Source organism: Trichoderma asperellum, chromosome 2 (assembly GCF_020647865.1).
Source record: "Trichoderma asperellum chromosome 2, complete sequence".
Classification (NCBI taxonomy): Eukaryota; Fungi; Ascomycota; class Sordariomycetes; order Hypocreales; family Hypocreaceae; genus Trichoderma; species Trichoderma asperellum.
The window spans coordinates 1,506,483-2,533,142 of record NC_089416.1 but is presented as its reverse complement, the minus strand read 5'-3'; the positions used below and the strand labels follow the sequence as shown (position 1 = coordinate 2,533,142).

Sequence of the window (1,026,660 nt, the reverse complement as noted above, 5' to 3'; positions counted from 1 at the left end):
GAAAATGTTAGTATAACGCAAATCACGGACGAAAAAAATGCTACTTGCCTTCATGTTTGGTGGGCTTGATCAGGATTCTAGCAGTGCCCTTCTCGTCACGAATGACATACTCCTCGTCGACCTTTTCCACCGCCTCAGCCTCAAAGCCAACCTGGTATCCATCGATACGGCCCCAAGCAAACAGCTCTCCCTTAGAAGAGCAGGCCAGAGAGTGGTGGATACCACCTGCAATATCTGTGATTGTGTGGTCCTCAAGGAAGCTAATCTTGACGGGCTTGAGGATGACGGCATCATCCTCACCAGCGCTGTTCTCGACACCAATCTCACCAAAGTTGTTCAAGCCCCAGCCCCAGACGGCTCCGTTCTTGTCAATGGCGAAGCTGTGATACGAGCCACAGGCAATCTTGGCGATCTTGCCTCGTGGCAGGCCAACACCCTGGGGAATCAGAGACGACATCTTGTTACGCTCAATAATACGTCGGCCGAGCTGGTTCTGCTGGCCGCATCCCCAGGCGACAACATTGCCCTTGTGGTCGAGAGCAAGAATGTGGTTGGCTCCGGAAGCGAGAGCCTTGATGTTTTTCAGGGCGGGGAGGAGAACAGGCCGTGACTGAATCCGAACAGTCTCTGTAAAGCCTAGGATGCCATCGCTGGAACGGAAGGTTCCCCATCCGTACACACGTCCGTCTTCAGTCAGCACGAAGGAGGCGCTGTCGCTTGCCTCAACCTGAACAAACTTGGTACCGGGGGCAAAGTCTTCCTCGGACAGAGCAGTAGGTGTACTTTCCTTCGGGTTGATGCCAGTATCGTCCTCATCTTCCGAATCTGAATCTTCAGCCTTGTCGGCATCGCGTAATCCACCATCCCAGTTTGTGTCTCGGCCCAAAGCACCTTGATCGTTCACGCCCCAGGTGAGAATCTTGTTATCGCGGGTGAGCGCAACGACGTGCATACCGCCGCAGGCAATTTGCACAACGCCAACTGTCTTGGCTGAAAGGTTGTCGTTTAATCGAGGACGCTTAACGTCGATTGGCTTCTTGCCATTGACGCGCTTGCTTCCCAGTCCGAGTTCACCGGATGTGCCCTCACCAAAGACGTAGACATCAAAGACTTGCGTAGGAGCATCATTGATCTTCTTTCCGATTGCGACATGGGCGGTCTTCTTAGCCTTGACAGGTGCCGCGCGCACGGGGGCTTCTTCGATCTTGGTCTTCTTGGCCTGGGGCTCTTCCATGACGACATCTTCATCATGCTCGCTCTCTGTCTCTGAAGCCTTGCGCTTGCTTGACGGGGCGCCATTCGTCAAGGGCTCGTCTGCAGTTTTCTCGGCGGATTTCGCGCGGGCGCTGGCTGGCTTCTCATCCTTCTTGACAGCCTTGGCGGCGGCCTTGCTCGTTGTCGCCTTGGTAGCAGCGGCACTCTTGGAAGTCGCCTTTGCGCTGGCCTTTGTCGCAGCGGGCTTCTTAGCATCTGAAGCTGCCTTGGAGGCAGCAGCCTTGGCGGCCTTGGGAGGCATTGTGACGCGCTGTTTTATAGGGTTGTTGATGCTGTTGCTTTTGCTTTGATAAGCCAAAAAGGGCGCGAATACAGGATGAATTCAATCAGCGCGAGGGAGAGAAAAAGCTTCAATTGCAGAGGCAAACGCTATGCAATGCTTTCAAACGACCCAAAAGTAGTTTTTTCTCTGACAGATGAAGAAACTGAGCGCGATGTGAGGTGGTCTGCGGGATAGATATAGGAGTGGCTTGATGATGGCAGGACGCGACCAGGTGAGATTTTTTGCCCAGCCCTGGTGGGTGGCACAGAGAAGCGGCCCCACACAAGGTAGGAACTTTACCATAGCTCCTACCCGAAGAGGCTGACCGCTCTTGGATTGTCCGGCAGTATAAACTTCAATAGCCAATTAGCTCATTGTTTGGCGTCTCGCGCGAGCGGTGAATCGCAGCCGGCCATTAATAAGACGACAAGCAGAGACAAGAATGCGCTTGTGTGAGCTGATGTGCTGACATTGAATAAAAGTGATATGAGCCACCTCGCATTGACAATAGGCAGGGAGGAATAACAGAAAAAAAAAAAACGACAGCGAATCGCAATCCCTTTCAAATTGAAGACAATGCGCTAATTCTTAGCTTATTATGTTTATATTGATTTATTTCATTTATTGTTATTATCTAAATGCCTCGCGAGGGAGGATATCTTGGACCACCAAACGCCATTTCCCAGCCGTGTTGTACGGGACAACAATAACAACGGGACAGACCCAGATCCAGACCCGATGTAGCAACGCGCCCGCAGATTAGGCGATTGCCGGCCTGCCAATTCATATGTGCATGTGCATGCAACCTCTCGTAAAATGTATGCAGCTGCAAGCCTGCAGCCAAAGTTATGAACCCGTGATTCCGCATTCCAATGCCGCCCTAAACGCCACCTCGGACCAAAAGGGAGGGAAATAAGATGAGAAAAAAATTATAGAAAAGAAAGAGGATCTATGCAAGCGTTTTTCAAGTGCGCATCTCGTAAGTCGCTCTCTTCATTTATTTGGAGAAGTTGGTGAAGTCGATCTCGTTGGAAGGGTTGTAGCCGCCATCGGTGGCTTTCTCGCAAGTGCAGCCAGCTAAAACATCCAAAAGTCAGCATCCAAGTCGCAAAGCGTAGGTATGGCGAGTAACACTTACTGGCTGGTCGAGCACCGCACTGGCAGGTTGAGCCTGAGACGGGCGCATTCTCCGTAGAGGCTCGGTCACAGGTGCACTGGCCGGCAGGACGAGCACGGCATGAGCAGCGTGGGCCCTCGAGGACATTCTCGGTGTTGGCCTTAGCACAGGTGCAGTGAAGAGCAGATTGCTCGCCGCATGAGCAGGTGGCTTTCTGGGCTGTTTGTGAAGATTGCTTGTTAGAACACCGTTGTTTTTGAGTCAGAGTATAAGTGACGAAACTCACCACAAGCACACTCGGCGTCGGTGCCCTGGCGGCAGCAGGTGGTGGCCTTGACAGTCATTTTGATGATGGTGGTGATTGTGGTATTTGTTGAAGAAGAGGATTTTGCGTGTGAGTAAGTGTAGAATTGAATGCGAGTTGTAGAAGTAGATGCAGACACGGATAGGAGTTGATAGAGATGTCTTGATGCTTGCTTGGCCGGACAGTGACGTCTTTTGTACCTGATGCTCGGTCCACTCAGCCTCAACGCCGCTGGGCTGATGACACTGGTTTTGGGTCAGATTGCAGTGATTCTGATTGGCTGCTCAGATGGGGCGAGTTGGTTGGCCAATCAGAGGTGGTGTATTTCGAAGCATATGCTCGCAGCCCAGGAGGCGGCCTCTCTAAACATGCGAAAGATGCGCTAACCAGCCATTTACGTGGCTCGATGATTGCAAATCGTTCGTTTTTGGTTCTCTCTCTTTGTAAGATTACGTGGTGCCTATTCTAATGTTGCTAAATGGTTTGTGGCTAGGATACTGGACCATTACGATGGAGCACGGTTGAGCTGAGTATGGAGCTACCCTATAAAAGCGAAGACAGCATTGGATAAATCGTTGACTACGGCGGAAGTTGAGAGATGCTTTCTTTACATGGCGGGTCCGAATATAAGAGGCTATATTACTTTCTTTCTTTCTTTCTTTCTTTCTTTCTTTCTTTTTTTGGTGGCGAGGGGGAACGGATAAAAGTGTAAGTTACCCGTGGATGAAAGCGCCATTAATAGGCATGTGAGTTGTTGAAGATTGATGTTATGATACAAAGTGCGCTAAGTCTTCGCCGCTTATACCGCCGAATCTTGGAACTGTTTCTATTGAGCAGCAGGCAACCTCGGAGGAGTTGTAATGCTGATAAGGGATGCCGTGAAAGATGCACATATCGCTTTTTAGAACCTATAGAACCGACTTGCGTATTCATCCGCCTGAGCTGTCACACACCCTGCCCCTAAACCGAAACGAGAGGCATACGCTCGGACAACGACGATGGCTTCCTCACGCGTCCATCCCAAGCCAGAACGACAGTGGACATAGTCATCACTGACTAATGCCATTCTTGCATGCTGGGACACGATTGAAATGAGATCAAGGTACAGTAGCACCATTTTAAGGTTAGCAGTTTCTGGGGAAGCATAAAATAGCCGCCCCCGTTTGTCTCGGACCGCATTAGCGACCCCAGCTAGGCCCAAGGATTGTTGACCCAAGGCCTGGATGGGATGCAAACGTGACAAATGCGTTCTAAAGGTGCCCTTCCCGTGGAGGAGATGCCCAACAGCCGCTTTCCACTGCCGAGTCTCAAGGGCTTGTGACTGGTTGTGGTGCTAGATAGCCTATATTCTAGATGCATCCCGATCCTCACCAATAGCGACTCTGCTGGGTTGCATTCAGCCAAGGCCGGCCACATGCGAGCCGGCGTCGTATCCCCTCCCTGGGTAGTTGGAGATGGGTAGTGGTGAAAAGAAGCCCGACAGGGTTGTATTTTGGCTTGCCTCCTATGTAGCTGGAGAGAATGTGATCTGCGATAGACAGCTTGCTGATACGTATATGTAATGGGGTTTCCACTTATCTTGGATCCTGCGCAGGAGCTTTTTTTTTCTGCCCTCTGAAATTTTCTGTCGTTGTCTGCTTGCCTGGCAGTGTCCTCCAGCAGCCATAATACATTAAAATGTCACTCAAGACGGAAGAGAAAGTCCAAGTGTCAACGCATGATGTGCACCAGGCAGCTGAAATTGGCCAGGTTGCTACGGACAGGTGAGCACAACAGAGGCGCGCGGGCTGTAAAGAGACGTCTTTTCTCTCCCCGCTACCTGAAGCATGAAACAAGAATGAGAAAAAAAAAACATGAGTTATGCTGATGATATCTGCGATGATCTAGATATGGCGCAGCTCTCGTGGCATACAATCCTGCAACCGAGCGCAGGCTGCGGCTAAAAATTGACTTGTACATCGTCCCAACGGTGTCGCTGCTGTACCTCTTTTGCTTTATTGATCGCGCAAACATTGGTAGGTCGATGCTGTGATATTGATTGATATTTGTTTCGTTGTTTCGCTCTAACGGTTAAATGATGCATAGGCAACGCAAAAATCGCCGGCCTCGCGAGTGACCTCAAACTGGAAGGATATGACTACAATGCCGTCATCTCTGTCTTCTTCATCTCCTACATCATTTTCGAGATCCCTGCGAACTTGGCCTGCAAATACATAGGACCAGGCTGGTTTCTTCCCCTGATAACGGTTTTGTTTGGCGTGTGCTCGCTATCAACCGCGTATGTCAATACCATGGGCCAGGCGGCCGCTGTCCGATTCTTGCTCGGTATTTTTGAGGCTGGTATGATGCCTGGAATCGCCTACTACCTATCTCGCTGGTATCGCCGCTCCGAACTGGCTTTTAGACTGTCTTTATACATTGTCATGTCGCCGCTGGCTGGAGCTTTCGGAGGCTTGCTCGCATCTGCCATCCTAAATCTTGACCACGTTGGAGGTGTTCATAAATGGCGGATGATTTTCGTTGTCGAAGGCATCATCACCATTGGCCTTGGCCTTCTCGGCTTTCTGACCTTGACCGATCGCCCAGAAACGGCGCGCTGGCTGTCTCAGGAAGAGAAAGACCTAGCTATTGCGCGTATCAAGTCTGAGAGAATTGGTACCACTACTATCCTGGATAGCATGGACAAGGTTAGGATTAAGAGAGGAATCTTTAACCCCGTGACAATCAGTACATCTCTTATATTCCTCTTAAACAACATCACAGTCCAAGGACTGGCGTTCTTCGCCCCGACAATCGTTGCCACTCTGTTCAAGGGAAAGACGACCACTCAACAGCAACTGCTGACTGTGCCACCGTATGTTGTTGGTGGGTTCTTCACCGTCTTGTTCCCGCTCCTGAGTTGGCGCCTCGACAGGCGGCAGATTTTCATCATCCTCTCTGCTCCTATGGTCATGGTTGGATATGCAATGTTCCTTGGCTCAACGGATCAAAAGGTCCGCTACGGCGCAACATTCCTTATCGCGTCCTCCGCGTTCGCTCTGGGGCCCCTTACCAATGCGCAAGTTGCCGCAAATGTTGTCGGTGACACGGCTCGCAGCGCAGCAATAGGCACCAACGCCATGATGGGCAGCGTCGGCGGATTGATCAGCGGATGGGCGTTTCTTCCTTTTGACGCACCGAATTACCACATCGGAAATGGACTGAACTTGGCCACGTCGGGAACCGTCTTGGTTCTGGCTACGCTGACACTGCTGTGGATGATTCGTGACAATAAGAAACGGGGAAGCAAAGATATTGACGCAGAGTTGAGCGGCCTGACTCAGGAACAGATTGAGAATTTGGACTGGAAGCATCCGGCTTTCCAGTGGAGATACTGAGTACATGTAGATTGATGAATGTTATGCCAAACTTTTCACATTTTCCGCTACAACTGGCCCATATTTTCTTGGGCGTATATGAAATACGTACTAAATGGATATAGCATGCGCTGTGACGTGACTATGTGAATGACTTGTCAACTCTTACGATAAGGCTGCCATTATCCGTGGAGTTATCCGTGCTTAAGCATGTTCCCATCACCACATGTTACATATGACCGAATTCACTCCGTTAATCGGCCTTGAAATTTGTAGGACTATTAGTTCATTTGGCCTGTCTGTATTTGCTATTTATACCTGCTCATAACTCTCCCACGCCCATGGAACTTTTATTGCCAGATCCTTACAGGCATACAGTATTATGCTTTCCTTCAACTACAATTTATGGAAGTCAACACATGAACTCTTTCAAACTTATATTGACAGGAGTGTTCAGCTCAGAGACATACGTATAAGAGTGGCATTTTGCTGCCTCTCAAGTTTCAATTATACAATTCATCTAAAAATATTATAACTGCCTGGCAACCGGACTTACCATTTAGGAGTGAGTTATTTCTACCACTCAATTCCTGCTATACATTTCTAAAAAACCAAGACAGGCAATTGCCAATATATTTCAGCTTATACGAGAGCTATGGGAACAGCTATCGCTAGTTTCTTCTTTTCAGGCTCATTTAAAAAGAGAATTTGTGCCAAAAATTCTACTCTTTGCGACACAAGGATGGTAAAATCCATGTCCCGACGATATTTGGCGTCAATTATCAGACCAACTGCAACAATGGAAAAACCTTGGAGCTGCCTCGAATTGTAACACGGCATAGCAGGCAATCGGACGGCTGTGCTAGCTGGGCTCACCCAAACAGAGCCCAGGCATATGCTCTTGACGAATGACTCTTGCGGCTCTTACCCGGAGTCGAAGCTGCTTGCGAAGCAGATAAACATACTAACCGCAGAAGATCAGACCTTGGATAACTGAGAGGACAGCACCGCCTGCTCACCTCATGCGGCATTCTGAGAGTTCACTTCGGATATCAGGTACATATGTAATCGCCCACCAGAATGCCATATTTTCAACCAAGCTCTTGCGGCGGGAGCATATGGTCTGGCCAAGCTGATAGTGCTCGATCGTCGCTACGGCCCGATAGTTGGCGAGACCACCTGCAGAAACTATAGAAATATGATAATAGCGCCGGGTTGGAAACTTTCATTATGAAAGCCCACCCGGACCTTCACAGAACACCTCTCATTTACTATCATGCAATATCAAGTTAGAATCTATACATCAAAATACATGTACATCAACTGCTTCACTCAGGGGGAATCTGGGAAGCATCAAAACGATCTGCGCATGGGTTATTCAACACAGGCGACATCTTTTTTTTTATTAGAGGGTTCCAATCTCCGACAGACATGAATTTCGAGACAAAACCGCGCATGAACAGCCTCATCATAACCTCTTCCGTGTCCGACCTGATGGCAGAGCCTACACAGGAAGCTTTTGGGCGAGTACTGGGCTTAACCGACCAGGAGGTGGAGGCGCTTGCTGCACCTTCGCTACGTCTATAAGAACACATTACACAAGGCTGCTGTCATAGCGGGCATCATGAATGAAACGAGTTCAAGCTGAGTTGCGGGGGTTTCATCCAACATTCCTGTTAGAGATTTGGTGCGCCGAGTTGAGGATGCCTTCATGTCCCACTATGAAGTGAAAGTCATCATCTGCGGCATTCATCTTTCAGACGACCGGTCTTTCTTTCGACGCCGAACAATTTGGCATGGATATCACGCGCGCTTATAATCTTATAATACTCATCAACCAGAACGTGATATTTTATCGGTCCGGGCATGGCCCTATGGCTGGACTCGTTGATCTCCTAAGGGGCAAATATGGCATAATCGAGAATTTTACGGCAACTAATCTTCACGAAGCGGAGATGCTAAATGAAGGCATGAAAGATTGGGCCAGAAATAGGCAGTAACATGTCACAACTCGAGAGTGAAAGAATCCTCCCATGACCACCAGGAACGAGTTCTCCTAACCAAATGGTCACGACAGCTGTCAGCTGAAATCGACTACCGGAGTGGATAACGGTGACAGTTAGAGGGGTTATGATGTTTACGATGATGAAGTTTGCTTTCACCAACCGTTCAACCGGTACGCTTGGGTCGTGCCATCCGATCTATTTCACAAGGTGAAAATCGGAGTATTGGGTCGAACAGCGCCTTACAAGCTGCCATTCTCCATGCCGATTGCACCATATCTGGTCATTCACGATGAATGCCACACAATCAAAGACGGTACGTCGAATTTTTGGAAGGGAAGAATGCGCTATTACACGAAAGACATCGTTAGGTTGGACCACGCTTACTAGATTATCGCCAAGCTGGTCATAAATATCGACTACACGCAATGCTGAATCAACAACGACAATCATCTCGCACGCGCGATGATAGAAACTGCTGCTGCTCCTGAAAAGAAGCTCATGAAATGGCATAACGCTTCTCTTGGAAATATGGCCAACACTATCCGGTCTACACTGCCTGGAAAGGCCAGCAATCCTGGACAATACAGAATACAGATGACTGTGTTGAGTGGTTGCGTGGTCCTGCCTGTATTTATCAAGCCCAACTAGCCTATGTTACCAGCTTTTTACTTTCCCCATAGTCATACAGTCACAGTCACACATACACACACTGAATAAATCATCAAGTTCACCAACTTCCAGACCTCCTCGATAGACACTATCGCACAATATCTCTTGCATCTCAAATCATTTTTAAAGAACCAGTACTACTGTGCCGCCATAGCATTCAGGTGGTACCTCTGTTGGGGAATGCTTGCTCGAGCCCTCGTTCAAGGGGTAATGGAACAAATGAGAACCGACGACAGTTTCTTAGGTTGCGCAGAATGAGATGGGAATCGCTCCTCGCCCACCAATAAGGGCAATGATCCCACCATGCCAAGGGATGATGATGGGCTACGAGTCTCCCTGGTTCTGGAACCAAAATCAGTGACGAAAGTATAGTCTCACGTTTGACTAGCAGAAGCAAGGAGGATATCCTCATTGGTGTGCCGGAAGAGAGACCCAGCTGTAAAGAATGGAATTGCAGAAGGAAGAAAAGTAATATGTGTTTGTTGTGTATCAATCGGGCTTACTTCCATTGGTGCCATTTGATGTGGCGCGTCTCCGATCCGGGCGATTCCCGAGACTAGAAGTGTCGTAGGATGGCACTGTATTATAGTATATATATATATATATTAGCTGCATGTAGCAGCCATTAGCTCGATAGCATTATTCAAGCAATCAAAAGCAAAATAAGAGTATTAGTACATCTAGTAATACAGAATTGACAATAATTCTTCATGCATGGAATCTTGTATATAGAACCAGCACATGTCTACAGCTTCATTTAGCTCATCCCGTCGTTAAAGGGGTTGAAATGGTGGTCATTAAGCCCCTGAAATGCGGACTGATAATAGTCGCCTCCCCAGCTTCCTAGGTCTCCGTGCGGCGTGAGCTCTCCCGGAGCATAGAATTGGTCAGTCATTGGGAAACTGTTGGCAATGTCTCCGTCATTAGGATCTGAAACGCCATTGTTCCAAGACTGAACAGCCATAGGATCCATCGGGTTGGTGGCGGCCATGGGTGCCATGAATGGCATGTGTCCCGAAAAGCTCTGATCCAGCATGTTCATCGCCGCTGGCGTAGGTTCCGTTGTCGACGGTTCGGGAGCCAAATTGCTGCCGCGCCTTTGCCCACTGTCCTTGACAATGGTTCGAACGCTGTCTCGGGGGCCGTAAACAGAGTTCTTGATACTGCCGCTCTCTTCAGAACATTCATCCATCATGACAACGCCAGAGTCAGGGCGGGGGAGTATTTCCCTTCCCTTTCGTGGGATAAGATTTTGGAAGCTCTGCACGCGAGAAGGCTCGTTTCTCTTGTTGCTGCGATTTGTGTAGGGCATGCTCTGTGCGGCGCCTATGCATCGCTCTACGGCCTCCATGAAGCATTGTTGGAATTTGGAGGTCAAAGTCTCAAGCGTTGCAGGATTTGAGATCTTGTCGCGAAGAGAAGAGTGTAGGACTTCGAAAGATGACATGTAGTAATTGGAAAGCTCGAAATGCTCGATGACGGGAGTAAAATCTGTTCAAATGAAATTAGCGAGCGTACAATATTTTCTATCTTGTCTTCGCTTTCAGAGATGGAATGCATACTGTATGGGTGAATCTGGTGGTCTTCATCATCTGGGAACAGAATATTCCAGATTTCTTTCCACTGAGCCTCGGGAGAGGCTCCACTGGCTCTCTTACGAGACAGGAGCTTGATCGAGGTGGTTCCATCGACCCCTGACTCTGGATCGTGATCCAATATGTCGCACATTTCCTCTTTGGGCAGACGCTGATGGTCACGAAGCTCTTTTCGAGTATGGAAATCACGGTTGCATCTATCGCAAACGAAGGCAGATGGGTCATCTCGCTTGTGCTGTTTGACAATGTGCTGTCTATGGACGCGTGTCAGCAGCAGTCTCATATGTATATACATCGTATGTGGTTGGACAGTATTTACCTCAGCTCTGCAAACTTGGGAAAATATGTCATGGCACAGGAATGATGGTCCCTGACATTAAAACGCGATGGATTCCTCTTTCTGTATGGGCAGCTCAGGCGTAAGTTCTCGTCATCCTTGGGATTTGGGCGCAGCTTCTTGAGAGGATTGTACCCCAAGCCCTCGCCATCGGTGAATTCCCCATCATCTTCATCCCCTCGGGTTTGCTTCTTTCTCTTGCCTGCGGACGAGGAGTCACCGCCTCCGCTACCACCTTGTGAGCTACCGCCTTGCGAGGGAGTCGAGGAGTTGCTTGAAGATGACATGACTTGTGTCATATCAGCGTCTGATAGCGAGGTCCAAAAAGAGCTCCCAACATCACCAACAAACTTGGATACAAGGCGTCGTACCGCCGGCGTCACTTTAGATGACTCTTCTTGAAGGTCTACCCCGAAAACTAATTGAAGGGTGTAATTTAGAATAGCATCTGTGTCCTGGGAAGACACGTCGTCTGAAGCGGACGATGCTGTGTCCCACTTGGGCGAGAGAGACGGCTCAGTAGTAGTGGTCTCAAGCGGCGGCCATTGATAGGAGTCACTTGGAGTCAAACTTTCCTCTTCTTCTTTGATAGGAGAGACCTTGGACGAGCTAGCAGGAGAAGTCAATATCACGAGCTCATGAGCTGCCTCAAGAGATCTTCTGTGCTTGCCTTGTAGATGGATCCAGATAGTCACTATCACTTAAGGGAACAGGAGTGACTGGGGAGGCTACGTGAATCTCCAGTAGCCTAGCGCTGAGGTCCGGGTATCCTGCAAAAGAAAAAGCGTCGTCATCGTCGTTGGCGTGTGCTGAACAAAGAGATCCCGTGGAAGAGCGGTGCCGCCGATGGAAGACTCGGCTGGCTGGACGTGATGTATCGATAGAATGGCCGCAGAAGTCGCTGAGGTCACTGGCGTAGCTGGTGCTGATGGGACTGGCCAGCGTCGAGTGTGAATAAGTGGTGGCAGAGTCGGGCACGTTGGCCGAGGAGATGCTGCTCCTTGTCGAGGCGGTCCTTGAGCGCAGGCGGAATGAATGAGGAGCAAAATGCAGATTTTCAGGGAACTGCTTGCGCTGGGCAAAGGGGGCGGCGACGCCCTGGCTCTCGATGCTGGACCGGGGCGTGGTGGGAGCCTTGTCGCTGAGTGAGTCCTTGGATCGCGAGTCCTGTCGCAGGTGAAGCGGGATATGGTTGACGGCGATGCCTGGTGTGCGATCTCCCTGATCGATTGAATTATCGGCCATGGAATGAGCCGCGGAGAAACTCGCTCGCCTAACGGTCATTGAGTGCGGCAGCGTGCTCTTGTATTAAACGAAAGCCGTTCTGGCTCACGAATACACCAGCAGACTGTGTCCACCTGTCAGCGCCATTGTAGAAAATGGTGTTTATTTTAGAAGAGCAAAAGGAATAACGGAGGGAGAACAACGCCAAACCTACATTAAAATTATAGTATACTAAAAACTGAGATGGAAAACGAAGGGACGAAAGGAAAAATAAAAGAGAATTGCCGGAAAAGGGAGGTTGCCTCTCCAGAATGCCTCGTCGTTGATAGGTGCAGGATCCTTTGTATTTAGTATCACCAGCGCCGACCCTCCCTCCAAGCCGCATCCCCAGATAACGGCGCTGGGAGTGCCTTGCGAAGTGCTAAAATTGCCAGCCTGGACGCCCTCTGGACTCCGGCCCTGGGTTTTTGCCTACTGGCCAGACTGTCTAGTGTCTCGCGCTGGGGCTCGTCTTTGCCTAGATGGGCCAGAAAGAGGCATCCTTCGTGGGGACAGCAGCCGGTGCTGCGCCTCTGATTCGCTCATGGTGGCGGCTGTTACATGGGGAGCGCTGCTGACGCAGGCAGAGACGATCTGTCGAGGCAGCCCTATGGTTCGCATCGAGACGAGGCCTGGACTAAGTGGTCGCGTCTGGTCCGTGATCTGGCACCATCCTGATATGGCCTCGCTGCCTGTCAACGCCGCCAGACGCGGTACTCGCAGACGAAGAAGGGTCTGGAAGTGGAGGGATGGAGAGACAACCTCTTTTTCCCTGCCTGAGGCGACATGGGCGACCACAGCGCATCCGATTTGGGGCTTCAGTAAGCGCCAGCTGAATGTCCGTCATCGTCTCATTGAGCCAAGGGGAGCCCCCCTGGAAGGTTGTGCCTTAAATCTCTGATCCGGCGGGACGGCTCGCATTAGCACAGCGCCTATGGAGGCAGGAAATACCAAAGAAGAGCATGTTGCTGTTTATCCTAATTTCATTTGTGTCAGTTGATCCCAAAAAACACGACCTGAAGCAGCGATACCGGTTAAAAATATCGTTCGACGACGGAAAAACAACCGGCGTGACGGTAGATAGTTGATGGCGGTGGCCATAGATTTAGTGTCCCATGTCCAGTTCTCGTTTATCTGGTCATTCACAACCCAATTCTGTCCTCTCGTTGGTTCATGGAGACAAACTGGTACATCGCCGGTGCTCTGAGTGTGCCTTGTCTTTCAGAAGTGGCATCATTCTATAATAGCCCTACTACGGGGCCGAGTTACGAAGTAGACCTACATGGAGGGCAGTTTGGCTCTTGGCTGAGTTTTGCGCGTAGACAGTCGTGGCCTGATGACGATGGTGGTGATAACGTCTTTGTGAGGTTGCTAAGTTTCAAAAGCCTAGGGCTTAGAGCGAGGACAGTGCCTCGTAGATGGTTGTATTAGTAGATGAGAGGTGGGCATGTAATAGTATGATTTGAAGCTGCTGGTTTATAAGAAGACAAGAGAGAACTTGTCTACTTGAGAAGAGGACAGTACAATCAACAGAATTCAATTTCACTTCCCAAAGTCCTGCATTTGTTTGCAAAATCGTTCGAGTCTCAGCCCTAAAGTCTCGACACTATCACAACCAACAACTATTCAGTCGTGTTTCCCCTTCCGGCCATCATGAGTTCTCAGCAACCTCGCAACGGCAACTCAGCCTCCAACCGATCTCCGTCTAACAAGTGAGACTATGCCCCATTCTCCCACTGGCAGATCGGCACCCTCTAAGACAGCCACTAACAGTCGCCATGCTCGGCTATGTCCGCTAACACAACAATGCTACAGCAGCACAGCCGCCCAGAACCCGGCCATGCTCTCCAGGTTCCTGTATGACAGAACCGGCTTGCCAGATCGCCTAGTAGCGAGATCGTTTAATGCTGCGACTCAAAACCGCCCAAACGGGCATGAAGCTAGCGCATCTGAGCTGGAGTATTACATGGCGCAAAGCACGAGTAATGCAGATGCAACAGCAACTGCAAATTCGCAAGCAGGCAGGACGACTGGGAGATGAGGCCGGACTTGTCTGTCGGAGGGACGAGCGTTTACTTGGCATGGAGCAGAATTGCCGAAGCCAACAAATCATGGATCACACAGCGCGGAGTAATGGTGTATACGAATTAGTTATGATGGATATCGTGTCACGCTGCTCGGCGTTACACCTGGAAGGGTGCTGGCTAGCAAGGATTGGCGCTGAGTCGCCATGTGTAGATGCAGATGCAGTGATGGGCGCGTTCTTGAGTCTACGGTTGCGGGAACCGTTATTATTAGCAGTATGGAGCAGTAGCAGAGTAGCACTGCTACTACCTAGCAGCAGCAATAGTGCGTGTATTATTAGGCACACAATACATGTGCCATGTCCTTCTAGAACAGCGACTTGAGCCTCATTCTGGTCTGCAACTACCATGCCCCTCTCGAGTGGTGACAAGATCCCCACCACCGTCTCGGCGTATCCTGAGACTAATCGTAAGCACCTTACTTCGATAGTGTCAAGACATGTAGGTTGAAAAGGGGGTATCTTGATTAATAGCTACTGAGTAATACTAGTACTTTGTGGAGTAGTACGTCAATTTCTACGGGTTACAACGAGACAACGCCATCATCCAGCCGGCGGCAAATCATGGTCGAGCATTTACTTGTACGAGAGTGTGGATCATGAAGCCACCTGGGCGGCCAGCTTCCTGCGTTTGTTCCTCTCGTCTTGTTCGGCCAAGACGCGGGCCGTCAACGTCGCCGCCATCGAGTTGTTGATGCCCTTGATTCTCGAGTCTGTTTCCTTCTTTGCTCGGCTGGCATCGTTCTTCTTGGATGTCTCGTCCTTCTTTTCCCCGTTTGCCTCCTCTTCTGCTTCTCCGGCCTTGCGCTTCTTCTTCTTTTCCGACTTGCCCTTCTTCAGCGTGTGTGAGAGGCCGTTTGCTTGTAAATCTTCGATCCGCTTCTGTAACCTGTCTAAGTCTTTCTCAGCAGTTGGGAGAATGGCTATCACGTTCTCTTGGGTGAAGGCTTCGCCACACTCCGGGCAGGCCTCTTCTTTGATCTCCGTGATGGCAACCTCTGCAAATACATGGCCGCATGGCACCAGATAGACGGATTTTGTTGTCGGTCCCATCTCCTTCATGGATATTGGGCAAGCCCACTTGTCGCCCATCTTGGAGAATTTCAGTTTCGCCACATCGCGTAGCGAGCGGATGCCCAGGGCTGCTGGCGTCACTTCGTTAGGGTCATCCGAAGGCATTAGGCCCTGGAGAATTGCTTCGTAGTTGTAGAGTCGGCCTCGCCAGTCCGAAACGACTGCTTCCAGGTCGATGGGCGCGTCGCTGAGGGCGCAGTGCGCCCATGCGTGGGCGAGAGACTCGAGGGCCGTCGCCTTCAGTTCCGAAATCGTCGGTGCGCGCGCTGCGTTCTTCACAAGCTCGCGGCGCTTGGGGATGGATCCGCCATCGTTGCCCATGGCTGCTAGTGACTCGTGACGTCGTGCGGTAGCGGTTGTAGAATTTCTGTTGAAAGGATTCACAGAGTTTGGCGATTATGTGTCATTCAGAAGTCATGGGAAAGTGTGGCGTTGCATGTGAGAATTCCCAACGGAGAAAGCGCCGGAAAGTATCGACGATGTGGCGCTGCTCTTAGTGCCAGGCTCTGCTGGCATGGGAGCTCACCCGCGGGTCACTGCTGGGGCCTATCGATAGCAGCTTTCCGCGACTCATGTGCCGCTGTCAGTGCCGGCACCAAAGCCTACGCACTGTACCAGTAGCTCTGCCCCCATAGAAAAGCAGCACAGGTACAGTGCCGACAAACGCGCAGCCATACGTGAGGCTTAACATGCCCTTCTTGTCCTACCCAACCTCATAACTCCATCAAAGCACTCTGTCGGGGGCGCCATGACAGCGTGACCGTAGGTTGCCAGCGAGGCATTCCTTTGTTTGTGTTACATTCTTCATATTTACTATTCTGCGACGACAATTTCCGAATTTTCCTTACGCAATATCCTCGGCGTCCGTCGCGCGTCATCCTGTTTACCTGGTGCGGTTTCGACCTCGCAGTCGAGCCGAGCCTCCACGATCCTCAACCTCGGTGCGGTTACATGTGGTGCTTCCATTGAAGCTCTAGCTCGACTTGGGGACGATGGCGCAGGCACAGCAGCTCGCCCTCGAGCGACTCGAGTACATTACAAAGGGATTGCGGTCAAGGTGAGCCGCCATGGTGGGGGAATTACTTGAATGACGCAGCAGTTGGCTGACTTGTCTATCCTCAGAGCCAACGACGATGTGCGCAAGCGATCGGCAATCCAGCTTCGAGAGCTGGTGGTAGTATGCCATCGAGGTGAGGCGACGCCGTGTTCCTCGTCCCGCATCTGGGGGACCGCTCAATTAACAGCTTCGCAGATCTCAGCCCCGAGCAGTTTCTCTCATTCTACAACAACGTCAACAACAAAATCACCCAACTCATCACACATGGCAGCGACTCCGCAGAGAGGCTGGGCGGCATTTATGCCCTGGACTCTCTCGTCGATTTTGAGGGAGTGGATGTGGCGGCAAAATATACCCGGTTTACTCAGAACCTGAAAACCATCCTTCGTGGCAAGGACACCATGCCTATGCGGCACGCTGCAATTGCCCTTGGAAAACTTTGCCGCCCGGGAGGAGCCATGATTTCTGAGTTGGTCGATTCAGAAGTAAATACGGCTCTCGAATGGCTGCAGAATGATCGGGTGGAGGAACGTCGCTATAGCGCTGTTCTTGTTCTCAGGGAGCTTGCGCGAAATGCCCCCACCCTCATGTACCAGTATATCCCAACCATCTTTGACTGGATCTGGGTTGGCCTTCGTGACCCAAGGCAGCTCATCCGCGAAACCTCAGCCGAGACTGTTAGCGCATGTTTCCGAATCATTCGTGAACGAGATCAGGAGATGAAGCAGATATGGATGAGCAAGATCTATAACGAGGCAAGACAGGGCTTAAAGGTCAACACCGTCGAATCCATCCACGCATCCCTGCTTGTATTGAAGGAGCTTCTTGAGCAAGGAGGAATGTACATGCAAGACCATTACCAGGAAGCCTGCGATATCGTCTTTAAGCACAAGGACCATCGGGACCCAACCACTCGCAAGACGGTCGTACTGCTGATACCGGATTTGGCAAGCTACTCCCCAGCTGAGTTCGCTCATACTTGGCTTCACAAATTTATGGTCTATCTCTCTGGCATGTTGAAGAAGGACAAAGAGCGTAACGATGCTTTCCTCGCCATTGGAAACATTGCGAATTCCGTCAAGAGTGCCATTGCTCCGTACCTCGACGGCGTTCTCATCTATGTGAGAGAAGGCCTCAGTGTACAATCTCGCAAGAGGGGCTCTGTTGACCCAGTATTTGACTGCATCAGCCGTCTTGCAGTGGCTGTCGGCCAGACCCTGAGCAAATACATGGAGGCTCTGCTTGACCCCATCTTTGCCTGCGATTTAACGCCTAAGCTGACACAGGCCCTTGTTGACATGGCCTTTTATATCCCACCTGTCAAGCCTATTATTCAGGAAAGGCTGCTCGATATGTTGAGCGTTGTTCTGTGCGGTGAACCTTTCAAGCCTCTCGGCGCGCCGCAGCCAAACACCTTAACCTCAGTGCCCACCATTGTCAAGGATGCCAAAGATCCACAGGCCTATGAAAATCGCAAGACGGAGATTAAGCTTGCCCTCAACACTCTCGGGAGTTTTGATTTCTCTGGCCATGTTCTCAACGAATTTGTTCGAGATGTGGCCATCAAATACGTTGAAGATGAAGATCCCGAAATCAGAGAAGCAGCGGCTCTTACGTGTTGCCAGCTCTACGTTCGGGACCCGATTGTCAACCAGACCAGTTACCACGCCCTCCAAGTAGTTGGTGATGTCATTGAAAAGCTACTTACTGTCGGTATCTCAGATCCAGAGCCAAATATTCGACGGACCGTGCTGGCTGCTCTTGACGAACGTTTCGATCGTCACTTGGCCAAAGCAGAAAACATTCGTATCCTATTCTTTGCCCTAAATGACGAAGTGTTCTCCATCAGAGAAGTGGCTATTTCTATTATCGGCCGCCTTGCTAGATATAACCCTGCATATGTTATTCCATCACTGCGAAAGACTCTCATCCAGATGCTCACTGAGCTCGAATTCTCAGACGTGGCTCGAAACAAAGAAGAGAGTGCCAAGTTGCTGAGTCTCTTAGTCCAAAACGCACAGTCTCTCATTAAGCCGTACGTCGATCCGATGATCTCAGTCCTTCTTCCCAAGGCTAGCGATCCCAGCCCCACGGTCGCTGCTACCATTCTGAAAGCCATCGGAGAGCTGGCCACCGTTGGCGGAGAAGACATGCTACCATACAAAGATCGCCTGATGCCCCTGATCATCGATGCCCTGCAAGACCAGAGCTCAAATATCAAGCGAGAGGCGGCTCTCCACTCTCTTGGCCAGCTGGCCAGCAATTCTGGATATGTCATTACACCTTACCTAGAGTATCCCCAGCTATTAGAAATCTTGCAAGCCATTATCAGGACAGAAGACCAGAGAGGGCCCTTGCGGCAGGAGACGATCAAATTAATGGGTATATTGGGTGCATTAGATCCTTATAAGCACCAGGTGAGCTGCTTGACCCCCTTTCTTCCCGGTTGTCGCACTGCTTTTCAAACAACATGTATCAGGAATGAAATGGACACTGAATTTACTAATGGCTAAATGCAGCAGGTTGAGGAGAAAACACCTGAAATGCAGCGACGTTCTGAGTCAAACCAGTTGACAGACATATCATTAATGATGACTGGATTAACACCGTCCAACAAGGAGTACTTCCCCACGGTCGTCATCAATGCCCTTTTGCAGATTCTCAAGGACCACTCCCTGGCACAGCATCATGCCGCCGTTATTGAAGCCATTATGAATATCTTCAGGACTTTGGGATTAGAATGTGTTTCATTCCTGGATAGAATCGTTCCTGCGTTCCTGCTTGTAATTCGATCATCCCCCCCTACGCGTCTGGAGTCGTACTTTAACCAGCTGGCGACGTTGGTGAGCATCGTGCGGCAACACATCAGAAACTATCTTCCTGAAATCGTGGAAATACTTCAAGAATATTGGAACAAGTCCTCTTCATTGCAAACCACGATTCTGTATTTGGTCGAGGCCATATCACGATCTCTCGAGGGCGAATTTAAAATCTACTTGGCATCTCTTCTCCCTCTGATGCTTGGCGTGCTTGATAAGGACGCATCTCCAAAGCGAACACCTTCTGAGAAAGTACTTCATGCTTTTTTGGTTTTTGGAGCCAGTGCTGAAGAGTACATGCATCTCATCATCCCCGTTATCGTTAGGACTTTTGAGAAACAGGGGCACCCAACCTTTCTCAGGAAGCAGGCGATTGACACCATTGGCAAGATTTCCCGTCAAGTGAATTTGAACGACTTTGCGGCCAAGATTATTCACCCCCTAACCAGAGTGCTTGATACTGGGGAACCACAGCTCCGACTTGCTGCACTGGATACCCTCTGTGCTTTAGTGCAACAGCTTGGAAGGGACTATATACACTTTATGGGAACCGTGAATAAGGTCATCAATCAACACCAGATCCAACACCAAAACTACGATCTTCTAGTTAGCAAGCTACAGAAAGGGGAAGTTCTACCGCAAGACTTGACATCAGACGCACAGCTTTTGGATATTGGAGATGAAACTCCTTTTGCGGATCTAAATAATAAGAAGCTGGAGATGAACGCTATTCACCTGAAGGCTGCTTGGGATACGAAGGGAAAATCAACGAAAGAAGACTGGCAGGAATGGCTACGAAGATTCAGCACTACGCTACTCACTGAATCGCCAAACCATGCCTTACGAGCGTGTGCCAGTCTTGCAAGCGTCTACTTGCCATTGGCACGAGAGCTCTTCAATTCGGCCTTCGTTTCTTGTTGGAGCGAGTTGTATGAACAGTTTCAAGACGAACTGATTCAGAACATTGAGAGCGCTATCAAATCGGAGAATGTACCCCCCGATCTGCTCGGTCTTTTGCTCAATTTGGCTGAGTTTATGGAGCACGATGACAAGGCGCTCCCCATCGATATCCGGGTTCTCGGTAGAGAAGCGGCCCGGTGTCACGCCTATGCCAAGGCACTGCATTACAAAGAATTGGAATTTCTACAAGATCAAAGCAGTGGTGCTGTGGAAGCTCTTATTGTAATCAACAACCAGCTACAACAGTCTGATGCAGCTATTGGTATCTTGCGGAAAGCTCAGTTGTACAAGGAAGGAATACAGCTCCGCGAGACATGGTTTGAGAAACTGGAGCGATGGGAAGAAGCGTTGTCCTCTTATAACAAGCGTGAGAAGGAGGTACCAGCTGATCAACCAATCCCCATCGATATTGTCATGGGCAAAATGCGCTGTCTCCACGCTCTGGGCGAGTGGGATGCGCTCGCCAGCTTAACTGGCAGCACATGGGCCAACTCTGCTCCTGAAGTCCAAAGAATGATTGCACCTCTTGCCACGGCTGCTGCGTGGGGTCTTGGTAAATGGGATTCAATGGATAACTACCTTTCGTCTCTCAAGAGATACTCACCAGACCGTTCATTCTTTGGCGCCATCTTGGCTCTTCATCGCAACCAGTTCAGAGAGGCCATTGCCTGTATTGAGCAAGCTCGAGAGGGCTTGGATACCGAACTCAGTGCTCTTGTCAGCGAATCATATAATCGGGCATATCAGGTCGTCGTCAGAGTCCAGATGCTTGCCGAGCTGGAAGAGTTGATTGTGTACAAGCAGTGTGACGAGAAGAAACAAGCCACCATGCGCAAGACCTGGGAGACGAGACTGGAAGGATGCCAGCGCAATGTCGAGGTTTGGCAGCGTATGCTGCGACTGCGTGCCTTGGTGATTGCTCCTTCAGAAAACATTCGCATGTGGATCAAGTTTGCCAACCTCTGTCGCAAATCGGGACGCATGGGACTGGCTGAGAAGTCACTAAAGCAACTGATTGGCTCGGATGCGCCGCTTGAAGCCTTGATCCCATATTGGAATGACGACAAGGTCATCGAGAAGCAGCAACAAGGGCAAACACCACGCACCCCTCCAGCTGCTCAGGTCATATACGGCATGCTCAAGTACCAGTGGGAACTTGGCCAGCAGCCATCCATGAAGGCGTCAGGCATTGCCGAGAGGACTCTGTACTGCTTACAGCGATTTACCAATGACTCGGCCCATCGCCTAGACCTTGCAAAGGCTCATCTTACCGCGCAAACTGGAAGTGACGTGAATCTGTCTCTCGAATATGGCTTCCAGAACCAGATTGACCCGTCCGTGATGAGCCCGCAAACGCAACGCGCCTTGGTCGACCAGACAGTGCTGCTGGCGAAATGCTACTTGCGACAAGGAGAGTGGCAGATTGCCCTCAACAAAGATGACTGGCAGAATACCAAGATCCAGGACATTTTGGCCTCTTATTCGCAAGCTACCAAGTATAATCCTCGTTGGTATAAGGCTTGGCACGCGTGGGCACTCGCCAATTTTGAGATTGTACAGACCTTGACCGCCAGAAATGAAGGGCAGATGTCAAGAGCAGATCAGACGATGATCATTGAACATGTTGTTCCAGCTATACAGGGTTTCTTCAAATCTATCGCGCTATCTGCAGGCAGCTCGCTTCAAGACACGCTGCGTCTATTAACGCTGTGGTTCACGCACGGAGGCAATTCAGATGTAAACACGGCTGTAACCGAGGGCTTCGCTAATGTCAGCATTGACACTTGGCTGGAGGTAATCCCTCAACTTATTGCTAGAATCAATCAGCCAAACAAGCGTGTCCAGCAGTCTGTACATAATCTCCTTGCCGACGTTGGCCGAGCGCATCCCCAGGCGCTGGTCTACCCACTCACAGTTGCTATGAAGTCTTGGCAGAATAGCCGTCGCTCCAGGTCCGCGGCGCAAATCATGGATAGCATGCGCCAGCACAGCGCCAATCTAGTTGCCCAAGCAGATACAGTCAGTCATGAGCTGATCCGAGTGGCTGTACTTTGGCACGAGCTCTGGCACGAAGGCCTGGAAGAGGCGTCGCGGTTATACTTTGGCGACCATAACATCGAGGGCATGTTTGCGGCATTGGAGCCGCTTCACGAACAACTGGAGCGAGGACCAGAGACTTTGAGGGAGATATCATTTGCACAGGCTTTCGGACGAGATCTGAAGGAGGCTCAAGACTGGTGCCATCAATATGAGACAAGCAGGGACGTAAACGATCTCAACCAAGCGTGGGATCTTTACTACCAGGTATTCCGCCGTATAACTAGGCAGTTGCCACAAGTCACAAGTTTGGAACTCACATACTGCTCGCCTAAGCTCCTGAACGCCAAGAATCTTGATCTTGCCGTTCCAGGAACGTACAAGAGCGGACAGCCCATCGTTAGGATCATGTCTTTTGACTCCACCTTCACAGTCATCAACTCTAAGCAAAGGCCGAGAAAACTCAACGTTAATGGCAGCGATGGTATTTCATACGCTTTCCTGCTCAAGGGTCATGAAGATATTCGCCAAGACGAGCGTGTGATGCAGCTATTTGGCTTGTGCAACACCCTGTTGGCCAACGATTCCGAATGTTATAAACGACACCTTAATATTCAACGATACCCCGCCATCCCACTTTCTCAGAACTCTGGCCTGCTTGGCTGGGTTCCGAATAGTGACACATTGCATGTTCTTATTAGGGAATATCGTGAAAGTCGCAAAATTCTTCTCAACATAGAGCACCGCATAATGCTTCAGATGGCGCCCGATTATGATAACCTGACACTCATGCAAAAGGTCGAAGTGTTTGGATATGCACTTGATAACACAACAGGCCAAGACCTTTACCGTGTCCTTTGGCTGAAATCTAAATCGTCCGAAGCTTGGTTAGAACGGCGGACGAATTATACTCGATCCTTGGGCGTGATGTCTATGGTAGGCTATATCTTGGGTCTGGGAGATCGCCACCCGTCCAATCTTATGTTGGATCGCGTTACGGGCAAGATTATTCATATCGATTTCGGTGACTGCTTTGAAGTTGCCACCAAGCGTGAAAAATACCCCGAGAGAGTGCCTTTCCGACTTACCCGCATGTTGACATATGCCATGGAGGTTAGCAACATCGAAGGAAGCTTCAGAATTACATGCGAGCATGTAATGAGGGTATTGCGAGATAACAAGGAGAGCGTAATGGCTGTATTGGAAGCGGTAAGTTGTAAACACAAAAAGGATCTCTTAACCAAGAGCTTTAGAGCTAATTTTCTACGTGATAGTTTATTCATGATCCGCTACTTACTTGGAGACTGACGAATGCCGCTTCCCCCGCCGGACCTTTCCGGTCTGAACGTGAAGCAGCGCTGGCAGGCCCTCATGCCATGCGAGCACGGCGACAATCTATTTTGGACGCTGATGTAGCTCCATCTGAGCTGATGGCAAATGTTGAGTCATCGGCACCTCCCACCAGGCACAGGGCCCGTACCAATAGCTCAGCGTTTCCAGATGGTATCCAGGCCAATGGCACCGAAGAGAGAGAGAGCCAGAACGCCAGAGCAATTGAGGTCCTCGATCGGGTTTCTCAGAAGCTTACGGGGCGGGATTTCAAGCCTAACGAAGAGCTGGATGTCATTAATCAAGTGAATAAGCTCATTATTGAAGCTACGAAGCTGGAGAATTTGTGTCAGCACTACATTGGATGGTGTAGTTTCTGGTAAGCTTGGTGAGATGGGGCATGGTAAGCGGAAAAGGGAACCTGGCAAGGCATAGCGAGAGAGCGCATTCTACAGAATTATTAGCAGCACTTTAGCATCATATCTTTTAGGGACGAACTCGAATCCGGATATTTTTGGGCAGCGGGGGATTACGGCAAACGTGTACGTATATGTATGCATCGCTCTCTCTTCTCCTGGCGTGGCCTTGGGAGTTTGGAAGGGAGGGCAGGGTTTTTGGCTATGGCAGTTTGTTTGCGTGCCGGCCTGAGTGGTATAATTGTAATTATCTTGATGAGCGAGCAAATATTATTTCTTTTTTTCGATTCAATAACACATGACATTGTAGTATTACTTAGTGGGGGACACTTCGAGTTTAACGTATGATTATTTTTGCTCTTGCGGTCTTTTGCCAAGTCTTACTATTTGCTACTCGTGTTGTGCAGCTTACCGCTCATTCTATAACAGCTCTAGTGATTATTTGTGGTGGCGAATTTCAATTGGCATCCCTGATTATTTTTATGTTATGTTATTTTATTTGGTGGACATGATTGAAAATGATATAAACGAGATCGGTTACTTTTACTTCCATGGTCAGCAACAATATGCACTGTACCTTACACATCCTCCGAGGTTTTTATAGGTCTTCCTGTTTGCGCCATATGAGCAACTTGTTTAGTATACGAAGCCTCTATGAGAAGTCCGTCGATTGGCTTATTCCAAAATTAACTTTGACAGGCGTCTCACCATAATCTGATGTATGCTTCAAGTAAGGATTTTGTCGTCCCCTTTTTACTAGGTTGGCCGCATAACCTTATTTTTCTTACGACTGAGAGAGGAAGAGAGGGGAAAATAATAATAATAATAATAAAAAAGACGTCTTACTAAACTAGAATCTTTTATGGTAAAGCTCATTACGAATAGCGCTGGTACCCGTTTTCTGCTTCGCCGGATACTGGGGCTTTCTTTAAAGACAGAGCTTTATTCATCGCGGTATAAGGGGAAGTGTAATATCCTAGGTTTCGTGGCGCCACTCAACAGTGAGATGAAGACGTGTTGGGGAAAAGGACAGTTAATGAGAGTAGGTCTATCTTTAGGTCTATCTTTAGAAAGAAAGTGAAACATGTGAAGCAAGGCTGCTACAAGTAGAGTTAGCTTAGTTACAGTGAACTTGTTTATGAACTGCCCCCTGTCTATGCCTGGCGTCTGCCACCAACATGTAAATCAGGAAGCCGATGTATCTTGCAGCTAAGGCTTCTCAGCATCCATAGTGGTTTATCTTATTGTTCTAGTGAATAGATTTGCGTACACAGGCTCATCGTGGGGCAACATAACGATCGGAATTGAGTATGTCGCTGCAGGTGTGCGCCTTGGTGGGTCAGATGATTTGGGTGGTTTAACTTATCACCAACATTGGAAGCATTTTCGCCATCCGAAATGATTGTTTGTCTAAATACGAAATAGTAAGAGAAGCATCAATAGGTGTAAGTTTAACCGTCTAAGCAAAATGCAATTGGCCGCCCATATTACACTCATGATGAAACTTTCGTATGCTAGAGGCTAGAGTGCATCAAGCACATCCCAAATCATACAAATAGAGTAAAGAGTAAATTATAATTGTATCCTAATAGGAAAGATAAGACTGGTAATAGCCCCGTCTGAGATTGTTAAAAAAAAAAAAAAAAAAAAAAAAAAAACTCGTTTGCAGTGCGTATCTCCGTTAGTCCACTCACGGACCCTTGCGAAGGAAGAAATCTCATCACAAGCGTTGGTTGGGGATACTTTTTTCTTGTATAACAACAAGTAGTCCAAACTGGCAGTAAAACTGGAGCAATAAATGTCACCACCATCTTACTCTGTACGCCCTTGATTGATGAGCATAAGAAACTGGGACGTTCTGGCAGCTGAGAGTCATCCTGCATGGGGACCCCGCCCCTGCACATTTCAGCTTTAATGCGGCTAAAGGAGTAGGGAGTGTGAACGGTGTAGAATGTTGAGCATAAAGAGAAGTATATAAGTAAATAAGAAAAGGGGGTTTATCTTCATGTCGACACTAAAAAAAAAGTCAGAGAGAGAGAGAGAGAGGCTACATGCTATTCTTCTATGCTGGTATAATCTGGATGCAAACAAAACATTATGAACGGCAACAGAATAACAAAGAAAAAAAAAAAAAAGTAATAGAAACCTTTCATGTATCACCGTGCGGAAGACTACGTATGTTTGTCCACAAATCAAATGTGGAAAAAAAAAAGGTGCCGACGCCGCTTCGCACTTTCTACCCTCTTATATCTTCGTCATCCAATCACCCCCCACCCCCTGAAGCATCATGTGATGCCGGGCTCGCCCGGCGCATCATGCTTCCTTCTTGGGCCTCCTGGCCGTCCAGACCATACTCCTTCCAATGATCTGGATATCGACCTCGTCAAAGTTCCGCCGTAGGCCTTCCTCGAACACGGCCTTGCTGTCTTGCCAGTTGTCAAAGATGCCCTTTTCGTTGTAGAGTTTCATTAGTCGCCCGGCGAAGAAGTTCATCGGCCTCTCCTTGCCGAGGATGGTGGTGCCCACGAAGACGCCATCGTCGGCAACGTATTTTTTTAAGACGTCGAATACTTGTGTCTTGCTTTCAGGGGGGCCGGCGAGGCAGTGGAGGAGGTAAAAGGTGCTGATAGAGTCGAACTTTTCGCCAGTGGGCAGAGGCAACGGCTCGTAGATGTTGGCAACGACGGTGTTTACTTTTATGTTTTTCTGTGCTTCGTTGATACGAGCGGCAGCTTGATTTAGCGTGTTCGGATTTAGGTCGACGAGTGTGATCTCTTTGCATGGCGTTTCGGTTTCGACGGATTTGGCTGGATAATATCCCGTCCCGACGCCAACATCGAGATGCCTTTTTCCTATTGTAGCTTTGAAGAGGGGAAGTTGGACTTTTGTTGTTGAGCATTGCCAAGCAAAGTGATTTGATACCCCAAGAACCCAGAAATCGTAAAGTCGTAGCAAGAAGGGCGTGTAAGTGGCCGAGCCGGCATTCTGCTCCACTTGCGGCTTCAAACGTGCTGTATCAGACTCACTCATTGCTGCCATATAAGAGGGCTGAAATTCCATGGAGTTGTAATGCAGAGAATCAAGATGCAGGGTCGAAGAAAGGGGGGATATGGCTTTATGTCGAAAGAAAGTTTGGAAACCAACAGACTACAGTCTTATCAACCACATATACAAACTGGCATATATCTCGTATATATATATATATATATATATATAGAACGTGCGATTAGTGCAGAAACCAAGACTATAAACTGCCCATAAGCTCCTTGGCCTCCCCTCTCTTCATTGTTAGCATCATCATTTGTCACCTTGATATTAAGGGTGGGTATCCTGGATCTAGGGCACTAATATCTTTCGTGATCCACCAATTCTGTCCCGGCTCTTCAATGTTCGTAGCAAGCAAATGGACAAAAGGTCTGATGGTGTCAGCGAAGCCCGTTTCGCCATTCGCCATCATTCGTCCTTCGGCATGGCCATGCCCTTTATTTTACCCATTAATCACCGAAGTCGCGCGTCGTAGAGAGCCGATAGGTTCTAGTCGCCCGTGCGACAGGCTCCAAATCCGACATGTGGCCCAATCAGGCTGGATTCTGCGCGGCACTGCGGAATTGGTGCGTCAAGCTCAATGCGGTGAAGTCTCAGCCCTGGGAAACTTGGGGACTTTCAGACAAGCTCCCATGCACTAATTCTCCAAATAGCGCGGGCTGTTACTAGACTCGCTCGACGCCGAGACGTTGGCCCCGCCCGAGCTCTTCGACTCCTAGCTTCAGCTTCGCGCCGCGAGCCCAGCCATGGGCCAGTCTCCATGTGCCTGGGCGTCACTGGTGCTGTTTGACAGACTGCTGTTCAAAGACAATTCCGCACGTCCCCACCCCATTGTGAATCCCGCCTCATCCTTGCCCTTGTCCTTGCCCTTGTCTTGGTGTGTGATCGGGAGATTTTGGCGATAGAATGGAGTAGCATCTGGCGCCACTCGGCAGAGACTGAGCCAGTTTGTCTTACGGCTATTATATTCGTTGGTAGTACTGTAGCATCGGAGATGCGATCTGTATAGGATCCAATTTTAGATGTATTTCCGTGTTGGAACTAGACAGTGGGCTGTCGTGGTGCGTGTTGGCCCGTATGCATTTAGTTATCGGGTTTTCAGCCGCGAAAAGTTGGTTGTGGGAACATGAGTGCCGTTATCTGCGAACCACACGTTCCCACTTTCACACATCTGTTAGCAAATACTGAATATAGAAAAAGCTTCAACCCCAGTTCTTTTAGCTATCAAGGCAAGAATCATCATTATCATCATCGTCGTCGTCAGCATCATAGTCAATCCAATTATCATTCGACTTTATCCGCGCCCCTCTAATGTCGTATTTTCCGCAATAGTCGCCACCTGCCGTAACTGCATTATCTGTCTCCATCACATGGCACCTCGGCCGTTATCGCTCTACTGCCCGTTTATAGTTCATCCTTGTTGTGAGAGTTTTTCACATCCTCTTCATACTCACAGGCGGCTGGTGTTCCTACCTCCATCTTGTAGACGCACTTCTCGGCCTCGGTCACTCTCCAGACTTCTTCCTTCTCCGCGCATCCGAGCCAGACGTCGGTTCGTCTCTGAGGGCCGTTCCAGCATGTCTGGCCGTTGTTGTACCGCATTACCATCCTAGGACCACTGCCAAGACTCTTACCATCCACCCTCTCGTCATCATCTGCCATTTCAATATCGATCCTATCAAAGTTGCCCATGTTGGTGGATCCGTGGCCCTTCTTGGATTTCTGCATTGTCTTGTCGAGCCAACAGATTTCATAAGTGTATTCGCCGGAATCAATCTCAGCACACTTGCCCTTGATAGCGCGGAAAATGTCAGATGGGCCATAGTCCTTCTGAAGATCTGACTGGTCTGCCTCGAGATCCCTGATCTTGTTTCTGAGATCCACGTCAGCTGCTTCGGCGTACTCTCGGGCAATCCTGACTTCGTTTGATTCTGACCCAGTGCTGGGAGCAGCAGCAATCAGGCCATTTTCGACGAGCCATTTGCGAATAGACCGGAGTTTTTCTTGAACCACATTGCGAATAAATGGAGGCAGGTAAGCATTGAAGTTGTATACTTTGACCGAAGCGGCTCTCAGAGTTAGCAAAACGCAGAGCAATAAAACTTTTATAAAGATAGAAAACAGCAACAGGGATAAGCTGAAAGTACTTACGGACGTCTGTGTCCTCGCCAAACTCATCGAATGCTTTCCAGTTTACTCCATTGGTCTCGTCATCCTCTTGAAGAATCTCGTTGATGTCAGACTCATGGAACTCGGACTGGTCAGACGAAGCTTCACGGGCCGCGTAGTCTTCCCATGATCTAACGGCGGCCTTGACTCCTTCGTCGTTGAAGTTGGGGTTGTAGTCTTCCTTGAACTGCTTGAGAATGGCCTCGAGCTCGTTCTTCTTGGCACGCAGGGCTTCGCGATCTTCTGTAACCAGTCTGAGAGCTTCTCGCAGCTCCTCAACCCTATCTTTAGCAAGGCCAACCAAGACACCAAGCTTGCCGCCAGCGCCTTCGCTCTTAACAACCCTGTTGCTGTCTTCCTTCAGAGCTTCGGCATATTTCTGTTCCAGATCTGCCTTTCTAGCTTCAATGTTCTTTTTATCCTGCTCTAGTATTGTAACGCGACGCTCGACCTCCTGACGGAGCTGCTTTGCCTCCTTAAGCATTTGCTGCTTTATCACGCTGGCCTTTTCAACGCTTTTCCTTCTAGCTTCAGCGAGCTTTCGGTATTCTTTGCCAATCTCCGCACAGCGGTCGTTGCACTTGACGCCATTGACATGTCCATACTCTTCTGATCCATCGCAGCAGACATCGTAATCGCAGATGCCGTCATTGACGTAGGAGAATGGAATGTAGGCTCCAATGTGACCCTTGTTGGCACACCAGAATCCAGGCAAGGACTGAGTGGCATTTGTAGTCCCAGACGGGCTGCCAATCAGGGGCTGTTCAGGGGAAAGAGGGTCGATGAAGGCACAGGCTGCGGTGCCGGGTTCGTCTGAGCCATCTGGACAGTCGCAGGAGTGGTCGTTGACACGATCTAGGCTGATTTTGATGGACGGGTTGGAGATGCAAGTAAATACATCCTTATCCTGGTAATAGGAGACGACTAGATGCCATTGGCGTTTACATATTAGCAATCGGACTCCAATTGGGCCAGTGACAACAATGGGCCAGCTAGCTAATAGTTGCAACATAGCACGGATAACACGAGGGCTGGCTCAAACTTACACTCGGGTCCAACTCCACGTGGCACGCTGCCAGCAGCAGCCACCGTGAAGGAGCACACGGCACCCAAGAGAGCCAACGACTTTGGGTGCTGCATCGCGGGCAAATGGCGGGGGGAATTGGGGCAATGTCGAGACGAAGATGACTTGGAAGAGAAGCCCAAGCTCAAGCTGTCGCCAACTCCAAGTAGACAAAGTGGCAGCTCTCTCCACTCCACTGGTTCGGCGGGCTTTGGCCTAGCTATAATCCGGCAAAGCTCCGGCACACTAAGATAAGGTGGTCGCTCCCCACATCGCGGGGTACCAGGAAAAAAGTACCCCTCTAAGCCCTCCAACCGGAAAGGAAAAAAAAATATACAAGTCATTCAGCCTCATTTTGTTATTACAGCTTCTAATTAGTATACAAAACCACCACGCTCTTTTATTCTCTAGCAACGATGGCCCCTGCACCCGATGCCACGGCTCTTCAGAGCCTCGAAACCCTCATTGAAACGGCAGGAACTCTCTTGAAGCAGCTCCGAGAGGTCCTCGGCGAAATTCGAAACAATCCAGACCATGCCTCAACACCAGCTACCTCTTCAGCCTCAACAACGCCACTCGATGCTCTCGCCCTCGCCCGCGACTCAGCGACCCTGATCAGGGCCCATGCCACCAAAGTCTCTCTGCTCATAATAAACGAGCCCTTCACCCCCACAGCAGTCTCGTCTGTCATCCGTGAGCTAGTCAAGGGCCCTATACCTGGTCTTGCGGCATCCGTCCAAGCATGCGATCCAAATATCTACACTCTGGCCTTTCGGCGTGAGATGGCGTCAAGATGCCAAAACGTGTTGTCAGGGCTGGCCGAACTCCTAGTAAGAATACCCAAGGATGGTAAAGTCTTGTCAAAGGAGAAGGAAGGGTTCGGCGCTGGGGGAAAGGGCAGCATCGCATCGACTGGCGTTCTCTGGTCTGCCTGCGACAGTCTTGTTAGTCTTGCCAATGGCAGCGTTAGCGGATTCTTCGTGGAGAAGATGACCGAGTGGAAGGATACTCTCAGTGATATCATGGAAGAGATCAAGGAATGGGGAGACGAAGAGACCGACGAAGAAGATGAAGAAGACGACGACGATGCTGCCGACGAGGTGGATGATCTTGCAGATCAAGTCGAATCAACCCACATCTCAGCCCAAAATATGCTCGACGATCTCATGAGCTCGCACCACAGCATCCCCGCCTCCGACCCAGACGGTATCCGTCCTCGCCTCGAATCATCCCTCCGCCGTCTCCGCCTCGTCATCCTCCTGTACACAGCCATCACCAAGCGCCGCATGAAGAAACTCCCTTCTTTCCCACAGAGCGACACCAGCAGCAGCACGACAACACAGCGATTAAACGAACTTGCCCCCCTGCTGCAGAAACTCCCCGATAGCTTCGGAGACCTTGCCTGTTCCTTTTACGAGCTGCAGCCTAAGGAGATTGACGACGCCATGGACCAGTGCTTCCTCGATGCGTTTGCCATCAGCGAGCTGCTGAGCGAGAGCTGGGATGGCTCAAGAGATGAGTTTACAGATTGGACAGGAAAGTTCCAAAAGGAGATTAAGAAGGCATAAGATATCAAATAGGTAGCGCAATCTCTGTTAGGTATAAGATGTAGGACAGCGTATAAAAACTTAGATAGTAGACTTATTTTTTTTTCACAGTAGCATATCAACCAGCAATGAACATATTTACCACCCCAAGCCACTTCCCGTCCCCCACATTCACTCTTTTTGCGCCTCCTTTTCTTGTCTGCCTCCAGCAACTGAATTCCACCACTGCAGGCTTATCATCGCATTCAGCCAACCAAGCCATTCTCTCCATTTCCCTAGCAGAGGTATGCTTCCCACAATGTCAACGATCACATATTTTGAAGCCATAGCTAAAGTCAACTCTGAATATTTTAAAGTGGTTCTAGTAAATAGGATGATGCCCCGGTATCAAATCTGCAAAGTGAAAAGCTGTGTGCTATTAAAGTGAGAGAAGTTGTGTGCTGTTGAATGCTGCTGTGCCAAACTTTCTTTGCTGCTTCGTATCTTCACCTCGCTATATATATTTCTTTCAAAAGTCGGTCATACAGAATACAAGCCACCCTTGCAAATAATACTTCCAGAGAACATTACGACGCCTCACGCTCTGTTCAAGACTCGTATTCCATAATCCTTTCCAAAATTGGAAATAATCTCGCGCGCCAGGACGGGCTAGATTGTATAGCTACTTGACTCTTTAAGAGAAACGCGTTCATAACTGGCGCTCCGATGACACTGACACGAAACAACTACGAAATTTTCATTCTTTTCTCAAGCTAAGAAAAAGAAAAAAAGACCGCTGTTCAGTATTCATCTTGTGATGCTAATCTAATTCATAGCACATCGTCCCACAATCGCTAAATGCATACACCATACACACTATATACCTATACTACACGTCAAAAGTCCAACCGGCAAGTCCATTCAACGCTGCCGTCCTGGCTCATAAAGCTACCATCAACTCCATATCAAAATTGATCAAACGAATGGAACCCCCCCTGCCCCCATACTCCAACTGCTCCACAGTATTATTATACCGTTCAAGTCCCCTTCACTCCTTAATGCGTGGTCTGAGTAGTCTCATGTTCAAGCACACTAGATTGCCCAAGCTGCTTATCTTCAGCACCATCTTCGACTGTGGGAGTGTCGGGAGTAATTGTCAACTCTGGCGTGTCGAGGAACGGGGGTATGTTTCGTGAGCTGTTCGCTGCCTCGCTAGCATTAGAAGTAGACTCCTTGCTCATGTCGGAAGTTTCAACCCTAAGGCTTCGCTCTATATGCTCAGCGCCAGTCTCCTCCTTTTCTTCTTCAACCTGGGGAAGTGAACTGGTCATGCCCTCAGCCGTCTCTGTCTGGTTAATGACAGAGCCATCATCAATGTTGACGCCAACAATTTCAGCCAAGCTCCGGAAATTTAGCATGGGCTCGCTCTCCGTCTCACCGTCACCACTGTCGCTGCGATTGCCCATGCTTTGTCTCTTAGTAGCATTGGCATCCGCACCGGCGAGTCCCTGCCCAGGGTAACTTCCCGAAGGACTATCCGCTGACGAAGAACCAATTGATGATGCGTTGCTCATATGCCTTAGATGCGACCCTCCCCGAGGGCTTGAGGCAGGAATAGGAAGCGAGGTTGATGAAGTCGCTTCCGTTGCTCCAGATTGAGGCTGCGGGCCACGATCAACCCCCTTTCCCTTGTCGCCGGCGCTTTCTGCTTTCTTATCGTGATCCGGAGCATCTGGTCCTCTGGATGATTGCGATGCCGCTTGCATTGCTGCCTCCAGTCTGAGATTACTGGCTGCACTGTTGCCTCGCTTACGGCCCAGACCCAAGGAGAGACTGCTTCCACTGGCTCCGCTCAGGCCGCCCCCATAAGGATCTTTGCCCTGCTTCTTGAGAGCTTTTCGCTCCGCCTTTTCACGCTCCTTTTCTCGCTTCTTGGCTTCCTTTTGAAGTGCCTTTTCTACCTTGCGTTTTCGTTCTTCTTCGGTGGCAAGAGACAATCGAACGGCTTCCCTAAGCATCATATCCTCAAGTTCCTCCATTCTAGAACGACGAGTGCCATCTGGATTCCGGCTCGGGGTTCTTTCAGCAGGATCCTGGCCCTCTGGCGCATCGGTTCCGCCCGCGCTTTGTCCTCCTCCGGGAGTGGTTGTGCCGCCGCTGCTCCCCGTGTTTCTCCTGCCAAACCTGCCCGTGCGTATTCTTGACCGAGACTCATTGCCTCCTATCAAAAAGGCTGCGGTGTGGAGAGCAGTGGCCGCTGCAGCACGACGTGCCTGATGCGCACGAGCCGCGGCCAGCTTCGTAGCCCAGTCCGGTCGGATGCGATCAGTAGTGATGACGTTGGGTGCGTTGACGGACAAACTATGCGCCCTTCTCCGCCCGGTCGTCGCAGTACCCGGTACCAACGTAGAGCTAAGGGAGCTTTGAGAAGACATGGCGGTATTTGAGGCGGCGGTGGAAGACGCTGTTGGTGCAATGGCCAAGCCGCGCCGAAAGGGAGGTGGTTCGTATGTAACGCCAAACTCGGGTACTTGGCAGTAGGGACAAGCAGAAGGCTCTGATATCAGCATATCTGGGGAGTCCTCCGCAGAAAGACCCTCATTTGGATCCCGTGCTTGACCGTCAGGGTGATGTTCGGGAAGATGAGGATCGGATCGCTTGATTTGGACAAAGCATTCACTGCAAATTGGCTGGTCACAGCATCTGGTACGGTTGAGGTAAGGGGGGTAGGTCAAGAAACAAATGGGGCATTCGTCTGCATCTTTGTAAAGATAAACCTCGAGCGGCTGGCCGTTAACAAACGGATCATGGGGAAGATTGATCTCCTTGGGGCCCAAGTCAGTGGATGATGCATTGCGAGAGCCTACACTTAAAGCAGCAGCTAATGCTCTCGCCCTTGGCTTAATGGAGCCCTTCAAGGGCCCGGCCGTCGATGGAGACGGTAACGCAGAATTCGTGCCTGAGCCGCTAACATCTGAGGCAGTTGAGAGCGTCCTGGGTCCCATCTCTACCGTCAGATTGCTAAGGCTGGGCCCTGCGAGGAAGTCACTTGACGGCGGCGGCGGTCGAGGCAACAATTCAGGATCAGGAGGCGCATCGGCCGCCGGGAGAGGCAGACCACGAGCGACTGCGATGAGCTGGTGTTCAGCCCAGCTAGAGGACCAGTCATTAAGGCCACGCCAGAAGGGTGCCAGCTTTCGCTCAACCTAGTTCTTCCCAGTTAGATGCCAGTGACAACGTCGACCTTGAGTAGCAGCAAACGCACCTGCAGCTGTCTGACAACAGCTTTGTTGAAATCCTCAGTCCCTACATACGTCCCCATGGTGACGAGATATCCTCCGTCAACATGTTCTTCTCGTATACTCCGTTCACGCTCTTGGGCTCGTAGGACTCGCTCGCGCTCAAGCTTCCGGGCTTCTCGTTCTTGCTTTGTCTCGCGATGCTCGAACGGGGCATCTGGTCGGTCTCTATTTCGAGACGAAGAGCCATTTCCTATGCTCAGAAAGCTACGCTCAGTCCTTCCGAGCTGAAGGCGTGGATCACCCAAGATGCCGCGGGAGTCTCCCATATCAAAGCGTCGCTCCCGGCCATCGGAGAGGCCCTCGGGATAATCGGAGCGAGACTCTTTCGTGTTGGTGTTACCCATTGTGAATAAGTATGCGCTAAAAATGTGAGGAAAAAGAGGATAGAAAAAGAAGGCGTAAAGAAAAAGCAGCAAAGGACTCAGATAGTACTGTGGATGGGAAATGGGTTTCCGAAGCGGGACAGCGTTCGGGGAACAGTCAGGTAACGACCTATCGTCGAGTCGACTGCAAGCCAAGCCTTGTCCAGCCTCAAGTCGTCTACCCGGACTGGATGCACCCTATTCGCAACAGCTGGTGCAGAGATGCCCAGGAAGCATGCGCGAGAAGACGGCGCTCGATGGCTGGGAGTGCAAACAGTGGCACGAAGAGGAGTAGCTGAGCGGCTAGCACCAGGCCTCAGCTTCCTTGCGATCCGCCACACAAGCAACAGGAGCGACTTCAGCTACTTCAAACTGCTGCACAGGGCAGATGTTGCATAGTGGTTTCTTCGGAATTGACGCCCGTGACAGGCAGCCAGAGCCTCGCTGCAGCCAGAGATTTGTCGGGCGCGGTGCTGGGGCGAACTTTCGAAAGATGCCGGTGGCGAGGAGCAGCTCGCGGCTCGTAGCAGTAACTCGATCCGACCAGCCAGTAGCGGGGCCGGATGGATATTGGCTTTGGCGATAGCGCAATGCGCAAAAGCGGGCGGGCACTGGAGGAGCAGCAGCTGCGGATGGGCGTTGAAGCGTGGATGAAGAGGAGAAAGGGGAGGGAGAGACTGGTGTAGAGGGAGACGAGGTTAACGATGTGCGGATGCGAATGCGATGCTGCTTTGGGGCTGTTGTTGTTGTTGAAAGCGGGACGACAAACGCACAAAGCCACTGCTTGGAGGTGATTCTATCGGCCGCGGTCAGCCTGGGCAGAATTGCTGCTCCCCCACCTTCTGAAAGACGCAGAAGATGGAGAGCTCCGGGCTGCGCCAACAAACGCCAAAGTACCCCAGCCAGGGGAGGTACAAATCCCGGAGTCCGGAGCTGCTCAACAACCGCCAATACGACAATACGACACTAGATATAAAAGAGCTATCTTGTATCTAGAAGCTTACATCATTTTGATTCTGAGGGGGCAATGACTGAAGTCGAATATCAACATTGACATGTAATCAGCAGAAATAGCAGTCGTACAGTCGTGCAGTCGACGCAGTATACCAAGTACCTCTTGACGTAGACTACTCGTGCAGCAGAAGCGCTTGTGAGAGCCATTATGTTGTAGCCCATGCAGCACACGACCAGGTATACTTGGACGTATGTACTATGTAAACAACATTATGTAAACTGCGCCAATTATAGAATACTCTCCTGCATATAGGAGGCCTCTTATTGCATGCAGCAGCTGCTCATGCGATAACACCAGGCATCGTGATGGGGAGAGCTGTGTGCGTGTGCTCATGGCTACAGCATGCCCCCATCTCTTCTCGCTCCCCGCCATGGCTGCTGTGGCATTCTTTTGGTGCCTCAGTCTCAGCAAAGGAAGCCCAGCACGCCACCAACAAACAGCCTTCACACGCTGTATGCCAACTGGCTTGCGCTGAATACGGTTGAGCCGACGGTACCTGAAACATGCAGCTACACATGTGCCAACAAGGTTCTTTCAGCCTTACCATTTCACAAACAAAAAAACTGTGCACTTGATTTTCTAGCCCTGCCTATCATCAGCCATTCCTCACCGACAGTCAAATATTATAAATACATAGTACTGCACTGGCTCTCCCAAGATGCAATCCAGGTCTTTATAGAATAATCCAGTCAGCAGCCCCAGAGGTACCGCGCTGCGAAAAGCTACTTTCGGGACAGCCGGATTCAGTCCACTCGTACGCGTACGTGCCTTAGTGTTAAAAGACCGCAGCAAAGCCATGTACAGTACCTACTACTGGTATTTAATTGTTACGCGCAACGATGATGGGCTTGTTAATTGTAATCCCCGGGCTGCTTATTGCTCACCACTGGATTGGGTTGTATTATCCTTTTACTCAACAATCTATCCAACAGCTAGCCAGCCATCCATGCCTTACGCTGCTGCTTCTTGAATTTTCACTGAACCCTGTCACTGCCGGAACCGGACTTTTGGTCTCAGTCAAGCCTCATCCAGCAAATGCACAAAACCGTTAGCCCGCAATCCTTCCGGCTGCTGCGCGCGCACTATTATCCGGTATCTGGCGGTGTAGTGCACCTTGGCTTTTCTTGCTTGTCTGCTTTATTTTGTCCCTGTTGTATATGGAAATAACAGCCTTTGCAAAAGTAGTTTCACAAGGAAGACTTCAAGTTGTTACCATTTATTGAATTGCCTCGTAAGGAAAGGTGGTCGCTCATGGTGAGATCATTGATCGGCACGCCCTGCGAGTTAACGTCATCATCAGGGCACGCATGTGAAATAGTGCCCCTAGCTTCCGGCCCGGCCGTGGGAAGCATTTAGCCCGTCAAGAGATTGGCTGATTCTCACTAGCTGTAGATGTGTGTAAAAACCGATTGTTCAAGGCTTATATGTTTCAAAAGGAGAATGAAAATGCTATAATTCTATGGCGAGTCTATATATGCTGTTCATAATTAGGTAACTGTCTCATTCTTCGTCTCAAGTGTAGAGCTCCAACATCCTCAGGGTATCTATCTTTGATCAACGCAATACAATGCAATGTAATGTAATGCAATGCAATCCCATGCAACAATTGTTCATCATTTCATTATCCCACTGCCGAGTCATCTTCTCGGTGCCCATGATTGCAGCCAATCTCTCATCCTATCAATATCTGCCCTTTCGCCTTCAGCAGCGGCAACGCACCATTCCAGATCCCAACCCTTTTCAGCAGCCACAAGCTCTGCCAGTTTGCGGCTGGTCTGACTCGTTTCGTCAACACAGAGATATGCTGGCTCCGACGGATTGAGTGCCCCAGGTAAAAGGGGCTTAACGATAGGGAGTACTGCTGCGGCGGATGACCGTTTGGGCTCAAGTCCAGAATTCACTCGCCCAGTTTTGCACCATTCGTTGGTGCAGTGCGCTTTCCCACATCCCGTAATCAGTTGACTGAGGTATCGCCTCTCTATTCTTCGCCGTAGAGACTTTCCTTCCGGATCATGCATGCTGACATACAGGGGCCCAAAGCATATTGAGCAGAGACCAATGTCGTTTGCTGGGCCTCTGACGGGTGAGCTCGGAGTGCCAATCTGGCCCCTTTGCCCAATGCCGTACAGCGTTCGTCCACAATTGACATTTCGACAGACAATGGGCTTCGATCGGACCGCCTTGTCGAGTTCATGGTGCTTCAGGTGAGTTTCCATGTCTCGTAGGCGAATGATCTTATCACATAGATGGCACTCGGTAGTACGAGCACCGTCCGCCAATTCATGGGCTGTCATTCCTGAAAGCACAACCTCGGGTGACGGGTTAAAGGGGTCTCCTTCTTGAGGAACTTCAAGATGGCAAAATCGACAGAGGATAATCTTGCCAGGGCACACGGTTGTGCGGTGACGTGCTAGATCTGAGAGCGAGTTGGTCGAAAATTCACAAGACGGGCAGTTGTAATCCGTGTGAAACAGCCTATCGTGCTTGGCTTTGCTCAGGGGCGAATCTCCATGAGCCTCATCATGATCGCAGTGCCAGTGGGCCTCATACTCGGGCGAACCTTTTTTGAATACCGACTTGCAGACGGGGCAGAGAATATTGTTTCTCAAACAGAAATTCTGGTGTAGAACCATAGTTCGCTTGGGGACCCACTGTAAACAGTTTGTACATTGCTCTTCATCCGCGGAATGTTCTTCTTTGTCAAGTTCCATGGGTGCCTCGCTTATAATTCCTTCCAAGGGAGCAACCTTTGCCCGGATAGTGTAGGCAACTGGCGTTGTCGATTTTACGCCCGAGTCGGGATCTTGATAACCGTGGACAGAAATGAGTAGACTCTCCGCATCCTCGAGCTCGATATTGGTTGGCGATATCGTAATGGATTTGACACCGTACTGAGCAGGTGAAAAATCTCCAAAGACATGGACAGCTTCTCGAGGCAATGCCCTCTGTTGTCGCGATTTCGGTGTGATGAAAAGATCTAAGCTGTCCGCATCAGATATGCCACTTAGAGTGACGACTAAATCTTGTGATCGGTCCCAAGACGGAAGCGTATAGTCGACGTATTCGCCGGGCACCACCCGACCTTCAACATCTTTCCAGATGTCCAAATCGCCACCCTTGGAACTGCCAGAGGAGCCCGATTGTCCCTGTGCCATGATTTGGCGCATTGTCTCTCTGGCTTGCTCTTCGTTCAGCGCCTCAATATCAACCTCCAGATCCGTATCAATCACACAGACACCGTCACCATCAGGCGCAAACTTATCCACGAGCAGCTTGAAGCTTTCTCCCTGTGAGCCCTGAACAGGAATGACTGTGTTCTTTGTCAATGTTGTAAAGTTTTGCCGGAGCTGGCGTTCTAGCAATGGCTTCCAATCGTCCGGGTTATATCCAGCTTCGAGAGGTCGCAGTCGCACGTACGTTCCTTTTTGAAGTTGTTCAGCATGTACTGTTATCCGGCCGCCCTTGGGGACGGCATTTTGGTTTGTGGAATCCTCAGCATCTTCAACCTCAGCATTATCAGAGCTCAACGATACGTAATCATCGGGTCCAATGGCAAGAGCCTCGAGGAGCAATGAACTCAAGCCCATGGTCCCCTCGGGAGCCGAAAATTCTCTGATTCCAGCATACACCACATTATGATTTTTCGGATTAACAAGTCGGAATATCAAAGGGTTAGGGAGCTGTTGAGTTTCCTGTCCGTATACTGGAGTGCTAAAGTGGCTGGAGCCGAAGTAGCCGTTGCTGCCAGACGGTGCTGCCCGAGAAGACGCAGCCGAGAGCAGCTGTTGAAGGGCAGACGGAGGGAGAATGATCTTGTCTCCCGGGAGCTTGCTGCAGCTCGGATCGGAGTGAGGGAGGATGGCGAACGTGTCTGACCACCGGAGAGAGATTGGCTCGTCCATGGTGCTGCCTATTCGGTCTTATACGGCGCCCAAAGGCAGCTTTTTCGCTATGCAACAAGGTATAGATGGTAGGTGGATTGCAGGAGGAAGACGAGGGCAAAGAGCTACAGAATTGCACAGAAGTCGATCAATACAAATAGCTTCCGGTTCATAGCTATCGCGATTCTAAAGATTAAAAATTGAAGGCCAGCATTACTTGTACGCCATCACGAGGCGACAGCTGAAGACGCGGCCAGAAACGCCTAGAGGGGCAATGGCGATAAGTCAGCATTCCGCCAATTTCCATGGCGTTGCACAGATGCAGGGAGAGTTCTTGGCGCCTTTTGATAAGATAGGCTACACGTGCTAGATCACGTGTACTGCCTGGCATCCCCTTCGTTGAATCGAATTCCTTCCCATCATGGGCTTATTATCTGGGTAACGACCAAATTTGGAGTTGCTTTCAGTACAGGAGGCACTGATTATTGCATACACAAGCGCAACCAGGTAAAGTTGATTAGAAAACAGAGAGGGGAAAAAAGTTATGGGAGCTCTGTTATGCCACAGAAGGGCCACGATGCCCCCGCAAATAGCACCACTCACTATTCAGCCGCGATACGGCCAAATCAAGAGCTCTCCCCCACGCCGAGCGATCTTGCTCATCAGTCCGGACGGTGAGCGGCAGGGCTCCGCACTTCCGGCACATAAAGACCCTGAATGAAACGAAAGAGGCGTTAAGAGGGGCGCCTAAAAAAATCAAGAATGGAATAGCACCTAGTCAAGGCAGCAACATTTTATGATATGAGTAGGTGGGCGAATCAATAGCAAGTGCTTGTGTACTCGAGGTCATGGTGCCGAGTATAGGATTTTGGAATTTGGAGTGAATCAACAATGCGACGAACAAACGCCCTTCGCTTGTCTGTCTCTTACTGAGGTGGTGGTCCCCCGCACTCCATGTCGCCAGATTCGGCCTGCGGCCGCCTCAACAGTGATCCTCAGTGAATAGGGAGGCAGGATTTCAGATATTGGGGTGGCAGCCGTTGGGACGATGAGAGCTGCGGACCAACCTCCAAGCTGCTGCTAATCATTGCCCGCCCTGACTCGCCCGCTAGATGCCCAGCCAGATCATGGCACTGCAAATGACGAATCTCTAGGGACGTTACATACCGACCAGATGTGCTACATAAACGCATTACGTCTTGGCCGCCCATTCGCCACAAACAAACCCTCCATCTCAGCCGATCCATATCCGTAGGAAGGGCCTGGTTTGGTGGAGGCTTCGGTGCTCGGCGCTTCTCCCCTTGGGCTCACCTGGCCTCGCCTGGTCTAGTCGAGCCGGTTCGTTGCAGCACCCATCAACCGATCGAACCATCATACAGCCGCCGCTGGCGCTGCTGGGAAATTAGGAGCTCAGCGCACGAGCTACCCGCCAGAAGCACATACAGCTGGCCCCCCATCTGGCCATCCGGCGCCCCCAATCTCCCGTTGCATCTGGATTGGCCACCATAACCTGATAAGGAGAAAGTGCTGTTTTAGTCCAAGATGGCCCTGTCTTAGCCAAGCTAGCTCTATACTCTATGTGGCAGCCCTCTCGCGCTCCCATTCAGACGGTTCCATACAGCAAGCTTCGGCCACGTCTTGCTCTATGCGCGCCAGCAACGCACGAGCAAGTAGCCCGCTCTGCTCTGACTGGCGGTTCTGGTTCCCAGCGACGTGTAATCTGAGAGCTGTCTTACTGCTTATAAACAAGGTTGTACCGGCGTATAACACGTGTGCCCGCAGCGTACAGGCGCCATCTAAGCAAGGTGAGGAGGTAGTAATAGCTATTACTTGTAGCTTATTAGGTAGGGCATCCATTTCGGGCAATCCGCCAATCGTATTACAGACGGCTGTCTATTGCCTACCTATATCACAGCTCCCAACCCTCATGCTGTGCTCACTCTCAGCATCCTTCATCTTTCTCTAATCCATTGACATACATGCTTTCTAGAATAAAGCGTTGAGCGCTGATTTCTAGATCCCACTGTGTCTGAAAGCTATTCCAGCTGCCATCTGCCTTACAGTGCTGCTACTTGAAGTACACGGAAGGCTTTCCCCAAAACTCACCCCCACCTTCTCATCTGCATCCTCAAAAAGCTGTATTGTTTTGTTTTTCTTCATCTATATTTCCTCGTCGTGGTTCAATTTAGCCATTACGAGCTCACGCATATCTTTCCTACCTCGCCTGCGACGTTCTCCCATCGCCCGCGAAGTCTCTTGTGCTGCGAGGTCTGGTAGCCTGACATGAGCTTAGCTACCTTCAACGACCCAACGCGCGAAGAGCTCCAACTACTGGCCTCGACGGTGACAGAGGAACCAACCACTTCCCTCTATGACACCATCCACAACTCCCTTGTCCTAAGCCACGTTATTCCCTACTTGTCCATCTCGAGCATCTTAAGCCTAGCTGCCACGAACCGAGCTTTCCGAGCCCTCCTCTTTGGCACCCCGGGAGTGTTTCGCCATCTTGATCTTACTCACATCAAGGCTCTCAAGTTTGAGATTGACAAGATCGACCATGGAGGCGAGGTCTGGCGCAATGTCCAACTAGATGAAAACGTCACTGAAGATGAGTGAGTGCAAAGAGCAAAGCCCCTGCATCGTCATCAATGTCGTACGATCCTAAGCTCACTTTTACCGCAGCTTCTACTCTGGCCCGCTGAGGGGCATCTTGTCGACCCTTAGACGACAGCACATTCTGGAAAATGTCCAGACTCTAGTTCTCGACGGGCTTTCCGTGACTTCGGAACTCTGCCATGAGATTATCAACGATGCGGCCTTCAATGTCCGCGTTTTATCTATCCGGGATGTCAAGAACCTGAACCAGGCCAAACTTCGCCAGGCACTGCAGTATGCTTGTCGTTCAACTCGGCGAGCAGGCTCTCCCAAGCTCAAGGCGCTCTACGTCTTCGGTTCAAAGGACGTCTTGGCTGCGGCGAAGCCGTCCGGCCCATCCGCATCGTCTATTAGCACGGAGTGGAATAAGAAGAGCCAAACTGCTCTGGCATCTTCTTTGAAGCAGGAGGGAGACGCTTGGTGGTCCAAGAAAGGCCGCATCATCCCTCGACCTGTCAGTCAGGAGTGGGCCAACTGCATGCTTGCTTGTCGAGGCATCATCGCCTTCGATGCTGTGCTTTGCCAAGGCCCGCGCCATCGCAACTCGCCCGTCTTTAAGGGCGGATCCGATGCTGACAGCGCTCCCGCCGTGGCTACATATGCCCTGTCAGGCTGTGAGAATTGCCACAAAGCCCCCGAAGGCTTCACTTATCCGAACGGTATTAGCCCAGATGCCAGCTTGCCGCTGCTGGCTCCGTTGCCTCTTCTCTCTTCATCCTTTCGGGCGGCAACTACGCCCAAAGACCAAGAGACTTCATTTGTGCCCAGATGTATGGATTGCATCCGCGAGCGGTACTGCACATGCTGCAATAAATGGTGGTGTGAATCATGCTATGAGTTTCCCGGCCAGATTTCAGGAGGCCATTATGCAACACAAATCGCCATCGTTGACGACGATACGGTCAATGACTTTGGCGATTTGGATCTTGAAGCTCCGACTATGAAAGTCAAGGTACGAAACGGTCTCTGTCACCCATGTACACTCGCTCGAGCCCAGGAGGAGGAGACAAATGGCCCTTGAAGAAACAAAAAAAAAAAAAAAAAAAAAAAGCCTGCGACATGACGAGCCGGGATGGGTTGGACCAGCCGATCAGGCCAGTCTCGAAAACAGACCTCTCGAATTTGTACGCAGCGTTTGTTCCAACTCTAGCCTCCTTTGACGCTGTAGCAGCTGCTACAGCGTCAAAAGAGGCATCGTTACAGTGCATTATTCATGGAGAACGTTCCGCTGACAGTTTAATGCGTAGCCACGAGTATCTAAGAGCTGCTGGGAATGCGGCAACAACGTGAGTATTATTCCTGCTTCATTCGTGGTTATTACTCTACCAGAGAACTGATATGGTGATCAAAACATAGTGCGATGACTGCATTTATCGTACCCAGCGAGTATGCAAGAAATGCTGCGCTGGCTATTGTACCACACACAACGAAGGATGTTCAATGAACCACGTAAGTATCACGCCAAAATGGTAAACGAATTCACCGATTGCTAACGCATCAGATGATAGTGCGACTGTAATGCTCACCTCCCTTTGACTTGAATTCTAAGCTAGAGTGCAAGTGCTAACTATTGATGTAGGGTGTGTGTCTCGAGGCCGAGGCCTAGGTCGTCTTTGATCGACAAAGAATCTCTTCTTCCTCTAATTTGTCCCACCAATGAATGGAACCTCTCCCCTTGAACAGTTCGGGCATAAAACTCCCAACTCATGACGGCGTATGGAGTATGATGAGCGAATCTCCTTTCAACTTTGCATCAAGCCACCTTCATCCACACTCAATCTAGCTCGATAATACCCAGTGATAAGCGCGATGCATATAAACTAGAGGATGCCGAAACACCGAAGCATGCCGAGAAGTGCGAAGTACGAGCTGTATCGAAAGTTTTTTTCTCTTTTTTTTTTAAGCGCGATAGACGTAATTGATACTCCGCTTTGAGTGATTTGATGGGGAAATCAGCCAGATGAGACCTGACTGGATGGCTTGTTATTTGAGTATACTTAGCCTAGGCTCTGAAATCAAATCAATTGACTGACTGTAGCCTCTCCCCGCAAACCCCTCTCTTCTCGTTGCATAAGTTCAGTGTCTTGGTTTTGCTGCAGTGCGACTGCATGGATGACATGACGCGCGTCTCGGCGTAATCTAAGCGTCTTGCTGTACATGTAGCAGTTTAACGTTCCCCGAGACAGTGATAATTCGTCTGCTTGGCGGAATTTCCTTGCATTTGGTTCAACCGAAAGCTCCGCTGTGGCGTATAAACATCCTCTGATATTGTATGCCAAGACGTGGGAAATTCGTTGCCGTCGTGGTAATGTCTTGCTATATGTAACAGCCAATTACTCCAACTCGTTCTGCTTTCTCTTTTCTCGGCGTGTCCAGACACACATCCGCGTTCATATCCGATCATAGTGAGTAGTCGTGACAGCCTATCCGGCGCCCAGGCCGCCTCATTTCACATTTGGGCGGCTCAGAAAATTAAACACTAGGCAACAGAGACGCTGCAGGGTGTCAATGAAACGTCCAAGGCTTTGCCCTTGTTCAGGGAGTCAAGAGACCTGTTGAGAATTTGCGGGCTATCCATGCACTGCCGTTTTCTTCGTACTCTTGCTTCGTGACGACCACTTTCTCTATATTTGGGTGATTTGCCATGTTGGCCGCTCCGTACCATGTGTTGGTGATGGGATCTGCAGGGCGTGCAACGCGGACGATGCAGTCATCGGGGACAAGCTGCACGAGCTCCTTCTGCAGCCGCTGAATAAACCCGTCAAACAGAGAGCTTCCGCCGACCACAACAATGTTGGCGAGGAGGCCGGGCCAAAGTCCAATCGGTAGCTCGTGTAGAGATTGCTGAATGGCGTCTGCAAGACCGGGCTGTCGCATACCTACATCCGACGGGCGGAAGATTAGTTCCGGGACGGTGAAGCGTTCGTTACGTAGTGTCAAAACGTCCTCTTCCGAGTGTCCTGTTGCGGCAAGCTTTCTGGATTTTGCATGCTGGGCGGGATCGTATTCACGGAGGATGCCTTTATGCCTAGTGTGGAAATCTGGCAGAACGTAATCTTTGACGATCCCAGCTCCGGATACGTAATCCTCGCGCTTCTCTCCTCTGGTTCCTTTCCATGTACGTTCTAGATCGCTCTTGAAGTCGGCAGAGACGTAGCACGACGCTTCCTTCATCTCGTTGACAATGTACAAGTCGTTACGCATGTCGAAATGGCGCAGGGAAATGAGGCGAGCCATGTAATTTGTTAGAAATTTGCCGCCAATGTCGATTCTTCTGATGGCCGAGTGGAGGGGTCGTCCGCCGAGGAGGGGAGTGATTGTTGTGTGCGAAAAGCCAGAATCGACGACCAGCATGATCTCAGCCGGTGTGTTGGCAGCTGTAAGGGCGTCTTTGGGCGTACGGAAGAGGCTTTGCAGGTCGTGGTACGCATTGAACGTCGACCCTGGTAGCGTATGCGAGTTAGTATGGGATCATATCCATGCCAGCTAGGTTGCTCAACGACGACATACCAATGCCTCTGTAGTAGCTGGAGAAGCCATACTCCTCAAAGACAATCTGGTCGCAGTTCGTCTGCAGCACGGGCAGCGCATTTGGCTGCTCCGTGAGCATCAGCCTGGTCTCGCTGGGGTCGCATTTGAACTGTGCCTTGTCGCCAAACAGCTCCTGGTCCCAAATCTCCTTCTGTGCCTCCCAGTTGACCAAATAGCCCTTCTCTACGGGCCGCCGGAACTGGATCTCGCTAAAGTCGCGGCATTTGTCGAGCTCCGACGCAACGTAAATCTTCCTTGAGCGATCGCGCGCGATGCAGTTTGGGATAACGCGAGGCTCGGGGATGGAGCCGCCGCAAACGAGGCCCGCCTTCAGCGTCCAGGCGCCATTGTCGAGGACGAGCGTGTTCTGAGGGCGAGCTGGAGCCGCGACCTTGGGCTTGCGACCTCCCGCCATGTGGTGGAAGAGAGGAGAAGATCCGAATTCGCGAAAAGCCGGAAGAGAGTGGGATGGATGCAAAAGCTCCAGCCAAAAGTGGAAAGCCTCGGGTGCAGTTGTCTGAGCTGCTGGTATTACATAAGTGTCGTAACCCGACATCACCCATTGTCTACTGAGCAACCTAAAACCTCCATTTCCGAGTCTTGGAGCGATTTTCTATATTGGATGGTCTTCGTAGTTATAAATAAAGGTCAATGGTTTAACACCAATGATTTTCTTGTACTGCAAAACTGCTTGTTCAATGTCAATGATTGTTTTGGCTGCAAGGTAATATTATGGCAGCCCTTTACAACCACCCAAGCTGCCAGACTGAAATGCAGACCATATAGTCATTGTAATTGAAGTCAGTGGAATTTCTCAATTTGTAGCATGGCCATGTAGGATATGCCGCTTCTTACATGCAAAATAGAAATGTATATTGGAAAACCTATCTTTTTGTCGCCAAGGTGAAGACATGCATGCTGTGCAGCCACTGCTACCTGATTAGTATCTATTCACAGTCAATATTCTTTACGTTCTTTATGCCCACAATTAACCTATACTTCAATTTTAAGCCCTTTTGACAACAATATCGCTGGCTACTAACATTAAAAGCTAAGAATATGAATGCCGCCACCAGAATTTTACATGGAGTACGTCGACAGGCCCCTCCGGCCACGCCCAGAATTAGAGTACATGGTGAAGTATCGCGAAACGAAAGGGTATATAATGTGTTCAAAATACTCAAAACAGTTGAGAAAATTGATGACAATTATCAGCGCATATTAGCTCTGCTTTTTCATAAAGATATTCCCAACCATCGTATCCATCAAGCCGCGGAAGACTAATGTATATTTTCCGGCAATGCTTGGGATTTCTTTGAACAACAGTTCAAGGGTCTCCAAAAAAAAAAAAAACAAGAGTAACTCGCTTGGAGAAGAGAGTTCTTCAAGGCGTTGGTACAGGGGGGAAGCTCTTTACCGTGGAGGATTATGATACGTGGCATGACTCCATCGATAACGTAGAGAACTCATATTTTTTTTGGTCCACCAAATCTTCTGTAACTGGATCACCTGTCGCTAAGAAAATTTATTGCCTGGGGTAGTCGCCTATCGTCAGACGCCGAAGGACTGAGGCGTCAAATCACCCGTAATCATCTTATCGGCGGGTAGCTAAATATATGAGATCGTGAAAAGGCCTGAGAGAGCGACGAGTCTAACATAAAACTTTATTACGCCATTTCAGGTCCATTTATTGCAGACCTGTTCAGTTACGGCAGCAACTGGCGCAGCAACTGGGAGGCAATGTCACAATGAATATGGGTTACAGTGATAAGGGGATTGTGTCTTACTTTCACAGTATCTTCCAAGAGATGGGAAAGCAACTAAAAGCTCTCTTGGCGATATCATCTTCTTGATTTTTAAGACATACTCAATGCTAAAAGTTAATAGTAACCGATTTTCCAGACAAACTTCGATCGACAGCTCTTCAGGCATTGTAGACTACAAAAAGATTGCGGCGCTTCTTTGCTTTACACAGGGAACGCATTTCATCTTAATTGGGGGGACATAGAGATTCTGAACAATTTAATGTCAGACTAGAGTTGAACGATCACTCCATGATAAACAAGTACTAAAAAACTCCATTGTCCAGACTTTCGGCTTGCACCAAATTATAGTGATCATCCAAGAGAGTCAAATATTGGTATTTTTGTGCACAATATGCGAATATGTTGGAACTAAAAGATTATGAAAGTCGACTTATTAGTCTTATAGGTATGTAATATAGAGGGGCACTCACAGAATTCATCATGAAGACAAATCTGTATTTTTGACGAAGTAGTTGTTAGCTATCAAATATCTACCACATACTACATTGAAGGTACGATTTATAAATCTAAATGGAACTCAAAAAAAAGAAAATAACATACAATGGCTAATGTTCATTGGTAGTGATATACACAACTGGTATTGTATACGAGGGAGAGACGGGATGCGTCACAAGGATCGCTTTGTAAAGATACATATATGTTTGTTTCATTGTTTTCGTCCACTAGGTAAGCTAGACAATTTGTACAGGAAGGACGCCAGGCGAACGTGCCTCGCCTCCTTAGGGGATATACCGAACTTGCGACTATGGGACGCATCTCGTATGATTAGACTATTCCTTCATGAGTTTAGAAGGAGATTAAGGCCCTCTCTTGAACGGAAGATGAGAAGAGATTCTGGAATTTCTGAGATATATGCCAGTTTTTTAGGCAAAGGGGTCTGAGGCTTCTTACCTCCTTTACTCCTACAAGTGGCGATTTCGCCTTTTTTGCGTTCAACTTCAGCTAATTTAAATGTTACTAGTAGCAAGCGAAGGGTCGTAAGGCGTATGCTTATAAGTAACTGGCTCGTGAGATTCCGCTCCAGATTATCAAAGGCAACGCGTATGTTTGGCTGCTTCTAACAACTACGCATCTCGCTGCTTCTCAAATTGACCCTAGGAGATTTATAATTTTGTTCCAGGGATTCGTCGGTTAAGCCAGATGCAGCAACGATGCTACATGTACTTGCGTGGTCCAAATTTTTGGTGCCCTCTTGCCTAGATGGGTTGGCAGCGGTGTCTTCACATTTAGATGCCTGGTATAATGATTCAACAGTGAAAGGGATTGGTAGGGTACTTGAGAGGCATTTATTGATCTCGCTAACTTCGATGTATAAAGATGATACACTTGCGCCATGTGCCTGCATTGTTGCGGTCCCAGTTAAGTGTATTGTACTTTCGTAAATTCAATTTATTCATTGTACATACTTTTCTGTAGCCGTAATCATGAATAATCGTGAGGATCTAGAGATGGGTCGTAGGATGCGTGTTCATAAGTAATGTGTTCAGAGTCATAGGGTTCAAATGGAATATGCTCATACGGGGCATCCTCATATGGGCCACGCAGCGGAGAATAAATGCGGCTGTGGACACCGGACTGGCTGGTTGCGCCAGGGCGATGAGGTAGTGCCTTGCGGTCTATGCGAGAGCTTCGTGCATCATCAAGTTGGTATATAGTGCTCTCTTCATCGCTGCTGTACTGAGAGTAGAGCTGTTCACTTTGAATAGGATTATTGCCATCCATTCCTCTTTCATCGATACGTTGGCGTTTACTATCGCTATCATAATTTTCGGGATCGGGGTTGGATATGCCTGGATAACGTTCTCTTGTTGGATTTTCATCATCAAAACTGACCTTCTCTAAATGTACCCCATCATCGGCAGAATCAATACTATCATATTCCACATCGCTCCGATGAGGGCTGCTCTTGTCGCTATCATGGTCATCTTCAGTATCTCGAAATTGCGTAGAGGGAAGAGCGAAAATTGCAAGCTGTTCTTGGTGTCTTCCGACATGGCGCTGATACTTTCCCACCGTGTTAAGGCTCTCCTGGCACATGGGGCAAAGCACACCATTTCCAGTTTCAATAGGTCTAGAACTGAGATTTATCATAGCCTCAAGCTGATGTTCTGGGGTCAAATCAGAGTGGCTTTTCTGAACATGTTCCACGCACTTAGATCGGGACTGAAATATCTTGCTGCATGAGTATGGACATGCGTATAACTTCCAATGGCTTTGGATCTCGTGTAAAATCCATTCATGCCTTCTGGCAAACCACTTTTCTGTTGCTGTACAATCCTCTGCGAGACAGACATATGGCTTGAGGTTGGCAAATACATGCCGCCTTCATGGCTGTTGTCAGCGTCCATTGTATTACATGAAAGGGGGCAGAGATTTCGATGTTCTTAACTTACTTCCATGACGCTCTGTTTGTAGCTGTGATAATCATGTAACAAAAAGGGCATTCAAAAGGACCACTTTCGGCGCCTTTGAGAAAAGGTGGAATGCGAAGTCTCTCTGTGCCTGCAAAGGAAGATGCAAACGATGTTTGTGAAATACCTGCATCCGAGATAGCATCTTCATCTATCGCAGGCAATATATTACCAAAGCCAGCACTCTTAGTGTGATCCGGTATTGAGCTTGCAATAGTACTTTCGCCATCTGCTTGATCTTTGGGTTGTTTGGGGTCTAAGCCATGAGCAAGCTTCAAATGGTGGCTTTCCCGATATCTGAAGTACTGTCGTCGCCTAGAAATTGTATTTCCTAGCCTCCGAGCTAGGAGGCTGTCTATTTTTGGAAACTTCGCGTGGACATGTTGAATATCGAAGAACTCATAATCTGATACAGCTATTGGAATGGATGCCGCAAAACGATCGTGAGGAGCCGGATTTCTTATAGCGACGCTTAACCTTAGAAGACAATTGACAGTATCTGGTACGATGGAGGCGATTTGCTCTAGTTCAGTGGTTGGAAACTCGCCGTCTTCACCGGCATCTTCCAATGGGTCAGGTTCATCGTCCGAGATATCGTCGTCTTCAATTTGATCCCACGGCACCTTGCTTCCCCGTAAAATATCCAAGGCATCCTCTAACAACCCAGAGAGATCTGCCAAAAGCGCAAGTACTTGCTTTTGTAAGTGAGATGCATCTCGAAGTCGAAACTGCAGAGATGACTAGCGGGAAATCTGTAGTGGTACTCTTCCGGATGCCCAAACAAGAGAGAGTCAAGCAGTCAATGATGACGCAGATACGGCTGAAGTCGCTGAGCGATTCCTTAGCAATATATTAGAGGATATCAAGGAGCTTTGAAAAGAAGCCAAAGAGATCTTATGACACACTTCTCCAAGACATAACTAGAGTTATTAGCCTCTTGAAGAAATCGCTGCCTTAAATCACAGTCTCTCATCGAGAGATATAACACATCAAAATGGAAGACGACCGCATTGCCAGTGGTCTCATTGGTCAGGTCCCAGCTGTCAGGGTAAATCACAAGTTTGAAGTAACGAGAGTAAAGGGGAGCGCAGTGGCCTATCAAGGAGACAGCTATGGGCAGTTGTGAACATTTGACAGATTTTTTATTGGCGAGGCTTCTTGCGAGATTCGGTGATTATGGTAATTGGTGTATTGCGGTGGTATGTACTTTAGGAATTTATGTGAGAAACGAAATGAAATAACAAGAAAAAGGTATGCTAGTCTATATACTATTAGGCGTTGCACGTTATAACTTGGAAACTACAACTGCTGTTGAAGGAACCAGCCCCCATCTCTCCGCCACATCATCATTGGGAATCTGTCCAGGATTGACTCGGGTATTCACAAACGTCTCGCCACCACTCTCCCAGGCGTGGTCCTTCCACGATCCCAGGCTAGGCCACATCTTGTCCTCAACAAGCTTCGTAATCTTGTCACTCCTCTGCGTTGCGACATCGTCTTTGGCGCCAATCACGGGTCCAATAACGCTTCTCCATAGATCCCAGGTCTCGTCGAGTTCTGTAATGGCCGTCACTCCCATGACGCTTGCGCCGATGCGAGGGCCAGCCCCGACATAGGCCGTTGTGCCAAAGTCTTTTCCGGCGCGGGCCCATTGTTCCAGAGCCCACCGGATGGCCACTCCCTCGAGGTGCTCGCCATTGTCCTTGGCGATTTGCGATAGCTTTGTGCAGGCCTTTCGCAGTTCTGGCGGCGAAGGATGCCAAGACACCATTGGGCCATTATCAACACCTCGGGTCGTCAGCAGGCCCATGTTGAGCATGCTGGCGTTTAGCAGACACTCGACTCTGGCTGCTTGGAACCGTTGCAGGAAATCAGACCGGCCGAGCTGAGTGTTTTGCAGGCAAAAGTTGCCATAAGAGAGAACAGCGTCAAGGGGTTCGCCAGTCTCTCTCAGTATCATCTCGGCCAGAGAGGCGAGGGTCTCGACAGGGTATCCGCTTATACCAACATAGCGAATCAGGCCCTGGTCGCGCAGTCGGCGCAACTCCTTGACAGCCTGGAGAACCTCGGCCGCAGACACAAATTCGACGTCGTGCATATACACCAGGTCCAGGTACCGCGTGCCCAGACGCTCCAAGCTGCGGCAGACGCTGTAGCGCACCCAAGCTGGAGAGTAGTCGAACTCGTCGGACTTGATTCGGCCGGCCTTTGTTACAAGGAAATATCCTTCTCGCGGCGGGGGCGGCGTGAGGAGCCGCAGAGCTTGGCCCAGCAGGATCTCAGAAGGGCCGTAGTAGGGCGATGTGTCGAAGGCATTGATTCCGTGCTCGAGCGCTCTCCGGACAATATCGACGTAGGGCATGCGCGAGGGATCTGGATGATACTGGTGGTTGAAGGTGGCCGTGCCCAGGATGAGGGGCGGCAGCACCTGCGAGAGCGGCATTCGCGAGGCTCCCATTGCGACAGTCTTGACGGCTTGAACAGCCGGGTTTGTTATGGCAGGGCAGCAGAGAGAGGCATTGTGGAGTGGGCGAGGAGGAACATTGTAGTATTTAACGGCTGCGTCGATATCATGGAAACTAAAGCTAGATACGGCGTGCTGGAACTATGCTCGGAACAGTAGCGGAGAAACCGGAACCTTTTTTTTTTTTCTTTCGTCTAGTTTGGCCGTCCTAAGAATAGCCTAGTAGAGCCAAGACCCTGAATTTGACAGTGCAAAAGCCACATGTACCGTTACTTAGTAGTAGTAGATGGCCGTTAATCCTACATGCTACGTATACATGTGTTGCAAGTGGCGTAGGGTGCGTTGCTCTCCGTATTTATACCGAGTTGCTCCGTGTACCGAGTTGTACAGAATTTAAAGCATCACGGTCAGATCGCCACAAAGGGGCTGGTTTGATTCGATATTCCCTTCACAGTTGCCCATTTCAGAATTCTGTCCTCGTAATGTTTTGATATGCCTGGCAGAGAGCGCGCGCAGTGATGATGAGAACGGTATTGATTCTCCTCGGAGTAACAGTACCTTGTCGCCGCATAAACTTCCGTCGTTTAATATGCGAGCTTAAAAAAGAGAACCAGAGAAAAAAGGCCCGTCGTCTTTTAACTCCGCCAAGCCGAGATTCACCTTCGGATATTATGAACACATGTATTACGGATAAACAAGCCGTATTTTACGGAAATGCAATGCTGTCTACAAACATCTTGCTTGTGGCTGTAGCAGCAAGACGCGGTTGGATGCCGAGAGGGTCCGGCGACATGAAGCTTGCAGGCGTCAACCCTCGCGTAGTTCTGCGAGGCTGAAAATGGAAAATTGCCGCACTGCATGCATCCGTCGTCTAATAAATCCTCGAGGCTCGTGCTCCGAAGAGCGAGATGCATACGGAGTGCAGACAAATCCTTCTTGTATGAGTTACATATGTAGGTATTACCCCGAATCGAGCCAAGGCGCTGCAGACGATGCATAACACGCAGCTCCTCTGTTATTGTGTGCAGTTGCAGCGAGTCAGAAGAGAAAAACTCCGCTGTAGCATCCCGCACTGCTGCAGTCAATCTGCTTGATCCTCAGAAGCGAAAGTGGCTGGCATGTGCCGATCGAGATGGTGCATTACAACCCACTAATCACACAAGCGTCCGTCTCTTGCGCTAGATCTTGTAATCTTGGCAATCTAATAATAGGGCCCGCGTACAGCGTTTTATCTATCGGCATCGGCGCTACGGGAATATCCAGGTTCAGGGTGCTGGTAAGTGGTACTAAGATGGGTGCACGATATGGGGTGAGGCTCGGGCTGTAAGTGATTGATTTTCCTTGATGTCATCTTTACTGTACTGCTATCAGGTATCTTCCTGTATCTGTTCTGTTCTCTTTGTTTAAGTTCAGCGCTATAAAATATCACTATGCTATGGATTGCATCATCTCATCCCAAGTCTTTAGAAGACCGCATCATACATCAATAAAGCACTACCATGAATTTTTCCATGCCGTCACGAATCAGTCACCGCATCATGACTGAGTTCTGCACATCCGGCCGTTCTCAGCCACTGTCCACACCTCGCTGCCCACTGCTGCTCTCGCATACAGCAGGCTGTTAGGGTCATACTTGTGCTTAATCTGCAGCAGCTTCGGGTAGTTGACGCCGAAGAAGACGTCCTGGAAGTCAGGCTGCTGGAAATCAGCCTCGTTCATGTAGGCACCGGCATTGGGCGTGGCAGCCTCGATGACGGGCTGCACGACGTTGGTGATTGTGTCCTGGGTGTTAATCATGTCCTGGAAGGGCACCTGGAAGCTGTACGGCAGCGTAAGCGAGGCCTCGACGATGGACGAGCGCCACTGCGGCAGCACGGCATTGGCGTTGTCGAGGCCAAAGTTTGACACGTTGAGGCCCACGCCGATGAAGGTGACGCCGAGCTCGACTAGCTTCTGCGCCGTCGGCGAGAAATTCGGGAGCACCGAGCGGGGGATCAATCGGCCTCCAAACAAGTCGGTGCCGACCTGAATGTTTCCTGCGGGAAGCGGGCCCCAGTAGTTCTGGAAGTGCTGGAAGTAGCTGGGGAATTGCGTGTACGTGGGAGCCAGGTCGATGTTGAGCTCAGCGAGCGCACTGACAAAGGGCTCCAGGATGGCCTCGACCTCGTCCTGGGTCTTGCCGTACGCAGTCATGGCGGGCACCTGGAAGAAGCCTGGGCCGAAGAAGTAGATGATCATCACGCCCGAGTCTACAATGGCAGGCAGCGCTGCGTGGAAAGCATCAATGACTGAGTACAGCACGCTATCACCTAGCGAGGAAGTATCAATGGCAAACTTGGCACCAGCGACGACATCGTCTGGATGGGCACGGAACACCATGGAGATGACAACGCCGTAGTTACCGCCGCCGCCACCGCTGAGCGCCCAGTAGAGGTCCTTGTTCTGGGTACGGGTTGCGGTAACGAGCGTGCCGTTGGGAGTCACCACATCGTATGAGAGGGCATTGTCGGCTGCTAAGCCGTAGATGGTGCTAAGAGCTGAGTGCCCGGCGCCTTGAACGTAGCCTCCAGCAAGACCAACAGTAGGGCATTCTCCCGTCACCACAATCAAGTTTGCGGCGTGTGCGGCTTCAAGCGCCTCAAAGCCCTGGATACCGGCTCCCACCTTGAGGGCCTTGCCGGTATAAAACTGGTCGTCCCAATCCAAAATCTCGGTGTCCTTGAGGTGGTGAGTCCAGACAGAAAGGGCACCTGCACCGGTCGAGCGGCCGTTGTAATCGTGTCCCGTGTTGCGAATGACAAAGCGAATGTTGCGCTTGGCCGCAAATTGGAGAGTTGCCGAAACATGGGCTGCAGTGGACACGTTGACCGCATATCGCACATAGTTGCCGAGCGTGCAAGGAGTGTCCTCTGGCTGAAAGGGATCGCAGCTCGCGTTGGCGAACAGGGGCGCCATAACCGACGAGGACGAGTTGTAGCTGACGCGCAGACTCTCTGTCAGACGAGATCGGGGGCAAAGAATGGTACGTGCATTATCTGGGGAAATATCTTGAAGATGCTACCAAACGCATTCCACTACTTACTGAATCGGAGAATATAGCCAATTGTCCTGCAGAAACTGGCATTCCGTCGCATTGTAAGAATCACCGTGGCACGGCGATCCCAAAGGAACCGTCGCAATCAACCGCCCGTTGACGGTCTTGTTGAACGCAGCCCAGTCGCTGGCGCTGGGCCAGCAAGCATCGCCTGGAAAGCATTTGCAACATGGCGTCGTGCTTGCGGGTGCAGCATGAGCGAGACCTGCAAAGCCCGCAATGGCAAGCAACGCAGCTCCTAGACGATGCATCTTTTGAGGTGGAGCGACGGTGAAGAGAACGCTGAGGAAAGCAAAGATGGATGAACTAGCTATTATGCGGCGAGGATGCGCGGGCCGGCAGACTTATATCCAGCGTCCATGTGTGCTCGATTTACAGCCCTTCCATCTTGCGTCTCCGGTTTACCCATCTCGGCACTATGCGTGCCGGTTTAATCGGTCTACTTCTCTTTCAGGCGACATCATCAGTCGATAGTTGCGAGTCTAATGCTAGCAGCTTAATCAAACCACCGCGATGCGCGGGCTGCAAAGCCCCAATTGTTTGCTTTGCCAAGTCCGCGGCCGCAGAGACGTGCTCTGCTCCTCAGTAACGTGTAGTATTTTTTTGGTGCTCGGCTGGGGCTAAAAAAGGGCCCCCTCTTTCAAAAGGCTTGACTGGGGGAAGAACAAGACCGCGCTCCTTTCGGCGTACGTATGAGAACGTGACCCCAAATAACCCGGTATGTGAAGATGTTATTGGCCAATGCAGAGACAAGGGAACTTCATACGAAGCAGAGAAGAGGGAGAGCTGAAGAGGGGTTTTGGTGAAAGAGTTGGAGAAGGATCTGGAGGCCATGTCCTTCTTCTTATTAGCACGACCATTACACCATGTGTTCTGGTTTTCTATGTGCCGATGCTGCTAGGAGCACCAGTGCCGGCATATAAGTGTGTATATATGCTGGTGAGGTAGTATTCGAGCAAAAAATCTCCTAATACCCCGTGGTTCGGCAGTCAATTCGGCCGATAACAGGTAATCAAATCAAAGGAATGAAATAAAAAAAAAGCCTTGCCGATGTTCTGTTCAAGTCTGGACCTCCATCTCGAAACCTCAGTGTGCCTCCGTCACCGTCGCTTTGGAAAGGGTTGCAGGCTTGCATCGTCCCAGCACTACTGCAACAAGCTTGCCTAGTGCTTCTGAATACTGCTGCTGTGCCCCAAGATCCCTGGTGTAACTGAGAGATTTGTGTGTTTTTAGTGGCGAGCTGAAGCTGCGCTTGCTGCGAAAGAAAATCAAAAAAAAAGTCGACAGCTCTCCTGCATGCCGACAGGGATAAGGCTTCAGGGACACGCAGAAGGGCTTGGTGCTGTTCGGCATTGCATTGCTGCGTCGTATTCAATGCCTGCAACGTTCACTCGCTAGAACGAAAAGGTAAGGTTTCTGCTTTCCCTTTCTGACTTTGTAAATGATGTGTAATTTGCCCTTCGGATGCTCGTGCCTAGCGAGATTTTCATGCATGCCATCCTCGCACTGAATATGTCATCAATGCCCCCATTGCTCGACGCAAAACGTCTTCTTTCTCGCGGCTCTCGAACTTTTGTCTAATTGATGTTTTACAGAGCAACAGGTAACTAGGCTCCCGCTGCTAAATGCTGCTAGCAGCCTACTACTTCTGAAACCATGTCTCTTCTTGGAAAAGAACGCGCGCTGTGGCTGCCGGCTCTTCAAGAGTGGAGTTCCCGAAGCGGCTAGGGGGACGGGGAAGTCGGGGAAGCCGGTTTACGGCACGCTTGGTGGCGTTCCGTAGGCGAAGTAAAGTAAACCTGAGGCGAAATAAGACTGAGACAGAACAGACAGAATAAGACATCGCCCGAGGCTTGGGGAAAGATAGGCCGTCTTCCGCGCGCCAAAGCTGGATAGCATGGGAACTAAAGAACTTGGGATTAGTAACGACGGGATGGTCGTTCCCGTTACAGAGATCATATTCATGCTCCACGAGTCTAGAGCGCGCAATAGTGCTGTTTCTTGGACAAGGTGATGCGTCAGGTAGACTGGCGTCATGGCTTGCAGATCAGATCTCACAAACCATTTCTTTGCGGCGTCAATTCCAGCTCCCAAGCTGTCATCACCATAGGATATCACGCCGTGTCAAAGGCCGAATGCAACCGAGCTAGCAGGTTGCCCCTCATACAGCATACTTTGTGTTCTGCTGGTCTAGGTTCACGTGAAGTCGAGTCATCTCCGTCATCTGGGTAGACCGCCCGCTGCCCAAGGCGATCCCTACAGCCGCCCACTTGTCTTCTACGACTCTTACCTGTAGATGCTACCCTCTCAAGGATCTTGGGTATGTATGCCAGAACGATTTGCTAATAACAAGGGACAAAAGGCAAGAGGGTGCGGAGAAAAGGAAAATAAAACAAAAACGCCAAGAGAGAGAAAAGGGCAAAAAGAAAGTGCGTTCGGGGTTTGAGCTGGTTTAGTAGCGTTGAAATGAAATTCCGGTCAATGCTAGTGGCCTTTCATTTCCAACTTGGCTGTTCGAGATCTGTGAGCAAGCCAACTGAGAGCCAGATGATGGGGGATCAAGACTAGACAACCAGCCCCATGTTCGGCCCTCGCATTGAAGCCACACAAGTCGTTCTGGCTGTCCCCGTTTTGGTGCCGATGCGACGGTAGCTAGCACTAGATGAATCAGCTAGAGGAGATAGGAAGCTTGTTAATATAATCTAGACCGACAACTATTACTATGGCACAAGTAATGGTAGCAGTGAGAGAGCAACACACATAGTACGCCAGTAATGAGGGCTGGCGGAACTCCTTCCCTTAAAAGGCATTTTGACACCATTCGGAAGAGAAGAAACAGGAAAAGGGCCAATGAAAATAAACATGGGGCACGGCATTAGCTGACACACTCACCCTCTTCTCTGCTCTGGGGGGCCGGCAGTCAATGAAACCCCATGTCAGCGAAGTTTCTTGCTTCCAAATTCTCGCCTTCCATTTTCTTACTCCCACCTCTTTTTGGGAGAGGGGGCTTTTTTTTTTTTAGCATCAAATCTGAGGGTAGTATTGGACGCCTAGGACCGTTAAAATGGACTGAGACATGCCTCTCTCTGCATGCTGACGGTTTTCTCTTTTCGCTTCTTTACCCTTTTCCTGCCCTGTGGCTTTTTTAACACTTGCCTAGCTGCAAGCCACATAGGCACAGCTTTCCATCTGGAGTTTCTACCACGATGCCGGCTCTCGCGAATAGTCCCTGCGTTTCATCATCTGCGATATTGCTAAACTCCTCTGCAGCAGGCATCAGGGTATGAATATTCTGAGAGCATTCTCCTCGGAAGTGTGTGTGTGTGCGTGTGTGTCTTGCGCACATAATAATAACCCCCCTTCTCGCTACCTCTCTCACTCGCTCACTCACTCACTCTCACTTTAATACCCTGTCCTAGGGAACCCGACACTCTGGATTACAAGCTCCCCTTTTTTTTTCTTGGTATTGTGCAAAAAATACCAAGGGTGTCCCACCTCCACTATTTCTGGTTTTTAGCCGCCAGATTTCCCAATATTCTCTACATCTCGTTTGTTTTGTTGTTTTGATATACAGCAAGTGGAACGACAATGGCGTGGGCGTACAACACGCAGGAGGGCACACCAAACAATGGGTCCATGATAGCCTCCATTGCTTTGGCGGTAACAGCATTGTCTCTCGTCGCGCTATGTCTACGGCTCTATGTCCGGACGAGGATCGCAAAGGCCGTCGGTTTAGGTACGTATCTGAACAAGCGGGTTCTTGGCGCCCGTTGATCGCCATTTTTGTGTTTCACCGCTTCGATCTGGATAGGGCAATGGGCTAATTAAAGAATTGTCATGCACACAGACGACTGGCTGATCATCGCTGGCTGGGTATGTTTACATCATCTGCGGTTACTGTCTCTCGATTGCCTTGTTTTAGGTTTTCGCTAAAGCTCGCCCGTGGTGGATAAACAGAAAGGTTAACTGACTCGCATTCGCAACTGTAATAGATTGGAGCTTGCGGGTACGCATCCGCAATTGTTGTCCGTACGTTAATACTCTAACTCTATCTCGACTTCAACAAACTTTTAACAACTTCACAGAGACGAAATGGGGTCTTGGACTTACTTCACTCAACGACATGCCTGATAAAAACGTAGTTAACTTTGGCTTTGTGCGTCCAGCCCGCCCTCGTCCTATTATTTTGTTCTATTTCTCAAATATACTAACAATCTTCTAGACACAATATGTCGGAGCACCATTGTAAGCCAACTCTTTCCTTTTTGCCTCTTCCTGCAGGATGGCTGTTATACTTACAAATGCCCGCCTCAGCTATGTCCTTGGTATCTGGGGTTTTAAAACCAGCCTACTCGTATCCTACGTCCGCCTGGTACCTGGCACATATCGATTAGTGCCCATTTCGCTGGCTGTGATTGTTACTTTGGCACATATCGCCTTTCTGCTCGTTTTCTTGCTTCTGTGCATTCCAGTATGTCTCTCTTTCATAAAATCCATGTGTGACATTTATACTAATTGTTCATTGTGCCTACCTAGGTTCGAAAACAATGGATACCCACCACGCCAGGTCACTGTGGCCAGGCGGTCCCCTTTTATATCACGTTTTCATCCCTCACAATTATCTTTGACGTGATCACGTAAGTTTCCAGGCAAACCAATCTTTCGATTCTAAGAGACATTTGCATCTCTAACTCATACCAACCAGGCTCGTCCTCCCTTTCCCTGTCCTCATCAAGCTCCAGATGAAGCGTCGTCGAAAAATCGCCCTGCTGTGCCTCTTTGCCCTAGGCATCTTCGTCACCATCGTCCAAATCATCCGCATCCAAACCATCGCTAGCCTCGTCAACTACCTCGACTCAGCCGAGGCCATCAAGTGGTCCATCGTCGAAACCAACGTGGGCATCATCATCGCCTGCGTGCCCACGCTCGCGCCCCTCGTCACATACTTCGCAGAGAAGACACGCAGCGGCGGTAGCAGCAATACACCGGTTCGGCCTGGCGGAGATGGCGGCTTCGCGCTGCAGTCGTGGAGGGTGACGAAGAATGGGATGAGACCCCTGGGCAGCGGCGTTGATAGGGAGAATGAAGGCGAGAAGAGCACGGAGAATATATTACAGGGGCCTGTAGCCTCAGTGAGCGAGGCGAGCGAGGCGAGCGACGGGGCTAGATCCCATGAGCAGGCTGCTTCTTCTGCGAGGAGACATGTCGACTGATGCAGTCTACAGCTTACTAACATGATGTTGCTCTTTGTTTTTGTTTTTGTTTTTCTGGGTGGTTCAAGCGAACGCAAGAGTTGCTATTGCTTTGTCATTTCTACATTCACGAAAGTCGATGTGCCAAGATATACCAAACATGTATTTAAAGATACCCCAATATGGTCTTAATAATAACCTAGAGACGGTCTGCATGGAGAAATCAATTCAGCGTCCATGTAGGATGTGACATTCTCTACTATACATCTCGATCTATTAGTTTCGACACGTCACCTCAGCTTATTCGATGAGTAATGAATCAGGGCATACAAGTCACCGCATAGCATAAAGCAATTAGTCAATATCACTCGATAGGGGGCACCATGTCTACGCTACTCACAAGCAAGACACAATGGTTCCAAACCAAGCTCATATGAAACCTATTATTAGCCATACCAACTCCAATACGTTCTCCGTAGAAACCACCAAGCAAATCAAGTTCATCGTCATCATCATTACTCCTATTTCTCCATCTCAGCAATTTAATAATTACACGCCACGTAGCGCCGATCAGACATACAAAAAGCGAATACCTTTATCCCCCCCCTTACACCCCTTCACCTCCCTTTTTTCTACACGTTCCTACGAGTTGCCAAATTCGGCTACACGTGCGCCTCTTGTGGCACTAAGACTTGTGTTCGTTCAATCGCCCGCAAACGCTGATTGGTGGAGTTTCAGGCATCAGGTGCCAAGAGCCGAAGTGGAAAAATCTCACCTCAGCTAAGGACAGAAAATCAAAAAAAGGCGAGGCGTGTCAAATTGCACGAGAGAGAGAGAGAGTAAAGGGCAGATCAACCGTGCATCATAGACAAGAGAGCCTTAAGAAGCAAGCAATGACACGCACACACACACACAAAGGGAAGATGACAAAAAGAGAAGTAGATCAAATAATGATCTTATTAAGATAAAATAATAGTAGTAAAACAGGGTTTGCTAGAAGGGAATCTGTGAAAAAACTTGAGGGGGTTATTTCGCATCCTAAAAGCGCGAGAAAGAAAGTTTTTTTTGGATCTTTGGGTTAACATTTTTAACTAGTAATATAGTTATGTTTGGCTTCTACCGCATTACAAAAACGTCGCCACGTCAAAAAACATCTCTTGGGGTACATCCACCGTACCCTGGGTATGATTTCATCAAAAATCTGCAGTATACCATTACTTGCAGCCATCCACCCAACCGCGTATAAAGGAAATAGGTTAAAAAAATAAAAAGCTGAAAAATATAAAATGAAAAAAAGAACACTATTTTGTTCTAAGAGGAGCAGATGCAGCAAGACGTCTAGATCGCTTATACCTCAACGGTAGCCTTCTCCAGGTAGTCACCAGTGCCCATCTGAGCGGCAAAGGTGGTAGTGGGCTTCCAGCCGGCAGAGGTTCGGGGGGTGGTCTCCTCCATCATCTTGTCGACCTGCTCGAGGGACAGACCCTTGGTCTCGGGGATCAGGAAGTAGGAGTAGACGAAAGCGCAAGTGCAGAGACCTCCCCAGATGAAGAAGACGGAGGACTTCAGGTTGCCCTTATCGGTACCGACCATGTAGGGGGTGATGACGGCGATGATGGTGTTCCACAGCCAGTTGGAAGCAGTGGACAGAGCAACACCACGAGATCGGATAGGCAGAGGGAAGATCTCACCAATGACAATCCAGGCACCGGGACCCCAGGTGGAGGCGAAGAAGAAGATGAAGATGGCGATGAAAGCAATCTGAGCGTTGACGGCAGGAATGTTGTCGGCAAGGTTCTGGCTGGGGTCGCTGGGATCGGGGTGGGTCTTGTTGAAACCAATAGTAACACCAATGATGGCGACCAGGAACTGGCAGATAAGCATACCAAGAGCACCAAGAATGAGGATAGTACGACGACCAAATCGCTCAACGGTCCAGAAAGACAGGGGAGTGGAGCAGACGTTGACCAGGGAGAAGATCAGGGAGATCAAGAAGGAGTTGCTGATGGCGCCGGTAGACTGGAGGAAGGGAGTGGAGTAGTAGAAGATGAAGTTGACACCAGTCCACTGCTGCATCATCTGGAGAGAGGTACCGAGGATGGTTCGTCGCAGGTTAGACTTGCCGGTCCAGAGAGAACCCTTGAAGCAGTTGGCCCAAGAGCCGAACCAGGTGGTGGAGGGGATCAGGGCACGCTCGTACTCCTCGTTGGCGATAATCTCAGCAAGCTCGTTCTGGACATACTCGGAGTCCTCAGGCTGGCCTCGGACACGGGACAGGGAGTTGATAGCCTTCTGGATCTCACCCTTCTTGACGAAGTAACGGGGGGAGTCGGGGAGGAAGAGCAGACCACCACCGAGAATCAGAGCCCAGGGGAACTGAATGGCGATGGGGACACGGTAGGCGCCAGTGTTGTTGTAGTCCTTAGTGCCGTAGACAATGCAAGAGGCGAGCAGGATACCGATGGTAATGCAGAACTGGTAACCAGCAACGAGAGCACCACGGACCTTGCGAGGGCACTGTCAAGGAGAATCAAGTTAGCGGCCGGGAAATGGTGACTGGAATGTAGATATGCATGAGCTAGACTTACAATCTCAGACATGTACAGAATGACAATGGCAGACTCGAAACCGACACCGAGACCGGCAATCAGACGACCGGCAACAATGGGGCCAAGAGCGTGCTCGGGAGAGGTAACCATCTGGATAATGACACCGATCATGTAGATGACACAGCCCATGATGACGGTCCACTTTCGGCCGATCCAGTCGGAAACATCACCGGCAATCAGGGCACCGAAGAAGGTACCGCAGGACAGGATAGAGGTAATCAGGGAGGTGTGGCTGTCGGTGAGCTTGGTGGCGAGGGCGCCCTCGACGGCCTTGTAGAAGATGGGAGAGCCGTTGACACCGTTGATGTAACCGGAGTCATAACCGAAGAAGATACCACCAAAGGAGGCAAAGGCACAGATCATGTACGCCTGCCAGGTGATGGGAGCCTCGATGTGCTCAACGTCTTGGGTAGTGTGGATGCCCACGGATTGCTTGCGGCCCTCCGGGGCGTTGACTTCGGGCGAGTCGGACATGGCGTCGAATGCTGGAATTCTCTCGTCTGTGTTTGTTGGAGCGATGGCAGAGAACTGGAATGGAAGAAGAGGAAACTCCCGGGCCGAGCGAACGGAACGGGTTCTTTGCAGTGAGACAGAGATCGACGAGGCAAGACAGGAAACCAGGGAAGGGACGGGAGGCAGGCCGACCTTTTTATTATCGTGACGCCAGCCGTCGTCCAGAGTCGATGGTGGAGAGGCTTTGGGGAAGGTTGGCTCTAGACGCTACCTGGAGAAGGGCCACGCCCCTCCGACAGGGGCCTGGATCGAGCGAGAGCGCGCGGGGGGTGGGTTGAGGGGGTGGGCGAGAGAGTCAGAGGCAGGGTCAGAGCCTATGCCTCTGCATGGTGCCGGCGGTTTGTGAGAGTGCAATTGGCATTGGCCGTGGAATTGCATGTTCCTGGTGGTGCATGATGCAGAGGCTAAGACTAGGTACGAGGGCGCGGTGGAGAAGTGGAGGTGCGCCTGGTGTGGCGCTCGGCCTCACCCACAAGCTATTCTCCTAGCCCGGCGTTCGGGTCTGGCCTAGCGCCCCAGCTGCCTGAGTCCAGGCACGGCTGCAATTCTAATGTTAGCAGTCCTGGTGGGATTGAAGAAGAAAATTTTTGCAGTTGGCCTGTGGCGACATTGGCTGCAGCGCATCTCGTGCAGCCCAGGCCAGGGGAGCGTCCGCCATAGCCACCGTCGATCAGGCGCGGGCGGCGAGGCTATTGGCCGTGCTCGCTGTGTCCGGTCAGCAGCGCAATCAAATTCATCACCGCCCGGCGGGACAAACAGCAGTCCATTGGCCGGCCGCTACGAGGCAAATGCAACCTTGCAGTCTTTCTGGCTGTCCATCAGTCTGCAGCTGCGAAAATCGAGCCGTCGAATAGGCCTACAGCGCTGCAATAGGGGCCGGGGTGGAGGCGCACGCGAGAGCAGGCATGTGGCAGAGGCACCGCCCAAATCTAGGCTTGCGGGCAAGGGAGGCCCCTGGTCGCCGGGAAAGGAGATTGAGTGGCCCCTGGCGCTGGGCGCTAGAAGCTTGGCCGCGGTGCTGGAGGACGCTGCGAGAGCCTCCCACAGCTGCTGCACCGTCCAGACGCGTCTGGGGAAGCCCGCATGGGGGATCTGCGGGGCCCGGAGGCTGCTGAGCTACGAAGTAAGGCCGACGCAGTGCAGCGACGGTCGCAAGCCATGAGTGGCCCGTGGCTGGACCCCTAGCCCCGGACGAAGCAGAGAAGCGCCGAGAAGGGCCGGCAGTAGGGGCTCGCTGCTGGCCTATGTACTGTGCCTATGTACATGCTATGTACTAGTAGCGCCTGGCCGAGAGCCAAATGTCTGCTGCCGGTGTTCTAGCATGACACATGCATCACAGTTACCTGCACTAGCAGCACCTATTGGCAAAATCAATGTTATTTGAAATTGGACTGCTGTGCGAGGCATTGGGCAGCAGGCAGCAATGGCATATGCTTGCATCGTACTGTAGATACCTGGGTATTTGAGCCAGTGCAGGCAGGTACAAGCAAGGTGTGAATGAGGTAGTATCATCTGGTGAGCAATACCTGGGGCAGAGTCAGATGCGAGATGCGGAGTGGACGACAGGGTACATGGAGGGTACATAGTACGTGTGCTTGACAGAGGTTACCTGGCTGGTTACATGTTTAGGTTTGTGCCTGCTAGAGTGCCTGTATCCGATCCAACAACAGCAAGCACCTCAATCCGGGGTACGTACCAAACTCTGGCATCTTAGTTCCTCTTCGTCCAGCACACCCAACTACTTCCATCAAATTTCTTCATCGGCGCAATTCATTAGACTTCGCGCCTGGTGGCTGCTCATCCTCGGGCACTAGCGCCGGATGGCATTTGCACTTATTGTGTGCATGATGCTAGGCTCCGTTGTGGAAGTCGCCGTGGAACTTCTGTTCGTGTTGGCTGCTCTTCTAAAGAAAAGCCACTGCGGCAGTACCGCAGCATGTACCGCAGTACCGGATTATCTAATCTGGCCAAGGAAAAACGCATCGAGGTCCGTCCGTCGATCCATCCCAGCCCATGTCATGCCATGCCAGGCCATGCCATGCTACGATGCCAGCATCTGCACTGGCGAGCAGCGAACGCTAGGGCCTCTCCCGCTGGACAGAGCCAAAAAAAAAATCTCACGGCTGTTACGTACAAAGACACACTATTGCGGTGTGCTAGCCGAGCAGAGCGAGCAGGGCTGACCGGTCGCTGAATACGGGCATCTGGATTCTCCAAAAGCGTCGCTCGCTCGATGGCGTTGACGGCATTCGCTAGCCACCGCCCAGCCTGAGCAATTGGCCCTTTTCGGCGCTTCCCTCCCATCGCCTTTGTTTCTCCCCGTATTCCATGCGCACTCTATTTTCCCCATGGGCGCCGCGCTGACAGCTGCGTTGGGCCAGCGTGGGGGAAGTCGGGGTCGAAAAGCTGGAGAGGGCACCGGCGCTGCCTCCCAAAGGGCCAATTTTCGGTCGTACTCAGCGGCGCTATTATTTTGCCCTGGATGGACCCTCCTGTTGGTGGTTGGAGGGGTGCTTTGCTGCCCGCGTTCAGCGTCTCTCCCACCGCAGGCGTGCTGCTGCTGGTAATTGACCGAGCTAGGGGCGGCTTGGCGGCCAATTGGCCACCGCGCAAATCTGCAATCTGGAATCATCTCCGAACTGCTGCTGCTGACTCGCTGCCAGCCAAAGGCGCGACAGCTAACGGCCACAGCATTTTGCGGCAATACGCGGAAGTCATGCGCCACCAGGTCAGGACTACAGGCCTCGAGTGCTATACGCGGAGTCATCTCGTGTCGTGTGAGCCGTTGCGTATTTGCTCTGGCTGCGTCTCGCCCGCATCCCATCGCATCACGGGCGCCTCTTCGGCGGTTTGCCGGATTCACTAGTGCTGGCTCTATTCTTAACCAACACCCAATTGTCACGCGTCCAATGTGCATCCGCCCATCACCGCATCGACAGGTCGATCGGATCATGCCTGGCCTCGTCGCTGCGTTCAGGCAGAGCACCTACAGCACGGCAGGCCATGTGCCTCATCACACTCATCACAATCAATAGTGCATTTCTACAGGTCTCCTTGTAGAATGTGACAGCTTGGCCGATGGCCGATGCCAAGATCTGCCCACCGGCGAGGCTGAAAACGGGATGCTACTGCACCTCGCGACGATGGCGCCCAGAGCGAGGTTTGAGTTAGATGCTGGAGTCGAGATAGCTGTCTCGGATCTCTTTGGCCGAAACAAAGATGGCCCTAATACTTCCCCGGCCAATATGCCAGCCCGTTTCATGATTCTTTGACGTCGTTGATCAGTCAAACCCACTGCTTTGGTCTCTGGCTTCAAACCGCCTCCAAACTTTCAGCCTCCTCTGGGGATGCTCCCGGCTCCGTGATCAAGTGGATTAGCATCATCTCACAGAATCATACTAGGCAGTTTGGCCATTCGGCGTTACTATTTGCCTCCTCATACTAGGGGCTGTTGACATGTCTACGCCCAACAGCCATTGACATGATCCAACACCAGACGTCTAGCAGCAGTATCGCCATCGTGGCATTCCCTGCAATACACACAAAAATAAACCTTGTCTCCATCGCCGTGGCTAAATCTACCCAGCTACTGCTCGCTCCCCTCTGACTAATAAACTCACGACCAGAAAACAGGCGAACCGGACCCAATGCTCGGGCACCCCCCAGCTCGCACTCCATACGCCAGCTAGCATGCCTCACCATGCACGTCTCCGGACCGAAACACCACTCCACATGTACGCCCACAATGCGGAGCTTCTCTGCAAATTTCAGGTCACGTTAATATCAGGAAAAAAAAAAAATCCTTCTCACGCCAGTGGACGGGGGCTTGCTCTACGCGCAGCCTGGCATCTGCTGGCTCTTGGGGGATTTCCGGGACGCCAAACCTAGCTGAGCCAAGGGCCCCTTCAGCCGCGCCGCCTTGCTGCGCTGATTCGACAGGATGCACGCCAGCCTTCCACCAGAGGTACGTACCAGCTCGTACCGGCGCAGGCATTGGCTGCTAGCCGACACATGCCGGCGAGTTTCTAGACCCATCGAGACGCCAGATCGAGGCCGAAAGCCGCCCCGTATTTGCTCATCTGATGAAGGGATGAACATACGGGGGGACAGGGGATTATGGGGAAGAAGGGGTGAAGAAAATTTTCGGCCTTGACATCACGGGACCAATACTCTGACACGGTGACCAAGGAAGATGGCCAAAAAAAAAAAAAAAAAAAAAAAAATCTAGCTGAGAGCGTACTCGCGAACGCCGGGTTCAGCGCTGCCATATTCAGATCCGGCTCAGCTGCCGAGGCATGGTGCTCCGTAGCGAACCCTCGGACCACAAGCTGCTGTATGGTGATCATGAAGCGTTCGTTCGTCTCGCCCCATGGCACTTCATCGCGTGGCATTGTGGCTTGCCGTAGCTGCATCGGGGCGCGAAGGCACCAAACCATCCATGGGCCTGAGACGAGGCAGTCGCCAAGGCAGGGCATCGAGAGAGTATGAGCATGGTGTGAAGCACCTACATTAGGTATTACATGCACTCTTGGCTCTCTCGCCGAGCAGCGTGGCAGCCCACATTCCGGCCAAACTGAAAAAGCCACACAAATTTCCCCAGAAGGGAATTAGCCTTTAGTGAACGCCTCTCGGCCTATTTGATTATTGACTTCGCTAGATGTCATATCCAACTGTAATTCTCGTATGTTCCCGGTTCTTATTCCTCGTCATCGTCGTGTAGTATCCGCAGAAAGCTGCTACACTATACGAAAACGCCGAGCACCGGCAGTTTTCGCGGAGTGCCCTCGGTCGTATATACGTACTACTGGTATTGCTAGTATGACGATTTGCGACTTGCTCCGTCTACCAACGCACAACAAAGGGGAGTCCCACCGGGTCCCCATTCTCACAGGCAAGGCATGAGAGGAAAGCAGTTGGCGGCGGTCAGCACGGCCAGACACAACGGCAGAGAGGGATGCTGAATGGCCGAGAGACCCCGAAGATGGTGGCAGCTATCCCGCCCCTGCACGATGCTTAATACCAAAGCAGCGTCTCTATCAGCCAGCGACATCGCTTGGGAGAGGGTATATACAACAATTCAAAGAAACAACCTAGGATCGCGCGATGGCCATCGATAGACTGAAAAAAAGATGGTGGATCTTTGTGCCTTAATCGGGGGCGGCGACCCGATGCAGCATCGCCAGATGTGGTGTCCCTGAAATTACCACCTACCAACTATGAATCAGTCACTGTTCCATGGTGTTGCCACCAAGCCTACGCCCAACCCAGACTTTGCAGGGTTGACTTGTCTTGGCCCGGTCCCGACAGAAAAACTGACTGCCCGTTACCGCGGCATCTCTTAGCAATGCATTATGCATGCGTCGCCAAGAGCAAGCAGCGCATGGGGAGGGCGTCCTGTTAGCGCAACATATTGCCTGGGGACAGGTTAAATGTCACTCTGGTCAGCTTGCCGATTTGCGTGTACAAGTCTGCTCACCCAAAATTAATAGTTTTGCATCTCGAGTCGAGGACGCGTTCATATTCCCTCATCCGCTTATACAACCCAGGGCTGAGAGCCTGGCTCGATCCAATATAGGTAGTATTGTTCCCCAGGCCATGCTTACTTTACTGCCAGCGTGCTTGTGCTCGTTTCTCACACTCAAAAGCCAAGTAACTAGGTACTATTCAAAACACAGACTACAAGTATTACTGATATATCCGTGGCGGTATATTTAGCCAAAGCAGTTCCTCCGTCGCATTATAAATATGCACTACAAGTATACACTGGATATGTACGAATAACGGCAGTATACCGCAGCCTGGCGATTTCACCACTGGGTAAAGATATTCTACGACGTATCAACTAGCAGTCTCTACCAATGGAGCTCTTTGTACCGTGCAATTTGGCTATAAGCGACACACACGTTACGGGGAAAAAAGGAAGAACTTTTAGCCACAAGGTGGTAGTCGCAATACGCCGGGCAAGGATGGAGGTTACACTCATCCAGCTGCCCAACGTGCTTCGGTGAAAATCTTTTAGAGGATAGCCCTCTTTCATTTCCCATGCTTCGTACTGCTGCTACATGATGGATGCAGGGAGGATGCAGTACCACCCCTCCCAAATGCTGTTAACTACACTACCTAGTGCTTCGTGCATGCAGTTCGATTGAAAATGGGTAACTAACGTAGCTAACCTGAGGGCGTCCTCTTTGGACTCTGCAGGATTGGGTTTCATTGCTTCTGGGGGGGAGGCTTTGTGCTACTACAGGTACTCCCACTCCCTGTCGTGTCTGCATGCATATTCCTACACCAATAGAGTGCGAGGTGGCCCAACGGCCGCAGCATCCAATTCATTCTACCACGCTGAGTTATATTACAGCAATGGCCAGTCCAATCATGTCCATGCAAACCTGGAAAGGATGGACCCTGGCGCCGATCCTTCATCTGGAACTGAACCAGTCGGATTGAAGAGGTGAGAGGGGCAATCATATATGCACATGTATGTAAAGTCTGGGAGCGTAGTATTGAGCTCGTGAATGAGGCCATAACAATGCAAAAAGTCGAAATGGGGTGTGTCCTTGGTTGGGATTGTCGGATCCCTTGAGAGGAAGAGGGAGGGTATATACTCTATCTGTCATGTCTTTATTAAACTTGAGGTGGGCGATATGCTGCTGCGAGGCCCGATTAGATATTATTGGCTGATAAAAGTACAAATACGCATAGGTGAGATTTTTGTTCGTGAGTTCTATTCACATGTTTCGAACAGCAAGGTGGGAAGGAAGATATGTGGGGTTAAGAGCCATGCGTTGAGGTTATTACCGTCCATGTAGGATTGCAGATTTCACGGTCAAATCATGGGGCAAGTATGGCCTATCTTGCATGAAATATATATACGCGTGTTGCCGGCGCCGCGGCCCTTTTCTATTTTTGCTGGCGGAACAAGCGGAAGGTTATCTTTGTCTTGTTTCTTTTAATATACAGCGCTCGACCCGTGGGGTATATACCGCGGGGGAATGGGGTAGATAAAATCCAGATGTGCATGCTGTTGGTAGAGTTACCTATTATTGCTGCTCGGCATAAAAATAGATTTTTATTTTTTTATTTTTATTTTTTTTTTTTTTCTATTCGGCCCATGTTTTTTTGAGAGATTTTGGGAGAGCGGAGTTTTTGTTGCCGTAGTTACGATATTTGCAATCGCATAGACGGCCCGATCGTTTTGAGGTGAGAAGGCGGGAGAAGGATTTGTAAGTTGTCTTGATGCGTCTTATTTTGGCTCTTGACATGTGAATAGGTTTGCGAGTGTGCCTGTATTACCTGCTGCTAGTTCTCTCACTTGCAGATTTATTACATTTTTGCCCTTCTTCTTTCCCCTGACTGTGCGTCTAGCATTCTTGCTTTCTCTTTTAGTTTCATGGCATCGAGTCAGTCGTTTCACTCGATGAGCGAAGGGTTATAGAAGCGATCTATATTACGTATAACGAGGTACGTGGTGAATCACTACATAGAAGAAGAATGGCTCTAGGGAAGAGAGGAGAGAGACGGATTAAGCATTCAATAGATGTGTAGATCTTTGTTTACTAGAGAGAGTAGGTATTCTCTTTTTTTATTAGGCTTGCGTAAAACCTGTACTCCCAGAGTTTATCCGCTCGACATCTTCCTCGTAGTTTCAGCAGCAGAGTTGGTAACGAACGCTAGTTAGCGATGTGGAACTGGCCCTCTTTGTCCCTTTACCATTCTAACCTCATAGAGGCATGCTATTGGTTTACTAGTTTTCTCATTACCGAGCTAAGTAGTCGGCAATTATTGGATGTGGGTAGCTTAATATTACTACACGCGTGGAACGTGCACGATGCTGTCAATCCTACCCTACAACCCTCACATTCACTCGTAAGTTTTGCGGTTGCTGATTGTTGCGATGGTGCGATATCAAATTTATGGATAGTACTGATAATGCTCTTTTCTTAACTTCCTTCGCTGAGCTGTTGGTAGAGAAGCTCGATGTTTGTCTTGCTACGACGGAGGCAGCATAATATCTCCTGATATAATTACTAACGACTAGTATTGGCAAAGATCCCAATAGTTGAACAAGCCACACAACACTGGCGTAGAAAAAAAAAACGAGAAGCTTCAAAGAAAATAAGAAAAAGCCTGACAAGGGCCATGAAGATGTAGATCCCAGGCCATCAATCCATATACCTCTTGAAAAAAACGGAGCGCGAGATCGGCCTAGGACGGCTAGATGAAATGGCATATTCGCTTCATAGGCAATTACCATTGCGAGGATTTAAGCATATTTTAGCGATATTGATCTCTAGAGGCGATACTACCCTATTGGATATTGCACAGCGAACGCAGACGCTTTGATAGATGCCTTCGCGAATCGGTGCTACAAAGCTACAATGAGGTTATCGTTAGATTAGAATCTGCAGCCAGAACCCGGCAATTATACCCTGGCCTTGGATTCTCTTTCAAAGCTGTCGGCAGTTCGTTTTCATTAAATCAACTGCCGACGGCACCCTAACTTGACAGCTTTTCTGCCATTCACGAGGGCCAATTAATTTGATAAGGGATACGAAGATTGGTTCCAAAGGAAATGTCAAACGTCTAAACTGGGGCACTCCCCGGCCACACAGTATGAATATATTCCTTGCAACGCACTGTTTATTACAACCCCTATTTACTGTAGAAAAGACGACGACGTTTGTATATCAAGCTTGCTCAACTGCCAATAACTTGCTCCCAAGACCAAAAAACGCCTCAGTATAACATATTAATATTACTTCCAGAGCTATGCTATAACTCTCAAAAGCAAAGGCGGCACAAGCTGTAAAATTAAGTAGAAATCAGCGCCAAGGCATATCGACGATATCAGCTAGCTAAAAAAAGGGGGGGAGGGGGCAAAGTAGTAGAAAAAGGCAAAGTTACGCTCAATTATCACATTACTAACCTCAACCGATATAAACAACCCTGGATATAGGATAGCCTGGTGTAGTGCTAGGCCTAACAAGAGCCAGAGGTTGTAAATGACCTCTCTTGTTTATCCCTTAACAAAGGAAATTCCGAAAAACAGCCGCAGATTGGATTTACAGAGAATGAAAAAAAGCAAAATAGCGGAATTGGCACAAAAAGACAACATTCAGGACTGCTTGTTCTCAAAGCCCTAAGCGGTCCCAATAATGGAAAGGGCTGAAAAGAGAATTGGCAAGCTGCCTCTCAAAACAAGCTCCAATGCCTCCTTCAATAAATCTCCACTCATATCTGAGGGGCGCTGCTCCTGGAATAAGGCAATCTCTATAAAGAAAGACGCCTCCTGCCAGAATTATTATCTCAACTCTCAAGAAAAACACGCCTGTTTAGCAGATATTACACAACAAGCCCGTCAGGCAAGGCAGGTCGATGAAGTTGAAGAGGGAGCTGTGAGAACAACTAGGCTTTCTTGGTAAGAAACTGTGATACTGTGTAGCCAGGGGGGGGGGACCCCGGTCAGGATGTTTGACCTCTGCTTTCTATTGCAACCAACCTCCGTGAAGCGGATATATGTGTAGAATACGTAGTGAACCCGCATATCTGGAGTCGAAGCCGGATCCGGCCTTCTTTATCCGAAAATTATATGCGTCATCCATCGTAAGAGAGGAGTCCCCGGTACTGAATGAGACGAACAAACAAATGATGGAATTGATAGACTCCACTTGCATGAAACTTAGCACTGCCAGTGATAAGCTAGTCAAGAACCATGTCATACCTGCCTGGCAGGATCATCTTAAAAGGAGAGCATAACGGGCGTTGAAGGACCAGCAACAAATGTTCGTTTCTCCTCATCCTCTCTGCCAGGCTTGCCAATGTATATTTAATACTCAGTCAAACATACATGATGACTCGGCGGGATCTGACAGCGATCGCCATTCTCGGCTCACTCATTGCGACGTTTCTTACCCAGCGCCCTGTCCAAGAACATGAGACATTGGTCGGTGGCCGCAATAATACTGTCCTCGTCCTCACTGATAGCCACCCTGGATTGTGCAACGCTCACCTTGCCGCAGTCTCGGAGCTGGTCGAGAGCCATCCGGCACTGGAAATTCACTATGCCTCCTTTCCCAGCTTGGCAACAAAGCTTGAGCGTATCGAAACGAATGCAAGAGCAAAAAACCCGTATGCCAAGGTGCATTGGTATGAATTCGATGCTCCTAGTCTCGCAGATGAGGCTGAAGTCCATAAGGGTGGCGCCAGCGGGATCAGGACTCCTCCTGGGCTGCCTGGGCTGCATGCATTTGGAGATATCATCTCATTCTTTATGGCTGCATGGTCCAAAGAAGCTCATTTAGAGCTGTATCGGAGGATTGTAGATATCATTGAAGAGGTAGACCCTTCCGTCATCGTCCTCGACCCATGGTTCCGACCAGGCATTGATGCCGCGCGAAGTCTGAACCGAAGGCGTGTTTACGTTTCACCGAATGCACTGCTGGATGACTTGAGCGTGAGACAGCCCCTTGGAGCACATTTTTGGAAATATCCTGGGTAAGTATGCCGATATCAAATCTGTTTGGGATCAGGCGAAAATGATGTATTGACGCTGGGCTAGCATGGCCACGGGCATTCCGTTTCCGATTCCTTGGAAAGATATCCCGAAAAATATATACCAGCAAGCTTATTCCCTGATGCAAATCCTTGGATCGTCTGCCATTAGGAGCAAGCGTTCCTGGCTTCAGGAAAAAGGCATCAGACATGCTATTACTCTCACCGAGATAGATAACCCGGTGGTACCATGGATTGCCATGAGTTTTCCTGAAGCAGAGTTCCCATTGGACTTTATTCCAGACAACATTTATGTGGCAGGTCCTCTAGTTCTTGATGCAGCACCAGCTGAGACGCAGAGTGCAGAATTAGCGGGCTGGGTGAAGAGGGCTCCCACCATGCTCATCAACTTGGGTAGTATAGTGGTATACGACGAAGCAATGGCCCGAGCTATGGTGGAAGCAATTGTTCCCGTCTTGGAGGCTGAGAATGTCCAGATCCTATGGAAGATGAAGAAGCGAGGAGAATTCGGTGATGAGTTCCTGGAGCCGGCCAAGAAGTATATTATGAACAGAAGGCTGCGACTGGAATCCTGGCTCGACGTCGATCCCACTTCCCTGTATAATACCGGCGATATTGTGGCGTCGGTACATCATGGAGGCGCCAACTGCTTCTATGAAGCGTTGCTGTGAGTAATGCCCAGATTTCTTCCCACTGACTTCCGAAGTTGGTCAATTTGAAAGACGTTGTTTTGCTGATCGAGGCTCGGCTTGTCCATAGAGCTGGTCTCCCAAGCGTCATCCTCCCGCAATGGGCAGACCACTACCGATATGCACAAACAGCAGAATACCTCGGTGTTGGTATTTGGCCATCCAAGGAGACATCACCGGGGTGGGTGGCCGCAGCCCTCACAGAGGCATTCCTCAAGGTGCTGGGCGGCGAGACCAGCGTGGCCATGCGGGAGAAGGCCAAGGCGCTTTCAGAAAAGGGACTACGATATGGAGGGGACAAGGCAGCTGCTGCTCTGATTGCTAAGCTGGCGGTGGAGGGACGATGAGGAGGGGTGAGCGTCGTGGTTTACATGAGGGTGCTGCCGCATGTTGGGTCGGTAGTTGCACGCGCGTGCTTGTTGGAGTGCTCACATAGGCCGCTTGCGAGGGGCACATGATGGCCTGAGGTGAGATTTGGTCGACTGCATATCAGAGATCTGATCTCTAGGTGGCCCACAGCCTTAATTGCGCCATACTAATGGCGCGGACGTTAACAGTGGGTGGTCTGAGTCGGTTAGGCGCAAGGTCGGAGGGCAGGTTGCCAGCGGATGATGGAGATGCGTCATGTCGTAATGCCAAAAGGCATCTACTTCGGTTTCGTTTTTCAGCCGAGATGCCTGTTGCCACGCATGACTTCCGCAGCCAGAGTTTCTCTGCAGGTAAGACGCGAAATCCAGACGCCATTTGCGAGCAGCTGAAGTGCCAGTGGTTGTGTGGCTTGGAGAACCTTGAAGCATCAGTCGAGCTCGATAATGCGGGGTTGAGCGCTAAGACTGCTGTGTAGCGTTGGTCATGTTCTTGCCAAGGCATGTCTGCTTGATGGCACAAATTTAGCATCTCAGCTGGGACAAACTTGTCATATACCTAGGTATCTATAGCAGTTCGAATGCATACAATAGACGTTGACTGGGGGGAATATCCATCCCTCCGTCCACCCATCTAGCAGACGCAGACAGTCCGAGTAACAGGCTGTTTCGTGTTGGCCGCCAACGTAGCGCAGCATTGACTGACACAGTTTTCCAGAGTAGCAACAGCCAACTTGGGCTTGCAGTTTGAGCTGAACATTTGCCACATGTCCCTGAATAGCGTTGCATCTAAGGCTTGCGAGACAACGGCCCGCCAGGTCTCACTAAAATGCAGAGAAGGGATCTGATTTGGTTCCAGCGCCGAGGCTCGACTGTATTAGCGCGAGGATAGCTGAACAAAACGAACATGAATTCTTACAGTTAGTAGAAGCACTGCCACTGCGCTGGGTCAACTGGTTTATGCGCAAATCATACTCCCGTCCTTGCCGTGGTCGGTCTTGGTGATCGCCATCCTGTTGCGAAACCCATCGTCAGCAAGACAAACCTGGCCACTACCCTTACAACTTGCAGGCCGCCATGCTAGCCTATTTCTATTTCTTTTTTGACTGGTACAACCAAAATATGGTGGCAAGGCCCTTGTCCGAATGGCAGTATTTACTTACCATATGTATGTTCACAAATCAATAGTAGTAGTTTGATGCCAGATATTCTGCTCTGGGCAGTGCGCATCTTTGCGTGTACCGTCCTTCACATGGCGTAAGGTTTAGCGGTGAGTGGCGCTAAGCAACATTCCGCCCCCGCCAACACTGCCTGGAACTTGATCTTGGCGCGACGCTTGTCAACTGATCAGTGACCTTCCAGCGGCCTACTGGGTAGCTAGAGGGTCGCCAAGGACCCTTGTGGGCAGCGTACATAGCGCAGCCTACGCCGATATATCGTCACAGCTAAGTCGCCGACGCAACTTCATCCGCCTTTCTTCTCTCACGAGAGACTCTCTTCTTCCCAACTATCTTCTCTCTCCCCTCTCATCTAATCTGGCTGGCATCCTTGCGAGCTTAGAGTGCGGAGAGCTCTGAGGTTGTTTGTTTATCCAAGGGGAGGCCCGTTTCGCATTCCAGTTTGCGCCTTCACGGCTGCAACTCTACCGCCAGCCGCGTTCATCATGGCGACCTCGACGACAACTTCGGCTGCGCCGACTTCGACCGTCCGAGTCGCGCCGCAGGGCGGTATCTTGGAGGGCGGAAACCCGTCGGTGTACGATCCCAAGAATCCCATCACCATCTTCATCATCCAGGTCGGTGCCGCAAGCGAAGCCGTAGCCCTCCGCTCTGTGACGGCAAGAGATGCTAACGCCAGCGCAATTAGATCTCCCTCATCGTCATCCTCTGCCACATCTTGCATTGGCCTCTGTCCAAGATTCGGCAACCCCGAGTCATTGCCGAAGTTATTGGAGGCATCATCCTTGGCCCCTCTGTTATGGGCCACATTCCCGGGTTTCAAGATGCCATCTTCCCTGCGGCTTCGATCCCCAACCTGACGCTTGTCGCAAATCTCGGTCTTGTCCTTTACTTATTCATGATTGGACTTGAGACCGATGTTCGATTCCTTCTGAGCAATTGGCGTGTTGCAACCTCTGTTGCCTTTGCTGGACTCGCACTGCCATTTGGCGTTGGCTGCGCCCTCGCCTGGGGTATATACAACGCCTTTCGCGATGATCCTGGGGTCAAGCCAATCAGCTTCAGCGTGTACATGCTGTTCGTTGGTATCGCAGTTGCCATCACTGTTAGTCTGCCCGATGAAATTGATGCGTCCAATTGAATGACCGCTCGTGCCCTAACCTCCCCTAGGCGTTCCCCGTCCTTTGCCGTATCTTGACAGAGCTCAAGCTGCTTGATACGCCGGTCGGTATTATTACTCTATCGGCAGGTGTTGCAAACGATGTCGTTGGTGAGTACTGCTGGAAATCTTGTCTTCACGATCTTTTACTTATACGATTCCTAGGATGGATCTTGTTGGCGCTCTGTGTTGCCTTAGTCAATGCTGGCAAGGGTATTACAGCGCTGTGGATTCTACTTGTTGCCATCGGTTACATTATTTTCCTCGTAGTTGCTGTTAAACCTGTCCTTCGGTTCACCTTGCGGAAGACGAACAACCTTGAGAATGGCCCTTCACAAAGCGCTATCGCTCTTATTCTTCTCATTGCTCTTGCCTCCGCCTTCTTCACTGGAATTATCGGAATTCATCCCATCTTTGGAGGATTTGCCGCTGGATTGATCATTCCACGTGAGCACGGCTTCAACATCATCGTCATTGAGAAACTCGAAGATCTCATTGGTTCTATTTTCCTGCCTCTTTACTTTACTCTCTCTGGTCTCAGCACAAACCTCGGCCTTCTCAACACAGGAACGACATGGGGCTACGTATTTGCCACTACTTTTGTCGCTCTCATCACCAAAATCGTTGGCGCATCTGTAGCCGCTCGGCTTAATGGCTTGGTTTGGAGAGAATCTTTCGCTATTGGTGTCTTGATGAGTTGCAAAGGCCTCGTGGAACTCATTGCTTTGGTAAGTTAAAGTGGAAGAAATGTTTTATTCCCCTTCTCTCAAGTAAAATGACTGACATCTATGCATTTTAGAATATTGGTCTTCAAGCTCAAATTCTCAGCGTTAGGACTTTCACCATCTTTGTTGTCATGGCTCTCCTCACCACCTTCTTTACGACTCCTGCCGTCTCTTACCTGTATCCTCCTTGGTATCAGAAAAAGATTGCTGCCTGGAAGCGTGGCGAGATTGATTGGGAAACTGGTTCTCCAATTACTCAAATAACGGTGACCCCTACGGCTGAGTCAGAGAATAGGAGAGTTAGGCGGCTGCTGGTTTACCTTAGATTGGACAACATGCCCGCGCTACTCAACCTTCTGTCGTTATTCGGACGCTCTCGTGCCTCGGAGGCGTCAAGCGGCTCTGGAGACTCCAAAGACAAGGGAAATTACGATGATGATGCCAAAGTACCTGTCCGAGCTCATGGTCTGAGACTCCTCGAATTAACAGATCGTGATTCATCTGTCATGACGGTGGCCCAAGTCGATGAATACACCAAGCACGACCCTGTCGTCAATATTTTCCGCAGCGTCGGTCAGCTTCATAACATTTCAGCATCTGGTGAAGTTGCCATTATGCCAGAAGATCGTTTTGCTGATACTCTCGTCTCGCGCTCGTCCAACATGACATCGGATCTCCTTCTCCTACCTTGGACTGAGACTGGTAGCATGGGTGATGCTCAGATTGTTTCTTCAGCCAATGTCGAAGACCGGCTTGCGTCTAGTTATATGTTGTTTGTTAAATCTGTCCTTCGCGCTCCTGAACTTAACATTGGCGTACTCTTCACGAGGAGTCAAGATGACGTAAAGAGCAAGAACCAGGGAAGTCAGCAAGCCAAGCTCCGCCGACAGTACTCTTATGACGTATCGAGACGCGACTTTCCCACTGCACCCCTAGTTTCTCGTATTCACAAGATCTTCTTCGTCTATACTGGGGGGCGCGATGACAATCTTGCTCTTAATCTCGTTATCCAGCTCTTGGAGCGCGAACATGTAACCGCAACCATCGTCAACGTCGCTGAGGTTACCGAGAAGTCTTCATCAGAAAATGACAATATCATTGATTTAGTCATTAGCAAACTCTCCCAAGATATATCTTCACGGATCATGGTCGAGAAACACTCTATAGCACCTACCGTTCAAGATCTGCTTAACTTCGCCGATCCCGCCCCCAATGCCAGTGAGTCAGAAGTCAACAAGCCGACATTGGTTGTTTTGGGTCGCAGTGGAGGAGTCACATTGGAGGAAGGCAAGCTCCCAGACAGGCCCAGAGATGATGTCCAGGGCTGCTTGGGTAAACTTGCTGCTCATTTTGTTGCTAGCGGCGTGACGACGGACCTGTTAGTCGTGCAGGCCAAGGCAGGCGGTGCCTCGTCATGATGGATATGATACCTGTTTTGTACATTGAGCTTTGGAATACTTGAATGACCTATACATCTGCTTATGCGAAACCTGCAGATTTGATGTTTACATGTCTATATATGGCCTTTGCTAGCGACTATATTATTCTTGCTTTAGTATCAATTACAGTACTTGCTATGTATGCGCATGAGGTTTGCGTGTTCCAGTTAGCGCATCCTCTTCTACTGTAACGGATGAAGTGATGCTCATGAGTCTTTCTTTATTGGACTGGTAAAGTCTGGGGCAATGAATTTACCACCTCACAAGGGATAGGCAATTTATCTTCAATCCATAGTTAGCTCCTCAAAGCGATCTTATCCTTCTAATACCCCTTAACAGTCATGCTCTTCAAAATCATTTAAATCAACTTTGCACTCTCAAGTACTAACAAGGAAAATGATAGAATATATATTGAACTTGAAGCTTTTCGAGATATGGGCCCAACGCCTTAGGCTGTCTTCCCTTTCGACCCTCTTATTCCTATTGCTGCCGGTGTCACTGGTGCCATTGGAGTCCCCGAATTTGACAGTGACATGAGCTTCTGCGTCATCTCGTTTGTCATGAAAGGGGTCCATCTGATAAAATTTGCTTGATAATTTCTGTTGATAGTGCGAATAGTGTTTGGTGCTGTTTATCGTGTTGTTTATGCGGAATCATCGCCGTGCACGAAGGGCTTGGCACTTTACAGACATGAGAAAATTGAAGGGGGAAAACATCATGTAGCGGCATGGGAATAAGAGTTTCAAACTGAAGGGCAAAAATGTTGCTCAGATTTACTGATTTCGGCTGCATACATCAGTTGACACTTTTTATCTGTTGCCCAAGCTTAGGTACTGAAAAGCGGAGTAGCGTGCTTAGCGTGCTTCTCTCTCTTGGAGAAACCAAATCCTTGGAACATTTCTCTCTTTTGATAATAATGTCTTTGTTCTTTTTATATAACCCAACGCAGATGCCTTGTAGGTGTTATAGAGGGAAAGTATTGAAATGTTTGGGTCCCTATTTGGGGTACTGCAATTATATCGCAAAGCAATGAACTAATGGTGTGCAGTATAATTCAAATTAAGAATCGAATTTTCGCATTAATACTTTATATGCGTAGATCAAAGAAATCTGCTGCATCTAGAAGAGATTGCCACCTCTCTTGAGTCGTTGAAATGGTTATTGATAAGGTGCATGGTCGAGAAGCAACAATACATAATTCTTTCTTCCTCTCTTCTCTCTCTTCTCCCACTATTTAGACAAGAAAGAAGAAAGAATGATAATGCATTTGTGGTAGTTGGCATATCCTTCAATTCGTTAGTCGGCAATTGTATCGGTTCACGTTCGATAGAGTACATGGGCTGATATCCTCCATTTGATACGTTTGTTACAAAACAAAGGGATCAAAATTGGAGGGTAACCAGGCTTGCTTTTTCCAAGTTACTATGAGACCTCGTACGTAGCTAATATACGATGTCGGATAGTGACTTCCCAACAGCAATAGGGCACAAGTGGAGGGCGTATGGACGTATGGACGTTGATCAAGCCAACAAGGGATGATCTTGAATAGCTAGGGAATGTTCAGGCATATTTCACAAGGATATTGCGGTTGAAATGCCTCTGTTCTATTGTTGGTCACCTGGATGAAGGGCACGTGCCAACTCTTAGAAAAGGGGAATGTGTAGATCAAGGAATACAACAGAAGCTTGATGAAGGTTGTAATGAACGTGTATGAAAATCTTCAATTGTAACATCGCTTCGTGTGTTGGAAAGTAGCCAGTAGTAGTATAGGTACTTGAGGGGTCGTTGTAGGTCGGAGGAGAGTGCTATCTTGGATAGATCAACCATCAAATGACTATTTACCAGATTAGCAAAAGCAAAGAGAGGGATAACGTCAAACTGAATTGCTGTCGACACAGGCAGCTCTCCCTTTAATTGCAGTTCAGACTTCTCTTGCTCGCTTCCTATGAATGACGCGTAGGGCAGTTAAGCTTGTATTTGTCGCCTTCCTATCATGGCAGAATGGCCATCGTGAGCAACTTCAAGCTGGATTGTCGGGGAGGGGCTCATGAAAAGGTTGGAAACTTGGCACAATCTACCAGCTCATATTCCCAGATGGGTGGCAGAGATTCGACCTATGTCTTCACCACCTCAAGCTTTTAGTTTATGCGGGCGACGTGAAAGGCTGACTCTGTACGACTAACTCTATGCGAGTGAAGGAGATGGAAGAGAAATTTTGAGCTGTAAAGAAATATGGTGAAAAGGGGGCAGCAGAGCACTCCGGCCCTGAATAATAGGGGATAACATGATTCATTTTTTCTTTGCTTTTTCTTTTCAGTAGTAAAGAAAACAGAATTGATACGCCTAGGCTAACGCGCGTAGAAAGAAAATAATTAGGGCAATAATTGAGATGGAAAAAGTAAAGAATATTGACCTTGCCCTGCTATACTACACAAGAAAAAAAGGGGGGTGAGGAGACTGCATCGGCGACTGCTAAAGCGACGCTGGTTGGGAGAGCCATTTGATTTTGGCAAAAGCCTTTTGGTGTGTAAGAGCACTACGTGATACCCTTCTAGGAAGTAAAAAAACATCACATGCCGTGCAGCAAGAAAGTGAAACAAGGGATCAATTGTTCCAACGTCGTGGCATACCGCGGCATTGGGCCCAGGCAAGACTAGACTTTGGGGGAGTGAAGGGAGCAACTGATCCATAATAACAGTGAAAGCGGCGGCGTGAGGAAAAATCCTGCCATGTTGTTTCTGTCCCTTTGTCCCGGTTTTGCGATGAGGGCATGGGCACCCCGGCGGCCGCGACGTTAGCCCTGGTGTTGTCTCCCATAACAGAAGTGAAGTATCACCGGCGAACCCACGAGAGCAATGGCTATGAGCGATATACGTTGGAGGCACCTGGCGCCTGCTGGGCTGGGAATTTTTTTCCTCGCTACCTGCTCGCTAGCAGGGCCGCACTAATACGGAGCGAGCAGCCGGGACTATGGGGATCGGCAGAGGAGTGAATAGTTGCCAGATGCATAAATACGCCGGCTGTGATTGGCGAGCGGCCACGCCCCCGGCCACGCTTTAGGACGGAAGCAGTAAGTTGAAGCAACGCAGAACAGAAAAGGCGGGCAAACAGGCAAATAGGGCTCGAAAACGGCTTGAGGCTCTCGGGGGCTGCAGACGGCCAGCTCGATTCGACCAGGCGGCATCGTCATCCTACGTCACGTCTGCTGGGCGAGGAGGCCTCCCTCTCGATATAGCGATAGTATGAGGCATTTGGCTTTGGGCCGGGGGATGGCTGTGCTGTGTCTTGCGGTGAAGCTTTTCACCGTGTCTAGACCAGTCCAATTCCCAGCCCAGAGTCGATCGCTGTGCAGGAGGACAGAGACAGCGGCAGATGCGGAGTTTGCCGCGCCAGTCGAGAACTCGTTTGCAGTGGCCGTAATGGAGCCTGGCAGTGTCCTCGTATATGCCATATGCTTCTTGGCCTTTTTTTTCTTTTTCTTTTTTTTTTTCTGGCGGTTAGTAAGTACAGCAAAGCTCCAGCAAGACTAAGTTAGTAGCAGTTGCTGAGTTATACACGTATGCATGGAGTATGCTCCATTGCATCTACTCCATTGATGCCTACACATATACCTGCTCTTGATGCTATCATGTACTACTGGACGTATGCTGCCGTATTTACTTACACACGGGCCCAAGTCTCACCGCTCCAGGGTCGGAGAATAAACTGCACGTGCTAGCCTCCGTGTTGCAGTAGCATCGCCAGCTAATACTGCATGGATAGCACAAAACATTCAAACACAAGTGAGCCACAGCAAAAGGTAGAGAGAGCACAGAGGGAATCGTCAAACCGCACAAGTCTGGGGAGCGGCTGGTCGATGCTTGCTGCTCCCTGTAGCCCTAAGCCATGTCCGTCAGAGGACCCTTAGCGGGTACTCGGTACTTTGGCGAGCTCGGACGCACAGTGCCGACGCAAGACAGCCCGCACTGGCCGCTCCATCATGCACGGGCTGCACGCCAGAGTGCGCGTACAAGCATATTACGCCCCCATTGCTGCATATATCTCCGCCTTGAAGCATCGTCGCACGCCATCATTGCGTTGCTGCATGCCCTGGATCCGCCCGTCTAACCGGATCGTTGCCACGGCCGCCCCTCATCGCGAATTTCCTGGGCCGCACCCCATATTTTGCCATGAGCTTATCACAGAGCGAGCCTTGGCATCTAGGAACATGCACCGCGCGCAAGCAGACGCACACGCCCCTACAACTTGTCGTTTGATGGCCATGACCTCACTCGCCTTTCCCCATCTGCTGTACCAACGACTCGGCCAAGGTGCCTCTCGCCGCCTCCCACCTTTATGTGTCCCCGAGTCCTCGCCCAGCACCGAGGCTGAGAGATATTCACGCATCATGGATGTACAGACGCAAGCATAGACGAAGCACCGGCAGAAAATCCCCAGCATACAACTGTCTGGGAGCTACAGCGTTGAGCAGAGCTCTCTATAAAAGGAACCCTCTGCCACTCCACATGTCTGCTAAGGGTACTACAGCTCCCAGCCCTAAACCACTAAAAGCGGACAGCATTGTTCGGCAGCGACAATTTAGCGGCGGCTAATTGCGTTGACGACTCCGGTAGTGTCGCGAGCTCCGCCTATCACAGGCACCATCCATCGAGAGGAGCGACAAATGCAGCAAGACGACGAAATGGATGGCCCGAGCGATGCTTGGCATAGCAACGGCGTGTTCGATAAGGCTGGATCAATGTGTTGCGACTGAGACAATGCGCAATGCTTTCTTTCTATGGGTTTCTTTTACTTTTGATGGCCAAGCGCTGTAGCTGCGGATGACTGCTATGCTGTGGGTTGCTGCTGGCATAGAGTAGGTTGCAGAGTACCAAGATGTTGGACCCTCGTAACCTGCTCAGCTCGGGCTCGTTCAGCAGTCCTATTCAATGTGACTTGCGGAAGGGAGGCTAATAAAGACACAGCACCTCATTTCATCCTTTAGCACAAAGCTAAGGTCCACGCGGCCATAAAAATTGCGCCGGTAGAAAAGTGGCTACAATATGGTTCTACTGGCTCACTAGAAACATAAGAACAGCCTACGCCATAAGTCATGTCTTAGTGGAATATGCGAGCGCGGACACCAGTGCTCTAGTGGGAGAACTGCCTGTTCTCGCGCCACGACTGCGAAAGCCACATATCCTTCAATCGACATAGTTGCAAACCACCATGCCACTAACAAGGCATTAAGAATGGCAATTCGCGGCATTACTATAACAGCAGATTCTGTCAATTTTAGACAACCGATTCCGAAGCGCTAGACAATGTGACCAGACTACTCTCTATGGAGCCCGGCTGGCAAATTTTTAAAAAGTTTCTCCCTGGCGCCCCAGAACCAGGCAGTCCATCCTGAGAACAAGTGACAGGGCTTGTTAGGAGAGGGGGGATCTGTCCTCTTATGTACTGTATGCGGGTGCTTCGTATGACTACCTACTGAGAGGAGGCGAGCAGCCCACCGTGGATCTTTTACCAGGATTCTAGCGACGCAACGCTATCGTCTGCGCGAACTCACTTGCGCAACACGACTTGCACCAAGTGCGATGCGTTGCCCAAATACGAGGCACTGCCGTGAGAAATGAAACTGCAATGGAACCGACCTTCCTTTCTTGATGCTGGTGCAGGCGCAGCACTCGATTCTGCGGCTTGTCGCTGCATCTTTCTCATATATCATCTCCATATCACTTCGTTGTTGGTTGTGTGAAAGGGATGGTGAAACCTCGCTCTCCGCCATGTGAGACAGTATGATTCTTGCGTGTTACAGCATGGCTAATAGTATTGCCGTGTGGGCATTATGAGCAGAGAGGGACACTACGCCGGATCTTTGATGGCCAGCAGGACAGTGTGCAACCCGCTTCTAATATTTCAGCAATCGCCTTCATTCGGATTTTTTTTTTTAACGATTCCGAGGGTAAAATTTTGATGGAAGAATTTCTATTTTCAACACGAAGGTGGACGGGTTGGAAAAAAATAATAATAGTCGGCCCATGCTGTTGGGTCACCGTCAATAGTTCTGCAGCCAAGCAAGAGTTGGAGTGGGTACGACCCGATGAGACATTATTTCGTCGCCCACGTGCGTGAGCTGCCACTGTCAGATGGATACGCGCCAAAAGTCCTCGCGGCGCCCGCAGCCCTTTGTCGGGCGGTTTCGGTTCCGTTTCGAATATTGGTTTCTGTTGCGATGCCACGTGCCAAAGCTCTGGCTGCATTTGGCTGCACCAATTCGCTCTCGCCACCATCTTCAAATGTTCAATGGCCAACACCAGGTGTTTTACGAAAGTCCCTTTGTCGATGACTCGAATGCGCCATCTAGACGGCCATCTAGAACTCGGATAACGGAGCTGTTGGCAATGGAACAAGAGACCGGTGGATAAATCATGTTACCACCATCAACACCTGCGCAATGCATTCCTCATCGCCAAGTATGATGGTGGCATCGCCAAGTTCCTTGGCTGGCATATTCCTTTTGAAACTCGTCTGCAGCCAAGGTGTCGCATGCTCAATTGCCCTACTGCTGGATCAATCGGTCGCAGTAGTATCGTACGGATTTAACTCATCATCAACGCCAAGTTGTAATTCCCGTGATCGATCGAGACTATACGAAGCTGCGCATGCATCACGTGTGTGTGACATATCGCTACTGCCAATGAGTAACCAAAAGTCAAGTTTATTTTCGTGAACCCAGATGATGCGTAATGTTCATTGCCATTATTATTATATATTTTATATTACAGAATGAGTGTGTATCTATATCCAAGTGCTAGGGATTATTTCGGGTTCCCTTGATCCTTCAAAGCTTGCTTCAGCGCCTTGCCTGCTTTTTCTTGGCGCTTCTTGAATGGTCGGAGAAACATATCAGGAAGAGGATTGACGCTGTTTGCATGATCTGCAGCAAACTCTACGCTGGCGCTCGAGCCAAACTCGCGGTATGTGGTCTGGACTGCAAAGTGCAGCAGATCTGAGCCAACTCCCTTTCCTCGGTATCGCAGCTTCGTGGTCCAGGCGCGGATGATGCCTTGGCCATCTGAGCCAGCCTGCGCAGTACCCTTCTTCTTGTTCAACTTATCTCCCTTCAGTCTGAGAACAAGGGTACCGATTATCTCGTCGCCAAAGACGGCAGTAATGATAACATCTTCCTTGCCATTGGGGCCGGTGATCCAGTCCTTCCAACGAAATTTCTCCGCCAGCTCAAGGTACCTCGATGTATAATATCGCACGAAAGACAGGTACACGATGACGACGCCGCAAAGCATCGTCAACACGGTACCGTAGCCGGCATACAGGTATTGGCGATATACGCCGGCGCACGTGGCTAATAAACCTGCGAGGCAGAGTGGGTTGAAGATTATGGCGGCAGAGGCAGCTTGACGTTGCTGCGCAATGCTATCCGCCACCAGGTGCAGCGCGTCTTGTTTCTCGCGGTCTCGCGTGACCACTCTATATGAGAGCGGCAGCACGCCGTCAAGCGCGTCTTTGGTGTCACTGCTGTCGCTTTTTGGCTTCTCTGCCATGGTTTGTGTGTGTGTTGTGAGAGACATGGTAAGATTTGATGGTGATGGCTGAGCTGAGGGGAAAAAAAAATAGATCCCGGGCTGGGCTTGTACTAGGGTTGAGGCCGATTAGGTGCGAGGCTGAGATGGCACATACAGAAGATCCCAAACCCTTGTTTTCCTGCTTTTCCGCTCACACGATCAAAAACAGGCAAAGAGGAAGAAAACCGCTCAGAGTAAAAATCAACCTTAAAAGTAAGCTGCAGAAGTGGGAGCTATTCCGTCCTGCATGCAGGCTTATTGAACGAAGCTGAAGTGGCGCACACGTGCGAATTTGGAATTGATCAGCAGCTCATCGAGTGGAATGGCCCTCTAGGACAGTGGATTATAACACGATCTTCTACTGAATCGCCGCCAGAAATCGCAGAGATTGAGATGCCTTGGGGCAAGCACGTGGGACAATGCAGGCATGCTTATGCGTGGAGAGCTTTGAAGACGAGGCGAGCCCAGCATGGATCCGGCGCCGGGAGTCGCCACACTCGGTGTCCCTATTAGGCAATTGACCGGATCCGCGCCTGAGACCCTTAGCCTCACCATGTCTCGGTCGCCAAACCAGACGACCGGCAGCTGCAGATAAGGCATTGGCATCCTCACGAGGCAGTATTTTTGGCAGCAAAGAGCTTGCCAAGCCGCAAGTCGGAGCCGTATAGCCATAGTCTTTGGTGGCTCTTGACTCTCGGGACTCCTTGCGCGATGCAGCTAAATTTCAAGCATATACAATTGTGGAGAGGTTCGTCCCCCATACAGATGGGGTTATCTCGACAACGTGCCGATTTGCGAGCCCCCCATTGGCCGATCCTCCACATGCATCGACGCAAACCAGCATAGAAGCCATGTCGGGTCGACCACGCTCTGGGCTTATTATCTACACGTTGACAGGCATCTGCGACCAATAGATTTACTAGAATGGTGTTAGAGTGCCTGATCTTCTGCCCTTCCATCTCCGTCTGTGGCTGCATTCGCGTCTTCCATTATCAGTCTGGCCCGCTCCGAGAGGCAGACCAAGACCAATATTGGACTCGGTCGTCTTGGCTGGGAAAAGGCCCCGAGGAATCGATCCACGATGGATCAAGCTGCCTGAAAAAGATTAAAATTAATTCTCCTTGGGACAGAGATGTGAAGCAGTGTGGTAGTAGTACCTATATATTTCCCCTGAGCCTGTCCCTTGTATCTAGCTGGCCTTCTCTTTCCCCCTTCTCTCCTTGTTTCTCAACCACAAGTGTTCAAGACCGCCCTTGTCTTTTCCTCTTCTCCTAGAAGAAGAGTGATACCAAGCTTCTTTGGCTTGTGTTGTTGCCTTTCATTACATTTTATTACTTTCTTCTTGTTTTATTTGATTTTATAAAAATACAATCACAATGGCCTTCGGAAAGACTTCCGGAGGCAACAGTGCCTACCACAACTATAACAATGATTTTCTCCACGTCCAGGATCTGAACGAGCGCCGCCGCCTGGCCCTTGCTGAGATCGACAAGGCTCCTTTCGGCTGGTACCATGTCCGTGCCATCGTGGTCGCTGGTGTTGGTTTCTTCACGGACTCTTACGATATCTTCACTGCCTCTATGTTGACCATCATGCTGGGCATCGTCTACTTCCCAGGTGTTGGTTCCATGCCTACCTCATCTGACAGCGCCATCAAGCTCGCTACTTCTGCCGGTACCGTCATTGGTCAGGTTGGATTCGGTATCATGGCTGATTTGGTTGGTCGTAAGCGCATGTACGGTCTCGAACTTATTGTCATCATCTTCGCTACCATCGGTCAGGCCCTGACCAGTGGCTCCCCCGCCTGCGATATCATCGGCCTCATCATCTTCTGGCGTGTTATTATGGGTATTGGTATTGGCGGTGACTACCCCCTTTCATCCATTATTACCTCTGAGTAAGTGTTTTACTCTCTCTTCTAGATGGAGTGCTTTGGTGGATGGGGGCTTTGCTTACACTAGTTGCTGTTATATAGGTTCGCCACTACCAGGTGGCGTGGTGCCATGATGAGCGCTGTCTTTGCTATGCAGGGCCTCGGCCAGCTCACTGCTGCTCTTGTCATGCTCTTCGTCACTCTCGGCTTCAAGGGTTCACTGTCCTCTGCCGCCAAGACTGCTGAGTGCACTGGTGTTTGCCAGCTCGCTGTCGACAAGATGTGGCGTACCCTGATCGGTCTTGGCGCTGTCCCTGCCTGCATTGCCCTCTACTGTAAGTGACAAGGAAAAAAAAAAGAACCAATTGACAAGAGTTCCATGTGGGGGGAGGTCGCTAACTTGACCGTGACTCACAGACCGTCTTACCATCCCCGAGACTCCTCGTTACACTTTCGATATCGCTCGTGACGTCGAGCAAGCTGGCGATGATGTCGTTGCCTACGTTACTGGAAAGCGCGAGGGCCACCCCGACGAGATTGCCCGTATCACCACCAACAAGGCTGCCAAGGAGAGCCTCCAGGTTCCCAAGGCCAGCTTCAAGGACTTCCTCGCCCACTACGGCAAGCTCAAGAACTTCCTCGTCCTGTTCGGCACTGCTGGTTCATGGTTCTGCCTTGATGTCGCCTTTTATGGTCTCTCTTTGAACAACGGTACCATCCTGAACGTCATTGGCTACTCTACCAAGAACGTCAGCAACGTCTACGAGTACTTGTACAACACTGCTGTTGGTAACATCGTCATTGTCCTCGCTGGTGCCGTCCCTGGATACTGGGTTTCTGTTGCTACCATTGATACTCTGGGCCGTAAGACCATTCAGTTTGGTGGCTTCGCTATCCTGACCATTCTCTTCATCGTTATGGGTTTCGCCTACAACAAGCTGAGCTCCAACGGCCTCCTTGCCATCTATGTCATTGCCCAGTTCTTCTTCAACTTTGGTAAGTGAATTTTGTGTCAATCTATTTTTTTTTTCCGTCTCTAGAAAAAGCTAACGAGCACGCGACACAGGCCCCAACACGACCACCTTCGTTGTCCCCGGTGAGGTGTTCCCCACCCGTTACCGTTCCACCTCCCACGGTATCTCCGCTGCCTCCGGCAAGATCGGATCCATCATCGGCCAGGGTGCCATCGCTACTCTGCGCACTCGTGGAGCCACCAAGCAGGTCGCTGCTCCTTGGATGGACCACGTCCTTGAGATCTATGCTCTCTTCATGTTGCTCGGCTGCTTCACCACCATTTTCATCCCCGAGACTGCTCGCAAGACGCTTGAAGAGCTCAGCGGTGAGGATGACTATGCCGTTACCCACCACGATGACCCCATCGTTCGCCCCGGCTCTGAGGTCGTCACCATGATCTCGGCCGATGGTGAGTCTCCTAAGGCTCTTGCTTAGATAAAACTTTGCGATGAGTTACGGCGTTGAAGGCGACGAGGTTCTCTGGTTCCATTATTTATTTATTTATTTTTCTTTTTTAATTAGGCTCATGAACCTTACACGTGCATATGAGGTGTGGCTGCAAACGGTCTTGTTGATGATACCACTCGTTATACGCCGGCACGGTTAGCAAATCATTGGACGCTATAAAATCTATATACCAAAAAGAAAAAAAATACCCTCTTTTATATAGTCAATATATACATATATACTTATCTAATACTATCATTCATTCATTCCCTTCTCATGCTATCCTGACTCCCTCCCTCTCCCCCTTACTTACTTAGTGCTACTAGTAGTCCTTGTCTTTCTCGACTTGTCCTGTGCTCGCACAACGGCCCAATAAAGACGCCCGGAACGTGCCGGCCAAGTGCGGGACCCCACACACCAAAGGGCTGGCCACGTGCAGGGTCAGGCAACGGGTCACGATGCCAAGACTTTTTGCGTATCTGGGGATTTACGCGCGTATGTGTGCGTGTGGATCAGATGGAGAGCTTCTCTGCCGATGGAGTGCATATACTACTACTACTAATATGGCTTTTTTTTTATTACTGATGCTGTTTATTTACAGAGGGAGGTTTCTTTCAAGGTGGATCGCCATGTGCATGCTTGCAGCTGTAACGTACGATTTTGAGGGCGTATCTTGACGGCTTTACCGACATCCAATGAATGAATGCCTCCTTGCATTATCTGCGGAGTTTGCTGTGCATATCACACATTGAAACTATTACTACTGCTACACGAATCCAGGCTATTGCCACTCAATATGTAGGCATTGAGCGAGTGGCACCACTGCTGGGATTGTGAGGTGAGGCGGAGCAAACGCATGGTAAGCTTGCAAATGTCTGCCTGGCTTGGGGCATGAATCAAGCTTTTGCAATGACTCGAAGCAGAAATAAAGATACCTTGGGGTAGGTCCATTATACGGGGGTTTTGCTCGTAAGCTATAAAAACATGTGTGCTGTTTTACACCGAATTAAAAGCAGTCAGGAGTATGGCTGGATGAGGTATGTATGTATGCTTGAGATGATTTCTCTTTATACATATATGGACACTACGAATCATGATTCATTTGTCTGCATTAGGGCATGTACCCCCGTTGGAAGGTGAGAGAGAGAATTTTGAAAAAAAAAAAAAAAAAAAGGGAGACGGGAGGATATTTACCACCAGGAGGAGGCAGTGGTATAAGTGAAAACAGAAGAAATGGGAGTATAGTGTGGAACATGCGGTATTTATATTGAGCAAACTTGTTGATGAATGAGATTTGAGGGCGAATAAATTAAATCAAAGCGACTGGGAGGCAATATACGAGGTGGTATGCCAAGTACACACACGATGAGATGAGATGAGATGAGATGGACTTGGTGAAACGGTGGTGGGAAGATGGCGTCGAGACCTTGGAAGCACACATGGCCCGCAAAATGGCAAAATGGCAGAATCAAGGTCGAGTGCCGAGGAGGGGGACGTGCATGCGCATTGCATAAAGAGGGGGTTGGACCCTTGTAGTGAGGCGCATGCATGGCCACATGTGCTAAAGGGGGGGAGTGAGATTGAGATGCGAGCGCAAGCAATGCGTCACTTTCGGCGAACTAGAACGCCAGCAGTTTGACGGATAAAAATACAGGAAAAAAAGGCTCATGACAGGCCATAGGTGTAGAAAAGCTGACGGAGGTTGAAAAGTCAAAATAAAAAGAAACGAGCGCTGTGTGCTGAGCGGGAGCCGCGCGCAAGGCCAGGCCCGTGAACTTTTGGCCTGAAGGTTGATGTACGTAAAAGGCGATACTTGATGCGGTAAGTCCATTGTCCCGCTGTGATGCAATAATTGCACGCGGTAGCCCAGAGTCCGCTGGCAGCAGCGAGAATAATTCCCTCATACAATTGCATATTATCCACAGCTCGGCTGGCGGGCCCCGAGGCCACACGCCAGTAGCGCACTGTGCGAAGCTTGAGCTGGCGGAGGAGGCGCTTGTACCCGCGACTCTGACCGTGTACTTTTGGCTTGGATTTTTCGGGGTCTTTTTTTTTTCTGGCGCCCTTTGATACGTGTATTATTGCCTTTTTTGCGAGATCCATTTCGGCCACCAGAAGAAAAACCAACGCTGGACACCCCCCCTCCCCTTTTTTTTGGTTCTACCCTCCTCGGGCCATTCCAGATCTGGGTGATGGTTTTCATTTTTTTTCTTCTGGGTTGTTTCACGCCCTCAGCCGCTTTTTTTTTTTTTTCTTTTTTTTTTTTTTTCTCGGGCTTGCCATGTCTCCAACTAGCTGGTTTAGGTAAGCTGAGACGGCAGAGACAGACAGAGGCTCAGCATAAACGCCTTTTCCTCTTTGTTTTTTTCTTCCTAGTTGGGATAATAATGAGCTGTATGCGGGAATATACGTTATTTCACTTACGAAATACCTTGCTTTGCCCTTCTCTCTTCTCGACACGCCCCCCTTTTTTTCCGTCTATACATGGGGGTGTGTGTGAGTGACAGAGCTGGGACGCTGCGTTGTCGACATACCACCTCCATACATGGCCATGTATTTGCATCTGTAGGTAATATCATGTAGTGTGCGTGTACGCAGTACTGCGCCCTATCAGTATGTAGCTTTTTTGTTATGGATGTAGTTATTGCCTTGCCTATCATGGCCTGGCCTGGGGGGGCCAGAGTTATCGCGGACAACCCCAAACCCTAGCCTAGGGCGTGGGAACGTGTTTGCTTTATTTGGTTCAAGCTGAATGCTGTGGTGGCGACAAGGGGGCCCAAAGGGTGTAGGAATTGAATCCCTCACGTAGTTGAGCTGCATGCAGGTGCTATTGGTATCATAGCCCAGCTGTCTGGGTCAAAATTTTTGTCTGTCCTGACCGCTCAGACTCAGTTGTGCATAAAGCCGGCCTCTAGTCCTCTGCTTTTTTTTTTCACTTACTTCAGGTTCACACTTCTTTCACCTCCTTTTCCTCTTCCTCCTTCCATCAAGCTCTTCTTCGCTTTGTATCAAAACTTGCTGTGGGAAAAAAAAAAGAAAAAGACGGTCAGTTGGCTTATACGTGGCTCTCTGTCCCTCCCCCTGTCTGGCTTGTTTCAATCAAAGTTGCCCAAGAAGACTTGAAAAAAAATCAAAAGTTCATTTTCTTTTTTTGAATACTTCTTTTTTCAATTTTACCCCCTTTCTTCAATTTCAATCATGCCTGAAAACATTGCCCCCGAGCCGGACGAAAAGGAAGCCAACGACCTCCGCATCACCTTTAACGATGTTACACATCCATCAGGCCGTGTTGGCCGCACCCATACGAATGACCGCGAGCAGGGTCTGCCTTTGTCTCGCAAGAGGTCTATGAGTCGCGGTTCGGTCAATAGCCGTCGCGATCTGCCCTCTTCGCCTTACTCTGGAGTCCAGATTGAATATCGTACCTTGTCCATTCACGTCTCCGAATCTCGCCAAGTCGATTCTGATAACTTGCCTGATATCAAGGAGAAGAAGGACAACAAGGAGGAGTACTTCTCCAACTTGACTTTTCATGAGCTCGAAGTTGATCAGCTCTGCCAACAGCTCAATGTCTCTCAGGAGATGGGTTTGTCGGAGAGTGCTGCTGCACTGAGAATTCAACGAGATGGCAAAAACACGCTCCCTCACCCCAAACCGAACTATCTGAAGAAGCTTCTGATGTACGTCTTCGGCGGCTTCTGTTCCGTTCTGTGGGTGGGCGTCGTCATCTTCTTCATCTGCTGGCGCCCCCTGAGCAATCCTCCTTCTCCTACAAACTTGGCTCTCGCTATCCTTGTCCTCATCGTCATTGTCCTTCAGGCTGGCTTTTCTGCCTTCCAGGACTGGTCTACTTCGCGTACTATGAATTCCATCATCGATCTCCTGCCTTCAGATGCTCTGGTGTGTCGTGATGGCCAGCTGATGAAACTCAAGGCTACTGAACTTGTAAGCGGAGATATTGTCCACCTGCAGATTGGCAACAAGGTGCCTGCGGATATGCGTATCATCAACCATTCTGGAGACCTTCGCTTTGATCGTGCCATCTTGACCGGAGAGTCTGATGAAATCGATGCTTCGGTTGACCAGACGGAAGAAAACTTCCTGGAGAGTCGCAACATTGCTCTGATGGGTACTCTAGTGGTCAACGGCAGCGGTGTTGGAGTCGTTGTTCTGACTGGTCCTCGCTCCGTCATGGGTCGTATTGCAAAGGCCACTGCATCAGCAGAAGAGCGACCAACTCTCATCCAGAAAGAAATCACCCGATTTGTCTACATTATTGTTGGCCTGACCATTGTTCTCGCTCTCATCATCCTCTTCACATGGCTTGGATGGCTGCGCAAAGATCATCCCGATTACATGAACGTTGTGGCCATGCTCAACAATGTCATGGGATGTGTCGTCGCTTTCATTCCCGAGGGTATGCCTGTCGCGGTTGCGCTGACTCTTATGATGGTGGCGAGACGCATGAAGGCTTCCAATGTTTTGCCCAAGGGTCTTTCTACTGTTGAGACGCTGGGTTGTGTCAATGTTATCTGCTCTGATAAGACCGGCACTTTGACCCAGAATCAAATGCATGTCAACTCCATCGCCTTCCTCGACGAGCCTATTGCTATTCAGGACCTCTACAACAGTCTCTCTAGCGACAAAGTCGATGCTGGAATGAAGAAGCTTCACCAGGCTGCTTCTCTGTGCAACGATGCCACGTTTGAGCCATCCACTCTTCACCTCCCCGTTGCCTCTCGTACCATCCAAGGCAACGCCACAGACGGTGCTGTTCTCAGATTCTCTGCTGGCGCTCCTACAAGCAACGAGAAGGCAGCAGACCAACCCACCAAGGTCTTCCAGATTCCCTTCAACTCCAAGAACAAGTGGATGCTTACAATGTACAAAATCCCCTCTGAGAGCCAAGCGACCAACGAGTTCCAAGTTTTCGTCAAGGGAGCCCCCGATGTCCTCCTGCCATCCTGCACAGCCTACTGGTCTCGCAAGTCAAAGTGTGTTATGCCCCTCGACGGCCCCGCAAAGATTGCCTTCAAGGAATACCAAGACAAGTTGTCCAAGAACGCTGAGCGTGTTATTGTTCTCTGCATGAAAAACATGACTGTCGACGAACCCATTGGCACCAACCACTTTGGCGATGAAGTCACTAGCCGAGCCACCGAAGATCTTACAGTTGTCGGCATTCTTGGTATCACTGACCCCCCTCGCCCGGAGACCCTCAGCACTGTTCAAGAGTGTCGCCGTGCTGGAACTAGATTCTTCATGGTTACTGGTGACTACGGCCTCACTGCCGCTGCTATTGCTCGCAACGTCGGCATCATTACTAGCGAGAGAGATCCCGATACTATCGCCACCATCAAGGCTAACAACGACGCCGATGCCGTTAAGAAGCTCAATGAGGCCCGCATTGCTGGTGAATGCCGCAGTCTTCTCCTTGAGGGACAGAGTCTTGGTAGTCTCTCTGATGAGGATTGGAGTATTGTCTGTGAATATCAAGAGATTGTTTTTGCTCGAACAACGCCTGAACAGAAGCTTCGTATCGTGGAAGAATTCCGCAAACGAGACAACGTTGTGGCTGTCACTGGTGACGGAGTCAACGATGCGCCTGCCCTTCGCGCTGCAGACGTCGGCGTCGCCATTGTCTCTGGCAGTGATGTTGCCATCGAGGCAGCTGATCTCGTCTTGCTCGATCGTTTCGACTCCATCATTGACGCCATCCGTCTCGGCCGTCTCGTGTTCCAAAATCTGCAAAAGGTCATTGCCTACCTGCTCCCTGCCGGTAGTTGGTCTGAGATCTGGCCCGTTATTCTCAACGTCTTCTTTGGTGTTCCTCTTCCGCTGAGCTCCTTCCTCATGATCATGATTTGCGTCTTCACCGATCTGTTCCTGTCTCTTTCCCTGATTATGGAGAAGGAAGAGTTTGATCTCCTTTCGCTGCCTCCTCGAAACCACAAGAAGGACCATCTTATCAACTTGAAGATCTACGGCCAAGCATACCTCTTCACTGGTACTGCTGAGACCATCTGTGCCCATTCCATGTTCTTCTTCTATATGTGGAAGGCGGCCGGCATTCCTGTTCACCAGCTCTTCTTCCTTTTCGAGGGTTACACCGACGGCTTCCACGGCTACACTCAGGATCAGCTTAACCAGTTCAACTACACCGGCCAATGCGTTTACTTTGTTACCCTTGTCATTCTCCAGTGGGGTAACATTCTCTCTGTGCGCAACCGCCGTCTCAGCATTGTTCAAGCCGATCCGTTCACAAAGAAGCGTCGCAACCCCTGGCTGCTCCTCGGCATGCTTATCAGTCTTGCCATTGCTATTTTCGTTACTGAGGTTCCAGGCCTCCAGACATTGTTCCTCACGGCGTCGGTTCCCATTGAGTTTTGGTTGATTCCTATTCCCCTGGCTCTGGGTATTTTGGTCCTGGATGAGTTCCGCAAGTTGATTGTTAGACTCTTCCCTAACGGACCTGTTGCTAAGGTTGCGTGGTAACCAAAAAGTCTTCTCATTTTTTAATCGTATACCCCAATATTTTTTTTCTTCGTTCGTTTATTTGCTTGGGTACCACGTTTGCTTATGTACGCGATTGATTTTGTTTGATAGATTGTACAGAGAGGTACGAGGTGGAGGGGGGTTTCTAGAAGTATATAGTATATAATGACTGCTTATGACAGAATATACGACTGACTTTGATGATGATTGCTTATACAAGTATCCCAAATCTTGACAATTTGCATATTTGCGGTGAATATCATTGTAAATAAAACAGCCTTTTTACTACACATATATCACTTACCTGTTGAGATTCTAGAGTGTGTTACGACCTGGTTCACCGTAACTACGAATCCCTTAATGGCAGCTGGTTCCGTTACAGTAACTGCTACAATAGTGGTTATTGGCCTAATCTTTTGCCCTGTTGGCTCAACGGTATAACGGATCGTTACAGAGTGGAATATGTTATTTTTCAGTGGTTTATATCATGTACCTAGATTTAAACGAACGTTGGTCTGTAACGATTCCTGGCATATTTGTACCTTTTTTAGGCAACTCAATATCAAGTATCAGTATTAAAGTTATCTGAGTTGTTACAACTCTTCCATGGCAGACGCATGTATTCCTGTTCCAAGAAACGAATGCTGTGATCCAGACGCTAATCCCAGAGAGTGCTGCGTTTATAGCGACATCTACAATAGACCATCTTGCATAACGCAAATTGCTGAGAAAGCACCATAATGGTTTTGTGAGTAGTACTAAATATCATTTGATGAGCGATGAACCGAGACCAGAAGATGTACACGCCTAATCACAATGCAATGATTGTCAACAGGACTGTTTTGTCTTTTTTGAGCGATCTCGTCCATATAGCCGCTAGTTTTGTCAAAATGGATCATATATAGCCATCATTTTCAAGTGATCCTATACTCCCCCCTCTTAAGTATATCTCTCCTTCGCGGCTTCTATGTTGCCCAAATCGCAATATCCTCAATCTGTCAAATGCGCTAGGTGTCATAGTTGGGCGAATCAATGTGACTGATATCACTTCTTCTTTGCTAATGGGTGGGGTGGGTACCAGATCGCAACATGTCCACAAGATTGTTATCCTCGAGCCAGATCGTAACGCGATTAGCATGGTTGGCGTTTAATCTCATAGCTAAGGAGTTAGCATTGCATGTAACAATCATCTGATAAAGAATTTATATAATTACAAAGAACTTACTTGTGAAGTAGGTTGTTGCAAATGACTTGATTGCTTCTTGGAGGACAGCAAACGCTCTTGACTGGAAGCGAATACCAGGCTTTATCTCGTCGGGTATGTCGTGAACAATCCGTTGGAAACCTCCTTCTGGCGACCGAAAACGGATAAATTTCTGAATGTTTCTAATTTTATGAAGCTTATGATCTATTACAGTTAGCAATGACGTTTCCGTATACGAAAAAAACAGAGCATAAGATGGGCTCTTGTAACTCACTTCTTGGCGTCCATGATTCTCTCGAGCGACGACGGCAAATACTTGCAGCGAAGCTAGCATTTTTGTCGGCTCTTAGTTTATAACGAATGTTTGCTTCAGATAACAAGCCCTTCCCCACGGGAGGCCATGTGAGGCAGCATCCGGAGATGTGTTCGTCATATTATGTGGTCTTGTTCGTAGATTGCAAATGGAGCAAAGAGAGCTGCCTCAAATGAGATTGAAAGAATTCGTAAATAGATGAAAGATAGTGCTATTGGCGGTCAAGCGGTATTTCGCTGGTAGTATTTTGATATGAGTGGCAGTCAAGTAGCTGCTGGCAGCTGTCAAGAACGTACAGGCCTAGTGCAAGCTTCAACGCCAACCCTTTTCCACATTTCGTTCGCAACTTTCTTGTTTCCTTTGTTCTACTTTTCTCAGACTTCTATAAGTGCCTACACAGTCATCTACATCTATCAAGGCGCCGAGCATAATTGCAAGCGCGGTCCGCTACCAGAGCAGCATAAGCAAATAGCGGCCTGGCCCGACTGCCCTCATACGAGAGAGATCGCGTATGCTCATATAGCTCCGACGTTAAAAATTCTAGATGAATGATATTGAATTGTTTACTGGATGTTTCTACTCAATGTTGAAACGTACACCGTTTGATGGTTCCACATATCAGGCGCTGCAGGTACTCCGACTACGTGTACCCGGAAAGGAGAGTAATTTTACAATGGCCAATATTGTGTAGCAGCATCAAATCCTCGTTCAAAAATGGAATCAAGCAACGTTTTGTGTCTGGCATCAATATTTTATTTATCTTTGGTAGAGAGCTATACAGCTAAGAGAGTGACTGAGGCAGCAATGAACGTAGAGGTGCCAGATCTGTATGCGTCTACAACGAGCGAAGACGCAACCACGCATATGCTCGGCCAGAGTGGCTGAAGGCTGTCTTGATCAAATTAGGCTTTGATGCTAGGTGGAAGTCGACGGAAGCCGCCTCGGCAAGCAACGTCGCACTGCAGTTCAACCATGCGCTTCTGGTCGCCGGTAGGATCTTGAGAGTCAGCCTCAAGCTCCCAGCTAAGGAACTCATTGGTATAGTTGGACTTGAACTGGGCATCAAGGACGCCGAGCCTCTGTCCATACTTGGTGACCTTGTTCCAGTCACGTTGCACGTTCTTCAAATCCTTGGAAAAGTATGCGAAGCTGCGCTCAAACATCTTTCGGTTCAGCTCAGTTCCCATCACGGGCTTGAAGTCAATGTACTCTGCCCAGGCCTTGCTCGGCTCAGCAAGCACAAAGTCAGTAGCCTTTTTAACAGCACGAAGAAAAGCGCGGACTTTCTCCGGGTTCTTCTCAATGAAGGACTCATTGCCAATGTAAAGGATGGTGCAGAAACAGCAGCAGCCCAATTCAGCGAGTTCATCAATGCGGAGCATTTGGACGTCTGTCTTTGGGCGGCCCTGCTTGTCGAGCCACTCCTCAAGCTCCACCATCTGAACATTCTCCAAGCCAATACCAGCATCAATTTCGCCAGTGATGATAGCCTTGGAAACGTTCATTCCGCAGCGAACGGCAGTATAGTCTTCTGGAGTGAGACCATAGTGAGAGGTCAGTTCGTCAATTTGGATTTTGCCGAACTCGCCCACGTAGCCAATCCGCTTGCCCTTGAGGGAGCGAAAGTCAGTGGTGATGCCCGACTCCTTGAGATAAATCACACCAGTGAATGGCTCGTCAAGGAGGCTACCAATGGAGAGGACAGGGAAACCACGGGCTTTGGCCTTGAATAATTGTCAGTAAACAGTCAGTGTACTCATTGATGGAGGACAATCTTACAGCAAGAGTATGAATCATTGCTTTGAATCCGAGATCCACTTTACCAGATCCGATGATCTCAGTAACATCCTAGTAGTAACAATAAGTTTTCTGTATCATTGTGTTGAGAACCGAACAAGTCACATACGCTAGGGTCATTGGGCTCCAAGAGAGCGACCTTGATGCCTTCTTCCTTGAAATATCCTTTCGCTTGAGCGAGGTACAGCGGTGCGTGGTACGGGGTAGCGTGCCTGTGTCTTGGTTAGCTCAATTGGCCCGACTCAATTGACGAGGATAAGTCTGACCAGTTCGTCAAGAACGTGATCTTATCCGTCGACATTATGGATGATCGAGCAAAAAGCTACGTGGGTTAGTCTGCGCAAAATGGTACAAGGAGAGCAGGGGAAGCCCAAGAAGCAGATCCTTTCGCTGGTATTATCCAGATCAAGTTCGCCGGTATTTCTCAGATCAATCCGCCTTATCATGTTGTCTCTTCTCTAATACTACAAACTAGGTTGACATCGAATGAATCGACCATCAACGAGTAGATAGATAGAAAGAAAGAGACAACACAATACAGCAGATCGAACACCCGGATGCTTGCTCAGTCTACTTTACCTCGATGGCTGGATAGTTCCATTGCGACAGGTGACATGACTCCTTGTAGACGCGTGTCGTACCAATGGATTTTTTCAATGGGATTGTTATTTTGTGCGATCGAAAGCTTGGCAATTTGGAAGCAAAAATGAGTTGTAAAGAAGAAAAGACGAGGAGGGGTTCGAGAGCAGAGTCAAAGTTTTGAAAGACTTACCCCTCAATCTCACAGTGGGTATCAGTTATGTCATAATCGTGGTTCAGATATCGCGCATAGAGTCAAGGTTGTTCCATGGCTCCGATAATATCCGTGATAATGAAGTGATATTCCCGTGGTGGGCTGTGCTGATAGGATGGAGCTAACGTACCTTTTTGGAGCTGTCATAATAATGAGTAGCTTGAATTGATAACCAGCATTAGGAAAAATCTTTTTTTATCGTGTCCATGCGCCTTTTTCACAGCGAGGAATAGCTCTATCGTATGCGATGAATATGTATACTGTAGTCTATTTTTACACGTAGCTTTTTTGTTTTGGCAGTCCTGATTATATACTTGTGGAATTAAGTAATCTCTTAGTATCAGGAAATCTGGCGTGATCAATTTATAGGTCGTACGTATCTAGCATAACTTGTATCATTCATTTTGAGCCTCCCATTCCATACATTTATTGTGGCGGTGATAATCAATTTGCTATTGCTGATCCAACTGTTCCTGAACCTGCTAATGTCACATTGGGGCATGGAGAGTTGAAAATTGACGGGTGCACAAATTGTGCTTTGGGAGCATTGTTCTGACCAAGGACTATCAATGAGTCCGTTTTCTGGTTGAACTGAGGCCACCCAATGCTTCTAAGCCCAGACGATGGATTATTGCTGAAGGAGTACCAGGCGTGCTGCATCAGCTTCGTCAGACTCCTCTGGTCCGCAGTTGTAGGCAAGCCACTGACATCTGCTGACGCTCCAAAAATCATGTGTAGGTCGACTCCATGATACGCGCCGCTGGTAGGGTACAAACGAGTATTGTTCCAATCAGCCATGTATCGGTAAGCCCAGGCTGGCACGCCATGAGCTCGGCGAGCACTAGCCTGGTGAGAAACGGGGCAGGTGAAAGACTCGAGGAGAAAAGACGCGACTTGGGCATCCGTCGGTATGATTCCGGCGGCATAGGCAGGGATACGATAATATCCATCTTCATCATGGTTGTTTCCCAGCAGCATGGGCACCTTTGCAAAGCTACCAGAGCTGGTTAAGTTGACATAATCCGAAAACACAATCTCCTCATCTGGCATTGGGTAGAACGCAGGAATGGAACGCAGGACACTGGTGCTTGGTGTAGGCTTGATGCCGGCTGCGGCGGCTTTGATAGCTTGCCAATCTGCCTCACGCATACAGGCCATGACATCGGAAGCAGAGGCACAGTTCACAGCAGCCACAACAGTATCCCAGTTCTTTTCAGGGACACCGGGGGCATTGACGGGAAAGCTGAAAACGTTGCCCGAGTGCGCAATGACACCGTTGACAATGGGGTCCTTCTCGTATGCATAGGTCCAGTAATCTACCGCCACACCACCGGCGGACTGGCCAGAGATGGTAATCCTGTTTGGATCGCCGCCGAATTGCTTGATGTTGTCGCGTACCCATTCAACAGCGGCTCGCTGGTCGCGGAGCCCGAGATTTTGAGTCGAGCCTGGGGCACCCGGGAAACCAAAGATATTGAGTCGGTAGTTGACGGTGACGACCACGATGTCCTCGGCGTCGGCGAAGTATTTGCCGGTGTAAAAAGGGCTATCGGTGTTTCCAATGGTAAACCCTGCTCTTGTGTGAGTGATTGAGAGTCTTTGCTATCAACTCTTACTTGAAAATTGAAATTACTTACTGCCGCCGTAAAAGAAGACCAGCACGGGCTTCGTTGCCTTCAGTGAATTCTGCGTCGCCTTCGACCAAATGTTCAGAGTAAGGCAGTCCTCGCTCTGGGGTGTGCCTGCGGCCGAGGCGAAATAATTGACAATCTGCTGCGCTTGAGGCGTGAATCCGGGATAGGCCACAGGCTTTGAAGGCGTCAGAGGACAATCAGCTCCATAATTGGTCGCCTCATAAGAACTCTTGGACGTGATCTTAGCAGGTGGCGCGAATCGCAGGTCTCCAACAGGTGGTTGTGCAAAGGGAATGCCTAGGTACTCGATAACGCAGTCTGAGTTGGAAGCAGCGTGGCCTATAACTGGGCCGTTGGACGTCGAAACGGTGAGGAACCGCTGTGTGTTACATGTGGATGCTGTGTCGTCCACGGAAGCAGTTGCGGCAGTGGCAGCGCTTAGGATCAAGACCGCGCTCTTGGCCTTGAAGAAAAGCATGGGCGCGGTGGAACTGAGGCGGGCGGAGATGTATTGGTGAGTCGCCGAAGCTTGATGCGCCTGCTGTTAGCCAACGAGTGCCCATAGTATCTTCATCGATATATAGCTCTCGGATATCTGGTTTGTCATGGATTCCAGATTTTGCCCACCCCAGTCCGATGTGCGGCGTGGATACGGCGGCTCATGGATAATTCCAGCACCCGTCGTTTGCTAAACTCCATGTTGATTGCCCTTGACCAGATTAAAGGGCTCGCAGCTACAGCCCGATGCAGTAAGTACGCCGCCAACTGTTTCTGCAGGTACAAACATTGCTATATAATATCTGAGTCAACTGTGGAGGCCCCAGCTCCAGAATGCGGTTAAATAGAGCTCGCTTTGCGTTCGCCTTGGTTGGTTGATGCGAGTACCTACTTCGGATGTGCATGCAAAATCTCGCGTCCTGAAGACTTGCCTAAACAATTGGCAGGGATATTCATCGGCCAACATTCTCCAAAAAAAGACGGAAACAATCCCCGCCGGAAGCTTGCGAATTTGCAGTCAAGAAAATGTTTGAGCAATGATTGCATCCTGGACAGCGGTACTCTGTAGTCGGATCAATATAGCTAGAGCAAGTATGAAGCAACGATGGGCCCATCCGTATGCAGGTGCTAAGACCCTTGTATGCCGATTTCTACCAAAACTCCCAGTTGCTTTGAAGTTTGTTTCTTGCAGCATACCAATCCTCGCTCTTCTAAGGACCAATTGAGCCGGTACCCTCGGCATCGGAAGCATCCTAGTAGCCAACATCGGCGGCCCAGCGTACATACAACTAGATGTACTAATCCTTGTTCTTCCCAATGCTATAATAAGGAGTCTTTCTCGTATGAGCATTTGTCATAGGCAAGGGCCGATTAGGTGCTTGGAATATGGTACGTCCAAGACAAAACTGCGCGTGCTCCTTGAGATATTTTACTTCTCATTAGACACAACGACTTATACCATCAGCTAAGAATACTAGCCGCAAGTTAGTAAAATTGTGCGATAACTTTGAAGTGGGCTTTGGTTCACGGACAACGGAGATGTAAGGCAGCCATCTTTCTAGGGGTCAAATTAGCGCATTATTGACTGTTTGGGCGTCTGGCTCCTTGGCCTCTAGTCCCTGAGCCGCTGTCAAAAGAATTAGAGTTGGCGATTAACTCAGCTCATCGGCTACGCATGAGTCGTGCAGTGCGTAAACGCAAGTCAGTCTATTGCCGGCATGGGGAAGAGCTCTCTGGGCAGGGCGACACAGAGGCATCATTGTATCCCCTCTCGTAAATTCACTTGTACAAGTACAACGGAGCCTCATGATTGCATGATTCTGAACCAACAATCCTTCCTAACCACTGCACGGTTGGGTTGCTCTCTTGGCTGAGTGGAGACAATGGAGTCGGAGCCCCGGTTCAGCTCCCTGAGCAATGCGTGGCCCTGCCACTTCGTAGTAGAAGCGGTTCTCATCAGCACTTTTCTTTGCAGACAAAAGAGCCCCTGACAGGCACTGTGGATGGGGCCGAATATGTTCCGAGAAATTCAAGTAAGACAATCATCTCGTCACAAGCGAAAGCCCTCGTATTTAGTGCTCCGACTAACTCCAATACAAAAAGCACTGAGTTGCTTTTAGTTCATCCATATTGCCTGTAGAGCTGTAGTGAGAGTGTTCCGGAGTCGGTATATACTGCTGATATGCGAAGCGAAGGGACTCCTGTTCTCGCAACAAGAGAAACACATGAGGTGGATATGCCTCTAGGCTGAACGCATATCTCTTTTCTCATCAGTACATATAGAACGATTGCAGAATGCCACTCGACCTAGTGTATGCGAGGAAAGTGAGAATTCTACCGATGGTCCCTGATTTATTAGCATTCATATGGAGTATACGCAGCCTTATTCAGCTACTACAGTATTCCCTCATTAAAAAAAGCACAAGAGACTGCCTCATTTCGCCGAGTTATGAGGCATGCTCCACTTGCTGTTATACCTGGGCAGCTCAGACCTGCTATTGTTCCCACCGACAGCCTGAAGCTGCAGGCTGATCTTGTGAGCATAGCACAGACCATTGAAGCTGAATCTGCCGACTAAGAGAGTAGCGTTAAATATGTTGGTACAAAACAAAATCTTCCTAGCTGCACTGGATGGTAGTGTTACTCAAAATGCCATTGCTGCTCTTCGGTGGATGAGTTTTTTCTCTCTGGAGATTGATGGCATCTGACGCTCACATTGATACAAGCACTCAAGGGGTAGCACGTCGTATGTGATCGGCAACGGTAAATTATCAATTCCAGGAGTTTGCTTATCGTGACAGGCTCAGTGCTCTCCTTTCAAGGTATCCGAAAGTCACACAGCTTTCCTCTTCGGGAGAGCGGCCTTCATCTTTCGACTTTTGGATCAATACTTGTAACCAGAGTCTCAGAATTCAGGTTTCTAACAGACTAGGCACCTGGATGCTAAGTTCGTTGCCTAGCCATGTATCTCGTTACCGAACTTTAGTCGAAGTTACAACACAACAGCAATCCACGATGGGACCAAAGGGTATGGGCTTCCCTACTGACGGAGTAGACAATCATGGCTGGAAGCTGCACATTACATCTTTGGTGATGATTATACTTGCTGGGTTGGCTGTTGTTGTTAGATGCATAAGCCGAGTATCTCTCTACAACTTTGGTGCTGATGATATTGTGATTATCATTTCATTGGTGAGCACCCTCCCAACTCTGCCATATTCTGAATTTCAACAGCAATAGACGTTTTCTGATCTTTCAATGACTTGGTTCCTTCAATTTAGCTGTTCTCAATCATTCTCTCCGTTGCTGTTCAGCTTGCAATTGGAAATGGTTACGGTATGCATAAAGCTGACCTCACCGCCATTGAGCTTGAGACGGCGCTCCGGTGGTTTTTTATCGCCCAAACGCCTTACAAAGTAACCATTTGCCTCAATAAAGTGGCCACCATCTTGCTCTACCTGCGTATATTTGTTACGCAAAAATTCCAGATCGCTGCCTATACTGTCATGGGAATCATCATCGCTTTGACCATTGGAGCTGTGGCATCAACGATTTTTCAGTGTGTGCCAATTGCGGGTGCCTGGAATAGGACAGTTGACGCAAAATGTATTAACTCGGACATATTCTGGATTGCATATGCTGTTATGAACATCTTGACAGATGTCATGGTTTTGACTCTTCCTATTGTACCCATTATGGAGCTTCAGCTGTGCATACGCAACAAATTGATGATATGCGCCATCTTCTTGATGGGTGGATTGTAAGTTGACCTTTTCTCGCGCATCTATAATAAATGCTAATTGCTAAACGCTCTTTCCGTAGCGTTACTGTCACATCTATCCTCAGAGCGGTGTCTGTACAGAACTCGCTTGCCAACAAATCCGATAACACGTGGAGCTTTATCGATCGCGGAATATGGACGTTAATTGAGGCGAACTCAGGCATTATCGGTGCCTGTCTTCCTGCTCTCAGGCAGCCATTAGCTCGGACGTTGCCTCATATCTTCGGTTCAAGTGTGAGGAACTCTAATTATGAAGACGATAGAGCACTAGGCAAAGGGACCTTTGCTCTATCCAGCCTACCTAGACAAGCGGCTAACCCTGCTTTGTGGCGTGGAGGAGGACGCGGCCGCCAAGTCGTATCCATTTCCGGTCCTGGAACAACATTGGGGAGAAAAAGTGATGAGCTATGCATTATCAGAGAGAGTGTTAAAGAAAACGGTAGTAGTTCCGAGACGCTGATTGCTCACGATATCTCAAAAGTTGAAGTTGTGAGAACATCATTTCACGTAGACACGAAAAGCTATAGCGACGGCAAGGTTGTCACATCAAGGTCTTAATAAAATGATTTTTTTTTTAACTTTGAATCATCTTGATTTTTTTTTCTCCATACGCAGTAGTGGCATAAACGAGGTATATGCGGTTCTCTTTGTTTAGTTTCTGATAACTAGCTTCCAATAACATCAAATAAAACGAAAAAAAAAAAAGACCGCGCTTGCCCTCTATCCTATATATATTATCAAAAAATGCCAATGCAATCAAATACCATGCATATATGGATGACATTTATGCTGAATAGAGCCTCTCGAAACTGAAGTTCCACGTCGACTTAAGAGCGCCTCCTCTGGCTGACGATCCCCTTGCTCCAATATGCTGAAAGGCACTAGGCACAAGCGCCCACTTGTCAAGCTCAAGGCTGTCTGCTATCCTTTCGATAGTAGAATCAGCAGGAAGGTCAAAAGGGGGCTCTTTTAGCTTCTCTTCAAGTGTGGTGAGATGCCGACTTGGTATAACTAAGCTCTGGCTACAACAACCGTACCGCGGCATCTCTTGGACGCCGAACGGTAGTGGACTGACTGTTAACCGACCAGCCATAAACCCTAGCCCAATAAATAAGGGCATCCATATGAAAAGTATATTCGCCATCAGAAATTTCGAAACTTTGGAGGTTCGCTCTTTGGCAGAGGGCTGCGCCATGTGGTAGACATGTCGAATGGCAATCATGGCTCCCGATACGGCCACGTATATCAAGAGAATATTTCGTATATAAATAGGCCATTCCTCCGAGTTCCAGCCCATATAAGTCTCGGTGTAAAAAAGTCTGAGGTAAAGCCAGTCTCGATCTTTGGCAACCGCGCGCTCGTTTACTTGTGGTGTTGCGTCTTGAAGTCGCTGGAGCCAGTCTCTCGCAGCAATAACATCATCTTCGACTAGGATAAAATATTCGGAGTCGTTTTGACGACAGATTTCAGAGAGCACAGAGTAGTCGCGTCTTACTCGTTCGTCTCTGGCCGCAAATTCGGGATGCCGCGGTATCGTCTGGTAGCCATTTTCAGCAACTAGGCCCTTGGGCGTATCCTCATGAACCACAACGGTGTCGGCGATTGCATGAAGCCAATGCTGCCCGAATGCTGAATTCACTGTCGCATCGGTATCGGATAAAAGAACAACAATATATATTGAATTTCGTTCTTCGGCTGTCAAGGTATCGACGAGGGACGCTGCTGTTTTAGCGAAAAATTGCGCGCGCTCTCTTTGGAGAGTTGGGATGCCGATACAGTATGGCGCGGCGTAACCAAGACTCTCTTCTGACCCTTTTAATAATCTACTCTTTTGCGACTGACTTGAGGCGAGGAACGCATCGGCTTCCTGCTCCCTTACAGCAGAGTAAAGCGGCTGATACGCGGCATCCCAGCGAAAGAAGAATGAAGACGGGTCGTAGTAGGTAGTCTGTTGAAGGTATCGGAAAGTAATAAGCCAAATTAAGCCAAGAACAAAGTTGATCACCCGGAGATCGATAATAAAACGTGAGAACGAAGGAGATGATTTAGTCATTAGGGCATTCTTTTGCTACGTATGCCGAGCGAGGGCCAAAATGCTTTAATCGTCTGTCCGCAGGCAGAAAACAAGATAACAGGAAAGGAGTGGTTTTGTCAGAGTTCCAAAGCTGGCAAGGCACTACTAATATGAAAGACGCCTCGCAGGGATCTTTCTTACGATGATTCAACTCCATATTATAGCCTAAAGCGTCTCCACGAAACGCGGCCATTAATAGGACTACTACTATATTGATTGCAGACGGGGGACGGGACTAATCATATAAACGATAACCGAAGGAAGAATTGGTAAGCGCTAGCCTGCGGGATATCCATGTTGACTTCTTGGCTACAGAGTCTGGTGTGATAATACGCCACCAATGCTCAAGTATCTGACGTAGACGAGCTGTCAATCCAGAGCATCACCTGGTGCTTCAAGTAGTATTATTCGTCCGCCCTGGAATAACATGCAGAAAAGGGGCAGTACTATTATGGCTCTAATACCTAGTGTTTCTTAACCATCGTCATGTTCTGCGACCAGCCCGCGCTAGTACCCATAGTCTGTAAGAATTTGCACGTATTACTATATGTAGATACGAGATGCTAAGTACTCCTTCGCAAGAGGTGCGTTTCAAAGAATAGAGTGGAGGAACTGGTCCGGAACACCGGCACTCGGAAAAAAATAAATAAAGGTCTTATTGCAGCCAAGAAGTCCATAGGGCTGCTCTATGTGTCGTGATGTCACAACGGGCTCAAGCTGTATCAACCCGGAAGTCATCTCCTAAACAACTCGAGCGCTGTCCCCTTTTGCCAGGAGAGAAAAAGTCTGCCTGCAGCTGTTGAAGCGCCTAGTTACGCCTAGTTTCATGCTGCCAGATTTCCTGGACCGCTTTGTGTGCGGGCCTTGCCGGAAATATTGCCCCCGTTCAGGGGAGTAGACGCCCGCCACCTCAGCTAAGATTACCCTTGCCCTCATTACGGCGTAGTAAGAAGAGCTAATACGGTCCTAAAACTCATTCGGCATTGACGCCGCCGGCTACAGCGGCTTTTTGTTTACTTGGCACGCCGTATCAATATTCTGGGTCTAGATCACGCTCGCATTCCCGCAAGAAATTCAACATGAATAATGAATACTGACTATACTTTCCAATGGCTGTAATATAGCATTGTGAGTGGCAATACGGATGCTTCAACTGAAATATCAATGTACTTATACATGTATATTTGACCGATCTACGTGATCTACAAATATGCTGGATGAAATAAGCAGCTGTTAGTGGTTGATGCTAATGAAAGTTAAAAGCTTATTCCATGCATCACAGCGCGCTGTGACATGTTTTGAAAAGCTAACAGTGATATCTCACACCATCTTCGTTGACGGCTCCTTGTTTTCCTGCATGTCAGTCGAAAGCGCGCTGCTATTCAGATTTCGCTCGGCAGCGTTCTGTTATACTTTTCTGTTCCTCATGCCTTAACTCCTAGCCTTTTTACGATGGATACAAGCGTTTTGTGCGCAGCAGTCTTGGGTTATTGGCACTGCCGCTGACACTATGATCAAATTCCCGCAGCAGCCTCCACTTGTACTTCCGAGGTTTCATCCCCAAAGCAGCACGCAATAAAGGAGCAGCCGACTGCCGTAGCATATCGCCCCAAAAAAGAATATAAATTCGACATGACAACATCTCAAATTTAAATTTTTTTCGCTGTACTTAGTTGTCGATATAACTACATTATAGAGCACGAACATATACTGTGGTAAAGGGTTGCCATAGCTAGCGCCATCAATGCTCAGAAGGGCTCGTGATTGCCCTCAATTATGTGTAATTGCATAATAACTTGTTCAAATCGACGACGAAGGAATCGGCAGTTAGTAAGCGTTCTACTATTACATATACCACAAGAGGAGAGAGAGAATTCTGCAGAGTTCTGTCTCTCAAAAACAGGGCTCTTTTTCTTTTCCCCAATAAAATTATTCGATCGTTAAGCCAAGAAGCCAAGAAGCCAAGATACCAAGACGGGTCGGAAGCTCGCTAATCAATCGCCAAGGCGAAGCTTGACGATAGGCGCTTCACTGGCGATATTGCCCCAGCAAGCGGCAAGAGAGAGATAATAATGCTCTGTATTTTCTTATTTCTACGTAGTGCTTCGATTTTCACGCCATCTATTCTACTAGTGGTTACCTATATCTGCCCTTGCTACTACCTTCTATTTCTACACGCACACTGTACGAGATTTCCTTGAAATCAGTTTATATTTCCCACTAAAGTACCACAGAAATTGCACCGAAATCCATTCGTGCAAAAAAATCTCTGAATAATATCGAACTTGAAAAATAAGAATGCCATTAGATTTGCATGACTCCGGATAATGCACTTTTGCTGGAAAGGTTTTTAGTAACAGATGAGTAGGGTGCTGCTATCTCCATTGTCATTCTTCATCCTTGCCCTTGCCTATATCTTGATTGTTATTAGCTGATTTGGTAGCCGCGACCTACATATACATAAGGCTTAGAGAATATTGACTTCCGGATTCTATCGCCGAGCTACACAAAGCTGTAGTTTGAAAGAAAACAAACACATAGCCCTCCGCCACAAGGCGTACGCAGGCTTTTGTGAACATTGGCACTGTGCTACTGTAATCAACACCCCGAACTAGATTATGGTGACAGCTTGTTGAGTGGCGCCACAGTGCTATTTCCGACTCAAACTACGCAGAAGCTGCCAATTATATGTGCCGAGTGGGATAGCTGCAGGAAACCCTAGTGCTCGATTAGCTCGAACATGCTTAAAAGGAACTTTAGAGCGCCTCAATATATAATTATCAATGCCTGGTTGGCGGTACTTGGTCCATGTTGGCATACCGTCACATTCGGTACCACCCTAAGCGGAGGCAAAGGGCCTATAACCACAGGGCACTTTTGAAGGGCGGCTTGCATGAAATACGCTATAAATGCTCGGGAATGGCGTTCAAAGTCCAAAGATAAGACATTGTCTGCCACGTTATGTATTAACTCTAAGAGGAGGGAATGATACATGTAGTGAGACAGCAAGTCATTAGAAAGCAGCGGGCTATTAGAGACACTTGAGGCTTGCCACTCGCCCTTTGAGCTTAAGCTTTTTATTGCATCAGCCCCAGCTCTTGGTGGCCTCGCATCTTTCTCTATTTGTGATCGACTGTTGCCTGCCAAAAGTCCCATCGCGTGGAGCGAATCTGCGCGTCTCGTTCTGGCAGGTCGACCAAAGTGCTATGCGATTGCTGTTAAATTCGACCCCCCCTCTGCTACATATTCACGGAAAACCAGCCTTCTTCGGCAGTTCCTTCAAGCAGACTCACTTAGTTCAAAGCCCAGAAGCATTGCTGGGATCTAAAGCCGTGAGCGGGGAGGACTTTAGGAGGATCTGCGTGAATGCGGACCCTCTAGACGTGATCCAATCAACGAGCAAGTCAGAGCATTTTATCATCCTCGGTCTTAAGCTCTAGAGGTAATAAGATCTTTTTTCGCTGCTATTTGTTTGCTACTCATCGCTTTACAGCGTTGCACTGCTCTCGTTTATTTGACTGGGCTATTGGCGCAACTTGCTATCGCTGTATTTTCCATTCCCGGCTACTACCTTCTAATCGTGGTAAAAAGGCGTATTCATACGGACTTTGATTCCAATAACAAGAAAATATAGTCGGTCTAAATGATGCAAAAGTGCTGACTATATATTACGAGACGCCAACGTACTGAACTGAGAAAGACGTCAGCCTCTGCCAAGACATTCGCTCGGTACTACCGGTGCACAAAGTGAAATTTCTTTGATCCCATTAGCCTTCACTATGAAGTCTCTTGCACTACTACCGGCTTTCTTTGCTTCGGCATTGGCTGCCGCTGTCCACCCCCCGAAGGTGTCTTATGATGGATACAAGGTCTTCCGACTAGCTGTCGAAGGCGACAATATTCATCGTATTAATGGCGTTATTGATAAGTTGAATCTTCAGACGTGGAAGTCTGCTGAGAAAACAGGCTCCTTCACAGATATCGTTGTCGAGCCTAGCCAGCTGGAAGCTTTCAATAAAGAGACATTCGGTCTGAAGACCATCGTCATGCACGAGAATCTCGGTGCCTCAATTGCGGAAGAAGCTGCTTTCCAGCCCTACGCTGTTGGTGCCGTCAACAGCACATGGTTCAGCTCATACCATGCCTATGCAGACCACCTTCAGTTCCTCACAGATCTGCACACACAGTTTCCCAACACTTCGGAGATTGTCACCTCTGGCAACTCCTTGAACGGTAATCCCATTACTGGCATTCACTTCTGGGGGAGCGGAGGTAAAGGTGCGAATCCGGCCGTCATCTTGCACGGAACTGTTCATGCTAGAGAATGGATTGCTACCATGGTTGTCGAATACTTTGCCTATACTCTCCTAACAAGCACCGACGCTACAACAAAGAGCTTTCTGAACAAATATGACTTTTACGTCTTCCCAGTAGTGAACCCTGATGGTAAGCTTCTTGACATATCTCGTGCGATGCAATCCTAATACTTACAATTGTAGGATTCTTATATACCCAGACCAGCGACCGTCTGTGGCGTAAGAACCGCCAAACAAATTCTGGAAGCTCATGTGTCGGTCGTGATATCAACCGGAACTGGAACTACATGTGGGATGTTCCTGGAGGCGCATCCACCGATCCCTGTGCCGAGGATTACAAAGGTGTTAGTGCGGGCGACACTGTCGAGTTCAAGGCTCTGTCTTCATACATCCAAGGTATCAAGAATGCGCAAGGCCTCAAGTTATATATCGACTATCACTCTTACTCTCAACTCTTCATGACTCGTAAGTATTAGATGACTTCATAATTAGCTAAAGATAAATACTAACCGTGATTCTAGCCTATGGATACTCTTGCGACGCCGTCGCTCCCAACGATAGCGAGCTGCAATCTCTCGCCAAGGGCGCTGTTGCCGCCATTAGGGCCGTCCATGGAACGTCGTTTGCTTACGGCCCCATCTGCTCGACTATCTACCAAGCCACTGGTTCCAGCGTTGACTATGTGAATGATGTCATCGGATCGGACTATACCTTTACTTCTGAGCTTCGAGATACTGGCAGATACGGCTTCGTCCTTCCCGCTAGCCAGATCCAACCCAGCGGAGAGGAAGCATATGCAGGCTTGAAGTATTTGCTACAGAACATGAAATAGACTTGGTTTGCAGGTGTGATAACAAGAAGCAAGCGAGGGAAAGAGAAATAAATAAATTCAAAGTTCCATTTTGAGCGAACCCTGCTGTATTCCGTCAACCCTAGGAGAACGTGCAACGCTATAGTCGTATCAACTACTAGCTCAGAACATACGTGTAAGCATCGCAGCTCAACCGACGCGTGCACGAGCCAATCACCACTCTTGATATTCTATAGCTTTTTCTTTTTCGCTCCAATCCAGTCTCTTTCCGGTAATTGCTCGTCAATCATTAACTGGATTGAAGAAAAATCTCCGCTTTGTTCCTATACAAGTGGCTTTACAAGCCAGTCAGACGTGCGGAGTAACTATGTGATACTATCTTACCTCACCTTGTATAAGAAAGGCTTCCCCAGCTCTGGGCCTCGGTCCCCCGCATTCCTACGAGCCGGGGTGACGCAGCGTCGCAGTTTTTATATCGTGGACAATAACATAATATTTAATTGCGTCGCACCGGTTTTTCCAAATTTTTTTTTCTCCTGTTGATGCCCTTGTAGAGAATCTACTATTTGCGTGTTCGTTACCATGGCGTCCCGCGCCTCCATCGCCGCTGTGCTGCTTGCTGTGCTACTCGGCTATGTATACAACGCCTATTTGCAGCGACTGCTCTTTGTAATTGGCGCATTTCGACAACCAGGAAGCACAGAATTGGCTTCTGGAGATTTTATTGTTATTGACAGCACATTACACTGCGAGGACCTGCATTATCACGACTCTACCGGTCTAATCTTCACTGCTTGCGAAGGCTTCAAAGGGAGCCGTCTGAAATGGTTCCCTCCGATCGACCACTTTTTTGAGCCATCAAACCCTGGGCTCCATAAGGGAAATCTCCAAATCATTGATCCAAAGGTAAGAGTGATGACTAAGGTATATTTTATAGAGTAAGAAAAAAATATTAAACACTTCAGCGCAGACATTCAAGGCGCAGGTTCTGGAGCTTGAAGGCTTTAGCGGTCCATTCGTGACTCATGGCATTGATGTCATTGATGACCCAGAGAAGCCAAAGGGCGAAGCAGTTTACATATTTGCGGTTAATCATAGGCCTAATCCCAAACATTATGGTGAGAATGGAGATGTCAATGCTCCGCGGTGTTATTCAGTCGTGGAGCTGTTCCGTCACGTTGTTGGATCAGGCAAAGCAAGTCACGTCAGGACTATATGGCATCCTCTCATCACGACGCCAAATGACATATTTGCCATGTCTCCAACGTCGTTTTTGGTAACCAACGATCACTACTTCAGGACCGGATTTCTACGCGCCTTGGAAGATATTACGACTCTAATCACACGCACAAATACTGTTCATGTCCAGGTCCAGGACCTGAAGCCGGTTGAAGATGATGACTCAGGAGTCCACGCGTCAGTTGCACTGGACAAACTGCATAACTTAAACGGGATCGGACACGGTCGAACTGAAGATGAAGTGTTCGTAACCGGCTGTGGCAGCGGTCTCATGCATGTGGGCAAAATCCTCGAGGGAAAGGAAGCCGAGAAAATCATCGACGTCAGCAAAACCATCGAATTTGGCATACCTATCGACAATCCAACCTATTTCAAGGATCCTTATGCTAACAAGACTTTCGATGCAAGCGGGGTTGTTGCCTCTGGGCCCACTAGAGCCGTAGACTGGATGAAAAATAAGGCAATGGAGAGTGTTCTGGATCCTAGTATGGTGTGGATGGCCTCGCCAAGGTTCAGCGGACAGAAAGAAGAAGGTGCTGCAAAAGGGGAGGAAGACTGGGATGTCAAAGTCATCTTCCAAGATGACGGGCAAAGAGTCCGAACCGCCAGCGCCTCTGTGTTGCTGGCTATTGATCCCAAAGAAGAGCAAGGCAGACGACGCGCGTGGCTCTTTGTCTCGAGCTATCATTCTTACAACGTCGTTGCTGCCAAGATCGATCTGTGATATCGAGGCTGCATGTTTTTCTGTTCTTCCTCACTATTTCTCTTTACTTTGCAAAATTGCGGTAATCAGAAGTGGTAGGTAAAAAAAAAAAAAGTGTTGATTTTACGCATAGCAAGCTGTGCGAATGCCCTGCTATGCCACGTTTACTGGTCTAGGGAGCTACGGCATTTTTGCTGCGCCAACCATACAGCGGCGCAAAGTATGATTCATCGTATCCGTACTTCTCAGGTAGATAAATAATCTAAATATTGATATGACGGAGTCGACGGCTTGGCTATATACTGCGACGGCCTAAGTGATTGTATAACATCATCCGCAGTCATCCGCAGCGTTGCATTCTCCATTCCCCAGAGCTATATATAGAAAAACGATATAGATGCGGAGATACTCCTCGGATAGACCCATATTCCGAGTCATCACGTCGTCGTCCTGCTGCAAATTCGTAAGAAGCATCTCTATACGCGTATATGCAACCATCAGTCCATAAGAGTCCATAAGAGTTTATAGTAATCAATAACGAAAGCTCGCATATACACGAAACCAAAGCAGTCATAGAAGCGAACAGACTTCCAAACTCGGCAAATTCGGCGAAATTCCTGAATGACAGTGCTTGGCCATACCTCCATCAACGTTATCGATCTGCGGCATTTGGTGCCCCATCCAATAGCCTATCTCAGCACAGTACCTATATATCTGTGTGGGTGACAGTAGCTAGAGCCTGTCGTGCCCCGGCCGCTCGCCCGGAAAGACTTTGCGTCAAGTATTTTGCCGTAGTCGGTCGGCTGCAAAACCTAGGTGTGGCATTGTGACCAGGGTTGTGGCCCCCCTTCAAGAGCTCAAAACCTGGAACCGGTATTTGACGTCGGTGACAGCCTGTTGGCATTCATTTTAACAGCCTAGGCTAATGTTACTTTGAACGACGGATTGTGGCCGTTAATTTATAGTATGGGGTAACCGGTGTGATTATTCGGGTCACCTGCTATGACGACGAGGCATACGAGAGACTGCACGACTTCCCTCCACCATTCTTCATTCTGGCAAATTCTTGAGCTTCCAGCCATGCCGCAGTTCGCCAGGCGGCTTTCGGCTCAATTTGCCAAATCTCGACCTCATGCATTGGGTTTAAATGGAGAAAAAAAGCTTTGTTGAGAGGGGACGATTATAAATGGCGTGCTTGAGAGAGACAAGTCGAGGCATTTTCGGTTTCTTGTGGGCTCCGCTCAAACAGAATGCCAGATTGGGACCTAACAAGCCAATCAAGAGGGCGGGATTCAATGGAGCCACATGAGTAAGAGAGGAGTAAGATTATATACTTGCGATGTAGCAGGTTGTGAAAATTTTTATCTGATCATCTTATCAATCCATCTAATCTCTAGCGGGCATCATCACTCCACCACCCCTGGGCTTGTATCCAGTTCTACCCACATAGTTGGTCTTAAGCCGTGGAAACGGCGTGCGACCTCGGCGGTCCCGATTATCATGCGGGAACCGCCAGAAAAACTGTTTTCGTGAGAAGCAGTGTGGCATCGAGATGGCAGTTTTCCGCATCTGAATTGGCCCTCGTATGTCACGCGCATGTCCCTTTTGGTACCGCTTACCGTTGCATTGGTAATTCTAATTAAAGTAAATGTCGCTTTTGCTTCGTCTCATTCATTCTTAATCACCATTACAAGCAAGACGGGTTGGGAAGGTGTCCAAATGTTTAGTCTAGGCGCTGTCCCCACACGTTTGGAACTACTACTAGCATCCAGGCCCGGGCGAGAGAGCCTGCAGGCTCCGCAGCCCATTCTCATTATGCTCAAGGTTCCAGGGCAGTTACTGATTTAACTTTCTCGCACACACTCACTCACGCATTGTTTCGTTTTGGTTGTTGAGATCTGAGCTAGGTACCCCTACCGACTCTATCCTAGCCCTACACAACGTTGTCCCGAAATCCGACTCCGATGTACATTGTAATATCTGAGTCGAGGCCATAGCTTTAGTTCCTCCGAAATGTGGACTGTTTAAGCTTCGGTAGTGGCCCTGGCCAAGTTTATTGCCAGATTCGTGTGGATAGAGAAGCGTTGATACACTATTGATACCTCGGATACTACCTGAATATTCCATAAGTCCACCGTAGCCAAGTTCTGTGTGGATACCTAGTGTATCCGGTAAAAGTGTTCGAGACCCGGGTTACATAGGCGTATATATCATGGCCTCTGCCGCAAGAGCTCTATTCCCTGGCTATCAGCTCTCAGTCATCGTAGACCACCCTACGGGATCAAGATATCAAGATGCTGTCACGAATACACTACCTCGTATGCCTGCTTTTCGCTGTCTGTGCTCTGGCGGCTAAGCCCCTCGGAAAACAGGTTTGCGGTGCTTCTTGCTATTACACGTTAAGCAAGGCCAAATTCGCCTCTGATAACACGACAGAGCAAACACTTTGCACTCACCCGTTGCGTGTCACGTCAACGTATTTATGCATCTGGGAACACTGTGAGGAACAGGAAATAGCACCAGGTATCGACTGGTGGGCTTCGACATGCAAGAAGTCTTCTAAGGTGGTCAACCTCAAATCATACGAAAGCGCCACCGCCAATGTCACGCAAGCATACATTAATAGCCTTCCCACTGTGGATCAAGGGCAGAAGGCCATCGTTGATGCTGTGTCGATGCCCTCGGAGTCGAATTGGAACCAGGTTCATCGAAGTGTCCTCACTTACTGGACTAACATCGTATACCACCAGAAGTTGAGGTAAATAACTTTACTATGGCACCCGTTCCTCTAGTGCATTCGCTAATAGATGATTTATAGATGGATCCCTTATGCCTACTGGGGATTGGTGCTTTTCCTGGGCACAGTCAGTCACGCAATTGCATCGATTCCAGTGAAACGCTCAAACCAGCCAGTCCGAAAGAACAACGCAGCAGCGAAAATAAAAGGATGGTTCCATCGCAACCTTATGATGGCACCTACATTCTCATACCATCACCATCAGCCCTTGGGATGGTTCATCGTTCCGCTTCGGCTGCAATCCATGGTCATCGCTGGTTATATCATCACCCAAATATTCATGCTAGCTTTTCATTACCCTGTGTTCTCAAATAATTTTTAGTATGGATCACTATCGGCTGCCATGATTCTATGTAATACTTTGCTAACAAATTGTCAGCTACAAAACCATCACAGGCCAAGTTTGCCGAATTTTAGGAGATAGACTTGGTATCTTCATGACGGCTGAGCTGCCATTACTTTTCCTTTTTGCTGGACGATCAAACATCTTCATTTACCTCACCGGATGGAGTTATAGGACATTCAGTATCTTTCATCGCTGGATAGCACTGATCTTAACCTTGGAGGGTGTTATTCACGGTATCGTATTTTCAGCTTACTATGTCAATGGTAAGTGTACTTTTACCACGCTCAAAAGGAAATGATGCTCACAATCATATAGAACAGGGATGGGATGGCTACCACGAGGAGCTGTCTTCTGATCCCACTTTCCTTTACGGACTTCTTGTAAGCTACAATTGTATACACGATGGCCGCCTTCAAGATGCTTACATAGAATTTAGATGGTGATTTCATTGGGAATTTCCGCAGCTTTTGCCATTGGCCCTATTCGCAACCGAATCTACGAATTTTTTAAAGCCACTCACATTTCGCTGACGGCTGTCTTCATTGCCGCATTGTTTTAGTAAGACTAAAAAGCCTAATTTGCATCTTCATTTGCTAATAAAATGCTAGTCACATCAAGGACCAATTCAAAGGCATGTACAAGGTCTGGGTTTGGGCTTGCGTTGGCCTATGGGCAGGTGATCATGTCCTTCGTCTGCTGCGAGTTCTTGTCATGAATTATAAGACGTTCCTCGGACAAGGCTCCTTAGCAATGGCTAGTTACAGCGAAGAGACTGGCATGATTCGACTTCAGGTCAAGCCTTCTATCAACAGCAGCCGCCAAACTCCGGGAACTTATTATTTCGTATACTTTCCAGGAATGCGCTTTTGGGAGACACACCCATTCACTTTGGCTGGAAGGTCCAGGCAGATTGAAGATGTTTCAACATACAACAGCAGCAGCGATCAGCCAAGCGACAAGGAGAAGGGCACACAATCTCCTCGCGTGACCGAGTTGAACTCGGAACAAGGCGATACGCACATGACCTTCATGATCCGCCCTCGGGATGGAATGACTCAAAGACTACGAGACAAACTAGTGAGCAAAGGTGAATCCGGCCCGCTTCGTGTCAGGGTCTTCCTTGAGGGTCCATATGGTACTCCTGCGCGCCTCGACCATTTCGACGATATTCTCTTCATTGCCGGAGGCAGTGGAATCACGACAGTGCTGCCGTACCTCCGTATGTTCTTCGAAGACCAAGCATCTCAAACACCTCCGAGTGTGCACCTAGCTTGGGCCGTGCGAGACGAGGGTTTCGTTCGAGACGTGCTTGCCAATGACCTCAGAGCTACTGAGGGATCTGCCTTGGCAGCATCGAAACTTAGCATGGAGTTCTACATCACTTCGGGAGCTTCGGGAACTTCTACTCCTACACCAGTGTCAAAGGAAACAGGAAATGCCATTTCTGACACTAGGTTCAAGAGAATGCGTCCTGATATTCACTCGATGATTGACAACTTTGTAAACCAATCTCAAGGCCGAGCGGCCGTATTTGTCTGCGGCCCGGCTGAGATTGCTGACACAACACGGCAGGCCGTGATTAGGCAGACAAGGAAAGTTCACGTTGACGTTGAGCTCTTTGAAGAGATGTTTGTTTGGTAAATGGAGACCGAAGCGGGACTGCGGTCAATGGGCAAATTGGGTTTAATGAGGCGTATCAAAAGATTTGGCGGTGTACATGGTGGGCTATATCATATGCATTGATTGGGAAGAATAGAAACAGTAATGGAATTTCTAGCAGCCTCTCGGCGCATATACTTTTCAGGTGTACGTACTTTGTAGATGTTCGTGGAAGAAGTGAACACAGGTAAGTAAATACCAAGAGAGTGGAGTGTTTCTAGCCAAGAATCTTGGCGGCCCTACTATTCTGACTAGTATTTTATGACAGCACTTGTTTCATGATAACCTTGAAAACTAAGCTACGGTAGCGGCACCGCAAAATGCAGACGATAGAGGTCTGCGTGATTAGCCTAATTGAAGACGTCTCCGCACGGCTAAGCACATGCAACCTTCTCCTCATGAAGCCGATTTTCCATAATAGCCATTAAAAGAAGGCTCGGAGAGAAGGAGTAGAAGATGCACTCGACGTGATTGCAAACTGGGAAATTGTTTTGATTGAAAGAGACTCCAATAGCATAACGCATAATATCATTTCTTCGCCATGCCATTGGTTCGCAATCCCATCCTGCCGGGATTTAATGCCGACCCTTCTATAGTGAGGGTTGGTGCGGATTACTATATTGCTACATCGACATTTGAGTGGTATCCCGGTGTGCAGATACACCATTCCAAGGATTTGGCGAACTGGGAGCTCGTAGTGCGTCCCTTGACCCGCCGAAACCAGATCGATTTGCGCGGCGAGCCAGATAGCTGCGGAGTTTGGGCTCCCTGCTTGACGCATGATGGCGATAAGTTTTGGCTTGTCTATACCGATGTGAAGCGCAAGGATGGCTCGTTCAAAGATACGCACAATTATATCGTAACGGCGCCTACGATTGAAGGTCCCTGGTCTGATCCTATCTACGCCAATTCATCTGGGTTCGACCCCTCCCTCTTTCACGATGGAGACGGCCGCAAATGGTTTGTCAACATGACCTGGGACCATCGAGCAAGACCGAATACCTTTTCAGGGATTGCGCTACAAGAGTTCGATCCGATCAAGCGCAAGCTGGTTGGCCCTCGAAAGATTATTTTCCACGGTACTGATTTGGGACTGGTAGAAGGACCGCATCTATATAAGCGAAATGGATGGTACTATCTCTTGACGGCTGAAGGGGGCACTGGATACGAGCATGCTGCGACACTTGCCCGATCAAAATCTATTTGGGGTCCTTATGAACTTCACCCACAAAATCACATCATATCTTCCAAGGACACTCCATTTGCGGCTCTACAAAGAGCTGGCCATGCCGACCTTGTAGAAACACCAGATGGGAAATCATATCTGGTGCATCTTGCCGGTCGGCCAATTGGACAGAAACGAAGATGCGTGTTGGGGCGAGAGACGGCCATACAAGAAGCATACTGGGGCGACGATGATTGGTTGTACGTTAAGAATGGTCCAGTTCCATCATTGGTGGTTGATGTGCCAGGAGTGCGTGATGAAAACGTCTACTGGGAGGAAAAACGTTATACATTCAAAGATGGGCTTCACAAAGATTTCCAATGGTTGCGCACGCCAGAGCCAGAACGCATATTCGGCATCGAAGACGGCAAGCTTGTGCTTACAGGAAGAGAATCCATCGGCTCTTGGTTTGAACAGTCACTCGTAGCTCGAAGACAGACGCATTTCTCTTTCGATGCTGAAACAGTCATTGAATTTTTACCCGAGGATGAACGTCAATTCGCCGGCTTGACGTTGTACTACTGTCGATACAATTTCTTCTATCTCGTTGTGACATCACACTCGGACGGTCAGCGTGAGCTCCAGATTATGAGATCAGAGGCATCCTGGCCAGAGGGCAAGCTCACAGATCGCGGCTCGAGCGCCTATGCCATAGCCCTTCCTCAGGAAGGCAAGATCAAGCTTGCGGCCACCATTCGTGGGAGCAAATTACAGTTCTACTATGCCGTCCTCGTGGACAAGGGCGAGCAGGAAGCGCTAAAAAGCTTTGGGCCTGTTTTAGATGCCTCAATTGTCTCAGACGAGTGTGGTGGCCATCAGGCACATGGCAGCTTCACGGGATCTTTCGTCGGCGTGGCCTGTTCGGACTTGAATGGAACGGAGAAGAAAGCCACGTTTGACTATTTCTTGTATCGTCCTGCGAACGATGAAACAGACCGGTATAGCATATAGAAAAAAGAAAATCCTATGGGCTTCCTCAGCAAGGGGAAGCCTCCAGCTTATCTACTATTTAATTATTTCGATAGTGGCATAGTAGATTAGTATACATGGATCCTTCGACTGTTCTCCCACTTAGCCCGATCTATTTTAATCAGAGTGAACAGATTATTCCAACTTACGCATTCCTTCTTTTCTGGTAAAGCAGAAGAAATCGGAATGTTGGCTGAGATGAAAATAGGATTGCATGCAGGGCTAGAGGATCAGCGCCTAACTATTAATATCTTGCACCAAGTGCCGAAAGCCATGTTAGTTCACCAGCATAAGGACTGGATTCTTCCATTTCTTAAAATAAGCGCGAATGCCAAGGGTGTAGTAGTAGTAGTAGTACCAATCACCCAGTTGTCAGTTGATTAATTCATTTCCGATTGTCTCAGTGCCAACCGCTAGTCGGGCCGCGGTAGTTTGGCGGTTACACAGTGTTGTCCAATTTTATCATGCAAACGTCTCTCATTTTCTTATGCCTGGAGAAAAGAAAGTCGCTTTATTCCTGTCTTTTAAGCTTAATGGGTAAGGCTAGATCCTAATGATACTCCGGCGTCCCAGACTTGATTAGTGAACTACGGCATTTAACAGAGTGCCATCTACATGAGCTGCCTAATGGGGCATTGATTGTTGAGTCTTGTGAGACCTCAAAGTGAATACACTCGAGGCTCGTCTCCACATCGGAGAGGTTTGAGTGACGGCGGTGGCGGGACCATGGCTCAGAGCTGTTCCGAAAGCCGCCAACAGCTTTGTCTTGTATTAAGCTGAGTGCTCTTAATGCGTGCTATTACAGCCGCTTCCGCCCAGAAGTACGAAGAAGGAGTATACATGTTACTTATTTCTGCCCAATTTCATATTTTCCATCTTCTTGTCAGCCCGGTTTGGTCCGCAAACGGTCATGTAATTCCGCCCGCCCTTCAAGTCATTCCCTCCCCGAACTGGGAGCAAGAACTTGATTTCAGTTTTACCCCACACTTCCAACGGGATCTCTTTGTCTACCGCAGGCAGAGCTTGCAATCAAGCTCGAAGAGGAGCTGCAGGGAGAATGACCATGGGGCGTGATCAGCTCGTCGGCGAGTAGGGCGAGTAGGATCCAGAATTACGTAGAACGCCCAGCGGATCCTGCATATATATAGTACATATGTATATATATCGAGGGAGAGTCGCGTCCGAGACCTTGCTGTTTGGATGGGAACTTCCCGCGTCTTGATATTCAGACGACAAAAATGTTGGTACCGCGACTTCTCATACCTACCCTCTTATTTTCAATAGCCGAAGCCGTCGATGAGACGGTTAATGTTGGCTATTCTATATATAAAGGACAAGCTCTGCCAAATGGCGTAAGCCAATGGCTAGGAATTCGATATGCAGCACCGCCGCTGGGTGAGCTGCGATTTGCGCCGCCACAGGATCCTCCCCATACAGAAGGCATACAAGATGCCACACAGGTTAGTTTCCACGCCCATAGTAGCGCAAATTGGCAAATATCACTCAATGATAAACTGCATAGCACGGTAAATATTGTCTTGGGACTGGTCGGTCACCTACAGATACGGATACATCGGAGGACTGTTTATTTTTAGACGTGCAAGCTCCGACTCAAGCTACAGTCGGTTCAAAACTCCCAGTCTTCCTCTACATCCAGGGCGGTGGCTTCAGTCTCAATTCGAACCCCAACACAAACGCGTCAGGTCTGATTATAAACAGCGGCTACGGCATCGTGGTGGTGAGCCTCAACTATCGCGTTGGTCCATACGGATTCATGACGGACAGCGATAAAATACTTCCTAACAATGGCCTCCGTGACCAGCAAAAAGTCTTGGACTGGGTGCAGAAGCATATTTCTCGATTTGGCGGCAATCCAAATCACGTTACTCTTGGTGGAAGCAGTGCCGGGGCAGCCAGTGTCACATATCATCTAACCGCCAACAACGGCACCGACCGAGGACAATTTCATGCCGCTATTGCTGAGTCTCCTTCCTTTGCTACAACTCTTACAGTGACTCAGTCTCAATACATGTACACCCAATTTGCAACTCGCGTGGGCTGCGTCGGCAAGGACAGCCTCACTTGTATGCGAAACAAGACAGCGGTGGAACTTCAAACAAGCAACTTCAATATTCCTTTGCCAGGTGCTTCCAAGCCACCCAACTATATGTGGTTGCCTGTGCTCGACCACGAATTTGTACAGGATTTCCCATATCGAACATTTCAAAAAGGAAAGTTCATCAAAGTTCCCACTATCTATGGCGACGATACCAACGGAGGGACCAAGTTCGCTCCTAAGGATACAGCCACTATCCAACAAAGTAATAGTTATGTATTGGACCAGTATCCTGAGCTCACATTGAATATGCTCGGGCAAATTAACGAGCTGTACTCTAATCCAAACAACAGCTGCCCTGCTATCGGCTGCTATTGGAGACATGCTAGCAATGTGTATCAAGAGGCCCGTTACATGTGTCCTGGCATGTATGTTAGCTCGGTTGTCGCGAAGCATGGGCAAAACGCTTGGGTATATCGATGGAACGTCGAGGATCCTGAGCAGATGGCCTCTGGGCTGGGCGTTCCCCATACTGTCGAGCTGGCTGCTCTGTGGGGGGCCAACTATTTCCCCGACGCGCCGGCGAGCTACCTCGATGGCCAGATCAATGCCAATGCCTCGTCCGCTATACAACACTACTGGTTGAATTTCATCAAATATTACAACCCCAACGGGCGGCCTATCGATTCCACCAGCAAATATACCAAGTGGGAAGCGTGGGGAGACAAGGCACAAAATCGTCTGACGTTTCAAACTGGGGGCCTGACGGAAATGATCCGCGTTGACTCGGAATTGAAGCGGCGGTGTGAATTCTGGTCTACGAATGGTGTCGCATTGACTATGTAAGGGCGTTGACGATGATATCTGCAAAGCGATGCTTCATTGCAACTTTATCGGACAGGCATGGTTGTCTATTCGCGCCCATGCTCTTCTTGATGTCTTCAGCAAGTATATCAAGTATTATCTAGCACTCCGTATATAATTATAAAACACTACATAGATCAATTGCAGCTGTCGGAAAGACCTCAAGTGTGTCGCCTGTCTGTCTCACTTTTGTTGACCACTTGTACATGCATGCGCTATTCGTACTCGGCTACTTAGGAGCCGACTTCCGAGTCATGTTGTTTCAGTACTACATACTGGCCATGTTTATGTCAGGAATGTATAAACGGCCGCATTCATTAAAATAGGCTTATATATGGACTATTAGCAAAGGCGATTAGATTGCGAACGACTTATCTATCATGCAGGCATTGAAATACCTGCAGCATGACGACACGTGATAGTTCTCCCCGCACGGTTCGATAAGCTCTCCATTATCCACATGTATGTAACCTTAGACAGTGCTGAGCAGAAAGTCACCTCGTCACAATAACTGCATGAATATTTTGTTTATAAAAACTACAGGAAATTAACTCGGAATGTCTAAGCCGTACATGCTATGGGTGGGCGGCAGGGAAGTAGTGGGCACTGGTGAACCGTAAGTTCAAATACTACCGACCTCTATGTACGCTCATAAGACGAAGCTGAAGTTGCTTGCATAGCATAGCTGTAGAAAATCCAGCAAACATGGCGGTATTTGCAGAGTAAGGATGTCCCTCTTTCTTTAAATAATTGATTTCCTTAAACTGTTTCATGTATGTTCTAACTTTCTGTCTAGATGCCATTCTGCATCGCCTCGGGATGTCGATGACGCTGTCCAACTTGCTCACAAAGTCTTCAAATCAGGAGTCTGGGCCAAAGCTCCTCGACACACGCGAGCTGACGTGCTGGATAAAGCAGCTGAACTTCTCACCTCGAGGCTTTCTGTGCTAATCCCGTTGGAAGTGGAGCAGACAGGAAGGGCGATCAGAGAGATGCAAGCCCAGGTCCCATCCTTGGTTCGTTGGTTTCGTTACTTTGCTGCTGTGCTTCGCACTGAAGAGCGCCCTGTCCTACCAACTATGGGCAAGCTGCATAACTGGATAGAACGGGTTCCGCTCGGCGTTGTTGTTCAGATCACTCCATTCAACCATCCCTTGCTCATCGCAGTTAAGAAACTTGCCCCTGCTCTAGCGGCAGGGAATAGTGTTGTGCTCAAGCCGAGCGAGCTCACACCGCTCACAAGTTTACTATTAGGGCCGATTTTGAAAGAAGCAGGGCTTCCCGATGGCGTTTTCAACGTTCTACCCGGCCTTGGAGCTACAACGGGACGTGACCTCGTAAGTCACCCGCTTGTACGGAAAGTTGACATTACCGGAGGAACGGTTGCCGGGAGAGCAATCGGTTCAATTGTCGGTAATAACTTGGCACGTTATAATGCAGAGCTAGGTGGAAAGGCGCCTTTGATCATATTCGAAAAAGCCAATCTTGAACTTGCTGTCAATGGTGTCGCATTCGGATCATTCATCGCGACTGGTCAGACTTGCGTTGCAGCCACTCGGATCATCATTCACAAAAGTATTCTCACAACCGTAGAAGAGAAGCTTTCTCAAAAAGCCAGATCTATTGCACGACGTATGGGCTCGCCTACAAACACAAATTCCTCCATGGGCCCTCTTATATCATCTAAACAACTTGGAAATGTCGTTAACCTTGTTGACGATGCTGTTGCAAATGGCGCAAGAGTTGTCTGCGGCGGAAGGAGAATGGCTGGTACATCTGAACTCGATGGTACGAATTTCGCCGAGGGCTATTTCTTCCCACCAACAATTTTGGCTTCCAGCCCAGAATGCGACATTACCAAGACTAGAATCTGGCGCGAGGAGGCATTTGGTCCAGTCATTCTACTTGTTGAGTTTGAAAGCGAACAAGAAGCGCTAGAGCTCGCCAACGATAGCGAATTCGGCTTGGGAGCAGCACTGTGGACCGATGATTTAAGTCAAGCTTTTAGAGTATCTGAGCAGATTGAGTCTGGTATTGTTTGGGTGAACACGCACCATCGGAACGATCCGAGCAGCCCATGGGGTGGAGCAACTACTGCAAGTGGCGTTGGAAGTGAAAATGGAGTTGAGGCATATTACGCGTATACGACGACGAAAAGTATCATCATTAATTATGCTTCTGGGAATGAGGCTGCAGCGGACGATTGGTTTAGAGAAGATGGTGCTCAAGTTCGTTATGGATGAGCTGTCATAGCTAAAGATAAAACATTTTGTTGCCGCTTAGATGGAGATGAATATGTATCAGCTTGAGTACTTCATATAGTCCCCTTTTATGGAAATAATTACATTCATGATTTATTTTAAAAATCCTACTCTTGTATACATGTATTCGCTCTTACATGCCACATTTCTTGAAAAACTTCGTTCCAAGTAGGGCATTATTAACAAAGCACACATCCAAATCAAAATGCATTGCAATAAGACTGGTGATATCAATAATATTTAATTTGGAGTCATAGGGCGAAATTATGGATATTTTGGTCAAATCTGTATTGCCTACTGCCTCCTATTACGTCTGCGGAATTTCGATGACTCTGCGGAGTTAGCCGACAGAAGCGGCTGCTTCACCGGCCGCTTATATCCATTTAGCGAACTGCGCAAGAACCCGACATTAGTGGCGACCCATGCAACATACAGTTAGCAGCTGGTCCATAAGCTCGTGGTTTGTTGTTTTATACCAACCAAATGAGGTAAATTGGGCTGACACCGAAACTCGATGTATGCTGTAACGTGAGTTGAGCGGAGCGGACAATGACTTCAGTTTTGTTCGCAGTCTCTTCAGAAGTAACCCATGACAATACAGTATGATAGAGAATATAAGTACGAGGTGACGAGACGACTTCGATAGACCATGGAAATAAATGAATAATAATAATAATAAAAGGGCAAGATTCATTATTCTCTTTTCGATATTTCAGCCCTATAATATCAGTGCAATTATCATGCCTTCATCCAACTTTTCACCGAGCTCGATTCCCGATCTTTCAGGGCGAGTCTATCTCGTTACAGGAGGTAACGCCGGCTGGTATGTCCACCACCGAACGCGACATATTCTAGAAACCCAATAAATAACATCAGAAAATTTTAGTGGGAAAGAAACCGTTATTGGTTTGGCAGCTCGCGGGGCCAAAGTTTTTATGGGTGCGCGCAGCAAAGACAAGGCCATTGCTGCCATTGAAGAAATACAAGAAACGTATCCGTCGGCTGACATTCATTTTCTCGACCTCGACTTGTCCAACTTTTCCAGTGTCATGGCTGCCGCCAAAAAGATTCGGGATGAGGAAACTGCACTGCATGGGCTCGTTAATAATGCCGGCATCATGGGTGTACCTTATTCTGTGACAGCAGACGGCTATGAGATCCAATTACAGGTACGTTATCGGGAGATCTAAGAAGCTGTCGTTTTTATTCAACAGTACACAAAAGCTCAGCGGGCTAAATTCATTTAGACCAATTACTTGTCGCATTGGCTCCTAACCTATCATCTCCTTCCTCTTCTTCAATCTACTGCTCGATCAAACCCCGAAGGAACTGTCCGATTGGCCAATCTGACATCGGATGGGCACGCAAGGTTTCCGCCTTCCGACGGAATCCACTTTGAAGACCTCGGCCTAGAGAAAGAAGGTTCTATGAAGAGATATTGTCAGAGCAAATTAGCAAACATCTTGCACACAGCGCAACTAAACAAGAGATACGGTCCCGATTCTAGCGAATCTCAGAACGGGGCAGTTTGGTTTGCAGCCGTGCATCCTGGCCACATCAATACGTAAGTCTTAAAGGCACCGAATTTCGGCTTAATTTATCACCAGACGATTAATGAGAAGCTAGTGATCTGAACAAACAAGCCACCGGGACTGCGCCAGGGTTCGTCCTCCGTTCGGTCACACCAGTCATGAGGTGTCTCGGAATTCTGGATGCACAGGAGAAAGGAGCCTGGTCTTCACTCTTCGCTATTGCTAGTAGCGACTTCAAGAAGTCGGACTCGGGAGCTTATATCGTGCCATATGCAAAAATTGGAACGCCAAGCAAGCACGCACAAGATGAGAGCCTGGCAGAGAAGCTGTGGCAGTGGACTGAGACAGAGCTTCGTGGCAAGGGCTTGCTAGAATAATCGCAGGCGAGACATGATATAGATAGACCTTTCATTACACTTGATATAGATATTCATGTCTTTTAATTATCAGCAGTTACTATCTTCATGCATGTATCCATCCATATCTTGTTGCGCACGATTAGGACCTCACCATACTAACACTAGAGATGACACAACAACCCGGGCGCCAGCCAATTAGAAGCCAGAGTTTGCGAGCGAACCAATAGTCAACTATGCCAGAGAATCCGCATTTTACTCTAACGAAAAAGGGATCCGAGTCCTCCAGGATGGCCCCACAGCAGATGAAAGTCGGTTCTTTCGAGCATCTCCTTGGTTACTTTCATTTATCCATCTCCATGAATGTTAGACGTCTTTTTAATCATATAATCTACACATGATAACAATATTATACTAAATAGGTAGTATTACTAAAGAAATCTGGCTAAATCACTAAATCTCAAATGGAAAAGTTGCCCAAGCTCTCCAAAGTCCCTAAAGCGAAGACTGGAAATCGGAAAGTAAAGACCGGATGTCAGACCTGCAAGTATGCGCATTCTATGGATTACTATGAGATTTATGATAGTATTTTGCTAACACACAGTGGGTAGAAAGCGTCGTGTGAAATGCGACGAGGAGAAGCCAGCATGTCAGAGGTGTATCTCTACTGGCCGTGTATGTGATGGGTATGGGATATGGGGAGGAGGAAATGCTTATGGAAGCTCCAATAAGGCTCCATCATTATCTAAATTGTCTCTAACCCATTACAAGAAGATGCCGGTCCCACTGAACATTGTATCCATGTCACAGATGCATAGAATCGCGGGCCGACCCGCGAGCATCGGCTTTGAGTACTTCCGCAGATATACATCTACTAAACTCCCCGGTCTGTTCGAATCTGGATTTTGGGATTCTCTGGTGCTTCAAGCAAGTGACCAGGAACCAGCTGTTCTGCATGCCGTGACGGCACTGGGAGCAGCGCACAAGAACGACGAACACATCTCGCTGATTGAGTATAACAAGGCAATCCAGCATCTGCGACAGAGCCTAAACAGCTCCGACAGGGATGCCCTCCGAGTGTCCCTCATCACTTGTTTACTATTTGTGTGTATTGAGTTGTTGAGGGGAGGCTTCAAGGCCGGGTATGCGCATCTCAGCAATGGTCTGCGCATTCTTCATGAGATTCAGAGGCGCGACGGAATCACAACCAATAATGAGATTATCCTACGATCGCGCGCACAATCTGTGGAAGATACGCTTGTTGAGGTTTTCTCGCGGCTTAATTTACAAACTGCGCTATTTGGTCACGTTTCTGCATATCTTCTATTTGTAGGGGACACTGGTCAGGCACCGCGAACATACGACATACCGCCAGCATTCTCATCCATTAGAGAAGCAAAGAAACATATAGATTCTCTCATCAATGGATCGCATTCGCTAGCACAACAGGCTACGCAGCTGCTTCTTGAGCGGCAGCCCTTCCCGGAGACACTGTACCAGAACCAAAATAAGCTGGAGACGGCATTGACGAAGTTCCTTATCACTTTGAAGTCAAGCCGCGAAGAGCTAAGTAGAAGTCCAATTGGCGCAACTTGGCGCAATATAATCGGCGTACCAATGTTATTCCTACATCACACGATGGCAAAAATCATGGCGGCTACTGCTTTACGCGGGGTCGACGAAATGATATTCGACAGTCATCTACAGGATTTTGAACTACTAGTCAAACAGTCGTCTACTCTGCGCGATAGGATGCTCCACGAAGTAGCAGAATATATTCGCAAAAAAGCTGTTATGATGCCAGGCAACAACACATTTACCATTGATATGGGCTTCATACCTCCTCTCTACTATACACTTGCCAAGTGCCGTCAGCCAAGTCTTCGGAGAATGGTTCTCGAGCTCCTCAAACGAGTTCCACATCGTGAAGGCGCTTGGGATGGACCCACGGTGATTCGTATGGGCAAGGCTCTCATCAGACTCGAGGAAGGCAGAATCTACGACGGAATTGAAATCATACCGAGCTGCAGCATACCAGATCCATCAATAGCGGATGATTTGCCTGTTATACCAATATCTCAACGATTCACCAGCGTCAATGTAGCGCTACCTGACTATGCGAATGGCAAGGCCACGTTGTTTTGCAGGCGGTACAAGGGATGTGGTCTCTGGGAGAGCAAAGTTGCGCAATTTGACGTGACCATTTAGGACTCTTAACTATATCTCATGAACGTATGCCTAACGCCCGGCTCTATTTTGGAGAGACAGACAGAGCTGAAGAATGAAGAACTGTATTTGATAGTTATTCCCCGTGTTAAAAAATAGACGGCTAGTATCTGGGGTTTTTTCAGGCATTTTTCAGTCTGCCTTAGCATATCTTATATGGATGCGATACATGTAGAGAGAGAGTCAACTTGACAACCGGAGCTTATTAACAAGTGCAACAAGATAGAGCATCCCTTTACAACAAAACGGATAATATGCCGAAGATTTCTGTAACTAACCAATTACCATACTGCCATCCGCAAATTAACACCTTCAACTACCCCGTAAAACGTGTTAGTGGGGTCTCATACATGTAGTCTAGCCTCTGCACCGAATTATATCACCGTGGCGGCGCACCAAGATGAAGCCTCCGACGCTAACGGCCACAGGTCTGGTATTATAGGTCGATAGGATGATAGGAATGCGTGTGAAAGCATGCGTGTGTTCAGCAGGCTTTCTAGAAGTGGCAATATGATTGTTCACACGTGTTGCAAAACTCTGCCCTCAGCCACTTCTTTGAGTTTATGTTTTCCATCAGGGCCGTCGGAGGCGATTGATTGCCTTTGAAGTGACACGAGAGGATCTGTTGCTTTGCCATGTGCAAGCTTCAGATTGAAATCTGACATAGTGAAGCCTCTCCGTGACAGCTGATATCTAACATAGTAGAAGTGCGCTCTAAATTACAGGCGACACACGGGATCATGCTGCTTTGGCTGTAAAGATACGGACATGACCGTGGCCACATATGTAACTAGCCAAAGAGCATTCTTATCATTTCGACTGATACCCTTGCAATCGGGTCACGAGCAGCAAGGATCCTCAAAGAATATCCGACGGGCTGTGCCAGCACTGTGTAGTAGGCAAAGGCAATTGCCATTTCCAGAATCCGGATTTCTCCTACTAGGATGGGGGCCATTGGGGCCATTCTCTATACGCGTACGTGGGGGATGTTATCGTTGGGGTAACGCTTGATATTCTCTACTTTCTACTATCACCAACCACGTAGATGAGAGATTACAACATGGATGCATCAACGGATATCGTCCGCTGCTTCTCCAACCCCACTGAAGAAGGTTCAAATGCGGAGGAGGACTTATCATGGAGCTAGCTCCCAAACCCCCCGTTTATGCCCCTGCTATCAGTCTTCATTCTGAGCTAAAAGCCCCCACGAACAACCGCTGAGCGTTTAGCCATCCCCAAATCTATCCACACTGTCTTATAAGCCATGTAAATCGGCATATTAGTCTCATGATATCGCTGCCATCGGCAATTAACCGGACTTCTTTTCGGTAGCTGTCTTTAGCTCGCTTCTTTTATCACAAGAGCAGACGTGGGGAAGATCTTCTCTCGTCCACTTCAGTTCCCCCACCTGCGTTTGAAGCAGAAGCAGTGCTCTTTCGAAGGCGTGTACGACGTAGGCGAGGAGGTATATTAAGAAGAACCGAGTTACCATGCAGTATTGCTTGCATCCGAATGCAACCCTGAGATAGCCGCCCTGTCGGCACCAATCACGCTTCATTGTCCCTATCTTGCCACTCTTCCTTTCTCTGTGTTCTTAGGACATTGGTCCAATTAGAAGAGCAATCGGACGCGACGTCCTACCACCATCCGTTTTGAGTTCGGCAGTATTATCCGTGAGCCAATAGAGAATCTCAGACATATTTCAGATCCGAGCGATTTGACTCCCACAGAATGGCCGTGTTTCGAGATTCCAAAGAGAAGGATGAGCGGGATCTGCAGACCGTGTCGTCTTTTCGCCCTGGAGCGGCGAGCGGTGTTTTGCAAGACTTCGCAGACCCAGACGTCCAAAATGAAGCCGAATCGACTCACAAGGGAGAATTTGGCACGAAGCGTGACCTGGTGAGTTACTGAATATTGTTTTGTTTTTCCCATGCGTATTCTACAAATAGAAGATCGACTAATTATACTTGTCGATAGAAACCTCGTCAAGTGTCCATGATAGCAGTTGCTGGTACCATCGGAACTGGTCTTTTCTTAGGATCTGGTGCTGCGCTAGTGAACGGTGGCCCTGTGGGTTTCTTTCTCGGCTACACCATCGTTGGCTGTCTAGTAGGCATGATGATGTTTTGTCTAGGCGAAATGTATGTCTCAAAGTGATGCATGCTGTTATCTATTCTTGCTTTGCTAACAATTAGCGTATAGGACGGTGTATTCACCCAATATTGGCGGTTTCATCGAAATGGGCACCAAATACATCTCTCCCGAAGCAGGATTCGCCATGGGCATCAATTATATCTTGCAAACCGGCTTCGCCGTCCCGACGGAGATCACAGCAGCTGCCGTTATGATCAGCTATTGGGATCCCGTCACGACTCATGTATCAGCGTACATTGCGTCCTTCCTAGTCCTCAGCATAGGCATCAACCTCCTTGGGGTTAAATACTTTGGTGAAGTAGAATTTGTATTTGCTTGTATCAAAGTTTTGATGCTCGTTGCCCTCATATTGTTTGGCCTAATCGCCGACCTCGGTGGAGTTAATGGTGTATACACTGGCGGCCGCTACTGGAGGGACGAGCCATTCAATAACACATTCGCAAACCTGTCACCAGTCTCGTTTGCAGGATTCCTCGGATTTTGGAAAGTTCTCACTCAAGCAGCCTTTGCGTTTGGTGGCATTGAGGGTATTAGCGTGCTGGCTGGTGAAGCGCACAATCCCAGGAAGACCATGAGAAGGGCTGTCAGAACGGTCTTCTATCGAATTGGTAAGTGGAAGAACACGAACCGCGAGAAAACGTATCTAATAGAACCATTCCAGTTGGACTGTACCTCCTCACTGTCTTGATTATCTCTCTCAATGTCAGCCAGCATTCTCCGGCCCTGCTCGACGCAGTCTCAAAGGGCGGTTCGACTGCAGCATCATCGCCCTTTGTAGTCATCTGCCAGCAGACTGGCGTTAAAGTCCTCCCAAGTGTGATCAACGCTGTGGTAAGAAACCAATGAATCTCATCTCTGGAGATAGATATATGCTAAAACCAAATTAAGGTCATGACCTCTGCTTTGTCATCATGCAACGAGAATATTTTTGCTGTAGCGAGGACGCTGTTCGCACTATCTCGTCAACGTAAGACTACCTCCTACTTCTAGTCACTATTCTTTATATGCTAATAGCCCACAACTTAGACTATTTGCCTAGATGCTTCCTAAGGGTAAGCCGCTTGGGCACACCATTCTGGGGTGTCTTAGTAGCCTTTTGCTTTGGATTATTAGGCTTCCTCTCAGTATCCAATGGTTCTGATCAAGCTTTCATTTGGTTGTCGAATCTTTCAGGTAAGCTCTTAATCGTTCCGCTCTATTTCTAGGCTTGCTAACAATATTTGAATCTTAGCTCTCAGTAGCTTAATTGCATGGATCAGTATCTGCACCTGCTTCGTGCGATTCTACAGTGCCCTGAAAGTCCAGGGCATCGACAGAAAGAATCTTGACCTCAGAGGGTGGTTCCAGCCGTATATGGCATGGATTTGCATCGTCTCTTTTACTGTTATTCTGTTTTTTAACGGTTTCCAGTCCTTCATCCACAAGTTTTCAGTTTCAAACTTCTTTGCTTCGTATATCACATTGCCAGTGATTGCCTTATCCCTCCTTGGCTTCCGACTTTATTTATGGCGGAGTGGAAGGGCCTATGGTTTGACGAATCTTGATGAGATAAACCTTGGCAACGGACCGGCCAAGGCTCTGCGTGGCACTCGGTATGATCTTGGGGCTTGAGAACAGTTGGAAATACTGAGAATGTATTGCAAAGATTTTGGAATTTACGATTATATAATAAGTAACGAGCTCACTTTGAACCTGTATGCCGTCCTTTTTTTGAAGATTACATATTGATAGCTAATTATCGCCATCTCTTGCCACTACCATCCCTGGCTTGCCCTGATCCTAGAGTGCATGCATGTGTTACAGACACTATTAGGACTGCGGGGTAAGGATTATAGGGTTACCAGTCAGTAATGAGATCTTCAAGAGAGTAATGTTGCCTGCCAATATATCTCGAAGAACAAGTCGGAGCAAAAGTCGGCGTTATCGTATCTGCTTCGCATTCTTAGAAGCCTTGCAACTGTCGATATTCTTACCAGAAGTGGCAGGGAATACCACACTTGCACCGCATGTGACTTTAGCTCACAAAATTCTTGATCCTGTAAGTTCCCCCGCCTCTCCATTTAATGCTCCGCATGCCAATAATGTTACGACATTAACATGGATTGGGCAGTTCGTTATCGCCGGTGGAAACAACGGATAGCTTTAGAACAATAAGCTCCACTGTGTCTACCTCGCACCACATGAAATCTGTAGTCATACGTCACAGATGCTCTGTAGTGCGCACTACTATGAATTAGCCGTTGCTGGATTTGGAGGCAAGCCCAGAAAGGCTTGGGAACGGCTAGAGTTCCAGTTTCCTTTAGTCGAGCGCCGGTATTAGTCCCTATATGCAATTACTCCGAATGTCTCAGTAATAGTACATAGATCAAGATCTAATAGTAGATCTTTATTGCACCCCACCAATCGTAAAACTCTCTAGATTCGACGCTCTTCTGAAAGAGGGGGGCAAGACATTCAATTAATGCGCTGTGACGGTATGGCGCCGACTGGGGTTGCAGCCATTTAGCCATTCCAGGGGTTATGAGCCGGCATTTCATAAAGTGGTAATGCACTCTCCCCCTCTTGGTTCAAGACATGCTCATCGCAATAACGGTAAATGTCTCACAACATAGCTTGCTAGTACGGAGCGTGAATTCCGGCGTGCCCTTCAAATTGTTGAACGGGCGCTCTGTTGGCTTTGCGAGAAGGAGCGAACGATGTAACATGAAGAAGTGAAATAAGACCACTGGGCTTGAGGGGTTGAAGCGGTCGGGGAGAGCCAATGGAATACATATGAAGTCCGAATGGCACCCTATCATATAAGATGTTCTCTATGTCCCCCCATTTGTCACCATTGCAGTAAGGGCTGTGATAATATGGCACCGAAAACCAGAGCCGTCAAGGCTATAAGCTTGCTATGTGGACTTGGAGCCACTATCCAGGCCCAAGCCGCCGCTTTTGATCCTCTAACCTACGTCGACTTGCTCATTGGCAGCAACAATGGCGGCAATGTTTTCCCAGGAGCTACCCTTCCGTTTGGCATGGCCAAGGCTGTTGCCGATACGAACAGTGGTAGCAATCAAGGCGGCTTCACGTTAGATGGCTCCAGTGTCACTGGCTTCAGTGTCATGCACGACTCTGGCACTGGAGGCTCGCCGTCTCTTGGCAACTTCCCACTCTTCCCATACACATCTTGTCCGGGTGGTGAAATTGACGGATGTTCATTTCCCAAGAATGATCGTGCCAAATTTGGTAGCTTCTCCAACAACAGCGTTGTTGCGAAGCCAGGATACTTTGGCATCACTCTGAATAGCGGTCCCAAAGTTGAGATGACAACATCACAGCACGCAGCGCTGTTCAAATTCACGTTCCCTAATGCTGGGCCTGGCGATAAGCCGCTTATTTTGCAGGATCTGACAGATCTCTCAAATTCGCGCCAGGATAACGGCACCGTGAGCGTTGACGCAAAAACTGGCCGCATTACTGGCAATGCCGTCTTCGTCCCAAGCTTTGGCAGCGGGACCTACAAGCTACACTTTTGTACAGACTTCTCAGGTGCACAGATTTACGACAATGGCATCTTTGCAAACTCGCGTGCCAGTACCAGTGTCAAGGATCTTACCATCTCTCGCTCTATCAATGGCTACCCCTTGCCAGGTGGCGCCTTTGTCCGCTTTGCCAGCGCTCAAAATCCGATATATGCTCGTACCGGCGTCAGCTTCATCAGCAGTGCTAAAGCATGTTCCAACGCAGAAAGTGAGATTACACACTGGGATCTTAACAAATACGTCAATGAGGCCACCAGTATTTGGCGAGAGAAGCTCTCTCCCATCACGGTCAATACTACGGGAGTTAGCAAGGACTTTATCACGTCATTCTACTCAGGAATTTATCGCACCTTGGTCAACCCACAGAATTACACTGGAGAGAATCCTTATTGGGACGATGGCGAACCGTACTACGATTCGTTCTATTGTATTTGGGACCTGTTTAGATCGCAGATGCCTTTCATGACAATTTTAGATCCTGCAAGTCTTACGGAGCAAATTCGCTCCCTAATCTCAATTTATGAAAATGTTGGCTGGCTTCCTGATTGCCGTATGAGTCTTTGTTCAGGATATACGCAGGGCGGCTCCAATGCGGATAACGTTCTCGCGGATGCTTACCTCAAAGGCCTCAAGGATGGCATCGACTGGCAAAAAGGATACGAGGCTGTGGTGAAGGACGCAGAAGTTGAGCCCTATGCATGGAGCGTAGAAGGCCGCGGTGGCCTGGACAGCTGGAAAAGTCTCCACTACATTCCCGTCCAAGACTTTGACTACAAGGGCTTCGGAACTATGACACGTTCTATAAGTCGAACTCTTGAGTATAGCTACAACGACTTTTGCATTTCTCAGATTGCCGGAGGTCTGGGCAAGAAGTCAGACCAAGAGAAATATATCGAATCCAGTGGTAATTGGAAAAATCTGTTCAAGGCTGATCAGACTTCGTTCAGAAACGGGACAGACACCGGCTTCAAGGGATTTTTCCAGGCCAAGTTTTTAAACCAGACCTGGTTCAACCAGGATCCTTTGAAATGCAGCAACTTGGATTCCACCAGTGTATGCTCACTGCAAAATTCTGGCGCCGAGACATTTGAGAGTAGCATTTGGGAATATGGCTTGTGAGTTATAATTCTTCCTTCTATGGTGATATCCTCTGGAGTGTCTCTATTCTCTTTAGACTAATTCACTTTGCCTATAGTTTCGTGCCTCACGATCAGGCTAGCCTTCTTAGCCTTTATGGAGGCTCTGACTCTTTCGTTAATCGCCTTTCTTACATGCACGATCAAGAGATTACATAGTAAGGCATATCAAAGGGAAAATCCATGCAGAGACGTTCTAACAAGACTTTCAGTATCGGCAACGAGCCGAGTTTCCTCACTGTATTCCAATACCATTACGCTGGCCGCCCCGCTTTGTCGGCTCAGCGAAGCCATTTTTACATTCCCAAGTTCTTTGCTCCCACTCCAGACGGTTTACCAGGCAACGATGACAGCGGCGCCATGGGCAGCTTCGTCGCATTTTCCATGATGGGCTTATTCCCCAACCCCGGTCAAGATGTCTACCTTATTATTCCACCTTACTTCGAAAGTGTCAGCATCAAGAGCCCCATCACGGGAAAGACTGCAACTATTCGCAACATCAACTTCGACCCCACCTATCAGAATGTGTTCATTCAAAAAGCTACTTTGAATGGTAAACCTTACACCAAGAATTGGATCGACCATAGCTTCTTCCTCGAAGGAAAAGAGCTCGTCCTCACCTTGGGTAGTAAGGAGAGTTCGTGGGGTACAAGGGTGGAAGACCTCCCGCCAAGTTTGAGCCCGTATAATAGTAGCAGTGTCGCCCACACTTCTGCTCCAGCTAAGAGGTCTTACCAGCCACGGTTTGACCGCGGAAACTTAGGAATAACATTTCATTAAGCAAGGTGTATATAGTATATTACGATAAAGAAAATTCATCCTTATTTACTTTGTTTCAATAACCAGACTCCATCCAAGAAAATTTGTATTATCTTGCTTTCCAGTCGGATATAAAAGCTAATGAACAAGCGTTTGTCCAGAATCAAGGAGCATATAATTCTTGACACACAATGTATTAAAGCCAATAATGACTACTATATGCCTATTCTGTATCTGCAAACCGCATTATTTCTTCATACTCGCCAACCTTTACAATCCTTCCATCCTCAACCCAAGCTACTCTATCTTTCTCTGGCCTCATCCTGCCAGCAACTACACTCAATTTATGAGCCACAATGACAGCTGTATATCCTTCTTGGATAAATTCACTTTCTAATACATCGTAAACGGCTGCTTCAGTCATCGAATCGAGCGATGAAGTGGCCTCGTCCAGAAGGAGGATCGGTTTCGGTGCATCATTTCCAGGATAATCCGGTACTGCTAAGGCATGCTTTCGAATAATGGCACGAGCCATAGCGAGTAGCTGTTGTTGTCCCACAGACAGCACGGGCAATGATGAAAACTCGGCGTTTAGCACGTCTGCTGGTGCACCAGCCCCGCTGCAAAGCAGCGACCAAATGCCAACTTTCTGCAAGGCCGTCTGAAGGACCTCATCGGTAACAGTGGAATCAGGATCCAAGTTGAAGCGTAACGTAGCCTGAGGTATTATGAATGCCTCCTGAGAAATGGTTATGAAACACCGTTTGCGGATAATTGACCTAGGAGTGCGAAGCAAGTCTTGCCCATCCACCCTGATAATCCCATTGCAATCAATTAAGTGCAGCAAAGCGGCAAGAATAGTACTTTTGCCACTATAATCGTCTGTCAACAACGAGTGATGCGATATGGGGATTATTATCTGCTTACCTGCCAGTTCGACCACAAATGACGAGCTTTTGGCCCTCGTAAATATCGAGGTTGACTTTGTGTAAAATTTGATGATCCGAGCTATTCGCATTAGTCTTAAAATTCTCTTAGAGTGTGATACGATGAAGTGTTTAAAATCACCTATAACCCGCGTCAAGATCTGCTATGTAAGCTTCTCCCTTGGTCGGCCACCCGGCATATGTCACAAGATCTTCCTCAGGTAAGTCTTCTCGAGGGGTGTACAATTCCACATTTCTGAGTCGTGCAATTGCACCCAAGGACACCTCCAGGGACGCCCAGTACTCTACCAGTTTTACCAGCGTCGTATTAGTAACCATGATCAAATTGAGAGCTGCACCGATATCTCCACCAGTGGTCGTCCCCTTAAATTTCACAGCGAGAGCAATTAAGCCAATAGCAATTCCGCTGACAATCAAATTAAGCACTAGACTCAGCCATCGCTGGACACACATGAGAGCATAGCGAGGCTGAAGTGACCAGTTAAGCACTTCAAAGCTCTTCTCTTCGGCTGCAGAAGACCAGCCAAAAGACCGTATAGTGACAACGCCCTCTACGGTCTCTAAAAACCATTGGAAGAGAGTCGCTTGGTTTTCAAGTTCCAAGACACGCAGCTGGCGTGATGTCCTGAGATATATCTTCTGTACGAAATAGACAGCAACGATGCAAACAGGGAGAGAAAGGGCTAGTCCTTTCTGAACAATCATAATCACAGCCAGTTGATTTGCCATTTTGAACGTTTCTACAATGATACAAGCAAACATTAGTACTGGCTGGACGCCCAGGGAAGAACTATGAGGCTTCTTACGAACGAACATGGATGACAGAGTCAATGGTAGTTGTCTGTCCACGTAGGAAATATCTTGACTGAATCTGTGATCAAGTTAGACTTTCCCACATTCAATATTAAAAAAGTATCCCGCATTTACCTATTAATTGTAACACCAACATCTGTTGTGGAAAATAACAGCAGCGGAGCGCTTAGAGAGTCAGCACCTTCTACTACATCGATTTGTTTTGTTCACCTTACCCAAAAATAGTCCCAAGGAGAGATCGGTGCAGCACTTCCCCAGATGTCGTAGCTATCAAAAATAATGTGGACCTACAAGTATATGTTGTGAGAACTTTGATGAATTGAATTCGTTCCCGGTAGACGTGTTTGAAGACTTACAGCATCATTCCATTAGTCGTTGTCCAAGCAGTCACAGCTAACAGGACGTAGCCAATCATGTAATACGTTGAATCACTTGGAGAGCCTTCTGTCCAAGATTTGACCCAATACTGAGGGTAGGTAATGGAGAAGGAATAAACCATCGTAAGCCCAAGTAATAGGGCCACGTTCCTGAAGCCAGCAGATTTTAGATAGTACGCTAGTTATTTGATCAGCTCATCTCCTTCCATCACATATATGCTTAAAGCTCACAGTAAAGAGAGAAGTCGCCCGTTTTCCGATAGAGGTCATTCTCTGCCTCAGTACTAGTCTGTGGTATCAATCTAGCAGCTCGTGGAATCGCTTCTGGCCTCTTGTCTGTCTGCGCAAATGTAAATTTGGACAAGTTAGACAAAGTAGTCTTCAGTTCATCCCACGAGCCCCGAGATATAATGCGACCCTTTTCGAGAACCAGAATTTCGTCTGCAATGTGGAAATGTTGCGCTATTGAAATGTTTAGTCCTAAAGCTGTGTTACTTGAGGGATGTGAAGAATTACCAGAGTTTGTGACCAAAAACACAGCCGTATTTCTCTTCTTGAACCAGCCGTTCGGCCCAAGCAAATTGTCTACAACCGCATTCTCCGTATTGCCATCCAATGCGCTAAACGGATCATCTAGCACCACGATATCGTGGAGAGAGTATACTAAGCGCGCCAGTGCCTAATACACATTTTGTCAATTATATCTCCGTTCAACGCAGACACAGTGCTGGTATCTTACTAGTCTCTGCCTTTGTCCACCAGAAAGATTGATTCCACGACTGCCAACAATAGTGCTGTCACCATTAGGAAACGTGCGTAGATCATGGTCAAGGCAACAAGCATGGATGGCAGCTTCATATCTCTCGCCGTCAATAGCCATAGAAAATCCACATATAATTTGCTTGACTGTTCCTGTAGGTAGCCAAGCTTGCTGATCGCAAAAGCCAATCGATGCAAATGTAATTGTAATCTTGCCCTCAGAAGGGGCAATTTCACCTAATATTGCCTTTGCAAGTATCGATTTACCGCTACCAACGGCACCAGAGCAGGCAGTTGTGGAACCTCGGTGAAGTATCAGCTTGATATCCTGCAAAAGGACCTTGTTTGATGATGGTGACTCTATCGTTACTCCATCAATATCAACGGCAGCTTCCGTCACGCCTGTGCTCGGCATATCTGACAGCCGAGAACTGACCTGACGCTTGTCTTTTCGAGATGGTTCAAGTAGGTAAGCTTGTATTCTCTCGAAATTGGCCGAAGTTGCAAACGCTTTAGGCACAATCGTCATAATCATGTTTGCGGGCTCTGTTACGAGTGCTAAAATAGCAACAGTCGTGAAAGCGGTGCTAACATCCATCTGGGAACCTTGTAAGCGAGCCACGAGAGCAAATACCACTAAAGTAAGTGCAGGTGCAAAGATCCCAAGCGCATTTGCTATCTCAGAATCAGTATGCTACCAGAATGAAAAAACTTGGCCGAATCTTACCGCTTGCATTATACACAGCATTCATATAACGGACGCTGTTGGCGCTCTTAATTTCATCTTGCCTGAGATTGTCGACATATTTCGTCATGGCGTCTGATACCCCCAGTGCTTTGACGCTTTTCATAGACATGAGAATTGAACTCAAGGCGGATATCCGCCGCTGGGTAGCCATACTCCAACCCTTTTGTCTGGATCGAATATTCTGCGCCACATAACGGCTGATCTGAGAACAGACTATAGTTATAGCTATTAGAATACCATAGCAGCAAATATATGGTCAGAGTCGGGCCAACTTACAAATAATTATGACAAAGGGAAGCGGAGCAAGCCATTTGATTTCTCGGACCAAAAGTACTACACCGATCACAAGCTCAAAGAACTTTGCCCAGGCCTCATGCAGCATTTTTCCTGCTTCTGCCGCACCATCAATATCTGTGCTCATAATCGTTATTACTTTGCCCGTATCGGAGACGTTTGATTCAATGGTCAGGGCTTTGTTGTAGATTAAGGTCGTAAGGGATCCACGTATCATAAGCTCAAGCTTATTGAGGCGATGGTAGTACATTGAGGCTGAAAACTAGACACGAGAAATTAATTCATGAGTTTCACTTCCAACACCAGTTTGCACTCACAGTCTGGCCCAAGTAGACGACGGCAGCAGCTACAATTAGCCAATATCCTCCATGGTCGCTGTCTCCAATTGTATATCCCTGGACAAAGCGAACGGCCTGTTCGATTAAAATCGGCTGACTAGATGTTAAAATCAGAAGACTTAAGCGTGGAAATATCGCTACTACAAATGGTCCTGTGAGACACTGTAACAAGACTTTTGGCAGCGTCAAGACTGTCTCTGGTTTTGCTATTATGTCACGTCAGAACTGGAGCAAGGATCTGGATATCCGGGCTCCACGAGTCCCCATTGAGAAGTTGAACATACCTCTGCGATCCCAGCATAAGAGAATACCGCGATGCAGATTCTCAGCTTTCATCTTCTTCCCCAGGCCAGGAAGATGGCTGCTGCGCAGTATGCTCCTATTGCCACGACTCAACAGCCCATTCAGCCACCAAAATAAAAGAGAGCTTAACAATCCGGCCGTTTCTTCGGGCGAATCTTGACGATATTTCGGTTTCAAGATGGATGTCTTTTCTTGGCACTCGAGGGCCAGTATCGCAAGTCGAGTCGCGAGCTTGAGGCCTATGCTGCCTTTAGAGCCATTTTGATCATGAAAGAGGCCATCATACGTCAACGCGAAAACGTCCCAAGTACACATTAGCAGCAAGTAGAGCTCATTTAATCTTGAAGGGCGGATGGACCGCTTATGCTCAGTAATCGTCAACCAGACCAAGCCGACTGATGCAGTCAAAGATGCACTACATGACGCGATTCTCAGCCATTCTATATTTCCATCTATCAAATCGTACACCAAATCGTTGAGCAGCAGCAATGGAAGCGCCGAAGCTACAAACTATTAATTTGCACGATAGAGTCAGCGGCGATTTATCACTTGGAAACGCGTCGCGTGGAGAGGATGCGTACGGGTTTAATAACACCGAGCCAATTCGGCTCTACCTTCACTAACTCATAACGCAGAGCCCATAATCGATGGAAGCCAAAAACAATGAACGCAAGCGAAGTTACCAAGGTAAGCGAGTAGAGAAGTTGAATGCTAATATTTAGCTCCATTTTTTAAATTCCGTCCAACAGCACGCGCTCTCTAACTGAGCATCGCACTGATTGTCTTGTTGAAGATCGCGACGATGAGCCGTTTAAGGGAGATCTTTTGGGAGCTCTTTCTTCTTGGGCCCGCTTATGTATATGATAATTCATGTTCCACCATAGACAGAAGTGCAGGCGCACGTCATTTTCGGCATTACGTGCTGCCGTAGGTGAGTCAAAGGATTAAGTCCCTGTCAATACGAGCCAGCGTAATCTGTTAGATGCTCGTTTATGCACAGTCTAAACCCAGTTGATGCTATCGTTCTTTAACTGCTGGTCCGTAGCATTCTGGGGTCAACCACATTCATTGGCTTCGTATATCTAATGAATAGAAGCAGATTTAAACAGGGAAAAAATGGAAAAGGACAAAGTTTTCTTTTATTGACAAGGTCTATACTCTCTATATATAAAAACTTAATACTAATACAAGCTCCAACAAAATAAAACGCTGACGGTTCGGCGCTGGTAATAGCAGCCTTCTTGCATGTTGCATTTATTTCAGTCCAAAGGCCTTCTTTGCCCTTGTGAAGTATGCCAACCGCTCATCTGTGACCGACGTGCCGACACAGGCTGTAATATACTTCTTGAATCCGTCATCGGGGTTCGCCTTTAAGGCGGCTTTAACTGAGGCATCGCAGTGCGTAGAGTAAAACCAGGCGCCACTGGCAAAGTTGAACTCATCGGGCTGAACCAAGGACAGGATGTGATTCAGATCATCGGGGCTCAACCCATCGGTGGTGGTAAATTTAGAAACTTTGCTTTTGACACTGTCGATGCTCTGGGCGTAGAGCAGGTTGAAGTTGGCCATCTGCATGTTGGCAGTGCCTTGGCCAGGGCGGCCAGGAGAGACGTTGTGCTTGAACTTGAAGTCGACGGACTCAAAGGCCATGAGGGAGATGATGGCAGCCATCTCGGCCACGTTGTAGATCTTGTAGTCGGACATGCTCTTGGCAATGAAGGGGGCCGCCTGCTCAGCAGTGCGGCATTCGGTAGTGTCGGCGCAGTTTTCGGCTCCGGGAGCGATTTGCTTGATGATGGGGACAGCAGGAAGCTGGGCCGCCGCGATGGCGGCGAGGCTCAGGACGAGCGAGGCGGCAGTTGAGAAGTGCATCGTGAATGGTTATGAAGAATGTCGATGCGAAGAAGTCTATGATGTAGCTTGGAGTTGTGCAAATATTTCGTTTGCAGGGATATAGATATATATAGGGAGAGACGAGAGAAATTGCAACAAAGAACACCAGGTCCTTTATACAGAAGAGCTGTTCAACTTGGAAAATAAAACAACCACGTTGAGCAAGAAAAAATTGAACAGTAAATGAAGTGAATAGCGTGCGCAAACAATAGAGAGCGCGATCCAGCGCAAGAAAAGAAATGAATGTATAGTTGAACGTGGTAACGAACAATGCCCTGCATTCACACTCGCCACCAGGGACAGATCAAGTCCCTTTTATACAGCTCCCTCAATATCCCACCACGCATAGGATCGTGAATCATGACATGCTCTCCAAGGGGTCCCACGAGCTAGAATCCCGCCTTCAGAATTCCCAAACTTGATTGGGCGACGCTATACCGAGTAGTGCACCCAAGCTTCGGTTGCCCCCTGGCGAACCAAAGCCTCTATCCACGATCAGCGCCCAGATAACTTAAAAACCGCGGCTAAAGATTGGCTCCCTTTCGCTGGCGCAGGGCACCAACAAAGAGAGCAGGGATACGACACCGGCCACCCAATCACTATGCTTCAAGGGCCAAGCACGAGAAAGAGGGGACGTTTCATGAAACAGAAAGAGCTAAGCTGTGAAACCACCAGGAGACGCCGCCAAGAGAGAGAAAAGCGTGCAAAGCATTGCCTGGAACACGACTGTTCGGATGATGCCCAGCATCCGGCCCTGAGGCCTGTTCATCTGGCGCTGGACCAGCCTCAAGCGTGGAATAGACATTTACTATGAGCAGTCTTGGCAGTCGTCCTCAAGTAAGATTTGCTTAATGCGGGATCATTCACATGAACGACGCGATATTGCGTGCATGTTGGACCTACGCGAGAGTGGCCTCCTTGCGCTGTATCACTTCGCCACCCAGCATTGTGTTGCCTAAAACACCATTCCGCCATAGTGTGCATCGTGCAATCTGTGCGCGCTGCTGGGAAGCGTACAACCGCTGCTGCTGAGTTAAAAATAAACTGGTTGAGCACGGCTTACTGCTCTTCCGCCCATGACATGGAAAACTTGGCTCGCTGAGGCACCGTGGTAATAGACCATAGCGCTGCGTATTTGACTTGTAGTTTTACGCAGTTGAAGGGCCAAGAGGCGGTTGATTTTCGACAAAGCCCTAATTCTTTGCTTTTTAAATGACGATCGGCGCGTCTTGAGCGCGTCTTTTCTCGATACGATATTCAACCCACCTCACTCAAGGGGGCAGTAAATGATATACCAGTACAACTCAAATCTACACATAGATGGCCATCTGCCGTGAGCAAATAAAATTAACATGCAGCATTAATATTTAAACACATGCCCATAGAAACACGTAATTTTACATCCGCCGTGATCCGATTATGCATAATAGTGAAAACAAAGATAATTCCTTGACGCATCTAGGGTAGCCTGCCAGGCCAAGAACGCACGACATGACATGCGCCAAAAGAAAAGGGCATACGCCTAGCATTCAGTTATATAGACGAGACAGCTTTGATACGTTATATGGATATACTCTCGCTAATCTATAGGCTTTTACCTAAGTCGACAACTACACGTAGGGAGCTCATACGTGTGTTGCGTAAAACCCAGCCAGCCCTTTAAATCCCCTGCTACGCGAGTTAAAGAGATCATCTTCAGCCATCCAAAGAACATCTTATCCGCGGTGCGATCCCTACCGTTTTAGGTGATTCCACCGGCCAAATTTGGCATCACGAGTCAAATGGGCGGATGGTTTAGTGGTATAATTTTCCCTTAGCATAGCGCAACTTCCGAGTTGCCGCACCCGCCTGGGAAAGGTCCGGGGTTCGATTCCCCGTTCGTCCATTGCAATGCGAGCCATAGGCGCGCAACTTCTTTTTGGTATCATCTCATTTTTTTTTGATACCTCGAATTCGATCGTGTTGTCTACAGAGTATTATATCGTTTATTGAATCATGCATAATGTCACCCTTTTTTTGGTCCCTTTTAAGCATGTATGAAGAATACTGCCGCTGGGGCCAACTAAGCTGCGCGCCGCCAAGTTTCTGAGCTGAATTCGTTCAAATCTATTCAAAACTTTCAAAAGAGAAGGGTGAGTCCGTTTTTGAGCCCTGCCAAATCCCCAATACCCATCCATCATAATATACAAATACTGTTTGTTGTTGTACACAGTCACCCACCCTTTTATAATACATACATCATCATTCCATTTCATTCCATCCTTGTGAACCTTAACCGTCACAAGGCCCCAAAACCTCAGCCGCAGCAGTCATACATGCATGCCTCCATTTACCTCCCTCTCTTCTGATCCAGCATATCCTGGATATCGCCCTTTCCCTTGCCACCCTTGGCTCCAGCACCTCCCTCCGGTGCAAAGCTTGAAGAAACCTCCATCTCGACAGCGCCCTGCTTGCGCAGCTCTTCCAGCCTCCTCTTCTTCTGCAGATCGGCGACCCGCCACTGCTTGAAGTACTTGACCCAGGCGGCAGAGCAGTCGCGCTCAAACTCAGCAGTCTGCTTGGGGCACGCCTTAGCAGCCGCAGAGGCATCCTTGTTCGCATCGAGGATGTTGTTCGCGTCTAGGCACAGAAAATAGGCATCCCGAGCGGCCCAGCAAAGGGCGCGCTCCTCTCGGTTCGGAATGGCGGTGCCGGTGCGGATGGCATCCTGGCGGGTATCTGCGGAAAACGGCCACCAACCCATTTTTATATATATGTAGTTGTAGATTGTATGTGTAGTTGTGTAATTGTTTGATTTTCCTGGCCAAAGAAACCTCCGGCGAAGACTTTATACTGAGACAATTGCTTCCTCTGGCACGTTTTCTTGCTTTGTAATGAGGGGTAGTTGTTATGCCCTTGAGACTTGATGATAGTACCAAGACTGATACCTCAATAAGCCAATTGAGTCATGAAAAAATCAGTGATTTGCCAGCTGTGTGGAATTGAGATTATCTCAAGCCCGTGGACGTAGAGTAGTGACTGGAGACTAAAAGACCCGTCCCAAGCTGCTATGAGCTACCAAAGCCGCAACTAGTGAGCCGCCAGCGGGTAATGACGATGAGAAGACTCGGCAGAATCCTGCGGGCGGTCAGCCGCAGCAGCACCCCATCCAGCTTAGCGCCAAGTTCAACGCCCGAGTCCCCTTTGGCTGTGGTCACCTGGCTGGCGTATCATGTATGTGTTCATCCCCAAGCCATTTCTCGTGCCGTCACCAGCGTCTGCACCAGCACACTCTTTTCTTGCGCCAGGCAGCGCTACTTGCCGAGCATTCGCCTTCGCCGGTTTCCGAACTCGGCATCTCCTTCGACTCGTTAACACGAATCCTCTCAGCATGGATTAGGAGCGCGAGACTCGAAACCAATGTACAGCAGTACTCCGACGCCTCATCCATCCTCCAGCATCTCCAAATAGCTACGCAACGACCCGTCGCCCATTCAAGACACCACAGTTCTCCGTTCTATTTTCAAGCAAAAACAGAATCAAAGAATAAAACAAAAAAAAAAGTTAAAAAACCATGGCCCGCCGACGCAGGCCTCCTCGCGCCGGCGCTCTCACAGAGCTCCAACCTCTCAAAATCGCCGCCCAGATAGCAAGCCTCCAGGCCCTCTATTACCTTGCCGCCCTCGTCCTCATGCTCTTCACTGCCCTCGTCGCCGGCATGTCATTCAACTTCAACCTAATACTCGGATGGGATCGCGTTCGTGGCGATACAACGCAAGGGTGGCTCTTGGCCTTTGTGTGGATTCTCAACGGAGGCTTTTGCATGTGAGTTCACACCCTTCACAACGTCATTTTCGCGCTCCTTTTTGCCAAGTCATGAAAACTAAAGAAGCTAACATCCTTGTTTCATCAACAGGTCTCTCGCCATGGTCATCCTCATCGCGCGCAGTAAACTCGTTCCCGACTTCGCCCTCACAATCCACTTCCTCCACCTCCTCTTCACATGCCTCTACACGCGCTCCCTTCCTCGCCACTCCATGTGGTGGTTCACCATGGTCGCCTCCTCCGCCACCGCCGTCGGCCTGGGCATGTGGGGATGCCGTTACCGCGAGCTGCAACCCGTCTTCTTCCTCGGTGGCAGGATCCTCGGGTCCGGCACGGCCGGCCCTACGACGAATAGGAGCACGGGAGCCATGGGCGATGCGCTGCCTCCCGACGTGGAAGACGGGATGGGCGAATCGAGTATGGCGGGAGAATACGAAATGGGCCAGATAAAGCCCTCGACATAGAGCAAAATCAAGGCCGGGAAACAATAATAGACGGAATATTTTTAGTCAAAGATCGGCATTAAAATTGGGATGTATACTAATAATCTATAAAAAAGCGTGCATTATTCGGCGTTTATTTTGGGATATAATCAGGAGAGTGCTACATAGACAGTCGCTGTTCTCTGGGAAAGGGATAAATGGCACCACGTTGACCTTGAAATAGAAAAAGAAGAGAGAAAATGGAAATCAAAGATCAGTAATGTATCTATATCCCACATTATACGGGCGAACCAGATTTCTAGCAGAGATTTCATGCTGTATCCAACTACAAAGCGCATTGGATCGCTACGATAGTGCAACTCGGACGGACTACATTAACGACACCCTCCTTGTGCAAAACAAAGGCAAAAGAAAGAAGTTTTGCGTCGCGATATACCCAAGCTCATGTAAAATATAAGAAATAAAAATAAGAGAAACGCCTCCCATATATACTATACAGCGGACTCCATTTCTTTTCCCCCCGTCTCATACTCCTCTAATATGGTCATTTCCTTCCTTCTGGTATCATCTTTGGCTAAACTCCCTCTGTCAACCCTTCAAGTTCATTACTGCGTATATATTCGCTAACGAAGCAACCGTATATATCCGCATCAATTTATCTTCCCTCTCAAAGCATCCACCTCTCTTTGTAGCGATTCAAGGTCAGCGAGTATGTCCACGCTTTGGCCCAGGTATTGCTCATTGAGGTCGCTAAAATCATCTGCAGATGTTCTTGGTTTTCTGGCCGAATCTAGGCTTGTTCGTCCAGACCGCCCACCTGTGCTGCTTTGACTCCTTGAAGGGGGCGGTGGAGGGGCCACGGTATCTCGTGGTTTAATTTCGGTCATGGCTCTCCGTTGAGAGGACTCTAGGCCGTATAAACTCTGAGGGCGGCGAGTAGATGGATTGCGCGTGGGTGGTGGTGGAGGCGCCATGGGCCTTGCTGAGTCGAGGGAGGTTCTTGGTGGATCAAATTCGGGGGCATATATGTGTGTAGAAGATTGCGGTGTGCCTGCATAGCTTGGAGGCCTCGAGCTCGAAGTTGTTCTCCGGGGTGGCGGAGGCGCTGGCGCATTGGTGCTCTGGCGGACACTGCCGGACCTGGACAGAACCGAGTCCATCGACGTGCGTGGAGGCGGTTCATTCTCTTGAGAATCCAGGGCGTTTGTTTTCACCTCGATCCGAGGCTGTCGTCTGGGTGGAGGGACCGGTACAGCCTTTTTGGCAGTGTTTGGAGGGGTTGTAGAAGCATCCATTTGATCGGGGCTGGATGTAAACTCGGCAGGGTGACTATCAAATTTCACAGGTAGATCCTCTATCGAAGAGTTGCTGCTTGCCGAGCTCTCTCGAGACAGCACAGGCCGAGACGGTTCCTTGTGTTGCGCAACCGGCTCAGCTAGCTTTTCTACGGGGCTGCTGATAGTACTCTCAGAGCTGGTGACATTCTGCTCGGACTTGATCACCTTTCCGTGTCTGGAGCTTGGAGGCGGTGGAGGAGCTTTCTTCTCCTTGTTGGTTCGTGCTGCAGCTGGAGCATCCTGTGTAGGCTTTGGACGATCGATCCGATCGTGGTCGGATGGAGAGTCCGTTGGAGATGTGGAGTTGAGCGGGCTCGCATCGCCCGTCATAAGCAATCGCTTGAATGAATCGACGTTCAAGGACCGCCTTGCAGACTGGGCCGCCCTCAGCGCCTCGCCCTCCTCCCGCAGATCTTCCTTCAGGTCCTTAGAATTGCCAGCGTCTTGCGCCTTCTTCTTGCTGAAGGGATTGACCACGGTCTGCACCGGCCTCTGCGTCTGCGTCTCCATCAGCGGTTGCCGTGCCTGCGGAAGAGCCGGCTGAGGGGGTGGGGTAGCGGATGCATCCTCCCAGCTGTTCTCGTCGACCACAGCGTTGCTGAAGGGATCTTGATCTTGTGCATATGATTGTGCTTGTACGGCAGGGTTGAAGTAGCTGGCCGTCAACTCTGGCGAGTCGGGCGACCGCGGAGGCGGTGACAGCACGCGGACCTTTTTCACCACCTTGGCTTTCTGGGAGGGTGATTGCGCGGCCGCAGGAGGCACATTTTCGTCGCGGAAGCTCGTCTTGGGAGGCGGAAACAGCTGGACGGAGCTTATAGAATCGATTGCCGGATAGCGACTCTCTGCATGCTGCGTCGCAGGCTTGCGGAAGGGATTCGATGACGACGCCATCGTGACGGGCGTGGCTAGTTAGTGGATATGTCCGAGCTATTATACGGCGCTGTATTGCTTAAGTAGATTCCTCTATTTCCCATGGGTCATGACAGAAAGAGACAGCAGTCGTCCGCCATCTTCCAGCGTCAAACGATAGAATGGAGAAAAAACCGGTGATGGCACTCTGCTCCGTTGTCGACAGGATATATGAAACCTTGTCTAGCTTAACAATCGGGAGTGTGGCCAGGGAACGAGGTGCAAGTGAGTCCGTCCGGAAGAATCGGTTCCTCCAGAAGGGGGAGAGCTACAGGAAGGTACGTAAACGGTCGTGCGTCAGTGACATGTGTCTGGCTGAGGGGAGCGCCCACTCCGAGTTAAGCATATACCTGGCCGCGCTACTGACGGTGGCGGCGCATGGCTGGCAAATGCACAGCAGCCGCAGGTATCTGTCCATCGCAGCCCTGTACATGGCCCGGTGTCTCGCACGGGCCCGCCAGCTGTTCTGGCCAGGTACCGCCTGTTCCTGATCCGGTCGGCCATGACGGGATGCGCTGACGAGATTCGCTGACGGCGAGGCTACGTCCGGTGACCTTGGCATGAATAAGTGCCAATAAAAATGAACCGGGGAGGGGGGGCGCCGAAGAGGGGACAAGACGGACGTCTTAGTAAGGACCTGACGACTTACAAGAAAAAAGACACAAAAAGAAAAGACAAAAGTTTAAACAATACCTAAAGAGGGGGCCCAACCAGCCATGGAGGACGGAGGAGTTGCTACCAAGAACTGCCACCTACCTACTAGTAATGTACATGCTACGATTTGGGTACTGGCCGTACCCTGGAGCTTCTTTGCATTCATGTTGGCCTGGGTTGACGTGGCAGCGAGCCGCAGGAACAAAACATGCAGCTACAGGGTACTTGTACAGATGCTTCGCGCTACTGACACTGATACTACCTCGCACACCCGTATATAGATAGCGCTGCGCTGGAGAGCCGGGGGGCTCCAAGTCGGTGACGATGGCGGATGGTGTGCTGCAAACAAGCAGAGCAAATGCAAGCAAGTACATGTACCTATTTGGCTTGACTGCCCCCCGAAAACCCTCGACGATGAGAAATGTGCGCTGGAGCAGGCATCAACGTCATGGTGACCAACCAGACGAGGCTGAGCGACATCCACGGCATGGGGTAGCGCCAAACTGTAGCGGAACTGGGCCGAGGCATTGTTGAAACATGCCATTTCCTACCTATGAGCTGATGTCCTTCTCCTTTTTGTTTTTTGTCTCTCAAAACTGTAAATTGAAATTCGCGGTAATAGATGAAGATGGGGCAGCGTCTCATACTATCTTGAGATGGTAATGAGAATGCATGGTCCAATATTGCTTATAGACGATAGATTCGGCAATACCCATGCCGTAAACAGAGGAGGAGCCTCTGCGCTGAATTATGTCTTACACGCATCTCACCATTAAATCTTACCTTACGGCGGTAGTGAGAGTCTCAATTTATGTGCCCCATACCTCGCTACGCGTGTAGCCTGCTTGATTAAGTCCTAAGTCTCAATAATAAAGCTAGGGGAAGAAAGAAAAAAAAAAAAAAAAAAAATTAGAATTTCGCTCAATTACGTATTTATCTGGAGGCTTGGAAAAATACCTACACCTAAAACACAGTTTATTCGCCATCTCTAGGCTGTAAAAAAAGAAACAAAATTAAAAATGAAGCCCCCATTTCTCAAATATTACTATAAATTTTGATTTTTTCTAGGATTATAATTATATACGCCAGGTAATATACTCTCAAAATAAGTCGAGGAAAAAAGTTTGTAGAGTCGCGCGCATCAACTCCTCAGACGTTGCTCCGTTGTTCCTCTTTTCTTTCAAATAAACCCATAAACCTCCCCACCGATGAAAATTGAAATCGCGCCAAGAGAAGGTAAAAAAAAAAAAAAAAAAAAAAATTCACAGGCAGAGAAAAAGAGAGAGAGAAAAAAAGGGTAGGCGAAAATAGTAATGTGGAAAAAAAATAGTAAATAGTATAAATGATCCGCCCCCCCACTGGGAGGCTCATTCCAGGAAAGTCACATATATAGTGCGATAATGCCAGGCCCAGCGCGTCTGAGATTGCGCGTATCAAAACAAACATCATTCCTGCGCACCGCCAAAAACAGCAATCAATCAATCCCGAGCCAACCCAGGCTCTCCTTTGCCCGACCCGTAGTAATAAATTGCAAGCCCCAAAAACGCCGTGCCACATTCATCAAGGATACAAGAAAGTAAAATAAAGGCCGCTTTTGCTTCACGCGAAGGATAGGTTACATTTACGCCTTCACAGCAGCAGCCGCGGGAGCGGCGGCGGCCTTCTCCTTCTTGGGAGCGGCGGCCTTCTTTGGTGCAGCCTTCTTGGTGGCGGCAGCGGGCTTCTGGGCCTTGGCAACACGGCCGGACTTTGTCTTGGTCAGAACGGTTTCAGGCTTCTCGGGCTGAAGGGGGGTTTGGGAGTTAGAATAGGGACAAAGATGAATGTGAATCTATGAACATACCTTGGTGGCAGTCTCCTTGGCCTTCTTGGGAGCAGCAGCTTTCTTGGGAGCGGCAGCCTTCTTAGTGGTAGTGCTCTCCTTCTTTTCCTTCTTCTCCTTCTTCTCGCCCTCCTTGGCCTTCTTGGGGGCGGCAGCCTTCTTGGTGGTAGTGGCCTTCTTAGCAGAGGCGTCCTTCTCCTTCTTGGGAGCAACAGCCTTCTTAGCCTCGGGCTTCTTCTTGGCCAGCTTGGTACCTCCAGAGGGACCCTTGGGCTGGGCGAAGAAACCCTTCTCAACACCGGCCTTGAGGGCCTTGTTGAAGAGAGAATCGAACATGTTGTCCGAAACGTTCAAAGTGTTGTTGGCCTTGACATACTTCTTCAGAGACTGACGGCTGTGGCAACATGTTAGTTACTTTTGTCTCTGTACACTGCCCCGAATTGCTTTGCTAGGACAGTTGGGGGAAAATAAGAGTCATTGGGATTCCTTACCTAGAACCATTGCGATCCTTGAGCTGTTTGAGTGCGAAAAAGAGCGGGTTAGTTTTTTATTCTTCACCAATCGTTTGCGGTGAATCCCAATAAGCCAATCGACGTGAAATACTACGCGACGACTGAATGAGGTGATGTGATGTGACAAGATGAAATCAAAGGAAATGAAAAGGGCACAGCAAAGCGGCTACAAGACAGCTTGCCCAGTGAGACGAGAAGGGGGAGGGAGGGAGAAGATAAGGCGCAGACAACAGCGCTTGTGCAACAGAGGGCTGTGCCAACGTACATTAACAATGGCATCGGTAATCATGTCCTGCAGTCCTCGCATTAGCCTCGCGCGCGCACAAAAGTGGTAAAGAAACAGGTGATGCCGGCATGCGGCCGACGGCTACGAACCTGGTAGCTGGCGTGAGTAGAGCCAGACTTGGCCTTGGGGGCAGCAGCGCCTTCGGACTTCTTGGGAGGCATGGCGATGGATGGATGGATGGTGTGGATGTACGGGCGAACGTGTTCGACTGTGATTGAGAGACGCGACTGGAGATTGCGAGCGATGAAGGTCGAGGAGCAGAGACAGCGGGAACCGACAACTCGTCGGGCGCGTGGGAGGGCGATGGGGCTTGTTTATATACGGGGCGGGGGCAGCGCCGCAATCAGTAGGTCCTGAGCTCTGCGCTGCTAGCTTCGCAGCTCTGGGCGGGCAGCTGGTCCCCTGTCTGCCACAAAGCCACGGCAGCATGTACCTCCAGGCCGCTAGAGCTCTGGTGGAGCCCCCGCCAGCGGGCCAGTGGCCAGACCCTCGTCGTCACCGTCACCCACACCTACAGCGCTGGCCTTTGTTTGGCCGCGATCCCGGCGGCACACCTGCGTTGCTGCTTCGAGGCCGCCTTCTAGCGCAAGTACCGGTACAAGCCAAGCGTGGCAGCGCCCCTCTTCTCCCCGGCCGGGAAGCGATCCTGCGCAAGCCAAATCTTAGCACTTTGGATGGCTTTTCTGACCATCTGCGGTGCCAGCCATCCATCCATGTACACATCGCATCGAGCAGCTTGGCACGCCCACCACCCACCACCACGTCGCTCTCTTTCTCTCTCGCGCGCTCTCTGCCGTTACTCTATTGTGTCTAACTAATACCCTGCCGGCGTCCTTTTTATGGTGCCAGCACAGCGTCCAAGCTAATTTTTCTTTTACCAGCACCATGGTGTGAAAGAAAAGAAACTTTCCACTTCTTTTGCGCTGGAGAAAGAGCTCCATTATCCCAACTCCAAACTCTCTGATCCGGCTTGCTCAGCTTCGACCGGTGTACGATGAGAAGATTTATTCCCGTCCTTGTCCGGCCACACCACAAAGGAGCAAGGACAAGCATAGCGATGCTGCTCAAAGAAGAAACAAAGCGAGGAAATGGAGGGGGGACAACTATTTCGGAAAACAGAAAGGGAAAAAAAGGGAAAAAAAAAAAAAGGGCTGCCCAAAGCAATGGCCCGCATTGTCGTCCTCCGGTACCTTGCGGTTCGGATGTACCGGTACAAAGTCCCTACCTCTGGCGCGCCCCACAAGTCTTGTTATGCTTCCAAAGTAAAAATCGACGCCAGTTCGGCTGCGAAAATAATCCCTTGCCTCGTGACCAATTTTCTGATTGGCCAGCGCCAACATCACCTCGTCCGCCGTGTACCTCGACCTCTGATCTGAGGCTCGACCGCTCCCCCCAAACCTCGACGTTGCCAGAATTCCTGTCCCTCTCTTCTCTTTGTTTTTCTGCTCGCATTTTTTGCCTGCGACCCTCCTTTGCCTTGTCCAGTGAGTCATTTTTAGAACTGGTCTTTCATCTGCCGCGCTCTTTGACGTCAGGAATCCCAGATGCGGCCGTAGTATTGTATGTTGTAAGCGCTGCGTTTTGGCGGCGGGTCATCGCCAGAGACGTGGTTTGCGTTTGATGGTCCAAGGTGTCGCTCGCCCTATGGTCGTTGTCGCATTCTGAATTGCGCGACGGCACCCCCCGTTCGCGACCCCGTGAATGGCTGATTGTGAATGCTTGTTTCTTGGGCTTTTCGCCAGTGCTATTTTTATTCCGACTCCTGCTCGTCTTGGTGCCTCTTTTGCCGTTGATAGTCAAAGTCACTTTTTTGACCGTGTGTCGCGCCGGTCGCTGACGATGCACCCGTGAAGCTATCCAGAGATCGCCGTCGCAACACTTTTTCGCCACACAGCCTCACAACAGCCCTTTTAATTTTGTCTTTTTTGCTTCTAGCATAAACTTGGGTAAACTGTGAATTGATTTCATCTTTTTGTATAGCTCTGGCCTACTTGTGCGGTGAGTTACTGCGATTCCAAAACTGCCCGCGGCCGGAGTGGCGGATGGTCATGCGACCGAAGGTTCAGTCACCATCTCACATTTGCCACTCTCGAGATCATATCTCCAACTATTCTTTTGCCATGATGCGTTTGTTCATTTCCGCTGGGCCATGGCAGCTCTTCCGCTCTATTTCATCCCTCCCGAGTTTCAAATTACGTCCTGCTACACTCTTGCGCCGCGGCTTCGTAGCTCCGGATTGTTGCACCATGTCATGTCATCCTTTCCAGGGTCCAATGACCACCCAGCAGCCTATATGGCCGCATAGCGACGCATAACAACACCAGCATGCATATTTTATTGCGGCATCGAACATTTCATTGCTTTAAATGAGACGACTTCCTTTTTTCCTCGTTCAAATGGCTGTTTTATACCTTGTTTTGCGACAGTATCTGGCACCTGGCGCGACGCCGTCATCACCTCTGCGATCCCCGCACTTCCACTCTGCCACAACACGTAGCCCAACCACTTTCACCAGCTGTGCCCAACCTAGACAGACAGCTTCTTCGGATTTCATCTATTTGAATCAATCACTTTTCAAATTGCGGGAGTGCTAGGCATTGATGCAGACTCCTGCTTGACTTGTTAACGTCTTATACGCTGCTGTCCGCCAATAACACGCCCGGTTGCTCCACGGCTCCCGCAGCGGGAGGACCAAACAATTCATCTTGCAGGAGTAGACAGTTAACCAATTGCCAGTACTCGGTCGGATAGGGACACCTGTCTCTTCCATGTATGCGACCTATCGGGAAGGGCCTGGTGCAGGGCCTGCTGTCGAATGATGGCTCACATATGCCTCACAGATGCCTGAATCATGTCCTGCTTGGTGACTGTGGCGCTCCGTGGACGAAGCAAGGCACACCAATCCGGTCACCAGGGCACCTGCAAATTTATAATTGATAGTGCTTTTAGTGCTGCTATCAATTCCAAATTGCCCCGAAAAAAAAGAGACAGAGAGAGAGAAAAAAAATTACATCGGAAAAAACAGAGTTCTGCGAATCCAAAAGCGCGTCTGTATGTGCTTATCATGCAATATAACCCAACCTGCAGCGGATTGGCCCAACGTCCTGCTATATACATGTCCACGCACGTGTATTCTTAAATTAGCCATTGGACAGTCGCTTAGCCGTCAGTGAAAAGCATATAATGGTCCATGGAAGAAAAAAAGCTTTTCCACGAAACCTTCCGCCGCTGCTAGGGGCCGCATACCTCATGCGTTTTTCAAGCCCGACCCTTCGCTTTTTTGTATATATGACCCTCTCCCTAGACCGTCTCCATCTTTCGACTTACACAGAGTGGCTAGACTAGCGGTTCATAGAGAGAGACCCGATACAGCGATCGATGCTCTGTACATGCATGTGGGGCAAAGCCCCTTGCCGCGATAGGCACCGATAAGCCACTGATAGCTCAGAGGCCGGCTAAGCCAATCAAGGACAAGCGGCAACGAGGTTCTGAAGCCACGATTGTAGAAAGTCGCGAAAAGGCCACCGAGGCAAGGAACAGCTTCATTAGACCGTGAGGGCGCTTTCCAGCTTCACGACCTTTTGCGAGCCGGCCTTGTGGATGAGGATCATGGAAGCGTTCCTGAGCTTGTCTACAAGTCACTGACCTATTTTACTTTGCTTTGTTGGTTCTGCCTCTTCTGCGCTTGTCTCGCAACAGACCCCTCGTTTTGCCAGCTTTTTGTAGGCGCATGCTCGTTCTGATATCGCCACTTCCACACAACAACAATGGATTATACTCAGTATCACGCGCTGGGCCACGGCGAGCCCCTCGATCCCAACGATCCCAACAAGACGTCGGCTCCGGCTCCTCAGCAGTTCCAGCAGCCGGTTCCTCCATCGCCATATGCACCTCAGGCAGCCTTCGGCGCTCCCCAGTATGGAGCTCACCTGGGCATGCCGCCGCCGCGAACTCCCAGCTACGGGCCACCGACTACTCCAGGCTATGGGCCGCCAATGACCCCAGGCTTCGCGCCGCAGACTCCTGGCTATGGTCCGCCGCAGAGCTTTCCTGGATCTCCAATGGCACCGCAGGATGGTGCCCTTGCAGCGCAGTTTGGGGGGATGAACTTGGGCGCCGATGCGGGGGGTGCCGCTTCCGCAAGGAAGAAGAAGAAGGATAGGCACGCCTACCATACCGTTGAGCCGACTGGCTCGTCACAGGCCTTCAATGGATTGCCACCAGGAACGCCTACCGAGCAGTTCCTCAATGTCAACAACCCGCAGGGCATTCCGGCTCTCGGGGGGCAATTTGCAAGTCCTCTGGCAAGCCCCATGCCGACGCCTCAGATGGCCAATCCAAACCAATTCCCGGTGCCTGTCGGAGCTCCATTCTCTCCCGCAAACCTTGCATCGTCACACGAATTTGCCGAACGCTATCTCACTGCCGACGACGACGACGAACCCATCGGGCCACCCACGGGCCCTGCGGGCTCCGGCGGCCAGCTCTCGGCAGACGACATGCCCAGTGTACCGGCGGCAAGAGACTCGATCCAACAGCACTTCTTCAAGAATGTGTACCCGACATTTGAGCGCCATGTTCCTCCTCCTGCAACAGTCTCGTTCGTAGCTTTTGACCAGGGCAATTCCTCCCCTAAATATACTCGACTCACGCTAAACAATATTCCAACAACGTCCGAGGGCCTCCACGCAACCGGTCTGCCTCTTGGCATGCTCATTCAACCCCTGGCTCCTCTCCAGGCCGGCGAAGCAGAAATCCCTGTCCTTGACTATGGAGAAGCCGGCCCGCCACGTTGCCGAAGATGTCGAGCCTACATCAACCCGTTCATGATGTTCCGATCTGGCGGCAATAAGTTTGTGTGCAACCTTTGCTCATACCCCAACGACACGCCGCCAGAGTATTTCTGCGCCATCAGCCCTCAAGGAGTGCGGCTAGACCGAGATCAACGACCAGAGCTTCACCGCGGTACTGTCGAGTTTGTTGTTCCCAAGGAGTACTGGACCAGAGAGCCGGTCGGCCTTAGGTGGTTGTTTGTCATCGATGTCACTCAAGAATCGTATAACAAGGGTTTCCTGGAGACATTCTGCGAAGGTATTCTCTCTGCCTTGTACGGAGGAGATGATGAGGAGAAAGACGAGAACAATGAGCCGAAGCGAAGGATACCCGAGGGAGCCAAAGTTGGCTTCATCACATACGACAAGGACATTCATTTTTACAACATCAACGTAAGTGGGATAATACTAAATGATTGAACGATTTTATATCGACTTGTTGACATTGGAAATCTAGCCACAACTAGACCAGGCGCATATGATGATTATGCCCGATTTAGAGGATCCATTCCTTCCTCTTGGCGAGGGACTCTTTGTCGATCCCTATGAATCAAAAGCCATCATCACCTCTCTGCTAACTCGTCTCCCTGAGATGTTTTCTACCATCAAAAACCCAGAACCTGCTCTGCTTGCTACGCTCAACGCTGCTGTGGCAGCGCTGGAGGCAACGGGAGGCAAGGTAATTTGCTCCTGCTCCAGTTTGCCTACTTGGGGCCCCGGTAGGCTGTTCATGCGTGATGATGGCAACCACCCTGGTGGCGAGCTGGACAAGAAGCTGTACACGACGGAGCACCCTGCTTGGAAGAAAGTCTCCGAGAAGATGACTTCCTCAGGAATTGGTGTCGACTTTTTCCTTGCTGCACCGTCTGGCGGTTATCTGGACGTTGCCACCATAGGCCATGTTGCTGCAACAACTGGTGGCGAGACTTTCTACTACCCCAACTTCATCTCTCCGCGAGATGGCGCCAAGCTGTCACTGGAGATCACGCATGCCGTTACGAGAGAAACAGGTTATCAGGCGCTCATGAAGGTCCGTTGTTCGAATGGACTGCAAGTGGAGGGGTACCATGGCAACTTCGTCCAGCATACTTTTGGCGCCGATTTAGAAATTGGAGTCATCGATGCGGACAAGGCGCTCGGTGTTTCCTTTAGCTACGACGGCAAGCTGGACCCGAAGCTGGATGCCCATTTCCAGACGGCTCTTCTCTACACTGCTGCGTCTGGCCAGCGGCGTGTACGATGCTCCAATGTGATTGCCAGCGTAAGCGATACATCCAAGGAGTCAAACACCAAAGAACAAGCTATTCGGCAGTGCATGAAGTTTGCTGATCAAGACGCCGTGATTGGTATCTTGGCCAAGGAGGCCAGCACTAAGCTTGCTACTACCTCAAGCAATCTTAAGGATATCAGGAATTGGTTGACGGAGCGAACAATTGATATCATGGCCAGTTATAGGAAGCATTCTGCGAATCAATACCCACCAGGCCAACTGGTCATGCCCGAAAAGCTAAAGGAATACTGCATGTACATGTTGGGTCTCTTAAAATGCAGAGCCTTCAAAGGTGGTGTGGAAAATTCAGATCGGAGAGTCCACGATCTTCGTATGATTAGGAGCATGGGGCCTTTGGAGCTCAGCTTGTATATCTACCCCAGGATGATTGCTATCCATAATCTTCAGCCTGAGGAAGGGTTTGCAGACGCAGAAACTGGTCAACTCAAGCTGCCGCCTTCTGTCCGAGCATCATTCTCACGCGTCGAGCAGGGTGGTGTTTATTTGGTAGATAACGGACAGCAGTGTTTGCTGTGGTTCCATTCTCTGACATCGCCAAACTTGATTACCGACCTCTTTGGCGAAGGCCACGACTCGCTCAAGGGCTTGGATGCCTACACATCATCACTTCCAGTGCTGGAGACCCACCTCAGCGCTCAGGTCCGCAACATCCTCGAGTTTTTGAAGAGCATGAGGGGATCCAAAGGCTTGACAATACAGTTGGCGCGCCAGGGAATTGACGGAGCAGAGTATGAATTTGCACGAACGTTGGTGGAAGATCGGAATAATGAAGCGCAAAGCTACGTCGATTGGCTCGTTCACGTTCACCGAGGAGTTCAGCTTGAGGTATGTTCTATGTAACAATGTTTTGTGCCCATCCCAATTCCTACTAGAATCTAATATGGCTAACCCTGGTGTTTTTCAATAGTTGAGCGGACAGCGTAAGAAGGATGATGGAGAAGCCACGGCTGTGATGGCAAACTTTGCGGGGCTGAGGCCATCGTACTGGTGAACAGTAGTCATTGCGTCGATTGTGAAGCTCCAAAAAAAGCAACCCAAATTTGTGCATTATTTATTGCTCGCTATCCCATAAGACTCTCATAAAGAAGAAAAGAGGTGTCTAGTATAGCCGGTGTGGGGGGAAGTCAACGCTGATTCATTCGCGAGGCGTACGCTTTAAGTAAATATGGCACAAATAGTGCCAGCACAATACGCAAATGCTAAATTGCCCCCCAATCCAAGCATTGAAAGTAATTGTTTTGATGTTTGACATTTGCGGGAGACGCTGCAACACTAATGTGTATGTATTGCGTTGCATTAATACGTCGTTAAATCTTTGCTACGGATAGCCTTTGTTTTATACTATATTAAAAATGAACATATACATGTTTTCTAGTTTTGATGCATATGAACCGATTCCTAGCACTGTCATTACTTTAAGTGATATAAACAAAAGGATAAGATAGTAAAGAAAGAAGTCAAAACTCAATTTGGAAAACGAGAGAGAGATCAATTTGGAAAAGAGAGAGAGAGAGAGAGAGAGAGAGAGAGGCCATTACTAAAAATTACGAAGCGAATCTCTCTCGCTTTGATGTGCTGCGTAGAACTAGGATTGTGGCGTAGCAACTCAGCCTGTCACCGAGTCATTGAGATACAATACGACATAACACGCCATTACGTGCGTATTGTGTAACCACCCCCGGAACGAACCCCCGAAGGATTCAGGTCGTGGCAAACAATTAGTTTGAAGTCAAGCCTCAAATTCGCCCTTCAGGCCTTTTTTTTTTTTTTTTTTTTTTTTTTCTTCGGAGATGTACTCCGTACAGCCATTCGGCTGAAATTAAAGTCCGTTTTTGCCTCTTTTTCCCTTTCAGTTCTTTTTACGGGGGAGGAGCCGAGAGGGGGCCAGAAAATGGGGTTTTTGTTTCAGTTTGATTATGGTGAGATGGCAAGTTGGAATTTTTTCCCCAAGCAAGGGAGAGGAAGAGAGGACACAAACTAACAAGTACTGAGTGGTTGCGGGAAGGAAGTAGTTTAGATAAATTAATCTCATGATTTTCTGGTTACCAAAAGAGTAGGAATTGGTAAGCAAATCTACAGTAAAATACCAGATAGGGAATTTTCCCCCGGCTCGATAAATCCTACTTGCTGCCTGTTGCTGTGCTGCTGAGGATCCGTCTACCGTTCGCATGCATATGGGGGCGGGAGCCGCAGTCTTACTTTCGGCCGAGCGAAAGGACCGATCTCCATGATATCAAGGAGGTGCAGCAGGCTATTGTGGCCAGTAAAAGGGCTCTATCTTCCTACCTTAATCGACTACCAATATCTACTCTGTACTGTGGTGAAGATGACCATATATAGAACATTGCGGCGTATAATTTTCTCGCTCAGTCATGGAAAGAGATCAGGTTTACTGTGTAATCGGAATAGCGAGGCGCGTTGACTCAAATAAAAGTTCACTAATACACAACTAGGCAACCTAAAACGGATATTTGTTCCTCTGAGATTCAGCTTTCACGTACTAGTTGTAAAGTAAAAGGCTAAGGATTATAGAGCTGAGAGAGAGAGATGAAGAAGAAACATGGCGGGGTGGACCTAAAAAAAATGTCAGGGAAACAAAAGAGACAAGACACGATGAAAGGCGAACCGTAACCCACAGCCTTATGCTGTCAAGGATTCCTCCTTAGGCCACACCTGCGTTGCTGTGGAGGAGGGGTGCAGTCCAAAAAAACCGATGGTCAGGATTCCTGCTTTGCCCACGCTATTTCATGCCCTAGCCTAGTTGTCGCGATACGGATCGTGTCCGTGAGAGGAGCTTGGACGGAAAATCATGTACATGGTCGCAGTACTATTGCGCCGATAGTCTCTGCTTTACATGGAACAGCAAGTGGTCAGAAAACATGTATGAGAAGCGATTGCGAATGCTCAGTACACATATATTGAACAGTAAATGGTCAGCCCACAGATGCTGAATAATTAGCACACAATGTTATTGGTTGCCAGCATCTATGCTGCGAGATATCTTTGACCTTTCGACAAGTTCGTTTGCTAAAGAAGCTCTGGCGCGGGAGGAACGAGAGGCCCATTGATGATTGATGCGGGCTAAATGTTTCTTGGTCGACTTTGGCCTGAGTGACATGTCATATCTGCTTAGTTGCTGCTTTAGTATTGTATACTAGCATGTATTAGCCTTCCTATTTTATGGTTGTCGTGTGTTTGTGTGTGTGTGAAGGAGGGAGAGAGGAGAAAAAAAAGGGGGGTGGCGGCGCTTGTAAGGAGAGCGTTTAAAGATACGCATGTGTGTAAACGCGATACGACTTGTGCGCCATCTTAACGTCCGATGGATGAGCGACCTGCGTAATCTTGCCCGCTGAGCCGTTTTCCCGTACCGAGATCGCAATCTGACGATGTCTCGTAAAATCAACAAAGTAGTACGCATTATTGAAAGTAGCGAGGCAAGAGTGCTAGGAAAGATGTGCTGCTCAGTCACCACCACCATCATCACACTGCTAGAACAACAGCGGCGGAGAGCTGGTGACATTCGCCAAGACGTCTGAAGAGGGAAAGCAATTGCGAGCCCCCCACTGGCATCTTCAGATGACAGTGGGTAGGACGGGGACATTGCGTAAAAACATAGCGCGTCCTCGTACGAGTGCGTGTTCTCTTACGGAGTACCCCGAGCACCCGTTGATATTAACACCAAGCGTACATATTGTACGGGTATGGCTATGAAGCTAATGCAAATTTGGCGTTGCCTTGTCCCATGCGTTGCGCTTCTTACAACGCAGATGCCGGCCTTCCTAATGGATGAAAGCAGCTAGATGCTAGTCAGGCTCCCGTGCGGCCGCAGAATTTAAGCCCCGAAGAACGCTTGTTGCGCCACTGGCACCCTCTGGACATGGTGGTGTTTCTTTTGCGTAACTAGCTTGTGTATCTTGGATATCTCAGTATTGTATAGCATAGGGAGTTGGAAGGAAGTTGGGAGCTAGTTGGAAGGATTGTGCGAGTTCCGCAATTTCCGTTGATGAGGGTGAGGTATGCAATCCCCGCTAATGCAACATTGCTACCTAAAAGAGAGGGGGGGGAGAGAAAGGAGAGAGAGAGAGTCTTCCAAGAGCTTCCCAGATCCTCGGGTGGAGCAGCCCAGACTCCAGAGGTTATGCACTGCAACGCTTCCTCGTTTTTTGCTTTCATTCCGCACAGCGACATGCTACGGCTGAATGCAGCAAACATGGGAACGGGGGCCGTTCCTCATGACTAGTGGTGGAGGCCGGGAGGATTACATGACTTGTCTGAGGGCCGGGAGGGTTGCAAGCAGATCGGCGATGATGCATATGTAGCTCCCCTGCTCCCCTACATGGGGGAAATGGTTGTGAGTATTGGTAGTATTTGCCAGTTCAAATACGTATTCCGTATATGTAGGCGACCCGGCCCCCGCTTCTAGACGGCCAGGCTGTATTTTCGATAGAACCATAACCCTTGCAACTCAAACGGCTGGTGCAGCTAGCGATGTTCACTAACTCAACCAAGTCATCACAATCACACGCCTGGATATAGCGTCCCGGTAATGGATATCTGCAGATCGAGTTAGCCGCGAATCACAGAAGGCCATGATATTTTAGCGCTCTGCCCATCCAGCTTTCACCGGTTTCGATTAGCATCAGTCGGCTAACGCATACAATGCAAGGGATTCCAGAAAGACGAGCTCTGGTGATAGCACTGCGGAACTCCGGAACGCGACGGAGATATCCTGGTAGCTTATCCAAGGCGGTATCCTCACTTGGTTCGGAAAGAGCACGGAACACGAAGTACTAGAGCAGATGATTCAATGCCAATAGCTCGTCTTTGGGGTCATTTGCTAACATACGAGTAAGCATCGGTATCCTCATACTCCTGTGTCATAATGTCAAATTACTTTGGTCCGCCTAGACTTTGTGTTCGTGTTTTCTGGCAGTCAAGTGACGGTCACTTCAGGTCATAAATTGAGCCTTGAAGGAAAAAGGAAAGGAAGGGTAAAAAAGAAAAGAAGAGTAAAAAGGTAGGAAATAAAAAGCCACCATAGACCTAGTATGAGAGTGCTTGTAGACACTAGCCCCCAAAGCTGGCACCCCAGGCGCCCCTTGTGTCGTAGTGCCATTCTTTGTCTCAGCCAGCTCATTCCCAGCGAAGGGGGGTCTGATGTCAGCTGTCTGTCTTCTGTCACAAAATTATTGACGTCTGCGCATCTTTGATTTCAGGGAAAAGGAAATGGGGCCTCTTGCTTGGGTTCACCGCACCTTGGCAGCTCCGAGAGCCAGCTGGGGGTGCTTGACCTCAGCCCGCCCGCAACCACTTTGCATCAGCAGCCAACCAATCACACGCGCACAATGGCTCCATGAGAAGGCAAAAAGAGACATAAGTTACACAAAAGGAAAGAGCTTATCCTGATATGTGATACCCTTGATAGAATAGTCTAGCCCATCCATCCAAACCTATCCACCCGCATACATACCGAACCATCCTCCTAGTGCCCCAACCCCAGACGCTCAAGTCCTTCTCCGCCTGAAGCAGGAGAGGACACCAAACGGCCAATAAATTTTCAAAGACATACAAGGCCACCAATAGCGAACAAATACAGCTCTCCCCCCTCTCTGTAACAACTCACTTTTAATCAAGCTCCAATAAAGAAAAGGAAGGGAGAAAAGAGAGAGAGAGAGAGAGAGAGAGAGAGAGAGAGAAGGCGAAAATGGGAAAGGGATGGGGGAAGGGACTTTTGCCTAGCGTTGAAACGTCAGTTGAAAGCCTTCCAGCCCTGGTTGCCCACCTCCGTCTTCGCCAGATGCCCTCCTCGTAACTATTCCATAGATGCCATCACGGCAGCAACGAAAAGGCTTCATGAAGTAATCATGTCAAGACCGTATCGGGGATCTGGCCGGCAAAGAACACGCTCAATTTCCTCACAGTCAAAAGTGTGCTCAAAGATTTCCATGTCAGTAGCGCCGTTTACACCAAGGCCAAGAGGCATCTTTGTCTTTGAAATGCTGCTACTCTTTCGGTCTTTCTTGGCCATTTCCTCATGGATCAAGCGAGTCGTGCTCTGGGTGGGATCTTCAAAGACGAAAACAACGTAGGAGAATTGCCCACGGAGATCCGGGTCAAATAGGAAAATATCCCGCCAGATTTCCGCAAGTTCCTTGGGTGGATTGCGATAACCATTGCCGAGGCCAAAATCGCCAATCACAACTCGATCGTAGTTGTTGTATAAGCAAATCCGAAGGGCGCCCCGGATCTTTTCCCGTATCATGTCCCGCTCTTCCGAGAAGGAATACTTGGTTCCATTCTCTTTGAGTTTGGGCCAGCGTGTTGGCGGGACGGAGATGACTGGCAGGTCGTACCAGCGATCGAGTGGCTCGTAGCGATCGTGAGGCCCACGGCATACTACCACTGAGTCTGAGAGAATAGCTCCAACAGATGGGATAGGATAGTTGATGACCTCTCCCGTCGCAGGCCAGGGGCTGCCCAGCGTAGCGGAGAGGTTGCTTCGTCGGCACAGCTTCTCTTCATAGCCAGAACAACCAGTCTCCCAGTCTCCCCCCGGACGTCGCTCATTCGCGGCGCAGAGGAAAGGGACCCGAATTCTTGGTCCTCTTGCTCCTTCACTAGTCTCACTATCCATGGTGGCATAGTAGATGGCTTTCATGACAGGATCACCAGATTCTACCCGAAACTGTGGAGGACGAGTACTCGGCTTCTGGCGCGGGATATCGAGCTGCGCCGCAGGATGTCGATAAAGAATGGAGTACGGTGGAAACATTTCCGAGTAGTTTGCTTTGACTAGAGGTATAAAGTTCCTCTTTGTATCGGCCGCCACATCGGACGGCCTTACCTTGCTTGATCTAGTTGGAGCCATACTCAAAGACTGTGCCTAGGCAATAGCAAAGGGTGTAGCAGAGTAAGCAAAGGGGACAAAGACGAGATGCAAGCCGGATTGTAAAGAAAGGTGTGCAGGTTTAATAATAATTTGAGGGCTCGATGTTTGTTTTGCGTTCTCAGGGAAGTAAAACCATTTCGCAGGGCGGGCGAAGCGCATTTATATATCACTGTCTCAGCCTGATATGAATTCCCTTTTTTTTTTCTCTGCCCTTGTTTCCTCTTCTTCAAGCAGTTGCCAGTGACCAATGAGGCAGGCAGTGATTCAGAGGCGAACATCCATAGAGAGAGTGAAGCGAGGTGTAGGGGCTGCAATTAATTGTACGACCCAATATGTCCAGAATCTGAACCAAATGTTTAGAACAAAAACCAACGACAGGCGAGCAGACAGGGTTAGAAGGATCAACTCAGAGGCCCGTGATGTTCAAGTTGAAAAGAGCGTCAAGTATCGCTTGAAAGACCGCCGCTAGGGGGGCTAGATGATGTCTCGCCGGCAAGACAGGAATACATACCGGGACCCACGAGGGCGCCAGCAGCCAAACTGGCGGGACACGCACGGTGGGAGGTATTAACGTCCAGGATAGAGTAAGGAGTATTTGACCCTTGGATCAGAGACCTGCGGGATCTCAACAGCACTGGTCCTGGCCGACAGCCCCCGGTCGAAAGCCAGAGAGACATGATACGGTGTGCCCCGCGGGCCTCTTAGACATTCTTGGACAGCGTTCATGGTTCACTATGAAGCTTCTGGCTTCACACCACTGGGGGTACCCAGTGGGCGGAGCCGAATGCGCTTGCTCATTGGGTTCGATAAGGGCCAGCAACGGCAAGAATACGTCCAGGCGAGCATAGCGGACGGAAGTCATGACGAGGCGCACTCGTGACTGTTGCTTTTGGCATAGGCCGGAGTGTAGCTGCGGACGCATGCGCATAAGATCTGTGATACCTCATCTCGCCCTGTTGAACCTTGCAAGGATCTGAACTAGTCTGCGTCGGCGCAGGACAAGGGCCGGGGGGTTCGAGGCCCCCGGGTCTGGGTGACGGATCTGCCGTACGTGTGGTATTTATTGTATGGCACGCACACTCATGAGGCCAAGAGCAGCGGCTATGTCTTGTTGGGCGTTGCTGGTCGTATCGACGGCCCAATCCCAGGGCACTCGCTTGGGATGGGCATGATGCTCGGCGGCGGGCTGAGGATTGGAGATGGACGGCCAGCCTCGAGCTGAGACATGCAAAGACCAGCTGGTTGGACGATCACTAGCCGGGACGCCGCCTACAGCTTATCAAGAGCCAATCTCGTGGAAGCGACATGGCTTCTTCTGGATATGATGAGAAGGGCCGTAGTCGCCAGACAGGTGGTGGGTGCGAGTGGAACATGGCGTCTTTCTCACGGCCATTCAGAGGAGGCGCTCATCACTCGGTGGCCGCCAGCCAACAAGACAAGAGAGGAGAAGGGAGATTAGGCGGGCGAAGGATGCGAAACGCCCTCCCAGAGCATGCGTTTCGGCTATCCAGAGCCTTGCAAGAGGCAGAGGCGAGGCGGCGTTGAGGTCTGTTCTGTGCAGTGTGCAGGCAAGCAAACATGTCGAGCGCACCTCGTCGACGATGCCTTGCCGTTGGCGGTTGACGTGCTGTAGCATGCCTACCCAGGTCCCTAAGTCCCTACTAAGGCTAGTAGCAGGTAAGGTTCTTGGGCAATCTCCCGCGGCTAGAGTACACGCTACAGTACGCTCGCTCAGGCAGCGGGTACTAAATATGAGGCGAGAGCGATGAGGCGGCACCATGCAAGATACCTGCAGCGGCTGGTAGCCAGGCTGCAAGGAGGAATACGCCTCTAACGGTGGCTATCCGCAACGCCACAGCACCACTACCTGGCGCTACCGAGATGCCTTTTCTTTCTCCTTTCATTAGCGCTGCTGTCTATCTTGACAGCCTAGCACTGCTTCTACTTGATATCATAGACAACGAGAGCACCGGGAGGGTGGAAAGCCAGGCATAGAGAACCAATGCTAGTACTCGAATGCAATTACATGTAGAGCAGCACTGGCCAAGACGCATCTCATAGTGCATGCGCCAGGTATACGCTAATAACGTTGCGTGGTACCACCATTCACCGCTCTGGGCCTACAGCCAGCGGCGCAACAGTTTTTCCTTTTTTTCTCATTCTGCCAAATCCCTGCTCCCAGCTCTCAGCCCACCAAAAAAGCAACCTCTCTGCAATCTAAAGACGAAACATATGACAGCCACTGGCTTGCAATACGGCGCAGAACCAAAGACAAACCCTGCGCCATCTCCCTGCCGGCCTGAAAGGAGGGCACACGTCATGAGACGGACTGCCCACGTTCTGCTGCCTTGCTGAAGCCCCCGTGAGCGGCCAACATCCAACCATGTCTCATCCCTTCCGCCTGCTTGCCAGGCGCTACCGACGCCATCCTTTTCCTTATAGGCGATGCTATTCGGTGCGTGTCCCTGGCGACGGTGGCGGCGAGGGCCAGAGCTTCCGGGACATCAGGACAGTGGCAGACTTGAAAGAATGGCAGCCTGAACGCCGTGTCTCGGATGTGCAAGTCTGCGGCTGGGTCAGGTCGGTTCGCAAGAGCTCCAGTGTGCGGTTCGTTGACATCACAGACGGGTCGTCCATGAGGCCAATGCAGGCTGTGATTGACAAGAGCTTGGCCGCAGAGTACGTCAGCCCTCGTCCCGGCATTATGGCGAGCAGCAGCTGACAGGCCTCGTAGTATACGCCCAGGTGCAGCCGTTCGCCTCACGGGCGTCTGGCACAGTAGCGCCTCTAAATTGCTGTCCAACGTAGAGTCTCAAGGTGACAGCCTTGCTCGTCGTAGTCCAATTGCAGGCATCCAAACCCCGGCTGGCCACCAGCCGAGTTCGAACAACCCCGGCCGCAGTTCAGAACAGGCCTCAGCAGCAAGCTTGCCGCCGTCATCGTCCTCGATATCAGTGCAAGAAGGAGGGGCGTCTAGCACCACGGTAACAAGCCGTGGCCAAACCCAGGCCTCAGCTATGGCTGAATTACAAGTCAGCCAGGTGGAAATCCTCGGCTCGTCTGATCCCCATGTAAGGCTGAAGCCGTTTTGCAAATAGTTTCCCCCCTGAAGCAAGCGTTCATCTATTCTGACGTTTTTCAAGACATATCCAATTCAGAACAAGTATCAAACACCAGAAAGCTTGCGAGCAATATCCCATCTTCGGCCGCGAACTCCTCTCAACTCGACACTGCTTCGGCTAAGGTCAGATGCCATGGCCATCCTAACCCAATTTTTCTTCAATGAGCAGTTTCAGCAGACCCACCCCCCGATCATCACCTCATCAGACTGCGAGGGTGCTGGTGAAGCATTCACCGTCAAGAGCGGCGCGCCTTCCGAGTTCTTCAGAGACCCCAAGTACCTCACTGTCTCATCACAGCTTCATCTAGAGGCTCTAGCTCAAGCGCTGGGAAATGTATGGACTCTATCGCCTACCTTCCGAGCCGAGCAAAGTGACACCTCTCGGCACCTGAGTGAGTTTTATATGCTTGAAGCTGAAATGAGCTTCGTTCAAGACATGGATGAGGTCATGGACCTCGCCCAAAAAATGCTGGCGTCGCTTGCTAGCGGGCTCAGCCAGCGCAGTGCCGCGCAGGAACTCGAAAAGCACCGGCTTGATTCCAGAGACCCTGCGGAACGTTTAGCATTTGAGGACCTTGTAGATATCAAGGAACTACAACAGCGATGGAGGGGTCTTATGGCGCCGACTAGATGGCCACGGGTGACGTACACAGAAGCCATCAAAATCCTCGAACCCGTGGCCCATATGTTCGAACATAAGCCCGTCTGGGGATCAGGCCTTCAGTCAGAACATGAAAAATACTTGGCTGAGAAGATCGGATATGATGCAGCAAGCGACGCGTTGCTACCCATCTTTGTCACCCAATACCCACGAGATATCAAAGCTTTCTACATGCTCCAGTCACAGTCTCCCCCGCCTCAGGGGCAGACGGTCGATTGCTTCGACCTCCTTGTTCCTAATCTTGGAGAGCTTGCGGGAGGATCCATGAGGGAGTATCGGCTTGCCCAACTTGAGGACAACATGCGCTTGCATGGCCTAGAGGTCCCAACACACCGGAAAGCCAGATCCAACGACATGGGGTGGTATCTAGATCTGAGACGCTGGGGATGTCCTCCCCATGGAGGATTTGGTCTTGGGTTTGACCGCCTGTTAAGCTATTTGACTGGTGTACCCAACGTCCGTGATGTAGTGCCATTTCCACGCCATTTCGAGCGCTGCGATTGCTAAATGCGGCTATCTTTTCGACTCTCCGTGGCACATCAAGCTTCGTCACTAAGACAGGACATTGCCCCGACGTCTCGGGAAATGATAAGCAACCAGCCTGTTGTGCTCGTCAATGCTTGCCTACCTCGGACTGTTTCATTTCAGGCAAGCCTGCTCGCACAGCAGCAGCAAACGGCGATCTGCGTCAGGGGACCGATTGCATGACGCAACGCCACGCCGCGACTTATTGTTACACTACGTAACCCGATCTTGGGGTTCAAAGACGAGAAGGGCTTTGTGGGAAGCTGCATGTGCCAATGTTCAAGTCTCTTTTCTTATTTATATCTGAGCACCTTACGCGCGAGGCGGGGGGGCCGACACTGATGCTCCGGTAGCGATTGGATCCCACTCAGCGAGCGTGGTTGCCACTCATGAATGGAGAAATTAGATCTTGTGTGACTTGGCCATCTGCGACAATGGGCGCGATTATGCGGGAAGGCGATGAGATTCTTTTCATTTGGTGTTCGGCGACTTGCATTATTTCTACTCTCAGCCCCAGCCTCACCTATTATGTTCAGAGATATGCTACCCAAACCCAAGTATTGGCTCCCTTTTTCCTAGTCACGATAACACAGCTTATGATGAACGTGACGCTGCAGGGACGCATCTAGCCGTGCTGCGGTGGATTCGGAGATCTGATTTTGTTGTATTCCGTTCAAATATTACCAAATTGGGACCGTACATGGATAGGGTATGTATGAATGCATAGGATGAAGAAGAAGAAGAATACGTTTGAGAAGCCCTCATCTCGTACTATGATACCAGCTTGACTTGTTGGCTATATGTAAGATACTGTAAAACACGCTGTTTGGATGATGAAATGGAGAATAAAAACCCCCCTATCAATTATCAGAGAATGGCGAATAAGTTGTGTCGAACCCCTGCTCCATTGAAAAAGTGACTACAGCATATTTGAACAGAGCTCCAGGAGATATTGATCCCGCAGCTACCACAACTCATTTGCTTTATGGACGATGCTATGGACATGGAGTTCAAGGCTAGCCTTTGGGTATATACTTGGAAGACGGCGACCGGCTCCGCGGCTCGCTCTATAGAACAAGCATATTCATTATATATAATTCTACAGCGAAACAGAGGAAGCAATGGTATCATAGCACTTAGTATCATGTATGAAGGCACTCAGTCACTGACAGATGAAACCCCGTAGCTACAGACCCTGCCTACCGAGTAGCTTTGATTCCCAAATCTAGCAAGTACCATCACCGCCGTCGCTAAGACAATCAAAAGCACCGAATCTTGGGATCTCTAATCATCCAAAGCTGAGTTATTTGTTCCTTACCTATTTGAGGCTTGCAGCCATCCCTAGGCGTCAGCTCAGCTTCAACTTATTGCCCGCACACCCAGCGTTTACCAGAGCCTCGCCAGATTTTTTGCGGTATATGGGTGTGCGCCCCGGAGAAGCATTTTTCGTTCTTACAAACGACGACATTTTGAACAGGATTCCTTCCCATGCAAGTTTCACTTGCCGGACAACCGAGTGGAAAAGAACCATCTGTAATTTTGCCCAATCGCTTCCTACGAATATGCCGCGGTCTTGTCGATATCCGCAGTATCCGCAGCTGTGGCGGAGGATTCATGGTGAACTAGAGAGCATGATGATGCCCTCGTGCGGGTTAATTGCTATTGGAAGTAGCGCGGGCATTGCATGGGGAAATCAAATATCGCCCCCAATGACAGAAACCGAGACGCCTCCCAGCGCTGAGCTAACACCTGCTGAAAGACCACGGGCGGCGCCACGAAGGAGATGGTTGCGTGTTTAGCTGTTTGTCATTTGAAATGCCTCAGCCGTTTGATAAGGCCCCCCCCCCCTCTTCAGCTCCAGCTCGAAGCAGCCAGGCCAACGGGTATCAACAGCAAGCCAGGGCTTGAGCAGAAGGTCGGTACGCGCTACCCCGTATTTCTCAAGGGTCTTTTTGCTTGTTTCCAGCCCTTGAAGACGCCACGGAGAAGCTCGGCCGGCGAGCCAACAGACCATTTGATAACTAGTGGCGTGGCGCAACGAATAGCGCATCCAAAAGGGCAAAGGAACGATGCAGCAAAGGGTTTTGTTGGAACCAGGCCTTGCTTTCAGCCAGCCTAGGAATTTGGGCAGGACATGGGGTTGGGACTGGGCTTTTTCTGATGGGGGCCAGTTTCGCATAAGCATAATCAACCATATCTGGATGAATCCACATGGGAGCCAAACGCACATGGGACTGTCAGCGCACACAAGCACAGTACAAGCGTCACTTTTATCTTATTCCTTACTTGCTTGCTTTTTTTTCTTTAATCCTTGCTTGTGGCCGGAGCGGGAAAAAAGAGGCGAATGACCCCCTTCCTCGTTCGAACGGATTTGCTTCTGCTGGAAGCATCGCCTGCTGAGCTAGGGATTATTTGAGACGCAAAAGGCTGAAGGGGCCGTTGACGCTGTGGCTTTTTCCTTTCCCCTGTTGGCGAAGTGCTTTTTTTTTTTTTTTTTTTTCCTTTTACCGGTTGGTGGGGGGAGGAGTATAGTAATCTAGAAGAAGGACAGGAATCTTTGGAGAAAATGGAGGGGAAGCTGGGCCGCCGTGCCGTACGAACCGAGTTGGCGTGGGAGGGGGTGGGTTTGAGATAATAAAACCAGGAAAAAGAATACACACTGCAAGAGAGGAATAAATGGAGGGGGGAGGGGGCGTGGGGAGAAGAGAAGAGGGAATAAGAAGGGGGAAAAGAAAATAAAAGAAAAGAAAATAAAATAAAATAAAACAACCGCATAGGATTGTTTGTTTAAGCTGGAGTAATTCGTACCGATAGTAGGAAAGGCAGAGAGAATGTCAGTAGACGAGGCTGTTACCGAAAAGGGTAACCTCGAGGCAGCGCATTGGCGGTTGAGCCTATCTGTGAGCCGCTGGTTATGCAAGTTGCACAAGACGGAGCTTAGGCGGGATGCTACGTATTCTCTGCTGCGAGATTAGGCAAAAAGGCTTGTTTTGCCATTGTGAGACTCGTGCGAGGGCCCTTTCATGTGTCTATTCCGGATGCTAGATGCCGGTGATGAAACGCTAGCAGGAATGGGGACAGCGCTTGATGCAAAGGAAGCATATCCGAATGAATAAGCATACGCCCGAGTTCGATTTCTATCAGTCCGGAGTTATAGGCGGAGGCTGCTCCATGTAGTATCCATCACCCAAAACTCGGCTAGACTAAGCACATACGAGGAGGAGGATGCATCTGCAGTAATACGAACTACCTAGGTATTTTTGCTTGCTTACTGGCTACCTTATTCTTCTACTGTAGGATTAAATAGCAGAGTCCCAAAATTTTAAATGTCTTCCAATTTTAAATCAATTCAATTTCCTCTTCCTACTTATGTAGATATATATGTATACATACACCTTGGCAACAGACGTGCTCCGAATGATGCAGTAGCACAACATCTCATCAAATAGACGAACTGTTTTGCAATATGTACCATCTATAGACAACAATAACAGTTATACATTAGAAGCTAAGAATGACAGAATTGGAATCGTCCAGGAACTGAACCTCTTCTTTATTTGAAAAAAAAAAAAAAAAAAAAAAAAAAAAATAGAAGCATGCGTGCGAACCATTATGGATCCATGTCAGCGAGGCTTAGGATAGTTGATTACTACTCAATCTTGCCAGAAATTGCAAGACACTCCTGCGCTGATTACGTACAGTAGTGATAAATTCGGATATGCAATAATGCGCTCACTTCATCTCCGAGATACCTACTAGGTGGCATGTATCCAGCACGAAGTATGCATGATGTGCCATTGAGCTTCGAATCTGGTCGTTGATATGAGAGAGTATATGAAGGCGGAATGACTAGAGGCATCAAATTTCAGTGGCTAGCTCGAGCAAATAAGCTTAAAACTGAGCCAAATGTAGAGATTTACATATGTAATATGCATGTATATACGTGTACGTATATATTGCTTGCGCGTCCTGTCTTATATGCCACTCTATCATCATCAAACTAATTTTACATGACAATAACCATCTTCTACTATATGGACGATCATAGACGGTTATAGCATTGTACTATAATCTCACACGCGTGTGGAGCACGAGCATGAACCAATTAAAGAAATGATTCATGAAATATGTGCGCGGCCTTGAATCATATGCTGCTCTGCGGTCTACTTCCAACGTCATCTTCGTTATATGCGGTCAGTACGTCGTGTGCGTACCAAGTACACTAGTATCAAAATTCGATTTTCAATAGTGATGTACCTATAATAGGACATTGTTGACTCCAGACCAGAGTACTCTGCTTTTCTACACTTAGCCATCGTATTCGAGCCACCTCGTAGGTCCCGGAGATCAAACGGCCCAGTCTTCGGGGATGACTCTATTCAAGTGGATTCTAAGCTGAACAAATGTACTACTAGGAATATAAAGTAGGTAAAGTTGCAACTGATGCTTAAATGGTGTAATCTGCTGAAGTTCCAAGACGACTAGTTGGCTTGGAGATATCATTCTGGCTCGCGGCCAATAATGCGTGCCGTTGTGTTATTTCCAGTGAACAAATTTTATTGCTGCAGCTCCAAATAATATTATGAAGTCATTGTTAGGAGACATGTAATGGAACTGCTCTCTCCAGCTAGAGAAAATGGCCTTACAAGTCTCGCAAGCTGCCCGTATACATCTATACAGAGTTTATCCTCCAATATTGAGTTATATAAGAAAGTATTCTAGGAAAGAGAAAACAGGACGGTTATCTGCAAGGAGATGTAAGCATTAAGATGCAATGTTAATTATAATTTATAATGTTGGTTATGATTTCATCGATGCGATTGTCAGTATCGTTATGCAGCACCTTTCTAATATAAGAAACAGCGCCAATACGTTTCTGGGATAAATTTATAACGTTCGAATATAGAATAGTCCAAATGCATTGATCCTTGGGTTGGTAATTAGATCAGTGTAGTTACTCTGGTTTGTACGGTTAGTTGCAGGAGATGCACATGCCTGCCTGCTTATGCCGAGGATATTCTCCGAGAGGACGTAAAGGTTACTGGAAAGAGTGAGCTCGACCAGAGAACTGTCCGATTCTCTTTTGCCGGATATTCGGATATTTATGGGGAAAGCATAAACCATTCAATAGGAGAAACAAGGAACAATAGCAATAGCCTTGCTTTTATCTACAGCCTATGGGAGAGCGATTGCTTCCACCTCTACAACGACAATAGTAGCTCAAAACTTCAGGTTTGTAGAGTCGTAATGGCATGGACCTCTATCAGATTGGCAAGCTGATGTATGCCTTCAACTTGGCAAATAAGTAGGCAGCAGCAAGCCATCAGTATACTGAGTCAACTTCAACCCATTCAATGCAAGCCACGTACTTCATACGCATGCCTTTCTTCCACAACAGCGCACTCTGTTTTTCTAATCAGAACGCTTATACTCCGTCTACTTCTCCCTGTGAAGCGCAAAGATGATTAATATCTTTTTTTTTCTTCTTCTCCCTTTGGCTCGACTCTCAAGACTCTGTTACCATTCGCGCCGATAGCCAGAAATGTCGGCCGCGGGGGGCACGCCACAGGCTTGACACCCAGTCTTTAGAGTCCAAAAAAAGACCACCGCTGCTCTGTTCCGGTTCATCCGCTATTATAGGTAGCCCTCCCACTCACAGTGCATGTCGCTGCTTAACTGCACATGCATATACATGGGAGAGAACAGATAAGAAGAAAAAGAAGAAAAAAGATACGCAATCCTCATCCCATGCCAAACAGGCCTTTTCGTCACATATCTCAAACATGTGACAACCATGCCGGAAACAAACCCCCCCTCCAAGAAAGCGAATAAAACAAAAAGAGTTGTCAGCGTCGCACCATCCAGATGCGCCCTTTCTTGGCAACCACGATAGGATTAAAAGTAAGGTTACGCCATGCCCGCTAATGCATGGGAAAGGCATTTAAGGGTGAAGAGAAAGCTTGGAGCTTCTCCAAGTCGTGTGCAGCCAATCGTCTCCATGACTAACGAGGCCAAGCTTTTTCTCCTCTTCTTTCCTCGGCAAAGAAGGCAATCTTGACGCCTTTCAACACATGGCGCCGTTTTTATTATTGTTTTTATTATTACCCCTCTCAACGGCATGGAATCATTGAATTTGCAAGTACGGGAAGGCCTTGTGCTCCCTGCCAGGATAAAGTGTCAAGGTGGTGGTAGCACAGGTGTGCATCCGGAGATGTCCTTTACGCTGATGGAGGGTGATCTAGCTAGTTTTGGACTTGTTTACTTTACTGATGGTCTACATGACTAAAAAAGCATGGCCTGACTCCATATCATGTTCTGTAGGTGCCTCGTCGGCCATTGGAGAGAGCTTGGCTTGTCGTATAGCCCCATGCGCGTCGAGTATAAGTGCAGATACTGCACATGTGCGCAGTCTTGGCTTAGTACCTATTGACTAACAGCCCCGAGTGCCAAGCAAAGAGCGAGACTTGGCTAGTTCTTTTCTCTTTTCTCAATGCTAGTAAGTAGCTTAGTCCTTAGTACATGCAGGACCGCAATATAGCTGCAAGTATCTTGTCCCATACGGAGTGTTGCCCACTCCAATCTGCAGCTCGCTCGTGTATGATATAATCCATACTCCATACGGTGGCTCCTCTAATACCCATAACTTGCTCATGCGATTCGTAAAAAAAGCGATCGACTGCCAGAAAACGGGCTCTGCGCGGGCGATCAACAAAGCGAAGTGCCCGCTGGTGCTTTATTGATCCTCCAGTTGAGCTAAAAATACGCTTGCTATTAAAGTCCACAGACCGGTCCAGTTGGCTGCCTCTCTGCTTACCCTACATTGTCATGATCGAAACTTAATGTTCCTTAGCACGCAGCTATTGGGCGCTCTGCGGGCATCCATTTATAAACCATCCATGTCGTCGAAGTAAGCCTGGATAAGCATACTGCATATGTTGCTTGAGAAAAACCCTCCGGCCAGGCTCGGACTATTCAACACCGGCGAAGGTCTTTCCCGAAGCAGCAGATTGGAGCAGGGTTAAAAAAAAAAAAAGAAAAAAGAAAAAAGAAAAAAGAGGCGTATTTACGTGCGCCGCTACAGTACATGTGCGATATATGATCCCGCACTCGAGCTGTAGGATATCACAATTGAGTGTGTGAAAAAGCCAGCAAAGACAGCTGGTGCCTCTCCCAGAGCAGGCATCCACATAGCACGCCTGCTAGCGAGAGGCAGCATTACAAATTGGCTTCTATCTCGCCTTTAGCACGTCGCGAGTAAGCACCCGAGCCCAAGGCGTGTTGAATTAGTCCTGCCTGCTGGGGGTCACGAGCCCTTGCGCTGAAGCAGACCAATGAATTAACCTTATGCTAGAGACGAGCCCGGCGCTGAGACTAGTGCCGTGCTCAAAAGGTCGGATAATCGGACCTTGAATGCGTCGCGGCCTGTGCTGTGCCCATTTCTCTCTGCTTCTTGTCTTCTCTGCTTCTCTGCTTCTCTGCTGCAGCACACACTGTGTGTCTAGAACTGGGACTGGGTTCGTATTACGTACCACCCGAGGGAATCGCTGCTTAATCAGACGCCGACAAGTGGTAAAAAGACGCCTTGGCTGTCGTCGTGATACGCGGAAATGAAGCTCGACAAAGCACTCCGTAATCCGTCCATTGTCCGGTCCAGCTGCTATGATTAGAATACGCTGCCAAGCTCAGGATCAGCAAGGCTCGGCGTCTTTAGCACTGGCCAATGCCACGAGACGCCCTTGCCATGGCCGTCGCCAAACTCCACACCCCCTCTCCCTGCGAGCCAAGTCGGCAAGCACGGCATCTTAGATTTGCGCCAAGTGCTTCAGCGGCTCCACCGATGGCAAGCCACCGTTTCCACCGCGACTGGCGAAGAGGAATGGCGACAAGGCGCCAGCTCTGGGCCATTTTGCATGCTTGAAACCCGCTGCAGCGAGCGCAGGCAAGGCGCCGTGATGCGCGGGGAGGCGCCTTCGAAATCAAATCCACGCGCGCACCATCTGACGCCGCCGAATGCATGCTGGAAAAGGCATTCATATAGCCACGCCCTTTGCCCTTTGCAGATGGGAGTAGTTGCCGTGCCAAGCATAGTGGCTGACAACGCTTAAATTCATGCTTAAACGCGCAAGCTTGGCTTTAGGGTGGAACCGCCGCACAAATGAAGAAAATAAAAAAGAAAGCAAAAGACACTTTTTCCCCGGCCGACTTTTCCGTAGCGTCCCCACTCAGCACTCAGCTGCGTCCAATAACGGCTGACGTTTCCACCAAGTTTTATCCACCCCGGTCATTCTCAATGACCTTCTTTCCCATCCTCTATGGCTGCTCTTCTGTTGCCTGCAGCCGCAGCTGTCCAGTTTCTGCTTTGCCAAGGCGCAGAATTGCTGAATGGGAGCTATTGCATGTAACAGCTTGCACTCTGTACAGCATACTGCAGGCTATAACGACCGCGAGGGGAATGGGTCGAGATAAGATCCCCCCGGCCAATTCCCTGTCTGTCTGGAGACGAACATGCTGGGAGGTGCTACAGAATGTTCATAGTAGCATCACATAGTGTGTCGTAAAATTGAGAATTCAGCACGAGCTTGTCTTTTCTCAAACAGGGTCATTCTTTTCCAAGGAGAGATACAAGTATGCTACGTAGCATACAGTATGTGCCAGGTTTCTCCCCTAGGCCGCCAGAGACGGGATGCGGGCCCTGGATCGCCAATCTTGGCTTGGCAAAACGGCCGCTCAAAGATTTTCATCAAATTTCGCGTCGAAGCGAAAAGTATTAGTAGTAACTAACTGGGCCATTTATAAACGAAAGACGATCAAAAGACAAAAAAAAAAAAAAAGATATCGAGATGCACATCTCGGCGCCTTGAGAGATTGGGAAGGTCATCTGTCTTGCACTTTCCCAGTGAAGCAAGCCCAGTTCCATTTTCTGAAACCCAGACTGTGGGATGGAAGCGATGTGGAAGCCGATTACCCGGACGGCAGGCCGATCAAGAGTCTAGACTAGCAGCTTATCAGTGTCGCCTGTTGGACCCAAAAAGGCATATGTTGGATGGCTTCGCACTGTGCGCTGCTGATCTGTCGCTCGCTTATTACTGCAGATTAGGAAACGAAAAAGAAAGCCCGCGTCCTTCGTATCCAAGCGCATGTCGATTTTTAGAGTTAATTTCCATGTCGCGTTATATCTTATGCACCTTCATCTGTCCCCTTGATCCTCTTTTCTCTGCCTTGCAGAGCCAAGAACGAAAGCGTGTCTTAGCACTCATCCAGCCCTTTCGAGGGCCGCCGCAGCCGGCTCGGCGTGCTGATGGCGACGTCATTACGGGGCGCTGAGAGGGAAAAGGCACTGTGGTGCTTCTTTCCTCGTCGGTATCCCTCTAGGCCCGTTCCGGCGACTGACTAGGGGCGTGCGCCTATCTCCCGACACCCCAAGGCAAGGCTGGCCGTCTGAACCGAATCTCGCGCGCCTTGCTGACCAGCCGCGGCGTATCTGTCGTCACGTCATTTACGTGCCCTTAGTCGCATGCATTATTGTTTGCTTGCCTCCTCTTTTGGAGGGGGGCATGCCAGCAGCGCCAGTGGCATGGATAAGCATGTTTGAACCAAAGGGAAGAGGAGCGTAGGTACATGCTGTACGTACTTTGCTTGCACATCAATGAGCAGCGCAATCTCTCGAGAGATTTTAGATACGCCATAATGGCAGAGGCGCTGATCTTGCACTTTGCCAATTCCCTCTACGGGCCTAGTGCAAACATGCTTACCCGTTAACCTCATGGGATCGGCACAACGTCTCACATTGCCTGTCTTGCCTGGGCAAATGCTTAGCACAAGGCATAAATCAAAGAAGCATCAGAAAGAAGAGGTGGCCCGTGCCTTATGGATATCGGCACCATTCTCCATCGCGAAACAGCCCACGCGGCAAATAACTCCCGAAGACGCTCCCGCAACTGCCTGGGAAAGCCTTTTTCCCCTTCTCGAACGGAAAAATATCCTCTGCCTCTTATAGTAGATAGCATGTAGTACGCTCGTACATAGCCCCAAGGCATTACGTGGCCAGCTCTGTGCTTGTGCTCCGGCCACATTTTCTACAATAGGTAGGCTGCATGGACAGATAGTATCTGCTAGTATAGCTCTAGCTGGGGGAGGCTGGTTTGATTTGCCGCTTCAAGGTATAATACCTCTACCACTACTCAGGCTCTATACTTTGGTCGCCGATTTTTCGGACAATTCGATATCGTGGGGAAATGGCGAACCGTAGGAGATGCAGGTTCAGGTGGTAGTCCGAATACATGCAAGCATTAGCAGGAGGCTATCCACGTCCTACTAGTAGCTTGTGCCTGTATAGGAGTAGTTCCTGGAGCCGAGTAGCCGCCTGGAGATCCTCCTTCCTTGTATGGCTGTCAGTTACTGACCTTATGCGACACCTTAATTTCTATGGCCTAATCCGTCTAGCGACTGGTCAAGCTGTACCAGGAATATGGGATGAAGCGAGAGGATTGAATATCGCCTATGTGATGGCGCAATCTTGAGTCTTGAGTTTTGGCCGGAAAATCGCAGCTGGCGAGATCGACTCCCCCTTTCCTCTTTCCATCTCGTAATGACTGTTGCTAAGAATAGACGCTTCTCGTCCCTCCTTGGCTCCCACAGCGATTAAAGGAGACCAGACAATTCTCGTATAAGAGCATTTGCTTCGTCACGAAGCCCGTATTTGGGTAGAACGGCACGTATACTGCGACTGTATACGCATGCGCTCGTCGGAAGTTCGGCCCCTCAAGCTCCGGTGGATTCTCAAAAAGGCCCCATCGGCCAGAACAAAATGGCCTCGGGATGTGGGAAATCGAGAGGGAAAAAGGGCCCCCAGTGGATAGCAGGCGCCGAGTAGTGTCGCTAGAATAGCCCGAAGCACGAAAGCGCAGATGAGATAAAAGGATAAAAACCCAAACGCAATCAAAGTTTCTGCACGGCCCCCCCTTCATCGGCAGCTACGGCACTTGGTGCTCTGGAGAAGCGACTGTTAGCGCTCTGTGAGGGATGAGGCCAGATAGCCGCAAAAAGCCGCAATACCCGTGGAGTTACCTTGCCAGCCGCTGTTAAATTGCTAGCAGCGCATGTACACGCTTGGCCGCATCGCCGAGAAATCCAACGTGGGATGGCAATCTATTGTCTTTTTTAATTAATCTATTATACGCTCGCCTTGGCTAGATCGCCATTGATTTCCCTACCTATGCAGCAGTCACACGGACCTGAAAAGGGTAATGGATGAATAACGCCATTCTTCTTTTTGGTAACCTTTTTCTTTGTTTATTTTGCCTCATTACTTTATTTGACGGATGTTTTACTTTACTTTATCTCACTTCAACGTCGCTGAGATTAAGCATGGCGGCGTGTCACCCAAAAAGCATCCCTAGCACCACCTATAGCCGTAGACTAATATGCCGTTTAATGCGGTGCAACTGGATCTGTTATCGCCCGTAAAATGGCAGCAGTCAGTCGTCAAGCCTCAACAACGCGTAAACCTCCCCAGCCATGGCCAAGGAGAAGGGGAAAAAAAGCCCTCGTGCCGATTTATCCAGAATATCGGCTCCTGGCACGGGCTCTTCTTTTTTTAGGGGCTGCTACTATTAGGGGAGGCGCAGAAAAAGTGCACTGAGAATAGAAAAAAAAAAAAAAAGTACACAAGCTCACGCCCTCCTCAAACACAAACTATTCACTTCAGCGGGCAAAACGGCACCGGGGAGAAAAGAGAATAGAAGGGGAAATAAGGGAAAAAAAAAAGGGGAGGGGGTGTCCGCAGCAGGAATTGAAGGAACAGGACGATTCCTAAAAGATTGCTACAGTAAACGGCAAACGAGCAGGGAATCCTTGTCGCGAATTGGCGCTATGTAGTCAGTGGCGGCAGGCTAAGCCTTTTCGTCAGCGAGTATTGAAAATAAGCTTAGGAGGAATTCTATGACCTTATTATACCGCCAGTCCCGTAGCGGCGCGGCGCTGATTATGCACGAGGACATAGCGTTTGGTGAATACTGTGGTGGTGGTGGTTCTTTTCTTCTTCTTTTTTCCTTATTCCCTTCTTGTGCAATGAGAATGAGGAAGAACGCGTGAATGCGTGGCTGTGTTGATGACGATGATGATGCGAAAACAACAACTCTGGGCTGTCCACGTACGCGGGCTCGGGCTCGGAACTCGTGGCTCTGCACTTCTCGACATCGTCTCCCGCTCTTGTGTTGCTGGCCAAATGACCATTTCTGACAAGCCGATGCCGCCCATCCCGTCGGAGGCTTGCTGGTGCTAGTAGTATTAATCATGCCGTGCGGTTTAGTCCTTGTCCTCTCTCGGCCCGGCGGCAGAAATTGAGACCGAGGCGTGTCAGTCAAATAAGAACAACTCACTACAGCGAGGTAATCTTGCAAAATCTGGGTTGCTCCCATCTCCGAACAAAAAGAATGGGGAGGGGGGGTTCGCCAACACGAGTCATCGTCTCTGGCAAGCCCGGCACCGAACAACCGGACTTTTTGAGGAGCCCTTTTTAGGGTTGGCAAATTCCCTTTCTCTTCTGTCGCCTTGGCGCACAGCTGATAGAATCCCGCGCATTATTCCCGGTGTCTAGCAAGTAGCCAAGTGCCAAGACTACAATGCTAGGACGCTGGGTCTGTTCTTCTGTACACCCCACACCGGCCGTGTGTCGTCCCTTAATTGCCGTCTTTTCCATGGTGGCCAGGCTGTTGGTGACCAGGCCGCGCAGAGTTGCGTTTTGGCGATTTGCTGGACGTATTTGTAAAGAGACAAGGAATGACATGGTACGAGTGTGAGATGCGATGAGATGAGATGAAGATGCCGATATCTCTAATCAGCCCTTTCTATGGGTTTTTTTTTTTCGCCTTTGTTTCTTTGTCTGTATAATACGCTTTGTCACTCATTAAACTGCCTCGCTCTTCTACTATGACAGGGGACTAAAGAGTTGTCATTCTTTCTAAGAAGCGGCACGCCCAACCTTTATTTTTATGTTTTAATTTTTCCCCCTTGTACTTTGCTGTCCCAACCTTACGGAACTGGGCGAAATAAGCCGGAGGATTCACCCAGGCGGCAAGAAACTGTTGCTGTACATGACAGACTGGAGAACGAAGCCGATTTCCGCCACACATATTGAGCCAACAGGGCAAGACGGCGCTCGGCACGCAAGCCTGGAGGCTAACACGGCAAGTGAGAAGCCGTTTTTTTTTTAACATGATTACTACAGACACTTGATGAGACTATTTGTATAAGGTATGCACTGATTGCATTGTACTTTGTACTCCGAAATGCTTGCGGAATTCGCTGCTGAGTGAAGTAAAGGACACGAGTACAGTTACCAGCGGATATACCTGAACAAGGACGACAAGAGGATATCTCTTTTCCTTCGTCTTTTGCATTCTTTTCCCACTCATCTTGCGTTCTGTCTTTGTTAAGTGAAGAAGAGAAAAAGCGAAAAGAAGAAGAAAAAGAAAAGCAAAAAAAAAAAAAAAAAAAAAAAAAAAAAAAAAAAAAAGTAAAGAAAGGATGCTTATATGTTTAAATATAGATGTCTTTGTTGTGCGGCGCTCAGTCGCGTGCACAAACGTGGATTCCAGCAACACACTGTACAGAGTACAAGTGTCTTTTTCCACAGCGGCCATCGCTACTCCGCATCCAGCGCTCCTGCATCGCCAGACAGCCACCTGAAGCACCAGCAAAATAGGCAAAGATACGTGCACCTCTTAGCAGGCAAAAGAAGCGCCGAATCTCCCCAAAAATTCCCAGCCAGCGGCCACCTGAGACCTGCCCGCTACCGCCACCCCCCCGACGCCCCCCCAAGCCCACCGTACCCCACAACGTCCCTGCGTCTACGAGCCGATTTATCCATCCATGACCACACCCTGCGCACTTGGCTGGCCCAACCTTAATTCTCCCTCTCTCCTCCATCTTTTTTGTCTTCTTCTTCTTTTTTACCTTTTGAGGCTTATATGTGCTAGTTTTAACCTTGTTCCGTGTGCAGACTCATCCGTTTCCCCCGAATTTCACTTCGGCGTGACGACAAAGGCGCAACAGACGACGTGGTTCTTTCAACGGCCATTGCAGAATAACTATATTGCAGCGGCCTTATCCTTTCTTCTACTTCTCACTTGTTGGCTCTTCCGCCGTCTTTATATATATATATACCTTGTACCTATATATATATATATATATATACGCTCCATTGTTCTAGGTGAGCCTCCCATCTTCCCTTTGTCCCTCCATCTCCTGCCTTTTCCTGGCCTCCTTTGCGACGACATCCGCGTGCCTCCACGGCAAAACCTGTGGTTTTGTTTCCCGAGGCTGCCTGCATGGATCTAGTGTTCCCATACTGAGGCGCTGGCTGTACGCCCTTTGTGCTTTCCGTCTCAGTCTCTTCGCCTTGAGCGGGCTGTATGACAGGGGGAAAGGTGAGAAAGGAAAACAAAGAGCAGAAAGAAAAAGTAGAAAGAGAAGAAAGGCTTTGGGAGAGCTCGGTCTGCCACCTCAGGGCCCATGGAATGTGTGAGAATGCGGTCCTGTGCACGGCGTAACCAGGACGTGCCGGGAGCCAGCCAATGGCCAGTTACGACGTCCATGGGACCGCAAACGCATCCATCCTTTTGTCGTTGCAAGTGCTCCGTCGGCACCGCCGTCAAATCAGACAAGAAAGGGCCAAATGGAAGAACTCACTGGACCAGGCAAGGCCTTGGCCGTTGCTCTATCGAGAGAATTCTATCCTCTGCATTTAGTGTGCTACTTTGTTTAGCGGGTCTACCGACTCTCCCATCCTGAGCCAAGGAGCACATAATGATGCAGACAGGCCCTCTTTGATCTCTGATGGAGCATTTTCTCTCCTGTCGAATTTCCTTCCCTTACCTTTCAAAACCCTCACTCATTCATTTCTGATAGCATCTTCATCTTCAAAAATCCCCGCGTGTAACAAACTAACAACCATATTCGTAGTGCCATTGACCAAAAAACAAGGCTATAACTCAGCTCTATCGGTGACGCATCTACCGTCTTGCTTGACAGTAGTTGACATACTTAAACGGCCAACGAGAGAACACTCCAGACTCGTGTGTCTGAGTGATCCGGCCCTCTTTTTACCATCATCAGGGGAGGAATCGTCCGTTAAATCGGACAACTGGTCTATCACATGTACAAAACAGACTCAATAGCGTCGGAGAAGATGGAGACGTACCACGGTTATGTACGTACTCCAGCTGATGCCATCAAGCTGTTCGAGGCTTGCCGGCTGGGACTTCTACCTCGCGTGCAACGACGACTCTCAGAAAAGGAAAGACAATCTATCAGATCCGGTTCGGTCTTTGTATGGGATGAGCGGGAAGCTGGCATGAGGCGCTGGACAGATGGCAAATCATGGAGCGCCAGCAGAGTATCCGGAAGCTTTTTGACGTACCGCGAAATGGAAGGGAAGCGAGGAGGCGGTTTTGGTGGAGGGAGACGAGGCAACGGCAAGACGCCCGAATCTGGTCGCGGTAGTGACGAGGACCATGACGATGGCGAACCTGAAGGATACCGATACAAGGCCGATGGACTTATGAAGCAGTCTTTCAGCATCACGACATCGACCGGCCAGCACCTGCACTTGATATCCTACTATTCCCGACCACAGCCTGGACAACCAGAACTGCCACAACCGACCACCGATCCAACTTTGCGGGGAATCGTACCTGTTAAAGGCATGTATCCTGAGTCTAGCATGGGCGAGACAAACCAGACTCCTGCTCTTACCAGGGCCCCAATGCAGCAGCCGTACATGATTGCTCCTCAGCATCACCACGCTCATCCAGGACATCAGCCATACGCCCCTCATTATGCGCAGCCAGGCTACGGATGGCCTCCATCGCCAGTTGCTACACCTCCGTATGGACATTACGCTCCCGCGCCTTATCCTCCTGCTGGTCACCATCTCCCTCCGCCTTACGCCTCGCCAGCCCCCCCTCCGCCAGCACATCATGGCTATATCACAGCAGCTCCGCCGCCACCTCATCACTATGCACACGTTCCGCCGCCATCTCTCAATTACGAACGCACTTCATTGCCTCCTCTGCAAAACCCCCCGAAGCCAACGTCTGGGCCTTTGTACCACAGCCAGCCATATTCACAAGGACCCACTCCGCCGCGAATCCACGATTCTCCTCACCAACAAACGTTACAAGCCGCTGCTCAAGCTGCCATTGGTGACTCTCGGGCATTGAATGATAAGAAACCACAGGGCCCTCTACCAGCCCTGGGCCCAATTGCCAACGGATCTGGTGCTCCTCAGCACAATGGTCTACACACGCCTCCAAACCGAACAATGAGCGCTAGTCCACCTCAGAGTTCTCATTTGGAGATGCACAGTACTAGCGGCAATAAGGCGAGCTTATCTGCTCTATTGCACCCCACTCCAGCTCAAACTGCTGAATCTGGTGCAAATGGCAGCGCTCACAGCAGCCCAAGAACCGGTAACGTCACTCTCGCAGAAAAGGGTGGCGCGAGCGAAGATGCGCGAGCACTGAGAATGCTTGATCGAAAGTTCTGCATCTAGAATGATTGTAGATCTGAACTTCACTACCCTTCTTTCTTTCTTCCTTTTTCTTCTTCCCCTTTTCTTACTTTTTTTTTTTTTTTCATTTAAACAAAAAAAAAATCCACCATAAAAACACAAAAACTGCTCTTCGTCTCTATACTTATTTTCTCTCTCTTTCATTCGTATAGAAATACTAGGGCTTTGGGAGTTACGATTCTGTTGTTATATCTGATCTGATGCATTGTTCTGGCGTCTAAAGGAGGAGCTAGCGATATGTCTATTTGGACCTGGGATTGGCTGGACTTTTGGGCCGGTGGGAAACTAGGAAATGGCCACAACGGGGGGATTCGGCCTCGCTGAAGGGAAGAAGGTTATTTGAGTTTACAGGGAAATATTCGGGCTGAGTTTAGGAGTTTGTTCTTTTTGAGTACTGTATATAAGATAGCTGGTAGGGAAGAGAGCTATTCTTTACTATTTCGATTGAGTTTCCTTGATATCTGACGTGGCTGTGCTTGCGTAAAGTGATGTTGGCAATTGGTAATAATCTAAGTTGTTGCCTGACCAACTCTCGTTATAATTTTATTTTACATCTGGTTCAACAAATTATTTTACACGCAACTATACATGGCTTTCAACCTCGCATCGGTGATATGGTGTCTGCTTACATTTAGACGTTTCGGTCCTTTGTTTCAGCCATCTACTTTATCATTATGGTTTCCCAACGGCATGTTCCGCTATTCCAGAGAATGAAAATTACGAATATATATGCTTTGTTGAGCTTGGATCTTTGGTCCTTTGCGGTATACACTACGTACGCTTTTTTCTTATCCTTCCAAATTTTTTTAATTTTTTTTTTTTCAGCGTGTTATAATCCTGAATAAAGTGGCCGTAATTATATATAGCTGCCCTATCTCAGTCCATGTTACAATTTGATTGTCAAAGTTGCTGCCGCAAAAGAAAACGCCAAAAAGTAGAGCCATCATCCCCATGTCATGCCATTATAAGTGATATAACTTACTATGTCGTTCGTACTGTATAGTATTGGCCGCTAGTGGATAAATAAGCAAAACGCAGTCGAAATTGACGGGAAAGCATAACTCGGTAGCATAATCTGTGGGGACCCTTTCTATCAAAGAGGCCGCGTCATCCCCCATTTTGCGATTATTTGACACCATCCGTATTCGGCCAAACCTGTGTGAGCCCGCGGCAAGGAAATGCCGGGAGAGGGGAGACGGGGTGCGAGTTGGGGCAGAGGGGCGTGTTTTAATTTGCACAGGGCAGGGAACAGGATGGGGAAAGACAAAAGTTAATTAAGACAGACAGATATAGTCTATGCAATAAATAGTTTGCGAAAAGAGAGAGAAATTGAGGAGAGAGCGCACTTTGGCCCGAGTTGTGTGGGCTGTTCTGGGGATATGATTGTTTTCTGTCGTTTATGCATGCGGGTGGTGGCTTAATGTTGAGTACGGCTAGCAGTAAAAGTAGGTTCTTCGTAAATTTAATAAGCTTATGAGGCGAAACAAGAGGCTTGAGATTGTTGGGTTGCATTTTCTCCGCAGCCTTACTTTTATATCAATTAAACCCAAGACAAAAAGATTTATGCACCTTGTAGTGCCGGAATGGCTATTTTATTTTCTCTTCAAAGAAACTGCATGTGTGCTTTAGCGGAAAGCCATTTTTTGGTGTTTTTACTTTTTGCATCCAATGCTGCTGCTGTATGTATGTATCCTTTTAGCTGCTTTCACTACTGCGCGAAGCGGATCCGGTACCGAGACTGAAGGTTCACGATGGAATTAACTCTAATGGACGACACGTGGAGAAGCTTCTTCGAGAGGTTCCTCCCTTCCTTGTTTTATCCTAACTGTAATTACACCTCTCTCTAAGGAAGGTTTAAGCGCGGGCTTACTTTCTGAGAAGCTCACGCAAGCAGATCGGCAGGAAGCTTAAGTCGAGTAAGCTCTTGGACAAAGCATACGCCACAGCTATATCACTTTGAGAGAAGAGGGGGAGAGAAAAAAAAAAATGACGGAATAATTTCTTTGAAGAAAACTATACAGAGAGATTCTGTTACTGCCACTATACATATTAATAAGAATAAAAAGAAAAGTTAATTAAATTTATGATGGGAACAAAAAAATAAAAAGACAAAAAATTGAACCCCTTCAATCTGAGAATTTATAGGAAAAGCCCAATGCGGGGGTCGAACCCGCAACCTTGAGATTACAGAACGTGTGTCTTAAGAGTCTCACGCTCTACCGATTGAGCTAACCGGGCAATCACGTGATTGATAACCAATCAACTGTCCCAGTTGAGCTGAGGGAGCTCGTTGGACGGATCGGCCGTATTTCTATATATAAGCCTTATGCTACAGCCTTCCTGCTACTTGCCTGTAGAAACCTGTATTTCCTTATCCTTTGCTGTTTCTTTTCTCTTTTCTTATGTAACTAGACGCGCTGCGCAACGGTTATAAGGCCGATACTTGCGGCAATTAGTAATTAGCTTACTTGATATTTAGCTGGGCTTGAAGAAACGAGCCTATGTAAAAGGGATTAAGATTTTGGTTGACTCCAGCCGACCTCATTGCCCGCTGGGGACTATGCATGGGTAAAAACAAACAGACAAAACAGTCAAAAGGCGTCAAAAAAGAGACATCATTGGCAACTCTACTGGCTGATAATAATAATATACTCTACCTGCCCTAATTTATCGGTAATTAACCAAGTAATTGAATAGTTCTCGTCAACACAGCGCCGAGTTTGCATCAGCTAAGACAAACACATACAATATAAATTCATTTATGTACGATAGCTTCGTCTATCAGCTATCTTAAGATCATTCATGGCTTCGTCACAAGCTACTATATGTCGTTATTAAGGTGATCTGAGTATCCTTTAAGTTCCAATAGTTAGCCTTGCTGTTTCCCTAAAGCATAAAGTCCGAAGTTTGAGGCAAGGGGGTTTCATAACATCGAAGATGTCGAGAAACCTCATCTATAATTTCTTCAAGGCCACTTGATAACCGTGTCACTTTCTCTATTAGCTGCCGCCTTTATCTTATCAAGGCAGAAATTTATATAGTCTGCGTCTGCGTCTGCTTATGCGTAGCGTTTGAGGTTGACGGTATAACTCCGTCTATTTGTCTCCTGTTTCTCGCGTCTATAGAGCAATCTGTTAGTTGCCGTACATGGCCTTGAGAAACGGAGAGAGACAAACGGGCTCGGCAGTATCGAGAATTACTCAGCGCCCAATTTGTGCAACCTGGTTTCACGCATCTGATTGCTGGACCGGGTATGTTGAATTGGTTTCTACGATGAGAAATAGATCAAAATTAATTGAGCCTGATTCCACTGACACTCTCCGTTGTAATAGGCAAGAATCAAACCGAATAATTGTGAGCCACCTGTCTTTTTTATACATGGCTGCGGCACTCCGACTGACGTTGGGCGGCTGTCACATGTGTTTCCAATAATAAACGCCACACCGGAACGATTAATTAAAATTGATTCGTTTACAAGGAAGCACAACATCTATATCCATGTTTCCTGACGTGGTCTTGTCCACTAGATTTGTTGAACAGCGCGCAGAGCAAAACTTTGTGCTGCCGTAAATGCAAAACGGATTGGTGTACGTCGTACACGCAGTATAAGGAGCTGAGCGTTATTAATTAAGATCTTTTATCAGTAGTAATCAAGAAAATAAACCGGAAGAGCTGCATGTAACCTGCATATACTACCTACAAACGCGAGCGCTCAGACCTAGCGCGAAGTGAATTTATGATGAGAGAGAATTTCTACCCGTACCTATATTTCGCAGCCGTTACTGACACGGCTGAGGGAAAAAAAAAAAAAAAAAAAAAAAAAAAATATTGCAGCCAGTCGCTGCCTACCTCCAATCTGCAAAAGAAGAGTTCAATGTAGCTTGAAGGCCGTTTCTTCATAACTGTGCTTCAACATCCACAGACTCAGCACCAAGCGGGACTCCGAGCTCAAGTTCCTAGCTACTCCTTTCATGAATATTAACAACTTTATCTCCTCCATATCTTCAACACACTTGCCAATAATGCCGCTATGGATGTGCGATTTCGAAAATTGTTGCCGACCAGCTGTCCGCAAATCGGGTGACTGTCTGCTCTGCAACCGCCATCTATGCTCGATTCATCTGCTGCCCAGCCACCATACATGCCCTCAGTGGAAGGTTCGTTTTATTTCATCCTGAACCTAGAATATACCTATATATATATTAAACACCTACTAACTAAACACAACAAACAGGATGAAGATGCATATGATCCTGCGGCTGGAGTGGCCAAAGAGAATGAACTCGAGGCGCTCATTGCTAGAATCAACATCCGTGCTCTTGAAGACAAAGCTACTCATTTGCGGCATGGTATATCTTGCTCCATCACCCCTCTTACTAGCCATGACGTGAATTCCCTGATGGGAGGGATGAACTGCCATGTCGAAATTCGCTTTAGTGATGGAATGATATGGATCGCTCGTATCCGAAGGTCTAATAGTAAATCCCCCTCACCGGCAGTGAGAGACTATATTATCCAGAGTGAGGTTGCGACGCTCAAATTCCTTCATCAAACGAATGTACCTGTTCCCAAAGTCTTTGATTTTGCGCTTGAGCAACCAGGCAACCCGGTTGGTGTCGGCTTCATCCTCATGGAGAAGCTACAGGGCAAAGCTCTACAATGGGACACTACAACTCAAGAACAAAAGAAAAAGGTCATGCAGCAAATGACAGACATTTTCATTGAGCTTCACAGATACCCTTTCACTCTACTTGGTTCGTTTAATAATAACGGCACTAGTAGTGAACCTCAGGTAGGTGCAATTGCCCACGAGCTGCTCATGGACTTTGAGCACTCGAAAATGCGCACCATTGGGCCCTTTTCTTGCCCAGAGCAGTATCACTATTCTTTGCTTCAAAAAATCCTGAGTATGATTGTACAAGAAGAGATGTATTCTCAAGTGGCAGTCGACGCCTACTTAATACACATATTTCTCATCGACCTGGTTCCATTAGTGACCTCGTCTTGCTCACAAAATAGCGATACGTTTTTTTATCTAAGGCATACGGATGATAAAGGAGACCACATACTGGTTGATCAAGATTTCAACATCACCGGAATTATCGATTGGGAATGGGCCCAAACCGCTCCAGCCTTTCAAGCTTTTAAATCGCCAACAGGATTCTTGCCAGTCCAAGAGTTTTACGATGGCAGCAACGATCTTGGAGATGACGAGATTGTCTTTGCCCGCCTTTTTGAAGAAAAAGGCCGACAGGATCTTGCCGACTGCGTATGGAAGGGTCGGCTCCAGCATAGATTCGAGTTCTGTTGCGGATACGATCTCGAAGACTGGGATGGCTTTGTAGGCCTTTTTCAGGGCCTTCGCGATGCAGCGGCAGTTGACCAGGGATTGGAATGAGAGGAGTGGAAGGCCGTGGCATTACAACGCTACAAGGATGATTCTGGGCTTCAGCAGCTATTATCTAAGTGCTGAAGCTTGGATATGTTCTATTGCAACGACAGTAAGATAGAGATGATAAGTAGCTAAGAGAGACCTTTTCAGAGCACGGAAATTCCCATCAACAATGTATAGGGGTAGAAGAAACTAATGAACAGGAGCTCAGTCATCACAGCCTAAGCGGCATATAGGCACATGCTACACTCTCAATTATGCTAATCGTTGATCTTTTACTCAAGTTTTACTATCTACAAATATGCTTTTTTAAACTCATATGCTGGAAAAGGAGTGTTCACAAAATGCTGAGAGCATCCCTGTGGTGATCTTCCTTGGTATTCAGTTGTAATGATCCGGCTACATGGAGATCATCCACTTAATTTTTATGCGAAAGGCATCAATGCTCAAAATGCTGATGCTGGTTCTAAGACATCTACCAATGGGATCCCTCCAGAACCAAGCTTCAGCCTGCGTGGAACTATGGCCCCCGGTGGCTTTCCCTTGGAGCAGAGAGTTTTCTGCCACTTTCCCAACATAAATTGCCGAGCTATGTAGCACAGAGGAACAGCATGCGTAATAGCTGCGCATCAGTGTCACGACCCATAAAGCATCACCCTGCACAGCCTGCCACATGCAAATAAAATTCTGCACAGCTGGGTTGAGTTCTCTATTTGTATTTTACAAAGCAAACCCCCCTCCATCAGATTCATCTTGAATCTGGAAAATTACTTTCTAGAACACAAAATGCGCCAGAACGACGGACACTCCACGGGCAAGCGACGCAGCCAGCACCTCATGGAGGCAAAGGCGTCCAAAAAGAGACTCCTATGTTCGGATATATTGGTGCTTCCAACCGAAATTCTACTGCTGATCATAGACAACCTGCCGCTGCCATGGAGGTTTTCTTTGGCTTTAACATGCAAATATTTCACGGAACTGACTCATAGAAGCGCCCTCCCGCGTCTCGAAGGCGAAGAGCTGACTGAATTCCTTTTCACTTTGCAAAAGGATATTCCTAACACGTTTTTTTGCTATTGTTGTCATAAGTTGCGTCTGCTTGACCCCAATCTCAAGTGGGAAAGCCAAGCCCATGCATGGACTCTTCGTGATTTCCGGAATTCATACTGGTTGCCCGATTCATGCAATGCCCAGCACGTCTCCCTTCCGGAAAAGTTTCGGCACTCCCTGTTCAGCACCCAAATCTCCTTTATGGAAGCCAATTTGGTCATGAGTCGACATTTTTACGGTTTCTCTCATGGTATACCTCTTCAGAGCCTAGAACGATACAAGTCATTTGAGCATATCCTCGAATTTGGCAAATGCGTCAGATCCCATAAACCGGGATGCAAGTATCAAAGGTGCACCTGCTTCTATAAACCATGGAGGCGCAGTGGAAAGAAAGATGTCATAAGGAATGGAATCGTCGATCCTAAAACCCAGCTTCCAGGAGAGAGTCTCGAAGCTTTATCAAGGATGAAAAACACCTGGAAATTTTCCCTTCGATACACGCCGAAAATTATTGATGACAAGCTCTTTATTGCCAGATTTTATACAATAGTCGGACCTACAGTGTCTGAAGAGCACATCAAAAGGCTTATCAGAAGTATGTCAATACCAATCTGCCACCATCTCATTTGCTCGGCCTACCCACCGTGTTGTTTACCAAAGCAATACTCGTGCTCTTGTCCATACATTCGATCAGCAGTACCTTATCCTCAGGATGATGGAAAAGCAATCGAATTTGACCCAGAGCAGGATTCGTGCCTATTATGCAGCACAGATTACAACATTACACTCAACCAGGGACCGAGCAACAACGAAACGCACTTGAATATAAGCATTTACCATTGTCTTGGGCCATGCCGCTCCCCAAGCGATAAACTTTGGGATTATTCCGCCGGACCCCTTACACCCTTCTCTCAGATAGTTTTTAAGCAAGATTCTACTCTTGAGAACCACTCCCAGTTCTCCGGGGGTGCCACAGACTTTTTTGGGTCTGATGTTTTTGAAGACCATTTCAGGTCATGGGAACGGTATCAGTTGCAACAACAACTTTGGTTTCAGGAACTTAAATCTCGCGTTCCAGAATTAGACCGTGGAAGTATCCGGCGAAAATGGCACGAAGCAGCATGAGTTAAAAGATAAAAGATGAAGTTGTGATTTGACGCACCGTACGGTAGCGGATGGCCGCCAGCTGGCAAAGTCACAACTAATCGCACAGCAAACTCGCAAGGAAGTGAATGGTGTTTTTTCTTGTCCTAAGACTCGTGGTTTGAGGCGGCCTGGGCTGAGGATCGAAATCATCGCCCATATGTTGGTTCACACAGATGTGGAGGGAAAAGCACTTCAAAGAATATACTCGCCAGACTCTGAGTAAAATTTTTGAGAAGGAAAGAGAAGTTCAATGACTAAAAAAGTTCCAATCATTGTTTAAATATGTGTCAAGATACCCAATATAGTAGCCAAGTTACATAAATCAAGGTTACCTCGTCGAGCATAATGAGCTACTTTTATCAATAATATCTACTTTTATCAATGCTATCTACTTCTAGCAAACACAAGTCATCCAACTATCATTGAGGTTATCCCTACTTTACATAAGTGACTCCGCTTTTGTAGTTACTACTGTTACCCCTTTATAAGAAAGCTAAAAATCAGCCTTGCAATAGTGCCGTGCTATAAGTGCTATAGCTTTCTATGAAGCGCTGTAATAGATGAAAGATGGCAATTGTATTGCGCATACACAACACTTTTTTCTAATTGTTTAATTGCCTTATTTTGTGGACACTATGGCTTTTCCCAGGAGCGAGTGCGTAGTCTAACGTGTCACCGTAGGCATAGACTTTGTTGCCGCTTTTGGTAATGACCGAGAACCAAGCTGGAGGATAAGTTTACTAAACATTAAAAAAAAAAGGGTAGAAAAAAAACCCTCCCCTTCCCTACTTGTCTCGCCAGCCAGCATACGAGCTTTATCAACCCCATAGCAAGTAGCTTTTAATATCTCTCTGTGTCCTTCGCAATGAAAGACGAAGCAGTCCGTATGAGCTGGCTTAGCGGCCGGCCCCAGCGAGTTTTCAATTTGCGCCCGCCTCTTGAGTTTTCATCACGATATTGCTCATACGGGGCTCGATGGAGCGTCATGGACGATCAGATCCTGTTAACGTTCGAAGAAGAGGCAGACGGCACAGTCATAATACATCCGTCTTCTGTTTTCCTGGCTGATATTCACGATATTTTGGGAAAAGCTGACGACGTCGTCGAGTTCAGAAAAATCGTTAAGCTGCCGTTCAACGCTGCAAGGTCAAGGCTATTGAGCGACCGAGCGGGGTTCGTCACCGCAGAGTTCAGAGAGGAGTAAATATTTTCAAGCCAATAAATCCTTGGAAATAATGTTACTAAACTTACATCTAGCGAAAAGACATTGATATTACGCACGCACGACTGGGACGGAAATACTACCAGAGAAATAACAGTAGTTGCGGCCTCGATTGACGGGAGACTCGTCGTTAATGGCTCATCTGTTGCCCTTTGCGTGGACAATGAACTCAAAAAAGGATACTGCATTAATGGTTCCCGCACATTGAGCCAGATTTTAATCTGGAATCTAGAATCAGGAGACTTAACAAGGATCGACATTCCCCAAGACGACCGCGCCCCTCAGTGTGTAAGTTGAGCAAACCAAACGAACTATATCTCCATATACCCTTTCACTAAGAACTTCTTTAGCATAGTGGTAATTTTACGTTTGTCACGCCTTCCTGCATCGCTCTGGGTGGTCATATTGACCCTGATCATGACAAAGCATACGCTGTCCTAAGATCAATCTCAACTATTCCTTCAGAGAAGCAGGCTGGTCGATATTTCCACCATCACGAGAACTTTGAGTTCTCAAACAACAATGATGCACTAGCAATTGCAGGTAGTTCTGCTAGTAATGATGTTATTGTTCACTATCATCATAGTGGCGGTCGCTTCACAGTCGCAGACGTGGGTTTGCTCACAGGTGAAATTCCGGTAAGTCAAACTAGTCAGCCTAATTGAGCTGAAACTGATAACAACGAATAGTCTGAGTCACTCCCAACGCCGGGGTATTTCATGGATCCAAATCTATTCAAGGACCTCTTTCATGTCTTCACGGACAAGTTTAGCGCGCGAACGCTCAAAGGTACGCTGAATGAGGGCCTCTCTAGTCTAGTCAGCAACAAGCTTCTAGTGGAAGAGGAACTTGAATATGGCCATGATGAAGAAAAATTCCGTGGGTATCACAATGCTCGCTCGTTTGGAGAGTTCCGAATCCTCTATCTCTACGATTTCGACCAGGGACGCTGCAAGAAATTACGACAGCTTTCGCCTAATTCTGAGCGCCCAGACCTTGAGGCCCGTCTGAAAGAGCAGAACCCTGACGCCAGAGTGACTGTTGTGTCTCGTATGTTCTATACTTCTATTGAAGACGACATTGATAAGGAAGAAGATACCTCGCCAGAATGGGAAGAACACTTCCGACAATTGTGGGTGACTGGTCAGGCGCGCGGGAAGGGAGAGGCCGAGTTCCCAGTGCTTGAATTCGATGACCCTCCAGAAGGCCAAAATAACCCTCGGATGCTATTCACGCGAAGCATGCTTTGCCTTCCTAAAATAAGAGAAGGTGAGGCGCTTGCTTTGACAACATCTGCAATAGTAGAGCTCCCTACAAATGAAGCAGACGGATATGTGCACTATTTTGGAGAAGAGTAGGTATACTATTCATATTAAGAGCTTAATTCTTATCAGCTCATCTATAGATGGCCATACATCAAGTGTTGGCTAAAGCATTCACCATCACGGTCATTCTCAGGCCCATAGTCTTTCCATGTCATGTAGATTCCCTTCAGCCATGGTGGGGTGATATGTGATGCTCTGTGTAATTAATTGCAATTTGATGAATTGAGAACCAAGTAATGTTTAATAATTAACAATCATGGCTTATTGGTGGTGGTAAAAATCAGGAAAATTAACCAATAATGAAATATATATGAGATCATATGTTATTCTAATGATATGGCCTACGGTGAATATGGATCAAAAGTACTGAGACTTCTTTCCTTTAGATGAACATGGCACCCAAACGTGAGGCACCGCAGCTGGATAACTAGAAAGCCAGGGCGTTTTTAAAATCTCAATAGAGAGATTGTAACGTACACGGTAGGTCTACTATATGAGAGGAGAGGTGTAAAATGAAGCCAGTTAAAAGCAACTCAAACATAGACACTGGCATGAGGCTTGAAATCGATCAACTATATCAATACATTGTGAAATATGTAGAAGAATTGACTTGATGAAAGCGCCAGCTGACTAGTCTCTCCATTTCCAATTGCGGGGCGAACGATAATACAACAACAACACAGTGCACATGGCTGGGAGCCCATATTTTAAAACACACTGGTATTAAGATCTAGAAAGAAGATCCATCGAAACTGTACCTCTTCATATAAGTGTTGGATTTCAGCTTAAATAGGCTAAATAACCAAGATTAATTCATGAAACTAAGTAAGTCAACTCGCTTATATAACTTTGCGCCATCTGCTAAACATCCCGTATCCCATAGTATTATACACCCTCTGACAAAGTTCACCTTCCTTGTTGGAGACTTATATCATTAGAACCAAATACTTGCGCCAAATTTCTTGAATATACTTACAATCAGACTATGATAGCATGAAACTGTTGAGCAGGTCATTCCTTGTCCCTCACAAGCCGTTTAAAGGAGGTCACTAGCGTGAAGGTTCACAAGACGGCGCAGTTCAGACACTCTTTCTCGTGAATTGGGGATTGATCTGCCTATCAAAGGCACACCGTAATCTTCCCATTCGTAATTCTCTTCCCTTGTCTTTAATTCATGGAATAAAATTGGTTTGTCGGCAGATGCGCCAACTGTATCAGCCCATTCCCATCCTTGAATACTAAGATAAATGATATCGTAAGCAATAAATAGGCAAACGGCTGAGATCAGGACAGAAATTCTAATATACTTACCAAAATGGCTTTGCAAAATTAAGCAAGTCTGCAACATTAATATGCTCTACCCATGACCGATCAGCGGACCACAGATAGGCCACAAAAAGCCAATCTCCACGGAGGACCGGCTTTGAGCCATTCGTTTGCTTCGAAAAGACGACTCGTTTCCCGCATGTGATATTATAAGGATTTTCTTCTGTATAATCATAAACTTTGTTCTTCCCCCCTAATGGATATTGTTTCCACGACTTTATATCTAGCAGATGATTTGGAGAAGCCAATTGTGAGGGGAGGTCGATGAGAAGGCACCGCAAGAGCATACGCCATGGCGGAGTTTGATACTGATTGGTGAAACGATATCCTTTGGGGAGAACGTGATATGAGATTAGCCACCGAAATGGTCGCACTATAGGCGGTAATTCTGGACATGGTAGTTTGTAATTGCCAAAACGCGTAGAACTCAGGGTGTAAAGCATCAGTTTAATCCTGTATCGCAACATTTTGGCGGCGGCACCCTTGTTGTCATCTTCATTATCAAAGGATTTTAGTAGCCATTGAGGAGACCATGCGTCTTTTATAGTGGGTATCTCGACGTCCGAGTCCGTGATGCAAAGGGAACATTGGCGTAAATAAAAGTGATTGCATTGACATGCAATGGTCGTGGAATAAGACATTGTATATGATATGATTTGGGTTCTCGTAGCTGATCAGCTTACCAAGTGACTGTTTAATAGAGCTCTGTCTGGGATTACCATACACTCGTGCGGTTTAACGATTATATGTATGCCTAAGTCGGCCCGGAACGAAAGCATAACTCTAGCTTATTCAATACGAATATTTATATACATGGATAGACTTTGTAATCGGGCCTCTTCGAATTATAAGAGTGTTGGGCTTCAGGGCCCGGCTATCTTTAGCCTTGGATGGATACTCCATGAAACTTGAGCCTATCATAAGCCATTGCCGCAGTGGTCGAGTATCGCATAGATACTTTGATACAAGTCTTCGAAGTCTTGATACTGTATACAATACTAAACTTGACGACATGATTGCTTGTAAACTACCTAGTAGATGCTCCACCGCATGTACATGTACTTACGCTCTCCAAACTCCTCAGTTAGGTAGTGTCATTGGTATAAAGAGCTATATCCGCAAGTAATTTCTCAATGTCAACCATTACCGTGACTATACATGATTTTCAAGTAGAACATTAAAACCAAAAACGAATCCTGCCACCGCAAAACTTGCACGTATCTCATCTCTTCTTGGAGGATTCGAGATATGACATTAGTGATTTAACTACTTGCTACGAAGAAATACTAGCTACAACTTTGTTCTTTTTCAGTACGCACGCATATTTGTACATATATGTACCACCAACTGCGGCCTAGATGTTATCTGTAGAAGCCAATGTAAAAGTCTGGGCCAAGAGCTGATTGATTCTAGAATGTTTAAAATGGGCCTCTCTAGGCTGTAGTTCATTTGCAGAATTCAGTCGATCTATTTATAGAGCATGTCCTATGACTCATTACCAAAATAAGGTTTACTTGAGAAATCCTCTGCTTCCACCATTCGTATATACAATAATGAAGAAATCTGGATTCAAACAATTGGATACTAGCATGTGCTCCGTAGTAAATCCATTAGATCCTGCTCGATCTGCTATATTAGTCGCCGAGAAGCAAATTGCCTAAAAGGGAAGGTCTCCCAACCTCTGGAATAAAGTATCTCCGACCCGCTATCTACATCCCTGTCACAGGCAATTCGTCGAATCGCATCAAATGTGTCGACGCGATTCGGCTATCAGATTGGCTGCCATTTCCATACAACACTGGGCTTTTGAAGCTTCTCAACCAATCGACCTGAGCGATTCGCAACAACTCCTGCTCCCCATACAACGAATCATGCTGCAGGAACACGACTGAATCATTGCGATCGCAACGGGAGGTCTATCATGTTCACCTTCTGCCCGCTTCAGGGCGCTCTTTCGGAGTCGCTCGCGTCGCAATCCCTCTTGGAGCTCGATGGAGGGGTCAAGGTGCTGGTCGACCTGGGATGGGACGAGTCTTTCAGCAGTGAGAAGCTCGAGGAGCTGGAAAAGTGGGTGCTGGCCGTGGATTGTCCAGAGACTTGGAGAATCAGAGCAAACAGAGCATTACAGCTAACTTGAGCCTCTAGACAAGTGCCCACCCTGTCTCTTATTCTTCTAACACATGCGACGGTATCGCATCTTGCTGCTTACGCCCACTGCTGCAAAAATATTGCTCTCTTCACACGCATCCCCGTCTATGCGACTCGGCCGGTCATCGATCTGGGACGAACGCTCACCCAAGACCTCTACTCTTCCACGCCCGCAGCTGCTACAACGATTCGCCAAAGCTCTCTTTCTGAGACGACATACGCATATTCACAGACGGCTACAACTGCGCAGAATCTCCTTCTCCAATCCCCCACCCCCGAAGAGATTGCGCGATACTTCTCCCTCATCCAGCCGCTCAAATACTCACAACCACATCAACCCTTATCTTCGCCGTTCTCTCCGCCGCTAAATGGACTCACGATCACGGCCTACAACTCTGGCCACACTCTTGGTGGCACAATCTGGCATATTCAACACGGGCTAGAGTCTATCGTATATGCTGTGGATTGGAACCAGGCCCGCGAGAATGTATTTGCTGGAGCTGCTTGGCTTGGTGGTGCAGGGGGCGGCGGTGCAGAGGTTATTGAGCAACTACGCAAACCAACCGCTCTGATTTGCAGCTCCCGCGGTGCTGATAAAACTGCGCAGGCGGGTGGTCGTGCCAAGCGAGACGAGCATCTGATTGAAATGATCAAATCTTGTGTTGGTCGAGGTGGCACGGTTCTCATACCTGTAGATTCTAGTGCCAGAGTTTTGGAGATATCGTATCTTCTGGAAAATGCTTGGAGGACAGATGCGGCTAATAAAGATGGAGTGCTAAAGTTTTCAAAGCTGTATCTCGCGGGACGAAATGTGTCTAGTACCATGAGATATGCGCGCAGCATGCTGGAGTGGATGGACAACAATATTGTCCAAGAATTTGAAGCTTTTGCAGAGGGTCAGAGGAAAACCAATGGGGGTAGCGAGAAAAAAGAAGGAGCACCATTCGATTTCAAATACCTGCGCCTATTAGAACGGAAAGCCCAGATCGCAAAGCTTTTAAGCCAGAGCATTGAGAATGGGGAAACGCAGGGACGTGTGATTCTAGCCAGCGATGTTAGCATGGATTGGGGATTTTCCAAGGACTTGGTAAAGGGTCTGGCGAAGGACACTCGCAACCTGGTCATTTTAACAGAGCGGCCTAGTTTGGCCAATGCCAATGCTCCCTCCATCTCGAGAACGATGTGGGAATGGTGGAAGGAAAGAAGAGATGGCATTTCTACGGAGCATGCCAGCAGCGGAGACAGCCTTGAGACGATCTACAGCGGTGGCCGTGAATTGGAGGTTCGCGAAGCTCGCCGCGAACCTTTGGAAGGAGACGAACTTGCCATCTATCAACAGTGGTTGGCTACCCAGAGACAGCTGCAGGCAACTCAGCAAGCCGGTGGAGCGGGTGCGCTGGAAGCATCTGCTGATGTTGTGGACGACGCATCATCTGAATCATCATCCGACTCTGAAGAGGAAGGCGAACAACAGGGTAAAGCACTCAATGTTTCCGCCACAATGGGCCAGGCTGGCCGTAAGAATGTAGTCCTTAAGGATGAAGACTTGGGCATTAATATCTTAATTAAGAAGAAAACGGTGTACGACTTTGACACACGAGGTAAAAGGGGTAGAGAACGATCGTTCCCCATGGCCATTAGACGGAAGAGACATGATGATTTTGGCGAATTGATTCGCCCAGAAGATTATTTACGAGCAGAGGAGAAGGAAGACGACGCAGTTGACAGTGCTCAGGTCGCTGCAGAAGACGAAAAGCTTGGTAAAAAGCGCAAGTGGGATGATGTCGTCAAGCAGGTGGCTGGCGCCAACAAGCGGCCTAGCATGAACAGAACAGCCACAGCAGACGATACGGAGGCTATGGACCTGGCAGATGGTGCTGTCGCGGACGAACTGGACATGGTTGAAGACACTGAACCAGAGGAACCCACAGGACCATGCAAATTGGTATACAACACAGAAACAGTGGCAGTCAACCTGCGGATTGCATTTATAGACTTTAGCGGACTGCACGACAAACGAAGTCTAAACATGTTGATACCCCTCATCCAGCCACGGAAGTTGATTCTTGTGGGAGGCACTCAGGAAGAGACTATGGCTCTGGCAACAGACTGCCGGACCGCACTGGCGTCCGATGGAGATCGCTCCGTCGATGTGTTCACACCCGAAATAGGCACATGGGTGGACGCCAGCATGGATACAAACGCTTGGGTCGTGAAGCTGGCAGATCCTCTAGTGAAGAAGCTTAAGTGGCAGAACGTCCGGGGCCTAGGCATCGTCACAATCACAGGTCAGCTGCTTGCCTCGGCCCTGGCTCAAGAAGCAGAAGGCCAAACGCAAGAAGACATGGCAAATAAGAGGCAAAAGACGGAGTCGTCTACATCTACAGCCGTTACGCTCACCAACGCAGCCGACACGGCCACTATGCCCACTCTGGATGTCCTTCCCGCGAACCTCATCTCGGCTGCCCGCTCGGCCGCTCAGTCCCTTCACGTTGGTGATCTGCGACTTGCTGATCTACGTCGTGCGATGCAAAGCGCTGGTCACTCTGCCGAGTTTCGCGGCGAGGGTACTCTTGTCGTGGACGGCTCGGTGGCAGTACGCAAGACGGCCGAAGGTCGTATCGACGTTGAGAGCGTGGGTCTCCCGCTTGGCGGGAAGAGGAGCACACTTTATGAAGTCAAGAGGGCGATTTACGATAATTTGGCGGTTGTGGCAGGTGCATGAGGAGAGGAATAAGAAGAACCTAGCTAGGGGTTCAGGATTGATGCTTTCTGTCACTCTCTCGCTCTCTTTTGAATGGTAGATCTAGGAAAGGCGGGATAATGTGTACAAACTACTTTCGCGGCTAAATGAATATGGGAACAGACATATATGTATGATTACTTTAGATCCAGTTATCAACATGATATTCACTGCTAGCCAGGACTCTTCACATCTAGCCTTGTGAGACTATCTTTTGATTCTATTCGTAGGCTGTTCAGCTACTGCCCCTGAACAACAGTGATTCGATGCGGTCCCTTTCACAACGACGACTCTCCATCATTCTTTGCGTTTCTTAACTATATATATATATAATTGTTAATTTTCTTCTCTTCTCCCTTACCTTTTTTAATATTCCTCAACTTCACTTCCATACATCAACATTTCCCAAACCCAATTCTCACAATTTCCACCAAATTCTGAACCAAACCAACAAAACAAACTACTTCTCACCACACAGAGCAAAAAGCAGAATCAACAAATCTAACAAAATGTGCTTCACTCTCATCGGCACCCTCGTTTGCAGATCCTGCCGACGACCAATCTCCGAGCTAGCCACGGGAGGGGTTCTCCTCTGCCAAAACGGCGCATGCGGACGATATGTATCCAAAAAGGTGGACCAAGAAATAATCGGCATATGCGCGGTGTGCGAGTCAAGTGAAGAGGCGAGGCGAAGAGCAGTTGCGCGGCTGAACAGGGCGTTTAAGAAAAACTGACTTGTTAATTATGCCTCCCCTTTTTTTTGTATGGGTGTTTTTATGTGTTTCTTAGATGATGGCTCAACTTTGTCCCCTTCTTTTCTTTTCTTCTTTTTCTTTTTTTCATTTTGCACATTGTTTATACATTGGAGGAGCACAGTAGGGATCTCAGTACGTCAATAGGGTTATAAACAAAAGTATGGCAAAATATGTTATTACAAGTAGGCTATGCATCAATACTTCGAAAGAGATGATACTCAACTAGAGCTCAAAACCAAAACATTCCAGAGTTATACATTAAGAAGAGCAACACCCTCGGAAGATATCAGCAGCATAAATGCATATAATAATACCGTTATACAGGTACATACCTAGCGACTCCAACTTCATGGATGTCTTGATGGGGTGAGCGTTGGCAATGGGCCAGCCAAATTCCCGCCTTCATTCAGCTAATTCCACAAACATATTCCACTACATGTCTAATACGGCCACTTCTTGGAAACCACAAGTATCTACGCCAGTCACATACACCACCTAAAATGAGAGAGAAACGATTGAATTTGTCTAGCCTAGTCAAGAACATCCTACTCACAATCTGCCAAATACTCTTGCCTAACATCCAGAGACCAAATGATCCCTATTGTGTGAGTGAGTTTTCCAGTTAGCCTGAAAGTCATCAAATTCCTCATTCTAAGCCCTACAATTCCTCTCTCAAAAGAAAAAAAAAAAGTTTTTTTTTCTGTTTTTTTGTAAATATTTTATCCGCTTGTTTTCATCTTTCTCTGCCGTGTGTTCTGATGCCTGTCAATAATCGTCCAAAGTCGTATATAAGCGATCATTGTCAAAGGTAGGACGTAAAAACTCGTCAATGCGTGAGCTGACAGGATACAGAGCGCTCGGCCTTCCAAAGCTGTCCCTCGCTTGTTCCAAGAAGATCCTCAAAATGCGTGTAGAAGATTGACTTCTTCCAAACCCTCGTCATCAAGGTTCCGTTCGTCCAACGTGATGATTCATCAAAAAGGTATCATAGCCGTCTCGTCGCTGCACCTGACCTAACCGATCCTTTCAACAGAGAATCGCAACTGCTTTCCTCCAAAATGCAAGGAGCCAGCATCAAGATACTGAGAAAAAAACAGGTACGCCGTGATGCATGCTTCTTCCTCCCCTTGCGTCTAACTACGCCAGCCCCCTAGCAACAAGTTCTGTCCACTGCCTCTCCTTGAAAAGTGGTATCCATCCCGCTCTCTCTTACTAATTCCTAGGTCCCCAATTCGTCCGATCCTTTATTCATTCGTCAACGCCATCAGCCATGCAAAGAACAAAAAGAGAAAAGATTTTCCAGAGCCGATAGCAGAATGTATAAAGTCGACAAAAAGCGCTGCTCGAAGACACAGAAAAGCCGAAGACGATATAAACGAGGAGCTGGCCGTTTTAAAACTAGTATAGCATCCTTTTTTTTCTCAGGTTCGTTTCGTGCGCTTTGTAGATGAGGTAAAGAAAAAGCTGAACCAGGGACCCCCAAGAATGTGGCTTGTTCAGAGTTCATCAGCAATATAGTCCGGTTCGCCGTTCCGCTCGTGCGCCAATACTCGTGCGGATAATATACAATCCAACAATTAAAACTGCCCCAAGTCCTACAGAAAAATCATGCTGAAATCAAAAGAAGGTGTAAAAAAATAAGAAAAGGTTAAAAAAAAAATGTCGTCCTCCAACATCATCGACCATCCACCTGTTCCTTCTTAAGAAAATAAGGGTAAGGTAGATTAGGATTGAGGGTCTCGTGGTGGCTGACCGCGACCTCTGCCATTGCCGCCGCTGCTGCCGCCTCGACCTCGGTATCCACGGCCTCGGCCACCTCTGCCACGTCCACCGTTGAATTGGGCATTGCCGTTCTGTTGACCATTTTGAGCCTGCCAGTTTCCTTGGGGTTGTTGATGGTAAGCTGGTTGGCTCAACGCCGGAGCTAGGAGAGCCTGCTGCTGAGGCATGGCGTTCTTGGGAAGGTTCGAAATGGGACGAGGGATGGATTCAGGATGTTCATAGACGTAAAGGCTCTTGTCGATGCTCGCAGGGATGGGTTGAATTTCAGTGCCAAGATCCCTCTCAATGTTGTATAGGTTGAACCGGTCGTCCCAGTTGATCAAATTGATGGCCAGACCAAGGTGACCAAAGCGACCAGATCGACCAATACGGTGCAAATAGGTTTCGGCGTTCTTAGGGAAGTCAAAGTTGATGACGACGTTCACGGCTTGGATATCAATACCTCGGGTGAGAAGATCTGAGCAAACCAAGTTTCGGCAAACGCCATTACGAAAGTCGTGGAAGACCCGGTTTCGAGCATGCTGTTGCATCCTAGCATGGCTGTAGAAGCATGAGTAACCGAGTTCGGTGATTTTCTTAGCAAGCAGCTCGACTCGGTTGGTCGAGTTGCAGAAGATGATGGATTGGTTGATTTGCAGCTTTGAGAAGAGTGTGTTCAAGCAGTGAACCTTCTGCTTCTCTTCGACGAAGGCATAGTATTGAGTAATACCTCGCAAGGTGAGTTCGTCCATGAGATTGATTTCGTAGGGGCTGGTCATATTTTTATCGGAGAAGTCCTTAACCGAGAGGGGGAAAGTGGCGGAGAAGAGCATGACCTGTCGGTCCTTGGGATGGAATTGAAGCAGCTGCTCGATAACAGGGGTGAATTCAATGGAGAGAAGTTTGTCAGCCTCGTCCATGATGAACATGGGACATTCGCTGAGATCTGCAACATTCTTTCCTGCAAGATCTAGGATTCGGCCCGGAGTACCGACCACAATATGGACGGGCTCCTGTAAACGGAGGATGTCATCTCGTAGACCAGTACCACCAGTTGTTACCATGACATTAACGCCGAGGTGCTTGCCCAGCATCTTGCACACTTGAGACGTTTGCATAGCCAGCTCGCGAGTGGGGACGAGGATAAGACATTGAATTTTTGAGACTTTGGGGTTGATGCGTTCCAGAGCGGGGATGACAAAGGCGGCGGTTTTTCCCGTGCCATTTTTGGCTCGGGCTAATATGTCACGGCCAGTTAATGCAACGGGGATGGCTTCTTCTTGGATGGGAGAAGGCTTCTCAAAGCCAGCTTCAAAGATTCCCATGAGCAAATCTCGCTTTAAAGCAAAGTTCTCAAACTCGAGACCCTTGGTTTTTGTGACATCCTATTATTTGATAAGAAGCAGCGGATCATCAGCCATCAATCGAGCCATAGCGGGCTATCAGGCAAAAGAGAAGAACAAACCTCTGTTTGCAGTCGGGTATCCTTGGCAGGGATATTCAGGTTCTGTTTCCAGTCTTCATTTCGTGGGGAAGCGCCATCACTAATAGTGGCAGCCCGTTAGCAATGGATGAACGGATGAATCTCCTCCTTACTCAGGGACAAACCAAAATCTTTGGCTCTCTGAGTAAAGTAATTAAAATCCATGCGAACCTCAACTGGGTGTTTTGCAACTGATCTGCTAGCTGGCTGGCCATTCTTGGCGGAGTCTGAGCCTCGAGTCTTCGAGGCGTCCAAGTCTTTCAATTTTTTTTTTCGGTTCGTATGACGGGCGGTTCAAGGGGCCCTGCAACTTTACGGTTGCGAGATGGAAGTGGTTGTAATTTCGGTCTCGTATCTAATGTGATATAGTCGAAGAAACGGATGAGTCGAACCTGTTCTTTGAAGAAAGGATACGACTTTGGGTAGCAGCGGAGAGGGAGAGGAGGAGAGGGAAGTAGGCAATTCAGTGGTGAAGGAGCCCGGGTTGTTGAGGTCGACAATATCGCCGTTTGTCTATTCGCTAGGAAATTATTGTGGCGCAAAGGCCTATAATCGTGTGGAGATGGTATGTATGAGATGGGAGGAGAGAATTGAGAATTGGAAAGGATCCTGATAGATAAGAGGCAGATGAAGCAACTGAGATGCAGAGAGGCCGTTTTAGTGTGAGTCACGTGCTAGCGGGGCTCTCTGGCTGCGCTCCAGCCTTTCAGCCTCTCCTGGATTCCTCGCCTTGTTTGCCTCACCGCTCAAGAGGCAGTATAAGGCCCATGTCACATTTAGGTTATAATTTAGCTGCCATGCTACTGATCATTTTAGTGTCCAGTGGATATTTCAGAAGAACTACGGCGTCAATAGAGGTGGGATTAAAGTACACAGCGCAGGCCAAAGATGACGGTAGTCGCATGCGATTAACCATCCCCCTGTTTTATCTGACAAGTTAGGCCCTAAGCAGCTGCATCTTACCCCAGATGGTACAAGGGAGCAGGTACTCTCTACTCCGCACAGAGAACTGATCTGGCGCCTCTCCAAAGAAGGAGTGCCACTATTGATTGATACGTGAATGGCTGATATTCGTGTAAACTGAGACAAGCCAATGAAACGCATTACAGTACACGTATTCAAGCTACTTGATTACGTTATACACGGGTATCCTGCTTGAGCATTTAAAACACCAAGAATCGCCTTGGCTGTCACTGGCCAAGTAGCAAGCATTTGACTACCTACTACCTTGACTTAGGTACCTATGCTTCTCCTTCCTGTCGACTATTATATTCTCCTTTTTTAGATAAAGACGAAGAATACAACGATGATGATCACGGTGAAAAGGAAAACACAAAGATTCAGAAGGCCAAAAAGAGTCTACAAGTCATGCTGCGGCCTACGAATAGCGTCAACTATACGCGGTGCTAAGCCATGGCTATCGTAAGGCAACCGTCTACTAGAGGCCAAGGCCAGAATAATAAGAGTTTGCAAGGTGAAAGCACGCATGCATTCCGAAATAAAACAGCTCTACTCCGTAGTAGCTTGTTTGCATATACACTGTAAATATTGGTTTTTATTTTCCGGGTACTGTTTCTTCCTCCTTTATTCTCCCGCTTGGATACTGCTGTGCTGTCTCACTGCACCTACAGCACAAAGCGCTCCTCCCGCACCAGCTACTCGCCAATAGCCCATCTCCGGACACACAAATATTTCCCCTTGCACGCCCCTTGCATTCGGCAAGTGGAAACAGCAAAACACGAACAATCATAGCCTTGAGCGCGTTGGATGAAATTACCAGAGTGGGCGCCTGCCAAAGGGGATTTAGCCAGTGCCTCGGCATCTCCCTGGCTCCGCTATGGCTGCGGTTGCGGCTACGTCGGGGGGAAAAGCCCATGACATCAGCACTGGAAGTCTGTTTTTTTTTTTTTTGTTCCTTCTGTTTTAGAGTGACGTGCAGTTTTCACATGCTTCCTGGCTGACGGTGTCAGAAACGCGCCCCCCTAGTATACCTAGTAGTTGCTTGTCACGACTCAAAAAGCCAGCGGCACATGACAGCGGTGCCTCTCGCGTTGGTACTAGTGTAGGAGCAAAAACAGAGCAGCAATCTGAATTGCCATTGCAAGCGCCGGGATAGGCCCAGGTTTGCGGAGCGCATGGGGAATTTTGTGGGGGAAATGCCCGGGAGAACAGCGTTTCGGATGGCTGGTTTTGGAGTAGGATCTGGGTAGTGGCTTGTACTCCGTATAAGCTGGATTGACACACGCGCCGCCTTGGGTTGCTTGTCGGAGCATGTGATTGACGTTTGCCGACGGATTGTTAAATACCGTTTCTTGTCTGCTATTCAGGGTCGTCTTCTTTCTCTTTCTCTCCCATATTTTTCTCTGCATTCGGATTTTTTTTAACCCGTGCTTCATCGTTCTATTATATTTCCACCATGACCAAGGTGTTCACAGCTGCCGAGGTTTCCTCGCACAACAAGCCTGACAGCTTGTACATCACCATTGACGGCGATGTCTATGATTTAACCAAGTTCCAAGATGACCACCCTGGTGAGCACCTCTTTTGTTCTCTCGTTTCTTCTGCTCGCTGCCCTTGTAGAACCCCAACATTCTAACTGCCAAAAAAAAACTATAGGTGGTAAGAAGATTCTGCAGCGTGTTGCCGGCAAGGACGCCTCCAAGCAGTTCTGGAAATACCACAACGAGGGCATCTTGAAGAAGTACAAGGCCAAGCTCCAGGTCGGCTCCCTCGATACCAAGCCCAAGGAGGAGCCCAAGCCCGAGCCCGCTCCCGCCCCTGCTCCCAAGGCGGTTGTCAAGGCTTCAAGTAGCAGCCACAGCCAGGAAGACTCAGAGCCTCTCGAGGCTTTCGGCGACCAGATTCCCTTCGCCGACCCCAGCTGGTACCAAAACTACCACTCTCCCTACTTCAATGAAACCCACGCGGCTCTGCGCGCCGAACTGCGCCAATGGATTGAGACCGATATTGAGCCTCATGTGACCGAGTGGGATGAGGCGAAGCGTGTTCCCGAGGAGATTTACAAGGAGATGGGTCGCCGAGGTTACCTGGCTGGTCTGCTGGGCATCAAGTACCCGACCGACTTCGTGCCGGCAGGCGTCAAGTCCGTCCCTCCTGAGAAGTGGGATCTGTTCCACGAGATGATCGTGACCGATGAGCTGTCGCGCACCGGCTCTGGCGGCTTTGTCTGGAACCTGATTGGAGGTTTCGGCATCGGTGGCCCACCACTGTTCAAGTTCGGCTCCAAGGCTCTCAAGGAGCGCCTCGGCCCCGGCATCTTGAGCGGTGACAAGCGCATCTGCTTGGCCATTACTGAGCCCGATGCTGGCTCTGACGTTGCCAACCTCACTTGCGAGGCCAAGCTGAGCGAGGATGGCAAGCACTTCATCGTCAACGGCGAGAAGAAGTGGATCACCAATGGTATTTGGTCCGACTACTTCACCACCGCCGTGCGAACCGGCGGCCCGGGCATGAACGGCGTTTCTCTGCTGCTCATTGAGCGTGGCCCTGGTGTCACCACTCGCCGTATGGACTGCCAGGGTGTCTGGTCTTCCGGCACCACATACATCACCTTTGAGGATGTCAAGGTCCCTGTTGAGAACCTGCTCGGCAAGCAGAACCAGGGCTTCCGAGGTAAGTACCCACAAAACATGGTATCCCGAGTAGCATGCATCCGATGAGTTTTGCTAACAAACTATCCAGTCATCATGACCAACTTCAACCACGAGCGCATGGGTATTATCATCCAGTCTCTACGATTCGCCCGTGTGTGCTACGAAGAGTCCGTCAAGTACGCCAACAAGCGTCGCACTTTTGGCAAGAAGCTCATCGAGCATCCTGTCATCCGCATGAAGCTGGCGCACATGGCTCGCCAGATTGAGGCCTCATACAACTGGCTCGAGAACCTCATCTACCAGTGCGAAAAGATGGGCGAGACCGAGGCCATGCTCCGCCTCGGTGGCCCTATTGCCGGCCTCAAGGCTCAGGCTACTGTTACCTTTGAGTTCTGTGCTCGTGAGGCCAGTCAGATCTTTGGCGGCCTGTCCTACTCCCGCGGTGGCCAGGGTGCCAAGGTCGAGCGTCTGTACCGTGACGTCCGTGCCTATGCTATCCCCGGTGGCTCTGAAGAAATCATGCTGGATCTCAGCATGAGACAATCTTTGAGAGTGGCCAAGGCCATGGGCATGAAGCTGTAAAGGGAAATGATGAAAAGAGTAAACTAATAATACCGATGCGGGGATAACCCTGTGTATTGCTTTGGAGTCGGTGCAAAATTATTGGGATTGCCGTGTATATGATTTGTACGACTACGTCTCTTTGAGATATGGAAACATTTATTGCTTTTTTAAGGTGCTTTTCCATAGGAATAACTTCTGTTTACTATATCACAAACAGAGCGATCTATAGATTGAATAAACTATCATTATATCCTTGTTATAACTTGTAATGACTCTTTACACTCTTGGCACCAGCGAATACCGCGCTCATCGGGAAGTCCTTCGTCTACTTGTTCGCTGACTCAATGCTCAAATACGCCAAAAGCAAACTAGATATGGCAAGTTTTCATTCTTTTCACTTCCATTGAACGAATCTACCTCTGTAGGCAGGCTTCAGTAAAATACACAAATACCAGATATAACAGCGTAATATCCTCCTTCTGCACGCCAAAAACTCCATAATACTGCACTCCTGAAAGCAAACCGAGCCAAGCCATGTAAATGTCCTAAACCTTCCGGTTCCATTGCCAATGCCAGGCATCCAGTCATCTCCATATACACCACTAAAGATGACCAGATGTCAAGTTTTTTTTCGCCCATTCTACTCCATCTTAGCTTATATCATTCCTTCTAGATATTACTTATGCGCCGCCACGAGGCTTGGCTTTGGCCGTAGCCTTGTCTTTCTTCTCCTGCTTGAGCTTCTTCTTTTTCTCTTCATTCTTCTCATCCAGCTTGCGCTTATGCGCAGCTTTTTCTGCATCAGTCTTCGGGACAGGCTTGAAGAATCCCTCTAGACGTGCCTGTTGAGAGCTCTTTAGATTCTTCTCTAGCCGAGCGCCTGCACTGCGAACACGATCCTCGGAGAACCCCTTTTCAGTGACCAGGAATTTAACCAACCCGTCCATGTCAGGCTTTTCCCACTTGAAGTCGCAAAGGGGATCGTCCGCTTGGCGCACATCTGGGTTAAAAAATAGTTCTCGCGCGTCCTTATAAGGCCAGTCCTCAGGCAGCGTGTACTTCTTCTTACTATCTTTTTCAATAGCCTCGACAATCTTTTCCAGAGAGCCATGCTCCCGGATCAGTTTCAGAGCCGTGGTGGGACCAACTTTAGGGATCGGATCGAGATAGTCGCAGCCTAGCAGGATGCAGAGGTCAACGAACTAAGGGGGAAAAAATCAGCGTTAGAAATATACTATAAAGACTTGGTTGTACATTAATGCCATGAAATCACGTACCTGTTTTCGCTCCATGTTCAACCCCTCCAGGACCTTGTCCAAGTGAATCTCCTGGATAGGCTCCTTTCTCTGCTCACTAAAGGTAAGGTGGCGCAGCAGGATAGGAGTATTGAAACACAGAGTGTCCATATCCTCACTCGCCGCAGCATACACTTTTCCAGCTCTTGCCAAAACTGCGCACTGGGCCTCAGCCTCTGTAGGCGCAATAATGTATGGGATACCCATGAGCTTGAGCAAGCGCTGGCACTCGGCATTGTGTTCTCTCGTAACTCGAACCGTTCGCCTAGAGAACTTCTCCACGTCTTCTGCAGTACCTGTTTCCTTTGCCTCTTCAAGGCCTTCTGTGGCCTCTTGCTTGCGCTGAAATCGCTTCGCCAATTCGCCGGATTTGAGCTTCGGTGGTGCGCCGTCGAAAACGTAGAGGGGTTTGATACCGTTGTCCACCATGCGCAGAGTGCGGTAGAACATGCCCATCAGGTGCGACGTTGTCTCGCCACTCTCGTTCATGAGCTGTTGGCCATCGGATCGTACAGCAATCAGAAAGCTGTATATACTCATGGAGGCATCCTAGATAAGGTAAAGAGATGGCTAATTAGCAACGGCAGCCACCACGAAATAGCTATGGCAAGCTGTCAACGCACAATAGCAACTTTGCGCCCAAACTGGTTTTTGATTTCGCCCTCTTTGATGGCGTCCGGAGCCTCCTCCTTGACAATCTGGAATAGCTGCTTGATACCCATGGTTGCGGCGGAGCTGTCTTCAGAAGCTAATTCACGATGCAGCGGCTCGTAGCGAAGAAAGCAAAAGGAAGAAATGAGAGAAGAAGAGAGAAGAAAAGAGCTTGTTTGGTTGCACCAACTGTCAATTAGCTTTAGAGCCCTCTTTCAGCAGTCGTGCGGCTGCCTAGCCCTCTTGAAGAAAATGGAGAAAAAAGAACGGCTATTTAATGGCAGATGATGGATACGCGCTGAAGATGGTGAATGACGCGCCGATTCGCGAATTCGATAGTGGCATGTTAAGTGGTTTCCACTTTTTTTCCAGATACGTAGCCAGCGCGCAGCATCATCAAAAGCAACAAGAAAGTCGAGGAAAAAGGTAGCAACTGTTTAACAAGGCAAGATGAAATCCACATTTTCGTCTTCTTGGAAAAATGTATATAAATTAGATGGCTAAGCCCAGTTGCCACAATGAAATCACGGCAAATATCTTTAGTATGTACTACTAGTATATTACTGCAGGCATATGATGCTGCTCTAGTGCCTAAGATGCTATCAAAATGTCTCGACAGTCACCACCACCTAACCAAGGAAGTACGCCCCCCACCGTCTTCAACAGTCAGCAGCCTTCGGGGCAAGGCAGAGCCTGCCCCGAGAAGCACGCAACTGTGAGCGGACAGTAGATAGCAGGGCGCCCCTCAGATCAGGAAAGCAAATGGTCATTTGTATAAATCCCTTCCTCTCCCTATCCCTTGTAGATGCCATCGAGTTAAAATGTTTAATATACCGCTCGGAATACAGAGCAGTCAAGGATGATTCTCGCCTTGCGCTCCACCTTGCCGTGCGGAAAACAAGCATTCTCAGCAATGAGAAGCTTCTTCAGTCACATGCATTTAAAAGAGAAAAGAAGATAATGGGGGGAGACATTCACCGGGCGAAAGGTCAATGGGGCTCAAACCAAGGCCCAAGTAATTTCACGGGCTGGCTCATTAGGCCGTCCCTGAATATCCTATTAGTCCGGGGTATCGTACACTGTGCCATCTTGGCGCATGTTAAAGTTGTTGTCATTTGACAATGCCGCTAGTATTCCTGTTCTCATCAGTCGCCTTGAAATGTCTAATTATAATCAGTCTTCCTCAAAGAACACCTTCTTCCTCCCACTGCCTCTATAATCCTCCATGTTATTTAATGCTTGGTCGATCTCCATGATGTCAAGCATTTCTGCCTCCACGTTCCGAGTAGTGAAATCTGCTGTGACGTCTGCCGCTGCGCTTAAGGTATCAGCAAATCCAAAGCCGGCACGCGATCGAGCAACCGGGGTCGGCACGTCATCTGATTTATCATTCGCTCCGCTTCCATTTCCGTTTCCTTCATTCTCACCTCTGGCAACCTGCTTCTGTCTTAGAGTTCCGGGTTTAACAGTACTCAAGTTGAACGACAAGCTTGCTGATCTGTCCTGCTTGCCGTGAACTATGATAGCTTCCGATTTCTCATTTCTTGAGAATAGGCGTTTTCTGCGGCTAGCAACGACGTCGCCAATCTTTCTTCCTGGGCCGTCTTCTCCCTCTCGTACGATGACTATTCTTGATTCTCCTCGGATGAGTACGTCAACCGGGAGACCGCCATCGTCAGGAATATCATCGTCATTCTTGGAAATATCTGGAATCAGACCAACTCCACAGCATCTTTCTCCTAGAAGACCAGTGGCAAGATCAACCAGCTTGACCATTCTAGTAGGCTGAGCACCACTAAATAGATTGACGCCACCACCGGATCCTCTTCGTAGTTGTGAATCCCAGAATCTCAACACACCTGGGATGACGCAGACATGTTCCAGGCCCCCTATCCATAAAGCCAGGCTTTCGTCTTGGAGTGCTTTGCCAGGAGTTGAAGGAAGTCCAATCACTTTCACACCTCCGCGAACTGCGAATAGGCGATCAAGGCTGGTGGCGGCAGTCAAAGATGTGGCAGCCTGTTTACGAGTATGAGGCGTCATAGGTGCAAAGTCACCAGCATGCTTATCTTTCTGCTGTGTCGCAATGGTGCGTAGTGCGCCCGTTCCCTCAACATATCCGGAGACACTAAAGGCAGTCAAGGCAGCCCCCTGAACGCCCGATTTCAATTTACTCGATATAGCGGCTCCCGATTGCAGCGGCTTCGCGCCTTCAATGTCCCAGATGCCCCACATGCCATCTGCTAATAAAGCGAAGACTGCCCGGCCATGAGCTATCCATGCGGCATCCAAGATCGGCTTGCGTGAGGAAGATGCTTTGGCAAATGGTTGATATAATGAGAGTAGCCACGAGCCTTGAGCCGGGAATGGTCCTCGGGCATCTAAATCCGGAGGTAATGATGGCTGCGCAAAGTCGTATATCCTTACAGCGTGAGGCGACGATACCGCAAGGAGCTGTGAAGTATTTGTGGGGTTGAACGAGATGCTCGTAAGGGGAGTAGGGAGAAACTCGCTTTGAAAAGGCTCAACTGGCCGATTGGAAGGCATCTTGTCTTCAAGTGCGATATCCCACAGATGTAGAACGCCAGATGCCTGCCTTGAGAAGGCAGCTACCACTGCCCTTGGCGTCTTGCTTGATGATTCAATAGACCTTGGGGCAATCAGAGTGATGGCTAAGCCGTCGCTGTGTTTTGTCTGGCCGCTAAGAAGAGTCAGCGACTCACCCCAGGATCCAGATCCAGCTTGCCCAGCCAAGAGATCTGCTCTGAGCTCTGGTCGCGCCTTGCTTTGGGGAGAAGGTGGCGTCAAGGGCAAGGTGACAAGATAGGCATCGTTTGTGGCGCAGGAAACCGCAAATACCATCTTTTTGGCCAAGATTGGCTCGCCGTTAGATGCCGTTTCAGCTGAAGAACACGGTACTAGCGGCATTACCGCAACTTTCAACACAGCCGTCCCAAAAGCTAAGTCCAATGTCTGAATAGTTTCGGGGTAAGGATTCCTCTCGACGGTGTCTTCGAATTCAGGCTTGTCGACATAGCCCTGGGTAGCTTGTGATTTCGCCGGCGGCTCGTCATCATCGGAATCAATAATCATGACAGAATCTTCAGAAGCTCCATTCCTCTGCTCTTTGTGGTTTGCTGGCTGTTTTGGAGCTTCGTTGGAAGCTTTAAACCGTCGACCGCCTCGCCAGACCAAAGTTACGCCATTATCGTGCCCATAGATTAATATGGTAGCTCCCTGGGGAGATTGAACCGGGTATGTCTGGACATCGTTTACCCGCCGTGATAGATTGTACCTGTGATCTTGGAATTAGCCACATGCTAAGCGATGCTTTCGTTGCAGACTCACGTAAACTGCGTATTCTGCGCCGTTCGACGTATTCTAGGCGTGGCTGCAGGGCCCATTGCGAGATGATCTGTTTATGGACACACTCCCTAAGGTGAGAGCAATATTGTAAGAAGCTCTGGGTTTTTTCGCGTCGGTAGACTTTAGTGCATTGTTTGCAGCCAAATTACAAAGTAGGAGTGCTTGATGGATTTCAATGGTTGGCTTTGTATGGGAACTTTTCCTTGACGCGACATGCTAGCAGCAAGAAGCTCTAGAAAATTTATGTCACGTGATGCGCGCAACTACCCATCAACCTCTGCCCTGAAAATCAGGCTTCATATGCCATGTGCCAACGTAGATTATGCCTATGGGGCCTTCAAATAAATTAAATCAGATGACAGATGTTTGTGTTGCTTTCAAGATTTATCGCGTTTGGTCTCGATTTTGTATAGCGATTGTTGGCCTTGAAACTTTTTATACGTTGCCTTGTCAGAACCACAGAGTATAAAGTACATATAAGCTGCTAGGGACTGGCTAAAATGAACTTCCATGTGTATGTACCGATAGCATCAGGTAGCTGGCTCAGTTATTAAGATTAAAAATAGACACAGAATATTCAATTGACATAACAATGTTTCGTGGATGCTAGCGAAATATTTATCTAAATCTTACTAACGATTTCCCAGTATCTATCTAGTTACTCCAAACGCGTCTCCTTGACTTTCTTCGTTATAGATGTTCATCATTAGCACGCACATGGAGAAAACCCAAAAATGAGAAGAGGCAAAAAAGAGAAGAGTCAGAAGTGCAATTATGATGAAATAGTTGTGCATTATTGGCATTCAACGGGAAAAACTGACTATAGCTGCGGCCAATTGGCTACCCTTAATGGCAGTATTTGATCAGCGCCCCTAGACGTTAAATGCTGCATACTCGATGATTACTCTAAGTTGGCGAGCAATAAAACGCAACTCGATATACCATTAGCCATAATAAATATCTAAACGCCGAGGTAGCAAAAGAAAATGAGTTATTCTTGAAGAAATCTCCCGAGCAGAACACAACTCACAACCGGCGTAGTTCATGAAACACATTCTTTACCAGGAAGGGCATCTTCACTCTCAAGCGGCTTAGGCAGAACAAATCAATAGCGCTCACAATCTCAATGAATAATTTTTTTTTTGTTTCGACATGACGGTACTTGGTTACTATGCGCAATCCCTACATACACAATCCCACCCAAGATCCATCGCCCACGTCCGAAAAAAGAAAAAGGAAGTAAACAACTCAGTTAGCAACCATATTTTATCTTCTAGCTCCTTCACACAAACGCACGTCCCTGGTCTTTATCTCTTTCATACATACACCCGAAGCATTGATAGCTCGGTTAATGCCTCTCTCCCCACGCCAACAAGTTTATACACAGGGAGTTCCTGGAAATGGGAATTGTTAAAAAAAAAAAAACACGCTGGGCCGACAAAGCAAAGCGTGTTAATCGGGCAGCCTTGCGCCTCCCCTTTTCTTCATAAAAGTTGTGAAGACGAGGAGCCAATGCCGTTGCATTCCTCGCTCTCTAATCGCCAAAAAAATTAAATTGTAAGAGTCAATCGGACACACAAGGAGTGGACGGCGTAGGGAAAGCCGGGGTATGATGTTGAAGATGGCCAAACTCATTCATTTCCCTGTGTAGTAAAAGTCTATCCCTACGCCTGAAATAAAAGAAAAAAGAGAAAGAGAAAATGTCAAAACGCCGCTAGGCCATCGGGCCAAGAGGGGGGTCAACCAAATGGACATGAGCTACCATCCCGATAACGCCGTAAATGCCCATGATTGAAGGAGAAATTGGTGAGGCCAAGTAAAAGGCAAATTCGCTCGTCGTTAAGTGGATATGTGGCTATTTGCTCATGCGTTGGTGACCTGTAAAATCGTTAGCCAATCAAAAACAAACTCTTAAATATGAGCCACTAGTGCGGCAACCACAACATACCCGCAAGATACGACGAGAGTAATCCTCATTGTCTGCGATACTGCCATCACTGAGCCTGCGGTGGGCCATGATGGGGTCAAGGCGAGAGTCGGTCATGGAAATGCTACCGCTGGTAGAAGGTGGCTTGGAGCCGTTGATGAAGGCATTGACGGCGGCATTGCGGCGGTGTTCCTCCTCGATTTCGGCATTCCGTCTTCGCCTCATGGTGAAAAAGGCAGCTCCCAGAAGGCCTCCCAGGACGACAACGCCAACAACAGTGCCCGCAGCGATACCAGCGACGTTGGTTTTCTTTGAGCCTCCCGATGGTGCATCTGATGGAGTTGCCTCTGCAGACTGAGAAGCCGGGCTTGAAGGGTTGGCGGCGGCCGATGATTTCTCAGAATCAGATGTCGAGCTGGTTGAAGAAGAAGAAGGCGACGATGTCGTTGACGGGGGCACATAATTGGGGGGATTGATGTTGATACCAGTGTTCCATATGCTGTAGAAACCTGGGTTTCCAAGACTGCCGCAGGCCTCATTGCCATAGCCGGGGCAAGGGAAATTGCATTTGTTGTCATCAACCACATCATCGGCGGGAGGATAAACCATTCCGCAGTAGCACACATCAGCCTGCAGTCCTGAAACGGCGAATTTCTGGGCCGTGCAGTACTTGTTGCACGAACCGGAAGAAACTTCTGTGGCCTTGACGGCGGTAGTGGCCGTCATGTTTCCTCGGGAACTCCAGCAGCCCTGTGATCGAACGGCGCCTGGCACAGGCGGTGCTGATGGCACTTGAAGATTGGCTCGGATCACATGGCTGATCTCGTCGACTCTCACAGGGGTTGCGCCGAGAGCTGTGTAAAATTGAGATGCGGCCACCAAGGCACCGGAAATGATCGTTGACGATTTCATGTTGATAGAGCGAGCGTGTGAAAGAGAAGAGAGTTGTCAAAGTAAATCAGGTCGAAAAAAAAAAGAGCCTCAGAGTGGAGGCTACGGCTTGAAGGTCGATTCGAAACAGGCAGAAATAAAAGATTAATATCAGGCTGGCTCCACCGGGGAGTTTGTCAAAGAATAAAGGAAAGAGACGAGAGTTTGGCAGGAGAAGAAAGCTGTTGGACTTCGGCGGCGGTTCGCCTTTGTATGGCGATTATGCGAGTTTTTCTCCTTTATATTCGATGGGCCTGCAACAGTCGGGGGATTCGTATGACTTGGTTCGGCGGCGAGTGGCAGGACGAGAAACGAGAGGCTCGACAGACAGACGCCTTTGCTGGTGGAAGTTGGAATTTCTCAAGATATCAGAGCAAAGACCGACTGCATCTGATTTCTTTGACCCGATGGGCTTTGAGAAACGCTGTAGGGAGTCGGTGTCGTCGAAAGAAGGAATGAACTGGAACGAGCGTCCTAGAGGCGTGACTTGTTTTGTTGAAAGGGAGAGGAGACGAGAAGGAGAAACGACAGATTCGGGGGGGGCGGCCAAGGCAAGCAGGACGGCCTGGGGGGGTGGCTCCGTGTCGAGGTGGCAGTACGTACCGCCAGGTACTCGTACACGGATCAGGGAGCTGGGATTAGGCCAGTTGGTGTGGTTAAGGGGAAATTAGTGCGCTGGCCCGCCCGGTGCTGGCGCTTTGGCTGCGTGCGAGTGCCTACTCCGGAAGCTACGAAATGCAAGTACAGGACGCTGCAGGCCGCTGAGGTACCGGGGCTGGGGGGATACGAAGCTGGTGCGTGTACTTGTACCTGCGCGGTGCTTGCGTGAATGATTCACCGCACAGGCATAGCACCTGCTGGGTGCCAGATAGTGCCGCCGACTGGCATCGCAGCAGATCTATTGACGTGCTGGACTGCCCTTGGATGCTCTCCTCCTCGTCATGCTCTCTTTGTTGTCAATATTGATGCTGCTGCGCCGAAGCACACCGCGCACTTGCACGTACTGCTACTAATGCAGGGAGAAAATATTGCCTGCAGGTACCGCCACAGCAATGCAGTGCCGCGATCCGCCAAAGGGAAAAAACATCTCGTTCCTGGAGCTGGCGCGAAGCTCAGCAAAGCAGCTCCAGCCCCTGGCCAAGTGCAGTCTTGTGTCGCCGGCATCCTTGCCTAATGCGCCGCCCACGCAGCCAATCGCAGGCGCCATGCTGGAATGCAGCGGGCCTATTGGGCTGCTCAGCGCGTCGGCACCCGCCAGCTAGGCCGCTAGCAGGCTAGGCCTGCAAGGCCCGAACCTGTCACGGTGGCGCCCAAACAGCCAGAAAAAAACTTCAGGAACAGCTACGCTACAGGCTGGGGAAAAAGGGACGCGTGGAGCAGCACTGCGCCAGAGGTAGCGCATACGGGGGCTGTGCCTCGGCCGTGTTAGTGCTGCAGCACTGCGCGCGCGCACAAACCTTAACGGCGTCCCTGGATTGAGCCTGGAATCGGCGTCGCGGATACATTCAGAAGCTCCTGCAGACGGCGTCCGAGTGGCGTTCCGTCCTATTTCCCAACTCCACCTCAATCAAAAGCTCTTCCACACACACAATGCAACCTTCATCAGGCATTCCAATAATAACGACGACACGGCACTGCCAGCAACGAGCACGAGTATATTTAGTTCACTTGAGCAACCTGCGCGAGACCCGGCAGACACGGCTAGCTGCCCGTCATTTCCATCCCGTATTTGTCCTGTTTGTGGCGATGCGATGTCGAGCCGCGAGGCAAATTGAGGGAATAGCGGCCTGTTATCGCGCTGGGCCCGGCCTCTCCAACGGCCGCCCGCCATCGACAGGGATCAGACCAACTGGCTAATATTAAAGGCACAGAGTCGGCTGCTGATGCGTCGTCGTGCGACCTCCGAGGCCTTGCTCGTGTTGCGCCTAGCGAAAAAGGGAACGCAGAGGCCCATGGGCTCCATAATAATAGGAGAGCAGCACGTTTCATATCACTACTCTATCCAGTCAACGCACAACTCGACATCAGCACCAGCCTGTGCATGCATAACTCGACGTGCACCCAATTGTGGGCCGCGGGTACCTGTACACCCGCCGTCTTGATTCATTCTCTTGCAGCCACGTCGAATTTGGCGCCTTGATGGTCGCAAAGCTGAGACAGCGCGACCCTCCTTCGTGCCAACTTGCGACAGCGACGAGTTCCCTCAATGCTTCATATCCTCACGCATATCGTCTATCTCTGCCCGATTCGTCGGCTCCCGCTGCACATCACGGTAGCGAGGCGAAGATCGAGATGTTTACTTGGCGGCGGGCAGCCAAGCTGCTGTTGATTGGAGGTGGGAGCCTTAGCTTCTTCTTCGGCGCCGAACACGTGTGTCTCCGCTAGGATGGAGGAGTATCATCTCAGTGTCAATGCCGCCATGCGCCTTGTTCCCTGTTTTTTACGAGTGCTCATCCTCTTCTCGAACTTGCGCCGAAAAGCCCTCTTCTGTTGTGGACGAGGACGCACCGCTGCGGGTCCTCCATCCCTAGGTAAGCACGGCCACAAGGATGGCATTGTCAGTGAGGACGCGATCTCACCTTCACCGCTTGCTGTTTTGTACCGTACATTGCTACAAGCACCTGTGCGGAGTAAGTAAACGATCAAGACTGCTTTCCGTGCATGCAGAGCGGATATCAACACAAACCGGCTTTCTGCTGTGCCAATATGCACTACCAGAATTCCGTACTGCAGTAGTATTTGCTCCCCTTGTAAAACCTCTCGTTGGCTTTTTCCCCTGCAGTATCACGACTGGCTATGTGCATATGTACGTGCTTGCGTATTCGCAACGCTGCTCGTTTGCCTGCCTTATCATGCAATACATGCATGGGCCATGATGTATAGGGCTTGCCCAACTCGGCGTCCAGACGATATCCTAATGCAACGACGGAGTACAGCCACCCAAGATGCCAAGGTAAAATCGGAGCCCACAAGTATGTAGCTAGCTAACAGCATTAAGAAGATGCCTTCCGAGGCCGAAGTTCCTACATACTACTACTAGTGCCAACTGCTACTACCACTACCATTTTTCAACCAATAGGTACATGGTTCCTCCCTGTGTTATGCCCCGAAGCTTCCGTGAATGGCTATTAATCATCAAGAATTTGATCAATAACCCAGGCCGTTCCAGTTGTTCTGCGCTTGGGCACCCTCATCTCGCATTGGCCATGAGATCTAAGCAATGCGTGTAAAAGGAGAGCATTGCGTGCATATTGAGAAGGCTTGTGAGTTCTAAAAATAACAGCCCACTTTATTGGAAGTATTCCAAAGAGTGGTTGATGCCGCGTAGGGCATCCGATGCTCGGTTTCCTAGGCCTCGGCCTTTGATGGAAAATATACAATGTGATCTACGAGCTGCCATATATGTACCAAGCACAATGCAGTATCTATGTTAAGTACCTAAAAGTCCCACCATAAGTCAAATGCCTTCGAAGTTGATAGCAAGTGCTTGATTCTAGTATTAGTATGTTAACACTTCGCCCCATGTCCCGTAGACTATTGTATATTGTATGTTATGTGATGCGACAGCTCGCTCCGAGTCCCATAGGGAAGCTGCTACATGCCGTTATGAGGCTATAATTTCTATAACATTAAGATTAACATATACGATATTTAAAATAGCTTACCCAACATGTCGGTCGATCCTTTTGGATACCTTCTAGTTTTGGGTTATGGTGATTTTAAGACTCGCTATGTATATATCGCACTTTATCAAGGTGTATAATCTAACGCTATTACGCTTTTCTTCATATACAAAATAGCCCTTCGTATGATACTAGGTGAATTTCACTGATGGTATACTAGGTAGATAGCGCAGATACAGATTGATGTTGATGCCACCATTAGGCATAAATCAGATTCGCTTGGATATCAATATCAGCACAAAGTGTCTAATAACGGTCATTTAAATTTTACATTGAAATATTGAGTGTTGAATCGTCGTAGAAATACCAAGCATATCGTTGTCAAAGGTCAAGACGCATGGTGGCCTATGCTGAGGGAAATATGCAAGGCGGCGAAATAGATTCCAACGCATGGATTCGGATAACAAAAAGAAAGCAGAGAGGCACATAGACACACATAAAGGCTGGTAGATATTTGTGGATATATTGGAAATAAATAGCTACATGGAGAGGGTTAGTCAGGGACGTAGATGCAGTTGGAGGCTAACAATGTATTCATCCATCAGTTTAGGGAGGGAAAGCAGCTATTGCCAGCGATATACCTTATCTTTATGTCCTATGAGAGCCGACAGCCCGTAGAATCTCTTGCTATTGCAAGCATCCAGACTTCTTGAGCATTCCTTGAACACAAAGAGGGATGCCGACTTTTTCTGGTAAGCATGCCCAAGGTGCCTAAGCGAATTGATGATGGCTGAGATATGTATTGTCAAGAAACAGCACGGTATCAATTTCTTCATGTAAGTACATTGTCAGAACACAATAGCCAGAACTGCCGAGGCCTCATCCCTCATCATAAAGACGGAGCCCTTGCATCCAACAGTGAATTCTGCGCTGTGTAAAAACGTACCATCACTTTCTCTGTACATTTCTTCGCAGTCTGACAAGCTATGTATTTACACTCTCATTCTCCTAGATCTCCAGAAAAAGTCACTGAAAACTAGCAAAGCCTTGACAAGGAGTGGACCAGTCGGCGTAGCTACTAATAGAATGTGTTTAGTTATATGAATCAATATCTTATACTGCGCTTTCCATCACCGGGCTACGAAACCGACGATAGACCTATCGGTCATACCACTCGGCCATCTATTCAGGAGACGTTCATCGAAATGGTAGAGTTAGCTCAGCCGGCGAGATTCCGCCATCGATGCGATTCCAGACGAATACTTAGACAAAATGATGTAGAGCAGATTTTTGGTTGTAACGCACAAGTTGAACTTACTATACCAACCATCCCATCTCAATACTCTTACACCTAGTATTTTAAGAAGAGCAAGCACATTCAAAGGATTGGTAAGTCAGTAGTGCCTGCGTGCTGACGTTGTTCGTTTAGAGTCTGCGCCTACTATCACCCCACGAAATATATCTTGCCCTTAATAAAATACTAGGTATGGAAAAGCCCGGTGGTTGGGAAAAGAGTAGAAAGAAGTATAGAATTGCTTTGGGGGTTTGAGGACTAAGCTTTATAATCTAAATTGAATTCAAGTTTTGGTCGGGCGCAAGTCATTTATTGGTGATTACTAGAATGGAAATAAATCTTGTTGACAGATAAAGCGACTCAACTATAATGCTAGTAATATATCGTGGCTAGAGGCTACGCTATTATATTATTCTTTTGATTGAGGCCCAACTAATTAGCGAATTGACGCTCATCTTTAGGATGGCCAATTCGTTCAGCTTGAATGTTCAAGCAACGAATGTAGGAAGAATTTCCATAGAGGTACCGGGTAAGAATTAAGAGAATTATAGACTACTAGTATTGCGGCGCAGGTAGATAATAGGCACTGATATTTAGAAAGTTGCTACTCCATACCAGCTGAATTGATGGATGCCCAGCTGTAATAGTTACCCGGGAGCGGTCAACGATTCTGTTACCAAGGGAGGTATGATATGACGATGGTGCTATTATTGGCGTCTAGCACCGGTTTGCCTCGGAACTGTATCAGAGGCTGGGGTGCCTAGTTTCAGCTACATTGGTGAAATGGCACAGCGCCAAGCAATAAATGCTGTGGAAGAACCGCGTACTAAGGTACCAGGTACTACCTTGGAAGTGTTCTGTATCATGTACCGTACTTCGTACTAGCATTTCTCCCTTGCGTCCGGGTCGCTTGGGGTACCTGCGTGATTGACTCACCTTTGTGCTCACTTTCGATAAATGAGAGCTCCTCGGTGGCAACTATGCATATTGTTATTATTGGCTAACCGATTGTCGAGACAAGCCATAGACTTGGCCGTAGAAATGCCTTTGTAGCGGATACTCCATCTTCTCTCGAGGCCGAATAAATGACGGTACATACACGCAACACACGTAAATGCAGATTAACCTATGCCGCGTTTACTCTGCTAAGCAGGTACCTACTAGTAGTAGGTCCTACAGCTGAAATTCGCGGCTCAACTCCGTAAAACGACAGGTAGCAGGATACGGGTTGTGCCTACTGCGGAGATAAAAGCGCCATTCGGAGAATCATTCCAAGAGATGACTCTCCTGTTTCTGATGCCGTAAGACCATCGTCCTGGTACCTGATAAATACTGGCACATTGTTGACAACAATGTGGCCTGAGGCACTACATTGTTGATCTTGGCCGCCCCATCAGCCAGTTAGGCTTGGGCCTGGGCAAGTTGGGGTAAAGTACCCAGGTACGCTATTGGAAGTAGCTCTGGTCGTCTTCTTAGGCGGCAAAGAACCTCCGCAATCAATGCGTAGGTACTCGATAGGCCCCCTTGCAGGGACGCCGTGCGTCATCAGCCCGTCAGCACAGGCACCAATAGGCGCGACAGCACGCAAACGGCGAGCACGAGGCCTAACCCCCCCGTCCGCCCTGTTTGATTAGCCCAGGTCCAGTGACCTCTTGTCTGTAGCACTGGTAGCATCACCGCCAGCCACCGATGCTACACAGTGACTGACCAGTACTAAGCTGCCTGCCGCCTTCTTATCTAAGTTCGCACTACTGCTGCTGCCCACTACAAAGGCAGCTTCGTCATCCCTTCTCCTCTGGCAGCTCTTCCAAACCATCAACTCATCATCCTTCATCCATCACCTCTCACACCAGAAATACCCCATCATCAAGCCCAAAGTGTCGCCCAGTATGAAGAGCGCATTGATTGCCGCTGCGGCGCTTGTTGGCTCCGCCCAAGCCGGCGTCCACAAGATGAAGCTGCAAAAGGTTTCCCTGGAGCAGCAGCTGGTATGAAGCCGCCCGTATCTGCCTCTGCCCAGTCGCACGAGCACTAACACTTCTCTTTTTCCACCAGGAGGGTTCATCTATCGAGGCCCAAGTCCAGCAGCTCGGCCAGAAGTACATGGGCGTGCGCCCTACTAGCCGTGCCGATGTCATGTTTAATGACAATCTGCCCAAGATCAAGGGTGGCCACCCAGTCCCCGTCACCAACTTCATGAATGCCCAATGTAAGTCAGCGCGCAATGGCAATGCTCCAACAAGCGAGTGCACCGCTTTACTAACTTGAATGGGATAGACTTCTCCGAGATCACCATCGGCTCTCCTCCCCAGACTTTCAAGGTCGTCCTTGACACGGGAAGCTCCAACCTCTGGGTTCCCTCGCAGTCCTGCAACAGCATTGCTTGCTTCCTGCACTCCACGTACGATTCGTCTTCCTCGTCGACGTACAAGAAGAATGGATCCGACTTCGAAATCCACTACGGATCAGGTAGCTTGACTGGCTTCATCTCCAATGACGTTGTCACCATTGGCGACCTCAAGATCAAGGGCCAAGACTTTGCCGAGGCTACCAGCGAGCCCGGCCTTGCCTTTGCCTTCGGCCGCTTTGATGGCATTCTTGGCCTTGGTTACGATACCATTTCAGTCAATGGCATTGTTCCTCCCTTTTACCAGATGGTGAACCAGAAGCTTCTGGATGAGCCCGTTTTCGCGTTCTACCTCGGAAACAGCGATGAAGGTTCTGTGGCTACCTTTGGTGGCGTTGATGAGTCCCACTTCTCGGGCAAGATTGAGTACATTCCTCTGCGCCGCAAGGCCTACTGGGAGGTTGACCTCGACTCCATTGCCTTCGGCGATGAGGTAGCTGAGCTTGAGAACACTGGTGCCATCCTCGACACTGGTACCTCCCTCAACGTTCTCCCCTCTGGCATTGCTGAGCTGCTCAATGCTGAGATTGGCGCCAAGAAGGGCTATGGCGGCCAGTACACCATTGACTGTGCCAAGCGTGACTCCCTCCCCGACATTACTTTCAGCCTCGCTGGCTCCAAGTACAGCCTCCCTGCTTCTGACTACATCCTCGAGGTGTCTGGTAGCTGCATTTCTACCTTCCAGGGCATGGACTTCCCCGAGCCCGTCGGCCCCCTGGTCATCCTCGGCGATGCTTTCCTGCGCCGATACTACTCTGTCTATGACCTCGGCAAGGGAGCTGTCGGTCTTGCCAAGGCCAAATAATTAAATAATACACAGTGGAATGAAGGTGTATCTAGGAGGGACACAGCTCATATGTTGGCAGAAGGCAGTTTTGGTTATTTGAGCAGCCTTGCGTGCGGGAATACAGTATTGCGAGGTGTACGGATCAAGATTGCAGCGCCGTTTATGTAATATAATGGAACACTAGTACTTGTTTGCTGCTCTAATTTTACTTGAACCTACGAACAGAGGCTGATTTGTGTTTAATCTTCTGCGTCTACTTTGTGAATGGCTTGGCGCGTAAAACTGAGTTGGCCATGGCGTTTGTGGCTGTTTTGTGCGTACGTTTTTTGTAGTATCCTTTCTGGTTTGGTCTCTCGTAAGGGTAGGTACATTGATCTACCTATTTTCAACACATTTTTATATGCTCAAAGGAGATCATCAATATGTATCAACGTAGTAATTTACATATGGGATTTGGCGCATTAGCATTTTTTTGGTAACACTATATCTTGATAGTAGTTAAAAGTCTCTTTGCGATCTCTTATCTTGCATTGTAGACGTGCTGAATCTAACGGCCCTTCGTCACCCAAGCGGATCCAACTCTTACTAGGAGTAGTAGTCTGGCACTTCCAAGTTGGTGGGCAAAGCACTCGCCGAAATAGTGCCATTTAGAACAAAGAAACTTTACAAGCCGAAACACTTCGGCCTTCAATACTGGATACTTGGGCTATATGGCTAGGATGGAGAAAGTCTATACTATGACTTCCATGTGGCCTTTTGTGTATTGTATTCCTATAGATACAATGCAGCATAATCATTGTTATTGTAATCAATAGTATTGGGTGCGTTCAATAGGTGAACATATAATACTAAAAGGCTAGCAGTGCCAATGGTGGTAGTAGTAGTATTACAATGAGATCGATCCGCACCTTAGGTAGGCATAATCGATGAAGCTTAAGCATCCACTAGTACGAAGCACCGCTAATTGCCTGTAAGCACCGCTCTTTTAGCGGAGCCACGGCGGGCCGGCGGCGTTCTCGCAGCGTCAGAGAGAGGAAATCACGTGCCGGTAATTTTAGACTTTTCCCGCGAGGGCCTTAGCGCAATCCTGGGTCCAGGGAAAGTACTTGGCGATCCAGGACACATTCTTCCCCAGCTGGCTCAACAACGGCATTCCATCCTGCAGCCGCCTGGAAATCTGCGGAAATTTCGCTATTACCATCTCCGGCTGCTGTTTGAGGCGATTTGCAGGCGCGGCGTTTCATTGCATCTCGTCTGTTGGATGTAGACGCTCTGCCCGCGCGGCCTTGATGAAAAGGTTTTGGAGTCGCACCAAAGTCAGCCCTTCTACAACCGCGTATCGCGACGGGGCGCGGCCAGCACCTCGACGACTGACAGAGGCACCGAGCCAAAATGGCGCAGCCCACGCCCGAAGATGCTAATGGCATCAGGATACCAGATGGCGATGCCGGCGAGAACGGACATGTTGTTGCGGCGTCCGGGAAGCGAAAGCGCGACAGCGACAATGGCGACCGGGCCGAGGACGGCGGCGACGAGATGGATGTGGATAACAAGGTCGAGCTGCCAAATGAAGACGACAGCAAGACACAGGAGCCCGAGGAGGACACGACAAAGAGCAAAGAGCTCATTAAGGCCTTCGTTGAGGTTCTGCGGAGGTACGATTGCATTTACCGAGAGCCACGCCTGTGGTTCTTTTTTTTTTTTGTCCTCTTTCTTTTTTCTCTCATTTTCCGTCCCGCTACCATCGGGTTTCGTCATTTGAACAACTCCGTCCCCAGTGTACCTGGAAATGCCAGAGAGCATGCAAGCTAACCAATACCAGTTTTGACATCGGACCCTCGATCCTCGGTCGCCCACTATCGGCACCAGAGTCAGAATCTGAAGATGAACCCCATGCAAAGCGCCAGAAATCGGCCGAGCCGCCAATGAAGCTGAGCATCACCGATAAAGTGGCTGCCGACGCATACACCTCCCTCGATGCCATTGCAGCGGACCTCGCTTTTGCTGTCAAGGCCTCACTGTCTGAAATGGACTCGGGTCCTTCTGATTCTGGTGCAAGAGCTGTTAGCATGAAAAGGGCTGCGCAGATCAATGAATTCCGAGACAGAGCCATGGATCTACTCCGTCGTGAAAAAGCATACCCCAACACGCGACAAGAGCCAGCAAACGGAGAAGTCGAGGTACATACTGCGTCCGAAAAGAGTGAAATGGTTTTATCGCTGGTTGGCTATGCGCCCCAGGAAAGGCGCTTGTTTTCTAGTTTACCGCTGTCCAAAGATGTCGATTTGTCTGACCTAAGCCTCCCGCCTGGCGTGTCCATCACCCGAGTTATCCCTTCCAACCCTCAAGACCGAACGCAAACTCTCGGCGAGCTATTTGCTCCGCCGCGACCCCTTCCGCCTCTTCAGCCACCCAAACAGCCAAAGACACAAGCCAAGGGAAATCGCCTAGATTTTTATCATCCGCACTTGACCGACAGCTCCAGGTACCGGGGCAACTCGTATTTCAACACAAAATTGTCCACTGGCTATTATCTAGATTACAGTCAGGCGACACCTTCATGGCAGACAAAGACAAAGCAGCATGAGCGCGCACAAAGTCTTGCCGGCCGGAAGCCCTCACTCTCAGAATTAGAAATGTCCGAAATGGAGACCCTCTTCCGAGGGGCTTTTTCCACGTTCGCGCCATGCAAAGATGATACTGCTGCAGTAGTGCCGTCTAGCGTTGCCGGCCGACTTTGGTGGCAGCGCAGTGGCAAGCAGAGTTTCCAGCGAATGATTGAAGTGGAATACTATGGCGACCTCCAAGATGCGGAACCCGTCGACCCCACGCGGCCAATAGAATTAGACGAAACCGCAGTGCAAGAAGCTATTGATAACTGGGATGAGACAGTTGTCGACCCTTCATTAGACGACGTTATGGGATCCAAGCACGATGAACAGGACAAGGAGGTCGACGAAATTCTCGAAGAGGTCAGCGATTTAATCGAGACGCTAGCCTCTTACCAGCGCATCCGTAACCTGACATTGCCAAATTCGCAAAACCGCCAGTCAAGCGACCCTATTAATGGAGATATGCTGGCCAATGCTGGACCTCAGCCCTCGGAAGAAGAACAGGCCACCTACCTGATGCTCAAGGCTCAATTGGCGCTCATTATTAAGACATTGCCGCCGTATGCAGTGGCTAAGCTGAACGGCGACCAGCTTGACGATCTTTTAATTAGCACCAAGATAATGGTTCGCACTGATCAATATAGTGGTACTATGGACGAGGACGAGGCGAGCGCGCAAGCTCGACTTAAGGCGCAGCAGCAAGCCGCCCAGGCAGCCCAAGCTAATGCCAGACAGCCGCAGCGTACACCCAGTGTTTCTGCTGTACCATATCCTAATCAATATGCGGCGGCGGCAAACCAGTATGGCACACCCGCTCGGCCCGCACCCCAGCCTCAGCAGTACTATCGTCCTACACCAGCTCCCAACTATCAGCAGCCTCGCAACTTGGGGCCACCAGCTCCTCCTCAGCAAAGGCCTCCTCAACCGAATCAATACACTCGTACCAATGGCTATCCGAACCAGTATGCCACCCAGCTTGCTAAAGCCCAAACTCCATACGGCCACCAGAGCCTGCCGCAACAATACGCAACCCAGCAGAGACCCAACTATGGGCAAATGCCGCAACAAGGCGTTCCAAACGCTCGCTATAACTTCCAACAAGGCTACCAGCACCAGCCGGGCACGCCACAGGCGCCTGCGAATTACGGAACGTACGCTAACAGCCCGGGTGCAATCCCAGCTAGAACTATGTCTCCCCAAGTAGGAGCCCGGCAAACATTCAGCCCGTCGCCTGCTGTGCCACAAAACCAGGGTTATTCAGCACCAGCCCCGACTATGGCGAGCCAGATGAATCGCTTTCCTAGTGGCTCATCTCAAACGGGGAGCCATAGTCAGAGCCCCGGATTGACTGGATACCACACGGTCATCCCGGAAGCCCAGCAACAGCGGATTTTAGACCAGGCCAAGGCTCGCGTCGCGGCCCAGGAGAGATCGGCCATGTTTGCTGATAGACTCTCACAAACGAACACGTCGGGTTTATCAGGCATGGGTTTGGGTGTCAATATTGATGCTAGTCGAATCGCGGCTATTCGAGCGAACATGGCGAACCAGAATAAACCGCAGTCCCCCACTCCTTCAAAGCCTGGCGGCGTGAATGGGACACCGGGAACAAGCCATGTACCCTACAAGGTGACTCCAGTCCCAGTCCCCGTCATCCCTACTCTGCAACGCAAGCCGACTTCATAGTTTAGGTAAACTCATAAAACGAATGTCACGGAAATGGGAGGGTAGTTACGCTTTTGTGAATAGCAACACTTTTATGGCGTTGTTGAAAAGGCGTTAAGAGGGGTTAGGGTTCGTATAAAGGAGTTCCGGCACAAAAATTAACTTGAGAGAATGATTACACGCTTTCGAAGACGATAATGCAAGAATTGCCTAAAAAAAAAAAAAAAAACCTTTTACGGGTTAGAGGAATATGAGGTGTTGATATGGGAGAAGGATTGACTATTTCCGATACCTTTTGTTTGTTTGTTTGTTTCGGGAACTGGGAGGTGGAGACAGGTAGTGGGAGATACGGCCGTGAAGGGACATGAATGTATGATGGGGGCATGACAAAGGAGCCCTGGTGACTGCAGTATGGACCCATCACTTCCACATTTTTACACCTTTTTTTCTTCTTCTCCTTTTTTGAAGCTTAGTGAAAGGGTCGATTTGATTGCATAGGTAATAGGGTTGGGAAGCAATTAACTAATAGTCAGAAGCACAAACAGGCTTCTAGACAGAACATTTTTATTATTTCTTTATCTGCGGGGACTGTGATGCAAGAGGATATCAGATGGATGGACAGTCAGACAGGGAGGGTAAAGATCAAGAGGAGCTGACAAGGAAGAAGGGGTTTTGGATTGTGTGCATAGATTGCACACTCCAAGACAAACACAAAAAGCGGCCAAGGGAAAGGTATTGATTGGGATTTCTGTTACTGTTACTTTGTAGTGTATGAAATACCGTTGGACAAATATTGGGGTTCAATAGACGCCAGATAGGAGGGCCTTTTTTTATCTTCTTTTTTTTTATCTTTGAATTGTTCTTTTATCCAATGCGGGAGCAAAATGTGAAAATGCTTGTGGCGTGGGATACATTTTTTATGTGGTTGTATTATACAAGTTAGAAAAAAAAGGAATTTCTTCCTGTAAGTCATTTTATTTTTTTTCTATCATAATTGTTACATGGTGGAGATGCAAGTAATTGTGCAGTATAAATGAAATTATTTATACAGAGCTGAGGGGTATCGTATCATATCGTTCCGTCTATTTCCCTTTTTAAAGGCGCCTCGCCTCCCCCTTTCGGATCGTCATTTCAAATATCGTATAATATGATGCGCTCGTTTCGCATACAAATAGTACATAGAGTAGTGGTACAAAGGAAGCAAGCTAAAGGAGGTTAAAAGGGGGGGAGTGGAGGAGAATGATCTACGAGTGATCTACGCGTGTAATGGAAAAGATAAAAAAAATACAAATGAAGGCACCAGAAAAGCAGTTATATCTCGGTATCTGGCTCTCTGGCAGCCTGCGCCTTCTCGCTGTACTCAATGACAATCCTCCTAAGCTCAAAGATGACCTCGACGAAAATGAGGACAATGATTATCCATTCCAGCCGAGTGCCATGTTGCTCGCTGGACATTTCGCGTAAGACGGTAGCAATCTCCTGTGCGTAGTCCATCTTCTGGTTTAGAGCACGGATGCGCACGTTGACATCGAGTGCGCGGCCGACCTGGTCGTAGTAGCCCTCCAGCCCCAGCTCGGACCGGCTGTCCCAGAAGATGTCCGGAAGGTTATCCGTCAGCTCCGAGTAGTGGTTGAGCTTGGCGCGGAGGCTGAGCAGCTCGCCAGTCTTTTGCAGGATGAATTTCCGGCTGAGCGGGACGCCGGCTCCCTGGGAGAGCAGGGCCGGGATGTTCCGCGTGCTTTCGAAGTAGGACGTCAGTGCGGCCTCGAGAACAGCCAGTTTGGTGCTGCGGGCGAGGCCAGACGAAAAGGCAATCTTGGCCAGCGTTGTGTCGAGAAAATCGCCCTCTTTGTGCTCCTTGCGGGTGCCTAACACGACAAGGTCGCCTTTCAGCGCGCTCGTCTCGCGGCCGTTGTCGGTGGTGAACTCGAGATCCTCAACCTCTCGCAGCTTTTCAGGGTGAGGCTCCTCCGCTGCCCGCAGTATCTGCTTGGTAACGACGTCCGGGGGCAGCGACCATGTCACAATTGTGCCCGAGGGGAATACGAAGATATCCCCGCCATTGACGCCCCTTGCATGGACAACCTCTGCGGCGTCGAAGCTGGTGCCGTCGGGGTCAATTGCGAAGCCATGCGACGACAAGATCTCCAGAACAACGGGCATGTTAAAGGCCTCGGCGATGCATGTTGCGCTGATCATATTAGACGGATCGGCCTCTGTGGCGTCTAGACCGAGCTTGCCATGCTCACTGCTGCCCCGCTTCGGCTGCTGAGCGATAATGGCAACTCGACGAAGGGAGTTTTTGGTCGGCGTGGCTCGAGTCGGCTTTCGTTTTGCTACCGGAGAAGAGGCATTGGGGCTGCTAGCAGCGCCGGATTGCTGCTCGGTGCTTCGAGAAGAGGCTTCGTCGCCATCGCCGGTCTGAGACGACAGATATGGGTTTGATGTGAAAAAGTTGCGTTTCCGGGGTAGGCTGGCGGATGTGGTGAGATGAAACGAGCGGCGGCGGGGACGAGGCACAGCGGCCACGATGCTGGAGCTGTGGATGTGGCGGGCGACGAGGTTGGCGGAGATGCGCAGCGAAGGGCTCCTAATCATGGTGGAAGTCGGCGGCGGCGGCTGCAGCTGCTGCTCGCCATGGAAGGAAAAAAAAAGGAAAAAAAAAAAAAAGAAAAACGGGCCTCTTCTACTTCTTCTTTTCTCTATGGTGCTCGTTACGCGGAGAGTAGGTGTCTGAACCGATGGAGATGATTTCACAGACGATAAGACCTGCTATCGCCATGTGACCCATCACATGCGCTGCGCCCAGGTTGCCAGGCCGTGCTCCTTCGGCCACCTGCGCTACGCCCCAGCGGCCCAGCCAGACACCGCCTTGCCGCCAATGACGAGAAGAGCGCCCCACCATCGCAGGCCAAAGTACCCGTGGCTGCCATTATTATACCGCCACGCCGTATTTGGTGGTAATTACAAGTTACGTTGCCAACCCCATCCAGCCAGGGATTCTCCTTCAACCTCCTCCAGGGCCTCCAGCGCGCGCTCCCCTTTTTATATAATTTTGCACCCGCTCTCTGGGCTTCGAGAACTCGTCTCTTCTCTTTCCTCTTCCCTCTATTCTTCCTGACAATACCTTCGTCTCGCTCCTAACCCCTCACACCTAACCATCCCCCACCATGGCGTCCATAGAACTCAGCGAGAAATATGACAACTATGACTACCCCATTGAGGCCCCCGAGCCTCAGGAGGGCCACTCCGGAAACTTGACCGCCGAACAGCAGGCCAAGGTCCACCAGCTGCGCATGCTGCTCGAGGCCGAGGGTGTCACCGAGCGCCTGGATTCACTGACTCTGGTATGGATTCCCAAGCTTGGATGGCGCGGAGTCGGGCTCCGATGACACGGTGAACAATTATGGGACAAGAACACGTCTAACGTGCCATGGCTGTAGCTGCGATTCCTGCGAGCACGAAAGTTCGACGTTGAGCTTGCCAAGCAGATGTAAGTTCCCCTGGCTCAATCCTGGCGTGGGTTCTCAATTCTGACCGCTATGCTGCAGGTTCCTCGACACCGAGAAGTGGCGTAAGGAGACCAAGCTCGACGAGATTCTTCCCACCTGGGACTACCCCGAGAAGCCTGAGATCTCCAAATACTACAAGCAGTTCTACCACAAGATTGATAACGTGAGACTGTTCGCGCGAGCTCCGTCTATATTCAGAAACTAACAGCTTCGGACTAGGATGGCCGCCCCGTTTACATCGAAACCCTCGGTGGCATTGACCTGACGGCCATGTACAAGATCTCGACTGCAGAGCGCATGCTTACCAACCTTGCTGTCGAGTATGAGCGCGTGGCTGACCCACGTCTGCCTGCCTGCTCCCGCAAGGCTGGCCACCTCCTCGAGACCTGCTGCACCATCATGGATCTCAAGGGCGTCACCCTCACAAAGGTCCCCCAGGTCTACTCATACGTCAAGCAGGCGTCTGTCATTTCCCAGAACTACTACCCCGAGCGTCTGGGCAAGCTGTTCCTGATCAATGCTCCCTGGGGCTTCTCAACTGTCTGGAGTGTTGTAAAGGGCTGGTTGGACCCCGTCACCGTCAAGAAGATCAACATCCTCGGAAGCAGCTACCAGTCTGAGCTGAAGAAGCACATTCCTGCCGAGAACATCCCCAAGGAGTTTGGCGGTACCTGCGAATGCGCGGGAGGTTGCGAGAATAGCGACGCCGGCCCATGGCACGACCCTCAGTGGGCTAGGCCTGCCAAGTGGGAGCAGAAGGCCGACAGTGCCGCTGCCCCTGCCGCTGCCCCAGCCCCTGCTCCCGCTGTTGCTGAGGAGGAGGTCGCTACTGACGCGGCGCCTGCTGCGGCTTAAATGAGAAAGCTGTGATTTTGTCTGTTTTGGTTTGGTGTATGGTGGGAAGAGGAATATTATTACTACGAAGAAGGTCTTCTGGATGCTCATTTCTGTCTTTTTTTTTAATCAAGACCTGTCCGAGTAGAAGAAGAGGAGAGCTCTTCAAAAAATTATCATATTGGGTTAAAGTGGGAAGCAGGATTACTTAGACTGGAGAGGGAAGAGGGATACACAAGGGATGGAGCAGAGAAAGCTAGCTCTTTTACATCGTTTACAGGGATAGCCAGACTTTCGTATACACATGTCAGGGGTTTTTGATGTTTGCAATTGCCAGAGAAGAGGCCGCCTTGCCTAAAGTTTTGTTCATCTGTGGTTCTAAGCCTTGTGAGACGGAAGAGTTATTGCTTGCCATTTCGTTTATACCGGACGGTGCCGAATAAGGCAGCCCCTTTTGAAATTATTTGTTCTAGATCTCGCCCCATCTCTATGGTAAAAAGTGTCTGCTTACGCAATGCAATCTCCGTCTTCTTGATAGGGAGATAGGAAAAAAAAAAAATAGACAGCACAAATGATAATTCTAGACTCCCCCAATGTATTCAATGAAAACACTATAAAAGCCAAACAAGGTTGAAACTCAACATGTAAAATCGCAGTAGTAGTACTCCGCAGTCGTAAACTTGATAACGCCGTGCCCTTGACGCCTGAATGCCAACAACAAAAGAACAGCGGCCACCCTGGTAGAATCCCACAATATTGGCCGGGAGCTAAGCAAAGCAGCTGGCAGAAAAATGCCCGAATCAAACACCAGAACCAAACCACATGGGGGGCAGCAGCACCACCGATACGAGGGTCCCAAAAAACACCAAAAAGCAATGCTGCATATGCACCTCTCCCTCACACAAGATGAGATCGCTCAACACCGCTTCTTCTTCTTCTTCTTTTTTTCTTAACTTCATCACCGCCCTTTGGAAACGACGTACTCGCCCGCTACTCTAGCCCTCTCCATCTTGGCCACGACAGCCGGCATATCCCTCTTGAGCCGGTTCAGCCCCTGAACCGCGCTCTTGAAGCCCCCCTCAACACCCTCCTGCCTCTGCAGCCGCGCAGCCAGCGGCGGGCCTCTCGCAGCTCCAGCCGCCGTGCCGGCCTCGTCAGCCTCCGCCGCCGAAGCGTCCCTGGCGACCCGCTCGCGGAGATCGTCCTCGTCCTGCCGCATGGCCGCGCGGATGCGCTCGGCGTGGTCGGCGGCCACTTTTGCGGGCACGGAGCGCTTGAGCGCGGCGACGTCCTCGAGCAGCTTCTCCTCCTGCGTGATGAGGTCGGCGACCTGGCGGCGCTTGCGGGCGTCGAAGGGCTCGTAGACGGTGTTTGGCGCGGGGACGGCGGTGCCGACGAAGGATTCGGGTGCGACGGGGAGGCCGTTGATGGTGAGGTTGGGAGCGGCGAGAGAGAAGGTCTTGTTGATGTACTGTTTGGTTTTTTTCATGAGTTAGCGATCTTCTTTCTTTTGCGCTCTCTCTACAAGAGAAGAGTAGCCGTATTGTTTTAGAATAAAAAAAAATGTGTTTTTTTTTTTTCTCTTTTACCTCATTCACGAGCAATTCAATCTGGTTGCGCAGCTCGTCCTCTCCTCCATCTGCCCCCTCGACCAGCGGGAACGCCTCATTGAGGTGCTCGATTGCTGCGTTGCGCACGTTTGTGATGAGGTAGGCGAGATCATCGGGGCTCTGCAGCTCGATCTTGCGCTGGACCTGCGAGACGACGGAGTCGGAATCCATGTGCTGTAATCAACGATCAAATGGCGATTATGTGTCAAAATTTTGTGTTGATTTGTCTTTTTTTCTTTGCTTCTTGTTGACTTTCTTTCTTTCTTTCTTTTCCCAGTTCGGTGGTGATCTGTTGACTATGCGATCAGCGGAAGAGGCGAGTTTATAGAGAGATGCTTCTGATCGCGCTTTGTCAAGATCTTAGGGATTAGTATCAAGTAGGAGAGGCAGAAGAAACCAGCAGAAAAGAAAAAAAAAAGAACGATGAGATTGTGCAAATAAAAAAAACAAAAACGGCGATATCGCGGCGGGCGGAAAACGCGTTGTGTGTCGCGTTGGTGGGATGAATTGGGAAGAAGATGGTCGAAAAGAGGAAGTGCATTACGTCGGTGGTGCTAGTAACTGCGTGGTAGTAGTAGTGCCAGCTTTGGTGGGGGGTGGGGCATGGCGTTTGATGCCTGAGATGGATGCTGTTATTGACGGAAAAGACTGTTGAAAAGAATCCATCCAGGATGCATTGTGAGGCTCTATATATAGATTTATAGGCGAGTGCGCAGAAGGAATCGTTGAGATGCGTTTGTTTAACATGTGCCGCAGATGTCGCATGGTATATCGGCGGAACAGCGTCCTTGCTTCTTCTTCCGCAGCAGCTTTCGGGATATACAAGCACTCCTGCAATCAGTCGTACAGAGCAGATCGACCAGATGTGCCAGACTAAATGGGATTGATACAAGCAAACTCCAATATAGTACTACTACCTAGTATATATATATATACATAGGTAGGTATACATACAGGGAGCTCCCAAGTCACCGAGGCCATCAAGGTATCAACCCCTGACCAGTTGGACACCTACTAGTATATTCCTGCACTGCCATCCTGGATGCGGCAAACAAAGACGTACCTCTACTATTAACCACACCAGTAGGCATCCAAGTACGCTGGTAAATGTTCCTGGCATTTTTTCTATAAGCATCTACATTATCAACGAACGAGACCAATACCCAAGGTAAAGGACGGTACTTGAGCAACTCTTCTGCCTTCTCTTCGATCAATCCAGCCAAGCAGGCAGCTCTACTAATGCAGCATTTTTCGTCACCGCCAGCGCCTGCCCACCAATATGCAGCTTCACATTCCATAAAGCATTTAACCGCAGCAATCAATGCCTCAGCTGCTTCGTCGCAAGGCGCACCAGCGCAACTAGTACTTCTCTTCGACGTGCGCATGTAGCATTTGTGATGCACGGCTAAATACGGACACAGCACTTATGCTTTAGCGGGCTGTAATTATTATTTCTCTATTTCTCTAGTGCTTTTTTAGACAAAAAAACGAAAAAAAAAAAAAAAAAAAAAAAAAAAAAAAAAAAAAAAAAAAGAGCATAGATACCGCAGAAAAACTCAGTTCTTGCCAAACACAAAAAGTTCTCTTGCTTTTGTAGCTCCATCTAATACTACTAGGTATAGGTACTACTTCAACGTGGTGAGACCCCTAAGACAAAAGCTATCTGTTGTAGTAGCTTAGTTCGAATTCGGGGTCCCGCATTCCCACACAGCATGTGCGTGTATTTCTGAGCTCCAGCCCAAGTTGCTTGTACTTTGAACCCCCCTTAGAAAACCAACAGGCAGTCAGCTCCGAACAGGCTAAAATGGTCGATCTGTGGGGTAGCAGTCCTAGGCCAGCAGGTACTCCATACTTTGGTGGTACAAAGAGGGAGATATCTGTGGCTCTCATCCCCACAGCCGCATGCGGGGCAGCCCCAAACGCTTAAACCAATTGGCTTTCACCTCCCAAGTGAACGTTGCTGAGTCCTGGACGAAGCTTTGCACAAAGCATATCATACGATGCTGGGAGGGAGCAGCACCAAGCAAGCTAAGGCATGATGCATATACCTAGGTAGGTAGTCCATAACGCGGCAAGCCCCATTTGAAGCGAGGACATCTGTATGCATATGCCGCTCCCAGCGTTTGGGTTGCAGGCAGTAAGCACAGCACGGCGCAACCCCCAGTCTTACACGCCGGAGAGGATCACACGAATCGCATACAAGACAAACACCTTTTACGACGCATGATGCGCAATACACAACACAACACAGGGCACCTAGGTATACCAAAGGGTACATGAATACAAGAGTAGGAATGTACCTATCTACCTAATTGCCTAATAACCCAGTGCCTTGATTGCCAAACAAAGTCCAAATCTCAAAGAGTTTCCTCAGCTGCCGATCCGGCGGGATGCTAGGAACCAATAACCTGTAAAGTACCGAACCAATACAACGAAAGACCAGAATAGATGCCCCAATACACTTCTCCCAAACTCGGATATAAACGCCGGGCAGCCCTGCAAGGACTGTCCTCCAAAAGAAATAAAAACCAGAGTGGTCATCCATACTCCACGCCAAGCCACCACAGTGGTACTTCCTGCCAGCAATATACACCCCAATCGAAAACCAAGAGGCCAAACATTCAACAAATCCCAAAGCCGTCAGCGCCGTCGGGTGCTGACCGACACTAATGAATACAACAAAGCCAAGCAAGCATCTTGCGAGAAAAGAAGAAGAAGAAAAGAAAAAGGTATCTAGATAATTCAGAGTCCCGAGGGAAGCGAGAAAGTAAAAGAGTATGATGCGTGACGATAATGGCAGTGTTGTATGTTTTACTCCGGAAACATATTCTTTATCTCCTCATCGGTCAGGTGGATCTCGTGTACGGGATCTCGTCTATTCTCCAAAGGGACGTAGTAGCAGTCGACGTAGGAGGGAAGGAAGATTTCTAGAAAAGGGAGCCGAGTTAGCCACCGGATTACCACTTCTCTCGAAGCCCCATGGTGCAAGATGAAAGAAACATACCAGGATTCCACATGAAGCCCTGGCCCGAGGATAAATACGAAATCTAATTCATGGTTAGCACAAGCAACGGCCATCACGACAAGGCTAGTGTAGAGGAGAGGAAAACATACGAGTCGGGGAGGGCCATCTGGGGCTCCAATGTTGATAACAGTGCACTCTTGCTTGGAAAGGGCCGTGCCTGTACAACGTGGTCAGCAAACGGGTGGAACATAAGGCGGACCACACGGCTTATTGGGCTGTGCCGACTGGCAGCTCCCTCACCGGCCATGATCCGCACCACAAGATTAGAATCAGAGGTGGACGTACTCAGCAGACTGGGACGACGACTGGCCAGTGCCGTGGCCTTTTCCTTGCCCTTGGGGGAGGCGGATGGGCTCGAGGTCGATGGCGAGCTCGAGTATGAGCAGTCTGACGAGCTGCCGGCCGTCTCCGAAGAGACGCTGTATCTGGCCGCCGGGATGTTGATTGACGAAGACATGCTTGGAGACGAGGCAGAAGCTGTCTAGACCAGCCCGTGGCAGAGGCAGGGCACGTGGAGGCGCTGATCACGCAAGGATCGTGAATGACGCAAAAGAGGCGAGTCGGCGCCGGAGAGAGCTGAAGAGACGGGTCGGCACAAGGGCAATAAACAAAAGCCGGGCAAAGAGGCTGGAAAGAACTATCGAAGGCTGATGTGGAGAGAAATGCCGACGGCGACCTGCGAAGAGCGTGAGAGAGCCGGCGAGAGTTGCGGGATGAGGTGCGAGGTGAGGCCAAAAGATGGCAGAGGCGAGATGAGCATGGAGAACAGTTGCAAGACAGTCCGGCCTACGGAGCACCTCACTCGCCTTGCCGACAGCCAGTCAGTACCCGGTACTTCGCACTGCTCCAGCAAGCCGGCATTGGGCGGGAAACAGCTCAAGAGGATGGCTTCGTACCAGGTACGAGCACTAAGGGCGTCTGCTCCCTGGTAGCGGAAACCTTGTATTGGCGATAAGTCGACCTCTCAAGGTGACTGGACGTCGCTGTGCTGCGACTGTGGCGCGATGGAGGCCCGCACAGCATGTAGCAGTACCGGCCACTTGCAGCACCGTACGTGCATGGGTGACGATGTCTAGGTACCTTATCTCGAGCCGCCAATGGCAGACAAAGCACTGCAGTGCATTGCATTGATCCTGTCTGTACAGTACCTCGATGGAGCAAACAGTCTGAGGTTGCCAGGCAGCCAAGGCAAGTACCCCATACATCGTGCGATGCCGGCACGGCTCTCCAGTCGCGCAACACCCACCATGGTGCGGCAGGTAGCCAGTACCTCCGTACAGTGCTGTCACAGGCCTGATTCAGATCGGGCTGGGTCTTTGACATCAATGCCCCATCATGCCAACCCGTGATGCCCAGCGGGCGTCAAGGTGCTGGGCACCGGTACCTGCGCGGCATTAGCACTGGCTGTCACTGCTGGCGCTGGGCCTTAGCAGCCGCAGGTAGCGGCGACCTCGAGGCCCAGCCACGAGCAAGGGTCTGTATGGGGCTGGAGTCTCCATGGCGCCAGAGCGCTTGATCCAATCGGAGAGGGGCTGATCGCCTAAGGCTGGCTGGGCTGCGCTCCTGGGGGGGCACTTCACCGTGGCCAGCTGTGCTGAGGTGTGCTGAAAGTGCGCCGAAAGGCTCTGCCGGAGACCACTGAACAGCTTGAGACACCCTCCTCGAAGCTGTTTTTAGGCATCAAATGCAAGCACTAAGATTCAAGGTTCCGCATCGGGCGGAGCTCTAAGCCAGCCCCGTTGGCAGCCAATTGGCGCCGGATTTGGCTTAGCTCGGCTTTGTCTTGGTAAAGCGTACTCTTACTCCACATTTCCGTATCGCGATAACGTCCATATCACGTGCGTTGACTAAGCAGAGCCTGGGAAAGGCTGCGTCTTGTGTTGACGCCTGGTTAGCGATAGCTTTGGTTGCGTAACGAAGTAGCTGGCTAACAGTTGAAGTCTCGCGGCTACCAACTCAACGTTTCTCTGCACATCGCCCTGAACCCGAATCCTTTCTCCATCTTTGCATTATTTACGATAACGTCTGCTTAATTGCACGAATAGCACTTGGTACACGCAGAAACCATGGGAGACGTCGCTGTGGAAAGCCAGGCCACCACGGTGCCACCTCACAAGAAGGCCGCCCCTTCAGCGATTCCCAACATTGACGACTTCGAAGGCTTACCGACCGACGGAGAGGATGACTATGCGACCTTGAAGAAGCTTCAGAGGCAGTTGGAGTAATGCTCCTCCCCCTTATCCCGGCGTTCCGCGCAGAGCTTCGCCCCGCAGAAGACCGCCGCCTCAACGCTGACTTGGATCATGATTGCTAACCCGCATTTCAGATACATCCAGCTGCAAGAGGAATACATCAAAGATGAGCAGAGGTTCGTTTTGTCCTTTAATCTATGTGCATGCCATACCATGCAAACCGAATCGCTAACCTGTTTCTCCTTCATCCTTTAGGAGTCTGAAGCGAGAGCTAGTGAGAGCTCAAGAAGAGATCAAGCGTATCCAGAGCGTACCCCTCGTCATTGGCCAATTTATGGAGGCCATCGATCAAAAGTAAACAGCCCTTTCCTCCCACCAGAACTGTCCTGGAGAAAAAAAAAAAACGCCATTCTAACACACTCACTTCAGCACCGGCATTGTCCAGTCAAGCACAGGCTCCAACTATGTCGTCCGCATTCTATCCACTCTCGACCGCGAATTGCTCAAACCCTCCTCCTCAGTTGCGCTGCACAGACACTCCAATGCCCTCGTCGATATCCTGCCCCCGGAAGCCGACTCCTCCATTGCCATGCTTGGCGCCGATGAGAAGCCCGATGTGACATATGCCGACGTTGGTGGTTTGGACATGCAGAAGCAGGAAATCCGAGAGGCCGTCGAGCTGCCTCTGACGCACTTTGATCTTTACAAGCAGATTGGTATTGACCCCCCTCGCGGCGTCCTGCTATACGGCCCGCCTGGTACCGGCAAGACCATGCTTGTCAAGGCTGTCGCCAACTCCACAACTGCCAGCTTCATCCGTGTTGTCGGCTCTGAATTTGTTCAGAAATACCTGGGAGAGGGTCCCCGAATGGTTCGTGACGTCTTCCGCATGGCGCGTGAGAACTCACCCGCCATCATCTTCATCGACGAAATCGATGCCATTGCTACGAAGCGATTCGACGCTCAGACCGGTGCCGATCGTGAAGTCCAGCGTATCCTGCTCGAGCTGCTCAACCAGATGGACGGCTTCGATCAGACCTCCAATGTCAAGGTCATCATGGCCACAAACCGTGCCGATACTTTGGATCCTGCCCTGCTGCGTCCCGGACGTCTGGATCGAAAGATTGAGTTCCCCTCTCTGCGAGATCGTCGCGAGCGCCGTCTCATCTTCACCACCATTGCTAGCAAGATGAGCCTGGCCCCCGAGGTAGATCTAGACAGCTTGATTGTACGAAACGACCCGCTCTCCGGTGCCGTCATCGCTGCCATCATGCAGGAGGCCGGTCTCCGGGCTGTCCGCAAGAACAGATACAACATCATCCAGACCGATCTCGAAGATGCTTATTCAAGCCAGGTAAAGGGAACCAGCGACGATAACAAATTCGACTTTTACAAATAAAAAAGTTCATATTGCATCTATCTCATTGGTTGTTATCGAATACTCAATGAGCTTGCTTTTTTGATGATATAGGATGGGCGGCGACTGGTGGTGGTGGTGGTGGTGGGGAAAAGAGGAGAGGGGAAAGGCTGCCTTCTATTAGACACACATCCATAGCTTTTTCTTTCTCTCTTCTCTTCTTTCTTATGCATTACTATGGGAAGTATCTGGGAAAGGAATGATGGGAGGGGGACAAGGGAGTTGAGTAACTCTGGGATTATAACGTAAAAGACAAAAAAGAAAGGATAGCTGTTGGTGACGTCTTTAATAATGAACCTACGGCGTTGGAATCTATCTAGTCGTCCCTTTTCGATGCGGTGATGTACTTCTACACGTCTTCTAGTTGTATTTATAACACCATCACCGGCACAGTTGGGAGAGAGTTTTGTACAAGGTTGTTGCATGGAATGCCTAGCATTCAATATAGTGATGAGCACAATATCACAAAGACGTAGTCATCGGGTGCACTGAAATCTTATCCATTAGGAAATTTATCAAGTAGAGCCTATTTGCTATTAAAACCATTGAATCCTTCCATCAAAGAGCGCCTACCGCCCTTTGTTCCCTTTTTTTCTTCTTCTTTTTGACAATTTCTGTAATCCAAACTGGTCCCTTTTTCCTATCCAATGGCTTCCGTCTATGAGAAATGCGTTATTTTGTTTCGCCTTGCCTTGATCCTTTTCCCTCGCTAATAAGAAGTGACACATGGCCCATGGCCTGAAGAAAATGTGGGTGTATCATAGTCACCGCATTGCAAACAATAAGGACAAATCAATGCAGGTCGAAAAGACAATTAAAGAATGAGTTGAGCCCCAGGCGTTGGGCCGTAATGAGCGAGCTTGCTCGCATAACCACTACCCGTTACGCCTTCGTTTCGTGCAGACAAGAATAGACAAAACACCGGTGCTATGCTGACAATGAACACAGTATCAAGGGCATGGAATCATGCTCCGAGAGACGTTTGAAGGAAGATTAGGCGTGTACGTCAAGTAAGTCCCAATTATCCTTTGGAATAATGTTTCGCAATGCCGTTCGGCGGGTATCAGTAGAAACTATTATAGGAAAAGAATAATACAATATAAGAAAACCTCAGTGTTGAGGCGTGGAGCAAGCTTCGTGAATCCATTATGAATTTAGAGACACGCCCACTTCGAACAACAGCTGCACAAACTTTTTGTGCAGAGTGATGAAGAAGTCTGGTTGGCCAACTAGCTCGGCAAGTCCACGAGCTTTGAGCGCAGAAACGCCGCCAGGACCTCCCATACGTCGGGTGAAGCCACTTCCACCTGTCAGAAAGCTGCTGCCGCTGCGGTCCACGTTCGGCGCATCAGCGGTGGATGATGATGCCGCCACATGGCTGCTCGGTCCACCGCTGTGCATGACGCTGCCGATAGGAGACGATTCTGCAGTGCGCTCTGCCTCGGCCTCGGCGAGGGTTTGGATCCAAATAGCGAGCTCGCGGAAGGTAGAAGAAATCCCGGTGAATGACTTCATGGCAAGTCTCTCTTTGTGAGTGCTGAGAGCCAAAAAGGCGTACACACGTTTATGCCCTCGAGCATGGACATCGGGAATTCGAAAAATGTAGGCCGTAGTATATCCAGTTGCAGAATCTCCGAAAAAGATGGCCCCGCCCGATGCAGCCGCCCCGGCGCTTTGAGTGGTTACAAAAGAGGGGGAGTTGTGATGCTGGGGAGAAGACGTTGGCGTTATAGTTGAAGGAGCTCGAGGAAGAGTTTCAAATGTCAGAGCTCGCAGGCATGAAGCTCGAATCAGGGAAAAGGACTCGGCGAGAATCGGCTCATGGGTAGACGTATAGTCTACGTAGTGGATATGACTGGGGTGGCGTTCCGAAGTCGTGGATGTGCTAGAGCACGACGTTGTGCGCGAGCTCACATTAGACACGTTTCTTCTACTGCGTGCCTGTCTAGGCAGGTCATGATCCGCGTCAGTATCACTAGATGACTGCGAATTTGGCGGCGAGGCGACTGGATCGACAGGAAGAAAGACACGCTCAGCTGGCGCACGGGTACGCAAGGTTGGTGATCGCGTGTCAATAACATCCTCCGGGACTGCGGCGGCATTCTGCTGTCGGCGGGGCAACGTCATAGCGCAGTTGTCGCAGGGGCCTTGTTTCCGGGTGACAGTTTCGTCATAAGTCCTGCGATAGCTCGAGTCCCGTCGTGGCTGTTGAGACAAGGGTCGTGGGCTCTCAGGAGGTGTGTCGAGACCTGTTATCGCTGAGCCATCTTTGGACGCGCTAGGGCCAGTGCCTGGAGATCGACGCAGGGCCGGGCGTTGAGATTGGGCATCTTGAGATAGGTTCAGATCTCGAATACCGTCGGCAAGTGCGGCTGAGGTTGTTCGAAGCTGCGATTCTGGTGCGGCTGGGGCGGAGCGCGGGGGCTTGTCGATTGTTACGGCTGGACCCTCGTTACATGTACTGCAAGCTGCCGCCAGCCCTTCGGTGACCATCAGGGGAGTCGGCCCATGGATGTCACAATAATGAGCCAGACATAACTGTAGATTAAGCGTAAGCAAAAGTGTCAGATCCATGATCTGCTCAGAAGAAATTTTTGTTGACCGAAGCGAGTGAATAGGTAGCCAGGAGAGTCAGAGTTATGAGATGTAAGAGAAGGGATATAAAGTGAATATGGGTCGACTTTCCCCAAGGGACATGTCTAGATGACGTTGAAAACTAATAACCGGCTGCTGCTATGAAACCATAGGGCCACAGCGAGATAAGAGGAAATGCACTCGCACAGGCAGCAAGGGCGTCCCTTGACCCCTTGAAGTAGAGTTGAGAAGCGTGCGGAATAACAGCGACACGCAGGAATGCTTGTGATATGAGCCTCGACCAAGCGTGTCGCAGCCCTTATTCTTGGCTCTCCTAGAGGCCAGGACACTCGTCCAATGGGACCAATCATTCAAGCATACATAGCATCTGGAAGGCAACTGTGCTCCCCCGACTCACTCCAGCAAGGTTGCGGGCAGCATGGATGAAGCCAGTAATAGAAGTCATGTGGGTAGCATAGGAAAGCAGACTGGTGGAAGCGGTGTGTGCGAGTGAGCATGTACACTTCCGAGTCTGCATATAACAGACATCGTGCACCGCTCCGCTGCCGACCAAAGGTGACGATGGCGACGGTCATCATGGTGACGGCACTCGAGGCTGCCAGCAGCCCCCAACGCACACTTCCAAGCTGCAGCTAGCAAAAGGCCAAGCCGGACGGCCCATCGCCAACAAGACCAGGCGGGCAAAGCTTATGTAGGTGAAGAGCCAGTAGGTTGACCAGCAAGCAAGACGAGAAATGTGATAATAGGGGAAGAAAAAGAAAAGAAAGGCTAAAAAGGGGGACCGTTGCGTTGGAGGTTGAATGTGGCGCTGTTCGATTGGAGAGCCATGTCGAACACGAAGTGCAGCTTTGGAAGATGAGTTGGGTTGCGCATATGCACATGCTGCATAGCGGACCAGGATTGCATGCAACATGCATGAGAGAGGAGTAAATGGCATTGCATTGGGCCATTTCGAAAAGGCTAAGCAGGGAAGCGAGAGAGGGAAGCGAATGGAGGAGGACGGAGAAGCATGTGACGTGCAGTAGAGACATTCTGACGCAGATATGAAGCGACTTACAATATATGTCATGGCGCACGTAGTTGAGCGGTACAATGATATCGAGTGGCCAAAAGAAGAAAAAAAGGTAAAAAAAGAAAAAAAGCAGGAAAAAAAAAAGGAGACGAGGTAGACGTGGTCCACGCGGGAAGCGTTGAAAGCTAGGCCACGAGATAGCCTATGGTCGTCGTGCAAATAAGTATTCCACGATTATCTGCAGCAGCGTTGGTGACAGATGATGATGGTATTCGTGCGTGGCTGCAGAGAATATCCCAACGACCTGCGCTTGAGCCCAATGTTTTTCTGCGAGAGAAAGGAGTCGAATGTTGGTCGTCGACAATCCGTTTGCAAGCTCTTTGTATGCCGGCGTACACGAGGACTCGGGCGTGCGTGGGCTGGGAGGCCCTGGTCGGGATGATTAATTCCAACGTTGGACGTGGGTGCTTGGTAAGGCTGTAACCTGGTAACAGGTCATAAAAAAGCCGTCGATGTAAGTCGCACTCGCCACTCTGCGCGTCCAGCCGCGCAGGTTTCGTCGCTCCCTTGGTCTGTCTCACTTTTTTCTGAGACACTCTGTCGACTACTTGATACAGAAAACTGACGTCTCCAACACACGTTCAAAGCCCCGTCTTGCGTAGTGTGTGGGGTTGTGTGCGTGAAGTATCGAAAACGGTAATCTCGTGACCTGGTAGAAGCTGATGGGAAAAAAGAAGGAGAAAGAAATGCCTTTCGAAGACGGGAGGATTAGATGCCGCGATGAAGAAGATGCAGATAAAAGCAACGAGACCAATTCCGTCGAACCCGACGAGGCCCAATGCGCTGTGAATGGTAATAGCCTGGGGCGATGAGAAAGAAAGAAGATGGGAATGGATGGGACGAAGTAGAAGAAGGAAAAAAAAAAAAAAAGAGGAGTGACGGAATCCTTGTAAGCTTGGGGGAGCTCTTCGGGAGCAAATGGCAGGAAGGAAAATGAGATGCCGGTGCCTTTCAATTGAAGGAGGCTCGCTGGCTGGCTATTTTCGTGCGTGCAGGGCCGGCAGTCTTGATTGATTAAAGATGGGGTGGTCTAGGCGCTTGCGGTGGGGACCGCCAGCCAGCACCAGCACCAGCACCAGCACCAAGCCGCAAAACAAGTCGTTCGACGTGGGTACTTGGCAGGTACTTGTGCGATTTGATTCGGCGGCAGGTGGCGACCGGCGTAGTGCCGTGGTGCCCTGCTGGCGTTGACTTTTGTGCTTGGACATGGCATTGTCTGAACGATGCTGCTGCTGCCAAGGTGCTGCTACAAGGTCCTACTGCCGGCGCACAGCATTGCGAGCAGGGAAGCGCTGCTGTATGCAGTGCGTAGATCGAAGTAGCCGTCGACCAGGCTTGAGACGCAGGCGCAGCTCGGAGCAGGCGTGGGAGCGGCGACAGCCGGTCCTTGTTGCTGCAACGGGACACAGTATGTGGCTCGCCCTGATATGCCTGTGCCAGGCCATGGACAAGCATCTGCTCCACGCTCCACGCTCCATGGCGACGTCCATCGGCCTTTCATTCGACGTCAATCTCCTCCGCAGCTCCATCCCGTCCACCCACGGCGCAGCGGCGACTTTGCCAGCTGTTCACGCGCAATTATTCTCTCGCACAGAGGCGATGCGGCACTGGCGGTTTAGCCTCTCCAGCCAAGGCCACACGGCCGAGTAGGGAGCCGTGCCGGTGCCAAAAGGCGCTAGGGTCGACGACTTAGTTTCGCTCAAACTCTCATTCGCCGTCTTGCCCGAGTACGGCAATTCCAGCCGTCGCATTGAACTCTCTTTGATGAACAGGGCAGTAGGCACTCCATCCCCGGCGGTGCGATGGCAGAGCACAGAGTTTCAAAAGCCGCCGTGCATGACTGAGTAATCATCCAGCGTGTTTGACCAGCAAGCGAGGGTGCGGCAATGGATAAAGTTCCTGTGCCAAGCAGCCGGGGGCCGCCCAGCCAGGAACGGACAGCGCATTAGGCAAAGCAAAGGCGAGCGGCCTCGATGGCATGGGACGCCTGTAGGAGGGCACGGCTCCATCAAGCCGCATCAACTCCGTGCGAGGCGAAACTGTGCCGGGCATGCCTTATTTTGGGCGGTCGTTTTCTCCCGAGGTCCCGGCCGCCGAACCAAACGTTCCTCGCCAGTTTCCAGAAAGAAAAATAAGTCGAGGGCTAAAGGCTAGCCGCCGTTGGTCCAGCGAGGCCCTGCAACCGCCCCATGCGCTGCGGAGTCGGGCTAGCAAGACGGCCTTGGTTTCTTTCAAATCCAAAGACCAAGCACCGCATGCATGTGCCTCTGTCATCTTTCACTGCCGCTTTGATTCGTCCGTCCTGCCCGTTGCTCGCCCCGTTGGGACATGTCAAAAGCCAGGCACCGGTCCAGGGCAAGGCGCCAGACACCAGGCAGGTTCGCTCTGGTTCCATAGCCATGCCTGGCACCGTATAGTGGCATGTTGCAATCTCAAGCTCGCACGAGGAGTTGACTGCCAGGTAGCAGGTAGGCAGGCAGACGGAATACTTTCAAGGGACTCGAAATGTTCTCCTCCAGAGTTCGCTCATCCTGAGAGTGCCTGCACAAGTACTTGCTCGGTACTTCATTGGGCATAGTACCCGCACCTGGTGCCAGCACTAGCAGCACAAGCGCACTACCTTAGTAGTTGCACTGCTTGTACTACTTGTACTGCTTGTCCTGCTGTGCTGCTGGTGTGTTGGGCGTGAAAGGCTCGACTCGACGCTTTGAGGTGTCGGCCATGCCCGAATCGGCGCCGGTTTCAAGAGGCACGGCTCCATCGCCCCCATCTTTTCGTCTTTTTCGGGGGGCCGTCTTGTCCAAGCAACAGAGCTAGGCTGCTAGCTGTCCGGGTGGCACAAGGACGCGTGCTAGCAGTATTCGTATTGTTGCTGTTCGCCATTTCCGACGATCAGCGCACTGGGCCCGGCACATCAAAAGAGGCTGAATAGCGAGAGAGAGAGAAAGGAGAGAAAGAACAATGGCCGCCGTCTTCGCTCTCGCCGGAGCTCCTCAGGCAAAGGGAATGCAGGCAAGTATCTCCGCCGGCGCATGTGCGCTGAACTTGTTCTCCATATTATGAAGCCGCGTCCTGTGATAGGCTGAAGCTCGTCTTGACGCCAACTGTCACCGGATGGAGACGGCAGCTTCAAGTCATTCGCTCTGTCGGGAGCAGAAACCCCGTACCTGCAGATCTAGCTAATTGGCACTCATTACCAGGTACTAGGTAAAACTACCTAGTAGGTAAGCCAGGCTACTGTACTTGATCCTTCTTATGCTCTTGGTCGTACGATGGCTTTTGCCCTGGGTTGCTTATCCTGCGAGTCTTGCATACTATTACCTCTTGCTACTACTAATAGTAGCGCTTTTAGTTGCAAGGCTATCTCACCTTGCTCTTTTCTCGCTGTATTACCCGGCAACGTAGCACCTAATGCCAGCCACAAACCATAGCGTCACTTTTGCTACGAGCAGGCAGAGCCCAGGTCGCAGATACACGATATACCCGTTTGGTGGCCCTTGTCAGGGCCGCTGCTATTACAGTACATAGCATGTGCGAGGTGCCAAACCACGCCTTGTAGTCGAGTAGCTGCCGTATTTGTACGCGGGCCAAGGTGCTGTATGTAGTATATCACTTGTAAAGACTTGTAAAGTATGACATGTAAAGTTCGACATGCCAAGTACTACATAGTAGGTATGACACCCAAAGCTCGACTCGCAGCGGCTTGGATGCAAGGCCTGGCAATCAATATATCATCCAAGTGCTCGTGCAGCGTCTCGTGCCGTATAAAGCACCGCTGGGTCCCCTGTCGCGGTTTCCGCTCCCTGTCGGTACTTTCGGAAACTTGGCGACGTCGATTTGCGCGCTCGCTTGTTCGCCTCCTGGCACCCACTTACATGCGTACCTTGCACAGGCAACTCTCGAACCAGCGCCACGACTCGGGTTCCTGGCTGCGACAAGGGCTACACAATGGATGCATCTTCGTTTTCGTTCCCGGCAGTATTTGACATGGAGCCTCTTCAAGCCAAGCTAGGCTCGCCTGCTGCTGCTGCTGCTGCTGGTCCGTATCGCCCACGTGGCGTCGGGATTGTGAATATCATCGGCCACGGGTGCTCTCGAGCCCGAAAGCGCATTTTCATCACCGCCTCATATGGAGCACGAAGCACAAGAAAGCACGGCCAATCCTGCGACTGGGCTGCTGGGATACGGATGGATATTCCGCCTCCAGCCTTCTGGCAATCAGCCATACAGACTGTATCGCCCTGTCGCGGCACGAGCAGCCAGTCCGAGCACAAAGAATGCTCGTCGCACACCATCTCGGCCTGGGATCTTGCAAGCACCTATGGATATCACGCCGCCCCAAATTTTCCTCAAGCCGCTCGTGCGACGCGGCATATAAAGTCTGCGTGGTGTGAGGGGTAGCAAAGGAAGATGACGGCCTCCTTTCAGCAGCTGTGTGTGTGCTGCCCTCGGTGAAACTCGTCCAGGATTGGTGTCCGCAATCCACCGGCGCAGCAGGCAAGAAACGGCATCTTTGCCCGGCCCTGTGCTCCGCGGGGAGGAAAGAGAAAAAGTGCATGCCATGTATAACAGCGAGGAAGAGCCAAACATGTGAAGCTGGCGCAAAGATGGGAGCCGGAGTGCAGGTTTTGCGTCCGGAGCGGAATCCCGAGCACGGCGCCAATTCGTGCCCAGAACCGCATCCCTTACCCCATGGAGATGGCATTCTGGCTTTGCATGCGTGACCGCGGCCCCCGGCCAGGCGTTCTGCGAATGGTCGCAGATTGAGCTTCAAGGGACAGGGGCAGGGCCTCTGCTCTCAGCTTAGCTTACCCATCAGTCGGGGACGCACATGCATGTGGCATGCGTGTGGCATGCGCCGTGGGCAATGCAACCAAGCCATGAACGCCTTGTGCGAGCCATGTGTGAGAATACACAGTCAGCATCGGGGCTGCGCTTTACCAAGACTTGCAGTAAGCTTGCGAAGCCGTCGTCCTCTGCCCTCTTCTTTGCGATTCGGCTTACTGCCAAGATGGTAACTATGTTAGTACTACTAGTATTACTTGCGTGTCCTGGTACAGGTACGAGCAAGCCTCCCGTCTAATATGGAGACAATATCGCCAACCGCGCACATTGACTGGGTATCCTGTCGATACGTCAGAGCTAGCACCAGACCCTTGCAACGAGAGGTTACCCGATGGGGAAATTGCGTGAGCAACGCCGAAATAGCTTCAACCACCAAAAAGTCGATGATGGAGATGAGCAGGCCGAGGGTCGACATCGTCCGAAACAACTAGCCTGTCGATCGTGTCCCGAGAGCCTGCTTTATTTTCGGTCCTTTTTGTCATCCTCAGCGCGCCCGAGTGCCGAGTCTTCGGGTTCATCTAAAGAGGACTCTCTCTACTGTACTGCAGAGTGCATGATTTGTTATTACTACTACTAGGTATCAGGGGCGACGTGTGTGCGACTCTGCGTGGAGTTGTCGGCAGTATGTAAAAGCACGGTATGGAGCAGGTACTCGCACTCGTAGGTCGTGATCTGACGTGGCTGGATTGACAATCTTTATACGAAGAACAAACTCCTTAACGTAAGCATAGTGGCGAACGAGGCAAGGGAATATCGAGACAGTATGTACTACTGCTACCCTAATTACTCGGCAGAGGAGCCCTGCTGTGCCCTGCTGTCGGCTGCATTCGTTAAGCGCTTAATATCAGGCGATATAAGGCTAAAAACGAAACCCGGAAATGAGGCCTTCCCGATGCAAATCGTGCTAAAATGGTATTCCCGTAGATCTCACGCGGTTTGATTTGACAGATCGCATTTTGCAGGACAAGGATATCCACTTGCAGCAGAGGTCGTTTCGAGTGCTACACTGCACTGTAGATACGATACATTCAAGTACCTGCTTATGTGCGGGTTCCATTGTATAGCAGCGCAGATGCAAGTAAAGTTATGGTGCATTACAATAGCTCGAATAGAAACACTCCTGTCAACTCGACTCAACGAATGAGTGCATAGGTTACTAGATCTGAGCGTTACATGGTCCATTTTATTTCTCTTAATAGATTGCTATGTTAACTTTAAAAACAACTTAAACTCTGTCCTGTGATCTTATCGCCATATACTAATGGTAGCAGCATGTATGTACCTAAATTTGCCAAAGGAGGTAGCAATCTTGCTATTTGCCAACTCTGCTGCTTATAGGTGGGCAGGGCATTCAGGCATTCAAGCATTCAAGCTCCACCGCCCAACCTTCGTCTCTTTAGGGATTGAGGAATCTCCACAACAAGAGTCCCCGACGACGCACGTTTATAGCCAGCTGTGGTGAGTTTTGTCTGTTGAACTGAGCTACAGCCACCGTGTCGCACGCTCTCTACAGATGTCAGAGGCGTCGAGTCCCTAGAAACAGTCGTCTGGGTCGTCGTAGTATTGGGAGTAAGGGTCCCAGACTGGGAGGCCGACATGATGTCCGATACGATGGGCTCATACGTAGCATCCATTGCGTCTGTCTCTCGCGCAGCTTGTCGACGACGACTTGAAAGCCCGCGCTTGTTCTGTCTTTGTAGACTCGTAACCCATGCTTCGCGGAACGTAACCCCGAGAGCGACGGCGACTTGCCTTGCCACGCTGTTGCCAACGATTTTATACTGCGTCGCGGGGTCGCCCAGGAGGACCTCTTCGTCGCGGAAACCCTGTGCCCTTCGTGCTTCCATGACGGTTATGAGCCTGTTTTCTCGCCAGTGGAGCACTCGCCCGTTCTTGGCATCGGTTGGGGTTGTCGCCGTCACAATCGTCTCAAACAGCTTGTTTGGGAACATTCTCCCGTATGCCTTCGAGGCAGGAAGCGTGTTCATGGGTTGTTTCGAGGACGAATCGCTCGCCTTGGCAAACATGTCTCGTTCAGCTGCCGTCATTGTGCCCGCGCCGGCTTGTGCTTTGGATCGGGCTTCTCCATACCAGGCCTGCGAGAAGTCCATGCCCCATGGCTGAGTTGGTACGGCAGATATGCGAGCTCGCTGCGTTCTGGTAAAGCCTCTCGTGACGCGGTGGTCGGGATATGGAACGCAGATATCAGGCTGGGCGTCGTAGATGCAAGGCAGGTCTGACACCGCTTCTTCTGCGGACACGTACTTGAATGGAGTGGTTTTGGCCATTTCCCGAGCTGCCATGTGTTGGCCGTTGGGCAGGTATCCGATGCCGAGTTCTCGCGTGTTTGGAGGATGCGAATGCGTTTGCGCCGGTTTCTTTGGTAGCTCGAGGCCAGGGGCGGCAAAGACGACAAAGATGCGAGATCTGCGCTGTGGCGACCCGCATGACGATGCGTCAAGGAAGAAGAATTGCGTCTGGTAGCCTAGGCCGACTAGAGCGCAGATAAGCTGGCTGAAAACATCTTGGTCTCGTGCTGTTTTCTTGTTGACTATGCCGGGCACATTCTCCAAGACGCCATATTTTGGCCGGTAGAGGTCTATGAAGGATGCAAAAGCTGCGACAAGCGACTGGTTCTTCCTCTGTGCTGCGGTGGTCTTGTCGTTGGTAAGAGCAGAGAAGCCAGGACAGGGGCTGCCACCAGACACAAAGTCGACATCTCCAATCTTGGGTACATTCTTTGCGAATTCGCCTTGCATAGACAGTCGTTGCAAATCGTCAATGGAGCCGAGAAATGGATGAACGTCTTCGGGGTTTTTTACATTCGCCATGTAGGTGTGAATTGCTTTACTGTCATAGTCGTTTGCCCATTTCATTTGAATGCATCCGCCATCTTCAAGACCCCTGCCAAAGTTACCTCCTCCACAGAATAAGTCAATTCCACAGAGTTTTTCTATTGCTTGGAGGGGATCATATCCTTGATGCAGAGAAGCTGGTGCTCTTTCCAACGGGATGTAAAATGCAGTTCCGCCAATGAAAATTTTCTGGTGAGTGATGTAGAAGAGATTTCCCGTACCATCACGATCATATGGCGTAGGGATTTTATCACCATCTCGAAAGAACCTCACTGAGCAAGTGGTTAAGATTTGACTCTTCTTCACTTTGACAGTTTGCTCGCTGTATACAAGCTCGTTTGGTCGCGCGTTCGGAGCATTTGGATCAACTTGTTTACGGCGCAGAAGTCGTCTGAATTGATAAACTCTGGTGCCGCTTTCTCTAAAAGAGGTTATAAATTCGCAAGGTTCTGAAATGGCAGTACTTAGATCCAAGTGCAACAAATATGGCTGTCCGGGTCGATATGCCGGTGTGGAGTTCGTCTTAGATTGTACCCAAGTATGCTCACACCATAAGTGGCTTTCCTTCAAAGTCACCCATCTTCTTTCTTCTTGGAGATAGGTCTGACGGCAAAAGAACTCTGCTTTTGTCGTGGATGTACCCCAAAACTCGACGTCATGGACGCCGAGAATCTCATTTTCGTCGATTTTGGATGGCTCGGAACAAGAACAGTGGTCTGAGAGGAATAGTTCATTATTCCATGGATATTTCATCAAACCACAGAGTGTATCCACTGGCCGATAGTACCAGATCACATCAAACGTGCGCAGTCCATTCCTGTTAACGTGGACAGATTGTACCAGGGCAAACCATCTGTCAACGTCTGAGAAGCCCTTGGATAGTTCTCTCTTCCATAACGTCCCCGATGCCACATCATCCCGGTGGGTTGATATGGTGTCGCCTGGTTTAATATTATTGATACTTTCTTGTGATGGCGCAGACAGATCCTTGGCTATCTGATGCAAGTTTGACGGGTATTCCAAGTGCCTTTGTCGGATCAAATCATTGCGAAGATTAGTAGTCTCTATACTCAAAGGGATGACCTGAAGACGATCGCCAAACGGCAAATGTTCAAAGCAATCGAATATGTACTGAGTAACGATTGTTGGGGGATCTGCTTTCATAGGCAAGCTCTTAAACAGCTGAAATTCCAAAACTTCAGCCCATATAGTGTGAAAGGAAGATTTGAGGTGACCCAGCACTCCTATAGTCTCCTTGTAGAGAAATTTGATGTTAGCAACAACCGAGCTTCGATAGTCTTCGCTTGGGTGTTGGCTTAGCCACTCAATAAACTCTGGGGATTCCATGTGGCTCTTCCTCAGCCATGCAGCAAAAGTCGATCGAAAGTGATGAATAGAAACCTTGCGCCTGTTTTCCCCCATGATGCAAAGAAAATCCACAAAATGTTTCGCCAAATCCGCAACCCATAAGAAGGGGTAAAAGAAACGCCCATATTCCCTTGCCGGGTTTCCCAATTTGTAAAATAACGCCTGTTTAGAACCTAAAGAAGACTGTAGCCAGATGTTTCCCTGCACAGTGCGCTTAGAGAGAGAGCCGTAGTTTCCGATGGGAACCGCAACTATCTGTACACGACGCACATATACTCTCTTGTTGCCAATGCCAAGAAAGCCGTCAAAAAAGAAGTTTTTGTGTCTATTTTTTGTGTTTAGGTGATGGAGAGACCGCATCTCTTCCGGATAGTCGTTGGTATCGAGGTATATTGAAAAGTCATCGAGCAGTATCTCTGTGAAACCCTGAACTCGATTATTTGTCTGCGATTTATCCAAATATGGGGAGAGCGTTTGAAGAGCCCTCCTCTCGGGCATGATTGGCATGCCATTGGGAGACTCGAAGCCCACATAGCTAGATTTTGGTGCGGGTAGCAGGCATTCAGGTATATCAACATTAAAAAGTGTAGTTGAAGATGGGTTGTCAGTTGAGTGTGGTTGGCGACCACCCCGACAGGGACTAGCTGATGAAGGATCAGTAGCTTCGGAGTCCTCAATGCTTGAGCGGAATGAAGGCGGTGAGCTAGGACGAGATAAGGATTGGCTTGGCTCGATAGGACCAGTCAGGGTCCTGTTAGAGTCCAATGTAGTGTCGTCCAAGTCAAGAGGTAGCAATCGATAACAGGTAAAAGGCGATGGCGATGCTGATCTGCGGCTGTTGAAACTTGAGACGGTAGCGCACCAGGCCTGAATCCTGGAAGCATTGGTTCTCAAGCAGATTTCAGCTTTCTTGGTTACAAGTTTCCTTCTTGGTGAAGCAATCAGTTTCTGAGCTGCGTTGCTGGACACTGCGCTGTGCTCCATCCTCCCCCCTTTCCAGGCCCCTTTCCAAATCTCAAAGATAGACAACAAAACCGGATGTTGATTATTAGCCACGGAATTGAGTCAAAGCAAATAGGTCGTGATTATGGCGAAAAGAAAGCAGAACAATTACCCCTAGACCGGTTGTATGACTCCAAGTGAAATCCCAAAAGAACAGAAAAGGGGAGTGTCAAAACTTCAAAACCAAATCAAACTCCCACCAAAATTTGCAAATGGCCAAAGAAAAAAGCAGGAGGGAAAACAGAAATGAGATCAAAAAGGATATATGCGACTCGAGAAAGGAATTCAAGAACAAAAATGGAGTGCTAAATTGGGACTCCGTACTCTGCCAGCTGCAGGCGGCTGCAGCGATTTGGTAATAAGTCCACTGGGGGGAAAGCGGGTGTTTGCAGGTGAGTCTAGCTGAGACGAAGGATTTCGAGATATTTCCGTAAAACAAGATAAAAGCTGCGGTAAAAAATTGGAACCGCAAAAATGAAAACTGAGATCCTGCAAGTCGAAATACTCATGTAACCTTAGGTAGCAATCAAGAGCATACTCGTATCATAATCTGATCTTGTATCCGATGGTATCCGAGGGTATAAGAGAGGCTTCGAAGACGACGTGCCAAATCTTCGGAAGGTTTCTCGGAAGGCTTCTCGGCATGAAACCGAAGGATGAGGGGGAGAATAAAAGGACGAGCCGTAAACCGCAAAGGTGAAAGGCCTCTTTGTTCTTGGGAGGGATGGCTATTTTTGGGCTTTTGAGATGCTTCCTTAGCTAGCTATTGGCTTTGTGGAGAGAAAACAAGAAGAGAATGAAAGAGGATTGAAAAGGAAGAAAAATTCAAAAATAAAAATGAAATGAAATGAAAGATCTATCCGATGATACCTGTAAAGTCATGTAAAAGTGAGGATGAAGGTAGCCAACTTGGGCCTATTGTTTCATAACATCGCAAATAAGACAATAGACTCAATAGCGTAATGCATGCTTCATAAGAATAAGAACCCTGATTGTTTCAAGCACAAAAATATATCGCTCTCAAGTCCATTCCGCTTGAGTGTATGTATTGAATGTCCGTCCCATCCTGAAGAACGCCATGTATGCATTTCCCATCAAGCCCACGCCATGGTAGATCCTATCTCGCACATTGTCCCGAAAATGATATTACCCGCCCAATCCCTTATTCCTTCATCTCTTTCTTCGGAACCGGCTATTATAGCCTGGTCCGCCTTTGGCACCATTGTTCCGCAGCTTCAGCCGTTGGAAGTTTGCATGTGCCAGCTGGTTCACTTTGCGGGCTGCCTTCTTTACCACCCCTTCTTCCTTGGCGGGCTTCTTCTCAGTCTTCGCATCCTGGGTATCATGGTCATCTTCAAACTCGCCATCAGACTCGCCTGCGACATCTGATTTGTCAACATGAGCTTGGGTATCTGGAATGGTATCTTGACCATCTTCATCTTCATCTTCATCACTCCCGTTCTTCTCAGCCAGGTTTGTTGGTCGCTTAGTTCGAACCGGCCGCATGTTTACTCGTCGTGTTGTTCTCTTCTGCCCCTTCTTCTTAAACACCCTCATTGGTTGTCCGTCACGATCCACAGCATCTTCTGTAGGGCTGTCATACAACCCCTCATCGTCGAATCCACCTAAAGGCAGCTGTTTAGCCTGGCTATCTGGCTCCAAAATGTCTTGCTTCGGCTCCGGCTTTTGTATCTTGATCATGGGCGGAGGAGGGCCACCAGATTCCATTTCGGCCTCGACTGCGCGCAGCGCCTCAAGGTCATCATCCAGCTGTTCCTCCTCGACCTTTCGAAGACTGGCTACGATTTCGCTCAAGCCACGAACCAGAGGCTTTCGCGGCAGCCTTAGAGGTGGAGCATCAAATGTTGTGTTTTCGTCTAGTGTTGGAAGTGAATGCCTCTTTAGAAATGCAGGGGTATCAAACTGGAGCTTGGATACGGACGTGGGCGTTCCGGCCATATTCTGTCCTTCCCTCTTCTTCATTGGTGTCGAAAACAGCTTTCGTTTGCTGGCAGAGCTTGGAGTAAGTCCTAGTTTGACTATAGCATCTTCGCTTAAGTTGCTTTTGCGCTTGCTAGGAGTTGCATGGGAACTAGCAGGGCGACCGATCTCCTTCACCCCCTTCAACGGACTCTTGAACTCTTTTTCCACCAACAGATCAAACAGCCCAAGGACTTTCCCGTCCCGCTGAGGTGTCGGGCCAATGGCTGTCACAGGTGCAGGGCTAAAGAGCTTCCTGGAAATAGCCGGGCTATTCATATATTCGTCGCCGCTCGGGGCCAGTCGTTTCGAAGGTGTCTCGGCATGTTTTGCTCGCTTCATTGGAGTCTCGGCCGCCGATACGTGAGCTGCTTTACGCTTGTCATGCTTGCTTTTGGGGGCGGAGGCGTCTGAGAGAGGAGCCAGCTTTCCAGTTATTATATCGCGAAGCTTGTTATAGTCTTTATACTTCTGGGCTTTTGCGAGTTTAGCGAGGGCAGATTGTAAGTGGGCAGTTAGCATGCGAGCTTACCTATATCCGGGTTATTCTTGATGTCCTCTCTGCCTGGCTTCTTCCCGCCATGAGTCTTTGCCCAGTCTCCCTCCCATTGCTTCAGATCAGCTCGCACTTTCTGGGCTCTTGCTTCATACTCTTTCTTTGCTTTCTCTTCCATTGCAGCGTCAGAAGCTGGAGATGCACAGAGGTAGGTATACGCCAATTGAAATCGAAGGCAGTGAATCAGGATATCAGAAGAGACATGTCTTTTACAAGAACGCCAACGGAACTCAAACGTGGCCAAAACAAGAACGAGAGGCAGGTTTATAAAGAAACAGACCCAAAGAGCTGAAGAGGATTTGTTTTGTATACTTGAATCCTCCTTCGTCGAAAAGCGTCATGTGGGGAACTGCAAGTCGCGCACGCAAGCGCGCTGCTTGTCATCCATTAGAAAAGCGCGTCCTGCAGAAGAAGCACTTAAAAACGGCCGCCACCGCCACAGGCCGACCCCACTGAAGCAGCGCCCTGTACGGAGCAGTCCTACAGGCTGTCAATTGCCCCACCAAGCAACCACTAGACTAAGTAATGAAGCGTCGATATCGTAACTTCTCCCATCTTCTTCTCTTGCATCTTCACCACGGCATCTTCGTTGCATCCTCGTTATCGTCGCGCTAACCCCATGGAAAGCGGGCTGGTTGATGAAAATGATGAAATACATCGCAAGGTCCTCCAGAATACGCTGCAAGAGGTGGCTGCAAGAGAACAGTCGGATAACGCCACCAAGTGCTGTGTCATCTGCTTAGACACTGTTAGCGATGTCTGCGAACTTTTGCCATGCGGGCATGATAGTTTTGACTATGTTTGTATATTGAACTGGCTTTACGATAAGCCCCTATGTCCCCTTTGCAAGAGGGATGTAACCAAAGTACAACGAGGCCCTCCTGAGCGCCGAGAAACGACCATCATAGAACCGAAGCCGCAGCCATCTTCAACTACGACATACTCCCATCAACCATCATTTCCTCGTCCTAGAGCTAGAGCGGCGAGGACCCCCAGATTTACGGCTCATAATAATGCCGCAGAACGAGTTCAAACCCTTCGGCGTGATGTTTACCTGCATAAGAGATTCTCAAAGCATGTTGGGTCCAACCGGCTCTCTCTATATCGGGAGCTGACACCAAGGCTCTTCTGTAGCGACGAGCATCTCGTGTCTCGGGCACGCATGTGGATCCGCCGTGAACTGCAGGTATTTTCCTTTCTCACAGCTGAGGAGCCTGCTTCTACTTCTGCTACATCTCGTCCAGACGAAGCTCAAGCACGGAGAAGAGCAAACAACGCCGAGTTCTTGTTGGAGTATATTGTTGCAATTCTGAAGACTGTGGATATCATGGGCAGCGCTGGCCAAGCTGAGGACATGCTATCAGAATTTCTTGGACGAGATAATACGCGAGTATTTTTGCATGAGCTACGATCATGGCTTAGAAGTCCATTTACAAAGCTCGAAGACTGGGATCGAGCGGTGCAGTATGATCCGGTTTCAACAGAGGAGTCTCCATCCGGACCGGCGCCAGGGCGGAGCCGAAATGAGGATGCGCCTCAAATACGGCACAATCAGAACCAGGTGCGATCTAGAGGAGACTATTACCGCCCAGGACCAGCTCGAGGCTCCCGAGAAGAGATGCGGAAATCAAGGCGTGAGCCATATACTCGTGGTAGGCGAAGAAAAGAGAGAGGCGCTTAAGGAGTGGCAGTCTATGAGGAGCATGAAAGCTCGTAGGGCAGGCGTATTTGGGAGTTACTTTGGCTGCATAATAGAAGAAAATGATACCCGTACCATAGATAGGCAATTAAAATAGGAGTTTTTAGGCATCTTCATAATAGAATTGCATTAAATTTAGAAGAGCCAGTCGTGGAAGAGGTCTGGATATTGTCTGCCTGGCCCATTTGTTAGTCGAGCGGCGGAAAATCCAGGGCCACTACTGGCAGTTGTTTTCCGCAAAAGATCCGATCCATGTAAGTCTAGATACTAAAACCACAGACGACACGCAACCAGGTTTAAACTGAAACTTGGGATTCGTCTAGGCAGCCGGTAGTTTATTTCAGCTCCTGTTTGTTTAGTTTAGATTAAATTTTTTGGTTCAGATGAATGTGTAGGATAAATGACATATAAGAATGTAGGCATGTCCAACCAAGCTCACATTATTGCACGCCTCTATCAAACAAGACAACGTTCAACTTCTCACCATTCAAACCTCCTATTTTCCCATTCGTAAGCAAAAACAAGAAGATTATAATAACAATAAGTCGAAATGGCAAACTACGACATCAAAATCATCTCCGACACCGTCTGTCCCTTCTGCTACCTCGCCCGAGCTCGCCTCGGCCGCGCCATCGCCCTCTTCAAGAAAACCGTCCCCGGCGCATCGTCGTCCACATTCACCATCCGCTGGCACGCCTTCCAGCTAGACAGGTCCATACCGCAGGGCCAATCCACCAGGGTGCAGGACATCGCCGTAGAGCGCTTTGGCGCCGACCGTCTGGCTTCCAAGCGCGCGCGGATGGCGCAGATGGGCGACCAGGAAGGCTTCGGGTTCACATTCAGCGGCCGCATTGGCAATACGAGGGATTCTCATAGGATGTCGCATCTAGGCAGAAAGTTGGGCGGGTTTGAGCTGGAAGATAGGGTGCAGGTGGCCGTGATGAAGATGTTTTTCGAGGAGGGCGGCGATATCACGAGCTATGATGACTTGGTCGCTGCGGGGGAGAAGGCTGGTATTGAGGGGGGCGTGGCGAGGAAGTGGCTTGAGGATGGATCTGGAGGCGAGGATGTTGATCAGGAAGTGGACGAGATTGAGAAGTTGGGGATGAAGGGTGTGCCGAGGATCTTGATAGATGACAAGTTTGTGATTGAGGGCGCGGATGATGTGACGGACATGTTTGAGCAGCTTTACAAGGCAAAGGAGGAGAAGGACAAGGGTGAGATTCAAGTGCAGGTGTAAGTTGAATAGATAATTATAGATTGTGTTTGCCACTGCTATTCAGCGGGTTGGCGATGTTGTCATATAAAATAGCTAGGATAATATAAGCCATCAAAATGGGCCAAGTCTGCATTATATGGATAAAAGCTCCTCTTTCCTTTTCATCACCCCTCTAACCCTCCATCATTGCAATTTCGGCGTGCTGTGCTAGCCGGTGTAGTACAATTCTATGTAGAGGCAAGCACTCTATCGCGTATATTTGGGGGTATCATAGTTTTTGGTCTCCTAATTCCATAGCCTTACATGTTTCTTAGCCCTCCAATATCTCTCTCCATGGACTTTAGCCTAGCCTGTAACTCCCTCTTCTTCGTCTCCATCTGCTTCGCCTCCTCTTCCTCTCTCCTCAAATCTTCTTCAGTCCACCCATCACTGCCGCTCTGCTGAGGCTCATCCGCTTCCTTGTCCTTGTCCTGGTCCTGGTCCATCCAGTCCTTATTCATGCTGGCCAGCTGCTCAGCCTGTTCAGCCACCTTTGCCTCGTAATAAGCCATTGTATTCTTCCCATTTCGGTATCTGGACCGTAACGCCACAATGCGCTCGCGAGCTCCCGGCAATTCATACACTCCACAGAGCTTCTCGGCACCGCGCAAGAGCACTTCCACGTCCAAGTCGCCCTTGCGATCTGTTTCTCCCCTCCGCAGCTGTTCGTGCATCTCGCCGCCCAGGACTGCCGCCACCGCTGTACGGCGATGGGGCGCCCTTCGTGTCGGCGGGCCCGTCGTTACTTCGCCCGAGGCGACGTTGAAGACTGTTTGCCGGCGGTTCTTGGGTTTGGCTTCGGCTTCGGCTTCGGCTGCTTTTGAGAACTTTGACGCCGTGGCAGCGGCTGGAGGTGGAGGGGGGACAGAGAAAAGAGCGCGTTCGTGAGCCTCGGTGTCTCGGATTAAGGATGTGATGTCGTTGTTGGAGAGCATTGCATTGGCGAATATTTTCGCAGGCGGGAAGCTGTAGGTCTAGTAAGAAAATGCTATTCTACCTTTCACATATGACATTGTCTTACGGAAGAGAGTCAATTCCCTGGCAAGAGCTTTGTATTTGCTCGAGATGAACTGACATCAGAGTTGAGTCCATGGCTTCTGTTGGCCGCGGTCGACGCGTTTGGCGGAGCTAGGGCAATGAAAAGGCGGATGTAGATGTTATCAGGTTGCAGCAAGGACTAGATAGAAAATTGTGAGACACAAAGAAGCCAAAGAATGCTTATACCCAGGTGGTAAGGGCCGTTTATCGCGGGATGTTTTTCGATGATACGAGATTGATAACAGTAGCTTAAGGTACTAAGGTAGTCACAACAAAGTGGTAGCGGTATTGGCGCCCACCCCACCAAGATCTGTGGCAGCTTGGAGCGTCAAACAGCGGTCCACAGCGGGGCTTATCTGCTGTGTCCCGCTCCAAGATAGAAGAGGAATCTACATGTGCGGCGACTTCTAAGTACTAAGGTACCTACTTTATGGAAGGCAAATTTAAGCAGTAGGAATGTCCATCTATTGTCTATCAAGCATCTCTCAGATATCAGCTATATATAAATATCAAGATATCAAGCAAGTCTACCTCCGTCTTCCCGATAATCTGAAATAAAAAAGAAAATCGATAACAAACATGATGCAAGCGCAGTGATCTATCTATAAAGGTATCGAAGAAGGAAAGCCATTTCGATACATGCTGAAACGTAAAAATAATTGACGCAGTGGCGAGCAACTTGGAATGCCTTCGCCTTAGACTTTGCTTTCTTTGCTATGAGGCTAATACCTCGCCTGGTTGGGAATATCCAAATAATTTATCTTGTATATTCACCGTGCCGTATAAGTAAATATCAGCGTCCCATGGGAACTTCGCTTGAGGCTTCGACGTGCCTCTCTAATATTCTCGTTACATCATTCGTCGTCGTGTATAATAAAGCAAGCTCGCTGTCTAATAGCCATGAATGCCCTCTGGAGAGCTCTTGAATTTTTTTTCTTTTTTCCTTTTTGGCTTTGCCTTTTTTTTTTTTTTTGTGTCATGATTTGTTTTGTTTCTTTCTCTTTATCGTCAACTCGAGTCTGTATCCATAATCTCCATTGCATGGTATGGTAGCTCCTGCGCAAGGCGCATCTCGTTGGCATATTCATCCTCGCTCGAATTGGGCTCTTCTAGCTCATCAATTCGAGGCGCGGGGGGATCCTGGAACAGTAAGCTTCCGCGGTGGACCCTCTTGCGAAATCGCCGAGCGCTGGAGCCGGCCTCATTGACGTCAAGGGCGCAGTCGTTGTCGTCCGAGTCGCTCAGCTCGCTGTGCGTCCTCTTACCGAAGCTGCTCGACATGCTCACTCTTCGAATGCGCTTCAGCTCCTGCTGCCTTCTCATGAACTCCGACTCTTCGTCATCCTCAGTCTCATCATCAGATGCCTCGTTGCTGCAATTAAGATTCTCGAGGTCTTGCATCATGTCTTGGTCCAGATCCCTCTGCTGAGACGCAGACTGGCTTAGAGGCGCCTCGACATCGGATTCACTCTCAATCTCAGTGGGGTAGACGACATCCAGGCCTTCCCACTCACTGTCCATCGGATCCATATCCTCAATCGTAAAGTCAATCGTAAAGTCGCAGCGCTCAGGGATGCTTGTCGCGGGGCCGTGCGCAAGCCTTGCTCGCTTAAGCTTGTCTGTCTCCGCCTCGCAATCAGCCTCAGACTCAGATTCTGCATCTGCATCTGCATCCCCAGATGCATCCAGCTCGTGCAACTCCAAGGCATTCTTTTCGACCGAAGCATCATGTCGCAATCGCTGCGCCGAGGTTGGCAGGCTAACAACGCTAGCGCTATCGGAAGAATCGCCACTAATCGAATGCTCCTTGTCGGCTTCGGACGAGGATGATGATCGCGGGCTCAATTGTTCCAGCGGGCGATAACTGAACTGATGGCCACTCCCATATGGCCTGATATTTGGGTCTTGAGCAAGGGAATTCGCCAACAGGTAAAATGCCGCTGGGTTATCCTTGCGGGGGAAGTCTGGTGAGGTGACAGGAGTGTCGGGCGGTGAAGCTGGGTCCGCAGTCTGCAGCGCGGCCATTTGGGCTGGCGACAGCTTTAAATTTGGCGTTGATGACCGCCTCCGCGGATTTCTGTCGTATCGAACCATGGTCGTGCGTAGTAATAGTAGTAATGGAGGTGGAGAGAAACGTAGATGAGCAGCTCCAGTCCGTGTGAAACGTGTGACCGAATGAGTCGCTGGGGGCTGTCTCTCTTTTTATCTGGCCACGGGGTAGTTCCGTTGTCTCGGTCCTCTAAGCTGGTCGTGTCTCGGACTAGAGTCGCGAGAAAGTTGCGATCAATTGGCCGCGCGGGCCTTTTTAGATGGCGTGGGGTACTTTTGCTTGGAATGAGAGAAGAGGGAGAGCGAGAAAAATAAAGAGTAGTTTGCTGCGCGGGGTGGCGGCCATCAGCATCAGCGCAGGGGAGAAGCAGCAGGAATCATGACATACAGCGTAGTAGCAGTTACTTGTGATTGCGCAGGAACCAGGCTAATTGCGAGGGGCTCTGCTTTCGTAGTAGGTAACTGATACAGGAGATGGAGACAATAGCGGTGTCAAGGAGTCAGGGTCCCAAGTAGGAACCTCCAGCGTGGAGAAGAAAAGACGTTGTTTGCTGTCAAGGGCATGATAAAATTTCTGGAAGGCCAGGTGCTGGCTGTCGGCGTGTTGGTAACACCTTGATTGACGCCCACGGCGCGGCTACTATAAAACAGCAGCTGCTGGTTGGAGACTTGGAGGGAGAAACAGGGAAGATGGCGCTGGGACGGTGGCGGCGGCGGTATATAGGACGGGAGGAGAGCGTGGAAGAGGGAGGGGGGAACGAAGGGAAGAAACAAGAGGGAGAAACAAAGATGAAGGACGAAAAGAAGAAAGCGAGAAAGGCTGAGGGAACCAGCCAACCGAAAGGAAATGGAAAACAAAAGCAGCGCCAGGCACACAAGGACGGGTTTGGAATAGACGAAAAGGGCCAAATTCAGCCCTGGCGGATCTGCGATCTGCTGCCTGGATGCTGCTGCAGACGAGCGAGGGCTGCAGGCGACAGGCGAATAACCGGCCTTGGCTGGACGGCGAGGCCTTTTTAAGCGGCAGGACAACATGTAACTCCATGTGCATCAGCCGAAGCGTCGGGTCGACGGGCTGACGAACCTTGTTTCAGCGTCTGGAGAAAGGCCGGACGCAATGCAGCCAACAAAAGTGGCGCTGCGGACGAAGTAGCTTGCGGTGCATAAACACCAGAACCACAAAGAGAAACGAGCAGATTTGACAAAGTACGGAGTAGTACTATTGCATGGCGTAGTACATAGCTTAGGTACCTTAGTGATGGTGCCTGTAAGTATAGTATGCACATGGCTACTCCCTGGCCGCATCAGGCTCGGCCCGCCCATCCAGCGCGAGAATAGAAACGACGAAACCCCAACTGTCTTGTGGTGTCTTTCCAAATTGATGCCGTGGTATGTAGCTGCTCACTTGGGCGGGTGGTGTGGCACAGCATCATCCCCTTCCCAGCTCAGAAGTGCGGCCGCGCTGCGAATCTTATCCCAAACCTACACAGCATCACTATTTGCGGCGCATCCATCCCTCCAGCATCTTTCTCCGTCTTCTCGCTGGCGCAATCCTGGCAAGTTCTGACAGTTCCTTGGCGCAATTGGCAGTATGGAGTACAGATCCTACACGTACTACACAAACACCGTACTGCAGGTACGAGTGCCTACATGATCCACCCAGTCATCGGGCAGCAATGCTTCCAACCCATCAGTGGCCTTATTGCCCACTTAGACTGCTCTCAAACCTGCTTTCTATCGAAACAAGATGCACGAATTCCATCTTGGGTGGAAATAACCGGAATCTAATGGGGAAAATTTTTTCTTCCTCTCAAAGTCCCGACCTTCTCTCTTGCGCGCGCGCGTTCGTAAAATGAAACTGCCTGATGAGCCATGCTATTGGCGTGTCCTGGCGCATGGCTGGCTTATTGCGAATCTACGGTTCAGCCATCTTACTTATGGTGCTGCTAGACCAACTTCGTGCCTGCTTCTGGAACAAACACTAATAGCAGCACTACCGTAGCGTGCGGTCAAGGGGTGTGCAGCTGAGCTGCACAGCTGGGCTGCTTGATTGGGTGGCCGCGGCAAATAACCGCATAAAGGATGTGCTCGCCGCCCGAAGAATTGGCTCGTATTACTGGACAATCGCGATGCATGACAAGGCGATCAAGTGAGGTGTGATAACTCCGGATCAGGGGGAATGTGCCAATCCAGGAGGTGAATCTGTCTGTTCAGGAGTTAGGAGAAGTTGGCCATGCGACACGAGTCTAGATGGCAGATGTAAGTGCATTGACCACAAGGCATTTCTCAACATGAAGCATATTGCGTAGCAAACATACTAACCACTAATATCTTATTGACACTAATCCAGCTTAGCTTTATGTTGCTCTAAAGAGACACCATCTGATAGTAAGTGCTCATAGTGATAGAACTGTACACGTGTAATTTCAGCTGCTTGGGATCTTCTCCGCGTCGAGCACTCCCGCAGTATGTAGGCCTATATGATAGCGGAGATAACTACTATAGGTACGCCTATGTTTAATCCACACACCTAGCGATCACAACAATATAGCACTACGGAGCATACGCTAGAGTTTTTAGCAAGCAAGCGCATGCAGCATCCGGAGGACCCACGGAAACAGGAATAGCTGTTGCGAGAAACATATTTATGCAGCCATCAGGGGAACTCTCCACGGAGCATTGCTAGATCATTATGCTCTCTCGCTTCTTTCTCTATGAAGATGGGGGCTATAATGCCCCTTGACGTGTGAATGAGTGCCACTGTTCTTCCAAAGTTGGAAAGAAGGGCCCTTGGTTGCTCTATGAATAGAATTGAATCTCAATAGCGGCTCTGGTTTCAACCTAGTATGCTGTCTTGATGCCCAGCATGTCAATCTATGCAGACTTCTTCTCCAACAGCAATGGCTCCAAGACCAAAGCGCAAGAATTTTTTCCATGATGAATAAGTTTTGTGCTGATGAAATTTCGCGTACTCAAGCATAACAAATGATGGAAGAGAGTCGACTTTATTTAATTTTGGAAGAATATAAATTTGAAGTTGGATATTAGGTTATACATAGAGCCAACTGGAGCCTCTTAAGTCTTACCTGGATGGATATAACTATATTGCATATGAGAACAAAGCTAGCTGGAATTTCGTATTAACTAGAGACTTGGCGGGAGTAATAAAATCAAATTTGAGAATCAACTTCTATGTATTGCAATCGACTCACCTACATCTCTCAGCTTCATACATGCTCATTAACCTTGTGTCTACAGCAGACAATATTGAATTATGTAATCACCAGTCAACCACGTCGCGGACCGATAAAAGCTCCGAGTCTTACTGGTGCAGACAGATTGACCCATGCTCGGCGATTTTAATTGGTAGACAGCGCCAGCTGCGAGGCATCTGTGACAGCCTTCTCTGCTAACTTTCAACTTCAGAACGCGTCGTACGTTCGTCGCTGCTTCGTCGCTGCTTCGTCGCTGCTTCGTCCCTCTGGAATCGCTTTTCACAACCTCTAATTACTGATTTTATTCGAGATACCTGCTTCTATAACACCGGCTATCCCTGCTTCGGCCGAATCCGGTCTGCGAAGGACGATGAATCCCGCCCCGGGCCAAATGGCCCAGCAAGGCCAGCCTCAGCCTCAAGGCGCACAGGCTCCTGCTGCTCAAAACCGGCCTCCCATGTATCAGCCTGGGCAGATCAAAAACCTGCCCTTCCTTAGTGACGAAGAGAAGACCAAATATGAGCAAGGATTGCGCGGCCTATGGACCAAGATGAACGGGTCCCCAACCAACAGCCCTGACCAGATCGCAGCGCGACAGAAGATTATTGAATTCTCTAGAATGCTGATTGGGAAGATCCAGCAGAGAAGGACTCTTGCCGCTCAGCAGCAAGGCCAGCAGCAGCCTCAAGCACGGCCGCCAGGTGCACAACCCCAACAGCAGCCGCAACAGCAACAATTGCAACAACAACAGCAGCAGCAGCCGAACGCAGCTCTGCAAGCCCAAGCCCAGGCTCAGGCTCAGGCTCAGGCTCAGGCTCAGGCACAGGCACAAGCTCAGGCTCAGGCTCAGCAGCAGAAGCCACAAGGTGCAGGAGCCGAAGTTACGGCAGCTGGTGCAGCTGGTCAGGCGCAGAATACCCAAGGACAAGCACCAGCGACGGCAGCTCCAACAGCAGTGCAACGGCCTAAGATACCGGAAAACTACATGAAAATGGCCAACGCCGCTATACTTCGGCCTCCGGTGCAGCTGGCAGATAAATCTGCAGAGGGTGCCAAATGGATGGAAGAAATGAAGGAACGTTTTGCACGGGCGCTCATGACTATGGATACAACGAAGAATAATGTTGCCAACTGGGAAAAGCTGATGAATGACCGAACTGCTCAGGGGAATCCCCTCAAAGACGAGGAACTTCGAAAGTTTCAGCTGAGAAAAGACCAACAACTGAAGCTTTATTCTGAGGCTCATAAATGGGTGGAGGGTGTTCGCAAACAGCAGGGAAACTTTCAAGGAGCTGCTGCTCATGCCAACCAAGCTTCAGCTGGCACCGCTGGTGCTGCTCATGCTGCTCATGCTGCTAGCCAGCCTAGCAACGCTACTCCGGCCATGCCAGCCGCTTCGCCAGTTGTAGCAGCTGCCGCGAACAAACCACAGAATGGCAACCTGCCAGCGCAAATGCCTGGCAACGCTGCTGCAGAGGCGGCCAAAAACCAGCAGCAGCTGGCAGCGGGCAATCGTGTTGCAGGCCCAAATGGCATTGCAGCTACGCCTACACCGCAACCGCAAGCACGACCGGTCCCGAACCCTGCTGCCACAGCACAACAGCAGCTACAAGGCCAGCAGCAGATGCAAGCACAAATGCAAGCACCGCAACAGCAACAAATGCAGCAGCAGATGCACGGTCAGCCCCAGGGACAAGCTCAGCCACAGGTTCAAGTCAAGACGGAACCACCGCGGCCCGCACCAGTCAACACCGCTCTCGCTTCAGCTGCTGCCCAGGCTCAGGTTGCTCAACAGACTGCATCTCCTGCTCAAGCAGCGGCACGAGTGCAAACCCCACAAACTGCAACTCCCGTAACTGGCCCAGGACAGCCAACACGAGCTCTCAGCCATTCGGCCGCCATGTCTCTCGCTAATCAAAGAGCAGCTGGAGGCACTCCCGGAAGCGCTCCCCTGCCTAATCCGCCTACAAACATCAACACGGCTGCAGCTGCAGCTACCGTGAACAATCCCAATATGGGAGTATCGGGAGCACAACTCCAACAAGGCCATCCTCATGCTCACCCTACGCAGCAGCCAGCTACTGTTCAGCCAAGAATGCCCATCCCCAAGCAACTGCCAGAAAAGGCCACTGCAGTACCCCAAGGAGTAGTAGTCGGCGGCGGCGTCGTTCCTGGACGACCAACCATGTCTCAGGGTGGTGGAACTGTAGGAGGAGTCATGAATCAACCAGCTGTGCCCAGAATACCAGCCTACAATCACGATGCTGAAGGTGACCACGTTTTGAGCAAGAAGAAGTTGGATGAACTTGTGCGACAAGTCTGTGGAGGACCCGCCGAGGGCCAAGACGGCAATTTTCTGACTCCGGAAGTAGAGGAGGTGAGGATATCTAATTGATAGAACGAGCTATGGTGATGTGCGTGACTAACTGTGCAATAGAGCGTCTTGAGCCTGGCCGACTCCTTTGTCGACAACGTCCTTCATGCAGCGTGCAGAAACTCTAAAGAGCGCGGCTCCAAGGTCCTCGAAATACGGGATATTCAGCTCGTGCTTGAGCGAACCTATAACATTCGTGTTCCGGGCTACTCGTCTGATGAACTGCGCACGGTACGCAAGGTTCAACCGTCTACGGGCTGGATCGCAAAGATGAGCGCTGTGCAAGCAGCCAAAGTAATGCCCGGAAAGGGCGAGTGATGCGGCGCTGAGCACCTATCAATAGCATTTCTCAATGAAATTGGGTGAACTTTCAGCCCAGCTACTATTCTCCCTTCGGATGATGTTGGTTTTCAGGGTTGGATGATAATAAGATTTGGTACGACATGGCGTTTTAGGGAACACTAACGGATACCTGGCTAGGTGGATATAGGCTATTTATTTTGCTTTTTATGAGAACCACAAGCAGCTGAACTGCTCATATAATGTTGCTAGATGTGAGCAAATCATGATGATATCTAGCCATCTGCACTACTGGAGTGAGATGAGATTCGATAACTTAGGCACTAAGGGTAGTAAGGAAGCACAGAAAATGGATTTTGTAATGCGTTGACATTGGAATACTTGGAGTGACGCGATGATTGGGATTTTATTTGCTGCTAATGCGAGTTGTATCCGAGGGATATCTGAATACTAATTAGTATACGGAGTACCTGTAGTAATATATGCATCTTCGTCTACTTAATCATATAGCCTCGAAATACGTCTCTCATTCCATTTTGAGCTTATTGCCATGGCGTATGAGATACTCAAGTTGCTGAATTTGTAACTCCAGGATTCAAAATATCCATCAGACGCACAGCAGTTATGCTTGTTCTGCTGCTTTACAGACTGCTTCAGTAAGTAGCCTCTGCCTGCCAGTGCTCCAAGCTGGCCGTAGGCACCAGGATGGCAAACGTCACTACAGCCTGGCAAGGTGGCGGCCCAGCCCCACAGCCACCACAGCTTACAGCATGCGGCATTAGGTAAGTCTAGGCTACCTCTACGCCCGCCCACATCACTGCGAAGCTGCGGGTACCGCGACATCGCTAGCCTTGTCCCTCATACACTGGCCGTCCCAATTGTTCTCCAAGCTTCGAGCCTTCTTGCACCTCCAAACACCAAGTAACCACAACGAAGCGAGCCTCAGCGGTCCCCAGCTCGGCGCTCACGAACTGCCTCAGGCCGACTGCCGCGAACGAACTCGAATCCTTTGCCTCTCTCGACTCCATATTTGGCCTTTCGCCGGCCGTGCTTCCGTGCTGTGGGCAGATACACGCTTCCGTTGACGTCTAGCGGACCCAACGCAAGAGGTGGTCCATCCACTCAGTCGATTTTCTTTTTGAGCCAATCGTATAGATCAGCTTTGTATCTTTCAAGACCTTCGAGAAGAACATTTGGATCTTTTTGCAGCATATCCAGTGCTGTGCCATCACCATGCCTAGCAAAACACCCCACAACAATGGTAGAGGACCCCTCGAAAAATGACATCCAGAAGACCAAGGAAGCTAATATCAACGATGGAATAGCTGGAAAAGACGGCGACGATAGCATGACTGTGGTTGTACCCCCCTCGAAAGCTCCCAAGCAGCCTGCGCCGGCGACCGATGCTGAAGGTGACGTGGCAATGGACGTCGACAACGCCGAAGGCAAGGAGGAGAAGGTTGATCCCGCAGTTCAGGCCGTAGCAGGTAAGCAAAAAAGGATCCAAAGATGGCTGCATAAGTTTCTATTGTGAAGATGTCCTTTTTCGCTGACATATACACTCGTTGTATCGCTGCATATAGATATCAAAAGCAACTTTGCTCTTCTTGACCGAGCTGTTGCGCTCTTCGACGCCCGTTTCTCCCTGCGAGCCCTCCGATCCATCTCTCTCATCCGCAAACACCTATCACCAGATGTCATTGCACAGGCGATTGCCGACACATACCCCGCCAACTCGGCATCAGGCAGCATTGCGAAGAGCCTCCTAGCTGCGGTTGGCCGAGAGGATGTCGCGCTTGGCCGTGCCGCCAGCGCTGAGATGGATGTGGACAGCGACTTCAAGACTGTCAAGAACGGAGCTTCCAAGAAGGAAGCCAAGGAGATCATTCCGGAGATCGACGTCTTCCTAGGCATCTTGATTCAAGTCTATCTTTTTGACGCCAAACAGTACCAGCAAGGAGCCGATTTCTCCAAGTTCCTGTCTGATCGCATCCAGACTCTGAACCGCCGAACGCTGGACTGCCTCTCCGCCAAGGTCTACTTTTACTTTTCGCTCTTTTGCGAGTACATTGCTCCGCTGCCCCCGTCTCCCGAATCGCCCATTGTGGCTATCCGACCTACTCTTCTTGCCGTCCTTCGAACCGCCGTGCTGCGCAAGGACACTGATACTCAGGCTTCGGTCATCGTCCTTCTATTAAGAAATTATCTCCTGACGTCGCACATCAAGCAAGCCGACCTGCTTGTCTCACATACACAGTTCCCCGAGAATGCTGCGAACAACCAAGTGGCACGTTTCTTGTACTATCTGGGTCGGATCCGGTCTATCCAACTGCGATACACAGAGGCACACGAGCATCTCACAGCCGCCACACGTAAGGCGCCGTCGAGCGGTTGTGCCGTGGGCTTTTCACAAACTGCCACCAAGCTGTTGCTTGTTGTCGAGCTGTTGATGGGAGATATTCCCGACAGAGCTACCTTCCGCCAGCCTTCTCTGGAGGATGCTCTACACCCATACTTCCTGCTGGTTCGGGCCGTGCGAGTGGGCAACTTGGAAGACTTTGAGACTACCATTGCTGATAACGCTGATATCTTCAAGCGAGACGGAACCTACACACTTATTCTCCGTCTGCGCCAAAACGTCATCAAGACTGGCATCCGTATGATGTCTTTGTCATACTCACGTATTTCTCTGCGCGACATTTGCATTCGTCTGCATCTTGGTAGTGAGGAGTCGGCTGAGTACATTGTCGCCAAGGCCATTCGAGACGGCGTGATTGAGGCTACATTGGATAGAGAAAACGGATTTATGAAGAGCAAGGAAGTGGGCGATGTGTATGCGACAAGAGAGCCAGGAGAGGCCTTCCACGACCGAATTCGAGCTTGCCTTGCTCTTCACGATGAGAGCGTCAAGGTGAGTTTTCTTTTGCCTTTTTTACTTTACCTCTTTTTTTAATACTTTCCCATCATCCCATATCTCTTGACGGTTTAAGCTAACGCAACTAATTACCAGGCAATGCGATTCCCCATGAATCAACATCGCCTTGAACTGAAGAACGCCCAAGAGGCGCGTGAGCGCGAGCGAGAAATGGCTAAGGAGATTCAGGAGGGCGACTTGGACGACGATGACCTTGGTGGAGACCTGGATGGCATCTAATAATTATCTTTACCCACGTTGATATGTTTACTATGGCTACTTTCTTCTATTACACCAAACAATAGCTCCGATTTCTGCAGAGGATTTATTGGGTGGCTTGCACCTTGTGATGAGCGATTGTGCTTCGTCTTGAAGATGCTTATTAGTGGACGATAACTAGGAGTGCACATGAGTGTGATTGACTTGATACAGTGCTGGTAGGCGTGCAAAACAGTGAGGATCAGGTCTATAGAAGGCTGGGGGCGTATGGCTAATGAGAGGTAAGTCGTGAGAAGATGGAATTAGAAGTAATTGAATCTATTTTTTAACAGTTTGATGCACCGTATGCAGATTTATTCTGTTGTTAAGAGACGATACTTTGATGAGGTCTGTGTAGTGAGAGCTGCCATTATTTGGTCTATCATTTCACACTTGTTTCTAGGTGAAATCTGGAAATTGAATCCTAAAAACACATGGAGGAAGAATTTTTATCCTAAGAGATAGACTGCATAAGAGATAGTAGTATATAAGTTACTATGTGTATGGTATAGGCATATCGCACATTCTTCCATGGCATTCTAAGCGAGTTCCATGCATATAGCAGGCAAGCATCAACACAGCCACCACAAGACATGACATGGATACGCAGCCTTACGCCCTTTGCCTTTGACATTCTACAGGGGGAGAAAAAGAGAACGATCGTCTTAAAAAATCCTTTATTGTTTAACCTTGCATTGACGCCCTTGGAAATCATGTTCTGCGCCTCAATGCGGGGAACGTGCATGAAGGTTTTGCTACAGCTATGGCGCACTTCGATCTGATTCGATCTCTCGGTTAGCGGTGTATGTTTGACTCATCAGATGGATGGATGCCTGCGTGCCGTGCGCCTTTTGGCATGCCGTGTCTATTCTCCGATTGATTTAGTGCAATGATGATGATGATTGGTTAATTTCCTATTCGTTCGTGTGTTCAGCCTGCAGGATGTTGGAGAGGAGCGAGCGGATGGAGGCGTAGGCTGATTAGTAGGGGTTTTCGTTGCGATGGCTGGCAGCAGTATAGGAATCTGCCTCGTCTAATTAATGCATCTGTGCATATTTGTCTCTATATAAGGATCAGATGTCGCGTGTTTTTTCATGAGGGTAGATAGACATTAGTCGTCACATCTAGCAGCAATATCAATCCGGCATCTTACCGCTCCATCACCTAGCACCATGGCCTCGGCTACACAAGTTAAGCTGCTTGGCAGCTCGAATTCTTCTCTCACGCTTCAAATCAAACCATTGGATGGCTCGAATGCCGACTCTCATGTCTCCATGGATGAAGCAGCCTACTTGGCCGGTCTCTGTCGTACCGCTCTCAACGATCTGAATACTCATATGGTCGACATTCTCAAGCCTTCGCATGGCTACACGGCAGATGATATCCTTGAATTGCCACTCGACAAGCATAGGATCGAGGACATCCTACACGACTTGCCTAGCCGGAAATCGACTCGTCACAACCTCGCTGTGGCTGTATCTTCACTGCTACACCCGGTTCACGATGGCTCACTGACATCCATCATTCGCTACGACGCCGACCGTGTTCGTCTTCGCGCATGGGCTTCCCTCCAGCGTCGTTATGACCTGCTACAAGCCACCAAACGCAATGGCAAAATGGCTCCTGGCATGACTGGCGGCGTCGAGCCTGGCGTCCAGGCCCCTGCTTGGGCTAGCCGCATCACCGGACAGGGACCGTGGGATGCCGTCAAGAAACCCATATCGGTAAGCGGTCCGAAAGCTGTCCCCATGCCGGTACAGATTGCCCAAGCAGAAGAGCTAGCGCCATTCTTCGAGCATCTATCCAAAAGCGGCGACCATGAGATTAACGGCGTGGATGGTGCTGCTGAGCTTCATGATGGCAACGGCGAGCCGTATTACAGCGTCCGTGGCGCAGAGTTCCGTCGAGGAGTCGTGTATGAAGATGGTCGGATGGATCTCTGCAAAATGGTCGTCGGCCCTGACCATATCGGGCGGTTGATGGAGAGCCTGCGGACGAACACTCACGTTCGGCACTTCTTGCTGGGCAATAATATCATCGGTCCAACTGGCGTCCGTGCCATTGCTCAGTTCATCAACGACTTCCCAGATCGCATGGACACTTGGTATCTTGCGGGCAATTGCATCCAAGGCGGGGAGAACTTCAAGACTCTGGTAGATGCGCTGGTTAAGTCGCCTGCCGTGACTAATATCTGGTTGAAACGCAATCCTCTTGGGCCAGATGCCGCCGAGGACGTGTATCGTCTCATCACCGAGACGAAGAACTTGAGCACACTAGACCTTGATCAAACCGAGCTCGGAGACCGCGGCGTTGCTGAATTGTTCACCCGCCTGGCCGCTTATTCCCCCCCTGATGGCAACAAGCTACCTCTTCGACAGATTTACTTGAATGGCGTTGGCATGTCGACCAAGGGAGCCGCTGCCATCGGCAAGTTCCTCGAATCGCCGCATTGTGGCGTAACTTCGATTTACATGTCACTCAACCCGCTTGGAGATGAGGGCGTCCAGGCTCTCGCTGAAGCACTGCCCAAGGCACCGTATCTGGCTCGACTGCTCGTACAATCGGTTGGAGTCAGCACCCAAGGTGCCGTGGCGCTGTGCAAAGCCTTGACTGGACATCCCTGTATCCGGACTTTTGACATGGGTCAGGCATATGCCACCGAAGACCTTGACCAAGCGTACAATTACATCGAAGATGAAGCTGTGCCAGCCATATCGGAACTCTTCAGGAACACGCCCCAGCTGCAGTACTTCAACTTGGGACATTGCGCCACCACGCCGCCTGGTCTCCTCAAGCTGACGCCGGCGATTCTGGAGAACCCAAGCTTGATATACTTCTTTGCAACATCAATCTTGGCGGACCCGTCTAGGAAATCTGTGACTTTTGTGCCGTCCATTGACTCGGCATTCCCTCATCCAGATGCGCCCTCTACAGAGCAGATCAAGTCTGAAAAGGCGATCCGAGAGCACCTTGAGGTTAATGTGAAGAAAACTTTTGGCCAAGACGTGTCGTACACTGACTTCATGGCTGAGGAGAAACGTTGGCTGGTTAGCGACAAAGTGGTTCGCAAAATCGACAGCGTGTATCGTAATCGGGATGCCGGGCTAGCTCGTCGCCGCTTGCTGACTCTTGTTAAAGACTGGGAGGAAGGCGATGAGACTTTGCAGCGGGTTATGGATGTTGGACAGCACTGAGCCGCGCCGTAGGATGAATGTTTTATAAGAATATGTTCCCTCCTCCTTTTTCTCTGTAAAGAAATCGAATGTTAGCTACCTAGTAGTCAATCATTTCATTTGATACTTAAAAATCCAATGTCATTGCAAACGCATGTCCCTGTTGGTGATAAACGAGTCGCTGGCATAGACGCCGTGGTGCCCATCTGCCCGCAATTTGGGGTATTGTGATATATTGTCATTGAATGCAGTCTTAGTCTTGTTAAGCTACCAATCCAACTCACAAATTTGAATCTTCAATAGAGTTGATTCCCATGACTTACGTCGTATTCGTATGGAGGTTGTGGCTATTGCTGGGAGCTGCCGATAGCTTGGCCCAGACCTCATGTGTGCCCTTTGCGCGGCCCCACGTGACGGATCAAGCTTGAGCTTCCCACCTCGCTGAACGACCGCCACGGCCTCTCCTCCAGCAGTCCATGCCAGAGAACCAGTGCACGTCTACTCGTATGCTCTAAACTGAAAACTGGAATTTGATAGATCTCCTGCTCCTAGATGGCTTCGCCGCATCCTCATCTGCGCACAGCCGTCCCGTGACATCCCAGCCAGCGGCCCCTCGTCGATCGTCGAATCCAATCCACAAGACTCGAGAGGCTCTCGGCTCCCTTGCCCGGCTTATAACTACAATCGTCCGTCTTCTGCTGGTCCAAAAGCATCAAGCGATGCCCCAAAAGCGCAAGCGACCAGACGAGCCCGCTGTACAGCCCGATCCTGACTCTCAATCCTCGTCCACGCGTCGTGCGACGCGTCAGACTCCTGTGCATCCTCCACCAGTTCCCGCGTCTGCGCTTCTGCCGCCGCCGCCGCCAGCGACTCAGAAGATGGCTGCTGCTCCGCTGCCTGCCGTGACGGCCGTCCCTCTGCCCCAGATGCTCATGCCCGATCCGCAAAAGCGACTCGCCCGTAACGGCGTTGCCGCTCGCCCAGCTGGCGCGAAGACATCTCCTCTTCCTGTTCCTCTTCCAAGCCTCGAGGCCGCTGCTCCAAATAGCGCTGCTCCAAATAGCACGATAATACCGCCGCTGCCGTCGCCCAACTCTATCAGAGTAGCCGCACCGGTTCCTCTCAAGCGAGGAGCCGCCGCTGCGGATTTGACCAGCGGCGTCTCTGCCAAAGAGCGTAGGCGACCCTCGGATCTCGTCGCACCGGAGATTACGTATCACGTTCCCCAGGCAAACCAGCATGGCCGGCTCTCTTCACTGGTGAGGCCTCATGGACCCTCTGCGCCGCCTCCAAGACTAGACAAAATAACGACAGCCCCAATGGTCATTACACCAGTACTGCCACCTAAGCCACCGACATTGCCCGTGTCCGATCGACCGCCGCCGAGAACAGATCGCAATATTGACAAGGTTGTTCTGGGGAACCTGTGCTTCCGGACGTGGTATCCGAGTTACTACGGGAAAGAAGTGCTGGGGGCTACATCAGGCAATGCAAAGGGGGGCAGCAAGGACGGCCCCGTGGAGACAGGCGGAAAGGCGCCAGCAAAGAAAGAGAAGGACGGCGTTCCCATGTTAGAGAGGCTGTACGTCTGCCCTTGCTGCTTCAAATATGCCAAAGAGCTTGTGGCTTGGTGGGGTCACGTCAAACTATGCCAGCAGCGAGCTCATGTACCAGGGAAGAAGGTTTATGTTCATCCCAAAGGCAGGCGGATGGTGTACGTCGCTCAGGATGGCAGCCGGGGCCCAGGACAGAAGAAGCGGCGAGGAGAAGGAAACATACGCTACGTTGAAGAAGTTGTGCAGGATGAGGGCGAATGGAGCCTTTGGGAGGTGGATGGAGAGCAGGATGTGGTGAGTCATTACCGAGGTTATCACTTTTTCTCAGATCTCAGTATCTAACCTTTGACTCAGCTCTTCTGTCAGAATCTATCGCTCTTTGCAAAGCTCTTTTTAGATAACAAGTCAGTCTTCTTTGACGTGACTGGTTTCAACTACTTCCTGTTGGTATATACACCACCAACAGTGGCGGCACCATCCGGCACGGCTGCTCCTCCGGCAACACCACAAATCACAGGCTTCTTCTCAAAGGAAAAGATGTCATGGGATAACAACAACTTGGCATGCATCCTCATGTTCCCTCCTTGGCAACGCAAAGGTCTCGGTGCCCTTCTGATGGGCGCCTCCTACGAAATCTCTCGACGAGAAGGCATCATGGGCGGGCCTGAGAAACCTATTTCTGACTTGGGTAAGAAGGGATATCAGCGTTTTTGGGCCGGAGAGATTGCCCGCTGGCTACTTGGCCTGGAAATCGCGCCCATGGGTTCAGAAAATGCCTCAGAAACGCTGGTCGACGTTGAAGATTGCAGCCAAGCGACGTGGATTTCACCAGAAGACTGTCTGGGCGTGTTGAGGGACATGGGCATCGTGGAGGATGCGGGTATCGGACCCGGAAAGCCGGAACCTTTGGAAGAGACACACTTGCAATTCTCTGAAGAAGAGAAGAAAAAGAAACAAGCAACCGGCGAAGAGGAAGGGAAGCAGAGCGGCAAGAGAGCGTCAGCCGAGGCAGAAGAAGAGAAACAACAGCCGAAACCGGTCGTCAAGGAAGTTCCTCGTGTCCGACTTGACAAAGAAGCGGTACGGCGATACGTGGCGGCTCATCGAATTATTCTAGACAAGACGTGTGATCCAAACGGTTTCATAGAAGGATACGCTATGAAGAGAGCCGAGAAGGCATCAAGCGAAAGTGCAGAATCCAGAGACGAGGCTTTGGCAAAATGATAGAAACATGGCGGCTGGGCCTGGCGCAACGAGAGTTACAATGATACCCCCTTTTTTTTCATATATTTATCTATTAATATGTCAACCGGCGCTGTCTCAATCATGCATGTGTTCAGTGAATGGTATCTGTGCAATATACGCATTTCTTCATATGCTAAAAGCAAGTTTTACCTAAGACTGTTTCTCTGGCTAATCGTTACTAGTAGCACACTCGCACTTGGATTTAGTTACCGTTAAAGAACACAACAACCGGTTCTAGCTCTGCTTCTGATGATCATGGAATAGCCGAATTAGGTCTCTGACGGACAAGCCTGCTCTATATGGCTCACCTGAAGAGGAAATGTAGCTCATCTACGAATCACAGAGCGACATACCTAGTAGTAGTAGCTTCCACGGCAAAAAGGAGCTTTAGAGCCCGCCTCTAAGCTGCTCTTAGTTCTGTATCTAGAGCCCGTCTAGAGTTAGACACCAGGTGAGAACGGGCCGAGATACAAAATGTCTCTCTCTGCTACCTCGGCCATGAATGCGCGATATAAGACAGAGGCTTGATATCTCGCCGGTCCAGCATGATCCGGATAATTCTCGTGAAGTCGGAGCCAGACAAGCAGGCACATTTGGATCCTCTGTGACGCAGTTGTACCCCTGCTCCTTTTTTGGGCAAATCGGAGCAAAGATAGCCGCTACGTTGCACCAAGGCGTGTGTGAGTGGGAAATAAAACCCCTTGCTACAGATGCTGCGTGGGATGAATGCCTGCCTGAGGACAAGGGGGCGTGGGAAAACGAGGCTGGACGGCAGATTGACAGATCCATGCGCCCGGTTGAAGCCTAAGGCAACCTCACCCCCAGAACGAGAGCTTCGATGAGCGGCTCCAGCTACAAGCCTGCTTACAAAACGACGGATTCCATCGCTTTTCTCCAGTTGGACGAAAGTCGTCATCCTACTACGTATTATTACAGTCTGAGCTTCATTTTTGCTCAAGACGCCAGGATCTCCTCAGGTAGCCGCAGAGTGGAGTAGAAAAGCGCCTTTCAGCTGGTTAGTTGAATAAGCGCCAATTTCGCAGCACAAATGTCAAACGGCCAGCCAAATATTCAGCTTTTCTTTCATGGCTCTCGCGCATCTTAAAAATTCAATGATCCAGAAACCAGCCGTGCATATGCTGACATGCGCCATTTTGAGCCATTTGATCTCCAAGCGCTGCGATACCGCTTCTTCGGGGATGCAATGCCCTGTGACCAGATAGCTCGTGTGGGACCCTGAATTTCCCAGCTGAGCAGTGAGGCTCGGGCTCATGGAAAATTTTTCGCATGCGCCATTCGGGATGCGCGCTCCGTGTATATTTTAGGCCGAGCAATCGGGCGACTGGCCGGACACCGCCAAACGCTCCACCCCATGCAATTTCAACGTAGCTGCGGCGCGGCGGCACGAATAGCGGCGGCAATAGTGTTGGAAGATGGTGTCGGGCGTCTCGCTCCTATTGGACACACCGCGGCGCTGGAAATGGTTGCAGCGAGATTGATGAAGTCGCAGCGCATCCATAGCACGTCATACTGCACAGTAGCAGCGGCGAACAAGCGGCAAGGTTCGGTAGTCGACGTTCGTCAACGGCATGCGGTGAGCAGGGCTGCTTCTCTGGTTGGTGCTTGCGTATTGTTCCGGAGCCGTCGGTTTGTTGTCTCTGGCTATGATCATCACTCAATAAGAGTGCATCGTGTCATACATCGTGTACTAGATAATGCACCGAAGAAATGGCTTGGATCGGTAGGTAGACAAACGAAAGGGCGGACGGAGCTCGGCAGTAGAGGTCGCATGTTGTCGTAGTAGCAGCAGCAGGCAAAAGGTAATGCTCTGAGACCCGAGCAAGGTCACCCTGCCAGCTGCATTTGCATGGAGGGGGTTCGGCTCACATCCATATCTACGCCTGCAGCAGGGCACTTGTCAGACATTCCACCAAATCTTTCAAAAAGAAAGATGGAAAGAGATGCAGCAGGGAGGCTTCCCTTTTATACTGCTACGCAAACTTTGCTTCTTGCACGCAGCAGAAGAGTCATCAGGGGGGCCAGCCCAGATCTGACTACAGCTTGAGCTTCGAGCACTTCAGCATGAGCTGTGACTATTCGTCTCCATCCTTATCTGAATGGAAAGGTATACTTGATCATAAAGTATAATTGACGCTCAAAACTGCTTCTGGCTGTGTTGTAGCAACCCCTTTGAGATACCTCGACTCAATGTACTTGATTCTTCTTTTCCTCTTGCACACCCCTCCCAGAAAGCCGTATCACAGCAATAGGCCAACTAACTGCAATCAAAGCCGAGCATCCTTGTAGATCCACCCACGTGTCAGGCACCGACTCTTTGGAAAACCTGCGTTGCAGGCGACTGTTCTGAGCTGTACTCGTATCTTTCTTTTTCATTCCTGGCAATGACACCAAGTGGGGCGTGGGGGCATGAGCCAGCGAGCCTCATCCACTCGTAGAACTTCATGCTATCTGAACGCGGTAAAAATTCTCTATCGGATAAGTCGATCCTGATAGCACGAGTAATAGGAGTCAAAATTCGCTAGTAGTGCTAGTAAATTTTTCTTTATGCCTCAGACAACAACCACGAAGCAGAAAATTTTTCTTCGCTTGTTAGCCAGCGCTGGGCAGCCAACACTCACACCTGGCATCACGCTTGGCGTCATTCTCACTCAGTATCATCTGGGGAAATATGTATCATTTGTTGAAAGTTGATAGTTTTCACACCTTTAGGAGTTGGTAGTGGCTGTCATGCATATGGTTGGAATAAAGTTTGAGCCAATGACTTCTGCCGCTCTGTATGCGGAGATTTAAACCTTCTCCCAATGGGTTTGTGTGGCAGAAACGTCAATGGCCACTGGCTGACGCCTCAGAGCCCTTCATTGGAATGCCAACGCTCAAAGTTTCAACCTTTCTGGTGTAGAAGTCCAATTAGCACCACCAAACATTGTAGAAACCTCAGGCTGTAATAATCCTGAGGGTGCAAACAAAGAGCTTTCCTCAGGCATTTGAGAATCCTGCGAATCCGCACCCGGCTTCCCCCGATTGGATGAGAGACCACCGATGGTATCCCCCTACTGATGCTAAGATGTGCACCATAATTTTCGAAGAAAAAATTCGTTCGGCCTCAGTCATCCACACTGGCTCCGGCGGTGGGAATTTCACTCGTTTGTCCAACATTGGCCCCGGCTGACCTCCTTGGCCAATCCCCAAGGTGGGTCCTCTTTTCTTGCCATTCCTCTATCCAGCTCCAGTTCTCTTTTTCTCTCTCTCCTTCTTCCTCCAGACTTGACCTTCACCACTCCATCCAATCCATCCAGTCCAACCTTCCAATCCCCCTCAAACCATCACAATGGCCTCCCGTGTCTTCGCCTCCCGCCTGGCCTCCCAGATGGCCACCAAGGCTGCTCGCCCTGCCATGCGTGCTCCCGTCGCTGCCGCCAAGCGCACCATCACCACTGGTGAGTCAAAAAAAAAACTTTTTCCCTCAGCAAATGATGGTCGACTCGAAGTACTCGATCATCCAGAGGGCATCAGCATAACCCAATTGGCGAACGCCATGACTGACATCAATTCGTAAAGGCAGCCCCATGCAGGCCATGAAGCGCCAGACCATCCAGGCTGCTGGCCGCAACGCCTTCCAGGCTCAGCGCCGTGCCTACTCTTCCGAGATCGCCCAGGCCATGGTTGAGGTCTCCAAGAACTTGGGTATGGGTTCTTCTGCCATCGGTCTGACCGGTGCTGGTGTTGGTATCGGTGTTGTTTTCGCTGCCCTCATCAACGGTGTTGCCCGCAACCCCGCTCTCCGTGGCCAGCTCTTCTCCTACGCCATTCTGGGTTTCGCTTTCGTCGAGGCTATCGCTCTTTTCGACCTCATGATTGCCCTGATGGCCAAGTTCGTAAGTATTTCCGAGATTTCGTGAGCCATTTAATGGAATCCAATCTAACCGACCATTGCGCAGACCTAAATTGCCTATCGAGAGATTGGAACAGCTCCGGCCAGTGGATGGAGCAACTAATAAAAGGGGACGACGTTGGACCGTCCTCCATTGGGAGTTTGATGGTTTGTCAAATGCAATTGGGGTGCCAACGTGCACAATAAAATAAGGAAGATGATGCATCATAGACGGTGTTAGAGATTGGGGAATTTGGTCATCGATGAAAATGATGTCCTCTGTCTCATAGATTTTGGGTTAAAACCCGTCACGCTCCGTCATGGAGCCGATTGTAAAATAAAAAAAAGCCTCAATTTTCATTCCGTCTCTTCAGTAAAATGAAGGGCTTTGATCTGTTCAATCTGATGCACCAGCCAAAATATGTCGGAACTTGATTCACAAACACTTGTTATAAATTATCAAGCCACTTTTGGTCAAGAGGGCATATCCATTAATATGACAGGGTAAGGGAAGCGTTCAATTTCAGCAAGTAAAGCTCTTGGAATTATAGCTATCATGCGGGTAGGGAGCTCATCAGCGATTATTTTTTGTGGTTTTCACCGACTTGGTGAGCACTGAGGGCTATACTGTGCGTGATATATCGACTAAGGTGTCCACAAACTGAGGAAGAACTGCTCCACACGGTGTTAAAGTGTTGGACGAGTCTGATGGTGGGGGAGGGGTTTTGCTTTGTGCTTCACTCGAGCTGACGAGCTGGTTTCAAGAGTGGACTCGAGGAGAATACCTAGTAATGGTCCGGTGGACCTCAACAAGATAAGAGGAAGGAATGACCTGTGCGCCCCATAGTGGATCAACTGAAGAGCATGAGACCATATATATCAGTAGAGCGTCTCAGTAGCTGGCGTTCATATCTCGACTTCTCGATTTAAGAAATAAGGATGGTTGGTTGTAAGGCAGCGCATGCCATCTTTCCAAGGGCTGAAATGACGCCCGACCAATCGTCTCGTATGTCTGAATTCGGTGCGACAGCTGAATCAACTTCATTTGACGGGTGAATATGAGACGCCTTTATTTCCCCGCGGCTTTCGATCTCGCGAATAGGCAAATTCGATTAGCTATTTCGGTAAGCTGGTTTGCGAATTGCTGTTAATGAATCGCGCCTATAGCTAGGCTCCGTGAAAGTCAAACGACTACTCGCGAAACATCGTCTTTATTCACTGGATACTCGGATCGCAGGAGAGCATGCTGGGGACCCGATGCCTTTCTTGGCATTGAGCCATCGTCTTTTGACAGATGCCATTGTGGATATCCTTGGCGTGCCGTTCTCATGATCCAAGTGGATTGGAGTAATCATTTACTCGTTTTGAGGTTTTGACAAAAAAACAAGCCGCCATGTTGGTCAAGCGTTCAGATGGCGATCTTATCGCTCAATATTGGATTCAGGATATGGAATATCTCTACTGGATGTTAGCAAGCTGCGATTTTGATCGATGATCCAGGGACAACTTACTAATGGTCGTCTATCACGGCACTTCTGCGTCACCTACCGCTTCATTCCAATTGAGCGGACCAACGACCTCATTCATCGTGTCGGCGCTCGTGCAATCAAATTCTGGCTGTTTGAAAAGTTTAGTCGCAGGAGACAAGCAGAAGATGCATGCAATTGGGCGGATGCACGGAAGAGAAGACGCAAGGGGCATGCAGTCGAGATGCCTTCCCCTCACGATTCCCCTCACGTGTCACATGACCTCTCCTGGAATAGAGGCAACGGCGTTACATCAGCCATGCATTTCGAGAAAATGCTTGTCGAATTAGCCCTGCTGAATGGGCTGATATATTGGCAGCCTCTGATGGAAATTTACCTTGCAACATGTGCTGCAGTGCGGTGTGCTGTATGGGTTGCGTTGCGAAGATTGAGTTTGAGCCATGGCTTGGGGCTGCCGAAGCCACCAACATGGGCTGCCGTTGCAGACTCGCTATTTTTATGTCAGAAGCCCTGGAGTCTAATCGCGTATACAGCGTGATGCTGTTGTCAGCATGAAGGTAGCGGCGAGAGAGAAAGTATATGGCTGTTGTCGGACGATCAGTCACGCCACGCTGCTTGATCAGGCTAAGGTATAATGCAGTTGTGTCTACAACGCTCCGTATAGTCCGAGCAATTGATGTATTTTCAATGCTTGCCGGCGTAATAGTAGTTTCAGGAGTTTCGTAAAAAACGAAGAAAAAAGAGATCAAGCAGTGGACAGCTAATTGAGGATGCTGGATAGCAATTAGGCAGCTGCACAGCATCTACTCTATTGCAGTAGCAGAACAGCGGGTGCACCAAGCATAACCCTCGTAGTGTACATATCAATTAATAACAGCTCGAATGATCCCAGTATAAACAGAAAAGTAATTTGTATCTTAAGATGCTCAATTATTCAATTATGTGCAACGCCATTCCTTCCCTTTTTTCTCTTCCAATAGATAGGTAGCTCAATGTTATCATTATCTATACATATAACCAATCTTCTCAAGACGCTTCTCTTTTCATTTCTTAAATGTAGCGCTCTTCTCGCCCCTAACTGGCGGCATCTTTCTTGCAGGTTTAATCTCGTCGTCGCCCGTCTTAGCATATGGATCAAATGCCTTCTTCTTAGCTTCCTGTGCCGACTCCTTAGTCTCGTCTCTCTTCGCATGAAGGACCGAGGCTGCTTTGCTGTAGTCGAAAGGAACAGCTTGGTACTTGGTAGGCTCTTCCGCCTTCGCCTGTTGCTGATTCTTTCGCTGCTCTTTGCGAGCGAGTTTCTCTTCTTGTCGCTTAGTACGAACCTCCAGGCGTTGCTGTTCCTGAGCCGCCCGGGCTTCCTCTCGCTGCTTCTTCTTCTCTAGCTTCTTTGCCTTCTTCGCCCCCCTAGAAGGAACATCTTCATCTTCTATCTCAATGACAGCGTCGTCATTGACGTTCTCATCTTGCATCTCTTCGTCGCCATCGGAAGCTGAGTTGGCTTCGCTGGATATTGACTCGTCGTTCTCAACAGCCTCAGCCTTCCTCTTCTGTCCTCGCCGCAACGTGAATTCCTCGTCTTTATCAACTTCCGCAGCAGATATAGTATCCTCTTTTACAGGGGTAGCTACTATAGGTTCTTGCTGGGGCTCGGCTTCGACTACGACATCTGCAACATCGCCGATGAACCGCTGCCAAGGGAAGGGGAAGTAGTCTTCCTTAGCATCTACTGCCCCCTTTGTTTCATCCCACCGCGAGCTAACGGCAACATTTCCAAATAATTGCGACCGTGCAAGTTTAGTGGCCGTGACATCTCCGTCTGGTTTCAGAGCCTGACTTTGCGTTTTTGTTACTCTCAGAACTCCACTCTGGCTCTGTAGTGTTGCTGGGTCTCGGGAAGAGAAAAACTGTAGCAGGCTCGGACCTCCTCGAGCCTTTTCCTCTTGCATCTGAGTCCATATCTCGTTCACTCTAGATCGAGCCAGGGATGCACTCAGCGGTAGTAAGCTGTGAAGGGCCTTGGCGTCTGGTGGGTTGACACGTACAATCTCGGTCAAATTGTTGTTGCCCAGCACAAAGTTGGGGTTTTCATCCTCTTTGCGAGCAGTGAGGTCTCGCCATTTCCAGAGAGCCCTGAATATCGCGAACTGATCGCTTTTATAGCCAAGTTGTGAGTTTTTCAGTACAAAGTTGAACCAACCCCTCGATCCTTCGCCAGTTTCTGCGTCACATTCAGGATTCTCATGCCGTGAAAGTGAAAGCTCTCGCGATCTTTCTAAGACACGCTTTACGAGGTCTTTATCAGAGTCTGACGACTGTACGAGTTCGTTTCGAATCATGTCGTAGATGTAGAGAAGGTAGTGGGTATCTGAACGAGCGTAGTACATCATTTCCTCGGTGAGAGGCCTGGCGAGGGTTAGCAAAATGGGGAAAATAAAACGATTTAGTGAAGGTGAGCTATTGCACCATACCTAATCCTCCAGTCAGCCAGTTGATATCGCTTGTCGGCATCAAAATTGACGAATTTTGAAAGGAGAAACGCTAAACTTCGACTCGAATAATGCAAGGCATCGCTGGCGAAAAATGTGTCGAAGAGGCCGTTGACATAGAGGCCAAGATCTCTCTGAAGCCAGACCATATCCATATATGCGCCATGAAAGACCTTAAAATTGTGAGAAGCATAGACTAAATTTGCTTGATAGAGTCCTTACCTTGATAATCGTAGGATCGGCGAACACTTCGTTGAGCACCTGGAGTTTATGTCGCCATGGCTTCAGCGTATCAACGACCCAGTCCTTTTCTCGGGTGCTGATCTGCAACAAGGAGACCAGGCCAATATACGTTCTAAAGTCGTGATGTTCTAAATCAACGGCAATTTCTTTCGCCTCCTTTAGCTCTTCAAGCATAGCAAGAACGCCCTCATATGTGTCGACCCATGTAGCTGACGTTGTCTCAGCTGGCTGGGGCGGAATCGGATCTTGGATCTGAAATACTCGGTCTGGATATTGCATGCTAGATATCTCATGCTCGTATGGGTGCCTGTATCTAATTTGAGAAGGCTTTATTAGTGTCGAAATCGCTACTTGGTGAATAGAAAGCATGGAAACATACTGAGCTGTGCCATCGTTTCGAACAAATGTGACCAGGCTCTCATCCAATGGTACAATTGCATGCGGTTTCTCTGTCAGAATAGGCTTCCAAGGCCCATCAAGGAAGTTATTTGGCTGGATTTCGAAGTCCAACTGTGGCTTCTTTACGTTGGCGTTGCGAATAACCTTGCCCGTTGACTTGGATTGCTTCGTCTTGGAGTTCTGGTTGTGTGAGAGAAATTAGAGCTATATCCATATATTTTGGTTGCAGCAGACTTACGGAATCTGAGTCGCCATTCTCTCTTTGTTTGACAAGACCCGTATACTCGTCGATCGCTCGATCGGCCTTTTCCAGAATCGAGTCCACCACGTCCACCACAGCGCGCCAGTTCATGTCTACATCTTCGGGGTCTTCCAACTTGATCGGCTTTAGGCCACATGCTTGAGCTGCCGAACTTAATAAGCGGGTGGAAAGGTCGAGAATACGCGACGTCTTCTCGTCGAGCTGCTCAGCAACATCTGGGTTGATGGTGCGCTGGAAACTCAGATCTTGGGATGCGATGCGATTGGCAGACTTGACGGTCGAGACAAGCGACTTTTGGATCGCCTCCTGCAGGGAATTGAAATCTTGTGACGAGTCCATTGTGATCAACCGCTCCCCCAAAAAGCGACAGGATGATGAGGCCGTCGGCGCCGCGATTGACCGTCCGCGAAAAATACAGTCCTGGGACAAGGAAGAGCTTATCGATAAAAAAAAAGTTGATTAGCAGAGTTGGGTCGCGTCTTGTCTCATGAATTTAGTGGCAACTCAAGGACCTGCAAAAGTGGGCACTGCTATTCTGGCATAGGGAACTCTAACAATCTAGGTAGGCAAGTAAGCCTAATTATCTAGTGCAAGCAGCCTGTCTATATTAACTAAGTAGGTTGATCCTTTAGTTTGTTATGCTGCCCTCGTAGCATCTCCTAATATTCGATATCTCTTGTATAGACAGCTCTTTTTTGGAGGAGCTCATCGCGCAAGTTAAGACTTCAGCAAAGAGAGAGTCGTGAGCATCATGTGCTTATCCCGTGTTACCACCATGTAAACGACTGAGAAAGACGGATGACGAAATAGGCCTGAGCTTGGACGAGTCTTGTTGTCTTGGCGCATTACGGCTTTGCAGCTGAGATGTTGCGAACAAGGCGCGTGATAACACGATAGCACCCTGGCTGTTGTACAAGTAAAATGCAATGTATCAACGACTTGAGCTTTACTCTGCGTTGCTTCGGCCCGGTGATGAATCACCTAATCAAGATATTTTGCTCGTGCATGCATGGCCAATCCAGAATCATCCATTGGCCGGGCCTCCAGGAACCGAATTTGACGCACCTCAATACCACCTAATAGTCTAGTTTATACCTAATCAGCCAAAGTGAATTAAAAAGAAAAAAAAAAAAAAAAAAAAGACTTCTGCCTAGTAAGCATCTGCCCCATAGACTGACGTAAATGGTGATGTTATCACGTCGAAGTTTACTCATGTATTTTTGCCATTTCCCATGCTGATGGATCCCGCTGCAGCTGCTGGGCCAAAGATCGCTGATCTCTTCAGGCGCAAAACGGACTGTTTGCTCCGTCAGAGCACATGCACAAACATTTGCGCGTCCAGGCCAACGCCTCGCAGAACTTATCAGCGTTTGGCCAGTTGCCTTGGATCTGAGCGTGCGTGTTTCTAATTATCCGACAAGCTGTCCAGGAGAAAATAAAATATCCCTCATCAACGCCGTAGACGCACGCCATGTGCCTCCTGTAGGTAACAAGTGACGAGTGCGCGCTGCAACTGCATGCGTCAGGGAGCTGTAATGCAGCTTTGGGCCTGTGCTAAATGCGCCGTAGCCCGGGCAATGGCCGCTAAAATCTGCCCCTCCCCCTCCCGCTGCGTCGAGCTGCCCCTCTCCTCTCCAAGCTTTTTGCTTCTGGTATACGAGATGCTATAAGTAGCATTCGGCGCGCATCACCCTCGCATTCTTCGCTTCCTCCAGCATCAAAGCCGTAGCAAGAGTCTCGCGTCTGCCCGCTCAGTGCGCATGACCATTGCGAGTATTTGTGCGCAACAGCAATCACTCTCTTGAGCTTGCGCCTCCCGAAGCTGCTTCTTTGCTCTCGTCTCGGAGCCACCGCTCGATTGTCGTCATCCCGAGCGGTCGAACCAAGCCCCCTCGGCCGTTGGACGCCACCACTGCCCTGCTGAATAAACTGCCTTTCGAAAATCTTTCGCTCAGCTAATTAAAGCGCCGGATCTCGAACGACGAGTGACGGTGACGAATTCGATCTGAGAGCTTGCCATCTCTCGATACGCAATCAAGCACAATGCCCGCTGCTGTTGGTGCCGACGGAGCGGCCAGCCCCGGCCGTCTCCTCCTTCTCTCTAACCGACTTCCCATCACCATCAAGCGCTCCGACGATGGAAGCTACAGCTTCTCCATGTCGTCTGGTGGCCTTGTCACCGGCCTCAGCGGCCTCAGCAAAACGACCAGCTTCCAGTGGTATGGCTGGCCGGGTCTTGAGGTCCCAGAAAATGAGGTCGAAGGCATGAAGCGCCGTCTAAAGGACGAGTACGGCGCTCATCCCGTCTTCATCGACGACGAACTTGCCGACAGACATTATAACGGCTTTGCTAGTGAGTCTTTCTGTCTCTATTGTATAAGCGCGCTCTCTTGACCGTCAATGATTCTGACGCCTCATCTCTTCTCCTGCAGACTCTATCCTGTGGCCCCTCTTCCACTACCACCCCGGCGAGATTACCTTTGACGAGTCGGCGTGGAGCGCATATCAAGAAGTCAACCGTCTCTTCGCGAGGACAGTCATCAAGGATGTGCAGGACGGCGACCTTATTTGGGTCCACGACTACCACCTGATGCTCCTGCCTCAGATGCTCCGAGAAGAGATCGGCGACACAAAGAAGGATGTCAAGATTGGCTTCTTCCTGCACACGCCTTTCCCCAGCAGCGAAATCTATCGAATTCTGCCTGTGCGAGAGGCTCTGCTCACCGGTCTCCTCGACTGCGACCTGATTGGCTTCCACACCTACGACTATGCCCGCCATTTCCTCAGCAGCTGCTCCCGAATTCTTGATACCCCAACTACTCCCAATGGTGTAGATTGGAACGGCCGCTTTGTTACTGTCGGAGCTTTCCCCATCGGCATCGACCCCGAGAAATTCGTCGAGGGCCTTCAGAGACCCAAAGTCCAAGAGCGCATCTCTGCCCTCAGCCGTAAGTTTGAGGGCGTCAAGCTGATTGTTGGCGTCGATCGACTGGATTATATCAAGGGTGTGCCTCAAAAACTACATGCTCTCGAAGTCTTCTTGACAGAGCACCCTGAATGGATTGGCAAAATCGTGCTCGTCCAAGTTGCCGTTCCATCTCGACAAGATGTCGAGGAATATCAAAACCTTCGAGCTGTTGTCAACGAACTCGTTGGCCGTATCAACGGCAAGTTCGGCACCATCGAGTTCATGCCCATCCACTTCCTCCACCAGTCTGTTTCCTTTGAAGAGCTCACAGCGCTGTACGCCGTCTCGGACGTGTGTTTAGTCTCGTCTACGCGCGACGGAATGAACCTGGTCTCTTACGAGTACATTGCCACCCAGCGTGACAACCATGGCGTCATGATTCTCAGCGAGTTCACCGGCGCCGCCCAGTCCCTCAACGGCAGTCTCATTGTCAACCCCTGGAACACTGAGGAGCTCGCCAACGCCATCCACGACGCTGTCACCATGAGCCCCGAGCAGCGTGAGGCAAACTACCGTAAGCTCGAGCGCTACGTGTTCAAGTATACGAGCGCCTGGTGGGGAGCCAGCTTTGTAGCTGAGATGACGCGACTGTCTGCCGAGAATACGCAGTCCAAGACGCTACGCAACATCTCTGGTGCGGTCGTGGGCCTTGGCCAAAAGGTGCAGCAGATTGCTGAAGAGGCCAAAGACCGGATAATAGGCAGCGAACAGCCTTCTTCTGGAGCGCCAGAGACGTCTGAATAGTTGGACTAGCTGCTTTCTTTACTTTATTTTTTTTTTTTTGCATCTTTTTTTTTTCCGATTGCTGGTCATTGGTAGCCTACAGGGTTTTCTTTTTTTTTCTTGTCATGTATTTGTTTACGCTGGGTTAGCGAGTGAAAAAAAACGTGTATGTATGAGTCGATTATCATCATTTATTATCATCATTGCCCTTTATATCATATTAATTCCCACTTCTTCTCTCTTTTGGGTCCCTGTGGGAATTAAATACACATTTATTTAGATATTCTATGAATGTATCACTTATGGTCGCTGGTTTACAAAAGGAACGGCTAGTGGTAGTGCGTCGTGGTGGATTATATTTAGCTGTTCATCAGCAGAAATTTGAAAAGCAAAATAGTTTTAACTATTCGTATGTCAAAATCTTTTTATTTATCACATTAGTCAACGATTGTTATCATTAGAACAGGTAGATATTCATCCACAATCACTGAAATCGGCAATCTCGAAATAATTGCCATTGGCTTGATTCGTTATGAACTATGTACTCTGGAGTATCTAAGTAGAAAAGAATAACAACAATTGTAAGCAGCATCGTAAACCCAGCAAACTCCATCTTCCTAATCGTGTTATATAAAGCAACATGTGGTATCCCATCATCATCGTCATCATTCCGTCCTTTCCCTGTCCGTTTCCCATCTCCTATCTGTTCCTTCAATATTCTTCCCATGTGCTCTCAATACGGTTGATATATATCAAGCATATTTGAAGCCGCTCTAATAAGGTGACTCGACAATGTCATCCCTGCCGAGCTTATACTGGCCACTCTTGCCCGTACCAATCCTCCCCGACTTTCGTCCACCACCCAGCAGTCGGACGTCTCCGATGATACTTTCTCGTGTAGGCTCCTTGAGGCTTTTCTTGGCGACCATGTTGACTTCGTTGGGCAGGGCAACAATGACGTTCTTATCAGAGCCGAACTTGAAGTCATCTGCCATGACCTTCTCCTCATATCGCTTAATCATATACGGCGTCTTGATGCCGCGAATGACTCGCTTGAGATTCCACTCAATGATGTATGGTCCGGAAGCAGTGATGATGCTAGTCTCCGAAGCACCCTCGCCCGTGTTGAATTTAGCAGGAGTAAATGATACGGGCAGCCCGGTCTCGTGGTAAAACTGGGCGACGTGTTCTGGTGAAAGAGCTAGGCGGCGAGGGCGGGGCTTCGAATCTGCAGAGAATGCCTTTTCGAAGCCAAGCTTTCCTTCATTCTTGCCATCGTGCTGCTTAGCATCGATGAGGAGGAGGTAGTTCTTCGTAGTTCCCAGAATCCATCGGCCATCAGCTGAAACATCCATGCCAATGATGGGATCACCAAGAGCGGGAAGCTGTGTCTTGGCACGAATTCCAAGGCGGTCAAAGAGACGAATGTCACCCTTGTTACTTGCTACGGCAATGTAGCCCTTCTCGGTGGTGGCAATGGAGGAGAAATCATTCTTTGAAACGTATTGCTTCGTTTCTGAATCGACAATCTTGTTGCCAGCCTGGCGAGGATCGACCCGGAAAAGTGCGTTGTGGGAGATACCCAGGAACGTTTGTTCTCCAGTCATCTGTGCAAACTTGTTCTCGGGAGCAAATGTTGTGACGGCCATGTCGTCGTGGACTTTCCACTCATCAACAACCTTGCCGTACTCAATGTCCATGCGGTAGAGCTTATTCGGGTCCACATTGTTTTGCATGATGAGATCTCTGTCTTCTTTATGAAGCATGACCTTCTTTGGGTTCAACAGTTTGCCTCCAGGAGCAGTCACCTTGGAAATATTGGTGGAGAATTTGAGGTGATTATCCGGTGTGTGGGTGAAAACTCCAATCTTGGAACCGCGAACGACAAAGGAGCGATCATGCTTGTAGCCAACGGCAAGCTGAGAGTTGACTTCTCCGTCGCCCCTTTGCTGTTGTTCCTCATCATCGTCATACTCCTCGTCTTCGTCATATCGGGCGCGATCATCTTCTCTCTCCTCCTCTTCTTCCTCTTCCTCTTCTTCTTCGTCTTCAATTGGTGGCGCATCCTCCATGGTGAGATCATTGAATGCATCCAAGACATATTCACGTTCTTTCTCTTGAATCTTCTTCCACTTGGTTTCGTTCAGCTTCTCCCATAGAGCTTGCATCACGCCTTCTTGGAACTTCTCCAATGTCGGCTGATCCTTGAATCGGAGAAGCCACGATCTTCCGGTTCCATCTTCAGACCAGTGGTTGAAGATGAAAGAGAGATGTTCAAAGTCAAATACTGGGTTGATTTCGGCAACAATGGGAGTGCCTAGGATCGACCTGTCATCCGCATTGATCTGCAGCCAGTACTGCCAGTTGCCGACTTCAGAAACAGCAGCAATAACAGTGTCTTCAACTTGGGCGAAATGCCCTGCTTGCGGATCGTAGAGATGCAATTCACCGGACACGGCAGCGTAGATCTCCAACGGCTTGGGAGCAGCCTTTGGCTCTGGCGCCTGCTGCGGTGCCTCAACCTCTTCGACAACCGCTTCGGGCTGCTGTTCTACCGCGGATCCGCGCTGAGCCGAGATTTTGGCGGTTCGCTTGGCAAACATGTCGTCGATGGAGTCAATAGACCGGGTGAGAGTCGGGCTGTGAATCGGGCTAGCGGGGGGGATGGGTTGCTCTTCGGGGAACTCGAACTGCTCGAGGTCCTCGTCCGAGGCTGTCGTATGCGGCTTGCGATATTTCCGCTCGTATTGGCACTCTTGAGCTATTCTGAGGAAACGCTTCACTTCCGCAGACGCGACAACACTGTCGCAGACAAACTCGTAGAGATCACCGTTGTCGCCGCTCAGGTCCTTCCAGGCGAGAACAGTCTCCTCGCCTCCTTCTCTGATTTCGATACGGAAGCGCAAGGCTTCGTCGAGCAAAAAGGTCTTCTCGTCGCGCTCGCCTACAAGAGCGTCAATCTCAGCGTCCTCGCCCTCTTCGTCAGCGAGCAGTTCGGCCTCTCCCTCTTCGAAGACTCGCTGCACGACGAGCTGGTACTGGAAGTCTTGGTTGGTCCGGCGGATGCGGATAGCAGAGTCCTTGAAGATGAGTTCTGAGTATCCCTTGGGCGAGAGCGGCCGCACGAGGTACAGCTGGCCTTGAGGAAGCTCGATGAGAGATTCTTGGGCGGTTGAGCCGAAGATCAGCTTGCCGACTAGATGGAGGCTGGTGTTAGCAGAAGTGGTGCGAGGCGTTGGGATAATAAAAACAGAACACGTTGAAGAGTAGAAGAGTAGAACAAGAAGCTGACGTGGGTGAAGGAAGCATTTCAGAGTCTAAAAAAAGAGCGGCGGTAACAGAAACCGAGGGGCATTTATTGGAAACAAGGCTGGGCTGAGCTACGCTGCTTCTGGGGAGCCTTGCATGCTTCGGGGTTGCATTCACTTCTTCACTTACCATTTCTAAGGACGAACATGGTGGCAGGAGTTTTTGCCTTTGCTCTCCTACAGACAGTCGTCGTTGCTGCTTCCAGAGGGTGCGCACAAGGAAAATAGCAATGCGAGAGGAAATTCACGGTAGGTAGGCAGAGCTAGGTGGGGGAGGGGGGGGAAAAAAAACAAAGCTGGAGGTGTCGTAGCAACCGTCGTCAGGAGAAAAGGGCCTAGTCGGAGCCTGCAGCGCAAGGTAGTGCCTCTTACAGGGGCTTGACGCAGCAACGTGCAGGAGAAAGATTGAAGGATGAGTTGACGAAGGTGTTTTCGAGGTTCACGGCAATAAAGTGGGCAAATGCCATCTTTCGTAGGGGTCTCAACAAATCAGTGCATGCTCGACGGCTGAGACCCGACTGCGTCATCGCAAACAAGCTTCCACTAATAGCCAGCCAAACAAACTTGCTGCCTGTGATCTGCTCTCCATGTTAGAATGCGCCGCTAGAGCGAGCAGTTGGCGGGCTCGAGTTGGAGGGGCAGGTGGGCGATGGGATTCGCTGGCGGGGGCGCTGGATCCTTGCCACAGTCGCCACGTCTTGGAACTCCGCCTTGAGCACTTCCAGATGCAGGCTGCGGTGGTGCGACCTGCGCGGCCTGGTTGGTGTTTGGGTGAATATCTCACAGTCTTGTCTGCTGTTTTCACCACTGTACTGTGGCAGCTGTCTTGAGTGCCAATGAGGCTGCTCTCAGATCTTGCAACGTGGCATTCACCCAGTCCGATGTACAGGGCAATCTACTTCCGTTAGCTATGATATCATTCATCGGCTGATACAAGTAACACTATTTGGCTACCGGACCTTGTGTCAAAGAACCTCTACAGCCGCTCACCAAGACCATAATACAGAATGTGTTTGTATTATACACATACCCACATATATATATAATTGAAATGCAAAGTCCATAAGGAAATACGTCTTGCAGATTCAATATACCAAGCTCTGTCATTATCATGTCCTAGGGTAGGGTAGATCATGTCGGGAAAAACATTTTTGCTCTGGCTTCATATAACAAAATATGCATGCCGAATTTCAACCGATGTGATTGGCGAGATGGCCGAGTTGGTTATGGCGTCAGGTTAAGGCTACCTTAACAGCAATTCCTGGTGGAGCAATCCGCGTGGGTTCGAGTCCCACTCTCGTCATATCTTTTTTCTCTTTTTGCCCTTTGCTTCTTAATTAATATAGTGAGTATATACTGATAGATGCGCAGTGTCCATATGAATAGTAATATATTAATCTAATACCTATATTATATTGTGCCTTTTATTGAACACCTGTAACCTCATAAATATTGAAGAGGGATCAATCTATCATTCGTTTTCCGTCGGATATCTCATTCTATTCGTAACCCATACAAGAAAGGAGTAGGAAATAAAAAAGGAAAATTAGCAGAAGCAATTTGGGAATAATGCATAAAGCTAGACACGTATGTGTTCGTGGCATGCAGTCAACTCATAATTTATGCAAACAAACGTCGCAAAGCCACTCTCGACGCGACTGACAAAAATTCTCACGAAGCGTCTTATAGCAGAGAGTTCCTCCGGTCTATGCCAGCCAACTCCGCTGCCAAGGCAGCTGAAATCTCAGGTGGGCTCCGCCCATTTCTGTACATCCACAGCCTGCTAAGTTCTTTGACTTTGACGTCCTTCCTCTGCTTTTTGCGAGCTGAAAACTGATCGTATACTTCGATCGGGGTTGATATCTCGCCTGTTCCAAACCCTCCCGTCCCTCCGTAACTAATCTCAAAGGCTTCTCGCACATTCTCCATGGCGGTGCCCTCAACTCCAAACTTGATGACCTCTTCCATGAATGCATTGTTTTCGTCGACTCCGACAAACTCCCCAGTCTCCGGATCCTGCCTTAGAGGAAACAAGCCATCAAGGTAGTGTTGGACAAAAAGGTGTCCGCCGTGGCCATTGGACCGGTTGAAAAGACGTCCGAGGAAGCGAGGTAGCTGCCTGGAGGCCATTCTATTAGTGGCAAAATGAAGAATGCCCCATATAGCGACAAAGTCAGTGTTGTGGGTATAATGCTCGATATGGCCAATAGCTCTGTCTTTGGCAGCAGAAGCAGTATGGTACGACGCTATAGAGGAGGATCGTCGTAATAAGGATGCAGAAATCATCGGATCTTTCTTGACTTCCAGCGGAGTGGTGACCGGAGTTTCATAGCAAGTCTCGGAGACGATTGTCTGCATAGCCTCAAATGGCTTCGACCGGGTCAAGTCCTGTGAGATTACGTGGCGGTGAGGGTTATTGAAATGATTGGCGGCACTGCCAAAAGTGTATACTTCGAGTTTTGCGAGAAGATCTTGGGGCATCTCTTGTAGGAGCCAGTCCAGAACCATGCCACCTTCTATGGCCCCCTGAGAGTGCATGATGAAGACCACCTTTGTCTTTTTAGGGTTATAGAGAATATCTTTAATATGTCTATAGCAAGCACGAATATCGCCGGTTGCATATGAAAAGTTGCGCTGAATGAGGCATTCGATGACGTCGAAAACTACGCCTGAAGTACGATTATGGATGCCGAGAATTGGACGACCAAACGTAATAGCTAAACGATTAAGGTTCGTCTTCATCCAGTGCTCGCTATTGTTATTCAATCCAGGTTAGGTGAATGGAGAATAGACAAATTATATATTACAGGTTACGATGGGACAACTCACCCAGTAGAGACGCCGTTTAAAAACACCCACTGCTCGTGCGCATGTTCTGGTCGAGCTTTGGCATACTTCTCATCAGAGTGAAAGATGATGTCTTTGCCATTCAACAGCATGCAGACCAGCCTGTTTAGGGAATGAAAGCCAACGATGGCTGCGATTCCCATCCAGGCTGGGAAAAATATCGCAAATGGCAGAGCGATAAGAAAAGCGATCTGAGAAATTAGCAGGAAGAAGTGCACGGTGAGGCAGAATATGTTCATCCGCGATGGATACAGTTCATCAAGCTCGCCCGATCCAAAGGGACGTAGAGGGAAGAAGACCCAAGGCAGCGCCCAACAGTAGGCGAAAAAGTAGTAGACATCTTTGGCCAGAAGGCGAAAAGGGAAGTCGGTATAGGCGTAGTTGATGACGGTCTCGCCGCCGATTTGGCAGCGGTAAAATTCGGTGACGGAGCTCATGAAGGATTTCGGCGATGCGCCGTTAGGAATCTCTGGAGGTTTCATTGCGGAGGTGCGTGGATTTGAGCGGCTGGGAGATAGGTATATATTGCTGCAGTAGTACTTGGCAGCTTGGGCCAACAACGCAGCTGCAGTAAGCGCCTCAAGGTTTCGCCGCAAAGGAAACAAAGGAGAGAAAGGCTGTGGCTTGTACTCTCATGTATCCTCCGCAGATGGGTAAGTACCGTAGTAGGTAGGGCTGAAGCCAGCTGGAGAAAACGCAGGTCTAGACAGTGGTGGTGAGCTAGCAAACATATGCCTTTTATTCTCTTCCCTTCACGGCACTTGACCCCTGGCCATCCATCTTATAAATGCTGCGACTAGTGACTAGTCGCACGCGAGTTGTAGCTGTAGGCAGCCGGAGCGAGGAGAAACAGGACCCATGAGAAGTGCCATCACATGTTTGGCTGCCCGCTATGACAGCGGTGGACACTTGTCAACACTCTGCTTTCTGCCTGGGCATCTTGGCTCTGACACATCGCATCATCTCGGCTGGCCAAGCGAGAGGCTCGCCGTATAGGAGCAGCCGCAGCCGGGGGGACGTCACATAGGGCAAGGCTGAGCAAGGAGCAGTCGATCAGCTGGCGAGTCCGCATTCGCCCGTGGTGTGGAGGAGCGTCAGCAGACCTGCAGATGCGAAACTTGGAGTCTCGGCAAGGCATTTCTTAGCCCTGGCAGGGGAGATGATGGTGGAGTCGAGGTGCTAACGAATGCTAAAGGCGGTGGATGGATGGCTGCACCGAGTGAATCATGGGGGGATCGGGGATCCAACCCAGACCGGGTGGATGAAGAAATGGTGAAAAAGAAGGAACATGGTAGTCTGATGGACGTGGAAGCCGGCACTCGTATCTACCAAGGCACATGGAAGAATCTGCGGCGTGTCTCGGCCAGCCATGCAGATGACAATCGCACGCAAAAGGCGCAAAAGGCACTGCGTCTCGTGCTCTTGACGGCTCCGGCACGTCACGAGAGAGATGGAATATCTGCCTGGTACATCTACAATGTATAAACCGTTCTTGGATTAAGATCTGAGACAAAAACCGGTAGCTGGCGTTGTGTGCTACTATATTAGCACCTCGTCTTATTGTCTTGTACTAGGGACGGCTTTTTATAGGTCTAGTCGCTCTGTAAGGCACGGCGGATAGGATGGCTTGCATGGCGGCTTGCGCGCTATTGCTGTACGAGTATAGCGCTCGCATGAATTCTACACTCAACACGGGCGCCAACTAAGTAGCAAGGTCGTCCTGGCTAGCAAGCACGCAGCCATCATTCTGGCACACAGACGCAACCATCTGCCATACTGCATTACTACTACCCTGCCCCTACATAAGTTGAGAAAGTATTGATAAACCGAGACTGGTCACCAGTTGTCTTTCAAAGGAGCTACTAAAGACCCCAGAAGTGTCTATGCAGTATCATCATCACCTTACATGGAGTGGTGCTAGGTATAGGTAGCCGGAGATGTGCTTTGCCGGGCAAATGAAGATGCCTTCTTACAACTGTCTGTCTTAGTCGGAAAACACAGAACTAAAGTAGTCTGTACTGCAAGCCTCTGGGGGTTTGATATTAGAGGGTGTTAGTCGACTGGGACACGCCATTTGCAAACCAAAGCAAACGCACTATTGGTAGGAATTATGCGAAGACGACATTTATTGTGCGTGAAGGGAAAAAAAAAAAAATGGAAGAGAGAAATTTATACAACTTAGAGACAGCTTTAGCTGAACATTCCATCTCTTTACAACAAAAAACAAGAAGAAGCATATCTCGAAGTACAAGCTCAAAAGGGCAAAAAAAGATGTCATTGACGAGAGTGGGACTCGAACCCACGCGGATTGCTCCACCAGGAATTGCTGTTAAGGTAGCCTTAACCTGACGCCATAACCAACTCGGCCATCTCGCCATTGATGCTAAAGCCGGAAGCTATTCCATTCTAAGAGCCGAGCTGAATGAAAATGCACGCCCAAAAGTGTCCCCCCAATACAGTATACGACGAAGACTCACAATACTCAACTCGACCAGTGGTAAAAGATTGAAATGGATATACAAGAAGGTCGGTATCATCTAAGAATCTAAAATTTATGTTTAATAACCAATTATTCAGAGACGTTGCAAAAGAGCAGACATTTCAGCAGATGCTCTATTTGTCCTTACAACTTGCATCCTCTTGATTCTGGGACTCATATTTCATCGTTCTTCTCCCCAGCGGTGCAGCTGTTCCATCTCCTGCATGATTCGCTTCGGCTCATTTCGAATGACTATTGGCCGTGCTAGGCGCAGTTTCGCAAGGAGCCCCCAGAAGAGCGCGTACCATAAGAACGAGAGGTTGACGAGGCCAAGATACATCATTGGGATGATGCTGAGTGGAATATTGCCTTGAGGCCACACACATGTCAGCGTCTTATATACAGTCACCGGTATAGAGGAAAGAAAGGACTGAAGAGTGGGATAGCTACTTACCGAATAGACCTTCGCGGCGCTGAATAGTCTCCCATAACTCGCCAGTCATGACCTCGCCGGCTCCATCCCATTTCCAAGGACCTGTCATGCGAAACTTTGTATTGAAGCATGCTCCCGCGGCCCAAACGTATGGCAATCTCCAGCCCCTTTTCGTACGGAGAGCTAGTTTAAGCACTTCTGTGAATGATGGTGCCGCACCAATATCCTTTGCCAGTTGATATGCATAGCTATCATGCTCGACGCCGTAGAAAACACGCGCGTCAGGGGGATGTATGATGCGGTAATGCCACTCATCATCTGGATTAAGCGGCTTAGGGACCCGATTTATCAGATTCATGGTAAAGAGCATTGATTGCATTTCAGCTAGCGGCGGTATGGCGCCGAACCCGGGACGAATAAAGCCAATGAAGCCCACGGTCGGTTCATCTGAGTTCCAGATCTGCCTGACATCCGCATCCCATGCTGTGGGATAAGGCTTGCCGCTGGCGTGGTCGGGTGTATTCAGGAAAGGGAACGATGGGAGGTAGCCAGTAGCAAATACGACGACGTCTGGCTTGACGACGGTTTCGTTGATGCGGTCAGACTCTGGACGGCCATTGTGAGGGAAGTGTGCTACGCCGTCCTTGGAGATGTGAGAAGGAGTCGGTGCAACTTCGATTATGCGCGAGACGGGAGGGATGTCGGTGTTAAAGAAGAAGCGACGAATGCGAGTCGCGAGAGGCCACTTTGTTGGCCGCCAGGGAGTAGAGACATGATTGCTGATGCGCTGCCAGGCTTTATTGAAGAAGACTAAAGTATTGAGAATGACACTGGATCAGTATAAAAACAGCTATTTGGCTATTCAAGCGGAGAGGGAGAGGGAGAGAGAGAGAGAGAGAGAGAGATAGAGAACGAAATATCACGAATGTGGGTATAAATGCTCCATACCTCGTGATGCATGAAATCGTTTGCTATAGATTTGTCCAACAAATTGGTCGACTCCATACGGAGAACCGCCGCAGAGCCAACACCCGGCAGGCAATGCAACGAAATGGTAATAATTCCATATTATCATGCTGTCTCTTACAATAGGATGGACATACATGGAGTCGAACAAGGTAATTTGAGATACGTCGAGAGGCAGCTGCGGATATTCATAGGGTTTGGAGCCAAAGAGCCAGGGCAGGAATCGCTGACCAGGGACTCTCTGTAAGTCAAGTTAGCAACATTCTGTGAAACAATTTTGCCGTGAAAAAATAAAAGTTTGATGTTGAACAGCACAAAAAATACATGCCTTTGGCGCTCCGAGCCAACCATCGCGATGACATAAAATCACTCTGTCTGTGTCCCCAGTCACTGCCAAGTAGGAAATGTCTGCACCAGTCTCTCCACTTCCAATGACCATGACGGTTTTCCCCTTTCCAAACTGCTCTCGGGACTTGAATTCGGAGGAATGCATAACGACAGGCACATGTTCGATGCCTGGCAAATCCGGAATATTTGGGGCAGCGTGCACACCGGAGCATACTGCAATGGCATCGCATTCCCACTCAACTTCCTCGCCAGTCGACGTCCGGTAAGTGACTATATGCTCCCTTGAGCCACCTCTTCGAACCGACTTGACCCATGTATTCAAGTGAATATAGGGCCACAGCTCAAAATGCGTGGCGTAATCGTCGAGATACTCGAGATAGCGATCGGTAGCGAAGAAATCGTCATCATCGCTGCGAGCGCGAAAGTCAGAAAAGGCTGTCAGATACTTGGACGAGACCAGCTCTCCCTCTTCGTAAGTATGACTGGAAAAGATGCCACCAAGCCTGTCTTGGGATTCGAAGAGCCGAACGTCAAAGGGTGGGACAGGAAAGCGCCGATGGGCCTCGGTAAGTGTCTTGAGTTGAACGATGCCCGAGGGACCGCCGCCGATGATGGCAACGCGCATTTTTTTCTTTTCTTTTCTTTCTTCTCCTATTCCAGCTACTGGCTGAAGAGGCGACTGAAATGAGAAAACAAGCCTAACTGTGGGAGGCTAGTCATTGAAGCTTTTCAAAAAAACAACCACGATTGCCCTTTTAGTATGTTTTGCTCATAAGAGGCCACAGTCTGCGGCCATCTTGACCCTTAATAATCTCTCGCCAAAGGTAGACAATTTCTTGCTTGCTAGTCCCCTCACTTGTCATTTACGTGCATAGCTGATGAACTGGCACCCTTCCAGACTAGCATACCGAGTAGTACTCGTCTCCGGCTTGGCCATGGGGAGCGGATAGCTTCTTTCCGCCATGCTAGGTGGAACCACGCCACATGCTAATACGCCATGCTCTTTGATGGGTATGGGTGAAAAAGACATGGTCAAGGGGGGCCAAGAAGGCTTCCAGTCCGCAGCGGATACTCGCAAGGGGGAATAGTTTGTATGGGTCTGTGATTCGACGGCGTCTGCGGTGGGCCGAAAGAGGACTATGTGCAGAGAGAGCTCCATCTCCATGGCCCGCGGCGGCGGTGGTGGTGGCATGGAACCAGCCCACAAAGGTCCCATCACCGTTCGCCGACGAGCTATTAAACGGCTAATAGGTGCTTCGCTGTCTTTGGAGTGGTGCTGGGCATTTGGGGGAGCTGTCAAGCTGTCAAGGGGGTTGTCATGGCGCCGTCTGGTAACATTAGCTAGTACCACTACGACTACTCGTACATACATGCTTGTATTACACGTCCAAGCTTCCCGGTCTTCCGCGACAGGGAGCGGTCCGCGGTAATACGCTGTAGCGAAACGATAGATGCTTGTTGGTAGTTTTGCGTGTATATGTACATAGTATGTGCTGGGCTGGAGCTTTATTCCCCGTGGCGCTCGCTGGCAAATCCCGGCAGTTTGGTTCAGATGGGCGGCAGCTAGAGCCCACGTGGAAATTCCAATTTTGGCATCACGACTGAGCTTATTGGCTCTGGCCCAGGCCATCGGGACCGCAAGCAAAGGAAGGCTAGGAATCAACAGCACTACAGCCCGCAGCTTTGGATGGTGCAAGTGAGTGCCCCGAAGAATCCTGCTGCAGCTGGATATGACGCATCGGAGGGTTTCTCCTGCAGAGCGCTCTCCTTTAGCATTCATGCCATGTGTAGTGCTACGTAGAGGCTGCGCAGGGGACTAGACCCGCTAAAAAGGACATACAGCATCAGGCTTGCGCAACTTAGGCGTGGTGGTACAAATAGATGGGATCGATCGGACTAGGGACGTAGAGGAGGGGTCGAGGATTCTAACGGACGAGCGAGTGGCTTGTGACTTCTTTTTGGGAAGGAAAAGGAGAAAGAATTCACATGGAAACAAAACCAAGATACGACGCCCGTGAAGAGTGCTAAACCGCGCCAATTACAGGACGGTAGCTTGGAGAACATAGCCTCTCTCAAAGAGATGATTTAATAAGACGCCGTAATGCAAGCAAGGAATCCATTTTCTGACAATGCACGCACAGACGCTTCGGCCAAGCAGGGCTTCAAAGGGTTCGACCGAGCCTAGCCCATTTCTAGAGGTGGTGCATGCCACGCCGTAAGCTCCGGCGAGGGAGATTTCAAAATTAAAGCTGAGCAAATTTAAGAGTCTACAGCTCACCAGCGGTATAAAACAAATGTGATGAAGTAGCTCTCTCGTCTTTTCGAAGATAGGTAAGAAACCATGAGTACCTAAAGGCTATTGTTACCTCGACCAGCGTCTGGTACGTTCTGAAGAGAAGCAGCGATACTACAATTCCTATCTCTGTCCACAAATCCTTGGGGGGAAAAAAAAAAAGGCAGCCTTCAACGAGTTAGCGATAGGTTGGAGTAACAACCCTGCGTTTGGTTAAGCATGATTAGTTTTCACAGAAATAGACTTGGCTCATCTTTGAGAAGCATCACGACCTTTATATGGCCTTGTTGTCTTCTATCCAAACCCTTCTTCTCGATCACATCCATTTCTTCCATGGCCGCTAGCAATTTAGCTCAAGACAGCGGTGGATTGGCAGCTTAAAAAATTGGCGGCAAATGCCCCCACCACAGCTGCCAAAAATGCCAAAATAGCGGGGAGTAGCGTGACCCCAATCCATCGTAGCTCCGTCCCGCGAGCACGATTTGTTTGTGTGAACGACATCATCAATTAATTCTGCGCCAAAAAGTCGCCCTCAACTCCGCCCATCATTGGATTGGCCGATTTGATTGATGACGCCCTCAAAACAATCAATTCTCTTCTCTTGTAAACTGGTCTGCAATATAAATATTTAATTAAGGAAAAAAGCCATGGCCATCATGAAGCCTCCCATCGGCGTCCTCCCCTCCTTCGCCTCGCCCCTCCGCAGCTCCCATCACCTCTCACATGGCACGCGATCCGCCCTTTCTGCCGCGCCGCTATGCCATCGCTTGAAGCGGAGATATGCCACTGTAAACGAGGCCAGTGAAAAGAAGTGGTCCGACGCAAAAGCCTCATCCGGCGACATCATCCACGAATGGCCGAAATCGCCGCGGCCCACGCCATACGAAGTGCTCGGCGTCTCCAAAAGCGCAACCTATGACAAGCGACGCTTCTATGGTCTCGTCAAGCTCTACCACCCCGATACGCACGACCACCAAAGCAATTCCTCTTCAGCATCAGCATCGTCATCCGTGTCCTCATCCGTGTCCTCGGCCTCGGCCTCGTCTTCATCCCATGTCAGCCACCTCCCCCACGCCACCCGCCTCGAACGATACCGCATGATCGTCGCCGCCAACGAGCTCCTCAGCAACTCCTCCAAGCGGCGCATGTACGACACGTACGGCCTAGGCTGGTCCCACGGCGACGGTGCCACATCACTCCGCGACATTGATAGAGACTGGCGCCATCAGCAGGGCACCGCCGCGAACAATGCCACGTGGGAGGACTGGGAGCACTGGCGGGACGCCCAGGCAGGAAAGGCGGGCGAGCCTGTGTTCATGTCGCATGGAGCGTTTGCCACCATTGTCGTCATGTTTTGCCTCGTCGGGGCCATTGCGCAGACAAATCGTGCCGAGAACAGCAGCACCGTCTACGCTGGATGGGTGGCTGACCAGAACAACAACGTCGGTCGCCGGCTGCAGAGGAACGAAATCGTGGTAGCGGGACTAAACAAGGATGAGAGGGTCAACCACTTTTTAAGAGAGCGGGAAAACGTGAATTATCAGTTTGTGCCAGCCAAATTCGAGACGACTGACCCAGCTAGGCCATCGTAGAATCTTCGCTTTCACCGGCGAGAAGGAGAGGCATGTCTAGTGACCAATCCTGTGTATTAGTATAGATAATGATTTTACGACACATTCTCTGCATCTAACCTATTATTTCTATATAATGTACTGATAGTTCTATATATATATATACGCATGCATAAGAAAAGTGACATTACATTAAATCATGAAGGGCATCAGTCATCCTTGAATAATTCGTATAATCATCCGACGTTTCAACCTCTTATAAATGAGACGCTTCTGTCTCTGTTCTCGAAAATAATGTCTCTTGACGAGAGTAAGCTGTGCGGTCTGTCTTCAAATCAGGCTCAAACGGCTCGTCATCGGGGTATTCCGATATCAGTCTATGGTTAATAACATTGTCTATGCGCAAGCGTGGTGGTCCGGAATTGAGCTTTTCGCCATTCTTTGGTGGTCCGGCTATACGCAATGGTTAGATATCAGAAATCGAGCCGATTTTGGATGATTTGAACTTACATATGATGAGGTCTATCAGCTTGACAATGACAGGACCCCAACAAGTGATGGCAATGATCTGTCCGTACGACCATTTATTTGCCTCAAAGCTTTTGGCACTGATCACCCTAACCAGTGAAACCATATATAGGATATTGATGAAGAAATATAATACCTCTAAACCTCTCCAGAAATACTTGGCAAATTTTTTCCAGTGACGCTGAAGACTATTCTCTGGCCATCGACCAGGCGTCCAGCGACCAAACCTCAAATGTTTCGTCCGTCTATGTTTTCGCAGCGTCCAGCTCAGCTGGTCTATGACGAGCGCAATAAACGCTATGCTATCCAATACCAGAAACACCACCTTATAGAAAAGCGGATGTGGGAAAAACGTCAAGCTTAGTCCAGAAACTCCATGAGTAGCGGCGCAATACGTGCGCGGACTTGGGTTGCCACCGCATTCTTCGATACTATGCTGCTGCTTGAACAGATCAAAAGTAGATGAGAAGCTAATCTTTTGCGTAGATGCAACAATCGCTAATAAATATTCCGCGCAAAAGCCAAGGAATGTATGCCAGTTGCGGATGCCTTCGTTATGGAGACAAACTTGAACCAAGAACATGGGAAGCACACCGTTAAGGCTGACATGGAATGCGACAGCGCCATTGACGATGATCTCGCCCCAGAATGTGCCGTCCTGGGAGTTGATGACGATTGCGAGGATGGAGGCGATCTGCAATGCAAACACAAACCAGCACTGAGCTTCCTGGAACTCGACTAGGGTGGTGGCCATGGCCACGCTGGTCCGCGACAAGGTAGATGTGTCTCTCCAGATTAGTGACTCGGCGCGGGTGAGGGTGTAAGGCTCGCGTTTCTTTTCAGTGTGACGAGCCCAGATGGTGAATGCCTGAACAGCTAGATATAGTGATCCTGAGAAGCATACTTGAAGCACGTAGGAAATCAGCACCTATTCCAGCAAGGTTAGTGCTATCTTCACTCTATATGGCTATTTATTGGTATAATCTTACTCCAGGTCCAAAGATATCAGGGTCAATATTAGCTGGGATATCTGGGCAAAACGTATTCATGGCCTCAAATATCTCATCAGCAGTAGAATGCTCTATGGAGAGCGCTTTGATAGAGGGGTCGCACGCCACGCTTAACTGGTCACTCCCGCAGGATGCTTGTGCGCAAGTGATGAAAGAGTTGAGGGTCGGCTTATAATCGAAACCGGCGAGGCTCCCAGAACCCATTATAACACTAGCATTTAGCTCTGTCTGAGGGGTGATGTAGTAGCTCTCGGTATCATGAGTCCAGTGAGAAATGGAAGCCAACGCGATACAATCGTAAAACGTCTCAAGAGAGCCGAAGAAGACATCCGTGCGGTTGCAAGCGCGAGTGCAGTCCTCTACGCCATCAACCAGGCATCCGGTGCCGAAAAGCACAATGCTCTGGTCGCCTGCAATGCTCGACTTGATGAGATCCTTGAAGCTGAAGGCATCGTCATTCGGATTTCCGACGTTGGCGAGGTCGTTGAAGGGGAAAAAATCAAGAGTGCCTCCTATATTGGGCTCGACAACGACCGATAGCGGCAGAGAGGACGCAGTAGGTGCCGCTGTTATTGTGGTGGAAAGAACAAAAGACGAGATTATACTACTGGTCGCTGCCATGGCTCGTTGAAAGAACGCTCGTCGGCCCCCAACAACTACCAAAAGCAAATCCCGAGAGCATAGGTGTGCCCTACCGAGTGATGCCCCCAGCGACCACCGACGATGGGCCTACTTCAGTAGTGGCCTAACTAGAGAGTCTGCTCGGATCTGCTAATGGCCTGCGACGACTGTCATGCCCCCAGCCGAAGTGGTACAAGAGAAACGAAGTCGGTGAGGTCGGCAAGGAGCTCTCCGTTCGGTGGTTCTTTATATCACTACTGACAAATATTCCTGGATCTCGGACAGGTAAGTGATTTGTTGTCATCCGCCCAGCGGTGGGTCGAGACGCGGCCATGTCAAATTTGGCCAATTGAGTCTCTCTAGGGAAGCAGGCATCTTATCCGCGGGACCTTTTGGTGGGCGGTGGCCAAAGCAAACCCCGAGAAGCAATATTGGACCGGCTGATAAGGTCATGACGAAGATGCTGCGCGATCTACTACAGATTAATATCGCATGTATCAGATATGATCGGGCCCAGGGGTTTGGCGAGATCTTGCAGGGCTGCTTATAGCGTTAAGGATGGACAGCGGCCAGAAGGCAGCGCTGCAGTGCTGCGCCTCCCCCAGATTAAAAACGTGCGGTTGCAGTTGGTGCATGCCAAAGCTCGCGCTATTGGCCCAAGACGATGAGCGGGTGAAGCGGGTGAGCGGCATGAAGAATTGCACGCACCATGGGGGCCTTAGTGATGTGTCAAGAGTGGAACGAGAAGCATGGGTTGTAGCATGGTGACGTTCTATAGCGGTTGAAGTAGCCTTTATGCTATCGATTAGGGTTCATGGGACAAACAATGTTGAAGCCGAGACGAGGGAAGGTGCCCCTGTTGAAAGGTGCCATATGTACCTGCCTGGCGGCTGGAATATCGCTGTGCAGACACGAGTCAATAACAAGGACTATTTCCATCCCTACTATCGGTCTCGATTGGCCGTCTTCTTGCACGTAGACGACTGGCAGAGAGCCTGTTGCTCATCTACAGCACAAGGGTTCTACGGAAGGGCGAAAGCTATGCAGTAAATGTGCTTCACCTGGTGAATGGAGCAGCCTAGAAGCACGCGGAGCTCTAGCTAATGAGAGCTTCGAGCCCCATGATAACAGCTCAAGTGACAGCGTCTTTATGGCCCCGGTATTGCTGTGGGCTATTTTCACATTCTTTACCGTCACCTTGAGCTAGCAATAGCAACCTAAGAAACTTGTTTTCATTTCGGGAAGAGAATATAGCCAGAAGAGAATGAGTGATCGCCGAGACGCTTAGAGCTTACCCATTGGGATCTTGAGATAAGGTCCAGGGCAGCAATTGGCTAGTTCACTATATGAATACAATGAAAATTATATTAGCAACAATGAAACAACTCATCATAGTCACTATAATTACCTAGTAGCCATCATATAGCTTCACAATTTCTCAAACTCGTTAATGCCGACTCTCCTGCCATATGGCACAAGCACCGACACAAGCCGCAGCCAAAACTAAGCTCGGCTCATTCAAATATCGACGTCACCTTTAAGCCGAGCTTCTCTCCAAATCCAATCTTACAACCATTTTTATTTCTCCCACGACTTTCCTCCTCTCAATTGAATCTCCCTCCCCAAAACCACACCCTCACCAAATTAATCTCACAGCCGCCGCCGCAATGCCGCCTCGAATCCGCCTCTCCGCCTCTCCCTCCCTCTCCTTCACCTTCCGCCGCCTCTACTCAACTCCCTCCGAGCCCCTCATCCGCGTCACGAACCTTCCCGCAGGCTCAAACGGCCACATCCGAGTCCTCGAGCTCAACCGCCCGCAGGCCCGAAATGCAATCTCCAAGGACCTGCTAGCCTCGCTGCGCGCAGAGATAGACGACGTGCAGAGCCAGTACGGCCCCAACGGCGAGGAGAAGACTACTGGAGTCGACCAGAACGGTCCCACGAGAGCTCTCATTCTTGCCAGTGCCATTGATACCTGCTTCTGCGCTGGCGCAGATCTGAAAGAGAGACGCGGCTTTACCCCAGAAGAGTGCGTATAGATGTTCCGCCCTCTGTTCTGTATCTCGCTCTCAAGCTGTTTGCTAATATCTTGTGACAGAACCGCCCAGTTCCTCTCCAACCTCCGCAGCACCTTCGCCAACCTCTCCAACCTCCAGATCCCAACAATCTCCGCCATCTCCTCCCTCGCCCTCGGCGGCGGCCTCGAGCTTGCCCTCTCCACCCACTTCCGCGTCCTCTCCTCCAACGCAACTGTCGGCCTGCCTGAAACCCGCCTCGGCATCATCCCCGGCGCCGGCGGCACCTTCCGCCTGCCTGCCCTCATCGGCCTTTCCCGCGCGCGCGATCTCATCCTCACCGGCCGCCGCGTTGCCGCCCCGGAGGCCTATTTCCTAGGCATTGCTGATCGCCTCGTCGAGGTCGTCCCGGAGGATGAGCGCGACGGCGCCGAAATCCTGCAGATCGCGCGCAAGTCTGCCCTGTCAGAGGCTGTCAGGCTGGCTCAGGAGATCTGCGAAGGAGGACCCATTGCTATCCGTGCTGGTCTGCAGGCCGTTGCCTGGGCTAGGGAGGAGAAGGAGAATGAGATGTACCAGAGGGTCGTCAACACAGAAGATAGAAATGAGGCGTTGAAGGCATTCCAAGAGAAGCGAAAGCCCGTGTTCAAGGGCCGGTAAAATTACAATTTAATAGAAATATTTAATGAAAAATGAACAAATCGTTAATGACAATCGTGCCCTGTTTGGGACCTCTCTTTATACGTATGTTTGCGAGTGATATCCTCTTGTTTCTTTATAATTGAACACAAACGCCAACACCAATGATTCTGCAAGTTTAGTAATCATCTCATCATAAAACTACCTAGAAGCTAGAAGTAGACAATTCCATACATGTTCTTCAAGTGATTATGGGTACACCGTACGCCTCTTTTTTTTGTCCCTTTACCTGCCATGCATTAATACTGCCTCTCAGCCAACTGAATTGCCCCCCCAAAGTCAATAAAGTATTTCTCCCTCTTCTATCATACCTTCTCACTCCTTTTTTTTTTTTTTTACGATTGAGTTGCATCTTCCATGATTACCGTCCTCTGAGATTCTTGCGGCTCCTGCGCCACTGCATCCACCTCAGGGGCAGTTTCTGGGTCATTTTCTTTCTTTGCGTCAATAACCTCAACATCTCCGTCTCTATCCGCTGAAATTGAGGGCGCTGACACAGCCTCAACGGCTGACTTCGTTGCTTCTGCCTCTACTTGGCCTTCCTTGTCCTGACCGTCGCTTTCTTCCTTCTTAAGAGGTTCTCTTTTAGGGACGCTGACATATTGATCCTTGTCTTCGTCGCGCACGTAGCAGAGGTAATATGGCTCGCCGCTAGTGCTCAGAGTCTGTAGTACTTCTGCAGTATCTTTGTTCTCCTTCACATCCGCATCGTTATACCAACGCCAAACGTTGGCTTCGAAATCGTGGATCCAGACCCAATAGTGCCCCGATGTCAGGTGGCCACGATGGCAGATGACGGCATGGAGGCGGTACGAAATTTGCTTTTGGCTGCTCATACTTGCTTCAAGTGCCTCTTGTCGTTGGCGTAGTTCTTTTTCCATCATTTCCAACACTGCAGCGTGTGTCTTCTGTATGTCTGTAATCTTATTGGCGGGCTTCTCAAGAGTAGTCTCTTTAGTGGCATTTGCTGGCGTTATGAGCAAAAAGTCATCTTCTACTGGCCCATCAAAATCCCAATTTTCAGAGTCTATTTCGTCTTTCATGAAATCGTCGGCTCCGTTGGTCGCTTGATTCGCCGTGCCATCTGTAACCTCATTTTCACCCCCGTAGTTCTGGAAAAATGTCATATAAGTAGGATTGGCTTCGACTTTCGCCAGTTGTGACTTTATGTCAACAATTCGCTCTGCAGTCATCCAATCCTCCACCCTTTGCTGAAAAATGGGCGAGTTATGGGGGGCGTCCATGTATCGATCGAGGTATAAAGTCTCAGGTATAACAACTGGGTTGCCGTTCTTGCTGCCCATAGATTGCGAGCGCTGAATAAGAATGTGTAGGACCGGCGGTAATGTCTTGATGGCGGTGTATCGTGAGAGCTTGCTTTCTTCTAAAATCTGCTGGTCGAAGTTTCTTCCGAGGGCATCGTACAATGAGCAAGGTCCTTCAGCTGCCGGAAATGCCGTAATTGATCTATCAAAGCTAATTTCATGTTGGTACTCCTTTTCATCAAACTTTTTAGTATAATTGACTGTTGTAACGAAGAAAGTCTCCATAATTTTTTCCAGCTGAATGCCGCTTGTGCTGTCAACCGAAGTTGGGCGAATCGCTGCCTGGAGACGATTGAGAATGCTGCCCATGACTTCCTCAACATCCTGCTGGTCGGTTCCCGAAGATCTTTTCTGATGCTCAAGGGCGTTGAGAACTTTTTGATCTACCGTTTCTGGCTTCTCTATGTCGATCATATCAACATCAGCATTCTCTTGCCTGGCATCAACAGGAGTGTCTTTAGACTCGTCCACGTCCACTGGAGTGACCGGTTTTTTGTCGTCTTGTGGTGCTTCAGTCATTAAAGTGTCATCCCCTAAGTCAATAAGTATTGGGACGGATTGTAGCTGGCTGTTGGTATCCTCTGTCACTGTCTCAACCTTCTCATACGAGCGGTCTGAGCGAGCGTCATCTTGATCAACGAGAGTTTGGGTGCTAGAACGGCTCCGCGTTTCTATCGAATCTGACACAGCTTGCACAGAAACATTTACCATGTTAATATCATCATGGCTCTCTGTGGGAGGAGCAGGCGATGGGCGGGCGGGCAGGGGCGGAGGGTTCACTGTCGTTGGAGTTTCGGACGGCTGTTTGGAGCCAGACAGGAGCGTGTGGGTTGATAATAAAACTGCGTTGGCGAGTCTTTGAGATGGTCGAGTGGCAGTTCTGTCAGAAGTTCGAAGATTTTCGAACAGCGTGGCCATTTCTTCCGCAACTACATGATAAACAGTATTAGTTCTCATAAGCCGTTACTCAAAGTTCCAAGAATAGGCTGCACTTACATGCTTGCGCAACAACAGCCTCGCCGCGATCCATTTGCATCTTGTTTCCGCCAAGTCGACGTGCCTGTATGCTCTCATCATTCAAATCTAACCGCAAGCTATCATAGTTGAATACAATATCGCGTATAGGCTTCACAGTGAAGAGATACTGGAGTAAACTATTTAAATAACAAGTGTTGCCGATGTTGTGCAGGCCCATGGGAAGATTCAAATTGGCTGCTCTGGAATCGCTGTTCTCGAATTCAGAATTGCTGAAGCCCTGGGCATGGCGAAGTTCCAAAACTGCATGTTTGAGTGAGGGTGAGGACGTGTGCTCAGCGATTGAATCCAATGCGTCAAGGTATACGGCCTTGGCTTCCTTTGAGGTGCTTGCTTCTAGCTGAGATTTCATTTAGTTAGCAATATGATGTGAAAGGTGGTAGCTTTCTTTCATATATTTTCATCTTCTTTTGGGGTCTTTATTTTCTTTTTCGGCCTTCCCTTTTCGTTCTCTTCTCTTTTTCTTCTTCTTCTTCTTCTTCTTCTTCCTCTCTCTCTCTCTCTCTCTCTCTCTTTTTTTTTTTTTTTTTTTTTTTTTTTTTTTTTTTTTTTTTTTGGTAAAAATCACTTAAAATGAAATATAAAAATCTCTCACTTACCTTTGCTTTTGTAGCGTCAACCGCGTTCTGCCACGGCCCGTCTACTGTATCTAACCCAAGAACCACTTTGGATGTCTCAAGAGACATCTTGGCATCAGCTTCCATGAGTAGTGATGTTTGATAAGAATCATCGTTGGATGACTGGGCAATCCATAAAAGCATGCTCCTTGCAGTACCCGCATCGGATGGGTCTCGCACTAACTTTTCTCGAAAGGCTTGTATCGTTGCCTTCGCGCTATAATTGTTAGGCGGGCTGAGGCCAAGAAATTCCAATGCTTGAGAGACAAGCCCATCATCATCGCTGTTATGGTGTGTTTGAAGCTGGCTCTCAAAGACAGATGATTGAGTAATGGCGTAGTCAGATAGGAGTTCGTTGTTAATATCACTCGCAATGGCCATTAAAAACTCAACAAACTCCCTTCGCCTAGAAGGCGCAAGTTCCCACTGTCTTTTATAGGCATTTACAACGATCTCTTTTGATTGAGAAGGCAAAACCCCCATGAATTTATATCGGCTCTCATTTACAAGGGGATTTGCGTCAAGATGAGGAACTTCAGTGCAGCCCAGGTGATTATGCAGAGCAGTAATACAGAATGTTGGGCGTTCAGCGGTACTTCCAGACTTGAATATGAGATTTTGAACTTCAGAACGCACATCTTCAAGATAGGCGCGAAATGTGCCAACCTTGGTGCTCCCAGATATACCATCTGCTGGCGATGGAGGTGTTGGAGTAAATGATCCTTCATCGACTCCATCGTTGATTTCGATATGCTCTTTGAACTCAAGTTCTCGAAATATGGAGAAACAACGCGGTCCGAACAAAACTGCGAATCTCTTATTCCGCTTTGAGATACTCCTGGCAGTCTCGGGGGTCGTCTCCAAGAGATTCTTCAGGTACGTATTAAGGTTGGATGGCGCTTGGTGGGCCCAGTCATCGGTAGCGCTTTCGTATCGTGCAGGTTCATCTCTTTTCGCGGCGTTCAACTGTTGAAGAATGGTCTCATGGTCTAACAAGAGATTCACCCACCACGAGGCCATCCGCGGTTCCGATATTTCAAGGGTAATCTGGAACGTGCATGGCGGAGCTGAGCAGGCAAAATACTCGCGAGCCAACAACGGATAATACTTGGACCGATCTCGAGTGATATTAGCATCTTTATCAGATAAAACCCAAGTTAAATGATGCCAGGGAAACTGGGTATCTCCGATGGGCCAGTTACTGTGGCTCTGGTGGCACAAAAACTCGGACTGCTCTTGCTCCCATTCAACCCGGAATAAGAAGTGGTAATGGCAATCCAGGCAGATGGCGGATAGAATTTTTGATGAAGATGTCGAATAAGACTGATTTCCATTGATAACTAGCTGGTGTGGGTGATCCCAAACATAATGACTATCCAGTTTGGCACGCCGAGCTCGTTCGAAAAGGTCACAGTTAGTGAAGTTATTGTTGATTAGCTCGTATATCCAGCGGCTCGGGTGACATCCTACACGGAAAGTTAGTTTAAAGGCTTGGTTTGGCAAGCATTAATATGAGGTCGGCATACCAAGTACTTCTCGCCCAACGAGACTGGATTTGAGCGGCGTCATATTGTGTGGAACAAACTCTGACTGCGTCCCAGGCAACGCCGCATAGGCGCTGGGTTCGAGGTCTTGCGACCGCAAATCATATCTGCCCCCCATGATTGTAATCTATCCGTGCGTCCAGCTGAGGCGAAATGATGTTGACTCCAGGAGGGGGCAAGGTGGTATGGAGATGGAGGGGTAGCAAGCGGCTGCCCCCTTGGATGCTGAAGGCTCAAAGCGCAAAGATGAGCGTAATCCGATCCCGCGATCCTGTATATCGACTGGCTTTCGAAATGGATGTTGATTCGGACAAGCAAGGGACGAGCTGCAGAGTCGAAGCCGCTTATATCTGCCTAGCAGGAGTCTCGTTCGGCGAAAGGCTTGGAAAGGGCATGGAGAGCTCGGCAGAGTGCTGCAGCTGTCCTAGAAATACGTCAGCCGCGGGGATCGTAAAGTCGGGACGTTGCAATGACGAGCCTCTGGGCTGCCCTGCGCAGCAAAGGACAAAGCGGCGTATGTAATTGCTTGCGTATGCAGTGGCGCGACCAACTGGTGTTTGAATAAAGTGTGCGTTTGCCTGGCCAAGGTCACGGTCGGCTGACGCAACCAAGGACGTCGCTGTAATCAACATGCCTTAGCATCTGCTAATTGCACTTCCAGGTTGGCGTTTGCAGCAGTAGATGCTGAGTCAGCGCCCTGAAAGGGGCGGCGAGTGCCCTGTAGCGTCACTGCGGAGTCGGTAGTTGCTGCAGCGAATAGCACTGTGCTGCATAGGTAGGTGCATGTAGGTGGGCGCCAGAACATATAAAGCCAAAGCAAAGAAGACGCAGCTTGTCTACTGGGGTTAAATTGTTAGGCCCTGTACATGGTAGTATAGGTAGGTATGCTTATATCTTCCCGCCTCTCCTTTACCATGTTTAATCAAACATCACCTTTTCATCATACAGCACAAATACCATATGGCAGCAGGAGACAGTGGGACAAATCGACAGCCAGATCTAAACTAAATATTATTTAGAGTAGAACAAGTAGAAGCGAGCGAAGAAGAAAGTGCAGTAAGAATGATAAGAAATAGAAATACAGATATTCTATATACTTCTAGACAAGAAGACGCACCAACGAGAGCATATCAACACTACCTTGGATATAAAATATATGCTGGCGCCACTCTCCTGGGCTTGCAAAACCTTCATTGACAGCACTGGATGTCTGTTAACTCTGCTACAGCACCAGCCGTGCCAATTCTAAAAATCTCTCTCGTAAAGCTCCTTTAACATGGAGTCCACATGTTATACCCCGCCATCTCCGCAGCCGGGAGTCTGATTGGATATATAACCAGCAACTTCCATCTTATCTGATCTTCTGATAAACCGCTCAAGTGCCTCTTTGTACTTGCATGCACATACATCTATTAATGCGTGTTATAACTCTAGACTTCTGTCTTGATAGAGCAGTCAAATACCCTGAATCAAGATGCCTTCCATAGACTCGCCTAGATATCTTCGCATAGGAGTCGATGTTGGCGGTACAAACACCGACGGCGTCATTTTAGATCCCCTCCAAGCAGCATCTCCAGGTAAAGGAATCCTAGCATGGCACAAAGCCCCTACGACTACAAATCCTAGCATTGGTATCAATGATGCCATCACTGCCATGTTCGAATCCGCTGCCATCCATCCATCCGAGATTGAGAGTGTAACTATTGGAACGACTCACTTTGTCAATGCTGTTGTCGAGAGAGACGCTGCCCGGCTATCTACTGTGGCTGTTATCCGACTCTGCGGGCCTTTCTCAAAACACGCTCCTCCTTGTGTGGATTGGCCAGATGACATGAGACAGATGATTTTAGGGCATTATGCACTTCTAAAAGGCGGCTTAGAAGTAGACGGCAATCTCATTTCGGACATTGATGAGAGAGAGATTAAACAGCAATGCGATATTATTCGCGAAAAGGGCATCAAGAGCATCGTTGTCAACGGGGTTTTTAGCCCGATAGACACCATAGAACGACAGGAAGAGCGAGCTGCGGCCATTATCAAGGCAAATTTGCCCGGCTATGATGTTCTTTGTTCCAAAGAAATCGCCAATCTAGGATTCTTGGAGCGCGAAAACGCAGCCATCCTGAATGCTTCCATCCTTTCCTTCGCCAGAAAGACCATTAGATCTTTCCAGGCACCGATTAAGCGTCTAGGTTTGCATTGTCCCGTATTCATCACCCAGAATGATGGGACTGTCTTGTCAGGAGAGATGGCAGCGAGACTACCCATCCGGACTTTTTCAAGCGGCCCAACAAATAGTATGAGAGGCGCAGCGTTCCTTGCCCAAGGTCAAGTATCCGAAGCAGCCATGGTCGTTGACATCGGAGGCACGACTACAGACGTGGGTCTGCTTCATGCTAATGGCTTTCCCCGGCAACAAGCTGCATATAGTGACCTTGCTGGCATAAGAATGAACTTCTCCTGTCCAGACATCAAGAGCATTGGACTTGGAGGAGGTTCTATTGTCAGGACTGACAATGGCTTGACTGTTGGCCCAGATAGTGTTGGCCACAAGCTCCAACAAGAGTCTGTTGTTTTCGGTGGCACTATCACTACCACTACAGATTGCATAGTGCAAGCGAACCCTGATTTGAAGGTAGGCGATGCAGATCTTGTAAAGGATTTACTTACTGGAGAGCAACTTGAACTTTTCAGAAGCATAATCCAGAACAAGATTGAGAAGGCCATTGACAAGATGAAAACATCTCCCGAGGATATTCCAGTTCTTCTTGTTGGTGGTGGAGCTATTCTGTCTCCAGACAAGCTTAAAGGAGCAAGTAGAGTGCTCAAGCCAGAGTGGGCACAGGTCGCAAACGCAATCGGGGCAGCCATGGCAAGAGTCAGCGCAGTTGTTGATACAGTCAAGTCTACAGAGTCAAAGACTACCGCTCAGCTGCTGGAAGAGGTTAGCAATGAGGCGATTGCAAAGACGATTTCTGCCGGAGCTTCGCCCACGTCTATTGAGGTGGTCGAGAAGGAAACTCTACCACTCCAAGTAAGAGCCACGATATTGAACATAGAAACAAGTAACTTACTAATTCTATGCTGTGTATAGTACATTGCCCATAAAACTAGATTCATTGTTCGCGCTGCTGGTGATTTCGATCTTGGAAAAATTGAAGTCAAATCAGCTCCTGAAGCCGATGACGAAGAAGAAAACATCGGTGACATGACCCAATATGAGAAATTGGCAAAGCGGCCGGAAACATCATCCAAAGAGCAGCAAGATAAGGAACTCGACATCCTCAACTATAGACCGACTGTCAAAAACCGCGTATGGTACATATCAGAAACGGACGCCAATTGGATCGCGACGGGCTGTTACATCCTTGGTACCGGCGGTGGTGGATCCCCCTACTCTCATTTAGTGCGTTTAAAGCAGGAGCTCCATAAAGGAGCAGTTGTGAGGGTTGTAAATCCTCATGACCTCGCCGATGATGATCAGATTGGCTGTGGAGGTGGCGTGGGAAGTCCTACAGTTGGTATCGAGAAGCTCCCCGCCGATGAGCTGCTGGAGGCTCAAGAGGAGATATTTAAAATATGTTCTCAGCCCGCCACTCATATGATTTCCATTGAGATTGGTGGCGGAAACGGCCTCCAAGCGATGATACTAGGGGCTAGCACAAACATGAACCTGCCAGCCGTCGACGGAGATTGGATGGGGCGTGCATATCCGACAAAGTGGCAGACGACGCCCATTGTTTTCAACGAGCGATCTCCGGTCTGGTCTCCCATTGCCATGTCCGATGGAAATGGCAATGTTGTTGTCATGCCAAAAGCAACGTCTGACCTTGCTGTTGAACGAATTTTACGAGCCGCTCTCACTCAAATGGGGTCTCATACGGGATCTGCTGAGTCTCCGGTAACTGGAGCAGAGACGAAGCGATGGGTTGTAGAGCACACCATATCACAAGCCTGGAGAATTGGACGTGGCGTTGCTCGTGCCCGAAAAGAGAACAGAGTAGACAATGTGGCCGAATCCATCATAGAGGAGTGTGGTGGAAAAGGGGCCGGCAGAGTGCTCTGGAAGGGCAAGATTGTGGGTGTTGAGCGGACGCTGAGAGGGGGGTATGTGTATGGCGAATGTTTCATCGAAGGAGTTGATGTGAGGCAGGATAGCGACGGCTTACAGCAAGGCGGAATTAGCCCAGCCTCCTTTAAAGGCACCATAAAGATTCCCTTCAAGAACGAAAACATTGCAGCTCTCAGGGTGCGAGACGACGGGAAAGAAGAACAGCAAGGAGATGTTTTGGCCATTGTGCCCGACTTGATCACTGTGATTGATGCACAGAACGGCGAGGCTATCGGCACCCCAGAATATAGATACGGGCTGCTAGTGGTCGTGTTGGGGCTCGCTGCGAGCGACAAATGGACAGGAAGCAAACGGGGCATAGAGATTGGGGGTCCTGCGGGCTTTGGGATCGATCACCTGAAGTTCACTCCTCTGGGGACATTTGTCAAGCCACAGAGCGTTATTGATGAATACGATCCCGGCGTCTAAGATCTATCCAGTATAGAAGAACAATACGCTATCCATCCCGCGTGTTTAGTACCTTACATAGGTATATCAATGATGATCTGCTTTCGGCGACAGCTGTCAAAATATGATAGGTTAGAGTGTTGGATAACAACATCCCCCTCATTCCATCTTGTTTACCAGTTGACGCCAGGTGATTAATTGCCCCTGGTCAAGAACTCGCACTCATCTATCAGGCTCAAGTTTAACTCACCGCCCAACCACCCTTTATTGCACCTTTTGCGAAATTTCGCAATGCTATTACCTCTTCTCTTCTTCAAAAGCAAACAACTCTACTCGAGGTATTACCCCAGGTGTTTAATTCCTCCTCGATTAAAAGCTTCCACCCATCTATCGTACTGCTTATAAGGCTGTAAGTTTAAATCAACAACAGCGACCTGTTCACTGGGCCTTTTGCAAATCTCTCATTTCTTTTATTCTCTTTCTTTCTTGAAGAGTAACCTGCCATATCCGAGTTACTATACCAGATAATTAATCCTTCCTCAGCCGAGAACTTCTATTTATCCAATTTTTTTGCCGAACAGGCTCAAACTTGACTCACCGCCAACGACCTTTTATTGCATCTTTTGCAAAATCCCCCGACTGTCTTACCTTTTCTCTTCTTGTAGAGCAACTCGCTTCGCTCAGGTCATCGCAATGGCCTCTTCACAGGATTTTGCAACTACTTCTGCTGCCAACGAAGATTTCACTCGGTATATCTACCCCCATCCACAGGACTATATTACTCGTCTTCCCGATGAACTCAAGCTCAATGTCACTCAACGCCTATCTATTGGCGACCTTGGGCGCTTAGCCCAAACTTCCAGGTTATTTTACGACTTCATCACTCCGATTCTGTACACAAGAGATAACCGAGACAAGTATCCCCGAGCTATTTTTTGGGCAGCGTCAGTCGATCCTGATAAGGTACCCAATAAGAACATTCTGGCCGTCTTGGACTTTTCCATTGAATATGGTGGTAACCCAAACGCAATGTATGTCTCAGCAGGGCCTCTTCCTTTCCGTGCTACTCCTCTTCATCTAGCTGCTGCCAGCGGCAAATTAGGCGTCGTCAAGAAGCTCTTGAGAAACAGGGCTGATCCCAACGCCCTCGGAAAGGGATTTCTTTACAATATGGAGCAGTCTCTTGACCACGGAGCATTCGATGTGAGAATGGAAAATATAGGCCGGACGATAGCTCTTTCTTCTCGTTTCGCCCTGTGGCGCCCGTTGTTCGTCCCATTTGTCTTGGGGCATGAAGGCATCATCCAAGCACTGCTGAGATATGAGGCTTCTCCTGTACTCGCCGTCACCGACCCCGACAGAGTGGGCTCTGATCCTGAGCCAGGCAGCATCAATATTCTACACATACTTGCATCTCAGCACGAGCGAGAGCATACAGATGCTACCGGTCTATCATATTTCAGCAAATACCGCAACCTCATTAACGTGCCCGTTCCAAGAGGAGAGGCGCCTTTGTCCATAGCACTGCGCCATAGAAACCTCGAATTGATCAGAGACATAGTTATGAACGGTGGTGACATTGAAGGAGTAAGCGAGTTAGGAACTACTCCGCTAATACAGGCCATCACATGCTTCTACAAAGAACGTACAACGGCGATACGAAAAGCATACATGGAACTCATCCGCTACCTAGTCGAAGACTGCAATGCCCATGTCGGCAAGCATCCCAATGACAGAGTGTACCCGACGCCATTGACTTGCGCCGTTACGGGCTTCGGCAAAGCCCTGCAATTCCCTTGGAAAGATGCAGTTGAAGATATATGCTCAATTATTACTCTCCTACTCAAGCGTGGAGCCAACATCAATGAACAATCTAACGATCAATATACTGCGCTCAATGTTCTTTGCTACGTTATTTGCCAGAGAAAAAATACCGATAAACTCATAGCTCTATTTGAGAAACTCGTTATCAATTGGAAAGCTGATATCAACGCCCATTTTCCATCCGGAGGATCCATTCTGGGATATTGTATCTTAAAGTTCGATTGTAAACCCAAGAGTTTCTTCACACTTCTGTTGAAATTAGACGCTAAACTCAGTCCTGATGAAATCAACCCCGTTTTCAAGATCTGGGTGAGCAACCGCAGCCTCCGCAATATAAAACCCGAATTCAATATGCTCGAGTATAGCAAAGCTGTCACTCAAGATTCTATCGATTTTGCATATAGGGCTTGTCTTAACTGCGAGAACAAGAACAAAATTTGGGACCAGCTGCAAAGACACTTTCCGGATAGCATTGTTCCCCAAGAGATTGCTGCAGAAGCTTTCCTGCGCGATGATAGCAACAAGCGGTTTGCCATTGCCTTGGGATTCAAGAACTTCGACGGCGGCTATATCCACACTGATGGGCATAGTTTCTTACATTTAATCGTCAACAGGCTTGAGAGATTCCAGAAATACACAGCCTCCCAAGCGATTTCCGATGCAAAAAAGGTTCTCAGATCAAATGCGTCTGTCACAGCTACGGACAACAACGGCAGGACGGCCTTGGACAAGCTTGTGTCCATGCGCAGGGAAGGTGTGAAATCTTACGACCCTTTGAGGCTCCTTTTGCATGATATTGAGAGAGAAGAGAAGCTTTTATGGAAGGAGTACGAAGACAAGAAACTCTCGGCGGGGGAATTTGAGCATAAATGTAAGGAACTTATTAAAATGTACATAGTAAGGTAGTTCCTCTAAGTAGTGGGAATTTCCGCTTCAGGAAGGTTGATATTGGATCTGCGTCTTTTTGGGCTTCCCCTCTTTGGCGGTCATCAGCTAAAAAGTATGCATAATTCGGTCTACTGATTGGGCCAAGAGGCTTGGCTAGTTTTAGAAGGTTAAACAAAATGGAGATTGAGGTTATCTGGGCATGTTCTATAGCAAGTCGGAGCCGGAGTATTTCGCGCTCAATAGTTCTAATCAGCTCATCTATCTGAGTCCATCTATCAGGCGGACATGGCAGGTGATCATTAGCATTTACTAAGAGGAATTCGAAGACGATAATATTTCATGCGGCTTATTTCTTGGTGAGTCGCACAACGCTGAGACATATTATGTGATAAAGCCAAAGATGGCTCCGAGGCCTATCATGCATGTTTGATATGCATTAGTACTAGTATATACACGTGGATGGACAGCAGCGAGATAAGGAGGGTATAAGTGGATGAGGCAGGAAGAGAAAGAGGAGTCAGGCGGAATATAAATTCATGCCCCTCTCTCTCTGCTTTCACTCGTCTTTGGGGCTGTCCATCGCATTGTATCATATTAGTTATTCTCGGAAACGAGAAGAGAACTCAGAGGCAGCCTACACCTTCACGCACAGTAAATTTACATCACACATTTGATCACCATGAGGCCATCCATCACAATTGCTCTCACCGCCGCCGTCGTGGCCTGGGCTGCTCCAGCTCCTATGCCCACACCGGTATGTGGCAGCCCAACCCATTCAATCTTACACCACGAAATTAAGAACTTTTGCTCATATGAACAACAGCCCGGTATTCCTTCCGATAGCACCGCCAGAACTCTTCTTGCAGGCCTCAAAGTTGCCGTCCCCGGCTCTGGCAGCGATTACGATCGCACCTTGTTTCCCCATTGGATCAACATAGCCGGTACTTGTGACGCTCGGTATGTCAACAATGTCAACACGGCACAGAAGCATTACGAGTATAAGACCAAGAGCTGACAGAAAATGATGACAGCGAATATGTGTTGAAGCGCGATGGTGACGGCGTCGTAGTCAACAGCGCCTGTGTGCCTCTCTCTGGCGACTGGGTCAGCCCCTACGATAATGCAAAGTTTACGAATGCATCGAAACTAGACATTGACCACATGGTTCCTCTAAAGAATGCATGGATTGTGAGTTTCCAACCTATTCTTTCTCTCTTCTTTCCATAGCCCTTGCTACATACCCCTCTCCATAATACAATACAATAGTATGGTGCGGCATGGCTTACACGCACAATTAACAGTCCGGTGCCTCGAGCTGGACCACACAACGGCGTCAAGACTTCGCCAACGACGTCACCCGCCCCCAGCTCTGGGCCGTCTCTGCAAGTTCAAACCGCTCCAAGGGTGACAAGAGCCCCGACAAGTGGAAGCCTCCGCTGTCGAGCTTCTACTGCACCTACGCCAAGTCCTGGATCGACGTCAAGAGTGCCTATGCATTGACCATTTCAAGCGCCGAAAAAACAGCATTGGGCAGCATGTTGGACTCTTGCTGAACCAAGATGATACACATATTCTTGTTTTCGCCTCCTCCCTTTTTGCATCTCCTCCTGTTGTGTCCATATTTTGCAACTACGGTATACGGATTCTCACGACGGCAAAGTCATCGCAATGTACATTGTATCCTTTCTTCCCTCCTCCCACACATGCTCAAAGCAAGGCTGCAATCGATTTGAAGAACAACGCCTCACAAGACGGGGACACAGCTTACCGCGTGGAAGCCCATCCGTTCGCTCCGCAGCCGAGAGGCAATGAGCATGTCTGGTTACATCTATTTGTCTCAAGGGGGATCCGGCGTTTGTTTGATGTCACCTGTCAGACATTGCCGAAACAGTATCTAAACTTAAGGGTAATATCGTTGGGGATAGTCGTATTTTATGCATACTAAGAACAAATACTATGGAAGATGCAATACAATAATACTCGCTATCATCCAAACATCTCACTACGGTTTCGCTCGTTCTGCCAAGCTGTTTAGCTTAAATGTCTTGTATCGCTTCACTCATACATGTATTTTACAAGGCATGTAAAGGTTGTTACACCAATGCTTCCAGCATCTAACCATCGCCATCATACATTTAGGTTACTAGCCAGGACTTCTTTCATCTCACCTGACATCTTCAATCGCCGTCCGGTTCTTTTTCCTTATTTTCTCCTGTCCTGTACTTCATCTCACCAAATATGCTGTGCCAGGTAATCCAACGGTACAATTCAACATCACCGAGAAGCTAATTCAAAAATAAAAAGGGCTTGCGAATATCCGCGTGAACAATCCACTATGTGACTCTTTAAAACACCAGTATACAGACTGATCTTCCAACTTTTCCTTTGCCAAAATCTGTCCACCATTTATCCTACCTCCTAAAACCTTAAAAATTGTAATTTTAATCTTTCACCATCAGCGTCAAACATGCTCCGTCGACTCACTCTCATCCTCTTGTCCACCTATCTGGCTCTTCCCGTGCTGGCCAGTCTCAAAGATCTATCTCACTGCGATCCTCTCAAGAAAGACGCCCGTAAATCATATTCTTCTACAAGTACAACATCTTGAACAACAAACTAATCCATAACACAGACTGTCCCCCTGATCCTGCATTCGCCAGCAAAATCACCTTCGACTTCACCAAATCCACATGGGGTGACCAATTCACATCCTTCTGGGCCGTCGACTCTTCCACTTCTCAAGATAAACGCCAACTAATTTTAAACAACACCGATGGCAAAGGCGCCGCTTTTTCCATCTGGCAAGATGGCCAGGCTCCCACTCTAACCAGCAATAAATATCTCCTCTTTGGTAAAGTCAGAGTCGAAGTCCAGGCCGCCAAAGGCCCCGGCCTCATCACCGCCATCGTCCTCAAGTCCGACTCTGGGGACGAAATCGACTGGGTGAGCCTTCTTTCACCTCAATCACTCGTTCTCTCTTCCTACATGCTTATACGAGGATCCAGAAAACACTGACAATTAACAGGAACTCCTCGGCGCCTTTGAAAACCAAGCACAGACAAATTACTTCTTCGACGGCCAGCCCCTATTCAACACCTACAACACAACATACCGCCTCGACAGCTCCACCTTTGCCTCCTACCACACCTACGGCATCGACTGGACCCCGACATATATAAACTTCTCCATCGACAACGTCGTCCGCAAGACCTGGCGCATCAACGACGGCGCAATCCCCGCGTACAAATGGCCTCAGACGCCGATGCAGGTCAAGCTCGGCATCTGGTCCGTCAGCAGCAACGGCAGTGATCCGGGCACCGTCGTCTGGGCGGGCGGTTTGCCCGACTGGAGCGGCCGCGACGCGGATCAGAACCCCTATAGGGCGTATTTCAAGACGCTCGAGCTGGAGGACTACGCCGGCGGCTGCAACGAAACCCAAAGGGGTGCCGATATCGAGTACCTGTACAATGAGCGCACAAACGGCTGGCAGAACATCCAAGTCAAGGGCTGTATCAAGAGAACAACCCCCGGCGTCTATCCCCCTCCTCTGCCCTCTTCGTCAATCGGCTCTCAACCTTCGCAAACCAGCGGAGGCGGAAGCTCACATCCTTCACCTTCTTCTACTGCCGCGAATTCCTCTGGCGGGCCGTCTCAAACAGGCGAGCAAAACCCAGTCCAGTCTGAAGACAGCGGAGATGAGAGTGACAGTGCTGCGCTGCTGAGCGGACGACCATCTTCGCCACTCGGTGCTGTTATTTTCTTACTTTGGCTTCTTGCCATTTGAAGTTGCAAGGGAAAGGGGGAGAAAGCGAGGAAAATAGTTTTGATCTTGTTTTACAGGTAATGGCAAATGTTAACCAGAATAGGAAAGAATCTGATATCACATCCATAATGATAATAGCTTAGCAAACCTTCATTCTACTTTTTTCATTTAGGCACACAAATACTAGGGTACGCAGGCTTCATTGAATGCAAATACACGACCGCTGTAATCACAGTTGTCACTGCTCTTGTCATGTTCATAAACAAATGCTCGCTTATGCTTCCAACATTCCCAACGCTTTCGCAACGGATTCTCGAAAATACCAACACAAGGACGTGAAATGGAAACTAGTAGTACAATATATGCCCCCTCTTCACTATTAATCAACGAGACTATTTTGAGTAGAAAAGAAGAAGAAAAGTCCCCAGATAGGAGGTATCAAAAATGGTAATGGCCAAAAATGGAAAAAAAAAATAAAGACAATTAAAAACACAGAAACAGAATAAAGTTGAGAGAGAGGAAAGCAGTAAAGCCCCAGCCCCTCAACGTAGCTCATAGTCTCTCCCCTTTCTTTCTTTCTTTCTTTCTCTCTTTCTTTCTCCCTCTGCCCAAGTATAATAGGCCAACAAAAGCAATCGATACGTTTTTTTTTCTTGAGCAATCATGTAGCAACGGTTCAAGGACGCAATGTCTCATCGCCTTCCTCGTCGCTGAGATCCATATCGCCTTCATTAAGCTCGCCTCTAGCCGCCCGTCGAGCCAAGTCTCGCTCCTTATGAATCTCTCTTCTTCTGCTTTCTGATTGCTGAAGAGTATCCACGTATGTTCTAAATTTGACAATCTCCCTCAGTAAATATGCGCTCTTGCGCTCCCAGTTTGCCATGGCCTTATTTGCGTTACTGCCCCTAGGCGTAAAAGCAAGTAGCATAGGGCTACGAAGCTGGTTGTGGTTTTGTAAATCATCCTCAATACTCTTGACATATGCGGTTAATGTCTCTAGCTGCTCTGTTTCGGGCAAGTTGCTTGGTCGCATACTTTGTGTCGGCGGCGCCCACTCGGCAATGGTGATACGATCTCCGGGAAGTTTACCGCGTCCGGCGCTCTGGGTCAACGCTCCGGATCCATGATCCATGCTGGATGAAGGCAGAGTAACACTTTGAACACTGGATTGACGACCATGAGTGGCACGGCTGCCTGGGCGTGAGTTTCGGCCGCCACTCATGATAGAAGCATTATCGTTAGCAGCCCCAATGAGCGAGTTATTAATAATCGCATCGCTCCATCCATATTCGATGTTGCTTATGCCACCGATCAGCGGATGTGTGCTCAAACGGGAACTCCAGTAATTGGCTGTATTCACAAACTCCTTGATAATTTCAGGAGTTCCGACTTGGAAAAGGTGCACAGCACCAGTGGGCAAGCTCAGCGCCCACACGTACGGCCTTGATCGTGAGTAACCTGGAGACGGGAGTGCCGATGCCAGGGTCAATCGCAAGTTAAACGTACCCAAGCTGACGGCATTATCTTGCCAGTTACCACCGCCGACTGGGACGTTGACCTTTTCTGCATTCCTTGTGCGGCTCTTTTGCCGTGTTGATTTGGGCGCGTTGAACGAAAAGAGACTCATCTGGCCTCTTTGGATGACGGCAAAGACTTCGGTCCAGTTTCGTTCCTTCGCCCTCTTGCCTACGCCATCCAAGTGATGCTTATGCATTACTCTGCCTTCTTTCATCCATGGAGGACCAGCCAGTTCTAGTGATTCATCGTCCAGCAGTTGAGTGGCAGGCACCTCGGCGCTCATCAGGGACATGCTATCATTACCATTTGCATCTTCGTCCCGTACGATGGCCTGGCTGAGAGCATTTGCAAACCCAATAGATTGCTGGTAATCACCTCGGGGCATTGCTGAACCAAACGAATCTTGGGACATGGAGCCCTGAGTCCGGCCCAGAGAGTAGCGACTCCAAGTCGCCGATGACATTGCTGGGCTCCACAGTGAGTTTGCGTCGTCGAAGCTTGTTCGGCTCGAGTTGAATCCATTGCGCCCAAGCCCTGGCCGTGATCGACTTTTCGAGGCCCATCGCGAGCCAGGATTGCGGCTGTTGTCGGCAAGTCGGCCTCGCGTTGACATTTGACTCTCAGAGGGCGCCTTGCTGAGAACACTGGGGCTCCTCTTCAGCATACCCATGACAGAAAGACTACTTTGTGATGGCATGGTATTGAGGTGCCTTTCTGGCTCTGCCCCAAAGAGTGGCAGTTTGTCGTCTCGGATTGAGTTGTAAATGCTCTTCAGAACTATCTCTATTTGCTCTTCCCAAGCCTTCATCGGACCAAAGAAGGATGTCTTGACCAGTGGTCCGCATTCGTCGTTGGCGTCTCCACCCTGAGCTTCGGCGCGAGGCTGAGGGCGGAATGAGTTTCGGAAAGACCTCTTGTCTTGAGGGTCAATTGACGGCCGCACTCCCTCATGAAGCGCGGAACCCCTGTCAGGTAAAATGCTGGGGCGCTCAAAGGCATCAGGAACAGATTCCTCAACAGCTTGGGTGATTGTTGTTAAAGTATTCTTCACAAATTGGCTGCGAGTCATCTTCTGCTCTATGTCTGCCATATGCAGATCGGTGTTAAGTAACATGATTGAATAGCAAATGGTGTGGATGACATCTAAGAACCATTAGAACAAGGGTATTTGAAAATGGGGGGCCTCGTCGGTTGAGTGGGAAACTTACCAGTCGCTTTGAAGCCATGGTTGGGATTGCAATCGCACCACCGTTTGGAAAATGCCACCAGAATGCGATCAACTTGCTGCGTCTCGCCGCGCAAGATTAAACGGCCACACACTTTGCGCAGCGCACTAAGTATGCTCAGGTCTGTAAAGTCATACAGCTCAATGTACGCCTTTAAAGTCCGCTGACGAATGGGGCCCTCTTCACCCATCCAAGAAGCAGCCTTCTCCTTGGGGATGAAGTCTTCAACTCCGTCGTATATTTGCTGCGCTTTTTGTTGGTCGTCCTCAGTTGGCTCGCCAATGACGAACTCGGGTTCGTCTAAATCTCGGTTTTTAAGGAAGTCGAGAGTTCCCAGCCCCTTTGGACTTGACACGCTCGTTCTTTCGATACGAACACTTGGGGGCCCGCTTGTGCTCGGAGCGGTTTTATAATCTCCATCATCAGTCGATGCTGAAGCGAAGGATGTCGACCGGTGTGCGTCTGCCGGGATCGTGACTGTGGGGCGAACAGGGCCGCCGTTTGGCTTTTCTTGATCATCAAGATATGGTGATTTCTTCGCGCGGATAGTGCCGGTAGAATCCCTGTTCTTGTATGCGGAAGGAGAGGCTAATCTTGCATCGTTCTCCTTATCAAGTGCTGATGAATTCGTTCCCCTTTGTTGAATAGGGAGGTCTTCGTTGTCGCTGCCGCCGTCGAGATCCAAGAAGGAGTTGTTCCTATGCTTGAGCCCGTTGCTCGGACGATTGGCCATGTCGGTAGATGATTTTTCTTGGTCTGAATCAGAATTATGAACTGCTCTAATCTTTGCATTTGGACTTGGTTCATAATCAGGGGAAAAGTCTCGCTGGAATTCCGGTCTGTCGTCATCGTCGTCGTCTTCAACCGCTGAGGTCGCCGCCCTGTTGGTAATATCCCCCAGAGGATTTGCCGGCATAGCACTCTCTTTCAAGTATGGATTCATTATCTGTCTCAGGCTGCTAGCAGGACTAGCTGGTCGATCGAAATCGGCAGAGAGGGGAGGGAGCGGGGGAACATCGCCTGGCAGTGGTGGAGCTTCATCAGCAATGGACTTCTTGCGTCGACGGAAGAAGGAAGATGGCTTCTTCTGCAGCACAGGCTGTGACTGCGGTGCTGGTTGAATGTCTTTGGGGGGCTGGGCTGGGCTGTTAGTTTGGTTGGTCAAACGCGGTGCCGAAGTATCTGTGGGAGCAGCGGTATTCTTAGACGAGCCGAAAACACGGCGGAAGAACCCTGGACGCTCCTTGGGTTGTGAAAGCGCTCCAGCAGACTGCGAGGCAGCAAGTTGCTGTTCCTTAGACTTCCCATAGCTGACACTGGGTGCCGGAGCGGCATCAAAGTCGCTTAGAGCCATGGCAGGTGCTACCGACTGGTTGTTGACTGGTCGTTTGGTGCGTCCCGAGGAGCTATTAACGGAACGAACCGGGCTGCGATTGCGTTCGAGGCTCGGATATTCGGTTGGATAGGGTGATGCGTGAGGGATAGCCAGGTTGGACGGCACACGACGTGGCCCTCCAGGAATTGTGGGCGTTGGTGCAGCGCCGTAATCGTCAGACACGGGATTGTTCGGGAATTCAAGGTGGAACGGGGACATCAATGGCTGCGACTGCATCTGCGGAGGACCGAAATCAAAGCTCGCTGATCGCCTGAAGCCACCGCGAGCCGAGCTCGATGGCCCGGCGATATTTTGGGGGTAGCCCGCGTCGATGCTCCCGCTGGTGCTGGTACTACCCTTGGTGCCGGCTCGAGGTCGAGAATAGTAGTCGTGCGGCGCAGGCCCTGATTGTGTTCGCTGCGTGAAGTCTCGCGGGTTGTTGTTGTTGATGTTGTTGTTGTTATTATTGTTAATGGTAGGAAAAGGTGCCTGGAAGGTCGAGCTGCTGTTGCTTCTTCTTCGTCGACTTCGGTTTCGGTCGTCAGCCCTGGGCAGCTGGACAGAGGTGCGAGTAGAGTCGTCGTCGTAGTCCGAGCTATAGGAGTAATGGTGTCTGCCCGTGTTGGCACCCCTCCCGCGTGAGAAGGTGGTATCGTTGGCCCAGGGTCTCGGATCGTCGTATGTCAGCGCCTTGCCGCCGAATAAGCCGCCGGAAGTGGAAGTAGTAGTCTGTCCCAACGAGAACTGGTCGAGGGACAAGAGCATGTTATTCACGAGGGAATCCCGAGTGATGTTGCGGGGCGACAGCGAGAGGTCGTGAGAGTCCCGCAGCGCTCTGGACGCGTGTTGGTCGGCCATCTCGGGTTCAATTGGCGTCGGGTCATCTAAAAACGAAGCATTGACGTTGCGGGTCGCCGTGGCAGTCACCGTTGGGGGCGTGCTCGCCAGATCCCGTAGCTGCTGCGAGTACAACTCTGGCCTTTGGGCGTTTGGATCCGATAAAATGAGTGGCTTGGCCAGAAGGCTAGCGGTGGTTGTGTGCGGAACCTCGCTCCTAGGCCGCGACGCAAGGGACGTGACGAGGCTCAATTTGGGCACTGGAGCCCTGCGGTGAGGAAGAGTCGTCGGGTGCCTCTGGTTTGACTGCATTGCTGGGATTTGTGGGGGCTCTCGCACGCCGGTTTATTTGATGGCGCGCTGGATCTGCTCCGCCCCCGTCACTTTGGGGTGGACAGGGGGATGGGGATGAATCGCGGCCCAGGGGTTTGATGAATTAAAGTGGTCGCACAGGCGATCCGAGAGAGCGCGAGCGAAGGCGAGGCCAGCAGATCACGGAGCCCATAAGGGCGGCTGCTACTTCGTAATAGTGGTATGGCTGCTAGTGCTAGCGGCCACGGCGGGGGGGAGGGAGAAAAAGAGGAAGACGAGACGGCGACGAGACGCGAGACGGGAGAGACAAGAGGATCGTGTTTCATCGCCAGAAAATCAATCAAAGCCAGCAAGGGGTGCCACGCGCAGAGGGACCCGCGCTGCAGGCCAGGCTCTGCCACGGCTCCCGTGCCCACTGAGCTGCTTGTCCAAGTGGGCTTTTGCCTGCTGTAAATTTGGGCTATCAGCGCGGCTGGCACATGAAACGCTGGATATGCAGCGGCCCACCCTCGGTGACAGCTGCAGTTGGCTGGCCGCACGTGTCTCAGTCTGCAGCAACCCCAGAGTGGCAAGCGAGGCATTTCGATGTGCAGGCTGAGACCCGAATAAGACAGGGTGGCAGCGGGCAATCAGACAATTCTGGCGTGCATATTACGGCTCTGGCGGTTTTGGTATTAGTGGCAGTACCTTACAGTAGATTACATTAGTAGAGAGTCTAGGGGCGGCTAGGAGAATTATCACATGCGCCGGCCACTTACTTCGCAGCACCAACAAAAGAGGAAAGGGAAAATTGAAAGAAAAGCACAGCTGCGCCGTTGGAAGAAATGGATCTTAATTGGCGGCTACGGTGAGGCTAGGATGCCTCATTTCCCTGTGCCGCCATTGGCTGACCCCTTTTTTTTCCATATGCTGTCTTGCTCACTAGGGTAGCGAGGCGCCTGCTAGGATCATTTAGAGATCATATCACTAAAAAAGTGTGTGCGGGACAATTTAACGATGCAGCAGCACACCAGCCTACCCTGGAAACTACGCAAAAGTCTGCATGTGGCCGATTAGAGACATTTGCTGTATTGGATAAAAAGCGTGTTGCATTGTTGCAGACTAATTGAGGCCGGCTAAGTCATTTTCGCAAACATAGAAGCGCGGACAGGCATATCTTTGACGCTTCGAGCACCGCATGTCATGCCCCAGGTGGTGGTACGAGCGAAGGATGGAAGTCATCATTTTATGGGCCACCTCAGGACTATTGAGAACGGTAGCACACGGCTAGCATCTCCGGAGACCAGGGAGCCATATGGCAATTAAACAATGAAAAAAAGGAACCTGGCCGAATCTCTCCGATGACACTAGCCTGGACTATTCCTTTGCGCTCGGACGATTTTCCAGAAGCGTAGTTTCTAGAAGCACCTTTACCTTTAACCCGCGTCTTCTTTGATCTCCATATAATGATGTCTTCACGTCTCACTGTGTAATCCGAGAAGCTACTCTGTATTTCCTATGTCCACACTGAGCTAGCATCAACCAGCCGGTCGGCAAACCAAGACCATGTGATAATCTTACGGCGCTGCATCTACACATTACTGATCCACCGATCGCTACCAATTCTAGCGATAGGGTCATGTCTACATGTAGTCGTACTCAAAGCAGTGCTTAGCACCACGACTATCTCTCTAGAATCTGATAATTCTGATGACTCCTCCACTCAAGTTTAAAATTATAAGGAGCTGTATTTGCCAATATCACCTTTCTTCATTTAAGCGCCTCAAAAATCACAAAACTAACATCTATTCCTACTCGATCTAAGCATGGCTGAAGAAACCTTCCAGTTCTCACCTATTCTCCCTCCTGAGAGGAAAGAGATCGATGAATAAAAGTTCATAGGCCTGCTAAAAATTATAGTCGAGGATACTTTGGACCTTCCATTTGAAGACGCCGTAAAAGAGCACAAAGATCTATCGATTTCTGTCGCTCCCCCGGGCCACTTTAACTAAAGTTTCTAGGTTGCAAAGAGAACAAAGGCGCCATTTGGCGTGTACGACTCGGAGCGAACTCTCCTATGCATTGGCGCTAGCTATGTGATACAAAGAAGTGTCATCCCTGTCCAATACTCTTTTCCACTACCCAGATATCGAGGAAGAGGCTACGCTACTGAATCTACCAAGGAGGTTTTACGATGTTCTTTCCACCACCGCACCACTCCCAGAAGACTTTTGTGTTTTCGCAGTGCGCGCATGTGAAGTGACGTCTGAGGCATGCGGAATTTGTGCATACCCCAAGAGCGACGGCATCAGAAACAACTAATAGTCATACCCAACACATTCAAAAAGAACTGAAAGAATTTCTGTAGTTCATGTTCGCTAGTATGGATTGCGCTGAAGATCTAACGGAGAGCTAGTCCCACTAAATTCCGTTACTAAACTTCATCAAGTCAAATCAGCCTTGACCTTCTATCAGCAAATGGGCGGATGGTTTAGTGGTATAATTTTCCCTTAGCATCATGCAACCTTCGAGTAGCATAACCGCATGGGAAAGGTCCGGGGTTCGATTCCCCGTTCGTCCATCACTGTATTTTTTGCGTTTTGGTTTCGATCTTATAGGCTGGCCAGCATGTCAAGCAAAATCTATTTTTGCCGTGTTGGTTGTTCATTCAGTCATCAGTTATATCTCCCGCTGCCACGGAACTGAAGTATTTTCCGTACCAGCATAATCTCGAGTGTTCCTTTCCATATACAACTCCCAGTAGCTATTATCCCAGAGCAAACCCAGTCTTCCCCTCCTTAAATAATACCTGCAATTATAGCCATTACCGCTCCATAAACTCCTACACAAAGCAACCAATCCATCATGCTTCGATCCTCTGCCACAGAATTGAGCAGTCCGGATTGAAACAACGCAGCAGCACTCCCGAGACCCACTAGGAAGACGACTGTCATACGGCCGACGAAACCTGGGATTACGGCGAAGCTGATCACTGGGGCGAGCACGATCATGGCCAGAGCTATAGCAAGACGATTCAAAGCCAGCTTTGGATTGCTCTCAGCGGGATGGACCGAACTGCTGGCGTTAGATATTTGACTGCTGGGCGGTGGTGAAAATCCAACCATGCCGGGGAACCGAGACACCGGGCTGGCAGGTTCGTCTGGAGGATTGCTATTCGGCCGCCGTTTGCGCCGTCCTATATTGACTAGATCGCCTGCGAAGTCTAGAAACTGAGACTCGCCCTCTACTATTGGATTGAACTCTCTAAGGTAAGATTGGTAGGCGAGAACTTCTTGAAGGCTTGGTTCAGGTAAGGCGTGAGTGGCGTTGAATGAGGTGATGACTTGATCTATTTTGCCATTAGATGTAGTCCAGGTTTTGGTTATGCAAGCGAGGCATTACACACTGTACTGGTATAATTTTTCGGCAATACTTTTTATGATATCTTTCCTTCTCCAAATTGCATCCGTTGAGCTATTGCTTTCCATCCGCCGGGATGCTGGATGTATCCCTCCATGGTGCTTTCTGAGCTGCGTATCTGCCGCATCAAGATTGCGTAGCTGTTCTTCCATCTCCATGAGCTCATCTTGCATGTGTAGCAGTAGTCGGTGATGAAGAGCTTCGAATCGTCGATATATAGGTGCAAGTTTCTTCCCCGCCATGTTGCCCGTCAACCTCGCTACCAAGAGTTCATAGCCACTGAGTGGTAGCCCGGGAGCTTGATAATTTGGTATTGGATGTTGCGGAGGGAATGAGGTTTGCATGGGCGATGGAAGAAAAACCGGCTGTGGCGGATCGGGGGCAGGATATGGAATACCTTGAGGGCCATATCCTCCGTTGGAGAAACTTCCTGGGAAAGGTTGATGTGGTCGGCCTTGAGTGTTAATGGGGTTGAAATTGGGCATTTCAGGGGGCATCGGGGGTCTCCCATTGAACGGATGACGGTGACCTGGGACTAATATACAATGTCAGCGTTACCTGTAAGATGAGAAATATAAAAAGCCATTAGGATAATGTACTTCTAGTTGGGTCCTCAGGATTTTGCATAGAATAATCCAAATGATTAGATGACTGCCTAGGGCTGGCGTGGCTTTTCGAGCTTAAGCGTCTGTGGTGATCAATTCTTGGCTTCTCTTTGACATGAATTGCCTCGTTTTCTCCTTCGAGACGTGTATTCGATGATTCACCATCCTTGTTAAACTTTGCCGGTGTTGATGATGATGCTTCTATAGGTGTAGTTGGAGGCTGATTATTTGCTTTGGTAGATGAAACTGGCTGAGAAGACTGGCGCGAAAAAACATTTTCTGACGCTTTCCCCTCATCAGCCGGTGGGTATTTCGAGGCGAAGTCCGATGGAGGCCACCTACTTGGTAATGGTGATGCAGTAACGGGTGAGCTAGAGGCTCTTAGACGCCCAGCCGAGTGTAGATTCTCATCAATACTGACATGCCGAGTGTGCGTAGCTATTCCCTTCTCTTTGTCCAACTTGGATGGATCTGGGGGCCCTGATTCTGCCTTAGCAGACATGCTGATTTTTTCTTCTTTTTTGTTTTGAGATTGGTGGTACAGTCACTTATACGGTTGATAATTTCGCTGTCGCTGAAAGCTGTGGCAATTGGTTTTGCGATGGCGGGGGAATCAGTGCAAGCAAATGGCTTAATCCCCAGCCGCAAACTGCGTGCTATAGTATTGTGATTGATTTAAAAGGGCCAGATTGAGAAAATTATACCGATACTAGTGTTTCTTGAAAGGCCATGCTGCGACTAATTACTTCCCAGGCAACGTGAGCGATGCTCAGTTCCTGCGAGCCGTCCTCGCTTGAAGATGTCTAGAGGATTAAGGGAACACAGGCGAAATTCTTGCGAGAACAAGATTATCAAAAGGCATTCCCCTTGCTGTCTAACGGGATCGGACAGTGGCGGCTAAATGTACTCTTATAGAGCTAACTCCTGTCTACTAACTGGATTGAAAAAGGTATTAATGCGATCACCGTGAGGTGGCATGATTTGTGCGGCGATGGCGACCAAGACCGAGAGAGAAGAAATCAGAAAGAAAATTTCCCTTGCGCTGGGGGCCAGGCTTTGTAAAAATAGACATCAAACGGCCCTGCTAGTCCCGATCATGCGTACGATATTCGCACACTTGTGTCAGCTCGGCCCAGGATTGGCTGCCTCAGATCGGGGCGGTATGGCAAGAAGGCGCATGGCCTGGAAGAGAGCCTTGAGAGAGAGAGACCAGCAGCTTCTCCTCTGTGGCTGACGCAACCCCAATCGGCGTCCATGAGGGAATCCTTGCCTCTTCTGCTGCAGAAAAGCTCAGTTTATAAAGCAAACCACTTGCGTTGTGGAACAGGACCTCTGCGAGCTCTCGGTGACTATTCGCTGGCTAATGAGTGGGGTGACAGGCTGTCAGTGGCTTAGAAGAGGGGATATGTGATGTTTTTTCTCTTCGTCATTTTTTTAGTCTCAGATTTATAATCAGATTCAATAGATACAGAAATCAAAAGATCAAGTCTGTATTTATCAAGTCAAGCATATCGTCTTGGATGTGACTGATTGAATTGACGTGGTTGATGCTTGCAAGTGGATTCCTGACCAGTCGGGTTTTCTAGCGGGCCGGCTCGCAAAATGACCGCTGCATGCCACATCCGACTGCACGAGCTCCACCTGATCATGGTTTTTGATAGAGCGACATCTTTGCAGTGGCCACGCTCAGTTTCGGCGTCCGCAACGCGTCGTGTCCATTCGGAAAAGAGACCAGCGTGGCATCGCACAAAGCACAGGGCAAGGCAAACTCCGCTAATTGCGGCACGCTTGGAATCGACGAAGTACATCGGGCTCACATCATTCTCCGGTTGGCTAGCCAGGCGACGACAATATACCCCTCGAGCTAGACTGCAGTCTATGACTCGAACGGCATTTTGCCTTGTTTGCCATTTAATGAGACCGGTTTGCCTTGTCTTCTAGTTATTGTGCACTCTTGTCCAAAGCTACCTACGCGGTTGAAACTGGTCTTGACGCAGTATCCTTCATCCGACTTGAAGGCAGAATGAGCCGCAGATCTGCGGGTGAACTCAGCAGATATCTGCTTGAGGGCCATTTATCACACCGAGGATGTATCAATGGCCGGCGATTATCTTCGCGGGCAGCACCTCTCTGGCCATCACTGCGCCACCCGTATGCTTTGCGGCACTTACATACACAGCCTAAGCCAGCCGCAACAGGAGTACCACAACCAGCTCATGTACCCTTACGGAAGCAACTAAAAGAGCAAGCGAAGCAAGCAAAGAAGCAAGGCAAAAAGAAGTCCAAAGGCGACTCGCAGACCGTGGATGGCTGGGAACTGACCGTCGGTATTGAGATCCATGCTCAGCTGAACACCTCTCGCAAGCTGTTTTCACCAGCTACGACTTCGTTCAATGATGAGCCAAACAGCCACGTGGCGCTTTTTGACGTTGCAATGCCAGGTAGTCAGCCTTTGTTTCAGAAGGAAACGCTGATTCCGGCTCTTCGAGCAGCACTAGCCCTTAACTGCGAGATACAGCCTGTCAGTCGGTTTGACAGGAAGCATTATTTTTGGTGGGACCAGCCCTCGGGCTACCAGATTACGCAATTCTACGAACCGTTTGCTAAAAAGGGCCACATCACGCTACTTGCTCGGGATGGCATCTCTGCGGAGGATGGGGAGAGTGTTACTGTTGGAATCAAGCAGGTCCAGCTCGAGCAGGACACGGCCAAGACTCTTGCGCAAACGGGGAGTGTTCACTGGCTAGATTTCAACCGTGTTGGCGTACCCTTGATCGAGATAATCACCGAGCCGGAGATGCATCACCCACGCACGGCTGCTGTGCTTGTGCGTAAAATCCAGCTTCTCCTCAACACTGTGGATTCGTGCGTGTCTGGTATGGAGACAGGCGGTCTTAGAGCTGATGTGAACGTATCTGTTCGAAGGGCTGATGATGGCAGCAAAACTCTTGGAACCCGCACCGAGATTAAGAATTTGAGCACCATCAAGGCAGTGGAAGATGCCATTATCGCCGAGCGTGATCGTCAGATTCGAGAACTAGAGGCAGGCAACGTGATTGCTGGCGAAACGCGTGGCTGGACAATTGGATCCAAAGAAACCCGCCGTTTGCGTGGTAAAGAGGGCGAAGTTGATTATCGTTACATGCCCGACCCTGACTTGCCACCGCTTGTGATCGGGAATGACCTTGTGCAAAGCCTGCAGCAGTCGCTTGCAGTCCTGCCAGATACAGAGCTTGACAGGCTGGTTATGCACTACGGCCTCACACCTAAGGACGCTCTCTCTCTCATCACACTCGACAACGGGTCGCGCGTGCAGTACTTTTATCGCGTCTTGGCTTTGTTGGAGGGTAAGTTGCGAGCTGACGCGGATCTTGCGGAGCTTCCCGACGCCGCTTCATATTCGACTCTGGCGGCTAACTGGATCCTTCACGAGCTTGGCCGTCTGACAACATACAAAGCCGGGCCACTAGCGTCAGGGGATCTTTCCTTTACACAGTTAGGAGAGTGCGCCCAGGTGCCAGAAGAAGACTTGTCGCAGCTTCTCTATCACCTTCACCGCAAGGACATCACAGGCAAGGTAGCAAAGGAGCTGCTTATTGCGGTGTATTTGAAGGAGCTTGAGGGAGGCATTCTGGAAGCCATCAATGCCAACGATCTCTGGTTCAAGGAGATTTCCAAGGAAGAGTACAATGCTCTTGCTGAATCGGCTGCCGAGGGCGAAGACAAGGTACTTGAGGAGTTTGCTGACGAGCAGAAGTATCCCCAAGGCAAGCTTATGTACCTAGTTGGCAAGATGATGCGCCTCGGCCCCACGGAAAGAATCGATCCCGCTACGGCAGAGAGTGCCATGAGGCTGTGGATCGAACGATTTCATGGCAGGCAATGAAAAGGGGCTTCTCCTATCAGCAGTAAAGAGATGGACGCACATGTACTGTTACATAGCAATTATGAAAGAATTTCTGGAACATCATTACCATTGCCAGGCTTGGATAAACTTTCCGTTCCGCAGTAAACAGGGTTATTGCCGTTTAGACAATTTCCGTGTCAATGATGCACTCGACTCCAGCCAAAACAGCCATCGCCAATTCCACCCCCACAAAAACCCCCCCATCGTAAAGCAAAACAAGCAAAGACCAAAGCTGGGGAAAACAATTATAACAAGCGCTCTCTTACATCAGAACCCCAATCTAGTTGGGGTAAAACACGTTACAAAGACACCGCATCTGCGTCATCATTGCGCTGCCCTTCAGGTGGAGGCAGCTGTGGCGATGACATCACGACCAGTGCCACCCCCCAAGCATCAATACCTACCCAAGCAAAGCAAATCGTCACAGTGCCTCGAGTCTCCAAAACTATACAAAGGGTCTTTGCTTTACTGGCAACTTTAAAAATACAGTTTTCTTCCCATTCCTCTTCTCAGCAAAACCATTTCCCCCCTCCTTCTCTCTAACTATCGACGTTGAAAGAACGATTTACAGCCTATTTCAACCCACACAAACGCAAAACAACAATGTCTTTTCTCACTCGCACCATCAACACAAGCAGGACCGTCGCATTTGCGACACCTGTATCACGAATTGCTGCGGCTCGAACGTCGCGGACGTTTACCACCTCACTAGCCGCTCAGAAGACCGCCACCGAGACTGTGAAGGATGAGCTCAAGCACATTGACAGAGTTGTGAGCGACAAGCTCGTGGATGGAATCAACATTGCTAGTATGACATACCCTTTTTTTCTTTTCTTCTTTTTTTTATCAAAATCTTAACTTTCACAACTACTTGCAATCTTACTGTGGCTAACCAACTCCCCTTTTCGTTCAACACATAGCCGCCGCATCACATAAAGTCAAAGAAACAGCCGAGGACCTTTCCAGAAGCGGTGTCGCTAGCCAGGTAGAAGGTGAAGCGGCCCATGCCAGAGCCAAGGCAGAGGAGATGAAAGGTCGCGCCGCAGGCAAGGCTCAGGAGATGAAGGGCAAAGCAAAGGGAGCTGCTGCGGAGACAAAGGGCAAAGCCAAGGAAAATTTGGAGGAGATGCAGAGCAATTTGTTTGAATAATGGACGACAAAACAAACAATGGAAACTAAGTACGGTTGTATGAGATTGTACGATGTCACAACACCATTCATTGTAACGGATGGAAGATGGAAGCAAACATTATCATGATATTAATAAGCGCGAGTTATGAGATTGTCTCATTGTAAATTAAAATCAAATGAAAGTTATCTGCATCATCATAAGTGAACATCATGCATAGGGTATAATCGGTTCACACAGCCTTTCGTTCTTGGCCTGTGTCGACTTTTTTTTTCTTTTTCTCTTTTTCTCTTTTGCCTTTTTCCATTTCATTTCCAATATCTCTCCCACTGCCATTAGGCATTACCATCACTGACAATTTCCAAGACTCAAAGGCAGAAACAAGGCAAGCGGGTATCAAAAGCGAGGGCATAACCAGTCCACAGATAAAGTCGGATCAATATCCCCATTCAGCATACACCCATCCCAGTAAAACACAATATGTTTTTCTGATTCTCCAGAGAATCAATCATCCACTCTCGTAAAATTATTATAACAATGCCGTAAACGGCATAGTTCAATGGCATACTCTGAGGCGAACCAGTCGTCCTGATTTTTTTTGCTTTTTGGGTGATTAAACCTGGTGCGCTTTCGCCGCCCTCTCCCTTCTGACCGAGGGATATGGAATTTCTCCGAGCGGGAAGGTGACAAATGTCGTATCCTTAAGCATGAGACCAGCAGCTCCAGCATAGAATGCAAACATGGCACAGAAGACGGCGAAAGCTCCACCAGCACGGTTCAAGCGAACCGCGGCAGTGAGGTGCTCGGTCGAGACGAACTGCGCGATGCTGAGAAAGAAGAAAGAAAGAGCGAGCAGGCCAAGCACCATCAAGATTGTGAAGTTGGTCTTGAGCGCTGCAACGAAGAAGATGATGGTGAGGAAGCACCATATAATGAGGAAAATGCCGACGGCAAAGCTAAAGGCACGCTGGTCTCCATTATATGCGGCCTGAATGCCCAACGTAGGGACAAGGAACATGGCAAAAGCAAGCCAGAAAGCCCCGTATGAGCAGTGGAGGGTGCAACCGAAAGTATTGCCAAGCACGAATTCCATGACGCCAGCGACAAACTGGGCCATACCCCCGAAGAATACGGCGACACCAAAGACGGCTTGGTCAGGACCAACAGTACCCAAAGGGTTGGAGTTGGGAAGACTTTTCTCCTGTGTTAGCATATGCCTAGTAGAAAAGAACAGTTCCAAAAAACTTACCCAGCACCACATTGATAGAGCCCGAGAACGAATGTAGTCAGGGCGAAGCCGATCAGGCCAAGAGGACCTGGGTTACCAATTTTGCCCAAAGTAGGCTGGTAGACCTGGGAGATCATGGCCTGATGAGGCTGGCCTTGAAGATTCGGGTCTTGGGCGTTGCCAAACGGAGTATATTGGTACTGCGGATACTGAGACATCCCAGCAGGAGGGCCCTGAGTTTGAACATGATGCCCGTTGGTTGGCGGCGGCACCCCAGCCTCTTTGTTATACCCGTTAACGGGGTCTGAGCCGACAGCAGGACCAGACATTCTGGATAAGAGTCTTTCAGTCTTATTCACAAGGTAGTTTCTCAGCTAAGGGCTTATAGTAGGGCAATGCTTATTTAAGGGGAACAGTTGGGAGGCGTGGTAGGCAAGAATAGAGAGTAGGAGAGGGCGTTCCCGAGTTGAGCACCAAGCATACCTCGTTTATATACGCAACTCGTGCCGTGTCCATTGTTTCTGCTCCATTGGAGCTCCCCCCATACCGGTCTAGTCGGTTCTAAACTATTTCCGTTGCCCCGAATAGCTTGAATGTTGATTCGAGTTGCTATGGGTCATTTCCCCCCTCTCGTGACGCCCTCTGGGGTAAAAAACGTGTCAAGGTTGCAGAGCTTGACTAGCTATGAAGAGAGTGGATTGACTACTCCAGTACTCGATGCAGCCATCACAAACCAAACCCCATGCGGGGGATGTATTAGGATGCATTGTGTTGCTCCGTTGGGCTACAGGTTATTACCCCGTTGGGATGGTTTGGCGGACCCGGATATAGAGCAACAATAGTCTTCCCCAAACGCCGATGAGATGCTCCAGTACATATTGAGCATCGTATGACTCGACCCCGGACTAGAGGCCGGAACTCTCGGGACACGGTCGAGGGGCGATGGTAGTGACGGGCTTGATTTGCAGGAATGTCCCTGCTTTGGGACGGTCGGTTAAACGATTGGCAGATTGTGGAGGAGCAAATCGAGCATTAGCATTGCAGCTTCGAGAGCTCCACCAGAGCTCCGGCAAATGAATGCGAAGCTGAGGCAGGACTAGGCTGGGAGCTAAAAGTGCCGAGGCGTTGGCAAGGATGGGAAGTCGAACGTTGGAGAGCAGTCTAGGAGGCTCGTGGCGCCAATGGCCGGTTCGTGGGCCTTTTCTCTGATTCTGGGGCCCCGCCATGAGCCGTCATCGTTACCCGGCAGAGCAGGGATGTGTGCTGCTTGATCTCACCATGATGTTCGTTTGTGGAAGAGCCATCGGCGAAGCTGTCCCGAATTGTCGTGAAGATTGGCAATGTCTCAGAGGTATGACGGGCTTGGGAGAGGCTTTGCGATCGTCCGCTGCCCGGGTGACTATCAAGCAAGTTTGCTCTGCAGCTGGAGTTGATTCAGCCTTCCCTTCCCGGCGATGCGTGTGGGGAGGAGGAGCCGTGGCAGCAAAACTGCCGGCATGCGTCAAGCGGTTTAGTGTCGATGCTAGCTTAAGTATCGACGCTCAAGGCCATCTCACGCATCAGTCGGGCAAATGCCCGCAGATACACCGACACAGCAGCGTTCTGGGTGGCCGGCGAAATGGAGGTGGCACGTCTCGGCACAAATCAGCCGCCGATGGTACGCGGTCGGTGGCAGGAGGGAAGCTTGTTTTAATTTTTTTTTAATTTTTTAATTTATTTAAATTTTTTTCTTTTTTTTTTTTTTTGCTCCATGCATTGATCAATGGGAAACAAGGTTGGCAACTAATTGCGTCCGCGACCTGATGGCAGAAGTTAGTTCACGGCGTCTCCCAATGGGGAAGAGCCCTGGCTTTTCTCAGCTGTTCCTGGTCTGCAGGCAACCTATCCCTTTTGCCTGGTACCTTTTACCCCAAGATTGATGAGTAAATCCTGACGGTAAATACGTAAATACACGTAAAAGAGAGAGGGTGGGATAGAGGAGAGGGACAGAGGGACAGCGGGAGGGGAAAGAAAAGGAGGCGCCAATAGAGTGCTGTCCTAGGAATACGGCGTTGAGATGGATGGCTTCTTTACTAGAAAGAGACTTTGGTCTGAATAAGATGAGATGATGAGATGGATTGGTGTTTGTGTGTCAGCCGGTTGGTGACACGGCTCGGGTACCTGCGCACTCGTTGCATTTTCACTGCAACTGGAGACTTCTCATAGTTCAAACCAATGTTGATACACAAGGCGTCTCGTTACTTGTCTCTTTTTAAACAGACAATGATGAATCTAATATATTATTTAGCATGGAAGCATGTGCTATGCTCGAGAGAAGTGACGTACTCGGTAGTTTCGCGTATACAAGAGGTGGCCGCCATAAGTGAACATGTAGACATAGAGCACACTCTAGCAAAATAGCAAACAATACGTAGCAGGCCAGAAAAAAAAAATGTAATGGATTTTGCTCGCTATTTTGGTCCGCACGCTGCTTTACGTTTCTAATATCAATGTGTCTCGATTTGATCTTTCCATAAATTGACAACTATCTCTAGCCTGTCTCCCCTCTTCCCGCCTTCGCAAGCATCCATGAAGCAACTTGCCAACCAGAATAAAAGACGGATTCACTTGTTTGCAACCAGATTCCAAAGCTCAGTATTATGCTTCATATGGTCGCCGTAGCACTCAATCGCCTGGGCAACAACCAGCTCTAGTAGTCCTTGGTCCTGATCCAGAGCGCCTTCTGGCTGCCAGCTGCCCACCACTGTCACGGCCAAACTGCCCCTTCAACTTCCGCGTTTTACATAGAAGAAGAGAAAGCAAACAAAGCAAATTTAGAGACGCGTTTTACTGATCCCATCGCCAGAAGAAATTGTGGGGCTGCATCTATTTACGCTCGTTCTGCATCTCCTTCTTTCTCCTCCCTCCTTCTCCTTCCTCATAGTCACCACACAATCATCTCTGCGAACCCAAACGCTACACACAATATTCAAGGTATGGAAATTACTCCAGCACATTATAGCTGCTGCATTGCACTCTAAGATATGATAACTTTTCATTTCCTCCAATCAATTTGTTGATCTTCCCTACTCAATATCGCAAACTCCAACCCTCAGCTAAACGACTGAGAGCCTGTCTAGCCATCATAATGATATTTCTCCTCTCCTATTGCTAACCAATTTACCTTAGACTATCAATACCATACGGTTCTTATCCTAAACTCAATTACCATCCATTGCCTCGAAGCTGCCGCAATGGCTGCACCCAAGATGACCATGGCTCTCGCAGGCCTCTTCGTGTCTGGCGCGTTTGCCACCACTCCCTTCTGTGAGTATTTTCCTGCAAATGCAAAAATCTCCAATTTATGGAGCTTTGACTTATCTTCCCCCCAGCGGACTGCCAGTCGACTGTTACTGCTGAGCCTCAGCAGATCGGTTCCACCACTTCCAACGGTTCGCCCCCCCTCCCCTGACTGGACTTCTCAAATCATTAACCCTGTCTAGGCGTCCTCATGTACTCCATGAACTACTGCACTGTCATTGAGAGCACTCAGTGCCATGTCTCTCTTGCCACTGCCACCACTACTGTGGCCCCTGAGTCTTCTGCCGGTTACTCTGCTCCTGCCATCGAGTCGACCATTCAGGCTGCGTCCGCTACCCCAGTGGTCGAGGAGACAATTGTCCCCGGCGAGCCTGCCCCAACTACAGTCATGACTGAAGTTGCCCCTAATGCTTCTCAGGCCACTGGAGAGATAGCTGCTACTGTCATTTCGACCACCGACAGCCTTGGCAATCCAACTCTCAAGACTAGCTCTGGTGTTGCTACTGGATCGGCCGTTACCACCGGTGGCACTCTTTCTGCCTCGAGCTCTGCCACGGGTAAGCAGCAGACCAATTCGACTGCTACCTCTCCCAAGGACAGCCCCTCTGGTAGCATGACTGCTCCCTCTGCCCCGGATCGCACCAGCGCCGGAGCGGTCCTTGAGTTGCTGCTCCCCAATGTTGCCCTTGGAATTGCAGCCATGGTCATCGTTTATTTCATCTAATCAGCCATACTACTAGTGCTGCACAAGGTTACCGGAGCTTCTAGTAGCTCTGGAATCTACATGTCTCCTTTCAGTGGACTCTCTCTCCTCGAGACGAGGTCAATATTTAGGGCAAGCTAAGAGGTCAATACCTGGATTTGATTTGTACGTTTGGGAAATTTTCATGACATCGCAACGTGATAGGCAAATAGGGATAAAATTGCTTTAATTCTTTCATTTGTACACTAGAAGTACATACGGCAATAAGATAAAATGGACGTCCACATATGAGGAACAACTACTTGTGCTCCAATCCTGGTGCACTAAAATGTATCGAACACTAATTAGATCTACCATACTGTCGTGATGGGCTATGAATAAATCCCAGGATATATAAAACGATAACGCCCAATATACGCATATATAATTCTACGCCTCAGCTGGGTGGCAAATTGGACAGCCCCCTCTCACTCTGTCTCTCAACAGCCTCGCCTTCATAACCTTCATCGCAACTGAATATCGCCCTCCTTCCTCCGGTCCAGGCCCAAGATCAACATCGGCCTCCCTGCCATTGTGCAGCATCTCAAGCAAATGGCTCACATGGAATGCGTGTCCGCACACGAACCCCATCAAAGCTTCCATCTCATATTCGGTGAATGTTTCGAGGCATTTTGCACACTGGCCAGGCTTTGGTGCCGTATCCTCGCTTTCTTCCTTCTTCTCATCAACATCTTCTTCCGCCAAGACTTCAAACTTGATGCCCTTGCGCTGCCCTGTCCGAAGCTCGTTTTGGGCAGTCGCGACTTCACTTCGTAATACCGTCGCTACGCCCCAGCTAATGCTGTGCTGCAGCTCGTGCTCCTTCATCATATGAATAAGCCCTTCTCTTAGACCTTGGATCTCGAGACCCTCGGGAATCCGCCGAACCAAGGTTATTGGATTTATAGTTGTGCCAACCTGCTCCAGAAGAGCTCGGATGAAACTAGGTTTGTCCATGCTGTAGTTGAGCAAATCTTCCCACAAGTCAGGATCGTCCTGCTCTTTCGCGAAATCAATTGCTTTGTTGACATCGTTTAATCGGTCAATGATGAGATACAGCGCGCGCTTCATTTGCCCCGTTTTGGAATATAGATACACTAATTCGTCATAGTATGAACATTGCTCACACTCTTGAACGGCCTAAATGCGAGTACGACAGGCGTAAGCACTTATCAGGAAAGAGGGGGAGGGGGGGTTCAATCAATCTTACCTTTTCAAACCCGTATGAAGTCGAAGTCTTCAAAAATTCCATAAGAAGTGGCCTATCAAACGTAGCAAATAGACGAACTGCCAAATCCGCAAAGTTGTCCACCAGAGACTGGCTGTCCATCACTAGCCGTTCGAGGTTTTCGCCAGTATGCTCCGCGATTCCTTGGCCTCTCCACAATCCGCGCAGGTAGAAGAATAGATAGAGTTGAAGATTTCTTGCCTGTAGCTGCTCCACGACTACCTCTGGCCGTACGAGGCCGTGCTGAGCCTCATCAACAAGCAGTGTAATCGCTTCACTGGTTGCCGCAACCAAATCAGGTTCAGTCATGTGTTTGAGTCTTTCGGGGGAAACTCGTAGCCCGATGAATGCAGGAATATCGTCTACTACAGCGTCTGCGAGATGGAAATCGCCTATCAAGCGGAACGCTGAGTCTGCATCCTGAAGCCTGATATAGCACTTCAGTGCATCGCGCTGGCGACCACCAGCTTCGTAAAGCTTAGCCAAGCTTTCTACAACAATTTTCCAATCTCTGCCCTTCTCGCCATCTTCAACGCTATTCTCACGAACATCGCGATATTTGAGTTGGTTTTCAAGCGTCGTCGTGATCGCAGGTATATCGAAGAGATCGGTTGACCAGATATCTAGTAACTCTCGGAACCGGGGCTTGTTGTTCTGTATATAATGTCCCAAAAGCACCTCGTATATGGTCGTCGGTATCGGTGGCTTCATCGGTTTCGTTGGCATGTGTTTGGTAATTTCGTCAAATTTATTGGCGCCTGCAAAAGTCCACACCCACTTTTCCCAGCGATCAGGAGTTGTGAGAACCTTGCCACAGACTTGGCCGGCCAATTCCCAATCACCCTCGTCAATCACTTCCCGAATCCACAGCTCACCAACTCTTCTCTTCTCTTTTTCCACAGCAGAATACATATTCCTCTGGATAGTGTCTGCCACAGATTCGTCATCGAAAAAGTCATCGGCCCCAGCTTGGTATTTGGACGGTGTAGCAGGGGCTGCTGGGTCTACGACGCCATCGAGCGACTCCGCCAAAATCTCAGGGTTCTCGTCAAGAAGTTCCCATGCTTGCTGGTACTGCTCACGTTCTACTAACCACGTAAGGTGATCAGAAAGATCTCGTTTGGTAGCCAATATGCTATCGTAGGGACTGTGAATAAATATCTTTACTCCTGGCTTGGAGAGTGCGGGGTGTACCGTTGGCACTCTAGCTTTGATATAGCTTGACCGGATGGTACCTGCTATACTTCCGGCTTTAGAAACAGATGCGCCATCCTCGCTCTCTCTACTAAGGATACTGGCCCCTGAGCTGAAGAGAGATTTTGGGTTAATCGCAACATTCCACATCTCCGATCCAATGCCGGCAAGTGCTTCTAATGCCCCCCTCGTTGAGGCAACCACTGAAGCAGCATTTTGAGCAGGGAGGAGACACATATGATAGTCAGCAGCAGATAGCCTATCGACACGATTAATGGCGAGGGAGTGTCGATCTACTTCAGCTTGAGATTTGAGATCAATTAGCCTCAGTTCTGGAGGCAGGGCATTTAAGCGCTGCCGTTGGCCACGGTGCTGCTCGTTTTCCGCAGAGGACGTAGAATGTTTGGACTTGTGCTTCTTGGGCGAATCCCGCGCGTGAGATGGGCCAAACGTATCGTCCTCTGCAGCATCATCTTCATCTTCTGGAGAGCAGAATGCTAATACCAGCAGTTGATTCTGAGAATATAGAGAAATTCCAGAGATGATACAGTCTATGTGAAGGCTAGATGACTGTCAGTAGTATACTAACTGGCGTATTTATCAAACTATGATGAGGGGGACGAGCCACTTACATCTTAGCGATTTCAGCGCGCGCAATGGTCTTCTCACCGGCGTGCCTACCAGAGCCTATCCCGCCCGGATGAACGTGAATGATCCACATTGTTCCTCCCCAGCCAACAAGAAGTCTTTCAACACTTTTTGTGCCGGACGAAGAAGATGAAGAAATGATTGGATCGTGAGGACTAACCTCCGACTCGTCACTTTCAACCGACTTCTCATCAATCCATTCAACACGACCTTTCCAAACTCCGGCCATAGTTTCCCATTGGGTGGTGTGTGGCCTATCAACATGGCCGATTCTCTTCCAGGCGTCTTCAATTTCTGTACTATCGAGATGAAGCTTGGATCTCATAATCTTGATACCATGCTCATTGAGCCAAGCGACATACTTCCCGGATAGTGACCATTTAATAGCGTTGATAGTTCCCTCCCCGGAATGCAACACTGTGTCTTTTCCACCGCTATTCTTGACTCCTATAGTAGAAAGCCAGTCAGATGCAACAGCAGCTGCGGTACCGACTGTGGTTGAGGTACTGCGACCAGGGCCTCCTCTTACAGTAAGAATGAGTTGCCCAGCTCGTCCACCAGATAGATATGTACGATCCGACTTATACTCCGGTGACAAAGCGACTGCTTGCACAGGTCTAGCAAAATTTCGGAGCTGAACATCTTTCATGTCTATTAGAGACTGGACGCAAACATTGCCATCCATGGATGATGTAGCAATATGGATGTCGTTTGAAGGAGTTCTGGGTACTTGGGGGGCCTCTCTCAGCCGTTTCGACGCCGCTGATGGAGACGTATCGGATGGCCTCGCAGGTGGTCCAGATAATCCGGTTTGCGTTCGCTGAAGCACCTCGGCTCTCTCGTCTGGAAGAGGAGGAGGATATGGGGATATCGATATGGCGGTGACGGAAGCCGAGTGCGCATGGTATACACGTAAAGTATTGAAGCCAGGCAGTTGGATAACGTGCTAGGTCGTTAGTTAGCATTGTGTGAGCTGAGAACACTGACTCATTGTTACTTACGATATTGCCATTATGCGTGCCAACAATCTATAATCGTCCAATCAGTATAGCTCGTGTAAATGCGAATATCCAAAGACTCATACCATCTTATCACCTGCGACGAGACAAGCACTGGTCGCATCGCCGTTGCGATAGACCGCGCCGAGGTGTTGAGTAAGTTTAACAGATTTCAGGAGCGGTTCCTCGTCCTCGTCCTCCTCTTCCTCGTCCTCGTCCTCGTCCTCCTCCTCCTCCTCATCATCATCCTCGTCTTCTTCTTCGTCCTCGTCCTCTTCTTCCTCTTCTTCTCCTTCCTCTACCTCCTCTTCGTCTTCTTCTTCCTCCTCTTCACCTTCTTTGTCTTCTTTATTGTTGTCGGCGTCGATGTCGGCATCGGTAACCTCCACATTTTTGCCCTCTAACTCGTTGCTTGGCTCGCCGTCTTCGTCACCGCCATCTCCCTTAGTCGTCTGCCCTTCGGCACTTTCTCCCGCCTCTCCAATCGTTTCGCCTTCTGATTTTCCATCTTCCGATACTCTAGGAGCATTCGCCTGCGCACCGTGTTCATCTTCCGTTTTATTAGTTGGCGTGGAGCTCACGCTGTGCGCATCAAATAGCTCTGGCTGCGATTGCTGCCCATCAAGCTGCTGGGGCGGCGGTCCTGTCATGATGCCGATTGCGCATGTGTCATTCTGGGTACTAAAAGGATCGCTGATAAGGCTCGAATTCAATATCAGAGCATGCAGCACACGGCCGCCGCTCGACGGAGTGGAAACAAAAAACAAAGTAAGTAGGTGGTGATGATGATGCTATGCAGGTAGTACCTCGTACTCCGCAGTTTTGGTACCTGACGGGAGCTGTGCTCGGCGTCGACGTCACGAGCTACAGTATCAATGCCTTGAAGGTGCATTAGTGCCAGCTGAGGCAGCTATGGCCGCTAACTGGTACTGCTACCGCAATGCCCAAGTCCCCTGTAGAATGCTCTCCAGTCGCAGCTGACCCCACTAAAGCTTAGCCGCCCTATGCTGCACCGCCAGCCACGCGCCGACGCGAATATTTCAGTATTTCCAGATGCCTCATCAACAACGAAAAGAAACGCAATTATCCTGGCAGGATTGCCTGTGTCTGCCACGCATTTATCTGGGACTTTCTGAATGGGAGATGATGCCTCGGCTGGGATCCAACAAACACTAAGTGGGCGGCAATATTGAAGCACGACGCTTTTCTGGACGGGCTTATGGAGCTCATCCTTGCTCGACATGGCGACTGTTCAATCTCTAGGCTTGCATCAACCGGCAGGGCTCAGACATGCCATTGACGAACAGCTGCTTCCTCAGGACCCGTCTGCCTCATCTTATGCCTGGGATATCTTCATTGATGACACAGATGGAGTGCAGATAGAAGATGAACTGCTTACGACTGATAAGTGTGTCGTGTGGTCCCGTGGAGGGCTTTTCCGCAAAACATTCAAGTTCGACCTTGAAAAGGAGTCTATCACGCAGGCTCTTCTCACTTATTTTCCAGCGTCTGAGGATGAGCGCAGTGGCCGCAAGGCCTCTGGAGCTGGGGATCGCCGCCCCGTGGCCCTCGAAAAAGGCTTGGTGGTCTTTCTCAAGACCCAGGCTCATATCTACATGTTGTCGGGGACAAGTCACGTAGTCCACATGCCGTTCGAAGTAGAATCAGCATGTGCTGCCCCCGTTGGAGTCCTCATCCAGACGAAGCAAAAGACCGAGAACCTGGCGCCAATTTCCTTAAAGTTTCCTCGAGTCCCGCCCAACTCTTTCGTGTCGTCTCAGTTGACTGCATTACACGGCTCCCAACAGACCGCTTTCTCCATGGAGAGTCTTGGAAACCCCAAGTCTCTGCCAGTGGGATTGAATATGACACTGGAAAACATGTGGGACGCGCCATTGGAACAACCCGAGTCTCATTGGCCTCGACTTGTAGCCCTAAGTGATCCATTGTTGGATATTGGGCTTGTGGTAACGGATTCCGAAAGACTATCCTCGAAAAGAAGAAGTAGAAATAAATCTTCAAAGAGACATGGCTTCCTTGATCCTTGCGAGGAAATACTCCATATTGAGAAAGTTGTCATCCCCGGCACTTCCCCCGAGCATCCACACGAGTCTCTGATATTGGGAGTCACCATCAATCGCGAGGCCAATGCTTACACCATCTGGAGGCTGACCTATCTAGATCATCAAGATCATTTCATAAAACGCCACAGGCCTTCTAGCACAAAGGCATCGCGACGACGGAGCTCTATGCAGCCGGGTTTCGCCAGTGGTACATCAACCCCTGTGCAAGCAAATCATCGAGATAGCTTTGGAGCGCCGCTTCCTGGGAAACGGCCACGGAAGAGCGAAAAGGTCGAAAAACCATTGGACCTGGTATCATCACTAGAGAGGCAGGATATGGAAAGCTCTGGAGTTGGGCGGAGGAGCTCACGTAGGCTGAGTTCAATGCTGGCTCGCGCAGACCTCTCTGCCTCTTACGATAGGATAATATTCCCTGACCAATCTTCAATTCTCGGCAGCGCTTCTTCAAAACGACATGATTCTCTTGGTCATCACGGTCGTTCTAGCGCCTCTTTCATCCACCAAGGTCATCATAGCCTTGGCAGTTTGCTGGAAGCTCCGTTAGATGGTGGTTTAGATGATCGTGCTTACAACATACGGCTTGATGATCGCGAATTTGATGGACTCCAACACGAAATGCTCTTTAGCAAAATTCACATCCTTCCGATAGATAGCTCAAACGTTCATTATTCAACTTCTGGTAGCGCAACTCGAAACCAGCCCAAAGTTTTCATCCTTGCGGCTCCTCCATTCGCTACGAATGATTACCAAACGGGCCAGTTGCTTATAGGTATCCAAGAAATTGCAGAGAAGCGCCTTCAGATGGTTACCTTTCCTCTTAAGCTGCACCAAAAGCTAGACGCTCCGGTAAACGCTGAGAGAGGGGAGTCACCGCACACCACAGTCACTATCTTGCCAGGTGATTTCAAGAGGGCGCAGAATGTCGTCGACTCATGCAAAATTGTGGATGGAAATCAATCTGCCATCCTTGTTCTATCTGAATCTATGGATGGCCGACATGAGCTGAGTGCTCAGGCACCATGGAGCGACATGACCAAACTCTCAATCTCTCTCCTTTTTGTCGATGATACAAAAAGTTTACAATTCCGCGGGAGAGCAGTTGACAGAGATGTAAGGCAGCGAAAGAGTGAAATCATAGATCTCACCAATGGTAGCATTGTCGGCGTCTGCCACCCTAGACATCGGGGAGTTGTTGACGTTGTTGACACCCAAGGGCGCCTGCATCAGTTGAAAATCCAGCTGCGGCCGTCTAGCAGGCCGGTGTCTGATATTCTTAATGTCTGCAGAAGCGTCTTGACAGATTCACTAGGAGAGCGTATCCATACGGGATGGCTTCACACCATGCAGTGGCTCTATAGCCAAGGCAAAGCTGGCGTCAATGTAGAATGGTCTGCATTAACTACTTTACTCCTAGCATTGTTCCTAAATTTAGACAGGCAAGAACTTCGGAATCCCCCCTCAGAGAGACTCCCAGTTCGGAAGCGGAGGCTTCCTTCTGGCTCGTTCGCATCCATTCGGGACTCTGATGATTGGAAAGCTCTAGAAAGGGGCGAGACCGTGAACTCTCTTGGTTGTCCGACATGGATGATTAATCACGGATGGCAATGGGTACTTGAAGATGATGCGGAAGATGCCTCATCTCAAAGTGGTGCTCAAGGTCTCAGCGCAAAGTTCATTTCCAGGCATATTACTCTTGCTAAAGAGTACATGAGCTCACCATTCGGGATAACTGCTTTAGGCCCTTCTGGATACCTCCCAACTTCCATAGGCAGAAACCCTGAATACAAGCGCAGAGTCGCAGTGGATATATTCATGGCCCTTCACCTACTATCAGAAGAACAGAAGCTCAATATCATGTCTGCCGAGTACCAATCCTCTGGGCGGGCTGATTTCCGGGTTATCTTGTGTCAGGTTGCAAGATGGTTGAAATGGCATACATTTTTATCCTTTTATGAGCTAGGGATACAAGAGGACATTGATCCACGTCATGACCAAGGTACGATTTCATTTTTTTCTCTTGTTAGCTAAATTGGTAAACTAATAAGCTTAACCGTCAAGAACTGCGCCTGAAATCTCCAATTCCTGAACCGCCGGATAGACCAGATATACTAGAATGGATTCAATCCTGTTTTATAGGTCTTCGCGGCCAACACTATGTCATTCCAGCAGATATATTCTATGCTGCAACACAATTATCCGAGCCGGACAACATGATTGATAGCCGCTGGGACTCTATCCTTCCCCGAACCCTGATGTTCAGGCGTTTCTTCAGTCTTGTAAAGCCCAACGCTACAGCAGTGCAAATGGTGGAAGCGATGAAAGACTGCGGCCTAACGAATCATGTCCTCGGAACTCTCCCAGAAGCTGTTTTGATCCCTCTTCAAGATGCCATAGCGCTCTGTCAACCCCACCCTCCCTCTTCGTGGTCGGATGAGATGCTAGAATTGGTAAAGAGAACCGATATTAGTCTAATTCTCACCCCCAGCAAACGCCCTCGCCCGGCCATGTCGAATATCTTGGTGAGCATCTATCATAACCCAATACTTCAAAGTGAATACTAATAAGGCGCCTAGACACCCACGCATACTGCAAGCTGGGAATACAAATTGCTCTGTGAAAGTGTCGAACAAACTAATAGCCAGGGTTACGATGAAGGTGAAGGAACTGAACGCCAATCAATTATCCGAGCACTTTTCAAGGATGACCGTCGCCTTCAAGAAGCTCGAGACTTGCTTGCTACTCACAAGCCGAGGATTGTGAGTCTACCTCAAGATCCGACCTTGCCTGATAGTGAGTATCTGGAAAAGCAAAAAGAGCTAGTGTCCAGGATCGCCACCGGAACTCTGGCTATTCCAGCGGGAAGAGGACTGCTTTACTACAGTTTGCGCTTTCCTCTCATCACTCAAAAATTTCATATTGGCGGATTCAACCTGAACTGCATTGTGAAGCCAAACAATGTCACTGTAGGGGTTGATAAAGCGCTATTCACAGAAGAGAAAGTGTGCTGGGGGTTTTTCCATCAGGGAGTTGCAGCAGGGTTGGCAATTTCCCCACAAGCAAAGGGCATTGATACTTCGTGGATCTTATACAATAAACCGGGACAGGACCTCAGCAATCGCCACGCTGGATTTCTTTTAGCCCTGGGGCTAAATGGACACCTCAAGGATGTCGCAAAGTGGGTAGCTTTCAAGTACCTCACACCAAAGCATACCATGACTTCCATTGGTCTACTGCTAGGCCTCGCCGCGTCATATATGGGTACCATGGACTCTCTCATAACTCGTCTCCTGTCTGTACATGCTACGCGTATGCTTCCACGAGGGGCTGCAGAACTTAATCTTTCACCTCTCACTCAAACATCTGGCATCATGGGAATTGGTCTCTTGTATTGTGGCAGCCAACATCGACGTATGAGCGAGATAATGCTCTCTGAGATTGAGCACGTTGAGGATGAGGATGAAGAGGAGCCGCTGAGAAGCGAATGCTACCGCCTTGCGGCCGGCTTTGCACTTGGTTTCATCAACCTTGGCAAGGGAAATGACCTCAAGGGCTTACAAGATATGCGGCTCACGGAGAAACTCATCACGCATGCAACTGCGACTAAGAATGTTGAGATCGTACACGTCTTGGATCGAGCCTCAGCTGGCGCAGTCATGGCTATTGCACTCATCTTTATGAAATCGGAGGATCAAATTGTGGCGCGCAAGATTGATGTTCCCGACTCGGTTCTTCAGTTTGACTACGTCCGCCCCGACATTCTTCTTCTCCGAACTATGACGAGAAATCTTATTCTTTGGTCCCAGATAGAACCAACATTTGACTGGATTCAAAGAAGTCTTCCTGCTCCCTACCGCTCACGCCATAAATTAAGCAACACCTCCAAATTGAGATCTTCTGACTTGCCCTTCTTCAGCATTTTGACGGGTCTCTGCTTCTCTATTTCTCTGCGTTTCTCTGGAAGTGCCTCTCCCAAGGTTCGAGATTTACTATTGCATTATTTGGATCAGTTCATGCGCATCACTGGACTTCCAGCAACTCCGAGAATGCATCCAGATGCAGCCCCGCTCTATGACGAAGAGCTTGCCAGGACGAACGCCCGAATGTGCCAAGATATTCTCGCAGTCTCTTGCTCTATCGTTATGGCTGGCACAGGCGACATTGCTGTCCTCCGTCGACTTCGAGCTTTACATGGCAGGGATGATCCCGATACACCCTACGGTTCACATCTTGCAGCTCATCTAGCCATCGGAGCATTGTTCCTGGGCTGTGGAACAGCTACCTTTGGTTCAAGCAATAAAGCAATAGCAGCCTTACTGGTGGCGTTTTACCCAATTTTCCCGGTGAATGTTATGGACAATCGATCGCACCTTCAGGCGTTTAGGCACTTCTGGGTCCTTGCCGCTGAGCAGCGTTGCCTTGTCGCCAAAGATGCCGTCACAGGACAACCAGTATCCGTACCTGTGCATATCAAAATGCAAGGTAGCGCTTCCATGGAAGCAGTGCTGCGCAGAACCACGCCATGCCTTCTCCCCCCTCTCGATCAGATCTCCAGCGTAACCACAGCCGGTGGCCCGCAATTCTGGGATGTCGAGCTCGACTTCTCCAATGAAGAGCTCAGAGAATCCTTTGCGCAGACGCAAACGCTCTATCTCCGCAGGAGACCACCGCGCGAAGGCACATTCGCTTCTACACTTAGAGCACTCGGCGAAGATGGAAATGGCGATAACCCGCTAGAATGGGTGCTTAACTTAGGTGCTTTGCAGGACTTAAGCTACGCTGAGAAAGCCGCCCTGCTGGATACCGGTGATGAAGAACTGGGTGATATTGGAACAGCCGTCGACGCGAGGCTCGAGATGGAGCGAGGTATCATGGAAGGTGGTGATAGAGAGCGCCTTGAAGGTGCAAGACTGTTATTCGAATGGGGTGATGCTCGAGATAATCTCCGCCAAGCCTCGTCAGCAGCAATTTCGGATAGCCAAGCTACCATCAAGCCTGCTACCCCAAAGCGTGGGCCGAGGGATGGTGCTACTCCAGAGCCTGAAGAGAAGGAGGATGAAAAATCAGAGGGCGTCTGGTGGATGAGAGAGAGTGCCATTGAGACTCTAAAGGGGAAAGTATGGATGGCGGCCCGACAGCATGAGCAATAAGTATGCGGTATATGAAAAAGAAAGGGCTATTTTGTCAGGACTGTCTCAGTTACTATATCACGAATTATGATAAGCGTTACGAAAAAAAAAAAAAAAAAAAAAAAAAAAAAAAAAAAAATACTGGAATATCATATAGATAGATATAGAGTTAGTAGCAAAAGAGCCATAATGAAACATGCATCAAAATAAAATAAAAAACCCGTCTTCAGGTCAAATAGAAGACAAAAAAGGGCGACGTGGATTCAAATCTCTTTTCATCATTTGCACAATAAAATAAATTTCATTACATCCCTTGCCCTCTCTCCTCCTCTCCCTCTCAAGATGACATCCTCCCTGTCCCTGTTTTATCCGAATAAACGCCATGCAATGCAAACCGCATCACCAGAGAGAAAGAGAGATATGAACATAAATAAAACAGGGCCAGTCTACCGTTTCTTTTGCTCTTTTGTCTTTAAAATTGCCCATCCCCTCTTTTTCAAACCAGAGCCATGTTTGAGTAGTCTTTTTTTGCATCTAAAATCGCCGGTTATTTTTTCTGGTCTGTAGTAGCCCATATATCCGCGTTGTGCCTAAATGTTATTCCTTCTCGCTTTTTCCAAATCGGGACTGTTTATAAAAATGAGGCCCAGCGTCATCTTCTTTAAAACCCCTTCCCCCCCAACTCTTCGGCAAAGATCGACTTTCAGATGAGTGTTCCTTTGGCTATTCTGATATCTTACGAATACACCTGCTAGCAGTCTTTCCGTATTTATTTGGAAACAGCAGCGTTGAGGACCTGTGTTCTGAAGAATCCACCCTTGGTCTTCTCAATGACCTGCTGGTAAACGTTGTTGGGCGGGTGGTTCATGATGACGGTGCCATCCTGGCTGTCAATCTTGGCATCCAGGCGGGTCTCGCGAATCAGGTTGACGATCCACTTCTCGCCGTCATCAGGGTTCAGGCCAAGCTTGGCGCTCAGATCCCTGATGTTCATTCGGCTGAAGATCTTGCAATAGCTCTCGCAGATGAGGTGTCGGGCGGCGTTGACAAACGCATCGGTGGATGCAGCCAAGAAGAAGTCGCTTCGGCACACTTCCTCTGACAGGCGGAGGGCCTCACGAGCAGCATCGAAGTCATGGGCGATGTAAAGGGCGTTAACGAACTGGGTGATGGGGTCGGCATACTCATAGGCCTCCTGTCGCACATAGCGAACGATGTCCTTGAGCTGCTTCTGCTGGACAGAGCTGTTGCGAGCACGTGTGCGGCCGGTGATAACGGCAGCAATCAGGTACCGGAGAATCCAGGGGCAAGAGGTCTGAATGGTGTTGATGTAGGAGGCAGAGAAGAACATATCCAGGATGGGCTCACGGGCACCCTCGAAGTTGAACAGAGGGAAGAGGGACCAGTGGATAAGCATGGTCCGGTGGTCCAGCTGAGCTCGGGGGTTGTTGAAAAGTCTGGTATCGATGCCCTCTCGGACGTTCTTAAGCTCATCAACGGCAGACTCCCAGTTTGTGGACAGAATTTCGGACGCAAGCTTTCCCCAGGTGGCAGCGGCAACCTTGTCGTTATCGGTTGAGAGAACTCGGAATTGGTAGAGCATATCGGCGGCAGGGCCATATTGACCGCATCGGAACTGGAACTGTCCAAAATCGTACAGAGCGTTCACCATTTCGAGGGTAACCTGTTGAATTTTTAGCATTTCTGATGCTGAGCAAGGACGAGAAAAGTATGCAGCCAGCCGAGTCTGCTTCTGCCTTGGATTGCACCTACTCCGTGCTGGTTCTTGAGAAACTCCAAGTTGGCAACCTTATCGCTTCGCAAGCCATTGACGACCTCGTCCTGGGTCAAGAGGTTCGCAATCTGCTCTGTCTCCTTCTCGTACTTGTCCAGCTGCGTAAGCACATCCTGTCTCTTCTTGGTGTACTCGGCGGGCGGCTCAGCCACGCCGTGGAGATCGCAGTACAGAGTCGCCACGTAGTCGGTCATGTTGGTGTCCTCCAGCAGCTTGATCTTGCCCGACAAAATCTTCTTAGCCAGCTCGGCATCGCCCTTCTCCTCGGCCTGGTCGCCCTCGAACTGGATGAGCGGGAAGAGCAGGTGACGGCTCAGGTGCGGCGCAACGTTGGCCATGATTGACGCGCCATCGGCTGGCAGGGCCTTGAGAATATCCTCCATGGTGGGTAAAGGAAAGTTTCGCAGTGAGAAAAGAATCGTTCCCCGGCGAAATAAGGCGTCTAGATGGTTCCTTTTTGTCGTTGAAAAAGGAGGACTCGTCGCTAAATCTGGGAAAAGGTCGCCGAAAATGGAGGGGCAGATTTTTGGTTAATTTCGCGAATACACGCAGTGGTTGTGGGGGATTGAACTTTTTAGCCGACATTCTGCCGCCGCCTCCCGCGAAGAGCTACATTTTGGCTTTGCATCATGTGATCTGGAGTTTTTTGGTGAAAAAGGAACTTGGACGCAAAGTCGCAAGACAGCAAGTAGGTGGGATTAGGAAGTTTATGCGCCATTGAGACAGCAGCTTTGGTTCTCAATTGGCTATATTTGGGATATTTTTCCTTCTTCTTTTATTCCAGTGCTTAGTGATCGAATTCAAACTCATCGCAGGGATTAATCCCCACCGGACGATCGATTTTCGCCCATCGCAAACTTCAAGCATCGCAAACCGCTTTACAGCTTTTGCATCGCTACATTCTACCATGAGCTGCCTTATTCCTAGAGCGCTCCCTCTGAGGAGTTTGGGTCTCTATCGACCTGCGGCACAAACTCAAATCAAATCTCTTACATCAAGGCATGCCTTCACGTCCACCAGCCAAGCAGCATCCATCTCGACCAAGCCCTCGTCCATTTCTGCTCGACAAAATCCCAACCAGAAGCTCAAGATTGCACCACACCTACGGCAACTGAGTCGCGCGCCTGTGCCTCCCCCGACCAAGACTCCTGAAGAACTTGTTATTCTGGGATATATAGTGCGCCGCACCCCTTCTGTTCAGCTGCCTGTATACCGAAGATGGCTATCCGGCGGCACCCGTCAGGTGGTCTTGATTAAAAAGATCGACGGGGATCGAAGACGGTTATTAGAAGATCTAGTTGGTAGTCTCGGCATTGCTAGAGAGGATGTGCGGATCAACCCAACTACACAACATATAGAATTAAAGGTGAATCTCAAAGCCCGCCCTCGCTAGTAGTTGAAAGCCAGAAAAAGACATTTACTAACATTTCGTGCCTCTCTTCCAGGGAGATCATTTCGACAGGGCCAGAGGATGGCTACTAGACCGTGGTTTCTAAACTAGTGTGGAGGAAAGGGGAAATTGGCGTCGAGTAGAGGTTGGAGTGAGCATTGGCAAAGCTCACTTGTGTAACTGCCACATTTTATGATCCAACATATATATGTACAACAATTCAATAAATGAATAATCCAGACCACTAAAAGAGGTATCAGTGTAATATGCAACAGCCCTACTCCTATGTACACAGACGCCGCGGTAAGTGCGCGAAAATTCCACCTTTCCAAGCCCGCTGATATTTAACACCCATGCTCCATCGCAATTATGACGGACGGCTAAAACAAACATTATCAACCCCAGACATAACATTTACACATTGATCATCGTCTCCCCCTCATCTCCCTCCTTTTTTTTCTAGACAAAGGGACGCCCATCCCACGACAAATGCTCATTTTGAAAAGACCTTTTGTAAAAGACAAAAAACATCCCAAACCAGGATCTTAACCTGCCAGACTTGTAATGGTCGACAGATGCTGTAATAGACCCTCTTTTGACCACTCAGGACTCTGCATAGATAAGGCTTCCAACAACGTCTGCGTAGTCGGTAAAAAGGCCCCCGCAGCCGAAACAGCAGGGTTGTTTGGATCTCTCGACTTTTCTACTAATCGCCTCAACAAAGTGACTGAAAGAGCAGAGATGTAGACGAGCTCAGGATCTTTCCTTGGTTGAGCCCGTCCCGCTCCTCTGCCGAAAGCCTGTGGCTGTTCGTACATACGACTCAGCTCCTGGCCCAGGCGGAAGAGGTTGTTTGCAAGCCCATTGCCCGCAGCCAGCCAGCTCCTCACAACGTTCGACTCTGCCCCAGGTGCCAGAGATGCAAGTATCTCCGCTGATAATAGCCCTTGCATGAGATATGGCTTCCGGACTTCCACAAGCGAGGGGAAGCTTGTTGGTCGATCACGTTCTTTAACCTTGTCTGGTATCGGTGAAATTGCCAGCGCGAATGTGCGAGTAAGGAGTTCGTATGGGGGGTTGTTTGTAGCGTCAATAGCAAAGAGGTTTTTGTAGTGGCTTCTGTTTGGTTCGTCACGGGCAAGCAATTTTGCCAAGGCATCAACAGCGTGAGGAAGATATGTGTGAACGCTCGGGTCGTAATTGCTAAAGAAAAGCGTATCACTAGTCACGACTGGGCTGGGAATCGGGGCGAATGACAGCAAGAACTGCAAAAGACAAAATGCCTGCTCCCGACCAGGAATTTCGATCGAGCTAGAAATATTAGAAAGCAGAATAACCACATCCTTCATGAAGTCAAGTGTGTTATTATAGGTGCGGAGAAGCATGGTCCTCGTGCCGAGATACCTGATAGCGGTGCAAAGGAACTTGATGACAGATTCGTCCGCCAGCATGTTGTGGTTGTCATTTTGCTCGCCTGGGAAGGAGACATTGCGCAAGATAGTCGAGATGCACACTAGTCGATCGACAGCTCTATCAAGCTCATAGTCCTCGGTCCCGAAAGCCGGCACATCTCGAATTGCAAATCGCTCAATGCGGCATGCTCTGACAACTTCTTCGTATGAAGTAAGCTGAATCTCATCAGATACTTCTGCTGTGTGTTCCGTCAATAGCTCGAGCTGCTCTTCCGCGCAGTCGATGAGTGCATCGACCAAGTCATCGCAATATCGGAGCTGCAGGAAATGTGCTTGGTTCACCGAGTGGGACACTGTCGCAAGCGTATCCAAAGCAAGGCGAACCTCCCCATGTATTCCGCTTTGCAAGCTACGTGTTAATGCAGATATATCAATGTTGCCTAGGTCATTGACAGGCGGGACAGTAGGCTTCCACCGCTCAAGCTCCCCGCCTAGCAGATTAGCTGCATGGAGATCGACACCGCCATAGGTAGAAAGCTCCCGCGCACATGGGTTATAATCCTCGGATTTTGGAGGGAGTCGGGGCATCTGCTGCTCAGCACCCATCATACCCATCGGCCTGGCTTCGCCTGGGCCTAAGGGCATGCTACCAGTTCTTGAGTGAGCCGGCGACGGTATTGAAAAATCATTCGGCCCAGCTGCATCGATACTGCGGGATAAATTGTTTCTGTTGTGGCCGGGCATTGCATTTGGCTGCTGGAGTTGCTGTGGAGTTTGAGGGGTGGAAAAGCCATTGACGGCGGGCTGGCCAGGCTTCACAGGAGTGTGTTGTTGCGCATGGGGTTGGGGTGGTGGCTGTGGTTGTTGATGCTGTTGCTGTTGTTGAAGAAGCTGCTGCTGTTGCTGCTGTTGATGTGCTTGCAACATTTGAGCTTGATTCATCGGCTGTCCCTGTGGTACCTGTTTCTGCGGTGTGCCCTGGTTCGCAAGGTTCGCTTGCTGCTGCATCATTCTCTGTTTCTGCTGAGCCACCCAGACCTCCTCAAACTTGAGTAAATTTCGTTCATAAATCTGTCTCAGCGCCATAACAACGTTGGGATTTTGCGCTTGAAGTCCCAAGATTTGGGCTAGGGCACCCCAACCATTCCCAGCGTTCAGCGTCTTTGAACCGCCTTTTGCCTGCACGGCCTGGAACAGGATCACCAAGCTAATGGGCCTATCTCCGATCATAGGATTCGGATCTAGTGGGAGGCCCTTTGCATGCATAAGCCCCGCTAAATTCTTCATGAATTGTTCCGCATTGATACTGCCTGTAGGTCGGTGTTGAGGTCGCATTTGTCCTTGGGGAACTTGGCCATTCGGCACGCCGGGCATCGGTTGCTTCCCGATCATTCCACGCCCCATACCCTGGGCCTGCATCTGAGCTTGCATCTGCATACCGCCTTGAAGCTGCTGTTGGAGTCGCATCTGGTACGCAGCCATTTTGCCATCCGGCATGGCCTGGAGTCGCTGTTGCTGCGATTGAGCTGAGGACTGCTGCTGCTGCTGTTGTTGTTGTTGCTGCTGCTGATGCTGTTGTTGCTGCTGCATCTGAGCATATACATTGCCTGGCATCTGGCCCATGGGCTGTCCCATCTGGTTCATTTGCTGGGCCATCATGGGATTCCCTGCCATCGCGTTTGGATTTGGTGACGGACGCGAATTCGACGGTGACTGCGCAAAAGCCGGATTGTAGCCTTGGGAGATGTTTTGCATATAAGGGTTCGGCTGGGGAGTGCCGTGCTCTGAAGCAATAGGCGATGTCTGAGAACCAAACTGTTGAGCGCCTGGGGAAAATGGGTGAGGCGAGGCTGTCGCCACCCTTTGAGGAACACTACCCGGGCGCATTTGGTTCCCCATGATGGGTGACGGGCTTGCGTTGGCCGAACCGTTGGTCTGGAGATGCGAGAACTGGCCGGCGTTCTGCGGAGGCATAGCGCCAGGCTGGAAGCCGGGGAAGTTCTGCTGCTGCGGCGTTTCGGAGCGCGACGTCGGAAGCATGCCCGGATTCTGTCTAGGAGAGCCGGAGATGGAATCCTCACGGGGCCGCGGCCGTTTTGATGGAATGACAGAATTGGTCTGATAGACCTGGGATGCCTGGTAGCCCGCGGGCGAGGCGTGGCGCATCGGGCCGTTCTGCATGGCAGCCATCTGTTGTTGATTGGGGAACTGGGCGCCAGGGTTGAACTGGCCCTGGCTGGCCATGAAGGCGGACGGATCCATCATGGCACTGGCGGCGCTGGGGTCATTCATGTGCGGGAAGCCGTTGCCATTGTGGTTCGGGACTGCGTCGTTCATCCAGGTGCTCATGGCGATGAGCCCGACAAGCTGTGCGCAGCGACGTCAGCAAAATCAGCAGGCACGGCGGCCAAGAGCCCATTGATGGGCGCAGGGATGGACGGAGACGGGGCAGTGACACGGCACAGTGGGTGGTTTGATGGACGACAACGTTGAGTCGCGTCGCGGGTTGGCGGAGAGAATGTATGTGGATGTGTGTGTGCGTGTGGTGTCGGGTGGGAAATGGCAGACGGAGGACGGGCCAGCCAGACAAAGGGCGCTGGCTGGGGGGCTTCTTGGGCGGACGCTGGGCAGGTAGCACTAGCAATAGCAGGCAAGGTGCTGCGAGGCCAGCCTGGCTGGGCAGGCTGTTGGGCCACCTGCGTGCTGAGGCGCTGAAGCCAGCAGAGACCCGGGCGCCAGGAGGGGGGGGAGCGAGAACCCTCTAATCAAGGTACCTCGGCGGACGGCGGCAAGTGCTAGCGAACGGACGTACCTTTTGATACCCGCGACGGGTCCGAGGGCGGTGCAAAGGGTGCTACTTGTGCAGGAGATTTAGGGCGAAAAGAGAAACGCCGTTGTACGGATACTTGCGTTAGGCAGAGACCGCCGCCGCAAGAAGTGCGCGCAAAGGTACCGGTACACTTGTCCTCCTATAAAATTATGGGCGACTGTAGCGCAGGGGCAGTGAGAGCGCGTGCTGGAAGAGAGAAATTTTCGTTCCAAAGGGCGGATCGGCGCTGATGCAGTAACAAAAGGCCACCTCAGCGGCACCCACGCAGCACCCTAAGGCTCGATGGCTCAGGGCAGAGACTTTCGCTAGCCGTCGCGATGCGATAGAGACAGATTCGGTATGTCGCCTGGGGGCCAGCAAAAAGCAAGGAGGTGCAGGCGACGTGAAGTGAATGGAGAGCCAGGTCTTACCTAAGGCGCGTTGAGGTGGATGACTGCGAGTCCTCGCTGGATTGGCAGAATTAGTTTCAGGCCGAAGTGAAATGCTCTCTTTGAGGCGGGTAGCTGTTTCCGGACTAGCGCTGACCGGCGCTAGCGCTCTGGGTGGGTTCCTGGCCAATGAACGCGCCGCGTTAGTGTCGCAATAGTGATACCCGCTGGATTCGTTAGTGATGATCGCAGATTTTGTAGTATGCTTTCTAACAACATGGGTCAACAGCGCTATCAGAGCCCTATCGTTGCTGCGCAAGGCCAGCCAGCTAGTTGCTCCTTGCGTTGTTCAAACAACCGGCGTAGAAAAGACCAACTCCAACTAGGAGAGGATTTCCAAAGAAGAAACCAAGCCTGATCTGGCCAAAAGGGATTATCGCATACACCACTAGACGGCTCATTAGATCAATGAGGCAGCGTGCAGTGCTCTTCCCCCTCTCGCCGATGCAGGATGCAGCTCCTGAACAGATGCCATCGCCACGGCGTCAATTGCAGCAAACACGATTTGCTAAATTGATGTGCGAATAGCCGCGTCAAAATCCACCCTTTCGCTTCAATGTTTGCTCTCTTCTTCACCAGCTTTGTATCGTTTTCTTTTCTCTTTGCCCTGTGATGCGGCTATAAATTTTGGTGAACCCGGCATCTGTGCATTCCAGTTGTTTGAGCTTTAAGTTGCGAGAAAGCAATGAGTTCCTCCGTCTGAGAGAGCCCAAACCGACCAGTCAAATCCTACCGAGCAACATTTACCTCTAGATGCACCTTTTTGGATACCAACTTTGGCTCCGCCGAAATAGGCACATGGAGAAAAATGTTCCCAGCCTATGCCGGGTCTGCGATAAACAAGTGTCGGATATGGCCACAAAAGTCGATTTCTCCCTGGTGGTAATCCGATAACGTGTTCCAAGGCTGCAGCCCAGAATGGAGTGGTACCTCTGTATATGTGTGTGGTAATATAGCCCCGGCCGATGTCCCATATACACGCCACACGGAGAGTGAGAAAGGAGGCGCGGCTGCTGGAGTCAATTTGGATAGAGTATGTCGAGCGCAGCGCAGAGCCCGTCCCTGGCAATCCAAAACACTCAATATCGGCCAAGGTCTTTATCCATCAGCGCGCTGAGCCAATGGATCGGGCTGCATCTTCGACGCCATCCAGTCCCACGACTCAGCTTGCTTTCGGTGTTACTTCCCGCAAGCCTTCTGTGGCCCTGCTCAGATCAGGAATCGACTGCACGCTGACCAGTATAGGTGCCCAGAGCGGCCCCACCTCAAGCCACGAACCAGGCTTTGGCGGTCCAAAGCATTTTGTTTGGCTGAGACGCTCGCTTCCCATCGCAGGCCGCGGTTCGTTCAATTTGCTTTCTGCAGCCGCTACGGCCTCTCGGAGGGATCAAAACTGAGCAAATCCATGGTCTCTGCGCATGAGCAAGTGGACATGGCGCAGGCCTGCTCCAAAGCCGCGACTGGGATGGAATGAATCCTGGGGTCGTCGTGTCGCCTTGTGACACCGTTTGATGCCGCTGTCCAGTCTCCACAGGGTCAGCCACCCCTGTCACAGCGCACGCTCTGATGGCGGCCAGAACAGCGCCGCTGGGCCATAGTCGAGTCTCTCTCAAGGGCCCCTCCGACATGACCGGTTCCCGCATCGGCGAGGATTTTCTGCTCATTGCGCTTCTCCTGAGGGCAAATCCAGGCGTTGACGAGGCCGTTTAGCCCTTTTCCTCTGTTGTTGAATGCGAGCCATCTCTGCGCTGCATGCTTTCGCTGGTCGCTTTTCTCGTCCCGATTGACACCAGTCGTGGGGGTCCTCCACACAGGCTGGGTGAGGTAATCAAATCCAAGCCATGTAAGTGAGCCCGTGAAGCAAAGACGAGCCACGCACGGCAACGCACAAAGAAAAAGGCATCGAGGACGAGCAAAAAAGGGCTGGAAAGAGGGGATAAGGACGCAGGAAAGATTGAAAATGGGAAGAAAACCGCCGAGAAACGGGGGAAGGGGGGGTAGTTATGGGTGAGAGAGACAGAGGCCTAATAGCCTGCCTACCGTTTGGTACCTACCGCCTAGGACCTGGCCTTGCCATGGCCCTTAGCTCCAGGTCTACAGGTACCTATTGCGACCTACTATGCCTACTAACGGTGCCTATAGCGCAGCGCTGGGCAGCACACGCATAAAGCTGGCACACGATTAATGACGCCGCCACTGATACCATCAGCACCCTCGCTTCCGGCCGCCATCAGCCGTTGCACCAGGGGTAGGCTTGGAAGGAGGAGCAGAAGAGAGGAAATGGGAGAAATCGTGTTGTTTTTCCCACTGCGCAGCTCGTCTGCTCGAGCTCTCTGCAGCCCAAAGGGGGGAGGCCAGTTACCTCGCTATATTCGCTCATGCTAGTCCCCTGGAGCCTGTGAATTGCATTGGGAGGTCATTCACCCCCACAGCCCAGCACGTATCACGTACCGAACATGTGTACCGCCCAACCGATTACCACCAACCGCCTGCCTGGCTTGACGCACCATCACGACTGCCTTGCCCTGTAAGAGATCCAGCAGCGAAGGGGGAACCAAGGAATCGAAAAAGGAAAGAAGGAAAAGGTGAGAAAAAGAACGAAAAGTGCCTAAGTAAGAAAAAAACTATAAAAAAGCAGAAGCAAAAGCAAAAGCAAAAGCAAGAAGGGGGAGAAAAAAAAATCGAGAGTGGAGCTTTGCTCGACGATGATACCAGACGCAAAACGTGCTCCTCCGGCTGTTCTCACGAGCCCGCTGCTTTAATTAGTGTGCGTATCTGTGGCAGCACCCTCTGCTGATCACAGCTTGATGGCTCCCGCCTAGTCCATCACCACCTGCGTCACAGAAGAAACAGCGCCCTCGCGCTTATCACCGCCTCGATGGCGAATTAGCAGCTCTTCATTTATTTTTCATTTCTGGATTTCAAGTCACTCTGTCCAACCCTAATTCCCCCTCCTTTTCTCGCTGCGGCCTTTTGGGCTGATTGGGCTAGTTGTGTGCCATCATGCGTGGCCTGGACTGGCCGCCGAGCCAGGCTCTCCCGCCATTCCCTCCTCTTGCCACCCACATTAATAAAAATGAAAAGAAAAGGGAAAAGGGACAAGAACTACCTAGTAGGTGAATTAGCTACATGTGTCATTACGCCGTCGCTAAGCCATTTCGCCCGGGTATTAATTTCTATTTGACAGAGAGATTCAGCCCTTTGGGGGCCGCGGTTGGCGCTGCCGGAAACGGCACAGAGCCTGGACTCGACAAGACGCTGCATGCATTGGCGGCATCTCACAGAACGCTTTGAAACAGCAGACTGATTCTGCCATGGGCCTGACTCACAAAATCCCCAGATCGCGAAAATTTGTCATATAGCTGCCTACTTTTCTCTTTTATTCAAACGCAAGCTTCTCTCAGCGAGTTTCTCCCGGGGACGCGGAAAGCATAGCTGGAGGCTAGAGACAAGACCCCGACGCTAGTTGGAGGGCTTTGACGTTCCGAAACTGTTTGCTACAGCTACTGCTGCCATCAGCCGAGATTACCACCGTCACGCTTCGCTTTGTGCCGCACTCCACGATGTCCACACCACTGTCAATGAATAATTCGTGCTGATCCACGCCGTTTGGTTTGCTGGGTTGAGAGGAGATCAGGGAGAGGAAGAGAAGAGAAAAGGCAAGATCCGCAACACGACGCCATGTGAAGTGGAATCGTGGGCCTCGGAACTAGGCGAGAGCAACAGATCCCTTCACCGTCTGCGGAGACGTGAATTATCATCCAATCCGAAGGATCACACAAGCTGTCTGTCATCGACGAGCCGACAAATCCTGTGCTAGACGAACGTCTGCGAGCCCAACAATTCGCTCATCGTCAAAGGTGACGACCAGGGATCAGTATCCAATCGTGCAAGCCCCCCGCATGCCACCGGCATGACCTCTCATATCTGCAGGTTCTTCGAGCATCTTACGCCTTTTCAAACGCATTCCTTGCCACGGTTTGACAACCCTGTGAATCTACAGCTGAAAACATGGTAGTAGTATGATTAACTACCACTGCTAGGTACTACTACAGTATTGTTGCGACTCATTTACCCCCTTCAACACATCGCCGTCAGCCCTAGGCAAACAGATGTAAGGTGAAGCGGTGGCCGCGTTAGGAAGGTTTATAATAAAGTAGTGCTGCGTATAAATTGCGGGTTTCCGCAAAATCTGTATGCATGTAGGGCAGCGTGGCCCGTTTATTGCAGTGGTCATCTGCGGGTTGCATACTTGTGGTGTTTGTATGCCCAATAAAATCACGGTGTCACTCGCGTATGTACGCTGCGTATCAGTCACAGTACCCGCATGCTGATTCGCCTCTCCATTCGTTGCGTGGGCATTGCATAAATGGCATTCGGAAGCAACCATTCTCCCGGCCAAATATCCAGCCCAGCCTATATATTTTCTTCAAGCTCTGGCGGAAGCCGGAGTGTGGTGTGTACGGGAACTAATGCTCGTCAAGGATTAGCCGCACACCATGGAGACGCTACACTACACGGCTAAACCTGACAGCTTGGTAGTTACCTTGGCACTGCCTTGGGTGCTCTGCAAGTGTTACCGTGGGCCCCAAAAAGCGTACATAGGAATACGATATCTCACCTAAGCTAAGAGAAGCATTCTTCTAAAGAGCGTAAGCAATATAAGTGCGGCCATTTCCCATATCCCTATGGTTGATATACTATACTCCTAACGATCGTAGCAGTATCCTACTACCTAGTACCTTATTAAGTGCTTGGACAGGGGTAATGGCTTGGTGATGCGCTTGACACATGTTTAGAATAGGCGAATGGACTCATTGGAACGGCTTCCTGTATCCAACGAGACAAAACATACACAATGTGATATACAAACCACATTATGGCCAATAACAAAAATACCATATGGGCAGTTGAAAAAATTAATTAATAAAGCAGATGCTATAAAGTCTTTCTAATGACCCACATTGACCAAAGGGCAAACTACGCAAAATGCTGCGCTTCGTGTAGGGTAGCATTCATATACACAAGTCTAAGCCGCTGCGCCCGCACCCAGCTTCTCTTTAGTATGCTCCAGCACCGTCCTAAGGGCTTGGTCCAAGCCCTCCAGCTTCAGATACTCATCTATCCAAGCAATCGTCTTCTTCTCCAACGCCGCCCTGTCCGTAGCGGTTTCAAGGTATGATCCTAACCGCTGCAAAACCGTCCCTAAGCTTCGGGCGAACTCTGCTGTGAATGGTGAGACACCTAAAAGGGGTTGTCTGATATGGAGGTTGCAGGTAGAAGGATCGTTGGGGTAGTGCTCGTCGAGAGCATCTAGGACGTGCTGAGATACCCGTGGCTGAAATGAGAGCTTTCCAAACGAAACAAACATCATATAGAACTGCTCTCCAACCTCGGGCTTGAAAAACGGCTGCTTCCGTGATATATCGAAAATGGCCATGGGGATAGCGCCGTTCATGGCGGGGTTTGACTGTAGCTCCTGTGTGGCCTTTTCGTCGATGACCTTTGCCTGTGCCTTTGATGGCTCCGGAAGAGCCAAGTCATCATCCTCACCCTCTTCATCGCTACCGAGCAGGAGAAGCTCGTCGTCGTCATTTGCGGGGCGCGGCGCCGGTACCTTCTCGCCCTTTGCCTTCTTTCTCTCAATCTTGTCTAGCCACTTCATCTCGCACCTTGCATACTCGAGCCACAGTGTACAGTCCGAAGAGCAGAATCGGCAGCCTCTCATGAAGCAATTTCTTGCGGCCGCCATGTCGCCGTTGCTTGCGAATCGATTCGCCGCCATCACCCACATCTCGGGATCCTTGGGCAACATTCGAAGAGCCCTGGTCATGGTCTTGCGCCAGCGTTTTGCGGCCTTGACCTTGGCCATATACGTAAGATATTCACGCCATAACGCGCTGCTAGCAGGATGCCTCCCAACGCCCCTGTCGTAGATTGACAAGACACGAGCTTGACCGGCGTGTGCAGAGTTGAGATTGCGGAGTTTCAGACGCTGGCAGCGCTTGGAGCGGAGAGACTCGACAGATTGTTCCCACTGGGCATAGGACGACCATTCCAAGGGAGTGCTCCCAGGGGAAAGCACTCTGTGTTCGAAATCGTTTCGCTTCTGGACAATTGATCGGATTTCGTCCTTGATCGTTGGTGTTAGCAAACCTTGTCAATGGAGACTTGCTGCTGCGCTCTCACCTTGGAAAATATCGACTTTTCCTCCCACTCTCGCAGCTGAGGCACCGATCGTTCGAGGAAGAACCTCGCCTTGTCTGCGACTCCGGCCATGTTGAATATAGCCCCGCCCTTGGAGAAATTGAAGCTGTTGCTGCCTGTGTTCAAACGAAGACTGCAGCGGATGTTCGCCGAAGTTTTTCACGAGGCTGCCAGAAATTTTAGTGGAGCACGGCTTGTAACAGAAAGTTTAGCGTGCCTTGGTGGGGCTTGCTCTTTTTCCGTCATCATAGCATAGTGGCTGAGATCCATCAAGTTGTACGCGGACTAGTCTGCTTTCGTTTGTGGCCCGCCCATCAACTGCAATCGTCCTCGTCCGTCCGAGGCAACGCTGCGGCTGTGTATGTTCGATTTTTTTCACTTGTGTTGCGGCATCGCATGAATTACAATTCTAGATTAACTCCCGGACGACTCATAATTACCTGTTTACTGACTCCAGATCGACTCCTGAAGACAAAAAAGAGGGCTGACTGATTCTATTCAATCAGCACCGTCTGCACGTGTAAGGCCGTTTATCGCGATACGATGCTCATTGCTGAAAGCGGATTAGTGGGCTGTACATTATTAAACGTTAGGTGAGAGTTAATTATCGATTCAACCACAAAAAGCTCGCGCCGAGACGTGTTCTCACTATCCAATCCTTGTCATCCCCACAGAGAGCAGGGCACAGGGGGGTAAGTCGCCTGTTGACACGATCGCGACAGGCCCTCGGCACGGGCGACTATAAATCCAATCTCTTATGATTTTTAATTCCCCTCATCCAACTCCACCAATCGTTATTCCCGGATGCTCCGGACGCTCTCTTGATCGCGACCTGTCATTCATTTTTCTGTCGCGATGGCATCGAGATACAAGGACAAGGACGGCGGCGTTGTCCTCAGCTTTAACGGACAGTGGGTTAGCTGGGCGCATACAGCTGTAGCTTACAGTAAGTCTGCTCGCCGAAGGATTGAAGCTGTGCACGGGCTGGAAAATCCAGATTTGCGCAGTCAGAAGCTGATTCTTCACTCGAAAAACTCGCACAGCTGCATTCATCAGCGCATTAATAGTCGGCGTTTCGTTGCATTATCATAAGATCGTGCAAAATGAGTTCTATGGATACCCCGATGAGTGGTTCCCATCCGTCTCAGCGACGATCGGCGATCGATATCCGGAGCGCTCGTTCTTTATGATTTTCATTGCCATCACATCAGGTAGAAGCGACCCTGTAGCTCCATGACTCGAGGGGAAGCTGACTTTTTCAATTCTTTTGATCCCCATAGGGCCTCGTTTTGCGCTCGTTGGCCTGTGGTACATTTTAACTCGTAGGTCCAATTCGAAGCTCCCGGGTTTTGTCGCATCTATGGGTTTGTTGCGAACCTTGACTTGCGGTGGCTGGACGTACATTACATCTACGGACGACCACGATTGGCATGATATTCTCATGATATCCTACATCGTTTGCACTCTACCGTGGACGACTGGTTGTATTGCACTGAGCCCGCCGAATCCCTCCGCAATCCGATGGCGCAAGCGCCTAGCAGGTCTTTTCTTTGGAACTCTAGTACCTTTGATCTATTTTTTCATCCAACACAAGGTGCACCGTGTGGCTGGAGGTATTTGGACCCCCTTGGCTATGAATAAATGGATGTCGAACCGGAACTAATTCAAAATCAGCTTATACCACGTACGCCTTCTTTGAGTGGGCACTAATTCTCTTCGATGTCGCCTTCGACGCGGTGACAGCCCTCGATTTTAATACATTTGAGATTTTGGTGAGGGATGTCAAAGGGACGAGCAAGGGGTATGTTCAATGGCTCCCCAAATAGAATGTTTCTCTTTTTATGCGAAATTGTGTTCAATATATTTATTCTACAAGAAGACCCTCTAATAAGTTCCTCTTTGGCAGTGAAAACTACTCCTCGGTCCCATCTGCAGTTCTGGAGAAAGAGTAAGTTCTTCTGTGCTTTGAGAGACAAACCCTGCATTTGCTTATGAGCGACTCTATCTAGAAAGGAGCAGATTACAGGTGGCTTTTTCACTATCCGATTCACCACTGCGGATGCTCTCGACACTGCTGCCAGCGTTTACCATGGGGTCAGTTACCTTAGTACCTTTCTTTATACTTGATTATGTGGAACTAACCTCTTGGCAGTTTGTTTTTTGGTCAATGCTTACTAGTCTTGGCCTCGTGGTGTGGTGTAAGATTCTAATCTCTCTTCCTTTTTTAATACCTTGACTCCCCTGTTCTGACATGCATTAGACTTCCCGCTCTGGCATATGGGTATTTCTGGATTTGAAGCCTTTGTTATGGTGACTGTCGCACCATCGCTATTGGGACTTGGGCTTGTTCGATCTTTTGTCGTGAACAACTTGCGGCTGATTCATCTCCTGTCGCTATCTGGAGTTGCTGCGTACCTCATCCTTGACCCAGTACTTCGATTGTGTGCTGTTGGACTTGGTGTCGGACTCTCATGTCTTGGATGGGCTAGCTCTCTGCACGCAGACTCAGTCCACAATGTTCGGCTCGAGAGCAAGCTGCTTGGATGGATGATTGGCTTGATTCTATCGTCTACCTTGAAGTTTGCGTGGACCACGAATAACCCTATCTGGCCCATCATGCATGCTGAAAATGGCGGATGGAACGGCACCGGACTCGTATTAGGTGTTCTCGCTGCTCTTCGGTTCACAAGAAAGGGCCCGCTCACCGGTTCCCTCTCGGAAGAGCCAAAGCAACAAGGCTCCAATCTCCTTGCTGCTTTCGGTATTGGTGGTCTGTTCTTCGGCTTGCACTCGCTACTGTCCGATACGAGTACAATGATTCTCTGGGTATGGGAGGGTTTCCCAATCCGCGGCCCGTATTTCTCTACGCATGGCTGGTTTACCATCGCTGCTATGTCTGCAGGCATTTTCTTGGGCATCAACAGACCAGGCCTCGCAGGAAGCTGGCCCCAATACGCGGTGGGATTCATCAGTGCTATGGTTCTGACCTTTTTCAGCCACTGGTTCGGTTACTATGGTGGCCTCGGTTTGGCAGTATATCTCATGGCAGTCTCTGTCCCGCTGATTTCTAATGCCGCTAAGAAGAACCCAGCGGTAACATTTGGCCTGGGCTTCTTGTTTTACAACTTCATGGTCTTGTTCCATGTATGGGTTGTTGCTTACGCATTCGTGCCTGGAGGCCCGCTCGTTCGAGAGCGTACTGACTGGGTGATGCTTACCACGATGTTCTTGATTGGTGCTGGTGTCTATGATCTCAACACATCACAGCCGCACTACCAACCTGCTCGCCGCTCATCCCCCTCGCAGCATAAGAAGTATTTTGGACTCTCAACCATAATCGTCAACGTCCTGTTTATGTGTGCAGCCTTCAGACGGTTCCCTGCCAATGATTACAAGCCATACCATGCCGAAGATCGAATCCTCACGGCGGGTATCTGGACGATACACTTTTCTCTAGACAATGATATGTGGTCTTCTGAATACCGCATGCGTGATTTGATCAAGGAGATGGAGGTGGATGTCATTGGTCTCCTGGAGTCAGATCTTCAGCGTATCATTATGGGCAACCGAGACACGACTCAGTTCCTCGCCGAAGACTTGGGAATGTATGTCGACTACGGCCCCGGGCCCAACAAGCATACTTGGGGTGCTGCCCTTCTATCCAAGTTTCCCATTGTGGAATCTAAGCATCATCTCCTACCCAGCCCGGTGGGTGAGCTGGCACCGGCAATTCACGCTACGTTGGATGTCTACGGCCAACTTGTTGATGTATTCGTTTTCCACTCTGGCCAGGAGGAAGATCCCGAAGATCGACGTCTTCAGTCTGAGTATCTTGCGAACCTCATGGGTTCTACGGATCGGCCAGCATTCCTACTTAGTTACCTGGTGACAGAGCCGCTTGAGGGCAATTACAACACCTACGTGAGCGATACCTCGGGCATGCATGATGTTGATCCAACCGACTGGGACCGATGGTGCGAATATATCTTGTTCAAGAACATCAAGCGGGTTGGCTACGCACGCGTTAGTCGAAGCACCATTACAGACACAGAGCTCCAGACCGCCAAGTTTGTTATTCCACGGTCAGATGCTGAGATCCAAGAGCTAGCAGCCCAGTCTGCCGAGGATCGAGATCATCGCGTAGAGGAAGGGGATGTTCCTGAAGGATGGCGCTATCCCGCCATGTTCAGAGGAGATGGAGTAAGAGATCATCGATACCACGTCTTTGATGAACCACGTTACTTCAATTAATTCGGTACCGGCGGGGAATTGTATACTTGTCTGGACGGAGTTATTTGGCGGTTGTACGGCGGCTGTCTTGGGCTTTCTTTTTGTGTGTTCTCCTTGTCGCTGGAACGAGCGCAGGGGAAAGGGGGGAAACTGGATTTTGATACGGAAAATGGCTGTAACTGACTAATGATCATAAGGGGGATATTATTTTGTCATATAACCTGCGTAGTTGTAGAAATAATTGTGAATTTTGAAACATGAATACCAATCCGTACATGCAGCGAGGATGGGCATAAAAGTGAGATGACGCGAGTTCCAGTTCCTACATTTCCGTACTTCGTAACGATATGCTATATAATACTGGCCAATTCGCCTGCAAGCCATCCTGCAATACTACTTTCTCGTTTAGGTGAGTAGATGGACACAGCCAATAACTGGGCGATTCGACACTGGACTAGATTCCTGGCGCACGATTCGCGTTCCCCCCCACTGTATCTCTCCGGCATATCCTTGCGGTGAACGGAGGCACAGCACAGCCTATTACGACATGCCCATAGCAAATCAGTTAGTAGTTACCGATACGAACGAGTACAGTAAGCATGTCCCGCGCAAGTCTCACTCCACGACACCGCAAAGCTCCACTCGAGCCCGGACCGATAAAGTGGAGAGTGGAGAGGATCGAGCCCTCGCATCTTGGATACCGGCGGCACGACTCGGCTCCGCTTTATGCAAATACGCAGTACAGAAATCGCAGAAAGCTGATATCGGGGAGCGGAAAGGGGGCGGAATTTATTCCAAGGCGCGGCTTCAATCGCTTCATTTTCTGTCTGGATGCGAACCTTGCGATTGTCTCGATTATGCAGATGCTAAGACGGGGAATTACAGAGGAGATGATTGACGAGAGGAGAGGAAGGGGGGGAGCATTTCTAATGTTTTATCTTGCTTTTTTTTTTTCTCCGCTAGAACAATACGATTTGCCGTACAATGGGCGGAAGTGACGGTGTGTTATGCTCATGCTTGTTTCTGACGTGGAAGCATGTATGTATAGGTAGGTGGTGAAGGTTTAATGTCTGACTACTACTACGTACACCTCTTCGAAATCCTATTCCGGTAAATACGTGATGATCAGAGCAAGAGAAAGAAACAAATAGTGAAACTCGTGACCGCAAAGTGGCGACTGGGCTGGCAGTTGGTTGGAGAGAATCGAGCTTTGGATCAGTAAGGGAGTGGATCTCGGTTTCGGTCGTCTTACAGTGCTCGCCGCAAGTCCGGAAACAGAACAAGACACGGCAAAACCAATCCCAGATCTGAGATGGCGCTCCACCATAATTGCTCGTAATCCCGGCCTCCTCACTCGCCGCAAAACTCCCTTATCTCGTCTTGGCGCTTACCATGTAGGTCTATGTGCTACAGACTTGACTTGTAGCTTTCTCTCTCTCTCTTCCCCCGCACAGCACACCGGACGCCCGGGGTTCGCGTCAGACGCTTAAAGCGTTTCCCCGCCGAAGCTAAGCGGTAGTAGGGCTGATTCGAGCCATCATATGTCATCAGCTTTGGTAGCAAAAGCCTGCATCCGGGGCATGCTGGACGAGGCAATCGATAAGCCTGTGCGCGGTGTGTGCCGTGGAAAGCCGATGATCCAATATCAATGAGCTTTGGACAATGCTGGCGGACGGGGTAGCTGTTTTATAATATTTAATTTTTTTTCTGGCGGCGGGCTAGTCGGAGGGATTCAAGAAGCTTTTTTTTGTGGAATATGGGGTTTATTGTTCAAGGGCGGCCGTGGATAAAGTGTGTTTCTCTTCCCTCCTCTTTTCCTCTTCTTTCTCTGTCTTCCTTCAATCGTTTTTCTTGTTCTTGGTAGAGTTCTGTATAGGACCTTGGATGGTTTGAGCCTCTGCAAAGATGTTGCAATCATTTAGCCTACAACATGCACTTGCATGGCTGGGCATCCTGCTCGGCGGCGGAGTCTTCTATGTAAGTCGTGTTCTTTGACGCTGCAGACGGGAGCATGAGCGATGTAGAAATTGCGAAATGAGAAGTTCTGGGAAGCTTCCAAGTCCGGCGATGCTAACACGTAAAACCCAAGGTCTTTGCTATCATCACTTACCGCATCTTCTTCCACCCTCTCGCCAAATACCCGGGCCCTGTTATCGCCAAGGTCACAGATGCCTACCAGCTCTACTATGCGTGGAGGGGCGATCGCCACCTTCAGTTTTGGCGCCTGCACCAGAAATATGGTAAGACAAATACATCTCACACAATGAGTTCTGAAAGACTTGGGGAGAATCGGATCTGACATACCCGTTTCGCAAAGGCAAAATCGTTCGCTTTGGCCCCAACTCCCTCTCATTCAGCACCAGCCAGTCCCTGCAGGACATCTACGGCTTCAAGGCCAACGTCCGCAAGTCCGAGTTCTACGACTCGTTTGCCCACCCCGTTCACAACACCCACAACACTCGTGACAAGGCCGTCCACGCCCGCAAGCGCCGCGTGCTCTCCCACGCCTTCTCTGAGAGTGCCATGAAGGATATGCAGCGATTCATTCTCAACAATGTGCGCCTGTTCTGTGAGCAGCTTGGCATCGAGGATGGTGGAGCCGACTCCAAGGGCTGGACTCAGCCGCGAAAGATGGACGACTGGTGCAACTACCTCGCCATCGATGTTCTTGGTGATCTGTGCTATGGTAAATCATTCCGCATGTTGGAAAGCGAGGACAACCGCTTTGCCCTGGATTTGGTCGAGGCCGCTACCACCAGACACCTTGTTGTAAGTCATTAAAGCTCCGCGGCGTGATTAACGAAGAAGACATCATATGCTAATTGTGAAAAAAAAAAAAAAGTGCGGTACTATGCCCATCGTTAACAGCCTCAAACTCGACAAGTACATGTTCCCTGCTCTGGCCGCTGGACGTGCCCGCTTTATGGCCTACAGCAAGGCCCAACTGACGGAGAGAACCAAGCTTGGAGAGGATGCGGACCGTCGCGACTTTTTCTGGTACCTCCTCAAGGCTCGCGATCCCGAAACTGGCGAGGGTTTCACTACTCCTGAACTCTGGGCTGAATCCAACTTGCTGTAAGCTCCTTCTCCAGACATATATCACATGCATTTTCGTGAAGTCAGTGCTGACGTGAATCTTGTTATTAGTATCATCGCCGGATCTGATACAACCTCTACTGCCATGGCCGCTACCCTGTTCTACCTTACTCGCAACCCCGCGGCGATGAAGAAGGTCACTGAGGAAATCCGAGGCAAGTTCAACGACGTCGAGGAGATCGTCCAGGGCCCTGCTCTTTCATCCTGCACCTACCTCAAGGCTTGTATCGACGAGGCCATGCGTATGTCCCCCTCTGTTGGCGGTATTCCTCCTCGTGAGGTCATGGCCGGCGGTGCTACCATTGATGGCGAGGTGCTCCCCGAAGGAACCGTCGTTGGAACTGCCCACTACAACATCCACCACAACGAGGCCTACTATCCCCAGTCATTCACTTATATCCCTGAGCGCTGGGTTGCCGGCGACATGAACCCCATCACCGGAAAGCCAACCACTAAGGAGGAGGTCGAGAGGGCACACAGCGCTTTCGTCGCCTGGAGTCTTGGACCCCGTGGATGTATTGGCAAGGCCATGGCTTATGTTGAAATGACCCTGTCTCTTGGCCGAGCCATCTACCTGTACGATATGCGACGAGCAATCGGTGTTAAGGATATCTCTGAAGGCAGCCCAGACCTCGAGTATGGACGTCACCGTGTTGATGAGTTCCAGCTGAGAGACATTTTCACCAGTGGCAAGTGCGGACCTCTGGTTGAGTTCCGACGAGCCCAGAAGGCTTAAATCTTGCCTTATGGTTCATGTATATTAGGTATGATGATGTTGGATGAAAGATGATGACCAACTTTTTGGATATGATGTGTATTGGCAAAGAAAACTGAAATTACGGGGAGGAAGAAATGCAAAAGAGCATATACATAACATAGTATGGAGCTGGGAACGCTCATGCAAGGAAGTAAAAACACAAAAGAGACAGAAAAAAATCAATAAAATCTTTCTTAAATCAAATTAATTTTTATTGTGTGCAGAATGAATAAAATACTAAAGTACCTCAGTAAGTCTCATATGCTACTACGCAAAAGTTCATAAATTCAAGGTGTAATGTTCTCTATCATAGGTTCCTATTACTGCCTGGAGCAAAGAGACGCTACAGTGGACGATTGCGCTGTGATTGGCCAGTATCTTTATCCTAGGCGCTGGAAGGCCGCTAAACCGCCCAAGGCTGCACAAGGCTGCCTATCTTAGCACCTGCTTCTATTTATCCTTCATCGCCGGGCTTCAACTACTTGAACGTATCGTTTTTTCCCCTCCTCTTTTCTCGCGACACCGTCGTGACCTGGTGCTGAAAAGACGGCCTTTCGCGATGGCATAGCCGCTGCGAATACTATATAAATATTATCCCACGCCGACTGCCCACTATGGCGCTATGCAGATTCTTCCAGCAGGGCTACTGCAAGTTCGGCAGTACGTGAACCTCCAACCGGCGTCTCTGTCAAGCTTGTTTGAGGACGAGACGGTGCATTTTTTCTTGGCGCGACTTATCAATTACGAAAGCGGCTTGATTTTATATTCCATGGAATGTTGCTAATTATAATCCGCCTTAGATAGCTGCCGTTATGAACACGCAAATGCTGGTGGCAACCGTAACCAGCCCTCCTCCAACCGCTTTGGATCTCTCGGAGGAAACAACACCAGCGGAGCCGATGCCGCCCTATGTAAGGCACATCAAGCCGAATGCGCCCGAATACTGCTGATTCTTAGGAAAACATAAAGCAAAATATAACATATCAGCCGATGTCATTGAGAAGGACTTGACGACCGAAGCGCCGCAATGGATCCTCTCGGCCTACGCCCCGGGGCGAGACGCTCCAGACCAGCTCTTTGGAGGATACCCTCGAGAACAGAGTTTTGAAGAACTCAGGCTCCATTACATGGTCGGAAAAGCATCAGGGAATGAGCAGCAAGCTGTAAGTCATTCCGATTCTGCTGCATCCACTTACATCGTATATTATGGTGCAATCGAATATACTAACCAAAGGCACGCAGTTGAACGAAGCGCAACAACTATATCAAAATGCGAAGCAGCAAATGGATAATGCGGCGCGAAATCCGAACGAGGCGGCACAATTCATCGTCGGCGGAGAAAACCGACATCCGAATAGACATGACATATGCAGGGAAGGGACACAAGGTGCGCCGTTTGGAGAATTTTTGGTGGGAAAGAGACCGAACCCAGCTGCAAACGCATTTGGGGGAAACACTTCTATGACGACGACCACAAGTGCTTTTGGACAGCCGTCTGCCCTGGGACAGCCGTCTAACCCGTTTGGCCAGCCCTCGCAATCTACATTCGGTCAGCCATCTCAGCCCACATCGGCATTCGGACAACCGACCCAAGCAACTTCGACCTTTGGTCAACCATCCCAGCCAACATCAGCCTTTGGCCAGCCGTCTATGCTTGGGGCTAAGCCTAGCCCGTTTGGTGCCCCAGCGTTTGGTCAAGCATCTCAGCCAAACACTCAGAGCAATCCATTTGGTCAGTCACAACCGCAGCAGACTCAAGCAAGTGCTTTCGGCCAGCCTAGTCAACTTGGCCAGAAGCCGAATCCATTCGGGTCTTCAACGAGCGCGGCACCGAGTGCTTTTTCATCAGCGGGCAACAACGCTGCGCCAGCTGCCAACCTTTTTGGTGGCTCAAGTATCAGCCAAGGCGGTACTCCATCAAGTCCCTTTGGATCAACCACTGCGAGCCAGCCTAACAACGCCTCAAACCCCTTTGGCCAGTCGACAGCTTCAACTGCCTTTGGACAACCATCTGCTCCTGCCGCTAATCCATTTGGAGCCGCACCACAAGGGCCAGCCTCAAATGCTGCCAATCCGTTTGGCCAACAGACTTCCCAGCAGCAATCACCATTTGGGGCACCGACGAACCAGAGTTCTGGAACGAGCTTTGGGCAGAACAATGCAAACTCGTTTGGAAACCAACAGCCTGGTGCAAATCCATTTGGCCAGGCTCAGACAAATGGTGCCCCTTCTCAACCCAATCCCTTCGGTGCGAATCAGCAGCCCCAAGCAGCCGCAGGTGGCAACAACCCTTACCCACCGAGTAGCTCAAGACAACATCCACCTATTGATAGCTACAGCTCAAAGTCAATGGATGGACGGCTTGCTCAATTCAAAGGGAAGCCTGTGACTTACAAAGATGGGCAGCCTGGTATCCAGGAATTCAATGGTACCTGGACGCGGATATGGTTTCCCAACGGCCCTCCAGGATATAATAGGGATACTGAGCTGTCCCTGGAAGAATACAGCGATGCAGCAAAGACGCAATGGAATAAATTTGCACAGACGGGGGCATTTGCCGATGGGCTAATGCCAGAGCTCCCACCACCAAGAGTATGCACACGCTGGGATTTTTAAATAGGTTGAATTAAAGGGCATACCCAACTCTGTTGGGGCTTCAATGGATATGAAGGGGGATATAATCACACAGATCAATATGGCGTTTATCGATATGGTTTCGTGTTTTATATACAAGGCAGATATTTTAGGGCGTTTAACCGGCTTCACTATTACCACGACTGTATAGTCTTGACGCATTTAAATTCACGATTTTACTTGAGAATATGAGTACCATGAAGAGATGGATTATACATGTCACATGAGAGAGAAACAGTCACGATTAATGGAAAATAGGAGAGAAAAAAGAAGTATGTCGTAAACCAGTTTATTGTGAGAAGCCTATCTGAATCGAGAGAGGGTTTAATTTCCCTCGACGTCAAGGAATCGGTCACTCCAACGTCTTTACGATATTGGAAGTTCGCTTAAGCAGCAATGGTGACCTCAACCTCGACACCAGCGTCGATGTTGACAATGATCTGCTTGACGACCTCGGTGGGGGCGTGGAGGCTGTAAGAAACAACAGCGTTAGCGACGAAGAGCCTTTTACAACACCAATGGATCCAGGACAGAGGAAACAATAAACGTACTCAATGAGACGCTTGTGGATGCGCATCTCGAAGCGGTCCCAGGTCTTGGAACCCTCACCGCAAGGGGTCTTGCGGGGAGTGACGGTCAGACGCTTGGTAGGCAGACGGACAGGGCCCTTGGCGCGGAGGTCCTTGTTCTTAGCACGGTCGATGATCTCGGAGCAGACCTTCTCGAGGACCTGGACCTTGCGGGAAGAGAGGGTGATGCGGATCTTGTGGCTCTTCTACAGCAATTGAACAAACAGACGTTAGCTTCTGGGTCTCTTCCTCGTCGGGATAGCAGCAGTGTCGCAATGGATCGGGGTAGGGACTGACAGCCGGCTCCTGGACATCCTTCTCGTTCTTCTGGTAAGACATTTTGACGGCTTCACGACTCGAACGGATCGTTTAAAATGGGTTGAATAGGTGCGACCTGCGTTGCGGCAAAGTGATGAAGCTGTTGGTAGTTGATGCTGATGTAAAATCTAAAGGACCAATATCGCCGAACTTTTTCAATTTCTGGTGGGGTCGCAAATTCGCCCAGCTAGGGCTTTCGCTGTGCGAGGCGCTAAGCCTGATGAGGGAATGGCGCTTGATTTATTGCGGCGCTGTGATTGGACGATGGGGGCATTCGCTGAGCCTGAGCTTGGGGGATGTGGAGCCCTGGATATGCCGTTAGGAGCATAGCTGCGAGCCTTGTAATGAATCATCCGGCGATGATGGGGGCGATGACAAGTGAGAAGCTTCAGATTGGAAGGGGCCTTTGTTGATATTTAAAAGGCGGCTGCTTGGTCGCGGTTCTGGTTCCGATACTGCATATCACGCTCATTTACGGAATTAAGAGAACCTTTTAGCTTTCTTTTTCTTCTCTTTCTTTTCTTCTTCTTCTTCTTCTTCTTCTGTTCTGAGATACGTCGACAGCAATGGCTTCTCTGCCGCCCTTCGCGCCGTTTCCAAAGGCCTCATGGCGGCTGCACATCTCATCCGACGACTGGGATGCTCTATCGGAAGCTTGGATTGCGCTGTCACAAGCTTATCTGGGCCTGGGAGATGCTGCGTTTAAACAGGCAGCTGCGGGAGATGAGTCCCTGACGATATTTGTGACGACATTTGTGGAGGAGACGGCTACAGAATCTGGCGCAAAGACGATATCACCGCGGCTTCTGAAGACGATATTCCGCCTCATCTCTCGGCTTCTCACAGTATCGCCTCCGCCTGGGCTATTAGACGTCAAATTCTTGGCCGGTTTTGCAAAGATATTCCCGAAGAAGCATACGGGACCGTTACTTTCACAGCTATTCGCGTCTCACGCTACTCCTCTCGAATCATCCTTACTATCTCTTAAAAAGCTCCTCATCCCACAGCTCGATGCCGGAAGCAAGGGGGACCTCAGACTTGTTGAAGCAGAGCTAATACGCTTGAATCCTCTGCTACATGTTTCACCCAATGCGTGTATGCTTCTTCTGGCTGGATCCGACTTCTTCGATGGCCTGGTCACTTGCTTTCAGGTCATCAATCCTCCCCTTCGAAAAGCCATCATCACTACCGTCTATCTATGCCTCATTGGACTGATAGAGACAGAGCCTCCGAAATGGTCCATGATTAGCGATCAGCTATTCGCTATTCAAGCTGCAGCGGAAACACACAAGAAAGGAACCTTGAACCCTAATGATTCCCTGGCGGCGGATCTTGTGACAAACACGCCTATCCTCAAAGCTCTGCTCAGAAAATTAGAGTCATCGCCAACGGCGCCATCCACCCTTAGAAGCCGCATCACCACCCTGGAATCATTTAAAACAGGCGTCATTGTTCGGCCAAAGAAATTAGTGAAGAGAAAGATAGATAAAGGAAAGGGGTAGAGGCCGCCGAGGATGTACATGCGGAAATGCATGTGCATAAGATGAGCCAGATTACCAATATCCAGGATATCTTCCCAAACTTGGGAGCTGGATTCATAGCGAAATGCTTGGATGAGTATGACGACGATGTGGAGAAGGTCATTGCGAGTCTATTTGATGAATCATTACCGCCCCATCTTGCTACTGCAGATAGGAGTGAGACACTGTGAGTTTTTAAATATCTCTTGTGCTGACATGAATTACTTGGCTAACATTTAAAAAAAGATCACATACGCAGGTCGATACCAAACCACATAAAGATCTTGCACCACACTCTACACCACCACAACTACCCACAAGACGCAATGTATTCGACGACGACGATTTTGACCGATTAGCAATTGACGTTTCCAAAATTTCATTCGGCAAGAACCCAGAGAAGACTGCCGATGACATCTTAAAAGACAGGTCTACTGCTCCAAATAAGGCAGCTATCCTATCCGCTCTCGCAGCGCTCGATCCAGACGATGACGAGCGAGACGACACCTACGATGCCGCCGACGTGGGAGGCACCGTAGACACAGGCGACCAGGAAGCCAACGGTGTAAACGACAGCAACGAGGAGCTACTCTTCCGTGCGTTCCAGGCGGATATTAGGATATTCGCGAGAGACGCGGAGACAAGGAGAGGTGCCACACGCGGAAAGTTACGGGATGAAACGGGCATGGCTGATGAAGCTATCGAAGGCTGGGCAGTGATGCTACAGAGGAACCCTGCGCAGATGAGACGTCTGGAGGCAAAGTATGCCTGGAGCGGCCAACAAGCACAACTCGATCGCAGTGCTTGGAGAGCCAGCCCCGCCGGCTCAGGTGCCGAGGAGAGCGATCCCGACGGCGGCAGCTCCAACAATAGGGGCGGCAGGGGAGGCGGCCGCGCGAGAGGAGGAGGAGGAGGACGCGGTCGTGGAGGTCGCGGCAGGGGAGGCGGAAACGTCGCCGGGCCTTCGGGCGAGAAGGAAACTGAGGCGGCGAGGAGGAATAAAGAGGCGCATAAGGGAGCGAGAGCAAATCATCATAGAAGAGATGCGAGGGCTAGGAAGATGGCCCGTGGTGGATTCCCTGGATGAAGCAGGAGACAGGCATGGTGACTATTCTTTCTTGGCTTACCTCTCTAGCTATTTGATGATGGCAGGCGGGAATATATGCCTTCATTTCTCGGAGAGCAGTAAAGAATACAAGGACATAAATAATAAAAGCCAAATCAGAAAGCATTTACATCGTACGAACCGACTAATAAGATATGTGAGGGTGGCTAACCGGTTACCCCTTTTTTTACCAAAATTTCCCGGCATTCCTTCGCTTTTGGCCAACTTTACATTGACCTTCCATTCAGCAGTCACAGAGAAATGGCAGCGCTATCTTGTATCACAAAGAAGAAACACCCCATTTTAGGAACATCCTAGCCCATGTACATATATACCTACTATAAATTTCACAGCTAACAAAGCTTCTTGAACCCTGATTTCTTCCCAAAAATAACAACGCCAAATCAATGCCGTTCTCCTCCGCCCCCCCCGGCCCCCCTTTCCCAGCCTTTCATGTTTAGTTTTTACAAAGCCTCAGACAACCCACCCACCACATTTCCAAGCATTCTCAAACCGTAATACTTCGCTACTCGTTTCATAACAGCCAGTTTCCGCACAATCTCATCCCGTGACACCACCTCTTTCCATCCGCCACTGCAAGTGCAATGCTCCATAAAGTCATTCACCCTCAGCGCACCGCAACGCTCACATTTGAGATCTTGACAAGCCCATTCAGTCGTCCACCCTTCCACCATGGCGAGTAATCGCTCCTCGATGCTCACTCTATCATACTCGGTGTTGCAGAACCCGCACTGCCAGCTCTGCCCACCATTTTCGCCGGAAGAGCTAAACAGATCTTCATCGCGGCAGAGATCCAGGTCACGCGTCATAGTGCAGCTGTCACAAGACACCTGAAGTAGTTTCAAGCTCTCTGAAGGGTTTGTAAACGTTCCCTCTTTGGAAAACTCGCGGATTTCGAATAGTGCGAGCAGCTCCTTGCGCAACAGTCTCGCCTCCAGTGTGATATTCTTATCAAGAGATAGTACCTGCATGATTGACTTGACGAGCTCGAGAATGGGATTGCGCAAGGGGAGGTGCGAACCAGGCAAGGAGGGGAAGCTGTAGTCCTCTGCCAGTTCTGGATGCATAAGTTCGCGCTTCTGCTGGTTGATGAGACCGACAATGACCTTCTTCATCGGCTTTTCAAATGCTTTGCCCAGGATAATTTGAGTGTCGCCATCGGGCTCCTGCTTTCTATTTGGCAGCTGAGTAAGCCGTGGAGTAGAGTCAGGATCATTGTTTTCTGGCCTCTTCAGTTTATGCATGAGCTGAATGAACTCAATCACCCAATCCTGGAAAATGGGCTGCAGACGAACGGGCAGGAATGTTGCCATCTGCCAGTGCATGATGGTTTCCAAATCCTGCTCTTCAGATTCTGCAACCACTTGACAAGCCCGACCGCCATAGTTGAACTCATCATACCATACCAAGTAGTCCCAATACTCCTTGATCTCCAAGTCTATGAAATGGAATAGAGATTTGCTCTTGATTGACTTGATGATATACTGGCTATAGGCATACGCATTGCCAACCTCAGCCTTGGTCGTCTGGAGAATCAGTCGGTTGGCGCTTGCAAAGATGACCTGCGAGCCGACACGCCTGAAGTCTGACATGAGCTGCTGAAAGGCCTTTCGCGACATCATTTGCACATAGTAATGCAGTGCTCGATCGTACATGAACGAATCTGGATTCTCAACCCATCGGACAAGATGTTGAACGAGCACATCGGCCATGGTGCTGCCTTTGCATGCCTCCGTCCACCACGCCTTAACCATCTCACGAAGAACTAATACTCCGGCGTTCGCAAATCCATTCTCCGAAGCAAGAATCTCTGACCCATCAGCTGTAGGATTGAACGATATTGATTCAGCGCCTTCGAGTTCATTGATCAAAGACGATGTCAAAATCGTATTGATGGTAAGATTGCGGATATCTAGGTCAATGCAGACCGATGAAAACGTCCCGGGGTTGTTGATGCTAGGCATCTTGACTGTTTCAAGTGAGCCAGTAATATCATCCTTTTCATAACCGGCATGATCTGGTCGAGGGTCCGGCGACCACCACAGCACCACTCCATTCGCCTGTAGTCGGCGAGCATAAGCAATGTCAATTAAGAACCGAGGATCGTCACGCTCAAGATTACACAGCGGAACATCACCATAGCGTGCCAAAGCTGTGAGATGCAAGATCCAGGATCCAAGCCCCAAGTAATGCCCAACTAGGCGTCGCGCAACGACTGCTTGCCAGCCCAAAGGCGGTAATGAGCTGTCAGAGGCGTCGTACTTGAGGGGCAATACGGGAAATTCGCCTAGAATGGGGACGTCATGGACAAGAAGGTTGTGTTGAGACGATTGGATCACCATCATTTGTGGTCGTGATTCGTCCTTGCGCAGCTTTCTCACCACATCGGCTATCTCTAAATGAGCTTTGCGCCGGGTTGTTACTTGAGTGATCCTGAAAGTGATTTTCTCCTGGTATCTGAAGCAATCCTGCCAATTCGTACCCGCAGCTTCCCCTGCTCTCTTTGCAAGCAGTTCCGAGTACATTCTTGTGATGTTTGGAAGATCCGAGCCGGAATCTCTTCCTTTCTGCAGTATCACGACGTAGGCTTGGTCGCTTGTAGTAGAGAATAAGCCAAAAATCTGGCGATCTCCTGCAGTAATATGCGATATATAGATATAAGCCAACGGAGACGACTCCAGGTATGTCCTGGTTTTGACAGGTCGTTTCAGACCCGTTAGGTCGAATCCCTGTTCGAGACCCTTACCAAGAACAGCCTCCTGTTCTTCATCAATGGTGCAGAGATTACCCAGTCGAAGGACTGCGCGAATATTCAAGGGTACTTGCTTTTCATACACTCCCTCTACACTAGGGTGGTTGAACAACAGTGAAAATTTCTCTGCTTCGTTGAAATATACGTCTTCCGGCACAGTAAGTTTGAAGAGATGCTTGGATTGATGACCGTTTGGAAGAGTGTAATTGACTTGCTCAACTTCACACCCAGCAATCTCGACGTCTGGTAGCTCTTCCTTCTTGAGATTGAGGAAGACCTGTCGAGGAACGTTAATCTTTAGTGTGTGAATCTTCGCATCTATCAACACGTGCGCTGTAACAATGCCAGGAGTATCGGTTGCTTTGAGATGAAGCAGTTGCCATGTATTCATGAACGTAAAGTGCGCTTGTTTCATAAATGTTTGTTGAATGTTGCTGTTCGCGTTGCTTCGCCTCTCGCCAAAGAGCTGCCTCCTCCGAATACGTGCTTGTTTTTGCAATTTCCACTTCTTCTTCTGATACTCCAAGAATCCAACATAATCGTCTGATGGGTCAGGCATGTTGCCTGATAAAGCGGCCATTGGATTAGGATCCTCTGCTGGCTCGGGAGACTTTCGTTTCTGAGAAGCGGCTTGTGGTTGTGACGACGCAATAAGTACACCGAGTTGTTTTGGTTTCAGCAGCTTGGCACCGAAGTCCTCCATATCTTCTGCTCGATTAATATTTGTAATATCTGCTAACGGTTCTTTGCTGCTGAAGAGATCTGTAAGTTTCTTTTGCTTCATCTTGTCATCCTTGATATTTATTCTTCGTTGAAGCCAATCAGGATGAGGGACTCTTGGTACGGGATTGCGAACTTTCTGCAACGCAGCAGGAATGGTGATGAGCTTTTGGATCACAGACCCAAGACGCTCAGAGTAATAATCCCAATCTAAAAGAGCTCGAGGATCGGTATCTGCGGGCTCCTCCTTGAGCCACTTCTTTAGATATGTTCGCTTCACAGTTTCTTCCGCAGAGAAGATGGCAACAGGAACAGCTCGTTCCGTAACAGGAGCATTTCGTGGCCGAGAACAGATGATGAATTTACAATTTAGACCTTTGTCTTTTACCATCTGTTCACCTAAAAAGTCGGCAAGACGTCGTGCGGTTGTGATACTGGTCGACTTCTGACTTCCGTATTCTTCCAAAGTCTTGGACATGCTTCGGTTCTCAGAAATCAGCTCCATCAGCTCTTCATCAGCGAGGGTAGATCCTTTATTATCCAACACGTCCAGCCATTGATTTGCAACCTTGGCAACGGCGTTGTAACATTGCGTCAAATCTTCTCCTTCCAAGAAAAATTTGAAAATTTGTTGTTGAAAGATCTTAATGAGCTTCAGCTCGCCACGACGTTTAACTTCAAATCCCTTCAATTCTGCCAGACTGCCATCGTCATTGAACACAGCATATCGCTTTTTCAAATTCTTATCCTCCTCTTTCGAAGTTGGCAGAATCATAGCCCTATAAGGACCATCAACTTCGAAGAAGATGGAGTTGTCGCTATGAGTCTCGTATTTATGAGTTTTGGGATCCACCAAGGTCTGATACTGGTGGTTGGTGAATTTGTCATGCACAAGATGGTTAAGCATGACGCAAGGATATGATATGTTCAGCTTTTTGCCGTTCTTTAGCTTGAACGCAAAGTTTTCTGGGAAAGTAGCAGGAAGCATACACCAAATACCATCGGTATCCAGCTCGAGGGGTCTTCCAAGGCGTTCAACAAGCTGACGAGCAAGCTGAATAATTGTGGCTCCTGTTAAGCAGGTAACACCCGCCATCTCCATAGAGTACCACCGAGAACCTTTTCTCATGACGTATCCGTAGAAAGAGTTTAGGATAACTTTGTGCGCAAGCTGTAGAGAATCGTATAGGATGATCATCTTCTTTGCATCGTCAATCTCATTGCCGGGTGCGCCAGATGACTTTAGCGCCTCCGTTTTACCCTTCCACACTTTGGCTTTGCCTTTGTAATCGTAACGACGATCACGAAAATCACGGACAGTATTGATATAGAAAGGGTTTTCACGCTGACAAATAATTGCCTCTCGAACAATGGTAGTAGAGTCGTGAATCTTGTGATATACCTTCTGAGAGTAGAGCTGAAGACGTTTTCTCACCAAATTCGCTTGCTCATCTGTCGTCAAGTCTTGAAATGTCCTCGGAGGAGCATACGGTGTTTTCCCAGGAAACTTTTCGTTCTCGAGAGCATGCCGAATCATGTTATACTCGTCTCTTTTGGCAGGAATGTATTCTCCTCTCCAGGCCCAAGGCAACCGCCGATCGCATGTTTTGCCTGGCCGGTTGAAATCACAAGCCGCGCAATCTGATTCCGAAATCATGGAATCTGGTTGTAATCGATTTGTTGTCATGATGTTGGGATACATAGAGGCGACGTCCAAATGATAAATGAGCGGTCTTTCGTTTCGATTGGGCGTCTCTTTCAAGGCCTCAAGCTTGCTCTTAATTTGTTGCTTGACTTCATCATAATTGGTAACATCGTCTAGAGATTTATTCTCCTCAACAGTAATGACGAATTTCAGCGCATTGTCCAAATCTCGCAAGAGTTCATCAACTGCGCCGGGATCGACGGCAAAATTGACGGGGATATCAGATCGAAAGACACCGGCTTCAATACTCTCGACGTGACCGCCGACATACGTCTCAGAGTCGAGAAGGTGACCATCCCAGAAGGCTTCTTTCGGAGTTACGTGCTTATTCGGCAGCACGATCTCCTTCTGGTATGCTTGCACCATCAGAAGCATCTCACAGAGCGTACCGGTACCTTTTCTTAGGACATCATCTCCTCCCAGTGGCAAGATTGTGCAGAGGGAGAAAATGAAAGGATGTACATACTTCATGTACAGATAATAGGTCGCAACAGCATCGGAGACTGAGTACTCTGCTAACGTCTGTGGTCGCTCTTGCGCATATGGCGTCATCAATTCTGGGTCGAGTTCATCGGGGTCATACCCGAGCTTGGCGACTGTAACAGCCTTCAAACCTCGAGATCCTTGAGGCAAGTAAGAATCTCGGTTGACCCAATGGAAGCAATCCATGTGAACACTATAGTTACACTTGAACTGGTCTTCGCTGTCTCTTTTCCAGCCAATCTCTTGGTACATGTCGATACCATTTATGCTCGCTCTCGCTTCGACAAAAGGCCAATCGAAGAAGTCACCGTTGTAGGTCGCAATAACGGTGGGGCGTGCCTCTTTGATATGAAGAAAGAACCTTTCGATAACAGCTTTCTCGTCCGGTTCGTTGAAAATCATGAAAGGGCCAGGATACTCGGGCTTTGGTGTGTAGTCAAAATCGCCAATGTCCTCAGAAATGATTTCTCTATTTGTGATCAAGAATCCTTGGCCATCAATCATGTATGATATCATCATAATCTGATCGGTAGCGGCATCGGGGAATTTTAGGGGGAGTTTCGATGTCTCGATATCGTATGCCATGACGACTGGATCGGCTGGCAGGGACCTCTCCTCGTTTGGTATAATCTTAGTGACGCCATGCTTTGCTTCGACAAAATACCACTTTCCGGCTCGTATATCTGACAAATTTGTTAGCCAAACCGCCAAGCGTCCAGATCTTGCCATATATAAAGTAATACCTAAATCTATCATTACTCTAACATGGTATGGAACATCGTATTCCCGAATGTCAACGATGAAATCGCTCGCCTCAGAAATAGAATTACTGGCGTTTCGCTCGTCATCTCGTAAGTCATTATCAAAAAGATCGAAGTCGCCGCTCATCCTATAGTCGTAAATGTTAAAATCTCCAATATTGAAGAAGAAAAATGCCCCTCCATGGCATCTGTTAATGGCACTCACGTCGCAACCTCAGCATATGCATCCATGGCATTCATGTTCTTCCTATTTTTTTCTGCAATCGGCATGATATCTCTCCTTGCGGACATCAGATCGTTGACGTTGGCAAACTTGAGTTCGATGAATGTCCGTCGGTAGCCCATCAAGTGATTCGGCATGCTGAGATCTTCCTTTTCCATTCTCCTGACGGACTTTACAACCCCACCACCAGGTACTCTCTTCACCCATTCCTCAACTTCAGACTCTCGGCCTTTTTTAACCGCGATTATAAAGTAAGGATCGTACTCGACGGTAGCTTTGAATGTGCTCCCATCAAGTTCTATGAAGTAGCAGTCCAGCGCTGCTCGGCCACCTGGTATTCTCTCGTCCTCGATAGAAGTCGGCTGAACGTTGACTAGCCATCCTTCTTTCCTCTTTCCACTTTCATAACGTGCAAATCCCATCTTGTCGTCAATGCTCTGGGCCAAACGAGTACGCTCCCACTTTTCGTCTGCAGAGGTACCTTCGGCCCTCGAGGACGCAGCGAAAGTTCGAGTTTTTTGGCCATGGTATGCAACTTTGCCTCCTCTTTTATAGCCCTTTGCTGGGCGGCGGAGAGATGTGTTCGGCATCGCAGAGGCGTTATAGAGGGGTCGCTGCCAATTTGGCAATTAGAGAACTCGAACTCAATCGGTTGATAGTCTCGTCATGGGTTATGATATTCTGCACTGGCTTGCTATAATATCAAGGGGGTGATTTCGAAGCAGCTGCTGTTTTCTTCTGTCCAGCGCAGAATGTGCAGTGGTTGACCGGGCAAGTAGACAAAATCAAGAGGTAGTGGCCCGCACCAAATGACCGTCGCCCGCAGAGGATCTTTCGCGAAGATGTGTGTGGGCAGCTGTCAGGGAGACGCGTTGATACGCGCTGATACGCGACCCAGTCTTGCTAGTAAGCGCCACACCTTTAATTGATTTTCAGCCACTGAAGAGCTTAACACAGCCACAGCCCACTCAGAAGCGCCAATTCGACGATAAATCGTTTGAGCGTCATAACTGCTGCCGGTCGATTCCTAGGCCCCAGAACGTCCATGCTACCAGTTCGACAAGCAAGGTAGCCAGAAATGGCCCCGACCAATGACAATGAACGGCCCAATCCGAACGAAAAAGTTCTGCATGTGTGGTCCAAGCCGATAGCAGAAGGCGATCAGGTTCCAGAGTCGGCCAAGAACCCTGATGGAACTCCGACTTCTCAGACTGCGTTTTCAGCGGCGGTCTCTATGATAAAGAAGGAGGATTTCACAAACATAGCGAACACACCCTGCGCACGGCAAGGACTTTTGACCGGCATTGGGGCTGGTGCTGGCCTTGGCGGCTTGAAGTTTGTGATTCAAGGTAGGCTGGCGACCACATCTTTAATACCAAGAGTGCTCTGGCGGAGAACCAAGCTGTTAACTAACGTTCCTCTTATAATGCAGGCAATGCCGCTAAATCCGCCAATTGGGCAGTTGGATTCTTCATGTTAGGTAGCATAGCCTCTTACGAATACTGCCAGTACCTCCGGCGTGCCGAGAAGATCCAGATGAAGCGACACATTGAAGTGGTCACGCAGAACAAAAAAGAGCAGGCAAGGAAGCTGGCTGAAGAGAGGCGCGAGCAGCAGAGGATAGAGGAAGAGCAAAAAGCCCGAAACAGAGCTTGGTATAAGTTTTGGTGAAGCTTAGGCAGATGTGCTGCCTTGTACCATTATGTGTATGAATAAAAAATTCTACTTGGATATAACGACAAATTTCTTTTCAATACGATATTACGAGGAGGGTTGTCCAAAGCATATATATTGAATAAACCAAAGCCTCAACGGAATTATTGAAAAGCCCTGAATTCATCCCCTGTTTGCTGTTCGCAAACAGTACCATCATCACCAAAAATCCCAACGCCGCCGGCCCATGTTCCTTCTCTGCCTCGAGAGTGTTTGCATAAATATTTCGTCCAAGCCATGAAATTCCATCAAACGCCGTCATTCATCTGATATCGTTTTGATATCATTGCTCATGCCAGAATATTGCTCCCAAGTTCGCCAATCCTCAATAATATCATAATCATGCCGTCATAGTAAGATTTCTGCTCTCCCCATCCGTAAATCTGACTTTCCTTGAAGGTAGTGACTTGTGATCCCGCCTGGCGGGTGCAGCAGCCTCCCCTCGACGTCTCTGGCTCCTCTTGTTCCTTGCTTCGTTCTCTTCTCGTTTTCTGTATTCCGCCATCTGCTGCCGCCTCTTCATGACCCTTGCATGAGCGAGTGCTGGGGTGGGTTTAAACCCAATGCCATTAATGCCAGTGCCATCGTCATCTTTATCATTCGGGTCGTAAATAGTGATTTCGTCCTCATGCCATGTTAGCGAGGCTCGCAAAGGATCTACAACTTCTGCCTCATCATCGGCGTCGGACAGTCCCTCATGAGGATGCCCTTTTTTGAAGCGCAGGGGCGGGGTGCCGGCTCTCTTTTTTCTAGACTGGGACTCCGATAGGCGGTTGATGGATGGATATGCGTTTTGGAGCAGACCTTCAGTTGATGGATGAGGAACCTCTAGCTGCAGTGTTGGACGATCAGTCATTTCAATCACTTCGCCCGTTTCGATCCCTGGCTTGAGCTCCATCTCTGGCCGAAATGGTGGCTCTTGCTGCATCTCCGCAATAGTATGGGCACTTTCGTCTGATCTATGGCGTTTCCTCATTGATTCATCGGATTCTGTGTCCATCTCATCGGCAGATTCAACAGATCTGCCTCCACTTCCGAGAGCCAGGCCGCGAAACCTGTGTACGACGGTTGAGGAGTGTGGGCTGTTGCTGCCATCTTCCGGTGGGCCGGTCGCGGAGAGATCGAATGAGAATTTTAGCGGCGAAGGACATGCATCCGGCCCTCTCTTTCGCTTTGGGGTGGCATTTACAAATTCAGTCATGGTTTTTAACCTTCTTTCTGGGGTTGTTTAAGGCCTGAAGCCGGGAATGAGAAAACGCCGCGGGGAGAGGGCTGGAGAGGATGTTGAGAGAACGAGACGTTAGCGGGTATCAGATAGAAGGGGGCCGGAAAGCGGTCAAGCAGCCTCGCCGGCAAACAGAAGGCGCCGGCCTGAAGGGTTTCTAGAGGCGCAAGCAAGGATAATTGCCTCTAGCTGCCTTGTTAGAGATTGGTCGAAAGGCGGCATCAGTGGCACGAGCCGCATCAATTGCCTGAAGCTGCCAGAAGCGCAACTCTCTGTCTGGCGCCGGTTGGCCTGCGCGTCACAAGACCCGGCGACGCCTCTGCGAAGTCGACACAACGCCACGTGGAAAGCAGCAGCGATCTGATGGCGCTGCAGCCGGGCAAAAGCGGGCTGCACCTGCGGGTAGCACGCATAAACTCGCTGTAAGGCACGCCTCAAGCTCGGGAGATTGACAGCCGATGTCAAAGAGCAGCAGGTGTCGATAGCTGCTGCGAGTATGACATCCACGGCGGCTCTTTACCCTGGTATGGAGGTGTTTTCAAGCTGCATTCATAGACCAGCATATTAGAGCTGTATGGAAGAGACATTTCTTCGGTCTCCACAATCAAGCAAACCTAGGTGCCGTAGACCAGGTACAAGGCGCTATGGAGTTGGCTAGGAATTTTGCCGGCGAAGAGCTCAAGCCCCCACTGTGAAGTAACAAATGGATATCCTTTCTGAGGCCGCAAATGAGGAACTTCTAACACGCGATGATCTGTGATAGAGGGAGAAAAATAACGTGAGGATAAGCAACCTGAGCGAGTAAATTATTTTGAAAATATTGGGCACACTATGCTGCCACGTTGTATGTAGACTGCCTGTTTTAAGGTGCCTGGTGTTTAAGTTCTGTGGAGGATTGATTACCTCTCTCTATTACCTGATACCTACCTATGTACCGATGTACCTGAGCATCGCTAGCAAGGACAGCCGAGCTTTTCAGATACGCCAAGCAGCTTGCTAGAAATTATTGGCCCTTGATGATGGGCCAACACCATATTTTGGCTATATTGCCTTCCATCTAGGCATCCGCAAGCTTGGCGGGTTGCTCCTTGCAAGACCCCGAATTTTGCGATGCGACTGCGCAGCAAACGTCTCCAACTGCCTCCAACTACCCCGCCATTGCCCCGCCGTCATCGAACGCCTCTGCGTGACGGTGGAGCTCCTTGGCACATATATCCGCGCAGAGGATCCGCGAAGCCTTTAAAACAGCCTGAATGCGCTCCCTTTTCCGAAGAAACGGGGACTAGGAGGCCACAATACATCCGAGATAATCGCCATTGCACCCATAAATTCTCCATAGCTGACGTTGTTGTGCTTGATTTTATACTAGTCTATATAGCTTGTGTATCCGTGGAACAGTCTGCCGAATATAAACACCACCGGAAGACCCTGCAGATTTCCAGCACAACCTTGTTTTAACTACCCATTTGCCCGCATTCCCATCACATCACCATGACCGACGCTGCTTTCAAATTCCTGCCCCTTGGGGCCATTATCCAGGACTTCAAGGTCAAGGATACAAACATTGTTCTTGGATTCCCAGAACAAGAGCAATATGTGAAGTACAACTCTGCCTATTTCGGAGAGACCATTGGGCGCATCGCAAACCGCATCAAAGACGCCAAGATCAACAGCCTCAACGGCGGCAAGGAGTACACGCTTGCTGCCAACGACGGCCTCAACACTTTGCACGGCGGCAACGAAGGCTGGGGCAAGCGTATCTGGAAGGGCCCTACGGCCGTGGGAACCAGAGAGATCCCTGGCGTGCAAGGCTTGAAGGGTGGCGAAAGCGTTGAATACACTCTCCGCAGCGAGGATGGCGATGAGGGCTACCCTGGTGCTGTGGAGGCCAAGGTCATCTACACCACTGGAAACCAAGTTGTTAACGGAAAGGAGACCATCGTCCTGGGCATTGAGTACGAGGCAAAGCTGGTTGGAGGTGCGGACGAGACCATCATCAACCTGACCAACCACTCCTACTTCAACCTCACTGGCGATGAAAACATTACGGGCACCACCGTCACTCTTGCAACCAACAATCATCTCCCCGCCAAGGAGGATTCTATTCCTCTTGGTGGCCCCGTTCCTTTCCCCGAGCTTGACACATCCAAGCCTTTCGTTCTGGGTGCCACCGGACCGGAAATCGATCGCTGCTTCACAACCACCGCTGACCCGTCATCCGTACCGATCGACACTCGTTCACAGCCTCTTGCTCTCAACATGTCTGCCTTCCACCCCAAGAGCGGTATTCATTTGGAAGTCCTCAGCACAGAGCCATCATTCCAGTTCTATACCGGTGACATGACCAATGTGCCCGCTGCTGAGGGTCTGCCCGCCAGAGGCGCACGAAGTGCGTTCTGCTGCGAGCCCGGCCGTTGGATCAATGCGTGCAATGTTCCCGAGTGGAAGGACATGGTCATCTTGAAGAAGGGAGATACTTATGGTGCTAGAATCGTGTACAGGGCCTGGACAGAGTAATTTTTCAAGCGTCGAGCATTTATTAATGATGAACTGATCAACTTATTTTGTTCTTGCTCCTTTGTATGTTCCATTGTTCGCCCAAGCATTTCATTGTAAAAATACAGACAATATGAGAGAAAGAGGAGGAAAAGGCTGTGAAATGACATGATCTTAACCTCTTCTGCGAGATGTTCGTTAAATCATAATTACAATGCTAGCCGCCACATGTTTGACAAATATTACATCCGACACATTGTGCGAGTAGAGGGTGGTTGAGTACGTGACTGACCTGCAGTCGCCTAATCGGAATCGCTGTCATCCCCCAGAAATGCGAGATCCGCGTGGGCTTTCCTTCGCCTCGCAGCAAAAGATGTTGGCTCTTCATCATCACCATCATCGACGTCGTCCTCGTTATCCTCCCCATAGCCTGGCTTGGTTTCCTGTTTGGTTACGCTGCTCTTACTTCTGCTAGCCCTCCCACCTGAGCTTGTGCCCCAGAGGCGGTCCATCTCCTGAGCTGCCTCGACATCTGCCTGTAGCTCTCGCATCTCTTTGATCTCGCGGGCCTTGGCCTCTGAGAAACGCCCGTCCATACCAATATCGGATAACATCTTCTTTAGGTGGCGAATTTTTGCTCCGGTATTGTCCCCATACTGCTTGAGTTCTATGTGCCACAGCTTGCGAACGCCGCATTTGGTGAGTTGTGACTGTAGCTTTTTAATCTCTGCATCTTTGGGATCATCTGTACTGGTGGCCTCCTTCTTAATTGCTGACTTGGAAGCTTTTGGTTTTGATGAGCTCTCTTTCTTTTCGCCTCTCTTGCGTTTTGGGATCGGTGGCTCGTCGATTACATCGGAATACTCGTCCTCCTCATTGACTTCTAGTTTCAACTCATCCTTGATATCTGCCTTTGTATCTTCTGCTTCCGAATCCGGCTGGTTTTTTAATGACGGCCTTTTCTCGTCGCCTGGTGTTTCTTGTTTCTTAATAGCAGCGGAATCACCTTTGTTGGGGGTGTTGTGCTTTGATTCATTTTCAGATTCATCTTTTACGCTTCGTTTCCGACTTTTATCAGGTGACGGAATCTCTCCTAACTTGGTATCCTCTTCTTCGGAGGCGTCTGACTTGGCCTTGCTGCGCGATGCAAGCTTCTTAACCTTAGTCTTGGATTCCTTTTTGGGAGTTTCCTCAACGTCTGACTCCTCTTTCCTCTTCACAGGCCCAGATGCCTTCTTCCGTCGCTTAGGCTGTGGAGACTCAGCCTCAGATGACTGTCTCTTGATACCAACTTTGGTATCAGGTTCATTTTCTGGTTCGGAACCATCTTCGTCAAGCAATTTGTCCTGGTGACATAAAGTTAGCGGGGTAAGCTAGAAATACAGCATAACTGACAGACTGCTCTGCTCGTTATACTAACCACTTGCTCCTTGATAATCGTCTTGCTTTTCTGCTTCCATGCATCGCTAGTGAAGAAGCCATCATCTAGCCCGAGCTTTTCTTCGACATGCCGCCGGACTTTATTGACAGAGGTGCCGTCGGGCTCTGCCTTGTATATTTCGCAAGTTCCTTCAATGAGCGCTTCTTTGAGCTTGGCGGCTGAAGGCGCCATGATGGCGGGGAAAAGGGAAAAAAAAAAAAAAATCAATCAATCGAATTTGTATCTTTTAGTGTTCTAGCAGCAACGACCGGACTTGATTTCCACAGGCCCCAGATGACGTTGTATCTGGCGTTGTCGAACTTCCAAAAGCGCGTCTGTGACGCGATCGGATTGTGATTGGAGAGCTTTAATTGATGCTGGCGAGCTACGCAGTACAAAGTTACATCAAGCGGACAAGGTTCAATGTGCTTAACAGACTAGCCCTCTTACGTCGACATGACCAATGGGGTGTGACGTTGTGGCCGTTTTATGTGGGGATCGGGCCTGAGGTATGCAATGACAGTTTTTGGAGGAGTCGATTTTAGCTGTTATGGGCAGTACTAACTAATAAGCCATTTCTTGAACTCGTCATCTTTGGAAATCAAAACATTTATCCTTTCTACATCCTTTATAATTGATCCGTGACATCGAATATTTTGCTGATTAAGGTTCCAAATCCATTGAGCGGAATACTAGCAATCAGGCGTCTGATCTAGAGCTATTTGTTTCGGCCTGTCCAAGATGTCGGCATCACTTGCACCAGAGTGTAATGAAGTGAAGGAGTAAGCATCTTCCGGGGTACGCACGAATGATAATATACTCATACAAGAATCAAGGCGCTACGATACTTGCTTTTTAAAGTGGTATAGCGAGAGTGAGTTGTGCCCTTTCTTTCCTCATGTTCATGGGTAGTTCTCAAACTTACACATACACAGAGTATCTTCGTGGAGCAGAGAAGGACAACAAGGAATGTGCTGGCCTATTCAATGAGTATCAAAAGTGCCTAAGCGTATGGAATTTCAGACGCTGAGATGGAGAGAAAGGAACGATATCGTGCTGACATTTTGAATTTAGGTTGCACTAAAAGACCGAGGAATAGATAAGCTTCTTGACGAGGCTCGGGAAGACAATAAGGAAAACGACGTAAGGTTAACGGCGCCCAGGAGTAAGTCCACGAATCAAGCGCAAGGAGATGTCCTGTTTTATTAATCGTGGTCTAGAATAATAATGTTTGATTCGATGTTTGGAAAGAAGGGGCTTGTATCCATGGAAAAGGCCGAGATGCGCTGGCCTGCAGAGCGGCTTAGACCTGGAATCTCGTATTTGCAGCTCATATCTGTACATATAAATGTCGCAACGGCGTTTTCTGACATGTTGTAAATTGACAATCTGCATGCTCCAAGGCGCATGTCCAGCCCAAACAATCCATTTCTGGTCCATTTCTGGGCCGCAGCCGTCGTGATATACGCAAGCAGAGGATACGTCGTCAATTACAAGCCACGTGATTCGCTGCCCGGCCACCGAAGCACCCAAAGCCTCCACTCTTGGCGGGCGGCTGGCTTTTTAGTGGAGGAGCGCTGCCAGCCGCTCACCTTTGCACTTTTGGCTACGTGCCATCAGGGATAGCTGGACAAAGCCTCTCGAAACCCGTCGAGCTGCCATTGAGCGCCTGTTGGCTTCAGTATATAATCCAGTGTGCGGCCCCGGGAATCTGCTGGGCATCCCAATCACCCAGCAGCGACTATCGCGACCATAGTGCTCGCCGGCTCCTAGGGACTTGACGCCGAGCTTACGACGATACGCGCGCGACTCCGCCGTCCCTCGCCCGACATCCCACTTCCGAGCTCACAGCCTGGCCTCAAAGATCGATCCTTGCTCCCTTGGCCAGCGGCATGTCCTACCGGCAGCAGTAACGCTCTATGCACCCCTTCTCGACCGTGACCCTCGGCATCTTCGTCGCTGGCTACATCACCGCGCGCTGGGACCTGGTTACACGCCTCTATGAGCTGGTCTTATTTGCCGCCGAATACGGAGTTGTTGTAAGTCGCAACGGCGTGCGCCATACAGTCTGGGCATGTCTGACGTGTCATCTTTCTTTCTTTGAATCTAGTTGCGTGCAGCCCGCGGCCTGGTGGTCCTGACTATTATCTTCATCACTATCTTTGTGCCAGTGGCTCTGCTAGCGAGGGGAGAGACGAGGCTTGTACGTTTTATATATCAACATTGCGAGAGAAGGCATATATTCTTTTAGTCTGGTGCCGAGGCTAATCACTATGATAGCACCCACGCCAACACGGAACGGGCATCTCTGCACGAGAACAGCTCAGACGACGAGGCTCCTTCTGAGTGCTGTGTTCTGCCTTGCCGATAGCGATCCTTTGTCATGGTAGAGCATGACGGGTTAATGAGAGTGTTTTGGCCGACGGACATTCGCAGATCCGATCGCGCTGGCGTTGTCGTCGGTTGGAGGAACTCGACGCTCGATGTTTTCGTCGTCACTATCCTTGAAGATGTTGATGTTAGCTTTTTTCTTTGCCAAGGCGTCCTTCTTTTCCCTTGAGTCTGATCGCTAATCAGCTTGATGTATAGGCGCATAATGTCGAGTTCCATCTCAAGTCCGGCACCTTCTTCCGGAGTGGCCCCCACTCCCCGAGCCGGATATATGACCTCTGTGGGCATTCGTCGATGCATGTCCTAGGAGTTGCTAACATAGCAAGCCAAACTGAGGTTGACCCTTCGTGGGTATGCGCCAAGACAAGCATCCATAGCCAATATCCCAGGATTGCCTGTGCCAAGGCCTCTAGCGTCCAGCTTATCTTATATGATAGGCCTCACCCCAAGGGTATGCAGTACATATCCTTGAACCCGATTGCGTTAGCTCTAGGAGACAAAGGGTCGTTCCCCGACGATGTAACGAGTGGCGAAGATGATAGCGAAGAGGCGAAGCACGCAGCTGCGAACAAAGAAAATCGGCGCAAACTAATGGAGAAGCTCAAACAGCACAGTATAATAAAGCGAGTACCCTCCGCCAGAGATAAGGCGCTGCCCAAAATCGTCAACCAGGTAAATTGGTCTTGGGAGCTGGAGCAGGTCCTACAGCATAACGTAGGGCGGCTTGGCCCAAGGCCAAAACGTGGTCTGAGTGTCTCCGAGAGAGTAGTAGAGTCTGCCACGACAATGCGGAACTATGTGCTCGTGCAGTTGTGGACTTTGCTTTCTGTATACCTCTTCCCGATTGTGCAGCAGGCCTTCATTCTGGTGCTTTTCTTCCACCGAGTGTTGGCTGAGATTTTACTCATCATCCTGGAATTTCGGGCCAAGCCTGGTTATGCTGCCCTCAAGGATATATCAGCAACAGCCCAGCAGATTGAGATTCGCCTCCAGCAGTTTTGCTACTGGCCAATGCAATACGTCACTCTCCGCCAGCGCAAGGCCAACTGGGCTAGCGTTACCACCAGTCATCCGGATTACATTCGTTTCTACAACAGTCTATGGCTTGTTGCCAACGATGTGATTATTGGCATGGCAGTGGGCTCGTACATCATTGAGCACAAGGAGTGGGTTGCAGACCAAATACGAGATCTCCTTCGCGTCTATACCGTGGAAGCTCTTCAAAGTGGCATATCGTGGCTGATGGACTGGCCTGCGGGTCTAAAGCTCAATGGTGAACTGGCTGCCTTTCTAGGCGATTTGTTTCTCTGGGTTATCGACTATTGGTCAAGTAAGTTGCAGCCCCTTAACCACTGTGAAATTTCTGCAAGCTGACACATAACCTCGCATTGCAGGCTGCATCGAGACATTGAGCCCCGCCCTGCCGCATATTATTTGGTTCGTGGGATTCTCATCCTTTGCCGGAGCGAGTATGCCAATTTCAATGTTCTCTGATCTTTTGTCGGTTCTTACTATGCACATTTACTCATTCTATCTCGCATCTGCACGCATATATCACTGGCAGCTCACCATCCTGCGGTCTCTGTTTCACTTATTTCGAGGTAAAAAACACAATGTTCTCCGCAATCGTATCGATTCGTGCGATTATGATCTCGACCAGCTGCTTGTCGGGACAATTCTCTTCACCCTTTTGTTCTTTCTTTTGCCTACCGTCATGGTCTTCTATCTTAATTTCGCCATTGGTAGAATGATCATTATCTCAATGAAGGCGGGCTTTGATACGCTACTATCATGTTTGAACCACTTCCCCCTGTTTGCCTTAATGTTGAGATTGAAGGACCCGAGTAGACTACCAGGTGAGCACAGATGCAGCAGCAGCATTGATGCCGTTTAAAAATAAGGCTAACTTGGACTTAGGTGGCATTCGTTTTGAACTTCGAGATACCCATGATTATAAACTTTCCGACGCTAATGATAAAATTTCTAATGAACCCCCTACCTCTATTATTTACCTCAAGGTAAGCTTTCCTCATTAATTCATTTGGTTTTTATTTGGCCAAGAACCGAAGTTAATCTTTGTAGTGCATTCCCCTTCCTTTCCGGGCCATGTTTCACCAATACTTTCAACTGGCTCAACGTATACGAAAGCACTATTTGTCACCACGGGTGTTGCTTTGTTTGGTAACTGGGCAATTCGTTCCTCCAATCAACAGAAAAAATCTGTATAGTCTACAGTACAGCATGTTGCCAGCGAAGAGGGCGACAATGTGGGAGATGTGGCGGGCGGTCAATACGGAAATTGAGATTCCTCAGAAGAAACCGTTTCAGCTGCCAAACATCCCCCAATTGCAAAATGGAGGCAAACGGCCAACGGGGTTTGGTAGAGCCAGGTCATACGCGTGAAATAAATAAATAATAATGTAATAAATTAAAATCATTTGATCGCCATTTGTCCATGTCCCGTATTGACCCGGATGGCTTGAATACATGCCCTACGTTCCATCTCCTTAGAGTAAATTCGGCGTTATTGCTGAAGTGAATGTGCGTAAACAAAGATATCATTGTTATAGATTTTTATAGCTCATATGCTTTTCCACAAAAGCCCATTGACTTTTTGGCAGCGGTTGCCCCTTGAAACGAAACGGAACGAAATGCGGAACGAAACGAAACTCGAGAAACAAAAGCATGAAAAGCCACTTTGTGGATAGATATATGTGGGATGGTTTATACTTTACCTCATTATCGTCGATTTTAGAGTGCATCAAGTTTGAAGGTTTTCGTCTTTCAAAGGGAATACCCACGTAGTAGAAATAAAATTAGGAACTTGTCGTCAACGCTTCTACTAGCTGGCCCATTTACAGGCCATCTGGGGAGTAATAGAGTGTGTGGATTGAGATCGATATTGAAATCTGAACAAGAAGTGACGCGGCCATGGTAAACAAACCCAGCTCAAAGTGAGTTTTTGTTGTGTTCAAATTTCTATTAATTCTCCAGCTTCCGCCCACTCGATCAAGAATTTCCTTTGCTCTGCAACCCGCACCCACATATAGAGATATCTTGTATCTTGCACCATTCGCTTCAATCTACAGCACACCGGATTCTTACGCACATTATCAACGCAGTACTTAAGACACTTACGCCATATATCAAAGCAGCGCTCAAGATACTTACGCCAAATATCAACGCAGTGTTTACACATTGAATTATCTTGCACTTCTCAACCTCAAGATAGTCACCATGATGAATCTTATGCACAGACTCTCGCCCCGAGCAATTGGGAGCGGCATCAAGAACCGAGTTTCAGGTCTAGCTACTCGCAATGGGTCTCCTCACGCCAAGATCCTCAATGGCCTCACCAAACTCAGCAAGGTCGCAAAAGAAACCCGGTTTAAGAAACGGAAGTTCTGCAAATTTTCGGCCACGGCACTGCTGATAATATCGCAAAATGGCATCAACTTTCTGTACCAAGCCCTCGACCAGATGTTTAAGCCAGTCATGCACCGAAGACTCAACACGCCGCCTCTTGCTCTCGACACAGCCATGGATATTGACGAAATGCCTGACCAAGCACAAGAGCCAGAGCCGCCGTGCATTCCGACAATTATTGTGACTGCCCCCAACGGAATAGTGAAAGAACTTCATATGATGCCTCCATGGACGCACATCACCAGAAACTACAACGCATGGTGTCAGTCCAAGCAATGGCAGAAGAGCTCGCTTCTGCATCCTTACTTCTTGTCACGAGCTCAGATTGCGGAGATGGAAAGATTGAGGCGTGAAGCTGACGAAAAAGAGAGACAAAGATTGGAGGCTGAGCAAGCTGCAGCATTGGCTCAAGAACAAAACTCGGAATCGAAGAGCGAGGAGGTTTCGACACTTGCTAATGAACAGACCCAAACATCCGAGGGCGACAAGGTTTCGACCATCCCTCAGGAACAGAATCAGGGTTTGAGAAGCAAGATGATCTCAGCTTCCCCTCAAAAAGAGAACCAGGGGCTTAAGAGCAAGAAAATTCCTTCGCCATCCCGAAATCAGAGTCCGTCTCTGAAGGGACCACAAACTCGCCCCCAAACTCCGCCACTGCCGCGAGAGCAACCTGAGCCTCTCTCCATCAAGCGCTCACATGCTGAATGGAAAGCCAGAGAACTTCGAAAGAAAGAGCAAGCTCTATCCCTAGAGCAGCCTCGAACTCCAGCACAAAAGCGAGAGCAACCTGAGGCTCTGCCCATCAAACGCTATTACGCTGAATGCAAGGCCAAAGAACAGCTTCAGCAGAAAGAACGGGAGGTAACACCGCTTCAAAAGAAGGATCAGAACCAAGCTCTTAAGCGGCAGCAAGCTTCACCACAGAAGCAAGAGCAGTCTGGGGAGATGTCCATCAAACGCCGCCATTCCAAATGCAAAGCCAGAGGAGAGCTTCGAAAGCAAAACCAGCCAGAAGCTGATCCTGAGGAGAGAGCTTATCCCGAATTCAAGCCTCTATCTTTTCCTCCATTTCGTTATCAGCAACGACTTCAAGCTAGAGCTTCGACTCGACACCCTCAATTCACATAACCGATCTCGCTTTCTGAGACGGCCCCATGCGAAGATAGGGCATTGCCACCACAAATTGTATCATTCACATGGGGGCTTTGGCGACTGCAAGCCTCGAACAGCGCTCCCTAGCATTTGATAACCACAACGAGTTTGATGTACAACAAGCAAGCGAATGATTTTTTCTTATCCTCGGCGGATGGACGTGGAGGAGAGCGAGGAGACAGCGATTGGTTTTTTGGGTGCAATCTGCACTTTGTATATACATGCTAATTGGCACGCAAGGGATTTAAGGAGGTTGGGGGGTTGGAAACAGTGGCCACGGCAGTTCTTGTCTTTGGCAATCTTTGTTGTTTGGCTCGTTTCTGAATTTATGTGCTCCCCTTTCTTTCCTACTGTATGATACGAGAATGGATATTGGGTTTCTAGCGATGCTGCTCCTTGACTACGTGAATGGCTTTATTTGCCGCATATTGCTGCCCCAATCTTGTGACCACGGACATATAACAGCAGTCAGCATACAGTAAACAGTAACTGTGATACCAAAAGTCGTATGAGCAAAGAGATCGAATCCGCCACAGCCCAAAATGACGTCTCCATGCACAAGAGCCCGTCCCCACCGAACCAAAGCTAAAGCGCAGCTAGATCCCCTGACCAGCTCTGCTCCCTGAACCCCTCTTTTCCCTTCTGCTGTACTATTACTTGCTGCATGTACATAGTATTCTCCAATGCTAATCCCTGTCTTCTATAAAGGGTACGTGGGGTTCGATTTTGGCATGACGCTGCGGTCTTCATTATTGCCTTGCTTCGTGCAGCTCCCCAACTTTTGCCTCTCCTCTCCTCTCTCCTTCTCCCCTTTTCTCTCTACTTGTCATCGTTGGACTCAAACTCTCACTTTCGCGACACGCACGATTGCCCCAAAACTACACGCCGTTCAGAACCCAGCTGTAGCGTTGTTTGTGTCCCGCAGCTCCGTGCAATTTGGCTGCCTCGTGGCGATCGCGTGTTGCGTTGCAAGGCAAGACCAGCTGACAGGCTCCGGTGTAAGAAGAAGCGTTTAGAAGCTGCCTGGGACGGAGCTGGTTGAACTTATACGAAGCAATTGGCCAGGCAGCATCAATACTCCAGATACAAAGATAAATAACTCCCTGCGCACCCTGTCGACAGATCTCGAGGAGCTGCCTATTCTACCATTTTATTCACAAGATCGGAGTTTATACGAATCACTGCGTATCAGATTGAAGCTGCATCATCATGGATCCCAATCAGAAATTCTATCGCCACTTTCGCGATTCCATCGAAGGTTGGTCATTTCCGTATTATACAAAAAAGCTAATTTATCACTGCATGATTGCTGACGTTCCTTGCTATTTCTACCAGTTCTTCAAGATCAGATTGGCCAATTAACTCATTTATCTGGGGTCGGGGGCGAACGACAAGAAGCTACAGACCACATTCTCGCAGGTATTAGCAAGCTTCAGAACGAAGTTGCTGATGCTGCCGAATTCACTCCTGCATACGATCGTCGCCAATACTCAGAAGTCCGTCACCCCTAATAGCTCTATAGTAAGAGAAGCCGACTGATTGCAATGTTAACAGGCAATCAAAAGTCTGCAAGATAAGCTCAATGAAACACTGGCCAAAGTAGCTCCAAAATCGCGGTTCCAATTCAGACGTACGGGTACAGACCACGTCGACATGGGCGCTCCAGAAAACGACCCGAGATTGAATCCTGGCAGCTTATCTCGACGCCCACATGACCCAAAAGACGCACCGGGAGCGACGACGAGAGACATTTCAGACGAGGCCGACGATATCGTAGGAGATCTGTCGCCCAAACAAAAAGACTATAACCTCGAGCTGGCCAATTCAGACCCTTCATCAATCCGCAAGCCAAGCTTCTCTGCTGCTCAAAATATTGGCATCTCCGATCAGACCGGTCTCCACATCATACTTCCATCCTCGGCCTCGCGAGCTACGTCAGCAGGTTGGCTTCGGGACCTCAAGGACTGTGTTATTGACCTTTCAATACCCACAGCCCAAGGAGCCCCATTCCCCGGTCTTATGCTTAAAAATATCGATAGATGCCTTATTGTGACCGGTCGTGTCAGTGGTCCCGTACACATCAACGATGTGTCCAACAGTACTCTTGTCGTTATAGCGCGACAAGTTCGCATTCATGACTGCAAAAATGTCAACATCTACCTGCATTGCGCCAGTCACCCGATCATTGAAGACTGCTCAGGCATGCGTTTCGCCCCTCTTCCGTCATGCTATGTATGTATCGTCGTCTGTTATCATTTGATACCATAATTTGCTCAGTACTGAGCCATGCTAACTCTGTACAGCTGACGGAAGCCGATAAATCAACTGAGAATCAGTGGGACCAAGTTGATGATTTCAAATGGTTAAAGACAACTCAGAGTCCGAACTGGACCACTTTATCTGAAGCCCAGAGGCTTGACGAGGAAGTGTGGACAAAGATTGTACCGGGAAAACCAGGCGTCAGTGTGGAGGGGATACTGAGCAAGGTTGGGATTCCGCCAAAATAGTCTGATGAGAAAAGCAGACTCCCAGTAGACGTATTATCGAGAATTGCATATTTTCTTGATAGCCAACCCGTAGCCACCTGAGAATATCGAGAGATCATTTCGAACTTCATTTTGGGCTCGTGCGAGGTTCAGGGTTGTTGTAGCCGTCTCTCCTCACAACTCCATCTTGTCCCCGCCCGGGTATGCGTCCTTGCTGAATTGCATTCCGTTCTCACGAAGCTTTTCTAGCAAGGCGCGTTGCATCTCAATTCGCGTTTCGAGCTCCTTGATTTCGGCCTTTTGCTCGTCGATGGAGCGATCCATGTCTGGTAACGCGCGGACTTGTGCTCTGGCGTGCTGTACTTTGTGCTTAAGCTTGTCGGTGGCACCGGGAACGTCCTTGAATGAGAGCTGCTGGCCGCCGCTGCTCGGTCCACCAGGAGTAGCTTCTGTTGTAGCACCGGTAGGAGCAGAGGCTTTGAGTCCAGCGCGGACTTTTGCTAGGACAATGGACAGCTCGGAGAGAGAGTCGAGGTCGTCCGGGGACAGGGTGGAAGGCAGAGCGAGGGTTGGGAGCTCCGAGGCCATGGCGACTGCTCGTGTGAATAGAGGAGACAGTGTGTCTTGGCTGGTTCTGCGTTGGTTACACGAGCAGGGCACTGAGAAAGGCTCTGCCAGACAACCGATAGTGATCAATATCGATAGGTAATAGTAGTTCGATCACCTGTTGTAGCTGCGAGCTGCATGCCCTGATTGATTGGCCCACGGAGATTTTGCTTGTCGTAGGCAGCGTTTGACGGCGTTATTGAGGGGAATGTTCGCCAGCAGCCGCCAGAGATTGGACGGAGCCTAGCGGCCAGGGCAAAAAACGGCCCGATGCACGGAGGCTCTCTAGCGCAGCCGCAGCAACAGCCAGCCTGAAGGCTCTCCAGGGAGGCGCTACAACACTTATCGGCGGCGCATCTATGACATCGGTAGCCTATCAACCCCACCATCCAATGCGTTTAGTAGGTACTGGCGGCATGTTTCTGGTTTTGCAGCTTGGAAAAAAATACTTGATCTCCCCATCAAATCACGCACCCAGGGTCCTCTTCTTCCTCCCTACACTCTTCTCATCCCGCTGAATCTGTGCAATTGAGCCCGTATACTGCTTCATTCTGTCTCACCATGTCTAAGACAGAGCAAAAGGCCTGCCTCAGTACGTTATCTTTTCCTCAACCACAGCCACTGCCCCGCCATCCATCTCCTGGTCCTCAGCCCATTCCGCGTCCCAACATGCGCCGCGTAAAATCAGCACCGGCCACGGTCCCAGCGAGCGATGGCCCGCTGCCCAAAAAACCCGATTATATCCTTACCTTTTGCTTCGTGTTGGTGTATCTTGAGCTTGGGTGGCTAATTCTACTACTGTTGCGGTCTTATAGTCGTTATTGATGGATGGGGTATCCCATCTGACGAGAGCCCCAAGGATGGCGATGCCATTGCGGCCGCCGAGACGCCCGTGATGGACGAGCTTTCCCAGAGCGAGACTGGATTTACCGAGCTTGATGCCTCATCGCTGGCGGTGGGACTGCCCGAGGGCTTGATGGGCAACTCTGAGGTCGGCCACTTGAACATTGGTGCGGGACGTGTTGTCTGGCAGGATGTTGTCCGCATCGACCAGTCGATCAAGAAGGAGGAATTCGACTCCAACGAGGTCCTCAAGAAGACTCTTGAGGGTGTTGTGAGCGGCAATGGCCGCCTGCACCTCTGCGGTCTGGTTTCTCACGGTGGTGTGGTTAGTGGCCTACTCAATTCTAGCTCTTGAGAAGCCTCATATGTGGGATGCTAACAGCCATTTAGCACTCCAAGCAGACGCACCTGTACGCCATCCTCAAGGCCGCCAAGAAATACAACGTCCCCAAGGTTTTCATCCACTTTTTCGGTGACGGCCGTGATACCGACCCCAAGTCTGGTGCTGGCTACATGGAGGAGCTGGTTGACTTTATCAAGGAGCTCGGCCTTGGTGAGATTGCCACCGTTGTCGGCAGGTACTACGCCATGGACCGTGATAAGCGATGGGAGCGTGTTGAGGTTGCTCTCAAGGGCCTCGTTCTTGGCGAGGGCGAGGCGAGCGAGGATCCCGTCGCTACTGTAAAGGCACTGTACGAGACAGAGGGCAAAAACAACAGAGATGAGTTCCTTCTCCCCATCATTGTCGGTGGCGACGAGCGCCGCATCAAGGGTAAGTCTTTCGAAAGTTTTGTACTGTCAGATAGAAACATGGTCAGGCTAACCTCTATGGATCAGATGATGACACCGTCTTCTTCTTCAACTACCGATCCGATCGTGCGCGACAAATCACTCAGCTCCTGGGAGATGTTGATCGATCCGTGCTGCCCGACTTCCCCTACCCTAAGATCAACAAGCTCGTTACCATGACTCGATACAAGACTGACTACCCCTTCGATGTTGCTTTCGAGCCTCAGAAGATGGACAACGTTTTGGCTGAGTGGCTTGGAAAGCAAAACGTTGAGCAGGTGCACGTTGCCGAGACTGAGAAATACGCTCACGTCACCTTCTTCTTCAACGGTGGTGTTGAGAAGGTCTTCCACCTCGAGACCCGTGACCAGGACCAGGACCTTGTTCCCTCCAACAAGACCGTCGCAACATACGACCAGGCCCCTGAGATGTCTGCGGATGGAGTTGCCGACCAGGTTGCCAAGCGTCTGGCAGAGCAGAAGTTCCCCTTCGTCATGAACAACTTTGCTCCCCCTGATATGGTGGGCCACACCGGTGTCTACGAGGCCGCTATCGTTGGCTGTGCCGCCACCGATAAGGCCATCGGAAAGATTCTGGACGCCTGCAAGAAGGAAGGCTACATCCTGTTCATCACTGCCGACCACGGCAATGCTGAGGAGATGAAGTTCGCCGATGGAAAGCCCAAGACTAGCCACACCACCAACAAGGTGCCTTTCATCATGGCCAATGCTCCTGAGGGCTGGAGCCTCAAGAAGCAGGGCGGTGTCCTCGGTGACGTTGCTCCTACTATTTTGGCTGCCATGGGCCTGCCCCAGCCCGAGGAGATGACTGGCGAGTCCCTTCTGGCTAAGGACCTTAAGAGGAGCGCTGAGTAAGAGACTTTATTGAGAAAACCGGATACCACATAAAACAGAGCAACAATTACAGATAGAATGATTTGGTGAGCATGATTAAAGAAGGAGTATGGATAGAAGAACGATGAATAAGGGCATGAAGACATATACATTTCAGATAGAAACGACAAATACGAAATATCTACACCTATGAACACTATTACTGCCAAACATGCGGGTGACAAATGCGAAATACTAATACCATGAGCACTACGGAGTACTGAGTACCTAATGTGCGGGTGATAGAAAACGCCGCCAGTCTGTTGCTATAAATATCCATGTTGACATGCAATAAGCAGTGTATTTTCTGTCACCCCATGCCTAACACCACTCGGTAAGTGCAGCTACGTATTAAGTAAACCCTATTGACTCAGTGCTGCGACTTACGTGCTAGGATATAAGTGAATATGGCCAACTTTGGCGCCAACCGGTACTCCTTTTACGCGCATTACCGCAGTAAGGCCAACTGTCAGGGGAGGGGGAATTCACCGAGCTGACACAACCCGAATCTGGTGCTTGAGAATGGAGATCAGTCGGAACGGTGCTTTCTTTCCACCGCACGCAAACTACTGAGAGAGCTTTGTTAGGTCACCATGAGAGCCCCATCTCCCGCGAGGAGCGTTTCCTCCGGTATCCCCGGCGGTGGTGGTAGTGGTGGTGGTGGTGTATCGAGGCGCTATCTGGGACCCTGGATGTCGATAGTTTTGTCACATGGAAGCCATTGGTGGTAGCAGAGGGTCCTGTAGCCCGAGTTTGGGGGCTCCAGCTGCAGGAGGACAGAGCTGTTCCGGGGTGAGTGGGTGAGATGGGAATAGCTTCCCCCCACTGGTCGGGAAAAAAAATTTGCGATTCGCTGCATGGTCGTAATTGCCAACGTCGATCCTTCGTTTGCGTTGGTTATGCGGCTCGCGCCAGCTGTTCCGGAGCATGGCATGATACGATCTCCAAGGATGGAATTATACTTCTTCTTGTACAGCGGATCGACGGTAGGTAAGGTAGTCTGTACAGTACAGTACATCGTCGTAGACGCCGTGTGATTTTCCCTTCGTCTGGATAGAATTCGTGCCCAGTTTAGCCCTCCCGTAGAAAGCCGTAGAAAGAGTACATCGAGCTCTTCTGTACATGGACTAGGACAGACTGGTAGGATAATATTGTAGAGTTGGGAATAACTGCACCAGGCATCCTGCGTCTAGCATCTTCTAGCGGCCGCCATGCAGATCGATCTTCAGGGTCGTGCCGGCCAAAGAGTCAGTGGCAACGTGGCAATGGACAATGCAGGATACTAATTTGCCTCTCGCTTGGCATCATGAACTGATTGTTGGCCCTGGCTCCATCAACAGCATCGCATCCCCAAATAGAAAGCAAAACAGGGGTCCTGGAGCCTCAACGGAGAGACCGACGAATCGGCATGCCCCGAAGCCTTCCCCAGGGCATGGCCGTTGCCTTCTATTTGCATATGCGCACGCCCAGCACACTCGATGCTCCCACAGATTGGTGCTAAAAGCCCGTCCGATCTGAGCTAAGGATGCGGCTCGTCGAGATCGAGGCGGTTTGGGAGTTCACCCTAGGGGCGTAGACGTGGTAAAAAACAAAAACAAAAAAAGGTTAACTTGACGTCGACATGGGCGTGCCAAGGCTGCGGTACTGTGTAAAAATGGGCTGTCGTTGCGTTGCGAGACGAAGCAAGAAAACCGTTCAATTTCTGAGGAACAAAAATAGGTAAGCATCAGAGATACAGTAGACGGGACGGGAGAAGAGGAGGAGGAGTCACAAATCCTGCATTCGTTTTCGATTTAGTTTATGCCAGTGGAGCAGGCTACTATCGATGATTTTTGGAGCGAAATGTATAGGGCCGGGAAGAAGAAGCAGCGTTACGGGGCTTGAATCCTCATTTTGCCGGGCTTTTGGTCTAAATACGTCTCCAGGTCGTACTTGAGGGCATTCCGGGATTTTTTGTGTGCCCTTTCGGCATGTGGAATCTACCAATGGCGAATGCTGGTTAGAGCGCGGGGCCATTGGGACCGTTTGCCAGCACAGTACCGTACTTGGTAAAATGTATGGCGATCTCCATACGTCATTGTCTCCATAGAGTAAAAGGATAACGGCCGTGAACAGGAACTGGTGGAGTTTTCAGATTGTGAGACCCTTCCTGCAGAGAGCCACCTGGTACGTGTAGTTCTGTATTCCGTACGAGAAACTCCAAAGGACCTTCAGTATGCCAATCTATGCCGTTTGCGGGGAAGCTCGCCAATACAGCATCACGTCAGTGGCAAAACACCGGCTGAGGCTGATGGAAACTTAACTTCTTTCAGAGTTTCACTCTCCTGCCATCGTGTCTCGCCATTATGTGAAGGCATCGCCAGATGTCTATGCTAACTGAGGTGATAGCCCTATAATGACTCGCCATCAAGATCCTGCTCACGCCAATCGGCACGGCATGCAGCAATTAAGTTCCGTTACATCACCAACGGCAGCCGAGGCGAGAGGGAGTGGTCCGGTAGACCGCCGGGAGCGGTACCTCGATGGCGCAGACTGACCACACCCCAGAAGCAGTCGTCGCTGCAAGACAGACCAATCCTAGCACATCGACTCCTGCACGGTACGGTTCTGGACTCTCCGAGGTTGGCATGCGACGTAATCGATGCGCCACAATCAGGTCTTTGAAGGTCCGGCCCCCTGACCGGCCTTGGGCTGAGATACATGGGAGAAGCTTCATTGGATTCACGACGACGCACCCTATGCGGGGCGGCGGGCCTGCGTCTGTGCTTTAGGCGCGCATCTCGACGAATGCAAGCGCGAATATGGTGATTGGGTACAGCAACATCATCTGCAATGCCTATTAATGATACAGCCGCATAGTTTGGTGAACGGCATTTTCACTTACACCACAAGTCAAGAGGCACTGCTAGTACATAGTACGAAGTACTGCCAGATGTCTCGGATCATGATAGTTCCGAGGGCGGACCCAGGCAAACACAACTGGCCGATGACAGCCAAAAACAAGATCTACACCCACCAAACCTTGCGTCCTACGGCCCCGCAGGTGATGATGCAAGTTGACCAAGACTCACAGGCAGAATGATGGCTGCCAAGGAAGTGCGCATGCTACTAGCAGGATGTAGCCCAGCTAAAGATCAGGTGGACTCTGGATAGTCGGCTCGCAAAAAAAAAAAAAGCGGGAAACTTGGAACAATCAACACACGAAACTAATTATACACACACAGATGTGGCCATAGACTCGTTCTAGAACGGCTCGTATGGTTAAAAGTATGCACATATTCTCATTTTATCCTCCCCCCTGGTCGAGGCAAAATACATGCATACAGTAAGTAGCAGTCCACTGCTCCCTGGAGCAAGAGGACCGCAGCGAATCATTGGGCCTTGCACGGAGCCAGGTCCGTGCAAATAAGTTTCACACTCCGCTGCACTAAAGCAACGCTACCACAAAGTTGCCTGATTTCTCTGTTAGCGCGGATAGCTAGCGGCGTTATGGTTAGTGCTGAAGGCGGCTTCAACGACAAGTGACAGGCTTGTCTCTACGGAGTACAGCTTGCGGGATTGGAACCGTGGTGACCGAACTAGCTAACCGGTGGGTAGGCAGATAGAGACAACTGCAGGCAATATCTCAAGCTGATAGACTGCCAAACGTCATCAAATGAGGCAAGGCGGAGCAGTAGTTAACGACATTATAGATTGCACGGCCATACTGTAAGGTTGATTCTATGCCGACGTGCCTACATCGCCTCAACGGCCTACCGTTCTTCCAGCTTCCAATCTGAGCGCAACGGTGGTGGCTGTAGGAACCACAGCATTGATAGACGGGAGGCAAAGAGAGGGGCCTGTGTGGACGTTGAGCGGGGGGCCAGAGAAACAGGGCCAGTATAGTGTTTAAGCGCATACAAGCGACGACACGAGCACCTTTCTGTATAAGCCAACTGCGGCGTTTGTGTGTGCATAGTCCTACCCTCGTGTGCTGCTGTCTGATTTGCCCGCAATTTCCGTGCCCTGTGCTGAATGGCAGCTCGTACGGAGTACAGAGGACAAGCGTTTTTGCTCCCTTATACGGAGTATACTAGTACTATGTAGGAGCTTTGCGCTAACAACACCCTCCGGGGTGAAGCACTGAAAAAAAGAAGGACCCTGATTTTCTATGGTTTGGGTTGATTGCTCTGCGATTTGCCCGATCGCGACGCTTTGCCTCTCGTCTCCAAATCGCAGCCTCACGGCCGGCGCCATCAGCCAGGGTTTTGCCCACACGGCACCCGCTCGTGGTGCTATAACTTTCTCGCAGGGGCTGAGGGCGACGATGATCAGCTGTGATTTGCCCTCTCTTCGAAGACCGTAGCTGCAAATTGTTTCCCTTCGCTGCTGTAGCGAAACGCCACCTGGATAACGACCGTCGTGTCGCGCACATGGTCAATTTGCCCTCATTTCCATTTTTAAACCTTTCCCCTCCCCTGCCCAGCTGCCGCGCACACGCCCCTCCTTTTCCCCAATTCTTCCCACGAACTGGCGCGCATTGCCAGCCTCACACGGCGATCAACTTCAACTCAACTCGATACTTGTACCTCACCGGGCCCCATCAGACCCTACTGGGGGGCTGTTGTTGACGACGAGCTTCCTTCACCCCCCAGGCTTTCATCGTCCTTTTTTTTCCTCCCGTCAGCTTCAGCGCTTCCCCTCAACACACAGGCTACTTGGCCCAATTTCGCCCGAGGCCACTTCCAGCCCACTGCGACGACACCACGAGGTCTGGAGCTGCAGAAGTGATTGAACAGCAAAATTGCTCCTGGCCGCTCAGTGAGACACAGCAGGCCGCAGCTTGGAGCCGGTCAGGGAGACACTACAGCGGCGACAAAGCTGGCTCCGAATCCGCTTTCCCGGCTGTTGTCACTTTGAATCGAATCTTGAAGACGCAAATAGTCGCCAAAGGGGCCAGATTTGATCAGACGACGACAAGCAAAAGTTTTTTTTTTTTTTCTTAAAAAAAGAACAGAAAAAAAAACGATAAGGAGGATTTACCTTATTCTACCAGTTAGTAGACGGACACCTTTTCGGATCGGCGCTCGAGAGGACTGCGGGCGATAAAAGGTGACGGCTTGTAGTGGATTTACATCGAGCTGTTAGTATTTGATTTTTGATTTCATTCTTGATTTCATTTTCTGCTGCCTCATCATACGCGCACGCACTCATTACGGGCTGTGAAATCGAGATTTCACGCCTCTCAGGACGTACGCAAATCTTGGACTGGGCCTTGGATCGAACCGGCCATCTCTAGTGATTCATTCCATTCATTCCGCCTTCTTAACTGCATATTGCTGGACCTAGGCATTTGCAGCACTACTGGTTTCAGAGGTAAGTTGCCCGAAGTTGTTGCGGCCCTTTTTGCTTATCCAGCTCGATCGATCGATCGCCTCTACAGCGCCACGGCCAATGACACGCCACTTTTCGTGCTCGACCAAACCTGGCGCCCCCCCATTCTACTATTTACCCCATTACTCGTCACAAACACCCAAGTTTCCTAAGAAATCCCTGTTAACGATGCTTCTACAGAGTATAGGCTGTTGGCGAGGGGGCCCGCTTGGCTACGTCACAAGTCACATTACTTGGACCCTGAGCTTAGACTCATCTTGCGCCGCTGGATGCGAGAAGCTTCACCAGGCAATCAAAGAGAAATATGGTTTTCTAATTCAACCAAAGAATTGCCAGCTTCTTGATGCTTGGCATTTGAATCTACAATGCAGCCGACAGAGGGTAGTCCTCCAGAACCACCCCTTCTATCATCGACAGGCCATCCTCTCCCCCGACGAACCTCCGGACAAAATTCCATTACCCTGCGACATCACCAGCTAGCTCGCGATGCCTCCTTGAAAGCCAGCCGCGGGTCAGTTCCACCAAATCAAAGCAATGACGAACATTCGTCATCCCCCCGTCGAAATTCGTCGGGCGATAGCAACGAAACCGGCCAGAGCGATGCCAAGAAATGGTTCAATCAGTCAAACCAAAATCCTACAGCGATCTTTGACAGCAATTCCATGGATGGTAAGTATCAAGTCGTTTGCCTGAAACCACCGTACTTCGAGTCGCTCATGCTCGCGCAGTCGATCCACCGTTCTTTCAAAAAGAATCGGATTCGTCCAATGAAGACAAGCCGTATCAGTATCCAACAGCCGAGCCTCCAATGCTCAACGCCGCTCGCAGCAGCAGCGCCGATGACTATCGAAGCGTGATCGATGATCTCACCGTGGAGATCCAGAAGTTGAAGGAAGAGCTGAAGCGGTACAAACAGAACGGCCCTGATATGCTTCGAAAAGATAAACTCTTCGAAATTAAGATACATGGGCTACCAAAAAGGAAAAAGCGCGAATTAGAAGCGACGCTCCGAGAATTTACAGCAAGCCTGGGGTATTCGCCAGATACTACCTCTTCATCGAAGCGCGACAAAAAATCGTCCAGGCATGGTACTCGCGATGGAATGTATTCCGGGTCAGGCTCCATGTCATTATCGAAACATGCCTCGTCTTCGTCTGGATCTCACACACGGCCAGTTGACTCGGCTTATGCGTCTATGTCGACTGGTGCCGGTTCATCTGGAACATCCTTGAATAGGCCACAAGGAGGCTCACGATTCAAGTCCAATGAGCAGAAAGTAGAGAATTACTTGCGCGACATTCCCGAAGGGCTATATCCCCGTTCTCTTTCCATGACAGAAAAGGAAAAGAGGAAGCTTGTGGTCCGACGTCTTGAGCAGATATTCACAGGCAAATTTGCAGGCCGACATGCCCGCCGGAACCAGCCCAATCAAACCGCAGCTGCATCTAATTCGCAGGCCCCACAGGGGACGTCAGGAGTACATTCTCCCCTGCGTCTCTCTTCTATCCAACAGCCGAAACTTAAACCAAGTCCAAATTCTGGATCCGAGCTTCTCCGTGAAGCTCGAATTCTTCCCCATGAACATCATCACGCAGGAAAGAAAAGCAGATCGCAAGACATAGGCTCCGCATCCAACTCCAACGAAGATCAGATGGAATCAGGGGGTAACGGCAATGGCAATGGTAGTGGCTCGGGATCAAACCCATCTCCGCCCATGCCACCACCTCCTGAACAGCGACCCACGAGGCCCAAAGACCTCGATCCTGATCGCATTCAAATCCCATCCGAAAACATGGAGTACATCAGACATTTAGGTCTAGTCCCTCCAGAGCTGATACCCGATCCACCAGAGCGTTCAGACAACGACGTTCACCCCGATGCGGATGGTTGGGTTTATTTGAACCTGCTCTGCAACATGGCGCAGCTGCACATAATGAATGTCACCCCAGATTTTGTTCGTAATGCCGTCGTTGACCTCAGTTCCAAATTTCAGCTGTCGCCAGATGGCCGAAAGATAAGATGGCGCGGTGGTACAGACGGCACCAAATTCAGTAGCGAGAGCTCGGGTGACAATTCCCAGCGAAGCCCCGAAACAGACGACACTGCGAACACAAAAGCAGGGCATCGTAAGAGGCAGAAAACAGGACGCTCAACGGGAGACTCTGGGAGCTCGGGCAATCAGCCATCTAAATTTGGGCCACTGATGACTGCGCCCTCTGAAAGTTTTCACTACAAGCCCCTATTCGTTAATCAGCAATCGCCCAATGGGCAATCATCGATAGAGGACGGTACATTGTCGTCCTTCGGTCCCATCGAAAGCAATACAGACTCGCGGTGGGGTCGGAGCGGCTCTGGCGCCTCTAATCGTCGTAAACGTCTCCGGGACGGCGCTATTATCTATTATAGTGGTGCTCCGTTCTGTACCGACCTATCAGGCGACCCGGGAGATATATCGCCTACGACCTATTTATTATCCAGTGAAAGAGAACAGACGGACTCTCAAAAAGTACAGTTTGTTCGTCCATTGCCCTTCCGATCAGGATCAGGCTCTTCTACGAATAGACGACCCCTGAGTGACGCCGACCTCGGCCTGGGTGCCATTTCCGAGATGAGCACGGATGATGGGGCTAGCGTACCTGAGCTTTCGATTGACTCGGGTGATGAATCTAGCGAGCTCAATCTGGAATTTCCCTGGAGCGATGAGCAGCAGACTCTCGAGATTCATCCGCTTGAGCCCTGCGGTCTTGGTGGTGTGCGGCCAGAAGATCACTTCATGGTGGTGGTAACGACGAGGCGCTCAAAGCTTGATGCTCACGGCGGCCAACACGGCGTGAAGCGGCGCAAACTTTCCGAAGAAGTAACCGACAACATTATTAATCGGCTGGCTTCAATGTCAACGTCGTCGCCTCGCCCGTTTACTAGTCGATTGCCATCACAAGGCGAAGTATCTAGGATTGGAATCGAATACTTGTCCGGCCGCATTAGACGCCTGGAACCAGTACCGCTCCCTCCGCCTGCCATATTTTTCCCGCCTTTTAGCGTAGACTCGTGGTCGGAGGATGAATATGGATCCGATGGAGACGACGAGCTTAATTCTTCCGAAGAGTTTATGAGTCGACGGGCAAACCCTCATCAGTCTGATGACTATCCCGACGGGGTGGACCTGAGCAGCGGCGACGAGGACGGTGAAGAGCCCGACGACGATGTTGACATGGCGGTAACTGAGGAACCAGCCAGTGTCATGGACGGGGTTTCACTACCGGGTCCACGCAGATCACGGGCCAGCACGGAGGCAGTCCCAGGGACTATTCGTGGAAGAAGCAATAGCGCTAGTGCAGAGGTGTTGCTCCGCACTGGAGGCAGCTCCGCGGCGACTGCAGGAGGCGGCGTCGAGAGCGGGAACAACAGCAGCTCCGAGGGGAGTGGCTCATTGTTATGAGAATATTATGTTTATAAATCACCTCTTAGCAATACGAGAGTTGTTGGAAGAACATGAACTCTCTGTGAATTTCAGCGAGCTGCGTTGACACAGCAACCCCGCGAATCTTCATGTCACATACTATCAGCAGCAGCAGCACTTATTGGAGCGATAACAGCAGCTTGTTGGAAACCAAAGAAGAAAAGCGAGCTTATGGTGTTCGTTTTGTCTTGTTGACGGGATATCTGTCAGGTACAACTTGATTTTTGCGGTTACTGAATTTTTTTTTTTAATTTTTTTTTTTTTTTTGGCGTTTTTTAATACCTAGGGCGGCCGGCGTTGAAAATCGGAGATATTCCCCCCCCCCAAAAGCACGATTCCCCCAAGCGTGCGATTGTTTGATTTAATTTATCTACCTTAGTGTATATGCTGTACAGAGAGATTGTACAGATGGCTTAAAAGCCCGTGTATTTAGAATCAGAATAGCATGTATGTTCATGATATTATTCAGTGTCTGAAGGGCCAATTCCACTGGAGATATCTCCAACGTACACTATTTTCTTTCTTCGTTTTGGTTAAAATAAAGACACTATGCGAAACAAGCAATTCATTGGTAACAATATTAACAAAGCAACGCACCGTACTCTGTTGTTTTTAAGTAGATGTAGATTTTAGAGCGTTGGCGGTGGCACCATCAAGCCATGAGTTTCTAGCACCGCCCCAATTATAGCAGGTGGCTAAGCATCAGTTGGTCCCACAGTGTCAGCATTGGGAACCGAATTATCGGGATTTAGTATGCATACCTTGGCATGTAGTACTTGTTGTCTTTTATTGTTTATGATTTTCAATGGCTTTGTCAACGTATAGACTGGTCTCGGTCCGAAACACGTGATATGCTCATCTCAGCACTATCATCAAGCTCTAGCTAGAGTGTGGCTTTCGCTTTGTGGCTGGACTCACTGCGATTCGAGCAAGCAGGAGTACGCAATCAGACCATCCTGCCTGCAGCTTGCACGAAGTTCCTTTTGACCACCGCATCAGGCTGAGACTATAACTCGGCAGGAGAGCGTACTTCGACAGTGCATATCAAGCGATTGATCTCGGTGAATTGCATTGAATAGTTTCTTTGCGGTCCATCTGCGCCGGTTACGTATCTTGTCTCACTGTTTGTTTGTATTCATCGCCTTGCTGTGTTTGGATTGAACTTGGGTTGTGGGTGAAGATGCGGCTGCAATTGGGCTCGGCCTTGGTGGCGGGATTAGCCGTTGCCGCGGATGCTTCCGTGTCGAAAGAAGACGTGAAGCCGGCTGAAGTCAAAAATGTTGCTATTATCGGTGAGTTGCGGTCTGGTGAACGTTGATTTCTCGGGGATATGGGTGGGGATGAATATGAGACAGCAGACATGGCAGCTATAAACTAACCACACAATGTCTCAGGAGCTGGAGCTGCCGGGGCCTCAGCTGCGTACCATCTCCGACAATATGCAGAGGAAGCAAACGTCAAGGTCAACATCACAATCTTTGAAAAGACAGACCGCATTGGCGGCCGCACGCTGACCGTCGACGCGTATGGCGACCCGTCGCAGCCCATTGAGCTGGGCGCATCCATCTTCGTCGGCGTCAACCACATCCTCTACAACGGCACCAAGAACTTCAACCTGACCATTGGCTCCAACTACCGCGTTGCCAACAGTCAGGATGACATCACGGCCATCTGGGACGGCGAGAGCTTCGTCTACGAGACGACGGAGGGCACCTCCTGGTGGTGGGACGCGGGCAAGCTGTGGTGGCGGTACGGCATGAGTCCCTACCGGGCTGTCAATCTGGTCAAGGAGGTTGTGGGCAAGTTCTTGAAGCTGTACGAGCAGCCGTATTTCCCGTTTCGGTCGCTGACGGCGAGGACGTATGAGCTGGGGCTGGTGGAGATCACGGGGATCACGGGGGAGCAGTTTCTTGCGCAGAACAAGGTGAGAAAGAGAGAGATTCACCGCGGATGATTAACTTGATGATGGTGGCCGACTGACTCTGCTTTCAGATTGATGAAAAGTTTTCGAGACACATTATTCAGGCTGCTACGAGGGTCAACTATGCGTCGAATCTGGCGTACCTCCATGGATTGGAGACCATGGTAAGCCTTTATCTGGGTGTTTGTTCCCATATACTCAACCTTCTTGAGATTCTGATATTGAATGTATAGGTCTCGTTTGCTACGGATGGCGCCATGTCCGTCAATGGGGGCAATTGGCGTATTTTCGAGCAAATGGTCAAAAACAGTGGCGCTACGCTGTATCATAACATCACTGTCTCTGCTATTGCCTTTGCAAAGGAGAAGACTTTATCTTCAGCACCCAAGTATGAGATTTCAACTGCTTCGACCGTTTCATCATCTACTGAGTCAGAAGTGGTTGGCACGGTATTCGATGATGTAATTATCGCCTCTCCTTGGCAATTCAGCAACATCGAAGCCGGGGAGGGAGTCATCCAACATCACATTGAAGAGATTCCTTATACAAAGCTCCACGTTACGCTCTTCGCTTCTCCCCACAAACTAGATCCCGAGTTCTTCAAGCTGCCTCCAGGAAGCACAGCCCCCAGCAACGTATATACGACTCTCGCTGAGGGCGAGGAGCCGAAGGAGGGGGCCGAAGGGGTTGGCAAGACGGGCTTCTACTCTGTCAGCACGCTCAGGACGACGCTCAACCCAAAGACGAACAAGACGGAGTTTGTGTACAAGATCTTTTCGCCAAAGCCCGTGACCCCACAGTTCCTGTCCGAGCTTTTTGGCGTCAAAGTGCCAGAGGCTTTTACATCTGGGGAAAATGGGGGCGAGAACGGCGGTGTGGATCCGATTTCGTGGTACTACCCTCATTGGTTTTACTCGTACCCGATTGAGCTTCCGCGCGTGACGTTCCAGGACCCTATTCTGGGAAGTGGATTGTACTACACCTCTGGCATTGAAAGCTTCATCTCGACGATGGAGACGAGTGCTTTGATGGGCATGAATGTGGCAAGGCTAATTGTGGATGACGCGGCCGGCATTTCTCGGGAGGAGGTTCCTGCTGCTGTGAGTGAGGAGGATCTGGGGCTGAAGAAGGTCAAGGTGGAGTTGGTTGTTGAAGAGCCCGGCGAGCTGTAAACTCGGATGAAGCCGAAGGCGGGAGAAAGGAAGAGATGGAGAAGACGATGGTGCTGCGGATGATGGCCCCGGCTGTGGGATAGGATGGTGGCGGTGATTTGGCGAGTAGCAACAGTGAGTTGACGATTTACATGACACAGGATTTTCTGGAGGGAGGGGTTTTTTTTTTTTTTTTTTTTTTTTAGGCAAGCGACACTTTCTTTGATACTCTGATATTTTGATATATGAAACTTGGGAAGGGCCCAGAAATAGTGAATCAACTGTACGTTTCTTTATCCAAAAGTCATGGCATTTCCCACCATCTATTCTTGCCTTCTAAAGTGAAGAAGCAGTGCTAGCAGTACGGGGTAGTAGTAGCACAGTCCTGTCATCATATGATGCCTCAACAATTTTGTAGACCGCTGTGTTGCATCCCGAGCTACAGTAGCATCACAAACTCTGCGTGCTCATGCAGAGAAGATGTCGGAGCTTAAGCCATTTAGCTTAACATCCTTGCATATGCATCTCGTGACCAACAGAGAAGGAGGGACAAAAGGCGGAGAACCTGCATTGGCTGCCTTCAAGGTTGCTTATCTCGTTTGCGGAATGCCACGCATGTCATCTATAAAGCCCATACATACCTGCTGTGTCATTCCGTGTCAATTGGGATTGGAGAGAGGGGTCAATTGAGTTTCGCTTCATAGTTCCTATTTATGCTCGTGTGGCTTTTGGGATGGTGTTCCAGGCTTATTCAAGAAGAGAGCACCAAAGAGTTGCTCCCAGGTCTCTTTGGTTGATAAACCTTTTTTTTGAAACAATGATGGTGTGAGACAAAACTCAACAATCCTCGTATATGCCTTTGTATCCTTCGGGTCTAGCTGCATCCCAAGCAGGCACCTCTTAAACTTACCGAGTCTTGTCCGTGTTTTTTTAACTGATTGATGGGGCAAAGGATATGGGCTTACTGGTTCCGTTCCCGGGCTTATGCGTGGCACTCGGAGCTTACTTGGTAAGTCTTGCCTCAACGTGGGGCCGTTGCAGCGACAAGACTGGCCGCCGCTAAAAACAAAGGTCCATTGCCATCTCCATCTTATCTTTTTTTTTTGGTCCCCTTCTCTCCACTTGTAAAGCCGAGTAACATACATAGCAGTGGTCTGTATATGAGGTCATATGAGGGGAAGCAGCAAGAGAGACGCCTTTGTTATCTCGCCGGGCTTCCCTCAATCGGACAAGACAATGGTGGTGTTGCATCGTTATCGTAATCGTTCTCAACAATGTCCCAAAGCAGCAGGACATCCCGGAATGCCGCGTCCGATAATCGCGGCCGGCCTGTGTCGGCATCTGCCGGGTGAAGCCACTAGTTCCAGGTGCCGGCTCCGACGGCGCTGGCATCAGCGTCTAGACCCAATCCCATTTGCTAATTGCAAACCACAATGGAACTTTTTTTTTGGAGATGGCACGGCTAGGGGGTGGAAAGGTTTCGTAATGGAATAAAAAAAATTTGTTCCTGGCGAGCAGCAGAGACAGGTCGGGCAACTCTGAAGGGGGCTCGTTGAGCATTAGCCGGTGCTGTGTAAGCGAGGGAGCTCCGTGGATGCCTTGCGTTGGTATGGCTTGCTGATTATTACATATTGCACAGTAGCGTTCGTTGCCATCTTTATCTGGTGCTAGACGACGACGACGGACCCCTTACTCGTTGGCCTGACCTGTCTTTCCGCCTCCAGCTGCCAATTGCCCTAGATATAGAGAAGGAAGCCATTGCAAGAGTGCCGCTACTCACTCATCCATCCACTCACCACTTGGACACTCTCCTCCCGCCTGTTCCCATCGTCAGCCATCGTGGTATCAACCCCGTCAAGCCATCCACCCAGCATGCCTGCCTCCGGCCCCTCAGCCATCAAGACCAAGTACAGCTTCACCGACGACTACAGCGAGGGCGCCCATCCCGACGTCCTCAACGCCCTGCTGCTCAGCAACAACACGCAGGAGGTCGGCTATGGCCACGACACGTACAGCGAGACAGCCCGCGAGCTGATCCGCCGCCACCTCGGCCGCGACGACGTGGGCATCTTCTTCGTGCCCAGCGGCACCTCGGCCAACGCAATCTCCATCGCGGCCTGCCTGCGGCCCCATGAGGCCGTCATTGCCTGCAGCTCCGGCCACATCGTCACGCGCGAGACGGGCGCCGTCGAGGCCAGCGGCCACAAGATCATCAACGTGGCGCCCCGGGACGGCAAGCTGACGCCCGAGTCGCTGACCAAGGCCCTCGACGACAACTGGCACTTCCCGCACATGGCGCGCCCGCGCCTCGTCTACATCTCCAACGCCACCGAGGTCGGCACCGTCTACACAAAGGCCGAGCTGACGGCCCTGAAACGCCTCTGTGAGGCAAACGGCCTGCTGCTCTTCGCCGACGGCGCCCGCATCGGCGCCGCCCTCACCTCCAGCATGAACGACATGGCGCTGCACGACATGCTCGACCTCACCGACATCTTCTGGATCGGCGGCACCAAGAACGGCGCGCTGCTCGGCGAGGCCGTCGTCGTCAAGGACCCCAAGCTGGCCGAGGACTTTGAGTTCTTCGTCAAGCAGCACGGCTCGCTGCTCGCAAAGGGCCGCATCATGGGCGTCCAGTTTGCCGAGCTGTTCCGCGACGACGACAGCCTGTACTTCAACCTCGCCCGCCGCGCCAACCTGGCCGCCGAGAAGCTCTCGCGGTCCATTGTCGGCGCCGGCTACCAGCTCAGCGCAAAGACCGAGACCAACCAGGTGTTTGCGCTGCTGCCCCAGGGCCTCGTCAAGGCGCTGCAGCAGGAGTTTTCGTTTTACGAGTGGGAAAAGTATGGCGAGTTCTCTGTCGTGAGACTGTTGACGACTTGGGCTACTGATCCTGCTCAGCTGGAGAGGTTCAACCAGATTGTGCTTGGCTGGACTCCAGAGACGCAGAAGACACTCTAGAGGGCTCCCCCCTTTTGACTCCTCTTTTCTTTTCTTTTTTTTTCCACGTTTGTTAAGAACAACTAGCGCAATCTTTCCCTTTTTTTTTTTTCCCCCTTTTTCTTATTATTAATGGGAATGACTGGTTGGTGTCGCATTGTTTGGCATGTGGATTTGTGATTTGAGCGGCAACTGTTGAGGTATTAGGTCTATTATGGCGTTTTTTTGAGGAAACTCTTGGAATTGGGCTCTAAAACATGAAGATATAGAAAACCTTAAGATCAAGCATTAATAGACTACATTCCGTCTAGCTATTTTTCTCTTCGTTTGCCTTTTAGAACTGTGTTTGTGCCCGAGTTTCAAATTCTAAGCGTGGGCATGCCAAGTTGATTGTCATGGTACTTGATTCGCTCGTCATTGTCAACTTCATCAATGGACGGACTGTCAGCCAGAATCAAGACTGTACAATGTCGAAGTCTACGGCTTTATAACTATAAAGTCCGCAGGGACGCCCGCACTGGGCTTCGACAAAAAAAAATTTTATGTATAGGCTAGGCTGTCTAGCAAAGAATGGATCGGGGGCTTGAACTCCAGCCTCAGGGCCGATGCACTGAAGCCATTGGAAACTCAATGCTTTTATCTTCGCATAAACCCATATAACGATGCCTGCAGGGAAGAATTTCTGTAACTGTCCCGTACTTACGGAGCATGAATGACATTTGCTAGATAGGAGCCTGCTGTCAAAAATTAGGGCCTTATGACAATAGCGCATGCTACGCTTGCTCTTTTTCATTTTTTTTTTTTTTTGTTCGAGGAAAAATTTCATTTGTTCATGCTCAAGATCTAATGCATCAATGTCTGAATGAAGTTGTTTAGCTATTTCCCTTGGCAGAGTTAACTTGGTCAAAATGAAGCTACTTATGATGTAATACACTGCTTGGTAAAAACGGCATTATCCCGCTTGTAGTGCTATCCTCTGCGTCCGGATTAAAGTATCCGAGGGTTAAAGTATCCGAGGTAGATAAATCTTCCAAGTGCTCTCTCTTCAGCTGAAGCATATGAATGATGGATCTTGAAATCATAAGCTAGCTTGGTAAGGATTGCCATAACCAGATAGTATCTTTGCTTTTCATCTTCAGATTCGAGGAGATTTGTTCATTTGTATCCCCCGCCTTATTTGACACACTTGTGCTTAACATATACCTGTTCAAGTCTTGTCTAAATTCTAAATTCTATATAAAACAAATAGCAGAAATATGAAATAGCAGAAGCAATATTCTTACCTCACGTAGTTACCTACCCAACTTTTTCAAACAAGGTGGACAGCAAAGATAACACCACATACATAGCAGAAAGCCGCACCAACGCCCTATTTCTCGCATAAAAAATTCCGTTTTATGGGCCTCTCCGCAATGGAACCACCCTTCCCTTGTCCATTCTACCCAACTATCGTGATGAAATTTATTTTGGGACGAAACGTGGAGAGAAGGGTCTACTTTTGTGGTACAGCACGTGCCGTCCCCATCTTCCCCCCCTCAATGCCGATCGCACTAATCACGACATTCTTATATTGGCAACATATAAATCTTAGTCAAAAATATATTCAAATTAAATGATAATGTTTGTTTTTTGAGTGATATAGAGCTGCCATCGCTTTGTACACTTACTCGTGGATTCTACGAAAGCATTGCTAGAATCAAATAATTTTATGCAGTGCCTTTCTCTTATACCTGCTCAATCTAAAAATTCTGAGATCTCGCACAAGAAAATGTCTCAATAATTGTGGATTTGTATTGTTGAATTGTGCAACAAACATCTGAATCAGCTAAAAGAGTAGCCAAACAAGATGGGGTCCTTCGATCGATCTCAAGTCAGTTTCCTGTCCCTGCACAGACACCCCACTCTTCCCCTGACTGTGGCACGCTACATGCATGAAAACGTCATACATGCAGTGAGAAACGACATGTGAAAAAGAAAAAGAAAAAGAAAAAAGAAAAAGTCTACTGCATTATGTCAGTTTCATGTTGCAATACTCTGGATTATTCATTTCATCACGTTTAATACAATTGTAGAAATCACCGGTCAAGGACATGATCGCCGTACTTCGGAATAATAAACAATCTGTATTTGTCTTGGTCAGACAGCGCTAAATAGGAGTCACTATAAAAAGTAAAAAACAACTGGCGAATTTCCCTTCTGAGCAGCCGTGCCGCTAGAGCCTATTCCTCTATAAAAGTCTATCCATCTATTCATGCTTCTTAGTCATGACGATGCGTGTCTCGCAGTTCGTCAAAATAGCACTTTTGGAGACGAGGTATTGTGTCGTAGATTCAATTCCAGATCCAGTCTAGAAAAGAGGATGCAAAAAGGGGGAGGGATAACCCCCAAGCGTAAAAGGGGAGGATTTCATATCTCATGTAGCAAAGTCATTAATTCATTCAGTCGCTGGACTTGTGCATGGAGCCAGTGATGTAGTTCTCAGTGCCAAGTGCATTGATAGTCTCAATGTCTTCCTCAGACAAGTCAAAGTCAAAGCTCTGGAGGTTGCTCTCGATTCGAGATGGGGTCAAGCTCTTGGGCAAGACAACATTTCCTCGAGCAGCATTCCAGTTGAGGAGAATCTGAGCGGGAGTTTTGCCATACTTCTTGGCAATGGCGTTGATAGTAGGATCTTCGAGCTTGTTGCCCCGAGCAAGTGGGGAGTAAGCTTCGATCTTGATACCATACTTATCGCAGAGATCAACCAGAGCCTCGCGCTGGCAGAAAGGATGAACTTCCACCTGGTTGACGGCAGGTACCACACGTGCGTTCTCGATGAGGTTCTCAATATGAGCAGCGCCGAAGTTGGAGACACCAATGGACTTGACCTTGCCAAGTCGCTGAGCTGTCTCCAGAGCACGCCAGCTTTCCAGACGCTTCTGCTCATCTTCAGCGGGAGAGTGGATCAGATACAGGTCCAAGTAGTCAAGGCCCATCTTATCGAGGGAAGCGCAAAGTGCGTTGAATGTGGCTTCATAGCCGTGATCAGAGTCCCATAGCTTAGAGCAGATAAAGATTTCTTCACGGGGTGTGCCAGTCTTCTCCATCCAACGACGGATTGCACGACCGCAAGCTTCCTCGTTGGCATATCGAGCAGCAGAGTCAATATGGCGGTATCCAGCATCGAGGGCAGCCGTGATAGCATCCTCAGTCTCCTGACCGTTGGGGGCTTTGTATACACCAAGAGCAACTTGGGGGATGGCATTACCATCGTTGAGAATAATAGAAGCAACCGAAGAAATAGAGCTGCTGTGGGATCGAGTTTTGTAAAGAGTCTTCTTGAGGCTGGAGCGGCGCTCAGGAGAGGTCTCGGGTGTGATTGCAATAGGGGCCATTGTGGTTGAGGGCTTGAGAAGCTGTAAGGAAATACTGTTGTGTGTCTTATGGGTATAGGAAGTCAAGCAGATGAAGTGAGCGCCGCTTCCTGAAGCGGTAGATTGTGGATAAATGATTTTGAGATATCGTGTAAGTCTGTGGAGTGGTGGATGTTGATAATGGAGAACAACAATGGGTTTGCGGGGGGTTGACGGCTGCTTAAATATTTGGAAATCCAAGTCCTGGGGGCTCCCAATCTGCCACTTCTTCGCTCGTTTCTGTACGGAGAAAGTTCATCCCTTCAGCCTGCCATGGATATGAGATGCCGTCTCATTCGGCATAGTACATTGCGCTCTGTGTGATTCTATCGGCGCCTTGGCACTCACAGAGGTACATGCAACGTATCTTCCTCTTCATAACACCGCCTCTGTCAACTCAGCACAGCGGTGGAGTCGAACGGGCCCCTGAAGCAATACCTACCATCCATGAATCGGCCCATACAAAATGAGACTGAGCGGCGCCAAGATTGTCTGGAGATATGGAGTATGAGTGGACATCTGGTGGAGAGGGCATGATAACACAAATGCGGCATTTTGTCAGAATCTCCAGTGTTTTCTTCTCGCGTCTCCAGCAGCTGTGAGACACAAAATTATGAGAGTCTCCAAAGCCTTGCGAGATGCATGAGCCCAAGGCGTTATGACGACGGCAGTGGAGGCAGCGACAGCTGGGCTATGGGTCTTGCCAGGCCAAAGTGACGGACCAGCTCATCTGTGAGAGCTTTAGCGAGAGAGTCACGGTTTCGTTTCCATCGCTCTCGCGGAAGAGATGAATCCATGAAGCTTGCGGAGTTTCTCGTTCCACTTCGCGGAGAGAGCGACCTGGACAGCAAATCAGCGTCTTGTTTGTGCTGCCCACGGGGAAGATTCCACTGGCAAGCTGCGCGGAGCACCAGCAGAAGCAGCGCGCGGAATAGCTTCAGCCTTTTCTTATTCTCGCCCACATCGAGTGGAGCACCGCCTGTGATTTTAATGGAGCAGCATCAGTTCATTCAGCGCCTCTGTCCGAGGTGAGGCGAGTTCAAGAGTTGCTTTTGTTTAATCTTCAGGGGAAGATGGCCGAGCCTTTGATCCGCACAACTAATCTGGCAAGATCTCGACGGTGAGAGGCGATACTAAATGAAAATTTTTCTCCTATTTTACTGTATTAGCCCTACACGCATTGTTGTCTCTTTCCATGGGAAAGAAGGTGCAGTGGTGGTGGTGGCTGATAGCTGACACGTCAAAATACATCTGCGAACCGTACAGTATACGACGGCAGCAGCCACATACATACATACATACAAGGTGCAGATTCACCGCTGGGACAGAAGGATCGGCAGTACCAGCTTCAACCTGCAGCATGTACCGTCGCTGAGTCCCATGTGTCCCACCACCGACGTAATTTGTCCCACTATCGAGGCATTGTGTACTGCAAAGATCGGCAGCTGGAAGCTCCTGCCCAGCATCCCGCCAAGCCAGCAGCGCTTTCCCACGAGGGAACAGCTACAGATGGATGCGATTCCTCTAACCGAGTATGGCTACTGCCAGAGCACAAAGCGCCTCGCCTGTGGCTGCCGTTCCGCGTCGGCTCAGCCAAGCCGGAGCCCGGCCGCCCAGCGTTCCAGGGCCCCGGCTGGCGTCAAGTGCCTAATATTGACAGTCTACAGTGTACGCCGCATAGAATCTGCCAACCCCATCTTCAATGGACCTTTCTCCCTCCCTTTTTGTTATCGTTCTGTACATTCGGACACAGCACAATGATTTCTCAGTATTGTACCGTCGACGTTTCCTGCATAAGGATCCTCACCACCACCATGGCGGCGTCGAAGATCGAACTCTTCTGACGTCATATTCCCGCCAAATGTCACCGGCTCTAGCTGCGTAAGACCCCTGAAATGGGGCTGACCTCTGAGCTTGTCCAATTCGGATTGGTGATAACATTCGATTTTGAACTCCATTCTCCTATGTACTGATATGGAGACTGAAGCATTGATATGGATACTGACCTAGGAGTTTGTGGAGTACTTACAGGCATGTATCAAGTAAGTGATACGAGTAGTACCTGTCCAGGAGGCCTACAAAGTCCGTGCTCGTACAACAGAAAAGGTACAAGCACATGCAATTTCTTCACCCTCACCATATCTGTATCTTGCAGTTGGTCCGTCCCTTGGTATACCAGGTACTTCGACGCACCTTGTCTCTTTTCAATAGCGGCTGCGTCATGCTGCAGGACCCTTACTCCTTAATACTGATACCACCTAACCAATCGAATAATGGCTATTGCCACGGCATAAGTACTATACATAGCTTTCACTTAGAATTGTTGAGTATGAGATACACAATACTTGTAGAAATAACGGGTATAGTCTGGAGGTCTGACTCGCGGGTACAAAGGTCGGAGACATTGGGTGGGTCAATATACGTTGTTTATATATACTACTAATGGTAATGCTCTGCTTCCATTGCCCACTATTATACTCGCTTGCAAAACGCTACAAGAAACTGCTTCTTTAGTGGGCACTGCCATTTCCACCCCCAGATTCATATCCCCAGATCAGCAATGAAGCCAATGAGACTAATTATTTATTCTATTCAAGCCATCAAGCAGACTCTGGTGAGGAACCAAGATGAAGCAATCGTTAGTATTCTGCGGAATATATAATCGGAAGCAGTTCAAAAACACGCCATGGATCGGCAGTAAATCTCTCAGGGACTTTTACGATGAAAATTTTCCTCCCTCCCTTGTTCGATCCAAGCCATAATTAGGTTGGCCTACAAAGTATCCCGTAATGCTTGAGCATAGCCCATTATGCCGCCGTCAGGTTGATCTTGTGCATGAATCGGGAATATGATCGGCAACAACAACTGGACCTGTGTCCTTGCTCACTTTTTTGGACGCCTTGGCAACCACTTGTTTGATCCCTGATATCATCTTGATTGGATAAAATGCATAGCTCTGCAAGCCCTAGCACTTGCTTCTGCGCAGGGGGGGGGCAAAGAGCCGCGCGCAAAAGGCTCCCTATGCGGATAGATACAGCGGAACTTTCTGCCTCGGTGTAACTACCCACATACATAACAGCGCTAATCTTTTACCAAAAGCTGACTGGATACAGTCGGCAACCTTGTTGTATCATATCGGTACGGAGTACACTATTCGTGTAATTTGCTGTCTTGGTGAATCTAACAGGCCACAGTTCTAATCTGGTATAGAGAACGAGGATGAACTCGGTATTTGCAACCCGAGATGCATATGATACCAGACTTTTTTTTTCTTGCTAAGAAGCCTATCATATTCCTTTTATGGCAGCATAATCTTAAAACGCCATGTGTCACACCTAGTTCGATCTGATTTACAGCCAACCTCACTAGTTTCATGTTTGAAGGAAAGCTCTTCGAGCTCTAATGATGGAGCCTTGTTTCTTATTACTGTATTATATGTATACTTGAAAGGTTACAATGCGTAGAAATGTGCACTACAGTACTTAATACTGTACTGCACTGTTGGCTTCCTATTTCGCGAATACGGAAGGGGACGGCAACCTGATGCCCTTGCAGTACAAACATCTCATTCCGAAAATATGCTGCTACCTATTCCCCCGTAGTGAGCGAGAATATCAGCCAAGTAAGTGGCTATTTCAGGAACTGGCATAATTGCTGTCTCCACAGGTGCGTCAGAGCGGATTTCATAAATATTTCTCATCGGGCGATTCTCTTGAATCGGCGATGATTGAAACGCCGAAATCACACCGCTTGCTTCAGCTCCACCACTACGATATCTGTGGGTTCTCTAGGCAGCTGAGACAAATATCCAGCGGTTGAAAGACTCCCCGTTTGAGGAGAAATGATAACACCGGCGACTAAAATGCGGATTTCCTTGCTGAATCCGCTTTTCTTTTTCTCCTTCTCTCACGTACTGCAAAGGAAACTTGAGCTGGTTGTAATCGCTGACAATACCGGCCAATAAATTTACTTTCTTGATTGAGATTTATACATTTGTTGGAAAAGATTTGTCTGAGTTCACTTCATATCAAAGCTTTGTATTTCCTTTAATCCGGTTACAGCCATTTCCTCTTGTTAAATGTCTATATCTGAATGAACCCCCCCTGGTTGTGGCACCGCGGCAACCAAGCTTAAGCGCGCCCACCCCTAACAGCCTTACGATCTGATCTTGCAGCGCTATAAATCTCACGATAGTTGTCATGTGGCATGTTGCAGGGCCAATTCGGGCATGGATTCTCTATCGACTGGGGACCCAGATTGCTCTACCCCACACGAATCGGACCTCACAAAAGACTGCACCAAACCAACAAATTCATGGCCATCTTGAAAGATTTATTAATCAAAGAGAGCAGACTCAAGAAATTAACAGAAGCAGCTACATTTAGGTAGTCTTTCCACCCTTAGTTGCGACCGCAACTACAGGAATTTGGGACGATTAACCGCCTAGGCTCCACCGTCTTTTACAAGGATCGGTCGCTACCTCTTCCTGCGACGATTCAGAACACCGCCCTACTTCAATTAATTTGGTGACGATGTGCTCAATGGCGACGCCTCTCTATGGTGAAGTGGGGGGGGGGGGGGGGGGCAGCATCCGCAACGAAACTGCGAGCAGGAGAAGGCGTCCAAGACACAAACGCAAAGGGGGTGTCATTCTCTTGCAGCGAAATTACATGAAAATATTAGTTTAATACAGATATTGCATCATTATCAGCATCATCAACAGCACTAACAACAAGTAGTAGCAGCTTCACCGATCCCGGCATGCGCTCTCACATCTCATACTACATACAAACAACCACATCATGCTCCTCTACTTCCCATCATTAAACCGCCACAAAAAAGGAATACTGACTCGAGCTGCAAATAGCATGCGTCGTATCAATTAAGATTGAATAGGTATTGTTTGCTTAAACTAAAATCTCTTCTCCTGTTGACGCTTAGCATATGTGTTTTGGCAGCCTCGATGATCAAGGCTAGAAGTAGTAGAGCTATTGAAGATATTCTCTTTCTAAAATTACCATTACAAACTCCAACTGTCCCGTTACCCTAGGAATCGGTGTGGTCATGAAAGTAGCATTCTATAGCTAGGTGTGTGTGTGTGTGAACAATGGTGCAAACAGCTCCCTCTTATAACCCCTAGATACACTGTTGTTATCTTGCTACACTTGGATGGATATTGATAATAAAATTCATGAAGCAGGCATACATAATAGCCTAGATTGGTGGGTTCTTCCATGTCACCACCATTCAGTGCTTCGAGTAGTCGGAGGTTTATCACTGCTCTTCGTGGCAGTGTCAGGCTGTCTTCTTGAATAGCTCCGACGTGATCCCTAATCCTTTGGAGCCAGCATGATGACATATTCTCGCGTACTGTGCCCAAACAGCAGCATGTCTTTGTCCCTCAACTCGAGATACCTACTGCTAGGGATCTTTTCGTCATTCAAGATAGTTCCATTGGCGCTCTCTAAATCAATCACATACGGCTTTACTTTGCCGATTTTGTCGCCATATTCATTTCGTTTCTCGGTGTAGCGGAACTGAATGACAGCGTGCTGTTTGCTGAGACTCGGATGCTCCGCGAGGAGGTCAACCACAGCCATCTCTCGTCCTATTAGCCAGCAGCTCCTTGCACTCAATTCTATAGTGTCGATGATATCTCCGCCTTTGAATACAAAAAGCTTCCAGTGATCACTCGGCGGTGGTTTTCGTGCTTCTCCCGGCTCGTGATACTTGAGCACGATTGACGTGCCGTCTGCCTGGGCAACCGAGTTGGACAAGGCCGCTAGCCGGCCTGTGTTTCCCATATTAGGCTTCTCCTTGGGCTTCTCAGGGTCGCCGTCTCCCTGTGCTGTGCCCGCAAAAGAATCTGCCTGTGAGGGCAGTGGTCCCGATCTTCTGACAGGAGGGCCATCCTGACGCCGAGCTAATGCGCGGCTGTCGCGCTCAGAGTCGTCATCGCCGGAGCGATTGTGCCGTGGACGCCGACGGCTCTCTCTTTCTTCGGGGGAACGTCTAGATCTTCTTTCACGGTCGCCACTTCGGTCCCGATCTCTATCACGTCTTCTTTCTCGGTCCCTGTCACGGCTACGATGTCTCCGAGAAGAGTCGTCCGGCGTTCGAGATCTTCGTCGGTCGCGCCGCCTTTGTCTTTCTCGGCTATTGTCACGGTCGCGGCGAGGTGCTTGTTTCTGTTAGCTTCCATGTCCCTTGATGTCTGAAGCCATGCTCACAATCATCATGTCTATCGCGATGTCGGTGCGACGAGCTATGGGAGCTACGGTCTTCCTTTGAAGCCATAACTGCTGATGCGAACTTCTTGAGTCGTATGGGAATGCAGTAGAATTGAATGAACGGGAGTAGCCAAGAAGAAGGAAAGTAGTTTGAGAAGTGAAAAAGTTCTGTTTGGGGTTAAAAAATCCAATGTGAATGTCGAGGTTTGAAGAATTGGGAGGTTGTAAGAAGCAGAGCAAGTGCCTGTTGAAAATGGAAGCTGCGTCACGCGTATCGATAGCAGTTGCAAGGATCACAGCGAGCGCCACAACGCTATAGCGCCATGCTATTGCTGCATAGGTACATGTACCTGAGTCAAAGCACGAGATAATGCAGACCATTCTGCATATATCGTGGAAATTATTATTATAGATCTGCCACTGATGAATATATCAATAAGATGGCTGCGAGTACTCTGCATGTCAGACTAATCTGACATAGGCAGATATGAAGATAGGTACGAGATGTTCAGCTTTAGAGTGCATTACTCCTACTACTACATCAGCCATCTACCGGTTTGCCCTCGATATCAATCTCAATAATCTTCCTCACAGCCTCGTCGACGCCTTTCGCAATCACCGTCGGCTTCAATCCAACCGCACCGCTCAGTCCATCGATCCAGCCAAGATCGGGATTTCGATTGACCCAAGCACTCCTCCAGCCCGCAGCCCTCGCGCCCAGAGCGTCGAAAGGATTCGAAGACACCAACCACAATCTATCCACCTGTGACTCCATACCCGCCACTTTGGCGAAGTGCTCATACGTCCGTCGGTCAGGCTTAAACACTCTTATAGGGTCAACACTAACGACGCGGGACGTTGGTAGGACAGAGCTAGATCTAGCTAGTGATGGGGATGTGCGTAGCGACGATGCGATCATAGATTCAGTGCCATTGGAGAAGACATAGGCTTCCACTGCGGGAGTCTTGGCAATGAGGGCGAGACCTGCCTCAACCTCGGGAAATGCGTCTAGGCCATTGTAGGCGTTCATTACTTTATCCTCTTCATCTGGTGACAGCTCCTCGCCGGCTTCTGCGGCAGCATGCCGGAATGACCATCGCGTTAACTCGCCAAACGATTGGTACATGCCTTGGCGGGAACATTAATTTGTACTCTATATTACAGCGGAGCAGGGCAGGGAAACTACTCACCCATGCTATTAATCCGCCAAGAATACTCCAATTGGTAGCGCCGGGCCTGCGTCGCAACGATCTTGGCTTTTTCATCTCCGAACAGTTTAGTCAGCTCTTTCACAATGGAGTCGGTGGACAGGATAGTCCCGTATAGGTCAAATGCAATGGTGGTTGGAGCCATGCTTTCAGCTGTCCAGGGTAAAGAACTAATAAGTGAAGCCGATGAGTCAGGCGGCAACCAGTTAGCTTGCAGGCTGCAAGATGCGACTCGGCAAGGGACTCAACTACCGGAATACAGACGATAAAGCTCGAGGGAATTCTGCAAGATTCTACGACAGGAGTAGCATCACTGTTTTATGGAAGTCACCGTAATGTGTTTAAAACGATATATCCTATCAGGTATGATACCTATATAGACTGCCTATCCTCGGTAATCAAGCATGTTCTGTAGAACTATTATCCGCAACCCCTCAATCTAGAAAGTGTACATTCCCCAATCCGGCCACCAGCCGCCCAATCACATCGTCACTCTACGTTAGCCGAACAAGAGCGCTCAGCATCTCGCATAGCCGATTGCCGGTCGATCCGATCTATCTGAGCAATCGTTTCATTGCATTTAAACGAGACAATGCTTGACGAGGAAAGCCTCAACTACCCACTCTTTCGAGACTGTCTCTCCACCACGATACTCCAGCCCGCAACGCCCGCGCCGGAGCCGAAGCGTAGGAGGCGAGCCAAGGCGGGGCCGACGTCACCGGCGCCGGTCGCGGATCCGGAGCGGGACGCCCAGGAACTCGCCGACTTCATCGACTACCTGGCCGACGGCATCTTTCAGAACCTTCCGCAGGATTTACAGGAACTGGACTACCGCTCATGGAGAGAGTCCGAAGCGCTACAGACGCAGTATTCCCTGCCCCTAACGGAGGATAGCCTGTCAGAGCTCGTCTTGCCGACTTCCATCTGCGAGACGCTCGTCACGTATAATCTTATTTCCCCAGACCTGTCTCAGATTTCAAATCTCCCATGTACCCCTGAGGCATTCCTGCTCCCCATTCTCACATCATATCTCACTCCCCTCATCGAGCCACCGCCGGCTACGGCATCGACTCGCACAGACGCCTGCGAGATTTGTGAGCGTTCTTGGATCCCCTTATCATATCATCACCTCATTCCTCGCTTTGTGCACGATAAAGCCGTCAAGCGCGGATGGCACCGCAAAGAGGATTTGCAAAACGTGGCGTGGCTGTGTGGCGCATGTCACAGATTCGTACACCGCTTTAAGAATCATGAAGATTTGGCGAGATATTATTACACGGTTGAGCTTTTATTAGAGGAAGAGGAGGTTAGAAAGTTTGCGGAGTGGGTTGGGAAGTTACGCTGGAAGGGTGGTAAGACGAGGAGTAGAAAGCATTAGAAGTACCTAGCCAAGAGCTATAACTTACGAGAGTGCTCTGTGTCGCGTGTATCCTGTAGGCACGAAGGTTGAATGTGAAGATGGGCTCTATTGTGTATGTGAGGGCATCAGTTTTACTTTGATCCGTGAATTTTTGTATAAACTCTTGGTGAAAAATCGTAACAGTATTTCTCATAAGATAGATATGCTGATTGACAAGAGAAAAAGGAGACATGAATCGTAAATAATAGCCGAATTAGAAATCCCCTTGCTGGTTTGACTTTTGTGACATATGATCTCGCTCGTCAGCCAGTTTGATGTAGTCACCGCTCCTCCTGTATTCGGTTACAGTGACGTCTTTCGTCACCAATACGCCTGCACTCGACTTGCGCTTTTTACTCCCGTCACCGGAAAAGGTACTGCCGCCTATCGTTTCCAAGGCGATCTGGCCACTCGCCTTGCCGTTTTCACTATCTCCTTTTACTTGAGGTCCTGATTTATCTCGCTGTCTCTTATTCCAGAATGAGTAGAGCGTCGGGGCATTGACCACAAAAGCAGCCGTCAAGAGTTCGGTGCTCGCCCAAGTTGTACGGTTGACCTGGCTAGTTGAGTTATGGGAATTAATGGGCAGTCGGATGATGGTGATGAGGATGATGAATATCCCGAGCGTGAAGAGTATAATCAGCTGGGCTTTTCGACTCGTCGGCGCTTTAAGCTTGAAAATGACTGGAAGCGGTAGAATAATCAACATGAAGTCGGTTACAATGTTGAGGACACCGAGCGCAATCAGTTGGACCTGAGCCTCTGCACAAGGACCTATGCTAACAGTTAGAGAGGCAAAAAGGGGGGTACTATCGTAAAGGAAAAGCTTTAACCATACCTGGAGCAGGGAGAACCTGCCAGTAGAGGTAAAAGGGCTTGCACTCAGCAAAGGTCAAAACCTGGACGGTTGTATATGTAAGAAAGAATACAGCAAGATACGCCCGAATTAGCCATTTCTCGTAAGGTAGATCCTGAATGAGTCGTTGATAGAGATCTAGAAGTACGAGCTTCTGCAACCAAAGACTGCAATCACGCCCCTTGAGTGTTAGATCCTCATTTCGCTAGATGTACTTTATGCAAAGGAAACTCCATGGGGCATACTGACTAAGAGTTGTAGAAGACTCGGTTCGTGATGGTCAATTTGCTGCCGATCTCCCGCTGATAGATCTCAGTAGGAGTAAAGTGATGATTTGCGCGCTGGGCAGCCGTCATGTTGTTAGTGCCCCAAATTAACACAACGTGAATCATGCCGAGCCTTATGAGGGCACAGGCGCAAGCTGCCATTGTGAGATAGTCGCCCCTGTTGAAGGACTGTCGCACATATTTCCTCCCCCAAAGTCTGAGGGCCATGATGAGGAGGGCCAGCCAGGAGAAGAGCCAGTGGATAAGAAGCGTGGGATCCATGGCTGCGTCGGTGTCCTTCCAGGCATCCTACTTCATGGACCAGCAGTGGATGTGACGAGCGAGAAGGGGAGGTTATTGAAAAGAACAACCAAGATCAGAATAGATGGAGTCAGAGTGAGATTGAGTTCTCTCACTAGAAGATCATCAACGGGCAGCGGGCCACGGCGGATTAAGACGGTGGAGCAGTTGACGATCAAGATGGACTCATGCAAAATGCTCCGTCTCAAGAGCAGCAGCTGCCTTGCTGGGATCTCATCCGTGGCGTTGGCATCATCAACCGGCCTGTGGTCCGTGTGGTCCGCGCAGTTTACAGGGCTGGCAAGGGTGCCATTCGGAGCTGGAAGCGAGCAACTGAAGAAAGAATTGATTCCACAGGTATGACTGTAAACGTATAGGGGCTGGCCCTTGAGACGCCTTACGAGGAACATGTTGCGGCTGGAGAGGCTCTCTTGCTGGGGCGCAATATATTAGGGAGGGATGGCGTGGGGATGCCATTACTAGTACAGTGCCCAGCATACGGCCGACATCAGCTTACTGACTGAGCGAGACCCGGGCCTAGTACCTGCCACTGCCGTGGCGGAGAACTCTAGCCAGTAGGTAAAACCACTAAGCATAAAAGTCTTTCGACTAGCGGTTTACGCGGGCCGTAGCCGTCCGTATATGGGGTTCTTACAGTGCGACTATTGCGGTGCTAAGCGTTCTGACAGGTGTTATTTGTGATCTCGTCAATGCATATCATCTCGTCGTTGGCTGAATGTTTGTTTCTGTTCGTCGGCATAGGCCAGTTCGCCTAAATGATGGCGTTCGACAACATGTTTCGCATTTCCAATGGGGTTGTGCTCCGTCCCAGTGTTTTAGCACCTGCTAAGAATGCATGAACTCGCTGCTAACTGCTACCGGCCCATACTTCGCACTTCGTTTGCCGACGGTGCAGCACGGTCGTATCCAGGTGGGATGGCACATCATGGTCAGGCCAGAAGCCGGTCCTTGCTCCATCAGGCGTTAGCACCTCCGCCACCGCTAGCACTGCGACACCGCGGTGAGAAATGAAGCCAAGCCCATTGGATTGTCGAAGGGGAAATGCGGCTGACAAGGATTGAACCCAGGAGCCTGGTAAAATTTCGAGCAGCAGTGCTGATGCGGGCAGAGCGTTTGGAGGTCGAGGCGTTCGAGCATCGGGGGAAAAAGCAAGGAAAATCTGCAGCCGTCGATTTTGCTGGGATCGTCGCACAATGCGTCGTTATTGACTCCAGAGCAGGGGTTGAAGAGCTAGCAAATACCTACTAGTCAAATAATACCTCTATTAGCAGCATGCTAGAAATGCGCTTGTGAGGATGATATTCCTTCGTACGAAGCAGTGCTTGGACTATACTAATACGATTAAGAGCGTCTAGCAGCTATGAACCCTGCAGCAACTACCTAAGTTATAGTACAGGTATATACTATGTATGCACAAGTGAAGCTGGCGGCGTGGTTATGACCCTTGACCTGTCAACTAGGGGGATTGGCAATCCAGAGCTCAGCTTGCTTTGTAGAGTAGAACTCACGACCACGCACAAGGACCGCTGCAGACACAGACACAGGCAGCCACGTATATGCTGGCTTTAAGGAGAACTCATACTTGAGGCTAAAACGTAAGTAGTATTAGACCACATCGGGTGACATGTACTTAGTATTTCACAGCACAGCGGTGCCTGTCGTCTCCTGGGGCACGCATCAAATTTTACGATCAAGGTACGTAAAATGCAGTGCTGGCAGGGCTACCGTATTGGTGTAGAATCTGAACCGGCATAGTGCAGAATCAAATCCACCAACCATGCTCTCGACATGGCCCTTTTGGGAAAGTCTAGTTTTCCCCTGCCCAGCTCCTGCCCAGCTCCTGCTCAGCTCTGAGACACAACCGAAGGGCCCGCCTGCGTGATGAGCGGAAATCCCCAGGCCAGGAAGGAGACAGCGAGGCGCAGGAAGCAGCCATCTCCATACGAATGCAGCTCTCCTTCCCTCCATCTGAGGCTGCACCAGACACCTCGCTTCCTTCCTTCCTCCTGCACGGCCCAAGCTGCCACACTCGCGCATTCCACGTGGAAATCCCAGACTTCCGTATTCAGCTGCATCAAAAAGCAAGGACGAAGCGCCAAGCGATAGTACATACCGTATCATCGCTCGTGCCACAGTACCTTAGTCTGTCTCCTTTGTCGCTGTGTACTGCGTCTGTAGCTTGGCTCGCCATCCACAGCAACGAGGTCCGGCACTCGCCTTTCTTCTAACTCGCACCGGCGGTTTTGGTTGGTTTCATCCCGATTGGAGCTCTCAGTTTTATCGCCATGCGGCTCATCACCACTGCTACCCTCTTGGCAGCTATTTCGGGCTCTGCTTATGCAGATGCCGGCAGCGTGTCAGCCGCGCCTTCAGAGGTCGCCGCGATTCGCTCCTATTTCTATGCTGGTGGCGGCTATGCAGATGATGGCGCTGGAGGGCACATCTTTCGCGAGCAGATGTATGTCGAGAGGCTGCAGCCAGCCAAAGGGGTGACTCGGCCTAACCCAATCGTCTTTATCCATGGCCAGGCCCAGACTGGAACTGTAAGCTCGTTTACTTTCATATCTCCTTACAGCATCTATATCAGTCTACACGCGTGTTCTGTAATCATCATCTTGAAATCTCCCACTGGTGACTGTATGGGTACTATTATCAGACTCCTGAGTCAGGGCAGAATACGCGGGCCAAGCCGAGACATGCCAGCTGTCGCATCCCATCTGACGATTAACCCCAAAGAGATACTCGCTAATTGATGGTTCGCTTAATCTCGTCTAGAATTTCTTGAACAAGCCTGATGGTGGCCGTGGCTGGGCGTCTCATTTCTTGGACCAAGGTTATGAGATCTACCTCGTGGATCAGACACTTCGAGCACGCTCTCCATGGCAGCCTGCTTATATGGCGGTTGAGCCGTCGACTTATTCGGCCGAGATCATCGAGCAACGCTTCACCGCCCCTCAGAATTACAATCTATGGCCACAGGCTGCCCTTCATACGCAGTGGCCGGGCAATGGCTCTATGGGCGATGCCATCTTCGATACCTTTTATAGCTCCAATGTCCAGTTTATCAGCAACGCCGCGTATCAGCAACTTACTGTTCAAAAAGCTGGTGCGGCGTTACTGGACAAGATTGGAAAGCCCGTGATTCTTGTTGGGCATAGTCAGGGCGGCTTAATGCCCATTGTCATTGCCGATGCTCGTCCCAAGTTCACCAAGGCGCTCATCCTCTTGGAACCTACTGGACCTCCTTTCCAGGAAGCCATCTTCAGCGCCACTCCTGCTCGTGCTTGGGGACTGGCTGACATTCCGCTCACTTATACACCCCCTGTCAACGTTTCCGCTGTGGATCTTGTACAAAAGATATATCCTGCGCCTGACAAGAACCATACCCAATGCATCCTCCAGGCTCCTAGTCCCGCGCCACGAAAGCTCACGAATCTAGCAAGCAAGCCCATCCTTTTGGTTACTTCTGAGGCGTCGTATCATGTGCCCTATGATTACTGCACGGTCAAGTACCTCAAACAAGCGGGCTGCAGTCAAACAACCCACCTTGAATTGCCAAAGGCAGGCATCCACGGGAATGGTCACATGTTCTTCATGGAGAAGAACAGCGACCAGATTCAACAGAAAATCCAGAGTTGGATTGCTCATTTGCATTAAAAGGACAATCACTAAATACACTACAATATCTCGAGTACTGTGATTGATTATAATGTTATAATTGGATAGCCTATGTATTTATATTTCTTGCAGAAATAATATCTGCACATTTGTCATTACCAAGATTAGCCCCGAAGTTTTCAAGGCACTTCTTTCATACCTGAATTCAGTCACCACTCCAAATACTCCCTGCTATCTGCAGTTTCAATGGTAACCCCAATCATATTTGTCGCAATCATACTCCGCACATCGTACTTTCAAGGTTTCATCAACTGCTGATTGCCGATTTCAATGACAGCCGACTCTAGTTACTATCAAGTGATACAGTAGTAATGCTAGTACCGGTAGTAATATTACAAGCTACATGCGGCTGAGACACAGCTTCCCCTGACCAGGCGTCTAATCCTTCTGACCCATCACACCCACGGCTAGTCAGAATCCATGTGTTACACACCACCAGAGTTGTCAGGCTCATAATTCGTAATTCATAGATATTATGAAAATATTCGTGTTTTCTTCGTAAAAATACGAAATATTTTCGTCTTTCGTAATGTGGGAAAAATTTCATATTTATATTCATATTCATATTCGTATGCTTCATATGTTCTTTATATACAACCTTCTTATAGTTAAATTCAACCGATAAAAGCCCACTACCTTCTTCATTTAGAAAAATATAAAGAAATTACGAAAAGTACGAATTACGAAATATGAATTTTTTTCATAATTTAGTGGGGGCTACGAAGAAAAGCAGTAGTATTCATGTTCATATATGAATTCCTAGTGCTAGTAGGTAATATTCGTTATGAATTTGCAGCTCTGTCTACTACTAGGTAGTAGTAGTAAAAAGCCACAAAACAGAGGCGGCTAAGACGGCAACAGGGGAAGAAAGAAAAAGGCGGTGTTATAACGGATTATTTGAAATGGTACAAGCTTGCAATGAACTTTGGTAAATTTCCTTTAGCTTCCCTCCTCTCACTCCTATGTATGGACTCTCTCCCCTTCTTCCACTTCCTTTCAACTCCCTCTCTCTTCTTCTTCTTCTATCCCCACTCATCTCAAAAAATAAACAAATAAATAAAAACCAGTCTCACGCTCAGCTAGCCAACTTCATCAATTATATAACACAGTACTCCGTATTGGGTGCGGTTTTTCAGCGTCCGCTCCCTTCCGCTCTACCTCCCTACCCCTTTGTGCGTATTTGTGTTTGTTTGTTTGTTTGTGTGTGCGTTGTGTATTCGATGACGTGATTTAGAGCTTTCCGTCGCATTTTGATGACACGATGGGCTTGTTACTTTTGGGCTACCCCCTTTATATGGCCTCTTTCCCTTTTCCTTTCCATCTCCTCAGTTCGCCCATATCTTGACTGTCATGTCAACACTACCCGTCGCAATAACACAGCGGATCTCTGATACATCTACTGCTGCGGCCGCCCTCCTGGGCGCGGCCTCGCTTTCATTGTGCGCTGTGCCGTTGCCATTGGGGCCATCTTTGGGCTTGGCCGGAGCCCACCTCAGGGAAGATATAAAGTGCTCGTGGGCGCTTGACAGCGTCCTTACGCATTTGCCGTCTTGGCTCAGGTCCCAGCATCGCAGCGATTTGTCGTCTGCCACGGAGAGCAGGTACTTGCCTCCCGGGTGGAACATGACGCCCGAGACCCAGTTGTCGTGGCCGACGAGGGTCTTGATGCAGTTACCTCTGGCGTCCCATAGCTTGATCGTCTTGTCGCGCGATCCGGTCGCCATGAACTCTGCTGTGCTGGTCACAGGCGGAGGCTTCTTGAGGCCCGCCAGAGCAGCCAGGTGCTCATATGCGGCGGGAGGGGCGAAAGCGCAGCAGCCGACGACGTGCTCGTGGCCTATTAAAGTGACCTTTGTTTCCGGGTTCGCGACTGTGAGCTCCCACAATCTTCCGGTGTGATCGCCGCCCGTAGATAGGAGGTAGTTTCCGTCGAGGGACGGGCAGACGTCTCGCACCCAGCCCGCGTGGCCGTTCAGCGTTTTGACGCAGTATCCTGTGTTGGCGTCCCATATCTTGAGTGTCTTGTCGCCGCATCCGCTGACCAGCATGTTTCCGGAGGAGAAGAATCCGGTGCCTCCAGAAGGAATAAATCGCACCGCGCTGACGCTGTGTTCGTGGCCGGAGAGCGTACGGATATTTTTATACCCATCTGCCGGGTCCCATAGTTTAATCGTTGTGTCAGAACTGCATGAAGCTAGAAGGATGCCAGTCTTTGGTCCGCCGTAATCGAGATCCAGTACCGGCCTTGTGTGTCCTTTGATAGTCTGCTCCAGGTCGCCAAGTTCCCAATCCCATACCTTTATCGTGCAGTCCTCAGAGCCCGAGGCCAGGGACGTAAATCTCGGGTGGAAGGCGACGCAGGTGACGGACGCCCGGTGTGATTCGAGGGTATGCCGTGAGGGGGCTTTCGGGAGCCAGGATACCGGGTCCTTATTCTTCTGTGCGAGCGACGACGGGGTCGCGTTGTCAACCTCTGACTGCAGCTCGGCGTTTCGAGTCTCGAGGTCCATAATCTGGGGTCGCAACGCCTGTTAGAGAGCCGTCGGGTAAGCGCAGGGCAGCCAAGGTAAACGGACATGCCTTTTTCTGTAGCCGGACAATACTCGTCCACTTCTTCTCTAGCAGAGTCTCATACTTCTTCGTCGTCGCCGCATCGAACACGTCTTCGCCGAGGCTCAGCTCCTCCCTGAGCACCGAGGCGGTATTCTGGAGGTTGTTGGCCGAGAGATACGCAATGATGGACTTGTGTCTATCGAATAGGAATCCATACGGTTAGCAAAGAAATATACGCTGGAAAAAAATATGACGTCTGGTGGTCTCAAAAAGTCCTCCATTGTCCTCTCTCTCTCTACCCCTCCGCCACCAAAAAAAAACCCTTGTAAACAGTGGCCCATATACCTACAGCTCCTCGGCCTGCCGGACAGGCAGCGTTCGACTCATGGTGACGGTGTTTGGGGGGTTGCGCCTCTGGCCACGCGTCAGCCTTGCGCAGCTCTAGACAATGGGCTAGAAGCCACTCTCGACGCTCGACATGAATTGGTTGGGCGCGTTTTCGAGGATCTACCTAGGCGGTCTGGGCGAAGGTGGGATGGTGGTTTAGCCGTCCTTTGAAAGTGGGAATTTTGCGTGGTTGGCGTATGATAGTGCGGCTCTCGGGCAGCTCTGGCAAAAATGACGAGTAGAAACCCAAGGAGTCCCTCAGGTCAGATAGAATCAAATCCCAGAAACAGCTATCATCAAATCCCAGACGCAATCAGTCGTCGCCAATAAGGAACCGCGGATGCGGTGTCTTTTGAAGTGATTGCTGGCATTCACGTGACTCGAGTTCCAGCCCAATGAGTATGGCGCATCATTGAAGATCTCAAGTGGGTTTTCTCTCTTAGCTACGGCGCTTCAGCTGCTACAGCGCTTACCACGTAAACGAACAAACATTCACCACGTTAGACTTGTTCTTTTCTTGATCATTATGTTCAAAACTTTAGATTGTACATTTCTAACTCAGAATTTGATTTCTTCCGAGGATTATACTATTGCGAAAACCTAGTATATTTTCCCATAGTCTATATATCCTTGCATTCAGCTCATTTCTCTGCTTAAATTCATAGCAGCAAACCCCTCATATGCAATTCTCCTCTTATCCAGTTAACGCCAGACCATGCCACAACATCGTTTTCAATGGGCCAAAATGCTCCTTGGCTCTTGACTTGGGTATCTTCTATCTCTATCGTCTTTCTCAATCCAAGCGGTGTGTTTTGCTTGTTTCTGTCATAAAGCTCGCTGCTCTCTCAGTCCTGTGACCTGAGCCGGCCCCACGATGATCACCTCGCGAGTCCCACTTGTTGATCCGGCTTGTGATTCCTTGGTGATGATATCTCACCCTCTTCTTCCGGCACTGAGACCAAGACATGGTCGCTGGTGGTGAGTTGTGACACACTTGACCCTCTTGATCGGGAATGAACAGTGCACAGGGAGGCCAATGAATCGTCCAATGTAATCACTATAGGAGGGCTGGACGGGCCTGAACTGGTTTTGTAGCCACCAGAGGTTCTGCGACTGACATACTCGTCGAACTGCGTATCCCTCTCGTGGCTGTAACGTCTTGGTCGCTGTTCAACGGGCTCAAGGATGGTTGGGTTCGTGACGGATCCGACACTGAGGCGTGTTGATCCCAACGATTCTCGTTTGTCCACTGAACCTCGCTCTCCTGGTCGGCTCGAATATGAAACATTCGAGTATGAAGTGTCGATGTCCAACCCATCGTTGAAGAGGTACGACTTGGCATCAACAGGGCTGGAGTATTCGTCGTATTTAGACAGTCGACGGTACGCAAGGATAGCATAAATGGCGAGCGAAACAGCAGTGACCCTATTCATGTTAGCTTTGGAAAGCCATCGCCACTACTGCTCAAGAAGCCGCTTACATCAACAAACCATCCATGCCGAGACCGATGAGAGAATAATGGGAGTCGTCTCGCTGCACATATATGACGACGTCCAAGGCGAGAATGGCAGATGCGCAGGCCAGCTTGACGACGTGGGTGAACAGCATAGTCCATGGGGTCAACGACTCGGAGAAGTATCTGGCGATTTCGAAGATTGTGCAGAGCGCCACGACGGATGACATTGCGATGTTGGTTGCTTCCCAGCTTCGAGTTGTTAATATCGATACTCAATGCTCTCAACCAAGGGACAACGACAGCACTTACACATATTCGATGACCGGAGCTTTGCCAGCCTTGTGCCTCTCATCGAAATGATGGACAGTGTCTCCAAGCCTCCAAGAAAATAGACCCAGCATTCCAAGCGCTAGAGTCAGCTGCAACGACCAAGCTGGGGCTAGAATGAAGAGTCGCCATTTTGCACGATCGAACTGTGCATGTGCTCTTGGGTTGGCCATGGTGTATGACGTGCAGGTTATAGCTTTTCCTCTAATCGGAGGCTTTCCACCTATAGTTGGGAAACAAGAAAGTAGAAGAGGAATCGAGACAGGCTGCTATCTATCTAGACTCTAGGACAGACTGCATGCCCTTTGTCTTAAGTTGGATGAATGGTTAGGTCGAGTATGTATGGCTGCTGGCTAGGGCATGTACCACCGGTTAGGCGCGCTTTGGGTCTCCCCCTCGTCCAAGCCTCATGCAAAGAGGCGGACTGCCACAGGTTTATTTATTTATTTTGCTCTTTATTGATTTGATGGTCTTAAGCCTCATCCAGTCTGCCCTGCAGCCCCGGCCGTCTAACTCTCATTAGACACTCCCCACCGCTTGTTGGAATCCGCTAGACCTGGGTCTAGCCGAGCGGCCCACGAAAGCAAGCAAGCCTCATCCCATCAGATAAAAACGGACAACTGAGCCACCGCCCGTCTCACGAAGCAAGGGAAGGACTCCCAGACGTGTCCAAGGGGAAACTAGTCCTACTTGCTTCTGGTAGCCATGTACAAGTCCTGTGGGCAGCCTATAAAGTGGGCTTGTAAACGCGCGGGGGGTGGTTGGGGCTTATTGCGGCTGAACCAGGAGCTGAGCTTTTGCTGTTCTCTATTGGAGACACGAAGGATTCAACTTGCACACCACGGCGAATGAAATAACGCTGCATATTCCGTGTCACTAGTAGTAGCTCAATGGGCCTCTACCCAAAAACGCGAACAGACAGCTTAGCTGCATGAAAGCCCGAGCCCATTCCATGTAGAGATCAACAGACAGCGCCCTTTTCTGCTCCCACTTGTCTTCCCTTCAGAGTAGCCTCCCTCACAGCATCTCAGAAGACATCACGCCATAGAGGCCAAGCGTATCATCAGTAAGCTGGTTTCTCTTCATTTCTCACCGGTGGCTCACCATGGAAAGGGAAAAGAGGCGTGAGATTTCTATTTTTGCCCTGCAAGAAAGCGATTGGTGCGAATCCGCACCCTTCGTGGTCGAACTACTAATAGCAGCGTAATGTATTTATGAACCAACAGCTAGAAAACCACCTCCCCTCCCAATCGTTCCGCATTTGGTCCCATCAGTCGAGCAATGTTTTGTCGTGTCGTCTTGGCTCCAATTTCACGCATGTCAGCATTTAAGATGGGCGGCGTGCAGAGTCGCAAGCGGAGCCCAGGCTTGCCAGATCGAACCCGCCACATGGCTCCGGGACGCAAATTGGCAGGCAAACACACGTACAGAATGATGGTAGGGCTATTTTTGGGCACCCAAAGGTGGAAAGGGGTGGAGTCGTGCTCAGCTCACGATTGAGTCTTGATTGGGCCGGCAGCATTGAAAGGAGCTTGAACGTTGCCCGCCGCATTCTCACGTGTGTCTATTAGTATCGTTGCGGAGTAGTGTTACGGAGTACTACTACTACGACCAGACAAGCAAGTCTGGGAAGTACAAATACTCTCACAGCAGCATACAGGTGGCTGCAGTAGTTTACAAAAACGGACGCTTCTGCTGTTTGTGCAACCAACGAGTTCATGCTGCCCATAATGCAACGTCGGGATATTCCTTGGCACACTTACTTGCTGTAGTTTATACAAATCCTAATCAAGTAAAAAGGGCGTTGTATTAAAAGCTGCCAAAAAAAGGCTCTCTTGCTTAAGCTAAAGTGGCGGTGCAGAGCGGTATACACAAACGCCCATAGCATCCATGCCTTTGGTCTCCGCCGAGTTCGCCGTTGGAATCATGAAGCACGTAAACCAACAACGGCTCATTGTATTTTTCTCCTTTGTTTATATACTAAACATAGAATCTACAAGTCGCGGTGTGCAAGGTGAGTTAGTACGTGTAAGCGCGCTTGCGGCGTCTTCAACATCCCCTACTAGTCTAGTGCCAGGAAATAAACTGCCCCATAAGACTTCATATACGTTAAAATCCGGCGCAAGATGATTGTCACTGCTCAGCCACAATCCCATGGCCGCGGTGCTGGCGTCTCGCTGGAATCCACGTCGATTCGATGTTCTTTTCTTATTCCCGTTTGATCGACGGTACTAATCAGGAAATGCTACCTCGGAGACCTCGATGCCTTTGGCAGGAGCAATAATACTAGCACCTGGTAATCAGAGGCGAAAAGGGTGCTAGCGGCAGCGATGCGGCTCAGTTCATGCGGCTTATTATTGTTTCCCCAGAGGTACGAGTACTCAGCCAATTTCTGGGCAAGTCGGTACCCGTATTTACTTGCGACTACGATAGAATCACGAATTGCCATTCCAGAATTTGTTTTAAAAAAAGAACGACGCCTCTCAAAGGAGACGCGCCGCTGTATTGAAATATTGTTCACACCCTGCGAATAACTACTCATTCCCCCCCTAGTGCACATTCATTGGCTCTCCTTGCACATTTCTCTTTCCTTTTCTCTTCATAAATTATGTATCCCATTACTCCAAATCAATTCCGTATCCTTGTTTAAAATCGCTTCTTGATGTAGACTCCTCGCTTCACCTCGCCCAGGTGGACGTCCTTGGCGATGAAGGGCACGACGTTGCCCTCAGCATCTGTCATGGCGGGGGTATCGGCGGGGATATCGGCACCAATGTCCTGACGCTTGGCAAAGCCTGTAGATGGGAGTTAGTCGATGATGCTTGATTTGATGTATTCAGGAATTCGCAGATGGGAAGAGCAAACTTACCTGTGGGGCTGGCGATGGCGACGGCGGCCAGAGTAAGAACGGTCAGGATGGAGAACTGCATTTTGAATGACTGTGGGGTATATAAAATTGTTGTTTTTAAGTTGGCGTGGAAAAAGAGAAAAATGAAAGATGAAAGAAGCGATTGAAAAGTCGACCGGCGACAGAGTCAAGAAGATAGAACCAAGAAAAGTAACACGAAAGGGTGAATGAAGGATGCTTGAAAGGAATGGAGAAGGAAAAGAGACGAAATCAAGGAGAGGGAAAAGCAGCCATATTTGTACTATGGGCTCGCAGCGCGCCCCCAGGACTGCTGTCTGCTACGAGCCGAATATTGTCAAACGCACTATTTCGCTGTCATCGGCAAGCCGGAATCATCTCAAACACGGCAAGGCGAGGCGCCGAAACAAAAAGGCAGCATTACAGGAACCTCCAGCAGGTATCCTTGCACGGCCTGGCTCCATCTAATCTAGCACGCAGCGTTCAAGCATTGGAGAGCACCCTCGAGTCCCCATATTCAGGTTTGCGGACTGGTCCTAAAAGGGCAATGCGCTGGCCATTTGTTTCGATGAGTGCGCGAAAGAGGACCGTCACGGAGAAAGGGGGTTAGGGGACCTGAAACGCAGGCGTGCTTCAGGATTTCCCTTATCCGGGCCTGGCCAGGTTCAGAGAGAAACGATCGGGCGCGTATTCTGGCTATATACACATTGATTGATTTGGAAACGTGGAAATTAGCAGAGAATAGCATTGCTCGTATGTGACTGATGTGCAGCGACGTTGAGACGTGAGATGAGGGTTGTAGTAGGTAGTATAAGCGGTCATGTAAGTGGTTGGGTGTATTAGCGGTAGTGCCAGGTTCTGGCCATGAAGCTCTCATCCACGGCAATTTGACAGAGTGCAGCCTGCACGTGTAAAAGGATGAAAAAGGGAATTTGATGCCAAGATAATATCGCTTGAGATTCTTTTTCCAAGATGTTATTCAGATCTCTGGGAACAACAGCATCATTCAAGTGCCAAGAGGCCATCTAGATTGTACACACGGGCTTCCAAGCTTTTCCAAACGGCGTCCCCACAAAGCCCACGAACCGCTGTAGCGACAAGGTTCAGTTCGGCATGGGTGCTGAAATTACAGCATTGGCGAGCACAGCCATGGCAATAAAAGCCCAGCGCTCACATACTGTACAGCACATGTAAGCACTCCTGGCAGCAGCACCAACGTTTGATGCGCCTCATTCCCACGAGTCCGTTGAAACGCAGGCCGAAACAGAAAACGACGGTACGTACCCGAGCCAACGGAGCAACCTTCTCCCCGCAGCAAGCCTCCAGTACGTACCTGATCCCTTCTAAACCGCCAACCTGTTTTCCTGTTTGGGTACGCCTTCATGCGCCACACACGCTCGCTCTGGGCAATGACGAAATCTACTCGAGCATGACCCGAGTTTAGCCACTGAGGCTTGCAGAAAAAGGAACCATGGCGACGGGATCTGAAAAATTCCCCCTTTTGCTGGGTCCGAAAAGCCAAACTCCATTCCTTCAGCCTCTTTTTTTTTTTTTCTCTTCCCAGCCCCAGCCACTTTGGACCCGAGCATCGCGGGGTATCTTCCGGTGGGGGGAGGGAATTGCGGTGCTGCCCGAGAAAACGCTCTGCGCTGATGAATCACGACTTGTGCTCGGATTTCCTGTTCCTCTTTCTCTTTTGCGTTTCTGCGTGTGCTTCCACCTTATTCCTCGCCTTGCCTCCACCTTTGCCACCATCTCTGGCTCGCCCACTGCCTTTTGACCATCGTGGCTGGATTTTTTGCTGCTTCTCCGTGCTTCTCATCCTCCTCAGATCCATCCTCCGGCGGCCACCCACCTCTTCTGATCCTCGCGGCTTTTGGCAGCTGGCAGAGACTTGTATCTTCTTCGGCTTTGGTTTCTTCGTGACGTTTTTTGCTTGTACTTATTCTCACTCTCCTCCGTTCTTCTTTTCCTTCTCCTTCTCCTTCTCTGTGTCTCCTCGCTCTAGCCGCAGCATGGCCACCGCCGAGCATTGTATCGTATGTTTCGAGGCTCTGGATGCCGAACTCAATAACCGCAAATCCCTCTCCCTTGAACAGATCCAGTCCTCCTGGGCTGCGTACAAAGCCAGCGGCTCTACTTCCGCCGACGCTCCCTTGAATCCGGCCCTCCGCCGTCTCGCTGCCGATGGCGCTTCATCTTCGTCTTCCTCGTCTTCTACGTCGCTCTCTGTAGCAGGAGGAGACTCAACGCCAGCGACGTCCACGTCCTCCCTTCCGGATACTCCACCAACAGCAGCTCCCCTCTTCATTACTTGGAATACCGTCGATCCAGACGACCAGGACGTCTCCCTCCGCGGCTGCATCGGCACCTTTGAGTCTCAGCCTCTGACCGAAGGCATCCACGAATATGCCCTCATATCCGCCCTGCAAGACACTCGCTTCCGCCCAATATCCAAGCGCGAACTGCCCTCGCTCCAGGCCGCCGTGACGCTCCTCACAGACTTTGAAGACGCAGATGACATGCACGACTGGGAGGTTGGCACTCACGGTATTCGAATTTCATTTTCCGATCGCGGCCGCCGCTACGGCGCAACGTATCTTCCTGACGTGGCACTAGAGCAAGGATGGACCAAGGACGAGGCGCTCTTCAGCTTGGTCCGCAAGGCAGGCTGGATGGGCAGTCGTTCCAAGTGGCAGGATTTGGACATCAAAGTAACACGCTACCAGGGCAAGAAAATCAGCCTCGATTATCCAGAGTACAAGAAGTGGAGGGACTGGGTCGAAAGCAAGCAGTAATACATGGCTCATCGACGACGATGTAGCCCGGCAGGGGCGTTTTATAGACACAGAGAGTCAATGTTTTGGGTTTCCAATTGGTACACGTAATATTTCGGGATTTCTCAAGGGATGGTAATGATACACTACAATGCTTGCGAAGCTTATAGACGCTGTGTTATGCAAGGAAGAGTGGCAGAGACGATTTCTCAGCTCAGATCTTTTGTTGTTCTTTTATTCTCATAAATCTTCACCTGCATTTAATGAAAACATATTAAAATCGAGTTCCTTCTCACAGATTAACATAACCACAAAGATCCAAGTCCACGATTCTTCATCATATTTGCGAGAGGTGAGTGGATTTTATGAATCGGGCGAACCTTTTCATCGTGTGTTGAGATAACAGACAATTTGTGGCAATGTACATGACAAACGCCATATACATGGCGCCTTCAATTTGTTTATCAAAAATGGAAGATGTACAGGCCATGTCCACCATTTCTACACTACCTGCTATGCTCAAGACGCCATTTTTCTTTCCTTCTTTTCCTGTATCATTAGTACTTCGTCCTTGACGCCCTATACGCATCCATGGTATATGTGAAACAAACGACAATAAAAAAAAAGTGAACAGTGATCCAAAACGCACGAATTATACAAAACATCAACAGGTATATGTCATTTTGTTCTCTCCTCCCCCATCAGCTCAACCTCCCCCACAGCATTATCATCGTCATCGTCATCATCACCAACAACGCAGCTTCTTCCAAAAGCCACCTTGTCCACGCCCGACCTTGTCGCCATTCAGTATGGGACCCCGAACACCAGGACCGCGCTTCTCATCCTCTTCGCCCCCCGAGCCAGGCAAAGGCGTCAACGGCGCCGTCATGCCCCGCGCGCTCATCTCCGCGCCGCCTCCGCCCTCCTCAGCAAGCTTCCGGGCCTCGACCACGCGCTTCACGATGAGCGCAAACGTCTCCTCGATGTTGACCTCGTTGCGGGCACTCGTCTCCATGAAGCCGCAGCCGCGGCTACGCGACCACTCGAGGCCCGTGGCCGCCGGCACCGTCCTGCTCTCCTGCAAGTCGCACTTGTTGCCCGCCACGATCTTGACGGGCTGGACGGTCCTGGAACCCGCGCCGGAGCCGGTGTAGGCAGGGCTGATGCCGGCGATGCGGGCGCGCTCGGCGTTGTCGAGGCGCACCTCGGACTCCATGCTGATGAGCTCGTCGAAGTGCTGCAGGGCGTCGAGGGAGTCGCGCGAGGTGATGTCGTAGACCATGAGGAAGGCGTCTGCACCGAGGTTGGAGGACGCCCACATGCCACGGTACTCCTCCTGGCCGGCGGTGTCAGTCAGGCACAGGTGGTAGGTGACGCCGTCGATGACGCGCGTGACGCTGTAGTTGTCCTCGATGGTCGGGTCGTAGTCAGAGGTCCATGCTGAGCGGACGAGCCGCAGGGTGATGGACGACTTGCCGCAGCCTCCATCGCCGCAGATGGTGATGGAGATGGGCACGGGGGTTTGGTCCTGCGCCGCCATGGTGGGTGATGATGTATGTGGGCTTTTTGCGCCAACAAAGGAAAAAGAAAGACGAGGGGCCTTTATCTTTGATTGGACCAGTCTATGCTCCGTATAGACAGGCGATATTGATCCTCGGCTCGAATATAGCAAGCACACTCTCCAGCTATCGAATTGAGCGGGCTGCCTATAAGCAGATGCGTGTTATGCCAGTATGCCGTGCAGCAAACGCGTCAGATGTTGGACTCGAGATGCAGAAAGTTGAAATGATATGCAGCAGCAGAAACGTTGAAAGGCTCCGCTTACTCAACTCGCTCGCTTGCTCTAAATGGGTATAAAAAGCAAAAAGAAGAAATGCATAAATTAAAAAAAAAAGAAAAGCCCTCAGATATGATCGGCAGGCAGTACCATTTGTAAGACAAGATGGAGTGAAGCGAGAAAAAGACAAGATTAAAAAAAAAATTACTAGTAGCAAAAGATACTTTGCGCCAACACGAGGAAATGGGTGTGTATGGTATTACGCGACCCCCAAGACCGTGTCCATGAAGGCACAAAAGCAGAGTCTCGTTGGCAACAAGCAGTAAAAAAAAGAATTGAAAAGGGCCACACCCACACCCAACCAACCTATCGCGGAATTGGGCAACCTGGAGAGGGCCGGGGGTGGCTGGAGACGTCGCCAATGCACTAGATAAATTGGCCGGCCGGCAGTAGCAGCAGAAAGAGGATATTGAAGAAGCAGAATCGGCCGAGCAAACGGCTAGTAAGCAGGGCAAATTTGGTTTAAAGTGGAGGGCGGATGCGATAGAGGAGAGGAGGTAGGGATCACGAGCGCATTGGGCTTGTGGAGGCGAAATTTCCAGAGTTGGAGGTCGTGGAATTGACCAGTCAGTCAGGGGAGAGGGGATGCAGGCGACGAGATAAATGGGATGAGGGGCCAGGATCAAGGTGATGATGCTAAAAAAAAAAAAAAAAAAATGATATTCTCTGGTGTAGTGATGTGTGGTACAGCCAGCCAGAAGCCAGCTGAAGTCTGGGGTGGGCATCCAGGGGGCTTGATCGTGGCAGGAGAAGCCGAAGCCGTCAATACGGCTGAGCGCGATATCAGCATCAGGAGCATACCGAGGCAGTTCTCCAGATGCGAGAAAGCCAGCCCTCTCTCTCCATCTTGCTCTTCTCTCTCGCAATCTCGACTTCTCCTCTCTTTGTCTCTTCTTCATATCGGAGAGCGGGGCCTGCTGGAGGAGACGAGCAGAGGGATGCAGTGCAGGACGCAATGCGGGACAGGCCAGGGACCATCAACGGCTGGATCCCAGCAGCCCGGATGCAATTTCGCTCGTCGCCGATAGGACGGGCTTCATTAGGCCAAGTCCAGTCCAGGTGGCCTGTTATTAGCGAAGCCCCCGCCGCTTGCTGCGCGCGAACCTTAACTGGGCAGTCTAGTAGGGGGTCTGGAGTGGTGGGATATGAATCCAAGCACGATGATGGGATCCAGGGCGGCGGCATTGCCGTGATGATATGAGAAGTCGAGAAAGGGTGGGCAGACACGGAGCAGATGCTCTGGCTGCAAGGCACTGTACTACTACCTATGCACTTATCAAAGACCGGTAACTGGCTCTGTTGCCGCACATTTGCCTATGTATGTATGTATGTATGTATACTGGGCCTGGATCTATGAATATGGTGGCGTCGCGTTGGATACTCAGCTGCTGGTGGGTGCGGTCTCGGTCGATTGTGATTCCGACCACCATGTAGATGAATGTGATGTGATGAATGCACGGCGGCTGCATTATCATCAAAGGTACCCGCAGCCTGAGTCGACACGGCGTCTGTGCACTTGAGGAAAGCTTGTATGGCCCGGTAACGAATCTGACTTTGCCGCGCTTCTTGGCCAATGGCGCGCTCAGATTCATCAGATACCTTCTTGGCCAAGGGTTTACTTACTTACTGTTACGAAACAACAACAGAGATAATAATGATAACGATGATGACATTGAGCGTAATTTTCAGAACCACACAAGATGTATCTATGGGCTGGACGCGTACGATACGGTTAATGTCTTTAGTCTACCCTGTACACTTCGTATACGTGCTGCGATTATACAAGAGTTGGATCTCCCACAACGCCGGAATGGGAGATGAGACGATGATTAATGCAAGGTTATGCATACAAGTCGTGGACTCAAGGGTGACGCATTTCATGTGACATTGTCTCTAAGTCTCGATGTTGCTCCTGCTCACCAGTGAGCCATCTGTAGCTGGTATCTGAAATTAAGTTTAAATGTCTTAGCAGCCGCGGGATTTATATGCTGGTCAGCCTAGCACATGCATATACGAACTAAGAAACGCATAAAACTCGCCGAAATTGAGAATTTGGCCAAAATCAAGCTTCACTGATGTACTCGTAAGAAACGTGTATTCATATATACTTAACCACTGTGCTGTAAGCAGACTCTCACTCAAGGCTCTATTTTACAAGTACTACTATAACAGGCTACTATTGGGTCAAAGCCCTTTTACCAGCAGGCTCATCACCGTCATACTACTACATGCATGTACCCCTGCCATGAATCATCAACCCCCGGAAGATCATGGCCACCTGAAGCTGCTGGATATCTCCATGTGGCCGCCCCCTGGTAAAACCCGCTTCTTGGCAGCCTGTCGACGTCGACGAGGTACGCACTGACTCGGCGTTAGTCTCCAGTTCCAGTTTTGGGAAGTTGATCGACAGAGTCGCAGTTGGATCTCTTGAGGTGGAAGAAATGCCTCTGTTTGTATACGAAGTGAGAAAGTTTGCAGGTCACAGGTGCGGATTCTACGAGGCAGCTAAACAGCTTCAAGTGAGTGATGATGGATCGGAAATCATGAATGTTACAGTATATTACAAGCTTAACCCATATTGTGTCTACATGTGGCATAACGCAGCCTTCACCAGTAATGGCGCCAACCTGACTTGGAGAGGAATACTGCAATATCACTGGCTGCCTGCTTTTTGGGGCTGAAAAGGGCTCTAGATAGACAGCCTTGCATCTTTGGGTGGCAGCAGTTCATAACGCCCCGGATTCGGAGAAAATACGTGTACATACTCCGTACCGTACTGGCGGAATCCACTCTAATGACACAAGCCAGCCGCTGTCAAAGACTGCTGCTGGATTGTCGTCGCTCTGACCGACCCACTATTAGCATGGAATCTTCAATGCTTTTACATCGGAGCATCGCACTCATAGCCATCGAACAGAGCTAGGTTGCTAGTGCTATTTAACCGCCAGTGCCATGGATCTCATTTCATCCGCGCAGCCCCGACAGGCCGAAGTGAGAGAGTGTGAGCGAGGAAAACGACAGAAGACCGCTTAATGGCGCAATTTGTCAATCTGTCGCGGAGCCAAACTTTCTATGGCGCGCCTCATACTGCCCGGGGGCGCCGTGTATCTGGCAATCAAGGCGGCAAAGACTCGGTTGACTATTTTTTCCCCTTCTTAGTGCTTAAAAATTCCAGAATTTTGCATCACGCTTGACCGAGGTTCGAGGTTTTTTATGCTGCTCTGTAAACTCCTTGGATTGTGCCAGGCTTGTCTTTCTTGAACTAAATTTTATCATCCCACTTGCTTGTCAGCAAAAACGAAGTGAGCGAAATTAAATAAAAAGACCAAACGTTTTTTCCTGCACTTAGTTTAGTTCTATTTGCGAGACATCTTTTTTCTGAAAATCTAGCTTTTTTTAACCCCCCTCGCTTTGGCTATATAGATCGCCTGCCATGCCTGCAATTAGCAACGGTTACGTTGCTAACGGCAAATCTAGCTCCCAGCTTGACAGAGCCGCGGAAACTGCCGATGTACGTGATGATTCCTTGACCCGTTCGCCTCCCAATTGCCATTGTCATAAACTAAACTGTTTTATAGCTCTTAGAATCTGTTCAGCAGCTCATCATTCCTTTTATTAAAGCTGCCGATGATGCCGCTGCCCACAGAGCCACAGGGAATCTGGGGTTGAATGCCGATGGAGAGCCTCAGAATGTTTTAATCGACTCAAAAAAGCCCTTTGAGCTGGTCGCCAAGTTGAAGTTCCTTCTCCCAGAGGAGGGTCTGGGTAAAGATGGCCTCCTCCATAGTATTGAGAGGCTGCTCAAGTATAGTGTCAATACATGGGACCAAGGTTTCATGGACAAGCTGTACGCAAGCACTACACCAGTAAGCACTCTTTTTATATAATATGGTTATGAGAGGGTGGTTTAACTAACAACCATGTAGGTGGGAGTCATCGCAGATCTCATCCTGTCCGTTTTAAACACAAATGTGAGACTCCACTACTGCTCTGTGTCTCGGTTCACTATCTAACAACCCACAAGGTACATGTTTACCATGTCTCGCCAGCCTTGACTGTTATCGAAAAGACAACCACCAAAGCTTTTGCTAATCTGTTCAAATTTGATGGCCCACATGCCGGCGGCATATCATGTCCCGGTGGCAGCGGATCAAACCTCACCTCTCTAATTGTAGCCCGAAACACGCTGTACCCAGAAACCAAAACCAAAGGAAATGGCAAGCATGACTTTGTCGTCTTCACAAGCGCACACGGCCATTACTCCGTGGAGAAAGCCGCAATGATTACTGGGCTGGGCTCGTCTGCTGTATGGGCGGTTCCTGTGGATAACGAGGGCAGGATGAGGCCACAAGCCCTCCGAGAACTGGTTTTGCTTGCCAAGAAGCAAGGAAAGACGCCATTCTACGTCAACTCCACAGCCGGTACCACAGTAATGGGCTCCTTCGATCCCTTTGAAGAGATTTCCAAGATTTGCAAGGAGTTTGGCATGTGGCTGCACATCGACGCAAGCTGGGGCGGCAGCGTCATTTTCTCAAAGGCGCAGAGCTGGAAGATGAAGGGCTCACATCTGGCCGACTCATTAACTGTCAACCCGCACAAGATGCTCAACGCCCCATGCACCTGCTCGCTGCTCTTGGGCCCGGACATGCGGGTTTTCCAGCGCGCAAACAGCACTGTTGCCGGATATCTCTTCCACCGTGGCGACGATGAGGAAGTCTGGGATCTGGCAGATTTGTCTCTGCAATGCGGCCGCCGCGGAGACACCTTGAAGGTTGCTTTGGCTTGGCTTTACTATGGTGCCAATGGCTTCGAGCGCCAAATCGACCACGCATTCGACATGGCCAGCCATCTATTTCGACTCCTAGACGAGAGCGGCGACTTCGTTATGGTCTCATCATACCCTCCGCCGTGTCTGCAGGTCTGCTTCTACTCGGCTCCGGGAGGCAAACTGTCTTCTGATAAAAACGTGAATACCTCGAGAACACAGAGAATTGCACAGATGCTTGTTGGTCGAGGATTCATGGTCGACTACGCTCCCGGCGACAAGGGCAGCTTCTTGCGCGTTGTGGTCAATGTCCAGACTTTGGAAGGGACCGTAGAGGGGATTGTGAAGGCCATGATCGAGCTGGGCCAGGAGATATCCTTATGAGAAGAGAGTGAAGCATTGGATAAACATAGATGGCATTGGGCAAACAGATATTCCCTATCCGGCGGTCTTTATTAATCTCTGCATACTAAATTCAACTTTGGCAGTCTAACATAGAGTAGATAGACATTTCAGTATAAATTTTTACAGGCGTATATTGGATTATTTCTTCACTTTTCTCATTTTGCCTCTGTAGGATGCATTGGTACCATGTTTTTTATCATGATCTTAATAGGCAATGATTTTATTGTTGGCCTAGGCATTGATTCGCCAATGCGCTTCCCCCCCACAGGCGCATTTGCGGCTGGAAGGTACCTGCACATGCACGCTAGCCGCGATAAGATCTTATCGGTGATAATCTTCACTCTAGAAAAAAAAAGTTCCAGGAGCCCATCTTTGTTCACACCAAGCGCCAATCCACCCAATCGCCCAGACCACAATGCCGAAGCCGAGAACAAAACGAGGAGGTGCCCGCGAGAAGCGCAAGAGATACGAAGATGCGGAAGGAAATTTCGACGTAGAAGCGAAGCGCCCGCGCCGAGACGACGAGTACAACGGCAACGAGTATGGCAATGACAACGAATACAACAACGGCAACGAGTACGAAAATGGCAATCAGGAATTCTCACATCACCAAAACGGCCCCGGCGAAAGGGAATTCTTTGGCATGCTTGCCGACGATGAGCAAGAATACTTCAGACGCGCCGATGAGATGCTGGAGCTGAACCAATTCCCAACCCCCGAGGAGCGAGACATCTTCCTGCAGAGCGTCTACCGCGAAGCAAAAGGCAAAGAGTGCAAGCTCGCCAGCAGCCAGTCTTGTTCCCGCCTAATGGAGCGCCTGATACAGCTTGCTGATACGGCTCAGAAGAAACAGCTATTTGAAGCCTTTGGTGGCCACTTTCTGTCGCTTGTGCAGCACCGCTTTGCCAGCCACTGCTGTGAGGCGCTCTTCCTTCGCTCTGCTGGCGTTGTCACGCAGGAGCTGGCTGGATTTGAAGAATTCGTCATGGATACCAAGGGGGCGGATGTTGATGAGCAGCAGCCGGCAGCATCCATGGAGCGCCTGTTCTTGGCTACGCTGGACGAGCTGGAGGGTAGCTTGGGATACCTCATTACCGACCGATTCGCTTCACATACGCTACGAGTGCTGCTGCTGGTGCTGTCTGGAATGCCTTTGGAGGAACAGTCGTCGCGTACACTATTGAAGAGCAAGAGAAAAGAGAAGATTACTGTTAGTGGATCATCGGCGGCAGATGCGCAGAATCATGGCAAACGAGCTGTACCGGCATCTTTTACCATGGCGGCCAACAAGATCATGCAAGACGCCGTCTCAGGAATGGATGCTACAGGAATCCAAGTCTTGGCCAAACACCCTATTGGTAACCCAATTCTTCAGCTCATCCTAGAACTCGACTTGACGCTCAACAAGGGTGAGGCTAAGGGCGAGAAAGAGAAGACAGAAGAGACTTCCTCGCCTTCTCTTCTCCAACAGCTTCTCCCTGGGGCTCCCAAATCACTGTCTGACGGTTCTTCTGCCGCTTCTGAATTTATCAATGGCATGATTTACGACCAGATCGGCTCACGACTCGTCGAAACACTCATCACTCATGCACCAGGAAAGATTTTCAAGGCTCTCAACCAAAATATATTCCTACCCAGAATACAAGGCTATGTGCGAAACGACATCTCTTGCTACCCTGCTATCCGAGTACTCAAGCGACTAGGCAAGGATGATCTTGCCAAGGCTGTCGATCAGATTGCACCCACTGTGCCCCAACTAGTCTCCAAATCCAGATACAACGTCATAGCAGCTCTCTTTGAGCGATGCGCAGCCAGAAACATCAATGATGAAATCAGAAAGCTGATGAAGGGACTCAAAGAAGGATGCGGCAGTAAGCCTGCGGACCTAGTAACGACTCTTTGCTCTCTTTCAGTCAGTGAAGAGGAGGATAAGAAAAAGAAGAAGGATGTTCAGCAGCTGAGCAAGAACGAATATGCTATCCAATCTCACGGAGCAAACCTCCTTACTACCCTGCTGTCAATCTCCGGCCCCGCCAAGGGTGTTCAAGAATCTATCCTCGCCTTGCCATCCGATCTTCTCATTCGCCTCGCCACCACTTCCCTACCTACCGTTACCGTCCTCACTACCGCCATCGCAACGCCCTCTACCAACTCTATCTTCCAAAAGGGCCTTGTTAACACACTGCTGCCACACATCCCGGAGCTAGCTACAAACCAATACGGCCACAATCTCATCAATGCCATTGCCGAGATCCCTAGCAAGGGCAAAGACTGGAGTGTACCCCATCATATCAAAGACAAGATCATGACCTCCTTGGGCGCGCATGAATCCACGCTGAGAGAGTCGTGGATGGGAAGAAGCGTTTGGCGGACATGGAAGGGAGACATGTGGAAAACACGACGCTTTGATTGGAAGAACTGGATGAAGGAGCTTGATGAAATCAAGGCCCCGGCCGCTGCTGCTCCTAAGAACAAGGGAGATGCAAAGCCTAATGGAGAGGGAAAGGCAACTAAGGAAGCTGAGGTGGTTGAAGAGGAACAGCATAAGATGGATGAAGATGGAGAGAAGCATGATGTAGAGGACGATGAGAACAAGGAAGAAAAAGACGAGGAGGGAAAGGAAGAGAAGAAAGAAAAGAAGGAGAAGAAAGACAAAAAGGAGAAGAAAGAAAAGAAGGAGAAAAAAGAGAAAAAGGCCGACGAAGTAGGAGAGGAGAAGGAAAAGAAGAAGAAGAAGAAGAAGAAGTCCAAAAATGAAGATGTGGAGATGGCTGATGCTGAGGAGTAAAGATGCCGCTCTAATGATCTGGAGATCTAAATGTTTTGACAAAAGCGGAGACGAAAGATAAAAACTGCTCAACAAGAGCTTTGCATATATCGCTCGCATGTAATAGAAGTCTATTTTTTAGGAGAAATGTATATATACTAAAAATTTGCTACCTTCTCAGTAGTTAAATTCTAAAGGTGGTTAATGCCACAAAGTCAGGATTCTTCTGCCCACAAATATATTATTTCCTTACGTCAAAGATCTGCAGCACCAATGGATTACCATTCTCTCCATTCTCTCCTCTTTCCCTGTTTTGTATGGCTATTGCCGCTATTCTGTTGCTGCTGCTGTTCCCGAATATGGTTCATTTCAATGAGCCTTCCTTTAGACTCCCTTTGCCGGCTGGCAAACAACAATCTGCTTAGTTCCCGCCTAATAATAACAGCTTTGCAAGGGGGGGCTGCCCCCCCTTTTGTCGGTACAAACGCTCATCAACCGAACGGCCGGTAGAATTTGCGAATCTGATTGAGAAGTGAGTCTCTACCCGCGTTGCGGAATCGCGCATTTGCGCAGGGCACGATGTTCGGGAGCGAGACGGCATCACCATGCCGTTTGCAAGGCTGCTTCACTCTCGAATACACACAATTTCACGGCCGCGCAGAGACGATTATATATCGACTTGGTGAAGCTCATCTCTTAAGCGTCTAAGCATTTCGAAAACAGTATCTTGTCTCTATCATTACAGTTTGTTTTTTCATTGTTGCCGCCGCCGCCTTTCGCCTATAACTGCTCTTCACTTCAAGCATCTGTTACTCTTCATCAAACGCACATCCAACAAGATGCCCCGATCCGGATACGACTTGACAGGAGCTGCTCAAGGCTCGCCAGCTTCTGAGGCCGCAGCTCGAGCTAGACAAAAGGCTGATACTGCGAGCCGCACTCCTCGTGCCGGCACTCCTACCAATCCATCCCTCCAAGATGGAGATGACCAGGAGATTACTCCTCGAGCATCTCGAATCGGTGTCTTTGCTGGAACTGCTCCTGCTAACTTTCAAACGAGCTTCCAGATGGGCTTCATTCCGCAGCGCATGGAGAGACTCGAGCTCTACCAGAACCCTTTGAGCATGAGCTCGGCTCAAAATGCCTCTCAATCATTGATGATGCCTGTCAACCCTCAGTACGGTTTTAGAATCCCTCCTGCGGCACAATCGACTGCCTTTGCACGAGCTGCAATTCCTGTTTCCACTAGCCAAGACATGGGGTTCCTCAACGCCCAAGCACCATTCGGAGCTTCTAGTCGCCAGCCAATCGACTCTGGAGCCGCCAACTCCAGAGCAGAACAGCATCTCTTTCAAAGAAGCGGCGGTCGGTTCCATGCTATGCCCGTCAGCCAGCATGTTTTTCCAACCCACCATAACAGAGACCCGAATGCCCAGTCGCCTTTTTACAGCTCCCACAGTCGGACAGGCACAGGACCATCTGACACTGTCGACGAAGACGCCGAGATGACCGATGTCGATGGCCAGCGTCACAAGTGAGGTGTTTGTTTGGTCATGCCCATGTGAAAGGTTTGTATTGATCGTGTGTATGTTTTCGAAACTCGGACTAGCTAACGGTTTTTAAAGTACGAGCTGTCGATAGAAACGGGAAACGCCATTAGTCGAATAGCGGAAGCATCTTGCCAGAGAAATGTTAGTAACAGCAATCTAGATGAATCGCAATGCCAAGATCTAACCTCGAATAGATGATACAGGAAGGAATTCAAAGTTTCAAGGAAGGGATACACATGAATTTTCAAGCTTCGGTCTATTTATTTATTATTTTCTTTTCTTTCAGGTAGAAATGGGGCTGCTAGATTTGCAAAAAATTCATTCAGGAGGTTGCTATGCTTGTAAAAGGAAAGTCTGTGTTCCCTTATTTTGATGCCTGACGAATGTGTGCCTGAGGTATTGCCCCAACTCCGTGTCAGGCTCAAAGAAGCTCATACAAAAGTGAAGGAAGCATCAATACTATGGAAAGTGCGATAAAGAAAACATCACTTGAAACTGCCTGAAACACGCATGTGCTAATCAGCTACTGAGTATTGGGTACATGTAGTTTCCAGCTTGTGAAAACCAATTTTTCTCGCCAATACATCGGTCTGGTGGACTTTACTTAGGAGTGTGTACTTGGAATGGCCTCCTTTGTACACGAAATGGATGGTGATGTCTGAAATTCCGAGTATTTATCAATGTATTCGTGCATTTGATTTGTTCAGATTTTGAATTCAAATTCAGGAGTGGCCACCGAATGGACTTTCTCCTCTCCCGAGCCTCGTACCATCGTTTATTATTATTTCCAGCAGGAATACATTGCCGATTTGGGAGTGCTCTGCTGGCAAGCCCCCTGGCCATATATGAGGAAATTCGCACAAAGGCTAACAGCGCATTTTGCTTCTGCGTTTAAGAGCTGAGCGCATGGGCTTCGCTTTACAAATGGGACTGTTCGCTTATCCAAAGCAATTAACGAGACCTAGGATAGCGCAAGCTCAGGACAGCCTGCTTGATTAACAGCCGGTTTTCTTTGGATAATCCACGCGGAGTGCTAGCGTTGTAGATTGATAACTGTGCCTATTGAACTCCCTTGTTCTTCTTGTTTGCCCGGGCTTGCAAGAACCGGAGCTTTTCATGTTCCACTTGATCTATCAAATTGGTAATGATGAGCTCATGCACCTATGCCCACGCCCGGCATTTGCACCATCAAGCCTTTTTGGCTTCTCCAACCGTGTCGTCCGGCTTCATCCACTCGATGTTTCTGTTAATATTCCCATTCTCCACTACATCAAGCGTGGAGACCGTTGCGTTAGTGCTGTCCTTTATTGCCCGTCTTCCCACCTTCTTTCCACATAATATGGGCCGGATGATTCAGCCATCACCTACTCCGTAGTAGGCAGAAACTTACACCGAGTACGTATACACCCGCCGGAGTTTTCTCTCCAGCGACTGCATCATCATCACATCTCGAACTATTGAAGAATTGATTTTTACCAGCGACTCATGCTTGAAAATCTCGAAGGTATGAGATGCCTCGCGTGGCGAAAAAGACTCGCCTGGTGCAATATCAGTAGTGCTAGCGGGGACTCTGCCGCCGTAATCTTTTTGCCCCTTGTCGCAAGTAAAACACCAACTGAGGCCTCAGAATTTACGTATATCGACATTGGAAAAGCTTCATCTGAGAGGCCTTGGTATGATAGTAGACTGCCCTCTTTCATAAACCAGGTATGCGGCCAATTCCATGTTCTACCTGCAGCTTTTGTCTCTTTTCGGGTATGCGAACTCTGCTTATGGTTATTATCGCCGCCTCTGCATTTGGAGTATCCTGAAATATGTGCTCCCCCGCCCGCCCACAGTAAGCCAAGAAATGAAATGACTCAACTCCAGCCTCATTTAATGATGCTTCACAAATGATGAGACGTCTCCATACATGATGACGAGATAGTTCTACAGCCACAGCACGGGTTCGGAGGGCCTACGACACATTTGCTCGTGTAAGCCAGCATCTGGGTAACCATCCAGATCGTGTAATCTCCAGCTTGTTCCCTACAAGTTGCCATATTGCTTCATTAGAGCGTACTCTAAATTGCTAGTCAGGCCGAAGCTTAAAAAGCCAATCGCAAGTCATTGACAGGAGTCGCGAGGAACGTGTAGTTCTAGTACAGCCACCGAGTGCCAAGTTTCCAAAGCGTCGGCATCATCTCCGAAACGAAACAGCAAATAAAAAACAGGCCTTTGAAATACATGCCAAATATCTTCTCATCCACCATTCTTGGCGCTGAGCAGAACGAAGAAGAGAGGGCAGTGGTTTTGTAAGTAGACCCGTATTAGGTTGCACACCTGAACGATTGCAAATCGCTTGTTTTTAATTTGTTATTTGCATGAAAAGACTCAAATCCCGATCTGCAACACGCACAGATATAATTAACCCAGTTCAAATCCTAGAGGCCATGCCCAGCCACCGCTTTTCTGCGATTAGGATAGCTGGCAGCATCAGTGTCATTTATCTAATTGAAAAATAATATCTGAGCAGTTGCATTAAACATGTAAAAAATATTATTTGATTTTGATTTTGCTTCCCTCCCTTCTATTGATTCAATCGCCAAAATCCCTGGACATGAAGAGGCGCAGCCGCTCTCTATTCAGGAAGGTCGACCTGCAGTTTGGGTTGACGTGGAGGTGATCAAGGCCAAAAAAAGTATCGCCAGTACGCGACCAGACCATCTTCACGAAGTGCCTCATTTTTTTCCCTCCCTAAACATCACAGATAGTCCGTCATGGTATCAGAATGACGCTCCAATTAGTCCAACACACGGGCTTGAAGCTTCTGGAACGGTCGCAGTAGTTCTGACCCAACTGAGAAGATACGCATGCAGATTCGTTGCTCGGCAGGCCCTCTGACGCAAGCCCGCAGTCACGCAGTTCCTGAGCTGTGACGTGCGTCTGGGGTGAGGTGCCAGGCTTATCGCGTTTAGGTCTAGCACGCGGATAGCGAGCAGGGGTGCTATGGCTAGATCCTTGGGAGGGGCTGTTAAGAGGCGTTTGTACCGCCAAGTACCGCCACTTTAGGGGAGGTCTGGCGCAGCACAGGATGGGGGGCGGAGCAGAAGCTCCGTGGGCGCTGCTGTTCTTTGTTCACGGCGGTTGCTGGCAGCAGCAGTGCCTTGGCATGAGTTTTTGTCTTTTGCGGATATCAGCGGTCGCCATTCTGGAGACTCGGATGGATTGAAATTGGAATTCCGATTGTGGCAGAAATCTTAAAAGTCGCCAGAACATACGGGCGAGAGGCGTAAACTGGAGACTGTTGAGTGCCGAGAGAGAACTACTATAGTAGCTACCTACCTATATGGGATGTTATGTATCCTCGGACAACAAAGGATACACTCCAAAACAGATGTGGGGGAGTGTTTCGCTGCATGCTGAAGCAGGCAGCCAGCAAGGAGACTGAGGAACTTGCATTCTCCATACAGCTACCAGCCCCCAGCACGAGGGCAGATATCTCGTCTTATACGAAGCCGTCTGTGGCTGTCGCTGCGTTATCTCCCTTGGCCAGGCTAAAAAGGCACTGCCAGATTAGGCAATGAGCGACAGCTGGCGCCACACCAAGCTACCTCGCCGGTACTTTGGCCTCAGTCTCGCACTAACTGCTTCTCGACATCGAGATCGATCGCCTTACCAAGAATCCGATGGTCCAAACTTGGAGCTGCACAGATCGAATCGGGAGCTTGTATTAGCCTCGAAATCCAGAGCATGGCGTTTCGCAGGAGCCCCGGGGTTGGCACATATAAACGCGGCGAGTTTCCAATCCCCTTCCCGGACTCATCCATTCTGGTCAACCACTGCCGATTTATATCTCTAATCGCTATTATCTCAAATTCGATAATAGCTACCATCATTTCATCATACCTCGCGAGACGCTGGTGACAAAATCGTCTCACCAGCCACACTGCCTGCCGATCTATCCTGCGTTTTGCTTGTCCCTACTAGCTCTCTCCCGTGATGGCTCGGCAGACAGACACCACCAAGCCAAAGGGCACCACTAAGCCAAGACACACCAAGTCGAAAGACGCTTCATCAGTAAATGGCGCCGGCAAGAAGGACAAGAAGGAGGTACGTTTTTTTCCCATCTATCCTGACTACCAGGGCGATTTCGTAAACTAAGTATTCGCTCCTGCAGAAAAAGCTCCCCCGTCTCGAGTTCACAGAGCGTGCGCTGGTTGCTGCCTCGCGCCGGGATGATCGCACCTTGGAGCTTCGGATAGAATCCGCCTACAAGGCGAGTGCCATACACAAGGCCCGTACCGGAAAAGGATTCTTCGTCTCAGAGGCCGGAGTGCTCAACAAGGAGATGTACGAGGAAGATGCTCTTTTGCCCAGATTCACAGCCATGGGTCTAAGCGCGCCACCGGGATTCGTCGTCGATCCCAACACAGTCAGAGATCTGCTGGCAGAGTCTGACCGGAGCTGGCGCGAAAACGACGTCAACAAGATGTTTGCTCAAATGTTTCCTCATGCCGACGAGCACGCTCGCCGATTCTCTCAGCAGTCCTCTCCTCTCCAGCCATACTCTCCTCCCGAATACTCTCCTACATCCATACCATCTTCCATATCTCCGACCTCTCCGCCCCCGGCATTTGAGTCGCCTGTCTCGATGCAACTGCCTCAGCATTCTCCTCAGTTCCCACAGTGGGATTCCAACAACCTGGATTTCACCATGCAGCAGCCGCAGGCACAGGCACAGGCGCAGGCACCGACGGACCTTTTCCCACCCCTTTTCGATTTTTCATCTTCCTCTGCGAGCGATCAATCCATGTCTTCAATGTCAACTCCCTCTTTTGGCGGCTCTCCCATCCCTGAGTTCCTGCACATCGACCCAGCCCAGACGCAGCACCAAATGCTCCACCACCAAGATCTGTTTCCCGTGGAAGACTCGGCTCTGTTTTGGGAATAGGAGCGAAACAAACTCAAACGTACGTCAAGTGTATTTAGCGAATGTTTATCTCGAGGAGTTTTAGGTATATGTGGAGTTGTCGGTTTACACGAGGACATGTACTCTGTATAGGCGGAGTTTCGGTTACTATGTGCTAGAAGCTGGGTAGCGGATCATGCCTGATATGAGCTGGTTCTTTCAAGGTACATGTAGATTGCTATCTTGTAATAGTTAGAGACACGCAGCTATTATAATGATAATGAAGCTGAGCGCTCAGTTGAAATATTGCCATGACCAGTTCATAACTGAGATGTTCCATGTGATCAGTCACATATTCTGGCACAATACGTAACACGTACTGTACAGCAATGTTCTGGTGGTGTGTCGCCGCCTGGACAAGCCCTTGAAATGCCACCCATCGATGCTTATATTGTGGAGGCAGGCCCAAGATCGATCTCTATTCATTCGTCGTATGACGATTGACGGAACCTTAAACCACTTCCCCTATGAGCTGAGCTGCCTCAATGAGAGCAGATTATGTAAGGCGCTTTGGGACGGGATAGGTTTCACAATCACATCACCCGCCTTTTCTGAGTCGGCTCAGCTCTTCTCAAACAACTTCACACATCGCCACGCGCGCCACCACTCGGACTACTGCGGCACCCGGGAAAGTTTAAAAAAAGTCCCCGATTGCGCATTCACGCAAATGCCCATGTTGCCCTGCCAAATAGTACTACATGCCTGCAATAGTACAGTGAATAGGTAGAATAGCACTAGCGTGTGCAGGAACAAATAAAACAGAGCAAAGTGCCTCGTCGCCGGTGGCCAGTCGGGCGAAACACGGGGTCGAGGTCACGGCTTGGGCTGGCCGCCGCGGATGCCATCGCCAGAGCCAGCGGCCAGACCATGTGCGCCGATGATTGGCCTCACGGATCTTCCGCCTTGGCACGGGCATGCACGCAGGGTCGCCTTAGCCTGGGATTATCTCGCATGTGGTCAAGTATGTATGGCGGCATGCAGTGCGTGTGCAGCATTCAGAAGTAGGGCAAAAACGCGAGATATTTATATGTCAATGGCACAGGAACCGCGAGGGCAGAAGATGTCTCGCGATTCTTCCAGTAGCATCCATCCAGACATCCACGATCCTCCTCCTCCGCACGCACCGGCAGTTCCCATCCGTTCGCCTCCAGCGTCGCCCGGCACTGAGGCGCATGCAGCTTGGCGGCGCTCGTGAGTGGTTGCCGCCGCGCTGGGAATCCCTGTCCCCTGGCCTCTGGGACCCTCTGGTTACCCCTCTGAAGCGCCACAGCTCGGCCGGCTCCAGAACTTTTTTTTCCTTCCTGTTGGCTTGGCTGGGGCGTCGCAGCAAAAGTGAACCACTTCGCTCCTCTCACCTGCGTCTTGCAACAAGGCGCGCGACGCTGCGGTCAGAGGCAGACAAGCACTCTTTTTTTTTTTTTGTCTCTTCTCTTTCAACCACGCCTCTCGCGGCCGTTCATCTCTGCAGCGCTTTCCTCCCTTTTTACTCGGCAAAAGGCGGTGCATATCGATTAGCCGGCCCCCTTCATCCCACGATATCGTTGTTCAGCCTGTTCTAAACTCAGGGCACCATGTCGTCATCAACACCCCCAACCGTTACGACGCCGGACGAGCCCCAGAACGAGGGCTCCAAGTTGCGGACCTTCTTGGGCATCTTGAAAAAGTATGGCATATCCTCTTGCGCCCCTTTGTTTGATGCAAGGCCTCTGTGCAACGTGCTGGTTCGCTGGCATAAACGATGCTATTATATCGAGTGCCGTCACGCGAAATCGGCGGTAAAGCCTAGTGGGGCTTTGGAGTCTCGACACACAGCGCCGCCGCAACGAACGAAAGGGTCGATGTGCCATGCAAACTGGCTCTGATCGGATACGAACATCGGATTCTGCGTCAGAAAACATGTGCTAATAACGGGTTTTTTTGGGATTAGATTCATCGGCGTCTCTGATCTCGCCAGCGTCCGATTCTCGCTCCCCTCCCAGCTGCTCGAGCCCACACCGAACCTCGAATACTGGACCTACCTTGATGCACCCAACGCTTTCGTCGCCATCGGCACGTCCGATGAGCCTCTCGATCGAATGCTTGAAGTGGTCCGCTTCTGGCTTACAAAAGATCTCAAATATGCAAAGGGGAAGCCCTGCAAGCCATATAACTCGTGTCTCGGCGAGTTCTTCCGGGTGAGCCCAGCCCCACTACCCGGTGTTGGATGCTGCAGCCGACATTCGTTCTATCAAAAACTCCAGCAGACGACATTGCGCTAACCTCGAGTTTTCTGCAGTGTAACTGGGAGACAGAAGATAATGCACCCAGGATAAATACTGTCGACCTTCAGACCCCCGGCTCAAGCTCGAGTTCGATCAAGGGAGCCGCTGCAGCTTTGAAGGCGGCTGCTAAGAGCGAGAAGAGCTCCTCTTCGGTGTCTCTGACAGTCCCTCAACACGGCACTCTTTCTGGCGAGAGTGCGCCGCTCGTCCGAATCTCATACCTCACCGAACAAACTTCACATCACCCTCCTGTCAGCGCCTTCCATGTCACCTGTCCCGAGAAGGGCATCTCGGCCCGGGGCTTTGATCAGATTACCGCCAAATTTACCGGCACATCTGTCAAGGTGTTGCCTGGCGAGCACAACATGGGCATCTTCATTACACTGGAGAAGAGGGATAACGAGACCTACCAGCTGACACACCCCGCGGCCCATCTTGGTGGCCTCTTCCGCGGATCGTTGAGCGTATCGGTCAGCGAGATGGCCTACATCACATGCCCCGATACCAAGATCAAGGTCATTCTTCACTACGTGGAAGAAGGCTGGTTGGGCCGAACAACAAACAAGATCGATGGTGTTGTTTTCAAGTACGACCCTGAGAACGATACCAAGACTCGAGTTCAGGACGTTCCGGATGAAGACGTCTTGGCTAGGTTGAGTGGTCCCTGGAGGGAGAAGGTTGTCTTCACTTTAGGCCCCAGGCCTGTGGTATGTCCCTTCCCCCTTGTGAGATGTTTATGGACTCGGTATAGAAGAGAGCTAACCTATTCTTCTGCTATAGAAACTGGTGCCTCCCGAGGAGCAGCACGTTATCATTGACATTATCCCACTCAACGTTGCGCCCAAGATCCTACCCCCAAGCGAGCAGATGCTCCCCAACGAATCGCTTCGCCTGTGGTCTGGCGTCACCGAAGCCATTCTGGCCAAGCAGTACTCCAAGGCAACAGAGGTCAAGGTCGCCCTCGAGGAGGCCCAGCGAGAAAAGGCCCGAAAGCGCGAGGAGAACAAGGAGACATGGCAACCTGTCTTCTTTGAACACGTCGTCGGCAACGGCGGTAAGCCCGATCTCACTGAGAAGGGAAGGCAAGTTTTGGGTCTTGCTCAGAAGAGCGAATGGAATCTTGAGGGCGTTTTGTAAATAGCATGGGGGGGAAGAGAGAAGGGAAGGCGAAGATTGGATACAGCATATTGGCATAGAACCTTTTTTTTTTTTCTGGATGGATATGAGAGAGAGAGAGAGAGAGATGTTGAATCTGGCTTGATATACATATACCACGCGGGTTGATTTGGCCTATACGCATAGATTGTGCTCGCAGCACACTACATAGTTGTTTTTGGGATAGATATTTCGTTCTTTTTTCTTTCTGTGCAATCTTTTTGGCAATGATAAAATTTTGAAATTGATTTTTTGCCATGATATCAGTCCATAAGAGGGTGGCAGCGTTGGCCGTTTATATAATACATGAGTGAGGACATTTCCCAAAACAAACAAAAACATCAGTTTTTTCTATAGTCACAAATGTTTGTGTCGAAACCAAACAACAACAAAAAGTCATAACTTCCCTTCATTTTCCACTCTTTTTTGACGCAAAACCGTAAAACCAAATCAAACCCAAGCATTAGATTCATACACTTCCCCTTCTTCCCCTGTTCTCCCATCAGCTCATTTAAGCATCGACGAAAGTGCGGACGTTCTTGAGCCAGCGGATGTACTCCTGTTGCTCCTTGGCATCAACGTAGTCGGGAACAAAGACAGCCAGAGACTCGTTAATGCCACGCTCCTCGAGGAAGCGCTCCATCAGCACCTGCAGGTCCTCGTCGAGGCTGCCAAAGGGAGGGCCGGGGTAGACGTCAGCGCGCTTCTGGGCGGCCTCGGGGGAGTCGATGCGGGCGACGGTGGCGTCCTCGTAGAAGAACATGTTGTCGACGACGATCTCGCCGTCGCGGGCGGTGGCGTCGATGTTGAGGGCGCCGTCGGTCTTGCCGGGCTTCTCGATCAGGATGGAGAGGTTGATGGGTGCGCCGGCCTCCTCGTCGGCCTCACCGTCGAGGGCGTCGTCGGGGTTCTGCTGCTTGTCGGACTGGAGGGACTCCTCGGGGAGCTCGTCCTCCTCGAAGAGGTTGTCCTCGGCGTATGGGTCGAAGTTGGTGATGTCAGCGATGGAGAAGCTAATGGTGATCCTGCAAAGAAAGAAAAGTTGGTCAACTTTCATGCCTCATATCAAGTGTTGTATTCGAATTGAGCTTACTTCTCTTCGTTGAAGCTGCGGGTCAGCTTGACAACCTCCTGGCCGGGAGTATCGATAAGCTCAAACGGGCTGTTGTCCAGGAAGTCCTTGATGCTGGCGGGCTGCTGCTCATTGACCTTGATGTCCTCCTCAATCTGGATCTCGCTGTCGAGCTTGGCAGACAGGGCAACGTCGACGTCGACGTCGTCCTCCTGGTTTCGGCGAACGGTCGTGGAGAAAGCGGCAGCTCGGGTGGGCAGCAGGGCCTTGATGGCGGGGGACTTGATGAAGGTGCTGGGGCGGGCAATGGCCGATGAGCGCAGGGAAGCTCCGGCTGTGCGGCTGAGCGTCCGAGGAGCAGCTCGTGCGAGGTTTCTGACGAAAAGCATTTTGGCTTGTTTTTGGGGGAGGGAGGGAAGAAATCGAATATGGCGTTGGAGGTGGTTCGTGAGAGGGATGATGTAGTAGCTGCGAAGTAGTGCCAAAGTTTTTTTTTTGTTTTGCTACCTGACCCCATTTTTACTGGAGCTGCTGGCAGCTCTACAGCCCCACGTGATTAATCAACTGGCATGCAAGCACTCTAACGGATATGAGAGCTTGTGGATTTCTTTACGAATCGGCAACACATGGTGGAAATATGCAAGAAACTCATAGAATATGAATCAATTAACATGAAATTTTTATCTGATTCATATATAAAATGCATGGCTTTGTAAAGCCCGCTGTCCCGCTAGATGAAGATGCCCAATCTCAGTGCCTGAATTGAGAATGGGAAGAGCTGGCGAAACGGCTTTTAACTATGTGATATGCCGTCCAAATTTGCGCCATGTATCGTAGATTTTATACCCAACCTCATTCGTGAGTAGCTGGTACCCTTGTACGCAAATTTGATCTTCCTGCCTTATCCCAAGGCAACATAGCTCCATCATTATGCTCCGATCTCCCACGGGACCAGCGTATGGTCGGGGAGATGCCATGATGGCAAATTGGAAGAGCACTTTTAAATCGCGATTGCCTATGCTTGTGGTGATGCGAATCAGTTGAGCCCAGGCAACTAGCAGCCACCTTGAGGGTGCTCCATAGGTTTACGGTAGCACGGCTCGCTTGGGAGCTGTTGATTGCTTCCTCGTATGTAAGATATCAGAGAATAAACTCTCTCAGTTAAGGGCCTTTGAGGGCAGCTCAGATTTGCGAACATTGCCGGTATTCGTGACTTTGATCCAGGGGATGGTAGTAAGGTATACCCAGGAGCCTTCCCAGGCATCCAAGAGCTTGACATTCTCCGCTGAAGTAACATCGGGGAGCACTGTAGCAATATGAGCTTGACAATCTTGCTTCTACATTATAAGTACGGTTGAAAATAACTTACGGAATCCTTTTGTGTACTCTTCTTCAAGCGCGGCTATCTTCATCCTCAACAAGTCTTCCTTGGTGCTGGCTGGTCGCCCGGCCCGGCGAGTCTTCTTCACAGCCTCGTACTCTTCATCGTACTGGTGAACAAATCTTTTCCATTGGATGTATAGTCAGCTTTCAGTCCTCAGGCATACCTAGTAAGCCCTGAAGTACTCACGTATGGATGAGTGCCTGGATGGCAGCCACTTCAAGCGGCTCAGTGCCTTGCTCTCTCACATTTTGTTGAAAAAAGGTTACGCGTTCCACTAAGGTACTGGTTAGATATGCACTGGGACAATCTCATATCTTGACTCCGTACCAATGGGCTGTTCCCTCTTGCTCCTAGCCGCAGCGAGTTTCTCCAGTCTTTGATCTCTCACTCCGGCTTTGTGCAGCCTCATGGAGTTTCTAGATTTTTCATGCAATGCGTTGACGTCTCCATTGCGCTTCTTGGAAATCTGTTTGCGAACTTTCTGTAGTGTGCTAGGCATTTTGAAAATTTATTCGCTTCGTAATGGATGTTTATGGCTGAGTAGGTGATTCCAGAGATCAATGCTGTATGCTGTAGTTTTTTTTTTTTTTTTTTTTTTTTTTTAATCTTCAATTCTTTCACTAGCGGCGCTGGCAGTCGTTAGGCGCAAGGCTTTTTTTCTCTATGAGCAGGGGTCTCATGCTAGATTGGGCAAGTGGCTTGAACTGCGTCGCGGCTATAGTTCGGATAAAGCCTCCCAACTGGCTCAGTTCACTTTTACCTTTTACTCAGCGTACCTACCTATCTACTGTGCACCTATACATATGTATGTCTTCTACGGCATGGCAGTGCAAATTTTGATTGCATCTAACTGTGATTCATGCACCTTTTCTTAGCAGCTACTAGGTGCTTACCTATCTGTAGCTATAGATGCTGCGGTCCCCCAGCCGTCAATTTACGGCACATCATAAGCGCATCTCATTATCCCTCCCGCCCCGCGCTCTAAAAGTGACGGGATGCTGTTAGTCAACAATGGCCCCATGTCAACAGACAAGACAGACCGGGTTTCCCTTTGATTCAAGACCTAATCTGCTACCAGAATCTCTGTAGCTGGGATATGATGATCCATGTATCAAATGCCTTTTATACGCTTTTGAATTCCTGCGCACTCAATCCGTCTTGCGAAGATATTACAGGCTCGCATAAAGTAAATAGACGGGACCCGTTGCCAGGTCAATCTATCCCTGTTCGGGCATCTTCTCCCACGCCAGCAGCGCTATGGCACGCGCTCCAGGCGCTGTGGACCCGCCCATTAAGCCCCCCCAGCGCGTCTTGCTTGCCTGTCTAGAGCCAGACGCCCGTTAACCGACATTCGACATGCCCGCCCGCTGGTAGAGTCCAGGGTCGTGAGCCGTGAATCTCCTCCACTGCGAATCGCCTCATTTGCTACACCGACAGACGCTCCCCGTCTCTCTCAACCCTCCGCCCGACCAGGCCGCTGTCACGACGCGTTATCCGGGCCTCTCCTAGTCCATCGCCTCCAACCGCTTGGCGTGCCCTGTCTGTTTGAGCCCTGGGCTCAGCAGTCACCGCGTCCAGAGGCTTGGCTGTCGGTTCATGGGCGCACTCGCTGATCCACGCAGACACCAAGAGAGCGGATTGGGGCTTTTTGCAGTGGAAGAATCCGAAATTTTGCTGGTTTTTTCACACGTGAATTTTTGAGTGGGGTTGCAAAATGGGTGTATCAGGTATGGACATGACATGGCACGACATGGCAGCGGATGCCATGGTCAAAGCCGCTTATTTGCTGGGGGGAATTGTTGTGCTGACTATCGGAAGGATTGTTGCCGATTCTCAAGTCCATCCAGAGGCCAACAGAACTGAAGAAGTTCAAGGGAGAGACGCTGGCTGTTGACGGCTATGGATGGCTGCACCGCGCTGCCTATTCATGTGCCCCCGAGCTGGCCCAGGGCAAGCCTACGAAAAAGTGAGTTTGAGATGCTCAGTTGCGGAGGAATCAAGGGGATTAACTGACGACATCTTTCAAGGTTTATCAATGCGGCTCTGCACCGAGTTAGGATGTTAAAGCACTTCGGCGTCACCCCTTACATGGTATTTGATGGCGATTATCTCCCTAGCAAGGCTGCTACCGAAGAATCTCGTGCCAAAAAGCGAGAAGAAAAACTCAAGATTGCCAATGAATACCTAAAGGCTGGGAAATCCTCTCAAGCGGTGCAAGAGTTTCAAAAATGCATCGATATTACGCCGGAGATGGCGTCCGCCCTGATCCAAGAGTTGAAGAAGATGGATATCCCATATGTCGTGGCCCCCTACGAAGCCGATGCTCAACTCGTCTATCTCGAACGCATTGGCTTAGTCGGAGGCATCCTTTCAGACGACTCAGATCTGCTGGTCTTTGGTGCCAAGCGGCTGCTTACCAAGCTGGACCAATACGGAAACTGTATCGAGATCAACCGACGAGATTTCTGTGCCTGTCGTGAAATCTCTCTGACCGGCTGGAGTGACACTGAGTTTCGACGAATGGCCATCATGAGCGGCTGCGATTATCTCAACGGTCTACCCGGAGTAGGACTGAAAACAGCGTACCGGCTACTACGAAAGTCCAAATCTCCCGAGCGGATTGTTCGCATGCTGCAATTCGACGGGAAGCGCATATCAGAGAATTATCTGACCTTGTTCTACCAAGCGGAGCTCACGTTTTTACATCAATGGGTGTTTTGCCCCACGAAGAAGGAACTCGTCCATCTCACAGAGCTAGATGCGAACCGTACGGCAGAGGAAATGCCTTTTATCGGATCTTACGTTGAACCAGAGATGGCTCGCAAAATCGCAAATGGCGACGTAAATCCCATCACAAAACTCCCAATTGCCTTACCTATCTCGCCGTCTAAAAGGCGGCACTCTCAGCTCGCTACACCTACCGAAACCCGTCCACAATCCAAGCCCATCAATTCATATTTCAAAGGCCATTATCGGATACCCATGGCCGAGATGGATGCGAACTGCTTCTTCGTCGATCCTCAACGAATTTCACAAATTACTGCCGAAGGAGCTGCTCCACGCGTGTTTCCATTACCGAGACCTTATATACCAGGGTCACAGCAGTCAGGAGAGTCAGGGGAAGACAGTGCAAATTCTCATCAGACAACACAAGCTGCTCCACGAACTTCACCCCGTTTGAATCGACGACGAACAGAGCCGATCGCAAATCTATTAGCTAGTGTTTCAAACAGTCAGCCTCCCCAGGCAGAAACTTCAACCAGACCTCCGAAGAAGGCCCGCCTGTGCGACGATTCGTTTGACGTTGAGGCAGATGGCTCACCAAAAAAGAGTCGGTTTTTCCCTGTTCAGAAGAATAAGGTGGCCAAAAAGGATCCACGGAAGACAAAGAGCGAAGCATACTTGCTTTCAGACGATTCCCTAGATGAAGCCCTAAATAATCTACCTGACATTGAAGGGTGGGCGTCTGGGGCTCTATCGAAGAAAGGTGTATCAATCTTTGCTGATAAACCAAAGGAGCCGCCTCCGAGCGAGCCTGAAAGTACCGGTCAAGACTTGACGCAGACGGATGCAACACCGCCAGATGATGGCCAACAGGAGGCTAGCCAACAGAAAACCAGCCAGCAGGAGACTAGCCAAGTTTCGAATGCAAGTCAAGACACAGGACTCACTTCCCTAGAAGCCAGCCAACAGAACCCTATTGACACACCCGAGTCTTCGGTCGATGACTTTGCGCCTCCCCCAAAAGCGCCTGTCTCGACATCTGAAATCATCCGTACCCCTCCTCGTCCAAGTTTAACTCGCTTTGCCTACTCTTCCAAATCTTCGGCTACACCAGCTTCAAGATCCTCACAATACTCATCTGTATTCAGTCCCGCCTCTACTGACTCCACTGCACCATCCACAGCCCGGGCAAGACAGACGCCCCTTCAGCGCATGGGAGCATGGGCATTGAAGGGCCCGGCATCATCTCCAAGTCTCCCCGCGCCACGAAAGGATGTTGACAAAGGCTTTGGTGCTAAAGGGCTGATCAACCCTGCACTTGTCCCTCTTCCCAAGGTGGACTTGGATGAGATGGAGGCATTGAATAAGTCATGCGGAAGCGAAGACCAGATCATCCCCGATAGCGACGGAGAGGAAGAGGATGAGGACGAGGAGGCCAGACTCCCAACCAAAAAGCTCAATCTCGCTCGCTTCGTCTATTCTTAAAAGACATTGATACCACTTTACTGATACCACTACCTGTCTTTTACTATAAGACATATTGGAATTTTTCTTCTTCCTTTAAATCGCTGAAGTTTAATGTGTTAATGATGATACATTCGCAGGCGTTCATTTTAGAGCTCATTTCTTTTTGGGTTTTTGTCGGTCCAGGCTTTTGGGGGAAAATTCAAAGGCTCCGTTGGGCGGACTTTGCGGGACAGATGGTGTTTGTATTAGCTGCTTGTTTGCAGGGAACGAAAGGAAAGGATCTTGGCATCGGTGCTTGTCAAAGACTTTTTGTGTGTGTGTGTGTGTGTGTGTGTGTGTGTGTGTGTGTGTGTGTGTGTGTGTGTGTGTGTGTGTGTGTGTGTGTGTGTGTGTGTGTTTGACAACATTGTGTTGGGAATGGAACGTTGATATTGTCACTGGAAATAGTATAGCATGGCAATAGATAGCTTTAGGCATTAGGCTAGTAGAAGAATTGAATGTTGAACCCAAAGAAAACGAGAATTAGGGAATTGTTATGCAATCTTACAGTTTCGTTATCTAGCACCCTAGCCGTACCTAGAGTCGCGAATTTACAACTACATGTATTGGATTGACCGCTTCATTAAGCTACGGTTGGACTCACGGATGGTAAACTGAGTTCCATGAAATTATTATCAGCTATGACTAGCTCTAACAATCAGGTTACAAGCCATATTCGTATATGGTACACATAGTGCTTTACAAATTCAATATAATTCTGACAAACATAACAATAGCAAAGCCAGGGGAGGGGGAGAAGGGCATCGGAAAGTTCAAAGCAAGACTAACATTTGCTATCATCTATTTCCCTCTCAAGGATGCACTTTATGTATCATGAATCCTCGTTTTCTAAGCGAGTGCATGCGCTAGCCATACGCTGAACTAAAACAGGGGGTACGTATACATACAAACCAAAAAGGAAACCAAAGAGCAAAAATGAATAGATAACAGGGCTATGGGAAGATGAGGGTTAGAGGGTGGAAACAAAGGACAAAAAAAGAAACACAGAGTACCAAAACTAAGCGGAAGAAAAGGGGGGGGAAATCGTATAATCCACCTGCCCCCCAATATACCATGCCAAATTCCTTAGACGCCAATTGTTAAGTCGTTGAATATCATAAAATAACACTACTAGTAGTCTATGTTTGGGGGAGAGAGGAAAATTCTCGACGCTGCAATGCAAATATGCTGAATGAGTGGGGATGACTCAACGTGGTCGACAAGAGAAGGAATAGAAACGTCCCGGCTTGCTATATGAAGTATGTATGCCTTAGTATGCGGGTGCACGGTTTTTATGTGATCGTGTATGCAGATGCTGAGCCACGCATATTCTCCTAGTTAGTCGCCCCTCGATCATTTCGTATGCCGGTCCATTGCGAGAGTGACAACGGATTTCCTAGCGGCGGCCTATATCAGCCTATTTATCAGAACAGTCACTGATAGTTCTCAGCAGACGGGACAAATTAGGTAGTCTAGTGTTTGTTAAGCAGCAATGTCGATCCGTTCATGAGATCTGCGTTAAATGTCCACTTGGCTATAAGTTGATGTGTTAGTGGATATCAAAAGGATAACGGTTGTGAGTATGCATCGTGTATCATACCTTTTGCAAGATTCTCGGCAGTATCTTCAAGCAAAATGATACGTCTCTTGTTGCAATAAGACGTCTTATCCATGATGTCGACCTTCAGCTTCGGGTCGGATAGCTCATTGATGGGTTTCTCAAACATCTCAGACAAGTTCTCAACAGCCATTTCAAGATCCTTCTGGTTGTCCTCAAAAATCTCCGTCAAGTTGGTCTTGGCCAAATAGAAAGCAAAAGCGTAAGTCCACTTGAGAGTCTGTCTGCATGTTTGGAGTGCCTGGGACGCAGAGTTGAGATACTGCACTTCTATCCAAGACATGCCAGATGTAGTCTGGAGCTGTACCATCTTCTTCTCAGTCTTCTGCGCAATATCCTTGTCCAGTTTGGCGGACTGTTCGTGGTTGGCGTATCGGTTGTAGTAGTGCAGGTACCGTTCGAGAGACGTGCGAGATCTGGTCTGCGCATCTCTGGCCTCGGCTCCGCTCTTCTCCTCATATCTATTGCAGTTGTACCAACTAGTTCCATGCTCAGACCAGAGGCCCATGCACATCCAACAAAACTCATATTTACATTTCCTGCAGGTCATATGGTTACACCCGCCATTCTTCTCAATCGTCGAACTGCATTTGGGGCATTCCTTTGTGTGCGCCGAAATCCAGTTGGCTGTCTCTGAGTCATCAGCACACTTTTTCAGCCATCGCTTTACTAGATCGCAGGGTGCTGGTTGGTGGTCAGGGTTTGCACATCCAAAGCAGAACCTGTTGCCACAGAGGCACTCAACGGTGGGAACGATCTTATCCAAGTCCTTCTTCTTGACGCCGCATTCAATGGCGTTGGGGCAATCCGGAGCCGGGCACCATTTGAAGGTATCTTTATCTTCCACGTACGTGCGGTTGAGTAGCTCATTATAGCGATCAGTCAGCTCAGGGGTGACGAGGAGGTCGAGTGACCGCGAATCCAAGATACGACCGCATCCATCCGAAGGACACTGGATCCTTGCAGACTCTCCTTCGTCTTGGATTTTCTGTGTGAGGTATTGGCGGTAGCAGTTAACACAGTAGCGGTGACCGCACTTCATAGCAAAGGTTTGAAGGCCTTCCTCATCTTCACAACAGATGTCGCATACAAAGCCGGGAACGGCTTGCAGTTTTGGCTGACTAGAAGAACTACTGTTCAACCCGGCGGCTTCTAGAACCTTTTCTGGGCGATCCATATAGTCTTCTAGTAGTCGTTCTTTGTTCCATCGAAAGTAGCGCAACATGATGGCTGCATCCTCCTTGGTCAGGTCAAGAATCAGGTTGACGTCGTTCATCATGTCATCTTGCTGGCGCCTAATATCGGACGGTTCGAGGACCTTGAAAGACACCGCATGGGCGGCCGTCTTTTTCTTGTCCATATCTTTCGCTGAGAGACCAAAGTCTGGGTCGGGTTCGTCGAAATCATCCTCGTCAAAATCTGAGAAACAGCATGGATTAGTCAGGCTCACGGAGAAGGAGCTTCCGAGAAGGCCGGTTGAGTGAGGGAAGCAGAGTTGGACGTACCATCTGGACCGGATAGTTCATCACCGCTGTCATCTTGCATGATTTCATCATCATCAGTAGAGATGGGAGACATGTATTCTTCCTCGGAATCCATATCGCCGGTGGTTTGGGGCGTAGGTGGTGCGGCAGGGAGACTGGCGGAGGCGACGATTTTTTTCTGGGGAATGCTCTCAGCGTCTGCAGATGTGATCGTCGCCTCGGCAGCCTTTCGCTTTCTCGTTATGGGAGGAATCGTGACGGTAGTTGGCGGGCAAGCAGCAAGCCTGCAGGTCGACGACGGTGCGCTGGCAGACGAAATAGTGATGCAGCACGCTAAGAGGGGCCCTTGTGACGGCACTCGGTGGACTCAGGTGCACGCCGGATCGGTGGGACGATAAGGATGGGAATCAGACGAGGACAGCGCGCTGGTGCTTGTTCCGGACGGTGCAGGGCGGTGCAGTGCGAATGTGAGCGAAGATATGACGGCGTGGCGAGCCGGGTGAATCGAGCAGAAGGAAGACTCTGAACGGATCCGTTAAATCATCGTATAAGTGATTCAGAACAAGATGAAGAGAATCGAGTTGGGCAGGTCGAGCGTCGACTAAGGCGCCGGCATTTCTTCGGCAGCGGCTGAGTCAGGCAGCGGCGGTGGGCCTGCCATCAGGTGGCCAACGGCAGGCCTGCGGCGAAAGATCTTGCGGGCAGTTTTAGCGTATCGCAGCCGCCTAACTGGGGCTGTTCAGGCAGCCAATGGCCGGATGCATCTTGGCCGCTGGCCGGCTTACCAATGGGAGAAAAAGAGAAGGGAAAAACGGTTGGATGCCTAAGCTAACATGGAAGGGAGTGGGTGCTGTCAAATGTCTGGTAAAAAAAAAAATCCCTATCAGGCAGTGTTAATTTTAACCTTTTCTCAGCAAACAAGCCAGAACTTCTACTAATATCAGTTGCGTACATGTATGAAGGTATGCATTTATCATTACAACGCTCGAGTAGCGGTGTATAAAGGACGTGTCCCCAGGATCTCAGAATGCATGTGGACAGCCTCAGCTATTATTGCAAGCCTCGTCCAGGGATTCACATCAGGCAGGAGGTTGCAGGCTTGTTACCGGTGTCTTATGTCATCCATGACTCCCATCTCACGAGCAGCCTTAAATTGAACTTAGTAATCAGGCACAGATTAGTTTTCTTTTGCTATTCATTGTAGAGTGATAACTACTGCCATTATTAGGTGTGTAAGCAGCATGCTTCCTTGCTATCCAACAGCACATCTATGGACCAATGCTCGAGAAGAGAGCAAGCCATACATGCCATCACATGGCCCCTGGCACAGCTGTTTCCTATAAAACTGAATCTTTTTCCAGCTATTCATCCTGGCTCTTAGTTGAGGACCTGCTCGGCCATTGACACTATATGAAACAATGAGTCGGAATACTTCTCGCCTTAGCAATGCTTTAAATTGAACAAAAACTCACCCGCGGTTCCGGTGCTGTCTGGCTCGACAAAGGTAGCCGTGACCTTGCCGTCTTCGATCTTCAAGGCGTAGCGCTTGCTTCGAGTGCCACCGAGGACAGGGGCAGCATCATCAAAGTCAAGCTCAAGTGCCTTCGTGAACTCGGCAGTGGGATCGGCAACAAATCGAATCTACATATAATTAGCTGCAGCTCTATTGGTGGTAATTCACAGCAGGTCGACTCACGCCAGTCTCTCCGGCGGGATCCAGCTGATCTTGCCAAGCCTTCATGCTATAGCATACGATTAGCATCATATACAGGCATCTTCATGAGATGGCAGCAGCTCCTTACACGAAGGGGTCATTGACGGCGACAACAAACACCTGGCCGGATGTCTTGAGATTGGGGTGGTTAATGTACGAGGGGATGTGCTTGCTGGAGCAGGTGCCGGTGAAGGCGCCGGGAACGCCAACGATGTAGCCATTGCCTTTCTGGAACTCCTCAGCCAGGTTGACTTTGCTGGCAGCTGAGTTCTCAAACAGCTCAAGGCTAGGGAGCTCATCCCCTGCCTTGACCAAAGCCCGGGGCGTCGAGTGGAAGCCACGCGCGACGGCGGGCCGTGCCAGGGCAATTCGGCGGAGGGGCAGACGGAAAGCCATTGTCAGCGGTATTTAGGCTTCGGTACGTAGGTCTGACAGCTAAAGTGGTGATGACGGGGATAATGGCGAAAATGGACGGGTGAGTGAGCTTCAGGCAATGAGGACGAGTGGCGTCAACGAGCTGCTAGTAGTACAGTCAGCCGGGCCCCCTCGGCTTAGCCTACCGGCCCCGCCCGCTCCGTAAATTCTTGTCCTCCGTTGGCCAGTCCATGCTGGTAAATGCATGCAGCGCCAATGGATATTGGCACTGGGTATTGAATCTGTCTTACCCTACATATGTACTCCGTATATTGGATAATATCACTAGGGAGCTCCATTGATATGGGCACTCTATCGTTATTGGGCACCCATTGGAACTTTAATTACTAATTTCTTCAAGTTATCACACGTAAGAGGCTGTTATACTTTCAGCATTCATCTAGTTTACGGTTGCTGCTCGCGACATGCTTCACAATAGGGAAGCGTCTAACACCTAGTTGCACCGCAAAGAGATCATCCCAGTGCGATATTTGCCCCAAAAACAGGGGTTGATAGAGTTCACCAGCAACAGTGCCAGGCAGCCTTTCCCTATTCGTCGCTCATCGCGCTTCCTCTCGTCATAAACGATAGAATTAAGATGCAATCTAGCTCCGCGCAATTTAATAGTTTGCGTAGCGAAAGGAAAACGAAGAGGCCAGGTGGGTGATACGAGCTTACAAAGTCTAATCTGCATCTTGGCATATGCCTACATTTTCTTCATAGCATCACGGCATAACACCGTGCATGCATGTAAGTGTATCGGTAGCTTGTTATTTAGAACTGCCATAGTATCCGGCTATTGAAGTGGTTCATGCACCTGTCCGTCGAATGGCTTCGTCTATCATGTCCCGGATGAACTAGTGGCGCTTGAGAGGCTTGCAGGCAAAAGGGGCTACTCTGACGTACCATGCCGGCAAAAAACCTCACTCGGCAACCAGCAGATCACAGGGGGGAGCACGGGCAGTGCAGAGGGACGTGCTTTGGCGATGGACCGTTGGGGAGTTTCCTGCCATTCTGGGATTGCTGTGAGATTGAAGGACTACTGGCACAAGAGGCACCGGAGGCGATATGCGCATGTGTAAGGGGACACCACATGCAGTCAGATGCCAGGCATGATAAAGTCGGAGCGGCCTCAACGACGAGTGCGCGTTTGGAAGATGGCCTGAGGATTTTTGGATGCTACCGGCTGGTCAGAGAAAGAGAGCGTGGGGGGGCGAGCAAGGCGCATGTACAGTAGTTGGTGGTAGCACAGAGTATAATTGGATCTTTGCCTATATAGAGGAATCACTGCATTAGCACATGAGGAGTTGCATGAGGATGGCGGTTATATGCGCCGCCGCAAGGGTTGGATTATCTATCCGAATCTGAGGCTCCATAATACATGTGCTACTACTGCTGCTACTACTGCGAATTGATCATATTTCTCGCCGTTTCTAGTCGTTTTTCGGGAATTATATTCAGTTGGCACTCCGTAACCCGTTCCTGGCCCTATGCCGTATTTGGCACCAGGCCGTTCCCCAGCGATTTTATCTCACTTTTTTTTTTTTACCAGTCATGGGACCCCTCGACGAGCGGATATTTTTTTTGCAAGTGGGCTTGCGCAGGGAGCGAGTGGAGGCCGTGAAAGGATGCAGGCTGTGGAGGGAGGGGAGAGGTGCTCATCATTAAAACGGTGCTGCAAATAGAAGCAATAGCTGTATGTGCTACTGCCACGCGAGTGTAAGGGGCTGCGTATGATTTGACATGGCATGGAGAACCGGGAGCATAGTTCGACGAAAACTCGTATGTTTTACAAGACTGCGACGCCGTGCCTACGAAACATAGTAGGATATCGCACGCAATCCAAGCATCGCAGCGCCAAGGGGGCGAAATCGATGCAGCACTCGCGTTGCAGAGCATCCTCCGTCCACAGCGAGATAGGCAAAGGCATCTGGCTCCAGTCTCCACCTGCCCCTGGCGCATCATCCATGCTACTCCAGACATGGCGACAGGCCGCTCACCAGCAACTGGTGCGTTTCAGCAAAAAGATGTGTGCTGATACATGATGGCGCTTGCCAGGGGCTGGTCTGGAGTGCATGTATGGAGTTTTGCACGGAGCACGAAGTACTCTGTACTAGTCGATGCTAAAATCCGTCTATTTGCTCCCTTAGCATTATACCGTACTAGTACTGCAGTCTGTGCGAACGCTTCTGCCTCTCGTACGAGCACTAGTCTCGCAGTAAAAGAGCACTGGCCAGACGTCATCCTAAAACCCCTGAATGAGCTGCATTGAGACATGTAACAAGTACCTCGTCTACCTGTAGATGTCTGAAACACGGCGTCCACGGCTTCAAGACGGGCATTGGCGCTGTGATGCGAACGCAGCAGAGAAAACAGCACAAGGGAGTCGTCGACGGCACCGTGTTTGATTTTTCGGCGAGCATCATTTGCCTGCTCTCTCGCTTACTGGCACGAGTGCGACTTCATGGGGGGCCATGTTGCTATTGTCGCTACAAGAAGCATCATTGACGGTAGTTTATCCGGTGGCTGGAGCTAGCCAAGGCTCTTGAGGGTATCATCGCCCAGAATCGCGATGGACAGGCCAATACAACGTCCATACATACTTTGGACTTGTATAGCTCCAGCGCGCATGCAAACTCAGGCCGAGTAGCAGGTACATGCCCGTGGCTCGGCGCTACACGCAGCGCTACCCCGCCGCCCCTCTGGATTGTACATTGGATCAGCGCCTTACTCGTGCTAATGGCTCTTTGCTGCGTTCGAAGCAAGGCTAGACGGCACTATGCCTTGAACTATCTTTTTTTTTTTCTTCGTGTCTTGGGATATTAACGTAACGCCCTGCCGCGGGATGACGACGGTGGAAAAAAAAATTTAAGAAACAAACAAACAATAGAGCGAGAGAAAGCGGGAGAGATGCTAGTAATGGTACCTAGTTTGGTACTTGATATCTTGAGCGAAAGAGACTTTTGTACATGTAACGCATGCTGATACCTGTGCTCCGTACAGTTTGCAACTCTTATGCTACGAATGGCCCCATGAATCACATCATTCGCCGCGCGCACCCTGACGCCTGCATGCCGCATGAAGAGACCCTCCATCATTCTTCAACGCCAAGTGACTGTGCAGAGCATCCTGCTGTGTGACGGGGTCCTTCCAGCGCCGAGATGGCTGCATGCTCTTCGTATGGACCAGTGCGATATGCAGGTGACGGCCTCTCTTGTCGACAGAGGTCCATGCCAGCGCTATGGAGGCCACTAGCGATGGTGGTGTGCGCCACCGATGCCCCTGGCCGAGAGCCCTGCCAAGCGTGGTTGGTGCACTGCAGCCCTTTCCGATAGACGGGCGGGTACTCCGTCGTCTGTCCCTGAGCAGGGCCTGGCAGCGCTACCCCAGACCGCTGCAGGGCGGCCGTCGTACAGCAGTGCTAGTGCCTGGGCCTGCCTGCTGCTAGCGGCGTGCTGCGCTAAGGAATGGAGTCCGCGTGTGGCGCCCCAGGCACGTCGCTTTGGGGCTGTTTTTGCACATCACTTCACTAAAAGCTCGTCGCCGCAACCTGAAGGCGGGCTCTCCCAGCCTAGCTCGCTGGGGCCTGGCCAGTGGTGCGCCGATGCTGCTGGGATTTCCTCGCCTCTGCTGATTGGGACAGGCCGCTGTGCAGCCCCTGGACCCAACGTGCTTCCCCTCTCCTCGAACCCGGCCAGGCCATGGCCCAAACAAGACGCGCTGCTCCAGTTTTATTGCTCTGCACTCGATACCACCATCACCACCAGCCGTCGCAGCCACAAACCTATTTCCTGCTGCGCCGTGCCCTCGTCTCGTCCGTTCTGCAACTCCTGCGCTCCCGCTTAGACGAGACGCCGCGGCACACTGTTTTTGCATCGCATCGCATCGTTTCGCATCGCCTCTGCCCGACTCAAACCTCTGCCTGCCGCGTTTCTCTCTCTCTCGAACCGAGATTTGCCTGTGTACCGCTCGGCTAGCGACGCTGCCCTGACGTCTGTCGCGCCCACCATCCATCCCGCTTTCTCTCCTGCGCGACGAACCATCTCGCCTCTTAATTAAATCATCCTCGTTTCTTTTTTGGATTCAGCACGTGTGTTCCTGTCTTTTCTGAAGCATCGAGCATAGCTTTTGTTGTCTTCTTTTTGCTTGGTCAAGATAGAATTCTGCACGCTGTTTGATTCGGAAAGCGATTTTTGACACCAGCAGCGCTCTCGCCTCTTCTCGCCCATTCTTCGAACTGCACGGGATACCCTCGATCGAATCGTTACACCATTGCTGGATCGCTTGTGAAGCTCCTCCGAACCCGACGCAAACTGTACTACAAGCGTGCCATTAACAATTGCATTTGTTCTGAGCTTCTATCTTTTTTCTTCTTTTAATTCTTGATTCCTTCTCTTTGGTGGCTACAGCCTGTCTGTTCCCCTCCATCGCCTCTATCGATCTCATCGACGACGCATGAAATAAAAAAACAAAAAACAAACAAACAATCAGCTTGAGCAAACCTCGATTAGACAGCAACCTTGTCGAGTGATGAGCATTATCGCTTAGAAGCAGCTATAAACCTCCCCCATCGTCAACAATTCCGAGGCCCTGGGGCGACAAGGCCCGACCCTCCCTTCGGTCGCACAGCGCCAATACGCATAATGCCTGTCATGCTACATACCCCTTCGAGAGCCTCCACAGCATCAACTTCTTCCTTTCAACAGCTCTCCCGCCAAAACACAATGTCCACCTACGATGGCTCGCGCTCTGCGCGCCAGTCGAAGCGGTACTCCATGTCCGCGCTGTACATGTCCATGACTGCGAATGAGGGAGAGATGCAAATTGAGGACGATCTCGCTAAAGGTGATAATGCACCAGCCACAGCTGCGGACCTTGCCTCCCCTATTGTTAACATGACTGACGCCCCCCCGACCTATAGCCCAGAAAGCCCTACGCGATCTCAAATCCAAAATATCCTCCCAATCGAAGAAGAACTTTGTCCTCGAAAAGGACGTCCGCTACCTTGATTCGAGAATTGCGCTGCTCATCCAAAACCGCATGGCACTGGAAGAAGTACGTTTTTAATATGCGGTGTGTTTTTTGCTCTGATGACACTTTCTAATACCTACCTACCTATGCAGCAAAATGAAGTAGCCAGCCATCTTGAAGAAGGCGAAATGGAAGAAGGTGTCTTCCCTAACGACGACAAGACTCAGAAATATGGCAACCTCTTGTTTCTCTTGCAATCTGAGCCTAGGCACATTGCTCATCTATGCCGACTTGTCTCAATGTCGGAAATCGACTCGCTTCTGCAGACGGTTATGTTCACCATTTATGGAAATCAGTATGAAAGTCGAGAAGAGCATCTGCTGCTTACCATGTTTCAGGTACGATGCACTCTGGGCTTGGTTACGATTGCAACACCCAGCTAACAATCATCTTTGCCGTTTAGTCTGTCCTTACCTACCAATTCGATAATACCCCTGACTATTCCTCGCTACTTCGAGCCAACACGCCCGTCTCCCGCATGATGACGACTTACACTCGAAGAGGCCCGGGTCAAAGCTTTTTGAAGATTGCGCTGGCGGATAGGATCAACAGCTTAATCGAGTTGCGAGACCTGGATTTAGAAATCAACCCCCTCAAAGTGTATGAGCGCATGGTCGAGCAGATCGAGGAAGATGCTGGCACGCTGCCTCCCAATCTTCCAAAGGGTGTCACCGCCGAACAGGCAGCAGAGAACCCTCAAGTCCAGGCCATTATCGAACCGCGACTAACGATGCTCATTGAGATTGCCAATGGCTTTCTGTCTACCATCATTGACGGGCTGGAGGAGGCCCCTTATGGTATTCGCTGGATCTGCAAGCAGATTAGAAGCTTGACAAAGCGTAAATATCCTGATGCTAACGACCAGATTATCTGTACTTTGATCGGTGGCTTTTTCTTCTTGCGCTTCATCAACCCGGCCATTGTTACCCCCAAGTCATACATGCTCATTGACGGAACGCCCGCCGAACGGCCTCGCAGAACCCTCACTTTAATTGCCAAGATGCTCCAGAACCTGGCCAACAAGCCCTCTTACTCCAAGGAGCCTTACATGGCTAAGCTCCAGCCGTTTATTCAACAGAACAAGGACAGAATCAACAAGTTCATGCTTGACTTGTGTGAGGTTGGCGACTTTTATGAGAGCCTAGAAATGGACAATTACGTCGCTCTTTCCAAGAAGGACCTTGGGCTTGAGATTACGCTGAATGAAGTCTATGCAATGCACTCGCTGATTGATAAGCACAACAATGAACTGTGCAAGGATGAGGCATCGCACCTGTCAATCATCGTATCTGAGCTGGGGCCGGCCCCTCCTCAAGTGCCTCGCAAAGAGAACCGAGTCATCAACCTTCCCCTGTTTAGCAGATGGGAGACTGCGATCGATGACTTGACCGCGGCTCTGGATATTACACAGGAGGAAGTGTACTTTATGGAAGCCAAGTCCATCTTTGTGCAGATCATGCGAACGATTCCTCAGAGCAGTGCCGTTTCTAAGCGGCCGCTACGGCTTGAGCGTGTTGCAGATGCTGCTGCCACCAGCCGCAATGACGCCGTCATGGTGCGTAAAGGTATCAGGGCCATGGAGCTTTTGTCCCAGCTCCAGGAGCTTGGCGTGATCGACAAAGCCGACCAGTTTGATCTCTTGAGGGATGAAGTTGAGCAGGAGCTCCAGCATCTTGGCTCGTTGAAGGATGGTGTGATTGCTGAGACCGAGAAGCTCGAAGAAGTCTTCAAGACGATCCGTGATCACAACGCTTATTTAGTTGGTCAACTTGAGACTTACAAGAGCTACCTCCACAATGTACGATCACAAAGTGAAGGCACTAAGCGAAAGCAACAAAAGCAGCAGGTTCTCGGACCATATAAGTTTACACACCAGCAACTTGAGAAGGAGGGTGTTATCCAGAAGAGCAATGTCCCGGATAACAGACGGGCCAACATCTACTTCAACTTCACCAGCCCGTTACCTGGCACATTTGTCATTTCCCTACACTACAAAGGTATGGCTTTCCTCTTTCTCGTTTCTACCATTGTCAAGTAATTTGTCGGGCTAACATGATGAAAAAAGGCCGAAACCGAGGATTGCTCGAACTCGACCTCAAGCTCGATGACCTTCTTGAGATGCAGAAAGATAACCAGGACGAGCTGGATCTCGAATATGTCCAATTCAACGTCCCCAAAGTCCTTGCATTGCTCAATAAGAGATTTGCTCGGAAGAAGGGGTGGTAATTTACGCCCAATGATGGCCACAGCTAATACTAATTTTGCTGCCATGTCGAATGCATATCATAATCAACGCATCACGACTATATGCAAAAGGGGGGATGGGGGATGGCGGAAAAGAAGGCACCGGGCGTTATGGAGCATCACGGAAACTTTTTGTTTCCTTTGTTTGAGTGTGTCAACTAGCAATGCGACTCTAGTACACTCCTAGTTTTCAGCTACAGTTTCTCTTGTCTTTTTTCATCATTTTTTTTTCTTTTCTTTATTATTTCCCTTGGAGCAGGTGGATGGACTGTAACGATACTTATTTATACCTCTGGTAATGATGGGAAGGAGAGATGCCGTATTATGTGTTTTTCCCTCTCAATGGCTGGTCCATGAACTGGGAGGAATTTTCGAAATCTTATGCGAATGGATAGTTCGTTTTGTTTTGCCTTTTTTTTTTTTTCTTTTTATTTTTATCCTCCCCTTCTCCTCGTTGTCATTAATAATGAATATCTTTGGTAATGTGACAATTTACTGGGAGAGTCTTGGGAGCTTTTGCTGTATTTTTACCTAGCTTGATTGAAATGATGCGCATTAGGAACTATCAAATTTCTTTCTTCAGCTTTATGATGTATTCTCTGGTTAACTAGTCTAATGCTGTCTATTCCACGATAGTGGACAATCCATATGGTACACTGTAAAATAGGTTTCGGTGTAGTTTATACATTCACACACGTTATACTATATCTTTCTCATCTCCGCTGGCTGTTCTTCTCACCCAAGCCCAGCGCCGACGCCATGGTGGTTTGGCATTCCCGCCAGCACCGCCATTTCCCCCAGAGCCACATTCAGCTTGCCGTTTTATAGTGAGCCTCCTCTTGCGGCCTTTGGACGGCGAAAGCGCAGATATGGACCGGGCATCCTTGGGAGTAGAGGAATCGAACTTGCGAAAGAGGCGAGGCAAGAAGCGAAAGAGACGGAAGAGTAGATGGGGGAGGGAATGAGATATTTCGTTAATCTTTTGGATACACTGGACAAAGGGTCGGGTTTGGATGAGGTAGAGGAGGATTATGAAGGGGACGCAGACGAGGACCATGGTGACGGGGAAGCGCCAGTCTGTTACGGGAATGTGGAGTTCTGTGATGCCAAAGACGGACTGGTGGTTTAATTTGTTAGTCTATAGGCTTGGGGACAGATGAATGTTTGTAGTTGTTATCTTTATGATGGTGATGATGATGATGAAAATAGGGCACGAGATGGGGATTTTACTTACAGTTACAAACGTAAGAGGAAGGAAGAGCATGCTTATCACAGTCAAGATACGGATATTATCCCCCTGATCAATCGCTCTCCTGCTCTCCTTGATGGAACTTCCACTAAACAGCTGATCCCTCAGATTCTCAATCTCCTTCCGCGTGCGCTCGTTCCGCTTCAGCACCTCACTCAGATCACTGACGACTTTATTCAGCTCCCTCCGCAAGACAGCCATCTTCGCGGCATAATCCATTGCGTCGGGAGACTGCGGCGGCAAAGGATGCGGCCATAGCAGCGGGTGCGTGCCGGCCCAGAAGTCGTCGGTGAAGGTGTCGACGTAGGCGGAGATCATGGCCTTGATGCCGGTGTTGATGACGGCGAGGGTGTTGTAGGCCCAGAAGTAGCGGCGGATGTAGGTGAAGTGCTTGTCTTCGAAGAGGAGCTTGTCGCGGAGGTGGTGGTTGAACATGAACTCGGTGGGGGGCGTGATGAGCTTGGTGATTCGCTCGTGGAGGATCTGGTTCCTTTTGCCGGCGTCGCGGTACTCGGTTATGAGGAGCTCGAGGAACGCATATGGGCCGTTGCAGAATCGTTTGAGGTCCTGGAAGTCGTCTCCCCTGACGGTGTGCTCGTCGTCGGGGAAGCTCTGGATACTGAGCAGGTGCCAGGGCCCGAATGTGTCGAACAGGAATCCTTCTTTGGCGCGCTCTCTGCGAGGTCTCATTTTGAGCGTCTTGGTCGGCTCGCCTTCTAAAGAGAGCGCAAGGATGGAGCCGCATTCGGCAATGTCGATGTGGTCGTCGAGACGTTTGTCCGAAGGGCGTTTTTCGTAGAGTTGCCAGGGCGCGGGATCAAGATCTTTGGGAACGAGGGTGTAGTATTTGAAGACGAAGAAGAAGGATCGTTGTCGGAGGTGAGAGGAGGAGGGGGAGGTTGAAGATGTGCCGCCTCTCATGTTGCTGGATGTGTTTAGGGGTGATAACATGGGAGATGCTGAAGACGCATATGCTGACGAGGACGGAGATCGCTCGTAGGCGCGATGCATGAACGCATGGGTACGGCCACCGCTGGGGTCGTCGGAGAGGAGGTGGTGAAGAAGCTCAGTCATGTCGAAGTGAGGCGACATGGTGAGATGCAGGGCGGCGAGCATGAGCGGCGTTGGTTCCTGAACGATGCTATCTCTGTGATTTAGTAGAGGGAATAGAGATGATTTATATTTATGTGCTTGAGATTGGAATACACAAAGAAATGATGGCTGATGATGACAGCATAATAGGGCGGAGGACAACGTACGTGATTCGACCAACAGCCTGGCCGCTGAGGTTGATATCCTTGATGGATTCCCAAACAATCGGCGCATCGACAATAAACTCGGGAGACTCTGGCAGCTCATCGCCAGCGTACTTGACAAAACCTTGGACATCCACATCCAAGTTTGTCTTGACAGCTCTATCATCCTGCCCAACCTCGTATACTTCAAACGTCGAACTGTCAAAGCGGCTCCCCTCGACAGCAGCAGACTCCCGGAAAGACTGCATAGAGTCGATTTCCCACTGCGGCAAAGGCTCGTCCTTGTCGTTGAGTCGGCTGGAGAACTCGCTATAGAACTCCGAGTCGCGGAGGTGTTTGACGAGCTCTTGGTCGGAGAAGCTCCGTGGGGCGAGTATCCCACGGACGTGTGAAGACGTGCCATCGGCGGCTGGGTTATGGCGAGCAGAGGAACTGTCTAGAAGGGGGATGAAGGAAATCTCTTCGTCCGGGATGCTGCCGTAGCCGCTGCCGGCTGCATGGTTGAGACTTGGAGTGAGTGGAAGAATCCTGGGAGACGGATAGCAAGAAGGTCTGTCATGAGTGTCGGGGGTGTCGCGGCGTGGACGAGGAGGCAGCAGAATGCTGTTGGCATCGCTGGTGAAGGTGAGAGCGCGCAGGGGGGGCGTTGCCAGGCCTTGGATGTCGGAGCGCTCTCTTTGATGGGCGCTGAGGGTTTCGTGGAAGCTGTGGAGGCTGCGTAGGTACTGCTCGTGGTGGTGTTCGACTGATCTGACGAGCTCTTCCAGGCTGGTGTTGCTGCGTGGCTGAAGAGCCATCGTTTGAGTTATCTTTGTTAATCAAGATGAAGTGATATTTAGCATAAAGTTGTCTGAAGTGTATTTTATTATTTAGAGATAGTAATAGTATTTCTGTAATATTGCAAAAGTAGAAAAAAAAAAAAGAACAAAAAGCTCCATCTTATCAGCCCTCACAACACAACATGGGGTGGGTGCTATATATCCATCCAGCTTCAGCTTCAGACACTCCGCTCAGCTCGGCTGCCTCTTTCATCCACCGAAGCCAAAGAGGATGACGCAGCGCCGGCCACGTTTCGGAGTCGCCCGCCTATTTCATTGCAAAGCAGACAGGCACGGGCATGGAAAAGCAACAGACAATGCCATTCCTTTTCCTTGGCGGCCGCGCAGGCTGCAGCAGTTTTGCGCGATGTGAAGGCTGATTGATCGATGGCGTCGCACACCCACGTGCAGCTGTGTCCTGTGAGCACAGGATCTCAAGGGCCCGGGGAAGAAGGCCGACGGCTGTCTAGCTGTGCTAGCTCGGTGTCTTGGTGTGGTTGATAAGAGCCCCTTCGCTGCCTTGCTGTTGTTCGACGTTTCGCTTTTGAGTAAAGTCGCTGCTTGGCATTCAAAAGTGAGGCGGCCGAAAGTGAGGCTGAAGTCGTTTCGCCCGTCACAGCTTGGACAGGCGGGTTGGTGCGGCTGGAGGCGGCCGAGGCTATGAAGCTGCTAGCAGCAACACCCCAAACTGAAGTATTCCATCAAGCCAGAGATGTCTGCTTGTCATACCGTAGTGCGTGGGGGGGCTTCGTGGCGTGTAATAGCAGTAGCAGATCTCTGCGTGCCGAGTGCGGAGAAACTTCAAGATTCCGCTTCCGCAGCCCTTGACGCACATCTCGCACGTGAGATCTGAGCCATGGAGAGGACTGGAATAACGGCGACGCCCCGCCTGTCCGACGGGGCAATGAATCTTCCACTCCAGCGGCCGAAGACAAATGCTCCTTAGTCACAATCATTATCCGTTATCAACGCCATGGCAGCCTCGACAAGCAGTGTCGTCATCCGTCATATGCTATCATTTTGTCTTCCTGTCACTAAATATAACAAGATTTTTGAGGATATCACAAAGTATACCGAACCGCCTATCCACCCCTCCCTCCCAACCGATGCCATCCCATCCCATCGTATCTTCGTAACTCTATGTCCTGTCTAAATGGCACAACGCCATAAAAGCAAAGTGTGCTCAATACCTGTGCACACAGAAAAGGCTTGTCGAAGCCGCGCCGTCATGGCGTCAACTACGACACAACTGAAACGGGGTTGTGAGCGGCTGCGGCACCATCAACTTCCATGGCATCGTCGTCACCCTCCGCTTCACCTTCGCCCTCTTCCTCTTCTTCTATCTCGTCTTCACTTTCGCCCTCAATATCGACGCTGCCATCTTCAGACATCTCGTCCTCTTCGTGATCGTGATCATGTCCGTTCTGGTGCTCGCCCTCAACGCCAGCCATCTCGGCGTCTTCGCCCTTTTCCTTGGCAGCTTCTTCAGCAGCCTCTTCCGCAGCCTCATCCTCGGCTTCCTCAGCACCATATTCTTCCTCGTCCGCAGCAAGGTCGGCCTCAGGTTGCTCAGGAGGAAATTCGGGGGGCGCAGAGGCCTCAGAGTCCCTATTAACAGCACTATTAGAATTTGTCATTTAAATGTGTGGCCTAGGATATGTTCTCACCATTTGATAGCGAAACGTGTCACACGTGGCTTCTCGGCGAGGACGTTTCGCTTCACTCTCTCAATGATCGGCTTCGCAGGGGGTTCAGCGTTGAGCTCCTCAGAGTCGTACTCGTTGTTGACGTAGTATCCGACGCGAACAAACTCGCGACCATCGTAGGCACAGGTCAGGAGGATGACCGTCACGCCAAGAACATCGGCGTCGGGGATGCGGGTGGTGTTGGGCGCCTCAGCTTCAAAGACGAACTTGTTAACTCCGACTGGGATGGGGCCGACAAGAAGGGAGTCTAGCTCCTGGTCATATTGATCGCTGCGATGGGTTAGAACTGGTTGGAGGGGATGATGCCCAACGAAGATGGTCGTCTTACGAGGTAGCAGATCCGACGTAGGTCAGCTTCCACTCGAGATCTGTGCGCAACCAGTTAGAAAAACTGTACATTAAGAGGTCTGGGGTGCTAAATCAACACGACTCACCCTTCTCAAGTGGCTCAAGGCACTCGAATGTGATCTCAAACTCGTACTTGTCGGTGAATTTGGCGGGGTTGTTCATCACCCTAACGCCAAGAAGTGACACGACAGACATGGTGGCGGATTTTCACCAAAAACAACAGAGAATTAGTAGAGGTGAAGTGTTGGCTGCGAGAGAATCTCAATTGAACCACGCGACGGGGAAAAGTTTGCGCAGGGCCCAGTCGTCGAAGGGATAGAATGGACAGAGAAGTTGTCGGAGGGGCAACCAAGAAAGTCGGTAACCGTGGAGATTACGAGAAGCCTGAGAAAACGACTTGCGGCGGAGAAGAGGAAGCCGAGTCGTGACGCAAATGCAAGAGAATCGGCAAGTCGCTGGCTTTGCGTGTGCGTGCAGAGGGAAGAAAAAAGACGCGGCTGGTGGTGGTGGAGGAATTGTCGAACTGACAAAAAGGTGAACACAACTTGATCAAAGTTATGCCTCTAGCCTCTGGAGACGCGACCGTAGCGCTTCGCGTAAAGTGGTTGTGTGGCGCCTGTGATTTGGCCGATCCGACAGAGGTACACAGGCACATGGGCAGGCGCCTCGCAGATGCCTTGTCGCTGAGGTAGCGAGTACCTTAGCCGCCCCGAACTGAGACAGAGACTGCTGAGCTGTTCAGCGGGTCAGGCGCCGGCAAGCCAGCCAGCCAGTACGTACCTGCCGCTGAAACACTCAGTACTCGGTACCTCCCTCGCGCAAGACGTCTAGCCTGGCCCACAGCCTTCCCCAATTGGGAGCTTGGGTGACTCTGATTTTCAATTGCTCCAATTCCCACCTCAGAACAAGCATCACCTCGGCCAAACACGTTTCTGGCACGCGCTCCCTGCTCCTGATCTAGGGACCGCTGTTTCGCCTTGCTCTAGCTGGACTGCAGCTCTGTCGCGCTGTATCGATCCCGATTTTGCACCTCCTCACGGAAGCGCTACGGCTTCTTGCCTGACGCTGACGACAAGCGACGCGGTTTGCTGGCCGGCGAGGACGAAAACGGTATCTACCTTGCTCGCTACACTGCGGCAGCAGCACAAAGGTTTGGAGCTTACTATCATTTAACATAATGACTGTATTTTAATTGGAGCCTCATAGTTTTTCAATCTCGATCGATTCGTAACCTGCCGCCACCCTCGCAGCTTCGCGGCTGAACGAGAAGCTCCGATTTTTTTTGCTGCGTGAGCCATTGACGCTCCCCTATCGTCAAAGTATTGCTCAATCGGGTCTTCACTGATATCCCTTGTGGTGCTCTGAGTTGAAATATAAAGAAAGCCTCTCGAGATGGCTTCCGAAGGCACTTCGTGGGACGATGATGGATTTGCGGCCGCCGAAGGCGCTCATACTCAGCATAGCGACGAACAAGTTGATAACTTTGCTCAAGACTCTCATGTGTCAGGTGAATCAGCGGATAATGGAACAGAGGATGGAGGGGATTATGACCCAGAATATGTCCCCGTTGAAACAGTTCTCCCAGACCCTCCTGTCCCTGAAAACGCCGCTCCCGCTGCCCCCGCTGTCCTTTCTCAACGTCCAACACCCAAACCAAAAATGTCTGGTGGCTTCTTAGTGGAAGCCTCAGACGATGAAGAAGACGATGAAGGAGACAATGCAGGCCCGGCCGAGCCCTCGGTATTGCAGAGCCAAGTTGGTCAGCCCACTGAGATCAAGACGGCCATTGTCCCAGTTCCTCCTGTTCCCACTAATGTTCCATCCAACGTGACTGCAACGCCCGTGGCTAGCCTTGACCCGGTAACGTTATTCGAGGCTCGCATTAAAGAGGACCCTCGGGGGACATGGATGCTTGGGTGAATCTCATTGCCGAGCATAGGCGCAACAACAGATTGGATGATGTTCGCAAGATTTATAACCAATTTTTGGAAATCTTTCCCCAATCGGTAAGTTTGAAGAGGTCTACCTGGCCGGCAGCTCCGAATTTGAAGAGGGACCCCTCTTTCTTTTTAATCTTGATGCACAGCTGACAGTAATAGGCCGACATGTGGGTAGAATGGATCGAGATGGAGCTCGGCATGGACAATTTCGTCAATGCTGAGCAGCTCTTTGGACGATGCTTGATGACCGTTCCCAACGTCAAGCTCTGGACCGTTTATCTCAACTACATTCGCCGTCGAAACGACCTCAACAACGACTCGAATGGCCAGGCCAGGAGAACTGTGACCCAATCGTATGAGTTTGTAATCGATAACATTGGCGTTGACCGGGACTCGGGAAATATCTGGCAAGATTATGTCCAGTTTATCAAAAGCGGCCCTGGGCAAATTGGAGGTACTGGTTGGCAAGACCAACAAAAGATGGACCAGCTGCGTAAAGCGTACCACCGTGCAATCAACGTACCCATGTCGACGGTAAACAACCTGTGGAAAGATTACGACCAATTCGAAATGGCGCTCAATAAAGTGACGGTACGTCTTTCCACCTATACGTAATGGTACGCCTTCTGCTAACTCATCAATAGGGACGCAAGTTTATCCAGGAGCGATCTCCTGGTTACATGTCTGCAAAGAGTGGCAATATTGCCTTGGATAATATTACGCGGGGCTTGAAGCGTTCAAACCTCCCCAGATTGCCACCAGCGCCAGGTTTTGAAGGTGACCAAGAGTTTCGCGATCAAGTTGCGTTGTGGAAGAAGTGGATCGAGTGGGAGAAGGAAGATCCGCTTGTGCTCAAAGCAGACGAGCCCAAAGTTTTCGCACAGCGAGTCCTGTACTGCTATAAACAGGCATTGATGGCTTTGCGCTTCTGGCCCGAACTTTGGGTTGATGCATCAGAGTGGTGCCTTCAGAATGATGTAGGAGACGTTGACAAAGAGATGGGTGCCGAGTTTCTGGTACAAGGCATTGCTGCGAACCCTGAGAGCGTTTTGCTAGCTCTGAAGCATGCAGACTACATTGAGTCCACTTCCCCACTGAGAGAAGGAGATAAATCCGAATTTGCTAAAGCTGTGCGGAAGCCTTATGATGAGGTCTTGAATACGTTGTATGCGATGGGAGACAAGGCTAAAGAGCGCGAAAAGCTGGAGATTTCCACTCTCAGGCAAGCGGCTGCGCAGGAGACCTCTGTTCAGCAGTCAATCGAACAAGCTTACGACGATGACTACGAAGAAGGGACGCAAAAGAAGATATCTACTGAGGAGCGCATCGCTGTAATTCAGAAAGGCTACGCCGCAGAGACCAACCTTCTCTCTCGCACTATTTCATATGTGTGGATTGCCATGGCAAGAGCAATCCGCCGTATTCAAGGCAAAGGCAACCAAACAGATGGCGGATTGCGCAAAGTCTTCACTGATGCCCGACAAAAGGGGCGCCTGACCAGCGACGTATATGTTGCTGTTGCTTTGCTGGAGTCGGTAGTTTACAAAGATACCGTTGGCGCCAAGATTTTCGAGCGTGGAGCCCGTTTGTTTCCAAATGATGAAGGCTTCATCGTTGAATACTTGAAGTTTTTGCATTCCAAGGACGATACTACGAGTAAGTTATTCAGTTGCCATCATGTATTAGTTGAAGGATAGCATATCTAACTGCCATTTTAGATGCTCGAGTAGTTTTCGAGACTTGCGTTAACCGCCTTGTCGCCAACCCAGAGACACTTCACAAGGCGAAGCCTCTATACGCATACTTTCACAAATATGAATCTCAATACGGCGAACTGTCTCAGATTCACAAGATCGAAGCGAGAATGGCAGAGTTGTTTCCTGAGGATCCTAGACTCAACATCTTTGCTGCCCGCTACTCAACTGACAAGTTCGATCCCGTCGCCGCCCCGGTCATCATTTCGAAGGCTGCACAAATGCGGCCAAAACTTGCCGCCCCCATCACTGAGCAACCTGCATCAGCACGCAACAGCTTCCCCCCGCAGCGAGAGCTGAGCCCGCGGCCGCAGTACGTCAGAGCTACGGCTTCCCCAAAGCGTCCCCTTGGTCCAGATGACGAAGAGCTCAACCCTCCAAAGAGGCTCGCCAGAGGATCATCACCTCTCAAAGGGGCGGCTGGCCGACGGCTCGACCAGCAGCGCCGCAACCAGTCATCGGCTCTTCATCGTGATATTACGTTCCTTCTAGGAATTCTCCCTCCTGCCCATACCTATGACTCGCAACGACTCAGCGCAGCCAACATGGTCTCGCTCCTACGCGATACTCCACTTCCAGACTACGGGACTTGGAAGGCACAAACCGGGGGACAGTATCGCTTTACCGCCCCCGTACACGGGCGACAGCCTTCGGGAGACTTTCCGAGACCGATTAGCCCGTATGGCCGAATTGCGCCTGCTTCTAATGTCTATAGACAATCGCCTCTAAGGACAGAGACCGGCACCACGTTCCCAACGATTCCCTACGGGGCGACTGACGCAAGTGGAACTCCAACCCAATGGCCCCCGGCACCACCACCATCTGGATACGGCGCACCAGCTCCAGGCCAATATGGAGGATATCGCTTTCAATAGAACAAAGAGATTTGGTAAATTGTAACGAGGGACTTGAGTATGTTTAGCAAATTGGACATTTATGACTGGATAATGAAGGGGATACGAGAGGGGAAAGAATATAGCTTGTTGTTCGAAGATGAGGGTTGGCGGTCAATGCTTATTCTTCTTGATGCATTCCGAAGGCGTTTGGCAGGAAATAAGAAGTTGGACGGGTTATTTAACTTAGATATCACACTCAAGCATTTGTGCTTGCACCTTTTGGTGAGGGTCAGATTTAGGACGGCCGAGCTGCGGTAGGCAGTTGATGATTTGCAAATGGATATAACGTGCACTATCCACCTTGTGGGCAGCAAGTGCAGTGAAAGTACAGTCACATACCTCTTACTGTGTCAGACTTTTGGACCTCGATGCTATATGTAACAACTTGAAATGGGGATTGTTATTCAACCCCTTGAAGTCGTGTAATCCAGCATCCTGTTTATTGCCTAATAAGGTGGTTAGTCCACAGACACAGACGCATACACATACGCACGTATATATATCATTAGAGGAGGTAGAGGAAGTAGAGCAGATAGAGAAGATAGAGGGAGTAGAACAAGACTAGAATGGCTGTTAATATTTGCCCATCCGGCTGTTTCTTTGATCCCTTGCGAACGAGCTGCGAATGTGCCTTGATCATTGCTCGCCTTGACCCTCGACGGAACTGAACAAAAAGTCAAACATAGTGCCCAGAGCTTGACTGACAAGCTTTGTATCACCAAGATGTTAGTTCAAATGCCCGAAACCTCCCATTTGGTCCGCCCATCGGAAGCACAGAGCCGTCAAACGTCATAATTAAGCAAGCAGACGCCCTTCCCACGGCTATGTGCATAATAAGAGCGGTGGAGAGACAATTCTCCCATAATTTTATACTTGTTCAGACCTCTAGGCCTCCTACTGTGCAACTCTCTTTGTAGCACAGACTGGGGATCTGTGGAGTTGTATTTATGCCTCCCGCCTTCCCACTTCACTCGACTTCCCTTTAGCTCCGGAAACTCAGCTTCAACTTTCCATTGAGATTCGGTCCCATAGGCTCTTTCTACTCCGGCAAGTCTGCACTGATCCATAGCGACCTCGCGCATTACCGCAGCGCTGTTGCAGCACCTATTTTTGCAGCTGACCGACACTCGGCCTCACGTGTTCAGCTGCAATCACTCCTCCTGCTGGCACCTTCCCTCACAACTATAAGATACCCTCTTCTCTTCCTCTCCATCCTCTCCTCTTTCCTTCCTCTTCACTAAGCTCGCAATTAATCTTCCGTGCAGCAATTCCGATTTTCTGTGCAAGATTCTTTGATAAATTCTTCTGGGTCGATTACCTTGACCGCACAGAGATCTTGTGCTGCCTCTTTTACGAACACAGCTTCTGGGTGAGTAGCCTCGTTCTCCTTTGCTACCTTTTTCGACTCCTTAAACTGCCTTCCCGCCTTTCCAACCATTCTTTGTATGCTATCTCCGGCTATTCGCTCTATTTATATCTTTCCCACTCCTCTTGGCCTTTGCACTCGTGCGGCGTCTTTGGCCATTGCGTTTTTTCTTTAGCCTAACAATCTTCTTATTGGCATCAAGCTTTGACCTGAAGGTGCTCTTCTCTACCGTGATCTTGCTCAGCTTGTCCTTTCACCTGTCATTTTCTTTGACCTCAGCCGTCTTCCATGTCCATCACTCACACCAGCTCACTTAATCACATTCCATATAACAAAGATGCATCTTTGGGCTCTTTCAGCAGCCACTAAGCACCCTCAATTTTCTTTCACTTATGGCCTTGTCAAAGCACACCAATAGATCTCTTGATCTCTTTGCGGTTCTCTGATTTGATTGAATCATTTTCACCGCTGTGCCTCAGTATGTCATGAGCTGCATCTGCTAACATATATATTCGTAAAGACCACCCTGTAGAGATCGTTTTCGGCATTGAGCTCTTCTACAAATCCTACGATCATTGTTTTTATGCACGACACTCTCAAGCATAGCTAGTAGCGGCTACATATACACTCGGGTACGTCTGCTACAGGGAAGCTTCTCTGGTTGAGCCATTGGATCAGTAAACACTTTCTTTTCTCTTGATTTGGATGCCTTATTTTGTATATCTGCTCAGAGATATCTAATCCTGTTCTAGATACTTGTCGAGAAACCGCAACTAAGGAACAGCGACCGCTATACGGCGTAAATCAAGGCAGGTCTCACATTCATTCATCTCTCTTGACCTCGCTCCTCCATCTTCGGTATATGTTACTGCATATGTCTGCAGGCTTGGGTGTTTACACACAATCATACACAGATGAATTTTTTCTTGGTTTATTTTCTTTCTTCTCTCTTTCTTTTGGTTTTCATTTACTAACTAGCGTCTGCAGTCAGAATGTCTGATCGAGGCCGCTCACCTGCCGGCTCTGCGCCTGGCACCTCACCCCAATCCCGCCAACCGTCTCGGTCAGGCTCTAGTCGAAGCCGAGCGGCTTCTCCAGCACAGACTTCAGGCTCCGGTGATCCCAAGACCGGTTGGGCGCCTAGTATGGGATTCGACCCTGCAAAGCCACCAAGCAAGGATCGAAAAGGCAATACCCGCATGGAACTGCCTCCAGATGCTTTCATCTCTAACGAGGATCGCAAAGACATGTTTGCTACTCGCGGGAATAAATTCAATACTGAGGGTCGTGCGGAGAAGGTTGAAGTCAACCAATTTCGTATGACCAAGTTTGACTTCAGTAAGAAGATATATCAGTATGATGTGAGTAGATTTGGACCCAGGCTCCTGAAAATCTTATCACTGACGCCTCTCAATAGATTGTTCTTTCCCCTGAGCCGGAGAAACGCGGACCGGTGATGAAGAAGATTTGGGCTCACCCAAGTCTTCGACAGGCGCTGTCTGCCTACAACTACCAAATGTGGATTATCGATGGCTCTAGACTGGCATGGTCTCCTTCTTTGGTGGATCGCGGCGAGATTCGCGTTATTGTTGATCTAGATAATGGCCAACCTGCAGCTCGTGCTGGCCGCTCCAACAAGTTTCACGTCATTTTGCGCAATACTACAGAGATCCAGATGGCCGTTCTCCGAGGATATTTGGAGAGAAGAATGCAATTCAATAACAGCGTCCAGGAAGCACTCAACTTCATGGACCACCTTATTCGCCAATGGCCATCGGAGCATTTGCTCGCCATTAAGCGCAATTTCTACAAAAAGAATGAGCCTGGAATTCCTCTCTTGCGTGATGGCGTTATTGAGGTTCACAAAGGAACGTACGCTTCGCTGAGACTATCCAATAATCTTAGCAATGGCGGTATTGGTCTAGCTCTTAACGCAGATGTTACTAACACCTGCTTTTGGACTGGCCGACAAACATTGGATCAGGTTATGATCAACTTTCTCGCCACTCTTGATAGGCGTTACAAGGGAATTAACCCGGCCACCACCACAATCTTTAGGCCCTCACAAAATAGTAGAGGAGAGTGGCAGTCCTCTGATGCTTTTAAACAGCTTCGAAAGCTGCGAAAACTCAAGTTTACCATCCGACACAACAATCGGGACCCCAAACTTTCTGAGAAGGTATACACGGTGGTGGACTTTTTATTCGACCAGAAGTATGGAGGAGAAGGCGCCAATGCCAGAACTGTCACCTTCAACTACAACGGACGACAATTATCTGTTGCCGATTACTACCGAGAGAAGTACAACGCTCACTTGCGATTTGCGCATCTTCCACTCATCTCTACGGGCAAAAATGGTCACATCCCGATGGAGTTCGCTTTTGTTGAACCGATGCAGCGATACGCATTCAAGCTAAACCCCGAGCAAACTGCAGCAATGATCAAAATTGCCGTCACTCGTCCAAATGTTCGCAAGAATGATATTATGAAGAACGTCGGAGACCTTCAACTGCAAAGGGACCCTTATCTCAAACATTATGGAATTCAGTTGGAGCCTGCATTTTCGAAGACAGAAGCTCGAGTTCTGAATGCGCCTCTTGTTAGCTTCAGTCAAGGTGTAGCTGATCCCAAATTCTCTGGCCGTTGGGACTTACGTGGCAAAAAGTTCTTCAAGCAGAATGTGGCACCTCTCATGAACTGGGGATTCTTGGTGATGGACGACTGCGTCAACCCGAACCAACTTCAGCAATTTGCTCGGAGTTTCAAAACAACTTTTATGGGTCATGGAGGCCTTTGCAAGACGGATCCAGTCTTCGTTACCGTGCCCGGTAACATCAAAACAAACGTCGCTCAAGCGCTTGCACATGCGCACGACCAAATTACGCGAGAGCGAGGTTATACTCAACTCATCTTTGTTGTTGTTCAGCACAAGAACAGCCCTCATTACGAGCGTTTGAAGAAGTCTGCCGACTGCCGTTTTGGCATTTTGACCCAGGTTGTGAATGGAGCCTCTGTTGCGGCAAACAATGGCCAGTACCACTCCAATGTATGCATGAAAGTTAACGCAAAACTTGGTGGGTCGACATCACGTACGAATCCTCCGTGGAGACTAGCCCAAGGGGGCACCTATTTCCCTAAAGAACGTCCTACAATGGTCATTGGAGTTGACATCTCTCATGCAGCTCCTGGTGGGCCCTCGCCTTCTGTGGCGGCTATGACAATGTCTGTTGACAGGGACGCAACCAAATATGCAGCCATGGTTGAGACGAACGGTTATCGAGTAGAAATGCTCACCTCTGCCAACATAAACTTTATGTTCGGACACCTGAGTAAAGTGTGGATGGGTGGTCATGATCGCCAATTCCCCAAGCATGTCATGTATTTCCGTGACGGCGTTGCAGAAGGCCAGTTTGCTCATGTTATGGAGCAAGAGATTAAAGAGATCAAGGCATATTTCAAACGAGCAGCTCCGGATCAGCCACTACCTAAATTCACCGTGATTGTGGCCACCAAACGCCATCATATTCGATTTTTTCCGGAAAGGGGAGACCGAAATGGCAACGCCTTGCCTGGCACTCTGGTCGAGAAAGAGGTGACTCACCCATTCATGTTCGATTTCTATTTGTGCTCGCATGTAGCTATTCAGGGAACTGCCAGACCCGTCCATTATCACGTTCTTCTCGATGAGATGAACATTCCGGTCAACGAGCTACAGAAGATGATTTACCATCAATGTTATTCCTATGCCAGATCAACAACACCAGTATCGTTACATCCAGCAGTATACTATGCTCATCTCGCTGGTAGTCGAGCTCGTGCTCACGAGAATATTGCAACCAGCGAAGGTTTCCGAGCCGGTGCAAAGGGTCACGAGATGATTCGTGACAAAGTAGCCAAGGGCGAGTCACTCAGTGTCCCTCAACGGGGAAGTGATGCTCCGGCTCTACTCCAACTTGGCGGTAGACCCGAGAATGCTAATAATCCTACCAATGGAGAGATGAGGCAGAGAGACTTCTTCCGAAGCACCATGTGGTACATCTAAGTAGCCATTGTGCTGTAAAGCACGGAGGCGAGGTTTGAGATAGAAATTTGCTTTCATTGGAGGGCGTGGATGGATCATCGATGAGGGGGTTTATAGTAGAATGTTTGAGAGAAAGTTTTCTTTTTTAGGCCGTTCTTATACAGATATGGGACACACTCCAGTACCCAACATGAACAAAAGGGGCGACCGGATTGGTGGGAAGTGGCGGCGGAAGTAATTTGCTCTTATAATGGATTCATATAGCTTAGGCAGCTTAACGTAATTGTTTATTCTTTAAACAAATAGCTACGAAGTTTTATGAGCTACCTTTGGTGATGTGCGCTACCTTAAGTTCCAACGTTGCCTGCCGCGGGAACTAAGTATCTACGTTGTGCTTGATGTATGAAACTTGTGATAGTGGCATAAAATGCATGCCGCTGCCGAGCCATATTACACAATTTCTGTAAACACTATGACCATGTTCGTCACAGCGTTATTGGGTTCTACCGGCCCTGTTGTTTCTGTTTAACATGAAATATTTTTCATAAATCTCAGTATTCTGATTCTTCTTTGTGCGTGCGTGTGTGTGTTCGTTCTCATACTGCGTTCTCTGTTTTTCTGCTTCCCGCTTGCTTGTAACCAGTACGGAATTTGGCCGAAACTGATGCTTGGCGTCGACATCAGCTGCTTTTAACTACAGCGGAGGCGCAAAATACATGTAAATGCCCACAGGCGCTTTGGCGCTGTGGAACTCCCGGTGGCTTCGGCTCCAGGACCCCGCTATGGAGCACTGCCCCGGTCCCACCTTGTTTGTTGCTGAGCTCGACTCTTTGCTCTCCCTTTGGTTCAACCTCCCGCAAACCAACTAGCTACGGCGCGCCATGGCTGGCTTTCTGCGAGGCAAGCAGGCAGGCATCCAGAATGACCTGTCTGGCAGCATTCGACCAGAACTCTTTACCCCCGACGATCATGCGCGATACGGCCTCAACTCCCAGATAAGGTGAGTGTCGACTCCAGCAGCTATGACGCAACAGATGCCCCGCCATGCCACGAGAACGAAGACGACGATGGCGATCGAGATTATGCACAGCGGCGGCAGGCGACATGAGGGGAGGGGAGAGAAGTGTGAATATAATCTCTGACACGCGATAAACAGTTGCTTTGCATACGATCCTGTACAGTCTCTGCTTGCCATCGGAACGGCCGAGAGCAAGTTCGGCCCTGGGAAAATCTATGTTTTCGGCCAACAGCGCGTTCAGAAGACTTTTGATCCGCCGCGACGAACCTCCTTCCAGTCCGTGCAATTCAGCGCAAACCGTCTCGTCAGTCTGGACAGGAATAATGAGCTCAGCATTTGGGATCTGGACACGGGGGAGCGGGTGGCGACGCAAGTCATCGGCGGGACTGTGGCCGCAATGGTGACGGATCCAATGCTCGACTGGGCTTTTGTTGGCTTACAGAATGGAGACATCTTGGCGTATGACCTCGATAGACACGGCCTCGCTCGGCAGTTCCGTCTCCCCAACTTTTGGAGAGACAAAGATCCAATGCAGCACACTGTCACCTTGATCACCCTGTCGATGCATCCTCGAGACGCTGGTAAGCTCCTGATTGGATACAGCCACGGCGCAGTCGTCTATACGTTTAAGCAAAACCAGCCGCAGCAGTTCTTGGAATATGTTTTACCGCCTGGAGCGCCTGGTGGAAGCAGTGTCGGCATGGATGCTGTGCGCCGCCCTCGTTTGACTCATGCGCTGTGGCATCCTTCCGGAACCTTTATTCTCACTGCACATGATGATGGAAGCTTGGTCTTCTGGGATCCCAAGGAAGGGAAAGTCGTCATGGCAAGGACCCTCACGGAGATGGGCATCCACCATGCCACCCCGAGCGCACCAACACCGGGGTACTCTGATCCTTTTGTCAAGATAGCTTGGTGCTGCAAGCAAAACTGTGATGATACAGGTTTATTGATTGCGGGTGGCGAGAGTGTTGATGCGTCTCCCAAGAGTTTGACATTTATCGAGCTTGGAGTGACGCCCATGTACGCTACCTCCACTTGGCAGGCTTTGGAGAATCACTTCCGCGGCAAGCGACATATTCCGTTAGCCCTGCCGCCTGGAGCGCAAGCGGTGGATTTTCTGCTTATCCCAAGAGAATCCCCTTATTTTGGAGGCGCGCAGGATCCTATCGCCGTAATTGTGCTGCTCACTTCTGGGGAGCTGATTACATTGAGTTTCCCGTCAGGATACCAAATCAGCCCTACAAACCAGCTTCATCCATCTACCTTCTTCGTGCATCCCTTTGTTACAAAATTCAATGTATCCAGTGTCGATCGGCCTAGGTGGCTGACGATGGTGGAGAAGAGAGACCAGGGAGAACCTATCCTGAAAGGCGGAGCAGCGGGCCCGAGGCCGAGAAAACGATTCGAAGATCGCACAATTATTCAGACTGCGCATGCTGATAGTATTATAAGGCTATGGGACTCTGGACACGCTGATCAAATTGAAAATGAAGTCCAGTTGCAGGTTGACCTGGCCAGGGCCTTGGATCGATATGAAGACGTGGAAGTGACGGCGATGAGCTTGTCCAGCGCTACTGGCGAGTTTATTGTTGGTACCAAGACTGGAGAGGCTGTCATTTTTCGCTGGGGCGTAAACCACTATTATGGAAAGAATCAGCCCAAGCAGCTAGATCCGAATCCAAAGGGGCTCTCTGACATCAGCTCAAGGGCGGAGCCGAGCCTAAAGGAAGGGCTACAGCCGGCTGTCCTGTACGAGATGATGCAGGGCCCAGTTACTGCCGTTCAGATATCAAACGTCGGATTCGCTGCGGTTGGGTCAGAGCTTGGCTTTCTGACGCTGATCGATCTTCGCGGCCCCAAGATTATTTTCCAAGCCCCAATGACTGATTTCGCAAAAACCGAAAATAGAATGTCATTCCTCAAAGGCCACTCGAGATCGAGTTCAGCGCCGCTGAAAGAGTGGCCTACGGCGGTGGAGTTTGGCGTGATGACGCTAGATGATGATAAATACTCATCAATTTGTTGCTTTGTCGGGACTAACTTGGGCAAAGTTATTACATTAAAGCTGTTGCCCGGAGGAGGAGGATCCTACACGGCCGAGGTAGCGGGAACGGTGACCTTTGATGGTAAAGTCGTGTCTCTGAATCCCATTCAGGCTGATACGGGTAAACCAGCGCTAGCAACCGGACATACTGTGGGTGGACTGCGAGAGGGACGCCAAGTGAATGGGGCACTCGTTGCAGGCAAGTATTTACTCTCCTATTTGATCTTATTATCTTTGGTCGGCGTTGGTTGATCGACGAAGACCATATGACTATCATTAAATAAACGGTCAAGCTAATGCTGAGAATAGTTACCGAAAAGGAAATCAGGATATGCAGACCTGCTCACTCGAAGGGCGCTTCTAAAGAGTTTGATGATGTGATATGTGATTCGGCTTGTGTGGCAGAGCTTGAGTTAAATGGGTATGCTGTTGTTGCGGCTTTCAGAGACGGGTCAGCTCGAGCATATAGCATTCCAGGCATGCGAGACCTCGGTAGCGCGAAGCTTCCAATGGTGGATCGTACTCGGAGCACAGCAAGCATTGTGACGCAAACAGGCGACATATTTGCCTGGGCAGGCCCGGCAGAAATGGCCGTCGTTCACGTTTGGGGGGCGGGCAAGGAGTTGCAGCAGTCCCCAGATGTGCTGATCAACCCCAAGATCCCTATTCCGACACGCCCGACAATTTCTAACCTTCAATGGATAAGCGGAACACAGCATGTTTCGCCGCTGGATCTTGACCTGTTGATAGGAGGCCCCAACAGACCGCCTAGTAAGAGGATGATGGAGGCCGCTGCGGCAGAGCAACGTGCTGCTAAGATCGGTTCCACGGTAGGATCATCCAAGGAGGGCTGGGGAGACTATTTAACGAGACAGCTCAACGAGAGAACGGAAAAGCTGAATATCATGGGAGATACGATGAATACATTGCAGGAGCAATCGGAAGGATGGGCCGACGATGTCAGCAAGTATGTGGGGAGGCAGAAACGGAATATGGTTATGGGAGCTATAACGTCGAAATTCTTCTAAGAGATAACAAGGAAGAGAGAGGGGGATTGACATGGCGTGGGACTGTGTGTTTGCTTTGTTCTCAGAGACTTGGAAGATGTGCGGCAATACAGCGTTGTACAATATATGGGATACCAGGTTTGTCTTTGCTGGTATGCTTTAGATCGAGATGAAAGACGCGACTTTATAGCAGTACTATGGATTATACCTTGAAGGATGTAGATGGGAAGTAGCTCCTTTGGGTCACACAAGCAAGCAGCAGAAGCAGCAGAAGTGATGATTGCAGGAGGTATTAAAAGAGGGATCGACGATGATAGTAGTATTCACTGTTATAATCCCCCCAACCTTGAATATTATAATTAACCATATATTTCATCGCCACTTGTTAATGATAATATTACTTATGTGCGAAAAGTCTTTTTCTGTCCCCGGCTTATACAAGATTGTTATTAAATCTACGCTGCTCTAATAACGCATTAGGAAAAGTAAAACGCTTGGCTCTAGTGTGAATATGGAAAATAACAAGATGCAAAAATACATCTAGACAGGGAACTAAGACAACCAATATCCCTCTAGGATCTTATGAGTATGTGTAGTAGTCTTGCGGTCTAACCATGAGCGCCATGGTATTTGGGTACTGAATCTTGATTTCGACACCCTTTTCTCTCTTCAGTCGACCAGCCATGACAGTTCCAATAGCAGCAGGGTTATTAGTAGATCCCGCTCGATACCAATACTCGTCTTCTAAATTAAAATCCTCCTCCTCCTCCTCCTCCTTCTCCTCCTTCTCCTCCTTCTCCTCCTTCTCCTCCTTCTCCTCCTTCTCCTCCTTCTCATCCTTCTCATCCTTCTCATCCTTCTCATCCTTCTCCTCCTCCTCCTCCTTCTCATCCTCCTCCTCCTCGTCAGACTCCGAAGGAGAGTCCCAGCGTATCTTCATTTCATGCTTGAGCCAACACTGCGCAAAATCGATCATAAATGGCTGTTGTGACTCCCGATCTATAATCACATTGCGCGGGGAACAGTCCTTCATAACCAAGCCGGATTTGTTAATCTCATGAGCTAAATCTACAGAACGCTGTACCAGGGGTTCCCATTCCTTGACATCTATTGATGAGCTGTCAAGATTGATCAAATTGATTCCAGGAATAAACTGTAGCAGAATGCCTTTGACGTCCCAGTATTTTGCAGCAGGGTCGTTGACGAGATCTAATGGAATGATAGAGCTTGCGCCAGCTAGCCGGACACTGGCCAGTAGACGCGGAATTCCCGTGCCTTGGAAGTCTTTCAAATGCTCATAGGCCTTGACTTCACGGTTAAACATGTCTTCGCACTGCTTCCAGAGAGCCGCTTCGTATTTTACGCTTTTATCAACGCCATCATCGTCATTGTCTTCATCATCGCTTTCTTCGTCATCTTCGTCATCGCTGTAAAGAAAGTCCTGGGCTGCGATAGGTAACCTAGCCTTCTCCTGGTCTTGGGCAAGCTTTGTGAGAAAAGAGTCGATGGCATTGCGCCTTACAGAGGACTCAAACAACGCTTCCTTTGCAACTGTCAAAGGCCAGTGTTCCGTCAAGTATCCGTTACCGCGAAGATCAACACCGAAGCGACGGTCATATAGTTTGAGAACTGCCTCAACACGCCTGCCTGAGTCCAGATGGATGATAACGCGCATCACTGAAGACATGGTGATGTCGAGTATCTTGGTGATACATGCTGAAGTCGCTTGGGGTAAAGGTGAATCCTGATAATTTTGAATGATTTCAAGTTGTATCCAGGCGCCCTCGACGTATGGTATGGGGACGGCCTCGTCAGATCTAATTTCAAGGTTAGCGGACTAGCCATTTGGTAGCTCGCCAAGTGTCTCCTACCCGTCTTGGGCCACTTCTGTAGACATGGCAATTTGGAATTGGATGTCAAGGATATGCAGCGTTACAGAGTCCAGAGAAAAAGAAACAAAAAACTTGATTAACGATGGGAGTTGTTGGCCGTTGATTGAGGGCGGGCCACACGAAACATATGCGTTGCAAGCGCCCACTACATACACTGAGGCTCAGCACCGGCAGGCGCTAAAGATTTATTCAGCCAATCACGGACGCTAGGCTGAAATGTATGAATTCAGCCGCCGACCCTCAAATCCCATCACCAACAGCCTCATGTTCATCACCAACGCGAGGCTGACGTAGTCGTGAGGGCTTCAGCCAATATGTAGGCAGGCAGTGCTAAAATAGGCCCAACGCAGGTATCCAGGCGCCTAGCTATCCAAGGAGGGAGCCAAACAAAAAGACCACAAATAAGAATACACACACAACTAAGAATAAGAGCATTAGGACGACAAGGAACCCTCCTACAAGTAAATTAGTATGTAGGTAGTGACTCAAATATTAACATCTTTCATGAATACCTATGTATCTTATGCATAATGGTGCAGTTGCGTGCAGGTCGATGTAGACTTGCCTGTTTTCTTTCTCTCTCTCTACCAACCTTTCTCTATGTATTCTCGGCGTCTATCCAATTTCTTGGCTGACTTCGTGCCATGGACTCCCTCGCGGCCAACATAATGGCCCAATTTATGGCCAACTTCTGAGGTCAAGTCGAAGTCAACCTTGCAGCCTCTACCATGGAAATGGCATATGACTACGTGTACCATGGTTTAAGTACCATAGGCAAGTATAAAATGGTCGAAGTCTTCCATGCTCCCGTTTGCATTTGTAGACAGACATAGCGCTCTTATCAAAGAAATCACCTCTTCCATCCATTCAGTCAATATGCCGAAACCCAAACGCCCGGAGACTGTCGCAGTCTCTAAGTCTGACAAACGGCATCTTCTCACTTACCTAGAGCATGCAGACCCAAACCATATTCAAGTTTCTCTATGGGATGTTAGGTGGCGTCCAACACACGGAGAAACCAGATCCGCCTCAAGACTCACTTTTCATATCGGTGTCCGTTTCGTTCAAGGCGAATACCAAACATGTATCTTAGTCGATTCTGAAGAAGGAGAATTGCCAGTTGATGATACTGTTCGAAATTGGGGCCCCTCTATGCCAAATTTGGGGGAGGTACTGCAATATTATCAGAAACTGTTCGGAGTCCAAGCTTTGAAGCCTCTGATTAGGAAGCAACAGCCTCGTCGGGACGATGATGACGACAATGAGGAGGGCGGTTCATCTAGCCGTGCGTGGAGAAAAAAGATTCAAAAAAGCAACAAACCTGGATACTATTATTACTACGATGAACAAGAAGAGTATCGTGAATGCGATGAGAAGGGAAATGATATATACAGAAGCTACAAGAACTCAAGTCCGCAAGGGATGACCGGGAAAATTGGTTCGCAAAGTAGTAGGGGGGAGAGGAGGTATGAAGAGAGGAGGTATGGAGAGAGGGGATATGGAGAGAGGGGATATGGAGAGAGAGCTTCTGGGGAGCGGGGGTATGGAGGGAGAGCAGAGAGGGGATATGGAGAGAGGGAATATACCCAGACTTCCCAAACGACTTACCACACCGACACAAAGACAGGCAAGATATACTACATTGACAAGTATGGTAAGTCCCACTGGGCTTGAAGTACTTGGGCATTGGGGAATAGCTCTTGGGAGGAATTGAGCTGTCCGGTGTCTACTATCTCTACTGCCTCTACTAGTTCTACTGCCTCTACTCGTTCTACTGTTTCTACTAGTTCTACTGTTTCTATCGCAATTTGGATACGTCTCTTATTTCTACTGCTTCTCAACACACTCTTGTACAAAACTCGCTATATGAACTGTAGGTAGATAATAAGAATGGTGTAGATATAAGTGGACCAATACGTATACAAGTTAAAGCTATATGAGCTGGAAGACCGCTGGATATAATTACTACATTTTCGTTATCGCGGTCTAGTTAAATTCTTGCTCCTCCCTGCCACTCTTCAATAATCATTCCCAACAACGTACCCACTATATATCGTCTTGCTTTGTCCTTTGTACTATTCACTATCGATTTCTGACATTCCTATGCCTTTAGTAGTCGTGTATGCAGGGTGATATGGAGGCAGTTAGTGCAAATTTCAGTTTCTTATCTGACCGATCTTGTTCTTGCTAAGCAATCTCCCAGAGAGGAGTACGAAGAAGAATCTCAGCGAATAGGGAATAGGCATTCAGCTGGAATCACGCCACTTTTGCTTCCTTACATGTACATTCGCAATCTCGCTTATACTGTATGATATGGAATGTAACAAAGATAAGCCTGTCTATGATTTCGAAGTAGGTAAGCAAAGCCTTAGAGCAAGCACCGACGTAAAAATGGTATTGTGGTGGGGCAATATATGTAGGTGTTTGCCAAATAATTATACCATTACAAGCTGAAAGACGGGACAGAATGCGCATCTAATACGCTGCCGAGTACGACGTGCGGGATCGGATAGTGCACCGGATACGAACTACATAAAGAGTACATGTACCAGACAACATAGTTTTGGGCACTAATACTAATATTCTCTAGCACTGCTACCCAACACTGCGGCTTATATTATTACATGTAAATTGCCATCCTCCAAGGGAGCCCCCTTTCTCGGCTCTGCTGTTGCGACTCAGATACTTGTTGGGCCTTTTCTCCTGCCTATTTTTTCTCTACTCTCTTTCATCGGAGCATAGAAGCCGGATTGTTATACGTATCACATATACATATTAACTGATCTACCTCGCTCATGGTCTCAAATTACATAGTCGGCACCAATGAATTTTTGTTTTCTCTATGCTGTAAGTCCTCGATCCCACCAGTCACACCTGCTGAAGCCGGAGAAAAGTCTTGCGCTGCCCTTCACATTTTACCATTTTTCACGTTCTTCTCGTTTCTAGGTTGAACAGCACTAAACTAATACTGGCCTTTTATATAGGTACAAATGCATGAAAGTTCATACCGCCGCCTCGAGTTCCAAGCGTATCATGCATTTACGTATAGTATTTCAAACTAATGAACTCGACGCTGAGTTTCGAAGTAGTATATTTTGGCTTTTCTCGTCAATAACGGTGAAATGGAGGTTACACACAAGCCATTCCATTTCGTCCGCCGACTGACATATACCCCATACACGTTTCGAGATCAAACCCGTCCATGATCAGAAAATACATACGTACATATTTCGCACATACTTATTATCTACAGCGCTTCCTGTCGGGGGAGGCTTTATTTCTTTTATTTTTCCTTCCTTCCCTTTTTAATGTGGCCTGTGGAGCAAGGCCATGTTGAAGGTCCAATACTCTAAACTCGGGGATCTTACTACTACCTAACCCCGGTTTTCGCCAATCTAACCCAGCACTCAAGTGAAGGGCTTATTCGACGCCAGCTTTAGCGCGGATCCGTTTTGAGTCTTCGCTCCGTTTACGAAGCTATATTATTGTCATCACTTTTTTGCTACACGGCATTCATACACGTTAGTGGCCACTTTGCCACGCCTCCGTCCGGCGTATTTCGAAGATATCAAGCGTCCTAGGCTCCACTGATGAACCTATTAATCGTGGTCTTTCTAATCGTTCCCCACATTTCCACGCACTCTAGCAGATGGTAGATATGCAATATGGTATCAAGACCAAAACTTAGAGGATCGGAATAGACAATAATTTACTGTGATCTGTAGTAAACGGCTGTACAAAAAGTCTCCAGATCTCTAGCTATGTATTGTGTAGCGTTAACCCCCAGACTCTCTCTTTCACCATTATCGTTTAATACTTTACTGTTGTCGCATCTTCGGTTGCCCCTCATATTGGTATAAACACCGTCTTCGTTATTCCACTTGGCCTTTTCCCTCTCCCATAATTCTCTATATCTCATTATTATAGAGCCGTGCCATGCTTTTTACAGAGACTCCTGCGCTAAAGCTCTGCTGGATTCATTAAAGGATAGTTTTGGCTATGGGGAAGCAATACTATTGACATTTTCTTATAGCGAAGCATCTACTCTCTCTACTATCTCTACCATTTCCGTTGCCTCTACTATAAAACCCTTTGCAGATATGTGATCTATTTTTAAGGACATAGTCTTAACCATTAAAGCCCTTTCTCAATGTTCAGATTTATTTCCGGCAGCTAACCGATCGCGTATAATACGCAACTGACATACAAAAACATGAAAGCACAATGTTTGACATTTAAGATTTAACTTGGGTAAATTATTGCTAACAGCCCAATTTTATGTAGACAAATCTCAATCAGACGCCCCTACGCAAGAGTCGTTTCCGTCTTGGGGTTGACATATTCTCTGTTAGATGCAGATGCAACTCAGCAATATCACCCATACTATACTTGAAACTTAGACAATTAGAGATATAAGCACTAGTGGCCCAACAACTCGGCTGGTCCAATGAGAGTGGGATGGGAAATGAAGAGAATCCTAAGTTAGTAATGACCGAGGTGAGATAAGGAATACAAGAAATATGTGAGGAATCACGGGAGGGCAATCTTAGACTGGTACGACACCAAGCGAAAAGGCCTTTCCTCCTTTATAACTACACAGCTACAGTTTCCCGAGCCTTATTAAGATGTACAGGGTGTGTGAATGATAATAATCAACAGCTAGGTTAAACAAAAATTGATTTTAACGGGCCGCCGCGGGCTCAACCGCAACTAAGTGTTTTCTATTTTTAGCAGAACCTTTCACGCAGACGAGAAAAAGCCGAATGATCTTCTGGGCAGATACAAGGACGCATCAAAATGTAAGACGCGTTACCAGCGCATCTCGCATAGTCTGCAAAAACTCTCAATCTGCCTAGCTATACGCCGATGGCCCTCCTACACAGATTCTGCGGTCCGTATTTTTACGTAATGCGATGCAGGATGAAGACATGTACAGCAATAAGTCTGTGAGAGCCAGAAGCAGTAAGCCTCACTTTGGAAACCGAATTCGACCCAAAAGAAACACTATTACATATCAATTAATCAAGGGTATGCTGAGCTCAAACCACTTCTCTGATGTCTCGAAGCACTGCTGACGGCACACGCGATCACAAAGACACCCAAGACTTACGCTTGGAGGCGATGAAGAGATTGCTATTTGGATGCTAGGTGGTGCCACTTCCTGGTGCCCTTGTTCAAGCTGAGTCTCTCCGAGAGAAGACAGGACATGCTACATAATCACGACTATGTACATACCATAGATACTAAACCTGATCTAGATGTTTCATTTCAGTTAGTTTATTTGCGCGTACCTACATGTATGTAAGGTCTCCTGTGATCATCCTAGATTGTAACTGTAAGGGGCTCAGATCATGGGAATAAAGAACTTTGAATTACCTAACGGAATTAACGACTATCGAAAGCCGGCACGTAAAAGTGCAAAACAGGGGTCAAGTCATGTCGACGGATGCCGATGTATATGGATGGGAGCCTTTCTATGGATCACGTCTCGTACTTCTGCCGACCCAGACTCCAGTCTACTCTTTCACTGCAAGGCTTTCATTACAAGGACCCTAGAGATGAGCCGTGGGCTCTATACTTCCGTTTTGGGAAATTATTGCAGCTATGAGCTCATCAAGCGTTGACACGTCAGCTCTTCTGCCTCTCTTGCAAATGAAACCGTTATAGTAGAAGAGGGAAAAACGAGTACAACTTACACCGAGATTGCCAATGATGGGGCCTGTGTAGGAGCGCTGCAAATTTGATTCGCTAGAGCATATGCAAGCCAACAAAAGGGGAGAGAAGTCCTGTGAGATACGGCGAGGGCGCTACGGTAAACGCAACGGAAAAAGACAAGGAAGAAAGGAAGAGAGCCGTTAGTCTGGAGGGTGGAGAGGGAGTTTGTTTACATGCCGCGTCGTGCAAGGCTGAAGAGTACTTCCGCGTGTTCTGAGATCCACCAGCCTTTGGGACGAGCTGTGGATTGTCTACATGTAGGTGCACGTAGTTGGTGGTGGTAGCGCGGACGGTCGCCACCTCTTTCATGATTTGGAATTATAGGTCTCTTTCATGGCGTGACCAGCCGTTTTGCCATCAATGGACAGGTAAAGAAGGTTATAGTGTGCATGGGGTACTAGGATGGTACTTACGACTGACAAGTTCATAATAGGCAGGATACTTTCTTTTTGCGATATTCTGCGCTGCACGCCCCCCATCCCTCCCCCCTGCCTCTACTTACCAGGGTATACCATTCTCTCTTTTTCGGAAGTATACAATACCAGCTTCTATAACTCCAATAGGTAATTTCTAAAGATTTGAACGAATCAATAGATAGGCACGCCAAAGCTTCGGTGAGTCACATGAGGATGCGGTGAAGAGTACATGCCGACCACAACGAGCGCCGGAAGACGGAAGAGTAAACCTCAATATGCGGAACCCCCCCATCTCTCTTAGCAAAGGCAACAAAACTCGAAACCAAACGCAAAGTAAGTTCATTAGAGGCCATACACTGAAATGGACCGCAATCAACGGACGTAAATAGGCGGTGAAAATGTTAGTCATGAAGAATACAAGAACATGATGGCTCGCTGTGATTGGTAGACAGCACGATGCTAATCAACACAGAAGAACAGAGGAGAGGACAATGAGGGAAAGAAGGGACTCCGACGTCTCATGGCACTCATCACTTTGGTAGACTATCGGTGTCAATAGGCACCTGGTAACCCAAGTCTACATTTTCGCCTGATTGGTACCCAGCCTTCTATGGCGCTACATAGATGCTGGTGACTGAATGGGCCGCGGACTAAAACCCACCGGCACGCCGCAACCTAATGCCGTTGATACCATATCAAGCCATCAAATCGTTGCCCTCAGTAGCATCAAGGAGAGTACAGACTGATATGAATCTCATCGGCACAAATCAAACGGGTCCGTAATAGGACTAATAGGCGATCGCGACCGACTAGTACTGGACCCTATTCCCCCATCCATGCAATTTCTCTTTTTCCTTTTTTTTGGACCACTATACCCTTCTGCGGAAGATGCGGAGGATGGCCCTGGGTCCCGGACTGTCAAGGTGTCCGGGACTGCTGTACTCCATGCATGTAAGTGTGAACGCAGTGGCTCGATCGTCGAATGCATACTCAGCATTTCACTATTATATAAAACGCCTGGAGACTAGGGCATACCAGCACCTGATACTCCCTATGAATAATCCTATCATTATCTTTTCATCCTCATATAATCCAATAATTACAGAATCCATATCAATCAACCAATAAGCTTACAAATTCTCATCATGTCCAACCGCAGCAACAATAATCACAGGGAATACTACATACCAATCCCCCTATTACGAAGATTCATTTGCTGGTTTGTAGAAGTGCTCTGTCTTAATTGCTCGCTGATGTCCAATCCCCGCGCCTTAGGACCTCCCTGCAACTTCAAGCCATTCTCGCGGCTCATCTCGACCGATTAGACGCACAACACGACCAAAGACGCGGTGGCGAACGCGACGAACGCGACGAACGCGGCCAAGGAGATCGCGAAGAGCCGGATATGGAGGACATCGTGATGGGTGGCACTTCTCCAGATATGGAAGACGTCGTGATGGGCGGCACTTCTCCAGACATGGAGGACATTGTCATGGGTGGCACTTCTCCAGATTGAGTGACTCCGTTTAGGCGGCCGTTGTTACAGCTTCAGTAGCTCTACGGTGGACAACGTGATAAAAATTTAGCGAACATAGACTGGAAGGATTCGTACTATTTTCTAAAGGCGCTGAGGTTCGGTTATCTCAAACACAGGAGATAGATGGGAAAAAAATATAAAAAGGAGGGGAAAAAGGATGGGAAAAAAGCGTGCCCTGGCTTCTGTTTCTTACTACAATGTTTTTTCAGCGTAGTACCTATGCTATTATTTCTGTTTACACATACCTAGACATGCGTATCTTCTCAAAAGATGGCTTCATTTCTACCTACTTGCTCCGGTTATATTTCACTTCATCTTATTTACGTACAGATTCTACTACCCTCCAGATCTCTCCTACCCCTAAGCATTTGTGCTACCCTACAAATACCTTATGATGGGGGGTTTTTTTGGGAGTTGCTACAACAGCCCAGTTTTGTTATCCAGCACTCTAGCAGTAGCTAAAGTCATGAATGCAATTATATGTATTACTAGGTAGGTATTTTAAGCTTCTACTACCTCTACTACCTCTACTACCTCTACTACCTCTACTACCTCTACTACCTCTACTACCTCTACTACCTCTACTACCTCTACTACATCTACTACATCTCTTCACAGTTTCTTTTCACTATCGAGAGTGCATGAGCATTAACCTCAGAGAGCACGCACAACTCATGGCGATATCCGGAAATTATTACAGATATTTGTACCGAACTGTTACTCAGCTTTGGCCGAAATAGGATTAAATTCCCGCAATGCTTCTGGTAAACTCACCGTATGTTCTTCAGCGCAGTTTGGTTTGAAGCATGACTTCCATTACCAGCACGACTACCCACCACCTCCCACTGCGCGTCGAGGTGCGAGTTTGGTGCAGGTTTTGCACCCGCATCCTTCATTGGCTATCAAAAAATTCTGCATCATCCTGATGGGTGTGGCGTGCAGATTTTGGCTGGGAAAAGGAAAAAAAAAAAAAAAGACAGCCCCCAGCATGTTTACCCCGTCTCAAAACCCCGAAAATGGATCGAAGAAGGCTGAATAGTGACACGCTTTACAAGCAAGCAGCGTACACCACTCTACTTGGAACTTGTCTTCGTTCTCACCCCCTCACTTTTATCTCCCCTCTATATTTTTTTTCTCTCACTAATTTTTTCTCTCACATTTTCCCAACGTGTTGCTGCATATTTGTTGGGTACTATATACTGTATGAACGAGTGAGCTATTGAGAGATCTTTTAGTGGTCTGACGTGTCAGCTGAAAAGGCGGTAGCCCGGCTAGCTGCTACATGTAGTAGTATTAGGGAGGAAATTTTCTTGAGATTCACCAAGAGATTAGCACATACGGTATGGAGTAAACCGAGATAACGCATACAGAAGTGATGGCTTCCCTGCTATGCGTATTGGTGGTCTCTTGATGCCGGCGTTGCCTAACCAACCAAGGATCCCACCGCCTTTTATATGAACCCTGTGCTATGCGAAGCACTGCATGTACCTAATTCGTACATGGTACATGCAGGTATGCACTGGCATATTTGCTTGACAAGGATACAATTGATACGTCCTTTTTCCATTCCACTACTATGACTTTCCTTTTGCTTCTTTCCATTTCTTATAACGAGTAAGCGTGCCTTAAATGGTGGGAGTGTGGTAGCATTGACCCGCCAGCTAAGAAGGGGGAACAGCGTAGAATTTGAGCCATTTGCCGGAAATAAGACCCTTGTCATAGCGAGGCGACAAAAAGGGATGAACAAAACAAAAAATAAGGTACCCTACGTTCTTGTGGCACGTTATGTGCTCTTGTACCACTTCGCCCATAACAAGCCTGGGAGTTTAGACAACTATCGGCCACTCAGCTCAAGCAACCACTACCTGTGCTGAGCCGTTGTCAGCCTCGACCACAGCGCAAACCAATTTCTTTCTTTAGCACAATTAGCTTTTTGTACCTCCATACTATCAAAATTATAAAAGCCCAGCCTGTCTCCATCTCGAAATTGACCAGCCCCCTAAGGGCTGATTCCACGCCTCTACATCGACAATAGCTCTGTCTCTTTAGCACCAGCTGTCACTGTCTCTCACCTGTATTAGCGCGTTTGATAGTGCGCTGCAGCATAAGTTGTTGCGTGCTGCATGGCATCAGGTACCCTCTATGTATCTATCTGTCCCCCATACCCTGCTTGATTCATGCTTACAAGTGAATACCTAGTACGAATAAGACGGCTGCTTAGTCGTATCTCCCCGGGAAGTTATCCATAAATCCGGTTGGACTATGCGTACAAATCGGAATAAACTACTGTTCAATTCGATAATGCCCGCGGTATTAAATCACCTGCCGGAATTATTGACCTTGCTTTATCCATATGTGGCACGAAGTTAATCATCTCACCATGCATGTGCTGGAAGATTTGCCACGTGTCAAGTGTCTTTATTACTTTCACATGGATGAATGTCCAGTGAGGTGGTAATGGCAGAGAATTAGATAAATGTGGTCATCACCAAGATACAATGGTGTCGTTGGTACCAGGCACCTTGGCAAGGACGTGGTACTAACCCTCGATCTAGATGCCCCAACGCGATCCTCATGGTCCACAGCACTATTCATGATCTAGAGATGAAATCGTCAACGATCACCCTGGTAGAAAATGCGGGGGTTCCAGGCTGCCGTGTTAGCCCCCTCATCGTGGAGGAGTTCTAACCAGCCGATCTGGAGATGTAACTGCATACGGGGAGCTCTTCCGTGTTGCCAGCAACCTGACGCGCAGTAACTCTAATTCGACTTCATTCATGTCTACGTGTATCCAGGGGGTATCCTAGACTGATGCGGTCCGACGCCGGCGGACCGATGCTATGCGCACTCCACATGAGAGTGAATAGTTCGACCCCTTTCCTTCCCAGCAGCGGTATTTTCAATAGCGTTATTTCCTCCAAGGAGCCCTTATTTCTTTCATTTCTAGCTGCTGATACGAAGATATATACGTTCCACGGATTAGCTAATTGGCTAGATTTCCATACCGCTATATCCGGCAACATCGCAAACTGCCACCCCCCTAACTCTTCATATACACCGCAACTTAGGGCAGCACATCCTATTACAACTCTTCACAGCTTCTCAAAGGTATAATAAGTTCTTGAAGCAAAATTTTTCACGGTTCATGTTGTTGAAAAGGCGCATCAAAGGGGGGATCGCCCTCTACTCTGTCCCAGTGCGTATTATTGTGACAACCGAAACCTATTGTTTCTACCACTTTTAATATAAATATCCACCCAAGTATACCACCAGCTATCTATTTAAGATATCTTAGAGGTAAATGACAACAGCATCCAATGCACTAATGCACCATTTCTCCTCGACTCGACTCTCTTCGCTAAGTTACCAAAATGCAACACTAAAGTCAACAACGCTCAATTATGTTAATTCGAGGGCAGTCTTAGTCGCCCTCCAATTTGTTCTGCCCGTGATATCAATGATCAAGTTGTGGCGACAGAAACTCCAAATTCACACGGCCGTAATCCCATAACCCCTCCAAGATTCCCAGAGGCACATCTCCCGAGGAATGTGTAACTTCGGGGACATGATCTACTTCTTGTGGGGTCCGTACATCGTCTGCGGATGGTATAGAAGGGAGTAGAGTTTCAAGAGTCCTCTGAGTTAAGTGTAGCTGCGTCGTGGTTATATCATCACTTTCCCACTTTGGGGGTATAAATTGAGTGGGGAAAGGGTCCATATAGAAGCATGTTGGAGGAGAAAGGATAGAGAGGATATACTCTAAAGCGACCTGTTTGGCCCTTTTCTGGAAATTCCAAGGTAAAATTATAGACTTTAGGGAGACGATCGCTTTGTCCAAGAAGAACAGGGTTTCCTCTTGATTCGGCGCCGTCTGGATTCATCAGCCTCGGCCTCTTTCTTTGATGCACATCATCCTTATTCAGCAGCTTCGACATTTCGTTATAGATGGGGCTGAGAACTTCATAATCCTTTTTCGCCATCGGCGCTTTGTTGCTTAGCTTTTTCAGCATACAGAGTGTGCTTTGGACGGCTTCCCAGGTTGTAACGCGCATTGGCATGCTTGAATCGCTGTCATGCATAATTGCAGAGCACAGAAGCGTAGCCACATCGAAGATTAAAAATATCAGGGTGTGGTAGTTCGCGTCGTCGGGGAAAATAAAACGAAAGAATTTGATTAGCCAGTTCATGTATTTGAGAGCTACTCTTAGACCCCGTTGTCGAGACTGTAGCTCCGTGATCGGGGAAGCTTGCGATAACGGTTTAATAAGATGCGAGCGAAGGGAATACATTGTCGATGACAGACGCATAACGGAAAGAATGAACTTTTTCAGGGCGATCCATAAATTAGCATCGAATTCCCCGCTTGTATCACGCCAGGAAATGTTGTCTGGCAAGTGATCTGGCATGGACGGAGGCTGGTAGTCTTCCTTCTCAGAATTTTCATCATCAAAAGTCTTGTGATTTTGATCATTGTCAAATTTATGCTCCTCAGGTGGATCCTCGGTCGCTAAGGTTTTGTCAAAAGAGGGAGGTGGGCCGAATTTCTCCAAAAAGCTGTCGGCGAGCATACACTGAAGGGCCGTGGACACGATGGGAGAGCGGCTGGATTCTCTTAGTTGGCCGTCCAAGTGCAAACTAGGTAATTCAATGTGGTATTCAGTAGATCGAAACATCAGAGAGCATGGAATAATAGCCGAGAGTCGCCTAGATATGTGATATTTAGTGTTAGATTGTACAAGCAGTCAAGCTAGATGTTCAGTAATGTAGCTCACCAATTCCAGCTGGTCATGACAGCCCAAGCTCGTTTGCCTATTTCCTCGAGATAATATGAGACCTCATTGCGGTTCGCAGTTGAGGATCCATCAGAATAAATCTGCTTCTCAATGCCACCGTCAGTGAAGGTCAGTTCGTTTAGTCCACGAAATGTTAAAAAAGCATTCTTTAAGGCACCCCAGCAGTCAGCGTAGCAAGACCTGGTCTTAAGCCAGAAGAATGAATGAAGTAATTGCTGAACTGTATATATATGCAATGCGTCTGGAGGAATGGCACCATGAAACTCGCAGGCGGCACTATGAAGCCTATTTGACAATTCAGGAGCTGGTGGGGCCTGATCTGCCTGGAGGACTTGTCGAATTGCATCGTTGGGATGTTGAGTTGAACAAGCACAAACCATTAGAAGAAGAGAGGTCCACTGGAGCCCGAGAGGCTTTCCATCGTCTCTATCAGTCCACCATTGGTTGTATTCCTGTCTAAACATTTCAGGATGAACAATATATTAGCGATAGTTGACAACGGTTAGAAAGTGATCCACCAAGGCATCTACGTTCAAATACACTTAGCTCAATTTAGAGAAGAAAAGAAGGATTCACAGGAGGACATTGAATAAGGGAATCAATATCCAGCATCCCAGTTTCATTATCAAGCAACCTAGCCATTACCTAATAAAGCATTTAGCCTATAATATAATATGATTTAATTAAATATAATACTTAAGAAATAATAGTATTAATAGTAATAGAAAAAGTAAAAGTAATAAAAGTAGCAGAGGTAGCAGAGGTAGCAGAGGTAGCAGAGGTAGCAGAGACAGTAGAGACTTAAAACTAACACGTATAATTGTATTTATAACTTTAGCTCGCTAGAGTGCTGGATAATAAAACTGGGTTGTTGAATAGCAATTCCCTTTAATACTTTAAAAAAAAATGACAACATACCAAGGCACTGTCTGGACGGCAAAGCTTGAAGAGCAGTTTTTAACTGCGGAAAGTCAGCATGGCCTCAAGGTATTGTACATTGTATTATAAATCTTTCTAATGGAAATATATGTCTTGTAAATAGAATTTGCCTTGATGGTGTCGATCAAGGCCCACGTACCTCCGAATCCAAGGTAGAGGCGTATCCAAACTGCTCGAGATCCTTCCCAGTACTCTCACTGTTACCGCCCACTTCTTCTTCACTAAGAGGATGAGAAAAGCAACATTTTCCCTTCATCCGTGATACAAAATCATCTATCTGAGCCTTGCGTTCATCGATGGATTGAACATCAAGAACTGTCCGAAAGATACATTGGTTTCCAACTCGTCTAGTGCCGCAATGGTGACATGGCCAATATCGGAGGCACTACAGGGCATGTTAGAATGCAAACGACGGCAAATCTATAAAGACTGAAGAGCGAAAGTATGAAGAAGTATTGACGAGCAGTATAATAAAACAAGACAAGGCCGTAAAACCACGCACCTTTTGTTTCCGGCGTTTACACTCCGAACAAGCGGAGCGAATGAATGCTTGAGTCTCGTTCTGGAAGTCACCCGCCATCAAGGCATTCTGTGCTTGGATGCACGGAGTTGTCTCTGTAACAGCATCCGGCATATCGTTGAAGAATCCTTTGCAAAAGAAAAGAATCTTTTTATTAAAGAATGCACAAAAGGGAGATGTCCAACACGGAGCGGAGGGGCGTCTCGGTAGTTGAACCGAAAGCCGGTTGGCCGGTGGAGCTGATGGTGTTGGTGGTGGCAACGGTGCTGCAGCGAGAGAGACTTTAGCGGGCAAGCCTTTGCCGTAAAAGCACGAGGCAGATGGGGATTCTGTTAGTGCAGAGACTAGCAGCAATAGTATGGTCAATACCGAGTGTATTCCGGGGATGGAGTGAGATGAGATAGGATCAAACGAGATGAGGCGAAGTGGAGTGTGGTTCTGGCAACTTGCTTGGTATATATACTCAAAGAGCCTGGGTTTGATCTCGGTCTTCACAAGGGAAAAGAAAAGAAAAAAAAAAACGCATGATAGAAACATACAGAAACGTCAAGCCGCCTACGGAGTGATATCAGAGACCCAGCTCATGCCAGCAGAGACAAGCAGCAGCTGCAGCAAACAAATCTCGGAGGGTTTCATAAGATGGTGATTGCTCACTTACTCTATCGCACCGTTTTCAGTCCCGCAGCGGGCCCTTCATCCGGCCCATGTCTCGGTGTTGCACAGGCCTGTGGCAACTCTGATTCGATGCACTCCTCGCATGGCGCAGTCGTCGCTCTTGAAGTGATTGTTTTCGCCATAACGGCCCCCAATCGTGATGCACGACTACAGGTGCCATCCCTGCAGTCCTATTTCGGGCGCACTCCAGGCGCATTACACAAAGAGCGCCAGGCTCCGCTGCGAGATGCAAGACTGTTGAAGCTAGAGAGATCCCTGTCCGGACAACGGCCAATAGCGTATCCAGACCATTCATTCTGGCATGGGAGGGCCCTCGCCGTTTTTTTTTCTCACTTTGATCCTCCGAGATCATTTTCTCCTACTCTATGTGAGGGGCAAGGCACATATACATACATACATGTATCTATTGTACTAGTAACTTGAGTGAATTCAGATCAGCGCGGCAATGCCCGTATATGTATCTTCTTAATTACTGGCCCAGGCCGAATATCTTCACATCTCTGGAGTTTTGGCATTGGCGTTTGGTCGCTGCTGAAGGGAGTTGTAATACAAGTAGCACTCCTCACATGCTATCTTGTGCAGCTACTCCATGGCGCTACTCGCACAGTTGCTGGGCATATCCTAGTAAGCCTCACTTACAAGGTTGTATTGCTCCATGCGCTTTGCAGGACCGTTGAACTCGGTCCATTTTCCTTGCAGCCCCATGACTGACACCCACCTTGATTTTGTATAGACCGTGCAGAGTAATATCTAGTATGTACATGTAATCTACCTATGTGCGTATGTATGCAAAAAAGGATCCTGTAAGTGAAAGGTGTCTGATAGATACAGAGACCTCATCTGCTACTAGGGAGGCAGTCAATGCAATAAAACCACCCCGTACACGTACCAAAAGTACGGCAACATCTCGGATATTTTATACCGTGCCAGAATCTGAATTACGCAGCCCCTAATCTTGCTTGTTGCTCGCTCACTTTCCGAAGCACCAGGCTATCGGTGCAGTGGAGATGGCGCAGACGCATGTCTCACTCATGCTACTCTATGCAGTACGAGTGCTCTACTACCTACTCCATATATTACTATTACTGCTGCTACAACTCAGATGATTCTCCCGGCTGCAAACCAGAAGCATGTCCAAAGTGTATAGTATGCACCAATCAAAAGACGTTCAGACGGCCCAAAGGGGAAAAGAAAGCACCTATTACTGCTGCACGTACGAAATACTCCCAAGGGAAAATGAGAAAACAACCATGATCCATGCCACGTACAGAGATCCATTCAGCCCAACGGATGCCTACATAGTATAACTGCCTACTTTATACATGTAGCCACCTGGGAGCCACTCGTTCTGGACCAAAGGCGCCATGATGCTCCAGACCTTCAGCCGCACGTTTGCTGCCTTCACATGACGTTGGCTCCTCGGTTCTCAGTCACGAATCGAGACAGGCGCAAGCCGATGTCCCTAAAACAACGCTAGCCCCAGCGCCATTATAGCGCTGTAGCCCCCCGGTAAAGCAAGATCCAGCGCCTGGAGCCAGAAACCGGTCTGAAATGCCATTATTGATGTCTCGCAATTCGATTTAGCAGCGCCATCCATCCATCCATCCATTCTCCACCACCCTGGCCATGGTTCTTCTCTCCAGCTTAGACCGACCTCAACAGTCCTCCAAACCACGCCTGCAGCTGCTTCCAGCCATCTTCTCCCTGCAGCGCCGTTACAAGCCCGATGTAGCCGTCGGGGCGCACCGCAACAATGGCTCCGCGGGCTGGATCGACGCCATAGCGCTCATACGCCCTGCCGTGGCCTTCATGATGGGTCTGGCCATCGACAAACACCTTGCCATAGTCCCACCCGAGCTTCTTGTCAAAGGGATGGTAAACCGGGTGCAAGTCCTGCAGCAGCTCAATCTGCTCTCGCGACGCCGCATGCACCAGCAGGACGTCTACAATGGACGGATCCTGATCCGTCATCCACTGCGAGGAGCCTGATCCTCCCCGCGGGTCCGGACCGGGGGCGAGGCTGATGCGCGGCGACTTTGCTGGCGACAGCAGATTGGCCTGGAGCCAGGCGCCGAGCTCGTTGACCGTAGCCAGCTGCTTGGCTTGCGAGATGTCACCACCGAACACGACAATGCGGAAGCGTCCATCCGACGGCATCTGCAGCTGGAGCTCCCATGGCCGAGCGTCGGACTGGGCCATGACTTTTTGCGATGCAAATCGTGTGCCCGGCCTGCAGTTCGTAGCCAGCCCGGCTGTGCTTGCTGCCGAGCTCTGGGGCGCTGTCTCAGCCTGAAGGCCTCCTCCCAAGTCTCCAGTGTCGTCGTTTTCCTTGCAAACGAGCAGACTAGGTTGGTAGCGGATACCCACGCCCGTTATAAACTAAGGTCTGCATTAGCAAGAGGAAATCTAAACCTTGCAGCCAATCGCAGCCTGCATCTATCACCCAATCTGGATAATAACATCCGTCTCAATTTCCGGTGAGAGCTGGACAGCCCATTCGTCACGACTCAAGGCCAGGGAGATCCCAACTATCCGTCAGGGAAAGGGAGGTGCTGCTTACCAATTGTGCTTCCCGGAATGCCTCCTGGAATTCGCTCATGGATGATCCCTCGCCAGAGCCATCTGTGGCAGGCCGTCCCGAGAACAATCTAGAGAACTTGTGATCAAACGCAATGAGTTGCCTGGCAATCTGCCTCCGCTCCAACTCGTAGGTATCGAGGACTTCTGGCCGCAGCAGCTTCTTGCAGACGAGGCCTAGCTTCCATCCGAGATTATACGTGTCTCCCATCGAGACGTTCATACCCTGGCCGGCTTTGGGAGAGTGCGTGTGCACCGCATCTTGGCTGTGTGTTAGCAAACCTGATGGCTCCGCCGCTTTTACGCAATAGGAAAACGCCCTGCTCACCTCCTGCAAGGAAAATGCGATTGTGTTTGCTAAAACGATCGCCGACTCGCTGTCCAATTTGATATGCGGTCCACCTGCAAATGTTTCACTCAGCATGCAGCACTTTGTGTATCTGCCTGATAGGCTCCTCCGGTCGGTGTAATCCAACGCCGCTCGGACAGGTGAGGCTTACCAGTCAATGTAGTGGTAGTCAAGGGTATAGGGACTCAGAATCTTCCTCGCCGTTTGCAAGATTAGCTCGGGGGTGATTTGTGATCTGTCGACTCGGCCAGTGCCTGTGGATACTTCCTTGAGCTGCGTGTACACTCGAACAAGCTTGTTTTCTCTCGGAATGACCATCATGGCTCCGAACTCGGCACTATGGATCATGCATCTGCTTCTGATGTCCGCTATTATCACGTGTTAGTCTCTTCATGGACTGTAGCAGCGTCAGGGAAAGCTCTTACGGAAGTCTGTGATGGGGATGATATCCAACACTCCCCTTTTGGCAAGTTGTTAGCGTTGTTATCGGTGTATGTCTTGGACCAAAGAATCTCACCAGATAGCATCGGTCGATTCGCCCTTCATCTCAAATCCTTCACCCAGTGTCTTCCTTACCCATGAATGCGCTCCATCACATCCCACCACGTACTTGGCCTGCACCTTTTCCTCTCTAACTCCCGAAGTATTTGCAATAAGCTTCTCTGTATCATCCTCAGCCAGATTGCTTCTGTACAGCCCATCTTGCAAATTGCTTAGCCTCTGCGTCGGAGTAGCTTCTTCCTCAGTCAGGTGCCGCAACGTAACCTCCACAGGATATGCGTCTTCATCGTTCACACAGCTCTCGTCAATACTCAGTGTTGTCGGCATAACACTCCGCTCAATCTCAATAAGTGGGTGTTTTGGGGAGGCAGATGCTCTTATCGTATCAATGAGGAAGCTTTCAACCCTGCCTTGCTGTAACACAGACTCGGTGAATCGCGAGAGATTCGGCTGAGTGTTTGGGCCACGATGGTGGCGTCGAATCTTGCCATCTTCGCCAGGGTTCCAAAAGCTGACCTCTGTCGTTTGTGAAGGTGAATCCTCCTTCATTAGCTTACATGCATTCCCTTCTGCAAATGAACAGTAGGGACGATGCGTATCTCTCACCTAGCATGTGATTCGACTCCTGCCATACCTTCTGGCCAATTCCGAAGCTGTCAAAAATTTCTAGGGTACGACACTGAAAGCTATGATTTTGCGCTGCATTAGATCCTGATACCTGCACTGTTCTACCCCTCACCTTCACTCTTGCATGAGGAGAAAGAGAGATGATTATTTACCCATCGGCTTGGCCAGAGACAATTTTGCCTGTTCGTTTGTCTACTACTCTAGTCTTGATGCCCAGCTTAGCCATCCAAAGAGACAGCATAAGACCAGCAGGACCGGCGCCGACAATGAGCACATCGACCTTGGATGGTTCCATACCAGGCACTGGCTGTGCGTGATGTGGACGCCTTGTTGTTTAAATTAAAAAACGAAACAAGAGGCGGTATTAAAGCCAAAATATTTATTACTTGAAATGATTCCGTCTTTTTAAATGGAATATAATAAATTTGCATACTACATCTGCATTTTCACCTCATAAACGACCAACGCCGGTGATATATATAACAAGTCTATTATGTTGCGTTTACGAAGCCATGACAAACCTTGGGAAGTTAAAAGCTCCCCACGTCCTGCGTAAGTAATCATGGGTCATTTCTGACCAACGTCTGTTCAAAACAAGGACGCGACTCGTACTTGTACGCTGCATCCAAAGCTCATTGGTCAGTTCTGACCATTGCTCTCATCCCCGCAGCACCCGCAATTTTTTCTCCCTTTCCTCTTAATACTAGCTGACGAGATTGTTGCCAATGAATTCCCCCCCTTCTCCTATGCTCAGTCACCCCCGGTATTGCGGCCTAGGTCCCTCCGCACTCTCCACACACGCGACCCGACTGGCCGCTTTTGATTCCCCCGAAGCACCTCGACCCACGGCAGCGCGGTTGAAGAGCCGGCATTTTGATCCAGCGGCGCATCGGCCATTGTGGCGTCCTCTTCATCGTCGTCGCCAACATGATCTTCATCTTCGTCCTCGCTTGTGTCTTCGCTTGTGATTTCGAGAGGTTTGTCTGCATTAGTATCCTCTTGCCTGGTGCGCTCGTAAGAGTCCTCTGTGTAAGCCCAGGTGGGTGCATCGAACTTGCCGTGAACCAGCACGATTTGTCGGCCCTGCAACCGTATCTGCTCTATTCTCTGAGGCGGAATGGGGGTGAGGATATGGAGCGTCTTAGTGGCGATGTCGATGCCTCGGACGAGAACAAGGCCGACGGTTTGAGAGAAACGAGGATCGAGCGTGATGTCGTCGGTGTTTGAGATGTATGGTAGCCCTTCTGCCGTCTTTGAGATGACGGTGTTTATAGCAGAGTAGCCATCTTTATCTGCGTCATCCATTGGTGACTGAGTTGTATTGGCGAGATTGCGGAATGCTTTTGGGTCTTCAATGTCAACTGCTGCAAGGATCATTCCATTAATGGCTTCTGAGAGTAGCTCAGACGGAGCCTGGTAGTCGTATAATAAAATCCCAAAAACTCCTCGCTTTGGGCCCGAATACTGGACTTGCCAGGGCGGAATGGATGCCAATGGCGATGAATTCCAGCTTGACCGCTGCGCAGAACTCGGGCTACTCTGGCCTTGCAAGTGAAAGTACGACATAGCTTGCATGGCTCTTAGGTGAGCGGCGGTTCGAGACGCGAATTCGGATGGCTGTGAGGGAAGCGTAGTAAAGATTTTCTTTGTCGCGCCACGCAGAACTTCGACAACGTCCGCAGGGCCATCTTCAGACATGTAAATCACCTCAGGCGGGTTGACCCGAGTGATGATTTCAACCAGCAAGTCTTGACCAGTGCCTAGAATCCAGCCCGGGGTGTTGATGAGAAGATGGCAATTACGGAGCTGTCTTCGGTAGCTGTCAAGAAGGTCAAACACGCACTCTAGGTAGTGCTCCGGAGCCGCGGCTGGTGTTATGGACGCCAAAGCATGGCATCTAATGACTTTGTAGGAGTCATCTTCAAGATCTGGATGAGTAAAGGCAGCACTCAGGTTGGGCCGGATGACATGAACCAAAGATATTGTCCCGCAAGGCGCATATTCAGGCTGACCAGGATCCAGGTCAAGAATGGCGACACCCGTTCGCGCCGCCGTAGTTGTATCGCTCGTCAAGATGCGATTTACAAGCATCTTGGAGAAAGTTGACTTTCCGGCAGATTTAGGGCCACATACAAGGGTTGTGAAAGGACTACCTTTAGCCACTGACACGAGATCGGCTAACTTTTTGTTCCATGCTGGAGGGGATGAGAGCTCTTGTATAACACACTTCTTGGGAGCGTCATCGGAGCTGCATACCTGTGAATAGTTAGCAATCAGATAGATGGAGAGAGAGGGTGAGACTCTAAACGCACAATCTGGAACGTGCGCCCCCTTCCTAGGCTTGTCTCTGTAGGTCCATCTTTTGATTCGCTCCATATGCCTTTGAATAGAGGAGATAAACGGCTCAGGCGCCGTAAAGAGTCAGCATTGGGGTCATTGTGAAGCTCGAGGCTGACCTTTTCCGAGGTTCTGAGAACGGGAATTGCGTGACAATGAGGTGCGTGTATCCAATGTATGGGGTCTGATGGCCGGAGAGTGGCTCCAAAAACAGTTACTTCACCAACTATGACCTTGATTCCAAAGCTGCCAATAACAATAAATCTCTACATGTAGTTTATTAGCGGCTGTGAGAAGTTGAATCCAGATGAGTTCTGACACACCTCACTGTCTCTTAGTTTCAACGCAACGGTGCCCTGTGATGTCGTACGGCAATTATTTTTACTTAGTAAGAAGGATGAAAACGCGGTTCGAGAAATTGTAGCTGTCGTTTCTTGTATAGAAGAATCACTTTTGCATTGAAACTCCTTTATTAGTTCGTGAATATGTCATTGGAAAGACGACTCGGAGAACAATTCGACCTACCCGAGCTTACTGCCCTGTGCTGCGGCCCTTGGTTCGCCACGAGTGCCTTTTGGCCCATTTCTTTTGGGGGATGGCTTTGACGGCTCGCTCTGGGTTTTCAATTTCTGCAAGACATTGAAGGAATTTGTCCTGGCCGACGCTCGTTCTTCAGGCTCGGGAGAGGAGCTGGGCTCCTTGGCGGGTGTGCTAGCAACTAAGCGACGGCGAGCTGCAAGTGCGCTTATTGCGCTTACTGCTGCTGTAAATTGATGTTAATCTACGAGCCTGTTCAAAAGAGCCTTATGCAATGCCTCTCAAGACGATATCTGGCGAACTTACATGAAGGGGCAGCTGGAGTATCGAGTTTACGACGCTTGTTTGACGACATGCTGCGACGGCCTCTGAAAAGGACGATTGACAGGGGATTGAAAACAGATGAGACGCCGCGGTGAGGCAAAAATAAGTATATATACACTGACACAAGGATTCCCGTTTAGAAAATGTACATTTGTGAGATTAACTTGGCCAGTCGCATGATAAAGTCCAGATTCTAGTGTAAGCCATGGATGCTGGCGATAGGCACCCCCAAACTGCTGAAAATGGGCTTATCGATAACATCTTTAGCGCACTAAAATCCCAAAAGTTTTCCGAGCTCCAAACACGTCCCGCCATCAGCGCGCACTTGCAAGCAAGCTTTGCCCAATTCGGTCGCGTCAAGGTGGGGCCTATCCTTGAGCATCTCAAAATTTATCTGAGCCTCGCAAAAAAAAGTTCAGCCAACCCTCGAACTCTCCCATTGAGCACCCCGCCAGGCGCATTGTACTATCATAATATTAAAAAATGGCGCCCAAAGAGCCCTTCAAGGTTCATTCTTTGGCCAAGCATGTCGAGGATACCAACAAGGGCCTCAGCGCCTCTGCCCAGTACAACCGGCGGCCTGGTTCCAAGGCGGCTACTGTGCCTGTGAAGAAAGAGCCTGGCCTTGCCAATGCCAGCCTTTTCGGCAACAATGACGACAGCGACGAGTCTAGCGATAGCAGCGACAGTGACAGCGATGAAGAGAACAGCACAGATTTCATAAAGAAGATCGGCGCCAATGGCACAAAGCCTTCCGCAACTCCCACCCCCAAGCGGCGCAACAGGGACGAGGAAATCGCCGATAGCGACGTCGAGCGCAATGCTTCTGCTAAGAAAGCCGCTGCTGTCAAGAAGGAGAAGCCCGAGGAATCTTCATCTGAATCCTCGAGCGACTCCTCTAGCGAATCAGAGTCAGAGGAAAGTGAGCCGAAAGCGAAGACAAACGGAGCCAGCGCAAAGCCTGCTGCGGCCGCCCAGGATTCGTCCAGCAGCAGCTCTGAAGAGGAGAGTGAAGACGAAGACGAATCTAGTGATGAAGATGAGACATCCAAAGCTGTAGCAAAGATGCTCACCATACCTGCCGCTCTGAAGGGTACAAAGGACGCCGCCAAAGCAAATACCAAGGCCGCCGCCAAAGAGAGTTCCAAGCCCGTCGCCAAAAAAGATGAATCGAGCAGTTCTAGCGAAGAAGAGAGCAGCGAGGAGGAATCAAGCGACAACGAAGCGGAACCTACAAAGCCCGAAGCTACAAAACCCGCAGCCGCAACTCCTAAAGCTGCAAAGCCAGTAGCTGCAATGCCTAAAGCTACAAAGCCTGTACCTACAACACCCAAGGCTGCCGACCCCGAAGCTATAAGGAAAGCATTAAAGGATTCATCCATGGAAACTGAATCCGAATCCGAATCTGAGTCTGAGGCGTCTGAAGAAGAAGAAGAAGAGAGCGATGACCAAGTTGATGAATCTATGCAAATTTCTGACCGTGAGATGGACAAGCAACTTGGAGTTCCGAAATTCATCGCTCCCGACTTTACTCTTCGCAAGGGAGATGACGGAGCCAATGGACAAGATGTGGCTCGAATCTGCAACGAGGCAAACTTGCAGGGCAAGCAAGTCTGGTACTTTACAGTTCCCTCCAACGTTCCCATCTCTGTCATCCAAAATATGGAGATCCCTATGGACCGGTCGCAGCTCGGTGGTCCTGTCTTTTCTCACGACGGCCAAGATTATGGCGTCTCTTTTGACGCGATAACACCTAGAAGCTCAATCCAGATCTTGATTCCTTCTTCCGGCGATTCCAATTACCGTTCTGGTTAGTAGCTACTACCCAAATCCCCATAGTTTACTGTCAGTTGCTAACTCATATTCTCAGCTGGCCAACAGGTTGATCAGACTATGCATATCAAGAGAATTACAAACCTTGGTGGTGCCGGCGCATCTACTACTGGCCCTGCGCCTCGTCGTGCGCCTCGGCCTCAGCCAAAGGGCCTCAAGGCCAGGTACCAGCCCTTTGGCGTGAATACCCCAATGGGCAATATCGGAGCAGATACGCCTGGGGATGAAGATGTCGAGATGGAGGAGGCAACCCAGACGGTAGCGACTCCGAAATCCGCTAAAAAGTCAAAGAGTAAGGATAAGAAGAAAGGCTCCGATGAGGCCGCCACAGCCGATCGCAAAGGCAAGAGAAAGCACAATGCTTCGGAAGATGATGCCTCGGACGCTGCAAGGCAACTAGCAGAGGAGAATGAGTCTGCAGAGACTAAATCCAAGAAACAGAAGGTGGCCCGGGCTTCCAGTCCTGATCTGGGAACAGAACTGCCCACGATCAACAAGAAGCAGACACCAATTGCACCACCAGCCATCCCCTCATCAGCATACTCATCATCAGCTGTCGCTGTTGCCACTCCTTCAAAACCAGCAGCTGCTACTCCTAGCGCAGCGAAGAAGTCTTCTAAGAAGGCGAAGCCTGAGACTCCTGCCCCTACACCGCGTCAGACAGCTGTTCCACTTCCCAACATCCCGCTGACTTCCCGGCCCAAAGAATCACCGGTTCCCCTCCCGCCGTCCTCTGACCTCGTAGCTTCTACGCCGCTGCAGTCAAAAAGCAAGAAGAGCAAGAAGAGCAAGGACGAGGTAACCGCCACCGGATCTTCACAGCAGAGCCCTCCACCAAGTGCTCAGGGTGGTGATAAGAAGAAATCTGCCAGCAAAGCCAGCAAGTTGGGCTAGAGCCCCAGATTATACAAGTGGGTTTGAGACGCAGCTAGCTATGGCTTGCATCTCAAAAGATGCACGGCTACGGTAACCATATTCATAGTGGTACTACTACCTAAACAAGCATGGGGTGGAATCGATGGGTTTCGACTTTCCACAAGAACTGTGTGGTTCATGAAGCTTTGTTGCTTGCAGTTGGTTGATTTTTACTAGCTCTGGATGGTCCGTCGAATCAGAGCTTTTTGTCATGATTAGGAGACATTGGCGTTCAGGAAGAAGTAGTTTGCTTTGCTATCTTAAAAATAAAAAGGAGAGACAGAGGATGGGGATGTGCGTTTGGAGACAGAGTATGGGGTCTAGACTTTGGAGAGAAAAGGACTCGATTCATCGATTTTGCAGATGGCAATGCGTTGCATTTTTCATGTATATTTCACATCTTGCGAACATAGCACCGATGCGGGTGGGCTGTTCATTGGAACAAACGGGCTTTCAACAATTGAGGGCCCCTGAATGGGCCATGCGTAGGATAAGATTCGTCTCACGAACGTTATCAATCTAATTCATTGAACAATTTGTAAGCTCCAGCCAAGTGTATATGTATGAAGCAGTAGCACATATCATTTCGTAGAATACGTGGACAAGTTGCCTGCTACACACTCATGTCTCGTAGCGGTATCACGACAGAGTACTCGTGGTTGATATGTAGAAGCCAGAGCCATCCGTCCTACGTTTACTACTACCGGGTACCATTTTCACCACCGCTTTTCTATAACCGATACTATATCATGTCTCTGGACTCACCCCCTGGCTCGCAAAAGACCCTGGGCTAGTCCAACTCTCTCGACCTGGATGTTGGGGCGCTGAGATGGACAAGATCGGTCAACCGATTCGCGGAGTGGATACAGACGCGGACTTGACACGTGCTGACCACTCGATCGGTGCAGCCATCGGTGAGAGAAGAGAAAGAAGCGGGAGAGGCTTAGACGAGGCGGTGATGCGTTTGGTGGATGAGGGCCAAAAAAAGGGGAGAGATGTACGTGCATGCATATACAGTTCTCCCGTATATGCGAGGTACGGCGCGGCCCTTTTTTAGGGGAAGAAGGCTTACGGAGTGGCTAAAGTATGGATATTATTACGGGGATTACAGAAGCATTGGCCCAGTTTATGCTTCGGACTCGCAAATGAGGCTTTGTTTGTTCTACAAGGGGAGGAAACGGCCCCGGGAGGCAGCGATGCCTGCATATTGTCTGTACATACATACGTGGACGGAGGGTACTGGAGCCGCGGCACTGCAATGCAGGGGCAGCTAACGGCAGCACTTGGCACGCAAAAGAATACATGCATCGACCCAGTGTGTCGACTACAGAGTAGTAGTACGTGGCTAGCTGCGACTCCGCGATTCCTGCTGGGCGCTGCAACGACGTACTACCGTTTGAGGGGTTCTAGATCTACAGTGGCACATTGAGTGTGTACGCGTTAAACGTGGCTGGTTGATCCTTTTGGTTTGGGCTGTGCTGGCGGCTTCTCGTTGGGCTGATTTTTTTTTCTTGCTGCTAACGCCTATGCGAACTACTACTACTTTTGAGACGTAATGTCACCAACGTCCGAGTTGTACCTGTACTTGAAAAGTGAGTCGTGAGTCCTCGTCATCTGAACGGAGCTTTTTACGTGGCTCATTTCGTGGAGGTGAGACAAAGAGCTACAAGTAATTTAAGCTGTTGCTCGTGGGGGGGCGTGCGATATGCATGGCGTTGGGCTGAGGCGCTGCCGTATGGGAGAAGTTTGGTTAGTTACGGCGAGGTAAGCGGGCGGTTCTATTAATTGCTCTGTTTCTTATATGCTGCTGGATTGATTATTACTCGGTGATACTATTTGGTGGCATTGTGATGGGAACTGCAAGGCTCGAATAAGGACTCATTTTACGAGGCCATCAGCTCTTAGGGTTTCCTCGTGAAACTGGCCCAGCAGATATTAGTAGAAACAGCAATTAACCAAAGCGCAGCTCTATACTGAAAGTAGACACAACAGCAAGGTAAGGGGGGCCCAGGCTTTGAGCAAGGATCGTGGCTTTTGACGCGGCGATGGGGTTTGTGAGATCGCCGCGCTGGATGCATTACCTATTTGTTGGTGTCTTTTTCCCTTTCCCTTCCCTTGCCAAGAAATTAAGGAAAATCGAGGGCCTGCCGTGCACGGCAAAAAAGGGGAGCGATCCCTTTCATTAGAACGCTCTCAGGTTTCTACGCACTACTACAGCTGTAGCAAGGTGTGAAATGTAATATTAACATGTAAGCCTAGAATGGTTCTGGGGGATACAAAGATGCATGGATCGTGGTGTGATTCTTGTGGCAATTCTCCTTGCATTCACATGCAGAAGACAGCAAATGGAGAAGAGAACCAAAAAAAAAAAAAAAAAAAAAAAAAAAAGAGCCAATACATTATTTTTTTTACCCATTCTTTTACAGTGACAATTTCGGGCTTATGGGTCGGGATCGGCCCATTGAATTACTGCTACTGCAAACTTCAATCGTTTACCGAACGATCAAGATGGATTTTTTTTCTCTAGTTCATGGGCCAAGCGAGCTATCGTCTCCATCGGAGACTTTAGATTGGCCCGCTTCGCTCCCCTCTCTTTTTTCTCTCTCTCTCTTCACTAACAAAGCTCCTAGCCTATCGGAGCGGGCGGATCTGGCCATTTCCAGCTACGTATTGGCGAGTGGTGTGATGTGATCGGACATGGGGGGCTGCCAGTCGAAAGAAATTCACAATCTCCCTGCTCAATTCAAACCGGCGCTCACGATGCTTGAATCTTGGGCACTTGGAAATAGAAATGTAGTTTTGCAGCTTTAAAGGCTAAGCCATAGCTCGAAATAAGGTACGGCACATGACTAGAGCTAGCAGAATACGCAATTGGGCAAAAGGGAGACTGATGGCAAAAACGAGGCGCAGCGCAGCGTATAGAGTTCGCTGCGTTTGGACTGGGCTTTGGATGAGGCGCAACAAGAGGCCCCGATCCTGCTGAGCTGAGCTGACGTGATGTACACAGCTGCAGTGTCGTCACCTCCATCGAAAATGGAGATTCATGTCGCGCTCGTTAAGCTGTCTTGTCTCATGTGGTTTTGATGAGTTGCGGAGCAGAAACAAGGGACGTGCTCGCTAAAAAAAGACCCTGGAGAGCGAGCCGCCGAAAATGAGAGAGGGAGCGCGCACCAAGTACAGTACAAGGCAGCAAATCTCGGCAAACGAGAACGAGAATGCCGGATCTTGGCTTGTTCTCGATTTGCACCACGAAGCGCATCATCCATCCTTCGATACATGCGCCGCGGTATGCCATTTTTGCCCCGGGCAAATAAAGAACAAGAGCCTTAGCAGAGAAGATCCGCCCGACTCCGCGGCATCTCATTCGCCGCTCAGCGGTGCCCATGGGGCTAAAAAGTACAGCTACATAGAAGCTGGCTGGAATTCTACGGATCGGTGCTTAGCTGCTCGATGTCGTCATAGCCTCTTCCTTTCGCTCTCTCGCTCAGCCCGCGCGCGCAGTAGCCGCGGCTAGGTTAGAAATCTTGTACAGTAGCGTAGCTCGACTCTCAGGCCATGTTCTCTGTCTATTGTCTTTTGGAATTGGCACCAGGTGGGCAAAACGCTGCAGCAGCAGGTCGAACTGCTTTGAGTCTAGGCGCAGATGTTGGGAGCTGCATGCCCGCCCCGAGATTCCCGCGTTTCCAGCAGGGGGGGGCTTCGTGAGAAAGACAGAAAGAGGGTGGGTGGTGGGCATGACATATTCTTGTCCATGGACATGTGCTTTTTCGGCCGACGGGGCCCCTCTGAAGAGGAAAGCTCTGCGCGATTCGGCTTCGTTTGATCTTTGCATTGTTCCGCGAGCCGGATCCAGCGAGTCAAGTGCCAGCTTGATACACGTATCTCTCTCATATTCTCGCATCACCAAGCGGAGTAGGGGACCACGCGACCATATGGAGTAGGTAGCTGGTGCATCTGTGTGTGCTTCTCCGGAGATGGAGGTGCAAAGTCTGATAAGGCAGCTGCTGTTTTAAAAGAGACGTGGGGGATTGCCCTTTTATGATCTACCTATAATTTTACACACACAGTCACAGTCACACTTACATGCGTTTCGATACGCCATGGCATGTTGATTTATGCTCCCGTCTTTTAGAGCGCAGCTTATACGACGGAGTAGAGGAGGGGGAAAAGGCATAAAAAGTAGCTTGAAATGAGACTTGTCCAAGCAAAATGCTTACACCACAGACCAGCGCAAAGCGTACGATTTCGTTTGTCTGAGACGAGGTTGTAAGAGTGAGATGGAACGAGAGTCGAGACCACTTAGTGCGGCCAAGCTTTTTTCTCACCTCGATTCTATTTTGTAACCCTCGTCGAGCACTGTAGCAGCGATTACTGCGTTTGGCAATCGCCCAATCGTACTGTAGCGCTGCTGCAACTAGCAAGCGATAGTAGCTGTGCTGTTACTATCTTTGTAATTCCGTTTCCTTATGACCAATCTGCAGCACTCGCTCTTCTCCACCGTTATCAAGTGGTTCATTCATGCAGGCAGAATCACTCGTGCGTCCGTCTCTTTAGCCGCGTGTTCGAGATGCAGCAACTGGCGTGATGTGATGGTTGATAGCGAGGATGCAGTGACGCCGTGCCGGAAACCCGCCATGGCCAACTCCACAGCACGCTCCGAAGTGACGATGCATCGGGCTGTGACGGAACAGGATGCGGCCGAAGCCAGTCACTTGAGACACCTTGAAAGAAATAATAATAATAATAATAAAGGTCGAGAAAGAAGATGGAAGCTTATAGAGCCCGTCACCAATACACTCTCACGAATAACACCATCTCGTCCACCCATCTGCCTCTCCCTGAAGCACAAGACGCGGCCGTGTTCCATATAAGCGCTCCGTGTGCGACAAAGAAAATCCGCTAACGCTGCCGGAGAGCCGTTCTTGGGGGGGGATCTAAAGCGTTTTTAGCCCCGTTTGAAACGGCCTGGTTTTTTCTCCTCTCTCATTCTCACTCTCACTCTCACTCTCTCAAGCGCCTGGAGCTCTGCTAAAGCAGACAGGGGTAACGTGGACGCAGGGCCAAGCCAACCCATCGATCCCTTACGAGTAGGTATTTCACAGGCTTGGTACACGAATAAGCGCCCGGAATTGTCTTGGCCAAAGATGTACCTGTTCCACCTTGTCCTTGCACGAGCAATTCTAACTAGCAGTATTACGATGGGCGGCCTAGCGGCATCGCACGAAACTAACGTTTTAACTCTCAATTTTGCATCGTCGCCTAATGCTAGGCAAAGTACAGTTACCTGGCCGCATGTTTTCCGGACGATTGATTGGGCTACGGACTACGGACTACGGGGCATTTGGGGGGGACCGCCATGCCGAGGCGGCGGCACGCTCACTCACCGCACGGAGAAGGGAAAAAAAAATTGGCGATGGAGCATTGGACGATTAGAAGAGAGAAAAAGAGAAAAAAAGTGGCTGTCATGCGCTAGCCGAATGGTCGTTTCTTGGCGCTTTAACTGCATTCGAGGCGCGGTCGTGGCCTGGCTGCATCATCGGCAGCTCTGGCATCTTTCCATCGTCGACTGGCTTCCATCGCGTGACCGGGCTTTTGCTTCGATGGCTCTGCTCGTTGTATTTCATCCTTGGGTTCTTCCTTTTTAAGGCTCGGCTCTTGTCCCATTGCAACGGCGACATCGTCATTCTGCAGCCGGTATGCACGTGTCTGCCGTGGACTGGATCCCGCAATTTGTGCGAATCAAAGTTGTCATTGTCAGCTTCTAGCCAAAAATATCCCAATTTTCGCTGCCGCCATGTCTTCTAGGTATATTCCGTCTTTCCATCCGCTCTCAATCTCAATGGGCAGATTTCGGTCGAGCTGGAAGATCGGGGGACCCTGCACCGAAACGTCCGCCTTTCCTCTTTGATGCCGCAATGATAACCCACAGCACACTCGGGACGCTGTAGTCAACTTGTCGGCATTTACCAACCTCCGGTAGCCCGCGACTGGGGACACTATCAAACAGCGGCCGTCTATCTGTCACGATGCCCACCGTCCAGTTACTTCGTAGTAAATAAGTGCTTAGGAAGAAAGAAAATAGCTACAGGAGCGCTGCTAGCAACAGCGCTTTGTCAATGATGCCATGCGGTTTGTGTTGTTTATATGTCGACTGCAAGAAACGTTTGCCCCGATGGCATGAATGTGTTGTCCGCATCTACAACAGTTGGGCCGATTCCTCAAAGAAGTCAAAAACGCGTTTTAGCGCAAACCCTTAATTACTAGCACCCACAGTTCTCGGTGATAGTAGTTCGCGGCTGTTGTACTGCTACCATAGTCGGTGTGCGTACAGGTACGCAACAAACAAAGCATAGAGCGGAGTTTATTACTGTCTAGCAGAAAGCAAAAGGAGGAAATCCGTGGTACGCGTATCATGACTCTTGCAGGAGATGCCAAGTGGCCCTTGGTCAAGTTCACCGAGGCTCGTAAAAGAAAAAAGAGTGAAAAAAACGCTCGCGAGATACCGTCAACGCCGAAGCATGATTTCTCTGGGCCTCAACGTTTTGGCCGGGAGCTGCACGCATTAATTGTGCGCATTTTCTAATGCTCCCCCATGCCGGCATTCTCGGCGCGCAACGCCCAAAAGTCTGCGATCCCCACCGAGAGGCAGCCGCAGCCACTCATCGACCCTGTGCAATTTCACCATCAGGCGCCCAGGGCCAAGGCCGCCAAGACGTCCAGGGATTGGGGGATTGGCAGCGGCCTTGCGCTTGTGCAAGGTGAGAATTTGATGTGAGCAGCGGTTTTGGAGTGGCTGGCCAACGGAGCAGCAGTTTTTCACCCGCACGTCTCGGAGGGGGGAAGCGCAGAGTGCAGTGCCAGTACCAGATACCTGCAAGATGCAAGCCGATACGGGGCGCCAGCGCAGAGCCCCAGGTATCGTTACCTGCGCACAAGGCACTTGCCCTGGAAGTACCGGTACTCGTGGGCCGCAGCTTCCGGGGCCACGTCCCCAAATTAGCCCAGGCCCTGTGTCTAACGATAGCGCCTGAGCCCGACGCCATCTGCGCGTTGTTGTGCTGCTTCGTCGCTGAGCGAAAGGAGCCCGGGTGCCCGCTGAAGCGCGCTAAGGGGGGAACGGCGCTGGGCTAGACGAATATCTTTTCTCTACGGAAGGCCAGCGCAGGAGGAAGCAGAAGAAAAAAAAAAAAAAAAAAAAAAGGCGCCTAGTTCTTCGTGCTAGGCTTACTGGACCTAGCTAGCGCATGTATCGCTACCCGCGGTGCCTCGTGCAGATTTCGCTCTCCGCCCGGTACAAAGTGCCTTGGTCCATGTCCGAGAATACAAGGTTCTTGCCGGGCTCCAGCGCCACACACACGCCCATTCGGAGGTACCTTCAGCGCCAGCTGCACCTTGTCATCATTCCCTGTCTTACCTCACCTCTGCTGCCACTTACGAACCAAGACCCTCCAAGCCTCTGCCTTTTGCTGAACCTTTACATACTAGACTTGTCCCCTCCTCCTCCGTTTGGCTTCATTCTCCTTTGTCCTCTCCTATCCCCAACGCCTCTTCGCTCTTCTCTTCCCTCGCCTTCCCCTTTGGCGCTCCTGGCCTTTCCCGCCCGCAGTCCCTTGGAAGAACAACAACCCACCGCAGGTTTTGTTCCTTCGCAAGCCCCCTGCTGAGCCTCCGACTCCCGTCAATTCGGCCTGTGGAACTGCTGCTCGTCGTCCCTCCGACCCCGTCGCCGACGATTTTTTTTTTTTTTTTTGACCAGCTCTGCACGTGCTCGTTGTATCTCTCATTCGACACGCTTTTGCGCGGCTCTTTGGGATTGTCCTTGGGTATTATGAGGTAGCGTTTGGGACAATCCGCTGTATTCATACTCTGCCGGGCTCGAGCCGACCAAGCATCGACTCCTTTTTGTCTCCACAACCGTTGCTTTTTTTGCTACAAAGAATCGCGACAACCTCTTCGCATTTCTACGACGACGGCTTTTCTTCTTTATTTGCCTTGAACATCTATTTTTTTGGGACAGATTGTAAAAAGAAAAAAACAAATACGATGGATCTTGGATCGGGAAAGCCCAAGTTGCCGGCGCTCCTCACGGAGCACGTCAACTTGGCTTTTCTCAACCGTCTTCCCGCCCGCTACGCTCGCCGGCGCCCCCGGGCAAAGTCCAATACGACGCATCGCGGCGAGGACATCACGAGCCTGCAGACGTCCTTCAACTTTTGGGATGGCCTGCGAGACCTGCAGAAGCACCATTGGCGACTTTCCGACCTGCAATACGCCGTGCTCCTTGGCTTGACGCTCTTTTCGCTCTGGATCGCTCCCCCAGCTGCGGCATTGAAGCTGTTTGCCCTCATGGGCGCCACATGGCTTCTCTGCATGCCTGCCACTCGCCAATTCTTCCTTCCGTCGCTGCCAATCTGGGTCTGGCTCGTGTACTTTTTCTGTAGTCGGTAAGTTTTCAGCCATTGATGGTGGACCTGGTGGTTAATCGGCTCGCTAATCGCATCTCATTTTTCTCCCCTCAGATTTATTCCTACCGAGTATCGTCCTCATATCTGGGTCCGAATCTTGCCTGCTCTGGAAAACGTTCTCTATGGCGCGAACCTTTCCAACATTCTCTCGGCTCACAAGCATGCTATTCTCGACATTCTGGCTTGGCTTCCCTACGGCATCATTCACTTCGGAGCCCCTGCTGTGTGCTCCGCAATCATCTTCGTCTTCTCAGCTCCCGGCACCACTCCCGTCTTTGCCCGTGCTTTCGGCTGGATGAGCATCCTTGGCGTCTCCATTCAGCTCATCTTCCCCTGCACGCCGCCATGGTATGAGAATGAGAATGGACTTGTTCCCGCTGCCTACGGCATGCATGGATCTCCCGCTGGATTGGCTCGTGTTGATGCCATCTTTGGTATTGATCTGTACACTACCAACTTCACCAATGCTCCTCTACCTTTTGGTGCTTTCCCCTCTCTCCATGCTGCGAATGCTGTTCTCGAGGCCCTGTTCATGAGCCACTGCTTCCCTCAGTTCAAATTCTTCTTTGCAGCTTACGCCGGCTGGGTTTGGTGGGCAACCATGTATCTGAGCCACCACTACGCCATCGATCTGGTGACCGGTGGCCTCATCGCTTCCGCGTTTTACTACTATTGCCGTGCTAGGTGGCTGCCCCAACGCCAGACCGATAAGCTTACCCGATGGGAGTACGATTACGTCGAGGTCGGTGACCGCCACAAGGTCCAAGACGAAGAGACTGGCCGATACTTCAGCCTCGGTTTCATCGACCACCATCGCTCCAACTCTAGCGACGGATGGACCGTCGCCAGCAGCTCTAGCAGTGGCACTCTCAGTCCTACTACTTCAGAAGCTTCTACACCCGGAATCATGGATCTGACCGGCGACGGGCAGACTTGGGATGGACATATCCCGCCAAGAGACGTTGATTTAAGTGAGGTTGTTATTTCGCGGTAATAATATTTTGAAATCCGATCCCGTCGGAAATCACTTTACTCGACGATTCAAGTTTTTCACTACTTCATCTTTTACATCACTCAACTCGGCACCTAATACGACGGGATGTCTGAGCGTTACGAACCTGCTTATGATTCAATTCAAAATTCGTAATTAATATTTGGCAGCAAAGCCTTCTTTTTTCTAACATCTTTGGCATTCATCGGCACAGCGAAATGGCGCAATGTGGTGTTGATTTTTTTTTTCTTGGTGAAGGGGGATCAAATCCGGTTTCGTTATCGCCCAACCGGATACCGAATATTTAATACTGGAGGGATGGGAGTCCGGATCGGGGAATTACGGGAAAGAAAAGGATATTATTATTTTCCATTCAAACCTGTCAAATGATTCGACTGCATATATTCGACAGAGGAAAGGGTACTACTACTTCAAATGATAGAGTACGTAATGTATACATACTAAGTGGATAATCCGTGCATGGAGGATGGATAGGGTTGAGTACATGCACTGAACGCTCGCTAAGTGAGCCATGAGATGAGATGGCCACTGACGAAGGCAATGAGTTGGGAGAGACGCATCCGTATCGAAGATAATGGATAAGGCTTTCACACAAAGGAGGGGGCGGTCTTGGGAAAGAGTTGAACTAGGCCTATGGCGAAGAACATACCAAAGATGCCGCTCGCTCAACCTTTTTGAACAAAAGGTACAAATGAACAAATGAATAAAAAAATGATGAAAGCCAAACTCAAAAGTTTCTACATGATGAATAATAGTGACTGAATTGAAACGAAATCAAGTGATATTTGCCGTGTATCAATCAGTCATGGCTCTCAAACAATAGCGTGACAACCTGTTACACTTACGACTGTTTCAAAACACGAGGTTTTCTCACAACATAGAGCCCCAATGGTAGTTTCAAATAAGCAATTTTGTTATATTTCCCATTCGTGAGCTCAAAAATACGCGTTCATTTCCATTGCTACATAGCCCGTAAATGTTCTCTTATGCCTTCTCCTTTCTCTGCTCACATGACTGACTTATCTGGGGGTTTCTACCACTCAGACAACAGGCGTTATATATATATAAAATAAAATCCTATTATTTCCCGCGACTTTAACAAACGATAATGAAAACAAAAAAAAAAAAGGTGAGAATAAGGAAAGAGTGAAAGAAAAGGGTAAAAAAAAGTGTTCAAATTCAATTTTTTTTCTTCTTCTTCTTCTTTTGTTTTGCAAGGCAAATGATGGAGGCAGAGTGAAAATTCCAAAACGACGATATATCAAATCCATCACTTCATTCTCTCGTAGCTGGGAAGCACAAAATAGAGAAACGATTTCTTCCCCCAAGTAGATTCTATGAGAAACATGGCTGGGTATCAAGTGGGCTGCCAGCGCCGGTGCACACATACGCATGTTCTCTCTTCTTTATAGAGATACTCCTTTTCTCTCTCGCTACTTGGTGCTGGCATGCCAAAAAGAACAACAAAAAAAAAGAAAGAAAGAAATGCGGTTATTTACCATACCTGTGAGGCAGAGGTAAAGCTACCTGGCAGCCTCGGGGTTCCAGAGGCCTTTGCTTGTTTGTACAAGACGGTTGGCCATGTTGCCCGGCTGTAGTGCTGCGGGCACGTCAGAAGCAGGAGTTGTGTTGCCCATGACTACATCGTCGGCTTGCCTGTTCGCGCTGGGTTCGCTGTCATTGCCCTGGCTGGAGCCCATAGAGATGGCGCTGTCGTCTTTGCGGACACCGTTGACGGGAGGGCCCGGGATGTTGGGGCCAGCACCGCGGTTGCGCGTGGGCTCTTGGGAACGAGCGCCGTCCATCATGAGATTCTGGGCCTCCCGTAACTTGTTGATGGCGCGGACAGTGTCGATAGCCGCGTGCAGCGTGCGCCGAGCGTTGAAGTTCTTCTTGATTGTGGGAAGCAAGTTCTCGCCAGCGCCGTCCGAAGGGGCGAGACCAGCAACGAACGGATGCTGAAGGGCCTCGTGGGCGGTGATGCGCTTGTCCTGGTCGATGGTGAGGCAGCGACGGATGAAGTCCTTGGCGTGCGAAGAGACGCCGCGCCAGTACTCGACGGGGGTGAAGCTGTAGTCGGCGTTGAGAATGGCTTGCATCTCCTCAAAGTCGGAGTCTCGGTCGAAGGGGGTATAGCCGCAGAGGAGGAAGTAGGTGATGACACCGATGGCCCACAGGTCAACGGGCTTACCATGGCCGGTCTTCTTAAAAATCTCAGGAGCCATGTAGCCAGGAGTACCGCAAGTCGTCGTGAGAACATGGAACTGCTCCTCATCCATGATGCGGGACAGGCCAAAGTCGGCGATGAGCAGGTCTGCATTGTCCTCGGGGGTGCGGAAGAGTAGATTCTCGGGCTTCAAGTCACGGTGGACGATGCCGTGGTCGTGGAGGTATGCGACGGCGGAGAGTGTCGCCCGAATTAGATCAGCCGCATCGGATTCGTAGTACGAGCCCTTTCTGCAGATGCGGTCAAACAGCTCGCCTCCGAGAGCCAAGTCTGTGACGAGGTACAGGTTGTTCATGGTCTCGAAGTAGTCGACCAGCGTCAGGATGTTCTGGTGTCCCATGGACACCTTTTTCAGGACGGCGATTTCATTCCGGACCTATTCCCCCATCCCAAAACTCGTTAGCATTATTATCATAGAGGCATAGCGACAGCATTCTTCGGGATGGGGAGCTGAAGAAGAGATAGGCTCTTGCATACCATGTGTTCTCGCCCCGCCATAAGTCGCTTATTGATAACCTTGGCGGCATAGTAGCGCCCGGTATCGATATGGACGCATTCCTTGACGACCGAGTATGAGCCAGCTCCCAGAGTTTTCCCAACCTTGTATCTACAAGGCTGGACCTGGGGCTGCTGCTGTGGCTGCTGGCGGCTCATCGTGGGCCGACTTGGATGGCTGAAGAGCCCGTGGAATCCCGGATGCTGTGCGAGCGCGTGGCGTTGAGAGACAAGAGATGTAGAGGGGAGAAAAGGTGGCGGAGGGCGTTCAGTTGCCAGCTGCGAAGAGCAAAGTGGTGGGTATACACGAGACGAATTTTTGTATTGATGCGCCCAAAAAGAGGAGCCGCTTAAGAAGATGGATTCTTGCGACTTTGGGTTGGAGGAAAAAGATTTTGGGGATTTGCAAGCTGGTACGGCTTAAGGGGAGTTTATGGCGGTCTTCAAACAGAAACCAGGTGGGGGAGGGGCCCAAGGGGGATGCCAGCCTGGATAGGCTCGATCAGCGGCCTATCAAGCCCGAGATTCTGGGGGCTAGCAGAGGCAGCCTGGTCTGTATTTTTAGTAATGGAGGATTCCATTTGCTTTGTATTACCGCACATCACCTCACATTTGCCGGCTTTTCTTTGTCTTCTCGGCCTCTTCTTCTCCCAGTGAATGAGTGTCAGGCCACTCTGGGGGCCTTCAAAAGAATAAACAAGAAAACGATATGAAGTAATGAAATACAGCATGGTGCTGGTACTGGTGCTTGTTATTGCGGTTTTAGCCGCAGATGGAGAGGATGCCGCTAAGTGCCGGACAGCCCAGCTTAGAATATGGGACTGATATTAGTCGCTCTCTTTATTCATCATCTCCTTTCTTTTCGCTCTATCCTAATAAGATGTATCTGCTGATGTATTTAACAGGTGCTTACATCTATTACAATTGTTTCTTCCTTTTTTTTTGTCAAGAGGTTTTACGCCGAGGCTCGAGTATTAAGGCTAAGCGGCTGCAAAGAGAGAGGGTAAGCTTACATGGCGGCTAGTAACGATGCCGCTCTCCCAAACAGCCAATGGCCAAGACGGCCACTGTAGGGTTGAGCAATTTGCCAAGCTGATTGGCAGCTGTTATCTAAATAGGTAGCTCGTGGTGCGATCGGGGCTGAAGAACAATCTGGTGAAATCCGGCGCCGTTTTCACTATTCCGGTGGCCCCCTCCGCGACTGCTTCTTGGCGCTGTTGAATTTTTTGTCCTGGACTCGTGCCTCGTGGAATCGCTTCTCTCTGCTCAATGTCAGCCCCAGTGTTGCAATTCGTCTTCCATGATGTTATATACATACACCTCCTGAAACTTCTTCTTCTTGTCAGAGCTTGTTTCAGCGGGAGTCATGTCGCGATAGATGCTCATAACCTCGTCAATGAGCTTCCTCTTGTTCTCATCAAGATTGGCAGACCTAGACCGATGAGTCTGCGCCGAGAACGTGAGCGAGTCATTGCCAGCAGTGTAATACTTGGAGGACCGGACTGCGGAATGAAGAAATTTAGGGAGAACGCCAAGTAGCTCTTTCACGGGATAGACCGTTATTGCCTTAGTTTCAGTTCTTTGAGCCGTTGACGTTAGCTACGTAGCTTCATCGGGAAGACGAAATCAACATGCAGAGTTTCCATACTTGTTGACGTGCTGACCTCCGGGGCCGCTGGATCTTGCGTATGTAGTGCTACCTTTGGGCAGCTGTGATGCCTCAAATGAGCTATACCACAGCCGCGCCTCGGCCAAGGCATCCTGGTCCAGTCGAGCATCGTATGCTTCGTAGCGTTTAAATCTTATCGACTGAGATAGCAGAAGCCTCGGCTGCCTCGGCGCGGTTGCCGATAGCACTGCTCTTTTCCGCAGATAAGACAGCAGCATGGTGTATCGAGGTATGCTGGTAGCGATTTCTGGTATGCACTCGCAATATTATCCCTTCTATGAGCTATACAAGCCGCATGTTGGCCCGCGCAGATCCGAAAACGCTTTGCCCCCCTTCACCGAACCCTTTTCTCATTCGCTCGGCGATGTTACCCAGCACCTGTCCAGCGCTAATCAGCATCAGCTCAGTGCCGACGTCCTGTGCCGTCCAACACAAATCAGCAGATGGGCCGGATGAGATACAGGTGGTAGATAAAGGTGGTATGGAATATACAGGTCGTTATAGGCCCAGGCCTGCTAAGCGTCCCTAATTTAGCGGGCTGGCTGCCTTACCGAGTTTTTCAAGGGCCCCGCGCCGAGTCCTGCCGCGGCCCAAACAGGACTAGCCCCATGACAGAATTTGAGGCGGCTTCTGTCTGCCTCGAGCTCGCCAGCCTTTGTGCCTCTCTTCTTTGCTCCTCCAACCAACACCCGCTGCTCTCAACCTCGAAGCCTCTTTTCAACGTAGCACGTCACGGCGCATTTCCCCGGGTCGCAGCTTGGCGGTGTTGCCCGTCCCGTCACCGTCTTCGCCAGAGCAACCACCACTTCTCTCGTAGCAGGGCCTAGCTTCTCGTGTCGCGAGCACCATCGTTTATCTGCGTTCCCATACTACCACCTACTACATACTACTACTACTACTATTACTTGCAGCATCAAAGCATCCTTGCGCGCCCACTACCACTACTATCAGCCCCACATCGAACCATCGTCGACAACAGCTTTTAATAATCCCTCTCTCGCCTCAACCGCCGACGGCAACAGGTACTCCATAGTGGCCTCTCTGCGCGGATGCTACCACCCAGTCTCTACCCCTTAGATCTCCTCTAGCCCGCCAGCCCAGCTTCATGCCAGAGCCAGAGCTTGACCCCGAAGCAACTCTGCAGGCTACAGCCAATCTCTCTCCCGTCTCTCCCTCGCCTGTCCACACGGCCGCGTCTCTCGTGGTGCCAGTGCTCCAGCAAACCGTCGATACCATCGACGCCATGGTTGCTGCTACGGCCGCTCTCCCCAACGGGGTCGCTGACGCCCCCGTTGTCGACCCTTCCCTCGCGACTGCTGGTGAAACCGACGATATTGTAGATGATGACAGCTTCAGCGACGCTTACGGCGAAGACACGGAGGAAATGGCCGTAGAGCCTCCTCGGCAGGAGATCGTCGACAACAACGACGACTACGCCAAGACGTTTGACTCTCCTATCGGTCCTGGGGAAGGGGAAGACCAGGAACCCGAGCATGTATCATCAGTACCACGAGAATCCAACGAGAATCCATCACTTTTATCCGATCACTTGACTAGTCGCCCATCAGACGTCTCTCATGTCGCTGCTGATTCATCCGCGTCTGCCCCAGCTGCTCAGAACCCATCTGTCTCTGCTGTTCAGCCCGAAGCTGGCCCTGAGCCTGCCAGCGCAGCTGTATCTCAGCCTGGCGATGCGCAAGCGGCTTCCATCCCGCCAGTGGCCCAGCCCACGCTGCCCGGAGCTGACCCTACCAAGCAAGATCCCGAAAACTCATCATCTGTTGACATCCAACAACTCGTGGCTGACCTCACTGCCCATCCAGCTGAGCCTAGCCCCGGAAACCCTGACCCAACGCCGGCTTCTGCGTCGACAGCTGATGTCCCAGCGGCTTCATCCAACCCCTTTCCCCCTTCTACTTCTACTCTCTCCTCCAACATCACCGCTACCACTACTACTGCTTTGCCACTATCTTCCTCTCTCCCACCGCGTCCTCCGCTGCCCCAGGTCGCTCCCCAATCGTATGCTTCTCAGCACCATCCTTCCGGAACCAATTCCAATGTCTCAGCAACTGCCGGGGTGCCACCCGCGCCGGGACAGCCCTCTAGTTTTGCTATTGCCGGTGCCCCTGGAATCTCAACTGAAGCTCCAGGGACTCTCCCACCCCCTCCTGCCACAGCTATGAATCCCCCAGCTGCTGCTGCCTCCATAAACGCTTCCTATGCTTCCAATCCGCCCGGATATCCTGTTGACCGAGCCCATGATGCCGAATATCAACGCCAGTGGGATCAATTCATGGCCGATGAGCGACAGTACATGTCGGAGGCCAAGTGGGATAGGTTCCCGGAAGGCTCACGCATTTTTATTGGTTAGTGGCTTTGCCTTAAAACTCATGTTCCAGCTCCCCCAATTAATTGTGTATGAGTGCTAATGTGATTTTCTTTTTTTTTTCTCCTTGCCGTAGGGAATCTCTCTAGCGACAAAGTCTCTAAACGTGATGTTTTCGACATTTTCCACAGATTTGGCAGACTCGCCCAGATTTCCCTCAAGTCGGCATATGGCTTTGTGCAGTACCACACAGTCGAGGAAGGCCGTAGTGCTCTGGAAAATCTTCAGGGTATGGAAGTGAAAGGACGCCGTATCCGTAAGTCACTTTTCACCCTCCCTCTCTCTCTCTCTTTTCATTTGTCCACCCCCAGTATTCATTCACCTTCTCTTGAAATTGAGACAAGTGCTGACAATCTGCAGATTTGGAAATCTCCCGCCTTCAAGATAAATCTAAGAAGGAGAGAAACCGTAGCCCTGAGCGAGCTCGTGGCGGACGTGGCGACGGTGGTCGTAGGGGAGAAAAGTATCGCGACGATAACCGATCCACACGCAATCAATCGCCTCGTCGCAATGACTACTATGGCAGGAACGATAGAAACGACAGAAATGATAGAGCCGAAAGGGCCGACAGGACTGATAGCTACAGCGGTCGAGATCGAGGATACTATGACTCAGGCAGAGGCCGCGGCCGCTCACGATCTCCTGGTGGATATGGCAGAAACGAAAAGGACTCCTATCGCAGGAGAAGCCCCAGTCCCTACAGTAGACCGCGACATGAGCCAGAGCTTGATCTACCTCGTCGATATGGTGCGGATGTTCCAGATGTGCAAATCGTCATGCAGCCAGATGTCAGCCCAGATTTTGGCACTTGGGTTGAAGGCGCCTTCAAGGCCAAAGGATTGAGAACCCACGTCATGTACCTCCACCCGCGGTTTCCGAAGGACCAAGTCATCCAACGACAGGCTGCTGAAGGCGTGCACGGAGTTGTAGACCTGGATCTTCGCGCTCAGAGCACGGCCAAAATTCCAGTCCACTCGTTTGACCGATCTGGAGGCATCCACAATGTTCGCTTCGAGCAATATATCGACCTAGAGCCAGGTACAGCAGCAGAAGTCATCTTGCGAGCAAAGGCTTCTGGCAATGCGGCTTATGGCCAACCATACGGCGGTGCTGGTGGATATCCCATGCAGTACGCTGCACAGGCCCCGCAACCTCCTCATGTCGCTGCGTATCCTGGCATGCAGCAGCCGGGCTCGTATCCACCGCAACCCGCACCAGCTGCACCATCTGTGCCGTCTGCCGCCGACATCGCGAATCTCATAGGGCAGGTTGACAATAATACGCTACAAAGGCTTCTATCAACCATCCAAGCGGGGGCTCCGGGAGCGATACCAGGCGGTCTTACACATGGCAGTACCAAGCCTGCAGCGCCAGCCGCTAACGCACCACAAGTTGATATTCAAGCAATATTAGGATCTCTCAACGGAGGTACAGCGGCGCCACCTCCACCTCCGCCACAACAACAACAACAACACCATGGAGCCCATCCTCAGATGCAGTATGGCGCCCCATACGGTGGTCAGCCTGCGGTTGTTGCGCAGCCAGCAGGCACGGGCGATGCGGCGGCCCAGGTGCAGAACATCATGGCTCAATTGGCTCGTTATCGGCAGTGACGCAGCCCTCTGGCTTTCTTTTTCTTGTTTTTCTTCTATAATTCTTTGCTTTTGCTGCGGCTTCATTCCTTGAAATTTTGGAAGTCGAGGCTGCGTGAATGATTCTTGACGATTGCGTAATTTGCAGATTCTGATACCACATGGAGGCCTAGCACAATTGCTTTTTACTTACGACGATGACATTGTGGAGTTTTGAGAATAACGTCCGAAACAGATAGATAGACACTGCTGGAGATAGGGCTCGGCATACCTTGTTGGATTTGCCAGCACTTTCATCTATTGACTTGGTTCTGTTTACCAGGAGGTATTGCAAGGGGGTTTAACGACCAGTATGTGAAGAGGTATGAAACGCCTAGAAATAAAAATTGTTAAAATGCCATCCATGTTCTCTGCCATCTGAATAATTATCCAATAACATCGTTTGATATTCGTTGCTCGTTTATCTATGTTTAACAAATTTGTCTATATCTATATACACATCAACCGCACTTCTAATAGAACAACGTCGTTACCACCCAAAGCTTTCATTATGCCACCACACTTCACGGCCTTTTCTCGCCCACGGCCCTATCCGCCGTCGTACCTCCCTGCTCATTTCCTCTGGGCCGCAGACTAGGATGGCAACCTTTTCATCTACACTGTGGCAGAATACGCCATCTATAATCTTTTGAATATTGGGACGCCTGCTGTTGTGGCTGCTTGCGGCGGAACGCTGTTGGCGCGACGACGCTCTGCTCATGTTTCCGAGCTCAATAGATCCATCGTGGCTATGGTCATCGTTATGAAAGATATTGATATTCTCCGTGAGATAGAGATGAACATTATCATCATCAAGGAGGGATTTCTCGAAGCCATTGTCAGTTGAGGCCCAAGTGGCGTCGCCAGCCGAGCGGATGGCCCAGATGAACTGGGCGTGAGCTAATGGGAGCTCTCGCTGGAGAGCGTGATACAGCGGAATGATGAAAGTTGCTCCTACGCCACCAGCAATAAGGAGGATGCGGGAGGCGCCCCAGGTGAGAAGATGTTGAAAGTGCTTGCCTACAGCACCATGGGGACCTTCTATGGCGAGTGTGATTTTGTTGTCGCTCTCAGAGGAGAGAGACGAAGTCGAGGAGGCAAATTGTGAGAGGATATCCGTCATGGGGCCAGCTCGCTTCCTAGCGACTAGTGTGATGCTTTGGCTGTCTTCGCTAGCGGAAGCAACCGTGAATGGGTTGAAAAGAAAGTCGAATATGAACGACTTGGAGGCAGGGTGCTTTGTGGTTCTACCTTTAGGGGGGAGACTGAGATATATGTGAGAGCCTGGTCGGGAGCGGAACTCTTCAATCTTATGGGAGGGCATGGGAGCGGAGATTCTGATGAGGTTTGTTCCTGGGATTGCCTCGAATGTCGACGCTGCATGCGTTATGCCTGCTCTTCGAACCGCGAGATCCACAAGGAATACAATAATGCTCTCGGCAGCGTATAGGCGGGCGGAATGAGCATGGAAAAAGAGCAGCACGGGAGCGAGCAAAGCAACGCCCAGATGTGTGATGAAGAAGATGCGATACGAGTAATTCCTCACACGGCGTAGCGCAGTACCAATCAAACCGTCAAAGCCAAGCATGGCCACAACTCCGCAGAAGACGACTGGCGCGAAGAAGCGCTTGAGCCAGATGCCGGACAAGATGAAGAAGATGTTGTACAGGATGACGTGACAGATGACGAGAGTGTATGTGACGCGGCCGAGGACGCGGTGATAGCGGTTGATGTGCTCATGAGACGAGTTGAAGGCGTAGGCGTAAGGGTTGAGCGCTTTGAGGGCGAGGAGGTACTGGATGGGGAGTTGTGAGATTGCAATGCTGCCGAAGCGCTTGGTGAAGTGAAGGTAGTCTGTTGTTGTTGAATCAGTTATGGTTTCATGGATGAGTATGTATATGTTATGTGAGAGTGAAATGAGAGACTCATAATGAAAATGTATGAGTGGGGGGGTATGAGATGGTAGAGAGAGAAAAGAAAAGAAAAGAACGCAGAACTATAGAAATGACTGTATAAAGTAAGATCAAGGAGCAAAACTGACCTTCTCCGGTCCCCAAAACACAGAGAACGAGTAACCAGCTCATCCAACCAAGCCCCAGCAGCCACTCATCTCTCTGTCCCCAACTTACACCCAAGAAGACGACATCGTCGCCAAACCACCACCGCACGGCCCTCCACCGTGCCGCTAACGTGCCGAGCGTACTATTATGCTGAGCCTTGAGGGTAGGCGTCCCAGGGACATGAGCATACTGGCCACGGTCATCAATATCATCATACCCCCCAAGACGGCGTATGGGTCGCGCAGCACGCTGGATGAGGCGGAGGAGGATGAAGACCACTGCTGGGGACAAGGCTGAGTAATGGGCTACGCTGGCATAATAGTCGATGGTGTGGCGGCGGAGGAGGATTTGTTCCTGGGAGAGGGTCAGGAAGTGGTATGGCCAGCCCATTGTGACCCTTTTTGGGGGAAGAGTTTTGTTTGGTATTACGCGGCACGATTAATACGGGCTATCATAGGTGTGGTATCGTGTTAATATACATAATACAGTCCAGGGCTTGCTGTATGGTATGGGGGATGCGCCACAGATGACGATGTGTGGCTGTGGGGCTGAGCCACAGCGGGTGCCTGGTTTTGCTTTTTTGAGACGACGCAAACTGACTGCTGGGCGAGAGATACCTGGTCCTTGATTGATAACATAGTAACTTTACTGTTAACCTACTAATCTGGCATCGAGATGATTACAAGCTCTTAGTTTTTTGGAGACAAAGAAGATGATTTCAGTGCTTCTTACTAACTTGGGCACGTCTACTTGGGTATCATCAGCACATGTATTTACACTCCCAGTATAAATCTACATTGCCTGGTACCTACTCCATCTGGCAAGAGGCAAAATTTTCAGTATTCCTGCATCCTCGCTATACCTATCTGGTGCTGCACACCATGCTAGCCCTGCAGCTTCAACCCGTTATCGCTCTAAGGCGGGTTCACAGGTTGAGATATTAATTGCCGCGTAGGACGGACTGCGAGCAAGAAAAAGGCGCCAAAAAACCGGCGACAAATGAGAATGACAGCAGCTTTTGCCAGGCACACCGAATAGCTGGTGAATTTACAGTGGACCGCCGTGCCCCTCAGCAGCTCCCAGGCGCCATAAGCTGCCGCAATGGGCACGGCTGTCGCTGATTCGCACAGGCTGTGCCCCACGCCTGACTCCCCGCTATCCGATCTCGCCGCATTTGCTTGTGCTATCTACAAAGCGCCACGGAAAATTTTAGTCGGCGCATTTTTTTTCTTTCTTTTTCCTCACCACCTTATTTCTCTTGCTTCTTCTTCATCTTCCCTCTGAAGGAATCAATCCCGTGGTCAATTTGTCCTCTTGGCCTCTGCTTCACTGTCGATTCCCATCCCACAATCGATATCCACCATGTCTACCTACGCTCTGTCGGCCAGCCACAAGGAGGTTCGTTTGTTCGGCGCTTCTTGCCAGCAAGAGGCCCAACTTCGTGAGAATTCAAGCAATATGCTAACTTGATTTACTATGTAGATGCTTGAGAAGTCTCTTCTCGAGTCTGACCCCGAGGTTGCGGCCATCATGGTACGTTCTTTGCCACTTGGATACCCACCATGACTCTGCTCTCTCGAGCTTGAAGCATTGGCTAACAAACAGCTTGCAGAAAGATGAGGTTCAGCGTCAGCGCGAGTCCATTGTTCTCATTGCCTCCGAGAACATCACCTCCCGCGCCGTCTTCGATGCCCTGGGCTCTCCCATGTCCAACAAGTACTCTGAGGGCTACCCCGGTGCTCGTTACTATGGTGGCAACCAGCACATTGACCAGATCGAGCTGCTCTGCCAGCGCCGTGCTCTCGATGCCTTCCACCTCGACCACGAGAAGTGGGGTGTCAACGTCCAGTGCCTCAGTGGCAGCCCTGCCAACCTGCAGGTCTACCAGGCTATCATGCCTCCTCACGGCCGTCTCATGGGTCTCGACCTGCCCCATGGTGGCCACTTGAGCCACGGCTACCAGACCCCCCAGCGAAAGTAAGCCATAGACGAAGCTTTACATGGCGTATCTCAGTGATGATTCTTCGACTAACAGTCTGCCGTTAGGATCTCCGCTGTCTCTACCTACTTCGAGACCATGCCCTACCGTGTCAACCTCGAGACTGGTATCATCGACTACGACCAGCTCCAGCAGAACGCTATCCTGTACCGCCCCAAGGTCCTTGTTGCCGGTACCTCCGCTTACTGCCGTCTGATCGACTACGAGCGCATGCGCAAGATTGCTGACTCCGTTGGCGCCTACCTGGTTGTCGATATGGCTCACATCTCTGGTCTTATTGCTGCTGAGGCCATTCCTTCTCCCTTCCAGTGGGCTGATATCGTCACCACCACCACCCACAAGTCTCTCCGTGGTCCTCGAGGAGCCATGATCTTCTTCCGAAAGGGTGTCCGCTCTGTTGATGCCAAGACTGGCAAGGAGACCCTCTATAACCTTGAGGAGCCTATCAACTTCTCCGTCTTCCCTGGCCACCAGGGTGGTCCTCACAACCACACCATCACTGCTCTGGCTGTTGCCCTCAAGCAGGCTCAGACCCCTGAGTTCAAGGCCTACCAGGAGAAGGTTATCTCCAACGCCAAGACCCTGGAGGTCAAGTTCAAGGAGCTCGGCCACAAGCTCGTTGCTGACGGCACTGACAGCCACATGGTCCTCCTCGACCTTCGTCAGTTCAACCTTGATGGCGCCCGTGTTGAGGCTGTCCTTGAGCAGATCAACATTGCCTGCAACAAGAACGCCATTCCCGGAGACAAGAGCGCTCTGACTCCTTGCGGTATCCGTATTGGTACCCCTGCCATGACCAGCCGTGGCTTCGGAGAGAAGGACTTTGAGCGCGTCGCCCTGTACATTGACCAGGCCATCAAGATCTGCGTTGAGACTCAGGCTTCCCTTCCCAAGGGTGCCAACAGACTCAAGGACTTCAAGACCGAGGTTGCCAGCGGCAAGATTGCCAAGATCAACGAGCTCCAGAAGGAGATTGCTGCTTGGACGAGCACCTTCCCTCTCCCCGTTGAGGGCTGGCGCCTGGATGCTGGCATCTAAGTGCAAGATGCTGGTGACCAAACAAAATATTTTTGATTTAAATCATTGAGCATGAAAACCAACAGATACCAAAATAATTAAAATGGAGAACCAAAAAAATCAAGTCCACCTCAGCATTTAACATGAGATGAGACGGAAGCCATTTAAAAAAAAATCCCAAAAAATCGGCGAAAGGTTCAACAACTTTGCAATTTTTCTTTATTTATTCATGAAGGGCTGGCGTACGTTTATAATTTTTTCCATTTCAACCGGAAATGAGTGGAAGAGGAGTTTTCTTTTGACTGGGCAAACTTTTGGGAGGATTGACTGAGGCATACAAATCTTTTATGTACCAAAAAATATTCAACGTCGACAATGGGTGTTGACCTATATCCCTGCTTCAACAAGTAGGCAAATAAGAAGAGAAAAAGACTGTTCTCCGTATGATTATTTTTGTCTGAATTTTGCATACTAGTGAATCCAATTGCCGCCGTACTCATCATTTTCATATCTGGTAGTGGAATTCTTACGCTCGCTTCTTTTACTATTCACTCGCGAAATTCAGGTCATCAAAGGCTGTGTATTTTGCCTATCTGCTAATATTACTCTCTACCCGTTTTCCCCCATACCCGCCACCCTTTTTACTCATCCCCTACTCTGGGATCAAAGAATTAGGCGTAACACATGACATAAAAAGAAGGGACGAAGGCGGAAACAAGCGAAGCAATCGATTGACCAAGAAAGGCCCTTTTTCATCTAAGCGGCCAAGGTCCGGGGGGGAAACCAAATATAATCAAACAACCAAAATCTCTCTCTCGTAATAGTATTCGATACTCTAGAACCCCCGTACCAGGAAGGACAATGTAATGACAACACAAAGGGGGGGTTTTTTGTTAAAGAAAAAAAAAAGAGAATGTAATAATAATAAGGAGAATTGCGAACTGCGAACTGCGCAAGTGAGGACATAATTAAGAAGAAGAAAAACCAAAACCAATAAATCTTGCCACCCCAAATGAATTGCATCAAAACGTCCACATATCTCCCTGCTTGTCGTTCTCTTCTCTCTCCTACCCCTTCCCACCCACCTCCCTGTTTTTTTCGTAATGGCGATAGCAACCATGTAATTGCTCCGCCTTTTGTATGTTGAAACTTAACTTTGGATAATCGTAGCGCGTATTTTTTGTTTGTTTTATCGATCTCAATTTTCGGTTTTCCCACAGGTCATTGCAAAGGTCGCAATAATGGCAATAGGGATATCATCCTCTCTCGCTTTATTTGGACGCAAGGGCATTTTCCAATCATACCCGTATCAAACGCCGCACAAAGAATAAGACCGACCAATTCAAGAGGAGACGGAGACTTTGATTGGAAGTAGAATAAAGTAGTAGAAGGAAGAAGGAAGAAAAGAAGAAAAAAAGGAAGAACAAGACTTCCCAGTCACTGCCCCAGGTCTTATAGGGGTATATCGGGGCGAAGAGTTTGAGATCATTAGAAAGTTGAAAACGCATTAGAGTGTTGGATATACATTTAATAACACAAATTCCAGCTGAGAATTCCTTGAAGTGCTTGATTCCACGATGGGGGTTGTTCCGTATCGATGGATCAACGTAAAGGGGCCATCATAGTTGACGAATATCGTCGAACAGGTCGTATAAAGTGTGTTGTGTATGTACAAATATTAATAAGATAAGACAAAGTGACCCTCAAGTCTTGGGTAGTCTAGAGCCAAATGCTTCCCATTACTACTGCGCAATGCTCTCTGGGCTCATCATGCCAGTAGTGTCATCTTTGTCAGTTTGGCTCATGCCACCCTGGCTTTGCATACTGTCCGTACGCTCCATGCTTGGTGCCAGAGCCAAGAGCGCTGGGTTGGGAACGGCACCATTCGGCATGGGCGTAGGCGTTTTCTTCACTGCAGTTGCATTAACAGCCCCGCCTTTCACGGGAGACGCATTCAGTCGAGCCTCAGCTGCAGCAGCCTCCAGCTTCTTTTTCTTCTTGGCAAGCGCCAACTGCTCCTTGGGTGGCCGCTTCTGAGCGGAAATAATTTTGCCGCTTGCACCAAGACGAGGGCGAGGTTTGCGTTGCTTGGTAGGCAGATCTTCATCTTCAACCAAAGGTTGGTCGCCATTGGCGTGGAGCTTGGCCAGAAAGAAGTTCTTGATAAGCCCGACTTGGTGTTGAATATTCTCTTTCGTAACAGGCTCAGAATTGGGCAGTGTTTCGAAGATTTCACTGCTTGACCCGCCAGAGGCTTGCGATTGCATCTGGTACTGGTTACGCACTCTACTCTGCAGTAAGTGGAATGGTACCGACACAAAATCGAGGCCCATTTCCTTGTCCAATCCAAGAGCACGGAAGCCAAAGTAATCGATCCCAAGATCCTCAGCATAGTCTCCGCTGGTGAACTGATCGCTGCCGTCATTGAAAGCACCAGCACCGTCTTCGCCAGCATCTGCCGTAAGCGCCGGGCGGAGAAGATCTGCTAAATGGGACTTCATTCTGTCGTGCAAAGCGCTGAGCTTAGTTGTCAACCTATCAACTTCCTCTTTAGTATAGCTCTCCAGAGATGCAATATCATGCCCGTTTTCGTCAAGAGTGTGTAGAATCATTTCCTCTGTCGTGAAACGGGGCTGTACCACTGTCTCGCCGCCAATCTGAACCGTTTTCTTTTCAGCCTCGCGATAGACGTTGAATGTCCTGACCAGCTTTTGGAAATAATCGGCTGCAATTCCCGTAAAAGCATCTACGGCAGAAGGCTGCAGCTCCTCGAACCCAGTAGTATAGAGAATTTTGGCAATAGAGCGCTTCAGAGCATTCTGGCAGGTTTCAGTGGCCATTATTGGGCCATCGTCTGCGATAAAATGCGGCTCAATATCCAATTCTCTAAATGGTTCGGAGTTTGACTTTGGAAATTGGTTCGTATAAACCTATACTACTGTGAGCTTACTGCAGCAAACCTCCTTAAATCTTCATTGGGAACTTTCTTACCTGAGACTGAACCTGCATTTGTTTGATGACGGATATTTTTGTTGCTAGTTTCCTTGTTTCTTGTATCTGTCGGATATTTTCGTCCATCTTTTTCGTGAATTTACTTTGAGGTGAAACAAATGAATTGGGCGGCACGAGTCGAAGAAACTCTTCGTGCTGGTTAATGACCTGACCTTCGCCGTCTTCCATCCATTGCAACTTTGAAGGAATATCCGGGATACTGCTCAACGGTATATAATAATCGGGGATCACTTGCTCTTTTTCCTCTTCAATACCTTCAGCTAGCGTCTCAGGCGCTTTATTTGGAACATCTTTAGCTTTTTTCGCGGAATCATCAAATTCAGTGCTGTTGGTCAGCTCCGCCTCCTTTTGACGAGCCAAAAATCTTCGCATGCCAGCTTTGCTTCTGAGCAGGGCAGGTGAGTCCGCGCTGAGCTTGTTATCTTTGAAGAGCAAGAAGCGTTCTTTAGCGGTGAGAGCTCGATCTTTCTTTGTGCTTTGCTTCCAGATTTTATACTCTTCATCTTCATAAGCTTGTTCAGCAGCCTGGCCAAATGCTTGGTTCAAACTCATTCCATTAATGCTAGGACCGTCAATATCCATAGCATCAGCGTTGCTTGTAATTCCGGATGGTCCGTTCGCTCCGCCGGGAGTAATAGAGCCAGCAATGGGAGGTGTAGCAAAGCCATTGCTTCCATCTATTTCCGAGCCTTCACGACCTAGCTTACCCAGCAACCCATTTACTTGTAGGATGTGCTTCTGGTCAACCACAGGAGTATCTTCTTTTGGGTCATTGGGAGCTTTTCTTGATTTATTGGCTCCCTTGGTTGTTGCCTTACGGCCACGGGAAGACATGATAGGTTCATCATCAGAATCTTCGCCACCGTCATCCTCGCCACCGTTTTGCTTCCGCCGTTCCTCAGCTTCAACTTCGGCGCGAGATCGAATGGTAAGATCCGGTATGAGAGGAATCAGCTTTTCAGCCTCTTTCCGCATACCGTTGGCCATTCGGCGAAGAGGATGGTTCATATCCTGATTATACTTCAGGCAATTATCCCAAATAAGATTGAGATCAACCACAAATTCTGTCTTTGACTTGTATGAGAGTGATTTTAACTTCTTAGTCATTGTGCCTAGATCCATTGGGTTTTTGATAACTGTAACCTTGTTAGTATACGTTTATGGGAGAGGGGGGGCAAAGACGGAATCCGGCCATACAATTATAGTAATCGGGAGCATCTCTCTTGTTGACACGAGTGAGAAACGGCGTTGAATACTCCGTATGCGCCTTGAGCTCCGTCAACACCTTTTCTAAAGCTTCGTACAGCTCTTCCTGGTTAACATTATCCTCGCTTGCCCATTTGCTGCGATTCTTTCGAACTTCGTTCATAAGAAGTCTAAGCTCAGCATCTGAAGCCTTTACTTGGTCTCTCTTCATATCTATCCTGGCAATGAGATGTTTGAGAGTGAGACTCGACGCTCCGAGGTTCGCGCTACTTAGAGAGCCTTGATTCGCAGCCTGCGACCCCGTCACATTCGCATTGTTATTATTCTCCATCTCGGCTTGGAGCTGCTTCTCAGAGTCCTCCAGCTGCTGCTGTTCAAGCATGGCTGTTCGGTCATTCTCCAAAGTATATATAATGGTATGGAAGCTCCGTCGGGCGGCGGCTTCTGTCGCTATCCTCACATCGTCAAGCTGCTTGATCGGATCATCATCTCCAGGCTTGCTTTTGGTCTGTGAGCCATCCTGAGATCTTGCTTTATCTGCTATTCTGCCAGGTGAAGTGGCCGATAGTACCGGAGAATTGCCCGATTTCGGCGATAACAATGTATTTGAGGCAGCAGCCGCGCTCTGAGGTTTGGGTACGGCGGACGCAGTATCCTCGTCATCCTCATCTTCGTCGTCATCATCATAATCATCTTCGTTTATTGTACGTTTCGCCTTCTTTAGTGGCGGCTCTTTAATAGGTTCGTGGTCGGTAGTTGGGGGGAGGGTAATAGTAGGGGTTGGGGGGTATCGTCGGAGAGCCTCGATCGCGTTCAAATTATAAGAACCATCGTCGGCAAAGAGCAAAGCGATCTTTTCTTCCGATTTTTGAAACAAGTCTGCGAAATGGGCGCGTCGTCTTTCGTCTTCGATATCAAGGGTGGCCTCAGGCATCAACACCAGCGAACTGTCGACTGGGGTCGTTACACGCGCCAAACCATCATCAAGAATCTGCAAATTCCTGCTGCTGCCGGAGTGATGCAGCCCAGGCGGCGGCCAGGGCGCCTGGCCATTAGGAAGTGACATTTTGGGCCCCGGGCGATGGAAGCGACAGCAGGGCCCCTTTCGCCATGCGCCAACAAATGCGCTCGCGTGTGGCCGGACCGGAGGCGAATGAGAAACTCAAGACGGCATGGGACAAAAGAGCGACATCGATATAGATGGAGCCCAGGATTTCGCGACAAACAGAGATGAACCGGCCGAGTTTTGATGGATCGCGATCACCTGGTTTGTCTGCGGATCGAGAGGTGAGGTTGAGGATTTGGGAGGCTTGTACGTATGGGGAACCCTTCCCCAAAGCGGAGACTTTTCCACGGACACTGGGTCACTGTCGGCGGCAGCTGGGCCGGCGGTGGTACCAGCACCAGGCAGGCTATGGGGCGCGTCTACCGGAGTGCTGGAGCAGGGCAATGCAAGAGGCGATTCTGCATGGAAATATCGATAAGGCGTGCTTTGCCAGGCTTTCTGCAGGTTTCTCGCTGGCCGCGCTGGTCATTGGAGGCATGGACCTGCACTGTGGTACTTTTACAGATTACGGATAGAGGCATTAGCATTTACAAGGTACATACCTCGCTGCGCTCAGCGACTTTTTTTCTTTGCGCTGCACTGAACATAGCGTCTCACGTGATAAAACGTCAGTCCACCAGTACCTGTCTTCATAATAGCATGCATCAATGACTATTCATAAGGTATTCAGCATGATATTATGCTGGGTCGCTAGTTTGTGAGCATATTTATTGACATTTTGAACAATGCCCCTCATCCGCGCACATCATGCCACTTCAGTAGACAACAGAGACGTTGGTCGTGAACGAAAGGTGAACCGTGCCAAATGGCCCTTCATAGGCACAGGTACCTGCTGTAGCACCACTCACTCACGCTGAGCTGGTGGCAGGCATTACGTATCTAGGCGCCCTGCGCCACCTGTGGCCGCAGCTCTTCCAGGCCAAAGCATTCCATGTCAACACCTCCCCACGCCAATTGCATACAAACTTTTCACCCTCAAGCTATATTCAGCCCTGTGGTCTAGAGAGCTTTGCTGCTCTCCAGGCCGTCATACCGCCCAGACCTTTACCATCTTAGGAGCTGCCTGCTCGACTCACCCCTTCTAGCCATGCGGATAAGACTACCCTTTGCAGGTGTGTACGTCATTGGCTCAGGCCTCACAGCATCATTACAGCTTTACTCCCTTGCATGAGGGCTAGTTCCTGAATAGCATCCATGCGCGCTGGGATGGGAGATGCTAATGTTCGTTTCAAGGTGTTTTCCTGCTTTTGCTGCTGCTGGCTGGCTACGCCGGTCTCTCTACTCTGCAGCTCGGCGGCTATGTGAACGACAAGGTCCTCCATTTCGTAACCTTCTTCCTTCTGACGATCGTTTTCTACTGGATCGTTGATACCAGCCGCCGGAGAACTTTGAATATGACTATCCTTGTCTGCACTGTCATCCTGGGCATCGGATCCGAATTCGTGCAGAGTTTCCTCCCCAACGATCGAGATTTCGACCTCTATGATATCGTTGCAAACATTATCGGCAGTTTACTCGGAGCTGGAATTTGTGCATGGTATCACAAGCGAATGCTTGAGCGAAAAAGACAGCGCAAGCATTATGACGCCGTCCCGGGCGAAGATACCGAAGACGTAGAGCTCGGGGAGGGCCAGGAATCGGGAATCCTGAGTGCGTCGACCCGGAGCAGGACTCTCGAAGAGGAGGTCGACAATTGGGATGAGAATGAAGAGGATAACTGGGACGATGACAACGCATTAGATACCGAGACGCCGCCAGCTGCAGCAGCCAATGGAGCCGACGCAGCTGATAGCCGGGAACCCAAGAAGCGTACAGACTGAAAAATTGGCTTAGTATCTGGAGTTTAGGGATAGCCTGGGCACTATTTCATGTCTACTACACAAATACGGCCATAGAATTGGGCTGCTAGCTTTTTTTGTGTCAAGGGGCATGTTGCCAATGCATAATATATAGATTGCAGTGGGCGGAGGAGATATATGCGCTCATATTACTTAGCTGTCGGTTCTTCGGAAATGAAGGATAAAAATCTCACTACTAGCTTACGGATTTTCTTCTCACGAAGATATGAAATACAAAATTTCCATAACGAGCACTTACGTACGTTATGGCCATAGCTGGTTACAGACCCAAGGTAGGTACTAGCTGTCATATACATGACATCTGCTCTGTTCTTCAAATACAAGGTAGATTTACAAAATCATAGAAGCAAAATACACGTATTTTATCAAATTTGACAGTGTCTCTCTCTATTCACAATATTCAAGCTTCCTTTTATTGTACATTTCCCTTGGGATTGTTTTTATCAATTGTTGGTAATTTTAACTCACAGTACATGCGGCCAACTGCAAAACAGCAGCATTATTACAATTCAAAAGTAGACAACACATTAATTAAAATAATAGTAGATACTTTGATTTTCTTTTTTAACATGCTATCCATTTACTTGATTACACTCATTTACTCATTTTCAGGTCTAGAATACACCGTCTCTGTCGAGTTTTCGTTTACCCTGCAATCATCCTGCGAAGACATATCCTTGTAAAAGAACCCCGCCATCTGCCCCTCACCGAGGTGAGCTACCCACTATTATTCCTGCCAATTGTCAGGCCTGGCATAACCTCCAGAGCGTCGCCTCAAAAACCTCTAATTGCATGCGCCGAGAGACGCACGCGCAGGAAAAAATGGCGAGCTCAGAAAAACAGCCAGTCGTAAGGTAAGCGCGGTTACAGGTACAAGCTGTCAGTCTAAGCTACAGGGCGTGCTAATCATCTCGAGAGCAGTGGTAAAGATGATGCCCCTACCAATCCAAGGGGCATCCCGTACGCTCCCTTTGTCGACAAAGTCGAGGATTACGTCTCCACACGGGATGATGTCGAACCGACGCTTCGAAGTTTCCAAGAAATGATATCGTGAGCTACGTCAATATCGATCGTTGCCATGGAAAAGGGGCTAATGAGCCCGCGGTAGGAAATACCAGTTCATGGAGTTGAACCTGCAACGTCGGATGACGGGGCTCAAGGAGAAGATCCCGGATATTCAGAAGACACTGGATACGGTGCAATTCTTAAAGCTACGAAAGGTGCTTCCACACGGCGCAACGACAATGAAACACTGCTCATATCTGAAATTAGGACGCGGCCGATCCCATCGAAACAACCTTTGAGCTCAACGACACTCTATACGCCAAGGCGAATATCCCACCGACAGAGGAGGTTTACATTTGGCTAGGGGTATGATGGGAGTACTAGGGCCATTTGAGTTGCCAAACTGACTGTGCGATAGGCCAATGTTATGCTCTCTTATCCGATTGATGAGGCCGAGACATTATTAACCTCGAAACTTTCAGCGGCTAAGACCAGCTTGTCAAACTGCGAAGAAGACTTGGACTTTCTCCGAGAACAGATTACTGTAAGTGTTCATAGTGGTTATTCAGATGTTGGCTGCTGACGAGGAATTTAGACTATGGAAGTTGCTACCGCTAGAGTTTACAACTGGGAAGTAGTGCAAAAGAGGAAGGAAAAGATGGAAGAGGAGGCCGAGAAGAAGAAGTCGAAAGACAGTGATGCGTAGTAGATACTTGGAAAGGGGTTTGATTTCTTTGTTTGGGCTGGCCACGAAGAGTACTATTCTGATCTGTGAAATATGATATACTGTAAAAAAAGCATTGGGCGTTTTTCTGTTCTTCCACAACGATAGTTGGAGACTATTTGAAATCATAAAACTTTTGAATGCATGTTGTGAATCAAATGACCAGATCGAAGAATGACAGCCTCATTTCCGTTTTCTTTGAAGTTTTGATCTGAATGGATTTAATCGGACCAGAGTCCGGCATATGGAGGGAGTATGGGAGATGGAACAGCCATGGACCCACTTTTGGGCACGCCCCGATTGTTGCATGGCAGACGGAATTTGAACTTTTGGGGAGACTCGCGATTGTATTGAGCTACTCCTCCAGCGGCCCAATTCTCGCGACAGAGGCTTTTTCGACGGATCTTTGCTGACCATGTTGGAGGCATTGGAGATATGAGGAGGAATGCTCAGAAATGCAACACGGAAGTTGGAGCAAAGGCGGCCAGCGCCGTGCCAACTGTTCCAAACATCTTTGGTAGGTTGCCTTGCATTTTAACGAGCTGGTATCCGAGATCTAACATTTTGCCATTTCTACAGACGGCCTGTCGACCGCTGCTGCAAAGATGCAGCCGCCGGATGTTCGCCTCATCTCAATCTGCCGTCGCCGAAGGACACGAGACTGGCAAGATTTCCAGATTTGACCAAGACGATCGCATTTTTGAACCCCAATCTTCTCGGCTGGCCTCCCGGGCGGCTGCAATTCACCCACATAATTCCGACACCCGGTACGCTTTTCAACATAGGCTTCCAGCGGACCGTCCTACGCGACAACAGCGGCCTAGGGAGACCTCTACCGACCCTATCGATCCCGACAGTGCTCAGGGCACTTCCACTCAGTTGAACAAGTCCCTGCGCCCACGACGCCGCCGCAAAGCTGAGCCCGTCTCTGCTACTCTTGAAGCGTGGCGCAACAGATCACCCAGCCTCTTTCTAAAGAAAGTATTGGAGCCCAACGAACATGCCCTGTACTGGAAGAGACTCGCCGCGGAGAGCCGAAGTGTTCGACCTCCAATCATCTTGCTACAGATGATAATTCGCAAAACAGCGGCGCAAGAACCGAGCCAGAAATATCTTCTCGATTTACTCCCATCTGTATATGAATGGGAGAGAGCAATGAGTATCGCGCGGCGAAATGGCCACTCATATGAGGATTTGGCCTATTACATGTATATCCTCGAAGGCAAAACAGATGATGTGCGATGTGAAAGGTTTCTTGAACGCGATTCGTACAAGCCGGCCTTTATTTTCCATTTTCTTCTAAGATCATCGTCCAGGTTTACTAGCCTCGACAACCTCAATCGTCTGATCGATTATTGCGGTTCTTGGTATCCAGAGGCGGCGAGCAATGGACTAGACAAATCGAAAGCTAAATTCTATATACCACCTAGAGGGGCATTCGGATCGGCAAATTTCAACCTCAACATGTCCCTGCTTGCACGCCATTGCATTCGACTTGACCCTAGGCTCATCATCAAACTAGCAGATCTAGCAGTCCGGTATATCGAGGCTATAGCGGAATCATCCTTGCCACAAGAAGAGATCTACCAAGCTCAATGCGCCGTGTTCAATCATGGCCTCAAGCTACTTGGTTCGGACCACCGCAAACGTACGATTCGGCAGTCATTGCCTAATTCTTTCTTTTGGGAAGCACAAAGGATACTTCTCGCTGTGTCCTCCAAATTGAAACGACAACTGCTTGTGGATGCGGAGGGATTTCGAGCCATCAGAACAGTATTAGCAGGCATGCCCAAGAATCACGTTGAGATACATAGTTCTGTCAGACACGCGCCTACGTGGCCCCCATATTTACGACCGGGAGACGGCATGGACGAAGAAATGGACCCTGAAGACAACTGGAGTCGGTCTGTACGAGCGGGAGTGCTGATGCAAGAGGCCGGATTCGCGAAAAATGACTATGACGACGCTGTTGATATCCTGCAGGGAATGTCTCCAGATGGGACACCGACAATCCAACAACGAATATTACCAGGGAAGCGCCGAAAGATAGGGATTTGGGAAGCCTCTATTAGAGCCACGCGCAATGCACACGAGGCATGGGACAGATTCCAAAACCCCCCCAAAGCTGGGCTCAAGCTCGGCTTGGCGGAATATACAGCGATGTTCGAAAAGTTGACGCAGAGAGAAGCAGACGAAAATACAAGAGCTTTGCCAGGTGACAGGGCGTTGAACTTCCCTACTACACAGGAAGCTAATCTTACCGAATTCGAAAAAGCCCGAATCCGCCCACCAAGCATATCTCAGCTGTATGAAAGGATGCAGCTGGATGGCATCCGTCCTACAGGGAGCTGCCTTCAAATTCTGGTAGCCAACACGGAATCGATGGAAATGGCGCGGAAATATCTGCATGATAGCGACGGAACTGGGGCCTTGTACCGTCTAATGTCTCAAGAGATGGATGTACAAGCTCTAAAGAAAGTGCCCATAAGTCTCATATCAGCCTGTATCCAAGTAATGATACGGCAAGAGGGCAAACTAGCGAGGAAGTACATGATACGAGCTATTGAACTGGCAGAGCAGCGACTGGGAACCGATCGAACTCCACTGTCCGACTTCATCTGGGGCGCGATTCTAAAACATCTATCACAGCACCACTACGGCTTGAGGATAGCCGTTCATCAGCAACTCAAGCTGTCTCTTCATATTATTAAGAAACTTGATGGACCCTCTGGGATTACACTTCCCCAATTTATCCAATTTAGCAAAACCTTGCGAAAAATAGCCAAACGCGAACTTGGACAACTTTCCACGGAAATGGAGTCTGGCTCGTTAAAGATAGAAAACCACGCCTTGTGGCCTTTATACGATGGGAAATCTAGGCATAGGGATGCTATGCACTGGGACACGTTTGACGACAAGTCAGGAGCCCTGGATTTGTTCCGTGCCCTACGAGCTTCTACCCTTCAAATGAACGAACTGTTTGACAAGCTTCTCTTGCACGAGAGAGATTCACGGCAGTTACTGGGTGCAAAGGAACTGGAACCATTAGAAGGGATGATGTGGCGAAAGGACCCAGCTCGTAGCGAGCATGCTTACGAATACATGCTCTCCTTGGCATATCTGGGCGAGTTTCAGCAAATGGCCCAGCTGCTGAAGTGGTTAATTCAGGAGTGGGGGCAGCCTGGCGTTGTCCAAGCATTGTCTGATGTGGACGAGCCGCCGCCATATGCTGACTTTGTTGAAACTCTATGCGCTTTTCGACTCTTAGCCGAGCCGATGCTCGAACAAGGAGAGGTGGAGTCACTACGCGAAGCCATTGGCGTAGCCGGACTGAATTGGTCGTGGCCTGACGAAGAGGCTGTGGAAGCTTACGCTGAAATGCAAGAGGATGAATCCATCAATATACTGGCGCGCGTATTAGAGCGGGTGCGCTTATCCTGGGCAGATACGAGAAGGGAAGCTGAGACTTAGGCCGGAAAGTGAATGGCAATTTTTTCCGGCTCGACTTCCATAAGAGACAAGGAATCTGTGCAATTTTTGAAACATGAAGCATGAGGCGAGGGCGTTTTTAAGAAGGGAATCGGATTTGAAGAAAACTACATGTATATACTGGCTGGATGGAAATACGACTGCTGGGACTTGCGAATATATCTGACGAATAGAATATATAAACTGTATCATTACTCGCAGCTACACACTAGCTATATCACACATGTGGTCGATTGGCCAGAGCTTGGAGCCGATCTATGCATGCGCGTAGATGCAAATAAATATGCGTCGCAATCCACTTGGTGCTACCGTGAAATTTCAGGTGCTTCTATTCTAAGAACCAGAGGCTGATGAATGGGACCGGGTCTGGAGAGACGAGCGGCGGCTATCTGTCTCATCTTAGAATCGTCGTCCAGGGGCAGGGATCGATAGAGGCTCCGATTGGGCGAACTACTACTAATATCTGGTCGAGGGTACGGTAGGTACGGCAATACGAAGTACAAGAGATCAATGTGCAAACATTTTTTTTGTTTTTAGAATTTAAAATAAAATCGAAGCTTTAAATTAAAATTGAGAATGGGATTGTGAGCACAGCCGAAGGAGGAGCTTAACATGGTAGCAGATAGAGCTGAGACGGTTTGTTCTTGTTAGCTAACTGTTTGCGGGTGGGCAATGTGTGAATGGATAAGTAGCACAAAGCGCAACTGCTTGCTAAAGGCCGTTCCACGCTTTGACACCACGATCACGTTGTCATCACGGAATGGACATCCGAGAAAAACAAAAAAGCAAATGAAAAACGAGTGCGTAAATGGGGAAAAACTCATTCCTCTGGATCCGGCCGTGGAATAAAACAAGGAAAGCCAGGCTGCAAATGCCTTCTGGCGCTTAATCAGGCCCTTGTTGCTGAGCCACAGGTGGCAGCGGTGGGGCGGCTCTGATAGGCCAGCACGCCTCGCCCACCCAAACGGCGGCTGCAGCGCAACACCATAAGATTAGCCAGGCTCCATGCAAATCGGCCTCTGGGTACAACCTCAGCTTGTCGGGGCCTTGCGCTGGCCAACCGCGCGGATGCAGCCGGACACTCTCAGACGACGGCCTGCCAGGGACATGGAGAAGCTATTTTGAATTCCGGTGAAGCAAGAGAGAGAAGCGAGTGGGCTGACGGCCTGCACCCCTGGCTTGGAGGTCGCGGCGACGGCTTGGTATGCCGAGAAGCAGAAGCAACGCGCGCATCAGGCCCGAGATGGATGGACATGGATGGAGAGGGCTTAGCGGATAGAGAAGAAGGGGGGGATACTTAATGCAGAGGACGATCCTTTCCCAATGGTTCCTGTTCTTGGTTCCTGATCTCAAGATATTAAGGTTGCATATCGTGTCTCTCCTGTGTGTTTCCGGTGCTCTGGAATTTCCTTTTCCTTTTCCTTTTTTCTTTATCTCTCTCTCTCTCTCTCATTTGTCTGTCTTTGCATTTTCCCATTCTTTTTTTTTTCTTCCCGTTTCTTTTCCTTTCTGTCGATCAATCTCTTTCACTTATACGCTGCTTTTGCCGAGTTACACACGCCAACTCTCTTTTCTTTGCTATTCACAGCTAATCTTGACTGGGGCATTTTTGTTTTTGCGGGAAAACAGCAATCCACCTTAATAATTCTCATTCCTTTCCTTTCCTCTCCTTTTCCTGTTTACGGATCGGCCGCTTGTTCAAGCAAGTTTTTTTTCTTTCTTTCGCCGAGCTCTCTCGTGAGACCCACCGAACGCAACAATCTCTTTGAGGTGCTGAACACGCATTTTTGCTGTCGTGGATCTCCAGACCTCGTTCGCCACTAATTATTTATTTATTCATTCATCCCCTTTGGCATAACACAGCCTTGCTTTTGCCGATCTTTACCAATACCGTGTTTCCTACTTTTTTTTCGTTTCCTTGCCTTATATCGCTGTGCGATAATCTTCTCTATACCAACTACAACTCCTATAATGCGTTGTGATATGCTATTCAATACGGCTCTGAGCGTGCTCTTGGCTGCTTGGCTTGCAAAGGCGGGCCCGGTGCCGCGTCTGGATGCCAGAATGTATGAGTCCTTATCCTTTCTGCCTCTCTCTTTAGGTTTGCTTCTACGATACTGACACGCTCTGTGATATACAGGCCCAAAGTAGCCAGAGCCGAGACATCTATACCTGGGACATCTGAAATCCCATCAAGACCGGAGTATGTTCTTCTCTTATCATAAAGATGAAGAAGAGAAATCTAACTTGAACATAGGTCTTCTGTCGAGCCTGTGGCACCCACTGCCTCAACTCCTCGGCCGGTCCTCGAAACCTTGACGCACTCAACAGCCAATATCCCCGACTCACTCATTTCCAGCACCCCTACTCAGAGCCAAATCTCAGCCACAACTTCGGCCGAAGTATTGTCTGTAATTCCCATTGTGGCTACAACGAGTACTACTCAAGGGGGGTCAAGCACCATCTCTAGTGCTGCTCCTGAGACATCGAGCAGTGTTGGGAATACTTCCAGCACAACTGCTGTCCCTACTGCTACGTCTCACAGCGCTGTGGAAAGTTCCAGTACGGTTGCTGCTCTAAGCACGTCTAGTAGCATTGATACCACCACCACTACAGTAGCTGCCTCAGCCACTTCAAGCGGCGTGGTTAATACTTCCCCCTCAACTGCTATCCCAACCACATCTAGCAGTGCTGTTGATAATTCTACTACGGTTGCGACGTCTGTTACCTCTGACAATGCTGCTGGCACGTCCACAACTGTTGATATCCCAGCTACAAGTGCCAGCACTACGGTAGCAGGCACCTCAACTTCTGTTGGAGAACGCTCATCAACAGAGACAGACGTCTCAACGTCGCCAGCAACTGCTTCAATCTCGGGTAGTAGCTCTGCTGAAACCAGCATTTCAAGCTCCTCTACAGCAAATACGCAGCCGCAGACGTCAACAACCGGAGCTACGGCATCTTCAACTTTGCCATTGAGAAACGACAAGACTGCGTCTTCTCCAACTAGTGCCACTACAACTACGAACAATGCATCAGATCCTGTCACGACAGCAACGACGAAAGCTCCTACGACAGAGGCCACTTCTTCAGCTACTACCGAGCCTCCCACTACCACGGAGCCAGTGTCTACTACTGGATCTGTAACCACAGCTCCTGAGAGCCAGACGACCACCTCAGGCTCCGGGACTGGCGCTCCAACCACAGGCTCTAGTCAGACTAGTCAGACGCAGTTGAGCTCAAATACTGGCAGTGTAGCGGCGCCGTCTAATTCTTCTGCTACAGAGAGTGCTTCAGCCTCGCAGACCGAGCCTCCTCCTACTACTACTGCTAGTTCTAGCACGCATCATGTTCATACAAAAATAGCACCCACAGCCGCAAATTCGACTCGGTCTTCTTCCACAGTCAATACAGCCCCTGTCACTAGTGGATTGGGCAACTTGACGTCGAGCACTACAGATCCTGGAACTATCACCACCTCTGCCGAGATTACGACTTCCGCTGCCGGGGTGCCAACAACGACTGTGCCGACCAGTGATGCAACTGTTAGCTCAGTGTCAGTCCCATCTACCGCCACTGCTACTTCTAGCAAAACGCTACCTCTGGGCTCGACGGCCTCAACTGAGGTTACGGTACAGCCGGATGCTACATCATCCACTGTCTTGCTGACTTCCAGTTTGCCATCATCTGTGACTAGCAGTACAAACTCAGATGTTGTTGTATCAACTACAGCGTTGGAGAGTACACAGCCTGCTAGCTCAACGACGTTTGAAATCCCATCTCCTTCCTCAGCCTCGTCTCTTCAATCCACCACCGGCCCTGCAACAACTGCTGTCGCAGCCTCTCCATCATCATCGGCCGTGCCTCCGCCCCCAACTTCAGCCCCCACGACTACACTAATCAGAACGACATCTACGGCTACCGTCCAGGTTACCAAAGCACCCGATGACAATATTCCTATACCCACCGCAATCACCTCTTTCCCCTCTGGCACCTCCACTGTCCCAGCTCAAGTCTTTGCAAGCAACTTAGCTCAGGCTCAGCAGTACAACAACATCTTCAAGAGCCTGACCCCTCAATCTGCTTGTACTGGCAACGCAGTTGGTTGCATTGATGGCCAGTTAGCTAGGTGTAGCTCCAGCAGCACATATTCGCTCGAGAAATGTCCTTCTCAGCAAAAGTGCTTTGCCCTACCGATGGATAACGTTGCGGGTGTGATGGTTGGATGCCACGACATCACTGATGCAGAAAGCATTCTCGGCATCACGGGCGGATCTCAGGACAGCTCGTCGGCCACGACGCCTGTCTCGACATCGGCTCCTTCAACAACACTGGCTCCAGTACCGATTGCGACGTCGGCTGCCCCTGAAACGAGTGCTCCGGCTAATCCTCCGCTTGTCTCGATATCGGCTCCTTCAACAACACTGGCTTCAGTACCGGTTGTGACGTCGGCTGCCCCTGAAACAAGTGCTCCGGCTAATCCTCCGCCTGTGACTATTACTACTGTAATAATCGTCAGTGACCTGCCGCCTTTGCCTCCCACAACCACACCAACCACTTCAACTGCTCCATCAACTCCAGTTCCGGCTGCTCCCTCATCTTCCACCGCAGCAGCAGCAGCCCCATCCCCTCCTCCAGCGGCAGATTCCCCCCCACCAGCAAACAGCTTGCCTCAGCCAACTCCTGTACCCGCACCCTCACCAACCACCTTCCAAACTGTCATCGCCACCCCTCCCCTTCCCCTTTCCAATATTCCAACCCCCCCCTCAGCCCCCTCTTCTACAGTTATCCTTCTGCCCAACCCAACAAGCCTCATCGTCATCCCCATCCCCGACGACTCTGCCCCGACGGCTCAAGCCGTCCCCACCAGCGACACCAACCCTCGCACAACAGAGGTCGTCAATGGGACTCCCACCGTGTCCGTCTTCTTCACCGTAACGGTCACTCAGAAGGAGAAGGAGACTGAGACCGTCTTTGTCACGGTTGCCCCCTAAAATGCGTGGATGAGTGGAAGAGCGTATATGTTGTGGCATCTCTCGCTACGACTTTGCTCAACTAGACATGACTTTACTGTCTTACGACTGCTCATTTTGCCTAATCTGTTCGGAATCTTTTATGTTTTTTTTTCAGTTTTTGTCTCTTTTGTTGCTGTTTTCTTCCCTTTGTCTTAATACAGATATAATACTCAGGTAGTAAGTGTGCTGCACACGAAGGAATCATGAAAAAGATAATACCTGCTGGAGGCCGAGATCGTTTCTCCATATTGCGCTGTTGAATAAGAAAAAAATTATGTTTAACGAGATATATACACTATATACCAGATGAAATGGAAAAATCACAAAGTATGGAGTTTGATTTCAACGTTGGGAGGATAGCAGTCTGTTCTGTTTTCTCTGCTCTGCTCATGCAGTTTAATTCAAAATTTTGATCGCTGTTTTTTTATGTACATATAATGCCTAATGCGCTCCATGAAGAAATACCATTTCACCGCTTTGATATGGAAAAAAAAAAGGAAAATAAAGGGGGAAAAGAGAGAAAAGAATCGGGCGTATTGTTCGTTCAGCACCCCTTCAGTAAATCAATGCTAATTTCGGGGTTCCATGTTGTTTCATACCCCCTCGCGATACTTCCGTCTGCGATCAATCTATAAGAGTTCGTGATAGAGCATTTCCCATAATGCAAATGATCCTGATGTAGAAATAGAAGAAAACCCACTCAGGAAAGAGAAGGGATGACTGGTGGATAAAGCTACCAGATAGTAACGGGGTGGAAAAAGAAGTATCCAAGAAAAGAAATGTCGGCAAGCGCTGATGGTCTCAAAAAGGTAGAAAAAGAAGTTGACATTAAAAAATTCGTTTTTAGGTCGCGCCGGACAAAGTATCCCAGTGTAACAATACTGAAGTAAGAAGATCAAAATAGAAAAGTATAAACAAGTGGCTCAGAACAACAAACGTAAGAGAACGGCTTCAAATCACTCGTTAGTCTTTGGCGCTGAGCTCTCACTTTTCAGAATCGCCGCTGTGAAGTCCGAAGCCGATCTGCTGCGGTTTAATCGCTAGTTTGTCCCAGGCCGACCGTTGCCTACAAAGGGGCTCGCAACCTCGAGTCTCTTAGCTGCTGGTTCACGGCTGCCGGTTTCTTCGTCTACAACGCCGTATTTTTCTTGCCAGAGCTTCCGCATAACTTGGTAGATAAAGCGATATTGGAGTTCGCCTTGGACCATGCCGCGGCGCTGCTGGCGAAGGGTATCAACCGCGTTATAGACAAGATCGGAACGCTCTGAGGGCAGATCATATCTTGCCAGAACACCAGAATCGAGCTCCCTCATCAAATGCTCGAGGCAGATGAAAGTACCTGTACGGCCAACTCCGGCGCTGCAGTGGATGATGCGAGGTGTGGACGGTGTGCTGTGTTGGCGGGACAGCTTCATCAGTTCTAGAAAGCCATCCAAATCCTCGGCAGTCGGAACGCCAAAATCAGGCCAGCGCTTGTAAAGGAAGTGCCAGACGACGCGTGGTTCTTTTTCACCATGGACGTGAAAGAGCAACTTGCGCCTCTCAATGGCACCCCTGGCAAGCTGCTCTACAGACACAAAGGTAAGTTCTGCTCTCCAGTTGTCGCCCCATGCATTGTAATCGTTGATGGCCCAGACGGTATCTCGTCCACCGGTGAGCATTTCTTCGCCCGTAGGAAAATACTGGTCGCACTTGACTACGTCAAGCTCGACCATATTCGTCAGCTGAACGATAACTGCATGAGAGGGCATCTGCTCTGCAATCATGCGCCAAACATAGTCGATGGAGGAAATGGTAGGTCCCTGCATGGCGATGTAACGCAGCGGTGGTTTGCTCGGGTCCGACGGAGACGTAAGAGTAATGGCAGAGGCATTGACGTAATCGACCTCGCCTTCTGGGACACGAAGCTTGACACGGTTGTACGCCCAGGGCTTGATGTTAACATATCGGTCCATCTTTTCGTGCGTTTCTATGTGTCTGTAAAGCGTCCATCGCGAATCCCCTAGGCTGTCGTCTCGCATGCCTTGCGAGACCCGAACTCGCTCGGCCCAGGTTAGTTCCTGAAACTTGATATCGATATCTGCAATAGCGCGCGTGTGGTTAGCGGGGCGTTCGAGTAAGTACTTGCAGCGCCGGCGAATATGACGTGCATATGCATTCGGCATGCAGATATGACGCACCTTGCTGCGATAGCGACAAAAATACCGGCAAAGCGGGTGGCAGCTGGTTGACGCTCCTGCGGCGATCCTGCACGGGCGGCGATTTGTGCTGCGCTGGCTGAGACGCTGGGCGGGCGAGCCGTGGCGGCGACTGGATGCCATCTTGCGCCACCACTACAGCTGACGGGGTTGTGGGAGTGAGTTCGGATGGAGGGCTGTCCCTCGCGCGCTTCGACGGGCCACGCAGTCGCAGACTCTTGAACGCGGACATCTTGTGATGGGTTCTTGGCGACTCGGTGGCGCTCACATTGTCGGTGGCGATGCTGGCCCTGCGATCGATGGAGGTCTCGATGACCGGAGGTTTGGGCTTCCGGCGAAACTTGGGGATCTTATCCATGGCGCTGAGGGGAGAAATCTTGGTCGCTTTGGAGGCTGCTCTTCGGACAGCCCTGACCAGGAGAGTGAATATGTGGGCTATCGCTGCTGCTTTTGCCGCCGTCGTCGCCGCTTTGCCCGACAGATGGATAGTTTTCGCTGTGGTGGGTGTCTAGAGAAAAAATAGAGGTATGTATAGCTAGGTACTAGGTAGATTCCTGGATTAAGAAGAAGAAGAAAAGGTAAAGTTTCTGCGAAGGAGCGTGCGAAATTGAAGAAGAAAGAGGGAAATGAAGGAGAAGAAAAGAAGAAAAGAAGTCTCGGCAAGTTTGGAAAGAAGAAGACGCGAGGATGAAGAGCAAGAGGAGAAAAAAAGCAGCGGAGGAGAGGAAAGGAAGCGGCAGTCTATCCGAGTCCAGCGAGAGGGTCTGGTCCCAAGTACCGCGCATAAGCTGCAGCCAGGCGCAAAGGCGAGGTCTCGGGTACTTGGCCCTAGCGGCGCGTGCGTGGAGTCTGATATGAGATGAGATGAAGCAAGATGCTGACGGTGGAGGGGGAAGCGCAGGGTATATGAGTGCTAGTCAGTAGTCCAGAAGAATAAAGCATCGGGAATCGACATGCACATGCATGCTTTATACGAGCGAAGCAGAGCAGAGATGGATGCGAGGGCCGCTGCAGGATCTGCACTGCTCCTAAGCGATGATGCATGCGCACGGCGTCTGTCGCCTGTCATTTGCAGCACAGCAGCACGGATTCCATTCTATACCCGAGGATAAGACCGCCATCGACGCATCCTCCAGCAGCGTCGTTGATGCCTCCCCTGCTGGGCTTATGGAGATTCGCTATATTGCGTGCAGCAATCCGTGCATGCAGCGCGCGGTGCCGCCAATAGTGCGTCCCGCCAGCGCGCCGCCGGTGGAGTCGCCGCCGGCCGCATCAAATGGCATTCCACCACCGAATCTCATCACACACGACTCGCTGGGGAGTACCTGCATGCGCATCCGCCGCTAGGACGCCCAGCAGCAACGCCGTATGATCCGCTGCGTTTGCTCCAGGTCGTCTGATTCGCTTCGTCCGCTCGACCGCGCCATCGCTGTCTCTCATTTGCCCGTCAGCTGAATCATGGCGTGGATGCGTTATGTGTGGTTGTATAATAATAGCTACATATCGAGATCCCTATATCGTACATGCATATTTTGTGGTAGTACAGCAGAGGCAGGAGTGTTTTTCCCTTTTCCCCTTTCCCTTTTCCTTTTCTTCTCCTCCCTTTTGGCCCTCCTCTTTCTTTCTTTCCTACCTTTTCTCTTTCTCTTTTCCTTTTTAAAAATTTTTTTTTTGGTGTCTGTCTTTGCGTCGCCGCCTTTTTTTTTTTTTTTTTTTCTTTTTAGACTATCAGTCCATCCACACCTCCATCAGCAAGAGGCCATGAGGCGATGTTAAGACATGTGACACACACCAACTCGACACACCTAGCGATGCTGGATTGCTGGATGGATGCGAATAGGGAGCAGGTGCAGCTAGCATCTCGCACCAGCTGAGTCCCAGCCTGGCAATGCTCATGCCTACCTTTCGCAGCCTTTCCCCATCACCCCATAGCTTCTCGTCCTCCTCAGGTTCGTCAACTGCCGTTATACAGCAGAGTAGACACCTGTGACGAACTTTCCACATTCGACCTTTTGCTCTAGAGTCGCCTTGCGGCCCTTGCCGCCTTCTCCAAGCCGGGCGGTTTGCCTGGGTGTCAGGCATAGCCTGTGCACTTCGCCTTGCCGCCCATGTGCGGCGTCTCCTTCACCTCCGTCCAACGGCCCAATATAAGTTGGCGTATTCAAATTATTTCGTTTGCCAGTTCCTAGCTGATAGTGCTCATTACCTCCCCAGAAAACCACATCAGAGCCCCAATATGTCTCATTCTCGGAAGACCGGTTCGAGACAGATGTCTGTGTCACATTGTCCATAACCGCAGCGCAGTGAGTTGCGCCGATGCTTAGGGCTTTAATTTTGATAGGCATCAGCTGGTTCTTTCTCTCGTCAAACTCTGAGAGCCCTGAGAGCGACTTGACTTTGGTTGGCCCGAGAGAAACGTGAGTCCACCTTCCGGTGCCTAGTGAGCCACAAGTACCTTGTCCTGCGGCCCAGAGGTCATATGTGCTGTGAGGCAATCTCTTAGAAGGCGCTGGGGTGCTAGCCTCGCTGCTAGAAGCACTAGGCGTATTGGCCTCACAAGTGAAGAAAGTATTTACACCGCCGGCAGCTATTGAGGAGGCAGTGGACACCGGTGCACTGCTTCCATATAGCTTATAGATCGGTACAATTGTAGGAGTAGAGATGAAAGGATTGCCAATCTGGGTTTCAAACCCCAGCTGGCCAAAGGTATTGTCACCAAACGTAAAGATCCGGCCAAGTTTGTCTAGAACGGCCGAGTGATAATCACCCGTCGCGATCTGCTTGATGTCAAACCCCTTGAGCAAGGCAATCTCGTGTGGTTGATCGTAACGACCTTTGGGGCGTGTCTCCCAGGTGAGACCCGGAATACCCATCTGCCCTTTCGATGGGAAGTTTGAGCCGCTCGAGGCTGAGGAGAAAACTCGCCCGTTTGATGTGAGCATCAGACAATGCTCAAGGCCGCTGCTGATATCAGCAACACGCTCGCCCCATCCAAGGCCCGCCGGAGTCAGGTTCTGAAAGCTGATAGCTTCTTTACCAGACGAGGACCATAAAGACCACGATGTCTTTTGCTGTTCTAGCTTTTTGCCACCCTCTTGGTCGTCGCGCGAGGCGGGGATGGCATATACCGAGCCACCCCGAGACAAAGCTATAATCCGATCTTCTGATACCTCAATCTTGGCAAGATCCTTGCCCTTCAAGGTCACAACCGGTGTTGCATCTGCCTTGTTAAATCCTAGGCCCCATTGAATAAGATCTCCCTTTTCATTAATAGCCGCGCCAAAATTCTCAGTAAGTTTCAGGTCGCGGAGAAGCTGATGATCAAAATATGATATCCTGCGCGGAAGTTTGATGTTTTTCTCATTCGAGACAGGGTCAATGACCTTTCCCACGTTGGAGCCCCATGCGTACACTCCGGGGTGCTCCCAGCTGTTCTTTACTTGCAAGTGCTGAGAGCTAATCAGCTCACGGTTATCTTCCTTTGATACGCCATGTTTGCGGGCCTTCTCAAACTCCAGTTCGGCCTTTTGATATCCAGTCTCTTTCTCTTCTTCGGGAGCTGCCGAACTGAACTGAGCTCGGAGCCTAGGATACCAGAATGCGCCCGCTGCGGCGACGGCGAAGACGGCTGCAAATCCCACTGCTTTCCCTCCTCGTCTCCTGGGTCTCACGCCCGCAGAATCGTTGATGTAGCGAACCCATTGGCGCTGGCTCACACCAAGGCTTGGTCGAGCTGAGAGGCCAATGCGAGACGCTCGTCGAAGGGCAAATTGTGAGGTGCTCATGATTGCAAGTCAGGCTCCTCGTCCAATAGCTGCTGTAATTGCTCCAGAGCCCACCGAAACACTTCTGGGGCCCCGCTCTTGGTCCAGTTTGACCCGCGTAGATGCTCGCAGCTGCAGCCTGTGAAGTCGCAGGTGATGTGAGATCATGCAAAAGCTGCGATCTCCAGCTAGAGGCTTAGTGCGTGCCGACTTCTCATATCCCTGCACTGGGGTTCCCGTGCCGAAGCTCCATGATGTCAACTCCATTTAGCTGCTCGCCAATTGGCTGGGCATCTTATCGTGCCACTATCGGCGCCCGGAGCAAGTCGCCCCGCCTGGACCTTGCCAATGGCACACGCGTGGCTTTAAAGTTAGCCGTGCTTCAGTAACTTGCAGCCTCCTGCTTCGAGCCCTGGGCCACCATGTACGAGGACGGCTGGTACAGCTTCGTGCCGGAGCTTAGCAACAACAGCAACGCCAGAAACGAGACCTCCAATGGCAGGCCTCGCGGGCATCAGCGCAAGGAATCGCTCCTACAGCAGCCTAATGTGCGTGTTGTCACCATCCACTGCTTTGTGTACAGCGGGCAGCTTACCGTGTTATAGGAGGCCAGCAACATTGCCGAGATCCTTGAAGATGTGCTAGAGGAAGCAGAACATACAAACGACCCTCCCGAACCCGCATTGCTCCGACGAGCTGCCTCATACTCCGATTTCTACGATGTTGTCAGGGCCGAGCTCTTCAAAGATGCCCCACGCAGGCCACGGCGGAAGGCTGGCAGGAAGAGCAGGAATTGGGAGGCCTTGACGCTCTTCAACGAAGAGTCTACAACTTCTCAGTATTACCAGACGGAAGAAGTGTCCTCAAAATCTCTGGACGACCTATTGTTGGAAGAGAGCCAACAAGAATATTTGTAGGATCCCGGACGCATGTGCCATCCGACCTGGGCTAATCAAACTAGGCTGTATCGCGACCAATTGAAGATGACCGAGCGCCACCTCGAAGGCTTAATTGGCAATGCCAACGATAGTTTGAAACTGTTGACCACTTTATCGCAATCATTTTTGTCCGTTGAGGCTCAGACCTCGACCTTCCAAGCTCAGTGCGAAGAGCTCCTGACAGAACAGCGGCGGTTGGAGAAGCTTGCCGATGAGGTCGGGACAGATCTCTACTATTACGCCTATCTAGAAAAAGCTACAAGACGCCTAAATGCTCCCGGTGCCGGTCGCTTAATAGAGGATGATGATTTTAGTGAGATGGTGGAGAACATCGATTCTTGCATCAAATTCATGACTACCCACGTAAGTTGATCAGTTTTTGATACTCAGTGCGCCCCGTATTGATAGGCAATAGGAGAATTACCGAGAACGCGACTCATATCTAGCACGATACAGCGCCTTACTTACCAAGGCCTTGCACCTTCTTGACCATGGTTTCAATAGTTCTTTGGAAAAGGTCTCCAGTGACATTGCTCGTCAGATTGCAGCTACAAAATCAGAGTCTGCTCGCCACGCTTTGGCATACGGAAGATTCGAAGAGATGATGGCGGATTCTTATTCTCTATTGCCAAATACTCGAAGAGTAGTCCGATCGGCCTACCATGCGTATGGGCAGCCAGTAGAAGTCTCAGCCACCTCTACGACATATGTCAATGCTGTTAATACCATCTTCCGAACATATTTCACAACCCGCGATCGAGACTTGAAAGTAATGGCACAACATGATCTAGATGAATACCAGAAAGAGGTCAAAAGTCTGTCAGTGGAGACAGCTTCTAGGAATTTCATCAAACAGTTATTCGAGCGAATGTATAGTGAAGACGTTCTTTTTACCAAAATTTTCAACATAGAACTCGCATGGAGCCCTCTTCCGGAATCGGCTTTCCAAGCGGTCAAGCTGGTCAACACCACAATGGTTCATCCTGGCAATATCGTGCCATTAGCGACGAATTTACAGGCCGTCTTTCAGAACGCTCAGCTCACAGAAACGTGCAGCATAGTTGGCTGGCTAGCTAATGAATATGCAGTGGCGGACTTGGATGAAGATGAATCTCCATCCTTTAGAAAGTACAGGGAATATGCCGCCAGGCTGCTCGCAGATCATTTGTGGCCATTTACCGACAACTTATTTGAAGCAGAAATCGTGAAATCAATTACCAGGGCCCCAACTCAAGATGGTTCTTTGAAGATTAGCCCTGTTGTAGACGGAGTGGCTTCTTCAAACGCATATCCCTTGGTGAAACGAGCCATTGAGCTCCTCGCCATGTTTGACCGGGCAATGCCTAAAGAGCGATCCGTAAGTCTTTATGTTGCTTCATTCCCTTCCCTTCCATCTTGTTTTCCTCTAATCATCTGTCTGGCCCGTATTCTAACATGATCTTACACAGGCCAAGAACAGCCCCGTGGTGTTTAAAATTGTGCGAGAAACAATTCAGATTCTTCAGCGAGCTGAGGCTAGGATCAAATCACTCAAGACCGATACCGATCCGGATCTCTTCATGGTCAAGAATTTACTCATTATTAAGAATGAGCTGGTATCACTCGAGATTGGTGATATACGAAGCCAACCCCCAGCCATGCAGCATTTTGGACAGATTTGGGATACACTGAGTCCCCAAAACTGGGTGGGATTTTTCGGAAGCGTCATCAGCGGCAATCTCTGGTCTCGAGGGGCGCCTTCAGTTACAGCCAAGACGCTGACAGTAGAAGACATGAGCGAACAGCTAGACGAGCTATTACGCCAGTCCATTTATGCATTCACAAAGCGATGGGGATCTCTCATCAACGATTCTCAGAGCAGAAAAGTAGGAGTGAAGCCTATAGCGAAGGTAGAGGCTGATCTTGAGAACATACTCCAAACAGCGTTCAGCAACCAACCTGAAGTAATTGCGAAGCTGAAAGAAGCCATTCAGCTAAACGCGCAAGCACAGACGGACGCAAAGAATGCAGACAATGGGGCACGGAGGTACTAAAAAAAAGGACCATGAGCGCAGAGCTCGAGCACCTAGAGGGCGCAGTAGACCTGAATGATGATAATGATTTTGCTCAATGATACATGATGACCCGAGTGGAGATGTACAAAAACAAGTAAATTGAGGGGAAGTTGTTGGGCTATTTGGCCGATCATTTCGGTGTTGTGTCAACGAAACACGAGACAACTCCAATTCCTAGTTCAGCCGTCCCTTATCGCTCTCAACTATTGGGGGCTCAACCTGTGCAGTTGCGTAACCCTTGTGGGGGTTATCCTAAAGTGCTCGTAAGCAACTAGCATAACCATCATAGCCTACCTCGGCAGGTAAGCTGTATATGATTTATGATGGGCTTTGAGCTCCATCTAGTCTATGCAATTCGGTGACTCAAAGCTTGGCTCTTGATGAATGTATCGCGATTATTCAGCCACAGGTACGCATAGAAGTGGCTCCATTCCCAACGATAAACTAGGGATTATGACTGATGCCAGGTGGGGTAATAAGCGTGTTGCGAACAAAAATAACTATGGAGTAAATACGACATTCCTCGGTTCGAAGCTAGCACTCAACTTATGCATGCAAAGCTATTCATCCTACGGTGACTACGTTACTTAGTAGGTACCTAGTAGGATACGTATACCTCGGAACATCGCTTATATAAAAGAGACAGGACTTCATGAGACAAGTTACTTTCTTTCCACCTCATCTCACCAACAACCCAAAATAAGAGGCATTATTTGCTCTTTTCGGCCCTTCTCTTTTCTTCAACCCAGTGTGCTCAACAATATACTGTGCTTATATAAATCACACGAGGTTAGTATGGCTGAAGCCGAGATAATCACGTATAGAGGAAATTGTCATTGCGGGGACATTGTATTCGAGATAAAGGCGCCCGAAATCAAGAAAGCAGACAACTGCGAATGCAGCATCTGCGTGAGACAGGGCTATCTTTGGCTCATGCCAGGGATTAGCAATGTGAACATTGTCAAGGGCAGCTTAGAGCAGCTGACGACGTATACTTTCGGCGAAAAGAAAATGAAGCATTTGGTAAGAAAACATTGAAGCATGCACAGATTTGACGATAATCTTTTTAACTCAGTTCTTCCGGGAATGATAGTTCTGCCCCAAGTGTGCTACTGCTGTGGCAGGTTCTTGGTGGAAGGATGAGGAGGCAGACCCACAGCATTCTCTGAAACCAAGCTATGTCAACGTGAGCGAACATTTCCGTCCATGATGGTTGAGTTTCGAAACATGTTTGTTTTGACAAGATTCTGGCAGGCAAATACTATTCAGGGCCTTAACTGCTGGGATTTAAAGAAAATCCCGTAAGGCCATTCCCTCTTCTTCTTTGTTCGTTAAAGACATCGGCCCTGATATAATTAGCAGATATGATGGTGCTTCCAAGGGGGAGCCCTATCAGCCCCCAGCTCATAAAGGAGAGCTTCCAAAGGCCGAGGAAGGGGAGCTGGTGTACACAGGCAGTTGCCATTGTGGAGCGGTGACCGTAGCCACGACGAGCAAACCAATTGACGAGACTCACGAAAGGGTCATCGAATGCAACTGTACCGTCTGTTCGCGTGTAAGTTATCAGCATCTATGCAAACATATCTCATGCTGGAACTCACTTTGGTTCTAATTTGATCGCTTAGATTGGCTCTCTCTGGGTATACTCTCCCACCACGTCTGTTGTCCTATCCGGAGACGAAGCCAACATTGGAAAATACGAATTCAACACGGGCATGCTTTACAAGACGTTTTGCAAGATTTGCGGCGTCGGCATGACGAACAGCCCCAACGAACTTACTGAAGAGCAGATTGCTGCGTTGCCAGAAGTCATGCGGGGGCATTATGAAAATCAACGATTGCGCACGGGTGTGAACGCACGGGTGCTGCATGGAGTGGATGTGAGCAAGTTGAACACCGTCAAGATAGATGGATTGAATAAGATTCCTGGGAATTATGTGAATCCCTAATGTTGTTTTTTGCTGCTTAGAGGGTTTGAAGGTATATACGGTGTTGAGGCGGAGCGTGAATAGCGCATAGTATATTTGATATCTTGTAAACAGAAACTATATACATGTTGCAATTGAAATAATGCTGCTTTTCCGTATGCCTATGGATGTGTATTCTTGATATATCAATAGTTCTAACATGTTGTAACATGTATTCTACTCCCAGAGGCTCCAATCAGGATTGATCAAAACACGCTGCCCTGGTACATCATAAATGGCATTATCGTCATTAAAGTCTGCCATAGCTTCAAGGGCATGGAAATCCTGCGGCCCTTCCGATTCGACAATGTACCCGCCTTCACATCTGGTGAAACTCACTTTCACTTGTCCTCCGTAAAAGTCATCATAGTCGGATGAAAGCGCATCGAGGAGATTGTTCACCTTGCCCGATGGGTGCAAGCTCCTCCAGGGGTGGGTGCAAGATTGCTGCTTGCAGGATTTGAGGACCATCATGAGAGCGTCTAGGCGATCGACCACACGCTCAAGAGGCCATTCTTGATGACTGTTGATAACGAGAGCACTAGCGCTGGCCTTCCCGTCCTTTGGCGAGAGGAGGTTATTTATCTGTCCTGGATCGGCCTATGCAAATTTGAGGTTAACAAAGAGGCTCTCCCTTGATACTTTTGAGGATTCAGCTGGCCGACCTTCATGTCATAGAGCTCCCTTTCGTTACTACACCAGACGGAGTAGTAAAATCCATAGTCTTCGGCTTCAATGCGAAGCCCCTTGAACGTATTATTGACGTAAATAGGCTCGCCGCTCTCTCTACCAAAGATGCTCTCAGCGAGCCCAAACCCCCAAAACTCAACGGCGACATGTTCTGAACGAAGCTCAACCTCGGCATCATAAATATCAATTGGAGAGCCATCGAATTTCTTGTCATTGATTTCAACGCCCGCAATCTTCAATATGGTAGGAGCGAGATCCGTGTGTGAAGAGGGGGTGCGAGTGATTCGCTGCGCGGGAACGCCAGGGCCACGGACAACGAGAGGCACGTTGATGTCGGTCTCGAAGCCACACGTCTTGCCAGGATGCAGCCGGTGCTGACCAATGTGGTAGCCATTGTCTGAAGTGTAGAAGATGAAGGTGTTTTCGAGCACGCCGGCCTGGTCGAGACGGGTGACGACAGATTCGATAATCTCATCTACCGCCTGCAACGACCGGAGACGCAGCCTCTGGTATTCGTCGTCGTAGTCAACAACGCTCTCGTTGAGTTTAGGGAGCTTTGAGATCCAGCCCACGCCGCTGGGGGAATCGGGATTGAAGTTTGGCGTCCGGGGGATCTTATACTCGGGGAAGAGGCCCTCGTGCCGCTCTGCAACTTGTGGGGGATCGAATGATGCCCTCGATCCCCCGGCCACGAGAGCATGAGGTGCAATTGGTGCAAGTGTTATAAAAAAAGGAGATTCTTCGTCTTGAAGAGCATGATCAAGGAACTCGTTGGCGCTCTCGGCTACGATATCGGTAGAGTACTTACCGACAGGGTTGGTTGGAGGCGCTCCGTTCTTTGTGGTGCTGACATTGTAATATTGGTACGTAAAAGGGTCAAGAAAGAAGTTGGACTGAGTATATCCACTGACAGGAGGCGAGTCATAGTTGTAGACGGTGTGAGCGTTGAAGAGCTTTCCCGCGTAGTAGGTGTTGTAGCCTGACTGCTGTAGCCAGAGGGCAAGGTGGTGGTCATTGTATCCGTTCTGGACGAATTTGGGATAACCTCCTTTTTGTATAAATCAGAATCTTGACATTTTCCCTGTATACATATGGGTAAGGGAGCATACCCCAGGGAGGATTCACGTTTGTTACGTTGGTGTTATGAGCCAGCTGCCCAGTCCACAGGCTGACCCTGGCCGGACAGCAAATGGCCGCTAGATGTATAAACGAGAATTAGTTTTCTGCAAATTCACCATTTGATAAGGCAATTTTGAATGAAGAAGACAAAAGACACGTGGTGATACTTACTGGAGCAGTAATGTCTCTCAAACGTGGTGCCCTGATGGACCAGATGCTTCTGCAGCGACTGCATATGATCCAGTGTTCCCATATGATTGTCTTGGTCATCTGTCAAGATGAAGACGATATTCGGGCGATCGGCAGCCGCATCTGCCAGGAGAATGGCAGAGAAGAGCCATGACGACGCAACAATTGCGCGGCTCAGCCTAGTATACATTCTAGGATTTTGATTGAGCGGGCTGTGTTAATGAAGTGTGCTGCGAGTTGTGCTCCAGTGCGGTAGAGCTCATGCATTGAGTTGGGGTCCGGATTGAAGAGTGCATGCCTCTCTTTTCTCTTCCGTCAAGATATATATGGCCATCGAGAAATATGGAGTCTTGAATCCATTGCTTTGTTTCCCCCACGTCACGGCGATCACCAATGCGTGAACGCGAGGAGCTACTCGGGCTTGCGCCATGGCTAATCTCTATGCCGTGCTCATCCTTGCATATAGCGGCAGGTGAGTCGGGGTTTTTAAGCGCCTATCCGACAACCCACAATTCCGACAGCGGAGAACTCTGGTTAAATCTTTTCAAAGGCACAGTACTGAAACCCCGTTTAGGATCTGGTATGAGACTGATGAGTATTAGAGAATTGGTCAATTTGTTGCTTGATGATCCGGTGGTCGTGATGCGGGTTATCAGCTTTGGAGGCTATCCTAGTATGTAAGCTAATATTTCTCATGGATCGAAATTTGTTGATTGAGTTTGTATGGCAATCGACCACACGTAAACTTTTGTGCTCATAGAGCTTGATACGAATAGTCGTCGGACTATTTGTACTTTGCGTCTCACGACTTATACGACTCAATTAATAGCTTGTATCCCGTCATGGTACGGGATCTCAGAGCATATGTATGCTGGCCCCACCGTAGATAAGTATGTGTTGTAAAATGCAGACTCAAAGCTCAAAGCTTTTGATGACAATTAGCAACTGTAGTTATAAAGTATTCCACCTCATCTTAGATAGCTAGATTAACATGAGAAAGAAAGCTTGCACGTCTATGTGCAACAAATCAAGTCGGCTTCATATTGTTTGAAGGGTTGTATGCCGTCTTCCGAGTCTCTCTGAACGTGTATAGCAGGTGGTATTCTGCCATATAAAAAACACCTTAAAACCAGAGGCTAATGACTGGGTCGAAGACCACTGCTGGCTGGTCAAATCTATCGTGCATCTCCCATGTGGATTGTACCTGGATTTATGCAGAATTCTGCCGCGAGAAACCTTATACGGGATGTTATTTGTGGTGCCCCGCTCGCAGGGTTGCAGGCAATTCGAACGGCTTTGTATGGAGTACAAGCATGTTGACTTTTCTCAGGACCCAATTGTCGGCCTCCTGCATGAGAGGGGAATGTGGCAAAGAAGAAGCGCGACACATGTCTCGTGCCAACAACTCACCAGGTACAGACTACATACTCGCTCAGTGTGTACTCGGTGGCATTCGCATCTTTTCCGCCCTTTTTTTTTGGTGGCAGCATTTTGCTACAAAATATTGTCGATTTTGATCGCTTGCCTTTCCATTACAGGCCTTTGGCACTACGGCGTTCAATTGTTGCAAATTCCGACAGCGTCTAGCAATCATGGATTATGAAATGGATCAGGCAAGCCTCGATCTCATCATCCAGCTTCAATTGGAAGATGCCCAAAGCATGGCCAAGGGAAAATACCAGGAAGGCAAGGCCCCTGACTTCGAACTGGCACTTGAACTTTTCAACGCCGAGCTCGCGTCATTTCACGCTTTTATCCACGATCGAGAAATGAGCCGCAGCCTAGCTCGTGCCGTTGTGAGCGATGCAGACATCATAAGACAGTTGGTCAACGAAGAGGAACAAGCGACTCGCGATCGGATGCTTGCGCTTCATGGATTTGATGATAATGACATCGCTGAGGGCAACCTCTTTCCAAAGAGACAGCCACCAGATACAAGTTCGTTGAAAGAGAATATCTCTGATGAAATGGTCAACAAACTCATACTTCTATTTCATGACGATGGCGGACCTTCACCCATTGCGGAGTCATCTAGGATGGGAGAGCGAGCTAATAGAATGATGATGACCAAAGTGGCCAATAGACGCCGCTGCATTGTTTGCAGTGAAGATTTTCCATTCGTCGACACATTGCGATGCCCTTGCTCTCACGATTATTGTCGCGGATGCCTGTCCAATTATATTAGTAAAGCAATAAACGACGAGTCTATATTCCCCCCTCGATGCTGCGGAAAACCGATACCACTCGATGGTGTGAACCAGATCTTCATCCCCCCGGAAATACTTGGAAGATATCGCGCCAAGGAGCTCGAGTACGGTTCAGCGAATAGGATGTATTGTCACGTACCCAATTGCTCGACCTTTATCCCCACGCAGTTCATTAAAGATGAGGTGGCGACGTGTGTCAAATGCCGGAGCAAGACTTGCACCATCTGTAAGGGCCCATCTCATACGGATGACTGTCCTAAAGACACGGAAACGGCCAATATTCTTCGTATTGCAGGAGATAATGGGTGGAAGAGATGCTTTAAATGTCGGAGATTGGTAGAGTTGGCGCATGGATGCAACCATATGTGTAAGCTTCTTCCCTTGTCATCTTTTTTTATCATCCCGTGCTTGCTTTTCTTCTTCTCTCCGAGCCCGAAATTAACACTCTAGTAGATTGCAAATGCGGAGCACAATTCTGTTACACCTGCGGGAAAAAATGGAAGTCTTGCGGTTGTGAGTTGTGGAATGAGAATATGCTGGTCGCTCGAAATATGGCTGCAAATCAGCTCGCAGGCCGACAACGTCAAATTGCGAATCAAGGATGGGGTTTATGAAAGAAGAGAGGGGAGAGAAGAGTACATAGAGGGGATGAGAGACATTTTACAAGAAGGTTTTCGTTGGATGATGGCCTCTCGTTGTTGACTAAAGTATACAGTGGCTGAGATTGAAATTCTACTAGACCGCTAGGCTAACCCAATATATTACATAAACGTTGGAAGTCTCAACCGCTACACGCGGAATAAACAGCGGTATCTGCTGAGTGAAATAAGGGGGGATTTCGACTCTCGCGGTAGGCTTGATGTTGATATAAGTAAAATCACACATCCTCTCTCTTTATCCATATCATAATATCAAAGTGGGTTTTTGGCTTCCTTTTCACATCCAAGACTCTAATACGGAGTAGTTCTCCATCATATCCACCCAATTCGTGGGGGATCCTTTCACTAGCAGCAATACGTCTAATAGCCCCACTTGATAACGACATCGGGCCATCGGCGCCTCTCCAGACTTGACAAATTTCAGGCCCTTTCTTTTCTTCAATCTCTCCTCTCTGCTGGCCCTACTTTTGCTGTTGTTTCCTCTTTTCTTAATTTTCTCTCTTCAATTCACATCTCTATTCGCTTCTATTGATTTTCCGATATATACCCTCTGCTCGAATTCGACGTAACGTATCTCTCCATCCCCGCCACTTCTATCCGTTATCGGCCGCGGGGCCACTCAGAAATTACAACAAAAAAAAAAAAAGAAAATGGCGGCAGTAGAGCTGGAACAGCAACAGGGCGGAGGGCTCCAGACGGCGAAGGATCTCTTCTCCGGCGCTGTTGGAGGCATTGCGCAAGTCTTGATCGGTATGCGATTCCATTTCTTTTTTTCGGGCCTTCCTTTTCGTTTTGAAGGAGCAGGATTGGGGTTCGGCGCAATTCTGGCGACGGCCCGGACGAAACGCTTTCCTACGGCTTGCATCGCGATAGACTAACACCAGCCCCAGGCCAGCCCTTTGACATCGTCAAAGTCCGTCTCCAGACGTCGAACCAGTACTCGGGCGCGCTCGAGGCCGCCGCCTCCATCTACAAGCATGAAGGCGCGCTCGCCTTCTACAAGGGCACGCTAACGCCCCTCATCGGCATCGGCGCCTGCGTGTCCGTGCAGTTCGGCGCATTCCACGCCGCGCGGCGCTGGCTCGAGGCTCGCAACGCCAGCCACGGCCACAAGACGACCGACCTCAGCTACGCGCAGTACTTCGCCGCGGGCGCCTTTGCCGGCGTGGCCAACGCGCCGCTGTCCGGCCCCATCGAGCACATCCGCATCCGCCTGCAGAGCCAGCCGCACGGCGAGGGCCGCCTGTACAACGGGCCCCTGGACTGCATCCGCAAGATCAGCGCCCACAACGGCGCCCTGAGCGGCCTGTACCGCGGTGAGGCCGTGACGATCTGGCGAGAGGCCTTTGCCTACGGTGCTTGGTTCACCACCTTTGAGTACCTCATGAACTCTGACGCCGCGCGCAACGGCATCGACCGCAAGGACATCCCCACCTACAAGATCGCCTTGTACGGTGGCCTTGCTGGAGAGGTCCTCTGGCTTGCCAGCTACCCCTTCGACGTCGTCAAGAGCAAGATGCAGACCGACGGCTTTGGCGCCCAGCAAAAGTACCCGTCCATGCGGGCTTGCTTCGCTTCTACATTCCGCGCCGATGGCATCAGGGGATTCTGGAAGGGTATTGGACCAACCCTTGCTAGGGCAATGCCTGTGAGCGCGGGCACCTTTGCCGTGGTGGAAATGACCATGCGAGCTATCAACTGAAAGGAGTCATTAAATGAAAAGCGAGCGAAGCGATTCGAAAATGAAAGAGATATATGAGGGGGAAAAAAGCCTTTTCTTTTCTTTTTCTTATTTTGGCGTTATTGGCTTAGGATGGGATCAGAGCCGAACAAAATGAATGCCTCCTTGTTTTTTGCACGGAAAAAGGGTCGAAGCGAAAAGAAATTCTGGGTGGATATAGACGGAATTTGGGAAATTGCCTGTTAATTCTAGACAGCCGCATGGTTTCATGGAGTGATGTGTTATGAGAGCCAGACATTCAACATGGAATTAATCGCTTCATCTTCTTATAAGCTGTGTTGATTTCGGTATCTGGCGGATACAATGATAAAGTTCTATTTCTTATCTCTTTATGCAAAAAAAAAAAAAAAAAAAAGTCAAAAATCATTACACCTTACCATCCTACGTTCTCGTTGTTCTCCACCCGTCTCTGAAGAATTTGTCTTGCATTCAGTGGTGTCAAAGCCACGAGCTGCAGCTCTTCCAGCACCGCACGCGCCTCGTCATTGTCGGTAAATGCTCGGTCACTAGCTTGCTTGAGCGTTATAGCAACGGCATCCTCGCTCTCTGCCGCTGCCGTCGCTGGCAAATTGAGCAGCACAAGTCCCTCACGAAGAGACTCTAGGGCCGCCGAACCGTTGGGGATGAACCGATCTACAAGCGAAAAGATGGATGCGCAGTCATGCGCAAATTGGGCGGCTCCAAGCGTGGTGAATGTTTGGCGGGTGAGGATACTTGTCCATAGCAAGTCTTGGAGCTTTTCGAGTGCATCTCGCCAGACACGCCGGAACGAGGCCGCAGAGAGGGCTCTGCCTAGGAACTCCAGGTTTCTCTTCAAGGTGCTCAGTGCTTCATCCAGCTCAGGTGTAATGGAAAGCGTTGAGGAGTCATCTTTTATTTCAAATTCGATATTAGTAAGACTTATAAGTTATTCGTGGCAATAAAGATGTATATCAGGGCTTACCGGGAGTGGCGCTTTCGCCTATTGTTGTCCATTGAACATTATGGGTATAGGCGCGCAGCGCTTTGGAGTGAGAGTCGACCAAGGCACCCACGAGCAGCTCTTCGCCGGCCTTGCGACGGTTGGTATACGCTGCAATGGTTTCATCAAAGATGGCCCCATTCTCGTCGCCATCATCAACTGCGGCGACGGTGCGTTCCTTGAGATCATGGCTATTCCCAACCACGTTACCGATAGCGGAGCCCTGTAGCTTTACTTGTCGAGATTGACGTCTGTGCAGCTGATCCCACAGGATGACATAGAACTATACTCTGAATTAATATCATTCTTTCAATTCGCACAAGGGCTTTACTCAAACTCACTTCTTCATCTCCCCATTCCGCCAGGGTATTTGCAACATGGTCAGAGCTGCCAATCACTTTGCACAACGTCTCCAAAGTACCAGTTCCTTCCAGGGCAGCGAGCTGTTCTTTCGTTACACCGTGAATGGTCCGGCCCAAGGTAGAAGTCAAAGACTGGTAGGCTTCCAATGAACTTCTCAGACGATCGTGATATCCATCGAGAATATCTAGTTGAATATCCGTGAGAAACTTGAGCTTCTGCTTGACATTGCGAAGGCGTTCGTATTTTGTAGTTACCACCCGTAGCAAGTCCGTCAGTTGAACAGCCGCAAATGTAGGTTTCATCTTTCCAGGCAACGAATAATCATAATCAATTTGGCGCCCGTCTCTTGACTCTAAGATGGTTTCAAACCTCTCTAGCGCAAAACTCCTTTCAGCCTGGAACCATACATCAAAGTACTTCTCGAGGATGATCTCTGACAGCCCTGTCCAGCCATTCTCCGGGTCACCGCCGTCATAGCTGAAACGGGATCGGATATTCTCGTCCAGAGTCATGACCTGAGATATAAAACTGCTCAAAAATCCGGGATTCGTATGCGCCTCTGATGCCACTACATCAATCTTCTCTCGAACAACGGGTAGCATTGCAGTGATGAGAGCACACGCAGGATCCGCATAGATGGTCTTGTTCGCCACGGGTGTGTCATGAAACTTGGATGCCAGCAGATGGCCCAGATTGTCGCGAAAGAACTCCTCCCATTTTTCCAAAGTTGTCAAAAGCCAGGGGAAGCAGTGGGTACCAACTGATTGAGGGCTGCTGGTTGGTTTATCGCTCATAAAATGGAAGCGAAACTCGGCAACGAACATCTTAGCCATGACCTCAAACGGCAAGAGAGCCACGATATCTGCGCTGTGGATAACTTCTGGCATCTGCAAATCGAGAAGCTTCTCCACACAAGCTATCCATTCTTCATCCATTTCGGACTGAGGGTCGACTTTAGGCCAGTGTTTCTTATTTAGCACAGTCTCTAACTCGGTAGACATGATTTGCTTCATTTCATCCCAGAGATTCTTCGTCATCTTCTCAACATGATCCACCAGATGAAGGTCGTCATTTCCGGGCAGGGATCTCAGCTTAATCGCCAGCTCTTTCAACTGCGCATACGGTTCGAGTGCCTCTTTGGGGCTGCCTGGAAGATGAGATCGAGCCTCTTTCCGTAGTCGCTCAGCGTCTTGTAGCAGCAAGAAGTATTTCTGAGCCAGCTCGACGCTCTGTAGCTGCTTCATGGGCTTCTGTAGTCGCGCAATAGCCTCGCTCGGCGCATCGGAAGCAGCAGCTATTTGGACGCGCCTGTCGATGCTTTCTTGCAGTTCATTGAACTCGGCAATGCGAGCCTGAAGGGCAGCTTGGCGTTCGTCGCTTATGCGCCTCGCCTCTTCCAGCTCTTTTGCGGCATCGTCGAGCTGCGATTGGAGCTGGTTTCGCTGCAATTCGACATTGGTGAGTAGTTCGTCGAGGTTGTCGAGATCAGCGGTCGATTGAAGCTTATCCTCGAGATAGTCCTCGACTCGGCTATCAAGAGAGCTGCCATTGAGAATTCCAGACAAGGTCGCCATGGTTTTTATACGTGGCCATATCAAGCTGCATCGAAGCTGGAAGGTATGACGATGCACGTTGCATGTAGCTGGGGGTGCTTATCGATATGGGTCTACCGAAGGTTATCCGAGGCACGATGCATGCACTACTACTAATAATTCACAGATAGGTATATAGTAGGAGGCAAAAGCACTATACAATTCACGTTTGTTATCCAAATTGGGGTTAAGAATGTTACAAAACCATTCAATTCGCGATTTTTGTCTCACCCCCATATACTTTGCAGAAATGAAGATATTCATTTACTCGTGGCTGTAGTATTGGCAATAACACCAATTATTCTGCAGGTACAGTCGCGGAACAGCTGCTCCGTACTAATATAGCGAGCTGCAGCCATTATCCGCAAAGACAAGGGGGCAGAGATGGCAAAATACCACCAAGAACAGCGCCGAAAAGCAGTGCTTACGAGTAGCCCTTACTGGCACAAAGTATTGCTGCATTAATAAGGGGCATCGTGACTCTTGGCTCACCGGTCGGGACGGCCAAGAATTGTAAAAGCCGTATGTTTACTCTGCGTTTTGTTCGGCTTCGTCGACAGCAGGCGACTGAGACTACTCTAATTTGCGGGCCATGCACTCTGCATTTTTACCTGTTTTTGTTACGAAAGCACAGGCATTTTCCAAATGTTTCCTCCGCGTCTTCCGACCAACAAGCGAGTAAAAGAAGATGAAGTTGCTATATATAAACATAACCTGTTTCTAAGCGGTCAGTAGAAGCTGCGCCTCGCTCTTCACCTCAATCCATGTACGGAGCGCCAATTAATGCCTGACACGACCCTAGACATTAGCTCCGGCGCAGCTCGACTTGGCTGTGAGAGCCACGGATTGTCATGGCAACCCGCCAAGATACGAGGTGCAAGTTGGTAGCGCTGATGGCTGGGTGCTGTACACGGAGGTAAGAGTGTTGCTTGATACTATCTCATTTATAATTCCTTGTAACTGTGGTCAAAGAAAAGCTGGAAAGGAAGAGAGCTATATGTAGAGTGAAGACGTGTAAGATGCCGTGTAAGTGCACGCGCCTGTGGTAGCACTCCATTCATGTTTCACATGACAGACCTACATAGTAGATTGCACCGTGGACGCCGCCCATAAAGGAAATCCTCAGGCTGCAGGCCCGCGACGAATATGCGCGTCTTACCCCCGTCTCTGCCGCCTGAATGCCTTCACTGACGATCGATCGCGCGCAAATCAAGATGTGGCCAGCCTCCAACTGGCTATCCGAGGCGCGAGCCCATCGGCCCCGTTGGTCGCCACCAGCCTCTGGTACAAAAACAATGAGCGATCTTTAGCGCACTGATCCCCTGCAAGGCACCCGCTGGAAAACGGAACATACCCACCAAAGCCCCGGCCTCTGCGGCGCTGCTGAGCCTCTAGCGAGTCCAGCTGCTACAGCCTCCAGCAGGCTCTTGCGCAACGCGGCACCAAAGCGCCTAAAAACTGCGCGTCTTGGTCCCAGCCAAGCTTTTTTGCCCCGCGGCCCCACCCCTGCTAACGTCACCCTGGTTTCCCGGCCAACCAAAGTCAATACCAGAAATGGCGTGGCTGGACGAACCAAAATGCGAGCCCATCCGCCCAAGTTGGAGCGCCAGAAGTGCAATAAGCTGCACGATCTAAAGATACCTTTCCACTATTTCCCCAGCCATCTGAATTTTAAAGAAAAGCTTGGAGAATAGCGAAGCCAGAGAGAAAGAGGGACGCCCTGCGCTGCGGTTACGTGTTACGTTGGCTGCACCCCTTTCTTGTCAATTTTTTTCTGCAGTTCCTCTTTTGGAAGAGGGCCTCTCTTCTTCTTCTTTGAGCTAAGTCTCGTCCTGCACGTCGTCCATGACAACTGATGCCCACGCACCACGCAAGACATTCTTGTCACTCTAAGCATTGCAGGGTCTAGGCGGGATTCCACGCTCGTTCCGATTTTCTTCAATTCCTCTTCCACGATTTTTGAGAGGGCAGCCCAGGCGACGCGCAATAGCGCCTTGAATACCAGCCTGGTTTGAGTGGGCTTCTCACCGCTCGCCCATTCCAACGTGCGTTCCCGCCATCCTTGCCTCCACGCGACATTCTTGCGCGAATCTGCGTCGGGATCCATCAACGAACAATTCTGCGACGAGGAGCCTCTGTGCTTCTGTACTGGGGGCAAAGAGTTGAACGCAGCGCAACAGGGATTCTGCGCAGTTCGGACGGCTTGCGCTCGCGGCGCTTAATCTCCCGGACAATCGCCCCTTCGTCTCTATTATCTCGACACTCGTCTCGTCCAGATTTAAAGAGGGGAATTTCCCTCTGATAAAACAGTCACAATGGCGACGACACGGTCGGGTACGAGCTCTAGCTCGAGTACCACGATCATCTCGGTGCGCCGATTCCATCGAGGATGGCAGAGTGAGTCTCGCATCGACGGGCGATTGGAATGCGGCAACACTAACAATGTGTCTTAACAGGATTCGTCCCATTTCTCGGATACCACCACGTGCTGATGATTCTGATCGTCGTCGCAATCATTCTACTATGTACGTCGCCAAATAGCCAATCCAATTGCTCATACGCCTTTGCTAATCGCTCATCACAGCGCTGCTACTTGCCGGTTGCTCGTCTTCATCGCCTCTAATTCCCGGCATCTTCCTGCTTTCCATCTACTACCAGTCTTACGAGGCTCACCCCGATACCGCGCAAGTTGACTATAGCTTCTACACTGCTATGCAACGCCTTACTGGAAACGCCGAACTGCAGGCTCGAGTTGGTTATTTCGGCATCTGCGTCAACCCGGATGGTGGCTCGTGGCTTTGTAGTAACAATGCGACAGCCCTGGCCAGGGAAGTCTCAGTTGACCAGGACCCTCTTAATCTCATCTGGCTGGCTGCCCAATTCAAGGATATGATTGTGTTTCCATACTTGATGTGAGTATTCCTCCACATATTTGTGTGCGCATATGCACTTTGTCATATGCACTTTGCTGACATGAGCCCTTAGCATCATCGCCATCATCTTCGCCTTTATCTGTCTGCTCCTCCTCGCCACTTTCCCTGGATGGCACGAGGAAGAAGATTCTGAAGGATCCGAGCGCGAGGTCAAGCCGTTCCCCTCTCGTCCCGTTTCTCAAATCGCACTGGCCATCATCTTCATCGCTTCCATCTTCGTTCTCGTTTCAGTCCTCTGGCAGCATACCGCATCCGTCGCAGCATCCGTCATCGCACAAGACTTTGGAAATGGTGTTGTCAAGAGCGGTGTCGGCACCAGCGCCATGGTAATGGGTTGGTTCTCGTTTACGCTACTTATCATCGTCACCATCGGCCTGCTCGTAATGATCTTGAGTATACGTGTTCTGAGTTCGATGGTGTGATGAAGGCGGGTTTAATGGCGAGATGTATGCGGCGACAATAGGTTAGGGAATGATATATGAGATGGGAAGACTACGTGTATATGTGATGGGCAAAAACCAGGGCGTGTAAACGGGCGGCACAACTTCGACTTTAGGGGGTTGGTTGGTTTACAGGCAACATCAGCATCGGAGTTACCAATGGCGTTCACGAAGAATACATAATGCAACACTACAACGACAAAAACTGAAAAAAGAAGAAAAAAAATTCTCCCAATACCCTTCCTTGCTTTCTTCCGGAACAGACGACAGCTTGAGCCGGCCCCTACGACAAACCGACCTTTGCCTCTTCCTACTACGGCCATTGCGCAATGATGGACACCAATCGACGAGCCTAGTGCAATCAACATGACGAGAGCGAAGACGATAATTATTTAGGGATGAGGTCGAATGGGCGGCCGGCCAAATGTCACTGAGCGAACTATAGACGACGATAATGCACCAAGTTTTTCCGACGACAAATGTGTTATGTGTTATTTTCATGGATTTATGTTTTGCAATGTCCCTTTCTTTATTTTTTTTGTGTATGTTTGGTTTGGGGAATACAACTGGGGACGAAAGGGGGAAATCGAGATATGGGCTATACATACTTATCTATTGATCTTTGATGCCTTTGTTATTTTCCTTTTCTGTGCAGGATGATATTGAAAAAAAAAAATTGTGTTTTCGTGTATAGTACAGAGGATCATGTTGACTGCTGTCCATTCGGCAGTCAACAACCGCGGGATTGTCGAAATATTGCGCGATGCAATGATATACCAATCATGGATGAAATGTACATACATTATGCGGGTTGGTTATGCTCTTTTTTGTTTTCCGAGATAGATATTCCAAGTGTAGCAGTACCTAAGTGGGCGACATTAAATCTTGAATCCAGTTCACTTTCATAATGGTAGCATTTTCATGGCGACACCATCAATATCTCTCTTAACGCCCTATCGTAGTATCTAATTCCAATACCTATGCAAAAACACGTACCCTTTCGTTTCATGGCTCTTGCAATGAAAAACAACGGAGGAATAATAGGAGAAAAACATGCTGTGCTCAAAACAACAAGTAGCCCGAGACAATAACGCGATGCTGCCCTAACAATAACAATAACGATAAAAAAAAACGATATTTTTTTTTTCTCTCTCTTTCCTTTTTTTCTTTTCATATTGTAATTACCCTATCCATTTATTCGTTTCATTACGATTCCTTTCTCTTTTCTATCTTATATACTGTGGCCAATGACGCTACCCCCCGGCCTCTTGAAGGGATGGGCCTCCGTGTTGAGCACCCACTCGTCCAGGCTGATCACGCTCGGCTCCGAGAACAGCAAGTAGTAGTACTTGAGCGTCTCGGCGAGCCAGAAGCTCTCCATCTCGTCCTTGAGACCCGGCTCCTCGCTGTTGACGTCGTCGATGGCGCTGTTGGCTATCTCGGTGCGCGTGGCGCGGATGGTGGCCTCAAACATCTTCCAGCCCTTTTCCATCCACGTGGGGTCGCCGGTGATGCGGTACATGTACCATACCGATTCAATAGCTTCGGGTCTAGTAAGTAGCCAAGGCGTTAGCAAAGGTCCTGTTCGTTTACAGAGTTCGTCCAAGCACTTAAATACTTGAACTGGGAAGAAAAAGAGGAAAAGGAGGTAGTCTTACCGGAGAATATATTGTCTTGATGTAATTTGAGTAACGCCAGGAGCAAAACCCCAGTCCTTAATCCTCGACTCTACAAACTCTTCATGCGACTGCGGCCGTTCGGGGACAATCACTTGCTGCTCGTCAAACTCCTTAGGAGGCAGCCTATTGGCTTCCAGAACCGAGTCAATGGGCGCGTTAGGGTCTCGTTGGCTACCAACCTCCGCCTTTACTGGCTTCTTCTGGTTATCATCGCCCTTGAGGCCAATCTTGTCCTTGAGTGACTGTGGGAGCTCTGAGCCAACGTCGAAGTCCTCATATGCCGGGGCTTTACCGTCTTTCGGCACTGGAACTGCCGCCCTTTTGCGGAGAGGTTTAGTAGGGGTAGCAGTAGAATCGCCGGATGAGGCAAAGTCCTTTGCACTCTGCTGCAGGGCGTCACCCGCAGTCTCCTTTTCTTTATCACCAGTCTTTCTGGGATCGCCGTCGCCTTGCTGAGGATTCCTGGGATCGCTGTCGGGTTTTTGCTGGATTTTCTTTCCTTGCTTCTTCTCAATCTCTGCTACCTTTTCTTTCCAATCCGCCATTTGCTGGTCTCTCCAATCCTTTGACGGGTCCAACTTCTCGTACCAGAGAGTCTGGTTGAATTCGCACTTCTCTAGGGTTGGGCAAGGTAGAACTTGAGAGCCTTCCGGCATGACGCCAGAGACAGTAGACTGATAGGCCCAAACGCAGCCATCAGTCAGTTGCTTGGCTATCTCGAGATCCTTCTCTCGGCCAAAGATCTTACCACCCAGACCATACATACCGCCAATAAAGCACGTCAAGTGTGTAACTTCAAACGTAGCGCTCAAGTCTTTAGAGGGGTTTCCATTCGTGCTGACCTTAGCCGGGAAGAGGATGTCCCAGTCGCCATCTACCATCGGTCTATAGAGGAGCCACTCATTGGTCGCCTCGATAGTTTCCTCGTACAGCTTCTGGTACTTGGATTCCAGTCCACCAAGCAGGAGATACTCCTTCGGGAAGTACTCGTACGCCGAATCCTGGCCACCTCCCATGTGATATTGCTCGAATCCATATCCACCACTTACTATGCCTTGCGAAACGCAATCCCACTTGGATGTAGAACCATCTGCTCCAAAGGGTGGCATTCCTCGAGGCTTTGTCTTCACAGGTGGCACTTGGTTGGACTTCTCCAAAGGCTCTTCGCTTGGTGGGGCATCTCGGCGGCGGAGAGAGTCAGACGGGCGAGTCTCCGTATTATCATCCTCACGGGGGCCCTGTTTGGCATAATCCGGGTTCTCAGTGCTGATTTTGCCGACTGATGACTTTGCTCCAGAAGCCTCGGTGGATTTTTTATCGTCTTTCGGGTCCTCTGATCCAATCTGGTCAACAACAAACTTGCTCGGCGCTTCAGCAGGCATCTGCTTAACTGGTGGCTCCTCGCTTCCCATCTTGGCGACAACGAATTTCTTTGATTCCGCATCAGTCGTGCCAGCGGGTGCTTGCTTGTCTCTTGGATCCTCAGAGGTAAATTTTCCAACCACGAAGCCATTTGGCTTTCCGGCGGGCTTCTCCGTAGACTTATCCATGGCCTTTGCTCTCGCTTCATCAGCAGCTTGCAATTTGGCAAGTGCGTCATCAGCACCGAATTTTCCAACGATAAACTCATTTTCCTCCGCAGCCTGGGTCTTTTGGGTGCTTCTTTCTCCAGTCGCTGGCTTTGACTCAGTTTGGCCAGGAACATAGCCAACTGGCGCTTTGGAGACATCTTCACTCATTTGCTTCTGCGCCGCCTTGCTAAGTTGATCGCGGATGGCCGTTGCAGTGTGATTGCAACCAGAGGCATCGAGATTCTCGGGGAACAGGCCAGGAATGGCAGTTCCTCTCGATTGTAGGTCAATCAGGGCGTCGGTAATGCGATCCACGGCGTCGTAGTACTTCATTTCGCTGGTAAGCTGCGCTAGGCGTGTAAACTCCATGGACAGGGTTCCAAGCTCCGCAATGCCAACGGAACCAGCGCGGTGAGGCTGAGAAGCATATTCTGGTTGCCACTGGTAGTACAGAATTGGCATTCGGTTGGGTGTATCGAATATTCCCATCAGGATCTCAGCAAGCTCAACGGCCTTGGTAAGAAGCCAGGGGTAACCACCATCATGGCCACCACTGACATCGAAGGCGCCTAGCAGGCCACCTAGATATCGAATGGTAGTTTCGAACACAGGAATGTTGTGGCGAGGCGTGGTTGTGAAATCAATCTTTTGAACCGCCTTGGCTGCTTCGTCGAACTCTTCCTTGAGACCTGCAATCCAGAGGGTATCCAGAGAATCGACCAAGGTGGCAGCCCAACCGCAAAAGGGATCGCGATACTTGGAAGAGACGGGCGAAAGCTCATCGTGCATCCACGCAAACTTCTTGTAGCCCGACCATGCTCGCGCAATCTCTTTTTGAACCCGCTCCTGTCTATTGGCTCGTCTGGATTTGGCCTCTGGCGATTCGACGCCAAACTCGTGCTGAACCCGGGGTACTTTGAGCGGCTTCCCCGTGGGGAGGCTGATGATGGATTCGGGAGGTAGTGGGAAGTGCTCCCCGACGGGGTGCCAGTGAACTCGAGTGTCCACCGGGGTTCCTGGAGGGGTCTTGGGCGGGTTCTTCTGGTGAATGCCGTTTATCTCTTCGTCGTCATCATCGGATGTGTTGGCATTGGAGGCAGAATCCTTGCCATTGGTCGGTGGTATCGAGTAGTCAAGGTCCTTAAGCTTGGGAAGTTTGACGCCGGGCTCTTCATCGTCGTCCAGCTTGCTCTGCTTCGGCTGGCTGGCAACATTTTCCGGCGCCGGCTTGGATTCGGGCTTCTTTGGCTCGGGCTTGGATTCGGGCTTTGGCTTGGATTTAGAAGAGTCAGGTTCGGCCTCAGTCTTGGCCTTGGACTCTGGGTCGGTATCGAGCTTCGGGGCAGGCTTCGGCCGGCTCTCTGGCGCTACTGCTGGCGGTGCAGCGGGCGAATTCGAAGAGGGAGGATATTTGAGGCTGGCATAGCGCGAAGGGTCGTCCCACGCATTCTGCGAGACTCTGTAGAGCAGGAAAAGCACAACCGCCGCACAGATGGTAAACAGCCTATACCTGCGTCGTGCCATCGCGGTGGTTGTAGGCGGAGCACTCCCAGCGCCGCAACGAGACGATCACTGCCCCCTTTGTTAAAGGGATGTCGTCGGGCGAATCAACGCCCCGAGTCGCAGAGCAGCGCAGCGAGCACCAGAGGTCGAGTCTCCAGCCCGGACGTGGAATTGGCGAAGATGGAAGCAGAAAAGCAAAACCAGGGCCAAGGAAACGCCTCCGAGTCGTTCCAGCAGCCACTACGCGCACATGAGCAGCGATCCAAAGCTAAGGGGGGAAACGCCACACAGGACAGGCAACGAGAAAAAAAAAACAGGCGGGCAGATACGAGAGCAAACCGCATCCCAGCAGAGAGCTGCAGGGACCTTTTTTACCCTTACGGCGGTTTGGCAGCATCGTGCTCCGAACTAGTGACATTAAGCCGTGGTGGATTGTCTTGGCATTTCTCGCAAAGCAACAACTGGAGGCATCTCGACCAGACCGGAGCTGAAGCAGGTACATCCACAGGTACCTCTGTGGTGCCTGTGCAGTGCCTGTGCTAGGGATGGGGTACCCGGCATAACCTTGAGGAGGAAGTCCGGCACGCGCCGAGCGAATTGAAAAAGCATAAGCACTTGGGCGTACCGTACACAAGCCAAGTTGTTATCTAGCAGTTGGATACCTACCTACTAATACTACCTAGTATACACTATAAAAGCCACCAACCAAATAGCAGACAAGAACAAGGCTAAGAGAACTTTGAAGATCAAAAACTATGAGCAAAAAATTATAACTATAGTACCTAGTACTGCAAGTTCAATAATACTGCTAAAGTACTATTGCTGTACAGCCACGGAAGACTGCCGAGACTCGGACCAATTCATACAATCTCAGGATGGAACCGCTGAAACGGCTCTGGTGAAGCGCCCGCCGCACCTCTCCAAATCCCCAATATAGAAGCCAATCATACAGTCTACAGTACCTTACATACTTGGGTACGTACCCGTAGGATTGGATATCCATACTACAATATGCCCCTACACTACACGCCATGGCCATTTCCATCTCCCCCGATTGACATGAGCCAACAGCCAGCCCCATACGCTGCGAGCGCACTCAAGAACAAGTCCCGGATGCCGCCTTGGAAAATCCAATACTGCTGCTAGCATACTAGGAACCTATGTAGTTCGATATGCCCGTTATAGGAAGGTCCAGCAACCACCATCGTTTTTTTAGCCGTCAGCTCACGTGTCCTTTGTCCCTTCACAGTGGTTTGGAATCCAGCAGGCCTCCAGTGCACCACCAGCTGCCTTGGGTGTGGTATCCATTCGTCTGCCAGGGTGTCCCATTGATCTAGAGACCGAGACAAGCTCGAGTCGCATTTGAAGATGACTGGGGCTCCTGGTCAGAACAGCATCTCCAAAGCTGATACCGAAACCACCACAACGGGGCATACAAACACAAACCCCCATGTTTGCCTCTTCAGACAACAGGAGGCCCCCCGCTTGTCTCGAGTTCTCGCAACTAGTAGTACAGAATAATTCGGTGCTATTGGAAGCCAATCAGTTCATCCTCCCCCGCCTTATAAACCCTTCCCGCGGTCTCGACCGCGTCTTTAGCCTGGGGTTAAATTCACCAGCGGCCAACAGCCCGGAGAGAGGTCTCCGTACAATAACCTTAAACTAGAAGCGCAGTGTACCTTTTTTTTGCTTTTCTTTTTCTTTATCCATCGGTTTAGGCATTTTCTTCTTTTTTTCTTGTTTTTGTGACATGTGGCATAAAATATAAGTAATAGCGTTTCATTGGTCGCCAGCAACCGCAAAAGAAAGATACTAGACTAATAGCCAACGCCGTTCTCTCTCTCTCTTCTCCAAATCCACTCTAAACCATCACGCCGGGGCGCTGCCCCAACCCAAGTTTCTTTTTTTTTTTTCCAAAAACCTAAGCCCATCAAACGCTATGCGCAGCCTTAATATACAACCAAGATATCCTTTGATTTGCACAAAGGATGTGGAAGAAACGGGGAATAACAAAAAAGAAGCCAGAAAACAAAAGAAAAAAATATTGCATCTCCCACTGACATCTCCCACTGACATCTCCCATTAACACTCCCGCTTATATCTGCATGTGTCGTTCAAATCATCTTATGCGTTTCTGGGCTTAATCTTCTTATACAAGACGGTATCGTAAAAGTTGTAGTTGGAATCCAATTCGCAAAACGGATGCTGTGAAAGAAGTACGTCGGCTGTTGGCCGATCAAATGGGTTCCTACATTACCAACGTTAGCACAAGCTGTTCTCCCTTGATAGAAGTTTCTCCCAACGTACACTTGGAAGCAATCCATCATAAACGCCACCGCGAGGTGCCCTATGGTTTCTTGGATATCTTCAGGGATCGGGGGCGTCTCCCCGTTTGCAATCTTGTAAATGGCTCCAACAGCCTCCTCCTTGCTCCATGGTCGTCGTCCAGCAAACATCTCCAACACCACGCATCCCAAGCTCCAAATGTCTACCTTGGCACTGTATCCTTCGTTCTGTGACCGAATAACCTCAGGCGCCATCCAGAATACAGATCCCTGCATGTTGTTCGACTTGTCATTGCCGTAAATGTTATCCGTCTTTTTGGAAATTCCGAAATCACTAATCTTGCAAGTTCCATCTATGTCAAGCAAAATGTTGTCTGCCTTCAAGTCTCGGTGCAAGATACCCTCTCGGTGCAGATAAGCCAGTCCAGACAGCGTCTGACGAGTAAGGGACGATACGACTGGTTCTTCGAATTTGCCGTGCTTGCGCAGGCATGAACCAATGCTACCACCAGGAATGTACTCTAGGAAGATGCTTATGCTGGCTTCTTTCCTCTCGCATCCCAAGTACTGTACGATATTGACATGGTCTAGATGCTGCATGGTGTCGATTTCGCGATCTAGAGCGGCCACGAGCTCCTTCATCTTATTCTTATCTCCAGCCGCGGCTTTAGGATTGACTTCCACCTCCTTGACGGCTAAGAATTCGCCCGTCGTGGCATTCATACCCAGGTACACGCGTCCATAAGTACCTTTGCCAATCAGCTCGCCCTTGAACCACCTAAATGTGGTTTGGCGCTTCGGCAGGGTGTCCTGCGGAACCTGTGGGAATATCATGCTGCCACGTTGATCTGGGCGAATCTGTACAATCTTTGCGTTGAACATTTTGGTGCTCTTGCGACGCATGATTCCGCTGGTAGGAACATTGCCCGAGTTGTGCGGCGCATGCGTGAACCGCTTGTTAGCCTCGTGAGCGCCCCGAGCAACTTCACGGATAGACTTCATTCGGCCCAACCCGCCAGAACGCCTCATGCTCCTTTGTGCCACAGTTGGTATAGATGGACGGCGCTCCAGAGCCTTCAGTGTGGACTCGTCAGAGCCGAGAGTATCACCATCATAGACGGATTGACTAGAAGATGCAATGCCAGCGGGAGAGGGGTTAATGTTATCTTGATACATCGCGGGGGCCGGTATTGGAGGAGGCACACTCTGCTGCGGCGATTCTTCGACTTCAGGAATCGGTGAAGTCGCCACCAATGTCGAGACGCTATCCTCTAGCACGGGCTCATCAAGATTGTAGTTGGGGAAGAAGTCGTCGAGGTTGTTGAGCAAATCGTCAGTGGCAGGTCGATTTGCCCACACATCCTTCTCGATAAAGGACTTCCGACGACCAAGTTTGCTCTCCTTATCAGACTCCCATTGTTCGGAACCAGGGGTTCCAGGAGTTCGGCGTGATCCGTTTCCAGTCCTGTACCAGTCATCGGCGTTATCGCCTATCGATTGGGGGGAAGTGAAGGAGACTGATAGCGTCTTGCTCTTTGGCCGGGAAGTATTCACAGTCAAGCTAGGTTTCTGTGCGTGCCCAGGCCCGCTGCCTTCTCCACCACTCGGTCCTTTGCCTTTACCCCTACCAGCAAGTGGAATGGCAAACAGCCCGTCATCGGAATCGTCATCGCTATCGTCTCCCGGCGGCGGACGACCTTGCGATGACGAGGACATTGGAGTAAGAGATGGCTGAGTGAATTGAACATCGGTATCTGTAAAGTCCAGGTCTGGACCAGGAGACTTTGGGTTGGTAGGCTGAGGAGGGGATGGCGGATTGGCCACCGGCGGCTGCCGGGCTGTACTGGGGCTGAGCTCTGCCGGCGACGGCGGGCGTTGCCCTATCATCTTCATCTTAGTAACTGCTTCATCCTCTATCATTGTCATCGCCAAAGGGGGCGAAGGGGCAGGTGAATAGTCTGGCACAACAAAAGACATGTTTCTAGGGCTCCAAGTAAGAACCTTGGGAGAGACTGAGCCAGGACTAGATCTATCCGAGCTGGGTTCGCGAAAATTAACAGTAGACATAGCTTTCTTACCTATCGGCAGCTGCTGTGAGCTGTTGCCAGCTACGACTGGCTGTGACGCAGCTCTGTTCGGAGATACTCCTCGGGGCCCGTTGGCCGTCGACTGTCCAATGGCTGACAGGTTTCTACCCATGCCAACAAGTGCTGCGCCAATAAACCCGCCTTTAGTTGCAGCAGGCATGCTGAACATGCCCTTTTTGCTATTCTCCGATACCTCAGGCTCAGTGGCAGCGGAAGGCAGAGGCGGCCGTGGCGCCGTGTGTCCTTCAGCAAGGCCGGTCATATTCCGCCCCGTTTTCTTGCTAAGTGAATTGGCTTTGATCAGTGTGGCAGAAGGATCGCTTGGTGGCGCCGGCGGCCGTCTTTGAGGGAAGAGCTGATCAGGTTTCCTGTCTTCGTACGGCGAGTTTCGAGGCTGGTCAAAATCAACATTCCTTCCCACGATACCAAAACCTACAATTGATTCTGGTGGCATGGTCGGGCTCTCTTTCTTGTTAGCTTGCTTCTTCTTTGCAAGGTACTCGCGTTGCTTTCGTTCTAATTCGGCTCTATACTCGCTCGCCTCCTGAGCTAGGGTCTGCTCGGCCGAGACCTTCTCATCTGACTTCTCCCCTATTAACGTATTGGATCGGGACGTAGGCGGGGACGAGCTAGATCTCTGGCGCCCACTGAGGCGCGCATACGCCTCTTCGTCTATTCCCGCTGGGTTGCCATATGGTGACAACAAAGTCGGCACTTCACTGCTCAAGCCCGGGGTTAGCGCACTATGTGAAGAGACGAAAAATTTCAATGTCCCCGTAGAGTCGGCCTTCACGCGCTTATTCGATAGCAGTTTTTGGTCATCCAGAGGTTCTGTATGTTCAAATTGGCCCAGTTCAGTTGCGAATATGGAAGAATTCTCAGTGTCGGGCAGGCCAAGACTAAGACAGATTGCTCGGCGAAGGTCCGCAGCCGTCTCGGCATCGGTGATGTCGCACATTCGGTAGTTCCACAGGTCCATTGTGGCCAAAACATAGATTCTGCCTTGAGTGGTGCCACTATGTTTTGGCCTATATTGCGAGGTGATGCTAGATGTATCCAGATGAGCGTCGCTGCTAACATCGGAGCCGTGCATCCCTAGTGATAGAGGCTTATGAAGGGCTGCCGGTGACGTGGGAGAGTCAAGATCATCAGGTGATGGGAAAGCGCCGTCTACTTGCTGGCGCTTCTTCCTAGATAGAAAGCTGAGGAAAGTCTTCGAGTCCTTGGCAGATGATGGAGATTCGGCTGGCTTGGAGTAGCCTTCTTGATTTCTTGATACGGACATCAGTTCTGCCAAGCTCATACCTCGGGTCAGCAGTCCAGCTGCCTCAGGTGGAAGCCCAGATCCATATATCGCAGCATTGGATGCGGCAGAATCGGTGCTGTTTCTAGAGCGATGCGTAAATTTGGACGAACTTGGCGAAGAAGAAAGAATCGGAGTGGTGACTGAGTGAGAAAGGGTAGGCGGGGGAGCTGGGCTACCGCCTGGGGTCGAGCAAAGAGTTCCCTGCTCGGCAGTGGGACTCTGGCGTCCAAGATCAAGGTTCTTTAACATTCCTCTGTGATTCGTGTCGGCTCCATTGGCTGTCTGTATTGCCGGTGGCCTAGTCTGCGAAAATCGCCTGGCTGCCAACGTGGAACTGAGCGGCACAATTGGGGACTCAGCAAAGTCTGTAGTATCTGAGCTCGCAGTAGGATGGCCAGATGCGGAATGGTTGGTAGATATAGACTCCTTTCGGTTGTGCGCAGGAACTGCTTTGGAAGCCTCAACTGGTCGTCCAGTGACGATGCTCCTGATTAATCTCCGCATACGTTTACCCTCTTCTCTCTCCTTCGGCTGGTCCCATCCCATTCCGCTGTTCGCGCACTCTTGCGCCAGTCGAGGATACACCCGCTGGTGCATCATACCAAAGTTTCCACGGCCGCCATGGGCACTACCCAGCTCTAGGAACTGTGCGCCATACAAGTTCAAAGATCTGAAAGTCTCCTGCCAGTCCTTGGAAAACTGGTTCTGTGCCAGCCACTGTAAGACTCTGTCCAGTGGCCACTGCGCCGCTATCTCTGGTGGGATTGTGCTTGGCGCAGTGGCGGTGGTGGGCGCATTGGGTGCGTTTGAAAGCCCCTTGGCGTGAGCTGCCCCCGTATACACCTGCTGTTGCCTTTCATCCATAGGTGTTGTGGTGGTCTCCGTCCCGCTCTGCGGTGTTCCCCCGTACTGCCACGTATTCTGCGTTTCCTCCCGACCAAATCCCGGTATTCCCACGCCCTCTCCATACGTCTCCCCCGTCGGTATATACGTTGCACCCATTCCGTTCCCAACATCATTTGGGCGTGGAGGGGGGGGTATAGCCATGGCGTGTCCCGCTTGCATCGCATTGTAAAACTTGGTGGGATTATACGGCTGGTGCTGGCTGGTGGCTGGCGGTGGCGGAGGTATGCTATAGCCAGGGCGTCCATCGTACAGGCGGCCAAAGTTTCCATGCCAGTTTTGGGATTGCATCATGCTACTTCCAGGAGGGGGGCCAGGCGGTGGTGGGATCATGACGCCTTGGGCCGACCCAGGCGCGGCAGGGTATCTCATCGGCGGGGGAGGCGGCAGGCTCGTCATGTTCATCTGAGGCCCAACCATAGGAGGCGACAAGGTCGGAGGGGGAGGAGGGGGAGGCAGCTGGTAAGGCCTCGTGGGATCGTTGCCCGAGACATGCCTTTGACCACCCTGATACATAGTCAACAGTAGGGGCGCGAGAGGGATGCCCGCTTCGAAGAAAGAGATGGCTCGAGGGAGACGATCGCGGCCGTCGCGGGCCGCGGTCGATGTTCAACGGTCGACGCTAACCAGCGGATGTTTGTATATCGCCGAATATCGAGGATGAGGGTCGCTGTGCTGTGATCAAAGATTTCTCCCACGCTACTCCGTAGAGCTGGTGACGATGGTTCTTATCGGACCCGACGACTGTGGCGCTACGCCGGGAAGCTATTCTTCGTGGATATGGTTCTCGCTTGCCCGCACGCTCGCTCGCTTGCTCGCTAGTGTGTGCCTGTCTCTCTGCCTGTCGCTGCGTCTGCATCTAGCAGAATGTTCGATTCAAGCGCCTACAGTCCGACGACTGGCGCTGGCAGTCGCTCCAGAAATCGAGCGCGGTACGTCAGTTAGAAAGGTTTTGGCGGGAGATGAGCCGATGATGGAACTTGAATGGAGGTCCGCCTAGAAGCTCCAAAAAAGATGGCCGGTGGGCCAGCACAGCCAGCGGCGCATGGGGGCTGGCCTGCGATTCAACGGCTCTGGGCTTAGCGGCTGGGGCTTAGCGGGTCGGCCTTCAGTTCTAGCAGCCTGCAGGTCGCCGTTTTGCTGCTCGAGAGCGCGCCGCCGCCCACCAAAGCTGTCCCCAAAGTGCTGGTGCCAGCAGCCTCGCAGAAATTGATAGCGGACTAGTACCTGTTTTAGAGGCTTCTTTCAGCGGGTGCACCGCTAGCACAAACTCGTAGCGCAGGGGCCCCTCCTTAGCTCCTGCAGCCCCTGCAGCCCCTGCAATGCTGCCAGCCCAGGCCAATGAGAGGCGCCGGCGCGAAGCATATTGACGAGAATCATTTCATCTGCGGACAGAAGCCGTGATCCATCGCACCTAGTCGATCACCGCACATGCGGCCGCTGCTTGGGCGCCGGAGCCAAGGCCACCCGTTGGAATCAGCAAACAACAACAATGAGAGCGTTTATTACATCCATGCCACAAACGCGATGGGTCACCACATTCGAATTGGCTTTGGAACAAAGGCCAGCGGCGCCATCTGGAGCTGCGAAAAATGGCTATTCGGGTTGTTTTATTGTCATCTCCACTGGCCGTTTCGACGATCACCGAGCTCATCTATTCGAGGACAGACAGCCGTCCAATCTGCCGATACAGAGCACAAACTAATTACTGCAAGGACCACGCGGTACGAGGCAGCGCGGCTTCACATGTGCCGGAACCGAAGTTCTCGTATCTCCATTCACTAGACCCAGGCGGCCTCTCCGAGCAAAGAAAAACGCGACGATGAAGCTCCGTCCTATTTTGGCAGCATTTTCTCTCAACTCCATTGCTTACAGTCCGGACCTTACGAGCGAAAAGATGGAAGCAAAAGCCCTTGGTTCTTCAATGATGTCATATTGGCTCTCTTTTTCTTATTTCGGACAGCTAAATATATGCGCAGAGCAGCAAGCAGGGGTTTTCTCTCGTGCCGACGACGATGCGGTCCAACATCAGCACTACTCTTCGGCTCCGATAAACGCTATTCCCACTAGCAGTATCTTTAAATGTCATCTGATTCCAGCTTTCCATCTGACTGGTAGGCCACGAACGCACGAGTCAATTAATCCATGCGTGCTTCTCCAGAGGCTGACTGTCCCCATCCTGGCAGCCTTGACCCGTTGGTGTTGTGCATATTCTGGCCCCTCCTCTCCTAGGACTAACAAGCCTTAGACAAAGTGCATATCATAGCGAATAACGGCATTGGCATTGGTTTCAGAACAGAAGAAGCTGACTAACAAGCTGTGTGTATCCGGTAGGGGGGCCTTTTGCTTTCTCGTACAAGTATAATTATTGCCAGACATGGTGGAGCTCTCTGACAAGGACTACGTGAGATTGGCCGTTAAATTCAACTGCTGTGGTGAAATACCGTGAACCCTGGCAGATGATTCCAGTAAATAGTCCAAACGTGTAAGCTTCGGCTGAATGCAAGGAACCATCTTATTGGTGCATATATGTGTAGTGAATAACAAAAAGATTTCCCAAATTAATTTTCAAGCGTTTCTGTAATGGGTCATAGAGCCGTGAGCGCCAGCAGACTCTTCACACGGCCGGCAAAATATGGCTACATGTACTTCAGCAACATGTTCTAGCAAAGAATTTTAGATGATTATCATTTTGAGCCAATCTCTTACGCAAACTCTCGACAGCCAATCTACTAGTAATAGGTACATATCAAGTGTAGATCGCAGGATAAGAATACAGCATCACAAGTGACTGAAATTTGGCAGCTCAAGGGTAATACAAACCGGCGTTACAAATAGAAATATTTCCTCTTTGTCAGGGGACTAATAATTGTCAAAAGAAGTCTCATTTGATATGGAAACTGTTGATAAAAAAGCATTGTTGCCTCCAATAGTTAACTGTCCTATCATATAGAAATCATGCCACTCAAGGACTACACTATTGTTCAAAAACACCGTAGGAAGCAAGCAATACATGAGTACTGAAACAGATCCCAAATATCAATCTGTAGTATTCTGACTTAGAAATATTCGTAAATCTCTTTGCATCGAGTCGTCAACCGCGCCCGCGTCAGTCGGCTTCAGGTTATCTCACGGATGGGAAAATTAGATTCAGCTCAGTATCTGTAGTCACAAACCAAAAATATTGCAAAAAGCTGCCTTTTTTTTTCAAGGGAGACTTACAAAGCGAACTGAGATACAAAGGCGATGAGGAAATGTTTAGTCAAAGATTCGGGTTAAAATATAATAGATGCCACAGGCAAACAAGAGTCAGTGCTTTCCTATCCAGAAACGCAGACTTCAACATTATTGGCGTTACCTTGATAAATCTCCTCCTTATTTCAGAAGCTAGCGAGTTTACCACCTAAGACAACGCTACTACAAAGCCATCTTCACAATACGGCAGCCGTTTTTGAACGAGCAAGCGATGCGGGCTTTCCGTCAACATGAGCAGTGTTCAGCGTCCAGGTAACCAGCAAAAGGCTATGTAAAATTAGTACAACCAGAGGCATTTGCACCACAAAAATCTTCAAATCTCAACAGCAAAAATGGTGGAGTCATCGAACAAGGCCAGCGCACGCCCCTCTAGTTGACTCAGCGCTCAATCCAGTGCAGAACACTGTGTATATACATCTGTCGATGGTCATGGAGACAACTCTAACAACCCAACAAATAACCCTCAGTTTATCGGCAAGCATAATATCCAACATCATCTTATCAATTCCACAAAGTCAAATGATTCAACGTCATGGACGATTTCGAGGGCCCGTTTCTTTCCTGGAGAACATTGACGAGAGACGAGAGATTCTTAAGCGAGCTGTTTGCCACTGAAATGAGGACAAGGCTGGACCAATCTCAGAGACCTCTTTACCTAATAAATACGGATGATATCGACGAGGTTGCGACCGAAGCGTTTTTTTCCCCCAGAGGAGAACAAAGGAAAAACCATCTCTCCAGCCGGAGACTAAGTCGTGTATTCAGCAGTTGGCTGAGATCTTCCGCCAAAAGACGGGGTCTGACGTACCCCAGACTGTGGGGGATTTTGCAAGAATGCACATGACTACGTCTAAGTAGATGAATACGATGCTTTCGTTCTTTGAAAAGGAGGGCCATTGTGCGAATATTGATGCACTGAGGAAGTAGTACCCGCAGCTGGCAGATCTAATAATACGACTAGAAAATATCTCCCAGTCAATACATCAATGAATAAGTAACTTTTGAGCATTAATTTCGTATGCTATCTATACATATCTAGTTTATTTGTACTACAAACAGAAAGCATTAAGCGAGGCGACTTGTCACTTATGAGACATCGTGCGCATGCATGTAGCAGCCTCACCTCTAAATCCACTCTCAGTCTCATATGCTTCTATCGTGTTCTACCAGATCCTATTCATCGTTAACTCTCGTCCATCTAAAGATGCACTCCGCAGTCGCAGATTTGCTATTATTTATCAATACATGTTTTGGTGTTATTTTTTGAGAGTTTCGCCGACATACATCCATACAGTTATATACATATTCGTACTACTTTTTCAGCTACCACACCTTGATATTAATTTTCAATATTCAGGGAATGGAACGCCACTTATAAGATAATCTCATGTCACCTTGTTCTTCTTCCATTGAGATGTTATGCACAGTATCTGATGCCTTTCACGCCATTAACCTTATATCAAAAACGAGCACCAATTTCCACTAAAGGATGATATTAAACTCTCTCTAAAAAAGTCTTTGATAAAGGGGGGTTAATGCTTTATAGACATCGTAACTCACATCATAACTCGAGATTGACACCAAATGTAATATGATTGGAAGTCTAGTGGTGAGACAAGAGCATATAGGTAGATTGGGCAACGCCAGAGGATAACTGCAACGTAGAGTTACATGGGCCAGCTATCAAACGCATATAGAGAAAGCTCCAGGCAATATTAGGCAGTTATAGTCACGTAATGCAATTGATCATCCCCACAAAGTACCGTATCGTATCTGAGGATTCCCGTCACCAACGTTGTGAACTAATGCAGGGAGCTGGGTCACACGGGCTCCGACAGAGGCATATGAGTTTGTGGATACGGAGACAGAAAAAAAACGTTATTAACGCAGGAGTTTGCATGTACAGAGTACAGCACAGGTATATAGTATTTCGCTATCGATGCGTAATTCGTGTATCTGGAGAGTGAGATGCTCTCATCATGTAGTGTCCAGAAACGGCCCAGTATCTCTTTACACAAAAAGAAACGGGGAAAAAAAAAATTCAAAGTGGCTGTGCGATCAACCGAGTTGTAGGAATGCCTCTTCCTGACCCTAGTGCCCTTGCTGATCTTGCAGCAGCCATGCCAATGCAACACGCTCAAAAGGCATAAAGAGCAAGAACGCCAAGTAAATCCTTCCATCGTATATTCCATAATTTGTACACCATCATGTTATCCCATTAAAACAAGTGCCACGCCACGTTGCAGACGCCTAAACCATACAATTGTTGGAAAATAAGAGCTGGAGAAGAAGAAGAAGAAGAAGAAGAAGAAAGCTAATAAAACAAGCCGTATGCCATTTCAAGTTTTGTGAGTCCTATTGGCGACAAAGGTGCCAACAGGGCTCCATGCAGCGCCTCGGCCTTTTCTCATCCGTTTTCATCCGGAAGTGTCCTGATGCTGGGTTCCCTGAGCCCTCAGCGGCATTTATGGGGCAACCAGAGTAGCGGTGGAGCGGTGAAGGCAGCTGACAATGACTTTACCGCCAATGAAGTCTTCTCATTCGGCATATCGAGGTTGTTCGAGCGCCATATCGGGTATTAGTGTATGTAACTGCATCTTCCTTGGCGGCATCTTCGAGGTGGTCTTTTCTACTATTCCCATATCAAGGCAGCATTTCCAAAGATTAGTCGGCGTATGCACCCCTGTCGCCATACGCATCAAACCGAAGTCAGTGAAAACCACTAAAAGGGCAAGCAAAAAAAAGTCTCAGTCAACTATTGGCCCGTCGGTCTCACGGGCTTACGAGCGTATACAACGTAGCTATTGGCCGTTAGTAAGCTTCTCCTCAAGCCTGAAGTCATGCATGCATTAGACGATTTCGCCAACAAGTGTACTTACTAAGGCCAGTAGGCATGGACGCCCAGATCTCGCAATTCCTTTCGCAGCATGGCGGAAATTACCAAAATCTCCTCTTCTGTCCAACCCAGGCTCTTTTGGAATAACCGCATGGTCATGCCCTCTAAATGATTCATCAAGTTGTGTTGTTCCCACGCTCCAATGAGCTTCAAGCGTTGGTCCTTAGCCCAGGGCGTACAGGGCATCTTGTACACCTCTTCCGTTACGCATTCGAATCCGCGTTCTTCAAACCACTGTTTAAATCGGGTCGGATCATCCACTGGAGTGCCAAATCTTTCGCATGCCGTCTTCGTGAGATTCGCCCAGTTCCGAAACGTACTCTCATCAGATAATGTGCCGTCGTCGCAATGTAACAATCCGGTATAGCATTGAAATTCAATCCATCCACCAGGTTTTAGATGCCTGTTGAACATTAGTTACATTGTCAGTTCTTGGAGATGAAAATGAGAATGCTCAGGCGAGGCCTTAGTTGAGGAGCGCGCTGTACCTGTATGCTTGGTCAATTAACCTGGGAAAATTTCGTATTGATAAAATCAAATCACGAGAGAATATGAAGTCGGCGCTATCTGATTTCCACGTCCAGTTTTGTTCGATGTCGTCGAGCTCGAACTGGCAGTTTGGCGGTACCCTTTACAGATACATCAGTATTCTGATACTCTTCGTAGCTCCAATCTCATACGTACCATTGTGGTTGTGTTGGGGCTATATCAACGCCAACAACCTGAATAAGTCTACGTTAATGCCCAGCTTTCACATCAGGTCTCTTTGGATTAAAAATCTTACCTGTGCCCCGGGGTAATCATCGGCGACCTCAACGCACCATATACCTAATTGAACTAACATCAGCAAGTGACGAGATGACATCCATAGTTGCGAGTTGAATTACCTGTGCCGCATCCTAGATCCAGTATCCTCTGGGGGTTCTCGCCAATCGGTGATAGAAAGCGTCGCTGCTTCAATAGAGCGTAGTATTTGGTGTGGCACAAATCCATGCGATCCAACTCTTGGTCGTCCATTGGAAGTCCATACTCTGAAAGGAAGGGAAATGCGTTAGCGCAAGGTTTGGAGCTAGCGAGCAGCAAGTGACAACAAACTTGAAGCATGAGAACAATCTGGAGTCTACATACCTTCTTTGCCATAGGCAGCATACACACGCTGGCCTTCGCCCACAACACCATGAAGGATAGAAGAGGTAACAGAAGTCAGCGAAGACTGAAAGCTTCCGATATCGTTGCCCTGGTCCGGTTAGAAGTTGTCCCAGCATCAACACACTAAACTCATGAAAGCGCATTTGATAAGTCACTCACTTCGTCGAAGTCGTCCGGCGGCGACACCGCAGACTGTGCCGAGCGCATTGTGTTAGCAGTTGAGTTGAACAGCGTATCGTCCACAGGTGGCATGGCAGCAAACGGGCGACGCAGCCTTGTCGTACACACCTCATCGGGGGGGATCATTCCGGACGGTTCTGTCATTACAGCTAATGAAGGCCGTCTGTCGTCCATGCTACTCAAAGCCGAGAGGTAGCCCTCTGGCAAACTGGCGCTCCACCTCAGTAACTGGAATGAGAGGCTTCGACTTGGGCTGTGCACAGTAAGAGCCCTCCTCTCCTTTCGCTTGCCCCCTTTGATGGAAACCCCAGGTCCGTCGTGTTGCCGTCAGCCAGAGTTGCGTTTTGGCGGAAGTTGACAAATCGTGTGGGCGGCCCGATCGCGGGTTTCAGAGTGCTGTTGTGGTATCAAGCTGAGTTGTGGAGGGGGGAAGCGACAATGAAGAGCAAGGAGTATCTAGATGCAACAGCCCATGCGAGTCGACAGAGTGTGGCGTCTCTTAGTTTGGTTTTTAATTTGCTTTGATCCTCGTCGACAATTCGTGGGAGCTGCAGTGGGAGAGGCCAACGGTCCGTTGTGTTTCCGAACTTAAGGTTTCGCCCAGCCAGACGTCAATCTCAACAGGTTAGAGAGAGAGAGAACAGAAAACGCTAGCCGATCTGCCCGAGGAAGAAAAAGGTTCAAAAGCTGGCACCCTGAAACAGAGCGGACCGGAATCGCCGCCCAGCCTCTCTCTCCTCTCACAATTCAGTTGACAGGAGCACATGCGAGTACACGAAAGAGCGGCCGGGGACAGCGCTGGCTGAGCTGGGGCACGCTATTACAGCACAGAATACAGGTACTGTGCCAGGCGAGAGGAACCGTCGACTGGGGGCAATGGCTGGAGGGGATGAAAAGACAGTAAGATCCTCTTCTCGCCAACGATTATCACCCTAGTCGTGTCCACTTCGTCTAGGGCCCGAAGCGGTCGTGGCGGATTGTCTGAACGGCCGAGTCAGGCGTGAGTTATTAGCCGCTTTTTGCGCCCAGGAGAGAATGCAGAACCAACCAGCTACAGCAGGATATAGAAGAGAGGAGGAGCAGAGAAGGAAGAGGCGAGGCGAGGGCTGGCAGAAGAACTAACAACTCGGAGACGGCCCGGAGGGGAGGGGAGGGGAGATGCTGCGATGCCCAAGACACGGGCTCAGGTACGAATCGAGTACAGCATTAGGCACGCATCAGCCTCGAGCTCAGCACGGAAATAGGTACTGTAATGCCCTGCAAGAGCTGCTTAATTCACAATGCGAGGGTTCTCCGTACATGGATGGATGGAGGTGGCATCGCCGTCGTTGGCCTTGCCTCGATCAGTCTTACTACGCACACCTAGCGAGAACCACGCACTCAGCAAATGCATCAGCCCAAGCCTGCATCTGCAGGTTCTATCCTTGTACCTGTACGAAGGAGAAGCACCCGTGTCTTTTTCCTAACCTCGTACTCGCCGTAGCTGCGCCGTCTAGGCACTTGACTTTCCTGCATCGTGAGCTGCTGGGTCCCGCTGCCAGGTTGCATACGAGCGCTTGTTCCAGTAATGCGTCCGTAACGGCGCGCTGGAAGACAATGGAATCCGCCTCCACACCAGGCCAGATATGCGATATGCTTGTACCGCCACCTTGCCCAGGATAAACCGCCATTCTGGGGGGCTCCATGAAAGGAGAGGCCTGGCCTTGACAGCTTCAAGATTAAGGTGGCCCAGGCTTCGGCCGGCTGTCGATGTTTGACGCAGCTAACAATACGCCGTTTCGGCGTGCTAACTCGTTCCAGGCAGCCCTCGAAAGATGGCGAGTGAGCCATTAAGTGTGAAGTGCCGAGTACCACCTTGCCTCGGAATCGGAACTTCTGTACGCTGGTTCCTGGAACCTACGACCACTCCCTGGCTATTATGGCATGATTAAGTACAGGTACAAACTCTGAAAGTACCGACCGGTACTGCTACTAAGATAGCTCCCGTCTGATACCTACAATGCCGTTAGAATTGTATGGGTACAGTAGTGCGCAATAACAAAAAGCAGTGCCTTTACACGGGGGCCATTCCACTTCAACTCTTCTCTCTTGTACAAGCACCCGTCATTGTCCGCTGTGATACGGAATACAAGTAGTACCTACATGTTTCTCAGCGGCCAGCCACAGAGTTGCATGTCTCTCTCCTGCGGTAGGGCTAGCAGCGCGACGGGCTAGAACTTTCAGCTGCTGCCGTGACTGGCTGGGTAAAACGGCAGCGGCACGAGAAGCAGCCAACTGAGCGCTGCAGCACGCGGCCATCCAGGCCGTCAAGCCCATCATAGCGCTCTACCGCCCCGCCTCGGAGGCTAAACGCCTAGCGCTCTGTGGGGCTTCCCAGGTGCTAAAGCGCCCTGCACGGAGCAGCGTTGCGGGCAACTTTAGGTCCCGCGAAGAAAGCACTGGCCAGCTTTGGCCGACAACACAAACGATGCCCAGACCTAGAACAGGCATCAAACACATACAGTATGTCTCGACCTCAATGATCTCTCTTCAGCAGCCTGGGAATCAGCCGTCGCACGCTATTGAACCTCTCCAGGGCTCCAGAGCATGTCTATGCGCAGGCAGTATTACTACTAGGCAGTAGCAGTAAGCCGTACAAAGCTATCCCATGCCATGCACGGAGTATTCGCGGGATTACTGCTGCTCAGCAATGCAGAAACCTGACAAGTGGGCAGATCATCGTCCATGACCACAGGTTTCTGCAAGCGCCCTGCCTTCTAGTCAGTCTTTTCGTTAGAGCCTCGTTCGGCGCCTCCTTGGCTGGAGAGAAGGACTTGACCAGCGCGGAGTTGGGCGGGTCGAGCTTCAGTTCACAGACAGACAGCTCCTCCGCCTCGTTTGGTAGCACTTTGCCGTGCTTCGGCTTCTTGATAGGCCAGATACTCAGCCAGAGGGCGGTGTGCACGCCGGTGCGTTCAACCCGCTAAACCGTTGTTTATCCAAACCTTAGAGCCCAGCAGCTTTGATCCAGCCAATGCCCATGCTCTGATCGCCGCGGCTTAGCCTTACCAGTATCACCTTTGCGGCCGATGACCAAATTTGTGGTCGTCTGCCCGCAATGGAACGTCTTGGCCTCGATGGAGGCCTTTTCATTGGAGAGAATTACGCAAGCGTTGTTGGCCCTACGGAGTATTTGTATGGACAGTAGTGCTGCTACTTCGTATACTCGGCCTGCTATTCGCGCGAATGGGTGTGCATCACCTTTAGCCATGTGAAGAGCGCTCTGCAGGTTGGCACATGCAGCGCAGGCAGTCGAGGCTCCGATTCGGCCACGCACAAGTGCTACTTCTCACGGGCAGAGCCGGCAGTGTCTGAACGGAATACCACCATTGCTTTGCACTCCTTCTTGCACGGAGTTCACATCCATCCATGCTACGATGCAGGGAATGCTGGAGACGGCCCTACCCGCCTCTTACGCCTCGGCAGTCCGCTGACCCTGCCATTGTTGCATGTACTCTGGCTGCTCCTCGACCGAGGATAATACCTCTGCTACAAGGGCAACGTAGAATCGACAAATCTTCGTTGCCAATAATGCCCACTGCCAAATCTGTGGTCCGTCGATGGCGCGACTCTTCCCACGTGGCCGTAAATTGCCGAGCCTCGTGCGGACATTTTCGTGTGGCATCTCCTGTTCTACAAACTACTTGTTCTTACTGATATCAGTAGTCATTCTCCGTTCACACCACGGCTTCATATACACCGAGTCACGGGGCCTCATATGCGCTGCGACGTGAGTGCCGTTGCATCCATTCTTTTAGCTCAGTCTACTGCCAGCGGCAATGGTGGCATTTGCTGCTTACACATGCGAAGGTTGTGGAAGAAATGCTTTGACGCCGAGTCTAGTTTCTTGGATGACATCTTCATGCGTACCGTACCATACAAGTGTGTCAAATGTCAAAAACCTTCCTGGATCCTTCCATGAGCAGGGATCAATCGACTAGGACAGCCCAGCGATAAGGTAGGGCCAGGCGCAACATTCACTCGATTCGGTGCCCCTGCACACTCTCCCTCATGCGGAGCTACAATGCTACACCAAGAACCTTGTGCGAGTACGGCCAGTGCCAAACATCAGCATTTTGAGAGACGACTTCGCAAGTCTTGGCATCCTCCAACCAGCAACCAGGGTTTGAATGCAAGATCCCGCCGGCAACAGGCCTTACCCGTACGAGTTTGCCAAGTTCCCCGAAAAGGCGCGAGAAGGCCTCCATAAAGCTGTTGTCGCTACGCTTTCAGCTAGTGTTGCCCTCTCGCTATTTGATGTGCGATATTGCGTTTTAACTACCATGTAGATTTGGCATGAGTAATTTCCCGGTCGTCTTTTTGGGGGGAGTTTGCTAATCCCGCAGATAAATAAACGGGTCAAACCCGTGTCTTTAACTACTGCCTCTTCTTTGTAACCTCTTTTCTCCTTTCTAGTGGCTTGCGTATACATTTTGAGAACCGAGAAGCGAGGCCCGAGCAGCGAAATGCATACAGTAGGGCACAGGCACCTTCAACCCGGGACGAACGGCTCATGACAATTTCCTAAAAGCCTAAAAGCCGCGTCTCTCGGGCACTGCAACGCCCGGAAGGGGCTTCAGGTTTTATCAGTGCTTAGGTTTATGTATGTAGGTTAAGATTGTCGCAAGTTCCCACTTCAAACGTCATGCTCGATGGCACCACATCAAGCAATTAGTACCTACTACTGCCCTCTCCAGGCAAGGGACCTTGACAGCCAATAGGATATTACAGGATGAGTCAAAACGCCAGCGTTACATGTACGCCACTGTCGCTTGAAACAGCCAAGGCAATGCTGCTGGTTGTTGAGTAATGGGCGAGAATCAAAAAAAGTAGTTGAGACAACCAAATGAATGCATGTATAGAGAGCATATAACGAAGAAAATAAGAGGGCAAACATGAGGAGAAATATGAGCACCACTCCAAAGCAAGTTAAATCACTACTCTTATGCACGTATTATCTGATTGTAGTTGCCGACCATTTTCTAAACGTCTATTCCGTTTTTATCCTCTTGAGTAAATAGACAACTTAAGAAACCCTTAGAGGATACAGCGTAACAGAGGAAGAAAAAAGATGCACCTATTAAACGCCCATTTTAAGTATATTTAATGCAGGATTCATTTATACCAACACAATAACGTACAAGTTGTGAAAAGGCCTCGTAGATATGTAAGTTTCTTCCTTTTTCATAGGTATTTACTGTTGTACATGGTGTATATTCATACACTTTTTGTCCTTTTCTTCTTTTTTGTTCCCGCCCGCTGCCATCAACTACCACAACCGCCATGGTCTATTCCCCCATTGCGTAAATCATGAGCATCATCATATCTTTCCCGTCAGCCAATCCCTCTCCTTGTTTCTGCCCGCGTTTCCATAGCCCGTCACAGGCAGATCGCGCTTCTTCAGCTCCTCCTCAATCACCTTCCAGCGTCCCACGGAGACCTCCTTGTCGATAGGACCAATCTTCCGGTCGTGCACGGTGACATTGGTCAGCTCGTTGAAGGCATTGCGCTTCTCGAGCACTTGGGCTAGTTTCAGTGGCTTGGGATCCTGGGCCGCGAGGGTTAGGATGTGCTTTATGGTGTTGGCGGCTGCGAGCTTGGCGTCTGGAATGAGGGTTCCGGTGAGCTGGTAGAGACGCTTGCGGAGCTATATAATCACATAGAGTTAGCCATAATCATTGACAGTGTCGTTGCCCAGACTCTCATGTATAGGGGATGTGAGTAATGCACCCTCTCATAGATATGATTGAGCCTTCCTCTCCGTATAAGAGTGACATACCGCAAATCTTAATGAGTTATCCAACGCAATGTTCTTCCATGAGGGGTCCCACGACTTGATCATTTCTTTTGCCTCTTCAACAGAAATTTTCTCTGTAGACTCAGCCTCTGGCAATTCGCTCGTCAGAGCCTCAACGACCGATGAAGCATCTCCCTTCAGAGTAGCCTTGCCGTCCTGCACCTCAACCTGCAGAGCCAATGCCTGCTCCAGCTCGTTCCTAGATGCTCCCTCTGACCACTTCTTCGTAGCCCATTCCGAAAAGGCTCCAGTCTGCTGTAGCGCCAGTGCTTCGACAACAGCGCGTCGCAGATAGACCTCCAAGACCTCCTTCTCCACGACCTTTTCCGAGCTGCCGAATCCCCTGAATACACTCTCTTCTCCCCAGTGTCCAGGCTGCTCCCACCACGTGCTCAGCGCGCCAATCTCCTCCAGACCCTCTGCCTCAGTAGCAGGCACATATGTAGGGTCAGATGCCTGCAGCTCCTTCTCGGTAGGCGCCTCGCTCCGCCTGTACGGCAGAGTCAGCCTGGTGTCTCGCACGGCTGCAGGCGTCTTGTCCTGTCGGGGCCGGCTCTCGAGCGCCTCTTCTGGCAGATTCGATTGTGTCTCAGGCTCCATCCTCTGCGTGTAGGGATCAGCAGGGCCGGGCGCCTCGCCCTTCCAGAGCTTTCCTCGGATCCATTCGGTGTTCTTGCCCTGCGAGGGGCTGGTCGTGGAGATGGCGCGGGCAGCGGCAAAAGAAGGTCTGTTTGCGGCGCATTGTGACGGCAGGGACAATTGCAGAGACTGCAGTCTCCGCATCCTCGTTATTCGTGCCATTGGCGAAGTCTGTGCTGGGAAAGCCTGTATGCGGTGCCCCCAAAGCGTCGTCTGTAGATTTTTCTTACAGCGATTTTGGAGAACGGGCTGCAACTTTTCCTTGTAGAACGTGGGGCTGAAGCGTGGCGGCTACAGACCAACCAAAGCGCAGGACGGCCAAGGGGGCCCACCATTGCGACCAGCCTCGCAGCCACTATTTGGTAGAGCTACCACGCCTTCTACTCCGAAGATACAGTGAATGTCGGCTTCCTCCAGTTCATCGCAACAGGCCGCTCTCTCTAGGTGCATCGGTCCGCAAATGCGCCCAGAGTCGCCATGGCGCGAATTCATCTCCTCGTGCTGCTTCTTGCCGCATTCATAGCTCTGGCCTCCGCCTCCTGTAAGTGAACCGCACGCCGCGCAGCTCTGCGCATCGACAGCCCAAGTCCTGACTCTTTTGCCATCAGCCGCGCAGAGATTCTGCAAATGCACATGCTTTAAGAACAGCACCATCATCCCACTCGGCCCGCAGCACCAGTCCGACAGCCGGTCTATTCTCTACGACGCATCCTTCTCTCCCCAAGACCATGTCCCCCGGTCGGCGACGTCGTCATGCTCCGAGTGTACCAAGGCATTTTGCTTGAGTCAAGGGATAGCCTTTTGCAAGGACGCAGAAGAAGATGACGTCGTGACCATGTGCTTCCAGCGCGATAGCAACAAGGACAAGATCATTGTTTGGGGGTTCATCTTTGGGACGCTGGGGCTGCTGGGCTGGGCTGCCTTCAAGAGGGTGCTAGAATGGAGAGAGGCTCGATCAATAGGACGGACAGGCTCCAGTTATGCAGCTGTGGGCAGTGCTACGCGATAGAAGGTATAAAAGTTTAAATGAGATAATTTACAATGCAAAAGAATCATGAATATTTAGTTATTCATTATGAGCAGCAAACTCGACGCATTCAGGCTGCCGACGCGCCAATGTTGTCTGTAAATCAATGCTAATATTCTAAAAAGGCTTTTGTAAGCCATTGCAACTATGGCTGAAGATGACATATACTTTTGATGGTTCCTTCGATGCGCCAATTTTGTGCATTCCACTTGAACGCACTCCTTTAGACCTTGATTCGGCCAAGGATAAAGCCAGCCGCAGCCCGCATAGGCTTTGGGGGTTGTGATACCTCGAAATCAACAAACTCACCCCTATCTTTTCTTTCTTTTTTTTCCTTTTTCCTCCGATTTCCAGTTTGGACTAATCCATACGACACCAGTTGATTTAATCCTCCTCCAAAGTGCTCACCTTAGCCTCCTCGCTCGGCACACCAGAGTTGACCTTTCTTCTGGCGCGGACGGAAGAAGCAAGGTCTTCCAGAACTGTGACGGTGTGCTCCCAGTCGATGCATGCATCGGTGATACTGACGCCACGCTTAAGACCGGCAGGACCCTCTGCAGGAACCTTCTGGTTGCCCGCACCGATGTTGGACTCGATCATGACACCAACAATGGCGCGCTCACCTTCCCGAACCTGGTCGGCAATGACCTTGGCAACCTTGGGCTGGTTGTTGTGGTCCTTCTGGGAGTTGCCTATGATCCCGTTAGTCAAACTAGTTATTCGAATGCTTTCAAATGCAAATCAAGACTTACCGTGAGAGCAGTCGATCATGATGGCCAATTTCTGGCCCTTGTCCGTCAGCATCTTCTTAGCTGCCTGAACACTGTCCTTGTCGAAGTTGGGGCCCTTGCTTCCTCCTCTCAGGATAACGAAACCGTGCTCGTTGCCCTTGGTGCGGGTAATGGCAGCGAGACCCTGTTTTGTGACACCCATGAAGTGGTGCTTGGCGGCAGCAGCGCCAATGGCGTCAATGGCAACGCCAAGGCTGCCATCGGTTCCGTTCTTGAAGCCGATGGGGAAAGACAGGCCGGAGGCAAGCTCACGGTGAAGCTGGGACTCGGTTGTTCGGGCACCGATGGCGCCAACGGAGATACAGTCGGCAAGGAACTGAGGGGAGATGGTGTCGAGCATCTCTGTGGCAATGGGCATGCCATTGGAGGTCAGGTCAACGAAGAGCTTGCGGGAAACGCGTAGGCCCTTGTTGATCTGGAAGGAAGAGTCGATATCAGGGTCGTTGATCAGGCCTTTCCAGCCGACGGTTGTGCGAGGCTTCTCGAGGTAGGCGCGCATGACGATGCAGAGATCGCCGGAGAGCTTCTCGGAGAGCTGCTTGAGACGGCCAGCGTATTCGTGGGCAGCTTCGGGGTCGTGGATGGAGCAGGGGCCGACGACAACCAGTAGTCTGTCGTCCTGGCCCATCACGATATTGGCAGCATCTGTTCGGCCCTTGAGAATGGTCTCGGCGGCAGTGGCGGTCATGGGGATCTCAGAGATCAACAGAGCCGGGGGGATCAAAGGATCCTGACCCAGAACTATAAACGTCTGTTAGCATATCATGATATAAAGCACGAATCCCACTGTTCGCATAGTGCAGTGCCACAGCCAAACTGCCCAAGGCGCAAAAAGCTATTGGCAGTAACATCGGCGCAACATGTGCTAAACATCCACAGGCGCCTTGCAAAGTCCCCAGCCCCACGGCATTCGCCGGGATCGCTGGGTGAAGCTCTCGCAGACTGGAGTAATTGACATTTCGCTTATACGTACTTCTGGTGTCATCTGTAGTGATAGTTGCATCAACGCCGGGCATTTTGTCGTTGGTAGTGTTGCTGTGTGTCAGATGCGACAGGAAAAAAAAAAATTAAGAGATTTGTCTCTTAAGGTGGGGTGTTTTGCGATGTCGGGGTGAGCCAGATGCAATTGTCACTTCACAAAAAGCTAAATGGGGTATAATTTGGACGGCAACGAGGCCAATTTTCAGCGTGATATGTGTGAAAGGAAAAAGAGATTTGATATAAACCAGAGAATATTTCTAGAAGAAAAGACGGCCAAGATAAATACCGTCGCAGAAGTGTCCAATGAGTCAGATTTACCCTTGACAGGTATCTCGGAGCCATGCTGCCTTGCTACCGGCCGTGCTTCGGAGGAGTGGAGTGGTGGATGCGCCGCGACACAGAAAAAGAGAGGGTCCATCCACAATAGCATGGATGTATGTACGTCAGTTTAGCTCCGGGAGTGGTCAATCGACGGCTCGCAATTGGACCAGCGGTTTGCGAGTGATCGCAGCCTCTAGCAACAAAGTTTTTTTTGCTTTTTTTTCTCTTGGGCGCCGTTCGTTTTTTGATGGCTGATCCACGAGTCTAAAAAATACAGCTAGCCATAATGGACGAGAGACTCAATGCTGTTTAGAGCATATGTAGCTAGAAACTAAATGCTATTTTTTCTTTGTTTTTTTCTGTTTCTGGTGCAATTGCCGCTGCTATTCTGGCCCTATTTTCCTTCTTATTCTTACGACTCTTGTGCTGGGCTCTCTCGCAACGAGTCTCTTTACTAACACAGTTATCGATGCTGATCAAGCATCCAGTCTCCAGTGGCCAGCATCATCCTACATGTACGTTCAAGCAGTACACTGCTCGGTAGTAAGCTGACGACGCTGCATGGGATTACTACACACCTTCCGCTCTCGGTCCAGATCTTGCCGCGATGATGTATCCCACTCTAGATGGACGAGCCCTGCATTTGCGAGGTGTTTTCGGTCGTACGGCGGGCCAGCCCGTAACCACCCAGTGCATGAAGTAGAGAGGTGTGATCAGGCAACAGGGCATTACTGGGTATTGTGTATAGCACCAATCCCTCTCGTAAGCATTCCTCCTAGCCCAGCATTCCTACAGGCTGTAATACTCGTAAGCTGGAGCTGCTTTGCTTCTGATAGTGGCATTGCTTCCGAGTGGACTGCTGTCAGCAGCGGGAAGCGGAAGCATGGGGGGGCTAATTGATCACCACATATAGATCCATGTTTATGTCACCCAGCGGGTTCTTCAATCCGGCGCTTGCGGGATCCTCAAAAGACGGTCAGCATTCTATGCTGACTGCTGCCCTGTTTTGCATGTGGTAATACCTCCTAGCAGTAGCAGTACTACCGTTTTAAGGTCTAGATATACTGTTTCTTTACGTGCATTAGATTCTTGCCTATGGGTAGGAATCTCCGATGTGCCTGGCGGCTAAGCTTAGGACACGAAACGCTTCTTACCCTGCAATATGCATGTCAGTTACAAATTCTCCGCGCTACTTAGCAGAAGCGGTAGTAGTAATACTAATCTGGTATTATGAAGAAGAAAAAAATCGATTTTATAAAGCGATAAAAATGGCAGGCTTTTATAGTTGATTGACTTATTTAATCTACCCCTTGCACTCCTTGGTATTTGGTAATATGCTTGCAATGTGATGAGTCTTTGTGATTCATACATAACGTCTCTGTCTTAAAGCTACAAGTTGCGTATAGCGTACCCGGGATGCGCTCTAAGAGGACATGAAACCGGGGATCCGCTGCGCACAGTATAAAATAATCATCGTATTCTGTAATAAAGTATCCGAATAAAATGTACGTGTTGACGTTCAAATTGGTTTCTTCCAATTTTACAATTGATGTAACCGCTGATGTGGGATATTTGCTTCAATCTTTGGCTTATAAGTATCTTTAGAAGGCGTCGAATCATCAATTCCTCTGTGGCGCAATTGGCTAGCGCGTCTGACTGTTAATCAGGAGGTTGGAAGTTCGAGCCTTCCCGGAGGAGATTAGATAAGATCCGATCTTATATTTTTGCTAATTGATCTTTTAAATCTTGACCTTCGTTCTATTTTATCTCTCTCTCTCTTTTTACGTGCCTCCCCTTTATCGAATTACACGTAATGAATGAAGTCAAAAAGCTCGACTATCTTATCAAGATACTGCCCATGTATACACAGAACGCAAAGATTACTACCTAGTAGGTAGATGCGCTGCAGCCCCAACTGCTACACCGCTTCTATGATGTGAGATAGACAGACATAATAGGAACTACTAAGGGACTACGTGCTGTAGACACCGGAACTGAGCTCGAGTGCACGTCTGTTAAGCACAAGTACCACTGCACGGAGCACGCCTCTCGTTAAGTGCATCTTACGCAACTTGGGATGAAAGCCGAGATTTCCCTATTTCCCCAGGTTAGAGAGCAGATCATGCAGATCAGGTTACACACTGATTCCACTAGCACTGCGAACGGTATTTTGCCTGTAGAGATAGTATGGAGATGATGAAGCAGCAGTGAAACAAGTGCCATGGGAGCTCAGCCACACGGTGGCGAAAGGGAAAAATTGAGGAAAAAAAAAAAAAAGAAAAAAATGGAAGAAGAAAAAGAAGAAGAAGAAGAAGAAGAAGAAAAAGAAGAAGAAGAAAAATAGCAAAGGCATTTGACTCGAGCTCAGAATCGAATGTTACAGCACTCTTACGGGTTTGCTGACTGAGCGAGCGATTGACGGCTGCGCGCGCGCCGGAATGGGGTGCATAGTGGGGTTAGGCAGTCACTTACAGAGGGCTGGGCCTCTCTCGGCAGCTCAAGCACCGATTCTGGAGCGCCGCTGTACCGAGCATACGAAGACACTAACTGAAGCCCACCAGTGCTATCTTATCTTTTCCTTGCCAGCAACTTCTCCGCGCCAAAGTTGAATACTTACTTCCATGCTTTTCTGTAATCCAGTCTGCTGTTGTGCGCCGACTCGCTGCTACGGAGAGGCACCAATCGGGAATTCCAGATTCCATAGGCATCTTCAGTCTTTTGCACAAAGGCCGGAAAAGCACCACCACGATTGCCTCTCCCAGCCCCCTGCACACCGATCGATACAGGCCTCTCTCCCCAGCCATCGGTGTTTGCCTGTCTCACATACTACGGGCTGCTACTAGTACAAGCAACAGCAGACCTTACACCGTACCGGAGCACTGCCCGGGGCCAACTGCTCTTCTCTCTTCTCCTCAGCAGCGCCCCCCCTTTTGTATTCTTCCTCCTCTCCCCAGGCCACCGCCACCGGACTTCTATAGATGATCATTGGCGATCCGGCAGTCTAGGCTGAGCTCGGCGGCAGGTGGCAGCGTTTCTCCTTGCGTTCCCCTCACCAGGTCTTCCGATCTCGAGCAGGGCTAGCTCCAAGAGTGGAAGAACTGTCTTGCCTCAGCTAAAGCCCCCAAGCATCTCCCCAAGCCACCACCTTTTCTTATTATTGTTTTTATTTTTTATTTTTTGAAATCAGGCATTCGCTATTGCACAAGCCACAGTCGCCGCCTTCTGTACGACTGTGCCGTTGTCGAGGGCTCACTGCTCCGTAGAATCCCAGGGGCGTCTTGTGGTAGCCAAGGCGGCGGTCACCCACCTGTCACTTCTGCTGTATTTCGTCTTGCCTGATAGCTCCGTCATTGGATACAGGTACTCCGTCACCGCGCATCGTTTTCGTTATCTTTTTCTGTTCTACATATTATACCCCAGATCACGCACATTGCGATTGCGTAGGGCCACTGCAATGTTTGATACACAAAGCTACATGGACGTGTCCGAGTCTAGCCGGAAGCGTGGCCGAGATAGTGAGGGAGAGGTGGACGGTATCTCCATGGGTCTGGAGGAGCACCGTAGCGTGAGTCCCAGCAGAGAGATGCTTTAAACAGCCTGCGAGGTATGCTAACTGGTGGTGTAGAAACGACTTCAATGCCTTCCTCTTCGAACCTCGCCAAGGTCGTCGCAGCAGTGGCCGTCCGTATCGTCTGTGGGCTCCATCGGCCTCGAATCCGACGGCAAGGCCACACAGCTACTGTTTTCTCGCTGGTCACATTCGTCCATGGGAAGTTCTGGCTCTCACGATGATACCGAAGTGAACATGATGAGCTCTAATCGGATGCCAACACCAATACAGCCCAGCTTCGCTGCGCAGGTGCGTGGTCAGCAGAACGAGTGGGCTGGCCCCGGGCCTGTTGTCACGACGCTTAATGGGGTTATCAACATGGGCCACCACCCCGCGGGCTTCTCAGACGACCAGTCTGTGCCTCGTGTAATGTCGGGCCTGGAAGACTGGCAAGCTGCGCAAAACCACCGAAGACTACCGTCACCGATTTCCGAAGTGGAAGACAACGCGCTGGATCAGGATTTCGGTGAGAGCAGTATGATGGTGGATGATGGCATGGGCGTAACCATGGATGCCTCCATAGTGCTACCGCCGTCGCCGTCACGCGCCATGGATCACCCTAACGCCATGATGGACATTGAATCACCGCCGCGCTCGCACTTACACGGAGCTGACAGTGAGGGCGATGCCCATTCACCCAGCCCTGCTCGCAGAGGTCATATGCGAAGCAAGCATACCATTGACAGTTGGACATGGCAACCCGGAATGAAAAAGAGCTTTAGCATTGGGTACCGAGCCGATTGCGAGAAGTGCAGACTCAAAGTGCCTGGGCACTTCAACCACATCGTCATCTCATAGCAGGGGAAGACAAAAGTCATCAACCCCAAGTCTGACCCAGCCTTGTGGGATGCCGCCATCAGACCCCTCAACTGGCAGGAAAAGCGACGGCAGCTGACTGAGACCTCTGACCGGAGCCAATGTGCTAGACACCCTGCATTCAAGTGTACAGAGAAGCACACCTTGCCAAATCGTTGCTCGATGTTGTCGGCCTCAATGCTGGGGCAGACCGCTTCTTCGCTGTGTGACAGGGCCGGGAACTTTTTCTGGAAGCGCCAACGACTAATGGTCGATTGTGATATCCAGGGTCACATTATATAATTTCTTTTGTTTTTACTTTGTTTTCTTTGCGATCATCACATTCTATCGGAGTTTGACGGACGGCCAAGTTTTGCGACGCACTCATTGATATCACGCATCGACATTTGCATTGTGTTATAAAAAAAAGAGAAAAGAGAAATTCTGGTTGGGTTAGCGATATGCACACCCCTAGAGAAGCGTTTATTGAGGAAGCGATTGCTAGGTATAGCAGTCTATAAATATTCTTATTTTTGGGGCGCAGCATTGGTAAACATTGGGGTCAGGCATTTTACATTATGAGAAGCGACTCACCATCCTTCATATCCATGACATACTTAATAACAGCAAACACTCTCCTTATACATATAAATATAAATGTTTACTTTTTAGTTTCCTCTTAAAGTACAATACATCTCTTTGTTAGTTCTGCGTGTCCAACAGATTCAGATGCATATGATATAGTAGTTGGGAGGTGTATCTCCTTATATAATACATACAACAAAAATGACTCCCAACTCCATCTAGTGCAAGCCATGCAGTTATGATACACGGGCTGCTGCCCTCCTTACCCAAGTGATATATGACATAATTTTACGTTTTCCCTCCCTCTCTCGCCCACCTTTTTTTGTTATCGCTTTATATGTAGCTCACCACCAGCCCTTCTTCTTAGATTCCGTAGAGGAGCTTCCGGTTTCCAGGGCAGGGACATTTAGCTGATTCTCTTTCTCTTGCTCCCACGCTGACTGAACAGCACTAGAAGCGGTGGTGCTCGCCTCGTTCTTCTTGCTGTCACTGCCTCCCCAGATGTAGCCCAGGATACCCTTGCCCTTGCTCTCCGTCACCTGCTGGCCGCCCTCAAAGGCAGACTTGACGTGCTCCTCGAAATGCGTTCGGTGCTCGGGCGGGGACAGGAGGGACGGCAGCTTGATGCCTTTCTCCTCGGCTTCTCGGTTGGCCTCCTCGACGAGAAGGATCTGCTCTTCTGTGGCGTCGCCCTTGAGGTAGGCGATACGGGCGGTGGCGAGCTCGTCGGCCTCGAACTTCTTCTGGGCCTCTATCCATTCGGCGCGGCGGGCGCGGTTGTAGCGCAGCATGTCCCATACTGAGTACACGCTGACGACACCGGCGACGACTAATTATATCGCTCTGTTAGTTTTTCCTTCCTTTCCTCTTCATCATTCCCAAAGAGTTATGTTTTGAGCTTTGGGATCCAGCTGCAGGCTCCAAACGAACGCACCTGAGAACATGACGAGCCCCCCCACCGTCCACCTGTGCGCCACATCGAAAAACCGCCTTGATGCGTCAATCACTCTGTCCGTCCTGCTGATCTGGGCCTTTTGCGCTGCCAGATGGGCCTGCCTCAATCGCTTTACTCGCTGCTCGGGCGTCTCGCCGGGGATTCTCATGGTCCTGGGCGCGGCGGCGGCAGAAGTGGCAGATTTCGATGTGGCGTGGGGTATAGTAGAGGTGAACCTGGTGGCGTCCTTGACGCTCCGGGATCCCATGCGGGATGCCATTTTTTTTTCTTTCGAAGGGGAGGAATTGAGTAAAAGAAGATTGCGTGAAAATTAAGAGCCTCTTTCAGTGACTGTGGTTAGAGCAACAGTCTGAGAGGGATCGGCGAAGGAGGGGGAATTGGTGGGAAGAGGGATGATTTGGGAAAAAGAGAGATTTTGCTGATCTCGGAAATGGATCGTTTCCGTGAGATTTTTTGAATGAGGTGCAAAGCATGGAAGACCGAGCAAAGTGGAATTCGGCGCTTATGATTGGTGCGGGATAATCCCGGGCATCGAGAAATGGGCTGTTTTTTTTTTTCTTCTTGGAGAAGAATGAGGAGAATTGGTGCTAGGGACGATAAGCTACTAAGCTTCTCGTTGATACCTGCATACGTACTCCGTACAAAGTAGGCTAATAGACTACTTGCGGATGAAGCTTTGTATTGTGGCAATGGGCAGATTGGACATTGGAAAATTACTGCGCGAGTATAATTGGCTGATATTCATGGGATGGGAGAGTTGACCGTTGTACTAGGTATGCAGTTTTCCACCTCGTCTCTTGAAATGGTTGTCTTTTCATATCAAAACTTGCGTATCATGCAAAACCTCCCTGCGAAATAGCTAATGGAAGCAACTTTCTCTGCATGTACTCCGTACAGACGTTACTACTGAGCAAGGTACATACCCGTTCCTTTATGTGATGTCTCAACTTATGGCGTAAAATTTCCACACGCGCCTACAATAATTCTGCAGTGACGCGTTCTGCCTATGTGTCCCGTGACTCCATCGTCATCTTTTTTACTCTACGGAATCATCTTCTTCATGCGCCTGCATATAGCAGCCGTCACAATGAAAACGGAGTGGATATATCAAAAATTGCGCCTCCCATGGCCCCGAAGGACAATGGAGCAAGGAACGACTCCGCGCTGTGCAATGCAGGCCTTCCCAACTGAATACCCCGAATCTTGAACTGGGGTATTCGAAACAAGGTAAGTATGAAGAAGAAAAGAAGAAAAACAAGTAAAATGGTGGCAGCGTCGACGGCACTTTATAGCTTCGAACGGATGCCTGGCGCCAAAATGTTCCCTCTAAGGCATCAAGGCGCTAACAATTTTTAAGCGGAGCACGTGATTGAGATTCATTTTTGGTGCGCGGCAGGGCATGTCCCCAACGAGGTACGTATCTGTGGTAGGGCACGAAAACCCTTTGACGAATTTGACGAGCCTCATCCTCCGAAATCTCAACGCCTACCGAACAACGAGCATCAGAGTCCACGTTGATCGCAAGCAGACACAATGGTATGGATAGATGCCCCCCAATGGAGCATGTTGGATTGCTTGATTTCATTCAAGTTACTGACTTTTTATTTTCAAACAGGCGATCAAGCACAACCAGACCCTTATCAGCAACCGTGAGCATCTCCCCGACTAGGAAAAAAAAAGAAGACGAAACGGCGATACGAGCAATGATGAACGGCGACTGACATGTTCCCACAGACTTCCGCAAGGATTGGCAGCGACGGGTTCGCACTCACTTCGACCAGGTACGCGATTCTTGAAACCCAAAAGATTGAAAAAAAAAAAAAAGTTGCGACATAGGCAAAAGTTGGACCATTTGGATACGAGATATTGACTTGTGATTTTTTCTTCTCGAATAGCCCGGCCGCAAGACCCGGAGACGTACTGCTCGTCAGGCCAAGGCTGCTGCTCTGGCTCCCCGCCCCGTCGACAAGCTCCGACCTGTTGTGCGATGCCCTACCATCAAGTATAACCGACGGGTCCGTGCCGGTCGTGGTTTCACCCTCACCGAGCTCAAGGTACGAATTGATTGCGCCATTCCCATTTTCAGTCCCCTGGCCTCGCAGGGACAAGACAAACCAGTCTCTTGGAGGCCATGGGATCGAAAAACCGAAAGAGACGAAAACGAGTGATGAGGTTTATTTTTTTTTGGTTCTAACAAATCCTACAGGAGGCCGGTATCTCCAAGTCCCTGGCTCCCACCATCGGTATCTCTGTCGACTTCCGCCGACAGAACCTGAGCGAGGAGAGCCTTGCCGCCAACGTCGCCCGCCTCAAGGCCTACAAGGAGCGCCTCATCCTCCTCCCCCGCAAGTCCAACGCCCCCAAGAAGGGTGACACCAAGACCGACGTCTCCAAGCTCGACAAGGTCTCCTCCATCGCCTCCGCTCTGCCTATTGCCCACGTCTCCGCTGGTGTCTCTGAGATCAAGAAGAGCGAGATCCCCGCTGCCGTCGAGGGTGGTGCCTACACCAAGCTGCGCGTTGCCCGAAGCAACGCCAGATACCAGGGTGCTCGTGAGAAGCGTGCTCGCGACAAGGCCGAGGCCGAGACTGCCAAGAAATAAACTTTGTCAACAAAAGGGAAACTGGTGTTTTAAGGGTTTTTTGCTCTTTGCGTCTCTTATCGGGAAGTGTGTGGCAAAGGTTCGGTTTTCGAGGCTTTGATATGGAAGTGCTGGGCCGTGGGTACGGGAGGAATATTATATGCTCTTTAGGTCCCCAGGTCAAAGAATTATTTGCATGATCAACCGACCCTGTCCTGTACACACTTAAAAAGATGAAATTAGGGTCAAATGGCAGCATTTTAAATACGCACATAAGGCATACGTAGTCTCTTAATTCCGTGAAAAAAATGTTTGCGTCTATTTTCTTTTTTTTTTTTTTTTTTTTTTTTTTTTTGGTTTAAACCGTGTTCATTGTTCAATTGGCTTTATAATGGCTATGTGCACTATGAATGGTCTGACAAAAAAAGGAACAACGTACTAAGAAGTTCATCCAGGTATAGGACGCATTAGGTATATATATATGTATGTATGTATATATGTATAGACGCCTATATGTTGCTACAGCCCACCCTTCTTTCTTATATAGACGCTTATCCAAGACAACCAAAAAAAGAAAAGGTTAAATTAGTACATATATATATATATATCCACTGTATCTCTTCTTCTTTTAGCTGCGGTAGACATAGTTCCATCAAGTTCACAATGTTGCTGCCTTTTGTGCCGCCACAATCTCCGTGCCCTCCTTGACCAGATCTTGCAGGATGCTCAGCCTCAAACCAGGTAGTTGGTTGCCCCACGTCCGGAGAAGTTCCGTGCACATCACCAGGGCGTTCTCCCGATCCACTCGGATCATGCTCTCCCGCTGTTTAGGATCTGCCTGCTGAGGCTCGAGTCCCAGACCATCTGCCATCGACGTGATCTGGCCGTCAGGAGCTGAAGCAGAAGACAACGCCCCCTCGATATCATCGCCACCTCCAACGTCGCTGAGGGGAGTTTCTCTCCCAGTGATGGCTTTGATGAGCTCTGTCATGGTGTTGTGAATTTGAAGTAGCGTGATGATGACGCGACTGCCCTCCTTGGACCGACACATGAGAGCGAAGATGAACCACGCTTCCGAGCGAAGAGACGGCCATTTCTGCTGGCTGATCAAGAACGAAAGAACCCTAGCGACGTCATGTTTGCTATAAAAGTACTCCAGTCGCTGACTTTCAGCATCTGCAGGGCCGCCGGACGAGTCTGCTTCGATTTCGACAACCGGAGGCTCCCAGTCCGGCAACAAAGGCGCAACCGGGTTGGAGTGAAGCACACGACATATGGCAGCGACAGCCCGGGCGGCTTCAAGCCTCGTGGGCTCGGCATCGGAGCGCTCGTATAGTGCAATAATGCCGTGGACGCTTGAGCGTTCGCGCGCTGGGCTGGCCGGGTCTGCGCTCAGGGGGCACACACGCGGGCAACGTTGGGCGGACAGTTGACGACCAGCAGTCGGGTCAGAGACACGGCGGTGAACTGCACCTGGGGGGAAGTATCCAGGCTAAGCAGTCTCGGTATGCAGCCCACGTCCAGCAGACTGCCGAGAAGCGGCTTGTTCTGGGCTGGGATGGCCAGATTTTTCAAGAAGGACATGGCGGAGTGAAGGAGCTGCGCGTCGGCGATTTCGGGGTTCGAAAGGAGTCTCATCAAAGGGGTATGCGCGAAATGGATTTGAACAAGAGCTGTGGAAACTTCATCAGAGCGGGAGAGATTGCCCAGAGCGAGGCAGCCCGCGGTCTGCAGCTGCGGGTTGGAGCTCTGAAGCCAAGCGAGAAAGGTTTGTGCAACTTGGCTCTGCAACGGATGGCACGAAACAAACAGGTCGTTGCCCGTGATGTCTGCCAGAGCGTTGAGGAGGGCGGCGTAGAGCTTCTTCAGGGCCGCTGCCGTGTCGGCGTCATCAACCTGGATCATATTAAAGTGAGTATGCGCGTGGTAAAACGTGGAAAGGAAAAGCTGCAGCAGAGGGCCCTGGATTAAAGCAGCTTGGAATTTCTCATCGGAGAGGTAAGCAGCCGCCACGGTGACAAGAGATATGAAGTCGTCGAGGTCGTCTCGTGACGGCACGCTCGTGGCCAGCTTGAGGGCAACTTCAACGGTATTCGGGCTTGCGCGGCTTGTTTCGCCCTCTTGAGAAGTGAGCAAGATGAGGATTTTGCAGAAATAGGGGATGAAGACAACGAAGTTGGCAAGGTTTGGGGAGCACAAGAGAGCGATGAGGCGTTGGTTGAGATTGGCCTCTGAAGCGGCCAGCTGTGCAGGCTCTTTGCAGTGACATGTTAGTTGTTTTGGCCGTCACGCAACGGGGTTGAGGAGTTTATCGGTCTCACCATAGTCAACAAGAATGTTGAAAAGCACGGGGATGGTGAAGGGTATCAGGCTCTCGTCCTGCAGGTGGGTTAAGATGGTGGCCAAGTGGTTTCCCTGGATGACCCTCGCGCGATTCACGTCTGTATCTGCACAAGAGTTTCCAACCAGTCGCAGTATATGGATCTGCAGGCCCTGTTTTAGGCCATCACGAGCGAGGACGCGGAGGAAGAACTCCAAGATATTTGAGTCGCCAAAAGGGACCCGCCAGGCAACTATAACGACGCAGGTATCAAGTCAGTCGGTGGCCGCTATGCTGTTGAAACTCGTGTTGAAGCTTGAATATCCCGAAGCTCTTATACTGGCTTCGATAGCCACTCACCATCTCTGCTGCCGTCGCCTAGCTTCTCGACCATGAGCTCTATCTCCTCAGAGCCAGAGGCCCATACTTCTCGACAGGCTGCCAGCACAGGCACCAGCAACTCAGTTCGCCTCTGGGTGGCGCCCGCGGTTTCTGTAGACTCATCATACTTGTCAGGAGAGACTTGACTGCCCTCTCGCTGCAGCATGTCCTCAATCTCCCTGGGCGACATGATTGCTGTCGAATTTGCTAGTTTCCCAAACTAAACAACACGCTATTGGGCCGTCTCGAGCTTTCAAATAATGCGATAGAGGAGCTAATGGATAAGGAGAAATCAACTATTGGGTGATCAACGCTGTTTTTGAGAATTCTGTTCACATGCAAGATGATGACGACTGCATCGACTATCTTTGTTATTAGTAGGCTAATAAAGTAGGCCCTCACCACCAAACATGAAACAAAGCTGGCCAAAAAAAAAAAAAAAAGTTAAGCCAGAAAGAAACCTGGTCAGCCCAACGAACCAGCATACGCGGAATACGGCAGGCTAAATTAGGCGTATGAAATGCCGGAGAGTATTTTAGCTTATTATGCTGCGTCGGGAGTGTAAATGAAATGAGAAAAAGGCCCTGCCAATGAGCAGCGCTTTGCAAGGGCCTGGACGCAACGGCTCAGTGGGCTTCTCAGCAGGCAATTGCGTGGCTCTCAGGGGATGCCCTCGCTAATATTTCGTATGCGATGGGATGTTAGTAATGGAGGGGGGGATACGATACAAGCGTGTGGGGGTGGTTTTTCTCTCTGCCAACGGAAAAGAGGTGCGGCTGGCGGCCTGACCGCGGTGAGGGATCGGCTCGGTCAGTGGCGGATCCTCGGGTAAATGAAAAATCGCAAGCCATCAGAACCGGCCGATTGCCACTGTCGCAAAACTCGGAATTGGGAAAACTCACGATTGAAGACGATTCTTGCCTTTCTCGACCGCGGGACGGTGCGCACACCCTTGTCTTTCTTGCACGGCCGGATATACAAAGATTATACAAGTCTTTTGGCGAGAGGGCACTCTTTGAGTTGTTGGAGCGGGCTTCTTGATCACCATGGTATGCATGCCGCAACTCTTCTTTTTTTTGCTCGCCGAAGCCCCGGAAGCCCATGCTGCGATGCGAAACATTGCGGCAGGGCATATCCGTTGATGCTGCGGAGCTTGATGCTTGTATGGGAAACGTTACTAATCTTGAATCCCTTCTTCTCACCCAAAAGGCGCACAAATTCGTCCTCACAGCCTTCCTCACCGGCTCTCGCATCCTCGGCCGATCGTTCATGGCTGCCTACCGACAAGCCCAGGCCTCGTCGCAATACCAGCGTGCGCAAGCCAAAGCAACCGGCGTTAGCGCCTCGGGCCGCGCTTCTCTAACGGCGGGCATGACCCTAGAAGAGGCCTGTCGCATCTTGAACGTCAAGCCCCCCGCCAACGGCCAAGCCAACGTCGAGGAGGTGCTCGAGCGGTACAAGCGGCTGTTTGACGCAAACAACCCGGAGAAGGGCGGCAGCTTTTACCTCCAGAGCAAGATTGTAAGAGCAAAGGAGCGGTTCGAAGCGGAGCTCGGACCCATACGGGAAAAGGCTGAGATGGAAGCTGAGGCAAAGGAGGGGTGGAAGCCCAAGATTTACAAGGATGAATGAGCGAGGCTGACGCGGACGATGTGATGTGTTCGACTAACGGGATAATACGGCTTGGAGGAGATGAGGGCTTACGTGGCAGGCTCGCATCAACTAACTAAGAGAGAGAGAGAAGAAAAAAAAAGAGAGGACCTTTGAAGGATCTATTAAGGGGGAAGCGAGATATAATCCTCCTTCTTTTTTTGTACTATGTTTCTTTTTTGTTTTGTTTTTTTATTACCACATCTTCACTCGGCACTTGACAGTGGCATGGCACGGCGTTTATGGAGGAGAGGACATCTAGAGGCTTCGAAGCCACAAGGGGGAAGAGATTGGGTCTAGACCAAGAGAAGACGAAAAAAGCAAAGGCGTTTTGACATTTGAAATCAAATACGCGCTGCCGGCACGCTTGTACTATACGACAAAACAATGTAACATACCACTTGTGTAAATTGATGATTAGATGAAAACCTCCGTTTTATTAATTTGTTTGTTTGTTGCTGTGAGGTTTGTATTGTATTGTCATGATTCTAGCTCAGGTTTTTCTACGGACCAATCCCTTCCAATAGTCGAAGCTATTCTCATCGCTTTGCAGACTCCACACCTTTCCATTCCCTCGTCCCTCAGAATCTGTCTCCTCAACACGCAGCATTCCCCAGTCTCGAGTGATGCCCACCACTCGCGCCTTGACACCACCCTCGGCTTCTAGCGTGATGGACTGCCCTGTGTGTAGCCAGTGGCGGTAGTACCTCGTCTCCAAGCCTTGGGAGAAGCCCTCGCGGCGGAATTGCTCGTAGATGGACTCTAGGCGGGTGAGGATGCGGGCAAGGAGAGTCTCCAAGTGAAGTGGCGACACATTGGGTGGGAGCAAATCGGAAAGAGAAGTTGTTGGGCGAGGGTTGGTTGCGTTGATGCCAATTCCCAGGACGACCTGGTATGAGCCGTCAAAATAGCTGCATTGAGATAGAATGCCGCCGATTTTGACGTAAGATGGGGGAGATGCTGGCTTTGTGGGATCAAGAGCATCTGTTACATTGTGTCAGTTACCGGGAAACACAGCAGTAGTATCTTTGGCGCCTCATGGATGTTTGAATAACTTACATATATCATTGGGCCACTTCAGCTTGACCGGCATATTCTCATAGCCCGTATCATAGGAGCGAATGGCTTCGACAATGGCAACGGCTGCGAGATACTGAATGAATACTATGGGCCGTGAAGAAGCGAGGTGAGCTGGGTGGTTGATGATGACGGAGAATAGAAGAGATCCTGGGGGTGCGACCCAGACGTTGGTTCCTCGGCCCCGTCCTGCGACTTGTGTCGAGGCAGTAAAGGTGAAACCTGTCGGCAGCTTGGTGTTGATCTTTGGATTTCTGAATCTCTGCATATTAGCACTTGTTGTGGTGAAATCTGGATGGACAGGAGTGGAAGGGGGGGGACGCACTTCTCTAGGAGAGTGTTGGTGCTCGTCACCACATCTCCGTATAATAGGACATCACCCCATTGATAAGCCCCGGATTCAATCTTTCTATAATGTCTTAAGCTGGAATAGAACCGCTCGTGGCTGAAACGAGGTGTTAGATCATCGCTGGGCAATTTATTCTCATGCGGAATAATCTTTTTGATAACCAAGCTTGGGTCATCAATAGTCTCGGCCTGTGGCAAAGTATTTCGCAGCTCACTCAAGTCCACACCATCGTCTTGAGCCACAATTTGAAAAGTGTCTGCCTCTGCGCGGATGAACTCGTTGCCATTCTCCTTTTCGATGGCGTCTCCCAAGTCACACAGCAGCTCTGTCACCTTGCCGCTATCGATGGCGGTGAGATGGAGGCCGGACAGCGATGGAGGCGTGTAATCGTCTTGGGCAACTTCGAGGCCTAGTTCTGACAAACACGCCTTTAGAAAGCTGATTCGAGACCTGTCATCTGCGGCAAGTCTATCGACTAGCTCGCCATATCCCGGAACTTCTGGCTGGGGATTGAGATTGGCTGGGGCAAATCTGAGAAAGGAGGAAAAAGGAAAGATAATATCAGCACAAGATCCCTCTTTCATCAATGTTTTTTGTGAACCACGCATCACTTACTCTGGGTGCGGTCCGCTAAGAATTGCCTTGCCCTCTCCTACATGGCACAGAACAACTGCAGCCTTTTGCTCACCACCATCCACGTCTATATCGTCCTTGTATGACGCCAAGACCTCAACTTTACGCCCTGCTGTTGCATTCATATTGACAAAAACACCACCGCCATTGTAGTATACGGCGAATTCCCCAGGCATCTTGTCCTTCAAAGCCTGCTTTTCCACCTTGATGGTAGCAGCTCGAGCCCCCTTCTCGCTCCGGTATTCGAAGCCCTTGAAGGCGCCGCCGCGACAGGTTCCTGGGAAGAATCCGAGCTCTCTATTGCCAACTACCTCCAAGGATTTGTTGCCAACTTCAAACTCGCATCTGCTGCTGCCATAGTATCCGCCGGCGCAGAGCCCAAGATATGCCCCTCCTCGGCGGACAAACTCGCTGATGCGCCTATTTCCCTCGCCATTGAACACCCTGCAGTAGCCAAGGTCGGCGCCTCCTGGGAAGACGAGAAGAGCGCATGTTTGTGCCCATGGCTCTTTCAAAATGGCCGTTTCATTGATGGGGATGATGGCATAGTTGGGGGACAGCAGACGGCGAAGCGTATACATGCAGTGGCGGACAGATTCCGCCGTCGTCCCGGTGCCTTTTCCACGGTGAGTAAAATTATTTATCCCTCAATGAACCAGCATCTGGCTCTTAAAAAAAATGGACTGGAAATTCACCTGTGTGGACCAGAATATTAAGTCGGCTGGGTGCCATGATGCTTGGTTTCCCGATTCGTTTGATTGGTAAGTCACGCCACCTAATGCCCGAATATTTGCTCTTTTCTTCTCTCTTACATCAACCGGTCCACTGCAGCAACACCAAGACCTTTTGCCGACGTTCGATAATCCGCAAAAATCGGTCGAAATGCCTGGAGACGTGAAGGAAAAGCCACCGGCAACAGACGCCTCAGCGGCCGCGGCAATTGAGGAGGATGATGAGCCGGACGAGTGGTGAGTGACGGCTTAAGCCCGCAAAATTAACTTGCGAGAGGTTGCCCCGACGCTAAGCCGCCGGCCTTTTTTTTTTCTGGTGTACTACAGGGACAAGCGGATATTCAGCACAGGATGCGCAGGTGAGTTGCGATGCAAAGCCGAATTATTGTTTTATGGTGTCTTTTTGGTCTTCTTAAAGATATCACGAAGAAGAAAAAATGGGAAATTTTGCGGATCAATGGCGCATGTAGAGTACCTTGAAGGCTGACTCGGAATTTGCGAGCGCTGCTTGACTAGATGAAAATATGAGGATGACAGACTGCTACTATGAGAAGAAGGATTGGAGAGCATGCACAAAGGAGGCAAGTAATCTTTATTGCATCGCTGAATTCTCATTCATCTCACAGGCAGTGAAAATTTGTGAAGGTTACTCATACTGACTGAAACATAGATGGAAGACTTTAAGGAATGTTGGAAGCGCCATGGCAACGTTGAACGGACCAGCACCAAAGATAACTAGGAGAATCGCATGAAAAGGGTTTTCAATGTAACAATAGTATATAAATGGATGGACTGATAATAATTACAAACATCTACGCTCATATAAATACATGAAAAGGAATTCAGTTTGAGTTCTAGGTGCGGGCCCGCCTCGATGCCAATTCTGAGTCTAGTGGTGTATTGACAGCTATTATAAGGAAGCAATAGTGAGATCGATTGATTTGGAATTCTTGCAGTATACTCCACGTATATTCCATCCTGTAACTATGCACGCCTCTAGGCATCTTCATTTCGCTGTTGAGGTCCACTCTCTCCCTCGCCTGTACCATTTTGACCTGCTCCACTAGCAGCAATGCAATCTAATCTTACAGAGACAAATATATAAAAAAGAAAATAAAGTAAAGTAAAAACCATATACGTAATTGCTATCTATCCACAGAAAGTTAGAGCCTAAGGAGCAGCGATCTTTGTTTTAGAGAAGAAAAATTACATGTACACACCTTTGTCAGTGAATTATGGAAGCCCATCCGAACTGGATAGATAATGTATATGAAGAGCCCAACAAAATAAGTAGCAATACTATAACTCAAAAACTGAACAGGAGCCTGTAGCGCTAGAGCATTCATGATCTTATTTTCATTCAAGTAATCATATGATGGCTTTCTAGCTGATAAAATGGAATTCTGTTGGAAAGCCATGAGAGTTGAGATTATTGCTAGAGTTAGAGAGTTCATCCAAAACGCAGTCACAGTCCAATGCGCTTCTCCTATAGCAGGCCAGGAGAAACTAGCCGCCACCGTTGAAGCGATAAGCGTGCTCTGGATATGACCAATTTAGTAAAAAAAAAAAAAATTTAGAAGGGAGAACTGATGAGGTGTATGAGTTAGACCTACGGTGACCGATACAAATTGCAGTTCCGCAACCTTCTTTTCGCGCCAAATATCAACGGATTGCCCATCCTCCAATATGTCATAGGCATGAATCCACGTAAACGCAACAATTTTAAGTGTAGATCTGAATATACGCTTCATATCTTTATTTTGACCGACGAGTTGGTAGCGAGCCATGATTTGGTTATAAAAGCTGAATGTTGAATGAGATATAATCTTTGTAAATAAAAGCAGGACATAGTGCTTTATGTATTTTTTGTTTAAATACTGTTCCTCTTTCTGAGGGGCTTGCTTGAGCACGAAACTACGCGAGTCCAACTGATTCCAAATAAATGCATCAATATTCAGATATGGTCGCTGTTGCATTTGGCGGTGGTAGTACAATGTAGGTAGATACGTGTAGGTACATATAGATGATCACCGAAGAGAAATATTATTGGAGTTTCTCAAACCAGGGTACGCCCATAGCTTTAGTAATAAGCATGTGTACCCAAAGCAGTTATATTCCGGCCACAATCGTATATTTGTGTTATCTCTGGCAGATCTCTGGCATAATATACATGCTTGAATTTGGAAAGCCTTGCAAAAATGCCCGTTCTTCGCTGTTACGATTGAACTTTGACTTTCTTCTCCAGCTGTCTTTGAAAGTAACATTGGACAAATGTGAGCGAAATGGCGCTAACACAAAAGAGAAAACAGTTGAATGTTGATAATAAATGTCAAAAGTAAGCTTGAATCACTTATATTGTATAGAATTATCCTTCCTCATTGAATCGGCATCGCATTACCCGCAGCAGTTCAATATTGCCACGTTTACTCAATCCATTCATCTTTTACGACTATATTATTTCTTGTTTCATATTTTCGTTCTCGCTGCCTTGAACAAACCGCGATTGTTGTGACATCTATTTTTCCTTTGCAGCCTGAGCCTTGTGTAACGATACCAGGCCACGACTTCTTGCATAGTGCATGATAATAAGGCCTGACCGACATTTCACTGTAACCCTGTCGGCCATGAGAGTAATGAGATGGTGTAGCAGAAATGAATCTTATTGCTAGTAGACGGTAGCACAACTAAATTCAAACATTACTACTTTACCCAGCTAGAAGATTTTCATTATAAATGTAAAATTAGAAATATACTAAAAATATAGAATATATAAAATAAAATAATATGCTTACTGCACTCTATATAGAAGTTAGTCTAAAGAACCCATAATGATCAAATTCACCACGTGTAATATACTCCTCGCAGCCCTATCTCCCCACCTCTAAATTCATTCTATTCATTCTATTATAAAGCAAGTCTCAACTATCTTCCAAATCTTCCTAGACAATATCGGTGCGCTATATAAAAATGGCAAACATAGCAGGCAAGTCATGTATCGAAGAGAAAGCTCTCGAGAAAATCTTCTCTCAGGTTAGATGTGAAAATCCTCAAATCCAGACGTTCACTTTACTCACCATGTCGACCTTGTGAAGTAGTCTCACCCGCGCAAAGATATGAGCAGATAAACGACTCTTATGGCTCAGCCGACTGTGGGATAATAGCCTTAAATCCTAGCGAGATGAAGACATATCCGCTCACAAACTTTCACAATCATCTGCGACCGAATTCAGACCATGCCGGCTGGGTTGTTACAAAAATAAATCACATGAAGAATTTCCAATATTCACCCGTCTTCCATGAATTTCTTAAAGTCACTATAAAACCTACCAATACATTAGATGATGAGTGTATCCTCATTATTGAGCGAATGCAAGACCAAGACCAGGTTACTTTAGGCTGGCACCCAGTTAAGTACGAGCTTACAAAATGGTGGCTCATGAGATTACTGAAGGGCAATTACAGTGGCAGTTCAAATGGTCGCATAGTGATGGCATCGTCATCGACTGACATGCCTGATTGGAGGGCAACTGGCTATTCAGGTTCAGATTTCCTGTGCTCTTTAGAGTTTAACCCAGGAATTCGCTTGATCGACTTTATTAAATCTGCACAGATAATTAGTGAAAACTTGGGGGAATACAATGCGATAAACAAAAATTGTTACGCATTCGCTTCAAAGCTATACGGAAAAATGAAATCGCTAGCGAAATTCCCATCCACATCGCCGAAATCGCAATGTGTAGAAGTTATAGGAGGCTACCATAACCATAAGAGCAAGTTTGCTCTTCTTGAGCTCCTCGAGAGCAAAAGCGTGAGTGGCTTTTTTTTTTCTTAACGTGGGGAAAGTCATCCAAGGTAACTAACAAAGTCTTCAAGAATCTATTCGTTCTTCGAATATTCGATAAATTACTCCCGGCTAGCCAACAATGGGGATCTTGTTTGAAGGCTGCCAGCTCTAGCGATGAAAGAAGGAGAAAACTTATTCAATACCTTCTGGCCCTTGCTGCTGCACGTAAAAAAACACAAGGCTATAAGTCGATGGTCTAAATAGATCTATCAAAATTACTAATTTGAGAAATAAACCTCTTTCACTGAGAAGTAATTTACTATACAAATCAATCTTACATCATTCACATAAATGCGTGTACCTTGCACGTAAAGAGGTGCAATCGGAAGGACACTAGCCTCGCGGCGGCGGAATTTTCTTTTGCCGGGGCCTCTCACTGACATGTCTATGAAAACTTCTGGATACCGTGAATTCTAACCATTTCGACAACAAGCTCCCAGACCGTCATTTTCTGTACTGCACAACATGTTTCCTTCTCGTAGAGCTTTTTCAGCGGCTTCTAGGCAGCTCGCCAGCCGATCCTTCCGACCAATCCAGCCGTCAGCCCGCCTCTACTCTGCAGAGACAGCTACGTCAACGACAGAACAAGCAGCTACATCAACACCTCCCGCAAAAGCTTCCACTTCCACATCAACAAACAGCAGTTCACCAAGATATGCCAAACCGGCGGCTAAAGCGGCAAAGCCGGCGATGGCGGCCTCTATAACATACGAGGATGTCGTCTATCAGCCCAAGAGCATTGTGTTTGAGGATGCAAAGGAAGAGGATGGCGAAGTACTGGATGCAGCCACCGTGGACTGGACGAAGAGCTTCTACGGCATTTCAGCGAAACCGGTAACAGAGAAGCAATTCAAATCCCTCTTGCAGCCGGTCGAGGAGAAGGACATCGAGGTCAAGCCCGACGGCGTCATCTATCTGCCAGAGATCAAGTACAGGAGGAGATTAAACGAGGCCTTTGGTCCCATGGGATGGGGCTTGATTCCCAAGGGAGAGGCAATTGTTAGCGACACGATTGTGACCCGGGAGTATGCCCTCATTGTGGGCGGCCGGTAAGACCCCTGCGAAATCGCTGTTGCTTGTACGCCATTTGAGCGCCTGCTAACTGCCATGCCAGATTTGTCTCACAAGCTCAGGGCGAAAACTCATACTTCTCCCCCGAACAGCTACCCTCCGCCGTCGAAGGATGCAAGTCCAATGCCTTGATGCGATGCTGCAAGGACTTGGGCATTGCCTCGGAACTGTGGGACCCTCACTTTGTACGATGGTTCAAGAAGAACTACATGGAGGAAGTGTGGGTTGAGCACGTCACAACCAAGAAGAAGCGATTGCAATGGTATAGAAAGGGCGACGTCGACGTACAGTACCCTTACAAGGTCAGCAAATAAAGGCTACCTCCGGTTTGATCTTATGGCGCTGAGCGGATATTACGATGATCTGGGCTTGGGGAGAGTTTACGATGCGGAAAATCACGGAAAACCGCTGTTAAAAAGAGGATCTTGACATGGTTATGAAAACTATGGTGCGGGTGGACTTGTACAATATTTGGAGACGATTTCTGTTTGATGCCAAGGAGCAGGCATTTTGGTCAGATTCATGGGCCCGGGTGTACAAAAGGGAAGGGCAGATGGCCAGCGCCCATTTGCACGAAGGGATCTTTCACTCCCCTCGATATATAATGACATAATATCCCAAAGAGCGCCAGGGGCCTCCATCTCTATCAGCAGGATCCATGCGTAGCTTCCCGCGACATGAACGGTGACAAGAGGTTTGTCTACGCGTTTTGTCCATACTCGCATATCAGCCATTTCCTCCGCCGCTCCAGTTCCTCCTAGTCATCTTGCCCCGAGCTCGTACCCCCGCTGCGACCCCAGGGCATCCACGAGCCGCCTGCGTCGTCGCCCCCGGCATGACGGCGCCGGAGATTGGACTCATCTTCGGCCCCGCTCTCGGCATCGATCTTCTCGAAGTCCGTCTCGCTGCGGCTCTTGCTCAGTCCGCTCCATCCACTGAGCCCACTAGGCGGTCTCTGCGTGACGTCTTCATCGCTTTCCATGTGCCTCGAGCGGGATCGAGACTGCGTCTGTCCGCCGCTTCGCTGAAGCTGCGCTGCTTCCCGATCAAGGGCGGTGAGGAGGACGTTGAGCTTGTCTCGTTGAGATGCGATGTAGGTCATCTTCTCATTCGAGTCTTGTATATGGGATGGGACTACCGATGCTGACGAAATATCGCCAGCCTCGTTTCGCGCCCCTGAACCGGTTGCCGCGGCCACGGCACCAGCCAACAGGCCGAAGAGGTCGGAGCCTACATTGCTAGGAGCAGAAGGCCTCGCCGCTGCCGGGATGTTAAACCGAGCGAGGAGCGATTGTGTATAGCTCTGGTAGGCGGGCGGAGCGGGAGGCTCGGGCTCGCTTGGAGGTAGGCCAAGGACATGTACTCTCAGGTAGTCAATGGCCTTTCGGAAGTAGTCGATGCCAGCCGCCTTGAGACGCTCATGGGCGCTGGCGATGAACTCGTCGATCTGCGATTCGTTTTCGCGAAGGAAAGGATGGATGTATGTTTCGTAGAGCACTCGAGCGCCCTGGGTTTGCGGTAGAATCAGGTATAAAAAGAAGAGAAGGCGGATGTAGCCGTAGAATGGGACCCTGACAGGCCAATTGCATGAATATCAGAGGACACAGCAAAGCGGAGGGGGTGGTCACAGGGCGGCGTAAGACGAAGATGGCGGGAGCAGCTGTACGACGTACCACGCAAGGATGAAGTAGACCCAGGACTCCACAAGCAGGCAGCAGCTAAAGACGACCCAGTACATGAGCCATGGCATCAACTGCGCGGGATCTGAGGTCTTGAGAGCTTTGTATGAGGCGAAGATGGGGAAGAGGAAGGATGCGACAGAGCTGTTCGTTGCTTGGGGCGTTAGCGCTGCTTAGCAGTGACGGCATTGGCGGGGCAGACGATACGCACGATAAGAGCATCGCAAAGAGGTCGAACATGATTGCGGCGGGAGGACGAGGCCCGGCAAGGCCTTTTGACGTCCAAAAGGGGAGTGTTTGTGGTATATAAAATAAAAAAAGGCGAGGATATGCTTATAAAGATGTCTCTACTCCTCCGCAACGACGACGTGCACCACAGCGAGTTTGTGGAAATGGGCGAAGTGGTCGAGGCCGGAGTTCTGAGGTTGGGTGGGAGAAGGAAAGAGTTAGGCCCAACGGCGGCTTTTTGTTTCGGCCCAGCTTAGCCCAAAGCCAGAGCCAAAGCCTCCATAAGCCTGGAGCGAGGCGGATGGCGGCGCGCTGAAATGTCCCTTGGGCCGACCAGGTTTAGGCCTCTCAGCAGGGGTCGTTGGGCTGTCGTGTGAGCAGCAGGGCGAGCACCTGAGACGCTGAAAGCGGAAGAGAGCGAGCGCTGACGGCGTGGTGCGACGGTGTAGAGAGGCGCTCCCCGCAATTGGCGAGGCCTGGCGGTGCTCGTGACTGGGCTACTTGCGGCTGGAATTGCACTCTCTTGGGGATGACGCAGCGTGGTGTCTACCTAAGCAAGCCGGGGGTGAAGTTTGTATTAGTAGTAGCACGAGTACATTTATGTAGGGGGGTTTTAGCAGCGTAGGTAAAAAATAACACGAGGACTCGAGGAATGTTGACTGCAGGGTCACAGCGAATACCTACATGTAGACTCTATCAAGAAGATGGATTGGCAGTGAACAAGCTGGGCTGGGCTGGGTACATGTGCATAAAGGGACATTCACATGTCATTCAACAGAGCTGGGTTCAAATGCAAGTGTTAAGGTACATGTAATCTATTTTTAGCAATTCGAATTAATACCTAGAGGTCGCAGTATATTGCTTATTTGTAAGTTTATAGATACCTAGCATTTTGGGAGATGGAGTTTATACTCCATTTGACGCCCATTTTATCAACCAAAAATGCCAATCACCTCCGACCTCAATTTCCTTAGTTTACTCATATTAAGCCCTCTTCATCGTCAGGCTGTAGACCGATGTGGATAAGTTCCCGATCGTAGACCTTTATATCGCTTTTTGCTGTTCGCCGCGCCTCGGAATTGAAGCCGATGAATAGCAGCCTGGCAGTCGGTTAAAATAACGGCTTTGTGTGAAGTAATCGAAGCCTTTGTCATTGAGTTTCTTATTTTTGATGTTGTAATTGCTAAAGCGCCTGCAATACCAGCCTATTCAGCCTCAAGATAATAGTTGCCTCCTGGAGGTACTGTAAAAGCCTTCACTATCCACTCATTGCTTTCTGTAGCTTTATATGCAACCGCGGCAGTTAGCTTGACCTTTTTCCGACGAAGAGGAGGATCACGAGATTGGTATTGTAGCTCTTTGGGGGAAACCTGGTGAACAGGATCCTGTTCACTCTCTCGAATATGAGCAGCACCATCAGTATAGAAGGCTATCTGTCGAACTTTGTTGAAGGATCAATTGCAAGAACAAAAATACGGCAATGTGCAGATCATCTGGCGCATTATATCAAATGGTTGGAAGAAAGACAGAACGACCAAGCAAACATCAACCAGGAAGTTGGTCAAACAGCAAGTCCCTCATGACAGAGAAGATGGAAGGTATTGAAAGAGAGCTGAAGAAGTTGCGCAAGAGGAAGCATTGCCGCGCATTTAAGACGGTGGAAGAGGAGGAATGACCGACTCATTGAAATAAACTAACTCATCTGCATCAACTTGATCATTTATTGGCAGACATTGCCTCAGCGAGATAGACTCAAGAATGATAGACAGTCAGTCAGGGACGATGGCAACGACAGCCAATAGTCAGTCACTTGATAAAGGAACGATGCCAGTAATAATGAAACATTTCTATCGCTTTTAAAATAGTTGCCTCCCTGGGCTGGATAACCAATTGGCCATGAAAGCGTAGAATGGATGTCGATGCGAAAAGGGCTGCTTCGGTTTGTATGCTGGTCTTTTCTCGTGGCTTTTTGACCATGGATATATGTTTCGCAGTTTCGCGAGAGATCTGCTTCTCGGGGTTTTTCTTCATTTTGAAGCTCTAGGCAAAGATGTGTTGTTGCGTTATTAGTCGGGGCGGTGTGTTGCTGGGTTGTGCCTTTTATATATGTGTCTGGTGTTTGGGAGGTTCGCCTAGTAATACCAGAGGAGGCTTCTTCAAAGTTCCCGCACAAACGCAAAGCAAAAAAAAAAAAAAAAAAAAAAAATCAGTCACGTCAGGTGAGAGTTGAAGTTAAGTTTCGTTCTTCTCCCTTTTTCGATTGTCATCCTAAGTGGGAGAAGAAGCTTTTCCCTTTGGCGAACTTTTTATGCCTCTAATAGGTTCACAACCGAAAACCTTCTACTTGCTCTCGCAAGCATAGCCATCAGGGGATAAATAGTCATCAGAAAAAGTATGATGAACGATAGTTGAGTTCGTCTATGCTGGCCTCATAATGATCAGCAAATTTGTCTTTGCTGTGGTACTTGTATTCGAGAGAAGATACATTGTCATTGATGAAGCGTTGCTGGCAAGAATAGTCATCTGGTCCTGTATTTATGATTATAATCATTTGTCGCACTGCTCTTTAATGTTGATTTGTAATCTTCGTGGTATGAATAGAACATATTGTGCTGGAGACAGAGATATAGCCCTGATATGTCCCCTGATTTAGGACAGCCAAATTTTGCGGTATGTCTTGACACCTATGATAACTATAGTATATCACCTACAGCTCATGATCTTAGAACATATTTTTCAACTAGCGGGTTTTATCAGATCGGGGATTCTGGCAAACTTCAAACAATGAAAGGGCATCTTTGTCATAAATTGCAACAGGCATTGATGTTTGCTTAATACTGTTTTAGATAGGTTCTGAGGAGGACCGAGAGGGAACCATCACCGCTTCCAAACAGATGATATGGAGAAGAGAATATTAAGCTAAATTACGAGTCAACAATCATAATTCAAGAGATCCTCTGTGGCGCAATTGGCTAGCGCGTCTGACTGTTAATCAGGAGGTTGGAAGTTCGAGCCTTCCCGGAGGAGTCTTATATTTTTGCCATTTTCCCTTCCGTTTGTATTCTTTTTTTTTTTTTTTCGTTTTCGTTCTTTGGTCAAGTAGGGCTTGTTGATTTCGATTCGTCATTATGAACATGTTTTGTTGCATACTCTTCCTGGAGATCTAACGAGCTAAACCAGCAGTCCACTTGATGGAGTCAATACAATCGCTACGAAAAATGTACACATAAAATTGAAAAAATATATATGCAATGCTTCCTCGTGGATCAATTAAATAAGAGTCTACTTTTCTACAGTAATTGCTGGGCCTGCTGCCACAAGCCCTGAACAAGATGTACTATTTCGCTCTCATCTCATATCATGGCCGATCTGGCCATAGCTCCCTCGCAATATCCCTAACTAGCCTCAGCTTTACAAACATTTTCTCCTCTGTCATCCCCTCCGCGCCAATAGCCACACTGGCAAATCCGCATTGCGGGCTGATACCAATGTTCTCCATAACCTCCTCGACGCTGCGTTGTTGGCCGTCTGCAATAATCTTTGCGGCCTCCAGGACTCGCCGCTTAATCTCCTGGGGATCTTCAAGCTCGGGATCTTTAGTTGTGACTACACCAAGGACGACGTTTTTGCCCTTGGGGAGGAAGCGCAGAGGCTCGAAGCCGCCGGACCTGGCGTTGTCATATTCGAGGAAGAATGTATCGTAGTTGAGGGCGGTAAAGAAGCGTTCGGCGATCTTCTCATACGAACCTTCACTGAAATGAAGCGACTTGGAAAAGTTGCCTATTGGAAAACACGCAAAGGTTAGAATGGGTCAAAACCGCTATTCCTTCACCCAGAAACCGATATACCAGGCTGAGTGGGGAGGGGGGGGGACTAGTATCACAACTCACCTCGGCAGATATGAAGCCCAACATGGAGACCTTCAGGGCGATTTGCAATACAATCATTGTGAGCCTTTAGGTATAAATCAAACAGCTTGTCCGGATCTGATCCCTCGTTCCGCAACGACTCTCGCATCTCATCCGAGCAGAAATATGCCAACGTCGGGTCATCGATCTGCAGATTACGCAGGCCCTCATCGTACAAGGTCTTAATCTCCTTCTGGTACGCTACTGCCAAGTCCGCAAAGAAGTCCTCGTCGCAAGAATACGCTTCAGGGCTGTAGCATTTGCCCGGAGCCAGCCTCAAGTGAAAATAACAGGCCGGGGGCATCGTGAATTTACACTCAGCCCATTGCTCCTGCGGTACAGTATCGCGCAGCAGGCGCCAGTTTTCAAGATACGGGCTGCTCTCGTAGCGGATTTTGCCTTCGCAGATGGCGGCCATGGGATACTGCTGTCCGGTTTTCTTAAGCGCGGCGATGGGCGGCGCGGAGAGCCTCGTGAGCTCCCATGGCACGGGGCTGACTTCACGGAAGCCCGTGAGCTTCTCGAAGAATCCTGAAAAGTAGTATTTGCGGTCGAATTCGCCAGAGGACAGAGCTCTTATTCCGTTTAACTGCTGTTTTTTGACGATCTCTTTGATGACTGATTGCTGGACTTGAAGGAGCTCCTCTGCGGAGGCTTTACCCTCGTCGAACCGCTGTTGGGCTTCAGACACAGAGTCGGGGCGAATCAGAGAGCCGATATGGTCTGCGTGAAAGGGAAGTCTCGCCATCTTTACTCGTTATTCGTCGGACTTCGAGGTATGCTCAGGACGTCGCTGTGAGAGAGAGACGAAAATGAAGCCGCAAATGTTCGGGCGACACAAGCCTCAATATATGACAACATACAAACTACTTATCTTTAACTTGCTAATCATTACGAAATATGTACGTTGCCAATTACATCAATTGCTGAGATAGTCCCACAACTAGTGATGCGACAAAAAGTCGTTCCCCCGCAGTTCTCAGTCTGTAATGTGCGGAGGACATGTCCGTAGCTCGTGGAGCTTCATCGAATCGACGCAGGAGCAGCACCATTCAACGAAGGCCGCTGTGTGATGAGTTCCCCCCAAGCGCTGCAACTCCGGTGGGGTTCGTTTAAATGCCAGCGTCTGCTAGCGTATCGGCAGCTATTCGCGGCTGTGCATCTGAATGAAGTGCATCCATACTCGAGATATGGATTTGCAAGGGTCTTGCGATCGCCCATTACGGCACGACTCCATCTTCCGGATAAAATCATCTTGATGGAGATGGAGGGGCTAAGACTGGCTTCTCCTCCTCGCGGGACTTAATGGCCCGATGCAGCGAATGCCATGACTCGTATTAACCCAAAGAGTGACGGGACAAAAGTGGCATTGTGGCAACAGCCTGTAGATGGAGAGACTTGATTTTTTTTGGCTTACCATGATATTAGCAAGCACGCTAAGGATTTTGATCTTGGAAAATGAAGTTGATGAAGATTCCTTCCCCGAGGCGAAACAGAAGAACCTCTAGACTTGAAGAGGAAATATGATAGATTCGACAGCCTTTCTTTCTAGTACAAGGTTAACGATTGTATTTTGACTGAAGATGCTCTTTATAGATCCTTGTGAATTTATGGCAATGTCTTTAAAGAGATCTTGAGTGTAGAAACGTCTGGTTTTGTTTTTAATTTTTCTGGATCCAGTGTGGAGTAACAAGCTTTACTGATTGATAGGTGCGTGTATGCATCATAGCTTCCATGATATAAGCTTGTGTCCATGTACTACTACCTCAATAAAACCATCGCATCTTGCAAGAAAAATGTCTAGTAAAAGACTCAATTGTTTACTTCCTAACATCTCTTCCAGTACTATCATTGAGAGTTTAATGCAACCCAAGTTTACCAGGCAGTTCATGCTACCCTAGAGGGATCACTCCAGTCTAGTTTATGACTCTGAAGCCAACGGCTTTTTTGTGATTAATGAAGTAAGCTGAAAATATACCCTAGTACTTGAAGCTGTAGTTGTGTTATAGCTACTGATCCGACCGCGCGTCCATATTTGACTTTAATGCTCGTAGAGCTTGTTTCTGCAAAAGAAACTGCACACTAGCACTTCAATAGTTAGCATTCTCTTCTGGGAGCCACTTAGCTCTCTTCAGACCTTTATAATATCTTTGCAAAAGTATTATTTTGATTTTCTGTTTATACAGCGCGGCCATGCAATCCCATATTGCGGAATATTGCTTAGGCAATAGTTGATAGACTCTCACGACCCCACCTTCGACGCTGGCCTATTCTGCTCAACGTAGATGTCATTCTTTTTCAAGGCATCGAGCTTACTATGATGTGAAGTAGTTCGTACTGATACTAAATTTCATCATAGTATATATTGATATAATTATAACTATGAGTGTGGTCATCTATATATACCGAGCCTTATAATAGAGACAATTGTTACACGTATAGTGAGTTCACTATAGGTTGCGGTTCTCGGCTACCTTGTTTTAGCATTGGTTATTCTCCCTCCCCTCTTATAGGCCAGTATTTGGCCTACTATTCTTGCTCGCGGTCGTATTGGCCACAAGAGCAAGTTTATCGAACCTATTGGTAGACACTGTAATTCGTTATCAGCTCCTGCATAAGCCACGAACGTTCTTCGTTTTCTTTGTCCTTCTCTCTATATAGAACTGTTGCCTAGAAATGATGCTGGCCCAAGTGTTTCTTCAAAGCAAGGCAATTACTAGGTGCCACTATGTTGGGTCGGGGGACAGACTTGGCCTGTTCCGATAGTATGGTTCGGCGATAACCCGTGCGCCCACGGACATTATTAGTATGATTGCGAACGGTTTTGACATCGTTTCACGCTCAAGGCCTACATAAGATGAATGTCCTCTACTTCTTTCCATGGCATAGTCGGAAAACTTACCACTGATGACTTGATTATAGATCCATTTCCAGGATTCCATCTCTCAATTATCTAACTGCCACCTATAGAGACGCAAGATAGGAATCGAAAGCAAAGAATAAATCATTTAAAGTGGTTAGTAAGCTGAGTACGCGTGATATATTCTCCATGCACCTGTCGTCAGACAGGGCAATGTTCGGACCGCATAGCGGCTGGATGATATCCGCCAATTCGCTCAGACGCAAAGTCTTGACCCAACAGGCAATATTGGTGCGTACGAATCTTGGGTGACAAGGGGCAAAAAACCTCACAAGAGGAGCCTGGAAAGGACAAGTCGTCGGAATAGATTGCAACCTCGCCCCAGATGGCCTACTCTCCTAATCTTGATCCGGCGAAATAACCGACGACTAATGAAGCAGTTGGAGTTGCCAGTAGCAAACAACTCTGCAGGAATACGAAGTAACTCAAGAATTTTTTCCGTCTGAGAAGCAAAGCGCACGCACGCACGCGTTCCATCACAAGTGTGATATACTGAGCTGTTTCTGGCTCATGACAGTGAAGCAAGCCTCACAGTATCGTGGGAGGGCTTATAGACAGACACTGACATTCCACTAGAGCCGGCGGAGAATATGCTCGATAGGGTAATCACATGTTAATACCGACACCTACAAAGAACGAGAGTATTAGTTAGAATATGGCTCTACTATAATAATTCTCTGCAGGTTGGCCTGGGCTGAGCAGCCATCAAATCGAATGAATCCCTGCTGGAGGCTTGCATAGCAAAGCCACCCGAAATAGGTATGAGCGCTTTACATGCATGCAGTCTCTGCCACGTTGCTGCCATGTTCCGCCATCCACTCTCTAACACGCAAATGGAAAACATTGCGTTGGCATGCCTGACTAATATGGAAGAGACGAAGACATGGCTTTGTACTAAGAGGAAGGAGAGGAACCGTAGCTGCCTCCGTATATACTTCGCACAATACTCGTAAATCTGTTCGTATCCATGTCAACAAGTATCTCTAGCTTGGTGCCACTGTGGAGCTGTAAAATTGTCAATGCTGGCCAATATTAGGGTGGATCAGTAGCTAAACAAAGGCGCTGTCTAGCGTTCCTTTCCGTCGGGTCGGGGCAAAAGCGTCAAAGCCGGCCTCAAGATATTCTTAGCAGTGAAGGAATACGCCTACCGGTAGCAGAATGGGGGCCACAAAGCTGTCAAGATGTGGAACCAGTGAGAAAAAAGATGCTCAGATGTGATAGATCGCTAGGCTGTTTTAGTAGGGCATCCTTATGCCGTTTAATGAATGCTATGCTGTCGCATCACGGCGATCTAAGAACAGACAGGATTCCATCCTTGTCTTTGTCTTTCTTGGATAGGTCGGCAGCGTGAGATATTGCAATGCATAGATAGGTACCTTATATGTCGAAGAGAGAGAATATAAATTCCAAGGGCTGCGTTAGCCGGAAGTTGGGTTGGTCTGCGGATGAGCAAACTTTTGTCCCGGCTTGCACCTTATGGCGAGACGAGCTAGAAAGCAGCAAAAGCGGCGACTGCAGCTACTGCATTATTGCTAGTAGTTGGCGGCAAACTGCAAGCTCGAGGGCTGCTAATCGCAAATCAAATAACATGTAGGTACTAGTGGCAGTAGAGAGCATCAGGTAGTACTTTTAGGTACACATGTCGTATCTATGAAGTCCATGTATGTGCATTCCATCTGCGGTGATGGCACCTGCCGCAGGGAAGCTGCTTGAATGGTAGGCACTACTTGCATGGAGGCGTTCCTTCTGTGAGTTGCCATGCTAGATGCGGAAGTAATGCGGTAGGAAGGCGCGCTTCTAGAAGAGGCGAATGCATGGAAGTTGCAGAGGAGATTGAGCTCCGTAAGTAATACATAGGTACCTATAGTAAGCAGTAGAAGCAGGTTCGTGCCTTATACGAGTAGCATTCTCGGCCAACTGCGCGAGCATCCTCTCGTTCTTCATCACGGATTCTGCGCCGAACAAGCGAATCCACCGCACTTGCGCACTTCTAAAGTCAGCAAGACTAAGACAAAGAAATTGCAAAAATTCGCCGACGGACGGAATAATGAAACTAAACCGCGCCAGCCCGCGCCAAGTCAAGCCCTCTGGCTCGGCAGCCAAGCGGTTCTGGAAAGCCCGCCGTCGGCCGAACAGTATCAACTACGGAGTATAATTCGCTGCAATGCACCAGACCCATTCCCTCGGTACCACCTAGCGCCAGGACTATGCCGCACTGCCAAGTCACACTGCTTGTACTCTCCATAGGCTCATCTACCTGAAGAGGAGAAGAAGCTCAACAAACTGACACCTAAAGTTGATTGGGATGGGGCTCAGAGGACTCGAGAATTTCAAGAAGATACTTTTTGGTCAGAATTTCGGTCTATAACAGCCACTCAGCAGTTGCATCAAAGTCACGCCATCCCCACGAGCTTCTATCGGAATGATGTGCAAACATTGGCTTCAACCTATGGCTAGTGGGCCGGCGCGCCAACACCAAGCTTCGCCAGCGGTTCAGGGAAATATGACGCTGCGGGCGCCATGCTTTCCCCTCCCAGAGACTGTGCCAGCCCGCGGGGCTGTCCTGGGGACCTCATGGCCACCAAGCCATATAAAGCTTTATGCACGACGACCAAGATATAGAGAAGACATTGAAATTTTTGTATATGGAGCATCGAGATACAGCATAGAACATAGTATACCTACCACGGCTCGGGGAAGAGTGCCGGGCCACGTTATTACATGATACCAGTGCCACGTACTCGGATCTGGTCCGAGCCCAGATTCGTTGCCTTGTTGGAATGAATAGTTCTCGCATGTTGACAACAGAAGAGCGGCCTCGTGGTTATTCAAAATTCACCCAGCTAATCCCAGCTAGCCTAGCCTTCAAACTGCGTTCCTTTTTCTTCTCCAACTTTGTACAAGTAGTGGCCGGAATCGAGGATCAGCTTCGGACCCGTGGGCGGCCTGCTTTGAGCCTGTCTAGCTTCTCTGCGTAGTGTTGGCCTAGGCCAATCCCTGTCAATGTCATCTTCCTCGTGGTTCCTGGCACTTCGCTGTAATACTTGTACTCCGCTATCAGGTGCTTGTACACCAATCACCCTGCGCTTTAATTTCATTTCCCTTTGACTCGGATCCCTGCCTTAGGCGTGCTATGAGGCAAGTTTGAAAGCCAACTGTGCTTCAGGCGGCTTCTGTTTGCGGGAGTGTGAATCTGCCACCTGCGAGATTGCGAGATTGCGAGATTTGGCGCCGACCCAGGGTTTAAACAGCAGCAAGCACTCGCTGCGTTGCCGGCCTTGCAGCGCTACTGCAAGAGACTGCCACCGTGACCCGACTGGTACAGCAACCCTTCTGTCCTTTCACGCAGGCCCCATCGTCGTCTTCGTGGGCCGGGCCTAGCGCCGTCTAGTTGACAAACCCACGCCATCTCGCTGAGAAGAGCCGCCGTGTGAGAATCGTACATTAGCTGGCGATGCCCCGGTAGGCTAGACGACATTACCCATCCGTTTCTTACCTGGCGACAGCTCTATCCCTTACAGCCGCTGTCGAGACACTATCCGGCTGCTAGCTCTCAGCTGCGTTCCCGAGCCTGGATGTCGATCTCGAATGTGGAGGAGACCACGGGATCGCCAATTGTTACTCGCAACGTTGTATTCATTCGTATACCTGTCACGCTCATCCATCGATCACTGAAAAAGCGTTTCCTTGGATCATAGTTCTTTGGCATCGATACACGCACCTTATTCAACTCGCACTCTGCACTCACCAGCCACCTGCTGCCTTTAATTCACATTATAACGCATGCCTACAATACCAACTATTGCCTAGATATATCTCTGCAAACTGTCTTCCTACAACTCTAACCGAACCCCTTTCTTTTCTTTCGGCATCTAAACAATGATAATCGACGATGACAGCAGCGGGTCGATCCCAAACACTTTCGGCCGACCTCCGTCACCAGCCTCTACCGGCTCAGCCATCACTGTCGGCACATCACAGAACGCCCTTCTGATTAAAAGCCTGGAGCAGGGCGAATATATTCCTGACGATGAGTCATGGGACGAAACGCGTAGCCTTACCGACAGCATCCGCCAGCATATTGTCGATGGCGGCCTACGATATCATGCGTACCACGCTGGGCAATACGCCTTCCCCAACGACGAGACAGAACAGTATCGAGACGACCTCAAGCACAACCTGACCATCCACCTTTGCGAAGGTGCCTATTTCTTTGCTCCCATCCATGACCGGCTGCTGCAGCCTGGTGCTGAAGTTCTTGATTTAGGTGTGTTTTTCTAGGACATGTATAAAAATCTTACTTTCGCAGACGACTTCTCCAGAGCCCAGTTTGTTGTCTCTCTTTCGGACTCTGGTTTGTCAAAAGTCAAACCTTGCGCTAATAGTAAGGATTTAACAGGTACTGGGACTGGAAAATGGTCGATCGAATGTAAGTAACTCCTAAAACGACGGCTTAAAGGTGCTACAACGCCCTGACGGGTCAGAATTATCATTTTCTTACCTATTCGTATCTGCTATGCTTTGCGTTATTGTGTAAATCTGATTGTTCTAATCTTTCCCCCTCTCTAGTGGCGGACATGTATCCTAATGCACAATTTCATGGCATGGATTTATCACCAATCCAACCTGATTGGGTACCCGAGAATGTGCTTTTTGTTGTTGATGACATTGAACATGAAGCTGGATGGACGTATCCTGAAAACTCATTTGATTATATCCATATTCGTCACACCTGTCACTCAATAAAGAATCGAGCTGAGCTTTGGGACCGAGTTTACAAGCAAGTTTATTCGCCTCTCTCCTTGGACCTGCCCTTAGGGTGTCTAGCTAACGTTTATCTCTCCTTCAGGCATCTGAAACCAGGCGGCTACGTTGAAGTTCAAGAGTTTCAATACGCTGCCGCTTGCGACGACGAGTCATGTAACCAGCCATACGCTTGGCGCGATTTCTTGCGATTTCTGGCAGATGGACTTGCCGCCCTTGGCGCTAATCTCCATGCCATCTTAAACGTCCAGGATGAGCTTGCCGCTGCCGGTTTCCAAGGTATTCGGCGGGTAGATCTAAAGTGCCCCAACGGTCCGTGGCCCAAGCTAAGACGTCTCCAAGAGTGTGGTCACATCCTCCGAGATGTCATCATGTGGGGTCTTGTTGGGCTGGCTAGACGACCCTTTATGCTTGGACTGGGATGGACCACTATTCAGATCGAGATGTTCCTCGTCGATGTCCGCAAGTCCATTATTGCAGAAGAAAATGGCTTGCCTAAATTCCACTCATATTTCCCTTTCCACAGCATATACGGCTACAAACCTCTTGACGCTGCTTTAAATTAGCCAACCATGCGCAATTTTCAATAATACCTCTCTGTTACGACGATATACGATTAAAGATTCAAGACATATGTGCGGCCCAAAATTTTGGATTGACGTGCTCAAAATTGGCTATGGACCAATTGTGAGAAATGCGTTTATGATATTCGCCATTTTTATTTCGGGACGAAAGCATCAGTATAATGACCTTACTCTCACCTAATTTCATCTTCTATGATATCTGTCTCTGGACATGAACACGGTATCTTTACGTCTTAAATACCATTGGATTGCATATAGAAGATGGTGGGAGTGTTGCGGTATGTACAATGGGGTTGTTGGTTTAAACGTGGGCTGAAGTGGGAGTTGCTTGAGTGTTCGCTATGCATATATCTCTGATAGCTTTTGTATCTACGGCACAGCAGGCAGTAATCTCCTATTCTCATTAGCGAAACTAAACCAATAGCAACCAAGGCCGATCTGGCGACTAGCTACTAGTTGTGAAGGCGACTTTAGGTCTATTTGGGGGGTCGTGTTAATCGCGTTGCTTCCTATACGAATAGATTTATCATCATTCATTGACGCTGGATTGCAAACTTCATATATTACACGGGAGATAGATCGAGAACAAATGGCAAGAGATAAATATAAATGATGAGTAGCCTGTGAGCCAGCTTGACTTGTAAGGTAAAATGTGGTTCACGCGTCACAAGGCTTAGAATTACAACGTAATTAGTTGGAAAAGACTGATGAGGAAAAGGTGATGTGATGGAATATGGATAGTATTGGGAATAGGAACATATAAGTAACCAGATTGATGAAATAAGTGAATAATTAGACCGGCTCTGCTTCTGTCCTATGCTTGCAATTTTGGGGGTGATGGCAAGCTCCGTTTTAGTAAGGACACAAGCCGGATTGGATTGCATTGAAGTATAGGTATTGTAAGATTTCTGTTGGAATTTGGTATATTGCATAAGCCGTGCTGAATCTCCAGTCATGATGGTCATGATTCGTCGTCGTTGGTCCCTGTTGTGTCTCTAAATTTTGTAACAACGTTGAGAGCCATAGTGCCTTCTATACGTAGTTGAAGTGAAGAAATAGATGCATTCTAGAACAATGATTTGACGCATTCTATTTCTTTTCGTCGTCGTTACACTCTACATTCTCGCTTCAAATCATTAGAATTATTTGCATTTAATGCGTTCTGAACACAAGTCGATTGCGAATACGGCGCTTGATGTTGACAGAATTGGTATCTCACAATGGTAATTGAGAAGATTACTGCCAGTATACTGTATAGCAGGCTGTTTTGCTTACTCTATTGATGATTTGGAAATGATTGAAATGTATATGAGGTTTCGCAAGCAACAATACCAAGACTTTGCGGTTCAGGGGACTGGTTACTAATGAACAGTATCCATACGCGATCTTAATTACGCAATACATCTCTTCACAGCCTTTTTCTACACTCTAGCCTCCACCTTGAGCACTTCCGAACATATGATCCGATCGATCGGCGCTGTTCACCCCCCGACCCGGCCCCGCCAGCCGGCCGCCGACAAGCCCTGCCGGAGATGGCTCGGTAGCTCTATCTAATTTCGGCTTTTCACCACTGGGCGAACCGCATCAGGTACACGAAGAAGGCAGTATCACGGAATACCAAACGCACATAAGCGAGAAAGAAGAACGACAGGTGGAGCGGCACTCGCATGATTTACCACATTGATGTATGCCGGCCGCCGAGAGAGACCATGGAGGAAGGCGAGCTTCGGCTACACGCAGGTTTTGGTTGATACCCCCTACTTTTACCCTCTCTTGAAGCCATTTGGGGCACATGAACTGTTAGACGGCTGCATGATTTAGCGGCATACAATGTACGCCGTGGGAAAGAACCCAATATATGCAGCGTGCCGAGCGCATAAGCGTCCAAAAAAGAACCAAAAATTCATTTTTTGCCCGTTTTAGCAGCAACATCTGGCAGCTGTGTGGAACGCCGGCATGAACAGGTTACATCAAAAAGTCCAATACGGAATGAGGGAAGAGTGTTTTGTGCCCGCGCGGTTCTAAATCCCTGGGTGGTGTATTCCAAACTGGCAATTGTGTGTGACTGATGATGACTCTCAGCCATGTAGTAGTATTGGCCCAGCCGAGTGAGCATGTAAGACGTCAGATTCCTTCAACGCAGTCATGCATAGGGGTGCTATGACGATTGCTCCTTTTCACTCTCTATTTTTTTCAGTAGTTCGTCTCTGACATAGCCCTATGGAGCATATGGACCTGCATTTCTCATCCGATGTCTTGGGATCTCTTGGTTCTTCCTGGATCCTTGTCGTGATGCAACACGCCCACAGCCCACAGCCCACAGCCCCTCGGCATGAAGCAGGACCGAAAAGTCTCATCCCTCTTCAGCTCGTTTTCTCCATAGATACCCACTCTTGTGGAGGAATTAAAAAAAAAAAAAAAAAAAATAGAACTCAAAGGAGAAAAGGAAAGGAAAATTCACCGCAGACTGTTGCATCCACTTGTGCACACGCAGGCCATTAAACCAGGTGGAGCCATGATTGGCCTCACGGTTGCAAATCCCTCCTCTCGTTGCTGCACCCTTTTCTTCCACAGCCTGTCAGGTGAGTGGATTATGCAAGTCATCCACCTAAGCGCCCATATACCCAGGCCGTGCTCTTGGTGGTGGTACGTCTTAGCTAGAGAGCAATTGTGCAGCCACGTTATTTTCGAGAGGGGGGCCGGCAGCGTGGCTGGCTGGGTAATCGCGGCTTTCGGGGCGCTCCGAAACTACTGGCCCCATCCATGTCTGGATTTTATTTTGATTTATACAGGTGCCCAACCTAACTTATGCGTCTGCCGTTGGGAGCCAAAACAGTACGCTGTGCTACGGCGTGGTTTATGACAGGTTATTCGTGCCCATATAGACACCCAAGCTGGGCTCACAAAAGCGTGAGAGGGGTAAAAAAACAAAAGGAACGTGGACAGAGAGAGGCGAGGATCGAAAAGAAGCGGCCAACGCGCCAATGCGCAAATATCCTTCCAGTGTTTGATGAAGAACGCCCGGGGTGCCCGATATACTGCGTATTTATCTCCGTGGCTAAGACAGGGCTGAAGAGCAGAATCCTCCTCTCCTTCCACCGGGTGATACCAGCTCCTTGTAAGCTCAACCAACGCAACGTGTGAGGTGATGTGTCTCCTAGTGACACAATATTGTGGCTCCAGCAGGCGTAGATGATTTACGCCTCTTACTCAAGGGCAAAAACGAGCATGTGGTGATACAGACTTTCTTTCAGCTCGCTATCCCTCAACTCCGAGACCTAGAGCCCTCCAATGACAGCGGTAAGGTGATATATAATAATAGACACTAATAGGAAACAAAACATCAAATGGGAAGCAAATACAGAGAGTGAGATAGAGCGTAAAACTAGGAAAAATACGTTCTCCGCATGAAGCCTAACCCATCACAGAAGCAAAAATGCAGAGAGAAAAAAAGAAGATCATGGAGGGGAGTGTGCTTAAGCAGCCCATTTCTTTCCCCTCTTTCGATTGCGCAAAAAAATATCGTGTCGTACAGCGCAGGTCCTTCGGCTCGACTTTGGATGCATTGATTACCTGTTTGATTAGATTAACTACTGCCACCTTTTACTATTATTATTTTATTAGTCCTAACAGCGCTTGTATTTTTTTTTCTTGCTCTCTCTATTTCCCACGTCAGCCAATACTGCATATGCAAGTTACAACCTGAACAGGATGAAAATGGAACGGCTCAGCTCTATAGAAGAGTGAGGCTGACGGAAAAATCCATAGATGGGTTTGCTTGCTAGGCGGCATTCCAGCCTGATGGGAAGAGAGACTGGAGACCGATATACGAGACAGAGTGGCTGGATTTTTGCGTGCTCTGCCGTCATGCTGCAGATAGGAACAGCAGAGTTGAAATCCCGAGACAGAAAATAGTACTACTACTTTGTAAATGGCAATTATGAGAAAAAAAAGGGGAGAGCTGTTTTTGTCATACTTCAAGGTGGCCAATATCACCGCCCGCAAGACAAGACGGCACACATTTTTTGCTACCTACCTAGCCGTGAGACAGTGGATTTTGAGACAAGCACAGCCTCCGAGCAAGCACGGCGCACGTATTCAGAAATTGCCCTTGGCTTAACTTGCCGCGGAATTTTTTTGCACCAGGCACTTGGTTAGAATAGTGAAATAACATCTTGATTGAGAAAATGGATTCCAATTTGCAGTCTTCTACTGAACAGTGCCTTGGCTCAAACTGATATTCGCCTGATCCCGCTTCTCCATCAATCTCATCATACGTCGTACTCATCTCCCGACCCCAGCCAGAGGAAATCCCCCCCCCAAAAAACAAAGAAAACAAATCCAACACTATATTGCACTGTAAAAACCTGAAACATTCGGGCCCGTCTTGTCTTGCTCTAGGGTCGTACTCGTCACATGTGGACAGCCCACCCTCATCCTTCTCTACTCTGGCTACTTTGTGCTTCCTATGGTCATGCATAATGATATGAGCGAAGAAACAGAGTGAACAAAGTACCGTAAAGAGAATCGTTATTCCTGAGACGCGCAAACGCCACGCCGAGACATCATGTTTAACATTGTAACGGCGGGTTGATCCAGTCCCTCAGCATGAATCTGTTGTCTCTACGGGACGTCATTGCCCCATAAGGATATGTATCGTGTGTATCCATTTGCAGCCTCCAGAGATTTACATAAAACTAACAAGACATCTATCCACCAGACCTGCATGCAGGGCATGGCCCCTACTCACCACTCCACAAAAAGCCTACAGCAGAAATTAAATAGCTGCAGTAGAAGTCATTAACATGGCATCACATACATGAAATGGACACTGAAAGTAATATGTAATAGAGGGGATAAAAATATATTCGCGCTCATAAACCAAAACCATCATCATTGTGCAGTATACTAAAATTCTCCATCTAGAAGTTCCCAATTTCTGAAAAGAAAAATCACTCTGTAATAAATCCATATTGCCACAGCGCATTAAACCGAAGACATTGAAAGAAAAGAAAAAGAAAAAAGTCATGTAAAACAGACAACCTCGCCACCTTGTCGTCGCCAATTTTTTGTTCCGCTCCTCCTCTCCTGCTCGCGACGCGCCCGAAATGATAACGCTGGGTATCTCTAGATGGAAAAATGCCCCGTGTCTCGGTGTCTCCTCCGCGTGTTCATTGGTGGTAGTACAGGTCGCCCATAAAGGAATCTTTCTTTTGAATAGCCGAAAGGAAAAAAAAAAAGAAAAAGTAAAGAAAAAAAAAGAGTAAAGCATAAAAAGCCGTTCATCGCTCCGAGAGGCCGAGTTCAGAAAACAAAGGAAAAGAAAAAAGAGTCCGTAAGACTGGGTATCCATAGGAAATCCTCGGACGGGAACGATAACAGCAAGCAGTAGTATTAGTGTACAATCTCTTGTCTTCTTGGCCTTTCCATCCTGCGGAGTAGGCCCATATCCAACTTCGATGGTCCGGAATCCTGGGGAAGTTGCCAATTTGGTGAACATTAAAAAGAAGGATTAAAACGTTACGCGAGATGCTGAAAGAGTCCAGGGCAAATTCGTATACATCTCCTTTTGGGGAAGAAGGTTTAATCCCGGAGGAATTCCTCTGGGTTTATAGTCATCCTGGATTGGAAGGATTAGGGATTTAGGATTGCTCCAGGTCATGATTAGAGATGATCCATTTAGGAAGATGGGTTTGCCAGAATACTCTCGCAGTTGGCATCGAATCTCACGCTGAACAATCTCAAGCTCTGCATGAACTTCTCCGTCTTGTTCAGCTCCCGGTCACGGCCAAAGAGGGTGTCGACAAACTCGACACCGGAGTTCTTGCCCAGGCCTGACTGCTTCTTCTTGGCAGCCTTGAGCATGGGAGCCTCACATGCCTTGAGCAGCGAGCGGAGCTTATCTGTGAGACGCTCACCAGACTCGATGAACTCATTCATAATCTCTCGGTTCTCGGCGCTTCGCACACGGCCAATGATATCCTCTGCACGCTTGACCTTTCCGGAGAGCTGAATCAGAAGAAGCCAGAGTTCGCCTGCCATGTCGGCAATGGGAGAGTTGGCACCGGCTCGGTAGACGGTCCAGTCGTAGATCCACTTGCCAAGGCTGTTGGCGTCAAAGACGCTGCCAAGAAGGAGAATGGGCTCCTCTGTCGGGTCCCAGTTCTTGAGGGAATAGCCCGTTGGAATCCGGTGCTTTCGAGCATCGGCCTCGGTAGCCTTCGGTGATGGTGCAGCAGCGGCGGCGGCGGCTTTGGCGCGGTAAGCCTGTGCGGAAGGGCGAACGGTGGATGGCCTCTGCGGGACGTTTGCCGCTGCTGACGAACGGCGAGTGTGGCCGTGGCTGGTCGGAGGACGGACATGGGAGGCGGGGATGTGCGACTGCGGAGAGTCGTAGGCGTCACGGTAGTCGGCATAGTAGGCTGCGGTACCCTGTGGGTAGTCGTCGAGATTAGTGTACCGTATCCCCTCATAATCATAGACATGCGAGTTCCTGCGACCCTTTGCTCGTGACTCGGCAAGCAGCACATATGTACGCCCCGAAGCCTCGAATATCTCGTCCTCGTCGGATTCTCCAAACGGAGTTGCAGCCCGGACATAGGTGTGAGAGAATCGGCGGTCGCGCCAGGCAGGAAATTGAGACGACCCGGAGGGCCCGCGCGATGACGAAAAATGTTTGGGACTCACATCAACCGTGGCATACTGGCCGGAGCTGTTGTATCGGGGCGAATCTACCGGAGCGCGAGGCGTAGATGCGCCGCCTTGAGAATAGCTGCTGGCCCGGCTGTGAGCTGCTCGAGTGGCTGGTCGTCGAGGCGTGGTCTCGAGCCAGCTTGGCCGCGGTGATGGGGTTGGAGTGGCGGACGACATTCGTGTGTATTCCCACTCGTGGATCGGAGTCGATCCAGGTGTTCGTGGTGATGGATAGTTCATTCTGTGTTTGTGTGTGTGTGTGTGTGTGTAACGGCTTCCTCTGCGATGTCCGCTCTATGACACTCGCTCCACAACCTCTTCCTCCAACGAAGGAACTGCTGTTCGTTGACGGTGTATATCGATGAGGATGCTGGCTGCTGTCGTCCGGCGGATAATAGCAAGGCGGAGAGCTGACGAGGTTTGAAATGCTCAAACTTCTGTTCTAATCTGCTCTCAAAGGGGATGGATGGGGGGATACAGGGAATTATGGGATATTAACGCGAGGATGTGCAACAAGAAGAAGCAATAAAAAGCCCGTCACCTTGGTATGTAATCGGAAGAGTAAAAGTGAGAAGAGTTACGTCTTGCGTCAAACATGACCAATCTACAACAGGATGGTTTTATTCGTCTTGTCTTCCCGGATAGAAGCGAGCCAGAGTCCGACGTTGCGGCCTGGCGGTGGTGAGATGGGATGATTGTGGATGTAAGGGAGACGTCGGCGCTCTCAGGGTCGACGGTGCATGGATAGCTGCGATGCAGGTGGAGATGCGATGCGGTTCATTGGCACAGGCCAAAGCGATATCAAGAGTGAGAGGTCGGAGGAGGAAAGAATGCAGCGCGGGCACGCATTCGAGGTATATATTGTGGACGCTGATAATTTTTGCCTTGGGTGTGGGCAGCCTGCAGCGAGCAGGGAAGGCCGTTAGTGAGTTTGGTGAGAGAGGGCAGGCATCGCTAGCGCCAGTAGCACCGGCATGCGACAGGGGCCCGGGGGCGGTGGAGGGGGCGTGCGGGTAGCAGAGGCCTGGCTTAGTCACTGGCGGCGGCGGTGGAACCTTCCGGCAGCGGCCACACAGTGCTGGAAGCGTCGTGATGACACTGGGCCTGCGTTATCGCCCAAAGCAAAGAGCGCTGCGTGTCTGCGTGTCTGTATGAGTGTGCACTTTGTAATGGATGGATGGTCGCTCCCAACGCAGCTCCCAGCCCAGTCCAGGCCGGTCCAATCAGCAAATCTGCGGGCAAACGGACGGTGCGATGGCTGCGACTGGTCGGTCTGCGCTGCTGCACTCTGCTGTAATCGACGGTGCCCAGTCAATGAGCGAGCGCTGCAGCTTCCAGCAGCTTCTGGGCGACGAGTGAGTAAGGGAGGCAGCCCGACTGCTGCTCTCGATCGTGATTTGCCGGCGCCAATTCGTAGTCTCGGGCCTGGTGGGCACTTTTCAGCCGGCTTGCGCAGCTGAATGGGCTCCCGCGATCCTCGCTGTGACTCCTCCCAGTGGACGACCAACGACCGAGCGAGCCTGTTCGACAACGTCGCTCGTATCGCTCTGACAAGTGAACTTGGCTCGCCGGGGCTCGTCGATGCTTGTCCTGGCTTGTGCTTCGGACTTTTCACGCTCGGCAGGTATCTCAAATCGACTGTGGATGACGACTCGCGGCCCTGGTTCTCATGCACTGGAGCCTCCCCCAGTCCAATTTACCGAGACGGGATAAGCGAAATGATAGAGCCTAGGGGTATGAATCCTAGTTTCCGCGAGCCCACCGACTGTCTTGTACGATAAAGGTATCTCTCGGTGAGTGAGGCAAGGCAAGGGACAAGAAGAAGAACGAAAAAAACTTTTCGTCTTCCCGATCGCTGTTTTGTCTCCCTGCTGGTGGCTTTTCCAGACGGGCAGGTGTCAAACGCCGAGGCCGTCGATGCCTTGAAATTGGATCCAAGGCAATCTCAAATCCCTGTTCCATTTAGAGACCTGCGCAGCAGCAAATGCACGAAGCACGCGCACTCACTGTGAATTGATTTCCCTTTTCAACCAGGCTTACTTGTCCTCTTGCTCTTGCGTAGACCAGTTGTGGCTGATTGTAATACGCAGGTAATAATACCAAAGCGCCCGGAAGACAAAGAGGCTGTAACGAGCGCGAGTAATGCTAGCGGCAACACGGCGACCAAGACGGCTCGTACAATGAAAAAGGTTATTTGTTTATGCGCACGCTCTTGCGGGATGCCGTGAAAAAACAAAGCGTTGTATTCAATGGTCCGAGGCTTGGGTTCAATTTGTTGGGGACGATGGCGACTGATATTTGCGCCGCCGGTAATAACACCTAGGTGTTTGGCATGAATGACAATCAGTGCGTAATGCGTACTCGTATCATTGATCCCGGCGCAGGCTTACAGCAAGTTATTGCCGTCTTCAGCCTTAACGTCCATCTATCCGGAACAGGCACTGGCTGAGGACGACGAAGAGGAAGTGGGCATATTTATCATCCTCCATCGTCAACTAACCAACGGCCCCCAGTATTACGTATGACGGGTGCGTGGAGGAATAGTGGGAAGCGCCTGGAAAGACGCAATCAACGGCGAGCTACGGATCATCCTAGACGCACAAAACCTACCATGTCCCCTTGGATAGGCGCCTATCTGGATCGGACAGCCCTGTGACCATGCGTCAAGGAACGCAAAGATGGCTCTGGCTGACGAGTATTCGCTCATCGTTGCGACGATAAAAGGGTGGTTTGCAGTCACATGGCGCAGCGCAATGATTGGAGGGGGCCACATTGCCCGCAGCCACGCAGGCCGCTGATTGGCCCGCCTTTGCCAAAGCTGTGTGACAAGCACTATCGATAGATTTGCAGTGCTACTACTGATATTAGTAAATCGCTCAGACGGGAACGTTTGTCCTTGCTATCCTCTCGTCTTTGGAGTTGCAGTGCGTCATGATGGTGGTGCGGCGATGGTGATGGGAGCAGCTGAGAAGCGCCGAGCTTCGGGCGAACGCTGGCGGTTAATGGTAAACCTCCAGCCTGAGAAGGTTGCAGCGAGATTGGCTGTGCTGAGAGAAAAGGGTAGTATCTGCGTGAAGACGGCCCCAGCTTTTTCACGGTTCGTTGGGGTTGGTTGATTAATTTGCTTAATATATCAGGGATTATGTACAGTGCAGGGCAAGGCATTGAAAGCAAGCACTTTATTCAGGCCTGTCAGGATGTGCCACATCTGGCCACAGCCCTGACGGGAAAGAACAGGAAAGACGATGCATATTAGCCATTTATCCAGATCCTGCTTCTTACCAGACATCTTTGTAGTAGTACCTAGCAGTAATAGCGACAGTAGCAGCGGTATCGATATCAGCGGTAACATAGAGAGATAAGCAGCTGTTATAATTGATGCCCATCAATATCTTTCAGCGGGCGTGCATCTGACATGTATTCCCAGATCTGACAAGCTGCATGAAATGTCCAACACCTTCTGACGAAATTAAGAACCCCAGAGTAGTATGCAAATGCGGCTGTGACTGCAAAAGGACATCAATATAGGTAGCAGTCGTACGTTCCGCTGCTACATGTACTCTTATTCGCTTGCGCACGTCCGAAGCCTGTCCGAGAGGCGTCCAGTTCGGTAATTCGCAGTACTACTTCGTACAAGGCCCCTGTTGGTTTGGCGAATGGGGTGATTTCCGACCAGTGCTGTGCAGCCCATGGGAAACCAGAGTCTCAATTGTATCAGTAGGCAAAGAAGAAAGAAAAATAAAACCGGATAGAAGCCACAGACAAGGCTGCACTGATCACCGTTTGGCTGGCAAAAAGCCCAAAGTCAAGCCAGGTTGAATAACACACGTCTCACACGATTTAGCTTTGACCCCCAGCTTGGACATGTCTCGTCTCGAGAGCCTTTGGCCCATGCACCGATATCCATCCATCCGCTTTTTTCCTATACTATTTCTTTATTGTTTTCTAGCAAGGGGAGCCTGCAATGCACACACACCGAGTTGACCAGCGGCCGCGAGGAATATGACCAGGGGGGAATAGCCCAGTCTCCAAAACGTGGCTTTTTCCCTTGTCTGCACGGCGCCAATCTAGGTGAAGCGAGCCTACCAGGCCGCGGCATAATGTGATGGACGCAGCCTCTCTGGTCCCGATCACGCTGGAAGGATTCATGCGGAACGGCAAGGGGAGCCTGCCCCTTGCTTGAAAATTTTTTTGCTAGCATAAAAGTATATTCTTTTTTTGTCTCAGCAGTTGGTTGGTAGTCTTGAAGAGAAGGGAACAAAAGAGCGGTTGGTCCTGTTAGCTTGTGCATTTCCTGCTTGGAGGTGGTGGTGGTGGTGGTGGCACGCAACACACCATGCACGAGTGCATCCGCACCTACATATGCACTCATATATTATTAGCCCACTCCGCTTAGCTGCTGCCATCGACAAATTCGTTGCCGTGATTGGCCCAGTCTTTCTTTTTTGCTTCTTTTTCTTCTACATACTTTATATCAGAACGTATTAGGACAAGCTTTTGCACTAATGTTCAGTTTTTTTTTCTTTTCCCTGGTCAGTTCTGCCCTTCGCTTGGTCAACATGCGGTACCGGCACTCAAGGGCGTGAATGGGCTGCAAGTGTAAGTGAGACATGGGCATCCAGCCCCCAAGGAATCCGCTTGGTAGGCAATCAGAGACAACAAAAAAAAAAGGAAGCACTGGAGGACAAACAAACTTGTAAAATCTACCTGCAAGGCCGTAAATAACACAAATAGAACCAATCTGCTTTAGACGTGGAGCAGAAGGCGATTGACGGAGCCGAAAATTGAATTTCGGGCTACCGGCGCTCCATATCCCCAGCGAGTGGTATAGCTGAGTGTTTAGCGGCCGATAGCCTAATGCACTCTACTGGAAGTGGCCCGGCTGCAGAGTGTCAGTGCCTGGGGGGGGCCCCCGCGGCAGGCCTTCCGGGTGCTAACCTAGCGGTGAACTCTGGCACAAATGGCACTTAACCCCATGGCCCGTCCTTTTTTGAAATCTTCTTGGTGGTTTCAAGCTTTTCTGTCCCTGAGGCGCACGCATAACGGCCAAAGTGTAAAACCCAACACCACGTCCACCACTCAGTTCGAGATCACACAATCACGCTGCGCTAACAAACACGCACACACCACTCCGTGCCAAGCGCTGGCGTTTGCCTCGTACTCGTAAACAGGCCATCCTCCCTTGTCGAACAAAGCGGGCCTCTTGTCAGCCCCCCCAGCTTCCCAGTCTGGTCTCTTTTTCGCCCTTCTCCATCATCTCCAGTCTTCCCGGGTGGGACCTCCGGCTTTTGTCCCACAAACCACGGGAGCTCGCAGCCCCAAAAAGCATCCACGCCGCCGCAGCGTGCCGTTCCCGCGCACTTCTTCTGCGCCAGGCACGGCACACTGTATGGAAACGCCAAATCCAGCAGCAATCAGCTCCCATACGGCTGCTGGACTGGACAGAGAATCCCATCTGCCAGCGGAGTGCGTGTGCCAATGGTATGTACGTTGGCGATTCCATCCCATCTGGCATCACTTGTGCGAGCTGACCTGTACCTGCATCTGCTTTAGGTCCTCTCCCCCGTACTTTTCTTCGCCCTTCGTCTGAATCAAGAGGATTATGCGAGAAGCAGTGCCCGGATTGGTATCGCCCGAGAATTTCTTTTCTTCTGTTTCCATTCCTTTCCATTCTCCTTCCCCTTTCTCACACAAAAGCAATACCTGTTACATTCATACCGATGCTTTTTTTTGCATGGGATACAGACATGCTTATACCGACTTTTCGGTTTCTGCAACTTGTCTTCCTCTGCGTGCAATCATAGCGCTCTGACTGGCCCATAGCAATATTACTGCTTACTACTGCTGCTACTACAATGTGGTAGCATGTCTGTTTGTATCCCGGTCTGAGCCTCAGCAAACGCCGCTCACCCCTTTTCTTCATAATATCGGTCAAGACAATTCTCTCTAACATCAGACGACAGGCGCATCCTCCTCGCTATCAAATGCTGCCCTCCTCTTCCTCCTGCTGGCTTTGAGCGCGGCAGGATGCTGCGGCTCACGTCTCCGAGCGCTCGCCGATTTCTAGAAGAAGCAACTTCACACCTTGAAAGTGGCCCCCCGGTAAAGCACTGGCCTGGCCTCGCTAGCTTGCACCCCCCTTGATTCATCTTCCCTTCCCCGAAGCATCCATGGTCCGTCCGCCCTTGAATCCCTGGAGCCCGGAGGGTGTGGCCAAAAGAGGCTGCCTAGAGGCCGCTAGGGCTTGAGTTTTTGCCCGTCCCTTGTTTGACAAGTGAAAAATTTTCAACATCTCATTTCGTGGGCCGTCCCTCAATCAAACCCAACACTGGCCCAAACAAATTTCTCGTGTCTTTGCTCTCCCGCAGGATGCCTCCTTGCAAACGAACGGTTTGTTACTCGTCTCAACTTGCTTCCGTTTTTTGTGTTCGCCTCCATCCTACGAACCCGACAAAGTGGACAGTGACTCATACGAACGCAAGCCCTGGCGCTTCGTAGAGATAGTCTCCCAATAGATGGGCAGCAGAGCTGTATTGATGTCCAAAGATGTTGTGGCTGTCGAATCGGGCACTGAGCTGCAGCATTTTTGGGCGCCGATTGGCAGCCGGCTGCTCGCCCCCAGTTTCACGCAAAAGCCACAAAATGCGCCATGCCAGTGCGAGGAAAAAAAAGCTGAGAAGAGAGATAGGAGGCCCACTTGGTCTGAGTGCCAGGGATCCGATCCATTCGCATGGCGCTGCAATACGCACCCCCCAAGCAGCTAAGCGGCTGGTAAGCAAATTCGCTAACTCTAGGCTAGCCACCACCTATTTGTCCGCTAGTGAAGGCTGTCTGCGAATATCAAAAACACCACGGACACTTTATTCTGGCGCTTGCTTGCCGAAAAAGTAGCCTATCTTGGAGACAGCTCGCTCGCTAGGTAGCAACGACCACACTTTTCTCTTGACCGACACTTTCACTTTTACTCAAGACGTATGATCTGAGAAAGGGGGGAGGGGAAAATTTTTTTTCTTCCCGCGACCCGCACACCGTAACGAAAACCCAAAGCGCATCTCACTGGTCCGTTTGCCTATCGAGGACGAGGAAGAGGACAAGGCCTCCTGCGATCACGGACGCAGAGGGAAGGCAAAACAAGTTAGTGCCTGCAGCTCTGATACGTGAGAAGAGAGGACATGCATGGAGACAATGCACAATGATGGAAGCCAGATCTCTATGCAACGGCATCCGTGTCTCTATCCCCATCTCCATCCCGGCCTGCTTTTGAGAGCCTTGAGTCCCCTCGAAATCTCGGTGACAACGTCCCCATGTAGCTTATCGGGTGGCATCTTTGGAGAACGGTATCGGACCGCTCATTTGGCTGACCGATCTATCAACGCATGGGTTCCGAATGAGCATCTGTATGAGTAAACAAGGCAAGGTATAGTGCTACTACGCGCAGTTTTCCGGGCAATTTGCACTCTAAGCCGTATATATCACGATCTTGGCATTATTCTGCGATGCTCAGGCCATACTTGGCTGGCCCACTGGGAGTGTAGAGAGCAGATGTGGGACGATGACTTGTACAAATGTCTACCACATGATAAATCATGGCTCTAGTCTAAGAGCTCATATTAGGCGCTTGTGGAAGAGATTCCACAGTAGTAAACGGCTTTGTCTGCTCAGCCTGCCATATCATATTCAAGCAAGTAAAAGGCACTGATACGGTAGTGTACGCTCAGCAGGCTGCCGCAATGCCCACGGCGATGCCCAAGTTCCATGCAGCGGCTGCTCTCGGTGACAACTGCACAATTCAGGCCGCAGACCGCAGATACGTCGATCCGCCTAGCCTTTTGTATGAGTCGGACGCCCTGTGCCATCTTTTATATACTCCTACCGGCATTACTGGTTCATGCAAAGGAGACAACACAGATGAAGATCACGATTCGGGTTGCAGCAGTCCTAAAATCGCTGCGCACGTGTCGTGTCTCTTCGTAAGGTAAGCGCGCAAGCAAGTAAGCCAGCAGCAGGAGGTTGCGAAAACCCTACGTGCTTTGTCTCTAGCTTGGCTATGCACAGCCCTACATTCAAGAAGCCATTTCAGCCATTGCCAATGGCTGGTTTGTATGCAATACGGTCCATTTCTGGTTTGGAATGCCGCTAGTATTACGTCCGACAGCATCTTTTTCTCAAGCACCCCCCTCTACCTAGCTCAGGCCACGACAGTCCTGCCTGGATTCATGCCTTACGATGCGGCAGCAACACCACCACCAGGAAAGAGGCGCATGGATGATGAAAATGTTGATTTACGCCTTGTCTATCCGAGCAAGTACCTCAGCCTTGGATTCCATCTATGTTGCGCTGCCTAGCTGTAATAGCAATGGGCGGAGCCATATCACAGGTAGTCCTGGTAGGTAGGCAGTTTCGTGCCTATTAGGCGGCATGGTGTTGGGCAACAACAAAGCATTACAGTATGAGACGGTGTGTTTTTTCTTCACCTTTTGCATTGCTTTGCGTCCATTCCATTGGACAGCTGCTGGGCCGCAAGGGATTATTTACACCACTCACTACATCATAATACGCTACGTGTGTATATACCGACACTCCCTTGCTTGAGATTCTCCCCCACTCTGCACAGCTCAGAGTGGGCAAGCTGGAAGAAAAGAAACCCACCTGGATCTGTCAAAGTTTTGTCATGCTACTGTACAGTACATACATTTTATTCCCCTTTTCTTCAAGGGTCGCATCAACGACATGGGGCTGCTGAAAATAGAAAGAAAAATGATCGCTCATGCTAATGCACTTGCGCCGAAAAAGCACAGCGGCTTAGACGAGGTGTAGCAGTGCAGTACCGCTAATAATTACCGTATCATGCAGCAACACGACTCTGCTTTAACTCTGTCCAGACCGCCCACACAGACCACGGCTTTGCAGAGGCGGTGACGGCAGTGCGCATTTCATTACACATCACACGTGCAGAAGATTTTTCTTGGTGTCTTTTTTCCCCAGACGATTTCGTCACTGAGTGTTGATCCTTGAAAAGTTAAACAATTGTTGAGTACGATTTTCGCGTTAGTAAAAAATTATTGCGTTTGTGGTGCACATACCATGTAGAGCTGGGCGCAAGCTGATTTCCATTCCCACGCAACCAGGGTTCGTAAAAAAAAAAATTCACATGTCTGAGACGCGCAAAGACAAAAATTCAGCCTCCTCTGCCTTGAGCGTCAGACCACATTGTAAACAAAAAGAAAGAGCCACCAAAACATCCTTAACCTTCTCTCTCTCTCTCTCTCTCTCTCTCTCTCTCTTTATTTTTTTTTAGCCCTTCACCATTTCTTCCAGAACTCTGCGCCACACACCCGGGGGCGTAACCAAGATCGCGTGCCTCGGGAAGCCGAACGGGACGGGCGTCTGGGGAGGGGCGCAAAAAAAGGAAGCCACCCCAAAAATGGTCAAGAAGAAGAAAAAAAGATTTGATATTTTGGTGGGGCATTCCAATTCATCTCCTCGGGCAAGCCACGTGGTGTGGGGTTGCCCAGGTGGCTGTGCGCGTGCATCAATCTGCCGAGTCACGTGACTAAGCCAAAGAACCGGGACCGCCGCCACAAATCCTTTTTTCTGATTCTCAAGGCGTTACGTCATAAGCGTCCTTGCGCATATGAAACAGAGCCAGCTTCAAAGTTTTTTTTTCTTTTGCTTTATACGAACGTGTATTGGACTGTGTGATACAAACTACTCGTGCTCAGGCGCTAAGAAGAGCTGCGTGCCGATCCAGAGGATCTTTTTCGCCCGTTCCAGGGCAAACTTTTGGGGAGCTGCGAAATTGACTTTTCCAGTTTGCCTATTGGGGTAGTTTCCCCTGACGTGGCTGACAGCGAAGATGGTTGGGGGTGGTTGGGGATGACCAAAGGAGTATTCAAGGATGACGCAATGAGCTTGACAAAACGGATGAAGAATTGGGCATGAGAAAACGGGAATCTTGTTTCTCCCCCTTCTAGCTTCTAAAAGAGGAAGAAGGGAGGCGGGCATGATGAATCAGACTGGCTGGCTGCTTTGACTGTGTGTATGGCGCACGCCTCCATCAGCCTTGCACGGCGTGGCGCAATATTGAGCTTTGGTGAGAAAAGAGACGAGTTTGCATACGAAGTAAGTACAGACATACAACATGGTTCATCCACGTAATTCCAAATTTCCGGGGCCAAGATATGCAGATTGGATGGCTGGGGAGAACAAAGCATTGGGATGCATGAGTCACAGACGTTAAAGACTTTCTTTGCAAAACATACACAGCCCTGTTTGCTATCCCAAACTCACAACACGAAAAAAAAAGCAGGCAGTAAGTTGGAATTAGGAAAACATATCCGTGCTTTTTTCGCGAGCTTCTTTTTGGGGGCGGACGTGAACGAACGTGAAAGTTATTTGCCACGCGCCCCGTCTCTTCCTTTGCTTTCACATGCGGGAGCTAAAAAAGAGCTGTGAGCGCCCTGAGAGCTGAGGCAAACACACAAAAAAAAAAACGCCAATCCTGTAAGGGGCGAGGTTTTTGTGGGATTAAGTGACGATGGCAGGCAAAAGCGACGCGCGTTAGAATTTCTCTTTTCTTCTACGCGAATTTTTAACCAGTAGCATTATGTATGTACCGTGTCGTGAGGCGAATAAAAAAGAGGATGAAAAAAAAAAAAGCGTGAATCGTGAATCGTGAACGAGGCTAAGGAAAATAGGCAGCAGCCAACCACCGAAGTTTCAGAATCCAGCGAATAGCAAGTGGCGAAGGAAAGGGAGGGGTGGTCGGCGAGCGAATAGGATCGCGTGTAAGTCGAGATAGGCGCCAGCGCGGTCACGTATAAGCCATTTCCTTTGATGCGAACTCGCGCTTTGAGATGTTCACGTGCTTTTTTTTTAATTCTTCATTGTAGTTACATGGTAGTATCTAGATATATACTGCAGACGCGCGTGAAAGGTTGCATACATACAAGGCGATCAAGCAAGGCAAAAGGGGCAAGAAGAGTCATCGAGAGCGCGTGGACGTGGAGAAGGATTTGCGCGCATGCGTTCTTTTATAATCCAATCATTTCTTTATTTGTAGAAGCTTATGCTGAGGACGGCGAGTCGATGATGAAGCTATTGGTTTAGATGAGCTCGTTTTGTGTGCTAGGGGAAGCTTTCCGGTACGAGACGGCGATGTGATGGGAGGGGGGAGGGGTGTATGATGGGATGTAAATTGTGGCGATGTTTCGTCCTTTCCATGGGAGAGGTGGTTGGGATGAATGACGAGCAACGGGAGAATCAAGTCTCTCGCACTGGGTTGATGTTAGGGACTTTTTCAGGCATCTAATTGGAGAGTAGGTGCTTGACGCTGTGATGTTGACCAGAGATATCTGATCGAGTGACTGACATTTTGCCTTTGAGTTGTGCCTCAGGATGGGAAGGCTCATCGTTGGGTTACAGACCGAGTCAGCCTTGGGCTATACACGTCAAACAAGGTGAGCATATAGCGCCAATGCGCATAAGTCACTTGATACAGTGGTATCTCTAGTTGATAGGATACGAAGAAAAAGTTGAGTCAGTTCGATAGCTTTGCTTCTTATCAACGTCATCTGTGTCTATTGGCGGTGTAAGTGTGACTCAATGCATTGCTCTTTGGGAGATCTTTCATATTCATATCGCTGTCACCAGTAGCCTGCATACATTACCCTTGACTAATTGGCGGCTATGTATAGTTCTAAATTTATTTTAGAAACTAAAAGAATAGGTAATATTTTAAAAGGTTATGCACATCTCGGCAGTGCAGCTCTGGCATATGGCGGCAATGACGAGCATTCTGCTCGAAAACCATTGAGCAGTGATCTATATGATATGTTATATACTATCTTATATAGCTTCTACATTAGATAGCACTTCCCACCCCGTTTTGCAAGTGAGTTTTTATATTTAAGTATACAAGATATAGTAAGAGAATAGTCAGAGAAACAGGTCTCACGCTTTCTACATAGACTCGGCCATATCATCTGGCAAAGCCATAGATATTTCCATGCTCTTGAAAGCAAATACTGTGAAAGATACAAAATGTCAAGTTTAAGTCAATATTTTCTTTGTAAGGGGGATGCAGACGGTCCAAGTCATGTCGTCTACTGCACTTGTATGAAGTTAGCTCTACATGGATTCGATATGCCCAGGGACTAAGCCTCTTCTTGAGCCATGGTGACATATGTTATTAGGCAAAAGAGGAAGCTCATAAATGGGACGTAGTTCACTAATTAAGCTTTATTTGCTTCGGCTTTGTTCAACAATACTTAGCTCATGTATCTATTACTTTATGTTTTCTCACCTTCCCCCCTTAATACCGCTTGAAGTCACATGCTGTGCTAAGCTCAGAGATCTACCGCTGAGTATTGATTTGACATATTTCATATATGTTCAATTAAGCAAGAAGGGAGCTAATAAATACGTATAAATAAGTGCTCGTACACTCATCTCTCATATCATGAATCAGGACACGTTCATCGCACCTCCGCAAAGCTTCATCTGCACAACCTGTGCATTCCAACTCTACCCATGAATGATAGAACAAAACGCTCCAAAAAACCACGCAAACACACATTGTTTGAGAGTGTATGGAGAGGAGCCAGCATGACTAAGGAGTTGAGCTAACAAATCATCTTCTCTGTGACATGTAATGTCATCCGCACGAGTGTATGCAAAAGGGTCAAATATTGCTATGCAATTATCTTGGAAAGTTTAAGCTTTCCTCTCATATTTCATTAAGCTACTTTTGATTGCTATTAAAGTCTCTACATCTAATTAACTTTGGCCCGTTTTCAATCTCATTGCCCCTTAAAACATGGCTTGCTGAAAAATCGCTAAACTTTTCTTATTAAAATGTTCCCAAATCATTGGCAATTATTTGAATGCAATATTTTCATTTCAATCATCACCCCCTTTCCCGTTTTACCTCTTGTTATAGTTGACGAATTTGCTCTAGAAGAATTAAAGTTAGCATTTGATTTAACACTGCAAAGGGGTGGGAGAATAGAGGAAGTACATACACCCAAGAAGAGGATAATGATGTTGCTGCCAACAAAGCAGAGGAAAATACCCAAATCTCTCCAACGATGGTCAAAGCTCAAACCCAGCGGGGTGTAAAACTCATCACCAACGCCATACTCGCAATATTCGCAGTTTTGGGTCGAGTTGGAGACCAGGTAACCAGGAGCTCCCCTTTCGAAGAAAGGCTGCATGTACTCGCCGCAAGTCGTGCCGTTGGGAGCGGTGAAGCGGTTCAACTCACTGCTCTTGCAGACGACCTTGAGATCATGGAGCGCAGTGGTAACACAAGCGCTGATGAGACGGGTGAATGGATCCAGCTGGTAGAGCCAGGAGCGCCAGCCTTCGGGCATCTGAGAGGGCGGGATAGTGACACCGCAGAAGAGGGCAAAGACGATGGTGATGAAAGGATCAAACTGGGTGGAGACACGAGGTGAAGGCGTGAGTGCGGAGAGACCTTGGCCGAGAGTGACGGAGAACAGCTCAGTGATGAGGACCATGAAGAACTGGAAGCCAGCGCGCGAGGGAGTCGTTTGGAAGCCAGGCATGAAGTACAAAGGCAAGTAGAAGCTGACCGCACACAACACGGAGTAAGGCATCTCAGCGAGAATGATGGCCGCAACGAATGACGTGGTGGAGTACATCTTGGATGAGGATTCGCGGAAGAATAGAGCACGCTTAATGGCATACATGATTTCGACCTGGGACATGATGATGGCAGGCAGGACAGTAATCTGGAACATGACGAAAACCTTGTACTGCAGAGAGGATTTGGAGTCGTCCAGGTTGAGATATGTGAGACCCGTGATGAGAGCGACGGCAATGTGAGCGAACAAGCGGGTGAACAAGTAATTGGGCGATCGCCAAAAAGAGCGGAACATGCGGCGAACAACGATCTTCATCTGGTGGTAAAGAGGAGAAGCGTACTCCTTCTCGAGTTTGTGACCAGCCTCGCTGTTGGCAGAGATACGCTCTCGCTTCAGCTCGATAATCGCATCCTTGACATGAGCAAATTCAGGGCTATCCTCCCAAATGTCAGCCCAGTCGCGGTCACCGACACGAGGCATACTACCAGCACCAATTGCCTCCAGCATATACTCAGCAACGTTGTCTGTTGGGGCAGCTTCGGCACCGTAGCGCTTCAGATAGGCACGCAGGATAGCAGCATCTTTTCCAATATCGCCAAAGTACACGGTGCGTCCTCCTCGCTGCAGCAAAAGAAGCCTGTCAAAGTTCTGGAATAGCGCGGCGTTGGGCTGGTGGATTGTGCAGAGAATGGCCTGGCCAGCGGCAGCCAGCTTCTTCAAGAAACGAACAATGTTGAAGGCACTCTGGCTGTCCAGACCGGAAGTAGGTTCGTCCAAAAACAGGAGCAGTTCGGGTTTGGCGGCAAGTTCGACTCCGATGGTAACACGCTTGCGTTGTTCGACGGTCAGTCCAGCCTCGGGAGATCCAATGATGCAGTCGGCAATGTTTTCCATTTCCAGCAAGGAGATGATCTCTTCCACGTAGGCATGTCTTTCGGGGATAGGGGTTTCGAAGGGCTGGCGCAGTTCGGCAGAGAATCGCAGGGCTTCACGGACGGTCTGGGTAGGCTCGTGGACATCAAGCTGCTCAGCATAGGAAGTGGATCGCTGGAATTGTTTTCCGGGTTTGGCACCATCAACCAATACGTCTCCATAAATGACACCGATATTCTTGCGAGCAGCCAAGACATCGAGAAGAGTGGTTTTACCAGCACCAGAAGCACCCATAAGCGCAGTCAGCTCACCAGGTTTCACATAGCCGAAGACGTTGTTGAGAAGTCGTCGAGTACCGCCGGGAACGGGGACATCGTAGTTGAGTTCCTCCCAAGTCAACACACTGGTAGAGTTCATCGTCAAATCAGAACCTTCCTCGTTAGACTTGTCCTTTCGCTTGGCCTCACGCTTCTCGGTCAAGGCCGCATTCAATGTTTCCAGCTCTTTGGTGGGCTTTGCGTAAACCTTGAATGAGCTTCCTCCCATGTTGAACTTGATGACTTCACCAAGAAGCACGTTCAAGAAGAGGAAAAAGACGATCAGGGCCATGACAATACCCCAGTTGCGCCACAAATCCCCGGGAAGGTACTGGAACCCATTAGAGATGTAGTCTCGGCCCCTAACAAAGGTTGTGCCAGAAGTAGAGCCGGGAAGCGTGCAGACTTGATGATTGATGTCGGTATATCCAGGACCTGAAGGAATAAGCGATTCTGCTGTGCAGGTGAGATCGATTCTTTGAAACTCGTTCTCCATCAGAGAGCTGAATGCGAGACCCAAAACGTTGATCCAGTAAATCCATCGAAGCCATACTTTCTCAGACTGGTACTGAATAAGATACCCAGATGTGGTGATGAAAAGCGTAATGATGACGACTGCAAACTTGATAGCATAATCAAAATCGGGACTGATACAGCCGAGAATTCTGAAAAAGAGCGTCATTGCAATATTACCGGAGAGAATCATCAGATAAAAGGTGAAGAATGCGCCTGCATCTCGAACCAGTCCCGTCATAAAGTATACAATGATGGAGAAGATCAAAATCTGAGAAGCCGCGAACGCCTGATCGACGAAGATCTGAGCAATCCAGAGAGCCGAAGGTCGGTGAAAGGCGTATGCTTTGTGCTTATTCACGATTGCGCGTCCCGTCATTACTCCAGCAAGTTCCGAGAAAGCCTGGAATGCGTTGAACAAAAGCGCCACGAACAATAGACCACCTTTGCTGAAAGCACTAGCGGAAGTTTGACCAAGATTCAGATAGAGGGTACCGAGAACAATAGCGACCAGGATACTACGAGCCCAACCAACAGTGAGATTGAAACGATCCTGAAGCTTGAGAATAAACTGTCGCTTCATAATGGACCAGACTTGAATGTGGAAACCAACTTGGTAGGGGCTTCGCTTGGACGTTCCGCGTTTGCCCTCCTTAAAGGCAACCAAGAAATCGTCGTGTTGCTGTTTTTCTTGCTCGAGGTTAGCCTTGTATTCGGCGATTTCATTTTCAATCATCTTTTGATAGGGGGATGCTTTAAACGAGGCCAAAAGAGAGTCTGGGCTGTGGGGGGCATTTTCAGGAGATCGTCCGGGCTGGTATTCGCGTTCGAATTCATCGGTGCAGCCAGTCACGTAATCGGGTGTCGTTTGTCGGGGCTGGGGCAGAAAGCCGAGGCCTTCGAAGTAGGCACGAGCATCCTTTGCGGGTCCAAAATAGACTTGACGTCCCTCATCGATGACCATGACCTTGTCGAATAAGTTGTAAATGTTCTCGGAGGCTTGGTACAGAGAGACGAATGTACAGGTTTTGTAGAGATCGGTCTGAATTCGCAAACTTTTGGTGAAATCGAGAGCGGTACTGGCATCGAGACCACGAGTACTGTTATCCCAAGAGAGGATACAGGCGTTTGTGATCATCATCTCGGCGATAGAGACACGCTTTCGCTCACCGCCAGAGACACCTCGGACGAAAGCATCGCCGACAATGGTCTTTCTGGTGTGCTCAATGTTGAACATCTTGAGGAGCAGGGAAATGACGTGTTCCTTGAACTCAGCCTTGGACATGCTTCCTGGTCGCTTGGCAGGCATCTTGACATCCAAAGCGAAACCCAGCGTTTGCTCAACAGTCAGTGTAGGGTGATGGATGTCATCTTCAGCGTTGTATACAGTCTCGCCACGGTATCGGTCAAACTCTTGTGCTGTCCATGGGCCGTAAAAGACATCTCCTTGGACGCCAGTATATCCGTATCGTTGGTTGGCAATTGTCTTAAGGAAGGTCGTGCAACCTGATCCGGGCTTTCCTAAAACCAAGATCATCTCTCCGGGTTTACACACACCCTGAAAGCTGTCGAGCAGCGTGGCTTCTGTGAATTTTGGGCCGAGGCCTACCATGTTCAGTGCCGGAGTGATGACGTTGAAGAAGTCGACGATGGCATCAGGGAAAGTCTTGACGAAGTTGGTAAAACCACCAATGCCCCTAACCGTCAAGCCATCCCAGCAGGTTCCAATATGCTTAGACCGTATTCCAGCTTGTGCGCTAGCATCAAGGTCACCTCGCATCGCAGCCTCCAAGTCGAAGAGAGAGACGTCATCATCATCATCTTCTGTTGTGACTGTGGCTCCTTTTTCAGGATCGGATGAAGACTGCTGTTTATTCTTGCGACTGGCTCGAGAAACACCAGTAAACTCACGCTGTAGAACAGCAAACTGAGCTTCAGCTTGCTCAACAGAGACTCCAGTTTGCACTCTGGCAAGTTCGTTGGATGAGCGCTGGCCTTCAACTTGAGTTTCCACAGAATTTGAATCCAACTGTTCGCCGAGCTCCTTTGCTACATCTGAGTTCGCCGTACTGGGCAGCGTCTCCCCGTTAGGGAGCTTCTCCCCCGTCATATTGACCGACTTGGTAAACTGTTGTATCGTTGGATGATGTATGGTGCGATGGAAATCGTTGACGAGTTGCTGAAGGGTGTCTGATCAGGATACCTCGAGGGTCCTCGCGTCGCCAAAAGCGAATATCGAATGATGATGTGTTCGGGGGAAAATATTAAATTCCAAAAGATTGTTGGCAAAGAATATTAGTCAAGGTGTTGACAACAAGTGAATGCAATTATTGCTTCAAATCGTTTGTAAACGACGAACAGAGTAAGCGGTGGGTTAAGGCGGCGTGATGCTGCCAGATGAATCTACCAGATAAATAAAGAATTATACTAAAATAAAGAAAATATAAAACAGCACCAACAGCAACACCTCTACTGACAGCCAATGCTGGTTGACAAGTAATGGCCAAAACCACCAGCTGAGCAAAACCAGGCGGCCCAGAGTTTTGTATTCTTTTTCTTCCCACGGTTAGAAAACGAAAAAGAAAAAAAAAAAACGGGCCAGCGGAGCAACCAAAGGGGCTGTTAGTCTGCCAAGATTGCTGGGGCTAGATAACAACATACAAACTCGCCTCACGGCTGGCATTACAAAGTTCTCTCGGCATCTGGCCAGCCAACAGATCCACCTGCAGGGCGGTTGGCCGCAGCCCAAGTTTGGCCAGCACAGCTCAATCGTCAAAAGTCCGAGCGAGAGGGGACATGACCGGAGCTACAGCTGCCCACAAGGTAAAAGCCGCCAGGCGGCGTTGAAGCATCCACTCTATACGCACATATTGGGGGTTACCGGGGACGGTGGAGCCAGCAAGGAGAGCTACGAGTAAACGTTGTAGGTACTTGTCTAAATGAAGTAGGCAGCATGGAGTGTCACGCCGAAGATTGATCCATAAGGCCCAGCTACTAGTGAATATGTGCTATTAACTTTCAATGTGACAAAGGCTGACACAAACGGGTCCCCCTGACCATAGGAACTGACCTCTGAACAACTACAAATAAGTACACAGTTGGGCGGGATATCTTATAAATAGGCCGTTCTCCGATGCGGAATTACGGAATTACAGCCACCAGCTTCTCATCACTCGAGTCACCAACCACTCCATGAGGAGAACGGTGAAAGTTTGCTTTTCTGAAGGTGGCTTCCTGAACTACCTATCTGGTCAAAAGGTGATTCGTTCAACACGCTATCGCCGCGCTCGTACAGCATTGGCTTCCATTGACACATTCGTTGTCAATGAGACGGCAAGGCTGCCACCAAAACTCAACAACGTAGTACCGGAAACGGCAGTGCGTGTGGGATGGCGCACAGCTCGTGGCGTTGCTACGCTACATGGTCAGAAACCGTGGGGCGTTTAGCGCTGGGGCGACTCAGCAGGTCCGAGCATTCATTGCTGGCACCAGGAATCAGGAGGGTCAGAGTTTTCAAGCTCCGGTCTGCTGCCGTATCACACTAGCATCGTATTACAGCTAATGGATGGTCTAATACATCCCGGATGTAGATGTGTACATGCACTCTTTCGGAATGCCGTGAAAAAGCGCTACTTCATCACTCCGTTCGTCTCTCCGTTAACCAAACTCCAGGTATGGCAGCATGTTGAATCCAAGGTAGAAGCGTTTTCAAGCATTCCGACGGAACAGATTTGAATTTGTCAACCTCCAGCCCCCAATGCCATGCAGGGGCCAAGACATGATATCCACAGCCCTCTCTTAGGTTACAAAGCAACCGCATCCTACTTATCTTCGCTGCATATTGCCATACAATTACAACCCACTTTGATCTCCGACCGAGGGCCGCATTACTTGACGCCAAGTAAGCCAGGATTTACACGTATGATGTATGTACTTACATGTAGCAGTAATAAGAGGACTTGCTTCTTCCGCTCACACGCAGAACTAGCAGTTAGCACGGTCGCAAATTCAGTGCTATCGCTCGCTCTCCGGCGTGGAGAACGCGGCGCTCGGCGCTCGACACTCGCTGAATTTTTCTTCGCTCCCTTCCGAGTTGGCTTAGTATACCGGCGGGCCGCGGTTTGCCCCATCTCGGTCAATCTCCTTGCATTGCTTTGTTGGCACCCTGCGGTGTTGATAGCGGCGCAGTGCCGTAGGAGCAAGGCCGCAGGAGCAAGATTTCATAAGAAGGCTGAGACATTCCTTCAGCTGTTCCACGCGCACTGCAACGTAGTCTATTGTATTTTGTATGCTTGTCTCTTTCCAACCTGGTACGTGCCTGTTTCATTGTTCTGGCATTCACATCTCGCACCTTATACTAATCCAATCCAGCTCAGTCATACTTGAGTATTTCGGTCTCCTCCGAGGAACTAGGCCCATGGCCTAAGCAGCGCGCGCGGCGCCCCGCGCAATCTTGGTCCCTACCAGCTGCCGCCGATCTTTGTGAAAATGGAAACTATCTTCCAAAATTCTAAGTGAGAAAGGCAAATGATTGTACTCTCCAAGTGGGGATACAATTGTGAGATGCCCTTCACTATACTACACCACCTCTGTCTCACCAACTGCCCTGCATAAAGGATTCAGATCAGCCCGAGAGAAGACCGGCATCGACTTTGCCATGTTCTTGGAGGTGCTCTATAAACTTGCTCTATAAACTTGCTCAGGTGAAATCTCCGGCGTGCTAGTAAAACCGTGGAGTAATCATCGTGTGCTAGCCTCGCTCTGATTAGCCGGCACTCCACCTCCAATCGCTAGCCTTGGATCAGGAGTATCCGAACTTGTTCGCCGGATGACTCTTCCCCTACTGCGCTACTTGGTAGTTTACCCGCCGCGGGGGGGCGGCTTCCGGCGTAGTGTCGCCCTTCGCTAATAGCAGTGTTGGAATCATTATACGAGGATCGCCAACTATGTCCCTTTTGCTTCAGCGCAGCCACATGTCGACTTGGAGGGAAGCAGCACAGCAACTGATACAATACCGCCGCGGGACCTCCTTCACGTGTAAATACATCTGACATGAAGATTACAATTGTCACCAGTAAGAAGAATAACTTCACAATATCCATGACGTGTTTTCGGAAGGAGACCGGCTGCATCTACTTTTGATGAGAGCAGGCTGTGGCTCAAAGGGGATGAACTCAACCAGTAACATCTCGGCGCATACAAGAGCACGCATATGGGGCGGTATCTACCAATATGGGTGCAGAGCAACAGCATGTGCTTCGCATATGAAAACTCCGTCATCTAACTCCTAATTCCGACAACCAACACAATGCTGAGGCCGAACCAACTTCTGCCGTGAAATTGACCTTATCAGCCCCCACCCAACATAAACATGCAAGGAGTAGAAAAGCAAGTAATCTCGATTCTTGGTACCAACGGTGAAATCTTGGGCGTCTACGAGAGACTTTTAAGCATGTATATGCTATCCACTAGTTACCCGCTAGCAAATTCACATTGGACGAAATACATGTATCGAGTAATTAGTCTCTCGCTGAAGGACTGCATCCTGACTCAGGGACTTACTGGTTCATCCATGGCTACTACTGGGTAACGCAATAAGTCATTTTTTTCGTTTGTAAGTACAGTACAAAGTTAACAATATTAGAGACATGAACCTGGATCATTACTACGTATCAGCCAACACCTGCAATCATTACAAAGTACAGGTAGCGTATTACAATTACTATATAAATTTAGATTAATTTCTTTGACTGTTCAACATTTCATGAGACATGAAACATTGTAAAATACAGGTGACAAAGAGGCAAAAGAGGCACTCCATACGCAAATAGACAACATTGCCTTTCACAGGCATACGTCGGTGATACAATTTCACATTTGTCATATATCCTCCTCCATCACTTGATCATCCTGACCACATGTAATTGCTCTGTAATCACACCATGAAACTCCGCAACTTGCTCCAGCTCAGTGGATCAGATATTCCGCAAATACGGGGACGTTGGTCGCATCGTCACTCATCTTCACTGCAACCCATGCAGCTGCCATAACAAGCATACAGAACTTCAAGTGGGCACAGCGTGTTCTCGATTTGTTTTGCTATGCTTAACTCATCATACTAAAGAGAATGGTAAATACTACTGAGATTAGGCATTATGCTAGTACTTTACCCCTATATAAGTTGCTTCATTATATACATGGTGTGGAATTTGGACCTTCCATCTCCGGAAGATTAGTTGCTGAAGTTGTACGCGAAGTTGCCACAACTATTGCAAAGCATCCTCCTTTATCCTGTAATCAATGAGAGTATCTATCTCTGTATGGGTCTCGTGGTGCATAATGGCATTCCCACGCTTTAAGGCCTTTGACTTAGCTGAGCATGCCACAGAATATAGACGCTCGATCGTGGCTGTCTGCTAGAACTAAGTCATAAGGCTCTGCAGGTATAATGAGTCGATCTTTGTGTGCTTCACGCAAAACTCCTTGACGGCTCAAAAAGATTTCTAATGGCGTTTGCACGCGCAGGTTCCTATTCAAGGACAGTAGAAGTAGAAAACCCCTGACGAGAGCGGAGAGATCCGAGAGCGGAGAGATCCAAAGAGTGAATGTTCCACTAGTCACATGCCGAGTCGTGTCTCTAGAAGTAGCATCGGTATAATGTAACGCGCCAAGACGCTAGATACTACTCTCATTCCCTCATTGCAGCTTTTCGTATAGATACAGTTCCACAGATTGCGTCTCTGCGCCAAGTACAGGCAGTGGCAAAGTTTGTCTATGCAGCTCAGCCCATCCCTCTTGCGATAGCAGGTCAAACAAGGCCTCTTCCGAAGCATGCCGCGGCTTCGTTGCCAAGAAGACTTTTGTTGACTGCGGCTGCTCGCCGGATGATGTGGATGAGGCAGCCACATGTGCCATGTTGGATGCGTGCAACGCAGATAGCGTCTCAACCAGCGCGGGAAGCATATCCACGTTGTACGTGCAATCACTAAGCATGACAAGATCCCAGCGGTGGCTTTGTGTTTCCGGACCAAATGCACCCTTTCGACCTTCTTCCCAATCAAGGTTCTCGTACAGAAGCTTCACGGGAAGACTGCTGTTAGACTTCTTTTTCCCGACTTGAAGGAGCCGAGACATGTTGGACCTGGTTCGACTCTCTGCTTCCTCCAAATCTGTCATGAGGATGGTGCATCTGCGACTTGGTGGCGGCCGCATCCTTGGTAATACAACACTCAAGCCTCCTCCCAGGATTCCAACGCCGCATCCTAGCTCTAAAACATTTATGGATTTTGGCCCAGCGAAAAGTTTCTTCAAAGCCTTTAAGCCAGAAGGTTCCGTATCTGTTGGCATTGGCAACATCCATGACTCGGTAATTGCACAGAAAGCGATTACTCCTGCATCCCAGATATGTCTAGCAATGCTCTCGCCAATCTCCTCCTCAAGCTCGACGTAATCCTCTTGCTCAGAAGTCCCGGGTAAATAGAGTCTCCTCGTAGAAACTTCGACTTCGGCTCCATCGTGGCTCAATGGGATCCAGACCGGCATGATTTGTCCAGCCGGCTCGTCTTCCTTCGAAACAATTGTAGTAGCGAGAATTTCGGATACCCTACGTGCAGAAAATTTCTCTGTGCTAATGCATATAGCAACTTTGCTCTTGGAAGTCGATGCCTGCTGCATCAACCCAGTTATGTCAACTGAAGGTTTCGCGACGCGCATTCCAGATCGCCATTGCAATTTTTCCGCCCCTAGAGAGAGATTAAATAACTCTCTCTTTATAGATGACGAGTCAATTGATATTTCGGCATGGATAGTGAGATTGATTGGCTCATCTGGATATAAAAATGAGTCTCCCAAGTCGGTAGTTATTGTAAAGACCAGATTTAGCATGTGCTTCTTCCCAGAGCGAGACTGAGTTGGTGATTTGAGAAGCCGTATGTAATGCATTATTGCTATAGTACTAATATTGGCTAAAAGCTCCCTGCACGACAATTGAATTGAAGTTGAGCGTTCGCCATTCATGGTGTTTTCTTTGACGGAATTTTGCTAATGGCTTAGTCATCACACTACATGTATACATATGTACATAGGGGTGCGTACAGCAACTTACCACCACCTTGTTAAACGCTGTACTGCTGGATCAGAATCATTGTGTTTAAAAAAAAAAAAGTTGGCCCATTCAGCCAAATTTCTCTTACTTGACCATAGTCAGCTTGCTTAATCACGGCTACATAAAGCTATGATATGGTCGGAGAGAATGACAAGGCTTAGACTGCTGGGAACTTTTGCCGCTTTAATTGGAAACGCCTATATAATTGCCATGTATTACACTCTCCCTTAGTTAGACTTCGATAATTTCAGTAAAACTCAATGTATTGCTTGAAAATCCCCCTAATAATCGCTAAGAACGAGTGTGCCTCTTCTAAATAGCAATAGTATATTTTTTTTTTCAGGTCTAGAGCAAGAGGAGCAAGAGGAGAAGAACCAACTGGGCAGACATGTCGAGCAACCGTGGCATATGCCAAGAGAACTTCTACGCTCCTAGCTGATAATTTCTATAAGTAGGTAGACTGAAATGACTGCATTCATTCTTGTTTCTCCATTTTCGGATAAGAGGAGGGAAACGGAATTCTTCGAGCCTGCTGCGTGCTACTGACCACCTGACCTTGAACCTCCCAACAAGCTGATTGCTTCGATAGAGACACTCCGATACAACTGTCTGTCTCATGGATACACGGTTCACCGTTAATTTTCCTTGTATTATAAAGCCTAATGGATGCCTTATGCTCATGCAGCTGCTCTGCCTTAGGATGACCCGTTATTGTCTTACTCGAGCTGTAACTATATAGATACTTAAATTGGGACGTAACTACTTGGGCTTACTCTTCTAATGAAACCTTAGTATTTACGAATATCGGTTCTTTCTGGATACCTGCGTCCTTTCAATCAGTTCCATTATTGCCATAATGCATACACCACAAACGCACTTGCTGTGCCAGACAATAGACACGTGCATCTAAATAAAGATTTCTTATGACTCTCATTCCCATCTCCTTTTTAACATCATCGCCATCCAATCTATGGTCTTTTAATCATGTTCTCGCTCGCTTCTCCTCCCCTTTTGCTTAGGGTTATACACTCCTATTTTTTATTTGAACTTCTTCAAACATACAACTTACATCCAGTTCTTCACACTCAAACTCTCTCATCCAATCTATTGGACTGCCGGGGAACAATTCGTAGATTTGACACATGCATCTTTCCCAAACGCCTCGAGGGTTTTCCTCACCTTTGAAGAAGTCGATGAACCGTTCTAGATCATAAATCACCAATTGATAAGGTTCTTGCATTCTTATAACATGGCCTGGATTCTCCAAGTCCCGAATCATTGTGAATAATATTGTACTTGTTATTTCGATGTCTTTATGGTCTGTAGCCGCATTGTATTCCCTGATTTGGCTACCAGCGGATTTTGGTTCTTCTTCCTCAAATTCGTCTTTTTCTACAATAACGCTGAAACCATTCAGAGTATTAGCCGTGTAGGAGCGCAGATTGGCTGCTAATGGCTCTATCTCATCAACAATGCGCGGATTAGATAAGGCTTGGGTGGAGTTTCCTTCCTTTTGTATGGCTGATAAGATATCCACGAGTTCGTTGAAACGCGGCTGATAGGTGAGAGCTTGCTCCAATGGAGACTTCATGTTTATGTTATCGTATTTTGTCGTAACTAGTGTATCAAGGGTACGCGGTATCAGTTAGGGATGGTAGGAATCGTAAGTGAGTAAATTGCTTGGGGAGCTTGATTGCTTGGGGTAATCTACATCCAGTGGAAAATCACCTTCTTATAGGAAATGCGTGCGATAACAGCGAATTGAGAAGCTTCATCACAGAGATCAAAGAGTTTGCATCATTCTTTCATTCACCGATACAAGTTCCTATGTGCTCTACATGTGTTGTAAATGTGTAAATTTACGTTATCAGAACAAGGCCAAGTCTAGGGGAGGATGCCAAAGCATTACATAGCTACATGATAGAATAAACGGTACTCGATGCAAATACTAAAAAAGGACAGATTAGGCGTTCACAGACAAAGATTTATAATAACAGCACACTTATATTCGGCTACTGCCAGGCGCCGCCTTGAGGAACTTTAATTTTTCGACATTTCAAATCTTCGTATATTTCCTCGAATGGGAACATTTCGCAGGTACATTTGTCTGCTTTGCTTGCCTTGTTTGTTTTTTCACTATGAAGGTCGTAGCTAAGATCAATTGATCCATGCACTTCAATGTTACAAGTACCCCCCTTTGTGGCAGTAAGGGCAGCGACCTTGTTCAGTTCAATAAAAGAGCGCAATGTGCAGCGATCAACTCAACGTACTTCCTGGGTCGTCAACTATGAGCAGTAAATAAGGAGATGAACGATGTGTAGGAGGCGATTTTTGACTTTAGGCATCAGCATAATTCAGATCCCCTGACGCAAAACGATATCCCCCCGCTATTTACAGGGCCTCGTGGCGCATTCTAGTTGCATCCGGCTGCAGCTTAGGCCGTTTTCCTAGCTGCTAAGTGGCTGAGGCTGTGCCTCCAAGGCATCCTTGCAGGCAGACCCGAAGGAAAGGGAGCCAGAGATGCATTGATGCTCGGTTGTGCTGCCGACGTCTTACTTGGGTATCTAGATGTTGTTCAACAGGCAGACGCAGTAAGCTGAATAATAACTGAAAGAGGTCATAATTTAGAGCCGACTGTATTGTGCCTTGTGCAGGATCCGATGATAGAGCCAGCGGAATCCCACAAGGTGAGATTCAAAGCTTCATTTGTGAAAGCACAAGCCAACCACTCGATTGTTCTAATGCAGAACAGAACAGCGCCACCCTTTGGGATGCCGATCAGCCACTTACTGGAGATCAATCAGATGGATGTCCTCATTACGGTACTAAAAAGCTACCCCTGCTTTCTATCTTTCATCTTTTTTTCCTTCTCTCTTTCTTGACCCCTTCTTAGTATATGGTTGCCTCTTGTTTCTTACACGACCCCCTAGTCGGCAATGCCTTGAAACAAGGGGAGTAACGTGCGTGCATCCATCGTGAGTGAGTTGATTCGGCCGGCATCAGTCAATGCCGCTGCTAACGCTAACCCGGCTTCTGACAGTCTTGTCAAAGAACTTTACCAGGCCAAGACAAGTGATTGAGCCTAACAAAGGTGAGTAGATCGTATTCTAGCGCAGGTAGCCGTAAATGCCTCCACTTTGTGTGCCTCCGAAGTGGATGGTCTCCAGAGCATAGTCCCTGGGGCTGAGGGAGAGTTGGGACTAAGCCCAGCAAGATATGGTCACCAGCTTATGGTTTCAAGCAGGCGTTCCCTCTCTTTGCATTATAAGTACGGCAGTTGGGTGCCTCAGTTAACATCATGTGTCAGAGAACGACTTCTTTCACTAAAAGGAGGTCTGCCATCATCTACCTATCCCCGCTAAAGTGATCCCTCTCTGGGCCATTTTCAACATTTCAGGGGCCTCGGCACATCATCACAGTCATGACCAATCTCAACAAGCAGGCCCAGACGCCTGGAATACCTGTTGTCAGCGTCCAGCAGCAAGAGCTGCCCATCCGTGGAAATTCCACTGCAGACAGAGACACAGACGCAAAGGCCCAGGACTCAATAGATCCTCCTCCCTATGATGCTCAGCCCAGCCCAATTGATCTACAACTTCATCATATTGCCTCAAAAGATGCCCTTGTTGTCAAGATTCAGCCCCCCAAGACACCGTCAAGGTCAATTAGCCATGTAGCTTGTGATGTGGTGCTCGTCATCGACATTTCCGGCAGCATGTGCTCGTCCGCTCCAGTGCCTGGCGAAGGCGAGGACACGGGCCTTTCGGTGCTGGATCTAACCAAGCATGCTGCTTTCACAATCATCGAGAGCATGGACGAGAGGGACCGCCTCGGCATTGTGACTTTTGAGACTGAGTCCAAAGTGGTTCAAGCGCTAGAACCCATGACGAATGGCAACAAGGAACAGGCACGCAAGAGAATAAGGGCCCTGAAGCCAATGGGCTCGACCAATCTCTGGCATGGCATGCTCGATGGAATCAAGTTGTTTCAAAATGAAGAGGACAGCCCTCGGGTGCCGGCCATCATGATCCTGACAGACGGCGAGCCAAACCACATGTGCCCTGCCCAAGGCTACATCCCAAAGATGAGATCCATGGATCCGCTGCCCGCTACCATTCACACATTTGGCTTCGGATACAGCCTTCGGTCCGGACTGCTAAAGTCCATTGCCGAATTCAGCGGCGGCAACTATGCCTTTATCCCCGACGCAGGCATGATTGGAACCGTCTTCGTCCACGCCGTGGCCAACCTACAGTCTACTTTTGCAACCAAGGCTTCGCTAGAGCTAAGATACGCATCCACATTGGAGATTGAACAGACGCAGGGCGATGCCGTTGACAAGCAAGCGGCTATCGACGCCGGCAAGGGACAAATGCAACTGACCATTCCCTTGGGAAATATCCAGTACGGGCAGTCTCGCGACCTCTGGCTACGTCTCAAAGGCACTACGCAGGCAAAGCAGATTTCAGACTATGCCATCGAAGCCACTCTTACCTTTGAAGAAGCCGAGAAATCGGTTCCCAACTTGAGCTTGGCCCGCCTCGGTGACGGTACAACTAACGCAGTGGCAGCTCTCTCCACTGACGAAGCGGTCTATCATGAATCCCGGGCCCTCGTCTGCAGCTTCATCTCGTCGCTATTCCCTCTTGGATCGGATGGAGAATACCGGGTCCTCGTTGCAGCGGAGAAAATAGCAGAGAAGCGACAAGAGCTGGCACAACTTATCAAGACGTTACCCGGCCGAGATCTCGCTGACGGATTGAATAAATCACTTATGGAAGATCTCAAGGGTGACCTGCCTAGAGGACAGATTAGCCTCGCCATCTCCACGCCAGAGTTTTTCATCAAATGGGGCCGACATTTCCTGCCATCATATGTCAACGCCTTGACTCGCCAAATCTGTAACTCGTTCAAGGATTCAGCGCCCCTTCAATTCGGGTCCCAGAGTCCGCTCTTTATAGCCTGCCGCGATCGTTTAGACAATGCTTTTGACAACATTCCTGCCCCACCACCGTCCAGAGTCGTTTTACGCCATAATGGCAGTCGTCAAGCCCGATCATTCACCGCCGCTCCCTCATCCATGGCGAGATATCGAAACGCTTCCGGAGTGTGCTTCGCCGGCTCGACTCTTGTGGAGCTCGCATCGGGTCGAATCACCGAGATTCGGAAGCTGAAGCGCGGCTCTCGAGTCCGCACACCTCTTGGTCCCAGAAAGGTACACCTGGTTCTCAAGACCAAAGTATCAAGCGAGACACTCTACCGGATTGGCTCGCTGCTTGTCACGCCCTGGCATCCCCTCTCCGTCGACAGCAAGAACTGGGATTTTCCGGCCAACATGTCGGAAGCGCCGGTGCTGTACACCGGGTTCATATACTCGGTGCTGTTGCAGCCCGATGGCAGATCAGATGCGCATGCCATTCGTGTTGGTGATGTTGCTTGGGGTGTTACGCTTGGACATGGTATCACTCGAGGAATGGACACTCGGGCTCATGAGTTCTTTGGCGACTACATGAGAGTGAGAATCGGGCTGCTGAAGCTGCCAGATGCGGGCAGGAAAGGCGTGGTAAAGGGACAAGGAATAGAGCGAGATCCGGTGACTGGACACGTCAGCGGATTCCGGAGTATGGCTGCTGGAAATGCAGACGTACCATCTGAGAAGGATATGTCTTGACTGAACTGAGGTGATATCGGAGAAGATCTAGTACTAACGAGTCAACGACGACAAAAGAAATGACGCGAGAAGAAAATCTATAGTAGCAGGTACTATTACCGTAGTTTACGAAAAGGAACAAGCAAATGAATAAATCTATGATGAAATCTAAAAAGCCTCACTCTCCTTGAAACTCACAAAACAAACCACCAGCTTGTCCCTTTTTAAGTCCCTTTTTACCCATTTTTCTCTTTTCTCCTTCTCTCCGAGCATATATATTTTACCATCTTACTCTCTCACAAACAGTCCAGCCATGCCCATACCCGTTCCAATACACATGCTCACAACACCAACCTCTCCACCATCCCTCTTCAACCCATGCATCAGCGTGCTCGTCATTCTCGCACCCGTCGCACCTAAGGGGTGTCCCAGCGCAATCGCACCTCCATCAGGATTCACACGGCCCTTCTCCCACGCCTCCATCAGCCCCAGCTTACGCAGACAATAGACAAACTGGCTCGCAAACGCCTCGTTGAGCTCCCACCGGTCCACGTCTTCCGTCTTCAGACCGAGCTGGTTCAACAGCTTCGGTATGGCAATGGCCGGCCCCACGCCCATCTCGTCCGGATCACAGCCAATCGTCGTCGCCCCCACGAACTTGCCCATGATGTGCGACCCGAGCCCAAGCTCCGTAGCTGTGCTTCGCTTCATCAGCAGCGTGGCCGCCGCGCCGTCTGAGATCTGGCTCGAGTTGCCCGCCGTGGACTTGCCATCCGGTTTGAAAGCCGGCTTCAGCTTCGCCAGCGACTCGGCCGTCACGCCGTCCCGAATGCCGTCGTCGCGGGTCACCGTGATGGTCTTCTGCTCACCCACAGGCTGCCCCTGCTTGTCAACCTCCTGGAAGCGCGTCGTCACCGGCACAATCTGCGAGTCGAACCAGCCATTGTCCCTCGCGCGCGCCGCCCGATTGTGCGACGCCGCAGCCAACTGGTCTTGAATCTCCCGCTCAACGCCGTACCGCTCGGTCACGTTCTCCGACGTGATGCCCATCGGCATGACGCAGTCCCGGACGTGCTTGTTCGGCGAGTCCCGCAGCTCGGGCCACACGTCTACCGGCACGGCCCGGCTGCCGTAGTTCCTCGTCATGCTCTCCATGCCGGCGCCGATGCCTGCGTCCATGATGCCGGTGCGAATCTGCGCCGCCACCAACGAGATGCTCTGCAGCGACGATGCGCATGCGCGGTTGGCGGTAAACAGGCTTGTAGAGTTTGGATAGCCCGCGTGGTTGAGCGCCATGCGCGCTGCTTTAGAACCGCCCAGCTCGGAGAGCACGACGCCCACGCCCACGTCCTCAACCACGGCTGGGTCCATTTCGGGAATGGCCTCGCGAGTTGCTTTGAGGACTACAGAAAGCAGCTCCTCTGGGTAGGCGTCCTTGAGGCCGCCCTTGTAAGAGCGACATACTGGCGTGCGGAGGGAGGAGAGGATGACGACGTCGGAGGGGGCCTTGGTAAGGATGGCGGAGAGCCCTTTAGACATGATGGCTGTGTAAGTGGGTGTGTGCGTATTTATATCAAGCTGTAGTGGTAGATGTGGTTAAATGGTCCCGGTATATAAGAGGATGAGATATGCCAAATAAGCACGAGGAGTATTAGATGCCAGTAAAGTGCTTGGTTATTACCACTACCGGGTACTAGTATAGAAACGAAGTAATAATAAGGTACAAAAAAAGGTGTAAAACAGAACAAAATGGGAAATGAAAGGAAAAAAAAAGAAATCGGAGAAAATGGAACGCAGAGAACGTGAAAGAAATATAAAGTCATCCATCGCTCACTAACCTCTTACCAATTCATCCCCAAGTTCCGAATCGATGCCCTTTTTCTCCCCGCAGTGCCACTCTGGGCCCCGCCCGTATCCGCCGTGCTGGCAGTTGCTGTCGGCAATGGGTCGGACACTACCCCGGAGTATCCCGTACCAGCACATGCGGTGATAGATCCATTTATTCATGCTAAAGAGCTTCCATATTGTGTCACGCAGGCACTTGAATACTGCATTTCATTGTTCTTCCGCTGCACCTGCATATAGCAATGGGTCCCTCAAGCTGCTGCACTCCGAAGATGTTCATATCAGCCATTCGGTGGAGTCTGGAGTCTCCGGAAGATACACCCGGGCCGGCTATCGTTGCCGCCCTTCTCCGTGCATTGCCGGCTAAGATCTTATCCTACAACGTGGCAGACTATCCGTTGTATATTCTCTCGCTAGTTGGACAGTATTATGATAACTCTTTTTATTTGCACTCTTAATATCCACTTTTAAGCAGAGTATACCTCGCAAACGCGAATCTAGTCCCCAGCCTGAATTGTAAATGTGTGCTGTATTACCGTTTGATCCTAGCCCTTTACGCTCTTTTTGGGCCGTCTCCCTTATCCGACTTCTTTCCGACAACAACCGCATCTCGTCTCATTCCACTACCACTCTCAATCATCACCAAGTACTAACAACCAACCAGCTCAATCAAATATAGTCATCATTCGTCAAAAAGAAGAACAAGTCAACCATAAAACACAATAAGCAAAGACTTCCAGTCACGTGCCGACTGGGGGATATCTCTCGAGTAAATCGCTTCCATCTGATCTGACATGACCCGGCACTTGGTCTGCATTCCTCTCTCCATTTCTGCTAGTATTGAATGCCCAGTCCAACACGGCGGCTATCTGATGCCGCTCCACCAGCTTTCATCTTCTTTTGTGGGCTGTCCGCTTGACTCTCTCCTTCAGCCCCCATCTTCCGCTTTTCAGCCCCAGCTGCGGTTTTGCTTCCAGTGAAAAGCTTGGCGTGCATGGCCGCAGATTTCTCAGCAGGCCCCTCCGTGGTGACCAAAGGAGGCGCACCGCTATACTCCTGGCCGGGATATTGGCGCAGCATCTTGGCCGCTGCTCGACTCGCATGGCTATCATAGACTTGCTCCTCGTCTTCTTGCGAGCTGATTGGCCCTCCTGCCGGAACATCTCCAGTCGGCTGGGATGACTGTGTCTGTACTGCTTTTACCGATTCTATGGCTTGTCGAGCAAGCTCTTCATTGTCCTCCATTGAGATTGTGCTTTCTCGTCGTCTTCTTCGCGATTGCCGCTGAGAAGGCGGAGTTGTGGGAACAAATCGTCGCTGTGAATAGCGCGATCTCGGTTCCGTTTGCGCCACGAGATTTACTGACGGCAATAGGCCGCTGTGGTCTCCACGCAAGTTGTGCATGGGAGTAGTGGGGAGTGAGGACATGGATTGGGCGTTGCGTTGGTGCCTCCTAACGAGCCGAGAGGCAGGGCGAGCCATGACCATGGGTGTTGATGGCGCACTGTTGTTGTTGGCGGCTGCGTTGTTTTCTTGTGTCTGACTCTGGCTCATTGCCTCCAATAGTGCAGACAGTCCGTGCTCTCGACCATCAGTCTCTTCTCGGTGTAGAGTGCGAGACACCGCCCCACGATGCTGCTGCGGTGTCGATGTAATCCCATGTTTAGGCGTCAAAGCGCCATGAAAGATGCCTCCGGGGCTGCATAGCATGTGAAAGTGCTCGCGGTTCTCCCGAATTCGGTTAAGGAGCATCTCCCGCTCCTCTGCGAGAGATATGGTCTCCTCCTCCTTCTGTTGGATGACCTTCTTGGCCAGCTTGACTCTGCGGCTAAGAGCCTCGTTCTCTTCTACTGCTGATTCGTACCACATCTTCATCTGCAGGTACTTGTTCTGCAGAGACTCTGACGCCGAGCTGAGTTCGCGCTTCGCCTGCCGAGAATGCTCTGCCATGCGCAAGGCGTCCACTTCGCGGCGTATCATGTCGTGTTCCACCGCGGCACGTTTTGACTCCTCATCCGCTTGTAAGCTCAACAGATTAAATTGTAGTTTGTGGTGCGCAGCCTCCATCTTCAGCTTCTGATTCTCGGCGATACAGGTCTGCAGCATGGAGCGGAGCTCGTCTGCTGAAGCCTCGAGCAGCTGGTGAGGTGCCGGCGGTGTAAATTCGGGTTCGATATCTCGTCCACGCATGGTATTGAGAATGGTGGCGGGCGGCGAAAAGAGAGCCGACTGCTGAGAGTTGGAGTAGGCACGTCTCGAGGCACCATTGCTCGCCGCGACCTGCGTGGAAGGTGGCGGGGTCATGGAGGACGGAATAACCGTGATGGCCGGCCTATCGTCGATAACCTCCGTTTTGAACGACTGGTTTGGGTCAATTGGCGATCCCGGGATCTCCGTGGACGGTAGTGTTGTCTGGGACAATGGCTGAGGTCCTGACTCTTGAGGGGTCGATGGGTTGACGGCGGCGAAAGCGAGGTGCTCGACGGTGTCAGCTCCCGCGCCATTGACGCGAGGAGCGTCCACATCCATCTCCGAATCAGACGCCATCGTATATGTAGTGGCCGGTGTAGATACAAGAATCGTTTCGGGCGGTAGATTGAGCGGGGAGGAGGAATTGCGTGAAGCGGGCAGGCGATATCCAATGCGTTCAGCTTCCAGTTCTGTTTCCTCCAAGAAGCCCAGCTCGCGAAAGGTTCCAAGGGAGAAAGTGTGATATGTGGATCCCGGGGCGCCTCGGCCTTCTGTCGCCCAGTCTCCCTTGGCGCAAGGGCAGTTCGAAACGCTCCCAACGGGTCTCGTGGCTTGCGTTACGCCGTGAACGAATGACGAAGCTGCTGGTCCCAGACGGAGCCAATTCACGACGTGCTCGGCGGTGCAGCCGCGGCGAACGGGTCGGTCAAGGGCTGCGTGTATCGCGTCGCGCTGCGTCGAGCCTCCCTCGGTATCCGTGCCGGGGGTGGAGTTGTGGAAGACGAGAGGTCGAGGCTGCGAAGGGGGTCATGGGTTGAGGTTTTGTGAAAACGAGGTGGTGGTACAAGCAAGTAGCACCATTTGGCTGGCGCCAGTCAGAAGCGCCGATTCACAGCTTGTACCTCGTACATAGGTACCTGCACCAGGCACGGGAAAAAAACAAATTGGAGAGGCTGGCTGGGTTACCAAAGGCGCTAGACCTACCTCGGCCTGCCTAGCAACGGCGAGCTGACGCAAGGCTGCTGAGCTTGTGGCGAGCCGAGATTTACCCTTCCGGCAGTCTTGAAGATAGGGTAGGCTCCAGCACTTCGTAGTGGGACAGTCTAGCTGGTGTCATAACTCTTGAAGTCTCTTCTTTATTACTTCTTGATGCTATTATCGATGCCCAGCTATCATTGTCTCGCATAATATAGAAGAGAATAGTAATTTGATAGTTGCCATAACCTCTCCCCAATCTATGTAACCCTTACCCTGAATACCAATTATGCGTAAGGACAACAAACACATCCTTCCACCACAAGACATAATAAAATAAAATAAAGTCACTCCCTGTTCCTTTCCTCGTTCTTCTCACTTCATACTTCTTCCAAACTCTTCCTCGGCCACAGTAGTTGCGCCTCCTTGCCTTTCGTCGTCCACCGCTTCACAGCACACACCACTTTCGTTACAAACAGAACCGGTAATATCAATGGCCAGAATACCATAACTGCCATCCACCACATCACAACCATCGCCTTATCTCGCCGCGTTCCATCTGAATCGAGATACCATTCCGGGATCCATCTCCCTAGCTTTCCTCGCCCGTTGATACACAGAATACAGATGACCCCAAAGAGGAGCCACCCGGCTATAGAGATCGGTATGAGCACTCGGACGATTGCGCGCGGATCGTACGGTGTTCCTTCGCCACTTAATTCATGTGCTGCGTTTGTGCTGTGTGTGACGTTGGATGACAGACTCCGCTCAAACTTGAAGCGGCCTGTTGCTATTTGGCTGCCAGCGCTGTATTGCAGCGAAGTTCTCGGCAGGAAGCTAGGCATCGCAGACCCTGTAGTAGTAGAGGCCATCGTTCGGAATGATGCGTAGGTATAAATATGGAACTCTCTTCGCAGTATCAGAGATGATATTCAGATGTTGATATTTGCAATCATGGATGGATTGTTGAGTTGAAACAAATCGAAAGCTGCCAATGGCTGGCTATCGATTCAGAAAAGCCCGAAATCTCATCCTGGATAGCGCCTTCCTCGTCACAGTACTTGAGCTACATATATCAATACATGTATTTAGGTTAAGCTCTACGCTCACAAGCAGCGATGGAAATGGTAATCGCCTTCGTCGAGCACTTTCCAGGAGAATCACCAAAATTGGACAAATGGTTAACTTCAAGTAGATTTGTTTGAACAATTATATACATTACGGATTATTATACATATTTTGCAAGCTAATGCAAGACCATAGGTATCTATACTACCAGTTCCAACCAATACTCCGAGTGTCGCTCTGCCTGCGCACTCGATCCACCGATAATAATAATAATGATATACAGCTCTACCCTTCAAAAAGAGAGACTAAAAGAATTAAGTAGCAGAAAATATATAGTACATGACCTTGCCATAAAATGAAATTAATAAAGTTACGGTTGAAGGGAAAAAGATACCACCCGCTTCGAGTTTAATCCACGTCAGAGTCATCTTCCCCGTTTTCAGCTCTCCACCCTTCCATCTCTTCAGCTGGAACTCGTCCTCGGAGCCATTTCATTGTGACTGCAGTCCCCTTCTCCAGAATATTCCACTTGGGCACCTTGAATCGATTTCCCGTCACTTCGAGCCGCTCAAGCCCGTTTTTTCCACCCAAGAGGCCGAGCCGGGGATCCAGATGTCCAATGTCATTGCTCGACACATCAACAACTTTGAGGCCCTTGACGGCAGCTGGATCAAGCTCTGTTAGTTGGTTGTTTGACGCGACGAGAACTTTTAGGTTGGGAAAGCTCTGTTTTAGATCGAGAGGAAGGGTGCTCAGCCGATTGAGCGAGACGTCAATCTTTTCCAGTGCAGGTGCTTTAAGAAATTTTGTCAACGGACCTAGGCTGGTGATGGTATTCGAGCTCAAATTCAATTCCGTGAGAGCCGGTAAGCTCAGATCTTCTGTCAGATAGGCCTCGCCCGCAATTTTGTTGTGGCTCAAAGACAGAGACGTAAGAGTTTGCGAGAAGAACTGTAGGGATCCGGGGAACGCACTCAGCAGATTATGATGAAGCTGTGCCTGCCTTATTTGGTAACTCCTAGAGAGTTCGGCGCACATTTCCGGACTCAATGAAGATGACTCGGTGCGTGAACGGTCGAGGAGCCCGCCTGGCTTGACCGGCCAAGTCTCTCTCACCAACGTCTGAGCTCGCGATCTAGCAGGCGAATGCGGCGCAGACGTTGGAGGCGTGGCAAAATCATCATCACCTTCTGATCTGCTGTCTGCATCGTCGACATTGATTGTTGCCATATTATCCTGCTTCTTCTCAATGTCAAGTTGGCTAATCATGGTGGTGATGGGTTCCTGACCGGCCGGCTCCTGGTACGGGGGAGGGGGTTCCAGCCTTGTCGATAGCGCCTCCTTGATCTCATCCGTCGAGGCCGAAGCAAATTTCTTGTCACGTAGCGGGTTACCACTGAGTCGAAGCAAAGTGAGGCTGTCCATGCGAGAAATCTCGGGCGGAACTACACGGATATCGTTGCTAGAGAAGTCTGCTTGTCGTACTTTTTCGAGGCTAGTAAAGCTTAGGGGTATGCTGGAGATATTGTTCGTGTCCGCTGCAAGGGTCAAAAGACTTGTCCATGCGGCCATATCTGGGAGCTCCTGCAACCGATTCATAGAGAGGGTAAGAGTATGGACAACGGGAAGGTTGATCGAGGTATCGGCAGGCACAAGCCGCGTCAACCTATTGATCGAGATATCAAGGGTTTGGAGTGTCGGTAGAGAGCTAATGGGTTCTTCAATAAGAGTTCCTGAAAGCTGGTTTTTCTTCAAATCAAGCTCAGTCAGGGGCAATTTCGAAAGTCCCTCGAATAGAAGCGATTCAAAGCTGTTTTCGCTCAAGTTGAGAATACGTAGTCGAGAAAGGTGTTCAATGTTGGGGGGCAGGGCCGAGAGTTTGTTTCCGTGAACATCAAGACTCTCTAGCGCACTCAAACTAGTGAGGCATGGGTTCAATGGTCCACTGAGGTGATTGTTTGCAAGTTTGAGATCTCGGACGGCCGTCATCTGCGCGATAATCTCAAAGCAGTCATTTCCTAGGCGATTTGAAGACTAAAAAGTGTGAGTAAAGGATTTCGAAGAATAACAAGACGACGGAGATACTCACCAGATTGAGAGTGGTTAGCTGTGTGAAGCGGCGGAATCCCATAGGAATCGCTAGCAGCTGATTGCCATGTAAGTCGACTGTTTCGAGCCCTCCAAACATGTTACCTCGGCCCTCCTCATCGTTCTCAAGCTCTTCAAAGCTACGGTCTGGAAACATGGCGTCGTCCAACGTCTCCAACTCATTATCCGCAGCGATAAGCCTGGTCAACTCCACGCTCTCTGCCCAGCTCCCACCAGCGCCAATGGACTCCAGGTCATACATTTTCATAACATCGCTGGGTATCTCTTTCAGCCCCAGAGCTGCAATATTCAGCTTACCGCTTGTTCTTGCTGCTCCTATGCGCTGTTTCAAGACCTTTTCGCCAGTATCTTGGCCCTTGTTTAAATTGAAAGGATCATCGAAAGCTGCATCGTAGTTGAAACCACTATTTGATGGAATCGCTGCTATATCATTAGCAGTCGATGCTGCACTGGGCGCCTGATCTTGATCCTGAGTTTGCTTCATAGCCGCTCTCCGAGCTGCTTTTGCTTTAGCAATTTGATCTCGAAGTGCTCCTGATGACTTTTGAGCCGCCTGGTTCGACTCAACAGCAGCTTCTTTTGTTGCTGGAGCGGGTGGCGCAATGGTACCGTCCCAGGAAGAGGCACCACTTCCTGAATTGTCGCCGGCGCTCAGAGCTGCTTTCTTGGCAAGACCGTGGGCAGATGTTTTTGGCTTCAATGGCTTAGATGCTGGCCTCTGAACTGTTTTCGTTGGTGTTTTACCTAGCTTATCTGGGGTTGAGCTTCTAAATTCCGGCATGGAAGAGGTCGGTTTTGAAGCTGGCCCAGAAGCACGGCTGGCTGGACGAAGTCTCTGTGCGCCGTTGGAGGCAGCGCCTTGAGCTCTATCAGGAGTACTGTGAATAACCGAAAGAGGCCTTTTGAAAAGATTGGCAGATGACATCCTGGGATTCGAGAATCCTGAATCATCTACTCCGCCGCTCGAACCTGGGCGCGACGGATGCCCTGCGGATCCACCAGAAGTGTAGCTGGAGCTTGGTCTTGAGGCAGAACTCTCGGCTCGCGACATAGGCCTACCTGAATCAAAGAATGATGATGACCCTTTTCTGAGAGCAGGAGAAGAAGGTAGTTGTGAAAGAGTTTCAATAGTGCGATCAGAAAGCGAGGGTTTCGGTGCATTGATCTGGGGCGTGTCTCTCCTCGGGGAGGAAGCCGGGGACAGAGGCGAGAGAGCTCGAGGCGAGAGAGCTTGAGGTGAGAGGGCGCGAGGTGAGAGAGCCGGGGATTCTCCATCATCAATCTGGTGTGATAAGCCTGCAGAGTCATTCAAATATGAGGTGAGCAGGTCGTTGGACGTTTCTGCTGAAACCTCCTCCCCCTCAAAATCAAGCTTGCTGGATTCAGATGGTTCTGCCCAAGGCTTATACTGCGCCGTTGGGGCGTTTGTGATAGTGCTCCATCTTCGGGCTGCAGATACGTTTCGTATAGGCTTCGATACAGGGGCGGCAGGTTTAGAGGCAGGCGTACGAGCCGAGCTGGAACGAAGCTGAGTATTCGACGTAGAGTTTCGTAAAGCTGGCTTTCGTTCGCTGGCGGCGGTATTGGCGGAAGGCCGCAACTGGCCACGGGAAGTAGAAGCCCGGAGCTTTGGGTTCTGGACGTCTCTGGCTCCAGCTGCGTCTCCGGCTAGACTATCACGGGATGGCCTGGGGCGAAGCGCTGACGTGGAACTGGTAGTTGGAGCTGGAGCTGGAGATGGAGCTGGAACTGGCTGGACTACGGAGACAGGGCGAGGAAGCCGAGAAAGGCGGGGGATGCCGCTGGCTCGTCTCTGGGAGTTATCCATTATACATCAGTGGCTGGTAAGAATCGGTTTCGAAGGCTAGATTGAGAGTGGCCTGTTGAACTGGGGTGAGTTTCGGGTGTCGATGGATTTCGATCGATCAAGGGCGAGTTGCGTTCCGTGAGGGGCAGAGCCGCTTGAAGCTGTGTCTGATATTGAGATTCGCTTAGAGCGGTGGGTGTCGAATTGGAATGTAGCGAGTGTAATCGTCAACAAATGACGGAATCGTTGAGCAAAGCGAAGATTGTCGAAAAGGAACGACCAATGCAAAAATCCACAAAGCGCGACTGAGAAGGAAAAAAGAAGAGCCAGATCTCAGAGCCACCAACACCGTTTGTAACGGATGACCCGCGTCGTCAATTATTAGAATTGCGGCTGCTCATCCTAGTCAGGGGATTGACAAGGAGCTACCTATCACGTGGGGTTAATTTATCACAGCACTAGAAGCAGCACTACTTGGGCTAGCTCGCGGGAGACGAACAGCGCTAAACTGGCTTGTGGCTGCCCGAGAGGTGCGAAGCTACAGGAGCTACGAGGTGTCGTGACAGGTACCGCAGGTACTCATTTACATGTGCTCCACTGCCATTGTCGAGGGCAAGGATGATGGATGATGGGCAATGCTCCCGAAATGCAAGTCACATCGGCGCTAGGGCCGTTGAGTCGAAGAGGACAAGGCGCTCGGAAGTACCTACTCCGTAGATTCTTGAGAAAGAAGACACACACTGCAGTATGCCAGCGCATGAGGTACTAGGTAGCTATAGGAGTTTTTCCATTTGCTTCTACTATACTTGCTAGAACAACATGTACCCTAATACTATGTACAGGTACTATCTAGTAGTAAATTGATACAACGTATGCTTGCTTCACTGGCTTCTTGCTCTGTGCCTCTCATTACAGCTCCATAACAGACGAGGTTCCTCAGAGACAGCTTCAATCCAACCAGTCGCTATCGATTTCATATTCCTCGTCAGAGTCTACCGCATCAGACAATTCGTACGAGGCATCGCCATCTTCCTCTTCTGAATCTTGGTCTTCGTCCGCAGAAGAAACTCCATCTGTCGCCTCATCTTCTTCTGCATCATCCTCGTCCCGCGTCAAGTCAATTATCACCGGCTGTGATTGATTCGCCGCCTCTTTGGAGGGTTTTGAACGAAGGCGCTGCTTTGAGGCTCGCTTGGATACTGCTGTGGGCTTGATTCTATGGCCCCGTGCAGCTCCCGCCAAAGATGCGTGCCGTTTCTGAACCACCCGGGCTGCAACACTTTTCCGGGACCCTCCCTTATTATCCTTCCGGACAGAGTTGCCTAGGTTCACCACTGCCGGATCGCTGGCCCATTCGACTAAAACCTTCGAAACTTCCTCTCGGGTAGCGTCTCTGGCGGCGTCTCGGTCTTTTGACGCCTTGGTGATTTTATCATAGTCCGTATGGCGGTGGCGAATATGCGCTTGAACTGCTAGGTATGCTTTCTTGTCCAGGTCTAATTTTCCTGTACGACCGACCCTGCCGCTTCGCTTCTTAAGGGCATGCCTCAAGATTGTGTTCAAATCCTGTTCTGGTATCTTTGCAAAAAGCCTCTTGATGGTCGTTGCAAACGCGTCCTCGGCTGCTGCATCTCGTCTCTCAACAGCGCCGCGTCTTCTCTCTCGAGTTGCTTTCTCTTCTGAGAAGACCTGGTGCAGAATCCACCTTGGTGCTCGTAACCCTTCTTGTTTGCCTTGGTTCATCACAACGTATAATGTCTTTCTGGCATCTAGAGTTTTTCGGCGACAGAGCCCCGTCATGAAAGGATTGCCTTTTCTGAGAAATCCGTAGCCCTTTGGCATTGGCGTCTCTGGAGAGACTGTTTGTTGGCGAGCCATCATCAAATAGTGGTAGCGTTTGGTTGAGATTGAGAGAATTCCCCAATGAAAATTGCAGGTAAGGGCGTATGAGAGGCATGAGCGATTGCTTCATTTATGTGAAAGATATGACAGTGCCCATGACGAACACGGAGTGCGGGCATTGTCCATATTATCCACTGATTGAGATTCTATTCATTAGGGGCGATGCAACATTTTGTAGTGCGCCGATTACTGAGGGAGAGGAAAATTTTGAAGATTGAAAACAAACAAACGGAGAGCAAAGATTTGAGTTGCTAGTAACCCGCGCTGTCGGTAGCGCTCCGCCATCGCCTACCATTTACGCCAATAGCGGGCCCCTGCAGCGCCTTACATTCACTCGCTGCAATTCACCAGCACATGCATGCAGACAGGCATCGAAGTAAAGACCGTGAATAAATACGAAGAATATTACCAAGTTTATATTTTATTATTATGCGGCGAATATTTCCAAGCCTTCGGTAGCGAAGCTGCCACTGAACATGTCTGGGTCGAGCTGCAGCTGTGCTTGCTCCATCATTTCAGCTGTAACAGCATCTTTCTGCTTGTTCCACACCATATCCCAACGACCCTTGAGAGTAACAGACGCCTTTTTCGTAAGTTTGGAGGTAACAAAGTCCTTGAGAACAATTTCTGCTGTTTGACTTGCGCTTGGCTCTAGCTGAATGAGCGATTCGGGACTAGGCGGCCACTGTCTCTGAATCTGGAGCTTTGGCAAGTCTAGAGGCTCTGAAGCACCGTCAGGCGTGATGGTGAGCAGACCAATAGAGGGCGCGGCGACATCCAACGGCGAATTATATACGAGAAATGTCACCGTATGGTCATTATCATTAACGACGGTGATGGTGATGGTGAGGGGATATGTACTGGTCTGCTTGACTGCCACGCGCAGACCAGCAATAGGATTTGGGCTGCTCTCCATTGAGGATGAGGGCGAGAAAAAGAGTGCAGCGAGCACGAGAGTAAGACTGATCCCAAGAATAGCACGCACACTTGGGATGCGATTAAGACTCATTAGAAAGCATAAGATGACGCTTAAAATGAAAGAATATTTAAGGTATGGTAACGTAAAAGCTTCCTTTGCTTGGAAGGGAAAATTGAGTAGCTGTTCTTTCGTAGGCCGACGGATATCCTCTTCTCTTTGGAGGCGGGTGGATAAAACTAATGACGTCGACCTCGGCAGCAGGCTTTTTCATTAATTCGCTCTTGTTAAATCTACCGTTATGTTGAAGGTGTGTTGACCATACGCGCACCAGTGGCTGCACAGGAGCATCGCAATCAAACCACCTTTGATAAGAGCGTCTCTGTACTTAGACGAAGAGCATCTTGACTCGGTAGCGCCAAGCCTGCAAAGGGACCAAATCCCCACGAGAGGGGTCGAGCGTCGTAAACGATACGAGCATAGAAATATAATATAGAAGAAACATTATGATTGTCTGTGTTAGGTTGTTCGGGCTGTCGCCTCCGCATAGATACTTCTCAATCCTTGATAGCCGCGGGTCCCTCCCCATGTTTCTCCTTTAGGCAGCTAGTGACGCCATGCGAGGCACTTTTGTATGCCAACAATGGAATTGTGTTTTTAGGTAGAACTAGTGAGCCGCCTAGGAGTGTTTATTAATAACCTTACGTTATGCTTGTCTTCGAGGTTATTCGTACTCCTTGGTTCATTCCATGAAGTTGCTCATCCACTTGGTCACCATAATAGCACACGCAGGTTGCATAGTGAGAAAAATAGATACGCGTTACACCAATTGCAAAGTTGAGACTGTGGAATAATTGGTATGCTTCTTTGGCTCTTGTTAAAACCCTAGTTCTATGCCAAGGGTGCTGTTGAAGCTTAGGGGCGCAGAGAATAGAGGTTATGCTTGAGATATCGTAATAAGTGCTTATGTATCGCCAAGAATGCAACCCCTAGTCCGAGATAACGACTGAAAGAATACAGTTAGCTTTTCCACTTGTATTTAGCAATGGGTAAGTGGATATCATAGGCTTGGCTTTCCGTGGCGCGAGCTTCCTCGTTGGGATCGTCTTCCGTCTAAGACTGCACAGCACGGTCATCTACCGTAAAAAGCCCCAGTTTCGGTAATTATACAAAGAATAAAAGAGGAAGGTCTCAAAAATAACCAATTAGATGTTGAAGCAACCCTAGCATCCCGCGAGCTAAATGTGTGTAGCCGATCGAACCGAATTGGCAAGATCTGTTGCGCCTGTCCGGGATCATTACCGAAACAATAGTGTTCGACTATTTCATATATAAGCTTGAATGTGTACATATATGTATGCCAAGAAGTAATTCGCCTAAAGGCTTTTCCGGAAACAGTACACCGTCGGATTTTATTAGCGGAAGTCGCCAGATTCCTAGGAAGACAGGCTGGAAATATCTCGTTTTGGAGATGTGCCGAGATTTCTAAAGCAAAGCATATACTATATCTGCAAATATAACATTCATTTTTGAAGCTATTTGCCTCATATAGCATTAATTGCTATGTAGCTCAGAGCCCGTATTAAATGGCACATGTATCTACCAAGTATGAAAAAGGTAGGTATTATAGCCCACACCACAGCTATGTTTATGGGCGCCAAGAGCCAAGACACTACTACTGTCTGTATATGCCGCCATGCAAACACGATAGTCCAATCATATCGCATTATCCTGAACTTCAATGAAACCGGAGATTTTGGACTTTTTTGGAAGCTGTTTAGGCTGGTACATTGTCGTTTTACGCTTATCGCTTGGCATTGAGGGGGGAAAGCCGAGTTTGTCGCCAGAGTCTATCGTATATTGAATCCGCACCTTAGAACCGGGCCAATGAATGCATAAACCGCTAGAGGAGGCTAAATTGATTATACACTTACAACACGAATGAGAGGAATTCATCATTTGCCGCTGATTTTCAATGCCTGAAACTTTGCAAAATGAAGGAAACCAGTTCAGAGAAAAGACGAGAGAATTATTCTTTGGAATTTGACATTGTATACATAGTTTCATTTAATTATCTCTTTGTAACGACTATATTCTCCGTCGGATAATACAAGGTATACTATCCCAATATGTACAAAAAGAGATGATGATGAGTAAAAAATAGACCAGGCATAAAAGCCCCGGCCTTTTGACCTTTTGCCAACGGATACTGATCCTAATATGGCAGCTGAAATATATTGGTGTGCATAAGTTCCCTATTTCTGGCCGATATTCTTGATAACAATATTGCATGAATGTAGGCGAAGACGATAATGAGAAGCTGTGTAAGTGAGTCGAAAAGCCAATACCACGCTCTTCTTCTCAACGTGAGAATTGGCTAGGGTTTCATAGATGGAGTAAGGCTGTGGTTAAGAAGAACTTTTGTTCACATCCTAATCGAAGTGGAATGGCCCAACCATCGTGATGCTCCGTAGAAGCCATTACCATATCGTCTTTCAAGTATAAATTGGGCCATCCGCCGTCCGATATTAGATTCCATATCACTGCAAGAATCCAAACAACCATCTCATCCAGTCAATTTTTCCTCTTCAAAATGAAATTCGTCGCCGGTCTCATCGCCCTCGCCGCCTTGGCCTCAGCTGCCCCCGGCAAAGCTCCCACCCCCTTGGATATCAAGCTCGAGAGTGCTGGCAACGCCGAGATTAAGGCTGTCATTACCAACACGGGCAAGAACAACCTCAAGATCTTCAAGTCTGGCACCATCTTGGACAACAGTGCTGTAGAGAAGGTCTCGATCACTTCTGGAGGTATCTTCCACCCTCCAGCTTTACTTACATATCAACATACGTACTATCGCTAACATACTCTGTAGAGCACACTGTTGCCTTTGACGGTATCCGTCAACGCATTTCTACTGAGAATCTGGGTGAAGATGCCTTCCAAAGCATCCCCGCCGGAGAGTCCATCGAGGTGACCTTTGACATTGCTGAAGCTCACGATCTCTCACTTGGTGGAAAGTATGATATCCAGTCTGCTGGTGCCTTCTCTTTTGCTAAAGAGGGATCCACCGAGCTCGTCGGCTCTGTGCCCTTTGAGACCAACAAAATCGAGGTTGACATTGATGGCGAGGCTGCTTCTGCCCGGCGCATTGCCTTCCACCAGAAGCGCACTCGAGTTCAAAGCGACTGCAGTGGTAGCAAGCTCAGTGCTATTCAAACCGCCATCCGCAACTGTGCTTCTGTCGCTCAGCTCGCCCAGCAAGCCGCTGCTTCTGGTTCTGCATCCAAGCTCACGGAATACTTCAAGTCCTCTAGCTCCAGCGTGCGAAGCACCGTCTCGGGAGTCTTCAGCCGGGTTGCCTCCGAATGTGGCTCAACCAGCGGCGGTAGCTCTTCCCTCTACTGCTCTGATGTGCTTGGCGGATGCAGCTCAGGAGTATTGGCCTACACCCTCCCTAGCAGCAGTCTCATGGCCTACTGCAGCCTCTACTTCAGCGCTCTCCCGTCCCTGTCTCGAACATGCCATGCGCAAGATCAGGCAAATACGGTCATTCATGAGTCAACGCATCTTTCACAAGTTAAGGGCACTCAAGACTATGGTGGCTACGGATACAACTTCATCCAGTCTCTTTCTGCTTCCCAGAACCTCAACCACGCTGATACTTATGCCCTCTACGCCAACGCCATTTACGTTGGATGCTAAGTGTAATATTTCCAAGAATGAGAAACTGGAGGTGTACAAATGCTTCAAATTGTATTTTAAGGCTGGATAGCATACGTTTTATGAATGATGATGTGTTTGGAATGAGATGATTGACCAATAGCGTATATGTACCGAGAGGTTTCTAAGTGTGAAAACACCGCTTAACATGAAATGAATAGGTTTCTTCACACAATACAGTCTTTTGTATGAAAAAAAGTAAAAAAAGTCGCTGGCATAGAAGGTTGGAAAATCTTCGTGCAAGCTGTTCTCAACACAATTTTTTTTCTGTTATAAAGTTTTGAACGTCACATTTGGGCGAGATTCCCTGTCGTCTTTAGACCCACCAAGCTACCGCCGTGCTGCCTGCTACTGTAGCAAAGGAAAGAGAACCAAAACCTTGTAGCTTTTCATCGGTATGAAACTACGTGATTTGAAGTTGAAAAAGTTTAGAAATATAGGCTTATTTGTTTCTTGATAGGCAGGGCTTGCCTCCGAAGTGGCCTGATATCACGGGTACGAATGTGCACAAACCTAGCTCATCCAGGCGGCCGCAGCCTGACTCGGAGGCGCCCAAAGGTCAATACGGACTAGGCCATAGCCCAAGTGGCCAAAAGGGCCCCTGCAGTGGGACGGGAACACGGATGTGAGATCTTGGCTCCGACCCAATGGGCTGTGGCATCAGCCAAATGCCATCTGCCGCGATGGGTTCGCCAAAGCGGGCGATGAGGGCTGTGCTGAGCGAGGACCGCTGCAGGGGAAGTGGAAAAGGGCATTTATAGAGAACCATTGGTCACCGGAGGCGATGCATATCTAGCGGCTGCCCCGTATTGAGTGCTTCGTAGGGTCATTTGGTTGGGGGTTATTGTGTAGCTGTCTACATGTAGTGAATGCAGCCACAGGTGGTGGTAATGGGGTCAGTTTGTCGCCAAACTCCCTCCAGGCATCAAAACCACTGGTGCCCAAATGACAGACTTGATGTGAGATTTTTTTTTCTTGGCCCTTGCATATTCAGGATAGCAAGCGCGCAGCAGCCTTGCTGCTCCCCAATACCTCTTGTCTGAACTTGTACAAGTGTTGATTCTTGGTTTATGCAGGGTGGATTTTGAACCTGAATCTAGTCCATGTATGGTGTGCTAACAGCCTTGATTTTCTACGAGCCAACCAGAATCAGTGAGCTGCAGTACCGAGACTGGATCCAGGTGCCTTCACAAAAACGTCACCAGGGAGGGCCCCTCACCGGGACAGGAAGAATGATCCATCTTGGAGTTCATATCTGCAGAGCCACATGAGGTGAGCGGGCAGGAAGAGTAGTATCGGCATCTAGGACGCTCGAGTGCTCCGAGACTCATCGTCTCCCGTGCTCTCTCTTCTCTCCCTTTCCCGCATGCTATTTTTTGCTCGTATTTCTATTATTGAATTTAGCGAAGCGGCGCTAATACGCAAAGTCTCTTTGAGCTGATTCTGTCGAGCTGAGTCTCACCAGCCACACCTCACCACACCATCGCAGCAATCCTCCTTGTGCCTACCGCAGGCATCACGAGCGCCTCCCTTGTCTCGGGCCTCTCACCCACGCGGGCCTCAGCCAAACCACGCTCCGTGACCTCACTTGTGGCTTATCACGGGGCCTCCCTGGCCGTGCCGCTCACCACTAGCAGTTGGTGTTGCCCACGGCTCGCCGCTACTGGCGCCAAGTCCAGCAACCCCTGCGCAAAACTTGGAACAGACCAGAAGGCCAAGCGGGGCTCAGCACACAAACGTCATCGCTTGACCCGAAATCCACTTCCAGAGAAGAGGGCTGTTTCATATAGCCGGCTGGCCCTTCGTCTCACCATCTTCTTTCAACTCTCCAGCGATAGTAGCGAGCTTGAAATAGCTGTTTGAAAGCCTGCATTTTGAGCCTTGTGCCTTGCGTTTGTCTTCCTTTGAAGCACGGCGCTATTGGGGGTACAAAGAGAGGGGCACGTCCTTTGTTACTCTATCTCCATTATAAAAGCCACTTTGTCCGAGGAGTTCTTGAACAGTCGCCATAATCTCATCTAATACGCCCAATAGCATCTCATTGTCTCTCGATTCACCATGGCCAGTCGTGGAGATCGCTGGGAACGAGATCGCCTGGATCGGGACCGCTTCGCCGGTGAGAGAGATGAGATACGTGAGAGGGATCGCTTTGAGGAAGACCGGGTCTTTATGAGCGGCGGGCGGGGTGGCCGTGATCGCTCTGAGGAGCGGCTTGGCAGCAGATACGGCCGGACATCCTACGAAGATGATATTGTCCGTGATCGCCGGTACTACGAAGATGATATCCGCCTTGATCGCCGTCCCGAGCCTCGCCGGGACCCTCTCCGGGACCCCCTCCGAGATCCCCTTCGAGAGCCCCTTGAGCGCCGTGTGTTTGTCGAAAAGGAGCGCGATCGTGAATACTATCGTGACTCTTCCCCGCGGCGCCCAACGATGTTGCGGCGACAATCGTCTCTCGATACATATGACCGTCGACCACTACCCAAGTTTTTCGACCAGCGAGAGGAGCTTCCGCCGCCGGCCCGCCGCGAGGACATTCTTCGTGAAGACTATCGGGCCCCGACATATACGCCTATTCCTCTTCCCAAGACCCGCGGCTTGCCGCCGCCTCGACGATATGATGACCGTTTCTACGAGGATATTCAAGTTGAACACGATCGTATTGAAGAAGGCATCCCTGCCGCCCCGGTCGTTCCTCCAGAGCGCATCGTTGAACGAGAGATTATTCGAGAGAAAGAGAAGGAAAAGGAGAAGCGAAGCCGTAGTCGGGATTCTCGCTCTACTAGACGAAGCCATTCCCACAAGCGAAGTCACCGAGGCAGATCTCATGCATCCAAATCTTCTACCCGGTCTTCCAGCAGCAGCAGCAGTAGCAGCAGCAGCAGCGGTGGTACCACAGTCAAGAGCACCAAGAGCGAGTACCCAAAGAAGGGCAAGACCAGAATTCCCGCTAGATTAGTATCTAAGCGGGCCTTGATTGATATCGGCTACCCTTTTATTGAAGAAGTACGTTTTCATACTTGTTTGGCAGACTATTTCAAGAATCAATCTAACGAGGTGCTTAATAGGGCAATGTCATTGTCGTTCAAAAGGCTCTAGGACAAGCCAATATCGACCACCTGCTTAAACTCAGTGAAGAGTACAAGTCAAGTGAGTCAATTACTCTTATCTATTGTACATAAGCTGGCTCATTACTAACCTGAAATCTCAAAAGGTGAACTCGAAGTTGCTGCTGCTCGATCTTCAGCTGGCGAGATCATTCGGGAGCGCAGAGAGGAGCTCATCATCGAAGCACCAGCACCTCCACCTCCACCTCCACAGACGGTTTATGCACCTCCACCACCACAGACGATTTATGCTCCAGCTCCACCCCCAGTTCCAGCTCCAGCTCCAATTCTAGTCCCTGCGCACTCAGCGCCCGTCATCATCGAGGCTGCGCCTCGTGGAGGAGTTGAATTGATTGACAAGACTGTCTACCGAGATGATAAGACTGTGTACCACGAAGACAAAAGTGTATACCGAGATGACAGAACCATCATATACCGAGACTACTCGCCATCATCGCGCGGCCGGAGAAGCAGGAGCCGCTCTCACTCTCACCACCACCACCATCTTAGCGACGACTACCAGCTAGTGGAGCGCCGTCGTTCCCGATCGCGGAGCCGAAAGGATATCCGCTCAGAAATCAAAGCTCTCGAAAAGGAGCTTGCTTATCGGGGTAAACGAGACATCGATCGCGAGATCGTCCGAACCGAGAGACTTCCCAACGGAGACCTTGTGGTGTACGAGGAATCGATCGAGAAGATTTCGTCCCACAAGCCGGCGCGTATCGAGAAGGACAAGAAAGGTAGGATGTCCATCAGCGTGCCGAAATACCGATGAAGGTGCGCCGCGTTTTTGCCGTCGCATTGATTTTTCTGGTTTCTGTTATTCTTATCGAGCGAGGTGGCTGACTCGGACTGTACAGGACCGTCGCCTGGACTTGTCCGTGCCATGTTGGCCACTCTGACTTGAGAGCGTTGGTTGCGAGAACGATTCGAAGTTGAGCGTATAGACAACGAAGTCACGAATTAATGAATGGATTAATGAGAGAATTTTCTTTTCTTCCTGTTTTGGACATGATGTGTAGAATGATTCATCTTTTTGGATTTGTGAGAATGGTCGTCTTGGCTTTGGCTAGTCGCTGAGCTTTTTTTTCATATTTGTATGCGACGGATTGGAATGAATATCTGGTATCAAGGTATATAAATACATATTGGATGTATTAAATAATTTGACGAATTGACGGAACATTACGAGCATTATCTTTGTACAAACTGAGGCACATGTCCTTGCCTCATTGCAACGGCGAGCTTGTGCGTTTGCAATAATTGGTTTCGCGGATTTAAGCTGTAAAGCGCATGGAAACATTGAAGTGAGCGCGCCTGTGAGGAGCATCTACAAAACGTACCCTGCCCCCTGGCCTTCTTTTGCTGATTACGCAAAAAAAGAACTAGATTGTTAATATTTCAAGCTACAAAAGGCCCTTGAACGGGCGGCGGCATGATCCACCACCACAGCCTGCCAAGATTTTTTGATAAGTGACTACATGTACATACATGTTAGTATGCTTGTCCGGACTTACAAGCGCTCAAGGATAGAGATGCGCTTAGAACGGGTACTGTAAACGAACCCCGCCGTGACAAAGAATCGCGAAATCTTGAGCATATTAAATAGAAAAGAAGGGCCTTGAAATTTCGTTTTGTTATTGTTTGGTTTTATGCGAGCCCAATAGGCTGACTCCTGTAATAGGTGGCTCGTTTGGTCATTGGGTTCCAAGTTATCACAATCCCGAGAGCGGCAGCGTCAACTTCACCATGATTGTCTCCAGGAGCGCAGTTGTATCGGGCATTTTGCTCGCAGGAAATGCAGCAGCTCATTTAAGGCTCCCACCATTCTTCCCGAAACAACATGAATCATCAGCCCGCATCTCGGATGGGTTCCAGCTCCAAAGCTTCGACTTTGGTGAACAACGACCATTGGCCGGCCCCAAGGCAGCAACAGCCTCCTCCTCGGAAGATATCTTTCCCCCCTTTAAAGCTGGCCAGTTTACTTTGACGCCGCAGGATGATTCCACGTGTGCTACATACGGCGAATCGCAATGGACAGGTACAATCGACGTGACGGATTCACACCGCTTGTTTTTCTGGTTCTTTGACAGCCGAAATGACCCTGCTAATGACCCCATCATCATCTGGATGAACGGAGGACCTGGCAGCACCTCGATGCTGGGGCTGTTTAACGAAATGGGAGCTTGCTGGCTTGAGCCTGGCGCAAACACCACCGTGCCCAACGACTTTGCTTGGAACAACAATGCATCGGTGCTGTTCCTGGACCAGCCTGCCGGCGTTGGCCTCTCCTCTCGCGCAGAGGGATCGCCCGTTCCGGCGTTTGATATCGAGGGCGCATACGATTTCCAAACCTTTCTCAACATCTTCTTCAAAGACGTCTTCCCAGACCGTGCCCGTCTCCCAATCCACATCGCAGCAGAATCCTACGGCGGACACTACGGGCCGGTCTATCTCAATCATATACTCGACTCTCGAAGGCTCAACTCCCGGGATGCCTTCTGGGGCAACATCTCGTCTCTGATACTGGTAGATGCCGTGATTGACTTTACTGCCCCCGCTGTGGGCGTATACGAGTTCCTGTGCAAGGGCTTCGGGAATCATAGCAAGATTATGAATGATACGGTCTGTGAGGCGCTGGGACTCAGTGTGCCCAAAATATTCGAGCTAGGGCGGAACTGTGATGCGAGTAGCGATGGCCACGAATGCTGGGGCTTGATAACATACGTAGAAGAGGTGGTAAATCCGTATTATTACGCCGAAGTCGAGGCAGGAAAAAGAAATCCATTCAATGGTGAGTTGGGAAAAAAAAAAAATCTTCTTCTCCTCGGCCCTGCTATTTGCTGTATTGACCACCTTTATGTGAGCAACAGTCCACATTCCCTGTCCTAATTGGCCCTGGTGCGCGGACATCAGAAAAGGCAACATGACAGCCTATCTCAACCAGGACCACATCAAAAAGGCTCTACAGTTCCCCTCCTCCTTCGTATTTGAAGACATCGATCTCGACGTCAACTCCGCCTTTGTCTACTTCAAAGACCCATTCAAGCCTACAACTCGCGAGGTTGCGCGAATCCTCGACGCTTACCGCACTCCAAACTTGGGCGACATCCGAGTGCTTGTGCTGCAGGGCAACGAGGACTACATCGTCAACACCCCGGGCAATATGTGGGTGTATGACAACTTGCGATGGAGCGGGCTAGCGGACTATCGGCTGGCTCCGTGGCGGGAGTTGCCAGAGCGGATGGCTGCCACCGGATTCTGGAAGAGCTCTGGTCGACTGGCTTTTGTGGCGGTAGATGGGGCTGGGCATACCGTGCCGGGAGACGTACGAGAGGGGAGCTATAGAATTGCGCAGGAATGGCTTGAAGGAGGATGGAGAGCTTGAAAGGGGTGTTAGTTTGCATGTGGGCCGAGGCATCTACACAAGTATGCGTGGGTGAGTGAGTGAGTGTGTGTGAATCATACTGAAAGTAGTATATCTCAAGTAAGATAGCTGAAAGAGGTAAATGTTGCGTGAGACAATAATATGAAAAACCAATGAGAACACGAGCAAAAGACAACTTTGGAAAAGCCGATTCTCCCAGTTTTGTGTGGTCCCCGCTAGGTTAACTCGGACGTGGGGAAACCATCCGATCCAACGTGGAGATGTGGCTGAACTAAGAAGGATTTTTTGTTCCCTAGACTCTTTTTAACATGTTTACTTGCCCCTCACGCACGAGCCGAGGCAGATGGAAGCCAGACTATATCCAGCTGGTGGTCAAATATAAGGCTTTCATAAGTTCAAAGAGCGCTCCTTTGCCACTCCCCGCCACCGCCCTGGGTTGCGTCGTTTGAGCCGTTATAACGTCTGTAAAGAGAAGAGATCCAGTTGGTATCTTGAGGATCGGTATTTCGAAAATTTACGAAGCTATTCACCTCCGTGTTGCGATCCTTTGCACTTCATACACCATGGCTGTCATGGATGCGGTGGCAGCTTATTGGGAGCACATACTTGCGACTTACGACCCATACACTGTCGATTTTGTTGGCACCTTCATTGTTCAAGTCATCTTCTGGTGGATTCCATGCGTCCTCTTCGTCCTACTCGATTCCATTGCGCCGTCTTTCTCCGAGAGACATAAAATCCAGCCCGCGCCCAAGCAGCCTACGTCAAGCGAGATCTTCCACTCCATGGTAGTCTGTATTCGGAATCAAATCATTGTCTTTGCCCTCCATGGCGCTCTGCTATACGCAACCTTCGCCAAAGGCCTTCCTCCAAGCATCAGAGTCGACCCTAAGCTCCCTTCTCTGGAAGAATTCATACGAGATCTATTCATCAGCGTGCTAGCCCGCGAAGCCCTCTTCTACAGCTCCCACAGGATCCTTCATCTGCGCCCGCTGTATAAACGCTTCCACAAACAGCACCACAAGTTTACAGCCCCCGTGTCGTTTTCATCTCAATATGCCCACCCGGTGGAGCACATCTCGGCCAACGTGCTGCCCCTTTTATTACCACCGCTGCTTCTGAAGTCGCACATTCTGACCATGTGGGTGTTTGTGGCCTTTCAGCTCATCGAGACGTCAACGGTGCACAGTGGATATGACTTCTTTTTGGGAGCGGCGAAGAAGCATGATCGGCATCATGAGAGGTTTGACGTGTACTTTGGTGGTATTGGGCTTTTGGATTATGTTCTTGGAACTGATGAGCCGGAAGATAGGAGGAGAGATAAAAAGGATTGAAAGACAGAGTTTGAGAGCTGGCCTTACCGTTGGATATTACTGGTACTCGAGATCCCAACAGTTCAATTGACGCTGTAATTTTGGCCTTGTGTGATCTGACGCACCCCATTATGAACTCATTCTATTGCCTGAAACTTCGTAGCCTCTCTGTAGACTTATTTCCATCCAAGTCTCATCCCATACGTATTCTCGTTATTCCCAAATCTATCGGACGGCCAATATGCAAGGGAAAAGAGAGAGAGAAAAAAAAAAAAAAAAAAAAAAAAAAAAAAAAAAAAAAAAGGCTCTCTGCCCAATCAAGAAAAGAGAGAGGTCATAAACAAAAGCAGATGATTTCATTCCTAGCATTCGTAGCTCATATTTCAAAATGCCATCCGTGCCATAAACTGAACGTACGCCGCTGCCGTGTAAGACTGTTCAACCAAATCGCCGCCTAACTGATATAGGGAATCATAATAGTAATAGTAAATAAACCGAGCCGATGCAACCAGCCATTCCTCCATTCACACGCCGCTGGTGAGAAACCCTACACCAGCGCAGCGTCCTCGGTATGTAAATCCCAAGCCGATTACCATATAACCAAAACAGTGAATAAAATGATGTGAGAAAGAGAAACAAGGTCAAAATTTTGGGGACGGGGGCGTTGAACAAAAAGCAGTCTGAGAAAAGAAAGAGAGAGAGAAACAAGAAACAAAACTATAGTTAAAAAAAAAGGGTGGGCAGTCTTTATATCGAATTGCTGGAATTGATGCGCTGAATGATACTCGAGTGCTCCATTGTTCGTTTAAGAAATGTTCATGTCTTCCATATCCATGGCGACGTCTACATCTGTCAAGAACTGAGAAGGGCTGCCGGGTATGGGACTGCACTGATCGAACAAAAAGTTCTTGGAGTCAAAAGAATCATATCCCAGGTCCTGGATATTTGGTGTCGGCTCAAGATAATCAATATCTGTTTGAGACTCAAAGGCAGAGAGGTAATGAGGCATGGAGTGTTGGGAGTAGCTATGCTGAGATTCGAATAAAGCATTGCCCGCCCGGGGCTGTATTAGGCTCTGTTGCTGCTGTATTGCATAGGGCGTGAACATGGTAGCATAGTTCATTTGATGAGAGACAGTCTCAATATGTGACAGTACTGATGCACGAGAAGAGTCTTGTCGCTCTATCTGGTGTCTGGGTAGGACTGATTCCGACGTCTCTCCATTGATAAATATGGGAGTGGTATCGAGAACGTGGGAATTGCGACGTTGCGCAGATTTTATTTGCTTTAGAAAATCGCCCAGCAGTTTCTGCCCTCGCGTAGGAAATCGGCGTTCAAAGACCTGCGGCAACCATGTGCAGAATGCCATTCGGTACAAGACTTCCGGGTCTGGATAAGCTTGCCTAATTTTGAAGTGTAACTGATAATAAACGGGGGCCAGACATTCAGGGCCATGCCTTTCTTTGAATTTGTAAATGATCCTTAGCTGCTTGATAGTCCAGTCCTGGATGCAGGGATCTATGATGCGGCTCGCTTGGGGAAATAGGATTTGATAGATGCGATCCCATTGTTGTATGTGTGATTTTGATCGGTCGCTACGTTGTTTGATCTGGAGACACGTATCCGATTCGTAGTGAAGAGCGCTGTTCGACCGAGTTCGCCGATACGGTGCCTCTGCTTTTCTCTTCTGACACTGATGAGGACAGTTCATTGCATCGTGGTGTACGCTTCTCAGATGCTGTTTCAGGTATGGGATTGTGTTGATCTTTTGAAAGCAGTTATGATGTACAAGGTCTGGATACCGCATTGCATAGGGACAGATGAATGAGGATCCACCGTGCATTCCTGAGTGGTGTTCTTGCATTATATCAGCATTTGCATCATAGCCCAGAGGCGTCTGCGGATTTTCGTCTGAGACACCGAGTATACTACGCCCATAGCCACTGATATCCCGCCCCATGTTGGGCCGCTGGTATAGTGCGTCGAGATTTGCAACCATCTGGTCTAGCCCGAGTCTCACATCAAGATATGGGTGTTCGTCACAATTGAAGGAAGCTTGGTACTCTTGGGGGCTTGGAGCCTGACTTGCGGTATATCTCCCATCGCCATCTTGAGAGGGGTGCAATCCATTGTCTAAGTAGTCGTGCATGTTGTGTTGATCGCTCTCGGTGAATAGCCCTGAAACTGTGGAGGTTTGCTGGGAAAATTCGCTGATATCATCGATCCATGAATCTGCAAGAAGTTGTATGTCGCTAGATTCATGGGTGCCCATGCTCGAGACGTTGTTGTTGCCCGATATCATCTGCTGCCGATTCACGAGCGGCAGACCTTGGATTGTCAAGACTGGCCCATCCCAGTCAAAAGAATTGATCAACCTCTCATCCCTCCTCTGATGCATGTCGGCCCATGTTTGGTGAAACTGCGTAACATCGCTAAGAATTTGAGCGGGAGCGGTGCGTCTTGGTGGGGAGAGTATCGGCATGGGACTGGCGATATGCGGGGATGGTAACGGCGATGGGATTCTGGATAAGGCATGAAGCTGAGCCATGGGAGAGGCGGCCGTCCGGGGTATCACGTCTCGGTCCCGGGCGATCGACTGCATGTCGCTTGTCCGAATGGCCAGCGGTTGGCCATTGTGGGCGCGACGGATGGGATATAGCGATTGGTTGGGCTGGTCTCGCTGCGTAGTCGTCTGTTCTTGGCGCTGAAGGCGCTGCCCCGCTCTCTGGGGAATGTAGCCGGACGTATCGATTGGCGAACGATGGGCAAGGCTGAGGGTGTTTGGGAAGAAAATCGAGGTTGACGCCTCCCGGTGTTTTCCTTTTGACATCATGGCCCGCTGTTCGCGTATAGCGGGTGGCCAGCGCTATTGCCAGTGAAGCTACAGGCGATCTAGCGTCCGATTAGCAGAGCTGGAGAGCTGAATCTAAGGCCCGGGCCGCTAGATGCGGGGATTTCTCCTTGTCAGTCGACCGGCTGCTCCACCGCCCGCCAGCAAGAGGCAAAAAGAGTTTGTGGCGGTCTCACGGCGAGCAATTAAGCTTATCCGGACGGGACAGTCCCTGGAATGCCTCTGTTTCGCCTCTTGGGGCTGGAGATAGAGTAGAGATCGAGAGCACAAGGTTGGGTGGCGAGCGAACGGACGGACGCTGCCGACGAGTCCCGTTTTATGCGCGGCTTTGGATGGAACCCAAAAAGATACAAAGGTACCTCGAAATGACGTCCAATGAGAAAGTGGCGCGGTTTTGGGCTATCGCCAACGGGTACTAATGAAAAGGTACGAAGCAAGGAGTCCAGCGCTTTGTATTCTACCTACGACTTGTGCTATAGTAAGAACGATGTGGTCTTGTCCTCTTCCGAGGAGCCCCCTTGGCCGCTTTTGTATTTCCTCGTCCTCAACGCCGGGACGCTTTGCCGAGACTTCTCTTGACCTTTTGACCCCGGTGAAGAAGCGTCCCTCCGCCCCGTTGTGAACTCGTCGTCATCAAGCGGAGCCGCTAGATGGGTGCGCTGGTGGCCGAATTTTGGGAAAACTACATACTACAGTATACCTTGCTTGCTTGGTATGACCTGTTGTTTTGACGGCGTAATTTGCCTATATATCAACTATGGCAGGAGTTTCTGGCATTTTCCAGGCCTATGTGACGGCAAAACGCTGCCACAGTCTTAGTGGAAGCTGCGCCATCGAACTCATCCATCCAGTCGGCAGAGAGGCTGTGTGAGTGGTGGCCCCACCTCAAGCGATTATTGCACTGCCAGCACAGAATGCAGAGAAGCCCACGCACGGTACTTGGTATAGAGCATGAGCATGTATGGCATGGTTGCTGCGCTGGCATCAGCTATCAAGCACCTCGAGATTGGCCACTGCGGCAGCGGCCCGTGATCTCGATCTTCTTTCCCCAAAAGTGGCGGAGGCCAAAGCGAGAGAAACCGCCATTAGCAACACGACACGGAAGCTGACTAGATGCATATAGCCGGGGTATGTGTTCTTGTGATGCCGAGAGTTGGTAGGTAAACAAACTGCCTATTGCTGTTCTGTTACTTGGTGGTGTTTCTATCAAGCCGATTCTAGCCAGGCCACATGCAATATGATACGGAGGCAGCTAATATTAGCAGGATGGAGTAATGCCGGCCGACATCCAGTACGATGCCCTCAGTACATGGGCTAATAGGATGTCTAGGTAGTTGTGTATACGAATATGTGCCTCCAGCAGAAGTACTAAGGCATCCCACCGTAAAGCACTACTTATACATTAGGTATTCGTATTGCCCATCCCTTCTCCGAGCTTAGGCCGTATAGTGAATCGAAGGAGCATGAATAGACCCGGCCCCACCAATCTCCGAACAGCCGGGAACTCGGGGGGCACATTCTCAAGCTCGCACCAATTCCGAGTCAAACCCGCCATCTAATGAGAACGCAGCAAGTTGTTCTCGAGGAAACATGCGCAAATCCACTGGCCTGACCCTCCGCAGCCCCAAAGAGCCACGCATCTCTGTTGGGGAATAGCCAGCGTTACATAGAGGCATGCAGTATCACGTAACGCTGGATCCCAAAAAATCTATGCACCTCCTGGCCCAGGGCAGGAGAAAAAAAAAGCCTATTTTTCTATACGGGTCACAGCACCCAATTGCATATCAGAGCTGCATCAGTCACCTGGATGTTTTCCTAAGTTGTTAGGCTGCCATTTACAGGGATCTTGCTCCGATCCTCAAAGCGTCACCGTTGAAGCGTACATAGTGGGTACATACCACGTACATATCCAGAAGCCTCACACCCCATATTGCATCATTCGCAAAACATTAATTCTTTTGCACACTTAAGAGTAAAATCTAAACTGAGTCTCCTACTCTATCTGAAATCCTTTTCTTAGTGGCGCAATAGGCACTTGGAGAAATGACCCAAGCCACTTCCTCCCTACTTTATGCAACTCGGCTTTAGTTAGGCAATGGTGCTGTGATTTTTGCTAGAGTCATATATACGAAAGTAATAGGCAGAAAAAGTGGCGAAGCACTTCATAGACGACTAGGTAATTAAGTCGTACCTATGCCTCTGATGTCACACGAAGGCAAATTTGGCAAGTCTACCTCTCTTTTACGGGGTGATAAACCTCTTCGGGGTGGTACATAGGTTTGGGGCGGCCAGTCACATGTATCCGCTGATCTCTATTACATGCAGCTAGTTGTTGAATGCCCCATTGGCTAGATTTTGGTGCTACGTAGTATCGAAGAGCAAGTGGACAGTTGGGAGAGAAAATAGCAAGAGAAGGTGGGTTGGCGCCCTCGCTGGGTAGCGGATGAGGCTCTGCGGCTTATGCTGCTGATTATCTCATCGTGCATATACGTCCAAACTACAGGATGTCGCAATCACACAGCGATCTCAGGCTTGAGCCTCTTCCCGATATCGGAAATTTTTATAAACATGTAATTCCTACGGCTCAGTCTATATTACCACAATGCTAGAGCTATACCATTGCTGTACATGCTAGGACATAGCACCATTAAATATATCCAAATCTAGTCAACCTCATCTACCCATTGTGCCGGAGCTACAAAGGCCCCATCCGGACCCATGGTTCCCGCGATATACCTAAACGCCAAGGTCAGTGATGGTTTGATGACAAAGGGCCTGACAAAAGAATTAGGTACTTTGTGTGGCTGCCTCTTGCAGCGAGCTGGCCTTTGCCGTTATAAAACTGTACCGATGTATACGCAAGCGTCTTGCCAACTGTTGCCCAAAGGTCAGAATGCTCCATATCAGTGGCTACCAGGTGCCAATTTCATATGAGGCACATACTTTTATCACAAGTAGCAGTGCCTTTGAGAAGATCGCCAGGTCGACCACCAGGGCTGAGATAAGTGACTAAACAGATGACGCATGTCAATACGATGATTTGCTAGAAACAGAGGGATTTATCATTGCCTATTCACCATTCAAGTCAGTTGACACACCGGTTGCGAATCGTCCAGTAGATGCGACTGCGAGAGACCCTCCAAGGTCAACAAGGCTAGCTATAGTTCCGCCATGTATAGTCTGGAGCCGGTTCTAGGCGAGAGCGTTAGACTTTCAAAGGATACTGATGCTGGCCACTCATCTATCCGGGTCAAGTTACAGTATGGTCTTTGTGAATGTCGACTTCGAAGTCGACTTTGCCCTCAGAGGCATTTGTGATGCGAAACTGAATAATTTGTGAGCTCTAAACCAAGTTTTGTGTCTGAATCCAAGGGTTCTGCACATACTCGGCTGTGAAGCAGTCTTGCATCTTGTCAGTATCCAGCTAAGATTCATGGCCAGAGTGTGCTCTCACCTGGGCTCGAGACCTGATTCGGCCATAAATGACCGCATGACAGCCTTTGTAAAATTGAAAGGAGAGAGCTTCTTGGCCATGATGATATCCAGACTGGTTCAATTGGTTGAATATCTTGATATGTTGTTTGGGGAAGTATATGTATCCGGCATTCGGCTACAATTGAAGGCGGCGGCGGCTTGTGTAGCCGAAATCCCCCACTGAGGCGGACCAGTGTTACTGTTAGGCGCTGCCATTAGCGGGCCAAGCTCTATCGCTCGTTATCTCAGGCGGCCGATTATCCGATGATGCGCCGAAGCATCTTCAACATAACAACCTGAAACTTCACGCTCGACAACCTCCATATCTTTTCGAGCCTCCAGGCCAACGCTGCAGGCTGGGCTTTCGCATATGATGCGATAGTCAACACGATATCTAATTTCCCCCCTGGCGGATAGTAGCCTCGTCATCCACAAGCCGCCAAAATGTCCAACAACCCTTCCCTTCATCTCGCCGAGTATCTGGAGAGGCTGCCTGGCACGACCTTTAAGAAGTTGTACCAGCAGCCCTCCACGGCCTTTGCGATTTTCAGGCGCATGCTGCCGCATCTGGCCAAGACATTTGTCATGAGAATGTTGTTCATGCCACATCCCATGACGCTGAACGATCTAGATGTCTGGGTGAAGCCTGAAGCCAAGCGGTTAGATCACCCTTGCTGCCATTGTCGCAACTTGCCTGGCTAACATCGGAATAGGAAGAAGGATCAATCTCTCTCCATCTTGAGAGGTCTCCATATTGTTCAAATCTCCGCCCCGTCTAAGGAAAAGCCGCAGGAGATCCAACTCATGTCCAACTTTAAACGATCTCTCCGACTCGCTCTCACCGGTGGCGGAAACCACAATTCTTTTGGCGTACCTTCTTCCCTCCTCATTCCGCCCGAAATCGACCTGCCGTTCCTCGACCGATACGCGCGTAAGAAGTGGGAAGACGTACTGCACTTTGTTGTCTCCAGCGTTGGCTATAAGAGCGTCGGCGATGGATCTGGGCCTAACAAGGGCGTCAAGGAACTGCTCATCGCGGGAAGACTTGTCGACAGACGACCAAACGGAGGATTGGGCATCACCCAAGCGGGGTTTACCTTCTTGCTGCAAGAGGCCAATGCACAAGTCTGGACTCTGCTTTTGCTGTGGTTGGATGTTCTGGGCAATAACAAGGGCTCGGGATTAGATCCAGTCGACATGCTCTCGTTCCTCTTCATGCTTGCTAGCCTCGAGCTGGGGCGGGCATACGACACCAATGCGCTGACCGAAGAGCGGAGGAATATGCTTCCTTCTCTCGTCGACTTCGGCCTCATATACATCCCCCAGCATAAGCGCTCCATGTTCTTTCCGACAAGACTGGCTACAACCCTTACGAGCGGAGGCAACAGTCTACGAACAATCAGCGAGGGCGTCACAGCTGCCACCCAGTCAGCCCAGACATCGCAGCAATCCCTCGGGCCCCTCGGCGGCGGCGGCGGAGAGCAGCAAGCAGGCAGCGTCGTCATCGAGACAAACTACCGCCTCTACGCCTACACCCAGTCCGCCCTCCAAATCGCCGTCCTCGCCCTCTTCGCCAAGCTTAACATGCGCTTCCCGGACATGGTCGCCGGGCGCCTCTCCCGCGCCTCCATCCGTCAGGCCATTAACTTTGGCATCACCGCCGACCAGATCATATCCTACCTCGCAGCCCACGCCCACGAACAGATGCACCGTACCGCCGCCCTCACCAACAAGCCCGTCTTGCCGCCCACAGTCGTCGACCAGATCCGGCTGTGGCAGCTGGAGAACGAGAGGATGAAGACGACGAGTGGCTTCTTGTTCAGAGACTTCACCGACGATAAAGACTACCTCGACACGGCACGCTTTTCGGAAGAAATTGGCGTGCTGGTTTGGAGAAATGATCATGCGCGGATGTTCTTTGCAAACAAGCATGAGCAGATTAAAGACTTCTTGAAGACGAGGAAGAGGGCGGAATAAGCTTCTTTATTACGCTACTCTTGCCTATAAAATATCTTAACCTTTTTATCAATTAATCGACGAATTGCATTATAATGATTGAAATTGAAATAGGCGTCTGGCGCGTTAGGAAATTGGACACTGGGGCAGTAAGCATTGATAGGCTGAACCCCAGAAAGATACTACATATATACTATCAAGACAAAAGAATAAAACAAGTAATTCATATCCGTAACTCATTGCCATAAACTATCCCGATTCCTATGTGTACATTAAGTCTATATTATCCTCCCAGGCCCTTTTTCTCTCTTTTTGCATGTCTTTAACAAGAATCTCAAGCATCAGTACTTCTCCAATTCGAGCAACAGCCAATTCAATTCCTAGGGATCTTTCTTCGATGTATCCATCACAAATTTCATTTCCAGTTCAATTCCAATTTAAACACTTGCCCCTGAGTCGATCCATTACTTGCTGGCTTTCCTGTGCCTAGAACAAAAGGGGAAAACAAGAAACATTGCCAAAAAGTCCCATCGGGGCCAGACTCCATATTACACCTTCCAACATAATGTATTCGCAAAATTTTCAATCCAGTTTCATTACGACATGGCGAGGCGCTTTTCCCGAGAGGCCCTGGAAATGCTTCCTGAAAGAAAGCTCTTGGTCTTATCATGATTATAAGAGCCGTAGCGCAGCTTTGTTAAGCTGTGCCTTTCACTTTTTTTGGCGCCCGAGCTGCGAAAAATCTTAGCCATCAGGCCTTTCTCTTCCATAGTGCCGCCCTCAGGGAGCAGCGAGGGGCGACTATATCGGCGAGCATAAGCTTGCTGCCAGATGTGCAAAGAGCGCCTCGCTTCAGCCGTGGTGCAAAGACGATCGAGGTGGTCAAATACACGGCGGCATCGTGCATCCTCTTCATTTTCGGGTGAGACGCTGGATGATGCCATAAAGCTTCTTAGGGCGGAAGTAGTAGTCGAATTAGGGAGATGAGATGCTCGCTGATGTAGAGTGCTGTATGGCGTTTTTGGCCGTGTAGAAAAGGAGTTGGCCAAAGATTGGCGAGATTCAAAAGCATCCGCAGCAAGATTTTCTGACGAAAATCGATCATGAAGAGCCATAAATCGGCCAGACCAGTAAGCAGAAGAATGCGCGATGCTGACTCGCATGGATGGAGATCCAGGAGAATAAGACTGGGCCGAGTTAGCCAGCGTCGTTGTGGGTGGTTGCACAATATTCAATTTTGAAGGTTTGGAAAGCTTTGCATCGGTTTCAGCAGAAGACGGAGAAGATTTGGAAGAGGAACCGGCGAAAGCAGAAGTGTTGATAGAGCGAACAGCCAAGGAAGGCCGGGAGATGGACGTCTTCAAGTCGTGAAGGGCACTCATAGTTCGAGATCTAGGTAGTTTGCTCGCCAGTCGAAGATTTGGTACGTCTGGATGGAAAAATCCATCGGGCACAGGAGGGATATTCTCGTCTTGTACCAGTGTAGCTGTTGGCCCTGTTCTAAAAGACGGCTTTGGTATAGATGAGGTTGATAGCAAGCTTCTACGCGACTTTTTTGGCGGCTTTGGAGTAGAACAGGTCTTGATGATCGGCGTGGCGGAGATACCAGAGCTTGCAACGATCGGGCTGCTTTCTAATTGTCTGTCGCGGTGAAATCCAGCTGATACATGCCTTGGAGCTTGGATAGGCAGAGGACGGCGGCATTCGGGAATTGAGCTTGAGATGTCTCTTTCACAGTCCTTGATGGCATCGACAACAATAAGCCTCTCGCTTCGGATAAGATCGGCACCTCTGGAGCTTTTGACCGGGCCTATAGGTGCAGAGATGAGGGGCCGTCTATTCTTGCCTCGTGCTCGCATATTGTTATAGCTGTAACAATAAATATCGAGGAGCAAAGTTCTAATCGTGTTCAAGTCGTTAAAGGAAGAAGTGAGTTCCAGATACAAGCTAGAGTATCGTCGGCTTTCAGTAGAAGACAAAGGAGAGAATTTGAATGAATAAAACACCAGTAGACTGACTGTCTCTGTCCTTTTCAGTCTTCTGAAAGAGGAAGTCTGCCTATCACAGGAGCTCCCTGTTCATAGCAGCGAGCAGCTATCCAGACGAGTTGGGCAGCCAATCTACGTCGAGTGGTATGCTGGCAGGACAAGACACAAAGAGGAGGATCGTGTAGAAATTCGGGACTGGATAGCCCAAATGAATATGATTCGGGGAGCAAGGCCGAGTTTGACGACATCGAGATGCCAACGAGTTAGAGATGTTGCGATATCGCGGCGTACGTGTGGCTTGCAGCAACGCCGAGCGGTATGCTCGTTGAGCGATACAGCTGAGGCAAGAGGCGGCTACAAAACGACAGGCTTCTTTTGGAGAGAAACCCCGTCCAGGACGCGTCTTTGTCTAATGAGAGTTGGTCTGTAGATAGACTGACGCGTGGCTGAGGCAGATGCGAAAAAGCACTTTGGCAGAAACTGACATCTGGCAGGCCTGGCAGCACCTGCCCACTCGAAGATGCGCCGGCCTTGCGGTTATTCCGCTGGACTTTGTCTTTTCCATTAATATGTTATTCAGCGATTAATCTTGCTATCTCTTTGCCATAGTTCTCTCACAGTCTCCTTGTTCCTGTGTATCTTTACTGTTCTATGGTCAGCCTCCTGCTTCCTCCGTCTATTGATGCCATTCGCACCGCGATGCTTTCATCTTGGATCGGTGCCAAAGACCTTGTGCCATACATCGCCCATCATACATTATAACTTCTCTTCACCTCGAATACCGTTATATAGAGACCAGTCTCCTCAATTATTCGTCCCAGCCTTCGATTTTGAACCGGAAAACAACGTCTCCTTCTCCTCGGGGTATCTCGTTTCCATTGGCATCCCAAAGAGCACGCTCCACGTACGTCGCGTTGCCTTCGTTGTCTACCAGCATCACTGTCTGTCTCTGCGTTCCATACATACCCTCTTCAAAGCCCATCGATGGATGCGGGCTTGTGCTTGGGGTGACGCCTGGCCTTGATTCCTGCTTGAGCTCTTCGACTGCCCTCCGATTATTCTTAAGATCCGCCCATAGGATGCGGCCTTTCGCAGTGGCCTTTTCCATCTCCACCCGGTGGACTTCATCGCCGATTGGGGGCACAAAGATGGTGTGCCTCAGCGAGTCCATATACTCTTGCAGACTTGATCCTGGAGGTCGCTCCGGCATGGATTCGGTATCAAGGACTGAGAAGAGGCTTGCAATGAGCTCGTCTTCGGTAGACTTGTTCGCCGCGGCTTTCATCACCGTCTCCTTCAATAGGCGCTTTCCCGCAGCCACCTTGGGCCACTCGTTGGGGTCGTTATATACCGTATTGCTCAGCCCCCAGACGCCATCCCGCTCAAGACCGACCAGCGGGACATCCTTCACATCAGCCGCCCTGTTGCTCACAATTGCGATGCCTCCGTTCTTTCGTCTAAGCTTGCTGCATACCATCGAGAATCCCCCCACGCCCTTGACGCCGCCACCTTGGACAAGCTCATCTACACCCTTCATTATTCCGTTATCTGGAAGCCCTCCAAGCCACATGTTGACCATGCGGCCACGGCTTTTGATGCCATGTACTGGGTGCTGCGCGTCATCGCTGTCGACCTCCCGATAGTTCGTTAGCACTGCCAAGTTACCGGTCTTGGTAATGCCTAGCCAAGTGCCCTTTGCTGCTCTCTGGAGGTCCCGCGACGAAAGGACATCGCTGCCCGACTCGGGGTGCGTCCACCAGTGCGGCCGAGACGTAGGTCGCAGGATGAACTCATCACGGTTGTCGATGAGAATGAGTGAATAGTCTGGATGCGCTGTTGTGAATATTACGATGCACATGATGGTGAGTTATTACTGCTGTGTTGCGTGGTTTAGATTTAGATGATAAGTTATAGTTCAGGTGAGTGCCGCCCACAGCCGTTATTATAAGGTTGGATCAGCGATGGGCCGAGGTCGGCGCTAATGAGGATGAAGCTGGTTGAACAACGCCCAAAGAGGATCCGATATGATCGCCCCCTTTTGCTGTAAGCTTTTCAGGGCTTTCCAGATCAATTCAGGGATTGGTTCCAGCACATGCCACCGCAGGCTCGTCCTCACATCATGGCAGTGCCAAGGCCTGGTGTGCTGCTGCGGAAGCCAGTTGGGGAGTCCGGCGCCAACCGTACCAACCGGCTTACCTCATGAGACCCGCAATCGAGCCGGTGCGCTGATCAAGATCATGAGATCAGCTGGTGGTCAGTCGTCATCAACACCATCGTTATCACCGCCATTAACAGGGTATGATTCTGCATCTGGGAGCTTCATATATGTCGATATATCTCACAATCGTTCGTTCGAGGTAATGGGCAGTATTCGGTTGCATAACTTCCGCCTCGGCGTCGGCTGACGGGATACTTGTTTGCCTAGTAACAAGGTCGCACCCTTGGAAAAACCATACAAGGTAAGATACTAGCATGGCTACAAAGACGCGGTAGGCAAGTGCACACTCTTATTGGTAAATTTGTAAATCCGTTTAGGAGGTATCTGAAAGATTCTTTTCCTAGACAGCGTTTGTCTGACCCCTGGGTAGTCGCAGCTGGATCTCCATTTGCACTGTGCAGCTCCTTTGTGCTTCTGCCGTGTTAGCTTTGTGGGATGTGGCTCAAAACATTTGGTGTTCTTCTTTTAGAGCGTATAAATGTTCACTTTCGTCATCTTTTACTCATGGCTAGGCCCTTTCATCGGTACCCATTAACAGCGTAAGGCAGAAGACGGAAAGCGGCACTCGGCTATGTAGGCCAGCGTAAAGTATTGATCGCGTGTAAGTTGTCGGGCGTTTGTTGACCAAAGCCGTTATCGAACGAAGACTACCTGCTGGAGAAAAAAATTTCAGGTTGGTCAAAGCCTAATTATCTAACCAAGAATGCTGATTGACTAAACTTTTCGAATGGCGTTCATCGAAAGCTGGACGCTGGTTGAACAAGGGCTATTTGCGAACCAAAGGCATTTGCGGGGCGGTTGGATATGATGACATTTTTGGCGGCGCTCCACTTGGCTGTAGCTAGCTTTTTACTCTGTTAGCACTAGCTCGGCGATTTTGGCAAACGATCAAGATAAGCGATCGTGTTAGTGACTTCATGTTTATTAAAAAAAGTCGATTAGACTGAACCAGCCAGTTTTGATCTATTAGAGCCACAGTCCATCGTATATGCAGTAGATCATGCGCCTCAAGATACTGCAGAGTGCTGATGAGGATGAAATGGATTCTGAAATCGGTCGAGAGAATGTTGCAGTGCAGCTAATCCTGAGAGTACCATGCCCGCTTATTCCGATACTTGTAAATTAGGTCAACCTGAATGTTTCTTCCGAACTAACTGTACTGTTGTCCTATACTCTTAACTCGTTCCCATTAGAATGCACGAACCATTTACAAATCATCTACTTTTGTTCCACTCTTGTGCCTCTAAACGCACATGGCATCTAAACAGCCACTGTCCGTTTGATCTACACTATGATTTTGGAAACACCTGTTCTGTCGGGTCAGCTGCTAGAGGGCATTAAACGCCTTATTCGAGAGAGGCCGATGCATATGGTTGCGCCGGCATAGTGGCGAAATACACGCCCTATGAAGGAAGAAATAATAGCACAGAGACCTTTTCTTAATCTTCTTTACAATCGCCGCACTTACCTGCAGCGGGCGGTTATACATCGATCCAGTCATGGTAGTAGTCACTCTAGGTATGAAGGAGTTCCTGGCGAATCTATGCAAACAGCTGAGCTGAATAAGCCTGGCAGCTGTAAATAAGCCTAAGTGCTAAGGACGGCCATATGAGCGAATGAATGGTAGTAGTGTCTTTTGAATATAAAGGTCGATATTGTCATATTACAAGCTCAGTAGATTCACGCTACATGTACCTACTTATACCGATAAACCGGATCCTCATGGGAGGGGAGCCAAAGGGAAGAAATTGACCGTGTAAGGCACAACTGGTACTGGTACATATGAAATGAGTGACAATACACGTATGTTGGCTAAGCAGACAAAAAAACTATTTCCCGCATTAAGTAATAAATGCTCTCAACAGCCAGAATCCTGCCTCGCCTCAACAAGTCTACTACTCGCAATGATTAGTGAACAAAAATTGGACTACAGAAGGTCTCTGACCCTTTGCGCTCTCGCGGGAAACCGTGCCCCTAAAGAAGGTTCTATTTCCGGTCTGCCTCCGCCGATGTTCCGACGAGGCAGCTGAGACGGATGGGAGATGCGATCAAATAGGCGCTTTTGATGTCTTACATCTCCAGTCTGGCGAGCACCATCTGCCCCGACGAACCGACTTCAAGACGTTGGATCTCGGTTGTCAGAGTAGCATGCTAGGACAACCTAGTGCGTGCAGACTAGGACTGGCCATACAAGCATTTTTGGCTCCACTTCAGCACTGTGCCATCCCACTCGGCTTCCCGATTTTAGTCAAGAGAGACGCAGCCCTCAACACCAGCTCTTAGTATATTCAACGTGATTTGTTGGGGACAAGATTTTGACAGAAGAGAAAATTCATGGCTGACTCAATGCACAAATAAGTAATGTGTTAAGAAGCAACGTGGCTGGCACAACTAGAGAGATCAAGCTTAACCAGAGTCTGCAACGAAGCATCAAACAGCTTGGTGATAAGCTGCCAGACAAACTACATCTCAGCTTATTTATCCCTTTCTCTTTCTCTTTTCCTCTCTTTTGCTTCAATATCTCTTAGCACAACTAGCGTCATTCTACCTTATTTTATTTCGTTTGGTTTCATTCACCATGACTGAAGCTCAAGACCGGCCCAATCGTCGCACATATCAGGGCAGCTGCCACTGCGGCGCCTTTGCCTACGAAATCGATCTTCCGGAGCTGAAAACCGTCATAAATTGTGACTGCAGCTTCTGTAGTCGCAAAGGCAATCTCTATGTCCTGACGAGTGAGGAGGACAATTTCAGAGTTATCGAGGGTAGCGAAGAGAGGCTCACGTCTTATACATTTGGCCCGAGGAACAAGATCCACAAGGTAGGGAGCACGCCAACGCTCCGATATAAAACATTCAGCCAAGGGGTGCTGCCTTTCAACAATTGCGGCTGACACGGATAACCTGGCAGTTTTGCCCTAAATGTGCCACAAGCATGCTTTCGAGGATGCCTACTGGCCCTCCGCAGTTAAAGCTGCTGTTGAATGTGAGTTGCAAACCCCCATCACACGATTCCCTTTTATTCATAGAGTATCGAAAATGAATAGGCACGTGCCATACAAGACATCGACATCGATCATATAGGAAGAAGAAAGTAAGCAGAAATTAAACTTAAATGGTAGCGGAAGATTTAGTATTTAATGAAGCTAACAATTTGTTGTTGCAGCATCTTCAACTCCAAGCTCGATCCACAGTATCTTCCTCCAGCTCACAAAGGAGGCATGCCGTCCAGCATCGAAGGCGGCCAAATTTACACTGGAAGCTGCCATTGCGGTGCCGTGACCGTTGCTCTCTCGTGTAAGCCTTTAGAGTCATGCGAAGAGAGAATAGCGGAATGCAGCTGCGGCATCTGTCATCGTGTAAGTGCCCAGTTTAGTTCATTTCCATATTTAATAATCTCATCCTATCTAAAACCTCGAAAACGCAGAATGCATGTGTCTGGATTTCGCCCACCCCCGAAAATGTCGTCCTCTCGGGATCCGAAGATGCCGTAGGCCGCTACGTACTCGCTGATGGCCTGACGAGTAAAATATTCTGCCACACCTGCGGTGTCAACATGTCAAGTATCAGGAACGAACTCTCTGAAAAAGAGATACTGGAACTCACTGAGCAGGATCTCCAAGACTATAGGAGAGGCAGAGCACATACTCCGATCAATGCGCGAACCTTACATGGAGTAGACGTAGGAAGATTAAAAATGATTGTGATTGAGGGCACGGCTGCTACGCCATGCCGGTTGCATTTGTGAAATCTCCAAAAAGGACATCTGGAGCGGGAGAGGCAGAGTGGTGCATTGTCGTGTGTAGCAATTGAAGAAGGCAATAGACTCTAGAATGTCTTTTATTTCTAGAAGTAGTTTTTAGCTGCGACTTACTTTTATATACCTCGGGTTATATGGGATATCCATACATAATAGATACATGTTTTAGATGCAGTTGTCGCATATTCTAGGACTACTCGATGTCACTTTCACTATTGTTCTCTCTAAGATGTATTATTCGTCAGAATTTGAAGGGTATAAATTATCACTAAAGATTGCTTGATACATTTGATAGAAGATCATATGCAGCATCGGCAGCAATACCAGCTTTTCTAGGCGGCAACGAACTTAGTCTCAGCGTCTACTACACGAGGATCCCCATTGTCTATTACGAAAGTGATCTTTCCAACCCTACCATTCAATTATACCGCATGCAACGCGGCATGGGAATATTATAACGTGGCCACTTGCAGCCGTGTGGGTTTGATTTTGGCCATTGTATTGTCACGAGAATCAAATCTAGCAATAGTCATACAGTTGTAAGCCAGCTCGAGAGAGAACCGCCGCAGCGCACTGCTTTTAAAGGAATCAACAACGGAAAATGAAGGAAACAACACGATACTCCGGGCAACTTTCTTTCTCCTAGTCCAGATATGATGTTCGCAGAAGTGTGCCACCTTTACTTTGGTGCCAGCTCGTATCGAGCCTGTTGTTGCCCGCACGTAGCATCTCCAAAATCTCCAAAGAGGGGTTCAGCGTAACATTAGAGCGCGAGTGAGGTCGCCCACACGGGATGACGGGCAGAGCGGCTGCATTTGCACTCAAAAGATGTCGCTCGGCACTGCTAAGTTGACGGTAGAGAGAGGCGAGAGCAATGCGAGAAATGAGATAATCTCGTGGGCAGTCTCGGCTAGAGTAGGAGCTGCTCCCGGTCATAATTCCAGCAGTTAGAGACTTACCTCCTAACCCCGTACTCTCAGCTACGTTATGGGCATTGATCCACCACTCATCAAGCAGCTCGCGACCACGATCTGCCATGGCAGCCAGATGCAACTTTGCCAGGAGCCCGCCGTCGTCCGGGCCCACGCTATAATTGCGTATCGTCCGCGTACCCGGATCATGGAACCATGCTGCAAACGGTACTTGCAGTGTACGCCGACCTCGTGATTTGCCACTCGGGCAGTATGTAATTTGACGATCTCTCAGCTTTAGAGGCTGCGAAGCAAACGAGGCACAGCCCAGATCAGGAGGCTTGCAGTGACGTAGCCAAAAGGCCCTAGGGCCGCTTCCCCGGATTGCCCCGCCGGCTCCTAGCAATGGTTCGACGCAGCGTCCTGCATGCTCTTCCGAATAATCTCGACTGCTTGCGGGCTGAGCCACTGCCAGATTTGCCACAACCACAGTCCTTGTGGCTCGTGAAGAGGCTTTGGGCCAAGGAATGAGTGGCACTTTGGCTTGGCCGTTGGACATTTGGCGGTGGTTGGCCATGGTCATTCACTGCCGCTTACCTTGGCACATTGTTTGACTGCTGCTTGGCTGCCGCTTCCTATGTCTCTGCCTCAAACCGCTGAGACACTGCACGCCTCTTCTCCCGCGGAGTAACAACTGGCATGTCGAATTCCCGAGTAAGGACAGCAGCCGGGTAGGACGGGAAAGAGACGCGGCTCAGTTTAAATGAAAATGTTACGACGTCGTATTAGTCGTTAGCCCATCAGTTAGTACTAGCATTGGGCAGCGGCAGAGAGCAGCTTGACAGCAGCATTTTGATAATACCAGCAGCTATCTCCAAGCAAATCCCTGCCGCCACCCCTTCTGCCTGCATACACAGCTTCCCCGCACGTTTGGAGATTTGGGTCGCCCGTCGCAGCGCTAACATTGAGGAGCCGAGCCCTAAACTCTGACTATTCAGCCACTGGATGTCGCCTTGCTTACTCGAACTCTTTGCTGCCGTGTTTAGGCTGCTATGAGGTGAGAGGAGCACCGCGTGGGGGATTGTCCTGTTCTGAGATGTGAGCAGTCCACTCCGGAATCGGGCGCAGATTTTTTTTCCCCCCTTCTGCTGGGTCGAAGAATGTCATGCGATGAGGAGACTGAAGAATAAAAGCATGCCACGTACGGAGTGCGGCCCAGTTCTCTCGTGATGGCAATTCCCTGCTTTTCTCCTGAAATTCGGGAGTTGTCGGAAGCCTGTGCGAGTGAGAGTGCGAGGCGTGTGAGAGGCAAGAATAAGACGGATTGCCCTCCAAACCTTGGAAAACGAAACAACCAGCACGTGCAAGCCCAGTTTCAGCATCACTTTTTAGCCACCAAAGGCAAAAGAGAAAAACAAGCATCAAGTACACCCGAGCACTAACAAGTGTGTACTAGTCGTAGCATTAAAAAGTAGCAGATGGCTGAATCGGATGCATTTTCCCAGAAACAGCACCAGCAAAAAACAGAATCCAACACAAATCGAGACCCTCCTAGCGCCTTTCCAGGGTCGTCGCTGCGAGATGCGCCCCGCGGGCCCCAATCGCAGCAGCGCGCCCCATTCCCTGGAGCAGATCCATGGAGCCCTGGCGAGCAACTGAGGAGCGCTGTAGAGGCCCCCATCCCTGCACTTGGTGTGGACGCCACACACGCTACCGCGCAGCTCTATCAAGGCGGCGCAGCTGGCCAATCCCACCCGCCAATTGTGCTGAGGTGGCCCATGACAGACGGAAATGCGTCATCAGAACTGGCGATAAGTTCGTTTTCTGTCTCGGGCTGTCTGTTGCAAAAAAACAAGCACCTTCTAGCCTGGCGTTGTTGCCAATCATCTCTCCGAACAGCTGCGAATGCTTGACTCCCCCCTCTCTCTTCGGCTATGCAGCCCTGGCAAATATCCAGCCGTTCCGCGAATCCCAGAATGCTGCCTGCCCTGGCTTTGGTACATAGTCTACTCATGGCCAAGCCGGAACAGGATCTCGTCCTAGCAGGACCAAGCTTAGGTATTTGTATTAATAGTAGTTGTAACCTTGGATTTATTAAGTTCCAGCCTAAAAAAAAAAAAAAAGAGGGTTCCCGTTTTCATATGTCACACCTGTTAGTCTCTCTCATCCCACCCTTTCTCAGACACTGGTCCTGTTCTGAAACTATAATAAGCCTTCATCCTCTTCCTCTTCCACCTTCTCCTTCGTCTTCTCTCTTTTCTTTCGTACTCACTTCATTCCATCTTAAACCACTCTATCACTAGAAGTAAATTCATCATCGAAATTCGAAAATAGAATCCTTCCCACGTTAAATCATCTAAATAAAACATGCCTGCCTACGAGTACTGTTGCCAATGCGGTGGCATGATTGTCATCAGCACCACTTGCACTGGATGCGGCCACAAGCAGTGCTCCCACTGCCCCATGTGCTAAATGCCTGTACAGCAATCTAAATTCATCATTCGACGAGGTTTGTCTTTACATGTGCCCTTGGTATTGCAAGGGCTGGACTAACACGGCTTGAAAAGCATCACTACTTCAAACACGACAAATTATGAAATCCTAGGCCAGCAGGCGTCAAATATCCACCAAAGAGCTTCTTTGATATATACGATCAACTCTTTTTCTCTTTTCACTTCTCTTCTGGAGCGGAGCTCCTTTGCGATACCCTATTTTACGAAACCAATTTTTTTTTCTCCCCCTCTTCACTTCTCCTTTGGGCTACTGGGAATCTTTGGGCTACGGAAAGTTCGTCGTGGAGATCGCATTCCTCCTACAAAGAGAGCAGATTTCTCTATTTCTTACACCCTTCTTCTTCATTTGTGTTACTAGGTTGCTTTTTTTTCCCGGTTTACTGGGAACAGAATAAACTAGCTTAAAGAAAAAACATTACAAACAAAAGAGAAAACATCAATAAAAAAAATTCATTCAAAACAATTCATCTCACATCACAGTACGCATCAAATTATTCATTCTAAATGCTCTATACAAACCCCCATCTCTCCCAGCCTTCTTACACAAACTAAAACTCCTTGACCATGAAATACGTCTTACTCTGCACAGGTCTCTGCTTAATCTTGAAGCCCTGCTTCTCATAAAACGGCACCACCTTACCATTGTCTCCCGCCACGCCGATCCAGATACCTTTGCTCACGCTGCCATCCTGCTGCGGAACATCCTTGATACTGTCAACGAACCGAGAGATGAGCTGCTTGCCCCATCCCTGGCCCTGATACTCGTCCAGCAAATCAATGTGCATTGTCGCCTTGTACTCCGCCAACAAGTCCGCATTGCCGTCCACCAGCAAAAGATGCGGATTATACGCCAGCCGCGACAGAAACACCTCGTTGATGCTCCCGTCCGGCAAGAACAGCGGCTCCTTCAAGTTCAGGTCATCCGGGCGCGTCACCTCGGGCGACGGATCAAGCACTTGCGTCGTATAGGAATCGTATGCGGCCACAAAGGCGGAGATGTCGGGGCATCCAATGCAGTAACCCACTGGCCGGCCGGTGCCGTCGTCAACAACGAAGCAGGTTGTGGGCGAGAGATGCGTGTACTGGTGAGTCCAGACGTACGGGGCCAGTCGGCGGCCGGGTATGGACGGTAAGAGGGCGGGGTTGAGGGTTTCACGGCACTGGATGAGAGACGGGGTTAACGACAAAGATGGGACGAGATTTGGGGTGGTGATGGTGCAACGGTATGATGGCATAGGAAGCATAAGCTGAGATGAGATGAAACAAAGACGAGATGAGACGCTTTTGAACTTACAATGTGAGACATGCCCTCAAAGTCAGAAGGCTTATACGGCCGAATAAACGCCATGGCTCAGGAATGACTCCAATTGGTAACTATTGCTGCGAGGTCTATTTTACTGGTTGTCAGTACAGCTTCTCATGCTTCTGCCTGTCTCAGCGCTTGAACCCCGCATTTTGTGTGAACGGATATAACATGTGAAGAGAGAAAACGCACTTTAGAATAAGCAACTCTGAAAACGCGGTTGTTGAAAGAATACGTCAACGCTATTCGTATTGTATTTATATATGCAGATATAGTTTATATGGAATGGTTCAAAAAAGAAAAAAAAGTGTCGACGGTGTACATCGTCGTCAATCAGTCATGCAAGCTCTTACGTGGGGGAGAAAAAAAAAAGAGGAGATGCTACAGACCGAGAGACCTTCCCCGAACTTCACACTAAAACACAGCCCGTACCCGAAGTAACGTAGCTCAAGCCTCTTTTTCTTCCTTCAGCTCGGGGAACGTGCATTCACAGCCCCGATGCAAAGAGAGCCCCGTGCCATCGTGGGTATTTCCCCGATCCATCTCTAGAAAGAATGCTGAGCTTCGACTCAAATGTACAACTTAATAAGCACCAGTATTCGGAGTAATAGCACAAGCAGCAACGTCTTAGTATAACTCCGAACTTTACACAGACGTCTTCTAATGCAAAGAGTAGGCATTACGGCTAAACAGGAGAAATAGGCAGCAGCCCTTGGAATATGTTTTAGTATCATTTCTTCAATTTGCCTGCTTCGTACGCAGACAATAACTATCAGCAACCTAGACATCAACTAAGTAGCACTGAGTTTTCTCCGCACCCATCACACATGCCTTGCACTTCCTGTACCCCACCCGTAGTATTCCCTTTCCCAATGTGGTTTGCCATGTGCCAGTGCACTCTTAACTAGTAGTCTCGTTTTGTAAGAGCAAATACCGACGCCATGATGATGATTTCAAGTCCCGCCCAATACAGTAAACCGCTTCTCTACAAATAAAGAAATAAAGAAATAAACAAGTATCAGGAATAAAAGGAAAAGAAGTGAAAAGAAAAAAAAAAAAGAACCCTCAGAAATCAACATCTCTACATCAAGTAAATATAGAGCGTAAGCTGAGGGGAAGAAGAAAAGGCAAAATATCAAAAAAAATCAGAAAACAAATTGGAAATGACCCATGCCGTCTTAGGCATCGAGTAGCCGTCGTAGTATTACAAATCAATATAGTGGTGGAAGTACCTTTTGTCGTCTTTTACTTGTCTGCCTTGGTAGGCTAAATAGGAGACCCCGAAGTGGCAAGAGAAGGAGTAATAAAACCGTAGCGCTCTCTTCCCTCATGGGAGGGAAAGGCCTTAGATGACGCCGCCTGGAAGAAATCTACCACCAGACATGTTTCCTTGAGGCATGGGTGGTCTCATACCGTTGCCGGGAGGGCTGTTTCGAGCTCTCAAGCTAGTGCCTTCGCTTGTGGCCTTGCGGAGTTTCTGACGGCGCTGGGCCAGCGTATCGTCGTCCGACTCGTCGTGGGTTGGGAAACCTCCGGCAATCCGCGATGCTGACATGTCATCCTCGCTGGCTCGACCAAGATTTTTGCGTCGAGGGTTGATTGGCGGCAGCGGAGGGGCAGCTGCATTGGATAGCAGGTTAGGCGTGGATGCTGTTGCTCCCATCAAGCTGCCGGTTCTAGATCTTGTACCCATGCTAACCGGAGAGGTCATCGGGGAGGGCTGTCCCATCGGGGAGGGCTGTCCAGCGTCGTAGGGACGTCGAGCACTTGGAGGACCATGTCTCATGCCAGAGGCGCTTCTGGCACTGCCAGGTGGGCTGACCGGCGTATGCTGATCGTCGTATGCGTTAGATCCATTGCGTAGCCGCATTGGTCGGAGGGGTGGCGGGCCAGTGTTGCTCGTTTCTGATCCGCTCCTCTCTCGCTCTGAAGGGGCTCGCGAGCCTGCTCGGGACGCTGCGCGAGAACCACTGCCATGCCTAGACTCATCACGCGCCTTTCTATTAAACATGGCTGGTGGTGGGCCGCCGATGTCATAAGACCCTACGCGCGAACCCATTGGAGGTCGTTCGGAGGGTCGCTGTATTGATTCGAGATCCTTCATCTTCTGAAGCTCCATGCGTGCTTGACGGAAGGCCTTCAGGCCGACATGGATGCTGTCTTCTTTGTCGGTTGCAGCAGCGTCTTCCGCAGGCCGTTCTCGGGCTTGTGTCGATCGACCTCTGCGCGAATCTTCCGGATTCTCCGTAGATCCTCGGCGAGACGGTGACGACGCTCCGTTTGAGGCCGAAGACATGACAGCCTTCATGGCTCTCGGTTGACTCTGGTCACGAGCTTGACGGTCAAAGAGTGAAGTGTGGCTAGACTTTGACTTCAAGATTCCCAATGCATTTGTCCGCGGGGCACTGACGTCTCTGAGATTCTCCAAAGATGGTTTCGCACTCGGGGAAGATCTTTCCATTTCAGCTTCAACTATGGCCATAGAGCCTAGCTTCTCACGAACACGGCGAGCCCCATCTGCAAGATGACGTGCAAATTCATCATCTTCTCTTTCTGCCTCATCAATTGGCACCCTAGGGCGAGAAGGAGAGCGAGACATCATAGGTCGCACGTTGGCGGTCTGTTTTGCCGAGCTTAAACTATTATCAAAACCAGGGCTCCTCCGCACAGTGCTCTGCGTGTTGCTCTGTACGCTGCTCGGCTCCGCGTCTTGTGCCAGCACTCCGTAGATTGAAGAGGCATTGCTGTCGCTTCGTAGATGAGCTCGTACCATCCCGCTCAAACCGCTATTTGGCCCCAAAGTGGGAGAGTCTTGCGGAGGCAAAGTGACAGGACTGGGTGTTGATGAAAGACCTCCGGGTGATCTAGGAGGCAGTGACAGAGGGGCGGGGACAGCGGTATTCTTAAAAGCCGGATGGTCACCATCATCAGGTCTCTCAACAGAAACCCGGGGAGGGTTGGTAGAATTCAGCAATCCACTAAGTACGGACGAATCGTCGCTATCGTCAAAGAAGGACGGAGGTTCTTCGGAAACATTCTTGGCTCCAGCAGATTCAGTATTCTCCAGTGATTGTTTTGGCACTGAAGAAGCTTGCGGTTTGTCATCCGATGCAGCGGAGACGCTGGATTCCATAGAGCGGTGGTCCTTTACCGGCGTTTCTCGTCCTTGTTGTAGCTGCAGCTGTCGTTGAGCATAAGTGGATTCGTCATATCTCTCAGCGGGTCTATCGAAAACGCCCATCGCCGTGGCCTTGCCTCTGTCGTTAGGTTGGATCGAAAGCAGTGGGTGGTCTTCGGTTTCACTAATGGGAGGGCTAATGGGTGGTACTCCAAAGTTTGGCTTGGGAGAAGCTGCACTTGGGAATCTGGAGCTGGGCTCAGCGGGAGAAGGTGATGCAGAGCCGGTGAATGAGGGGCTGAAAGACCGCAGGTTCGGGGCACTAGCCTTGGCCAATAGATTCGGTCGACGCTCCAGAATACGATCGCCAAATGCACCAGCGAGGGGAGAAGCCACATCTGGAGTTACAGGTCCAAATGGTCGTCCCTTTGACAAATTATCCATCCTAGACATGGCCGACGACTGCTGCTCGTGAAGCTCACGGTTTAACCCCTGCTCATACAGACGTCTTGTCCTTAAGACACTTCGTTCGGCAGAAGAAAAGGAATTTGATGGCGTGAGCTGGGAATCTTTGACAGATGAGGCTCCCTGAGATGTGACCGATGTCGCGGCAGAGAGACGAGCTGCGACTGATGAAATTGTTGAGCTCGTCTCCCGTCGGCGACTGGCATCGGATTGAATCTCTGACTGAGATTCTAGCTGAGATTCCTGCTCAGATTCCTGCTGGATATCCTGCAGCGATTCCAGCTGAAGTTCTGACTGAGGCTCGAAATCAGCCGTGCTATCAGGCTCGCCACCTTCGGCAGCCTGTCTTTCCTTTTCCGCCAACCGCCATTTCTGGAAAGCCGACATTCCAACATCGTCATCGTAAATCGTCCTGGAGGACATGTTACCGTCCTTTCCGGCACCAGAACTATTCGCCGGGAGCCTGTAGACTTTCTGCCGACCACCAAATAAGTTATTTCCATCAACAGGCTTCGCCCGGTTCATAACACTTCCGTTTATGGAGCCAGTATCATCCAGACTAAAGCCATCCAGGCGAGAGATAGAAGGCGTCCTTATCGATTCCACCTCGGCTATATCTTGAAGGCCTCCAAGACCGAAATCTGTCATCTTTGACATTCCCTTGGGAAAAAGAACGCTGTCATCACTTGCTTTGCCTACTTTGGTTGTGGGGTCATCTTGCTCTCGAAGCATAGAAAAGCGGGCTGACAGGCCTGTCATGAGCAAGCTGGTTCTGAAGTCATTAGTAGAAGGCAAGGCGGTGCTCAGGTCGAGTTCAAGTTTATTCTCTTCGACCTGGCCTTTCTTCTTGCTAAACATTCGAAATGGGCCCGCGGACTCTGATTCCATGGACGGACGGACGCTTTCCGCCTCATCCTTCCCCTTCTTCTTGTTTCGGAAGACATTCATCTTGCTTAGGCTGCGTAAGGAGCGCGGACACGGACAATAAAGTATCGAATCGAGATTGTTAAGCCGAGAATGCCGGGTATCGTGTCATTCATTCGCCCAATATCTCTAGCGAGATACCGTTTGCGAAACCAGACTACGGCAATGTCAGTATCAAACGTATAGCCAGCGCCAAGATGTATCATATATATGTGTGTGCAAACGAAGATAGCAATGCCGAAGCTCAGGGATAGGCCAAAATAGACAAACAATACCAACCGAACAATTATAGTTACGGCATTGCCTTTGATACGAACGAAGGGGGGGTTCTCCCCCTCCTATTCGCTTCTCCCCTCCTCTTTCTTCTCCCTCTCGAGATAATACATCGGAGTTTGAATTCTTTTGAGAGGTCCAAGGTCCAAGTTTCCTAGTAAAGTGTAGGTTTGACGTACCAGATAATGAAGGATTAGCACGAGGCTAGTCTTGCGAAACTCTCTCAAAGAATATCCTATCCTTCAGAGCAGAGAAAACGAGCGTGTATGTATATCTCAAAAGCAGGGCTTCGTTCCGGAAGAGTGAAATACAGTTGATCAATGAATGGTGACTATCGATGCTGGGTTATCAGGTTGCTTAATGCGTGACACTCGATGAGTACCAGTGAAATAGGCTTGCAACAGAAGGCGTAGAGGTATTGAATCGTAATCGCGCGATGCCTATCAATGGATAGCGACAACTCAGCCTTGCCCATAAAAGGGGAGGAGGTTTGCAGAGCTCGTGAGTCCAGAAATTGGGTTAAGGAGCGTCGGGTATCACAACGAAATGGCGAAAGAAAGCATGCTTCGAAACGGCAGAAGTCGGCAAAATGCGTTGATCGATTGCAGGCACGGAGATGGAAAGGAGCGTGAGGGATGAAGCGCCGCGGAAACAGAGATCTCGCCTGCTAGGGGAAACGAAGCAAGAAACGAGAGCGGGCAGAGAGCTGGTCTTGAGGCAACGCCGTAGGCAGCGGATGAAGAGGAGAAGAGAAAAAAAAGAGTGGAGAGAGAAGCACGGCAAGGGCAGAAATTGGGATTCTGGACGGCGATGCGAAGAAGGGGCGTGGATAGCATGGATGGGCAGAAAAAAATACGGAGAACGAGGTAGTGCAGCTCGGCGGCAGCTGAACATGGGGATAGCGCAGCAGTGATGGCGGTCGTACCTGAGCCACTAGCCGCTGCCTGGGCCTAATAGCACTGCAGCACAGGCACAAGAGCCGCTAACAGGCCGTAGCATGCAGCCACTGCAGGGGGTCCGGGCTCAGGCCGCTGGACATGGTGGGCAACAGGGGCCGACTAGACTTTTCTTTTTCTTCTTGCGCATCAACGGGCAGTTTGAGATGGCAGACAGCTCTCTGATGGCTTCAGGTCAGCTCCACCGGCCCCTTCCCAGCGCTGAGACCCGGCAAGACAGCGGCACTGGAGGCTTCTTCCGCCGTGTGTGGGAGGGTGGGCGTTCCCCTGATTTGCCGACATGGGCTGGGCGTGAAACCTTGACTCAGCCCTTTTCGCTCTGTCGCCCTTGCAGTGAAGGCGATCAGCAGCACATGAGCTCTTGAGATTGAGCTCCAGCTGCCAGGTACCTTTTACTTGGGGTGTTGCTGCACGCACTACTGCTGGTGGCGCCCGGTAATGAATATGGATGTCGTGGCGCAAAAAGCGGCCTAGCGCCAGCATTCTGTGCTCGCGACACGGCTCAACAAAGGCACAGTCGGCGGTCCTTCATTAATCCTGCTCCCCTCCGCGCGCTCTTGGTGTTGATATTGCCAATCTCTCAATCCAACGCAGCTGCAGTGCAACGTCAGCCAAAGCAATGCCGCTGCCGCCGCAGCATTTTTTCTACGCCAGATCCACAAGGGGATTGTGATGCTAATGCCGATGCTAATACTGATACTAGTGGCTATCAGAGCTCGAACCACGCAGGCACGCCACTAGTGCCCCGACTCCAGATGGCATGGTTCTGGTAGGTTTGGTGATGCGCCCGTTCCCCAGCATGCATGCAAGCGATATTCGTCACAGCCATCGCGATGCGAGCCTTCGCAGCACCGCAGCATCGGCCGCCCAACACGGCAGGAGGCTCGCCGCGAATATAAATGCGTCTGCTCGGGGAATGATCCGTCTGTGGCCAGCATTTGCCTGTCACAAGTACTCCTTTGTGCATCATTTGCTCCATCTGGCAAGGCAATAAGTCATCCGGTCTCGTTCTGCATCTCATTGGTCCGCGGATAACGCAAGGAGGCACGCGCAAGTACGGGTAATGAGCGACAGTTTTCGCCCTATCCACAGCCAAGGGGAAATGGCAGCGAGCGGCTAAGAGCAATTGACAAAGCGGCTCTCTCGTTTTCTTTCTCCTCCACCGCAAAGCCCGCCGACAACCGGCATATTATTGACAGGTCGCAAATGCGGTGCTGGCCGGGCCACAGGCAGACTAGAATGTAGATGCATTGCCTTATATGGCCATTTTGATACTGCTGCCGTTCCAATTACGGGCGGCCTGCTGGCGTCTCTGATCCATTCATGGACTTAGACTTTATGACCGCATGCTGGTTCCAATTGCCAGCAGTATTCATGCATCCTATCTTACCCAATTCTCACGACAAAGTTCGTGCTGCTGCTACTATCGTTTGCCGCCCAGCATCTCCACTTATCAGGCCAAGGGTTTGGCACCCACATCCATCGGAGCTGCATCGCGCATGCAGGTACTCAGATGAGAGATCCTCTGCGCGTTGGGCGTCCGAAACAGCCGAATGGCAAGCGATGGCGGCGTCTCGGGACAGTCGGAGCTGGGAACGAAAAACGAATTGTGGAAAGGAAGCGTCGTGACCTTTCGCTTGTGAAACCCCCCGGATGGCAAAGAGATTGGTCGTCTCGCATGATCATCACAAGCTGATTGAGCGCTACCTGCACGCTTATGCCCTCCCGGCGAATAAACTTTGATCAACAAAGTCGCAAAAGATCCTAGTTACGATGCTAGTCAACGGTCCAACGTGGAGCACGTGTGAAGGACATTGGACAGAGAACTCGTCGTTCAGTGCATATCACAATACTGCTCGCAATACTACCTTGCTCAGAAAGATGCGTGATACTAGGTACCTAGCCTATAGCACTTTATGGCCGAAATGAGGGTTGAACATACCACCGTAATAGTGGCACTTCTTCTTCCTCCCCTTCTTTTCATTTTTTAATTGCTCCTCTGCTGACCCACTAACCGCACTGGCAGGTTTCGTTTTGATGTTCAAGATTGACGAAGCGACGATCGGTTCGACCCGCTCATTCGTTCATCGCCGTGTCTATTTTGTGGCTATGCTGGGGCGATTATCGCCACAAGCCACTGCTATCAAAAGGCACCAGAAGTTAGGCTGAGCCTATGGCACGGAAGATCACGACCTTTGTTCTTCCAACACCGTCTCCCTTGCATGTGCGGCACCTAGAGATATCCTGGAAAAGGCAAATTACTGGATGGACGGATGGTCTGATATATAACATTAGTTGGTGGGGTGAGAGCACTTACTGGTGCTAGCACAAGCCACCAGAAAGCGCCACGGAGATCTACTGGTAGGCACATGCAATAAGCTCAGGCTGCTAGTGGTATCGGATGCTACCTCAAATATCATGCCTCTTCTGCGCAAGACGTCCAGATGAGGCTACTCGTACCTGTTGAAGACAACAAGGCACCATGGCGTGTTACCAAAACACGGTACAGTATGCTACGCTACATAGGAGGACCTGTATGACTTCACAGCTCACTAGTGCTCGACTGCCAATGCCGATTCTATCTTGACCCGACGCTATGACAGGGGACGCACGGTGGGATGGTCATCGGCGCTCGGTTCCCAGTATCGCGCACCCAGCACAGAAGCCTTGGCGCACGGCACGAATCCACGGCTTCACGCATGGGTCACGAGATCATCTGCTCAACGGCTGGGCACAGAAACGGAGGACTCCGAACTCTATAAGATTACAGTAGTTCTCAAATTCTCTCCTATTGCGAGTTCAGGGCTGTGGCAGGTGGCTCGGATAATCTTAAGCGTCCCGAATAGGCCCATGCGAGCCAGGGCCAGGACCAAAAATGCCCAGGCCTAGGCCGAGACAAATCTCCCCCACAAACATGATTCATCTATCCGCAGCTCGTAGCGTTTACAGTCTCAAAAGGCAACTGCATCACATATAATACTAATAAGCAGCCAGTGTTATGGACTGCCTTGCCAACGCACAGAGGTCAATGAAAGCGAGACAAGAAGATGACGATATTCACCATATACCTAGATAAGCACTACTAGGTACTCAGATCTTGGGTTCAACACAAACACTTTTACTATCAGGGCTCTGCCATTTGCTTGGCTCTAGTTCACCTCCCGGTAGTTTTGTATTGGTTTGGAATTGGAAGTTTTGATAACTACTAACCACGCAGTCACTCAAGGACCGCCAGCACACGTTCCACTGGCAATGAAGGATTAGCAAATACTAATGGAATTGGGAGCAGTGAAAACCGGTGCGCGCCGGAGAGAAAAAAAAAAAAGCATGCAAAGAGTCAAAATTCGACATAAGAGAAATTTTTTCTACCAAGGCAAGGCAACTCCTCACAGAGACAGCTTGTTCTCAACTTTACACGGTCCCATAAAAAAAAAATACCCCTGGCTGGAGCTAAGTCAAGCCAGTACAGTCCCATAATTCCGTGGGCCAACCAAAGGCCTGTTCCTGACGCTTAACTTGATTTGGGATCTCGTCTCTCCCTGACAAGCGATCCAGGGGCTGCCCAAAGCGACGGTGGGGTGCGAGTAATATACATGCCAGAGGCTGCTGGAAGTTGTCGAATGTCTAGCGGCCCTTAGCACTCGCAACCGCGCCAGAACTCGAAACACAGCTCGAGGGACCAGGAGCTGAAAAGGTACCGTGACGGCATAAACTGTCCATTTGTATCAGCTTCGTTCTCAGCTGGGAGAGATGAAAACGCAACGTTGGCAGGGTTTACAGCTTCATGGAACGCAATGATGAAGTTGGAAAGATGCAGAGAAAGAGTCCTCTACACCACGCAACGAAGAACGAAAAAACCATGAGTCGTCCGAGCCCATCAACAACCTAGTGTCCGGCGCGGCAGCCCAGAAAATGACCAGGTCAGGGCATAAACCCCGTGAGCCAATTCCGTGGAAATGGTCGTTGACAAGGTTAACCCGGCAAAAAGCCACGTTGGCCGAGCCCTCAATGCTGGCCCTGCCAAAAGAGATGCCTGTGGGGACCGGGGATGCTGGTCAGTCATTATACAGTAGCAGTTAGCTGATACGCCGGCTTCTGTGACGGAGGGATTTGGATTCTCTCATTCGAAATATTACAGCCCTGCCAGCGAATTTGCCGCACGTCGTTTTTATCCGAGGCGGTTCATGTGTGTATGAGTGTTATTGCTTGTCTAGTGGTGTACTTTTGCGAGGTTCATTGTCTTCTTTGCGGCTGAGAATACGAGCGGATGATATTGATCATCACTGTTTTCAGGTGATGGACGTCATCATTGCTTAGTATTCATGGGGATTGAGATAATACGTCATACAATCACACAAGAGACGTTGCTAGACTGATATGAGATGCGTGTTAGTACTCCGTATCATGAGTCTCCATCTGGCCAGGTCGCCGCTCTTGATCTTTGTGGCTCTTACCTTAGTGCTGCAGCCGCAATATCATGATCGTACTACTCTAATGCCCACCACCAACATGTGGTGTAGTTGGTAAGAAGCAATAGGAGTATGCACATCACTCTACAGCGGCTTCCATCTACCTGAGACAACTACTCCCGTCGTGCATTAACCGCTTACCCAGGAAGATGATGTCTGGCCGACTAGTAGTAGTAGTAGCAGTTATTCCAACGCCTAAATAGCTCGATCGACGATTGATCGAGCTTTCCGGCTCACCTATATCCACCCATCCTCCACTCCCCTGCCTGCGCAACACGAAAAGCACACTTACGAAGTAGTAGTACCACTATGCTACGACGGAGTGCTAATATCTGCAATTTGTCGGCATGGGTACCGCTACCGCTACTGATGGAGTAGAAGCTCCGCGCAGTTAACCCCCGAGCTCATAGAATAGGACTATTACAGGATAGGGAAGTGCTTCGCTCTCATTTTATATGTATATATATCTCACCCTTATTCGCGACATGAAGAGCCACTACGGGTTTGATACACATTGAAGGATAAAAGGAACAAAGTGACTGCGGCGCCTACTAGATAGTATCTGACTGAGCCTCACACTCTAATTGGCAACATTCCAACCGAGTATACACCATCACCACTACCGCCCGCTGTTTCACGCAACAAAGCACCCCATTCGAGACATTCCCGCGTCTCCATCTCGCTGACTGTCCCCAATTCAGCCTAGCAACAATCACCAAGCAAACAATGCGATGCGGGGTTGGCAACGAGTGGTTTTGAATGCCCACACCTCACACGATCACGCGGTGCCGCTTAGAAAAACCTTGTGAGACCAAAGTTTCGATGGCGAGGAATCCCGTGCCGCTTTGGGATCCTTTGTTCTTGATTGAGAAATAGACTTTTTTGTCTAGTGTAGCACCCTAGTATATATTAAATATAGTGTGCTTGTGATTAGTCTCGTAGCCTTTTGTTTACAAATGCATGTTTTGACTACTATAAGGTATTTGGTTGATTAATAAATGGACCGTTTGAGAGGTAAGCTCATTTTATAAGAATTCCTACCAAGGCTCGGTTTATCCACTATTCAAAAGCGACGTCATGTAAGAGTGAACTCTTCAATCATACTAGTTTGACAAAATCAATGGCTTTGCATCCTTATCCTTTGTCATCATGTAGGCTAGCATAAAAAAAAAAAAAAAGAAGCACCAGACCCGACAGAAACTTTATAAAATGGTGTATGTGTATGGCGAGCTAATAGATTCCTTAAGTTCGCCTAAATCCACATTATCGAAGTAAAAATCTACATTGGATAGAAAGCTTTATCATTACATACTAGTACTATACTCTCAGTGATCGTACATTGTACCCGTCCATCGTCCATCTCCATCAACGGTCTTCATCCCCCTTTCCTCTCATATGAGCTCAAATTAACGGCTAATAGACCAGCAGATACAATCTGCGCAAACCCCCCCACACACCCACCCCCCAACCAAAACTCAACATCGTAGCAATCTTCCAGCTCGAAGAGTCCACAGCAACCGCCCCGAGCGCCGTAAAAACACCAACAGCCAAAAGCGTCATGAAACTAAAATCTCGTCGCTGAGACTCTCAGCTCGTAGCTCACCACAACTAGATACAGCGTGCAAAAACGCAGAGAGAAGCTGAAGGAACAACCGGCTCAATAGAGACCAAAACCCATCATCTATATGAAGTTTGTCAGCGCTCAGGAGCAAGCCGGCTCTCGTGTTCTGCTGAAGCGCAATGACAACCATCATGCCGCTGACTGAGCTAAAGAGCAGAAGCGTCATTACAAGAGTAGTCTAATAGAAGATGAAAACCGCAGCATCACACTGCTAAAAATAAAAGGCTTTTGCGAGGAAATTGATAGCTGGCAGCCGCACAACTGTCATATATCATTCATCTTATTCTAAACTAGAACTTAATATCATAAAGGGTTCCCAATGCACACTTTCAAGCATCAAGCACCAATAAATCACCATCAAAAGAAATAGAAAAAAATTAATGTAGTAGCAGCATAGGCAAGTTCATGCAAAGTGCTCTCTAAAGAAGTTATATCTATTAAACCGTTCAAGGATGACTATAGATCCACGGGTCCCACATTTTAAACATGAGAATAAATGCCATCTATAAAATAAACCAAATATCCAGTGCATCAGCAGGTATATATATGCAATATGCCAAATGCCAAATAACCCAAGAGAAAACAACGCATTTCTCCATCAGCACATCACACGACTTGTTGTCTTGCACAAGTCATTCGTAACAATCGCCACATTCGCATCTTCAACGCATGTCAAATCAAAATAATAACTCCGTGTGTATAATGTCTAAACCCCACACAAGTAAGATAAAGTTAAAATATGATGGTGAAAAACTTTTTCTTGTTTAGAAAGAGAGGGGAGAAGATGAAGGTGTAGAAGCCTTTTTTTTTCCTTCTCAAGGAAGCTTTACTCCTTCTTAGTCTTCTTGAGCGACTTCTTAGGCATGCGAGCTAGCCAGTAGACGCCCAACGCAGCGAAAATGTTGAAAACAATGTACACCCAGATCAGGCCAAAATTCCTCCATCGCTCGGAGTAGTGGCTGCCAATACCAGCCAAGTAAGTGTTGGTCTCGGAAATAGAGCAGTAAATACACTCAGTCGTAGAGTCAGGGTTGATGAGATTGCCTCCAGTGGCGTTGACAAATGTAGCAAGGTACTTGCCACAGGTTTCACCCGAAGGGGGTTGGATCCTGACAAACTCGTTGTCGGCACAGTTGACCACAGTGTTTGCAACACCAACCGATAACATGCCATTGACCAGATAACTAAATGGTGAGACTCGGTACTACAAAGTGCGTTAGTAAAACAAACTTTATATATATAAAAGGGTGGAGGCAGCTTACCATGAAAATCCAGAAGCGAGGCAGAGAGGATGAAGTAGCAAGGACACCACAGAAGATCAAGCAAAGAGTGAACATCAAGTTGGCAATGTTTGCACCAGCCTCAGCCGTCTCAAATCCAGCAATAATAAAGGTTGAGAAGGTACCGCTGAAGATGAGGAAGCTGAGGATGAAGAGGAACATCAGAGCACCGCGCTCAGAAACCTCACCAGTGGGCTCGGCGTTGCGATACAGGCCGACAGGGTAGTACCAGCAGAAGTACATGATGACGGCCATCAAGCTGTTCCAAGGCAGTTCGACAAAGATCTGAGAGAGCATGAAAACCTTCCATGAATAAACCTTTGATGGTCGTTCGCGAACTTCGTATAGAGATCGCTGAATGACAAACTGAGGCATAGATTGTTGGATAAGCTGGCCGAAAATAGTAAAGAGCTGGAAGATGGAAAACATCTGGTTCTGGAGACCCTGTTGAGTGTTGGGAGCCTTGTAGAAGATGAAACCAATGAAGAGCGCAACCAAGGTGCAAAGAGCAGCCTTGGAGTAGATGTAGATGGGAGATCGCCAGTATTGCTGGAAAACACGGAACAGGTTCTCCTTCAACTGGACCATGAAGGGTGCGGCGAATTCATTGAACTTGGTAGGATCGTCTTCGATTACGCTGACCTCTGCAGACTTCTCTCGCTTAATGTTCTCGAGTTCGGTCTGGACGGCTTGGTACTCGGGGCTGTCTCGCCAAGTTTGGAACCAGTTGATGTCAGTGTGGGATCCAGGGGCAGCGCCAATGACTTCAAGCATCCATTCAGCAGGGTTGGCTTCAGGTGGGCAAGCGTGACCACCATTCCTCTCGAAATAGCTTGTCAATGTCTGTGAGTTTTCGCCAATATCACCAAAGTAGACGGTCTTGCCGCCCTTGGCCAAGAAGAGAAGACGATCGAACCGTTGGAAGAGCATAGCAGAAGGCTGGTGGATGGTGCAAAGAACAGCCTGGCCAGCCTTGGTCAGCTTCTCGAGAAGATCCAGAATAGCCCAAGAGGTTTGAGAGTCAAGACCAGAAGTGGGTTCGTCGACGAAGAGCAACAGAGGAGGTTTAGCAGCCAGCTCGACACCAATAGTGAGACGCTTACGCTGCTCGACGTTGAGACCTTCGCCAGGAACACCAACGACGGCGTCGGCGTACTCCTGCATATCCAGGAGCTTAATGACTTCGTTAACGTAGGCGAGCTTCTCTTCTCGAGGAACGTGGGCAGGCTGTCGAAGCAGAGCGGAAAAGTTGAGGGCCTCGCGAACAGTGGTTGTTTGCAGGTGCAAGTCTTGCTGTTGAACATAGCCAGTCTTGCGTTGGAAAGAAGCATCACGGGGCCTTCCATCAACAAGCATTTCACCAGTAATAACACCCATAGAAGTACGATCAGCCAAGCAGTCCAGAAGAGTGGTCTTTCCAGCACCCGAAACACCCATCAGGGCGGTCAGAGTACCAGGCTTGACCCAGCCATCGACATTATCCAGAATACGGCGTGTTTCGCTCTTGATCTTGACCTCGTAACAGACATCATGCCACTGGAAGACAGAGGTTTGTCGTTGGAGCATACCTTCCTTTGTTCGCTCAGATGTCAGGATAGGGCCAATGTTAGCCATCGCAGCCTCGGGATCCTGAGCCTTCTTCTCGGCGTGGACAGCAGCCGTGGGCTTGTGACCGCGTCGGTACATCAAAACCTCTCCCTTAGACTTCTTCTCAGAAACAAGCTCGGCAGAAACCATGTAAGTGAAGAGGAAGAAGATGGTGAAGGCAATGACAATGCCAAAGTTTCGCCATCGGTGACCCCACTCGTATTGAAAAGCCGATCCAACATAGGCGTCACCACTGACATAGAGCTGGCCAGACACGGCGCCGACGGAGCTGCAAACCTGATTGGCAGAGCTGACATTGGAGTATTCAGGGAAGTTTTTGGAAGGAATGAAGTCAACACATTCGAATTCACGGTTGTGAAATTCGTTGACAACCAGTGCCTCGAACGCATAGCTCAGAGGATCAATGTAGCCAATCCAGCGGCACCAGCCTAGCATATACCGGGTTGGCAAGACGAATCCAGTAAAGATAACCAAAGAGAGAATCAAGATAGCGGCGGGGACCAGAGCCTGGAAGAGGGTTCGGGAGGCGGATGCGATCGTTCGGAAAATCATCGACATGACCAAGACGTTGGAGAATGAGATGAGCAGGAAGAAGAAGAAAGGACCCGGTTCTCTTCGCAAATTAGTCATGAAGTAGAGCGTGATGTTGAATATGATTGCATTAGCCACTTTATAAGGCAGATCACAGAGCATAGACGAAATAGCCTCTGCCGATGGGTGGTACAAGGCATATCGAGCGTGCTTTTCAACAATGGGTCGTTGGGCGTACAGAGTCAGAATCTAGTTTCAACGTTAGTACAAGAGATAGAACTGAATCAATGCGGATAAATAGAATGACATACTTCGAGAGCACTAGCGAAGGCGTTCATCAGGCAAGCAAAGAAGAGTAGAGATCCTCGTTGGAAGAAGCTGGAGGCGTCCTCCGAAAGGTTATAGTACACACTACCGATGATGAGAGACATGGAGAACTGACCGATGAGAGAGCCGATGGTTAAACTTGGATCTCCCGTCAGGCGCTTCCAGCCGCGCCAGAGACAAAGTTGAATCTGCTGGCCATATGACAAGGTGTAAGGAGACTTTGCGCGCTGGCCCTTGGCTTGCTGGGCTTGACGCGAGGCACGGAAGGCATCGGCATCAGGACCATTGATTGGGTGAGTTTGCTTGTACTCCTCAATCTCAGCCTGCAGTGCCTTGTATTGGGCACTGTTCTTCCAAGCGGCGGCAAACTCGTCAGGGGTTCGGGGCGCCTTGCCCTCAAAGCCGGGACGAACAATACGCTCAATTGGAGAAGTCATCGAGGTAAGGAAATCGGGGGTGGTCTGACGAGCAGGGCACTCGAATCCAAGGTCGATGAAATACTGCTTGGCCTCGTCGCCCCGACCAAAGAAGATCTGGCGACCCTCGTATAGCACAACGGCCTTGTCGAACATGTCGTAGGCGCTCTGGGGAGCTTGGTAGATGGAGACGCAGGCAGTACTGTGGAAGAGCTCGGTTTGTAATCGCAGGGTCTTGCAGAACTCGACAGCGTTGGCAGAGTCGAGACCACGGGTCGAGTTATCCCAGCATTGCAGGGGAGCGCCAGACAGGGCAGCTTCGGAGATGGTCACACGCTTGCGCTCACCACCCGAAACTCCTCTGATGTACTCGTTACCAACGCGAGTATTGACAGTGTGAGAAATACCAAACATGGCCATGACGACATCTCGCAGGTGGGCGGCGAAGTCATTCCTGCTGAGGCCTTGAGGAAGCTGTTTGGGTTGTCTGGCTCGAGCAGCGAAAGTGAGGGTATCACCAACGCTCAGCTGAGGAAAGTGGACATCGACCTCGGCGGTGTAAATGGCTTCACCACGGTGGTGGCTGTGCATTTCTTTGGCAGAAATACCTGTACGCGTATACTGTTAGCATGATGAATGTCATTGTAGCACATTAATTCTTTGCTGTCTCAAGCCACAGCCTTTGCCGTGGAGTTAGTTTGCAGATTAAGGGTCTGACAGGAAATCCAGTCTGCCCTTTATCCAGCCACTGACTTCACACATCTCATTCACAACCTTCCACAACCACTAGATGACGAGAGAGGAATATTTACCTTGATAATTGAAGTAAGAGTCGTCATCAACATAGATGCCGTTCATCTCTCCAGCAATAGTTTTCAAGAAAGTCGAACAACCAGATCCCGGCGGGCCAAGCACAACCAACATCTCGCCCTTGCGGACAATTCCGTCAAACTGACGCAAGATGTCGATGCGCTGCTTGTTGGAAGAGATGAGGCCGCCTGCCCAGCCGGCAAGCGAAAGCCAGACGTTTGTGACATCCTTCTGGTAGTCTGTGGATTCGCCAAACCCGTGGACGTTGAGATTCTGGAAGCAGACGCCGGCAGAGCGGAATGAGCCGCCATCCTGCGAGACGAGCTCGACAATGGCCTTGGCCCATTCCTTGCCGCTGAAGTTCTCAGAAGCCGGGTTGAGGGGTGAATCTGGGCCGGCGAGGAAAGGGTTGTCGCCAGCAGCTCCAGATGCGCGCGAGTACGAGCGGGCTAGAGCCTGGACCACGGAGGCCCTTCGCCGCATCTCCTTGGAGTCATCCACATAGACCTCGTCCTCATCGCCGTCGGCCTCGAGCGTGCGCGAAGGCGATCCGCTTTCCTTTTCGTTGTAAGTCTCCGTCGTATCGTCGTGGACCGGTGTCTTGGGCAAGCCGCCAACAATGGCGCCCTGGTCCTTAGCCGTGGCGTCGGAGTGGGCGCTGCTGGGCGTCGCCATGGCTGTAGGCTGTGGCTGAACCTCGCGTGCGCAGTGTCAAAGCGTTCGCAACCGAATTGACGACTATTTTTTCTCCCCTGTCTGCCTGTGGTTCTCGATGCTTTGATGTGTGTCTTACAGTGGCGATTGCCGAATGTTTCTGGAAGACACCAAGACAGAGCTGATGTCTTAGACCACGCCTCGCTGTATGACACGCCGATTACAAAAGATTGACTGGCACAAGAATTAAAAGAAGGATAGACGAAGAAAAGGGCCAACTCCAAGAATGAAGCTGAGCGTAGAGAGCCCAGGTGCAGGAGGAGGAAAGAGGATTTTAGCTTCCTTTTGTTGGATTAGGCCCTTGAGTCCAGCAGGGTCACGAAATCCGCACTCCGGGTGCAGTCCGACCCGTGAAATTCCAGCCCCATTTCGTCCGCCAACGACCAAAAGGGCTGCCCTGTTCTCCGTAGTGAGTCCGCAAAACTCCACCCGCGTAGGACCTCACGCAGAAGAACCAAGCCTTAATTTGGGTAGTAATTTGGGGGGGGGGCCTCCCTCGCTGTAGCGTCCACTGCAGCGCGCCAAAAAGCTGGGCGGTCCGTCCCTCCACAGGCGCTGCAGCCCTTTCCATCGCCACTGCGCATGTTTCTGAGAACATTGAGCACATAAAAAAACGAGGCCAGTCCGCTACGAGTTAGGGGGCCACCTCGGAGTACTCCGTACCTGGTTAGAGCTGGCCTTCTATACGCGTATCGAAGGGGCCACTTTGTTTGCCATTGTAGGAGAATTTCCTGCGCATGCGGGCGTTACGAGCATGTCATGTTAAACTCAGGCTGCGTGATCGCTCGGTGCGGTTGCATTCCGGGCGACCAAGATCACGATCTCGCGTGCACACGAGCGATTTGTCCGATGTGCTCATGATATGATACCTATTACGCCCTCCAGCCTCCAAGGGGCTACACGTCAACGATGCTCTGTCCCTGAGGATCAAAGACGCACACATCATTGATGCTATCCACCGGATACGGTACAATTGCTACGTAGCAGTCAGCTAGTAACCCCGTACTCGTACCGCAGCGCTGCTTGCCATACCGCTCATCTTGATGCTTTTGGGCCATCGTATCGCCAGCCACTGGCTCCAGCTATACGCGTATTTGCGTCGTTCACTGAGCACAATAGACCAATACAGCGGACGGATTCATTCGGCCGACAGGGACCCACGAGCCAATCTCAACCACGATTGGCTGGCCTGGCACATCTATTCAGCCCGCAACGCCTCGTCGCCCCGGGCGCTGTCGGGCTGTTGCAACAACCCGACACCCCGCCACAGGAGATGTGCAAAGTACGAGTACGGAGCCGCGCCACAGGTAGTTGTTACAGATCACATACTTGCGCATACAGACACGGGACCAGCGCAGCGCACAGGGTGGCTATGGAGTGCTTTGAGCATCATGGAATCCCGTATACAAACATTCACCTACAGAGCGGTGTACTGACAACAAGGAGGAGTTTGCACCCAAGGAAGCTTTTGAATCCTTCCAGATGCATGTTGGTGGTGACCACTGACTCTTTGCCTACCAAAGGGGAAGCAAAAAACACCGCCGCCTATCACTTACAATTTTATAGTGTTAATCGGCGGTGTTTTTTGCACCCCGCATGCCTACTAACCTAGGTAGCCTCCTTTATTACTACTTCTGCAAGTAGAGTTACAAGCAAAATCATCGCCAAGCCCTCCTAATCCCTAGAACATGAGAAGTGAAATACGGAGCATTGATCGAGTGCTTGTCCCAGGCTTCATTCACCCCCTGGAACCGTCTACCCGCCAAGATTAGCGTATCGATCCTCATCGCTGATTCCAAAATACAACCACTCCATACAAGTCCTGGCCTGTACGTACTATATTTGCATCAAATGCTTTTCAACCCTCTTGCAAGATTACCCTCCCTTGAGGCGTTTATTCCCGGCACTAAAGCTGCTACTGCTACTGCTAGTACTCATACGCTGCTGACTTATGCTTCTTATTTAATCTCCATCTATTATTCGCTGCCGTCTCAGTGGCCCCGAACCTTGTTTCGGGGTGCGGATCGAGCTGACGGACCCGGATAAGACCCCGATATGTGATGTGATTTAAATCAAGAGGGCAAACGTAGGCCGTGCTAGCTTTTGCACTCCGCAATAAATGCAAGTCCGCTGGCTACACATAATTAGTGACTCCGGTATTGCGTCCAAGGGTCTGGGGCGTTAATATCGGTCGGAACTTTAATGAAAGAACTCCGTATATCGTAATCCTTGATTGAAGATCTTGTCGTCATTATCATTCATGCCATTATCTATACGCCCAAGAGGAGTAATTAGAAACGAAACGACAAAAAAAGAAAATACATTCTCCCCTTGAAATAGGTCCTCCATGTACGGTATACTCTAAACGAAGTAGGTTAAGCAGCCGATTTTAATCGCCATGAGAACCAATCTCAGCTGCTGATTTTGGCTATTATTGTAATTACGAATTTCCGTTTCGTCCCACATACCGAAGGATGCGTAGGCATCTAGCCGTTGCCTATCAGCTTGATAATACAAGACAGCCCCTAGTGGGCAATGGCAAAGGAGTAAGGCAGCTGCCTCATGTCGTCTCAATACCCCCTCTCACCCAGCATCAGATCGCAAAATAAACTCCCTAATAGGCTATGTAGGTACCTGACATCTATACCTCTACGCAGTCCATGTATGCCTGGCGTAAGTACTTTCTATACCGCCGCGTTTATCAATCAGCCCGCGAGCCCCTTTTCATATCTCCCCATCTCCCTAGCTACTATCACAGCCAACCATGCACCCAGATCACCAAAGTGGGAAACAATTTTCCCGCAAGCTTCTTCCGCAGGTACATTGTCCGCTCCGCATCTCAATCAGGAATGCCAAATGGTTAGTACGACTCCATACTCCACCGACATTTGACGTGTAAGACTGTTGTTTCATAGTATTAATTTCAGACAACGCATAACTACCAGAGTAGAACTCGATAACCATCAATACTTGTCATCATTTTCTTCCTTTGGCTGTATTATTTGATGGAACAATTAATCCAACTGGCGATATGCCTGCATGCTACTAACTCAAGCCCCCCTTGAATGCCGCTGGCCCCTTGCTGAAGAGGACTGAGTCACAGCCCAAGTCTAGAGCTGAACGGCCAAGTAATTGTGTGGCCAATGGCAATCTGTCTACCTGTCTACGGTGGATAAACGTTGCTAAAGGGTATAGTCATCATAAATACGAATAAGCAAGGAGAAGATTCACCGGTTGGCTGATATGCTCCCATACCCTACATTTGACTAATCACCTTGTGGCTTGCCACCCGAAGATATCTGCTTCATATTCGTGAGTAACTCGCGATTTGATATAGGTATTCTTGCAAAAGATGAAGAATTTACGCCGAGAATAATCTAACAATGGTAAATTACGTTATTGAAAAAAAAAAAGTTGGCTAGTTATAATCTTGAGTTACCATTTTACTTAGTGGGATATTGAAAACAGATAAGTGGGATATATATTTCATCAGCGGTTGATATTCTGAACAACCAGTCACCTCAACCGCCTTTACTACATACATGTCTATCGTAACTTTTTGATTGCCAAGCGCTGCGCCTTACAAAAAGTTGATGCCTACTCCTAGCTGCACCCCTTTTGTGACGAGCTCTCCCCTTCTGACTATTACCGGCAAGCCAAAGTTGAGTTCAAATCTCGCCACGGGGTGGGCATACACAAGCCCAACACCAGCTGCGAAACTCGGGGGGCCGTTGAATAGCTCTCCAACAGCATTAAAAACGCCATTACGAACCATTCCGCCACTTAGCCCTTCGGATGTGTCTTGAGACTTTAGCTTGCTCTTCAGAGCAATCAGGCGACCTCCATTGGCAAAGAGCTGAAATCGGAGACCAGAATCGGGTCCCTTGTAGGGTAAGGGAAAGAGCATGTTGACGCTGCCAGCAGCGAACACATCTCCACCCACTGCGTCCCGGCCATCATGCGGTCCTAGCCCACCAAGCTTAAAGCTGCGAATGTCCGTTGGCCCTCCGAGCAAGAAACGGTCGTTGAGGCGGCTAGGTAAAGCTTTGCCACCAAAGTTGTATCCGAGAGGCAATGGGTAGAGCAGGCCCGTTCTAAAGCCTGCTCCAAAAGAGATTCCCGAGGGTCCTTTAACTCCGGGGAGAGGAATAGGGACAGCGCCACTAACTTCTAAATCGCTCTTGGAGAAGGCAACATCACCACCTAGAGGCCCGACGCCGGCCAATTCTAAACCTGTTCGCACCATATAGCCGCTCTGCGGGAGCTGAGGGTTGTCACGTCTCTCCCTGTAGAACACGTGCTTGATGGCGCTCTTGATTGTATCGCCAGCATCTTGTCTAATAGTAGGACTAGCGTCAGCCGCAAGACCGGTAATCTGTCGCCATGATCCTGAATATTCGACAGAGTGTGTATCTCGTTGGCGGTTAAGCCACGAAAAGCGCACCGTCCCTCCTTTCAAGACTTCTTCATGCGATGCCCAGGGCTTTTCCACGGCTGAAGACAGTGCCTCGACTGAAATGCGCATGTCTGGGTTGCTGAGCACGGGAGCACTTAGGTTTGCACTGTAAGCGGAACGTGTACGAGTACCAGCCTTCGCATTGAGCGTGAGCATTTCAGCTCCGCCAAACATGTTCCGCCATAGCAGAGAACCGTATGCAGATCCCTCGCCATTTCCAACGTCCGTGCCTGTTTGCAGCTTGAACCGGGGTAACTCGCGTAGTCCGATAGAGATGTCTACATCAGTAGGGCTTGTCGAAGCATCGACCTGGCTCGATTGAGACAAGTAGACTTGTGGAGGCTCTCTCAAGATTTCTGGTTGTCTCTATCAGCAGTTGTTTTCAAGATGATGCCCCGCTCGTCATTCTTACGCAGTCCACTGAGCTTCCCAGTGGCTACCTGTAGCCTCGACAACACCTCGCCAACGGTATACGGGGGGTCTTGGCTATCACTCAGTAAGGGATTCAGTATAGGATCGAGAAAGCCCCGTCGAATGTTCTTAGCCCCTGTGACCGAAACCTCGTTGACGGTCATTGGCATTGACATTTGGTCCACCATCTTGAAGCACGGTCAGTCGAGAATGGTATTACTTCTGTAGACAAGGTTCGGCAGTACCAATTGAGCTATTCTCTGCTCCTTGGCCTCATCCTCGGCGCTTTGAAACTCCGGGCTCGCTCTGGCATCGCGGAGTACGTCCTCGGTGTCTTCGTGCAGTTTATTAAAGTGATTCGCGGACTCGAGAAGCTGTCAGCCGCCGTCCTTTGCCAGCCTGTTCCATCCAATGCTTACCGGCCGCCCAGAAGATTCTGAGGTTGGCGCCATTGTTCAGCGCCTCGAATCTGCCGATTCGCTCGATAAAGTCAGCGCATGCAATTGGAATCGGAAGATTTGACCTTGGCTAGCCTGGCTTGGTTCGGGAGGGTCATCCTTGCGCAACCGAGCTCGAACATGTGGCGCAACCTTGAACACCTGAACACAGCCACATTAGTTGCAAGTACTTTCTACGCTTTAGGATGTGGCTGAGAGGCGTGTACACGCACTACAGCACACTACCTAGTACGTACAAGTATTACAAGTACTTCGTAGCCGCCAGCGCTCTTCTTTCCAGTGAGGCGAAACCCCCCGAGCGCCAGGCTGGAGTCATTCGGCCTAAACCTTGTTTCATCATCATCCGTATCCGTCGTAATTGTCCGTGTCCTCGTTAATCTAGTACCACTTAATTCCATCAACACCAACCCTTTTTTTTCTCGCAGGCGTCGCTGTATTCATTACTAGACTTTTTATCTCCGACTCTTTCTATTCTTTCTTTTTCTATAGCAGTCTGATTCGTTCCACGGAGACTTGCGCACGCGATCGCTTCAGAACGCTCTTTACTGTCGAACTTTAGCCACACTATCCTTCTCTGTTCTCCCAACTGCGACCATGGCCAGCAAAGCTGCGCAAAAGCGGGTGTGTATTTGTCTCAGGCTAAGAATCAAGATTAAATAATTTATGCTAACAGTAGTGGCTAGTTAACGCGAGAATACAAGTCTATTTCCGAGAACCCCCCTCCTTATATCACCGCTCATCCTTCCGAATCTAACATCCTCGAGTACGTCGTCACCCATTTTTGCGGATTCCGAACCGATTCTGACAATGAAGCGCAGATGGCATTATGTAATTACCGGCCCTGAAGACACTCCCTACCACGGAGGACAGTACTGGGGAACGCTCATCTTCCCTCCGAACTATCCGTTTGCGCCTCCTGCGATTCGTATGCATACCCCATCGGGGCGATTCCAGCCGTCGACCAGACTTTGTCTTTCTATATCCGACTTCCACCCAAAATCCTTTAATCCAGCATGGGAAGTCTCCACCATCTTGATCGGCCTTTTATCGTTCATGACCAGTGACGAGATGACCACCGGCTCCGTCTCAACATCCAGCGCCGAACGGAAATTCCTTGCTTCACGATCGCGATGGTGGAATTCTACTGGTGGCGGCTCACAAGCAAAGGGAAATTTTGCTACAAAGGGCAACGTCAAGGCTGGTGACGGAGGCGCAAAGTTCCGCTCAGAGTGGCCGGAGGTGGACCTTGAGAATTGGGAGTGGATGAGGAAGAACAAGATAGACGCAGCCACTGGCGCAAAACCTGACGGCGACAATGGTTCCTCTTGCGGACCACAGTTGGGCATTGCCGGATCAAGTGGCAACCAAGCCCAGGCTGTGGTAGATGCTGTCGTCCAGCAGCGTGACGCCGGGCGAGGCTGGCTCTATCGGAACAAGTTACTGGTTGCCGGTGCAGCGATATTCATTTACGTGCTCATTGCGAGACTGGTGAATGGCAATGAAACCTTGGCGTAATAATCAAGGGTTTGGATACTTGGAACATCAGAAGAATCATCCGCAATTCAGCGTGGACACAACGCAGGTTATACAGGTAATACATGAGGCCGCAATCGGTAGTTTAAAGAACGGCGTTTTGGGTTGCGATTGGCAAGGTTTAGTAGTAATTGAATTTAGTTTTTTTCAGGTTGCAAACGCTTTTGTTGTAATGAAACTTGTGACTCTATCTCACAATTCTACTCTCCACCCCAGGATGTTCAGCAACAACAGCATCAGTCGCTGAACTGCAGGCGAGGATGAGGCCATATTTGCCTATATCCGACCAGTTATCATTTATGGGATGATCTACCATCACCTAAAGCAAGGCAGGCATGCATCGCATCGACTCCATACCTAGAGGGAATGTGACTAGTCCTTGCTTAGGCACCATGATCTCTACTGGATCAGATTAGTACGCAACATATTACTACCTTGGCCCTAGGTGATTCATTGCCGATGTTTTGCGCCTTAGCCTGCCTTCTCCGCAACATGCATACTATCCACCGATTCACAACGAAAAGAAGCAACCTGTAAATACACAGTAATACTGCATATACCTTGTAATATCAAACAGCGTGCAGGTTGAACCCGAAATTCACCCGCGTTCAGATGCTTAGCAGCGGCTGTCTCAGTCTTGGTCGTAGCGGCAGGTGCGAGGCATGAGGTGCAGCCTCTGCGGGGAGGGAGAAAAAAAAATTCAGTGCCTTTGACGCATGTCCGATTTAGTGTCATCACTGCAAGGCCTTAGTGGGCGGTCCAACAACCTCCTCTTTCAGCTGCCTTCTTTCTCACATCCACTGCCACTGACGCCAGCGCTGCCTCTGCCTCTCGCCCACGGCGACGATTTCTGGCATTGACCAGCACAGTCTCCCATGACGGGACTCATGCCTCTTTGCCGAAGCCTCCAGATTTGTCTTCCAGGTCTGGCGCGCGGGCGATTGGAAATCCAGGGCCGACCCTGCCCCTCGCCGACCTGCGGATTTTAGAACGAGGCTCCAGGCTCTCAGCCCACTTTCGCCTCGCCCTGCGATCCATCAACAGACTCGACGTGCTGGCCCATCGACCGCCACCATGGCCCCGTCCAGCAAAGCAGCCAAGTCTCGCAGGCCTGCGGTTGTGTCCAGCAAGCCGATGCCCAAGCCCGTGACGCCTGCGATTCCTCTGCCCTATGTCAAACGCCAAGCTGCGGCCGCAGCAGCAGCGGCAGCAGCAGCAGCTCCCGCGACTGCCCTGCCCTCGATCAACAATGTCAAGCCAGAGGACAGTCCTCGCAACGGCACTCTTGGGGTGCAATCGAACGACGCGAACCAATCTGCTTCGCCTACCCTGATTGCAAACTCGATTCATGCCAGCGAGTCGCTGCCAGACAGCAGCAGCCCAGAGTGGAAATCTGCCACCCAGACGGATCTAAGCTCCCAGGGCGCCGAGGGTAAGTTGTCCGCATGAATACTACTTCATGGATGAGAATGAAAAGAAGACTGCATCATGGCATATCATCTGCCTGCTCGCTCTGTCTTTAGTACGCTTAGCAAAGACTCGTCGGCTAATATTAGAGTTATAGCTATCGATACGTCCAAGGAAGTTATTTCTGCTGCTGTCAGCAAACCCGGCGCCGCTGCAGACCACGCTGCTGGCCAGGACAGACTTTCGACGACCTACGCCGTGCAGCCACCCAATCTAGGAGCTCCTGCTCCTCCAGCTGCTAAAGATACCTCTTCTGAGCTGCAGGTCCAGCCTCACGATCCAGCGATGGCCACATCCCAGGGCGAAGCTAGGCACAACCTAGGTAAGCTTTATTCTTGTTGTATGCAAGCTTATTGAGCTTGAAAGCTGATCGTGATGCACTCCATAGCCCAATATCCCCCTGTGAAACTTGTTTCCTCTCAGCCCCCTCTGCCGGTATCGCCAACTCGGTACCAGATGCCGCCACCATTCCAACCGGCCCACCCTCCGATGGGCATCGCGGCGAACGGGGACTTATCTCGAGGTCCTAGGCATCCTTTACCAAATGCGCCGCTTCATATGCATCAAGCTCACCCAAGTAACGGCAGTATTCACTTCGGGGTCTACCACGATTCTCAAAGCTCCTCGCCGGCTCCACCTCACTCTGGGGGATTGTTCCACCTCCTGGAATGCCCATGCCTGACGGACGCCCACACCCCATGATCCCTCACACTGGAAGTGGATTCCCACCAATGGTGCCGTACATGACAGACATGATGCCTGTTGCCAACTTTGACGGCTATGGCCGACCGATTACCTATGCGCCCATGGATTCGTACCACCAGTACGGCAATGCTATGGGGCAGTCAACGCCGCTTAGCTTCCATGACTCCCAGTCTTCGGCCCACGCTGAAGAAGCTGGCATGTATAATCAGTATCGTCCTGCAGCTTTACCTAACGGCGCTACTACTGGGCCAGGTGACGAGCCTCAAGCTCAAAACCAACAAGGGCGAGCGTTCAGGCCCGCAGACTTTTCCCAGATGATGCCCAATCACGGCCTACCCCCTCACATGGCACAGGCCGACGATGCTGATGGAATTTTGGGCTACCTGCAGCAACAATTTGCCTCACCCGAGTTTGCTGATTGTACTCTGGAGCTTCGGTACACCGACGATAGGGCTGCGCCAGTACGGATCCCTGGCCATAAACTTATATTCGCCCGCAGCCCCTATCTTTTCAATCTCCTGCAGAATCAAGCTTTCCAATCGTCTCCCAACGACAGATCTCTCCAAACCCTTCTCATCGAAACCAGCAGCAAATGGATCCGCTCGGATTCTTTTTACATGGCTGTTCAGCGTCTCTACGGACTACCACGGTTCCAAGCTCCTCCGCCTCCTCCTCAACGCGTGGGTATGGAATCAAATGACGTGATTGCCGCTGGATCAATCAATGAGCAGATTGGTTTTGCCATCTCGTACGCCGCTGCCGGCCATTTACTCGCTTGGCCCTCAGTTGTTCGACGCGGCTGTGAGATTGCTACCCATCTCCTAACTTGGGAGACTTTGGAAACAGTATTGGAATTTGCGCTGGACGGATATCAAGACAAGGGCTCTCATGACGTCTACAAGTACGAGACTGGATCCCCGATCCTTCTCAGTGCCATTGTCACGTTTATTGTTCACAATTTCCCCTCTCACTTCAATTTTGATACTGAAACTGTGGAACTTGCACCTTACAGCAGGCTGCCAATCAACCCACCGCCGTTGACCAAGGGCTCTTCTGCCGACATAGAGATACCCTTAGCACATACCGAAGGCCCCCACGTACAACTAGGAAAGGGACGTCGCCCTCAGAAGATTAACGGTATCCAGTTTGGTGATTTATCCTTCTCAGAAGGCAAGAACTTGGCGGACGCAAACACTCCCAAGGCTACTCGCGCCGCTCAGCCAATATCGTTTTCAATTTTGTCCAGAGTCCTCTTGGAAATCCCATTTCGCCAACTAAAGAGGATCCTGGAATCCTCTGGGTCCGGTAACGTTAACGGCTGGGCAAATGCCGAATCTCGCTATCGCATTATTAAGACTGCTGTTGAGGAGCGTGAATTGCGCCGCCGCCGAGTCTTGGATGCCGTCTTGTCCGGACAAGCTCCCGAATCAGAATCAATCCGACAGGGCCTCTGTAGCCCCGAACCAAGGGACCTTGGCTGGTGGACTGCACTAGGATGGCAGGAAGAGCTGCTACCATATGGCAATCCGGATGGACCTACCTTGGCTCGCAAATGGGTTCCCCTGGTTGGCCTCCAGAGTGGTCCCATATCCAACATTCCCGAGTATCCATAATGATCTCGTCGGTTTAGTTTGATGACTAACCACATCTCTCTCGACGAGTTGACGAATCTTATTGAGCATTTGGCGTTATAGCTCTTAAAAAAAAGTTATTGGGTTTAGCCTTTTGCATTGCAAATGGCGCTAAACTCCTTTTCTCCTTCTGTTTTGAAAATTGGCGTGCATTGGTGCTTTTATTGCAACATTAAGATCACCGACAGGTTATTTTTGTTTTTGTGGAAAAAGCTGCCTTTATTAGGTCGGTTATGGAGGAGAAGATTGGGAGAAACAGCAACACTTGCACTTGGAGCGAGCGCTTGGCACATACGGGAGCACATCGTGTTTGGTGGTACAGATGCGTTTTCTATGAAAACGCGGAGCGTACAAGCATACTCAGAGTGCTCCAAGCTGATGAGTCTATGTCTGCAAAGTTTGGGGGTGGATCTCGAGCGAAGTTGCCTCTCCAAAGGTGGTCATATATTAGAGGCGCCCCTTTTGAACCGTCTTGTGGGAGGAAAATAAGTATGGTGGGAAAGGTTTGGCTGGGAGTGCAGGAATGGGAAAGGAATGGGCGAAATGGGATATTGGCATTAAAAAGAAAACAAAAGGTTGCCTCTAATTAGAGGCATATGACGAATGTTGATGATTAAAAAAGCAGCTACCTCTCAAGGAAGTGGCTAGGTAATGCGGAATGCATACTGCGCTGTTGAGGATCCGAGAAGCCGACTCGAATGGTTGTAAAAGGAGCAAAGGGCTGGATGGAGTGGACTAAAAGGGTGGTGGTTAGGCTCATATCGTGACTGCGGTAACAGATAGTTTATAATAGGTAGTTAGACAGATGAGGACATATCAGATATAGCCTCTTAATCCCTGATGGAGACAAATGCGTGACGGATTGATCAGATATACCCGAGGGGACGTCAAGCTCCCTAGCTACTACTAGGTAGGTAGCCGTATGTATGCCAGGTGGATGGAGTTGGGCGTATTGACTGGCAGCGAGAAGCGCATGAATATTATCCCTAAATGCAGTATTCATCTCCGCGGCTCCTGCAAGTGCTGCTGAGCGCGTCGTGTTTTCGATATAGAGTAAGGTTGGTGATGCAACAAGTGCACCTATTAGCTTTGAGAAAACAAGTAAATTTCAATGCACAATCGAATGGCTCCTAATAAGTGCTGGCGCCATAGAGGGACTGTCGCAGACCGCTTGTGAGAATTTGGCGGTCTTACAAGCGCAGCAGTCGTCAAGTCATCAAATAATGGGGAACCCCACCACTAGGAATGTAGCGGTACCTGGGGCAGGTACACTGTGACGTCCACATGTTGCCGCGCTGCCGAGGCTCTTGCTGGTGCCTCCCCCAGCATTGCATTTGCTCCAGTACATGCACTGGCGGCTTCTGTAGCCTTCTGTCCATCTCGAGACGAGCACCTGGCTTGGTGAGAGCCTCATCCTGGGCTGTCTCTGGAGATACGCCTGACGAACAGCGCAAGAAACAGGGAACCAGAGATTACGCGCGGCTGCTCCGCTCCCCCTTTGCATCGCGCCCTTGGGCAGCAACATCTCTTTTTTGCCGGTTGCGCCACAGGCTCGTGACAAAGGGCATCTATACGGATGTAATTTGCCTCCAGAGATCTCGCCATAGACCCGGCGTCAGCTCCCGAGCTTCAGCTGCTGCCAGGCCTCAACGGCTACGACATCCAAGCTGCTACGACGTCGACGTTCTCCATCCCAATGGCATCACCATTACCATTGCCGCCGTCTCCTGGCGGAAAGGCTGTCGCGTCGGCCACCGGCTCCTCCGCCGGGCCAGATCCCATTCTGCGCAATGCCCTGCGATATACCATCTCGCCACGCGAATATGCGGCCCTGCACAAATACGTCCTCTCCAAGTCGCGGGCGCTCCGTCGCGCAACGCCCAGTCCAAGCAGCGTGGAGAAGGCGCTACAGCCGAGGAAGGGAGGCGACGACTACAATGCCAAAGCCGTGCGACATTCGCTGCGCGTGTTCACGGCGACCTGGATAGGCATGAAGGCATGGGACGCTATCATGAGGAGGCTTGGGAACAAGGAGTAGGTTCTTTGCTGGCAAGCAGATTGAAATAGTGAATTACAAACAGCAGTACTGACTGACGGACCAAATTCCCAGACCAGGCGGCAGTGGCCAGAAGAAGCCATTTTACAAATCTCCAGCTCTGAGGCTGTCCCTCTCGCTGTCGACAATCTTGTTCCTCTACCGCGTTCTTTTCCGCTTCCTGACTAGGCTCCGCGCCCATCTCTTGGATCCGCAGGCTGAGCCCTTCCGGCTGCGCAACCCACGAACGACGGCAACGCTGACGTCGCCATTTGCGCCGGCCATTGGAGCCTCGCTTGCGGGTCTGGCTCTCGGCGCTTATCCATCGTCCCAGATGCGTGTCAGCATCGGTATCTATGCCATGTTCCGCGCTCTGGAGTTTGGCTGGAACGTCTGTGAGAAGGAAGGCATGATATGGGGTATCAAGAATGGGAAGAATCGCGAGCGGCCGTGGTGGTTTGGCAGCTGGATGCTGCAGCCATTTGCCTTTGGACAGCTGCTCCATGCTGCTGTCTTTGATCCTGATTGTTTCCCAACTGTATGTTTCCCCTCAACTCTGGCAGGCTCTGATCAAGGTTTGCCTTGTTACTAACCTTTCCATTGCTAGTCCTTTGGAGATTGGATCTTCAAACATTCCGCTACGTATCTGCCTCCGCGGCCAGAAAACTATCCTACGGCCCTCAAATGGCCAAACCCTTCTCAGATTTTGGAGAATATTGCAGAGATGGCTCGACTCAACTGGCCGTATGTGGAGTCTTGTTCCTTTTTATCTGTGTCACACTGGACTAACGTCTATAGACCTAACGTATCTCCCATCTTATTCCCCAACAAAGAAGTCCTTCCACCTTCACTTGCTGGCGTATCACCACTGAGTTCACAGGCTCATCCACTCATCACGTCTCTCTCCTGCGCAACTCTTCACCCGACTGACCCATCTTGCTTGCGAACATACCTGACCTTCTGGCTCAACTCCTTCCCGACAATGACTCGCTTCTTCCTCATTTTCTACTCCGCTTTAACCATCGTCCCCAAGTTCCGGAACCTGTACCACTTCCCCTTCTCCACCATTCAGCGTATGATATCTCAGGTTCTGCGCCTCTCTACCTTTGCTACCGGAGCTATTTCCACGGCCTGGGCATCACTCTGCTTTTTCCAACAGTATCTTCCTCGCCATGTTCTTGCGACTCAGCGTATCTTCCTCGGCGGCTTCTTCGCGGGAATGTGGGCTTGGGTGGAGCGCCGCCATGGCCGCAGTGTCTTCTTGTACTCTGCCCGTGCTAGCGTCGACAGCCTGTGGAAGGTCGGCGTGAAGCGTCGCTGGTGGAAAGCGATGAAGGGTGGCGATGTCTGGGTGTTTGTCCTTGCGTTGATGATTTCGGGTGTGGTGTATGAACGAGATGCCAGGGCTATCCGAGAGGGTCAGTGGCGCAAGGGCATTAGCTGGCTGCGGGGTGAAGGATGGAAGGATTGGGCTATGGAGGAGGATGGAGAGGAAGAAGAGAAGGAGGAGAGGGAGAAGGATGATTAGAGGATAAAGAGGAAAAAGAAAGACGTCTCACGCTGAGATGTTGTTTAGAGGGGGGTGTTGATATTATGGCGAAGGTGATGTGTAAGATTTGGAGGAGCTGTAGCGTATTGGCGTTGGAAGATGAATTTCGGATCGATATTAATTAGGGGGGCCGGCGGTTTGTTATGTTTAGGTCTCATGTTAGAAAGCTGCATGTAGACGGGGCGTTGTCAATGCTCAAGTTTGTCTTTTGAGATGTTGAGCTGGTGTGTATGTCTTGCCTGGTTTGAATGCGCTCTGTGGGCTTTCTTTACATGCAGTGTGTAAGATGGAAGTTGTCATGCAATAAGAAGATGACTCATTATACAACTTTTGATATTTCAGTTTGTCTCATTCTAGTGATCGCTAATATCCTACAAAAAAAACCCAAATAAAAATTAGACAGCATTGCTCATCATCCATCTCACACGTGCCAGTTACAGGTTATAATATTTCTCAGGAGAGAGCGACATCGTTCCTTCGTTTCTCCTCTTTTCCCGCTATCCTTTTTTTTTCTTCTTTTCTCTTCGCTTTATTTTATTTTCTTCTTTTCGCCTTTCTAGTTAGCGAGGTGGCTTCTCACCTCCTTATCGGCCGGCTTCGCCCAGTGCGCCTTGACACCTCCCCAGCTCTCCTCGCTATAGCCCTCCTGGACCTTCTTGCACGTCCGCAGCCCCCAGTCAGTGACACCAACCATGAGGCTGCTCTCGAACATGAAGGCACAGCTGCCGGCGCCAACCTTGACCGGCGCCAGCTGGGCGTTGCGCGCGCCCTCGTAGCTCTCGGCATCCGGGCCGTGGCCGCTCATGACGTTGTGCAAGCTAGCGCCGCCGGGCACGAAGCCGCCGGCGCCGCCACGCTTGGCGTCGTAGCCGCCGCAGATGAGGCCCATGAACTCGCTCATGGTGTTGCGGTGGTACCAGGGAGGGCGGAAGGTGTCCTCGCCGACCAGCCAGCGCGGCGGGAAGATGACGAAGTCGGCCACGGCGGTCCCCGCAATGGGCGACGGCGCCGAGAGCACCGTGAAGATGGACGGGTCCGGGTGGTCGTACGAGATGGTGCCGATGGTGTTGAAGCGGCCCAGGTCGTACTTGTAGGGGTAGTAGTTGCCCTGCCAGGCGACGACGTCAAAGGGCGTGTGGGCCTGGCGAGTCTCGAAGAGCGCGTTATTCATCTTGACGGTGACGGTGAAGGAGCTGCTGCCCTCGGAGGCCGTGGCGCCACAGTCCTCGCTGAAGTGAGCCACGGGCGCCTGGAAGTCGCGCGCGTTGGCCAGGCCGTTGGAGCCGATGGGGCCCAGCTCCGGGAGGACGAAGTGGCCCTGGTAGAGCTCCAGCGCGTAGCCTCTGGCCGGGCCGGAGACGAGCTGCACCTGGTACTTGACGCCGCGGGGGATGACGGCAATCTCCATGGGCCGCACCAGCAGCCAGCCGAACTCGGTGCGGATGTTGAGGTCGCCCTCCTGGGGGACAATCAGGAGGTCGCCGTCGGCCGAGTAGAAGGCCGCGCTGGCGTCCATGCTCTTGCCGGCGGCGTAGACGAGCATGCCCAGCCCCTGCTTGAGCGTGGCATCGCCGGCGCCGGCCACGAGTCTCATGCCGGACACAAAGTCCAGGTCGCGCGCCTCATTGTGGTCGAAGGGGTCCCACCGCAGCTGGTTGGGGATGTAGCGAAGCTTGGAGGTGTCGGCGCCCTCTTGCTCGGCGCGCGACGGCTCGGCGGAGGGCTGGTACGGCGGGTGGGCGCACGAGGGCAGGATGCGATACAGCCACGTCTGCTTGTTCTCGTGGCGGGGGGCTGTGAAGGCGGTTCCGGAGAGCTTCTCTGCGTAGAGGCCGTAGGGGGGCTTTTGGGGTGAGTTTTGGGCGATGGGGAGGGCGCCTTGGACGGCTTCGGATCTGGAGATATTGTGTGGTGTTAGTCTTTCAGTTGCTGGGATGGAGCTTCACGACGAATGATGCTAGTTCGCCAGGCAGGAGAAACATACTCTAGGTGGTTATCGAATCCATTCTGGTACTTGTACAGCTCCTTCGTGGCGAACACGGTAGCAGGCATGATGGAACAATGCGTCTGTGTGTTCAGTATCTGATCTGTTGGGTTAAAGCGCTTCAATCAATTCACCGAGACAGCTTAGCTTTCTGAACAACGGAGGAGGAAGTGTGAAGAATTGAGTCGAAGTATCATTTATATCAGGAACGAATTACATAAAAGAAAAAAGCTAAAATACTAGAACACCACCACCGCCGAACATACACGCTCACGCAAGGTCGGCATATTTTTCCCATCTGATGACAATGTCTCTCTGCTTTTGCGCAAATGGCAAAGCACCCAAAAAAAGAGCTTGTCTGGAGCTTTGCGCCACGCCTGGGGGTTCCGGTTCCGATTCCGCCCCGAATCCGGCGGTTTCTGTCGGATTTTGGAGGGCATTGAAGACTATATGACAAAAATATGCCTGTAACGCTGCAGCTATGGCTGAGGCTCTAATGAGCCGTTTTTTGTGTCTCCCCTACTCCCGTCGATAGTCGACAAAACCCCCGCTCTTCCCCGCGTCTCCATATCCGGAACGGTTCCGTCAAAGGGCTGCGGGCTGGCTAAAGCCGAGAGCAGCCCCGGCTTAGCGCATCCAGCGAGCGCATTGCCTGTTTGGCAGGGCATTGATTTGCTACTCCGAACAGTTTGTGAGGTTGGCTTAATCGGAATGGAGCATTTTAAGGGTTCTGCAGTATTTGGTAACCATACATTTTGCACCTTGTTTTGTGCTTGACAAAAGATTACATACATGCTCACACAGATAGTATTGCAAACCATTTCTCACAGCCCTCGATTCAATTGATACAAATGTCTTGATACTGATACTCTCTCTATGTAAACAACCAAAACCAGTAGTACATAATTAGACCATAGCCTGCGACTCTCTGTTATAGCAACTTTGCCTCATCTCTCTGCCTTGACAAGATCTTTGAGGCACCGACGCTTAAACTCCGCGCTCAATGGCGCGTCGTGTAGGAGTAAAGAGAGGGCTGGGATGGTGTTATGATGGCCGCATTTTGAAAAAGTATTCAGCCTTGACAAGAATCCAGTTGTATTAAAATAGTGCACAGTTGAGAATATAGTCATGTTGATTTCAGCCAGTACATCCTACTCTTCTCTTGTTATAGAGGAGCTAGATCTGCTGAGACGGTCAAAATTAGCCAAGTGATCCTACTGTGGTGGGCGATGAATAAACTAACCAATTTGGTGCAAAGAAATTGCACTTGCAAGATTCGTATGTAGTAGGTAGATATTCATTCAGTAGCCAATTGGGCATTCAGCAATGTATGAAACTGCGGACCAAACTTGAGGCGATGCCTTGATGGGAACTGGTGTTACAATCACGGCACCGACGCAAGTTTGTTCGCGGTTTCATATTCTGCTGAATGCCCAATTAGCTACTGAATGAATGAATGAACGAATGAATTATTGACGTTGTACAGGATGAAAATTTGCAAAGCTCTCGGTTGTGCTCATCTCTCGTTTATATAGATGGTGAAGACGCTGGCCAGCCTCAGGCTGCGAATTTGTTGGGGACGCGTGCATATAGCTGATGTAGCAGTCAAGTGCTGCACAAGACATCCAGTACATGTATCACGATGACATGGCGCCTCCTAAGAGGTCCAGCTCGGTTGTCTAGAACCTGTTCCTTGTGTTGCATGCGCCATGCATGAGCATTTGATGGGCTTCCCTCATAGCCAATGGTGCGGTTTCGGTGTATGGATACCTTCTTTCGACTCTCTCCGGATTGGTAGATTCAAACTTTCAATCTTATCTTACGAAATTGAAATTACAGTACGGTGCATATAGGATTGATTAGGATGGCCATATTTGCGACGCACTTTCGCATGGAAAGGTGAAATGTGTTGCGAGATGTTGGGATCAAGGTGCTGCCACGGTTGCGTTGGATAGACTAGCTGCTGCTATCTCTGCATTAGCAGTGCAACCTCGGGAATGACTCCCCGACCAATGTTGAACGAATTAAATCTGAGCAGTTCATCTCGTCATATTGTTTCTCCTTTTTCACAAAAAATACACTCTGTTCAGCTTCCCGTGTGCTTGAATTGCGCCAGTGTTGAATTCCATTCACATTGCATAGCCTCTTTTCCATACACAGTACCGTCCTCTTCGCCCCCATTTGCCTTTGCATTTTCATGACCAAGCCCACATGAATAACCCAACCCATCTTCCCATGATTAAGCCCGCAAACAAATCCCATCATCACTCCGTCGGTCGGATTCGACGCCGTTCCCTCTGAGTCAAAAGGTCAGAGAAAGAGCCATGGAAATAAAGGTTCCTTCAGCTGCCTCACTCTTACCATTTCCAATGTTCCTTAACATCTCCCTAGAGGACATGTTAGGTGAAAATTGTCTAGAAAACAAACATGTGGAAAGTAGAAAATGCATAGAGGCTCACCACACTCTCAATACATCGATGAACGATTGTTAACCATCGTATTTATTCCCTTTCCTTGGTTTCCCTTCCATCATACGTCTTCGCAATTAGCTTCCTACCATCAAGCGCATCCGTCTATCGTGTTCAGAGCTCCAATTACCTCGTGATTTTTCACCTAAAAGCTATTCTATAATTGCGTCCTATAACCGCAGGCGTTGCGGCGTTTTAATACGTAGCGGTGCCTCGAGCACATAGGTATCCTGTAGCGGCCTGTTCGCTATTTGCTGCATCCAAGGACCATGGTGATAATATCCAGTCCAACACGGTGTTCCCCCGCTGCAGTTAATTTCATAGGCGGTAAAAATAAAGGGTGTAGAGAATATTTTAGATAGCGAAATGAAAAACAAGCGAAAAGAATTTGTAAAGAAGTAGAGATACAAGAAAAAAAAGAAAAGAAAAGAAAAAGAAAAGAAATATTTCGATCCCGTACGCTGGGCCACTGGGTAAATAGAAGGCAAATTCGTGGTGTGAGCGGGGTGAATATGCAATTCGCACGCTGTCGTAGAGGGAGATTCCGGCGTATACTTCGAGGTTCATGGTAATAAAAAAGAAAAAAAAAAGAAAGAACAGAATATGCTTGGGGCGAATAAAACATTTAAGAGCTGGTTATTGTCGAAATGAATCGTTCCAGACGTAGATTCGCGGAGGGGAGGGGGAAATCTTATTCATATCTCGTGGATCGGCCGGCTGGTAGTCTCTATACAGCGGCGGCAGACTTGTCAGTGGCTGTTTCGCAGGCAGCCATGTAAAGGAAAAGTCCAACATCAACTCTCTAGGGCGTCATACAGCGTTTGCTGGAGCGAGTAAAGTGTTGCTTTATCAATTCAATGGACGCATCTATCACTTCGCTCTTCGCGTGGAGCATTTTCAGGGACGAATTTGGCGGCATTGGCGGGCTCTCTTCATGTAAGAGATCGGCGTAGCGCATCGGCAAAACCTGAAGCTGAAGGTAATGTGAAGTTGGGTGCAAGTACAATTGTAAGTAAAATGCAGCAGCGTTGTATTTTCATTCCCCCATGCTCTTTAATTCCCGTTTATAAGGCGTATAATTCTTCAATGGGCTCTCGAGCTTGTGTCGCCGAAATTTGTACGCATTCTCTGATCGGACGTCGTCTATTCGTAGATACTCTTGGAAATTTTCTTTGATTACCACGAGACATTGTTGACGGGCGGGTGTTGTGAGTCGCAGAAAGGTCTAGAATCGACTACGGCTTGCGGTTCTCGCGTCGTCTGGGCAATGTCTAAACTCTTAATCAGTCATATGAACATCGCTATGCGCTTGATGTCGCAGGCGTGCTGTGGACCGCCAGGACTTCGCCGACCTCCACCACAGGGGACACCCAATCATGCATGGCATTGCCGGTTCACGAGAAACACAACAAAGACAGTTTAATGACGAAATTGGCGCAGATAAAACATGAGTTCATGGTGCTGTTCGGGACGATTCGGTATTGCGTCTCATCGGCCGAAAAACGGTGTGCGGTGGCAAGATAGCACGCAGGGTTACAGGGTAGCTGACGCTCGAAAGCACGAAGACATGGCGGGCAAAGGTCGCTAAATAGTTCACGAGCGAAACGTGTTGCTATCGCAGAGCATAACGGCATGATCACGGTCAAATTCGAGAGGAGCAATTGGTCGTCATCGGGATAATGGGTATATGGCGGTTTTGATCACTTCAAACCATTAGTATGCGATACTGGTAGGTATGCGTACTGGGAAAAATAAGCAGTAGAGGAAGGTTCCGGGTTTCCCCCATCTTCGCCCCTTGCGTCTATCTAGTAATTCTATGAGGATAATTATGCGCTTGGTGTATTGTGCTTGGGAGATTCTCGTAACGAGAACTGCGAGTTTCGGATGACTCTCGAAATCGGGTCACAGGGCAGTCATAGGTGCGAAGTTTCAGTTTGCGGTGGTCTTTTTTCCAATTGAATATGCCATCCGGATTGAGGCACTGGTTGTCATGACGATACGTTCGAGTTATATTCTCTCTTGTTTCGGCGCAATGGGGCGGCGCTTCTTCACCCGTGGCCTGGACGTGTGCTGACCTGGCGGCAAAACATGCGATGCATCGTGCTATGAGGCCCACAGCGGGGCTCGGTGTACAGCCCGAGAGTCCCGCAGTAGAGCCATTGTCTATTACGGGGCCGTCCGTAGGAGCATCTTGGTCGTGTGAGAGGGACAATTCATGGATGGACGCTTGATGTTGGGATAAAAAACGACACGCAGTTATTGCACGATGGGCAGATGAACAGGAAGAGGAAGAGTTGGACAGACACAAGATGCTGGGTGGCGAGGCCATTTTGGCCTGCGTGCTCCAGCCCCCGAACACGAGACTCGTCTCCTCCTTTTCAGCCGGTGCGGAGTAAAACGATGCCTGCGTTCGTCTGGTATGCACACTGGCTGTGCCCTGGGCCTCAGACTGCCAAGTCATCGGATCATTCCTCATCTAAGCCTAGACGAGTAGTAAATGGCTGCTGCAGCACAGTCCGCAAACGACGCGGTTGGGGGACTCGGCCAATGTCATTGGACAGGAAGTACGGGATGGAGGGCGAGTACGTCACTTACTCGAGACATGGTAAGGTTCAGAGGTACCGGATACCTTACATCGGGCAGAGTGGGCGCGTTGCCATCAAGTACCCGATCCACCCGGAGAGATCGGCCGGTGAGGGGCAAGGGGCGCTCTAGTCACATCGAGTGCTCGTTCACCCAGTCGCATCCCCAATCACACGGCACCAGCTTCAGCAACAGATGCAGAAAAAAGAAGACGCAAAACCGACTTTTTCACCAGCTGAAGCTCGATGCACGGCAATTCCCAACACATTCCCCCTGCGCAATGTCTTTTTTTCCATCAACCGGCACTCGCAGGGCAGTGGGGCGCTTCCCCAGATTCTTCCCCGGATTCTGGTGGATTTAGTGCAGGGCCGCAGTGCTAAGCCTAATCGGGTACCACAGTGACCTGCACGCAGCCAGCATCGCCGGTGGTATCATTGTCACGCGATCCGCTCGCATTCCCAGTCTGGGAGAAGGAAGGCACTTACCCCGCCCGGGCTGCGTAAGGGGCAGCGGCGATGCTCTGCTCCTGCTCCTGCTCTCGGAAGCGAGTGTCACGGTGCCTAGCAGGCCTAGGTCCTGCCGGCCTTTATGAAGCCACTCCTTCCCCTCTCTCCAAACCTTCTCCTCTTTCTCTCCTCTCTCCTCTCTATCATCACATTTATCTTCTTCGACTATCTCGTCTTCTTTTTCATCAAACAGGTAAACTAATTTGCTTCCCTGTGACGTCGTTTCATTGCATCTCACACGAAATCATTTGCAGCTCTCGGATCTCGTCTGATCCCACAACCATCATGTCTGAACCTCTCACCAAGGTCGATTCTGCCGTCCAAGGCCTGTCATCATCACCGCCCAAAGAAAAGGGCCACCGGAGAACAAGCTCTAGTGCGGCTGGTGTCATGACAATCAACGAAATCAGTGAGTTGTCCCGCAGTTGTAATTGTTGCTGATGACCAATTGCTTACACCGTCGAACAGACGAAAGCCATGCACCTCTGAAGCTGGCTTTGGAGACACAGCAGACTGCCTGGTATGTTCGCACTGTCCGATGGAGGACGAGACCATCCCATATTCTGCAGCATATACTAACAGGTATCACATAGGAAAATAAATCAACGGCCAAAGGATCTTGACAATGATCAACTGCTTATGATTCCCCTAACATCGCCTCCTATCAAGAGCATAACATTAAAATTCCCGCATGGCAAGGAGGTCGTGGCACGAAACATGAAGGGCCTGACAATAGGTGACGCATTGTCAGCCATCCACAAGGCAAACAAGAACAGAGTAAGCTCCTGAGACTTGATGCTTTAATACAACGTTATGGCTAATAAAATGCTTGTCTGCAGGCTGATGATGAGTTGGATAACCCATACCTGAAGGGTTTCGCATGGGAAGAAGGCGTCAACTACTTTGAAGTTCACCTACAAAGCCAACCTGCAACGGGCATGTCAAGCGGCGGCGGCGGTGGCAAGAAGAAGAAGAAGAACAAGGACGCTGACGAGTAAATACCCATCCACCCATCCTAATATCTGTTCCAATAGTTCCTTCAATTGTTTTTTGTTTGGCTTCGCTTAGTTCGGTGCGAGTCGGCGCCCGGGATATTGCAACTAGATGTTGTTGGTCGGGTTATGATGATGCGATTGCTGGATGCATCGCTTATTACGGCAATTACTTTCATGAAAGGAGTGCACGCACTCTTAATGTATAACTTGAAATCTTTTATCACAATTGACCAGGTTTTCACCTGATGGTACTTTGATTCTACTCCGTATGTGTCTCTGAATTGTGACCAATCGTCTCTTGGAGGTGATTTGATGTGTAGCTTTTTGTGAACTCTTCTTATGTGAGCTCTTTCGGCCAGGCCAGCTTCCCCTCTTCTCTTGTCGATTGATGCGGGGTTGGAGCGCGATCGACAGAAGTATAGTAGCACGACAGCAGCCACATTAACGCCTTTGATGCACATCTCCAGGGACGGTCCAATGGAGGGGAGGAATTGCGCCGCCGATGAGCAGTTGGCGGTATGAAACCTCCAATCCCCTTTTATTTGGAATGCACTTACTCTTATTACCTAAGATACTTATTGCTGTGCCGCAGATTCCTCTATACCCTGTTTTGTGGAAGATGATGCCATCTCAGTAGGGTGAACGCATACATGGAGCACTCATTGCCTTGAGGCAGTCGCTGCACGGACTGACTACATTGACAGCGCCAAAAAGAAACCCGTTTCGCCTCCTGTACCCGAGACGGAGATGGATGCTGATATTAATACTCCGTAGGATAGTGGAAAATGTCGCAAAGCGATATCCTCAGGCATCTATGCCAACTCAGTGCGATTAAGAAAAAGTCGATTATTTGAGTCTTTGTGGATGATCGTCGTCGTGGACCGTTGACTGCGGTCCAATAATTCCCCCCCACTGAGGGCTTGAAATGATGGAATTGAGGCCAAAGAGGCAGCGAAAAGCAATATTATATAGTTTGACAAGTGAGGTTTTTTTTATAGCCCCCCATAAGGAGAATTGGCCGTACTAATCATCGATATAAGTACTATAGGTGTTGCATTATCATGGCAGCTGTACCCGAGGAGGTTCTCGACTGGCGTGGTACGTAACCACCTCCCTACGCCGGGTCAGCCACCCACTCGCTGTTTTCGCATTCGCTTCCTCACTTCGCATTTCAGGTCAGCATTCGCAAGCAGATGATTCGCCCCTTTTTGCCTCAATCAAGAATCGTAATCTGGCGTCGAATGAATTACCTGGCCCGGCGCGGGTTGCTGCTCCCGAGACGCGCAGCTTTAGGAACGATATCCTGGCCAGCGGGAAAAAAGCTCCGTCAAACATGCTTACAGTACGGTAAATGAGTCGCGACTCGTTTCGCCCTTTTGCGCAGAACAAAAAAAAAGTTCCAAAACCAATTAGCATGTCCCGGCATTATGTTGTTCCTGGTATGGAAAAAGCGTAGCAAATACTGAGAGAGCAGCGACAATCGCAGACTGTGTGGCAAGCCGGTAGCCGCATTTTACTCAGTTGGGAAATGGGACGCGCAATGCTTTCGACAGCTTGCAACGTCAGCTACGCAACGCTTTTCTTTGCCTGCGCAGCTTGAGGTGGCCCCCCAAAAACGCAGACTATTTTTTTTTTTAACCCACGTCTTATAAATAAAATGGCGGTGGGAATTCTATTGGGCCAGATTTGTGTGGAAGAGGATTCTGGACCGACTTTCTCTTATATGAAGCGGATTGGTCAAGCTTAAATGCACAGCTTGCTATCCCTGCGGTGATCCCCGTCCCATACTTGGTTTCCTGTCGCCGGCACGGTGCATACACGTATATGGCGAGCATCGTGTAAACCACTGCTACCAGTATATCCATCACATCCTCCCCCTCTAGCCATGATCAGACATGCCACCTCCGCCTGGCTGTCCTGAAACCCTTAGGATACCAGGGACAGGCTTTGCCCACCCTCTGCCCTCGGCGCCAATCAAGCCGCCGATACCACCGTTTCCGACCAACTTCAGACAAGAAGCGAAGAACATCGAAGTCCAGCTCCCCCCCCTGGTTGCGGGGGCTCTGGTTGCCGCTTTTGCCAAGGCCCTGGCCGACGGGTTGAGCAACGAGCTGCTCAGCCACTACTACTTCCCGGACAGGAGGATCCAAGTCAACCTCGACCGAGTGCTCGACCGCCTCATATCTGTGTTTGTCAGGCAGCTGTGGGACGAGCTCTTCTTATTCTACCACGATCCCGACCACGGCGGCTCCGGGCCGCAGCTCTCTCGCCAGGTCAGCTTGCTGTTTGATGGGCCGATCCGCCAGCTCGTTCTTGTGCTGAATGGGCCAGAGACGGCCAGATGTATCCTTGACAAGCTTGGCCCGGGTCTGTCCAAGAGGCCCGTGACCTGGTCGACTAACACCAAAGGCATTGACTTCCCGCTGGCGTTGCAACTCCTGTGTGGCTTCTGGCATCGAGAGTTTGCGGACCAGTCGCCGGGAGGAAACCCGGACGAGATTGCACGTGCGCTTCACACACTCATCACAACGGGGAATGCCGCCAAGAATCTCATCAATGAGATGAGAAGAGTGCTGTTGTCTCCACATTTTGTTCAGATCCACTTTGCTGAATCGGCCATCTGGGATATTGTGCTGAGAAGACCTGGTCCTCCTCCGTCAGATGGCTTTCACATTGTTCAGTTCAAGTACGAATGTCAGCTGTTTGATCCACAGGGCAATTTTGGCGACCTTTCCCATGTTCGCTTGGGAGCTTTACCTGTGGTGACGGGTACTTCAACCGAGCATAATTGCACAACTATATCGGAATACATTCAGAAGCAGTGGCCCAAATGCGGATCGATCATCCTGGGCTGCATAGAGGAAGCACATAAAAATGCAACATCTTCACTCCTGCGAGGAGATGAATTTTCCGGAATGTCTGTTTGGGATGGCAGCGATGGCAAAGGCGCCCATTGTCCTGGCTTGAGATTCATCCATATTGAAACCGAGGGCTCCTGGATTAGAATGAGCGTGAGCGCCTGGATGCATACCCTGATTGAAGTGTTTCAACAAATGTCCTGGTTTTGCGCAGCTCTGAGCACTTCGCCATTCCAGGGATCAGTGGCGGAGAGCACAACAGACGTGTCGAACTGGACGTACATGGATGGCAATGTCTACATCGACTGCAGTCTGAATCACAGCCCCATCTTGGAAGGCGATAGCTTGCCGTGGCTGCAGTACCTGCCGCGTACTGTGATTGCGAGCGGCTTTCCTTTGCATGAAGGATCATCAGAAGCATTGATGACGATGTGAAAATTGCATAGCGTTGTTGTTGTCGTTGTTGTTGTTGGCAAAGGCATCACCTGGTACAAAGAAGAAACTTGGATATGATGGTATAAACACTTAGACAGGAAGTTTAATGATACCCCCTTTTGCATGTATTTTGTAATAATTTTTGTTTTTTAAGGCTCATACAGCCCTCTTGCTCGCTGGCCTGTGAGGAGCTCTGCCTCGCCGTCCTCCTTTACCAAGTAGATATCTTCATGCCTAACTCCAAATTTACCTTCTAGATAGATTCCTGGCTCGTTGGTAAATGTCATTCCGGGCTGCAGGAGCGCAGCTGTGTTCCATTTGTTCAGGTACGGAGATTCGTGAGCCTTGATGCCAATGCCGTGTCCGAGGCGGTGCGTGAAGCCATATCCATATCCCGCATCCTCAATGACTGTTCGCGCCGCAATGTCGACGCTGGCGGCCGTGTTATTCGGCTTCATGGCTCCGGCTGCGGCTGTTTGCGCTTCCAAGACGATTTGCCAGACTTTTTCCTTTTCGGCCCGTAGAGGATCCGCAGCGTTGTTTTTGCGAGGTGACGATGGCGGTGCATCAATCAAGAAGCTACGGCATATATCGGATGAGTAGCCGAGATAATGGGCGCCAACGTCAATGACAACCATGGAGTCGTACGTGAGCTTCTTGCCGCCGGTAACGAACCCGCCATGCGGCAGAGCGCCGTGCTCCTCAAAGAGCACAATGTCGAAGAAGAGGCTGAATCCAACGGAGAGCAGCGTTTTGTCCAGGATGGAAGTGACCTCGTTCTCGGTGAGGCCCGGCACGAGGCACGGCCGCATGGCGCGCACGGCGGCCACGGTTCCGGTGTTGACGGCCCGGAGGAGCTCGACTTCGGCGGCGGACTTTTGCTGCCTTACGAGCTCTGCTTCGGGGGTGAGGCCGACGGTGCGGAAACCTTCGGCGTCGAGGCCGCGGACGATGAAGTCGCGCATCTCTTCGTCGACCATGAGCGTTGGAGAGTCAATGTCTTTGAAGAGCCTGGACTTGAGGAGCGTGGTGTATGGGTTCCAGTGCTCTTCCCAGATGACAATGTCCAGCTCCGCGTCATGAGAGGGGATGCCCAGCATGCGAACGCGGCCTTCTTCAAAGTGAGGCGAGAGGAAAGCCGTCTTTGCGGAGATTTTGCCACTATCGGGAGAGACCTGCGGCATGATGAGCATGAGAAAGGGGCGCTCTTCGGGCTCCCATGGTTCCCAGTCGACTTGGGAGATGTTGCCGTAGTACTGGAACGTATAGCCCGGCTCGAGGACGAAGGCGTCTACTTTGTTGAGGGCGAGAGCTTGTGCGAGACGGTCTCTGCGTTGGAGGAATTCATCTGCTTGGATGGGCTGTGCGTTGTCTAGGAAGGAGAGGTCGGATTTGAAGTTGGTGATGGAGCATTGTTGGACTTTGGCGACGTTTGGGTGGTGGTGGTTGTTGTTGTTGTGACTGCAGAGTGATGATAGAGATGTGTTGTGATAGAGGAGAATGGTGCCGAGGAGGACGAGGGTTGTGAAGAATGAGATGCGGAATCGTGATCTTGAGGATATGCGCTTTCGCGTTGGTGTTTCTATTGTCGGCGCTGTGCCCTTTTCACTGTTGATGGGCTGGTAATGATACATGATGTCTTTTTGTTATTGGTTAATTTCCTGACATCAAAAAGACGACGGCAATGAATCCGAATCTGATTGATGAGAATCAAGTTCAAGCCTATCGTCAGATTTCATTAAACCGGCGTGTACATACACACTTATTGTCTGGGCTGCAGTACCCTGCCTGCGAATGGTGTCTAAACTAAAAAAGATCGCGAGCTCCTAATACATTGAGGCACGATTATCTCGGGGAACTTGTATCCACTTGATTTGACTTGGCAGCTTATAGCTGTTATCTTACAAGCCAATCGCAGTGACGTATCCCTGTTACCGCGTATTTAGCGTTGTGCAATGATAGGTCAAGTTGATGTTCAACAACCGTTTTAATGTGGGATTCTTCTATGCGTGGGGGAGGGGGTAATTTAGCAACGAGTGCCGGCATCATGCACGGGAATAAGTCGTTGTTTAGCTCGCTTCTGCTACAAACATGCGATTAAAAAAAAAGGTCGCAGTCGCATGGAGCATCGCTTTAGCTTTTATCAGGCGCCCTATCATGTGTATCTGTCTTGAAAACGAAGATCATCAGAGTGCGGGGAATTGGTTCCATCTATAGATGCAGCCACGGATCGGCGAACTGCTTTAGGAAAGCATTCATAACATCCCCTCCCCATTTTAAACAGAAGTTGGCCGCCTCTACCGTTTGAAGAAACATGGGTTTTGTATGGAGAATGCTGTTTGAGTTATAGATAATCGTAATAAGAGCTGAGTCATTAGAAACGGACGAACAATCTTTGCCAACGCTAATACCATTGTTTATCAACGCTTATGATGCGAAATGTCATCCCAAAGTGTCATCTCCACAAGCGAGCAACCATGTTCTTACGCCGATCTCTCCTACTTAACCGGATAGCGTATCTGGATGAAGATGCCCTGTATGTGTTACAGTGAGGAGGAATCAGTATGTTAAAGCTGGAATAGGGTTAAAAAAGAAAGATAAGTGCATGTAACCCTACAGTACATGCACTCCTCCCTTTCACGACCCCTCTTCATGTAAGCCATTCCTCACGTGGGGTATAGATCAACGTATAAGCCCGCGTCAAAATATTCCAGTTCCTTCAGCTCATTTATTACCAAATCATTGCCGATGGCTGGGGGCTCAAAGGATGACGAGGCTTCAAAGCCGGAAACTTCACCCCCAAGTGTCAAAGTTGAGACTGTCGGAGAAACAGCAGCTATAGAAATAGTCAAAGATGAGACGCATGTTGAAAAGAGCAAAGATGGCGTCGACGTTGAGACGGGCAGTGTAGCCGAGTCCGTCAAAGGATATTACAGCAAGCTCTCCGTCTGGCTGATGGTTCTCTTCTCAGGTCTGGCAATCGGATCAGATGGCTAGTAAGAACATTTACTCCTCCCATTGGCATTTTCATAACGTCTCACGATTAATCATCTTATTTATATAGTAATGCCGCCGTGATAGGCAACGTCGAGCTTCTCCTCGGCGTCATCTACCCCGACGAACTGACCAACTCCATCTACTCGCGCCTCAGCAACGCCTTCCTCATCGGCATGATCATCGGCATGCTCTTCTTCGGCGTCATCGTCGACCAGCTCGGCCGCAAGACCGGCGCCGTGGCCACGACCATTCTGCTCGTCCTCGGCATTGCCATGTCGGCCGCGGCCAACGGCACGTCCCCAAAGGGCCTTTTCTGGATGCTCATCGTCGCCCGGGGCGTTGCCGGTGTTGGTGCCGGAGGCGAGTATCCGGTGTCTGGTGCTGGTGCTGTCGAAGCCACTGATGAGAGCGGCGCATATCGCAAGCGCCGCGGCTTCATGTTCGCCATGCTGGCTGATCTCTCTTCCGACCTTGGCTATGTCTGGGGCGGGCTGGTGCCTCTCCTGTTGCTGCTCTGCGTCGGCCAGAGAGAGGACAAGTACGGTATTGTATGGCGGACGTCTTTTGCTCTGGGGGCGATTCCGCCGCTGGGCATCTTTTGGTTCCGGATGCGCATGGCTGTTGCTACGGCCTATCGTAAATCTGCCATGAGAAAGCAGCGAGTCCCGTACTGGCTGGCGTTGAAGCGATACTATCGGCCACTGATCGGATCTGCAGCCAGCTGGTTTCTGTATAATTGGATTTCCATTCCTTTCGGTATTTTCAGCTCAACTATTATTAGCCGAGTCAACACGGAGCAGAGCCTTGTCAAGTCTCTCGGATGGGGAGTCCTCATCAACTGCTTCTACGTGCCTGGCCCCTTTTTGGGCGGCTATCTGTCTGACAAGATTGGGAGGCGGCAGACAATGGCGCTCGGATTCAGTCTGCAGGCCATCCTTGGATTCATCATTGGAGGTGCAATTGGTCCTATCCAGACGGTGTTTCCCCTCTTTGTAGTGCTGTATGGGATATTCTTGACGCTTGGTGAGGTGGGACCTGGAAGGTATGATGACTGTTGCTGGATACATGAATCAAGTCCAACTTCCGATCCTCTTTATCCATTCAAACAATCTTGCAGCTATATCATCCAAATCTTTAGCTAACTCTATTGCAGCACTGTGGTCCTGACCGCATCCGAATGCTTCCCCACCTCGATTCGTGGCCAGATGATGGGGTTGATCAGTGCCTGCAGCAAAGCCGGCGCAGCCATTGGCACTCAAGTCTTCACGGCAATCCTCAACAAGTACACCAGCAACCCGGACAAGGGAAACCAAGTGGCGTTTCTTATCGGGTCTGCCTTTGCTGTTCTCGGCGCCCTCGTGGCCTTTTTCGTCATCCCTGACGTGTCCCGCCGGTTGGAGGACGATGACGCGGCGTGGAAGGTGTACTTGGCTGATCACGGGTGGGAGGCCACGTGGGGGGACAGAGAGACTAAAGATCCTACGGGAGTGATTTTGGATCGTCAAGCGGATTGAGGGTTGGTGTTGGTCTTGATTGCTTTGTTATTCGGGACTGGCTGAAGTAGAGATGTAGATACCGAGCGGTAAGCTGCTCAGCAGTAGAATGAACGTTTGATACGTATTACATAGCCCAGACCAAGTTTGGCATCTACAGAATCGTTATAAAATAATTGTTCACTGTATATAAGGTATTGCCTGGCTTTGCTCTACTTATGGGTCAGATTAAACAGTGGTTAGATAAACCTGGTCCAGAATAAAGGAGACTCTATATGACACCTAACAATAGATGACGCGATCTTTGGCAATATAGTGCTGGGAACTACTATCCCTACATTGGCACTATTTTAATATTAGAGAAACATTTTTACTCTATGAATGGATAGTTAAGGTGCATTGATATTTTTCAGCAAATATGTAGGAGCTATCACCATGCTGTAACTCCGATATGCGATGTGTCGTAATCCATAAAAAGCGGCATGTGTTGTTTATAGTGAAATAGTCCCTCTTTTCTAGCAAGTAGAAACTGACATACGAGCTTACACCGCAAATTATCGTTCAATGACAGCCATCAAAGAGCTCCAGGAGAACCTCCTTACGCTGTGGGAGTCTATTCCCGAATACCTGCGTCTCGGCCAATCCTATACATTCGACGCCTCGCCTCCCTTGGTGAAACAGCCCAACAAGAGGCAATTTTGAAAGACATGGATAGAGTATTCATTAATTCCGGGGCCACAAAACGGGCGCGCAGAAAATTACGTGATGCTCGTCAGGGAACCAGGCCTGTTTTTGAACATAGTTTTTACTACTTGAACATAGTCCTGAAAACGGCTGAACTCACTTCTGATTCACTTTCGATTCACCTGTGCCAAGGCTGTTCAAGTAGTAGTATGCATATTGATGAAAAAATCTTCAGACGAAAATTAGATGACCCATGCCCTTGCAACACTTATCTATTTAACTGGCCTTTCTATTTTATTCTCTCTCCCCCTCTCTCTTTTGTGTGTGTAACAACACCAACTTCACTTGCTCACTCAACCCTATGTCAAACGATATAAACAATTCTCAAGAACAAGCCTCTAAAGATGCTCTTATAAACATAATTTCACGCCACTCGCTCATTCTAACAGCAAAATAACATGTCCTCAGCTGCTTTCCGCCCCAGTGCTACCCTTCAACCAGAAGACCAGCAAATAACACAGCTCTCTCCTCCGCCCATCGAACCGCCAAGCGATTTGCGCAACAATTCTCTCCTCCTCAATGACGAGATCCTACCTTCGATAGAAGCCGATATCCCATCTCACAACTCATACCCTCTGTCTCGCCAAGTGCTCAATCTAGAACGCAGAGAGCGTGAAGCACAGCTCAAATGCAGCCGCCTTGAAGAGAAATGTCGCGAGCTCAGCTCAGCCCTAGAACGCATGACGAAAGAAAAACACGAGCTGGGGGCCACCTACGAGGCGAGATGTCAACTCGCCGAAGCAAAAGCGATCTCGATCAGCAAACAGTTGAAGAAGGAAAGAGACAAAATCGAGGAACTCAACGACAAGAACGAGACCCTCGTCGCGGATCTCGCTGCCGCGTCAGAAAAGAACACGTTTCTCACAAAGATGCTGGAGGAAAAGACTCACGAATCATACATATTTCGCTGTGCCTACCGCGTAGTCTTCAAATGCAGCCTTTCCATCAAGGAGAAATGCACCATCCACGGTGTTCTCAGACGAGTTATTGAGCGTTGCTGGGCCGAGAGACGCAGAGAGGTCGAGGCTCAAGAGAGCCGAGACCAAAGTCAAAATGATGAGGAGCGACACCTTGAATCTTCTGCACTCGAATCTTCTTCCAAGCTCGCCGACGCCACTGAAGCATCCGATTCGAACTTGGGCTTGCTAAGCCCGCGCTCTTTACGGAAAAGGCAGCTAGAGGAGACCCAGGCTCTTTATCTACCCAAAGTGTCTAGTGAAGATTCGGATGAGGACATGCCTCTGCTCGACGTCCGCAAGAAAAGGGCTAAAAAAGCCAAAGACTATGCCGTTTGGTGAGAGGGCGTTGCGTTGCTTGTTCTTAAGGCGTTTTTTGTTTTGAGCAATTGCTACCAGCGTTTGGTTTGTCTCCACTTGGATTAATCATTGGTACGGCACGCTGATTTCTTTCTTTTTGTTTCAGTGGTATTGAGAAATTATTGAGGAAATTTATGAGTGATAATAGATCATAAGTCATTAGTTCTTGATAGTGAAAGCAAGGGCGCTCACTCTATCCATATCAAGTTATATAATTTGTTTCTGTAACAAGAAATGAAAGGAAAAAATGAAATAGGATAGGCTGCAAAGGTCTTGATAGTCTTTTTATGTTGCCTCCAGTGCTCAGCGAAGCGGAAGGGAAAAAAAGAAAAGTAACAAAAAATAGTTTTGTGAACCAACTCATAGTCTCGCTATCAACTCCTGAACGCCATTAAGTATTTTCCTTTGAGTGTTAATAAAGCCCAAGTCTTGTATACCATACCCATCCGCTTGCCAAACAAAGAAAATTGTGAATCTAGTCGATTATGTTGGATGATTACCGCTGGCTGTCATTTCCCGATCGTCCACTTGCGGCGCTCTCGCCAACTTTGACCTCTTCATCAGGGACACCAATGCTTACTCCTCCAGCCAAGCTTGTTGAGCTTTGCATAGCGCGCTCGCGGTCTCTGCCATGGCCGTAAATGCTCTCTCGGGGGCCCGCAATACTAACGCCGCCACCCGGGGCCACACTCGCGCTAGCTGTAGTGCTGGCGCTGTCGCTTCTATTCCGGCTTGCATCGCTTGATCGTCTCTCACGGACGAGTCTTTCAAGCTCTCGAATACGTCTCTTGAGCGCCTCGTTCTCTTTCTTTGCATTGTCCAGCTCCTGTCGATAAAAGGCCGTCTCCTCGTATCGCAACGTTGCGGGCATCAGCCCAGGGCTCATCTGATCACCCAAAACGGAGCTGCCAGGAGTAGCCACGACAGAGCTCATCATGACGGAATTAGTAGCAGCGGCCGGGATTCTCTGCTGATGAAAGTAGTTGGACGGGTCTATAGAGCTGGGTGGCGCCGGCGATCCTGTCTGGCTTCGACGCGAAGCACTGCTATTCTGCCGCGAGAGCGATGCGGGGTGGGATGGTCGGGCTCGAGCGTCGTACGAGGAAACAAAGCTGGGGAAAGTCTGAGAAGTAGAAGAAGAGGTTCTGTGATGGCGGCGCGCGGTAGGGATCGAGAATCCAGAGCCAGACAAGAGCGAAGATTCGACAATGGGATCATGGGAAGAGGCAGCGTTGGACGTCGAGGAAGTGTTTGAAACGACAGACGCATTGTGGGCAGCTCGAAGCAGAGAGAGTTCACGGGTCAGACGATTCACCTGTCGATGGTCAGTCGATAGTCGCGCGACGGGTGTATCACAGGCCAAGACATGTGAATTACACCGAGAATTCATGGTTCATCCTTACCACTGCCTCTTGCTCCTTTTCCAGCTGCATATGAAGCTCGGAAGCCGTCAGCGGCCTTGGGTGTCGCAGAGGACCCGGGCCTGGCCCGACTGCAGCATCTGATGGGGGACCCATGGGCGACTGCGGCGGCGGGAATCCGGGAGACGGCAAGGCCTGCGAGGGGATCTGTTGATTGACGGCGGCCTGGTTGGACGGCAGGATGTTGACAGACGACTGAGTCGACGGCGGCGATGATGCGGCTGGCAGGTTGGCAGACTGGCGGCGAGAATGTGTGCCACTTGCCAGGACGTGAGGCGATGGAGGCACCGAGTTCAGATCTGGCATCTTTGCTGTCTTGTACAAAAAGCACGCCTGCACCCTTTTTTTGCTCTGTTATATTGCGAGTTAATCTCGTGTAAATGCGTCGCTCGGCTCTCGTCTCCCGGGCGGCGGTGGCTGGTGCGAGACAAGCTGCTGCTGCGGCACGAAGAGGAGAAGGAAGAGTCACCGGCAAAACGAGATTTGAAGATGCGGTGTGTCGCAGCTGGTTAAGACAAGGTTGAGACAAGAGAAGTTGGGATCCATCTGGATTTGGCGGTACGACGAAGGGCCCCCTTCGGTCAGTCTTGGGTGCGGGGTGCGTGGGAATCTGGTGGCCATGGCCGCCGCGGGCACTAAAAAGTTACCCGATAAGTCCGCTAGAGTACTGCTACTCGGCGGGCGCTTGGCGGTGCTTAGGGGGCTTGCTGGTGCCTGCGTGCAGGTGGCTGGCGCTGGCTGGCGCTGGCTGCCGACGGCTTAAACGTTTATGTGGCAGTGGTGGTGGATGCGCAAACATAAAGCTCCTGCTGCATAGGCAGTAATACCTTCCAAGTACTAATAAGCTCTATAAAGGCAAGTTGTTCCGCATCTTGGAAGAGCAACATGCATTCAATTCGGATGCAAACAACCCCTAAGCATTCAATGCAGCATTGATTCAGCGGGCTTACACATGTACATGTATTCACCTAGGAGATTGTCGAATAACGTGAAGCAGCCTCTTCTTTGCCTACAACTGAGACACATTGCCCCATTCAAGGTTTGCTCAAGCATAACTGGTATCTAATACTAATGGGAAACTACCTGCTACCTTAGTAGTAGTCAACACTATAAATTGTTGAGAAGTATTGGGTACTCTCCATGTTGTTAATCTACAAGCAGTAATTGCCTAATGGAACGGCATAATCTCATCATTGGTGCAGTGCTCCGTGCTAACAAGATTCAGGCACGTAGAATAATCGCCGAGATGATCGGACGCTATGGTGCACACAAAGGCAAAGAATAGCTCCAATTAACCCAGCATAACACCTCCAGTCATAACAAAGCTCCATTTTTACTTTCGTCGATTTCGCAAGGTTCGCTATCTTATCAGTTGTTGTGCGACATCAACATGATGCAATCGCTCCTCGATGATGAGGGCGCTGACGTCAACGCCAGCAAAGAGCACTGTCTCAGCTCTACTTAAGAAATCCCCCATCGTCGCAAAGTGTAAAGTTTCTTTAAAGCAGCTTTTCTTTTTTCTTAAAAAAAATCAACCAAAGCATAATTCAAAGCCATCATGCCTGAAGGTCATCAATCTCCTCCTCCTGAACGCCAATCTGGCCGCCAGCTTCAGGATCCTCCCGGATCCGGCAAGGCATCTGGCCTTAGCAAACCCAACGAGACAGATCCCAAACATCAACTCGATGTAAGCGAGAATTCATCAATTTATTTCGCCGCTCATAAGCAGCTTCTAATTGAATCCTGACTGGCAGTGTCTCACGTCGAACCCCAAAGGACCAATGGACGACGCACTTGAACACAAGTTTTCCAAGGGAGAAGGAAACTGTGAATATTAACTGAGGTCGCGCGAAGCTATAGACCATCTACTAATCATATCCGCAGGGACTCCGCTCAATTGTTAGGGCAATGTCCGTTGACGGAAGGAAAGTGGGAAAAAAAAAGAGAAATTGGCATTTGTACAATATTCATTTTCATAGCATCAACTATTTGCGTCGCTAAACTAACCAACGCCTGTTGCATTGAAACCGTAAAACTCATATCAGGAACCATCTGAACTCAGCACAATAGGAACATGTAATCTCAACTTGTAACATCTTGCGGGAATCATTTCATACAACAACAGGTTGGATATTCTAACTGCCTTAACCGCTCTTGGCATCAGTAGATGTTGCAGCAGCGGGAGCAGCAGAATCAGTAGGCTTCTCCTCCGCTGGCTTCTCCTTCTCAGCCTCCTTGCCAAAGACCTTATCCAAGCCAGCAGCCTTGTAAGCGCTGCCGTGCTCTTCCGTCTTCAGATCAGCAAGTCGCCGCGCCTCGGTGTGGATATCCTGCACCTGTCTCGAGCCTTCAATGTAAAACTGGGCAATCTTCTTGCCGGTGGGGGTGTTGCTGGCCTTTTCAAAGTAGCTGCTCAGGCCGCCGAAGAAGTTGCCAGCGCGCTGCGAGATGCCGTAGGTCTGGTCGGTAGTCCTGGCGCGGTCGGTGGCCTGGTACTTCTTGTCCATTTCCTGGATCTTGTTGAGGAACTTTGACGAGATGCCGTGCTTTTGGTCCAGCTCGATGGCGCGCTGGAGCGCTGCGTCGCCAACAACGTAGCCGTGCGCGAGGTACTCGGCAAGGATGCGAGAGCGGGGCTTCATCTCCTGGGTAATCTCGTCGTTGTTGTTGCCCTGTCGAGCGAAGTGAGAGCCATCATCTTCAACATCGCCGGTGGCGCTGGCGACTGTAATGTGGTTGGGGCCGAGCTGTGTGTTATTTAGGAGAAGAGCTGTCTTCATGGCAGTCTCCTTTTCGAAAGTGACTTCTGCGCTTTTCGTCTCGCCCTCGGTGGTGACCTTGATGTCGGTGATTTTGCCGCTATGAAAAATGTTAGACGAGGTCCAGAGCGATCAAAAATAGTAGGATAGGGGGACAAACCAGAAGCTAAAGAAGTCCTTGACTTCAGTATCGCCTGTTGCGGCGGCAATGTTCTTGACGTGGACGGTGGTGGTCATTTTGGCGGGAAGCTTAGTAGTGATATCAAGGGTTGTATGGATAGCTGGTGAGAAGAATAATTTTGAGAATAGTAGCAAAATCGGGCAGAAGAGGCGTGGCGATTTATATAGCGCGTTTGCTTGAGTGACAAGTTCGTGACTTCAGAGGGAGCCTGTCGCGCAATTTAGCTATCGCAGCACCTCCTGAGCAAGCTCGTCGGCCTTGTTTGAGGGGTGTAGGCGGGGCAATCTTGCGACGTCATCATGAAGAAGGGGGTGAGGCTAATGCGGCATGTGGCGGTGCTATCGGCGCCAGAGTCTCCACCGGCCTCGTCGTGGCTCAGCATCGCTGCGTGGATGACGTTTCCATCTGGTCTAGACATGTGAAAGCTCGAGTCATGGATGAATTTCGACGAGAGTGTTCCATAGCCGTACGTGGGAGAACATGTATCATTGAGTGGAGAAGATAAGGCAGCATTACTCTGGGAGCTAAACCTCAGCCACAAGCTACAATCGGCCTCTTTACAAGCCACCTGTGTCCAAACATTGAGTGTACAGCACTCTATTAGCTTTAAAAACCATGTTCCTGGCTAAGATGATCAAGCCCATTTGGTGCGCGCATGTCAATGCTAACCAATCAGTTTTTGCTATCCCGGCACGATTACGGTACTAGCTGTCCAATAATTTAAATTTTGGATACGACTATCGCCATCTGCTGGTGTTTCTCGGTATCATATAACCGCCCCCTTTGTTTCTCCGTAAAGGTTTATATGCTTTGCCTAGGGTTTTGAAATGTATATGTATATATAAAGGACAACTCGAATATTGGAAAACACAAGGTATTTCTATGTGGTTGCCGAGCACGAAGCTAAAGTCCAACAGTATGTAAACTGCTCTATTTAATCCATATCCTTAGTCAATGCAAATCATCGACTGTGCAATTTGAATCGGGAGGTTATTTCCATCAAGTGGGACATTCCCGCAGACGCTCGATATAACAGCGCCGTCATTCGAGACATGAGCAATCTGATTCTGACAATTGGTATCAGAATACATCGAGCAGTTGATGACACCCCCAAATGCCTGACCAGAAATCTGGAGAGAGATAAATGCACTAAACACAAAACAATTCCCTCCATGAGTGGGAACATATTCGCATAATTGGCCCTGGCAGCCAACTCCATCATAAAACTGAATGCATTTTGTACTCGGACCGTAATTTTTTGCATATGAACCAGCAGCTGCCACTATAGCAAACGTAACGCTAGATGTAAGGCTTCATGTTTGCAGTCGGAGTCGGACTGGAGTGTATGAGGGTTTGACCAACTATACTATAGCCTTAGGGAAAGAAAAAGAAATCTTTATGTAGTATAGTTTAAAACAAGAAAAGGATAGATTGAATTTGTATAACTTGCGGCAGGTTAGATTAATGTTTAAATATTCTTAGATTATGGTTGGGGCCGTGGTTCAATTTATATTCCAGAAGTACTAATCTATGAAGCATTTACATTGTTCATGTCACTGTATGCATCTTAATATCGTGCAATAATGGCGTCAGCAAATAAGAAAGCCCCTCTCCAGAACTTGTTTAATCCTACATCTATCAAGTAAAGTAAGCGCTTGTATTTCTTTGTATTCTGTGTGGTTCATTCTTTGGAAAGAATTTTGGACTTTGCATCACGACGTATGAGTTGTAATGCTGCTGCGGGCGCTATATCGCTTAACTTGTCTGTTCTTTGCTTTGATGCCTTGTTGTGCCGCTTTAATTTTGTACTGTCCAATACAATTGGCTTGAATATGCCTAGCCTATATGGTACAGATCAGCAATATGTTCATAAACATTCAGTATGCTACAATCTCTGCTTTATATAGTACATTGATTCCACACCAGTCTGTTCCTACTAGGTGAGCTGATATAATAACACCTCGACTACTAGCCAAAGCAAGTCTTTTACCGGTAACTCTAAAGAGTAGCTCTTGGCAGCAATACACTGGGTCACTTAATGAATGACCAGCTTAAAGTCCGTATGTGGCTGACTCGTATGGTTATAGAATGCCGCCTGCTCAATTCAAGCCCTTGGTTCGGAGTTGGTACTCATATAACCCTCGTATCACATACGACAGATGAACAAAAGTTGGAAGAGCATGAACTTACCAGCATCAGCTCAAACGGTCCAAGTTCCAGGCCGGTCCCACATGGCCAACCGCTCCATGTCTGCCCCATACGGGGAACGACGTCTTACAGTAGCGCGCGGATTTGCTACGGAGCAAATCAATTGACAGCAACTACAACAAGCGAGGCTTTGCAGTACAGCGCAATTAGAGATGCCAAACAATAAACGAAACATGTATATGAAGCATGAAAGCGTGAAGCAACGTAGGATTACAGTTTCGGTGCGATGGCAGCCTGGATCTCGCATGCATAATCTTGACAGCGCCTGTTGGGTTGCTGCCAGGTCCCGATCAAGAAGGTGGTGTGCCTGTAATCTGGATAATATGGAACATGTGTTCATCCCGCCATTAACCAGGAAATTGCTTTTAAACGCTGCCAATAATGCGATTACATGTCCCTACATACGGCTAGTGCCGCGACTGACTCAGCTCTAGCAGAGACATTTGACCAATCTCCAAGGAGAGAGTGTACACGTTGAAGGCGGCTCTTTTCGCAGCAAATAGCCGCAGGAGCAGTGAAGAAGAAAGCAACGACATCCCGCTGCTGTTTCGCACAACCAACGCTGCAAAAAAAAAGAAGATATTCTTACCACTGCTACAGCCCAGAGGATATGTATGAGTCGGCGTCACCGCATTTTCAGCGCTCGACCTCTACCCTTGCTGTGCTTTGCTGCGCGGTTACGTTCCCCATAGGCCGCAGCAGGGATAAAGGGCGGGGGTGACTCTGAGCTGGACCCTTGGCGAGCTGCAAGTTCCCAACCAGTAGAAGAGAGGATTCTTTCTTTCTTTTCTTCTTTTGCAGCGTCCCTTGCACAGCTAAGAAACAAACAAAGAGAGAAAAAAAACAATAGGTCTCACTAGCATACATCTGTCTACATCTATGGAAAAGGGCTGTAGCTTACAAGACGATAAAACGAGCGTATGATTGAGTCTCAGTCTCCGGCCATCGGCCCCACCTCCCCCGGTTCTCCCTCCGGCAGCCAATTCTTCTCATCGCCGGTCTCACAGACTTGCAGTATTAGCTAAGAACTGGCCCCGAAGCAACAGACGAGGGTGGCACGCGTGGGGTCCGTCTCAACGATGACCAGGGCATGAAGACGGCAAAAAATCGAAAAAGGGAACAAGCAGCCCAAAAGCAAAACCAACTTCCCCAACCAAGGCAAGAGGCCAGCAAGGCCATAAGACCCGGCAAAAGCCACCGTTTCCTCTACATCCATCCATCCATCTTCTTCAGCTTCTTCACCCCCTCGCTTACTGTACTATTCGCATCTTTTGCCCTTGTTTTCCATCGACCTCATTCTTTATCGCAGGCCCTGTTTTAATTTTTACACGTCGCCAGCCAATAGTCTCTGCTAGACCGGGCTAGGAACAGGGCACAGGCAGATGGTGCGCAGCCAAGCTCACGCGACGCACATCTCATAGACGAGAATCCACCCGAGTGCATACAGACTAGCACCGACTCGACGTCTGGCCCCGACCGCCAGAGGCATCTGGAGATATCAAACCTCTGGGCCAGTTTTTTTTCTCATGTCGATCAGCCGTTGAATCGTTGACCGCGAGTCTTCTCCATATCTTTTCGAGACGGGATATCCACGCGCCTTGAGCTGAGGTCAGAGCTGCCATAGCCAGCAGTTACACCGAGACTTTTTTTTTTTTCTTTAATGCTATTCACATCTGCGTATTCCTAGAAACGGTGAGATTTTCTCCAATCCCTTGCGATATTTGCCCGTCGCCGCCACCCTTCCTTGCGCTCTCGTGACCGACCTTTCATGGCGGGGATCTGAGGGTTGGGCTGAAGTTGGGCATGCAGTGATGCGATAATGTCTCAAGCCAGCTAGATCTTCCTATTAATTTTCACATTCCTTTTCTTCATCATTCAATATTCTGACAAGGCATGTTTCAGGGCCACTCAAGCACATAAAACAACCGGGAGGCCTCGTTCAATTTCTATTTCTGTTTCCATTTTTGTTCGTCTCTCTCAGTTCAAACTTGCTCCATCCCCTCCAAAAAAAATTCATCATGGCGCGGGGCATGTCCGGCTACTCCATGGCTTCAAACTTCAACGGCTACGCCTCCGACTACGAGGAGAAGCTGCTCAACACCGTCTGGGTGAGCATTGTGGGCCTGGAGGTCCTGATGGTCCTTGCTGTCGCCACACGAGGCATCTTCCGACGGCTCAGCCCGCATCTCAAGCTGCGATCACGATAAATTCACAGTGCTACAACAACGATACGCATATTCCAACGACATGACACAAAAGATACCAATGTCAATGTCTCAGCATCACAATATTCGAGGCCTCATACACTTTATCATTCTTCAACCACAACGTTAAAGCATCAGCGAACGAGCAATCATGGCGGCAGCGCTTCTTTCAAAGTTTTTTTTTTACTCGGCTTTTTTTTTTTTTTTTTTTTTTTTTCAATCATGACACAGGCGTTTTTTGATACCTTTGCATTTTTTTTTTTTTTTTTTTTTCAATTGGGTGGGGGGTTTGTTGCTTCAGTGCCATACATGAAAAAGCAAGCGAAATGGCAGAAAAAGTTGATTCAGTTACGGCCGTACAAGACAGGCGAATTGCGAAATGTGGAATGTCAATTAGATGATTTATGAATGATATCTTTTTCTTTCTTTCCTCTTCAATGCCATTCTCAAGAAAGCATCTGGTTGAAGCTAAATATGCCGTCTTCACGTGTAAAATTATGCACCACTGGTTAGGCTTGCAGTAACGACAAATTCATAGGAAAGCCTGATGACCCAAGGAGTCGGAAAAGAAGCATTTTATTTATCTAAAGACAAGATCCCCTCTAAGTAATTTTCTAGAGTATGTAGATGCTTGCGTCTCTTATTCTTTCAATACCAAACCGCTCATAAAATGCGCCAAAAACAATACCCCTCATCATATATATATATAGTCATTAAATCCAACGTTCCCATGATCTCCCTTTCTAACATTTCTTTTATTCCTCGATCTCATATTTCTAGTAAAGAGGCACCGTCCCCTCAGTCTCCGCAAATGCCTTCTCCAACATCGCCAACCCTTCCTCAATCTGCTCCGCCGTTACAGTAATCGGCGGTGCAATTCGAAAGGTACCTCCAAAGCTCGGGTGACTGCTCAGGTTTGCCCACACACCCAGGTTGTATGCTGTATCTCCAATCTTCTTGGCCAGCTCTAGACCTGGCTCTTTGGTTTCTCTGCTGGCCACGATCTCAACACCGGCCATGAGGCCGCGGCCACGGACATCGCCAATACAGCCGTATCGTGACTTGAGCTTCAAGAGGCCGTCTTGAAGGACTTTTCCCACTTCTCGAGCGTGTTGGACGAGGTTGTCTCGGAAAACGATTTCGAGAACCTTGTCACCAACAGCAGCGGGAAGAGGATCGTTGACATGAGTGGTGTAAAACATGAAGCCTTTTTCGTTACAGACACGATCAATCTCTTCGCTGGTAACAACTGCGCTAAGAGGAAGACCATTGCCCAATGTCTTGGAAAGAGTCAGAATATCAGGCACGACGTCTTCGTGATTAATGGCCATAAAGTCACCACATCGTCCAACACCAGTCTGAGCTTCATCGACAATTAGCAGCATGCCTCTTGCCTCGCAGTGCTTCTTCATAGCCTTGAGGTATCCTGGAGGGAGAACAATCATTCCTCCAGAGCTCTGGATACACTCCACGATACATGCAGCAAGGTTACCAGTGGACTGTAAGTCTACCATGCGCCAGCCATAGTCAAGTTCAGCCTCCCAATCATAAGATCCATCGGGCTTCCGGAACTCAGACCGATAGGCGTTTGGAGAGGGAAGCATAAGTTGGCCTGGGAGAGTTGGGCCCTGGCCCTTACGGCCATAATGGTATTGTGCTCCCAAAGCTTGGGCGGTCATGCCGTGCCAGGAGGCGCCGAGACCGACAATTTCCCATTTTCCAGTGTACATCTTTGCCATCTTGATGGCAGCTTCATTGCTTTCGCCCCCGGTAGAGAGGAAGAAGGTCTTGTCAAGACCCTTAGGGAGAGCCTTGCAGAGACGTTCTCCGAGACTAATAACAGGAGGAGAAACCATCCCAGAGAAGAGATGATCGAGGTACATGGCATGGTCGACAACGGTTTTGACAATCTCGGGATGTCCGTGGCCCAGGAGGCAAGACATTTGACCTGAAGTCCAGTCAAGGATCCTGTGGCCAGAAGCTGTGTAAATGTACATTCCTCGCGAACCAACAATTACGTCGTCATGAAACTTGGTGCCATAGTTGGCAAGATAAGCTTTAGACTTCTCTTGGAGCTCCTTTTCATCAATTCCGTCGTAGAGCGTGGGAGCAACATCAAGTTTTCCAGAGACTGGAGCCAGAAGAGGGCTATCAGATCCGACGAGAGCTCCCGGAGCCATTGTAGATGTTTGTAATTTGACTGAAATACAATAGAAGGAGTCTCTTTTGGAAGAAAGTACTTAAAAAGTAAAGAAAAAGATTATTATATTGTATGAAGTTGTTCGAAGAAATGATTATAAAAACCTTCCAGTTCGTTTGTCGATTGAGGTATTCGATGATGTGAATTCAATATACAGCTCGTTTCCAAGAACAAACCAGTCTTATATAACATTTTAAAGAAAAACTTTTTGCCCTTCACGATTATTTCTCGTCCTTTTCCGATATCGTATCGAGAAGTTGTGGATATCTTCGTGGCGGTTGTTGGCTTTCCTAGCTTGGCCGCGGGAAACTTCCCTTTTGGCCGCGGCCGCAAACTTTCCCGTGGCGGTTCTTGTTCCGTATTATCTGCAGGACCCCCCTATCTATCTCTAGTTCAACCCACAAATCGACCAGCCATGGGACTATTTTTGTTACCAAGTGAAAGCATTTTGTAACGGATCCCATATGCTGGGGAAAACGTGGTCTAGAATCGATGCGTCAAACTCTTGGAGGTCCAGACTGCTGTTGTTCCCACCTTGTTCATCAGGTGCCACGCCCGCCAGGATCTTCTCCACAATCTCGGCATGTTGGGCAATGCAAATATCGCCTAAATCCCACTTATGCTGCTCCTGATGAGAGCGAAGCGCGGTGATTAGGTCGTGAGCAATTTTGAAGGAGTGGCTTTGGACTAGCCCCTCGGGAGTGTTCTCTGTCTCCAGCGCACACCGCAGCAGGAAGTTGACGGCAGAAGGGAAAGAAAAAGAACTGACGGCCATCCAAAAGTCGCCCAGATGATCCCTTTGAAAATCTTGAATCAGCATCAACATTTCCTCAGATGTCATACGCGCTGCCGAATAGCGATTCATGATCTGCTCCTCGTTTACACCGTTCATCTGCTTCTCCGCTTCCAGCTGTATTCGTTGCAGCAACAATTTAGCAGTTAAATATGCTAAGCGAAGGTTTGCTGCCCCGTTGACCTCTAGATGAGATCCGTGCAAGACAATGCGGCGACAGGGACCCTCCAGCTTCTCAGTCCATTGATTCAATGCAAGCTCGAGGTCCGTAGTAGTCAGCCTTTCCCGTCTAACAGAGTAAACATACTGCAGAAATAGGCCAAGCACTTCGCTTAGAGCTACTAGCGAAATGAATACTTTGGCTGTGACCTCAAAACGTGAGTTATTTGCTTCCATTGAACTCTGTCGAAGGTACTCTATGGTTGGCGGAGGCACGTCATACTGAGCCTTTTGGATATGAGGCGGTGTGCCGTGCGCCAAACTTGTCCTAAAATTTGACTTGTAAGTCAGCTCTCTCATCTTCTTTCTCTTTTTGCGGTGTTTATAACAGAAATGCCACACGTACCATCTGTCATGAACCAACACCGACCACCAGATTTTCATGCGTAAATACTTCTCTGGCTGCGGGATCTGCCATGGAAGAGGATTATGATTTAAGCCTAGGGAATGCGCCATAGAAACTGCAGACCCGAGAAGCACGCCGTTTCCTATCAGTGAAGTAGTAGGGCGACCGCCAATGTTTAGCAAAATCGCTTTTATGATGGACATCCCTGGCGACAGATGAAGCTCAGAATATACTGCTTCGCTGGCAAGATTCCAGATAAAACGACTCTCCGGGCATCTATATCGACTCAAAGTTGGAGAGCTTTGCCAGTATATAATTGTATGGGCATACAGGCATGCCAGCAGCGCCGGTGAAATCCGCGTCTTGTCTTCCTGATACTGACGACGGAATGAGGCCTCATCCAGAAGTGGAAGGCATACATTCACTTTTCTGAAGTATCTACAAGAAAAGTAGTCAGCTACGTGGAGGTTCTAGGATCCTGCGCGAATCAAGGAAGCTTAGAAGGAAGGACGACGAACTCGTCAATAACGGCCTCATTGTGAGGTTCTAGGAGCTTCTCAATTATCTCCAGCTTCTCCGCTGAAGGACTACGGTTCAATTTGACTCCAACTGGCCTCTTCTGAACCTCAGTAAATAGAACAGGGCGAGAGCAGCTGGCAGGCTCTGGGACAATCATTCTGGTACTCCTGGTAGCCCCGGGTATGCCTGAGAGGTACGTAGATAAAACCTGGCTGTCATTGGTGGTGGCTGGCCCTACAATGTGTAGATTGAGAAGTTGGTCATCATCAGATCCCAATGCCATTGCTGACCCTTCCGCCCTGTCGTGGTACCCTGGGCCCGGCCTCGACATTGCAGCAACTGATGTGGGCGGTGCATTGGAAACTGGCATTGAAGCTTGCCGCCCCATGGCCGCATTTCTTGATCCAGCCATGGATGCTGAAGTGTTAGCCTTTGCACTCCCATGGAATGATGCCGCGGCTCGTACATCTGCCCTCGTTGTGGTCAGCCCGGATGCTTCCACAGATGCTCGAGCTTCTGCTCGACGGCGGCGACGGCGGGCAGGTTCCGGGGACTCTAACGTTCGAGAATCTTCAGGAAAATAACACTCAGTCTGGTGAGCAAGACACGTCACACAAGCCGCATTGTCGGCTGCGGTCTGACATCGTGACTTTCTCCTGCGACAGGGGATGCAGGCCGGCCGGAGATGAGACCTGTACGGCCTTCCGCCGCCGCCGCCGCTTTGTTGTTGGCTTTCGTCCATGTTTTAGCCAACATGGAATTGAGCTTGATTATTGGCAACTGAGGAAAGGTATCAAAAATGGATGCGTTCATGCAATCTACGTTTCGTCTATGGATCAAATCAGTAGAACCGATAAAGCGCAGCGTTGCAACACGAGATTGGTCTGGCTTCGCCGCGGGAAAGAGAGAGTTTGCCACGCTAGAAGTACAGAACACGAGCCCTGGCTAGTGGCCGAGGTGGTTGGAAACTAGCAGTCTTAGCTTGAATCCAATATCAAAATCTCTAGTGCCACCAACATGACGAACTCACTGACACAGATAGCCGATGCAGGACAATGTGTGAGATCAGCCCAATTGCATGAGGAGACCAGCAAAGAGACGAATAGAGAATAGAGTGCACTCAGCTTTCACGTACCACCTCAGAGCGATGATAGCAGCAATTGGGGTACAATGTCCAGCGCTTTCCGCTACAGAGCCTCACTTTCTTCTGAGTTCTGCAACTCATTCGATGACACAGTTTGAAGCGGCATTAGTTGAGTGTCTAGACCATCAGAAAGCGAATGCCACAGTATAAGTACTTGGGACAATGGCACGACTATGACCGACGTTCCCGTGGAGCTGGGATAGCCAAAATGTATAGGTACCTATAAAGCCAATCAGCCATCTACAAGGTTGAACGTCGACGTCCACACTCGCAATCAATAATGGGGAAGATTCTCCAAGGCAACTCCGGACGGAGCTCTCAAATACCCACGCTTGTCAACCAACAGCGCTAGTAACAGAGACTTCTTACTTACATGGGGACGATAAGCTGCTAGACGTTTCTCCAAGCGAAATCTGGCCATTTTGAGACAATAGGTGGAGTGCCTATGCTATACAAGGTAGTCCTTGTAGCGTAATAGTAGCCGTTAACGGAGTGTCATCAAAGATCATGGCCTCCACTAGAGCTGTGATACCTAGTAAGTAAGACCAACAAGCCTTCCGCCTGGTCCGCTGTAGACGTCAGTAAATATGCTAGATCAGATGAAGATGGGCTACAATACCGGATTACTCTTGTCATAGGCTCATCCAAGTCAAGCCGCCCGATCACGGCTGCGAAAGCCAGCATTGTTAGCAAACTTTCTGCCCTGGGCGCCGCGGTGCCCACTGCGCCCCATTGATTGTGAATAGTGGGTGAAGTGGATAGCAGACGTTCCCCGCGGAAAACTAACAGCGTAAACCTGAAGAAAAAATGTTTTCCGGGAAAATTAGTAATTGCTGGAGAGGGGACGCCTTGTCCTTCGTGTCTGAATGGGGCAGATAAGCAGGCGCAAAGACCATGGTAAATGGATGTTGAAAGTGCTTCAAAGAGCGATGACCACGCTTTGGCGCATAATACACAGCCAGTTGTCAAACCAGAGCGCTTTTTCCTTCATTTGAAATCTCGCTTTTGGATGTCATCATCTGCCCTTGCTCTGTATTTCTCGCCCAATCAGCCCAGGATAAGCAAACTGGGGATGATTCGCTGGCAAAAGCCCGAAAAGCGTTATCTTGACGCCTCCGCCCAAACTGGGACTTCGAGTGCGCTCTGTCGGTCGTGTCGCACTTGTTTGCTGAATAACTCTTCCAGTATCAAGAAAGTCTCCTCTTTCTTTCTTTTCTTAGCTATTGTCATATATTAAGAGCCATGTACAGACGCCTTTGGCCAGACCCTGTCTCCGCGGGAAACTTTTCGAAATGCCTGAGTCGGACAGTCTGGACTCTCCGAATGGTGAAATCTTAGTGGTCAAATCCACTGAGAATTTCCGCTTTAAGCAATTGAGAACTGCCACATCCTTGCTCAGGGGTCTCCGAACTTCGTCGACGACTGCTCGGGCAACGCGCGACGTGGGACTTTCCCGCCCATTACACATTCGTCTGCCCGCCTTTTTGTCGGTGATCTCGCGGCCACCCTCCATTCTGACTGTCGTGACCATCTTCTTCTGCTCATCGATTTCCTTCAATTGGCGAATGTGTATGTTTGAGTAGAAGCAGCCAATCGTGAGACTTACTTGTGCACGCTGCGTATTTTGTTAGCCAGACGTCACCAGCGATGCTTTTCTATGCGACCAACGTTTGTAGACTACAAGTATCAGCGCATTGTGAGAATTGGCGATGGGACTTATTTCTGGCCTAACAGAAGATGTGATTGACCACATAATCTCATGCTGCATGGTTTAGGAGAGAGTGGAAGGCATTTCTATCCAGTAGGTATTATCTCATACGCTCGATTATGCCTAGGATAAGGTAGGTACCTTAGGCAGTAAGCTGCATAAGTACATGCAGGTAGGGGTATTGCTGAAGAAATTGGCGGAGTGCATCGAACTGCCTCAGGCAAAAATCGGGCATCGCGGCAGTCCTCGATATAAATTGTGGTGGGATATTGATATACAACATTTTTTTTTCCCGAGTAGGCTAAACTTACCAAGACAGAGAAAACTGCTTGCGCTTAAACTCTGGATATGATCAATAGACTCCATCTGATAAAGAATTGTTATTTGTTTATTAATTGATCACGCTTCAACAAGCAGTTACCAGAAAATGTGAGCAAGAAGAAAAAAGATGGCTATTCTAATGCACCAAAACAACCCCACGCCATCAGCACAGGTCCAATCATCCGTTGGCTACCCGTAAGAGAAATTCAAAAATCCCAATATCCTCGATCTATGCACATACCCCGATGATCAACGTTCCTTCAAAACATCTCACGCATATGAGGGAACACCGTTCCATCTGCAGACGGGAAAATGGGATTTTGAGGATCTGGAGAAGTCAAAGCATGATGAGGCGGCACATGCTGGTCTTCTCCATTGCTCCCAAACTGAACACCGTTTAGACCGACATAGCCCTCAAATATCCTCGACATCTCGCTCTGTATCTTTTGGCCATTATTATTCGGCATCATATTTTCTGAATTCTGTCTGGGTGGCATCGGTGGATGTTGAAACATGGGCTGGTTTGTCGGCATGGTGTCCATGTGGCCTCTGGCAAGGCCAATCATGCCTAGAGCAGCGCTCGAATGAGGATCCTCATCTGGATTCAGGCCAAATCGGGGAGCCACGTCCTTGAGTGATTTGATAGTTCGCCATAGCCGCTGAGACACCCAGCTCTTGACGGACAAATCTTTGACCAAATCAAGGGCCATGTAGAACTCTTCTCGACAGACGGCGCTGAATCGCACGGGGGCGTGTACCGATGCGAGAAAGACAACTGCTATGGCTGCCGAAAGGAATTGGTGATAGAAGACTTGTGCTCTTCGATATAGATTAGTAGTGCTATTGAGGTGGTGGAGGTACTGAATTGTGTCTTTGGCTAAGTCGACAACGCGCTGGGCTTCTAACGGATGCGCCATGATACTAGTTGCGCTGTGCAAAACAGGGGTATATAGCCAGGTGCGTATCTAAGTGAGCTATTAGTTTGATTGAGTGTATAATGCCACAAATTTGATGGCCTTACCTGGTTAAATCGTAGATATGTCCATATCCTTAACCGTTGGAGGTTATATGATGGTGTCGATGTTATCAGGGTCTCTTTGTTCCAGCTGTGCACTCTAATCTCTTCTGGAACAGTCTCATACCACCGTAAGATCTCTTGGTCAAGTCGTTCAATTTCCTCTTGGCCTAATTCATGTGCAAGGACGGGCCCGAAATGGTTAACCTGACGCCACACTTTGGCACCTATTCGAGAATACGTAATCATGGCTACAAGGTAAGGGTATTCATCCTAGAACAATATCAGTTAACTAAGCTCTATCTCGTACCAAAGCCTTGATGAACTTACAGGTAAAGGTAAGGTTGGGTCAATCTCATCATCTTGTATAGCGTATGGTAGGCCCGTACCAAACGCCCATCGACGGTCGAGAACGTATGCCGACCAAAAACTGTTGAGTGCATTCTTTCTCTCGACCTCATTTTGTATGGTCATCAACCCCCTCTTCTGGTGAATACCAAGCTCGACGCATAGTCGGACCACCTGACCCATGACGCGCCATGCGAGTACTTCCTCATTGGACAAAAATCGGTAGCCAGCTACAAGTGCTAAGAGGGGAAGGTCACAGACATCAAGGCCGTCTGACATGAGCTTTCGATTAATGATGTTTTCCATGCTCTCATACAGACGTAATGCCTTCTCGGAATGGCCATGTCCTTCTACGACAAGAGCACAGCATATGATGATTTTCAACTGCAAGGTTTCAAGATCATTCAGGAGCTCCATTGGTCGTTGATTTCTTAGATATAGCGAGACGTTTTTGACATGGGCAATAACGGTTTGGATATTGATCACGGGATACATGATCCCAATTTCGTCTTCGTGCACTCTACAGAGGCGCACCATCTCGTCTTTATCAAATTCCAAAAGCGGATCAGCCATCTGGGCTGAGATTGTCGTCGTCATATTGCTGCTTGGTAAGGGCTCAATATCGTCTCCTTCCTCAGTAGTCTTCCATCCCATGTTACTGATTGTCTCCCTGGCGACATCCAAGGTAAATGCCGTGCTAGTTGGGCCTTGAAATGGCGTTTGCTTCCCAAGATAATCTGGCCGATGACCAGATGCTGAGCTTTGTGATGGGGAAGGCGCAATGACTGAGCCACCAGTAGGTATGATGCGATCAGAAGTCGGTGGCGCGAGTCGCGGCTCGCTTTGCATATTTCTCATAGTCTGATTGAGCCAGTTGACCTCCTCCTGGAGGCGGCTTAGCTGCGCTGTGATCATTTTGAATTCGTCTGAGTCCTTGAAGCTGTTAGAGCAGCAGTTTGGCGCATAGAGACAGGCTAGGTTGAGGTTGCCGCATCGTTGACATGGGGTTTCGCCATTGCATTTGATCTTGCGCCTTTTACACTCATTGCTATACGCGGTGTGCCGAAAAAGTCAGTATAGTTCAGTTTAGCTCACTTTTATGTCCACGATTTCTTTGAATAAGATGATTGGTGATGTGAATCTATGTGTAATTGTGGCCTGATAGATCACCGGATATCGTCGGAGGCAGCTGAATGCAGGCTTACCATGCAATAGAGATGTACTAAATAGATCTTGATGTCAGCTGATGGAATTCAATCTGAGTGTTTATAATCATATCTATGCGATGCTGGCTCTGCAAGCATGTGAATCGCATCTTATCCTCCCCCCTGGCCGTATGACAACTTTCCCGCTGCATCATCGCATCGCATCGCATCTCAACACGCGCTCAGCCTCAAACGACAATCGTGGACTCACCCGATTCCTCTTACTCCTCGTCTGCTTCGCGCTTCCAGTCCCATCTTCAATAGACTTCCTCTTGTTCCCATTTGCATTGGCGTCTACAGGCGAATCGCCTCCGGCTTGCAGCGCGGAATTGTCTCCGTACATGGCGGAACCTGGGCTCATTTGCGGCCGTGACTGCGGCGTCTCGTACGAGACGCTCGCTGAGTCGCTCAAAGCGCCGACTGGCGCCGTCAGGTAGCGCAAGTCTGATGCCTGCGTTTCAATCTGCTCCATGGGGCGCGCGCAAGGTGCAGGCAACGAATGCCGTCCGCTCTACAGAGAGATGCCTTTCTTCTTTTTTCCTCCCCAAGAGGGAACAGAGGGAGGATGGGCCACTGACAGCCGTGCCTCGGACTTTGTGGCACGCCGCACCAAAAGGCATAAAGCCGCGCCCACGTGACTTTGGAGCGCCGACTCGACCGGCGAATATTGCCCTGTTTGCAACCGAGTGCGAGATAACAACTGCAGCTGAAGTACGGACTGCTGCCGGCGCATACGAAATACCGCTACTGGTACTACAATTGCGCAGGCTATAAGCCGTTGGAAAGCTGAGTCGCAGCTCTCGAGCGCGGTGGAGACGTGGCGGCGCGATGCGTGGGCGTCGATATTACTCGTCACTCTCAGGATCTGCCTTGACAGGCCATTGGCACGATAATCCAAGCGCGAAGTATCATTGCAACCAGGTAGCACCCCCAACGCAGCATGGTATGACAAGGGCTTCGGCAGCGCATTCAAAAACCATGTGGAATCTCCGATCCTCCGCTGCACGCGCTTGCCACAACAGCGGTCACAGTTCCTCCGTTATATTGATTGCGTTGCAGCGCGTGGGGCCCGCGGAGCACGGCTTGGATGTCACTTTCCCATGGGTAATGAGATACGGGGTGATGTTGTTGTTTCAAAGATTTCAACTCCCATTCTCAAAGCAGCTGAGAGCTTGCGAAACAGTGATACTGAGAAAATGTGCGAAATGCCACCTAATGATGTGCCTTCATATTGTCTGCCTAGGGTCTTTGCTGTAAAGTTCTATTAGACACGTGCTAAGCATTTCATTCGTGTAAGTCTTTTATTGTAGGAAATGAGTCGCATACTTTTTTTTTCTTTCGGACCCGTCTACTTTATAAGTTGTTTTTTCTTTTTCTTCTATTTATTACATTTCACATTATGCATTCTTTTTCACTTCTTTTTCATACCTCCTCATGACCCATGAGCAGGCAAAATCTTGCCCTCGCAGTCACCAAATCCGATCCGCACACCGTCCTTCTCACAGTATCCCCTCATATTCAAGCTGTCGCCGTCCTCGATGAAGCGGCGCACACCACCCTTCTCAAGCTGAACATCAGCTTTGCCACCCTCGGTCATTTCCAACAAGCTGCCGCGCTCACGAGGTTCTGTGCCGCTAATGGTTCCGGACCCTAGCAAATCTCCGGCCCGGAGGGGGCATCCGCCGACGGTATGGTGCGTAATCATCTGGGGGAAGGACCAGAGCAGGTTCCGGCCGCTCGTCTTGGTCAAGTTTACGTGATCACCGCTCTCAGCTGAGGCGCACCGCATAGTCAGCATTCGCGTACTTGTTGTATATATGCATATATACAGAGTGGGAGGGGTGGGGTGGGAACGGTACTCACTAGTAAGGCTGACTTCGAGCTGGATGTCAAACACGCTCTTCTTTTGCGTCTCCTTGAGATAATCCTGGACAGGGGTATCATTCGGCAGCGGCTCGGCGCGGAAGGGCTCCAGGGCGTCTGCAAGGACAACCCAAGGGCTGATGGTTGAGCCAAAGTTTTTGCCGTTGAATGGCCCCAGAGGAACATATTCCCAGGCCTGAATATCACGGGCGCTCCAGTCGTTCAAGAGAACAAACCCGAAAATGTATTCCTCGGCTTTGTTGATATCGATTGACTCGCCCATCTCGTTGGGCTTACAGATGAAGCAGCCCAGCTCCAGTTCAAAGTCTAGTCGGCGGCAAGCGACCGTCGTCGGTTCTTTGGGGGTCGCTGCTGGGTTGGGGAGGATCTGACCGCGAGGTCGCCGGATAGGAGTCCCGGACACGACGATACTGGAGGAGCGGCCGTGATAGCCCACAGGTAGATGGGTGTAATTGGGCTGCAGCGCATTGTCAGGTCCTCGGAACAGGACACCAACCTTGTAGGCGTGATGATAGCCCGCGTAGAAATCAGTGTAGTCTCCAATCTGCATCGGCAAATGCATCTTGACTTTTTCGATTGGAATCAGCACCTTTTGCTTCAGCGCCTCATTGTCCTTGAGAAGTGCAGACACGTCTGTCGACTGGCTTAGAATGCGCTGGAGATCGCCTCTCACAGCACGATGCACAGAGCGCCCGCGCTCAGCAAAGGCATTGAGGGATGCCTGTCCAAAGACTGCTTCTAGGTCACGAAGCGAGCTCAGCTGCTGCTTGACCTGCTCATCGCTAGCAAGCGCCTTGAGATCAATGACAAAATCGCCAATTCTGACACCAGCGCGGGGTTGTGAGCTACCCTCAGAGAAGATACCAAAGGGCAGGTTGTGGATTGAGAAGTCGCCATTTCGGTCCAATGGGACCCAAGAAGTTGTAGTAGCCATCTCTTTTCTCTTTTCTTCTCTGTCTCTGAATTTTTTAACAGAAGCTATCTTTGAAGGGAAAATAAAAACAAAAAATTGAGCTTGAAATCTTCCAGCTCCCTCTACTTTCTTTTGCTCGGCATATGAAGGTGGGATGCAATGGAGCACTTCCGCGCTGTGGGGAAGAGCCGAGAAAACCCGCCCGCCCCCGGATGGAGCGTTCCGAGGCGGATTCGGATTCGGAATGGCGCACTTGACACAGGCGCTCGAGCTCAAGCAAATGATCAGCCATCTTGACGATTTGTAAAGAGCATATCGTTTCTAATGACACAATGAGACAGGGTCTAATAATCAATTATACACCAAAATGTACAATGTCAGAGATGATTTGGCTGTGTAAAGGAAATTATTCACAGTGTATTTGTTATCCAATTTGGCCGATATCTCTTTTAGCCGTCTATCAAGTCTCACCCTATAAGAATGGACAAAGGAAAAGAACCATAATCCTCTTCGGCTCCCTTGTCTTATCTAAACAACCGAAGTCCTTCATCTTGTTTATACAGAGCCTCCATCTCATCATCCTCACTTTCCTCCTCGTTCAACTCCATCTTTTGGCCGAACAAGGTGCCAAAGAAGCGGTCAATTGCACCCTGTTCCCATGCTCTCCTGTCCTCAGGAGCCATGAAGTTCTGTAACTTCTCGTGCACTGTGAATCGCAACTTTCGTCCTTTGCTTGCTTTTCTGTCCACAACTTTTCGAGTCTTAGCCTCCTTGTTGGCGGTGAGCATAACAGAGGCCACAGCGCTTGACTGCTCTGCTGCCGATTCTACGGTGCGTTGATCCACAAGCTCTTTCAACAAGAGCTGGTAAAAGTCGGCATCGTCGTAGATATCTTCACTCTCGGTAATCTTCTTGGAAGCTTGAGCCGGTGCACAGGATCGGGGCACTCGCGTGCGCTTGACAAGTCGGCCGTCAGGATTGGCTAGCTGGTCTTGCAGAGCACTGATAAGCGTCTTGGGTTTTGCACCTAGTCTACTTGCTGGTGCAGCCACGGTAACGCTTTGCACCTTGCGAGACCACTTGTCTAATCTGTCTTCCCGGAATTTTATGGATCTTTGATCGTCCTGTTGAATCTGCTCCCAAATTTGTTGGTTCGAGAAATCAATTTCCAATGCTCGCTTGCGTTTGCTGCCCGCAGCAGTTGGTGGGGCCAGATTCTCTCGGAGGTCGCTGATGGTGTTTAGCAGCTTAATAGCGGCTTCCTCAGCAGCCTCGTAAGCCTCCGTCTCGGAATTTGAGTCTGAGTCCAAAGTAGTGAATGTGTTCGCGGCAACAATTGCTTTTTGGAGTCGGATGCGCATGTTTAGCAGCCCATCGTAGATTTTCCTCTGTTGTTGAATAGCAATTCCCTTTTGTACCTCAGTCTGGTTTGATGGAACGTCCAGGGAAGGCTTTGCAGGTTGTTTGCCTGATTCTTCGTCTTCGTCTTCGCCTTCCTCATCTTCTTCCCCATCTTCTTCTTCGCCACTCTCTCCATCTTCATCTTCATCCTCTTCCTCATCCTCATCCTCATCGGACGCTCCACCATTCAGCAGTGCATCAAGGCCATCCTCCATATCCTCGTCAGAGTCTCCATCTTCGTCTTCCTCATTTTCTGCCTTGTCGGAATCTTCCTCTTCCTCAGATTCAGACATAAAATCCGCCGCGGTGGCTCGCTTGCTCTTTGACTTCTTGGGCTTTGAGCTACCCCGGAATACAAAAGCGTCCAATCGCTCATCGTCAGACTCTGCCAGAGCGTTGTCACTGCTGATTTCCGAGTCGCTAGCTTCCGCAGTATCAGCTTCTAAGTTGGCAGTCTCGGGATCATCGTATTCAGCATCGTCGTCGTCATCATCCTCCTCTTCTTCCTCATCCTCGTCTTCATCATCGCTGCTCTGTTCTAGGGCATGGCGCGAAACCCGAGATCCGCGGTATTGCTTTCCTAAAGAAAGACCCTCTTTCTCTCTAAGCTTGCTGTGTCCAACAGTCACATAATGTTCTGTGCCAGCGCGCTCATCCTCACTGCCACTTCCATTGTCATTGTCGTTGTTCCCATTGGCTTCGGGGTCGTAGTCTACCCATTATTAGTATACAATAGATGGTCAAGAAAGGAAAATACCAAACTACAATACCTTTGACCAATTCCTCATCCGGATCTTGGAATGCTTTTGCGCGTCCTTTTGCTTTGGCCATTTTGAATGTGATTTGGCTTGGTTGAGACTTTGTTAGAGCCCCACGCTGGGATTTTTTCTACCGCCTAGAAACAACCGCGAGTCTAAACTTTTAGGCGGTGAATCGCGGCAAAAATTAGCTTGCATGAATTGCGCGCAGATCGAAATACGCTAGCCATCTATGGCTTATATAAGTGGATCTGCCAATACTGTCTCCAAAGTTGCATGAGTGAGCTTCTTACAACGCAATTATTTATTACTCTACGAGTAGAGGACTGATCTTGGTCAAAGTCGGTATCTTGCGTCACATGAGTTTCATGCTTCAGATCAATTGAAATGGCCTATGGTTTACTGCGTTTTATTCCATAGTATTATTAAGATCGTCCAGTGTAATCATCGACAATGCGCTCTACTTCATCACTGCTCTTTCGAGCTATAAGAGCTCTTCAGCATGAAAATCCACTTGTGAGACCTCCACGTTCTACATTAAGAGGCTCTTACTGACAATGTTTTAGGGTCTCCCTCGATCAGGTACTCCGCCAAATTGGCCGAAACGGCCTCAGAGGCGGAAGATTACTGGTGTAGACAAGGTCATCGCCGTCTCCTCCGCCAAAGGCGGCGTTGGTAAAAGCACTGTCGCTGGTGGGTGGTCCAAATGCTGTCCATTTCGAGACAAATAAGTAGTCATTGGGCCAGCTCACAATTGAGATTAAAATAGCAAACTTATCACTAGCCTTTGCTAGACTTGGTTTCCGCGCTGGAATATTAGATACCGATATCTTTGGCCCATCTATTCCGACCCTGTTCGATCTGTCAGGGGAGCCCAGGCTATCTAGTAGTAAGTAGAGTGGCTCTAAATATTGATATGATACTCAGACTAAAACAATGTTAGACAATCAGCTAGTGCCTCTAACCAATTACGGAGTTAAGACAATGTCAATGGGCTATCTAGTAGGCGAGAGTGCTCCAGTTGTATGGAGAGGACCGATGGTTATGAAAGCTATTCAGCAACTCCTTCACGAAGTCGATTGGGGTGGCTTAGATATTCTTGTGTTAGACCTGCCTCCAGGAACAGGTGATACACAATTGACCATTACCCAGCAAGTTATTCTGGACGGTAAGCAACTATTTCTTCGTAGGGAGCACAATGATTTTTATTCTCTCGAATGCTAATCAGCACAGGGTCTGTCATCATCACTACACCACACACTTTAGCAACGAAAGATGCGGTTAAAGGCATCAACATGTTCAAAACAGTTGGCGTCAACATCCTTGGCATGGTGCAGAACATGTCTCTCTTCAACTGCCCTCACTGCCATCAGGATACTAACGTGTTTGGATCAAATAAAAAGGTGGAAAAGCTATGTCAAGACCATGAAATTGAGTTTCTAGGAGACATTCCGCTTCATCCCAACATTGGTGATGATGGGGAAAGGGGAAAGCCGACTGTCGTCGCTGAGCCATCCAGCGAACGAGCATCAGCGTTTATCGATATAGCTAAAGCTATCTGCCCCAAGATCGATCTAAAGCAACACGAGCGTCACAATCACTAATTCTTTTTTTCCTTCATCCTCTTTTCTGAACGGAGAAAAAAAGAAATGATATACTTAGACGGCATGCTCGGAAAGTTAAACTTCGTTTGATGAAAGGGTGGTCGTTTGAACCTGCCATCGTAACTTAGCAATGCATCCCACATCCCAAAGGGGGCCGCCTATTCTTGAATAAAGCATCTTGTATTTTGCCTAATGGCAAACAATATTCCCATAACCTAATTCATTCTTCTTCTCGAAGCCGCGATAAAAAAATTCTGGTGTAAAAAAAAGCCAAATGCATAAATGTTAGCCTCTTCAACAACGTATCGCAAGGCATATTACCGCGGTATCAACAATAGTTTCCCAGCTCCCTAACGCCTCTAAATTCTTCGTCATCAATTCAAGCTTTTCCCATGCTGCCTAGATTAGGCAAGGCATTCTCAGTCGAGTTCTTCATTAACTTGGTAGATGTGACGACTACGTGTGGGGTCCTTGCTCATTGTCTTGCCAGAGCCAGTAAATCCAACTGATCCAGAAAGGTTAGCAAAAGTGCTTTTCCCATATTAAGATTTGAGTGAACCTTACCTCTCCCATGGATTCCCTCAGGTGTACGAAACATAGAGTCCTTCTTGTTAGATTTACCAAACTTTGACTTGGCGTTAAAATCCTGCCATTTGGACTTGCCAGCTTCCAACTCTTTATTGGCCTTGATCTTCTTTGGCTTGGGTGGTTTAACAGCATCTTTTTCTGCCTCTGGCTCTTTCTTCGCCTCCGGGTACATCGTGGCGCCCGCCGAGCTAACAACTCCCGGAGCCGGCGTAGTGGCCACTGGAGTACTTGATGCCGATACAGGGCCTTCGGCTTTTCGTTTATTGGAAATAGGGCGGATATCTCTTGACCGGAGCGTCTCAGTGTTGTCGTAGGTCTTGAATTTCACGATGTAGATAGGATCCGTAGATGATCCAGTGATGGAAGTGATACGCGCAGGATAGAAACCTTTATCGCCCGAAATCCATTTTGCCATAACGGAATCATTGACCTGGTACTGCACAGTCACCTCCTCCTTTTCCTCAACCGGTGGTGCAGCCTTTTTGAAAGCAGGATGGTTCTCTTTTGACCACTTGGCCGGCTCTGGAGAAGGCGCGGCTGGTTTTGGATCGGGTTTGGGCGCCTGCTTCGACTTCAGATCGGCAATGTTTTCGTCGAGGAGATCAACAAAGTTCTTCAGCTCTCCTTGAAGCGCTTTGAGCTCAGCATTATCGGGGTCATCGCGGATTTGGGCAAAAACAAGATCCAACTAAACTCGAGTTAGAAGCCAGCTTTAGAGTGGGAGATGGGATCAAGGCAGCAAGCGTCTCGGTTCGTACCTGTTCCTGATATGTTTGCCGCTCTGCTTGGAGCTCGGAAATTGAAGACATCGTTCAACTAGCGGCTCGTCTGTCTCGCAGATACTAAAGTTAGATAGAAGAAGGGCGATGGAGAATGTCGCGACGCTTTCGATTTCAAAAGAAGGCTAAAGCTCAAACTGCGACTCCGTACGTGCTCTGTATCATGTATGGAGATAAGAGTCCAGTTGTGGGGCGAAAGTTCGGTATCGAAGGTTGCAGAGAGTCACGTGATAATTCCTACAATCTTGCAATTCAGAATGGTGGCATTATACCTGTACTTTGAATGAACAGAAAGATGCGCCCATTGGTAGAAGTTTTTCTAACTAACTTGGAATTATGACTTTGATATGCCGAGATTTCCAAATTGCAGAACCTATGCAGTGCTGTTACAGTGGGTTGAAGAGCAATGAATTTATCAGGTTCAATCTGTAACCACTCCGGGATCGGGGCTAGAACGAATAGTACGCACATTATTTCGGTTCGTCTCCTAGTAACAATTCCGGCACTCCATACAATACCTGTTCTGTTAGTACTACAATTAATCACTAAACATCTCAAGCCCTACGATTGGCACTAGGAGTAATTGTTGTTGCTTTTGTAGGCTAAAATGGAAAAGGGGGACGCGGCAATGGAACATTCCGAGAACCCAACGTCATCGCTACATTGTGAACAAGGGTGTAGGTGTCTCCAAGTACAGCGTGGGAACCAGTTTCTCGCAAGCTCGAGGATATTGGGCAACGATGCAATAGGTTGGGCAACTCCAGGCAGCAGCTCTATGGCCTAAAATCACGTACCCCGGATAGAGCCTGAAATCCCCATGGGCTTTTGATTGCATCGAGAGCCATGGGGTGCGTGTAAGTACATGTAAGACGGCTTTGGAACGCAGAGCCTCGCTCAACTGCGCGCTCCGACAGGTTGCATGGCAAGCCTTATTGTTGGTAGAGACAGAGCCTAATCTCCAAAAGTTGCACAAAGGGCCCTTCACCGGTGCGCCACTCACCTGGACATTGAAGCAGCGAACGAGCCCGGATTCGCCATTTTGGGAGAGCGAGATTGGACAGTAGCACAACCTGATGCGGCCCAAGAGCAGCGTGGAACGCCAAGGAAGTACAGGAATCCAGAATGGAGCAGAGAGAGCGCCCATTTGGTACTAGGTAGCAGCCTATGCGTACTGTAGTATGACGCAGGTTATGCCATGGCACTGAATAAGGTGGTTGATTAGAGCTAAGACAATGTTTCTTGCGCGCATTCCAGCGAAGCAACAGAAGAGAAGAGGCACGAGCTGGAAACAGAAGAAAGAAAGACGGGAAATTAAATTATTGAGAATAACAATACACCTGCAGCACAATGCCAGTGCTAGCAGTGCTAATGCTCGATGGACTGAAAGCTTAAGTTATTACCTCCATTACGTAGGTATGCGTCTACTGTTAGCTCCTGGTATTCCGCACTCCATATCCAGCATTTGACGGCCACCTCTGACGGGCCACAAAAGAGCAAACAAAGCAGAAACCCGACAGAAGCCTCGCCATCCAGCCTCAACCACTGCGCTGGCCCGGCCACCCTCCATCTGCTCGTGCCTCCTCCTGTCTCTCCGGCTGCATCAAAGACCCGGTTCGGCGGTCTGTCTCGGGAAGAGCGACTATTCCTCTATTAGGGCATGACAATTACACTTTGTTCAACCCTCCTCCACCTGCCGCGAGCAGCAAACGCATCGCACTTTTTTTTCTCCTAAAGCCAGCCCAGTCACCGTCTTTCCGCCTCTCTTAAAGCTCTTCTTCTCCTCGTCCATCGGTCATCCTGCATCCTGCATCCTTCATCCCTTGTCGGCCGCGCCAATTCGCGTTCCCAGTCCTTTTGCCGCTCGGCCGTGCTGGACGCCCGGAGCGCTTTTTTTACAGGTGCTGCCGTCAATTGACCCCCCCTGGACTGTCCGAAAGCCCGCCTGTCGCATCGCGTCGCTTTGAGCCGACATCAACCACCCTTTATAGCCATTCACACGTGTCTCACCCTCCACCAGGAGCCTTTCGGTGCCGGCTTTAGTAGGCCACAGGCACTTACAAGCCCGCCGTCCGTCGAGTCCAGAGTTGAGCCCGGCTCTGCGCATCGCATCGCATCACAGCAATCGAGATCGAGGCGGCTCTTCTGCAGCTCCTCTGCCGCAGTGACAGAAGAGCCATCGCCGGCTCGTTCGTCTTGAGCAATCTAGCCCGGTGCGGCACAGCCAGCGCAAAAACCACCGCAGCCATGGCGTCCGAGAGTGACCAAGACAGCGCATCTGCATCTGCATCTGCATCTGCCGCGACCGGGGGCCAATCAAAGCGCCCTCCCCTCAACCATCACGCCAGCGACCACAGCGACGCCAACACCGTCACCTCCTCAGGCCATCCGCATCACCGCCCAAAACACCAGAAACAGCGCCACGTTGGCCGCCTCCACGGCCGTGTGCCCTCTTCCAGCAAGGTTTTGCACAAGCCGCACAACAGCTCGTCCAGAATCAATCTGGGCAGGAAGCAGGGCTCCCCAACCGACCTCGAGGCCCAATTCGCTCAACGACCTGTACCGCACCGCCGCGCGACCAGCGAGGTCAAATTAACGCAGCCAGACTCAGCTACGGCCATCCCCAAGAGCTTGTCTCAGGGCAACCTGAAGCGCAATCGTTCGCACGTCGAGATCAGCAAGCGCACCAAGTCCTCTTCCTCTGACAAGCTCAAACGCAGCGCCAGCGGTACCGGTATTCACAAAGCCACCAAGTCCCAGGTTCACTTCGACCTCGGTTCGGATGACCCAGAAGACGAATGGGTTGATGCCAGTGGCTCTAATTCGCCTTATTTGTCGCGAAAGGGCTCATTAAATAGCAGCACACATTCTTCTTTCCCTCCCGGAGGCAGTGCGGCAAATTCTCGCCCGCAGACTCCGAGCGCGTCGACTGCAGCGCCAGCGGTGCCCTCATCAGTAGAGGAATCAGCAGAGGCCGAGACGGAGGCATCAACAGTGCGACCGGAATTATCGTCATCGCCCTCGCGTAAAGCAGCAGAGCGAAAAGATTACCCGACGACGCGACTGCTACAAAGAACCTCATCTCACGGCGCTCCACCTCAAATGTCCACAGAAATGGCAAAGGCTACTCCCACGCACATATCGCCTGCCTCGACCACCCACGAGCCCTCTCCGCCGACCGGAAGCCAACAAGATGGACTTATTTCGCGTTTCGTCGAAGTCCCTAGCTCAGGCCTCACCAGCGAGGGTTCATTCTACAACCCCGTTCGCGGAGGAGGCTCTCACCGATCTGAGGACCTTGTTCGGCGGCCGCACTCAATGGCCAACTTATCAAGATCCCACGAGTATCATCCCAGCGAAGATGTGTCGCCGATAGAGAGTGATATTAGCGCTCTGGTACCTAAACCTACCAGAAGAACAGCCGCGCCCTCTACAATCACATCGCGTACACAACAGAAACTTAACTTGCAGCGCGCTAGCTCTTCTCTTGAGCCCGGACAAACCGTTCCTGGTCTTAGTGGAGCTGTAGGAACTGGACCCTTGATCGGTATTGGAGATCCAGGACACGATGGAGGCAACAGTCGGGACCCCCGTGTTACTAAGCTCTTAGAGCGGACGGGAATGGAATATTTAGTCGTCCGGCGTCACCAGAATCCCATTGTCAGGTCCCTGAACCGCCTCAGCCGCATCCCGGGAATGGACAAGACTAAGAGGATCCCTCGTACCAACACGGGCTCAACGACAGCCAGCAAACGGTCAACAGATCCCACAGCTCGCCATGTTCGAAACATTAGCATGCCCGAGGGACGCCAAGCACCTTCAATCAAACGAACGGCTTCGGTGAAGACCAATGGCGCAGGCTCGAGCTACGAAGGAGATGATTTGAGCCGACTAAACGAAAGACTTAGTGGCTCCAGTTTAGTTGGAGGCGAGGAGGAGGATGGTATGACCGCTCTCCTTCGCAACCTGTGGGATAAGCCAATGGATCTCAGTGCCAGCACAGATTGAAGAAGTTCTGCAGCATCACAGAGCAGAAAAAGCGCAACAAGAGCGGTTTACACAATGAGCATCAAATAGGCAAAGCTATAACTTGATTTTCATTGGGCTGAGACATGTTAAACTCATGAAACCAAGCTCGAGATGAATTATGCTGGCCACCAGCAAGTATATATAGCGAAAAGGGGCAATTGTCTGCCCCCAAAGCATGAGAGCTACTCAGAGAGTTCACTAACAGCGACGAGACCTTCGACGCAACTTTTTTTTTTCTTTCCTCTTCCGCTTAACCAATTCACTGGGGGGACAACATTTTTGGTGGTTTTCGGAGTTTATAGGATACAATGTGGAAGCACGGTTTTGTATCTCCTGTTCTACATGAGCGTCTCTGTAGATGCAAAGGTATATTGTATAAAGCGTGGCGGAAATAGCGGAAGAAATGCATTTGCTTTTCGGAAGGGAATATAAGCGAAACTAAATACATACAAGATTAATGACTTTTTCCCTTCTCTCTCTCTCTCTCTCTCTCTCTCTCTCTCTCTTGATTAGCTTTTCATGATGCAGCTACAACATCAATGATCAAGTGTTTCTAGCTGCTGTGAAAATCACATTCAGGGTAAAAATAGATATACAGGCACAAATAACACTTATAGAATTGGATATAAGCTAAATATACAGCAAACTGGTCATATCTAATACACAGTAACGCCTATCCCATTCGTGATAGTATACAAATACAAACATAATCGTGAAATTTTAAAAGAGCAGGGAATTGTATGCCATAAAGACGCCATAGACACATTAATCATTTAGGCTCAAGACTTGACAGCGTTGTGGCGAAAGAATGGCTGTGGGTTCTGTTCTCGCTGGTCACCTCCGATAGCCTTCCACCACACGTCTGTGCTCCATCGGATGATTCGCTCTGCACTTCCCAGAGGCGTGGCGGCAGGTCGGACATCCAGGTAGAAGACGGGTTCTCCAGTTGGCTCAGGCTCTCCAGAGTAGTAATCGATGACGTATCGAATCTCTTTTTCTTCACCGTTGACGTTTCGTGAGACAAACCAGTCATGGCGATCAAAGGGGAGATCAGTTCTATCTCTTGTTAGCATTCTCCGTTCTCGTTGGGGTATAACAGAAAATTTCATCTTACCCAAACTTGGAAGGATAGATCCAGCCCAGGACTTGCAACATCGTGGCTTTTGGTGTAAGATCCTTGGGTCGGCCTTGGAATCGGATGAGCGTTGGGGTGACGTTTGATCCATCCCAGTTGCGATCCAACTCTTCGGCCGTGTGCTCTTCTCCTCGCTTGCAGACCTGCCATCCTTTGTATAGTCCTCGTGCGAAGCGCTCTTCCCAGCCAATGATCTCTTGCCATGCACCCTCATTTAGAAAGTTGTGGACAGATACCATAGACTCAACGGCCGTGATGTCGGTATCGGTGTATCCCTTGCGCAGCAAAGCATTGTACATTTGCTGGGGCGAAGGGTACTCCCACGTGCCCTCGCCGTCTCCTCTAGGAATGGAAGATTCCTCTCGCTCGACCGGCAGCGCCATCGTCTGATTGGCCGCAGGCTTCTGTGACAGGTCTCGGAACATGTAGTTCAGAGGGTTGAGTTGAGAGAGCACCGACTTAGGCTCTTCCTTCTCTCGAGCGGCATGGGGCACAGGGCATCCAGACGCCGGCAGTGGTGGCGATCCATGAGGCACTGGGCATCCTGACGCTGGTGATGGCGATGATGAACCATGAGGTACGGGACATCCGGAAGCAGATGTTTTCTCTGAGGGCTTAGACTTGTGTGGGTTGAAAGAATCGGCGGATTTCTGGTGCATCGGACAACTGGCCTGCTGTACGTGAGCTTCTACTAGATTTGCGTCGCAGATCAATAATCATACCGGAGGCTCTTTGTTCAATGACACGGCCGGGTGTCCTGCAGGAAGCCCAGCCGGAGGAGAAGCAGGTTCAGCCCAAAACCAACCCATTGCGAAATATAAAAGGTATAGTTGATATTAAACAATTAAAAAGGATAATAAAAAAAATTCGAAGTCTCGTTTGCTGCAAATGCGCAAGAAGTTGCTGAGAAATTCGGAGAATAGCAGAGTGGATGAGATCTGAGGCTAAAAATTTCTTAAGCCAAATCGGCCAAGCCCGAAACTTCATTTCTTTGTTCTGGCCGGCACCTAAGTGGGCACGTGTTTAGCCGGATTATCGCCGTGTCAATCATACGTCACCAATTCGGAATCCCGTGTTGCAGGGATTCGTGCAGAGAAGCTTGTGATTCCGGGTCGATGCTCTATTTTTTCTCTCTTCCTCTTTTTGGTATGCTTGAACCGCTGGAACTCTTCATGAGGATTCGACTATGACAGTAGCCTACATCGGCCTGGGATTGAGTCCGCCGATATGAGGACTGGCTTTGTCTTTGGCCGGCTTTGCGGGCGCACCTTGTTTCGGCCGTATGCGCTGCGCCAAACTATATATCGGAGTAGTGCTGAATCATGTAATTGGATTCACATAACGAGGTTGCCAGCATGGAAAGGAAAGCCAAGAGGCCGGATATCGCTGCATGCTTCGGCCGGTGCAGCTGCGCTAGGCACAGGAGCCTTTGTTCAGCTATTACAGACGGATAATGGAGACACTGATGAGACTGGCGAGTCTCGTATGTTGGAGGCATCCCGAGCTGAAATTCGGAGATCCATTGACGATGACGACCAGGGACTGTCTCGAATTGTGCACAAGATTGTCTTAATTTGGGACACTTATATCTGGGAGCCAATTTGCACTGGAGCCAGACTTTTACACCTGATGGTTATTTTCGTACCTGTCATTCTTTCGGTTCCTGTAATTTGGTTTGGCCGACGGCATCCTGACAAAGATGGGGAACGAAGTGGCACCCTTTGGTGGTATGGCTTCCTTGTGCAATCTATGGAATGGGCAGGCCCGGCGTTTATCAAACTCGGACAATGGGCGGCATCGAGAACCGACATCTTCCCCACGGCCATGTGCGATACAATGTCAAAGTTGCACTCGAATGCTCCGGCTCATTCCATGCATGTCACCCGTAAGACGGTTGAGGCTGCATTCAATGGCCGTAAGTTCGAAGACATATTTGACGAATTCTACGAGACACCTCTTGGAGTTGGTGCAATTGCGCAAGTGTACAAAGCAAAGCTCAAGCCTGATCTCGCAACGCCGCAAGATCTTGAGGCGGATTCGCGGAGGCTACGGCCGCTATCTCAGAATGTAAAGCAACAAGTGAGGACTGTGTTGAAAAGCTCTCCAAAGCAGGTCCCATCAACCTACGTCGCAGTCAAAGTACTACATCCCAAAGTCGAACGCATAGTGCGGAGAGACTTGAAGATTATGGGCTTTTTTGCTTCAATGCTTAATGCCATCCCTACGATTGAATGGCTATCTTTACCGGATGAAGTTGCCCAGTTCGGCCAGATGATGAAACTTCAGCTAGATTTGCGAATAGAAGCGGCCAACTTGGAGACTTTCAGGCAGAATTTCAAGGACAGGACGACTGCCTCGTTCCCTTTCCCCTATTCTGAGTTCACCACCCGCAATGTCCTTATTGAGGAATTTGCTCAAGGCATACCTCTCGCAGACTTCATGGAGAGTGGAGGCGGTGTCTTCCAGCATGACATTGCAAATGAGGGATTGGACGCTTTTCTTCGAATGTTGCTGCTGGATAATTTCGTCCACGCCGATCTGCACCCAGGCAATATTATGGTCCGCTTCTATCAATCCGCGCAACCAGATCTTCGATTACGTCGGTCTCCTAAAACGCCTAAATCACCGCCTGCCTCGGATGACAACCAACTAGATTTCACAGAACAAGTTTTAGAACGGCTACGCCCATACCGACACCGCAAGGATAGGGCAGCATGGGAAGCTGAACTGGCCAAGATTGATGCGGAAGGATATCGTCCACAGCTTGTCTTTATAGACACGGGACTTGTAACGGAATTGAATGCACCCAACCGTGACAATTTCCTGGCCTTGTTCCGAGCTGTCGCCGAGTTTGACGGCTACAAAGCCGGCCATCTAATGTGCGAACGCTGTCGTCAACCTGAAGCCGTCATCGATAAAGAAGTGTTTGCTCTCAAAATGCAGCACCTGGTTCTCAGCGTGAAGAGCCGCACCCTCGCACTTGGCAACGTCAAGATTGGTGATATTCTACAAGAAGTCCTTTCCATGGTGCGCAATCATCACGTCCGTCTAGAGGGCGACTTTGTCAACGTCGTCATCAGCATTCTTCTTCTTGAAGGCATTGGTCGTAGCCTAAACCCCGATGTCGATCTACTGAGCAGCTCACTTCCGATTCTGAGACAGCTAAGTGCCCAAAGTGGTGCAGAGATGGCGAAACATGGCGATTTTTCGATGATTATGTTATGGATGGGCTTGGAGACGAGAAAATTCCTGCAAGCCAGCGTCGACGATGTGAGTGTCTCCAATATGAGGCTCTGTCTCTCTCTATCAGTTTTATTTTTGCTAATCTGCGGTTGTCTAGGTGGAACGATGTGTCAAATACGATCTCCTCTCACCCAATGTATAAAGTAATCGAGCATGCTCACTGTAGAGTAGAGAGTAGGCATTTTCTTTCTGATACACAGAGCGACATACGCGTTTCAATACGTACTTATTGTAAAATTATGTAACATTATATGAAGGACTCTTATTGGGATAGCCCAAATGATGGTATAAGATGGAGTTGGTGGTGGCACGAGGCTTTTATAGACATGCAAATGACTCTCTGACTGTACTATTTTGATGGTTGTAAATAATTTTTTGGGCTCTTGACAATGCTTTTCCTTCCCTTTATGAGAGGGGGAGAACAACGTCTTGGTCAGAGGCAAATTAGATGCATGGTTTTGATCTGACTTTAATGCCAAATACTCTTATGCATGTCCGTAAGTGTAAACGCAGTTGTTCCAACGAACAGTATGAATACATTTTATCTTAAATTCTTGCCTTTTATATCCCAGTTTACAAAATAGTGAGAACAAAATTAATTCAACATCTCTTTATAACCACCTCTTTACAAAGCCATTAGATTCAAAAGCAAGATTATAGCCAGCATTAGGGTAGCAAAATACATGCCTAGAGCTGAGTAGCAACCAGCGGCGCGGATTAACCCAAGTCCCTACTCCCGTCCTCTTGTCTCTAGACCCGCTAAAATTTCCAAAGCTCCTTGTCGACTTTGCACCTTTCCAGGATATTTTTTTGTCGGGCGCTTAATTGCGTCGCAACACGGTGAAATTTTCGGAACGCGCTTGGATAAATTTGCAAAAAGCGGTGCATAGTCCGAATACGTCTTCGTGCAGCTCCCAATGGGCGACTCCGACGATTTCGTGCGCCTTCACATCACGCCGTTTGACGCCGAACTGGTCAAGGTTGTGCTTCCTGCCTCAGTGCTCCCGGTCGCTCGTAACATCTCCTACCACACGATTGAAACATTCCCGGAGAAGCGATACGGATTTGTCGAACTTCCCGAAGCGGATGCGGAAAAGTTGAAAAAGAAGCTGAACGGAGCGACGCTGAAGGGGTGCAAGATGCGGATTGAGAAGGCCCGCCCTGAGGCGCGGATAGAGCCGACCGGGGAAGAAGAGCAAGTCCCTGAGAAGAAAAGGAAATCTTCTAAAGAAGGCAAAGATGGTTCGAAGAAACGAAAGCGAGAGATAGATGTTTTGGAGGGCGTCGCGCTGCATGACCGCCAGGTAAAGCGAGGATGGACCGAGACACCGACAACGACCAAGAAGAAGGCAAGGAAGGACAAGGACAGCAAAGATAAAGAGAAAAGTAAAGAGAAAGAGAAGAGAAAGCGACCAAAGTCCAAATACACAGAGGGAGAGGAGTGCCTGCTGAAGACAAAGCTGCCGCCGAACACGATGAAGAATTTGGCTCCCGGAGAGTTGGAGCATAAGAAGAGGAGCAAGAAGAAGGGTAGTTCACGAGAGGTCGTCATCCATGAGTTTGAGAAAACTACAAAATTTCCCAGTTTTCTCAAAGCCTCTGTGGCAACGGACCGGAAAAAGGCTACTGAGTATGTGGAAGGAAAGGGATGGGTTGACGAAGAGGGTAACGTCGTGGAGGAGGTAAAGGAGAAGGAGAAACCAAAGGCACCGCAGCGGCAAAAGAAAGCTCCCAAACCCAAGCCAGAGCCCGAAGAGTCGGAAGATGATAGCACCAGCAGCAGTGGTACTTCATCAGAAGGCACATCATCGGAAAACGATTCTGAGGAAGAGTCTGAAGAAGAGTCTGGAAAGGAGGTAAAAGCTGGGGCAAAAGTGCAAGCTGAAGCAACTCCTAAAGTGACTCCCCCTGTTGCAAGCAAGGTTGACGGCGAGGAGAAGGACGATGACAGCGATACTTCAAGCGATGATTCAAGTGACGACTCAAGCGAGAGCGAAGACTCAGATGAAGAGGAAGAGCAACCCTCAAAAGCAGCAGAGAAGGAAACACCCAAATCTTCATCAAAAGCCAGCGGATCTAAATCCGCCCCGGGAAGCACCAAGCCCTTGGCGATTAAAATTCCACCTCCCGAGACACCAACAAATGTCGAGGTACATCCCCTAGAGGCTCTGTATAAGCGACCGAAACCCGACGGCAATGGGCCCACATCCGTTCCCAAAGACGAGCCCTTTAGTTTCTTCGGAGGCGGAGAGGAAGATGAGGAAGAGCAGTCCTCCGAAGCCGCACCAGCCACCGCGCCCATGACGCCTTTTACCCGCCAGGACTTTGAATGGCGCCACACTCGAAGTGCTGCCCCAACTCCAGATACGGCCCATCCGTCACGTATGCGCTTTTGGGGCGCTTCCCCTGAGAAAGACGTAGACATGGGAGAAGGAGATGCAGCTGATGAACAGGAGGAGGAGGAAGAGGAGGAGGGAGAGGAAGAAGGCTACGGAGAAGGTGAAGATGATGAAAGCCCTGCAGGGGGAAAACATTCTGCCACAACCGATTTCCAGAAATGGTTCTGGGAGAACAGAAGGGATTTGAATAAGTCGTGGATGACTCGCAGGAAGACGGCGGCGAAGGAGAAAAGACATCGGGAGAATAAAGCAAGGGCGTCAAAGGCGGTGTAAAGCGCAATTTTTCTCATCATACTGGCATGATACGGAGTACACCTAGTTAGTTTCGGTTTCATTCATAAATTTCTGGTACAAACAAACTTTGATGTAGTGTCTACTAGGATATATTTGGTGACACCGTATTCGTTTATCTAAATTTTGGCAAAGATATGTAACATAGCCTCTTTCTTGAGAACGGAAGACAAAAGAGAATAGAAGAATAGACTGCATTGATGCAATACTTGGTATTCGGCCACGACATCATAACAGGACAAAGATCATTCAATGATGATGTATTATTAATATTATTATGCGGACGATACAACATAGGGAAAGGTGCGGAAAACTAATTTTACTCGCATATGTTGGTACAATCTTGCTCTTCATATCTTCACCTCACTCTATTTTCCATGTCTTCCTCACAAATGTGAGGCCTGTTATCTTCAGAACACGTATCGCATCGGCGCCTGTGCATTGCTGCGGGGCCTCCAACAAGGACTTCCTGTATCCTGGCTCTGTCCTCCACCGACACAGTCGGGCTTCGTTCATGAAACGACCCATTTCCAGATCTGGGGTTATTCGCTGAATAATGGCCGTGAGCCGGCGAGTTGCAAGGGGCCAGAGCTCCTGAATGGATCGTTTCTTTGGAATCGGGGCTTCCAGGCGTTCCTTTACTTTTGTTATGGAAGAACCTGCTTAGAATACTTGGCAGAAATTGATCCTCCCAGACCGGAGCCCTGGAATCGTAGGATGCCGTACTTCGACGGCGGTGCCGCGCCGCGCCAATTTGACTACCAAAGTTTTTCAAGTTTCCCAGTGGAGACTGGGATATGGTTGAACGCCGGGCGTTCTGATGAGCTTCATTGGTAAAATAGCTGGAAGCATCATGAGATTGGAAACTATCGCCGGCCCAAGAGTTTGAGAATGAGCTCTCGTTAAACGGCACGTGGGAAGGGCGATCGGCGCGAGATTCAGATCCTGGGTATTTTAGTTCAGATGATGGCCTGTGGTGAAAGTCTTCCAAATTAGTAAGAGGCTTGATCCATTCTCGAGTACAATGGCGTGAAAGTAGTTTCGGAAACGAGGTCATGGATGATGCGACACTGGAAGCCCCAAGAGAGGTTTGCGAGGCCTCTAATTTCTGGTCTTGACTGTGACCATGACAGGATGAGGTGCGACGTGTTTCGGCAGAATTCTCATCTGAAGGACTGTCTGTTGTTATAGGAGGCCCAGTCGGCTCTTCCAAATGCCCGTCATGCTTCGTCCAGGTGATTGAAGTAATGCTTTGTGGTGAAATTAGCGTCGTCGCTGTCGAAGTTCCTCGTTTCCAGTCTTTTCTGAGTACATTGTGTTTGTGATCAGCGTCTGGGATGGTAAATGATGTCTCAGGTATGCTCAACGTAATGGCCGGATCTGCAGCTATAGATGGCCGAAGATTAATGCGCTGAGACTCGCTTTCAAGCTTGAATTGGGCAGGCGTTTTGTTCTCGGAGGTAATTTCTTCCCCATGAGCCCTGGTTTTATCACTGTATTGCGCTAGTTTCCCAAATTCCAACAGGGCAGCCTCGATGATATTCTCGAGATCTCGCTGTTCAGATGATGAAGCCCCGTCCTTTTCTTCACTGTTGCTTGTGGTATACATGCGCTCTTGCGGCCGGATTGTGTGCAACTGGCGTATGATACTCTTCGCTATGAGGGGAATCTCGCGGCGGTTCACGATAACACTCGACTCATCGCTGGGTGGTTCTCTTTCAGCGTCACTTCTTTCAAATCGATTCACCCTTTTATTGGATTTTGTTTCTGAATTGATGTTTGCCTTTTCTTGAAGAGGCTCTGCTACGGTAGCCCAGCCATTCTGGTATTTTGGAGTCCAAGATGCTGATCGATATCCAGCGTCGACGGTCACCTCGTCTCGATTAGCTGTTTCAATAAGATATCCTACATGATTCTGCCTGGTGTGAACCAAACAAGCTGGTACGCTTTCAACTTCATATTCTGGTGAATTTGAATTGCCCTTTCCCTTTGCCAAGTACCAAGCTAAGCCGGGGACTCTGGGATCAATAATGTAGTAGCACTTGGGGCCCGGTACTGGTTGACTGCTCTGGCGCTTTCTGTATGGTTTCTCTGCCGTAGCAACATCAAAATCAACAATAGGGGAAGCAAGTTGGCTTGTCGCCCTGCGCCGGGACATATTAGAGGGCAGATGAGAAGATGTAGAGCGGGTCGTCTTTTCAAAGGCCATCTTTTGCTTTTCAGCAGGCCTTTTGATCGACGCAGTAGGGCCCTGAGCAAGATCGAAGTAGCTCTCAAGTCCAGAGCCACGATCCGAATGGGAATTATACTCTTGCATGGCAGTGGATGTACCAGCTTCCAGCTCGCCAACGTCTTGTCGTAAAGGTATGGTGGAAGCGACCGACATGGCTCCCGCATCACTGGTCGAAGGATTGGTTACACAGGATTGGCCTTCTGCAGGTGTTATATCCTGCAGGCTCGGCTCAGCCGCAGACTCGCTTTCGCATGTGCCCTAATTGCGATCGTGAGCTGCTGCAAAGCCGGGGTAGTCGAGATAGACTGCTATTGGAGGACATCCCTGCTCGTGACCCTCTGTTTCGATGAGATCGGCAGGTGATTGGCGCATGACGTCTTCCATCGCGGACGCCGTTTTTGATGGTTAGAATAACAATGTCGTCAAGCCAAATTGTGGGTGTCGATGCTCGTAATTGACCCAGATTGAAAAATAAGCGCAGTGGGGGGGTTGGAGGCTGGGGCTGATGGTTACATGAAGTACATGTATTAATTGATCCTTGTTGAGGCTCTATGAATATGGCGGGTTTCCAAGGATGCGACGACTGCTTTTGACTAGCCCGTTACCAAGGTGGGATGGGCGAATCATGCAATCATGGATGATTGAAGTGAAAAAGAATACAGGCACGGGGATAGTTGTGTAGTTATGTCAGATGCCATGAACGAACGTAGGTCTGAGGCATGGTGGCTAATAATCGAGGCGATCGCGACGTTGACTGTCGAGCGCTAGTAATGATGAAGTGATGATCGCCTCAAAGAAAGCGCATCGGACCGCAGCTTAAGCGCAACTGCCCGTTGATCCGTAAAGGAAGCTGCTAGTGAGATGCTGCCCACCACTCTCTTGACGGAGGGTTAAACGTGAAACAAAGTGCCGCAAATAGCTTTGAGCCAGTGGTTGAGACACAGCGATCATGGGTGTCATAAGCTTGCCTTATGCAACAGTGGTGACGATGTTTCATAGCACGCATGACTTCACTGTGATGCGTGAGGTAATCAGCAAAATAATTTAGTAAGGCTGGCATTACAAGTGATGAAAATTCAGTCAACAAACATTAAGATAATGGCAACATGGAGAGAAAGAAGCTCGAAACCACCATTGTTGGTAAAAACGTGTACAAGGGTAAGCATAGATTAGGGGAATGTTCAGCCTAATTAGAACAAGAGTCTCAGTTCTGCAACCTGCTAACAAAGAAATGTCGCGTAGCCAAAAGGGTGCGTTATCTTGCTGGGGTGGCAGAATTGCAAGTTCCTTTCATTGATATATAAAACAGGTTGTGTTACATGCAAGAATAGATCTTAACCATCGGCCTATATATTACCCTCAATGTCTATGATGAGGCGCTCACTACGGCAAAGGTAAGTTTATGATGCTTCTTCAAGGCGGATTAATTAAGTTGCGCCTTCTCAACATGTAATATCTAGATTAATTAAGTGAAGATGATTAAGATGAGTACTAAATTATAATTCTTTGTTTACTGGGTGAGCGCATTTGCATAAAACTCGACCAGCTTTGGCGCCGACTCTGATAAATCATCGTATAAATCGAAATGATTCTTGCCCTTGATGACAAACAATTCCTTGGGGTCCTTTGCCCCCTCCACTGCCGTCCTGCTATAGTGCAGAGTTTCAGCATCGCTGCCAGCAATCATTAGCAACGGCCGCGGCGAAATGAGATGCTGATAGTTGAACGAGTCGTATCCAATCATCAAATCGTAGCTCGATGGGGGAACTCGCTGGTCGGATCGAGCATGGTGGCCGCGCTTTGAGCCATAGTATGCGGCAGCCGATTTAAAGAATGAAGGCGCATTCTCTGGTACTGAGGATGCGTCAGTTTCGAACATACGAGGTGCTTGAGTTTTGGTGTCGTTGGCATTGGCGGTGCGCCAGTCTCCCGCGGCTTTGAGAGCGCCAGCGATGGCTTCGGGCGACTCTTTATTATTGCTTTCGAAGAGACCACCATTGCGTGTCATCCGACCCACGCAGGCGGCGCTGACTGTTCCAAGAGCCTTGATGCGGGTGTCGGACTGTGTAGCGTACGAGGTATATCCACCCGATGCGCAGATGCCCAGGACGCCGATTCTCTCGGGGTCAACTTCGCCCTTCAGAGTGGTCAAGTATGTAACAGCAGCCTTGTTATCCTCGACCCGTTGGTGGGGATCCTCAAGCCCACGGGGCTCGCCGCTGCTTTCACCCTGGTAGCCAGCATCAAATGTCAAGGCGTAGAATCCCGCTGAAGATAGAGCTCGGGCATAGTCCGCTGCCGTCTGTTCTTTGACCCCCGTCATGGGGTGGCTCACCACAACGGCAGCGCCCTTGCGGTTGGGGGACCCGTTGGCGGGCTTATAGAGCTCTCCGCTGATGGTGAGCATGAATGATGGAAACGAGACCCCGATTGGTGAAGACATGGCTGAAGTTTGTTGGCAAATTGATTGAGCTTAAGGTGTGAAGATGGTTGTATCTACCAATGATATTAAACCGTAAATACAACTTGCTGTTCATACATCTTATATCTATTTAATCGTCATACTTCTTCAGAAGGGCGCCTATCCGGAGATATCGGTATGAATGATAGAGTCTACGGAGCTATTCCTTACAACTTTCGGCCGAATAGTAAATAAACTATGTGTAAAGTATTTAAAAGCTTTAGTTTTCGGCCGAAAACTTTTGGTGTTTTCCTGAAGTGGTCGGGCCCAACTATGGTTTGGTTGTTTAGTGCGGCGCCACAAGGTGGATCTTGATTAAGTCCGCATATATATCCTGGAGATAGGTAATTACTATTCTACGAAGTACTTTGAGGAATACTATCTCTCCTTTTTTTTTGGAGCCAAAACTGTAGGAGAAAGGGGACGTATAGTTCTATATTTTGCAATTGAACGATCAAACTAGAAATGTTTGCCTCTAACAGAACAAAAATACATATTCATTTACTAGACGCAGAGTATGCAAGAGCATGTGAGGCGTTAATCAAGTTTCGATATATTGGGTTACTGTCATATTAGCTTTTTCACTACCTCCCAAACTCCAGCCTCGTGCGTCGCCCAGGACCTACGAAGATTGATATGAGTAAAGTCGTTTTCAAAATGAGAAATGTGGCTGAAGAGAGCCTAATTTGCAAATATCCAAAAACTTAGAGAAAATCCGAGACAATGAGATGACTAAAAGACGAAATTAATAGCCTTCTAAGCTTCCGTTGCCTCGGAGTTTCCGGATATAATGATCAATATAGCACATCGACATCGCGGAGTTTGATTCTTTTGAGTGGCATTGCAGTATTATGTTATTCAAGAAGTGTCGGAGCGGGGCCACTTACGGTTATGACTTTTCTAGTTCAGAACATGACTACCAAAGTCGATCGGTCACAACGATGAACTAGACAGGGAGTAGCATAGTCCGAGCATCCCAGATTTACTAAAGTAGACTAGATGGACAGTAACATAGTCTGAGAGTCCCATATTCACTCAAGCAAAAGGTCAGGTTGTTCCACCAACTAGGTTGCAAGTCATGAATATAAATGGCTTGTGTGTCTCCCCTCTCTCCATTCATTTGTAGAAGAACCTGCACAGTTTTAAACATATTAATTAAACATCACAAAGGACAATACCAAGATTATCAACATGGACCAAGTCTTCGCTCCAGCCCCCGAGCCCAAAACCGAGCTTGGGAGATATCGAATCCTCTCTTCTACGGCTGGCATTCGTGTATCTCCTCTCCAACTAGGAGCAATGTCTATTGGTAATTCGTGGTCTAACTTTATGGGCTCAATGGATAAAGAACAATCTTTTAAGCTTCTCGACTATTTCTTTGAAGCTGGTGGTAACTTCATTGACACTGCGAACTGCTACCAAGATGATGAATCCGAGACATGGCTCGGCGAATGGATGGCGACACGGCAAAACCGTGACCAGATGGTCATTGCCACAAAATACACCACTGATTACAAGTCACACGCCCTTGGAAAAGGGCGGACACCTAATACTTCTGGCAACTCGCGACGAAGCATGCACATGAGTGTCCGCGACTCACTCCTCAAGCTACAAACCGATTGGATCGATATCCTCTATGTTCATTGGTGGGACTTTACCTCTTCTATCAAAGAAATCATGGATAGCCTGCACGTTCTCGTTGAGCAAGGCAAAGTTCTCTATTTGGGGGTATCCGACACGCCCGCCTGGATTGTGAGCGCGGCTAATGAGTATGCCGCTGCGTTTGGCAAGACTCCGTTTAGCATTTATCAGGGTCGCTGGAATATCATGCTGCGTGACTTTGAAAGGGAAATCATCCCAATGGCCCGTCAATATGGAATGGCTCTCGCGCCATGGGATGTTCTTGGCGGAGGCAAGTTTCAAACGAAGAAGGCGTTGGAAGAGCGGGCGAAGAAGGGCGAAGGCCTACGTTCGATGCACGGTAACGAACAGAGCGAGGACGAGAGAAGATTCAGCGAGGCGCTAGAGAAGGTTGCTGGAGAACATGGCATCGAGTCCATCACGGCAATTGCACTCGCCTACGTACGAGCCAAGGCGACCCGTGTGTTTCCCATGGTCGGCGGCCGCAAGATCGAGCATTTGAGAGACAACATTCAGGCGCTGAGCATCAAGTTGACACAAGAGCAAGTGGAGTACCTGGAGAGTGTGAAGCCCTTCGAAATTGGATTTCCCAACAACTTCATCGGGCCCGATCCCCATGTTACCGGTCACTTCACGGGGCTGGCTGCAGCGAGCGCAGCCCTCGCAGTTGAACAATCACCCAAACCGGCGGGCCTTGCGTGAACAGGCTGTCACCTAGGACCTGACTCGATTTAGGGAGGGGGGGTTCAGTTGTTGCAATGCGTGATGCTACCCGCCCAGCTACAGGTAAACCAGCGCTGTAGTGAAAAGAGTTTGTTGTATATGTTGTTGACCCATGAAAGATAATAAATAGTACACATGCAAGTGAATACCCCCTTTATTCCTCGCAACTACCAGGAACAAGTGGCCTGAATGCTTCAGGAAACCCGGTTAGCAGCATCCAGCCACTCTCGGCTCTATAATAACTAGAATTCGTTAAATAAAATGCAACCATTCATTACGATGAATCATCTCAGAGACAGAGTCGATAGAATAGTATCAAACTAGAACTTCCCCAATATTTCTCTCTTTCATGCCTAAATAATCCGAAAGGTGCGCTCTTCACACTCATCAAAATACTTCCTGCCCCCCTTCTCATCAGCCAAAGAATGGAACAATCCAGCTCGCCAATATTCATTTCGTGACTTTCCAGTCGGATAGAGCAAAATACCATGCATGACTTCAAGTGGCAGGTCCTCCTCTTTGATTTCCCACTCCTGCGGCTTCCTGGAGAATGCGCTCGCATTCTTCGTATAGCTGCTGGAAATGAGAAGCATCTCAACTGCATCAACAGAGTCACCACTTGCCTCTGGCAGCTGCTTACCGCCACCATCTGTCACTCTCCAATCGAGAGCACACTGAGCGACGTACTGCTCATCATCCATAGCCAGCCACTCGCACTGCACATTGAGGTAAGGGGACATTAGAGGCAGCATTCGAAGCCTTCCGCCAGGGATTCTGCAGGCTTTTCCGCGGATCGAGACGTGTCCATTGCGTACGGGACCATATGCATCACCTCCAAAGTTCCTTGTCTTGGCTTCGAGGACCTCGCACTCGGGCTGCATTATGCCATCTGAAAGATCAAAGTGCAAGATACTATGATGGCTTGCCCATGACCAAGATGGCGCAATGTATCCAGAGGGCTTTGATAATTGTCTCATCAGCCCACTGAAAGTCCTGCGTTGCCTTCTGTCTATCTTCCAAAGCAGACCACGATGGAGATTCTTCTTCCACAAGCCAGCTACATATGTATCTCCACTCTTACCTGCCACGAGCTTCGCATACGAAGACACCGCAGCTAACCTATCGGTCTCGTACGTAAGAGTCTTTTTGCAGTAATTGAGCATTGGGTAATACCATCCGTCGTAATCGTAGTCACCTCTCCATGGCTCAGACGAATGGATGATTGAAGTTTCAGCGTTCTCGTCAACGCGATTTAACCTGTCGTTAATGATTGTGTCCTCTGTTCTCATAATATCGACAGGCTTGAGAGAGTCCCAATACATCATGAGCTGTCCAAAATATAGTTTTCTCATTGAAAACATATCCTCTTGAAATGTCCAGCCGCGAGTCTGCCAGGGTGAGTGTCGAAGTTCCAACGAGACTGGTCGATTTGAGAAGCTAGGTTCACCACGTATGGCAGACTCTGCGTCTAAATAGGAAAAGGGCATGTGGCGAAGAAAAAATGAGCCGCGAACATTCCACTGGCGGTTTTGGTAATTGATCTTGATACTTGGGTTCCGCTCCAGAAAGCCTTCGTTGCATGATGCTGTACGGAGTAGTATAACCGTAGTCAAGGAATTTTGAAAGATCTCTGCCATCATTCGGGACTCTTTTTCCCAGTCACCCCTGTCATCTTGAATAATGCACAGAGCATCGATCCATATATATTTCACACCAAGCGCTCGTGCAACACACACGGTATCTTGGTACGCTTTGGGCATGGCACTATAAGAGATGGACTTTTGTAAATGAGCATAGTTACTTTTTGTGGTTTTCAACGAAGGGCCATCTTTTCCCCAGCAGTAGCTTAGAGCCAAGTATTGCTGAGGCTTTTCATCCATGTTGGGATATCCATGGGTCTCCACAAGACGAATCAAACCCGACTCCTTTCTACCCCCAACGTGGAGCAGTCTTGTAGGCCGAAAGAGTGCCTTTAGAGAAGCCTTTTCCTCTTTGCTGCCCAAAACCCATTTCTTTAATGTGAATATGCCGGCTGGCGATATAACACTATCTGGAATACGCTTTGTGTAGATGTCGAAGACTGAAGCGCATTCATCTGAACACCCGCGCCAAGTCAGAGGAATTGTCAAAGTTTAAGAGAGCTAACGTGTATCATACCATTCAAGTTGGCACTGACGCGAAAAGTAAGGTAGTCATACCTGTGCCAAGGTCTATCAAAGGCAGGACTGTACACAGTAAACGCCGTCAAACCAAAGTTCCAGTAATGGCGGATCCGAACCATCTCGATCGTATCATCGGGAAGGCGTTCTAAATGATACCGCTTGAAATGCTGGATTACGGCGTTTCGAAGAAGGCAGCAGAAGCCACACCCAGCATCTGCGGACTCGGCCAGGCGTGGAAGCGAGGGAACGGTATCTTTGCGGTGATATTCTAGATCCGCTTCAAACCCAGGAACATCTGCTTTCAACTCTGGAGGGTCTGCTTCGAAACCTGGAGGGTAGTTACGATTGGGGCTGGCGGTCTGTGTCAGGCGTACACTTTCTAGTTGCAACACGCTGCAGTGCTGGCATAATGTCTGCGAATCGCTCAAAACAGATTCTGGGATATCTGAGAAGTTATAATGAAATGTCTCTCTGGGGGTTGTCTTTACATGAGATGGCTTTGTGATTGTTTTTGCGAAATATTCATGCTGACCACTCCCGACAAAAGTATAGATGCCCGCCATGGCAGTTGAGGACTGAACTAAAGATCTGCGTGTAAATGTTAACCGTTTTACAGCCCGGTTGTTGATGATGGGCTTGTGTCTCATTTATTCATGGCAGTGGTCAATACATGCATGGTTTGTCAGCTCCGCCTTGCTGCCTAGCTAAGCTCCCCTGCATCATGGGTTGATTGATGCATCTGATGCTTGCAAGCCAGGCGGCTGATTTATCTCTTTATTGTCAGTGATTACTGATCGTGTCTGCAAGCAATAGATGCTAGTTTAGACTAGACATGTAGAATGTTGGAGCCGCAACTTCATTGGCTGATATATAGCGGCACTCGCAGTATAAAAGTGTTGAAAAGAGAATTCACGATCTACGCAATTGAGAATATTCATCGTCAACCGCTGGTACACTGACTTTACTAGCATTTGGGTCGACATAAAACTCTGTACTATAGATAGCTTGTATTATCATCGCAAAATCTTCAATCGCGATCTATTTATTTATAGTAGCTCTTGTCTCATCGCTTCGAGACGTGCCCTCAGATGCAATAGGCATATGTATCCCAGCATCATAATTTCGCTAATCAAAAACAATCTTCGAGCCAGCAAATGCAGCACCCTTCTGCTGCTCCTTTGCTTTCTTTCGGGCCTCCCAACTGGGATGTAACGGCCCCTCATTATCCTTCTTCACTGGCTTGGGCGGAGGGGCTGGTCTGCTTTCCTGGTGAGCATTTGCTCCTCCTCGGCCTTGTGAATAGCCTCCTCTACCACCGGCCCCTGCAGGCACGCGGCCTCCCTTTTTCCACGGCTTTCGGCCTTGGTCCTCTGGTCCTACAGCACCGCGCTTCATGTCCCAGCCGGCATCTCTGCCGCCCTTTGCGGCTTGCTTCTGAAGGTGCTTCGCCTTTGCTCCGTATTTTTTCTCCCAGATGGCTTGGCGTGCGCGCTGTCCACGGCGTTTCTTAGGCGGGGCATCAATGTCGGATGCGGACTCAGATCCGGAGATATAGCCACCCATGAGTGTAGGAAGGAAAGTGGAATCGCCTGGCCGGGCTGCTTTCAATGCCGCCTTGGCAGCCCGCTTCTTCTTCTCCTCTTCCTTCTTCTCCTTCTTACTTTTCGTGGTCTCGGGCTTCGGCTTCTCATCGTCGTTGTCGCCGTCGTCGCCGGTTGACTTCTTTGGCTTCCTCGTTGGTAACGGTGAGGGCGACCGCGAGCCGGTTATGGATTCTAGGTCTTGCTCGTCTTCATCTTCAGCTTCGGACCCTGAACCGGATACTGATATATCGTCCAGATTGACCTGTTCCGTCCCGCGGTACTTTGCCAACAACTCCTCGTCAAATTCGTCCTCGCTATCGTCAGAAGAGCCACCTAGCAGATCATCGTATTTTGTCACCGCAGTTTCTTGATCAGATCCTTCCAATTCCTCAATCGTTGGTCTAGGCTCGTCTGCATCAGAGCTAAAGCCCTCGAACTCAGATTCGCTGTCAGGGTCTTCTTCCGCAGTCTCTTGCTTCTTCTCCTTCTTCTCCTTCTTCTTCTTAGAGTCGGCTGAAGGCTTCACGTCGTCTTCTTGTTCATCGTTGTCCTCGTCTTCCCTATCTGCAGGTTGCTCTTCTGTGTCTTTTCTCTTGTTTCTCACACGCTTCGACTTGGTTGGAACAGGCACGCCTATTGTTTCGCAGATGTCTGTAATCGCACGGTCGAGCGCATGTCTGGTTGAGCTTGCACTGCATAGAATGCTTATAACATTATTCTGCAATGCAATTTCTTCCGGAGAAAGGGTTGGTCGCGGAACTTCAGCGCGGAGCTCCTCTGGGATGTCATTCGACGTTTCTACGGCCTTGATTCGGAGAAGATTCGAGTGCAGGTGATGGCGGGCAGTTTGCCGCAGATCGAGAGACTTGAATGATTGCTGTTAGCTGAAACTATCCTTCTCATTTGTGAAAGAGCATTTGTCTTGCAGCAGAACATACTTTTAATACTCCATACTCGCGCTCTAACCTGGTCTTCTTCGCGACTGTGATTCCAGGCTCGCGCAGCTTGGTGCTGAAGCGCTTTCGCTCATAGACTTTTGCAGAGCTTAGAGCTCGAAATATATCAATTCGATATTTTTCTAATTTATTCTGTACGGTTTCTGCGACGGAGCGCTTTCGTTTGGGCATGTTGACAACAATTTTTTTTTTCTTGGGCAGGGAGCTTGAAGCTAAGATAAGATCTGGATCGCAATTGTCGAAAAAAATCCAAGACCCCTGTTCAAGATTGCTAGCGTGGTGCGCGTCTGGAATTAACACTGTGTTAAATTTGGCTACTTGGTGGTAATGCTGCGCTACTTTCTCGCTTTGGTACAGTGTATAGATGTCTGAAGACAAACGAAACCGGAGATAGTAGCTGCTCGACTTTGAAGATGGTGGGGAATGGGGACTAATATATTACCAAGCTTCTGGTGAGGGGTCGAATAAGAACTCTCCAGGCATCACGCAAAGGGTAACCGGATAATTAGAAATCTTATAGCTGAGAATCCGGCCCTCATTATTTCCAATTCATCTCCTAAACGCTATGGCAACTCAAAATCTTGATGAGGCCGTTGTGGCCAACAACCTGTTCAGTGTCGATGGACTCGTGGCTTTCATTACAGGCGGCGGAACTGGTAAGCATCTGATGTGATGAATCTTCTCTGTTTTATTCGACCAGGCAGACTTCTTCAAGGAAATACGACATCTTAACTCGTCGCTTTTATGTAGGCATCGGTCTGATGATGGCCCGAGCATTGGCAAGAAATGGTGCGGCCAAGGTCTATATTGGTGGGCGCCGATTGGAGGTGCTAGAAGCTGCTGCTGCTTCTCTGGGCCCAAATGTGGTGCCTGTCAAGTGTGATGTGACCTCCAAGGAAAGCCTACAGCAGGCTGTCGACTTCATCAAGCAAGACACTGGTTATCTGAATGTCTTGGTCTGCAATTCAGGTATTGGTGGGCCTCAGTCCATCCAGATCCAGGACGACACGTCGATTGAGGAGTGGGCAGATTCAAACTGGGACATCAGCTTTGAAGACTACACGAATACTTTTGCGGTGAACACAAGTGCCGTCTGGTATACCGCTATTGCCTTTGTGAAGCTTCTGGATGCAGGAAACAAGAAGGGCAACTTGGAGCAAAGCTCTCAGATTATTGTCACCAGCTCCATTGCCAGTTTCAACAAAGCCGCACCAGGAGGCTGGGCTTATGGCCAGTCAAAAGCGGCTGCAACACACGTAGCCAAGCATCTCTCGGCCGCACTGCCACGATGGAATATCAGGTAAGTGACGTCGTCGTCTAGACGCCTTTGCCATAGAGCAAGGGGATTTCAGATAGCTGACGAGTCATTTATTATCCAGGACAAACTGCATTGCTCCGGGATGTAAGTAATATCAATTTCCGCCATCGGCGTAGAGTTGCCATGATAACCTCGGATACCGACTGACATTTGCCGCTTAGTGTTCCCGAGCGAATTGGCCGCACCCATCGTTAACCGCTTCAACGAGAACTCGGATACCCCAGGCAAAGTGCCAGCGCAGTTCATACCCTTGCAGAGAATGGGTAACGACCAGGACATGGCTGGAACCATTTTATATTTGATTTCAAAGTCAGGGGCCTACTGCAACGGACTTGTCATTGTGATTGACGGTGGACGACTTTTAAGATTCCCCTCGTTGTATTAGACTAGTAGACAATAGAGTATATATGGCTTTGAGTATACGGAGAAAAAAAACGACAGAGGTAGTCGCCGTCACTTCACAATGTGCCAACGCTTTGATATAACTTGACTGTGAAGATAAGACTGTGAAGCTAACACAGAAAATAGCGGTCTATCACCAGCAAGACTTGGCTAGTGGAATGTTCGAGTCATTACGCTCCAATTGGATATAGATAATGGGGATAATGGAGTTGAGAGCAAAATGTTTAAGGAATAATCACTGCCGGTGCGGAAACCGAGATTTAGGACTCGGTATCCGATATAAGATTTGAGACGTCCACTGATCGAATTAAGATAACAGCGGAGCTCAGTCCCGCGATTGTTAGCTTGGGCATGCACGTTAAACACGAGTAGCGAGACCGGAGAGCCTATCAGCAGCCGGCAATTAGAGAGACAAGTGGGATACGGATTGAGGCTTTTCCGAACGCGGATACAATGGGTGAATCTGGATGTCGAAGAATCTTAGCATCTTGGCTAATGAACTGTCTTGGACGCGGTAACAAGTTCGGATCGCAGATATCGGGAATTGTCGGCTGTAGCGTCGTGGCCACGCCCTTTCAACGGCTATTGTTATCGCCAAAAGGCTTAAGCGCAGACATGAGCCGGCATCAGTTTCACGAGCTGAAACGAACAAGGAAGAATGTGATTGGAATGGAGGCGCATATGTACGGATTAATTGATCTGATCGGATAGAGATACCGCTTCCCGAGGCATTGGCTGCTAGCAGTTCGCGGAAAAAAGGAACCGAATGAGGTTCCCCGCAGATACGAAGTACATACAAAGAAGGGGCCCTTTTCATAGTGGTAGATGGCGCTATACTAGAATGGCGATATGGCTTCTAATTTTGTTGTTTGCTAGTTGGTCTGTTGCAGATAAGCTGGTGGACGGTGAGACAAAAAAAAAAAAAAAAAAAAAAATTCCAGCACTACGCTACAGTACTGTCCCCTATGTGCATCGCTTACACACGTGCAATGGATTGACTGGATGCCGGCTTTACTCAACGCTGTCATGACTCTCGGTTGCTCGAAAGCCCGCCATTTAGCCAGCGAGGATGCGATCCAAAGACTCCACAGCAGCGTCAAGTCGATGCAAGAAGCTCGGACCAGCGCGTCCTTGCTGGGGATTGCTCCATAACCCGGGTGGGCTCCAGGAATCTGGCCCACCCGGCAGTCGGATAGGAGACAAAAGATAGCAGAAACCCACGGAGACGTCATTGATGAGGCATGTGTAAGACTTGGGAAAACAAGACTTGGTCGCGATGCCAGCAGGACCAGGCATGTGAAGCGTCGCCCATCCGCCAAATCATGGCAGCAAATCTCTCGCCAGTCGCCCAATGAGAAGCAAACGGGCTACCACGAAAAAGCTCCGGAGCTCGCTGCGTGGCTGACGACCTTGCGCCTGGAGTGAAGTCGAGTGACGTCGCATCGGCTGGAGGGACTCCTGGACTAAGCCATGATGCCTGAAAGCAGGACATGGCGCAACCCCGCATTCTTCTGTGTGTGATGTACGCGTGCAGCAACGCCAGCACTGAGTTAAGCAGCCCATTCAGTAGTCGAACGCCATGAAGCCTGTTGGGATTGAAGATTCTCGTGTGCTGGGTGCGCTAGCGATGATATGCAGGCATCGTTGCTCAAGCAAAGAATCACCAGCGTCCGACGTCCATCCGTGTGTGTTTGATGCTTGACAACGCGGAAGCGAGCGTGTAAGAGCCAGATGCAAGCTGCTGCAATCATTGTCCCGGCAAAGGTAGCCATGCCTGCAAGCTCTTCCGTAATACTTACATACAGTAGCACTTGGAAAAAGCTGGCTGCAGGGAAGCGTTCCAGGAAGGAGCTCGCTGGATGTTTGACGGAGCCTAAACCGGTTTTGCAGCTCGTGCACCAAGCTGCATGTCCAAAGTATGTATTGGATTCGCATCGCCATGTGCTTTCAACTGCCACCGCGGTCGATTCATCATCGCTCCATCACAATGGCCACTTCTGCTGGCGCATGAGTTGTCGCAGACAATGCTTATCGGCCAGCACCAGATGCCGGCGCAGCGCCACGCAAGGCACAGGCAATGACTAGCAAGGTTAACACGCTCTGGTGGTTGGCCGTTGCTCCGTCGCCATGTTGGGGACGTATCATATGCTTCCCCCGCAATTGGACATCCGGGATACCGAGAGCCTAGAGGCGGTTGCTCCTCTCCAACGAGGTTGCCTCTCCGCACGGTGAGCGTCTCCTCGCCACATGATGGAGGGTCGCCAGTGGACAAGAGCGGCTGCCATGCGTATGATCAGCCACGACGTGCACTAGATATTAAATGCTCGACTGGCCGGCTGTTCTGTTCTTGCTTCCTTTTGAAACTTTCACAGCACCTTCGTGACAGATTTGCCTGCCATCTCCTCCGTCGCTTCAATCTCTGCGCAAATAGTGCTGTGTACACCGGGTCTCATCCTGTGGTGTATCTGAATCCCATCACGTCTCACACTTGATCTGCGCTCCGTAATCAGTCAACCAGTTGCCCCGGCGCATTCCAAATCCGGGCTCAAGACAGCGTTGAATTGTTGAGCCAGCAAAGCACCACTTCTTCTCGGCATTGGGCAAGGCATCTGGATATCAGCTTCGCTCAAGCTGTAAGCCCCCGCCATCGTCATCGCCATCGCCATTGCCATCACCCCCGGCTTTCAACAACCCCCCTCCCTCCCTCCCCACCAGTGGCTCGGCCCTCGTGTGCACGACTTAAATAGGGGCGCATTGGGTCCAACAGGGTCCAGTATTGAAAAGGCACTTCAACGCGGAGTTATTTGGTGAGTGCACCTTCGTTTCCGGCCTTCTCTCCTCCTCTTGTTAGCAGTTGTTCGCCCGCCAATCTGCGACGGCTAGCGGAGCCACTCTGAACCCACTCCTAGACTTCCCGATCGGAAGCCCCTCCAAGCTCCTCAAGCTCGGGTATCATCCCGGCTCCTGTCGGCCTGCCGTCGAGCTTAGGGAGAAGAAGTGGCCGATGGCGGGATCACAGTCCCGAATCCAGACTCTAATGCCTCTACTCCACCGTCCATACCCTGTGCCTCCTATTATACCACTCATAATGTCCCTCGTGTTGCCACAATATGGATGCTTACTGGGCTTGACTAATATGCCATAGTCAATCAAAGAAACAGGCAGGCAGGGTCCTCCGTTGGCGAGATCCGATCCGGACTACCTGAGACATAATATAAAACTATAATATCTATAAGTTAGCTCTTCGCTGCCGTCGCAATGAGTTCCATCAGGCAAGCAGCAGAGTCCGTTCGGTCAAGGACCTCAGACGTCATGAACTCCGTCAAGAGAAGTGAGACGGCTGCCAAGGCATCCGACATTATCCACACTCCATTCATGAAAGCTGCTCTGCCCTTCATCAATGGAGGTATCAGTGGAATGGTAGCCACCACCGTAATCCAGCCAGTCGACATGGTAAAGGTCCGCATCCAGCTTGCTGGCGAGGGCACCTCTGGAGGGCCGAAGCCAACCGCATTATCTGTCACTCGACAGATCATCTCTAGCGGAAAGGCCCTCGACCTGTATACTGGTCTATCTGCCGGCCTTCTTCGGCAGGCTGTATACACAACCGCTCGACTGGGCTTCTTCGACACTTTCATGGCAAGACTAGCAGAACGGGCAAAAGCTCAGGATCGAAGCATCGGCTTCGCAGATCGCGCAACTGCCGGTTTGGCAGCTGGTGGTTTGGCAGCCATGCTTGGCAACCCGGCAGATCTGGCGCTTATTCGAATGCAGAGCGATGGCCTAAAACCTATTGCAGAGCGAAAGAACTACAAGTCAGTTGTGGACGCACTAGGCTCCATTGCCAAGGGTGAAGGTATCGCTGCTCTTTGGGCTGGCGCCGCACCAACTGTAGTTCGTGCCATGGCTCTCAACTTTGGTCAGCTCGCCTTCTTCAGCGAGGCCAAGGCCCAGATGAAGAAGAACACGGATTTGTCTGCCCGAGCCCAGACTCTTAGCGCCAGTGCCATTGCGGGCTTTTTCGCCAGTTTTTTCAGTCTCCCATTCGACTTTGTCAAGACGAGATTGCAGAAGCAACAGAAGGGTCCCGACGGCAAGCTTCCTTATAAGAGCATGGCTGATTGCTTCACCAAGGTAGCTAGACAGGAGGGCGTCTTGAGGTTTTACCGAGGATTTGGAACGTACTATGTCCGCATTGCCCCTCATGCGTAAGTTTTGACTCCATCATTCCCTGGAAGCTTGTACAGGTTGAGATTCAAATGGCTGATGATCGTCTAGGATGGTAACACTCATCGTTGCTGATTATTTGGGCTGGTTGACAAAATAAATAAGTTTGAGGTGCGCATTTGGTATTGATTGGCGTTGATATCGTGGTGGTCTTTCGTTGCTTGTATGGCACATGTACTTTGCTGTGTTTACTTTTTTTTTTGTTAACTTTAACTGAGTGATTATGGAGTTTCCAAGAAATCACCGTGGGATCCTGGGCTTATTGATAGCAAGGAAGTATATTTATTGGGGTCTATCAGTGATAGATATTCTAGATTTCATGCGTGCTGTTGTTTTTTTCTTTTCTTGCGCAATATAACAAGAAATTACCTTCCTGAATAATTACTAGGGTCATGTTCCCACTTTTAGAGGCGGTGGCCTTTTTCGGAGAGAAACGCAAAATCTGAGTATCATCTGCGTCTAGTTCTGCCAAATCAGAGTTTATCGATGAAGGTGAATAGACTTGCTTCGAAGATAAACCACGGTGACAGAGATTATACACCTGCACAGTGCTGCCATAGTGTTTCTGTTCACGATCTCGAATACGATCTTAAAGCACTGGAGCAAAGGCTTAGTCATCGCCCATTAAGAAGCACGTGATTTCGCGCCGCCACTCGCGTGGATCCTCATGACGCAGTAGATGGGATCGCGGATATACAGTGCGCCTGCAGTGAAGTGAACCTGGATTAACGCCAAGTTCTAATATGTCATGTGAGAATGGTTAGAAGAAAACGCAACGTCCCCCAGAGGGGCGGTCGGCAACAAGCGAATTCCACTGGCGGAGATGAGCCAAACATATATCAAGAGATGCTGGCTGAAGCTGGAGTTGCTGCGCCGGCCGCAAGCTCACCAGAGAGGCCGCTGAAGAGAAGACGTGAAGGTGTTCCGTCGCATAAGAAGGCAGCAGAGACAGCAGAGCCGACGCCAGTACCATTGGCTGCAACTTCAATTTCCAAATCTAGTCGGCAAAGTGTCCTCGATCAAGAGGATGAAGACGAGGACGATGATGCGGAATTTGAAGACGTTGCTATTCCTGAACCCACTATTCAAACAGTTGAACTAGGGTCAGATGAGGAGGAAGATGACGAAGACGAAGATTTGCGTTTTCAGGATGTCGATTTAATGATGCCCTTAACAGATGGAGATTCTGAATCGCAAGAACCAAGGGAATTGGAGCTCAATCTCTCGGCACAAAAATCTGCAATGACGTCGAAACAAGCAGCAGATAGACGAAAGCCCCTCACTAAAGAAGAGAGAGAGCGCCGACTGGATATTCACAAAGCTCATTTGATATGTTTGTTATCTCATGTGGCGAAGCGGAATCACTGGTGCAATGATTCTCAAGTTCAAGCTCAACTTCGGTCTCACCTGACGGACAAGATGATTCAATATCTGACTCCCGGAACGAATCTTTCGCAATTCGGAAGAACTGAAAGCCTTAAAAATGGGCTGAAGCAAGTCGCAGAGATGTGGACGACAAAATATGAGATTACAGAGCATGGCATGAGAAGGTCGCTGTGGGCAGAAGAGGTGGACCATCTTAGTAGCGTACGTATCTTGTTCCCGATGGCTCGAGAATCGTCTCTGACATCTTATTTAGTACGAGCCTCCCAGTGATATGGACTCATGTCTGGATAAATCAGATTTTAGAGAAGCAGCCAAGACTCTCCAAGGCTCGCGGGATGTTGGAGCTCAGCTTTATTGTGCTTTACTAAGAAGCGTTGGTGTTCGTGCACGACTTGTATGTTCGCTGCAACCTCTTTCATTTGGCTCTGCAGGACCCACACTACCCAAACCGAAAGAGAGCTCCAAGCCGAAGTCAGTGTCCAAAACCAAAGAGATGTTGTCTCAGGTGGCAAAATACAGAGAAATGGCAAACGCTGTCTCACCAGCCGCTTCCGCGGGCCCTTCTACTGCTAGGCGCAGATTAGGACACCCAAATGCGTCAGATTACAAGTTTGAGCCCAAAGCAGCTCCTTCTAGGTCTCGCCAAATATTCGAAGCGCCTACGCGAATACGCGAATCACCTTATCCAGTATACTGGGTGGAAATACTAGATGTTGGACACCAAAAATGGCAGCCCACAGACCCTGTGGTGATGAATTCTTTTTGGAAGCCAAAGATCTTTGAGCCTCCCATCACGGATAAAGAGAATTCCTTGAGCTACGTCATTGCATTCAATGCAGATGGTACTGCAAAGGATGTTACTCGACGGTATGCGAAAGCATATACGGCAAAGACGCGAAAGCTGCGCATAGAAACTGCGTTGGAGGATGGCAAGGGATGGTGGAATAAGGTTATGAAGATGTATCGACCCAAAACTCCTAGCGATCTAGACCAGATCGAAGACAACGAGCTAGCCGGAGTCGAGGCGAGAGAACCAATGCCAAGAAATGTGCAGGATTTTAAGGATCATCCCGTATATGCGTTAGAGCGCCACCTTCGCCGACACGAAGTGCTCGTTCCAGGGGCTGTACCGTCTGGAACGGTTGCAGCTGGAGCCAGGGCGCCCCTGGAAAAGGTCTTCCGTCGAAAGGATGTACGAATGGCGAGGAGTGCCGAAAAGTGGTTCCGACTTGGCCGTGAAGTAAAGCCTATGGAGATTCCTGCCAAGTGGCTACCCAAACGAGTGCAAAATAAGAGGTCTAGGTTTGACGACCAAGAGCAAAATGAAGATGCAGATGGCGATGCGGGGACTCCAATTTACACAATGGACCAAACATATCTATACGAGCCAGCGCCGGTACGGAACGGACGCGTTCCTAAAAATAAGTTTGGAAACATTGAGGTATATGTACCCAGCATGATCCCCAAAGGCGGCGTTCATATAGCAGACGAATACGCTAGGCGTGCGGCGTATGTTTTAGGGATTGACTGCGCACCAGCGCTTACCGGGTTTGAATTCAAGGGGCGACAGGGCACGGCTGTGTTAAAAGGAGTTGTCATTGCAAAAGAGTTTGAAGAGGCTGTCCGTGCCAGCATCCAGGGCATGATCGATCTGGAGCAAGAGGTGGAAGAAGAGAAGAGACGATATGTTGCGCTGAAGGTCTGGAGGCGTTTCCTCATGGGCCTGAGGATCCGCGAAAGAATCTGGAGCGGAGTAGGGGAAGAGGAGAGACAGCAAGCGGATAGAGAAGCAGAACTAGAAGCAGAGGCAAAGGGCGCAGAAAGTGACGAGACTGACGAGTTTGACATGGTAGTTGACGATGGGGACGATGGCGGAGGAGGTGGATTTTTGGTTGGCGATGATGATGATGATGCTGAAGGGGGCGGTGGATTTTTGGTTGAATGATGAACGAAAGTATATACAACCCATGACCATGTAACTTTTATATACATATAATATATATTGACCAAATATCCACCTTGGGCTGGATTTTGGTTTTTCGGCTATATTGGAAGTACGTTCTAGGCCTATATTTTCATTTCTGTTGCTATCGATGCAAGTTGAACCAGCTAGCTCTATCAAAATTTCGATTCGAACAAGAACACGACCAACTTAATTAGGTAACCCTTGGCCAAGCTTTTTCTTTGTTTTGTTATTGGCCTACGGAGTAATACGGAGCACAATAAGTCAATTTTAATGCAAGTTGCAAAGAAGCTACTCCCTTTCGAGCAACAATACCCATTTGCCTTGGACAGCAATAAACATGGGCACAAAGAAAGAGGCTCAGCAGGATTGGACGCGCAGGCTGCAATATAAGTCGGATCGACGTCTTCCCGAATCCCGGTCCAGTGCCAGTGCCAGTGCCAGTAACCAGTCGGTGCAGGAATGTGAAGATTGAACTCTTTGCTTAGAATTAAACCAGCATATACGCGGAGAGACTCTACATGAGGCCTCCTTCAATTTTTATTTGTTTGCCCCAACAGGATGGGCGAGCATCGTGGACACTGTGAAAGCTTAAAACCGTGGCTTTTGTGATCCTTTATAAATAGGTAGGCTTGTCGGTCTAATACGGAGCTCCGGCTTTTAAGCCCGAAGGGGTGTGGAGCTCGTGCTCAGCTCTGTGTTATTTACTCACTTTTCTTGAACAATATGTAATTTAAAGCCTTATAACTCGCTGGATCTATTGTTGAGATATATTGATTGGGTATACAGTGGGACATCTTGCAGCACTACAAACAGCTGCAAAGCACGGAGTCTCTCCGATGCCTGCCTCATTCCTGAACTACTGCAGATTCGGATCCTTTCTCACCCCTTGACCGATTCCCCGAGGCGGGCGTCTTTATAGCGTCCGCGTATACCCTCCGCGTAAACTGTGGGGATTGCACCTACGCTGTTTTTGTCTTACTTTATCGAGGCGTTCAAGCCAAGCGAAGCGGTACGGCGCGATGCCCCGGGTGGCTGCTTGGTGCGTTGCAGAGGTAGTTCTGGTCCTCTTTTTGCCATCTTCTTCTCTGCTGCTGCGATCTCGACCTTGGGCCAGTGGCATCGCCAGCTGAGAAAAGCAGGAAGCAGCAGCAGATCGGCCAAGGCACATGAGCTAAGCCAAGAACCGGCACCCTGGTCAATGCCGAGTCTCACTAAAGAACTCCGTATGGGGCTTGTCTTTTTCCAATCGCCAACAAAGCCAGACGCAGAGCATCGGCCCATTCATCTCAACTGACTTCTTCGCACTGCCCAGTCCCTCGTTCGTCTCCCAGAGTACCGCCGATTTTTGACGCCACGGCGTTTCGGCACTTTGCCTCCCCATCTGCTGCTTCCGCCACTGCCTGGAGCAAACCAAGCTGCACGCCATCTCATGGAGGATATATCTGAGGCGCCAGCACGAGCTTAACCTATGGACGCGGGTCGCAGAGGCGACACACGCAGCCACTAACCTCTCACTCTCATCTTTCATATTCTCTTTGTTTTCTTCGACGGGTTGTAGCTGGCGAGCGTATTAAGTGCGTCTGGTTCTCTCTTTAACTCTCTCTGTTGAAGCCGGGATTCCACTACATGTTGGTGAAGCGCACAAGGATCGCAGGGGATTCCTAAATACGCTCCCCATCGCTCACGGCCATCGAGCTCGCCATTCGTCGCCATGGCCTTCATCAAACAAGTCCGGACTTTGATGTCCAAAAACTTCCGACATGTACTACTCCGCCATCCTACAAAGGTCATTGTCATGGCCTTCCTCGTGCCCATCATCCTGGCCGCCTTCTTCAGCTTCGCAAAGAACCTGTTTGTTCCGCCTGCGATATATGGCTTCGGGTCGGTGCATCCCATCAAGTCTCTTTCGCAGGCATTCGACGACGCTTTCGGTAGCGGGCGAGACAAAATCGTTTTGATCGATAACGGATTCACAGGGGGCAATATAGAGAAGGTGCTGGATTCGCTCCAATCGCAAATCGAGGAGCAGGGCCCTCGCATCGACATCGTCAGGGCAAGCAGCGAAGATACTCTATTCACCGAGTGTCGGAGTAGCTTACGGGGAGTCACGGCCTGTTTTGGGGCTGTCGTCATGCGGTCTTCACCAAACGAGGGAAAGGGGGGCATCTGGAACTATACCATTCGCACGGATGCTGAGATGACGAGCAGCCCCATCAAGATCAATGTGGACAAGAGCGATAATCCCGAGGAAGTTTACCTTTTGCCTATTCAGCGTACCATCGACGGCATCATAGTTGGCATGAACCACACCAGCGCGCCTCAGACTCTCGCGAACACCCAGGAGATGCCCTACACCAGCATGACTCAGAAACAGAGAGAGATCAAGGTAAGGGAAATCTTCCACAAGGCCATCACAAGCTTCATGGGAGTTGCCTTCATTGCCTCTGTGATCTGGATTTCATACCACTTGACTGGTCACATTGCCACTGAGCGTGAGACTGGCATGTCGCAACTTGTAGATGCGATGATGCCTGTTCGCAAACCGTGGATGGCGCTGGCGGCTCGTATCATTTCTCACCATCTTTCCTTCTCCATCATATATGCTCCGGCGTGGATTATAGGATCCATCATTGTGAAGTATGGTGTATTTGCGTACACTAGTCTTGGTATTGTCCTTCTCTTCCACATCACCGCTGGTCTTGCCATTGCCTCCATGTCTATTTTGTTTGCGTCTTTCTTCAAAAAGGCCCAGCTCAGCGGCATCACCGCTATTCTTGCCATTCTGTTACTTGGTATCTTGTCGCAGTCCCTGACACAGCCCACAACGGGGCCCGTAGTGATACTGTCGCTGCTCTTCTCGCCCTGCGCCTATGTCTACTTCATCACGCTCATGTCTCGCTTTGAGAGAAAAGACACAGCTACCAATCTTGTCGAGGTAGCTCCGGGCAGCCCCTGGAAGCTTCCGGGCATTGCTCTTTGGATCTTCTTGATCATTCACATTTTTGTCTACCCCTTTCTCGCCGCACTTATCGAAAAGCGATTTTACGGTACCTCAACAAAAGGTCGCAAGATCTTGGGAGCTGGGGATGACAGCCTTGGCGATAATGCCATCCAGCTAGATGGCTTCACCAAAATTTACAAGCCTAGCTTCTTCTCGCGCCTGTTTGCATTGGGATCCAAGCCAAAGGAGCCTGTTGTGGCGGTCAACGGCCTCAGCTTTAGCGTTAGGAGAGGCCAAATTGTGGCCCTCTTGGGTGCTAATGGAAGTGGGAAAAGCACAACTCTAGATGCCATTGCTGGTCTGAATAAACTAACAAGTGGATTGATCACGATTGATGGGCAGGGTGGTATGGGTATTGCGCCGCAAAAGAATGTCTTGTGGGACGACCTAACTGTCGAAGAGCATCTCATCATATTCGACAAACTCAAGTCACCAAACGCGCCAGCGACTAAGGAGCAGATCACCGAGCTGATCAATTCCATTGACCTCCCTCATAAACGAAAGGCTCTTGCGAAAACCCTATCTGGAGGCCAAAAACGAAAGCTACAGCTGGGAATGATGTTGGCAGGTGGAAGTGCTGTTTGCTGTGTGGACGAAGTGAGCAGTGGTATTGACCCGCTGTCTCGTCGGAAGCTTTGGGACATTCTCTTGGCCGAGCGAGGAAAGAGGACTTTGATTCTGACTACTCATTTCCTGGATGAGGCTGATCTCCTTGCTGATCATATTGCCATCTTATCCAAGGGAACACTGCGGGCTGAGGGCTCTTCCGTCGAACTAAAAGATACGCTCGGAGGCGGCTACAGAGTTAACGTGCACAAAAACCCAGACATTAAAGATTCGCCCACTATCGACGGTGTGAAGAAGAAGGACGCCTTTGATCTGATAACCTATGTTGCCCCTACGTCCAATCTAGCGGCCCAGGTTATCAAGGCGCTTCAGAAGGCCAATATCACCGACTTCCGCTTCTCTGGCCCAACCATAGAAGATGTGTTCTTGCAGGTTGCCGAGGAGATTAAGGATGAAGAAGTTTTCCGAGAGACGATCGTTGAAAAGATGCCAGTCAAAGATGACAACAGCTCTTCGCAAGGCTACAGCAGCCCCCCGATGGAATCGGGTCTTGGCCTCAAGCTTCTCGACGGCAGGCGAGTGGGGTATTTCGAACAAGCTGTTATTTTGTTCAAGAAGCGCTGGACAATCTTGAAGAGGAATTGGGTTCTCTATGCTGTTGCGTTCGTACTTCCAATTGCCGCGGCGGGATTGACATCTCTATTTGTGAAGGGCAATGGCCCAACAGGCTGCAAACCCAGCGATCAAGCCTCGACCTCTGATACAGAAGATGCTTTCACTCAAATCGGCGATGATGAGAACCTTGTTTTCCTTGCCGGGCCATCTGACAAATTCAACTTATCCCTTGTTTCAAGTCTCTTCCAGCCCGTCTTTGCTGGCACCCCTGGTCCGATCTTCAACATTGCCGCAGCTTCTCTTGGCAACCTTCACCTTGTTGACTCGTTTGATGAATTCAACCAGTTCGTAAAAGACAATTATGAAAACGTGACTACGGGTCTCTGGCTCGGTGATAGCACCACAAACCCCACCATTGCGTGGGTTGCCAACTTGTTCGTCACGAGCCCACTCACGGCGCAGCAGTTCCTCGACGTCTTACTCACCAATACTACCATTGCAACATCATGGTCCTCCTTTGATGTCCCTTACAATCCTACAATTGGCAAGGCTTTAAATTTGGTCATCTATATGGGGCTAGCACTTGCCTGTTATCCCGCATTCTTCGCCCTGTATCCTAGCAACGAACGCAGAAAATTTGTGCGCAGTCTGCAGTATTCCAACGGTGTCAGACCCTTTCCGCTATGGATGGCCTATCTGCTATTTGATTTTTCCATGGCCCTTGTTGGCGCCGCCATTGTTACCGCTCTATGGGCTGGGCTATCAAACATTTGGTTCCATATCGAGTACATCTTTGTGGTCCTCTTCCTATACGGCCTGGCTTCCATTTTGGTGGCCTACGTTGTATCTCTGTTCACCAAATCTCAACTTGCCACGTTTGCCTGGGCGGCTGCATTGCAAGCGGTTTTCTTCCTCGGCTATTTGATCGCCTATGTCTGTGTCGTCACGTATGTCGAGGTCTCCAAGATCGACAACACCCTTTTGGTCTGTCATTACGTGATCTCGGCATTCATGCCCATCGGCTCTGCGACGAGGGCTCTATTCCTAGCGACCAACCTTTTCTCGACTGCCTGCGACGGCAACGAACTTTCCACAAACCCCGGTGGCATCAAACAATACGGAGGCCCCATTCTTTATCTTATCATCCAATCTTTCATCTTGCTGGGACTCCTACTTTGGTTCGATGGCGGTAATGTAGGGTCTTCTGCAAGAGCTTTGTTTAATCGCCATAAACATCCAGAAGCCTCCGCCCTGCCCGATGAGGAGGTGGGCAAGGAAGTGGCTAGAATCACGAGCTCCGCGGAGGATGATGGCCTAAAGATTTTGCATTTAACCAAATCGTTTGGCAAGAACCTTGCCGTGGATAACGTTAGCTTTGGTGTTAAGCGTGGCGAGGTCTTTGCTCTATTGGGTCCCAATGGAGCTGGTAAATCCACTACTATATCGCTGATCCGAGGCGATCTGAAGCCGAATCTAAACGGCGGCGACATTTCCATTGAAGGTGTGTCCGTGACAAAGAATCTGGCGGGTGCGAGGGCAAACCTTGGCGTCTGTCCCCAAATCGACGCTCTAGATCAGATGACAGTTCGAGAACATCTCGAGTTCTACGCTCAAGTTCGAGGCATCCCTGACATCGAACACAATGTCACTGCCGTCTTACAGGCCGTAGGTCTCAGTTCCTTCTCCACACGCATGGCAGCGGCTCTCTCGGGCGGCAACAAGCGCAAGCTCAGTCTGGGAATTGCCCTCATGGGTAACCCCGGAGTCGTCTTGCTCGACGAGCCCTCGTCAGGTCTAGATGCTGCAGCTAAGCGAGTCATGTGGAAGACGCTCCAGGCAACAGTTCCTGGCCGATCCATCCTGTTGACAACGCATAGCATGGAAGAGGCCGATGCATTGGCGGGCCGTGCTGGCATTCTAGCCAGGCGTATGCTTGCCCTTGGCACGCCCGACGACCTTCGGCACCGCTTCGGCGATGCTTTACACGTGCACCTTGTGTCGAGCACAGCGCCCAGAACGACAGACGAGGAGATGAATATCATAACGTCGTGGATTCGCGACACTTTGCCCACAGCCAAGCTTGAATCGAAGATGTACCATGGACAATTACGATTCTCGGTCCTCTCGAGCGAGGTTCTGTCCCTAACTAAAGGCCCAAGTGCCGATGATGTGACGCCCATCGGGAGTGATATCAGTCAAGGCGCCATTGGACGACTCATTGTCTTATTTGAAGAGAACAAGGCTCGTCTCGGCGTTGAGCACTACAGCGTCAGCACCACGACGCTTGATCAGGTCTTTTTGGGCATCGTTGGCCAGCACAATATTCAGGAAGAAAACCACGAAACAAAACCTGGTCTGTTTAAGAGGATGTTGAGATCTAAAACATGATGATATTGATACATCGTACGGTATACGACGTTTTATCTTAATCACGATTTCCCTCCTTTTTTCTTTTGTATATATACATTTTTTTTTTTTTTTCATTCTGGATATCATAATGGGCTCCGATTCTGTTCCTTCTTGCTTCGAACGTTAACTATTTTGGAGAGGGAGGGGGGTTGTATGGTTTGCAATGTGCGCGTTTTTTTTTTCTTTTGATAGCATCGACATCTATTTTTGTTTTCCTTTTTTTTTTTCGGCTTCTAAATTGGGAGTTAGGTAAAAGGGAAGATTCCCATGATTCTAAAATGTGCTGTAGATAGAAGGTCTCTAATTTAGTATCTTACCTTGAATATAAGATCATCACATGCATTTTTTCCCCTTCTCATTAGTATAACCCACGAAGCTTTTGATATCCATTCTCCGCGCGATGTATCTGCAAGCACTACCCATTATCAAAGTGATACGGACCTAGGTGTATTACCTAGATGTATTATTTTCTTTTAACCGGCTACAATTGAAGCAATGCTATAAAAGGCTTTGGCATCTTTCAAACAACACTCTTCAACCTCCTCTTAAAATCCTTCATAAGAAATAACATAGGGCCTCAGAGCAACACAAATCCTCTTCATAAGGCAATGACTAGCGGAACTGCAAAAATCGCCACAACTGCTTTTGAAAAGAGTAAGGAAGTACTCACAATGAAATTATCTTTTCATAATGTCTCTTTTTATTGTCGATTATAATGCCCTAGCCCAGCTCAAGCGCAGCAGATCCCATATACCATAAGATGCCATGCACCAAGACATAATTTCCAGTCTCTTCTCTCCGAATCGCTATATGACCGGCCGTAATCTCCCAAAAGTGTATCTATCATGGCTCGTCTATTGCCCAAAAAAAGCTATTCGCGAAAAAAAAAAAAAAAAAAAAAAAAGAAAAGAAAAGAAAAAAAGGGTGAACAAGATATAATTCTCACCCAACACCCCAACGCCACAAATATTTCCGTATACATTTCCCTATAATACTCTTATACACTGAAAGCCTTCGTTAATATCATTACTCTTTCAATCATTTCCATCATTCAAAATGATCTCCTCTGTGGACTCTGTGAACCAGCCACCTTTCTCCCACTCCCCGGGAACGTATATGCATGACTTTCGTGTCTCGGCATCATATATGCCCCTTAGAAGCGTTGATAGTCTCTTAAAATCAATTGGCTTCAAAATCCATCCATCAAATCCTGCGTCGACATAAGTAGGTTTCAATTCTTCCACCAGAGAGGCTGATACGGCGAATATGGGAATCCGGCCACATTTCGAAGCCAGAGTCGAATGACCCTTGTGTTCAGATGATGTTTCTATTTCTCTTATCATCTTTGTACTGGTAAGGCCGTCTACAATAGGCATCTGAAAAGTGATGTTAGTGTTTTTTTAGAAGAGATAAGAAGCATGCAGAGAGCGGATGCTACTTACCTGCATATCCATAAGGACAACATCAAACGCGGACGAGTTATCGTTATAAGTTGATGCGCAGTCCTGTCCATTTACTGAATGATGGATGCTATTACCAGCTCTTTCCAATCTCTTTTTCAAAATTTTCATGTTGATTGGATCATCCTCTGCAATGAGCACATGCAATGCGCTATTATCCGCCACAGCGCTGCTGATCAAATTGGGCGGGTGCTTCGATTCGGTTGCATCGGTGTCGGCTTCAGAAATGCTGTCTGTCTTCTTCTCCTGTCTGAAAGAAGAAGGCATATCTATGTACTCGTCTGGTACCTTAATTGCTCGAACTGGCACTTTCGTGTCACGGACTTTGGCAGTGCCAAGATCTTCATCGGGAAGGCTGGGAGGCTCGTTTGAAGGAGCAGAGAGGCTTGTGAAGCTTGTGTTGCTGATTTTATTGGAGGCGCTTGTCAGATGAGCTTTGGACGAGAAATATTCGGTATCTTTGTCTTGCAATGCAAGAGGAGTCTTGATAGCATCAATTAAGCGATCCGCATCACTTTTCTGGCTTCCATCCTGGCTAACACCGCTTCGACGACTATCAATGCTCCGTCGCCCTAAGGAAATCGAATCTGTCGTAGAACCTTTGCTGTGATCGAGTAGTAAAATCTCGTTCTCTTGTGCTAGGGGGAGCGACTTGGTTGCCGAAATATCGTAAGTACTAGAAATAGGGTTATTGCCAGCGCCCTCTGCATCTGAGGATTCCTCGGGCAGTTGGAAAGGCAACCGGATAACAAATTGAGAACCCTCCCCTTCTTTCGATTTTAGCCTCATTTGGCCGCCCGCATTTCTGATTGTCCGAGCCACAACAGCTAGACCAAGGCCTAGTGTCTTTAATTCTTGATTTGTGTCTCTTCCATCATTTGCCGGCTGCAGTGCCGATCCTTCCGTGCTGACTTGCTCGAGGTCTCGAAACAGGGCTTCGATTTGTGAAGGGTTCATGCCGCAGCCAGAATCCTCAATCACAATTTGTATTATCACTTGCCGATCCTCTCTAACCTCGGCAACGAGAACATCAACGTTAACAAATCCAGAAGTTGTATGGGCAATCGCATTTGCAGTAACGTTTTTAATAACCTGGCGAACACGCCGACTATCACCCTGTACAAATCGAGGTAATCCAGGATGTTTTGTGACCTGATATTCAATATTTTTCCTCTTCGCGTCGGTGCGGAACGGGTCTACAGCTTCGTCCACGCAGGTGGCGAGGTCAAAAGTTTCTTGCACTGCTAGATGCTGGCCTTCCTCTGTCTTGGTCAGGTCTAAGAGATCATTGATGACATAAATCAACGACTTTGATGCCGAATGAGACTTTGCAAGGTTGTCTCTTGTTTCTTGATCGAGTGACCCCTCAAGGGCGATTTCAAGGTAGTTAATGATAGCATTAAGCGGTGTGCGAACCTCGTGCGCCGAGTTGGCCAGTAGAAGTCTTGTTAGCCGAGTGTTTTGTAGAGCGGCCTCCTTTTCTCGCCAAACCTCGATAAATTTACCTAGAAGTAACAAAATCAATAACTAGCTCTCTCATATTTGGTTCAGAGGAAGAAATACCGTAGACCAGGCAGAGCACCGCTGCAGTTTCAATCTGCTCCTCAACCCATTCACGACATTTACCAACGACAATCTCACTCCACGTTTTGAAGCTGGCTCGGGGCTCCAGATAGCCCACAGTACCTTCTCGAAGGGTTTTTTCATATGGATTTCCGGCCCATCGAACTTCCTTAACCTGTCCTTTGCGGAAAAAAACGATGAAATCCTGACCCCCAGCACTCAGGGGCACATAAAGTAGTCCCGAGATGACCTGGAACCCAAGGGGATACTGCAAGTCCGTAAAATCCTCTCTAATATCTTGAGACGCAACGACCGACGTAAATTTGCGCATTCGAAGATATTCAAGCATGGCCAAAGCTTCTTGGCTCTGTTCAATAACCCCTAAGATTTTGGTTTCCCCTCTAATGCACAGCAGACCAAAATCCGCATCAAATAGCCGTAATAGATCGTCGGAAGATGCAATTATATATCCGGTTGGGTTCTTATCGGTTGGAGCGGTGTTGATCAACTTGCGAGCCTGAAGTCGCAATGCATATGATAATCTTTCGATATTTCTCGAGGCTGTATCTCCCACCAAGCGACACATTTTTCGAATCGGGAAAGAAACACGCATGCCATGATTCCCATAGGAGTGACATGCCACCAGCCCCCAAAGTTCGTTAAAGGCATTGAGGGAGATTGACATGGATGACCGCACTGCCATATTAGCTAAATACTTCAAATGAATGGGAGACATGGCGCGGAGATATGCATGGCTCATATCAAGGGGTACATCAAGATCTTCTTTAGTCCGGCACACCATCCTCGCAGATTGCAAGTCTCGGTCGTAGAGCAAGCGAACCTTATTCAGCTTGTATAAATCGCGTGCCTGGGCAGGAATGTCAGATGCTGGGAAGTGTAGCCCTTTGTATAAGTCAGAAGTCTTTGAAGCATCAACCAACTCGGCCACAACTTTTCCATTCCAGGAAGAGTCAAATTGATATATCATGACTCTATGGAACCCTGTGAGTTCTTTTATTATGCCGATGAGGACTTTTAGAAATATATCAAGATCAGGGGCTGAAGAAAGCTGCTCCTGAACTTGGGACATGATGTCAAACACCTGCATTGCCCCTTGATCACCTCGCTTCTTCCTGGCGCTCCGTAAAATCCTGAGTGGCTTGCTTAAGATCTCTGTACTTTCTTCAATTTGCTCCAAAGTAGGGTTGCCGTTAAGAGTATCCGTAGGAATAGCAGAGCTATTTTCTTCTGGGGGTTGGAGAGGAAATTCTTGATCGTCGTCTTTTTCAAACTCGCAAATGATAAGATCAGGGTGAACGGGATTTATGTGCAATGCACACCATAGTTTTGTACTCTTTTTTTCCTTCCGGCCTCTGATCGAGATACCAAAGACCTCCGGTCCGTTGGCAGCAGGATTAGCGTCTTCATCTCGGATGAAGTCAATATGATCCAAGAGGTTGTCTTGTTGCTCTTCAGTCAAGATATCCAGAAAGCTCTTGAGCCCAAACAGCTGCTGAGGCGTATAACCCAGGAGATTCCGGCAGTTCTCGCTGACATATCGCACAACAAACTGGCCTTCGTCCTCCTCGCGCATGGCTAAGAGGACACCGAAGCTTTGAATAGCACCTGGAATATGAATGGGCTCTTCTTCGCATCTTTGCAAAACCCCATCTCTACCAGTGATAACAGCATGACCTTCGTCGGTGGTAACGTGCGTAAAGCGGGTTGCAACATGCAGGAATTCGCCTGATGGCTGGTCGTCGGAAGTCACAGATGCCTCAGCCGGGACTAGTGAATTATCGCCTTCAGAGCTTTTGCCATCGTCGCCAGGCACAACTGCGTCGTCGTCATCTTTATCTGAAATGGTTAGGTTTAAATTCAAAGGCGTCGATGAGCTGTGACGAACGGCATCCGCCTGTACGCTGCTGTAAGGCCCACTCATGGCCCTTTTTTTGCGGATTTGGGCAGCTCGGTCATTGGGAGGAGGCGGCGATGTTGGCGACATAGGCTCAAAGTCTAGTCTGCGGGTGTCGATCCAGGACTCTGTGCGATTGGCAGAGCTGAGAAGGTGTACCGGTATGCCAGGGCCTTGGTTGTCAGTCTCGGTCAGATGGGGGAACAAGTCTTCGTCGGAAACAGGGCCAACGCGGACTACAGAGCGGATTGGAAATACTCGACCACCCGCGAGGTCATCGGAGGTTGAGGTAGGTGACTGGTGGCCCAGTGGCTGATCACATCTTGCGCTCTGAGTTGAGGTGGGCGTCTGATCGTCGTGTGCGCTGGCCGCGGTCTCCAAGTGGCCGTCAGCCGGGGTGGATTCGTTTGAGGCTCCCTCCGACTCATCTTGCCGCGACGAGTCCATTATCTGAGAGTTCGAGTTGTTTGAGGCACAGATTGTGCTTCGTTGAGTATGTCAAGCTGCAGGAAGCACATGCCGCGTCGGTTTTCAAGCTGAGCGCATCTTCGGGAGGAAGCAACACAGGGAGGTCAAGATACAGTTGGAGTCAAGCTGCACTCGGGCTGGAGCTAGGCTAGCAAGAGAGGGGGGGAGAGAAGTGGAAGAGATGCCAAGAAAACCAGGGGGATGCAAAAGACAGAAACAGATCTGTGTGGAGTGAAGAAAAGGCTGGAATGGGATGCTGCTAAGAAAAGGACGGAGCGGGTGAGGCGACATGTACCTGCTGCATTAGTTGGGATAACTTGATGCCACTAAGGGTCTGCCGATCATCGTCGTTTAGTGCCTAGCAGCGTTCCCATATCGCCAGGGCCTAGTCTGGGAGGCGCAAATCAAACGCTGCGAGTGCGTGGCCAGTGAAGAAATGCCTTGCACGCGAATCATATGGCACAGGCATTTCCGCAGACAATTTAAGCTCCGAAGTATTAGCGCAGATGCGTTTAATGGAGCCGGCACCAGTCAGTTCTCGATGTTTCGCATGCCGGCGCAATATGTAGGCAGGCCCTGGTTTTTGGTGCTGCTACTGCTAGTACCATCTACATGTGCATAATAGTGCTTGCCTACTCCCTACCTAGTACATACAGTAGTAGGCGGGTGAGGGGTAAGAGCGCACATGTGATGATGGCGTATTACCTCACTGTCTGATCAGAGGCATCTTTATGGCGATCTGTGTTTGATCAATCCAAGCTGCATCTCGTCTGCCGACGCTTCGTCAATTCAAGCGCCAAAGACACGCGGTTGTGGCCAAATAAACGTGATTGTGCTCTCATCTGCCACTTATAGCGTCACCATGCATGGAGGGGTAGATACTATAGGTTCAATGTTATAGGTGGTTTTATTGCTTGCATGCACATGCAGTACATGTACCTATAGATGTGTATCGTGTACCTCTAGTACCTAGGCTCGGTAATCAATCGAATCTCAAAACCCACATACCGCTGCACTTCAATCGGTTCGCCCCAGGTCAAGGCTGGCCAGGAGCAGTAAGATAGGTAGTATGAAGAGTTTTTCTTGATCTCTTATTTCTTTAGTCTCCAGGCTTTCCGCTCAATCAGTCCTCTGCCACTCTAGCCTACTAGGACACAAGATCGGCTCTGCTCCGTATTAAACCCCCGTCAGCAGCGAAAGGATTGGGGTCCTCCGGAACAGATGGTCCGGCAAGAGGGCAAACTAAGCATATAAGTGGCGCCCTTTTGAGACCCGAGGCCGAAATCTGTTGGCTGAGAGCATCTCATTTGGCCAAGCACGGCTTTTGGAGGGAGGCGAATCAACGCTCGCTCATATTTGGCTGTGACAAATGATTGGTTTTTCTGGTTCAGTTTTTATTTTTTCATTTTTTTTCCCTAGCATAAAATTGCCATATTCTAGAATGATAATATGCGGAATGTCGATCCCTTTTCAATTTTTTGGCTGACAAATCGCCCTCAAAACCGACCAGTTTCTTCAAGTTAAAATTTTCTGCCGAGGCCGCGTGGCTAGATAGCCAGCCAAGACAATGTTTGGCAGTGATGAGAGACATACATACTAGGGAAGGTTAGTAGGTTTAATATTGGGAAAAAAAAAAAAAAAAAAAAAAAAAAAAGAATCATAAAGACAATCCTATGCATATCCAGTGGCGCTGCTCATCGTTTGAAATTCTGTAAGATCTTAAAAGTTGAAGAATATCTGTCATGGGATATATGTCAAGTTCAGGTTATTCGTCAATAATCTTCTGGGGGCTGTCCCTGTTCAATGTATAACTATCGTGTTGCCAATTGAAATTGTGTCAATGCTTGCTCTTCTTCTTCATCTATATATAGGTTTAAAAAAAATTGGCTACGAACGCTCCTTGCCGTTAACTGCTATACCAAAATTGCACGTCTTAAGAAGCAGGTTTCATGTTTATAAGCAAAAGAAACAATTAAATCGTAATTGCTTTTCTCTCTTTTCATTGTTTGTATCGTGCATATCTACTTAACTATAATATCATTGCGTAGCTACATGTATGTAGACCAGAAATTTTTCGAAAGATAGGCAGACAAGTGTTCAATATGACAGAGATTTTAAAGTTCGATTTCTTAGATCTGACAGGAAACCCCCAACAGAAAAAAGAAATGACAAAATGGAGCTTACAACTCTTAAGAAAGACGACCACATAACATTTAGTATTGAACACAGCAAATCTATATGACCCCTTAGCCCAGCAATCCCATTCTATCATGGTCTCACAGGCGCTGTTTCTCCTATCTAGATATATCCGTCACAAGCATAATAGCACTTACGTATCATCTAATGAAATATAAATGGGTCAAGTACACAAATACTGAAGAGTTTATATAGCCCTTGTCCAACAACGAGCTATGGAGTCAACAAGTCGCTGTACAGACCAAGAACAGTACACAGGTCCGTCAACTTCAATACCCATAGCTCCACCCAACCAGTATTACGAAGCGCTGATAGAAACTGTGTTTTTCCTGTTCTATCTTAACGTTAAACTTCGCAAGTGGTTTTAAATCTTTCTTGAAAATTGGATTGGTTCATATTTATACCAACACCACGAGCGATTGAAAGTAGCATAGCTAACTTGGGTATATCGTCACCTGTTGGTACTATAATGACTTTCCCGCCGCGGCTTGTCTTTGTATTTATATGAAGGATATAGACAGGAATCAAACAAATAGACCTCGTTAGACAAGAACAGAAATCCATGGTCCGTTATCAGGCATTTCTAGTCACTGAAGCTCGGCTTAGGTACAGCCCTTTATTACACTGGTCTTTGCAACATATACCGAGCCAGCAGCAGCTGAATTGATAGATAAGATTTCGAAATTTCATCAAGTTTTTCACAATTTAAAAGAGCAAGCATTATATGGCCATTATGGTTAAATCCGGGATCGTTCAATAATCTGAGTGAGATATTGCGTCTCTTTCATCCAGGTAATATTGAACTTTGCGAGAGATAATTTCTGACTTTCCATGGTACGAGTCGGGTATGTCCATCAGAACTGTCTTTGCCCGCCAGTGGCTTCATTGCTGAGCTTGAAAATCATGTTTAAACCAGGCCAAATATAGGTACAGTGTGCTCAGCCCTATCGTGATGGCACCGTAAATATCAGAACTTGGCAAGTCTATCCTATAAACTCATAGTACGACTCATTCTTAGATGAGTGCATGTAGCAGGCTATGGTCAGATCCATCGTATACGGGGAAAGGGTTCTAGACTTGCGTTCGCCTCAAAGTTCCATATTATCACGTTTACAATTAGAATCTCTTTGAGCCGTGCAAAACCCAATGATGCGGGAAGCTTGCCGCAATCTCCAACGAAAATGCAGTCAATATAGAAACTGGATGCAGAACACTCGTTGCTTTGCATAATAATACTCTCACTATATTGCCAGTAGAGATATATGCCTGTAGCCGGAACGGTGAATCTAACGCTAAATTGATCTACAACTGGGATATTGTGCACGCCTGTTGCGTTGGCTGTGCAGTTAGCTAAAGTTCAATTTCGCCAATTTACATACCAACCGAGCCTCTGTTCTTTCTCGTTCGTTCACGAGAAATTGGCTAGGTGAACTCGATTTCTTGAATAGTGTTCGACGAGGTGGCCGATGACGAGGCTAGTTGCTCATCTATTCTCTACAGAATTGGTAGATATCCGGTACTATATATCACATATCATGTGTTAGCTTCATGTGTTTGCTCCATGTTTAAGACATAGCCGAGCACAATGCGATAAACATTGAAAAGAAACTGTCCCTAGGTTTCGTTGCTTGCCGTGGCCTCGTAGGACGGTTCATTGGCACTGCTGAACTTATTATGTCTATCATTACTAGCATCAAGGAGGACGGAATGCCTCATAGCTTCAACATTTTGTAAGGACTTGCCGCTCAAATAGAGCTTCAAACCTTTCGGCCTCAATGAGTTCATGATCAATGTGGTGGTTGGGCTTTCTGATCAGTCTCTATTTTCCTACTTATCATAGAGCGACAAGTTTCGGGACATCGTATAGAAGCTAAACATTTCTGTGCGTGGAAATTACTTCCTTAGCTTTAGATTCTTCTGTTATACTCACCACGCTGCTAGTCAAAACACAGGGCCATCATCGTTCAACTTCTAACGATTTATCACCCTGATCTTCAAGCTTGGTCTTGGTAGCGTCAAGGACGTTGAGGGCCAATAAATTGCAATTATAAACATCAATCAACCTAAATTGATCAGCATCTTGTACACTGTAAGATAAGTATATAACATGATTCAGAAGAGTGCGCAGATAATGCTAATATTAACACTAGATGAGAATGGGGTAAGTCAGAGGGTAAGATTTTGCGTGGCTTTGCAAATTACGGGTATAAAAATCAGAAGTTATCAAAGTAATGACTTTCAAAAAGAGGCATGCCACTTACTACCTGGGTAGAGATATACATGTGCTTATGCATGGCGAGACAAGCAGAGAAGAGTTCAGCCGTACCAGTAAGGGCACTCATAAATCGCAGAAGATTACTCTACAAGTAGATGATTGGATCAAAGCAACATCGGGTATATATTAAACAACAACAATTCATGGTTAACCTCCACAACGTTCACATATGCATTCTCTCTCGCAGCAGCCGTTAACGCGAATCTCACCGTAGCCATCGCTCCACCATTCCTTACTAGCTCGATCATAAATAGATCCCCATTGAATTGTACAAGTATATAGATAAATATCTTAAAGCAATTGGGGCGTTAAAGCGATTCTAAACGAATTGATGGCATAAGCACTACTATGGTATTTATAGAATAGCAAAGAGCTATGTTAGCTACTAATAGTAGCTATTCACAAACTACGCTTTAGCCTCCAGGCAAAGCAGATTAGCCAAGAGCGATCGTTGCGCCGTAATCGCCTAGTATTCATTTCAATCCAAATCTAAGTAGCACTTAGAACGTATACGTTGCTGAACACGAGGGCCTCGTGGATGCTCTGCTCTCACCGCGATTTCAAGCATCTCACCAGTTCTCAAGCTCACATCCACTAAAGCTCAAGGGCTATTCTAGCGGCACCAAAGAAACCAGCTATGACATCATCACAGGAACACTGCGATTGAGTTCTCGGTAGCTCATCCACTACGGCACAGAATGGGAAAATAGGCCCTATCTGCAGAGGGCATGGTTTGTACGATTCATGGTCAACCGGCCGCGATGCGAGTCAGACGAGAGGAGTGTAAAGATGAGATCTGCCGTAGGTCTCCGCGGATGGTTAATGCTGGGGCCGCACTATCCGGATTGAAGACTCTTGTCACTTCGGCTATTACGAAAGAAAAACGCGAGATGGGAGAAATGACAGCAGAAATTGCAAGATACGGTGTGATATGTTTCTACAGCTGATTCCCGGCTTGTCGTTGATATACAAAACGACATCTCCAAGCCGGGTGCCCAGCAACGAGTAATTGTTCTATGCCAGTGCGAAAACATCTAGGTCAATGGGAGATGAACGGAGATGTCGATTGACGAAGCTAAAATAGCAACGCCATATCTGGCAACAAAAAAAAAAAAGAGACAAAAGAAAATTACTACATCAGAACAAGCGGTGTTGCCGTGCAAAAACCGAGGTTAGCAATCAATAAGAACATCGAACTTGAGTCAAAAGCTCTTAGCACGTCAGAACCGAAGACCAGCGGACGCGGATTCAACCACGGCGAGGCCGTGAGTCGTCCGCATCCGCAAATTCTTGAATCTCTCGGATCTCGACTCCGATAAGGCCTTACCGAAGCCGCCGGAATAAGTGGCGACGGGGCCTGTCAAAGACGGGTTTTTGGTGGCTTTGGGTAGTCCCGTTTCCACAGCAGCCCGAAGTGAAACAGAAAATCTGCCCAACTGTGCAAAACACGGCAGAGAAGGGCTTTTGTTTTCGACGATAAGAAGAGACTGAAAAAACACACCCCGAACCCCTCCCCTCTTTGCGCGCGCTGCAATGTGAGGATGACCTGATCCAGCTCTAGAGCAGGTCGAGGGTTGCGAGGAACGTCATAGTGCAGTTGGATCAAAGCAACATTTGACGGAACTGTGTGTGTGTGTGGGAGAGGAAAGAAAAACTCGGCAGTCAGAAAAAAAAAGACCTGCTTTTAACTGAGTGGTCGGCCAGCGCGCTTAGTAGGCGGGGCAAGTCGAAATTTTTGTGATCCGAACATCAGCTCCACCCAGCCAATCACAGGGCCGGGATTCGCAGCAGAAGAGGGCAAGCAGATGAAAAAAAGAGGCACCGGCTTGGGCGGTTTGGCGCATCGCAGCAAAATCTGGCCAAGTCGCAGCAAGTCACAGACATGTGCGAAATCTCTCCCCCACTAAAAGGCGTTCGTGTGCCCTTCCCCAGCCCGGCGCTATTGTTCGGGCAGCGTAGCATTGTATCAGACCTTTGCTGGGCAATCAAGGAGCGCGCTCACGCTTCCAATTATACGGGCACGAGGCCCGTTGGAGCGGGCGCTTTGGGAGGCATCGAGCGAGACACTAGCAGCCTGGAAACTCGGCGGCGCCTCCCAAGCTTCGAGACAAGCGTGTCTTCAACAAAGCTGTCGCCTGCATGAAGATGAGGGGGATGCCGCACACACTTTACCGTACATACAGATGGCTTCATGGCATAGCTTACACATCGCTAGCCGGTAACACACCTGTTCGTGCTTTTGCACACATCATCAGCTCGTTCCCGGGCGATGCCGATCGTGTCGGGCCGTAAGCCCATTCATGCCTGGATGATCGTCGTCGTCAGCGCCTCAACTCCGGGCGGCCCAAAGGCTGCTGTTCCCAGACCAGACCCAAAGCTTTTCGCATTTTGCCGCCCAAAAGACACGCCACAGAGACACGCTTGCATGCATCGCTCTGTTTTCTGGTGTGGGAGACGAAGAAACGAACGGCCCAGGGGGTGGTTTATCAGACGGCGCTTGGCTGTCGCTGTAAGAAGAAGTAACAAGTATGTAAAAGAGGCCCAGCCGAGCTCCCCCAAAGGTGACGAAGGCCAAGTTTCTTAGCTGCTGGGCTGGGGGACCACTCGTCCGCGCCCAATGAGCAGACGGCGCGCTCATAGTTCTAGAAAGATCAACCATTTCGAGATCCGTTGTGGCGCTTGTGACGCCTGGGCGCCTCTGCCAATCATGGCGCGTTTGCGATTCCGATCCATTTTCGATCCTCTTGTGGTACAGTGCGAATGCCACATGCCAGGCCGTTTCGCCTTCCATTGCATCCCCCCCCTTCTGCCACTTCAGGTGATTCTGCAGATTCTAGGCTCTGATCCCAAAGCTGGGCAGATGTCGGCAGGCTACATGTGTGTTTGTGGCACTGCTTGTAATCTTGGCTAACCCGAAATTGCACCATGTTTCCAGCCGCACGCGGTGCATACTTGTACGGGGAAGGACGCACTGAAGATTTGCATCAACGGCGAGACATGTCCGGCCCTTGGCTGGATCTGGGCAATTGATGAATTCGCTGAGACAGCTCTCGTTCTTCTCTGAGAGCACAGGCAGTTCGGATCCGAAGGGCGGGGCTAGTCGCGTGTCGATTTTGTTCGGCTCAGCTTATATACATACAGCTAGCATGATCGCCGTATTTGCAAATCATCTGCCTGGGGGTCACGAGCTTTTCGAGACGGTCAGATTTGGAGCTGCCGCTGATACGCATCGCGCTGGAAATAGCCTGGTCTCCCGTCGCCTTTGCGAGCGGCTGTCGGTGCTGCTGGATAGGGTACTCGACATACTGTATCTGGCTGCATCTCCATCCCAGGCGCGCCTCGTACTTCGTACAAACGGAGCATTAGCACCAGGTACCGTGCCTTGACTACATGCAGAGCACCTTGTTAGCGCAATCAGAATGCTGCCAGCAGCTGAAATCATCCTTGAGAGCTGCTGCAGCTGCCGCTGCTTTCAGGGACCAAGCACTCCCCCCCCAGCATATGCGGCTGGCAAGAAGCAGATTCGACGGCTGGGCATTGCAATTTCTGAGCTGCAGAAGGCTCCTCCAATACAATACGATACGACGGAGTATTACCGGTGGTGAATGGAACTCGTACCGCTATGGAGTCTCGGTCCAGACCCCCTACATGCAGCAGCAAAAAGCCCACCCGCGTGGTTGCAGCCAATCGTACAGGCATGGCTGGCGCCGATCCTCTTTTAATAGCTCCTGGTTTGAAAAGGAAGCTGGGGCTATGGAGCAAGAGAAGACTGGTCATTTGTTTGAGCAGCAAATGAGTTGCCTAGCCCTCTGTCATTTGACGAGTCAGATACACCCATTCCATTCCCCACGCAACAAAGCCTCTTCCCCCCATGCTGTCCATGCCTTCATCGCGATTGTCGGCCTAATTGCTGCTAGCAATGCCCAGTGCCACCACCTTACTAGTACCTAATCTACACTATTTGCACGCTCTGCATCTTCTACACTAAACGTGCCTATTAATACCTTGCATCGTTGGGGCTAGAGCACGCCATACCAAGCCAGTTCTGCAGAAACGCAGGGCCCCTTGGACAGCATCTGTTGCTGCCATAGTGAATACTAGGTTAGTAGCCAACTACCTACTAGCACCGTAGCATTTATACTTCTTCGACACACACACACGGACAGGCGGCATGTGCAGCATCGTGCATTATTTTGTAGCTTGGCACAAGCACCAGCGGCACGATTGGGCATGCTGGGCTTTGGGACCTACAAGCGCGATGCATTACGTCAGTGGGGTCTTGGGGGGGGTCTTTGGGGGGGCCTTTGCACGCCCCTGAATTCTGCTCCGCGGAATAAGTAGCATCGCCATGCGCCGAAACACTGTTGGTCATTTCACAGGACTACCCTCCGCACCATGCCACGAGCTCAGACCCTATTACCGATGGGCCGACTGTTCCAGGTCTGCAGACAGGCCTTGAAAAAGGTAGGTCCCTTACCTAGGTATGTCTTTGTCTACAATGTACATACACAGCGCCTGGCAGTGCACGGCACAAACCAAGTAATGCTGCTGCCTTGGGAGGATGGTTACAGCTGGTACCTTACCTACCGCAAATTATAGGTACTAGGGAGTTACTATCATTCAACGCCCGGGTTTTGTTGTCCAGCTGCCAGCACCCTAGCAGCAGCTAAAGTCGTCAATTGCAATTACATGTACACGCATCATAATCTTATACTATCTCTACCTTACCGCCTCTACTTAGCTTCAAGTACTATAGGTGTTTCGTAAATATATATTTGAGCAGACTAACCTTTTTATTCAAGCCACGGCTAGGTGCTAGGTGGCAAAACGAAAGCCTTTGAATAACAATTCGCAAATGATATTATACATAAGGTATTGGTACTGCAGTGCCTATCTCACCTGAACACCTAACCATCTTAGGTAATGCATTCCTCTGCTCAAACCGCCCGGAGATTGGACTGCGCCGGCTGTCTATGTACATATGTATCTGGCCACTCATCTCTACTAATGTCAGCCATGGAAAAGCACCCCATGCAAGTCCCTTGGCCTGCCATTACATTGCCGACCTTGTCGTTGCTACGGTTTCCTGCAGCTATGGTTGTACAAGGCGAATTAAGGTCCTGACAGCCTCATCAGCTTTAAGGGACGAAGCAGGAGAAGGGCCGCATGTGCTCGACTAAGTCTGTCGTTCGGAGGGTTTCTCCCTGGCCATGAATTGCTAAAAAAGGCAAAGAAACGCCCATGAAAATTGATGTACACCCAGCTATGTATGCTAATGCAATGATACAGTGCATTTCATCGCGGCGTATCAGCTTATCTAGACTTGCCTTATCCTGGCTGTACTAATCAACGTGACAAAGCCCTGCCGCCCACATTACCGTGATGAAAAGTACCTAACGTTCGGACGGGACCGAGGACGAGCAGATGACGGTGGGGATCAAGAAAAGGCCAACACCAAGTCCAAAGGGGTGGCCCAGGAACGAAACAGTGAAGAGAACGGGCGAGTTTCTGGCACGGCAAGACATATTCTGTCATGGCTATCCCGTTCGCAGTATCCCGCGTCTTTTGGCTGCAACAACCTCGCCCGCGCTTTGACGGACAAGCAACCGTCAGATCACTTGTGAAGACGTAAAAAGAACAGGCTAGGCGGCTTACACCAACGTAGCTTGGCTTGGCACTGCCTCGCTGTGCAGGAGGAGAGCCTCGTATAGACAATGGAAAATCGCAAAAGACTGATTGGGAGAAGTTTTGGATTCAGTTTCTAGATGAAAGATATCCGGCATTGGGAAGGAAAAGCGATTTTCCAGGCCCATGGTATCCGCGGAATAGCGTTTATCATGCACTTACACTGTTCATACTACATAGTAGCACTACGACCTAGTATGGCAGTATGGCAGACCTAGCATGAATTCTTCAGGGTCTTGAGCAAAGCAAAGCATAGCCTATCCGGAAAATTTCCCCAGGGATCCTTGAGCCAAAGTGCTAGCAAACGCCAAAGCAGCCTTTCCCCACCAGCGGAGCACTACGGCTGTTGGGAATTGGGTTTTTTCATGCCGCGAATAGCGAAGGTGCCTACAAATGGTACATGATCCGGTGGAGAGGATCAGGCCAACTGCACGAAATGTTACCTGTACTGTCGCCCGTGGCAGGGCACAAGGAAAGAAGGATGAAAAGAGCGTGGCGGGAAACGAGAATGGCGCAATGCCATGCGCCTGGCAGCATGGGCTAGCCTCAAGATGGAGTGTGCCGACCGTCTATGCCAAGGCCAAGCTCTACCGCAAGAACCGCTCTCTCTCTCCATGCATATATATGGGGAGAGGCAAGGGCCGGCTGGGGTTGGTGTAGAAGGGACTGGCAGACAGACAGACACCGCGGGATCATCTGAGGCTCATTAGTTTAGCACTTTTGCTTCTCCGTACATACCATACAAGGAAGGATATCTCAGGACTGGAGAACCGGGGGAGGGCAAGAAGGGGTAGATGCGGTTCTCTAAATGAAATGCCTGCCGACAGAGTCTTGCCCGCATGTGCACATGGACGGACGGCGCAATAATAGCACCGCAGCTGCAGTGAAAAATGTGAGACCTGAGAGGGGGACACACTGCCAGTGCCGTCTACAGCAAAATCAACCCATTGCCCAGCTCGCCACCTGAATGTAGGTGTTGGTGATGCTGCTGACGGTTTATGTACGACGTGCATTGCCCAGGGATTTTTAGGTACAGTAGGTAGAGGCGACTTTGCCCCAGAATGCCTGCAGTTAAGGTAACTGGCATGTACGGAGAATGCTCCATGCAGACTGGAGCTGTGGGCGGATGCTAGTGAGCCGGTGGTAGCGAAGTTTAGGAAGCACCAAGTACATGTACCTTACGTTAAGTGGTACGGGCCTGTTGGCGACGACTGGCCTACATGTACCTTACGCAGCTGCGCCTACAGTGTCTGCTTGTAGCTAAAGCAAGGCACTTGTGCCTTTTGCCTCTGTAGGATGCAGGTACCGCGACAGCCAGCGCTGGTCCTTGTTCCCCTTTCGCCCGCCAGAAGGGCCTGTCCCATCCCAAGTCCAAGCCAGTCAGCCAGCCCAGCACATGGAAGCAACAAGGCAGACGAGAAGCGCCGCCGATCGATGGCGATTCGAGATGGGATGGGCAAGGCAAGGCAAGGCAAGGCAATGGCAACTTTCCAAGAGGCTGCTCCTCCGCACGTCGTTCTTCTGCGCCGGGTTCGTTAGCAAGGCAAGACGCGGAATTCTTCGGGCGCGCAGCCCATCCCACTCATGCGACCGTCCTTTTCTGCTGCTTGCTGCACACCATCACCCAGGGAAAACGCAATTACCACTACAGCTAACCGCCTTTCGCCCTGTGCGCCACGCCGCGATCCAAGTCTGGAGGCTGCTGCTGCTCCTCCCCCCCCCCCCCCCCCCGTGTATCGCTGTCGCTTCTGGCACGGTAGAGCGGAGCCGCCGCCAGAGGAGAACGGCCTGCCTGCAGGATTTCACTGTCCCGAGCACTGTACAGCGCGAGTGAGCGAGCCCGCTTCGGTAGGCGTTCCACGCGCCTTGTGCTTGAAGCGGCTTGGCCTGGTCTCGCTCGTTTGGCCGGCCCCTTGTCGTGTCGAGGGTACTCGAGTCGAGTCGCACCCCCGGCCTGCTCAGCAGCAGCTGTGACAACCGTCATTGTGCCAGCCCGAACCGTCCACCCAGTGTTTGATTCAGGATGGCCGTTCATGGCCCAGCCTGCACCAGCACGAGCCAGAAGGGAACGAGAGCCGACAGGCTTTGGCGATTTGGTAGCAGAACGCGATTAATTAATACCTACCTGCGATCCATGCTGTTGCTAAGTTAATCACAGGTACTGCGTGTGTACTGTACTTTGATGCTCGTCTCGTGCATCTAGTATAGTACCTTATATACAGAAACACTGCCCTCTTTCCACCCGCTTTTTTCCTTTCGTTCTGACCATTTGCTCGTCCGTCTATTGTCTGTCTTACACGCATTGACTTGGGTTTCCAAGAATAAACACATTGAGAGCCCGTCCTATCCGCCGAGACGCTCGGAGCCTTTCTCCATTCTCCTCTTCTCTCTCTCCTGTTCTCCGGCTCTCTCATCAGTATCTTACGACTTCTCCTCTATGTCCTCCTTCTTCCTTCTACATCCACATACATCTACATCTACGCTTATTTCTTCACCTACTCGATAGTAGTAGTGGCAGCAATAGCTCTCTTCTAGCCGCCTTCTTCTCCCCCTTCTCCTCCTCCACCCCTCGTCTCTCCCTCTCTCTGTCTATTCCGTTTACACATCGTCGTTCCTCATCTGCCGTCATTTGCCCCTCCTCCGTTACCACTGCTACCACCACCAGCTCTCACGTTACCACGGCTATTGTTACCCGCGTGCGCGCAAAGCAGAACGTGTCTGGCTGGATCCGCTTGCTTTGCTGCAGGTTGACGACACTGAGCAGGTCTCGGCTGACCTGGGCTAAACCGATATTCGCACCAGCTCCCAGCTAGCGGCTCCCGGGCTGGCGCCAAACTCGCTTGGCCTTCTACATACAACCTCGAACCGGGCCCTTTTTTCGCAAAGGACACACGGGAGACACGGGAACGCAGCAACCTTTTCTGCCGCCAGTCGATTCCGGCTTTCCATGCGCGGTCCCTTTTGTTCATATTGAGGCATTGGCGCCATCTGCTCTTCCTGGGCAGACACAGCGGTTGAACACGGTCAACTGCCCTTGCACCGAGAACCACGAACGGGCGCTCTGCTCTGCTTCTTAGACGCTGCAGCACGACATTCCGGAGAATAAGCCAAGTATACCTGCTACTGTATAGATACAGTAGGCACTATATACTACTCCGGACTCCATTCATCTGCCTACTCCATACATCTGCTCCATACTTGTATACCACTACTATTACCTACAAGTTATACGCTGCTATACTCTACCGGTATAGTATCGCACACGCTACCGTCGATATCCACTCGTCCTCACCGGCTCTTGCAGAGTACATACGGTACGGTACGGTACGGAGTGCATACGACATTCTACCTGTTTGATCCTCTCCTTCGGCAGAACCAACCTGTCACGGGCGGATCTCGTCTGGCTCAGCTCTTGCTGCTACTTCATCGCCTCCCGCCTTTAGCCTTAGCCCTGGGGCCTGCGACTAGCAGCGCCTTAGTTCTTCTTCACCTGGCGGGTTTCCCCTTTCTAGCTTCTGATGCGCCTGTAGCGCATGCAACTGCGCATCGGTGCCCACTCTGGCAATCCTGGTTCTACGCCCACCCCCCAGGTTCGGCGCAATAGCGCAGCACTCACACGCACCACACAAAATTGCATCGGCCCTGCTTGGCCCTGCCCTTTTCCCCGTGCCCCGAGCCGCCGATCCAGAGCCGAATAACAGCCTGCCAGAGGCCTTGAAACTCTGCTTTTAATCCATCACTTCCTGGAACCTCAGCCGCCTCCTTGTCCTCGCCTCTTCTCCTGCTCTGCTAAACCTCCCCCGGGCCTCGCATCACGACTCTGCACGCCCCAGTCCAACATGCTAATCGACGGCGAGAAGTATGCCTGCGAGGCATGTGTGCGCGGTCACCGTGTCAGCAACTGCCAGCACGCAAGTAAGTCCACTCAACGCTGCTGCGAAACAATTTGTGCCCCGCGGCGTCCCCCCCCCGTCCCAGCAACCCTGCCGCCCTGGCCTGTCTTTAATTGCCGTTCGTCTGTTTCTTTGCTTTTTTCGTGGTTGCCGAGCAGATGGCTGGGGCATCATGCATCGTGTAACATGCAACTGCAACTACACCGGCTGGCGTCCGTAAGACATCAATTGCTAACTCGCAACTCTTCTGCTCTACAGACCGGCCACTCCAGCACATCAACAAAAAGGGCCGTCCCGTCTCCCAATGTGCGCACTGTCGCTCAATGCGCAAGTCTCGATCCGCGCATATAAAGTGCGACTGCGGCGAGAAGACGAGCAAGTGCATCCACCTGCAACCACCCGCCGAGGGCCATGTTGGTGAGTCTACAGAATACGAGCCAAACAGTTACCAAGGTCTCACTTCTAAACCGTTGTCGTGTCGCCCAGAGACCTGCTGCTGCAACCATGGTGGACGATGCACCTGTGCCGGGAAGACTGATGTGCCACTGGACACTGTTCCAGAGTCCGACTCTGATGGCGAGATGCAAAAGGCCGCCACCCTTCCTCCTCGCCCTGTCCCCAGGAGGCGACGGGCCAATACGATTCACTCGTCCGACATGGGCATGACCTTTGACCAACACGGCCACCACAAGCCGGCCAAGCACAACCGTGCCTCCCAGAAGTGCGGGCCGTATCAGCTGAACAGGGTCAACTCAGCCGCCAGTGCCGGCAGCCTTGGAACCAGCACCGACAGCCTGCTGTACCAAGCCCACGGCGAGGGTCACGCAGCAGTGCAACACAGCTTTCTTACCCGCGAGCAGCGCCAGGTCAAGTCGGAAGCGGCATCTCCCTTGCTATCTTCATCCAGCTTTACGCAGCTAAACAGCAACTTGCCCCCCTTGGATCTGTCGGGCATTTCAAACTACGCAACATACGTTAGCGCTCCGGGCTTCGATCTCTTCTCCAGCGGGCTTCCGGACGCCGATGCGCCTATCCTCAGCGCCAGCCTAGCACAGTCAGTCGACTGGAGCCACTACGATTTGAGGGAAGCCAACGGTGACACCTTCACCCCCTCCAGCTACAGCCAGGCCGGCACACAATTTACCGGCCACTTCGATTTCGGCAGCGGCTCTGAGAATCTGCCCACACTTGCCGGCACAACATCCACATCCGGCGACGTCTCCGAGGTGGAAGACTTTATGCCTGGTGGCGAGGGCGAATACGACGGATTCTCTACCAGCGGCAGCTACCTGCGACAGGCAAACGTCGACTTGACCAGCATTGACTACAGCCTTTTTGACAAGGCTGACAACCAGGCTCTGACTGGCGACTTCTCCACGGTCGAGGACGACCCCGCTTTCTACATCCCGAACTACAGCGGCACTGTCGCAACTGTCGACGACAACTCGGACACTCTTGGAGCCGGCTCCTTGGCCGGCTACTGGGAAATGTGATTGTTTCTTCTTTTTTTTTGGGTTATTCCATCATTTTCATTTACGCTTTTTTTACTTTTTTTTTTTTTTTTTTTTTACCTTGGCGTACAGAATACCCCCATGGTGTGGTTGGCATCTTGAACGCGTAACGACAAAGGCGTTGGAAATCGCTTTATACAACGAAAAAAAGGGCCTTTGGGTGGTCTGGAGGGCGTACCTGATTTATTTCGGTCGGCTATCTTTGAGCGACACTTTCGCGAGCATCAAACTTCCTTTTTTCTTCGCTTCTTTTTCAGAATCGAGATGGCTGGCTTGGCTTAGGCTGCTTCGAAATGGCCTATTGTTCAACTTGGAGAGTCAGCCTCTCGATTTCTTCTTTTTTTGCCGCTTGAATCACCCGGCCCTTGCGGCTTGGGTAACAAGCGGGAACCTTTTTTTTTCCTCGTCTCTAGATTTCATATAATGGGGCACGGGTTACAATTTGTGGGGTGGAGGGAACCAGGGGCAACTTGGGAGGGGTGGAAACGTGGGCAATGGAGGTGGGACAAGGCTTCGGTGTCTGGGGTTTTTGTCGGTGCGTCGCTGGGCTTTTTCCTTTCCATCATGACGCTGGATCTGCGTTGTTGGGTGGAGGTCTCGATGCTTTCGTTACCTGTTTTTTATCGGGTCTTTTTCTCACTGCTGAAGCGGACCCAATGGGTCTGCTTGGCTTTACGAGGACATGATGATGGCTTTTTGCTTTCTCTATTTTTTTGATACAATCCGCAATGTTTGTGTGGAGTGATGTTCAGAGTCGCTGCACATACAAGTATATAACAGTTTCTGGAACAGATAGACATTTTTTGTTATTTTACTGAGAGGATCTGCTTGAGCTGCTTACTCTCTCTCTCTTTGGTGATGGTTTTTGTCTTTTTAGCTTAGTATAGACCTGCACAACAATAGAAATGGGAGGCTTTGATCTATGAACGGCGCATTTTCCGTCTAGTCCAACAAACAGTGCAAGGAAACAATTGAAACTCGCCAGCCTGCTCGGCCATTTGGCTGGGGCTCCTAACGCTCAAAGCTTCGACTGACACCTGCGCAAATGCCGATCGCCTTGACCGAGAGAGGGCCGAGAGACAGAAGAATCAACCGTGTCAGCAACCAAAGAGGAGCGCTTGGGTCCATTTCCAGTCAGTGCCAAAGGCGTCTGCATCCAACTCCGAGGAATCTACCTACATTGACGAGCGTTTCAAAAAATGGGGGAGGGGGGGCCTTGAAGGATAAGTTTTTTTTTTTTTTTCTGTGTATTTCTTTTGTGTGGTTTCTTGGCTTTTTTCCCACTAACGGTTTTCTAAGCTACCGGTAGTTCAGGTACTGCGATGAAGAGAAGCAATCGGCTTCAGGAACGAAGTACTCCGTGTGAAAGACTAAATTGAATGGGAAACCAACCAATTTAGCAGAAAGATTACATAAGAGGAGATTTGTATGTGGAAGCCCACTCGCTATGCGGGTATAGAAAGAATAAGGTATACTACTATCGGGGAGAAACCGGAACGGCTACTAAGGGGACAAGGAACGGCTTGGCCTTGCTAAGAAATAGTAACTTGGACGGACAGCGAAACTAGGCCGTTCAAGTGGATAAAACTACAAGTAGGCGGTTGTTCTGCCTCTGTTGCATCTGGCAGTGTTGTACTGTGCAGTTTCCACAAAAGATTGTTTTGGAGCCTTGAAACAAGGAGGAGGAGAACGCTCTACGGTAGAGAATAGCCGGAATTGTGTGGAGATTTTTTTTTTTTTTTGGTTATGGAGAGAAGAGGGGAGTTGAAACGCGGCAATGGTTTGATATAGACGGTCTCTGGTCCGTGAAAATAAATACCTAATAATCATTATTTTTTTTTTTTCCAATTTTTAGATGATATTCTAGGGGAGAGTATTCTCAGCCCTTGCAATATATTTCCTCTTTAAAAGAGTGAAGAAACGGGCGAGAAGAGGCGCAGAGAGAGAGAGACACAGAGAGACAGTGGGCGTTTCGTTTTCGTCTCCCTTCCATGTAGGCGCTGAGGGCTAGGGTGGGACAAACAAAACCCGCCTTAGAGGCTCTCAACACAAAGCGACCAGTCTCGTTCGAGACGTGACATGCCAAGTGGCTGATCTTGGCGTGGGTAGGGGAAAAAAGGTGGGAATAGACGAAAAGCCTCCTAGGTAGATTGTAGCCAGAAGCTAGGGGGGCCTAGGTGACATCCGATTTTTTTCGCCTCTAGGAGGAAACTATCTACATCGCTAGGCGTTAGATATAGAAGAGCGTTTACGTGGTCGGTCGTCGTAAAGGATTAGAGCTTAGTGGCTTACACGATAGATAGCTTACATGTAAAAACTGTTGAGCAGGACGAAGCTTCAGCAGTTACTAAGTAAGGGTGGTGGAATGCATATCCCCGCGGAAGGGGGATGGAGTGAATGTTCAACCGAGCTGACTTTTGATTACGACGCCTGGGGCTGCTTCACTACCGCACATGGCCGTGGCTTGTTTTAAGTCAAACAGGCAGCGTGCGTATCAGACGCTGCATCAAATGAAACTGCCGTGCCGTACCAAGGCCAGGGCCATGACGGTGGCTCAGCTCAGCTCAGCCAACTATACTACAGTAGTGTAGGAAGGGATCCACGACCATGTCCTTCCCGCCCCATGGGCCATCTCAGCCTCACCGATCGAACTATTCCTGCCTATGGGGAATCATGTATCTGACACGCAAGGGGATGCTAATGCTACACCTCTCTCCTCTTTTTTTGCCTTTCATTACACTGCTATTAATCTGCCTAGTACAACATATACGCAGACAACTTTTAGCCTCTGTCTTCCTTGTAACAATATCATAAGCCACCGTAAAGCCGTGGCATCATCATCGATCCAAAGCCATCATCGCCCATTATCGCCAGTCCCACGCTTTTTTTAGACCCAGTGCTAGAGCACCGCCTGTAGTACACACGAAAAGATGAAGAGAAAAGGAAGAAATAAGGGGAAGAAGGAGAGTAGGAATAGTAAAAACCAGCCATTCGTTTTATACATTCGAAATCTGGCTGGTAACCTCCACAAAAATGGTGTCAGATTGGCTCAGGCTGAAATCTGGCCAGAAGGAATGGGAATCTTCTGTTTCTCTTTAAGCGACGTCTAGATAGCCCGATGCCAACGTGTGACCAAATGCGATATCATCTGATCCAGGCGCAATGCCTTCATGTGCTGTCGCCAAATCTGCCAGGTGCTGTAAGCCCTGGCTTGCAGTAGCTTCCACTGATGATGTTGGCCGCAGCTGCTCTGTCAACTTTTCTCTTACACTATCCCAGTGGCCTCCAGTAGGCTTTTCCAGGATCTCCTTCATGAGTCTAGTAGCGCCTTCGCGAGAGCTGTCCATCTTGGCGAGTCTGGCCAGCGACATAGTAACTAGAGACACAAAGTGATTGGTGAAAGGGCTTCTAAGATGAGCGTTTGCCAGCAGTAAAGTGGCGAGCTCAGAGGTTGGCCACAGTGTTTCCGTTGGTGTAGCTCCAGGCGTTAAAAGTGTCACTAGTAGCTTGCAGTGCCAATACGCAAGATGTACTAGAGGATATGATACAGCCTCGATGTGACCTGGAAGATCTTCTCGATAATTCTCAATGTAATCCACCAGAATAGCGGCCATGGCTGGTTCAGCGGTAGATGTTCCCGGCTGCATTGTAGAAATAACGAATGCAATCCGATTCAATAATTTTGATAGACCTAATGAGATTGTCATTAGCAACAAGAAGCAATATCTCTTGATATAAGAATAAAGTAATAGACTTACGAATCAAGTAATAGCACACCTCACCCACGGTGTTCTCCAGTCCAGCCGGTGCCACGACGCTGCTATCGGGGATCTGCGATGGCTTTCCGGTTCCAGCCGCATGCCAGCGATCCATAAGTACAAGAGACCACCAAATCCGCACACACAGCTGGTCATCTGAATCCGACTCTGAAGCCGACTCGATTGGCGTAAATTTCCACAACTTCATTGTGTTGGCGAGCGCTACTGCCCTTGCCAGAAGAAATGGTAGCTGCGACGAAGACCGCCAGTCCGCATCGATTATCAAGAGGAGAAGTGTTTGGGCATGGACAATATCGGTGGCGCGCGAGTGTGGCGCCTCACTACTCTCCCACTCGTGAAGAAGGGAGCTCGCAGTTTGCGTGTCCCCTGATGATTGGCCTATCGCTTGAAGTGCTGTGATAAATGCTGTCCTTACAGACGAGGGGCACTGTGACAGCAAAGACTGGATCCTTGCTTTTCCAGTTGGCAGTATGGGATATATGGCTTGAACATGGGCGAGATAGCTATTATAACCCGTTAGCTCTGGCTCTATGAAGCATTGGAGAGATGGGATGGCGCTTACTCATGCAAAGAATCTTCATCAACCTCTGGCACTTCTTCTGTGTCTACTATCTGCGAGTCCATGGACGCAACGGGTGGCTTTTGGGGAGCTGCTTCCGCCTTGACAGCAGCAGGCTGAGGGGCAAGCGAATTGTTGGCATACCCTGCTCCTGCAAAGGTGTCCGAAGATGCGGGCGCCGGGAGTATTGGCCGTGGCTCTGGGCCCCATGGTGCTTGACGCGGAGCAGCTGCGTTAAAGTCACTCGCCGATATGCTCGAAAATGCTCTCTTCCGACCTGCTTCCTCAGCAGGGACTAAGCCGTTGTAAGCGCGATGGCTCCCTGGCGTTAGAAGTCGGTCAATTTCGTCTTGGGTAAGGCTACCCTCAGACTCCAGCTTGTTCTCGATGCTATGTATTCTGTCCGCTAGTTCCTTGATATATCTATATCTTGCATTAGCATAACACAAGATACTATGCCCGCCATAGGGAGAGGGGAGAGAGAACGAGAAGAGAGATAAAAGACATACCCCTTGCTGGGGCCACGCTTCTGGGGAACGCGGCTAAACAGACATCGCATGGAAGACCGAGCACAGCTAGAGCAGGGACTCTCGCCGGTATCTGACTGAGCATCGCATTTAATCTTCTTTCGTCGACATTCATCACAAGCACGAGACACCTTTGATCGTTTTCGCGGAGGGATACCATCTCCCATGGAATACTGCGGCGGCAGCGGCGGTCCCACGGGAACGGGTATGGTATGCGTGACCATATGATCAGATGTGGGTGCCTCATGGACGTACGATGGTGTTTGATGCTGGTCCGGCTCAGGTGGCATAATGTTACGCATGCTGGGATCCTCCACGTTCATATTGGGGTCGGTGGCCGGAATTAGAGCTGTTCCAGCCAAGCCCTGCCCAAGCTGAGCCGCCAATTGAAGCTCTTCCAGGTTGGGGGGTCTTGCGATGTGATGCTGGGGAGAAGATGGCTCATGTGTAGGCACCTGGCCATGGTCCTGCTCTGGTGCGTGGACCTGGTTGGGGTCATGCTGATCATGCGGCGGCTGGTGCTCCTCATGATCATGATGCTCATGCGCTTCATCGCGAGTGCTTGTATGATAGAATGGGCCTGCATCAAGGGCCTCGGCACCCGGGGATGGGTACGACATATTAGTGGCTTCTTCCGATTCACCCTCACGGCCTGGGCTCATGGCTGCCAAGGAAGAGGCCAATGAGAATCGTTAATGAAGACCTAGGACAGTCTCAGGCAAGGGATAGGCAGAAGTGCTGGCACTCTGTGCTCTGAGGCAAACTACGCAAAGCTGTGGCCGAAAAGCCAGACGCGGCGGTTACGCGACTGTTGGAGGCGATCTGGCGCCGATGCAACACGGATACTGAAGCCATTGTCAGCTTGTCACTCGACAGCGTGTCCATATAGAAAGTCTTTTGTTGCTGGTCTGGTGCCTGGCTTGATGGCGAGCTGCACGGCTGACTTACACTCTATCGCATTGGAATACGGAGGATGGTAATTGCGAAACTGGGCCGTTTGAACGGAAAGGAATAACTCGTCGCCGCGTGGGAATAGGCGACGGGATGTTGGTGTGCTCTTCGCTCTTTCGAGTAGAGAAGGAGGAGGGAAAAGAATTTTCTCCGAAACCAGGCGGAAAATGCTCGGCTCAACCGCAGCCCCTCTTTTTTCCCGCAGCGCTGCTTTTGAAGGATGAGTCAGCCACTCATTGCATCTTGGCTTGTCTGTGCGGTATTGCGGCATTGCGGCATTGTGGAGACGGAGCGACCAGGCGTGGAAATGGCATACCATAAGCAAATTGGCTGATAAGCATAGCGCTTCGGCAGATAGTCGGCCAGTCGGCATTGCGCTCTGAGTCAGCAGCCATTTAATCTTGATACAGCTCCTATCCGCGCGGGAAGACAAAATTAGGCAGTCAACCTCTACCGCTATCGGCGTAGCAACATCGCCGGCTTTTTTTAGAGCATCCCTCGCGCCCTGCTTCCTCTGGGCCGGGGTCAATGGGGTATTAGTAGTACCTCGGATGCGTTTCAAGCCTCCTTTACCAGCTCATCAACCTTGACCGTCATGCCTGCGATGCCCTTGCATCGATGCCATTTCCAAACATCGACTGACACCTGCATTCAGGAGTGCACTAAAAGCTGATCCGTCACCATGGAGGGCCTTTATTGAAATCCTGCTTGATGGAATCCCGCGCGCTGCGCGTCCAGGCCATGAAGATAGTTATCTGCATCTCTGCACTCCGGTGATCCGATCAATCTCGCATCCAGTGATAGCTTTCTCACCCTGCTTCTTCCCTTGGACGTCGCCGCCATCTCATTGCATGGACATCCTAGAGCTACAAAAATGGGCCTTCATGCCTGGCCTCCCGGATAACATCACTCCAATCCGCGATTTACTCGTCCGATACAGCAGGATTCCCTCCGAGGAAATCGACTCTCATCTTATCAGGATTGTAAGCTATTTGCGCTCACGGTGGTCGGGTCTTCACTTGCTGATTTTGCGGGTTCTCACAGCGCGAGGCAGCATGGGCGTATGCTAGAATGCCCTTTATTGGGCGATGGAAATTCTTGACGTTGAATGACGCCAACGACTCTCGCTACCAGCAGGCCCTTTTCCGGCTCAGATTATCTCAGTCTCGAGATACTCTACTTGATCTAGGTTGCGGGCTTGGCCAAGCGCTAAGGCAATTTCGAGATGACGGCGTTGACGGATCACGATTATTCGGGCTCGACTCCAGCTCTCAGTTGATATCGTCAGGATACGACCTCTTCCAGGACAGGAGCAGTTTGGGTGCCCGTTTTACCATTGGAGATATAACGGACCCCGACGATCTGAGGCTAGATGAGCTCAACGGCCACATCAGCATCATTCATGCTGGCAGCTTCTTCCATCTATTTAGCTGGAAGCAGCAGCTATACATCGGAAAGCGACTGGTGGGCTTTCTACAGCCCGAGATACGCAACGCTTTCATATACGGCCGACACGTCGGCGTCACTTCTACTCATAAGCCTGAAAAGGATGATTCCTCACCCTATCTCCACAACCAGGAGAGTTTTCAGCGGCTCTGGGACGAGATTGGAGAATTAACGAGGACGAAGTGGAAGGTAGAGGTGGAGCAATCGGGGGAGAATATCGTCTGGCTACCAGGGAGGCCAAAAGGCGCATATGCCGTCAATTTTACTATATACCAAGTCCCTAGAAATGAAATAAAAAAAAGCTGTTTATAGCCTCAGATGTTTTTCCTCTTTTTTTTTTTTTTTTTGCCAAGGCCATTCCCGCTTTAGCTTCTCTTCTCCTTTTTTCGGCCGTCTTCTCGCAGCCTCGAAAACCAGCTTCGGCGAAATAATACCAATATCAGATAACTTTGTTAGGGCCGTTGCTGGGTAACCCGCAACTCTTTTATTTAACTCTTTCTATGGCTCGCCCTAGGGGGAAGAGTATACCGTAATGTAGAACATTAATTAGTAGGTATCAGAGCAGATCCGTTCTACATGTATAGCGAAGCTCGCGGCACAATTTAAACCAGCCACTGATTGAGCTTATGGCAGTTCACAGAACCTTACCACAAACTTATAGATGTGCCAATTACCCACCTCAAAACAAACAAACAAGCCCATCATCCAGCTGCATAAATAAACCTCTATCCCCTTTCCATTCCCCCATTCCCTTTCTCATCATCCATTTCCTCCAGCTGCACACCCAAACATCTCGAACTTTTGCAGCTCCCAGGGTAGGCCTCGGAGTTACATCGGATAAAATTAGTGACCTCACTGCCCCTCCTAACTAACGGGTGGTCGCGTCCCTCCGACTTCAGCGATATCGTGGTGTTAGAAGCAGTTCTTTGCCGCGTTTCTGTCGATTGAGCCCGCATTCTTAGCTTGGACTCCCGTGGAGCCTCTGCAGGGCTTGCGGTACCATTGCGACCTTCCACACGGGCTTTGGTACCGGGGAGAATGAGCAAATCGCCACAATGGACGGAGACTGGGATGAGGTACGTGGTTATCGTCGCCGATAGCTGTCGCCAGAGCTATTGCGCTGCCTGCCTATTGTCGCTATTTCGTCCTCGACCACTACGAGTATTATTCTTCATGGCACTAACATGTCTGCTACTCTTGACAGGTCGCTCGCATTCCATTTCCGCCTCCGGGCGTTCATGCGCTGCCGACACAAGTAACGACAATGACCTTTGACACCTCCCAAGAGCTTCTTTGGGCTGGTAACGAATATGTACGATCGAACAAGTCGCAAACCGCCTATTTTCCCATACTTTTTCTAACATCTGACAGGGTCGAGTCACTTCCTTTCTGGGCACCGAGCTTCAACGATACTCCACCTTCAAGGCGCATCAAGCCGCAGACGGGCCAGTTCGGCAGATTTTAACAAACGATAAAGGTGTTGTGACATTGGGTGCCAAAGATGTGCATATGGCATCTAGGAGAGGGCCCACCATGTGGCATATCAGGTGTGTGGACAGTCAATACTGCATTCTGGGCGAGCCAAGGTACTGATGACCATCCAGGCACGATGACATGAAAGACTTGAAGTGCATGAGTTTCACTTCAAAGGGAACGGCAGAGATCATAGCCGCCGGTCTACAAAACAGCATGTTTGTTATTGACCTCATTAAGGGGGAAGTCGTCAAACAGGTAAGAAAGAGCCATGAAGCCACGCCGGGTGTGTCTGATTCTAACTGTCATGCAGGTTCGAACGGACCATCAATACTTGATTATGAAACGCGGGCGCTATATATGCGCAGCTACGAGAGACGGATCAGTACACCTTTTGGATCCCATCACCTTCGCCATCGTCAAAACCTGGAATGCTCACTCAGCCTTAATCAATGACATGGATGCTCAACACGATTTCATCGTTACATGCGGCTACTCGCTTCGCCAGGGGCAGAATTACATGTTGGATCCCTTTCTCAACGTTTTCGATATCAAGAAGATGACATCGATGCCGCCGATCCCGTTCCCTGCCGGCGCGGCATATGTACGCATGCACCCGCGCATGCTCACGACCAGCATTGTGGTGTCTCAAAGCGGCCAGATGCATGTGGTGGACCTCATGAACCCTAACACCAGTAATGTACGACAGGCCAATGTGCTGAGTTACCTCAGCATGTTTGAGATTGCCCCCTCCGGCGAGGCTATGGCTCTCACCGATGCAGAATGCTATATCCATCTATGGGGATCGCCATCCAAACTCCATTTCGTTGACTTACCTACTCCCATGGAATTCGCCACAACCGAAGACGCGATTCAACCTATAGAATGGACTCCCGAAACGTAAGTTGCATGCTATATTTTTTTTTGTGTTCATGGGTATATAGGCTAATGCGACGTAGCCCTTTTAATTCTATCGGCCTGCCATACTACAGAGAAACACTTGCCTCTGCGTGGCCTGAACTGATCTCAGATGTTGGAGCCCCCCCAGTCAAATTTGATCCGCAGTTCCTTGCGAGCCTTAAATCTGCCGACTTTGGGCTCTACGGTCGAAATACACGAGGCCTTCGCAGGAACCAATTTGAAGATACTCGGAGCTCGAACAAATCCGCTAATTCTGGCCTTAAAGCTCCAAAGTTTCTTAGCGAAAAGGCTCGAGATTTTGCTAAATCGGACTCGTTGACTTCTGCAGAAAAGGCAGATGAACTCTCGAATCCATTTGCAGAGTTGGAAATCGAGAGCAGAAAATCAGAATTTCCGATGATGTATAGAAACGTCGAGATCAAATACAGTAAATTTGGTGTCGATGATTTCGATTTTGGGTATGTAAATGAATATATCTTTGCGTTTGAACCCCGGGCTTACAAGACAGCTTTTATAATACCACACGATACTCTGGCCTCGAGATTCATATATCGAACTCGTACGCCAACTCGCTCCTTCAAATCATGCACTTCACATCTTTAATTCGAAACTTGGCTTTACAACATGCAGCTACAGCCTGTGTGAGCGAGGTCTGCCTCCTTTGCGAGCTGGGATTTCTTTTCGATATGCTTCAGAAAGCAGAAGGATCAATCTGCCAGGCTACTAATATGCTCAAGACTCTCAGCAGCCACCCTCAAGGTTAGACTCAATCCCGCTCCCATTATCAACCAAAATTCTATTGTTCGATTGCTGACAATAACCTTAGCTGCGCCTTTGGGATTGCTGGAAGAGGATACACATGGATCATCCCTAAACGTAATGCTACAGGGGCTAACCCGATTCCTACTGGAGAGAATTGCTGGCGACTATAAATCTATGGCTCCAGCTTCGCCATTGATGGATCAGGTAAATACCCAATATTTCTCGTGGGAACTTTTATAAGCTAACCATGATATAGGTGTTGGCGACCAAAGCAACTAGCTCTATTAGATGTATGAATTGCAGAAGCGAGTATACCCGACCTGGGTCGACATATGTAAACGATTTGCTTTATCCACCTCTTGTAAGTTGAATAGCCTCAGTTCTCCCAGCCATTATTTTCTGACACAATTTTCCAGAAAGCCCCAGGTCGAAACAACAAGATTCCTCGCACCACTTTCTCCCAAATTCTTAAGAGCAGCGTGGAGAGAGAGACAACTTCGAAGGGATGGTGCGGAAGATGCCAACGGTATCAAACCATTGCAACTAGAAAAACCATCCACAGCGTCCCAGATGTCCTGATGCTCAATACCGCAATTACCAGTTCGGATCATCGAATGCTTTGGTCCACGCCTGGCTGGTTACCAGAAGAAATCGGCATCATCGTCGAACAGGGCCAGTTCTTCTGCTACGAGGGGGAAGATTTGAAGCTTCACTTACAACGTGGCATTCATAATATCACAGTTTATTCCTTGATTGGAATGGCTATCAACATTGAGAGTGGCCAGACACAAAAACCGCATCTCGTAGCCATGGTTAATGGTATGATACTCGTCCTCTTAAATGTGCTCCTTCTCTGTTCTTCTATTTTGTTACTAACTTTTGTATAGTTGCTCATGCTGAACCAAACGCCCCCGGTCAGAGCCAGTGGCACCTATTCAACGATTTTCTAGTTCGCTCCGTGAGCTCAGAAGAAGCTCTTTCATTTAATAATTCTTGGAAAGTTCCCTCTGTTGTCACATTCCAGGTTAAGAATGCAAACAACAAGATCGATAATAGTTGGAAGAACAACATTGATACATCACTTCTATATCAAGATTTCAAGTAAGTTAGGCCATCATTGGTACGGATAACAAGACAACCACGGCTGACATTCTTTTTCTAGTCCCAGCTCACGTACCGAGAATAAGACATATAAGCTTCTGGACCCAGTAACAGAGCGACCTGGGCCATCAACGATCATTGCACTGGACACTGAATTTGTTGCGGTGCGACAGCCAGAGATTGAAATGAACTCGGATGGCGAACGAGAAACCATCCGGCCAATAGTTTATGCACTGGCTCGCGCCTCCGTTGTGCGAGGCCAGGGCGAATTCGAAGGAGTGCCCTTCATCGACGACTATATTTCAATCAGAGAACCCATCGTCGACTATTTAACGTCATATTCGGGCATCACCGAAGATGATTTGAACCCACACACCACAAAACATAGCCTGCTGCCTCTAAAGGTGGCATATAAGAAGCTTTGGATACTACTCAACCTCGGTTGCAAGTTTTTGGGCCACGGACTGAAGCAAGACTTCCGCGTCATCAACATCCATGTCCCCAAAGCGCAAATCATCGATACTATCGACCTATTCTTCCTAAAGTCACGCCTGCGAAAGCTGTCGCTCGCCTTCTTGGCATGGTACCTGCTCAAGGAAGACATCCAAATGGAGACGCACGACTCCATCGAAGACTCCAGGACGGCTCTCCAGCTGTACAGGAAATACCTTGAGTTCAAAGACGCTGGGATCCTGGATGCGATGCTGCAGGATATTTACCGCGCCGGGAGGGACGTGAACTTTAAGCCCCCAAGAAGAGATGGCGTTTTGGACGTCCCTAGATCAGAGACGCCGCCTCCTTTGCCTGTGGAGAATGGGACCACGCCGACGCCTACTCCTGGGCCGCCAAGTACGCCTGCGAGGGGAAGAGGGTTTGGAAGCGGAGTTAGTTGGACACCGGGTAAAGGATCTCCTATGAGGTGATATAACGCTGTGTACAAGCACGCTACTTTTAGGAGTGAAAATGAGGAGGATATCTGATAATTTGGAGACTTTATGGTGATGGATCTGCAGGGAGAGTGGGCTGCCTGTCATATCAGAGTTGGAGATAAGTAAGGCAGTCAATTTATGTTTGTTTTACACACGCCATTTGTCTTCGGATCTTGTGGTATACTGGACGCACATGTCTATCACGAGATCAGGAACGGGTAGATAAATATACATATTCTTCATGAAGAAAAAAAAAAAGACCTCGCATTCATCCGCATTATTAAAACTAATCATATCCTGCAAGGTATCATCCCACCCGTCTCTCCTAACATACTAACTGAATCGTGTGCACAACCCCTTGACCTTCTTTGAATGTTATCCCTTGAACTAATTCCTTTTCTAACCTCTAAGCCGCCCGTCACTGATGAGCTTCCACAACGCCACCTCGGCTCAGCTCTTCCCAAGCATGATGAACAGGAGAAGGAACACCGCATAGCCTACATTTCTTAAGCAATATGGGAAATTGGGGAGAAGAGAGACGAAATGAATTCCAAAAGTGCACATAAGCATGCCCAATGTCATCCATACCTTACTTTCTTGATAGCCGTCCGCCTCCTCTTTGCTTGCGTACACAACGGATTGAGGTCGACAGCGACGGTTGATGGTAATTTCCTCTCTTATCTCTCTGCCTCTTCTTTCGTCTGGAAGTTTTCTTCATATTAAATAGCGTCATGATATGGAAAACTCTTTGTTGAGAACGAATCATGTTCATCTGCCCTGTCTTGCGCTTATATCGTTTCCAATTCCATTTAGTCTCGCTACGTAAGGCTTCGCTACGCTACAGCTCAGACTCGGCACCGTTGGCGGACAGAGCCATAGGACTACCACTGTGATTTGGTCGCTGGCGAAGGCGAGCGTTGCCCGGCGGTCGCCGTCGGACCAGTGCCCGGCCGTTAGCCATAGACTCGTCCTCTTCCTCGTCAGAGTCGGGGTTCTGCTCGTGGTATAGCCGTGCCTCATCCAGCTCGGTGATAACTTCTGGTCGGTCTCGTAGCCATTGCATTCTGGGGCCTGATCTCGCTCGTTCTGAGACCTTGAATCCGTAAATTTTGGGCTCGTAGATGTGCCCACCACCAAGGCCTGGTGCAATATTTTTGGCAAACATGCCGTTGAGAATGCTCTCGTCCTCAGGTACCTTGGAGTTGGTGCTTGACAACACATCGGCACCGCGTTTGGTGAGATCGTATTCGGGGAAAGTAAGGAGGAAGAGAGCTCCAAATGTGCGACCGAAGAAAGCGCCGTCAACAGTTTGGAACCGACTATTAGGGGGAACATAAACGTCGAGACAGGATGGGCAGAATAATTTGACCGTGTCTTCACCGGGAATGTCGGACAGGCCAACAGGCAAGGTGCGTGCCTGCTCGCAGTGTGTTCGAGGGCAGCAGCCGAAATGACCAAACTCGTACTTCTCGCTCATTTGCTGGATGCCTACGCGCGAGCAGATAAATCGCTGGTGGATGAGGCCGTAGAGCATCTCTGCTGATGATTCGATGACAGATAGGTCGCTGGCCATCCTGCTATGGTGCCGCCGTTCTGCGCCATGTCGCATGCCTGTGCGATCGGCGTCCTCTCCTGATTCGTTTTCATCCTCGTCTTCTTCATCCTCGTCTTCATCCTCATCATCCTCTGGCTCGACATCAAGGATCATCTAGGGGTACGAGTTAGCAACATTTGGGATTGAAAAACCGCATCACAACAGGCCAACATATGCCAAGAAGAGGGAGATGGAAGGGCCGATATAGCCAATATGCCACGTACCTCGAGCGCCTCCTTATACATAGCAACCTGGGTCTGCAGACCCGTCAGGTTGAAGTCATCCTCGATGAACTCCTCGGAAACCTCAGCAAAGTATTCATGGCCAGGCAGAGCGCAAAAGCTGGAAATCCAGGACTCGGGCGTTCCCGAAGAAGTCGACATGATATCGGCAAAGAAAGGACAGCGATTGATAACGCTCAATCAAGGGCTGCGTGCGGACTGAAGGCGAAAGGCTGAAGACTGAAGATAAGGCAAGAGGTTGGCTGAGGTGGGGTTCGTTCGTGGGATGGATTGGCGGTGGTACTATCGATAAATTTGCGAAGGTGGCAGGTCGCGTAAGGGTGCTGGGCTTTGGGTCCAGATTAGCGCCTAGAGGCAGGCAGGAGGCGTGGCGGGGTGATTTTCTGGCGTCAATGGCAGCGTCCTAGGCGCGAAACGTTAGGCTTTGGGCACTATCCAAAGCCCACGCAGGCGATGGCAGGTCGGTGCTGCAAATCCGTGGGATGTGGCGTCAAAACGAGGGCAGGTTGAATCCAGTCTTTATCGCGCAGGTATTCCCGGTGAGCGGAGGCAGCGAGAGCAGTGCGGGTTGGTGGCAGCCTCGTCGGACTCGAGCTCGGGCGATAAGGCTGGGCGTCTGAGAGGATGAATAGGCGGGTCAGCCAGCGCGGTTTGGCCAAAGTCGCAATTGATAGAGCAGTGGCGTTGGATGGATGAGCTTGCTGTGGTGGAGGAGGGAAGAAAACATGACTAAGAGCTATGGCGGGCGGTGACAGATTCTGCCGCTTCCAAGCCGTGGGCAGGCACGAGGAAGCTTTATTTAGGACGGACTGGCAGAGAGAAGGAAGCATGGGGTGGTAGCAGCTACTGCCTAGCAGTACTGACCAAAGGAATGACCCCGATCGTGTTTATGGGTAAACAGCACCGTCTCTCAGCTTGTGTTCTGTTCTCCGCCCATCGACAACGATGGTAGATCCAGTGCATCCTACCGATTAGGTGCTTATCTTGTGCCACTCCTCTGTCCTCTGAAACCACCTATCAGCTTGTAACATATCCACAATGCAGAGGAGCTTCAAGATTCTTCAATGCACACCGAAGTGGAAGCCTCCGATCCTGAATGTGCCATTCCGCAGCCTTGCTTCCGCAACCAATTCACCAGTGAAGAGACCTGGCGTCATAGATGGATTAACGTTCGAGGATAGCTTCAAGGCCGAAAGACCGTATGTCTTTTCAGATCCTGATACATCCCCTACATACGCTCTTCCAGCTTTCCATAAATGGTTCAAAAAAGACGAAGAGAAGACGGCATTTGCTTCCTACATAGACTCTTTCCACCAATTGGTCTTCCCCTATGAGCTGATCAAGCCCTTCTTCCAAGGATCCGAGACCATATCCCGTCTCTATGATAGCTTGTTAAACAGCCAAGATGCTGTTGATCGAGATTGGGCCGTAGCTCTTCAGTCTGCTGCTGCTTCAGAAGCCTCTCGCGATCACCAGTTCTTTCAGCTCTATGCACCGTTGAGGCTTCTGGTCAAAGCACTCGAGTTCAATGAAGCCCAAAGGATAAGAGCAGACCCGCCTGTGCAGCTTTACATTGCCCAGTCTCTATTATCAGACCTCCCTAGCTCTTTACAGAGCGATGTACCAGCTCCAGAATTAATTCGCAAAGTCGGGAGAGGCGATATATACAGCTCTTCAATATGGCTAGGGACTGAGCCGACCTATACCCCGCTGCATCGGGATCCGAATCCCAACTTGTTCTGCCAGCTGTGTAGTAGCAAAGTGGTGAGGCTGCTGCCGCCCAAAGCAGGACTTGAAATATATAACAACGTACAAATGCGGCTTCGGCAATCTGGAAACAGTCGAATCCGATCTACCGAGATGATGGAAGGAGAAGAGAGGGAGATGCTTCACGGCGTTGTGTGGGAAGACAAGTCGGCGGCATTGGACGTGCAAGAGGTAGACCTGTCTGCCGGCGATGCTTTATTCATTCCAAAAGGCTGGTGGCATTCTATCAAGAGCAAGCAATCAGATGGACGTCTAAATGGATCCGTAAATTGGTGGTTCCGCTAACTGATTTTGTGCTGAAATATGGAATCGCATGCTGCAACGATTATAATTTTCACCCCATTGCCTGTATATAGAGCTTATCAAGTCCTCTCGACGGGTCTACATATAACCCAACTCAGATATCCACACGGCCAGATAAACTTGCATTTACCACTTCGCATCTCCCATGAGCTCGTGTCTGCACCGCAACCACGAAGGAGACTTTCTATCTCATTTGGAGTTCTTGTCCTTAAGCATAAAACTATTCCATCAAATACCAAGACAAATGGCAAGGCTGGCATAAGCCATGAGAATGCGAGAGAAATGGGATCTCTCCATTTCCAGGCGAAAGCCGGTGCCATGACTACAGATGCAACCCCGAGCATGAAGACACTAATCATGCTTGAGAGGCTACGATCCTGAAGCTCAAATATAGCGAATCCATGGCTTGTATTCACTGTATCTCTGAGTATATCCCTCGCTAAGGCATCGCCAAAGTGATGGAAAGCCAGGTTGAACAGTCGCATCACTTTTTTTCCGTCTTGACATTCCACGAGGTGGTTAGGAGCTTTACTCGCATCCACAGGCTGCCTTTCATATGCTATTTGCGGAAAGTTTTTCACGACCTTCTCCCATGCCCCCACGTTGGGATGCAAGTCCGTCAGGATGAAATCAACTGGCGGCTCTCCTTCAGCTTTGAGATGAGTGTTGATGGCCTTCTGGATCGCTGGTGTAGGTCCACCACCGCCGGCGCAGAAGTCGATGAAGGTGTAAGATGAGAGTGAGCTGTCAAGTTCACGAATAAGTGTAGATGCAGCGATACGCGCGGGTGACTGTGGCTGAAGAGGAGTATTGGAGTTCCAAGCAGCAGTGAGAGCATTCTGGATGCGACTGCGTAGAAATGCAGGGAACCTAGATATTCGCTCATTTATTAGATAATTGCGTTATAATTGTATATTGTAGTTGTGTGGAATTGACGAAGTGTCGAATCTAGATCAAGATAGAGCAGCGCTAGTACGGGAGCTTCTCACCATGGCTGGTCATCAATTTCAAAGAGATGCAGACGAGGAATAAGAGGCGCCATTTTTGTGTTAGCCGGATAGTGATGAAAACACAAGTGGAAATAGTTCACAAAAAACTCTTTGATATATGGTTTATGATGCATCTGAAACCGACGCTGAGGTAGGATCCAGCTCTCGAGGGGGCATGCGCTGACGTGGCAGCCTATGCAAGCGAGCCGTCTCAACAACTCAACAATCAGGCAATTTGTTGATCAAGGAATCATCACTGTTGCCAGCTTAGAGGGAGAAGAAAATCGATCCAGAAAACGAATCAATAAGAAATTTGTCACAAGTCTTGAAGTAATAGATGATGGTGTTCATTTAGCTGGTCGACATGCGTCATAGAAATGTTGGTGCTGTGACGTTGAGGCTTTCGAACGGTAGACAACTATGAACCGCCTTTCCGCACCATTCTATGCGACTTGTGGCATCGGCAACGACATAAATCGCCCTAGTAAACTAGCTCTGCTACAACAGTATTCTTACAAAGTTTTTTTTTTTATTCTACCTCTCTATTCAACCTTGTGCCACAAAGCAAGTCTCAATCTGCTATTCATTATGCTGTATCAGTGTACGGGTCAAACCCTACCCGCCGTTTTGTTGCACTCCTAGCCCTCCACATAGCCTCGCCTGTCAACCCAGTCGTCGATGTCTCCTCCAAGAAAAACGTCAAGATATGGTCTGGAATTGACAAATGGGACGCCTGTTGGAATTCCTGAAGGCCAGCGAGCCGAATGAGCATCTCAATTAGGGAGAGCGACGTCGTGATAGTGCCAAACGGTGACCGCGAAACGAAATCCTGCGCTTCTCTTGCCGAATCTGCTGCTAGCTCTCGCGATGGCCGACCAAGGCTAGGATCTGAATAGCTCAAGGTGAGAGTATTGCGTGAATTAGGCTGAACGGACAGATTCTTGATCTGAGAGACCAAACTCGAGTCTAGGGCTGCGCGAAGCCGTGATGGCGTTTTCTCTGGTGAATTGCCGCGTCCATCGAGCTCATCGGATGAGTCCGCGTTAAGGCCGGAAATGGAACTCGTATCGCTCTGATCGTCATCTTCCTCGAACACCTCAAAGGCTATCCATTCGGGATCCAGATGTTTAGGGAAGGCGGTGATGCAGCTCTCTTCAGCATCCTTGGAGCTTCTTAAAGACAACCGCTTCTCTTTCGACTCTCCGAATAGCTGCCGGTCTACATCGGCTTGATCATCTTCGTTTGCTCCTAGTTGGCTACCGCTATCGTCATTCGTAGAGTTATCTACATCTCCATACCTCTCAGGGTCTTGTTTTGGCAGCTGAGATGCATTGATGTCTCGTTTGAGGAGCAGAACTGGGTTGTTTTCTCCCTCAGTTCCATCTCCAATATTGAGCATTCTACCAGTATCCGTGTAGAATATTTTGGCAAGTTGATAGATCGGAATTTGTTCACGAATGCCGGCTTTTGAGACGCCGTTGTATGCTTGTGCCGAGGCGGCGCCTTCATGAGCCCGCCCATCGTCCAAATCTTCGATGATTTCGAGGTGATAGGCATAATTTAGGCCGGCCTCAAGGTTAGATGCGTTGTAGGTGTCTTCATTGAAGCCTTGTTCATCAATGGCTGGGCTGCATGCTGACCTGCATAACCTCACCCGGGCCTTGTGTATTGCCTCCTGCCATACAGGCTTTCTATCGTGCTCGCCCAAGCCATAGACTGGGAATTTGTCTGTGATTTTCGAGCTACTTTGGTGATTACTGCTTCCCGAACTCGATTTTGACTTTTCATGTCTAGGTGCAGACGATACAGATGCGTGCCCCAGGAATAGCATGTATACAGACAGCGTAAATGAAGGCCCAATTTGTACAGATTTTCGAGGATCCTGTGCATGCTGCGTATCTCCAACAGTCAAGAGAGTACTAGCCTGCAACAGTCGAGAAGGAGATATTCCAGCAGGGAGTGAAGTAGATAGGCTTTCGCCAGATGCTGAGATAGCCAACTGCAAAAGAGGAATTTCCCTGTCAATCTCAGCTAGAAGATTTTTCATATCTGTAATTACCCTCTTCAATGCATCATGGTTAGTCTCTTTGGTTTGTGGATTCTCTCCTACATCGTGATTATGTTCCTCGACTGCTGCGGCGCCCTCCACACGACGGCCCAAAGAAACGATTTGCTGGTGAAGAGATTTTGCGAGAGGCAGAGCCGACTCAAGAAAGACGTTTCCTCGCCCAGATCTAACCCATCAGCACCTGTTCATCTCTGCCGATGAATATCACGATAGAAGTGGATAGTACTAACTTGAACTCAATAAGGTCAATCGCAGGAGAGATAATCTTAAACATTAACGATCAGCATGAGAAAGATGAGAGGGGGGAAAGGGGAGGGATTCTTCTTTTTCTCCGAGAGAAAAATTGATGGATAAATTTCAATACCTTAATTTTGCCATGCAGCTGTTTTTGGAGCAACCTGAGCTCGGAATGGAGACTTTTGTCATCGACCGCCTTTAGCAGGCGAGAGCATTGGTTGATGGCATAAGAGGACGTCAAGGCAATGCCAGACCGTATGGCGTATCTCATGGCCTGGGCGCCAACTGCTGCCAGAAAATCGTCCATAGCTGCAATTCGGTGGTTGGAACGATTTTCATGAGAGAATTACAGGAGAGAGACGAATTTAAAAATTAATATTTGAGTTCAAGGCATGATGAGAGCTTGGCTCGTAAGCAGCGGCGGTCGTTTACTGGCATAAAATATCTATTCTGTAGGTTGTTCAGCGGACTCGAAGCAGCTACAGTGCGAACAGTCTTCTCTGACTCAGACCCGCCCCAAGGGTGCCTAAAAGCCAGATAGGTATCTACGAATAAGAGCACAAAGCAAGAGTCAGCAATAACTCGCCTCTTGAAATGGCTCTGTGCCTGTGAGTATGTCTACTCTAAGGCTCTGCGCCATTAATTTGTTTCACTGTAGCCTATATTAGATTGCATTGAGATCATCTGTTGACTCACTGCCAAAGTCATTCGCTAAACCTAACTGCATACCGTGCCCAAGACGCGGAAATGCACTGTAAGAGCCCCTCCACAAAAACTTGATGCAACGCTCTTTATCGATGTCATGTCGCTGCCTTGGTGGGGCTCGAATTTTCACAACCTCCACCATAAAACCAGCGAGACGTCGACCGTCGCTTTCAACCCCCAAGACCTAAGTCTGCCTACCCAAAGGTCTCCGACGGCACCCGCTTCTTCAGTGCTATTTACCAGGCCACAAAGCGGTCGATAGACAGAGAGAAGCACTGTTGGATAGTCGACGACTCTCGAACGATCAGCCCCGCCAACAAAGGTCAGACGAGAAAGACATTGCAATCGCCACCATGTCGAACCTCAATTCTTGGGAGGACGATCCTGCTGCTCAGGACGAGAACCTCGCTCAGCAGGCTCAGCAGCAGCTCAACGTCAACCCTGCTGCTTCCCAGGGCGGCTTCCGACCTGGCGCTGCCTCATTCCAGCCCACCGCTCAGACTTTCCAGCCTGGCCAGGCCTTTGGCGGGGGATATGGACAGTACCAGCAGCAGTACTATCAGCAACCACAGGGATTCTATCCTCAGTATGGCGCAGGCCAGGGATTCGATCAGTACAACCAGCAATATCAAAACTACAGCGGTGGTTACAACCAGGGCTACAACCAGAACTTTGGTATGTTTGCCATGTCCACCTATTTTGACTGCCACTGACGGACTAACCACGTTTTACTATCGCAGGCCAGGGCTATCCTCAGTATGGCCAACAGCAAGGCCAACAGCAAGGCCAGCGAAACCAGCAACAACAGCAGTTTGCAGCCCCCGCTCAGAACAATGCTGCACAGGCTGCCCCTGTGAAGTCGCTCCCCGTCGAGAAGCCTGCCGCTGCTGCTAGCGCACCCAAGCCTGTTGTTACCAACGAAGGAGGTGCCAAGGTGCTTAGCATTGGAGGCGACGCAAAGCCCAAGGCTAAAGTCTTGTCGATTGGCTCTCCCGCTGCCTCTTCTCCTTCCCCGGCCAAGGACGAGGCCAAGACTGAGCCGTCCAACGCCCCAGATGCGGGCAAGAAGGTTACCGCAGCCAAGGCTATTGAGAAGACCGGCGAGAAGGCAGGAAAGGGTTCCGCCAGCGGCAAGTCTTCTGGAAGGACATCTCCCGACCCATCATCTGGCCGCTCCAGCCCGTCTGCCGGAGAGAAGAAGGCTCAGCGCGAAGTCGATGCTGTCCTCAAGGCGCAGGCAGCTGATGTGGACGATGATACTCTCAAAGAAATCTACGGAAAGGAGCACGTCAACATCATTTTCATCGGACACGTTGATGCAGGCAAGTCAACTTTGGGCGGCTCGATCCTGTGGACCACCGGAATGGTCGACGAGCGTACCATGGACAAGTACAAGAAGGAGGCAAAGGACCTGGGTCGTGAGTCATGGTATCTCTCCTGGGTCATGGATTTGACCAAGGAAGAACGAACCAAGGGAAAGACCGTCGAGGTTGGACGTGGTTTCTTCGAGACTGAGAAGCGACGCTACAGTATCCTGGATGCCCCTGGCCACAAGACATATGTCCCTAGCATGATTGGAGGTGCTTCTCAGGCAGATGTGGGCATTCTCGTCATCTCAGCGCGAAAGGGCGAATACGAGACAGGTTTCGAAAGAGGAGGACAAACCCGTGAGCACGCTATGCTTGCCAAGACTCAAGGTGTCAACAAGCTGATTGTGGCGATCAACAAGATGGACGACCCGACGGTGGAGTGGTCCGAGGAGCGTTACAAGGAGTGTACTACCAAACTACAGCAGTTCTTGAAGGGAACCGGCTACAACCTTAAGACTGACGTCTACTTCATGCCCGTGGCCGCTCAGCAATCCCTCAACATCAAGGACCGACTGCCAGAGGGTGTTGCCCCTTGGTGGAAGGGACCCTCACTGCTGGAGTACCTTGACGGCATGCAGGCTCTGGAGCGCAAGGTCAACGCACCATTCATGATGCCCATCAATGCCAAGTACCGCGATCTGGGCACCATGGTCGACGGCAAGATCGAGGCGGGAGTTATCAAGAAGGGCATGTCGTTGATTATGATGCCTAGGAAGCAGCCCGTGGAAACGGCTGCCATCTACGGAGAGCAGGAAGAGGAGCAGCCCATTCTCCAGTGCGGTGACCAGGTTCGGTTGCGTCTCAAGGGCATTGAAGAAGAAGACATCCTGCCCGGATTTGTGCTTTGCTCGCCGAAGCGACTTGTGCACTGCGTGTCCGAGTTCGAGGCGCAAATCAAGGTTTTGGACCTCAAGAGCATTCTCACATCCGGATTCAACTGCGTGCTTCACGTACATGCGGCCATCGAAGAGGTCACCTTTGCGGCGCTGCTACACAAGCTCCAGAAGGGCACTAACCGCAAGAGCAAGGTTCCTCCCACTCACGCCAAGAAGGGCGACAGCATCATTGCCAGACTTCAGGTGACTGGAGGCGCTGGTATGGTTTGCGTTGAAAAATTCGAGGATTACCCGCAGATGGGTCGTTTCACCCTCCGAGACCAGGTATGAAGAGATGCTCCCATTACATGATGACTTTCTTTCTTTCTTTCTTTTGGATTCCTTTTTCTAATAACATTGCACAGGGACAAACAATTGCCATCGGCAAGATCACCAAACTCATTACCAGCGAGGACCAGTAAGGAATCATTTGCCAGTAAGCTACTAAAAAGCATAAGGGAGAAGATGCCAGCCTCCGGCGGCTTGGTTGAAAGAGGGTGAAAAAAGGATGAGGGCTGAGAGCAGCTCTGATGGACAGGCGTCAAGGAGACAGATGTGAAAAAAGTCGGCTACAAACTCATACAAAAGCTGTGGCCTGCATGGTGCTTAGGGTGGAAAGCTCAGGGGGCTGTAGGTTGGCATGATCTGCGGTTGAGTTAAGATATACGCCGAGAGATGCAAGACCATGACAAAGCATTTGTAGACGCCATACGATGCCACGATTGCAAAAGATTAGAAGGGCGACGAAAGATCTTTTTAGTTCAAGAGAGCCATTTTTTTTTTTGGATTGAATCGAAATAGCCATAGTCAGCCGAGGAAGGAAATGAAGAGATCAAACTAAGCTTTGATGAGATACATAACAATCATACATGGTGATTTCGAGATTGTCGAGATAAGAAACGAAGACTTGGACATTCCGTATTGACCCGTTGACAGAGGCAAGGCAGATATGAGGTCGGAAACCCACGATATAGGGTATACTTTCAGCCGCCGAGGAAGCTGCCGTTCGGAGATGCGAGCAGATACGAGCAGGTACCGGCCGTAATCCGAGCAAAATTGCTGCCCGAGGCTGGTGAACATTGGGTGTGTTGCTACTAGTAGTACCTACTAAATATGTACTCGTTCAAGATAAGGTGGACGAATCAGGGGGGAGGCAATCAGTCAAGCATGGGCTACTTTTTGCATGTGCCTGTAGGCTGAAACTAGGGGCGTGTGGGAATCTGTGCTCTATGACCTGCATGCATCATGAATAGAGAGAGAGGCGCCTAATACTCAGTGCCTGATGGGTCAGGGACTAGGGTTTGCAGGGAGTTTACTCAGCCATATGGCAAAACATCCCGGACTGCTCCGGGCCTGTGGGAATACCTACATGTATACATGGCATCCTGTCAGCGAGAAGACGTATAAGCACGCGGTAGCGTTACAAGGTTCCATTCAAAGCAAGGTACATAGCAGTGGTGCTCGGGGCGTTTGCAGTGTATTTTGGGATGTACCGTGCTGTACGACTAAGCATTATGTACCTACATAGTATACTATATAGAAAAACGAAAATGAATCGGAAGCAAGGGGGGGAGTGTAGAAAGGAATGTTAATTGTGTATGTACATTGAGAATGGGAAAAAAAAAGCAAAAGGGGAGAGATGGGGATTGGTGGAGACGCCTTGGGCTTCCGAGCCCGTACCGCCGTGGCAGACGGAACGGCAGCGAAGAGGAGGCAGAGGCAAGAAAATTTCGAGGCAGCGGGTGGATGGATTCGGGGGTCCGTGAGTGGGGCGGCAAATACGGTAAATAAAAGTCGGGCGGGAGGGAATGATAGGAAGAAGAAGTATGTAGTAAGTAGTAGAGGAAGAAGATGACGATGAGGCTGATGAGGTTGAAGTAGAGAAGATGTGAGGAGGATGATGAAAGAGGAATTATAGATTTGAGGATGTTTGGCTAGGAGCAGGCTTGATGGGAAATATCTCTCTTTTACTTTAGGTAGCAATATAAGTACTAATATAATCACCTACTAGGTAATATAGGTAGTATATAAAATGACCTTCTCGGGGAGATTTTACGACGACGATGGGACAAACCACTGCAGTGTTAGTGAAAACCGGGCTTGACTTGGTGCTGTCCAAGGGGGCCCAATAGACGTCACAAAGGGCACCAGAGCGCTGAGCATAGCCTAAAACGGCGAGCTTGACGCTGAGTTGGGGAAGATCCAAGTGCTGAATAGGGTAGGGATCAGGTGGGCGAATGCCTTTTGACTACTCCATTATTGACTTACATACTCGTACATACTAGCAAAGCCCGGTTACAAGACGATAACAGAAGACGAAACAACAGCTGTGGATTGTGGATCGAAATTGCGTATTTTCTCGGCTTCTCTTATCGTCATGACGAAGAATGTACATGTATTCCTAGTTTTTCTCTCTCTCTCTTTTTTTTGTCACATTGCCTCTTGGCCATGCAAATGACAAGTCAGGCGACGAAATGCCATTGTCAAGCATTATCAATTTGTAAGTACGGGAATTACCGTGCATTGTGCATCGTGGCGATTAATTTAAAAGACCAACCCAAGCATTCGTACCCAACTACACATGCATGGATGGAAAATACCGTTGCCAAAAAAAAAATAAAAAAACAAAATAAATAAATAAAAAAAGGGGTGGCAATAGCATGTACAGCTTGCTGGAAAATATCATTAATTCTGAGGGCTTCGAAAAAAAGAATGCCAGCAGCAGAAATTTGGCTGCGGAAAGAGTCGGAACAGACGGGCGGCAGCCAATCACGGGACTTGCCCCGTCGAGCGAGTGCCGCTGGGCCGAGACGTACGGAGGCGCTTTGGCGCAGGGATTGGCTGCATAGCCGTGCGTCTCGGTTGGTTTGCTGGATTTTGTCTCGATTCTACAAGATGGACGGGATGAAGAGGCTTGAGCTCTTGTTTCGCCGCGCTGTGCTGCTGTGCGTGGATGACGGGCTTTGTGCTCAGCTGCTCGGATATCTGGTGCCGAGTCTGTGTCTCTGCCCGGCACTGAGACAATCACACAGAGACACGCAGGAAAAGTTCATGCCAGACAGAGAGCATGGCATTTGCTATTTTTACTGCCGAGAGGAGCCGCCGGTGCAGACAAGCAGGCAGAGCCGCGCACAGGTCCTGTACCTGCTGCTCCTCGTGGAAAACCGGGGTGTGCTTTTTGTTTGTTCTCGAAGAGCGACTTGAGAAATCGCGGGGTAGACAGACGCCCCAGCTGGCCTCGACTACTAACCATTCGCAGCCTAGGTCCCCCTTTGCGGGTATGCACAGCCCAAGACACGCCCGGCAGCGCAAGGCAAAAACCCGGGCTGGGCTGGGCCTCTGTCTCCCCGGATTGCAGGCCAGCCGGCATCGTACAAGGCGGCCATGACTAGCATCCCGGAATGGGCCATGGGTTTTTACTGGTATTGCCTACTGCTAGCAGCATCTAACCTTGCAGCATCTGTTTCGGGTTCGGGAGCGTGACCACCGGGTTTTGCAGCCGGGCAATAAAATTCAAGATTGTATATTGGATAAAAAAAAAAAGGAGAGAGATCTCGTGCCCATATGCGAAATCCAGCCTTTGCAAGAATCTCACCCCCTTGCTAGCCTCGCCTCCAATGGGGATCATTCTTTTTCCTCCGTCGCCTCCCCCGTAGGCAGCCGGGAGTGTGTACATGCCGTTTGCATGGCGCTGCGGCAGCCGGGACAAGTACTGGATTACGGAGGATGGATGATGAGTCAAGCCTTGGGCTTCCGGGGGCCGGGGACGAACGAGTGGATGACTCTATATGTATGTACACACTTGCACCTACTATGTACTACTCATGGTGAACAAGCCGACGTCTAGACTTGGTTGGCATGGGCCCTTTGACGGTTCCTGCTATTTCGCTGGCCCAGCCCCGTGACCGAGCAATTACAGCTGCGGCGTTCTCATTACCCAACGACAACCGCTGTTTGCTGTATTTGCACAGAGGCCGGCGCAGACCGTGACCCGGTCAGTGAAGGGTATTACTCGTATCGTATCCATAGCCGTATCCATCAAAGCCATCATCATTATGTGCCGTGGACGCACTATGTGGTCGCATTATGGAGCACTAGAGTCCTCTTACAAGATCATTACCCAAAAGTACGGGGTAAAAGCAGAAAAATCCAATCGCCACCTCGAGCATCGCCAGCCCAGGCCATAAATCGCCCCATTAGGCAAAGCACCACCGCAATCGTCCATTCCGTACGTAATCGCCCCGCTGCAGGTCGCCGCGCCGGCAACGCCTTTGGAGCAAAGTACTCCGTACTGCATGGGCATCGGAATAGTCCGCGTGGAAAAAGGGAAGCGCTGCTGCTTTCATACACACTGACAAGCCAAATTCGTCTCCCGGGCGGCGCTGGAGCACCGGGAGTGAGACTGTATTGGGCATTGCCCAGATCCGGTTTTTGCGCTGCCCGCCTATGATTGACTGCACGTGTGATTCGTTTACAGGAAAAAAGCATATTCGCACATCGTACGGCGGTTTGGAAAAGATGACGGGCGATTGGGGAAATCAAGATTTAAATAGGGCTGCTTTCCCTCTTCTTTTTTTGTTGTTGTTGAGAAATAGACATAGCTTTTTTTGCTAGCATCGAATTAAGAAAAAAGCTTCTGGCTTTCCCAGATATCTACCACTACTCAACTTTTGCAGCCCTGTGCCGTCATCAAGGCATCATTACTCGTTACGGCTTTCCCACCGCCGCACTAAACTGCTTCATCGTGAGTTCACCTCTTTAATTTATCAATTCAATTATTTTATTTGTGCTGCCCTGCACTGTATTTCACGCCCCTTTACCCTGCAGCCAAGGCAAGAAGAAGAAAAAGAAGGTTCAAAAAGTACCCTGCCTGAATTAATTGGCTGCCCCCCTTGGCTACCTAATTTTCTTCCTCGTTTGGTCTTGAGCCGAGCGCAGACGATACCAAGCGGCTACAGCATCGTTCTCTTTTCAACATCTCTTGCAAAGTACGGGGTATTCAGTACACACTACTTTTGCTTGCTGCCCTTACTATCCTGTTGTAGCACCTACACAGGAGACTTCACACGCCCCCCTATTTCTTCTTCCTCTCATACTCCACACACAAGAACGCTCGGCTGTTGGTTTTCTTCTTCTTTTTTTTCTTTTCTATTCTTTTTTCGGCTCGCACCCCCCCTTGTTTTGCTTTTCCCTATCAAATCAAACCCAAACGTTCCTTGCTTTGCCTTTCTGTTCCGAGATAAATTCGTGCCCCGGGCCTTGTGAAGCTTCGCACCGCCCGCCACGGCTCCACAAACAAGGCCCCGGCCTGGATCAGCTTCGGGACTGTTCGATCGCAGGGCTAACTTTTTTGTCCTTCTGATCTGCTTAGAGCACCAAAAAAAAAGTACATACATCCACTTCGTCTGTACCTGATCCCGGGTGTCCACTCTGGAGAAACAAACCCGCCGTCATCCTCCACACGCCACCCCCTCCCCTGTCGCTAGCAGCTGAAAGGAAGGGACACGAAAAGACCAAAGTTCATCCAAACGACATCCCGTCGACTCTTGCTCCGGAATATATAACTATCCAATGGATCCCCTCTACAGGACCGCCTCTCCATACACTGATCCTACCGTCAAAGGTCCCAAGTCACAGATCCAGGCCTCGGGAATAGATTTACGCAAGAGTAAGTCTTTTGCCCTCAATGGCCATGACGAAAGAGTGAATCTGTCAGACTTGGGCGGCTAACAGCATGAACAGTGATTTCTAGCAACGTTAACAAGACTGCTCTGCACCCTGGCGGTGTTCAGTAAGTGCTTCCCGATGCTTTCATCTTGCTGCTGTTGTTGGCTATCATGTATAAGCGACTAACACCAATTGCGCTGCAGGCCCTACCGCGAGCACACCGAGCTCGGTATGTCCACACCTGTTGTCCAGATGCAGCTCACCTTGCCTTGAGCGCAGCGAGCAAGCACGACAAGATTTTTTTCTTTTTTCTTTTTTTTTCTTCTTAGCATTAACACTTTTCTTTTCCAACAGAGGAGGAGCTCCACGAAATCGCCCACATCGACTACGACCGTGTCGCCATTGTAAGTGTTGGCCTTGCTCGCAATTGATGTGTGTAAGCACAGCTCGCTGACCAGCCCAATTCCAGGTCGCCAATCCTTCCGTCGCCGCCCTCTACGAAGATGCCCTCGTCTACGAGAGCGGCACTGCCATCACCTCCAGCGGTGCCCTGACGGCCTACTCGGGCGCAAAGACCGGCCGATCTCCCCTCGACAAGCGAATTGTCCAGGAGCCTTCATCACAAGACAACATCTGGTACGTTTTGAGTGACACATTGAATCCAGCTTTTGCGCTCCACACGACTAACCATTCTGCAGGTGGGGACCAGTCAACAAGCCCATGAGCCAAGATGTAAGTAATAGTGCCTGATCGTCGCTGCAAGCGTCATGTCCATCGTCATTGTTGTGTGCGTGTTCCGAATCTACCCATTTGGGTTTTCGTTACCAACGCGTCTCATCCCTGCATACTTTTTTTTTGCTCCCCTTCTCTTTTGCTTTGGGTCAATGGTCACGCGAGCGGGGCGCCTCCTATTCAGCTGCTCAGCCCTCGCCGCCACCGTCTGGAAGCAAGCAAGCAGAGCAAAAAGCGCAGCCAATGCCCGAAGCAACAGAAAGCCAGCAATCTGCAGCTGCTCTGGTCGAATCGGAAGTGCATGCGGAGAAAGTGCCCAATAAAAAAGGCCAAGATGCAGCTCTAGCTTGGCGTCACCCCGCACACGCACACACGCATAAAAAAAAAGCTGCAATTTGCCCGGGGGGCTTTTGGCCAAAGTCACGGCACAGAAAAAAGACCCATGGAATACAAAGCCGGGGCCCCGCTCAGCCGAAGCCGAATCTGGGTAGCCGACCATAAGCGGCGCTCAGGACTTTTGCCCGGCCCTCGCCTCAGTTGCATCCGCGGCATTGGCTTGTGATTGATGCGTCGAAAGCTTGTGCTTTTTGCTCTCCATTTCCGACCCGGTTTGCTCCGGCCTGGTTTTGGGGAAGCGAATGCAAATGCCGAGTTCTCGATTGGGCGCTGAGCACGGCTGTTGTGGCGGGCAATTGGCTGGCTTATTCCGCTGTGTGTATGTGTGTGCGTGTGTGCGTGTGTGCGTGTGTGTGTGCCTAAGACACAGAAATGCACTGAATCAAGTGGTGATGCGTGACAATGACGATGGAGATTGACAATGAGCAAAGACGATACACAAACAAAATCTGTTTTCGATGCTAATACAAGATTGCCATACAGGTCTGGAAGATCAACCGAGAGCGTGCTGTCGACTACCTCAACACCCGCAACCGCATCTATGTCATTGACGGCTATGCTGGCTGGGACGAGAAGTACAGAATCCGCGTCCGTGTCATCTGCGCTCGCGCCTACCATGCCCTCTTCATGAGAAACATGCTCATCCGCCCTCCTCGTGAGGAGCTCGAGCACTTCCACCCCGACTACACCATCTACAATGCCGGCAAGTTCCCTGCCAACCGCTACACCGAGGGCATGACCTCCGCCACCTCCGTCGCCATCAACTTCGCCGCCAAGGAGATGGTCATCCTGGGTACCGAGTACGCCGGTGAGATGAAGAAGGGTATCTTCACCGTTCTCTTCTACGAGATGCCCATCAAGCACAACGTCCTGACTCTACACTCCTCCGCCAACGAGGGCAAGAACGGCGATGTCACCCTCTTCTTCGGCCTGTCTGGTACCGGCAAGACCACCCTGTCTGCCGACCCCAACCGTGCCCTGATTGGTGACGACGAGCACTGCTGGAGTGACCGCGGTGTCTTCAACATCGAGGGTGGCTGCTACGCCAAGTGCATCGGCCTGTCCGCCGAGAAGGAGCCCGATATCTACAACGCCATCCGCTACGGCTCCATCCTCGAGAACGTCGTCTTCGACCCCGTCACCCGCGAGGTTGACTACGACGACGTCACCCTCACCGAGAACACCCGCTGCGCCTATCCCATCGAGTACATCTCCAACGCCAAGATCCCCTGCTTGACCGAGAACATGCCCTCCAACATCATCCTCCTCACCTGCGACGCCCGCGGTGTCCTGCCCCCCATCTCCAAGCTCAACAGCGCCCAGACCATGTTCCACTTCATCTCCGGCTACACCTCCAAGATGGCCGGCACCGAGGACGGCGTCAACGAGCCCCAGGCCACCTTCTCCAGCTGCTTCGCCCAGCCCTTCTTGGCCCTGCACCCCATGAAGTACGCCCGTATGCTCGCCGACAAGATTGAGCAGAACAAGGCCAACGCCTGGCTGCTCAACACCGGCTGGGTCGGCGCCGGCTTCGCCCAGGGCGGCAAGCGATGCCCCCTCAAGTACACTCGCGCCATCCTCGACGCCATCCACTCCGGCGAGCTCGCCAACGCCGAGTTTGAGAACTACGAGGTCTTCAACCTGCAGGTGCCCCAGTCTTGCCCCAACGTTCCCGATGACCTGTTGAACCCCAAGAAGGCCTGGACTGCCGGCAGCGACAGCTTCAACAAGGAGGTTGTCAAGCTGGGCCAGCTCTTCCGCGAGAACTTCAAGAAGTACGAGAGCGAGGCTACCGAGGATGTCATTGCCGCCGGCCCCACGGTCTAAACAACAAAAATCCATAAAAAAAAAAAACTGAGCTCAAGGATAAGGGAAAGCGTTTGACTTTTTTAAAAAAACAAAACATTCGTTTTGAATGACAACAAAAACCGTGATATCCAGGGTATATTAGCTTTTTCATGAACTTGAAAAGCACAAAAAACGAAGATGGAAGAGGAGGACACGATTTAGACTTTTTCCTTTTTGTTTTTCTCTTTTTCTCTCTTTTTTTTTTCTTAATGATCCCATTTCATCCAACGTTGGGAACTGCATCGTCATTATTGGATAGGCGTTCAAATTTATTGTTCTCTTGTTTTTTTTTGCAGAGTGTGCTTTTGCTGCACATCTTTGAAAAATTGCTATATAGCTAAATTGAATAAGTTTATTTGAAAAAAAAAAAAAAAGGTTTTGTCTGATTCTTGTTGTGACATGTCCTTCGTGTCTTATACACCTACCTTTCTTACCCCTTTTTACGCAAAACTGGTAAAGCTCTCCAGCACAGAAGCCCACAACTCATCGCTAAATAAGTAATTGCCATCCTCCGCACCGGTATAAGCCCCAGGAAACCCCTGCTGCACATCAGTCGATCCAGTCCTTTCTGTGCTGTGATAAACCACTGGTGGAACCGAGGCAGTACTAGTATTGCCGCTATTAGAGGCGTTGGCGGCATTGATAACGTCGACAATGTCGCCGGCGTGAGGAGTAATAGACGCCAGCGGATGCTTGACTACAAGATCGACGCCCAGGATCGCTTGCACTCGTGGCGCGTACCAGCTCGCCAGCACGCTCATGTGGCAGCACAGCGTACCAGCCACGTCCAGCCCCTTCTCTTGCGTCGTAAGGCCAACTATCAGAGTCCGAAACTTCTCGTACAGCCGGATAGTGGTAGAGAGGAAATCCGCCTCGTCGACGATAGCCCGCGCCTCGTCCAACGCCTCGCCCTGGACCGGCCAAGTGCGACTATGGGGGGGACCTTGTCTGGCGACGATGAGCTTCAGCAGGGCGGATACGGATCTCGGTAGGATCACGAGGGAGGCACAGATCTGGGAGAGGGTGAAGACAGTGACTTGCGATAGTTGGGCGTCGGGTATGTCCATGTAGGCTTGGATGAGGGCTTTGCTGTGGCGGAGGAGATGCCAGAGGAGTGATGATCTGTAGGCTGATGTTTTGAACGCCTCGGCGGAGGGAGACTGATCAAAGGCGTGACGAGTCTGGTAAGAAACGTACTCGTCGTCGAGGGCCATGTCTCGGATGGCAATGTTGACGTAGTGCATGTTGCAGGTGAATACACTGGCTAGAATCAGCAGAGTTAGTTACCTGAGCACTGGGAAAAAACCATCTTGGATAATGATATTTCATCAGAACAGCATACTGGTTGGGTTTGGAAGTCTAGACAATTCTTCTTTCAAAGTGGCTTCCAGACTCTCGAATTGGCGCAGCTTGGCGCCGACCATGATTCTGACGAGAGTCTCGTCATGGCCTGACTCCCCGAGCTCGCTGTAGCTGCTGTCAATGGTATTTACGAAAGACTGGGCCAGGATAAACGGCCGGATGCATCTATCAGAGGGGTACTCGGTTGAAACAGCCATGTTGTTGCAGCATTCTTCAATCTTTTTGCTGTTTGCCATTGCCTCTGGGCGATTCAACCCCCTTGGTAAGCTACATGATGGCACAACAAAATATTTAGCAGCAAGCACCAGCTGAAGAATCTTGATTCATTTTCATTTCATTCTTACCTTGCAGTAACCCAATACGTTCCAAGAAGCGCCCTCTGCTGATCCGTCGTCAGCTCCCCCTTTAATCGATTAAGCCCCAGATCATACACCATCGTCGTACATAGATTCATCAGCAGCATAAGCTGCACGTGGCCCTTTTGCGCGGGATACCGATACCACGCGCACAGCACCAGCAGCGCCCGCACCAGGCCCAGGTTCCTCTCCGAGCTCGCCACGATGCGCGACGTGATGTGCTGCATGATTTCGTCGGCGAGGAGTTTCCGGATGGGGTGCGCGCTGGGGATGGAGGCCGCGACAACGGCGAGGAAGAGGAGCGGCTCCTTTTTGCGGAGATCCACGACGGTTTGGGAGGGATCGAGCACGACGAAGGGGAACATCCACACGAAGCGGGACTTGAACTGCGATACTAGATTCTCTGCTTCCGACACGCTGAGAAAGCCGCGGTCGACAATGTCTGGGAGACCTTCCAGCACGGATGTCTTTGGGGGTTCGCGGCCGTGATAGCCTTCAGACACGGCGTCGAGCAGTTCTGGCTTTTGGGAGGCCGGCCCTGAACTGCGCAGAGCGTCTGGAATCGACAAGGCCCCTGTGCTCGGAGGACTCGTGTCATCCGTAGAGGAAGATGTGGGAACATGCTGAGTGCCTCCATTTCTTATCGCATCGAGTTGTGCTACGAGCTCTTCAACTCTATTCTCCAGCGCAACAACTCGGCTATTACTACCACTGCAAAAGGAGAAAGGCAAGGCACAAGCAAATTAGCGAATCTGGCTTCTCATATTCATCAAATTTCGCACTGGTAAGAAAAAAAAGAAAGTCTCACCCCTCATCATCATCATCGTTTCTGCGCCTCTTCTTCCTCTCCGGCAAGTCTAGATACACGCACTGCTTGCCGAGCCGGGCGCATCGCTGGCACAAGTTGTCCGACTGCGGCGAGCACTTGCATTTTGCATTTGTGCACGTGACGCAAGCTCTCCTCTTGGCAATTGGCATTCCACTCTCTGGATTCAACCATTAGCTATTATTACGTGGGTAGAAAGAGATAGGGGAGTTGATTCGCCTCCCAGTCTCGACAGTCGCGGCGGCCGTGTAAGTTGGAACGGCCGGTCCAAGACCCGTCGGCCGTTGGGTTTTAAAGCATCCGTTTCCGATGCTGACAAAGTCTGGCTTTGATTGGCCAGATTGAGGCAGGCAGGCCCATTTATAGTGGGACCGGGCGCTGGATTCCGGATCGGCCGTTTCTCTTTGCGAGAAGGATTCAACAAGATCTTGAGATCCACCAGAAGATGTATCATGGGATATACCCCGTACTCCATGCAAATTATCACTGTGGCAAAAGCCTCACGCGGAAGACAGAAATAGCCTGTATATAGTAATACCCATTGTTGAAAATGGAGACCGGCCCCTGGGACTTCGGATCGGCCGTTCCACTTCAGCACTTTTGTTCCATATTATTCAGCTCTGCCTCTCGTCTATATGCTTGATGCATTGGCAAAACAGGTTGGTAATCGCCAATGCTCTGAGGTCCACACAAGATTCCTACTGTATTATGCCATCGCATCTTTGTTTTGTCATCATCAACCCCTATCAGTAGACTTGAAATCCAACGTAGCCCTCCAAGGAACTGACTTACATGCACTTCAACCAACTACAACTTGTAGATATATAAGAGTAAAACTTCCTCTTGATCAACACAAACCCTTCCAGTATCTAAACAACAGACCACAAACACAATCTTCAACAAACAACCCACCAAGTAAAACAATCAAACCCTCAACAACCCTCCTCCACAATGCCCTCCTACGCCATCACCGGCGCCTCCAAAGGCCTCGGCCGCGAACTCGTCCGCCAACTCGCCCAATCCCCCTCAAACACCGTTCTCGCCATCGTCCGCAGCCTCGACCCCTCCTCCCCCCTCGCCGCCCTCGCCCAAGCCCACCCCAACATCCACATCATCACCGGCAACGTCACCGACCCGCAGTCCATCCTCGCCGCCGCAAAGGAGGCCAGCGCCATCCTCGACGGCAAGCTCGACGTCCTCATCCACAACTCAAACTCGGTCGACATGACCACCTTTTCGCACTCGCCCACGCAGGTGCCCTTTGACCTCGAGGCCACCAGGCAGTTCTACGAGGAGCCCATCCGCACCGCCGTCTGGGGCGCCGCCTGGGCGACCAACGCCTTCCTGCCCCTGATTGAGAAGGGCGACCTCAAGAAGATTGCCCACATCACCAGCAGCATGGCCAACAACGAAGTCATCCTCAAGACGGGCGTCGACTACGCCCTGGCCTATTCGATTGCAAAGGCCGGCATGAATGTCCAGATTGCAAAGTACGCTGCGGAACTTGCTCCCAAGGGCATCAAGACTGTTGCCATCTGCCCCGGCTGGGTGGATACTCACGAAGGTAGGACCTTCTTATTCCCTCTCTTTTGTGGTATCGAAAATGGTCTTTGCTAATTCTAGTGTAAAAACAGGCCCCAAACCACCCCAGGTCGTTGAGGCGCTCAAGGTCATGCAGGCTCAATTCCAAAAATGGGATCCCAGCATCAAGGGACAAATCTCAGTAGAGGAAAGCGCGTCGGAGCAGCTCAGAGTCATTGAGGCCCTCGATGCTGCCAGAAGCGGCACTGTAATTAGGTCCAAGGACTACTAGGTTTGAGCAAGTGTTTTATAAGAATGGTCATTCATGTATTGTAAGCAGGAATTTGAATATATACTCAACATCTATAGACAGCGACCGCTTTCTGATTTTCCAACCTATCCTAGTGAAGATATCTAAGACGTGTATCATATCGTATGTCCGACGTGAAAATTTCCCAAACAATATGGTTGCTCGATACTCGTTATATACTATTAATTAAAATATAGATTTGATGCAAAGTGAAAAAGAAAGAAACCCGCTGGCTTATTATTAAAAGTCCAAGGCAATGCGTAGAGGCTTAATAAGAGTATCGGAACATCTTGTTCTCCTTGTCAGTCATGGTGGCCCAGACCTCAGGAGACATGAAGCGCTCTTCGGTGTCCTTGCTGCTGTCACCGCGTCTCTTATTGCACCATACATAGTACAGAAAGAGGACAAAGGTAGTCGCGGCACATCCAGCCTGCGTGCCCATGACTGCCAGCTTGGCAGGTCGGAAATCGGGCGCATCGCGAGCCTGGAAGGTTTGAGGTCCAATAATATTGCCCAAAGAGAACGAGCCGCTAACAATGGCGGCGGCGAAGGCACGCTTGGTAGCACCGCTAACGTTGGCGACAGTCCACTATATCCGTTTTGTTAATCATCGCTGTACAGGCTAGGTGCTGGCTGGGAGGATTAGGCAAGTTACTCACGGCGTAAAAGAGGGTCAAGGGAGCGACAACTGCATTGACTAGGTAAATACCTGCCAAAACACCGGCATGGTGAGCTTTCGTGTCGAGGAAAGACATCAGTGCGCCTCCAATAATACTATAAAGAGTTAGTAATGATACTCAGGCTTTTCTAGTGGAGAGCCGGAAGCGTACGCAGGAATGATGCAGGCAATGATCCACGCCCATCGGTGAGACTGTTTTCGAACGCCAAAGCCAACTAACAATGTAAAGAAGATGCTGACAGCGCCTGAGGGCATGTTCATTAAAGCAGCCCGTTTAGGAGGATAACCCAGGTTCCTGATGAGGGTAGCCGAGTAAGTGGTAACAACACCGCTGGAAACAGAGAGCTGCAGAACATTCAATGTTAGCAAAAGGAGCCAAGGTATAAGACTCCATACTGTAGGACAACTTACCAAGACAACAGACAGGAGCAAGAGGTAGATCTGAGGATCAAGGAGGGCCTCCACGATTTCCTTGGGGCGGAATTTGCGGCTTTGGATACCGGTTTGGTTGACGCTGACGTGCTTCAGCAGCGCAACCTTTTCGTTGCTCGACAGCCAAGAAGCCTTCATGGGAGTATCGGGCAAAAAGAAAAAGGTTGACAGTCCGATGACAACAGTGACGCATCCCAAGACAACAAACATGATGCGCCAGCCGGCCAGAGAGGCGCCAACGGAGACGTTTTGGAAGCCATATGAGATAGCGCCACCAAGAATCTGTCCCAGGCCCAGGCCGAGATACCAGAAAGAGAAGCGAGGAGCCTGCTCAGATTTTGTATACCACTGGCTGCTGATGAGCATCAGAGATGGTCCAATGGTGGCCTCGAAGATGCCCAGAAAGACACGAGACACGAGTAGTGTTTGGTAATTGTGAGCGGCGGCACCGCAAGCGGTAGCAATACCCCAAAGTGTGACATTGAGTCCGAGCCACTTGGCAGCTGGGACGACCTGAAGGAAGTATGCTGTTGAAACATTGAGTCAGCATGGCTAATTCTCAAAGGAGGAGAGAGGGGAAAAGGAAAGACAAGTCGTTTGTGGCTGGACGAGGCTCAACTTACTGTTGGGAATTTCAAAGCATAGTAAACCGACGAAACAGAACGTGGCCACGTTGGAAAAGTCATTGCCCTTAAGATTCAGATCTGTACTGAGTCCCATCACAGCGGCATACTAGTCACCGTCAGCATGTCGTGCCACAACGTACGATAGGCCTCTAGTCAAAGCACACGCCATCTATCTGGGTGGGGGCGGTATTATGCAGGTACGAAACTTACATTCAAGATGACCTTGTCAAGAAACTGCATGGTGTAGCAGAGAAACATCAGAGGAACAATGTGGAAATCAATCTTGCGGCGAAGAGAATTGATGTTGATAGCGGCAACGCCATCGGCATCGCGATGCTCATTGAGAAACTTCCAGGCATCATCAATGCCGGCCTCGGGAACATCAATATCGCTGTGAGAGGGAGTGTTGCCGCGAACGTCGACATCACCCCCCTTCTCACTGTTGTTATGAGAAGACATCTTTGCCTTTGCCCTCAAAACTCACGACTCGCGGCTCTGGGGAAAAGAAGCAAATCTATGTCCGCAAATCCGGATCCGAGGTGGCCCGTGGAGAGTAGATTCGCGGGGACAGAGACTAGAGAAAGTGACGTGATGGGTAAATCTCTGCGTCTTACTGCCAATCAAGGGAGTGAGAGTGAAGAGGAAGGATCCAGGGCGTGTGAGATGGACTTGAAAGGAAAATCTCTCTTAGAAAAAGAGCGATCGGCGCTGGTTGCAAACGATCAGCACCTGGAGCCAGGAAAGGTAGGTCGAATACGACGTGGGAAGGGGAGAGGATGCCGTACGTAGTAATAAGAAGATTTATGGAACCCCAAAGAGGACGAGCGATGAAGGATTTGACAAGACCGGAGCCAGGATCCGTGGCCGTGGTCGTGGCCAAGAGAAGGGGGAGGGGGACCACCCTCGTCCTTTGTTGCTCTTAGACGAACCAACCGCTGCTAGCACCTCTCGTGGGATGGTGCTGTAAGATGTCGATATCGTGCCTGAGCGAGAGAATTGCAGGATTGGGTGGATGGCACAGGTGCAGCGGTGCCACGAGGAGCCACCGCGGCGATAAGTGCATGGTTTAGATGCACGACCAGGGATGCTTGGAGCGGTGGACCCGTAAAAGTAGCGACCCAGCACCGCTGAGAATGCCTGCAGCAGTTGACCCGTAAGAACAAAGAAAAAAGAAAAGAACCTGGAAACAGCGGTGCTAACGAGAAAAGGAAGACTGCCCTGCTTGCCGGATGCAGCTGCAAAGGGAGTATGCAAGGTAAATGGGCTCCCCAGCGGTGCTCTAGTGACGGTGGATGTGACAGCCGTGCAGCCACAATGGGTGTGTCAAAGTGGTGCCGGGAGCACGACGCAGAAGCAGTCCAGAAGGGTCGCCGCGGCTGCCAGAGGGTTACGGCAGTCGTCATCCAAGGTTCAGTCTTTGCTGGCAGATCAAATCTCCGGAGGCCCTCAATGCCGCGTTCTTGGACGAGCACAAGATACGCGGTGACGGGGTCGGCTCCCCATGGCCAGCTCCCCCACCAGACACCAGAGGTTCGCCGGCTCAAGGGTCAAGACGGACGCTGCAGGGGCCTGCGAGAAGAGGAAGGTCGTGTATTGCTCGCAGTAGGCGAGTCTTTCTAGGCGGAAGCGGTGCCGCGCTCGCTGGTCGGTGGTGGTGGTGTGCTGAATGCAGCCAGGCTGGCCCAAGATTGGCCAAGGGGCCAAGACGTTTCCGACGGACTGGCAGGGCCGGGCTTATAGCGGTGCCTTTAACGCATCTCGTACAAGTTTGCCTGCTCCTGCTGTAGGTGCTCCAGGTGCTCTGGTGCGAGCAGCGCTGGTCCAGCATCTCTCCAGCTCTTTTGGCGGAGATTTTCTCGTACAGTAAACGGCGGCGTTGCGAACTGCCACCGAGCATGAACCAACGGGGCTCCTCGGCGCCCAGGGCATTTCGACCAAGTAACGTTGATTGATCGACTGTGACAACGGCCGAACTGACGCAAAAAAAGGTCCCCGTCCCGAAGCATTGATCGATCCATAATTCGTGGCCACAGAGACCGGGGCCCGGCAGTTCGACCGCAGCTCGATCCCAGCATGGGGGCTCCATCTTCGAGAGGTAGCTGCCACGCAGCACACAAGGTACTCGCACCGCCATGCGCAATCGATTGGCACTGTCAGGGCCAGCTAATGATTTGCCCAGCGGGTACTGTGCCTGTACGGTAGCAAGTAGGCGCTCATGGTCCCTGAAGCTCAGCACTAGTCCCCCACCACCTCTTCGACCCGCTTTGCGGCTGGAGAGGGGCCCCATAGGCTTGCCATCATCACAAGCCAGATGCTGCAACTTTTCTTTTTCCTTGTGCAGTCTCCGTAACAGCACTACTCCGTAAAGTCGTACGACTATTCCTGTGCTAGCTCATGTAAGGAGTGCTCCTTGCAAATCTCGACAACATACATGTACAACATGGTGCTGCCAAGCTTGAGAAATACCCGTATTGCCGTACTTGAACTCTCTGCTTGTATGCACTCCATTCACATATGTAACTCCACCTCGCGTGGTTTGGCCTGCAGACGCACCTGATACTTCGTTTACGCAGGTACTGCGCCGCGCATTGCATGTATCATGTATGTCACCCAGGCAGCCGGGTTGCCTTTGCAGTACCTACAAAATTTGTCTGTAGTACCTACTAGCTATACCTATATAATAATGCAGACGTAGAACAAAGAGATGCTCGGTTAGAGGCAGCAGGGCTTGAGTACAGCAGAATTACTGCCCTTGTATCCAGAGAGCTTAGGCCATCGCCTTGGAGGTTTGTATGGGGTAAAACCTTGCTGTACGCTCCATAACTTATGGTCTCGGAAGTGCTCGGTGCCTCTGGTAGACGAGGTGCTGCGTCTTCTCGTCGGGGCATTGCTACCGTTTCGACTAGATCATCCACAGCTTGAGGGCTGTTGTTCATACAGTACTCATTTGTTCCGTCTTTTCCTATGTATTCTTTTCTCTGCTTTTTGTCTTATGGCCGATTGGCTCACCCGTACTTTGTGCAACTAAACCTGTTGGTAATTGGCTGGGCTGCTGTTCATTAAGAAGAAACCACTAATGTACCTCATCCTCTTCTATGGCACTCTGGCCAGGAGACGTTCCTGCGCTATTATTACGTACTACGTACAAGTACTAAGACACCTATCGACGCCGCTACGCTATAGCTGGCTGCTCCACATTTTTTTTTTTTTCTTTCTTCAAGTCTCATTTTCTCCCTCATCCTCTTACAGTTCGTTCGAGCTTGGGCCTCGATCCGCGCCCGGCTGTTTGTTCAGTTGCAGCGATGCTACCAACTAACTTGTTGACGATTTCTGTTTCCTCGTTTTCTATCTTCAGCTCAGCGGGCCCCTGCGTCGATGGCTGACAATATAATACCGCAGATGGTTCTGCAAGCCACACTTTCCATCTGCTTCTCTGTCCATTGAGGTTCACGGCGATTAGCGCCACAAAGTGTCAAATTGTGTGGCCGTCTTTGGGCCCGCCAAATCGCCCCAGTGATCTTCTCAGCTAGCAAAAAACGATCCCATACCTAGCAGATGTCTTAGCGGCGCACTTTGTGCCAAATATGGCGTGCCAGCAGAGCTACTATGTACTTGCACCATGAAGAAAATCTCTTCTTTCTCTTCTTCGCCTGATCAGGAGGACGAGACGATTCTCAATGGTACCATTCCTTGACAGCTAAAACTTGGCGCACAATGTCTCGGACTGCATTGAGCCCGCCCCCATTAATAGCCTGTCTCAAACGTATCGCCAACGTCAAATCAGCTGCTTGGAGGTGGTGCTTCTGCTGCCACGATCCCTTCGCCGAGACACGCACAGTCCACCGTCCGGACAGACTGGTTCACCGTCCCCGGCGGCTGCTAGAACGGTGGTTGAGCGGTGCCATGGGCGGGAAAGCGACAGCCGACTGGTGTTAGTGGCCGCCAGATCCAATCTGTTGAGCGCCAGCTTCAGAAAGCCTTTCTACTGGCGAAGATCACCACGCCAACCGCAGGCCGGCCCAAGCCACGGCCTCACAGTGCCACAGTGCCACCAATTGCCTTGACATGTACACGACCCAGGTCTGATGGGTACAGTCCGGTGGCAGGGGTGGTGATAGTGCTACCGCGCATCCGCTCCCTTGCTTGCCATGAGGTCAGGGATGGCCATACCCGCGCCTGATGAGAGCAATGCTGTCTTTGTGCTACGGGCACGGACAGCATGGACTAAGCCAAGTATACGAAAGATTGGATAATAGTGTGAGCCCTTTTACGGGCCATTACACTATTATGGAGAAGATACGGAGTACGGAATGGACCTCCAGCCAATCTCGGAGACGTCACAACCACGCTGGTGCTGCTAATTTAATGTGCGACGGCATCGTAGCATTGCCTCCCAAGGCACGACTCCTGCAAAAGCAAAACAGCCCGAATACGTAGCATCGTTGCAGGGGACGCAGGGCAAATTCTCGGCACGATTGGCTCTAATACCCATCGCAGCTCGCTCCCTTTTGGACAGGCCCCAGCTGTGCTCGGTCGAATGTGTCGAGTCCCTGCGCTCTCGAGGCCGTCATACTGCCCGGGATCGACTAGCACCTTATGCAAGAGGCGACACGGAGCACCTGCAACCGTTAATGCCTGGCCTGGCCATCGCGAACGAGCATCTTGGGGTTAGAGATGCGGATAAATACACGGACGCAAGGTATTCGTCCGACAAGGTCGCATTGAGGCGGAAAATTTGGCAAGACGAGCAATCCCGAAGGGGCTCAGGGTGGCAGTCTGTGTCTGACCTTCACGCTGACCGAAAGAGAAAGAAACCCTATCCAAGACATGCCTTGCGTCTACTAGGTCTGGATCCATCTACATCGTCCGACGCCTTTCTTGGATACGCTCATTTCTATTTCCTATATCTCCCTTGGGGGCCGCTTCTTCCCTCAGTCCCGCTTATACCGATCCTCTTTTTTTTCTTTCCTTGGCCTTTGGGTTGCAGTCTACGATTAATTGCAACATTTACCTAATCTATACATATTGTTGGCGGTACAGCCTCTTTTCTCACGCTCTCTCGCCTGTCGCCGCGCTTCTTCCGCCACCCGGAGGCGCCTTGTAGCCAACACCAACAGCCAACAACATATTCTACTCGGCCCGGTCCACCAACAGTTAAAATATATACTGCTTTTCATCATGGGTTGGGTATTAAACGCCTCTGAGGCGGTCAACGCCGAGTCCCAATATCCGACAATCATCACCATCTGCGTCGTTCTTTCGGTTCTTTCCATCTTGACTGTCGGTGCCCGTCTTTACATTCGCTTCGCCGCGCGCGGTCTTGCCAGTGACGATTGGATGTCCGCATTGTCCGTCGTGTTTGCTCTCATGTACTCCATTCTCTGCATTGTTCGTACGTCAATCCCGCTCCATATTGTCGGTCGGTTTCGTGGCCTGGACAAATATTAACGCGACGCACAGAAACAAGATATGGCCTGGGACTGCCAATTAGGGATAGGCCCCCCGCCAGTCTCGATGTCTACACAAAGGTTAACTTTGCGGGACGTCCCATCTATCAAATTGGCATCAGCTTCTTCAAGATTGCGCTCCTCATCAGTTATCTGCGACTCCTCAAGGGAACGGACCAAAGGACCTATCGTTATGTTGTCTTTGCCACCATTGCATTAGTCTTCCTAGGGCACTTGGGCTGCGCCCTTTCCCTCATATTTGCCTGTAGCCCAGTTCAAAGGTCATGGAACCCCCATGTAAGCGGAACTTGCTTAGCTCCTGGACCTTCTTTTACAGCCTATGCCGTCGTTACCATTGTGTCGGACATTGTCGTTGCCATTCTTCCCTTGCCAGTCTTGTTCAGACTCAATATCCGACTGGCCAAGAAGCTCGGTCTTATTGGTATCTTCTTACTTGGCCTGTTCACGACGGTCTGCTCCATCTTGAGATATACCCAGATCAACCGAATCTCAACTGGTGACGGCAACTCCACAATGCTGATTCTATGGGGCACCATTGAATTCAACGTCGGCGTAAGTAATCTCTCTTGCAATGATACTACGCGTGCAGAGCTAACATGCCTCTTTAGAACATGGTTTCATCCCTGCCATTCCTGGCCCCAGTCTTCATGAGAAAAGCCAAGGAATATCGAACAAAGAACTCATACAACAACGGATCATCCAATCAGCACAGTCGAGGTACGAAGGGCGAGCATTTCAAACTCAGCGATGTGAGCCACAGCCGTGACGACCACCATGACAAGAGTGCCTCGACCGCAATCAAGTCCTCAAGCGAGGAAAACATACTTCAAGGAGCTGGCATCATGAAGTCCATTACATACAGCGTGCAAGTCGACGAGGAACGCGGCCAGACCAGACGGCGAAACGACAGTTTTGAAGATAGCATGTAAAATAGGACATTGAATTGCAGTTTGTTTGTTGTTGCTTTATTTGTTTTGTTTCGTTAGAGATACACCTTGCTTTTTTCTCTCTTTCTTCTTGTCGATAATGGTTTTACTTCTTGCTACTACGTTATGGAATGTCTGATGTTTTGGATCTATTTTTGAGTATCTTCTATTTGCTTTGTCTTATTTTCGCGTGGAGTTTATTAGGGGCCAGAGATGCGCCGCCAAAAAAGAATATCATGGAGCTATGGGTTTAAAATAGCCACAAGGCAATGAATATCATCACTATTACCTTGAACAAACCATTGGACTTTTAATAATGGCAACGCCCAAAAAGTATTTGTCACACTGCAGCCAATAGTAAATACTACTTTGTTTCAGCTCGTTGCGAGAACAAGGCACCTAGGATTACTGGGGTAATTATAGCCACCCCCGTGTAGAAAATAGTACCTCTCTCTCTTTCTTTTCTTTTTTCCTTCTCCCCCCCCCCCCTTTCCTCTATTTGGAATCACATGGCAACTACTGCGCGGAAACACCATCAATGCATAAACATCAGTGGCATTTGGAAACCTTTGCAGCGTCAAGTTTCAAGAAACAGGAGGGAAAAAAAGACAAACGGCTTTACTAAAACAAGACATGGTAGCGAGAGAAACGACTGCTTGCTCTACTTCGCTAAACATCAATGTACGTACACGTACTCATCTTATCTAAGTGATTACAAGGGAGACAAAGAAGGGAACAGGCACAATAGGCGAAGAGAAAAGCAAAACCAATGAAAACAATCCATATACCTGGTTACCAATAGCTTTTTTTTTTTTTCTCTTCCCTTGCAAAGTAGGGGGTACATGCCTCGTTTCGGATCAGTTTGCCGGAGGGAAAGTTTCTTGCATAGGGGGATCTAGACTTTGCTACTCCACGCTATTATACTTCAAGTCTAGTTTGGCGAAGTGGATTTTTTTTTTCACTCTCGCTCTCTTTCCGAGGCGAAGTGGGAATCCTGGTCTATGCTATTCTTCTGACAAAGACCTTGCTATGGTACCTGGGCTGATTAAATTAATCTATGGTCCATTGTGTGTGGCGGTACGACAAGCGAGTGGGGATTTTAATATATCGCTATCTTCTCCGAGACTAGTTCGTCTACTGTATAGTGCTACTTGGATGAAGGCCCGGGAACGAGGCCCATTGGCTTTTGGCTGGGCTAGCTGAGGGCTCCTCATTCGGGGAACCAAAGTCAATGCAAGCACGTACGTTACGAGTGCTTCTTGGGGGGGGGGGGGGGGGTGATTGGTTGTAACCTATTATTCGCTCGAACGATCAACTTGAACTAATATACAAACCGTGCTCCATTAATCAGGGGAACTCAAGGGCTTGTATGTAGTAATGTATTGCCTACTGGCCCATCAGCTCCATCGACTCATCGTCGAACTGGAGCGCCATCTCGCGCTTGCTCAGCAATGGGCTGACGCCGCCCGCTGAGGCTCCCTCTCCAAACAGCCTAGAATAAGCGTGCGCGTCTAAACACGCCCTGCGCGAGGCCAAAACCCCTGGCCGTGAACGAGAGACGACGGCGTCTTCATAGCTATCTAGCGCCTGGCGCAGAGCCTGCGCGGAATCTTGGGCCTGCGCTACGCCCTGCTGGGTGTGTTGTAGCGACAGTATTGGAACGACGTGTGTCGCAAAGTCGCGGACATCGATAATGGCGTGATTTGCGCCCTCGCCGCGGTCTAAAATAGAGTAAGAGTGAGTAAGCAAGCGAAAACTTGCATCGTCCATGTAAAGCAAAGGGAGAGAGGTTGAATAAAAGCCAAAAAGTGAAAAAAAGAAAATCTCCAAACGGCACAAAAGGGAGGCGCACTTACACATAGACATTAGATGGAATGAATCGCCCATCAGCACTACTGGACCCTTTGATCGCAGTCCAACAGGCGGCGCCCAGTCCAGCACATCCAGCCGCTTAATGGGAGTGTCTGGACGTACGTTGTTGAGCACGAAGGAGTGGAAAGGCTCGGCCCAAGTCTTTGCGAAGGAGACCATCAGCTCGTACCGCCCTTGGTTGGTGGCCGGCACATCGATTAAGGCTTCACTGCTCGAGTGATAGGGCCATGAGAGATGCATCTGGCAGTGGAAGACATCTGGGTTGCTGTCGATCTGGTTTCCGGGGACGTCAAGGACTGCGATGCGTCAGTACTAATGGCCATAACAGCAGTTGGTGTGCGCGTTTGACGGTGTTTTGATGCGATTCTTTTGGGTGCGCTGTTTTTGTCATTTCTCATCAAAGGCCGTTTTTTAGCATTTTACAGTGCCGCTGCGGGAGGCGATAATGATCGCCGGATCCGCGACGGCGGCCGCCGCTCCCGAGGCTTATTCCATTGCTTGTACCTCGCAATGGAGACTCGGCCTGGGAGCTCCACACAGAGCAAAGAAGCTCCAGGCGGGTCGAAGCCCTAAAAAAGGCACCAAGAAAAAGATCGACAAGAACAAGCGACCGTAGATGTCAAACTCAAAATGATGGGCAATGCAAGCAAATGACAATGCAGGAGTAGTAGACCGGAGCATTAAGAAAGAAAAAAGGGACAGGGGAAGGGAGGTTTTTTTTTGGGCTACGCACCGCTGATGTACATGAACGAATTGTTCAGTGGCGATCCGCCCTGAAGGAAAAACAGATCCAGTTTGCGGATTGGCTCGATCTGCTCCGCCGTTAACGAGATCTTAACGCCCATCGTCCGCACAGGCAGCTGCATCATGAACTTGGTCTCGTCGGGGAACAAGACTCGCCGCACACGGGACTGGCCTCCATCACACGCCACTAAGAGCGTACCGGTGCATGATGCGCCGTCGTCAAAGATGGCGTTGACGGTGCCGTTGTCGTTGGTTGTGAAGTCGTGGAGAGACTTCCCCCACTTGAGAAATGGTGGTGTTAGCAAGCGATTTTAGTGACAGAATGAGAGATGGCTAGGGGCGAGACAAAAAAATAATGGAAAGAGCAATCGCTGCTAAGCAGTAGAGCTCTCTTGACGTATGTATGTGCTTGGCAGTTGCAGATAAGATAGGCACCTAGTAGATAGGCAGCCTCATGCGCAGCTCAATATAAAAAAGAAAAGTGTCAGCCTTACCTCAATATCAATCCCCTCCGCCAATAACCTCCGCAGCCTCTCTCGTGTGACCCTAATCCGCGCACTCTTCACCGCTCCGGGCGTCTGCGTCTTCAGCTCTCCACTCTCCAGATTGAAGAAGGGAAACCTCGACGCCTCGCCTCGCCGGTCCGCCCAACGGTCAACGCTGGACTCGTCGCAGATGCGCTCGGCCAGGCCTGCCGGCAACAGGCTCTGCAACGCCGCCAGCGACCAGTGCAACGTCAGACCCCAGCCGGCGCCGCGGGTCGCCAAGTCGCCATCTCGCTCAAAGACACGGAAGGGTATGCCTTCACGTTTGAGATGCTGTGCGAGCAGCAGGCCGCTGACTCCTGCGCCAATGATGAGGACGGGCGGCTTACCGGCACCGCTGCTGGCGGCTGGAGGGGGATTGGGGCTGTCGGCGCTGATGGCCATTGCTTGTTAGTAAGGATGTTGCGGTCTTTCTGTCTGTCGCTCGCTCCTTTTTTTTTTCCCTAACACGTTGTTACTTCTTTTTTTTCTTCCTTTTTGTTTCGCTCCGCCCTCTTCTTTTCCTCAAAAATCTCCGCGATGCAACGGTGACAACGTCTTAAGGCTTGGAGAATCCCTGCTCGGCGAAAAACGACAGTCTGATACGTTAGCTTTTTACGCCAGCCTGTGGTTTCGGCCGTTGTTTTGTTTCTTCTCGGCCGCAAGTAGTTCTTAAAAAAGAAAGAGAAAGAAAAACGTAAAACACTGGTGGGGGCGGGCCTAGTAAGTATGTCTTGGGTTGCGCTGCATACCTGTACCGGGTTGGTGTTTTCGCATTGACTCTGAATTGCTTCTGGTTCTTTTGCAGTCCCCACAGAGTGTTGGTGTTGACATGCGCTGCCTCATTCGGAAATTGGCAGACCTGACGGGTCGGGATTGGGACAGAGCACTAACAAATTTGGGAAGACAAGGAAAATGCGTCATTAAGACAATAGCAGAGAAAAACCCGAGACAAAAAGCAACTAATATCCTAACCTAACACTAGGTACTCCGCAGTCTTGCGATTCCTCAATCACACGGTTTTGTCCGAGACATTCTCCCACTTTTTTCTTCCTTTTCGCTCTCGGCCGCCGATGCAGCTCTTGTTGCTGCTAAACCTCTAGTGCAGTAACGTGTATCCATATCCGCACCTGCAAAACTCCCTGTGGTTGCATCGGTGCTCTGGTGGTCAGCACTTAATGGATCCTCACGCGTGCTCCGAATCAAAGAGAGACTGCACCACTCCTTGGGGCAAGGATCCGTACAACTCTTCTTGTGCCGAGAACAGAAAGAGTAAGTGGTACCACCACTACCCAGTCAATGGGTTATTCGTGCATTACAAAATGACCAGCACCGGAAATTGGCTTTGCCTCTTTGTTTTCCTTTTTCTTTTCTGTTTTGTCGTGCATTGCATGCTTAAATTGCCGGATTCAATATTTCTTTGATTTTCACAGTGATATCAGACCTGTCAGGTTGATATCGTCTAGATGCCGTGGCTCCCTGCCCGTTTTCCTGCATGGATCGTTCGATGTCCATCAATGCGTGACAGCCAATGATTGCCGGCGTACTTTTCAATAAATGCGAGTCCGTGGACTAAAATCCTACCACCGCGCCGGTTACCGAGCACTCGGTCACGGTTCTAGCTGTACCATTTTTGTCTCTCCCTCGCCCTCTCTCCCTCGCATCCCCGGACAAGCTGAGCATTCAAGGGGGGCATGTGGCCAAGCGAAGGGCGAGGACGTGCATTTTGGAATCGCCCAATTCAGCGCCTTGCTGCTGCGTCCACCATGTACAATGCCGGCCGATATGTCTAAAAACGAGTCTATTCCCCATCGCTCCAAGTGGAACGGCGCGGCTAGCTGCTGGGTCCCATCTCGCGGCATTTTGGGACCCATAATGATGCCCTCATCCTCGGAAATGGAGCTGGTACTTGCTCGAGGCCTGTCGGGTACATGTACAGTAATAACAGCACTGTGACCGGCATGTGGGGCTGCTGCCAGGTTCCTTGACATCTTTTTGCTATGCCGCAAGAAGCAAAACCTCGCCAGATCCCCTTGTCAATTCATCTCTAGCACTTCCCAAGTGCCAAATCTTGGCCCCCAACGCATCGTCCGACGTTCTCCAGTCTGTTACCACAAGCGACTATCATGGGGCCTTTCATCAGATTGCGTTAGCATTGCGTTAGCCTGTGCCTTGCCTTCGTATACTCGCCAACATTTATCTCCCAGGAGTCGATTTCCTCCTCTTCTCTCTCCTCCATCGCTGGCCTGTCCTTTAGGTCCGGATAGCCTCCCCGGTGCGTGTGGCTATGGGGATAGCGCTGCAGAAATTGCGAGCCCTAGCTTCGCTTTTGCTCTTCTCTTTCTGATCCTTCACTTTCCAAATCAGGTCCTCAACGGCTGTGCTCGCTCTATTGTTGCTCTTTTCGTGAAGTTTTCTAGCCGATATGGCGTTTCTCTTGCCAGGATGGGTAATTCAAGCGCTCTGAAGCCTGGTTAGATCAGAACCACGCCGTCGGTTACGAGATCATAGCCGAACTGCTGGACGAACGGAACACGCGAGTAGATGCGGACCAATCTGAACTCGTCGCATTGCCGAGCTCTCCATGGATATATTATTAAGATGCTTACCAAGACTCCCGTAGATTCCCTGCTACATGTAGGCAGCCATTCTAAGACCTTGGTTCAATGGCTCCCATCGTATTGACTACATGTAGTCAACTACAACTACTATTCATTTTACCGAGGCAGGGAACATTTGTCGAAGTCATGTAAACCAATATTGCCTATCCGACGGAAGCAATGAATCCTACTGGGAACGCCCCTATCAAAGATGGAGCTCTGCGGCGGATAACTCGCATGGCCCCTTTTCGTTCTCACCATAATTGTCTACATACGGAGTCTTGCCTTGTTGCTTTACAGTCCAAGAGAGCAAAGTGTCAAGGGCAATTAAGGCTGACTTCTGCCAATAGCATCTGCAACCTTGCACCAATTTTATGTCATCGTCACCTTATAGCAAATTCACTCATTTCACTTCACACATGTGTGTAGAACGGTCATATTTGGGATACACAACTGTGCTGGAAATTCATTCATTTTTTGCCATGCCCTGAATCCTTAAACACCGATGATAATCCCTTAAATCCCAAATGCAACCCGGGTATTAGAAGAAAGCTTAAATCTTGGTAGCAGCCTCAATAGCCTTCTGCTTCTTGATGATGCGCATCTGAGCCTTGGCACCCATGATGCCACCGCCCCACTGTCGGCGGGACTGCTCGTGCTTCTCCATGTAACCATCCTTGATGGCAGAGACGAGCTTGGAGAGCTCGGTCTTGTCCTCGGAGCGGACCTCAGTGAGGGCCAGGACAGCCGCGGTCTATTAATCAAATTAGTATACAATTCCCCCCATCTCTTACGTGATAGTTGTGGGTTCAAAACTAACCTTCTTGTGGACGACAGTGCCGAGACGGGCCTTGCCCTTGATGATGGCGTAGGGGATACCCATCTTCTTGCAGAGAGAAGGAAGGAAGACAACCAACTCAATGGGGTCAACATCGTTGGGGATGAGGACCAGGGAAGCCTTCTTGTTCTCAATCAGGCCAACGACGTGGTTGAGACCGTACTTGACGGTGTAGGGCTTCTTGGAGACATCCTCCTTCTTCTTGCCCTCCTTGACGGCGGTAGCCTCCTTCAGGAGACGCTCCTTCTTCTCGACCTTGGTCTCAGGGCGGTACTTGTTGAGGAGCTTGAAAGCCTGGGCGGCGGTGTTGCGGTCAAGGACGTGCTGGAACTGGGCCAGAGAGGGGGGGACCTTGAGACGCAGACGGAGGATCTTGCGCTGGCGCTGGAGGCGGACATACTCGGGCCACTTTACCATGCGAGAAAGGTTTCGCTTGGGCTGGATGTCCTGGCCGATGCCATAGTTGCGGGGGCGCTTCTCGATAAGAGGGTTCTGCAATATCTCGTTAGACCATCTCGACAAGATTCCCTCTAGCTGGGGAGATTCATGATAATTTTTTTTTTACTAACCTTGGGTCCCTTCTTACCAGCCTTGCTCTGAGGGAAAGGAGCAGGGGCGACCTTCTTGCCAGATTTGGGAGGCTGTCATTGAGAAAAGAAGACATCAGCGAGGGGCTCAAGCCAAAAAGTCTTCTCTGAACTCTAACGAGAACGCATTGTGGCATATTTCAGCGCACTGCTGCGTCTCCAGCCAAGTCTTCACCCTTCAGTTCACATTCAAGTGAACATCGGGCGGAATGTCCAACGGGTTGCAAATAAAAGCAAACACCATTGTATCAATTGCGCTTTCGCACATTTGACTCACAAACTGTGGCCATTAGAGTCTTGGTGACTGTTAACTTACCATCTTGATTATTGGGCGATGGGCGAATGTTCGATGTTGAACAAATTTCGATGCCGGAGCGGGATGGGTTGCAAAGAAAAGTCGAAAGAAAAGTTCGACTATGTGGTGGGCGGAAAATTAGGGCTTCAGCATCCGTTCCAATGTGGGTCTTCTGCTGTAGCTTAACTTGAGGCGGCTTTGTGAATGAGATCACGTGATCTTATCGATTACCAAAAAAGTTTCGAATGATGTACCTAAGTACCTTTGAATCATGGGCGCTATTGCGATTTATCAGAACTAAATTTGTTGGCGACTAGTAATGAAAGACGATTAATGATACTATCGATATTGCGTAACTTTACTTTTTTATCATAGATATTTTGCTTTCAAGGCATTTTCCCATACCTTATCGAACTGAGATACCCTCTAATACTCAGCTTGCTTGTTCCCTTTGAAGAGCAAAGAGAAATCAGCTACCTTATCGGACCCAGGCTCGGACTCAGACTCATATACCATTCAGACTCAGATTATTTATAGACACACCAAGATGCCGCCTACCACGTGTGTCCGCTGCCAGACAAACAAGGCAGTAGTTAAGAGGCCCAAGAACCATCATAAATTATGCCGCGACTGCTTCATAGCCGTCTTTGAGGATGAAGTGCACCATACCATCGTCTCATCCAAGCTGTTCTACCGCGGAGAGAAAGTCGCCATCGGTGCATCAGGAGGCAAGGACTCAACAGTACTGGCATCCGTGCTAAAGACTCTTAACGAGCGTCACGATTATGGGCTGGATCTCGTTCTCCTCAGTATAGACGAAGGAATCAAAGGCTATAGAGATGACTCCCTGGAAACGGTGAAACGAAACGCAGTTCAGTACGACATGCCCTTGAAGATCGTGGGATATGACGAATTATATGGCTGGACAATGGACCAAGTCGTGGAGACTATTGGAAAAAAGGGCAACTGCACGTACTGCGGCGTATTTCGACGGCAGGCGCTGGACAGGGGCGCAAAGACGCTGGAAATCAAGCATGTTGTCACTGGTCACAATGCGGATGATGTTGCGGAGACGGTTCTCATGAATCTTCTCAGAGGAGATCTACCACGACTGTCTCGCAGCACCAGTATTGTCACTGGTGGCTCATTGAATGATGTGAAGAGAAGTAAGCCTCTAAAGTATGCATACGAAAAGGAGATTGTGCTTTATGCACACCACAAGAAGCTGGATTATTTTAGTACGGAGTGTATATACAGTCCTGAGGCATTCCGAGGAACGGCACGAAGCCTCATCAAGAACCTGGAAAAGGTTCGACCAAGCGCCATATTGGACATTGTTCGGAGCGGCGAAGACATGGCCCGGCTCACGCCAGATAAGGGACAAGGGGCATGCGCTTGCGACGAAGGCGAGGGGATGGGTGGCTGTGGATCTGCCGACGCAAAAACATCAGGGAACGACCTCGCACAAATGGAAGCAAGTCTCAAGGAGAAGCCCACAGCCAATGGCCTTGAGACTGAGATCACTTCAAATGCCACACCCAAAGTCATCGATAGTGACGATGTGGTAAAACTTCCAATTCGGCAGCGTCGGTCAAAGGAGCCTGGCCCTGTTCAGCTGCAGACACTTGGAAAGTGCGTCAAATGCGGCTATATGTCCAGTCAAGCAATGTGCCAGGCTTGTACCTTGCTGGAAGGCCTCAATAAGAACAGACCAGAGATCTCAATAGAGGGTTAGATTTTCTTAATAATAGATTTTTGACCACCATTTACTAGCACAGCCATGTATATAATGCTGGCCAGCGAAGCCGAGTTTCTGCCTGGTATATATACACTCTGTTTCATTTGGATTTTGAGGTCGAGGCCCCCCTCTTCTAATAATTCCGATTGTACACCGTAATCGTCTAAGTAAATCGCTTCTCCAGCTGCATACTGTATTAGCACTTGTCCATAAGAAGACGTTGTACATATGCAAGGATATTACCTTCCACCCGTTGCTGAATTCAAATCCCAAAGGTGCTTGGGGGTTGTCTGTCTGTCCTCTCAATGTTCCTGTAAGTCGGCGGTCTCGGTCCATCACTTTGAATGCTAGTTAGTGTCTAGTTCGATCGAAAAATATGCAAAAGAATCCGTTCGTCGAAAAGCTTCTTACTTTGCTACAAGTCATGGTTAGCTACTGAATACAAATGGCCGCATCCGCTGCTCGGAAGTTGACTAACTCTGTCCCACTGATCCAATGAATAGCGCGGTCGCTTGCCCTCGTTCTGCCACGTCTTGAAGGCAGCCAGTCCGGTGCCTGTGGCGCCAAACATCTAGCAACAAACTGTGAGCTACCTCGGGTTCCCTTGTGGTGAAGTCTCGTTCGGTATAGCACATACGACAATCATGATGCCATACGGCAGCAGGGTTTCGAAAGGAACGGGCATGGTGGTGCTGCGCCGCCGGAACGGTCTCTCACTTGGCGTTCGACCGAGAAAAAAATACCGAAAATTGAACTGGGCACTCCAATTGTAAGAGCCCTGCTCAAGTTTGTCGCAATGTCTCGAGTCTGCCGAGCCTCGTTCTTGATACTGAGCCTGCACGTCAGTGGGCAAAGCTCCAATTGGAGCCGTCGAAATCGATGCCTGAGGCCCCAGCCAGGACGCATCCCTGCACCAATGCATAGTTAGCGCCACATTATTCCGTACTGTCTACAGCCCAAAATTTGGCGGGAAAACGCGATAATGAAATGCGCACGCACTGTGCCTCCTACTTCCGCGACTTCAGGACATGCGAGGTTGGAGAACGCGACTGAGGCTGTTGTCGCATCGCCAACAAGAGCAGTCAATAAGCATAAGCCGTTGCAGTTACGTACAATTTGGTAGGGAGGATCAGTTCGCCTCTTATAGATGTTTACATAGAGCTTACACGATAGCAGCTGCGATTAGCGAGTTTTCTGCTTTAGGAAGCGCATCCGAGGGAGCGCCATGCATGCCACCTGATATCAGCCTCGAGTATATCCAGGGCTCTCGATCGATATGCCAGCGTCAAAACGATATCCACACTCTACGAGTCTCAACAAGCAGCGATAACTATGACGAGCGCGCAGTCGATGGAGGAGGAGCTGCAGCAGAGCGTCAGGCTCTCGGAGGACGCTGAATACGAGACAGCGGACACAGCTGGCGAGGATGCGCTCACCCCTGCACCCTTAAAGACTCAGACCATAGTCGCCATCTCTGCTGAGGATAGAATAAATGGCGGCAATAGCATGGACATGGACGAAGATGACGAGGAGCTTAGTGATCGTGATGCTTCCGGAGAGGAGATTGACGACGAAATGGATCAAGATGCGGAGGGAGAAGATTATAACGAGCTTGTGGATCAACAAATAGTGGTTAACAATGGTCACCCCCTCCAGCTGAACGACGATGAGGACGATGACGCAGATGGTGAGGAAGATGGCGACGAAGGGGTTGGCGCGGTTAAGATCAAACCAGGCGATACCGACGACGAAGACGAGGAGGATGAAGATGCCGAAGATGACGCAGAGAGCGACGTTTCAGAACTTCTTAGTAATGCTGAAGATGATTCGGACGAAGAGCCTGCGTGGGAAGATGCTGGAGAGGTAGAAGAGGACGAGGATTCGGAGAATGATGGCCCGTCGAATACGTGCATGTTTTGCAAGCAGGACGAGGAAAATGACCCGAGTGAGGATTTTGAGACGTTCCTGTCGTGTTCTAGGTGTGGCGAGAATGGTATGTCTGCCAAAAAGTTGGAGTATACGATGATAGAAATTTGCTAACAGTTTCTAGCTCACCAGCAATGCGCAAGAGATGCAGCAGCAATGAGCGAACAGAACAGTAAGTTGCGCCAAATACATCATTCTTGGAAAGTTTGCTGACTTAAATAAAGACTCAAAGCACTGGAACTGTCCCGAATGCGACAATGGCGGCTCTGATGAGGAGGAAGAGGAACCGGAGGAACTGGAGAAAGATCCTAGCATCAATGGCCAAGCCAGGCCCGAATCGCAGCTTTCGGACGCTCCTTCTGAGTTGTCTCCTAGACATCAGATGCAAGACGGTGCAGAAACCCAAACTACTCTCAACGACCACACAGCCGCCGGGGATATCGCGGATGAGCCTCGCTCACTGAGAAAGAGAAAGACATCGTCCGTAGAGCCTGAGGAGGCTACTATTGCTCTGAGGAGACGACGACGCGGCCTTTCGACCGATGGCGTGTCTGCTAATGAAGAGACTGATGCCAAATCGGCAGAGCCAACTAGGGGAAGCTCACGTGCGGTTCGATTAAAAGTTACTCGACCGTCTCTAGTCATCATTGAAAGGAAATCGCGAGGATCACTTGTGGTGACCATGCGCGTGCGGGCTGGAAATCTCAAAGAGATTCTCTCGCGCAGGCGAAGAGAAAGGAGAAGGTCTGGAGCAAACGGACGAGCACCACGCACTCCAGTCGCACCATCAGCTGTGCGCCCCAACTCTGGTGCTGTTACAGCAACACCCGTACTCCCAACGCCCTTTACAACAGATTTCTATTCAACACCCTTCTACTCTTTGTTTGACAGGGAGACTGAAGATATGAAAGGAAAGCCCTATGGTGGTATCCTGACGGAAGCAGAAGCAGATACTACAAAAACGCTGCCACAGCCTGACGATCGGAGGCGCTTCGACCAAGCTAAACAGCGCGCAGAAGACGAATGGAGAGCTCGCGTACTGGCAATGCAGGCAGAGATAGATATGCCTATCCGCAAATCCAAGAAATCAAGTGACAACGCCAGCCAAATCGAGTGTATCGAATTTGGTGGCTGGGAAATTGATACTTGGTATGCAGCACCGTACCCAGCGGAGTATAGTAGAAACCGTGTGCTCTACATATGCGAATTCTGCCTCAAGTACATGAATTCCGATTATGTGGCATGGCGCCACAAGCTTAAATGTGCAGCAAAACACCCCCCGGGAGACGAGATATATCGGCATGGATCGATATCAGTATTCGAGGTGGATGGCCGGAAAAACCCAGTCTACTGCCAAAACTTGTGCCTTTTGGCGAAGCTTTTCTTGGGATCCAAGACACTGTATTACGACGTGGAGCCGTTTTTGTTTTACGTCTTGTGTGAGTACGATGAATGTGGCTATCACTTTGTTGGCTATTTCTCCAAAGAGAAACGCGCGAGCAGCCAAAACAACGTATCATGCATTTTGACGTTGCCGATTCATCAGAGAAAGGGATACGGTAATCTACTTATTGATTTCTCATATCTGCTCACCAAGGTAGAGGAGAAAACAGGATCCCCAGAAAAGCCGCTCTCTGATATGGGACTTGTTTCCTACAGGAATTATTGGCGCTTGCGCCTTTGCCGATATTTCATGGAAACGCTGAAAGATGATGGACACAAGCAAAACGGCCTTAGTATTAAGCAAATATCGGACGACACGGGTATGACGCCTGACGATGTTATTGCAGCTCTGGAAGGCCTTCGAGCGCTGGTCCGTGATCCGCAGACAAAGGTGTACGCGTTCCGGATCGATTTAGAATACTGCCAGCAGTATGTAGCCAAGTGGGAGTCAAAAGGCTATGTGCAGCTCAAGCCCGAATGTCTTGCATGGACGCCATACGTGATGGGCCGCAGCAACGCTGTGAATTTTGAGCTTGGCCCACCTATTAATACCATTGCCCCTCGGGAAGATGATGAAGCCAAGGTCGAAGAGGGCGGTAACGATATTTCTGGAGAGTCTCATTCTATCATCATGAATGACGAGGTGAATGATGGCTCACAGTCAATAGCTGGTTCTGTATCAGAGACGGGCGATTCAGGCAATAGCAATCCCGAATTCACCCCCATTTTGTCAATTGAGGAGAAAGCGGCGCCTGAAGATAAAGAGAATACAGAACCGCAGGACGAAATCATGGACGATGCAGAATCCGAGCCAGACTGGATGACACCCTATCGTGATATACCACCAAACCGCTTTGAAGTTTTCCCGCCTGTGGCTGGCAGTCGGCGGACTGATCGCTCACGGCAAAGCGTAAGCAGGCCATCCGGATCTCGTACGGGGGGAGGTAGTAGCTCCCGGCCACGACCTAAAAGGGCCGGGGGTAGCAGCCGTAGCAGACCTACTATCAGCCGGCCTAAGAGCAGCGGGTCAAGAAGAAGAACGGGCGGCACAGGTCGCGGCCCTGGACGGTGGCCTAAGGGAACGAAGAAATCGGACTACGGCAATGCAGACAGCGGCCCTGGACTACCCCCTGGCTGGAGAGACAAGCCGCCGGGGACAGAGATGATTACCGATGGCGATCACAGCGTTGGAACGTCTATGGTTGACGAAGAGCCTGCCAAAGACGAAGTCAGAGTCATGACTCCTCAGCCTTCAAGTAATGGATTTGTACTAAACGTACAGCTCGGAGGACAAGTAGCTGAGCCTTCTGATCAAGGCATCAATGGAGGAGACGAAGACGGCGAGGAGGAAGAACTGGATGCTGATGCCGAAGGCGAGGACGAATAATGAAAGGGAGTTGTTTAAGCAAGCATTTGCGGATGCGGATGCGGATGCGGATGCTCTCCCCACCCTCTCCCACCTTTTTTTTGGCTTTTGATTTTTTTGAGAAGATGAGAACTCTTTTTTTTTTCACCAGCATGCGTAGGGCGTTGGAAGGTATTGAAGGCTGAATCCTCCCCTATTTATTACACTTTTATACATGTAGTATCTCTGTCTTGATATTAGGTAAAGGAGCCGGCGTAGGGGCTGGTTTTGGTGGTGGCGCAAGGAAAACACCGGGTATACCTTTTTTTCTTATTATGTCTACGTGCTTTTGTGCGAGAGGGGGGGAAGGGAAGGGAAGCTGTAGATGGGGAGACACTTGTGATGTAAATCAAGTAGAGTATGCAGCTTAATGACAAGAAGAGGGCGTTGGCTAGTTGAATAACAAAGAGTAAAATGTCTCTTGCATGTCGCTTGCTCTCTGCTCTTGTTTAGTTAAAGCACTTCATGATACGTCGAACGAGGCATCTTATAAAGCAGCTGCCCTGCCATCATCACCACCACCATGGCCGCTCTTCCTCCTGTCTTCCCAAAATCCTCTCCCATAACTCACCAGAATCTCGTCTCCCTTTTGAATCCCTCTACCATCATTCTTCTTCACATCCTTCTCCTTCTTCTTATTCTTACTCTTCTTCTTCGCTCCCCCCAACGCCCAAACTCCCACACAAACCTCCCCCCATCTCTCACACCAGACATTCCCAAACTGCGCATTCGCCCTGTCCACGCCCCCAACCCCCCTATAATCATTCATAAACCGGGCTTCGTTCCCCTCCCCCGCAGCATCCGTCGCCACGTCCATCTCCCGATCAAGCCACAGGTCGTAATCGCTCTCGTCGCTCGTCGTTCCCTGGCCGTGCACTCTCCCGAGATACACCAGTATCAAGCCGCCCGGCGCAATGTTCCGGGTGGCAAATAGCCCGTGCTGGCCGTATGCCGGATGCAGAGGGTCCTGGATGGCCTGGATTTTGACGTGCGGACAGGGAGTTTCGGTGGCTGGCGAGGATGCCGGCGCGGCTGGGAGGTGGAGGGGTTTTGTGCGGAGGAATTGGGTCTGTGTTGGGGAGATGTCTTTGCCGTGGAGGGGCGCTTTGAGATACGGCAGTGAGATGGGCCAGTTTTTGGGCTTGGACATTGTTTTTATTCAAGTGGAAACGAGGGGTTAGTTGAATGATGTAGTATGTTTGCGTGGCTGTCAGATGATGCTTTGTTCTATTCACTTGTATGCAGGGTAATCAATCAATTGGGGGGTAAAAGAGGGCGGTTGCTGGATGTGTATGTCACTGAATACTACTACCTAATATAAATCCAAAAACGTCCTTCGCACTTCACTTGCATCTTCGTTACACGCCACAATTATCCGCGTCCAGACGAAATAGAACAGTGGTTATACTACAATACTAATTTAGCCCTTAATTAGCTTCATCTTTTCCCTGTCCTTCGTGCCATGATGCTATCTTCCTATCCTCCCAGATCGTGTATCCTCTTTCGCCCTTTGTTTACAGTAAAAAAAAAAAGGTGAAGTCGGAAGTAGAAAATAAAAAACAGTTAAAAAAACAAACAGATATACCATTTCCCCCCATCGCATTGCTCCTATTCGTTGCTTCCTATCCTATCAAGCCTCATTCCCAATGCTCAATGCGCCATCACTTCTCTGTAACGATCCAAGCTCAAGTCGACCGAGTATGCGAGCAGTCTGTCCTGTGTAAGTGGAAGGCTCAGAATCCTGGATCGGAGTTCCATATCCTGCATTAATGTTAGATATATGGATAGATAAATAAATCAAGATTAGTCTGGGAGCACATACCTGTTTCTGTCGCGTTGCCTTCACAATTTCCCTGGCAGTTTCGTCCGCCATGTCAGAAATAGCAGCATATCGCGTAATGTTGCTCTCTGCTCCAATATCCTTCACTGCGTTGAGACCAGCAAGGAGTCTGTCGAGTAGCGCAGGCGACGCAACTTCTCCTTTCTCGCGGCACTCAACAAGCTGAAGGAAGTGGCCGTAAATCTCACCACCCTGAGTCCATTCTGTGATACCTTGCTGCTGATCTTGGAATTGTGAGATGAGAGAAGACAAACCAGCGTAGTCACGTTCAACAATGGCTTGAGGTGCAACGTGTTGAATCAGAATACGATGAGCCTCGGCATGTGATCCCGCTCGGAGAAGGCACTGGACTTCTGCCACAGCATCCTTCTTCACGCAGCGCATGTAAAGCGCAAGTGCCTCCCAGATCCACGCCGCGGGAATGCGATACTTCTCTGTGAGCATTACGAAACCGAGATCCGATTCGGACCCAATCAGGTTGGCGTGTTGGCAGAGGTGCTCTTGCAAAGCCTTCTTGCGCGATGCTGTGTGGTGCAAATGCAGGAGCACAAAAGCAGCCTCCAGCCACTCTCCAGCTCGGGTTAACTGAGCGGCAAATGCAATAGTAGCAGCGTCAGCCTTCTCAGTCCCGTTTGCGCCATAGGAGACCTTGCCAGTGGACGTCAGGGCAATACCCAGCTGCCATCTAAGCCTTGCGTCAAGGGGAGAGAGCTGTGAGTTTTCTGGCCGTAGGATAGCTTCCAAGTCGGCGTCCCGGTCGGCATATAGCTGGAGAAGGCCCCATAAGAGATCTTGGCGGGTGTCGATGTTCGCATCGTTCCAAAGAGGAGCAACGCCTTGTTCAACATACCAAGGGCGAGGCAAATCTTCCTTGTCCTGGTCGATATCATCTTTGTATTCCTCAACAGCGGCAGACAAGTCGTCATGGTTTGAAATGGCGTACCATAATCGCAGACCAAAGGATTGCCTCCAATCTAGACCAAAGTTCTTGGAGATGACAAATGAATCAACTCGATCCTCGTTAGGCATGCCTTTAAGACCTTCGCAGACGCAGACGTTTCCACTCAAAAGCTCATAAATCGTACGAATAGCCTCGGAGAACTCAGATAGCATCTTCGAATCTAGCCACGACTTGATCTGCTCTCGCATTTCCCTCTTCGCGACATCGCTAGTGCCGATCAGGGGGACCAGAGTAGCGAGGCGGAAGTTTTTGCCGTCCAAAAGGTACTTGCAGGCCTCTGCGATCCGGTGACCAGCGAGACATGCAAGTGCCTTCTCTTCGCTAGTAGCCGCCATGCTGATGGCTGTCGATGAAGCCTGTTCAACCAAGTCGGACCAAAATTGGGACAGTTTGTTCCTGCGCACCAAATGTTCCTCCTCTGTCGCGTTCAGGCTGTCTAAATCGTCGAATAGGATACTGGCTAGTTCCCAGACCTGTTTCTCATGAATGCTAGCGGCATCATTCACGTTCTTATGATGGAACACGCTCTTGAGGCTGGTGGTGTGCAAGGTAGCATATGGCACTCCTTCTGTCATACGGATTTCGGTCACGATGTCCTGGGACGAAAGGAAATTCTTTGATGACTGCCGAATTAAAGTTAGCTAGTCAGATCACAACGGCTACTGTGACTACACTCGAACCAGACAACCCTTACCTCAGCAGCAAAAGTAGCTAGACGGACATCTTGCTCCTCAGTCCGAATGCTGGACCGCTGAAAAGTCAGAATATCCGTGTTGTCGCGAATTGACCGACAGGAGTGCGAGCCGTCCAGGGATCGAATCAAAACGAGAGTCTCATCTGGCCCCCAGGTCGGTCTCGAGGCGCTATGAAAGGCGAGCTCGCCATCTTCAGCCGCGACGACTTTTGCTTGTCGCTCGTAGGGCCACTATATTGAACACAGAAAATTTTAGCATTTTATTCATTACTTTGTTAAATACAAATAAAGCCTCCAACCGGCTCAGAAATAATTATCAATCTCAACAAGTGTTATATAGCGAAACAGTCAGGGTACCGACCTTGGGAAAACCTTTTGCAGATGGAGAAGCATTAGACTCCTTGCGCATTGGCTTTGGCTTTGGCTTCTCAAATAAGGAATTCATCAAGTCGATGCTCGTTGCAAATCCACGTCCTTGCTCCATACCAATATGAGTGCCGACCGTATGTCCATCCTTCCTATCTGGCCTGGCGGCACTCCGCCCCCAAATGGACGACTTCCGCAAGTCAGATTCTTCATCGAGATCAAACGTAACTGTTTTACCTCCACGCTTAGCAGAAGATCCAGTCAGTTCTTTGGCCAGTTGGCGGTCTCGCTTCATCGGGCTGACTGTCTTCCTCAGCATTTCTGTCCAATCGTCGCCATCTGCGACTTCAAGCTTAACGGGGCCAGCTGAGTCCTTCATAGCTCTCATTCTAGCTCTGAGAATGCCACCAGGAGTTGAAGTTGCACGCTTAATATCCTGGCCACCCTCGGACGAGGCATCGTCATGCTCCGCGGCGAGATGATGTCCGATAGAAGATCTCGTCATGTCTTCATCCTCGGACATTTCATACTCTGCGATGTGGTCATCTTCTAGAGACAACTTGACATCATGTGTAGCAGAGTCCGCGGAGCTAACCCCTAAAAAAGACTGCGGTCTGGTCAGCTCAGCTGCGAACAGCCCTTCTTGCTCATCGAATGCGCCGGGCAACATGTGCGACTGGGAAAACACCATCGCATCATCATCATTTTGTGAAGAGGTAGGTGCATGAAATGCTACAGGTGGTGAATCTTCGGCGGGGGGGTCGAGAGTCATGTCAAAGTCGGTCTCCTCATCGGAGTCATCCAGTCCATAAGTCGTGAAATGTTCAACAGAAAAGGTCCAAACGCCAGTGTCCACGTCGTAGCTTTCGAATGTAGTATCGACGATGCGCCTGAGTCGCTCAATATGTTTGTTGAAGCGCTTAGGATCACTTGCGACTCTCCTATCACGACCACCACGAGGCCAGGATTGCTCCAATGATATCCTAGCGGGCACATTGAGGCCCTTGCCAACAGGCGGCTTCTTCGCTGCAATGGGGTAGACGGTCGCAGATCGAGGCTCCAGCTGGATGATGCCACCGCAGAGCTCGTCTAGGTCGATGCCGCTAATATCCACAGGGATTTTGAAAGTAATTGAGCCGACATTCTCTCGGCCAACAGTGAAGTTGTCAATGCGCTGTCGCTGGATCCGGTTCATATTCTGAAGCTCCTCACGGGAAGGCTCCATCCAGTACTTTCCTGGAGCGTTGTCAAAGCCGTTGACCTCGGGCTCAGGGGTAGCGCTGTCTTCTTCAGGAACAATTGCCAGTTCCTTATCCTTGCCTTTGATGTGCTCCATTTCAGGGGTTCGAAGTCCGTTCGTCATGGGCGTAACCTTGTCCAGACGAGGAGTCTCCTCGGCAGGAGAGCTTGGGACATCGCCAGGGGCTGGTAGAGCCGCACGCACCGGGGGGGAGTCCTCTCCGTCCACGTGCGTATCGAAGCTAACACGTTTCGCCAGCTTTCGCGGCCCAGTACCATTGTCACCATTCTGTTTGTCCTTTAATGGCGTGGAAAAGAGGTCGCTTCTCAATTCGCGGTTAATAACCAGCTTCTTGGAGCCCGTGCTTCCATACCAACGCGTGTTGTTAGTATTCGAAAATGCGCCAGGTAAGAGGATGCTGTCATCAGTGTTGACAGTACGGCGGAGGTTGCTGGATGACACACTCTTGCTGAGAGCAGTTCCACTGGGGGTAGAGCCAAGTAAGCTACGACCCAGTGAGCTAGGGGTACCGGAGAGGCCAGACGGGCTTGCTCCAGCGGGCGTGCCATAGGTGCTGTATGAAAAACCGAATCCTCTCTTCTGAGGTGTACCAAAACGGCCTGATGCCGCAGGTGTGAATTTGTACATGGGGAAAATAGAGGGCCTCTTGGGTTTCGGTTGTCCACTCAGGGGAACGGCGAGCGGACCAGGGTTCGGGACCTCGTTTCCACCAAGCCCAGCGAACAGTGATGGCGAGCCGTAGGCCGATACATCGCTCAGATTCGCGGTGAGGCCCTGGGGGGCATTATTAACCTGTTGGCCGCCACCCAGCAACGAGCTACCGAGACCAATGCTCTGCTGTTGTTGATTGCCGGCGTTGCTAAAGAGTCCACCCTGGTTTTGAGCTGCGGTATTGCCGAATAGTCCACCGCTCGGGGCAGCGGTTGTAGCTCCGAAGAGGCCAGGCTTCTGCTGATTCGTAGCGGCTCCGAACAGACCTGTTCCAGCGGACTGTTGAGTCTGGATATTGGCTCCTGAGCCACCAAAAAGCCCTCCTCCGGTATTGCCTGGCGTGGCAGTGCTGGCACCGAAAAGGCCGCCGGTAGCAGCTGGCTTAGCTCCAAAGAGTCCTCCGGTGGCTGTACCTCCCAAGCCCGTCGTTCCCTGTTGTTGGGTGTTACCAAAGAGACCACCGCCAGTGTTGGTGTTGGCGGCTGCAGGTGTGGAACCAAAAAGCCCTCCTGTAGCTGGTTTTTGCTGGTTGCCAAATAAACCTCCTGATTGTTGGGTTTGGGCTTGGCCAAACAAGCCTCCTGAGGTATTGGATTGCTGTTGATTGCTGTTTCCAAAGAGGCCACCACCAGTTTGGGCGTTGGTATTAGCATTGGCGTTTCCAAAAAGGCCGCCGCCGGTTGTATTAGTCGTAGCCGAGCCAAAGCCGCCGCTAGTGTTTCCGAAGCCTGTTGATGCCGTATTGGTGTTGTTGCCGAAGCTGAATCCAGTATTCGCAGGCTTATTCTGAGTATTGCTGCCAAACAGTCCTCCGGTGTTAGTAGTAGCGTTATTGGCTCCGCCAAAGAGCCCACCGCCAGTGGTATTTGTCGCTCCAAAGCCAGAAGTGCCGGTGGTGGTGTTTCCACTTCCAAACATGCCGCCGCCTTGATTCTGCGTAGTATTTGCACCAAAGAGCCCTCCAGTCGCCGGTTTGTTGGCGTTGCCAAAAAGGCCACCGCCAGTATTGCTAGCCGCAGTGTTATTCGCACCAAATCCACCACCAAAGCCAGATGCAGTATTTGTGTTGGTGTTCGATCCAAATAATCCGCCTGTAGCATTGTTCGTGGCTCCAAATCCACCGGTTGCAGTATTCGTCTGGTTGGTATTACCGAATCCACCGCCAAAGCCCGAACCCACGCCAAAAGCGCCAGCACCGCTGGGGTTGCCGTGCCGTCTACCCTGAGCGTAGTCTGCTAATCTCAGCTCATCAGCAGACCACTTCTTATAAGGATCTTGAAACAAGATGTTCTGGAAGGCGTTGGACTGGTTGGTGTTGCTATTAGGCTCCTTTTCCGTAAACGCTTGGAAGGGAGTGACGGCGGTGCCCGGGGGGTCACCAGTTGCGCCGCCCAAGGTATTGGTCGCGCCAAAGCCGCCAAAGCCTGTGCCAGTATTGGAGGTGGTGTTGCCGCCGCCAAACATAGGGGAAGGTGTGCTCGCAGTGCCGAAACCGCCTGCTGGTTTATTAGCATTGCCGAATAGGCCGCTGCCAGTGTTACTACCAAACGCTGAGGGGGTAGTGGTATTGGTATTTGAACCAAACCCACCAAAGCCCGTACCGGTGCTGGGGGTGCTGGAGCCTCCAAAAAGACCACCAGAAGTAGTGTTGGTGGCAGGCGTCGAACCGAAAGCAGGCTTGCTGCCAAAGCCACTTGCGGTTGACCCAAAACCTCCTACAGCCTCGTTAGCATTATGAAGGGGGGTGGTGATGGTCGAAAAAAGAAGGACGCAGGATCTGAGCCTCTCGGGAGCCCACGCGACCTTTTCTTGAGGAGACAAACTTACCAGCTGTTGAGCCAAAGCCGCTGGGAGTAGGGGTGGTGTTGCCAAACAGGCCGCCGCCAGTGTTGCTAGTCGCACCAAAGCCGCCGGAGGGGTTGGATCCGAAGCCTGCGTGTCTCTCTGTCAGTGAATGGCGCAACCTCTTGTCGCGGTCGAGATTAAATGTACCTGATGAAGGGGTGCTAGTGCTTGCTCCAAAGCCACCAAACGCACTTGACTGCTGCTGGTTGTTCGAGCCGAAGCCGCCCCCGAATCCGCCACCGAACGACATGATGGGCGTCCGTATATCGCGGTCTTGGGAGGAAGTTTCCGATGCTGGGAGCTGCCCGCAGACGATGCTCGGCTATGGTAAGGCGTGCTTCGGAAAGAGGAGAGAACTCGAGATGGCGCGATCAGACTCGGATACGAATAACAAATCGAGAATCGCGGAAGAAAGCGCGCATATGTAGTGTTATTTGAATTGAGGGTAAGGATAACTGCTCAGATTAACCATGCCCAGCTGCAAAGTGACGAGGCGACGAGGGAAAAGTCGCGTTCTGGTGGCAGCTGGACTACAGTAGTAGTATTTTGCTGCTGCTGAAGGGTCCCTTTGGGGAGCCGCGACGGATGGCGACGCAGCAAACCAGGGAGTGGCGCAAATACGAGAATGGGAAATAAAGAAAAAGGAGCGATTGATTGAGTAGAGACCAGTGCAGCACAGTGATTCAAGGGGTGACGAGCCCTTTTATCACCTCTGGGTGCAGATGGCCACCTTCTGGACTAGTTGGCAGCAGACGGGAGGCAAAAGTCAAGGTCAAAGCAAAGCCGGCTATTTCTTGGTCAGCTCAGCTTTTTTTTTCGTGTTGCTGCTCCCACCAGGCTGACTTGTTGGTGCCTCAGACAAGAACTTTCTGCTCTCATTGGCCCGAGGCGCCCTGATGACTAACGCGGGCCAATCACCGCCGCCAATTGCTCTACCAGGCAGGCAAGTCGCTGGTGCCTGCGCCACTGCCTGGCAGATACATTGGTCAGGCGTACTCCAGTGTAGCCCCTAGAAGTCGTGCGTCCAGCGAAGAGTCAACAGCGGGCTTGAGGCCTAAAGCCGCTGGACCGCGAACGCAACCGCCTGTAGGCGCGTGTCAAGCTCCGGCGCGTCGCATCCAGCTAGTCGGCAAAATAACTTCAATCCAAGCAGTAAACCTCGTCCATGGCTACATATCTCTCTCTTTAACCCTTTGTTATATGACGCACTCTGCATACTCTGTGCGTCTTTCTCTCTCTCTCTCTCTCTTTTTATTTGCTCCATTATATACGACTTTGTGCTCCTTTTTTTTTTTTCTGATCCAAACCCTTGCATCACCTCTTTTTTTGGATCCTCTGTTACTAGCAGCACAAGCTCTTCTGAGGAAGTAAAGAACAAAAAAAAAAAAGACCCCATCCTTTGAATACGGACACGGTAGCGGGCTCATACACACACTCATCTGGCACGGCTTCTTCAGCTGGCCTGTCTGTCCGACATGAACTCTCACACGCCTCGTCCCTTTCCCGGGCGGTCAATAGCAGGAGGATCCAACCAACATGCGCAGTCGCGGAACCCCCCCGCGCCACAAGTCTCTTCCAACGAAGATTACGGCAACATCGCTGACGAGGATCGAGAACATATCGATGAAGTCGTAAGTCGCTACCAATCAGCCTTGGCCAGGTATTGTTTCGTCTCGGTATTCTTACATGTGTCATTGGCCTAGTTCGATTTGATGGATATGAAGAAGAAAGGATGGCTGAATAGCTACGAATTCAAACACTCCCTTGCCGCTCTCGGCTTCGACATGGCCAAGCCCGATTACTGCAGAGAATTGGAAAACTACGGCCAAGTGCCTCCGGACTGGCGGGATCCCCATAGCTGTCCCGTCAACCGCCTGCTCATTTTCCCCGATCAGTTCCGACTATGCGCCGCAAAGCTCATCGCTAGACGAGACCCGCGCGAAGAAGCCATAAAGGTATTCAACATGTTTGATTACGACCAAGACGGCATCATCTCGGTCGAAGACATGAGACATCTGGCGCAGGATATCAAGGAAGAACGCACTATGACGGACGAAGAGATTCAGACTATGATAGAACATCTCGATCACGACGGCAAAGGCGGGGTCAACCTCGAAGAGTTCATCCAGATGATGGAAGAGGCTGGCTAATTGAGCATCAAGGGGGGAAAAAGAAAAAAAAAAGAAGAAGTGAGAAGTTGTTTATGGCAAAAGCTATCGAAACTATTATATCACAGGCGTAAAACCTTCACCGTGCTGGATATCGGCTCACCCTCCAGATGACCCGCGTCAGTCGTGCTATACGAAAGCTAGCTGGCTCGCCCCAGGAGAACTATTTCGGGAATGTTGCAAAGTTTTAGTGAAGGTCAATGGATCACATATAATGTGCACAATGGTCACTAATATATCATTTTGGAGATGGCGTATCGGCAGCTTTGCGTTTTTTCTGTTTCTTTTCTTTTTGAGCTTGTTTATCTGTTTTTTTTTTTTTTTGCTTAGGGTTATGTATAACGAGGCAGATGATAGCAAGGTTTGCTTGCAACTTTAGGGCTACAATAGGTGTTATGAGATAGCTGTGCTGGCATTCACGAGGTGGAAAGCTTGGACAAATTTGAACAAGGTCGAAAATCAGGTCTACAATTTTGAAAATTTCAGAGGTGCGTTGTCTAATAATCATACAACGTGGACCATAAGAAAATAAAATAAATAAGCCAGTTTTATTCCATGTCAACCACCCAAGCGAGTAATATCTTATTCCATTCCCCAGTAAAATCAAGAAGAAAAAAAGAAGGGTTTACGGAGCAGAGACGAAGACGTGCCACGGAGAAAGGAGACAGTTCGCCTTTTAAAAACAGATGGCGAGGTATCAGTCCATGAACAAGAAAGTATGAAAATGGCGGTATCAGAAAGAGCGTCAAGAGCAATAAAGAAAAATCCGACAATCTCTCGTCTGTGGTATATCAAAAATTAATTCATTTCTCCTCTTTCCATTAAAATTGGATTAAATCTTGTGGCTGGCCCTGTTGCTGTGGTCGCTGCTGAGCGCCGAATGGGTTGCTATTCAGCTGCGGCTGACCACCATAGGTGATGCTCGGCATGCCAGTGAACTGCTGCCGTAAGAAGGGGTTGTTGCCGGTAGCTTCTGGGCCAATTCGGCTGAGACCCGCGCCAGCACTGTTGATAAACGTTCCCGGAGCCGTGTGCTGCGCGGGAATTCGCAGGTCACCCGTGTTTCCGTAAGTATCTAGGCCGTCTCCAGAGGCCAACAGAGCGTTCAACTTCCTCTCATGTTCGCTGAGCTCTCTCTGGGGAGTAGTAAAAGCGGGCTTCTGTTGCTGCTGCTGCTGCAGCTGCTGTTGCTGAAGCTGAAGCTGAATCTGAGGTTGGTTGAAGCTGGATTGGTTGAAGTTGGATAGAGTCTTTTGCTCCGGTAGAGGGCTGAGAGAAGAGGTCGCGGGTCTTGCTGACTGCGGTCGGTTCTGGGCAAAGGGATTGTTGGAACCTGTTGGCGTAGGTCTAAGAGACTGCTGTTGTAACTGATTGTTGGTCGCCCAAGGGTTGTTGCTTCCAGGCTGAATCGCCAAATCCAGGGCCTGAGAAGACTGCAGCTGCTGTTGCTGAGCAAACTGTTGCTGCTGAAGGAACTGCTGCTGTTGCTGCTGCTGCTGTTGTTGTTGTTGCTGTTGCTGAGACAGCGGGTTGCCAAACGCATCGACGCCAAAGCCGGTGTTGAAGTTTTGCTGCCAGCCAGTTTGCTGCGGTTGTTGCGGCTGCTGGAATCCGGTATATGCGTTTCCTAGGTAGCCGGTTGGCTGTGGTATCTGCTGCGCCTGCTGGTCAATTGGATTGGCCCAGAAGTCCACGGCGTTGCCCTGTTGGTATCCCTGGTTGAATCCAGTGTGCTGGGGCTGCGAAGTTTGAGGAGTGTCATCGTCAAATAGAGATGCGGCATTTGCATCTTCCAGCTCGCGGCGCCTCCTTTCCTCCTCTTCCTGACTGAGTTTAATAGCCTTTGCAAGGTCATCGTCATTATCAGCACCAGCGAGATTCTGTCTCTTTTTCCTATCCTCCTCCTCCTGATATTTACTAGCTTCAATTGCAAGGCGGTACTCGGCATCGTCTTCATCATTGGGTCTTCGTTCTGATCGTGGCTGTCGTCGCTGAGACTGCTCGGCATACTGGGGGCCAAAATCAGAGTCGAGGCCCATTACGCGCGACTTCCAAGACTTCCGGTCGCTTCGCTCGGCTCGCAATCGCTCATCGTTGAGGATAAGGGCGGTCAGCTCCTTGGCCGCAACACGGACTGCGCATATGGTCAGTAAGTCGCGCGCCGGATAGAAAGGAAAATCGACTCACCATTCTGGCCAACATCGCGGCCTTCTTCGTCAATGTACTGGAACTCTCGCAGAGTCTTGATGATGTAGATGCTTTGGCGAGCCCATGTGACAACCAGCTCAGAGCCCTCATGCAGACAGTAGTCGAGAACCTTTAGTGCCTTCAAAACGTGGCGCCAATTCTTTCCCTTGTCGTTCAGTCTCTTGTCGAGCATATCCATTATGTCGTAAAACTCAGTGGACCTGTGATCACGTTCCAATTAGCTCGGTGCTGGTGCGGTCTGCCTCTTCAGGTCGCAACATACGTGTTGAATGTCATCTGAGCAATCTCGCTCATCTGTGTGCCGGTCGGGCCCCATGGGTCATTACTTGTCGCTACAGAACGAAGCTTCGGTTAGCATCACCGACTAGGCCAAATGACAGAAATTCCGGCGGTGGTGGCGGCGACAAACCATCTCGGACCTTGACCTGGGCGTGTGAGTACCCTTTGGTCACGTTTTTCACGCTGCGTATAACCTTCGACATGGCGGATAAATGAGATTATTGAAACTTGCGAGGATAGAAAAGTTGCGAAGGAGAGGGGAGAAAGGAGTGGGTGTCGCTGCTTTGGCGATTGGCGCGCGAATGGTTGATGGGGTTGGTCAGAGGTCGCAGCTAGTTGGAAAGGAGACGAGAAATGAGATAGACAGGCTGTATGTAGGGGTGCGCAACAAGTTCAGCCGCTAGACGGTGCGGGCCGAATCTCTGGCAAACGGCTCCGGCGATTGCAGGCGGCAGCGCAGAGGAAAGGCGGGCTTCAAACGGTGATGAGATTTCGCAGCACCAAGGTGAATCGCCAGTCGGATTCCGCGGCGGCAAGCTTGGTGTAGAATGATGGCCGCTGCAACCTTTGGCGTGGGGCGGCTGATCGCAATACAGGCGCTTAACAAAGGGGAGACGCAAGCAGACAGTCAGTCAGTCGGTCTTTGTCCCGCGGGCAGTCACAAAACCACGAATGCCTCGATGCTGGGCGGGTGGCGATGATGCGGATGGAGGAGCGGGCCTGGGAGAGATGTTGGAGAGAAGAAGAGACTGATCAGAGGGATGGTCGAATGCAGGTCTATCAGGCGGTTCGCCTTGCCTTGTATGCAGCTAGCTCGAGTCAAGTTTACGTACGCTCAGTGGTTGATTACGTTAGGAGAAGGGGAGAGAAGTCCCCAGCCCGGATGGACAAAATTACCCGAACAAGCCGAAGGCACCCTTCCCGTGCAAATCGCGCCGGGCCAGTCGCAGTCTTTTTTGTCAGCGCATTCGACACGGCGCCCTGAGAGCCTTACGTCACGCGCGTGGCCTTCCAAGTACCCCAGCCACCAGCCACGCAACTTAGTTGAGGGAAATACTACTCGGCGGCACAGATTCTAGACACAAGCCCGTCAGCCCAAAGCTTACCCTAAAGCCAGCGTGCTGCGAATTGTGAAAAGCAGACCGCGCGTATGCGAGATTGATTACAGCGCCGTGCTATGCGCCAACTGGGGGCTGCAAATGATCTCAAAGCAAGGCAGCGCGCACATGTAGGCGACTCCGGTTCGGCGCGCTTGGAATCGATGTCCTGCTGCTGGCCCGGAGTACTCCGAACTGTGAGGTCATTCTCTGCAGGCTGTGGGCCTCTATGCCAACTGTTAACGTTCAGGGCGTTTATGGCTTGCATTGGCTGTACCTGCACATGCATGTGTCCCTCGCTGTAGATGCAGCATTTCCTCTCAAAGCATCCAAAAAATTTCGCAGAGGCCGCGTAGTCATGCGGAGCGGTGGTTAGTTGAGGTACAAAGCCAAACATTAAAATTTTTACTCGGCCAATGATCCAGCAGTCCCGCCGAATGAATCAACATTTTGGCAGTATTTATAGAAGGGGGCAGCCCAGCCCGAGGTCTACTGTAGGCCTGAAGGGAGGCTTTTGCTATTGGATGTTACTGACGGTGGAGGTGGTGGAAGCTGACGAGTTCGATGCCTACCTACCAGGTATCCGAATATACTGCTGACAGCTCGTAAACCATTGGATTACATGTAACCTATTTGTTGGCGCAAAGAGTTCAAGCGGAAGTACTGGACTGTGACTAATTGATATCAATTGATAAATAGCAAATCTGAAGTGCCATGTCTGCATAGCTAGCTCCCCATGATAAATCCTCAAGCCAATAAAACCCATAATTCAACCTCCGCAGATCATTTCGTACCAATTCGATGGTCAAAGATCCCAATTCCTCCTGTAGACGCTCCGTACCTGATAATACCTTAGCAGGTATGTATGTACGATGTGATATCATGATAGGCCCCAATAGATAAGGCCCGTGTATATTCTTAGCCGAACGTTCTCGAGCAAATATTAATCATGGACGCGCCGATTTTCCCGGAGACCAAAGAGAGAGAGAAAGAGAAAGGAAAAGCGTATATAAAAAAGCAACTGAATGAGAAATCCGAATAGAACAATAGAATGAAGAGATCAGATGAAAAAAAAAAAAAGAATAAAAGAGACCTTGTTTCATGTGCTAAGTATGCGCCAACCGTTCTGGCGATATAGTACGAACTCTCTTTGAACTATTCGGGGCATCGGTGCTCACATCGTCTTCTTCGACCTTGATATGAGAGCGTTTCCTGGAATCTGGAGACGAATTCAAAATGTCAGAAGGCAAAAATGTGTCCACCAGATCGTCAGGACCTGTAAGGTCAATTGTCTCAGTCGCGCCTCCCGGGCTACTCTGGCGGTGTGTGGGGGCATTAGAAGGCGTTTGGTTCAGAAATGATGGTACGCTGCTGAGGAATAAACTTGATTCGCTGCCAGACCTCTCTGCTGATCGGGTAGTCTCATTAGTTCGGATCTCCCAGCTGTTTCGACCGTCTTGGTTTCCCGGAGTAAGCGATGGCGTATATGAAGGGGCGTATCCCCCGTCATCCGCAAACAGTGGGCTGTCATGCCTGTTATCGCTGGAGAGCTGAGTTGAGTTCAATTGACTTTCGGAGTTGTTTTCACCGCTTCCGTTCCCTTCATTCGTAAGGTCAATAACCTGATGCTCGGTGACAGATCGGTTATCTGGGACAATCGTCGACTCATCATCACTCTCGTATTCGCCAAGATGGCCGTCATCTCGCAAGTTTAGCATTTCAACCATGGGAACAATGCTCGTTGTTTGCGAGCTCCCTGCAGCAGGGCGCGAATCATCAGCGGTGAGGTCGTCTTCGGAGGGAATGGAGTTAGACTGGCTATTTGGATCAGAACCGGAGCCAGAGCCAAAGCCAGTGCCAGTGCCAGTGCCAGAGTCAGGATCAGAGCCAGAATCAGAGTTGGAATCAGAATCAGAATCAGAATCAGAATCAGAGTCAGAGTCAGAGTCCGTGTCAGAGTCCGAACTTGACTCTGAAGAGGAGTCACTATCATCAGTTATCGTAGATGCTCTAGGTGGCCAGGGTCTACCGTTTTGGGCTTGCGGCGGTCCGATCGGTGATGGCGACGGCGACCTGTCGTTTTCACATTCCTCATCAAGACTGCTAAGGCCTTCACGTAACATTGCCCAGTCTTGCTCTGATGGCATAAACGAGGTAATCACTGGAAAAATATTTTTCAGCTGTGATCTGGAGCGATCGCGGGCCTCCTTGGGCCTTCGTGTAGAGTTGTTCACATCCATTATAAAGTGGAAGTCTCGCACTGGCCGTTTTCTCTCGTGAGTGTTGAGCCATCGATCGAAATCCCAGAACTCGACTCGGCTGAGGCCTCGAAGGCAGTAGACATAGTCGATGCCCTGCATCAAGCGCAATGCTCGGAAACGTCTGTAGTTGGGCTGCAACTTAGTCTTGGCTGCCATATGATTAATGATGCCTCTCGGCTCGTGTTTGCGACGCATGACAGACTCGCTGGACTCCTGAACATATACGCCGAGAGTCTTGAGACGGATAGCCTCTGGGAGCAATACCAGCGGAAACGTGCGGCGAGACGTAAACTTTCCTCGACGGCTTAGAGCATAGGTGAGATATTGTGATCCCACCCAGAGGATCTCGACATGCTGTAGGCGCTGTAAGTTCGCTCCAATCCCTTTGGAAAAGCGACCCTATTCGCCCAAAGAGGAAAAAGCGAATATATTTTCGCCATAGAATATGTGACTGCCCCAGAAATGCCATCTTTTGCAGACCAGCAATGGAGCTAGGAAAACGCTCGGCTCGGGTGAGAATGTAATGCTGATTTTGCCTCTTCCCACATGTAGACGATGCAGAAAGCTCGGCTTTCCACAGCAATTCAGTGGTACTTGCGTAATGGGGTGGTAGGGGTCTAGACGAGAGATGGCATGAACCACACTGCCCTTGAAGTTGAAGAAGTGCTTCAAAATCAGAAATTGTACCTTGGCAGGAATATCAAAAGATCGTGATATATCTTGATGCTGAGCCCTTGGTTGTAACAATTCGTCTTTAAGATCTTGTTGTGTAGGTGCTCGTAGAAAGAGATCTGGATGCAGTTTCGTTACCACAGGCGAACAATTTCCCTCAAAGCAGGCACGTTTGTAAGCCTTATTCCAACTAAGCTCGCCAGATTCGACATGAGATGGCCAAGTCTGTGTTAGTAGTTAGTCAAGCCCCAGACCCTCTCGCAGCTGATGAGATTACATACTATTTCGGTGTGCCGTCGCGACCTCCCCATAAGCGTATCTATTCGCTGATTTAGTTCCGTTATTTTTTTTGCCTTTTCTCTTATTTCTTTCGCTTGATCTCTGCCGCTCCTAATCAACTCGCTTATTCTCTTCTTTCGGCCGTACGATTTCTCATGGACGTGATGCCAGAGTGGTAGAAATCTACCGGCATGTGGCCCAGTAAATCCGAATACCCCCTCTTCATCAGAGTCATGGATTATTTCGTCATATGAGTTTAGTTTGTCCTCTAATGACCTTGGCAGGTTCGGCGCTTTAGAGATGTTAGCGGCGCTCTTCTTCTGATTTGATGGATGGGGCGCTTTTACCTTGAAAAGAAGAGGGAGGTGCGCTCTCGTCATCATCATTGTCTGGAACCACCGCTTCTTCGCTTTGCGAGTTGGTTGCATCTGCTGACGCAGGTTCGCCATTTGATGAAACAACATTTGGCAGAGCTCCATCTTGCGGCAATGGGTCTTGGCCACTCTCAGAGGAGATGATATCAGAGCCCGAGGGGTTAAGATCAATAGTTGGAAGATTGTTGTCGTCGTCCATGACGATCTTGTCTGGGGCTGATAGGACAAGATTTGAAATCGGCTTAAACTACTGGATGTTCAACCGAAGGTCTAGATGAAGGGTATAGGGAAGGAAATGAGAATGTAGATGATATGTGCAAACTAAAGGAAGTGTTAACTAGAGAAAGAAGAACACTGTTCGAAATTCTCAAGCAAAAGTGTTATGCAGGCATGTGAGAAGAGATAAAAGAAGGTGAAGAGTGTGAACTTCGGATTATATAGGCACTGCAGCATCACGTGGAGCTTCATTGACTCTTCCTCCGAAGCGCTGCAAAGAGTAGAAAGAAAAGCCTAGAGGAGAAGAGTCGGGGAACGCGCGCACTCCTGTTGCGCTCTTGTGTATGTCCTTACATTCGTTCTATGTGTGTAGGTAGTGTGGGATGATTGATGGACAGGTACATTGTAGCCACGCAAGCTACTAGGTAGTTACTCTAGTACCTAGGTATGTAGTAGCAATGAACATATAATCGCAACTGATCGGGATGCATAAAGTATGAAAGCAACTAAATGAACACTGAGATGGAAGAGAGCAAAGTATCTTTTGTGCGAGAGAGCCAGATGACTAACTTCTATGTAATTGATTGACATATACGACAAATATATTGAAGTAGACGAACAATAACATTGACTCGGCATGTCTATACTTCTAAGGTATTCGTGATGGTTTCTCGCTGTTGCCCTTAGTAATCAGGGGAGAGGAACCGTTTGACTATAAACTCCACAAAATACCCGCAAACATAGTCTAAGAAAGAAACAAAACAATACAATGTAGATACAGTTACCTATCTAACCCAAGAAGAAATTGTCTAAACGCTTAGTATGAAGTTCTCTAGACAGTGTGTTATAAGTCGATATCGCGGCCTATCCGCTAGTCCGACCGGATTCTATACTTTTATTTTCTTCTGACATCTTGATTCAGTTTATGATTGCCACTTGCGGAAAGTATCCATAACAGTGGTGAAAACAACCAAGAGGATACCGCCTCCTGGGCCCAGACGGAGAACCTAGCAGGCGTGAGTAAATACGACTTCACTAAAGGGTATGGAAAAGCTCACCTTGGGCAAGAAGCCCTTGTACAAGGCGCCGAAGCCTTCTTCTCTGAAGACAGTCAACACGGAAGGGAATGCCCAGTTGTATTTGGGGATCTGGCCAGGCACCTTGGGGGTGTTCTGAATTCTGCTCTTGACCACGTCCAAAGGAGTGTTCAGTACAGTTCCGATAGTTCCACCAATAGCACCAGAGATCAGATCATTGGCCATCTTGCCCCTGCTGGTCTCAGCCTTGGGGAGCAGCTGTCGGACCTGGAAGATGCAGCCAAAGTAGCCAGCGTTCCACAGAATGTGTCGCCACATTGTGCTCTCGAGACCCTGGTAAAGGGTGAGGGGTCCCTCATTCTTGACCGTCTTGATAACACAGTCAACCATGCCGTTGTATTTTCCAGCTGATGCCTTATCCTGCAGACGAATCTTGACCAGTTCGAATGGAACGACGACAAAGGATTCGGTGGCACCGGCGGTAGCACCGGTGAGGACAGACAATGACTGGTTCATCTTGTCGACACCAAACATCTTGCGGTAGACCTTGCCCCATTCGTCGTTGGCAGCAAACTTGGTGGCTCGCTTGGGGGCTTCCATCAGAATCGGGGCGGAGATACCACGGTAGAGGCGTGAAAATCTGCATTCCCGTGAGAAGAGAATTCCTACAGGAAAGAAAGTTGCGGAACAAGGGGGACAAAAAAGCGAAGCCTACCCTTCAGTCTTGACAATCTTCTGGAAGCAGTCCAGCATACCAGTGTATGCCTCGCCACCGGCGGCACCCGTGCCAGTCTGCAGTTGGATTCGAGTCTTGATGACATCCAGAGGATACCTAAGTCATGATTTGTAAGTATGGCTGGTTCGGCGAGCGTCGTGACTGTAGTGTTACGTACATGACCAAAATCTATATTGGAACATCGAATAATCGTCAGCTGAAGCCTCCGTAGAAGGTGTTGGGATTATGGATCATGTCGTACCTCCGAGACGCCGGCAATTGCGCCTTAACGACACACATGTTAGCGATACTGTTGTTGATGGCATTGGCGGAGTGTGTAGCATCAGTGCCTACCTGCGGCGAATTGGTACTGGAAGGGAAGGGGCTTCGGCTCGGCCATCTTGACGGATTGACAGCTTGACTTGAATCTACTGCGATGTTGAAGGGATTCCGCGACAGAGAGGCCGAGCGCAGATGCGGCTGTAGTTATAATTAGCGGAGGAAGATCGGAGGGTCGTTGCGGAGGGGATTTTTTTTTGTTGGCGGCGACCAGGCTAATTCGTGGGGTGAGCGTCGCCGGCTGTAAGCGATAATCCACTGGCGCTAGCGAGGACCCTTGTGTCGGTCTAGCGGTTCAGATGGTATCCAGGGACGGCGAGAACACGCGACACCAGCTCAGGCGTTAGATTAGGCGCATGTGAGAAGCGCCAGCGTCTTGCGTCTTGGTGTCTCATGTAAGTAGAGCACTGGGTACTTATATGTGACAGAAGAATCCATGCCGCGGTTGGGACTGTAATGTTAGCTTGGTTGCGAAGAGCATACGATGTAGATTACGGCGATTTGCCCACTTGAGCCGTGCTGATGCCAAGCGCTTGCGTGAAGGCCGGAGTCGGTATTAGCCAGATCAGACATGGCAAATCAGACATGCCCAGTCCACGCTTTTTACTTGAGACGGCGAGTAGCAGTAACTTGCAGATTTCTTCCAGAATCCGATCATGCCTCCGACTTTAATTGCTGAGACGAGGCCCCAAGCATAATACGATACCATCATTCCCCAATTGGCTATCTCGGGTGTCTGAGTTCCACCACTATTTCCTCCTGTGGCTCTACCTTTGAGATCAATTCTTTAGGTTATATTGCAACCCACAACAATATCTCCATCTTAAACTCCAGTGATTCTCTACTAGTATGCTGTTGCGAGAGACTGTTCCAATTAATCAGCCCCCCGCAAACATACTACCTATGCACAACGGCTGACGACCTCCCGTAAGGCCGGGCCGGCCATGCGGTACTAGCAATGCTCAACATCGCTCACTTGCGCCGCCTGGCTACGACAATTCCCGATCTCCTGTTACTACTGTAGTTAGCCTCCAGCAGCTAAGCCTGCTAGTACGCTGCGGCCTAGCAAATTAAACTGGCGCAATGCCGCCATGTGCCATCTTCACGGGAAGCCCTATCTGGGAATGAGGTGTCAAAACAATTTACCACAGGCTGCATGTGCGAGCTGCTATTGGCCAGGGCTGGAGCGAGGGCTGTCCGTCTTATCGGTGCAAGCCCTCCGTGGCCCGGAACTAAAACCCCGCCAACGTCAACCACAATGAGAGATCATGGGTACATCCTCGAGAGACACGGAATGATAGACATGTACGTGATGGCAAGGATGCTGTATTCGACAGAAGAAGGCCAATTGGCATGGGGGAAATATTCTGGAAAAATTAGGCGCAATAAATGCAAGGGCTCATACGTTGAGACATCTATCTCTAGTTCCCTCCACGCTTGGAATCCGCCGTTATTGTGATACTAGCCTCGGGTGGTGTTAGAGCCTTGAAAGTCTCGGCCTAGCAGCTGCCAGTCTCGGCAGATGTATCGCCTTCTCGAAATAATCGATGACTGGCGCAGGGCCACGCAGCTGGGAGCTTGAAGATATCTAACGACCGGCCTACTTCCTTATCCTCCATCCACATCACTCTCTTCCTGGGATTAATCTGAGCATCCTGAAAATCCGCGCCTTTAGTTGAGTTGAAGACCTTGCCGTCGCCCCTTGACATTATCGATAACGGAATTCAGCCACCGAACGTCGATCCAAGACCTGCTCGCGCATTCCTAGGATTGCTTCGTGCTTCGTCCCCATTCGGTGATAACGACCTGTCGAGTCCCGCACACGCACGTTTGGCTGCAGTCTCGCCGAGTCGCACAACTTCCTAGTTTCGAATCCTTTGGCAAAAGAAAACATCGACGGTGCTTGCCGAGACGCCAGCAACTCTCCGGCGCTTCGAACAGCACCTTTAAACAAGCCGTGATCCGTGAGACTCACAGCGAGGTGCAGCTTTTAGGCGCCTGGGCTCACCATCCATCCGACAGCTGCTTATCCCCGGCCGATGAGTCATTTGCTGTGGAAATATTTCTGGGAAAACGATGTCGACAGGTTTCGGCGTCTGCTGGCCCCGGCCGGACCTAGTTCCCAGACAACTGCAAAGAACCCTGCGGTAGGCGTTGGCGCATCTTATCTGGGAGCGAGCCCCGGTAGTATCGGGACCTCTCCAAGAGCTACAACAAAACCGCGAAAGACCCCAGGGTACAATTCAAACCCTGGAAGAGCAAAGGATGGAGGCGCAGGTCTAGGCAAAGCAGAAGTGAACAGTCGCGACCACGCCGGTCTGACATTGTTGCTGCGTGCATCCTCTTCTCCTGATTCGAACGCCCTGGCTTTCGTCCAGGCTCTGATTGACCATCCCCATATCGACCTATACGCTCAAGACCCCGAGAGTGGCTGGAATGCCCTGCATAGGTCGCTTTATGCTGGAAACGCATCCATAGCGAGAGCGTTACTGGCGAGAGAGCGCGGAGATTTGCTCAGCCATACTGCTGGCGCTGTGAACAAAGTTGGCCAGTTGATTAAGACTAAGGATCACGAAGGCAACAGCCCCTTTGACCTCTATAATTCGACTATTGCTGCGAGATCGCTGGTACATCCGCCGCTGAAATCTCTACTCGACGATGACTCAGACGTTGGCGATGGCGACCTGGATCAAGTGTTAGTATCCGCAGCCTTCTTCAGTGACATTTAGCGCTGACCCGTTTCGTGATAGTCCTACTAAGCTCGCGCATGGTAGTAATAGCCATGTCAATGGAGATGAGCTTTTTGTGTTTGGGAGCAACAAAAACGTGTCTCTAGGAGTTGGGGACGAGGATGACAGGCAGTATCCTGAGCGGATAATGCTTCAGCGGCCAGATCAGTTGATCCAGCGGTTTTACCAAGATTATCTCACAGATAAACGCGTGGATGCTCCGCTTGATGTCACCACAGATCTCGAAAACATTCCCGTTTTAGTTCAACACCGACCTTTGGTGATCCAAGACGTCGTCATGTCGAAACTGCACAGCGCTATTCTTACAGATGATCCGACCTGCAACCTGTATGTCTGCGGAGTTGGCCGCGGTGGAAGGCTGGGTCTTGGGGATGAAAATACGCAATTCAAATTCACTTCCCTGCATGGTGCTTTCGCAGATAAAAAGGTCCACCATGTTGCACTTGGGCAGAACCACTCAATGGCTGTTGTTGGAAATGGTGAATTGTGGACTTGGGGCCTCAATTCCGATTCGCAGCTTGGCTATGTGCTGCCCCCTCCGCTGAGAACGGACGAAGAGCCCATGAGCCTCATCCCTCGACAAGTTTTTGGCCCACTCAAGAAAGAGATCATTCTTGGCATTGCTGCTTCGTCCATTCACTCCGTAGCACACACTGGATCGTCACTGTACTGCTGGGGTCGCAATGTTGGCCAGCTTGCCCTGATGGATTCTGATTCTCGATCACTAGATCTGCAACAAACGCCTCGAAAAGTTGCTGCATCTCTTCTAACAGCTCCAATCGAGATGGTTGCCGCGATTGACAAAGCTACCACTTGCTTACTAGCAAATCACACCGTTTGGGTGTTTACCAATTATGGATACAATCTCATCAGGTTTCCTATCCCCGATGGTATTCTCGATCATAATCTCGTTGGATCTGTCTTTTCGGACAAGCTTGGCATGTCTAGGAGGGATATTGAATACATTGCGTCTGGTGGGGAGACCATTGCAGCCGTTACTGCGCGTGGTGATCTGTTCACCATGCAGCTGAGTAACAAGGGAGATGCTGGGGCTCTTTCCCGTTCCAGTTCTGGCCTTGGCTCAACGACCAATCCTGTCAAAATAAAGAGTGCGGTAACACAGCCGCTCTGCATATGGGACTCGGGAAAAGACGGAGTCACTTCAGTCAGCGTAGGAGAGCATGGATCTGTCATTATTTGCACCGAATCTGGCGCTGTTTGGAGGAGAGTAAAGCGTATCAAAAGCAAGATTGAATCCTTGGTTGGTTCTGCTGATACAAAGAGAAAAGATTTCAAATTCCAGCGCGTCCCCTACATCACAGACTGCGTGGCCGTACGAAGCTCCACCTTTGGGGCCTTTGCAGCCATTCGGAAGGATGTGAAAGTTATGGCCAACGAGATTCGCATTGCCGAGCAGAACATCTGGAATGATGTTGCCTCTCTCCTTTGCTTGAAAGACTTTTACGCGCCCGAAGCCAATTTTGAGAACGACTTGACACGAAAATCTTGGACTGCTTCCATTATAAGAGAAGGACCTGGTACTGTGGCTCATCGGATTCTGAGCTCCTCTGATATCGAAGCAGACATGCTGCAGTGGCTGCAAGCTAACTCATTTTTATACGATACCGACTTGGAAATCCGTACATCTGCTGCTCCAGATATCAGGATACCAGTTCACGGCTGGCTTTTCTCTGGGCGAAGTACTATACTTCGCACAGCCTTGTCCGATTTTCGTTTCCAGGGCTCCCATACCCCTTCAGAATCATTTACGATAGAAAATGTTGGCGATAAGACGGTGCTAACCCTGCTCCACGCTGACATCTACACGATGCTGAATATCGTGGTATATATGTACCAAGATAACATCTTACCCGTATGGAAATACACACGTGAAGCTCCGTCACTAGCTCATCGTTTTCGTCAAGTTCGAACAGATCTAATGAAACTTGCTACGAGGCTCAACATGCCGAAGCTTGAGGCCGCGGCTCGGCTGCAGGCCGGCCTAGAAAGAACACTTGATATAGATCTGCAAGAAGCAATAAGCGACCCCGTATTTTTTGATGACGGCGATGTCATATTGGAGTTAGACGGAGACGAAGTTACTGTTCACAGCCATCTTCTGTGCCAGCGATGCCCGTTTTTCGACGGGATGTTCAACGGCAGATCACAAGGACAGTGGCTGGCTGATCGACGTTTCTCAACGGAGCAGGCTGAACCAATTCGAGTTGATCTGAAACACATTCACCCAGAGACATTCTCATACGTACTCACATTCTTATATGGGGACGTAGGCGAGAAAATGTTTGACGATGTGATGGCTGCATCCCTTGATGAGTTCTCAGAACTGGTTCTGGATGTGCTTAGTGTAGCCAACGAACTCATGATAGACCGACTATCGCAAATATGCCAGTCTTTGATCGGCAAGTTTGTGACAAACCGAAACATTTCTAACCTTCTCAACGAAATTAGCCCGTGTTCAGTCGCAGAGTTCAAGAATACCGGGCTAGAATACATTTGCCTACAGCTCGAATCTGTGCTTGAAAATCACTACCTGGATAGCCTCGACGAAGAACTCCTACATGAGCTTGATGATATAATCCGAGATAACCAGCTTGCATGTTTTCCGTTTGCAAAGAGCGGGAGAGCAGAATTGCTTCTTCATGAAAAATATCCTGATCTAGCCGCGGACATTGAAGAAGAGAGGCGACGCCGTGTCAAGGAGATGGCCTTCAAACAGGCACAGAGAGAAGAAGAGAGAAGGGCGTCATCTTCATGCAAACCTCGATTTGGAAGCTTAGATGACTCTGCTCGAGGGTCGGAAAACCCAGAGAAATCTAATAGACAACCCAAGATTGGTCGGAACGAGCCATTTAGTCCAGCCCTGCGGCCCAAGGATTCTATCGCCGATATGATCTTTGATATGGAAGATGAAGGGCCTTCGGGAGGAAGCAATCTCATGTCCCCGCAGCTATCACCGCCTCTTGCACGTACCGACATTGACGTTGGAGCGATATCGAAGCTTCCGGCCGAATGGAAGAGATCGAAAGGCAAGGAAAAGGCGGAGTCACTCCAGTCACCTGATTCGAGCCTACCCTCTCGCCAACAACCGAACCTCGAATCGGTACTGCCAATTTCTAAAGAGGCTAAACAAAGCTTGGAATCTCCATACTCTGAACCCAACGCCCCGTGGGCTTCTGCGGCGTTACCTACCACTAAACTGGATATGAAAGACATCATGTCTGAAGCCTCAGGGAAGTCGGCATTAACAGCTGCTTTATCAGCACAAAAGACAAAGGATTCGGCGGGCAAACCACTTTCTAAAATGTCCCAGAAGGAACGCAAGAAGCAGTTGCAGATACAGCTAGATGCGCAGATGGCAGCTCAAGAAGAGCAGGCCAAAGCAATCCCATGGGAAACGGCATCACCATCAAATAAGAAGCAGCCGCCGTGGAAACCGGCAGTACCTACTCCAAAAACCTCATTACAGCAGGCTATGGCATCTGATGCTGCACAGCGAAGTGCGATATCTACAAATGCTAAGCCACTAGTTGCGTCGGAATCTGATCCTCGATCCGCGCAAAGACGGACGGCGTCCCCTGACACTCGATTCCCCGGACAGGGGCGCCCTGGCAACCCGCCATCTCAAACAAGGCCAGGAGTGGACAAACCACTGAGCAGACCTCTGGTGCCCCACTCAAAGTCCTACATTAAACCCGCGCCAAAGACGGAGCCAACTCTGGGAGTAAGCATGGCCGATATTATCGGACAACAACAGAGAGAGCAAGAGATGGTCAAGGAGGCTGTGGCAAAGCGGTCACTTCAGGAGATTCAAGAAGAACAAGCCTTCCAAGAGTGGTGGGACCAGGAGAGCCGTCGTGCGCAGGAAGAGGAGGCTAGACGGCATGCTAAGGCCAAAGGCACGGGGAAAGCAAAGGAAGAGGAGGGAGAAGGAAGACGTAACCGCCGGGGAAGAGGAGGCAAGGCCCGAAGCAACAACGAGCCGCCAAAAACCCAGCAGGCAGACGTTGAAGGATCAAATTCCAAAGAAGCAGCTAAGACTGGCGGTAATACATCTCGGGGCAGAGGTAGAAACAGAGGTAAAGGGAAAGCGACCAGTGGCGGGATGTGAGTTTTTCGTTCTTGTTTGGGCTTACCTGGCGCATTGGACGGTTACATGGTCGATTAATACTTAGATATCCCACTACTCCGGTGCATTTTCTCGTAGTACTACCTTGTATTAGCAATATCAAGCATGATCTGACACGCTTTTTGTGTTACTGCCAATGGCTGCAGACTTCCTGGCCACGGGAGCAAACCTGCAGGAAGGAGAACCAGCGCTAAGTCGCATTCATATTGTCAAACGCTGTGCATGAATCCCGAGAGCAGGAGAATGGCGGAGAACGGGCCAGTTCATTAGAAGTGCCAGCGCATCTTGCTGGGTGACACCAGCCATTCAGAAGCCTTGGAGCCTCACCGACATAATTTTAGGGCCCTCAGCAAATGGCTTTGCGCGTTGCAAGCCCTGATTCTGTTCTGTGTCTTACAAACACTGGGTATGTCATGTGCGTATATTTGACACTATGGACTTCCAATGTTCAATGCCATGAGGAGGGTCGATAATTCCTTCTGGTAGGCCCTCGCAGGAGGCTGCGTTTTCCCTGGCTGATGTCCAGCCATTGCCACAATCCTTGCGTGCTCAACACCTAGGATTTGTTAATCTCCATGTCTCACCCGTGCTAAGCAAGCCTCGATTGATCTGATCCAGCCCAGCCCTTTCCGGCTAGCCGAGCACTTGCGTTGCGTTGAATCAAATGGAGTGCATGTCCGATGTCCACATCGAGTGCTCCGTGCTCTCTTGCGCTGTAGCACCGCCTGTCGCCGCTACCAGGCGCGCAGGCATGGTTATGCCAGGTACCGCGGCAGCAGCGTGTGCCCGGAGATCATGGTGATGTGACTCTGACAATGGCGCGATAACGGCACCTCCCCACAGCTTCGAGAGGTGCTCGCTCGCTATCAAATGCTTGGTGCGTGGTAGCGCCAGGCCAATCGACTTGCCGCCCTGCAGCGAGCGTTTCTTGGGCTCAGCGGTGTGTCGGCATCCGCTGGGGAGGCGCTGGGTGGCTTGCGCCAGAGGTTCCGAGGAGGTACCCAGCTTCAGAGAAGCTACACAAGGTACTTTGATCTCTACTCTACTGACAGTCATCTGTTCTAGATAAGCGATGCATTTATAACTACTAGGTAGTAGTACCTAGTATACACACAAGTGCCTCTCTGTAATAGGTACTAGCTAGGTAGTTAATGATGTTCATAGCTTGGTCCTAAGGCATGCCCTACTGATGCTTTCTATGGCTTATATGAAGCACGAGACCAATAACTGGAGCTGACATGAGTCGGCGCGGTATCGGTACCTGGGCAGTTGGAGCACAGTAGTATATTGCTCGGCGCTACAGCTCAGCACTCAATTAGTAGGTCCAATAATAGGTAGGAGGCAGGTAGGTAGAGCTTTTAAAAGCGCCAGCCCTAGGTACGCTCCAGGCCTGCTAACCTGATACGCTGCCCCTGGTATCATTGCTGCGCTGAGTACCTCGCAGGTACTTGCCCGTGCTGTGACATACTACCGCTAAACCGGCTTTCATGGCCTCTCCACCAACGTCGTTCCGTCCCCCGGCTCTCACAAAACCTTATCAGCAACCCATCAATCTCGCGGGCGAGCAACAACAGCATCCTCACTCTTCCATCTCACCTCCGAGGCCCCAAGTCTCCCATCTCCCACCCCTTCAGATCTCACCGCTGGCCAAGGGCCTTCCAGCCTGCGTTTGGCATCGACAAGGGCGCTGCTGCCCAGTTGCACGCTGCTCGTTGGCCGATGACGAACACCCCCGTCCCCTGGCGCTGCTATCACGGGGTCCCTGGGTCGGACGAGTGCCGGGGCGAGTGACTCTGCCTGCTAAAAGGGAGCTCGCGTCCTGTGACGATACCCGTCTCCACAGACTTTATCGATTCGATCCCGGGCTCGCTGCTCTTGCTGGAATCTAGAACTGCTTCTGCTGGCGGGTCGCAACGCCTTTGTCTTCACTGCTTTGCAGATAATTTGTAGCGTCCTTTTGCCCAATCCATTCATCTAGACCTGTGCATCTGCATCTGCGCTGGCTGCCTGACTGCCGAGCAAGACCCCATCAAGGTCCTTCTTTTTCCCATCTTCCCCTCTGCTGCCTGGCGAGTTAGCCAAGGTTGCCTCGTTCGCGGGCCTCGATTGACCAGTCATCGGCCTCAGTTGGCATTTGGCTGCACCGCATTCGAGGGCCGCCAGAATTAGGTCGGATTGCTTGCCTTGCTGCCCATATCTGCTCGACTTGAGGCGCCCGTCTGCCGCATCGAGAGCGGACGAACGACACATCCCATCGACAACTCCCGGAACCTCAACTCCCACGCCTACGACATGGAAGAGCAGTCTCAGTTCCAGACCGACACCCCTATCCGAATTTGATCGATCGCCTTCCGATTCTCTCTCTCCACGTCCTTCTTGGAAACATTCGGTTTCGGGAGCCGATAAAAGACGCTATTCCCTCTCCTCTCCCCTCTCCTCCTCTTTGATCAAAAATGCACCAGCAAGCCCGAGTACCTCCGAGACTTGCCTCGCCGGCAAGATCGCCGATGCGATCGGGTAGCCTGAGAGACGGTGTATCAGGATCTCGGCCACGAGCGGGATCGAATCTGTCGACCAGGGATTATACGAGCTCGCCGATGATGGAGCAAGGAGAGCTGCCGCCGGAGCGAGGAGGAGGGCTGCCGGACCAAGGAGGGTTGCCGGCCGCATCAGTAAGAAAGCTGGATCAAATAGTCCAGGTAGGTTGGATAAACGCTTCTCCTAGTGGGCAATGGCCTAACGTGAAATGTTGTTGATAGAACTTCCACACCAAAATCGCTGCTGTCGTCGTCGCTTCGCGTATGAAGGTAAAGCCAGTTTACGGTACTAACGGAGTGCCAAAAATCAATAAATGGGTATGATTCAACTCGTTGTATCAGACGGGAGAATTGATGGGCTGACTATTGTGCAACTGCAGTTCCAACTTGAAACCGAGGAGATTGACGAGTTTAAAGAAGAGCTGGGGATATGGAAGAACCGTGGTAGCCTCGAGAATCACCCGCCACCGATGGTTATTGAAATCTATCTCGATGCGTCAAGTCTAAAAGAGAGCCAGAGCCTCGTTATTATCGATGAGGATGGAAAGCGGTGGGATGTTCTGGAGCAGCTCACTTCATCTACGTCGTCAAGTGGCAGCGGTTCCCTCACCACGGTGAGAAGGCCTACTGAGGTAATACTCGAACGGTGGCGGGTGGAACTGAAGACGACACCCGACAGGCCATTGGACGACTTTGGACCAATCTTACCGACCATTTACAAAAAGGCCATCGTCTTCTTCCGATCTCTCTTTGTAGCTACCAAGTTATTACCGGCCTGGAAGTTTGCTAGCCAAAGCGCCGCCAAGAACTCTCACCCTGCTCTAATTCCTCGATGCAGGATCCATATACCAGACTCTGATAGACCAAGGCCTGACCTACTGAAGAATCCCATAGATGGAAGGCGGGACGCAGTTACGGAGTACATGTTTGGTGATCTCGAGGTGCCGGTGGGACGGCTATGCACCAGCGTCATTTATCGAAACGATTGCACATTCCGCGTTGACGACTCAGAGTCACTTCTAAGCTCCCGCTTCATGGGAGTTGACGAGAATTTTTTCAAACCATCATTACCACAACGGCACATAGCTGAGGTTGGTTCGCTGAAGGACCACCGCCGGGGGGTGAGTATGAACGATGTCCAACAAACTTATGGTAGTTTATCAACTTTCCATGGTGATGGACCGATTGGCACGAGCCCCATATCTGCACTTCGCGCTGTCAAGCCGCCTGGTTCAGACACGAGCTCCCCTCCGGCATCACTGCCTCGCCAAACCGATACTGGGGTGGCTCCTCATTCACTGCCAATATCTGGAGGGCGAGCATCTGCGGCGCGGCCTACGGTCCGTGTTGGGGAAGATCGAAGAAGGCCATCTATATCTTTCCAACCATTTAAGGCCGGCTCACTCTCTGGATCTCCTGTTCCCCGACAAAGTGAGCCAGTGTCGCCTGCATCACTTACTAGACCTAGTTTATCTTCGCTCCGACAGCCAGGAAACCGATCCTCATTGACCGCGGGTATGCCAGCTTCCCTTCGCGGTGGGCCGGCTGCGGTAAATACTACCGATTCCCCTATAACAGGATCTCCGCGACCGGCATCCGCCAGTCGATATAGCAGCAGTTTTACGCATCGGAAAGGACGTTTATCGATTGGAGCCACGAGCCGGGCAGGCGATGAAGAACAGGGCAGCAGTGGAAGGCAGAGCCTGGCTTCGTCAATTGTGCAACCCGGCTCTGGATTTCTTGCCGAGGTCGGGGCTGGGAGCTATAGCTCTCTCCAGACTGATGAAGATGATATATCCGACTTCCTAAAGGCTCTAGATAGCAAAAAGGTGCTCAAGTCATTTGAACCGACAAAGAAGGGAGAGTCGGCCACGAGCAGGACAGTAGCTCAGCTGTCCAAATTCCATATGATGAAGGACTCGAATAATGCCCTTACAGAGTCAATGACATCCTCTATGCAGCTCAACCGCTCCTCGACCGTTTCCAGCAGACAGCTCAACAATTTTGCTGGCATTAGTGGACCGATTTCAGTATCTACATCTACCTCTCCTGGGAAGCCGGTGTCACCGCACACGCCACACACCCCTGCGATACCGTCTCGCTTGAGCGAGAACTCGATTATTGACTATGCCCCACCCTACAAGAGGGTAGAGCCGCCAGCACGAGAGTCGCCGTCGTCCAAGGCTACTGGATCTCAGAGACAAGGCACCATGACTCAAGATGGCACGACTGCAATTGACATTCCCCTGTCTCCTAGGCTAGGCACATACCACCGCCGATCCAGCTCAGTTGCTCAGCAGGTTCGAGCTATAACTGACGATGAAGAGACCGATTTGCCATTCGCCACACATCGAAGCATTAGTCTCGGAGCAAACGACAGAGAACCGCCAACCTTGAGCACTCTTCTCGGCCAACAGTTGGAAAGGGAGTGCTCCGGACAGCAGGAAGGCGCATCTACCGCGCTTCGCCCAACAGCCGAAATTCCGATTCCCGAGTCATCGGAGATGATTCAGCGAGGCTCAGCGAGTGATACACCACCAGATGGCTTTATTTCAGCCTCCCAGTCAAGCTCTTCCTTTCAGCGACGGCGGTATGCCGGCATGACTGGTGGCCGCCGAAACACGCCTCGAGGCAGCTTCAATGGGTCGACTAGTAGGCTTGGCCGTCCAGATGAAGAAGCTGTTGGTGAAGAGCCGTTGGTATTCACTCTTTCTGAGATGGATGCAATGGGAAGGCGAAGTTTAGAAGAGCGTCGCGGAAGCGGTGCCGCGTCCAATGATCGACCAACCTTTGAGCCACGAGGTGTAACTCGAAGAGGATGGGCAGAGTGATTTGTTTAAACTCATCAACTTTTTTTTTCCTTTTCCCTTTTTTTTTCTCTTTTTACTTTTGGCTTCTGCAAACTAAAGATTGGTTGATTGATCGATTTATTACACAGATTGGCTGATAGATTCATCATCTTGCTGAACCCTCCTCCCAGAGCTGAGGGGGGTTTCAAGATAACGTTTTGTTTTAATGATTCATTTGGATACTTGGGCCTGAGCTGGCGGCGTTGATTTGGTCCTTCTCATAAAATTGCCTTTTTTCTTCTTCTTGCTTTCTTTCTCTGGCTGATCTTCTGTTGGATATTGGTAACAAGGAAGCCACCTCAATGGCACGGATATCTGGAGTTACTCTTCATTTTCTTGTCACCTTTTATTTCTCTTTTTACTCATCTCCGTCTTTTCAGTTGTACCTGCTCTCCTACTCTACACATTATTGTTTTTGCTTGTGAGCGGTTTGTTTTATTTCTGCTGTGTTGTTACTAGTACTATTACCACCTCCCTCCGGGGAAGGGATCTGGCCTGAAGGAGAGCCTGTGTATATATCAGCAGGTAAAGGTTGAATGATATGGTTTGGGCAGGTGTTGGTTGGATCTACTGTGAGTGCAGCACTGGAGAATATACGGCGGCCTCAAGGCAGCGTACGAAGTAGATGACGTTATGGAAAGGCTGGGATATGGGGTGCTATGTTTGCTTATTACTTGGTAGTATGCAGTTCATCACCCTTTCTGTAGTCGGATGGCATCACTCTGTGCCAGGGTATGTAGCTATCTGTTTAATATCCAAGTGGTTGCATACTTGAAAACGTACGTATATGCAGCCGTCTTTCTCATTGCGCATAATACTTGCACCTATAGCTAAGACTGTTGTACTGAGGCGACGTTGCGGCGGCGTTACAGCAGCCCTATGGCAGGTCTAGCTACTAGGTACTAACCCAGTAGTGCTAATACTGCCTGGCCTGTCTTTGGGCACGAATATTGCATGGGGCGGGATGACGAGATAGGCAGGGAAGCGCAGGCCGCTTGGGCGTGGCGACAGCGTGGCGCGCGGCCAGCCACGTCATGGCGGTGCTGAGTCTCGTCCACAGCCAGGAGGGACAGGCAGGACAAGGCACAGGCAGGACAAGGCACAGGCAGGACAAGGGCCGTCAGCTCGTTTTCAGCGACGCCAAGGTGACACCTACCTAGTAGTGCTATAGGCAGTGTAGGTAGTAGTTTATTCCTGCGCATGTTCTTTGTAGGGAGCAGTACGGAGTATTGTTGGCATTGAATACAGCCCTACCGCACAGACGTGATAAGAGGCACCAAACGCCAAGCAGTTAAAAAGACGTAAAAGGTAATACCAATGTGCGCTACGCTGCTCTCTATACAGAGATTTGCAATCCTGCTTCAGTACTCTCTTTTTTATTTTTCCTCTCCTGCGGGTGCAACTACCCGAAAGCCTCGCTGCGGATGACGAAGTTGCCTGCATGTAGAAGGAACACCTCAGAGCCTGTGCACCTAAAAACGGGCGGCGTAACTCCACACCTTTAAACTTGTACTTAAGGTATGCTGAGTACTTGCATGCATGTGCGCACTGGGTGGCTTAGCCAGCAACTCGCAGGTACCCTTTGTCGAACTTGACTCGGCCAGCAGCTCCGCGATCTTCCCTTTGCATCCTCAACATCCTGTCGTTTTCTCTGCTTCATTTTATATCGACAAGCAGCAGCTGTTTCTTCCCTGAAGGCGCCGCGATTTCCATCCGACGACAGCCCAAATCCCGTGCGACCGCTTTAGCCTCAGCGCTCGTTCCGCCCTCAGCTTTCGTCATACCTCTGTCTTCGTATCCACCACCATGTTCCGAGCAGCGGCGGCTGGGCCGTTCGACGAAGTCGTCAGTGAGTATCCTGCGAGCCCGTGGGAGAAACATCGCAACGGAAGCCGAGTCGTGTTTCTCTCCTTCTTTGTTATCCTCGCTCTCCTTTGTGCGCTTGCTAACGCCCGCCGTAGCCAAGGCGACTGACGAGAATCTGACGTCGGAGGACTGGGGTGCCATCATCGAAGTATGCGATAAGGTGTCTGGCGACCCGAATGGCGCCAAGGAGGCTGTCCAGAGCATGATCAAGAGACTTGCTCATCGCAACGCCAATGTGCAGCTTTACACTCTTGAGGTTTGTCTTTCCTTTTGGCTGTCTCGCGAAAGGCGGCAATTCCCCCGCTCTCGTCGCTGTTCCGCGGGCAAGTAGCTAACTAATACCCTCTCTCCTACCAGCTTGCGCACGCCCTCTGCCAAAACTGCGGGAAGCAGATGCATCGCGAAATCTCCAGCCGCGCCTTTACTGAGGCCTTGTTAAAACTCGCCAACGACCGAAACACTCACCAGCAAGTCAAGAGCAAGATCTTGGAGAAGATGCAGGAGTGGACCGACATGTTCAGCAGCGACGCCGACTTGGGTATCATGAGCGACGCATTCCACAGGTTGAAGCAGACCAACCCTTCGCTGCAGCCGCCCAGTGCGCCCCAAAAACAGGGCCTGACCGATCAAGACAGACAGAAGGAGGACGACGAGCTGCAGATCGCCTTGAAGCTCAGCTTGCAGGACGAGGAACAGAAGAAGGCGGCTCAGGCGGCGTCAAGCTCGCATGTGGGATCCGGCAGCCAGCAGCAGCAGCAGAATGCTCCTACTTCCACCGCTGTGCCGTCGGGCACTACAGCTGCTACTGTGAGCAGAGTGCGTGCTCTGTTCGACTTTGAGCCCACCGAGCCCGGCGAGCTGGAGTTCAAAAAGGGCGACGTCATCGCTGTGCTAGAGAGTGTGTACAAGGACTGGTGGCGCGGGTCGCTCAAGGGAAAGACGGGCATTTTCCCCCTCAACTACGTAGAGAAGCTGACGGATCCCACGCCGGAGGAGATGCAGCGAGAGGCCCAGATGGAGGCTGAGGTTTTCGCTGAGATCAAGAATGTGGAGAAACTCTTGACGCTCCTGAGCGCTTCGAACATGGGACCACGGGAAGAGGACAATGAGGAGATCTCGGTATGTGAAGTTGTGCAAGGGATTAGGCACAATCGTCTTAATAATAAATGCGTGCATTATGGAGTCGCTAACTATCTCAAACCCAGAAATTATACCACCAGACGCTTGCGATCCGTCCAAAGTTAATTAAACTGATTGAAAAGTATTCGCAAAAGAAAGGTAATGAAGCCACGGATGTCCGAGCCTTTCCCCTTTTCTCAATCACATAGCAGCATCGCTAACAACAAATGGAACAGATGATTTCACCCAGCTAAACGAAAAATTCATCAAGGCTCGAAGAGACTACGAATCTTTATTAGAAACCTCCATGTCTCATCCTCCTCAGCACAACTATCAGCAATACGCTATGCGCCCGGGGCATCAAGCTTATCCTCCACCCGCAGGCACATACCCGCCTCAGGGGCAGGACCCTCAGAGATTCTACACTCCTGGTTCTCAAGGTTCGATTTATCTCCCGTGTCTAATTACTTATGGAAGCGAGAATATGTCAATTCAGTTGCTAACCGTTGGTATAAGGCCGGCCACAGTACCCGCAGACTTCTTCCCCACCTCCTAACTTCCCACAGCCTGGTGCGCCTGCACAGGGCTCTTCGCATCCTGCACCAGCGCCGTTTTACGTTGCAGGTGTCGAGACTCCTGCAGGCCAGCCACCTGCAGGTCAACAATATCCACCGAGAGACAACGCTCCTGGAATCCCCTCTAATGCCAGTCAACCCCCTCCTCTCAAAACCACAACCTCACCACCACCACCTCAAAATTTCAACCCCTTTCAACAGCCTCCCAATCAGCAGCCTCCAAGCACCTACGGTGCTCAGGAACTAGCTACTTCCGTATATGACTCTCCCATTGCTCCCAACAATCCCAGCTCTGCTACTACATTCGCCAGCTCTGTCTATTCCCAGGATGGCCCTGCTGTTCCCCACCCGAACGATAATGAGCCCATAGCTCCTTATTCTACGCAGCAGCAGCCGTCGTATCAAAGTTACCAACCTCCTCAGCAGCCTCCCTCTCAGCAGCCCCAGAATGTCATGACCCCTCCGCCGTTGCAGCCCTCGGGGCCCAGCTACGATAGTCGCCAGAACCTACCTAGTCAATCGGGCGCGGGCTCTGGAGGTCAATATAGGCCTTATGTGCCTTCCGGCTCATCGGAACCTAGTGCTCCGGGTCCAAATGACTACTACCGCCAACCTGGTGTCTATTAGCTTAGCTACGGGTAATGTGTGTTGGGAAGGAGGGGCCGTAGAATAGTTGGCGTGAGTGTGTATGTAATTAGTGGAATGATGGTTACGGCAATAGGGAGGCGAATCTACTTTTGTATTCTTTTAAAGAGAGATTATTGTTGTTTCTTTCAGCTTGCTTTTGGGTTACATGAAATGAATTGTCTAGCGTGGACTGGAATGGAGTGGAATTACGAGGAACAAATGTCCTATTTCTTTTTTTTCTTCTTCTTTTTTTCCTCCTCAACTAAATGAGTCTCTGCTGTCCAATATCTCCACTATCTGTCTTTTACTGTAGATATTGTGATCAATTTTACGGAAAACAGAGGTCTTCAGAATGCTGACTGACGTTTGGAATTATCCTAAATCAATTTATACCATAAAACATAATCGTTCGTATATATCATAATAATTCATAAACATTCTAGTATAAGCCCAATTTAGGAAGCTCTTGATATCATAGATATATTCCCAATTCAACCTTCCAGATTCATATCTCATAATCATAATCATACCATCTAAAACTCATCTCACCCACCCTCCTACCATCGTCGCCCATATGCAGCATCCCCCGACCTCTGTACCTTCTTCTGTCTCGCCATCCTCATCATCCCCGTCGAGTCCCTGGCTCTCCTGCGCTCAGCGTCCCCCTCCTCATCGTTGGCGACGGCATACGAATTGTCATCCCGACCGTGAATCGGCTTGAACAAATCGATGATTTCGTTGATGCCCAGCTTGAGCGCGCCCTTCTTGGAGCTGCCTTCGATGGTCTGCTCGGCGAGGAGGCGCTTCTTCTCTTGGAGGGCGAGGATACCGTCTTCGACGGTGTGGGTGACGGTGAGCTTGTAGACGACGACGTCGACGGTTTGGGTGAGACGGTGGACACGGTCTATGGCCTGCTCTTCGACGAACTATGGGAAGTTAGCATTTTCGTTATTGAATCTAAGATAAAGGAGTGTGTTAAAAAAAAAAAAGAGGGGGGGAGGAGACTTACGGGATTCCAAAATGGCTCAATGATAATCACTCTCGTCGCCGCAGTCAAGTTCAAGCCCAAGCTACCGCACTTCAAACTACAAAGAAGCACTCTCGTCTTCCTGTCCTCTCGCAATTTTCGCAGGCTCTCTTCCCGCTCATCGTTCTTCATGCTACCGTCGTAGCGCGTGAAGCGTAACTTTTCCTTCCGGAGGAACGGCTCGACCAGATCCAGCATGGACGTAAACTGTGAAAATACGATGAACTTGTGTTCGTTGGCCTCTGCACGAAGCAGCCTGGTGAGTTCGCGAATTTTGGCGGAGGATAGAATACTATGCCTGTCACCTGGCGGCGAAGGGTCGTACGCGGATGAACCATGAGAGTCGCTTTCTTCAGAGTCCGTTTCTTCTCCTTCTTCTTCGTCTTCTTCTGAATCAGTCTCGGATTCAGAATAATCATCAGAAGCAGAAACAGCGGCTTTTGATCTCTTGGGCTTTTTATCTTTAAGCGTCTGAGCAGCCAGATTCTTAGTGATTTCAGAAACAGACAAGAGCGAGTCGTTATCTGAATCGTCATCCACAGACTTATACCCTTTCTCCTTCCTGGCGATGGAATCATCCACCACAAAGCTGCTGAGATTGCTCTCATCGTCGCCATCTACTTCGGAGTCTTCGGAATCCTCTGATCCTATCGAGTCGCCGCCACCTTCTGCATTTTCATCTTCCTCTCCACCAGCCTTTCCCAGCCGTAAAGCCCCTCGTTCGCTTCCCGAGACAAGCCAGCTGCCATCAGCCTCTTCTTCGTCTTCGCTGTCGATGACGGCATTGCGATTTCGACGGCGGCGAGGCTTTTGCTTTGGCTCCTCATCTTCTTCATCACTGCCAATCACAGCGTTGAGGTTTCGCGGTCTCCGCGCTCTTTGCCTGGGCTCGGCATCATCATCATCTTCTTCTTCTGCTTCTTGGGTTTTAGTGTTTACACTCTTCTTCAGCTCTTTCTTTCTAGATCTGGAGGGTGCTGTCTTTGTAACCTTCTTGGTCCCCCCTTCCTCCGGCTGTGTCTCTCCATAAAAGAACGCCAGATCCGAGGCACACTCGGCACAGTTATCATTCCCAGCATTCCGCTGTTTCTTCTCTACCGGCCGGCCACAAATGCTGCATTCTTTGGTACTAATTCCCATGCCTGAAAGCAAGTCGGCCACAGAGTCAACATCCGTATCTTGCTGCTTTGAATTCGAGTAACCTGTTGATAATGCATCCTTGTCCTCTCCCAGTTTGCCCTCGAGAAGCTTTGGGTGATTGCAGGCTTGCCTTAGACGTAGTAGCAGCGTAAAGGCATTGGCGTAGCTCATCTTCTCTTTCATCATCTTGGTCATGCTTCGGTCGGCACGAGCTTCCAATTTTTGATAGAATCTGCGTTCCGCAGGGGATAGTTCGGCAGCAACAGTGACTACCTTGCGGTTGGTATGTCTAAATCCGTTTATGGAGGTTGCGCCATCAGCAGACGGCACTCCACCAGGGACGAGTGCGCCATCCTGCTTCAGGATCTCCTTTGTCCGCCTCTTCATGAAGCAGCGGAGGAAGCTGTGAAGTCTTCCAAGAGCGATATGGCCTTTCCCGCCCTTCAGGGGTAGTTCGATATGGTCTTTCCACGCTCGGATATCATCGTAGGGCTTGATGCGAAGAAACTGGATGAGTGACTGCAGCTCTTCGAGGTTATTCTGCATCGGTGTACCGGAAAGGCACCAACGGTATTCAGATTGTAGTGCGTAGCAAGCCTTGGTAGCTTTCGCATTGCGATTCTTGATAGTGTGCGCCTCATCCAGGATAACTCGCCACCAATGAAGCCCGAAGCAGCCTCCCTTGACACCATCCAGCCATTTACCATGCTCAGAGACAAGAATTTGGTAAGTAGTGATGACAACGTCATAGAGCTTAAGATCCTCGGAATCTTTTGTTCTCTGAGGCCCATGGTGTACGAGGACTTTCAATCCGTGAGCTTCAACTACCTTTTCTTTGATTTCTGATTCCCATTGCCTGATCAGTGCTAGAGGGGCAACAACGAGAGTCGTCTTGTCGACCTTTTGGAATGATTTCCGCCAGCCATCTTCGTCTTTGCTTGGCTTTTGGTTGAGAAGTATAAGTGAAATCGACTGCAGCGTCTTTCCCAGTCCCATGTCATCAGCAAGCAACCCGCCCTTGGGGACGGTTCCCTTCTTAACCGGCCCAAGCTCGCGGCCTCGCATCCAGTTGACACCCTCTACTTGGTGAGGGAGCAGCTGCACCTTGAGGCCATCCACATTGCCGTCTTTGGCAATGGTTTTGGGATCTCTAAGCACTGCGCTATCCTTGGCTTTCTTTCCTTCTCCTGGAAGTTTTGGCTGTTGCTCTTCGTCGGCCTCCACCCCTTCATCATCATCGCCCTCCATGCCTCCCTCCAGCATTGCTTTAAGATCCTGATTAGCCTTGGCGGGATCTGTATAGAAAACCTCGTCCTTAGGACGCGGCTGGTGTGATATTGGCGTCGATATCGATGTCGACCCCGATCCGACCGAAGAGAACATGGGCGGGGGAGGCGCGAAGCGAGGCTCGTAGGCTGGCGCTCTGGGCCCAGACACTCTGTTGTTGTCGAGATGATGCTCTGGGCGAGTCTTCTGACGGATGAAGATGTCGGCTTTCTGCTTACGAGAGGACATCATCTTGGTCGGGTGCCCAAACGTGGGATGTGTTGTTGCCTCGGCTTGCGCATTGCCATTGCGAGAGGACCAGCCGCCCATCAGGGCAGTGATGTCAGTGTCGCTTTCAGGCGACTGCTCTCGCTTTTTCCCATCGTTGTTGGCATCCGCGGTCCGCGGCGCTCTTGCTTTGACCATGTTTGGGAGATACTTTCTCGACAGACCGGTGGATGGTAAAGTCGAGGTTTTGGGCGATGGCGGGGCAAGGCTTTAAGGGTCCAATTGTTGACTTATTGGGCCTCGATTCTGATGCCCTAGGCTGAAATCATTGGGAGAGAAAGAAAAGCAGCAAAAGTGGTTTAAATAAGGTAAAAAGGAGTGACGAGAAATCAAATGAAGAACAGGATTGGTGATTTTTGGTTTCTTATTCTATTATGCTATTCTCACTACATCGTAATGTGCAATCTGTTGCAGTTGTTAACGGCCATACAACATTCACGGCTGCCACATGCTAGCAGTCACTCTGTAAGTAAATTGCAAACGCCATGACATAATTGCCCCAGCAACTGGCCGCCACCACACCAAAACCGAGGAGCGTCCAATAACCTAACAAGCACTGTGATGAAGAATGGGAGGCCTACACCTCACACAGTGTTTATAGTGGGGGTCAACGGCTCAAGGTCCTTATCTTGGGAAAAGTAGAGCTACAACGCTTTGGTGGTATATAGTTTAGATTTAGCTATGCCTAAAAGCTGTGAAATTTTTTGACGTGAGAATGTAGTCAACATCTCTAGCCTTTATTCTGGTCTTCTCCAGGCTCCATGTCCTTATCTTCAGATTCTGCGCTTCGGTATCGCCAGGTCATTACCCACTCCTTGTCCACAAGCAAGATTTTCCAGTATCAAGTTCCAAAAATTTAGTAAACCAGCTTGAAGATGTCGTTCTTGACAAGGAAGCCAGTAATCTCGCCACCGGGGCCCTGGCTGACGCTGACCTTGAAGTTCTGGACAAAGTTTATCAGGTTCTCGTCCTCGTCGACCTAGAGTTGTATGCGTCAGCGGCATTCAGTCTTCATATTTGTTTTTGCCTTGAAAATCTAGTACCTTGAGCTTTCCTGTTACCAGGATCAGGAGATCGTTATCGGCAAGCTGAGCATCGAGGGTGGAGAGCTGGTGGCCGCTCATCTTGAAGGGAAGGCTCTACACAGCCGTTAGAACTAGCTTCCTTGAGTGCATAGGTAGGTTAAGAGTATTATATACCGTGAGCTTCTCCAGAATAGCGTTGGCACCCTCAAACTTCTGAGACTCGAAAGTGAGGACGGACTGGGGAGTCTGTGTAGAGCGTTAAAACATGATCGAAATGCCGTCGAACCAAGTCGTAACCTACGTAGACCGCAGCGAGGCCGGCAATGTTGGTGCTCATGCCCGTAAAGAAGCCATTGACAAACTGCTCTGTTCGAGAAAACGATTTCGCGTTAGAAAGTTCAGCTCAGCGGCAGCTATATCGTAGACACATACTGGCGATTTCCTCGACGTCTATTGCAGTTTTGCGTGATTAGTTCGTTGCGGCGCATCGCTAGAGGGGGCTGTTTGACGTCTTACTGGCCATTTTGACGGTTGGGGGTTCGATTTTCGTGTAGAAAACTGGCGGTTGTAAGTCTCGACTCGGAAATTAGACGGTTGGAGAGGTTAAGGGAGGGCGAACAAGAGATATGTACTCGTAGTTGGATTTATCGCAAAATGTGCCCAAGGCTGTGAAGACGATAAACGCAGGGAGGCATGGTGGGGTAGGCAGATGAGGGACACACAGTGCAAATTATCTACTAAACGCATATAGCTAGGTCATAGCTGTATAACTGCATAAATGGTGGGATATGAGCTCCGATAACGGGGCATATGTATCTAAAAGGATGTTCGTCTATATCTTGAGCCGCCAAATTTTTTCCGTTTCAAAGAGAGTAGGATTTCTCACTCCACGGTCTAGGGCCAAAGCTGCAATTAACCCGACATTATTTTATGTTATTTTCTTTTCTTTTCTTTTCCCTTTTCTGCGATTTTAATTGTTAGAATCGCGAGAATGAATTGATCTACAGCTACATGGTAAGTCAATTAGCTTCTATGCCAGCTGAATGCCGCCCTCTCTCCTGATGATAAAACTTAAGAACGGCCAACTGAATTTCATGTTGAATTCTTAATCACCAACTTTTTGTCTGACAATACACAAACACACTCTCTTTGCGTGCTTATCATTTTATAATATTCCATATGGAACTATACAGCCGCTAACGGGACTGCAATACAGCTAGGCACTGCGATTTTCTCGGCCCTCCTACTCAACTCGTTTGAAAAACACCTTTCCTTCGTACATGGCATCCAGCCGGCTCTCCCATGTAACCTCTACACCTGATGGCTTCCCGTCCGTTCCCAGCTTAAATTCTGCTCCCACAAATTCCTCGAATTTAACGCCAGACCATATCGCCGAGGGTAAGTATACTATCCAATAGTTGCCTGTGACATGGTGAAAGTGCATTGAATATTTCCATGAAGTCTCTAAGCGATCGGCAACCAAGATCTTCTCGCCCGGCTTATCTGGGTGAGGCTCTTCACGGAGAGTAACGTTGCCGTATCCTGGATCGTAGTATGTGCCCACAAACTCGCTCACAGCTAATGGGGGTGGCAATGCGGGATCTTGTCTCTTGGGGTAAACAATGTCCACGGCATTTGCATATTGCCAAGCCATATTCTTTTTCCTTATGTCCCATCTATTTCAAAATGTCAGCAACTCATACAGGAGGAATTCGTATTCTGCGCGAAGGGCCAGTAGAAACGTACTTGGCACCGTAGTCCGTGCGATCTTTCTCGGGAATACCAAGCTTATCATCGATGAGCTTCCACGCAATCATTTCTTCTGGAGCCTGGCTTATTGCTGTGTTTCCAAATACAACCACTCCAAACTTGGCCTCTGGGAACCAGTATACTTGGGATCCAAAAGCATGCACTCCTCCGCTATGGGTGTATACCACATGGCCCTTGTGTAAGGTCCTCACCCAGCCTAGTCCATACAGCATGAGATCATACCCGGGGGCAAGGTTAGCATTCCAGAGCGTTCTGGGGGATCTGATATCCTTGTGCACGTCTTCAGAAAGAGGCCCGGATTGGTGGAGCAAGCTTTTCACCCACTTGGCATAATCAAGAGCATTGGAGAAAACTGATCCTGCTCCGCTGATTTCTACCAAAGGCATATGAGGAACCTCTTTAAATTTTTCTTCGTCCAGGTCCCAGTAGTATCCAGAAGCCAAATACTCGGGGCCATCCAGAGCATCCTGTAAGTCAAACTTGGTCGAGTCCATGCCCAGTGGCCCCCATAGGTTCTCCTTGAGCACGTCGCCAAGCCATTTGCCCGTGAGAGTTTCGATGACATGCGAAAGGGTCACGTACATCATGTTGCAGTACAACGGTGTCACACGCGGTTCGTAAGTAAGTGGTAGGTTTCTCATATTCCGGACGATATCCCGTGGAGTTGCGGCCCTTCCGTCAATGGCCCTGTGAAAGGAGGCATCGTGGCGAGCCATGCCTGTTCGGTGACTGACAGCATCATTCAAGGTGATGTGATTTGTCGCCCATTCATCTTGTAGGACGAAATCATCGCGGATAATGGACGAAATAGGCGTTTCCCAGCCTTGAGACAAGGCTGAAAAGTTGCCGGAATGAATTAGAGCTGATAGGACCGCGGCCACTTGCGATTTAGTTGTCGACGCGCCGTACCACAGAGTTTCTGGAGTAGCCGGGACATCTGGCAGCGTCGCATACCCATAGCCCTGTTATAAACAGCATTAGAGACTCAATATTCGACATATTTAGTATGTACTTAGCTATATAACGGCAACACTTACTTCGGCGTAGATTTCGTCGCCGTCAACCACAGCCACCGCAACGCCAGGAACCTTGTATTCATCCAATGTCTGTAGCACAAATTCCGCAAACTCGGAAGTCAGCGGATTTCCACTCGCAGCCGGTTCCTGCGACGTAATCGGCTTCTGTTCATTCTGGGCATTTGCCGCATTTCCTTGACCCCTCACGGATACCACGCTCGCGGCGAGGCAGAGAGTCGGAAAGACGCGCCAGGGCCGACCCATGATTGAGTCTCGAATAAATATATCGCGTTAGTCGCCGTCCTCCAATCCGTTCCTTGTTTTAGGTATATATACAAAGGCAAAGCTGCCCGGGTGAAATACCGCGTACTTGATGATGTATTTATACGGCCATGTATTTGGAGTAAGCCAGCGGCTATAGTGCCCCATCTTACGTCAACAGATCCTTCGAATGAATCCTACGAACCAATACAGTAAATTCCGCGAACCTAACGATCGATGCATTTATGTACAACTATATGTCTGGAATAGGCCGAAAGATATGGTATAGTAACCCATCTTACGTCAGTATCAAGAACTCACGACCCTTCTACCTGGCAGCAGTCAGTCACCGTGATATATCAGATAGCATTTGGATCGCTTAAAAGCGGAGGTGAAGTTCCAAGCAATATCACCGAAAATACGCTCTTAGTCATTGCATTCATATTTTTTGCGTATACTATAGAAGGATTGACTTGTCAGTCGATTCAACAGCAGCACCCGCTCAGCATAACAAAAGACTCGACCCTGATGCAAGTCTAACAAGTTTTTAGTTCCCATATATAGCCAACCCCCTCGGCATGTCGTAAAGCTATAGCATACCAAAAAGCGGCGGATGAGCAGGACAGCCCGAACGTTATCGCCATTATCTATAGTTAGAGAATGCAACCAGTCCATATAGCCCATCTCCAGACCTGTAGAAGTGCTCTTCAAGCGATCCAATGGAAGTCGAGAACAGCATCTCAGAGTTTCCAGGCACCTCTTTTGTTCCTGTCCACATTTATTCCAGCTCTCCATTTTACCAAATCCCGTGGAAAAAAGAGGTAAAAAAAAATAAAAAATAAAAAATAAAAAAAATATTGGCTGCAATCAACACTCTGCAAATCGTTCGTACATCATGGCCCATTCCTGTAAAGTGTAGTCGTTAATGGCTGGCCCATAATTCTCTCTGCTAACTTCGGCTCGCTTTGTATGCTTTCGTTTGATCATTCCAATAAGCAAGGTATTAACATGTATAAATTTGAGGTCATCAAATTCGCTAAGTTACAGCGTCATGCTTAGCACACGTGTCGCTCTTACTATAGCTCTTCCTCTTCTTCTATTTTTATTTCGGGCTTCGTCAAAGCGGGTGATTCTTTGGTAGGAGACTCAGCACCGCTTGAGGTGATGGTTCCCAGAGCTGAGCTCAAGCTCTGAGTAGTAGAGAATCTATCTCCAGTATTGGTCTGATCAACGCTTGGCCGTGCTTTTTTGAGCGGGCTTCCGACCATTGCCGCAGCAAGAGAGTCGAAATTGGCCTGTAGGCTCGAGCTTGCACTTGGTGCTGATCCGGCAAGCAATCCTGGATCGGCCGGGGAGTCGGTTCGTTGTGATGTTTCTGGGGTAGAATTTGCGTCTGGTTCAGCCGAATGTGCCCTCTTAAGCTATATGAGGATAAACATTAGCGTTCAAGCTCCATGTAAAGTTGAAGAGATCAAGCTTAATCATACGTGTATACGGTTAACGCCATCTGCTAATTCGCCTTGGAATTTGGCATCTTCTGGGGCTAGCTTGGAGCTGGTTTCCTTATCGGCTACTTCCTCCATCTTGCCAATGAGTTCGTTTTCGTCGTCATCATCATCGCTGTCATCGGCAACATTGCCGTTGCTCTTCTTTCTGGCCTTCCGTCGTCGTGCCTCTTCGGCTTCTTGGTCTCGGAACGCAGAGAATCCGACTGTGCCACCGGCCTTGAGAGGCCCTAGGTTAGAAAAGTCTATCTGACCTGAGCGTCGTTTAGCCGCGAGAGCTGTTGTTTGTGAGTTCTTTGCCGACTGTAGAACGCCAATCTTTTGCAGTTGTCCTATTTTGGCATTAATAAGAGAAATGGGAAAAAGAAAAACGCAAGCAAGCAGGTGATTGAACTCACTTTCACCACGATAGAAAAACGTAAATGTAGCATAAGGCTTGTCTGGACCGTCGATTCCAGTAACCGTTTGGGTGCTGATGGTCTTGGGATCGAGCGTCTTGGGTTTAGCAAAACTCGTAGTGTGCTCAACGTCTGCGTCGATCCCATTGCCATTCTCATATTCATCATCTCCGTCGTGCGCATCAAATTGGGGAGAGTACTCTCCCTTTTTAATCTCGCCAGAGGCTAAAACACGGAACATTGCCACCTTGATCTGGCCTGTTGCCTCCGGGGGTTCATCATCGTCGTCAGACCAGGAATCAGAGTCGTCATACACGGGCTCGATTGGCGAAGTTTCATCGCCATATCGCAAAGTGCCCTTTCGTGCATCTGAATCCATGCTGGAGTTTCCTTCTAAAGTCGCGGCCTGTCGCCGCCTCCGTCTTTCAAATTTCTGGCGTCGCCTCTCGAGCTTTTCCGCAGCATCGTGGCCCTTGAGATCTAAACCGTTAAGCCAGCGCTCGAGGCCAACCTCGCGGAAGAGGAATTCACGCTCAGCCAAGCCGCCACCTTCGGCGTCAGGGACTTGGACCCAGCGGCTGTTGACCCAGGTCTCTTCGCCGGGACGCAATAAGGTGGCCACCTCCTCTTTGCCCCTCCCATCAAAATAAATATAGGCGGCAATCGTTTCGTTTTCAGAGTTTGTCAGGGGCATGTAGGGAGCTACAGCTCCTGCAACCTTGCCTCGTTCATTCTGGGAGCCAGAGTGGAGACCTCCGACGAATTGTGGCTTCGGGTACGGGTTGGCCTCGGACGGCTTTGGGGCCGAGTATGGGATGGGCAGACCGGGCGTCAACAGCGTGATCGAGATGGCAAACTTGGCAGGCTCCGGCTTGTTGCCTGCGTTGAGGGTTGGCTGCGGCACGGGAATGTACGTGCTAATGCGAGACAGCCTCGACTGCTTCTGTATGCCGTACTCGGGTAGCGGAGCGGAGTTGGCATGGATGCTAACCGCAATACCCTTGAAGCAGGGCATCGTAACGGAAACGAGGCTTTTGGCGAGAGGGAAATCGTCGCTCGAGTGCGGATTTGGGGGGTTGGGGCTGTTTAAGAGCTGGCGGGCGTTGGGAGACGAGGGAGACGTCGACTGTTTGACCAAGAGAGGGCGGTGGGGGAGACCTGATCAAGCTTGGCGATTAGAAGCTCCGATTCACCAGCTAGCCATCTCATGTGACAAGCAAATAGCGTGGGGTGAGGGCGTGTCCTGCGCACCAGACGGTAATACGGAGACCACCAAAAAGACGCGGGCGATGCGTTGACTTTGCGTTCACCAAGAGAATCACAAAAGAATCAAAGCCATGACTTGGCTGCTGCGAATAAGAACCCGAGGACGGCCTCGTCAGTGAATGGTGGAAGGGGGGGCTATTTGGGGGGGTCCAATCCCGCCCGCATCAGCGGATCATCTCTTAGTCCGATCGGGATACCTGCTGGGTACAAATTCCAGCCCTGTGTTTTAGAGTGTTTGGGCGCCAGCTGCAGTGCTGTCACGGCCGCCTCATGCATGAATGCCACAAGCCAGCTGGTTTTCACCGCAAGAATGGAGCGCATGTGTTGGCACTGGCTCGCATCTGCGACTTGGCTGTACCCTAATCCGGCCTTGCTGGCAAGGATCATTGGTATTTGCCGCCAGGAAAGCTGTTCCGTGTCTCTGGCTGTCAGCCATTAGATCATGCATCTTGGCCCTACCAGGCACCGCAGCAATAGCGCCTAGAGCGCCCACCAGTCTAGGGCTGTACTGCTACTATCTCAGTACCTATGGCTTTCAGGGCCTTGAGGTTCTGGGAGGGATAGAAAGGTGGCATTCGGTATTTCGGATCGTATCACCCCATGAATTTGGACCTAGAGTCCCAGTAAGACCCCTACTCGGGCGCTTATAGATGGAAAGTGTTCGTAGCTTGTCAACTTAGACGGCGATCAAGATATCTCGAGAGGAAGAGCAGTCAACAATAATCACAGCAATTGAGAGATTCAGCTGATTGGGCGTTATTCTACGGCATAGGTAAATATGCCTAATGTGTTCACGAGTTATAACATGGCCATGCTATCATGCCACTACTAACAAGATCAACTAATGGCATAAGAGAACACTTCTACCGCTAACAACATTTGATTAATTATCACTGGGGTATCTGTTAAATATTGCAATACCACTGACATGTCCGATCTACTGCTCCAAGTGCGACTGCGACTTTCTCTTGCGAACACTGCTGCTCCCTTCTCCACTGTAGCTGGTACCTATACCCGAATCTCGAGGTGACTTATCCTCAACGTCTTCTTCTTCGTCATCAGCTTCTTCTCCGGCAACAGGGATCTCATAAAGGGGCTGTTTGTGCTCTTCTTCGTCTTTGATGTCTGGTTCATGCTTCAAGGCAGGCTGCTTTCCATAGGTAGGGAATTGCTGCGGATAATCAGATCCGCCATCTTCTTCATCATCCTCGTCAGAGTCGTCAGGGTCTGTCGCTTCTTCAGGTGTCGACCTGCGCTGGCTTTTTCGAGCCTTTGGTTCCAGTTTGTTGGGTGAAGATCCCATTAAAGCGCCAAAGACGGCCCAAGCGACGCTCATAAATGCAAGTTCACAGACCCAGAAAACCATCGTAAATGTGATGAATGTCAAAAGACGATAGTGAAACATGAGCCATCGTAGGCCACTAAGTTGCGCCGTCAGCGTAAGTGAAGCGCTGTAAATCTGAATCCCTTGTCCAGCCTCTATCTCCACATACGCCGACAAGGGAATGGAAGAGTCTGTCGGGAAAGCAACTCGTTCGGCCACTGGTATTCGCATTATGCAGGTTTGCGCCGTTGGTACTATCAAATGGTAGAGCAAGAACAGAACGCGCGATGCCAAGGAAACGACGGGATCGATGTAAGGGAGCAAGGCCGGTCTTCGTGAGTGGAAAACCACATCGTTATGTTCGAAACTCGGTTCGCGATTGGCAAATTTTCGCGCATCTTCGGCTAGTTCGTAGCCATTCTCGGAGCCCAGTAGATATAAGCTAACCATAAAGTTCCCTCGTTCGACATTCGGAGGCGATCGCGGCATCGAGAGGGTAACGGAGATGTCATAATCTTGCTGCGGCTTCAGCATTGGCACAGCGAGTGCCGTAAGGCTATATGGATTAAGACTCGTCCTATTCAGGGCAAAAAATCAGCAAACGCTACGCTCAACGTCGCTATATCGCCACAATCCCCATTATACGCACCCATATTGCAGATGAACTGGCGTAGTGACAAACTGGTCAGGAACAAAATTCTGGAAGAAGAGCACAGTGGCAATCGCAGCCAGGCCAAGCAGTGTCACCGCTCCAGAAACGAGCAACACGACATTGACAGCGGCCCTCTGGACGGGCTTCGACGTGATAACGCGCGCAGTCTCCTGGAATGTTTCCTGGCGCACATGACTAGCGTTAGCTCAGGGAGCTTCAAGATGCAGGCCAAATAGCGAAACGGATTGCGATTACCATGGCAGAAAAGTCGAGCAGATTAAATCATGCCATAGACAGTTAAGATTCCCTTTGAAATAGGAGAGCAAAAGAATTCAAAGCTTATGAGACGTTGAGGGAGGGGTGCGAAACAAGGCGAGGCACTTGCAATTTGAAGTTTGGGACCTGCGTTGTTGATTATTGAGATGAGCTTCAGAGCATGTGATCAACATGACGTCTTAGCCGATGGCGGCGGCAGCAAAAGGTACTTGAAAGTGACTTTCTCGAATATTAGCGTGGCTACAGCTTGCGCAGTAAATTCGACCCTGGAGTGGCTTCAGTGGGCAAAGATTTATGTACTGCCCCTATACGGTGTAGATTTCAGCTAATTGCCATATTTGGCACTGGCGTGTCAATGTACCATATTAAGTGCCGGACCTGGCACCACCTGGCTTCCAGCAGACTACATACAGACTAACATGTTCGAAAAATATTAAACTAGGGAGCATACACAGTCTCATATATCTCAAAAAGAAGTGACCAGAAGGAAAGGACAGAATTTATTAACAAAGAGCACCCATATAAGGATCGCACACCACTATAATCGAATGAAACCAAGCATAAACAGCCAAGTCTCGGTGTCCTCGCAAAAATGACAAAAAACATCATCGAAATCATGTACATTCAAACAAGCCATAAACAGATTCGTCGTGTTTATCATTCAAAAAAATAAGGGGGGTAGAAGAGAAGGGGAATAAGAATGAAAGACGAAGAGGGAAAGCACCACCACCCAATAACAGCTCGTTATTTGCTACCCCTTAGCAAGGCTGGAGGTAGTTGCTTGGGACCAGCCCAATTTGGCCATTTCCGTTGTGGACTTCTGCCTCCCACCACCCGTCATCTTGGTGACGATAGACGGCAAGGTAGTCGCCTTTAGCGAAGCCGAGTTCCTCGGGAATAGCAGCTTGATACATGTACACTGCACGTGCTATCGCATATGTTAGCCTGTCTGACGCTTGATATCCGCGTGGATGTACATTAGAGAAAGAGAGAAATAACTTACCCATATGTAAAATTGGTCGTCCATCTCGAGAATATTGTCTAGACGGGTCAGCCACGCTTTTGCTCCGCTGGTGGCCTCCATCGTATAGGCCCATGGCTCGCGACCCTGGCCGACTGGAGGCCCGGCTTCTTGTCGAGCCATAACGATCATCACCACCACCAGGAGAAGCTAGCTGCATCGCCATTTCGGAGCCGCTATAGCTGCTTCCCGGACGACTCTGAGAGTAGTTGTAGTCTCCCCTATACGGATTTGGCGAAGCTCCCCTGGTTGAGCCCCGAGTCGACCCGTGAGGAGACGCCCCGCGATAGTATCCTTGATCTGGACCGCGGTTTACACTGGTCGAGGAATTGTTTCGCTGGTGATAAGGATTTGGCGATGCTGAGTGTCTAGGATCATTGCTCATTTGCCGCTGAGGCTGGGGAGATGCACCACGAGCAGTGGCTGGAGAGGCCGAACGATCGTTGCCTCGTGTGCCAGGTCGCGAAATAGGAGAAGCAGCGTTGCTCGCAGATCCTCTACGACCCTCATCGCCGAAAACGCTCCTTGCCTGGTTCGCCACCTTTTGGGAAGCCTCCTTCATAGCCCTGGATGTCACAGCTGGAGGCGGCACTCCCAGCCTCGTTACTTGAGTTTGAGCCTGATATGAAGGCGGAGGCGTGCCACGCGTGGCGGCAGCTGCATCATGGCTACCAGGAGCTGGGAAGGCCCTTGTCATCGCTGCCTCGGTGTTTGGAACAGGCGTAGAGATGCCATGATAGTGATCGGCCGACATTCTCACCGAAGCTTGCTTGCCCACGTTGACATTTTTGAGTTCGGCCAAGGCTGCTGCAATGGGATCCGCTGGTCCAGCCTTCTGGGGCGTCTGTTGTGGTTTCTGTCGGTTGGTATCAGCGGTAGTAACAGGGAGAACGTTTTGTCCCACACCAAGAGCCAAGCTTGCATTAGCATCAATTGGCTCTGGACTGGCAGTCCGTTCTTTCAGCAGATTCCGAGTCTGCGGCTCGTTATTTCCATAGGGTTGAGGTCGGCGAACGGGGCTTGTCGATGTCTGGGATTGAGACGGGTGCCAAGTGTTTCTGTTGCTAGGTGCATTACCGGCGGCGGCAGCAGCTTGTAGATCCTTGGTGCTCTTACGTCTGAAGGGGCTGTGGTTTTGGAAGAATCCGCTTCGCTTCTTAAGTGCTCGTTTGTCAGGGCTTGAAGGCGGGTCTTGCTTAGTAGGAGACATTTTGCCGCTCTGGGGTTCCTGGCTGGATGCCGACGTAGGATCGGAATATTCGCTGCGAGAGTCTCGGCTTGACGGCCTAGCAGATTGGATCTGGGAGCTGCTAGCTGATGGAGGGCCAGGGCGGCACAGCATCGTCATTCCATCCTTCGGATATGGATCATGGGGGCTTGTTCCTTTAGGACCCTGCCGAAGATTATCATATGGCGATGGAGGGTTTGAGCTTGTTTGCGACCTGCGAAACTGATCGTCTGGAGCCGGTGGCTGTCTACGATACTGGTCTTCGGCCGCAGGCGGTTGCCTTCGATACTGGTCATCGGCTGGAGGCGGCTGTCTTCCATATTGTTGCTGTTGCTGATGCTGCTCTTCAGGTGGAGGTAACTGCCGGCGATGCTGATCGTCTGGGCCAGGTTGTTGCCGGCGATATTGATCTTCTGCCGCTGGCGGCAGCTGTCGATAACGATCATCCATGCTTGCTGGCTGTTGCTTACGATATTGATCCTCCGAGGATGCGCGTGCAGCTGGCAGCATCTTCTGAGGGCTTTTTTGAGGAGTTGCCGCACCCTCACGGCCCGTTGGCTTGACCTGAGGTCTATGAGCCAAATCATTCGCCAGCGCGGAATTAGGATCGTGATGCGACTCAAACGTAGAAGGCTGTGGCGAAGATGAGCGGAAAGCTGGATTGATACTCCGGGGAAACTGCGCCACGGTATAGTTGTTTTCATCTTCGGAAGCTTCAGAGTTGGTATCGTGGACATCGCCGCGGACGAAGTTGATGTATTTGGGGGGCTCAGGGATCTCTTGGCCAGTACCACGCTCATTTATGAAAGTGATAATGTCAGTCCCCACATCCATGTTCTCAAGAGAGAGGCGGATCTTCTCGCAAGCTGCATCGTCGCTAACGCAAACTGTCGAGGCGATGTTGGCATACGTCCAAAGGCTGTTTTTGGTAAAGTCGAGTCTCTCTTCCTCAAGGTCCTGAAATTTGTCGGCGGCGGCCTTCCACTCTCGGTTCCATCGAACTGTGGTCTCTTCCAATACCTTGACGGCATTCTCATATTCCGTGTTCGAAGTCGCGAGGCTGATTTGTGTCTTCTCCAGCTTGGCCTTGTTTCGACGCTCTTCTTGGCCCATTACCATGTGGCCTTGTGCGAGATAACCTTTAATTTTCAAGCATTCTTGTTCGTATTTGTCCCGAGTCTAGTCAAAGTCAGCTGAGAAACGTTTGGCATCTGGCTTGTGCCCCTTACTTTGTTAACGTGATTTGTTTGTTGAACCTTGATCTTGAGCAGCTTCTCCACAGTGCCCTGAACAATCTTACGTCGTTCCTTGATGCCTCCTGCGAAGGCAGCCAGCGGTTCTTCAAGCTCCGTCTTCATTTGCGCGGCAATGCTTTGATGCTGTTTGGCCATGGCCTCGAGTTCGGTGCGGACCGTTTCCATAGAAGCTTTGAGTGTCCCGCTTTCATGAGTGCCTATGGTTTTCTTGCTCAGATTCATCAGCTTTCGGGCATACTCATCTTCGATCGAAGCTCGTGCTGTAAATATCGAAAGTCAGTATTCGGTCGGTACTGGACCACAAGTCCATCATCCTGGCAGCAGGTATCCTCACCGCCATAGAAACTCTTGAGTTCGTCGCAGGTCTGCTTCGAGTTGACCATTCGGTCGAGGAGGGGGACAACGCCAGCATCGTCTTTGCCCCAAAAATTGTTGGCAACTGCATCGATATTACTGTCAGTACGGTCTGCTCTGTCTAGGCGCGGGTTCGCGGCGCATAGTACTAACAAGACATTGCTACCGCCGGAGCGTCTGCAATTGCGGCAGGCATGGTGCCTGGTGGGAGTGAGGGTCGATTGTATGTGCCAGTTATTATTGTAAAATCCAAAGCGCGATTGGAAGTATTTCGTGGGAGCTCGGATGGCCTCTGTCGCATGTATCAACGCGCAGCTGCTCGAATGTCGGGGTTGCAAGATGCAGAGGATGCGGGTAGGGTGCATAAGAGCCCGTATAGATGGATAGCCGCCGCACCGCCAAACCAGGCCGTGGCGTTGTTTAGAGTGGCTTGAAGCCGTTGGCCAGGAAACAGCCCAGGCTGCGCGGCGGCGTCACGTGAGCCTCCGCAGCGAACCTAATGGCTGGCCCAACCCAACGCGGGCTGCCACCCTGCCTTGACAAAGGCGGAACAAATCGCCGCCCTCGTCTACGGTTCTTTTTGTGGTACTGTCCGGAGCCTCTTCCACTCCATCCTGCACCTAAGCCATCGAACGAGACTCTCAGACGCTCAAATCCTACCTCGACGCACTTGCTGGTCCAGCCTTTTGGCCGCTGCCTGACTGCTCCTTTTCGCCTCCCCAGAAGCCGCTTAATTCTCTGCGCCACCTGGCAATTCGGCGTCTTGGTACTGCCACGAGGATCTTTCACGCGAACCCACTTTGGCTCGACGTCCCGCACAGTCAAGCTTCGCTACCAAAGCCTTGGCTCGAAAGAAGCTTCTTCTTCTTCCACTTCGTCTCCCAACACTCGACCGACTATCATCCCAGCGCCTCAGCCACTCCATGTAGGAACGCCTCTCAGTTATACCTTCTGATAGTCGTTATCCTCTTTTTTCCCCTTATCTCCTCCCATCCTTATCCCACCGGTCTGCCTTGGCCCTTTGGCAGACACCACCTCTTCCATTCTCGACCGCCGCGAATATCCCTCCATGGTCCCTCCACAAAGAGCGGGATCATTCTCACCAAATCCTGCGCAGACTCTTCAAACTGGCAGTAACCACTCACCCCATCCATCGCACACTGGTGTCCTCAGTGCTGGCGCAAGCCCCAGCACAAGCAGTCCAACGGGGGCCAACTCCCTGACGAAAATTGTCGTCGCCCAAGTCTATCTCTTGCTCAGCACTATCAAGGAGGATAAGGATCGTGCCAAGTGGGAGCTGCAAGTCGAGCAATTACGAAAGGTGAGTCCCTCCTCAGCTGTAAAATCTCGGATGGTTCTAACCCACCGGCCAACTATAGCTCATCGATGAACACGGCATGGAGGTCTTTTCCAAATACTTCACCCGGTTGGTGGCGGGCAATGCACCCCAGATATTCCCGGGCCTTAATAGGCCCGTCGCCAACCCTGGCAATTACCACATCCTCGTCGGTGAGATGCGCAAGATAGCACATGATGTCGATCAAGCCACAAAAATTGCAGAGTCGGTGGAAAGTGGCACGGAGGACATATTCCGCGACTTCGACCTGTCAACGTTTATGGAGCACTTCAAGCTCGATGCCTTGGAAAAGACTTTGTTAGCTTTGGCATTTAAGCTTGGATCTCGCCCTGACTTGAAAACGAAAGGTAAAGCAAAGACTGCACTTCGAAGTGATCTTTTTAAATCCACTGCTAACGATTGGACTTAAAATAGCGGATGCCATCCTGTCCACCAACTTTCCGACCTTCATGGACATTATCTCTCGACCGGACATTGAAGCCCACTCTGACCTAACGCCCGCCTTTGTATCACTTATTATCGACAGATTTTTGCAATATTATCCTCCGAGCTTCAATGCAGCCTCCCGCCGAGACCTCCAAAATTCGGTTGCCAAGCGCTATTTGTCTGTGGATCAAGCACCCCCTTCCGAAGTGCTGGCAGCCCTCGATATCAGCAGAGTTTTGGCTGACCGGCCTTCTAATTCTTTGGCTCGCTACATTCAAAAGTCTGGGCCGGACTTTACAAAGGATGAAGAATCGTGCTTCCAGTTCCTGCGGGGTCGTCCGGCTAACCTCCAGCTCGGCCCTGAGCAGGTTTCTGCGGCACTCACATACGCTACAGTCAGCCAAACGCCCCCGCACGATCCTGTTGTCCTCGTCAGTGCGCTCCTCCGTATTGTGCCTAAATCTTTCGATTGGACCGAAGTGGTCCTTTGTTTTGACCAACCCTCGGCACGTATCTCTTCTGCTCAGTTCTTACGGCTTTATAAAGCTCTTTTACCTATTGCTGAGGAGCCGGCGTATAATTTCGATATTCAGCGGCTGTGGGGTGGCTCTTGGAGCGAGCCAGAGGCACAGCTGTCTTTCGTCAGCGCCTACGCTTCCCTGGGGCCTGATCAGCTCGACGCTACCACGATCCCCGGTCTCGAACGGAGCATCAAGATTGAAGACTACGCAAACTCTCCCCCCAATGTGCAGGAACGTGCAGCTGTTGTCGTCAAGCATCCACTCGTATCTGTAGCGGCACTGTCGGCAATTTTTAATGTTGCTCTCAACTCTGTCCACGCATCCCAGAGCGTCGAAGCAAAGCGACTATTCCAAGAGGTTGTCGTCCCGAACCTCGACATTTTCTTAGTCTCCGCCTTTGAGGTTCCCAGACAATCTTGGGCAGTCATGGCCATTGATACACTGAACTCCCTTTTTGAGACGTTTTTATACAAGCGCTCACCAGAATATGACTTTGTGCTCGATAGCCTTTGGAAGAAGGACAAAGAGTGGGTTGTGCAGCGACTCATTGACGCGCATGCAGTTAAGCCTGTAGATCTTCCGCTCATCTTCGACCATGCAGCCAAACATAACTGGTTGGAAGAGCTGGTTTATCTTCCAAACGGATTCGGCATTGATCTTGCAGCCTTTGCTCATGCGGAGGGCTACTTGGACTTGTCGAAATGGGCCCAGTTTAATGCCGAGCGAAGCAACGAGATTGCTCGAACTTTGTTGCAGTTCCTTATGATCAAGGCAAATCTAGAGATCCAGTTCCAGCGACCGCCAGATGGCCAGCCACCTGTGAAAACCAGTACCAGTCTCCAGGTGCGAACTGTTTCGGCATTGCTGCAGATACTCGAGGACTTCCTTCCCAAAGCACCAGTGCTCGATCTCATTCTCGTACAGCGTCACTGCATTACCGCATACCCTCGCCTAATCAACTATGGGGAAGGATACGACGACATCATTGATGCAAATGGAAAGGATGGGAATGCTCTGCCGCAAGCAGCCAATAGTAAGATGGAGGAGCATTATAAAAAGATGTACGGTGATGAGATCCAAGTTCGCACAATCGTGGAGATATTGGATCGCTACAAGCATTCGCGGGACCAACTCGACCAGGATGTATTTGCCTGCATGATTCATGGCTTGTTCGACGAGTACAATCATTATGTCGACTATCCCCTTGAAGCACTTGCCACAACCGCGGTTCTCTTTGGAGGAATCATCTCTCACAAGTTGATTTCTGATCTACCCCTGAAGATCGGTCTCGGGATGATTTTAGAGGCAGTAAGAGATCACATGCCCGATGATCCAATGTTTAAATTTGGTCTTCAAGCCTTAATGCAACTTTTGGTGCGTCTCCGGGAATGGCCAGGGTTCTGCAAACAGCTACTTCAAATCCCTGGCCTTCAGGGAACCGAAGCGTTCAAAAAGGCAGAAGAGATTGTTCGAGATCACGAAGAGGAGCTTGTACGTGCTCGTAATGGATCAGGCACCCCGCATGGAGTAGGGTTTCCCATTGATTCATTTGCAAATGGAACTAGCGATGAACAAGCCAGCATCGATCGCCCGGCGCCCGCGTTCACAGCTATCAGCGTTGATCCGCCATCCGCTGATCTCGAATTCGAGGACCCAGATGACGAGACCCAGGGCAAGATCCAGTTCGTTCTCAACAACATCACCGAAGGCACTTTGCAGTCGATGTGCGGCGAGCTTCGCGATATGCTCGAACGAAGATACCAGCAATGGTTTGCTAGTCACCTCGTTGAGGAACGTGCCAAAATGCAGCCCAATTATCACCATGTGTATCTGGAACTCGTCAAACAGTTTGAAGACAAAACTCTCTGGGCCGAGGTTCTCCGCGAGACGTTTATCAGTGTATCTAGGATGCTAAACTCTGAAGCGACTCTGCAGAATTCCACGGAGAGATCACATCTCAAAAATCTCGGAGGGTGGCTTGGTCTCTTGACCCTTGCCAGGGACTATCCGATTAAGCACAGAAACATTGCGTTCAAACAGCTTCTTATTGAGGCGCACGATACCAAACGCCTCATTGTCGTTATCCCCTTTGTTTGCAAGGTGTTAACTCAAAGTGCAAGCTCAGCAGTTTTCAAACCTCCCAACCCCTGGTTGATGGACATCATTCACTTGTTGATAGAGCTCTACCACCATGCGGAACTGAAGCTTAATCTTAAATTCGAGATTGAGGTCCTATGTAAGGGCTTAAACCTGGATCATAAGAGCATTGAGCCGTCTGGAGAGATTCTCAACCGGCCCGCTGCAGACGAGCCAGATGTGCTTATTCAAGAGCAGCTCGAAGCCTTTGAGAGCTTATCGCTGAACGGAATCGGATCGGCGGTCGGGCCTGGCTTGTCTCCTCAAGTTCCAACCATTCCGGAGCTTGGACCTCTCATCACTATTCCCCCCACCAACGAGATGGTCGTCAGCACCAGCAGGCTGCACGAAATCGTTCGATCAGCTCTCACTCGCGCTCTCCAGGATATTATACAACCAGTCGTCGATAGATCCGTCACTATTGCTGCGATATCAACCCAGCAGATGATTCGGAAAGATTTCATTGCCGAACCGGATGAAAACCGCGTACGAACTTCCGCTATCAACATGGTGAAGGCTACCGCCGGCAGCCTAGCTCTCGTTACGTCTAAGGAACCTCTAAGAGCAAACTTGACCAACTACATGAGGAGCCTTGCCAATGATCTGCCGTCGGGTCTCCCTGAAGGTACCATCATCATGTGTGTCAACTCCAATCTCGACTTGGCTTGCAGCATCATTGAGAAGCAGGCTGAAGAGCGAGCGGTGCCAGAGATTGAAGAGATGCTGGAAAGCGACCTGGAACACAGGAGGCGGCACCGTATCCAGCAGCCAAATGAGCCCTACCACCTAACGGGAATAAACCGATGGGCCATGACAATTCCGAGCCCTTACAAGATACAGCCGAGACCTGGTGGCCTCAATGCCGAACAGATGGCGATTTACGAAGACTTTGCGAGACAGCCTCGCACCACTTCTTCCACAGTGGCATCCCATGCGCCATCTGCATCAGAAGCTACAAGATCGCTGGCAAATGAGGTTCTACAAGAGACCTACAGTGCCTTACCGAACATCCCCACGCCCGCCGAGACACCTTCAATCCAACAACTGGGCGCGCAGCTCCAGCAATATGCCCCTGTTCATAACCTTGCCGCTGCCAACGCGATGGGCAACGGACGAGCTGCCGGGTTTCAAATGGATGTTCGAGGTCTGGCAGATCGAGTCAACAAGCTGCTACAGGAGTTACTGCGCGTGGCTAGAGAAGCTCAGGAGGACCACTTCGTCGGCCTGCCTCGACCTCATCCTGTTCTTGACGTTGTCGATGCCCTTGTACAGCTCATCATTAAGACGTCCCAAAACTCAGAAGAGTTTGCCATTTATGCCGCCGAGCAGATCAGTGCCCTCATCTTCCAGCAGGTTGAGGACAACTTGACGCTTGAGAGTCTTGTGCACGTGCTAGAGACTCTGAGGAAGATCTCTGGCCCTGCCCTGAACAGCCGAGTTCGCTCTCTGTTTGCCCAACAGCCCGGGCCAAACTTTTTGAGTCTTCCTCTGCTCGCAGCACTAATTCGGACCGATTTGCTCGACTGGAGAAACATTGACCTCGCAATGTCAAAGGTCCTAGAAGCTCGCAAGGACAGCTCACTAGAGTTCCTCGAACATATGCTCGACCTCACAATTCTCAACAACAGACCAATTGCATTGTATACTGACTTTGTACGCACTCTCGAGTCAGCCTGGACGTGGATATGCGAAGACCCCAACTCTACCGCTGGCCAGCGGCTCAAGAGCAAGCTGATGGGCTCGGTTCCTTCTCAACCTCCTCAAGGCCCGTCTAGCGCCGAGGAACAGTCGATCCAACAAGACCAGCTAGAGTACGTTTTCGAGGAGTGGGTTCACCTATGCAACAATCATAATGCCTCAACCAAAGCTACGACTATCTTTATCCAGCAGCTACAGGCGAGGCATGTCATCCGCAGTCGTGAGGACTTCCTCTTGTTTGTGCGCATTGGTATCGATCTCTCGGTTGAGCGATATGAACATATTCTACACACTGGGGCTATTGGCGATGCGTATGTCGCAACGGACGCGCTGGCAAAGTTCATCGGCATCTTCTCTGCCATGCACTCCGAGACGGCTGTGTCCCGCGCCGCCTTTTTGGACTCGATTTTGGTATTGGTCTCCTTGATACTCAACCACCATCATGTGAAGCGAGGGGAGCACCTGAATCAAAGAGTCTTCTTCCGCCTCTTTTCGATGCTTTTCCACGAGATTTACTCCGTCTGCGAAGAGTTGTCGGATGACGACCGCCGCGACGTTATGCTGAGAGTTGCTACCAGACTTGAGAGCATCGGCCCACAGTATCTACCCGGATTTGTATTCGGATGGCTGTTGCTTATCCAGCATCGGGCCTTCATGCCTGTTCTGCTACAGTTGGTAGACAACGCAGGATGGAAGCTTTTCGCAGACCTTGTCTGCCAGCTACTTGGCTGCTTGAGCGAGCAGCTGAAGGCGCTCAACGTCAGCGACGCCGGCAAAGATCTCTCCAGAGGTACGGTGAAACTGTTTGTGGTCCTGCATCACGATTTCCCAGACTTTTTGGCAGCCAACCATGTCAGATTCTGCGCCAACATACCGACGCACTGTATTCAGCTAATCAACACGGTTTTGACTGCGACTCCCCAGCAAAATTACGGCAAGCCTATCGAGAACCTTAAAGGCGATCGGCTGGAGGAGCTGAAAACATATCCCGGCCTCATCGATGAAGCAGTTGCAACTCTGACGGAGGCTGGCCTATTGAGCGTGCTTGATCAGGTTTTCCAAAACGGCCCTGCGGAAGAAGCAGTGGCACAGATTGTACACACTATCACGTCCAATGCACCCACTGAGACCACGTTCGGGCATGTAGCTATCACAGCGAACGCTGAGATCATTGGTGCGGTTGTGCTGTATGCCGGTCACCACGCTACCGAGCAGCCACCTCCAGCGAGCGGCTCACTGTCTATCTCAGGGAGCGAACCAGAGGTTGCGATGCTATCCCTTTTGGTGCACGAGCTACCTCCGGAAGCTCGTTATTACTTGATAGCCAGCATGGTGAACCAATTAAGATTCCCCAATCCTCATACTGAGTTCTTCAGCCAACTGTTACAACACATCTTTGGGAAAGATATGAACGATCCTGAAGAAACAGACATTCGTCAAGAGATAACGCGAATTCTCTTGGAGCGACTGGTGGGATTCTGGCCCCAGCCCTGGGGACTTATCTACACTGTTGTAGAAATATGCAAGAACGAGAGAAATATGTTCTTTGAGCTCCCCTTTATAAGATCAACCCCAGAGGTAAGTAATACATACTTCTTGTTGCCGCCCTTTTCCCCAGCCATATCAGTTACAAGAGAAACTAATCAGACATATAGGTTGCTGAACGGTTCGCCTCAGTGCTTCAACGGGTATAGTTTACATCGAAGGGGGTAACAGGGATTCGACACGAAGCTACGATGATACAGTGGAGAGAGGCTCTGTGAGTCTAATCGCATGACATTTGGTGCGTTGGAGCAAGGAATTCGGTTTACTCAATTTTACTTGTCTCATTTTTTTTTCTATTGTCCTTTTTTTCTTCTTCACTGGGAATAGAACGGAAAGGGAAAATGGTGAATTGTCAAAGAAAAGTTCGGATCTAGTTTAGCTCGGTTGAGCATATACAAGGAGGGCGACTTGAGCGAACGGTATAAATGTAATACTTTGTATTAATGTACGATAAATACTTTAACGATGCGGGGGGTGGGGGAGAATACCATTGGCGCATTTGGGAGCATCTAGGTTCATGAACCTAGCCGGATAATACTTGGGTTTAAGATGACCGTTATGAAGAGGGAAACAAGGACTACGGAGGACATAGCAAAGGCGAAAGGTTATGGATTTTTTGTCAGATAAATGGCGCCGGGGCAAGTTATTTTATCAGAGCAGTGACTACTAAATGGTAACATGTCCACGCATGACTTGGACTGCCGATCCAGCAAGTGTGACTGTATCAAGAGCACCATCTTTGAGACTGACATCGACCACGATGGAGCTCTCCCTGCCCATCTCCACGCCCTGGGTGAATTCGTACCGCCTTACTGGGGTTGTCTGCTTATCCTCTCCATGGATGCTCAGGTAGGAAGCCAGGCAGCCCGAAGCCGATCCAGTGGCAGGATCCTCCAGGTCATGGGCCACCATACGAGTGCGCAGCTGGATCACAGGGATGCCGTCTTTGGTGGTCGAGGTGCCCGTGCGAACATAGTAGAAGCGGCCGACAAAGCCTTGCTGCCAGTCGGCGTCGAGGAAGTTGTCGGCCTTGAACTCCATGCTGCTGACGTTGACGGCGGCGAGCAGCTCCAGCGACGACAGCTCGATGGGGACAAAGGTCATGCCCTTGACGAGGCTGAAGACGGGCGCCGTGAGCTCCAGCTGGCGGATGGTCTCATTGCGCTGGAGGTGGACGGCGGGCTCGAGGCCGGGATACTTGGCGAGGCTGGCGGCGTGCAGGTGGACGTTGTGCGGCACGGCAATGGACACCGAGTCCGGGCCGGTCTGGGTGACGGGGATGGGGCCGGCCTTTGTGACGATCTGGGTGACGCCCTGGGGCAGCAGCGTGATGGCGCCGCCGATGGTCGGGTGGCCGGCGAAGGGGATTTCGGCGGTGGTGAGGAAGATGTCGATCTGGCGCGAGGTGTCTGTGGCGGGGTCGGCGACGTCATGGATGAAGATTGTCTCGGAGAAGTTGAACTCGCGGGCAATGGCTTGTTTCTGGTCCTGGGTTGGTTTGGGGCCCGAGGCGGGGATGGTGACGACGGCGAGGGGGTTGCCGCGGAAGCGGGTGCGGGTGAAGACGTCGAGGGTTACGTAGGGGAGCTCCATGGTTGTGCGTTGGTATGTATAAGAAAAGAGTGTGTGCGTGGGTGAGGTTGTAGAGAGAGTTGATAGAGAGGGGTGGTGAGTTTAGAAATAGAGAGAATAGAGAGAATAGAGAGAAAGAGTAGTGAGCTTAAAAGAGAGGTGGATTGGGCTGTGAGGGTTGGATATAGAGAGGAGGAGAGAAGAGGGAGGGGAAGGTGTGGTGGTTTGCTAGAGAGTTTATATACATCAACTTATACGACTCTATATCTGGGTAGATGAGTACTTTTGTTTCTCCGTTCACGGCGTTTGTAGCATTATTAATTGGAGTCCAGTTTGAATGCCAAATATGGACTATTGTGTGGCATGGCATGACTGCACATGGATGACTCTTACAGCTATTCTAGATACCGGAATAAGATATGTACTTGACGCCCTTCTTTCCTCGCTAGAATGAGCCATGTGGAGCGCTGTTTGTCAAAATAGTGATGCGAAATAGTCAAGACAGGTATAGGCACTTGGGTCTAAAATCTCGGTGCCGGGAGCTACTCCGCACCTACTCCGCACGCGGGAGTTGGAGAGAATACCTGTATCAGTTATCGGCCATACATAGATGCGGCGTTGTAGACGAGACAAACGGCAGTTATCGGCAGTTATCGGTTCAATTGTGAAATTACTAATTGCCTTCTCTCTCTCTCTCTCGCCTTGGTTCAAGCTGTGCGTTTCGATGGCAGTCATCTAAATCGCCTTTAATTATGACTCTTGCTCGTAATTTTACTTAGCTAACTTACCATGTGCCTTCTTTAAGTAGCCAAAGAACATAAAAACGGCAGCTATTATTTGCCAATATCTTGTGCTCTGCCAAGTGATGGCAGTTGTGGCACTATTCACTCGACAGTTTGAATCCCAACCAATATTCTGTCTTCCCAATTACATGTACGTAGTTCCACAGCTACTTGGCAAATAGTATGCGACTCCTTCGTAGTCGCTCTGTCCAACTTACTTGAACCCACCCGTGGATTTCTGCATCACAAGGACACATAAAATGGATAGGACATGCCTAATCTCATAAGTAGATGCAATATCCATTGTTTTTACTTATCCAGACAATTGAATATATATGTATACATGTATATATATATATATATATATATATTTACTTTGGTTTATACTCGCATAGGTACAGGGTAAACGGCACCAAGCCGCCCAGCTAGCTGAAAGCGCCTAGCTCTAACTCAGCTGCCTTAAACTATGCAACCTTCGTCTCCACCCCTCCTAACCTACCTCTCCCAGCAAATATGTCAACACCACACAAAACCCAGCAATGACAGATATCGACATCGGCCTCGACTCCCACAACCGCAATCGCAGCCACGACAAAGCCGACAAACACAACGAAGACAGCAGCAGCCACGACGGCCATGACAATCGCACGTCGAAAAGCTACAGCCCTCGGCACACCGGCCGTCTAAAGGCCCCTCCGCGTATCGCTTTCCTCCTCCACCACGTCCGAAGCCATCCCGAGGCCTATCTGGTAGCGTTTTCCACGCTATACTTTCGACTCTTCCCCATAATCTTCACGCACAATTCCACACCGCTAAGCGTGTACCTCGCCGTCGTGCTGGTCTTTATACCGGTCAAGGTGATCCTGGCAGCATGGCGGGCATATAATTCCTCGTCCTACGCATCCAAGGGGCGGAAGAGGAGGGGCAGCTTCTTGTTGCCGTCGAATGGGCCTTCCACGACGGGCAGGGCTAAGAAGGGTGGAGGAGCGGCGCAATCGCTGCTTTGGCTGTGCGGTGCGCTCTTCAGCATATGGGTTTATACAACGGGCATCTCGTCGCCATTTCCCACGGCGGCGTCCATCATGGCCCATTCCCCTACGTTACAAGAGCAGCAAGCACGCAATTCGAGCTACTTCATCGCCGCCTCCTTCTGGAACAACGAAGATATATTAGACTCGTGGACCAAGCAGGCCCTCGAGCTCATTGACTCTCTTGGCCGGCCAAACGTTTACGTTTCGCTGACTGAAAATGACAGTGACGACAATACGGCCAGCAAGCTGCTACACTTTGGCCGCGAGCTGACGAGGCGCAATATAACGCACAGCGTCAACATAACGACAGACTTGCGCGGGTATCCCCCGGAAAACCCCTGGCACAGCATCAAGCACAGGATGGGCTACATGGCAAATCTTCGCAACGGCGCCTTGGAGCCTCTGGAGCGGCTGAACAGGCGATTCGCGAATGTCATAATACTTAATGACATCGTGTTTCACCATACAGATGTCCTCAAGCTAATTGCAGCAGTGGGAGGAGATGATGTCGGCGGCCCACAGGCCAAGTATCCCATGTCGCGTCAGATGGCGAAACCAGGGAAAAGACGCATGGCCTGCAGCATCGACATGGACGGCGCGACGGTGTATGACACGTGGGTGCTCCGCGATCGCTGCGGAAGGCCTGTTAGCGGCTTCTGGCCATTTTTCACATCAGAGGAGGACAAGAAGGCTGTGCGCGAGAATCGCGTGTTGGAGGTTGGCACCTGTTGGAACGGGCTCGTGGTCCTCGACGGGGACATGCTGCTCGACCCACCTCTCCGCAGCAAGAACGCAGATTGGGATGCGGCCACGCTGCGCTTCCAACAGCCGCCCGAGTGCATCATATCCGAGTGCTCGCTGCTGCCGTTGGCCATCACCAACGTCACAGGCGGCGCCCCGGTGGTCATGGATCCCTCCGTCATAGTGGGCTATAGCATCGGGTGGTGGAGGTACTATGCAGTCTGGATGCGCATGCCTGTCGTGCGGCTGTGGATGAACATATTCGAGCAGGGATACTGGAACCTCTGGTGGAAACTGGGGATGGGCAAAGGCTTAAGATGGGCCGGGCTGGATAACGGCAAAGAGAAGAATGAGTGCATCATCACTGGGTGGCCCAGGTGCGAGAGCGAGGAGCGCGATTATACCGTCAAGGGGGGGATAAGACTTGGCAAGTGAGACAACACCAGTAGTAGTTGAGATGATCGACGGAGGGAATAAGCTGTGAGACACAGCGAGACACTGACTCGGCTACTCGTGTATTCTCAACATGTCTCTTGCAGACTGAGACCGAGACCGTGACCAAGACCCTGCAGCCAGCCATTTGGGCGGTGCAAGTGGTCCCTGTTGCTGTAAGTGGCCCAGTTACAACGGCCGCACACCGCAACACGTTAATTTCGGTGCTGCCACCACAAGAGTTGGATAGTGGAGTATATATTATACCTACGCAAGTACAAAGCATTCTCAATGGACAAACATCTAGAACGTATGAGGACGGCTAGCAGCATCAACCAAGGCATTGGGCCGAGGCATTGACTACTACATAGTAGTAAGCTGCCGCAAAGGTGCCAAAGCAGGGCGGTGTACTTGATCAGGTTGTGTACCTTAGCTGCAGCAGCCCAAGTAAACATTGAAGCTTACCATTTCCCAGCCACTAACTACTAGCATATCAAGGCCAGTATCAACATGCACAGCTAGTACGAGTGTAGACAGCGAGCCTTCATTTCGGCAAAACCTGGGTCCATCGCATTGAGCTCCATAGCTGCGGTTCTGCTCTGGCCGACTTACACATGAAAGCGGCAGCGAGTCAAACGACAACAATCTCGCGCTGCGGTCTTTAATCGCTTAGGGCGCTTTAACTAGCAGCCAGCCCCGCTGGAAAAGACCCTTGGCCTCAGCGGTTTGGGGGATCCATGTCCCAGTCGCAGGGGTGGCAAGCGGTGGCAGAAAAGTCGATGGCAGGGAATGTTCATGTAAGTTGACGCAGCAATATATTCGGAGCATTACTCCGTACTCCGTGATGGCCAGAAGCGTTGGGAGGCAGGCCAAGCGAAACCCCAGGGTAGCACTGGCGAATTTTTTTCCCAGTGTGTGCACACAATTACGCGCCCACGCACAAAAAAATTTCACAGCCTCTTTTTTTTTTTTTTTTTTTTTTTTTGCCTTCCCCTCCCCCGCCTTTCCTGCAACGGACGACGCGAGCAGAAGCTTTTCGTTGCAGCCACCCATTGAGCAAAAAAATGCTTCACAGCGTCGCAGCAGCTTCATAATACCGAACTTTGCCGGGTGCTGCGTCCTTTTCGTTCTAGAAGCAAGTCCGGCACACAGTAGCTGGGAGCGCGTCTCCATCGCCATGATGTGGTCCCCACGACCCTGAAAATTGGAAACTTTTTTTTCTTTTCAATTTTTTTTTTTTTTTTTTTTTTTTTTTTTTTACCTCACCAGACACGACTAGGAGTGGCCCCATCAGATGGCAAGCGTTAGTAAAAAAAGAAAGAAAATATCCACCCTGTGATAGTCCCTGAGTGCCGAGTTGCGGACCAACCAAAGAGTGGCCGCTGTCGCGGTGTCTGGCAGGCCGCATCCCCACCAGCTCTTGCCAACCCCACCGCACGGGCCTGTAACAGGCATCGCTCTTGCCATTTTCGTGCCATTTCTGCTAGTGGGCCATGCTTGCCTTGGAGGCTTTGGCTGCAACAGCAAGTGGTCTGTGCGGGCACTGACGTTTAGCGCGCCCCACTTCGGCAGCCGTGACGGGGGCAGCGACCAATGGGATCCGAGGGGAAAGAAAAAAAAAGTTCAAGCTCTCGTGCTTGCTGCCTCTTTTTTTTTCCTCTTGGCCCGCCAACGCCAGCAAAATCGCCTGAGCTCTACCCTCTGGCTTCTCTTTTTGCTCGGTGGCCCCCCCCCAATCATTCCCTTCCCATCCGCTCGTAGAAACCGCAGACCGCCCCCCGACCTGCGCCCGAAACAATTCTGCCCTCCCTCGGGATGTTTGGGACGAACATCTACAGCAAAAACAAACAAAGCCTCCTCTCCTCCTCGTAGCCTTATCGTCTGCAGCCTGTTCTATGCGTGCCGGCCTGTAGTCGATCCATCTCCTCACTCTTTGCCACCGCCATCCGCATTACGTCGTCCAATCAGCCCAATTACACCAGATCGTCTTAATACATTGCATACACCAGTCCATTGCATACCTACATATACAACGCAGCCTGTGCATCATCATCCTCGTCATCGTCACCCTCGCCTACATCACCATGCCTTACAACACGCGCCGCAAATCGTTGTCCCTGCCCAGCCTGGGCATACACGTCCCCGTCACGCATGCCTCTCGCGCTGCTGCCTCGTCAAAAAGCACGTCTCGCGGGGCCTCGACCTCGGCGTCTGCCACGCCGGCGGCCAGTTCCTCGCGCTCGCAATCACCAGAAGCGCACCCCAACAAGCGCCTCAAGAAATCCCATGCCACAGAGACTGCCGTCATCGAGACGACGCCGCCGCCCTCGCCTCCCCGAGCCATCAGCGAGGAGATGACAGATGCCGACGCAGCCCAGAAGATCGATCTCGAGAGCATCAAGGACGACATTGTTGAGGCAGTTGTTGTCCAGCTGCAGTCGACCGCCAACCGCCCTCATCTCATCAAGGAGCTGGCAACCGTCCTTATGCAGTCACTGACGGCTGTACAACAGTACGTTTCTCCCCGAACTCACCTGCACCACCACCCCCTCCACTCTTGAGCAAACGAGTCCTAACAATACCATCATAGGTCTGCGAACCCCTGCGCCATCATCTCGTCCCGCTTGGCTTCATACATGAAGCGGACCTGTTGGTCTGCCTCAGCGCCCTGTCCATTGGGCAAGGAGCTTGAAGCAGTACACCCGCGACGCACCTATTACTTCCTCACCAATCTTCCTAGGCAGCCACTCCCAGACTTTAGCGCAAGTCTTCAGGTTGCCTCGCTCACCCCATCAGTATCCCTTACCGAGGACTCTGGCTCAGATGACATCGAGGCAAGGCGACGAGAACTTAGCCCTTCTCCCGAGGTGGACCTATCAGCCACCGAGTTTGATAATACCGATGACGATATTTTAATGCCCATGACTCCCATTGGATCCTTCTCTTCACATCAGAGTAGAGTTATTCTTGGCCCTCGCAACAACTCTCCCCCTCTCGAGAAGGATGAGCGGGAGTTTACACAGACTGCAGATGGCCTACAGAAGCGCAAACTTAATGCGGAAGTCCCTCAACCAGAAACCGTCGAGCGCCACAGTGTCGCCATGATGGACTATTATCGGGACGATGTATGGTTTTCCGATAGCCGTCCCAGCGCAACAACCACTTTTCTCGCTAGCCCCTCCATCAAGCCGAGCATTTCCGCTGGTCGGAAAGAAGACGACGCTGACGCTTGGGAAAGACTAAACAAGCTGTTTGAGTGGGGCAAGGGCGCCGAGAGCATCGAGATAGACGAACTTGATTGCTTGCTAGACGCGTGCTGATTTTTTTTTTTTGTTTTCTTTCTTTCTTTTGTTTACTACTACAATTAATGTTATCATGGAATGGCGCAAGGAGCTAGGAATACTCAAAAGGGAAAACGGAGTTGGCGTTGGATGGCCTTTGTATTTATGGCATATGGCGTGGATATATGTGTGCGTGTGTGGAGAGAGAGACACTCCATTGTAAATATACTAGATGACGACTCTGATTATACTATGGAGATGATGAGACGAACAAGAACAAAAGGAGCTAAGCGGGGAACTTTTATGGACGAGGCGTTTAAAAAAAAAAAGAAAAAAGAATAGTACATACAAAAGAGCAAACCACTCATTTATAGGAACAAGATCCGCTCATCTTTCGAATACTTGGCCGTCCAAGAATTGCGTGCACTGAAATGTAACGATCAGTCGCTGGGGGGTATAGTAACCTGTAATCCCCGCCTGTCGCTTATGCCGGTGAATATGTGCTGTGACTTTTAACATATTGAAAATATTATACCGCCTTGTCTTTGGCTGCCATTTTGAGTTCGATCCAAACCAGCGTTCCCATCTGTGTTATGTTTGGCCGCTCAAGCTTCACCACCTCTAGGCCCGGCGTCTTGCTCACGGCATCCTCGACAATGGCTTCGATATCACGGTTCCACCAGCATCCATACTTTGCAAAGTGCTTTCCAGCATTTTTGTCAAGCAGGCCATTCACAAGGCCATAATAACCTTTCCCGTGTTCTAATAGGACTATGCGGCCGGTATCGGGTCGGACGACGGTAGCGAGATTGGAAAGAACGGTGACAGGGTCGGAGACGGAGCAGAGGCCAAAAGTCTGGATTATAGTGTCGTATTTATCTGTATGAGCAGGAGGTGGTAGCGGGTGGTGAGCATCGGAGTTGACGAGGCGGACGTGTCCATCCAAGAAGGAGAGCTGGCCACCTGTATGGTCCGCCATGGACGAGGTCTTGACGATTGGCGCGGAGGAAGACATGGGCGGGACGGATTTGGCGAGGCTCTTTCGTGACACATCGAGCATGTCGACGGATATGTCGAGGCCTGTAAAGGATGTGATGCCCTGGGGTACCTTTGGCGGGGGGATCTTGCCTGTCCTAGCGGCCTCGACGGCGGTGCTTAGAGGCTCCCAGTTGTAGTATTCGAGGTTTCGGCCGGAGCCCATGGCGAGCTCGAGGACATTGCCCTTTGCGTGTGCGGCGAGCCTCTTGCGCAGCTTTGTAATGCCCATCCACCACTCGGGGAGATTGAGTTCCTTGTCGAACTGCTCGGCATTGTCGCCGCTCAGGGCGGGGGGCCGGCCGGTGGGTGTGGCATGTTCGCAGGGAGAAGAGGAGGAGCAAGGGGAGGATTTGATAGATGCGACTGTGGTGCCGAAGATGTAGAAGCCTAGGAAGCCGGCGAGGACGGAAGCTCCGGTTAGGGGAAGCCAGGCACGGCGCCAGATATCCAGGAGAGTATCGGCTTTTGGAGGAGGTGGTGGTGGTGGTGGTGGTGGCGGGGGGGAGGATGCATTGGAAGAGGTGCCGGGCTTTTGTGTACTGTTGTATAATTATTAGAATTCAATCAAAGCTTTATCAAAGGTAAGAGAGCAATAACAAGAGAGACAAACGGTTTATATGACTTCGTAACACGGGGTGCTGGGGGGGCCCGAGCTGGAGGAGTTTTCACAGCTTGGCGTGAAGAGCTTGCAAGGCGCCATTGCAAGGGTGTAGCAGCGCTCACAGCGGCCCTGGCAAGGCGTCGAGTAGGAACGTTCATCGAGGGAGCATCGTTACGTGGCGCTGGCGCAGCAAAGGAGATGTGTTTGCTCAGTGATTGAGAAATGCTTTAATCCTTGTGGGTTGAGGGCATTGAGCCCGATCGATTACCTACTCTGGAGCTTGCAGAAAGAGTAAGGTGCGAATATGCAATGCGGTTGCATCAAAAGTGAAGAATCGGTTAAGTGGGGCCGCTGGCCGCTGGCTGCTGCTGAGTGGTTGCCACTGAGTAGAGATCTCGTGAGGCGTGAGACGATCTGAGAGATTCACGATTGCTGGTGCTGCTATTAATACCCTGCATCTTTATCCTGGCACGTCACGTCATCGCTCGTGGCTTTCAGGGGCATTATTGCGTTTGTAACTCAGCAGAAGAGGGAGCGCCAGATCTTAACGATTCATCTCTGTTCACGAGGGACCAGTCGCGGCAATGGCGAGTCACGGTGATTTACAAGAGATGCTGCGCATGCTGACTGCACGCAAAGCATCCATGATGGCGGCCATGGGCTACATCAGAGCACTGCAATCCAAGAATCTGAAAAGGCGAGACACTAGCGGCGTAAATCCTGCTTACTGAGAATCGCCGCAACTAACACTCGAGACACAGCATTGAACAGATTGCCGAGGCACCTTCATCTATCATTGAAGAAGCCATCAGTGACGTGAAGCTCGCCAAGAGCTTCCACACAGCATGCAAGTCGCATGGCAAGAAGGGCAGCAAGCGTGCAGCTGAGGAGCCTGCCTCTTCCGCTGGTGGTAAAAAGCCAAAGCTGGAAATGCACAAGAGGGACTTGGACTACAACTCTATGACGCCTGAAGAGCTCGAAGGGTCATTGACGCTGCCTCTATGCGAGGATGAGGGCCTAATCAAGGAGACGACACTAGTGACCAACAGAGCTCCTCTGGTTCTTGCATTTGCGGTAGAGCTGCTGCGCTTCACTATGCCAGAGCAGCCTCCGAGTAGTCGTCTAAGTCTTGCCCAGGCTGTTGTGAGTGCGAATTCGAGGTCCAAGGCCATAAGTATTGGGATTGAGAAGGCGCCTGTCGGTGGAGTACCGCCAATACCAACTGGACAGCCGAAGGTTTCTGTTCTGGGGCGAGAAATTCCGGTTCTGAAAAGAGGTGATTATACGTGGTCAGAGAGCTCTGAGAAAAAGCCAGAGACTTCATCCGCAGATACAGGCAAATCATCGTCAACATTAACGTCTACAGCATCTGACAATGTATGGGCAACCAGCAAATCGCTTAGTTCAAAAGGATCCGTTTTCATAGCGCATGCAGCGCCAATAACGTCGCCATCCATGCGCACTGGTCTCATGAAGATCTTATTCAACAATTACCCCGACCTGGAAAAGACAGCTGACCACGTTGCGTGGGCGATACGCACCAGCTTTGGCGGCTCATCTCTCGTGCAAGAAGCTTCATTTGATGATGGCGAAGCGGGCTGCGGCAAGTTTATGCTTGAGCTCCTGCGCGAAGCAAACATCACAAACACCACCGTTGTGCTTGCGCGATGGTACGGCGGCGTAATGTTGGGGCCTGATCGATGGCGCTTGATGCGAGAGTGCCTCAACGATGCGCTTTCTACTCAGCGGCGGACAGCGACGTTTTCTGGAGAGGCGCTCTGGGGGCTTGATGCAGAAGACAAGAAGCCGGCCATATCTACGATTGGCATGGCGATCCACCGGCCTGAAAATGCAAGGAATTATCTCCTGCGGAGCTTTGCCTCTGCCAGTGCTTCTGATGGAGGAAGCGGTGGTGGCAGTGGTAGCAGCGGCAAGAAGACCGTGGCCGCACTGAACGATGAGAAGCAAGAGAACCTGGGGAGACTGCTGGGAGCTCTTCGACTGCTGTTTGCGAGCTGGGCCGGTGTTTTGGGCCGGGGCGAGCTTGATCGGAGAGCATGGAGCTGGTACGTGGCTGTTCGGCCTGATATAGAGGCGGGGCCGTCTGGATGGGGAGAGAAGGGGACGTTGAAGTTGTCCAAGATATTAGACCTGAGACGACGGGAAGCTCCGGTGACTGATTGATATTATCTGATCAGATTCAGCGTTGCAGAAAGATATTGTAACCAGCTTCTTTTCTTTATATATGTTTGTATTTAGCAGGCGATAATGTATTTACAATGATACTGGCAGTCTTCCACCTATATATAACAGAACAGGTATACAAAATCACTTGTTTCATCTATTCTTTTTCCTCTCGCAGCTACTTGGCTGTATCGAGTCCTCATACCACTCTCGCGTCACCGTCGAGCCACAGCTTTAGGCTAGTCAAGCAGGGACCTGTGGCGGATGCACAACATGCAGCGCCAGGCCCAACGCAGCCTAGTGCCACCCTCGTTTTGCTGTCTTTGTGCGCCAAGTAACAAAAGTAAACACAACAAACATCCAAAACCCCAGAGCTCGTCAACATCAGCCATTCGAGCTGTCTCTGCGGGAATTGCCCCTGGCAGGTGCTTACTAACGAACCGACCACACAGGATCCATCGCTCAAAACATCAAACTTTGGGCGGTGCTCCTTTCGTCCCAGGGTAGTGCAGTCCCCGAACCAGACCGCGTTTGTGCCCCTCCGCAACAAAACCGCGAATTGTTGACCCCTCGCCCGGGCGACCAAGTGAACGTGTTTTTCTTCTTCTTTACCACCAACGCCCCCGTTTGTGGTGTTCACAGCAACAGCCGAAGACCAAGAAGGGAGAGAGGACGAAATCTCTTTCTACTTGCCAACCTCGATTTACGTACCCTTCCTATCAGACCAGTCCAACCCGGTCGCTGCCTTGCCCCCTAATACCCAATTCTTCAGCCAACCGCCGCCATGGAGAATTATCAGAAGCTGGAGAAAGTCGGAGAGGGTACGTTGCTGCTGTGACTTGCTCGTTTGTCCCCACAATGGTGTGCTGTAGTCATGGATGTGTATTTCTTTTACTTCTCTGATGCCTTCTCTCCTTTCCCCGTACTCTTCTCCACGCACCCATCTTATGCTTTGACATTATGCTGATGCATCCTTGCCTTTGCAGGTACTTACGGTGTCGTGTACAAGGCTCGGGACCTTGCTAATGGCGGACGAATCGTTGCCCTGAAGAAGATCCGACTCGAAGCCGAAGATGAAGGCGTTCCAAGCACCGCAATCCGTGAAATCTCCCTCCTGAAAGAGATGCGAGACCCCAACATTGTTCAACTGTTCAACATCGTCCACGCCGATGGCCACAAGCTGTATCTGGTCTTCGAATTTCTCGATCTGGATCTGAAAAAATACATGGAGGCTCTTCCTGTTACCGATGGTGGCCGAGGCAAAACACTCCCCGAGGGCACTTCCATTCGCGTACAGCAGCTTGGACTTAATGATACCGTCATCCGCAAGTTCATGATGCAGCTATGCGACGGTATTAGATACTGCCACTCTCATCGCATCCTGCACCGAGATCTGAAGCCCCAGAACCTTCTCATCAATAAAGATGGCAATTTGAAGCTTGCAGATTTTGGTCTGGCGCGGGCGTTTGGCGTGCCGCTGAGAACCTACACGCACGAGGTCGTGACGCTCTGGTACCGAGCCCCTGAGATTCTTCTTGGCGGAAGACAGTATTCCACTGGAGTAGACATGTGGTCCATTGGATGCATCTTTGCTGAAATGTGCACACGCAAGCCTCTCTTCCCAGGCGACTCTGAAATTGACGAGATTTTCAGAATATTCCGGTGAGAAATGCTCTATTTGGCACCATCTAGCAAGTTATTCTTCACAATTTCGTCTGGCTAACTGGTGTCTGTCTCTCTGTCTCTAGTGCTCTCGGAACTCCAACAGAAGACCTGTGGCCCGGCGTCACATCATACCCCGACTTCAAATCTTCGTTCCCCAAGTGGCAGCGAGATTATCAACAGCCGCTCTCTCCTAATCTCGATGACAAGGGCCTGGACTTGCTCGAGATGATGCTGGTTTACGACCCTGCAGGAAGAATTTCGGCCAAGCAAGCGTGCAACCACCCATATTTTGAGGACTACGTGCCTACTCCAGGATCGACGACAACACCGGCAACAGCCCCAACAGCAGGTCGCGGTAACAGTTACTTCCACTAGATGGGCGGAGTACCTCCATACATGTGATGCTCTGTCTGGTATTGGCTCTTGGGATGATGACGTGGACGCTGATATCATTTGCCATTTTACTGGTTTCAGGATACTGCTACATCATCAGGAGACCGCTATAGGTTGAGAGCGGTGTGCGTAAAAAAGCAACAACGTATTTTGACATTTTTAACATGGCCTGTCTGAAACATGGCGGAGTATGCTGCTCAAGAGCTGAGCCGCTTCTGCCGCGTTCAGCATTTGCCGACACCCGATATCGTCTACCCATCTATGTCCAGTATTGCTGTGTATAGGCACCAGAGGCGGGGAGAGGCAAATGCGTTGAGGGAGAGCAGAGACAAGTGACGTGGTGTATGCACATGCTTCATCGTGCTACTCGGAGAGCTGTTGAAGCGAATAAGCACGCTACACGTGGTTTACGAATCGGGGAAATATGGACACAAGGACTGGGCTCATTCTAAGCAAACTAATATTTTTTTGTGTGTTTTCATGTACAGCATATGCAAGGGACAATGCCAAGGTTTTTCTTTTTGGGGGGGAATGGGTAACAACTAGTATGAGGATAACAGTAGATGACATGAATGATGGAAAATGACTTATAAAGAATGCACGATGCGGGAATCTGACCGACTGTTGTTGAATCTATGCCCTTTGATGATGATGATGATGCCTGCTCTCTGCTGGCTGGCCATGCGAGATACAGCTGGCTTATGTGGCGTGTCTATCAATTGGGAGATTCGGATCATGCCATTGCAACAAGCGGTGAAAGCCATGTAAATACCTTGCTTTACAATTTGATCTTGGATATGTGCAGATCACGGATGTTGTCTTTCAATGGGATCTTGAAAGTGTTATCCTCATACTTTCCCATGGATTAGATGCAAGGGGGTTGGGTTGGGGCTTTGAACATCTAGCAAGAGCATATTGGAAAGAAATTGGAGAGGTGTGCAGTACGAGAATGCCAGTTCATCGGAGATTTGTTTAGTTCTCGGTTTGCTGGGAATATGTGCCGTACTTGGACGTCTGGGGTGCTCGCGTCTCTCCATGACGTGTGTGGGATAGGTAGATGCTGGTGGGATGTTTTGGTGAGGCTGCGTTTTCTGGGGTCTGGCTTGCGTCTTGGACGGTGGGTTTGTTTGTTTTAGGTCTAAGTAGGTATGACTTCTGTTACTTCTGTTACTTCTGTTACTTCTGTTACTTCTGTTACTTCTGTTACTTCTGTTACTTCTGTTACTTCTGTTACTTCTGTTACTTCTGTTACTTCTGTTACTTCTGTTACTTCTGTTACTTCTGTTACTTCCCATTGCCAAGTGAATATTGGCTATTTACATCTGTAACTGTAACCAAGTCAAAATAACTGACAACAACGTTAATAAGAATTCTATCAATTCTTCTGGAAAGCAACGCTAGGCGATGCACTCCTGTCCTGCGCTCGTTTTCGAGGAACAACACAGATCTTACACCCGTAGCTGAGCGCCAATCGGAGTCTGGGACGCCTCTGGACCGTCCACGTCCAAACGATCCTCTCCTCTCCATTGAGCAGAAACGCTACAAAATCTCGGACAGCCGTTTATAGAACGTTATTCCAGGATCTGAAGCTGATTCGTCGCCGACCGTGCTGCTGGCAATGTCGATTGTCAAATTTGTCACCAAAGGAGCCGGGGCTACGCCGCTCCGTGGTGACAAATTCTTCAAGTTACGATAAAGTACTGTCCTGTAGATGCTAAAAATAGACAAATACCAAACTTCCAACTGCTGGTCCATCTACGACATGCATGTTGGCTGTCTACCCAACGGATCTCGTCAGGGCCCTACGAACACCGCGCAGCCTAGCATCGTTCCTACACGCGGAGAAGGCCGAGAGATGACAGGGAAACATGCGTACTCGACTCAGCCATCTGTTTCCAAAATTTGCTCTACACTTGCACTACCAAACGCCTTTGACCTGATACAAGCGCTTGTAGGAGTTTTGTTGGACACAGCAGGACGGCGATGGCAATGCGGCTCAATGATTGGCCACGTAGGCGCAAACCGCACCTAAGCGCCCAAGCAAGCACCCGCAGAAAGCAGGGACCGCATCCAGGTCCAGTCAATGGGAAACACTGCAGCAGTTTTTTGCCCATGTTGTCCCCAAATACGGCGTCTTACATGTCAAAGCTCACCGGAAACATCAGTAGCCGCCCATGGTGGGGAAGTTTCGGCATGAATTAAGGATCGATCCGAAAGAAACGCGATGCTACGGCGGCAAAAGACCGAAGACGAGGCGGCTGGATGCAACGCGGAAGAGGGAGACGCCGTATTTGTTTCTGCGTCTGCCTTGTACAACGGTTAATTATTACCACCTCGTATAGTGCCCTGGTCTAACAGGAGCTACATGTTTGTCTGTCTGTGAGCCAATGGATGGGATTGAATGGGCCGCGGCTGTTGGTGCAACGTCTTATCCGAGCGGCTGAATGAGTGGAGAGAACGACGGAGATGGCTCGAGGAAGATTCCGAATGAAGAGAAGGGACCCCAATGCTACTCTGCCACGGGTCGACTAAAATTAAGGGAAAAGGCTCGGTGAGTTTGACGACGATGAATAGGGCAGGTTTTAGTTTCTCTTTGGGGGGGTGAGAGGCTGTGTTGCATGAGAAGCTCGGCGGGATCACTGCCGTGATACCACCTTGGCAGTGCCGAGGCCCAGAGAGGCATGTGCAAACGTCGAGATGATAGTTGCAGATGTAGAACTTGAACAAAAAAACGAAAGCATGTGTGTGCTAAAGAAAGAAAACAATGATGATGGTGATGCAGTATGTCACTGTCGGCTTGGACGACTTCCTACCGGTCTAAAGAACGACCGACTGCTACTTTATGGTATTTCTCCGAGACATGCATAGGGGCTGAGAGGTGCTGGGCTGGATGGACCGTCTAATGCCTCAGCTCGCTGGATGGTCCAGGAGAGCCCGTTGGCGGTTCGCGTCGGTGATGGATCCGGTGCTACTACTCTTAGAACGGACGGTCCTTTTTTTTTTTTTGGCGAAGTTTTACGAAGCCATGATATGGGTTGAGGGATAGGCCAAGAGGTGAGAGAGATGGTGGTAGTTGGGGGACAGAAAAACAGGGACCGTGAAATGTATACGTGCGTACAAAACTACAATATGAGCATCTATAACATAAATTAATTATTTAGCTTTTTGTGTGCATAATCTTGGCTTGTATGCTTCAACTTCTCACATTCCCTGTCTTTCTGTCCCCATTTTGGGAGGGTGTAAGTCAGTCTGTGCGCAGGTGTTGTATGCGTGGTGGGATGGACCGGATATGCCGAATGACGGGGAGTTGTGCTATTCAGCCCATCGCCCGTATCGTCATTTTCCAAAAGCGAATCATGTACATGACAAGGCCACCGTCTGGCTGCCTGAATAGATGAGCAGCAGGCTGTGTTTGTGGGATCATGATGAGCGATGCTGCCTTGCGTGAATGGGCTCGTCCAGCCAAGCCCAAGCTTGATGACCGAGTACTGAGACATTGGGACACATGAGGCCTGGGCCTCGCGAATGGGAGATGAGAAGCTAGGAGGGACTTGGAAAGAGGATTATACATTGTAACATTACTACCTAGCAGGTATTACTGGTTGCATCGCATTGCAGAGCATGAAGATATTTCCATGCCCAAGGCGTGGGATTAAGCAAGTGTCCCAGTAATTAGGTTAGGTGGTTTTTGATAATACGTAAAACCCAAGTTTTGATACTCGCTACTGCTGCTACACCATGACACGTACATATTTGCTCTTTCGCTATTCCTTTCTGAATGAGATGGTGGAGATGCACATGACCCCTTGCCTTTCCTTGGAATGTGGTTGGAGAAGAGGATGAAAGAGAAGGAAAGAAAAAGCCGCTTTAGCACTGCGTATCTTACCCCAACATTGCAAAGTCCCTGCAAGCACTTCTTAACACCTACCTACATGTATGTATGTGGTCCCTAAGATAGTCATGATCAGCCAACCATGTGTCTTCATCACCTCAAAGACACTCATCCTGTGACCCGACAAGAGCCACAGCCGTCATACAAACACAACTCGTGCAAGCACAAAAAAAAAAAGGTTTGGGTAAGGGAGGGTTGCAGTGCGAGTGAGACGATATGACGAGAGGAGACGATGCCTGTTTTGGGGAGGAATCACTTGATGAGGCTTGTGACAGGGTCTCTTGTTGCTTGTCCTTTTTTTTTTTTTTTTTTTACGCGCATGAGGGGGGAAATTAGATGTTGCATTTGGACGACAAAGAAAGTTGAGATTTTGAGTTTGCTAGACTTCCCTTGTTTATCTGGCCGGGTGCCTTGCTATCATGGACTTTGAATTTATACTTTCGGCCGTTTTCCCGTTTAGTTGGTGCGCCGGTCCCATCTTTCAACGGTTTTTTTTCTTGTTTCTTTGTTGGCGTGGCTAGCCTATTGTTCTGCGGCGTGGGAAACTAGGTACTAGTGGCAGTCTGCCATTTGCCGTTCTGATGCTCCGCGGATGTGACTACTACTGCTTGTATACTACTCTAGGCCCTTTTTTGCGTGATTGTTAA

The 1,026,660-nt window shown here is 49.8% G+C and overlaps 332 protein-coding genes and 5 non-coding genes across 350 annotated transcripts in view; 167 read left to right on the top strand and 170 right to left on the bottom strand.

Annotated features, from left to right (window-relative positions):
- The window catches only part of TrAFT101_003148 (uncharacterized protein), a 2,524-nt gene extending 696 nt beyond the window's left edge, over positions 1 to 1,828 (bottom strand). The window contains exon 1 of the mRNA XM_024910530.2: positions 49 to 1,828. Within this exon, the coding sequence (XP_024764274.1) occupies positions 49 to 1,516 (1,468 nt within the window). The 5' untranslated portion in view covers positions 1,517 to 1,828. The remainder of the gene's footprint in view (positions 1 to 48) is intronic.
- A 289-nt stretch (positions 1,829 to 2,117) lies between these two features.
- TrAFT101_003147 (uncharacterized protein) lies at positions 2,118 to 3,147 on the bottom strand. Its single transcript, XM_024902361.2, has 3 exons — positions 2,941 to 3,147; positions 2,676 to 2,873; positions 2,118 to 2,614 (listed from the first exon to the last, which is right to left on the bottom strand). Exons 1-3 carry the CDS (start codon positions 2,996 to 2,998, stop codon positions 2,535 to 2,537), a joined length of 336 nt encoding a protein of 111 aa, XP_024764273.1. The 5' UTR covers positions 2,999 to 3,147; the 3' UTR covers positions 2,118 to 2,534.
- Positions 3,148 to 4,543: 1,396 nt separating this feature from the next.
- Positions 4,544 to 6,433, top strand: TrAFT101_003146 (uncharacterized protein). The gene is made up of 3 exons (XM_024902360.2): positions 4,544 to 4,721; positions 4,846 to 4,973; positions 5,044 to 6,433. The coding sequence occupies exons 1-3, from the start codon at positions 4,636 to 4,638 to the stop codon at positions 6,333 to 6,335; spliced, it is 1,506 nt and encodes a 501-aa protein (XP_024764272.1). The 5' UTR covers positions 4,544 to 4,635; the 3' UTR covers positions 6,336 to 6,433.
- Positions 6,434 to 9,746: 3,313 nt separating this feature from the next.
- TrAFT101_003145 (uncharacterized protein) lies at positions 9,747 to 12,166 on the bottom strand (the record flags this gene model as incomplete). The annotated part of the gene is made up of 4 exons (XM_024907668.2): positions 9,747 to 10,480; positions 10,552 to 10,838; positions 10,904 to 11,530; positions 11,592 to 12,166. 4 exons carry the CDS (start codon positions 12,164 to 12,166, stop codon positions 9,747 to 9,749), a joined length of 2,223 nt encoding a protein of 740 aa, XP_024764271.2.
- A 28-nt stretch (positions 12,167 to 12,194) lies between these two features.
- Positions 12,195 to 12,530, bottom strand: TrAFT101_003144 (uncharacterized protein; the record flags this gene model as incomplete). The annotated part of the gene is made up of 2 exons (XM_066126794.1): positions 12,195 to 12,269; positions 12,360 to 12,530. The coding sequence occupies 2 exons, from the start codon at positions 12,528 to 12,530 to the stop codon at positions 12,195 to 12,197; spliced, it is 246 nt and encodes an 81-aa protein (XP_065982901.1).
- A 1,307-nt stretch (positions 12,531 to 13,837) lies between these two features.
- Positions 13,838 to 14,537, top strand: TrAFT101_003143 (uncharacterized protein; the record flags this gene model as incomplete). Its single annotated transcript, XM_066126793.1, has 2 exons — positions 13,838 to 13,896; positions 14,000 to 14,537. 2 exons carry the CDS (start codon positions 13,838 to 13,840, stop codon positions 14,223 to 14,225), a joined length of 285 nt encoding a protein of 94 aa, XP_065982900.1. The 3' UTR covers positions 14,226 to 14,537.
- On the bottom strand, positions 14,301 to 14,618 carry TrAFT101_003142 (uncharacterized protein; the record flags this gene model as incomplete). The annotated part of the gene is made up of 1 exon (XM_066126792.1): positions 14,301 to 14,618. The coding sequence occupies one exon, from the start codon at positions 14,616 to 14,618 to the stop codon at positions 14,301 to 14,303; it is 318 nt and encodes a 105-aa protein (XP_065982899.1).
- Positions 14,619 to 14,864: 246 nt separating this feature from the next.
- TrAFT101_003141 (uncharacterized protein) lies at positions 14,865 to 15,662 on the bottom strand (the record flags this gene model as incomplete). Its single annotated transcript, XM_024907666.2, has 1 exon — positions 14,865 to 15,662. The coding sequence occupies one exon, from the start codon at positions 15,660 to 15,662 to the stop codon at positions 14,865 to 14,867; it is 798 nt and encodes a 265-aa protein (XP_024764268.1).
- Positions 15,663 to 16,045: 383 nt separating this feature from the next.
- TrAFT101_003140 (uncharacterized protein) lies at positions 16,046 to 24,256 on the top strand. Its single transcript, XM_066126791.1, has 5 exons — positions 16,046 to 16,398; positions 16,464 to 16,531; positions 16,594 to 18,815; positions 18,921 to 23,423; positions 23,489 to 24,256. Exons 1-5 carry the CDS (start codon positions 16,334 to 16,336, stop codon positions 23,924 to 23,926), a joined length of 7,296 nt encoding a protein of 2,431 aa, XP_065982898.1. The 5' UTR covers positions 16,046 to 16,333; the 3' UTR covers positions 23,927 to 24,256.
- Positions 24,257 to 26,272: 2,016 nt separating this feature from the next.
- On the bottom strand, positions 26,273 to 27,019 carry TrAFT101_003139 (uncharacterized protein; the record flags this gene model as incomplete). Its single annotated transcript, XM_024907665.2, has 1 exon — positions 26,273 to 27,019. One exon carries the CDS (start codon positions 27,017 to 27,019, stop codon positions 26,273 to 26,275), a length of 747 nt encoding a protein of 248 aa, XP_024764266.1.
- Positions 27,020 to 28,408: 1,389 nt separating this feature from the next.
- On the bottom strand, positions 28,409 to 30,313 carry TrAFT101_003138 (uncharacterized protein; the record flags this gene model as incomplete). Its single annotated transcript, XM_066126790.1, has 3 exons — positions 28,409 to 29,058; positions 29,156 to 30,097; positions 30,220 to 30,313. 3 exons carry the CDS (start codon positions 30,311 to 30,313, stop codon positions 28,409 to 28,411), a joined length of 1,686 nt encoding a protein of 561 aa, XP_065982897.1.
- Positions 30,314 to 30,568: 255 nt separating this feature from the next.
- TrAFT101_003137 (uncharacterized protein) lies at positions 30,569 to 31,931 on the top strand. Its single transcript, XM_024907664.2, has one exon. It carries the CDS (start codon positions 30,653 to 30,655, stop codon positions 31,802 to 31,804), a length of 1,152 nt encoding a protein of 383 aa, XP_024764264.1. The 5' UTR covers positions 30,569 to 30,652; the 3' UTR covers positions 31,805 to 31,931.
- A 570-nt stretch (positions 31,932 to 32,501) lies between these two features.
- On the bottom strand, positions 32,502 to 36,234 carry TrAFT101_003136 (uncharacterized protein). Its single transcript, XM_024909542.2, has 2 exons — positions 35,028 to 36,234; positions 32,502 to 34,968 (listed from the first exon to the last, which is right to left on the bottom strand). The coding sequence occupies exons 1-2, from the start codon at positions 35,406 to 35,408 to the stop codon at positions 32,818 to 32,820; spliced, it is 2,532 nt and encodes an 843-aa protein (XP_024764263.1). The 5' UTR covers positions 35,409 to 36,234; the 3' UTR covers positions 32,502 to 32,817.
- Positions 36,235 to 37,854: 1,620 nt separating this feature from the next.
- TrAFT101_003135 (uncharacterized protein) lies at positions 37,855 to 40,889 on the bottom strand. Its single transcript, XM_066126789.1, has one exon. The coding sequence runs from the start codon at positions 40,341 to 40,343 to the stop codon at positions 38,079 to 38,081; it is 2,265 nt and encodes a 754-aa protein (XP_065982896.1). The 5' UTR covers positions 40,344 to 40,889; the 3' UTR covers positions 37,855 to 38,078.
- A 1,371-nt stretch (positions 40,890 to 42,260) lies between these two features.
- On the top strand, positions 42,261 to 45,031 carry TrAFT101_003134 (uncharacterized protein). The gene is made up of 5 exons (XM_066126788.1): positions 42,261 to 42,934; positions 43,005 to 43,929; positions 44,225 to 44,263; positions 44,334 to 44,426; positions 44,486 to 45,031. Exons 1-5 carry the CDS (start codon positions 42,606 to 42,608, stop codon positions 44,516 to 44,518), a joined length of 1,419 nt encoding a protein of 472 aa, XP_065982895.1. The 5' UTR covers positions 42,261 to 42,605; the 3' UTR covers positions 44,519 to 45,031.
- On the bottom strand, positions 44,023 to 47,356 carry ARP6 (Actin- protein 6). Its single transcript, XM_024910529.2, has 2 exons — positions 46,488 to 47,356; positions 44,023 to 46,420 (listed from the first exon to the last, which is right to left on the bottom strand). Exons 1-2 carry the CDS (start codon positions 47,062 to 47,064, stop codon positions 45,513 to 45,515), a joined length of 1,485 nt encoding a protein of 494 aa, XP_024764261.2. The 5' UTR covers positions 47,065 to 47,356; the 3' UTR covers positions 44,023 to 45,512.
- Positions 47,357 to 49,756: 2,400 nt separating this feature from the next.
- Positions 49,757 to 50,371, bottom strand: TrAFT101_003132 (uncharacterized protein; the record flags this gene model as incomplete). Its single annotated transcript, XM_066126787.1, has 1 exon — positions 49,757 to 50,371. The coding sequence occupies one exon, from the start codon at positions 50,369 to 50,371 to the stop codon at positions 49,757 to 49,759; it is 615 nt and encodes a 204-aa protein (XP_065982894.1).
- Positions 50,372 to 51,897: 1,526 nt separating this feature from the next.
- Positions 51,898 to 53,381, bottom strand: TrAFT101_003131 (uncharacterized protein). Its single transcript, XM_024907663.2, has one exon. It carries the CDS (start codon positions 53,201 to 53,203, stop codon positions 52,031 to 52,033), a length of 1,173 nt encoding a protein of 390 aa, XP_024764259.1. The 5' UTR covers positions 53,204 to 53,381; the 3' UTR covers positions 51,898 to 52,030.
- Positions 53,382 to 54,525: 1,144 nt separating this feature from the next.
- On the bottom strand, positions 54,526 to 57,324 carry TrAFT101_003130 (uncharacterized protein). Its single transcript, XM_066126786.1, has 2 exons — positions 56,292 to 57,324; positions 54,526 to 56,186 (listed from the first exon to the last, which is right to left on the bottom strand). Exons 1-2 carry the CDS (start codon positions 56,552 to 56,554, stop codon positions 54,746 to 54,748), a joined length of 1,704 nt encoding a protein of 567 aa, XP_065982893.1. The 5' UTR covers positions 56,555 to 57,324; the 3' UTR covers positions 54,526 to 54,745.
- Positions 57,325 to 59,335: 2,011 nt separating this feature from the next.
- On the top strand, positions 59,336 to 61,715 carry TrAFT101_003129 (uncharacterized protein). The gene is made up of 8 exons (XM_024909541.2): positions 59,336 to 60,039; positions 60,151 to 60,176; positions 60,296 to 60,332; positions 60,389 to 60,459; positions 60,526 to 60,548; positions 60,618 to 60,774; positions 60,840 to 60,940; positions 61,009 to 61,715. The coding sequence occupies exons 1-8, from the start codon at positions 59,892 to 59,894 to the stop codon at positions 61,514 to 61,516; spliced, it is 1,071 nt and encodes a 356-aa protein (XP_024764256.1). The 5' UTR covers positions 59,336 to 59,891; the 3' UTR covers positions 61,517 to 61,715.
- Positions 61,716 to 62,434: 719 nt separating this feature from the next.
- TrAFT101_003128 (uncharacterized protein) lies at positions 62,435 to 65,168 on the bottom strand. Its single transcript, XM_024899490.2, has 2 exons — positions 64,084 to 65,168; positions 62,435 to 64,012 (listed from the first exon to the last, which is right to left on the bottom strand). The coding sequence occupies exons 1-2, from the start codon at positions 64,576 to 64,578 to the stop codon at positions 62,843 to 62,845; spliced, it is 1,665 nt and encodes a 554-aa protein (XP_024764255.1). The 5' UTR covers positions 64,579 to 65,168; the 3' UTR covers positions 62,435 to 62,842.
- Positions 65,168 to 65,779, top strand: TrAFT101_003127 (uncharacterized protein; the record flags this gene model as incomplete). The annotated part of the gene is made up of 1 exon (XM_066126785.1): positions 65,168 to 65,779. The coding sequence occupies one exon, from the start codon at positions 65,168 to 65,170 to the stop codon at positions 65,777 to 65,779; it is 612 nt and encodes a 203-aa protein (XP_065982892.1).
- A 1,320-nt stretch (positions 65,780 to 67,099) lies between these two features.
- On the top strand, positions 67,100 to 67,483 carry TrAFT101_003126 (uncharacterized protein; the record flags this gene model as incomplete). Its single annotated transcript, XM_066126784.1, has 1 exon — positions 67,100 to 67,483. The coding sequence occupies one exon, from the start codon at positions 67,100 to 67,102 to the stop codon at positions 67,481 to 67,483; it is 384 nt and encodes a 127-aa protein (XP_065982891.1).
- Positions 67,484 to 68,448: 965 nt separating this feature from the next.
- On the bottom strand, positions 68,449 to 69,008 carry TrAFT101_003125 (uncharacterized protein; the record flags this gene model as incomplete). Its single annotated transcript, XM_066126783.1, has 2 exons — positions 68,449 to 68,696; positions 68,858 to 69,008. The coding sequence occupies 2 exons, from the start codon at positions 69,006 to 69,008 to the stop codon at positions 68,449 to 68,451; spliced, it is 399 nt and encodes a 132-aa protein (XP_065982890.1).
- A 5,456-nt stretch (positions 69,009 to 74,464) lies between these two features.
- TrAFT101_003124 (uncharacterized protein) lies at positions 74,465 to 76,165 on the top strand (the record flags this gene model as incomplete). Its single annotated transcript, XM_024899355.2, has 3 exons — positions 74,465 to 75,111; positions 75,176 to 75,796; positions 75,889 to 76,165. The coding sequence occupies 3 exons, from the start codon at positions 74,465 to 74,467 to the stop codon at positions 76,163 to 76,165; spliced, it is 1,545 nt and encodes a 514-aa protein (XP_024764252.2).
- A 1,504-nt stretch (positions 76,166 to 77,669) lies between these two features.
- On the top strand, positions 77,670 to 81,120 carry TrAFT101_003123 (uncharacterized protein). The gene is made up of 5 exons (XM_024907662.2): positions 77,670 to 77,978; positions 78,050 to 78,466; positions 78,532 to 78,631; positions 78,686 to 79,248; positions 79,320 to 81,120. The coding sequence occupies exons 1-5, from the start codon at positions 77,847 to 77,849 to the stop codon at positions 80,661 to 80,663; spliced, it is 2,556 nt and encodes an 851-aa protein (XP_024764251.1). The 5' UTR covers positions 77,670 to 77,846; the 3' UTR covers positions 80,664 to 81,120.
- A 6,239-nt stretch (positions 81,121 to 87,359) lies between these two features.
- TrAFT101_003122 (uncharacterized protein) lies at positions 87,360 to 88,819 on the bottom strand. The gene has a single exon (XM_024907661.2). The coding sequence runs from the start codon at positions 88,256 to 88,258 to the stop codon at positions 87,488 to 87,490; it is 771 nt and encodes a 256-aa protein (XP_024764249.2). The 5' UTR covers positions 88,259 to 88,819; the 3' UTR covers positions 87,360 to 87,487.
- An 809-nt stretch (positions 88,820 to 89,628) lies between these two features.
- PHO5 (acid phosphatase pho5) lies at positions 89,629 to 91,574 on the top strand (the record flags this gene model as incomplete). Its single annotated transcript, XM_024907660.2, has 4 exons — positions 89,629 to 90,149; positions 90,228 to 90,460; positions 90,543 to 91,121; positions 91,192 to 91,574. 4 exons carry the CDS (start codon positions 89,629 to 89,631, stop codon positions 91,572 to 91,574), a joined length of 1,716 nt encoding a protein of 571 aa, XP_024764248.2.
- A 2,863-nt stretch (positions 91,575 to 94,437) lies between these two features.
- Positions 94,438 to 98,281, top strand: TrAFT101_003120 (uncharacterized protein). The gene has a single exon (XM_024903502.2). The coding sequence runs from the start codon at positions 94,785 to 94,787 to the stop codon at positions 98,079 to 98,081; it is 3,297 nt and encodes a 1,098-aa protein (XP_024764247.1). The 5' UTR covers positions 94,438 to 94,784; the 3' UTR covers positions 98,082 to 98,281.
- An 858-nt stretch (positions 98,282 to 99,139) lies between these two features.
- Positions 99,140 to 99,573, bottom strand: TrAFT101_003119 (uncharacterized protein; the record flags this gene model as incomplete). Its single annotated transcript, XM_066126782.1, has 3 exons — positions 99,140 to 99,240; positions 99,307 to 99,467; positions 99,560 to 99,573. 3 exons carry the CDS (start codon positions 99,571 to 99,573, stop codon positions 99,140 to 99,142), a joined length of 276 nt encoding a protein of 91 aa, XP_065982889.1.
- Positions 99,574 to 99,815: 242 nt separating this feature from the next.
- Positions 99,816 to 102,168, bottom strand: NMT1_1 (glycylpeptide N-tetradecanoyltransferase). The gene is made up of 5 exons (XM_024906163.2): positions 101,975 to 102,168; positions 101,662 to 101,717; positions 101,505 to 101,607; positions 101,378 to 101,446; positions 99,816 to 101,322 (listed from the first exon to the last, which is right to left on the bottom strand). Exons 2-5 carry the CDS (start codon positions 101,694 to 101,696, stop codon positions 100,501 to 100,503), a joined length of 1,029 nt encoding a protein of 342 aa, XP_024764245.1. The 5' UTR covers positions 101,697 to 101,717; positions 101,975 to 102,168; the 3' UTR covers positions 99,816 to 100,500.
- Positions 102,169 to 102,390: 222 nt separating this feature from the next.
- Positions 102,391 to 104,771, bottom strand: TrAFT101_003117 (uncharacterized protein). Its single transcript, XM_024901764.2, has 2 exons — positions 103,826 to 104,771; positions 102,391 to 103,759 (listed from the first exon to the last, which is right to left on the bottom strand). Exons 1-2 carry the CDS (start codon positions 104,298 to 104,300, stop codon positions 102,633 to 102,635), a joined length of 1,602 nt encoding a protein of 533 aa, XP_024764244.1. The 5' UTR covers positions 104,301 to 104,771; the 3' UTR covers positions 102,391 to 102,632.
- Positions 104,772 to 106,834: 2,063 nt separating this feature from the next.
- Positions 106,835 to 108,158, top strand: TrAFT101_003116 (uncharacterized protein; the record flags this gene model as incomplete). Its single annotated transcript, XM_024898727.2, has 3 exons — positions 106,835 to 107,011; positions 107,101 to 107,579; positions 107,642 to 108,158. 3 exons carry the CDS (start codon positions 106,835 to 106,837, stop codon positions 108,156 to 108,158), a joined length of 1,173 nt encoding a protein of 390 aa, XP_024764243.2.
- On the bottom strand, positions 108,158 to 109,820 carry TrAFT101_003115 (uncharacterized protein). Its single transcript, XM_024907659.2, has one exon. It carries the CDS (start codon positions 109,651 to 109,653, stop codon positions 108,385 to 108,387), a length of 1,269 nt encoding a protein of 422 aa, XP_024764242.2. The 5' UTR covers positions 109,654 to 109,820; the 3' UTR covers positions 108,158 to 108,384.
- A 3,633-nt stretch (positions 109,821 to 113,453) lies between these two features.
- TrAFT101_003114 (uncharacterized protein) lies at positions 113,454 to 114,822 on the top strand (the record flags this gene model as incomplete). The annotated part of the gene is made up of 3 exons (XM_024899486.1): positions 113,454 to 114,120; positions 114,174 to 114,455; positions 114,512 to 114,822. 3 exons carry the CDS (start codon positions 113,454 to 113,456, stop codon positions 114,820 to 114,822), a joined length of 1,260 nt encoding a protein of 419 aa, XP_024764240.1.
- A 561-nt stretch (positions 114,823 to 115,383) lies between these two features.
- On the top strand, positions 115,384 to 116,764 carry TrAFT101_003113 (uncharacterized protein; the record flags this gene model as incomplete). The annotated part of the gene is made up of 2 exons (XM_024899441.1): positions 115,384 to 115,707; positions 115,772 to 116,764. 2 exons carry the CDS (start codon positions 115,384 to 115,386, stop codon positions 116,762 to 116,764), a joined length of 1,317 nt encoding a protein of 438 aa, XP_024764239.1.
- A 2,273-nt stretch (positions 116,765 to 119,037) lies between these two features.
- TrAFT101_003112 (uncharacterized protein) lies at positions 119,038 to 121,527 on the top strand (the record flags this gene model as incomplete). Its single annotated transcript, XM_024910528.2, has 6 exons — positions 119,038 to 119,501; positions 119,562 to 119,861; positions 119,920 to 120,149; positions 120,202 to 120,266; positions 120,323 to 120,444; positions 120,495 to 121,527. 6 exons carry the CDS (start codon positions 119,038 to 119,040, stop codon positions 121,525 to 121,527), a joined length of 2,214 nt encoding a protein of 737 aa, XP_024764238.1.
- A 559-nt stretch (positions 121,528 to 122,086) lies between these two features.
- On the top strand, positions 122,087 to 123,721 carry TrAFT101_003111 (uncharacterized protein; the record flags this gene model as incomplete). Its single annotated transcript, XM_024907658.2, has 1 exon — positions 122,087 to 123,721. One exon carries the CDS (start codon positions 122,087 to 122,089, stop codon positions 123,719 to 123,721), a length of 1,635 nt encoding a protein of 544 aa, XP_024764237.1.
- A 1,206-nt stretch (positions 123,722 to 124,927) lies between these two features.
- TrAFT101_003110 (uncharacterized protein) lies at positions 124,928 to 126,874 on the top strand. Its single transcript, XM_024909540.2, has 2 exons — positions 124,928 to 125,199; positions 125,262 to 126,874. The coding sequence occupies exons 1-2, from the start codon at positions 124,978 to 124,980 to the stop codon at positions 126,639 to 126,641; spliced, it is 1,602 nt and encodes a 533-aa protein (XP_024764236.1). The 5' UTR covers positions 124,928 to 124,977; the 3' UTR covers positions 126,642 to 126,874.
- Positions 126,875 to 127,093: 219 nt separating this feature from the next.
- Positions 127,094 to 128,991, top strand: TrAFT101_003109 (uncharacterized protein). Its single transcript, XM_024899466.2, has 3 exons — positions 127,094 to 127,275; positions 127,340 to 127,381; positions 127,456 to 128,991. The coding sequence occupies exons 1-3, from the start codon at positions 127,217 to 127,219 to the stop codon at positions 128,900 to 128,902; spliced, it is 1,548 nt and encodes a 515-aa protein (XP_024764235.2). The 5' UTR covers positions 127,094 to 127,216; the 3' UTR covers positions 128,903 to 128,991.
- A 669-nt stretch (positions 128,992 to 129,660) lies between these two features.
- On the top strand, positions 129,661 to 130,896 carry TrAFT101_003108 (uncharacterized protein; the record flags this gene model as incomplete). The annotated part of the gene is made up of 4 exons (XM_024906396.1): positions 129,661 to 129,743; positions 129,807 to 130,089; positions 130,168 to 130,484; positions 130,547 to 130,896. 4 exons carry the CDS (start codon positions 129,661 to 129,663, stop codon positions 130,827 to 130,829), a joined length of 966 nt encoding a protein of 321 aa, XP_024764234.1. The 3' UTR covers positions 130,830 to 130,896.
- A 290-nt stretch (positions 130,897 to 131,186) lies between these two features.
- Positions 131,187 to 133,147, top strand: TrAFT101_003107 (uncharacterized protein). The gene is made up of 2 exons (XM_024909539.2): positions 131,187 to 131,355; positions 131,420 to 133,147. The coding sequence occupies exons 1-2, from the start codon at positions 131,273 to 131,275 to the stop codon at positions 133,014 to 133,016; spliced, it is 1,680 nt and encodes a 559-aa protein (XP_024764233.2). The 5' UTR covers positions 131,187 to 131,272; the 3' UTR covers positions 133,017 to 133,147.
- Positions 133,148 to 134,765: 1,618 nt separating this feature from the next.
- Positions 134,766 to 136,799, top strand: TrAFT101_003106 (uncharacterized protein; the record flags this gene model as incomplete). The annotated part of the gene is made up of 7 exons (XM_024909538.1): positions 134,766 to 134,933; positions 135,012 to 135,175; positions 135,237 to 135,796; positions 135,850 to 136,019; positions 136,077 to 136,155; positions 136,215 to 136,361; positions 136,420 to 136,799. 7 exons carry the CDS (start codon positions 134,766 to 134,768, stop codon positions 136,797 to 136,799), a joined length of 1,668 nt encoding a protein of 555 aa, XP_024764232.1.
- An 843-nt stretch (positions 136,800 to 137,642) lies between these two features.
- Positions 137,643 to 140,696, top strand: TrAFT101_003105 (uncharacterized protein). The gene is made up of 4 exons (XM_024903499.2): positions 137,643 to 137,731; positions 137,809 to 139,830; positions 139,911 to 140,009; positions 140,064 to 140,696. The coding sequence occupies exons 2-4, from the start codon at positions 137,972 to 137,974 to the stop codon at positions 140,629 to 140,631; spliced, it is 2,526 nt and encodes an 841-aa protein (XP_024764231.2). The 5' UTR covers positions 137,643 to 137,731; positions 137,809 to 137,971; the 3' UTR covers positions 140,632 to 140,696.
- A 99-nt stretch (positions 140,697 to 140,795) lies between these two features.
- TrAFT101_003104 (uncharacterized protein) lies at positions 140,796 to 145,956 on the bottom strand. The gene is made up of 15 exons (XM_024902359.2): positions 145,771 to 145,956; positions 145,171 to 145,699; positions 144,866 to 145,092; positions 144,531 to 144,810; positions 144,234 to 144,467; positions 143,487 to 144,181; positions 143,264 to 143,426; positions 142,979 to 143,209; positions 142,727 to 142,925; positions 142,586 to 142,657; positions 142,485 to 142,535; positions 142,364 to 142,428; positions 141,679 to 142,297; positions 141,538 to 141,618; positions 140,796 to 141,482 (listed from the first exon to the last, which is right to left on the bottom strand). Exons 1-15 carry the CDS (start codon positions 145,915 to 145,917, stop codon positions 140,834 to 140,836), a joined length of 4,242 nt encoding a protein of 1,413 aa, XP_024764230.1. The 5' UTR covers positions 145,918 to 145,956; the 3' UTR covers positions 140,796 to 140,833.
- Positions 145,957 to 146,443: 487 nt separating this feature from the next.
- On the bottom strand, positions 146,444 to 147,061 carry TrAFT101_003103 (uncharacterized protein; the record flags this gene model as incomplete). Its single annotated transcript, XM_024906157.1, has 1 exon — positions 146,444 to 147,061. One exon carries the CDS (start codon positions 147,059 to 147,061, stop codon positions 146,444 to 146,446), a length of 618 nt encoding a protein of 205 aa, XP_024764229.1.
- Positions 147,062 to 148,865: 1,804 nt separating this feature from the next.
- Positions 148,866 to 148,967, top strand: TrAFT101_003102. Its single transcript has one exon. It is a non-coding gene; the product is annotated as a tRNA-Ala (tRNA).
- A 444-nt stretch (positions 148,968 to 149,411) lies between these two features.
- On the bottom strand, positions 149,412 to 149,825 carry TrAFT101_003101 (uncharacterized protein; the record flags this gene model as incomplete). The annotated part of the gene is made up of 1 exon (XM_024907657.2): positions 149,412 to 149,825. One exon carries the CDS (start codon positions 149,823 to 149,825, stop codon positions 149,412 to 149,414), a length of 414 nt encoding a protein of 137 aa, XP_024764228.1.
- Positions 149,826 to 150,635: 810 nt separating this feature from the next.
- Positions 150,636 to 151,350, top strand: TrAFT101_003100 (uncharacterized protein; the record flags this gene model as incomplete). Its single annotated transcript, XM_024899292.1, has 2 exons — positions 150,636 to 150,886; positions 150,978 to 151,350. 2 exons carry the CDS (start codon positions 150,636 to 150,638, stop codon positions 151,348 to 151,350), a joined length of 624 nt encoding a protein of 207 aa, XP_024764227.1.
- On the bottom strand, positions 151,312 to 153,813 carry TrAFT101_003099 (uncharacterized protein). Its single transcript, XM_024909537.2, has one exon. The coding sequence runs from the start codon at positions 153,558 to 153,560 to the stop codon at positions 151,980 to 151,982; it is 1,581 nt and encodes a 526-aa protein (XP_024764226.1). The 5' UTR covers positions 153,561 to 153,813; the 3' UTR covers positions 151,312 to 151,979.
- Positions 153,814 to 155,220: 1,407 nt separating this feature from the next.
- On the bottom strand, positions 155,221 to 157,119 carry TrAFT101_003098 (uncharacterized protein). Of its 2 annotated transcripts, none has more exons than XM_024910921.2 (5): positions 156,942 to 157,119; positions 156,832 to 156,858; positions 156,546 to 156,568; positions 156,076 to 156,448; positions 155,221 to 156,015 (listed from the first exon to the last, which is right to left on the bottom strand). In XM_024910921.2, the coding sequence occupies exons 1-5, from the start codon at positions 157,011 to 157,013 to the stop codon at positions 155,854 to 155,856; spliced, it is 657 nt and encodes a 218-aa protein (XP_024764225.1). In that variant the 5' UTR covers positions 157,014 to 157,119; the 3' UTR covers positions 155,221 to 155,853. The 2 variants fall into 2 exon arrangements, with proteins under 2 accessions (XP_024764225.1, XP_065982888.1); XM_066126781.1 differs by having other exon boundaries at positions 155,221 to 155,979.
- Positions 157,120 to 157,279: 160 nt separating this feature from the next.
- TrAFT101_003097 (uncharacterized protein) lies at positions 157,280 to 160,207 on the top strand (the record flags this gene model as incomplete). Its single annotated transcript, XM_066126780.1, has 2 exons — positions 157,280 to 157,567; positions 160,193 to 160,207. The coding sequence occupies 2 exons, from the start codon at positions 157,280 to 157,282 to the stop codon at positions 160,205 to 160,207; spliced, it is 303 nt and encodes a 100-aa protein (XP_065982887.1).
- Positions 160,208 to 160,619: 412 nt separating this feature from the next.
- Positions 160,620 to 163,966, top strand: TrAFT101_003096 (uncharacterized protein; the record flags this gene model as incomplete). Its single annotated transcript, XM_024906155.2, has 3 exons — positions 160,620 to 162,077; positions 162,142 to 163,800; positions 163,883 to 163,966. 3 exons carry the CDS (start codon positions 160,620 to 160,622, stop codon positions 163,964 to 163,966), a joined length of 3,201 nt encoding a protein of 1,066 aa, XP_024764224.2.
- Positions 163,967 to 166,875: 2,909 nt separating this feature from the next.
- On the bottom strand, positions 166,876 to 167,187 carry TrAFT101_003095 (uncharacterized protein; the record flags this gene model as incomplete). Its single annotated transcript, XM_066126779.1, has 1 exon — positions 166,876 to 167,187. One exon carries the CDS (start codon positions 167,185 to 167,187, stop codon positions 166,876 to 166,878), a length of 312 nt encoding a protein of 103 aa, XP_065982886.1.
- Positions 167,188 to 167,394: 207 nt separating this feature from the next.
- Positions 167,395 to 167,856, bottom strand: TrAFT101_003094 (uncharacterized protein; the record flags this gene model as incomplete). Its single annotated transcript, XM_066126778.1, has 4 exons — positions 167,395 to 167,407; positions 167,476 to 167,529; positions 167,634 to 167,765; positions 167,822 to 167,856. 4 exons carry the CDS (start codon positions 167,854 to 167,856, stop codon positions 167,395 to 167,397), a joined length of 234 nt encoding a protein of 77 aa, XP_065982885.1.
- A 970-nt stretch (positions 167,857 to 168,826) lies between these two features.
- On the bottom strand, positions 168,827 to 169,843 carry TrAFT101_003093 (uncharacterized protein; the record flags this gene model as incomplete). The annotated part of the gene is made up of 1 exon (XM_024899511.1): positions 168,827 to 169,843. One exon carries the CDS (start codon positions 169,841 to 169,843, stop codon positions 168,827 to 168,829), a length of 1,017 nt encoding a protein of 338 aa, XP_024764223.1.
- A 2,210-nt stretch (positions 169,844 to 172,053) lies between these two features.
- TrAFT101_003092 (uncharacterized protein) lies at positions 172,054 to 175,573 on the top strand. Its single transcript, XM_024906154.2, has 3 exons — positions 172,054 to 172,543; positions 172,599 to 172,935; positions 173,008 to 175,573. Exons 1-3 carry the CDS (start codon positions 172,248 to 172,250, stop codon positions 174,151 to 174,153), a joined length of 1,779 nt encoding a protein of 592 aa, XP_024764222.2. The 5' UTR covers positions 172,054 to 172,247; the 3' UTR covers positions 174,154 to 175,573.
- A 6,261-nt stretch (positions 175,574 to 181,834) lies between these two features.
- TrAFT101_003091 (uncharacterized protein) lies at positions 181,835 to 182,076 on the bottom strand (the record flags this gene model as incomplete). The annotated part of the gene is made up of 2 exons (XM_024903498.1): positions 181,835 to 181,944; positions 182,007 to 182,076. The coding sequence occupies 2 exons, from the start codon at positions 182,074 to 182,076 to the stop codon at positions 181,835 to 181,837; spliced, it is 180 nt and encodes a 59-aa protein (XP_024764220.1).
- A 3,572-nt stretch (positions 182,077 to 185,648) lies between these two features.
- TrAFT101_003090 (uncharacterized protein) lies at positions 185,649 to 186,590 on the bottom strand (the record flags this gene model as incomplete). The annotated part of the gene is made up of 2 exons (XM_066126777.1): positions 185,649 to 185,774; positions 186,552 to 186,590. The coding sequence occupies 2 exons, from the start codon at positions 186,588 to 186,590 to the stop codon at positions 185,649 to 185,651; spliced, it is 165 nt and encodes a 54-aa protein (XP_065982884.1).
- A 1,113-nt stretch (positions 186,591 to 187,703) lies between these two features.
- Positions 187,704 to 191,176, top strand: TrAFT101_003089 (uncharacterized protein). The gene is made up of 2 exons (XM_024899343.2): positions 187,704 to 188,383; positions 189,136 to 191,176. Exon 2 carries the CDS (start codon positions 189,329 to 189,331, stop codon positions 190,724 to 190,726), a length of 1,398 nt encoding a protein of 465 aa, XP_024764215.2. The 5' UTR covers positions 187,704 to 188,383; positions 189,136 to 189,328; the 3' UTR covers positions 190,727 to 191,176.
- Positions 191,177 to 192,893: 1,717 nt separating this feature from the next.
- Positions 192,894 to 192,982, bottom strand: TrAFT101_003088. The gene has a single exon. It is a non-coding gene; the product is annotated as a tRNA-Lys (tRNA).
- A 1,571-nt stretch (positions 192,983 to 194,553) lies between these two features.
- Positions 194,554 to 196,318, top strand: TrAFT101_003087 (uncharacterized protein). Its single transcript, XM_024910920.2, has 2 exons — positions 194,554 to 194,901; positions 194,979 to 196,318. Exons 1-2 carry the CDS (start codon positions 194,716 to 194,718, stop codon positions 196,140 to 196,142), a joined length of 1,350 nt encoding a protein of 449 aa, XP_024764214.2. The 5' UTR covers positions 194,554 to 194,715; the 3' UTR covers positions 196,143 to 196,318.
- Positions 196,319 to 196,922: 604 nt separating this feature from the next.
- Positions 196,923 to 198,311, top strand: TrAFT101_003086 (uncharacterized protein; the record flags this gene model as incomplete). The annotated part of the gene is made up of 2 exons (XM_066126776.1): positions 196,923 to 197,781; positions 197,884 to 198,311. The coding sequence occupies 2 exons, from the start codon at positions 196,923 to 196,925 to the stop codon at positions 198,309 to 198,311; spliced, it is 1,287 nt and encodes a 428-aa protein (XP_065982883.1).
- Positions 198,312 to 199,197: 886 nt separating this feature from the next.
- On the top strand, positions 199,198 to 200,912 carry TrAFT101_003085 (uncharacterized protein; the record flags this gene model as incomplete). Its single annotated transcript, XM_024903497.1, has 4 exons — positions 199,198 to 199,532; positions 199,590 to 199,842; positions 199,905 to 200,192; positions 200,244 to 200,912. 4 exons carry the CDS (start codon positions 199,198 to 199,200, stop codon positions 200,910 to 200,912), a joined length of 1,545 nt encoding a protein of 514 aa, XP_024764212.1.
- A 3,056-nt stretch (positions 200,913 to 203,968) lies between these two features.
- TrAFT101_003084 (uncharacterized protein) lies at positions 203,969 to 207,277 on the top strand. The gene is made up of 2 exons (XM_024906150.2): positions 203,969 to 204,272; positions 204,351 to 207,277. The coding sequence occupies exons 1-2, from the start codon at positions 204,127 to 204,129 to the stop codon at positions 207,076 to 207,078; spliced, it is 2,874 nt and encodes a 957-aa protein (XP_024764210.2). The 5' UTR covers positions 203,969 to 204,126; the 3' UTR covers positions 207,079 to 207,277.
- Positions 207,278 to 208,360: 1,083 nt separating this feature from the next.
- DHH1 (DExD/H-box ATP-dependent RNA helicase dhh1) lies at positions 208,361 to 211,679 on the bottom strand. Its single transcript, XM_024899421.2, has 3 exons — positions 211,267 to 211,679; positions 211,078 to 211,156; positions 208,361 to 210,997 (listed from the first exon to the last, which is right to left on the bottom strand). The coding sequence occupies exons 1-3, from the start codon at positions 211,308 to 211,310 to the stop codon at positions 209,576 to 209,578; spliced, it is 1,545 nt and encodes a 514-aa protein (XP_024764209.1). The 5' UTR covers positions 211,311 to 211,679; the 3' UTR covers positions 208,361 to 209,575.
- Positions 211,680 to 212,329: 650 nt separating this feature from the next.
- TrAFT101_003082 (uncharacterized protein) lies at positions 212,330 to 215,529 on the top strand. The gene is made up of 4 exons (XM_024903496.2): positions 212,330 to 212,517; positions 212,570 to 213,626; positions 213,712 to 214,728; positions 214,798 to 215,529. The coding sequence occupies exons 2-4, from the start codon at positions 213,512 to 213,514 to the stop codon at positions 215,289 to 215,291; spliced, it is 1,626 nt and encodes a 541-aa protein (XP_024764208.1). The 5' UTR covers positions 212,330 to 212,517; positions 212,570 to 213,511; the 3' UTR covers positions 215,292 to 215,529.
- A 37-nt stretch (positions 215,530 to 215,566) lies between these two features.
- Positions 215,567 to 217,504, bottom strand: FEN1 (Elongation of fatty acids protein 2). Its single transcript, XM_024899324.2, has 3 exons — positions 217,192 to 217,504; positions 216,551 to 217,117; positions 215,567 to 216,475 (listed from the first exon to the last, which is right to left on the bottom strand). The coding sequence occupies exons 1-3, from the start codon at positions 217,288 to 217,290 to the stop codon at positions 215,954 to 215,956; spliced, it is 1,188 nt and encodes a 395-aa protein (XP_024764207.1). The 5' UTR covers positions 217,291 to 217,504; the 3' UTR covers positions 215,567 to 215,953.
- Positions 217,505 to 217,724: 220 nt separating this feature from the next.
- TrAFT101_003080 (uncharacterized protein) lies at positions 217,725 to 220,762 on the bottom strand. Its single transcript, XM_024906149.2, has 2 exons — positions 220,568 to 220,762; positions 217,725 to 220,514 (listed from the first exon to the last, which is right to left on the bottom strand). The coding sequence occupies exons 1-2, from the start codon at positions 220,621 to 220,623 to the stop codon at positions 218,393 to 218,395; spliced, it is 2,178 nt and encodes a 725-aa protein (XP_024764206.1). The 5' UTR covers positions 220,624 to 220,762; the 3' UTR covers positions 217,725 to 218,392.
- Positions 220,763 to 222,448: 1,686 nt separating this feature from the next.
- Positions 222,449 to 223,424, bottom strand: TrAFT101_003079 (uncharacterized protein; the record flags this gene model as incomplete). The annotated part of the gene is made up of 2 exons (XM_024903495.1): positions 222,449 to 222,463; positions 222,534 to 223,424. The coding sequence occupies 2 exons, from the start codon at positions 223,422 to 223,424 to the stop codon at positions 222,449 to 222,451; spliced, it is 906 nt and encodes a 301-aa protein (XP_024764205.1).
- A 1,070-nt stretch (positions 223,425 to 224,494) lies between these two features.
- Positions 224,495 to 224,704, top strand: TrAFT101_003078 (uncharacterized protein; the record flags this gene model as incomplete). Its single annotated transcript, XM_066126775.1, has 1 exon — positions 224,495 to 224,704. The coding sequence occupies one exon, from the start codon at positions 224,495 to 224,497 to the stop codon at positions 224,702 to 224,704; it is 210 nt and encodes a 69-aa protein (XP_065982882.1).
- Positions 224,705 to 230,163: 5,459 nt separating this feature from the next.
- Positions 230,164 to 231,785, top strand: PEP4 (saccharopepsin). Its single transcript, XM_024901763.2, has 3 exons — positions 230,164 to 230,347; positions 230,415 to 230,568; positions 230,637 to 231,785. Exons 1-3 carry the CDS (start codon positions 230,249 to 230,251, stop codon positions 231,569 to 231,571), a joined length of 1,188 nt encoding a protein of 395 aa, XP_024764202.1. The 5' UTR covers positions 230,164 to 230,248; the 3' UTR covers positions 231,572 to 231,785.
- An 893-nt stretch (positions 231,786 to 232,678) lies between these two features.
- On the top strand, positions 232,679 to 236,840 carry TrAFT101_003076 (uncharacterized protein). The gene is made up of 2 exons (XM_024899309.2): positions 232,679 to 233,208; positions 233,376 to 236,840. The coding sequence occupies exons 1-2, from the start codon at positions 232,946 to 232,948 to the stop codon at positions 235,849 to 235,851; spliced, it is 2,739 nt and encodes a 912-aa protein (XP_024764201.1). The 5' UTR covers positions 232,679 to 232,945; the 3' UTR covers positions 235,852 to 236,840.
- Positions 236,734 to 238,549, bottom strand: TrAFT101_003075 (uncharacterized protein). The gene has a single exon (XM_024907656.2). The coding sequence runs from the start codon at positions 238,426 to 238,428 to the stop codon at positions 237,142 to 237,144; it is 1,287 nt and encodes a 428-aa protein (XP_024764200.1). The 5' UTR covers positions 238,429 to 238,549; the 3' UTR covers positions 236,734 to 237,141.
- Positions 238,550 to 238,742: 193 nt separating this feature from the next.
- On the top strand, positions 238,743 to 240,798 carry TrAFT101_003074 (uncharacterized protein). Its single transcript, XM_024906145.2, has 4 exons — positions 238,743 to 239,177; positions 239,274 to 239,323; positions 239,382 to 239,505; positions 239,562 to 240,798. Exons 1-4 carry the CDS (start codon positions 239,001 to 239,003, stop codon positions 240,195 to 240,197), a joined length of 987 nt encoding a protein of 328 aa, XP_024764199.1. The 5' UTR covers positions 238,743 to 239,000; the 3' UTR covers positions 240,198 to 240,798.
- Positions 240,799 to 241,134: 336 nt separating this feature from the next.
- On the bottom strand, positions 241,135 to 241,957 carry TrAFT101_003073 (uncharacterized protein; the record flags this gene model as incomplete). The annotated part of the gene is made up of 2 exons (XM_066126774.1): positions 241,135 to 241,647; positions 241,766 to 241,957. 2 exons carry the CDS (start codon positions 241,955 to 241,957, stop codon positions 241,135 to 241,137), a joined length of 705 nt encoding a protein of 234 aa, XP_065982881.1.
- Positions 241,958 to 244,597: 2,640 nt separating this feature from the next.
- On the bottom strand, positions 244,598 to 245,268 carry TrAFT101_003072 (uncharacterized protein; the record flags this gene model as incomplete). The annotated part of the gene is made up of 4 exons (XM_024899518.1): positions 244,598 to 244,713; positions 244,791 to 244,833; positions 244,901 to 244,968; positions 245,097 to 245,268. 4 exons carry the CDS (start codon positions 245,266 to 245,268, stop codon positions 244,598 to 244,600), a joined length of 399 nt encoding a protein of 132 aa, XP_024764197.1.
- A 1,460-nt stretch (positions 245,269 to 246,728) lies between these two features.
- Positions 246,729 to 248,945, top strand: TrAFT101_003071 (uncharacterized protein). The gene is made up of 4 exons (XM_024903494.2): positions 246,729 to 247,032; positions 247,138 to 247,179; positions 247,259 to 247,357; positions 247,433 to 248,945. The coding sequence occupies exons 1-4, from the start codon at positions 246,878 to 246,880 to the stop codon at positions 248,400 to 248,402; spliced, it is 1,266 nt and encodes a 421-aa protein (XP_024764196.1). The 5' UTR covers positions 246,729 to 246,877; the 3' UTR covers positions 248,403 to 248,945.
- On the bottom strand, positions 248,906 to 252,953 carry TrAFT101_003070 (uncharacterized protein). Its single transcript, XM_024899419.2, has 2 exons — positions 252,073 to 252,953; positions 248,906 to 250,958 (listed from the first exon to the last, which is right to left on the bottom strand). Exons 1-2 carry the CDS (start codon positions 252,082 to 252,084, stop codon positions 249,567 to 249,569), a joined length of 1,404 nt encoding a protein of 467 aa, XP_024764195.2. The 5' UTR covers positions 252,085 to 252,953; the 3' UTR covers positions 248,906 to 249,566.
- Positions 252,954 to 256,035: 3,082 nt separating this feature from the next.
- TrAFT101_003069 (uncharacterized protein) lies at positions 256,036 to 256,488 on the top strand (the record flags this gene model as incomplete). The annotated part of the gene is made up of 1 exon (XM_066126773.1): positions 256,036 to 256,488. The coding sequence occupies one exon, from the start codon at positions 256,036 to 256,038 to the stop codon at positions 256,486 to 256,488; it is 453 nt and encodes a 150-aa protein (XP_065982880.1).
- Positions 256,489 to 258,112: 1,624 nt separating this feature from the next.
- Positions 258,113 to 262,749, bottom strand: TrAFT101_003068 (uncharacterized protein). Its single transcript, XM_024898734.2, has one exon. The coding sequence runs from the start codon at positions 262,137 to 262,139 to the stop codon at positions 258,300 to 258,302; it is 3,840 nt and encodes a 1,279-aa protein (XP_024764192.2). The 5' UTR covers positions 262,140 to 262,749; the 3' UTR covers positions 258,113 to 258,299.
- A 269-nt stretch (positions 262,750 to 263,018) lies between these two features.
- On the bottom strand, positions 263,019 to 265,020 carry TrAFT101_003067 (uncharacterized protein). The gene is made up of 2 exons (XM_024910527.2): positions 264,670 to 265,020; positions 263,019 to 264,613 (listed from the first exon to the last, which is right to left on the bottom strand). The coding sequence occupies exons 1-2, from the start codon at positions 264,809 to 264,811 to the stop codon at positions 263,328 to 263,330; spliced, it is 1,428 nt and encodes a 475-aa protein (XP_024764191.1). The 5' UTR covers positions 264,812 to 265,020; the 3' UTR covers positions 263,019 to 263,327.
- A 241-nt stretch (positions 265,021 to 265,261) lies between these two features.
- TrAFT101_003066 (uncharacterized protein) lies at positions 265,262 to 266,587 on the top strand. The gene has a single exon (XM_066126772.1). It carries the CDS (start codon positions 265,313 to 265,315, stop codon positions 266,372 to 266,374), a length of 1,062 nt encoding a protein of 353 aa, XP_065982879.1. The 5' UTR covers positions 265,262 to 265,312; the 3' UTR covers positions 266,375 to 266,587.
- Positions 266,588 to 266,942: 355 nt separating this feature from the next.
- On the top strand, positions 266,943 to 267,632 carry TrAFT101_003065 (uncharacterized protein; the record flags this gene model as incomplete). The annotated part of the gene is made up of 1 exon (XM_024903493.1): positions 266,943 to 267,632. One exon carries the CDS (start codon positions 266,943 to 266,945, stop codon positions 267,630 to 267,632), a length of 690 nt encoding a protein of 229 aa, XP_024764189.1.
- Positions 267,633 to 267,659: 27 nt separating this feature from the next.
- TrAFT101_003064 (uncharacterized protein) lies at positions 267,660 to 268,926 on the bottom strand. The gene is made up of 2 exons (XM_024902358.2): positions 268,672 to 268,926; positions 267,660 to 268,616 (listed from the first exon to the last, which is right to left on the bottom strand). The coding sequence occupies exons 1-2, from the start codon at positions 268,740 to 268,742 to the stop codon at positions 267,911 to 267,913; spliced, it is 777 nt and encodes a 258-aa protein (XP_024764188.1). The 5' UTR covers positions 268,743 to 268,926; the 3' UTR covers positions 267,660 to 267,910.
- A 212-nt stretch (positions 268,927 to 269,138) lies between these two features.
- On the bottom strand, positions 269,139 to 271,692 carry TrAFT101_003063 (uncharacterized protein). The gene is made up of 2 exons (XM_024899430.2): positions 271,126 to 271,692; positions 269,139 to 271,063 (listed from the first exon to the last, which is right to left on the bottom strand). The coding sequence occupies exon 2, from the start codon at positions 270,780 to 270,782 to the stop codon at positions 269,697 to 269,699; it is 1,086 nt and encodes a 361-aa protein (XP_024764187.1). The 5' UTR covers positions 270,783 to 271,063; positions 271,126 to 271,692; the 3' UTR covers positions 269,139 to 269,696.
- Positions 271,693 to 274,145: 2,453 nt separating this feature from the next.
- Positions 274,146 to 277,131, top strand: TrAFT101_003062 (uncharacterized protein). The gene is made up of 2 exons (XM_024909535.2): positions 274,146 to 276,329; positions 276,390 to 277,131. The coding sequence occupies exons 1-2, from the start codon at positions 274,323 to 274,325 to the stop codon at positions 276,642 to 276,644; spliced, it is 2,262 nt and encodes a 753-aa protein (XP_024764186.2). The 5' UTR covers positions 274,146 to 274,322; the 3' UTR covers positions 276,645 to 277,131.
- Positions 277,132 to 277,859: 728 nt separating this feature from the next.
- TrAFT101_003061 (uncharacterized protein) lies at positions 277,860 to 279,780 on the top strand (the record flags this gene model as incomplete). The annotated part of the gene is made up of 4 exons (XM_024907654.2): positions 277,860 to 277,887; positions 277,952 to 278,113; positions 278,210 to 279,537; positions 279,637 to 279,780. The coding sequence occupies 4 exons, from the start codon at positions 277,860 to 277,862 to the stop codon at positions 279,778 to 279,780; spliced, it is 1,662 nt and encodes a 553-aa protein (XP_024764185.1).
- A 1,190-nt stretch (positions 279,781 to 280,970) lies between these two features.
- TrAFT101_003060 (uncharacterized protein) lies at positions 280,971 to 282,992 on the top strand (the record flags this gene model as incomplete). The annotated part of the gene is made up of 1 exon (XM_024909534.2): positions 280,971 to 282,992. The coding sequence occupies one exon, from the start codon at positions 280,971 to 280,973 to the stop codon at positions 282,990 to 282,992; it is 2,022 nt and encodes a 673-aa protein (XP_024764184.2).
- A 453-nt stretch (positions 282,993 to 283,445) lies between these two features.
- Positions 283,446 to 286,284, top strand: TrAFT101_003059 (uncharacterized protein). The gene is made up of 2 exons (XM_024899523.2): positions 283,446 to 284,821; positions 284,882 to 286,284. Exons 1-2 carry the CDS (start codon positions 283,691 to 283,693, stop codon positions 285,749 to 285,751), a joined length of 2,001 nt encoding a protein of 666 aa, XP_024764183.2. The 5' UTR covers positions 283,446 to 283,690; the 3' UTR covers positions 285,752 to 286,284.
- Positions 286,285 to 289,121: 2,837 nt separating this feature from the next.
- TrAFT101_003058 (uncharacterized protein) lies at positions 289,122 to 289,737 on the top strand (the record flags this gene model as incomplete). Its single annotated transcript, XM_066126771.1, has 3 exons — positions 289,122 to 289,230; positions 289,352 to 289,668; positions 289,732 to 289,737. The coding sequence occupies 3 exons, from the start codon at positions 289,122 to 289,124 to the stop codon at positions 289,735 to 289,737; spliced, it is 432 nt and encodes a 143-aa protein (XP_065982878.1).
- A 2,249-nt stretch (positions 289,738 to 291,986) lies between these two features.
- On the bottom strand, positions 291,987 to 296,028 carry TrAFT101_003057 (uncharacterized protein). Its single transcript, XM_024899337.2, has 6 exons — positions 295,723 to 296,028; positions 294,521 to 295,628; positions 294,263 to 294,462; positions 293,863 to 294,196; positions 293,623 to 293,813; positions 291,987 to 293,557 (listed from the first exon to the last, which is right to left on the bottom strand). Exons 2-6 carry the CDS (start codon positions 294,881 to 294,883, stop codon positions 292,195 to 292,197), a joined length of 2,451 nt encoding a protein of 816 aa, XP_024764180.1. The 5' UTR covers positions 294,884 to 295,628; positions 295,723 to 296,028; the 3' UTR covers positions 291,987 to 292,194.
- Positions 296,029 to 296,207: 179 nt separating this feature from the next.
- On the top strand, positions 296,208 to 298,878 carry TrAFT101_003056 (uncharacterized protein). Its single transcript, XM_024901762.2, has 2 exons — positions 296,208 to 296,897; positions 296,977 to 298,878. The coding sequence occupies exons 1-2, from the start codon at positions 296,588 to 296,590 to the stop codon at positions 298,254 to 298,256; spliced, it is 1,590 nt and encodes a 529-aa protein (XP_024764179.1). The 5' UTR covers positions 296,208 to 296,587; the 3' UTR covers positions 298,257 to 298,878.
- Positions 298,712 to 301,986, bottom strand: TrAFT101_003055 (uncharacterized protein). Its single transcript, XM_024910526.2, has 2 exons — positions 301,674 to 301,986; positions 298,712 to 301,431 (listed from the first exon to the last, which is right to left on the bottom strand). The coding sequence occupies exons 1-2, from the start codon at positions 301,690 to 301,692 to the stop codon at positions 299,009 to 299,011; spliced, it is 2,442 nt and encodes an 813-aa protein (XP_024764178.2). The 5' UTR covers positions 301,693 to 301,986; the 3' UTR covers positions 298,712 to 299,008.
- A 762-nt stretch (positions 301,987 to 302,748) lies between these two features.
- TrAFT101_003054 lies at positions 302,749 to 302,846 on the top strand. Its single transcript has one exon. It is a non-coding gene; the product is annotated as a tRNA-Leu (tRNA).
- Positions 302,847 to 302,915: 69 nt separating this feature from the next.
- TrAFT101_003053 (uncharacterized protein) lies at positions 302,916 to 305,666 on the bottom strand. The gene is made up of 2 exons (XM_024899295.2): positions 304,373 to 305,666; positions 302,916 to 304,295 (listed from the first exon to the last, which is right to left on the bottom strand). Exons 1-2 carry the CDS (start codon positions 304,870 to 304,872, stop codon positions 303,227 to 303,229), a joined length of 1,569 nt encoding a protein of 522 aa, XP_024764177.2. The 5' UTR covers positions 304,873 to 305,666; the 3' UTR covers positions 302,916 to 303,226.
- Positions 305,667 to 306,592: 926 nt separating this feature from the next.
- On the bottom strand, positions 306,593 to 309,248 carry TrAFT101_003051 (uncharacterized protein). The gene is made up of 4 exons (XM_024901761.2): positions 308,597 to 309,248; positions 308,251 to 308,509; positions 307,324 to 308,112; positions 306,593 to 307,238 (listed from the first exon to the last, which is right to left on the bottom strand). Exons 1-4 carry the CDS (start codon positions 309,239 to 309,241, stop codon positions 307,051 to 307,053), a joined length of 1,881 nt encoding a protein of 626 aa, XP_024764176.1. The 5' UTR covers positions 309,242 to 309,248; the 3' UTR covers positions 306,593 to 307,050.
- An 83-nt stretch (positions 309,249 to 309,331) lies between these two features.
- On the bottom strand, positions 309,332 to 309,804 carry TrAFT101_003050 (uncharacterized protein). The gene has a single exon (XM_024905017.2). It carries the CDS (start codon positions 309,779 to 309,781, stop codon positions 309,476 to 309,478), a length of 306 nt encoding a protein of 101 aa, XP_024764175.2. The 5' UTR covers positions 309,782 to 309,804; the 3' UTR covers positions 309,332 to 309,475.
- A 1,626-nt stretch (positions 309,805 to 311,430) lies between these two features.
- TrAFT101_003049 (uncharacterized protein) lies at positions 311,431 to 312,666 on the top strand. Its single transcript, XM_024907652.2, has one exon. The coding sequence runs from the start codon at positions 311,557 to 311,559 to the stop codon at positions 312,499 to 312,501; it is 945 nt and encodes a 314-aa protein (XP_024764174.1). The 5' UTR covers positions 311,431 to 311,556; the 3' UTR covers positions 312,502 to 312,666.
- TrAFT101_003048 (uncharacterized protein) lies at positions 312,533 to 315,143 on the bottom strand. Its single transcript, XM_024905016.2, has 3 exons — positions 313,998 to 315,143; positions 312,991 to 313,936; positions 312,533 to 312,933 (listed from the first exon to the last, which is right to left on the bottom strand). Exons 1-3 carry the CDS (start codon positions 314,637 to 314,639, stop codon positions 312,737 to 312,739), a joined length of 1,785 nt encoding a protein of 594 aa, XP_024764173.1. The 5' UTR covers positions 314,640 to 315,143; the 3' UTR covers positions 312,533 to 312,736.
- A 1,045-nt stretch (positions 315,144 to 316,188) lies between these two features.
- Positions 316,189 to 317,365, top strand: TrAFT101_003047 (uncharacterized protein). Its single transcript, XM_024901760.2, has 2 exons — positions 316,189 to 316,668; positions 316,738 to 317,365. The coding sequence occupies exons 1-2, from the start codon at positions 316,307 to 316,309 to the stop codon at positions 317,312 to 317,314; spliced, it is 939 nt and encodes a 312-aa protein (XP_024764172.1). The 5' UTR covers positions 316,189 to 316,306; the 3' UTR covers positions 317,315 to 317,365.
- A 323-nt stretch (positions 317,366 to 317,688) lies between these two features.
- TrAFT101_003046 (uncharacterized protein) lies at positions 317,689 to 321,992 on the bottom strand (the record flags this gene model as incomplete). Its single annotated transcript, XM_024899420.1, has 4 exons — positions 317,689 to 319,607; positions 319,675 to 320,053; positions 320,313 to 321,796; positions 321,857 to 321,992. The coding sequence occupies 4 exons, from the start codon at positions 321,990 to 321,992 to the stop codon at positions 317,689 to 317,691; spliced, it is 3,918 nt and encodes a 1,305-aa protein (XP_024764171.1).
- Positions 321,993 to 322,218: 226 nt separating this feature from the next.
- On the bottom strand, positions 322,219 to 322,506 carry TrAFT101_003045 (uncharacterized protein; the record flags this gene model as incomplete). The annotated part of the gene is made up of 2 exons (XM_066126770.1): positions 322,219 to 322,298; positions 322,353 to 322,506. 2 exons carry the CDS (start codon positions 322,504 to 322,506, stop codon positions 322,219 to 322,221), a joined length of 234 nt encoding a protein of 77 aa, XP_065982877.1.
- Positions 322,507 to 323,348: 842 nt separating this feature from the next.
- Positions 323,349 to 326,414, top strand: TrAFT101_003044 (uncharacterized protein; the record flags this gene model as incomplete). The annotated part of the gene is made up of 2 exons (XM_024906139.1): positions 323,349 to 324,908; positions 324,969 to 326,414. The coding sequence occupies 2 exons, from the start codon at positions 323,349 to 323,351 to the stop codon at positions 326,412 to 326,414; spliced, it is 3,006 nt and encodes a 1,001-aa protein (XP_024764170.1).
- A 672-nt stretch (positions 326,415 to 327,086) lies between these two features.
- On the top strand, positions 327,087 to 329,123 carry TrAFT101_003043 (uncharacterized protein; the record flags this gene model as incomplete). Its single annotated transcript, XM_066126769.1, has 1 exon — positions 327,087 to 329,123. One exon carries the CDS (start codon positions 327,087 to 327,089, stop codon positions 329,121 to 329,123), a length of 2,037 nt encoding a protein of 678 aa, XP_065982876.1.
- A 661-nt stretch (positions 329,124 to 329,784) lies between these two features.
- Positions 329,785 to 330,658, top strand: TrAFT101_003042 (uncharacterized protein; the record flags this gene model as incomplete). Its single annotated transcript, XM_024899494.1, has 4 exons — positions 329,785 to 329,859; positions 329,929 to 330,062; positions 330,137 to 330,293; positions 330,407 to 330,658. The coding sequence occupies 4 exons, from the start codon at positions 329,785 to 329,787 to the stop codon at positions 330,656 to 330,658; spliced, it is 618 nt and encodes a 205-aa protein (XP_024764168.1).
- A 2,344-nt stretch (positions 330,659 to 333,002) lies between these two features.
- TrAFT101_003041 (uncharacterized protein) lies at positions 333,003 to 338,365 on the bottom strand. Its single transcript, XM_024899436.2, has 2 exons — positions 335,595 to 338,365; positions 333,003 to 335,529 (listed from the first exon to the last, which is right to left on the bottom strand). The coding sequence occupies exons 1-2, from the start codon at positions 338,134 to 338,136 to the stop codon at positions 333,545 to 333,547; spliced, it is 4,527 nt and encodes a 1,508-aa protein (XP_024764166.1). The 5' UTR covers positions 338,137 to 338,365; the 3' UTR covers positions 333,003 to 333,544.
- A 2,326-nt stretch (positions 338,366 to 340,691) lies between these two features.
- TrAFT101_003039 (uncharacterized protein) lies at positions 340,692 to 343,618 on the bottom strand. Its single transcript, XM_024899483.2, has 3 exons — positions 342,135 to 343,618; positions 341,522 to 342,070; positions 340,692 to 341,464 (listed from the first exon to the last, which is right to left on the bottom strand). The coding sequence occupies exons 1-3, from the start codon at positions 342,640 to 342,642 to the stop codon at positions 340,914 to 340,916; spliced, it is 1,608 nt and encodes a 535-aa protein (XP_024764165.2). The 5' UTR covers positions 342,643 to 343,618; the 3' UTR covers positions 340,692 to 340,913.
- A 545-nt stretch (positions 343,619 to 344,163) lies between these two features.
- On the top strand, positions 344,164 to 346,026 carry TrAFT101_003038 (uncharacterized protein; the record flags this gene model as incomplete). Its single annotated transcript, XM_024899293.1, has 1 exon — positions 344,164 to 346,026. The coding sequence occupies one exon, from the start codon at positions 344,164 to 344,166 to the stop codon at positions 346,024 to 346,026; it is 1,863 nt and encodes a 620-aa protein (XP_024764163.1).
- Positions 346,027 to 346,650: 624 nt separating this feature from the next.
- TrAFT101_003037 (uncharacterized protein) lies at positions 346,651 to 347,197 on the top strand (the record flags this gene model as incomplete). The annotated part of the gene is made up of 2 exons (XM_024909533.1): positions 346,651 to 346,855; positions 346,968 to 347,197. The coding sequence occupies 2 exons, from the start codon at positions 346,651 to 346,653 to the stop codon at positions 347,195 to 347,197; spliced, it is 435 nt and encodes a 144-aa protein (XP_024764162.1).
- A 592-nt stretch (positions 347,198 to 347,789) lies between these two features.
- Positions 347,790 to 348,920, bottom strand: TrAFT101_003036 (uncharacterized protein; the record flags this gene model as incomplete). The annotated part of the gene is made up of 3 exons (XM_024905015.2): positions 347,790 to 348,369; positions 348,426 to 348,754; positions 348,888 to 348,920. 3 exons carry the CDS (start codon positions 348,918 to 348,920, stop codon positions 347,790 to 347,792), a joined length of 942 nt encoding a protein of 313 aa, XP_024764161.2.
- Positions 348,921 to 349,309: 389 nt separating this feature from the next.
- Positions 349,310 to 349,684, bottom strand: TrAFT101_003035 (uncharacterized protein; the record flags this gene model as incomplete). The annotated part of the gene is made up of 2 exons (XM_066126768.1): positions 349,310 to 349,615; positions 349,682 to 349,684. 2 exons carry the CDS (start codon positions 349,682 to 349,684, stop codon positions 349,310 to 349,312), a joined length of 309 nt encoding a protein of 102 aa, XP_065982875.1.
- A 1,953-nt stretch (positions 349,685 to 351,637) lies between these two features.
- On the top strand, positions 351,638 to 352,428 carry TrAFT101_003034 (uncharacterized protein; the record flags this gene model as incomplete). Its single annotated transcript, XM_066126767.1, has 3 exons — positions 351,638 to 351,710; positions 351,776 to 351,835; positions 351,887 to 352,428. The coding sequence occupies 3 exons, from the start codon at positions 351,638 to 351,640 to the stop codon at positions 352,426 to 352,428; spliced, it is 675 nt and encodes a 224-aa protein (XP_065982874.1).
- A 202-nt stretch (positions 352,429 to 352,630) lies between these two features.
- On the bottom strand, positions 352,631 to 357,298 carry TrAFT101_003033 (uncharacterized protein). The gene is made up of 5 exons (XM_024910919.2): positions 356,601 to 357,298; positions 356,518 to 356,544; positions 355,501 to 356,462; positions 353,657 to 355,430; positions 352,631 to 353,586 (listed from the first exon to the last, which is right to left on the bottom strand). The coding sequence occupies exons 1-5, from the start codon at positions 357,162 to 357,164 to the stop codon at positions 352,837 to 352,839; spliced, it is 4,077 nt and encodes a 1,358-aa protein (XP_024764160.2). The 5' UTR covers positions 357,165 to 357,298; the 3' UTR covers positions 352,631 to 352,836.
- A 215-nt stretch (positions 357,299 to 357,513) lies between these two features.
- TrAFT101_003032 (uncharacterized protein) lies at positions 357,514 to 363,954 on the top strand. The gene is made up of 3 exons (XM_024905013.2): positions 357,514 to 360,594; positions 360,657 to 361,117; positions 361,172 to 363,954. Exons 1-3 carry the CDS (start codon positions 357,756 to 357,758, stop codon positions 363,743 to 363,745), a joined length of 5,874 nt encoding a protein of 1,957 aa, XP_024764159.1. The 5' UTR covers positions 357,514 to 357,755; the 3' UTR covers positions 363,746 to 363,954.
- INT6 (eukaryotic translation initiation factor 3 subunit E) lies at positions 363,916 to 366,024 on the bottom strand. The gene is made up of 2 exons (XM_024899520.2): positions 365,498 to 366,024; positions 363,916 to 365,408 (listed from the first exon to the last, which is right to left on the bottom strand). The coding sequence occupies exons 1-2, from the start codon at positions 365,900 to 365,902 to the stop codon at positions 364,494 to 364,496; spliced, it is 1,320 nt and encodes a 439-aa protein (XP_024764158.1). The 5' UTR covers positions 365,903 to 366,024; the 3' UTR covers positions 363,916 to 364,493.
- A 143-nt stretch (positions 366,025 to 366,167) lies between these two features.
- Positions 366,168 to 367,153, top strand: TrAFT101_003030 (mitochondrial 54S ribosomal protein mL49). Its single transcript, XM_024899485.2, has 2 exons — positions 366,168 to 366,885; positions 366,965 to 367,153. The coding sequence occupies exons 1-2, from the start codon at positions 366,427 to 366,429 to the stop codon at positions 367,013 to 367,015; spliced, it is 510 nt and encodes a 169-aa protein (XP_024764157.1). The 5' UTR covers positions 366,168 to 366,426; the 3' UTR covers positions 367,016 to 367,153.
- TrAFT101_003029 (uncharacterized protein) lies at positions 366,900 to 374,284 on the bottom strand. Its single transcript, XM_024905012.2, has 3 exons — positions 373,942 to 374,284; positions 371,134 to 373,775; positions 366,900 to 370,688 (listed from the first exon to the last, which is right to left on the bottom strand). The coding sequence occupies exon 3, from the start codon at positions 370,668 to 370,670 to the stop codon at positions 367,455 to 367,457; it is 3,216 nt and encodes a 1,071-aa protein (XP_024764156.1). The 5' UTR covers positions 370,671 to 370,688; positions 371,134 to 373,775; positions 373,942 to 374,284; the 3' UTR covers positions 366,900 to 367,454.
- Positions 372,443 to 373,142, top strand: TrAFT101_003028 (uncharacterized protein). The gene has a single exon (XM_066126766.1). The coding sequence runs from the start codon at positions 372,545 to 372,547 to the stop codon at positions 372,974 to 372,976; it is 432 nt and encodes a 143-aa protein (XP_065982873.1). The 5' UTR covers positions 372,443 to 372,544; the 3' UTR covers positions 372,977 to 373,142.
- A 2,199-nt stretch (positions 374,285 to 376,483) lies between the features above and the next one.
- On the bottom strand, positions 376,484 to 377,974 carry TrAFT101_003027 (uncharacterized protein). The gene is made up of 2 exons (XM_024899517.2): positions 377,769 to 377,974; positions 376,484 to 377,712 (listed from the first exon to the last, which is right to left on the bottom strand). The coding sequence occupies exons 1-2, from the start codon at positions 377,856 to 377,858 to the stop codon at positions 376,609 to 376,611; spliced, it is 1,194 nt and encodes a 397-aa protein (XP_024764155.2). The 5' UTR covers positions 377,859 to 377,974; the 3' UTR covers positions 376,484 to 376,608.
- A 382-nt stretch (positions 377,975 to 378,356) lies between these two features.
- Positions 378,357 to 382,297, top strand: TrAFT101_003026 (uncharacterized protein). The gene is made up of 8 exons (XM_024907651.2): positions 378,357 to 378,732; positions 378,830 to 378,997; positions 379,067 to 379,399; positions 379,461 to 379,587; positions 379,693 to 379,734; positions 379,796 to 379,880; positions 379,939 to 379,984; positions 380,047 to 382,297. Exons 1-8 carry the CDS (start codon positions 378,642 to 378,644, stop codon positions 382,035 to 382,037), a joined length of 2,883 nt encoding a protein of 960 aa, XP_024764154.1. The 5' UTR covers positions 378,357 to 378,641; the 3' UTR covers positions 382,038 to 382,297.
- Positions 382,298 to 383,433: 1,136 nt separating this feature from the next.
- Positions 383,434 to 386,093, top strand: TrAFT101_003025 (uncharacterized protein). The gene is made up of 5 exons (XM_024910918.2): positions 383,434 to 383,993; positions 384,106 to 384,256; positions 384,334 to 384,785; positions 384,859 to 385,091; positions 385,164 to 386,093. Exons 1-5 carry the CDS (start codon positions 383,922 to 383,924, stop codon positions 385,846 to 385,848), a joined length of 1,593 nt encoding a protein of 530 aa, XP_024764152.1. The 5' UTR covers positions 383,434 to 383,921; the 3' UTR covers positions 385,849 to 386,093.
- Positions 386,094 to 386,335: 242 nt separating this feature from the next.
- Positions 386,336 to 388,834, top strand: TrAFT101_003024 (uncharacterized protein). Of its 2 annotated transcripts, XM_024910917.2 has the most exons (4): positions 386,336 to 386,529; positions 386,670 to 386,780; positions 386,839 to 387,032; positions 387,112 to 388,834. In XM_024910917.2, the coding sequence occupies exons 1-4, from the start codon at positions 386,484 to 386,486 to the stop codon at positions 388,483 to 388,485; spliced, it is 1,725 nt and encodes a 574-aa protein (XP_024764151.1). In that variant the 5' UTR covers positions 386,336 to 386,483; the 3' UTR covers positions 388,486 to 388,834. The 2 variants fall into 2 exon arrangements, with proteins under 2 accessions (XP_024764151.1, XP_065982872.1); XM_066126765.1 differs by lacking the exon at positions 386,336 to 386,529 and having other exon boundaries at positions 386,760 to 387,032.
- On the bottom strand, positions 388,778 to 389,519 carry RPS20 (40S ribosomal protein uS10). The gene is made up of 3 exons (XM_024899387.2): positions 389,370 to 389,519; positions 389,055 to 389,278; positions 388,778 to 388,974 (listed from the first exon to the last, which is right to left on the bottom strand). Exons 1-3 carry the CDS (start codon positions 389,409 to 389,411, stop codon positions 388,890 to 388,892), a joined length of 351 nt encoding a protein of 116 aa, XP_024764149.1. The 5' UTR covers positions 389,412 to 389,519; the 3' UTR covers positions 388,778 to 388,889.
- A 437-nt stretch (positions 389,520 to 389,956) lies between these two features.
- On the top strand, positions 389,957 to 390,892 carry TrAFT101_003022 (uncharacterized protein; the record flags this gene model as incomplete). Its single annotated transcript, XM_066126764.1, has 1 exon — positions 389,957 to 390,892. One exon carries the CDS (start codon positions 389,957 to 389,959, stop codon positions 390,890 to 390,892), a length of 936 nt encoding a protein of 311 aa, XP_065982871.1.
- Positions 390,893 to 390,918: 26 nt separating this feature from the next.
- TrAFT101_003021 (uncharacterized protein) lies at positions 390,919 to 391,997 on the top strand (the record flags this gene model as incomplete). Its single annotated transcript, XM_066126763.1, has 2 exons — positions 390,919 to 391,097; positions 391,157 to 391,997. The coding sequence occupies 2 exons, from the start codon at positions 390,919 to 390,921 to the stop codon at positions 391,995 to 391,997; spliced, it is 1,020 nt and encodes a 339-aa protein (XP_065982870.1).
- Positions 391,998 to 392,196: 199 nt separating this feature from the next.
- Positions 392,197 to 399,493, bottom strand: POL2 (DNA polymerase epsilon catalytic subunit). Its single transcript, XM_024899460.2, has 3 exons — positions 398,663 to 399,493; positions 398,440 to 398,585; positions 392,197 to 398,379 (listed from the first exon to the last, which is right to left on the bottom strand). The coding sequence occupies exons 1-3, from the start codon at positions 399,268 to 399,270 to the stop codon at positions 392,480 to 392,482; spliced, it is 6,654 nt and encodes a 2,217-aa protein (XP_024764147.1). The 5' UTR covers positions 399,271 to 399,493; the 3' UTR covers positions 392,197 to 392,479.
- A 189-nt stretch (positions 399,494 to 399,682) lies between these two features.
- TrAFT101_003019 (uncharacterized protein) lies at positions 399,683 to 400,486 on the top strand. Its single transcript, XM_024899427.2, has 2 exons — positions 399,683 to 400,029; positions 400,113 to 400,486. Exons 1-2 carry the CDS (start codon positions 399,759 to 399,761, stop codon positions 400,349 to 400,351), a joined length of 510 nt encoding a protein of 169 aa, XP_024764146.1. The 5' UTR covers positions 399,683 to 399,758; the 3' UTR covers positions 400,352 to 400,486.
- Positions 400,454 to 402,204, bottom strand: TrAFT101_003018 (uncharacterized protein). Its single transcript, XM_024899470.2, has one exon. It carries the CDS (start codon positions 401,592 to 401,594, stop codon positions 400,734 to 400,736), a length of 861 nt encoding a protein of 286 aa, XP_024764144.1. The 5' UTR covers positions 401,595 to 402,204; the 3' UTR covers positions 400,454 to 400,733.
- Positions 402,205 to 402,883: 679 nt separating this feature from the next.
- Positions 402,884 to 404,339, top strand: TrAFT101_003017 (uncharacterized protein). The gene has a single exon (XM_024899425.2). The coding sequence runs from the start codon at positions 403,110 to 403,112 to the stop codon at positions 404,133 to 404,135; it is 1,026 nt and encodes a 341-aa protein (XP_024764143.1). The 5' UTR covers positions 402,884 to 403,109; the 3' UTR covers positions 404,136 to 404,339.
- Positions 404,128 to 405,883, bottom strand: TrAFT101_003016 (uncharacterized protein). Its single transcript, XM_024899426.2, has 2 exons — positions 405,535 to 405,883; positions 404,128 to 405,460 (listed from the first exon to the last, which is right to left on the bottom strand). The coding sequence occupies exons 1-2, from the start codon at positions 405,724 to 405,726 to the stop codon at positions 404,417 to 404,419; spliced, it is 1,236 nt and encodes a 411-aa protein (XP_024764142.1). The 5' UTR covers positions 405,727 to 405,883; the 3' UTR covers positions 404,128 to 404,416.
- A 228-nt stretch (positions 405,884 to 406,111) lies between these two features.
- Positions 406,112 to 407,061, top strand: TrAFT101_003015 (uncharacterized protein). Its single transcript, XM_024901759.2, has 5 exons — positions 406,112 to 406,316; positions 406,371 to 406,408; positions 406,470 to 406,543; positions 406,609 to 406,699; positions 406,755 to 407,061. Exons 1-5 carry the CDS (start codon positions 406,276 to 406,278, stop codon positions 406,757 to 406,759), a joined length of 249 nt encoding a protein of 82 aa, XP_024764141.1. The 5' UTR covers positions 406,112 to 406,275; the 3' UTR covers positions 406,760 to 407,061.
- Positions 407,062 to 407,453: 392 nt separating this feature from the next.
- Positions 407,454 to 407,880, top strand: TrAFT101_003014 (uncharacterized protein; the record flags this gene model as incomplete). Its single annotated transcript, XM_066126762.1, has 3 exons — positions 407,454 to 407,573; positions 407,645 to 407,737; positions 407,815 to 407,880. The coding sequence occupies 3 exons, from the start codon at positions 407,454 to 407,456 to the stop codon at positions 407,878 to 407,880; spliced, it is 279 nt and encodes a 92-aa protein (XP_065982869.1).
- Positions 407,881 to 407,917: 37 nt separating this feature from the next.
- Positions 407,918 to 410,328, top strand: TrAFT101_003013 (uncharacterized protein; the record flags this gene model as incomplete). The annotated part of the gene is made up of 5 exons (XM_024899514.2): positions 407,918 to 408,052; positions 408,124 to 409,255; positions 409,320 to 409,781; positions 409,843 to 409,943; positions 410,008 to 410,328. 5 exons carry the CDS (start codon positions 407,918 to 407,920, stop codon positions 410,326 to 410,328), a joined length of 2,151 nt encoding a protein of 716 aa, XP_024764140.2.
- An 834-nt stretch (positions 410,329 to 411,162) lies between these two features.
- Positions 411,163 to 412,479, top strand: TrAFT101_003012 (uncharacterized protein; the record flags this gene model as incomplete). The annotated part of the gene is made up of 1 exon (XM_024905008.2): positions 411,163 to 412,479. One exon carries the CDS (start codon positions 411,163 to 411,165, stop codon positions 412,477 to 412,479), a length of 1,317 nt encoding a protein of 438 aa, XP_024764139.1.
- Positions 412,480 to 413,228: 749 nt separating this feature from the next.
- Positions 413,229 to 415,104, top strand: TrAFT101_003011 (uncharacterized protein). The gene is made up of 3 exons (XM_066126761.1): positions 413,229 to 413,761; positions 413,839 to 414,735; positions 414,807 to 415,104. Exons 2-3 carry the CDS (start codon positions 414,157 to 414,159, stop codon positions 415,008 to 415,010), a joined length of 783 nt encoding a protein of 260 aa, XP_065982868.1. The 5' UTR covers positions 413,229 to 413,761; positions 413,839 to 414,156; the 3' UTR covers positions 415,011 to 415,104.
- A 59-nt stretch (positions 415,105 to 415,163) lies between these two features.
- TrAFT101_003010 (uncharacterized protein) lies at positions 415,164 to 415,577 on the bottom strand (the record flags this gene model as incomplete). The annotated part of the gene is made up of 1 exon (XM_024899422.1): positions 415,164 to 415,577. One exon carries the CDS (start codon positions 415,575 to 415,577, stop codon positions 415,164 to 415,166), a length of 414 nt encoding a protein of 137 aa, XP_024764137.1.
- A 579-nt stretch (positions 415,578 to 416,156) lies between these two features.
- TrAFT101_003009 (uncharacterized protein) lies at positions 416,157 to 418,102 on the top strand (the record flags this gene model as incomplete). The annotated part of the gene is made up of 4 exons (XM_024905009.2): positions 416,157 to 416,187; positions 416,411 to 416,763; positions 416,829 to 417,210; positions 417,276 to 418,102. 4 exons carry the CDS (start codon positions 416,157 to 416,159, stop codon positions 418,100 to 418,102), a joined length of 1,593 nt encoding a protein of 530 aa, XP_024764136.2.
- Positions 418,103 to 422,369: 4,267 nt separating this feature from the next.
- On the top strand, positions 422,370 to 427,553 carry TrAFT101_003008 (uncharacterized protein). Its single transcript, XM_024903488.2, has 3 exons — positions 422,370 to 423,242; positions 423,674 to 424,162; positions 424,222 to 427,553. The coding sequence occupies exons 2-3, from the start codon at positions 423,859 to 423,861 to the stop codon at positions 426,930 to 426,932; spliced, it is 3,015 nt and encodes a 1,004-aa protein (XP_024764134.2). The 5' UTR covers positions 422,370 to 423,242; positions 423,674 to 423,858; the 3' UTR covers positions 426,933 to 427,553.
- A 233-nt stretch (positions 427,554 to 427,786) lies between these two features.
- On the top strand, positions 427,787 to 430,391 carry TrAFT101_003007 (uncharacterized protein). The gene is made up of 4 exons (XM_024901758.2): positions 427,787 to 428,245; positions 428,348 to 428,877; positions 428,946 to 429,038; positions 429,108 to 430,391. The coding sequence occupies exons 1-4, from the start codon at positions 428,134 to 428,136 to the stop codon at positions 430,044 to 430,046; spliced, it is 1,674 nt and encodes a 557-aa protein (XP_024764133.1). The 5' UTR covers positions 427,787 to 428,133; the 3' UTR covers positions 430,047 to 430,391.
- A 1,034-nt stretch (positions 430,392 to 431,425) lies between these two features.
- On the top strand, positions 431,426 to 433,270 carry TrAFT101_003006 (uncharacterized protein). Its single transcript, XM_024907649.2, has one exon. It carries the CDS (start codon positions 431,898 to 431,900, stop codon positions 432,981 to 432,983), a length of 1,086 nt encoding a protein of 361 aa, XP_024764132.1. The 5' UTR covers positions 431,426 to 431,897; the 3' UTR covers positions 432,984 to 433,270.
- Positions 433,271 to 435,400: 2,130 nt separating this feature from the next.
- TrAFT101_003005 (uncharacterized protein) lies at positions 435,401 to 436,336 on the bottom strand (the record flags this gene model as incomplete). Its single annotated transcript, XM_024905006.2, has 1 exon — positions 435,401 to 436,336. The coding sequence occupies one exon, from the start codon at positions 436,334 to 436,336 to the stop codon at positions 435,401 to 435,403; it is 936 nt and encodes a 311-aa protein (XP_024764131.2).
- A 4,875-nt stretch (positions 436,337 to 441,211) lies between these two features.
- On the bottom strand, positions 441,212 to 442,839 carry TrAFT101_003004 (uncharacterized protein). Its single transcript, XM_024899487.2, has 2 exons — positions 442,585 to 442,839; positions 441,212 to 442,535 (listed from the first exon to the last, which is right to left on the bottom strand). The coding sequence occupies exons 1-2, from the start codon at positions 442,649 to 442,651 to the stop codon at positions 441,685 to 441,687; spliced, it is 918 nt and encodes a 305-aa protein (XP_024764129.2). The 5' UTR covers positions 442,652 to 442,839; the 3' UTR covers positions 441,212 to 441,684.
- A 138-nt stretch (positions 442,840 to 442,977) lies between these two features.
- TrAFT101_003003 (uncharacterized protein) lies at positions 442,978 to 444,112 on the bottom strand. The gene is made up of 2 exons (XM_024902357.2): positions 443,775 to 444,112; positions 442,978 to 443,712 (listed from the first exon to the last, which is right to left on the bottom strand). The coding sequence occupies exons 1-2, from the start codon at positions 443,935 to 443,937 to the stop codon at positions 443,126 to 443,128; spliced, it is 750 nt and encodes a 249-aa protein (XP_024764128.1). The 5' UTR covers positions 443,938 to 444,112; the 3' UTR covers positions 442,978 to 443,125.
- TrAFT101_003002 (uncharacterized protein) lies at positions 443,986 to 445,404 on the top strand. The gene has a single exon (XM_024907648.2). The coding sequence runs from the start codon at positions 444,385 to 444,387 to the stop codon at positions 445,168 to 445,170; it is 786 nt and encodes a 261-aa protein (XP_024764127.1). The 5' UTR covers positions 443,986 to 444,384; the 3' UTR covers positions 445,171 to 445,404.
- TrAFT101_003001 (uncharacterized protein) lies at positions 444,858 to 446,595 on the bottom strand (the record flags this gene model as incomplete). The annotated part of the gene is made up of 3 exons (XM_024910525.2): positions 444,858 to 445,965; positions 446,030 to 446,214; positions 446,297 to 446,595. 3 exons carry the CDS (start codon positions 446,593 to 446,595, stop codon positions 445,406 to 445,408), a joined length of 1,044 nt encoding a protein of 347 aa, XP_024764126.2. The 3' UTR covers positions 444,858 to 445,405.
- Positions 446,596 to 446,627: 32 nt separating this feature from the next.
- TrAFT101_003000 (uncharacterized protein) lies at positions 446,628 to 447,023 on the bottom strand (the record flags this gene model as incomplete). Its single annotated transcript, XM_066126760.1, has 1 exon — positions 446,628 to 447,023. The coding sequence occupies one exon, from the start codon at positions 447,021 to 447,023 to the stop codon at positions 446,628 to 446,630; it is 396 nt and encodes a 131-aa protein (XP_065982867.1).
- Positions 447,024 to 448,615: 1,592 nt separating this feature from the next.
- TrAFT101_002999 (uncharacterized protein) lies at positions 448,616 to 450,459 on the top strand. The gene is made up of 2 exons (XM_024903486.2): positions 448,616 to 449,177; positions 449,410 to 450,459. The coding sequence occupies exons 1-2, from the start codon at positions 448,920 to 448,922 to the stop codon at positions 450,289 to 450,291; spliced, it is 1,140 nt and encodes a 379-aa protein (XP_024764124.2). The 5' UTR covers positions 448,616 to 448,919; the 3' UTR covers positions 450,292 to 450,459.
- Positions 450,460 to 451,155: 696 nt separating this feature from the next.
- Positions 451,156 to 453,592, bottom strand: PAC1 (protein with putative role during mitosis). Its single transcript, XM_024902356.2, has 3 exons — positions 453,215 to 453,592; positions 452,893 to 453,061; positions 451,156 to 452,825 (listed from the first exon to the last, which is right to left on the bottom strand). The coding sequence occupies exons 1-3, from the start codon at positions 453,250 to 453,252 to the stop codon at positions 451,638 to 451,640; spliced, it is 1,395 nt and encodes a 464-aa protein (XP_024764123.1). The 5' UTR covers positions 453,253 to 453,592; the 3' UTR covers positions 451,156 to 451,637.
- Positions 453,593 to 453,900: 308 nt separating this feature from the next.
- Positions 453,901 to 456,534, bottom strand: TrAFT101_002998 (uncharacterized protein). The gene is made up of 5 exons (XM_066126759.1): positions 456,464 to 456,534; positions 455,536 to 456,338; positions 455,018 to 455,513; positions 454,733 to 454,957; positions 453,901 to 454,677 (listed from the first exon to the last, which is right to left on the bottom strand). The coding sequence occupies exons 3-5, from the start codon at positions 455,206 to 455,208 to the stop codon at positions 454,131 to 454,133; spliced, it is 963 nt and encodes a 320-aa protein (XP_065982866.1). The 5' UTR covers positions 455,209 to 455,513; positions 455,536 to 456,338; positions 456,464 to 456,534; the 3' UTR covers positions 453,901 to 454,130.
- A 1,147-nt stretch (positions 456,535 to 457,681) lies between these two features.
- TrAFT101_002997 (uncharacterized protein) lies at positions 457,682 to 457,965 on the bottom strand (the record flags this gene model as incomplete). Its single annotated transcript, XM_024899348.1, has 2 exons — positions 457,682 to 457,830; positions 457,905 to 457,965. 2 exons carry the CDS (start codon positions 457,963 to 457,965, stop codon positions 457,682 to 457,684), a joined length of 210 nt encoding a protein of 69 aa, XP_024764121.1.
- Positions 457,966 to 459,123: 1,158 nt separating this feature from the next.
- Positions 459,124 to 460,699, top strand: TrAFT101_002996 (uncharacterized protein; the record flags this gene model as incomplete). Its single annotated transcript, XM_066126758.1, has 2 exons — positions 459,124 to 459,177; positions 460,001 to 460,699. The coding sequence occupies 2 exons, from the start codon at positions 459,124 to 459,126 to the stop codon at positions 460,697 to 460,699; spliced, it is 753 nt and encodes a 250-aa protein (XP_065982865.1).
- A 724-nt stretch (positions 460,700 to 461,423) lies between these two features.
- On the bottom strand, positions 461,424 to 462,218 carry TrAFT101_002995 (uncharacterized protein; the record flags this gene model as incomplete). Its single annotated transcript, XM_024903484.1, has 1 exon — positions 461,424 to 462,218. The coding sequence occupies one exon, from the start codon at positions 462,216 to 462,218 to the stop codon at positions 461,424 to 461,426; it is 795 nt and encodes a 264-aa protein (XP_024764119.1).
- A 2,527-nt stretch (positions 462,219 to 464,745) lies between these two features.
- Positions 464,746 to 467,814, top strand: TrAFT101_002994 (uncharacterized protein). The gene is made up of 4 exons (XM_024899345.2): positions 464,746 to 466,026; positions 466,094 to 466,381; positions 466,442 to 466,486; positions 466,540 to 467,814. Exons 1-4 carry the CDS (start codon positions 465,949 to 465,951, stop codon positions 467,662 to 467,664), a joined length of 1,536 nt encoding a protein of 511 aa, XP_024764118.2. The 5' UTR covers positions 464,746 to 465,948; the 3' UTR covers positions 467,665 to 467,814.
- A 260-nt stretch (positions 467,815 to 468,074) lies between these two features.
- On the top strand, positions 468,075 to 470,485 carry NOP9 (Nucleolar protein 9). The gene has a single exon (XM_024898736.2). It carries the CDS (start codon positions 468,101 to 468,103, stop codon positions 470,471 to 470,473), a length of 2,373 nt encoding a protein of 790 aa, XP_024764117.2. The 5' UTR covers positions 468,075 to 468,100; the 3' UTR covers positions 470,474 to 470,485.
- Positions 470,486 to 471,291: 806 nt separating this feature from the next.
- TrAFT101_002992 (uncharacterized protein) lies at positions 471,292 to 471,990 on the top strand (the record flags this gene model as incomplete). The annotated part of the gene is made up of 1 exon (XM_024899438.2): positions 471,292 to 471,990. One exon carries the CDS (start codon positions 471,292 to 471,294, stop codon positions 471,988 to 471,990), a length of 699 nt encoding a protein of 232 aa, XP_024764116.2.
- Positions 471,991 to 475,210: 3,220 nt separating this feature from the next.
- On the top strand, positions 475,211 to 477,202 carry TrAFT101_002991 (uncharacterized protein). The gene is made up of 2 exons (XM_066126757.1): positions 475,211 to 476,094; positions 476,162 to 477,202. Exons 1-2 carry the CDS (start codon positions 475,984 to 475,986, stop codon positions 476,933 to 476,935), a joined length of 885 nt encoding a protein of 294 aa, XP_065982864.1. The 5' UTR covers positions 475,211 to 475,983; the 3' UTR covers positions 476,936 to 477,202.
- A 778-nt stretch (positions 477,203 to 477,980) lies between these two features.
- Positions 477,981 to 480,684, top strand: TrAFT101_002990 (uncharacterized protein). The gene is made up of 4 exons (XM_024905002.2): positions 477,981 to 478,616; positions 478,881 to 479,127; positions 479,229 to 479,921; positions 479,995 to 480,684. The coding sequence occupies exons 1-4, from the start codon at positions 478,525 to 478,527 to the stop codon at positions 480,349 to 480,351; spliced, it is 1,389 nt and encodes a 462-aa protein (XP_024764114.1). The 5' UTR covers positions 477,981 to 478,524; the 3' UTR covers positions 480,352 to 480,684.
- TrAFT101_002989 (uncharacterized protein) lies at positions 480,555 to 481,884 on the bottom strand. Its single transcript, XM_024909532.2, has 2 exons — positions 481,463 to 481,884; positions 480,555 to 481,394 (listed from the first exon to the last, which is right to left on the bottom strand). Exons 1-2 carry the CDS (start codon positions 481,828 to 481,830, stop codon positions 480,881 to 480,883), a joined length of 882 nt encoding a protein of 293 aa, XP_024764113.2. The 5' UTR covers positions 481,831 to 481,884; the 3' UTR covers positions 480,555 to 480,880.
- A 230-nt stretch (positions 481,885 to 482,114) lies between these two features.
- On the bottom strand, positions 482,115 to 483,428 carry TrAFT101_002988 (uncharacterized protein). The gene is made up of 4 exons (XM_024899366.2): positions 483,153 to 483,428; positions 483,012 to 483,099; positions 482,811 to 482,944; positions 482,115 to 482,747 (listed from the first exon to the last, which is right to left on the bottom strand). Exons 1-4 carry the CDS (start codon positions 483,322 to 483,324, stop codon positions 482,599 to 482,601), a joined length of 543 nt encoding a protein of 180 aa, XP_024764112.1. The 5' UTR covers positions 483,325 to 483,428; the 3' UTR covers positions 482,115 to 482,598.
- Positions 483,429 to 484,539: 1,111 nt separating this feature from the next.
- On the top strand, positions 484,540 to 487,034 carry TrAFT101_002987 (uncharacterized protein; the record flags this gene model as incomplete). Its single annotated transcript, XM_024906125.2, has 3 exons — positions 484,540 to 484,552; positions 484,644 to 484,791; positions 484,853 to 487,034. 3 exons carry the CDS (start codon positions 484,540 to 484,542, stop codon positions 487,032 to 487,034), a joined length of 2,343 nt encoding a protein of 780 aa, XP_024764111.2.
- Positions 487,035 to 487,681: 647 nt separating this feature from the next.
- TrAFT101_002986 (uncharacterized protein) lies at positions 487,682 to 490,697 on the bottom strand. The gene is made up of 3 exons (XM_024905001.2): positions 490,179 to 490,697; positions 488,656 to 490,092; positions 487,682 to 488,589 (listed from the first exon to the last, which is right to left on the bottom strand). Exons 1-3 carry the CDS (start codon positions 490,270 to 490,272, stop codon positions 488,528 to 488,530), a joined length of 1,593 nt encoding a protein of 530 aa, XP_024764110.1. The 5' UTR covers positions 490,273 to 490,697; the 3' UTR covers positions 487,682 to 488,527.
- A 626-nt stretch (positions 490,698 to 491,323) lies between these two features.
- On the bottom strand, positions 491,324 to 492,331 carry TrAFT101_002985 (uncharacterized protein). Its single transcript, XM_024902355.2, has 4 exons — positions 491,960 to 492,331; positions 491,854 to 491,899; positions 491,630 to 491,798; positions 491,324 to 491,563 (listed from the first exon to the last, which is right to left on the bottom strand). The coding sequence occupies exons 1-4, from the start codon at positions 492,265 to 492,267 to the stop codon at positions 491,535 to 491,537; spliced, it is 552 nt and encodes a 183-aa protein (XP_024764109.1). The 5' UTR covers positions 492,268 to 492,331; the 3' UTR covers positions 491,324 to 491,534.
- Positions 492,332 to 496,010: 3,679 nt separating this feature from the next.
- TrAFT101_002984 (uncharacterized protein) lies at positions 496,011 to 500,252 on the top strand. Its single transcript, XM_024903483.2, has 5 exons — positions 496,011 to 497,130; positions 497,207 to 497,340; positions 497,409 to 497,654; positions 497,720 to 499,313; positions 499,382 to 500,252. Exons 1-5 carry the CDS (start codon positions 496,929 to 496,931, stop codon positions 499,540 to 499,542), a joined length of 2,337 nt encoding a protein of 778 aa, XP_024764107.2. The 5' UTR covers positions 496,011 to 496,928; the 3' UTR covers positions 499,543 to 500,252.
- Positions 500,253 to 500,257: 5 nt separating this feature from the next.
- TrAFT101_002983 (uncharacterized protein) lies at positions 500,258 to 502,862 on the bottom strand (the record flags this gene model as incomplete). The annotated part of the gene is made up of 3 exons (XM_024909531.2): positions 500,258 to 500,677; positions 500,795 to 501,950; positions 502,069 to 502,862. The coding sequence occupies 3 exons, from the start codon at positions 502,860 to 502,862 to the stop codon at positions 500,258 to 500,260; spliced, it is 2,370 nt and encodes a 789-aa protein (XP_024764106.2).
- A 1,259-nt stretch (positions 502,863 to 504,121) lies between these two features.
- On the bottom strand, positions 504,122 to 505,132 carry ASF1 (Histone chaperone asf1; the record flags this gene model as incomplete). Its single annotated transcript, XM_024907647.2, has 4 exons — positions 504,122 to 504,491; positions 504,551 to 504,859; positions 504,918 to 504,957; positions 505,024 to 505,132. 4 exons carry the CDS (start codon positions 505,130 to 505,132, stop codon positions 504,122 to 504,124), a joined length of 828 nt encoding a protein of 275 aa, XP_024764105.1.
- Positions 505,133 to 506,329: 1,197 nt separating this feature from the next.
- TrAFT101_002981 (uncharacterized protein) lies at positions 506,330 to 506,857 on the top strand (the record flags this gene model as incomplete). The annotated part of the gene is made up of 1 exon (XM_066126756.1): positions 506,330 to 506,857. The coding sequence occupies one exon, from the start codon at positions 506,330 to 506,332 to the stop codon at positions 506,855 to 506,857; it is 528 nt and encodes a 175-aa protein (XP_065982863.1).
- Positions 506,858 to 507,063: 206 nt separating this feature from the next.
- RNA14 (mRNA 3'-end-processing protein rna14) lies at positions 507,064 to 509,506 on the top strand (the record flags this gene model as incomplete). Its single annotated transcript, XM_066126755.1, has 3 exons — positions 507,064 to 507,468; positions 507,522 to 508,533; positions 508,596 to 509,506. 3 exons carry the CDS (start codon positions 507,064 to 507,066, stop codon positions 509,504 to 509,506), a joined length of 2,328 nt encoding a protein of 775 aa, XP_065982862.1.
- A 744-nt stretch (positions 509,507 to 510,250) lies between these two features.
- TrAFT101_002979 (uncharacterized protein) lies at positions 510,251 to 514,935 on the top strand (the record flags this gene model as incomplete). The annotated part of the gene is made up of 3 exons (XM_024906123.2): positions 510,251 to 510,308; positions 511,881 to 512,254; positions 512,311 to 514,935. The coding sequence occupies 3 exons, from the start codon at positions 510,251 to 510,253 to the stop codon at positions 514,933 to 514,935; spliced, it is 3,057 nt and encodes a 1,018-aa protein (XP_024764103.2).
- A 478-nt stretch (positions 514,936 to 515,413) lies between these two features.
- On the top strand, positions 515,414 to 519,394 carry TrAFT101_002978 (uncharacterized protein). 2 transcript variants are annotated; one of them, XM_024907646.2, is made up of 3 exons: positions 515,414 to 515,914; positions 516,071 to 518,178; positions 518,289 to 519,394. In XM_024907646.2, exons 1-3 carry the CDS (start codon positions 515,796 to 515,798, stop codon positions 519,005 to 519,007), a joined length of 2,946 nt encoding a protein of 981 aa, XP_024764102.2. In that variant the 5' UTR covers positions 515,414 to 515,795; the 3' UTR covers positions 519,008 to 519,394. The 2 variants fall into 2 exon arrangements, with proteins under 2 accessions (XP_024764102.2, XP_065982861.1); XM_066126754.1 differs by having other exon boundaries at positions 515,762 to 518,178.
- A 17-nt stretch (positions 519,395 to 519,411) lies between these two features.
- TrAFT101_002977 (uncharacterized protein) lies at positions 519,412 to 522,625 on the bottom strand. Its single transcript, XM_024909529.2, has 4 exons — positions 521,919 to 522,625; positions 521,391 to 521,859; positions 520,858 to 521,333; positions 519,412 to 520,803 (listed from the first exon to the last, which is right to left on the bottom strand). The coding sequence occupies exons 3-4, from the start codon at positions 520,881 to 520,883 to the stop codon at positions 519,567 to 519,569; spliced, it is 1,263 nt and encodes a 420-aa protein (XP_024764101.2). The 5' UTR covers positions 520,884 to 521,333; positions 521,391 to 521,859; positions 521,919 to 522,625; the 3' UTR covers positions 519,412 to 519,566.
- TrAFT101_012005 (uncharacterized protein) lies at positions 521,630 to 522,831 on the top strand. The gene has a single exon (XM_024907645.2). The coding sequence runs from the start codon at positions 521,680 to 521,682 to the stop codon at positions 522,550 to 522,552; it is 873 nt and encodes a 290-aa protein (XP_024764100.2). The 5' UTR covers positions 521,630 to 521,679; the 3' UTR covers positions 522,553 to 522,831.
- A 5,323-nt stretch (positions 522,832 to 528,154) lies between these two features.
- Positions 528,155 to 528,525, top strand: TrAFT101_002976 (uncharacterized protein; the record flags this gene model as incomplete). The annotated part of the gene is made up of 2 exons (XM_024907644.2): positions 528,155 to 528,228; positions 528,285 to 528,525. The coding sequence occupies 2 exons, from the start codon at positions 528,155 to 528,157 to the stop codon at positions 528,523 to 528,525; spliced, it is 315 nt and encodes a 104-aa protein (XP_024764098.1).
- A 3,181-nt stretch (positions 528,526 to 531,706) lies between these two features.
- On the bottom strand, positions 531,707 to 534,912 carry TrAFT101_002975 (uncharacterized protein; the record flags this gene model as incomplete). The annotated part of the gene is made up of 4 exons (XM_024904996.2): positions 531,707 to 533,250; positions 533,319 to 533,791; positions 534,418 to 534,663; positions 534,781 to 534,912. 4 exons carry the CDS (start codon positions 534,910 to 534,912, stop codon positions 532,218 to 532,220), a joined length of 1,884 nt encoding a protein of 627 aa, XP_024764096.2. The 3' UTR covers positions 531,707 to 532,217.
- Positions 534,913 to 536,536: 1,624 nt separating this feature from the next.
- TrAFT101_002974 (uncharacterized protein) lies at positions 536,537 to 539,702 on the bottom strand. The gene is made up of 7 exons (XM_066126753.1): positions 539,507 to 539,702; positions 538,917 to 539,418; positions 538,825 to 538,859; positions 538,551 to 538,767; positions 538,379 to 538,452; positions 538,034 to 538,311; positions 536,537 to 537,852 (listed from the first exon to the last, which is right to left on the bottom strand). The coding sequence occupies exons 1-7, from the start codon at positions 539,511 to 539,513 to the stop codon at positions 537,118 to 537,120; spliced, it is 1,848 nt and encodes a 615-aa protein (XP_065982860.1). The 5' UTR covers positions 539,514 to 539,702; the 3' UTR covers positions 536,537 to 537,117.
- Positions 539,703 to 540,277: 575 nt separating this feature from the next.
- On the bottom strand, positions 540,278 to 541,102 carry TrAFT101_002973 (uncharacterized protein; the record flags this gene model as incomplete). The annotated part of the gene is made up of 1 exon (XM_066126752.1): positions 540,278 to 541,102. The coding sequence occupies one exon, from the start codon at positions 541,100 to 541,102 to the stop codon at positions 540,278 to 540,280; it is 825 nt and encodes a 274-aa protein (XP_065982859.1).
- Positions 541,103 to 541,682: 580 nt separating this feature from the next.
- On the bottom strand, positions 541,683 to 542,756 carry TrAFT101_002972 (uncharacterized protein; the record flags this gene model as incomplete). The annotated part of the gene is made up of 6 exons (XM_066126751.1): positions 541,683 to 541,689; positions 541,755 to 541,783; positions 541,840 to 542,130; positions 542,188 to 542,314; positions 542,390 to 542,627; positions 542,708 to 542,756. 6 exons carry the CDS (start codon positions 542,754 to 542,756, stop codon positions 541,683 to 541,685), a joined length of 741 nt encoding a protein of 246 aa, XP_065982858.1.
- A 382-nt stretch (positions 542,757 to 543,138) lies between these two features.
- Positions 543,139 to 546,020, top strand: TrAFT101_002971 (uncharacterized protein). Its single transcript, XM_024909527.2, has 2 exons — positions 543,139 to 544,535; positions 544,596 to 546,020. Exons 1-2 carry the CDS (start codon positions 543,209 to 543,211, stop codon positions 545,450 to 545,452), a joined length of 2,184 nt encoding a protein of 727 aa, XP_024764092.2. The 5' UTR covers positions 543,139 to 543,208; the 3' UTR covers positions 545,453 to 546,020.
- Positions 546,021 to 550,969: 4,949 nt separating this feature from the next.
- TrAFT101_002970 (uncharacterized protein) lies at positions 550,970 to 551,137 on the bottom strand (the record flags this gene model as incomplete). The annotated part of the gene is made up of 1 exon (XM_066126750.1): positions 550,970 to 551,137. One exon carries the CDS (start codon positions 551,135 to 551,137, stop codon positions 550,970 to 550,972), a length of 168 nt encoding a protein of 55 aa, XP_065982857.1.
- A 928-nt stretch (positions 551,138 to 552,065) lies between these two features.
- Positions 552,066 to 553,223, top strand: TrAFT101_002969 (uncharacterized protein; the record flags this gene model as incomplete). Its single annotated transcript, XM_066126749.1, has 2 exons — positions 552,066 to 552,244; positions 552,352 to 553,223. The coding sequence occupies 2 exons, from the start codon at positions 552,066 to 552,068 to the stop codon at positions 552,602 to 552,604; spliced, it is 432 nt and encodes a 143-aa protein (XP_065982856.1). The 3' UTR covers positions 552,605 to 553,223.
- Positions 553,010 to 555,875, top strand: TrAFT101_002968 (uncharacterized protein). Its single transcript, XM_024899509.2, has 2 exons — positions 553,010 to 553,917; positions 553,993 to 555,875. Exons 1-2 carry the CDS (start codon positions 553,517 to 553,519, stop codon positions 554,930 to 554,932), a joined length of 1,341 nt encoding a protein of 446 aa, XP_024764089.1. The 5' UTR covers positions 553,010 to 553,516; the 3' UTR covers positions 554,933 to 555,875.
- Positions 555,872 to 558,132, bottom strand: TrAFT101_002967 (uncharacterized protein). The gene is made up of 2 exons (XM_024902354.2): positions 557,655 to 558,132; positions 555,872 to 557,553 (listed from the first exon to the last, which is right to left on the bottom strand). Exons 1-2 carry the CDS (start codon positions 557,829 to 557,831, stop codon positions 556,474 to 556,476), a joined length of 1,257 nt encoding a protein of 418 aa, XP_024764088.1. The 5' UTR covers positions 557,832 to 558,132; the 3' UTR covers positions 555,872 to 556,473.
- Positions 558,133 to 558,849: 717 nt separating this feature from the next.
- TrAFT101_002966 (uncharacterized protein) lies at positions 558,850 to 559,559 on the bottom strand (the record flags this gene model as incomplete). Its single annotated transcript, XM_024902353.2, has 3 exons — positions 558,850 to 558,934; positions 558,991 to 559,251; positions 559,321 to 559,559. 3 exons carry the CDS (start codon positions 559,557 to 559,559, stop codon positions 558,850 to 558,852), a joined length of 585 nt encoding a protein of 194 aa, XP_024764086.2.
- Positions 559,560 to 559,841: 282 nt separating this feature from the next.
- On the top strand, positions 559,842 to 563,735 carry TrAFT101_002965 (uncharacterized protein). The gene is made up of 3 exons (XM_024899335.2): positions 559,842 to 561,707; positions 561,804 to 561,983; positions 562,088 to 563,735. The coding sequence occupies exons 1-3, from the start codon at positions 560,447 to 560,449 to the stop codon at positions 563,338 to 563,340; spliced, it is 2,694 nt and encodes an 897-aa protein (XP_024764085.2). The 5' UTR covers positions 559,842 to 560,446; the 3' UTR covers positions 563,341 to 563,735.
- A 113-nt stretch (positions 563,736 to 563,848) lies between these two features.
- Positions 563,849 to 565,808, bottom strand: TrAFT101_002964 (uncharacterized protein; the record flags this gene model as incomplete). The annotated part of the gene is made up of 2 exons (XM_024907643.2): positions 563,849 to 565,212; positions 565,400 to 565,808. 2 exons carry the CDS (start codon positions 565,806 to 565,808, stop codon positions 563,849 to 563,851), a joined length of 1,773 nt encoding a protein of 590 aa, XP_024764084.2.
- A 617-nt stretch (positions 565,809 to 566,425) lies between these two features.
- TrAFT101_002963 (uncharacterized protein) lies at positions 566,426 to 568,949 on the top strand. The gene is made up of 4 exons (XM_024910524.2): positions 566,426 to 566,816; positions 566,901 to 566,951; positions 567,031 to 567,395; positions 567,465 to 568,949. Exons 1-4 carry the CDS (start codon positions 566,781 to 566,783, stop codon positions 568,453 to 568,455), a joined length of 1,443 nt encoding a protein of 480 aa, XP_024764083.1. The 5' UTR covers positions 566,426 to 566,780; the 3' UTR covers positions 568,456 to 568,949.
- Positions 568,950 to 568,993: 44 nt separating this feature from the next.
- TrAFT101_002962 (uncharacterized protein) lies at positions 568,994 to 574,213 on the bottom strand. Its single transcript, XM_024903479.2, has 3 exons — positions 572,644 to 574,213; positions 571,426 to 572,582; positions 568,994 to 571,364 (listed from the first exon to the last, which is right to left on the bottom strand). Exons 1-3 carry the CDS (start codon positions 573,716 to 573,718, stop codon positions 570,177 to 570,179), a joined length of 3,420 nt encoding a protein of 1,139 aa, XP_024764080.2. The 5' UTR covers positions 573,719 to 574,213; the 3' UTR covers positions 568,994 to 570,176.
- A 229-nt stretch (positions 574,214 to 574,442) lies between these two features.
- TrAFT101_002961 (uncharacterized protein) lies at positions 574,443 to 575,930 on the top strand. The gene is made up of 2 exons (XM_024907642.2): positions 574,443 to 574,830; positions 574,952 to 575,930. Exons 1-2 carry the CDS (start codon positions 574,806 to 574,808, stop codon positions 575,536 to 575,538), a joined length of 612 nt encoding a protein of 203 aa, XP_024764079.2. The 5' UTR covers positions 574,443 to 574,805; the 3' UTR covers positions 575,539 to 575,930.
- Positions 575,931 to 576,333: 403 nt separating this feature from the next.
- On the top strand, positions 576,334 to 577,485 carry PRF1 (peptide chain release factor 1). Of its 2 annotated transcripts, XM_024907641.2 has the most exons (6): positions 576,334 to 576,431; positions 576,499 to 576,627; positions 576,686 to 576,797; positions 576,850 to 576,948; positions 577,001 to 577,126; positions 577,178 to 577,485. In XM_024907641.2, the coding sequence occupies exons 1-6, from the start codon at positions 576,370 to 576,372 to the stop codon at positions 577,286 to 577,288; spliced, it is 639 nt and encodes a 212-aa protein (XP_024764078.2). In that variant the 5' UTR covers positions 576,334 to 576,369; the 3' UTR covers positions 577,289 to 577,485. The 2 variants fall into 2 exon arrangements, with proteins under 2 accessions (XP_024764078.2, XP_065982855.1); XM_066126748.1 differs by having other exon boundaries at positions 576,499 to 576,797.
- Positions 577,486 to 577,683: 198 nt separating this feature from the next.
- TrAFT101_002959 (uncharacterized protein) lies at positions 577,684 to 581,086 on the top strand. Its single transcript, XM_024907640.2, has 2 exons — positions 577,684 to 577,823; positions 577,886 to 581,086. Exons 1-2 carry the CDS (start codon positions 577,752 to 577,754, stop codon positions 580,775 to 580,777), a joined length of 2,964 nt encoding a protein of 987 aa, XP_024764077.2. The 5' UTR covers positions 577,684 to 577,751; the 3' UTR covers positions 580,778 to 581,086.
- A 728-nt stretch (positions 581,087 to 581,814) lies between these two features.
- Positions 581,815 to 586,419, top strand: TrAFT101_002958 (uncharacterized protein). Its single transcript, XM_024906114.2, has 3 exons — positions 581,815 to 582,861; positions 582,936 to 582,998; positions 583,053 to 586,419. The coding sequence occupies exons 1-3, from the start codon at positions 582,767 to 582,769 to the stop codon at positions 585,787 to 585,789; spliced, it is 2,895 nt and encodes a 964-aa protein (XP_024764076.2). The 5' UTR covers positions 581,815 to 582,766; the 3' UTR covers positions 585,790 to 586,419.
- TrAFT101_002957 (uncharacterized protein) lies at positions 586,118 to 589,153 on the bottom strand. Its single transcript, XM_024906113.2, has 2 exons — positions 587,991 to 589,153; positions 586,118 to 587,890 (listed from the first exon to the last, which is right to left on the bottom strand). The coding sequence occupies exons 1-2, from the start codon at positions 588,364 to 588,366 to the stop codon at positions 586,851 to 586,853; spliced, it is 1,416 nt and encodes a 471-aa protein (XP_024764074.1). The 5' UTR covers positions 588,367 to 589,153; the 3' UTR covers positions 586,118 to 586,850.
- Positions 589,044 to 589,940, top strand: TrAFT101_002956 (uncharacterized protein; the record flags this gene model as incomplete). Its single annotated transcript, XM_066126747.1, has 2 exons — positions 589,044 to 589,235; positions 589,920 to 589,940. 2 exons carry the CDS (start codon positions 589,044 to 589,046, stop codon positions 589,938 to 589,940), a joined length of 213 nt encoding a protein of 70 aa, XP_065982854.1.
- Positions 589,731 to 591,977, bottom strand: TrAFT101_002955 (uncharacterized protein). Its single transcript, XM_024907639.2, has one exon. The coding sequence runs from the start codon at positions 591,791 to 591,793 to the stop codon at positions 589,973 to 589,975; it is 1,821 nt and encodes a 606-aa protein (XP_024764071.2). The 5' UTR covers positions 591,794 to 591,977; the 3' UTR covers positions 589,731 to 589,972.
- Positions 591,978 to 592,194: 217 nt separating this feature from the next.
- On the top strand, positions 592,195 to 594,743 carry TrAFT101_002954 (uncharacterized protein; the record flags this gene model as incomplete). The annotated part of the gene is made up of 5 exons (XM_024901757.2): positions 592,195 to 592,320; positions 592,378 to 592,685; positions 592,734 to 593,073; positions 593,126 to 594,067; positions 594,159 to 594,743. The coding sequence occupies 5 exons, from the start codon at positions 592,195 to 592,197 to the stop codon at positions 594,741 to 594,743; spliced, it is 2,301 nt and encodes a 766-aa protein (XP_024764070.2).
- Positions 594,744 to 595,559: 816 nt separating this feature from the next.
- Positions 595,560 to 596,713, top strand: TrAFT101_002953 (uncharacterized protein; the record flags this gene model as incomplete). Its single annotated transcript, XM_024899395.2, has 5 exons — positions 595,560 to 595,787; positions 595,858 to 595,950; positions 596,019 to 596,065; positions 596,127 to 596,319; positions 596,390 to 596,713. The coding sequence occupies 5 exons, from the start codon at positions 595,560 to 595,562 to the stop codon at positions 596,711 to 596,713; spliced, it is 885 nt and encodes a 294-aa protein (XP_024764069.2).
- A 47-nt stretch (positions 596,714 to 596,760) lies between these two features.
- On the bottom strand, positions 596,761 to 599,401 carry TrAFT101_002952 (uncharacterized protein). Its single transcript, XM_024899495.2, has 4 exons — positions 598,712 to 599,401; positions 598,531 to 598,617; positions 597,397 to 598,469; positions 596,761 to 597,331 (listed from the first exon to the last, which is right to left on the bottom strand). Exons 1-4 carry the CDS (start codon positions 598,917 to 598,919, stop codon positions 596,909 to 596,911), a joined length of 1,791 nt encoding a protein of 596 aa, XP_024764068.1. The 5' UTR covers positions 598,920 to 599,401; the 3' UTR covers positions 596,761 to 596,908.
- A 694-nt stretch (positions 599,402 to 600,095) lies between these two features.
- On the top strand, positions 600,096 to 601,644 carry TrAFT101_002951 (uncharacterized protein). Its single transcript, XM_066126746.1, has one exon. It carries the CDS (start codon positions 600,322 to 600,324, stop codon positions 601,384 to 601,386), a length of 1,065 nt encoding a protein of 354 aa, XP_065982853.1. The 5' UTR covers positions 600,096 to 600,321; the 3' UTR covers positions 601,387 to 601,644.
- A 351-nt stretch (positions 601,645 to 601,995) lies between these two features.
- On the top strand, positions 601,996 to 603,671 carry TrAFT101_002950 (uncharacterized protein). Its single transcript, XM_024899478.2, has 2 exons — positions 601,996 to 602,345; positions 602,486 to 603,671. The coding sequence occupies exons 1-2, from the start codon at positions 602,246 to 602,248 to the stop codon at positions 603,295 to 603,297; spliced, it is 912 nt and encodes a 303-aa protein (XP_024764066.1). The 5' UTR covers positions 601,996 to 602,245; the 3' UTR covers positions 603,298 to 603,671.
- Positions 603,568 to 606,286, bottom strand: TrAFT101_002949 (uncharacterized protein). Its single transcript, XM_024909526.2, has 3 exons — positions 604,639 to 606,286; positions 604,280 to 604,580; positions 603,568 to 604,206 (listed from the first exon to the last, which is right to left on the bottom strand). The coding sequence occupies exons 1-3, from the start codon at positions 606,232 to 606,234 to the stop codon at positions 603,710 to 603,712; spliced, it is 2,394 nt and encodes a 797-aa protein (XP_024764065.2). The 5' UTR covers positions 606,235 to 606,286; the 3' UTR covers positions 603,568 to 603,709.
- A 2,281-nt stretch (positions 606,287 to 608,567) lies between these two features.
- Positions 608,568 to 609,607, top strand: TrAFT101_002948 (uncharacterized protein; the record flags this gene model as incomplete). Its single annotated transcript, XM_024899416.2, has 4 exons — positions 608,568 to 608,649; positions 608,709 to 608,777; positions 608,837 to 609,164; positions 609,238 to 609,607. 4 exons carry the CDS (start codon positions 608,568 to 608,570, stop codon positions 609,605 to 609,607), a joined length of 849 nt encoding a protein of 282 aa, XP_024764064.2.
- Positions 609,608 to 610,460: 853 nt separating this feature from the next.
- On the bottom strand, positions 610,461 to 614,799 carry TrAFT101_002947 (uncharacterized protein). Its single transcript, XM_024906110.2, has 2 exons — positions 611,284 to 614,799; positions 610,461 to 611,175 (listed from the first exon to the last, which is right to left on the bottom strand). Exons 1-2 carry the CDS (start codon positions 614,397 to 614,399, stop codon positions 610,857 to 610,859), a joined length of 3,435 nt encoding a protein of 1,144 aa, XP_024764063.2. The 5' UTR covers positions 614,400 to 614,799; the 3' UTR covers positions 610,461 to 610,856.
- Positions 614,800 to 615,211: 412 nt separating this feature from the next.
- On the bottom strand, positions 615,212 to 621,921 carry TrAFT101_002946 (uncharacterized protein). Its single transcript, XM_024903477.2, has 3 exons — positions 616,686 to 621,921; positions 615,815 to 616,626; positions 615,212 to 615,750 (listed from the first exon to the last, which is right to left on the bottom strand). The coding sequence occupies exons 1-2, from the start codon at positions 621,473 to 621,475 to the stop codon at positions 616,503 to 616,505; spliced, it is 4,914 nt and encodes a 1,637-aa protein (XP_024764062.1). The 5' UTR covers positions 621,476 to 621,921; the 3' UTR covers positions 615,212 to 615,750; positions 615,815 to 616,502.
- Positions 621,922 to 622,391: 470 nt separating this feature from the next.
- Positions 622,392 to 623,488, top strand: TrAFT101_002945 (uncharacterized protein). The gene is made up of 2 exons (XM_066126745.1): positions 622,392 to 623,154; positions 623,208 to 623,488. Exons 1-2 carry the CDS (start codon positions 622,782 to 622,784, stop codon positions 623,270 to 623,272), a joined length of 438 nt encoding a protein of 145 aa, XP_065982852.1. The 5' UTR covers positions 622,392 to 622,781; the 3' UTR covers positions 623,273 to 623,488.
- Positions 623,489 to 626,969: 3,481 nt separating this feature from the next.
- Positions 626,970 to 628,565, bottom strand: TrAFT101_002944 (uncharacterized protein; the record flags this gene model as incomplete). Its single annotated transcript, XM_024904983.2, has 9 exons — positions 626,970 to 627,015; positions 627,094 to 627,513; positions 627,599 to 627,739; positions 627,795 to 627,832; positions 627,895 to 627,938; positions 627,998 to 628,141; positions 628,239 to 628,347; positions 628,419 to 628,451; positions 628,548 to 628,565. The coding sequence occupies 9 exons, from the start codon at positions 628,563 to 628,565 to the stop codon at positions 626,970 to 626,972; spliced, it is 993 nt and encodes a 330-aa protein (XP_024764059.2).
- Positions 628,566 to 633,563: 4,998 nt separating this feature from the next.
- Positions 633,564 to 635,133, bottom strand: TrAFT101_002943 (uncharacterized protein). Its single transcript, XM_024902352.2, has 2 exons — positions 634,258 to 635,133; positions 633,564 to 634,125 (listed from the first exon to the last, which is right to left on the bottom strand). Exons 1-2 carry the CDS (start codon positions 635,074 to 635,076, stop codon positions 633,799 to 633,801), a joined length of 1,146 nt encoding a protein of 381 aa, XP_024764057.1. The 5' UTR covers positions 635,077 to 635,133; the 3' UTR covers positions 633,564 to 633,798.
- TrAFT101_002942 (uncharacterized protein) lies at positions 634,997 to 636,125 on the top strand. The gene is made up of 2 exons (XM_024910523.2): positions 634,997 to 635,455; positions 635,523 to 636,125. The coding sequence occupies exons 1-2, from the start codon at positions 635,392 to 635,394 to the stop codon at positions 635,921 to 635,923; spliced, it is 465 nt and encodes a 154-aa protein (XP_024764056.1). The 5' UTR covers positions 634,997 to 635,391; the 3' UTR covers positions 635,924 to 636,125.
- ARO4 (3-deoxy-7-phosphoheptulonate synthase) lies at positions 635,905 to 637,947 on the bottom strand. The gene is made up of 3 exons (XM_024907637.2): positions 637,706 to 637,947; positions 636,694 to 637,473; positions 635,905 to 636,633 (listed from the first exon to the last, which is right to left on the bottom strand). The coding sequence occupies exons 1-3, from the start codon at positions 637,746 to 637,748 to the stop codon at positions 636,326 to 636,328; spliced, it is 1,131 nt and encodes a 376-aa protein (XP_024764055.2). The 5' UTR covers positions 637,749 to 637,947; the 3' UTR covers positions 635,905 to 636,325.
- Positions 637,948 to 639,658: 1,711 nt separating this feature from the next.
- On the top strand, positions 639,659 to 639,732 carry TrAFT101_002940. The gene has a single exon. It is a non-coding gene; the product is annotated as a tRNA-Asn (tRNA).
- Positions 639,733 to 641,488: 1,756 nt separating this feature from the next.
- TrAFT101_002939 (uncharacterized protein) lies at positions 641,489 to 642,442 on the top strand (the record flags this gene model as incomplete). The annotated part of the gene is made up of 2 exons (XM_024899354.2): positions 641,489 to 641,599; positions 641,660 to 642,442. 2 exons carry the CDS (start codon positions 641,489 to 641,491, stop codon positions 642,440 to 642,442), a joined length of 894 nt encoding a protein of 297 aa, XP_024764054.2.
- Positions 642,443 to 642,997: 555 nt separating this feature from the next.
- On the bottom strand, positions 642,998 to 644,401 carry TrAFT101_002938 (uncharacterized protein). The gene is made up of 2 exons (XM_024906107.2): positions 643,959 to 644,401; positions 642,998 to 643,853 (listed from the first exon to the last, which is right to left on the bottom strand). Exons 1-2 carry the CDS (start codon positions 644,236 to 644,238, stop codon positions 643,369 to 643,371), a joined length of 765 nt encoding a protein of 254 aa, XP_024764053.1. The 5' UTR covers positions 644,239 to 644,401; the 3' UTR covers positions 642,998 to 643,368.
- Positions 644,402 to 645,434: 1,033 nt separating this feature from the next.
- Positions 645,435 to 646,885, top strand: TrAFT101_002937 (60S ribosomal protein eL13). Its single transcript, XM_024907636.2, has 5 exons — positions 645,435 to 645,515; positions 645,595 to 645,628; positions 645,714 to 645,760; positions 645,875 to 646,033; positions 646,186 to 646,885. The coding sequence occupies exons 1-5, from the start codon at positions 645,513 to 645,515 to the stop codon at positions 646,579 to 646,581; spliced, it is 639 nt and encodes a 212-aa protein (XP_024764052.1). The 5' UTR covers positions 645,435 to 645,512; the 3' UTR covers positions 646,582 to 646,885.
- A 333-nt stretch (positions 646,886 to 647,218) lies between these two features.
- On the bottom strand, positions 647,219 to 647,611 carry TrAFT101_002936 (uncharacterized protein; the record flags this gene model as incomplete). The annotated part of the gene is made up of 1 exon (XM_066126744.1): positions 647,219 to 647,611. One exon carries the CDS (start codon positions 647,609 to 647,611, stop codon positions 647,219 to 647,221), a length of 393 nt encoding a protein of 130 aa, XP_065982851.1.
- A 341-nt stretch (positions 647,612 to 647,952) lies between these two features.
- TrAFT101_002935 (uncharacterized protein) lies at positions 647,953 to 649,451 on the bottom strand (the record flags this gene model as incomplete). The annotated part of the gene is made up of 3 exons (XM_024899357.2): positions 647,953 to 648,815; positions 648,882 to 649,133; positions 649,241 to 649,451. The coding sequence occupies 3 exons, from the start codon at positions 649,449 to 649,451 to the stop codon at positions 647,953 to 647,955; spliced, it is 1,326 nt and encodes a 441-aa protein (XP_024764051.2).
- Positions 649,452 to 650,307: 856 nt separating this feature from the next.
- PAM16 (mitochondrial import inner membrane translocase subunit TIM16) lies at positions 650,308 to 650,893 on the top strand (the record flags this gene model as incomplete). The annotated part of the gene is made up of 2 exons (XM_024904980.2): positions 650,308 to 650,310; positions 650,471 to 650,893. The coding sequence occupies 2 exons, from the start codon at positions 650,308 to 650,310 to the stop codon at positions 650,891 to 650,893; spliced, it is 426 nt and encodes a 141-aa protein (XP_024764050.1).
- Positions 650,894 to 650,941: 48 nt separating this feature from the next.
- TrAFT101_002933 (uncharacterized protein) lies at positions 650,942 to 653,891 on the bottom strand. 2 transcript variants are annotated; one of them, XM_024899307.2, is made up of 5 exons: positions 653,666 to 653,891; positions 652,953 to 653,586; positions 652,314 to 652,868; positions 651,971 to 652,242; positions 651,323 to 651,895 (listed from the first exon to the last, which is right to left on the bottom strand). In XM_024899307.2, the coding sequence occupies exons 1-5, from the start codon at positions 653,700 to 653,702 to the stop codon at positions 651,405 to 651,407; spliced, it is 1,989 nt and encodes a 662-aa protein (XP_024764049.2). In that variant the 5' UTR covers positions 653,703 to 653,891; the 3' UTR covers positions 651,323 to 651,404. The 2 variants fall into 2 exon arrangements, with proteins under 2 accessions (XP_065982850.1, XP_024764049.2); XM_066126743.1 differs by having other exon boundaries at positions 650,942 to 651,895; positions 652,953 to 653,679.
- Positions 653,803 to 654,570, top strand: TrAFT101_002932 (uncharacterized protein). Its single transcript, XM_066126742.1, has 4 exons — positions 653,803 to 653,938; positions 654,029 to 654,060; positions 654,218 to 654,282; positions 654,372 to 654,570. Exons 1-4 carry the CDS (start codon positions 653,853 to 653,855, stop codon positions 654,438 to 654,440), a joined length of 252 nt encoding a protein of 83 aa, XP_065982849.1. The 5' UTR covers positions 653,803 to 653,852; the 3' UTR covers positions 654,441 to 654,570.
- A 637-nt stretch (positions 654,571 to 655,207) lies between these two features.
- On the bottom strand, positions 655,208 to 655,488 carry TrAFT101_002931 (uncharacterized protein; the record flags this gene model as incomplete). Its single annotated transcript, XM_066126741.1, has 2 exons — positions 655,208 to 655,237; positions 655,315 to 655,488. The coding sequence occupies 2 exons, from the start codon at positions 655,486 to 655,488 to the stop codon at positions 655,208 to 655,210; spliced, it is 204 nt and encodes a 67-aa protein (XP_065982848.1).
- Positions 655,489 to 658,010: 2,522 nt separating this feature from the next.
- Positions 658,011 to 658,930, top strand: TrAFT101_002930 (uncharacterized protein; the record flags this gene model as incomplete). The annotated part of the gene is made up of 2 exons (XM_066126740.1): positions 658,011 to 658,594; positions 658,660 to 658,930. 2 exons carry the CDS (start codon positions 658,011 to 658,013, stop codon positions 658,928 to 658,930), a joined length of 855 nt encoding a protein of 284 aa, XP_065982847.1.
- On the bottom strand, positions 658,909 to 661,301 carry TrAFT101_002929 (uncharacterized protein). The gene is made up of 3 exons (XM_024899317.2): positions 660,507 to 661,301; positions 660,290 to 660,439; positions 658,909 to 660,187 (listed from the first exon to the last, which is right to left on the bottom strand). Exons 1-3 carry the CDS (start codon positions 660,533 to 660,535, stop codon positions 659,374 to 659,376), a joined length of 993 nt encoding a protein of 330 aa, XP_024764047.1. The 5' UTR covers positions 660,536 to 661,301; the 3' UTR covers positions 658,909 to 659,373.
- Positions 661,302 to 661,728: 427 nt separating this feature from the next.
- TrAFT101_002928 (uncharacterized protein) lies at positions 661,729 to 662,889 on the bottom strand (the record flags this gene model as incomplete). Its single annotated transcript, XM_066126739.1, has 2 exons — positions 661,729 to 661,956; positions 662,851 to 662,889. The coding sequence occupies 2 exons, from the start codon at positions 662,887 to 662,889 to the stop codon at positions 661,729 to 661,731; spliced, it is 267 nt and encodes an 88-aa protein (XP_065982846.1).
- Positions 662,890 to 663,476: 587 nt separating this feature from the next.
- TrAFT101_002927 lies at positions 663,477 to 663,550 on the top strand. Its single transcript has one exon. It is a non-coding gene; the product is annotated as a tRNA-Asn (tRNA).
- A 219-nt stretch (positions 663,551 to 663,769) lies between these two features.
- TrAFT101_002926 (uncharacterized protein) lies at positions 663,770 to 665,596 on the bottom strand. Its single transcript, XM_066126738.1, has 3 exons — positions 665,350 to 665,596; positions 664,414 to 665,297; positions 663,770 to 664,303 (listed from the first exon to the last, which is right to left on the bottom strand). The coding sequence occupies exons 2-3, from the start codon at positions 665,177 to 665,179 to the stop codon at positions 663,882 to 663,884; spliced, it is 1,188 nt and encodes a 395-aa protein (XP_065982845.1). The 5' UTR covers positions 665,180 to 665,297; positions 665,350 to 665,596; the 3' UTR covers positions 663,770 to 663,881.
- A 4,872-nt stretch (positions 665,597 to 670,468) lies between these two features.
- TrAFT101_002925 (uncharacterized protein) lies at positions 670,469 to 673,494 on the top strand. Its single transcript, XM_024909525.2, has 4 exons — positions 670,469 to 671,618; positions 671,751 to 671,780; positions 671,921 to 672,131; positions 672,201 to 673,494. Exons 1-4 carry the CDS (start codon positions 671,231 to 671,233, stop codon positions 672,679 to 672,681), a joined length of 1,110 nt encoding a protein of 369 aa, XP_024764044.1. The 5' UTR covers positions 670,469 to 671,230; the 3' UTR covers positions 672,682 to 673,494.
- Positions 673,495 to 678,378: 4,884 nt separating this feature from the next.
- On the bottom strand, positions 678,379 to 679,632 carry TrAFT101_002924 (uncharacterized protein; the record flags this gene model as incomplete). The annotated part of the gene is made up of 1 exon (XM_024899291.2): positions 678,379 to 679,632. One exon carries the CDS (start codon positions 679,630 to 679,632, stop codon positions 678,379 to 678,381), a length of 1,254 nt encoding a protein of 417 aa, XP_024764041.2.
- A 4,617-nt stretch (positions 679,633 to 684,249) lies between these two features.
- Positions 684,250 to 685,459, top strand: TrAFT101_002923 (uncharacterized protein; the record flags this gene model as incomplete). Its single annotated transcript, XM_066126737.1, has 3 exons — positions 684,250 to 684,283; positions 684,709 to 684,873; positions 685,356 to 685,459. 3 exons carry the CDS (start codon positions 684,250 to 684,252, stop codon positions 685,457 to 685,459), a joined length of 303 nt encoding a protein of 100 aa, XP_065982844.1.
- A 1,663-nt stretch (positions 685,460 to 687,122) lies between these two features.
- On the top strand, positions 687,123 to 687,737 carry TrAFT101_002922 (uncharacterized protein; the record flags this gene model as incomplete). The annotated part of the gene is made up of 3 exons (XM_024903473.1): positions 687,123 to 687,362; positions 687,433 to 687,488; positions 687,548 to 687,737. 3 exons carry the CDS (start codon positions 687,123 to 687,125, stop codon positions 687,735 to 687,737), a joined length of 486 nt encoding a protein of 161 aa, XP_024764040.1.
- Positions 687,738 to 690,497: 2,760 nt separating this feature from the next.
- TrAFT101_002921 (uncharacterized protein) lies at positions 690,498 to 690,803 on the bottom strand (the record flags this gene model as incomplete). The annotated part of the gene is made up of 1 exon (XM_066126736.1): positions 690,498 to 690,803. One exon carries the CDS (start codon positions 690,801 to 690,803, stop codon positions 690,498 to 690,500), a length of 306 nt encoding a protein of 101 aa, XP_065982843.1.
- A 1,270-nt stretch (positions 690,804 to 692,073) lies between these two features.
- On the bottom strand, positions 692,074 to 697,282 carry TrAFT101_002920 (uncharacterized protein). The gene is made up of 2 exons (XM_024901755.2): positions 692,415 to 697,282; positions 692,074 to 692,346 (listed from the first exon to the last, which is right to left on the bottom strand). The coding sequence occupies exons 1-2, from the start codon at positions 696,810 to 696,812 to the stop codon at positions 692,317 to 692,319; spliced, it is 4,428 nt and encodes a 1,475-aa protein (XP_024764038.1). The 5' UTR covers positions 696,813 to 697,282; the 3' UTR covers positions 692,074 to 692,316.
- A 2,210-nt stretch (positions 697,283 to 699,492) lies between these two features.
- TrAFT101_002919 (uncharacterized protein) lies at positions 699,493 to 699,834 on the bottom strand (the record flags this gene model as incomplete). Its single annotated transcript, XM_066126735.1, has 1 exon — positions 699,493 to 699,834. One exon carries the CDS (start codon positions 699,832 to 699,834, stop codon positions 699,493 to 699,495), a length of 342 nt encoding a protein of 113 aa, XP_065982842.1.
- Positions 699,835 to 700,774: 940 nt separating this feature from the next.
- On the bottom strand, positions 700,775 to 702,673 carry TrAFT101_002918 (uncharacterized protein). The gene has a single exon (XM_024903472.2). It carries the CDS (start codon positions 702,641 to 702,643, stop codon positions 701,399 to 701,401), a length of 1,245 nt encoding a protein of 414 aa, XP_024764036.2. The 5' UTR covers positions 702,644 to 702,673; the 3' UTR covers positions 700,775 to 701,398.
- A 3,002-nt stretch (positions 702,674 to 705,675) lies between these two features.
- On the top strand, positions 705,676 to 708,621 carry TrAFT101_002917 (uncharacterized protein). Its single transcript, XM_066126734.1, has 2 exons — positions 705,676 to 705,785; positions 705,847 to 708,621. The coding sequence occupies exon 2, from the start codon at positions 706,228 to 706,230 to the stop codon at positions 708,475 to 708,477; it is 2,250 nt and encodes a 749-aa protein (XP_065982841.1). The 5' UTR covers positions 705,676 to 705,785; positions 705,847 to 706,227; the 3' UTR covers positions 708,478 to 708,621.
- Positions 708,622 to 708,744: 123 nt separating this feature from the next.
- Positions 708,745 to 709,995, bottom strand: TrAFT101_002916 (uncharacterized protein; the record flags this gene model as incomplete). Its single annotated transcript, XM_024907634.2, has 1 exon — positions 708,745 to 709,995. One exon carries the CDS (start codon positions 709,993 to 709,995, stop codon positions 708,745 to 708,747), a length of 1,251 nt encoding a protein of 416 aa, XP_024764034.1.
- A 1,140-nt stretch (positions 709,996 to 711,135) lies between these two features.
- On the bottom strand, positions 711,136 to 712,848 carry TrAFT101_002915 (uncharacterized protein; the record flags this gene model as incomplete). Its single annotated transcript, XM_024907633.2, has 1 exon — positions 711,136 to 712,848. The coding sequence occupies one exon, from the start codon at positions 712,846 to 712,848 to the stop codon at positions 711,136 to 711,138; it is 1,713 nt and encodes a 570-aa protein (XP_024764033.1).
- A 1,790-nt stretch (positions 712,849 to 714,638) lies between these two features.
- Positions 714,639 to 718,801, bottom strand: TrAFT101_002914 (uncharacterized protein). The gene is made up of 3 exons (XM_066126733.1): positions 716,624 to 718,801; positions 715,353 to 716,568; positions 714,639 to 715,199 (listed from the first exon to the last, which is right to left on the bottom strand). Exons 1-3 carry the CDS (start codon positions 718,469 to 718,471, stop codon positions 714,943 to 714,945), a joined length of 3,321 nt encoding a protein of 1,106 aa, XP_065982840.1. The 5' UTR covers positions 718,472 to 718,801; the 3' UTR covers positions 714,639 to 714,942.
- A 597-nt stretch (positions 718,802 to 719,398) lies between these two features.
- On the bottom strand, positions 719,399 to 720,292 carry TrAFT101_002913 (uncharacterized protein; the record flags this gene model as incomplete). The annotated part of the gene is made up of 1 exon (XM_024898661.2): positions 719,399 to 720,292. One exon carries the CDS (start codon positions 720,290 to 720,292, stop codon positions 719,399 to 719,401), a length of 894 nt encoding a protein of 297 aa, XP_024764030.2.
- Positions 720,293 to 720,779: 487 nt separating this feature from the next.
- On the bottom strand, positions 720,780 to 721,361 carry TrAFT101_002912 (uncharacterized protein; the record flags this gene model as incomplete). The annotated part of the gene is made up of 1 exon (XM_024899381.2): positions 720,780 to 721,361. The coding sequence occupies one exon, from the start codon at positions 721,359 to 721,361 to the stop codon at positions 720,780 to 720,782; it is 582 nt and encodes a 193-aa protein (XP_024764029.2).
- Positions 721,362 to 723,861: 2,500 nt separating this feature from the next.
- On the top strand, positions 723,862 to 724,970 carry TrAFT101_002911 (uncharacterized protein; the record flags this gene model as incomplete). Its single annotated transcript, XM_024899411.1, has 2 exons — positions 723,862 to 724,075; positions 724,141 to 724,970. 2 exons carry the CDS (start codon positions 723,862 to 723,864, stop codon positions 724,968 to 724,970), a joined length of 1,044 nt encoding a protein of 347 aa, XP_024764028.1.
- A 2,076-nt stretch (positions 724,971 to 727,046) lies between these two features.
- Positions 727,047 to 729,002, top strand: TrAFT101_002910 (uncharacterized protein; the record flags this gene model as incomplete). The annotated part of the gene is made up of 4 exons (XM_024899319.2): positions 727,047 to 727,994; positions 728,057 to 728,138; positions 728,203 to 728,835; positions 728,956 to 729,002. The coding sequence occupies 4 exons, from the start codon at positions 727,047 to 727,049 to the stop codon at positions 729,000 to 729,002; spliced, it is 1,710 nt and encodes a 569-aa protein (XP_024764027.2).
- Positions 729,003 to 729,619: 617 nt separating this feature from the next.
- Positions 729,620 to 731,707, top strand: TrAFT101_002909 (uncharacterized protein). Its single transcript, XM_024910916.2, has 2 exons — positions 729,620 to 730,889; positions 730,969 to 731,707. The coding sequence occupies exons 1-2, from the start codon at positions 729,845 to 729,847 to the stop codon at positions 731,481 to 731,483; spliced, it is 1,560 nt and encodes a 519-aa protein (XP_024764026.1). The 5' UTR covers positions 729,620 to 729,844; the 3' UTR covers positions 731,484 to 731,707.
- A 107-nt stretch (positions 731,708 to 731,814) lies between these two features.
- TrAFT101_002908 (uncharacterized protein) lies at positions 731,815 to 732,902 on the top strand. Its single transcript, XM_024907632.2, has one exon. It carries the CDS (start codon positions 732,047 to 732,049, stop codon positions 732,815 to 732,817), a length of 771 nt encoding a protein of 256 aa, XP_024764025.1. The 5' UTR covers positions 731,815 to 732,046; the 3' UTR covers positions 732,818 to 732,902.
- On the bottom strand, positions 732,023 to 735,905 carry TrAFT101_002907 (uncharacterized protein). The gene is made up of 2 exons (XM_024907631.2): positions 732,845 to 735,905; positions 732,023 to 732,769 (listed from the first exon to the last, which is right to left on the bottom strand). Exon 1 carries the CDS (start codon positions 735,627 to 735,629, stop codon positions 733,602 to 733,604), a length of 2,028 nt encoding a protein of 675 aa, XP_024764024.2. The 5' UTR covers positions 735,630 to 735,905; the 3' UTR covers positions 732,023 to 732,769; positions 732,845 to 733,601.
- Positions 735,906 to 738,172: 2,267 nt separating this feature from the next.
- TrAFT101_002906 (uncharacterized protein) lies at positions 738,173 to 739,273 on the bottom strand. Its single transcript, XM_024905004.2, has 7 exons — positions 739,102 to 739,273; positions 739,034 to 739,049; positions 738,907 to 738,972; positions 738,725 to 738,839; positions 738,591 to 738,656; positions 738,443 to 738,521; positions 738,173 to 738,383 (listed from the first exon to the last, which is right to left on the bottom strand). Exons 1-7 carry the CDS (start codon positions 739,179 to 739,181, stop codon positions 738,311 to 738,313), a joined length of 495 nt encoding a protein of 164 aa, XP_024764023.1. The 5' UTR covers positions 739,182 to 739,273; the 3' UTR covers positions 738,173 to 738,310.
- A 106-nt stretch (positions 739,274 to 739,379) lies between these two features.
- Positions 739,380 to 741,359, top strand: TrAFT101_002905 (uncharacterized protein). The gene is made up of 2 exons (XM_024902350.2): positions 739,380 to 739,780; positions 739,835 to 741,359. The coding sequence occupies exons 1-2, from the start codon at positions 739,566 to 739,568 to the stop codon at positions 741,096 to 741,098; spliced, it is 1,479 nt and encodes a 492-aa protein (XP_024764022.1). The 5' UTR covers positions 739,380 to 739,565; the 3' UTR covers positions 741,099 to 741,359.
- On the bottom strand, positions 741,301 to 743,111 carry TrAFT101_002904 (uncharacterized protein). The gene has a single exon (XM_024899305.2). The coding sequence runs from the start codon at positions 742,934 to 742,936 to the stop codon at positions 741,674 to 741,676; it is 1,263 nt and encodes a 420-aa protein (XP_024764021.2). The 5' UTR covers positions 742,937 to 743,111; the 3' UTR covers positions 741,301 to 741,673.
- A 399-nt stretch (positions 743,112 to 743,510) lies between these two features.
- TrAFT101_002903 (uncharacterized protein) lies at positions 743,511 to 745,334 on the bottom strand. The gene has a single exon (XM_024907630.2). The coding sequence runs from the start codon at positions 744,921 to 744,923 to the stop codon at positions 743,874 to 743,876; it is 1,050 nt and encodes a 349-aa protein (XP_024764020.1). The 5' UTR covers positions 744,924 to 745,334; the 3' UTR covers positions 743,511 to 743,873.
- Positions 745,335 to 747,742: 2,408 nt separating this feature from the next.
- TrAFT101_002902 (uncharacterized protein) lies at positions 747,743 to 749,189 on the top strand. Its single transcript, XM_024910522.2, has 5 exons — positions 747,743 to 748,104; positions 748,194 to 748,268; positions 748,330 to 748,376; positions 748,449 to 748,641; positions 748,710 to 749,189. The coding sequence occupies exons 1-5, from the start codon at positions 747,862 to 747,864 to the stop codon at positions 749,028 to 749,030; spliced, it is 879 nt and encodes a 292-aa protein (XP_024764019.2). The 5' UTR covers positions 747,743 to 747,861; the 3' UTR covers positions 749,031 to 749,189.
- On the bottom strand, positions 748,406 to 750,539 carry TrAFT101_002901 (uncharacterized protein). The gene is made up of 3 exons (XM_024903470.2): positions 749,192 to 750,539; positions 748,889 to 749,128; positions 748,406 to 748,816 (listed from the first exon to the last, which is right to left on the bottom strand). Exon 1 carries the CDS (start codon positions 750,534 to 750,536, stop codon positions 749,685 to 749,687), a length of 852 nt encoding a protein of 283 aa, XP_024764018.2. The 5' UTR covers positions 750,537 to 750,539; the 3' UTR covers positions 748,406 to 748,816; positions 748,889 to 749,128; positions 749,192 to 749,684.
- Positions 750,540 to 752,933: 2,394 nt separating this feature from the next.
- On the bottom strand, positions 752,934 to 754,132 carry TrAFT101_002900 (uncharacterized protein). 2 transcript variants are annotated; one of them, XM_024907629.2, is made up of 3 exons: positions 753,962 to 754,132; positions 753,761 to 753,855; positions 752,934 to 753,626 (listed from the first exon to the last, which is right to left on the bottom strand). In XM_024907629.2, the coding sequence occupies exons 2-3, from the start codon at positions 753,812 to 753,814 to the stop codon at positions 753,015 to 753,017; spliced, it is 666 nt and encodes a 221-aa protein (XP_024764015.2). In that variant the 5' UTR covers positions 753,815 to 753,855; positions 753,962 to 754,132; the 3' UTR covers positions 752,934 to 753,014. The 2 variants fall into 2 exon arrangements, with proteins under 2 accessions (XP_024764015.2, XP_065982839.1); XM_066126732.1 differs by lacking the exon at positions 753,962 to 754,132 and having other exon boundaries at positions 752,934 to 753,783.
- Positions 754,133 to 755,114: 982 nt separating this feature from the next.
- On the bottom strand, positions 755,115 to 758,240 carry TrAFT101_002899 (uncharacterized protein; the record flags this gene model as incomplete). Its single annotated transcript, XM_024906103.2, has 1 exon — positions 755,115 to 758,240. The coding sequence occupies one exon, from the start codon at positions 758,238 to 758,240 to the stop codon at positions 755,115 to 755,117; it is 3,126 nt and encodes a 1,041-aa protein (XP_024764014.2).
- Positions 758,241 to 758,305: 65 nt separating this feature from the next.
- Positions 758,306 to 759,588, bottom strand: TrAFT101_002898 (uncharacterized protein; the record flags this gene model as incomplete). The annotated part of the gene is made up of 2 exons (XM_066126731.1): positions 758,306 to 758,433; positions 759,537 to 759,588. The coding sequence occupies 2 exons, from the start codon at positions 759,586 to 759,588 to the stop codon at positions 758,306 to 758,308; spliced, it is 180 nt and encodes a 59-aa protein (XP_065982838.1).
- A 6,376-nt stretch (positions 759,589 to 765,964) lies between these two features.
- Positions 765,965 to 771,648, bottom strand: ZRA1_2 (ZEB2-regulated ABC transporter 1). Its single transcript, XM_024907628.2, has 4 exons — positions 770,570 to 771,648; positions 769,326 to 770,365; positions 766,858 to 769,263; positions 765,965 to 766,799 (listed from the first exon to the last, which is right to left on the bottom strand). Exons 1-4 carry the CDS (start codon positions 771,240 to 771,242, stop codon positions 766,422 to 766,424), a joined length of 4,497 nt encoding a protein of 1,498 aa, XP_024764012.2. The 5' UTR covers positions 771,243 to 771,648; the 3' UTR covers positions 765,965 to 766,421.
- Positions 771,649 to 774,695: 3,047 nt separating this feature from the next.
- Positions 774,696 to 776,679, bottom strand: TrAFT101_002896 (uncharacterized protein). The gene is made up of 4 exons (XM_024907627.2): positions 776,568 to 776,679; positions 776,394 to 776,513; positions 776,150 to 776,336; positions 774,696 to 776,093 (listed from the first exon to the last, which is right to left on the bottom strand). The coding sequence occupies exons 1-4, from the start codon at positions 776,598 to 776,600 to the stop codon at positions 774,862 to 774,864; spliced, it is 1,572 nt and encodes a 523-aa protein (XP_024764011.1). The 5' UTR covers positions 776,601 to 776,679; the 3' UTR covers positions 774,696 to 774,861.
- Positions 776,680 to 776,910: 231 nt separating this feature from the next.
- Positions 776,911 to 778,296, top strand: TrAFT101_002895 (uncharacterized protein). The gene is made up of 3 exons (XM_024910915.2): positions 776,911 to 777,227; positions 777,290 to 777,369; positions 777,425 to 778,296. Exons 1-3 carry the CDS (start codon positions 777,201 to 777,203, stop codon positions 778,119 to 778,121), a joined length of 804 nt encoding a protein of 267 aa, XP_024764010.2. The 5' UTR covers positions 776,911 to 777,200; the 3' UTR covers positions 778,122 to 778,296.
- A 917-nt stretch (positions 778,297 to 779,213) lies between these two features.
- TrAFT101_002894 (uncharacterized protein) lies at positions 779,214 to 780,308 on the top strand (the record flags this gene model as incomplete). The annotated part of the gene is made up of 3 exons (XM_066126730.1): positions 779,214 to 779,571; positions 779,704 to 779,928; positions 779,995 to 780,308. The coding sequence occupies 3 exons, from the start codon at positions 779,214 to 779,216 to the stop codon at positions 780,306 to 780,308; spliced, it is 897 nt and encodes a 298-aa protein (XP_065982837.1).
- A 29-nt stretch (positions 780,309 to 780,337) lies between these two features.
- On the top strand, positions 780,338 to 781,924 carry TrAFT101_002893 (uncharacterized protein; the record flags this gene model as incomplete). Its single annotated transcript, XM_066126729.1, has 1 exon — positions 780,338 to 781,924. The coding sequence occupies one exon, from the start codon at positions 780,338 to 780,340 to the stop codon at positions 781,922 to 781,924; it is 1,587 nt and encodes a 528-aa protein (XP_065982836.1).
- A 1,353-nt stretch (positions 781,925 to 783,277) lies between these two features.
- Positions 783,278 to 785,929, top strand: TrAFT101_002892 (uncharacterized protein). Its single transcript, XM_024903469.2, has 4 exons — positions 783,278 to 783,976; positions 784,053 to 784,515; positions 784,585 to 784,721; positions 784,776 to 785,929. Exons 1-4 carry the CDS (start codon positions 783,639 to 783,641, stop codon positions 785,503 to 785,505), a joined length of 1,668 nt encoding a protein of 555 aa, XP_024764008.1. The 5' UTR covers positions 783,278 to 783,638; the 3' UTR covers positions 785,506 to 785,929.
- Positions 785,839 to 788,930, bottom strand: TrAFT101_002891 (uncharacterized protein). The gene is made up of 3 exons (XM_024909523.2): positions 788,754 to 788,930; positions 787,511 to 788,692; positions 785,839 to 787,421 (listed from the first exon to the last, which is right to left on the bottom strand). Exons 2-3 carry the CDS (start codon positions 787,576 to 787,578, stop codon positions 786,083 to 786,085), a joined length of 1,407 nt encoding a protein of 468 aa, XP_024764007.1. The 5' UTR covers positions 787,579 to 788,692; positions 788,754 to 788,930; the 3' UTR covers positions 785,839 to 786,082.
- Positions 788,931 to 792,817: 3,887 nt separating this feature from the next.
- TrAFT101_002890 (uncharacterized protein) lies at positions 792,818 to 794,304 on the top strand. 2 transcript variants are annotated; one of them, XM_024905000.2, is made up of 5 exons: positions 792,818 to 793,260; positions 793,322 to 793,476; positions 793,536 to 793,587; positions 793,661 to 793,844; positions 793,907 to 794,304. In XM_024905000.2, the coding sequence occupies exons 2-5, from the start codon at positions 793,353 to 793,355 to the stop codon at positions 794,063 to 794,065; spliced, it is 519 nt and encodes a 172-aa protein (XP_024764004.1). In that variant the 5' UTR covers positions 792,818 to 793,260; positions 793,322 to 793,352; the 3' UTR covers positions 794,066 to 794,304. The 2 variants fall into 2 exon arrangements, with proteins under 2 accessions (XP_024764004.1, XP_065982835.1); XM_066126728.1 differs by lacking the exon at positions 792,818 to 793,260 and having other exon boundaries at positions 793,454 to 793,587.
- A 249-nt stretch (positions 794,305 to 794,553) lies between these two features.
- On the top strand, positions 794,554 to 797,484 carry TrAFT101_002889 (uncharacterized protein). The gene is made up of 2 exons (XM_024899472.2): positions 794,554 to 795,042; positions 795,111 to 797,484. Exon 2 carries the CDS (start codon positions 795,958 to 795,960, stop codon positions 797,353 to 797,355), a length of 1,398 nt encoding a protein of 465 aa, XP_024764003.1. The 5' UTR covers positions 794,554 to 795,042; positions 795,111 to 795,957; the 3' UTR covers positions 797,356 to 797,484.
- Positions 797,439 to 799,143, bottom strand: TrAFT101_002888 (uncharacterized protein). The gene has a single exon (XM_066126727.1). It carries the CDS (start codon positions 798,987 to 798,989, stop codon positions 797,505 to 797,507), a length of 1,485 nt encoding a protein of 494 aa, XP_065982834.1. The 5' UTR covers positions 798,990 to 799,143; the 3' UTR covers positions 797,439 to 797,504.
- Positions 799,144 to 800,025: 882 nt separating this feature from the next.
- TrAFT101_002887 (uncharacterized protein) lies at positions 800,026 to 802,113 on the top strand. 2 transcript variants are annotated; one of them, XM_024899368.2, is made up of 3 exons: positions 800,026 to 800,351; positions 800,420 to 801,394; positions 801,506 to 802,113. In XM_024899368.2, exons 1-3 carry the CDS (start codon positions 800,104 to 800,106, stop codon positions 801,864 to 801,866), a joined length of 1,584 nt encoding a protein of 527 aa, XP_024764001.2. In that variant the 5' UTR covers positions 800,026 to 800,103; the 3' UTR covers positions 801,867 to 802,113. The 2 variants fall into 2 exon arrangements, with proteins under 2 accessions (XP_024764001.2, XP_065982833.1); XM_066126726.1 differs by having other exon boundaries at positions 800,420 to 802,113.
- A 678-nt stretch (positions 802,114 to 802,791) lies between these two features.
- On the top strand, positions 802,792 to 803,887 carry TrAFT101_002886 (uncharacterized protein; the record flags this gene model as incomplete). The annotated part of the gene is made up of 1 exon (XM_024906102.2): positions 802,792 to 803,887. The coding sequence occupies exon 1, from the start codon at positions 802,988 to 802,990 to the stop codon at positions 803,885 to 803,887; it is 900 nt and encodes a 299-aa protein (XP_024764000.1). The 5' UTR covers positions 802,792 to 802,987.
- A 514-nt stretch (positions 803,888 to 804,401) lies between these two features.
- Positions 804,402 to 805,632, bottom strand: TrAFT101_002885 (uncharacterized protein; the record flags this gene model as incomplete). Its single annotated transcript, XM_024906101.2, has 2 exons — positions 804,402 to 805,220; positions 805,309 to 805,632. The coding sequence occupies 2 exons, from the start codon at positions 805,630 to 805,632 to the stop codon at positions 804,402 to 804,404; spliced, it is 1,143 nt and encodes a 380-aa protein (XP_024763999.2).
- Positions 805,633 to 806,219: 587 nt separating this feature from the next.
- Positions 806,220 to 807,360, top strand: TrAFT101_002884 (uncharacterized protein). 2 transcript variants are annotated; one of them, XM_024899346.2, is made up of 4 exons: positions 806,220 to 806,681; positions 806,764 to 807,013; positions 807,081 to 807,153; positions 807,211 to 807,360. In XM_024899346.2, the coding sequence occupies exons 2-4, from the start codon at positions 806,885 to 806,887 to the stop codon at positions 807,228 to 807,230; spliced, it is 222 nt and encodes a 73-aa protein (XP_024763998.2). In that variant the 5' UTR covers positions 806,220 to 806,681; positions 806,764 to 806,884; the 3' UTR covers positions 807,231 to 807,360. The 2 variants fall into 2 exon arrangements, with proteins under 2 accessions (XP_024763998.2, XP_065982832.1); XM_066126725.1 differs by having other exon boundaries at positions 807,081 to 807,360.
- Positions 807,276 to 808,512, bottom strand: TrAFT101_002883 (uncharacterized protein). Its single transcript, XM_024899457.2, has 2 exons — positions 808,246 to 808,512; positions 807,276 to 808,185 (listed from the first exon to the last, which is right to left on the bottom strand). The coding sequence occupies exons 1-2, from the start codon at positions 808,320 to 808,322 to the stop codon at positions 807,471 to 807,473; spliced, it is 792 nt and encodes a 263-aa protein (XP_024763997.1). The 5' UTR covers positions 808,323 to 808,512; the 3' UTR covers positions 807,276 to 807,470.
- Positions 808,513 to 811,867: 3,355 nt separating this feature from the next.
- On the top strand, positions 811,868 to 813,235 carry TrAFT101_002882 (uncharacterized protein). The gene is made up of 2 exons (XM_024907626.2): positions 811,868 to 812,166; positions 812,377 to 813,235. Exon 2 carries the CDS (start codon positions 812,493 to 812,495, stop codon positions 812,679 to 812,681), a length of 189 nt encoding a protein of 62 aa, XP_024763996.1. The 5' UTR covers positions 811,868 to 812,166; positions 812,377 to 812,492; the 3' UTR covers positions 812,682 to 813,235.
- Positions 812,743 to 814,858, bottom strand: TrAFT101_002881 (uncharacterized protein; the record flags this gene model as incomplete). Its single annotated transcript, XM_024899356.2, has 2 exons — positions 812,743 to 812,790; positions 813,470 to 814,858. The coding sequence occupies 2 exons, from the start codon at positions 814,856 to 814,858 to the stop codon at positions 812,743 to 812,745; spliced, it is 1,437 nt and encodes a 478-aa protein (XP_024763995.2).
- Positions 814,859 to 815,308: 450 nt separating this feature from the next.
- On the bottom strand, positions 815,309 to 817,497 carry TrAFT101_002880 (uncharacterized protein; the record flags this gene model as incomplete). The annotated part of the gene is made up of 3 exons (XM_024903468.1): positions 815,309 to 816,158; positions 816,237 to 816,674; positions 816,755 to 817,497. The coding sequence occupies 3 exons, from the start codon at positions 817,495 to 817,497 to the stop codon at positions 815,309 to 815,311; spliced, it is 2,031 nt and encodes a 676-aa protein (XP_024763994.1).
- Positions 817,498 to 817,700: 203 nt separating this feature from the next.
- TrAFT101_002879 (uncharacterized protein) lies at positions 817,701 to 818,320 on the bottom strand (the record flags this gene model as incomplete). Its single annotated transcript, XM_066126724.1, has 4 exons — positions 817,701 to 817,723; positions 817,786 to 817,879; positions 818,054 to 818,119; positions 818,273 to 818,320. 4 exons carry the CDS (start codon positions 818,318 to 818,320, stop codon positions 817,701 to 817,703), a joined length of 231 nt encoding a protein of 76 aa, XP_065982831.1.
- Positions 818,321 to 819,115: 795 nt separating this feature from the next.
- TrAFT101_002878 (uncharacterized protein) lies at positions 819,116 to 819,430 on the bottom strand (the record flags this gene model as incomplete). The annotated part of the gene is made up of 1 exon (XM_066126723.1): positions 819,116 to 819,430. The coding sequence occupies one exon, from the start codon at positions 819,428 to 819,430 to the stop codon at positions 819,116 to 819,118; it is 315 nt and encodes a 104-aa protein (XP_065982830.1).
- Positions 819,431 to 819,868: 438 nt separating this feature from the next.
- Positions 819,869 to 823,285, bottom strand: TrAFT101_002877 (uncharacterized protein). Of its 2 annotated transcripts, XM_024907624.2 has the most exons (5): positions 822,708 to 823,285; positions 822,497 to 822,513; positions 821,274 to 822,339; positions 820,950 to 821,216; positions 819,869 to 820,893 (listed from the first exon to the last, which is right to left on the bottom strand). In XM_024907624.2, exons 1-5 carry the CDS (start codon positions 822,966 to 822,968, stop codon positions 820,189 to 820,191), a joined length of 2,316 nt encoding a protein of 771 aa, XP_024763992.1. In that variant the 5' UTR covers positions 822,969 to 823,285; the 3' UTR covers positions 819,869 to 820,188. The 2 variants fall into 2 exon arrangements, with proteins under 2 accessions (XP_024763992.1, XP_065982829.1); XM_066126722.1 differs by having other exon boundaries at positions 821,274 to 822,513.
- Positions 823,286 to 823,711: 426 nt separating this feature from the next.
- Positions 823,712 to 825,428, bottom strand: TrAFT101_002876 (uncharacterized protein). The gene is made up of 2 exons (XM_024899522.2): positions 824,360 to 825,428; positions 823,712 to 824,269 (listed from the first exon to the last, which is right to left on the bottom strand). The coding sequence occupies exons 1-2, from the start codon at positions 825,312 to 825,314 to the stop codon at positions 823,929 to 823,931; spliced, it is 1,296 nt and encodes a 431-aa protein (XP_024763991.1). The 5' UTR covers positions 825,315 to 825,428; the 3' UTR covers positions 823,712 to 823,928.
- A 209-nt stretch (positions 825,429 to 825,637) lies between these two features.
- BFR2 (rRNA-processing protein bfr2) lies at positions 825,638 to 827,546 on the bottom strand. The gene is made up of 2 exons (XM_024910521.2): positions 827,465 to 827,546; positions 825,638 to 827,406 (listed from the first exon to the last, which is right to left on the bottom strand). The coding sequence occupies exons 1-2, from the start codon at positions 827,523 to 827,525 to the stop codon at positions 825,818 to 825,820; spliced, it is 1,650 nt and encodes a 549-aa protein (XP_024763990.1). The 5' UTR covers positions 827,526 to 827,546; the 3' UTR covers positions 825,638 to 825,817.
- Positions 827,547 to 827,771: 225 nt separating this feature from the next.
- Positions 827,772 to 829,107, top strand: TrAFT101_002874 (uncharacterized protein). The gene is made up of 5 exons (XM_024902348.2): positions 827,772 to 827,968; positions 828,019 to 828,145; positions 828,222 to 828,341; positions 828,396 to 828,620; positions 828,686 to 829,107. The coding sequence occupies exons 1-5, from the start codon at positions 827,906 to 827,908 to the stop codon at positions 829,054 to 829,056; spliced, it is 906 nt and encodes a 301-aa protein (XP_024763989.1). The 5' UTR covers positions 827,772 to 827,905; the 3' UTR covers positions 829,057 to 829,107.
- A 32-nt stretch (positions 829,108 to 829,139) lies between these two features.
- Positions 829,140 to 831,014, bottom strand: TrAFT101_002873 (uncharacterized protein). Its single transcript, XM_024899285.2, has 4 exons — positions 830,752 to 831,014; positions 830,403 to 830,695; positions 829,621 to 830,332; positions 829,140 to 829,561 (listed from the first exon to the last, which is right to left on the bottom strand). The coding sequence occupies exons 2-4, from the start codon at positions 830,451 to 830,453 to the stop codon at positions 829,476 to 829,478; spliced, it is 849 nt and encodes a 282-aa protein (XP_024763988.1). The 5' UTR covers positions 830,454 to 830,695; positions 830,752 to 831,014; the 3' UTR covers positions 829,140 to 829,475.
- Positions 831,015 to 831,800: 786 nt separating this feature from the next.
- Positions 831,801 to 835,124, top strand: TrAFT101_002872 (uncharacterized protein). Its single transcript, XM_066126721.1, has one exon. It carries the CDS (start codon positions 832,668 to 832,670, stop codon positions 834,426 to 834,428), a length of 1,761 nt encoding a protein of 586 aa, XP_065982828.1. The 5' UTR covers positions 831,801 to 832,667; the 3' UTR covers positions 834,429 to 835,124.
- On the bottom strand, positions 835,043 to 836,513 carry TrAFT101_002871 (uncharacterized protein). The gene is made up of 3 exons (XM_024903466.2): positions 836,307 to 836,513; positions 835,564 to 836,255; positions 835,043 to 835,505 (listed from the first exon to the last, which is right to left on the bottom strand). Exons 1-3 carry the CDS (start codon positions 836,391 to 836,393, stop codon positions 835,229 to 835,231), a joined length of 1,056 nt encoding a protein of 351 aa, XP_024763986.1. The 5' UTR covers positions 836,394 to 836,513; the 3' UTR covers positions 835,043 to 835,228.
- A 156-nt stretch (positions 836,514 to 836,669) lies between these two features.
- On the top strand, positions 836,670 to 839,338 carry TrAFT101_002870 (uncharacterized protein). Its single transcript, XM_024907623.2, has 2 exons — positions 836,670 to 838,854; positions 838,925 to 839,338. The coding sequence occupies exons 1-2, from the start codon at positions 836,812 to 836,814 to the stop codon at positions 838,967 to 838,969; spliced, it is 2,088 nt and encodes a 695-aa protein (XP_024763985.2). The 5' UTR covers positions 836,670 to 836,811; the 3' UTR covers positions 838,970 to 839,338.
- Positions 839,339 to 839,631: 293 nt separating this feature from the next.
- Positions 839,632 to 841,710, top strand: TrAFT101_002869 (uncharacterized protein). Its single transcript, XM_024904971.2, has one exon. The coding sequence runs from the start codon at positions 839,745 to 839,747 to the stop codon at positions 841,497 to 841,499; it is 1,755 nt and encodes a 584-aa protein (XP_024763984.1). The 5' UTR covers positions 839,632 to 839,744; the 3' UTR covers positions 841,500 to 841,710.
- Positions 841,711 to 841,769: 59 nt separating this feature from the next.
- On the bottom strand, positions 841,770 to 844,166 carry TrAFT101_002868 (uncharacterized protein). Its single transcript, XM_024910914.2, has one exon. It carries the CDS (start codon positions 843,901 to 843,903, stop codon positions 841,876 to 841,878), a length of 2,028 nt encoding a protein of 675 aa, XP_024763983.1. The 5' UTR covers positions 843,904 to 844,166; the 3' UTR covers positions 841,770 to 841,875.
- Positions 844,167 to 845,260: 1,094 nt separating this feature from the next.
- On the bottom strand, positions 845,261 to 846,193 carry TrAFT101_002867 (uncharacterized protein; the record flags this gene model as incomplete). Its single annotated transcript, XM_024903465.1, has 1 exon — positions 845,261 to 846,193. One exon carries the CDS (start codon positions 846,191 to 846,193, stop codon positions 845,261 to 845,263), a length of 933 nt encoding a protein of 310 aa, XP_024763982.1.
- Positions 846,194 to 847,402: 1,209 nt separating this feature from the next.
- On the top strand, positions 847,403 to 848,690 carry AAD14_2 (Putative aryl-alcohol dehydrogenase aad14; the record flags this gene model as incomplete). Its single annotated transcript, XM_024899423.2, has 1 exon — positions 847,403 to 848,690. The coding sequence occupies one exon, from the start codon at positions 847,403 to 847,405 to the stop codon at positions 848,552 to 848,554; it is 1,152 nt and encodes a 383-aa protein (XP_024763981.1). The 3' UTR covers positions 848,555 to 848,690.
- Positions 848,691 to 848,928: 238 nt separating this feature from the next.
- Positions 848,929 to 851,300, bottom strand: TrAFT101_002865 (uncharacterized protein; the record flags this gene model as incomplete). Its single annotated transcript, XM_066126720.1, has 2 exons — positions 848,929 to 850,670; positions 850,733 to 851,300. The coding sequence occupies 2 exons, from the start codon at positions 851,298 to 851,300 to the stop codon at positions 848,929 to 848,931; spliced, it is 2,310 nt and encodes a 769-aa protein (XP_065982827.1).
- Positions 851,301 to 851,694: 394 nt separating this feature from the next.
- Positions 851,695 to 855,067, bottom strand: TrAFT101_002864 (uncharacterized protein). Its single transcript, XM_024899298.2, has 3 exons — positions 853,719 to 855,067; positions 853,259 to 853,563; positions 851,695 to 853,185 (listed from the first exon to the last, which is right to left on the bottom strand). The coding sequence occupies exons 2-3, from the start codon at positions 853,445 to 853,447 to the stop codon at positions 851,863 to 851,865; spliced, it is 1,512 nt and encodes a 503-aa protein (XP_024763979.1). The 5' UTR covers positions 853,448 to 853,563; positions 853,719 to 855,067; the 3' UTR covers positions 851,695 to 851,862.
- TrAFT101_002863 (uncharacterized protein) lies at positions 853,678 to 855,064 on the top strand. Its single transcript, XM_024907622.2, has 4 exons — positions 853,678 to 853,932; positions 854,027 to 854,576; positions 854,656 to 854,678; positions 854,756 to 855,064. The coding sequence occupies exons 1-4, from the start codon at positions 853,842 to 853,844 to the stop codon at positions 854,977 to 854,979; spliced, it is 888 nt and encodes a 295-aa protein (XP_024763978.1). The 5' UTR covers positions 853,678 to 853,841; the 3' UTR covers positions 854,980 to 855,064.
- An 801-nt stretch (positions 855,068 to 855,868) lies between the features above and the next one.
- Positions 855,869 to 856,228, bottom strand: TrAFT101_002862 (uncharacterized protein; the record flags this gene model as incomplete). Its single annotated transcript, XM_066126719.1, has 2 exons — positions 855,869 to 855,877; positions 855,977 to 856,228. The coding sequence occupies 2 exons, from the start codon at positions 856,226 to 856,228 to the stop codon at positions 855,869 to 855,871; spliced, it is 261 nt and encodes an 86-aa protein (XP_065982826.1).
- A 499-nt stretch (positions 856,229 to 856,727) lies between these two features.
- Positions 856,728 to 857,081, top strand: TrAFT101_002861 (uncharacterized protein; the record flags this gene model as incomplete). The annotated part of the gene is made up of 1 exon (XM_066126718.1): positions 856,728 to 857,081. The coding sequence occupies one exon, from the start codon at positions 856,728 to 856,730 to the stop codon at positions 857,079 to 857,081; it is 354 nt and encodes a 117-aa protein (XP_065982825.1).
- Positions 857,082 to 858,254: 1,173 nt separating this feature from the next.
- On the top strand, positions 858,255 to 859,323 carry MIC33 (Putative mitochondrial 2-oxoglutarate/malate carrier protein; the record flags this gene model as incomplete). The annotated part of the gene is made up of 2 exons (XM_024899480.1): positions 858,255 to 859,204; positions 859,275 to 859,323. 2 exons carry the CDS (start codon positions 858,255 to 858,257, stop codon positions 859,321 to 859,323), a joined length of 999 nt encoding a protein of 332 aa, XP_024763977.1.
- Positions 859,324 to 859,930: 607 nt separating this feature from the next.
- Positions 859,931 to 862,670, top strand: TrAFT101_002859 (uncharacterized protein). The gene is made up of 2 exons (XM_024909522.2): positions 859,931 to 860,810; positions 860,863 to 862,670. Exons 1-2 carry the CDS (start codon positions 859,980 to 859,982, stop codon positions 862,552 to 862,554), a joined length of 2,523 nt encoding a protein of 840 aa, XP_024763976.1. The 5' UTR covers positions 859,931 to 859,979; the 3' UTR covers positions 862,555 to 862,670.
- Positions 862,671 to 863,441: 771 nt separating this feature from the next.
- Positions 863,442 to 869,509, top strand: TrAFT101_002858 (uncharacterized protein). The gene has a single exon (XM_024903463.2). The coding sequence runs from the start codon at positions 864,287 to 864,289 to the stop codon at positions 869,144 to 869,146; it is 4,860 nt and encodes a 1,619-aa protein (XP_024763975.1). The 5' UTR covers positions 863,442 to 864,286; the 3' UTR covers positions 869,147 to 869,509.
- A 170-nt stretch (positions 869,510 to 869,679) lies between these two features.
- Positions 869,680 to 874,989, bottom strand: TrAFT101_002857 (uncharacterized protein). Its single transcript, XM_024904997.2, has 3 exons — positions 872,191 to 874,989; positions 870,610 to 872,132; positions 869,680 to 870,543 (listed from the first exon to the last, which is right to left on the bottom strand). The coding sequence occupies exons 1-3, from the start codon at positions 874,550 to 874,552 to the stop codon at positions 870,202 to 870,204; spliced, it is 4,227 nt and encodes a 1,408-aa protein (XP_024763974.1). The 5' UTR covers positions 874,553 to 874,989; the 3' UTR covers positions 869,680 to 870,201.
- An 8,450-nt stretch (positions 874,990 to 883,439) lies between these two features.
- Positions 883,440 to 884,668, top strand: TrAFT101_002856 (uncharacterized protein; the record flags this gene model as incomplete). The annotated part of the gene is made up of 2 exons (XM_024903462.1): positions 883,440 to 883,508; positions 884,405 to 884,668. 2 exons carry the CDS (start codon positions 883,440 to 883,442, stop codon positions 884,666 to 884,668), a joined length of 333 nt encoding a protein of 110 aa, XP_024763972.1.
- A 1,712-nt stretch (positions 884,669 to 886,380) lies between these two features.
- TrAFT101_002855 (uncharacterized protein) lies at positions 886,381 to 886,764 on the bottom strand (the record flags this gene model as incomplete). Its single annotated transcript, XM_066126717.1, has 1 exon — positions 886,381 to 886,764. The coding sequence occupies one exon, from the start codon at positions 886,762 to 886,764 to the stop codon at positions 886,381 to 886,383; it is 384 nt and encodes a 127-aa protein (XP_065982824.1).
- A 1,945-nt stretch (positions 886,765 to 888,709) lies between these two features.
- TrAFT101_002854 (uncharacterized protein) lies at positions 888,710 to 890,161 on the top strand. The gene has a single exon (XM_066126716.1). It carries the CDS (start codon positions 888,946 to 888,948, stop codon positions 890,113 to 890,115), a length of 1,170 nt encoding a protein of 389 aa, XP_065982823.1. The 5' UTR covers positions 888,710 to 888,945; the 3' UTR covers positions 890,116 to 890,161.
- A 3,067-nt stretch (positions 890,162 to 893,228) lies between these two features.
- Positions 893,229 to 895,660, bottom strand: TrAFT101_002853 (uncharacterized protein; the record flags this gene model as incomplete). Its single annotated transcript, XM_024899524.2, has 4 exons — positions 893,229 to 893,824; positions 893,892 to 894,415; positions 894,475 to 894,894; positions 894,981 to 895,660. 4 exons carry the CDS (start codon positions 895,658 to 895,660, stop codon positions 893,229 to 893,231), a joined length of 2,220 nt encoding a protein of 739 aa, XP_024763969.2.
- A 52-nt stretch (positions 895,661 to 895,712) lies between these two features.
- Positions 895,713 to 896,344, bottom strand: TrAFT101_002852 (uncharacterized protein; the record flags this gene model as incomplete). Its single annotated transcript, XM_066126715.1, has 3 exons — positions 895,713 to 895,843; positions 895,947 to 896,159; positions 896,266 to 896,344. 3 exons carry the CDS (start codon positions 896,342 to 896,344, stop codon positions 895,713 to 895,715), a joined length of 423 nt encoding a protein of 140 aa, XP_065982822.1.
- Positions 896,345 to 896,416: 72 nt separating this feature from the next.
- TrAFT101_002851 (uncharacterized protein) lies at positions 896,417 to 897,711 on the top strand. 2 transcript variants are annotated; one of them, XM_024907620.2, is made up of 2 exons: positions 896,417 to 896,932; positions 896,994 to 897,711. In XM_024907620.2, the coding sequence occupies exons 1-2, from the start codon at positions 896,801 to 896,803 to the stop codon at positions 897,705 to 897,707; spliced, it is 846 nt and encodes a 281-aa protein (XP_024763968.2). In that variant the 5' UTR covers positions 896,417 to 896,800; the 3' UTR covers positions 897,708 to 897,711. The 2 variants fall into 2 exon arrangements, with proteins under 2 accessions (XP_024763968.2, XP_065982821.1); XM_066126714.1 differs by having other exon boundaries at positions 896,417 to 897,711.
- Positions 897,712 to 898,310: 599 nt separating this feature from the next.
- PAN2 (poly(A)-specific ribonuclease) lies at positions 898,311 to 902,825 on the top strand. Its single transcript, XM_024904970.2, has 12 exons — positions 898,311 to 898,471; positions 898,600 to 898,707; positions 898,767 to 898,942; positions 899,000 to 899,126; positions 899,182 to 899,768; positions 899,828 to 900,247; positions 900,298 to 900,548; positions 900,616 to 900,755; positions 900,808 to 900,912; positions 900,968 to 901,370; positions 901,439 to 901,652; positions 901,714 to 902,825. The coding sequence occupies exons 1-12, from the start codon at positions 898,451 to 898,453 to the stop codon at positions 902,573 to 902,575; spliced, it is 3,414 nt and encodes a 1,137-aa protein (XP_024763967.2). The 5' UTR covers positions 898,311 to 898,450; the 3' UTR covers positions 902,576 to 902,825.
- CKB1 (casein kinase 2 regulatory subunit) lies at positions 902,772 to 905,164 on the bottom strand. The gene is made up of 2 exons (XM_024899347.2): positions 904,400 to 905,164; positions 902,772 to 904,289 (listed from the first exon to the last, which is right to left on the bottom strand). The coding sequence occupies exons 1-2, from the start codon at positions 904,556 to 904,558 to the stop codon at positions 903,420 to 903,422; spliced, it is 1,029 nt and encodes a 342-aa protein (XP_024763966.1). The 5' UTR covers positions 904,559 to 905,164; the 3' UTR covers positions 902,772 to 903,419.
- TrAFT101_002848 (uncharacterized protein) lies at positions 905,159 to 907,565 on the top strand. The gene has a single exon (XM_024899446.2). It carries the CDS (start codon positions 905,456 to 905,458, stop codon positions 906,467 to 906,469), a length of 1,014 nt encoding a protein of 337 aa, XP_024763965.1. The 5' UTR covers positions 905,159 to 905,455; the 3' UTR covers positions 906,470 to 907,565.
- Positions 906,335 to 907,616, bottom strand: TrAFT101_002847 (uncharacterized protein). The gene is made up of 2 exons (XM_024906100.2): positions 907,477 to 907,616; positions 906,335 to 907,357 (listed from the first exon to the last, which is right to left on the bottom strand). The coding sequence occupies exons 1-2, from the start codon at positions 907,608 to 907,610 to the stop codon at positions 906,547 to 906,549; spliced, it is 945 nt and encodes a 314-aa protein (XP_024763964.2). The 5' UTR covers positions 907,611 to 907,616; the 3' UTR covers positions 906,335 to 906,546.
- Positions 907,617 to 907,821: 205 nt separating this feature from the next.
- On the bottom strand, positions 907,822 to 910,208 carry TrAFT101_012004 (uncharacterized protein). Its single transcript, XM_024899299.2, has 3 exons — positions 909,909 to 910,208; positions 909,775 to 909,809; positions 907,822 to 909,710 (listed from the first exon to the last, which is right to left on the bottom strand). Exons 1-3 carry the CDS (start codon positions 910,086 to 910,088, stop codon positions 908,063 to 908,065), a joined length of 1,863 nt encoding a protein of 620 aa, XP_024763963.1. The 5' UTR covers positions 910,089 to 910,208; the 3' UTR covers positions 907,822 to 908,062.
- Positions 910,209 to 910,641: 433 nt separating this feature from the next.
- Positions 910,642 to 913,934, top strand: SUP35 (translation termination factor GTPase eRF3). Its single transcript, XM_024903461.2, has 3 exons — positions 910,642 to 911,161; positions 911,227 to 913,016; positions 913,097 to 913,934. Exons 1-3 carry the CDS (start codon positions 910,840 to 910,842, stop codon positions 913,151 to 913,153), a joined length of 2,169 nt encoding a protein of 722 aa, XP_024763962.2. The 5' UTR covers positions 910,642 to 910,839; the 3' UTR covers positions 913,154 to 913,934.
- Positions 913,935 to 917,337: 3,403 nt separating this feature from the next.
- On the top strand, positions 917,338 to 921,755 carry ACU6 (Phosphoenolpyruvate carboxykinase (ATP)). 2 transcript variants are annotated; one of them, XM_066126713.1, is made up of 8 exons: positions 917,338 to 917,475; positions 918,103 to 918,399; positions 918,474 to 918,522; positions 918,602 to 918,627; positions 918,753 to 918,802; positions 918,868 to 919,034; positions 919,097 to 919,130; positions 920,010 to 921,726. In XM_066126713.1, the coding sequence occupies exons 2-8, from the start codon at positions 918,303 to 918,305 to the stop codon at positions 921,351 to 921,353; spliced, it is 1,767 nt and encodes a 588-aa protein (XP_065982820.1). In that variant the 5' UTR covers positions 917,338 to 917,475; positions 918,103 to 918,302; the 3' UTR covers positions 921,354 to 921,726. The 2 variants fall into 2 exon arrangements, with proteins under 2 accessions (XP_065982820.1, XP_024763960.1); XM_024899413.2 differs by having other exon boundaries at positions 917,338 to 918,399; positions 920,010 to 921,755.
- Positions 921,636 to 924,152, bottom strand: TrAFT101_002844 (uncharacterized protein). The gene is made up of 4 exons (XM_024902347.2): positions 923,901 to 924,152; positions 923,081 to 923,803; positions 922,717 to 923,003; positions 921,636 to 922,638 (listed from the first exon to the last, which is right to left on the bottom strand). The coding sequence occupies exons 1-4, from the start codon at positions 924,068 to 924,070 to the stop codon at positions 921,815 to 921,817; spliced, it is 2,004 nt and encodes a 667-aa protein (XP_024763959.2). The 5' UTR covers positions 924,071 to 924,152; the 3' UTR covers positions 921,636 to 921,814.
- A 717-nt stretch (positions 924,153 to 924,869) lies between these two features.
- TrAFT101_002843 (uncharacterized protein) lies at positions 924,870 to 925,731 on the top strand (the record flags this gene model as incomplete). The annotated part of the gene is made up of 2 exons (XM_024909519.1): positions 924,870 to 925,482; positions 925,553 to 925,731. The coding sequence occupies 2 exons, from the start codon at positions 924,870 to 924,872 to the stop codon at positions 925,729 to 925,731; spliced, it is 792 nt and encodes a 263-aa protein (XP_024763958.1).
- TrAFT101_002842 (uncharacterized protein) lies at positions 925,684 to 929,302 on the bottom strand. The gene is made up of 6 exons (XM_024899367.2): positions 927,697 to 929,302; positions 927,484 to 927,592; positions 926,840 to 927,387; positions 926,580 to 926,773; positions 926,409 to 926,523; positions 925,684 to 926,338 (listed from the first exon to the last, which is right to left on the bottom strand). Exons 1-6 carry the CDS (start codon positions 927,943 to 927,945, stop codon positions 926,018 to 926,020), a joined length of 1,536 nt encoding a protein of 511 aa, XP_024763957.1. The 5' UTR covers positions 927,946 to 929,302; the 3' UTR covers positions 925,684 to 926,017.
- On the top strand, positions 928,801 to 929,106 carry TrAFT101_002841 (uncharacterized protein; the record flags this gene model as incomplete). The annotated part of the gene is made up of 1 exon (XM_066126712.1): positions 928,801 to 929,106. The coding sequence occupies one exon, from the start codon at positions 928,801 to 928,803 to the stop codon at positions 929,104 to 929,106; it is 306 nt and encodes a 101-aa protein (XP_065982819.1).
- A 3,362-nt stretch (positions 929,303 to 932,664) lies between the features above and the next one.
- Positions 932,665 to 933,883, top strand: TrAFT101_002840 (uncharacterized protein; the record flags this gene model as incomplete). Its single annotated transcript, XM_024899474.1, has 3 exons — positions 932,665 to 932,878; positions 932,947 to 933,506; positions 933,563 to 933,883. 3 exons carry the CDS (start codon positions 932,665 to 932,667, stop codon positions 933,881 to 933,883), a joined length of 1,095 nt encoding a protein of 364 aa, XP_024763954.1.
- Positions 933,884 to 935,144: 1,261 nt separating this feature from the next.
- On the bottom strand, positions 935,145 to 937,696 carry TrAFT101_002839 (uncharacterized protein). The gene is made up of 4 exons (XM_024907619.2): positions 936,991 to 937,696; positions 936,486 to 936,777; positions 935,737 to 936,048; positions 935,145 to 935,601 (listed from the first exon to the last, which is right to left on the bottom strand). The coding sequence occupies exons 1-4, from the start codon at positions 937,423 to 937,425 to the stop codon at positions 935,267 to 935,269; spliced, it is 1,374 nt and encodes a 457-aa protein (XP_024763953.1). The 5' UTR covers positions 937,426 to 937,696; the 3' UTR covers positions 935,145 to 935,266.
- A 2,053-nt stretch (positions 937,697 to 939,749) lies between these two features.
- On the bottom strand, positions 939,750 to 941,451 carry RPL8 (60S ribosomal protein L8). Of its 2 annotated transcripts, XM_066126710.1 has the most exons (4): positions 941,362 to 941,451; positions 941,028 to 941,099; positions 940,441 to 940,950; positions 939,750 to 940,374 (listed from the first exon to the last, which is right to left on the bottom strand). In XM_066126710.1, the coding sequence occupies exons 1-4, from the start codon at positions 941,362 to 941,364 to the stop codon at positions 940,174 to 940,176; spliced, it is 786 nt and encodes a 261-aa protein (XP_065982817.1). In that variant the 5' UTR covers positions 941,365 to 941,451; the 3' UTR covers positions 939,750 to 940,173. The 2 variants fall into 2 exon arrangements, with proteins under 2 accessions (XP_065982817.1, XP_065982818.1); XM_066126711.1 differs by having other exon boundaries at positions 941,028 to 941,451.
- A 217-nt stretch (positions 941,452 to 941,668) lies between these two features.
- Positions 941,669 to 943,110, top strand: NCS6 (nucleotidyltransferase). Its single transcript, XM_024904993.2, has one exon. The coding sequence runs from the start codon at positions 941,888 to 941,890 to the stop codon at positions 943,073 to 943,075; it is 1,188 nt and encodes a 395-aa protein (XP_024763951.1). The 5' UTR covers positions 941,669 to 941,887; the 3' UTR covers positions 943,076 to 943,110.
- A 131-nt stretch (positions 943,111 to 943,241) lies between these two features.
- Positions 943,242 to 943,763, bottom strand: TrAFT101_002836 (uncharacterized protein; the record flags this gene model as incomplete). Its single annotated transcript, XM_024909521.1, has 4 exons — positions 943,242 to 943,262; positions 943,322 to 943,416; positions 943,553 to 943,649; positions 943,716 to 943,763. 4 exons carry the CDS (start codon positions 943,761 to 943,763, stop codon positions 943,242 to 943,244), a joined length of 261 nt encoding a protein of 86 aa, XP_024763950.1.
- A 351-nt stretch (positions 943,764 to 944,114) lies between these two features.
- Positions 944,115 to 948,848, top strand: TrAFT101_002835 (uncharacterized protein). The gene is made up of 4 exons (XM_024899389.2): positions 944,115 to 944,197; positions 944,255 to 945,071; positions 945,129 to 945,176; positions 945,229 to 948,848. The coding sequence occupies exons 2-4, from the start codon at positions 944,411 to 944,413 to the stop codon at positions 947,832 to 947,834; spliced, it is 3,315 nt and encodes a 1,104-aa protein (XP_024763949.2). The 5' UTR covers positions 944,115 to 944,197; positions 944,255 to 944,410; the 3' UTR covers positions 947,835 to 948,848.
- TrAFT101_002834 (uncharacterized protein) lies at positions 948,340 to 949,002 on the bottom strand (the record flags this gene model as incomplete). The annotated part of the gene is made up of 1 exon (XM_024903459.1): positions 948,340 to 949,002. One exon carries the CDS (start codon positions 949,000 to 949,002, stop codon positions 948,340 to 948,342), a length of 663 nt encoding a protein of 220 aa, XP_024763948.1.
- A 104-nt stretch (positions 949,003 to 949,106) lies between these two features.
- TrAFT101_002833 (uncharacterized protein) lies at positions 949,107 to 955,780 on the bottom strand (the record flags this gene model as incomplete). The annotated part of the gene is made up of 7 exons (XM_066126709.1): positions 949,107 to 949,613; positions 949,675 to 951,276; positions 951,348 to 951,578; positions 951,709 to 955,181; positions 955,230 to 955,400; positions 955,513 to 955,617; positions 955,678 to 955,780. 7 exons carry the CDS (start codon positions 955,778 to 955,780, stop codon positions 949,503 to 949,505), a joined length of 5,796 nt encoding a protein of 1,931 aa, XP_065982816.1. The 3' UTR covers positions 949,107 to 949,502.
- Positions 955,781 to 957,005: 1,225 nt separating this feature from the next.
- TrAFT101_002832 (uncharacterized protein) lies at positions 957,006 to 957,680 on the top strand (the record flags this gene model as incomplete). The annotated part of the gene is made up of 2 exons (XM_024909518.1): positions 957,006 to 957,161; positions 957,234 to 957,680. The coding sequence occupies 2 exons, from the start codon at positions 957,006 to 957,008 to the stop codon at positions 957,678 to 957,680; spliced, it is 603 nt and encodes a 200-aa protein (XP_024763946.1).
- Positions 957,681 to 958,095: 415 nt separating this feature from the next.
- Positions 958,096 to 961,426, bottom strand: TrAFT101_002831 (uncharacterized protein). Its single transcript, XM_024906099.2, has 4 exons — positions 960,316 to 961,426; positions 960,169 to 960,238; positions 959,886 to 960,106; positions 958,096 to 959,832 (listed from the first exon to the last, which is right to left on the bottom strand). The coding sequence occupies exons 1-4, from the start codon at positions 960,386 to 960,388 to the stop codon at positions 958,520 to 958,522; spliced, it is 1,677 nt and encodes a 558-aa protein (XP_024763945.1). The 5' UTR covers positions 960,389 to 961,426; the 3' UTR covers positions 958,096 to 958,519.
- Positions 961,427 to 962,200: 774 nt separating this feature from the next.
- TrAFT101_002830 (uncharacterized protein) lies at positions 962,201 to 965,067 on the bottom strand (the record flags this gene model as incomplete). Its single annotated transcript, XM_066126708.1, has 6 exons — positions 962,201 to 962,213; positions 962,405 to 963,897; positions 964,138 to 964,440; positions 964,497 to 964,534; positions 964,682 to 964,786; positions 964,842 to 965,067. The coding sequence occupies 6 exons, from the start codon at positions 965,065 to 965,067 to the stop codon at positions 962,201 to 962,203; spliced, it is 2,178 nt and encodes a 725-aa protein (XP_065982815.1).
- Positions 965,068 to 965,632: 565 nt separating this feature from the next.
- Positions 965,633 to 967,624, bottom strand: ODC2 (Mitochondrial 2-oxodicarboxylate carrier 2). The gene is made up of 6 exons (XM_024902346.2): positions 967,191 to 967,624; positions 967,099 to 967,121; positions 967,015 to 967,025; positions 966,837 to 966,953; positions 966,143 to 966,761; positions 965,633 to 966,091 (listed from the first exon to the last, which is right to left on the bottom strand). The coding sequence occupies exons 1-6, from the start codon at positions 967,234 to 967,236 to the stop codon at positions 966,008 to 966,010; spliced, it is 900 nt and encodes a 299-aa protein (XP_024763943.1). The 5' UTR covers positions 967,237 to 967,624; the 3' UTR covers positions 965,633 to 966,007.
- Positions 967,625 to 968,789: 1,165 nt separating this feature from the next.
- On the top strand, positions 968,790 to 974,208 carry TrAFT101_002828 (uncharacterized protein). The gene is made up of 2 exons (XM_066126707.1): positions 968,790 to 969,870; positions 969,926 to 974,208. The coding sequence occupies exons 1-2, from the start codon at positions 969,215 to 969,217 to the stop codon at positions 974,052 to 974,054; spliced, it is 4,785 nt and encodes a 1,594-aa protein (XP_065982814.1). The 5' UTR covers positions 968,790 to 969,214; the 3' UTR covers positions 974,055 to 974,208.
- A 1,426-nt stretch (positions 974,209 to 975,634) lies between these two features.
- ATG13 (autophagy protein 13) lies at positions 975,635 to 980,307 on the top strand. Its single transcript, XM_024899448.2, has 3 exons — positions 975,635 to 976,771; positions 976,832 to 976,927; positions 976,990 to 980,307. Exons 1-3 carry the CDS (start codon positions 976,526 to 976,528, stop codon positions 979,438 to 979,440), a joined length of 2,793 nt encoding a protein of 930 aa, XP_024763942.1. The 5' UTR covers positions 975,635 to 976,525; the 3' UTR covers positions 979,441 to 980,307.
- Positions 980,308 to 980,995: 688 nt separating this feature from the next.
- On the top strand, positions 980,996 to 984,422 carry TrAFT101_002826 (uncharacterized protein). Its single transcript, XM_024902345.2, has 6 exons — positions 980,996 to 981,307; positions 981,420 to 981,580; positions 981,682 to 982,443; positions 982,530 to 982,602; positions 982,680 to 982,883; positions 982,960 to 984,422. The coding sequence occupies exons 1-6, from the start codon at positions 981,265 to 981,267 to the stop codon at positions 983,643 to 983,645; spliced, it is 1,929 nt and encodes a 642-aa protein (XP_024763941.1). The 5' UTR covers positions 980,996 to 981,264; the 3' UTR covers positions 983,646 to 984,422.
- TrAFT101_002825 (uncharacterized protein) lies at positions 984,005 to 987,769 on the bottom strand. The gene is made up of 2 exons (XM_024904963.2): positions 984,655 to 987,769; positions 984,005 to 984,571 (listed from the first exon to the last, which is right to left on the bottom strand). Exons 1-2 carry the CDS (start codon positions 987,502 to 987,504, stop codon positions 984,203 to 984,205), a joined length of 3,219 nt encoding a protein of 1,072 aa, XP_024763940.1. The 5' UTR covers positions 987,505 to 987,769; the 3' UTR covers positions 984,005 to 984,202.
- A 206-nt stretch (positions 987,770 to 987,975) lies between these two features.
- Positions 987,976 to 989,076, bottom strand: TrAFT101_002824 (uncharacterized protein). The gene is made up of 7 exons (XM_024907618.2): positions 989,011 to 989,076; positions 988,908 to 988,949; positions 988,824 to 988,841; positions 988,693 to 988,757; positions 988,566 to 988,637; positions 988,410 to 988,505; positions 987,976 to 988,345 (listed from the first exon to the last, which is right to left on the bottom strand). The coding sequence occupies exons 2-7, from the start codon at positions 988,912 to 988,914 to the stop codon at positions 988,223 to 988,225; spliced, it is 381 nt and encodes a 126-aa protein (XP_024763939.1). The 5' UTR covers positions 988,915 to 988,949; positions 989,011 to 989,076; the 3' UTR covers positions 987,976 to 988,222.
- Positions 989,077 to 989,448: 372 nt separating this feature from the next.
- Positions 989,449 to 991,584, bottom strand: TrAFT101_002823 (uncharacterized protein). The gene is made up of 3 exons (XM_024904989.2): positions 991,199 to 991,584; positions 990,138 to 991,123; positions 989,449 to 990,067 (listed from the first exon to the last, which is right to left on the bottom strand). Exons 1-3 carry the CDS (start codon positions 991,439 to 991,441, stop codon positions 989,635 to 989,637), a joined length of 1,662 nt encoding a protein of 553 aa, XP_024763938.1. The 5' UTR covers positions 991,442 to 991,584; the 3' UTR covers positions 989,449 to 989,634.
- A 234-nt stretch (positions 991,585 to 991,818) lies between these two features.
- On the bottom strand, positions 991,819 to 994,688 carry TrAFT101_002822 (uncharacterized protein). Its single transcript, XM_024899519.2, has 4 exons — positions 994,593 to 994,688; positions 993,342 to 994,499; positions 992,926 to 993,275; positions 991,819 to 992,859 (listed from the first exon to the last, which is right to left on the bottom strand). Exons 2-4 carry the CDS (start codon positions 994,354 to 994,356, stop codon positions 992,515 to 992,517), a joined length of 1,710 nt encoding a protein of 569 aa, XP_024763937.1. The 5' UTR covers positions 994,357 to 994,499; positions 994,593 to 994,688; the 3' UTR covers positions 991,819 to 992,514.
- Positions 994,689 to 995,544: 856 nt separating this feature from the next.
- Positions 995,545 to 996,841, bottom strand: TrAFT101_002821 (uncharacterized protein; the record flags this gene model as incomplete). Its single annotated transcript, XM_066126706.1, has 3 exons — positions 995,545 to 996,508; positions 996,581 to 996,765; positions 996,839 to 996,841. The coding sequence occupies 3 exons, from the start codon at positions 996,839 to 996,841 to the stop codon at positions 995,545 to 995,547; spliced, it is 1,152 nt and encodes a 383-aa protein (XP_065982813.1).
- Positions 996,842 to 997,617: 776 nt separating this feature from the next.
- Positions 997,618 to 1,000,914, bottom strand: TrAFT101_002820 (uncharacterized protein; the record flags this gene model as incomplete). The annotated part of the gene is made up of 5 exons (XM_024903457.2): positions 997,618 to 997,787; positions 997,863 to 1,000,287; positions 1,000,338 to 1,000,624; positions 1,000,699 to 1,000,803; positions 1,000,872 to 1,000,914. The coding sequence occupies 5 exons, from the start codon at positions 1,000,912 to 1,000,914 to the stop codon at positions 997,618 to 997,620; spliced, it is 3,030 nt and encodes a 1,009-aa protein (XP_024763936.2).
- Positions 1,000,915 to 1,001,279: 365 nt separating this feature from the next.
- TrAFT101_002819 (uncharacterized protein) lies at positions 1,001,280 to 1,009,091 on the top strand. Its single transcript, XM_024899286.2, has 4 exons — positions 1,001,280 to 1,002,039; positions 1,002,098 to 1,002,422; positions 1,002,490 to 1,008,434; positions 1,008,512 to 1,009,091. The coding sequence occupies exons 1-4, from the start codon at positions 1,001,788 to 1,001,790 to the stop codon at positions 1,008,548 to 1,008,550; spliced, it is 6,561 nt and encodes a 2,186-aa protein (XP_024763935.1). The 5' UTR covers positions 1,001,280 to 1,001,787; the 3' UTR covers positions 1,008,551 to 1,009,091.
- Positions 1,008,997 to 1,010,160, bottom strand: TrAFT101_002818 (uncharacterized protein). Its single transcript, XM_024899297.2, has one exon. It carries the CDS (start codon positions 1,009,992 to 1,009,994, stop codon positions 1,009,068 to 1,009,070), a length of 927 nt encoding a protein of 308 aa, XP_024763934.1. The 5' UTR covers positions 1,009,995 to 1,010,160; the 3' UTR covers positions 1,008,997 to 1,009,067.
- A 1,039-nt stretch (positions 1,010,161 to 1,011,199) lies between these two features.
- Positions 1,011,200 to 1,013,467, top strand: TrAFT101_002817 (uncharacterized protein). The gene has a single exon (XM_024907617.2). It carries the CDS (start codon positions 1,011,295 to 1,011,297, stop codon positions 1,012,960 to 1,012,962), a length of 1,668 nt encoding a protein of 555 aa, XP_024763933.1. The 5' UTR covers positions 1,011,200 to 1,011,294; the 3' UTR covers positions 1,012,963 to 1,013,467.
- Positions 1,013,468 to 1,014,650: 1,183 nt separating this feature from the next.
- Positions 1,014,651 to 1,016,627, top strand: TrAFT101_002816 (uncharacterized protein). The gene is made up of 2 exons (XM_024899370.2): positions 1,014,651 to 1,015,471; positions 1,015,550 to 1,016,627. Exons 1-2 carry the CDS (start codon positions 1,015,044 to 1,015,046, stop codon positions 1,016,277 to 1,016,279), a joined length of 1,158 nt encoding a protein of 385 aa, XP_024763931.1. The 5' UTR covers positions 1,014,651 to 1,015,043; the 3' UTR covers positions 1,016,280 to 1,016,627.
- Positions 1,016,628 to 1,016,769: 142 nt separating this feature from the next.
- On the bottom strand, positions 1,016,770 to 1,018,037 carry TrAFT101_002815 (uncharacterized protein; the record flags this gene model as incomplete). Its single annotated transcript, XM_024906096.1, has 2 exons — positions 1,016,770 to 1,017,817; positions 1,017,889 to 1,018,037. 2 exons carry the CDS (start codon positions 1,018,035 to 1,018,037, stop codon positions 1,016,770 to 1,016,772), a joined length of 1,197 nt encoding a protein of 398 aa, XP_024763930.1.
- A 297-nt stretch (positions 1,018,038 to 1,018,334) lies between these two features.
- TrAFT101_002814 (uncharacterized protein) lies at positions 1,018,335 to 1,020,278 on the top strand. Its single transcript, XM_024909517.2, has 2 exons — positions 1,018,335 to 1,018,576; positions 1,018,641 to 1,020,278. Exons 1-2 carry the CDS (start codon positions 1,018,464 to 1,018,466, stop codon positions 1,020,061 to 1,020,063), a joined length of 1,536 nt encoding a protein of 511 aa, XP_024763929.1. The 5' UTR covers positions 1,018,335 to 1,018,463; the 3' UTR covers positions 1,020,064 to 1,020,278.
- Positions 1,020,279 to 1,020,847: 569 nt separating this feature from the next.
- Positions 1,020,848 to 1,022,103, top strand: CDC2 (Cell division control protein 2; the record flags this gene model as incomplete). The annotated part of the gene is made up of 3 exons (XM_024899475.1): positions 1,020,848 to 1,020,884; positions 1,021,050 to 1,021,725; positions 1,021,812 to 1,022,103. 3 exons carry the CDS (start codon positions 1,020,848 to 1,020,850, stop codon positions 1,022,101 to 1,022,103), a joined length of 1,005 nt encoding a protein of 334 aa, XP_024763928.1.
- Positions 1,022,104 to 1,026,660: the final 4,557 nt, after the last annotated feature.

Bases quoted from the DNA above. Each gene is read 5' to 3' on its own strand.
- TrAFT101_002872 (XM_066126721.1), top strand. From the start codon at position 832,668: ATGGCGTCCGAGAGTGACCAAGACAGCGCATCTGCATCTGCATCTGCA.
- TrAFT101_003075 (XM_024907656.2), bottom strand. From the start codon at position 238,428: ATGATTAGGAGCCCTTCGCTGCGCATCTCCGCCAACCTCGTCGCCCGC.
- TrAFT101_002887 (XM_024899368.2), top strand. From the start codon at position 800,104: ATGGCTGGGGGCTCAAAGGATGACGAGGCTTCAAAGCCGGAAACTTCA. The intron at 800,352-800,419 runs GTAAGAACATTT...TTATTTATATAG, and splicing joins GCAATCGGATCAGATGGCTA to TAATGCCGCCGTGATAGGCA. The intron at 801,395-801,505 runs GTATGATGACTG...ACTCTATTGCAG, and splicing joins GGTGAGGTGGGACCTGGAAG to CACTGTGGTCCTGACCGCAT.
- TrAFT101_003056 (XM_024901762.2), top strand. From the start codon at position 296,588: ATGCCCGCTGCTGTTGGTGCCGACGGAGCGGCCAGCCCCGGCCGTCTC. The intron at 296,898-296,976 runs GTGAGTCTTTCT...CTTCTCCTGCAG, and splicing joins ACATTATAACGGCTTTGCTA to ACTCTATCCTGTGGCCCCTC.
- TrAFT101_003068 (XM_024898734.2), bottom strand. From the start codon at position 262,139: ATGGAGCACAGCGCAGTGTCCAGCAACGCAGCTCAGAAACTGATTGCT.
- TrAFT101_002949 (XM_024909526.2), bottom strand. From the start codon at position 606,234: ATGGCGACCTTGTCTGGAATTCTCAATGGCAGCTCTCTTGATAGCCGA. The intron at 604,581-604,638 runs GTGAGTTTGAGT...TTCAGAGTATAG, and splicing joins CGGAATGGGGAGATGAAGAA to TTCTATGTCATCCTGTGGGA. The intron at 604,207-604,279 runs GTAAGCCCTGAT...TTGAAATAAAAG, and splicing joins AGGCGAAAGCGCCACTCCCG to ATGACTCCTCAACGCTTTCC.
- TrAFT101_003130 (XM_066126786.1), bottom strand. From the start codon at position 56,554: ATGCATCGTCTAGGAGCTGCGTTGCTTGCCATTGCGGGCTTTGCAGGT. The intron at 56,187-56,291 runs GTAAGTAGTGGA...TCTGCGCGTCAG, and splicing joins TGGCTATATTCTCCGATTCA to CTACAACTCGTCCTCGTCGG.
- PRF1 (XM_024907641.2), top strand. From the start codon at position 576,370: ATGCGCCGAGAGACGCACGCGCAGGAAAAAATGGCGAGCTCAGAAAAA. The intron at 576,798-576,849 runs GTGCTTCCACAC...ATCTGAAATTAG, and splicing joins AATTCTTAAAGCTACGAAAG to GACGCGGCCGATCCCATCGA. The intron at 577,127-577,177 runs GTAAGTGTTCAT...CGAGGAATTTAG, and splicing joins TTCTCCGAGAACAGATTACT to ACTATGGAAGTTGCTACCGC.
- TrAFT101_002863 (XM_024907622.2), top strand. From the start codon at position 853,842: ATGGCAACTCAAAATCTTGATGAGGCCGTTGTGGCCAACAACCTGTTC. The intron at 853,933-854,026 runs GTAAGCATCTGA...GCTTTTATGTAG, and splicing joins CATTACAGGCGGCGGAACTG to GCATCGGTCTGATGATGGCC. The intron at 854,577-854,655 runs GTAAGTGACGTC...TTTATTATCCAG, and splicing joins CTGCCACGATGGAATATCAG to GACAAACTGCATTGCTCCGG.
- TrAFT101_002826 (XM_024902345.2), top strand. From the start codon at position 981,265: ATGTTCCGAGCAGCGGCGGCTGGGCCGTTCGACGAAGTCGTCA. The intron at 982,444-982,529 runs GTATGTGAAGTT...TCTCAAACCCAG, and splicing joins AGGACAATGAGGAGATCTCG to AAATTATACCACCAGACGCT. The intron at 982,603-982,679 runs GTAATGAAGCCA...CAAATGGAACAG, and splicing joins AAAGTATTCGCAAAAGAAAG to ATGATTTCACCCAGCTAAAC.
- TrAFT101_002918 (XM_024903472.2), bottom strand. From the start codon at position 702,643: ATGCATTACATACGGCTTCTCAAATCACCAACTCAGTCTCGCTCTGGG.
- TrAFT101_002971 (XM_024909527.2), top strand. From the start codon at position 543,209: ATGGCGCCCAAAGAGCCCTTCAAGGTTCATTCTTTGGCCAAGCATGTC. The intron at 544,536-544,595 runs GTTAGTAGCTAC...TCATATTCTCAG, and splicing joins CGATTCCAATTACCGTTCTG to CTGGCCAACAGGTTGATCAG.
- TrAFT101_002819 (XM_024899286.2), top strand. From the start codon at position 1,001,788: ATGGTCCCTCCACAAAGAGCGGGATCATTCTCACCAAATCCTGCGCAG. The intron at 1,002,423-1,002,489 runs GTAAAGCAAAGA...GACTTAAAATAG, and splicing joins CCCTGACTTGAAAACGAAAG to CGGATGCCATCCTGTCCACC. The intron at 1,008,435-1,008,511 runs GTAAGTAATACA...TCAGACATATAG, and splicing joins TTATAAGATCAACCCCAGAG to GTTGCTGAACGGTTCGCCTC.
- TrAFT101_003092 (XM_024906154.2), top strand. From the start codon at position 172,248: ATGTCTCATCCCTTCCGCCTGCTTGCCAGGCGCTACCGACGCCATCCT. The intron at 172,544-172,598 runs GTACGTCAGCCC...CAGGCCTCGTAG, and splicing joins GACAAGAGCTTGGCCGCAGA to TATACGCCCAGGTGCAGCCG. The intron at 172,936-173,007 runs GTAAGGCTGAAG...ACGTTTTTCAAG, and splicing joins TCGGCTCGTCTGATCCCCAT to ACATATCCAATTCAGAACAA.
- TrAFT101_002951 (XM_066126746.1), top strand. From the start codon at position 600,322: ATGGATTATGAAATGGATCAGGCAAGCCTCGATCTCATCATCCAGCTT.
- TrAFT101_003026 (XM_024907651.2), top strand. From the start codon at position 378,642: ATGGCATCGAGATACAAGGACAAGGACGGCGGCGTTGTCCTCAGCTTT. The intron at 378,998-379,066 runs GTAGAAGCGACC...TGATCCCCATAG, and splicing joins TTTCATTGCCATCACATCAG to GGCCTCGTTTTGCGCTCGTT. The intron at 379,588-379,692 runs GTATGTTCAATG...CCTCTTTGGCAG, and splicing joins GTCAAAGGGACGAGCAAGGG to TGAAAACTACTCCTCGGTCC.
- TrAFT101_002989 (XM_024909532.2), bottom strand. From the start codon at position 481,830: ATGCTTTTCGTCAGAAACCTCGCACGAGCTGCTCCTCGGACGCTCAGC. The intron at 481,395-481,462 runs GTAAGCTCAATT...CTTTCTTTGCAG, and splicing joins CGCAGCTTCAACGAAGAGAA to GATCACCATTAGCTTCTCCA.
- TrAFT101_002831 (XM_024906099.2), bottom strand. From the start codon at position 960,388: ATGTCGAAGGTTATACGCAGCGTGAAAAACGTGACCAAAGGGTACTCA. The intron at 960,107-960,168 runs GTATGTTGCGAC...ACGTGATCACAG, and splicing joins GCTCAGATGACATTCAACAC to GTCCACTGAGTTTTACGACA. The intron at 959,833-959,885 runs GTGAGTCGATTT...CCATATGCGCAG, and splicing joins CCGCGATGTTGGCCAGAATG to TCCGTGTTGCGGCCAAGGAG.
- TrAFT101_002955 (XM_024907639.2), bottom strand. From the start codon at position 591,793: ATGAGCACCTCACAATTTGCCCTTCGACGAGCGTCTCGCATTGGCCTC.
- TrAFT101_002991 (XM_066126757.1), top strand. From the start codon at position 475,984: ATGGCTCGGCAGACAGACACCACCAAGCCAAAGGGCACCACTAAGCCA. The intron at 476,095-476,161 runs GTACGTTTTTTT...TCGCTCCTGCAG, and splicing joins GCAAGAAGGACAAGAAGGAG to AAAAAGCTCCCCCGTCTCGA.
- TrAFT101_002877 (XM_024907624.2), bottom strand. From the start codon at position 822,968: ATGGAGCAGATTGAAACGCAGGCATCAGACTTGCGCTACCTGACGGCG. The intron at 821,217-821,273 runs GTAAGTTCATCA...ATATTGTTCTAG, and splicing joins ACCCAACCTTACCTTTACCT to GATGAATACCCTTACCTTGT. The intron at 820,894-820,949 runs GTAAGGCCATCA...TAGCTCACTTAG, and splicing joins CATATCTACGATTTAACCAG to ATACGCACCTGGCTATATAC.
- TrAFT101_002858 (XM_024903463.2), top strand. From the start codon at position 864,287: ATGGCCTTCATCAAACAAGTCCGGACTTTGATGTCCAAAAACTTCCGA.
- TrAFT101_002945 (XM_066126745.1), top strand. From the start codon at position 622,782: ATGAAGCTCCGTCCTATTTTGGCAGCATTTTCTCTCAACTCCATTGCT. The intron at 623,155-623,207 runs GTTGGTGTTGTG...AACAAGCCTTAG, and splicing joins CATCCTGGCAGCCTTGACCC to ACAAAGTGCATATCATAGCG.
- TrAFT101_002947 (XM_024906110.2), bottom strand. From the start codon at position 614,399: ATGGCACGACGCAGGTATAGGCTGTTTACCATCTGTGCGGCGGTTGTG. The intron at 611,176-611,283 runs GTAAGACTACCT...GCTACTTACTAG, and splicing joins TCAAGACAATATATTCTCCG to ACCCGAAGCTATTGAATCGG.
- TrAFT101_003016 (XM_024899426.2), bottom strand. From the start codon at position 405,726: ATGGCGCCTTCAGCCGCCAAGCTCAAAGAAGCGCTCATTGAAGGAACT. The intron at 405,461-405,534 runs GTTAGTATAACG...TTATGTCACCAG, and splicing joins CGATTATCAAGGAGCAAGTG to GACAAATTGCTTGACGAAGA.
- BFR2 (XM_024910521.2), bottom strand. From the start codon at position 827,525: ATGGCCAAAGCAAAAGGACGCGCAAAAGCATTCCAAGATCCGGATGAG. The intron at 827,407-827,464 runs GTATTGTAGTTT...AATAATGGGTAG, and splicing joins GGATGAGGAATTGGTCAAAG to ACTACGACCCCGAAGCCAAT.
- TrAFT101_002817 (XM_024907617.2), top strand. From the start codon at position 1,011,295: ATGACAGATATCGACATCGGCCTCGACTCCCACAACCGCAATCGCAGC.
- TrAFT101_003008 (XM_024903488.2), top strand. From the start codon at position 423,859: ATGCAGCCGACAGAGGGTAGTCCTCCAGAACCACCCCTTCTATCATCG. The intron at 424,163-424,221 runs GTAAGTATCAAG...ATGCTCGCGCAG, and splicing joins TGACAGCAATTCCATGGATG to TCGATCCACCGTTCTTTCAA.
- TrAFT101_002823 (XM_024904989.2), bottom strand. From the start codon at position 991,441: ATGGGTCGGCCCTGGCGCGTCTTTCCGACTCTCTGCCTCGCCGCGAGC. The intron at 991,124-991,198 runs GTAAGTGTTGCC...TGTTTATAACAG, and splicing joins GCGACGAAATCTACGCCGAA to GGCTATGGGTATGCGACGCT. The intron at 990,068-990,137 runs GTACGTTTCTAC...ATTTTGAAATAG, and splicing joins CGCACGGACTACGGTGCCAA to ATGGGACATAAGGAAAAAGA.
- TrAFT101_003025 (XM_024910918.2), top strand. From the start codon at position 383,922: ATGTTGCAATCATTTAGCCTACAACATGCACTTGCATGGCTGGGCATC. The intron at 384,257-384,333 runs GTAAGACAAATA...CGTTTCGCAAAG, and splicing joins GCGCCTGCACCAGAAATATG to GCAAAATCGTTCGCTTTGGC. The intron at 384,786-384,858 runs GTAAGTCATTAA...AAAAAAAAAAAG, and splicing joins CTACCACCAGACACCTTGTT to TGCGGTACTATGCCCATCGT.
- ATG13 (XM_024899448.2), top strand. From the start codon at position 976,526: ATGCACCAGCAAGCCCGAGTACCTCCGAGACTTGCCTCGCCGGCAAGA. The intron at 976,772-976,831 runs GTAGGTTGGATA...TGTTGTTGATAG, and splicing joins AGCTGGATCAAATAGTCCAG to AACTTCCACACCAAAATCGC. The intron at 976,928-976,989 runs GTATGATTCAAC...GTGCAACTGCAG, and splicing joins TGCCAAAAATCAATAAATGG to TTCCAACTTGAAACCGAGGA.
- TrAFT101_002932 (XM_066126742.1), top strand. From the start codon at position 653,853: ATGCCTGGAGACGTGAAGGAAAAGCCACCGGCAACAGACGCCTCAGCG. The intron at 653,939-654,028 runs GTGAGTGACGGC...GGTGTACTACAG, and splicing joins GATGATGAGCCGGACGAGTG to GGACAAGCGGATATTCAGCA. The intron at 654,061-654,217 runs GTGAGTTGCGAT...CTGCTTGACTAG, and splicing joins ATTCAGCACAGGATGCGCAG to ATGAAAATATGAGGATGACA.
- TrAFT101_003082 (XM_024903496.2), top strand. From the start codon at position 213,512: ATGACCAAGGTGTTCACAGCTGCCGAGGTTTCCTCGCACAACAAGCCT. The intron at 213,627-213,711 runs GTGAGCACCTCT...AAAAAACTATAG, and splicing joins GTTCCAAGATGACCACCCTG to GTGGTAAGAAGATTCTGCAG. The intron at 214,729-214,797 runs GTAAGTACCCAC...CAAACTATCCAG, and splicing joins GCAGAACCAGGGCTTCCGAG to TCATCATGACCAACTTCAAC.
- TrAFT101_002974 (XM_066126753.1), bottom strand. The intron at 538,860-538,916 runs GTGAGATTCTTT...ACTTGCCAAAAG, and splicing joins GAATCGACCGATGCTATCTG to GGGAGTGTTGGATATCATCC. The intron at 538,453-538,550 runs GTAAGCCTCACC...AAACATTTGCAG, and splicing joins GACTACCACTACATTGACTG to GTGGACCGCATATCAAATTG.
- INT6 (XM_024899520.2), bottom strand. From the start codon at position 365,902: ATGGAGGATATTCTCAAGGCCCTGCCAGCCGATGGCGCGTCAATCATG. The intron at 365,409-365,497 runs GTAGGTGCAATC...AAAATTCAACAG, and splicing joins TTCTCAAGAACCAGCACGGA to GTTACCCTCGAAATGGTGAA.
- TrAFT101_003074 (XM_024906145.2), top strand. From the start codon at position 239,001: ATGGCGTCCATAGAACTCAGCGAGAAATATGACAACTATGACTACCCC. The intron at 239,178-239,273 runs GTATGGATTCCC...CCATGGCTGTAG, and splicing joins GCCTGGATTCACTGACTCTG to CTGCGATTCCTGCGAGCACG. The intron at 239,324-239,381 runs GTAAGTTCCCCT...GCTATGCTGCAG, and splicing joins GTTGAGCTTGCCAAGCAGAT to GTTCCTCGACACCGAGAAGT.
- TrAFT101_002965 (XM_024899335.2), top strand. From the start codon at position 560,447: ATGCCAGAGCCAGAGCTTGACCCCGAAGCAACTCTGCAGGCTACAGCC. The intron at 561,708-561,803 runs GTTAGTGGCTTT...TCCTTGCCGTAG, and splicing joins AGGCTCACGCATTTTTATTG to GGAATCTCTCTAGCGACAAA. The intron at 561,984-562,087 runs GTAAGTCACTTT...GACAATCTGCAG, and splicing joins AGTGAAAGGACGCCGTATCC to ATTTGGAAATCTCCCGCCTT.
- TrAFT101_002868 (XM_024910914.2), bottom strand. From the start codon at position 843,903: ATGTCGGTCGCTTCCACCATACCTTTACGACAAGACGTTGGCGAGCTG.
- TrAFT101_003099 (XM_024909537.2), bottom strand. From the start codon at position 153,560: ATGGCGTCGTCATCGAATCCCTTCCGCAAGCCTGCGACGCAGCATGCA.
- TrAFT101_002902 (XM_024910522.2), top strand. From the start codon at position 747,862: ATGACTGAAGCTCAAGACCGGCCCAATCGTCGCACATATCAGGGCAGC. The intron at 748,105-748,193 runs GTAGGGAGCACG...ATAACCTGGCAG, and splicing joins CGAGGAACAAGATCCACAAG to TTTTGCCCTAAATGTGCCAC. The intron at 748,642-748,709 runs GTAAGTGCCCAG...TCGAAAACGCAG, and splicing joins GCTGCGGCATCTGTCATCGT to AATGCATGTGTCTGGATTTC.
- POL2 (XM_024899460.2), bottom strand. From the start codon at position 399,270: ATGCCGAACACATCTCTCCGCCGCCCAGCAAAGGGCTATAAAAGAGGA. The intron at 398,586-398,662 runs GTGAGTGCCATT...TTACGACTATAG, and splicing joins GCATATGCTGAGGTTGCGAC to GATGAGCGGCGACTTCGATC. The intron at 398,380-398,439 runs GTATTACTTTAT...CAAATTTGTCAG, and splicing joins TAGAGTAATGATAGATTTAG to ATATACGAGCCGGAAAGTGG.
- TrAFT101_002816 (XM_024899370.2), top strand. From the start codon at position 1,015,044: ATGCCTTACAACACGCGCCGCAAATCGTTGTCCCTGCCCAGCCTGGGC. The intron at 1,015,472-1,015,549 runs GTACGTTTCTCC...ATACCATCATAG, and splicing joins TCACTGACGGCTGTACAACA to GTCTGCGAACCCCTGCGCCA.
- TrAFT101_003049 (XM_024907652.2), top strand. From the start codon at position 311,557: ATGGCCATCATGAAGCCTCCCATCGGCGTCCTCCCCTCCTTCGCCTCG.
- TrAFT101_003041 (XM_024899436.2), bottom strand. From the start codon at position 338,136: ATGCAGTCAAACCAGAGGCACCCGACGACTCTTCCTCACCGCAGGGCT. The intron at 335,530-335,594 runs GTAAGTTTCCCA...AATGGTTCTTAG, and splicing joins CCATGGCTTCAAAGCGACTG to ATGTCATCCACACCATTTGC.
- TrAFT101_002842 (XM_024899367.2), bottom strand. From the start codon at position 927,945: ATGTCTTCTCATAACAACAGTGAGAAGGGGGGTGATGTCGACGTTCGC. The intron at 927,388-927,483 runs GTAAGTTGAGCC...ATGTTTCAACAG, and splicing joins ATGCTTTGAAATTCCCAACA to CATACTTCCTTCAGGTCGTC. The intron at 926,774-926,839 runs GTAAGTTGTCCT...AATGTTCTGCAG, and splicing joins TGCTCCTGTCTGTTGTCTTG to CTCTCTGTTTCCAGCGGTGT.
- TrAFT101_002824 (XM_024907618.2), bottom strand. The intron at 988,506-988,565 runs GTATATAATACT...ACGGCTGTGTAG, and splicing joins CTATTCTGGAGAAGCTCACG to AGCCTTCCCTTCAAGATGAG. The intron at 988,346-988,409 runs GTACTAGATTTT...ATACAACTCTAG, and splicing joins TGGTAACAGGAAAGCTCAAG to GTCGACGAGGACGAGAACCT.
- TrAFT101_002984 (XM_024903483.2), top strand. From the start codon at position 496,929: ATGCCTGTCATGCTACATACCCCTTCGAGAGCCTCCACAGCATCAACT. The intron at 497,341-497,408 runs GTACGTTTTTAA...CTACCTATGCAG, and splicing joins ACCGCATGGCACTGGAAGAA to CAAAATGAAGTAGCCAGCCA. The intron at 499,314-499,381 runs GTATGGCTTTCC...TGATGAAAAAAG, and splicing joins CATTTCCCTACACTACAAAG to GCCGAAACCGAGGATTGCTC.
- TrAFT101_003057 (XM_024899337.2), bottom strand. From the start codon at position 294,883: ATGGACTCGTCACAAGATTTCAATTCCCTGCAGGAGGCGATCCAAAAG. The intron at 294,197-294,262 runs GTATGTTTCCAT...TTCTCAAATTAG, and splicing joins CGAAACGATGGCACAGCTCA to ATACAGGCACCCATACGAGC. The intron at 293,814-293,862 runs GTAAGGACTCTA...CACAATTTTAAG, and splicing joins CCGATCCTACGATTATCAAG to GTCTTTCATGGCGCATATAT.
- TrAFT101_002854 (XM_066126716.1), top strand. From the start codon at position 888,946: ATGCGCAAGTCTCGATCCGCGCATATAAAGTGCGACTGCGGCGAGAAG.
- TrAFT101_003080 (XM_024906149.2), bottom strand. From the start codon at position 220,623: ATGGGCCCTGCAGCCACGCCTAGAATACGTCGAACGGCGCAGAATACG. The intron at 220,515-220,567 runs GTGAGTCTGCAA...CCAAGATCACAG, and splicing joins GCGCAGAATACGCAGTTTAC to GTACAATCTATCACGGCGGG.
- TrAFT101_002946 (XM_024903477.2), bottom strand. From the start codon at position 621,475: ATGTATCAGGGTGGTCAAAGGCATGTCTCGGGCAACGATCCCACGAGG. The intron at 616,627-616,685 runs GTACGTTGGGAG...TTGGTAATGTAG, and splicing joins ATGATGGATTGCTTCCAAGT to GAACCCATTTGATCGGCCAA.
- TrAFT101_002814 (XM_024909517.2), top strand. From the start codon at position 1,018,464: ATGGCGAGTCACGGTGATTTACAAGAGATGCTGCGCATGCTGACTGCA. The intron at 1,018,577-1,018,640 runs GCGAGACACTAG...CTCGAGACACAG, and splicing joins CAATCCAAGAATCTGAAAAG to CATTGAACAGATTGCCGAGG.
- TrAFT101_002968 (XM_024899509.2), top strand. From the start codon at position 553,517: ATGGATCTTGGATCGGGAAAGCCCAAGTTGCCGGCGCTCCTCACGGAG. The intron at 553,918-553,992 runs GTAAGTTTTCAG...TTCTCCCCTCAG, and splicing joins GTGTACTTTTTCTGTAGTCG to ATTTATTCCTACCGAGTATC.
- TrAFT101_003063 (XM_024899430.2), bottom strand. From the start codon at position 270,782: ATGGTTCGATACGACAGAAATCCGCGGAGGCGGTCATCAACGCCAAAT.
- NOP9 (XM_024898736.2), top strand. From the start codon at position 468,101: ATGCCGAAGCCGAGAACAAAACGAGGAGGTGCCCGCGAGAAGCGCAAG.
- TrAFT101_002895 (XM_024910915.2), top strand. From the start codon at position 777,201: ATGGCCAGCAAAGCTGCGCAAAAGCGG. The intron at 777,228-777,289 runs GTGTGTATTTGT...AGTAGTGGCTAG, and splicing joins GCAAAGCTGCGCAAAAGCGG to TTAACGCGAGAATACAAGTC. The intron at 777,370-777,424 runs GTACGTCGTCAC...AATGAAGCGCAG, and splicing joins TCCGAATCTAACATCCTCGA to ATGGCATTATGTAATTACCG.
- TrAFT101_002818 (XM_024899297.2), bottom strand. From the start codon at position 1,009,994: ATGGAGCTCCCCTACGTAACCCTCGACGTCTTCACCCGCACCCGCTTC.
- TrAFT101_003032 (XM_024905013.2), top strand. From the start codon at position 357,756: ATGGCGACTGTTCAATCTCTAGGCTTGCATCAACCGGCAGGGCTCAGA. The intron at 360,595-360,656 runs GTACGATTTCAT...TTAACCGTCAAG, and splicing joins TGATCCACGTCATGACCAAG to AACTGCGCCTGAAATCTCCA. The intron at 361,118-361,171 runs GTGAGCATCTAT...TAAGGCGCCTAG, and splicing joins CGGCCATGTCGAATATCTTG to ACACCCACGCATACTGCAAG.
- SUP35 (XM_024903461.2), top strand. From the start codon at position 910,840: ATGTCGAACCTCAATTCTTGGGAGGACGATCCTGCTGCTCAGGACGAG. The intron at 911,162-911,226 runs GTATGTTTGCCA...TTACTATCGCAG, and splicing joins GGGCTACAACCAGAACTTTG to GCCAGGGCTATCCTCAGTAT. The intron at 913,017-913,096 runs GTATGAAGAGAT...AACATTGCACAG, and splicing joins GTTTCACCCTCCGAGACCAG to GGACAAACAATTGCCATCGG.
- TrAFT101_002891 (XM_024909523.2), bottom strand. From the start codon at position 787,578: ATGCCTGCTACCGTGTTCGCCACGAAGGAGCTGTACAAGTACCAGAAT. The intron at 787,422-787,510 runs GTATGTTTCTCC...CAATATCTCCAG, and splicing joins GGATTCGATAACCACCTAGA to ATCCGAAGCCGTCCAAGGCG.
- TrAFT101_003146 (XM_024902360.2), top strand. From the start codon at position 4,636: ATGTCACTCAAGACGGAAGAGAAAGTCCAAGTGTCAACGCATGATGTG. The intron at 4,722-4,845 runs GTGAGCACAACA...GCGATGATCTAG, and splicing joins GGCCAGGTTGCTACGGACAG to ATATGGCGCAGCTCTCGTGG. The intron at 4,974-5,043 runs GTAGGTCGATGC...AATGATGCATAG, and splicing joins TATTGATCGCGCAAACATTG to GCAACGCAAAAATCGCCGGC.
- ARP6 (XM_024910529.2), bottom strand. From the start codon at position 47,064: ATGTCGGGTTACGACACTTATGTAATACCAGCAGCTCAGACAACTGCA. The intron at 46,421-46,487 runs GTATGTCGTCGT...ATACGCTACCAG, and splicing joins CAGCTACTACAGAGGCATTG to GGTCGACGTTCAATGCGTAC.
- TrAFT101_002950 (XM_024899478.2), top strand. From the start codon at position 602,246: ATGGCGGCAGTAGAGCTGGAACAGCAACAGGGCGGAGGGCTCCAGACG. The intron at 602,346-602,485 runs GTATGCGATTCC...CACCAGCCCCAG, and splicing joins CATTGCGCAAGTCTTGATCG to GCCAGCCCTTTGACATCGTC.
- TrAFT101_002822 (XM_024899519.2), bottom strand. From the start codon at position 994,356: ATGCCCTGCTTCAAGGGTATTGCGGTTAGCATCCATGCCAACTCCGCT. The intron at 993,276-993,341 runs GTGAGTTCAATC...ATGCCAAAATAG, and splicing joins GTTTTTCTATCGTGGTGAAA to GACAACTGCAAAAGATTGGC. The intron at 992,860-992,925 runs GTATGATTAAGC...ATCCTCATATAG, and splicing joins ATGGCGTTAACCGTATACAC to CTTAAGAGGGCACATTCGGC.
- TrAFT101_002990 (XM_024905002.2), top strand. From the start codon at position 478,525: ATGTCGTCATCAACACCCCCAACCGTTACGACGCCGGACGAGCCCCAG. The intron at 479,128-479,228 runs GTGAGCCCAGCC...AGTTTTCTGCAG, and splicing joins GTCTCGGCGAGTTCTTCCGG to TGTAACTGGGAGACAGAAGA. The intron at 479,922-479,994 runs GTATGTCCCTTC...CTTCTGCTATAG, and splicing joins CTTTAGGCCCCAGGCCTGTG to AAACTGGTGCCTCCCGAGGA.
- TrAFT101_002907 (XM_024907631.2), bottom strand. From the start codon at position 735,629: ATGATGTCAAAAGGAAAACACCGGGAGGCGTCAACCTCGATTTTCTTC.
- TrAFT101_003017 (XM_024899425.2), top strand. From the start codon at position 403,110: ATGACCGACGCTGCTTTCAAATTCCTGCCCCTTGGGGCCATTATCCAG.
- TrAFT101_002963 (XM_024910524.2), top strand. From the start codon at position 566,781: ATGTCTACCTACGCTCTGTCGGCCAGCCACAAGGAG. The intron at 566,817-566,900 runs GTTCGTTTGTTC...TTTACTATGTAG, and splicing joins TGTCGGCCAGCCACAAGGAG to ATGCTTGAGAAGTCTCTTCT. The intron at 567,396-567,464 runs GTAAGCCATAGA...GTCTGCCGTTAG, and splicing joins TACCAGACCCCCCAGCGAAA to GATCTCCGCTGTCTCTACCT.
- CKB1 (XM_024899347.2), bottom strand. From the start codon at position 904,558: ATGTCGACTTCTTCGGGAACGCCCGAGTCCTGGATTTCCAGCTTTTGC. The intron at 904,290-904,399 runs GTACGTGGCATA...TCGTACCCCTAG, and splicing joins TGTATAAGGAGGCGCTCGAG to ATGATCCTTGATGTCGAGCC.
- TrAFT101_003064 (XM_024902358.2), bottom strand. From the start codon at position 268,742: ATGGACTCAACTCTGATGTCAGTTCATCTCGAGCAAATACAAAGCTCT. The intron at 268,617-268,671 runs GTAAGACAATGT...CTAGACCTACAG, and splicing joins CAGGGAATTGACTCTCTTCC to CTTCCCGCCTGCGAAAATAT.
- TrAFT101_002961 (XM_024907642.2), top strand. From the start codon at position 574,806: ATGCGGATAAGACTACCCTTTGCAG. The intron at 574,831-574,951 runs GTGTGTACGTCA...GTTCGTTTCAAG, and splicing joins GATAAGACTACCCTTTGCAG to GTGTTTTCCTGCTTTTGCTG.
- TrAFT101_002985 (XM_024902355.2), bottom strand. From the start codon at position 492,267: ATGGCTTTCCGTCTGCCCCTCCGCCGAATTGCCCTGGCACGGCCCGCC. The intron at 491,799-491,853 runs GTGAGTCGACCT...AATTATATGTAG, and splicing joins ATCCCGCCGGAGAGACTGGC to ATTCGATTTGTTGCCGATCC. The intron at 491,564-491,629 runs GTGAGTTTTTGT...TGTTTCATATAG, and splicing joins AGACAGCACCGGAACCGCGG to TGTCAATGGCCGAGCAGGTC.
- TrAFT101_002882 (XM_024907626.2), top strand. From the start codon at position 812,493: ATGGCGCGGGGCATGTCCGGCTACTCCATGGCTTCAAACTTCAACGGC.
- TrAFT101_012004 (XM_024899299.2), bottom strand. From the start codon at position 910,088: ATGGACGATTTTCTGGCAGCAGTTGGCGCCCAGGCCATGAGATACGCC. The intron at 909,810-909,908 runs GTATTGAAATTT...TTAATGTTTAAG, and splicing joins AGCTGCATGGCAAAATTAAG to ATTATCTCTCCTGCGATTGA. The intron at 909,711-909,774 runs GTTAGTACTATC...CTGATGGGTTAG, and splicing joins ATTGACCTTATTGAGTTCAA to ATCTGGGCGAGGAAACGTCT.
- TrAFT101_003098 (XM_024910921.2), bottom strand. From the start codon at position 157,013: ATGCCTCCCAAGAAGTCCGAAGGCGCTGCTGCCCCCAAGGCCAAGTCT. The intron at 156,859-156,941 runs GTTCGTAGCCGT...CGAGGACTGCAG, and splicing joins CTACTCACGCCAGCTACCAG to GACATGATTACCGATGCCAT. The intron at 156,449-156,545 runs GTAAGGAATCCC...ATGTTGCCACAG, and splicing joins AAGGATCGCAATGGTTCTAG to CCGTCAGTCTCTGAAGAAGT.
- TrAFT101_002883 (XM_024899457.2), bottom strand. From the start codon at position 808,322: ATGACCACCACCGTCCACGTCAAGAACATTGCCGCCGCAACAGGCGAT. The intron at 808,186-808,245 runs GTTTGTCCCCCT...CATTTTTCATAG, and splicing joins AAGGACTTCTTTAGCTTCTG to CGGCAAAATCACCGACATCA.
- TrAFT101_003110 (XM_024909540.2), top strand. From the start codon at position 124,978: ATGTTGGTACCGCGACTTCTCATACCTACCCTCTTATTTTCAATAGCC. The intron at 125,200-125,261 runs GTTAGTTTCCAC...TAAACTGCATAG, and splicing joins GCATACAAGATGCCACACAG to CACGGTAAATATTGTCTTGG.
- TrAFT101_002905 (XM_024902350.2), top strand. From the start codon at position 739,566: ATGTCCAACAACCCTTCCCTTCATCTCGCCGAGTATCTGGAGAGGCTG. The intron at 739,781-739,834 runs GTTAGATCACCC...ACATCGGAATAG, and splicing joins GTGAAGCCTGAAGCCAAGCG to GAAGAAGGATCAATCTCTCT.
- TrAFT101_003076 (XM_024899309.2), top strand. From the start codon at position 232,946: ATGGCGCAGCCCACGCCCGAAGATGCTAATGGCATCAGGATACCAGAT. The intron at 233,209-233,375 runs GTACGATTGCAT...AACCAATACCAG, and splicing joins TTCGTTGAGGTTCTGCGGAG to TTTTGACATCGGACCCTCGA.
- TrAFT101_003029 (XM_024905012.2), bottom strand. From the start codon at position 370,670: ATGAGCACCTGGATGAACGACGCAGTCCCGAACCACAATGGCAACGGC.
- TrAFT101_003015 (XM_024901759.2), top strand. From the start codon at position 406,276: ATGTCGGCATCACTTGCACCAGAGTGTAATGAAGTGAAGGA. The intron at 406,409-406,469 runs GTGAGTTGTGCC...ACACATACACAG, and splicing joins TTTAAAGTGGTATAGCGAGA to AGTATCTTCGTGGAGCAGAG. The intron at 406,544-406,608 runs GTATGGAATTTC...TTTTGAATTTAG, and splicing joins AGTATCAAAAGTGCCTAAGC to GTTGCACTAAAAGACCGAGG.
- TrAFT101_002871 (XM_024903466.2), bottom strand. From the start codon at position 836,393: ATGGGTTGGTTTTGGGCTGAACCTGCTTCTCCTCCGGCTGGGCTTCCT. The intron at 836,256-836,306 runs GTATGATTATTG...CACGTACAGCAG, and splicing joins CATTGAACAAAGAGCCTCCG to GCCAGTTGTCCGATGCACCA. The intron at 835,506-835,563 runs GTAAGATGAAAT...AACAAGAGATAG, and splicing joins ATCTATCCTTCCAAGTTTGG to AACTGATCTCCCCTTTGATC.
- TrAFT101_003115 (XM_024907659.2), bottom strand. From the start codon at position 109,653: ATGACTAAATCATCTCCTTCGTTCTCACGTTTTATTATCGATCTCCGG.
- ACU6 (XM_024899413.2), top strand. From the start codon at position 918,303: ATGGATCCCCTCTACAGGACCGCCTCTCCATACACTGATCCTACCGTC. The intron at 918,400-918,473 runs GTAAGTCTTTTG...CAGCATGAACAG, and splicing joins GGGAATAGATTTACGCAAGA to TGATTTCTAGCAACGTTAAC. The intron at 918,523-918,601 runs GTAAGTGCTTCC...ATTGCGCTGCAG, and splicing joins CTGCACCCTGGCGGTGTTCA to GCCCTACCGCGAGCACACCG.
- TrAFT101_002967 (XM_024902354.2), bottom strand. From the start codon at position 557,831: ATGAGCCGCCAGCAGCCACAGCAGCAGCCCCAGGTCCAGCCTTGTAGA. The intron at 557,554-557,654 runs GTATGCAAGAGC...ATGGGGGAATAG, and splicing joins TGGCGGGGCGAGAACACATG to GTCCGGAATGAAATCGCCGT.
- TrAFT101_003147 (XM_024902361.2), bottom strand. From the start codon at position 2,998: ATGACTGTCAAGGCCACCACCTGCTGCCGCCAGGGCACCGACGCCGAG. The intron at 2,874-2,940 runs GTGAGTTTCGTC...CTTCACAAACAG, and splicing joins CGACGCCGAGTGTGCTTGTG to CCCAGAAAGCCACCTGCTCA. The intron at 2,615-2,675 runs GTAAGTGTTACT...TGGATGTTTTAG, and splicing joins GTGCGGTGCTCGACCAGCCA to CTGGCTGCACTTGCGAGAAA.
- TrAFT101_003006 (XM_024907649.2), top strand. From the start codon at position 431,898: ATGCCTGCCTCCGGCCCCTCAGCCATCAAGACCAAGTACAGCTTCACC.
- TrAFT101_002926 (XM_066126738.1), bottom strand. From the start codon at position 665,179: ATGGCGAGACTTCCCTTTCACGCAGACCATATCGGCTCTCTGATTCGC. The intron at 664,304-664,413 runs GTGAGTTGTGAT...GTTTTCCAATAG, and splicing joins TGGGCTTCATATCTGCCGAG to GCAACTTTTCCAAGTCGCTT.
- TrAFT101_003011 (XM_066126761.1), top strand. From the start codon at position 414,157: ATGGGCGCTCCAGAAAACGACCCGAGATTGAATCCTGGCAGCTTATCT. The intron at 414,736-414,806 runs GTATGTATCGTC...AACTCTGTACAG, and splicing joins CCCCTCTTCCGTCATGCTAT to CTGACGGAAGCCGATAAATC.
- TrAFT101_002933 (XM_024899307.2), bottom strand. From the start codon at position 653,702: ATGGCACCCAGCCGACTTAATATTCTGGTCCACACAG. The intron at 653,587-653,665 runs GTGAATTTCCAG...ACCGTGGAAAAG, and splicing joins TAATATTCTGGTCCACACAG to GCACCGGGACGACGGCGGAA. The intron at 652,869-652,952 runs GTAAGTGATGCG...CTCCTTTCTCAG, and splicing joins CTTAGCGGACCGCACCCAGA to ATTTGCCCCAGCCAATCTCA.
- TrAFT101_003107 (XM_024909539.2), top strand. From the start codon at position 131,273: ATGGAAAAGTTGCCCAAGCTCTCCAAAGTCCCTAAAGCGAAGACTGGA. The intron at 131,356-131,419 runs GTATGCGCATTC...CACAGTGGGTAG, and splicing joins ACCGGATGTCAGACCTGCAA to AAAGCGTCGTGTGAAATGCG.
- TrAFT101_003128 (XM_024899490.2), bottom strand. From the start codon at position 64,578: ATGTCCGACTCGCCCGAAGTCAACGCCCCGGAGGGCCGCAAGCAATCC. The intron at 64,013-64,083 runs GTAAGTCTAGCT...TCTCCTTGACAG, and splicing joins TTCTGTACATGTCTGAGATT to TGCCCTCGCAAGGTCCGTGG.
- TrAFT101_003024 (XM_024910917.2), top strand. From the start codon at position 386,484: ATGGCGCTATGCAGATTCTTCCAGCAGGGCTACTGCAAGTTCGGCA. The intron at 386,530-386,669 runs GTACGTGAACCT...AATCCGCCTTAG, and splicing joins GGGCTACTGCAAGTTCGGCA to ATAGCTGCCGTTATGAACAC. The intron at 387,033-387,111 runs GTAAGTCATTCC...AAAGGCACGCAG, and splicing joins CAGGGAATGAGCAGCAAGCT to TTGAACGAAGCGCAACAACT.
- TrAFT101_002890 (XM_024905000.2), top strand. From the start codon at position 793,353: ATGTCTGAACCTCTCACCAAGGTCGATTCTGCCGTCCAAGGCCTGTCA. The intron at 793,477-793,535 runs GTGAGTTGTCCC...ACCGTCGAACAG, and splicing joins CATGACAATCAACGAAATCA to ACGAAAGCCATGCACCTCTG. The intron at 793,845-793,906 runs GTAAGCTCCTGA...GCTTGTCTGCAG, and splicing joins ACAAGGCAAACAAGAACAGA to GCTGATGATGAGTTGGATAA.
- TrAFT101_003087 (XM_024910920.2), top strand. From the start codon at position 194,716: ATGAATATTAACAACTTTATCTCCTCCATATCTTCAACACACTTGCCA. The intron at 194,902-194,978 runs GTTCGTTTTATT...CACAACAAACAG, and splicing joins ATACATGCCCTCAGTGGAAG to GATGAAGATGCATATGATCC.
- TrAFT101_003047 (XM_024901760.2), top strand. From the start codon at position 316,307: ATGCCGCCTCGAATCCGCCTCTCCGCCTCTCCCTCCCTCTCCTTCACC. The intron at 316,669-316,737 runs GTGCGTATAGAT...ATCTTGTGACAG, and splicing joins CGCGGCTTTACCCCAGAAGA to AACCGCCCAGTTCCTCTCCA.
- TrAFT101_002851 (XM_024907620.2), top strand. From the start codon at position 896,801: ATGGACATCCTAGAGCTACAAAAATGGGCCTTCATGCCTGGCCTCCCG. The intron at 896,933-896,993 runs GTAAGCTATTTG...GGGTTCTCACAG, and splicing joins ACTCTCATCTTATCAGGATT to CGCGAGGCAGCATGGGCGTA.
- TrAFT101_003140 (XM_066126791.1), top strand. From the start codon at position 16,334: ATGGCGCAGGCACAGCAGCTCGCCCTCGAGCGACTCGAGTACATTACA. The intron at 18,816-18,920 runs GTGAGCTGCTTG...TAAATGCAGCAG, and splicing joins TAGATCCTTATAAGCACCAG to GTTGAGGAGAAAACACCTGA. The intron at 23,424-23,488 runs GTAAGTTGTAAA...TCTACGTGATAG, and splicing joins TAATGGCTGTATTGGAAGCG to TTTATTCATGATCCGCTACT.
- TrAFT101_003137 (XM_024907664.2), top strand. From the start codon at position 30,653: ATGGCCCCTGCACCCGATGCCACGGCTCTTCAGAGCCTCGAAACCCTC.
- TrAFT101_003019 (XM_024899427.2), top strand. From the start codon at position 399,759: ATGGCCCCGACCAATGACAATGAACGGCCCAATCCGAACGAAAAAGTT. The intron at 400,030-400,112 runs GTAGGCTGGCGA...CTTATAATGCAG, and splicing joins CTTGAAGTTTGTGATTCAAG to GCAATGCCGCTAAATCCGCC.
- TrAFT101_002848 (XM_024899446.2), top strand. From the start codon at position 905,456: ATGCAGAGGAGCTTCAAGATTCTTCAATGCACACCGAAGTGGAAGCCT.
- TrAFT101_003027 (XM_024899517.2), bottom strand. From the start codon at position 377,858: ATGGCCGGAGTCGCAGACAAGGCGAGGTTCTTCCTCGAACGATCGGTG. The intron at 377,713-377,768 runs GTGAGAGCGCAG...CCAACGATCAAG, and splicing joins AAAAGTCGATATTTTCCAAG to GACGAAATCCGATCAATTGT.
- TrAFT101_012005 (XM_024907645.2), top strand. From the start codon at position 521,680: ATGCTCCCGTTTGCATTTGTAGACAGACATAGCGCTCTTATCAAAGAA.
- TrAFT101_002958 (XM_024906114.2), top strand. From the start codon at position 582,767: ATGCGTTGTGATATGCTATTCAATACGGCTCTGAGCGTGCTCTTGGCT. The intron at 582,862-582,935 runs GTATGAGTCCTT...TGTGATATACAG, and splicing joins CCGCGTCTGGATGCCAGAAT to GCCCAAAGTAGCCAGAGCCG. The intron at 582,999-583,052 runs GTATGTTCTTCT...ACTTGAACATAG, and splicing joins GAAATCCCATCAAGACCGGA to GTCTTCTGTCGAGCCTGTGG.
- TrAFT101_002914 (XM_066126733.1), bottom strand. From the start codon at position 718,471: ATGGATAACTCCCAGAGACGAGCCAGCGGCATCCCCCGCCTTTCTCGG. The intron at 716,569-716,623 runs GTGAGTATCTCC...CACACTTTTTAG, and splicing joins AGCTAACCACTCTCAATCTG to TCTTCAAATCGCCTAGGAAA. The intron at 715,200-715,352 runs GTCCGTTGACAA...AGCTTGATCCAG, and splicing joins GAATACCATCACCAGCCTAG to CTGCCGTCAAGGGCCTCAAA.
- TrAFT101_003134 (XM_066126788.1), top strand. From the start codon at position 42,606: ATGAGCTTAGCTACCTTCAACGACCCAACGCGCGAAGAGCTCCAACTA. The intron at 42,935-43,004 runs GTGAGTGCAAAG...CTTTTACCGCAG, and splicing joins GAAAACGTCACTGAAGATGA to CTTCTACTCTGGCCCGCTGA. The intron at 44,427-44,485 runs GTAAGTATCACG...ATCAGATGATAG, and splicing joins AAGGATGTTCAATGAACCAC to TGCGACTGTAATGCTCACCT.
- TrAFT101_003050 (XM_024905017.2), bottom strand. From the start codon at position 309,781: ATGGAGATGGAGCTCTCTCTGCACATAGTCCTCTTTCGGCCCACCGCA.
- TrAFT101_003120 (XM_024903502.2), top strand. From the start codon at position 94,785: ATGCCTGAAAACATTGCCCCCGAGCCGGACGAAAAGGAAGCCAACGAC.
- TrAFT101_002835 (XM_024899389.2), top strand. From the start codon at position 944,411: ATGACGAGCGCGCAGTCGATGGAGGAGGAGCTGCAGCAGAGCGTCAGG. The intron at 945,072-945,128 runs GTATGTCTGCCA...AACAGTTTCTAG, and splicing joins TTCTAGGTGTGGCGAGAATG to CTCACCAGCAATGCGCAAGA. The intron at 945,177-945,228 runs GTAAGTTGCGCC...ACTTAAATAAAG, and splicing joins AGCAATGAGCGAACAGAACA to ACTCAAAGCACTGGAACTGT.
- TrAFT101_002869 (XM_024904971.2), top strand. From the start codon at position 839,745: ATGGGCGACTCCGACGATTTCGTGCGCCTTCACATCACGCCGTTTGAC.
- TrAFT101_002906 (XM_024905004.2), bottom strand. From the start codon at position 739,181: ATGGCCAAGAAGCTCTCTCCTTTCAATTTTACAAAGGCTGTCATGCGG. The intron at 738,840-738,906 runs GTAACTTGACCC...GCTCTCGCCTAG, and splicing joins ACATTCACAAAGACCATACT to AACCGGCTCCAGACTATACA. The intron at 738,522-738,590 runs GTATGTGCCTCA...TTTGGGCAACAG, and splicing joins CACTGCTACTTGTGATAAAA to TTGGCAAGACGCTTGCGTAT.
- DHH1 (XM_024899421.2), bottom strand. From the start codon at position 211,310: ATGGCCAGCCAGCTAGCAGATCAGTTGCAAAACACCCAGTTGAG. The intron at 211,157-211,266 runs GTTCGCATGGAT...TGCCACTATTAG, and splicing joins TTGCAAAACACCCAGTTGAG to TGATGGCGCTTCCCCACGAA. The intron at 210,998-211,077 runs GTTTGTTCTTCT...ATCAAATAATAG, and splicing joins ATACCCGACTGCAAACAGAG to GATGTCACAAAAACCAAGGG.
- PEP4 (XM_024901763.2), top strand. From the start codon at position 230,249: ATGAAGAGCGCATTGATTGCCGCTGCGGCGCTTGTTGGCTCCGCCCAA. The intron at 230,348-230,414 runs GTATGAAGCCGC...TTTTTCCACCAG, and splicing joins TTTCCCTGGAGCAGCAGCTG to GAGGGTTCATCTATCGAGGC. The intron at 230,569-230,636 runs GTAAGTCAGCGC...TGAATGGGATAG, and splicing joins CAACTTCATGAATGCCCAAT to ACTTCTCCGAGATCACCATC.
- TrAFT101_003018 (XM_024899470.2), bottom strand. From the start codon at position 401,594: ATGACTGAATTTGTAAATGCCACCCCAAAGCGAAAGAGAGGGCCGGAT.
- TrAFT101_002873 (XM_024899285.2), bottom strand. From the start codon at position 830,453: ATGTCTTCAATTTCCGAGCTCCAAGCAGAGCGGCAAACATATCAGGAA. The intron at 830,333-830,402 runs GTACGAACCGAG...ACTCGAGTTTAG, and splicing joins GGCAAACATATCAGGAACAG to TTGGATCTTGTTTTTGCCCA. The intron at 829,562-829,620 runs GTAAGGTTCACT...TTTCTGGATCAG, and splicing joins TGAGGGAATCCATGGGAGAG to TTGGATTTACTGGCTCTGGC.
- TrAFT101_003135 (XM_066126789.1), bottom strand. From the start codon at position 40,343: ATGGACGAGCCAATCTCTCTCCGGTGGTCAGACACGTTCGCCATCCTC.
- TrAFT101_002864 (XM_024899298.2), bottom strand. From the start codon at position 853,447: ATGCCCAAACGAAAGCGCTCCGTCGCAGAAACCGTACAGAATAAATTA. The intron at 853,186-853,258 runs GTATGTTCTGCT...CAATCATTCAAG, and splicing joins GCGAGTATGGAGTATTAAAA to TCTCTCGATCTGCGGCAAAC.
- TrAFT101_002917 (XM_066126734.1), top strand. From the start codon at position 706,228: ATGACCAATCTCAACAAGCAGGCCCAGACGCCTGGAATACCTGTTGTC.
- TrAFT101_002888 (XM_066126727.1), bottom strand. From the start codon at position 798,989: ATGTATCATTACCAGCCCATCAACAGTGAAAAGGGCACAGCGCCGACA.
- TrAFT101_002925 (XM_024909525.2), top strand. From the start codon at position 671,231: ATGATAATCGACGATGACAGCAGCGGGTCGATCCCAAACACTTTCGGC. The intron at 671,619-671,750 runs GTGTGTTTTTCT...AGGATTTAACAG, and splicing joins TGCTGAAGTTCTTGATTTAG to GTACTGGGACTGGAAAATGG. The intron at 671,781-671,920 runs GTAAGTAACTCC...CCCCCTCTCTAG, and splicing joins TGGAAAATGGTCGATCGAAT to TGGCGGACATGTATCCTAAT.
- TrAFT101_003084 (XM_024906150.2), top strand. From the start codon at position 204,127: ATGTTCACCTTCTGCCCGCTTCAGGGCGCTCTTTCGGAGTCGCTCGCG. The intron at 204,273-204,350 runs GTGGGTGCTGGC...TTGAGCCTCTAG, and splicing joins AAGCTCGAGGAGCTGGAAAA to ACAAGTGCCCACCCTGTCTC.
- TrAFT101_002994 (XM_024899345.2), top strand. From the start codon at position 465,949: ATGCCTGCAATTAGCAACGGTTACGTTGCTAACGGCAAATCTAGCTCC. The intron at 466,027-466,093 runs GTACGTGATGAT...ACTGTTTTATAG, and splicing joins GAGCCGCGGAAACTGCCGAT to CTCTTAGAATCTGTTCAGCA. The intron at 466,487-466,539 runs GTGAGACTCCAC...ACAACCCACAAG, and splicing joins TGTCCGTTTTAAACACAAAT to GTACATGTTTACCATGTCTC.
- TrAFT101_003062 (XM_024909535.2), top strand. From the start codon at position 274,323: ATGAATCCCGCCCCGGGCCAAATGGCCCAGCAAGGCCAGCCTCAGCCT. The intron at 276,330-276,389 runs GTGAGGATATCT...ACTGTGCAATAG, and splicing joins TGACTCCGGAAGTAGAGGAG to AGCGTCTTGAGCCTGGCCGA.
- FEN1 (XM_024899324.2), bottom strand. From the start codon at position 217,290: ATGGGTATCAAGCAGCTATTCCAGATTGTCAAGGAGGAGGCTCCGGAC. The intron at 217,118-217,191 runs GTGCGTTGACAG...TACCTTATCTAG, and splicing joins TTGGGCGCAAAGTTGCTATT to GATGCCTCCATGAGTATATA. The intron at 216,476-216,550 runs GTACGTGATTTC...TTTCCCCCTTAG, and splicing joins TGAACATGGAGCGAAAACAG to TTCGTTGACCTCTGCATCCT.
- TrAFT101_003007 (XM_024901758.2), top strand. From the start codon at position 428,134: ATGCGGCTGCAATTGGGCTCGGCCTTGGTGGCGGGATTAGCCGTTGCC. The intron at 428,878-428,945 runs GTGAGAAAGAGA...CTCTGCTTTCAG, and splicing joins AGTTTCTTGCGCAGAACAAG to ATTGATGAAAAGTTTTCGAG. The intron at 429,039-429,107 runs GTAAGCCTTTAT...TTGAATGTATAG, and splicing joins TCCATGGATTGGAGACCATG to GTCTCGTTTGCTACGGATGG.
- TrAFT101_003003 (XM_024902357.2), bottom strand. From the start codon at position 443,937: ATGGCTCCAACCACCATTGCATTTGACCTATACGGGACTATCCTGTCC. The intron at 443,713-443,774 runs GTGAGTAGTTTC...GTTCCCGCCAAG, and splicing joins TTGGCGGATTAATAGCATGG to GCATGTACCAATCGTTTGGC.
- TrAFT101_002859 (XM_024909522.2), top strand. From the start codon at position 859,980: ATGGTTAGAAGAAAACGCAACGTCCCCCAGAGGGGCGGTCGGCAACAA. The intron at 860,811-860,862 runs GTACGTATCTTG...CATCTTATTTAG, and splicing joins AGGTGGACCATCTTAGTAGC to TACGAGCCTCCCAGTGATAT.
- TrAFT101_002978 (XM_024907646.2), top strand. From the start codon at position 515,796: ATGGCTGGCTTTCTGCGAGGCAAGCAGGCAGGCATCCAGAATGACCTG. The intron at 515,915-516,070 runs GTGAGTGTCGAC...CGCGATAAACAG, and splicing joins GGCCTCAACTCCCAGATAAG to TTGCTTTGCATACGATCCTG. The intron at 518,179-518,288 runs GCAAGTATTTAC...TGCTGAGAATAG, and splicing joins GAATGGGGCACTCGTTGCAG to TTACCGAAAAGGAAATCAGG.
- TrAFT101_002999 (XM_024903486.2), top strand. From the start codon at position 448,920: ATGCGGCTCATCACCACTGCTACCCTCTTGGCAGCTATTTCGGGCTCT. The intron at 449,178-449,409 runs GTAAGCTCGTTT...AATCTCGTCTAG, and splicing joins GCCAGGCCCAGACTGGAACT to AATTTCTTGAACAAGCCTGA.
- TrAFT101_003123 (XM_024907662.2), top strand. From the start codon at position 77,847: ATGGCGACCTCGACGACAACTTCGGCTGCGCCGACTTCGACCGTCCGA. The intron at 78,632-78,685 runs GTGAGTACTGCT...TACGATTCCTAG, and splicing joins TGTTGCAAACGATGTCGTTG to GATGGATCTTGTTGGCGCTC. The intron at 79,249-79,319 runs GTAAGTTAAAGT...TATGCATTTTAG, and splicing joins TCGTGGAACTCATTGCTTTG to AATATTGGTCTTCAAGCTCA.
- TrAFT101_003122 (XM_024907661.2), bottom strand. From the start codon at position 88,258: ATGTCTCTCACAACACACACACAAACCATGGCAGAGAAGCCAAAAAGC.
- TrAFT101_003117 (XM_024901764.2), bottom strand. From the start codon at position 104,300: ATGCTTTTCTTCAAGGCCAAGAGCGCGGTCTTGATCCTAAGCGCTGCC. The intron at 103,760-103,825 runs GTAAGTAATTTC...ACACAAGAGCAG, and splicing joins GGTCTTCTTTTACGGCGGCA to GGTTTACCATTGGAAACACC.
- TrAFT101_002857 (XM_024904997.2), bottom strand. From the start codon at position 874,552: ATGGACTCGTCGCGGCAAGATGAGTCGGAGGGAGCCTCAAACGAATCC. The intron at 872,133-872,190 runs GTATTTCTTCCT...TGTTACTTCTAG, and splicing joins GGTGCTCTGCCTGGTCTACG to GTAAATTTATCGAGGTTTGG. The intron at 870,544-870,609 runs GTAAGTAGCATC...ATCACTTTTCAG, and splicing joins TTGTCCTTATGGATATGCAG to ATGCCTATTGTAGACGGCCT.
- TrAFT101_003067 (XM_024910527.2), bottom strand. From the start codon at position 264,811: ATGGAAGAGAAAGCAAAGAAAGAGTATGAAGCAAGAGCCCAGAAAGTG. The intron at 264,614-264,669 runs GTAAGCTCGCAT...AACTCGCAAAAG, and splicing joins CAAGAATAACCCGGATATAG to CCCAGAAGTATAAAGACTAT.
- TrAFT101_003028 (XM_066126766.1), top strand. From the start codon at position 372,545: ATGTCCCATATACACGCCACACGGAGAGTGAGAAAGGAGGCGCGGCTG.
- TrAFT101_003004 (XM_024899487.2), bottom strand. From the start codon at position 442,651: ATGGCTTCAAAGGAAGACCGTAGCTCCCATAGCTCGTCGCACCGACAT. The intron at 442,536-442,584 runs GTGAGCATGGCT...AACAGAAACAAG, and splicing joins TCGCGATAGACATGATGATT to CACCTCGCCGCGACCGTGAC.
- TrAFT101_002903 (XM_024907630.2), bottom strand. From the start codon at position 744,923: ATGTGCATCGTAATATTCACAACAGCGCATCCAGACTATTCACTCATT.
- TrAFT101_002998 (XM_066126759.1), bottom strand. From the start codon at position 455,208: ATGGCCAACCCAAGAGCACATGCACAGTTCGATCGTGCAAAATGGCGA. The intron at 454,958-455,017 runs GTAAGTGCTGTC...AACAACTCGAAG, and splicing joins GCTCCGGTCATCGAATATGT to CTGGGAAGCAACCAACATCG. The intron at 454,678-454,732 runs GTAAGCGGCTTC...TAACATGAATAG, and splicing joins GGCATGGATGGTTTGTTGAT to GGTCACTGCTGTTTCGCTCG.
- TrAFT101_002901 (XM_024903470.2), bottom strand. From the start codon at position 750,536: ATGACCATGGCCAACCACCGCCAAATGTCCAACGGCCAAGCCAAAGTG.
- TrAFT101_002988 (XM_024899366.2), bottom strand. From the start codon at position 483,324: ATGCCTAGCACACTACAGAAAGTTCGCAAACAGATTTCCAAGAAGCGC. The intron at 483,100-483,152 runs GTACGGAGTCAA...CCAGTACCTTAG, and splicing joins CAAGAGGGAACAGCCCATTG to TGGAACGCGTAACCTTTTTT. The intron at 482,748-482,810 runs GTAAGTTATTTT...ATATTGCTACAG, and splicing joins AGAGTACACAAAAGGATTCC to TGCTCCCCGATGTTACTTCA.
- TrAFT101_002874 (XM_024902348.2), top strand. From the start codon at position 827,906: ATGCGCTCTACTTCATCACTGCTCTTTCGAGCTATAAGAGCTCTTCAG. The intron at 827,969-828,018 runs GTGAGACCTCCA...ACAATGTTTTAG, and splicing joins TTCAGCATGAAAATCCACTT to GGTCTCCCTCGATCAGGTAC. The intron at 828,146-828,221 runs GTGGGTGGTCCA...AGATTAAAATAG, and splicing joins TGGTAAAAGCACTGTCGCTG to CAAACTTATCACTAGCCTTT.
- RPL8 (XM_066126710.1), bottom strand. The intron at 940,951-941,027 runs GTTAGTAAAAAA...GAGATATTGCAG, and splicing joins CTGGTAAGAAGGGACCCAAG to AACCCTCTTATCGAGAAGCG. The intron at 940,375-940,440 runs GTTAGTTTTGAA...TTTGATTAATAG, and splicing joins GCACTGTCGTCCACAAGAAG to ACCGCGGCTGTCCTGGCCCT.
- TrAFT101_002900 (XM_066126732.1), bottom strand. From the start codon at position 753,710: ATGCTTCCTATGCCATCATACCGTTGCACCATCACCACCCCAAATCTC.
- TrAFT101_003136 (XM_024909542.2), bottom strand. From the start codon at position 35,408: ATGGGTAACACCAACACGAAAGAGTCTCGCTCCGATTATCCCGAGGGC. The intron at 34,969-35,027 runs GTGCGTTTGCTG...GGGAAGAACTAG, and splicing joins CTGTTGTCAGACAGCTGCAG to GTTGAGCGAAAGCTGGCACC.
- TrAFT101_002908 (XM_024907632.2), top strand. From the start codon at position 732,047: ATGGCTGTCATGGATGCGGTGGCAGCTTATTGGGAGCACATACTTGCG.
- TrAFT101_003059 (XM_024899523.2), top strand. From the start codon at position 283,691: ATGCCCCAAAAGCGCAAGCGACCAGACGAGCCCGCTGTACAGCCCGAT. The intron at 284,822-284,881 runs GTGAGTCATTAC...CCTTTGACTCAG, and splicing joins TGGATGGAGAGCAGGATGTG to CTCTTCTGTCAGAATCTATC.
- TrAFT101_002896 (XM_024907627.2), bottom strand. From the start codon at position 776,600: ATGGCGCCAACCTCAGAATCTTCTGGGCGGCCG. The intron at 776,514-776,567 runs GTAAGCATTGGA...CAGCTTCTCGAG, and splicing joins CAGAATCTTCTGGGCGGCCG to TCCGCGAATCACTTTAATAA. The intron at 776,337-776,393 runs GTACTGCCGAAC...CCGTGCTTCAAG, and splicing joins AGCAGAGAATAGCTCAATTG to ATGGTGGACCAAATGTCAAT.
- TrAFT101_003109 (XM_024899466.2), top strand. From the start codon at position 127,217: ATGTCTAAGCCGTACATGCTATGGGTGGGCGGCAGGGAAGTAGTGGGC. The intron at 127,276-127,339 runs GTAAGTTCAAAT...TTGCTTGCATAG, and splicing joins GTAGTGGGCACTGGTGAACC to CATAGCTGTAGAAAATCCAG. The intron at 127,382-127,455 runs GTAAGGATGTCC...CTTTCTGTCTAG, and splicing joins AACATGGCGGTATTTGCAGA to ATGCCATTCTGCATCGCCTC.
- TrAFT101_003131 (XM_024907663.2), bottom strand. From the start codon at position 53,203: ATGGGAGCCTCGCGAATGCCGCTCTCGCAGGTGCTGCCGCCCCTCATC.
- TrAFT101_002937 (XM_024907636.2), top strand. The intron at 645,761-645,874 runs GTACGCGATTCT...CTTCTCGAATAG, and splicing joins TTCGCACTCACTTCGACCAG to CCCGGCCGCAAGACCCGGAG. The intron at 646,034-646,185 runs GTACGAATTGAT...CAAATCCTACAG, and splicing joins TCACCCTCACCGAGCTCAAG to GAGGCCGGTATCTCCAAGTC.
- TrAFT101_002892 (XM_024903469.2), top strand. From the start codon at position 783,639: ATGGCATCACCATTACCATTGCCGCCGTCTCCTGGCGGAAAGGCTGTC. The intron at 783,977-784,052 runs GTAGGTTCTTTG...CCAAATTCCCAG, and splicing joins AGGAGGCTTGGGAACAAGGA to ACCAGGCGGCAGTGGCCAGA. The intron at 784,516-784,584 runs GTATGTTTCCCC...TTCCATTGCTAG, and splicing joins ATCCTGATTGTTTCCCAACT to TCCTTTGGAGATTGGATCTT.
- TrAFT101_002938 (XM_024906107.2), bottom strand. From the start codon at position 644,238: ATGGCATCCCGCATGGGATCCCGGAGCGTCAAGGACGCCACCAGGTTC. The intron at 643,854-643,958 runs GTGCGTTCGTTT...CGATATAATTAG, and splicing joins GGGGCTCGTCATGTTCTCAG to TCGTCGCCGGTGTCGTCAGC.
- TrAFT101_002825 (XM_024904963.2), bottom strand. From the start codon at position 987,504: ATGGTCAAAGCAAGAGCGCCGCGGACCGCGGATGCCAACAACGATGGG. The intron at 984,572-984,654 runs GTAAGTCTCCTC...AACTTCCCATAG, and splicing joins TTGAGCCATTTTGGAATCCC to TTCGTCGAAGAGCAGGCCAT.
- TrAFT101_003071 (XM_024903494.2), top strand. From the start codon at position 246,878: ATGGGAGACGTCGCTGTGGAAAGCCAGGCCACCACGGTGCCACCTCAC. The intron at 247,033-247,137 runs GTAATGCTCCTC...CCCGCATTTCAG, and splicing joins AAGCTTCAGAGGCAGTTGGA to ATACATCCAGCTGCAAGAGG. The intron at 247,180-247,258 runs GTTCGTTTTGTC...TTCATCCTTTAG, and splicing joins TACATCAAAGATGAGCAGAG to GAGTCTGAAGCGAGAGCTAG.
- TrAFT101_002920 (XM_024901755.2), bottom strand. From the start codon at position 696,812: ATGACGGGGGAGAAGCTCCCTAACGGGGAGACGCTGCCCAGTACGGCG. The intron at 692,347-692,414 runs GTATGTACTTCC...TAATTCTTCTAG, and splicing joins TCATTATCCTCTTCTTGGGT to AGCAAATTCGTCAACTATAA.
- TrAFT101_002844 (XM_024902347.2), bottom strand. From the start codon at position 924,070: ATGCCAATTGCCAAGAGGAGAGCTTGCGTCACGTGCACAAATGCAAAA. The intron at 923,804-923,900 runs GTGAGACTTTCT...CTCCTTTTGCAG, and splicing joins AACGATGATGATGATGAGGG to TGGTAGTAATAGCCGAGTTG. The intron at 923,004-923,080 runs GTAAGAATGAAA...GCCATCATGTAG, and splicing joins ACGTATTGGGTTACTGCAAG to CTTACCAAGGGGGTTGAATC.
- TrAFT101_002957 (XM_024906113.2), bottom strand. From the start codon at position 588,366: ATGGATAAGATCCCCAAGTTTCGCCGGAAGCCCAAACCTCCGGTCATC. The intron at 587,891-587,990 runs GTGCGTCATATC...GCGCTATTGCAG, and splicing joins TTTGTCGCTATCGCAGCAAG to ATATCGATATCAAGTTTCAG.
- TrAFT101_002959 (XM_024907640.2), top strand. From the start codon at position 577,752: ATGCTCAGAAATGCAACACGGAAGTTGGAGCAAAGGCGGCCAGCGCCG. The intron at 577,824-577,885 runs GTAGGTTGCCTT...CCATTTCTACAG, and splicing joins AACTGTTCCAAACATCTTTG to ACGGCCTGTCGACCGCTGCT.
- TrAFT101_003129 (XM_024909541.2), top strand. From the start codon at position 59,892: ATGGCGTGGGCGTACAACACGCAGGAGGGCACACCAAACAATGGGTCC. The intron at 60,460-60,525 runs GTGCGTCCAGCC...ACAATCTTCTAG, and splicing joins ACGTAGTTAACTTTGGCTTT to ACACAATATGTCGGAGCACC. The intron at 60,941-61,008 runs GTAAGTTTCCAG...CATACCAACCAG, and splicing joins ATTATCTTTGACGTGATCAC to GCTCGTCCTCCCTTTCCCTG.
- TrAFT101_002876 (XM_024899522.2), bottom strand. From the start codon at position 825,314: ATGGCTACTACAACTTCTTGGGTCCCATTGGACCGAAATGGCGACTTC. The intron at 824,270-824,359 runs GTGAGTACCGTT...GGTGCGCCTCAG, and splicing joins GCTCGAAGTCAGCCTTACTA to CTGAGAGCGGTGATCACGTA.
- TrAFT101_002889 (XM_024899472.2), top strand. From the start codon at position 795,958: ATGCCACCTCCGCCTGGCTGTCCTGAAACCCTTAGGATACCAGGGACA.
- TrAFT101_002839 (XM_024907619.2), bottom strand. From the start codon at position 937,425: ATGGCCATCAGCGCCGACAGCCCCAATCCCCCTCCAGCCGCCAGCAGC. The intron at 936,778-936,990 runs GTAAGGCTGACA...CCATTTCTCAAG, and splicing joins CGGAGGGGATTGATATTGAG to TGGGGGAAGTCTCTCCACGA. The intron at 936,049-936,485 runs GTGCGTAGCCCA...GACGCATCGCAG, and splicing joins TTCGTTCATGTACATCAGCG to TCCTTGACGTCCCCGGAAAC.
- TrAFT101_002870 (XM_024907623.2), top strand. From the start codon at position 836,812: ATGAGGACTGGCTTTGTCTTTGGCCGGCTTTGCGGGCGCACCTTGTTT. The intron at 838,855-838,924 runs GTGAGTGTCTCC...GCGGTTGTCTAG, and splicing joins TGCAAGCCAGCGTCGACGAT to GTGGAACGATGTGTCAAATA.
- TrAFT101_003039 (XM_024899483.2), bottom strand. From the start codon at position 342,642: ATGTCTGCTAAGGCAGAATCAGGGCCCCCAGATCCATCCAAGTTGGAC. The intron at 342,071-342,134 runs GTACATTATCCT...ATTGTATATTAG, and splicing joins TCCTGAGGACCCAACTAGAA to TCCCAGGTCACCGTCATCCG. The intron at 341,465-341,521 runs GTGTGTAATGCC...ATGGCAAAATAG, and splicing joins CGAAAAATTATACCAGTACA to ATCAAGTCATCACCTCATTC.
- TrAFT101_003066 (XM_066126772.1), top strand. From the start codon at position 265,313: ATGGAAAGCGGGCTGGTTGATGAAAATGATGAAATACATCGCAAGGTC.
- TrAFT101_002884 (XM_024899346.2), top strand. From the start codon at position 806,885: ATGCCTGAAGGTCATCAATCTCCTCCTCCTGAACGCCAATCTGGCCGC. The intron at 807,014-807,080 runs GTAAGCGAGAAT...CCTGACTGGCAG, and splicing joins ATCCCAAACATCAACTCGAT to TGTCTCACGTCGAACCCCAA. The intron at 807,154-807,210 runs GTGAATATTAAC...TCATATCCGCAG, and splicing joins TTCCAAGGGAGAAGGAAACT to GGACTCCGCTCAATTGTTAG.
- TrAFT101_002952 (XM_024899495.2), bottom strand. From the start codon at position 598,919: ATGTATACTAGGCTGAGCCGCGCAATTGTTGCGTCGTCATGGCTCTTC. The intron at 598,618-598,711 runs GTAAGTATCACC...TTATACATCTAG, and splicing joins TGAGAGACATTACTGCTCCA to CGGCCATTTGCTGTCCGGCC. The intron at 597,332-597,396 runs GTCGGCCAGCTG...AAATTTGCATAG, and splicing joins GGGAGCTCTATGACATGAAG to GCCGATCCAGGACAGATAAA.
- TrAFT101_002942 (XM_024910523.2), top strand. From the start codon at position 635,392: ATGGCGCGAATTCATCTCCTCGTGCTGCTTCTTGCCGCATTCATAGCT. The intron at 635,456-635,522 runs GTAAGTGAACCG...TTTTGCCATCAG, and splicing joins AGCTCTGGCCTCCGCCTCCT to CCGCGCAGAGATTCTGCAAA.
- TrAFT101_003053 (XM_024899295.2), bottom strand. From the start codon at position 304,872: ATGAAACCTCCAGAGATTCCTAACGGCGCATCGCCGAAATCCTTCATG. The intron at 304,296-304,372 runs GTGAGTTGTCCC...GAATAACAATAG, and splicing joins TTAAACGGCGTCTCTACTGG to CGAGCACTGGATGAAGACGA.
- PAN2 (XM_024904970.2), top strand. From the start codon at position 898,451: ATGGACGGAGACTGGGATGAG. The intron at 898,708-898,766 runs GTACGATCGAAC...AACATCTGACAG, and splicing joins TTTGGGCTGGTAACGAATAT to GGTCGAGTCACTTCCTTTCT. The intron at 900,248-900,297 runs GTATGTAAATGA...CTTACAAGACAG, and splicing joins GTCGATGATTTCGATTTTGG to CTTTTATAATACCACACGAT.
- TrAFT101_003105 (XM_024903499.2), top strand. From the start codon at position 137,972: ATGGCACCCTATCATATAAGATGTTCTCTATGTCCCCCCATTTGTCAC. The intron at 139,831-139,910 runs GTGAGTTATAAT...CTTTGCCTATAG, and splicing joins AGCATTTGGGAATATGGCTT to TTTCGTGCCTCACGATCAGG. The intron at 140,010-140,063 runs GTAAGGCATATC...CAAGACTTTCAG, and splicing joins CACGATCAAGAGATTACATA to TATCGGCAACGAGCCGAGTT.
- ARO4 (XM_024907637.2), bottom strand. From the start codon at position 637,748: ATGCCCGGCGTTGATGCAACTATCACTACAGATGACACCAGAA. The intron at 637,474-637,705 runs GTACGTATAAGC...AGACGTTTATAG, and splicing joins CACTACAGATGACACCAGAA to TTCTGGGTCAGGATCCTTTG. The intron at 636,634-636,693 runs GTAAGTCTTGAT...ACGGGATCATAG, and splicing joins CATGATCGACTGCTCTCACG to GCAACTCCCAGAAGGACCAC.
- TrAFT101_002828 (XM_066126707.1), top strand. From the start codon at position 969,215: ATGAGTCATTTGCTGTGGAAATATTTCTGGGAAAACGATGTCGACAGG. The intron at 969,871-969,925 runs GTTAGTATCCGC...GTTTCGTGATAG, and splicing joins GATGGCGACCTGGATCAAGT to TCCTACTAAGCTCGCGCATG.
- TrAFT101_003051 (XM_024901761.2), bottom strand. From the start codon at position 309,241: ATGCGCGTTGCCATCATCGGCGGCGGTCCCTCGGGCATCGTTCAACTC. The intron at 308,510-308,596 runs GCATGTATTTTT...CTTGACTTACAG, and splicing joins GTTGGCTCGGAGCGCCAAAG to AGAGTCCCTGGTCAGCGATT. The intron at 307,239-307,323 runs GTAAGTAGCTAT...TGTGGCCTCAAG, and splicing joins GCGCCGCGAAGGTCTATTCG to GCAATATTCCACTCAGCATC.
- TrAFT101_003033 (XM_024910919.2), bottom strand. From the start codon at position 357,164: ATGACAGGACCGCCGCCCCAGCAGCTTGATGGGCAGCAATCGCAGCCA. The intron at 356,545-356,600 runs GTATGAGTCTTT...GGACGATTATAG, and splicing joins TCGTCGCAGGTGATAAGATG to ATTGTTGGCACGCATAATGG. The intron at 356,463-356,517 runs GTAAGTAACAAT...CTAACGACCTAG, and splicing joins GCACGCATAATGGCAATATC to CACGTTATCCAACTGCCTGG.
- TrAFT101_003030 (XM_024899485.2), top strand. From the start codon at position 366,427: ATGAGCTGCCTTATTCCTAGAGCGCTCCCTCTGAGGAGTTTGGGTCTC. The intron at 366,886-366,964 runs GTGAATCTCAAA...CCTCTCTTCCAG, and splicing joins CACAACATATAGAATTAAAG to GGAGATCATTTCGACAGGGC.
- NMT1_1 (XM_024906163.2), bottom strand. From the start codon at position 101,696: ATGTCGACGGATAAGATCACGTTCTTGACGAACTG. The intron at 101,608-101,661 runs GTCAGACTTATC...ACCAAGACACAG, and splicing joins ATCACGTTCTTGACGAACTG to GCACGCTACCCCGTACCACG. The intron at 101,447-101,504 runs GTATGTGACTTG...TGTTACTACTAG, and splicing joins TGGAGCCCAATGACCCTAGC to GATGTTACTGAGATCATCGG.
- PAC1 (XM_024902356.2), bottom strand. From the start codon at position 453,252: ATGAGTCGAACGCTGCCTGTCCGGCAGGCCGAGGAGCT. The intron at 453,062-453,214 runs GTAGGTATATGG...CCTATTCGATAG, and splicing joins GTCCGGCAGGCCGAGGAGCT to ACACAAGTCCATCATTGCGT. The intron at 452,826-452,892 runs GCATGTCCGTTT...TTGCGACCCCAG, and splicing joins TTGTCCGGCTACAGAAAAAG to ATTATGGACCTCGAGACTCG.
- TrAFT101_002909 (XM_024910916.2), top strand. From the start codon at position 729,845: ATGATTGTCTCCAGGAGCGCAGTTGTATCGGGCATTTTGCTCGCAGGA. The intron at 730,890-730,968 runs GTGAGTTGGGAA...TGTGAGCAACAG, and splicing joins AAAAAGAAATCCATTCAATG to TCCACATTCCCTGTCCTAAT.
- TrAFT101_002943 (XM_024902352.2), bottom strand. From the start codon at position 635,076: ATGGCACGAATAACGAGGATGCGGAGACTGCAGTCTCTGCAATTGTCC. The intron at 634,126-634,257 runs GTATGTCACTCT...GTGATTATATAG, and splicing joins ATAACTCATTAAGATTTGCG to CTCCGCAAGCGTCTCTACCA.
- RPS20 (XM_024899387.2), bottom strand. From the start codon at position 389,411: ATGTCTTACCAGAAGAACGAGAAGGATGTCCAGGAGCCGGCT. The intron at 389,279-389,369 runs GTCAGTCCCTAC...CAATTGCTGTAG, and splicing joins AGGATGTCCAGGAGCCGGCT to AAGAGCCACAAGATCCGCAT. The intron at 388,975-389,054 runs GTACGTTTATTG...TGTTTCTTACAG, and splicing joins ATCCACAAGCGTCTCATTGA to CCTCCACGCCCCCACCGAGG.
- TrAFT101_003089 (XM_024899343.2), top strand. From the start codon at position 189,329: ATGTACAAAACAGACTCAATAGCGTCGGAGAAGATGGAGACGTACCAC.
- TrAFT101_002847 (XM_024906100.2), bottom strand. From the start codon at position 907,610: ATGCATCATAAACCATATATCAAAGAGTTTTTTGTGAACTATTTCCAC. The intron at 907,358-907,476 runs GTGAGAAGCTCC...GCGAATATCTAG, and splicing joins GAAATTGATGACCAGCCATG to GTTCCCTGCATTTCTACGCA.
- ODC2 (XM_024902346.2), bottom strand. From the start codon at position 967,236: ATGGCCGAGCCGAAGCCCCTTCCCTTCCAGTACCAATTCGCCGCAG. The intron at 967,122-967,190 runs GTAGGCACTGAT...TGTGTCGTTAAG, and splicing joins CCAGTACCAATTCGCCGCAG to GCGCAATTGCCGGCGTCTCG. The intron at 966,762-966,836 runs GTAGGCTTCGCT...ACGGGAATGCAG, and splicing joins AAGATTGTCAAGACTGAAGG to ATTTTCACGCCTCTACCGTG.
- TrAFT101_003104 (XM_024902359.2), bottom strand. From the start codon at position 145,917: ATGGAGCTAAATATTAGCATTCAACTTCTCTACTCGCTTACCTTGGTA. The intron at 145,093-145,170 runs GTATGTTCAACT...GTGACATAATAG, and splicing joins CTTATGCTGGGATCGCAGAG to CAAAACCAGAGACAGTCTTG. The intron at 142,536-142,585 runs GTAAGGTGAACA...TGACTCTCTAAG, and splicing joins CTCCTTGGGACTATTTTTGG to CGCTCCGCTGCTGTTATTTT.
- TrAFT101_002962 (XM_024903479.2), bottom strand. From the start codon at position 573,718: ATGTCACTTCCTAATGGCCAGGCGCCCTGGCCGCCGCCTGGGCTGCAT. The intron at 572,583-572,643 runs GTATGGCCGGAT...ACAAGGTTACAG, and splicing joins TGCTCCCGATTACTATAATT to TTATCAAAAACCCAATGGAT. The intron at 571,365-571,425 runs GTAAGAAAGTTC...ACAGTAGTATAG, and splicing joins AAATGCAGGTTCAGTCTCAG to GTTTATACGAACCAATTTCC.
- TrAFT101_002977 (XM_024909529.2), bottom strand. From the start codon at position 520,883: ATGTCTACAGAAGTGGCCCAAGACGG. The intron at 520,804-520,857 runs GTAGGAGACACT...CCTTGAAATTAG, and splicing joins ACAGAAGTGGCCCAAGACGG to ATCTGACGAGGCCGTCCCCA.
- TrAFT101_002929 (XM_024899317.2), bottom strand. From the start codon at position 660,535: ATGTTCGACCTCTTTGCGATGCTCTTATC. The intron at 660,440-660,506 runs GTGCGTATCGTC...AGCAACGAACAG, and splicing joins CTCTTTGCGATGCTCTTATC to CTCTGTCGCATCCTTCCTCT. The intron at 660,188-660,289 runs GTACGTCGTACA...TTGGCCTGTCAG, and splicing joins GTCTACTTCATCCTTGCGTG to GGTCCCATTCTACGGCTACA.
- TrAFT101_002986 (XM_024905001.2), bottom strand. From the start codon at position 490,272: ATGGATTCCGAGGAAGAATACATGTCTCCCATCTCTACTGATGATGAT. The intron at 490,093-490,178 runs GTACGTCCAACT...GCTGTTTCTCAG, and splicing joins TGAACTATCCGGTCCAGATG to ATTTTGACGAGGATGATTTC. The intron at 488,590-488,655 runs GTATGATACACG...ATCAACTTATAG, and splicing joins TGCCGAGAATCTTGCAAAAG to CCAAGTGGACATTTAACGCA.
- TrAFT101_003002 (XM_024907648.2), top strand. From the start codon at position 444,385: ATGCTTGACGAGGAAAGCCTCAACTACCCACTCTTTCGAGACTGTCTC.
- TrAFT101_003048 (XM_024905016.2), bottom strand. From the start codon at position 314,639: ATGGCAGCGACCAGTAGTATAATCTCGTCTTTTGTTCTTTCCACCACA. The intron at 313,937-313,997 runs GTAAGATTATAC...TTGCTGGAATAG, and splicing joins CTGATATCTTTGGACCTGGA to GTGCTGATTTCCTACGTGCT. The intron at 312,934-312,990 runs GTAAGTTCAAAT...CATTGCGTATAG, and splicing joins GCTGATAGACCTCATCATAT to CCGGACCACCAAAGAATGGC.
- TrAFT101_002904 (XM_024899305.2), bottom strand. From the start codon at position 742,936: ATGCGAGCACGAGGCAAGAATAGACGGCCCCTCATCTCTGCACCTATA.
- ZRA1_2 (XM_024907628.2), bottom strand. From the start codon at position 771,242: ATGGCGACGCCCAGCAGCGCCCACTCCGACGCCACGGCTAAGGACCAG. The intron at 769,264-769,325 runs GTATGTCATTCT...CGTTGAAACTAG, and splicing joins CCTTCGCTAGTGCTCTCGAA to ATTCTGACTCTGTACGCCCA. The intron at 766,800-766,857 runs GTAAGCTGCCTC...CGCACTTTGTAG, and splicing joins CTCGCTTCTGGATTTTCATG to TACCGAGTCTCACCATTTAG.
- NCS6 (XM_024904993.2), top strand. From the start codon at position 941,888: ATGCCGCCTACCACGTGTGTCCGCTGCCAGACAAACAAGGCAGTAGTT.